Source organism: Stegodyphus dumicola, chromosome 12 (assembly GCF_044657685.1).
Source record: "Stegodyphus dumicola isolate Sdum_Otavi_A_Nest chromosome 12, ASM4465768v1".
NCBI classification, from domain to species: Eukaryota; Metazoa; Arthropoda; class Arachnida; order Araneae; family Eresidae; genus Stegodyphus; species Stegodyphus dumicola.
The window spans coordinates 102,971,914-103,996,533 of record NC_140779.1 but is presented as its reverse complement, the minus strand read 5'-3'; the positions used below and the strand labels follow the sequence as shown (position 1 = coordinate 103,996,533).

General features: G+C 33.6%; 6 protein-coding genes and 1 non-coding gene across 12 annotated transcripts in view; 1 reads left to right on the top strand and 6 right to left on the bottom strand.

The window, feature by feature from the left end:
• Positions 1 to 27,661, bottom strand: part of LOC118196290 (uncharacterized) — a 208,566-nt gene extending 180,905 nt beyond the window's left edge. Inside the window, exons 1-2 of the mRNA XM_035367718.2 lie at positions 27,533 to 27,661; positions 2,593 to 2,866 (exon numbers count right to left, since the gene is read on the bottom strand). The gene's annotated coding sequence lies outside the window, so the exon portion shown is untranslated. The remainder of the gene's footprint in view (positions 1 to 2,592; positions 2,867 to 27,532) is intronic.
• Positions 27,662 to 56,358: 28,697 nt separating this feature from the next.
• ASPP (Ankyrin-repeat, SH3-domain, and Proline-rich-region containing Protein) lies at positions 56,359 to 874,858 on the bottom strand. 4 transcript variants are annotated; one of them, XM_085806749.1, is made up of 15 exons: positions 874,651 to 874,858; positions 699,084 to 699,140; positions 639,086 to 639,227; positions 613,556 to 613,675; positions 474,790 to 474,845; positions 84,777 to 85,062; positions 76,570 to 76,760; positions 74,431 to 75,048; positions 70,654 to 71,036; positions 66,841 to 67,274; positions 64,450 to 64,751; positions 62,618 to 62,751; positions 61,406 to 61,572; positions 60,170 to 60,369; positions 56,359 to 57,647 (listed from the first exon to the last, which is right to left on the bottom strand). In XM_085806749.1, the coding sequence occupies exons 2-15, from the start codon at positions 699,090 to 699,092 to the stop codon at positions 57,612 to 57,614; spliced, it is 3,078 nt and encodes a 1,025-aa protein (XP_085662875.1). In that variant the 5' UTR covers positions 699,093 to 699,140; positions 874,651 to 874,858; the 3' UTR covers positions 56,359 to 57,611. The 4 variants fall into 4 exon arrangements, with proteins under 4 accessions (XP_085662875.1, XP_085662876.1, XP_035223599.1 ...); XM_085806750.1 differs by lacking the exons at positions 613,556 to 613,675; positions 639,086 to 639,227; positions 699,084 to 699,140; positions 874,651 to 874,858 and adding an exon at positions 595,383 to 595,475; XM_035367708.2 differs by lacking the exons at positions 474,790 to 474,845; positions 613,556 to 613,675; positions 639,086 to 639,227; positions 699,084 to 699,140; positions 874,651 to 874,858 and adding an exon at positions 288,242 to 288,397.
• Positions 716,324 to 717,833, bottom strand: LOC118186781 (uncharacterized). Its single transcript, XM_035356923.2, has one exon. It carries the CDS (start codon positions 717,758 to 717,760, stop codon positions 716,561 to 716,563), a length of 1,200 nt encoding a protein of 399 aa, XP_035212814.2. The 5' UTR covers positions 717,761 to 717,833; the 3' UTR covers positions 716,324 to 716,560.
• TRNAS-CGA (transfer RNA serine (anticodon CGA)) lies at positions 735,310 to 735,382 on the bottom strand. Its single transcript has one exon. It is a non-coding gene; the product is annotated as a tRNA-Ser (tRNA).
• A 140-nt stretch (positions 874,859 to 874,998) lies between the features above and the next one.
• PolH (DNA polymerase eta) lies at positions 874,999 to 904,353 on the top strand. Of its 2 annotated transcripts, none has more exons than XM_035356921.2 (11): positions 874,999 to 875,135; positions 875,969 to 876,184; positions 882,743 to 882,877; positions 883,761 to 883,963; positions 892,068 to 892,222; positions 896,800 to 896,903; positions 898,580 to 898,699; positions 898,789 to 898,912; positions 902,035 to 902,100; positions 902,760 to 902,932; positions 903,018 to 904,353. In XM_035356921.2, exons 2-11 carry the CDS (start codon positions 876,045 to 876,047, stop codon positions 904,060 to 904,062), a joined length of 2,265 nt encoding a protein of 754 aa, XP_035212812.1. In that variant the 5' UTR covers positions 874,999 to 875,135; positions 875,969 to 876,044; the 3' UTR covers positions 904,063 to 904,353. The 2 variants fall into 2 exon arrangements, with proteins under 2 accessions (XP_035212812.1, XP_035212813.1); XM_035356922.2 differs by lacking the exon at positions 874,999 to 875,135 and adding an exon at positions 875,175 to 875,720.
• Positions 904,354 to 916,352: 11,999 nt separating this feature from the next.
• On the bottom strand, positions 916,353 to 959,401 carry LOC118186782 (uncharacterized). 2 transcript variants are annotated; one of them, XM_035356924.2, is made up of 11 exons: positions 959,160 to 959,401; positions 952,822 to 952,913; positions 943,606 to 943,705; positions 942,188 to 942,315; positions 934,939 to 935,154; positions 929,815 to 930,008; positions 925,653 to 925,800; positions 921,595 to 921,653; positions 921,427 to 921,505; positions 919,710 to 919,809; positions 916,353 to 918,862 (listed from the first exon to the last, which is right to left on the bottom strand). In XM_035356924.2, the coding sequence occupies exons 1-11, from the start codon at positions 959,271 to 959,273 to the stop codon at positions 916,487 to 916,489; spliced, it is 3,606 nt and encodes a 1,201-aa protein (XP_035212815.1). In that variant the 5' UTR covers positions 959,274 to 959,401; the 3' UTR covers positions 916,353 to 916,486. The 2 variants fall into 2 exon arrangements, with proteins under 2 accessions (XP_035212815.1, XP_035212816.1); XM_035356925.2 differs by having other exon boundaries at positions 916,353 to 918,850; positions 959,160 to 959,400.
• A 10,496-nt stretch (positions 959,402 to 969,897) lies between these two features.
• Positions 969,898 to 1,001,023, bottom strand: LOC118186783 (uncharacterized). Its single transcript, XM_035356927.2, has 2 exons — positions 1,000,790 to 1,001,023; positions 969,898 to 974,908 (listed from the first exon to the last, which is right to left on the bottom strand). The coding sequence occupies exons 1-2, from the start codon at positions 1,000,957 to 1,000,959 to the stop codon at positions 974,083 to 974,085; spliced, it is 996 nt and encodes a 331-aa protein (XP_035212818.1). The 5' UTR covers positions 1,000,960 to 1,001,023; the 3' UTR covers positions 969,898 to 974,082.
• Between the last annotated feature and the right edge of the window lie 23,597 nt (positions 1,001,024 to 1,024,620).

Genomic DNA, 1,024,620 nt, shown 5'->3' with positions numbered 1-1,024,620 from the left:
AAATTCATCAACTGATGATGCATATATTATATTATTGCATATATAAAGATTTTTTTAATTTACAGTAATCAAATTATCTAAATATAACTGAAAAATCAAATGTATCTTTTTAAGGGTTGCTGAAAGACTTTTCTGCTACAGCCCAGATAAAAATAAGGTTCAATACAAGATATTATTTTCCTATTTCTAAAAGTATTAAGATGGTAACAAATGTCATTATGATACTTTAAATGTCTTCTTTTTCTATTGTTTCAGGTATTCATGTCATGAACTTAAAAATAGATATTTTTTAATGTGGTTTCAACGCAATGTGAAGGAAGGGAGTATTCTTTCGTTGCAATATCATACCCACTGTCGTTTCTTGGAATTTTTAAAACAGGTTTGAACATTCAAATGCAATTAGCAATGAAATCTGGCTTTTTATTATGCAGTATGCACTAATTCTTGTAATAAAATTGAAAATAGAATTGAAAATCTAAAATAGGTGGAAGGTTATACCATTTGTGAAGCTAAAATATGTTTCAAGAATTACAGAAATAATATTTTACTCATTAACTAATTCTTTAAAAAGAATAATCGCTGAAGAAAAACATATTGTTAACAAAATTCTAAAATAGTTTTTTTTTTTTTTTATAAAAATAGCTATGAAAGCGTATTTGCAGCCAAAACTGGTACTGTAAAAATATAAATACAGGATGTGAACGTTCTTTTCAATCATTTTTGAAAAGGTTCAAGATTATTTTCTTATAAAACATGATACAAATATATGAAACTTTTAAAACATTGAAAATGTAGACTTGATGTCAAGATACATAAAAATATCAAAAGAATAATTCATTATAGTCTTGTAGCAATATAGCATATTTTCTCATGATTTGAAAAAAAAAATATAGATTTTTAATAATCCACCAATTTCATTAGTTCGTCAGTTAATTATCCAAAATACGATGATTTTCTATGGAATTTGCAAAACCAGCTTCAGAATTATCATTTTCATACGGATTATAATTATCTTTACCCTAAATCCAATTGAAATTATACACTGATGCTATTTAAAGAATTCACACCTTGATGAGCACTTTCAGTTAATATAATGCATTTTAAAAATTCCAAACAAATTTTAAATTAAACTCTTGTTTAAATTTCCCCAAAATAAATTACTTCTTAATTTATGGTCAGCTATTTAATTTATTTATACTTTTTTTTTTAATAAAAGCATTCCAAGTTTCTCCTTAAAGAATGTGTCAGTTTAATCTTTCAATATGATGATTATAAAATGTTCTTTATATTTTTACACTTATAAAGATAATGAAATTTAAAATACTTTGATCCGAGCAAACATAACAAGAGTTACTCAAGCTGTGATTTTAGATACAACATAAACGGATTTAGCATTTTATATTTTATTTTTAATCATACAGACGTGCTTTATATACTGTACTATTGTACTATAAAGTTGGTGATAGAAGTCTTAGAACAACACATTTATAGTAATATATGAAGCATAAAGAAGGTACTTGTACATATAATAGTTAATAAAATTACCTGTGCTCATAATAATTTGCATATAATCTGAAATAGATTTCTCTCTCTATACACGATTCCAAAATTTAATAATCTTTGCAAACTGTTAGCATAATATATATTTGTAATACTTCAAAAAATTGTTTTTAAGTCTAAGATGTAAACACAATAATTGCAATTTAATGCAATATAAATCTGCAACTAAAAAATAGCTTCTGGCTTTAAGATATCTATACACTGAGCGCAATTTAAAATAATTTATATTTGTAAAAGTTCGAAAAATTTCTTTTAGCTTTGGAATAGCTGCACAATAATTGTCATTTAACATAATGTATATTTATTACATTGAAATATTGCTCCTTATTAAGGTACCTATATAATAGTTGCAATTTAAAGTAATATACATTTGTAATACTTAAAAAAATTGCTTTCAGCTTTAAGCTACCTACATAATAATTGTTAATTCGAAACAACAATAATAATTCGAAAAGTTAATTTAACTTAAATTAACTTTTCGAATTATTACATTTCAGCTTTAAGGTACCCATGCAATAACTGCAAATTAACAATATCTATATTTGCAAAATTTTAAAAATTTCTTTTAGCATTTAGTTTTACAATAATTGAAATTTAAAATAATGTACATTTGTAATACTTTTAAAAATTGCTTTAACATATCTATACAATAATTGAAATTTAACATAATGCGTAGTTATTATATTCAGAAAAAATTGCTTTGAGATATCTATACAATAGTTGGAGTTTAACATAATGGACATTTGTAATACTTTGAAAAATAATATCTATACAATAATTGCAATGAATCATAATAATCATTTGCAATACTTCAGAAAATTGCTTTTTAACTTAAGATATCTGTACAATAATCGCAAATTAACATAAAGTACTTTTGTAATACTTCGAAAAGTTGCTTTCAACTTTAAGGTATCGACTCAATGATTGCAACTTAATGTACATTTGTAATACTTCGAAAAGGTGTTTTTAAATTTAAGATGTTTACACAATAATTGCAGTTTAACGTAGGAAGAATAAATGAAATTTACTCACCAAAAATGTTTAAAGTGTGTCTCCACAGTCGAAAACAGATCCCCAGAATGACGGGTTTTCAAAATGAGGAATCTCCGGAAGAAAACAAACTTTTCAAAAACCTCTCGTGCCACTTTCACTGCCTCTGAGCATCACTCGATAGACTTTCGTCACCGAACTGCGCTTCCGGGCAAACTTATATCACCATCCGGCTGCCAACCCCGCCCCCGAGCGATTCCATTGGGCACCTGTTGCCGCCTCGGGTCGTGATTGGAGGTCACGATTCCGCCGGAAGCTGTGATGCAGAAGAGAAAGAGTGAGAGAAGAAAAACTGGTTAACAAAATTGTCGTTAGTTTCATTGCTTCACGTAAATTTTATTTTTTGTAGTTGCTTTCTTGCTTTTCTGTTAAAAAAAAAATAAAAAGACTCCTTTTTCCGCATTTTCATTTTATTTGAGACTCAAAATCGGAATTTCGTGACTGGAGGGAGTGGAAAACATTTTAGAGAAAGAATAACTTTTCATTAGGTTTGAGCTTGGTTCAATTATTGGGAATAATAAGGAATAGTCGTTTAACTTGTTTCAATTTTTATTTTAGACCCAGTTTTGCCATTTTATAAATTCTTTGACATGTTAACACACTAGCTGATTTATTCAAATAATGAAGCGTTTTAGGAACTTACGCAAAAATAATAATAATCAACTTAGATACCAAGTCTCCGTGAAATGAGCATTCATGTATAACAGGCTGAAGTTAAGAAGTCAACCTTGACAAATTAAAATAGCTCAACAAGAGCTTCTTATTAAATACTAATAAATGCGTTGTATTTTATTATAATGCAATTTTAAAAATGTTAGAAAGATTGATTAAAATTTGCATTCCTGTTGAATACTTATTTTTAATAACATAAACAGGAAGGAAATTTTTTTTATGCTTACATTTTTATTGTGTCTTAATATATAATTTAATGGTAAAAGACATTTAAATCCTATTAATAATGCTGTCGTGATTTGATATAATATACACAATAAGTATACGTTTATTATTCATAAGCCAAGAACTTTATTTTTTTACAAGCAAAACAATATTTATTTTTGAAAAAATTATTTAACGAATGAAGTATCCGAGAATTAAGTTCGATATTTTCTCAAGAAAATATGAATAAATTATATTTTTTTCCATATATTTTTATATCATATCTGTTATTTCGTTTTTAGCCCACAAAGGTCTACTAGTCCTGAAACGCAATTTTGTGTTGTTTCACCTCAATGCGTTGTTTCACTTTTCATTCGAGTCTAATGAACTTCGGAAAAACGTAAGCTACTGTTCTTTCATATTTAATCTGACTGTTATTAATTAATAGACTAAGCTACTTTAAAAAATAATAAGTTCTTAAAAACACATTTTTTCATTTTAATTTGATTGATTTAAATTAAAAAAAACCTTTTATTATTTATACATCTAATAAAAAACATTAAATATTTTTACAGCAATATGCTACATATTTTTTCGTTTTTAAAACATACAGAAGATGTACAAGTATAATGTTCCTATTTTAGTCTAAATGTATATTTATCTAATGTCCTATAAATGTCTAATATCTAATGGTTAATGTTTCTCTATTCAGCTAGGTCATCTCTGTTAATAATCTTCACTATGATAAATAATATTAAACTTTAAAAGAATCTTGTTAACTAACATTAAAATCTGAGCGTTTTCAATTTTTTTTTCCCTTTTTCTTTCTCTTTCTCTCCCGCTTTTTAAACCTTTTAGATCATGTTTTTCGCAATTTTATACGTTGTTTAGCCTTTTAACGTACTTACTGAATTATGCATGCTGGTAAATTTAATTAAATGTCTTGATTTTATAATTTATTTATAGCATATTTCAATATAAATGTAATTGTTTAATATAAACAATAATATAATAAGGCTTAATATAAATGCAATTTATATTGAGCCTTATTATATGTCTTGATTTTATGATTTTTTGCATATTATTTATTTATTTTATTATGTATTTTTCTCGATTTTATAATTTATTTATATTCTTTTTAATTATTTATATTATGCCTATTAAATTTTCCCTTCTTTGCATTCTTAAGGATTTGCATGATTTAAAAAGTTCGACAATTTCTAATTTTTAAATTTTTATTTATTACTGAAATAAAATTTAGATCATTGAACTTACACCCATGTAAGTAACTTCAGCATAAATTGAATTTTCAAGCGATTACGGGCCCTCCATTGATTTTGTAAAAATTATAAAATGAATATAAAAATTATAAATGTAAAAATTATAAATATCAACTTATTATCATTTAATTATATCCAATCTGAAAATTTATAAAATATAAAATTTAAGATTCGATTCCTATATTCTTGCATCAATATTCTGACTATATACTATTTACATTAAAGCGTGGTTAAAATGTTTTTCTTTCACCCTGTATATTTATTTTTACGGCAGAGCGATGTATGTCTCCGGGAAAGGAAAATACAGAAAACTGAACTACGTCATCTGTAAAATATCACTTTATTATTAAATTTTCTTTATTTTACATGTCATAAAACAAGTTGGAAATATAGTATTTGAAATTCAATGATTCGAAATAACAATTGTGCACTTATTCCGAAAGCTTATTTCCTTTTCTGAGAATACAAATGAAATTCTAAAAAATATTAATTTGTCATTTCATTCCTTGCTTTCGAACTACTGTTACTTATCAAATACATTTAATTATCCGTTATTTACATATTTTCTCCTTTTTTTCTCAGATACTCACATTATTTACTTTTATCATTATATGAATTTTAAATGAGCCTATGTAAACTTTATGAAAAGTGAAACTATTAACAAGCTAATAGTCTGTGAAACAATTTGAAATATATTAACAAGACATAGATAAAGCATGTGTTAAAGCGATCATGAACACATTCACTGTCACATTCTTATCATAAAAATCAATTTTATATTAATTTATTTACATTGTGTTTTCAGAAAATATTTCAAGAGAAAGGGTAAATTTTGGAGATAAATAAATACATCGATAAATTTTTATTTAATTATTTAATTTAGAGCATTCGCGAGTAGATTAAATAATGCAATATTTTCTCAGTAAAAAACCATATATGCGTTACGAGTATTGATACAAAAATTCCTATTTGTTCGATTTCAGGGAAAGGAGGTTCTAATTTATAACCTCTTTCTAGGGGATCTCTAGCGGTAGATAAATAGGCTTACCACGCGTACAACTTTGACAGGTATTATCCTGAGTTGATGATGTAGTCCCTGCGTTCCAGTCATTTTGTCCTGGTTATTCGGTAAAATTTTATAAATGACTATATAAGATATTTACCTCGCCTTTTTTGCATGTCTTCGTGGTGTAGTGGTCAGCATGCTCGACGCGTATTCGAGAGGTCCGTGGTTCGATTCACGGCGAGGGTATTGCTCATTTTTCATTTCTCCTGCTTTCAAAAAATACCTAATGTCTCTACAGTGGCGCCCGAACTAAAAAGGTGGTGGATGATGAGTCTCCACCGCCAGGATTAGGCGATTGGGTCCTCTAATCCCCAGTCGCCCTTTAAAAGGGGGAGTACATAATGTATTTCTCCCGCCTTCTTAGCATGCCTTCGTGGGGTAGTGGTCAGCACGCTCGACGCGTAGTCGGAGGTCCGTGGTACGAGTCCCGGCTAGGGCATTGCTCATTTTTTATCTCTCCTGCTTTGAAAATACACAATGCCTCTACAACTAATGTACAAAAATAAAAATAGAGTAGCCTTGGGTAAAACAACGGTATGGCAATTAAAAGATCCCTTCTGTTATACTCACTGTTGCCAACATAAATATTTTGTATCTAGATCTAAGTACTGTAATGCTGTCTAGATGTGTTCTCCAAGAATTATAGCATGTGACCTAATGAATTTGGATGTTTTATACTTTTCTTCAGATACTTTTTTCCAGCGTGTAGCCTAAGATTTTAATTTTGTGATAAAAAAATTCTGGCCTGTCAATTGTTTTTTATAATGCAATTCATCTTAAACCATTCATCTTAAAGTCAAATGGCTTGCGGGCCATTTGACTTTAAGATGAATGGTTTAGATTACTGAAATCTTCCTCAGATTCTTAAAATTAAGCAAATGGATATGTTTCGCGACTATTTTTAATAAATTATTTATAGTCCAAATTTCTAGTCTAAAAAACCTTTCTTCAAATTAAATTATCCACTTAGTAGTTTTTCGATTCAGAAATAACAGAAAGGTTGTAGGTTATCTTATGTTAACTAACCAGTTATTATTATTTCACTCTTTACTATGAAATCTCCTTTCTGTATTCTTCACCAGAATGCAAATTAGTAGCGAGAATTTAAACTGAGGTATTTGGATTTGCGATGGAGACTGTTTCTGGCATCGTATGCGCGCTACGTGGCTAGTTTTCTGCCAACCCTAAGAGTTCTAATTATTCGGCTTTGCGGTTTCTCGCTGATGACACCTTGATTGTATGCGATTTTGAGCCAGCTTCTAGTATAGTATTTATTTGTGTAATCTTCGACTATCGTTCAATGTTTAATTTAAATTAGACGCCGCGCAGACTGGAAAGTGGTTAGTGACTCTGGTGGCCATACCGAAGACCCGAGGTTCGAATCCCGGAGAACACATGGATGTAAAATTGTCTGTCTATTCACAGTAAGTAATGGTGGCAGCCTATTAGTTGCCTCTATGATAAAATGATCACTGCTTCTAGCCTTAGTTGGGGCCAAAGCCTAAAAGGGCTAGTGGGCTAGTGGCGCCTAGCCTAAAAGGGCTACTAAAACTCAATAAAAATTTTTAATTGGACTGGTCTGTTTATTTGCATCACCACGAGTTGTAGTTATTGTAGTATAAAAACGTGCACTTATGTTCCGAGTTCTTTTTAAATAAAACGGTTATTTCAACCTTCCCAAGACTTTGCTAATGTTCTCAGACATAGCGTTAACTCTCTTCACATCTGTTAGGGTTATAGAACTAAAATATAGCATTACCAGATCAAGCCTGTAAACTTTCAGAAATTTTCTATTTATTTTTTGTCCAAAGAGGCGTTAAACCCAAAGGGGTATTAGTATCAAAACGGCATTTTGCGTCGTTTTCACGTTTTCTGCGTTGGTTCTCTTTTCAAACTGTTGCCACCAAATACTATGGCCATGTACTATATTTAAAGAAACTAATTAATGAAGAACTGCATAAATGTTTCTCGCATTGTGAAAAAACAACGGTACCTAGAGCCATCGAATTTTGAATAACGTAGTCCTCCAACCGAACATGGGCACTTGGAATCCCTAATTTTGAACTTCGAATTTGTTTTTTTTTAATCTATTTAATATTTTGCAAACTTTTAAACGAATTTTTGATTAACAAACTCAACGATTTCAAAGCGAGCAATGGCAACACTGTACAAAAAAAAAAAAAAAAAAAAAAAAAAAAAAAAAAAAAACCATTTTTATCTCCAGCGCGTGAGACTGTGTACCGGAAATTCTAAACATATGCTCTTTTAAATATTTTGCGACATTGCTATCGAATTGAATTTTGTGGTTTAAGTGCGAAGAACATGACATTTAATAAATAAAGGTAACACTCAAAACGTTAAAAAAAAACGCCCCTTTGGGCGTAATATAAAATCTGAAAGCTTTCAGATTTTTCTTTTCTTTTCTTTTTTAATTTTTTCTTGTTATCTAAAGGACCTTGGGGACAAGATTATTACTCCGTTATGTAACGCTTTTGTTTCTGTTAAATGTGCGACAAAAGTAATGACCTATAAATTGAAGACAAATCAACGTGTCTTCCTTATTTCTGATAATATGAATTAATTACTATTTCTATGAAATGTTGTTTCGATATGTGTTTGAGCCCATATCCACAACAGAATGCACGAGACACTGACAGGATAAGTATATTTTCCAAATATACGTATATATTTATGTATATCTGAATGTCCATCGAAGTTTGAACATACTTCCGTACAAAAAGTAATTTCTTTGTATTTAATACAAACCCTCAACCAATAAATTTCACCATTTTATATATACATTAAAAAGTGTTGGAGAACCACGCAGGTATTTTGTTGGAGTTAATCACAAGAGCATGACTAACCAACTTACTGAAGAGTAATTACTCAGGCTCTTCAAACTGTGAACTGAACTTCAAGTGCGAAAGCTTTAAGAAATTGTGTAATCTCGTTCGGAAATTTAAGAACTAGGTCGCAAAGAATGAGTGGAATTAATCGGAAGACGTTTGGAAAATAATTAGTTTATGACCCTAAGCATTTATTTCATTTACAAGCGCTAGCAGAAAACATTAACAGCTTCAAAAATGGCATATTGTCTCCATTTGAAACAAATGCTACATTTTGCAAACAAGAATTACAAGGAAAACATTTTTTACATAATTTTTTTTTCTAATTTGTGTAGATCTAATAAAGCACTGAGTAAAAGATATATTCCACTTTAATAAAACTCTATGATGACTTAAAATATATATTTAAACTTCATATCTTTTGACTGAAAGCCTAAAATACTAATCAAATATTCAGCGAAATGTGTGTAAAATTTAAACTCTTATTTACAAGCTCGTAGTGAATTTTATTGCAAGTAGAATCAGTATGCAGTTTAAAAATACGATAAAATAATTTTTGAAAACTTATTTAAAGTATGTTTATAAAAACCAGCTTTTTATCAACCTATTTTTTAAATTATATTCTATGTTCCCTGATAACGTTTTACTTTATGTAACTATTTAAATAAAAACTTTTAATAAAAACTTTAAATAAGCAAACAGATTTAAAATCAAACATTAATATGAAACCACAGTTTGAGATTACAAACTATAATGATCCCATCGAGCAAAAATTATTTTAAAATACAGTTTACAATTATAATTAAAATAGTTTTTAAAAACATATTTAACATATAAAATATAAATAAAATATAAATAGTAAAATACTTTTAAGTATAAATTATAAAATATAAAATAAATATAAAAATATAAAATAAAGTATAAATTATAAAATCCAGCTGTTTTTCGACCTATTTTTAAAATTAAATTCTATGCTTCGTGATAAGTTTTTACTTTATACAACTATTTAATTCAAAACTTTCAATGAAAGCTTTAAATAAATGAACAGATTTGAAATCAAGCATTAAACTGAAGCCACAGCTTGAGAATACAAATTAAAATAATCCTAGAACCCCAACTACTATTCTCAGATTGATAACACGCACATAATGATTTGACTTAACAATGTCACGAAGTGTTAATTAAAACTCGAAAAGAAAGCGCCTACTTCTATCATTTGCAGCATTAAAGTACATTTATCCAATATAAATTCCACGTATGTGGTTTATAAGGATAACAAACCAAAAAAAGGAGATGAATTTTACGAATAGTAAACACTGAAGAACACAGTAAAAAGAAAACCCACCGTGAAGCTATTGCATATGCTCTTTTTTATACTGCTTTTGCCTAGCGTCGATTAAGACAGTCTTAGACCTTAACCACAGCTTCTTTGGAGTACTCTTAACACTTATTTTAGTTTCTATGAAAGAGAAAATAGCATAATCTATGGAAGAGTTTGTTTCCGTGAAAGAATTTTGGAGATTATGTGAAGACTAGGGAGCCGCCTAAGACCTGGCGGTCTAGGCGATAATTATGCACTGAATCCGCCTGTCTTTACTCAACAAATCTCTTAGTAACTTGGAAAAGCCTTGTATTATAATTAGCACAACCAGTCTAAAAGCATGTGTTCTCTAATTGCATATTTTAACTTGCAAAGACATTAGGTTTTTTTGGAAGCAGGAGATATAGTCACTTTACTTAACCTGTTCCGCCAAATAAGTTAATGGCACTAAGTGTTAGGAAGTCATCCTAGTCATTGCTAGCAATCTGACAGTTAGGCCGCCTTTTTACATTCTGTAGTTCTTGGATATAATTATATTCATTCACTTGCTTCATTATCTCTAAGATGCCCTTGTTGCAGTAATAGTCCGTGAACAGTCTAGTATTCACAGGATATATGATGTAGTCGGAAGGAAAGAACTGCTGTCGAAGGTTCTTTGTCAGACGGCAGGAGAGCAGGTAATGAAGTGCGTCCTCGTCTTCCCTGCGAAAACCGCAAGAACAGTTGACGTCCCGTCTGAGGAATCCTATATAATACACTGGGAATTTCCCGTGGTGTGGTACTGGCTTGGAGGAAGAGTCGGTTGCATTTGAGCCTCTTGAGAGAAGGTATTGGGAAGATGTTAAAAGTAAATCTTCCTGTCTCTTCTTCCTGCCATCGTGATGACCATGTCTCTTGGAATGTTGTCTTGAGGAGCCTTTTTGCAACTTCTGCGGAAAGCGGAACTTCCTTGTCAATTTCTGGTTTGAGAGCTGCAGTCTTAGCTAGTTCATCCGCTCGTTCGTTGCCTGTTATGTCCTTTTATCCAGTTGATCTTTAAAGGTATGGAAGAGCCTAACGTCAAGAGGATCTCTCTAAGTGCTGACGCGTGCGGATGTTTTGGAGGAAAGGAATTCAGCGCATTCAGAACGCTTATGCTATCTGTGAAGAATGAAGTGTGAGCTGCTGGTTGCGTACTGGTTGCGTACATAGTGCTGCTTCTTTGAGTGCGAGGGACTCGGCTTGGAAGTGTGTGTGTGTGATTATGGCAAAGCCTCGAGGGCTATCTGCCTAAGAGGAGGGATGCCTTCGTGGAGGACTTTCTAAGGAAAACTGGCTCGTATACACGTTACACATCGGCTTGGAAGACTGAAGCATGGTTGCTTAGACGGAATTGTGACTGATAAATTTCTTCATTAGAAAAGACCGTGAACGCTGCCCCTACTCGTCCTCAAATTTTTTATCCTTCAAAGAAAATGTCTCTTTGTTGTCCTGAGTGTGGAGATTTGCACCAGGGAAGGATGGGTAGATCTCCTGGGTGTAAGACAGGGGGATCTTGGAAGCTTTCTATTCTGGCATAGGATAGATGTAAATCTTCTTTAGTGTGAAGGTCCTCTTTGTAGTGTTGTTGTCGATAGTGTTGTAGTCTCTTTCTAGTCGATAGATTGATCTTTCTAATTTTGTTTTTAGGTCCAGTGGGAGCGTGACACCTAAAACCTGAAGTGCTGCCGTTGATGTGGTGCTATACGCACTGGTGATTTTTAACAGGATTACTCGCTGTATTTGTTGTAGTTTTTGACATATTCTTGCTGTGCCAGACTAGGCAGCCGTAGAGGATCATGCGTTCAATTGCATTTAGGTATAGATGTTTTAACAGGCGCCCCTTTTGGCTCCACTTGTCTGTGATTATCCTGTTTAGTTTATTGATGATTCGATGCGTCTTATCTCGGACTTCCGTAAGATGTGATACCCACGTGAGCTCCTTATTAAGCGTGAATCCGAGGTATTTAATGGTATCCTGACGTCGCAGTGGTTGCCCTTCGCACTTTATGCGTGGTGGATTCGCGTCCATGTCTTTCCAATACTGAAACACAGTTTGTTGTTTTGACTCCACTTTGTAAGCAATTTGAGTGCTACGTCTGCTTTACGCTCTATTGTTGTCCTATTGCCTCCGTCTATTATAAGTATAACATCGTCGTCGTAAGCTTGTATCTTGGCACTATCTCCAAAGTTGATGTTCAGCGCTGAGTCTGCAATTATGTCCCACAGGATGGGTCCAATATTAGACCCCTGTGGGGCTCCTTTGTGGTAATTCATCGTAATATTTAGGGCGTCTCTTTTGTAGGTCACTTGACGTTCTGTGAGTTAGCTTGTGATCAGTTGGTAAAGCTTCTTTGGACATCGCAGGTCTTTTAGTTTTGTTTTGAGCGCTGGACACCATAGTTTATTGAATGCTAACACTACGTCAAGCGATATTATACACGTATGAAGGTTATTTTATCTGTTATTTAAGATGATGTCTTGGACACGGTTGAGAGCGTCGGTGATGCTTTGCCCTTTAGTAAACCCGAATTGGGTGGGGTTTAGTAGTTTGTTTTTTACCAGGTAATACGTTAATCTCTGCGTAAGCATCTTGTCAAGAACTTTGCCTCACGCTGAGAGTAAGCAGATAGGTCTGTAAGAACCGGGCATGGACTTTGGTTTTCCCTCTTTCTGGAACAATACTAGCTATGCGTTTTTCCATTCCTTTGGAAAATAGCCTAATTCAAGGCGCTTGTTAAAGAGTATTAGAATTTGTTTGTCGTCCGCGAGCCTAAGCTCTTCTATGATTTTAATCGTGAGGCCATCCAGACCATGAGCTTTACCTCTGCATGCTGAGTTTATTGTACTTTGCAATTCTTCGAGTGTGAATGGCTGATCGTCTTCCGAGTTTGGAATTTCGGTTGATTCGGCATGGATATCTGCGTGATATGTAGAGTCCTGGTTGGGGTCGTCTTCTGGAAAATGGAACCTCATTATTTCTCTAATTTCCTCTCCAGTTGTTTTTTGGAATCTCTTCCTTGTTGCTTTAACCTTTTTTCTCAGAATAGTGAGATCCTTTGTCCACCATGGACAGGTGCGCGATCTTGGTTTCGAGTTATGTGAAAGAACCGTTCTTTGATAGATCTCATGGAGACTAGTGGTAACTTCTCTTATATATTTATCGATTTCTTCGACAGTTGTCAGATTTCTAGGGTCAGCTAGAGATTTTGAGACATACCTTGTGAAACGTAGCCAGTCGGTATGTCGCACATTGATTTTCGATCTTCTCCATGTTGGGTAATGAATGCTGGAGACGTCAAAATAGATATTATTATGATCGCTATTGTTTGCTTCGTCCGTTACATTCCAATTATCGATCCGGATTCTGTCTCAACTGATGATAAGTGTGAGGTCAATCCAGCTGTTGCTACTTACTCCTGCGATAGTTGACGTATCCCCTATCTTGTTGACAATCGATAGTCCAGTGCTGGCTATGAATTCTCATACTTTGAGGCCTCGTGTGTCCGTATTATGTGAGCCCTATAGGGGACTTTTGGCATTGAAATCTCCGGTAATTACTGTAGTCATGTTGTTATTATCCTGCATAAACCTTTCCAGAGTTCAAGATTGTTGCAATGTCCGGCGATGGGGAACAGTATACCGTGATTAGTATAAATCTTGAGTCACTGCCTATTGCAAGCGTTATTATCTCCGGAGAGATGAAAAATTCCAGAACTGGGAGATTTGAATCCGCTATAATCACTGCAGGTTTTGCGTCTGTTCGAGAGTAGAACCTCCTATATTTTTGTGGGGAACCCGTACAGTTTGTTCTGTACTGTGTACGGTTCCTGGATACATGCTACTTTGAGTTTGTCGTTCTGTTCAAAATTTATCTTTAAGTTTTCTGTTGCACTCCTGGAGTGCTTAAGATTAATCTGGATTATTTGGATACTTTCCATAATATGTTGGTTGTTTTAGTCGTTCGAGCTCTTTTAGGTAGCATGGGCATTTCTTATCTCGGCTATCAATGTTGGGCATCGAGGCCTGTATTATATCGTTTATTCACCTTTGTGCAGTTGACCCAGCTGACTGTCTTCTGGTCACCATTGGTCTTCTCGTGATCTGTGGAGCCGCATCCGGCACAGACTTTATCTTCCTTGCAATATTTCTCTGGGTGGTTATACCCAAGGCATTTGACACATTGCGAAACCTTTATAAACTCCCTTACGTTGTTTTTTTGTCCATTGTATGTTAAACTCCCTCGTTTTCATAAGGATCTTAAAAGCTACAGGGTCTTTAGATAGAACCCAGTGCTGTCCAAAGCGGGCCTTCATGGCGAACAGAACCTCTAATTCACTTTCTGCTAGGTCGGTGTTCTGTGTTTTAATGAAGTTTACTATCTCGTCTTTATTAATGTTCTCGTTGACATTGTACACTATTATTATGGGGTTTCTTTTTTGTGGATGTTTCGTCTCCACTACGTCCTTCAGCTTCCGATTTTCATTTATGGCTGCTTTAAGTATTGCCAGTTCTTCCTTTTTCGTAACTTCTACTAGGAGCCCTCCTTTGTTGACTCTCTTTATATTCTTGACGTCTACTTTGAATTTCCCTGGATCTATGTACTTCACCTGTTTCTCCTTTACCTCGTCGGATGTGCTACCACAGTCTTAGGATAGACTTGTAATACATGCTCTGTCTCTCGTCGTGTTCTCGATTGTGATCGTCTAGATCTAGAACTACTTCTGGATGGCCGTCGAGATCTTGCAACTTCTGCATAAGACAACATTTGAGTGGCGACTATTCCTTGGATGAATGTCTCTATAATCTTAGTTTGTTCAATTTGTCTTTCCAAAGTGGCTATTTTGTAACTCTGCCTCGAGACTATTCTTAACATAAGTCAAAGAAACCTCGTATCTTTTTGTTTGTTTTTGTGGAAATGTCGTCTCTATTTAAATATCCAATTAGATTAGTATAGTACTTCGAAGCCTCCTGATACTCTGTACTGGCATCTACCAAAGTTATATCAACGTCTAGCTGTCGTGTACTGCTCTGTTTCTGTGGCTTATCTATTATTGGAGCACTGGGCGACTGCGTTTCATGGTCGGGGCGTTGCCTGTTAGGCTCTTTAGGCGCAATACCGGCGGGTAGAAAGAATTAAGTTGATGATGCACCAAATACCTGGTGTTAACATATATCCGCCACACTAAGCCTAACGCATACTGAAAATTACAAATGCATATAACATTTTTCATACAAGTACCAAAGCCACGATTTTCAATAAATAGAACCGATGATAGAACATAAAATATTTTTGACACATATAAAATCCTATTTTATACTCAAAAGTTACTTGCACGGTATATAAAAACCTTGAGAGACAATGCTTACTCTGAATATGCAAATGAAGTCGGCGGACAGCAACAATTTTAAAAGTCTTCCTATCCTCGAAGATTTACCTTCTTCGCGGAAAAAATACCACAAATATCGCAAACGGAACTAGTAATCCATGGAAGAATCACATTTTCACAAACACAAGTGGTATAATGACCAAGATTTTAGCACTTTTAACGAAGCACACAAAAACCACAACCAAAACCGGAAGCAGGAGATGAAAAATGAGCAATGCTCTCGCCGGCACTCAAACCACGAGCCTCTCGAACACGCGCCGAGCGTGCTGACAATTACACCACGAAGGCATGCTAAGAAGGCGGGAGAAATACCTTATAAAGTACTTTATTAATCTTTTACAAATATACATACTTTTCCACGTTTATGAAGAATGTATACATATTGTTACGAATTTTATATGTATGTAAATAATTTTATTGAAATTGTAGTATTTTGTGTCTAATCTAACATGAAACGCTTGAAAGAGATGAAGCTTCGCCTGAAAAAATACGATTGAAGGAGCCAGTCTATTTAACATTGAAGTAAATGGCTATCTCGCTAAATTGGCGAGATATCGCCAAGCTAGAGATGGGTTTGGCGACTAATTTTTGTCACTACATTTGGCGTGAAATAGAGAAAAATCACCAAAGTTGGCGACCATTTGGCAACATTTTGGTCCGGTCCCTTTATGACTGTAATTAGTATTGTAATTGAATAACTGTAATTGATTCGTGTATGTAACTGTAACCCTGTCCATCCTTCATATTCTTTTAAGTTATTTCGAGGAAAAGGTATATACTAAAGATTTCTCGGCTGCCAGGGGAAAACCTGAAAGACGGAAGAGAGGGTTAATTTTTCAGTTGCTAGTTCAGAGCTGAATTCGGAGTACTGAGATATCCGTATAAGCTTCGCTCTTTAGTTGCGCTTTGCATCGCGTCGTGTTTAACATTCTTTAGTAAATTGAAGTGAAACTACTGATTGTAATCTCTGATAATGAGAAGAGCTATACGGGTATTTCTGAGGAAAATACCAGAACTCTAAAATATTTCTTTTGGTAAAATAAATTTTATGAAGCTATCGTCGGTTCTGTATGCATTCAATTCATTATAAACCCGTACGCACGCAACAATGTTTCTCCACCTGGGAGCTGTACCAGCATCAGGGAACAAGTAAGTTTTCATAAATTCGTTTATTATTTCACGCCTAAATCCAGCACTCGTGGTGATCAGATGATATCACTGAGCATACAAACAGAATATTGTATATGTCTGATTCACCTCGTCATTACAATTAAGTGTCTAAAAAACAAAAATTAGCAATATTCGCTTATGACTCAGTTTCCGATTTTACTCTGCGCGTACCGCGTCATAAGCTTCGTCCTTGATCTTGCAAATGAGTCACGCCCACTGTCCACCTAAATGTCGAGGTCCTATCTCTATGCGTTGCACGTTCTGTTGTCGTCGGAAGCACAACGAAGGCGTCTAACGTCCATCGCCCACGAATTTTCACTTTTATGAATGGGTTGAAGAAAGTCAATAGGTCATTGAGCTTATTTAAATCGTAGCAAATTTGCAAGACAGTTTTAAAGAGTAGCTTTCTTTTAGTTGATTGCAGTAGGCGCCGCTTAATGTGATTGCGGTTAATGTTACCATTCGGATATTGTTATTGAATTGCCTAAGTCCCGCTCGTTTGCACATGGAAAATACGTCCTTTGTTTTGATCGGCAATTCGGTTAATATGATCAAAGTATTATAAAAGTTAACAGACTGAAATAAAGTCGCCAAATAAGCGATAAAGTCGCCAATAAGTTTAAAATACATTATAAACATTTTCAAGTATAAAACGAATGCCGCCAAACAGTAGTTTATATTGCTAAACAGCTTGTTTTCGATTTTAGTCAACCATTAAAAATTAGGCAAAGAAATGGGTTTAAATTTTGAACAATTCTATCGATTTTGAAGGATGATCCGATACAGGTTGCTGTTCTTCAGGAGGAAAAGAAATCCGCGGAATTTCCCCCCACTTTAAAAGAAAACTGAATATATCCATGCCACACTTCATCGCTATTTTGCCTAATTTTACATTTGCATCTTATAGCATATACATCTATAGCATAAATACTACATATCTATAGCATAAATATAGCATATAATATTACATCATAGCCTGTAATATTTTTTTTTTTAATTTAAAGAAAAAGAAATCCTTGTGCACCACAAGTATTACACGAGACTTACAAATCGTAAGTAAAAAAGGCAAAATTGTAAGTAATAACATCAATTTTCAATAATACAATGAAATCATACACTAAACACAAAAGTATAAAAATGTATAAAGAAATCATTTACAATGTTTAAAATAAAAGTCAAGAAAATCGTTGAAAGCTCGGTAGGCCGAAGCTGAAGATACAAAATCATAACATTTCGGCGGCCAATGAATTCCAATTAATTTTATTCTGCATTTCAATAGATTTCTTGCTTTATAAAGCAATGAGCAGTCAAAAAGCAGGTGGAAAACACTTTGCTGAACGCTAAAATTGCAATAACACAAAATGGAGGACGTCAGCTTAAACCGTTCAAGATAAACATTAAACTTACCATGTCGAGACAAAACCTGCGTAACTTTAAAATTGAGCAACAAGTCCTTACTTTTCAGTCTCAAAAATAGTTGGGAAGAATGTTTTTGTAACAGATCCCTTATCAGAAGAGATATAATCACAGTTCCACTGCTCATTCATTTTAGCTTTGAATGTTTTTTTGAAATAAGATTTTGGGATATTTACATCAACATTTATATTATTTTTAGTTGCATTTTTAGCAAGCCAATCAGATCTCTCGTTTCCATAATTACCCAAATGACCAAGGACAAATGTAAAAAACACTGAAATAACCTTCTTCTCCAGATCTCCGAGAGACTGTTGTATATTAACGTTATTAATATTAATATCATTACATAAAGGGGTATTTTTAAGGGACTCCAGGGAAGAGAGTGAATCCGTACAGATTACGTAGCTGGAATCACGTCCATCCTGGCTAATTATCCATTTACGCCTGCAATATTACATTTACTATATAATGTTTCATCTTATAGCAGTGGTTTATTTAAATTTAGATTCTTTTAAATGTGTTTTATAATAAAGCAAGAAAAAGTAGAGAAATGTTAAATACCATAACTTGAATAAAAGCAGTTTTTTATATTCATAAAATAAAACAAAATACTTAATTGGTAAATAAAAGGCTGACCATATTCCCCTTCCCGACTCTATGAAATTCCCCCCCTCCCGCTTGAGAATGAGGGAAGTCCTTCGAGTGTTAAGATTAGGAACAAAGCTTCGGCCAAATAATTTCTAGAAACGTTATGAACCATTATGAATTCATAAGCTAATGTTTGCATCTTACTAATTAAAATGTTGTGAAAGTACTTATATGTTTCTTGCTGCATTTATATTAAACTAGCCTGGGGTGCCCGGCTTCGCTCAGGGGGTTGATATGAGATTGTGATGGTAGTTGGAATAAAAGGATAAACTTTAAGAGGTAAAAGCTTTTTATTGAAAACATATTGTAACTATTTACAGTACTTATTTGTAACCAACATTTTTCACTTTGTTGTTCGCGGTATATATGCAAAAAGTTTTCGAATTTTTACTCGAGGGCAAGCTATGTATAACTGAATGGTGAGAAAAGTAGGAGTCTTTGAGGTTGATGCCGCAATGTTTTAAAGTTTGTCCTTGCGCTTTGTTAATTGTAAAACTATGGGGTAATTTAATTAGAAATTGCAGTCCTTTAAATTGAAATGGGAATTTAGTAGATGTCAGTGGTATTCTGGGGATAAACACTATGGGTCCTTTATCCTTTCCAGTCATAAGTTCGGCTTCGATAATGTTATTCGATAGCTGCTAGACGACCATCCTTGTTCCATTACATAGCTTTGGTGAGTTGAGATTTCTGAGTAGAATCATGGGATATCCAATTTTCAGTCTAAGACAGTGTAATGGCATTCCTGGTACTTGCAAAAAAGTTTTAAAATTCTGTAGAGAAGTTATCCCTTTCTTCATCGTTTACGATCGTGTCAATCGATTTGTGTATTCTCTGTTACACTTTACACACTTTATTTTAGATTTTAGTCACTGTATCACTTTGGTTACTCACTGTTTGTTTTTATTCACTCACTGCACTTCACTGATAAGAACCTACAACGGATCTTGTTTTATATACCCCTAACATTGAGTAGCCCTATCCATATAAAAAAGGCTTCGAATAGTTTGCAATGTTATAGAACATTCCAAAACATTTGAGAGTGTTATGGAATGTTCCACAATGATCTGGGATGTTCCCTAACGTTCCAGACTATTCCCGAACACTCCACAACATTTCATAATGTCACGGGATGTTCTGGAAAACTCTTGAATGCTCTGGACTGTTCCATAAATTTCTAGAGGGAAATTTCCAGCCCTTGAGGTAGAAACGGAAAACTTCATGGATGGGGCATAGAGGGCTACTACACCATATAACTAAATCGTACCGGGAATCGTTTTTTAGTTTTAGCGGCACGCACACTATACATCTACTTTTATAATACATATTGATTAGTCATTTTGCTGTATTTATATTATGTTAATTATTTATATTAAAATAGTTATTCATTGCTATTTTGAAGGATACTTTGATACTTCTGTGTCACGCTGGTCCACAGCAAGAAATTTCTTATCCTGCTCTTACCAGTTCTTTAATGAGTTGGAACTAATATATGGTACTGTACATGATTCCTAATACATGGTACTGTATTAGTTACAAAACATAAAAGTGTGGCTGACGGTACTGACTGATTATCAAAAGGTCTTCCCTGTTTATAATAGTAAGAACTCCATGAAATCAAACCGATTAAGGTAGCCCAAACTGTGAAGATCTGTATGATCTCACTGTTCGGGCTATGTATCTGTATGTGTGAACGTGATTTAGATATTCAGATTTAGAAATTTGATGTAATAACAGTGTTAGTTAACAAAACTTTATTTGAAGCTAAAATGAGAAAACGAAGCCAAACGACGTTATAGTGGTTACACCCAGACGTTATAGTAGTTACTGCGGTACCGACGGGCCTGAGTTCCAATCCCGGAGAAGGCACAGAATCTTTATAAATGTATAGTGTCTTTCCGGCATAAAAGCACATTGGGGTGGAAGTAGAAGTCCAACCCCCTTGAGGCTCTCGCAATCATTCTTCAATGAAATACGTGGACAAGACAACAACAACATGAGAAAACGAATATCGCCAATTGGTCATTAAGTGCACAAAGATGGCGAACTTCGTCTTTAAGTGCAAAATGAAAACTCAAAATGTTTCATCTCCCGTCTGCAACATATTTTTTTTAAATGTGTAAAATCGCCGAATTATTATTTTTTAATCATTCTTATTTTAAAAGAGAGCAAAAAGTCTATTTTATAATCTGTGAAAGATTCAAAACTTTATATCCGATACAATTTTAAATATTGAAATTTTAAAATACGCCAATTTTAAAAAACAACATTTTTAATTCAAATTTTAAAACACACCAATTTTAAAACATCCTTTAAATAGTCTGAAAATAAAATCAACAGATTTTCAAAAAATTCGAAAATACCCTCCTCCTAAAGTACACAATACCTAAGGTGCAGTTTCCCAAAATGCATTCGGTCAGTTAATCCTTATTGTAGAAATTCTTGTTCTAAAAAGATTCTTTGGTGGTTCTTTATCTTTTAGCGCATATCCAGGAAATTTACATAAAAATACTACAGAAATCGTACGTTTCGCGGATTTTTTTATTACCTTAAAAAATAACTTGAAATAAAATTTTCTAATTTTGTATATCTTTAAAATATTTTTTCCCAGCGAAAACAATTTACTATATAATTCTTATATCGTATTCTCAGTAAATCTATTTTTTTATTTTCGAACTAACAGCCTTACTTATTTTTATCTCCAGTCATTTTTCTTAAAGCATTTAACATCGTAATATATTTTTAAAGTAATGTAAATCCCGAAAATCTGACTAAAATTTCATAAAAAAAATTGCAGAGATTTCTTTTTAAGTATCGCAAATTATCGTTCATCACATTATCACAAATTCACATCAGAAAATAAAATACAGTCAAATACTATGTTATGGAAATCTGAAGAATGTAGTGTTAGTTCAGTTTTGGAGTCTTCTTTGAACCCCTATGTAGGTTTTAAAATATTAATACGAATGAAATTTTTCTGAGATTAATATACGGACTTTTTTAGTTTCTGTAACTCAGGAATGCATGATATAAAATGCTTTTTCTTACATCATAAAGCTAACTGAAAGTCAGATATTGGAACTTAATTTAGATTAGAATACTTCACTTTTCTGCCAAAACGAAATGCGTATAATTTTAGTAATACTTCAACTATCTTCAGTTTCACTCATTCTGATTTTAAATTTATCTGATTTAAATTCGGTCTAACATCTTCAGTTTCATGAATGTTTTTATTTCGTGCTTATTTCATTTAAAATAAGACTAAAGCAAATCTTGATGCACGCAGATCTCCTTTGCCACTAGGGACATTTTCTGGAAAAAGTCTTACAACAGTCGTTCAGATTCGTTTAACTTGCGGGAAAATGTATTCATAAATTAATGCCCTTGCCACTCTGTTTAGTTAAAAGACAAGAGTTTGCGGTATGCTTAGCTAAGCCATACGCCATGTTCTTAGTTATAATGGTTTCGAAGTTGTTAGCAAAATATTTTACAACTCCAAGCAGTAACAACTTTTCGAGATGAAGATACCCGCAGCAAATACGAATATTTTCATCATCTGGATACTTTCATTATTTTGTATCCGAAATATAAATAGTATAGCAAATATAAAAAAATCTGATTTGTACACCATATGACTTCCATGTACAGAATATTAAATTATACACAATTTTCCTGCATTTCATTTAAACATATTGAATTAACAGTTAACAAATTTTGAATTAAGTCTACTTCGTGGATAATGCATAAACCACAGTAAAATAAATACACTCTCTAAAATTTATTATATTTATTTACCATAGCAACACCTTAGCTCTAAGTTCACTTAACAGAGTTACATCTCATTCATTTTATAACTCAGAGTGCACAAAAATTATATCATCTGAAGGATTACCGCATGTTCTATTCAAATACTATAATAAATCTAAAACGATGTTCAAAAGAAATTAAACAAATAAAAAAGAAACAGATTTTCACAGACGATTCAGCGTCGCTTACCTAATACGCATGCGCTACTAATTAATTCAGTTCTGATATCGTGGCAAAGCAAAAATACATAAAAATTCAAAATATTTTCCGTAAAAATTGAAAGATATAGAAAAACACAAAACACCAAGTACGGTTCAAACAATTAAAAAAAAAAAACAATTTTTACAATTAATATTACAGTTCCTGAGCAAAAACAATTTATTCGGCCAGTGGGCAAGAAGGCATATTTTTCGATGCCCAAAACTGTAAGTTTACTTTTGGTCTTACTTGGCAAAAAAATACCGAAGGCGTAGAAACTGACTTAATTTGTTGTGGCCGCTATGCTGAGTCAATATATTTGATAATTTAATAATTTCAATGATAATTCTAGAATGAATTAAGCATAATTTAATTCGCAATAATACTTACGGAGCTTAGTTTCTCTAGATTAGCAACAAATCCACTAGTCTGCTAAGTTTCAAATGTAAACAAATATGGCTGCTATGGTAAAAAATTAGGCTTAACCGCAATTAAACATTTTTTAAATAGTTGATAATTCTACAACTGTACCATGCAGGTTAACTAAAGGCATAAGAACCTCAACCGGAAGGTAAGAACAACATAACTTTATCATTTTTAAAGCAAAAAAATGGACTATTTACAGACATATAAGAATAAAGAAACTGAGCTCACTGAGCCGAGTAAGAGAGTGGATATATATACATATATTTATATAGTTTTGGTGCTGCTGATTGCAACCAAAATGGGAGGTGCACATCTACATGTTCTATCAGTCCTATATATAAAATTTCAACGTTCTGAGGCTACTCGTTTTTGAGTTATGCGAGATACATACACGTACGTACAGACACCACAAAAAAAAAATCTATTCAGAATCTATTTTAAATCAGTTTTCAGATTTTTTGCAGGGGAAAAAGAGTCCTTTATTCTGTCCTTACCTACAGATTTCTCACAAAAACATCGTTAAATTGCATTCGATAGCGGTCAAAATGGATATTTTCTCTGAAATATGATACCCGAAATTTTTCGTGATTACAATACTTCCTTCGTAAAAGAAAGTAAAATAGTAAGGCAACAGTTATCAATTCTGTAAACATGAATATTGATCAACTGATTACGTTCACGGCGCACACATGTTTTCTCTTCGTCTTTTCTAATATAAGATATGACAGTACTGGTATAACAAATGCGTTTCTGAAAGGGAGATATTTAAGTTCTCGAAAAAAAAATTTCCAAACCCAAGAGTTTATGAAAGCGTGAAAAAGGAGGAGGGAAGTGATATTCAAAAGGCAAATTCAAACACAAAGGGAAATTCCAAACCTAAGATTTTACAAAACTACAAAAAGGAAAGAACTAGATAGTGATCGAATTTAAAACGAACTTCGTACTACTTAATACAATTAAACATCTATCATTAAAAGCTCATCTGTCATAAGAACTATAATCCTGCTCAATGTTACACGATCTTGCATAACGGCTTTTGTTAAATTTCCTTCGCTTCATGAAGAGGAACACCTTCTCATTTGAATACTAAACAAAAATAACAAACTATCCACATTCTTCGACTGGAAATACTTTTCCCGCCTTTTCTTGAGGATCCTGTTACGTGGGCGTAGGTACCACTACTAAGTGACGTCAAAACGATGGATTGACGTCACATTGACGTCACAACGGGTGGCACGCCCATCTTGCCTCTAGGTAGTCATATGTACAACCTCCTCCTATACCTCCAAGCACTTGTAGTCCAGGAATTTTTAAGTTACAAATTACTATAAATTTTTACGTCTGCGGTTTTGTGAATTGAGGTATGCTTGTTCTTGAATAAATGGTTAATAATGGTTAAGAATAGCCCTAAATAATATCTCCAACAATTCAATAAATGACACAAAACAATCTTCTGCATGTGTTTAATTTAATCTAAGCTTTGTCGCAATGGAAATCGTTACTCGTGTGGAAAAAAAGGTCGGATCCTCTAATTTGAAAAAAATTCTTTAATTCCCTCCTTGCCATGATAACGACACATGTTACGATCAAAAATGAAAAATGGGTGCTATGACCTTGAAGTGCCTATTTTAAAGTAACAGGCCGCAGATATTGTAGTGTAACTGTAAATACTTTACTAGGCGAAATGACAAATCCAGTATCCAGACGCATTTCAGAATGTGAAAAGAATTTTTCTAATATCATACATGCAGGTAAATTTAAACTGAACGTAACATGCGATAGAATTAAACATCGTAAATAATAAAAATTAATAACGAAAGAAACGTGGTAAGCATTTTGTATGATCTTCAATTAACTTCAATCTTTTGGAATATTTACCGTTTCTAGAGGCTTGTACAACTAATATGTGAACAGAACAGTTTTCTTCATCTTCCAAAAAGCAACTGTTCGAATCCCCGAGAAGGCATGTATGTTTATAAATGCATGTATCTAACAGGTATAGTTGTTAATGACGCTGATTGATACGCCGGAAAGCCAGGGTTCAAATCTCAGAGAAGGTATTGCTGCTGTTGTTGTGACTTATCTCACTTGTCTGACAGTGACCTTCAAAACAAGCCCACGAAATTCAACGTGGCAAGGAGTGCAGACTGCGCTTATTGTTGGCAAGAGTCTTGAGCACTTTACTCAGTTCCACCCCTCAATTTTGAAGGGAAGTGCCCCGAGGGACGGTTCCGAGAGTCTCCCACACCTCTTTCACTTCGACTGACCTCTCGAGAGGACTTACGGATAACTACATATTTAGAGTGCCCTCATGCCTCACAGACACTATACATTTACAAACATCCATGACTTCTCCGGGATTCGAACCCGGGACCTTCGATGCGGCAGTCAACGTCACTAATCACTATCTCGGTTGGGCGGCCGGTTTTTTGTAAGCATATAGTACCGGTGTTGCAAGCTAGCACTTAAAATATATGTCGAACTAAATTCCTCTCGAGTTGCTTAGGGGTAGTTGAACAGGATAGGAGACCCTCGGACAAGATCCCGTGATGATTTCCTTCAAAAGTGGGCAGAAATTGCGCAAAATCGCACTGTCACCTGTATAGTGATCAAGTCTCATGCCAATGACATGCAAGACTGCGGCTTGCCTTCCATACCACGATAAAATTCGTGGTCTTTTCGTGGTCTTCTGATTAGGTCAGACAACTGAGATTAGCAACAACAGCAAAGCCTATTATGCTTTACTATAACTGTCTAATCCAGAAGGGGATTCCTAATTTCAGAGGGGGGATGCAATTAGCCTTTTTACCTGTTAAGTATTGAGTTTAGGAATGTAGAGAAAAAAAAACTATTTTTTTCAAGTTTTATATTTATCAAAATTTTTTATACTTTTTCTTTTAAATTGGTTGAGAATCACCGAATGTTAAAAATAATCTAAATTTTAATTAAAGTGCGTATATTTTTTTAGATTTTGGAAAAGGGGGAGGAATGATCGAATAGCAACGGTAAAAGGGGTGCATGGTGCAAAACTGGTTGAGAATCACCGGATTAAATGACCAATCATGTTTAAAAACAAAAGATTTTACTATGTCTGTCACTATTCTTTTAAAATGGTGACACTATATTGCTGTTATGTCGTTTTCGCTTTATTTTATTCAGAATGAATAAGAATGATTAAATTATTTTAGTGTTAAATTCGTTTTGGCTAAATTCTTACATATTTTTTAAAGCTTGCATTTTTCAGTCTTTTCCTCTAGCCTAATTTCAGAATGTGTAAACAGTCATATAGGGAATTTCTATCAATGTCTGGCATGACTTTCCATGCGAACTTTGTTTGATCTATTTTTAGCATTCGTTGTCTAAATAAATTAATTAAATTTAATTTAAAAGATTTTTTTTATTAAGCATTTTGAAACTTTTTTTCAATTTTGTAAAGATATACGAAAAAAAAAAAAAAAAAAAAAATACGAATTTTTTTCGAAGCAAGTTTATTCTAATGAGAAACGGTTCAAAATACCGAATGCAAAATTTTCTAAAATTCGAACAAAAGAAATGTTAATTACGAAAGAAAGGAACGGTTTCTAATGTGCATTAGTCATTATTATTTAGCATGACTTCAGTATCACGAAAACAGAAATAAAAACCAGGGGTTTGTAGCATTTACGTTGAACAACCTTGAAAGATTTTCAGCATATCCTCGCGCATTTTCCACAAATATAACAAATGAAATACAGTCATAAATAAACTACTGATAGTTATCAGAGTATTCTTTCTTTAAGAGAAACTTACATTCTAATAAGAATACATAGCAATATTAGCATTACAGTTTCTAATTAGATAGCTTCATTTCTATTACTTAATAACTATAACTTTACTATAACTTGAATCTCGTACGTCCTCACTGTTACCTTTGCCACTCTTTAGTCCCCGAATCATCTATAACTATCATCTATAATCTATCTAATAATTAAAGAAGGTTCAGATTTACAGCCAACTCAACGAAATCGGAGTCCGTTTGCGTTTGCTTCGCCGTGACGGGTAGATTGTTGTAGTAGACCCCGAAGAAAAATCAGTTAGAAGGGAAAGGTTCGGCGTGTCCTTCTCAGGTAATTTGCGAATATTTGTTAGACGGAAACAATCGCTACGTAGACAAGTCCATTTTAAAAGTTAGAGGAACTCGTTTTCTGAACGCATTGAGGAAGGGACAATTTACGCGAATATTTTTTTAATCTTCTGAATCTGTCGCTAAAATTCAGGGGAAAGAGGAATACGATAGAGGAAAATGCACGAGGAGATATGGTGTAAAAGGATTTAAATTTTAGGCTTAAAATATGCACAAAAGTGTTTAATTAATTTCGCTCGTTCAGAGCACAAACACGATACCTAACATAAAATAAGTACCTGATTCAAATACGCGGAAAATACTAGGGGAGAAAATTTAAGAAGAGAAAAAAGCATACCTTTTTTACTGAGCCCATTAGTTTTCTTTTTAACCCAAAACACCGCAATTCCCAGTTTTCGCTTTGCATTGTTCATTCTTGCAGCTGGAAGCTTTTGATATCACGTTTTGCGTTAGGTACTTTAGTGCGTGAAGTGAATAGAATGGAAAGAACTTTGATTTTTAATGTATTTAAAAGAAATATTGCGAACAAAGAGGAAAGACGTCACAGTGACGTCAGCTTCAAAGCGGGACGATACAATTGACGTCACTTCCTACTTCAGTGACACGATTCAAGATGCCAGCGTTGCTAATAGGAATTAACTGTCTGTCACCGAGATGTGGTAGATAAATGACCTTGAAATTAAGTATGAAAAATATCCGTTATTTTATTATTTTTACTCTTTTAGTTCGTTTAGGATTTTTATCCCGTAAATCTATAATTATTTCAAAACAAAAAGGCAACCAAATTTTTCGAAATTAGATTAAACATGTGTATGCATACTCTTGCAGCACTTATTTACATAAAGAATACTGCACAAATACATATTGTCAAGTAATATAAATATCAATAAAACAAGAGAGCAAGAAATAGCTTAACCACGACATTACTGAGTACGCAGAAGGTTTCAAGGACAATGTTCAGTTCCTTATTCTGTAATGATTTTTTGACAAAAAAGATTAGTTAGACTAGATTTATCACTTCAAAAAGAATTCTTCGTTGCTGCGATTATTCATACATTTAAAAAAGTTTAAATTTGAAATTTACCGAATGGAAAAGTAAGGAAACTGCAGTTTTTACGTTTACAGGAACAGAAAAAAAAGTTATAATCAAAGAGCTAAATTGAGGTAAAATGTTTAAATGCGTAGGGTATTGTCGGAATTTAAGAAAGTTGATTCGAATAACAACTAAACAAAGTAAATAATGAGTATTTACATAATCATTCTCAATAAGTTTTCACATTCGTAGTTTAAACCCTTTTTATTATAGCTAAGTATTACCAGAAAATCTGTGAGTTTGTGTGTATGTGCATGTCTGTGAGTGTGTGAGAGAGAAAGAGTTAGTTACGTCATCATCTCGAAGATGATTGGTATAAAGGCATTTCGCACATTTTCAGATGACTTTGCTTTGCTATAAAAAACATCGCGTGCTCGGAAAACATTTTTTCTTACCATAGTATGAATTATCGTCTGCTGCTTGCTATCGTCTGCGTTTTCATGCAAAATAGCGCTTTTAAAGAAACAATGGACGAAAGGCTATGTTTGTGCTTTTTCCGAAAAAATTATTCGCATTTAGTTATTAAAAAAAGCCATGATTTTTCGGCATATAAAGCAACGATAGATAATATTATGAATAAGAAAAGGTAAAATGTCGAAGCTTGGGTTCAAGGAGAAAAATTTTTCAAAATTCATATCCAAGCAAAAAAACGGAATATTTCGAATATTGCAAAAGTAAGAACTTTAATGTTAAAAGAAAAATCCTCGAAGTCAAAGAACAGTTGAATAAAAATTAAAATGTTCAATGTCAACTAACAAAGTAATTAATGTTCATTTGAATCTTAAAAAGGCGGAAAAACCTAATATGCATCGTCTTTTTCCACGACACATCGCCGAAAGCAGAACGCGCTTCAGAATTCTCTACGAGAAACAATTATTCGGACAAAAATGGAAAAATATTGTCCCGAATAAATGAATATTGGTATATTTAAATGCTCGCAATAAAAATAGATCCATTTGTTATCATAAAAGAGAAGAAAAATCTTAGAACATGGTTCAAAGAATCTAAAGAACGTTTTTCAAAGGGATTTATGATTGTTGATGTTTTTTGATATAACGACAAATAAAAATTAAAGAGAGTGCAAGAAACTGCTAAGGTCAACTCCACATATTATCAGGAACATATTTAATACCCAATTTTCAAATATGAAATACCTTCTTTTTACACACAGTGTGATTAATCGGTAGAACTGCATCAAGACAAAGCAAGCAGCCGCTTGTCAAAAATCAACGTAAAAAAAATGCCTGAAAAAAAATGTGACATGAAACATGTATCAACGCCATAGACTTCATTCATATTCCTACTAAAATATTCCTACTTGGAAATTATGGCGTAGAAAAAGAGTAAAGAATAAGGGTTGTCGAATGGAACATTTAAAACGCAAAAATTTAGGTAAAATACAATGAAAATCGTCTAAAACGTGTGCGAACAGCTTTAGTTTGACCATAGGCAAATCTACAGCTATCGTGACTTGGAACAGAAATCTCCCTACCCCCTTCTTTATCGGATCAACAAATGTATAATTTAGCATTTATTTAATTAAAATGAACAACTAAACAAAATAAATAATGAGGATTTAGAGAATCATTCGTAATAATTTTTCATATCGTAATTCAAACCCTTTATTATAGCTAATTATTGTCAGAAAATCTGTGCGTTTGTGTGATTGTGTGTGTGAGAGAGAGAACTAGTTACGTCATCATGTATTAGATAAATAATGAGCAGAGGCAGACCTACACCTATCGAGGCCTGGGGTGGAAATCTCCCTGGAGCCCAATTTATTGGACTGATCACCTTGCAAAATGTCAAAACAAATATATAATTTAATATTTATTTAATTAAAATTAAATAGTTAAAATCATTTGGAAAAAAAAAATCGTAAGACTTCAGAAAACGTACACTTAGCAGACAAACATACACGCAAAAAAGCTTATCTCTTGCAGTCTTCCTTTTCTGATGATTTTAAAAAAGTGTTTTTAGATTAAACCGATAAAAGAATTTTAATTAAAAGAAGCTAAAACTATTTTTTTTTTTTTTTTTTGCGAGCTTCCGAAAAATTTTTTACGGCTTCATAAGAATTAATATTTTAGCTACTGCATTTGCGACGGAAAGGACTGCCAAACCGTTACCTCGTACCTGGCTCAGCCTTGATCTAAAATAGCGCTTAACTAACTTTAGCTTTGAAAACTTCTCTCGCGAAAAACAATTGAAATGCACACTTACAAAAAAGTCTTTAGCGCCAAATATAAATTCGGGACTGGTTCTTGGAATTCCGTTTCCACCATAATCTTTAACGTTTTCAATACATCCCACTTTCTTAGCCTCGTCTTTTTTATATTCTTACTTAAAGGTACGTATGCGTAAAAACTTAAAGGTTTTTCGGAGCATTCCTCTGAGAGGCCGGAGGTACCCCCCCCCCCTCCACTGAGAGGTCATACTTAGGGGCATACGGAGAAGAGGTACGCCCTCTCCTCTGTATGTACCTGAATATGACCCTCTCCATTCATATATAAATGTGTCTCAATATAACTGCTTATAAAAGTAATAAATCTGTGCAATAAAAAAATATAACATTTTCTACCTTCATTTAAAATTTTTCAATTTAAAGAACATCATCCAACATAAATCATCGCAATAAGATAAAAAGATAAACAAATGAGATAAAGGTTACACGATTCACAATTTATATTCAAACTTTTGATGGATTTGTAGAGACTTTCAACCGCAAATCGTCCTTGCAGTGTGACACTCATGAAGCAGACATTTTGATAACTTTCGCGAAGTCCCGATTTATGTTGAGCTCGACGGGAGAAAATTGCAAACAGGTATACAAATAAATCAAAGATCGTAGAGAAATATTTAAGACAAAAGAAACTTCTTTCCGATAAGAAATTAAACATCAATAACAATTCTGAGTTTTGACAGTACCTCCAGGACGCGTACTGATTTAAAAATTATGTTTACACTTTCCGAAACGCCTCCGCATAAATGCAAATTTCGTTATGTCTGGTGACGTTCTAATTCGAAGGCCACCGCCCACTCAGCTCGTGTTTCACGGTCACGAGGTTCGCATGACATCACGTAGAATATGACGTAACAGCTAAGTAGCGAGTTAAACTCCAGAACCTGCTTTTATGCCGGAAATAAAGAGCATTTCATTTTTTGCCCTAAAATTTGCTACTATTCTGGAATGTTAGCACCAAAATTATTTATGATCAAATCATAGGTGCAATGCATACATTTGCCGTAGTTCTGAATGGATGTTATCTCGGGATCTATTCTGGATTTCTATTCTAAAACACGAAAGTCCAACAAATGATAAACTAACAATAGAAGAACCAATTGGTGAACTAAAACTAGCTTTTCAGTAGTGACTGTCAGGTTTCTGTACTGTTCGTTTCACGTAGCAGTTAGTGAACTAATATTAGTAAGACACGGTTCTCTAAAGAATCTAATAGAATAATGCTTTAAATTAAAATAAACCAGCGTAACTAAAATGTCCTTTCCAACATTCAATCCTTGTTTTCAGTCCCCAATGATCTGTCTCAAATAAATTTTTTGATGAATTAATAGCGATGTTAACACAACGAACTCACAGAAAGAACAACTTTTTTTTACTTGCCAATAATCACTCTCAGAATGTTTTTTAGTTACTCTCATATTTAAAAACATTACTTGTAAATGTAAACACTGATCAGCTGACTGCGTCCACGGCAAAAACATTTTCGCTTCGTCCTTTTTTTCTTCACCTTTCTGAATCATTTGAATCAAGATGCTGATGTCACTGCTAACACTAGAAATACTAACTAAAGTAGCAATAAATTATAACGAAAGTAGGCAACGCATGCCTTAAAGTTCATTCCTCTCTTAAAGTTTTAAAAAGAACATCAAAACAGTTAATTAAACACAGATTGTAAAATTAGATCATAATAATAAAGTTGGTATATGACATCTTATTGAATGCGTTATTGTAATTTTAAAATTAAAAATTTAAATATATTTAAGTAACATTTTATCTCTTTTCCGAAATAAAAGTTTTGAAATTTAGGATTCCATTTTAAATTGCGTTAAAAATCGTTGCCATTCAGAGCTTCAAAACAAAACATAATTAAAACAACATATAAAGTTGGCAGCATAAATTCACATTAACTCCTAACAGACTTAAAAGGAATTATCGCTTCTTCTGAAAAGGACCGGTTTTCGAAAGGTTTCAAACAAACTTTTTATTAAATCAGAACTTAAACGCAGACACCGCCCAGCCGAGAAAGTGGGTAGTGACTCTGACTACAGTACCGAAGGGCACGGGTTCGAATCCCAGCAAAAGGCCTGGATGTAAATTCTCTGTCCCTTCATAGAAGGCAAGGGTGGACCACCTGTTAGGTACTCCTTAATAAAGCGACCACCGGCTTTTGGCCTTAGTATTGGACAACGCCTTATAATGGCTAGTGCACGCCACTTTGGAAACAGAAACGCATAAACGCATGATTTGTCCTTAATAAAACCCCCGCTATTTGTGATGAATGAAATTTAAAATAACCGTCGTATTCAATTTCCAAACTAAATCTAGTAGTCAAGAACTGCACATTGGATTTAATGCGAAGTTAGCTCAAAATTTTTCATTGGCGTAACAATTAAGTGTCGGCAGCAAAAGCGCAAAACCGAAGAATTACAATCTTATCGAAACTAATTAAATTAAGTTAAGAGGCCTCGGGATGCAGAAACACGCTCTGCCGGGGGGGGGGAGGACGGCTCCCCTCGCAGCCCTCAGTGTGATGGATTATGGCGATGAACATGAGAAGTTCCTGCGGGCTGTTCGGTGGGTCGGCACAGTCAACTGAGGAAGCCCTCTATATCATGTTAAGGCGCTCTAGAAGCTACCAGGTAATGTTGCCCGAATCGGAGTTAATGTCCCCAAAGCCCTCCATTTAAAATTATCTAATCTCATTGATATTCTGATGAGGAAACGGGAAGGAGAAGTGATAGGAAATATCTAAATGATAAAATAACTGGTTATGCAAAACAACAGTAACTCTATAAACATTTTGATATTTTTCAGCGTTTTGAAACGCTGAATTAGTATCTTTGTGGGATAACAGTTCTTATAAACTTTGTGAATAAAAATACCAGAAGAGCCAAAAGAATATTATTGAAAAGTTTGGAAACTTTTTTTACAGCCCTAAGCAGTACCAATTTTTACAAGTGAAAATATTTGAAGCAAATCCGGATATCTTCATCCAGATGCTTTCAGCAATTTACATCCCAAACATAAATAGCATAGCTAATATAAAGAGAAAGTATGGCAACACTTTAATACTCTGTAAACATCAACACTGATCAGCTGAATGCGTCCACGGCACATACATTTTTTTCCCCTTTTGACTAATTTATTTCTAAGTTCTCAAAAAGAGGGAAATACATTCAAGTTTCTAATAGACCTGAGACATAAACTAAAAGACACTAACAAGTTTCTAATAGACCTAAGAACATAAATATAAAAAATATTATAAAACGTATATGTTTAATATTGTTACGAAATGTCCAGGCGCGGTGAGATAGCTTTCCCGCAAAGCAGCTTTAGGGTTGCCATAAATTGGCAAGGGAAGACAGGGTTGCCACATTCGGCGAGAAATCGCCCGTTTGGCGACACTGGGCGACAAAATTGGCGATATACCATGGACGGATGGATAATCTTCTGGAACGAATTCTTACCGGTTTAGCCCAGAATCTTCTCGAACACAAGCCGAAAGCTATATAAACCCTGCTGGTCCGCAGTCAGCTAGTGTGTCTCAGAGGGTGTGCCTCCTCGAGAGGGCGAGTCAGAGTGCTTTGTCTGAAGTGCGAGATAGTCAGTATCGAGTTGGTGTCTCGTCTAGCGGGTCAATCCCCGCGAAGTCGATCGAGTTGACAGCCGGGCAGCGAGTGCCGAGTTGGTCTTCGAGTTCACCGAAGGAGTCTCTTAGTGTATCGCATTTAGTGCATCGTCGAGAGAGCGTGTTGAGCTCCGGGAACGACTGATCCGAACAGTCGGGAACCGTGCTTTGTGTGTCGTCAAGTGCATCGCGAGTTGTAGCGTGGAGAGTCTCGAGAGTACATGGAGTTCCGAGAACGACCGAGCAGAGTCGGGAGCTGTACTCTAGTGCTTTGCAGTGAAGCTGTTTCCACCTTGATAGCCTGATAACCTGAAGGCTGTGTCACTAACCATGTCAGCGTGTTTATAGTAGTTCATCGACGACTGTAAAACGTGTTTTGAAGCTGTCCTGGCAATACTGGCAAATAAAGTGTGTTTCGATACTTCACCAAGTGTCGTCATTATTCACTCCAAATCCATACAAATTCTGTACGAACGTGAAGAAAGAAAATAACGCAACAACTGGGGTCAGAAGAGAAAAACGTAACAATATTATGTTGGCTCTACCGTTCAGTTCAATTCATTAATAAACATCGCCTATTATCGTTATGATTCTTTGAACTCATATTGAAACATTTCCTGCAAATCTCTTTAAAATCGTCTCTAAACCTCAGAATCTGCTATTTCGATATCAGACATCACACTAATTCGTTTTAGGTGTAGGATATTTCATAAAGGTTTTACGCATGCTGTATAAGACGTATGAGCCTGTGGTCTGATACTCAAATTGCATACAGCCCGAATACGAGATCTAAAAAAGCTGACTTCATTACTAAAGTAAAAGAATACTTGAAATAAGTTTTAAATTTCACCTACGAAAAATTTATCAACATATTCGTATTTCATAAACAAAAATAATAATGTCGCAAAGGAAAAATAATTCAAATTTATATTTATTTTATGTCTCAAATGTAAAATTTGGTATTTGCAAGACAATTTTGTTGGTATATTTTGTGATTCAAATATACTGTGAGCTAAAAATTAAATTTTCGGTGTGAAATTTATTTCAAATAATTCTAAAATGTTTAATTAATTGTTAAGCAATTTAAATTTTAAACTAAAAATAAAGAAATTATGGAAACTTTCGAAGTTGGGCAAAACTGGAGAGTAAAGTTTGACAACCTCGGTATCTTTCAATTATTTTTTAAATTTTTCTTCGTATAAATAAAAAATAATGCATATTTTTGTATGTAAATAATTATAAATTCTTCACTTCTTACTACAGCTTACACTTCATGGCGTTTGGATTTTGATACAGTTTGTACCTCGAAAAGAAATTATTAAAAATTAATTTCTATCTAAGGATCTGTCTAAGGATTGTCGATGCTAATAATCTGGTTCTTTTCTTACTAATTTTTAACTGAGAAAAAAAGCTTTTCCTATATAAATGTATTTCCAAACAAAGCGATTATAGTGAGTGCATAAATTCACTACTGAGTATATTTATTTTTTCACAACTACCAGTAAAGATTAATCAAATCTCTATCCTCAAATCTTTGAATAAAATTTATACTATTCTGTAAATTAATTAGCTTCATTTATAAATTTTCTGGTGAGTTTTTAATAGTAATGGAAATAGTGTAAACTCGCGCAATAACTCAAATAATTAAATCTTGATAATTTGGTAACAATGTGTTTTAACACAAACATAATTGAAATATATTCGGGGACCTCACAAAATTGCTTCCGAAAACGCATGCGGCCGGCAGACCGCGAGTTTGAGAACACTGCTTTATGCCACTAAAAATTTTACACTATCATTGAAATGTGATTTTTCATTACATTGATTTGATAAAGTTAACTTATAACTTAAGAGGGCAATTCCTGACTACGAGCTTACGTCAAGAGTTACAGTACTAGTGTTACGCGCTTAAAGCAAAAATAGAAGTATCGAGGCTAAATTTGATTTCAGAGCGTTAACGCCCATTTAAAATTATTTTTTAATCACGAAGGATATAAATAGCATGACCCTCCAGCATCTGTAAGCTGATATAATGATGTCATAACTATTAAAGTGATTACAAATACTGGCTAGGACGGCGCTAGACATTTTACCGCCCGATGCAATACCCGTGGCTTGTAAATTATGCCACCCAGTGCCTGCTTAAATTTTAAAAATTTGCCCCCCTCTAAATCTTGTCGCCATATGCAGCCGCACGCGTTATACCAGCTCTGGCGGCAGCCATGAATATTGAATAAACGAAAAACCGTGTTAACAAACGTGGACATTTTTCAAGTCAGGCAAAGTATTATGTGAAAAACAAATCCATTCAAAGGCTGATCTCAGAATTTTTAGAAGATTTTCATTGAATTTACAGACATGTTTTGCTTTAAATGTTCTGTTTGATAACCCTTATTCTTCACTATCTATGAAAAACCAGCAACAATCATAAATAATTTTGAAAAACATTCTTTAGGTTCCTTGAACCATATTTTAAGATTTTCTCCCCCTTTTTGATGATAATAAATGGATCTCTTTTTAATGCAGACATTTAAATACACCCAAGATTCTTCTATTATGTCCATTTTTGTTCGGATAAATGTTTCTTTTAAAGAAAGGCGTTCTGCGTTCGGCGATATGTCGTGGAGAAAAACGATACACATTATGCTTATTCGCCTTTTTAAGATTCAAATCAGCATTAATCACCTTCATTGGGGTTGATAACGAACATTTTAATGATTTTGAAACTACTTTTTGACTTGGCGGATTTTCTTTTAACAGTCAAAATCGTACCTATGCATTGAAACATTCCGTTTTTTTCCCAGCCCAGAGGAACAATTTGCTAAGAACGGCTATTAATTTCGTTTTTTCATTTTGTGCTGGTTCATGATAAACGGCTTTTCACTTGTTGCTTCCAAATATTAGAAAACAACATTATATTTTAATAAATAACGAAGAATCTGCATGAATGTATATATGCTTCTTGAATTGTGAAGAAACAACGGTACCTAGAGACATGATATTTTGAATTACTTAGTCCTCCACTCGAATATGGGCATCAAGAAGCCTAAATTTCGAATTTGAAACTTGTTGTATTATCTACTTCCTGTTTTGTAAAATTTTAACGAATTTTTGACGAACAAACTCAAGGATTTCAAAGCGTTGATATTTAATTCGTGAGGTTTCGTTTCTTACAACATTGCTGTTGAATTCAATTTCATGGTTTAAGTGCAAAGAACATGATACTTAATAAATAAAGGTAACACACAAAACGTTAAAAAAGAACGCCTCTTTGAGCGTAATACAAAATCTGAAAGGTTTAAGATTTTATTATATTTTTCTTAGATGTGTATTTAAAATACTTTTTACGCTCAAAGCCAAATTTTGACGTACCTTTTTTCTTTCTTGTTGACAGTATTATCTAACGTAGCTGTAACTACAGTGTCTCATAAAAGTGATGGGACACTTGCGCTTTAGAAAAGGAAACTATAATAAAATAAATTTAAAAAAACATGTAAAAATGTTTTGTGGGTGTGTTTCATACTTAAATTTAGTAACAATTATTACATAACATACATTTCTCAAAATATTAAAATATTAATTTAATAAAAATACAATTGTTTAAAACGGAGCAAAAAATGGCTCACATAAGTGATGGGACACCATTAGATACTACTATGTACTATGCAACAAAAATCGTCTGAAGTAAGCAATAAAAATATTTTTTGGGGTTTTTATTTTTACTCAAAAGAAATTGGCAATAATTTATAAAATCGTCTGCAGTGTTTCTCTCCAGTTTAGTTTGGAATTTTTGTGCTTTTTAGCTCTGTGCAGCCATGAATGCTAAACGAAAAGAAACTTTGCCTGAAATTCGAAAATTAGTTATTAATTTGCATATTGAACGTGGAAAATCTATTAGACAAACTGCTGAAACAGTTAATTTGAGTCATTCAACAGTTTTCAATATTATTAAACGATATAAAAAGAATCATATGATTCAGAATAAAAGAAGACCTGGCCGACCATCAAAGCTATCCAATAGAAAAAAGCGAATTATCGTTCGAAATATTAAACAAAATCCGAGAATGAGTGCTCTTAAAGTTGCTGCTGATTTACAAACATTATATGGAGTAATTATTTATCCTGAGACTATTAGAAGAGTAATTCGATCTACTGGATATCACGGTAGAGCAGCCAGGAAAAAAATTCTACCTAAGTGAAAAGAATAGAAAACTCAGACTGGCTTTTGCAAAATCCAACATAAATAAGAATTCTGATTACTGGAATGAAGTTATATTTGCTGATTAGAGTAAATTTAATATATTTGGTTCTGACGGTAGAATCTTGGTGTGGAGAAAACCCAGGGAAGAATTTCGCAAACAGAACTTGGTGCCAACAGTAAAACATGGTGGAGGAGGAGTTATGGTATGGGGGTGTATGTCGTACGCTGGAGTTGGTAATCTTGTTTTTATTGACAGTATAATGGATCAGTACAAGTATATTGACAGTTTAAATCAAAATTTGAAATCTTCAGCACGAAAATTGAACCTTCATAACGATTTTATATTCTACCAGGACAATGACCCCAAGCACACTGCTTTGAACGTTAGACTCTGGCTGCTGTATAACTGTCCTGAAATAATAAAAACACCACCACAATCTCCAGACTTAAATCCCATAGAGAATGTTTGGTAAAATCACTCCATAAATCACAAAAAAATTAGTCGAATCCATCCCAAGAAGATTGAATCATGTTTTAAAAGTAAAAGGAAATCCAACAAAATATTGAAACCTTAAAAAGTAAAATTTTTGGATAAATATTTGATGGAGAAGTAAGCATCCCATCACTTATGTGAGCCATTTTTTGCTCCGTTCTAAACAATTGTATTTTTATTAAATTAATATTTAAATATTTTGAGAAAATGTATGTTATGTAATAATTGTTACTAAATTTAAGTATGAAACACACCCACAAAAAATTTTTACATGTTTTTTTTAATTTATTTTACTACAGTTTCCTTTTGTAAAGCACAAGTGTCCCATCACTTTTGTGAGACACTGTATCTAAAACGCATGGCTATCATACTGTTTTTTAATAATAGATACGAATATTTTTCTCCGTAAAGAACTCAAACATAGCCTTCAATCCATTATTTCTTTAAAAGCACAATTTTACATGAAAATAAAACTATCAAGTAGCAGACGATAATTTTACTTTCAAATTTTAACTATTTTAATTTTACTTCTTAACACAAAGTATTAAATTTTTTTAATTTTAATTTTACTTCTTAACACAAAGTAAATAATTTTACTTTGTGTTAAGAAGAATTTACAATATACAATAAGGAACATTTATACACGTTTCTGTCAGTAAGGATCAGATCGGAAATCTTCCTATATTTAAACTTTGTGTTTATTTTGCCTTTTTTTGTTGTTGCCGAACTATGAGCTTCAGTCTTAAAGTATAAATGAGCTTCAGTCTGAATTTATGCAAATGTCTTTCCATAGAGGAACGGAGCTATATAAATTTAGCCAAGTGCATTCAATCACCCAGAGCTGTTACAAAATATTATAATAAAGCAATATTCATTTGTGTTCCAAGAAAGTGTAATTAAGGCGCCGGAGATGCTCTGGTCAGATTTTGATGGTGAAGTGATGATCATCACTTCACCTTCAAAACAGTTGTGAACTAAAGTTGGATGATTCGCTCCGGAATTGGTTCAAAAAACCGATTCATTTTATTGAGCGATTTAGTACTCCGATTTCATAAAACGGATTTGTAGCTCTTTTATAGCTCACGGACAGCTCTTGTTGGAAGAGTGCCAGGAATGTAGATCTACTATTCTTTCACGAACTGAATAAATTTATCGAGTGAGCGAACACCTAACTGGCGTAGAAAGAGCGAAAGGAAGTTGGAAACCAGGAAAGTCTAATTTTAGGAGAGAAAATTCGATTCCACTTTAGTATAAAAAAAAAATAATATTTGTACTTCCATGTTAAAAGTGAGTTTAATTTTTATCATTTACTAACTTTTTGAAATATTTTTATTCTAGAATTTTATTACTAGTTTCACGCAGAAAGGAGGCTATGAGGAATGTCTCAAAACTACAGGAAGAAATCAGTTCAGGGATTTAATATTTGACAGAGTCGATTTTTCCGATCAAAACGTTCTCTCAGTTCTTTTTCTCTTTTCTGTGCAACCTGACTAACCGGGACCCAATCCCACTGATCGTTTGATTCTTTTTGCTTTTCGGTCCAAAATCGTTCTTGATTCACCCATCTTTCCGGATATTTTTTATCAAGATTATTATTAGTGAGCGATGAAACGTAAAAAAAAGATTCATTTCCATGAGCAAATGGTTCTGATCTGATCCTATAAAAAGAGTTTTTAGCAGATACTAGTGAACTTTTAGTACTTTTGTCTAATTTTTTTGTAGGTTTGGTCACGTGCTTAATTTCTCAATAAATAACTGGCACTGCCAGAAAGCATTTCTTATTCTTAGAATAAGGATATGCAAGCGAAAGTACTAAAACAGTTATGGAATCAAGTTCTGACTTTAATAATCAAGGAGCATTTTATGAACTCTTTCTTGAAACTTTCGAATATAATTCTTAAATTAATCAGAATTCTTTGTTTAGTTACACATTTCTCATAAACTTTAAATCGCAGGATAGACAGCGAAGAGTATTCAGTTTCTAGATGAGATGCAAACATTTAAAAAATGTATGAAATTATAAACATTTTCTTTTTCATTAAATATTTTTGTTGTAGTTATACCCGACAGACAGGGTTTAGACGCAGTTACAGATCAACAGAATCTTTTATTCTCTGCATTTAGAGAAATAAGTTCAAAAGAGGTTGAATTTTAAATGGTGAAGGACTAAATGCTAAAATGACAGTTTGAGGGAAAGCATTACGAAAGCTTGCTAAGCTAAGTGTTAACAACGCCAATAGTGTCGAATCCTTTTGCAACTGTGACCATGGTTGTTGATTTCCGTAAAATGTTGTCCGCTTTGAAATACAGGTTGATCCTCAAAAAGCTTTCTCGATGCATGAACCCCTAGCGGGCTATCCGTTCAACCAGTCGAAAGGAAATTTCACATATTGTTATTTGAAGACATGCGCTGTTAGGTGAAAAAATTTCAAAGTTTTTGAATGGCAGCTCTCGTGGTTTTCCTGCGCAAACTTATCACTGCACTGAAAAATCATAATTGGCTTTGAAACGATACGCGTATGATGAGAATTTCTGGAGTAAAACATTTGTAAAGAAGAGCATTGTAAACATAGGAGACACTACGACAACATAGGAGAGAGAAGAAAACATTTTATTGGAATTATGAGTTTCCCACTTTACAGACGATAACACAATGCGCGCAGGAGATTGTTGGTGATAATGACAAACGTAAAGCGGCAGGAGGAATCTGTATAGCTTCATGTTTTATGGAATTTTTCAATTATGACAAATCTCTTTGATTTGATATGTACACTTTATATTTCAGATAACATCAGAACCGGAAATCCTGAGTGAGGTCGAGGGATGCGGGTGATCACGAAACAGAGAAGTTACAGGAGATAATTTTATTTCAAAGATGCAGTTACAGCATTTGACAAACACATATGGCAACGTATGGTGGAGCATCCCCTTGCATCCAGAACGTCATTAACGTCATCCTGCTGATGCAATTCTGGAATTACATAATTCTGCAAAATAATTGTATCACAGAGCATTTGTGATAGAGCACGTTTTCATACCTGTGGAAATGATTTCTCTGAAGAAGTACGGATGCGATACCATACCACGCAGTCACTTTATTTTCATGTAAAAATGCTGGTGCCGTGAACGGGGAAGAATTTTGTCAACCTTTATGAACTCTGGTATCTCACTAAACGGTGGGGGATTTTCGTAAGCCCAGCGAACACAGTTCTTGGAGTTAATGTTTCCAGTTAACGAGAAATGCGCCTCATCCATCCAATAATATCTGCAGCGTCCACCTGCTATCTTCATCATATTTAACGAGGATAAGACTCACAGAGTTGACACCCTGTTGCCCGTCTCCAAGTTTCAACACCAGGACGCGCTGGAATCGATAAGGTAACATCCTCAGAACACAATTCAGAAGCTTGGTGGTTTTCGGTGAATCCAAACTGCGAGCAACGCTTCTTGCAGTAGGCAATGGACCTGCAGTAACCGTATTATGTACTTTTGGAACGCATTCAACTGGAATACACTGCCGTCCGGTTCACGGTCTATCATATGTGTATCCAATTTCTTCAAATGTCTTTACCGAATAAAGTAGAATTTTTATGGAACATGGATTTAGTCTTAGCTAAATCTTGGATTTAGACATGGATTTAGTCTTACACACGGTGTTCTGTGATTTATGCTTCAAGTATCGATGCCTGTGAAAGGAGCGTCAACGCACCACCACTCTGTGTTATCATTATTTCTTTATAATACTCTACTTTGCATATGTTCTACTCCGGCAAATTTCGTCATACGTGTATCGTTCCAACGACATTTATGGTTTTCAATGCACTGATCGGTTTGCTCAGGAAAAAGGTGGGTACTGCCATTCGAAAATGTTTGGTGAGAACTCTAGCGTTTTAAATTATCACAATGACGAGCACGTACCTTCAAATAACAATATCTGAAATTTCATTTCGATTGGCTGTACGAATAGGCTGCTTGGGGTTCATATATTGGGAAATATTTTATGACCACCCTGTACGTCCAGCTCAGTTTACGTTCTGTATGGAAACGAAAATGTTTGTTCAGTTTACGATAATTGTTTGGAATAGGATTCGAGTTTGATAAGACATGACTACACGCACTAAAATTGTTTTCCTCTTTTGAGGTAACGGTACGACTGCTTGTGAAAATCAGTACGCCAGTTGCTACTATAAATAAACAGCCCGTGTTATAACTCTGAATTTTTATGATTTTGTGTTTTTTGCGTAAATGTTGAGTGAGTTTTAGGAAAGGTAATGAAAGGATTCAAACATTGAAAGAAATTATTAGAATAACCATGGAGGTGAAAAAGAGATTATTGAAAAGTATGAAGATGGCATCCGTATCCAGGACTTGCCTATACTCAACGTATGCTGATGTTTACGATTGTAAAATTCAAAAAAAAATAAATTCATTGTAAAATTCAAAAGACGTTGTTAAATCAGTTAACGTTACGAAGGGAGTGAAATCGATTACCAAATAAAGATAAGAAGCGTTGAAGCAGGTTAAAAAATTGCTTTTGATTTGTGTAGCAAAAAAGACATTTATGAACAGATCATGTGTAGTGCTTCCTTTATGTATAGTACATGTTTCACCCAACGCATTTGTTATAATAACAGTGTTATAATAACAACAACAGAATTATTTTTAAAAGATTACATCCACTATGGTATCCGTCCAAGAAACTGGAAAGGATTAATGACATATACCGAGATACCACTGTCGTTTTTCGAATTTCTTATAAAAGAAACACCTCGCATTTGTGAACTAATTCTTTAATTTCATTCACAAAGCATAACTTGTAAAATAAGGTGCTATAAGTGTTACCTGGAATTTGTTTGCAATATAGCATTGTCATGGAATATTTTAGCACTACCATGTGCAGATTACTTTAACATTTCTGTGCAGATTACTTTAACATTGAAAATTCATTGAGATATAGTTTTCTAAATATTTATCGACGTTTGGTTCCCTTTTTAATATGAAACAGTTTCAGCTTTTTGCTTAATGAAATGCTTCTTTCTTCAAATGCGCCAACCACTGAAATTATTAACGTCGTTGTTATATTTTAGATAAAAGAGAAATTGGTTGAGTGTACAGGCCAAACAAATAATTTAATTGTACAATTTGGCTGGCAAACATTTTGTTTCGCATTCTGCTTCACAGAAATTTAAGTTGTTTTTCTTTAATTAAAATAATACTAACGAAGTGTTGAAATTTTGTCTCTAGCCATGCATTAAATCCTATGCATTTGCCTACAAAAAGGTAACCAGCAATAATTTCCGGAATTTTTATTTATCTGAATAAGCTGTATCCACTACTTCCTGTCCTTATGTAAAGTCCCAATTGATTTAGGTTTATGAGGTACCTATATGTTATTTCAAAGCTGCTGGGTGATTTCTTAACTGAAGCATCTTTAGGAGCAAATAAGTTATTTATCCAATATGTTTCTTTGTAGAGCAAATAAAAGTATAAAAATGGATCGTGACATAGATTGTAGCATCTTATGACATATCGCTATAACTATTCCAATGCAAAACGAGTTTAAGAAGGTTCATTAAAATGATGATACCAAGTGTTTATAACTTTGGTAAGATAAATTGGATGGTATTCGTGCTTCTGTGGCTGAAGAAAATGAATGGCAGATAGTGAGCGTTGGCTTGCTGCCGGACGCATTGAAGCAAGATAGTCATTGACACATTGTCGTATTGAAGCAAGATCTCGCTTTTTTCTTTGCGGTTAGCACTTGGTTATTTCTCGAATGTGGGAACAATTCCAAACAAGATAAACAGCTGTTCGAAGACTACCCTGTCAACCAAGAGTTACCATTCCTTAAGTTTGGTATATTGCTTTAGAAGCTAAGCTGAATCGACGAGGGTCTTCAGCAGCTGTTGCATTCATTGTTGCAGTAGCACTTTAATAAGTAAATATCTTGTATTATTGTGGGTTGTAGGTTTCGTATGAAGAGACTGTACATTTAGAGTACCAAACGTTTGGCTTCCACTAAACGTCCGATCTATAGGAGCAAATTTAAATTGGTGTTGCTAACACCTCAATTAGACTGTCTCCGATTGACACAACGTCCTATTCAAAGACGAATTCAGATCTGCTCTGAAATCATATGATAAGCCTCTAAAGGTTTAGAGAAAAAAGGGCATGCAAAATCAGGCCCAGAACATCACAGAACATTAAGCATTCAAAAGTAGCAGCATCATGGTGTGAGCTGGTATTTCAAACGGCTATCGCATCTAGCTGCACCTAACTTTGAAGAAGATCTGTAAAGGCTGTGTAGTACCGGGATGATGTCAAACACGGCACTGTGAGAGTCTACGTTACAAAAGTTGGTTGGTCCTGGTTTCCTCCTTACGGGTGATAATGCCCGTTATCATTAAGCCATTAACTAGTACCTGGAGAGTGAATGCATTTCTCATATGAGCTCGCCATCGTATACCCCTGATCTAAATCTCACTTTTACCACCTCCAGCCAGTCTTAACAGTTGGGAATTGCCTTATTGGAGAAAGCGTCATTGCTAGTATCTGTGATCTGTGAAGTTTGATTATCTCTTTCAAAGCAATCAATCTAAATTGAAGGTCCGGGATGGCCACATACCTTACTAACGTAAGTTTTGTCAGCTTCTTTCTACCTTTAAACGTCATTTTGCTAATAAATCAAATGTGATACCAGCAAATAATTTGCGAAATTTAAATATTATTTTCATCTTTGTACATAATGTTTATTTTCTTTCGTGCATAAACATATTTGTTACTTTCATATTGTAAGGATTATGTTAATTTTATTAACAGTTAAATTTTGAGTTAAACTTATTTCCTGTCAAATTCTTAACTTCAACTTACTTCCGGCCAGAACGTAGTTTTAGAATCACATCTGAATACATAATGAGGAGGAGCGGTACTTAAACCGTGAAGTTCTTCGGTCTTAGCGAGAGAGTTACCAAGTATTCTGTCTGCACGCGTTCGTCTTTTTAGGCTACTCTCTCGTAAGCTATTATTACGCTCACCCGTACTTAAGCCCTTGATAGCTTCGCTGTCAATTAGCGTTAAGGGGCCAACACGGTTAGAATCTTGATAGCTTCGGCTATATCTCTTTTAGTTTAGATTAGTTTTAGTTTATTTCTTAGCCTCTTAAGTTCAATTCCAAGTATCGGCTTTTATTGTACACTCCAAGACGAAGTTCTATTAAATCTTATTTGAATAATAAAGGGTTATTTACCATTCCATCTCATTGTTTCTTGTCACACGAACTCAAGCGATTATTCGCTTATCAGTTCTTAAGATTCTTCACGTTCAACAGCAACTTAGCCTTTACAAAGTACAAAACTCTATAATGTAAAGGCTTCATTTCTCTATTTGTGTTGATTTAGCTTAGCTTGCTTAATTTTAGGAAACCAGTATATAATAAAAAATTTTCTCATGAGACAGTTTTTAAAAAGATCAATATAAGTTTTAAAAAAGAAATGCAACATATATTTTCATTTCTACATAAAGAAAAGTTTCAAACATAGTATAACACGTATATTCTCATTTCTTGAACAATACAGCTACTGTTATTTATTATGATATTATTAAATTCATAAAAAATGAGTAATTATATAAAATATATATGTACAAAAATAAACTGCAGGAGTAAGTTGTTACGGATAAGCAAATCTTTAGACCTGCAAATATATATACTCATAATTTGCCTAACATAATAATATGAAGACTATTAAGTACGGTTTTATATACTAAATTTTTTTCTCAAATCCCATAGTACAGAAAATATTTCATTAAGATTGAGAGACATATTTTGGATGCTATAAAGTTTCCATGAAGTAAGTAGTAAAGAAGTGTGAAACCAAATTAATGCCAAACGCGTATGTCACTGCATGAAACAAATTTTCTTGAAAGATTTACAGAACATATGGCATTACTAAAAACTTCTTTTACCCAAACATTTCTCATGAACGCTTTGATTTTTTATATGGTTCCTTCTGAAAATTTAAATAGGTATATTCTTCAGCCAGTTACAGTCACAGAAACTCCCTGCAGCCAACACGTTTGGCGGATTTAAATCCGGGCTCAGGGAGATTTGCCGCTTGGCCAATTCTGACCTGCGAATTCTAGCAGATGAAATTTTTCAAATGACGGAAAGAGACTCTTTGGAATTTTTAAATGGTATTTGTAAAAGAAAAAGCAGATATCAGAAATTAAGGAGGAGAACTATTGATTATAGAGAAAAGGTTAGATATTGAAATATTATTGAAAAGATATTGTTTACATATATAAAAATCGTATTTTCCCTATGATGTATAAGTCCTTTGCTAATCATAACTGAATTTTTATGCATGTGGACGAGCATTTCCGTACTTGGGGAGGAAAAAAGCAAATAAATTACAAAATAAAAAATTTTGCAAATGAAAAAGCTATATACCCAACAGACTATAATGCCAAAGGCCGAAATAGCAACCACTAACTCAAATCTAAGCTCTACAACTTCCAAAATTATCAGCAGTCACTTTACTTTATGCGTGGTCTCTGAAAATACTGTATTGCATATTTCCTGGATAATCGTGACTGAAATTTGATTCGTGGAGAAAGCTTTTGTTTGGAAAATGACCGGTTAATGTGAAACGGAGTTACAGAGAGTCTCCCATTAAGAGATCTTGAGATATTTTCAACCACTCTAACTAGATGGCAGCACAAGGAGAAAAGAGAACAGCAATATATTTGAAATTACCCGTTTTTCCCAGCGTATTTTTTCCTTTACCCTTTTGCGCCGGGTTCTGCAAACTTTTAAATATTCGCGTAAGTTTTCGCTTCCTCAGTGCTTTTACAGAATAAGCTTCCCTAATTTTTAAATTCATCCGTCAACGCAGTGATTGTTTTCGTCTTACTAACAATGGCAAACCCTCGCAAACTACCAACGAAGGTCATGCTGAACCTTTCGGTGCTAACTGTGGAACTTTATCCAATCTAATACAGGAATCGTCCGATCATAGCAAATATAATATGGCATTCACTCCAAGATTCTATTATCGATTTTATTATTCTCTGCTTATTATTTTATTTACTGAATTTCGTTTACTTTTCTTAATGACCTTTCATAGAGTTCCGATACTTATAATTTTGGAAATTAAGTCTAGATACAAAGGTACCTATTAATAAATGCCAATGGAAATCTAATACTGAGGAACATTCACTCAACATTAATAGGGGAATAATTCAAAGTGATCATTAGAATGTAAATGCCAAACTTTTGAAGCTCCTAATCTGCATAATATGGTAAGACGTGTCAAAGGCCTTATTACCTGATAAAAATACGGCGAGGGCTTCAGGCCCAATTTAATATTCGTTAAATAAAATAATATAATTTAGTGCTTCTGACAAAATTAATATATTTGTGTGGAAAAAGTATCGAACGTGCGATAAAAGAACCTTTCATTTTAATACGAAAAGAAACCATGTTATTTTAACATTAATGTATGTACTACATCTAATTTACAGACATATTAGCGTCTATTATCAAAAAGCTTGTTTAAAATATTCGTTCTTATTTTATTGTTTGTATATTTCATCGGCAGAAAAATTGTTCTCAAATACAGATGATTTTTAAAAGAATACTTCATAATGAGGAAATGTTCATGAAAACGTAGCTAAGTAGTAACGTTATTTAACTAATAAAAGATACTTTAAATAACATTCCTTGCATTGGGTATCTAATAGCAATTATATATATACCCATGTTTGCAAAGTAAATTTGCCAAAGAATTATGATGTCGGCGAATACATTGAAGTTTGAAGTTTTCTAAAACCTTGGAATCCTCTTCAAAGGAGGATTGATAGTCCGTTCTCATTTTAAGAAAAAAGTGTATTTAAACAATTTTTTTAAAAAATTGTTAATAATTTGAGAGTTTTTCACTTGCGAGATGCGCGAACTCCTAAATTATCCTCTGAATCTATTATTGTAATTTTCTGATAATTTTCACTATTTATTTGAATTAATACAGTAACAGTCTAACTACATGCCTTTTGTAAAGTGTCAGAACTTAAGTGCAGCAGGTGTGATTTTACACGTCATAAATTTAGTTATGAAATCAAGGTAAATATTTGTAATTGCTAAATTTAAGGTTTATTTCTCTTAAGTCCTGTTCTATTTCTAAACTGGAATTGATTAAACTCATTCAGTATGTAAGCCTGTTAACTCAATCTAAAGGGCTCTGAGTAATTTTAAATTTGAAATATTTTCTTTAACTGATTATTAAGTCATATGTAATCCTGTTAACTCAATCTAAAGGGCTCTAAATAATTTTTAATTTGAAATATTTTCTTTAACTGATTATAAAGTCATTAAATTGTAGTTGTAATTAGCTCACCATGAGTAGAAGATGTTTGTTTTTACTGAATATCCGAAGTCTTAGATCTTTGTCAAAAAACCTTCTATCAGAGAAATTTTTCTAAAGTATTTCATATGAAGTTGGTATGGCGGAATAACTTAACTAAGTTTTTTAAAGAAGTTCTCTCAAAATGGTCTAGTTCTGATCTCCCGAAGATTAATGAAGCTCAAGGGGTGCTGGATGAAGAAATTGCTGAATCTCTGTTTTCCTGTCCTAATTTACAAAGTGATATATTTAAGTTCACCCCTAAACGGCATATTGAAGGCTCAAGCCATCAAGCTTCATCTTCTGGTTCATCGATGTTTTGTGTATCTGTTAAAGTCTGTGTGAGAATTCATCTCATGAGAGAGAAATTTCTAATTTCATCAGTTCATTAAACCCTAATGAAACTCCGGTTTTGATTATTAGAATCAAAAATATAAAAGCAGCAAACAATTAATTTCCGAAAACATTCTCACTCATTTTGAGCAAGTACTATGTTTATCTTCTTAAATTATATTCTTGCATAATATAAAAGAGTTTTGTGAAAAGTGATAACTATTTAATGAAAAATCCTCGAAAGATCCGTTGTTAAGTGTTCCTTCCGAGAGAACTGTTGTTAGTTGTATGGTGGCGACATCTAGTAGTAAAAGGGAGAAATAAAATTTAAATTCCTTTGCGAAGTAAAAATCAGTAGTATAAAAAGGAAATTATAAACATTCCCCCTTCCTTTTTTTTTTTTTTTTCCCGGAAGCTAGTTTTTATACTAAGTAATTTTTCCCAAAATAAAATATTCACCTTAGAATTAACATCTTTTCCTTACAGCGGGAAAAATTATGCCGCAAAAATCGTCGGATTCTTCTGAGAATGCAAGCAAAATCAACTGCGATAAATGAAATATGCAAGTTTGGTGGCTTTTTTTAAATCAAATATAGTAAGCAATATCTAAAAAATCGTACCTGTTTATACTCATAAATTTTAACGCCCTCTTTTAAATAAAACAGTTTGGGTAACAGATATTTAACATGTATTCAGCTGAAAGTTTCTTTTACTTTTCCTTTGTACGAGAAGTAGAACATTTGTTTTTAAATCTGAAGAAGGAAAGTAATATACTTTTTATCATCAAACTAGTTGATTATCTTGTATAAAATGGACTGCTAAAAACTTAATATAAAGAAATATAAAGATTAAACTGAACGATAATTTCGAATGATAATTATTTGAAAAATGGACCACAGATAGGTCCCATTAGAAGAAATGGGGAAGGGGAGAGAATTAAGGACCAATTTTTTTTATCATCAATCTAATTATAATTTGAATTAATTATACACTTTTATTACATATGAATTCGATAAAATCAATTCTTCAGAAAACGAGGGGATAGAGAACAAAAATTTCTTCGTCGTCTCCAAGGAGTGGACAGCTCATGATGGGCCTTGTTTTTTTCAGAATTTCAGTCCAGGTTGTTCTACTCTTGACCTTAGTCTTCCAGTTAATGACTTTTAAGTTAGAAAAGGCTTTCTCCAGATAGTCTTGGTTACTATCTCTTTCTAATGCCTATTAGCTCGTACGTGAATACATTTTTTGGTAGTTGATTTAAATTGATTAATTTGATTGTTACTAGCCACGGAATGATTCCCCAGCAAGCAGGTTTGAAAGTTGCACACAGGAATCTCCGTTAATGGAAGAAAATTTGTTTTCATGGTACACTTGCTTTTCTCACGTATTATGATTTCATTTCTCGAGTATCATATATGATGCAAGAAAAAACATTTCTAAAAAAGAATTTTTGGGCTAGTGGTCCACAGATCGGGAAAATGATTCATTAAATTGGACGTCCGGATTTCGAACTTTGTACTGTATTCCACATTTGACAAGAATGACATTGTTAACATTTCTTACTGCCACAGCTCCGAATGAAATGATAGTCTTGTAGTTTTTGTAGTGTTGAAGGCAATGCTCGACATTTGGTCGAAAACTGCGTATTATTGCGACATGTTAGGGAAAAACAGGGGAATAATTATACATAAAGGAATTCTACTGCCGCAATAAAGAGTTTAGATTTGCAAAGGATGTGATGAACTTCATAAATGGCAACAGAAAATAACACTGGGAATTTTGGTTTGATATTTTTAACTGTATTTCTGTTTTAATCTTTTAACTGTATTTTTGCTTGTCTGTGTTGGGTGTGCTGCGTTAACCATGAAATCGATTATTATCGGCCAAGAGCGTTGCAGCACACTCCTATGTTATACAACATTACCCAAGTCTTGTCCTGTATGTTACATGCTAGATTAAAATGACTTAACATGCAGGACCTCAACCTTCAGCTGTTGTGGTAATTATTTACATTACCTGTATTAGATTTCCTTTCAGGTATAAAATCCAGGGGCAATCTATTATTTGAATAATACTGCGCAATTTTTTTTCCTTTTAAATGACTGAGAAGTTGTATCTATTTTCTCTCACAACTTTTATTTTTTTTGATTCCACTCGTTATTAATACACATAAATTTATTTACATATAATACAACGGTTACATGCATAATTATTAAGCACACGTCTTCGGTACTGTTAGGCTTAATACCTTTGATCTTTATGCAAGTTAAAGTTATCGAATAGACAGGACGCTCGAGCGCCACCTAATGGCGGGCGTTATCAAATTCATAACAGCTATGTCATACTGCAAATTTTCCTTCACTACTAATTTCAGCACCATTTTCATATTCTAGAAACTAAAAAAAATTATTACAAGATGCATTGCTTAACAAGTGGCAAACTGACGCATAAAACTATCTCTTATATGCAATAAGTTTTGATGACATCATTTCACATGTAGAATGACATCTTTCTTACTTTCAGCATACACTGGTTAGTGTCATGTGTAGAATGTCAAGCAGAAAAGGAATATCGTAAACTGAGACCAGTTTCAGAGGCAAAAAGGTTACAATTTGAGGGGGAAAAGTCAATAAATATTTTGGGCCTTATAGGACGGTGAAGTGGTTAATAATAATAGCAGGTTTACCACAACATATTTTTCTCAAACCGAGATAATTTTGAGAAAATCCTAGAAACAGAAAATAGCACTGGAACCCTAAACTTAACAGGATAAGTATCTATGACTGAAAAGTTTAAATAAGGAAGTTGTAAACAATAACAAAACCACAATGAGTTAAAATAAATTCTACTCATATGAACGTACCTAATTATTAAGAATTTATTAGTATTTATCATCACTGTGAACTATTTTGTAAAAAAAATTCTTATTTTCAATAGCATCGAAAATTCACTGCGCTTTATTTCGTTGTTAATTTAAAAACTAACAGCAATAAAGCTCTTACGGTTAATTCAGTCATTCTACTTTTTTTTAGATCATATGATATTCGTTATCGAATACACTAATTCGACTGGTGCTGATGTGGCAGGCATGTGAAAAATACAGTCTATTATTTGAATAATACTGCGCAATTTTTTTCCCTTTTAAATGACTGAGAAGTTGTATCTATTTTCCCTCACAACTTTTATTTTTCTACATTTCATAATTAGTTGACCAAAAAGCTTTTGCAAATCCCTACTTTTTGAAAAAGTTGATCCATTTTTATTGCATTATTTTGGACAGTTTCATTAAAATTTTCACCTGAACTTTTAATATAAGACCATGTTTATTTACAGCTGCTTATTCAAATAAGACTAACATTGGTGCTGTAATTCACACATTTTTATTAATTTTCTCAATTTCTCACTGGATTTACATAAGTAGGACCCCAACAGTGATATAGGGCATACTTCTTCACCTCTTTTGATACAACTTGTTTAAAAATCGGACATTTCCTTCTCCAGATAGCTCTGTAACAAGCTCAAACTCAACATTTCAAAATATCCTTTGCAAACTTCTATCAGCTATCATATTTCTTGCAAACAGCATATATATTAAGATAAGTATTTAGACTGTCAGCGCATGCGTACTAAACGTCATCTGAACACCTGAAGAGACTTAGTGTATTTTTGCAATTTTCTCCTAACTCTATGCTTTAAATAAGCTTTAATGCCAGTTTCTGATACCCTTTTGATAACCATACCTGTATTTATTTTCACACTGTTTGATATTACATTCAATAGTAGTTGTAATTTTCATTCCTTTCCTGGTTCTAAAACTTTTTACACTTCCTATCTTGGAATTCGATAGTGCAAATTTGGTAACAGCTACTTGCCTGTAAAAGTTTTCCACTGCCTTAAGAGCGAGCATATGAGGAAAACAACATCGCAGTGACCTCCAGGAATGTTTTGATAGCATTTTGTCTATCCGATTTAGATTATGAATTTGTTGCGTTGTATTATTAATTACCACTCTTCGAATACTTTTGTTAGGATATTTTGCTACATTGTACCTATTACTTTACTTTTGTTATTTCTAATGTGTTTCACCATGGTTGCTTGTATTTACAACATTGAACATTGCCTATACAGGATTGACAAGTGAACTTCTGGTCCCACATATGGAGGAATACAATTGCAAATTCTAAAGAAACTAAAGAAACTTTATTCTTCCCAGTCTGCACACAACACAAACATAGACAGAACAACCGGAGAATTTTCAGCTAGTCAGGTTTGCAGCCGAGGCCTAACACAGACATGTAATCTCTTTCTAATGTGCAAAATATTTATTGACTTTTCCCCCTCAAATCGTAACCTTTTTGCCTCTGAAACTGGTCTCAGTTTACGATATTCCTTTTCTGCTTGACATTCTACACATGACACTAACCAGTGTATGCTGAAAGTAAGAAAGATGTCATTCTACATGTGAAATGATGTCATCAAAACTTATTGCATATAAGAGATAGTTATAGTGCCGAGTTTGTTCAATCATCTGCCTATTTAAACAAAAACAGATTGCTGTATAAGAGGGAAGAAAAATAACGGAAGAAAAAAAAGAGAAAGGTACAGAAGGTTTATCTCGAAAACATTGCTTTATTATCAATGTTTCTTGCTTTGAAAATTTTATTTAGTTCCTTTATGGAATTCTTAATTGACCAATATTTTGAAAACAACTCTTGCTTTTGCCGCATTAGCTTGGCGAAACATTTCGAATCTTGCCAAATTCACCCTGTAGTAGAAAGCACCCCATTTCTCTGGAAATTCACGAACGAAGTCTCGACTTTCTGGGGGGATATGTACAATCAGTACCGAATTTATTTCTTTGGTGCTTTTTTCTGTTTGATGTACTACTGGAGACATTTTGCAGAATAATTTGAAATTGTGTAAAAAAATAATTATTTAGAAAAAAAAATGTAGAGAACTTCTAAAGTAGTGTCTGGACACAAAAGATGGAGCTACCAGCTTTCTCTCTCTCGTCCAGTAGGAGAACGAATTCGTCAATGACCTCGACAGATCATCTGTGGCAGCCATCAGTGCAAATAATTTATAAGGTGATCCTTATTATAAATTCTTTGTCACAGGTGAAGCATCGAACCGACCTCACTCTGGTCACGCAGTTACCGACTGGCCTATCTGCAACTAGCATCCTTAGAATTCCAGTGGATTCCCGCCGGTGATTATTCTTTGATTGTGTGTCGCGACTTATATCTGATGTTTATATTTTTATCTTTATAAACAGAGGCTATTCGAAAGTTTTTCTTTTGGATGAATTTGCTTTGCTCTAAAAAAGTCGCCTGTCTGCAAAAATGTTTTAACTGCAACTGTATTTTTAAAAGTATAAATTATCGTGCTCGCACTTAGTTATTAAAAAACGCTGTGGAAGTCGTGGTGTTTCGATATCTAAAGCTATGACAGATAGCATTGTGAATAAGAATGATAAAAAACGTCAAAGTTTGGTTTACAAGTGAAAAATTGTTCCAAATACCTCTCCAAGGAAGAAAAGGAATGTTTCGAATGTTGCAAAGATAAGATCTTGGATGCTAAAGGAAAATCCACCAAGTCAAAAGACAGCTGCAAAATCATTAAAATGCTCAGTGTCAACTGTAAACAATGTTGATCTAAATTTTAAAAAGGCAAAAAAAACATAATGTGCATAATTTTTCTCCATGATATATCACAAACGCCTAATGTGCTGCAGAATCCTTTATGAGAAACATTTATCCGGACAAAAAATGGAGAAATATTGTCACAATAAATGAATCTTGGGTATATTTAAATGACAGCAATAAAAAGAGATCCATTATAATCATCAAAGAGGAGAAAATAATTTTAAAACTTGGTTAAAAGAAGCTAAAGAAAGATTTTTCAAAGGGATTTATGATTGTTGCTGTTTTTTCATATAGCGGTAATTTAAAGAGAGTGCAGATCAATTCTGCATATTATCAAGAACATATTTTATATCCAATTTTCAAATATGAAATACGATATTTTTACCCACTGTGCCATCATCCAGTAGAACAGCAGCAAAGAAAAAGCAAGAAGCTACACGTCAAAATCCACTGTTGTTTTTCAGGAAGAAATAGAACAAGAAATGGGTATTAGAGCTATACTCTTCATCACATTCCTGCTAAAACTCCTGCTGTATCATCCATGGATATTTGTGCTGTTTAATGATCGACCGGCAACTCTCCTTAGACTTTAGAAATCTGTTCAAGAGGAATGCAATAAAATACTTCTTCCGTTACTACAAAAGGCTTACCTTGGAAATTACGGTGTAGAAAATAGTGAAGAATAAGGATTACCCAATAGAACACTTAAAACACAAATACTTAAGATGAAATATCTGTGTAAATAAAAATTGTCTAAAAAATAAGTGAACGGCCTTCTGTATATGCTAAACTAAGATATTTCCTAATCTAATGAAAGTAATAAATGTAAAAATTGGCATATTATCTTTATGCTTTGCATTAAGACACATCTCTGAAGACAGAATAATGAATCTACAATCTACATTAGGATAAAACACGACAAATCTACAGATTTCTGATATTATACAAATTAATCAATTTTCTCTTATTTGTTTGTTTTGTTGAGTTTTCTCTTATTTGGATAACAAAGAATTTTCAATACAAGTTCTACAGCATTATAAATTGAAGATCAATAAATATGTTCTTATTTCACCACCTCTAAAAAATTGTATTAAAATGTAGGAAATTAAAAAAATATTGATAGAAAATAAAACATACTCTTCAAACAATTTTTTATTTAACACTTTTATAGCATGGACGGAATACCTTTATTAAGGTCTTCATAGACATTTTCTGTACATATCAGCCATTTAGATGGATATAAAAATATTTGTTCTAACATATTAGCAATATTTACATATGCAGAATCTTTCACAAAAGCTGTACAAGAATGCAGGTACAGAAAACACTACATGTATAGATTCTCTTACACTGATATGTTACATACATGCACAATGTATGATTCTTCAAAAATAAAATGACCTATATAATTCAGTACATTAAACATTGCTTGGAAAAGGCCCGCAACGCTACATTAAAAATTTTTTTTAATCTCGATACATGTTTACTTTTTCTACAAATAATAACCCTGAATTTACACAGTTGTACTTAAATCAACACTTTACAAATAAAATTTCACTACATAAGAACTAGTAGTTCATTTTGATTTGAAAAAATGTCTCTTTCCCAAGAGGTTGGGATATGTATTGCAATTATTTTACATGATAAACAAAAAATAATTAAAAAAAGCAGCATTTGGAAAATAAAATCAATGTATTTTGCAATGGAAAAATTTGCAAAACACTACACTACTAAAAATGGAGTAAAATCTTTCATGCAAAAAAAAAAAAAAAAAAAAAAAAAATTAAATTTAATCAAGCTAAATAATTTTGCTTCACATTAATATATATTTTCAAATCTATAAACGTCTTAAAACTGATCATATTTCTCTTTTTTTTAATTCACACTTATAAAAAATCTAATTTTTAAAGTTATGTAACAGTTAAAACAACGTGGATTAGGCTGTGAGAAAACTGATAAGAGATATTAGTTTTCATCTATCACCATGTCAAGAGTAAATTTAATCATAATATTTTTGAAATTTTCATAACTTTTGAAAGCTAATAGAAAACCAAAATATCTGAAAAATATATATCTTCAGTAGGTAAACTTGATGATGACAGAATATTTTAATTATATACACTAAATTTATCACCATATTGCACTATTCCACTACATATCAATATTAATGTTACAAACATCTTATTCCTAGGTAGTAACTAGGATAGCGTTTGATAACAAAGATTATCATTTTCACTTCAGCTCTATAAGCCCAGAGTTGAATGAAATATACATATAAAATATAACAGAAAGATCTCCTTTTTGTAATGTAAATGCTGCTTTGGCTGCTATTATGCACCTCAATAGCTTTCATTTCTGAAAGGTGAGAGATGTCAGTATTATATTTGCTATTGGTCTCGTTTCGCTGTTACTCGTGGATGAAGCTGTAAGGGAGAAAAAAAATATTTATAAATACTTTTTATCAAAAATGTATTAGAAAGATATATTTTTTTTCATTGTTATATAAAAAACTAATCTTATTAAAAAATGATTAATTAGAAATTATAAAACGTAAATGGAAGGAAAAATCAATATGAAAACTAATATAACTGAAATGGTTATTTTATTATTCAAAACTAAATTATAACTTGAAAATATTTATGAAATACAATCAACCCCCTATACGCACAGTTTGAAAGGCAAGGAGAAGGGAGAGTGCCAGAAGTTTTGTGCAAGTGAAACGACCACAGTCCATAATATAGTCAAAGTATAGCAGTTCAGATATGCCGAATATCATCTTCCCATACATATGCGTGACGATTATGACGAATGTAACTAATTACAGAGAATGAAAATGTTTATTGCAGAACTTTTTATACAAAGGGTGTTCCAACAAAAAATTTAGATTTTAAATAAAACACACTTTTTATCGAGAAAATACACCAAAATGTTTATGTAATCTTAAAGCAGATATGTGTGAATTATGTATGGAGCAGCACATCTGATAAATGACCTTCTCGAGATGCTGGCACATTGTGTTCTTTTGATGAAATTTCTAATCAAAAGAACACAATGACTTGCCGTAACTGTGAATGGATTTCAGCAATACTGCATCTAATCTTCTCCTTCAAAGCTTGGGACTTGTTGACATAAACGTTTGATTTCAAAAACCCCAGAAAAAGAAGTCCAAAAGGATCAAATTTAATGATCTATGCAGTCAAGTCCCAAGTGAGATATTACATGTCCCAGCAAATATCTCATACAATAATACTATTGTTCAATGCAATGAGTGGTAGGTAAGTGGCACCATTCTGTTGGAAACACACGCTTTTGAGATCCATACCATCATTTTGAACCATAAAAAACTGCGTTATCATGCCCTGATCATACTGTTTGCCAGTATAAGGGTATGCCAAGTATCAGAACTATTTCTGCATTTCCAGCAAAGACTTTTAATGGAAAAATGGTTCAGTGATACCTCCAGTTCAAATTCCACACCAAACAAAAAATGTTAGTACTCTTTCAGATAATATCTAAACACGGTTACTGTTTCATAGTCAAATAATGATACAAAGCTGACAATATGTTATGCACTTTCCAACATGAAATAAATGCTTCAAGCAATTTTCTAAAATTGGAAGAAAAAAAAAAAAAAAAAAAAGAAATTTGCAAATATTAAGTAAGAGTCTGCAAACATACTTTTAAAATTTCTACCACCCTACAGTACTTTATCAAGTAAATGCCATTCAGTAATGATGGAGTATGCAATTTATCATTTTTAATTAGCTACTTAATTTGATGCTACTGAAGTTGCTTGCTAATTTAATCATTTCCTTTTTCCTGCCACTTTACTGCACATTCAAATATGAAAGCAACAGAATTTTGTATGTTATTTTAAGAAGCTATTATTATATAATAAAGCTCAGACATTTGGATTATCATATCATAAATGCTTCCACATTATCTTGCAGCAGCATGGTAGAGATCTGTTAATAAAAATTATGACTATATTTTTAATATAAGAATATATAGTATTTGAAGTTCTGGGAAGCAGCTCTCTCTCTAATCTATTGCAAGTTGCAAAAGTCAGGTGTAATAATAAGCAGCAATATAATGGTCCATCAAAAACATCTAAATTTTTCTTTATGTTTCTTCACTGGTAAAATGCTGCCTTAATGCTTACTGTGAGAAAAGAAGAACATTCAGCTGGATATGCATGCTTTTCTTGGGATAGTGGTTGAAAATCTTGAACTGAAATTAGTGATTTGAAGATGCTTTATATCATAGTAAAACTTGTCAGCAGTTTTGGAAATGCTCTTTTTGATGATTTCAGTATTTAAATTGGTATAAAATGTACTTTATAAACCAAGCAGAACTGGCTATTTCCCTATGGGTTTTACTTTGCAGAATTTGAATTTTATAGAACACAGAAATAATAAACTTAGAAATATTAGATACTACTATTACAAACAAGAAATTTTCGATTTAAAAAATTTACTATTTATAAAAAGTAGTTAAGACATTGAAGGGACAGGGATGAGCTAGAAAAGATAACTAGTCTATCATAAGTGTCTCATGTTAAATAAATGGATAATAAGCATGTTACAATAAATGGATTATTTTAAACAGTGTAGATATTGTACAACATCACTGCTTTGAGGAAGAAAATTGGTGTGAAATTCTCCTTTCCTACATCCATAAAATATAATAAGTGATCTTCTTCATTTATTGGTACTTAGTCTCTCGCTTTAAATGGAAAATTCTAACCAGTTTTATATCTTTGTCTTAACCAAACATTATTTTAATTTCATTCAAATTTGTAGTATACTGAAAAATTGTTTTTTTATTTTATATTTTCAGATAAAAAAGTAATACGGAAAACACCAAGTTTTAATGGTAACAGAATAATTCGTGACTCTCGTATTATTCAGTTAATAAGTATCATTCCAAATATTTTTATACTTACACCAAGTAGATTTCTTGGAACGTAACCTTCTCGATCATTAAGCTTACTCCACCACCACTCTCTCTCCAAATCATCTCCTTTCCTAAGGACAACAAGCTGGTCACCATCTCGAAAAGATAGCTCATCAGAATTCTGGCTGTCATAGTCATAAAGGGCATATACAACTCCACTATTTAATATACCCAGTTTTTCTTGCATACCTAAATGACAAGAAATAAGAACATATAATAGTGAAAAGTACCTATACAGAAAGTTCTTATATATAGAATTATGAAATACATTGTTCGAATTACAGAAACACAGAAATTGTTAGAGAAAGAGAAACACATAAATCCTCTACAGCCCAATACTGTTGGTCAGAAAATTCCAATTTCCATTTTTTTTTCATCCAATATTACATAAAATAAATAACGAATTAGATTTCCTACAGGCGTTTTACATTTCTAAAAATCTTCCAGTTCTAGTTAACTATCCTAATCCCAATTCGTCTTCACCCTAAGCTTTTACGGAAATGATTTATATTTGTTTTAATTTTTAGTACCAAATGGTAGCAGCAGCTTGACTTCCTTCTTCTCACTGTTATCGTCTGAGCACAGGCTTCTCTTCCATCATTTGCACTTCTGCAACTAAAGAAGTATATTCTATGTTTAAACCTTCGGAAATAGTCCTGGAAATTTATGAATATTATGCTGATTCTTGTTGCATTATCATCTCCAATAATCGCTGATCAATGCGCAACTTTAACTCAGATATTAGATATGGATTTTCATAATACAAACAGTTACTACAAAAGATATAATATTTTTTGACTGTTAAAAATCATAAAAATTTTCACTAATAACGAAACTTTAGCAATTATAAAAACGTAAATTCCCATAATAGTCACTTCACCATTCGTGTCAGCCCTGTTCATGTTGTTAAAAGTATGATCATTTTGTAACATTTATTTCTTAAATGCTTAAAAAAAAAAAAAAAAAGATAAAAAAAAAATGAATCTATTAAGCAATAAAATATATTACTATATAAAAGTAAATCTCGATTAATTTTTCTAATATGTAAACTTTACCTAGAAAGTACTAGCTTTAAATAAAATTCAGTTTTTCATGGTACTAAGCCTTTCATGTTGAGCAAATAAAAAAGCAATGTGATGCAGAATCTCTGATAAATGTAAGATTAATATAATTATCTCTTTTCAATGATATAATTCAGTAACATTTAAAATTGTTAAAAACTTACTGTACAAATATTCTGAACATCCATCAAAACCTTCTTCATCTTCTTCACATTTTTCAGCCGCTGTTTCATGATCACTGAGTGTTGTGGCAAATATGCAAGCTCCTCTTTCAACTAAATACTTGACCATGGCTAAATTATTGCAAGATGCAGCACAGTGAAGAGGTGTCCTGATAATTAGAAGAAACTTTCAATGACACATCTATGACCATCTTAATGCACATATTTCTACATAAACTGCACAAAAAATACTCATACAACAAGTGGTTACACATTTATTGGATACTGTCAAATGAACTCTCATATGAAGTCTGTATTTTGAATAGATTACACATTCTTTTGATGCAGAGGAGTTATTTAAATTTAATACATTACTATTAAATTGAACATAAAATTAAATTTAATACACAACTATAGCAATGAAATATATGGTTCGTAATGGATAAAATTCTTATATATATTTCTATAGACTTTACATATTCTTTTACGATATTAACAACATGCTTGCATGGGTTTTCAGCTTAACAATTTACAAATGATTTGAAAAAACAAAGAAAGCTCACTTTAATCTCTCCTATTCACATACCTTATGTAAGCAAATAACTGAAAATCAACAATTTCAATAATTTTATTAAGCTTAAAACAAAATAAAGTTACCTTATCCATTTTTTCATGTGAGAGAAAATGTTATACAAGCAAAAATTAATTAATTAATGAATTAAATAAAAATAAATAAATAGTTTCATATCAGCAAGTACTTAACAATTTATATTTTGAAGAACAGAATTAATAGAATTACTTAATACAATTAACATACTGCTAGAGGCCTAGAATGATAATTAGTGAATTTTTCATTTTTAGATAAATGAATTTTTAAATATTACAAAAGAAGATATAAGAATAAACCCATTCATGAACTATGTCTTGTGATTTTGAATTGTATCTCGTTTCTAAATATGCTTTGTTCTTTTTTACCTATCTAAAAATTATTGTTATGATTTTTAAAAATGGTACATTAAAACACCAAATAATAATAATAATAATAATAGCATCAGCAATAAACATAGCATTTTGTGTCTATATACAGTTTTAAGAGTTGCTTATACTCCTAATGCAAATAAAGATAAATAAATAAATGCAAAAACTTTTGAAATTATAAGAAAGAAAAACAACGCATAAATTATTTACATTCCTGCCCATGAATCAGCAACTTACCAGCCATCGCTATCTTGAGCATTTACATCACAGCCAAATTCAACAAGGAATTTAACTATTTCCAAATGTCCAGCACAGATAGCATTATGAAGAGCAGTAATTCCTTCGTCATTAGCAGCACTCGGATTAGTTACCTGAAATAATTTTAAAAATATATAATTCATATTAAAGAATGGTGAATCGTAAACTGTTTTTAAATCATTAGTTTACTTCAATACTAAAATACTTTTCCAATTAACAAATTAGCATTGATTTATTTACGATCACACAATTTATATTTGAAATCTCGGTCTCGGCTCATTCTTTTCACATATCAGTAATTGTATTTTTTAACACATATGTTACAAACAATGATTTTAGAGCAAGGTTTTTATGATTTTTGAGCAGAAAGTTTTCTGATTGATTTAGCTTCTGTAACGTGAATTCCGTTTTTGTACGCTCAACTATCGAGCTTTTACTGTATTTTGGGTCGTATATATAATAAAATGAAATTATTAGCAAAAGTTTCAAACATGGTTACTTTTCGACAAACTTCAGTGAAAATTAGGCACTTGCCACACCTGTTAACGAGTTTTCCGATCGACTCTTCCACGAACGTTACTGCCCGTGATACGAAATGGGCAGGACTTTTTCTTTTTTCGGAGGGGAAGGGGAAGGCGGGTGAAGGCTCCTCAGTCTGGAATCCTTATTCCTTAATTCAGGGAAGAAATGAAAATCCCTCAGTGATAAGTCGGGGCAATACGCTGGATGGCAATTTGGAGCATTCGACGTTGATCATTCGACGTGTAGCCTCGACTTAAGCCCCAGTGATTTTCTCTCTTCCCTGAATTGAAGAACTATCTACAAGGTTAAAGGGCAATGAGGACATTCAAAACAACGTCCAGGTCCATCTCATATCGCGGCAATTTTCTTCGAAGATGAGTTCAGAAAGCTCGTCCACCGGTATGACAAATGCCTGGACTTTCACGGAGATTTTGTCAAAAAATAAGCAAGTTAACCATGACAAAGTTTTTTATTCCTTTTTTTAAGGTCCATCGGAAGTTGTAACAAAACAAGCACCGCGTAATACTGATAAATCAAATATGAGCGCATAACACAAAATTATATTATGTAACAAACAAAACTAAAATAATAGAAGAAACAAGGTTTTAGGATTACCCTAAAAATACATGAAAGTATTTTCATATGAAAAGGGAATATGAGTTTCTTTAACTTGCACACACATCCACTTCTTCAGCAAATACAGTCTTTTAAGATAATGAAAGCCTTAAAAGATCAAGTTTGCTAGGCAACAGCTTTTTCAAGTATATCTCATTAAAATAGTAGATTCTCTGTAGAATGTAAACCTCATTTCCCTATCTAATTTATTTTCTCAGTGTTTGCGGATTTAAGAAATTTATCAAGTGTTCATTTCTTATCTGTGATTTTAAGTGTATTGATCAGTTAGAAATTACATTATTGGTAACTTTTTTTAAATAAAAAATCAACAATTTTATGCTTTTTCATAAAATTTAAACTATGCTTAAGGAATTAATCACTGAAAATATATTTATAGTTTATCTCTCCCCCTCAAAAAATGTATTCATAAAAATTGTCAAAAGTATTTGCTATGGATTATCGCCTCCTCAAAAAGAAACGCTTTTCAAAATGCCCTTTTCCCTAATTAATTCAAATAAACAGGCTTACACTGCAGTTAAGACATACAGAGAATCTAAAGAAAATAAAATTTCACTAAAGTTCATAAACGGAATACTTATGACTTTATTAAATACGAGCACAATTTTGAACACCAAATATTGGTAACTTTCAAAATTATATAAAATAACTCTAACCTCTTTTGCTGTTTTCTTAACAAGCTCTAATTCTCCTTCCAAAGCAGCATCTAACAGCAGAGCTAGAGGATCAAAACTAACTCTTCGAGGATTTTTTGCAGCACCTTTAGTTTTAAGATTGCCTTTTTTGACCCTTCGCAAAGCTGCTCCAACAGGTGGCCTATCTGAAAACTGTTCAATATCAGAAGCACTCCTGTCAGTGGAATCTGGCGACAGAGATGATGAATGGAGAGAATTGCTCACAGATGGTGGAGTATGGTCAGATGGCAGATCTGGAGATGGAGGTTTTGTTTCTTGGTCTTCTGCGGAAGAAATAAAATTATTAATACATAAAATTAGCAAAGCAACAATCTTGTGATTTTAGTCAAGCCTCTATCGATTTCGAGGGCAAACAGGTACATGTCCCTCTTCATAACGAACAGAGATATCTGCAACGAAGGGAAAGGCATGGTTGTATTTATACCCAAAAGGAGTAAAGCGAACTAGAAGGTAGCGCCATCTGTCGTCAGAAATAGTAACGAAAATTGAAAAACTAAGTTAATAGAATTTTAAAAGCGTTAGGAATGACTGGATTGGAATTAAAAAAATTAATTAAACAAGATAAATCTTTGGGAATGTAAAAAGCTTCAAGGACATTTAATTCACCAATGGAAGAAGCTTTTCGGGAATTTTTACAGACTTAAAAGTCAAAATCGTGATTAAATTTCGAAATATTATTAACTATCGAAAACTTGCTAATTTCGCCTTTTCAGACATAAGATTTGTATTCCATGATACGCAACTTTAATGTTCTTTTAGTTCGGCAGATATATCTCAAACTACACTGACAAGATATGTTATAAATGCCCCAAGAACGAAAGTGAGAAATGGAATCTTTAATAATCGAACTATGGAGTTTATTGGAAGACGAGAAAATGACTTGAAAAATGAACTTCTGGAGAATCCGTGCAATTTTGCAACTTTAGCATATTAATAATGCAAATTAACTTAAATGAATTAATTACTTAAATTATTTAAAAGAATAATTAGAATTATATGGCAAAATGTGGGCCTGCTAGGGAAAACACTGAAAAGACTTGCTTACTGTTAATGAACAGGACAAGAAGAAATGGGCATGTCCTCAGAATTTCAGCAATGGCTGTATAGGTTTAATTCTACTACATTAATTACATAACTCTACCTCAGTTTTTATGGAGAACATCTCGGGGGACAGATCTAGGGCATGCCACCGTACACATAATATCTTGAGAGGACTTTCAGCTAACCTGCATTTTAAATGTCGCATGCCGCCACAGATAGGTAGACGTTGAACCGAGGCTAGCACCCGTACATTCCCAAAGGTATATGTTATATATCATCCGGCCTTGTGAGCCGTTAAGCTTTCACCACTATTTTGGGACACAACACACCGAGGCACGGTCAGAGATTCTCCCAACCTCTTTCCGTACCATCAACTTCTCGAGAGGAGTTTCAGCTCACCGTGCATTTTGAATATGGTCTTGCTGCACAGGCACTATATGCTTCCAAGCCATGCCTTCTCTGGGATTTGAACTCGGGCCCTACCACAGAGCAGTCAGCGTCACCAACCACCGAAGTACTAAGCCACTGATTTGCAACCTTGAGAGAACTTTTGGCTCGCCGTACGCTTTGAGTGCCCCTTTGACGCACATATATCATATAAATTAAAAATCCCAACAAATATATATATATATGCATATTACAAACATTGATACCTTAAGTGGGATTCGCTGGCCTTCATCGCTAAGGCACTCAGCGTCACTAACCATTATCCTGGCTGGGCGGCATGCTGGACAGACACTCTAACAACATTAAGTATTACAAATATTCATGCTTTCTTCGAGATTCGAACTCGGGTCCTTAATAAGGAATTCAGCACGGTCAACCACTATAGTTGCTAACAAACAAGAAAGAATAGGAAGAAGTAGGAGGAACCAGGACTAGATTAACCATTGAGCAAAATAAGTACGTGCTTAAGGCATCAAGGAAAAGAGGTTCCACAAAAATACTCTTCGCCAATCTTATTAAACAAGAGAGAAGGACTGGAAGAAAAAAATTGGCGTAAATGATACAGGGGGCACAAAAATCTCTGAAGTGCTTACAGCCTCTAAAAGTCATAATCTGGACCAGGGCGGAATACTAGAATTTCACCATTGTCGCACAGGTATAGACCACCCACCGTACTGACACTATAGCACTACAAATATCATTAACAGTATATAACTAGTGGTAGATACTTTTTTAAATAAAATTATGTTAATTAATGCTGCTATTAGTGTCAGCAACAGACTTTTTGTGGCACAGCTTAGCTTTCATTAAAAGCTTTTAAATATTTTTAACTTTTTAATTTCTAATCATCAGAACAAGACTTACTGGTTTTTTCTATTCCGCAGTTCGAAGATGAACTTTTTGGTGAATGTGTCTCACTTTCTGAACTCTGAGTCTCCAGATTATTCAAGAGCTGTGAATCCTCCTGAGAGAATGGACGACGCTTAGCATGAGCAGAAATATCACTCGAACTTAAATCCGATGGAGGAGTTTGATTTTCTGGAAAGTAAAACGCTGGAGGCATACCAATACGTCGATTGAGTGATATATGAACATTATTGCTCTCAACTCCATGTGTAGAGATATTACCATTCACTGGAAGACGATTTTGAGGTGAACTCCGGGCATTACTTTCTGAATTTTGACTCCTGCCAGGATCGGAGGCTGAGTCAACAGATTTTATTAGTTGATGCTGACCATATACAGAAGGAGCTAAACGCTGATGAATACTTGATGATGAAGGAACTTGTGTTGGCAGCCTAAAAAATTCATACAGTTTTAAGAATTAGTAAAGATGTTTATATGATAGCTAAGATACATTCACAACCATAAAATATTAATAACATGATACATAAGACAATGTCTCAAATTCAAATTGCCCGCAGCCTTATGCACGAACTTGAAACGAACTAGAATTTTTTAAAACAAAATTAAAATTTTTTTAATAAATAAAATAATAAATATTTTAAATATATTTCTAATTTCGCTTACAAAGTATTTTTCAAACTATTATTAAATAATAATAAAATAATATCGCTAAGGGAAAAAATTCAAACTTATATTTTTATCTTACTTGAAATCTGAAGTTTGGCACTCAGAAGACATTTTTGTTTAGTTACTCTTTGTATTAAAAATATATAGACAGCTAAATACAAAATTTTCAGATTAGCGTTTATTTTAAATAATTCTAACATGTTAAATTAACACGTTACTTTAATTTAAACTGAAATCAATTAAGAATGTTAATTTACCACAGCAATTTTTTCAAGTGGGAAAAACGAGAGACTAAATAACGACAACTTAAGTCTCTTTCTCTAATTTATTAAAATATCTTTCCACGCATAAAAAAATACATATGTTTTCATGCAAATTTCGTTTATATCTTATTACAACTTCTTGACAGTTGATGGCGTTTCGATTTAGAGAAAGTTTGTAGTTTGTTGGAGATAAATTGCTAGAAATTATCTTCATCACGGAATGAAGATGCATCAGTCAATTGGGTACTTTCTCTATTAATTTTCGACTGTAAAAAATGCCTGTTCACATATAAATGCATTTCCGAACAAAGCGATTGTTCTTACTTATTTTTTCACGAGTAAAAAGTTAATCAAAATCTGCATCTTCAAATTTTAAATAAGTTGTATATCACAATCAAAATTAGCTCTATTTTCATAGATTTCCTGATGCGTTATTCACATTAGTTTTAAATGGTTGTAAGATTTATCCTAAGTTTTTAACAGATAATTTTTAGTTAAAGCCACTTCCTATCTTTCTTAATTTCAGCTTGCAATTTTATGCCAGAACGTGTTTTCAGAATCGTTGTTAAATGCAAATGAAGGAAGAGCAAGTATTTAAAGTGGAAATTCTACTGAGTTCGTTAGAGAGCCAGAGATTCTGACCAGCGCGCCTTCGCCTTTGAGGCTACACTCTCGCTAATCGCTAAGCTATTTCTACGCTCGGCCGTAATTCAGGCCCTTGATAGCTTCGCCGTTTAGTTAGTGTTAAAGGGCCAACTCCTGTAGAATTTTGATAGTTTCGGCTATATCTCTTTAATTACGTTTTATTTCTTAGTATTCTTGAGTTCAAGCCCAAGTAGAGGCTTTGCTATACGCCCTGAGAGAGGACCGTATGTTGACTTTATTTTGAGCAATAAAGGGTAATTAACCCTTCTTGAGTATCTGTTCTTTGCCTGCTGAACTAAAGCGATTATTCGCTTACCAGTTCTCAAGAACCCACACATTTAGCTGTAAATTCTAGGTTGAAACATTAAATGGTAATGAAAATAATGTACGCTCGGAGTTAAGTAATTAAAATCTTGAAATCTCACTGTATTTGCAACTAATTCATGATTGAAATGTCTTCGCAGGCCGCATATAGCCCACGGGCTACCAGTTTGAGACCAGTGACATAAGCAATGGTAACAATTAAGGAAAATAGGAATAGAAATTATGCAGTACTATAAACCAATATAAGCATTCCAAAAACAATGAAATTTTTTATTAAAAGGGACACAGACTTTACGCAAATTCAAGTTTTTCAAAATAACATACTGACAAAGATTATTTTCCCTCTCTGGTTTGTATGAAATGAGCTACTGCATGAAGACTTTAAAAAATAGACTATATAAAGGATTACATTCATAACATCAACAAAAGCTTCAATGATAAAGTCATTAATAATAATAACGTCAATCATTTTGAATATGAAATCATAGATACAGTATTTCCTCGAGCAATTTTCTTCTCTTTTTACTAATTTTATCGACCCAAAATCGAGAGGGAAATATTATAAATAAATAATTTTTGAAGAACGCGGTTAAAGCATTTAAAAGAAATTTACATTCCAATAAGGATATCTAGAAGTATTAACGTTACAGTATCAAATAAGGTTTTTTTTTCATTTCTATTTCTCTGAAATTTGATTCCCGCACGTTCCTATTATTGTCTCGGCTATTCCTTAGGCCTTAAATCATTCATAAGTAATTAACGAAGGTTAATGTGAAGATGACTAGGGGAAATCATAGACTGAATGTCAGTTCGTATTTGCATCGCTGTGATAGGTCGGTTATTTAGGCTATTTTAGGCTGCCAATAAGTTCAATAGTTAGCAAGGAAATGTTCGGCGTAGCCTTGGCAGGTACTCTGCGAGAGTTTGCCTTTGTAAGTAACACGAAAACAATCACTACGTGGACGAACCCATTTTTTTTAAAAATTCACTGAACGCAATGAGAAATGGGGAAATTATGCAAATAGTTTTAAAATTTTTAGAGCCTGGCGCTAAAAAGGTAAGGAGAATATACGTGAAAGGAGATAACAAAGAAGGAAATACGACATTGATATCGCATTCAGATCTTACTCTACCCAACTCCTAGGTAACCAGTTACTATGTACATAATTTATCAGGTATTTTCCCTCTCCTTTACGCATGCCTTCGTAGTGTAATTGGAAGCACACTCGACGCGTATTCCAGAGGTCCGTGGTTCGAATCTCGGCGAAGGAACTGCATATTTTCACGCCTCCTGCTTCTATAAAAAATATGATTTTACAAGTGGCGCCCGAGCTAAAAGGCGGATAATTAGTCACCACCAGGATTTGGCGACTGGTTCCTCTAATCCCCAGTCGCCCTTTAAAAGGTGTATAAGATATTTTCTACCTCCTCCACCCTTCCGCATGACTTCGTAGTGTAATTAGAAGCATATCCATAACGTATTCGAGAGATCCAGGGTTCGGGTCCCCGCGAAAGAATTGTATATTTTTCATGTCTCCTGCTTTAATCTTATTAAACGATTTTTAACAAGTAATTATTCACTGTACTTGCATTTGTACTCTTGTTCACTCTTTTTATTACAAGTTTGTTCACCGAGGAAAAGGCTTCAGAATCTCTTTTGTATCTCCTCACTGGAAAATAGTGTTCTACACTCTATAGAATGCGTAGGTATTATATACAATGCCTAGGGAAAGTATAAGTCTCATACTTCTTATTTGTCTAAAAGCGCCAGACATTCTATATAGAACGTCGGCGTGTCATACATTGTTGGTAACACATACAACACCAAGATAACAAACAACACGAACATAAATATATTTCTTACATCAAGATAAACACAACATTAATTCCAAATAACATAATTAAAACATACCGCTGGTTCTCAGAGCCGCGAATGTCGCCTTTTAAAACTGATATTGCATGATCAACAGTATCTGGTTTTAGAGGACTGTTTAATGCCCCATGAATTTGTCGGGGCGGAGGTACAGGTTTACCAGGAGTCAAAGGCTTAGGCGGAACCACGGGTTTCAGCATTGCCAACGAGCTTTCGTTTGTCCTTCCGCGAGCATGACTGTAACTGGGAGCAGGATGTTGCCTTGCTGGTGTCTGGGGTACAGTTCGAGGCACACTGGATTGACCAGAAGTCATGACTGTAGGTGGCAGCACAACTTGATGGTTCGAAACACTTACAGGTGTTTTAGAACGCACAGTACTGGGAGGTCCGATTGAGTTAGGTTTTGGTTGAGACGTTACAACCTGAAAGAGAAAATAACATGTTAAGCAGGGCTTCATTTCGAACATTAGAAGTGCCGGAACCTTATGGAAGGCCGCCATCGAAGAAGAACAAATATATATATATATATATCATAATGTCTCGTGTACTTTACTATCATAAACTGAGCTAAACGTTAGACGATTGTTTAAAGAATTATCCCTACGGTACCACAAAGTCAGGGAAGGATGTAAAAAGCTAATACATTTGACTTAACTGGAAAAAGTAATAGCTAACTTAAAATTAAATGAAGTTAGATTTAGCCTAAGGGCTCTACAAATTACTCATCGAGCAAGTAGGCTCTGACTCGCAAAAGTCGAGGGAAACAAACTTAATGACAAGAACGGTTCAAAGCCACAGAAGTCTAATCGCTAGGAAATCAAAGATAGCATCGTGGCCTCCAGACAGGCAGAACACGCACGAAATTCACCTTTCAAAACCTTCCTTTTGATACTAACTTCTTCCTACTTCATACACGCGCGGTAGATGACTTACATTCTGGAAAGAACGTGTGAGTTGAAAGCAAGAGCAACAGAAAAGCTACTTCAACATAAAATAAAAATAAATAAAGCCCCTGCCCATCTAACAATATAATTAATAATTAAAGTTCAATAAAATGTAAACAGACAAATAAGAATTTAATGAATTATTAAATTGATGACAAATAGTAAATAACAAAATAAAATATCGGACCTCCTCATATTAGGGCTGGAATTATAGTTTTTCTCAAAAATTAAAAAATAACTCAAATGGAAAATAAAACGGTTCAAGAGTAACTAATCAGAATAAAGAGAATGAATGCTACGAACAGTAGAAGAACACAAAAGGAAATTTTAATGGAGATGTGTACGTATGAAAACAAACAAGGAAAAAAAAATCACACTTTATGATCATGATATCCCAGCCGATAAAATTATAACTCTGAAGCAGATGAGATGACAAGGAAATAAATTTCCCCCGAATCTGAGGTTTCATCTACAAACTGAGAACAAACGTAATGTTCTGTGTTAATGACAATTTTCGTCCTCCATATTTGATTACATCACTCAAAGTCTGCAGGATTTGTTTTCCAAGGCAAGTCACTAGCGTTAGACGTATATGACCTTTAGCCGTCACTACTAAAGCTTTCGAGGTACCGCTCTCATAAATTCATCGCATTTCCTGAAGAATAAGCCTTTGACGTGTGTTTTGGGGGCTTTTCTTTCCTTAGAGTCTCAAACCTCTGTAACACGTTTTGTTGCTGCCAGGAAAAGAAAGGCATGCATTCAGAAATTAGAATCGATTTTTAAAAACTGACTTATTAAAATATAATTTTCGAAATTAAAATAATTTTATGCTAAAATTATGATTCACTTATATAAAAAAGATGCAAGCGCCCTCCACTTTTTCTAATATGCGCTTAAGCTAGAATTACGTTTATTCCCAAAATTTGAATGTACTGCAGTGGATTCCGGTGGCCTCCACTGCAATTTAAGCACTGAAAGTTGATTACAGTAAACGTCACCTAACATTATCATTCGGATATTGTTATCGATTTGCTGAAGTCCCGACCGTTTGTATACGAAAACATGGAAAGTTATTGTGATCAACAATTCGGTCACTATGATCATACTATTTAAAATAATTTTTTTATAGTAAATTCGCCAAATATGGTCAAACAGATTGAAAAAATCACCAAGAGACAGAGAAATATCGTCACACAAAAACAACCTTAGTTTGACGTAGATTGAATAACTCTGTCGATTTTGAGGGCAACCAGACTCGAGTTTTTCTTCTTCAGGAGAGAGAGAGAAAAAAAAAAAAAAAAAAAAAAAAAAAAAAAAAAAAGAGTCTGTAGAATTCCCCCCCCAATAAAAAATAAATCCCATGATTGTCATAAAATAATATAATAATAACCATGAAAAAACCATTCTGTAGAAATCCCCCCAAAACATCTACGACAAATTAACCCTTTGCGGCCCAGTGTGTCCGGTCTGGAGACACCTAAAAATTTCCTTCTGTACGCACAGAAAAATAGAATGAAAAAGGATTTATAGATTACTATAGGTTACTCTGAACCTTCTTTATTTATAGTAGATGGCAGCTCAACACAAACCAGTCCATATATTTTAACCATGCTTAGTTTTTTAAGACCCTCCTTTTTCAAAGAAATCTTCCAGATATATTTTAGGGTATAAAAGGAAGTGTTTGAAAAGAAATTTCTATGTTATTTTTTTGGCTGTATGTTAATCTCCTTATTCTATATTAGTTTTAAAATTTTAACCTTGAAATCTTGCTTAAATCAAACGGCGAACCCTAGGTGTGCCCAGACCGAGCTCACCGATCATCTAGGACAACTGAGAGTCCGTATTCTTTGTTTCTCCGCATCTCATTGGTCAGTTCATTGACAACAATGCTCGTTTCAGCACTCTTTTCGAAGCTCTATTCAATCAGTGTGCCCACTTTGGGCACACGCACAAAATTAAAACGATAAGTGCTATCTTCACAAAATTTAACTTGTGTACTCCTCTAGGCTTAAATAGACTGCATACTTTTTTTTAAAATCAAAACTCCAACTTTAAAAAGGTAGAGTGCCGGAAAGGTTTAAAGTTGCTTTTTGGCTTAATTTAAACTTTTACATTGGTATGCTTTCTGAATATTAAGATTTAAAGGTACAGCATCGGTCAAATAATTTCCAGAAATGTTACGAACAGTTTAGACTTTTACATCAAAGACATTATGAACTGTACATAAACAAACTTTGGCTTTTTCCTAATTAATATGCTATCAAAGTACCTATTTATATGTTTCTAAACTAAACTCAGTGGCGCAACAACCCTAGTGTGCCAAGGCCTGCAGTGCCCCGAAATCTGCTTTCTTGACCGTGGGCCCCGGGGTGCGTGAGCACTTGAACAAGTGGTCAGCTTGTGGCAGGACCTTGTAGCCTCCAATTTATCATCCAGGGGTGCTCTAGATCATGGTGGATGTGGTGCTAACCATGGTAGACGGACAGTGCCCACGTTCCCCGTCACTTGTAGCAGGACCCCCAGTGTTTAGTCCCCAAGCGAACTTGGTACTCATTTTATCGACCCACTTAAGGGATAAATGGCTGAATCAGCCTTGCCCAGCACGGGGATCGAGCCCCGGACCTGTTGTGCTGCTGTGCGATGAGCAAGCCACTGCGCCACCGGCACTCTGTATGTTTCTAGTAATATTTATATTGAATTAGTTAAATTCCGTTGCTGTTTTGAAGTATATTTCTTCTCATAATTTAATGTTATCAATCGGTTAACGGTAATAAAATAGCGATGCACAAACGCGATCACATTAATCAACGCTAACTGTATTTAAACAATTTATTTATTCAAATAACTGCACCAACAAAATATTTATACTTACACTATTAACAGAAGAAATTCCATTAGATGTTGTAGTTACTGATCTCGGCTGAGATGTTCTGCTTGCAGTTGTTGAATTTTGCGAATTTGAACCAAACGGCCGAGGAGAGAGTGCACCTAAACCACGTGGTGGAGGAGGTTTAATAGGAGGCGAATGAACACTAGGAGGTTCCGGATATGGTGGTGGACCGCCATTTTGAAGCAAATGCTTCTCCTCCCCTCGTTCATTCCCATTCATCAGAGGAGGCTTTGGACCTCCTTCTTGATTTCCTCCGACCGGGAACTTAGTGTTATAAGGAAGAGTCTGATACTTAGGATCTTTTTTATTTGGTGTAAATTCTGAATCACTTGGTACTTTCAAATCATCTCTTACGATTTCAACGTCTTGCGCAGTTCGTTTCAGAGGTTCGACAGTGGCAATATTGGTGCGTGGCCTACTTCGGTTGGCAGCATGCAACTGACTGCTTAACTGCTGATTTAGTAAACGTTTTCGCTGCAGTCTTTGTTGAAGATCCGCAATGCGTTGGTCCATCTGTGATATTTCAGACTGTCGCCTGGCTAACGTTTCCCTTTGCTGGGCAATGCGTGCATTCTGCTGCTCATTTAGCTTGGATCGATACTGAAATAAGAGAATTAATAATTAAAATTCCTTAAACTTTTTATTGTTATTGCACATATTTAAATTAAAACTATAAAGAATTATATGCATTACATTATTCAGATAGATGCAAAATTAAAAACAGCGTAATGGTACCTCGGTATACATTCGCTTTGAAATACGTTCAACTCGGTATACATCCTATTTGGACGGTGAAAATGTTGTGTGGGGGCGGACATTTGTTCAGAATATGGCTCTCGAGTTCGATGAGTCACGAAAGCGGGCACTAAACTTGCTTACCTCTTCCGAGATTATGCTATGACTGCCCATGAGTGTTAGTACACTTGTTGCTACTGTGCAGTAAATAACCCGCATTATAACTCTGAATTTTCATGCGATTTTGCATCTTATACAGCAAATTTTTTGTAAATTCATGAACGGTAAATTTCAGGAAAGTTAATGACAACAGTCATGCAACGAAGAAATTTGTTAGGATCACCATGAAGGTGGAAAATGAGATAGTTGAAAAGTATGAAAATAGCATGCGCATCCAGGACTTGGCTACTACATACCGTGTGTCGAATATGGTGTCCGCAATTGTGCGTTGGTGAGGAGGGGTGTCGACATTAAATTGTTTAATGTTGCGAAGAGGGCGAAATCGATTTCCAAATAAAGATCAGAAACATAGAGCATGCCGAAAAGCTGCTTTTGAAATGAATAGGAGAAAAACATTTATTTGTAATATCATGTACATTTTTTAATTTATGTACAGTACATATTTCATACATTGCGTTTGTTTCACTATTTAACAGTGTTATAAAGATAACAATAAGAATTTTTTATAAGAAAGGATTAATTATTGGAAAAGTTCGCTTGGTACCACCGCATTTTAGTTAGTATATTTCATGGAATAATAATGGAGTTAAATGGTACTAATATAAGGGTGGGGGGAAAGTTCACGTACGTTAAACATAACGAGTTTGGACATAAAGAATTACTACAAGTTTTTTAGAAGCGCTAAGGCAACAAGAATGACAGCAATACTCGTAAATTTGCAAGACTAGTTTCGAAGATTTAAATGCTAACATAATTCTTTAGCCACAGAAGTGCAAATGACGAAAGAGAAACCGTCTGTATTTATGCGATAAAGATGACAGAAAAGTACTCTACTAGCGCCATCTATTGATTAAAATGAAAACAACTATTAAATAATTTCCTAAAAAGCTGAGGGTAAAGACGGATTGGATTTCCGTTTTTAAGGAAATCATTTCATTACTGATTTCGTTTTTCATCAACAGATGGCGGTAGTAACTTGACTGCCTTCCTGTCATCGTTACCGCCTACGCACAGGCTTTTCTTTTGTCATAACTGAAGAAGAAAGTTCTATATTTAAATCTCCGAAACTAGCCCTGAAGATTTATGCTAATTACACTGATTCTTGTTACCTTAGCATCTCCCAAAAATCTTTATTCGGGTTATTACTTTAACTCAGATACTACAGATTTACAGACAGCGTACTAAAAAAGAAAACTAATAACTAACTAGAAGTTCCCTTTTCAGTTTCTGGAACTCCAATGCAGCCGGAGACGGGGTTGTCCCATGCTTCAATCCCGACACATCACCTCGCCGCACCTCTTCAAGCTGTCGAGTAAGCTCTTCAACTTTAGCTACTGCCATCGAAAGCTCCTTTTCCTTTTCATTAAACAAAGCTCGTATGGACTCTAATTCGGTACCTGAAAATTAAAATTATAGTCACGAAAACATTCTGACAAGCCAGTCTAAGATAAAATGAAGTTTAAATAAATGAATTAAACATTTTTTTAAATAGTCCCTGAAGTGTTATTTGAAGAAAGTTATTGAGGAAGGCTGATATTCTAAACTACGTGTTTAAATACAGGTAAACTACGTGTTTAAATACAGGTTTCATAGCATTCATAATATGGTTTCGTTCATGTATGATAAGAAAACAGTGAAAAACCTTCGTAATTCATGATTCAAAGCACGAAAACATGGTTTCATTCCAGCACGCTTATGAACAGGCGTAAACCTTTTAATAAATCACTGTACGCATATACATATTTTGATAACACAATTTTGATTCTAAACTTTTTTGAAATTGAGTCGCGCCCACCGTTTTACACAGTTTACATCTTGCGTTCCAAGTTTAAGTTGGTAGATTGCATAAATTACGTAATTTTGGAAGAAAATTCTTACGAAAATTTTTGGGCATGTGTTAATAATTTGCTTTGTTATTTTTGGGGGTAATTTCTGCTAAATAGTGTTTCAGTCCGAAACTATACCTGAAGGTAAAAAACAAATTTTAAAAGAAAATATCTGCTTATAATACACAATATGATAAAGAATTCTTTTTTCAGAGAACTTGCAGATTAGCTGCTTTGATATATAAATATACATCTCATAATTTTACATTAAGAGCTATTTTCCAAATATTGTCGAAAAAATATTTAAGAGGTTAAAATGAAGTTACACATCTAGGTGTCTCAATACGACGCACTACTTCAAATCGAACACAACTGAACTTGCGAATTATTACCAATGAATTAATTGTAGTATGCAAGCGAGAAGCGACGGAAAAGTTCGGAAAAATAAAAATTTCAGTTTCTTTTATATTTTCACATTTAATGCAAAACATTCATACAGACACACGAAATGCTCACAGATTGGTTTAAATGAATGCGGAAACACGTCTGTTAATTTAAATAAACTTAAGTACAAATGTTGTCAACAGATGGCAGCACTAATGTCAGCAAAGAGGAAACTATAAAACATGGGATTTCTACCATCAACAAACAAAACAAAACCTCTGAGAAGATGATAAAATTTTTATGCATATTTATTCCAAATTAACGTCTTTATGGACATTAATTTCCCACGCTTCAGTATCTCTTAAAATGCCTTTTGAAAGGAAGCCATCTTCAAAATTTTCTTACTAAAATTACTCTACTCATATTTAAATAAAAACTGAAAAGGCACAGGCATTGAATAACAAATTTATATTTACAGCCGATTCGTAACTAAACTGAAATCAATAATGAAACATTCAGCCCTTTCATAGCATTTTTTGAAATTATACATTTTCAAGTATTTCACTCGTAAGAAATAAATTTTGGAATATTTTCAAAATGATTTCAATTACGTATATGCCAACAAAACTTACTTAGTACCCTGGTTATCATAAATTAAGGAAAAATCACAAAAATAGCGATAACTCCCTCAAAAATAAGCCAAACCGTTGCCAAGTATGAGTAGCTGAATAAAATTGCGATATGCAAATTAGTGGCGCTGCTTTCGGAATACGTCATCTGGGAGGAGCATAAAAGTCCATGTTTGAGCACATATTTGACTGTGACAGTGACATCAGAAATCTGAGATAGCCAATTCGTAACAATGACCTCTAAGCATCACTTGCCTGCAGAACTGCGATGGAGAGCCATTGGAAGACTAGAGGCAGGACAAAGTCAAACAGAAGTGGCCAGATGGCTAAATGGGAGTCCTTCTGTGGTTCATAGACTTTGGAGGCAATTTCAAACCACAGATTCGGTATCTAAGGAGGTTCAGCCAAGGACGGCCAACTGCTACGACGAGCGCCGATGACCGATATTTGAAATTATGTGCACGCAGGAATAGAACCGCTACTCCGATTCTTCTTAAGAGATTCTTTCAGTGATCACGACAACATGTCCACTGGACGCCTGATCAGTGGAGGGCGGTTCTCTTTACGGATGAGTCCAGGTTTCGTCTAGAAAGCGATAGTACGCGTTATTTGATATGGAGAGAACCTAGAACCCGTTATCATCCCTCAAACATCCGTGAAAGAGATGCATACGGAAGCGGCAGTGTCTGTGTTTGGGGTGGTATCTTTTTGAGTGGACGCACAGACCTCCATGTCTTTCCAAGGGGAACCGTGAATGCTCAGATTTATAGAGATGACATCCTTGATGTTTATGTGCGCCCATGTGCCGGGCCAATAGGTGATGCTTTCCTGTTACAGGACGACAACGCAAGACCACACAGGGCTCGCATCGTAGATGATTATCTTCAACAGGAAACAATTATGCGCATGGATTGGCCAGCTCGATCCTAGGACTTCAGTCCTATCAAGCAAGTTTGGGATGCTTTAGGGAGACGTCTAACTGCTCTCAATCCGCCCACTCAGAGCCTTGTCGCGCTTGCAACTGCTTTGCAAGAGCAATGGCTCTCGCTTCTTATGGAACTGATAGACCGCATAATTGAAAGCATCACACATCGCTATATGTGCTGTATTGCTTCTAGAGGCAATCATATTCCATATGGAAGGTACTTTTCCTATAGCAAACTGACAACTTCGATTTGTTCATTTTATACATGTGCTAATTTCTATACTACCATATTTGTCTGGTAATTTCTTTTTATGTTATTTGATACCTTATTATGTGTTGTATATTGTGGGTAAGTTTCATTAAATTCTACATGTAACTTTTTAAGTAATAGTGGTTTTTCCTTAATTTATGATAAACAGTGTAGCTCTACCTTCAAGCAGCAAAATTAAAAAAGGTAAAGCATAAAGAATTTCTATTATTACAAAATTAATGATTGCTAAGACACTATCATTTTTATTACTCAGGCAATGAAAAGAAATAAATGATACGTATTTTACCCATTTGCGGTCTACTATTCAGTCGTATGTCTGTTCTCAAACAGCATGCAAAGAACCGTAACTGAACTTATATTATGTCGACAAGACTCATAATGTTGCATATCATGTATTACTGCTCGTTCAACCGAAAATTAATTAATTCGGACCGGCATGATAAAGGTACTGTATTACTGTTTATACTTGGTGTAATTTTTTTATTCTGGAACAGCAGTACTAAATGTACTTTAAAAAGCATTAGCGAATTTGAACTTTCCTCTTCTGTGCATATATTATATATGTAAAATTTTTTTTGTAATGGTACTGTGGTTGGACGACAAGACGTAAAAGATTTGATTATGAATGCGGCACAAACTTGCATTAAAATTTTCGGTGAAACAGGACTTTTCTCATGATTCACTGCAAACACAGAATCACAAACTCGTGTAGAATTTTTCATAATTAGAACTGGCCGAAGATGTAATGACAGAACACTTTTAGAGGCACTGAAATAAGAACACTGAGACGTAAATGCGTAGAAATACTAATTGCGTAGATACTTGAAGCTTAAGAGTATCCATCCATGTTGAAGAATAAGTAATCGAGCCGGATTAAATTCCTTTTATCTATTTTAATTCACTAGTGGCCACAATTCCCTTGGTACTCTACTCGTCCTATTAAAGAACATTTTCAATTTTGATATTATTCCCCATAGAAGCGAATGTAGCATCACACACATAATTGCAGAAAGACGTCTAGCCAAGAGGAGAGCACAAGCAAAAATTAGGCATTACTTCACAGAAAGAAGGGAGGGAGTCAAGTTTTAGTTTTGGTTTACTATCTGATGATTGGTCAAGAGGCATCTGTATTAAGGGTTATGTAAGATCGAAGGTCATACAACATATATATATATACACACAAACACCCAGCCCCCTACCCGACTTAAAATGTCTGTAGCCTCTCTTTATTTTCGCTATCGTAGGTTGTAGGCATATACATGATACTTATGTATTAACTTCATACAACCGCAAAGGGTTAAACGAGCATAAGGACCCGTTTGGTTTATTTGATTACGGCAAAGCACACTAGGGCTATGTGCTTAAGATGAGAAATGCCTTCGTGGAAGACTTTCGTGACGTATTGTATGTACGTGTGTATCTCGAATAATTCAAAAGATTAGTCGTAGAACGTTGAAATTTTGTATATAACATAAGACATATACTACTTTACAAAGTGTTGAAAATGACAAAAATGTTCATCTTTTGGCAATTTCAAATAAAAAAGAATAACTTACAACAAATAACGTTCAATGCGGTCTCCTGTTTCCTATACTTAAATTTAGGAAAGTTCGTTACTGGGGGGGGGGCAACACGTTTGATTCTCTATGACAATAATTGACTGGAATATTTAATTTCAAAATTTGCAGTTTTTTAGATCATTTGCAATTTGCTTTGAGGAATCTGTTAATTAGAATCACTCGAGGAAATTAATTTCAATGAAGTGATAAAAGAATATGAAAAGTCTAAATAGGTGTATAAAGAAATCTTGTGGTGTCCAAATCAGATTTTCTTTTTAACAGGTTTGTGAAAAAAAACCTCTCTGCACAAATTCAACCATAGTGGCGCAATTCTGCCGACCGCGTAATTTCGCTTCCTATTACTGCGGAATTCATATAATTTCAGTATACTTGCAATAATATAATTGTCTTAAAATCTCTCACTATGATGTTCTCACAAGATTTTAAGACAATTTTATTTTTACAAGTATACTGAAATTAGTATATGAATTAGAAATAGTCGAACGATTACCTCCAAGCCTTCAATGTAATTCTGCATCCATTATTTAACGTATTTCCCCTGTTTTTTAATAATTTTAGTGTCCGAAAATCGAGAGGGGAAAATTATGCAACTAATTTAATTTCTGAAGGACACAGTTGGACGAAAAGCAATAACAAATAAAGGTATAAAGAAGAATATGAATATAAAAGAATTTAATTTTCTTCTAAAATAATGCTTGTACAACATTTTAATTGTAAATTTGTTACGTGTCAAATATTTAGTAAGTTTATATTCTACGGTTAAACTGACAGCTGTATTTTTAATTTGACGTGTTTTTACTGGATTTTTTATACAATTACATTTCATATGCCTATGGCAATTTTATTTTTAAAATTATGTACTAAAAATTTATTGTGCGAGACTTTATGAAGTAGAGGTAATCGCATATTTTTTTAAGAATGGGCGGAAGTAATGTATATAATTTTTCGCTGTTCAATAAAAAAAATTTTCAAATTTTCTTTTCATTTTATTGTTTATTTTTTCTTTAAATAGTTTAAATGCTGAAAAGGTCAGATTATTATCCTTTGAGAAGTCGGTCTGGAACATAATAATATGAATAATCCATAATGTATTATAAATTTATATGACTGATAAGTACACTTTAAATAAATTAAAATTTTCAAACATGGGAAGGGATCGTCTTTTTCACTCTTAATTTTAAAATGTAATAGGTTTTCTTTAAAAAAAAATACTGTCGACTGCAATAAAGAAGGGAAAGAAACAATTAGATGGATTAATATGCAAAAACATTGGCATGCCATTTCAGAAAACCTCCGATTTAGTGTTAATGTTAGAATGATGCTATATATAAATCTAATATATATATATATATCTGAAGTCGTCCTTTCGAGACATGAAAAACGCAATTCAATTTTGTCAATTTGTCCAGTAGAACCGGACATATAGAACTGTGCCATCCCCCCGCAGTGTACGTATAGATGCTATGAAAAAAAAGTTTAAATTAATTTTAAATCCATTTTACAATCCGTTTTGAAAAAAAAAAAAAAAAAAACCACCACCTTTTATTTAGTTTGTGCACACAGATGTCACCAAAACAATCGTCTAAATGGATTCGGCAGAGGTCAAAATGGAAAATTTCGTTGAAATATGATATCCGAAATTTTACTTCGTACAATAAAGTAATAAAAGTTAAAAATGATTAATCTATTACAGACATGTATGTAAACCGTTGAGAAAGGCTGAAAGTTAGGCCTTTTACGTATAAGTATTAACCGAACTGTTCACACAACGGAAACATTCCCGAAGAGAATTCGGAATGCAATTATATGGACACAAATAGCATACGTGAATAAAACTTAACTGCTCTATAAATTACATTACGTAACTTTACGTAAATTACATTACGTAAAGTCAAATACAACTTCCATAGGCATCAGAAACTCACAGATCAACGCGACTTGTTTTAGTATGATATTCAGTCTACGTAAATTGGATTGGGATCGCCCTCACGGGTAACCACTCTAACAAGGTCTATTCCCACGTTTCCCACGATGATCAGGATCTATTCCCACGATTTCATTTCGAGCGTCTTATTTGACAAATTAATTCTACTCTACACAACAATCTCACCATTCCACTTTTTACATTTGTAGTGAAGAAGAGTAAGACAAGAATACCAGGCAATTAAGTCTTTGTTTTGTAAACCAGACATTACGTAGATTGGATAAAACATCGTGTTTCACACGCACTTAAGCACTACACAACTTTTTCAAATTTGATGTGCAGCATTTTGATGGATGGAAATGGATAGATTCTTAAACAAACCACTTTTTTCATTATTTCTTTTGGAGGGACATTTAAATGTCAACAATGATTTATTTGCGAGTAAACTATACTGAAATGGAAATGCAATTTAAATAATAGTACATGTTGTTGCTTATGCTCACTTGTTTGACGTACTCAGCCCAAGCCCACGGAACTACTCGTTACAAGGAGCGCTAGATTACGTCTGCCGTTGGCAACAGCCTTGAGCACCTTTCAGGTGACAGTGCGATTTAGCTCAGTACCGCCCCAATTTTGATGAAGAGCACTCCGGGGGGTAGAAGGGTCCGAGGGTGTCCCACCCCTCTCCCCTTCCACCAAACCACACGAAAGGACTTTCGGCTCGTCGCATATTTAGAGTGCCGCCATGCCGTACCGTCACTATACATTTACAAACATCCATGCCTTCTCCGGGATTCGAACCCGGACCCTTCGCCACGGCAATCAGCAACGCTAACCACTATACCGGTTGGGCGGCATAATAGCACATAATAAAGCAGATGTTTAGCATTCATTTAAAAGCTTAATCTGAGCCTGTGAGAAAAAGTCAGGGGGTAGTTTTTCTCACCCTTAATAATATAAAAGACTATGAACCTTTTCTACATAACAGTTTAGGGTCACCACGGCATACTAATTGTTTTTGTCTGCGTAACGACAATACCACAATTTCTCTTAAGGTTATATATAAAAAAGTTTTAGCTAAATTAAAATTTTACTCACCAGAATATGTGCTAGCTCAGTCACTATTAATCTACTGTAAATTAAATTTTGTTGCATGACTAAAAAGGTTCTTTTGTTATGGTAGTACTTTCGCAAATACAAAATCCGTTACAGAACTATTATATTTTAGACGGTGTAATGGTTAAGTGACACTGACTGTCATACTGATGGACCAGGAATCGAATACCGGAGACTATATGGATGCTTGTAAATGCACAGTGCTTGAGGCACTTGAATGTACAACCGAAAGTCCTCTCCAGTGATTTTCTGGTAGGGTAAGAGAGGTGGCTAACCCTCGGACTCATCAACCAGGTCAACTCGGATCCTCGAACCTCTTTCAAAACTGGGCGAAGTCATGCTGTCACCTACAGAGTGCTCAAGGTTCATGCCAAAAACAAACGCAATCTTGCACCCTTTGCCACGATAAAATTCGTGAGCTTTCTCTGATTAGGTCAGACAAACGAGATTAACCACAACAACATATTTCGCCCCCTGAAGTTTTACATTTTTAAAGAATTAAAAGTTTTTCTGGTTCCATAGGAAATATAATTGTGAGATCCGATCAATCTATAAATAAAATATCTTCTGATCTCGAATTAAGAAAAATAACAAAATATACACCGCCTTTACCCACAGATCGAATAAATTTCATCAAGAGTGATTCTTAAAAGTACGTCATTCGATACATGTGTAAATATATATATTAGAAAATTATTATGAAAATTATCTTCAAAGAATAAGATGGAAGAATATGTAGAAAAATGTGTAGCAAATACCTAAATTCGAATTATTAGACTTATGTTGTTCCACTTGGCCCCTCAAAGCGCGTAACCGTCGTAGCTTAAGTTCTTGTAGTTCCACTCTCTCCCGCAAGTGGCGCAATCTGTCACCCTCCTGAGCATGCGTCGTCTGTCCCTGATGATGGCGGGCTTCTTGTTGCTTCAGGAACTTTAAACGTTGTTCCTTGGCGACCAATAGTTGCTGATGGGCTTCAATTTGGTGCTGTTGCCGCGCCGCCATTTGGCGCAGGTCCGCCAAACTCAGCTCGTTGCTTTCCGGGAGCTGTAAATAAAATAATGTATAAAGATTTTTTTCCAGAAAATATAATAGATATTAAAAATAATTTTGCTTAATTAAATGAATGCCAGTATAATAATGCCTGATATCAATTCACATACATCTTATGCTTCTGATAACAGCAAACAGCCTGAAATACAAAATGGCATCTTTAAAGTAATTCGCATACTTCATTTGAGTTTTTTAAATGATGCATTTAATATAAATACAAGCTTAGTGCTGCGTTCTGCAGGACTTGATAATGTAAGGTGAGAAATATGAAAAAAAGTATCGGAACTAAAAGGAAAGTGTATGGCATGGTTCCTCTATTACAAGGTATGTTCTAGCGTGACGTCACTGATTCCTAGTCTGCTCAAAACAACTAATTCCTTGGTCTTCGTTTCTCCCACTTGTGTAAGTAAATGACGTCAGCGTTGGGAAGAGCCTAAACCTTGTTTGTCTACTGACCTTGGTACTATAAAACGGACTAGAACTAAGGCAAGACTGCAAGATTATATTACAAGGTTGGCTCTTGTGTGACGTCATTGACTCTTATTCTACTCAAAAGCAACTACTTCCTTTGTCTTCACTTTATCCAATTACGCAAGTAAGTGACGTCAACTTTGGGAAATGCCTAACCTTGTTTGTCTACTGACATTCGTATATGGTAGAGTATATATTCGTATGGCATATATTCGTATGGCATACACTACCATATACGTATATCGTATATTGTTGAGACTAAGTGAAAAGTTCTGATGACTGCTTTTCTTAGAGTACAAATGAGCTGCTGATTTCTGCAAGAGTGGCACTGACTAATGAAAAAGTCACAGTGCATGCAGTGCCTTTATCTGGTACAATATGCACACAATAATAAATTACATCTACGGGTCTACAATTAAAGGTACTTACGTATTATCTCGTCGACCGTGAAACTGTCACCAAGCAGCATGACACAGCTCGAATTATGGATAAGCGTCATGTAACCACACACTCATAACATTTGTGCTTTCGTTTGATGTAAACCACATTGATTCTCGATAAGTCATGTTTGTTTTAGTGAATAAGAATATCAGCTAACGGTTATTGCCGCATTTTTTTCTTGAATTGCGAAAACAAAATATTAAGATTTGGGATCTGCCTTCTACAGAACAGCAAGTAGTGGATTACCTTCAAAATTACAGGATCTAACCATACAAAGTGAATTAATGGACACGAAATCGTCAACTGCATATGGCCGACAAAAGAGTAACAAATCGGAACAATTACTTGCAGAAAATTTGGACTTATAGCATTTAAAAAAAAGTTTTCCGGAAAATCGGAGGCCTAACGAAGTAGTAGAAATCGACGAAAGCCTTTTTACGAAGCGTAGAAATCGACGTGGGTCGAATACTGATTGCTTAGTAAATAAAGACGTATAAGTTATTTCAGTATTTCATCGGAACGACCGGCGCAGCTTTGGTGGGATCTCGGCCAACTTTCATGGTGGACAGGATAATACTTGAGTACCCAATTAAATTCTGAATAAATGCTGTAGGTCTCATAGTACAATAAGCTTGAAGTTTTGCAATATGCTGCATAGTAATGAATACCTATTTTAGGTACTCTTTACTATTAAGTACATTCTGGGCATACAAGGGCAGGATGTTTATACAAGTACAGATGAAATTAATACAAATATTTATGCATTGCAGTTATGAAACACGAATTATTTTCATTACTAGATTATACAAAAATGCACGCGGAGGCGGTTAAAATGTACAAACATTGATACAAGTTATATATTCAGATTTACAGATTCATATGCATTTAAATGATCATATGCCATTCATATGCATCTCTGGCTACATATATAAGAATTTGGTTTTTCTCAAAAAAGAGGGACTCTAATCAGTTTCCCTCGAAATTCACATCAATCCGACATTAAACTTCGCCCGAGTTTAAATATTTGATATTACTCAAGTTTTCACTTAAACAAAATAAAATTTGAAAGGCATCAGATTTTTAACGATCTCCCAAAAGGGATCTTTTGAAGTTGAACAGTTAATAAGCAGAGATCATCGACAGAGATGGCCCAAGCGGAATAGCGAGAAAGAGTTTTTAGGATATGTGATGAATATACAGTTAGACTAACATGAGAACGTTATTTATCTTCAGAACAGTTAAAAAAATGAAAAAAACATGGCATATTAGTCTATAAAACTTTTTAATCTTTTAAATTATGTTTATTCTTAATGTTATCATATAATGTGTTTAATTGTTATTATTGATGTTTATCATGAATTAAATGCATTTTTATTTAAATAAATCAAACTCAAAAGTTAAAATATATATATATATATATATATATATATTAAGAACTGCATCGACGGCTTTTAAGTAGCTTAGTTTGTTTATCAGTAATAACATTGGTTGAATATTATATTATTTATCAGTACAAGACATATTCAATATGAAAGAATAATATCTTACGTTTAACCGAATGGCAACAGACTCGAATGAAAAGTGAAACAATACAAAAATCGCATTTCGAGACTAGCAGCTCCTTTGCGCTAAAAGACGTTAAAAGCGATACGGTATAGAGTACCAACATGTAAACAGTGCAATAGTTTTCCTTCAGTAATTTCTATAGCATTATCTTTGCAAACATCAGACATCGGCCTCTATAACGAGCACTTTATAATTAATTACCATATAATTAATTACCAAGTAACCATCTATTCGATCTTTCTTCACGGTTATTTTCCCAGTAGTTGATGCGCACATTAATTTCTCAGTTTAGCAAACACATTCAATCTAACTGCAGAATTTCCGACAGCAAATGTAAATGAAGTAGCTTGCAGTGAAACATTTTCAATAAACTGAATATTAAATCTCTACTAAATAGGATGATGGAGCGGGCTTTAACGATTTCCTCATTTCCGAGTTTCGGTAATTCAAAAATTTATTAATTTGCATTCACAGCTTACTATAGGAGCTAGTTAATAACGAATTCCACATTCGCGTTCTTCTCAACAATCATTCGCAGATTTTGTACGAAACTCACCGAATAAACGAAACTAACCGAATGAATCCGAACAGTTAGCAGATGAAGTAGCATTTATTCTGAAACTAGCGGATGTACTCGATATCAGTTAAGTTAGATTGCGAGTAATGCATCTAACAACACAGAGAACGTTACCGCTGAAATCCTTCTCTAATAACGGTGCAAAAAAATACGATTCATAGACATACATTTTTCAGCCTGATGCGATATGGAACCCACATAAAAAATGTCGATAGAAAAATAAGCTAATTCTCTCTCATCATATCAGCAACAATGGCACGCAGTTTTTAATAATTTTCGTCTTTCTAATCAAATGGCCGTAAAAGCTCAAGTTCCATCCAATATTTCACCTATATTCAATTTTAGTCGATTAAATGCGGCAAAAATTGGATCATAATTGATCAGAAATCAATAACGCGAACAAACAAACACATAAACATTCTTCTTTATAAACATATGTAACCGTGAAAGACCGAAATTGGAGAATGTCGACTTTCAACGGAGAATATCAACATTCACCAAATACGTCGGTGAAAAACCGAATATTTCACTACATTCTTGTATATTCGGACCCTCACCGGTTGTATGTCGACAATCACAGATATGCTCTGGTGAAAGTCGAAAAGAGAGGTCATAAAGTGCCATAATAGTTTAAGTTGTTGCAATAAATAAGATTTGAATCCCATAATTTAGTAAGTTTTTTATTATTGTTATTTTATTTTCTCATTGAGAACGTACTGTATAATTAAGTAAGTTTTTAACTTCTATTATTTTCCTTTCTCATTTTGAATGTATTGTGTGTTTTAGGTTCTCATGTTCTTAAGTTCTTATTTCAAGTCTCAAGTGCGTTTATTCGCGACTGAATTACGGAGAAGAAAATATAATATTGTTATATGTTCAACATTTACCATTCGTACACGGTGAATGTCGACATTGACCGGTGTAAGTCAGAAATAAGAGTATTTGGAAAACATTTCGGACATACACCAAGAGACTATGTGAATGTTGACATTCACCGGTGAAAGTCGACATTCTGCAGATTTCGATGTTTTACTGTAACATATATATATATACTTTATACAGATTTTGTAAAACTTACAAATTTTGATTAACAAACTCTACGATTTGAAAGGAGCAGTAGTAACACTTTTTGAAATAATCATTTTTATAATAAATTACGATTTCAGTAAAATAATATGAGCTAATATAAATGAACGAATTTAATTAAAACTCACGTTCACTTTTCATTAGGTTAACAACAAATAACAGCAACATATATTTATTTGCTAAAAATATATATATCTTACAAAAAAAAGTTAGCAAAGATGAAAAGCGTGAACGGTTCAAAATAAACATTGCTTTCCAGAAATTCATTGCTATATATTTCCTTTAAACTTCTTTCGCTTCCGTAGTCATGGTAACTAAAGTAATATAGCACAGAACGACTCGTTTTGCGAGCAAATAACAAATAAATATAAAACTCTAGTGGGCTCGACTTAAAATGTTTCCTGGATAGTATTCCTACAAAGGGTTTTCACTTAAATACGTAAGTAAATGTCATAGTTTCTTAAACAGTGAAAGGAAAAAGGAAGATAAAGAATGAATACTGAGTACCATTTTAAATTCATTTATTATAAATAACTTATTCAGCATTAAGAGTACTGTTTTCAAATAAAATTATCACACTATGATTTTTTGTACTATATATTAATAATATTTTAAATAATGCACATAACATTTCATTTTTATTTATATAGTAGAGGAAGTACCTGATGCCGGTTAAATTAGATTGAGAGTAATGCATCTAAAAACAGAGAGAACGATCCCGCTGCAATTCTCTAATAACGATGCAAAAAGTACGATTCATACTCATACATTTTTCAGTCTGATGCGATATGGAAACCACAAAAAACATTTCGATAGAAAAATAAGCTAATTCTCTTTCATTATATCAAAAGCAATTGCGCGCAGTTTTTAAGGATTTTCGTCCTTATAATCAAACGGTCGTAAAGGCTCAAGTTCCATCCAATATTTCACTTATATTCAATTTTAGTCAGTTAAATGTGACAAAAAAATTATGATAATTGATCAGAAATCCATAACGCGAACAAACACACAAACAGATATTATTCTTTATATTTATAGATTTTTGTAAAACTTAACAAATATTTGCTTAACAAACTCTACGATTTGAACACTACACTTTGAACAAAACGATTTGAATCATCCACACTTTTCGAAATAAAGCATTTTTATCTCCAACGCATTAGACTGTTGCCACTCGGAAAAATGAGTGCGAAAATTAATGTTTTCGGAGTTTTAATTAATATCTCGGCTGATTAATGTGTTGTATTTTATATATGTTGGGTATGTGTTCAGTGATAATTACCAAGATGTACACACATCGTTTATTCTACATTGCTCATCCACTATTCTATATTACAGTTATGATTAAAGATAATAATAGATACAGTTACAGTTGCATATATAACATCTCCCTTTTTTATAAAAAATAATAATAGTAGTAAAATTAAACATATTCTTTTAAATAATAAGATTTCTTAACAGTCCTACCAGATCGAGTAACGTAGTTATGTTCATTTGAAAAATTTGATGATACTATACCTCTTTCACTATTTGGTGACACACTTCTGTTAGGTTTTGAAGGACTTACAAGCACATCTAAATTTACAGTGCTCCTGCTATTCTCAGGTATCTCGGGTTCATCTATAACTTCATTCTCACAGTTGTTTTGTATAGCAAATTCTTCCTTTAAGAAGGACTCTTCTGTTCCTTTCTACAATTCTTCCATCTGTTCTTATAATCCTATATGAACGTGGTCTTTCTGCTTCTTCTATAATTTTCCCTCTTTCATTTAGTTTTTTCCCTTTCTCTTTTATGTAAACATGATCTCCTGTTTTCAATGGTTTTAACGGTCTTGCATTTCTATCATAAAAACTTTTTTGTAAGGTTTGTCTCTTCAGTAAATGTTGTTTATGGTCTTCATATCGTTTAGCTTGGACGAAATTCTCTTTTATAGGCATCAATCCATTTACTTTTCTTCCAAACATCAATTCTGAAGGTGACTTAATTTCATCTGAAATAGGAGAGTTACGATATTCCACTAATACTAAATATGGATCCTTGTTGTCAACTACAGCTTTTTTAACATTCGCTTGACAGTTTGAATATGTCTTTCAATCATTCCATTAGATTGCGGATAATTTGGACTTGAAGTTCTGGTTTCAAAATTCCATTTTCTTGCAAAATCTTTAAATTTCCTGCAATTATATTGTGGACCATTATCCGAATGTACTATTTTCGGAATACCATGTCTTGCAAAAATTGATTTCAATTGCTTTATCATTGCTACACTTGACAAATCTTCCAAATGCCCAATTTCAACATATTTGCTAAAATAATCTATAACCATTAGATGATCCCTTCCTTGAAAGTAAAAGAGATCTTTTCCCAATACTTCCCATGGACCATTAGGTATTTCTTTAGATATCATTGGTTCTTTAGTATTAGTTTTTTGAAAACTTAAACATGTTTGACAATTCAGTACCAAATCTTTAATTTCTTTAGACATTCCTGGCCAATATAATATTTCTCTTGCTTTGATCTTGCATTTTACTACTCCTAAATGAATTCTGCTTAACATATCTTTTCGTAAACTTCTTGGTACAACAACACAGAAATTTTTAGATATTAATCCATTCGCTTCTGATAGTTCTTCTCTGAAGTTAAAATATGGTTTTGCCAGTTCTGGAACCATACATTTTTCATCTGGCCATCCAGTTTTAATTAATTTTCTTAAAACTTGTAGTTCTTCATCTTTTTCTGTTTCCAGTTGAAAAACTTCCATTTTACCATTAGACATTGGTATACATTCTGCAACTAATCCAACATGAGCTTCTATGTCTCCTTCAAAGAAATCAGATCCTTTATCAGTGAATGATCTTGATAATGCATCAGCTATAAAAGTTCTTTGCCTGGTTTGTATTTTATCTCAATCTGATATAGCTGTAATCTTATACGCATTATTTGTAGTCTTACAGGACATTTATTTAATGGCTTTTTGAAAATTGATTCCAGTGGTTTATGGTCACTTTCCACAATAATATATTTTCCAAATATATACTGGTGAAATTTCTCACACGCAAATACAGTAGCTAAAGTTTCCTTGTCAATTTGAGCATAATTCTTCTGTGTATCTGTTAATGCCGTATATGCATATGCTACTGGTAAATTATTCTGTAGTAAGACTGCTCCAAGTCCTTCTTGAGATGCATCTACAGATAAAACTACTGGCATTTTTACATCATAATACTGTAAAACTGGTTTATTTACTAAGACATCTTTTAGTCTTCTAAATGCTTTTTCATGTGTTGCATTCCAATTCCATATAACTTGTTTTTTCAACAAATCTTTTAAACATGATATCAATTCTGATACATTAGGTATAAATCTAGAAACATATGTAATCATTCCTAGGAAAGTTTCTAATTCTTTCAAAGTTTTTGGTGGTTTTATATCTAGAATAGCCTTAATTTTGTCTTCATCTGGTTTTAAACCATCTTTAGAAAATATATGTCCCATATATTTCACTTCATTCAGCCCAAATTTACATTTATTTAAATTAAATTTAACATTCTTTTCTCTGGCTCTGTCCAACAACTTCTTTAATCTTAAATCATGTTCTTTTTTATCTTTACCCCAAACTAATAAGTCCTCTATATATATTTGAACTCCTTCCGTATAGATCTTATCAAAATAATGAAAAAGTTTGCTGTCAAGTTTTAACGAGCGCTGCCCGTCCCCACAAATATCGTCTGGGCAAACAGTTCGCGTTGGCGTGTTAAATCATATTTTGTCAAATAATTTTTGGCAATTGAAAGAAAGAGATTTGCTTCAGAACACTGTGTTGTGAAATTTCTAAAAAAATATCGTTACCATTAAGTATAAGGTATCTAAGATGGAACTATCACGTTACCAGATTAGAACCATCATTTACATCCAGTTCTGTTGCAAAAAGTCAGCTACAGAATGTCACCAAATCATGTGTACAGCTTTAAGTACTAATGTTATCATATGATACTGTGAATGTTTGTACCGAAAGTAAAAAAACAAGGATTATGACATTCAAGATGCAGAGCGCTTTGGCCGGTCTACTGTTATTGATGAGGCTCGCCTGCGAAAACTTGTTGAAGAAAATCAGTATGCAACTCACACGGCAGCTTTTTAAGGAGTTAGACGTTAGTGCCATGCCCATTAATCGCATAAACTTGAGATAGAAGTTCAATCGTTGGATGCCTCATGAGCTGACTCAAGCAGATAAGGACAGACGTGTTCTGGCATGCTCTAATCTGCTCGAATATCAACGCAAGGACAAAGTTCTCGACCGGATCGTCACTTGTGTTCAATAGATTTACTTCAACAACACAGGCTGAAAAGGGAGGTGGTTTGCGCCAGGTATGCCGGTTGATAACGTCGCAAAGCGCAATTTGACTAACAAAAAGATCATGTTTTGGTGGGACTGCCGTAGTACTATCCACAAAGAGTATCTGATAAAAGCTAAAACCCTCGACAGTAAGGTGTACCACGAAAAGCTAGTCCGTGTTGACGCTGCTATTAAGGAAAAACATCGAGCTGAGTTCCGGCGTAAAAAGGTAATGTTCCACCAAGATAATGCAAGACCACATGTGTCTGCATTCACCGACTGAACTCTGTAACGCACTCGAATGGGATCTTTTGCCATGCCTACAAGCCGGAACATCGCTTCTTCGGATTTCTACTTTTCTTGCACTCCTCCAGTAACATCCTGCTGGTGCTATCTTCCATTCTGCACATGGTTAGCTAAAACTCAATTTACATGCATGCGATCAGTAGCGGGATTATTAAATTTTCTTTGGCAATGGCAATATTGCAGCTAATTTTTCAATATTATTAAATTACTCAACTACACGTGTGATTCTACTGAGCCGCATGTGGCTCGCTAGCCACAGGCTGCCGATCCCTGGCCTAAGAGGAGGGATACATTCGTAGAAGAATTTCTAAGGGAAATTGGCTTATATGCAAGTCACACATAGGGAACCCACGAAAACGCCCATGTATCCAGCCCATTCGCCTGGAACAGAACTCAAATTGGAAGTACCATAGTTTAGCGATTTCCCAAAATTTGATGTCAGAAATGTAAGTAATGTTTCATAACAATAAATATTTGTGCTAACAAGCACAAATATTTATTGTTAAGAAAATAAATATTTGTCTTCAGCTGTTACAAAACAAGAAACTAAACTACACACTTAATTACAGGCAATATAGTATAAGCTTTCTCAATAAATGATTGGAATGCAAATCGATACATTTCGTCAGGTTATTTTTTTTCCTTTTAATAAACTTCTTAGTGAACATGCACTTAAAATTAGTTAAAATATTCATTCCAGATCCTACTAAGTTATCACCTAAAAAACTGCGCTGCTTTGCAGTGTAACGTTATATTCCGTAGTTCACAATAAATTGCCATCTCTTTTCTGCGTATAATGGTCGGGACGTTGTTGATAATTATGATGATATCACTGCCAAGAGTCATTAATTAAGGTTGCTATTAGTCACACGGAAGATAATCACTTGAATGATTTATAATCTGAAGCGCAGTCTCAAAAATAATAAATTTCCATAGCGAAACAGGATTACATTTTCATTAAGAAAACATTTTTGATGACCTACTTTGAGAGGAGAAGCCAATTACAGGTATTATATTACAGCTATAATGATAGCACAAACACTCAGCCCTAATGCTTTGAGCTAAGTGAATCGACTTTTGATGTTAACTAGTTATTGCTCATTCTTAATTAAGAAAACTTGACTAAAATTAATTGGGATGTATAAAAAGTAAAAATTATCTATTAAATTTATAAAAAACACAAGAAGTGTCAAAAAGCTCTTATAATATAAGCGCACGCATTTCAGAATAAAATATAATTTAGCTTTGAAAAGAATTTATGCTTTAAAAATTTGTCGGCTTGTTACAGCAACTTAAAATTATATTACTAAAACATTTTACAAATTAGAGACAATAGAATATTAACTTATAATAAGCAATATTATGTAGACATGAGAACTCATATTAACCGAACTAACTGGGAATACAGTTCTTCCGCATATTGGAAAAAAATGTTTCTTAAAAATATGGCAAATTTTTTATAAACATTTAATTATTTATTAACAAAAATGAAACAATTTCCTTGTGCATTTTTCCTCCTAAATTTTTAAAGCTAAATTCTGAAAATTGAAAAATATTCAGATAATTTTACCCTTACTCTTATGTGCACAATTTTTTTTCTATCTGTGGGCTAGTTTATTGGTTAACTGTGCACCCTTGATTAATTTTATTGTGCATTGAATTTAGTTTTGCATTTTTGTACTGGTATTCTATCACTTTCATTTTCCCTTGCATTTATTATTTGAAACGTATTTTGTGCAGTTTCTTAAGCTATGCTAATGTGGAGGTGGGTCTCACACATAAAAAACTGAAATATGAGTTCTCAGCATGTATTTCTAAACATGAGACCTTATAAGGTGTTCTTCCCGCCTTCTTAGCATGCCTTCGTAGTGAAGTGGTCAGCACGTTGGGCGCGTATTCCAGAGGTCAATGGTGTCGCTGAATACTGGTATTTCGGCCCGAATCCCGTGAAAGGGCTGGCTGCATAGGCATTTTCGTTTTTTTCCCTCCAATTTTTAAATTTAAAAACTGCGCAGGATTTTATTCTGCAGAACAATTTAATTAAAAAAAACCCACCAACACAATTTAAAAAAAAAAAAAAATGTTTTACATATTACAAAATTACAATGAAATAAGCAATATCCCTTAATACAAAATATTGATTACCCTAATAGATAAATTAACCAACTTCCCGCTACCTTCTCTCAACAAACATCCAATACCTAAGAGAAAAATTTAAAAACTGCACAGAATGATCGCCCTCATTATTCCAAATGGCAACAGCGCTGATTTTTCAACAGTCAGCAGTCCAGTATACAATTGAATGAAAGACTGTTGCCAAAACCACATTTCTAAAAGAATGAAACTATTAAAAATGATGCGATAAAATCAAAAAGCTAAAATTTAAAAAAAATCTGATTCGAATTTTGAAAAAATCGCTTCGAGGTGCGCTGGCTCTTGTCTAGATACACCATTACCAAATTTCGTAACCCTGGGTTTATTAGCTTACGCGCAGTACGAACGAAAGACACGCAGACTCTTTCTTTTATTATATGTAGAGATTACTATGTAATATTACTATTTTATAATTCTTTAGAAAGCTAATTTCCTTTAAAGAAATAATATTGTGATAGTTACCACTAGCTATCTAAGACTTTTTATTTGTTATGTTCTTACTGTAACTGAATTCTTTGGAAATTAAATTATTCGCATAATTTTCCTCTCACGATTTATCCTAGAACTGTGAGTCTTGAAGCTGAATTATTCATCTATAAATTATATGTTAATACTTTCATGTCATGTACTAATATTTATAATAATTACTCGTAAGTCCAATTTGCATGTCGTGCACATTACACTAAATTTATTTAAAAACTTTTTTTAAAAATATGCATTGTATTTACATTATTTAAATACATTTAATTATTCATTAATGGATTAAATTTAATGTATTGAATTTTAATTATCTACATTATTTAAATTTATTTACATGTACTATATAACGTACTATTTAAATTCATGAAAATTTCAAAACACGTAAAGCAAGTTAGAAGTAACTTTAATTTTATTTGATTTTTTAGATGCGTTCAATGCAATACTTCCTCTATTTATAGATTTAATTATAAAATATCATTGGCAGAAGGAAATTACTTAATTAACATAATCTGAATTATTCATTTTCTGAATAATTTAGAAATGGACAGACTTTCTCAGTTTTAAATGGATACATTTTTTAATAGTTTAGTTTGCATTTTAGAGTTAGGAAACTTTTAATCAGAAATAAATTTGTGTTACTGGGTGATTTGCAGTCTCAAATATTTCATTCGAATCAAAACGCGCTCGAAATATTCCGAACAAAATATAAACATAGAAATCCAGCTTGAACGAATGTCTGATATGCAACTTCCCTAAAGTAATTAATTTCGGTAATAATTTCGTCAGTTGTCACGAATTGGCAAATTAATCTGTAGCAATGCAAAAACGAAAAAACTTCTTTTTATTTACAAACATGCAGAACGGCATCGATTTCACTTCCTGTTATTTGCTCAAACAAGAGCAGTTTCACAGAGTATATGATCTGTAACGAAATGGAAGTACTCCCCCCCCCATCTCGGCATTTTTTTATACATGAATGAAATTTAAAACGTTCAACGGAAAGAAACCTGAAGCTGTAATAAACGCTTAAATTTTTTTTAAATATTTTCTAATTTTCCTAAATTAATCTGTCAGAGAACTACGAACTAATTTAAAATACATGCTATGCATAAAAGGAATGTGGTAAAAATTTTAAAAATCAAAATGTATAATTTTTATACCGTAATATGAATGTTTAAAATTAGTATACCTAGTTACCTAAATGTATCGGGACAAGGGGTGGGGGAGATTTTGATGGCTTTCAGATTTTATATTACGCCAAAAGGGGCGTATTTTAACGTTTTGTGTGTTACTGTTTTTATTAAGATGTTCTTTGCACTTAAAGCATAAAATTCAATTTAACAGCAATATTACAAAATATTTAAAAAGGGATATCTTTAGAATTTCCGATACACAGCCTCGAGCGCTGGAGATTAAAACAAAATCTTTTTTTTTTTTTTTTTTTCTCATAAAGTTGTCATTGCCCGCTTTGAAATAAATCGTTGAGTTTCTTAATCAAAAGTTCGTTAAAGTTTAACAAAATATGAAATAGATAATAAAACAAATTCCAAATTTGGGTTTCCAGATGCCCGTATTTGAGTGGAGAACTTCGTTATTCAAAATTTTATGTCTCAAGGTGCCGTTGGTGCGAGAAACATAACATACATTCATGCAGATTCTTCACTATTTAATTTCGTTAAACATAATGCAGGGCTCTAATAGTTGGTGGTAACGATTTGAAAAGTGATTCGGATATTTAAAGTGATTCGAAGCAAAATATCGTTTCGATAGTAATAGCCCTTACTAAATTTCATATTACAAGAAATATTACTAAAAATAATCTTTATCACGTACTGTAGATTGATCATCAGTGAGGTTCATTTCTTATGAATTTTCTTTTTTAAAAAAAGCTGTTCACATATAAACATATTCGCAAACAGAGCAATTATTCTAAGTGCAGAAATGTTTTGAGCGCACTTATTTCTTGACAAATACGAATATAAATTGTTCAAATCAGTTGAATCTGTATCTTCAAATATTTGAAAATTATTTATATCACATTCTAAATTAATTAGCTCAACTTACATATTTTTTTCGTGCATTTGACATCAAATTCATTTTTAATCAATGGAGAAAATGTAAACCCAGGATTCAAATAATTAAAATCTTTAAATCTTTGCAATATCGTTATTTGCGACAAATACATAACTGAAATGCATTCGAGAACTCAAAAATTGCTTCGGGTGCCGCAGATCTATGACACAATGATGCCTTTTATGAGTAGGTATGACCCTTATGGGTATTTATTTTATGCAGTAAAGAGAATTTAGAAATGATTTCCTCTCCATTATACTACGTAAAATGCTAGTCACCTATCATATATTTTTGCTATGTTCATAATGAACGTAAACATTATAAATAAAAAAATGAATATCGCATAAAAGCATTTTAGTTCTATGGCACTTTAGGGAATTAATTCTTGTAACAGTTTCTTTTCAGATACAACAATATCTTCTTTTAAGAAGAAGAAGGAAAAAAAATAACTTCTTTCCAGTCCCATACTACAACTTCTAATAATAAATATTACAAATTTACTGTTTTGTGTCTACAAATTATATTTGCTCTAAATTGAGCGGAATTAAATAATAATAAAAATTAGCTAATTTCCATTTCTCTCCCTTTCTTTTTTGAGGAAGAAAGTTCATAAGTAATATAAAATTTTCATGAAACTTTTTTAAGAATGAAAGTAGTTTCTAAAAGCAATTTTATTTTTACTGAAAGCTATCTCATTATTTTATTTTAGTATAGAATCGCGGGTTCCATTCTTTTAAAAACAAATGATGCAGCAGAAGTTAAGTTTTTAGTGATTATTTCTACTGTTCTACTGTTAAAGACTGTAAAATAGCCCTGCTTCGAATAAACTACCCGGTCCCCAAAAACGACAGTTAAAAAAAAAAAAAAAAAAAAAAAAACATTGCATACGAAAAAAGTAATGCTTCATTAGTGCTCTGAATACTATTACCTTTTTCATTTCTTTTTCTCATGAATTTCTTCGCGATAAATTTCCTTATAAATTTAAATATAGTATCTACTTATATTTTCTATCAACTTCCGCCCCCCCAACGGCCAATAGGTAAAAACGCTGGATACTGGTAGTTTGGTAAGGGGTTCAATTCCCGGCGCATGAGCTGTCTCCATGGGTGTTTTCGTAATGCTCCCCATATATAACACATAACCGATCCAGTTTCCACAAAAGCCTTCGCGACGGCATTCCTTATCTTAGGCAAAGAGCCTTCCAATGCTTTGCAAAATCAAATAAACCAAACCACCCGTTTTCAGTAAAATGATATTACCAAGACAAAAAGATGAAAAATTACACAGCTTAAAGAATTTCTCCCATTTATTGTAAGCCGCTTTCCTAAATAACAATAATAATTCAAAAAGACAAAAGAAAAAATCTGAAAGGTTTCAGATTTTAAATTGCGTCTAAAGGAGCGTTTTTTTAAACGTTTTGTGTGTTACCTTTATTTATTAAATATCACGTTCTACGTACTCAAACTATAAAATTCAGTTCAAAAGCAATATTGCAAATTAATTTTAAAATGAGCATATCTTTAGAATTTCCGATACAGAGTTTCGCGCGCTGGAGATAAAAAAGTTCCCCCCCCCCCCCGTATAGTCTTGCCATTGCTCGCTTTGAAATTGTTTAGTTTTTTAATCAAAAATTCGTTGAGGTGTTACAAAATCTGAAATCGATAATAAAACAAATTCAAATTAGGAATTCCACATCCCCATATTCTATGGAAGATAACGTTATTCAAATTTCGATGGCTCTAGGTACCGTTATTTTATTACAATGCGAGAAACCTGCATACATTTATGCTTTCTTTAAATAAGACAGGGCGATAATATATGGTGGCAACGATTTGAAAATTGATACCGCCTTTTAAAGTTTTCCACGCAAAATGCCAAAACTAATAGTTCTTCAGGGCAAATTGCCCCTCTAAGACTAAAAAAGAAACTCATATATTGCGTCTTTACCATAGATTTTCATCAAAATTTAGAGGCGAGAAAGTACATCAGTAATTGCTTTTATATGAATATTAATTATAATTCTGAAATTCGAACTTGGAATGAAAGTTCTATAACGAACTACCACAAAACTTTCACTATAATTTACAAAAGAGATCCGTATTTCGTACAAAAATACAGATTTTATGTTTCCACAAACGACAGTTTTCAACATAGTTTACTACTTTATAAGGAAATTTTAGAGTTATTTTATATTTTATTGTTTATAAAATTAACATAAAATCACCATGTCATTTATCGATAACATTAAGCATGGAACAACTATAAAAATGCAAAATGATAAAAAGCAATTATGTTAACAGATTTTTATTTATTTCTAGACTGAGAATAAAATATAAATTTAGAATTATGTTAACTCTTAAACCAGAGGTTTCCAAATCTCGTCTTTTATAGGAAACTATTGAATTACAACTTTTTCCCCGTTTTATGTCCTCAATACTTCTAGAAAAGCAGCATTGAAAACATTCCAATGATGCGACCATTTTGTAAGAAAAATGAAAAAATCATTTTTGCATTCAATTAAATTTCCATTTTTATTAGAATGATAATAAAAGAAAAATATTATTTAATTTAGATGCTTATTCTTCGGCCGAGCGTTGTATTTAAAAATTATTTCGAACTTCTGATTTTGACGTGCACAACACTCAGGAGACTTGTGTGGAACTCCAGTATTCGGTGGAACACAGTTTGAAGATGACTGCTGTAGGTAATAATTAAATTATCAAAAACGTTAAGTTAGTTTTTATTTATTTAGATTACTTTTATTTATTTATTTATTTTAAATTTGAACTTTACATACTCATATAATTCAATTATTAGAAATTGATTTTTCACAAGAGAAAATATTTAGTCCTATCCCTTAAAGGGAATAAAACCAAAACCCGATTTTTCTACTTTGTTTTTGAAAGATAAAGATCTTGATGATACCAGAAATATATAATACGTTTAGGTTTGTAGTTTCAAAGACTAATTAAAATAAAAATGTAAATTAAAATGTATTTAATATAAATTAACGCTCCCTCTCGAAAGAGAAGTTTTCAAGGGGTTTCTTTTAAATATCTTTTAAAGCAGACTTTAAACTCAGTATTTTTTTTAATTACTATGCTTTGGAAACGTAATTTTTTTCAGAATCATTTATATCTTTTGTGAATTACGTCTGTCAGCAACAAAAATGCTTTACAGAGATCTGAATTAAAAGGAGCTTCTATGGATGGATGGAAGCTTCTAAAAATAGATTTGTTGTTGTAAAATCTTTGAAAATTGGAGAAGGTACATGTTTTGAAGAAGTTATTTTTTCCGAACTAAAATGCTAAAAATTTCAAAATATTAATACAGATTTCAGTAATACACATAAGGGGCTACGAAAAACTGACAAATTCTATTCTTTAAAGTTGAAACAATGATTTATAAAATCAGTGAGGAAGCAAGAATCTCCAAAAGACAAAATAAAAGACACCGTGAAACCGTACAGCAATCATCACAACATGATTATGATGCAAGAGTTTTAACATTTTTAACATGTTGTTGATAGAGCGAGGTTTAGCTCGAAAGTGTGTGAGCCCAAACGGGTTATCAGTCCCGAAATGGGATTTGGCGGCCTATCTCTTTAAATGTCTAAATCACTTTTCCTATTATTCACACGAAATATTTTCGCCTTATATTACTTTTAAAGAAAGTAAATAATAAAGAATCTGCATGAATGTATGCATGTTTCTCGCATTGTGAAAAACCGACAGTAGCTAGGACCATCAGGTTTGAATAACGTAGTCCTCCACCCGAAAACGGGCACCTAGAAGTCCGAATTTTGAACTTGTTTTATTATCTATTTCACATTTTATAAAACTTTAACGAATTTTTGATTAACAAAGTCAACGATTTCAAAGCGAGCGAGAAAGCGCTGGCAACACTGAACGAATAAAATATTTCTATCTCCAAAACGCGAGTCTGCCTGTCGGAAATTCTAAAGATATGCTGTTTGGAAATATTTTGTAATTTTGCTGTTGAATCGAAATTTATTTGTGTAAGTGCCAAGAACGTGATATTTAATAACTAAAGTAAGCACACAAAACATTAATGATAAAAAGACAAGGAAAAATGTTTCTAAAGACTTATAGTAAGAAACTTGAACACTGATATGACGAACTGGGGAAAAAAAAATGTATGCCGGCACTTAACGTTGCATTCGGAATTCTAAATGTGTACTGCTATACTGCTTTTAAACGTTTTCTAGTTTTGCTGTTGTATAGTATATGGCGTTAAGTACCAAGAAAGAAAATGATGCTTTACAAAAAACGCTAAAAAGACAAAACGAAATGGGTTAGGAGGAGTGAGCAGGCTCAGTGAGAGTGCAGAAAACCTTAACAAATCCTTTTGGGCGACCCTTAAAATCTGAGCCCTTTCAGATATTTTCTTTTATCCATTCCCCCCCCTTGTTTTGCTGTTTAACGTTTCTCTAGAAACAAGTGTTTTCAGTTTTTAGGTACATTTTTTATAAAATTTTATCTGTCAAATAAATAAGTGTGTTTTATAGTGTTACCTACATAAATGTGAAGTGAATCTATTTATTTTTTTTCCCAAAGAAGAAATGAATATTTAAATAAAAAATTGAAATGATTAATTATTTTCCTTAAAAATATACCATTTTTTTAAGAACGGAAACTCTGTGAATTAATTTTTTTTCCAAATTTTTTACCTTCTGTATGTTAGAATAAAAATGGGTTTACTTAAATTTCTGAATAAACTATAAATGCACATTTGAAATGATTCTGTGAATAAGAAAAAAATTTATGTGTACCTAAGTATGATCATGTTATAAGGTATTTCTCCCGTCTTCTTAAGCCTGTCTTCGTAGTGTAGTGGTCAGCACGCTGGGAGCGTATTCCAGAGGTCCGTAGTTCGATTCCCGGCGAGAGCGTTGCTGGTTTTTCAGCTTCCCTGCGTCTAAAACAATCCTAATGTCTCTACAATGTATCTGAAATCTATTATTTCTAAGACCTTTTCCAAGATTTCCTCTTAAAAATATTGTACTGAAGATTAAAAACTTAATTTTTACTTTAACATATTATTAATAACCTATTGTTTCTTTAAATAAAAAATGTTGACTATGCAATGAGTTTTGCTAAAAAAATAGTCGGATTATTAATAATAGAAATTTATATGGTTTCGCGGTTGAGAAGGTCTTACTCTCCCTATTGAGATATACTTCTTTAAATAAAATTTTGCTCCAAACAGAAAGGAAAATACAATAAAACACTGCAGATGTTATTCTTGATAAAATAAGCAATTAACATTGATGGATACGCATAAAATTTAGGAATAATAGGAAATAAATACTAAACCACACAACACCCTTTGCCTCACAATTCACTTTAATTCCTATTAAAAAAAAAATAGGAATGTCTGTTTAAAATTTCAGCCCCCATTTCGTGGCCTCGGGCTCCGTACGAAGAATCCACCGATATCTTCTTCCCAATCCACTAATCTTTTTCCTCAGCCTCAAGCACAGCATGTTTCCACTCTCACATTCATTGAAGGATAAACGAAAAAGCAAACCGCAGAAAGAGAAAATATTAAGGAAAAGAAAGAACTGCCTAAAGTTCAATAAAGAAATGGGAAGGAAACAACACTTTTCCCTCCCGAATGATAAAAAAAAAAGGTCTTACACTTGAGAATTTCTAGTTTAAAATATTGGATTGAGGAACATTTCTTAAAACATTTTTTCCCATTTAGTAAACTGTTCTGGATAGTCCCCAGCACGAAATTACCATTTTAAAAAACTACCTAACGCTCGTTTTGTCTGCCAAATAAACTTGTTAAATGTGAAAAAAAAAAAAAAAAAAAAAAAAAAAAAAAAAAAAGCATTTAATTAATTCAAAAATTTAAAGTGTACCTTATAATTTTTCAAAACGTTTCTACTTAGTATTACATAAAATACTTAAAAGAAATGTTGATATATTTTGTTTTATTGGAGAAAGCTCTCGCGAAAAATTACACATTAATCACACGCTTAACCGAAAGCTATTAGTCGGAGGTTAGGCAAAGCGTTCGATCGGACGGGGGGCGGAGAAGTAATTCATTTAAGATACTGTGCACTGGACACACCTATATATGTAGTATGTATGTAATAGGATGACTTGAAAGCTGCAACGGACTGGCGATGATTCTTTACGTTGTAATAACTTAGGAGCAGAAAGAGACGCCGGAAGACAGACGAAGCCAGACATTCCACAGATTATATTATTCCTTGATAAGTAATTCTTAGGGCACATATTCGTTTTCATTGCACATCATCATTGTGGGTGCGCTCCCCGAGAATTTTATATATATTATATTTTTAGAACAATGGACGATAGTTAGCAGAGGCTGATCGACACGTCGTCTTCTAGCGTCAGCGAGCGTAGAAGTAGTAGAAGCAAAATAGATGAGAAAGAGAAGCAAAAGCGCGCTGTTATCCAATATGGAAGCTCTCAAAAAGAAAGTTTCGGTTTAACTTGCTTCTTCTTCTTCTTCAATGGCCAGACAGCCCAGGATGGGCCCTTGCCTTCCTCAGAATCGAATTCCAAGCTCTTTTATCCCTAGCCATGGACATCCACTTGGTTATTTTTAAAATTCTGAAGTCTGCTTCCAAACAGTCGAGCCACCTAAGTTTAGGTCTCCCTCTTTTTCGGGTGCCGAATGGTCTGGCCGAGAAGATCTGTTTAGTTACTCGATTTTCATCCATTCTGCACAGGCGTTCTGCCCATTTAATTCTCTGAATCCTTATATATTTTACTATATCTATTTCTTGGATTTATACAGTTCAGAGTTAGTTCTTCTTCTCCAGATATTGTTACATTTTAAGCCACCAAAAATACTTCTCAAATTTTTTCTTTCAAAGATAGAAATGATACTTTTAGCTTTTTCTGTCATTAACCAGGTCTCAGCAGGGTACGTAAGAATGAATGTGTCTGATTAAGCTTTTGTAAATTAAAATCTTCGTTTTTCTGCTAGTGAAGTTAGACCTTAAGTATTTTTTGAGACCAAAAGGTTTAAGTTGCTTATTAAGAGAAAATTTTGGTTTACGTTATATTATTTTGGTTAGGCATTTCTTCCGCCTTCTTAGCATGCCTTCGTGGTGTAGTGGTCAGCACGCTCGGCGCGTATTCGAGAAATCCGTGGTTCGAGTTCCGGTGAGGGTATTGCTTATTTTTCACGTCTCCTAGCATCAAAAATACCTAATGGCTCTACAAAGTTCCGAATTAGTTACGCCATAAACGTTATTAAGTTACATGCATCGACTGATGTAGAAATGACGCAATCGAGAGAAATTTTGATGCACTGCGCATGCTAAGAGGACAGGCACATATAAAAAACGGAAGAAGAAATTTTAAAAACTATTGCTAATTTTAAATTAGTTAATTTATTAGAGATTTATTTTTTTATTTTATATTTTACACATGTGTGTATGTGAGACAGAGATGATATAAAATAGTTCGTTTCAGATAATTTGATATTAGATTGACAGCTTGATTACAGAAAACACCAATTCACTTTTCAGTCATGGCCGACTGAAGTGCTGCTAGCTGGCTGGAAATAGTTGTGTACTAGATGACTGGATAGAATTTTGAAGAGGCACGGCCAGCTTTGTAATTAGACATCATTTATTTCTAGACAATTTTAATTTTTGGACGACGTAATTTTAAGTTTCTTAACATATAGTTTAAAACTTATTTTCAATAAACAGTAGGCGCCGCTAAATGTGATTACGTTCGTTTAAAAGTATTCTAATAACAATAATCGAATGATAACATTAAACAATGACAAAACAATATCCTTCAAAATACAAAGTACAATTAAATTATCTTAATATAAATATAAATACACAAAAAGGAACTTTCACAGCATTTTAATTAGCAAAATGCAAAAGTTTATTTATGAACAGTTCATCATGTTTATAATGCAAAAGTTCTTCTATGAACTCTTCGCAACGTTTCTGGAAAGTACTTGACCGATACTGTGTAATATATATAATGACCTATATATATTTGTATAATATATATAATAACCGATACTGTATAATAATATAATGACCGGTACTGTACAATATATAATCTTAATACTTGATATTCTTCACTGGAAGAGAAGTTGTCATATTATCTTAATTAAAGTAGGTAATATTTAATAACAAAACAATATTGATTTTTAATTTATTTGAAATTACGCAAAAAAGCAACTCTGGTTGGATATATAGATGTTTTCAGATAAATGTTATTTCACGGGGAAATGACATTGCATATTTTTTTAGGGGGGGGGCTTTTGATAAAGAGGGACTTGCCTTTGATTGCTCTCAAAACCGTCAAATTTATCTATCAATCTACGTCAAATTTTAGGTGCTTTATCTGTATGAACTTCTCCAGGTCTTCCCCGGGGCACTCTGGCGCGAGACTTTCCCCCACCTAATTTGACTAAAATATTACTAATATTTGACTAAAATATTGAAACCAAGCTATTTGCCAAACTGCTCTGTCACTCGGCAATTTTTATTTTAAATTTTAAAATACTTTGTCGATTTTACTTCAGTTTAAATTTTCCCCCAACAATATTTTTATCACATTAACCGGACTTAGATTACATTAACGATATATGTGGTGGAGTGCCTCTCATGTTTTCCCATACAAACTTCGGCAAACTGATAACAATAACAGAATTAATAACATCAGCCGCCATCACATTAAACAGCGTCTACTGTATTGCTTATTTTAGATACATCGAGTTATGTAAATACAGGCTTCATCAGAACTTAACAAGGTAGACCAGTGGCTCAGCGCTAAAAGTTGCTGAACACTGATAGTTTGGTCTGGAGTTCCGAGTCTCGGTAAACAAGCTAGCTGCATGGACGTTTTCGTGCTTTTCTCCATGTGTCACGTGGATACGAGCCAAGTTTCCTTAAAAAGTCCTCCACATCAGGGCATCAACCTCTTTCCGTGCAGCGCTTAATTGCAGAGTACGCAATGAAATAAAATTTAAAAAAAGAGGGACGGGGGCGGACTTGCATCAAACCAGGCAAACGGCTAATTGCAAATGCGATGATTTTGCGACATGAATATAAATAATAATAAAAATAGATTTGGTTTAGGTGATTACGGAAAAGCCTTCGAGCGCTATCTGCCTAGGGGAAGGGATGTCTTCGTGGAGAACTTTCTAAGTGAAACTGGCTTCGTATACATGTTACACATGGAAAAAACTACGAAAACTCTCATACAGTCAGCTCGTTCGTTGGAATTCGAACTCCGGACCAAACTACCAGTGTTCGGCGATTTTATCGCTCGGCCGCTGATGGGCTAATAATAAAAATAATACAGAATAATACATAACATGGACATCGAAAAAAGGGTTGAATCATTAAGACTGGAAGTTTAATTTTCGGAAACATTCCATGTGGCAAAACAAACGCTATTAATCAATAATTATTTTTACTTTTTACGTTTCCCAGGCGTATTTAAGTACTTTAAAAAGAACGAATGAGTTTCGAAACAGTGATAAATGATTTATTTTAAATCAATCGTGAACAAGAGATCTGATATTTCAGAAATAGAAAGAAGTTATCCGAATAATTCCTACTTGCTACATATATAATTGAAATATATCTAATCGTTTAATACTTTATGACATCAAAATCCATTTCGCACAATTTTTCTAAACAAATGCGAATTATTACAAAATTTAGCAAATTTTCTAAATATTCAAAGCATCGAAATGCATTAAAATAAAATCCAATTTTAAGAATAAATAATAAAATCAAAATCGAGCACATTTTTTTTTCCAATAAAGCAACTACTCCAGCACATTTTAGCTTCTTAAAATCTGGTCTTCTTACATGTTTCGGTACGAATACTGAAAAATATATAACGCTGACATTTATTCCTGAAAAATAAATATATATATAGAGAGAGAGAGATTTGCAGATATCCCCGCAGATTTCCCTTGCAGAAAATCTGGGCACTTTCAAATTCAAATTTGAGAGCCCATATTTGAGGACAATCTTGTAAGAATTTCGATTTTATCCAAATTGTTCCAGGCAATACATATTACGGACGACCGAAAAGAAAAATGGATACATATTGGGAGAAACAATTCGCCCGCGCATCCGGCAGATAATGCATCGGAAGTTATGTTGCAGATGATATAATATCCCTCTCGCTTCCCTGCGGGGAATGGAATTATCCACAAAAAAGAATAAACGGACAAATCGAGGATAAAGTAGACGGCATCTCGTTTTTATTTGACAAATATTATCGTACTCGAAACCTAATATTAAAACTTTTACATTTGATATATTTTTTTTTTTTAGTTAATATATAGGGGGCTTCATGGGGCTTTCGACAGCGAATGTATTCAAAGCGTTCTAAATTCAAAATGACTGGAAACTTTTCACTGCTTATATGATTAAAGCTTTGAAACTACTAATGTTATGATCAATCTAAATGCATCATTAGATACGATTATTAGATAAGTAGATGAAAGAGCATATTAACAAAACCCATCTCCCCTTCCCCCCAAAAAACTGTACGAGGGGTATACGTATAGTAACGCAAGAGAAAAATCAAAATTTTGGTGTGCATACGTGCGCATGTCCGACCGCAAGCGAATGACAAGGTCATCTGACAGACAGTCGCGCATACAGTCTGTCTGTCATAAGAAAAGCTCTCACCAGTTAGTCTGCAGCTGTCTGTTGCCGTAGAAACGAGCCTTGACCCATTTTCCGTAGGGGTGTCTTGAAAGACGATTCATAAACTGTTTTCCATCAGCTAACAGTCGCCAAAAACAAAATAACAATAAAGCAACCCTTGGTTCTACCCTATTTGAAATATACTAGCCCTGTTGCTATAGCGATCGCCACCCTTCAGACACTGTAGCGAGAACTGTTCTTCTGGTAGACAGACAGTAGACAGTCAGTGCGTTCGGATGCAGTTTGCTGTATTTTATTTCATTTCGCCAAGCTAGTGGTGTGGCCGTTTATAGAAATTTGACGAGTGTAGCAGATTGTGGACCAACAGAATTTACTGTTAAGCAGCGTAAGAGTATACAGGATTCAGAAGCAGGAGGTATTTGTATGGTAGATGTAACTGTAAATCGACAGTCAAGATTTACTGTAGCATCCGTATATATTCATCTAACTACTAATTCAGGAGATTTGAAGATGCTCTTGTTTAGTGCACTGATAAAAAGTTCTGAGACTACTTTTAATGATCGATGAAGAGTTTACTGTAAATACAGGCTCCTGTTATTATGATGGGAGATTTCAATGTAGACGTCAAACGAAATGGAAAGGCATTTTTTTCATAAAAAATCATTTAAATCTAAATATTATGCCAAATAACTATCCAAGTACCCGCTTGGCAATTCATTTATTACAAGAAATGTAATTGCAGACGTCTTAAATTATGTATCTTATTTCTCATATCGCCAACGAATTTTACGTAGGGTCGTTTTGAATGAATAAATGTATTAATAAATAAAAAATAAAATAAATTAGATGTGTGTGTCATATCACTTGTTTTATTTGTTCTATAACATCCTCATACTTCCCTTAGTAAACGTACGCATTAAACATCAGCGGCTCTTTAAAAGAGAAAGCCAACCATCAACGTTTTTTACATAATCGCTATACTATTTATGTGTGGGATATAAATTCATGAAGATATCCAGATGATGAAGATATCGGATTTGCTTCGCCTATCTTCATTGCAAAAACTGTTACTGCTTGCAATTGTAAAAAGAGATCCCAAATTGCTTGTTCATTTTTTGCTCTTTCCGCATGTTTATTCACAAAGCACACAATTAGTTAGCTTTGTGTGCTTTAGTGAACTGTTAGCACACAATAACAGTATTTGAAAACACTGGAAAATATCAAAACGTTTGTAAGGATCTTAAGTTTTACTAACGGTTATTTTATTTTAAAACTTTACTGTCTTCTCTTATTTTCCACTTCCGGCCAGAATTAACTGCGTTAACTTGTTTATGCAAATTGTACTTGCTAACGCCCAAGAACTATTTGCCGCCTTGCCACTGCATTACACGCGAGTCACACTGCTGTTTGTCTTAAAAGCCAGAGGTTTAGTCCTCTTGATATTTAAAACGTGTAATTTCGGCAGTTTGCGTAGGGGTAAATATTAGATGGCCCCCCTCACTTCTACATAACATAACATAACTACATACGTAATCAACCGGTCTTAGTGTAAGGTACTTGTGTATATTATTCAATGTTAGCTTAGTTTTATTTAGTTAATAGTTTTATATTTTTACATTCAGACCATAAGTGGTTGGTCTTTGTATCCCGAAGTATGGAAGCACCTGCATTTTTGAAGGAAAATAAAGGGTAACCAAACCCTTCTTATCTTGTGATCTCAACTCTCCTTAAGACATAGTTTGAAGGCAAACTCCCTGTTAAGTCGGGACTCATCATATTTCCAAAGCAAATCAAAGACATACAAGTCCTCATACGTTTAATTATTCTTTGCTTTAAATGTGTATGGCCACGATTTGTAAAGCTATTACACATTGTTTACATATTGTAAAGCTATTACACATTTCATTCAAACTTATTTCCTCGAATTTCATTACAGATATATTTCTCATTCAATTAATTCATTTCTCATTTCGCGGTAAAGTAATAATATGTAAAACTTAAAACATCTTCATTAAAAATTGTAAAATACAGAAAAACATAAAACACCAAATACAGCAAAAACTGAAAATTTACTTTTTGGTCCCACTCGGCAAAAAGACACTGAAGGTGCAGTAACTAAATTCACTATTCTACTAAGACTTTCATATGCAAACAAATGGCAGCTTCGTTCGGCTTAGTACCACTTAAACAACTTTTAAATTGTTTATAATTCTACAACTACTGTATGCAGATTAACTAAAGGCATAAAAACCTTCACCGGAACATAAGAACAACATAATTAAATCACTTTTAAAACAAAAAAATTCACAATTTACCAATGTATAAGAAAAACTGAGCTCACGGAACCGGATAACAGAGTGTATATATATATATATTTGGTGCGGCCAGTCGTAATCAAAAAGGGAGGTGCACAGCTACCTGTAATAGCAGTCCCATCTACAAAATTTCAAATTTCTGAGGTTTGCGTTTTGCTAGATACATACATACTACAGACGTAATGAAAAAAAAAATCTCCTCTGAATCCATTTTAAATCCATTTTTCAATCGGTTATAGGAAAAGGAGGCTTTTATTTTGTTTGTTCGTACAGATGTCGCGCAAAAATATCGTTCAAATCGATTCGAGAGCGGTCAAAATGGATGTTTTCGTTGACCGCAATTACAATACTTCTTATTTACTTAGTAGAAGGAAGTAAGGTGGAGATATGTCTAGCATGGATGACACAAAAATGCCTTCATAAAAGTTTCGTAATCCTATAATACTGATATCGTTGAGCATAACAAGACAGTCTATTATTACCATATATCTTAGCATAAAAAAAGATAACAAAAATAATAAATAACGGCCCCCTTTTCTAAGTACGTTGAAAATTTTCACACAATATTACTGACAGAGAGAAAAGATTAACAGTGAAACATGCTGTTAGAGGAAAAAGGTCTGATATAAAATCGGATTTTTACTTTTCTTTCCTTTTTTTAAAGAAAACAAAAATTAACGAGGTGCGAAATGTAAGAAAAGAAAGCCTGACAGGATATTTCAGAAAAAAAAAAAAAAAAAAAAGGATGCTTGTGAGTCCCTGAAGTAGGCTTCAAACACTAACAAGAATAAGTTAGTTTATTCCATATTTTTCTTGCATGAACATTTCACAATATAATCACTTTGAAATTTTCTCTCGTTTCAATTCTCTGCAGTAACAAGCCACTGAAGCAGGACGTTTTTTAATCTCGTTAAGACGTGGACATTCTGATTATAACAATAACATCGTTACTATTGTTTTCTTATATATTTTGATTTTTACCCTTATTCTACACGTTCAGTGAAGATTTCGTAAAGCTGAATTTTGTTTTAATTTGCACATCACTATAATACCAAAGCTACATTAAGTTGAAATAGAATGCATATTATATGAAACTGGAATTGTTAACGGCTATTTTTCCTCTTGCGTTGCTTACAGATTTCCATTACATTTACCACTTTAACAAAAATATATCAATACTCTAGTAAAACATCTGTTATTGTATCTAAGGTAATGTCGATTTTACATTTTTCTTCACGTTATTACTTTAGTTTATATAATATTTTCCTTTAGATTAACAGTATGAAAATCACAAGAACAATAAGAAAATGAATACAAAGCGCAGAGGGATTTCGTAACAGATGACTACCTAACCCACAGGTACAGGTAGAAGTGGATCAGACATCCAAATTTCACCATTGGTCCACCACTACAATGCAATTCCACCCCAATTTTGATGGAGAACACCCCAAGGAATAGGACTATGAGTCTCCCAACCTACTTCCCCTGCCATCAAGCCATTCGAAAGGACTTTCGGCTATGCTTTAACTCGTTCACTCAAAAATCGCTATCTTTTACAATAAGTATTGCTTTCTACCCCATATTCCTTATTTAACGTTTAGTTTCAACTCAAGAAGCAGTTTCAGACTTTTCAATCAATCTATAAAATGAAGAGCTTCTGGTTTATTTCGCGAGATTTTTTTTCCTGCCTCATTTTGATGTTTCCCGTATTATAACAGACCTTTTTCAGTTAAACAATTTTAGACTGTACAGTGGTTAGGAAAGCCAAATGCAATGCGAAAGGGCCCGGGTTCTAATCCCGAAAAAGGCGTGGTTGTAACCCTCCCGTTTCTTCATAGGAGGCACAGGTGGCCTCCTATTTAGGTGCCTCCACAATAAAATGGCCACCGCTTCTGACCTTAGGAGTGGTCATTGTCGAATAGATTCCAAATCGTTCGAATAGGCAAGTGCCCGTTCAATCTGGATAAATAAATTAATTACCAATTCGGGAATTCCAGAATCGTAATCAAAGCAAAAAATTTAGTAAATTACAATCACATATTATATATACGTATATATATATATTGATGAGACAGCGACGACTTTATTTCCGTTAAACTCAAGACATAGTGCTATATATATATACATATTTTTTTTTAATGTATTGTCGCCATTTTGAAGGAGATCAAGCTGCTAGCAAACTTCACCAAATTCCATAGTCAACATTTTGCAGTGAAAATTCTTTCTGAGCTTCTTTCTTTTACCAAAGCACATTTAAATAGACCTCTTCGTTTTTACGTTTTGTATTTTTATCATAACACGTATGCTTCTAGCACATAAGTTCAATCACTAGATTTGGGAGACAAGAAGCTATACGCGCTATGTCATTTAGACTTCGCATCACTGTTTAATGCACTTGTGACACTGAATACGAAAGAATGTACAGGCGGTGCCGCTTAATGTGAGGCTATTTTGATGACGTTAACCAAATGATAACATCAAACGATGAGGAAAAAATCCTTTAAAATATCAGTGAAATTTAACTAATTTAATATAAATGCAACAAAGAAAAAACAGTAATTACCCAGAATTTTTATTAGGGAATTCAAAAATCTGTTATGAACTGTTCGTAATATCTTTAACGCAACAGTGTTGTAACTTATCTCCCTTGTCTGGCAAGTAACATCAGAAAACCAAGTCCACGGAATTCATCGAGGCAAGGAATGAATGCAAGATTGCGTCTAACCTTGGCAAGAGCCTTGAGCACCATAATTTAAAAGTCTCTCACCCCACTTCCCTACCATCAATCTCTCCAGAGGACTTTCGGCTTGCCGCATATTTAGAGTGCCCCCGTGCCGCACAAATACTACACATTTACAAAAATTCATGCCTCCACCGGGATTTGAGCCCGGGCCTTCGGTACCACAATAGGCCTCCCTAACCATTATACCGTCTGGTTGCTTAACACAGTAGTTCATTTATGAGCTTATAAGGTATTTCTCCTGCCTTCTTATCGTGCCTGCGTGGTGTAATGGCCAGCACGCTCGGCGCGTATTCGAGAGGTCCGTAGTTCGATTCCCGGCGAGGGCATTGTTCATTGTTTAAGTCTCCCTGCTTCCTAATCAGGCTTAATGTCTCTACAGTGGCGCCCGAACTAAAAGCGTTGTGGATGATAATTCTCCACCCCCAGGATTTGGCGATTGGGTCCCCTAAAAACTCCGGTCGCCATTTAAAAGAGGGAATATATTAGGTATTCCTTCCGCCTGCTTAGCATGCCTTCGTAATGTAGTGGTCTGCACGTTGGGCGCGTATTCCAGAGGTTCGTGGTCCGAGGTCCGATTCCCGGCGAGGGCGTTGCTCATTTTTCACATCTCTTGTTTCCAAAAATCCTAATGTCTCTACAAGCTGTTCATAACATTTCTGGAAATTATCTGACCGATGCTATCTTAATAATCGGATTGCATCTCTCATTCACTGTAAGAGAACATGTTAATGTTAAATTTAAAAATAGGTTTAAAAAAACTTGTCACAAATGTTTTCAAAGGAATTTTTTTTTTTTTTTTTTTTACTAACCGGAGGGAGTGAATTCTGCGATTTTATTATTTATTTATTTATCGGCTCTTGAAGGAGAGGGACATATGTTTGACATCTTTGAAATCGAGAGTTATTCAAAATCCAATCCAAACTAAGGTTTCTTTTGTTTCCCTTAATTTTAAATGTTTGACTAAAATTGTAAACAAAATATCTGGCGTCATAATCTCTTACTTAGAGTTATTTTTCTGAAACTTGGCAACTTTTTGATTTTGACATCTTTTCTGGCAACTTTATTTTTTTCGATAATACTTTGATAACATTAATCGAATTTTCTTTCTATCACAAGAAGCGATGTATTTTCCATGTTTTCGAATGCATACGTGCGAGACTTCCGCAATTGGAAAACTATATCGGAATGTAACTTTAATCACATTATACTGTCTGTCAAAATTTCACAAAACAGGATGATGAAACTTGTCTCACAGGCCTTCGGTATAATTAAAACAAAACGAAACTAATGACAGATAATAAGAAAAACGAAAGCTTGACTCCACTTGAACAAGATAGTACAAACTACAAAATTTCATATAATTAGCCCTCATTAAATGTTGCAACTAATGTGCATTCAGCCAGTAAGATTTACCAGAAGAGCAATCGAGCGACTGAAAGTGAAAATTCAGAAGGACAAATTCTAATAATTTTAACAATGAACGGAAAGAAAAATATCCATTTCTTCTCCATTATTTTAAGCCAGTAAACGTTTCTTATGACTAATAAATGTTTTATTTAATGTAGCTGAAAAAATAATAGACACTCTAACTCGTTCACTTAAAATTCTTACTAAGTGCAAGATTATGAGTTAAACAACGCGTAACGAAATTCACGGGAAAATGATCATAATTCGGAAACTTTTATGTCTTTTTTACCGCTAAGATATAAATAATTTTTTCGTGTATTTTCAAGCGTCTCCACCAAAGCATAGAGTAATAATTGAAATCAGGCAGCTGGTTCACGTCGCTTTGTTACTTTGTCATTAATATTAGACATTCGAAAAGGATATAAAATAAGCAAAAAATACAGATATTTACCAAAAAAGTATAATTTTCTCTAAACATGAAAGGAAAAGAAACAAGGCATTCAACATTTTTACGTTATTCTCGTTTTTTAACTTTTGAACATAATCTACAAGATAAGCAATAAAATAAAAATACATTTAAAAAAAATATGAAAGAAAAAGAAAATCTGAAAGTTTTCAGATTTTGAATTACGTCCAAAGGGGCTTTTTTTTAACATTTTGTCTGTTACATTTATTTATTAAATATCACGTTCCTCCTACTTAAACCATAAAATTCAGTTCAAGAGCAATATCGCAAAATATTTTTGAGCATATCTCTAGAATTTCCGATACACAGTCTCGCGCGCTGGAGATAAAAATGTTTTTTTCTGTACAACGTTGCAATTGCTCGCTTTGAAATCCTTGAGTTTGTTAATCGAAAATTCGTTAAAGTTTTACAAAATATGAAATCGATAATCAAATAAATTTTATAAATAATTTAATAAATTTAATAATAATAAATGAGTTGATATTTAATAAATAAACGTAATACACAAAACGTTAAAAAAACGCTCCTTTGAAAGTAATTTAAAAATCTGAAAGGGGCTCGTCAGCTACTTCCAGATGGTGCATTTGGCCCGCGGGCAATTTGAGTTCGATATCACCGCATTACATTATCCAAAAAGATATCTCCATTTCTACTTTTCTGTAACATATATCTTGCCCGTTGTTAAACACTATTTACTTGGAGAGAAAGGAGGGAGGAAGGGCGTTAATATTAATTTCCTAAACATCACAATTTTCGGTCCACTCGACCAAGAACTTACAGAAAATTTCCACGTTCCTGATAAGAAAACAAGCTTCACCAATGATCAACAGCAAATTTTTGATTACTTTTATTTACATCCCTTGGGTTTCGATGTTCAAGAAAATTGATAACTGACAGAAAAGAAATGCTACAAAGCTAATGCAGAATGAAGATACTCTTAACTACATGTATATGTAAGATAAGAAACTAACGACATAAAGAGAAGTGCCCATTTTTGCGTCAGTAATCCCCCAAAGCATGTTTACGCCAGCGCACTCCATGCTTCTGAAGTATCGCTTCCGAGACACTTCATATACCCCTTTCCCTTCGCAGAATAGGCAGTACGTGATAGAAGAGAGAAAGATCGCGTAACTCTGCATTTTTTAGCCCGCATCATCGAACACGGGCTTCGCGATGCGTAAAGGGAAAACGGACAAAAATAAAAACCTATTATTACATGCAAGAACCTCCCCCTTGGCTTCCCCCACATACTTTCACATAAATTTCAGGGAATATTCGGAAGGTCGGTTATTGACGACCTATTGAAGGGAATAATGGCAATGATGCTTAAAAAGCGCAGCGAAATACGAAAGAAAGATGTCCTGTTATTACGTCAACACGTGATAAGCATCACGCAATTGACATGTACTGCCTGTTGAAAATGGGTGAAAAAAAAACTATTTTTAAAGAAAGAGGTTTTTGACTAATAAAAATGAAAAGGCAGAATTTGATGTACATGTTATAAAGTGCTGAAAGTCACTGCTTGCTGAATATCTTGATTAAATTAAGCTTAAAATTTCTTAGCCACTCGTTACTTGCTTTAAAGGATGAACAACCAAGCTTCTGAGCTAAGATCTTAGCTTTTTCACAAAGAGTCGGACCCGAAATTGAGTTTGGCATAGAACGCTGCTGCAAAAACCACTTGGAAACCACACCTTCTAAACTTTTGTTTGCCGCTGCCTTCACTGATTTTCTTAAAGAATTTCCATCTTCATTTTCAAGCAGTGACAAGAAGGTTAAAAATGTACGTTTGCTGTTTTTAATGCCTGAAATCGTTGATTGTCCAACACTACGTTTCAGTCTTAATTTTTTTCCTTAAATTCTGAAAATGATTCGGATAATTAGCGATTCGGATAACTGGAGTTGTACTGCATTAGAATATACTGGGATATAAACAAGTTTTTGGAACTTGTGGCTTGTCAATTTTTTTTTTTTTTTTTTTAAATCAGTAAATATGGAATCGTCTTCGCAGAAAACCTCTGGCTACTAAAAAACAAAAGATTCAAAAGCTAAATTTACAGAAACTTGCAATATGTTGGACAAGTGAGAATTGGACGTCTAATTGCTTTTGAAGAGTGAAAAGAGTTCGGGAAGCTTTCAGCGCAGCACATGAAAGTTAACCAGACATGCTTTTATACAGCTGTATGGCCATGCGTAGCAGTCACGAGAACTTTACTTAAACGACTTCATTTATAAAGCATTTTCCAATAAAAATTATATAATTTTAAAATCAAATAAAAACTATTTCAGATACAGTCAAACTTTTTATTCTATTTCGAAGTACAATTGGCATTATACACTCATGTTCAAAATTATGTTTACATGCATAAATTCACGGATTTCTTAGAGACTAATAATTTAATGAATTTTCGTGGAATCATACATAACATGATGACACATAAATGCAAAAGAAAAAATTGAAGATCACCTCATATGATATAAAATTGTAGCATGAAACAATAAAAATGGTAATAAAGTGTGACAAAGAGAATTAAGAAAAAAAGGAATGATTCAGAAAAAGAATTAAGTCTTACGAATTTAATATGGAATATGATCTCCCCTGACTTGTACACACATATCACAACGTGTTTTAAGGCTGGAAATAACGTTGTTAACCACAGTTTGGGGAATTAATCTCCACTCTTCCAGGAATGCCGTCTTCAGAGCATTTACATCTCTAGGAGGAAGATGTATACGTGCAATTGCTCTTCCAAGGTAATCCCATAAGTTCTCTATCGGCTTAAGGTCAAGAGAGTTTGGTGGCCAAGGTATTCGCTTAAGGTCTTCACTTTCAATAAATTCATCAACGAGGTTTGCTCGATGTTGACGGGCATTATCATCCATAAATAAAAAGTCAAGTCCATATGCACCCCTGAAAAGTCTTACATAAAAATCTAAGACCTCATCTCGATACATTTGGCCTGTCGCAGATCCGCTGCTGAACACGTGTAGGGGCGTACGTCCATCGATCATTATTCCACCCCATACCATCACACCTCCACTACCGAAACGGTCACGTTCCACAATGTTCGAGGGATCATTTCGTGTTCCTGACTCCCTCCAGACGTAAGCACGTTTAGAATCGCCAGTTAAACTAAACCGCGACTCATCAGTAAAGAGAACATGGGACCATTGATGTTCAGTCCAGTTTTGATGTTCTTTACACCAATTAAAGCGATCCTTTTTTTTTCTGTGAAGACAGTAAAACACACACCCTTGGCTTTCTGGCATAAAGGCCTTTTTCATTAAGCCTTCTGTATATTGTTTGCCGTGATCCAACAGTTCCAGTGGCGGCTGCAAGCTCTGAACTTAACTACCGAGCAATAGCCTTTCTGTTACGACGTGCAGTTAATGCCAGATACCGATCTTCAGAAGCAGTTGTCATTCGTTTCCGACCTTGTCCAGGCCTCCTTACAACACTTCCATCATTTTGAAACTGTTTCCATAGCTTAGAGACTGTCTGTCTTGAAATATTCAGACATGTGGCTGTTTCCATGATTGACTGCCCTGCTTCTAAATGGCCGATAATTCGCCACTTTACAGATTCTTCCAAATGATACTTCGAAGCCATAACAAACCGCTTTGAGTCCCTACACACTGAAATCAAACGCTATGTTGCAGAAATTCAGTCAAATATTCAGTTTGCGCAAAGTGCTTGATTCACCCTTGGATGACGTAACGCCTAGATTTGCATATCACAAACCGTTTGATTACTTTTGATTGGATAATGCTAATTAGGCTTGGTTTTCACACATTCCCTGCAAATACGGATCACATTGATTCGATATTTCATTGAATATCATCATTTTTGGGTATGTAAAGATAATTTTGGACGTGAGTGTATTTTGAATAAAACATCATTTAAGTGTCCCGTCCACCTTGACTTAGCGTATACCAACGAATTCGATGAACACAATTTTCGATATAACTCTCGAGTCTTAATGCCACGAATGCAACTCGCAATCTTCCAGTTTACCACTGCACTCATTCCCGCTAACCGTTTCTTTTTGTCTTTTTAGCTTTATTATTAAGCATCGTTTTCTTCGTACTTACGCCATATATAATTCAACAGCTAATTACACAAATTTTAAAAACAGCATACGTTTAGAGTTGCTGAGGCAGAGTTAAAAGTGTTGGCATAAACAATTTTTCTAATCCCCCCTTCCAGTCTTTTTTAAATTTATTACATCAATGTTCATTTTTCATAGTAAGATGGCTTGGAAAACTCTTTTGCCTTTTTTAAAAAAAAATTTAAACGTGTGTGTTAATTTTATGTTTTAAGTGTCATGTCTTCACATTTACGCCAAATAAAATTCAATTCAACGGCAAAATCACAAAATATTTAAAAACAGCATATCTTTAGAATTTTCGATTGGCAAAGCATATCTTTAGAATTTTCGATTGGCAATCTCAAGAGCTGGAGATAAAAATGTTTTATTCCGTACAGTGTTGCTACTGCTCGTTTTCAAATCGTTCAATTTGTTAATCAAAAATTCATTAAAGTTTTAAAGCGATTGGAATATAAAATTCTAAACTCAAAATTCAAGCTTCCAGGTGCACATGTTGGGGTGAAGGACTACGTTATTCAAAATTTGTTCGTTCAAAGTACCACTTAAGAGGCGACTCGAGGGCAGGAGAGACGATGCTAAACGAGGGCCCCTACCTCAGAATAATAATAATAAAATATTAAATATATATAGGAATGAAATGGCAGAACATACATTTAGATTTTTCATTATTTAACTTTCTTAAAAATAATACAGGGCGATAATATTTGGTGGCTACAATTTGAAAAGTGATTCGCCGTTTATAGTGGACGACGTAAAATCCCGTTTCGAGACTAACTTTCAGCTAAAACCTTTTCATCTAAAAACATTAAATTAGTTTAAATTAAAAATAATAATAAAAAAAATCTGAAAGGCTTCAAATTTTAAATTACGTCCAAAGGGGCATTTTTTTAACATATTGTGTTTACCTTTATTTATTAAATATCATGTTCTTCGCACTTAAACCATGAAATTCAGCTCGAGAGCAATTTGGCAAAATAATTTTTAAATGAGCATATATCTATGGAATTGCCGATAAACAGTATCGCACGCTGGAGATAAAAATGTTTTTTCTGTACAACGTTACCATTGCTCGCTTTGAAATCCTTGAATTTGTTAATCAAAAATTCGTTAAAGTTTTATAAAGTATAAAATCGATAATAAAACAAATTCCAAATTTCAAATTTGGGCTTCCAGATGCCCATATTCGCAGGAGGATTACGTTATTCAAAACTGAATGGCTCTAGGTGCCGTTGTTTTATCACAATGCGAGAAACATTTATATATTTATGCAGATTCTTCATTATTTAATTTCTTTAAATATAATAAAGGCGATAATATTTGGTGGCAACAATATGAAAAGTGAAACAACGCTTGTAGTGAATCAACGAAAAATGCCAAAACGAAATTAATAGTCCTTCTGGGCAAATTGCCCCTTTGGACTAATTGAAAAAAATATATCTATTTTACTTCAGATAATAAATGCAGTAGTTTTTCTGTCGTTGAGTGGAAAAGTAATCATATTAAAGGAATATTAGCTTTATTGCACTATTCCATTTTATTTATTACTTTACTATCCCATTATTTATTACAAACGTCGGTGTATTAAATAGCTGCTGTATCTTGCAGTTTTGTCAAATCTACACGAGGTTTAACACTTATTGTTATTTATTTTGAAGAGTTATCTGCAAATTTATTCTCCTGATCAAAACAGCAATTTTATTCTGTCGTCTAAGAAACAAAACTCACGTTTTCAAGTTGTAGGGTTTATATTTATTTTAACTAACATTTATTTTAAGTTTAAACTATCTTTCCTGTCAAGCCTTACTTTCCCCTGGAACTGCCAATGCCAGAGTGTGTAAATTTTAGTAGAACGCGCAAGGATTCAAATTATCAGCGGAAGTATTCTGAGTTAAATAGAAAGGAAACGAGTTCGAGATGTGCTGTTCTTACTTCACGAGCGCGGAGGTAGGTAGTTAGCCAGAAATTGAAGAACCCCGCGTTTCGGCCTGTGTGCTTGCCTCGGAGAATTGTTAATCGTTCAACGTGATATTCAAAGTTTGCTGAATTAGCAGCGGTATTGTAAAACGCGGTGAGGTTAGTTACGTTTAGAGAGCCTCGTAGTTAGAGTCTTGTTATTATTTCTTTTCAGGTTCTTATTTTTATTTTACCGCCGGGTCGGCGTAGTTTGTGGGCGTCAAGAGCACGCAATTGTAATTTCTTAAGTTGAATAAAAAGGGACTTAAACCCTTAGCAAGACTCTGTCTATTTTCCAGTTTCAACAGTCACCTCTTGGTTGCGTGCAGGTTGGAGGCGCGCAACTCTACAAAGTAAATCATCTAACAAATGATGACATATTTTATTTCAAAGGCGGGTGGCCATATAATATCTTAAGAAGCCTGCAAAGGATGTTGAGGAAAAGCAGTCATTTAGCATTAGCCAATGCAGCAACTTACATACACGCAAGAAATGAAAAGCTATAATTAAGGCATTTGAATTCATTGATGGTCTGATCCAAGGACTTTTCAATATTGAGAAAATATCGATCTTCCGAATTTAAAAGCAGACACTGGCAATATCTCTATCAAATCAGAAGGTGTTTCCAAAATAACTTATTATTACATATTTGAAAACTACAGGTCCTTCTCTGATGAGATCCTTAGGAATCCCACTACAAACAGAGAAACCAGTGATTCAGATGACGAAAAATTATGTAAATGTTAGCTCTCTAAATAAAAATACGACATCTTCATAAGTGTCCCATTTCGTTGCGTTTGATCCACGCTGCCTATTTGGGGTAGAAAAAGAATAATATTCTTATACCTTTAAATACTAATGTGTAATTATATAACGTATGGAGGACTTTCGTACTTTGCAGTTTAATGTACTTTGTTAAAATGTACAATTGACCAATTAAAATGTTTTTTTCCCTAAATTTAATGATTTCGCAATAAAGCAGTTTTGATTTTTATTTCCCAGAAACAAGCTTAACTGGAATGTTATTCTTTTCCCAATCCTCTATTTAATTTAATGACGCAGAAGAATAGAATTACGAGAAGCCTTAATGTGTAGCACACATGGCTAAGAAACTCTATACCAAATAAAATAAAGGTAAAACAATTAAATGACAAGAATTATTAGAGTTTAATTTTGTAGCTTTATTTCTTCATCTTTAAGGGAATTGCGAAAAGAAACAAAATGCCTCAAGAAGGAGAAGGAAATATGTTTTTATTTATAAAAGTCTTCAATAGCATTTTAACTTAAAAAAAAGAGAGTTTTCTGAAATTACACGTTTTTAGAAAATTTATTTCTTTTTATTAAGACGCAATTTTCAGTTAGGTGCGGCAAACAGAAAAGTTAATCCGGAAACAGGTTTTTCGGAACAAAAAATTAAAATGAAATCTCTACCTAAAGAAAAAGAATTATAAGAATTTTTATTTGCTTAATGATACACATGATTAAGTTAAAATATTTTTCCGAAGCATGCTTTAAACTCCAAGAAACAGAAGTAAATCTGTTTTTATTTTTTTTTCTTCCGCATTGTATTTCACAATAGTATTATTAGTTTCAAATTTTCATTCATTTGGTTTCCTGTAGCATTTACAAATTTTTTGAATAATTTCTAATTTAATCAAGCTCTTCTTTCGATTCTCTTTAATTTTACTTTTTTATTGATTACATCTAGTTCTGTATATTTAACGAAGATCTATTAAAACTGAATTTTCTTGCAATTTGCTCAGAATAATAGGGTAGCGTTGCCACCTCTTGGCTGTCAAAATCCGGGAGATGATTTTTAGTTTTCAGGAGAAGAAAAAAAAAATTTTTTTTCAGTCGGAACGGAAAAAGTCTCTCCCTCTTTAATCTCGTTTAAAAGTATTTTTTGATATGCAGAAGCAAGCACACTCTCGCAAGTACTTGTACATTTGGTTCTAAGACAAGAAATCGCTTTTGCCTAAGAAGAATCTGGAAATAGTGTGCTACAACAATTTGTGCAATCCTGGCTATTAAAAGTGTGATGGTGCTTAATCCTATGATAGACTGAAGTAATTTCAATTGCTGATATATTGTCTTGTTCTTCTGAAAATTTCTTCATGAAAAAGTTCGAAACCGATTGCGAAGAATCCCTGTATATTAACGACTGGTGTTTCTTGCTTTGGGAATGTACTGTTAAAGCTCTAACATCCTCGTACTTAATATTAACCGTTTTCCGACATACTTTACATTCTCCGTTAACGTTGTCTCTCTTCATAAACTAATCAAATTGAGTTAACCACTTGTCTTGAAAAACAACGTCGAATATTACGTTTTTTTTTTTTTTTTTTTTTTTTTTGTGGTACTTGTTTACTTGTAGAATCAGAATCGTTTTTTTTTCACTAGACATGATTATGAAAACATTTAAATAATTTCAAAATACGCACTTGTTTGTAGATAGCTAGCTAACTGGAGATTAAATGAAAGAATGTATTAAAAATGAGATGAGGGCGCGTGCGCGCGTCACGCCGTCATGAAACCACGACTCATCCCGTAAGGCGCTTACTCACCGCTTAGCATGCAGACCACTACACAACGAAGTCACGTTAAGAAGGCGGGAGAAATACCTTATTTACTCCCCCTTTCAAAGGGCGATCGGGGTTTTTAGGGGAACCAATCGCCAAATCCTGGGCATGGAGAATCATCATCACCTCCCTTTTAGTTCAGGCGCCACTGTAGAGACATTAGGTTATTATTTTTAAAGGCAGGAGTGATGATAATGAACAACACCTTCGTCGGGAATCGAACCTTGGACCTCTAGAATACGCGCCCGGCATGTAGACCACTACCCACGAAAGCACACTAAGAAGGCGGGAGAAATACCTTATAAAATATAAGTGACTAATATGTTAGCTGTAACCGTAATTACATTCTCTTATTGCTTTCCAGAAATCTAGAGAACAAGAAATTGCAAGAAATATCTTGCGACCGGTTGAAAACTATAAGAACTCGGAGAAAGAGCGTCTGAGTTCAGTTGTTTAGTTAGCTACTGTTGTTACTGTTGCGAGTTCAACGTGATATTGGATTAGCTTTCTCTTCAGATGTACTTTCCGTCTGGGCAGCAAATTTTAGATACAGTAATGAGTTGGTCAGCATCTTCTGGAGTCCATTTATCTCTAAACATGAGAAAAATATTTCGAGGCCAGAAAGCACACAGAACAAGAAAAAAAAAAATTAAAATAAGGATAAAGAATAAAAAACACGACGTAGCAAAACTGGATAAAAACACATTAGAAAACTGACACCACTCTAACAAGTGAGCAAAACAAAAGGAAAAGGACTAAATTCCACACAAAGGAAAAAGGGGGAGAAATGAAATACAATACAAGAATGCTTATTTCGTGAGCATGAAACAAGAATGCAAGTAAACAAAAAGAAAGAGAAATAAAAGCAGGCAACCTCTTTGATATCTTGATAACGTAATTGGCATAAAACCTTTTTGCCCGGATTTCGCGTCTTAAGAAAAGAGTGAAAGAGTGAGTTTCCTTGAATGTCGCCTTCTGAGAAAGAAGACGTAAAATTATCTAACTCCAGTAAAATTGCACGCTTGAAACCTGCAGTATTTTAGCATTGCGCCGGTTAGCATGCATCTTTATAATACACAAAATATTAAATAAGCAACTTTGAATAGAATTCAAAATGTAGCTTAAAGTAGAAGTGTTTAATTAGCTTAAAATGTTTTTGATGGTGCAACAAAACTCACAATGAAAATAAAAGAAACCATCAATGATTCGTAAGCGTCCCATATCATAAACTCTTATGTTCTATGAAGCATAGGCATTAATTTAATATATTTTTTTTGGGGGGGAGGATAGGAAGGGAAGAGGAAACTCTTATTTTGGAAAAAGGGGATACAGGCGATTTTTTACTAGGTGGCAGAGATAGGACGTCTATTTAGATTTCCGATATATGATACTCGTTCACGAACTATTGATCTGGGATCAACTCAATTTCGTATTCAGTGCGTATAGGTAGCAGGTAAAAGAATGCAGGTGGAGACACCTAGTGACTATCACAAGTTAGGAAGAATTGCCTCCACTCTCCACCCTCCTAACAGCATTTTATTATAAAAAATTATTTCGATGCGGCCAGGGGGCCCACCAGCGGCCGAGCGGAAAAGTCGTTGAACACTGGCAGTTCGGTCCGAGGTTCGAATCCCGCGAACAGGCTGGCTGCATGGGTGTTTTCGTGGTTTTCCCCATGTGTAACGTGTATACGAGCCAGTTTCCCTTAGAAAGTTCTCCACGAAGATATCCCTCGAGGCTTTGCCGTAATTAAATAACCTAACCTAACCTAATCGACGCGGCCAGACAACGGCGAGAATACATAAATGTTCCACTGGGGTTTATATGAGCTAACGGAGACGACTGACGTAGCCGACACATCACCAAAACCAGTTTTTCCTCATAAGGCAGCAAGTTAAAAAATATGATTTGCAGGCATAGCGGAGCTAGTCGTCACGTGAAACTGACTCCGTTAGCTCAGATAAACCCCAGTGTGAATGACCCTTTGCAGATGCATATCTTTTTTGGTACCTAATGAACAGTTTGGTCTTAGAGAATAAGCGAGTTTTCTAACCAAACATGCAATTTTAGAGCATATCGTATAAAATAACACTAATTTTATAACAATAACATAACATATAAAATGACACTTACTAATTAAACTCAAATTAATATTAAACGTAACCTATAAAAATAACACTTATTAATTATACTAAAATTAATATTAAACTGCTCTATTGTAATTATCACTTCTGACTTTTATAGGCATCTAAATTCTGCTTGACAAAAACCTTGTCCCATTGCTGAAACAGTGTTGGTTGTACTGGAGATGTTCTTAATTGATGCACGGTTTTTGATAATAAATTTCTTAAAAGCGTTCATGCTGCAGGTTGCTTGAGGTAAATGAGTGGCAGCTGTAAATGGAGAGTAAAAGGCATAATGATCAGGTGATTATTATACCATTTGCATTTTACTGCGTACAGAAAAATACCTCAAATGGTACAAAAAGATACCTTCATACAGATAAGAAAGTTTCAGTACAATACTGACCGCAAATGCGTCGTCTTTTCCTTTGTTTTAAAACTGACAGAACATGAAATTTCTGGCACATCGTGGGCTGTTGTGATATTGAATTATTTTGCTCTGCTTAGTAAATATACATAGTTTATTACTTCAAAAATAGGCAATCTAGGGTCATTTCCTTCCACCCGGCTTGGCTCGTAACCATGGTACCGATAGCTCCGTCAGAAGATCAAGTTCCTAATTTTTTCCCACTTAATTTCCGTTAAGCATATTTCGCTTCGTGAAAAGCAGGAAAATGAAGGTTGATTTAAATTACAGTAAGTATCAAATGAGGTGGAGAAATATGCTGAGCGGGTAATGACGATACACGTTACGATTATTATTGAAGGAGGGTGAAAAGACCTTGAAGAGTCTTTAAAATAACATACTATAACATTTTTGTAAACTTACAATCACTTCTATAAATATCAAATTTTAATATTACGCTGATTCGGAAGTTCCAGTTTCGGAACATACATTTTCTTTACACTGAAGAAAAAACATAGCAAATCTTCTCATTACGACATAAAAATGACGCTATGTTCATAGTGTCCCATTCTTTATTTTAAAATCCACAATGTCGTCTCCGAAGGGTAAGAATATGATAAGCAGAAGCGTATACAGGAATATTTAAGAAGTTAAAAAAATGACACAGCAAAACAATTTCGATACATGATTTGATAAGTTGTGACGGGATATAACAGGTAAGTACAATATAAACCAAAAACACAACAATTTTCTTTTAACTGCTGACTATGCGAATATTTCCATTTCCTGTTCCTCAAGCATTCTATCAGCACATTCATCGCCATCCTTCACTTTATGATTATCATTAAATTCCTGTTTAAAAGGTTGGTAAAACATACTGTCCCTTACTGAAGTATAATTATACGTTACTAAAATGTAACTATCAGCAATGTACAATCATACTTTCGGGCAACGAGCCGCTCACATTGTATAGTGATTAGGGGAGCCGACTACGATACCGAAGGGCCCGGGTTCGAATCCTGGAGAAGACGTGGTTGTAATTGTCCGTCCCTTCATAGGAGGTAACTGTGGCCGCCTATTAAGTGTCTTCACAATAAAATTGTAGCGTCATTAGATCATTTTTTTAGAAGCCAGAGAGATGAAAAATATGCAACCGCCTTCGTCGGGAATCGAACCACGGACCTCTGGAATACCGGCCCTGCGTGCTACTGTTACACCACGAACGCACGCTAGGGAAGTGGGAGTTAAGTGGGAGAAATACCTTTTTACTCCCCTTTTTAAAGGGCTCCACTTTTTAAAAAGCGACTTGGGTTTTAGGGGACCTAGTCGCCAAGTCCTGGGTGCGGAGAATCATCATCCACAACACCTTTTAGTTCGGGCGCCACTTGTAGAGTCATTAGGGTTTTTGGAAGCCAGAGAGATAAAAAATTAGCAACCGCCTTCGCTAACCACGGACCGTCCGAACCACGGACCTCTGGATACCGGGTCAGCGTGCTACCGCTACACCACGAAGGCACGCTAGGGAAGTGAGAGAAATACCTTATAAAATGACCATCACTTCCGCCCACTTAAGAGCGGCCAATGTTAAAAAAAGACAAAATAGTGCCCGCCGTTTGCGGGGGGGGGGCTTTCGGACAACGCCAGATTTTTCTTGCAATGATATACACAATATTCAGTATCTACTGTTAAAGAAATGTTGGATTCATGAGCATTTCAAGTTAAAACAAATCTCCAAGAACTTGAAAGACAATACACGAACAATCGTATGAGCATTTCAAGTTAAAACAAATCTCCAAGAACTTGAAAGCAAATACACGAACAATCGTAATCTACTTGACTGATTAATAAGTACGCTACAGACTAAAACAAGTTTGATTAAAATTTTCTTTAAGAAAAAATATAACATATATATTAAACATTATAATAACTACAATTGAATTCTTTATACTCTCGGTATAAATGCGCAAAATAAATGTGAAAATTTTATTACTAACTGACAGTAAAATTAAAACAGTATTAAAGTCAGTTTCTTTATGTTTTGCTGTTTTGATTGCTCCAAAATTAGTTCACAAATAAAATGAAATTTACAAGAATTTAAAAGTCAACAAAATTCCTCATTAAATACTGGAACCATAAATAATTAAAATTTTGTATCACGAGATTCAAATGACATATAGTTTTATCATCTTAATAGCTTTCGATTCTAAACGAGCTATCGCTGTATGTTGAATAGCATCTTCTAATAAATGGTATATCTAGAGCATAATTCTTCTTTCTGAATAATATGACACATTTCGGAATAATGTTTCTATGATCTACAGAAGGCCGATAATAACGTCCTTCACAACCGAGAAGCATAAAATTCTGCGTAACCTATTTCTGCTGAAATCTGCTGATACGAAGACTATTTTGCAACTTCCTACATCGCTTTAGTAAACACTGCTGAGTGACACACACGGCTAACTCTACCGTTACTACACTGTATTTATTAGTTCTATTCAAATCATACTCCCCGGAAAGTATGACTCATACCTAATAACCGAAAAACACCATGGCTTTGTTATCGAAATATTCAAACCCACATTTGGCTTTTAGCTCTTCACTGAAAAGTATCATCAGTTGCAAATTCAGTCATTTTAAAGGTAACATACAAATGGTATATATGCTTACCATTTTAAAGAACTCGATTTAAATGCACTCCTTATCCTATAATATTATAAATATTTAGCATTTGTATAGCTATTACAATAAGTTTAATGTTTACACAATCTGAATCAAGTTTTTTATTTACATATATTAATTATTCTATTTAAATTATTATGATGACTATAATTGTTTAATTTCTTAAACATGAATTATAAGGTATTTCTCCCGCCTTCTTAGCATACCCTCGTGGTGTAGTGGTCAGCATGCTTGACGAGTATTCGAGAGGACCGTGGTTCGAGTCTCGGCGACGGCATTGCTCATTTTTCACGTCTTCTGCTTCCAAACTCTCTACAGCGGCGCCCTTTAAAAAGAGGGGGTATATAAGGTATTTTTCCCGCCTTTTTAGCATACCTTCGTGGTGTAGTGGTCAACACGCTCGACGCGTATTCCGAAAGGTTCGTGGTTCGAATCCCGGCGAGGGCATTTCCCATTTTTCATGTCTCCTGCTTCGAAATAACCTGGTGTCTCTTCAGTAACGCCCGGGCTAGGGGGTAGGTGGATGATGATTCTTCACCACCAGGATTTGGCGATTCGGTTCCCTTAACCCCCAGTCGCCCTTTAAAGGGGGTGTACATAAGGTATTTCTCCTGCCTTCTTAGCATACCCTGTATATGTTCATGTATCTGCCATCGTTTATAAAGCAAAAAAATAGAGTCCAAAAGGCTCGGAATTTAAGATTCATTATTTTGACAAGTTTCCATGTAAAACAACTTATTTGAGGCAGATTTCTTACTCCTGGGAGTAATATCGTGTGTTTTCACATGCTCTGCACGCATGTCCTACTTTTGTCTGTATATATATATATATATAGAGAGAGAGAGAGAGATTTAAACATTTTGATTACATTCACAAGAAAATTACCAATGAGGAGGAATATTCTAACAAGATTTGCTTACGCTTTCAGCCATTCAATAACGAATGATGCATACATGCTTTCTGAAGGCCTCTTCTCCACAAAATCGCCAATTCATTTCCTTTTAAGAATTAAAATGATATATGTAAGATATAACAAAATACGATAGCTGCTTTAAAAATAATTGTCGACCTCAAAATTAACATTCTAGATTTGGTGTTCTCCCCCTAAATTCGTCTGTTCTCCCAAATTCGAGAATTTTCTGTGTTATGTAACAACCTCAAATTAACCAATCACAAATTAGTTCTACTTATACCTCAGTATAAATACCGCTCGCAAATAAACTACGTCATCTTCTTCCCCTAGCTTCCACCACGGCAACATCCACAATGCTTTGCTTGTGCGTCTAAAATGATATCGCTCCGTTAATCTGTGTATATAAGAAATTATTGTAATTGTTTAAGACCAAAAAATATATTGTCTACGAAAAATTGTTTTAATGTGCCTGGAAATAAAGATGGTAATTAGCTGAAATTGGTTTGGTATCAACATCTTCCTCTCGTCTTGCCGCTCTGCTATCACGACTACGATTCAAAAATATTACATATATAACTCAGAAATCAATTTTCTTTAACTAACAAAAGAACCCAGACTTAAAAAAGTCACAAAAAAAATGTTCCGAACGTCTAAAGATAGACATAAACATTCAGAGGCCCTACTAACTAACGGCCATTTAAAATTTTCTTTGAAAAAAATAATGACATAAGATCAAAGTATCGAAATCATCCCTATTTAGTTTCATTATACATTTAATGTGGTCTAAATGATTCACGTCTACGGGCATTCGCCTTTTCAAAGTACAGTATTTACAATGACGCAATATAGTACTCCACTCACATCACGCTGCACAATCTGGGTTGATAGTTCAGAAACGGGGGCTCTTATACCGCATTATATGGGGCATAACATCAATCGGCATTATTAATCGCTTGTCACGGATGGGTGATCGTGTTTAATTCATATCGTTCTACGACCACATTGTACTGCACTGGCATTTGTCTACAATCTGACGGAGAGCGCATCCGCGTTAGAAGCACGAATGGGTTAGATCAGCATTACATCGCGAATGCAATGCATTAATTATTATGAACCGACTGACTGCATGCGGCCGCCAAAGCAGTTTTTTATTTTTTTTCTTTGTTGGAAAAAAAAATGGCTGTTGCAAAGATTTCAACATTTTACCTATTCCCAGTTAGCCCAAAGGGGCAATTAGCCCAGAACGGCTATTAATTTCGATTTGGCACTTTGCGTCGATTCACGATAAGCGTTGTTTCACTTTTCAAATTGTTGCCACTAAATATTATCGCCCTGTATTATATTTAAAGAAATTAAATAATGAAGAATCTCCATGATTGTACGTATGTTTCTCGCACTGTGATCAACGGTACCTAGAGCCATCAAAATTTGGTTAGCGTAATCTTCCATAGAATATTGGCATGTGGAAGCCTTATTTTGAATTTGAAATTCAAAATAGCGCGCGAGACTGTATCGGAAATTCTAAATATAGGCTCATTTTAAAATTACTTTGCGATATTGCTGTTGAACTGAATTTTATGGTTTAAGTGCGAAGAACATGATGTTTAATAAATAAAGGTAACACACAAAATGTAAAAAAAAAAAAGTCTCTTTGGACCTAATTTATAATCTGAAACCTTTCATATATATATTTTTTAATTTTGTTATTTTTTTATTTTGCTGTTGAATTTTATGGTTTAATTGAAAAGAACATGATATTTAGTAAATAAAGATAATACAAAAAAGGGTTAAAAATGCCCCTTTGGGCGTTATTTAAAACCTGAAATCTTTCAGATTTGTTTTATATTATTTTCATCTCCACTTAAAATCAACACGTATAAAAAGCCAGTAAACCTATAAAAAGCCAATTCATTTACAGTACGATACAAATCTTCTTCAGCGCCCACCAGCGGCCGAGCGGTAAAGACGCTGAACGCTGGTAGTTCGGTCCGAAGTTCGAATCCCGCGAACGGGCTGGCTGCATGGGCGTTTTCGTGGTTTTCCCTATGTGTAACGTGTATACGAGCCAGTTTCCCTTAGAAAGTCCTCCACGAAGGCATCCTTTCCTTTAGGCTGATAGCCCTTGTGTGCTTTGCGATAATTAACATAATCCAATCCAACAAATCTTCTTCAAAATTTTGACGATACAGATCTTATTAACATTTTATTCCTACTTGTCAAAAAATAAATATGCTCAGTTACAAATTTTTGTACCAAGAATAATCACTTTGTTTAGGAACATATTAATATGTGAACAGCTTTTTTCAAATTCAAATTCAAAAGAAAGGAACCCAATTGGCCGAAGAGCATCTATAATACGTGATAAAGATAATTTTTTACAATTTTTCGCCAAGGTTACAAAATTTATGAATAGTCATCAAGTATTAACCTGTAGAAAGAAGTTTACAATTATATGCATTTAAACAGATGTATTTTTACTTATGCGTCAAAGAAAAATTTATTAAAGACTACAAAAGACAATTACAAAGACTAGGTTGTCACTATTTATCCTACTTTTATCTTTTTTAAAGCTATAGTATTAATAAACTACCAGTTCCAATAGGTAAGGTAATGGTATTAAAACTGTCATGTATTAACTACAATATCACTGCAAATGTTAATAAAAATTATCAGTTTGATATAATATTAAATCAAATATATTTTAATTTATCTCAGCAATTTAAATAATCAAGCAATTTAATTTAGCAATGTAGCGTAAAATAATTATTGTCTATCAAAATGAATCAACAAATTCAGCGAAGTAAAAATAAAAAAACCTACTGCTACTGCCCGAAATAAAATATTTTTATCTTCCACGCGCCAGCTTACTGCTATTCGACGAAGTGTAAGGTATTTACTTTTCCTTCAGACTTATTATATCTACTATTGTTCAACAAATTAAGCGATTTAAAAGTAATAAATAAAACGCTTTGTCTCTATTTATTTCCTTGATACATAGTTCGTACGCTTTTTTGCTATAATTCTGAATTTACAGTTGTCAAAGACAATATTTCAAACACAAGACTCGGATTTTTATAAAATAAAAATTCCACGCGCCATATATCGTATGACATTAAAATTCTTTCTAATTCGGAAAATAAATAAATATCAAAACTCATCAAGAATAATTTAAATCTAGGCATGAACTATAATTTTAAATAAATTAACAACGCAATATAAATTAAATTACCAACGAAAAAGGTAATTAAATGTAAACTTCTTTCCCATAAACTATACATTTAATCTCGCTTCGCAAGATAAATTTTCTGCTAAGAATACAACACATCCCTAAATCTTCTTTATTTAAACTCCAACGCAAAGGGTAGATACAGACTAAAACGCAATCCAAATTTTAATGAGAGGAACAAAGGAAAAATAATCAGAAACGCTGAACGTAGATAACAACCGGTTCGGAAATTCCTCACAAACGAAATCAATTTTGTTGTATCTCCGCTAACTTTGTGAAGCTCTCAAGTACATGAAAGGATATGCGTGCCGATGGGAAATGTTATAAAATTCTTTCGACGTTTATTAAGTTTTATAGAGAAAGATATTATAGAATATATAATGGAAGGATTCCCAGCCTTTTTCTTGTATCGAACCCTCTTAAAGGATGGGTTTCTTCATCGACTGCATTACATTTTTTTCTCTAATATACCGTACAGAACATGTTCATAATACGAATAACAGCATACAACATAATCATAATATGAAATATAAAAAATCTCACGTGTACACCATATGACTTCCTTGCAGCATGCCTATTAAGTTATCTACATTATTTTATGCTTTTTCTTTTACACTTACTTCGTCGAATTATTCTAACTCAATTAACAAATTCCTCGAGGCAAGTTAAAAATGACATCAAAAACTGCAAATTTTGAAATTAAATATCCTGTTGAATTTTTGTCTTAGATTCAAATATCTTTTTTTCATAACGATCAAAAACCTTTCTAAATATAAGTATAGGAAACACTAGAGTTAATTATTGTCTTTCAAAATGAATCAACAAATTCAGCGAAGTAAAAATAAAAAAACCTACTGCTACTGCCCGAAATAAAATATTTTTATCTTCCACGCGCCAGCTTACTGCTATTCGACGAAGTGTAAGGTATTTACTTTTCCTTCAGACTTATTATATCTACTATTGTTCAACAAATTAAGCGATTTAAAAGTAATAAATAAAACGCTTTGTCTCTATTTATTTCCTTGATACATAGTTCGTACGCTTTTTTGCTATAATTCTGAATTTACAGTTGTCAAAGACAATATTTCAAACACAAGACTCGGATTTTTATAAAATAAAAATTCCACGCGCCATATATCGTATGACATTAAAATTCTTTCTAATTCGGAAAATAAATAAATATCAAAACTCATCAAGAATAATTTAAATCTAGGCATGAACTATAATTTTAAATAAATTAACAACGCAATATAAATTAAATTACCAACGAAAAAGGTAATTAAATGTAAACTTCTTTCCCATAAACTATACATTTAATCTCGCTTCGCAAGATAAATTTTCTGCTAAGAATACAACACATCCCTAAATCTTCTTTATTTAAACTCCAACGCAAAGGGTAGATACAGACTAAAACGCAATCCAAATTTTAATGAGAGGAACAAAGGAAAAATAATCAGAAACGCTGAACGTAGATAACAACCGGTTCGGAAATTCCTCACAAACGAAATCAATTTTGTTGTATCTCCGCTAACTTTGTGAAGCTCTCAAGTACATGAAAGGATATGCGTGCCGATGGGAAATGTTATAAAATTCTTTCGACGTTTATTAAGTTTTATAGAGAAAGATATTATAGAATATATAATGGAAGGATTCCCAGCCTTTTTCTTGTATCGAACCCTCTTAAAGGATGGATTTCTTCATCGACTGCATTACATTTTTTTCTATAATATACCGTACAGAACATGTTCATAATACGAATAACAGCATACAACATAATCATAATATGAAATATAAAAAATCTCACGTGTACACCATATGACTTCCTTGCAGCATGCCTATTAAGTTATTTACATTATTTTATGCTTTTTCTTTTACACTTACTTCGTCGAATTATTCTAACTTAATTAACAAATTCCTCGAGGCAAGTTAAAAATGACATCAAAAACTGCAAATTTTGAAATTAAATATCCTGTTGAATTTTTGTCTTAGATTCAAATATCTTTTTTTCATAACGATCAAAAACCTTTCTAAATATAAGTATAGGAAACACTAGAGTTAATTATTGTCTTTCAAAATGAATCAACAAATTCAGCGAAGTAAAAATAAAAAAACCTACTGCTACTGCCCGAAATAAAATATTTTTATCTTTCACGCGCCAGCTTACTGCTATTCGACGAAGTGTAAGGTATTTACTTTTCCTTCAGACTTATTATATCTGCTATTGTTTAACAAATTAAGCGATTTAAAAGTAATAAATAAAACGCTTTGTCTCTATTTATTTCCTTGATACATAGTTCGTAAACTTTTTTGCTATAATTCTGAATTTACAGTTGTCAAAGACAATATTTCAAACACAAGACAATATTTCAAACACATTTTATTATTAAAAGTTATATTTCGACATTTGTCCAAAATAAAATTTAAAAAAAAAAATTTGAAATTGCCAAAACATGAATATTTTCGTCATTTAAAACACTTCTGTTATTGCGTTCTACGACCATCGATTACGAAAATAAAGGCCAGGTAAGAACTTTTAAGCCGTGTAAGGGGGTGATATATATAAATCTGGTACTGCTGATTGCAATAAAAAAAAAAAAAAAAAAAAAAAAAAAAAAAAAAAACAGGTGTACAATTGCATGTTATAGCAGACCCATGTACAAAATTTCAAAGTTCTTTGGCTGATTATTAATCATTTTAATAATTTTAGAGTTTTGCGAGATACACATAGTACGTACGTACAGAAAGGAGGGGGTTACAAGGGAAGTCCACTTTGAATCCATTTTTCAATCTGTTTTGAATCCGTACGTAAGACTACATGCCAAATACAGTTAAAATGGATTCCGGCACAGGCAAAATGTATATTTCCGTTGAAATCTGAAAACCGAAATTTTTCGCGATTACAATACTTCCTTTACTTCATACAAGAAATAAAATCTGAAAGGATTTAGATTTTAACGTTGCATCAGAGGGTTTGTTAAGGTTTTTATGCTCTCGATGAGCTCGTTACCTACCAATCTGCTCTTACTCTTGCTAACATACAGCCTTTTTCTCAGTTCATCATATCAATGTTCAATTTTCTTAAAAAGATTACTTTTTGTCACTAACTTTTTGTGTTTCTAACATTAACCACAAAATATTAAAAAAAAAAAAAAAAAAAAAAAAAAAAGCATATCTTCAGAATTACGGATAGAGACATAAATTAGCTGTTGCCATACACTTTAAAAAATATTCGCCATTCTTTAAGGCTTCAGCTGATACAGGATTATTTCAGAGACTATAAATTCAAATTCCAGAATTTCTATATTCTAATTTAGTTGTTCAGTTGCTCTATATGCTCCCATTAAATCTGTCAACAACCGTTAGAAGAAACCTGTAGCATATTTGAGATACCTTTTCGAAATTTCCAAACATAAAAAAGAAAATATATATTTTATGCTTTTAGATACAAATTACAAAACATGTATAAAAAATTTCTTATCATTTGAATAACACGCATATTTAATCCCTTTCAGATATAAGAACGCCATCTCGAAATAAAAAAATCACGACTCTTATATGCGACATTCATTGCCGCCTTAACGAAAACGGAAAATAAGCTGATTTTTTTTAAAGCGTTGCATATATAAAACAGTTTAAAATATTTCATTTCCAATATATTTCGCTACTTAATCTGCAAATTTTAAATTCCTGAGTCTTTTTATCCCTGAGTTTTTCGAATTTAAGTGATAATAAAAATAAAATGCAAACATCAAAGAGACATTTCACAATTCTTTCAATATAAACAAATCACTTTTCCTGCCATTTGCTTGTCGGTTTCTCTGTTAAAGTATTTAGATGTAACTACGTAAAGTATTTAGATGTACTGTTAAATGTAACTACGATTTTTTATATTTTCTCTTCAAACGTTGAAAATTATTCTGATCAAATGATTTTCTAGATTGCTTTGAACTACAAATACGCTTTTTCTTCTTCCTTTTAAATTTTACTTTTGAATTTTATCCAAAGAATCAAATAATTTTATTTATTGTGTTATAAGGTATTTCTCCTGCGTTCTTAGCATGGCTTCGTGGTGTAGTGGTCAGCACGCTCGGCGCGTGAGAGGTCCGTGATTCGAGTTCTGGCGAGGGCATTACTCATTTTTCATCTTTCCTGTTTCGAAATAACCTAATAACTCTAGAGTGACGCCCGAACTAAAAAATGGTGATGGATAATGATTCATTCTTCACCACGAGGATTTGTCCATTGGATCCCCTAAAGTACAGTCGCCCTTTAAAAGGGGGGGATATATAGGGTATTTCTCCTGCCTTCTTAGCATGCCTTCGTGGTGCAGAGGTCAGCACGTTCGACGCGTATTCGACAGGTCCTGCTTCGAGTCCTGACCAGGACACTGCTCATTTTTCACGACGCCTGCATCAAAATAAACCTAACGCCTCTACAGTGTATTAGAAGTCGTACGATTTTTCAGAAGTAAAGAGATTAGCTCCGTTAGATAAATGCTGAAAACTGATCATTTATAATGCAAAGACAAACACCGACAAAATTAAAGATCTTACGCTCCTTATTTTCAAAAATATGCAGATCAGTGATACAGTGCATTAGACCCCTGAACGTTGGTAATTTGACCCAGGTTCAAATCCCGGCGAACAGTTTAACTACATTGGTTTCACGCGGTTTATCCCATGCGCAATATGTATAGGAGTCGGCTATCATTAAAAAACCTCCACAAAGTACTAAGGAGGGGAGAGATAATTAATTATTGTAAGTATTTTCAATAATTAATCATAAAATAAAATTAATTATTAGAATAAATTATTCGGCTTCACGACTACAAGCAAACAGTTTGACTAAAAATATAATTAATTTCAGTTCTTAAAGAACACAAAAAATTCTTGTTTTCCCTTCTTTTTAGTCCAAAGGGATTAAAATCCCGAAGGACTATTAGTTTCGTTTTGGCATTTTGCGTCGGACTCATAAATGTCGGTTCACTTTTCAAACTGTTGCCACAAAATGTTAGAGTCCTGCATTATATTTGAAGAAATTAAATAATGAAAAATCTGCATAAATGTATGTATATTTCTCGTATTGTGATAAAACAACGGTACATAGAGTCATCGAATTTTGAATAACGTAATCCTCCAACGAATATGAGCATGTGGAAGACCAAATTTGAAATTTGAAATTTGTTTTATGATCGATTTCCTATTTTTTAAAACTTTGACGAATTTTTGATTAACAAACTCAAGGATTTCAAAGCGAGCAATGGCAACGTTGTGCAGAAAAAACATTTTTATCTCCAGCGCGTGAGTCTCTGTATCGGAAATTCTAAAGATATGCTCGTTTTAAAACTATTTTGCGATATTGCTGTTGCACTGGATCTTATGGTTTAAGTGCGAGGAACATGATATTTAATAAAGAAAGGTAACACACAAAATGATAAAAAACGCCCCTTTGGACGTAATTTAAAATCTGAAACATTTCTTTTTTTTTTTTTTTTTTTTTTTTTTTTGATGAAATTTATTCAAAATTTTGGCTATCATTTTGGCAGCACCTAAACGCAAACAATGAATTATCCAAGAGCCCACGATATATTCAAAACGGATGCACGAACCTTCGCCTCCCATGTCCGATCAAAGGGTCTGGGGATTTTCACTCCAGCTGCGCCCTCTTTATCCTTTCAAGTACTCAATATTCCTCTAACACTTTCAACGAAACTACGAAGGAATTTTGATCTTTCCCTCCCGAGAGAAATATATCCGATTTCCGGCGGTCAGACACATAATATTTCACGGAGAATAATTTATCTTCATACAGTAGCCATCAAACGGCGAAGGGGAGAGAGTCCACTTATGCGACTAGACGCCCAAATCCTTAATTTCGTCACTTTCGCTTCGTTGAGCCGGATTTTGTATCCCGGAAGTTCGGAGAGAGATCCGGATTCACGAATGAAAGGCATGGATATAGAATTTAATTTACATTCTTGCAAATCGTACATAAATAAATTCTGTCTCTTTAGGTATGCATGGAAATTCGGAAAATTTTTCTCTTCTCTGTAAGTATCTTTTAGCTCTGTGGTCCCAAAATCAAACTGTCCGCGGGCTGCAAAATCTCAAAATAGGTGACGAGCCAGAATTTTTGTTAATAAAATTTAGAGAATTTATTAACAAAATAAAAAATACTTAAAATAAATTTTAACTTTTGCTTACATTATCAGGTTCAGTGTTCCGTCTTACTTGCTTTGAGAACATTCAAGAACCTGACTCGGAACAGGGAGCTTACTAAAGCTATGTTCAATAACTGTGGGAAGTAGACAAAATACACAGGAAGGGTATACGAAACCCTTCATTTTTCACTCTTTACAATAATTTCCGAACTTAGGAATACAGAGATCAACCACTTGTGGTCTGAACGTAAGAATATAAAAATATTAACTAAACTCTAACTTAACTTTGGAATAATAAACAAGGGCCTACGTGGAAGATTGGCCGTATATTAACAGGAAGCCGTATGTAGTACAGAGAACTGTTAACACTACAATACGTTTAAAATTATTAAGAGGATTAAACCTCTGGCCTGGAAGGCAACCAGCAACCGAGTAAAACTGCTAAGGCAAGCGGCCTGCTTCGACTAACTCCTTCCTCTTTCTTGCTTGGCAAAAAGCCACAACTTAAGATCCTTACAACATAAACAATAACAATACTTTTACAAAACATACATAAACATTAATATTACTGCCACAAAGGAAACAAATTCAAATTTATAGTTATTTTCTATCCGGGATCTCAAGTTTGGCACAGAAAGATATTTTTGCAGGTTACACTTACTAGTCTAAATACTATATAAACAGCTAAATATTAAATTCTCAGCCTGTCGTTTATTTCAAATAGTTCTAATTCGCCGGGTTTCAAACCCCGGATCGAACTACCAGTGTTCAGCGACTTTTCCGCTCTACCGCTGGTGGGGCAAAGCGAAGAAGGCTCTATATTTAAACTTTTATAAACCAATCCCGCAAGTTTATGAATATTGCGCTAATTGTTGTTGACTTAATCACCTGTAATATTACAAGTCCTAACGCTAATTAGAAACGCAACGGCGTTTCAGTGTGAACGCCCAATCAAAACTAACATTCAATTAGAAAAACTAATTAAGAGAACATGTACCATATTTCAGCTATTTTTTATTTTATGTGTCCTCGTATAGCATGGCACATATTCGGAATGATCGATAGGTAAAAAGTTCCAAAAGGGATGTCTGCACGTATGCATATCAATTGAATTAATCACAAGAAAATAAATCTCTTCCAAAAAAGGTGAAAAAATTCCATTAGCATCCATCATTTCACAAACTAATTAATCAAGAGCATAAAATAAGTCAATAAGGGAACCGATTTGAATCGCACAATCAATGTAGGATGGTGGAGAAGTCTGTATCTCGAGGCGATTTCTCTTACGCTCGCCTACTCTTGATAATGGAGCCCAGCATCCAATTTTGAATTCGTAATTAAACAGCCCGCCTTCACACGTGACTGGGGTTCATCGGAGCATATAAACATATTCCCCAGGCGTCACAAGGGAAATTTCGAGAGTTAGAATACTCCTTATTTGACAGCGTGAACAACGAGATAGTACCTCTTTAATGCATTGCCGTTAAGTGTCCTCAATTAAAATTCAACTGATCTCTCCAATACTATATCGAAATTCAAATGACGCAGAGAAAAATTGCACACCGCTATTCTGTATGAAAAATATAATGGCCTATAACCTTAATAAATAAATGAACGAGCTTGAACATTTTTAACCTCATTTAATAACGATGGAATATATTATTCCATGCTAGCTGAATTTCTTTGCAATAATTGTATACTATGTCTTTGTAATTGTATATTCAATACGTAAGTCTAATATTAATGTAAAATTACTATGTAAATGTCTTGGTAGGCTAGCATCCGATGCAGGCCAACTAAAAGCCCAGCGGGGTACAGTGCGGCGGAGCAACACTGTAAAAGTCACTGACGAAGTTCTGGTGCTCCGTCCACTTTTCCCTGTCCCTGTGGTACTGGCTACAACTAGTAGAGACTATAATACATTCGATTAATAAGTATCATAAAACGCGTAACAAAGTGTTTTTTCATATCTACTGCTATATGAAATTGTTATAAAATAACTGAAGGCGTTTTTAATGAGTAAAGTTTTCGATATCTGTAGCAGTACATGTAATTCAAAAATATAAAATATTAAAAACGAGAGAGTCGGGGAAAGGAAAAAAAAGTTAGGATGTTTGAAAGCGGTGTAAACGTCTTAACTTTCCGGATACAAGAAGCATAAAACAGGCTGTCTTTTCGGGTGTTTTTTTTTTTTTTTTTAAATTTAATCTTAATAGCAGATATTTATATTTAATACCTCGGTAACAATATCATAGTTTTAACACACACACACATATAAAAGAAAAAATTCTTTACAGACGTTGAAAGTCTAATCAGTATCAAACCACTATCATCTTACTTTCTTGCGCTTTAAAGACTAAAGAAAAACAGCAGGGAGGACGAGATTCCAACTCACATTCTAGAACCTCCTCTTCCGGACCAGAAGACCTCTCCCCAAAAGAGTTGATCAAACACATGGGCTATTTCTCATGAGAACAGAAACCCATTAATAGTAAACACATACTATAATAGTACAACAGCAAAGCACACGAAGGTTATGCGCTTAAAGATAGGGATGTTTACATATGGCGAAAACCACGAAAAGTAACCGTACAGCTAGCCCGCTCACCAGGAATCGAACGCAAGTCGAATGCCTGGCATTCAGTGGTCTTAACCACTCGGCCAGTGGTGGGGCAGAAAAATGAAAGGAAGGAGACAAGAAAAAAAGAGGGAAGGAAGATCAGAACAAAGAGACAAGAGAAAATTTAAATTAATGATTACAATCACCAAGGACAAAAATTACATTTCGAATTTACAAACGATGACACATTCATTCATGAGAAATCATTAGCTAACATTATAATTTGGTCCTCGTGCATCAATTTTTGCTTTAAAATTCAGTTATATACGTAAATATATCTAATGCAAAGCTAATGAATTCGAGCCACAAAGAAGTGTTTCAGTGTCATTTCAGCTCATCAAGTTTATTCGAAAATGAAGAACCGACTGCATTTCGCACTAAATTAAAGAATATGTATAACGTATTTTAAATAGAAAAAACTTTGTTGCTGTCTGCAGGAGGAAATTAAAATATTCAGATGACTCCAATCCTCTTACTTCTAAAGAAATTAGTTAAGTCTTATTGTTAAGCTACAAGATGAAATTTTGCATTAAATTACACGTCTTCAGAGTAAGCATCCCGTGTCTAATCATGGGAGTGTTTTCATACAATTAGTGACGTTTGCAATGTGATTATGCCACTAACGATCTTCATTTTCCGTCCTTCTCTTTAAACTAAAGGAAAAAGAAAGAATCCCCTTCAGTAACGAATCAAACTCCTCTTCCAAGTACTCAAACTTTATCCTCTAATCACTGAGAAAAAAATTGAAATTGAGCTTAAACTTTTGTTATGCAGCTAAATTCATAAAATCGCGGAAGTATTGGGACTAAACTTGGAATTAATGCATCAATATGTAACAAGTAAGTTCAATCAAACTAAAAAAGAAACACGCAGTTGTAAAATTTACAATTGGGGGGGGGGAATCAACCTATCTTGAATCCACTGATTTCAAAGAAAATGAGAACCCGTCCTTCTTCAAAACAATAAAAGGTTGGTTTATGTGATTACGGCAAAGCGTCTAGGGCTACCTGCTTAAGGGCAGGGATGGCTTCGTGGATAACGTTTTAAGGGAAACTAGCTCATATACACGTTACACACGGGGAAAACCACGAAAACGCCCATGCAGCCAGTCCGTTCCGGGATTCGGACCTCGGACTGAACTACTATTGTTCAGCCACTTTACAGCTCGGCCGCTGGTGGGCCAAAACAGAAAAGAACACGCCAAAGTGAAACACAAAACTGGCCAAGCAACAACATTGTGTTTGAGGTAGACTTCAAGACTTGCAGATTTCTTTGCTCCTGATGAAGAGGGAACCTGTACCTGCTTGCCCTCGAAATCGATTGAGATCTTGGCTAAATCTAGGCCAAACACAAGGTTGTCGCTTTGCTAATTTTACACGTCCTTCTTCTTCAGCAGCAAAAGAATTAATTTATTTACTCTTTCTCTTAAAGTTTGCTAATATTATAAAAAATCACCTTGTCGTATTTATGTAACAGATAACCAACTAAATTACTAATTTCATTGTGTACACTAGTATTTATAAGTAGCAAACAAATTTTTTTCCATATACCTAAATACACAGACTATTATTTCGCTTGGGAAACATTTAATAACCATAATGGCATTACCATTCTTAATTTAAGTCCCTCCAGAGGTAAAATAAACTAATCCGTTTATTTTGAGTTCCTTTAATAAGCAAAAAACTAAGCCTTCTTTTCACGGTTCCTGTGATAACAGACTAGTTTAACTAACTGCCTGGCTTAAAAAAATATGTGAAAAAAATCTTGTTCTCAGTTTTCTTCATAATCTCTAGCGATATAAGAACCCTTTCTCTTCTAGAATGAGAGCCACAGAATAGAAGGTTACTCTCCCCCTCCCCAACTGCGTTACTAATAACAGAAAATATAATCCCCTTCACCTTTTCCCACAAAACCTTAATATCCACATCATGATGACCTCATTTTTTTGTTCACGTTCGTGTTGAAGAGACTTGAGTTGTACAGTTTAGCTTACAATCGATAGCAACACATCTCCTCGCACAACTTTCGACCAACAGGGCATTTTTCAGTTCTCCATATTTGTGAGGGCCTAATTACCCTCATCTACCACCCATTAAACGGGAATTAGGATGTAACTAGGCACGTGTGTGGCGTCGATACTGATATACATTATTTTTACCGCCGGTATGATTTTAAATGGGTGTTCAACGTTAAATTTTAAGCAGATAACTAGTATTCCAATTTTTATGTTACCGAGCAAAAATTAACATTTTTCTAAAAGACTCTCTAACCGTTTTAATTCCTTCGTATTAATTGTGAATGAATCTAATCTTTATGCTAATCTCGTCTCAAATGCTGAGATGTTGCATTTTTATATGGCCAGAAAACAAAATCATTATAAAAATATGAAACATTTTTACGTAATGTGAACATTCTATAACTTGAAATAATTTATTATTTACGATAATACATTGCACTACATATACGAAGTTACGCGCAAAGTAGCATCACTGAAAACCACACTTATGCATACTGAGTATGCAGAGATGCAACAAAATATTTACAGTTAAGTGGTTAGTGACTCTGATTACCGTATCGAAAGTTGCGGGTTCGATTCTCGGAGATGTTTGTTCCTTGCGACGAGGAATTTCGTGGGCTTGGACTGACTATAAGTCAGAAAAGGGAACATTAGCAACAGCAACAACATGTTTTCTGAGATTTCCAGTCGATTGATCGGGAATGAAATTCTCTATGCCATTTATTGATGGCGAAGTGAACGAGAAGCGACTAATAATTGAGTTCTTTCATAAGCAAATGGGTTTTGAATTATCTAAAACAGGGATATTTTTGTGGATCTGAAAAGCCTTTCACTAATAAAGAGTTTTTTTTTTTTTTTCACATAATTTTCAGGTCGTAGAGACTTGGAAAATAAGCTTTTCTGACCATCAATAGCACGCAATGTAAGCTTTATGAGTATCTTTTTCTTTGGTGATAGATTTCATGGCATATCTTTTTTTAATCAACGTTTATTAAATCTCACTGAACTTCTAGTCTAGAATAGTGTCTTTAATGCCTAGTCAATGAATTATACTAGAAGGGAAACAAAAAGACTCAAAAGTTATACTCACGTAAAATATGCTCAGTTTTTTAACTAACTGAAAGAAAGAATGAAATAATTACTTCATTTTCTTTAATAATAGGATGAACAGAGAGAATGTTTTCTCTCGTGATAAGAACACAATTTTTAAACTGATAAGTCAAAACATGGGATGAGAAATTACCATCAGTTACAACTGCTCTCCAAATTTTATATAGGGAAATGATAGGATTTGGTAAAGGATAAAATAAGGAAAATTTATAATACACAGTAAGATATAAAAAAATTTGAAGACAATTCTGTTCAATACATTTAATACCTTGCCATCGTTACATATTCCTACAAGGTGTAAAATAATGCATAACTTGAACCAAAAATACGACTTGCCACACAGAAAGAAGTAGATTTTAATTTCGCATTTATTGATCATAAGTTGTTCTAATAATTATTCAAAACGATGTCTTTAAGATACAGACTTCGTATTGGTACTATACTGGCAACTGGGCAATGAACATCAAAGCAGCTAACCATGACTAGAGAAAATAAATCAAAAACAAAGATAAAAACCGAAACAAACTGAAAGTAAAAGCAAAGCCACCAAATAAATCAAAGCGCACGCGGCAGAGTTCAACTTAAACATTTGTTTGTTATTCTGTTGTTGTTACTAATCTCACTTACCTGATGTAATGAGAATAAACCCATGAATTATTACCGTGGCAAGGAGTACAAGATTGCGTTTGTCGCTGGCAAAGCGAATCCGAGGCCCTCCCAGTTCTCTTCCCCTACCAACAACCTCTGGAGAGAACTGGTGTGGTGATCTGCATGCTGGGCGCGTATTCCAGAGGTCCGCGGTTCGATTCCCGGCGAAGGCGTTGCTCATTTTTCATGTTGCCTGATTTAAAAAAAAATCCTAATGTCTCTACAAGGTTTATATCACTGAGTAAATTAATTAGCTCCGTTACAGATTTTCTGACGCGTTTTTAATATTCTTTTTCAATGGAAATGGAAATTTTATAACTTCAAATAATTATTATCTTGAAATATTTGCAATACCGCATTTGCAGAAAAATCGAAACGTCTTTTAAAGGGCCGCATTAAATTGCTTCGGGGACCACATAAGGCCCGTGAACCGCCAATTTGAGACCACTTATGTATATGGCAATAGTTTACACACTTAAAAGCTAAATAAATTCATTTGATATCGGGGACCACATTTGATATATGATGGAAGCATTTTTAGAAAAATATACTACTACTAAAATTAATAAATCTAAATCAACTATATTAAGATTACAGCCAGTAAAATTTCGTCAAACATCATTAAGAGAAGAAAGATCCAGACATGGTATTACAAAAAGCATACATAAAGAAATCAAAGCAACCACAAACATGGAGAATGACACCTGGATCAATTCATAAATTATAGAAACAAATTTTTTCATGCCTAAGATAACGCCCATGTCTTTTAACGAGAACATTACGGGTAGAAGAGGATTGGTACAAGAGTCCAAGCAAACAAAAACTACAAGATGACTGTAACAGAGGAATCGAGTAGGAAGAAAGGTGCGTGATCTGTGACCGGAAGGGGACGCCTTCACGCCCACCTGAGCCCATCTCTCCTAATGGAACACATCGTGACCCATTCCCACAGGCATCCGATTGGAAATAAAATACTACCTTCTAGTCAACCGTTTGGTTTCTCTCCTTTATTAAGGTGACGTTCACCGACACAGCGTGGGAGTAGCAGAGGTGGTCTTTTTACCATTAATTTTAGGCTTTTCTTTGGTGAAAATGACCCATTATTTTACATTACACTTTCGAAACACCGCTAACTTCAAATTGCAAAATCGACGAAGACAAGCAGGATTCTCCTCATTATTATTTCATTTAATTTACTCCACACGTAAAGAAATGTTTTAGTGCCATTTCAGACATTGCCAGATAATATTTTCGCCTGAAATGGCACTGTTTTCCAGTTCGGCTGATCTGACACCTACACCATTTGCTCGAAAAGTTCCAAGACTGTATTAATGAGAACTAGAGAAAATTTAAGATGAAGGTTTTAATGCGTCATCTTAAGTTTCTTCTTACTTATGTTTACTCTTACTATTCATCTTAAGTGTGTTCTCCTTAAGTCTGTCCCCCCCCAACTTGAGTACAAAGCATAGAACGTTCATATGATCCATATGAAGTTGTCAAAAAAATACTTCTTTGGGATGTTTGTTCAACTTGCGTGTCACTTTGGCTTGAATATCGGTTACGTTTTCATAGCGTTGACCCTTCATGTTAAGTTTGATTTTCGGAAATAAAAATAAAAGTTGCTGAGTACCAAATCGAGTGAATATGGAGGGTACTTGAGAACCGGCACATGTTATTTCCCTATAATTTGCACCACAGCTTCAGCCATGCGAGCGGGCAGCAACAAAAAGTTCCATCGTTCTGAGATGAACCAACTGAATCCTCTTCACAACCAAACCATAAAACTTAAGATAGGTTTTTTACGCATTAATGATTCCCAATTATGATTACATACCAGGGGGGGGGAATCTGCCTTAGAACTTTTCGAACAAACGGTATACTAAAATGAGATATCATCATGAACAAACACACAGAAATAGTTGAATTTGACGTACCTCTCTTGAGAAATCAGATTCTATAGCAGATTTAAGGTTTCATGACACCTTAAAACAGAAGATTTACAAATTGCGCATTTCGTAACTGAAATGCAAATGTAAAAAACCTCCGCTTTACGAACATAATTAAACTATCTCGCAAGTATCAGAGAGGAAATATGCGTATAATAATATTTCCACCAGCTACCAAATTTACCAGAGCTGGCTCCAAGTAACTCTTTTCCCCCCGCCCCAGAAACTGAAGCAACATTTGTGTGATTCGGGTGATGGTAACAATGATGATTTGAAATACGCCGTTCGGGGAATAGTTTGAAGACTGTGTCCATTATTATTATTATTATTACTTACGTGTTTTCACCTAATGCACTACACGGAAAGGAGGGATTCCTTCGTGGAGAACTTTCTGTGGTTCGTATTAACACGTTGCACATGGGGAAAACCACGAAAACACCAATGTAGGCAGTCCGTTCGCGGGATTCGAACCTCAGACCGAAATACGAATGTTCAGGGATTTTGCCGCTCGGATTGAAGACTGTGTCAAAATATGTTTTTCTGCAAGAATCGACGCTTAAAGAATGATTGTGCTAATAACAAAAGTAGCTATGTAGAAAACTAAGCAAGTAATTTTAGACATTCATCTTGCACTATAGTGTTAGGCTTAAAACATACTGATCGTCCCATTGTTATTAACTGAAGCTTAATTAATTACTATTAACCGAAAATATTACAATTCGACTAAAAACTCAAATAACCGATCAAAAACAAGAGTTTTTTTGGGAGGGAGAGGGGCATCGTGAAATTAACTGCGTAATTTTATAAAAATTAACTGCTGCTGCGACGTCATTTTGACATTAAACTCCTGTGTAAGTTACATATATATCATTCTGTAGTTAAATACTGAATAATGTTCGACTGAAAGTTAAATTAATAATGTTTAACTGAAAGTTAATTTACTGTTACATATTTTATTAAAGGGCATACAAATATTGATGATATACTATATCAATTACACATTTTAATCCTAAATTTAAAAAAAAAATACATCTTTTTCTACTGATTCTTAATCACGATACGGAACTTTTGATAACATATTCCATACCAAATTTGACAGGCCGACATAAGTTTAAGATACTGCCATACGTTTATAGAAGAAAAGAATATTAAAAATTGACTTCTTGGCATTCTTCACTTTGGCTTCGTTTAGATGATTATGAGAAAACATACCAAGGCTAACCTGCTTAAGGAAAGGAATGCCTTCCTAGAGGAATTTCTAAGGGAAACTGGCTAGTATATACTTTTTTACACATGGTGAAAATCACGAAAACGCCCATGTAGCCAGCCCGTTCGCCTGGAATCGAACCCAGCTTTGAATAACCAGTGTTCAGGGATTTTACTACTCGGCCGCTAGTTGGCCATCCTTCACTTTGAAATGCAGAAATTGATAACGAAATCCAAAACAAAAATATACATACACTACAGAAAATGCAACATTATATGAAAGAATAGTGACATTATAATGGGTTAAATGAAATATAGTGAGAAGATTGTCTAAAAGAGAGTCGTTAATCTTGGCAAGAAAAGGAAAGATTTTTTTTTCGAACTTAAAAAAAGAGCAGCTAAAATATAACCACGCAATATGACTTTCAAGAGATCCAATGCACGCACTTAAATCGCCGTGGGAAGACTAAGACAAATACTGCACGGAACCACGCTTCAGCAAGTTGTAGAACAAGGGTAAAGTGTGCGCTAGAAATACCTATTATCTCAAATACATTCGATGACTAACGTACCTGATGAACGCGGAGGACAATGAAGATCGTGGATAACACGACGGGAAAGAGCATGACCCAAAGTGTATGTCATTCATCATCTTCCTTTTGGAATATGGCCCCAAGAAATACGGGGCACAGATGACAGAAATGTGGGAAAACTAAACCATCAAATAACACTTAAATTGCTACGAAACAGATAAAAAATAATACGCTACAAAAATTCATGGTTTCACACATCTATCCATATTGAAATCCCGATAGATAGATAACACAGCACAGATTACACGACATCTTACACCACGACCTTCATATATGATTCTGACTAACATGCTGGTAACGTAATAAATAATTCTTATAAGGAAGATTCGACGCCGTACAGTTCTGTAAACACATTTAAGTGTATTTTTATCAAAGATTAAAGATTTGTTTTGAGCTAAAATTTAATTTATTAAATATATATCAAAACATATATATACAAACCGTAATAAAAATGATGCAAAGGAAAAAATTCAAATTTATACTTATTTTCTGTCTGAAATCTAAACTTTGATATCGGAAAGAAATTTCTGCTGGTTAAGCTTTAATTTAAACGTACTTAAATTTTCAGACCTGCATTTATTTAATTCTAATCTATTGAATTACCACTAAATAACTTTTAAAAGCTTCCCAAGTGGAACAAAACTTCAGAATAAACAAAGACAACATTTATTATTGTTATTAAAATACATACAGAAAAAAGCACAAATATTTGTAAGCAAATAAATATAAACTTTTTCTTAGTAACACACTTAATGGCTTTTCGATTTTGATAAAGTTTGGAGCTTTGGAGAAAAATTACTAGAAACTCTCTTCATTCGCTCAATATGGTTCTTTTTAATTTTCAATTGCACAAAAAAACACTGCTCATATTCTTATTCTAAACACTGCTCTTACCATAATAAATAACGTCATAACAACGCTAATTAATTTATCAGAAATGTATAAATGTATTTCCAAACAAACATTTTTATCACAAAATTCGTAACTGAAGATATTTATCATTTTGATAAGTAGAATATCTTTGGATTAGATTTGAGTCTTCAATCATAGCCTTTGAATAAATTTATATCACAGTGTAAATTAATTAGCTTTATTTCTAAATTTTATGCGGCGAACTGACGCTCATTTTTAATGTAATGAATATAATGTAAAACTGGAATCAAAATCAATAAAATCTTAAATCTTTCTTCGTATTCTTGCCGCAATAAATAATGTCATAATAATGCTAATTAATTTACGAGAAATTCATTCGCGGCGAATGTAAAATTTCTACGTGTGCAAACGGCATGTTGCCCGAGAGCTGCTAGTTTGACATCACTTGGTAAGAAACAAAATACGAAGTAAGTGACGCACGCAGCTTGAATATCGGTACACAATTTTGAGACTAACAAAGCATTACAAATATCAAAGCATCATTCTTTTTGAAACTGATAAAACCTATCGATATATTCATTAAAACGCTACACAGCTCTTGCTACGGATTATGATGCACTTTTAATACGTTGTTCGTAGCATAGTTAACAGACAGGACTCTAGATAAATGCGTATTCTATCTATCGCATTAACATTCTAAACCTGTTTGGTTTGTTCCGTTTCATAATTGCATTGCAAAGTTGCTTAACACATACATTACAACTTTTACTGCGCGTTTTTCTAATACATTTGCTAAAGGCGTATATTACAGCAGATCAATAAAGAAAATTCTTTTCCATCTATGAAATTATTTTAATGCACCACTGCCTTCCTCTCATGATGAAGATGAAGGGTAGGTGTACAAAACAATCTCGAGTTCCATTGCTCACTGCCTTGATTAATTTTAATTTGACTGTAACGAAGCGCAAATCACTGATATGTCATATGGTCCACCTTTCCTGCCAATTTACGGCTTTGCAATTTCATGGGTGAAGAGTTATCTCCATTATTACTATTTATCTGTTTACTTTTTTTAATCTACATACACACAATGTTTAAAAAAAATGCGGTAGATTTTCGCTAAAAAAAGAGTAAATTAGAAACTATGATATTTTTTATCATTCGTTTGCACATTTATTTGCCGTTAATTATTTTCTTTGGCAGCGTAGATAGCCACAAAGCCTCCTAAAGATGCGGGCTTTAGAAGGCTTTGGGATAACAGATCAAAAGCGGCACAGAATTGCGATTCTGTCATACAGATTAAGCACGTCGAGAGAAATAACGTCACATTTATCATTCGAAATACTTTTTCAACATTTTAATGCACTTTCCATCATTCTTTTAACTTATAACGACAGAAAAGTTTCCCCTTCATAACCTTTTTCATAATTTCTATTTCAACGCGTCATTTTATAATAAGATTTTATTAATTTTATTTTGCCATTTCTGAAAAATTTGTAAGAAGTAAAGGAAGTACTGCAATCGCGAAAAATTTCGTGTATCATATTACAACGGAAATATCCATTCTGACGGTTTCCAAATCCATTTGAACAATTCTTTATGAAACTTCGGTACCTACGTACAGAATAAAGAACTCTTTTCTCCAAAACAGATTATAAAATGGATTTTTTCGTGATGTCTGTACGCAATATATATATATATATGTAAAGTATAAAAAATACCGATGGCTTTGCTCTACGCGAACAGGCAACCTCTAATTAACTTTCCGAAATTTTAGGATCCTCGCCCTAGACTAGTACTTTCGAGAGCATTCTGGCATGTTATGTAACTAACTGCTAGTATAAATACAGAGTTCGCGCCATTTTTCGTCAGACTGCTTTCTCTCCTCCTGCTGCTATCAGACCTTTGCTGCCGCTCTTCCCGTCTGTCTCCCTTTGTTGAATAATAGGACGCAGTAAATTTAAAGTTAATCTTATTTAGTTTAAATCACTATTGAATATGCAATTTTGAAGAATTTAATCTAAAGTAAAAATGATCTGCGGTGAGAATTGAATAAAGCTGTTGAATCAAAACAGCTAATTTCTCTGTCGTCTTACTTACACTCAATCACAACAATGCCCGGATTCTAAGGCTAAGCAAGCTTCGTTATTCCTGTGCCTGACCGCCAAATTTTTACATATATATATGCTAAAACTCAAACTCAAAAACGGTTAGCCGTAGAATGTTCAAATTTTGTATATGGAACTGTTATAACAACTAGTTGTGTACCTCCTTTATTTATTGCAATCGGCAGTACCAAACGGGTAAGAAAGTGTAAAATTTCTTTAAAAAAATTAATTTTAGACAAATAATGAAATCTCTCCCGGTTCCTATACTGACATCTGGGAAAGTTCTATACTCATTATTAAAAAATATAAAAAGTTTGACTACCGTACACAAAGATTGGCCAGGATATTTACTTTCAAAATTTTAATGTCATTTTCGGTTTACCTTGAAGGTTCGGTTATTCAAGTCAGAAAAATTTGAGGATATAAGTTTAAATAAAGTGCAGCAAAAAATATGTATAATTTAATAGGCCGTACAAGGAAGTCATGTAATACCCCAAACAGTTTATTTTTTTCAAAGTGCAACTAACCAGGAACTAGCGTGCTGCATTCAACTTTTCAATATAATGCAGAATTGTGTTAATAATACTAATCTACACTGCTGCAACGCATGTTATACAAATTTTCAATTTTTATTTAAAGCCAAGAAATCACGTTTGTAAGAACTATATCAGTTAAGAGTGGAATCAAAGTTAGGAGTCAAATTTATTTAGGTAATCTTAAAATCGTCTTACTAGCAATTTAAAATAAACGGATTAAATAAAAAAAAAAAAAAAATGCGAAGTTAGATCAGAGTAGCCATTCTGTGAAAGTGGATAGTTTAAAGTAATTTCAAAAATCTTCATAATATTCTTTAATGTTATAAAAATTTGTACACAAACGGAATACAAAAACAAAAATTTCCTATAATTATTTTCATAGATTTATGCACTAATGTTATCTTCAAGGAAAATTATAATTCATTCATAAATCTTCCAATAGTAGAGTTGAATGATCCGGTACATAAAATCTGCTCAGCTAAGTGAACTGGATTTAAAAAAAAAAAAAAAAAAAAAAAAAAAGATTCCCTTTACTGAAACGAATTTACTTCAGATTCAGAAAAAAGCTCTTTTCCAGTCCACGTACAGCTCTTGTTGGAAACATGCCAGAAACAGAGATCTATTCATTTGCGAACTGACTGACTTTACTGAGCGATGGAAAGCCTGGTGGGCGAAAAAAGGGCGGAAGGATTTTGGAAGCGTGCCAACTTCTCATTTTAGAGCAAAAAAAGGATTTTTATTCTCTCATGTTAAAAGTGAGTTTAATTTTTATCATTTCCCAACTTTTTGAACATTTTTTATTCTAGAGCATTATTGTTAGTTCTTCGCAGAAAGGAAGATTTAGAGAATCTCAAAACTTCTGCTGAAACAAATCAGTTCAGGGACTCAGCATTTGATTGAGTCAATTTTTTTCGCTGTTCGCTCCAACCTAGCTAACCGATCCCGCTCTCTGCTCGTTCGATTCCTTCCGCTTTTCGCTCCATCCTCGCTAAGCGCTCTTGATTCACCCATCGTTCCGGATCTTTTTGATTAAGTTTATTGTCAGTGAGCGGTGAGTCATAAAAGAGAATTTTAAGTCAATTTATTTCAGTGAGCATAAGGTTCTCATTCGATCTCATTGATTTAAACAACTCATAAAAGAGTGGTTTTGTCCATCTCTATCTAATATATTACAATTAAATGCTTCACAACTAACAATGATTTAATATTTCACCCTCACTTTAAGATAAAAATTAATAAAAACAAGTTTTACTATTTATATTAGTTTCTTTAACGATTGAAATTAATCACCTACTGATATTAATATAAAAAATTGCTAATTATTATTAACAATCAAATGCAGTTTTTTAACCTCTCAAACTAATGCAGATCGTTGTTGGAAAATTAAATTATAAATGACATGTTCACATACAGCATATTTCTGAAGATAACCACTATGATAAAATCACTACAAGAGTTATTCAATTTTCCTCTGAATTTCAATGAAATGCAAGCGCACAGAATTTTCCACGAAAATAATCTCCAAGAAGTTTCATTAATGAATATTTTATACTGAATCAGATGAAATCTTATAAAAATAAAAGAGCTTCATTATTTTTTCAAATTCTCAATATTAAATTCTAAGAAAACGGGTACAGATGGTTTAAAAAAAGAATTTATTGGAAAATTTTATTTCGCATACAAATTCCTCACGCAGCTTTTCTAATCATTATGTCCAAAATTAAATAGAAAAATTTCACATTCGATTAAACTCTCTCCCATTATGCGACGTCTGCTCCTGACAAAATGAAAAAGTAGCATTTTCTATGCACTAAATCCTCACCGATTAAACTGTACTTTTATCAAAGCCTCACTTCCAAGCCAAAAAAAAAAAAAAAAAAAAGAAAGAAAAGAAATATTACGCAGGGCATCGTTACAAGAGTTGATATTCTTACGAGTTACATATTGAGTGTGTGTGTGATTATGGCAAAGCCTCGAGGGCTATCTGCCTAAGAGGAGGGATGCCTTCGTGGAGGACTTTCTAAGGGAAACTGGCTCGTATACACGTTACACATGGGGAAAACCACGAAAACGCCCATGCAGCCAGCCCGTTCGCGGGATTCGAACCTCGGACCGAACTACCAGTGTTCAGCGACTTTACCGCTCGGCCGCTGGTGGGCCCGAGTTACATATTGAAATGCAAGAATTACATATAACGTGCATCTAAGATTACGTTCTTTATTTAAATTTAATAAAACTTAATTGACATCTAATTGAAAATTATCCTCCACTTTTACTAAATAATCGATATTTTTTTAGGAAAGGAAAAACATTACATATAATGATTCAAATGATACTTGGTGATTAAATGTGAAATTATGAGCTCGAAAAATGATGTTTTGCTTCTTACGTTCAATATAGCTGAATTACCTAATGAACATATCAAAAATTCGGTTTACTTGATTTGATTATGGAAAAGGGATCTGGAAAATCTGGGATGCCTTCGTGGAGAACTCTCTAAGGAAAAGAAGGTCGTATATACGTTATATTTGGGTAAAGCACCTAAAGGACCCATACAGTCTCCGTTCGCCTAGATTTGAACCCCGAACCGAAACACTCATCAACTTACCGTTCGGGCGCTGGTGGGTGAAGATATCAAAGAAAAATCGATGTTTGATACTTTTGTGTTACCCTGCCGACCGTAAACCATTAAACCCGTCGAACCATAAAAGCTGGCGAAGATCTCGCCAAAGTTATGCCAATCATTCCAACAGATTTCTGAAGGAACTTGCGCTCTTTATTTAATAAACAATAAGTATTCGGACACGTTTCGTTTATGCTCTTCGTAAAAAGACGTTCATTAGTTTTTAGTGTTCTATTAGGAAAGTTATGTTAGTTATCGGAATGTTTAGAAACGCTATGAGTACAAATTTCCTACATGAAATTTCTCCAACATGTTGTTATTTTGTGGGCCTTATAACTAATTATACAGTACGAATTACTACATACCTTTTTGATTGCAGGATTACTTAACTCTGAAATAAAACCCACCTCTTTTTGTTCTGTAGAAGGCAAGTTCTGAATTTTAGTATTTCTCTTTTTTCCCCAACTTTCAATAGCAATATCAGTTAACTTAGTTTCATGTGCATAAAAACAAAGCATGTCTTATCGAGAATCAATAACGAAGTGCAGATTCAAACGAAAGTCAGGTGTTATGAGCGTGTTCTTACGTTACTGTTATCCATTAACTGGTGGCAAATCGTGCTATTCGGCAACACCATCAGCTGTTAAATAAGGTGAATTTAAATTATGAAGACATTACGAAATTTAACGAAAATGAATTTTTCACAGTCGTTAATTTTTACCATTTGAAAAAATTAAACTCATGCAATGAACCTTCAGATGATCACGGTTTCAAATGATTTTGTTTTCCTGCAGAGGTGGTCGTCTAGGCAAGGTTGAATTTAGTGTCGATAGTCATTTGTTCTCAAGCATACAAGGCATTTTATGAGATAATCGTCATATAAAAGTGGTCTCCATGAGAGAGTTCACCCATTGTATTTCAGTAGTGTTAGTTATTTAAAAATACCGAAGTAAATTACACACGCGTTATTAAATAAGCTGTAGGTGGTGGTATCGTTTTGGCTCCAACTTGTCAGCAACTGTGGTAATGACTGCTACTAAGTGACTGCTACTAATTTACACAGACACGTAAGAAGGGTTTAAAGCCCTTTTTATTCAACTTTAAAAATAACAGCTGCGTCCACTTGACGCTCACAAACTACGCCGACCCGGCGGTTTAACTGAAACAGAACATAAAACTGAACAATAATGACAGGATGAATAAAACAGTGAGATCACTATCCACGAGGCTCTGAGATCTTAAACTAACCTAACCGCGTTCTAAAATACCGCTGAGATTCAGCGAGCTTACTAATTAATCAGTTGAAAGATTCAGCAAAAACTGCCGAGATAGGCACACAGGCCGAAACGCGTGGTTCTTAAATTTCTACCTAGCAACCTTCTCGTTCGCGATTCAAGAAGCACACCTACAATCTCGTTTTACTTCTATTTAAACTCAACTTACTTCTGCTAAATTTGAATATACTGCGCGCTCTACTACAATTTACATACTCTAGCATTGGCAATTCCAGGGGAAAGTAAAGGCTTGACAGAAAAGATAAAATAAATGTTAGTTAAAATAAATATAAATCTTACAAGGTAAAGCTAGCTCATTTGATTCTGATAAATTTTGTACAAGAAGTATGATGTGCACCGTATAATTTATTTTTAAACGTTTCAATTATAAATAAGAAAGATGAAATTTTACGTTTAATTAGTAATAGCCCCTTAAGTATCCTTTTTTAAGTATTCATTTTATCCCTTAAGTATCATTATACTACTTTTTTTCGGGGTGTGTGCCCAGACGGTATAGTGGTTAGAGGAGCCTGACTGCGATACCGAAGGGTCTGGGTTCGAATCTCGGAGAAGGCATGGTTGTAACTGTCCGTCTCTTCATAGGAGGCAATGATGGCCTACCTATTAGGTGCCTCCATAATAAAGAGACCACCACATCTGGCCTTAGTATAGATTAATGGATGCTGTTACTAAAAACTGTAATTGTTCACAATCTGCCATTGGGGAGGGGGTAAGTATCCTTTTTTAATTAGGTTATTTCCCCTTTTTATCCTAAGACTGGTAATATGCTAAGAATAAATCTTCCTGGAAGACGCCATTTCAAAATTAACCCGTGTTATACTCAAAATTAATCCGTGTTATATGAGACGTTATAAATTCTTGAGGTATAAATTTCAGCCTAAGATAATTATTATACTTTACAATTGTGAGATTTAAATTCAATAACCGTTGTTTACATTTGAATCATTTTACTCAAAATATCATTAAATTATTTAGTGTGAAAGACAACTAATTAACTTGTATCAGCATTACATAAGATAAAAGTCTTGCATAACAAGCTAATGATTCCACCAATAATCAGTTATTCTATGTTTTCACAGGTTTAATTCCTTCGGCAACTGAGTGTTGGTGTATCCTAACAAAATGGTGATATAAGCAGTGACATTATAACCTAGTTCCAGTGTACTTACCTTTACTATAAAGATCGAGGGCAAAATACGGTATCCTGAAACTTTCGACCAATTAATCACGCGACTGAATTACAGAGATCTCGCGGAACTATTCAATTTATTTAAATGCTCTATTTGTCTGGAGTAACCGAAAAGGCCATGCTTAGTACTGTAGCGTGTAAGGAGCAGGTTTTTGTCAAAGGACTTGTAAACCTGTTCGAAGTCATATTTAATTGACATAATAAAACTATGTCGCAGAAAACGTTCAGCGTCAAAAAATCCAAACACTACTCATATTTGAGTTTAAATTATTGGAGGAGTTAAAGCAACAAAAATCAGCGTAACTTTCATAATTTTGCAAGATTAGTTTCGAAGGTTTAAATATAGAACCTTCTCCTTCAGCTGCAGATGGGAAAATTACGAAGGAAAAGTTAGTGATAAGATGATAAAAATGAGAGCAAAGAAGCCAACCTACTGGCGCCATGTATTGATGAAAAATTAAAAACAAAAATGAAATAATTTCCTTAAAGGCTGAGAGTAAAGGTGGATCAGAAGTGAGATCGTTAAATAGAACTGAAAGATTTTTGTGAATGCGAACGTCTCTTGAAAATCTAATAACACATTTCTATTTTCTAAAATCATATTTTCTATTTTTTCTGCAGCCAAAACTAATAAAAAAACATCCTCTTATGGCGAGTTAGATTTCATAAAAATCATTCAGATCGTAAGAGTGGACAATTCCACGCAATAGCTTTCTTGTTTATTTTCAAAAATGATATTAACCTATTATAGGAAAGCCAGACAAGCAAAAAAAAAAAGAGGGTAAAAGACCTTTGTGAAAATAATTTCCTGAGTCATCTTCCTATTGTTATAAATCTCTTCAACTTATTGTTCGTATGACTTAAAAAATAGGAAACTGCCATTGAATAGAATGCTTAAACAGTCGGTGACGTCTGTTAACGCTCATGCCGTGAAGCGAAATTACAGAACAAGCTTTTCCTCCGATAAATAAATAGGAAAGAACAACACAATACTTATCTTTGTCATCTCACACAAACTAATACGAGCGAAAATTTGAATGAAAATGAAAATAACGACGTGAACAGAAAAAGAAAGTGCTCACTGCCAGATAGTTCAGATACGTAACGTCGTCCATGTTGTAGGCATTGGAGCATGCATAGGATTGAGACATGCGGGATATGCACTGAAATGTTTACCTGAAGCCACTGCAGAATCTGATGGTAACAAAGGCTTAAGATATGGTTGCTATAAGAAAGTTCAACCTCTTATACAGGCATAATTTAGTTGTATACGGGAAGGTAATTGCTGCTTCTCAGAACTGGGCATTATTCTGCATTTCTGAGAAAGAAAAAATAGAATAAAGGAAAAGCTATATTTTTATATAGAAACTGTATGGAAAGATTGAAATGATTGCCAGCTGTAAATAAATAGAAATATGACTCGAAACGTCTCTTAGTCATGCTATGAACAGTGATAAAAAAGAATATTTTCAAGCGGAAAACTAATAATTATTAGCAGCTAAACTTTGCTAATAACAGCGATTCAAAATAATCAAATACTTAAATAACATAGGCTTACGATATACATATCCGATACAACTAAGAAATCGTTGTAGACTAGGGTGTTTCATTTTTCAAAGGTGTGAATTTTCATATGACTTTGCTTACGCCTCGAGTCTCCGTGAATATAACATATACATGAAAATTTCAGGAAACCTGGGTAATATTTAAGGGTTGCACACATTCATCACTTTTATCTCAAACTAGTGAAATTTCTAATACTGAAGTGCTTTCTTTGTATTAATTGGCTTCTCATGTATTCATTTACAGCAACTGCAAGTAGCCACGATGTTTCAAAAGTTTACATTTCTCCAGCTACCGTTTACCGAGCTCGCGCGATTAATACAGGTAAAATGGCAAAGAAAAATCTTAGAACCATTCTTTGAAAATCCTCCTCGTTTGATCTTGCATCCCTCAATTGCCCATGGAACGGTCAAAACGCTGGAAGATAAGAGTTGCAGTTCTAACGACTGGCAAAGCTTTTGAGCATTTCCTTGGCGAATATATTGTCCTGATAGACACTGGCTGAAGCAATTATTTGGGAAGTGAATCAACTTAAGCTAGGTGACAATATCTACCTCTTTTGATACTAAAGCATCTAATACAGGAGTTGTCCAAGAGGCATGTACGAGAAATGAAAGGCAATTCGAACGAACATTGTTGTGGTTGGTTTGATGTCATCACACCTGTGAACTAATATTGAAAGGAATGTTTGAGGAGTTTTGTGGCATACCATCAAGTGGTCTTGATATTTTTTGGCAGTTCCAAAGTCAACTCGATCGACTCCGCAGGGATTGACTCGTTAGACGAGACACCAACTCGATACTAACTATCTCGCACTCGACGAGACACTCTGACTCGCCCTCTCGACGAGGCACACTCTCTGAGACACACTCTCAATACTACTGACTGACTGCGGACCAGCAGGGTTTATATAGCTTTCGGCTTGTGTTCGAGAACATTCTGGGCTAAACCGGTAAGAATTCGTTCCAGAAGATTCTCCATCAGTCCATGGCATATCGCCAATTTCGTCGCCAAATATCGCCAAATGGGCGATTTCTCGCCAAATATGTCAACCTTGCCTTCCTTTGCCATTTTATGGCAACCCTAAAAATGCTTCACGGGGAAGCTATCTTACCGCGCCTTTACATTTCGTAACAGTATGTATCATCCCCTTACACATTATTACATGGCATCTCAAAATAATTCTTCCAATTTTCTGAAATTTCATGGGGGATATATCCATCTAAAATTATCTTTCTTAAGTTTAGATTGTACAGATTTTATTCTAACATCACTTTGAATTTGTCGGTTGCACAAAAGGTTTTTTACGCTTCAGTTTTCTTTTTCAGATGGCTTTAAAAAACTTCTTTGTCTTCCCTATTGTTAACGTTTTGTGCGTTTATTTATTAAATATTACGTTACGCTTACATCACAGAAAATTTGATTCAACAGCAAAATCGCAAAATATTTTAAAACAGCATACCTTCAGAATTTCGGTTAGACTCGAGATAAAAATGTTTTAATGTTTTATTCTCTACAGTGTTGCCACTGCTCGCTTTGAAATCCTAGAGTTTGTTAATCAAAAATTCTTTAAAAAAATCACAGAATATGAAATAGATAATGGAACAAATTCGAAATTCAAAATTCGGGCTTCAAGTGCCCATGTTCAAGTGGAGGACTACGCTATTCAAAATTTGATGGCTCTAGGTACCGTTGTTTTTTCACAGTGCCAGAAACATACCTACACTCATGCAGATTCTTCATTACTTAATTTCTTTAAATATAATACAGGGAGATAATATTTGGTGGCGACAACCTGAAAAGTAGTACACCGATTTAACGTAAAATGCCGTTCGAGACTAATATCAGAAAAAAGGGGGAATACAGAATGTTAATAACCTTACAAATAAGTAAGCCAAAGAGCAGCATACATTTCGACTTTACTTTAGCCAGACATACTGAAAAGTTATAATTTGGACACAATTTTAAGAATGAAAAACCACGCGGCAACCACATGTGGCGTCTTCAAACACTTAACTTCTGCCTTTTCGCCTGTCAACAGCTGAATAAAGTTACTCCAGGTAAAGAAAGTGCTTTGGCCTTTGAAGTGGATGGACTGTTTCATCCCTCCTACTTTCCTGCAGTTATCTCTCAGCTAACGAGTTCTTCCTCTTGAACTTCGATAACAATCGCACATTTTTTTTTTCCTTTCCAAAACACAAGTGAATGAGAATGTCATAAATGTATCGCACAGTTCGACTAATCTGGAAGAATTGAAGCATTTTCAAGACACCTATCCGATATAACTTTTTAGCAGAAAATCAATGATGAATTAATGAAAGATCTGCATAATGTTCAATAGAGAGATTTCTCGATTAGCTGCCAATTTCTTCTGAAACAGATTTCCATGAAAAGAAAAATCGAATCAAAACAGCGACAAACTGGAAAACATCCAACTTATTTTTTAGTCCTAAGGGGCAATTAGCCTAGAAGGACTATTAATTTCGCTTTGGCATTTTGCGTTCATTCACTTTTCAAATTGTTGCCACCAAATATTATCGCCCTCTGTTATATTTAACGAAATTAAATAATGGAGAATCTGCATAAATGTTTCCGGCACTGTGATAAAACAACTGTATCCAGAGCCATCAAAATTTGAATAACGTAATCTTCCATCGAAATGGGCATCTGGAAGCCCTAATTTCGGATTTGAAATTTGTTTATTATCGATTTTACATTTTGTAACACTTTAACGAATTTTTGATTAACAGACTCAACGATTTCAAAGCGAGCAGTGGCAATACTCTACGGGCAAAAAAAAAAAAAAAAAAAAAAAAAAAAAACATTGTTATCTCCAGCTCGCGAGACTGTGTATCGGAAATTCTAAAGATATGCACTTTTAAATATTATTTTGTGATATTGGTGTTGAATTGAATTTTATCGTTTAATTGCAGATAACATGATATTTAATAAATAAAGGTAATACACAAAAAGTTAAAAAAACGCACCTTTGGTAGCAATGTAAAATTATTTAATGCAGTAGTCAAACTCAAACTGCATGCGAATCAAATGCACGATATGAAAATTTATCATAATGAATATTTTATTAACAAAATTAATTATTTTTTTAAAAATATTTTTTAAAAAAAATTTTAATTCTTGCTTATTAAATATTTGTGAAAACATATAAATAATAATATGAAAAAAATCAAATTCAATTTAATTTTCTGTTTAAAATCTAAAGCTTGACAGCTGCAAGACATTTTTGTAGGTTACACTTTGTAGTTCAAATATATTGATAGCTTATTATCAAATTTTCTGGCCGATGTTTATTTCAAATAATTCTAATCCGTTTTAATTAATCTTTAACTCTCTTTAATTTAAACTAAAAATTAAAAATCAGAGAAAATTCTCCAAGTGGAACAAAATTTGAGAATAAATAATGACAACCTAGCCCAGTGGTGGCGAACCTTTTTGGGGCAGCGTGCCCAAAATGGAATGGCCGCGTGCCATTCCGTTTAAGATATTAAATTAGAATTATTCATAAGTTACATCAAAATGTTTAGATCTGAAAACTGAAATCTATTTAACAATGAAAGTATTAAAACTCACCCGCAGTTTGCAATAAATTTGAATCCGTTTAGCAAACATTAGCTGCTTCATATTCTGTGCCATGTAACAAGTAATATGATTGGCCCAAACAATTAAAGCATCATAAATTTAGTCAATAAATATGTATATCATTTCTATAGCGATATACGAAAATCTTCTATCTAGGCTTAGGCTCTATGCCAGTGGCATAAGTGAAACGTTCAAGAACAAACTAAAACACTTATTTAAATTACATACTATCTTTTTATTGTGATTATTGATTAAAAGTAATATTTTAGTCACGTGCCGAGCTGATGAGGCTCTGTGTGCCGACTGTGGCACGCCTTCCATAGATTCGCCATCGCTGACCAACCCTCTTTCTTTTATTTATTTAAATTTTATTCGAAGCATTAATAAAAAGGCATATGTTTGTGTGTAAATAACTACAAACTTCTTTATTTCTTACTATTACAACTTATTCTTTATTTACTACTTCTCTATAACACGACACTTATCGCGCTTCGATTTTGACAAAGTTTGTAGATGCTCATCGGTCAATCGGGTTTTTTTCTTATTAATTTTCAAATATGAAAGAAAGCTGTTCTCATATAATATATTCCCAAACATTCTTAGTACAAAATTAATTAATTCAGTGATCTTATTTATTCTTTTATGAGTACAAATAAAATTTAACAGATTCCGTATCTTCAAATTTTGGAATAAGATTTATAACAGATTTAAATTAATTAGCTCCATTAATAGAAATTCTGATGCGTTACGCATGTTTGTTTTTAAAAGTCATGAAAATAACGTGAACTCGGACTTTAAAAGGGTAAAATCCTGGAAATACCACATTCGCTACAAATGTGTATTTGAAATGTATTCGCTGCCGCATACAATTGCTTTGGGGCTGTATGAGGTCCGCGGGGCCCACATTTGAGAACATTGATTTAAAGTATTTTTCATTAGGTATAATTTTATTTTAGGTTTACAAATCTGAATTCTGACTTGAATTTCATTTATGATAATATTCTCTTCTCCCAAAACTCAACTACTTGGAACTTCTTACCGCTATAAATGCGGATATTATAGTTATAAACGCAGATATTGTAGCTATAAACTACCATTGCAACTATAAACTGCTTTTGGAATTTACTTATTCTTACGCTGCAATGAACATTGTCCCATTAAAAACAGTCCCATTAAAAAAAAAATCAAAATAACCTCGATTTTCATCTTTTCATCATTTTCGCCCTTATTTGGATTAAAACATTTCTCGAAATTTCACACAATTTGAATTTCCAAGTTTTCACTGTTTTCTCTCCCGTTAAAGAAATTCCCTGTTCAGTCCTAAAAAATCTCATTTCAGATAGGATCAATTCTTGTGAAATTTATTGCTTAACATGAACAAGCTAAAATAAAAAAAGCTTTAATATTTTGCGTAATATTAAACGAACCTTAAAAATTAATACTTTAAATAAATAAATTTTCCGTAAGCAGTTAATTGGTCTTTTTCAAGCATTTTTTTTCAACTTGAGGTCCACTACAATTTCCCAATTTCCCATAAGGATCCCTTCAGTTGGTGAACTATATTTCTTTTAACGCTTTCCACGGTAATCAGTATCTGTCATTTCTTAATTACGATTTTTATTACACCACTGTTTTTCTCCAAGCATTTTAAATTGCCTTACTTCATCATTTTTTACTTCTCTTATTTCTTTTTTACTAAAAAAAATGCACTACAAATGACGTTAACTTTTTTATTATTAGCCCAAACAGGCGTTACTCCAGATGTTCTATTAGTCTTGAAGTAGCATTTTGCGTCGGTTCACTATAAACGGCGTATCTCTTTTCAAATTGTTGCCACCAAATATTATAGCCCTGTATTATATTTAAAGAAATTAAATAATAAAGAATCTGCATGAACGTATAAATGTTTCTCGCACTGTGAAAAAAAGAACGGTAACTAGAGTCATCAAATTTTAAATAACATAGTCCTTCACCTGAACATGGGTACTCGGAAGCCCGAATTTGGAATTTGTTTTATTATCTATTTCGTATTTTGTAGAAAGTTAAAGAATTTTTTGATTAAAATAACTCAACGATTTCAAAGCGAGTAGTGACAACAGTATATGAGTAAATCATTTTTATCTGAGACCGTGTATCGAAAATTCTAAAGATAGGTTGTTTTTAAATATGTTTAGCCCAAAGTGGCGGTAGCCCAAATGCTCTCGAAACGTGTATGTGTCTGTAAATGAAAAGAATGTCTGTTTGGGCATAATATATATAGATTTTTAATTTTATTTCGTTTATTTAATGAAGCATTTCGGGACTAAAGAGCAGAATACTTCACCTGAAAAAGAATGGAGTGCCAGTTTTCCTCAAGATGCATAGCTTCTCTGGAAAAGTAACGTTAGATTAAGTCTGGATTTTGTTTTCGCGTTCATTCATCAAATATTATTTGATAAATCTTTCTGTTAAAAGATTTGTTCTCATCAAAGGCAGAACTCTAATTCGAGTACAACTTCTCCAGGTCCTACAAACATAAGGAATTATTTCACTCTGGCAGAAATCGAAACTAATGCTAATTTCTACTTACGCTACCCGATATTCATGTAAATCACTTAAATATTCATTAGATCCATGTATCGACAATCTTCGAAGTTAAAATGTATTGCGCAAAATTCAGTATACGGGAATTGCTTCTGTTGCTTAGAACTAATTCCGACAATAATATCGATATTCCCATTATATTGTTACGGCCATTCGACCCAACAAGCTTCTGACATTTCTGAATCAATAACGCTATTTTATTGATTACACAATTCGCACATCCTTTGAGGTTAGATAAAATAAACTTGGTTAGTAGAAAGTCTTAAACGTCAGATATCGAATCTGTCAGTAAAAGGCATCAGTTTTCTTTAGGAGTGAAGAATCAATAAATAAGAATCACGAAAAGGGGATCTATTTTCCCAAATTCCTGATGCATGTTAGTTGTCGATTTATCTGGATCTATGCTATTTTCTTCTGTTAAAGTGTCAGACGTTTGTTTTATTGCGATTTCATTTTATTTGTAGGCTTCTGCTATGTCTAGGAGCTTATTTCGATGTTTTTTAGATCTTACTAGACTGGGAAGCGAGTTACCGCTTTACTTAAAACCAAATCGTAACAAGTTAAAATGACCTTTTTTTAAATGAACATTAATTTGGCTTGTGTTACAGACGAAACTATGCTACTTGCGAGTAGTTCACATATCATAATATGAAGTTAATTTAAATGAATCAATAACGTAACTCAAGATGATTAACGGCGCGTACTTTAAAAGTCGACTAACAAGATACTAAAGACAGAATAACTTTGGCACAGCTGTCGAGTATGTAAGTACAAGGCGAGGCTGACAGATCTTTCTTGCTGTAAGTATTCAAACCGACCTAGTGCCAACCAAATGGGGCACTAGTTTAGGTAAAATTGTGGGGGTGCATAGGCACAATCATGATGTGAAATGAAAAAGAAGACCTATCTTCAGAACTCATTATCCAGGAATAAAATTATGGTTGAATTTAAGGCTACGTTTGCTTCGAGTGTCATTTTTCTAAGTGAGCAGTAAAGCCTTTCCAAGTTATAATGCAGAGAAACATCACCAATCCATTGCAGCTTTCTCCAAGTCATCGTATTACAAATATATATATAACTTACTTTGCAGCAATTGCGCAAGTAGTAGTAACTTGTTTTCGCACTAAATAAATTTAAGATCATACAACATACATATATATAAGTATGTAGTATTTTATATGCGCAGTTAGAGAGATAAGAGGCAAAAACCAGTAACTTCCAGACGTGGCCATTTCTAAACACAACTTTATTCTATGATAATTCGCATCCAATCACTTTTGGTAGACAATCCAATCATATTTAAACACAATAATTTTTATGTACACTGGTTTTCTTAAAGTTACGACGTAGGCATATTAGAGACGCAAAGCTGCGCGAAGATGTTAGCACAGAAGAAGCTAGGGAATGGAAATAAAGTAGTTACTTACGAGCGGTATTTATATCTAGTAGATGCAGAAAATACCCTAAGCTGTGATTGGTAATCTTAGGTTGTTATGTAACATGGGAAAATCTCGAATTTGGGAGAACAGATGAATGTAGGGGAAAGAACATTAAATCTAGATAGTTAATTTTAAAGTCACCAATCGTTTCTTAAAGCAGCCATCGTATTTTGTTACATCTTATATATATATATATATGTATATATATATATATATATATATATATATATATATATATGGAGATAGATAGAGAGGGGAGATTTTAGTATAGAATGAAATTAAAACTCTTTAGATGTGAATGTGATTAAACAAAAGAGAAAATTAAGTACACACTCTCCATTTGGATGACTGTTTCCAGAAATCAATAAATATTACTTTGGAAATTATTACGTAAAATTTTCATTGCAGTTTGCTCGCATTATAATGAGGCTTTAGAGACCCATGAACAAGAACATTATTTAAGACCTGCTGTATCATATGAAAGATAGCTCATAAAAGCTCATCTCTTCGTTACATTCGTGCGAAAGGAAAACTAAAACATCTGCTTTTCAGGTATAAAACACAAAATAAATTCCTTGCATATATATTTACATAACCAATCGATTTTCTGCGGGAAGGAACGGTGCTGCAAATCAACTAAATTACGGAAATAAATACATTTAGTTTCCCATTCTAACCTCGGCTAAGAATCACGAAGTAATAAAATTCCGGCATAAAAGCAGAAATTCAAATAACTATTCCAGCAAACTCAATTCCATTTCGGTGAAAAGAACGAAAAGATATAGCTGCAGAGCTTATAAACGAAGAAAATCAGGAAGAAAAAAGACTTTTCCCGAGTTAGTAGGAAAGAAGGATAGGACACAAACCTAAAAGGCTTCTCCAGTTACACAATTTATTGCAAGCAGCTACTGGCAAGAAACGCATATGAATAACGTTTTTTCCAGTCATTCTGAGGAGAAATTCCGTTTTAAATGACCACTCGAGCTGAATGAAGACAATGGGGTCATAAAATGACAGAAAAGGACGCTCTAAGACTCGACTTTGGCTGGGTAGGGAAATTGTTCGATGACATGAAAATGGTTGGTGCTCCAAGAGTTAGGTTTTACGACGAGATTAAATATGAAATTTATTGGGACACGCTACCAAGCGTATCCTTCTACATAACCATGCTATTCATTAAAAAAATCAGACGTCACTTAAGTGTGCAAGTATAAATAATCATTTTTTTAAAAAAAATGGTATTTGAGAAGATTGGGAACACCATAATTTAACTCGAAATTCGAGGCATAACAATAAATTGCAGAACGATATATGGGGTTTTGGAACTGGAAAAGTGCCAGAACGCCTATAGATGCTAGAGAGTTTTATCGGATTTTTTTGTATTTTCAGTCGCAAAATGGAAATGATAAATCAATCAGTTTTGTATAGTAAGTATAATATACGCACATACTGTTTTCCCCCTTTTTTTAGCTCATTTTATCGCACGAAAATCGAGAGGGCAAAATTATGCGAATACTTAATTTCCGAAAAAAGCGATTACAGTAAGAACATGACAAATGAAAAGCAGTCATAAATAAAACTGCAGGTAACTATCACAATATTATTTCTTTAAACGAAACAAATATTCCAATAAGAATACATGCTAATTACAACATCTAATAAGATACCTTCATTTCTACTTTTCTGTAACATGAATCTCGCCTATTGCCTTTGTTGATTCTACTGTTTTTCAGGCCTCAAATCATCTATCAATAATTACAGAAGGCGAATGTGCAACCGACTCGGCAAAATCGTGGATTTAATGTCAGTTCCTGTTTGAATTGCTCTGATAGGTCGGTTCTCGAATTAGGCTGCCAAAAGTTCAACAGTTAGAAGAGAAAGGTTCGGAATGACTTTCGCTCGTGGTTTGTAAGAGTTTATAATTGTTGTTTATAATAAGTTTATAATTGTTAATAAGACGAAAACAATCAGTAAGTGGACGAAACCATTTTCAAATTTAAGGAGAACTCTTTCTTTGAACGCACCGATGAAGAGAAAAATTGCGCAAATATTTTTAAAATTTTCAAAATCTGACGCTAAAAAAGTAGGGCGGGAAAGCTTCAGCGAAAAAATAAGGTTACAGAGGCAAGTTTATTTAACACTGAAGCAAATGACTATCTTGCAACCATTTGGCGACATTTTGGTCTAATTCCTGTATAATAATTGTAACTGATCCAATCTCAGTCTAAATGTAACTGTATCCGGGGCCCTATGTAACTGTACATGCCTTCCAGCATTGTATCAGATCGCTGAAAAAATAAGGTTACAGGGGCAAATCTATTTAACACTAAGGTAAATGAAGATAGCGCCAAACTGGCGATGGTTTTGGTGATTCACCCAGTTTGGCAAGAAATCTCCAATTAGTTGCTACACTTGGCTACATTTTGGTCTAATTTCTGTTCAGCTGAAAAAAGGTCTGATCGTTATGTAACTGTAACTGTATCCAGCCCGAAGTAACTGAAACTGCGTATGCTTTCCAGAAATTTCTCGGAGGAAGGGAGAAAACTATATGACACCGGAAAGAAACATCAGATTTCAGTTTAATTTAGAATTCAGAGTACTGAGAGATAACTGGGGGAGCTTTGCATTTGAGGCTTACTTATTACTTTGCTTTACATATTTTTTTTTATTATTTTACAAATATATTATATCAAATGAATAGCCATTTGTACCACTTAAAAACTATAGAATTTAGCCCTTTTTTATCGCCTATGTCGTAGTTCTAAAACCTTATACTTCATTTTGATATAAAATTTGAACATAAACAATAGAAGCGTCCCTCCTCTCCCAAGTTTTGGATAGAATATCAAACATACCTAAGAAACTGCTCTGTGGTATGTAATGTGACGCTATACCTTTGTTTTGGTTTAAATTCGGTGCTCATAAGCATTAAGTCCAAGTAATCCCACCCTAAAACATACATCTAAGGCAAAAACAGCCAGCAGATATTATAAGATACACCTCGTTTAGCAGCCAAGAGAAGAATATAAAAGAATTATTAGAGTTCCGCGACATTAGGTCCCTCCACCACTGGTAAGCATAGCTATTATTTGATAACAACTCAGACAATAGCTCAATTTCGTCCAGACACAGAACGACAGCTTTCTTTCTTTTCATTTTTCTTCTTTAGCAACTTTTCACTCAAACTAGAAACATTTTTAGCTTATAATTCCACTCCATTCGTAAATACGAGTCTATTCCTTTAGATGGTCCCGGCTAAGGCAAGTAAACCTCGAATACGTTCCGTGATAAAGAAAAGTAACTTTTTGAAGGAGATTGTACTTAGTATTTTTATGCGCTTTTGATATTGCTATAAATATTTGTAAATATTTAAATAATTTTTATTGTATTTTTGTACTATTGTAGTGTTGTGTATTGTTTTAGCTATTTGTTCATTTTAGGATGATAATTTTATGATTTGTTTAGTGTTTAATCAAATTTTCCGGGCATATGTTTCGTAATTAGTGTTTATTTGTTGCACATAATTATAGATCTTCTTATTCTAAGTATAACAATGTTTGAATTGTAAAAATAGATCATGTAGAACGCGAGATATGGGAAAATTCATTCTTGACGAGCTTAAGCGACATTTAGAGAGTTCTCAATAACTTCTTTGGCGAGTTTTTGGAAAATTCGGGAAAACACAATTTCAAAGCTCTATGGACCATTTTAGAAGCTTGCAAAGCCTATGATATATAAATAAAGAGAATCGGAAAGTTAGACGGGTTCATTTTTTATTCACTTGTGAGATTTAACGGTTAGGTGAATTACGATTTAGGGTTTACTATGACTGAGTTGAAGAATTTATGATTTTTAGCCCAAAGAGGCGTTAGCCCAGAACACCTAGTTGTCTCGAAACAGCATTTTATATCAAATTACTATAAAAGGCCGTATCACTTTTTAAATTGTTGCAACCAAATATTATCACTCTGTATTATATTTAAAGAAATTAAATACGAAGAACCCGCATAAACATATGTATGTTTCTCGCACTGTGAAAAAACAACGATACCATCAAACTTCGAATAGCGTAGTCCTCCATCCGAATCATCTGGAAGCCCAAATTTGCAATCTGTTTTATTGTCTATTTCATATTTGGTACAACTTTAACGAATTTTTGATTAAAAAAGTCAAAAATTTCAAAGCAAACAGTGGCAACACTGTAGGGAATAAAATATTTTTATGTCTAGCGAGCGAGACCGTCAATCGGAAATTCTAAAGATACGCTGATTTTAATATGTTTGGGGCGCACCAGCGGCCGAGCGGTAAAGTCGCTGAGCACTGATAGTTCGGTCTGAAGTTCGAATCCCGCGAACGGGCTGGCTGCATGGGTGTTTTCGTGGTTTTCCCCATGTGTAACGTGTATACGAGCCAGTTTCCCTTAGAAAGTCCTCCACGAAGGCATTCCTCCCTTTAGGCAGATAGCCGTAGTGTTCTTTGTCATAATTAAATACACCAACTTATATGTTTGGCCCAAAATGGCGCTAACCCAAATGCTCTTGAGACGTGTATGTGACTGTAAATGTAAAAAACAAGTTCATTTGGGAGTTGTAAGGATCATGTTCATTTATTTAACAGTTAAATTTTGAGTTCAACTTCCTTTTCTGTTCCTTTTGAACTTCAACTTACAACTTTCGGCAAGAATTTAGTTTTAGAATCACGTTTGAATGCAAATGAGGAAGAGCGGTTTATAACCGTGAAATTCTACTGTCTGAGTGTTAGAGAGAACCGGAGTTTCTGGCTAGCACGCGTCCGCCTTTTTAGGCTACTCTCTCTTAAGCTATTGTTACGCTCGGCCGTACTTTAAGCCCTTGATAGCTTCGTAGTCAATTAGCGTTAAGGGGCCAACTCCGTTAAAATCTTGATAGCTTAGGATATATCTTTTTAGTTAAGTTTAATTTCTTAGTTTAAGTGTCGGGTTTATTGAACAACTCCAAGACGGAGTTCTGTTAAATCTTATTCGAATAATAAAGGGTCTTTTATCCCTTCCCAAGCTTTAATTATTATCTCACGAACTCAAGCGATTATTACTACTAGGTCTAGGTCTACTACTAGGTCTTAAGATTCTTCGCATTCAACTGAGAATACACAGAACAGAATTTTTATAGTGTAATATAAAATCTGAAAACTTTTAGATTTTATTATTATTATTGTGAGCTAAGGAGGAATAGCTTAAAATCTGCGTTCTCCTTCAACTATTACCAGCTACTTATTATGTGCCTTTCAAATTTTTTGATAATAAACTATTCATTTCTTCCTTCTTATCTAGAATTATTATTTAAAAAATATCAACGGTTCTTAGCTTGTAACAGTATTTACGAATTCAGATTTGAAACGTTGAACGGATTATTTTCAGGAAAAGATCATTTGTTTTAATGTATTCTACCACTGTTAAACAGCAATGTTTACGTAATAAATAATAATAAAATATACTTTACCTGAGCTCCATATAAAATCATTAAACTACTAGATTTATTTTGCAAGTTATCTAAACAAAAGAATGGATAAAAGTCTGGTTTCAGAAAGATGTTTTTTGAGCAACTCAAAGAATAAAAGTCTTTGATTTACAGAAAGTAAAGCTATCCAATGTCCCAGGATCAGAAATTGTCCTAATCGGAACACTCCATTGCGAATCCATCGTAATGGTCCAATATCAGCAACAAAACATCGACAATTAAATGAAAGACGTAATTACAGAGACCATTAAACCGCGTTCGAGAGTAAATAAAATACTTAACGAATGCGTTTCTCTGCAATTCACAGACCCTTTTATTATTAATGGGCAAGTCTCTAAAAGGCTAATGAGATAAGACTGGATGGGAACAACAGTACAGCAATTAATATTTTACGTTTTCGCCCTTATTAGATGACGCAAAAGGATAGAATTCAGGCAGGATAGTTAAAATGTATTAAATTCTTAAGTTGATGAATCAATATATTAACAAACAAATGCTTAAAATTTACGTTACAGAATACCAAACACTAGCTAGAGGCAACACAAAAAACCATAATTTTGATGACAACAACATTTTCGAAACTCTCTTCAAATGTTTCACGTCTTGATAGTTCTACACAGAAAAGAAACCTACATTCCAATAAGAATACGTAGTAATATTAACCTTACAATATCTGAAGAATGTAGAGCTGATATCTGACGGTAACTGAGCCGAACACGTCGCGCTGGTCCAGTTACCTTGCAAAGCCTCACAGGCACCTCACATAAACTTCACATAAACTAGTCTTGACTGCAGTTCCCAAAAAAGAACACCGGATGGATTGGATTATTTAATTAGGGCAAAGCACACGAGAGCTATCTGCCTAAAGGGAGGGATGCCTTCATGGAGGACTTTCTAAGGGCAACTGGCTCGTATACACGCTACACATGGGGAAAAACACGAAAACGCCCATGCAGCCAGCCCATTCGTGGGATTCGAACATCGGACCGAACTACCAGTGTTCAGCGTCTTTACCACTCGGCCGCTGGCCGGCCCCAGAACACCGGATGAACAAAGGAGAAGGGGACAAACAAAAGACCCAGATTTGAAAGATCGAACACATCAGCTGCAGATAAGAATACAATGAGCTGAAACGACAAAATAACAGAAACAAAATAAGATTTCTGTTAACAAAATAACAGAAATAAGGTGAAATAATTTCCGTGGAAAGTTTCCTAAGTACGAGAAAAAGCTGCCAACTCATGGAAGCTTAACGAAGAATCTGCACAAAATACAAATAACAAATGCAAGGGGGCTTTTATTTGTTAAGCCCTCAGAGGAAGAAACTACATACAGACGAGGAAGGGGGAAATTATGCAAATATTTAAGAAGAATTTCAGAATCTAGCGCTAAACATCTAGGAGAGGGGGGAATATGCGACGAAATACGTTAACCAATTATTTTAGGTTAAAGAGCTCTGTCTTTCTCACTTTCCGTTTTCCTGTGAGAATGTAAATTTTAGTTCGCAATTATTCAAATGAGGCAGAAAGAGATAGTACTTAAGAGAAGGTTTTAAGTTGTTCAATCAGAGCGTGTTCTGCTTGCTGAAGACCACAACAATAGCTGAATTTCTTGACAGCAGTCAATCTGCGGCGTTGCGTTATTCTAATCATTAGGCTTGTCGCACCAATATTAGCTTTAAGCTAACTTGCGCTTTACCCATTCTGTGTAGCCTTTGGTTACTTAAAACTTAGTTTTAAGCTGAATGCATTACCTTTTGATAAGCACAAAATAAGCCTTCTGTTAAATTATCTGAGTTTAATTAAAAGGACTTTTACACCCTTCTCATTTTCTCTGTCTTCTTACTGAACATAGCGATAATTCGTTTAGCTTTTCAGATTTTAGTGTCAAGTAGTTTATGTTTGCAAAGAAGGTGAGACACTATTTTTGAGGACAACAATATTCTGAAACACTTTTCATACACGGTACAAACGAACTCAAAATACTAAATCAAATCAAAACAGCCCTTTTAATTTCTTTTTATGCAAATGCTAACAAGATAAGCAGTCTACGTAGAAGGGTTTCATACATTAAGATCAAATATGCTGAATTTGCATAATTAGAGCTAAAGTCACGAATTTGCAAACATAATATGAAGATATAACGATACAAATATGAAAGGATGTTGCGTCACTAAGCATTCTTATATTACAAAATAAATGCATTAATATTATTTATGTGTTTAAAGGCACAATATGTTAGTTACTAAGCTTCAAAAGATTTCAGTCAGAAATTCCAGAGAGAACGTATGATGATTGATTAAACATATTTCCTCTGCCCAACAAGCGATACAAGAATCGATACATTCAACAACTGCAGAAAGCCGAATCGGCCGTTAAATCTCTCTCAAGTATAATGATTTTGATGCACGAGTTGGGAGAACAGAACATGTGCGAGCAAGCATTCCACGAGCCAGTTGTCCGAGAATAACTCGATAAGCTGTCAAAATGTTAAGCATCGTTCATCTTCAGTTCGTTCCAGCCCGCCGTTTCTCGGAAAATTCATAAATAATGTAAGAAGATTTCAAGGCGAATCAAGGCGAAGCAGACACAGAAAAAATGTTTCTGACTCTCTGTTGTTACGGTAACACCCATGTACAAAGGCATTAACTAGCAATTGTGTGAGTCACTGCATTTTCTTCCTGGAATTAAGCAGTCGCTCATGCTGAGTAACATTTGTAGTTTTAAGAAGTTTCTTTCATTTCCTGCTGCTAACCATCCACCTAATAGCAATCATTATATAGCAAGTCCTTGCCCGACGATGGGGTTATCTCGTTAATACATTTCCAGGAAAGTAAAATCACAGCCCACAAAGTTAACTTTCTGTGGAAAAAATATGCTAGGTTAAGAAAAGTCATATTAAGAAAGTGCGTATAATTGAAACAAACCTATTAGTCGGTGCAATTAAAAGCTGCTAAACACGAAACAAATGTTAGTAAACAGAAAGGACTTTCTATTATTATCCCAAAATGGCGCTAGCCCGAATGGATTATTAGTTTCGAAACAGGATTAAACTATAAACGGCGAATGACTTTTCAAATTGCTGCCACCAAATACTATCGCCCTGTATTATTTTTAAAAGAAATTAAATAATGAAGAATCTGCATGTATGTTCCTCGCATTGTGAAATACTATCGCCATGTATTATTTTTTAAAGAAATTAAATGATGAAGAATCTGCATGTATGTTCCTCGCATTGTGAAAAAACGACGGTATCTAGAACCATTAAATTTTGAATAATGTTGTTCTCCGCCCAAACATGTGCACCTGGAAGCTCGAATTTTATATTTCCTATTTTGTAAAACTTTAATTAATTTTTGATTAACAAACTCAACCATTTGAAAGGAAGTAGTTGCAAGCACAGTTAACACTTTTCGCGTAAAAAGCGCAGAGTTTTTTAAGGGCCTCTCATAAAGCGTCCTCTGCTTTCTTCATTTGGCTCAATCTCCGCCACAAACTCAGACAGTTCCTGTGCCGTTTTCAACAATAATTTCCTTAAAATTAAAGAAGCTTTATCTTGTTCGCTGTTGATCTTCATTCGTCATTTCTCGATTAATTCTTTGACTTATCCTTCTTCCATATCAGAACATCCTTCGCCACTAATTGCTTTTGCAATTTGCATTTGGCTTCATTTTTAATTAATGGAAATCCTTTAAAAATTATTGATAACTTTCGGCCACAGCTGATTCCAGCAAGTATTCAGGGTTATGAATGAATGTTAAACCGAATTTAAATAAAATTCTAGCGATGAACCTATTAAATAAAAACAATTAAGATAAGGCGTATATGCGAAATCGTGTTTCGGAAATCAGCGTTCGTCAAGGATTTACTGTAGATCAGTGGTCTCAAATTGGTGGCCCGCGAATACATTTCAATTACGTATCTACTGCATATACTGGATTCTAAAGATCTCAGAATTTCAGTTACTTGACGTCCGACTTCGTATTATTTTCATTAGAATTCAAACAAACATGAATAATGCGCTAGCAAATCTACAAACGAAGTTAATTACTTTAGAATGTGACAAAGATTTTTGTTTGAGAATAAAGATTTTATTAAATTTCATTTGTAGCTGTCAAACATTAAATAAGTTCAGTTACGAATTTTTGCACTAAACATAATCGCTTTATTTGGAAGTACATTTATATGTGAAACGCATTTTTCTACAATTAAAAATTAATGAGAAAAGAAGCAGATTGACCAATAAGCGTCTACAATCTGCGATGAAGATAATTTAAAGTAATCTCTCTCTTTCCAAGACTAAAAACTTTAACGGAATCGTAACGTCGTGAAGTAAATAATGTAGTAAGAGATAAAGAAGTGAAGTAAATAATGTAGTAAGAGATAAAGAAGTTTATAGTCATTAAAAAAATATAGAATACATAGTTACATATAGAACGCAAAGTAAGTTACTTAATGATTAATTAAACATGTTAAACAAATGTCTGTCTGAAATTTAATACTTAGCTGTTAGTGCATTTAAATTACAAAGTGTAACCAACAAAAATGCCTTGCAGGTTCGAAAATTCAGATTTCAGATAAAAAAATAAATATAAATTTGAATCTGTTTTTTCTTCCTTTACGATATTATTATTATTGATACTGTATGTTTTGGTAAGTACTTATATAGTAAGCGGAACTTAAAAATTATTTGAAATACTTTTTTTTTTTAATTTTGTTCATAAACATTTTTCATTTTGCTTTAAAAAATATTGTGGCTCGTCATCTTGCTTTCAGATCGCGCATACGGTGTCCTCATGCATTGAGTTTAAGACCAAGGCTGCAATAAACGTTTATAATAACAGAAATTATTCTCAGAAATAATTCTATGATATTTATTTCTACATATTTGCAAGGAAATGTTATTTATTACCTCCAACGTACATGGATTCTTCCACATGTTAGCTTGATGCCACGAGAGATTTGCTGAATGATACTAAAAACAGACTATATTAACCAGCAGCTTTACAGATATCATTTACCGTAAACAACATTACCAAGAATGAAGCAACGGCAACTAGGGGAATGTTAAACAATTCTGACTAAATCATAGATTGTGACAGAAAGTTTAAATAGGAAGAAATATAATAAACATCATACGGAAGTAATTCGGAAAACAGAACAAAAATCATCCACAGGACTTGCTATCCATATCTAGAACAGATAAATTGTTGCAACATAGAAGACTTAAAAAATTTTTATCACTGGAGATAATGATTGCGTAAAAAAGCGAAAATTCTTTTATCTTTTGCGGTAAAGTAGTAAATATAATAACTTCTGCATGAGCTCTTTTATCTTCACACGTGGAAGAAAAATAGTAAGAAAGAACTGAAGTAAGTCAAAAAAGAATATACGCATATACGGAACTGAAGAAAGTAGAAAAAGCTATAAGCAATTTTTTTGATTTCCCAATCTTAGCAACTCAACAATCCCTCTGATTTCTGAAACGAAACTTTATAGACTTTCAACTTAAAATGACAATAGATATTGGAAGCATGCAGCTGATTCATTTTTGGCACATTTTTTCAAATTAATGGGCACGTGCAGAAATGCCAAATATCTCCCTAGAAACTGTCAATTCATTGTCAAGGATATTTGAAACATGTATTATGGTAAAATCTTCAAACCTAAACCTTTTCTGCGGACTAGATCACAGGATCGATGGAGGGACAGAGAAACGAGCCTCTTTGTTTCGTTTATTATAGAATTTTTATTATAAAAGTTTATTTTAGATTTTTAATCTATAGAGAGGCGAAGAAGCGTTCGAGCCAATGCTGAAGAGCCGATAACAAGAGTCCTGGGAGGATGTAGGAAGAAGAATCAAAATATATGGTAACTGAAACGCAATGAAGTACAGACGGATGGTATGAGTGAATGGGGATATCGTCGCAACAAAATATGAGTTAAAAACGGAGAATTACTGGAACAATATGTCGTGACAAAGATAGAGTATGTTTATAGCCAAAAAATGATGTTTTCTGTAGGAAAAGGTGTGCTTTTTCTTAATATGAATCAGTTTTGATGATGTTAGACAGAAAGATAAAATTTGATAGTACTGTTCTTAACAGAATCATCGTCCATTTTTAAGTCTTTTTATATATCACATATTTCTTGATGTACCAGAGGGTAATTTGTAGAAGGGGTTATTTTTTACACATAATTTGTCGAAGCATCTTGTTCTGAATGATTTAGACTTTGTGCTTGTGCATTTTCGTCGCATGACTTCAAACAGACAAATCTTTTCTATACTCCGCTTTCACGTATCTATTAAAAAAGAGAATTTAAAAAAAAAAAGCTTTCCGTGCAAGTCAATAGTTGTTATATCAATGTGATACGCAGATTTCTCACTTCCTTTCCAGCTATTTGTGGACAGCTTTTATGCGATTCCTTTTATTTAACAAATCAGAAGAGTTGCAGCATTTTAACATTTGTCAATATTAGTAACCGACACATTTCGTTATTTATATTTATTATGAAAATAATTAGAACATGACACATTCTGCTTTCATTAGTTACTCAAAACATTATTGGAATACAACCACATTTATAATTCAGATCCATAGCATAGTTTCTAGCTTTGAAATATAAAAAACTGAAAGGTTCTTCCGCCAAAATCATGAACTACCGACAGATTTTCACACAGCGCAGCGAAGCTATTTCAAAAAAATTCCATACCAATTTAAATTGACTTCATAATTTAGGTTTCTGAACTATTTATGATGCGGTTTTTATGCAAAATATATTAATGTTTAATTGGATTGTAATACTTTAATGTTTAATTGGATATGTTCTCTACCTAATTTCATTTTGTTAGATTGGTACATATTTATTATCCATTCGGTCAAATAGCGTGATTTACCGCCGATTATGGATGACTATGTCCTTTAGAATTCTGCAGTAACGACTGGCGATTGGCGAACGTTGCCGTAATTTCCGCCAACGATCGCCAGGATCATACGTAAGTACCGTAATTTTCTTACACTTTCATACTGAGAAATCCTGAGTAGGAAAGGAAAAGTTTTTATTTATTAAAATAATTTTAAATATGATGAAAATAAAGTTAATAATTTATGTGCACAGAATATTGTGAACAGACTAAATAATGTTCTATATATCAGTATAAAACAGAATTAATTCCGATATTAACTGATTGAACATTATTTGAATCTTTATAAAATGATCTAAAAATATTTACAATAGATTAAGACAATTCAAATCAAATAATATATAAGAAGTATAATTATATGTTATTGGATTTGAATTGTCTTATTCTATGTAAATATTTTTAGAAATTTAAAAAATGTTTTAGAAAAATAAAAATTATTCTGAAAATTACAGAGTGTGGAGGAATGAACTTCTCACAATTTAGGAAAACGTGTCAGAACTTGTGTTTTTCTTGATTTGCTTTGGAAACATGGAATGCCCTGAATAAGAACAGGGAGCTTACTCAAGCTATGTTCAAGATTTGTGTATAACAGACGGCACAAGCAGGAAGGGTATACGAAACCCTTTATTTTCAATACTTTACAGGCACTTCCAAACTTCGGAATATAGAGACCAACCCCTTGTGGTGTGAACGTAAGAATATAAAACTACTAACTAAAAGTTAACTTTGAATTAGTATATAAATGTCTAGCACTGAGACTGGCCTTTATTTAAGAAAGGTACGTATGTAGTACGCCGAGCTGCTGAAACTACAATAAGTTTGCAAATATCAAGAGGGCTAAACCTCTGGCCTTAAAAGCAACCAGCAACCGAGTGAAAACTCGTAAAACTGCAGTGACAAGCGGCTTGCTTCCTAAAACTCCTTCTCTCTCGCGCGCGCTTGGCAAAAAGCCACAACTTAAGTACCTGGACGTTAGCAAGCCAATTTGCAAAAAACAAGTTAAAGCATTTAATTCTGGCCGGAAGTAGAAAATAAGAAGTGATAGTACAGTTTTAAAATAAAATAAACATTAGTAAAACTTAGGATCCTTACAAACGTAGGTAGGAAGCTTTTCACAATTTAGGTGAATCTTCGATAGATCTTTCATATGAGACTTTGTAGTATTTACGTTTAAGTTTTGTTAACGAAATGTTAATTTAATTCTTCTTTTCTGCCTCTTTTCGGCACGGGGTTCGTTCATTCTAGAATTTATTTAGATTTAGAGTGCGAGCAGTTTCACTATAAAGTGCAGAATTTGATGAACAGGAGTGTGAGACTTCGACTTGCTTTCGCTGCTCTGAAAATAGGAGAAAGGAATACTTCAGGCCGGAGTTAGATCCTGCTTGGTAACTGTCTGTTCCGAATTCTGTCGTGGTCTACGTAATTCTGTAGCTTCTACATAAGTTAGATTTATATTGTTGAATCTATATCCTTCCTCCTTGGAAGCTTTGTACTGAAACCAGACCAAGGATGGCTGGTAATTTTATGTTGTGTATTTTCATTTAAAGGGGTGAGGTAGAATAAACTTAAAAGTATTTTTATTCTCTGCTTGTTTATTTGATGGTTAGATATTTTCGTGGTAATAATTCAAATAATTCACAGCTCAGAATAAATGTATCACCGATATTTTATCGTAATTGACATCACAAAATTAGTTGGAACCTACTGGTGTCGTGCAATTTTATTGAAACATACTACAGGATGGTCATAAAAAAAACCTTTCCCGATAAGTGAACCCCTAGCGGCCTATCCACTCAACCGATCGAAAGGAAATTTCAGATGCCGTTAATTGAAGGTATGCGCTTGCGATGATTTTATGTAGCCCTCGTTGTTGCGATTACAGAGAAACATTTTTGCGATTTTCGAATGGCAGCACCTACCTTTTTTCTTGCACAAATTCATCAGCGCATTGAAAAACCATAAATGGCGTTGCAACGATACGCGTATGACGAAAACTGCCGGCGTAAAAAAAGTAAGAGTACTGTAAAGGACCAATGACAATACAGAAAGGAGGCTGATAAGGTATTTTACAGCACGCCTTCTTGGTGTAACGGTAGCACACTCGCCGCGTATTCGACAGGTCCAGGTTCGAGTTCCGGCGAAGACCTTGCTCATTTTTCAAGTCTCTAGCTTCAAAAGTCCTAATGACTCTACTGTGCCGTCCGAATTAAAAGGTGGTGGACAATAATTCATCATCACCAGGATCTGGCGATTGGATATCCTAATCCTCAGCCACCCTTCCTTCCAGCATACCCTCGTAGTGTAACGGTATGCAATTATGTTTCAGAATTACGTAATTACAGAAATGCAACAGCGAAATGTCGTCAATGACATTGTATGGATGCAAGATAGTGTTCCTCCACACATCACCACACGTGTTCGGCAAGTGCTGCACCAGAACTTTGGTGATGGAGTTATCTCCCGTGACTTTGCAGTTTCGGAGGCACCCCGATAACCCAGAAGATTTGTCAGAACTGAGAGATGCCATAAAACGTGAAGTTATACAGATTCCTCTTGCGATGCTACATTCGTCATTGTTATAACAATTTCCCTGCATGCTTGGTGAAAGTGGGCACGTTAAAAATTTGAAACTCCAATAATAAGTCCCCCCTTCTCCTGTCTCGTGACATCATTGCATTGCCCCTTTGCAATGCTCTTTTTTACAAATATTTTACGCCGGCAGTTTTCGTCATACGTGTTTCATTCTAACTCCCTTTATGCTTTTTGAATGCGCTGATCAGTTTGTGCAGGAAAGAAGTCGCGATTGCCATTCGAAAATTTCGATATGTTTTCACTGTAACCGTAACTGTACAGCATCACAATCTCTAGCGCATACCTTCAAATAAGAACTATCTGAAACTTTATTTCGATTGATTGAGCGGATAGGCCGATAGGGGTTTATTTTTCGGAGACGCTTTTTAGGCCCATCTTGTATATTAAGCGCAAAGATCAAAATTCTAGCTCTAGTTAGCAAAGTGCACATAAATTTAAAACGCCTCCACCAACCCCGTTTGAGAACTTCTGCACTATCAACAAAACCCAGAAATAGAAAGCTTACAAATATTTTAAGGTTATGAAATATTTAAATTAAGAAAGATTCCCAGTTCTGCGATCTTCGTTTAGCATATTCCTATTCTAAACATTTCGAATTGTTCTTTTAGATTTACACTGCAGACTAGGAAACATGTTTCATTTATAGAAGACATTTCAGAATTTGCTCGTAGCAAACAATGATGCCATTCTTTACGGGAAAGAATTTCGTGCGCCTTATTTTTTTTTTTTTTTTGTGTGTGTGTGTGAAGAAAAAAAACCTCCAAAATGGTTGTTTTCTAAGTATACTATTTTCCTCTTGTACTTCCCCACACAGTTCGTAAGATGAGAAATGGAAAGTCGTGAATATTTGACACGTTCTCTGAAGCTCTTAACGCCAACCGCTACGTTTAATGCTTGTCCTGTTCACAGCCGTGGCAATTCTTTTGCACTATTTCTGAGAAATGTTATGCTGTCTAGACAGAAGTTATAACAATAACACAACGATAGATTTTATTTGGGAAATTCAGAGGTATGTTTACATGCTTATCCAACAGGATATGCTTTCTAATAGATGCAGGATAGAGCCGCGATAAGTCATGGGGCTCTATCTTGCATATTTTAGTTGGTATAATAAAATGTGATATATATATATATATCACAGTTTATATTTGTTTTACAGTAAATTTTGTGTATCTACAATAGCAATAATAAGTATTCGCCTTTGGAATATTTACTTGATAGTCATTTAGAAAACTGATAGTCGCAGTAGTTGTTTCTTTGTTTCAATAAGGTACATTCTGCACAAGAAAAAATAGGACAGTTCTATATCTCCCATTCTACTGGACCGATTTGTGAAATTTAACTTCCGTTCTTCATGTCTGGGGAACACGACTTAGGATATACATTAGATTTAAATGTTGGTATTCTGATATAAAATCACACATTTTCTGAAATGACATACCTATTTTTTTTCACATTTTGATTGCCAATTTTGGTACAAATCGCACGAGTAGTTTTTAAAAAAATTAGCTCTCAAAATTTTAGCTCCTCGTTGTTAATTGAATTTGGTATATATTTATTAATAGATCTTTTTTTATTAAACTTACTTGATTCGTGCTTCCACAATTCAAAATTCAGGTTCACTTCAAATAAAATTCTCATATCTTTTCTGATTCAATTTTAAAATTTTAATTTTTTATTAATTTTATAAACTTTTCAAAAAAAACTTTTTCAATTATTTATTAAATTATGTATAAATTATGTATATTTATAAATTAGAGAAACATTATGTGGTGGTTTCTATTCAAAATTTTTCAAAGTATATGTGAATGTATAAAACGGCACGTTTTGAATTTGGCATATTTGTTATAAGTGATAACAACACCGAATGTGGTTTACCACATTGTTAAAATTATTTTAAAAAATGAACTTCGCTCCTTTTTTCCCCTCGTGCATAATGAAAGGAAAAGGAAAATAGATTACCATAAATTAAGAATTTCGACAAGTGAATTATCCTCGGCGTAAACTGCAAAAAGTGCGCCAAAATGAGTTTTTAAATGTCTCGGTAAATTTCTCACCAAATTTCCAAAATTAAAGATTTAGGCATAACATATATATAAGTCGTAAAATCGAAATATGGAAAAAAATCGGTATGTCATAAAAAGTCCGATTTTGTGTCAAAATATGTATGTCAGAACAATGCTCTACATAAATTTAATACATAAACTAAGTCGCGCTTTCGAGACATGAAAAACGCAAATTCAATTTCGTCAATCGGCTCAGTAGAACGATAAAGAACTATCCCTCGCCTTTTCTCTTCTTTTTCTTTTTTAGCATACGTGCAGACTGTACACATTCACAGTTTTTTCACTCAACTGCGTATTGTATAATGCACTAATATTGGCGAAGCAGATCATCAGCTTTTAGACAGAAGCTTTTATTTAATATTTATTTATTTATTTTAAGGAACATTAGAAAACATTTGACTTCGAATTTGGAATTTCCATAATTAAAATGGTACTTACGTATTATCCCGTCGGCCGTGAAAGTTGGCTCCTATCGAATCTTGAAATTTGGCGGAGATGCAGCTAAAGTTGTGCCAATCTTGCGAAATTCTGGGGGAAATGACGCCGCTTTATTAAACAGTATTTGAAACACTTCATGTTTGGCGCTTCGAAAAAAGGCTTTTGTCAGTTACTACTACTTAGCTCTATGAATTTACAGGAAGCTCAATTTGGAACGCAATGAACGCAGACTTCCAGCAGATAATTGTTCCAATCTATTACTGATTTTTCGGTCAGATTTTAGCTTCCCATAGCCTGCCTATTAATACACACTTTTTTTCACGATAGTATCCAATAAGTATGAAAATTACCCTCAGTCTGACATTCTGTAGAAGGCAGGTTTCAAATTTTAATCATTTTTTTTTTCAAAACACTGTCAATATATGATCGGGGTTGCATCAAACGAAAGCGCATATGTTATGAGCGTGTTGTTATGTCACGCTTATGCATAACTGGCGTTAAATCGCGGTGCTTGGCTACATTTTCACAGTCGATAAATAATACGTAAGTACCATTAAAATTCATTATACAAATCAAACTTCAAATTCTGTTTTCGAACACTAAAAAATGCATTTTCGATTTAAAAAAGGGTGCCTGTGGAGCGTCTGTTATGCTTGGTTTGAAACAAAAGTAAAAATATATTTCAGGGTACGAAAATTGGCGATTGGCCAGCATGGCAAAATTTCAAGATGGCCGCTATACACAAAATTCCTTAACAGCATCCAAAAACTTTCTGAACTAGAATATGCATACTACCGTCACCACATAAATTTACAAAAATAAGAATCAAAAATATCCTCCGTAGTGTCAGACTGTCGGTGGCATTTCTTGCGACAAATCCATTCAAAATCATATGAACGATCGTTACATTCGACCATACGCATTTCCTTCGTACACACAGGACACTTCACATTAATGTAATCACATACAACCATTTTACGGTGTATAGCACAAAATAAACAACGGATCTTAACTGACATCCAATGCACAAATAAGCCCTTACAACTATTTTCCCGTCAGTCAAAATCTCCGCAATTACGTCATAATAAGGTTTCCATAACATTCAACTACTCAGGTTACCATAAATGAAACAACGATTTGGCGATAAATGAAACAACTACTTGGCGATAATCCATGGGGATCCCTAAAATATAGACTAAACGAAACAAATTACACTGGTGTGCAAAAATTAAGGACGAGACGGTTTTTTCAATATAACTTTGTACAAAAGCTTTCCAAATCAACACATTTAATACCGTAAGATCCCCAATACGTAAGGACATGAGTAATGTAAGCAACACTTACTAAAAGAGAAATCAGAGGGATAAAAAGAAGCTTTATTGAAAAGGTAGCATGGAGCGAAATGCGACTGAAGGCCGAAACATCCCTGTGATGGGTGTTCAGCAAGAAACAACCAGTCTTTAATAGGGGATATGATCTCCCCTGACTGCTAGGCAGGTTTCACAGCGTCTGCCCATGCTGAGAATGAGGGTGTCAATGAGTTGTTGAGGCATTGCTGCCCATTCGTCTTGCAGCGGAATCGTTACTGGTGGTAAGGTACGAGCTGCCAAGCGTCTGCCTAGAAAATTCCATACATGCTCGATGAGATTGAGATCCGGAGATCGTGCCCGCCAATGCATGTGTTCAATATCCTCATTTCCTAAGAGCTGTTTGGCAGCTACTGTGCGATGACATGGTGCATTGTCGTCCATGAAAAGGAACTGCGGACCCATAGCGCCTCTAAAAAGACGCACATATGGAAGAAGAATCTCGTTACAATAACGGGTCCCGTTGACTGAACCTGCGTCGAAGATGCGAAGGTCTGTACGACTACCAAGCATGATGCCTCCCCAAACGAGAACACCGCCACCTCCATACCTGTCCCTTTCAATGATGTTCGAGGGATGATTGCGGCTTCCCCGCTCTCTCCAGATGAGTATGCGATGAGAATCGCTACTCAGACTGAATCTGCTTTCATCTGTCTCTCGAATTTCGGTGTTCCCGGCACCACAGAGAACGCCTTCTCCGATGGGCAGGCGTCAGAGGTACACACCGTACAAGGCGTCGTGCAAACAGACCACCACCATGCAAAAATTTTGAAATTGTCTCCAAAGTCGTGAAACGATGCTGTGAGCAATTCCGAACTCTGCAGCCACACTTGTCACACTGCGGCCTTCTTCCAACTTCCCAATGATTCGACCTCGGATAAAAGCATCCAGATGTCGTCTAACAGATTGATTATTCGCCATTTCTCGCTGAGGCAGCAACTTGGTGTGATTTTAACTGCTATACGGCGTGCAATCTCTTGGCCAGAAATACTGATCTTACACCGACAACATGCTTTATACTACTCAGACACTCCCCCATTACGTCTACCTGCATATCTGCGCATGTGCTACCGTACATCACCTTACTTAATCTCCTGATTGGTCTTTCTGTCCGCTCTGCCTCTTTGTTCAGCTGATATGCTAATTTTTCGGCTTCGTCCTTAATTTTTGCACACCAGTGTATGTATAATCAGTATTGTGTAGTATTATTATTACTTATAATAATGCTTGAACAAGATCGCAATTGTGCATTGAACTTTTTAATTATATTCTGTAAGCTACCAGGTGAACTCATGTTTTAAACCCAGTTGCATTATGCCTTGGTATTCGTTTTAAATGCAATGCTACAAAATGATACTCACCGATTCCGTTTTGTCACTTTTTTGTTTTACAATAACAAAATATAAGATACTGACTGCTTCAAACATCAGTAGAAATGGTGACAAAAAGAAAGAAAACACACAATTTTTTTTAAATTACCAAACTTTCAACAGTAGATGAAATTAATAACCAAACTGTTTACATTTTTTCATACTACATCATTTAAATGTATAAATTTTGAGACATATTTACATGAAAGACTAAAAAAGTAAAATTTAAGTAAGTTTATAGCTCATGGAATCACAAAGTTCGCTCAAGCATTCATAAAATTAAACAAACAAAATATCATAATGTCTTAGTTAAGCATTTTTCCTGCTTGAAGAAGAAGGACCTGCGATGTATTTTCTTAAAATGCACACAGGTTTTCTATGAAACTAACAACATTTTCAGGCATTATGCAGCCCACGTTTTCCTTTTAATGGTATGCACATATCCCAGTTACCTTTAACTTATATAGAACTGTGGCAGTTCTAGGACAAACGGATATCAATCAAAACAATTATTAATAAAGCAACAATAAAGGTATCTTCTATATAAGTCTATTCAAAGTTCTTGTAAGGTTACATCAATCATCCTAAATACACGACAGAACAATCCATCATATTTCCTGAAAAAGGAGGTGGAGACTTTGAACATGAATATTAATTATGTAAATTCTCGAACCTGACTCGAACAAATGCATTTGAAATTGCAAGTTGCAAATACGAATGGAATGAATTCCACCTGCCACAGAACACTGGAGACGATACGCTCGAATTCAGCGTAAGTTTATCCAAGTGGAACGACAAGATTTGATGTACGGCACGCTTTAAGTTTCGAAATACCTCTTGGAATTCGAAAAGGATTAGCAGAACTTTGACATTAAAATTTCGAATGACCGCTGCAAGAGACATTCGCTTGAGTAAGGTCGAATTACAAGAAATCGTTATAATAAATATTTCACATTTTACTTTGCTTTGCATTCTTTTTTCAGTCACGAGGCAAAGCAGAATCAAATCGGGATTAGCAGATTTCCAGGAGGATATGAAACTTTCATTTTCTATAAAAAAAAATTTAAAAAAGGGAGGGGGAGGAAAAAAGACACCATATAAAATTCAAGAGCAAAATCACAAAACTTTAGAATTTCCGATAGAGTTTTGGGGATTGCCATACTTTTTTTTATATTCGTTATATTATTTCTTTGGAAACTAGCTGCGTAAAAGAGTTTCTCATAAAAAAGGAATAAAAGTGTATAATGATTGTAATGGATCCAGCTAATTGAAATGCATAAAAAATATTTACTATTTCTAATTAGACATCTCATGATTTAAATCAATCATATCAAAAAGTAGAAAATGTATTTTTGTACTTTTAACAACTGCGTATATTGCTTTTTAGTCACTTGGTTTGGCAATCAACAATAGAAGTATTAAATTTGAAAGTTAAATAGCTTGCGATTTACTAAATGGCAACACGCTGGTGCGTGGAGATGATAAGCATTAACAAGCATTGAGAAAATGGCAACATACTGCTTTCAAATAGTCGAATTTTGCCGAATGGTAACAGTCTGGCGCGCTGGAGATTAAAAATGTTTTATTTCGAACAGTATTACCACTTCTCACTTTCAAATCTCTGAGTTTAACCTCGAAAGTCAAAATTCGGGCTTCGATTTGCCACTATTCCGGTGGAAGATTACGCGTATTACAAATTCTATAGTTCTAGATGCCGTCATTTTCTCACGTGCGACGTACACGAAAGTACAGATTCTTCATTACTGAAATAAACACACACACATATATTTGTACAGCACTTGGTGGCAACAATCTGAAAAGTGATTCGGACACAGAAGTGATACGAACAAAAATTGAGCTTTGGGATTAAATAGTACGTCAGATGCTAAAATAAGTTTTTCAAGAACTTTTGCATTCGCTAAAGCACTTACTTCACTGTCATATTTTTCATTCTTTTTCCTACACAAAAAATGTTCATATTTTTTTTAACACAAAAATCTGGTGAGAGAATTTTCTTTTTATAGTCCGCGGCTTAGCAACTCAAAATGTATTTATACGTATATATTTCAGTATATATATAAACATTTCTAAAAACAAAAAACTGATAGACATATATTAAAATATTAATGAAAATTAGGATGATGGCTTCATCTACGGAAACCTGACCACGGCTTACCCGAACTCATAACCTTCGAATTACTGAATCGACACATATATCATAAAAACACACGAAATGAATGCTAATAATTCCTCACACACGCAAACATCCACGCATACGCGACGTTTCCTGAATCTTGCTGCCAATTGAAAAAAAGAAGAGTTTAAAAGGAAGTATTATGAAAAATTTAATATTACCTTGTAGAGTCATTAGGTATTTTTGGAAGCAGGAGAGATGAAAAACGTCATCTCTTCCAAAAAATCGGAAAATCATCATCCACCCCCCTTTTAGTTCGGGCGCCACTGTTTTAATAATGAGTCATTAGGTACTTTTTTGGAAGCAGGAAAGATGAAAAACGAGCAACGCTCTCACCGGGAATCGAAGCACGGACCTCTGGAATACGCGCCCAGCGCGCAGACACTACACTACGAAGGCCTGCTAAGAAGGCGAGAGAAATACTTTATAACCTTATCCCACAACCGAACTCAAGATTTCATTCATTTACCACATGAGGACATTGGAGAAATGCCTTTAACTCCTTCCCTAAAAAATTAGAAAAATTCACATCTATCGGCAAATCAAGAAACTCTGGGCTCGTATTCCAATCGACAAAGAATGTTTATGTTATGTGTATGTATGCACTGCAAGTTTACGTTGTATGTTTATTTTTGAAGTTCATGTTGTACGCAAATATTGCATGCTACGTATAGTGTTAAGCTAGATGCATGTTATGTTAGATTTTATACTTCTATGAGCAAACGACAGATGCCACTCTATACCACACGTATCGTTGTAACCAATGTAAAAACCATTAGCAATACAAAATCTTATGTTCAAAATACATAAGCTCTCGAAGCGGCACTCTTGTTGCCCTTGAGAGGTGTTGTTCTGGATAGGAAAAGGCGTCGGACATACATCTGTTCACCTATTATTAGACATTAAGTGTCCCCACCCTCCGTTACCAGTCGATAAAGCATTATAAATACAGTAAGGCCGGGTTTCTTAAACTATGACACATGTATCACCAACGGTATATTATAAAATTTTCGGTGGTAAAATCTTTACATAAAAGTGTTACAATTAGTGTTCAAAATTAATGTAAAATGGCACTCCCTTTTTTGCGTACATTGGTACATGATTGCATATATATTTTTATTCTTATTTACGTGGCACCAAATTTAAAAAGTTTCAGTTCGTAAAGTGTTAAATCAAAAATTTAACTCCCCTCGAAAAAATAGTTTACTATGATGTTTTAATAATGATAAAAACTTTAAATGATTAATAATGCAATTATAATTCACTCTGAATAAACATACTCTTCCCCATGCATTTCCAAAGGAATTAGGACATTAAAATTAAAAAAAAAAAAAGCACTATGCCAACAAAAGGTAGCATCCATAGACAAATATTAGTCACCACTAAGCAGACTCTAGGCGATTAATACCAATCACCATCCATAAAAACTCATCAAGAGCTGAAGATAACACACCAATCCATGTGCGTTAAATGAAGAAGTTTAACTATTCTTGACTCGGTCATTTATTATCATTAGGATCCTTTACCGTAATGGGCCCAGTTTTATCAGAACACTCTTTCGTCGCGCCAAAATTCCCAAAAGATAAAAGATTCATAGATTCCTCTTTTCTCGGATAATGGCTGTACGAATCTGTATGCATATTGTAAAATGTATTTGGTTTTACTCTTAGCAGCACTTTTGTAATTATTTAGATATATGCATCTATTTAGATATATGCATTTGTTTTAAATGCATTTATCTTTTGCTTTACAAAAAATTGCTTTACATCTTTTTAAAAAAATATCTGCGATGATTTACTAATGAAAGAAATCCGAAAAGTACGTTTTAAGCTGAGAGGCAGAGGTAGGACAGGAAGAAGTGGCGGAACACTAGAACTTCAATGATTTTACAGGTATAGTCACCACCGTACAGCTCCGTCCCAATTTTGATGGAGAAGTCCAAAAATCTCCCACCCCTCTTTCCCTACAACGAAATCTTACGAGATTTTTGGTTCGTCAGTTTTTCACGCGCTCCCCATGCCGCACAAACACTACTCACATAACAAACATACAAGCCTCGACCGGCATTCGACACCGGGCATTATGATACGGCAGTCAGTGATACTAACCACCATATTAATCAAGAAGACGAAAAGTCCACAGGTACAGGATGAAGCTACGCGCCGGCGAATGCAAATTCTCGTTATAGTATATATTAGGTATCGTAAGGTCTTGTTAACTGCCAAGCTCCTCTCCAGTTTTGATGGAGAACACCGCGGGGTAGGGGCAATAGGAGGGTATTCCACCCCTCTTCCCCTAACATCAACCACTCGACAGGACTTTCAACTCGTAGTGTATTTTGAGCGCATCCGTGCCGCACGAACACTATTCACTTGCAAACATCCATATTTTCTCCAGGATTCGAAACCCGGCTATCGGTACGACAGTCAACGTCACTAAAAACTATTCCGACAGAGCGGCTGAAAGAAATCGATAGCATAGGTCAGCGGTTTTCATTATTATTATTATTATTATTATTATTATAACTATTATTACTGAAAAAAGGCACTACATATTTGCGGAAACGCTTACAGATTTAGGAAACTTTAGATGCCGACGAAATATGGTCGAAACGGTAGGAAAAAAAAATGTTTCTCAACAATTTAAAATGAAGCAAAAAAAAAGATGTTTAAGATTTACGTAAATTTTGAATAAAACCTTTTGATCTTGACAGCAAAATCTTCTTCAAGAAAAGAAAGGGAAAAAATTTTTTCTTTTATTACATTATATCCTTCTGAGGAAGACAGACTTGTACTCTCTGGTTCTTGAAACCGTCAGATTTTATTTCAAATCGTTGCCAATCTTAGGCTGCTTTCTTGATGAATTTTAAATTTTACTTGGCATGTTCCTTTTCCACTTACCTCTTGTCGTATTTCGAACTTTATACGTCAGCCGGAGCAGAAGACAAATATGCCAGCTTTCGGCATTTCAGAACACGCAGATACAGAATTCCGTTCACGCACTGACCTGGCAGATACAAATGACAATACGCATAATTATTCAAAACCTTTCTCATTCCTAATCCACGAAATTCTCAGGCGATTTACAAAGATCTTCAATAAATGGAATCCAAGATCTCTAGACTTGAATATGAATGTTGCACTACTGCATTCACGAAGATATTAACTACTCCATTTTACGCATTACAAAAGTGACTATATTCCATCCAACTTTTAAATAATTAACCTTTAAAGATTACGTCCCCATAACTCAAGAACCCCATAACAAGAAACTGCTCAAAATTACTTCTTACTAACAACGGCCAGATGTAATTTGATAACTTCTGTCCCAATAACAAACAATAATTAATGATAATAAGATCAATATGAAACAAAGGTCGCAGACCAGTAATACCAGTAATCATTTCTACGTGACTTAGACTTTATAAGTGATGTCAAGATATAAACTTGGTGTCAAATCTCGGCTTCATTCGCTCAGCAATACTCTTGTCGGTACCTTGGGTGACAGTTAATCTTGATAACACTAAACTTTGGAAGACAGAGCGTAAAATAAACGGACTGGATGCTATTATATTCCCGTTTTCATTTTAGAGACCAACTAATTTTTCCAAACTTTTGAAGCATGGAGGCACGGCAGATATTCACTTTGAACTGTAAGGGAAAAAACACGGATCCCTCGATCGGTAGAAAAGTAGTATTATGACCATTCAAACAGTAAAGCTAGTTACAAGCATTTTTAATTTATACTTAAATATTATTAACGTTTGTTAAACTGTTACTTCAATAGGCTGTTGTCACTGCCATAAATTTTATACTAGGAATGGTTCATTTACGATTATCCCATAATTCAAATGAAAACTATTATTTTGTAGGATAATTTGTTGCATGGTTCAGCCAATATATATTGTGAATATTTTAAATTTCAGATCAGTTCTTTATGATGGTCACGGATGTCAATAACGACCCTACTTTTACAAAGTCCTCCATCCCTCTCCTCAGGCAGATTGCCCTCAAGGCTTTGCCGCAATCACTTAAACCAAACCCAAACTAATCTAATAATGACCTACATCGAAGAGATAAACTCGTTAATAAATATGCAACCTGTTTTTGGTGTTGTTACTAATGCTCACTTGTCTGATCTATAGTCAGCCCAAGCCCATGAAATTCCACGTGGCAAGGAGCGCAAGTTTCGCCTGCAGATGGAAAAAAAGCCTTGAGCACCTTACAGGTCAGAACGATATAGCTCAGTTCCGCCCCCAATTTTGATGGACAGCATCTAGTGGGGGGCGGGTACGAGGGTCTCCCACCTCTCTTCCCCTACCACCAACCTCTCGAGAGGACTTTCAGCTCACCGTATATTTAGAATACCCTCATGCCGCAAGGACACTATACATTTACAAACATCCATACTTTCTGCCGAATTCAAAACCGGGACCCTCCGCACGGCAATGCCGCCGTACCTCGCTGTTGAACTGTTGAACTCGCTGTTGGGCGGCGTGCAACCTGTAAATTAAATTTGCATCTAAAGAATGAGAATCCCTTAAACAAAGATGTGAGAGTTCTTACAAGGAACATGCGGTTTACTCTTAAAACCAATTTCTTACATACGAATGAATAAGTGCAGATTTCTGAACGATTTGTGATTTGCGCTTACTCCAGTAATTAAATCCTTCCAACAACTTCTAATAGCTGTTGAATTGACAAATGCATGCTCCCAACGTCATATTAGAAAAGGCAAGGAGAAAAAAAAATGCGAATACCGTGGGCGAAGTCATCTGATCAGAGTTCACGTTTACAAAGTGTTAATCGTTGCCAAACTTTGTTACTTATATTCGCTATATTATTTATATTTGGGATGTAAACTGACGAAAGATACTTGTAAAAATTGTTACTGCTTGGAGTTGTAAAAAAGATTCCAAATTTTTGGTTAATTTTTTTTCCTTGCTCTGGTATGTATATTCACAAACTTTATACAACTGTTAACACAGAAAAATACTAACTGCGCATTTGAAAACACTGGAAAATATCAAAATGTTTAACTTGATTACTCTTTGTTTTCAAGTTGTGAAATGCAAAGATTTGTAAAGTAATTTAAAATAGATTCTAAATTCTGAAACTTCTATTTTGGAAAAAGCAAGCTCATATTTTTATATATTTAAAATTGTGAATTTTAGTATTTTAGAATTACAATCAATGGGATGTTATAAGCCGTATTATTATGCTCTAATTTTATGGTTTATGTTCTGTGAAATGTTTTGACGTTAGTTTTAAGATACTATGAGATGGATGAGCTTTGAGGCATGAATTGCCTAGTTTAGTAATTATTTCCAGCATTAGCAGTGACATCAGCCTCTTGACTGATACGATTTAGAAAGGCGAAGAGAAACAAATGACGGTTGAGAAAAGACGTGCGAAGAAGAAAAAAAATACGTGTGGTGTGGACGCACTCACCTGATCATGTTTACGTTTAGAAGTAATGTTTTCAAAAATGAGAGAGATCACTGGACAAACAAAAAGTTTTAGTTCTCTCCAGGCGCTTAACGAGTTAACATCACTATTAAGGGGGGCTTAGTACCCCCCAAATCGATGCAATTATCGATTTTCCACGTTTTAGCTAAAATATACCTTAATACCTTTGCTGGTTATTGTAGTCACATCTATTTTCCTCTTTTCCCACACTGATTTTTAATCAATAACTGACACAATTAAGAATTAAAAGAAAATAAACACTAAGGCGGATGTGGCATTTAAGAGGCGGTCAAAAATTTTAAAAGCTTTTTCATACCATTTATTATCGTTAGATCGTTTAAAAATTTTTTATTGGTGTAGTACAGATATTGAGGTCTGCTGCGCGAAACAGCTGCGGTATATTAAACGATAATAAATGGCATAAAGAGGCTTTTAAAAATTTTGACAGCCTTTGAAACGCCACATCCACCTTAGTGTTTATCTTCTTTTACTTCTTAATTGTGTCAGTTATTGATTAAAGGAGTGTAGAAGAAGAGGAACGTAATTAAATGTGACTACTATTATCAGCAAACTCTGTTTATATGTATAAAATAATTTATTTTAAATATTTAGTTCAAAGGGAGATGTTTGAGGTTTTTTTTTTTTTTTTTTTTTTTTTAAATCTCAGCTTTGCAAATATTTCTATGTGTATTATTTGTCAATTTTGTTACGCTTCTTCGAATTAATTTGTGATACACATGAAAAGTAAGAGATGGCATAATAAAAATCATCAAGTTCCTAACCGTAGCATCTGAAAATCGTGCCGGAAAAAACACTAAAACTCTTTAATTAATTAAAATTCTTCTAAATTAATTAAAATTTGAATTTATATACGAGAACAAATGGATAAAAGAACAGAAGAAATCACATATGCTTTTTTTTCACACGTATGTTTTTATGCAAGTATGTTTATTTTCACGAATGTTTTTACTTACGTATGTTTTTCACACCAGTTATAAATTTAAATTATAAAGTTTTATTATAAAAGTTTAAATTATAAAGTTTTATGTCTGTTCAAATTTCTAATTTTACTTTTAGAAAAAAATGAATAAAACGACAAAACTACGAACAAATTAATACTATTAGTGATGATTATAAATGACTAATATTATAATTAATTCATACATTAAAATTGTTCTGAATGTGTTATTTTACATAATAAAACAGGTACGTTCACCAACTGAATAATAATAGGTTTATTTTAGATATATATGCATTCAAATTCAGTAAAAAAAGTGTACAAGAAATTTAAAATGATTTAACGATCATTTAGAGTGTTTACACTCTTTAAACTGCGTTCCCACAATTTGTATTTTTTCGATAAATCTTTTTAGTCAAAGTCCGAAAACTTACACAGATATGGACTAAATTATTTAATATTTTCAAAGTTTTTACATACATGTATCATTATTTTTTTCTCAGAAACTAATTTATTAATTTCAAAATCGATCCTTAAATTTATAGAGAACATTCTAATAAACACAATAAAAAAATTGCGGCCAAAAAAAGAGTTGAAAGCTGTAGAAGAAAGATATTTTAATTTTCAAAAAAATTACAGGGGAAAAAATGTTTTTCTGCTTAATAATCATTTTGCCTAACAAATGCCATTTAATAATATTCATAAAAAATATACGAAAGTTCTTAAATAAAGAAAATCATTCAGAAGGTAACTAGCCCCATTAACACATTAAAAAAATTATTCGAGATATCAATTGGGGGCTGAAAAGAAGGGGTGGACATTGGACGAGGACACTGGTACGGTGGTCGGTCATTTTAATTTAAAGCATTTTTCGATTCGTTAGAGAAATGTTATCTTACTAACCTTACTACTTACTACTTATGTTATGTGCCTAACTATGTCGAATATAAAGACAAAAATGTTAGATGATTCAGATTTTAAGTTAGTCCAAAGGGACGTAAAATAATTTTAAATTGAGCATATCTTTAAAATTTTCGATACACAGTTTCACGCGATCGAGTAATTTTTTTTAACAATGTTGCCATTGCTCGGTTTGAAATCTTTTTTTGAGTTTGTTAATCAAAAATTCGTTTCAATTTTGAAAAAATTATAAAATCGATAATAAAACAAATTCCAAATTTCAAATTTTGGCTTCCAGATGCCCATATTCTCAGTAGGATTACGTCATTCAAAATTGGACGCCTCTAGGTACCGTTGTTTTATAACAATGCGAGAAACATACATACATTTATGCAGATTCTTCATTATTTGATTTCTTCAAATATAATACAGGGCGATAATATTTGGTGGCAACCGTTTGAAAAGTGAGATCGCAAAACAAAAACAATACTCCCTCAGGGACAAAGCCCCTTTGGACCTTAAAAAAAAAAACTATTTTGAAGTAGGAAAAGTAAAAATGCATTGGTAATGTTACGGAAACTTAGATAATCCCTTTAATATAAACTGGAAAATTAAACTGACTTCCCAAGAACAAATGAAACAACTCATCAAACTAATAAAACAGAAACTCAAGAAAGAAGCACAAGATCTCACGAGTCGAGAACTAAACACAAAAGAACAAAATAATTCTATATTGTTAAAAAGTTTTAAAGGAAAGGGCGCAGACAACAATAGTGAGGTTCGTGCGATAAACAAGCTAGCTGGCAACTCCTAACTTCCTCGAGCAATTGGCAAAAGGACGGTAATCACATTTTATACCTGTTGGTGAACTCTTCGGCAACTTCTCAATCGATTGGAATTCCTATATTTTCTCTGTTGCGAACGAACGTCTGTTTCGGCTGATCGTTTTCAGTTGTATTTATAGCTCCTTTGTTCGAATTCGGATGAAAAAGTCTCGTTACCGATGACTCCAGAGGCTGGAAATCAATTTGCGGAAGAGCACTTACCTTTCGATCTCTGGTGGGAAAACAAAAGGGATATTAATGCGGGGATTTTATGGATCGGCTGCTCCATTGTTGAGAAGGGAATTTCCGATAACCTTTCCGGATTTATTTAAAGTCATCTTCACGAATTTACAGGTGAGATGAAATGAAAGGAAAGGAGAAACTGCTACGAACAAGTAACGGAATTAGTCTGGAATTTCAGAAACTTATTTTTCATGATTATAAATTCCATCAAATCCATTTTTCTGTTACCAATCCTATTTTAAAATATCGGTTGATTATTTTAGAAAAGGTAACACCTTTCTTTCGGAAATAAATGAATTTATAAAAATAACAGATTTCTATTTGTAATGTTTAAACAAAAATCTGCTGTGATAATATCAGATCGTGCCCCCTGGCAAGAAAAAAAAAAAAAAAAAAAAAAGAATTTTTGACAAGAAGAAGTGCTTATATTTGTGAGCCTTAGTAATAAATTCTGTGTGATTAATGAGAGTGCACTGGGAAAAGAATAGCATCTCAAGATTCATTTAAATATTCTTAAGTTAATATATGAGGAAACTGATAATCCTGTTACAGAAGGAAATATACGTAAATAATTTCACACACATAATGCTCTTACGATTACATGAAGGAACATTTAAGTGAAAAATAGCACTTCCTGTTTGAAATGAAAAATTAATAACCATAACGAAATTCCTCTTAATTGCTTGAAAATGAGTTAAAAGGGGAAGCTTTCCATTTACGGACGCTTCTGAATTCCAGAAACTTTCAAAATAGGAGACCAACGCACTTCTATTTAGTGGACGTTCTCTAATAATGAACAAAACTGTTGGTCCAGTAACTGTCCTTTAACCCTTTGACTACTAACGTGAGATACATTATGTCCCACTAAAAGTTTAAAAATTACTGCTTGGTTAAAAAGTACTTAGAATTTTCTGAACGTTGCGGATCGTCTCCCAATAGGTGGAAAATGAAGATGCCGCTGCCGCTGTGCTCGTTATACACATATTAATTTAGAGAAAAGAACAAATATGAATTGCCCAATGCATAATGTTGGATTATGTAAAGAATGCTTTACCCTCTGTCATACGATGTAAAATCTATTTCATATAATAAAATTTTCCGGAATAATTGGTATTCTTATATAAAGTCGATCGCTGCGTGTGGGACATGTGTATCCCACTATTAACTACGGCTGGGACATATGCGTCCCAGCCTTTGGCTTGAAAACCGTTTGTCAAAAAAATATCCCAAATGCTAAATTTACCTTATTTATGACTTATTTTGTTCACTTGGATAGTAAACGGGGTTAATTGTTTTTAGTTCGAAGTCAAAGGGTTAACGGGGAGTTTGACGGTATTTTATGAGAAATTCAACTAAAAATAAAATAATGGTAAACACGCCCTTACAGAAGTTATTAATTTTTAAATGCATATTTTATTCTTCCCCAAGGGATAGTAAATGTTTTAATGAAATATTACAACAAAAATTTTAGGCATTGTTTGGCTGCTCTTAGAACATAAAAATATATACTGCATTTTATAATTTTCTTAACGCACTTCTTAATTTTTTATAATGCTCTTTCTTCTTTTTACTAGCATGCGCAAGATCGAACTTGCCTGTAGGGATGAATACACGAATTAGAAAACCAGTGTATAGTTGGACCGCCTCATCCACGTCCATGAGCGCAAACAAGCATGCGCCATTCGGACCGAATTATTCTCAAAATAGGGTGGAAGGATGGGGATTTTCTTTCCCTCCAGCATAGCTCTTTCCGGAGACAAGAAGACGCTTGAGACGGTCGAACTATAGTAGGTCTTACTCAACGACTAAAGGTTCTAAAAAGGAGGTTTAACATATAAAAGTTCTTTACTGAATATTTCAAGGAATTAAACAAATTCATCCTACTAGGAATACCTTTTGCACTAATACTTTTCGAAATAGCTGAATACAAGTAATGGAAACTATTTGTAAATATTAACTAAAGAGCTATGTAATTTACAGAGATGTGATAAAGGACGTGCAGCGAGGAATAAATTACGGACAATATTACATAAAGCACACTGCGTGAGTGCACGATCCAGCTAAGCTCAAGCTTCTTAGAACGCGCAGATTTTTATTACAATCAATAAATAACTCACGTTCGCCCACCCTCAAGTTTCTCACTGCCTACAAACCTGAATTATTCCGAAAGTGAAATAATCATCCATGCAGAAAGAGCTGAAAACTTTACCGACAGATGTACTGAAAATAAAACTCAATCTTACACGACTACACCATATCTTTAAAGGAGGTAACGCCCGTCAACCACAAAATTTTAATCCCCAAATCTCGCTTACACCTTCAGGAGATAAAACTTCGTGTCATGACACGCCCTAATAACCGTCCTCTTCTCCCTTTCCGAAAAGCACTGGCGTCTTCTTCCAGCTATATCCTTAAACTCAAGTATATACATTCAATACTGCCAACGTAATGGACTTCTTCTAAAACTTCTAACGGAAGTTTCTTAAACTAAATTTACACGGCTAATTTAATTTTAAGCGTGGTTTCCCACGGACTTTAATTAAAACTTCAGGCTACCAGCGTGAGTCAGTTGTTTGAGGAAGAAACGTGATCAGAGACGTTGGTGGCCATGAGGCAGTAATTATTGCATAGGAGTTTAAATACGTTCAAGAATGGTTAAGAACTAAAGTTGATGGATGCTGATTTAAAGAATGCGTCTTCAGTGAGACGCATTCTTTAAATCTTTAATGTTGGTCGAAGTTCTCTGGAAATAAAACAGGGTACCATGCATAAACTAAATTCTGTGATAATTTCTAGGTGGGTTCTAGCAGCAGTTTTCTCATCTTTAGAAACCTACAAAAAGGGCTGTAACCTGCAGGCCCTAGAGCAACAGATGATAACGGATTCTTCCAACTTTAACCAATTTTTTAAATTATGGTTGTTGACCATTTTATTCATAATTAAAGCAGATTTATACACTTTAATCGAATTAAAATGCTTTTTTTTTTCAATCTCTCTTTGATGTATGCTATTATATGTTGTTTTTATTATTCTTATTTAATCCTGTTCAAAACGAATGTGATATTCGAAGTTGTCCGACGTCATGCAGAACGAAATACGGAAACATGCACTATAATAAAGGTAAAATGTTTGTAAGCAAATTATTCAGTATGCTTTATTTTAACACTTGGATTACAAACATGTTTTCTAACTGTTAAGGAAAAAATAATAATTATTTTATCTAGATTTGGGCTCGATTATTCTGAAATGAGAATTGTTTTAAACAGGTTGGGGACTAATTTAATTGGTTAGTTGCTTGTTTAGTGTTACTTATCTTAAGAGGCATGTCACTGTCTTAGCTATATCTTAAGAACATTTTAAGGAAAGCTGATTCGTATTAATGTAACGTACATAAAAACAGTGTAGCTCGTGCGCCAGGAACTGAACACTGGACAAACTCCCAGTGTCCAGCATTCTTATTCTTTCAGGCAGTAAAGGACTGCAGAGTAAATTTAAATCAGAAAAGTTTTCTTTCTTTCTTTTCTCCCCCCCCCTAAACAGCCTAGAATAATTATTCAGCTTCCTTGACGTCTAAAGCCAGAATGAAAATTTACGTGACATAAACTACTAAAAAATTTTACAAAAATTTTTATTAGTTTTAATCCTCATTACATTTAACTTATTTCACCTACTTTAGCTAATTTTTCAAATATGTATTTTCAAACTGGATGAAATCGAAACTTATTTACTCCAGCAAACGCAATGCATTAGAGCAGGTAAGTGAATTATTTTAGATAACAATACACTAAATTCAATACAAGCAGAGATACTGGGAGATCGTGATCAAAAGTCGTGCAATTCCGGTGGTGAGAATCAGAATATTTCCACATTAAATTCGTAATTTTAGGTGCTAATAATGGTTAGATTCTTAACAGAATTCTTAACAGCTTTCGGAAAAAGAAAATGCTACTTAAGCGAAGCGATAAAGAATCACATGATAGAAAAAAATTAATGTTTCACAAATACTTTTAATGTCAAAGGCTTATAGAATATCAGGCAATATAATCAGATTTTGAATTTCGATGAAAAGCGTTGTACATTACTCAAGATATGGGACAGTTTTCCATTTTTTCTATGAATAAAAACTTCAAATTTCTTACCTGAAAAAGAAAAAAAGAATCAATTGTTAAACACATTTTTTTATACGGCAAAGTTGCAAAAGAAATAACAAATAAATTTAAATATAAACCAATTTTTTAAATATCCACAGAAATTAATTTATTTGAAAGTAAATACATAGTGCTTAAAACATCGTATAAATCATGTACTTAAATATGCTCGAAAATAATTATTTATTATCATAAAAAATAATAATTAAATAAAACATAATTGAAAAAATTTGAAAGGTTTCAGATTTTAATGGTTTAAAAAAGGGTTAACGGTTAAAAGCGTTAGTTAAGATTTTTTCACTAATCACTCATACTAACCCCTTTTTCTTCGCACTTAACGCCATATACAGTTTAACAGCAAAATTACAAAAAGTTTTAAAAGCAGCATAACAGTATACTTTTAGAATCCCTGATGCAGTGTTAAGTGTTGACATAACATTATACATTTTTCTGTTCCCCCCTCCAGTCTTTTAAAGTTTCCAGTTAATCATATCTTATTAAACACTTTTCTTATTAAAATAGCTTTCATCCCCCCCCCTTTTTTTTTTTTTTTGTCTTCTTATTATTAACGTTTTGTGTATTTGGTTTACTTTGTAGCTCACGCCATATAAAATTCGATTCAACAGCAAAATCACAAAATAGTTAAAATGAGAATATCTTTAGAATTTTCGATAAACAGTCTCGCGCGCTGGAGATAAAGATGTTTTATTCCGCTGCTCACTTTCAAATCGCTGAGTTTGTTAATCGAAAATTCGCTAAAGTCTTACAAAATATGAAATAGATAATAAAGCAAATTCGGAATTCAGATTTCGGGTTTCCAGGTTCCCATGCTCGGGGGGGTGGGAAGACTACAATATTCAAAATTTATTGACTGAAGGTACCGTTGTTTTTTCACATTGGGAGAAACATATACACATTCATACAGATTCTTCTTTAATTTCCTTTAAAATAATACAGGGCGATAGTGATTGGCTTCAACAATTTGAAAAGCGATTCGCTGTTTATAGTGGACGGAACAATATCAGGTTTTTGAAACTAATAAGCCATTCTGGCTACCCCCTTTTGGATTAATAAAATTACTGAAGCGTATTCATTACTATTGCAGAAATATTTATATTACTATTGCAGAAAAATAGTTAAACCTAAAATTGTTGCACTTCTTAATTTAGACATTAATCAAAGCTATGTTATTAAACATATTAGATTACCATTTTCGGAATGATTATAATAAAAGTGCAAGTCGATTTTTTTGTTGTTGTTGTTAAATCGAACAAACATGAGTAAGTTTTAGTCGTTCTTACTCAAACAACTAATGATATATAACACGAACAATACTGACAAGATGACACGCACAGCGGGCACTACAGCCTCATCAAATTTACAGTCATTTAATCCCATTTAAAAGATTGCCCGCTATTCAAATAATAGAATTGTAGGGTCTTTGCCCATTTTATCACCCAGCAAGACCAATGAGCTACAATCATTCGTCTGCTTCGGAAATCTAAACCGAAGTGCATATGGAATGAAGTAGAATATCGACAGCAATGAAAGTGAAGTAAGGTATTCACCTCATTTTTATTCTACTGATTCAACAATCGTGATGTGCTGCCGGAAACTGCACGACTCAATGCATTTGATGGTTTGCCCTCCCCACCCTGAGGTGGTTTCTAAATCTAGTTTCCCATATCATTAGTGGTGGTTGGAAAAGAGCCACACTTGAATCACAACGATACCACTAACCTCAGAATTTTGTCCCACACCTTCCCCTCTCCATAAACCATGGACTGTGCTATAAACCCTCTCCCCATCCCGCACCAGACACAGCAATTCAACCTGTGCAATATGTGACCTTCAGAAACCAAACCGAATTGAGTTAGAACTTCGACTACTTCTGTCTCTTAAAATTAAGCCATTTGGGGATGAAGAACTGAAGTTTAATTGGAGATGAGTTATTGTTACGTGGGTACGGGTTCCTATTGGATTTGAATGCATACAGAACCGATGACAGCTTGATGCAATTTATTTTTCCAAAACGAACATTTTACAGTTCTGGAACTTTTATACCACTGATTATGCTATAATTCAGTAGTACCACTTCAAAATCATAAGGACGTTAAACACAAAACAACGTTAAAGATAATGCAAAAAAAAAAAAAAAACTCAAATATATAAGCTCGCACAATACTCTGAATTCTCAGTACTCTGCGCTAAATTTTGAACTCTGAATTACAACTGAAAACTGATGCTCTCTGGTCTTCGCCCGCCCGCCGAAAAATTTCCAGTATCTTCAGACCAGTGCCGAATAAGCTATACAAGCTATAGCTTAGGGCCCCAAACATTAAAATATAGTAGTATAACAGACTTATAAAAGGCTCCTATATCTCAAATAGCTTATCAAGTCTAAATACGGCTCTGCTTCAAACAGACAAACAAAGTAGACAGATGTCTTGTTTTGCACCCGCTAAGTCTTTCTGCCCGCAGGGTGAAAAATCAAGCTTAGGTGCAAAGGAAAGGTATAGAAAAAATAATTTCGCTCGTCGATTTCTCGAAATTGCTGGAGGGCATACACAGTTACAGTTACATAAGGCCAGATATAGTTACGGTAACGTATGGATTGGACCAGTTATACAGAAACAGGACCCAAACGTCGGCCCAATGATCGCCAAATTTGTCGACTTTTGAAGATATCCTGCGAAATTTATCGACAAAAATTAGTCTCGAAAAAACATCGACAGCTTGGCGCTATCTCGCCAGTTTACCTCAGTGTTAAATACACTTAACCTTCTAACCATATTTTTCCGACTATACTTCACATTCTAAGGCCTTTCATGTTATATTATAATACTACAACTGCATATAATTTCATTTTCATTAAATTTAGTTACATACACAAAACATTCGTAAGAGTACTTAATAATTTAAAACTATCCAAAAAGGTTAATGATGGTCGGATTTGGTACTTAATTACATGATACATGAGGTCATTTAATATTTATTTGTCAATGGGCGGATACCATTGGTCGATCGCTGCACTCAAGCCAAAAAAGGCAATGGCATTATTGTGTAACGCTACTTGTCTCAACAAATGACTCTCTCAACAACGTTTTGAAAAGGAGATGAAATTTTTTGAAAAGAAAAAACTCAACATTCCGTCAGAGGGGTTATTTGTGAGGAGGTGGGAGCTAGCAGTGGATGACTAAAGAGATTCCGTCAGTAAGGGTTACTGATCGGGATAGGGGAATAGCAGCGGATAAATGGGGAAAGATTCCATTAGCAAGGGTTACTGATGAGAGGGATGGGGGATAGCAGAGGCGGAATTGGCCAAATTTTGACCACAGGATAAGACGGGAAACAACAAACGTTTCCCGTTTCATCCTGTGATCCGTAACTTTTTTCTTTGACACGTAAATTAAAATATATACGTTTCGTATGTAAATAATTATAAACTTCTTTATTTCTTACAGCTTCACACTGAAGGCTTTTCGGTTAAAATTCAAATTTATAGTTTTGTCGAAAAATTTCTATAACTTATCTTCATTATGGATGATTATACATGCTCATCAAACAATCTAGTTCTTTTCTGATATAATTATTAATTTTCAAGCGCAAAAATAGTTGCTCACATATAAATGTATTCTCAAATGAATATGAATAACGCAATTATTCTTAGTTTCACTATTCGTAACTGAGCACATTTATTCTTTTAATAATACGAATAAAATCATTCAAACCTCTATTTTCGAATCTTTGAATAAAATTTATATCACATTATAAATTAATTTCTAGCTATAGATTTTTTGGAGCGTTATTCATGCTGTTTTCAATGAAAATAATGAAATGAATATAAACTAGGACTTCAAACATAAAAATCTTAAAATCTTTGAAACACTGTACTTGTACAATCTTTGCAACAAACACATAACTGAAATGGCTCCATGAGCCGCATAAAATTTCTTTGAAGGCCGTATGCGAGCAGACAGTTTGAGATCACTGACGTAAGGATACACCCCTTAAGCATGCTCTCATAAGAGGCTGTAAGATACCCAGATCACAAATGGTTTTGGCTTGGTTTAATGTGATTTATGGCAAAACCCCGAGAGCTATCTGCCTCAAAGGAGGTAAAGGACTTTCTTAGGGAAACTGACTTGTATACACGTTAAACACGGGGAATACCACGAAAACGGCCTTGCAGCCAGCCCGTTCGTGAGATTCGAACCTCGGACCGAACTACCAGTGTTCAGAGACTTTACCGCTCGGCCGCTAGTGGGCCCAGCTAGCAAATGGAAAACTGTGGTTCGAATACTGATGAGAACGCCGTTGATTTAGTACGTCTCCTGCTTCCGAAAAACCTAACAATCTCCATAAATTTAACTGAAAATTACTGTTTTGGCTTTATTTTGAAATGTACACAACTTTTATTTTGTAATGTGTTCTCTATTCATACTACAGACTAAACTATATTCCATTATTATAAACCATTGAAATTTAAAAGTACAATCAAATTAATTTATAAAACAGATGCCTAAAATATATTCATTCCTTAGTAAATTGAAAAGCATACCCCTTTTTGTATATTCCATCCTAATAAAAGAAATGTAAATTTATATGCCGAAGGGCAAGCAGATTTTAATTACATTTATAGAAGAATTCTCCGACTGTATCAGAAATTACATTCTTCTAAATTAAAATAAGACTTCTAAATTAAAATAATAGAAAAGCTCTTTTTTTCTCTCACAATGAAAAAGCTTCCAGTAAATTAAATATGCTATAGCATTTAAATGATAATGTTATCTATTGTCAGATGGCCTTTAAAAATAAAGAAAACTAATTTTTTCACAAGCATTTAAAACTCATTATAATTAAAATGAAAACATTTTTGCTTTCCCTTCTTTGAGAGAAGAAGAAAAGGTAGAGAAAGATCAGCGTTTAAAAAAAAAAAGGCAGAAACTATATTAATTACGAAAGTCTATTCAAATAAATTATAATGAACGAATATAATTAAAACTCACGTATCGGATTTCCACAATTTTCATTTTTTTAGTCATTTCCTTGTGTTTAGCTATAGCAACCATTTTTAATCAGTTTTCAAGTTTCAGAGTATGAAACTGCTTTAGAAGACGAATTAATACTCCGCTGACAGCATTACATATATGTATATGAACTTAAAAATTGTCATCGATGTTTAATCACAGTAGCGGCAGTAATCACAGTAGCGAATTAAAACAATATTTAATTCATGATCATATCAGTAACGGATTACTCATAATTGGTGGTAATTGTAAAAATCGTCATACGATGGGTAACTGTAAAAATTAATATCACTATAGTTCCCTGCCTCAAAGAAGGGCTCTAAACGTTTATGGACGTTGGCCATTATTAAGCCCGGAGTGGTCTCTTTATTATGGGGGCACCTCATAATAAAGATAGGCCGCATAAATTTTCATAATAAAGATACACCTCATAATATAGGTAGGCCGCCACCTTTGCCTCCTATGAAGGGACAGACAAATTACATCTATGCATTTTCCAGGATTTGAACCCGAGCCCTTCGGTACGGCAGTCAGAGTCACTACCGTTTGGGTGACATATCATGGAGGCACCTCATAGGTGAGCCACCTCTGCCTCCTATGAAGGGACGGACAAATAACATCGACGCATTTTCGAGGATTCGAGCCCGAACCCTTCGGTACGGCAGTCAGAGTCCACTACTGTTTGGGCCACATATCACTATAGTAAATTTCTCTAACCTTTTACATGCTTCCTTTTTTTTTTCAGAGAACTCTGGAATCGAACTCAGGTCGAATTACCAGTGTTCGGCGACTTTGCCGCTCGGCCGCTGGTGGGCTCAACTCGAATCGAACAAACATGGAAGAATTTATAAACATTTAGTGATCATTTCTATTGGTTATTTTTACTCTAACAAACAAAGGAATTCAAATCGATTTTTATTTAATAAGGAAAAATAATTAGGTGGTGGGAATACTTGTAATAGAATACGGTACTAACATATTATCTTCTTGGCCGGCCAAGTAGCGCAATTTAGCGCCAATTATGGATGACCGTGTCCTTTACATTTCCACGATAAGGAATAACAAATGGAGACCGTTGCCGACATTTCTGCCGACGGGATATCATGTAAATACCCAAAATACCACACTGAGTTAAAAGAATTGACGCAATGATTAATTGAAACGATTAAGGTTATAATTTCGGATACTAATAACAAAAATTTTAAGCGCATGGCATTATTTAATAATAATTACTATTATTTAGTTGCTTTGTTCTAGAAAATAATTTTTCATAAAATAAAGAATGTTCTATAAATACTGGCAACTGATAGATGTCTTGCCCCTGAAAAATGGAATTTCAATTATATTACAGATATACAGTTGTATAGGATGAATCCAGTTCCATCGGTGTTGGTAGCAAAAACCGCGTAGTTGATGAAATGGTCCAATAGAAAATACAGTCACTAAGTGTAATTTATGAAATCACTAGCAACGTTAAAAACTAAACGACTTCATTCCTTCTGCAGCTAAATTACAGAATTTGGAAAGAGGCCTCACTATAAATTTCACTCAAACAACTGATGAAGTCCGATAACACCGGTTCACGTATTTGACATCGCAGAGGGCGGTCTCGTTTCGTATCTCTCGCAGAAGAGGTCCAGGATGTCATTGTTGAGGGAAGAAGCTTCAAGTAACATCAGTTATGATATAACAAATGATACAAATGAACTCATCTTGGGCAACGTTAAGATAAATGATAATGAATACGTTTAAGTACGTGATAGCAATAACGTTACGGCGATTGTAGAACATAGAACATTCCAGAACGGCAATGGGAGAGATAAGTACCGCTCGCGTAGTATTTGATGATATCAAAATTCCAACATAATATACGGGAGGCTCAGAAATTGTCCGTCAGTTATTTGTACTGTAAGCCACAATTAATATTACAAACGAATATCAGCCTTACACATCAAACTTAAATTATTTTACAAGCATTTGGCACATCCTCAATAAAACTCTATAAATGCACGTCATAAAAGTAAAAAGGATTCAAAATATATAATAATAATTTTATAAACGAAATTCCTAATCATTGAAACCATCCAGTGGAATAAATATACCAGATAAAACGCCATGGTTAGGTCAGGTTATCTGAATATGGCAAAGCTATGAGGGCTATCTTCCTACTAGGAGGGATGCCTTTGTGGAAAACTTCCCGAAAGAAACTGTCTCATATTCACGTTACACATGGGAACAACTACGGAAGCCAACTATGCAGCTAGCTCGTTCGCCTGGACGGGCTTCGACCTAATTTGGGTTCAAACTACCAGTATTCAGTGGCCTTACCCAATCGGTCACAGGTGAGGCTTAGAACGTCTCAGACAAAGATTTTTAGAATACTCTCTTCGAATCAACTCAAATAGCAAATTGTGCATAGTTAAAACAATTCACGCAGAAATTACGAAAGAAGTGAAAAATTATAATTCTGCGACCAGTACTTATTTGATCGTACATACAAAGTGCATTTATGCGCTGCTTAAAGCCGCAAATTCTCAAGAGAAAAAAGAAATTATTTTGAAAGATGAAAAAAGCATTAGCTGCAGATGCTAACCATAGAGAAAAATAAGTATTTGCTTCAAATAAATATCTATGTTCTAAAATAATTATTATATTTTCATAAAAATAGGAGTCATTTTGAAATGGAATAAAAATTACTTTTTCCTCCAAGTGCTCATTAATACCTTCGATTATTTAAACTTAGATATTAAAAATTCATGCACAAAGGTTCGTATTTTCAGCGAATTTTGAATTTTTCTTTGCGTGTCCAAATAGACATACTCACCATATTCAGCGCTGAGGTGAACGACATGTAACTACAGTTTCACTGCAACGGATTAAATATGTCATACGTTAAAATATTTACCATCATAAATTTTAAATATTTATTGTCGGTTTTTCGCGACAAAATTTATAAAAATAAATCCTCATTTTTAAATACTTTTATTTGACAGGAGACTATAAAACAGAAACTCAAACATTTAATCGCTTGGAATCTATAATCGTGTTTGTATAAAAGGATTCTATATTCTCCAGCAACATAAATGTAAAAAGCAACACAGACGGTTAGTATTTATGGATCACACAGAATCAAAATGGCTTTAAATTTCTAACTGAATAAAATGGCAAAGCGCAAGTTTTACTATACAAGCTAGCATTAAAGATTATACTTTTGGAATGCAAAATGTGCCAAAATTTATGGTGTCAATACAAAATAAAGGCAAGGCTATAGTAAAAAATAGAATAACTATAATTTTGAAAGCATTGTTTATTTTATAATTTGTATTAATGGTAAACGAAGTTCTTACAATTAAAAGTTTGTAAAACAGAGTTTAAAATGTTTTCTTAAATAAAACATTCAAAGAAAACATTTAGGATTTTCGGGATCAACTTACAGTTGGTGTGAATACAATACTCATAAGCTGCCAGTCACAAAAAAATGCGAGTCACAAAAATACGAGTCCAAGCTCGTAAAACTTAAAGCTCCGAATATCTGTAAATGTTATAAATGCAGAATATTTGTATAAATTTAAATATTTAAAAATGAAAATTTCATTATATTGTTAAGCATAAAGCTATCACACAGATCACTTACTTCTTGTATCTCAACGTATGAAATAATTAAAAATTTTTTGCATTTAGAAATAATTAACAGTGAATTAAATAGATATAAAAATAAAATAAAATAAAAATCTTTCAGATTTTATATTACTCCCAAAGAGACTTTTTTTTTAACGTTTTGTGTTACCTTTACATATTAAGTATCCCCTTCTTCGCACTTAAACCATAAAAATTCAGTTCAACAGCAACATCACAAAATATTTTAAAATAGCATATCTTTAGAATTTCCGATACACAGTCTCGCGCGCTGGAGATAAAACTGCCCCCCGTACAGTGTTGCCATTGGTGACTTTGCAATCGTTGAGTTTGTTAAGGAATTAAATAGATATAAAATAATCAGTGAATTAAATAGATATAAAAATAAAATAAAATAAAAATCTCAAATCTTTCAGATTTTATATTACTCCCAAAGAGCCTTTTTTTTTTTTTAACGTTTCCTGTTACCTTTACTTATTAAGTATCACGTTCTTCGCACTTAAACCATAAAAATTCAGTTCAACAGCAACACCACAAAATATTTCAAAATAGCATATCTTTAGAATTTCCGATACAGTCTCGCGCGCTGGAGATAAAACTGTCCCCACCCGTACAAGTGCTGCCATTGGTGACTTCGTTCAGTTTGTTAATCAAACATTCGTTAGAGTTTTACAAAATATGAAGGAGATAATAAAAGAAATTCTAAGTTTGGGTATGACCATATTCGAGTGGAGGACTGCGTTATTCAAAATTTGATGTATCTAGATACAATTGCTTTTTCACAGTGCGAGAAACATACATACATTCACGCAGATTCTTCATTATTTCATTTCTTTTAATATAATGCAGGGATATAATATTTGACGGCAACGATTTGAAAAGTGAAAGGCCGTTTTATAGCGGACGACGCAAAATGCCTAAAAGAAATTAATAGCCCTTTTAAGGAAATTGCCCCTTTGGGCTAAAAACTAAATTACAAAAACCCAAATGAGAATACCAGACATTGTGAACGTAATTAATCCAAATGCAAATATATGTGAGTGCTGGAAATAAATTGCAATATTATTACATTTCTATATCTACAACTGCCAGCATATTTATGCAATTTCCCGGATAAAAATGTATTTCCATCGTAAAAATTGCAACGACGCAAGTAGAAGCAGGGCCGCTGTTAGAAACGGTATAAGCGATACAGTCGCATAGGAAGCCAAATTTTAAAAAAAAAAAAATTATGGATTCAGTGGAGAGCAAGGAGAATTTAGGATCTGCTGAGACTGCAATGGGGGCAAAAAGGCAAATAGCAATTCATCTATATTACTTTACATACTGGAAGTATATGACATATCCGCTTACAATCCTTCACTGTCTGTTTCTCCGTACTTAGACGTGAACATCCATTTCTGGTTCCTGCATCTGTCACTTATTTTACTGTGTCGTATATTGCAGCTGGTGTCAACACAATAAATCTGGCGTTCAAGAATGTCTTCTTAAATTATCATAGTATTTTTAATAAGTTTAATGTCAGAGGTTGGAGGTAAATTTCAAACCTTATAGTGAATGCATAACGTCTGCTGGAAAACTTATACAAAAGGAAGATATTTGGATCCTTCAGAGTCTGTTTGGAATTTACGAAGAAATTCTAAATTTATACAAGAAATGCGAAGTTCAGGAATAGTTAAAACTAATGCCATCAAAACTTCGGATTCTCATGCTTGCTTATTAATAAATGAAACCTGAGAGTTTGATATGTCATTGGTAAACGAGAGAAGGAAAGAAGATTATGTGTGCCTAGGCCAAATTCCCGCAGAAAAGGGATTAAAACTTGATATCTTAAGCAGACGAAACGTCTAACGAAGTCTTTACAGAAATTATTTATTACGAATTCTAATTAGGAAGTTGTATAATAAGGGGAATCCATAATTAAATTAAGTTTTAGTACGGATAATAAAATTCTAATATTACGAATAATATCAAATGAAAAGATGTACAAAACTGAAATGCGAGCACCGCCCAAATATAGGAAAAGAAAAAAAAAATCAAGGCATTTTAATTTTAAATCATACTGCAAGAAAATTACCTAAAGCTTAATGAAAAAGCCTTTCCAGAATTCCAGCATCAGAGTGATTAACTGACTAGTGCAAAGCAAGTCTAGGGCTCACGGGAGGGAGGCTTTCTTGGAGGATTTTCTACAAGAAACTAACTCATGTCATATTCATGTTACACATGAGGAAAAACATGAAAATGCCTTTGCAGCCATTCCTTTCCTTGAGATTTGATTCCGGGTCGAACGACCTACCAGTACTCAGCTGTCTTATCCACTCAACCACCGACTGGCTGATTCAAGTACCAGTTACGAAATATTTTAGCGCTTTAAATATTAGAATTCGACACAAAACTTATTTCTTCAAATGTATTACTTTTGAACGGTTACTAGCCGTTCCTTCCTATGTAAGTTTTGCAAGAAATTTATAACTTCTAAACATTTTAGTTTTTCTTATTCTTCTTTCTTATTATTTATAAGTACTTCCTAAGATAGATCGCCACTTTTAAGTGTGCATTTTCTTGATTTCCAACTTCTGTTGATTATGCTTTATAATTCAAACGTATTGTCTCCTAAATTTTAATTTTTAGACTGACGTTTATTTCAGGTAATTTCAATATGTTGAATTAACTCCTGTATAAACTTACTTTTAATCTAAATCTGAAAACTAGAAACATTAGAATACTGAAACGCAATTTGCTGTCGGCTGGCAAACTAAATTTACTGATGGTACCATCATGAAAAATCACCCACTATATAATAATGACGCGGCCCGTCGTACCAGCATACAGTGACAAAAACAAAGCCCCTCCCCCTCCATCCTATTCATTCTCTTTTACTCTATCTTCCCCCAGTAGCAATCGCGCACGTGAGCTCATTTCTAATCTTTATGTCTCTAAAACTATAGAGGGTCGTACTAGCAACATAAAATGCATTCGCGGGCCGCATAAAATTGCTTTGGAAGCTGCAAGTTTGATATCACTGACCTACAACATATACCATTATCTCACTGATACTGCGCGTGCAGTCTTGCCTGACTGAAAACTCAACAACGGTGTTACAAAAAAGGGAATAACCGATGACCATTCACTCCTGTTTGTTTAGGTATTATGGTTTAGTTCATTATGGCAAAGCACACTAGGGCTATCTGCCTAAGGGCAGGGATGCCTTCGTGAAGGACTTTCTGAGGTGAACTGGCTCGTAGACACGTTACAGATAGGGAAAACCACAAAAACGCCCATGCAGCCAACCCGTTCGCCTGGAATCGAACCCAGGTCAGAACTACCAGCGGTTTTACCGCTCGGCTGTCTGGTGGGCCGTTTAGTTAATTTGTAAGCAGTGTTCACAAATACTAATGAAATAATAAACAATAAAAAATAATGCCTAAATACGAGCACATAATTAACAAGTATGCGTATATGGAAGCCTTTAAATAAATGTGTGCTATACAGCAGTTATTCCTAAAGTGGTTCCTACGAAGCTTCAGAAAGTCCTTGCGACTGCTAAAGTGTTAGGGTCTATAGCAAATTAAAACTAATTACAGAATTTGGGGGTGCAAGGGCAACGTCGAGATGTACACTGGAGGTTTAATATAAATTAAAATAATTGTGAATCATTTTTCACTATTATGAAAGTTAAAATAAAAAGGCAGAAAATATAAACTGGTAGCGATTTATTATTTCCTGAATATTTACCTTGAAAATATGTGCTATTTATATCCTGAAAAGTGCATGTTTGAATCGGCATTTTTTGATTTGGTTTTGGAATTCCTCGAAAGTAAAAACTATGATTTGAGGCTAATATTCTTTCGTTCAAAAAATGGCGTAGCTTTATATGACTGACTGGATAAATTTAACGAAACAAATCTGAAAATACAAGGTGATCCATTAAATTTCATCAAAACTAAAAATATATCAGCATTTGTTGCTATATCATATCCCCTATATACTATCTGCATTTATTGAAAATGTTTCTTCACAAACAAAACTTGGAGAGAGAACACTCTTTCCAAATCAATTTTCAAATTTCACAGTTCTTTTAGCTTCTAAATCACCCAAATTTTCAAGAACGAGATTAAGATTTTCTCGCTTACTGTCAATACTCGGCTCTTTATTCTAACCTCAACCAAAGATTTGAAGTTACTCTTCATTTGCTTTATACCCCGAATGAATGTTGGACGTCTATACAAGTAGACCCACAAACTCAGGCGAATCCATACTAAACAATACAAGAACAACTTACTGAACTCCATAGAAATTTACTGAATTATCTTCAAATGAGGAGCTGACACGAATGTTTGAACACGGATACAACAAATTAAGGTTACGAAAACAGATAACCAATACTATATCCTGCATTATGGCTCACTGTACAGAAGCTTTTGATTGCTTTTTCGTCTTCCTGTTTAGTAGAAAATGGATTTAGCGCAGTTATGAACCTCATTACGAAAAAAAAGGAAACCGACTGCAAGGGGAAAATATCTGTATTTTTTTTTTTTTTTTTAAATAAGAGTTACAATTTCAAAAACACACTTTAAATATTAATTTATATTTTATTTTATTTTATTTTAGTCACCATGCATTATTCAGCAAGTCATCAGAGTTAGACTGGTAAGAGTTATTATATACTTGGAGGCTCGCGGTCAAGTTTTTATTATAAGAACGACTCTATGATCATAATGAGTTTGGGAAACACTGTTTTACATTACGGTTTAACCGCAGTAGTCGCGACATGAGCGCTAATATGCATTGCACCATTTATTCATGAAATAGGGAGGATGAACATGAATCATGCAGTATAGAATTTTTCCCTGTTTAATTTTGCAGCATTCTAAGAGCACAGAATTAAAGCAAAAAATATTTTTATGTATCTAAGCTTATACTGATCATCATCTGTAATTAATTGCTTCATTACACTGTGTTTAATTTTCTGCTTTTGTATATTTATATAATGGTAAAAATACGAGTGTTTTGAAAATTCTGTTATATATACATAAATTAATAACAAACTGTAACAAAACAATTATTGCAAAACAGTTTTTATTACAATTGCTTAATTTTTATATTTTATTGTATAATTTCCATTACACTATCAGGACAATGAATTCTAATAAAATTATTATAATAGATTATAATAATTTTACGAATTATTATAACTAATAAGTATTACATATATTTTTTTTTTTAACCTTTGAGCTAAAATGTGAGTATATTATTCTACACTGACGGAAAAAAAAAGCTTCTTCATAATTAGTTCTAATAATTACACAATAATAAATTATTGTTATTATAAGTCATAATAATTTATAATAAGAAAACTTTTCATATACCATCTCCAAGGACTACTAAGACTACTAATTTAAAACTACTGATTTTTTTTGGGGGGGAGGCTTGAGTATTTATGTGACTTAATTGCTTGAATCTAGCAAATAATTTGATGCTTACTCGGAAGTAAAATGAAACTCTCTCTTAATTTAGTTACTGTTAATTGGTGGTATATTGGTTTATCCCTTTCATAAGTCGATTAATCTGCGATCAAAGACAATAGCTACTTTTTCAATATTTAAAATCTACTTTTGGTTTTAAAATTTTTCTTAGCAGATTTTTAAACAAACAGTTGAAATTTTTAAAATACTAATTTAAATTCTAAAAAATTTTTTTTTCAGTGGTTTTAAATTAGTGTCCCTTGGAGATTGTAAAGTTTTCTTATTATAAATTATTATGAATTATTGGTTTACTACTTTGCAGCTTTAGCGCAAGTCATAGGCTTTTTAATTTACATCTAATTACTTTATTTTGAATTAATATTATTATTACAGTTATTTTAACTAATTCTAATAATTATACTATAATCATTACAGTTCTTTTTGATTTTTTGTGTTAAAATTTATGCTCATGATTATTCAAATACTGGAAGAACAAACACGAAATTTATTAGAGAGAAAAAAAAACAAAGAAAAATATATTTGTAATACTTATAAATGTCCCTTACGCTTATAATACTGGTAAATCTTACCTGAAATTAATAATAAATCTTATCTAATAATTCACCTTATCTGAGAGGTTTTTCACGTTATTTGAGCGGGATCTGGATATATCCCGTTCAGATAAAGTGAAAATGTTTTGACAATTTTTTTTATACTACAAAAAGTATACATTTGCTAAAAATACATTTCCACGAATCTTACCTTAAATTAGTAATAAATCTTATCTGATAATTCACCTTATCTGAGAGATTTTCACATTATTTGAGCGGGATCTGGATATACCCCGTTCAGATAAAGTGAAAACGTTTTGACAATTTTTTTTTTTTTTTTTTTTATTACAAAAAGTATACCTTTGCTAAATACAGTTCCACGAATTTTAGCGAACTCATTTTTTAAAGTACGTGATGGAATATGTATTATTTATTTAAAATCCACAAACTGTATAATTTTTTTTTAATTCAACATGTTTGGTTTCTAAGTTTCAGATCAATACGAATAATAATTTCAGACCAAAGATGCGAAAAGCATATTATGACAGGATCCCCCATGATACGGGGACTTTCCTAAATTCTCTCTTTCCGGTGAAGAGAGGATCCTCATATGATCTCTCGCCCCGCAGCACGTAAGTAACACCCCTTCTGGACGACTGTAAGTGTTTTCGAAGAATGCCAGCCAAGGTTGCACTTGTGACGGTCGAACTAAAACTACGGAGCTCAAAACACAGCCACTTCACACTAAGACCACCCAAAATAAGAAAATGAGTCCCACGTTCCCAAGATAATGGCCTCTTAAGACTGCAGTAAGAAGAATGGCTTTCGTTACGCTTCAAAGATCCTAAAACCGACACTTGTCGAGGCACTGAGGGGAAAAAAAAGACGCAACTAACCTTTCCAGTAGATTCAAGACTGGCAAGTTAAGCCTGCCGGCGGCTCAGTCGAGGTTGCAAAAAACTGCAAGCTGAAATCATATTAAAATTCTTTAACTGAGTGAGAAGAGCCATACTTGATAAGCATAACCAGGTGTATTCTAAACAGGAGAATTAAACGGATACAAAAATACGAGTATACAGCCGGTAGGAAAGGACGCAACAGTTTTTCCAATATAGTATGAATATGCTTTAATATACAGGATGGTCATAGAAAAACTTCTCCGGTATCTGAACCGCTAGCGGCCTATCCGCTTAACCAATTTAAGTGAAATTTCAGTTACTTGAAGCTATGCGCTCGAGATCGTGATGATGTAAGCTCTCATGCCTATGGTCGCAGTAAAAAGATTTGAAAATTTTCGAATGGCAACACCGATTTCTTTCTTGAGCAAATTCATCAGCACGGTCCAATACATGTTTCTTCGATCTCCTCTCTTGTGTTGTCACTTGTCCTTTACAATGCTCATCTTTGCAAATGTCTTACGATGGCCCTTTTCGTCACACATGTATCGTTCCAACGAAATTCACGGTGTTTTTCAATGGACTGATTAATTTGGCACGAAAATGAAGGTGTTGCCTTTAGAAAATTTTGAAATATATTTCACTGTGACTGTCGCCGTGAGAGCTCTATTGTTTCAAATTATCATAATCTCGAGCGCGTACCTTCAAATAAAAGTATCTGAAATTTCATTTCGATTGGTTAAACCCATACGCCGCTACGGGTTCAGATATCAGGAAAGTTTTTTTATGACCCCCCTTCTCTATGTTTAAACATCTGGTATTTAAATGCTAGTAAAATATTCTTCATCAAATGAGACCCGAGAGCTCATGTTCTCGGAGGACATCTTCATCTCTTCTTCTAACTCTTTCTTCCGATTCGTGAAGGATAGGAGAGAAATGTCAGCCAGTATGTTGTGAAGTCTTACGAAAGATGCCGCGAAACTTTTTTGTTTAAATATTTCTTTAAAATGTTTGGTACCATTATCAGCGTCATATGTCCCAAATCAGTATTTTTCAAAGAAAATAGGTCAGAAGCTAGGTCCACACCTCCGTAATGCCGCAGGTTATTGAGATATTGCTGAATCTAGCTAATTTTAAGCTTCCGACTCAATTTTTAGAAAGAATAATCCGGGTGGTCCGAGGGCCTCCCACCCCTCTTCGTCAACCATCAACTTCTAAAGAATGCGCTCGCCGTGTATTTTGAGTGCCTCATTGCCGCAAAGCAATATTTGCTTACAAAAATACTTGCCTTCTCCGGGATTTGAATCCTGATCCATCGGAATGGCGGTGAGCGTTACTAACAACTACTATATCGATTAAGCAGCTTCCTAGCCAGTATAGTTGTTAGTATAATAGTTCCTATTAAAGGAAACGGCGGAATTTAATCATAGAAACAAACTAGTGCGTCTACGACGAAGGCAGTCAGAAACGTCAAAAAACAGAGTAGTACAAAGAGCTCCGTACGGGTCTTTACCCTAACATGCTGACAAGCTCTCTAGAACAGCAGCTCTCAACCTTTTGACTAAGGCGTAGCATCTAAACAAAAATTGAAAACCTCTAGTAAAACCATTTCAAAGTACTACTACCACCAACAACAAAGCTCAGATCGCAAAATTTTACGAGTGTTAGAGGAAAAACTCAATCAGGATGTTGGGGTTTTAATTTTTGAATTTAATAGTTGAAAATACTTTGCTTCTTTGTGTACCACCTATTTTTCTCTTGCGTACCACCGGTTGAGAACCCCTGCTCTAGAATATATAAAACATAAACTTTAAGTTTACACGTAAGCAGACCAGACGAGAAAGTGGCTAGTCGCTTTGACTGGCATATCGGAGGGTCCGTGTTCGAATCCCGTAGAAAAATGGATGTAATTTGTCCGTCCCTTAATAGGAGGAAAAGGTGGCCCACCTGTTAGATACCTCCATAATAAAGAGACCACTGCTTCCAGCCTTAGTGGTAGCCAACGCCAATAAACGGCAAGGGCCCCCATAAGGGGAAAAAAGTTTCTAAATAAGCATCAGTATAATAATAATCATCAAAAAATCAAATCAAACCGTAAATTCATGAATGTTCAGTTAAGTATGTCTATGCAGATGATGATCAGGAGTCAGAGATTACTGATCTCTTTTATTATAAACCTGATTTGCTGACGTCACTAATTTAAGCTTTTGAGGGAGAGAGAATATTGAATCAGTGATAAATACAGAAATTAGTATATCAGAATTATTTTTTATACGAACTTAAAATAAATTTCTGTGACCGTTCAGGAGTTGCAAATCTTATGACACAATATCATCAAAATCTGCTGAATCAATTTCACGACATTACTATGACATCCACAGTATCAGCAGATTGGAATACATACACCAATAGAAATAAGATTAAAATAAAATTCTATTAATCAGACAACTTGAATAATCTTTGTGTCCTGTATATAAATTGACCGCTCGGAATCTATTCCACCAAAAGCAGATCATGTAAGAGTCCACTTAAATACCATCTCAACTGGCTCAACAGATGGGGATTATGTCGAAATGGGGTCATAAGTCCACTGTAAGACGCGGGACACAACTATGACCAAATATCAGTATGCTATGTCGTAGTAATGGAAACTAAATCCCCATTACACGACGATGCTTTCTTTATTCAGTCGACCCATGGATGTCATTTCTCTGTTTCTTCCATTGTCTTTCTCTCGAGTGGGTTTGCTCGGCAGTTGTGATCAGATAACCATCTGTCGTTCTTAAAAATATTTTTCATTCCACGAAGAATAATGTGGAATGATCTCACAGATGGCGTATAACATAGAACTGGGTTTAAAATATAGTTTATAGGAATAGTTGAAAGGGTATTTGGAAGGGAAAATTTTATACGTGTACCCATAAAATGCCATTTCTATTTGGTTTATTTGGTTGCTGCAAAGCAGGCTAAGGTCATCTGCCTAAGGAGAGGGATGCCTTCGTGGAAGACTTCGTAAAGAAAACTGGTTCGTATCTACATCCCACATCATGTATGTTAGGACCGAAATGTCAGTGGTCTCAAACTGATGGCCTGCGAACTGCTTTTGCAAACATGGTACTTTACAGATTTTCAAGATTTTAGTGGTGTTGAATTAATGCGTGCGTTATTTTAATAACCATTAAAAACAAAAATTAAAAAACGCATCAGGTAATCTAGAGACGGAGCGACATCATTTCAAGAGAACTCCAAACTCACTTAACTCATTTGACATCATTTCATAATTCATGATTCCTGGTTTAACATATATTAGCATTTAATTAGATATTCTAAATTTCATATTCTTAAACAAATTTAATTTTTTAATTTTTTTAAACTTTTATATTAAAAAAATCAAAATCAGTTTCGATTTATTTATTAAAGTACTTTTAAATACGACGCAAAAATTTGAATAATTAATGTACATAATATCTGTGCGGATTAACTTAGTAATGTACCATTTATTGAAGTAAATAAAATGAAACACAAATATAAACTGATTAAATATTGCTTGAATCTTCACATAAAAATCTATAAATATCTACAGTAGATTAAGACAACTCAGATCAAAATCAAACAAAGATTAATAAAATGTAGTAAGCAAAAATGTAATTCAGATGAAATTAAATCTAATAAGCAGAATTTTTCTGAAAATCATTAGCAATTGAGAATGGAATTTGTCTAATTTAAGGTTTACTAATTCAACAAACTTAATTTATTGCTGGGAAACATTTTTCTTTGTGAAGGCTCAAATTAAAAGCCGGGAGGTTTGGCGATTTACCAGAAAACCGGCAGATGAGATGAAACCTCGGCAGACTCGCGGTACACCGAGATAATTGCAAGCTATGCTGTGGCTATGCAAAATATATTAGAATACATGTGTCAGAATTGGTTTAATGAAAATCGTTCTGGATATTATTCACTTGAAGATGACTAACGCTCTGGCCGACTTTCTGAAGTTGATGATGACAAAATTAAAGCCATACTTGAATTAAATCGTCGTATAATTGGGGGGGGGGAGATTGCAGAAAAGTTAAATGTATCATACACAACAACTGAAAATCACAAGTTATATTTTGGACCTGTTAAGAAGGATATTTGGGTTCCGCGTGAATGAAAGAAATTCACTAAACACAACGAATCAATATTTGCGATACGCATTTAAAACTTAATTCAGTCGACCCTTTTCTGAAACGAACTGTCACTGGTGACCAAAAATGGATCATCTACAATGCCATTAATCGAGAAAGAAACTTATGGAAAGAAGTAATCACAAAGAAAAGCCCAAAATTGGCAAATCACATCGCGTTCTACCACAATACGAGGCCTCACACATCTTTAGCAACACATACGAGATTACTGGAACTTGACTGGGAAGTGAAGTCGTATTCCCCATATAACCCCGACCTTGTATCATCCGAGTAATTCATGGATCTAATTTATTTTAAAAATTAATGCTTGAAAATTACATATCGCATTTCTTGCATCTTTCCCCGCTCCTTTTTTTAAACTAATTTTATCGTGCCCAAATCGAGAAGGGAAAGATAATTTAATTTCCGAAGAACGCGATTAAAGAAAGGCCACATCAAATGAAAAGCAGTCATGGATAAACTACGGGTAACTATCGCATTATTATTTCGTTACACCGACATTCCAATAAAAATACCTAGTAATATTAACATTACAGTTTCTGACGGATATCCGACGGTAATTGAGCTGGACACCGGCTGTCTGACTCAATTACCTTGTAAAGCCCCAGGAGGGTCCTCACATGAATGAGTCTTCACTGCAGTTCCCAACAGAGACATAAAGGAAAAGAAGAGCGAAGGGCGAACAAAACACTTGGATTTCGAAAAATTGAACCCATTCGCAGTAGATAAGGCTGCAGTGAACTGGAACGTAAATAACAGAAGTAAGGTGAAATCGCATTTTTTGAATGGATGGAATGCTAATACAAAAATGCAAAGCCAAATTCATAAGCTAGAAAAAAATAATATTCAAGGGAATAAAATATCCCAATACACTAACCCTCAGAGGCAAAAATTATGTATGTAAAGGAACAGAGAAATTATGCGAATGTTTTTTAAACTTTCACAACCTAGCGCAAAGCTAGGGGAGGGAAATATGCGAGGAAATAAGGTAATTAAATAAATAACATAAATGTTAATTTGGAATTTCCTGTTCGTAATCAAAACGATTCAGTACTATCCGTACATTGTTACCACCTTCTTAACACCCGTACGAAAAATTTCAAAATGACAGTCTCTTTTAACGAGAGTAGAAAATTACGAATAAATCGAGACAAATGTATTCATCCCCAAATGTTTGGAAAACAGTAAGGAAACTCTTTTGTTCAGAGATTCGGTTATGCATCTCTTCAATAACCGTATTAAAGTGGACTTTAACAACTTTCCTTAACGGCTTCGAAGTTTGGGATAAAGAAGGATTACAGAACTTATCTCGCACAAGCACACGAGTAGACATTTCAACTCCATTTCCAAGCTGAGTCCATCGTGCCTTAACTAGCCAGGTGGAACAAATTCACCCCCTCGAATCGCTGAGGTAATCGCCACGAAGACTTAACAGCCTGACTTACCAAATAAGTTAGAAGACCATCAAGCGAAATCCGCGTAGTGATTACCTCAGCGATTTGAGCTTCTGAGAAAGCATGATTCGCGTTCATGAGATTGAAAGGAATCGTCTAATGTTAACAATCTTAGAAATACTTTTGCATTACCCAACGGAAAGTAATTGCAAATGACTCAACACAGTGGCAAACTGTGATGCAATATGCTGAGACAAAAGGCAATTTATTCCCTCTGTGCGAAAATGGTATTAAATGTAGCATCAATAAATCCAAGGGATTTCACAACAAACCTCATTAGCAAATTCTGATTTCAATTCAGAATATTAGCAGCGCAGCAAATTATAACATTCCTTGTTTGTATAAAATTTAACGATTAATTGTGCATCTACTAACATTATTTGCGTTATTCTTTTGTATTCTAATCAGCTTGTTTGCCAACCCCTTTAATTTTATTAATTAAAAATATGGATGAAAACATTTGTCGAATTCTTTCAGTTAAATATGCGCGAAAGGAATAAAATTTAATTAAATATTTCAGTGGAATTTTCTTAAAAAGGAATATGCAGTTTCGTAGTTTCCAGTTTATTGTTTACATAGCGTTAATTATCTGATATAATTTCTCAAATTAAGAATAATTACGCAAAGACCTCGAACATTTGTTTGACGATTTTGCTCTGTTATAAAAAAATCGTCTGCTTGGAAAATTTTTTAACTGCAACTATATTTTTGAAAATATATAATTTATCGCCTGCTATTTTACAGCTTTGTTTTCATGCAAACTGGCGCTTTGAAAAGAGCAATGGATAGAAAGCTATTTATGTGTTCCTTCAGAAGAAAATGATTCGTACCTAGTTATTGAAAAATACTGTGAAAGCCATGGCGTTTCGATATCTACAGCTACGATAGGCACCTCAACAAGTGAGAGGGGGGGGAAAAGACAAAGATTGGTTTCAAATGAAAAAATTGTTCCAAATACATATCCAAAGGAAAAACGGAAGGTTTCGAATGTTGCAGAGGCAAAATTATCAATGTTAAAAGAAGATCCGCTGCGTCAAAGGACAGCTGCAAAATCACTAAAATACTCAGTGTCAACTGTAAAAAGTAATTGATGTCGATATGAATATTAAAAAAGCTAAAAAACATAATACGCATCGTCTTTCACGACATATCCCCGAACGCAGAACCCTCTGCAGAATTCTTGATGACAAATATTTATCCGAACAAAAATGAAAAAAAAAAATGTCACGACAGAAAAATCTTGGGCGTATTTAAATGACTACAAAAAAAAAAAAAAATTATAATCACCAAAGAGGAGAAAAAAATCTTATGGTTCAAAGAGTGTAGAGAAAGTTTTTCAAATGAATTTATGATTGTTGCTGGTTTTTTATATTAACAGCAAGTTAAAAATAGAGAGAATGGATAAAAATATTGAAATCAACTCCACATAATATCAGAAACATATTGTTACGAAATGTCCAGCGCGGTAAGATAGCTTCCCTGCAACGCAGGTTTAAGGTTGCCAGATAATGGCAAGGGAAGGCAGAGTTGCCACATTTGGCGATAATCGCCCATTTGGCGACAAAATTAACGATATACCATAGACGGATGGAGAACCTTCTGGAACGAATTCTTATTGGTTTAGCCCAGAATGTTCTCGAACACAAGCCAAAAGCTATATAAACCCTGCAAGTACGCGGAGAGTAGGTAGCACACAAGATAGTCAATTGCACCTATTTTAACTATTAATTTGTTTATTACCTTGCTTTGAATTTTGTAAATATGCTATTTTAGCAGAATTTCTCTGGGAATCCCGCTACCAATGCCATGTTTGCTTACTGCTCATGTAACAAGCGGTCACGCCCCTTTCACCATCAGCTCCTGCCTTCTTGGACCTACGGCTCGAACTCAGTCTACTTTCTGCGCCCTTTGTGCAATCATCTGATGACAGCCGGAACAAATCACGCATTTTTCTTCATAATCACGGCAAAAGAGGAACTTGGAACTTGGAATGAAGAGTCAATCCATGCAGAATCGATCGAGTTGATAGTCGGTCAGCGAGCGAGTGCCTCGTAGTCTAGTTCCGAATTGGTCGTCGAGTGCGCCGAAAGAGCCTCTTAGTGTATCGCGAATTAGTGCATCGTTGAGTTTGATCTTGGAGCTGACTGATGTTGAGCCCCGGGAACGAGTGATCCGAGGAGTCGGGAGCTGTACTCTAGTGTATCGTCGAGTGCATTACGAGTTGTAGCGTGGAGAGTCTGGAGAATATGTGGAGTTCCAAGAACGACCGAGCAGAGTCGGGAGATGTACTCTGGTCCTTTGCAGTGAAGCTGTCTCTACCGTTATAGCCTGATAACCTGAAGGCTGTGTCGTTGATCGTTTCAGCGTTTTATAGTAGTTCTTCGACGACTGTAAACTGTTATTGGAGCTGCTTTGAATAATACTGGCCAAGTGTGTTTCGATATTCCATCAAGTGCGTTGTTCACTCCCAAATCCGCACGAACCTCGTACGAACGCAAAGAAAGAAGAAAAATACGCAACAATATTTTATATCCAGTTTTCAAATATGAAATAACTTCTCTCTAGCCACAGTGCCATCAATTTCTAGAACTGCATCAAGACAAAGCACGCAGCCACACGTCAAAATCCACTGTATAGCAGGAAATTATAAAATTTCTTATCTTGTAGAGCGTAAAAGCAAGACTTTTGATTCTTTCTCTTCTTTTCTGTGATTTAGTGGGATTTATTGCGATAACACGGATGGATCTCTTCAGAAATACATTTAAGAATAAAAGACAGCTAAACGTCTATCAGTTAGATCATTATTTAAAATTGTTTCTTAAAGCACAGGAAATACGCAGACAAATAACGCATTTTAATTCAATTTAAAATCGTAAAAAACTTAAAATTTTCTTTGTCTCAGACGTTTTATTCGAAAAGTTTTGACAGTACTTTTTTTCACGAGTTTTAGTGACTGCTCTATAAAAATAAAAATGGTTCTTGACTACTTTGCAGCTAATACATAGTAATGATCTGTTATAAGATGGGTGGTCGGTTCCAAATCAAACCAAATTTTAATCTGGATTTGAACTAACCTTTATATGAAGGTTTTCCAACGAAGAAAATTATAATAGAAAAAGGGAAGAGAAAAAAATGTGTGAGCCGTAGATGCAGTCAGCTGATTAGTGTTCAAGTTTACAGAGTGTTAAGTTTGGCATACTTTTTTTTATATTCGCTAACAGTATTTATATTTGAGATGTAGATTGATGAAAGTATTCCAAATTTTTGGTTAGTTCGATTTGCTTTTCTGGCATGTTTATTCAGAGAGTTTATACGAAAACGCTAACACACAAAAATATAAACTCAATATTTGAAAACACTAGAAAACATCAAAATGTTTAATATCATTATTCTTTTGTTTTGAAACTTGTGGATGGCTACTTTTATATATTTAAAACTCTTAATTTGAAGATTCCGATAATGCAACCAATGGGATATTATTAGTCCTAGTATTATGATCTAATTTTATAATTTGCATTCCGTGAACCGTTTTGATGTCAGTTTTAAAATATTAAGAAATGAATGAACTTTAAAGCATAAGTTGCCTACTTTAGTTATTATATCCAGCGTTAGCCGTGACATCAGCATCTTGGTTAATATGATTCAGAAAGGCGGAGGGAAAAGTGCCAAATTAAAAAGGCGGAAGAAGCGAAAAAAAAATGTGTGTGTCCTGGATGCACTCAGCTAATCAGTGTAACAAGTTCGCTTCACAGGTTACGTTTGCAAAAATGACAGTAATAAAAAACTATTTGAGAAAAATCACTGAGCAGTCACACAGATGTTTAGTTCTCTCCGTTATGTTCAGCGAGTTAATATTAATATTAACACATCAAAAATATTGTTCGAGACACATCTTTGGGGACTGTAAACAAAGGTTGTACGTTGCATACAGGAGGCAGGTACGTTGGTTGGTCATTTTAATTCAAAGTATTACTACATTCTTTGAGAATCGGGAACATACTAGTTGATTTAAAATTTTCCCTCCAATGGCGGGCACTTGCCTATAAAGGCATTGGCCACTCCTAAGGCCAGAAGTGGTGGCCATTTTATTGTGGAAGCACATAATAGGTGACCACCATTACCTCCTATGAAGGAACACACAATTTTACATCCATGCTTTCTCCGGGAGCCGAATCCGGGTCCTTCTGTATCGCAGTCAGGCTTCCCTAACCACTATACTGTCTGGGAGGCAGTTGATTTAAAATTGAAATAGAAAATTTAATTGCAAGATACTAATTAATTTAAGAATTATTAATACGAATAATTTAATTAATCAAGAAAATAAGCTCATTCCACAATTTTACGGTTATTATGTTTTGTATAAGTCAACTGCTATAACTGCTTACTCACTTCATGAGTTTTGTTTTATTTAAATGGATTATTTGCTTATGACAAAATACTCGAATTTTACTCCTAAAAATTCAGGATCGTTCGGAGGATTTGTTACAGGCAACTGGTTCGGATCCATGTTTCGCTTCGGAAAACCAAGAAAATGTCTAAAAAGTCAGACCATTCACCCGAATTTCAATTCGGGTCGAACTGCCACAGCGACGTTCAGATGTCCATACACAGAGGTGCGGTCCCCAATAGGCGGCCCATTCTGTAGGGAATTCTTTTGCGCGAAACGTTACTTTATAGGGGTTAGTCAAGTGAATTTTAGAGGCAAGACAAATTGAGATTCTTAACCGCTATACAGAAGTAACTTGAAAAAAAAAAAAAAAAAAGACTTTTTACTCTAGATAAAGTATTCACAAGAAACCGCCACGTGATTTCAATAGCTTTCTTTTTTCAATAGCTACATACTTCTGTATATCTTTCTCATTCTTTATAATTTTTTTAATGCGAATTACAAATATCAACTAAATTATGATCACGCTGATATTAATAAGAAGAAGGTTATTATTTTAAATCAACAAGTTATTATTTTTTGGATCTTCACTAGATCTTCTCCTTTCCGTGTTCCTCACCAAAATGCAAATGAGCCAATACCGAAACTGAGGTTTTTGGATTTTTAGGCTATATTTCTGGCTTCGAGTGTTACGTGTTAAATACGTGTTAGTTCCTGATGCCTGTTCGGATAGTTCTAATTATTCGATTTTGCGTTATATCGCTGCCGACACCTTGATTTTGACGTTCCCATAAAATTACCGGACCAGCTTATAGTAATATTTTATTGTGCAATCTTTGAGTACTGTTCCGCATTTGATTTAAATCTATTCTCTTTAGTTGCATCACCACAAGTCGCGGCAGATATTGTTAGCACAAGAAAGCAAGCTTATGTTTTAAATTCTGTTTAAATAAAAAGGTTATTTAAACCTTTGTAATTACTCCAGACATAGCAATAATTGGCTGCACTTTTGTTGGGGTAATAGGACTAATTATCAGTTCCAGATCAAGTAAAATCCCACAAAGTACTATTTCATTCCGTATTGCTAGAGAAAAAGGGGCACTCATTTTGAATTTTTGCAGTTTATTCTAAAATACAATATCCGAAACAAAGTTCAAAACATCGTAATACTTATGCGAACTTCCTTTTCTACTTCCAGAAATACTGTATAATTGTGAAAAGCGTTTTCTAAATAAGAATCATTTAAGAACTACAAATGTATAATTTTTAGAATAATTTGTACAAATAATAGTATAATTTGTACAAATGTATAATTTGTAATTTTAAAAAAATCTTTCTCTACTGTCTGCATAACAGCAACAGCAATCAAACAGACCTCTACAAAGTCATCCACGGCTACAAAGAAAATAAATAAATATTATATTACGCCCAAACGGGCGTTTTTCGCATTTACGGACAAATACACGTTTCAAGAGCATTTGGGTTAAACATATTTAAACACAGGATACCTTTAGAATTAATGATAGAGAATGTCTCGCGCTATAGATAAAAATGTTATTTCCTACAGTGTTGCCAGTGCTCGCTTTAAAATTGTAGAATTTTTTAATCAAAAATTCGTTAAAGTTTTACAAAATATAAAATAAGCAATAAAAAAATTCCGAATTCCAAATTTGAGCTTCCAGGTGTCCATATTCTGGTGGAGAACTATGTTATTCAAAATTTGATGATTTTAGGTACTGTTGGTTTTCATGATGCGAGAAATATAAAAATTCACGCAGACTCATTATTTAATTTCTGTAAATATAATACAGGGCGATAATATTTGATGGCGACATTTCGAAAAGTGAAACGAACATTTACAGTGAACCGACACAAAATGCCTAACAGTGCCCTGAGTTGAGTGCCCGTTTGGACCCAAAAAAAAAAAAAAAAAAAAAAAAATTTTTTTTTTTTTTTTAGAAAGCTGGGATATTAAAAGTTTTTCGTGAAAAATAAATAGTTTTTAATTTTTACAGCCCGACATGTTATTTTGATATATTTAGTAGTTACTTCTTTATACGTCAAGAAGCGTCCCAAGTTCAGGAACCGACCTAAGCAACAAACTCACGGACCGAGCCGAGCGCCAAAAGTTCTAGCCACTCTACTGCAGCAGTCATGTCCACTCAGTGAATCCTGGACTTTCAAGAGAATACGATGCAATTAAGAAAGACGCATAATCACGGAAATTTACAAAAATAAAAAATAATCAAAAGAGTGTTTACAAGTAATGCAAATTATCCCTGTTTCTAATATCTGTATGCAAAATAATATATGCATTTGTATGAAATACTGTATATATATTTACACGTAATATAGCATATATATTTTTAAATATTATAGATCATATCTGTTTCAATAAGGAATACAGATTAGATCTGTTTCTCTTACAAGTTAACGTACCATCAGCAGAATTGCTTTAAAACAAAAAGCTCAGGATTAACAAAGTATTTCTCGGATACAAGCAATGAACAATTTTTGTTTGCTAATTAGTTGATTGATTAAAATATTTGCTTAAACAGAGTAACAATATCTAATTTTGATTGAAGCAGTTGCTATTTTGAATTAAAATTTATTAACTTATTCGTAACCGAAGTGTTTTCACTTATGGTGATATTTATAATTTAAATCAGGAATTCCCAACCTTTTCTTTGCATCGACCCCTTTTAAAAGAATGGTTTTCTTTATCGACCCCCTCACATTTTTCTCTATAATATGTATGCAGTATACAACATAATCATAACAGAGATAATCGTGCATAACTTTAAGATAACAATTAGTCAATTAATTATCAATTTCATCAATACTTATTTTTTCAACCAATCAAATCTTGATTATTCCGATCTATTGCCGGTACATATTCGATTATCGACCCACTGATCATCACTGAACCTCTTTAAAATTTCAACTACGCTTCTGGTCAAAACCGCGCTGGGAACACCCGATTTAAATTAATGCTTAAAAACGAGAATACTTTATTGCTGGATGAAGTATCACTGTTTTCCAGGATTTTGATTATATTTAATAATAATAGTAATCTGAAAGCTTTCAGATTTTACAATGCGCCCAAAGGGGCTTTTTTTTTTAACGTTTTGTTAACCTTTGTTTATTAAATATCATGTTATCACTTAACCCATAAAATTCAGTTCAACAGCAATATCGCAAAGTAATTTTATAATCAGCATATGTTTAGAATTTCCGATACACAGTCTCGCGCGCTTGGAGATAAAATGTCCCCCTCCAAGGTTCGCTTTGAAATCGTTGAGTTTCTTAAACTAAAATTAGTTGAGTCCGTGAGTTAAAATTTTACAAAATATGAAACAGATAATAAAACAATTTCCAGAATCCAAATTTTGGCTTCCAGATGCCCATATTCGGGTGGAAACGTACGTTATTAAAAAAGGATGGCTCTAGGTACCGTTGTTTTTTAACAGTGCGAGAAACACACATACATCTATGCAGATTCTTCATTATTTAATTTCTTTAAATATTACACAGGGCTGTGACATTTGGTGGCAACAATTTGAAAAGTGAACTGACACTTATAGTGAACCAACGCAAAACGAAATTAATAGCCCTTCTGGGTAACGCCCTTTGGGCTAAAAACTTGCATGTAAGAGATTTAATAAGATGGATCTCGACTCTTTTCTTCCAAGCGACTTGTTAGATGCCACACACAAGTCTTCCAACAGTCATTCAACATCGACTCGGATGACTGCAGGTCAGCACTGCTGGTGGTCCCCCTGTCTCGACCTACACTTGCACTGTTTGGCAACGTGGATTAATTGCGTATCCACTCGTTACACGAACGCAATTTGTGTGATGTTAAGTAAATAAGCGTTTAAAAATATGTGACGTCTCACGGTGAAGCAAGAGAGCTTGTCTGTAATGTTTCAACAGGTTCAACATTATTTACTTCTATATTGGTAATATTCCAAAATCTGACTGAAATTCTGTAAGAGGGAAAACTGAATACATTCTCAGAGTTCCCCGTTATTTGCGCAATTATGTGAGGAAATTATATCACATCGATATCCTTGAACAAAGTATTAATTATTCAGCATCTTCTTACAGAATGTAGTAAACGCGGGGATAACGTCATTAAAACCCTGCGCATAACGGCAAAATTGCGTTTCGCAAAGTGACCTTTCTATAAAAGAAGTCTGAGGTGATACACCACATGACTTCTCTGCATGGATGGCCTAGTAAATTATACTCATATTTTGCTGCATTTCATTTATTATTTCTTCGAACTTCATTAGAGTTATATTCCTCTTTTAATCAATTTAGTTCTCACTTCGCAGCAAAGAAAAAATACATAAAAACTCAAAACATCTTTATTAAAAATTGTAAAATAAAAAAAAAAAAAAAAAAAAAAAATCCTAAAACACCAAACACGGTTAAAATTTTTTTCTTCCAATTAAAATTAGAAATTCTACGCAAAAACAAGCAATTCGGCCAGCGGCAAGAACGCAGATTTTTCGGTACACGGAATTAAAAAATTTACTTTTGGTCTCAATCGGCTAAGGCACTGAAGGTGCAGAACCTGACTTAATTTATTATCCTACTGAGTTTCAAAAGTAAACAAATGGCGGTTCGTTAGGCTCAACTCGTCACTTAAAAGTTTAAACTGTTGATAATTCTACAACTATTGCATGCAGATTAACTAAGGGCATGAAAACCTTAACCGGAACATAGAAACCACATAATTCAATCACTTTTAAAGAAAAAAAAAAGAAAAAAAAATGCACAATTTGCCAACATAAAAGAATGAAACAACTGAACTGACCGAGCCAGGTAATAGAGTGGGAATACATATATATATTTATGCACAATTGGTGCAGTAGATTGCAACGAAAAAGGCAGGTGTACAGTTACTTGTTATAGCAGTTCCACATACAAAATTTCAACGTTCTACGGCTACTCGTTTTAGAGTTATGCGAGATAACTTACACACGTACGTACGTAGGTACAGACGTCAAGAAATAAAATCTCTTTTAAATATATGTTAAATCCATTTTACAATCCTTTCAGGCAAAGACAGTCCTTTATTCTGTCCATACATATACATGTTCATGCAAAAACATCGTTTATATGGTTTCGAGAGCGGTTAAAATGGATATTTTCGATGAAGTATGATACCCGACATTTTTTGCGATTACAATACTTCTTTTCTTTCGTGCAAGGAAGTCGAAATGTGTTCAGTATAATTTCAAATTAAGAAATTACGTACAACTTAAAGAAACCTAAATATTTTAATTAAAAGGGAAAACCGAAATAAATAATTGAAAGCATTAAATCTATTTTTGCTTCCTGCATGAAGAATTCTGTTGCAAACGTATTTTGTACTATTTCTTCCTGCATTAAATAAGTGTAGGAAAAACGTCGCTAATAAACATCATTAAGAATCATCACTAAAAATTCATCGAGTTATTACTAAACTACGATTTATTTACATAAATTAAAATGAAAAGAAAATTTTAAAAAAACATTACATCACGTCATCGTTAACACCTCGTCTGCGCGCTCATCTAGATGGCGCGTGAAAGTTGCGTCATACAGTTACAGTTCATAGCCATTTCCCACGTAGATATAATCAACAACTAACACACTTACAAAAATATTTTTTACCGCGGGTTAAACTTCTTTTTGCTGCCCGAAAATCGAGAGGGAAAAATCATGCGTGTAATTTAATTTCCGTAGAACGCGATTACACTAAGCACACGAATAAAAGTAGTCATGTATAACCTAATACCACAACAATATTTCTTAAACGACACCGTAATTCCAATAAGAATGCCAAGTGATATTAACATTAAAATGGATATGACATAATATCTGACTGAAGTCCCAGGGAGACCTCACATGAATGAAACTTGTTCGCAGTTCCCAAGATGAACATAGGAGAAATGAGAAGAGAGAAAGCAAAACACCTGGCTTTCGAGAAATGGAACCCATCATCACAATATGGGTTCCATTTATCGAAATTTTTCGTAGATAAGGCTACAATGAGCTGGAACGTAAATAACAGAAGTAAGGTGAAATCACATATTTTGGGAATTTCTTACCTGTGAGAAACCTACCTCGTCCCAATAGCCCGGAAAAAAATATAGGTGAGATAATAATGGTATTTCCCCTAGTGGTCCCTGCAATATATAAAGTATTTCTGATAGGTTTATTTGATTACGTCAATGCACACGACGGCTGTCTACCTTAGGGAAGAGATGCCTTCGTGGAGGACTTTTTAAGGGAACTAGCTCGCAAACACGTTACACGTGCGGGAAAAACGCTCATGCAGAATATAGTATTTCTGAAAAACTTTGACTAAAATACAGATGAAAGCACCGACGTTTTAGCTCAGAGTATACAGCAGCAAAGCGACATTTGAAATATAAGCCACAAACTAAAAATAATTAAATAAATAATTTAAAAAATTTACAGAATTATTATTCTTTAAAATAATAACGAGGAGAAGAGTTTCAAAGGGGAAACAAAAATCATGTAAAAAAATGCCCCTTTTTCACGTTTATGATTTAATTTATTAGTTTAAACTGACATTTTATGATTCGGAATAAAATAATCAAATAGAAATTAATTACAGATTACAAGGCATGTTTTCTTGCATTTATAACTGAAAAATATAACCTTCAGCATATTTAATACACTGGTGTGCAAAAATTAAGGACGAGAAGGTTTTTTCAATATAACTTTGTACAAAAGCTTTCCAAATCAACACATTTAATACCGTAAGATCCCCAATACGTAAGGACATGAGTAATGTAAGCAACACTTACTAAAAGAGAAATCAGAGGGATAAAAAGAAGCTTTATTGAAAAAGTAGCATGGAACGCAATGCGACTGAAGGCCGAAACATCCCTGTGATGGGTGTCCAGCAAGAAACATCCGGTCTTTAATAGAGGATATGATCTCCCCTGACTGCTAGGCAGGTTTCACAGCGTCTGCCCATGCTGAGAATGAGGGTGTCAATGAGTTGTTGAGGCATTGCTGCCCATTCGTCTTGCAGCGCCAATCGACGCTCCGGAATCGTTACTGGTGGTAAGGCACGAGCTGCCAAGCGTCTGCCTAGAAAATCCCATACATGCTCGATGGGATTGAGATCCGGAGATCGTGCCGGCCAATCCATACGTTCAATATCCTCACTTTCTAAGAGCTGTTCGGCAGCTACTGTGCGATGACATGGTGCATTGTCGTCCATGAAAAGGAACTGCGGACTCATAGCGCCTCTAAAAAGACGCACATATGGAAGAAGAATCTCGTTACAATAACGGGTCCCATTGACTGAACCTGCGTCGAAGATGTGAAGGTCTGTACGACTACCAAGCATTGATGCCTCCCCAAACGAGAACACCGCCACCTCCATACCTGTCCCTTTCAATGATGTTCGAGGGACGATTGCGGCTTCCCCGCTCTCTCCAGATGAGTATGCGATGAAAATCGCTACTCAGACTGAATCTGCTTTCATCTGTCTCTCGAATTCCGGTGTTCCCGGCACCACAGAGAACGCCTTCTCCGATGGGCAGGCGTGACAGGTACGCACCGTACAGGGCGTCGTGCAAACAGACCACCACCATGCAGTCTTCTGGCCACGGTAAAACGCGATATCGGTCGTCCAGCCGCCTGTGTCGTGTGTCTAGCGATTTCTCCCGCTGTCTGCCGCCTGTTTCTTCTGGCCTGTAAGGCAATATACCGGTCATCTGCGGGTGTGGTTCCTCGTGGACGACCACTACTAAACCCCCGGATAGCTGTTCCTGCAGTTTGAAATTGTCTCCAAAGTCGTGAAACGAAGCTGTGAGCAATTCCGAACTCTGCAGCCACACTTGTCACACTGCGGTCTTCCTCCAACTTCCCAATGATTCGACCTCGGGTAAAAGCATCCAGATGTCGTCTAACAGATTGATTATTCGCCATTTCTCGCTGAGGCAGCAACTCGGTGTGATTTTAACTTCTATATGGCGTGCAATCTCTTTGCCAGAAATACTGATATTACACCGACAACATGCTTTATACTACTCAGACACTCCCCCATTACGTCTACCTGCATATCTGCGCATGTGCTACCGTACATCACCTTACTTAATCTCCTGATGGGTCTTTCTGTCCGCTCTGCCTCTTCGTTCAGTTGATATGCTAATTTTTCGACTTCGTCCTTAATTTTTGCACACCAGTGTACATTAATATAACATTCCAGTGTCTTAAATTATGCAGGAATAAATGCTCATTATTCTAATGTAACACTATGATTATTTATACTCAACACTATGATTGATACTCAGAAAAATAACTACCGGATATATCTATGAGAATAACACGATTACTTTTATTACATCCCTATGTTAATTCTCGTGAAAAAATTTACTAGATTACCTACCCCAATTCTTTTTTTCGAATAGATTAATTATCCAAAAGATATTTTTCGCGTACTTTTTTTCCCTTTGTTTGTTTATTGTCATTCATAAAGGAAAAGAAAAGAAATGAAATGCAAGTCTATAGCATAGAATGAGTTATGAAAAAAGAAAACGGCTACTACTTCCTAGTAATATTCTCCGCATCGGAACGCAGGAAAAGTATTCCTCCCTCCCCGAAACCTTTTCCTCAATTTCATTGTATTCCTTTCGGGTTAACCTGTTGGCTCGGTTTATCTCGCTTGCTGCCAATTTTTCGTTCGATGGTGTTTAATAATTGATCATCGATTTTTCTCCTCAACCCCACCAAACGACGTAAGGGTAAAAGAAGATAAAGCCGCAACTAAGGAAACGATTTAGAGTAATTGTACCAAACATAGGAGTGGTCAATTTGACAGCTTAATTTCCTCTACATTTACAGGGTATTGGGTTTCCTCAAGGTCATTCGCTCAGGGTGAGGCAAAAGCAAGGACAATGTCCTCGGATGAAAAAGAATGATTCGATCTTAAACCTTTAATACGAAAATTCCGTGTGCAAAGCAACAGGCAAAGCTTTCTCTGTTTTAAATGACTAATACCATTAGATCTAAAGATCAAAGAGTAATCGGAAAAAAATTGTTCATGACCGCTGACTAGTTACACTGACTGCCATGCTACTGGGTCTGGGTTCGAACCTGGTAAAGGCATGGACGTTTCCAAGAGTATATGATGTCTATGCAACAAGAGACACGCCAGACGGCAAGCCAAAAGTCCTCTCGAGAGTTTGGTGTAGCACGCATAAAACGTTAATAATAATAATGCAAAGCAAAATTTACAATTTATATTTATTTTACACCTAAAATTTGAAGGTTTAGTTTACGTGAGATTTTTGTTGGTTACAACTTGTAAATTTAAAAGTATAGTAAATATTTAATTTTCAGACTGACGTTTATTTCAAATAATTGTAATGTGTTGAATTAATCACTAAATCATTTACTTAACACTAAAAATAATCAAATTACGAAAACTTTCCAAGCGGAACAAAACTTGAGAATAAATATTGACAATATTCTCCTTCTCTTATTTATTGATTTTTTTTAAGCATACACCAAAAATACATATTGTTGCGTCAGTACAAGTTCGTAATAGATTGAATGCGAACAGGTCCCATGATAGGTTAAGTAAATTTATTCTACCAAAAGAAACACTTCAGATTTCTGAAATTTTCCGCAGAAATATTCGTGCAGGTGTCCACCGTATCACACAGTACAACCAGTAGTTACGCTTAAACTACTAAGAACGTTAAACACAATGCAAGGCAACGCGCATCTAAGAGAAAACTAACTCGGATATATCTTAATTCATGCGGAACTAACAAATTGCAACGACAATAACTGAGCAACTGAGCGCAGATGTTCTCTCTTCGGCCTTTTATAGTTTTCAACCGGTCGCCGAGATATTTCTAGTACTTTCTGCTTCTCAAAATTACTAGAAGCAATATGAGGGTTGAATTAAAGCTAATACAGTCTGTTACATTTATTCAATTTCAATACATATTACGGTTATACAGGGACCGGACGGAAATGTCGCCAATGTCGTCGATTTCTACCCAAATTACTGAGATATCCGTTTATTCAATGTTAAATGCACTTGCCCCGGTATTCTTACTTTTCCGGCATAGCTTTCTCTTAAAATTTGTTTCGCGTTACATTACACAGAAAAATATAATTTCACATATAACTGCGCTAAAATCATCTATCTATGTACGAAATTCGTAACAATACATTGTCATACATATAATTATAAACTTTTTTATTTATTACAATAGCTTTCAATTTCAGCATTTCCTGGCGTTTCGATTTCGATAAATTTTGTAATCTTGAAGGATATTTATTAGAAACTACCTTTATCACGAATTACAGTTGATCGTCGATCAGCTCGGTTCTCATTTCAAGACTCAAGACTTATTAATTTTTAACTGCGGGGGGGGGCTGTTTACATATAAATGCATTTCTAAACAAAGGGATTATTTTCCTTGCAAAACCTTTGCAACTGACAGTATTTATCCTTTTACAAGTGTAAATGAAAGATAATCATATCTCTATGTTCAGATCTCTGAATAAAATTTTCATCACAATGTAAATTTATTAGTTCCAAATATATATATTCTGGAGCGTCTCTCACACACATTTTTCACGGTCACAAAAATAATGCAAACTGAATCCAGAATTATAAAAACATGTCTTTAAATTCTTGCCATAATAAATAATGTCATGATAATGCTAATTAATTTATGGGAAGTATTCTCGAAGGCCAAACAAAATTTCTTCGGAGGTTGGCCGCATATGGCAAGACAGCCGCCAGTTTGACAATACTGCTTTAGCTCTTCTTGAGATGGTCAAGACTATCAGTTCTTTCCCTATAAACCTCATTTTTGACAAAGTCTCAGAGGAAAAATCTACTAAAGTTAGATCAGGAGTTTATCCGAATTTGTTTCGGATAATTCCATGTCTATCAACCCAGCGTCCTGGATATCGGCTATTCAACTCATCTTGCTAGTGATCTGCAAAACGGAGCGTTATTTCATGTTGTTGAAAGAACATCTGCAATTCAACGTCTTCCGTCATCATTTGCTCGATTTGAGCGAACAAAAAGATCTGCAGCATAAATTAGATCTGTGGATCTGATAGCACACTGAAGCTGAAACGAACGTATCGTAATTGAACACTGAAGTTTATCTTCCACTGGCACTTCTTGTACACAATAAAAATTATATGAACACAGGGCGGGCGACACAGCCGGGGCAACCAGTGTGGCCGCACAGGGGGCAAAATTTAAGACATAGCAAAATATCAGAGTTTACAGAAGCAGAATATATACAGAATATAGAATTCAGGATATATACTAAAACTGCACTGAGAGGCATAATTGAGTTGGTGGATCTTCCTTCTTTACCCGCGTTCAAAGAATCTTAGGATGCGGTTTTGCGAACATTTTTTTTTTCTTTTTACTTTCATTTTCTCTTTCAGATTTAATGTATTAAACATACCTTTCTTTGAAATGCAATAACTTCCATTTTTATACTGCTTTACAATTTGTTGATAGAAATACTTTTCCTCGGGAAGTGCATTTATGTAACCTTGTAGCCATCTATCAGTTTCAAGAGCCATTTACACATTTCCAAAATATACTCCTTATTCTGGCATTCCACTCAAAACAAATAGTATGCTACAAAAGAGTTTAACCGAAAATGCCAATGAGAAAATTTAAATTAAAAAATCGTTTCCATAATGTGCATGAGATTATTAAGTAACTATTAAAAAAAACTATATTTCATCAAAAATGCTAGAGCAAGCAATGTAGTCCTTTAAATAACGGTTAAATAACTCTTTAATAACGCATTACGAAAAAAAAAACTCATACGGACACCACATGACTTCTTGTACGGAATATTAAATTATACGCATTTTTTGCTGCATTTCATTTAAACTTATTTCCTCGAAATTCATTAGAGATACATTTCTCATTCAATTAATTCAGTTTTCACATCGCGGCAAGGCAAAATACATATGTTCATTAAAAATTGAAAAATAAAGAAAAATATAAAACAACAAATATAGTTAAAACAATTAAAAAACAATTTTTACAGCTAAAATTAGAGTTTCTACGGGAAAGGAAGCAACTCGGCCAGCAGACAAGAACGCACATTTTTCGGTACACAAAACTGAAAGTTTACTTTTGGTTCTACTCGGCAGAAAGACACTGAAGGTGCAGAAACTGACTTAATCCACTGTTCTGCTTGCAGAAATTGACTTAATTCACTATGCTGCTAAGTTTCAAATGTAAACAACTATGCCTGGAATGGTAAATAAAGGCTTAGCCGCACTTAAACAACTTAAATTGTTACTAGTTCTACAACTATAACATGCAGGTTAACTAAAGGCATAAAAATCTGAAACGGAAGATAAGAATAGCACAATTCAATCATTTTTAAAGCAAAAAATGCATAATTTGCAAACATACAAGAATAAAGAAACTGAGTTCACTGAGCCGAGTAACAGAGGCGGCTGATTGCAACCAAAATGGGAGGTATACATCTACATGTTATAGAAGTCTTATTTACAAAATTTCAACGTTATGAGGTTACTCGTTTTCGAGTTATGCGAGGTACATACGTATACGTACGTAGGTACACGTACAGACTGCACGAACAAAATTCCTTCAGAATACATTTTACATAATTTTTCTAATTTTTGTTTGGGGGTGGGAAGAAAAAGAGTCCTTTATTCTGTCCTTATGTACAGATATCATGCAAATACATCGTTAAATTGCATTCGATAGCGGTCAAAATTGATATCTTCGTTAGAATACGATAACCGAAATTTTTCGTTATTACAATACTTCCTTTACTTGGCAAAAAGGAAATAAAAATCGATTTAATCCAAAACTTATCGAACTTCCATATCAACCAATGACTTCAAAGAATATAATATATGTTATATTCCAATACCAACCAATGACTTCAAAGAAACATGTTAAGAACATCAGTAACATTTTGATAGAGGTAACACAGCTATTATGCATATGTTATTGCCTGAATATCATGCATGTAAACTATCAATAACTACAGCCAAGAAGCATAAATTTTACGGAAATAATACGAAATAAAAGAGCTCGAAGAAGTGTCCAAAGATTTTGCCATGAATTCATAGAAAAAGGCAAAATTTCTCGCTGTTAATAAATAATATCATAAAGAATTTTTAAAAAGAAAACTTTCCGAAGATAGTAAGGGCTCAGTTTAATATATATGTAAATGTCTTGCAGCAGGAAGACGACATTTCTCACCGCAAATTAGAAATCTTAAAGAAGGGCGCTTTTTCAAAATATTAAACTAGAGATGAAAGACCGCAATGCCTTTCTATACATAAAAATATGTCCCAAGATATAAATCTAGCGCTTTAATCAAAATAAAAGATCCCAAAGATTTTCTAATAATGTTTAAAGGGAATTTAAAAGCAGTAAAATAACATGCGAAAATAATGCAAAGTTTTCAATTGAGAAAACTGCATCCCACAGAAACAATAGGTTTCACACACTAAGTCTAATTTATCCATGAAGTGAGGCTAACGGTTTACACAAAAGGAAATTGTTATTCATTAAAACGTGATGAAGTTGCTTCAAAACATTTCTGTTGAAACTTCGCTTACTTGAAAAGCTGTTATTACAGACGAAATTTGATGATTTAAAATGTTCGCACACGAAAGAAAACGAAAAGCTGAGGGGAAAGATTAAAAAGGTACAGGAATTCTTTTAGGCAGTTCGACTTGCATCATTTTGGTAAAAAAAAAAGATGAAAAATGAAAACTGTTTTCAACTATGGTGAGAACTTCCGATAATTACTACGCATATTCTTCAGGAAAGCAACAGGCGTGAACTTTAACAACCCGTAAAAGGCAGCTAGAATTCATGATGACAGGTATTTCTAGTTGTGCTAACGGCCTCGAAAGCACTTAATCTTTGGGTACAATTCTTGTTAGTTCTTAAATATATCTTTCTTTAAAAGAATTTTGCTATTTGCAGTTCGTAAAAAAAGGGAAAAAAATTTTTTTAGTCATTTTAAAGAATTTTAAACAGAAATTTAAAAAGCAAAATGTTTTTAAATGAAATTGAGTTTTTAAACAATTTTTTAAACTTACTGAACGACAACTTTCGTAAATACAGAAAAAATAAACAGCTTAAGATTGTTAGAAATGCTGAAAGAACATGAATATTTGAATGGCAGGATAATAAAAATACATTTCCCTATCTAACCATTCATTTGAGGTAGGCTATTCCAAATATATAATACCAATTCCAAATATACACTCTTAGACAAAAAAAAAAAAAAAAAAAAAAACGACGCACCACGACGCACAGAGAAGATATAAAGCAAATTGGACACAAATTGTACATGTTTCGAGGGAAAATGCAAAATTTTACATTTTGGCTGCCAATGAATGAACAGTTGTCACTACAGCGCATCTGATCTGCGCTCAACTGGCAGCATATTTAAGAGGAGAAATTACGATTCCAGGTCATAAAAATAATAATTCATATAATTCTTCGCGATAAATAATAATTCATATAATTCTTCGCGATAAATAATAATTCATATAATTCTTCGCGATAAATAATAATAAAATAAATAATAAATAATAATTAAAGAATTATAAAATCATAATAATATAATTCATAATTCGGTCATAAATTCTTCACGAATTTCATTCCGTGTATAGTGGCTAGTATTTGGAATAACACTGTTTGACGTAATTTTTGAAATTTCCTTGTGTTAGAAATTTTTTGAAATTTTGTTAAACAAATTTTCTGACCCGTCAGCTGCCTTCAGGTCGAACAATCTGAATTTGAAACCACTCGCAATACAGCATTGTCGCTAATGTTGGTTTTACAACAGCAAAACCATTCGTTACAATAACAAAAGACGCTCGGATTTATTATTCTCTTAAGAAACGTAAATACTGGAAAATAGTTTTGATAAAATTTTGGGCAAAACTTAAAAACTTATCAAAACCGGCGTGGATTAAGAAGAAATGAAAGCTCAAATATTTACCAAGAATTTTGACAAATGAAGGAGGAAAACAAAAATTCCAGAAACTAGATGAGTAAGTATAATGAATTTCAACTGTCTTAGAAAGGAAAATATTTGATTTACAGAACCGGTGTGCAGTAAATAATATTTCATCATCCTGCAACAAATCCACACATACCCATTTAAACCGATTAAGAAAACACATTTTCAGCATCCAATGTTTTTACACATTTCACCTTTCAATCCAGCAGGAAATGACGCTAGACTTCTTACAATCACCTCTTTCATTAACGCTTTTATTCTCCAGGTTAATTAACATTTTGTTTTCTTAGGTGAAGTTGTATGGGTGATTCGTTTCATTTTGTTGGCAAACAGAATTCCACAGTGATTGCTATGTTCATTATGTAACGTTTTTGCACTGCGAAAAGTTGGAATTCTCGACCTTTTTTTTAATAGTTTATGATTCTGCTGCTGAATTTATTTGCTCACATCATATATGCATTTTATGTGGCGTAAGTGCGAAGAAAGTGATGTTAAAAAGACAAAATAAAGTTAAAAAGACCAAAAAAAAGTGCGTAAATCATCTTACTAAGAAAAATTAACGTTGATATGATGAATTGAAAAAAGACCGAAGAAAAATAATGGCAACCCTTAACACTGTGTCGGCAATTTCAAACATATGCTGGTTTTAAAAATTTAGTGGTTTTTCAATTGATTTTAGGCGGTAGAAGTGCGAAGAAAGTTATGTTTAATTATAACGTTAAAAAGACAAAAAAAACGTTGTGAATAAGTTATCTTATTCAGAAAACTTTTCCTGAATAAGTTCAGGAAACTGAACATTGATACGATGAAATGAGAAAAGACTTAAAAAAAAAAAAAAAAAAAAAAAAATAGAATACAGCAACTGGGAAGTTGACGCAGGGAAGTTGGTTAAATTTAACTTGAAACCATTGAAATTTAAAGTATTATCCGATTCGTTAGAGAATCGGTATGTACTAATTGTAATAATAAAAGTCATCGGTTTTCTAGAAATTTTAGAATGAAGAGAGAAGAAGTACTCGCTCGAATCTGAGCTTGTACAGAATGAAAACAATTTTAAAATAAAGAACAGAAAAATAAGGTCTATAAAGTACTAAATAAAGTTTTTAGAATTACCTTTATAAACTCAAAAACATCACAACCAGTAACAGCATTTTTTTTTTAATCCCATCAAAAGTTTCTGACTCATATAACGTTAGTAACCTCCAGCAATTAAAGCCGAAATTCATTCAAAATTTTCACTAAATCTCCAAAAGATCTAGTACAGAGAGGGTGAGAGGGTTCCCGAACCCACTTCTCGACCCCTTTTAAGAAAAGGATTTTTTTTCATGGACGCCTAACATTTTCCTTATAATACACAGCATACAACATGATCATGATACAAATAATTACACATAAATAACTTAAAGATAACAATTACGCTAAGAATGTGAACAAAATTTTTGAAGAAATGGTTGATTAAATTACGTCTAGTCAAAAAGCGTAAAAGTTAATAATGATGGTTTGGCAACACTTTTATTTTGCAATTTTCTCTCGGATTTCTTTTTTAAATTCCAAAAGTTAGCGCATCCATATGTTTTGAATAAGACTTTGCATGATATAGCTCCATACCAATAATAATGGCGATCAATTGCTGGTGCATATTTAGCTATCGACACCCAGCCGACCCCTTGATCGTTCACTGATCCCCCCTAAAAATTCATCGACCTCCATGGATCAATATTGACCCACAATTATGAATCATCATATATCATCATATATTTTCATTTTTAACAAAATAACGTATATATTTAATTTATTTTACGTAAGTTTAGCTAAGCTAATTCTACAGAGTTTACGAATCTAAAGCAACTTTGATTATTCAAAAACGGATATCCTGACATAAAAATTGTTCATATTCTCAGCATAAAGCACACTAACGTCCATACTTAATTACAAGTCATGCGTCACACTATGACTCTTCTACAATGCCAACAATTCCAAAATCTAACCCTTGCGCCTCAAACTGCTCGTGGAACAGATTTTGAATCTGGCATCGTTCGGATGAAGTTGATGTTAGTAGACGCCCGCGAAGCGGAACATCAGATGGGTCAAAGAACTGAGTAAATATGGCAGCACAGTTTCCGTCTTGAGACAACGGATGGCACCAGCAGCAAAGTCTCGGGGATTGACTGAAAGTAAAATTGAAACTTCTGAATGTGAAGCGCCGTTTGGAGAATTATTTCACATTAAAGATAGCTAGATAAATGCTCTAAAATTGAACTGCTGTCAGCAGTTTTTTAGAAAAATTTTAAATTGTAGTCGATAATAGAAAGTTTCTCGTGCTTTTGTTCTTCAGATACAAATTTGTTTCCAATCAAACAGTGCATAAATAAATAAATAATTCATAAGTACTAAAAAATTGAATTATTTAATTTACTCAAATTTCCATTTAATGTTGTAATTTCCTTTATAAAATTAATAAATGATTGTCATTTCATTAGGTATCGCCAGCTTAAGAAACATTCCTTACAGAATACATCAATATATTTGAAATTTAATATTAGGAAAAACTCAGCCTTTAAACTGGCTATGATTTTATAGAAAATTTCAACTCCTTCTCCAAGGAACGCGAAATATTCTACACTGTTATTCGTTATTTAAAAGGATCATATAAGTTCAATCACTGATCTCAAACGGCGGCCCGTGAGCCGTATGCGGTTCCCGAAGCGATTTCATGCGGCCAGGAAATACACTTCAATTACGTATTTATTGAAAATATTTCAAGATTTGAGTTATAGATAATTAATTTATAGTGTGATATAAATTTTATTCAAGCATACAGTTTTCATTAAGATATTTATTCTTGTTATAAGGAAGCTCAGTTACGAATTTTTGTTTGAGACTGCATTTACATGTGAACAGCATTTTTGCACAGTTAAAAATTAATAAGAAAAGACCGATCAACATTTACAATCCGGGGGGATGATAATTTGTAGTAATTTTTCTCCTAGGCTACAAACCTTATCAGAATCGAAAAACCATCAAGTGTCAAAACAGAGTATAGAAGTATATTGATTTACATACAAGCGTACGTATTTTTATTTATGCGCTGCAAAAAAAAATTATAAATAACTTGCCATTATTTCATAAGGTAAGGTGTGTGTGTACTTTTGACGTTTGCAATAAAAGGAGAGGTGCACAATTAGATGTTATAGCACAGCCATATATAAAATTTCAACATTTTATTGCTAACTGTTTTGTTATGCGATATACTTACATACGTACGTAAGAAAATGTAACGAAAAAAATTTCCTTTAGAATCCATTTTAAATCCCCTTTTACAATCCGTTTTGGGAAAAAAGATTTCTTTATTCTGTCCATAAGCACACACTTCACTCAAAAACATCGTCAAAATGATTCGGGAACGGTCAAATCGGATATTTCAGTTGAAATATGATACCCAAAATTTTTCGGGATTACAGTACTTTCTTCAATTCGTACAAGGCAGTAAAATGGGTTAAAATACGTGAGAAAATACGATAATTACATCGAACAATTTACTCTAATGGATGATTTATTGATGTTTATCTATTCCGTTTTACGTACAATTATACAATTTAAACTAACGGAAGATTTATCGACGTTTATATATTTCGTCTTACGTACAATTAAACAATGAATCGTTATGGATAAGACAACTATAAACAAGCTTAATTTTGTTTTCCAGATGGGGACCGATACATCCACTCCCGCACAATCGAGGGATGACTGTATAAATATAAACAAATGTCTTCCAAGAAAAGTCTTAAGCAGAGAACATAAAGGTAATAATATAATTTTTTTTCAACGCGTTTTACAATGCGTTAAACCGTTGCTTTACGTGAATCACTAACAGATAGAAGGTCTCCAGTTCTATAGTCGACTGCGTAATTCAGCTTCCAACGCACTATTTGCACAGCTGGAGTAAGGTGAAGCATCCACGAAAAATGTGGGAAAGTGATTTTATTTTCCACTATAAAAATAGAAAGTTGTATGAATGAATTTGTAATGACCACCAAACGCGCACGCATGCGTAAACCCTGCATACTCAGCAAAATTCAAGGTGATTTCCATTACAAAAAAAGCAGGATCTCATTGAAAATCTACGGAAATGTTTCGTCTGTTTGGCGTGAAATTCCATGAAAACTCATTATGTAATTTCCTCATGGGCATAATGAAGATATTATTCTAAGAACAAGCGCTACGCCCATAGGTGCAACTCAGATACAAAAGCAAGCGCAACTTAACAAACACACTTGCAATGCATGCAAATATACTTGCACATCCACACCCACGAACCAGCGCAATTACTAGAAACCAAACCTCAAACATTTATTCCTGCCGAACTCTCCTTTATTAGGCTCGAAGCATTTCGATTACAGAGGTCAAATTTCGACAAGTGCAGATTATTGAACAAGGGTCCGTACATTATTTCCGGGGTCTCAAATACAAACTGCTTGCGAGACGAACGCATAGTCTATAGAGAGCTGTCGAGGAAGCATGTTTTTTAATTACAAATTTTATTAAAAAATCTGATGTGTACACCACATGACTTCCTTGTACGGAATATTACATTATACGCATTTTTGCTTGAATTTCATTTAAATTGATTGGATTGAATTAAATCAACTTCGTCGACAGCGCATAAACCACAATAGAATAAACGCACTCTTTAAAATTCACTATATTTGTTTACTATAACGACACTCTGAATGCACAAAATTTATATCATTTGAAGAATTATCGTTGCCACATGTTCTATTCAAATACTATAATAAAGCTAAAACGATGTATGAAAGAAATTAAGCAAACAAAACAGAAAAGAACCAGTTTTTCACAGACGATTTAGTATTTCTCATTCAATTAATTCAGCTCTCACTTCGCGACAAGGCAAAAATACATAAAAACTCAAAATATCTGCATTCAAAATTACGAAGTAAATCTTAAACACTTATTTCCTCGAAAAAATTCCAGAAAGGATCAAGCATGATTTAATTCGCAATAATAAATGAAGGCGTTATTTTTGTGTTGCGAAGCTTAGTCTCTCTACATTGGCAACAAATCCACTATTCTGCTGTTTCAAATGTAAACAAATATGTCCGCCATGTTATTTAAAACTTAACCGCAATTAAACAGCTTTTAAATTGTTAATTGTACAAATATTGCTTCCAGAATTACGAAAGGTATAAAAACCTTAACCGGAAGATAAAAACAACATAATTCAATCATTTTTAAAGCAAAAAATGTACAATTTACAAATATATAAGACTAAAGATACTGATATCACTGAGCCGGGTAACAAAGTGGATATATATATAAATATATTTATATACGTTTGGTGCGGCCGATTGCAACCAAAATACGAGGTGCACATCTACATGTTATAGCAGTCCTATATACAAAATTTCAACGTTCTGAGGCCACTCGTTTTTGATTTATGCGAGATACGTACGTATGTACGTACGTACGCACGTACGTACATACATTCGTACAGACGCCACGAAAAATTCTCTTCAGAATTAATTTTAAAGCAGTTTTATAATTTTTTTGGAGGAAAGGTGTCTTTTATTCTGTCCTTACGCACAGATATCACGCAAAAACATCGTTAAATTGCATTCGATAGCGGTCAAAATGGATATTTGCGTTGAAATATGTAGCCTGAAACTTTTCGCGATTACAATACTTCCTCTTTACTTCGTACAAGGAAGTAAAAATTAAAAACATTTAAATAAATTTTAAATTTCGCTTACTAAATATCTATCAAAACATGCATAAAATAATAATAATATACAAAAGAAAATTTCAAATTTATTTTCTATCCGAAATTTAAAGTTTTCTATCTGTACGAGTTGGTTACACTTTACAATTCAAATATATTGACAGATAAATATTAAATTTTCAGAGTTGCATTTCTTCGAAATAAATCAAAATGTTTAATGAATTATTAAATATCTTATTTTAATTTAAACTAAAGATAAACAAATTATAGAAACTTCATATATAAAATTACAGAACATTAAAAAAAGTTTTCAGAGAAAATTAATTAAGTGGAATAATACTTTAGAATAAATAATAACAACTTACTCTCTTTCTCTTACTTATGAAATTTTTTTCCAGCCATAAATAAAAATACATATGTTTGTATGTATATTATTGTAAAGTTTTTTATTTCTTACTACAGCTTGGCAAAGATTGTAGCTGCTCATTGGTCAATCGGATTTGTTGCTTGTTAGTTTTCAACTTTGAATAAAGCTGTTGTTCACATATAAATAAATGTATTCCCAAACAAATTTAAATACAAAATATTTAGATTGGCAAAAGTGAATGAGTGCAACAAAGTGGATATCTTTAATTGCCAAATCACCGTTTTACCCATGGAGGTAGGAAGTAAGATGGAGTTGCCCTAAACAAGTTTCTCCCGTACCCTCCTCTGAAGCACCGGCGATCCCTACGTGGTAACCAAAACATTGGGTCATTTACCATTGAGTTCAATGGGATTTGATGCGTTCGGATGTAAATATTTTGTAATTACGTCGTAAATATACATATAAATGTATATATTTTCTTTTTCTACAACACTTCAGAGTCCTAAGTATATGAAAACAACATATTTTTAAACAACATTTCATTCTGAACGGAATTAAATGCTATACTTTTCACAGGACAGTTTTCTCAGAATGGTTTAATTTGAATGAAATATTTTCACAAGTTTTCGTTAATTACATTAGAAAAAAAATTAAGGTAATTCGATTTTATTCGGTTAAGGTACAAAAATTAAGATCAAAGTTTATTGTATTATTAATATTAAAATCATGCATTATTTCTTTTCTATTTATAGAGCTTCTTCCTAAAATACTTTCTTAAATATGACATGATTTTTTGGCTTCTGAGGCATCTTTTAAATCGAAAAATGTAAGTCAATTTATAATTAATGCTCTATTCGGTTCATTTTAAATTAGAGAATTATTAGGAATTAGCGAAATACTTTAAATAGTACTTGACTTTCTCTGAACATTTCTGAAAGGGAATAAAATAAGTTTTTTTTTTTTTAAAGTATTATTTAAAACTTGTAACTGAGTTATTATAAAATGTAAGGGGAATAATTCTTTTAATTATACTTATCAGATTTTTTTTTACCCTTCATTTCAACAATACATATTCCAAAACTCTTTATTACTTTCTTACGTGCGCATCTCATAGAATTTGCTTTACAGTACCTTTTAACAGGTTGCTTTCCAATACGAACAATTCTTGCTTAAATAGTTTTATAATGTATTTGTCAACAGGATTTCAATTTATGTTTACAATTCAATATTAAGGTTATTATATATTTAGATAACATTTATAATCATTATAAATTAGATACATTTAATAATTAGATTTCTTCACAGTACTTTCACAGTTGTTTATAAGTGAATAAATTGTTCATTTCAAATACATTTATAAATAATTTAATGAATATTTATGTATTCTGTCAAAGGCAGATACATGCTTGTTGCAGTAATATGCAACAATAATATATGGATGTGAAAAAAATTTGTTTTATTTAAAACATTTTGGCGTTTGGAAAATAAAATAAAAGTAGCGAATACTCTATCAAGGGTATCGAAAGACGTATACAATTTTAAATGTACCGTATGGTATTTTTCATTCTTTTAAGTAGAACATTTTTAAAATGTATATTTTTGTAGTTCAACAGCTTAGAATGTTATAAAACAAATTCATAATCAAAATCGCTTGTTATCGATTGTTATCGATAATTGTTAATTATCGAAAAATAACCAAGATGTGATTTTTGCATAAATGTCACTAAACTATACAAATTGCTATTATCCATCACACTATGAATGTTTCTTACATGCCAAAGTGTTCCTTTTTCGATTTGTGTGGAACTGTCGTGTGTCGAAATACTATCAGAACCGTGTCAAGCGAGCTTCTGAATGTAAACAAAGAACACCCCATCTGGTGACCCGAGCTTCAAAGTAGTGCTTCACTTCTAGTGCGGACTGGCCCCTCCTTCCTTTCCTACCTCCATGGTTTTACCCGAGGAGGCACTATTTTTGTCTTTTGCATTCGGCACTTTTAAAATTCTACCAAATAACCGGCACAAAATGGTAAATTAATCGAGGCGCAGGGACCAACCACATCCTCAAGCCGAGACATCAGGTAAGCTTAGTGATTACCACTTTACAATATTTGAGCAATACAATATTTTGTAATATGCATTTTACAATATTACATTATATACATTACTTTACAATATGCATTCTACAATATTTATATTGTAAAGTAGTAATGCTTACAATACAAGCATTACTACTTTACAATAAAAACAGCATTCATCCCTAACAAATACACATTTAGTTTTTAGTTTTTATTTATTTATTTTCTTTTTTTCTGGGTGTGGAAGGGTACTTGATTTGAATCAACGCTCTAGCTTATGCTTATCGTAATTTATAAGATAAATTCAAAACACTAACTTTCTTCTCGTAAGGCGTTAAGTTTGTTCGAAATTTGTTGATCAAATAAAAATAAATCCCTCAGCTAGAACAAAACACTTATTTTTAATAACCTTTTACTCCTTAATTCTTTTTCGTAATTTTCTTCGGTTTTTCTTTCATTCTGCGCGACTCTCTTTTTTCTCTCCCCCCCCCCGAAAAAAAAGAGGGCAGTCTCCCATTGGTGTTTCCATTCTGATTTGCTTTCCATTTTATTTTCTAGCTACATATATAAGCATCTATTTCTTTTCTTTACTTAAATATTCCTTCAACTTATGTTAAATAGTATATATTTACGCTTCGTAACATAAGGCTGCATTACTTGTTTTTCTTCTCTACAGAATTTCATATATATGAAACAAAACAGCGGCTGTAATTCAATAATTTTCATATTTTGTTTTTATTACAACAGTTGTCTTATAATGCCACAGACTCATTAAAACCAGTCGTGTATTTTTGTTTTATTATTATGATGATCTTATGTGACACCGACGTCAAATCTTTAGATAATTAAAGTACAACACTTTTCTTGGTTCTTTTTTACTGACTGATCATTATCTTAGTTATTACGGGATAATGCTTTTTTATGAATAAAGCTTTTCTTCCCGAGTGCAATTATTTTTCTCTATTCCTTTGAGATTTTTACGTCTTACATATCATATAAAAATGAATTTGTTTTTATTTATTTATTATTTTTGGGGGGGAGGAGGAGTTGCTGTTAACTTGGGTTACGAAAATGTAATGAACGCAGAGTTATGTAAAGATTAACAGGAATCCCGACGGTAGTTTTTTTTTTAACTGTCCTTCTCGGCATATTAATTAACGGATTCAACACAAGTTATAAACAAATGCAATCTGTAGTAATATAACGTGCTCTCTTGCCTCATCGTCTGATTTATCATTATTTTATATGATTTTCGGAGGTCTAATTTAATTGTTTGCCTTTCGCAACAGACTTTTAATTTCAATGTTTTCAAATGTCTTTTCGTTTTCGATAACTTTCAACAGTTTTCTCCCACATACTGTACAATTTGCAAAATTAATATTTAAAAATAATAATTACCTTTTCCGGCAATAGAAAAAACAGTTAAGACCTACCATATGATCCCACACTTAAAATTACTTAGGCATGATCTTTCTGTACGGATGATCTCTCTGTACATCGCTCATAAACCGAACAGTTTTTTATCATTAATGCGCTGAAAGGAGCATTGATGTAATTATACTATTATAATACTTTTAATACTGATGTAATTTTACTATTATAATACTTTTATTTTACGCTAATACAGGAGCAGTGTCGAATTTGACCTCATTTTATGAAGCTTTTGCATGGGGAAATTTTACGAGATTTTTCTACAAAAATTCAAAGAAAAGATTACAATATTCTGGTCTTCAAATTGCTAAAAATAACTCTTTGCAAAAGCAAAACAAACAAAAAAAAAACCTCTTTTACACAGTTTATATTATTATTATTATTAAATAACTGTTTGAATGATTTGCAAATGAGAATTTATACTCTTAAAAATTTCTTTTATGAAAAATTTGTTAGGATTTAGGAAAGCGGTAAAAACTCACCTTTTACATTTCTTCGTAACTACATAGTACATGAACTTTGATGCTTCTAAAATAATTTCTCCCTCTTTTTATCACTGCTACGTGGTGTAACGGTAGCACACTCGGCGCATATTCGAGAGGTCCAGGTTCGAGTCCCGGAGAGAGAATTTGCTAATTTTTCATATCTCCTGCTTCAAAATAGCCTAATGACTCTACAAATTTCTTTATAACTACAAGGTGTAATACGTCTGACCATTCTTTCCAATAATATGAAGTTCACCGTGTTCTGACTCAAATGCATTACTGATGAGGAAGTTACATTGTAACACCTACTGCGGGTTCCGAATAACTTAGCAATGATAATTACCATAACCTTAAGGTGTTAAGTTTGTTCTGTGCGATGATTTATCACCATCAGAATAGCTAACCAAACACATCAAAACGCTTTAGTTGATTCTACTTCACCACTCATCTGTGGTTAAATTAAAATATACATACATAAAATTACCAGCTATCCTGAACCTGGTTTAGACACAAAGCTTCTTTCCAAACATCGAATAAAAATTTGTAGAGATATTGGGTTATTTAGAGGCAGGAGAGATGAAAAATGAGCAATGCCCTCGCCGGGACTCGAATCACGGTCATCTCGAATACGCGCCGAGTGTGCTGACCACTACACCACGAAGGAAGAAGGCGGGAGAAACACCTTATATGCAAACCCTTTTGAAGGGCGACGGGGGATTAGGGGAACCAATCGCCAAATTCTGGCGGTGGAGAATGATCATCCATCACCTTTTCTAGTTCGGGCGCCACTGTAGAGACATTAGAATACTTCGAAGCAGGAGAGATGAAGCCCTCGCTGGAACTCGAACCCCGGACCTCTCGAATATGCGCGAAGTGTGCTGACCACTACACTAGGAAGGCATGCTAAGAAGGCGGGAGAAATACCTTATAAATTTAACACTTTTAATCTACTCTAAGCACAAGATTCCTTCAACCGCAACAGAATTTCGAGTACTTTCCAAGCAAGATCTAACTTCAGTCTAAAGTAATACCAGCAAGAAAAAGAGTCAGCGTCACCAATAGTTTATCGTCGATAGGCAGAGCAGCGGAAGCTGGCCGAACTCTCACATCCCTATTCTTTTCCTCTAAATTTCGTTGTAGAACTGCTTACCACTCAAAATCTACATAAATCCAGGAAAGCGTGAACGATTCTGGAGTACATTATCCTGGATCTACATAAATCCTGGAATGAGCGAATGATCCTGGAATTCCTGGAATGAGAGAACATTGTGAAGGAATGAACTAAATTAAATAAAATTTCTGAAAAATTTGCATCTAAATGCCCAACATATTCTTCCAAATTTCGGATTTGACTGTGTCTTGTTGTAAAGATTTTGCAAAGACAGCAAGCAATGATACCGAAGGTTTTTTTTTTTAATTTGCACATAAGCAGAACAGCTATTAAACCATAAAGGCTGCTTACACAGTTCTTAATTTCGACAAATGCAACAGGATAATGACAATTTCATTGTGGATCTCCGGGACAAAGTAATAAGGTTCCACAGTTTGATGTGTCCAAGGTTTATCTCGGGAGTAACTCAAACAAGTGATAGTTTTCCTTACAATACCTTCCATCAAATCATCTCCCTCTTAAGAGAGAAAATTTTTGAGTTATGGACTCAATTATGGCCCACATCATAAAAGGCAAGATGCTCTTTAAAATTTATCATAGTTAGTCTTATAAAGTTCAGAAATTAATCAAGAGATCTAATGCTTTAATTCATAACAGGTGATTTCAGAACTATCAGGAAATTCAGATACAAAAGTGGCGGTAAGGGTGAAAGCGTTATTATAACAATAAAATAGCTACGGTGACATTGATTTAGGCCGTGAACTTCTGACGTATAGGGTAAGTATTTTTAATAAAACAAAGGAACGGAGTTATGAAGGAAAATTTAATACGAAAAGAAACAGGAACATAAAAAAACGCGAAGAAGTTACCCAAACGAAGATGAAATTCGCTCAAAGGAATTAAAGGAAAATTAGAGGAAGCTTATCTTTGCTGGCTTAAATTAACACATAAATCAAGAAAGGAAAAAAAATTTGAAAGCTTTTTGATTTTATATTACGCCTAAAGGGGCATTTTCATCATTTACATATACATACACATTTCGAGAGCATTTGGATTAATGTTTCCTTTGGGCTAAAAATATTTAAAAACAGCCTTTCTTCAGAATTTCCAATAACAGTTTCGCGCGCTGGACATAAAAACTTCTTTTTTCGTACAATATTGCCATTGCTCACTTTGAAATCATTCAGTTTGTTAATCAAAAATTCGTTAAAGTTTTACAAAATTTGAAATACACAAGGAGATATTTTAAATACAACATATCTTTAGAATTTCCCATAAAAGTCTAGCGCGCTGGATATAAAAAAGGTGTTTTTCCCCGTGGCAGTGTTGCCACTGCTCGCTTTGAAATCACTAAATTTGTTAATCAAGAATTCATTAATGTTTTACAAAATATGAAATACCCAATAAATCAAATTCATAATTCGGGCTTCCAGGTATCTATATTCAGGTGGACGACTACGTTATTCAAAATTTGATGGCTCTAAGTAACGTTGTTTTTTCACAAGAACGAAAAACATACATTCATGCAAATCCTTCATTATTTAATTTCTTTAAATAATACAGGAAGATAATATTTTGTGGTAACAATTTGAAAGGAGATTCAGACTTTTATGGTGATTCAACGCAAAATCCCATTTTGAGATTAATAGCCCTTCTGGGCTAACGCTTCCTTAGGCTAACGCTTCCTTGGGGTAATATTTATAACGAAAAGATCTTGTAGTAGTAAAATGGCAAACATCATATTTTTGGGGAGGGAAGGATTAAAATAATATACATGATAATCCGTAAGTTGAATTAAATACGTTTGTTTCAGTAATTTAAAATCATGGCCGAACTATGTTATCTAAGAAAAATACTTAAATATTATCTTTTGCGATTCTTGAATTACGTTTTAAATTTTAAAAAGAGAATAAACATTCATACTGAATAGTTAAAATAACCCACAGATACCTTCTGGGTATTAATCCATATTCAGTATTATAGCATATGCAGTATATATGTATACAAGATGTTCTTCCGTTATAATAGAAGAGTTGTAAAATTAATAACATAAAAAAATTAAGCACATAAGAAAGAAACTTAAAGATTTTCTACTTCCGTGCACTGCTTCCCTCCTTATGTGCAGTTATTCGTTCCAGAAATCCTTCATAAGCAATTGAATATGTTAAACAGTGCGGATGGCTTCCTTTTTATTATTATTATTATTATTATTATTATTGCTATTGCGTGCTGCTCCATTACGCGCTACACGGAAAAAGAGGGATGCACCGTGGAGGAATTTTAAGGGAAACTGGCTTGTATCCACGCTACACAGAGAGAAAACCACGAAAACGCCCACTATCAGCGTTCAGCGGCTTTACAGCTGCAACGGACTGGCTGCATGGGAGTTTTCGTGGTTTCTCTCCCCAAGTTAAATGTAGTTACTAACCAGTTCCTCTTAAAAAGACTTCCAGGTTTATGGGGGAAGGTGTCCTTCCCCCATAAAGCTAATACCTGTCGAGTTGCTTTGCCTTATTCATGTAACGTAACCTAAATTTAGCTTCTTAAACATATGGCCCTCGTGAGCTTTATCCTATTCCAATAACAGAACCGAACCATATATCTCAAGAACGTAACGCCGCGTGCATATGATTCTTTGAATAGCCAATATTATCTATACTGAGATAATTCAAAATGCCGAATTCATTAATATTTCTATGGAAAGAAATTATTAAAAAGACGTTTTGACTATAATATCTGAATAAAATAATTCTTACTGAATTACTTTATTCAGATATTATAATAAATACTTATTGTTTAATCAAATTCATAAAAAGGGAATTAAAAGAAAAGCTCGTTTGTTTTGCCTCATTTAAAATACTGAGCTGATTCCCCAAATCATTTTCTCCTTTTTGTTTAAATCAACTTACTTCAGCATCAGTAAACCACTAGAATACTTTCATACAATCATACACTCCGCTCACATAAAACTGAATTCTCCGTAGAATCGGCAAATTCAGATATGAAATTGCTCACGAATACCCACTCATGCTTTCATAAAACCCCAACAGCTCCAGAGACCCACAAATTCAAAATCAATGTTCCATCATGGTCAGGAAGAAAGACCATTTCGGAAACAGTCGCTACGAGCATCCTTCGAGCGAAATGGCAAACGCAAAGGCAGACCGAAGAAAACGTGCCACGGAATGGGGAACTACGATCTATTTTACGAGTTCTATGACCTCGTACGTCTTGAACTCTGACATTCCATTTTGGAACCAGGTGGAAAGCGATTTCCAAGCCTTCGAAGGGCTAGGAAAAAAGAAAGACCACCGCCACGATACGCTGACGTGTTAAGCTTAATATCCTTTTAAGCAAGTACACTGTACACTCGATTATCCGGACTAAAGCTAGGTAAGCAGGTCACGGATAAATAACTGAAAAACACCGATAATCCAAACTATCAATTTGAATGCATGTCTTAAAAATATCAGTAATTTTACTTTGTTTTTGAGAATTTTTAAGAAATTTTTTAAATAATTGTCGAATATCCTCTTTGGTTGACGAAGTTCAATAAAGTTTCAACTACATTGCTTTCTCGGGACTAATGTAATTGTTAGTATCTTCTTCGCTTGTGTTTTCAGTACCATCTTCTGCTTCTCCCGTTCTTGTAACATTTGACAAAATCGCGAACATTTTGTGGGCCAATTCCATATTCTTCCGTGAGTTTTATTGTGGATTCGCCGTGATCAAATTTTTTGATTAATACAAATTTTTGTTTTAATGTGAAAACAACTTTCTTGCACTTAGTACTTGTAGCGTGTTTTTGATTCATTTTTAGTCCTTTGTACGAAGTAAAGGAAGTATTGTAATCACGAAAAATTCCGGGTACCATATTTTAACGAAAATATCCAATTCGACCGCTATCGATTGCAATTTAACGATATTTTTGCGTACCATCTGTACAAAGTTCTTTTCATGATTTACATTCAAGGTCCTTTAATTAAACTTCCTACATATGGGCTCCCTCTTTTTGATACATTCTACGAAATTTAAATTAAGAGATAATATAATCAATATTTCTTTAGTAAATAAATTATTATTATCTTACTTTACAGCTATTGCGCAAGTATTAGAAAAACTTGTTTTCGAATTCAATGAATTTTAGATCATTCAATTATATAATATACCCACTCAGTTACTCGGCTCATTGAGCTCCCTTTTTTTATTCTTGTATATTGGTAAATTGTACATTTTTTGCTTTAAAAATGATTGAATTATGTTGTTCTTATCTTCCAGTTACGGTTTTTATGCCATTAGTTAACTTCCAATCAATCGCTGTAGAATTATCAACAATTTAAAAGTTGTTTAAGTGCGGCTAAGCCTAAATTTTTTACCATAGAAGCGATATTTGTTTACATTTGAAACTTAGCAGAATAGTGGATTTGTTGCCAATCTAGAGAAACTAAGCTTCGCATCAACAAAGATAACGTCTTTTTTTATTATTGCGAATTAAATCATACTTAATCCATTCTGAAATTATCATTTAAGGTTATTAAAATATCTAATATATTGGCATAGCGTAGCGTCCACAACAAAATTCAGTTCTATGCCTTAAGTGCCTTTTGCCGAGTGAGACCAAAAGTAAACTTTCAGTTTTTTGCACCGAAAAATCTGCCTTCTTGCCCGCTGGCCGAATTGCCTTTGTTTGTGTAGAAACTCTAATTTTAATTGTAAAATTATTCTTTAAATTTTTTTAACTGTATTTATGTTTTATAATTCTCTATATTTTTCAATTTTTAATAAAGATATTCTAAGGTTTCATGCATTCCCCCCCCCGGCTTTGTCGCGAAGCGAGAACTGAATTAATTGAATGAGAAATATAACTCTAATGAAATTCGAAAAATAAGTTTAATCAAAATACAAGAAAAAAAACATTCCTTACAAGGACGTCACGTGGTGTATACATCAGATTTTTTATTTCTAAAATTTTAAATCAATATTTTAAAGAATGAGAAGAAAATATGCACGAAAATACGTATGGAACAAAGAAAACCAGATATCAATCGAAACGATGCCTTCCACTATGTATATGAAGAATGAATTGTAAGAGATAATCGTTGCAACTAAACCTAAAGACGCAATTCAGCGGGTTTTTTTTTTTTTTTTTTTTTTAAAGAGCATGCTCGAGTTTGCGCGCCTTTGTTCTTTACACACTTTCGCATTATATAGCAGAGTGTGCGTGCATGCACACGGATAATCGGCATCCGGATAATCGAGAGTACACTGCAAAATTACCGATATCAATTCCGTAAGTTTCTCATTTTTGTATCAAAAATACAAAGCATACATACATTCTCAACAGAAAATAAAAAGAAACAAGATCAGTTCTCTAACAATGCTGCTGATAAGCTCAGTCAATATGGTTTCACAAAGCGGAAGAAAACTTAAACAACATCAAAATGCTGATGTCATTCCAGAATGTAAATTAAAAAAGTAAAAAGGACTGCAAATTATTGCCCCGCAATATGACTTCTGAATTCATTTGTTCCATTTTTTGATGAGAGAGTTCAAGATGATGACAAGCATTAACAACTCTGGATTTCATTTACACCGTCTTCAAAAAAGTAGGTTAAGTGATATGAAAAAAAAAAAAAAAAGGCTACAAGATACCAGTTTATCTCCTTAGGCAATGTATACCTTTTAAGTAGTACGAAGTCTAATCGCCCCATATTGCCAAATCGTTCTACAGAACTTACAATAATTAAAGGCTAAAATCATATCAACACTGACAACTTTTAAACAATGAAACATAGTTTTACAAAACACTGAAACTAAATTTCTCCAGCATTTTTTTCTAACTGGCAGAGACCAGTTACTAACATAATTAAATTTAATTCGAAGTACAAAAGATATTACATTTGCTGACAAATTATACATTTGGATTAATAAAATTAGTTACCAGAACATCTCAATATGAATAAAATACCGTAAAAATATTTACTTTTTTATTCTAAAACATAATCTACTTGAATAAACATCAGAAGAATAAACAATTGTGTAACATGTGCCAGAAACTTTTAAACAATGCAAAACACTGAAAATGTTATTTGAACCAGCAAGTTGCATAATTTGTGCCAAGAAGTGTTTCAAAGAATAACATTCAGATTGTGATCCGCTTAACGAATACAATGGACTGTTTAAAGTTATGAAAAACGCTGTTAAAACACACTACTGGTAATAATATTCATAGTTAAAAAATATAAAATGTGTTTTAGAAAAGATTTAGTGTTTATTTTATTCGTTTTTACTTAAGGAAGTGTTTGGTTGTCGGAAAGTAAATTTTCTCTATTATAATTGTCTTTATCGTTCAATCATATAAACAATTAATCTCGCTCTGATGGTATAGTGGTTGGAGGAGCTGACTACGATACCAAAGGGCCCAGTTTTCGAATCCTGGAGAAGACATGGTTATAGGAGGCAACGGCGGCACTCTTTTAGGTGCCTCCACAATAAAATGGCCACTACTTCTGGCCTTAGGAGTGGTCACTGTCAAATAGGCAAGTGACCACCATTTGATTTTAAAAAATAAATAAAACAGTTAATTTATTCATAACCTTATTTTTATGGAATTGGCAATTTAGAATTGAAAATGTGTTGTTGGTATTATGGTTTTTCTTTTTTAAGTAGGTATGATGGCAATGGTCATTACATTGCTTATCTTTAAAAAAAGACATATTTGGCTTCTCAAAATTGGCAACGAGAATTAATCTAAAGATGTAATGGTCAGTTGTGTTTTTGAATTATTGCTTTGGTAGATTCAAATATTGTGTGTTTGTAGTTTGATTACCATCAGATCAGTACTTTTTAAATGTAGCTATCAGTGCTACTGTTCCCGATTTCTTATAAATACATTTTACGAGTAGTGATACACCAGAGTACCTAGTCGCTAGGACAAGCCCCCATCAAGAAATTAGTTATTTTTGATAATACTACTAACGAATTTATGTGATGTGAATAATGTTGAAATGAAATATTTAAAAAATGAAATATTTAAATTAACACCTGCAGCGCTAAGTACCCTACTAAAAAACTGCCAAGCTGGTCAGAAGAATATCCATCTGTTACTGAACACGTGAGGGAGAAAAATGTACGCAAAATACAGCATGTAATACACAGTAACTAAATTACACATACATTAAAAATATTAAAAATAAAGCAAAAATTATAGATGAGCAAAATACAACTTACATTTACAAAACTAAAAAAAAAAAAAAAAAAAAAAAAACAGGGCAATAAACTACGAAAGTACTTATTGGGGAATTAATTATTTCTACAATTACTAAAGGGGGTTTTCAGAAAATTTCTTCAAAAATATTTAAGAGTGTGAATAATTTGTACAATTTCTTATAAAATTAATTAGTTTGTGGCGACCTGGAAACAGATAGTGCCTCTAACTCCTTATAATGATTAGAACATTAGTGAGGTTCCGTAATACTTACTGAAGTTTTAAACTCAACATATTTATTACAATTACGAGAAGCTCTTTACAAATATATTGTTACGAAATGTCTAGGCGCGGTACGATAGCTTCCCCGGAAAGCAGGTTTAGCGTTGCCATAAAATGGCAAGGGAAGGCAAAGTTGCCACATTTGACAGGAAATCGACCATTTGGCGACAGTTGGCAACAAAATTGGCGGAATGCCAAGGACGGATGGAGAACCTTCTGGAACGAATTCTTACCGGTTTAGCCCAGAATCTGCTCGAACGAAATATGAAATCGATGGTAAAATAAATTCCAAATTTCCAGTTTGGGCTTCCCAGATGCCCATATTCGCAGGAGGATTACATTATTCAAAATTTGATGGCTCTAGATACCGTTGTTTTACCACAATGCGAGAAACATACATTTATGCAGATTCTTCATTACTTAATTTCTTTAAATATAATACAGGGCGATAATATTTGGTAGCAACAATTTGAAAAGTGAAACAACACTTGTAGTGAATCGATGCAAAATGTCAAAATGAAATTAATTGTCCTTCTGGGAAAATTGCCCCTTTGACCTAATAAACTATATTATTTATTTATTTTCTGTGTTAATGAACCGATATACTACAGACAAGCCACAAAATATTACTCAAGAAATTTTATTTTTAATACGCTTTCTCTGAAGAAAAAATAATGGCGTCGATTTCTTCACAAATAAGTGATGTGGTTGTTAACATTCTACCCAAAACTTACATATGAAACAATGTCAAAAATTATGTCTAATGAAAACATCACAAGAAGGGGATGAACTCTGAAACTATACAAATTACATTTCGAATAGTCGAATGGCGTGACAGCGTTTCAAGAGACGCCGGAAGGGGACAAAAAAAAAAAAAAAAAATTACCAACCATACAAAATGCGTGCAGCAACTTCCCCGGTAGTACCACGTACTTTTCGACAGGGTGTTATGAACACGCACAATCGTCAAAAAACTCCCACAACTAGAGGCTTTTTATAATAGGACTTCAGCTTTTGTCATCAAGTGTAACGAAGCAAACGCCGTAGAATAAAATACCTGAAGTAGAGTGGACACAGAGTCTGGGTTCGGCAATCACAAAAGACCACTCATCTTTGAGACTGTCCATTTGCAGCGACAACCGACATATTCTAAAGTTTGTTTTGACACTAGTGGCACACCGAGCAAAGAGCATGACCCACTGATCTGGCGTTCCAGGTTAATGCACTCGAAGTCAACTTGGAAGAAAGAGACTTTTATTCTAAGATTACTATAGGGATTAATGTACTTAATGTGATGTAGCGTTGTCCCAGTCATTGACAAAAAAGATCATCCGAAATTAGGCTTGGCTCTTGTCGATTTATAGTCTATTCCAGTTCAAACTGCGTGCGGACCGAATGAACAATCTCAAAACTGATGACGGACCGATTTTTCTTTAAAAAAAAAAAAAGAAAATGAAAAGTTTTATTTTTTATTCATTTAAAAAAATTTTTTTTTCAACTACATTTTAAATTTTACTTACTAAATATTTATCAAAGCACACACAAAGAGTCATAATAATAATGATCCAAAGGTAAAAAAATTTGACGTGTACACCACATGACTTCCTTGTACGGAATATTAAATTATACGCATTTTCTCTTGCATTTCATTTAAACTTATTGGAATGAATTAAATCTACTTCGCCGACAGCGCATAAACCACAATAGAATAAATGCATTCTTTAAAATTCACTCTAGTACTTGTTTACCACAGCGACACTCTGGCGCTAAATTCACTTAACAGTATTATATTTCGTTCATATTATAACTCATAACGCACAAAATTTATATCATTTAAAGAATACAATTATCTAATCGCAGCCACATGTTCTATTCAAATACTAAAATAAAGCTAGAATGATGTATAAAAGAAATTAATCAAACAAAACAAAAAAGAAACAGTTTTTCACAGACGATTGAGTATTTCTCATTCAATTAATTCAGTTCTCACTTCGCGAAAAGGCAAAAATACATAAAAACTGAAAATATCTATATTAAAAATTACGAAGTAAATCTTATACACTTATTTCCTCGAAAAAATTCCAGAAAGGATTAAGCATGATTTAATTGGCAATAATAAATGAAGGTGTTACCTTTGTTGTTGCGAAGCTAAGTTTCTCTAGATTGGCAACAAATCCAATAGTCTGCTGTTTCAAATGTAAACAATCAATGGTCGCCTTAAAAAAAAGGCTTAGCGGCACTTAAACAACTTTAAAATTGTTGATAATTCTAAAAATATTGCATACAGATATACTAAAGGCACAACAACCTTAACCGGAAGATAAAAACAACATAATTCAATCATTTTTGAAGCAAAAAATGTACAATTTACAAACATATACGAGTAAAGAAACTGAGATCACTGAGCCGGGTAACAGAATGGATATATATATATAAATATATTTATATACGTTCGGTGCGGCCGATTGCAACCAAAATACGAGGTGCACATCTACATGTTATAGCAGTCCTATATACAAAATTTCAACGTTCTGAGGCTACTCGTTTTTGATTTATGCGAGGTACGTACATACGTTCGTACAGACGCCACGAAAAATTCTCTTCGGAATTAATTTTAAACCAGTTTTATTATTTTTTTGGAGGAAACGAGTCTTTTATTCTGTCCTTACGTACAGATATCACGCAAAAACATCGTTAAATTGCATTCGATAGCCGTCAAAATGAATATATTCGTTGAAATATGCTGCCTGAAACTTTTCGCGATTCCAATACTTCCTTTTTACTTCGTACAAGGAAGTAAAAAATCCGATTTATACCTATTTTCTGTCTGCAAAGTTAGTCTCTGCAAGAAACTTCTATTTCTTATATTTCGTAATTTAAACGTATTGATAGACATATTAAAATTTTCAAATAACTCTAAACTTTTTTTTTTCCGTACAGTGTTGCTATTGCTCGCTTTGAAATCGTGAGATTCTTCGACTGAGATCGTTGAGTTGAGAAATCATTGAGAATCAAAAATTCATAAAACAATCACTACACGGACAAATGCATAACACGGGCAAATGCTATTTGCCGTTGAAGAAGAGAACATTACGGGAATATTTTTTAAATTTTCAGAACCTGGAGCTAAAAGTTAGAGGAGAAATGCGCAAGGGGTAAGACACGTTATATCTGGGAGCATAGTCTACGTCTAAAATGTCGTACATAAGTTTATATTTATATAAAATGCAACTTAAATCATCATTTGTTTTAAACATGAAGCGAAAAGATACTTTAAAACTCACTTTCCTTTTCTTCTTTCTCTTTCCTTTTTTTTTTTTAACTTTCTTTACAAGAAAAAATATATAAGGAAAAATAATATAGTTTCAGAGTAAAAAATCAGATTCATCATCCAAAAAATTATGCTTATTTCGTATGTTTCATTTCCCTCGGAGAAACGAAGGCTGCTAATTGCTTCTATCGTAGAATTTCTGCTAGTATTAAAGGATAGAACTCTATTTTAACAGAGGATTCTATTTAAAAATAAATCCTTTACTCAAAAAGAAAGGGGGAAGAGAAAATACACACTTCATAATTTTTTGCAAAAAAAAAAAAAAAAACAGGATGCAATTTTTAGGAAAGCTGATTAAATGTTCACTTTTTTTTAATTTAAATCAAAGAATGAAAACAAAGTATTAGTAAAAGTAAAGTTCGTTGCTTTTAATTTTTCGCAAGCACAATAACTCAAGTTAAAACGAAGTCGTAGAAATGTCACGCGATACCTTCATTAGGAAATAACAGGAGAAAATTAGAACATCTCCTTTTCAAACAAATGAAACTTTTAGAGTACACAGAATGATAAATTTTATAAATCGCGGTGTTATTTACTCTTGTAAAAATATTATAAATAAAATGCAAAAATAGTTACAATTTACGTTTTATGCAAAATTTGAACCTTAATGCTCATTATCAGTGCATAACTACCAGAGATTTGCTTAATTTTTTCCTTGACGCAAAGATAAACTCACGCTCCTCTACATTATATATCTAAATACTTTTATATTCTAAACTGTTTTAAATCATAAAAGTAACGTTTATAACGTCTTAATTGCAGTTTCACATATTCAGAAAAAGAACGCATGCAATATTTGTAGAGTCGTTAAGTTTGTAGATCGTTAGGACACATGAGAAATGAGCAATGTCCCCGCCGAGACTCGGACCTGGTCCTCTCAAATACGCACCTAGTGTGCAACCAGTACACCACGAAGGCATGCAGAAAGGCGGGAAAAAATACCTTACATGCTCCTCCTTTTAAAGGGCGAATAAGGATTAGGGGACCTAATCCTGGCGGTGAAGAATCATCATCCAGCACATTTCTTAGTCCCGGCGCCATTGTAGAAAAATTTAATTTTTTTTTTATATAGCAAATATGAAAAATGAACAATGCCCTGGCCGGGACTCGAACCTGGACCTCTCGAATACGTGCCTAGTATGCTACAGTTACAACACGAAGGAATGAAGAAAGGAAGTAGAAAATACCTTATATATTTTAGAATTTTTATATGAAAATATTTTTAAATATCCGTCTATATTTTGCACTCACACACAAAAATTAGGCTAAACGCAAGAATAAGAACTGAGTGTCGGAAGAGATTATCAAAATGAGTAACTATTGGTAACTAATTTTACTTACAATTTAGAAGAAACAGCAAGTAGACTTCAACCAGTTTATAAAAACAGCAAGTTATATTCCATATTACCAACCACATATTTGACTTCTAAGCTTTTGCATAACACATTTTTTAATAAAGGCTTCAGAAGTTCTAGCTGTTTAAAAACGTACCAGATGAAAATATGTAACGAAATACTGTTTCGTCAGTGAAGGTGCCCTTAAACAGCAACACATGCAAATCCATACGTCATTAGCATCACATAATAGAAACAATGTTTCCTTAATGCTTCCTAAGCTGCAATTAATGGCCGCATAAAATGACTGTAAAATGAGCTCGATATATCGGACACGTTTTCATTCCTTTGAGATGAAAGCACGTAGACAACAATTGAATCCTTAATTATTCTCCCTCATTCAACCAAACTATTTTTATACTTGCGAAACAGAAAATTCGGTGTAACTACCCTGAGTAGAAACGGACATTGTATTAATGAATTGTTTTATTCACGAAGGAATAAGGAATAGTTAGAAAAAAAATTGCTTTCACTCTGTGACGTAACCTAGTTATCTAAGGCGGAAATCTCTCTGGCCCCTCTCCCGTTATTGAAATGATCACCTTACAAAACGTCAATACAAATATACCATTAGCATTTATTTAATTAAAATTAAACAGTTAAATGATTTGGAAAACAAAAAACCTTAAGAAAACACAACACAAAATTTCAACATTCTACGACTAATTGTTTTTGAGTTATGCAAGATACATGCATACATACATACGTACGTACGTACGGTGTACAGACATCATGAAAATACCCATTTTGAATCCATTTAACAGTAAGTTTTGGGAGAAAAAGGTGCTTCAGTTTCTCCGTACGTACAAATAATACCAAGCAAAAAAGTAACCCAAATGTTTTCGAGATTCGTCAAAATAGATATTTCCGATGAAATATGATACCCGAAATTTTTTGCGATTAGAATACTTCCTTTCTTTGTACGAGAAAGTGAAAAACTTATTAATTTGCCGCTTTTGATGTTTTAAAAAACGTTTTTTATTTTTCAATAAATAAAAAAATGCCCCCCCCCATTTTTTTTTCTCATTGGCTTTTAAAATTTTTTTTGCACTTTCATCAAAATTAATGTTTTTATCTACTGCATTTTCAATCGAAAATGACTGTTAAACCGCTAAGTCTTACTTCGCACATTGTTGATCCAAGACAGCTTTTACTCAGTTTCAATTTTGAAAAGCTTCTTTCGCACGAAGAAATTGAAACACATATGTCAAAAAAAGTCTTTAGCACAAGTTAGGGGCTGATTGATACTTGGAAGTGCGTTTCCACTTAGGCATACGAAAAAACGTTTTATACCAAAGTAAATCAGATCAAGAATTGAGCCAAGATATTTCATAGATTATAATTCAAAACTAGATGTGAATATAATAAATAACCTACAAAGCATTCCGACATTTCATGTGAATTTTTTTTTTTAATTTAGTAGGTAGTAAAAAGCAAAAAACTCCAAAGCAATTTAGAGAAAGAAAAAAACATATAAACTAAGATTGTTTTTTATCTTTTTAAGTTATTTACATAACACAGCTCAGAAATTCTGAAAAAAAAAATTCTCAGTCTATTAAAAATCGCTTTACTTGCTAGCACTTCCTCATTATTTTTTCTTCTAACGATATATCTTCTCATACATAGCTAATAACCTTGTATTTGATAATATGTTTTAGCAATGCGAGAAAACAAATCTATTAAATTTGTTTCACATACACGTATAAATTTTGTTTTGTAAGTCTATGATTTTAATAGTATACATATTTATCTACGATGTAGGAAATACATGTTTAAATGCATATATATTTAAAATGGCTTATTTTACAGCAAAGCCTTTTCCTTTACTACGATGGTAAAATAACTGGCATTTCGATTTTCCTGCACTGCTAAAAAGTTCTAAGATCTAAGTTACAGATCTTAGGTCACAGTATCTCATGCCTGTTTTAAATATTTTCAAGAAATTAATTCGCTGATAATCTCTATCTCTGCACTATACAATCGAATTTCCCTGAAAGAATTGATGAGTACAAAATACCATTCCCTAACTAACAATAATAAAACATCAGACACACATTTGTCGTTCAGAGACACACAGCAGAAATTACTTTATCCATATTAATAAGTGGTTTACTATATTAGTGATATTTCAGGTTAGGCAGGATTTTATTGATAATCAGTGCTGGAAATTATGCATACTTTAATGTATTAGGAACTGATTTTAGCATCTTTTAAAACATAAATATTTAAAGAAATAACAAAGATTCTTTAAAATAAAGCCAGTCAAGACTGCGTTTAATGAACTTCGCATTACATTTACAGGCGAGACATGATGGATGTCTCATACTCGCCTTAGGGATTCTGGGCACTAACTCATTACTTGGAAAAGTAAAACAAAATTAATTTCGCTGAATTTATGCAGGTACAGCCCATAACAAGACGCCGCATATAGATTACACGTATATGTTCCGTAGAATAAAATAATAACTGCCACATCTAAGAATTTTTAGACAAACTGCCTTTGTTTATGAATTAACAATTCAAATTTTCAAAATTGCTTTTACTGTGACTTTAATACACTCTTACCATGTAGACATTACATGTAGAGACAACATTAGGTTATTCTTGAAACAGGAAGAAGTGAAAAATGAGCATCGCCTTTGCCGGGAATCGAACCACGAACCTCTGGAATACACGCCCAGTGTGCTGATCACTACACTACGAAAGCCTGCTGAGAAGGCGGGAGAAATACCTTATAACCTTACATATATACTTTAATATAATAATTTCTGAAAGAAACAATGTGAAGTTACAGCGCGAAGAGCCGCTACCTTACGTTTCAGACTGCAGACTACTATACTATAAAAAATTTCATCCAATACAGATGGTCAGAACAATTCTTACACCTAAATTTTTTATTTAACGCCAATTATGCACTCTAATCACACTCTGTTTACCAAATTTATTCCTTAACTAATATAACGCAGGAATAAAAAGGAGGCTATAAGTGAGTTATGCTCAACAGCGGCTGAGCGGTTAAGTAGCTAAACACTGGTAGTTCGACTGGGGTTCGAATCCTAGAGAACTTGCTAGCTGCATGGGCGTTTTCGTGGTTTCTCCTATGCGTAATGTGGATACTACGAGCCAATTTCGCTTAACCCTTTCCGGCACGCTACCTTTTAAAGTTGGAGTTTTGATTAAAAAAAAAAAAAAAAAAAAAGGTAGGCAGTCTAATTAGGCTTAGAGGAGTACACAAGTAAAATTTTGTGAAGATAGTCCTTATCGTTTAATTCTGAGGGTGGGGCACACTTATTGAATAGAGCTTCAGAAAGAGTAAACGAGCAATGAACTGACCGATGGACCGATGAGATGCGGAGAAACAAAGAATACAGACTCTCAGTTGCCCTAGATTATCGGTGAGCCCTGTCGGGGCATACCTAGGGTTCGGCGTTTGATTTTAGGCAAGATTTCACGGTAAAAATTTTAAACTAATATAGAATAAGGAGATTAGCATACAGCCAAAAAAATAACATAGAAATTTCTTTTCAAACAATTCCTTTTACACCCTAAAAAAAATCTGGAAAATTTCTTTGAAAAATGAGGGTCTTAAAAAACTAAACATGGCTAAAATATATGGACTGGTTTGTGTTGAGCTGCCATCTACTATAAATAAAGAAGATTCAGAGTAACCTATAGTAACCTATAAATCCTTTTCCATTAGGTGCCTCCACAATAAAATGGCTACCACTTCCGGCTTTAGTAGTGGCTAATGCCGTTAGAAGCAAGTGCCCGCCATTTGTAAAAAAAAAAAAAAAAAATTCACTCAATTTTTCTGTGCGTACACAAGGAAAATTTTAGGTGTGTCCAGACTGGACACACTGTGCCGCAAAGGATTAAAAGTCTTCCACAAAAGCATTCCTCCTCTTAGACAAATAGAACTTGTGTGCTTTGCCATAATTAAATAAATCAAGTATTGAATTACAATACTTCAAAACTCACCAAAGAATAAATAATGACACTTCAAATTTAACTTGTACTCATGTCAAGCCCTTTTGTTTTTTCACCTTACAAAATTATAGAAATTAATGTACGCAATTAAATAAATCAAATTGGTATTGAATCATAAAATTTCAAAATTTAATAAGGAATAATTGATGATACTTCTAATTTCACTTGCACTCATGTCAAGCGCCTTCGTTTTTCCACTTTACAAAATTATAGAAATTAATGTACGTAATTAAGTAAATCACATCCATATTTACTTATAATATTGTTATAATTTACATGCTTCGCCCTAAGGCACTAGGCTTCGTGGAGGACTCCCTAAGGGAAACTGGCTCGTATTAACACGATACACATGGAGAAAACCACGAACGCACCAGCCCGTTCGCGGGATTGTATTATAGAAATTAATGGGGTTTTATTTTATTTTCCCCATTTTTTTATCGAATTACCAAAAATTAAATTACTGTATTTTATAAGCCATTACTTGCGGTAAAACATTTACCAGCACATTTTTAAATTGGCATTAGATAAAAGTGTTCGCAGAGCTTAAACTTTGTTTATAATCTAATATTTTAAAATATGACAGTGTATTTTTATTTCTAATATTATAATTACATATTTATATACTAAACGTACGAAAACAAGCATTCAAAATCTCCTTCTTCGAATTCATTAATTCAGAAATCAATCGTATTGTGACAATTGTATTTCTTTCCAAAATTATCTTAACCTAAATAAATCTAAATAAGTCATATACTCCCAGACTTATTACACACTATCCCATAAATTCTCTAAAACCCGGGGCGAAGTTACTCTCCCAGCTTCTACCTCCGCTTGTGTTCTCCTAAATACAATTCCCTCTCATCTTGCAATCTCACAATTCCCAGTCTATCTCATCACGTATTCTCGTAATTACACGTCGTATATCATCTACAGCTAATTAACTCTAATGCGGCCGGCGCGACCTATTGAACATGGAAAAGCACTCTCCTTGACAAAACTCAGTGAGCACATTACACGCGTTCACGCAGCGTACATCTTGTCAAATGATTGTTTAAAAGCATCACATAGCTGTGTATTTCAACTAAATGCATCAACTATATGTCAGGTAGTTATCACGCTAATAATGAGAACCACATAGCATTAAGGTCAACAGGTAATGAAGCTTGTTAAACACAAAGGATACAGAACGAATGCAAGTTGATATACAGGCGACCTATTATTCTTTGACTTTTTTGATTAATAAATTTAATCAATTGATTTTATGCTAAATAAAATTAGGTCAAATCGAATGCTTCAAAATGAATGTCAGATTTTTTTTAACAGTCTGACATTACTTTTAGGTTATTAATTAAAATTTTAATAAATAAATTAAATTAATTAGTTGAAGTTTTTTAGGTTATAAGCTCACCAAAAATGGTGCAGATGCAATAAGTGGTTCTAAAAGGCATATTTCTCTTCCCGGGTAACGATAAATGGTAATTTGGGCCAAGTGCTGTAGTAAAACAAATTCTTTGAATTCATCATTGTTGACGCATGCTTGTCGTACTCCTCGAAATTAAAGCAATTCTACAGGCAAATTCGATTAACTGTTTGTTCGGGGAACTTAATTTTTGCTGTTAAAGAAAGATATTTCAAAACAGGTAAAATACTTGCTGAACAAAATTTACTAGCTAACATAATATAGCTCATCCATTCTAAGAAGACATCGCTTCTAAAACTCGCTCTTTAATAAAAAATAATAATAATAATAATAATAATAAATTAAAAAAAAATTATCTGACAGCTTTCAGATCTTATATTACCCCCAAAGGAACTTTTTTTTTCATTTACATACACATATACTTTCGAGAGAACTTGGTCTAATGTTTCTTTTGGCTAAAATATTTTAAAACAGCCTATCTTTAGAATTTCTGATAGATAGTCTCGCGCGCTGAAGATGAAAATGTTTTTTTCTGTACAGTGTTGCCATTGCTCGCTTTCAAATTCTTGAGTTTGTTAATCGAAAATTCGTTAAAGTTTTACAAAATCTGAAATAGATAATAAAACAAATTCGAAATTCGACCGTCCAGGTGAATACGTTCGGGTGGAGGATTAGGTTATTGAAAATTTGATAGGTACCGTCGTATTTTCAGAAAGCGAGAAACATACATACATTCATGCAGATTCTTCATTATTTAATTTCTTTAAATATAATACAAGACGATACTATTTGGTGGCAACAAGGGAAACGGTCATTTATAGCGAAACAACGCAAAATGCTGTTTCGAAACGAATAGCCCTTCTGGGCTACCACCCCTTTGAGCTAATAAAGTTTGTGAAACCGAATGCTAAAATGCAAAGCAAATATTTTTTTACCATCGACTTTACTATTAGCATAATATTTTTATTAAAATTAGTTATTTGGATAATTTTATTATTTCTGAACAGAGGAAAAATCTAAGATTCTTAGACCATGTGAATTTTAAGGCTCACTCTGTTTTTACCATAACGTGGGGAGGGTGCATGTCGAATCGAATAAATGTTAGAATCGAATAAAATAGAATATATATATTCTAAATTAACGAATGATTTCACTTTCAGGTTTTTGACGTAACAAAGTTTACGAGCTACTACTATACTGTAATGCGACTATTACAGAAGCAGTAGTTGAAAAATTCAGCACCATTTTTCATCGGAACTTACAACAACTTTAACGATAAGGCAGTTTTTTTTATTACTATATGTGTAATATTTTTAATTACTTAATAAAATGCAGTTAAATAAAAGTTCTTTTCATTGCGCTATTTTTCACCTCTTTTAAAGCTCATACACATATATGTTTACATTTCAGCAGAAATTTCTTATATAGTAAATTACTTATATAGTAAAAGATTAATAAAGCCAGAAAATTTATTTAAAACAGTCAACAAAATGTATTATATTTGTCCTCTCGAGAGGTTGATGGTAGAGGTGGCAGAGCATCGAACCCGTCCCCCCCCCTCAGGTACTCTTTTAAAACTGAGGGCGAAACTCAGCTAGAGTCGGGCTGTCACCTACAAGGTGATCAAAGCTCTTGCCAACGACAGGCACATTTCAGTCCTTGGCACGATGAATATCTTGGGCTTGTGTTGACCATTGTCAGATAAGTGAGATTGGTAACAACTACAATATTCATTTTACAGTAATTTCACTTCGAAAGAAACCTAAGCAAATGCGCTACTAATATGATGAAAGAAGAGAATAATTAGACAAGAATCTTAAAATATTGTGTAGTGATTTTAATGGATAGCCTTTAAGCTGCGAATCTGCTTACTACTATTATAAAGACACCTTGTTATGAAATTGATAATTATTATATCTTTGAAGACCTAAACATGGGTAAAAGTTTACTTGCTTGTACAAAACTAAGCGAAAAATTAATTGAACGGTTATAGAAAATAATATATAACTCAATAACATATATCAATACATGTATATAAGAAATAGTAGAATTAACAGAATAGTCTGGGAGTACTCCATAAATTTCTGTCGATGTAAAATTAACCTATTTTGTGTGAATCTTAAAAACTGCTTTAACATCATTAACATAATTCAATATCTAGAAATATAACATGAGTATGACAGATATAAAAGAACGAGACAGGACAGAAGAACGAGAAATATATCAATTTCCATTATTTATACCGTTAGACAGCACTATAGTATGCATCAATTCTCTGATAAAATCCTTAATTGATGACACTTTTATGAACAGCAGCGGCTTTAGTTGGGGCGACCGCCCAGGAAGCCGAAAGCAGAGAAACGTCACCCTGAATAATCCAAGATTTTTTTAAAACGCCAAAATTTCTCTAGCAAGACGTTCTGTTATAATTTTCGTATTTTGGTTTATAGGGAAGGGCGCTGAAAACATTTTCGCTTAGGTCTAATCCAGTAAGGCCCCGGACCTACTCCTAAAAGATATAGAACGACCCGACTCCTCCTAATAGATTACGTAAGTCCAGCTCTGTCCTGAAAATCCAGTGAGGCCAGCCCTGCCCCTGAAGATCAATCAATCAAATCATACTGAGACAGAGCTCAAAATCTCAGCATGTCATTGAGAACTTCCGTTCACTTGACAGGTGAAATGTATCATTTGAATTAAAGTGATTTTAGAAATACTGAAGATATCGGTCAAGCAGCATTGATGCAATTAGTATTTTTAAATACACAATTTAACACTGCATTCTTAAGTTCTTACATATGTTACCAGCAATACGCAAATATTTTATAGAATATGCAGGCATTTTATAGAACGCCTACCGTTTTTCGGCAAAGTATGAAATATGAGAATTATTGCATACTTTCCCTAAGCACTATATATAATATCTCGTCATTCTGAAAAAAGGTCTAAGGCTATTATTATTTAAACGACGTGTATTCCTCATAAATACTAATGTTATTTTGAAAAAACAATGAAAGACTGCCATTAAAACACTTTTATTCAAAACACATTAAGAAAAATGAAATTGCAGAAGAAAAAAATTATGCCTTTCCTCTTATAAAGAAAACAATGTATGAAATTATGGAATCGCTGTATTAAATGTATGGATTATATATGAATGCATTAAATTTATGACTGCCGCCCAACGGAAAAGTGGTTAGTGACTCTGGTTACCGCACTAATGAGCCCGAGTTCGAATCCAACATAAGGCATCTGTAAATGTACACTGTCTTTGCGGCATGGGAGCATTCTAAAAGTATGGCGAACTGAGAGTCTTCTTGTGTGGATTGGTGGTAGGGGAAAATGGATGGGAGACCCTCGGACACGTTCCCCGGGGTATTCTCTCTCACAATCGGGGCGAAACTTAGCAGAGGACTTGCTTTCACTTGTATGGTGCTCATGGCTCATGCCAAATGACAGGCGCGAAAACTGCACCCTTTGCCACGATAATATTCGTGGATTTGTTTTCAATATGTCAAACGAAAATGCATGGATATGCAAAACGCATAAATGTATGAAATATTAATTGTTCCATATATTGCCGGCCAGTTTTTGGAATTCTATAAAATGCCTAGGCATTCTATTATATGCTGGATTTCATATATTGAGATGTTATATGTCTGCGAGGCCATTCTCAATATTTTGCAACAAAAGCATCTTAGAGACAAGATCATAATACTATGAATTATAAAAAACAAAGAAACCATCCTTAGAAGCAATACTAAATAAGATCGCCTCGAAGGTATCATAGATCGCTAGTGTCGTTGTTATTTCCCTAGCTATCTCATTAATAATACCTCCCTCCCAAGCCATCTTTTCTGCATTTATTTTCACTGCTTCCTTCATTTGACTGCGGGCTGGAAACTTGACACTCCGGCTTTTAAATTCACGTACACGAAAGACATTAAGATTAAATAACTTTCTATGAGTCATTGAAAACGGCTTTGCATGCACTACATTCCGTTTTTAAAATAACTCTCATATTTTACGCATCCAATTATGATGCAGTGAATACTAAAATCAGCATATTATTATTTTGAAGAAAATTTAAGTTAGATTTCATTTATGAATAGCAGAAATTTAAATGAGGGTTGGCATTAAAATTAAATAAAGAAGGATGTCTAGCAACAGTCAGAAAATTCATTATTTTAATTTCGCCTTTAAACCACGTCTACTGAAGCCAACACGGTGAGCTTAACGATGATCACAGAAAAGGTTTAAAAGCCCAATAAAATAAATACTTTTCGAAGCACTTTTGGATAATTTTTGCATTTAGTCAAATTTAACTCATTTCACTACAGTTCTACTGATAGAATATAGCCTAACTCACAATATATAATATACTAATGTAGAGACATTAGGTTATTTTTTTAAGCGGGGGAATTGAAAAATTAGCAAACGCCTTCGTCGGGAATCGAACCACGGACCGGCCCAGCGTGCACTACACCATGAAGGCACGCTAAGAAGGCGGAAGAAATACCTTATATACTCCTCCTTTAAAGAGTCAATTTTATAGTGCAAATATCCCCTTAACATTTTCTAGAATTATCATATTCCTTTTTTATTTAGAAATTCAAATGCAAATTCGAGCATCTGTATGAATGCCCGTTGTATTTGGATTTATTCGTCATACATTTTTTAGTCTTAAATTTAATATTTTCATTTGCTGAATAATTATTAAAATACAAAATTATATTTCTGTTAAAACCATTTTAAATACAATTTGCTGCCATAATACGTAAATTTTAAACCTTAATTGCTACTGATTATCAAATTTCGGATCAAGCAACAGTTTTTATTATCAGTTAACAATATCTACGTTTGCTTATTTGACTATAGCAGTGCACATGAGGCCTATCTGCCTGAAAGGATGACACGCTCGTAAAGGAAGTCTTAGAAAGCAGTTCATTTTTACGTTTGGATGGGGAAAACTAAATTACACAGTCAATCCATTTGCTGAGGAAAAAAAAAACCAGATCGAACTACTAGCGTTCAGCGATCTTATCCACTCGGTCATTATTAGGCTAATTCTGCTTATGCTACTGGAATAACAACAGCAGAGAATCTTTCAAGAAAACAAGCTGATTAATTTTTTTAACCGTTATTTATTTATTTGATCATTTACTGAAACCTTATTTCGAAGCAAATACAAAATTACCTTATACATCAAAGGATTAATCCATTCATTTGAGAGACAAAATTAAACCTACTTTCACAACAAAGATCTTTCCTTTCAATGATTTTACAATTATAGGGGATCCAAAACTGTAAATATACCATACCGGCGTCCTTAAAATATTTGAGAACTATTTTCAGATGATGTATTGTACTTAGCCAACTCCTTTAACCGTTAACTTAATAGTATTTTTTCTGTTTTTCATTAAATAAAATAAAATAAATCAAATTTTAGCTTGAGTAATCATTTTCGGACACCTGATTATTAACTCTCAAGAGTACAACTACAGTTTAAGAAACGTTGTATTACACTATAAACTTTCCTCTTACGTCACTTTGCTGTGACGCTGGTGTGCAAAACTCCTTACATAATGGTAAAAAAGATTCATGGAAAGGTAAAATATAACTCTTCCACGTCGAAAACATTCCTCAGAGTTATCGAAAAACATCCCTTAGGGTTATTTCTTTCATTGAAATAACGGCACAGAAATACCTCATAAGAAACGAATATTACCGTAAAAATAGTTGAATAAGATTGAAAAACGATCAAACAAGGAATTCAATCAAATTCGATTATATTCCCTGAAAGCCACTTTTAGGATTATGCCTCCTCATAGGAGAAGAGTGAAAGACGTAAAATTGTATGATAAAGATCCATACAATGCCACCAAAGTATCCAATCAAAGTTTCAGTCCATGAGTGAATACGAATGGAAAAGAGAAGAATATATCAGTGAAATTTTCAAGTATAAAGGAACTGAAACCAAAATTAAATATTTTCAAAACTTATGAAATTTTAACCACAATAAATTTAAAAGATTACCGTTTACTTCTTTCCGTCTTAAACTGAGTATAAACTATTTTCGAATAATCCAAGACTTTCCTGAAAGACTTAAAGCAATTCTTCTGTGATTGTCAAAGAATAATGTTTCCCATATCGATACACAGAAATACGTAACATAAACTTCATGTGCTTTGCCTTAATCAGTTAACCAAGCCAGAAACGTCACTTTAAATAGATAAACGTAGTTAAATACCGAGAGGTCAAAAAGTAACATAAAAGTAAAAATTTAATAATTAGAGAAGCGTAGCGAGATGTCATTTTGACAGAAACACACACAAAAAAAAAAAAAAAAAACTTTTTTTTAATGAATGATTTTTATTGCCTGAACACTGGCATTTTTCATGGTTTCTGCCAGGAAGATAACACACTGTGAGGCTAAGGCCAGGTCAGTGGTCTTCCTTGGTGGCGCTCGCTCACTCACTCACTGACAAATAATGACAAATAATGGTGACAATGGGGCAGCACAGACAGCAACGTAGCCCGGATAAGAAATGCTGATAGCCACCATTCATTTGAATGACTATCAGAGGTAGTATGACAGGTAAAGGTAGAAGTAGGCGGGGCAAACAGAATCTCATCACAGGCTCTATAGATATAGCCCTGCCGTATTAATTGAGCAGTTCGCCTAAATTTTCCCGAAAAACACCTCGGAGGCGGGCCAAGGAATTTTGAAAGAGAACACCTCTCTTCACGTACCAGCAGCATCTCGAGATAACTGTCGGTTCGCCATTTATTTGATTGCTCCCTTGCCGCACAGATAATATACGCTTACAAACATCCATGCCTTCTTGGGTATTTCAGCTCAGGGTCATGGGCACAGTAGGTAGCGTCATTAACCACTTTGCAAGCCTTATCATTCCACGTCTGCGACACCCCTGTGAATTATCTCAAGAACGCCACTTCTAGACTTGCTAGTTAAACGACAGGCTACAACGGTTACCATCAGCAGGCTACGAAGTCACTGGGGACAAGTCTATCTCCACATAGATTACAAGGATCACAAATCCCACGCTCCCTGCAACCCATATGACCTTGTGAGGTCCACCTACTTTAACAGAATACTGGGCACCAAATTTGCAAATAGTGTTTTCAACGATGGTTCAAAAATTCCAGATGGTACGGAAAACGGATTCTGTGCCCTTTCTGGAGAAGCAATAACATACAAATATAAAAGAAATCTTGGTCCTGAAAACTCCGTCTTCCAGGCCAAGCTTATAGCTAGCTATCAGAGCAGCCCTTCTCCACATGAGAAGTAATCTCACAGTACTCAGACTCAACCTGAAGCCTCACTGCAATAGCTGAAATTCCCTGCAAAGGATGCTGCAGACTCATCTACATTACAAGAGGTTCCGACCCTCAGGCCGAACATCTAGCTAGCTCAACGGAATTCAAACCTGGGTCAAATTACCGGTCTTCAGGGGCTACAGAGAAAAAACTGTGGCTGAAATAGAAGAATTCAAGAAATAACTGAAAATGCTACATTCTTTAAAAATATTTTACACCATAGATTCATTTACTTTTTTCACAAGCCGTATTAGTAATATTTCTCCCCCTACTATACATATAAAGAAATGAAATAAATACACAAATAAATAAAAAGCTGAATCACAGTTAATAAAAAACTCTGCGTCATCTGGCTTCCAGAGGATAAAAGATTACTTTATCTTCAGCAAAGAAATTCCTGTAAACGGTCAACTTTACTGAAAGGTCTTAATCACATTTAAAAAAAAGAAAGAAAATTAAATGGGTCATTTAAAAACCTCCAAATAATAGTCAATATATGGCGCTGACACTTCCTTTCAAGTAAGCAGAAATTTTTGATATTTTTTTAGCAGTCCAACAATGGAAAAACGTTTGAGGTTTCTTACCATACTCTTAAATAAAAAATCAACGCTATTAATGATTTTCAAATGAGTTTTTAAGCACTTTCAAGGAACATGCGATTGTTACTCAATAAAGTTTAAATAATTTAACTCGAAAAATAAATTTTCATAGAAATAATCAGAACGAATATAACAATTTTTTAAAATTATTCCAAATTTCTTTTCAGATCAATAATTTTGGGTAAGTTATAAAACTTGATCCAGTACTTAACTGTTTTAAATTAAAAATTATGCGGATTACCATGCACCTCCACATTGAAACCATCTTTCTAATTTTCCATCTCTAAAAGTGATCGCAGCAATTAACAATAATATACTTTCTCACGCGGTTTCAAATACGAGTTTATCCATTTTTAGCATGAAGTGGGTGTGTTTCTGCGACCGAATGATTGTCGAAGCCTACTCTAAAGGCGGGGCAGACAAACCCCGGCGCCACTTTCCAGGGAGCGCCAAAATCAACTTGGGTGAAGTAATAGCTTTCTGGTGGAATGCAGTAGTCGTACTAGAAATAAAAGAATCCTGGGAATAGAGATGTTATTTCATTTCTGCATCAGATTCAAGGCGAAAAAACCTGAAACATTCACTAATCGAAAAGGTGAAAATATCCCCCTAATGCAAGGAAAGGGAAGAGTTTTTCAAAACCAAGCTGTAAAAACGGTATGGAGCATCTCGGCAGGAGAAATGAGGCAGTTTTTGCAAAAGATTTCAACAACACGCAATATATTTAAGAATATACATATAACTAAGATTTTTTTTTCCACAGTAAATATACATATTTCAAAGTATATTTAAATAAAAGGAATTAAATTAGCTGCATAAATTAGTTTCCAAGAGCTAATTAATTTTTTATATAGCTATATAAAATTTTTTGAACAATATATCGGTTTGGTACACATTTCTAAAAAACTATTGAGTTTATCACCTTAAAATTTGGTATGGTAACAGAAAATATGCTACTTGAGAATAATAAGAAGAAGTTTTCATTTTGATTAAAAAAGTTAAATTAAAAATATTTTACTAAAAAACTTGGAAAAAGTTGCACAGAAGTTTTCTATCAGAAAAAATGGAGAAATGTATCTGAAAAATGTAGTTTGGCTAGTCGAGAAAGAAGGGTAATAAACCATAGGGTAAAGTAAACAGAGCACGTGCTCTTTTCAGTGAGAAAGAATGCTGGAAAAACGTCAAAAGCTTATGTCCCTTACGCGGGGGGAGGAGGGCGTGGCACTGTTTGTATACATTTTGAAATACTGAGTTTTAGGTGCTTATATATTTCAAACCTATACAAATTCTGTATTTATGGAATCGTCTGAGTCTGCTCTATTTTTTAAGACTATAACTGCGAATTCCAAAATTTGAACCATTTTTATGTTCAAATTTTCAAATGAACCCTAACTGAATTAGTACAGTTTTAATACACTGCCCTTAAAGCTAGTACAAATCGTTAATGAAACTAGTACAGTTTTAATACACTGCCTTTAAAGCTAGTATAACTAGTTAATGAAACTAGTACAGTTTTAATACACTGCCTTTAAAGCTAGTATAACTAGTTAATGAAACTAGTACAGTTTTAATACACTGCCTTTAAAGCTAGTATAACTAGTTAATGAAACTAGTACAGTTTTAATACACTGCCCTTAAAGCTAGTACAAATCGTTAATGAAACTAGTACAGTTTTAATACACTGCCCTTAAAGCTAGTATAACTAGTTAATGAAACTAGTACAGTTTTAATACACTGCCCTTAAAGCTAGTACAAATCGTTAATGAAACTAGTACAGTTTTAATACACTGCCCTTAAAGCTAGTACAAATCGTTAATGAAACTAGTACAGTTTTAATACACTGCCCTTAAAGCTAGTACAAATCGTTAATGAAACTAGTACAGTTTTAATACACTGCCCTTAAAGCTAGTACAAATCGTTAATGAAACTAGTACAGTTTTAATACACTGCCCTTAAGGCTAGTACAAATCGTTAATGAAACTAGTACAGTTTTAATACACTGCCCTTAAAGCTAGTACAAATCGTTAATGAAACTAGTACAGTTTTAATACACTGCCCTTAAAGCTAGTACAAATCGTTAATGAAACTAGTACAGTTTTAATACACTGCCCTTAAAGCTAGTACAAATCGTTAATGAAACTAGTACAGTTTTAATACACTGCCCTTAAGGCTAGTACAAATCGTTAATGAAACTAGTACAGTTTTAATACACTGCCCTTAAAGCTAGTACAAATCGTTAATGAAACTAGTACAGTTTTAATACACTGCCCTTAAAGCTAGTACAAATCGTTAATGAAACTAGTACAGTTTTAATACACTGCCCTTAAAGCTAGTACAAATCGTTAATGAAACTAGTACAGTTTTAATACACTGCCCTTAAAGCTAGTACAAATCGTTAATGAAACTAGTACAGTTTTAATACACTGCCCTTAAAGCTAGTACAAATCGTTAATGAAACTAGTACAGTTTTAATACACTGCCCTTAAGGCTAGTACAAATCGTTAATGAAACTAGTACAGTTTTAATACACTGCCCTTAAAGCTAGTACAAATCGTTAATGAAACTAGTACAGTTTTAATACACTGCCCTTAAAGCTAGTACAAATCGTTAATGAAACTAGTACAGTTTTAATACACTGCCCTTAAAGCAGTGTATTAAAACTACGATGTTCACAGGGAGCGCCTGTGTCCGTTTATTGCTTTAAAAATGTATTCCCATTAAGATTTCAAATTTTAAAGAAAACTGGATTCTCATTAATAACCTTAATGGAAGAAACCAGAAGAAATAAATATTTCATGCCTAAAGCTTCGGAGGATATGCCAAATATTTCTTATGCCCAGGCTTACCATAACATTTTTTTGCTCAAACCGGGATACTTTTGAGAAAATACTCAACAGAAAAAACATATTAGGGTAATGATAATATCTATGACTGAAAAGTTAAAATAAAAATGTTGTTAAAAAACAGCAATAAATAAATGGAAATTTATAACAATATGTCTTCAGAAGTTATTTAGTATTTACCACCGGTATGAAGTTTCTTCAAAAATTCTTCTGTTATTCTTAATGGCTACATTAAGAATAGGCGGTTGATTCAGCCATTCTCTCTCTGTCTTTAACCCGTATGGTATTGCAAATACTCTTTCGAGTGGTGCCGACGTACCGGGCGGCATGTTGAAAATGTCTTTGTATTATTTCAGCAAACTGTCTTCGAAATGACAGAAAACTTGTATCCATTTTTTCCCACAACTCTCCCTCCAAATAAAATAATCAGCTGACCAAAAAAGCTTTTCAAACCACTGCTTCATCAAAAAAGTGATCCTTGTTTACTGTATTACTTACTACAGTCTCATTCATTTTTTCCCCTGAAACTTCAATTTTAGACTATTAATTCACGGTTTTTTTATCCAAATAAAAGATTTTGCTCCACCAAAACTGTTTTTCCATAGCCCAATGTAAGAAAGACATCTGGTATAAAATGCTGAAAACTCTTGTAGGTTTGTACTGATATTAATTGTGTATATTCGGCGCCTTTAATATTTTATTACCAAATAACCGGGACAAAGTGACTACCTAACCTGGACGCAGGGACGCATCATCAAACCGGAACAATCCCGGTCAAAGCTGGATGTCTAGTAAGCCTACTATCCTTGTTCATTTATAGTCTACTTATGCCCCATCCTTGTTCATTTATAGTCTACTTACGCCCCATCCTCTTGCTCATTTTGAAGTCTCATCAACAAAAGTGTCTAAGCTTTAGTAAACAAAATATTAAATATTGTCAACTTTAATAAATGGTATTCAAATACTTAGTAAGAAACGTGAATTTCTGAAAAAAAGCTACTGATGAAATATAGGAAAGAGGATGAAATACGCTTTTAACTTATTAGGTTAGTTGGAAGCAAGAGATATTGAAAAATTAGCAACCGCCTTCGCCGGGAATCGAACCACAGTCCTCTGAAATACCGGCCACTACACCACGAAGGCACGCTAGGAAGGCGGGAGAAATACCTTATAGATATAGACTATCTTCCCGAAAGGTTTAAGTATTAGCAACGCTTCCACGAAAAATAAAAGCACTCTATTCACATGCAGTCTCGATCAAAATATTACTTATTTTTGAATAAACAATTTACTTCTCTCTCCGCTAACCCAACCATTTCATACCGATAAAGTTTTGTTAGCAACAATAACATCACGGATATTTTGAAATTCTTAACAGTATATTTATTTTTTACAGTCGAATGAGTTACGCGAATTCAGCTAAAAAAAGAAGAATACGAGTGGAAGATATATCTACGAAAGGTTTTTATTATATTACGTAATTTATAACAATATTTCTTAAAATGTTCGCAGAAATGGGGAGTTTCTCTAAATATTTTTTAAGAAACATTTATAAAATTTTGAGCAATTTTAATATTTTTCATTTTATTTACTATTAGTAAGGATGGGATAATCCGTTACACGCAAAGATCCGGAACAGAAGAAACAATTGTTGCGAATCAAAAAAGCAAAAAGAAATTTGAAATGATTTTTTTTTTTAATTCTCAGTATATATTATAATTTTTTTCAAATGATAATATACTTCTCTCGTATTTTCGTAGTTTTCTGTTTATAATGTTTTACATACGTTTACATCGTTATACGAGGCGTTTAAAAAACTGAAATGTCTTTTCATTTGAATTTTAATTGAATTCAATATTAAAGATTTAATTTTACTATTGGCAACAGTACATATTATTTATTTCTTTCCTTTTCTTCTTTGAATATTTCTAACTTTTTTTTTGGGGGGGGGATGTTCAGGATGATTTCTGGCGCTGAAGAAATAAAAAAATCTATCATACTAAATATTTGTTTAATCCGAATTTTAATTTACTCTACTTGAAAAATTTAAATAATACCTTCGGTAAAATTACCTGCTGCTAACACGAATTATTTTATACATCAGTCCTTTTAATAAAAACCAATAAGTTTATTTAATTTGATTTGAATTCGTGTTTTTAAACATTTGTTTCCTTTTTCCATTAGAATTTAAATTCTAATATTTTGAAGAAAATCACTATTAGTTTTAAAAGACATATTTTATACATAATATAGTTAAATTAATGTACTCCAACACTACTGAATAATTTAACTACAACAATTTGCTTAAAAATTCGTTAATTAAAAAAAGATTTCCTTGTCTTTACCGAATTTTTCATTCCGTAGTTCAAATATACTGTTGTCCTATTACATTCTCCTGTATTACCAAGCCTTTGATGAAGTATGTCACATTTAACTTTTCTTTAAAATTCTTTTGGGGTTTTATATAGACCTTTCTTCCACTCAGATATGTAACACATTTTTGTTTTTGAGTTCTTTTGGTTTTCCTTTCACATTTTTCTTTCTTTTAATTATTACTTTACAGTATTAAGTTGCTATTCCAAAAAGAATACACATATATTCATTTTAGTTACATTTTTTATTGCTACAAAATTTATTGCAACTTTTACTACGTTCTTTATTTTAAGGATTTATTTGAAATTACTATGGTGAATTAATTTTTAAGTCTTTAATGTTAAAGTGAATACAAAATCATAAAATTTGTAAAACAAAATGCATTATAATTGGAAATTAATTTTACGGTTTCATAAAGTGAAGATGAGTGAAAATGCAACAGCCGATACATATCGATTCCAGATTGGTAGCATATTTTTATCAAAACTTTAGGCAACCGAACTGACTAGAAATTATATTCGGCGGAAGAAAGGCATTAGTTTAAAGGAAAATTTCCAAAATTTTAAAATTTGTTGCACAGTTCCTTTTTACGCAAGCCAGTTCAATCGGAAATGATTAAAATACACGCATAAGTAAATAAATATTCTAAAAATAATAATAATAATGAAACAGGGTAAAGCTATCGAACACATTTGCGTCCCGCGAATATATGTTTGAATTATGAATTTGTTTTAAATACAATATTGCGAAGATTTCAAAATTCGAATTATATAAAGTCCGAGTTTACTTCCAGTAACATTAAAAACGAACATGAACAGCGCACCAGAAAATGTATAAGTTGTGCTAATTAATTTACAGTGTGGTATAAATCTTATTCAGAGATTTGAAGAAAGAGAGTTTATTAACTTCTATCCTATGTGTCAAAAAATAAATAAGCTCAGATACGAATTTTTGCACTAAGAATAATCAATTCATTTGGGAATACTTTTATATGGGAATGGCTTTTTTTTTAAAGTAGAAAATTAACTAAAAAAAAAAGATACCGATTGATCAATAAAGCATCTACAATCCGTGATGAATATTATTTCTACTAGTTTCTTTCAAAAGCCTACAACTTAACAATCAAAACGCCATCAAGTATCAAGCTGTAGTAAGAAACAAAGAAGTTTATAATTATTTACATACAAACATACGTATTTTTATTTATGCGTCGAAGAAAAAGTTAATTAATAAGGAAAAGAGATTAGGTTGTCATCACTTATTCTCAAGTTTTGTCCCACTTCGAAAATTTCCTCAGAAAACTTAAGTCTCTGAAAGCTGAAATTTGTAATTTTTTTATTATTTTCAATTTAAATTAATTAATGTAATTTTTTGACTAATAATTAAACGGGTTAGAATCGTTGAAATAAATATCAGTCAGAAAATTCGATATTTAGCTATTAATATTTTTGTGTAAGCAACAAAAAAGTCTTGCAGGTATCAAACTTAAGATTTCGGAGAAAAAATAAACCTAAATCTGATTTTTCCCCTCACATTATTATTCTTATTTTTGTATGTTTTGATAAAATTTACTTTGCAAAATTTTAAATTTACTTAAACTATTTTTCTTCTTTGGTAATAAAAAAGTTTTTTTTTTTTTTTTTTTTTTTTTCTCTAAGATTAAGAAATAACTGACCCGTTAACTATTTTCAGATCGTGGATTTAATTCGCATGTAACCTGAGTATTCAGGAATATAATTAAAAAAAGAAATTAAACAAAATATTCAGCTAGGGAAAGTAAAACACTTTCTTTCCTAAAGCGAACTCTTTCATTTAGATTTACAACCTCATCATTACATTTACATCAGATTTACAACTGCTCTGCATCGCACAATATTTACTACAACGTCCAGCAAGTACATAAAATAGATATGTAAACAAATAAGAACATTAATATGAATGCATGTGCTTTATGGCACTATTTATCGCAGACATCCAACACGGAATATTTATACTCCGGCATTATCAGAATTATAATACAACAGGATTTTAATATTTCAACTCTCTTGAAGTGATAAAATAAGATGATAATTTTGTGAGGTCTCTGCGGCAAGAATTCAAAAACAAATCCCTCACCTACACGGTAATGAGAAACTATATATTCCGCCTTAAACCCCTTTGGATGGTCACGATGCGGCCCGCATCCAGCAAAACAACCTGTCAGATTCTTTTCCCAGAACACCTTGCGCGGGACGTACGTAACTTTTCCCTCGGTAGAAAAAAAAAAACAAAACTTCTTCCCCAGTTGACGAATTATTATAATAAAAACGACTGTCGCGCAAAGGTTAAAAGATCGCCACTTACCAGCACCATGTTTTATGATGTTATCCCAAAGACAGGAAAAAAAATAGTAATCCAAGAAGTGATTCTTTTTTCACAGTCACCATGTATCAACTTTCAGAGCAGTTGAGACACCCGTACCACAACCGCCATGTTGGACAACTGATCGTTGCGTTTCGCGCGGCGTCGTTGGCGTTGCCAAGGTGCGCTGTCACGTGATGCGTGACATCACAGGAATGCCAAAGCAGGTGCCGGTGGGGAGGGAAAGGAACAGTTTTACGAGTTGTGTATGTGGAGTGGCTGCAACATTTGGCAACATTTTGCTCAAAAATAATTTGTTTTTTACTCTGGTCCACTTCTAGCGAAGCGTTGAAAGCAGCCGGTCGACAACCAGTCATTTTGCGTTCATTTATATTTATGAATATTGGGCAGCTGTAGTAAAATTAAAGAAACATGATTTATTTATTTATTTATTTTTATTTATTTATTTATTTATTTATTTATTTTCTTCACTTTAGCATCTCGTGAACGCATGCATGCTACGCATATTCACTCAAGTAGATAGATCAAAAATTTTTGTTCGCTTTTAAAGCAGTAAAACACAATGAATTTATTGAAGAATCAAAGTAGGAAAATGAAATGTAAACTTAATTCAGATTATTTAAATATGAGCGCATATGTGTGTCATCATATTCGTATGTTTTTCTGATATCCAAACTTAAAATACTCATTTTATAGATCTAATGAATAATTTCCCAATGGGATCGGTATTGACCGCTTCGGGGATCGATGATGATCAAGGGATCACTTGGGGGGGGGCGATAGCCGAATATGCATGACCAGTATAATGAAGAACGCGTTGTTTACAAAAATAAATAAATAAATAAATGCTGTATTGCTTCGCGTATTTCCCCTCTTTTTTAACTAATTTTATCTTCTGAAATTCGGGAGGAGAATATTATGCGAGTAATTTAATTTTCGAAGAAAGTGGTTACAGTACGAACATAACAAATGAAAAGTAGTCATAGATAACTGTCACAATATTATTTCTTTAGAAGGAACCAAAATTTTTCTCCCGCCTTACGGCATGCCGTCCTAGTGTAACGGTAACACACTCAGCACGTATTCGCGAGGTCCAGGTTCGAGTCCCGGCGAGGGCGCACATTTTTCACGTTCCAGTGTCAAAATAACCTAATAACTCTGAAACCTTCCAATACGCATACGTAGTAATATTAGCATTACAATATCTGATGGATAGTGAAGCTGATATCTGACGGATCGTAAGTGAACGGGACACGTCCCATGAATGAAGTTCTAAAGAGTTATATCGGAGAAACGAAGGAGGAGGGGGCGAACAAAAGATTCGATTTCGAAAGATCAAACACATCAGCAGCACATCAGGCTACTATAATCTGAGACGCAAATAACAGAAGTAAAGTGAAATCACACGTTTCGAAAGTTTCTTAAGTGTGAGAGCACCTGCAACATCTGAGAAGCTTAGCGAAGACTCTGCACAAATAGTAAGTGTAAGGGAAAGTAAAATGGATGAAATGCTAAGGCAAAATACAAATACAAGTTGAATACACTGAATAAAAATAAAAATAATTAAGGGAATACAAATTTCCCAATAAAGTAGCCTCAGTGGGAAAAACTGCGTACAATACAGGAAGGGGAAAATCATTCGAATATTTTCAAAATTTTCAGAACCTAAGGCTAAAAAGCTAGTGGGAGGAATACGTGAGTTTAATATTGTAAAACTCATCATTAATTGCTTATTGATATAAAAGTATATGACGCACTAAAAAAGAAATGGTATAAAATAATAGGAGGACCGGAAAGTAATGTCGCTTTCTTACATTAAATTCAAACGAATAAATTTGTAACAAGTTTTTATTTTTAATCAATAATATAATCACCCTGGTTATCAGCAGCCTTTTGCCATCTAGTACAGTCGTTCAGGGATATCTCGACACTTTTTTTAAGAAAGTCCCTTAGTAGAGTGGTCTGCACCCTGGTGTCGCAGATGAAAACCACTGTATTGGAATAACCTAAGCGTTTAGTGCGTCATTTTGAATCGAAAGTGTTGTAAAGTCAGAAACTGGTCAAGAAAATAAACATTAATAATCTGTCAGGTACGTTCTTCATAGTTTACGATGCATAAAGTATACGATTGGCTTTGATAACGATGTTAAATGTGGACGATAGCTTCGATTTTTGGCGATTTCCAAATGACCGGCTAGTGAGATCAGGCATTCAGGAAGATGAATGTCTACGCAAACAGTTTTTATAGCCAGTCAGAGGGGGGAGAGGGTCCTGCCATCTTTCATAGAAATGTGTAACTCGAGGAAATTTCGACAGTAGGTTACGGGGAGAAATGTTTTGACAATTTACGGAAAATGTATGATGCGTTGAACCTGTGGGAAGAACCGGCAAGAATTTTGAATGCCGATGAAACTGGACTGCAGCTAATTTTCAAACCTGGCAAAGTGATTTCTGGCAAAGGCTAAAAAGATGTGAACTACGCCACGACAGGAGAAAAGAGATCTACTGTTACTGCCATGGTTTGCATCAGCGCAACAGGAAGTGCCATCCCCCTTTGTCATAATGATGGGTGTTAGGGAAAAACCGTCTTATACCAAAGGTTTAACAAATGGGTCAACGTTAGAGACGTCAGACTCTGAATACATGACAAGCGAAGTCTTCAACAAATTTCTTGACCATATGAACAAACACAAACCACAAGGAAAAATTGTACTCATTATAGATGGACACGCCTCTCGCTGCAAAGATCCGGATACACTGGACAAAGCGTAAATGCTCGGAATTGAGATGCTATGCCTCCCTCCACATAGCACTCACAAATGCCAACCCCTTGATGTTTCATATTTCAAGAGCCTGAAACATTTTTATAACGAGGCATGCAGGAACTTTGTTCACCACTTTCCAGGAAAGGGGATCACCAAAGAAGACTTTGCAGAAATATTCAAGTAAGCTTGGGATAAGCCTGCTATCTGCTACATCATGCAATTTTGCCAATGGCTTTCGAAAATGTGGAATATACCCATACAATCCCGATATTTTGGAAGACAATGTGTTTGAATAGGAACTCATGTCTACTACAAATGGTACCATTCCAATTATGGTAGAGAAAGACGATAACCTCCAGAGGTCATCATCACCATCTACTACTTCAGCTTCTACATCATTTTCGGAATTATCCCCTGTACCAGTAGTACAGAACCACTCTGTACGGAATAGGAGGGAAAAAAAACAAGAAACAGCCATTATAACATCTGCAGAATGCAGGAGTCAACTGCGCAGTAAAATACCAACACAGGGAGCTAGACGTCAGGTAGTAACTCAACCCAGTACCTCGAGGGATCTTGAAGACAGTGAAAATTACTGTGGCGAGTGCGGTAGATACTATTTTGATGATACTGCCGAACAGACAGGGGCGTAGCTAGAGGGGGCAAGAGGGGGCATCTGTCCCCGGGCGCAGAATCCAAGGGGCGCCAAACTGATGTTACAGCATTTTAGAATTAAATGTTTTCCATTCTTGGGAAGCAGTAGGGGACGCGAAAACTTCAGTTGTCCCTGGGCGCTGAAAACCCTAGCTACGACTCTGCGAACAGAAGTGGGTGAAATGTGTTGGAGAGTGTAGTATGTGGTTCCATGAGGCGTGTGTAGAAAATGAGAATACCTCAGTTTACATGCAACAAATGTACATAGTTAAAAGGGAGGATATATACTGCTGCATTGTTAATATGTATTTAGTCCGTCAATCTTTCGTTTCCATAGTGCGTATTCCTTATTTCTTAAAAAAAAAAGGCCATTGTTCTGAATTGTACCTGCCGCCCCGTAGATACCTGTCGAGATCTTCCGCAGTTAAGGGAGAAGTGGACATCTGGCTTTTATGTTTTTTATTGCATTTATATGTCCTATGATGTTTTTCAGTTAAGCCAAATTTTCATAATGTGTTACGAATACAGGAATAATTATTTTCTGTAAAAATAAATGATAAAATCCTTAAATGTTAACCAGTTATTCATAATTTTTCGTTAAGGTGTCGAGATTTCCCTGAACGACCTTATGTCGATTTAAACCCCTGACCGATAAAAAATCAATTGGTTTTTGAGTAAAATATCTCGAGATGGCATTTTGGACATCATCCAAATTTTCAAATTTTTTGTCACTAAGAAAATGTTGTAGGGATCGGAATAAATGGAAATCCGAGGGTGCGATATCTGACGAATATGGTGGATGAGGCTGTACCTCCCACCCCAATTCATTATATTTTTCCAGTGTTCGTCTTGCACATTGCGGTCTTGCATTGTCGTGTTGCAGAATGACGCCTTTTCCGTTGACAATCGCCAGACATTTTTCGATTAAAAATTGGTTCACTAGATCCAGTTGCTCACAATAAAGTTCTGCATTAACAGTTTTTTCATGTTTCAACAATTCAAAACGAACAATTCCGCGAATACTCCATCAAACACTCAGAAGCGCTTTTTCTGGATGTAAACCATTTGTAACCCCTATTAAAACTGCCTTTTGAGTTTTGGATTATCATATAGGACTTATTTTTTTTTTGTCTCCACTAATCAAATGATCAAAAAACGGTTCTGCATGGTGCCGTTGAAGCAATACGTTGCATGTGATGGATAGGTTGGCTTTGAACTTTTCGGACAGATTATAGGGGGACTCAAAACACCTGCTTTGTTTATTTTTCCATTCTGCTTTGAATGTTCTTGGATGGTCGACCAAGGATGGTTAAGAGTGTTTGACATGGATTTGCTTCCACTTCTGCCCTTTGCATGTTGTTGTCGACATGCGCAGAAACGACATTATTTCCGGTCCCCCTATTATATATAATGGGAAAATTCCCATATTTATTTAACCCTAGCGGAAGTACCCGATGCCAGTTAAGTTAGATTGAGAGTAAGAGAACGATATCGCTGTAATCCTTCTCTAATAACGATGCAAAAAATACAATTTATAGTCATACATTTTTCAGTCTGATGCAATATGGAATCCACATAAAAAATGTCGATAGAAAAATAAGCTAATTATCTCTCATTATATCAGCAACAATGGCACGCAGTTTTTGATGATTTTTCGTCTTTCTAATCAAACGGTCATAAAAGCTCAAGTTCCATCCAATATTTCATCTATATTCAATTTTAGTCGATTAAATGCGGCAAAAATTGGATCATAATTGATCAGAAATCAATAACGCGAACAAACAAACACACAAACAGACATTTAGTTCTATTTATATATTAGATTTTGTAAAACGTGCAAAACTCTACGATTTGAAAGCGAGCAGAAGCAACACTTCTCGAAATAAAGTATTTTTAACTCCAACGCGCGAGACTGTTGCCACTCGAAAAAATGAGCGCGAAAATGAGCGCTTTCAGAGTTTTTAATTAATATTTCGGCTGATTAAAGCCATACAAAGATGGGAATAGTCGAAATGGCTTCCTACAAATTTTTGGAATCTGAAATAATGTATTTAACGCTTGGCAATGTTATTATTATTTCATCGTAAAACTTAGAAATTTTTTATTAACAAACTCCACGATTTGAAAGCGAGGAGCGGCAACAACTTTCGAAATTAAGGAGATTTTCATCTCCAGCTTGTGAGACTGTTACCACTCGGAAAAATGAGGGCAAAACTCGTCGTTTTTCCAGGTTTTTAATTAATATCTCTGATTTTAGCTAATTTTTTGGGGGGGGAAGTGGACGTCGACCTTTTCCAGGACCCAGGAAAGAATTGTAGAAAGTTTGGTGACGATAGCTATAGTAGTGACTGAGTTAGCGAACAAACACACACACACAGACTTCTTTTATATATATAGATATTTTTCAAATCATAAATACCTTTTTTAAATACGTAAATTTCGTACTTTATTGCAATTTTTAAGGTATGTAGGTGCAGTTTTTTGTATAATATTTATGTTGTAAGCTGTATATTATAGAGGAAATATTCAGAGGCTCCATGAATAAAAGCATTTTTGAATGCAAGGAAAAATCTGCGAATCTCTGGTCTAAAGCATTACTGAGGGGAAAAAATCAACATGACATATAAATTTGTAACTATAATTGATGTATATGTAGATACGTATAACCTGACGAAATATGTAAATTACACTTGCGATTATAGGTACGGAGGGCTTAAAACACAGATGGCAGAACTCCACTTTTCATAATGCCAAAGCTATAAACTTAAAGTGGTTTAAGCAACTTTTAAATAAAATAAACTTGCTCATTACAGTTCTATATTTGGCCACGCAATTCTACATTTTGTTTCGGAGCAACGATTGAGCAAATCCATTCTTTCGTAACAAAAGATGGTTTGGCTTATTTAATTACGGCAAAGCACTCGATGGCTATCTGCATAAGGGGAGGGATGCCTTCGTGGAGGATTTTCTAAGGAAAACTGGATCATATACAAGTTACACATGAGGAAAACCATGAAAACGTCGATGCAGCCAGCCCGTTCGCCGAGATTCGAGCCCCGGTCCGAATTACCAGAGTTCAGCGACTTTACCACTGTTCACTCTTTTTAGATACTTCTACTAAAATTAATATTAGATAATATAATCAATATTTCTTTAGTATATATATATATATTTATTTATTTATGAAACTTACTTCCTTATTTTTGTTATACGGTCTGTAGAAATTGTAGCGTACGAAGTCCGTCGGCATTGTTTTTGATCTATCAATCCCAATTACATAAATAATACTAAATATCGTACAGATTATTTAAAATTAAACATGATAATGAAATTAAAAGTTTATATTTCAGAAAAGTAAAATTAAAAAACTGTTTAAAATTACAATATTTATTATCATATCAAAATTACGAATTTCTTAGTATGACGTCATCTAATTTCGAGTGCGTAACTGTAGTTTTGAAAATTCATTATGTATACAATATAGCTTCATAACATCGTGCACGGCCATAGATAATGAAATGTAAGGAAAGACAACTTCTCGTATGTACGCTTTATGTACAGAAAGACAGTCTCTCGTACGTACGTTTCATGTACGGAACGACAATTTCTTGGAAAGTCATATGAACATCTGCACATTCTTCGCCAATTTCATACAATGTAACGTTCTTGATCTGTGTGTCGTCTTCACCTTCATCCCCATTTCCTCAACATTATCTTCTTTCTTTCCCAGTACATGTCCGATTATTTCGTAGTTATCTTAAGAGAGTAGGATGGGAACAGATTGTCTGCATCCATCCAAGTCTGCACCTCCTCTTTACTAACACTAATCTTCTCTGAATATGTAAATAAATCCAAGAAGCCTGACACGAACGCCGAACGTGTTTTAAAACCAAGAGAATTTTTGACACGTGATTCGTCATCTACGAACATGATCACAAACTACAATTTACATAACAGCGAAATAAAGTGATGTTCCAGGAAAGAGACAAAGTAAATAAGGCGTCCTTCAATGTGAACTGTTTCTGAAAATCGTGGACGCTACTTTCAGAGTTCACACATGGACGCATTAAAAAGGAATCGATAGTTTATCTTCATATACTGGATAACTTCTTGATTCGTTAATTGGCTAAGTTTGATTACGTTAGGCGGCAGAAACATAGCACAAATGTTTTCAGCATTTACGTTTTTAGACAGTCAGCCCATTAAATACGAATTTATTCATTTATTTATTTATTTATTTAATCTTATAGGCCTAAATTTCGGATTTAAATGTAGACTTTCAAAAGTGCCAGTATTTTGATATTACCGGTTTATTATGTGTCGGTTACGAGGGATTTTGCTTTATTTACAGATGCGCATATAGTTTGGGAAGCCATTGCTTCAGTTTGAAAAAGGAAATAATTTCGATCCATATATCAAGAAGAAAAGAGGCCCACCAGCGGCCGAGCGGTAAAGTCGCTAAACACTGGTAGTTCGGTCCGAGGTTCGAATCCCGCGAACGGGCTGGCTGCATGGGCGTTTTTGTGGTTTTCCCCATGTGTAACATGTATACGAGCCAGTTTCCCTTAGAAAGTCCCCCACGAAGGCATCCCTCCCCTTAGGCAGATAGCCCTCGAGGCTTTGCCATAATCACACACACACAAGCAGAAAAGAACGGACCAAGACCTTCAGGAAACTGCACCAAGTGCAAACAGGAGCCCACCAACGGCCGAGCCGCAAAATCGCTGAACACTGATAGTTCTGACTTGGTTCGGATCCAGGCGAATGGGTTGCTGCATGGGCTTTTCGTGGTTCTCTCCATGTATAACATGTATACGAGCCAGTTTCCTTTAGAAAGTCCTCCATTAAGGCATCCCTCTTATTAAGCAGATAGTCCTGGTGTGCGTTTCCATAATCTACTAAAACCAAACCAATGTATCACGGAATTAGAAAATAGTAAAAAAACAAACTTAAAGTAACAAATTAAGTAAAAAACACCGGAATGAAGATGTAAAAAATTATAAATTAGTTATTGTGTATTTTGATGAAACTCAAAATGTAAAGAATGTATTTTCTTACTTCCAAATATGAAAATGGAAGTAATAAATATGGCATAATTACCTTCCTAATTATATAGACGCTGGTTTAATTGGATTAATTAGTCCCGTGAAAGAATGCATTTACTCAAAGATAGAGCAAAGAAATAATGGGGAAGCTTCTTTCCTTCTACAGGCAATGAAGAAGAAAGTATTTCAGTCAACGATAGGGGTACTTCAGAGAATATTAATTATTAAAAAGTAGTGGTGAATAACAGTTTTCATTTGCTTAAAGTCAGTACGGTGTGTTTTAAAAGGACTGCAACATTTGCCATGTAATTCCAAGGAAATCACAAACTAAAATAACGAATTTCATAAAGCGGATTTCCGTAAAATTAAATGAAATGGATATTTTTAACATTTCGCACTTCAGAAGCAAGAAACTATCTGCAGCAATGGTGTCAAACTCAAACTGCATGCGGGCTAAAAACGTTTCTTTTTAAAAACAAAATTTGTAAAAATTTTTAGCAGAAACAGAAAGAAAAGTAAACTAAATTTTCAGTTCCACTTATAGATTATTTATCAAACAATATATAAACAATGATAATAATAATAACAACACAAAAGGGAAAAAATCAAATGTATTTTTATTTTCTATCTGAGGTCTAAAATTTGATACTGCAAGAAATTCCTATTGGAAATTCCTAAAAATACAAATTTTAAAATTATTAAATAAGGATTACGTGATACATTGAAAAAAAAAAATAAAATGCATTCTTCTTCAAATCTTTCTGCAGATTTTTTCGCGCAGTTCTTCCCCCTAAGAACACAACGATCTGTTTTTGCTTTAAAAAAAAATGCGTTAGTGAATTGCGGTACTAACGGCATCGTACGAACCTAGGCAACAGAGGTTATTTACGGAATGCATTTCTTCATTGTTCCCTTTAGAAAATCTTCGACAAAGTTTTGTATTCCTGCAGAATCTTTACGCTATTTCGTCAATGGCTGGCAAATTCCGGAAGTCCATATTTTAAAATTAAGTTGAAAGTAAAAAAAATATCACGATTTGTTTATAAAAACCAATGACACTTGGAATACAACGAAAAACAACGCATACGAAAAGGGCAATGTTGTTTTCTTTAGAAAATTTTCGGCCAAATTTCTGTATTCCTGCAAAAAATTTACCGCCGGTTCTTCCATTGCTGGGAAATTCCACAATTTTAAAATTCCCATATTTCATATTAATTGCCATTTCCATTCCCATATTCATTCCAAAGGCAAATTCCCATATTTTAAAATTAAGGTAAAAAAAAAAATATCACGATTTGTTTATAAAAACCGATGGAACTTGGAATGCAAGAAATACGAACGCATACGAAAATGGCGACATTGCCTTATCGAAGGGCATGGTTGCCACAGTTTGACACATTTTAAAACTTGTCAGAATTTCTTTGATTTCTGCTAAGGTAAATTGCGATAACATGTAAGTATCGTTAACTCTTCTCTAATTTTGAAAATAGTGCTATTTATCACGGATATTTTTTTTCGTAAAATTATTTCTGTTCAAAGAAATAATACATTCTTTATGTTCTTATGACTTACAAAATTGAAACAAATACTACATCAGAAAAATTATCCCATGTATTTCCGCTTCATTAATACTATAGTGAGTTTTGATAACAAAGAAGGCAAGCTTTTAATTTCATCTAACTGAACTACAGTACAACCCTAATTATCCGAACTCAGACTATCCGAATCGCTTTCAGAGTTTAAGAAAAATATTAAGACGGAAATGTAGTATTGGACAATTAACGATTTCAGACATTAAAAAGAGCAAACATACATTTTAAACTTCGCGTCACTGCTTGAAAACGAAGATGAAATTTCTTCAAGAATTCAGTGCAGAAAAAAAAAAAAAAAAAAAAAAAAAAAAAGTCATTTTCAAGTGGTTTGTCCAGCAATGTTCTGTGGGAAACCCAATTTTGGGTCCAATTCTTTGTGAAAAAGCTAAGATTTTAGCTAAGAAGCTTGGTCGTTCATCATTTAAAGTAAGTAACGGCTGGCTAACAAAGGCACGGTATCCGTCAAACAGCTTATTTTGACAGAGAAGTTCAGCAAACAATGACTTTTAAGTACCGTACAGTACGCTATATAACACGTACACAAAAGTGTTGTCTTTTTTTAATTAATTAAAACCTTTTTTTCTTTAAAAATATGTTTTTTCTCCCATTTTTAACATACAATTAATTAGGAAAAAATCCAGTTATCCGAATTTTTTATTATCCAATTGGGTCCGGTGCCAATTGATTCGGATAGTTGGAGTTCTGTATTAAGATTAAACCTCAAATATTCGTCTAAGCAAAGAAATAAAACGGATGCAAAAGATTTTCTATTTGATACTATTTGGTCTTATAATACAAATACCTTAATTCTTAATTTCTAAATATAAACAAATTCCAAGCCATTCTGTTTGAAATTTAAAATACAGTACAGAAAGAAAAATTATGTCAATAAATCGTAAGACTGTTTGAATGTTCTTAATAAACTGCGCGGAAATGACATTTGTCCGTAAATAGCTACACCTGTTAAAAACTTCATGTTCCTGTCAAGATGATGTTCGTAAATGTCACGTGTGCGCAGTTGTCGTGTCCACAAGTGTCACGTCACCATTTACTCGTGTATACCTCCTTCCCCATTGACGACCACCAGCGGCCGAGCGGTAAAGTCGCTGAACACTGGTAGTTCGGTTCGAGGTTCGAATCCCGCGAACGGGCTGGCTGCATGGGCGTTTTCATGGTTTTTCCCATGTGTAATGTGTATACGAGCCTGTTTCCCTTAGAAAGTCCTCCACGAAGGCATCCCTCCCCTTAGGCAGATAGCCCTAGTGTGCTTTGCCATAGTTAAATACACACACACCTTCCCCATTGACCCAGTAGCGGCCGAACAACTGAATGCTGATAGTTCTGACCTGGGTTCGATTCCATGCGAGCCCACTGGCTGTTTTCGTGGTCCGTTCGTTGTATACGAGCCAATTTTTTCCCGAGAAAATCCTCCAGGAAGGTAGACAGGTAGCCCTAGTGGACTTGGTAGTCATCATATAAACCAAAACTAAACTAATCACTTCCCCTCCCTTTTCCTACTAATTTTAATTCTTGAAAACTGGGAAGAGAAAATCACGGTTCATATGGTTTTTGTAGACACCGCTAAAATGACCATAACAGGACATTAAAAATACACATAAAGCAACACTATCATTATTATTTTATGTGCTTTAAAGGGATTTATAAATTTCAATAATACTTTTTTTTACTTATATAAAATACTTCCCTGCCCGAGCGCACATTTTATTTTGTTTTCATAAAGCATGAGTTTCTAAATCATATGTTGCAAAAAGTACGGGGAAAATTACGTGAGGAGGAAAAAACACGCGAGTAAAAATAAAGTAAAACATGACACTGATACCACGGAAATTATTGTTTATATGCGATGTCTTTTCTCCTAAAGAGATTTTCTAAAACCTTTCTTCCCAATGTTTCACATGTTCATACTGTATTGAAGTAATAAAACAAGAACTTACTTCTTTGCATTTTTAAAGATTAAAAAAAATTCTTCTAGAATAAACACGCAGCATTCCAAAAACGATTTTTGAGACAATGTATATCTGATATCCGTCATGAAAAAATGAACCGAATTGTTAAAAACAAATCAATTTTTATATATAAAAAAAGAAAAATTAAAAGGTTTCAGATTTTAACGGTCGCCCAAAAGGATTTATTAAGGTTTTTTACGCTTTCTCTGAGCTCCCAGTCTACCAATCTGCTGTTACAGTCACTCACACTAACCCATTTTTGTTGTTTTCGCTTTACTATTAAGTCCCATTTTCTGCGCACATACGCTATACACAATTCAACAGCAAAATTACAAAAATTTTAGCAGCAGCATAGCGGTATACGTTTAGAATTCCCGATGCAGCTGTTGTGTTGGAATAACATTTTTCATTTTTTTTCACTCTTTCTTCATTTCATCATATCAACGTTCAGTTTTCTTACTAAGGTCGCTTTACAAAAAATTATTTGTCTTTTTATTATTAGCGCTTTGTGTGTTTATTTTATTTGTGAAACATCACATTCATGGCGCTTACGCCACATGTTCATACTTCTGTTTTAAAAAAATTAAATTCGATTCAGCAGCAAAATTACAAAATTAAAAAAAAAAAAAAAAAAAAAAAAAACAGATGTTTAATATTTCCGATATACAGTCTCAAGCGCTGGAGATAAATTCCGAATAGTGTTGTCGGCTGCTCGCTTTCAAATAGTTCAGTTTATTTATCAAAAATTCGTTAAAGTTTTACAAATTATGTAATAGTTAATAAAACAATATCAAAATTCAACATTCTAGCTTCCAGTTGCACATGATCCGGAGAAATGCGTGATTCAAAATTTGACGGCTTAGGTCCCGTAGTTCATTTCCAGTGTGAGAACGTGCATACATTCAAGCAGATTCTTCATTATTTTAATTTCTTTTAATATAATACAGGGCGATAATGTTTGGTGGCAACAATTTGAAAAGTAATACAATGCATTTAAGTCTTTGGACGCAAAATGCCATTTCGAGACTAATATCTCATTCGGAACTAATGTCCTTTGTGAGCTAATAAAACTAATTTCTAACGCTCATACTTCATTTTCATCGGAATAAAGAATTTTATTAAACTTCACATTCAATATTTTCGATTCAGCTTCATATTCTTGCATGCGAAAGATCGTGATTTTCTTTGGTGGGGGAGAGCAGGATAAAATTCAGACTTCTTACTTTTCTTCTTATCATAGTTAGAAACTAATGAAGAGATCATATAATTAAGAATAAAAAAGCACTTGCCTAAAATATGTACAAATAATGTTACAGTTTTCCACAGTCGCTTTTCATTCGATAACATAAGTTAACGTATTCTAAAATTATATAAAGCATTCTAAGAAAATCCAAACGTCATTTGGGCATATGAGTTCAAAGACGTTTGCTACGCTTTTGCAACCAAATTCCAACATATTTTTGGAAAACTTTTCACAAACATCTTAACGTAAAGCAAGACTCTGGAATGTAAACAGAATAATAAATCAAGCCGCGAATATAATAGCATTCAAACATTGAATCACCATCCTGCAATGCGATGAAGTTAAATTTGAACCAAAATGGATAGGAAACAATAGGTGATCTAACAATCCATCAAAGTTTGATTTTTTTTTAATTTTAAAATTAAACGTTTCGGTTGAATTGCTTTCCATGCTGTCAGAGTGAGTTGAAGAAACACTAGATGGCCTACACTGAATGGAAAACACTAAATAAAAAATGTTGATGGCCAACAGCATAATTTGTTTCAATACATGAAATTTACAGTACCTTCAGAAAAAAATAATTTTTGTCTGTTATGAGAAGACTGAGCGAGGGATTAAAAATATAAACAAGAAATATATATCATTATAATTCTCTTAGATGTACATTACTGATAGTTAAAATTACAGCAATTTAAAAGAAAAAAAAGTTTTATGGTATGGTTACTGACTCTTTCTCAAGCAACTCCTTTCTAATCAAACGAGGTTGTCGTGATCTTTTTGTTCTGTTTTCACGACCTTTTCACTTTCTTGAAAACTTAATACGTAAATAACTGTAAATAATATTAAAATTTAGGATGCCTATTAAAAGAAAAAAAATTAAATTAAATTACTTAAGTATAATGAAAAATTAAATTAAAAAAAAAAAAAAGAAGAATATAAATATTTTGCAAAGGTTTTGAGAAATATATGATACAATCTGCATAGATGCATACTCTATATATCTAATTTTACATAAAAATAAATCGTTAAAATGCTTGTTTCAGTAACTTTTACCGATAACTTCACTAGAAGCCAATCCCCGCTTTAAATCTGATGGTATTCGCATTTCGAAAACTTAGATTAGGTTCTATGAATATGACAAAGCACAGAAATGTTATCTGATTAAAGGAAGGGATGCTTTCGTGGATGACTTTTTAAGAATATTGGCTCACGGCAGGCATGGGAAAAACTACAAAAACCAACCATGGAGCAAGTCCATTCACTGGGTTCGATCCCATGACGAACTTACTTGTATGCTTTAACAGTACGACCACTGGCGTGGTCGCATTTCGAAAGATTCTTACACCAGTTATTCGCCAGCAACATAAAATATTTTGCGTCATTGCAAACAAATCTCTCAAATCTCTTGGAAAGGGAAGGGAAGTGCAACTAATTTTAGATAAGATACTAACTTTTTTTTTAAACATGATTGTACGATTATCGTCTTTCGTGAATAGTTTTGTTTGGTTGATTTGATTATGGTAAAGCACTCAAGCTACCAACCCATGGGGAGGAATACCTTCGTGGAGAACTTTCTAAGTGAAACTGGCCCGTATGCACGCTACACATGGGGGAAAACCACGAAAACGCTCATGCAGCCAGCCCGTTCGCAGGATTCGAACTTCGGACTGAACTACCAGGGTTCAGCGGCTTAACCGCTCGGTAGCTAGTTGGACTGTCGTTCGTGGAAGGTGTAACTTACTGAACATAACTACCGGTGATATAATCACACTGTCAGAGGTGTTGCTATGAGAGGTTTTTCAGCATTTTCATTTCTGTTTTAGTTGCTAGTTAAACATATCTGATGAGTAAGTTAAGATCTCATACTGTAATGACTATATTACAATATTTTAGAAGCTATTATTTTTTTCACAGTAGTTCCTTTTTCAAATGAATGCAGTTTTTGATTCCATGAAAGGTATAACCTTCTATTGTATGCTAAAATGTTATGTGTGAAGTCCTGCTTTAATATACAATGACAAACTATAATGATATATTTATGCTATGAACATGAAAACACTGCATTTTCTATGTATATTTGCAGAAACATTTATAATGAAATCGGAAGAAAAGCGTTTGTATTCAGCATAATTTCTATAACACACACAAAAGAAATAATACGAAGAAAGGAAATGCTCGTCTGAGTATACAGGCAATAAATTCATGTGAATATAGAGAAGGTTCCTCATCTTATTTTCTTCTCATTTGAAGTAAGAACAATAAGAAGCTACTGTCATTTTATACTTCAGTTAAAAGTATATTTTCCGCTAAAATGTTTCATTAATTATTTTAATCAACTTTAATTAAAAACAGTAGTTCATTTCATGTCGCAACACAACAGTAAGATTTAATTTTATATTATCTGTTATGACTGGAAGCGTTTAACATTTTGCCACTAAAAGACTGCTATTATTCAGAAATATTTGTATATGCTATTCAGATTTTTTTTTCAAAGAAATTGCGTGGCCATGATTCGATGCGTTTACCATGTTATTTGATTTCTACTATAAAACAATGACTAATATTTTTATTAAGTTGTCAAGTTTCAAAACGTGATTTTGCATTTGTGGTGTAGTGGCCGAAAACGCTACGCAAACCCTGGGTTGTGACACCGGGTTGAAATGAACTTCTAACTCAAGTTTTAACAATAACATGAATTTTAATAAGATGAAAACCTTAATAGTTGTATACCTTGACAATATGGGACTTAAGTATATTTAGTCCCGTAATTTCAGAATTTTGTTACAGGAAAAATGCTCTAATGCATTTATACACGTGGAATGATCGTTCTTAGCCAACATGCCCATAGCTCTAAACAGAAAAGTTTTTTTCTCTTCTCCGGAAACCACCTTATAATCTCCCTGAGTTTACTTGCGCTGAACTCCCAGGGGTGGGGGAAAATTCTTTCACTCATACATAACAAAGTGTCCATCTCCTGACCCTGATGAAAAGACTTCTTTTATCTCTTTGTCCACTGGAGTGACCTTCGAGGCTGCATCCGGAATCATTAAAAAAGGCACAGGATTTCACCACTGATATGAAAACTATTGCACTTTGAAATCACTCACCCTAGACAGAGAACCTTTATGCCACCTTATCACATATTACTTCACTTTTCATTCAAATAGTACCGCTGAACAAACTGTCAGATATTTATCTTTCATATTTAATCTGTCTGTTATAGGCGAGCACACTAAGCTATTTAAAAGCAAAAGATGCAGTTTTTTAAAAATATTATTTTACCTTACAGGTGACAGTTCGACTTAGCTCACATAGGATTTATATCAGTGTGATTATTGGAAAATAGTAAAAGAATCCGGATTTCAATTTATTAAGCTTTTTAGTCTGGATTTCTCAAACTATGAAAAACTCTGTGCTGTTCGATTACGCACAGAAGGCAAGAGGTGAACAAATAAATTATGATGATTGCTGTAAATGACGGAATGTTGTCAGCTGTGATGGGATGGAAATTTTTGAAAGCTAGATTTAAAGTAAAAGGAAAGAAATTTTTATCAAGAGGAGCAGCCCTTAAGTAATTAAATTCCTAACTAACAAAAATGATTGTGAAGAACAAATTTTCAATATCCGAAATATAAAAAGGAAATTGTTTTTTTTTTTTTTCCTCGGCGAATCCAGGAGATCTGACCCAATTTGGAAGAGAAAGAGAATTTTTAATGAAGATCTTACCTCTTATTTATATAAAATCGTATATCGAGATTTCTTTCTACTTCTACTTCCCTCCCTCTCTCCATTTAACTCTCGATAGAAGACTCGACATTTAATCAGAACGATTCTTGTTTTAAGTGCAATTAGGAAGCATGGCATTGCTTGAAATTCTTTGGTCTTTTTTTCTATTAGCTGTTCAATTACAAGACAGCGACTAGCTGATTTTGTTTTACCTTAAGTACTTCGGTTCTTGTAAAAATGATAATTTAGATTTCAGATTGTTATTTAATTTCTGCTTTATATTTTTCTCATCATTATTTCTAGAATTATGTCAGGTTAAACTGAATTTCACTGCTTATCAAATTTTAAGTTGGCATTCATTTCTGCAATATGTACTTTATAACAGACTATGTAAAAATATTTTATTAGATAATGTCTAATTAAAATAAGAATAAATTAAAAGCGTTTGAATGGACGATGATAAATACCCTAATTTTCAATATTATACTCTCATTCAGGATTTTCTCATACATTTATCTTTTACTTTCTCGTATATATGCTATATATATGCCCAAGTAAGGTAAGAAATATGTAAATCAAAATTATAACCTAAATTAGCAATAGCCCTTAATTTCTGATTTTTATTTGGGTACTTAACACTTTCTATTCTAAAAATAGTTATACGTAACTTTTTCTGGACTGAGCGCCGCCTGAGATAACCACTGACCTGACTTGTAAAAGTCTTACATTGTTAATAGTCATCCTGGCAGAAGGGAATATTTCCTCCGTGTAAAAATATAAATATAAATATTACATGGGCATACAAGGCCTATGTATAAGCATAGATATGTTAATTACAAACATTGTCTTGTACAACTTACATGTGATAGTTACATAAAATCATGACAGTTATGGGTACATTTAAACATTATCTGAATTCATATTTACAATACTTTTAGAGATAATCAAAGTAAACTTGTAATTAATTCATTTACACATTGACTGGATTTTCAGTGTCATTTTAAACTGCTTTACAATATTATTTTATCAAATACATACAAATTGAATAGTAATATGCTTACATTACAATAGTTTTGCACTTACTATTCTACGGGGTGAGCTATTTTTCTAGCGTTAAATTTCAGTTGTTGTAGTATTTTGATTTCTTATTAAAATTATGCTGCGAAGATACAATTTTCAAGGGAGGGGAAGAATATCTTAGTACCTTGCTGAGCACAGCCTGATCACCTCCTCTATTTTAGTTTTCGTCTGCTTGTTGCCGCAGGTATTCTTTGCGGCCAGCATTCACTGTTTGGCATTTTTAAATGCAGTTTATCGGTTTGTGGGCAGTTGAAGAGGTAATGATCTGCATCACCTACACATTTACAGCCGTTTGCCGATGCTCGTTTGCCAAATCTCTTAAGATAATGTGGGAAGGGACCATGGCCAGTGTAGAATTGAGTTTGTGCTCCGCTGTATGTGTTAATTGAGCATGTAACTTTCGGAAAGAACTTGTAGGTTCTCCTCCCTGTGCTTTCCTTTCCCCCTTTTTTCTGTCATTCTTGTAAAAGGCTACTGAGCGTGATTTTTTTAAAATAAGACTGCGGAACACTTACTGCGTTTTCCAGTCTACTGGAGTCATTGGCTGCAGATTTCTCAAGCACGTCCGCCGCTTCGTTGCCAGTAATACCCACATGAGCTGGAACCCAGATCAGAATAGGTCTGTCATCTGGTGGGATACTTAGAAGAATTTTCTGAATATCTTGCACCAAAGGACTCCTTGTCTTGTGTCCTCGGATGGACTCCAAACTTGAGGCAGAATCGCTATATATGTTGACCTTTATTCCTAACTGATATTTTGCCAAATTGATGGCTGCTTCTTTTAATGCAAGAAGCTCCGCCTGAAAGACGGTATTTTTGTCTGCCAGTCGTCTTTCCCAAGTTTTAACCACTTCTCCTTCTTAGAGTACACAGTAGGCGCAGCCTGTGACCTTCTCCGTCTTTGAGCCATAGTATGTATAAAGAGCTTTCTCATTTGGTGGGGTGTATTGCAGGTGTATTGTGGGTGATAAATCTGTATCTGCAGGGTGTCCAAGCATAATCGGCTTGCGCTTATTCTGTGTGTTAGAATGTCTTTTGCCACAGAGAGACGTTATTTCCAAGGTGCAATGTCCTTACTAATAGTTATTCTCCCTCAATTAGAAGGTCCAGTGAAGGGATACCCGCCAGCACTTGCAGTGCCGCAGTTGGGGATGTTCTGTAACATTTGCATATGTTCAAAAGTTGCATTCTTTGAATGGTGAGAAGCTGCCTCCTCATATGGGCGGTAAGCTTCCTTCCCCGTATGGCAGCCTCATATAATATGATCTTTCGGATATTGTTCTGTACCAGCTTTTGACTATAGTGATTGGAGTGCCCCAATGAGGTCCTGTTGTTCTAACCATGGAATTGCTAAGCTGATTTATTTTCTGCTTAAACTCTTTAATATGAGGTACCCAAGAAAGCCTATTGTTAATTATAATACCTTTAAGGTCAGTAACCTCTTTTATAGAGACTAAATTTAGCTTGATGTTGGGATTCCTATTGCACGCTTCATGCCTACATATAAACAGTTGTTTAGTTTTATCTGTTGAGATATTTAATTTGTGCTGATGTGCCCAGCTTGCAAAAGTATTGATTGCGTTTTGCGCCGTTAACTTAATGTCCGTGCTACCAGAAATGACCAATAAAAAGTCTTTTGCGTACGCCTGGACACCCACTCCTTGCTGTTGGTCATAGAGCGCAAAGGCTGTGCTCCCTACAAGATTCCAAAGTGTAGGTCCCAAGCAGGAAACTTCGGGACAGCCTCTTTCCAACTTGACTTTGAGTACATCATTGTCAGTTGTAACCTGTATACAACGATCCTGAAAGTAGCTGCGTATAAGATTCAGGATTTCTTTTGGGCATTTGATGAAGTCTAGGCATTCGGCGTCACTTCTAAATTAATTCTATCATATGACTTTTACATAATAATGATAACGTAGATAATTCGGAATTTAAACCGAAACCTTTCTGTTTGTAAGCTTCCATGCGCACTTGTTTTCTGTACCTAAGCCTAGATAGAGTGTTGCCTGCTGCTTCTCTTCTTACCGCAAAGCTATCAAAAATGTAAAAAGCTTAGAATAGGCCCGACTGGAGTGTCAGGAATTAAATTGTGGCCGCAAATGTTAACTGAAATTAAAAACAACTGTTTAATTTTCCTCGGGTGCCAAGCTGCTGTTTATTACGAATCATCATCAACGAAATGCAATATTTCTACATCATAACATCTATTTCTACATTATTGTATATGTGTGTGTGATGTTGCAGTTTTGGAGGAAAATGAAACCAATTCACTTTTTAGTCATGGCCGAAATAACTTTGCAGATGATAGCTGTGATGGATGGCAATCGTTTATTGCGTAGTGGAATGATGAACTTGTAGAGAGACGCGGCTGAATTCAACATAATTTATTACTGGATAAAGCAATCCTGGAGGTATACAGTATTTGGTTCACACATGATTATGGGTGCAATAGGCACTCCACCATTTTGTACAGGCAGCTTTCATTTTAGGTAGTGAAAACAAAAGCTTAGCGAAGAGACGTTGCTTTACTAGCCATAAGCAAGCAACAAAAGAAGATGCGTACATTATGGCGGGAGTATTAACAATCTATGAGCGTTTTGTTTTAATCCTGTTAAAGTTCAGGTCAGGAAGTCTCTACCTTCTAGCGCACTGTATTTATATTTTAAATCAGAAATTTAAAGATCTACGGTCAAAATTTTGTTAGTGATTGTCTTTATATATATATGTGTAAGATATAACAAAAATATGATAGCTGTTTCAAAAAAATAATTGACGACCTCAAAATTAACATTCTAAATTTGATGATCTACCCCTAAATTCATCTCTTCTCACAAGTTCCAGAGTTTTCTATCTTACGTAACGTTTTAATACAGATACCTCTTGTCCAATCAAATTAATTCTAAACCAAAACTCTGAACTGAAACTTTCCCACTCCCAGCCTTCTTCGTATGAAAGGACTATAACCTTCCCCTTTTTCCGCATAGCTATCTTGATGGCAAGACGTTTTTTAAACCATGCTGCTGCTGCTGCTTACTTACTTAAGATGACGTTTTAACTCAAACTGCAATTTATGTATTCAAATATAATTAGGAAACATCTTGTCTGAAAAAGGATGATTTGATATGCGTGGGAAAAAAAATAAAGATTGTGATTTTTCAAGATACGTTGCGCTAAATTGCGTCATCATGCTTTCCACTCTGCCACCTTCAAGCCACTACGGTCTTCTCGGTCATCTACGCAGTACCGTAAGCTGTTGAGAGTTCCACTGCTTTCATCTACGCATTTGAAATCATTACATGTTTATAAAAAGTCAGGATAGGATTAACCTGGTGAAAGTTTTCCCGAATGGATTTCGAACTCTGCTGCCTCAAACTACCAGTGAATCATCAAATTCCTTTCCGGTGTGGGATTTAACGGCATATTCAAAAAGTGCTTCGAAAATCATCGAGTAAATCTGTAAGTTCAAAATCGAAAGTGTTCGGAATCAAGGTCAGTGTCGCCAACGTAGTGAAATATGGTTTATCTTCCTTGCTCGCTTCGAATATTCACAATGTTTATGCATCTCCGATCATCGCGTAGAAAGAAAATTAAACATCCAAAGTGCTTTGAAGGTCATCAAAGTGAAATATGAAATGCCAAATAGTATTTTGTGCTCTCTTGAATGTTCAGTGCTTTATTCGGAAAATTCTTCATATTCTAAGAATGCTATATTATCATACGTCATCAAATATGATAGGGCAGTGATATTAATTTCCAAATTGAGTATATTTAAATTGAGATTTAAATTAAAATTGAGTACGTTTAAAAAAATTGCATTTATAAGTTAATTGTATTATGATTTATTGATGGTAATATTTTGCTTTAATCATTTTAAGATCAATGTTAATAATTCAAAAATATTATGATTTATTTAAAATGTAGTTTTGTATTTCTGAATTGGGAAAAAGAAATTATTGAATTTGATAAAAATTGGGAAGGTTTCCAATGCGAATAATATTTTTGTACTATTGTTTAAGAATTTGTTTTGAATTTTTATTGTATTTTAAGAATGAAATTATTGTTTGAAAATTTTAAATTCTAGGAATTTCTTTAATGTTTTTATGATAAACGTTGAAGGCTCTCACCTTATGAAAAAGTACATTTTTTAATCTAAGTATTTTTATTTTTTCATAAAATGAAGTGTGTTTTTAATATTCCTATGGAATGACAGCAGTTCGAAAAAGGCCAGTTGCCTCTACAGAAGGAACGGAGGCCTTTTCTGCAGTAACTGCTAATTTGGCACATCTTTTGGCCACTGGTGAAGAATATTAAACACCAGTTTGTTCAACTGATAAACCAATATGATGGAAATGCTAGTATTTAGATAAAGTTGTGGAGTCTTCAAGTTTTGTAAAGAATAAGTAAATTTTAAAATGTCTTAGTAATAGTGAAAAGTTTAAAATTTGTTGCGTTTATGAATGATGTGTTACAAAATTCTTATATTTTAAAATACCTTCCCTAAAAAACATAATTAAATAACATGAAAGTAAAATCTTGAATTGTATTTTAATAGAAATATTTTCATCAACAAAAATTAGAAACACTTTTATCTGAGCATTTACTTTGTGTAAATATTTGAACTTTTACTGTGTGGAAATTTCAAGAACTTTACAAAATTTCATTGACATTCTTACCTCAGAACTCTAAAATATGCTATTGTTTAAAATTAATACAATGCTGAGATTCATAATTCAATTCAAAAGTTTATGACTTTCAATGAAATGCCAAAATATCGGTCAAACTTTTATGGCAAAAATTTTTTGTTTAAAAAAAAAAGTCAATATGTTTTGTATTTTCACAGTTATAACATTTAACATTTTGCTGCTCTAATGCTCTTTCTTCCACTCTGCTCACACAACCTTTCTTTTGAAGGGGGATATGTAAGATATAACAAAAATATGATAGCTGTTTCAAAAAAATAATTGACGACCTCAAAATTAACATTCTAAATTTGATGATCTACCCCTAAATTCATCTCTTCTGACAGGTTCCAGAGTTTTCTATCTTACGTAACTTTTTAATGCAGATACCTCTTGTCCAATCAAATTAATTCTAAACCAAAACTCTGAACTGAAACTTTCCCACTCCCAGCCTTCTTCCTATGAAAGTACTATAACCTTCCTGATGGCAAGACGTTTTTTAAACCATGCTGCTGCTGCTTGCTTACATAAGATGACGTTATAATTCGAACTGCAATTTATGTATTCAAATATAATTAGGAATTAGGAATTCTTGTCTGAAAAAGGACGATTTGATATGTATGGAAAAAATAAAGATTGTGATTTTTCAAGATACTAAATTGCGTCATCATGCTTTCCACTCTGCCACCTTCAAGCCACTACGGTCTTCTCGGTCATCTACGCAGTATCGTAAGCTGTTGAGAGTTCCACTGCTTTCATCTACGCATTTGAAATCATTACATATATATATATATATATATATTAATATATATGAGAGTAAGAGGAATGTTTAAAAGCTAATGCTAAAAAATACATTTGACACTATAGTTCTTTAGCAAAAATGTAAAATCATGTAACAACAACAAATAATACTAAAGTAGTAAAAGCTATCTCGTAAGAACTAAATGTAAAAATTACAAATCGAGATGACTTAAAAACAAAAAGGGTTAGAAAAAATTAAGAAATTTTAACGCAGAAAATATTTTAAAAGGGCGCTTGTAAAAATTAAATACATTTCAAATACACAGTAAATATGTACAAAAAATTGCAACAAATGGTAAATTAGCTCAAGCCGAGGTTTGAGCCAGATTTATCAAGGGAAAAGCAGCTCAAAATCGAATTAAGTTAATACCTATAGCGCGTTTCGTCAAACGATAATAATTGAGACTATAAACGTAGTTTCATTAATAGACTAATTCCACTTAATAATCTTAAAAAAATTAGTAAGTTTCAATTATATCGCTTTTTTTCCCGACGCGCTTGTAATTTAAATTGTAAATGTAATTTTTTTTTTTTTTTTTTTTTTTTTTTTTTATGTTTACTATTAAACAAGAAAATGCTATACAAGAATGCATAGTTAGGCAAATGTACAATTAACATAAATAGCTAAAAAGCTATTAGTCCAAAAATTACACAGTTTTAAGGGATACACCTCCTAGCCTGAAAATTATAAACTTTTTAAGGAGAAGAATTAAAAGAAACATAATAAAAACGTAGCGAACAAATAATAATAATAATAAAAAAAAAAAAAAAGACGAAACATACTTGCGTCCACAGCGGGGGTATATATATATATAATAAAAATACGTAAAGCAATTTTCTGATTTTAATTGGCAATAGCCCTTTAAATTCTTCATTTCAGTTTGGGTATTTCCCCTTTTTAGCCTGAAAACAGCAACTATTCATAGTATTCATTCTGAACTGCGTCATTTCAAATTAATCCGTATCATAGGATTTTACACAACGCTGCAATGCAGATACATTTCAGCCAATCATCGAATAAGATTTTACTTGAAATAATAAACTTCTTCAGAACCAGAACCTATTGACTCTTTCCAGCCTTTCATCTGGATATGTCACACTTCCTCGCTTGCTTTCCTCTAATTAACAGATAACGGCTCATTTCTCTCTGTTATTCAATATATGTAAATTTTCTTCAAAGACTGGATGCAAATTACGCCCCTGATAATTCGTAAATCAGAATATGCATCTCAAGACTTAATTGTCTAGAAATAAATTGCGTGAATCTACAGCTACAACTTACAGCACAATCTTTGCATTTCTCCAGTTACCTTGAGTCACGTTATGGAACTATTACTGATCCGAGAGCGCCCTGGCAAATTGCTGATTCTGAAAGTTGTTGTCAATCCCTGGTGCCTAAGATCCTGAAAATAATGTAAAATACTGTAACAGCCGAGAGTTCTAACAGACGAACTCCAAAGGTAGCCGTCTTTTTGAATCGAATCATACTTACCGCAGATACAAAGCTGATAAGGAATGCAATTAGAAATTCCGGTTTTCTGTGTCTGGGTCCCGGAAACCTTTGCGCATTTTCGGCCTAATTTTTTTGTTGCAGTTTTTTCCCATTTGCTGCTCAAAGGCTTGAAATTTAACTACAGATGTTGCTGCAAATGATGTGCATTTATTATGGTTCGACCGCCTCATCCGCGACCATGAGCGCCAAAACGCATGCGCCATTCGGACCGAATTATTCTCAGAATAGGGTGGTAGGTTGGGGACTTTCTTTCTCTCCAGCATAGCTTTTTACGGGGAAGAGAAGGCCTTTCACGTCGCAGCAAGTAATACCGCTTCTTTTGGGCGTGTTGGCAGAATGCCAACCAGTGTTGCGCTTGAGACTGTCGAACTATACTTTTAAAGCTATCAGTGTTATCTGCAAATTCATAATTCACAGCAATTTCGTTACGCACAACAAATTATGTAGCACTTGAATTATATATGCGTATATTGTATGATGTACATGATAAGTTAAAATGTTAAAGACACAATGAAGAAAACCCTTCTTTTAGAAGAGGTCCATGTAATAAAACGGTTTGGAATTCATGCCTTAGAGGGGCTCATACCCCAAAACAATAATACTTTAACGTATGCGACACTACTATTGCACCAGTACTGATTAGGGTGAAAGTTACATGGATGTCTGACTTGGCCGCTTGGTTTAAAATAAGGCACCAAATTCGACTTTTCCCAGAACACTAACTTAAATAAAATATCTGGTTGTAATGAAAGTTTTCTGCCAAAAAACATTCTTAATATAGTTAAAAAAAAATTAAAGCAGTGTAGTAATAACCATCTAAATCTATTATTTTCTGCCAACGTTTTGGTAGTTTTACAAAGCCTTCGTGCCAAAAACTTGTTGTCGCGAGTCCAAAAACAGATCAACCTCATCTCAGACGTTCTGTGCAGAAAAGAAGATAGCATCAGCAAGATCTAGCTGCAGGTTGGTAGAAGTTCGAAGGAGCGATGTCAGGGCTTTATGGTGGGTGTAGCAAAAGATCGTCCACCCGGTGAATGCAGACACATGTGGAACGCCCAGCGATTGAACTCGGACGTCAATTTATGCGATGCATGGCACGACTAATGGACATGGGACTAACGTCTAATTCCTTAACAAGCTCTCGAGTAGTTGCATACTGATCTTCTTCTACAAGTTCTTGCAGACGGGCCTCATCAACATCAGTAGGTCGGTCAAAGCGCTCTGCTTCTTAAATGTCATAGTCCTTGTTTTTGAACTTTCAGTGCCAAACCTTCACAGTGTCATATGATACAACATAAGTACCTAAAGCTGTGCATATGATTTGGTGGCATTCTGTAGCTGAATGTTTGCAACAGAACTGGAAGTAAATGACGTTCTAATCTAGTTCCATTTTAGACACCTTGTACTTAATGATAACGACATTTTTTTTTTACAAATTTCACAACACAGTGTTCTAAAGCAAATCTCTTTTTTTTTTTTTTTCAAATGCCAAAAATCGTTTGACAAAATATGATTAAAGACGCCAACGTGAACTGTTTGCGCAGACGATATTTGTGGTGGCGCAAGGCCTTCGCTTAAAACCACATATTATGTTATTATAATGCATACCAATTTAACTCGCTGACGTTATTACCTTGTAGGTATTGTGTGTTGTCGCTCTGTTTGGCATCTCCGCTACCACAAACATACTGCTTTGGCTGCATACCATCGCAGCTTCTTAATCGCAGTGTTAAAATAACATTCATCTATTTACCGTCGAGAAACACATTACGCTCAGTTGGAAACAGATAGCATTACTTTAAACTATCTCGTTCAATACATCTCTTGAAATCCCAGTTTAGGTTTCTGTTATTATACGCTTTCAAAATTTATATGCTTACCAGAAAGCCCAGAAAACTCCACAGCATGCCAAAAATGTTCACATTTCCAACACATGCATTAATAAATAATAATTAATATATTAATTACCAGCCGACGTAAAAAACTATATCAACAACGTTACATACTCGCATGGAAATAAAGCCATGGTCGAAATTAAAATCCCCCCATGCTGCGAAGGAGATTAAAAATGGCCCGATCAAGTTGTCCATAAATTTTATATTCACGTCAGAAGCGAGAGAAATTTCTTCTTTTTTAAAAAAACTTTTTCGCGCCTATTGACCCGTGTTTTCGGAAAAGCGCTTTTTGATCGTTTAAATGTGCGGTTTTGGGAAGCAAATTCCTTTTCATCGACTTCTGAAAAACTCGAAGGTGGTTGATTAATACGCAACCACGATCACACGTGGTTCTGTCAGTGGCTATCTGAGTGATGGATTGATGGGAAGCACGCCTCTCAACCACAAAGTTTAGATTCCGTCTGTAATTATTCATTCCGAGGATGAAGGTTAAAGTTCCGAATTCCACACAGACAGCGCGGGTGGTAAGGCTAATGCGATCATAATTCAGAAACTATTAAAAGGGACCTCCGAACAGCGAAAGAAATATTTTCCGCAATTAGTATTTTAAAAAATGGTCAAGACCGTTTTAATGACTCCAAATGATATTCGTAACAGACTTTAAATTTTATGTATTGTTATAAGTTTTTCCTGCTTATATTCTTTAATAAAGGACCAAAGCATTTGTAGAGACGTTAGGTATTTTGCTCTACAATGCTCTCGCCGGGACTCGAAAATATGCGCCGAGTGTGCTACCATTACACCACGAAGCCATGTAGAAAGGAGGGAGAAAATACCTTACATACTCTCCTTTTTAAAGGGCGACTGGGGACTTTGCCACATTCTGGTGGTGAAAAATCATCATCCGCCAACTTTTAGTTCGGTCGCCACTGTAGAGTTATTAGTATTTCTGGAGTAGGAAACACGAAAAATGAGCAGTGCCCTCGCCGGAACTGGAACCTGGACCTCGCGAAATACGCGCCAAGTCTGCTACCGTTGCACCACGAAGACATGCAGAAAGAGGGAGAAAATACCTTAAAGTTTCTTTGCGAAGGTACTGACAATTTCCTTTTAATCCCTCAGATATGAAAACCAAAAACCTTTACAATGTTTAAAACCCATTTATCAAAAGTGGTTGAAAATTTCACTAATTTGTATTTGCTTGTACGAAGTAAAGGAAGTATTGTGTAATAGCGAAAATTTCGGGTATCATATTTCAATGAAAACATCCATTTTGACCACTCTCGAATCGATTTGAACTTTTTTTTTTTTTTTTTTTTTCCGTGACATCATGTATGCACGGTCTGAATAAAGGACTATTTTTCCAAAACGTGTTGTAAAATAGATTTAAATCGAATTCAGAATGGATTTTTTTCGTGAAGTTTGTACGTACATATAGATGTATCTCGCATACCTCAAAAACGAATAGCAATAGAACGCTGGAATTTTGTATATGGAACTTCTATAATATATAGATATGCATCTCCTTTTTTCGTTGCAATTAGCAGCAGCACCAAACGTTTGATCTCTTCTGCTTTCGAAATAATCTAATGTCTCTACAGTGGCGCCCGAACTAAAAAAAGATGATACTAAAAAAAGACGATACTAAAAAAGATGAACTAAAGAAGATGATAATTTTCCACCACCAGTATTTGTCGATTGGGTCTCCTAATCCCCAGTCGAAGGGGGGAGTACACACGGTATTTCTCTCGCCTTCTTAGCATACCTTCGTGGTGTAGTGGTCAGCACACTAGGCGCGTATTCCAGAAGTCCGTGGTTCGAGTCCCGGAGAAAGCATTGCTTATTTTTCATCTCTCCTGCTTTGGAAGTAACCTACAGTTTATTGACTCTACAGTTTATTGCTTTTAAATAACTTCGTATCACAAATTGATAACATTCAAAAGATAAATGTAAAATCTTCAAGTTTTGACAATTTATGCGCGAATCGGATAAAAGATAAATTACACACATAGATACAAAAATACAGACAGATACAATGGCACATCGATATAAGTTACACACTGAAAGATAAATTACATTAAACTGCGCGCAGTTTCATACATTAACCAAGGCGAGTGGATGATATATCCGTAGTACCGTAAAGTAACGTTACGTCTTAATCAACAAATTTTGGAAGCCATTTATAGCATTAAAAATAGTATTACAATACACTGAAATGTTCAGCGATTCACAAAATTTCACTCGTTTCTCAGATCTTTGCGTGAATTTCTGCGAGACTATTTATACAATAAATGTATTTCTCTAGCAGTATGACATTTGAAGTTAACATTTCACACAGCCCATTCTCATCTTTCTCACAGCCTTTTAAGGAAAAAAAAAATGAACCCCAGGTTTTTATGTTTTTTGAAAAACTTCTTGACTATGCAACAACAAAAACAAAACTGTAGAGAATTCGGAAAAACGTATCCAAGATAAAATTTATTCATAACACTAATCCCATGCACAGCAATACAAAGTAAATTCGATTATGAAACTTCTACGTAATAGAGCTTTATAAAGGAGTGAGATAACACAGCGTAAATCTTTTTACTGCCGCTTTTCCTCAAATGCCTTTCAAAAATATTGCAAAAAACACTTCTCCGAGAAAGAACTGCCAAAGGGGAGGGGGTGCAAATACTCTCGAAAATCCCAGAAGCTTGGCCGAAAAAGAAAAAAAAATAAAAAAAAGTCGCTAGGGGTGAGAGGAAACTATCGATCGTAAAAAGCGATATATGTATAACTCTAAATTTTAAACCGGAAAAGTCTGTGCATTCCTTTTCACTGTAGCATTCGATGGCGCTATAGCTAATACAATAAACCCTTGCTGAATATTTTGCGGAACTCGATTTCGCATATACACGTTATTTTAATCATGTCCATTCAATTTGTCAAACACTAGAATATACAGTAGAACTCCCATTATCCGAATCAATTGGGACCGGGAATTAAAAGTCAATGGCGTTGAAGCATTTACAGATATGGAAAATCAGAACTAAGAGAAATTATCAAGAACTCGGGATCTTATAACCAGGGCTGTGGAGTCGGAGTCAGGCAGATTTTTGGGCAAAAAGGAGTCTGAGTTGGAGTCGCTAAAAACACGTCCACTCCGACTCCAGTTCTTGTTGGACAGTTTGAATTTAAAATTAAAAGTGAATTTAAAAAAATAACGACAAACTGAGTTATTATTTTTATTTATGGACTATATATAGGTTATTTTCTATTTAATTGACATATTAATAAATAAATATAAAACAGGAGGATGGATGTGATATTTGCCATTATCGATTAAACTGATTCATTCAGTTACTTCACTTGGTTATAAATCTCATTGGTAAGTTTAGGTAAGCAGCAATAGCAGCAAGAACTCCCAAAATTGATGTCATTTTTAGAAAACGAGCAGGAAAAGGAGCAATTGTTGATCACGCAACACGATGGGGAAAGTACATATTTGATAATATAGAGCTTATTAGAATTAAGAACTTTTTTAAAACATGTAGATAACCCTAATGTTTCACTAACAGAAAAACTGTGGAATGATCTTGTAGAATTGGAAACTTTTCGTTCTACACCGTATTTAGCCTCAAAAAGGCTACAATCTGAAGAATTAATAGGAGCCAAGAATGGAAGAATGCGATGTTTGTTCTTTCTGAAATGAAAGGTTTATTGCAGAAGGAATCATTTCTTCAATGAAGAAAAGAGAAACTAGTTTGCTAGACAGTCAGATCTTGCTGGGTTCAATATATGTAGATCCGAAGCTCCGAATTTTGTTGGATGACGGACAAATTCAAAAGGCAAAGAAAGCCATTCACGAACTTTCATTAAGAATGAAATTATTCTCAGAACAACTGGAGTACTCAAATCAGAGCAGTCAAACTGCAGACATTGCAACTGAATCTCTATCATCCTCTCCCACTGATGAATTAGATTTTGAGAAATATTTGGATAATATTGAAAAGGCTAAGGTAAAGCCTTTTCAAAATAAAGAACCAAGAGCCTTTATACATAAAAATGAAAAAATACAAACAAGATTTCTACACGGCCTTTGAAGGAATAGAGAAATATGATTGCTCTTGCAAAACACATCTTTTAGAACTTATAAAAATCTATTCTGAAAAGTTAAAAGAAGTAGCCGTAACATTAACAGCTCTTCCTCCTACTCAAGTCAGTGTGGAAAGACTCTTCTTAGCTCTGAAGTTTTATCAAATTGGATCTATGGTCCTCTAACAAAGAAAATCTTGCCAAAACTTACATTGTTTCTTAGAAATTACTAATGCCAGTTTTTCCATTTCGAAATAAATTGCTAATTATATAAATTATTTGTTATACCATCAATTTTTTTTCTGTAGCATCTGTTACTTCTTTTATATTGAAAAATAAGCTGTAACCCATGTGTATATGTTTATATATATATATGAGGTAGTTGGAGTCTTTAAAATTCTAGGAGACGGAGTCGGTCATTTTCCTTACTGATTCCACAGCCCTGCTATAAACACCAGCGAATCGTGGAAGCTGTGATAATAACGAAGACAACGCGGCTTAATTTGCAAAAAATTACACGAATTGTTGAAGAAGGCACAGGAAATGTCTGATTTTGTAATGGAAATAGACCCAAATGAAGAAAGCAGAAGACGCTTCATAAAAGGGAAAAAAAGGCGGTCTGCCTTGGGCGGCACATATTTTTGGGGCAGCAGTTTTACCATCAAACATTATTTTATGGGGATTGGTCACGTGGGTCACCGAGGCAGGTGAAAAATATTAAGATTCTGAATTACCATACGGAGTTAAATTGAAAATAAAAATAGATTTTTAACCCAGATAAAGTTATTTGAAGAAATCATCATGAGTTTGTATGGCAGCTACAAACTCTTGCCGTACTTCTTTTTTATTCCGCTGAAACTTTCGAATGAAAATTACGAATATGAACTTCTTTGTGATTACTGTGATATTAATTAGGAAGAATTCCTCGTTAAAAAAGAAGTATTTGTGAGTTTTATTTCTATTATTCTTACAGAAATCGAAACAGGAGCATATATTCTTTTGAGTTTTTGAAGTTTTTTCTAAAATACAATATCTAGAACAAATTTCTAACATACTATACAAATTTAATATTTCGGGGTAATTTGAGTCGTAGAATCGAAATATGAAAAAAAATCAGCATGTCGTTAAAGAAAAAAAGTCCAATTTTGTGCCGAAATACCTATGTTACAGCAAAGCTATATATAAATATAATATATACCTTAAGTCGCGCTATAAAAAAAAAAAAAAAGTTTTATAAAAAAAAAAAATCAGAATTATTTACATGTTACACATGTCTATTTATCAGGACTTCTGTTTCTTCTTATTGCTTTTGCAAACATACTGGAGTCCTAAATAGGAACAGGGAGTTTACTTTAAAATAGGTTCGTGCAAAGTGTAGAAGCTACGAAGCAAATGGGAGGGGTTTAATTACTCTTCATTCTTCACAGTTTACAGCTGTTTCCGCACTTCGGGATACAAAGATCAGTACTTATGGTGTTGATGTTTCCCGTTAAATTCTATGTGATATATCTGACTTCGAACCTAAAATTTCTGAAGAAAACAAAAACCTTGTCTAAAACTTAAAGGTTTATTGAACTGGAACTTCAAAATGATGAAAAACTTAACATCTTAGGTGGAAACATTCAAAATGCTTTAAACTGGCAGCTATTCCGGCACGGTGAAGAACACTTTCTTTAAAAGGACAAAATCCATCTGTCCCTTTCGGCATATATCTCCATTCGCTGGATTCAGACTTCAGCTCCTACGTGTTTTGGACTTATTAATAAATATAAAACATATTAAACTGGAACAGCACTGGAACAGCACTGAAACTGGAACAGCACTGAATCAGGACCGGAACAGGACTGGGACTGGAACAAGACGGGAACCGGAACAAGACGTGAACGGGAACAGGACGGGAACCGGAACAAGACTGGAACCGGAACAATCATCCCCTGGCTTTTCCCCCGGGCAGGTCCATGGAGGTAGGAAGTAAGATGGAGTCGCCCTAAACAAGTTTCTCCCGTACCCTGCTCTGAAGCACCGGCGATCCCTACGTGGTGACCAAAACATTGGGTCATTTACCATTGAGTTCTATGGGATTTGACGCGTTCGGATGTAAATATTTTGTAATTACGTCGCAAATATACATATAGATGTATATATTTTCTTTTTCTACAACACTTCAGAGTCCTAAGTATGTGAAAACAACATATTTTTAAACAGCATTTCATTCTGAACGGAATTAAATGCTATACTTTTCCCAGGACAGTTTTCTCAGAATGGTTTAATTTGAATGAAATATTTTCACAAGTTTTCGTTAATTACATTAGAAAAAAATTAAGCTAATTCGATTTTATTCGGTTAAGGTACAAAAATTAAGATCAAAGTTTATTGTATTATTAATATTAAAATTATGCATTATTTCTTTTCTATTTATAGACTCTGCTCGAACTGAAAATGAACTGCGCCGCTACCAAGGAAAGCACCTCCTTTTATTGACGGAGGTTGCCGTTACTACAGGCGATTATGCAAATATTTAACATATGGTTTGAAATGACTACAAACTACAAACTAACTAAATTAAATAAGAACTAAATTCTGATATTTTACAAAGACTAGTAATGCGAAGATTGGCCTTTTAAACTTTACGTATGTAGTGAGTAGAATGCGGGAACTACAATACGTCTTCACGAATCAAAGATAACTAAGTTCTGGTCTTACAGGCAGACAAGAAGTGACTAAAAAGCGCGCGAGAGATAAAGCAGAAGTTTCGCTCTCCTTCTCGGCTAAAAGCCACAACGTAAATACTTAACAGTATGCAAACACAATCTGCATAATTAAGTCTGTTCGAGTTTATTTTGGCCGGAAACGGAAAATAAGAGAGGATAATAAAGTTTTAAAATAAAATAAACATTAGTAAAACTTAAAATCCTTACTTATTTTCCATTTAATATATCTTCATGAACAAGAATATTCATGATATTTTCATGAACAAGAATATAGTTTAACTATTATTAATGCACCTTTTTCCTTGATATTTGAAAAAAATTATTTCGAGGATTGTAGGATAACATTTATGACTGCACTCCGGTTCACTTACAGCTGGTCGTTAGAAAATTAACATCAAATTATTTGGAAAAGAACAGCTGGATATGGCCGACAAAACAGTAACAGCTTAGAACACTCTCCTGCGAGAAATTTTTACTCGTAGCATTCTAAACAGAACTTCTAGTCAAATCGGGAGGCCATACAAAATAGCAGAAATTGAAGAAAGGCTTTTTACAAAGTTCAAAAACGAAGTGGTTCGAATAATTCCGCGTCAGTGGCTATTTGGTGAATTGTCAGGGTGTCTGACGAAGTTTTATTGTAAGATCTGTAGATAAAAGTGCGGCTCAGAATTACAAAAAAATTACTGGAGCAAGTTTCACGGTATCATCGCCAGTTTTCACTGCCGACGGGATAATACGTAAGTACCTAATAAAATTTTAAAATGTTTGAATATAAGGTTTTTTTTTCTTTTTTCAAAAATAAACGTAGGGTTTAGTTTGTATATCAATAGGGGCTACAAAAGCTCTAGCTACATTATTGCAATTACTCCGAATATTTACTCTGCTACACTTTTATAAACAAAAGCATGAATTGCAAACAAAATAGATCCAACATAATAATTATTCTTTCCCAATCTAGAGATTCAAAGTGCTTTCTTTGTGTTTTATTAGCTCCGTATAAAACCGTAAATATCCAAATTTTCTAAAATGGCTGGAATAACTTTAAAGTAGAAAACCATACTTCTTTCAGAACTTAGGAAGGGGGGAAAAAGAATTTCAGGGTTAAAGAGGCAGGATGGTTAAGAAATAGAAAAGTGGTTTGAAATGTTTTATAGCTTCACTTACAGCAGCTTGGCCATAAAAGAAGAAAAATAGCTGGGCGCTTTAGAACCGAATAAAAATACATTAATAAACAAAATGAGATCACATTTAAATAGCACGATCTTTTATGCTTCATTCAAGCTTTCATGAGCAAGTAAATTTTAAAATTTCTTTCGGTCATTATCTCGCAGCTTTTCGTGATTCCTTGTAAATCGTTTTCAGCAGTTACAATGAAATATAATTTTAGTAAGCAGTTTTGAGCCATTAATGAATAAGCAGTTAAATACAGTGCCTGGAAGTTTTTCTAGTTTCTGTTAATTTATAAGTTGGCGGCAGATACTTATTTTACCGAAATTATGCTGTATAAATGCTGAACATTAATTACAATACTTAGTTCAAGAAGTAAAAGCTATTACAGCAATGTATATTTTACATATAGATAGCAATGGGGGCACAGAAAAAAAAAAAAAAAAAAAAAAAGAAGTGTAGTAAATGTACATTTGAGGGACGATTATATTATAGATGTTAAATTAAAAATGAACAAATTTCTTTAATTTTCAGCAGAAGAACATAGAATTGCTCTGTTATTGTTGGTTAATTAAAACTTTTAGTTGAACTATTAAATGGCTAAAAGACTCCAATTTCATTTTTCTCACTACATCAATGCATGCGTTACGTGATATTAGAATCATACGACAACGACTAATTTTGGAATCATCATAAAAGGATCTATTTTAAGCATTTTACTATTTTAAGACTAGAAAAGTCAAATTACCAAAGTATAAAAGGAGATTTAAGGAGCTATTACTGTACAGCCATTAGGATTTTTTGAAGTAGTAAACACGAAAAATGAGCAATGCCCTCGCCGGGACTCGAACCTGGACCTTTCGAATAACCCCCGAATGTACTACCGTCACATCACGAAGGCATGCAGAAAGAAGGGAGAAAATACCTTATATACTCCCCTTTTTAAAGAGTGACTGGGGATTAGGGGGCTCAATCGCCAAATCCTAGTGGTGGCAAATTATTGTCCACCCACTTTTTAGTTCGGGCGCCATTGTCAAGTCATTAGGATTTTTTGAAGTAGAAAACTCGAAAAATGAGCAATGCCCTCGCCGGAACTCGAACCTGGACCTCTCGAATAGGCGCCGAGCGTGCTACCGTTACATCACGGAGGCATGCGGAGAGAAGGAAGAAAATACCTTATATTACAAATTACAAAGTTAAACTTTTTATTAAATACACACACATATTGAAAAATGGAGCACTCTACGATGCAGAACGAGATAAGGTTTGATGCTGTAAAAATTAAATGTTGCATTAAAAAAGGAAATCATTATCTGTACTAAACTACACTTGAATACCGACACCAAAAAATGCATGGTAAATGCTCTAACACGCCCAGTTGTGTTATATATCAAACTGCATAGAAGCGCAACCCTTTCCCCGAATGTACTAAAATTTAAAACATTTCAGTATGGGCTCTTTCATTGCAGGTTTCCAAGTTTCCACAAATAATTTCGCCGTACTTTCTTCAGCATTTCTGGCATTATTATTCTAATACTCCCGCAGTTTTTGTTTAAATATAATAACGTTATGAAAAATAATTGCAAAAATATGGTATTTTAAAAACCTGCCTTAAAAACATTTAGAGATGCTATATGAATTAATCAAATTCGAACAGGAAACCGATTTACCCTTCATATTGAAAATCTACAATTATGTATAAAGGGCAGTGCTTAAAAATCTGATTATAACATAAAATAGTTGAACTTAAAACAAAGAATTACAGAAATAACATTTGCATTGAAACAATAATGCTCGACTAAAAAACATAAGAGCAGAAATTGAATATTGACTGGAATTGTGAAATCTTCTCCCATAGGAGCCTATACTGATTTTTTTATAGTGTAGTTGTCAAAAACTGTTTCGAGTGTATAATTTGATGTGTTACAGAACATTCATATGTTCTTTTTATGATTTATTATTCTCACTTAAAAAATGCTCTCAGTAACTTATGAGTAGCTACACGATATATCCTTTCGCATCTCTCCTATTTCGCTAGGACGTTAACATGAATGCTGGCTGGGATTACATTACATTACGTTACACGGTATGATACATTTAATTATGGTAAAGCATTCGAGGTCTGTCTGAGAGAAGGGAGACTTTCGTGCAGAACTTTCTAAGAGAAACTAACTCGTATACACTCACACATGGGAAAACCACAAAAACGCCAATGCAGCCCATCCGTTCGCCGGGATTCGAATCCCAGACCGAACTATCAGTGTTCAGCGACTTTATGGCTTGGCCGCTGGTAGGCCGGATATCATATGTACCATTTAAGATGCTAATCGATACGTTTTTCGACTTTAAACATGTTCCTAACACGTGGAACTCCTACGTGGAACTACTACTTCCCTACGTGGAACTCGTGAATCTTTTCACGTTAAGTTCAAAATCTTACACTTAAAATATTTTCACGGTAAGTTTTAACTCACTAAGAATTTAAGATGAAAATTCTAGTTTTTCTCCGAATAAATGCTTGCGGAAAACATACCTACAATTTTAAGTTTTACTCGTATCAGTCGAAAACAACATTTGTTTTTATTGTTATTAGGTACATTATTTGTGCTTTTGAACTGTAAGAAATATCTGAAATTTCATCTAATAACTTTTTTCATGGAACTTTGCATTTAAAAGCATGTTTTTCGTCCCATTATTTTTGCAGGGATTGCTATTTAAAACCATGTTTTGAAATTTCATATCATTATTTTTGTATAGAATTTAATTTAAAGAACATGTTTTTCAAAATTCGTTCTCATTATTTTTGCACGGAATATTATTTAGGAGTATGTTTTGTCAACCCTATCTATTACAAAAAATGTAATGATAGTTTTAAGACTTTATGTCTTTATTATTTTTATTCCGCGATCAGTAAGAACTATCGGCTAATTTAATGTATTTTAACCTCGGATTGTGATGAAAAATGCGATTAAATTGCAAATACACAGATAAACCATTTATGGATATTATACACTCTGCCCCCCCTCGTCCTCAACTTTCGCTGCAAGGCTATAATTTAAGGACCGCAAACAATGATATTTGTGAAGATGATTTTCATATACACTCGAAAAGCATAAAGTGTGAATTTTATGTTGGTAAAGAGATAAACTTGGGATTTGAAGTTATTCTGACACACAAAACAATAGGTCGATACAGATAAAGATCACGATAACGATGAAAGTTTCGAAAACGTCCATGAACTTATAACAGTAAGAAACGGAAAATATTGATCTCTAAAGATACAGAACAGTACTGTTCTCTGAAGAGTTTTATAATATTTTTATGCCAATTTTGATGACACATACCTTCAAATACGATATGAGAAAATATCATCTAACTCCTGTAGTATCATTGCATTTATACATTTTTATATCTGGCAGTGATATATTTGAAATACTTCATAATGAGTTTTCATATATGGGATGCGTCAGTATAAAGAGTGTTTCTTTTAACACACGTGAATACATTTCATACACGTATACTTTACAGTTACAGTACAACTCCAATTATCCAAACTCCGACTATTCGAATCGCTGATTATCCGCATTGCTTTCAGAATTTCAGAATTTTTCAGAATCAACTGAAGAAGAGAAGGAAAACGAGAAAAAGGAAAACGAAGCTCAAGAAAAGTAAAGGGAAGAGACAGGAAAAGATTAGGATGACTTGTCATTTGAGGAATTAAGAAACATCCTTTTGAAAATACATGGATGTTCAGAAGTTAGTACTAAGGACGCAGCAAAATGGCTGGTGTGTGATTCGTCAGACCCTGAGTTTCAAATTCTAAATGAACTTATTAAAAATGTGAAAGAAGAAAAGTGTCGAGAAAGAAGATGCCTTTAATATCGAAGTTGAAGCAGATATGGGACTATCAGCATACAGTACATGCAGTAATTAATAAAAGTGTACGTAGATCCTTTCTTCGGAAAAAATTCAATTATCCGAATTTTTTATTATCCGAATGGGGTTCGGTTCCAATTGTTTCGGATAATTGGAGTTCTATTGTATATAGAAAATAGACGAAGACGAACGTGAGTTAGAAATTCAGGACTTCAGTTTTTGCTGGTTCTGTAAGAATAGAAGGTAATGCAATAGAAAGCACCTCAATAGCTATGGCATAGATAGAGGGGGATGGTCCGCCCAGGCAGCACATATTTGCGGGTGGCGGTTTTCGCGTGGAATTTTATTTTATAGGGGTTAGACATGTGGATCATCGGAGCACGTAACAATAATGAGATTCCGAGTTGCATCATCATCGTCATCATAACGGCACAGCCTTGTTCCTCTTAGCCGGCACAAGCTAGCCATATGACCAAAAATATTGACCTATAAAGATACAGAACATTACTGTTCTCTGTTTACATTACTGTTTTTACTTTAAACATGACTGTTCAAGTTCTTCTTTTTAACAGTTTTATTTCCGTTATTGCTAGGAAAACGAAACAGGTACATGGAAGATTGATTCTTTTGAATTTTCGCAGTTAATTCTAAAATACCATCTCCAGAATAAAGCTTTAAATATTGTAATACTATAGCGAAGTATTCTCAGAACTGGTGTAAGCGCTGCTAGTCGTTTTCTAGAGTTTTCTATACAAAAATAATTTAGAAAGTATTTTAGACTCGTAAATATTTATTTTGCGTTTAAGGAGTACTTAGGAACTAATTTCTTTGAAGTAATTTTGCTGAATGCATTAAATCAGCAAAACAAAGATGAATAATGCAGTTTTATGGTAATTTTCAAGGCATGTAAATTTTATAACATATGTTCATATGCGTTAAAACTAACAAATGCAATAATCGTTACTTATTTGCGTTTTTAAAATCGACAACAGATGCATCCTGTATTGTATATATACAATATGGCAATTAAAGAATAAGACTTTATTTTTAAAATAAATTTATTAGCAGTATTTAAATTTATTTTAAAAATAAAGTCTGCATCATTAGGTTAGTATATCGATGCGGGAAAGGCAAATAATATTGGAAGGAGAAAACACAACACTAATTTCCAGTTATAAATTCTGCAGAGACTTTGGGTGTCCTGGAGCATTGTCTGAGATTAACGCTGCCTTAAACTGTAAAAGTGCATATCATAATATTGCTTAACTTCTGGTATTAAATAAAAAAAATCAATTTTAAACGTTAACCCAGTGCCCCACGTCCTTTTATAGGTTTTCCAAATGATGGGAAGCAATTCTTTATTTTTTCCTTTGAATGACCTAGTTTAGTTTGGTTTATTTAATTACAGCAAAGCATTCAAGGGGTATCTGCCTAACGGGAGGGATGCCTTTATGGAAAACTTTTTAAGGGTAACTGGCTCGTATACACGTTATGCATGGGGGAAAACCACAAGAACGCCCATTACAGCCAGCCCATTCGCTGGGATTCGAACCCCGGACTAGATTATCAGAGCGACTTTACCGCTCGGCCGCTGGGGACTTTCAGTGTTCCCGTATTTTCTTGTTGGATAAACTAGCAATTTTAAGTCACCAGCTAAATTTCCAACAAGAAGCAATGTCAGTCGCTTTTTAGATGGTTTATCTCCAGGAGCAACTGATTTTTCTTTTGATAAAAATGTACCATTAGGGATATTTTTCCTTCTCAATGTAAACCCGTTTCTTCTACATTGAAAATTAGGCTAAAAGAATATTCTCCATTTACAGTAAATTTAAACAATGACGAAATAAATTCTTTTTCTACAGTAATTTTGCACGATGAGGAAATTAATTCTTTTGCAGCATCTTTATCTGCATCATCGGATTTTCCAGTGAATTAATATTATGTAAAGAATACACCATTTTAAATTTTTCGAAGAACCAGAAGTTACTTGCTTGAAACACCGTCTTCTTTTAATCCATTGTTCCAAATTTTATGCAAAATAAGAGCCTTTGTTTGAATACTTGAAAAAATCAGAGATACACTATTTTGATGTTCATCTAATCCATGATGGCAAAAATTTTTCTATTTCATCCATCACTATGCTAGAAATTAGAGTCATATTTTCATAATCCTGAACGTACTCCTTAATTTTAGTCTCGTTTTTCTAAACTGAACATATCGTAGACTTGTTTATATCGTACGAACGGTTGATTAAAGCAAACGATTCACCGCTTTCAGAACGCCTAATTATTTCCATCTTTGTTTCAATCGTATAAAGTTTATGTGACTTTATTTGTTTCTTTGTTCATATCAAAACTCAGTTTTTCACTCAAGTTTATAAATTGACAAGGGCGAAATATTTAAACATTAACAAACAAATCGGTAAATCACTAAACGCATCTACACGTGCCCTAACACAAGAACAAATGGATTTCGGTTTCGGATTAGTTTATTATGGCAAAGCACACAAAGATATCTGCCTAAAAGGAGGGATGCCTTCGTGGAGGACTTTCTAAGGGATTTTACCACTCGGCCGCTGGTGGGCTACTCTAGAAGGCAATGCGTAAGTGAGCGTTAGCCACCGCACTCCGTGGGAGAGATTGTAAGGAAGCGCACGATTTTTTAAATATCAGCGCAAATCTTGAAAAAAATTGAATTTTTCAAAATGTGGGAAATAGCGAACTGTGTGAAAGTCGACGAACTGCACTCTTCAAAACTTGAATAAGTTAAAATTACTACTATAACTTGAATAAGTTAAAATTACTGCATTTATAGCAAGTTCACGAATGCAGTTTATCCAGTCTCCTCTGATTTATAAATAATTGAATAGAAAAAAAAAAAAAAAAAGTTTATAATTTATTTGAAGCGTCAGTTCAGTTTATATAGTTCAGTAGAAATTACTTATAGCATGTCTCAATATAAATTGTAACCGTTCACAATTACAATTTTAATTTTCAGCATAGCGTGATTAAATATATAAATGAAATTTGACATTCTTTCCTTAAATTAAGATTAAACATCTTAATCTATGGTAAATAAATGAGCAGCAAGCAATCATTAAAAAGAACATAAACAGCTAAACATACGGTTAAAATATATTTTTTACAAATAAAATCGCAGCAGTTCAACTACTTTCATTGCGTAAAAGTTCGGAAATGTTACTCTACCCCCCAGATTTCCTCCACTGCGTCGAGTTTGGAAGCCAAATAATACAGCAACCCTATCACTCCTATCGTTTGAGTTGGGGTGGAAGGAACGGAATGCTCGATCTCAACAATGAAACGTCTCCCCCTCCCCACTTTCTTTCCTCACATAGCAGCACAAAAAAAATGCAACTGCGCATGCGCGTATGATTTCCCGCTTTATCTCATTTACAGTTGTAATTCTTCGCGGATGGGTGATTTTGGTAACTACGGTACAATTTAGAAGACTTATTCTTTAATACATTTGTAACTCATTATGCGTAATGTTCAAGAGTTATAAATGCCTGAAATGTTAAAAATATACGTTTGATTCGTAGTTCATTTCATTTTAAAGTAATAAAATTCCGTAACACGAAGGCACTCAAGAATATTCACATGCCTTCTATTTGATTGTAGGTTATGTAAAATAACTTACTTAAAAATTGTTTAAGCGTGATTTAAAAAAGATGCAAAAGGTGAGATACAATAATAATAAAACACAAAATAATTTAAGAATGCAATTGTAAATAAATACATATTCTTAAAAATTAATTAATAATTATAAACAACTATGTAGAATTATATAACAAAACAAAAACATTAAAACTTCGGGAAACCATTAGTTGGCGTTTCCTGACCTTTATGTTAGGTTTGGTTTTGTTTAGTTGATGACGGCCAAGCACAATAGGGATGGGGTGCCTTCGTGGAGGACTTTCTACAGGAAACTAGTTCTATACATTACACATGGGGAATGTGTAATACACACGAATATACCCATGCTGTTAGTCCGTTACCCGGAATTCGAGCCCCAGACCGACTACCAGTGTTCAGCGACTTTACCGCTCTCCCTCTCTGTGGGAAGGATTACTCTGTCATATGTCGGGAAGATTTGTTCTATAATGATCAAAACTCAGAACTAAGACAGCTACCTCCATTTCATAATACAGGTATAGTTTGATCGCCTCATCCGGGACCATGAGCGCACACACGCATGGGCCATTCGGCCTGAATTATTCTCAAAATAGGGTGGAAGGATGGGGACTTTCTTTCCCTCCAACATAGCTCTTTCCTGAGAAGAGAAGACCTTTCACGTCGCAGCAAGTAATACCGCCCCTTTTGGATGAGTCTATGTGTTTTGGCAGAATGCCAACCAGAGCTGCGCTTGAGACGGTCGAACTATATCACAGGGTAAATAGGTTCCTAGAAAACATCACGTTATACAAGAGTAACAACCAATACAAAACGAGAAGGATGCGTTCGAAAACTTCGAAAAACAAAATATTTTTAATGACTCTCACTGCTGCCTCATTTAAATTTAGACATTTTACAACTTGAGATCCTTCTCTGCTTTTAATAAAAGATTCAAAACTTGTATTTCCATATTAAAAGAAATAAATTTTCAGAAAATTTATTCTCTTATTTTCACACATAGTCTGGAATTGAAATATAATTTCGCAATAATTACTCCTAAAAACGACAAAGTTATTTACTAGCACATACTCGAAAAGTGTTTTAGAAAGTTTCTTCCGAAATTACAATTATGTAATCCATGCAATCTCTCAAATTAACACTTGAAGCACATGATATATAATGTGTAAATCAGCGGTCTCAAACTCAACTTACCCTCGGGAAGCATGCGCGATCTAAAAACAGCTCACGGGCTAGAACTTTGTTAACAAAATTCAAAAATTTTTACTAACAAAATAAGAAAAAATTTAAATAAATTTTAAATCTCGCTAATTCAGTATTTTATTTAAGACACAGTATTGGGAACATCTAATTCACAGAGATGGGGGGGGGTGTTTTAAATGAAAAAAGCTATAGTTTAAATTCCCGTTTAAATCAATTATTTTTTAAAGAAACATAATTATATCTTTTTTCTTAGAATACATGGTAAACTGCAAACTCTTTTTCTATAACAATACAGCAAGCATGATACTGTTCCGTAAAATTGTGTAAAAAAAGTACGTGTTATAATCCTTCCTTGCTCAGAAAACAACACTAAAGACTATCTAACTTTCTTTGTTGAAGAAGTGCACGTTGTTAAAAATTTCTAAAATGTTATTTTTAAATTCTGTATTTTTGAACAAAATGTTTTCCTCTATCGATTACCAATGTTCACCTAAATCAGAAAAAACGTGAGTCACCAATGACTTAAAAAAAAAAAAAAAAAAAAAAAAAAGAGAGGGAGAGAGAGAGGAGAAAAAGAAATTTAAGAGTTTTTTTTTTTTTTTAATACTTCTCCAATCACTAATGAGGTTCTCATTTTTTTCTTCATTATTAAAAAAAAACTTAAGAAGCGAGATAATAAGTTTTAATAAGGGAAAAAGTAATCACTGAAATCTCTTACAATCCCCTTCATTTTTCCCTAAGGGAGGGGAAGGTATTTGGCTTTAAGTGCATAAATTTTATCCAAAATGTCGAACAGGAATTGCTCCTTGATTTATTTTGATAGCGGAGGAAACGGTGATAAATTCGAAGGACAAAAATCAACTGAAAATCGTTGCCATGGAAACTTGTCTGTGTTATCTCCCCACGAAAAAGAATAGCTTCCGTCTATAGTAATAGAATAAGTATCGTAAGCCTCATTGGTGGACTGCTATGAGAATGATGAGCCTCTAATTTTGAGGAATCTCATTAGAGTGAATCATCCCATTAGAGTGAGATGAGAACACCAGGAGTTGAGAGACTCGTAAGATTTATTTTATGATTTTCACAGAAATTTGCAGAAAATGTTTTACGAAATCGTGGCATTAGAAATAGAAACAGCTTTTACGATTAAGAAAAGAAAATGTCATAGATAAGGTATCCAGGTTTGCGAAAAAAATAAAAGCAATGAATCGCGTTGAGTAATGTTTAAAAGATATGATTCAACTTTCACATTGAAAAGCCCGTTGTTTGAGGAAGGTTTTGATTAAATATAATTTTATAAACAATATACATACTGTCATTTTGGCTTCAGTGGGAAAAAAAAATTCTGATGTGGCTATAAAAACCTCAAACACATTACGCTTCGGCTACGCGGGATAAAAATTAAATATAACTCAAAAAACTCATATTTAAAACGAACTTTTCAAAAACTGCAAAAGCAAATAATTATTATAATAAATTGCTACGTGGAGCTATTTGTGGTATTTTATTGTAAATTAACGCTACGTGGAGATTTGTGTACTTACCTAACACAAGTTTTACGTAATGTTAACTACGTTAAGAAACTATGTATTTATTCAAGATGCAACCGTGCACTTATTTCATCGAATAGCTTGCACACGCAAAACTTGCAGCAAATATTTTCATCAAGTGGCAAATTTTTCTGTTTTGCTAGGACATCATATGCCTCAGTTGAAAATAATAAACACCTCAAAGAGGTTTCCTTCCAGGTTTATAATAAATACTAAAATTTCAAAAGAAAAGCCTAATATATTGAAGTAATTAAGAGTTTCCAAATATTAGTGATTGTTAATAGTAATTTGTTTCATTTAAAATATGCCACACTGATTATCTAAAGAACAATAATTAGTATGCATTTTTAATATTTGTAACAGTTGTCTTTTATAGAGGTTGTTCGCACATTTTTTAGACGATTTTGCTTTCCTGTAAATAAAAAATCTGACGCGTGCACCACATGACATAAAGAAAGTAATACATAAAGAATAGAAATTAAAATATTTTTAATTTTACTTCTGAATTTATAACGTGGCAGCAGACGTTTTTACCATATTCCTTATATTTATAAAAAGAAAAAATCTGATGTGTACACCACATGACTTCCTTGTACGGAATATTAAATTATACCCATTTTTTCTTGCATTTCTTTTAAACTTATTGGATTGAATTTAATCTACATCCTCGAGACCGCATAAGCCACAATAAATTCACTCTTTGAATTTCACTAATTGTTTACCATAGCGACACTCTGACGCTAGGTTCACCAAACAGCGTTATATTTCTTTCATATTATAACTCAGAATGCACAAAATTTATATCATTTGAAGAATTATCTAATCGTTCCCACATGTTCTATTCAAATACTATAATAAATCTAGAACGATGTATAAAGAAATTAAGGAAACAAAACAAAAAAGAAACAGTTATTCACAGACGATTTAGTTAAGTTCTCGCTTCGTGACAAGGCAAAAATATACAAAAAATATCTGTATTAAAAATTACGAAGTAAATCTTAAACACTTATTTCCTCGAAAAAATTCCAGAAAGAATTAAGCATGATTTAATTCGCAATAATAAATGAAGGCGTTATCTTTGCTGTTGCAAAGCATAGTCTAGATTCGCAACAATCTATTACTCTGCTGTTTCAAATGTAAACAAATATGTCCGCCATGTTATTTAATAATTAGGCTCAACTGCCTTAAACAGCTTTTAAGTTGTTGATAATTGTACAAATATTGCTTGCAGATTTACTAAAGGCATAAAATCCTTAATCGGAAGATAAGAACAACATAATTCAATCATTTGTAAAGCAAAAAATGCACAATTTAAAAACATATAAGAGTAAAGAAACTGAGCTCACTGAGCCGGTTAACAGAGTGGATATGATTGCAACCAAAATACGAGGTGCACATCTACATATTATAGTAGTCCTATATACAAAACTTCAACGTTCTGAGGCTACTCGTTTTTAAGTTATGCGAGATACGTACGTACAGACACCATGAAAAATTCTCTTCAGAATTCATTTTAAAGCAGTTTTATAATTTTTTTGGAGGAAAAGAGCATTTTATTCTTTCCTTACGTACAGATGTCATGCAAAAAAACCGTTAAATTGCATTCGATAAAATGGACATTTGCGTTGAAATATGATGCCTGAAACTTTTCTACAATTACAATACTTCCTTTTTACTTCGTACAAGGAAGTAAAAATCTTCTGCTTGGAAATTTTCTAAACGCAACTATATTTTTGAAAGCATAAATTTTCGTCTGCTACTTAACAGTTTTGTTTTCATGAAAAATATTGCTTTTAAAGCAGCAATGGATAGGTGGCTATAATTGTGTTCTTTCCAAAGAAAATTATTTGTCTCTAGTTGCTAAAAATAGTTGTAAAAGTCCTGGGTTTTTCATATCTAAAGCCAGGGGTAATGTTGTTAACAAGAAAGGGAAAAATGTCAAAATTTAGCTTCAAGTGGAAAACTTCAGCCAAATAATGTATCCAAGGAAAAAACGGAATGTTTGGAAATTTGCAAAGGTAAGATTTTTAATGTTAAATAACAATACGCCAAGTCAAAGGGACAGTTGTAAAATCATTTAAAATGACAGTGTCAACTGTAAACAAAATGTTTATGCTGATTTGAATCTTGAAAAGGTGGAAAACATGCGCATCGTCCTTCTGCACGACATACTGCCGAATGCAGAACGCGCTGCAGAATTCTTTATGAAAAACATTTATCCGCACAAAAATGGAAAAATGCTATCACAACAGACGAATATTGGGTGTACTTAAATGACTGCAATTAAAAGAGATCCTTTATAGTCGTTAAAGAGGAGGAAAAAATCTTCAAACATGGTTCAAGGGATCTAAAGAAAGTTTTTCAAGGGGATTTCTGATTGTTTAATGGTTTTTCATATAACGAGAAATTAAAAATAAAGACAGCGGAGAAGAATATTAAGATCAACTCCAAATAATATCAAAAACATATTTTATACCCAATTTTCAAATATGATTTACCTTCTCTTTATACACAGTTTGATCATTCATCATTGCATCAAGACAAAGCAAGCAGCGACACATCAAAATCTACTACTAATTTCCTTTAAAAAAAGGAACAAGAAACAGGTGTCAAGGCCATATCCTTCACTCATATCCTTACTAAATCTCCTGATCTATCAGCAATGCATTTTTGAGCTTTCGGAATTTTCAAAAGCGGGTAGTCCAAACGTCGACCTACAACCTCCTCAGACTTTGGAAAGATGTTCGAGAGTAATGGGATAAAATACCGTTTCCGATACTAAAGGCTTTATTGTCTTGGAGATTACCGTGTAGAAAGGCTTATAAAACATTTAAACATAAAAATTTTAGGTAAAGTATTTCTGTAAGTGCAGTGAAAATTAAAATCCTGCATCTTCCCGAATAAAAAACTGAAAATGAAATTTACGCGACATGAATTAAGAAATAATAAATTAAATAAAAGATTTTATTGCATTCAGATAACACTTTTTAAATCTTTAAAAACAAGTTACTCATTATAGCTATGTTTTTGCAGTGAAAACACTAAAATACCAACTATTGCTATAAAAGTATTTACAGTGCTGAATGAAAATAATGTAAATTCTGACCTTGAAAGGTGACAAAAAAGCAAAAGTTCACCGTCACGGACATAAAACACAATGAATGTCAATGAAAGATTCTCCTCTTTTCTTTTCTTTGCATTTATTACGTTGCATTATGACATTGTCGCTAATAAGAGGTTTCACTGGTCACAAAAGATCTAAATTTGGGATTTCCTTGCCAGTGAAACTACAGCAGAATAAGCACTATTCTTTGTAGATCGTGCAACTATGCAGTTATGTAAGCATATAAGCGAATACGATACTGTTAGCAGACATACCGCGGAGGACGGCTTTAAATTCGTAAATGGAGTCCCATAAAACACTTCACGAAATACGAAAATTCTGCACACAGGATATAAAAGCAGTTGTTCCATTATAAAAGTTTTATTTAGAAATACGAAGAAATAACTTCAACTTCGATTATAACGTCCATGCAAAGAAATAAAACACAATTAATAATGTCAAAATAACATGGTTATTATGTTTAATCGGGTTTTTCTTCAAATAGCATAGGGGTTTCAAAAGGGGTATATTTTAATGCTTGCTTCCAAACTAATTTTTTAACGCTTGCTTTTTAATGCTTTCTCCCAAGCTCGATTTAACATGTTCTCTCCAAAGCTTGCTCTTTAATGCTTTCTCCCAAGCTTGATTTAGCATGTTCTCTCCAAAGCTTGCTTTTTAATGCTTGCTTCTTGTAAGCTTGAAAATTGAATGTGTCAGCGTGGCCTATAGAACTGCGATACATTTGATTTTGGCATTATCATACAAGAAGAGTTGATTGCACTGAAGGGGAATGTTCAAGCATAAAGCCTTATTCAAAACACATCCGTACGCTAAATTTTGGAATTTAAAAGTCATCCGAGAGAATATCCCCAAATAAAAGTTGTTACTCAACCAACATTATTGATTTTCCCCTCTTCTTACCTAGTTGAAGCAGGGCATCAGTCAACAATTTGTTACGAAAAACAAACAAACAAACAAAAAAAAAAAAAAAAAGATTGAAATTTTTTTTAACTGTGTGATGTCAGAATTGAGTTCGACAGAAAAATCCCCTTTATTTAAAATTAAACTTTTGGGTAGTTACAATGTGTGATTTTATTTCTGAATACTTGTTTATATTAGTAAAAGTAAAATAATAATAAAGAAAAAAAAAAAAAAAAAGAACTGAAAGGTTTCGGACTAAACGGCCGCCCCAAAGGTTTTGTTAGGGTTTTTTACGCTCTCTCTGAGCTCGCAGTCTACGTCTGCTCTTACATTCCCGCCTACTAACGGATTCCTTTTTGTCTTTTTAGCTTTATTATTAAGTATCATTTTCTTCGTATTTACCTCATAAACGATTAAACAGCAAAATTACAAAAAATTTAAAAGCAGAATAGCAGTATACGTTTAGAATTCTCGATTCAGCCTTAAGTGGTGGCATACATTTTCCTATTTTTTCTTTTATTAGTTCACCGTATCAATGCTCAGTTTCCTTACTAAAATGGCTTAAAAACACCCACTTTTTTGCCTTTTTATTATTAACCTTTTTGTGTGTTTACTATATTTATTAGATATCACGTTCTTGAAGCTTACGTCACATAAAATTCGATTCAACAGCAAAATCACAAAATTAAAAAAAGAGCAGATGATTAGAATTTCCCCTATACTGTCTCGCGCGCTGGAGAGAAAAATTTTTTATCCTGTCCACCGCTCGCTTTGAAATCTTTGAGTTTGTTAATGAAAAATTTCTTAAAGTTTCGCAAAATATGAAATAGATCCTAAAACTAATTCAAAAGTAGGGCTGCCGGATGCCAAGGTTCTGGTGGAAGACTAGGTTATTCAAAATTTGATGGCTCCAGACCCCTTTGTTTTTTTTTTACAATGCAAGAAGTATGCATACATTAATACAGATGGCCCTGAATGGAAAAAATTCATAAAATAATGAAGGGGTAATTAGAGTATGAATATACCTTGAAATAATAAAATATGAATAAAAATTCGGTGGCTCTAGGTCACGTCATTTTTTCCTCAATGCGAAGAACAAACATACATACATACAGATTCTTCATTATTAGTCCAAAAAGGACGTTAATCCCGTACGGCATATTAGTCTCGAAACTGCATATTGTAGTCACCCACGCGAACATGGGCAACTGGAAGCCGGAATTTTGAATTTGTTTTATTATCTATTTCGTATTTCGTAAAATTTTAATGAATTAAGAGACTCAACGACTTCAAAACAAGCAATGGCGGCACTGTACGGAATAAAACATTTTTATCTTCGGGTTGTTTATGTATGCTTTAATAAATAATCAATAAGTAAAATTTAAAATTTAATGTATGGTAATTAGCAACAAAAACATATATGAGCTAATTAGCAACTAAAACATATATGAAAATGCAGCCAAACCAATCACAGCAACACCTCTGAAAGCGATTACACCACTGATAGTTATGCTCCATAAGGATACAGCTTCCACGAAATACAGGCCAAGCAGCTGCCGAGCGGTAAAGTCGATGAACCCTGGTAGTTCGGCCTGAAGTTCGAATCCCGCGAACCGGCTGGCAGCATACGGGTTTTTCGTTTCTCCATATACGTAACGTACGTACCACCAAGTTTCTCTTAGAAAATCCTACACGAAGGTATCTTTTCCCATAGGCAGATAGCTCTCTGGTGCTTTGCCATAATCAAATGAACCAAACCAAACCATCCACGAAAGACAAAAATGATACAATCCTGTTTAGTCGTTTTTAAAAAAAATTAGTTATCTTATCTAAAATTTAGCTGCACTTCCCTCCCCCCTTCCAAGAGATTTGAGAGATTTTTTTTTTTTTTTTAAACTCACAAACGCAAAATATTTTGTGTTACTGATGAATAAAGATTGGTGTAACAATCTTTCGAAACGCGACGTCGCTAGTGGTCGTGCAGTTAAAGCCTGCTGAATACTGGTAGTTCATCATGGGATTGGATCCAGGGAAAAACGCTGGCTGCATGGTTTGGTTTTGGTGGTTTTTCCCATGAGTACCGTGAGCCAGTTTTTCTTAAAACGTCATCCACGAAAGCATCCCTGCCTTTAAGCAAATAACTTTTGTGTGCGTTGTCATATTCATATAATCTAATCTAATGTTTCGAAATGCGAAGAGCATAAGATTTAAAAGTAGAGTTTGGCATCTAGTGAAGTTATTGGTAAAAGTTACTCAAACAAGCATTTTAACGATTTATTTTTATGTAAAATTAGATGTATAGAGTTTGCATCTATGTAAATTATATTATATATTTCTTATAATGCGCAAAACTTTCGCAAAATATCTAAAGATTAATTCTGTTCTGTTATTCAACCTCTGTTAATTTAATTTTTCACTATACCTAAGTAATTTAATTAAATTTTTTAATAAGTTTCCTAAATATTAATATTATTTACAGTTATTTACGCATTAAGTTTTCAAGGAGGTCGTGAAAACAATCACGAAAACTTTACTTAGAAAGGTGTTACTTGAGAAGGAGTTAGTAACCATACCATAAAAATTGTTCTGCGTTTTTACTATCAATACAGTAAAACTGAGAGAATTATAATGATATATATTTCTAGTTTATATTTTTATCCCTCACTCAGTCTTGTCATAGCAGAAAAAGTATTTTCTATACTGAAAAAGTATTTTCTGTGTTTCATATATTGAAACATGTTATGCTGTTGTCCATAAAAATTTTCCATTTAGTGTTTTCCATTCAGTGTAGGCCATTTAGTGTTTATTCAACTCACTCTACATCTTGAAAAGCAATTCAACCGAAACGCTCAATTTTTTAAATTAAAAAAATTAAACTTTGATGGATGTTAGATCACCTATTGTTTTCTATCCACTTTGGTTCAAATTTAATTTCATCACATTGCAGGATGGTGATTCAATGTTTGAATGCTATTATATTCGCAGCTTGATTTATTATTCTGTTTGCATTCCAGAGTGTTGCTTACGACGTTAAGGTGTTTGTGAAAAGTTTTCCAAAAATATGTTGCAATTTGGTCGCAAAAGCGTAGAAAACGTCTTTGAACTCATATGCCCAAAACGCATTTGTATATTATTAGAATGCTATATATAATTTTAGAATACGTTAACTTATGGAATGAAACGCGACTGTGGAAAACTGTAACAATATTTGTAGATATTTTTAGGCAACTGCTTTTTTTATTCTTAATAGCATGAGTATGTCTTCATTCATTTCAAATCAGGATAAGAACAAAAGTAAGTTCGAATTTTATCTCCCACAAAAAAAAAAAAAAAAAAAAAAAAAAAAAAAAAAAAAATCAGTATTTTTTGCGTGCAAGAATATGAAGCTTAATCGAAAATATTTAATGTGTAGGTTAATAGAATTCTTTAATCTGGTGAAAGTCAAGCATCAGCGTTAGAAATTATTTTATTATTTATTTTTGTTTAATTAAATTTATTTTTTATTGAAGCGTTAGAAATTGTTTTATTAGCACGAAAGGGACATGAGTCCCGAATAAGATATTAGTCTTGAAGTCTCATTTTGTGTCAAAACACTTAAACGCATTGTATTAATTTTAAAATTGTTGTCACCAAATATTATCGCCCTATATTATATTAAAAGAAATTAAAATAATAAAGTATCTGCATGAATGTACGCATATTTCTTATATTTTGAAAAAAACAACGGTAACTAGAGCCGTCAGCTATTGAATAACTCAGTCCTTCTCCCGAACATGAAGACATGGAAGCTCGAATTTGTTTTATTACTTATTTCATATCTTGTAAAACTTAAACGAATTTTTGATTAATAAACTGAACGATTTGAAAGTAACTAAGCAGTGGCAACACTGTACGAAGTAAAATATTTTTATCTCCAGCACTCAAGACTGTCTACCGGAAATTCTAAAGTATGCCGTTTTTAATTATATTGTAATTCTGCTATTGAATCAAATTTTATGTGGCGAAAGCGTGAAGAACATGGTATTTAATAAATAAACACACAAATCGTTAACAATAAGAAGACCCAAAAAAAGAATTTTGTAAAGCCGAGTGAGAAAATGTATGCCAATACTCAACTCTGCATCGAGAATTCTAACCGTATACGGCTATGCTGCTTTTAAAATTTAAATCATTTTGCTGTTGAATTGCATATGACATAAGTGCGAAGAAAATGATGCATAATAATAAAGCTAAAAGGACAAAAAGGAATGGGTTCGTAGGACTGAGTGTAACAGCAGACTGATAGACTGGGAGCTCAGAGAGAGTGTAAAAAACCTTAACAAACTCTTTTGTGCGACCGCTAAAATCTGAACACTTTCAGATTTTTTTGAATATATATATTTATTTATTTTAATAAAACAAAGCAATAACATTTGAAAAGTAATACGGAGAAAAGACTTTGCGGCTTTTTTTAAAAAAAAAGAAAGAAAGAAAAGAAAAGAAGAAATGTGTTTACGAATCAGAAAATGCTTCGCTATTGTTGAACGCGTATGTTCTTTAAAGTAATTTTGCTAAAACTGCGCATGCTTTCACATTTCATGCGTGCCTTTCCTGCCTAGACAGCAACAGGTGTGCGTGCCAATACCCGACGAACTTTCTCCTTCCTCTACACTGAAATAGAAGAAACGTTGTTTCGCAATTCATTGCACAAGTTTTTTTTACATCCGGGCGGGATTCGATACTAATGTCAAGGTCGTGAAGTGGCTGTGAATGGAAATACAACTTCTCCACCTAGCGGAGAAAATACCAGCGGAGTAATTGTTACGACCCGATCGTAACGCTGAACAGGTGTGCTTTCTTTACATCTTTTCCTATACTAGCAGGTTTGAAAGGCGAACATTTAATTCTTATTACAATCTGCATCCTTTAAACCTGATGGAATATTAAAATGAGCAGTGATTGCATAGTTTAAATAATTTTAGCGTATTCAACATTGTATATAAATTTCATATAAATTCACATAAAATAGCAGTGACAGTCTGGTGAAAATGCATGATATTGATACTTGTGTACCTAAGAATACCGTACTTCCCCGCATATTTTCCCCAGATTTTTTAGTCCAAAGGGATTTGAGTCCCCGAAGGACTTATTACTTTCGTTTTGGCATTTTGCGTCGGACTTCTATAAATGTCGTTTGCCTTTTCAAACTGTTGCCACAAAATGTTAGAGTCCTGCATTATAGTTGAAGAAATTAAATAATGACAAATCTGCATAAATGTATCTCTATTTCTCGCATTGTGATAAAACAAGGGTATCTAGAGCCATCCAATTTTGAATGACCTTATCCTACTACGAATATGGGCATCTGAAAACCCAAATTTGAAATTTGGAATTTGTTTTATGATCGATTTCATATTTTGAAAAACTTTAACGAATTTTTGAGTAACAAAGTGAACGATTTAAAAGCGAGCAATGGCAACACTCTACGGGAGGGGGAAACCTTTTTATCTTCAGCGCGTCGAACTGTGTATCGGAAATTCTAAAGATAGGCTCATTTTAAAATTATTTTGCGACATTGCTATTGAACTCAATTTTATGGTTTAAGTGCAAAGAACATGATATTTAATAAATAAAGGTAACACACAAAACGTTAAAAAAAAGCCCCTTTGGACGCAATTTAAAATCTGAAACATTTCAGATTAATTTTTTTTTTTTTTTTTTTTTTTTACTATTTTTATTGTTCGAAATTTATGCAAATAAGTTAATTTCTGAAGGACAAAGTTACAGTTAGAACATACAAATGAAAAGCAGCCATGGAAAAACTTGTGGGGTTCCACCCTTTTACTAACAACTAAATGTGGAGAAACCTAGTGAACAAACAGCTAAGAAAATAATCGTTTATGTTCAGTAACAGAAAAATAAAACTTGAAAAAGGTTAATTACTAATTACCCTTTAATTCTCAAAATAAAAATGAACAGTTGGCTCTTTTTTTCAGGGCGTACAGCAAAACCTCCACTTGGGTTTGAACTCAAAATAAGAAATAAGAACTTAACTAATGCTTAACGATAGCGATATTGCCGAGGCTATCACAAAACTAAGTAGTTGGTCCCTAAATATAGAATTTAGCTAGCGAAGGTATCAACGGCCTGTAATACGGCCTAGTGTTGCAACAGCTTAGACGCAGCGGTTCTCAACCTTTTGACTAACGCGTACCATCTAAACAAAAATTAAAAACCTTGAATATTATTACGACGAATGAAAATTTGGTAAGCTCTTTAATAACCATGTAAACCAGCATAAATTATATCTAATATGAACCTCTGTCAGTCTGAACATCACTCCTTCTTACAACACATTCACAAGCACAGTTGGATAATACGCGATTAGTAATTCCTATATTTGGAAAACAAGAACAGAAAGCAAGGTACATTTCTAGATTTAAGTCAGAAACGTCTGAGATAATATGGTTCACATATGCCGCTTTGGGAACTATTTTCGAGGTTGCTAAACGAATGGAAAATATTTTGATAACAACCGCCCAGACGAGAAGGTGGTTAGTAACTGCTGTACCGAGGGCGCGGGTTCGAATCCCGGAGAAGGTGTGGATGTGAATCATCTGTCCCTTCATATGTAAACATTAGCTGGTGATAGTAGCTCGTCCCAGTAAGTGCCGCAAAAACCGTTTGAATATAGTTGGTCCGGATGGACATTTGGATATGCTGGTGTTTAATGGATGGACAGTTAATCCGGTGGAACCTACGTAAAGTGGTTGACCATATGCAATATGGATATGTATTTTGGTCCAGGGGACCGTCGGAACACTCAATGGTTATGGACTCGATTGATGATCGCTATAATGCTATTAGTTGGTCTAATGGACTATCAGTTACGGGACATAATCACCTAATTTTCAATGCTAATTAAGCTGTTTGTATTATGATTTTACAGTAATATTGTTACTATACATAAATTTAAATTTCACTACAGCTTCTCAATTGAGTGTATAAGGGCTGCGAAGATTCCTCAAGATGTCCTCCGCTATGCTGAGTCTGTTACGGGCACTATTTTTGGAGTTTCCACCTTGGTGGTGTGTGCTCGTTAGGTCAGCATGAATTACTTCTAGACGTCACCATTATACCCTAATAAACATGCAATAGTGAATAGTGGGAGGTGACATTCCAGTTCTTTGTTCCTTCATAGGAAACAACGCTGGTCCACCTATCAGTTGCCTTCATAATAAAACGACCACTGCTTCCGACCTTAGTAGTGGCCATAGCCTGTAATGGCTATGGCCATTGGAAATAATAATAATAATAATCAGTTAATATTACAAATGAGTTTGAAAATCAGGGTTCCAAGCACGATGGCTTAAGCATAACACTCAGAAGGGAAGGAAGGAAGAAACAAAACCATTCAAAACCGTTTACAAATCAAATCAAGCACTTGGACAAATGTTTATCAATAATCAGCCTTTTCTAAATTGTTTTAGAATATATTTAACAACAATTATTATTTATTACTTTCTTATTCGTTTGAGGATTACTCATATTATACCCATTTAATGTCTAGACACAAAAGAAGAACATGTAGACAGAGAAAATATTGCGGAAACTTTAAATGTCGTGCACATTACTGTAGATTTATAAATTACAATTTAATTATTTTATCAAGAATTTTTCGGGATATTTGGTTTATAAATATACATCGCTACTGCAGTACGACTTTCGTTAAAAATATACAATTTAGGGAAATACAAAAAATATGTTAGAGTTATAAATGTTAAACGTATGTGCGTCTGCACCGTTCGCTTCTAAATTTTGTCTTCAAAATATTTTGTGTGATGTTTTGCAGGAGGCTAGATATTCTTATTTTCTGCTGAATGTATTTTCTACTAAATGGGATTTAATTTGAAAATGAACAGCCTTTTGTAGTACCAACTACGGTTTGCTTTTAGTATTAAACACGTCTATGCTGGAAACACATTAAATACCATTTAGAAGAATACGGTTATACTTTTACACTCAGATCGAAATCTAATAACGTAAGATTTACTTACCGCTTCAAACTCGAAAATATTTAACGGACATTAAATTAAGCAAAATTAATCCAGTTAAAGATTTTAAGTATTCAGAAGAGTTCGAGAACAAATAGATTATTATTAAAAATAAACTAATTTTTGCTATTTCAAATACTCAGTTAGTGCGTGGTGCTGTATGAACCTAATATAGAAATAACTGAAAACACATTTTGCTTGAGAAGAGAAATTTAAAGTAGGTTTGGTTCTAGAATTTCATCCTATTGCAGTTACTGTAACCGAAGAATAATAATATGATTGTAAGGATTATGTTTATTTATCTAACAGTTAAACTTTAAAATTAAGAAGCAAAGTTGAAATTAAAAGTTGAAATTAAGAAGCGTTAGTAAAGTCCTTTACTATCGCTTCTTAATTTCAACTTACAACTTCCGGCCAGAACGTATTTTCAGAATCACGTTTGAATACAAATGAGAAAGAGCGGTATTTAACCGCGAAGTTCTACTGTCTTAGTTAGACAGAACCAGTAATTCTGGCTAGCACGCATCCGCCTTTTTAGGCTACTCTCTCTTAAGCTATTATTACGCTCGGCCATACTGTAGGCCCTTAAAAACATCCCAGTTCTCTGCTGATGTGTACGCTTCTCAACATTTTTGCAGCTCGACAACATTTTACATTAGAATATTTATGTTTTTGTTTTATTCTCTATACAAGCATTTTACTAACATTATTTTCTCCTTAATAGCTATCCTTTTATAGTGATGTCTTGAACTTGCAGTCACCTCCGCCATACTCAGATATAATCTTTTTGATGAAATGAAGTACATCTGCGTCCTGCTTTGAAATATCTTCGTTTTCAATCTATATGAATTTCTAAATTCAGTATTTCAGATATTATAATAAGTATTTTTTGAAAACCTATTCATTTCTTTAAGTTCAAGCTATCCCTTATGTCTCTGTTTTCAGCTAACTCTTGATGATGAAACATATAAAATAGCTTTTATCATGGAAAAAAAAAAAAAAAAAAAAAAAAAAAAAAAAAAAAAATGATCGATGCAACAGGTATTAACCGTTACTTCATAAATTTGTATGAACTTTGGGATGTCGCTAAATTTTTGGCAAAATTATGCCTCTACTCTCATTCTTTGGTGTAATTCTAAGAATTGTCTACAGTTTCACTGCTTCAGAAACGAAATGCGGTTTATATATGCATGCGGTATATATACATGTAAATAGGATATTTAATTATGATTAAAAATGCATTCATTTATATTAAACATAGCAGCAGTTGTACTGTAATATGTTTCAATTATTCAAACACGCAGTTTTGGGACGATTTTAGAAGAGTTTAAAATTTTCGGATGTTAAGTTAGGGCCCTGGCAAGGTCAAGAAGATAAAATATCCTTCTCCTTAAATTCGGGCAAGAAATATTAACACTAAAAGTGCTTTAAAGGAAATGAACAAAAACGGTAAAAGAAATATAAGTGATTTAACAGAATTAATCAACACCGCAAATCAAACATAACATTACACTTGACAGTGAACAGGCATTTAGAAAAAGAAATTTCTTATTTGAATTCTCGAAAATATAACAAAAGAATAAGCTTCCTTTTAAACCATTCAGAACACAGAATCAATACACACAGAAATATATTACGGTATTTGAAATTAAATCCATTGAGAAGTTCAAACATTTTTTTTTTTTTTTTTTCCTTCTGTGTTATTCAAAAACTCGAACTTCAAAAATTAACTTCTTATTAAAACATTTGCAAACTGTTGCGCATATCAGATATTAACGTGAAGTCATGCAACAAGGGCACGTGTCGGTTTTGTTTGCATACTGAACTCCTCTTTCACTTCTTATTTTACATTCCCCAATCCCTAACGTGTTATATTTCTTCAAAAATTCCCTTACACCCATTTAATTTCCCTTGGTGACGGTCCTCATATTTGATGACCCTGGGAAAATGAAGGAACTAAAAGTCCTTTCACCGAACTCCTACTTCCGTAATCTCCTCTTCGGGGGGCAGGCCGAGAACAAACACAAGAGTGTTCCATTGTTTGCCGAACAAAGAAAGAATTCAAATGGAGGGAAAGTTTGGGCGACAACTCTTAAAGATCGCGTCTTCAAACATGAGGATGACGCCCTCACAGTTCCCGCTGCTGGAATATTGGAGCTAGTGAAGGAGATAGAAGAGGGAGCAGGCATATTGCCAGTGAATTAGTTCAGGCGGAGTCGTCTACTGTCCCCGCAAAGGTTCCAAAATGGAGAATATTAATTAATGTATTCTTTTCAGAGCAGGATTATTTTTCATTAATCTATCTTTGGACTCTTCTTTTATTCCTCTCAAATATTAGCAACTTTCCTTTTTTTCAGAATCTAAAATCACGATGTTATTATCTCCTTCTGACAAGGTGAATTGTTGAATGTTGTTCAAGTTAAACAACAATGATAACCATCAGGAAGTTCTGAAACAAAATACAGAGACAAAAAGTAAACTGACAGCTGGATGACCTGGTCGGATACAAGCACACACTGGATATCTCAACAGATTAATAATACCTAAAATTGCATTACAGAAGATTTGCTAAATGATAGTGTGTGGGGGAGGGGAGGGGTATTTCATTGGTTAAGAAATCTGGCACAGCACGATATAAAGAACTCATGATATTATATTTAATATCTTGAAGGAAATATTTATTGCTTTCAACTTGCGGATTTCGCGTCCTCCCCTCCCCAATTTTTTAGCTGCAGATTCCGAAAAGTTTAAAAATATTCGCATAATTTTCTCCTTCTTCTGTCGTATATAGTTTTCCCATCTGAGAGCTGGTTTATTGGTAAATTGTATTTCCTTGATTATTTTCACTTTTATTCAATGTATTCATTCAGCTTGTATTTTCATTTTTTCTTTTTGCCAGCATTTAATCCATTTTATTTTCCTTTGCTTTTTGAAACGTATTTTGTGCAGATTCTTGGCTCACCTAGCCGAACACTGAAATTATTGCCATGTTTAAGAAATTTTCAAACAAGTGATTTCACCTTGGTTCTATTATTTACATTCCAGATCATTGTAATCTTATCTACTTTTGATGTGTTCCATCTTTCGAAATCCGGTACTTTTTTTCGCCCACTTCTCTGTCTTTCCTCCGATATCCCTCTCACGAACTGCGATCAGAACTCATTCATGTGAGGTGACCATGGGGCGTTACAAAATAAATGAGCCGAAAACTCCAGTCAGATATCGGCTCAAAAACATATATATATATATATATATTATTTTTAATATTACTATGTATTCTTATTGAAAATTGGATTTTCAAATCCATATGGACGATTTTTTTTTTTTTTTGCGTGACGTCTGTATATATCGACAGAATAAACGACTTTTTTCTTCAAAACGGATTGCACAATGGATTTAAAATGAATTCAGGAGGTATTTTTTCGTTACGTTTATGTGTATTACGATAATTGTTGAAGAGTGTATGCCGCAGTTATATAGGCGTCTGAGTTATTTCTTCTGAAATTAAAATAACAAACATTTAAATCAATAGACTTTTTTAAATATGCTTAGAACAGAGATATACAGGGGTTAGATAAAAATACGGAAACACCGAAATAAAAACATATTGCTGTGACTAATACGCTGTAGAAAAACCATCGCATTCTCGGAATGGATAGAGGTTTTATATGGCTTGGAAGGGAATTTTGTACCAGTCTAAGTAAAACGTTGGGAAGTGTTCAGTTAGCAACGATGGCGGTGGATAGGGCTCACGCAGATTTATCTCGAAAACAGCCTATAAATACTTAATAATATTGATATCTGGTGACTGTGGTGGCCACGGTAGATGTGAAGGTTCATCCTCATGCTCAGAAAATCAGTCCTGGATGATGAGGGCTGAGAACAGAACCTTTCTCGTCATAGAATACGGCATCACCATTGGGGAACAAAATCTATACCATCGGATAGACGTGATCAGCCGAAATGGTCACATAATCCTTGGCAGTAATGTTACCTTGCAAAGTACTGATGTGGATTTATGGAATACCACGATATGGCTTCACAAAACATGACCGAACCCCCGCCATGTTTCACTTTCGGCAACTAACAGTCTCTGTGATACGTTTGGGTAGGCATTCGTCAGACGTAAACTCGCCCAGAAGTCAGAAATAGTGCACAGCAAGACTCATCCACGGCACTTCCATTGCTCTAAAGTCCAGGCTTTATGACTTTCGCACCACTTTCTCTTCTCACAGACAGATTGATCACTGATGAGTGGCTTTTGAATTCCAGCTCGTCCCAAAATTCCCTGCTTGTGGAGCCTCCTTCGTATTGTTTTGGTGTTGACAGTCTTGCGAGTGCGACATTCAGGTTAACAGTCAATTTTGGGGCTGTAGTCCTCTTAATTTTATCACAATCAACGATCGTCTGTCATGATCACTCAGCACACATTTTCGTCCGCGCTGTGATTTAGCGGATGCGGTTCTTCCGTTTTTCTGTATGAGATAAAAATTTTTGATACTGTGCCTCCTTTCTCAAAGATTCCTTGAACCAAACATTTTTTGATTACGGAAGCACCCACCGCACGAGCCACAACAATTTGCCCAGATTCTAATTCATTTAGCTCTGATATGATGTACTCACAACTGCACAGAACACTATCTCATAACGAATGACACTTGCAATGTATTGAGGATGTTATACAGGTGCCGTTAGTGAACAAACACATCAGTGTCACCAACAGCGTTATCAAGAATAAACATTTCAGTTCAAACATGCATTTTACGAGGTACATAGTTTTGTTCAACCCCTGTATGTATCTGGCATAAATCCAAAACGATACGCCGTAGAACGTTGCAATTTTGAATATAGAATTGCTATAACATCTAATTGTGCACCTCCCTTTTCCACTGCAATCGGCAAACGTATATATATATATATATGTAAGAAAAATAAAGAATATGTAAAAGATTAAATTAGCAGAGAAAATTAATTCCCTTCTGTTTTCTAAAAATAGTAACCTCTATTTGCACTACGTCATTTCACGAAAAATCTATGTCATATGACTCTTACATAATTTTGATGATGTAAATGGAACTAAAACTCAAACAGGCAATAGTAATCTTACAGCAATATTAATCATCCAATCAAAATGCAGTGAGAAGCAAAACTAACTCAGTCTGAATTAAGATTTCACTCTGAACATAACGCACTTGCTTTCACCGCTTTGGCTTAGCTGGACTGCTGTCTGTCTGGTCCTGCTTTTTACTGCAAATTTATTAAAAATGTAAGCTTTTTGGAATAGGCACAATAAATATGCCAATTTGTTTGTGGCCACAACATGTTTACTGAAAAAAAAGTTAAATTAAATATACTTTGGCTACCAAATTTCTTATTCCTTTTGGATCGGCGTTTCAGCATTCTACGGCATCAAAATTCTAGATGTTCATTGTGGATACAACCACCTGCGTTCTACTACAGAATCTATTACATAGATACCCACCCCGTTACCCAGCTTAAAGTCCTTACCCGGACTTTATTGTTGCAATCGTTGGTCGTAGGCATATACTTCCAACTTACAGAAGTGATTTAAAAATTGATTCAAAAAGTGAAAATATTCACTTTTTGGAATGCCAGATTTAAATAAATAAATTTTTGGCAAATAACGAACTCTAAGTTTCATTGCGATCTCTATATTCCACCTATACTTATATTGGAAGAATTTTACACTCGTTATAGAAAAAGTAAAATTGACTGACTGCCGTACGACGAAAGTTGACCGAGATATTTAATTTCAAAACTTGCAATTTTTGCTGCCATTTTCAACTTGTCTTGAGGAATCGGTTAATAAAGTTATAATAATTTGAGGAAATAAGTTTAAATGTAGCGCAGCAAAATATTTGTACAATTAAATAGGCCGTTCATAGAAGTCATGTGGCGTCCACAATATTTTTCTTCATTTTATTCTTGTTTCGCATCTGAAACTAACCCAAGTTTTACATACATTTCATCTAAGCATTCATCATTTTAGTATCTCGTTTGATTTTATAAGCCTGCTCTGGTATTAAACTTGTGCTCGGAAAGATTTAATATATGTCTGGCGCAAGGTTATACGTCAAAAAAGTCCACTACCAGCATTCACCACTACCCCGAGTCTTTTCTTAAAATAATCCATCACGGACGCTTGTTTTGTTAGCCAAGCTAAAACTTAATACAAACAACAAGGTTGACAGGAACAACACGGTTTCACAACCATCTGGTAGGTAAAGGATTTATGAGTTAGTATTTACTACTAAAAAATAAGTAGCTCAGTACAAACTATTCTGACAAAAAAAGAATTGTTATACATTACTCTTCAAAAACCTAGGGCAATTTTCTATAGTCTGTTACAAGAAGCACAATGTCTTACCTGCAAAAAAAGAACGAATATGAACTTTATATTTCAAATAATCAAACAAAATAGAAATATATAAATTGCTTGAAATTTCTATGTAGGATATATAGAAAATGATATTATTATGAACTTTGATTCATTAGCAAGGTACTAATCATAAACAGTTTCACATCCTTAACATAAAGATATAACTGAAAAATTCCCTTTGTCAAAAACTTTTCTTCTATTTTATTTCGATGAATTAAACGATACGTTGAGATCTCTCTACAATTAGTTGTCATATATATTGATAAGACATCATTTAATTTTTTTTTTCTATAACTACTTATTTGAAAATAGGACAGAATTACGTTTCATAGCAGCCAACTACTACACAGGCGGATACATGCTTTCGTACACTCGTGCTTTTCAAATTTATTTGCAATTATCAAATCAATAAACATTTTAAAATGATTTATTTTTCTTTCAGATATACTACATGGATCGTGTATTTTAAAACCTGCTTTCTTGAAAAAAGGTTATCCGGAACATTTTTAATAAAAAAAATAATCTATTAAAAAGTTATGAAAACGAAGTCACGTTATAAGGTATTTCTTTCGCCTTCTTAGCATGCCTTCGTCGTGTAGTGGTCAGCACGCTCGACGCGTATTCGAGAGGTCCATAATTCAAGTCCCGGCGAGGGTATTGCTCATTTTTCATGTCTCCTGCTTCGAAATAACCTAATGTCCTACAGTGGCGCACGAACTAAAAGGTGGTGGATGATGATTCTCCACACTTCCCCTTCTAAAGGGCGACTGGGGTTCCCTAATTCCTAGTCGCCCTTTAAAAGGGGGAGTATAAAAGGTAAGATATTTCCCGTTTAAAAGGTAAGATATTTCTCCCGCTTTCTTGGCATACCTTCGTGGTGTAGTGGTCAGCACGCTCAACGCGTATTTGAGAGTTCAACGCGTAACGGAGAGGTCGAAGTTGGAGTCCTGGCGAGGGCATTGCTCATTTTTCATGTCTCCTGCTTCGAAATAACATAATGTCTTTACAACGTAAGTATTCGGACACTTTGAATAAACAGTTTATATTTAATAGAAACATGAAAATAACGGGGCATACAATATTTCGTCGGATATTCTATAGCTAAAATTACACATTTCACTCGCTTTGACATGGACTCAACTATTGCTGTCCTGTAAAATGTTCCATATGTTCCGTTCCTACGTAAGAATTGCTTTTAGTAGATTTGTTGAGAAATTTTATGTTTTCTGATTCTTTTCGCCAAAACACACGAGAAAAATTCGTTAGGATTTAAGTCTGTTTGGTTTCGTTTAATTGAATTACGGCAAAGAACTCAAGAGCTTGTGTCTAAGGAAAGAAGACTGCCTTCGTGGAGGACTTTATATTTTATATTATAAGGGTATAGCTATAAACGTGTATGCAGTTTACACTAAATTAATTTATTTTCCAAAATTAAACTGCTTAAAACAAATAAATTGTTGATGGTATTGTTACGAATTTTGTATGTATTTAAATAATTTTAGTGAAATTATATGTTAATTGCAGTATCTCTTGTATAATGTAACATTAAAGGTCCCAAGAATGCGAAACTCCGCTGGAAAAAATAGGTTACAAGATCAAGTCCACTGACTTCTATCTCGCTGCGGCAAGCTGACGATGGTTTTTGTGTCATCAAATTTGGCGAGATATCACCAAAAACTGACAAACTTGGCTACCATCTGGCGACATTTTTGTCCGATCCCTTCATAACTGTACCTGCTCCGATCCGTATATAACTGTATACGGCCGTATGTAACTGTAACTGTGTATGCCTTCCAGCAGTTTGGAAGTGCTTAAAGGTGCTGGAAATTTCTCGGCGGATGGGAAAAATCTATAAGCATCTATAAGGAGAGAGCATCAGTTGTCAGTTTAGTTCAGGTTTGAGTTCAGAATTTAGCTCAGAGTATGCTCTCATCCTTATTTTAAAATGGAAACTGAGAAGGAATTGGCACTGTCTTCAGCTCGTCTGATAGATCGTCTAAAGAAAGAGGGAATCCGTTGCTACCTTTTTGGATCTATCTATGTTAAAAGACCCAGTATTTGCACTTTTGGAGATTAATATAGATGGACTGTTAGGTCAGTCTTAAATTCGACTTATACGTGGTTTTCATTTTTCTTTTCTGGATTTTTGCAGCAAAATCTTACGGTTCAACTTATATATAGTTTGGTTATAACTGGCATCCAATAAATCAGGAACATCAAAATAATAGGAATTCTGAAGATCTAAATTTAAATCCGAAATTTAGGCCTGTGAGATAAAAAGATATATAATGGACGAAATTTAAACGCAGAAAATATTCATGTTATGTTTCTGCCACACAATATACCTATCATACCAATGAAGTAAGAATTTATCTTGAACCTAGAAATAATTCATACTGAAAGACGTCAGATAGTATTGCTTGGAAAAAGTCTCTTGCTTGGAGAGATGTACAGAGCCTTACACCGCTGCTAGTGTAAATTGTGACCTATGATCATGTTTACAGAAGACGAGTCGAGTGACGAAGGTTCTCTTGATTTTTAAACATGTTCTCCTTCCGTGGTCGACATCTTGGATTTCGGAGAAATTTAGCATTAGTGAAGAGAAGATGCAAATTTGGGTTTCGAATCCCGGAGAAGGCATGGATGTTTGTAAGCGTATAGTGTCTGTGCGACAAGCATACACTCAGCATATGGTGAGCAGAAATCAGCTCGAGAGTTGATGGTAGGGAACAAGGGGAGGGATACGCTCGGACCGTCTCTTGGGGTGCTCTTCCTCAGAATTCTATCAGGGAAGGAAGCTTAACAGTTAACTAGGTTCAACTATACCTCTATCATTTCTAATACTACACAAATGCTGGCCTAGCTGCATCTGTTTCCGTCACATCCTGTCAACATGACGACGAAATAGTCGGTTATGTACTGAGAAAAGAAAAAGATGATGAAGAGAAGGGGGAGGATGAAGATAAAAGGTGCCATGCAGAGAAAGGAAGTTATGTGGTAGGCAACCAACGAAGGACCACAGACTTTCTTAAGATTTTCTGAGAAATGTTCAACAACGTCAGTATATAATTTTATGAAGCTTCATTGTATACATGGCAGATTATCAAATCTACGGCGGCAATCTTGTAAGCAGGCATTCGAAATTATACGCCATCACTCAAAGAAATTCGTAACTTTCATGTGATAATAAATGCGGTTATTCTCAAAGTGCTGCTTAATTTTGCTTTTCTGAAAGTTTGTTTCTATAGATGGCATCACAAAGCATGAACAAATAAGTTCTAAAAATATATATTCATTTATGCGGAAAAGTTTCTTATCCGAAATTTCTTATCTTAAAAAAGGGATTCTACTGGATTCAGAAATACGCAGACTCGCTTTTTTTTTTACTAGTCTTACATTGATATGTTTACTTTCCAGTTGCATATTAATTAGACTCCTATTTATATTACAAACCGGGGAAGGCACTACAAGAACATTAAAAATGTCATAGTCTCGAATATATTCATTTCCGAGACTATATAGTCTCGGAAATGTCATTTCGGAAATTTTCCGAAATGTCGCCAAATTGGCAAAAAAAGCACCATTTCATTCTGAAGGCATGCTAAGTCTCGCATCGACAGCCTCTGATTCTCCTTACGTTATTTTCCCAATTTCCATATTTTGAATAAGATAATAAAGCAATTAAACATACACATATACAACATGAGATTTTAAATTAAATATTGTAGAAAAAATACAACAATTGAGAATATAATTCACTAATTAAATAAACAGATGCACCTTAATGAATTAATTAAATAAAAAAAAAAACTAAATAAAAACAAATAATAAAAAATCTGATGTGCGCACCACACGACTTCTTTGTACGGAATATTATATTATACCCATTTTTTCTTGCATTTCATTTAAACTTATTGAATTGAATTAAATCTACTTCGTCAATAGCGCATAAACAACAATAAATGCACTCTTTAAAATTCACTATATTTGTTTCCCATAGCGACACTCTGGCGCTAGGTTCACTTAACAGCGTTATATTTCGTTCATATTATAACTCAGAATGGACAAAATTTATATCATTTGATGAATTATCTAATCGTTGCCACGTGTTCTATTCAAATAAATAATATGAATGTAGAACGATGTATAAAGAAATTAAGCAAACAAAACAAAAAAGAAAGTTATTCACAGACGATTTAGTATTTCTCATTCAATTAATTAAGGTCTCGCTTCGCAACAAGGCAAAAATACATAAGAATTCAAAATATCTATATTGAAAATTACGAAGTAAATCTTAAACACTTATTTCCTCGAAAAAATTCCAGAAAGGATTAAGCATCATTTAATTCGCAATAATAAGTGAAGGCGTTATCTTTGTTGTTGCGAAGCTTAGTCTAGATTGGCAACCAATCTACTATTCTGCTGTTTCAAATGTAAACAAATATGTCCGCCATGTTATTTGGAAATTAGGCTTCACTGCACTTAGACAGTTTTTAAATAAGAACTTGAAGAATAAATAAGAACAACATAATTCAATCACTTTTAAAGCAAAAAATGTACAATTTACAAACATATAAGAGTGAAGAAACTGACATCACTGAGCCGGGTAACAGAGTGGATATATATATAAATATATTTATATACGTTTGGTGCGGCCGATTGCAACCAAAATACGAGATGCACATCTACATGCTATAGCAGTCCTAAATCCAAAATTTCAACGTTCTGAGACTACTCGTTTTTGAGTTATGCGAGATAGATACGTACGTACGTGCACGTACGTAGAGACACCACAAAAAATTCTCTTCAGAATTCATTTTAAAGCAGGTTTAGAATTTTTTTGGAGGAAAAGAGTCTTTTATTCTTCCCTTACGTACAGATGTCACGCAAAAACATCGTTAATTTGTATTCGATAGCGGTCAAAATGGATATTTTCGTTGAAATATGCTTGTAAGGATCTTAAGTTTTACTAACGTTTATTTTATTTTAAATCTTTACTATCACTTCTTATTTTCTACTTCCGGCCAGAATTATAAGCGTGAAGGAGTTTATGCAAAGTTGTCTGGCGAACGCCAAGTATTTAAGTGTGGCCTTTTTGCCAAGCAGAAGAGAGGAAGCCGTGAGTTCGAAGCAGGCCGCTTACCTTAGAAGTTACGCAGTTGCTACTTTGCCTTCCAGGCCAGAGGTTTTAATCCTCTTGATAAATTAAACGTATTGTAGTGTTCACAGTCTCTGTGCTACATACGCTTTCTGTTATTATAAGGCCAATCTTATTCTAAAGTTAAATTAGAGTTTAGTTTTATTTTGATATCTTTTAAGTTAGACCCCGAGTGGAGGGTCATTGTATTCCGAAGTACGGAAGTCATTGTATATAAAGAAAAAATAAAGGGTTTTGTATACCCTTCGTCTGTATCCTGTCTACTTACTACAATTAGTGAACATAGCTTTAGTAAGCTCTCTGTTCTAGTCAGGTCATTGTATGTTTCCGAAGAAGGTTAGAAGAAACATTGAACCTGATAGTGGCGCCCGAGGAAGAATAACCATGGCCGAGTTTCAAGAAGAACCTGTGCTGCCTGCAGAAACAGCTCAGAATCCAGAAATGCCAGCTGCCGCCCTGGAAGGATTTGGGTATATTGTCCAGACCATGCGCGCTTCGATGAAACCAGAAGCAACGTTTAATGGAAACTCACAGGTAACCAGTTTTTTGGAAAAATTGGATGACCACTTCATGCTCTACCCCGTGCACGAGTTTCAAAAAGTTACCTTAGCTACCAGCGCTTTGAGGGGCCAAGCGCTTAACTGGTTCAAATGTATCGGCAGAAGTCTCTTGGGTCAAGCAGGAAGTCCCACCTATACTTACGAAAATTTCAAGACTGCCCTCCTAAAAGCCTTCCCTGTTGTAAGGGATCGTGCGAAATTAGAAACAGAACTTTTCAGTATATATCAACAAAGAATGGAAAACATCTCGAGTTTTATTTTAAGAAAAATTCACGTTTTCAAGCTCTTGTATGGAAACCGTCCGGATCCTGAAATAATTCAAGTGATTTTGCCGAGGTTACTACCCCAAGTGCAAGACTTTATTGAATTGAGAAATCCGACTACACTGGAAAAATTATTTGAGCTAGCAATCCAGTTTGAAAGTAGAAGAACGGCGGACGTCGAAAGAAGACGCCAATATCAACAGCGAAACCAATTTGGTACGCCAAGACTACAGCAAACTCAAGCACATGGCTACGGAGAAAAAGCGAATCAGTGGGCAAGGAAACCCGAGCATTCAAAAACAGCCGGCGAACGTCGACAGTTCAATAGCAACCCAGGAAAAAAGTCTCAAGGCCAGTGGAGAAAGAAGGAAAGCACCGAAAGAAAAAATAATTTAAACTAAAACGGATTTCTGCTGACGAGAGGGTGCGGAAATCCGAAGGCCACGAAAACCCCTCTTCCTACAAGTTAAATACAGTAATGGTGAAAAATTTAACTCTTCCGAAGATTGAAGTCTTGGTAAATAATATCCCGGCCACCGCACTCCTGGATACCGGCGCGCAGTGTTCCTGTGTGGCAGAAGTCTTTTTTAGAAAGTATTTTCGCAAATACCGCATATATAATGCGGATAATACAACAGTATTAGCGGCGCAAGGAGAACAAATGTAAGTGCGTAGGTAAAGTACCTTTGTACATCCGTATCAAGGACGAACAAGTAAAGGTGATGTTTTTTATAGTAAAGAATTTGCAAGCACACTTAATACTAGGAATAGACTTTCTTTCAGACGCACAAGCTACACTGGATTTTAATGAAGCGTCTCTTAAGCTGACGATGAAACCAGTGCGTGTAGAAAAGGTTGAACCGCCGAGGTTAAATCTTGACCACCTGCCTAATGACGAGCAAGATAGAATCCGACAAGTGGTAAGTGAATTTGCTTCCTTATTTAGTGATATTCCAGGATTTACCCAGGTTACTAACCATAGTATTGACACCGGAGATGCATTGCCGGTTCGTCAAAAACCATACCGGTATGATAAGAATAAGGAAAAAATTATAGAATGGCATATTACCGATATGCTACGTAAAAAGATCGTAACGCCTATCTCAAGTAGTTATGCTAGTCCGGTGGTTTTATGTAAGAAAAATAATGATTATCCTTTGGAGCATCCAAAAAGGTGGAGATTCGCTATTGATTACCGTAAATTAAATTCCATAACGAAATATCCGGTATATCCGTTACCGATTATAGAAGAAATTTTAAGGAACATAAAATCAACCAAATTTATGACAACTTTAGACTTAACGAATGGTTATTTTCAAATAGGGATCAGGCCTGAGGACGTGCCTAAGACTGCTTTTATAACCAAGTCTGGCACTTATGCATTTTTGCGAATGCCGTTTGGCCTTTCAGGCGCCCCAGCAACATTTCAGCGATGCATGGACATTGTGTTAAGACCTGTTCTCGGAAAGTCCACATTTATCTATTTAGACGATATCATTATTACTAGTGATAATCTAGACCAACATGTACAGGATTTAAGACAGGTGTTTTCTTTATTAAATGAGGCCGGTCTAAAAGTTAATGTCGAAAAATGCAAATTTGCAGCCCCTGAATTAAAATATTTAGGTTACAAAATATCGCAAAAAGGGATCGAGACAGATGAATCAAAAATAATCGCTGTACAAAAGTATCCGACTCCAAACACGGCAAAGAAGCTCTCTTCTTTTCTAGGACTTTGTTCATATTATAGGTCCTTTATAAAAGATTTTGCGGCTATCGCTGAGCCGTTGTTAAAATTAAAAAGGAAAAAGGCAAGATTCTCGTGGACGGCCGAAGCCAATAGTGCTTTCGAAAAATTAAAACAAGCATTAACGCAAGCCCCTGTGTTGAAATTTCCTGAAAAGGATGAAAATTTAGAAATTTCAGCGGATGCTTCGGATTATGCGGTAGGAGCGGTACTTTCGCAAAATCAGCAGCCAGTAGCATTTTTTGGCCGAACTTTAAATCAAACACAAAGAAACTATTCCGCGACCGAGAGAGAGGCACTTGCAGTTCTGTTAGCAGTGCAAAAGTTCCGAGTCTATTTTGGAAAGGCGCCGATAACAGTATATTCTGATCATGCGGCGGTAACTAGATTGTACTCTGGAAAAAATTTATCCCCAAGGTTAATAAGATGGGCACTCAAGCTGCAAGAATATAATCTGGTAATCAAGCATACCCCCGGAAAGGAAAATATCGTAGCAGATGCCCTGTCACGAATTAAATTAGACGAACAGGGTAATACCGTAAAAGTTGCAATGCTGACAGCGTGTACAATAAATTCCCGAGAAACTGTAATAACCGAACTGGGTAAGGATCCTGAGTTTGGAAGTATTTATGAGTATTTGAAGGATCCTGAAAATTTTAGCCACCAAGATATTGTGGCGATAAGAAATAGGGCGGCCCATTACGAACTAATAGATGGTCTATTATTTTATACAAAAACTACGAATTCCAACAACGAATTTCGACCTGTTATCCCAGCTAGTCTTAGATTAAATATCCTGCAAGAGCTCCATGACAGCCCTTTAGCTTCTCATGCTGGTATTCGAAAAATTATCCAACGCGTACGCGAGGCAGTCTACTTTCCTGAACTGCAAAAGTTAACAAGGGCGTATGTCCAGTCCTGCCCAACATGTCAAGCCGTTAATTATATTAATTTCCGCCCGGCCGGGTTTCTAAATAGTATTAAATCCGAATTTCCAAATGAAATAATCGGCATCGATTTATTGGGCCCTTTCCCAAAAAGTCAGTTAAACAAAAGTCGCTATCTCCTTGTTATAGTTGATCATTTTAGTAAATGGACCGAAATTGTTCCCTTAAAACGAGCCTCCGCGAAATTAGTTACCGATTCTATTTTAAATAAATATATTTTAAAATACGGGGCGCCCCTAAAAGTTATATCGGATAATGGTCCTCAATTTGTAAGTAATATATTTGAAGACATGTGCCAAAAACTGGGCATACGTCATTTAAAAATGGTCCCGTATCGGCCGCAATCAAATATAGCGGAACGGGTCAACAGAAATATAGTGAAAATTATCCGTAGTTATGTTAAAAATTTTCATAAAAGCTGGGATAACTATGTCAATGAATTTGCTTTCGCCCTTAGGACCGCAAAACATGATACAACGGGCAAAACTCCTGCTGAGTTATTTCTAGGCAGAAAGGTTATAACACCGTTAGATAAACTATTTTATGTGCAGCAAAGAGCCCCAGAATTTAAAATGGGTGATATAGAAAAACTAATAAAAGAAGCAAAAAAGAATACGGAAGTAGCACAAAGAAAACAAAAATTGTATTATGACTTGAAACGACGGGGAGTAACTTATAAAGTAGGGGATGAAGTACTAAAAATTAAGCATTCACTTTCTTCAGCACCAGAAGATAAAACTGCCAAATTTTTTCCACGCTTTGAAGGACCATATGTTATAGAAAAAATAACTCACGCTGTTGTAGTGTTAAAGGCAAGAAATGGTGAAACCTGTTCCGCAAACATTGACCAGATAAAACCATTCTATGACCGTAATAAAATGCAAATCTTTTCAGATCTTTTGCAGGATCCGGTACGGCAGACACCGCAGGTACAAGTTCCAGAGGTGGGAAAACGACAAGTACAAGGGCAAGCCAATGAGAGACAGAAGCAAGTGAAAAGAAAATTGCCCCGCGGAAAAATTGAAGGTACAAAGAAAAAGAAGCCGTTCCACCGTCAAAAATACAGAGTTCACGAACACCCCCAGAATGAAGAAGGGAGAAGGACGACGTATGTGGAAAAGACCGGGAGAAAGGACGGCAACTATAACCCGGCTGTGAAACGGAAGATTGACTCATCCGCAGAACTCTCCGCAGCAAAAGTCGCCGAACTGCGGAAGGGCCATCAGCGGCGGAGGAAAAAGTACAAGAAAAATTTGAACGGCCAACAACGAGGTCCAAGCAGGATCACGACAGAAGTTTCTCGGTTCCACCAAGACCACAAGCAGAGGACAGAAGGAAGATGTTCAAGGGTGGCCGTAGTGGTGAAAAACGGAAGCTTCCAGAGGAAAGCACTGAAGGGCGAGCCCGTACAAGAAGGAGGATCAACCAAGCTACGGTCTGCAGCACCTTTAAAGACTGGGCCCAGAAAAGGATGTCTGAATATTACAAAGATAAGTAAAATTTTATGTTACTTTACAAACTTAAGTTAATCTTTCATTCTTACTGCAAGTGGCAGATTTCAAGAAGTTTTACCTCATGCGAGGTCTACCTTTATCGCCAAAAGGGCGAGAAATGAGTTGTGACCGATTTTCTTATTATGTTTTTCAATTACTCGCGCGTAAAACTAAAGTTGATGTATAATAGCGTTGTATAAAGACTTAAATATTGTAAAAAGTTATTGTATAAATTTTATTTAAAACATTCTAACAAGAAAGAAGTTTTAGTCTGAAAGACTTTTTGAAATGTAGTATTATTTCAATGTAGAAAGAATTGGCACTTGCTTTGAAAAGAATAGAAGTTAACAATGTACTACTAATGTATGTTTTCAAATGTGTAAAATTAACGGCATCTTGATATGTTCTTGTATACATGTGAACTGTTATTTTGAATGTTAAGAAATACCGTGATATGGTAAAAGTGAAAGTAATGTTAAAAATTTGTTATTCGTGTGACTGTAAAGATTAAATCATGGTGAATAGGTGTTAAAGGTTGAATGATGTAGTTAGGCTCTCTGACGCTACACTTTAGAGTTAGCCACTTTCAGAATAGTACCTCAGGGTCTAGAGTTGAAATTAGGGTGTGTTAAGAGGTCTCGTATGTTGAATTTTAACACGTTAGTGTTTTGATTGTAGGAGGAAGTGTTGAACACATAGACAGAAACACATTCGTGTTTGGTGTTTTTACAACACATGTCAGAGAGCACGGGGAGAGATAATTAAAATAGTCATGAATGAAATAAGAATGTTAAGAAAAGTATATTCTATATGTTATTTACAATGTCATTCTGTAACATTTCATTAAACTAGTTTTCCTTCCAGATCTCTGGAAGGAACCAGAATTGAATAAAGCTCCTGTTTTGATGCAGTACAGATGAAAAAGGAAAAAGATTGTTGTATATTCCGGGAGCTGCTATTGTAACAAATTTCTTTCTTTTAAAATTTTCTAGTTTCTAGCTAAGTTATGACTGTAAAAGGTTGGCCTCGCGTTAGTTTCTAGAGCTAAAAGTTTTCAACAAGGTCGTTTTAGACCTCAGTTTCAAACTAATTAACTCTGGCGGGAAGTATGTAAGGATCTTAAGTTTTACTAACGTTTATTTTATTTTAAATCTTTACTATCACTTCTTATTTTCTACTTCCGGCCAGAATTATAAGCGTGAAGGAGTTTATGCAAAGTTGTCTGGCGAACGCCAAGTATTTAAGTGTGGCCTTTTTGCCAAGCAGAAGAGAGGAAGCCGTGAGTTCGAAGCAGGCCGCTTACCTTAGAAGTTACGCAGTTGCTACTTTGCCTTCCAGGCCAGAGGTTTTAATCCTCTTGATAAATTAAACGTATTGTAGTGTTCACAGTCTCTGTGCTACATACGCTTTCTGTTATTATAAGGCCAATCTTATTCTAAAGTTAAATTAGAGTTTAGTTTTATTTTGATATCTTTTAAGTTAGACCCCGAGTGGAGGGTCATTGTATTCCGAAGTACGGAAGTCATTGTATATAAAGAAAAAATAAAGGGTTTTGTATACCCTTCGTCTGTATCCTGTCTACTTACTACAATTAGTGAACATAGCTTTAGTAAGCTCTCTGTTCTAGTCAGGTCATTGTATGTTTCCGAAGAAGGTTAGAAGAAACATTGAACCTGATATGCTGGCTGAAACCTTTCGCGATTACAATACTTCCTTTTTACTTCGTACAAGGAAGTAAAAAAGGAAAAAAAAAAGGTGAAAAGTCTCAGATTTTAGCGGTCAATCAAAAGAAAGTTTAATATGGTTTATTAACAGAGATTATCAATAGAGGTAGCTTAGGTGGAATAGAAAAACATTTTATAGGATTCTAGATGAATTTTACAATGCAAGTGAGATGGAAAAGTTATATACCATCTGTACATTTGAAAAGGAAAAAAAAATATTTAGCGTATTTCCATACAAACATTTAATGTTTTTGATTATATACAGCATGATTCAAATACATTTTTATTTCAATCACCCGATTCAGAAGTAGAAAAAAAGAAGTATTCCTTAGAACTGCATCTATCGCTTTTAAATAGCTTAGTTTATCAATCAATAACAAACAGACTGAGTTTAAAAGACAAATATTTTACATTTTAGGGAATGGCAACAAGAAATGGAAATCAATATGGAAGTAAGACATTTACAGAGAAACGAGATTTAAAGTGAATAAACACAAAATCATGTTTAGGGACTAATAGCATTTCTGTGTTTAAAAACGTGTTTCAAGACCAATTAAAAAAAAAAAAGAAAAAAAAAAAAAAAAATCTGAAAGCTTTCAGATTTTATATTACGCCCAAAGGGGCGTTTTATTTAACGTTTTGCGTGTTACCTTTATTTATTAAATATCATGTTCTTCGCCCTAAAACCATAAAATTCAATACAACAGCAATGTCACAAAATATTTTAAAGAGCATATCTTCAGAATTTCTGTTACACGTCTCTTGCGCTGGAGATAGAAAGGTTTTTCTTTCTGTACAGTTTTGCCATTGTTCGCTTTGAAATCGTTGAGTTTTTTAATCAAAAGCTCGTAAATATTTTACAAAATATGAAATAGATAATAAAAACGAATTCCAAATTTGGGCTTCCAGATGCCCATATTCGGGTGAAGACGTACGTTATTCAAAATTCGATGGTACCGTTGGTATTCTAGGTACCGTTGTTTCATCACAATGCGAGAAACATACATACATTTATGCGGATTCTTCATTATTTAATTTCTTTAAATATAATATAGGGCTCTAATATTTGGTAGCAACAATTTAAAAAGTTATTCGCCGTTTATAGTGAATCAACGCGAAATGCAAAAACGAAATTTATAGCCTGAAGAAAGCCGTATGCAACTAAATGTGCTGTTTGGTACACATTTACGTTCTAAGAGAAACTGGCATCCATCCAAATTACACACAGGTTTACCAGCGGCCGAGCGGAAAATTCACTGAACGCTGGTAGTTCCGTCTGGGGTTCGAATTCCGACCAACGGGCTCGTTGCATGTGCGTTTTCGCGATTCTCCCTATGCGTAACTTGTATACGAGCCACTATCCCTTAAAAAGTCCTCCCTCCTCTTAGGCAGATAGCTCTCGAGTGCTTTCCTATAACCAAATCAACAAAAATAAAGCAAACCACATTACACATGGAGAAGAACACGAAAACGCCCATGCACACAGCCTGTACTCCTGGAATAGAACCCAAGTCGAACTACCAGTGTTTACAGACTATACTGCTCGCCTGCTGGTCGGTACACATTTTGACTAACAATACAATAAAAACTAGTAAAAAGCAAATAAACACAAATATTTAGATATACCTCAATGTATATAATTTAAATTATTTATTTTCACTATATATCATTTCACTACAAAATAATGGCACAATATTGCAGACTAAGGAACTGATACTCTGTAAATACAGAAAGCTAAATGCTTAGAGATAAGAGCATATTGTTCAATTTAATTTCAGATAAATTAAAAAAAAAAAAAAAAAAAAAAAAAAAAAAAAAAAAAAAACATAGAACTATCCCATTAGTATGAATTTTTCAAAGTTATAAAAATCCAGCGTACATAAAATGTGAAACAAATTAAATTTACTGACGCAGAAATATTCTTCCTATTTGAGATAAGAGGATTTTTCTGTTAAAAACTTTTATATTCAACTAAACGCATTAATGCTTAGAAAATAAATAAAAGGGAAATTTTAGAAAGGGGCTGAAGAAGCCGAATGTAATCCCAAATTGATGTTTTGCATGAAAACAACTATATTCTTTTCTTCTCATCCTTAACATTTTCGGAGTATAGAAAATAGTAAATTGAAGTAAAAAGCAGAACCAGTCAGAAAAACTTTTGCGCCAGAAGTTGTTTGACTTCCCGACTAAAAAAGAATAAAATGTTCGCCACTTATAGTGTTTAAACAAATCATTTAGAACATTTTTTTCAAAGAACATTCTTTTGAATAAAATAAAACAGACATGGAGGAAAGTATGCTAACAGAGAAATAAGTGGTGTATTTAATTATGGCAAAGCACACTAGGGCTATCTGCCTAAAGGGAGGGAGGACTTTCTAAGGGAAACTGGCTTGTATACACGTTACACATGGGGAAAACCACGCAAACCAGAGAAATAAGTGAAAGAAGGAATAGTAAAAGGAGATAATGGAAAATTCGAGAGTGAGCATTTCTGGACATTTTAAAATTCTGTCTTCAAAAGTAATATGTAATAAACCCTTGTTGAACACAGAGGTTATGTTGCTGATATATTTGTTGTTGTATAGTGCAAAGACCAATTAAACAGTAAATGGCACCATGTTATATTCCAAGTGAAGCCCTTTTTTCCAAAGCTGCCGCATCCGTTTACTTTCTACCAACGAAATAAATTTTTACCTTCCCTTCCAGGGTTTTAGACAAGGAAGTCTTGTTTAATAAAATGCATATTGCATTCTTAGGTGACCCTCCATCTTTCTCTCGCTTTCCTAGCGTGCATTCGTGGTGTAGTGGTTCTGCACGCTGGGCCGGTATTCCAGAGGTCCGTGGTTAAATTCCCGGCGAAGGCGGTTTGCTATTTTTTATCTTTCCTGCTTCCAAAAAAATCCTAATGTTTCTACCACTTATTTAAAATTTTTACATTGTTCTATGTCTTAAAAATAGAAATTAAAGGCCTAAAACTGCAATAGTATATTACAATATAAGTGAAAAAGTTGACAGTTTCACTCACGCGTGTGTCGAATTTGCGCAATACTTATGGGGTCCTGGGGGTCGCGAAGTGATAAAAAGGGGTCGCGACTGAAAAACGTTTAAGAAACCCTGTAATTAAGTATCCTTTTCTTCCGGGTCAATCTATTTGCTCTGATTTCTTCATTATCACCGCATTTTCACTATCGCTTGTGTTATAAGGTCAATCAAATTTTCATTCGTCATTTCTTGATTAATTGTTTGACTACTCCTTCTTCCCATATTTAAAAATCCTTCGCTGATTTTACAAAGTGTACGATTTCTTTAGCGTTATTTTCACTCCAAGATCCTTTAAAATCGTTGCTAAATTCTTGTCAAAGCCGATGCAAGCAAGCATTCAATGTTAATGAAAAGCTGAACCGCGTATGAATGTTGATTTATTTATTTATTTATTTATTTTTAAGATGTAGATTTTTAAGTCAATTAAGGGGACTCATACACCTTAAAACCCATAAGATCTTCGAATACGTGACTGTTGCAAGAATAACTTATTTATTTTAAAAGCAAATATTTCTAACGTTTTACAGCTGACTACATAATATAGCTGCTTTCTGAAATAGTAACCAGAACGTTTGTGTTATTTATAATTTAATCCGCTTTGTGACAAAATATTTCGTCATGTTTCCACCTTGCGCGTACAGTTTAAGACATTCTGTTGCATAATTTAATTCCATATTTAATGTATAGCTTTTATAACATTTGGAAACTACTGTGAACCAAAAGTTCTAAGAATTTCATGTTAAATTTTTATTTTATTTAAAATGTATTTTATTAAAAACATCTGTAATGTTTTCGTGCATAAAATTTTTTAATATTAAAACATTCATCAGATTTTTGGTTCAGTTAGAAAATAGTGCCCATATAAAGAATTCCATCAAATTACAAGTATGTACCATTAGCCATTTTTGAAATATTCTGAGCGCAAAGTGGAAACATGACGAAACATTTTGTCACAAAGCGGATTAGATTAATAAAATTAAAATTTGTGGCAACACAAACTTTCTGGTTACTAGCTTCCAAAGCAGCTATATTATGTAGTTAGCTGTAAAAGGGTGAAAGTAATTGCTTTTAAAATAAATAAAATATCCCAATTTTTGCAACAGTCACATATTCGAAGAGTATTACATACGCTGTATTCATATTGTTATGAATTTTGTATACAGATAAAAATTTTTAGCGAAATTCCATGTTAAATTGTAGATTGTCCTCGAGTGCTTTGTTATAATTTTGTATGATGTAACATGAAAAGTTCACTCGAGAGAGTGAAGTTTCACCGAAAAAGTAAGGTTACAGGCGCAAGTCAATTTAACATTGAGGTAAATGGTTATCTCGTCAGAGCCAAGCTGGCGAAGGTTTAGGCGACTCATTTTTCTCGCAAAATTTGATGCGAGATTCACAAAAGTCGCCATATGTGACGACGACCGTTTGGCAACATTTTTGTCCGACCCTGTATAACTGTAATTGGTCTGATTCCTACATGTAACTGTAACTCTATCCGGCCGTATCTAAGTGTAACTGTGTATGTCTTCCAGAAACTGCGACCATTACTGGAACCAGTTACTGGAAATTTCTCGGCCGCTGGAGGAAAACATATAAGACCGGACAAAGCATCAGTTCTCAGTTTAGTTCAGAATTGAGTTCGGAGTATCGAGAGATCTCCGCGCGAGCTTCGCTCTTTAGATGCTCTTTGCATTGTGTTGTGTTTAACATTCTTAGTAGATTGAAGAGATAACTACTAATAATGCTCTACGATACTGAGAACAGCTGTTTTGTGAAAAGCAAGGGTAGCTAAAAATGTACAAGGGACGTAGTAGATAACATCCATGTGGTGAGTAATTATTATTCAATACATTCGAATGCAGATGCTGATGAAAAGTTCTCCTCTTCTCCCCAATAATGGTAATTTTTCAGAGCCGGTAAGAGCGATAAATGATTTATGCTCAAACCGGGATTCGAGTCTCAAACCTTCTGATTTATTAGATGGATATGTAAGATTTCTTTTACCCCTCCTTTCATGCGCCTTCGTGGTGTAATTTGAAAGCACGTCCGACTAGCAATCGGAAAGTCCGGAGTTCGAGTCCCGGAGGTGCGGTAATATCGCTGAACACTGGTAGTTCAGTCCGAAGTTCGAATCCCGCGAACGGGCTGGCTGCATAGCCGCTTTCATGGTTTTCCCCACGTGTAACGTGCATACGAGCCACTTTCCCTTAGAAAGTCCTCCACGAAGGCATTCCTCCTCTTAGACAGATTGCCCTCGAGTGCTTTGTTATAATCAAATAAATCAAACCAAAGCAAACTACGTTACACACGGGGGAAAACACAAAAACGCCCATACAGCCAGTCTATTCTCCTGGAATCGAACCCAAGTCGAACTACCAGTGTTTAGAGACAAACAGTGGACTTCAAAATAATAAATATTGGACCTGGGTATTGGATCGTTACATTGAGCTCAATATTGGGCCTTTCAAGTACTGGATCTGGGTTTGATTCCAGGCGAACAGGCTGGCCGTATGTGTAACGTGTATACGAGCCAGTTTCCCTTAGAAGGTCCTCCACGAAGGCATTCCTGCCCTTAGACAGACAGCCCTCAAGACTTAACCATAATCACATAAACCAAGCCAAACCAAACCATCGAGTCTTGGAGAGGGCACTCCATATTTTTCATCATTCTTGTTTATAAAAATTAATGATTTTACAGTCTTATAAGCATAACAGTACGCACGAGGTAATGCGATTATTCTTTACACGTCTTAAAGATATAAAAAAACATGCGTATTGAAAATTAACCATAAAATATTTTTGAAAAATATTTCAATACATATTCAGCTTTCCTGAAGGTGTTTTGTTAAAAATATTTTTCATACAAAACATTTTATTAACTTTAATTTTCATAAAAAATTGCACGTTCAAACATTGATTATGCGATTTTAGATTAAACCTGCAGTGCAGTTTTAGTAACGCAAATCGCAGATATTCATTAATTTCGAATAAATTCATTTTCACATTTATTAAATATTTATAATTTAGGCAAACAACCAGTTTTTCTAACCAGAACGAAAAAAACTAAAGTAGCAACAATTAGTTACTGACTCGAAGTAAATCTGATTTTGGAAACAGAACGAGTTCATAAAACAGTTCAGAGCCGACAAGAAACGGTGTTTCAAATTATGAGAATAATTTCATCGCAATAAACTCCAATCTAATTTCCTTCGAAATCAAAATTAACACGCGAAGAAATCCAATTATTCACCGACGAGTTGAGTGAAACAAAGTTAAAGGAAACGGGCAACGGAAAAAAAAATGAGTTTTAATATATGTTAACATAACTAGTAATTTTCAAAGGACGTTTATTTGTTAAATTAGGAATAAAAAATTATATTATTGAAAAAAAATATACATTTCTGTAATTATAAAGTTTAATTATACAAATTTTAAGTATAATGAATTATCTCATTTAACCAAGTAAAAACGATATAGTTACAGTCGGTGAAGCTTAATGTGATCACGTTTTTCCACGACTATTTTGATAACATTAAATGATGAGTAAAAAAGTATCCTTCCGAAACAGCAACAGAATTTAACTAATTTAATATAAATATATCAAGAAACATATAAATAACTACTTTCATAGAATTTAATAAGTAAAATGCAGAAGTTTCTTTATGAGTTTGCACAATGTAATTAACGTAATAATTTATTTATAAACTATTCATAACACTTCTGGAAAATTATTTCACCGACGATGCTGTACCCCTATTTTTAATACTTGGAGGGTATCCGTCATTCACTGGAAAAGAAAACGCAAAAGTAAAATTTAAAAACAGGCAAAAAAGCAGCATTAGTTTAGGATAGATGCTTTTAGGAGAGTTTTAGCCCAAAAGGGCGTTACCCTGAATGGGCTATTAGCCTTGAAACGGGATTTGGCGGCGAATCTCTTTAAATGTCTGAATCACTTCTCAATTTGTTGCCACCAAATATTATCAATCTGTATTATATTTAACTTCTACAGAGGATTTTCGATTCGCTGCATATTTAGACCTCCCATGCTGCATAGACGCTATTCAGTTACAAACATCCACGTCTTCTCCGAAATTCGAACCCGGGTCCTTCAGTACGGCAGTCAGCATCGCTAACCACTGTCCCGGTTGGGCAATATCGTACTTAAGAAGAAATAAATTATTTAGATGTCCGAACATATAAAAGATCATTAAAATAATTGCAGTGCTTAATTTTATAAAAATATATATTTTACATTCTGACATCCAAATTATCCGACCGTGTCAAATATCCAGATGAACTCGGATCCTAATTAATCCGAATATTTGTAGTTCTACTGTACAAGCATTTCCGAAAGAGAAAAATGTATTTTACGTTTTGTTTCATGGAAAAAAAAAATGCTTTTTTAGCCCAGAAAGGCTATTAATTTCGTTTTGGCATTTTGCGTTGCTCACTATAAACGGCGTTTCACTTTTCAGTTTGTTACCACAAAATATTATAGCCCTGCATTATATTTGAAGAAATTAAATAATGAAGAATCTGCATGAATTTATGTATGTTTCTCACAATGGTAAAAAACAGAGGGAACCTAGAGACATCCAATTTTGTATAACGTATTTCTCAACGCGAATATGGGCACATGGAAGCCCAAATTTGGAATTAGGAATTTGTTTTATTATCTGTTTCATATTTTGTAAAACTCTAACGAATCTTTGATTAACAGACTTAGATTATTTCAAAGCGAGCAATGGCAACATTGTACGATAAAAAAATATTTTTATCTCCAACGAGCGAGACTGTGTATCGGGAATTCTAAAGATAGGATCTTTTTTAATTATTTTGTGATACTTTTGTTGAACTGAATTTTATGGTTTAAGTGCGAAGAACATGATTTAATAAATAAAGGTAACACACAAACCATTAAAATAACGCTCCATTGGGCGTAATATAAAATATGAAAGCTTATGAAGCATACCAATTTCAGAATTTTTCTTTTTTTAATTACTTTATATACGCATGAGCTTTAAATGAAAATAAATACGAGACTTTTAATGAAATAAAACACGATAAATGCACCATAAAATTCTCTCATTTGCATTACTGCAAATATTGTACTATGCAGAAAAAGATACCCGAGTTATTTGTATGGGAGCACATCCGGATGAATTCCGGCCTTAATTAGTCCGAATATTTGCAGCTCTAATGTACAAACATTTCCCATCATGAAAAAGGCATTTTTGTAACGCTCTGTAAAAAGAATAGAATGACAACAATTACAGGAAACTGTATACGAAACAGGACAAGAAAAGAGTATAAAAACGGAATAGTAAAATTTTAATTCAGTTTAACGGAACAAAATTTTAACTCGTAAAACTCTGCCGCTTGGTAACGCAAACTTGATTCCAACCGGAAAGTTCCATACCGAACCCACAAATCTCGACAAGATTTATCCGAAAGCTCTCATCAAAGATTATTACCACTCACACGTGATTTGACACTGAGATAAAGAACAGCTGTAGCGGATGGAGATTAAACAACTTGGTGGAAGTCCACGAGCATACCAATTTCAAGTGTCTCATGAAGGCTCGTTTGGGAAGGATATATGAACATATGGCTCTTGGGTACGGATGCCCTGCTTTTAAAAGCCATCATCTGGTATGCAGTAAAGTGGTGCTCTTCAGTTAGTTGATGTTCTGAAACAGATTCACGGAGGAACCGATAAAACTGTCATCCAGGCGATTTAATACGTTAAAGCGAGAGTGGAATGTCAAGTGGGGAGGAACTCCGCCCAACAGGAAGAAGAGTGGTTTCTATGTGATTGCATGAAATATCGGTTTCCCTTAGAAGGAGCTGTTACTAGGAGGAGAAGCCGGGAATGGTACTTGAAAGAGCCCATTTACTTTTTACAGATTTTGTCCTTTCACTGTGTCAATAATTATTAGCGTGGCATTCGGCGCCAAGACCGTTCAGAATCTTGTAATTGGATCACGTTTCGGTCAATGGCAATTTCATGAATAATTACATTTATCATATGTGAAATTAATTACAGAAACTACATGAAATAATTTCATGAATTAAAAACTCTCCTTAATAATAAAGTTATGGTCTGGAATTTTGGTGATGGAATACCTATTTCAGAATGGGACAACGGGGAAAAAATCAAAAGTATAAAAGAAGCTTGGAGGAAAAAATGTAAACTAATGGGAGGAGGGGGGGGAAGGTGCAAGAGAACTATACAGAAAAAGGAAGATTTACGATTATAGTAAATCCTCTTGTAGTATACCTACATCCGTCAGATACTGTCTGTGAAAGTAACCAGCACTTTTTGTACATCGGTGTTGAACAAAAACGTTCTTATAACAGTGATCTCGAATTGAAATTGCTTGCGGGCTGAATGCGCGATCAGAAATCAGCTGTACAGCCAGAAAAAGTTTTATTAAATAAAATTTAAAAGCATTTTTAGGAAGAAAAGAATCAAATAAAGAAAAAAAAAATGCTAAATTTAAAATTTCATTCTCTAAATATTTATCAAAACATATTTAACAAAGCATTATTTTTCAGCTAATTTTTTACATTATTTGATACATAATGAACGTTAATTATCAAAACATAAACAATAACAATAATAACGCAAAGAAAAAACTTCATATTTTATCACTTTCTTGTACGACGTAAAGGAAGTATTGTAACAACGAAATATTTCGGTTATTAGATTTAAAAGGAAATATCCATTTTTATTCTTTTTCTTGATATATGTACGTACGAACAAAATAAAAGACTCTTTTCACCAAAACGGATTAAAAATGGATCTTTTCGTAACGTCTGTTCGTACATCAAAAACAATTAGCCGAGTCATCGATTAATTTTACATAAAATTTTAACTATTTCACACTGTATTCAGGAATAATGTTAAGAAATAAATAATTAATACATTAGTATTAGTTTCATTTTATTTTACTCCAAATTTCCCCAAATATTCATTTTTTAAAAGTTAAAAAAGAATGTGAAATAAACAAAAAGAGCACTTAATCAATAAAATAAAAATTAAGAAACTTTAAAAATCTTAGGAATTAATTCAACGCATCTAAACAAGAGGCCGTTTGGAACAAATGTTACAGAGAGCCTTTCGTCATTTTTTTTAATGTAAAAATGTCATACAATTCTTTGCACTATATTTTCAGTTTATCGAAAATAATCGAAATTTTAATAGATTTACTGTACATTAGGTACATAATAAACAAGTTATCGTGATTCTCTTGAGCATCAAATAAAAAAATCTGAGAGTCAGTCAGGACCCGTGGACAAATTTGTTAATACCTGGTTACACGAGCGTTATCATTGTTTCACTATACGTAAGAGTTTATGTTAAAAAATCCTATTTGTGAAGGCAATCCTATTTGTGTAGTTCTTTTGTGTATGAAAACAAAGAAAAAGAAATTTGAAGAGTTTTTGCATTACTGAAAAATTATTTATATGAGAATGAAGAAAATAAATATATGAGCTGTGTATATTCAGCGAACCGTAAGACCAACTTCCTCCCTGATGTTTATTATGTCCTCAGAAACGTAACGCCGCCTATCATATAAAACTACATACTCTACCCTTAGGGTTGATAAGAACAACACACCAGACCATATCTGTAGAATGTTTATCATGTAGTTAGAAAGAATAAATTTGTTTTTTTAAAATAGTTATGGTCCATTGTTTTAGTTTTAGCATACAATATAAATTTTACGGTCTGTCGAGCAGAAGCAACAAACCGACATGCTGGATAGAATAAAAATGGCGTTGAAAGTAAAAATTACTTGGGCTGAAACGCTGTGTATATTAAGAATATATTGCTAAAATATAAAAAAAGGAAGGATTGCCACTATTTTAACAAAACAATTTTATTTTTACAATTTTATTTGTAAGCATTTTAAGTACGGCATGTTGTTTTTTTCCAGTTCTAATGGCCGAGTGAGTAGTTTTCATATTCTGTGATATATAAGTGGAGCTGTATGAGGCAGTATTTTTTCATCTCAACGCACGGTATTCTAACACAATGTGGGTGACCAACCAGCAAAAATAATTCGTGTTAACTTGAACAAGAAAACTCTGATGTGCCAGAAATGAACTGCCACCAATACCATATTTTAAATAACAACGAGCTTTAAGTATTATAAAGTGATAGTTAACTAAAAGCTCGTTGCTATTTAAAACATGGTACTGTTAAAATAATTAAAATAAAAAAAATATGCAAATTTAAATTCTTTAAAAAGGATAAGAGCAAGATCAGCTCTATCATTGCAATTCTCAAATGCAAACGTATAAATCCCAAATAATTCCGGTTTTTCTGATTCTGAGATTACATTTCAATACAGCGCCATCTATCGGAGAATACGAAAAAGCATTCTTTCTTACGCGAGGCGGAGAAATTCTCAAGTTGTCGGTAAACTGCAATCGAACACGCCAATTTGTTTACTTTATGTAATTTTTTGAAAATTGTTCAGATTTACAGTTCGCCTTGTATACTTTATATGTATTTTGAATTCAAAGAATACATATGTTTTTCATAAAAATTTTCTATTTGCACCTTTTTTCACTTTCGAAAATGAATTCTGAAATAAATTCTCGATCTTTCAAAACTAATATTTTTAGGGGTGATGCAATCGTGAAAATTTCGGTTATCATACTTCAGCGGAAATATCCATTTGACTATTTTTTTGCGTGACATCTGTACGCACGGACAGAAAAGCACTCTTTTTGCCAAAACGGACCGTTTAAAATGGACTTTTTTATAACATCTGTACGTACGTACATTTGTACCTCGCATAACCCAAAACGACTAGCCTTAGATATAGCTAATATTCCTTAGAACGTTGAAATTTTGTATATATGACTGCTATAATATCTAATTGTTCACCTCCCTTTTTTAGTGGAATCGGCAATACTAGAAGTATATGTATATATAATAACGTGGGTGGGTATATTACGTGAACAGACGGTTAAAATGCGATTTTATATTAATGTCTCAATATTCAGCTGATATTCCTGTGCTAGATTTACACATGAACTTAAATCAGCGAGAAATGAAGCTAAAGGAAATGTTCATAAATCGTGGCGGTATAAGAGAAACATAGTACAAGTTCCGCACTCCGCTTTTCCTCTCATACTATTAATTTTTTGTTTTGCTATCTGTCTTAGAAGAATAAGACTTTTTGAAGTTTAGATTTAAAAGGCTCAACAGTTTTTTTTTTTTTTTTTCCAGATTTCTTCAATAAACTGCTATCAAGCAAATACAGAGAAATTTCGAGATACGAGCACCTCTATATACGAGAAATTCGAGATACGAGGAAAATATATGAGCAAAAAAATGTGTATCTAAATACGAGCATTAACTCGAGTAACGAGCAATGAGCCAGGTTGTTGGTATGCGTGGCGCCATTTCCCGATCCGGCTCGACTCGGGGAATCCCTTCGTTAGATCACTCAGTGTCTATTGACCTACGCGTTTGTGCGCTTGTGAGTTAATTTTTTATTACATTAAACGTGAAAATAATTATGTCAAGATGCCTCCCAAGATGGTTTTTGCCTCAGATAGTGCTGCAAAGAAAAAAGAGGAAGCCATGGCCGTTGAAATTAAGGAAGAAATCATAGATAAACATAAGCGTGGTGTAAGAGTGACGGTTTTGGCGAAGACTTACGGCCTTTCGACATCGACGATCTGTTCTAGTCTTCAAGAAGAAGGACGAAATTAAGAAACTTGATGTATGCAAAAGAGTTACCGTTACTTCCAAACACCATCCAAAACTCCTAGAAGCCGTTGAGAAGCTGTTGGTGGGAATTAACAAGAAGCAGTTACGGTCGGTGGCTATCATAAAGGTAATCTACGGTTATATTATTTACCAGTGTTATTAATTAGAAAAATTGATTTTTATGTTGACATTCTCGGGGGGGGGGTAGGCGCGGAACGGATTAACTGGATTTCTATAATTTTCAGAAGGGAAATTTGTTTCTAGATACGAGAAATTCGCTATACGAGCTCAATGGTGGAACGAATTAAACTCGTATCTCGAGGTTTACTGTATATGTTTATCAACTTCGGCAGTGGTCTTCAAACGTTTTTGGTCAAAAGGCATTAAAATATTCATAGCTGTCTGAGAAATTTCTAGATAAATTCTGCATGAATTTATTACCAAAGCGTTTGGGGTTACTCTTTCTTAAATTTACATTTTGACGTCGAGTCAGTTGGCATGTCGATAAATTATTTCCTTTCCTTCATTTGTGTAACGTCAGAAGAGCCGTGTTGGGTGCAAGAAAAGACAAATTGTCTTTTAAAATATTTATTTTGAAAACTTAATAAGAAATTCTTGAATAAATATTAAATTAATTAAATCATTTCAGCCATAATTCATACAAAGGTCGCTGACGCAGCGACGACGCTAAAATGCGTCTGCTTTCATTCGTTTACAGCATCAAAAGCTTTTTACACAAAGCTCTCTCTTCGTTTTGTTAAAAATCTGGAAAGAGAATAAGTAGTCCCTTATGTCCAGAAACAACGTTAGGGGGGTTTCCGCTGCACTTTAAAGGTCTGTTGTCCATTCTGTCACTGAGAAATAGATAGTTCTCATTAAGTACCTGGAAGTCCGAGGGTGCATATGTCTGAACGTCACAACTCCTACCCTCCCCGGGGGTGGGAGGTTTTCAGAATTCCAATTCCTCGTACCTTACCACAGCAAGTCTTAATAATAAAACTAACTAATAATTATTAGCACTAATACTTTTTTTTTTCACAACGCTGGGCTAAGTACCAAGGATAAACATAACAAGAACTATATTGAGGCCAGTATAAAAGAACATGTAATCAACATAATACTGAGAACTAAATTATACACATACAAATAAAGAACGTATAATTCTGAAATATGTAATATACAATATACATTCCTAAGTTTAATATTAATTATATATCTAGCCAGGCTGAAAAGGGAAACCTTGCAGATTTTTAATAAGAAATTCTTGCGATAATCTCTCAATGCTATCCCAACATCTGAATGAGAACTACTATATTTGACTTAAAAATAAACATGCACGTTTAATTTGGCTTTAACAGTAGAAAAAACTACTTCATTACAATTTGGATTTACATCATTCAGGAAGTAGCTATATTTAATTCCATTTGACCCTTCAGTATCAGGAACTAGTATAAATAATTGATGATCTGGGGACTCTTCTACTTTCCTTGGTAAATTTGCACTACTCGGTGTCTTGGGCAATTTTCCTACGGAATTTTTAGGCATTTGCAAACCTTCCGAGACTGGTTGGTACGAAAAATCATTTGGCATATCTACAGTTTCTTGTTCGTGCCGAATTGAAAAGGAAATTCTTAACTTGTACACATTTACCAAAGAGTTACTGTGATCGTATAACGCAGCTAAGTCAAAAGATGGTTTTACAACGTCACTTTTCTTTTGTAGGTACGCTACTAAAGAACATTTTATTGTAGGTAGTGACAGTTTATTCACCTTCGTTTCAGGCAGAGAGAAATTGGTTTTCTCCACCCTTTTTGTTTGAGACAAGACTTCACCCCTTTCTTTAATGAGGGGAGAAACTTCGCTTGGGGGTTCGAGTTCGCCGCGTTCAGACTCCGGTGGACAACCTTTCCCGATTTCAATCTTTGATTGACTCCGAGCTCGAGTACCTGTTTTCACTTCAAAGAAAAGTTTATCGTGTTGATCTACTGCTAATTTTTCGGCGGTCCTGTTTCCTAACAAATAATGACCGGGATCCAATTCATTTCGAATGACCGCTGCTTTTGTTGTTACTTGGCCAAAAGTTCCTTCTATTGTAACTTTTGCTAAGGGTAAACAAATTGGGACCTCTTCGGGTCTAAACAATCTTCTTCAATCTCCTGGACTCTGTTTATAATAAACGGAGTTTTGAGATCCTTTTTAACTTCCGGACATTGAGGTCTTAAATGTTCAGTTGAACCACAAGAATAACATTTAAGTGGTCTTCTCATATCAAATTGACGCTCATTCTGATTCCGGAGATGTTCCTTTCTGTCAGAGGCATATCTATCCTCCCTTCCAGACTGGTGATACTTTTGCGGATCTCTTGAATTTAAATGATTTTTATTTCCCCGTTGTGACTCAGAACTATGAGCAGAAGATATCTTCTTCCGGGTTTCACGTACATTTTCATATATATATTTCGAAGTTCGTGTTAAATGAAAAAAATCTAATGAAACAACGGATTAAAAAACTGTTCATAATTCGTGATGACCGAAATTCATGTTAACCGATAACACTTCCTACAAGATCCTGTACATCGCTGCCGAGATAAATTTTGTTATCCGAGTGATCACCGACTTCGTGTTAAAGAGGGGATTACTGTACTATTATCACTATTATTACTGTTTTCGGACTTTTTCATTAGTATATATTTCCTTGTGTTTAAACAACTTAAGGCTGTCTTCAGACCTGTTGAAAACATCAACAAATTATGCTGAAGATTTGTTAATTCGCTGTTGTCCATAGAGTTCTTATTTTTAATTTTAAATATAAGGATATTGATATTTGATAGAAAAATGAATTAAAATATCATTTTAAATTTCATGTGAGCAAACTTACTTGCACGTTATGTGTTTACTCATGTGCGCAATCTTACTTGCACACAAGAGTTTCATGTTGTTGCAACTACAATGCTGTTGTATAAAGTATAAGTTAAATTTCTAACCATTTACTTTACGCAACACCCTTTCTTGTCGATCTCGTTTCTATTTCCCTGTCGGAAATAGAAACGAGATCGACAAGAAATTTCGAGCAAAGGCGCTTTTTTAAATAAAATTTCGAACAAAGGCGATATTCAGATGAGGTAGAAAGTAGAGAGTATTAAAAGGAAGGTTTTAGGCCCATATCACACATGCATTTGTTTGTTACGAACAACTGTTTCGGACAATGTTTCTGCCTGGTTTACTATTGAAAGAAATGCGGTATTTTCTTTCCTTTCGAAAAAAACTGCAAGTTGTTCGTTTTCAACCAATCAGTTATCAGCTTGTTCGTAATGGAGAACCAGTTTCCCCTTTAAACTGTGGTGATTGGCTGTTGTGACAAAGCAGAAAATTGTTCCAAACAGTTGTTCTTCCGAAACAAACGGATGTGTGATAGCAGGTGATAGAGAGTAAAATCAGAGCGTATTTTGCCTGCTTGAAAGCCACATTGTTATTCTTGCTATTAACACCGACTTCTGTCACAGCCAGCTTAAGTGCCAGTTAAACTGTGAAGTTGTTAGGCTATATTTATTTTCATTAATTCTAGTTCATCCATTATCTTTGATTTAAGACAAAACTGTTGGCTTCTGTAAGCACGAGTTACTCTCATCTGTTAAACTTTATTTGAATTAATAAAAGGATCCCTTATACTCTTTCCATGTCTCTGTGGTACTTACGAGGCATACTGATAATTCGCTACTTGTCTTTTTAGAGTTCTGGTCTAATTTTATACTACTTAAGAAGATCAGACTCTATACTGTAATACTCTATACTATTGGGCACTTTTCTCTTAAAGAATTCAGTAATTGCTAATGAGCTCTAACAACCGAACGATCTAATGAAATAATTAGGATGCCATCTAAAAAGAAATGGAAGGACTAAATCCCTATATTCACAAATTCAGCACGGGAGTTAAATTATGCAATAGGACAATACAAAAGGCAAAGTACAACAAAGAGAATAACCTTGCGGCGTTTAAGTTTAGAAAAGAAACTGAAAGGAAGCTTTCCCAGAATTTCAACCAATCCCATTAAAGAAATGCTTACATAATAACATACAATTTAGATTAGATTATCGTTAACAAGTCAGGCACTTAAAGCATCACAAACTCTACTAATGAAATTAACTACCAAAGGGAGGGTTAAAAGACACTCCTCTTTTGCGTTTATTTTTCACAAGAATGCAAACGCAAAACAAAAGAGCTAAATCTTTCCGTTTTTTTACAATTCTTTTGTTATTTATTTATTTTTTAATCGACTATTACGTGGTGTTACACAAAGTAACGTATGTCCTCACAGGAAACAGTCCCCTCAGAAACAATGCGCGTTTCACAATATCGTAACCTTGAATGCGAGTAGTAAAAGTGGTCTGCGTTGTATCCCAAGGTGACACGTCCCAGTTCATAACATGATCTATCACAATTACACAATTGGAGTTGCGGTTATCTCGGTTTGTGATCAAGGCGCAACTTGTCCCTAACAGGGAGTTTTCTCCACACCAGCCATTTACACACTCACATTATCCATTCATAATAATAGAAGAAAGTAACAATGGTGTCTGGTAGATTAGAGAAGTGACGAATAGAATTCTGGAAAAAGCCCTCGGAGAAGGATTACGAATTGTTAAACTTTTTAACCCATAAAAAATTCTGATATTTAATCAATATATCGTCTAAAAGAGTTCGTTAAGGTTTTTACGCTCTCGTTGAGCTCGTGCGCTCTTGCACTCTCCTACTAAACCCCCCTTTTTACCTTTTTAGCTTTAAGCATACAGCTCGATAAGAAAATCACAAATTTTTTATAAGCTGCATAAGAGCATATGTTTGTGATTTCCGATGCAGTGTTAGCATATATTTTCATATTTTTCCCATACTTTTACCAGTTCATCATAACAATATTCAGTTTTTTTAGTAAGACTGCGAACAAAAAATTGGTTATGTCTTTTTTATTATTAACTTTTTAAGTATTAATTTTATTTATTAAATATCATGTTACTCGCACTTACGTCACGTAAAATTCAATTCAACAGTAATGTGTATGTATATATATATATGACATAATAAAAGCAAGGAAAAGCCGGAACACTGTTGAAGCGTACTTAGATCAATATTGAAGAATTCTGATTGCGTAGTATGCTAATAGTATGTTGACTTGGTAATATCTAAAAAACTTGGCAGTCGATGGGGGTTTTAATTCCATTTTTATTTTCTAGTTGACGTTTGTAGCCACAACCACTTGGCATTCTTATCGTGCCTTTTTACAGAACATTTGCATTTTTGATATTATTGCAGTAGCAAGCAAGACGGCGAAGTTACATCCTAGCAGAGTAGAGAGCGAAGCTGAAGTGCGTAGTTATGCAAGATGGAAGCACACGAAGAGAAAGGTTTTGGTTTGAGTTAAAAGTTTCAGTTCCCAATTATTACGTCATCAGCGCTGAGCAAGCCATGCAAAATGGAATGATCTAGAAATGATGCACTCCAGAGAAGTTATTACGAATTTTTAAACAGAGAGGAAGAATTAAAGAGTTCATTGTTAGTTTAAATTATAATTTTTATTCACATATTTTTTATGTTACACATGTGGGGACATATTCTTCGACTCCCTCTACTTCTACTTCTACCTAGCGAGGTGATGTCATCGCAGCTTAGCCAGAGAACGTCAATGCATATTCTTTGGCTTAGCACAGCGCGGAGCAATCAATATAACGCCAGACAGCTTTCAGATGTGGAAAGGAGCGGAGGCAAGCAGACGGCTTGGAGATCCTCTGGATGATGGGAAGAGATGGTGGGAAACAAGACGTGTTTCTTTCAAATCTCAAGTTCCTTGTAGCCAAGCTGATCATATTGTCTATAGTTAGCCGTGGATGGATGAAAATAGACGTATTCTCTCAAGGCATGAGCCTACGTGCCTGTATGTAGAACTGTTAGGAACTGATAATGCGTGAGAAATGTTCATCACTACATGAATCCGGTTTGGACTTTGTGAGGTTACCAGCTAGACTATTCACTTTCACCTTAATTCATCTTTTCTTTCATTTTATTTCATGTTAGCAAAATAAAGTAGTTAGTTAAGTCGTGCTCTACTATATTCTTATTGAGGGTAATCTTATACACATATATATTTAACAACAGGTAACAGGTAAAAGTGCATGTGGCACCAGAGACTTCACTGCAAAATGGAACAGTTATTACTCGAACACATTAACCAATTAGAGTTTGAAAAATTGGAATTGACAGTATGCTTTTGCTCCTAAGAAGCACTAGAGTTACACATAGGAGTTGTTGCATTTAAATATAAGAGGATAATAATATAAAATTAGGCAAATAATATAATAATATAACAATATAATACATAATATAACAATAAATTTCTGAGTATACGTATTACAATATTGCATTACGTAAATACAATAGAGTTAATACTTTGTAGATCATTCCACTGGAATTTTTGTATTTTATGTAAGTATATAAACAATATGGGATTTGACTTTGACAATTTTGAATATGGATATTGAAATGTTTGATTCTTGTTATGTCACGATATTTGCTACAGGTAAGACTACAATGAGCTCAGATCTTTTCAATCCAAAGTCCAGAGTTCATAAATAAAGTCCATGGGCTCAGCTCAGTACGTTTGGTACTTAAAAATATTATAGAAGTTGTTGATATTGCTCGGAATAAGTTATTGGGAAGCGTAGTCATTGCTCTTTCCTCTTTTTGCTTTTCATTACTAAGGTGTGACTTGGCATAGGTCCATTCCTTAGAGTATTGAGCTTTTGGTGTATTTTTATGATTCTTGGATATAGGTGGCACTGAGATACCGCGAGTCTTTTGAAGTTAAGGTCTAGAAGACTGGTAGGTTCCGTGTGTGCAGGTCTCTTGTAAGAGGGGAAAGGAAAAGGTAATGGTCTGCATCTCCTTTGGCTCCACAGATGCAACTGTTCCTATTAGAAAGGCTCCTTTTAAGAAAACAATCTGGATATGGGCCATGACCGGTGAGGCAAAAGGACTTGGAGCTTCTGATTTCTTTACTAATCGTTGGGAAGAACTGGTGGGTGTGCCGGCTTGTTGTTGTGTTATTCCACTCTTCTTGCCACTCGTGGTTTAGATGTTTGTTTAGGATTTATCGCAGTTGCGATTTGGGAAGCTTGATATTGAGGAACTCGTCTTCTTGGGAAAGAGCTGCTTCTTTTGCAAGATTGTCGGCAGTGTCGTTTCCAAAGTTGCCTCTGTGACCTTTGACCCAAGTTATGGTTATTTCAGCAATGACATCTTTAGAGATTTGATTAATTTTGTGGGCCAGGAGAGAACGGTTGTCTGGCTTTCGGATAGGAGGGTATGGCTGCTTGTTAGTTAATGGATATTTGGAAGAAGTTGTTTATTGATGCAATGTTGATGGCAGCTTTTGTTGCTGAAAATTTCTCTTGATGGATTGGAGTTGTTTATATTACCCTTCCTGTGTACATATATATATTATACGTATTATATACGTACGTAGTTTTACCTTTTTATATATGTTAGTTGTACACTTTTCATTTTATTTCAGAGTCCAGATAATATTGAATGGGAAATAATGCTTCACATCTGACTTTTCTTTCGATTTTTGATCCGTCAGTGTAGGCTTCACCTCCTTTGCTTGGTTCCCGATAGGATGTTAAAAGTTGCAATACATACTTTTATATTCGTTATAGTATTTTTTTTTAAATTAGCCGCCTAAATAGTTATTATACAAAAGAACAAGTATACAATGATTTTAGGGAATCCAGCTAGCATATTTTCACAAAAATACTGAATATTTTTAATTACATATCTAATGATTTTAATACACATTTATTTCAGTCACATAAAAAAGTAGAAAAAATATTCTTAATAACTGTGTTTATTTCTTTTAAATCGCTTAGTGTATTACTCAGTAACGTTCCAGATTAAATCTGAAGGCATCTTATGCTTTACTGAACGGCAACACGCTACCTCGTGGGAAATAAATACGCTCGTGGGAAATAAAAGCATTTTATTCCCAGTCGTCGCAACACATTGCTTTCATACAGCCGACTTTGTTAATTAAAACTGAAAGATAAATAGTATTTTATATTTTTCCGAATGTCAAGAGTCTCGCGCGTTGGAGATAAAAATGTTTTATTTCGAATAGTGTTGCCACACCTCCCTTTTAAATCGTTGAGTTTGTTACTCAAAAATTCATTAAAGTTTTACAAAATATAAAACAGATAATGAAAAGAACTATAAATCAAAATTTGGGCTTCCAAGTGCAAATGTTCCGGCGGAGGACTACGTTATTCAAAATTGGATGGCTCTAGGTAACGCCGTTTTTTCATTATGCAAGAAACATACATACATCGCTGCAGATTGTTCATTATTTAATGCAGGGCGATAATATTTAGTGGTAACAATTTGAAAAGTGACATATTTATAGTAAACCGACGCAAAATCCCATTTCGAGAATAACATCCGCTTTTGGGCTGAAAAGATAAATAAACCGAATGCCAAGAAAGTGTTTTTAAATTTTAAGCAAGTGTAAAATTTCACAAGAAATAATGCTCACAGAATCTTTGAAGGATTTTAAAAATGATTCAAAAAGTCATATGAATTGCAAAAAAATGAAAACTATTCTGGTAAACTAGCAGCGTAATATTTCTGGTATGTGTAATTTTAGAAATTATATATCTGAGTTTTGGTTGAAATAGAGATTTTATGTATGCTGTGAGAACACGAATAATAAACGGTATTTGAACAGCTTCGTTCAAGTAAAGAAATATATTGTTACGGTTTTGGTATTTAAATAGCTAATGTTAGTTGAATTGAAAATTAAATGGTTTTATTTCCCGCGCAGTGCAGCGCGTGACGAATATTAAAGGAAAGCTAAGCCGAAAAATTAAAAATACAAGAGCGCGTGCATTTAACATTTAATAAGTATCTCTTTTTGATTTCGAGAAAGTTCCAGAAAGTTCTCGCGCGCGATTTAAAAATCTTATAAAAAGGAGGAAAACCTCTCAATTCAGGCAGTCAGTTAGTTAGCTAGTTTGTTGTTGTTTTAAGAGTTTGTTTAGAAAACTGCTCTTGTTGACTGTAGCGAATTCGCGATTAGCTTTCTTTAGCTCTTTTGAATTAAGTTCTCTTGAAAGTTTGAGTAGTTAAAAGATAACTACTGTGATATATTGCAATACTGCACGGTTATCTGAGAAAAATTAAGCATTTTTGTTATGATAATAATAAATTTTGTTAATTTTTCATCGGACTTGTGCATTCATTTCATAACGCACGCAACAATTTTTGGTATCAGGCGTGGGGTTCGTTATGAAATGAATGCACAAGTCCGATGAAAAATGAACAAAATTTATTATTATCACAACAAAAATGCTAAATTTTCCTCAGATATTCGATTAGTATTTTAGTATTACAATATCTCACAGTAGTTATCTTTTAACTACTCAAACGTTCAAGAGAACTTAATTCAAAACAGCTAAAGAAAGCTAATCCGCGAATTCGCTACAGTCAACAAGAGCAGTTTTCTGAACAAACTCTTAAAACAACAACAAACTAACTAACTAACTGACTGCCTGAATTGAGAGAATTATTTTCCTTCTTTTTATAAGATTTTTAAATCGCGCGCGAGAATTTTCTGGAACTTTCTCGAAATCAAAAAGAGATATTTATTAAATGTTAAATGCACGCCCTCTTGTATTTTTAATTTTTCGGCTTAGCTTTCCTATAATATTCGTCACGCGCTGCACTGCGCGGGAAATAAAACCATTTAATTTTCAATTCAACTAACATTATCTATTTAAATACCAAATCCGTAACAATATTAACACGATGATCATTACACATTACTCATTAAAAGTCATTAAAAATTTTTAATATTTTAGGAAATTTACAGTGTGAAGCAACTCAAAACGCATAAAATAATGAATCATTTTTACACTTTTATTACATTAATTTATTATTTATAATTAGCGAAAGTACCCGATGCCAGTTAAGTTAGATTGAAAGTAATGCATCTAACAACAGAGAACGATACCGTTTGTAATCCTTTAATAACGATGCAAAAAATACGATTCATAGTCATACTTTTTTCACTCGGATGCCATATGGAAATTACATAAAAAATTTCGATAAAAATAAGCTAATTCTCTCTCATTATATCAGCAACAATGGCATGCAGTTTTTAATGATTTTCGTCTTTCTAATCAAATGGGGGTAAAAGCTCAAGTTCCATCCAATATTTCCCCTGTATTTAATTTCAATCGATTAAATGTGGCAAAAAATTCATCACAATTCATCAGAAATCAATAACGCGAACAAACACACAAACAGACACTCTTCTTTATATGTATAAATTTTGTAAAACTTACAGATTTTTGATTAACAAACTCTACGATTTGAAAGCGAGGAACATTTTTTGAAATAAAGCATTTTTATCTCCAAAGCGCGAGATTGTTGCCTCTAGGAAAAATGAGTGTGAAAATTAGCGCTTTCAAAGTTTTTAATTAATATTTCGCTGAATAAAGTCGTATAAAGATGGGAATAGTCGAAATGGCTTCCCATGAATTTTTGGAAGCGGGAATAATGTATTTAATGTTTGGCAATGCTATTTTTATTTCATCCTAAAACTTAGCAATTTTGTATTAACAAACTTTAGGATTTGAAAGCGAGCAGTGGCAACAACTTTCGAAATAAAGCAGATTTTCATCTCTAGCTTGCGAGACGGTTGCGACTCGGAAAAATGAGGGCGGAAATTTTACTGAGTTTTTAATTAATATCTCTGATTTTAGCTACTTTTTTTTGGGGGGGAAAACGTGGACGTCGACCTTTTCCAGGACCCAGAAAAGAATTGTAGAAAGTTTAATAGCTTTCTACAATTTAATGTAGAAAGTTTGGTGACGATAGCTATAGTAATGACTGAGTTATTAGAGAACAAACACACATAATTTCTTCTTTATATCTATAGATTATATGTATCGCATGCCGCTTTGTTAATAAAAGAACAAGGGAGTTAAGAATGGAGTGTAGCAAATTAAAAAACTATGCTATTTATAGGGAAATCAAAGAAGAAATGAAGCTAAAATGACAATTTTGCGTGAAACTTCATTAGAGCTATCTATTCTATCCTTTGATAATGTCAAAAAGTGTGTCAAGTTTTTCTGTAACTACAACTACAGTCTTCCGTTTCGTGAAGCATCTTTCAAACAAAGAACTCTTTTCAAATTCCTTTTTTGTGTTCTTCAGTATTGCAACGACTTACCCTATCTCATTTCTTGAGTTAACGAAAATCACAAAGCCGCTGTTTCCTTATTACAATGTCGCAACGTTTCAACGAGAATATTTTATTAGGTAATGTCAAAACAATGTAAATTTTGTTTTTGCCCTTCCTGATATAGCTAACAATTTTATAATAACCATCTTGACGTTAAATATATCTGTAACTAAATAATTTGCATAATAAAACTCCTCAAACCCTTCTGTATATATATGCATTTCTGTTCTAATTGTGATATGCATGTGGTTTGTTTTGGCTTTTAAGCACATTAGGGCTATCTGCCTAAGGGAAAGGATGCCTTCGTGGTGGACTTTCTAAGGGAAATTTCATAGTATACTCGTTGCACATGGGGAAAACCACGACAATGCCTATGCAGCCAGCCCCTTCTTATGGATTCAAGCCCAGGTCAGAACTACTAGTGTTTAGCGATTTTACCCATCGGTCGCTGGTAGTCCAGCTAAAAATGCGTAAATTCGTTCCAAACGTAAACTTTTTAATGAGTACGTGCATTTGGATCATGACATAATTGGAAATAATCGTATCTGTATTTTATGAGCCGCAGGAATAGCGATAAAATTCATCAAGTAGGAAATATTTGTAAAAAGTTTTAAAATGAAAACTGTAATAAAATCAAATGGAAAAACAGTCTACTAAAAACACACAGACATATTTTTTTCAGTGAGATCTTTCAGAACAACCCTGTGGGCATTGTTAATCGTTAATTAATCCTTAATCGCTAATTGTCAAATTAATTGTTAATCTGAATGAACACAAGAATTATGCATTTACTTAGCTAGGAAGAGCTCATTAAAGAGAATGAGATAAAGATATTTTATACGAAAAGTATATATTCAAGAATTTTAAAATATTTATTTTAATAATTTATCATTCAGAAAATAACATTTGATATTAAATTCTTTGTTTATCTATCAAATATTTTACACTACAAATTTCGTTACAAATTTTTTTATTTTATTCGTCATAAGAAATTTTCTGAAGACTTCACGTAAGAAACATCATCCATGGACATCCAGTTCTTGTAATTTCTCCTCATTTTGAACATCGAAGTCAGTGCCTGCTTCATTATCATCTCTTTATTGTACCCCAAAGGTCGATAAATCAACGTCGATAGAAATCTCACGTGAGCTTCGTAAGACATTTCTTTCCATCCCTAGACAGCATAGCCATCATAATTCTCCCAGATAGATCACATTTGATTGCACCAAGTAATAAAAACGTTATTATTTTTTTTCGACTACTAGTGGTGTCTAATAGCACTTCATTTCAGATTCATCGCATCAAGAACGCTGAGTTTAAATGTCACAGTTTGAGATTTCATGCTCTAGTTCAATATTTGCATGAGTTTTATCTTTTAGGTTTCATTTTAAATAAAGGAAGGTAAAGATGATAGCTAAACTGCTTATTGGCTGAATATCAGGAAATATTCTTTAAACAGAAATTCAAAATCGGAAAATTAGACAAATTTTGAAGGTTTGTTAAATTGGAATACAATATTACTGAAATTGAGGCTTGGGAAAAACTAACTCGAAAGAAAACTGTTGAATCCTGATTCATTAAATCACGGCTGTTAAATCTACCTTAAAGGTCCATCAGCGGCCGAGCGGTAAAGTCCCTGAACATTGGTAGTTCTGTCCGAGGTTCGAATCCCTCGAACGGGTTGGGTGCATGTTCGTTTTCGTGGTTTTCCCGATGTGTAACGTGTAACACGTAAATAATAATAGTAATAATAATAATATTGTATCTTAAACTGAAAAATGAGTAGCCATTTAGAACAGATGTTTTGGCATTCACGGATATCACTGAATATATCAAAAAAAAAAGTGAAAAGGATATAAGTAGTATACTATCAGAAAATTCTGAAAAAAAAGGACAAAATTTAGTTTTATTTTAAAGGTTTAATAAAACATAACCGATTATCTCAAATTCATTACCAGTTTTTGAGTGACATTTATTTTTATCGGGACAGTTTGCACTATCCCCTTGTTCGTTAGTTGTCTCAAAAGGATTCTTTCAAGAAGATGCGCTATCAGTTTTTATCGAAGGAAATTTCTAAAACAATTATAATTTAAAAGCAGATTTTTCAAGACCTTTGTTACCTTTTTATTTACTACATACTGACTGAACAGTTACAGTTATAGTTACAGTGGGAACCTAACATCACTTTCCATGCCAGAGTGGAATATAGCTAGCTTTATACGTATCACTACTAACCCCAGAATTGAACAAATTGACGAAAATGGGCAAAAGAAGCGACATGAGTGATTCTGTTTTGGGACACGCAACCGTCGCCGAACAAATGATCTCGCCTACGGGAGGGATGACTTCGTGGGGAACTTTGTAAGGGAAACTGGCTGGTATAAACGTTACGCATGAGGAAAAACACGAAAACGTCCATGCAGGCAGCCCATTCTCCAGGATTCGAACATCGAACCGAACTACCAGTGTTTAGCAGCTTCACCGCTCGGCCGCTAGTGGGCCAAAGATATAAGTGGAATTTATCAGTTATGGACGTACACAGAAGCTGCAAGAGAAAATGATAGCTGTTCATTGGTTTCTGATGACACTGTTCGGCGTAGAATGCCAGGTTCCTTAACATCCTGAGAATAACTGTGGCTACGTAGACTATAGCAGTGCGTGATTGCGAAGCCCCAAACAACATCAGTAAAGCATGTAGGGTTATTATTATTTTAATTAATCAGTTATTATGGTTTAGATTTTTACTATCTCTTCACTTTTCCGTTTTCTCACCAGAATTCAAATCAGTTGGAGAGTATTTAAGTCAAGGGTATTGAATTTTAAGAGAGAGCAGGTTTCTGCCTCTCGAGGCCACGTTTCTAGTTTTCCCTAGGCTAGTTCAGATACGATTGTCCTTCGGCTTGCGTTAGTCCTGCTGAAAATTAACGTTTTAAGCCTGTGAGAAGTTTTCAGCCAACTTTGCGTTTAATAAGTTGCATAGTCCTTACTAAGTTTAACTTTTGAATTTGACTATTACTTTAAGCTACATCACCACAAGTGGTGGCTGATTTATATGCACGAGTCATGCATTTTATATTCACGTTCTGATTTAATAAAAAGAAATGATTAAAGGCGTTTTAAGCGTTTTAAAGAAAAGATTAAAGATTGAAAATATTGATTTAATGAAACAATTGTTAAAATAAGAAGACTGTTGTTGCTGAACGCTTCATTTAAATTTGACTGTCCCATTCATTCTTATCACCACGAGTAGTGGTTATTGTAACACAAAACGTGTCCTTAATTATAACCTTCTTATAACTTTGTTGCTTATCTCACGCATAGCCATAACTCCCTTATTAAGTTTACAGGATTAAAATAGCATTACCAGATTAAGTATAACCATATAACGGTCTACATGCACCAAAAGTTCCCTGCTACAAAAATTCCGTTTGAATAAAAGATACTTCATTTTCAATGCAATAGTTACAAAAATTTTGCTTTTTATAGGATAGGTCAGGCAAGACAATTAAGCACTGAGTCCATTGTCTTCATATCTAAAGGTTTATTAAATCTGTTCTTAAGATTCGAGTTGTCAGATGATGTGTTGTAAAAGCGGTACTGTGCCAAATTACGGGCTTATTCAGTACAGATACAGTTATTGCGGTGCTGCTGTTTTACGGGAAAGGATCTTATTAAATGGATGCAGGAATTTGTAGATAGTAGAATATTATGTAATTATGAATGGAGAACAATATTATAACAAAGCTCTTAGACGCTATATCAGAAGTGCTCTATGATGGTAAATAAGATCGATTTCTTTTCATTTCTTTTTGTGATGGCACATAAAGAAATTCCTCTCATCTCTTGCAATATGTCTTCAGTATTCAATGAAAATGTAACTTCTTCATGCAAGAGAACAGCAGAGTGTCTCACACCAAGGAATAGCACACCACGGATATATGAATATATATATAAGATAAAAAATATGAAAGCAAACTTCTAAATTCAATTCACTATAACCTCTTTTATTTTTTATTTCATTTGGAAACTTCATCTCTGTGTCCTAAAAATAGCGCTGTAAGTCTAAACTGCGTCATTCGAATTAATCATGCAATTTTACGTAATCCTTAATGCAGATGTCTCTTGACCAATAACCAAATTGTAAACCAAAGACTAAAAACTGAAACTTTTGACCCCCTTCCTTCTTTCTATGAACTGATGCGTCACTTTCGCTTGCGCTTTCTTCTTCGCCAGATGCTTTACTGCAATTGTGTATAAGCTGCTATGTTCGTTTCTATGGCAATAATATCAAAAATTGTAAATGTTCTTTAATAGGCACGAGTAGAGTGCCAAGTGAATTGTGGCCACAAAATGAGAATTTAGATAAAAAAGGAACTTAATCCGGCTCGACTACGTCTTCTTCGAAATGGATGCACGCTCTAAGCATCAAGTATCTACGCAATTAGTATTTCTACGCATCTACGTCTCAGTATTCTCATTTCAATGCCTCCAAAATTGTTCTGTCATTACATTCTTCGGCCAGTTCTAATTATGAAAAAAATCTGCACGAGTTTATTAAGCTATGCTCACAGTGAATCATGGGAAAAGTCCTGTTTCACCGAAAATTTTAATGCAAGTTTGTACCGCATTCACGATCAAATCATTCATGTCGTGTCATCGACCCACAGTTTCATTACATATATATATATGTATATTACAGCACTAGCCATTTTTAGGCTTTCACCACTACAAATGCCGGAAGCGGTGGCCATTTTATAATGGAGGCTCCTAATAGCGGCCACCGCTACCTCCTATGAAGGGACAGACAATTTACATCCATGCCTTCTCCGGGATTCTAACCCGGGCACTTAGGTATCGCATTATATATTACAGCACTAGCCATTTTTAGGCTTACGCCACTACAAATGCCGGAAGCGGTGGCCATTTTATAATGGAGGCTCCTAATAGCGGCCACCGCTACCTCCTATGAAGGGACAGACAATTTACATCCATGCCTTCTCCGGGATTCTAACCCGGGCACTTAGGTATCGCATTAGGCTTCTCAAACCACTACATCGTTTAAGCGGCTATGGCCACGGATATTAATGTAACAGACTCGCTAGCAGGCCCATCGAATAGAATTGAAATTCATTGAGCCGAAATACTGGTTTCAAATCCTAGCCAGAAAGCAAAAATACCTCGTTCGGGCTCTGAAGTAGGAGAGAGCCAATTGTTGTAATTATTGTTGCTAACCTCGCTTGCCTGAATCAGATCAAACCCATGAAATTCATCGTGGCAATGAGTCAAGTTTACGCCTGTCATTGAAGAGCCTTGGGAGAAATGAGTGCAACTTTGCTCAGTTCCGACTCCAGTTTGGATGAAGAGCAACCCCGGAGTACGTTTCCGAGGGTCTCTCATCCTTTTTTCCCTACCATCAACTTCTCGAGAGGACTTTCAGCTCGTCGCATATTTCGAGAGCTCCTATGCCGCACAGCCACAGTACATTTACAAACATCCATCTCCAAGATTCGAAACCGGCCCTTCATTACGGCAGTCAGTGTCGCTAACCACTATCCTGGTTTTGGCGATAAGAAGCAAATTACTTAAGGATATTCTGGACCAATTCACTATTAAGCATATCAAATACTTAAAAGTTGCATCCTAGTTAGTCAGTCCGCGTCAATTTTTTTTCTATTAAATTCTCCGCAATTAGGCAGTACCCGGAAAGGCAAAGGTGCCCCGTAGAAGAGTTTTTAAGGAAAACTCGCCTGTATCGACGTTACACATAAGGAAAACCATGAAAACGCCTATGCAGTCAGCCCGTTCGGAATGATCGAAACCCCACACCGAACTACCAGTGTTCAACGACTTTTATCGCTCGGCCGCTGATGAGCCTCCGCGCCTGATTATTGTGCTTACGTACGTGTTTATGTTCTAACAGATACCCTTTAGAAATACGTAGTTTTTCGCAAAACATTTGAGTTCAATTTATAAAAAGTTACAATAATTTTTTTTGCTCAACACTGCAACATGCTTAAAATTAATTCCTTTTAACATCTGTCTACAATCATAGAAATATTTGTATATGTGGATAAAAGCGTAATATGTTTCAAGGATATTAAAATAACTAAACTCATGCTTCAAACGCAATCCAAAACAAATACAAACGATATAATACAGAGTGACAGTATCACAATTGCATTTGTGTCCATTACATTCCTGTCATTTATAATCAATCAACTTATTTCTACGAAAGAAAAATCATTTTTCTAAGCTGAAGTGAAATACATCTCCTTCATTGTTGTATATGTTCTCGAATAAAATCCATGTTTGGTTTAGGGAGAAAACTCTCCAAGGAAAAATTTATTTGAAAGTTGCTTCATTTTTCAGTATAAGAATTCTTTGAATGTCATACATTCTTGAAAGAAAAGACAATTCTTTTTTTTCTTCTTATCAAAATGTAACACGAATGATTCTCTATAATAGAAAAATGCTTGAGTGATATAAAAATTAATCTTGTATATTCTTGTATTTGTGCCCTTTATGACGAAAAATATAAATAAAAATACTGTCTATTCATTCAAAAATCAGCATGGTTATTTACGTTCAGATATCAAAATTTACAGCTGGAACATTATACACATCTTATGGAAATACGTCTTAAAAAATTTTATGAAAAACTATACAGCTATTCAACATTTATCTTTAAATTTATCCCGTTTCCTAGTATTGGAAGTTCTGAGTACATGCTTTAGTTTTGCTAGTCTAATGTCACCTTGGTTGCAGAAATGAATATGCAAATACCATATAATGTGATCAGTTATTATCAGTTCTCCACAAAAATGCTAATTAGGCATTGGTTAAAATCTACGCCTTTCTGAAACTCAAATTGGATCAAAGTAGATTACTAGATGATCTGCAGTGCTAGCATGCCGTCCACCATGTTGAAGTCGGACAGTGTATTACAGATAACAGTTGACAAATCTGCAATTGTTCACGTCAGAAAAAAATTCAAGAACGTATACCATTTGGAGAAAATCATATTTACCGTATTTCCTCGCGTATTTTCCCCTCTAACGTTTCAAAGCTAGGTTCTGAAAAATTTAAAAATATTCGCCTAACATTCCTCTTCCTCTGCTGTACGTAGTTTCTTCCTCTGGGTGCGAGTTTATTGGTAAATTGTATTCCCTTGATTAATTTTACTTTTATTCAGTGTATTCAACTTATATTTGCAGTTTTGTACATGCATTTCATTCACTTTATTTGCCCTGCATTTATTATTTGAAGCGTATTTTGTGCAGATTCTTCTTTAATCTACCCAGATGTGACAGGGGTTCTTACACTACAGAAACTTTCCAAATAAGTGGTTTCATCTTACTTCTGCTATTTACGTTCCACTTTACTGTAGCTTTATTTACTGCTGATGTGTTCGATCTTTCGAAATGCTGGTCTTTTGCTCGCGCCCTTCGCTCTCCGACGTCCCTCTTGGTGACTGCAGGGCTTATTCCTGTAAGGTGCCCCTGGGGCTCCACAAGGTAACTGAGCCGGCTCAAGTATCGTCCGATATCAACTCAGTATCGTACCATATTGTAAAGATAATGTTAATATGTAACCTTATTGGAAATGTAGGTTTCTCTTAAAGAAATAATATTGTGATGTTTGCTTGTAGTTTATTCATGATTATTTTTCATTTACTTTATCGTAACCGCGTTCTTCAGAAATCGAATTGCTAGCATAATTTTCTCTTCTCGACGTTCGGATGATAAAATTAGTTAAAAAATACACGAGGAAATATGGTAATTGTTACTGTACTCTCTGCTAAAAACAAAGAGTTAAGTAAATGCAATCAAGAAATGAGTCCATCAGTTGTAAGATTAGTGGTCGGTATAAAGTTGAAATGTAAACGTTACTATTGTGCGGCTGCTATTCTGCTACTATTGTACGGCAAAAACTGCATATGAAAGGCATATATCCTTGAGCACTACAACATTTTGTTACTTTCAGCGTCAAAGCCATATATGTGTCATTAATAAAAAAAAATGTGCGATTCTGGAGAGAAGAAAGAATGAGGAATAAGCTCAATAGTAAAATAGGGTGTGACGACTTCAATGCTAACAGTCTAATACTGTGGACTAGATTTTGTTTCAGCTACCGCACAGAGCAGCGTATAATTACAATAGGTAATGTAAATTGAAAATTATCTGTATGAATTACTTGATGTCATTGTGAGGCTCTAATTTGCAATACAGGTATCCCGATTACAACATGTTTGATAGGTTCCTCAAAAATTCGTGGTTATAATTTTTTTCTGTATGTACAAATGCCATACATGTGTAAACGTTTAGAAAAATATATGTAGACGCGGCTTGATATTTTTATATTATATTAGTTAAATTCTATTGCTATTTTGAAATATATTTTCTCATCACTTAATGCAGTGGTCTGAAACTGGCGCCCAGCCGGCTGTATGTGGCCCGTGAATACATTCCAAATATGTATTTGTTGCAAATGCGGCGTTCCAAGGATTGTACTTACTTAAAGTCCGAGTTCACGCTATTTTAATGACTTTCAAAAATTTGCAGATAAGTATTCTGATAATTTATATTCATACTCATAAAAAACGAACAAGATCAGTTATGAATTTTGCGCTAAAATGATCGCTTTGTCTGGGAGTACATTCATATGTCAATAGCTTTTTTTGACAGTTGAAAATTAATAAGAAAAGAACCCAGTTGATCAATGAGCATCTATAATCCATGATGAAGATAATTTTTAGTCATGTACCTTCAACCTTATCAGAAAAAAAGTCATGTTGAAAGAAATAAAGAAGTTTATAATTATATATTCACGTAAACATATGTACTTATGCGCCGAAGAAGAATTTAGTAAATCAGAAAAATAGGCTAGGTTATCATTATTTATTCTAAAGTTTTGTTCCTGTTGGGAAATTTTCACTGAGTTTTCATAATTTATTTATTTTCAGTTAAACTGAAGTAAGTGCTGCCCAGATCAGAAAAAGGTTAGTGACCCTGACTGCCATACCGGAGTGCCGAGGTTCGAATCCCTGAAAAGGCCATGGATGTAAATTGTCTGTCCCTTCATAGAAGGCAACATTGGCCTACCTATTAGTTGCCTCCTTAATATAGCGATAACTGCTTTCGGCCTTAGTATGGCCCACCACTGGAAATAAAAATTAAAGTAAGTTATTTAATGGTTAATTGAGCATGTTAGAACTTAATGAAATAAATGTCAATCAGAAAATTGAATAGTTAGCTGTCAATATATTCGAATTAATTAATAATCTAAAGCTGTCCAACTTTAGATTTCAGATAGAAAATGAATATCATTTGAATTTTTTCATTTGCGACGTTATATTGTTGCGTTTTACGAATTCGTGGATTTGGAGTTATAGATGAGAACACTTGATGAAGAATCAAAACACAATTTATTCGCCAGTATTACACAGGACAGTTCCGAAGACGCGTAACAGTCGACGAAAAACTACGACAAACACGCTCAAACATTCAGTAACACATCCTGTAGACAGCTTCACGGCAAAACACTAAAGTACAGCTCCCGACTCGGCTCAATCGCTCTCAAGCTAATTTTGTAAAGACCTTATTTTATTATAACCAATTATTTTTAATTTTAGAAACCTTATTTTCTCTTCTGATATCAGTTTCCTGCCAGAACGTAAATTTTAATTACGTGTGTGCAAATTTAAGTGAATTAGGAACCAGTTTTTAAGCAGCGCTTTTAAGAGTTCGTAGTAGTTCGAGTGTGTTAGTTCTGAGTTTATGCGTCGTGTTTGAAGGTAGCTTTGTACGTGAATAGTTGGTGCTTAGCCACTCCTCTTTAGATTATATTGATATTCTAGGCTCCGCTTTGCTGTGTGTAGCCGATTTAGGGGTTTAGATAAAGAAGGAGCCAGTCGTGCAGATAATCTTTACTTTTATTGTTACTGTACATTTTATTTTCTGTTAAAGTTATTTAATCACAAGGGGGGAAGGGGTAAATTGTGAGCACCGAAAGAGTGCATTTATGCTAAATTCAAATAAAAAAAAGTTATTTAAACTTTCTTCTGCAGTTATCTCTTCTTCCAAGACCTAGCGAGAATTCGCTATTTAGTCTCTTCAGCAGATCTACAGTCTATGATTCCAAAACGTACTAAAAGACTCTACAAACTCTGAACTCAAAACACTATTCAACATACTCTTCAAGAAACCATTTCCCAAGTACAGGCAGGGTATACATAGTTATTTAACCACAAGGGGGGGGGAAGGGGTAAATTGTGAGCACCGAATGAGTGCATTTATGCTAAATTCAAATAAAAAAAAGTTATTTAAACTTTCTTCTGCAGTTATCTGTTCTTCCAAGACCTAGCGAGAATTCGCTATTTAGTCTTTTCAGCAGATCTACAGTCTATGATTCCCAAACGTACTAAAAGACTCTACAAACTCTGAACTCAAAACACTATTCAACATACACTTCAAGAAACCATTTCCCAAGTACAGGCAGGGTATACATAGCTTTTGACCTGCCTTCCAGAACATTCTCGGGAAAACAGGTAAGAATTTTTTTTTTTTGAATATTCTTGCTCTCTGTGTGGCATATCGCCAATTTTGTCCCCAAATGCTATTTTTAGATCATACATTCGGCCCGCAAGCAATAGAGCTTAATGTTATCATTCGCTTCGTGCTATCAAAAATGCCGTAGAAAAATGTTATCGCATTAAGCGGCGTTTATCGCACTTTGTTTGCTATAATCTTTCTGCGATGAATACATAAGAGAATTGCCAAGATTCCATTCATTCAAAACTTGAGCTATTTAAAGCGTATCCTTTCCAATTACGTAGAATTTACGGTCGTGTGCTTCACTTTTGAAAAAGCAATGCGCTTCCAAATAAACAACTACCATCTATCTTAACCCCTTTTATCTTTACAGTAATACAGTTATAAGCGATATCAAATGGCATGAAAGTTGAAATTTATTTATAATTAGAAGCCATCCAGTCGATATATCCCAAAAGACACATAACATATCTCAGAAAATAAAAATAAATTCGAATCCATGGAGAACAGCGGAGAGAAAAAATCAAATTTCTTTCGGATTAAATGACCGGAAAAAAGATTTAATACATTTCTGAAAGTGCGGAAGATTCGGAAAGAAAAATGGAAAGATACAAGAGAAAATATAAAGGGAAAAAGGAGGGAGAAAAACTGAATGGTAGGAATATGCAAAGCAGCTAAATTCGAAGATCTGACGTAAGCAATATCGAGCTCCAAGGTGAGAAAAACACAAATAAAACAAACAAAAACATCCGTTCTTTCAAACGGGGGATGCACACATAAAATAAGCGCTTTTTACTTGCAAATACATATATAAGAAAAATAAAAAGAAAATCTGGTGAGAAATCTGGAAAATTGATGCGAAAAATCGAACTTCTGTCGCAAGCTGTTACTTTTGACGTACTGTACCAAATCTGTAGCAATAGAGGAAAGAGTATAAAAACAGAAAGGGAAGGAAAAAAAATTGTTGAAGTGGAAGAAACAACCCACTACACTTTTTCTTTACTATCATTCAACTTCATTTTTATTCACGCTAAAACTACATTTTCCAGATTAAAAATTCCTGTCCTATGTTTTAGTTTTTTATCACTATCATCACAGCATACGAAGCGGAGTCAAAATGATGCACTGCATTGCTGGAAACGTAATAGCAAATTATAAAATTGCTGAAAAAATAGTTAAATAAAATTAAATAAAAAAATCTGAAAGGTTTCAGATTTTAAATTACGTCCAAAGGGGCGTTTTTTTAACATTTTGTCTGTTATCTTTATTTATTCAATATCATGTTCTTCGCACTTAAACCATAAAACTTAGTTCAATAGCAATGTCGCAAAATAATTTTAAAATAAGCCTATCTTTAGAATTTCCGATACACAGTTCGACGTGCTGGAGATAAAAAGTCCCCCCCCCCCGTAGAGTGTTGCCATTGCTTGCTTTCAAATCATTGAGTTTGTTAATAAAAAATTCGTTAAAGTTTTACAAAATATGAAATCGATAATAAAACAAATTCCAAATTTCAAATTTGATCTCCCACATGACCATATTCGCAGTAGGATTACGTCATTCTGAAATTCGATAGCGCTATGTACCGTTGTTTTATAACAATGCGAGAAATATACACACATTTATGCAGATTTTTCATTATTTAATTTCTTCAAATATAATGCAGGACTCTAACATTTGGTGGCAACAGTTTGAAAAGTGAAATGGAGATTTATAGTGATTCCACGCAAAATCGCAAAACGAAAACAATAGTCCTTCAGGAAAAAACCTCCTTTGGATTAAAAAGAAAATTCAGCTACATTTTCGATTGCAGGATGGCACCCCGTTACAATATTATAAGGTATCAAACATGCTATTCATAAGATTAAGGGAAGTATAAAGTCTTTGCATAGCTTCGTAATCAGTGATCTCGAAATGAGAAATATTAGAATTCCGCTTGAAACAAAAATATTACAATTCCACTTTCTTGTACAAATAATTTAACTTAGCATTTTAAATTCTGCATCTTAGTGGTTATCTTTCGAAACTTATAATTTAATTTTGTTTCTGAAAGTAAAATAATAGCATTTTTGTAATAATATTACTGTCGAAGCTAAATATTCCTATAGACCTGCTAATGACTTATTTAATCAATATTGTTCTTTGGGCAATATTTCAAATACAAGGTCATTCATAAATCTGACAGACATTAAAAAATTTCATACCAATGCTCGATCTAAATCCAGTTTTATTTTATTAAATACAAGTAAACTCATTAAGTTTTCTTTGTTTATTTTGAAAACATTAAGTGCATCCATCTTTGTGGGTAAGGCAGACATCAATACCTCACTTGTAGGTTCCAGTTGGGCATGATAGTTTGGTTTGGTTTAATTGATTATGGCAAAGCAAACTAGGGTTATCTGCCTAAGCGAAGGGATGCCTTCATGAAAGAATCTAAGGAAGACTGGCTAATATACACGTTACACATGGGGAAAAACCATGAAAAGGCCCATGAAGCCAGCCCGTTCGCCTTTTTTTTTTTTTGAATAGATCTCAGGTCGGAACTACCAGTTTGTAACGATTTCACCGCTAAATCCGTGGGCTCGGCCCACGGCCGCTGGTGGGCTGGGCATAATGGATTAGATTACTTTGGTTATATCAAAGCACGCAAAGGGTTACTTATGTGGAGGACTTTTTGAGGAAAACTGGCTCATATTTATGGCACACCACGGGGAAAATCACAAAAATCCCATGCAGTCAGCTCGTTTCTGAACGAGCTGACTGCATGACTAGGGCTGACTGCTGACTCGGGCACTTTTAACCCGAGTCAAGCAAACTACGTCTCCAGCGGCTTTACTGCTTGGCCGCAGGTCAGCCTGAATATATTGGAAAGCTGGTAAATGCTATCGCTGAATGAAAAAACGATGATTGCATCTTTCAACCAGATTAGTAGAAACCATTTAAGAGAATACCTCAATAATAATTTATCACTAACGTGGAACAGGAGGCAATAAATGAAGATGATAATGTGGTGGCCACCCTAGACTTTGGATATAATCCTATGTGACTTTTTTTCATTTCTTTCTTTTTTATTTCCTTGTACGAAGTAAAGAAAGTATTGTAATCGCGCAAAAATTTCGGGTATTACATTTCAACGGAAATAGCCATTTTGACCGTTCCCGAATCCATTTGGATTATTTTTATGCGTGAATTCTATATTTCGAAAACGGATTGTAAAATGGATTTAAAATGAATTCAAAAGAGATTTTTTTTTCGTGACGTCTCTACGTAGGTACGTATGTATTTCACAAAACTCAAAAACGATTACCCATAAAACATTGCAATTTTGTATCTGGGACTGTTATAACATCTAGTTGTGGACCTTCCTCTTTTAATTGCAATCGACAGTACTAGAAGTACCCACCCCGATAACGCTTGGTAACTGCAGGCACCAAGCGTTATTCTGATTAACTGCTTTAAAGTCTGAACATTTAAAACATAATATTATTGATGGTTTTTCTGCTTACGCAGTGTCTTGAGATTTTTTTCTATTTCACCAAGGGCTACTCTGTTTTTTTAGTGTGTTAGACGTCCACGTTGCCCAGGCGCAGTCCGCTGGTTTCTTCAAGTGCCAGGTTCTTGTATGTACTCAGTGAAAGTAATAATGGTCCGTGTCACCCTCCTCTCCGCATTCGCAGAAAGGGTATCACTAAGTCTGAATCTGTTGAGGTACACTGGGAATGGTCCATGACTTGTCAAGAACTGTGTTAGGCTGGCACTGTGGGTTTTTATTTCCATGTTAATTTTTGGCAGTAAGCGATATGTCCTTCCTCTGCCTCTGTCCATCTACTTTGCAAGGTCGACTGCCCGCACACCACGGTGAAGCCTTGAGAGGACAAGTGACACAATTTAAACATCTGTTGTTGAGTTGCATGCAAGGCTCTTAAAGGAAATATATTGGAATCTTGCGTTGCTACGGAGCGAGCAGTATGTCATAATCTTAGAAGTTGCACTGCTTTAATATTAGGATTATTTTCATCAATTTTATAAAATCACATATTTTCCCAGCTATTGTAGGACATTTTTACAGAATACATGCAAGTATCAAATAATAACTCACAGAAATATTTTCATCCTATTAACAAAATAACGGTTTAGATCACGGGAAGAAAATATGCACACTATAGATTAAGCGTTACTTTGAGTAATGGGCTTTGTTACAGACATATCTGAGTAAGGAGTAATTACTCTGTGTAGGGAAAAGGCATAAATTTTTATTTCCCCACTAGTCGAGCTCTCCCAGGTCTGAAGATTATTTTTAGAGGGTTTTGAGAGATGCGTGTCTTGTGTTAGGGTGCATTCATCTAAGTAATGACTCAAATTGCCTACTTTGCCACAGGAGCACTGGTCCGAATTTCTAAGGCCGAACGTTTGTAGAGAGACTGGTCTAGGGCAGTGTAAGTCAACATTCTCTCTCGTTTTTTATATATCCATTTATGTTACGTCTTGTCATTTATTATATGGTAATAAGGCGCCGCTAGCACCAAGATCATACTTGGAACTATCAATGTTTTATCAATCATTTTAATCTGATACTAATGGAGAGCTGCAGATATCATTTCTGAGTTTTAGATCAGCAGGCTGAAGCATAAGCTTTACACTCTCAGTCGGTGGGAACAAATGTTACTGCAGAAAGAGGTCCATTTTCTCAGAAAATGTTACTAGGTATTTTTCAGATTATCTGCATATTTTAGTTACACACCCTTTAAATAATGTAGATAATTGAAAAAAAAACTGCAAGTAAGGAGAGAATGAATAAGCAATATAGGAATGATTCCATCGTTATTTTCGTTATCTTTGTTCTTATCATTTCGTATCATTCGATCTCTTACTATTATCTTGTCAATGTATCATTTATATCTTATTTTTGTATCATTTGCATCTTCGTTTGCTCTTATTTTAACATTTATTTTCATGCTAATTTCTGTCTTCTGCATGCCTTGATGGTGTAACGGTAGAACACTCGGCGCGTATTCGAGATGTGCAGGTTCGAGTCTCGGCGAGGGCATTGCTCACTTTTCATGTCTCCTGCTTCAAAAAAACTAATGTCTCTACACTAGCGCCCGAACTAAAAGGTGGTGGATGATGATTCTTCACCGCCAGTACTTGCTGATTGGATGCCCTAATCCCCATTCGGCCTTTAAAAGGGGGAGTATTCATAATATGCTGAAATTAGGAATACATTGTGCCAAAATAAGACGTTTTAAATAAGATTTTAACTACAATTTTAACACTTAAGACAATCATCAACGCAGAAAATAAGAAAAATAGTACCAGCGCATATGAGTGAAAAAAAAGTAATACAATTTGTAAAATGCAATACGTGCAATCACACACTAATATTGTAAATGAATTAAATTACATCGTTTTCCTGATTATAGATTTTAGAAGGCTCTCTTTGTTATTCATTTCAGCAGATTACTATTAACTTATATGTGTCTATCGTAAGAAAAGGAATTGAAAATAGACATGTAAATAAATAAAGTTTTACAAGTTATCAAGCAATGAAAAAACTTCAACAGATGAATACTATCAATATTATATGAAACGTTTTTCGGTTACCTAATGCCATTAAACTTTAAGCCTTAGTTAATTACAAAAGGAAAATATTATATAGTTTAAAATTACTTCATTCACCAAAGTGTTATGTTAGAGTTCATTAATTCGAATATTGGTATATGATTTCAATAATACAATGAACAGTTAATCAAGCACATGAATTAATGCATTCATGAAAATATTAATAAAAATTCAAATTCAATAGAGATGACTTCCTATAAAAACACATTTCTTTTCCAATTACTCAGCCACGATAATGACATTTTTTTCGGACAATTCTATATGCAAATTACCCTCTCAATACTTTTGGAAATAAAATCTGCATCAAAGGAAAACATTTTCATCAAGATTTAAGAGAAAAAAACAAATTAAAAAAACAACTTTTAAAAGAGAAATTTTTATCTGCAATTCCACTGAAAAGATTTTCCTTTACCTTTGAAAGATTTTAACTTCTACTCCACACATAGAAAATTAAAATACAAAGAATAGCTTCTCTGTATTGTTCTTCTTTTTAATAAAAGGCGCAATTCCGTTTAAAAAAAAAAAAAGGGAGAAAATGCAATTTTAGAAAAGGAAGAAACTTTAAAAGAGTATGAAAACGTAATTATAAACGCAAGTCAGACAGGTGTGAAAATAAACAGATTCACGTCAAGATTATTTTACTTTCTACTGCGTAAAATTAAATAAACTAAGCTAGGTATAAAAGCTAGGATTATTTCTGAACACGAGCTTTAACTCTCTTTTTTGATAACGTTTTTAATAACTTATTTGTTATGCTTGTAATTAAACGTGCGCTAGTAAACTAATTATTTCCCAAATTCGATGCTTTTGAGTGTTTTGTTGTCGTTTTTATCACAAAGCAAATAGCTTTGATGGAAAGCTTGGGAGATGGTTTTAAAATTTTCAGAAAAGTCATTTTGGTAATTGATTTTAATAAATAATTAATTAATTTAGCCTCCTGTCGAAAACATAAACACATATTAAGTGCTTAAGACATCAGTTTAACACAGTTTTCAAAAATTAATAGAGGCAATTAATTATTTCTTTAAGCTGAAAATATAATTCGACATTTTTAAAAAATGCACTGCTACAATACCTGAAAATTAAAATTTAACATTTATTAATCAATAAGTAATTAATAAAAGTAAAGGAAAATGCAGTACGAAACTGCTCAAGTGTTTAATGATTTTACAAGAGTAATTTCATTATTCTTCGCAGAAAAATCTCACGTGAGCAATATATTAAAGCTTAAAATCGTTCAACATGAGTTTTTTTTATTAATATTTTATTTAGCAGCATCATCATTTTTTAATACTTTACGTACTTGTTCCTTTCCTCTAATCACTTGCGTAGTTTAGTTTTTTTCATTTTATAGAATAATAAAAATTTTTCTTAAAATATATGGAATGAAAGGGGGAAGAGGAAAAAATACTTTCCGCTCCCCTCACCTCTCCTTTATTTATTTTGAGAAAATTTTCTAGCATCTAATTTTTAAAATTCCATTCTCCTTTATTAACCTTATTATTCTCCTTATTATTATTTATTCCATTCTCCTTTAAATCATAATAAAAATTACTCAGTGAATAAAAAATGAGATTAATATTAATAACGTGACATGTCCCTGAGGCGACTTAATCAATATTTACATTCATTTTAAGTCCAAACATATTCTTTTTTTTAAATATACTGGTGTAAGAAATTAAGAGAATTTTCATATATCATTCACGATCTCCAGAATTACTGGACAGATTTTAATAAAATTTGATGTGAACAAAACAAACATTCAACAGTTATAATAGACACACATGTTCGTGTGTAACACTCACGGGAGTCTGAAAGTCCGAAACAGCAGTCGCCCATTGCTCCGTACTTTAACCCTTTCCGGCAAGCTACCTTTTAAAGCTGGAATTTTGATAAACAAAAGGTAGGCAGTCTAATTAGGCCTAGAGGAGTACACAAGTAAAAGTTTGTGAAGATAGAACTTATCGTTTTAATTCTGTGGGTGTGCCCACGGGCACACTGATTGAATAGAGCTTCGAAAAGAGTGCTGAAACGAGCATTGTTGTCAATGAACTGACCGATGAGATGCGGAGAAACAAAGAATACAGACTCTCAGTTGTCCTAGATAATCGGTAAGCCTGGTCTGGGCACACCTAGGGTTCGCCGTTTGATTTTAGGCAAGATTTCAAGGTAAAAATTTAAAACTAATATAGAATATAGAGATTAGCATAGAGCCAACAAAATAACATAGAAATTTCTTTTCAAACAATTCCTTTTCTACCCTAAAAAAGGTTTGGAAAATTTCTTTGAAAAATTAGGGTCTTAAAAAACTAAACATGGCTATAATATATGGACTGGTTTGTGTTGAACTGCATTCTACTATAAATAAAGAAGGTTCAGAGTAACCTATAGTGACCTATAAATCCTTTTTCATTCAGTTTTTCTGTGCGTACAGAAAGAAATTTTTAGGTGTGTCCAGACCGGACACACTGTGCCGCAAAGGGTTAATCATTATGCTGACTGACGGCCCACCAGCGGCCGAGCAGTAACGTCGCTGAACACTGGTAGTTCGGTCCGAGGTTCGAATCTCGCGAACGGGCTGGCTGCATGGGTGTTTTCGTGGTTTTCCCCATGTGTAACGTGTATACGAGCCAGTTTTCCTTAAAATGTCCTCTACGAAGGCATTCCTCCCTTAAGGCAGATAGCCCTCGAGTGCTTTGTCGTAGTCTAATAAACCAAACCAAACCAAACCACTATGCTGACTGCGCCATGCTAATCGTACTCTCCTGTCCGTAGACGTGAGCGCGACGCAAACAGCCGCTCTTCTGGCAAACAACCCTCTCTCATTCAGTCTTTTGGAAACAGTTACCCTTGTTACACAGGTTCCTGTGGCTGCATACAAGTCCCGAGAGAGCTGAGAAGCTGTAGCCCCTCTGTTACGCCTCGCTAAAATGGACAAGTAGCGGTCTCTTTTGGTCGTCGTGGCTTTTGGACGACCTTGCCTAGGCTTTCTCTCGATGGATCCAGTATCCTGGCACTGTTTCTATAGGTTACACACGACGCTACTTGTCCGCTTTAAATTAAATACTCTGCATATCTGGACTTGTCATTGGCCTGTCTCTAGCCTCGCCACAATTCGTCACCTCATTCCATCATCTAAACGTTGGTGGTTACTCATTTTTACTGTTCCGATGTGAATTTAACCGATTGCTGCAAGATAACACCAAGAAGTTCGCCGAGGTGCGCTAGTGAACGCAATTCGTCTTACCCTCCATGCGCTTATAAAGCCCGCTTTTCTGCTGGCTTCACCTACACACACGCGTACGCTTACGTATTTACCGTACAAGATTTGAATTTTTACCTAGAAGCAGTGGTTTTTCCTTCAGTTCAGTTTTTTTCATGCAATTCGATAAAATATGCAAATTTTCTTAATTTATTTCACCAGTGTATAAAAATCACCTTAAGCTAAATAATGTAATGAGGAAAAGAAAAACAAAAACCCCATAAGAAATAAAGACACAAACAGTTTCACACATTTCCTGTCAAATACTATTAAATGTAAAATAAGATCAACAGTTTCAGTTATAATACATACTGCTTTCTAATTAAGGATTGTTTCGGCAAATGTCAAATGTGAATGAACAAATTAATGGTATCCTTATTGAAATTCCTGTTACTAGAAATTTAAACAGGCGATGAAATTCTTTTGGTATTTGAAATAAACTTTCGAAATTTTAATTAAAGTTTGAAGTTTACGCGAGTAATTCTCTGAGTATACCCTTAACCAGTTTAAAAAAGTAGAACTGTGAACTTGAAAAACAGATATAAAATAATAATATCCTACTTTGGTAGTTAGAATGTTTTGTCTGTGAATTGATAATTGACTTGACTATGGATACGACTAATTTTTTTAACTATGAATTGATATTTTTTTGAATTACGAGACTGAATTGACAATTTACTTTGTTTCAAATTTTGTGCTTCTGCAGAACGTATAACGGAACAATGATAATGACAAGGATTAATGACAAAGACAATGAGCAATCGCAAGGAACAATGACAATTAACTTTGAATACATTTTACCCCAAATTTACTTTGATTTTGACAATTTATTTTGAAGTGACAGTTTTGATTTTGAATTTCCATAATGACATTGACAAAATTGACAAGGAACATTGACAAGGAACAATGAAAAATTAACTTTGATTGAATTTATTTTGAATCTGATAATATACTTTGACAATGAACAATAGCAAGGAACAGTGATAAGGAAAAATGACAGTTAACTTTGAATACATTGTTCATTCAATTTACTTTGAATTTGCATCATGACTTTGATTATAAATTGACGACTTACTCGAACTAAGAATCTGAAATGACAGTTTATTTTGTTCCAAATTCTGTAACTTTGCAAAACTTACGACGAAATAATTACAAAGTAAAAGATAAGGAACTAAGACAAGGAACGATGATAAATTAACTTTGAATGAATTTCACTTTGAATTTATATTGGCAGTGACAATGAACAGTAACAAGGAACAATGGTAAGGAAAAATTACAATTAACATTTTCCCTCGAAGTTACTTTGAATTTGATAATTCACTTTGAAGGCACTTTTGACTTTGAATTTGCTTCACGACTTTGACAAAATAACTTTTATTAATTGACAACTTATCTGAATTAATGTTTTAAATGACAGTTTACTTTGTTTCAAATTCTATAGCTTTGCAGAATATAGGAAGGAATAATTACGATGACAAAGATCAAGGGAGAAGATAAGAAACTATGACAAGGAACGATGGCAATTAACTTTGAATGAATTTCATTTTGAATTTGACAAATTAACTTTGAATTTCACAGTTTACTTTAGGTTTAGAGGACTTGAAAAATGAAAAAATAACTATATTTATGCAATACTGACTATTCTATATACCTCAAAGGTCCTATATATTCTAGGACTAATTATGTTTAATATATTGTTTTAAATATCAATATACAAGTTATATCCATCGTTCGAAGCACAAAAAGTTCAACAAATCGCAGAAAATTAACGAAATAACTTACGTAAATTTGTAAATTTCTTATTGAGGCTCGGTGAAGATACACATCACCGGGATAACATAATCCGTTTGACTATATAAAGACCTCACGTCGGATGTCATCTCGATGGAGAGCAAAGTAGTAGAGTTAGAACTTATTGCTATTATCGTAGCTTATGATCTAGGCACATCACGATTAATTTTCCTTTTTAGTCAAAAATAATAATAAAAAATCATTGTATGATAGAAATCTTTTTTATTAAAGGCATAAAGTCTAGTGCCCAATTAAGGAAATCCAAAGTTACAGGACAACATCTTTCACAAATCTTCCAACGTTAATTTTTTTTTTGCTTCGAAATCGAGGAACAAGATAATTACGAATTATAGGATCATGTTGGAGTTTCTTAAAACTTGGGGGGTCCTAGGCCCAGATATTGTGGGCCTGTGTAATAGTTAAGCGCTGAAGAAAATTAACTTTGATTGAATTTATTTTGAATATATACAAGTTATATCCATCGTTCGAAGCACAAAAAGTTCAACAAATCGCAGAAAATTAACGAAATAACTTACGTAAATTTGTAAATTTCTTATTGAGGCTCGGTGAAGATACACATCACCGGGATAACATAATCCGTTTGACTATATAAAGACCTCACGTCGGATGTCATCTCGATGGAGAGCAAAGTAGTAGAGTTAGAACTTATTGCTATTATCGTAGCTTATGATCTAGGCACATCACGATTAATTTTCCTTTTTAGTCAAAAATAATAATAAAAAATCATTGTATGATAGAAATCTTTTTTATTAAAGGCATAAAGTCTAGTGCCCAATTAAGGAAATCCAAAGTTACAGGACAACATCTTTCACAAATCTTCCAACGTTAATTTTTTTTTTGCTTCGAAATCGAGGAACAAGATAATTACGAATTATAGGATCATGTTGGAGTTTCTTAAAACTTGGGGGGTCCTAGGCCCAGATATTGTGGGCCTGTGTAATAGTTAAGCGCTGAAGAAAATTAACTTTGATTGAATTTATTTTGAATCTGATAATATACTTTGACAATGAACAATAGCAAGGAACAGTGATAAGGAAAAATGACAGTTAACTTTGAATACATTGTTCATTCAATTTACTTTGAATTTGCATCATGACTTTGATTATAAATTGACGACTTACTCGAACTAAGAATCTGAAATGACAGTTTATTTTGTTTTGAATGTCAGGTTTTTGGCATAGGATAAGAAAATATGAAAATGCTGCATTAGATAAACTCTTCCCATAAGAAAGTATATCAGCGCCACAACTAATAATTAAAAGGATTAGTCTGGTTCTTTAGATTTTCTTCTAACATCTAAAAGCGAATTTGTTTAATCATGGTCAACATTTAGAACTCATTTTAAATTTTGTTGCCGAATTTGGAGAGAAATCACAAAAAGTCGTCAAATTTGGAGTTATTTGGAGACATTTTGGTCCGATCCCTGTGTCACTGTAATTGGTCCGATCCGTATGTAACTGTAATTGCAACCGGCCCCATGTAACTGTAGCTATGTATTCTTTATAGGAATTTCGAGAAACAGAAGGTACTGGAAATTTCTCGCGGTGGACGGGGGAAAACTATATTAGACCGAAGAGAGCATCAGCTTTAGTTCAGAGTTTAGCTCAGAGTATTAAGACACCATTATGAGAGCTTACTCATTTGAGGTTTCGTACTGCTTGGTGTTCAACGTTCTTACGTAGTTCGAAGTGGTAAGTACTGATTGTACTATATCATTCTGAGAAGAGCTGTACGAATACTTTTTTATGAAAAATTACAGAACTCTTAAGTGGTTTTATTTATTTAGTTATTATTATTTACTGAAAAATAAAATTTTATCAAGCTATCATCGGTTCTGTGCGCATTCAATTTATTCTGAACCCGTATGCGCGTAACAATACTTTCGCAAGCGCGGCAAGTTATGATATGTCTACTTATGCCTTGATTTGCGGTGTTATATTCATAATTGTAATGTTTCTGGTCATGCATTGCTTTGACCTCTCCAATAACTCCAGTCATTAAGAGCAGAATATGCCATCGTCCAAATTAAATTGCCAAACGAAATTGAGGAAACATATGAGAACGTTTTGAAATAAGTTGAATATCGATTTTATGGTGAAGAATAAAATCTTTTGTAATGTAGTCGAGGAGAAAATACAGTGTCGCGAAGTTTGAGAAAACGTGCATTCGAAGGTTTGATGATCCACAACTATAAGGTAATTTTCTTACTAGAAAATTAAAACATTTCAATATAATTAGTTTCTGTAGGTTTTTCTCACGAAATCTAACATGTACTTTTAAAGTTCATTTACGTTAGCAAGTTAAGTTGATTCTTTTCGTTACTTTGTATTTCTTTTATCGACCATTTCTAGAACGCTGATCAGAATGAATTGAAATACCAAGCAAGTTTTGGTGGAAGGAAACGACTATGACACGTCGTTAGTACGTAGCTGCTAGTTTGCGATCGCTCAGGGTTATTGGTGAGCGACTTTTGGGTGTTGTTACTGAGTGGGAGTTGCAGCTGAGGTTAAAAGTAGCTTCTGTGTGATAATTATTTAAATATTGAATTGTTAAGGCATTATAAATAACGGTGGCTAGTTTCGCTAAATTTAAGTTGTATAGTACAAGATGCAGTTTTTAATACTCCTTTTAACTAAGTTTTATCTCCTGTCTATGTTCTCGAAGTTTAGATTTCTAATAAGTGGAAAGACGAAAATTATAGAAAAAGAAAGTCAGGTATAGTTGAAGACATAATTCGGTTTAGCTTTCCATACTGAGTTTTCACATCGAAAAACAAGCCTATAAGGGATATGCCTAGAATACTGGTTTCAAACGGGCTGTCCGCAAGCCGCATGCGGCAAACGAAGCAAATTTAGGTGACCCGTGAAGACAATTCAGTTATGTAATTGTTACAAATATGGTGATTATAAAGATTTTAGAAATCCGAGTTTAGATTACTTTCAGTTTCATTAAATAGGAACATGAACACTGCACCAAAAAATATATAAATGGAGTTAATTAATTCACAATGTAAAATAAATCTTATTGAAAGATCAGAAGACACAGATTTACTTAACATTTATTCGTACTTGTGAAAAAGTAAATAATATCATTAGCGAAAATTCCCACTAAGAATAATTCCTTTCTTTGAAAATATAGTTATATACTAATTCAGAAGTCAAACAACAAAAATCAGCGTTAATTTACAAAATTTTCACAGGACTAGTTTCGATGGTTTTACCGAACCATCATCTTCAGCTGCAAAACCGCAAATGAAAACCGCATTTTCATTTGCGGTTTTGCAGCTGAAGATGATGGTTCGGTAAAACCATCGAAACTAGTCCTGTGAAAATTTTGTAAATTAACGCTGATTTTTGTTGTTTGACTTCTGAATTAGTATTTATTCGGCGTGTTATTGTGTCTTAAATATAGTTATATGTCAACAGCTTTAATTGAAAAGTAATAAGAAAAGAACCGGATCAACCGATAAGCAACTGTGATGATGATAATTTCAAACAGTTTCTTTCCAAGGCTTAATCAGAATCAAAACGCCATCAATTGCTAAGATACAGTAAGAAAGAAAGAAGTTTATAATTACATAGGGAGGCAAAATTAAGAGTATTTGCACATTACATCGAATTGCTGAAAAGATAATGGATATATTTTTATTGAAATCTGGTAAGAACATACATCTAGAGCAGAGAAAGAGATGTACTATCATTCAAAAGTTATTTTATGTACGTATGATTATCCGTAAAGCTCATAGTTCAGGGATATTCAAAATCAACGTTGTGATATCGAACTTAAAATGAGTCTAATATGGGTTTATGGTCCCCTCTCACAGGTCAATTCCACTCTTGCAGCAAGGCATTTTTCAACTCTAGGATAGTCCTCGAATGGTTCTGACGATAGCGAGATGAAGTTTCCCTCCCAAGAGCGTTTCAGATATGCTCTGTCAAGAGATCTGACTGGCCAATTCATGCAACGAATATGGAGGTAATCAGCGACTAGTTGAGCTTTATGTGTACGCTAGTTATCGTCCATTAACAGAATCCCAGGACAAACTGCGGCCCTGAAAAGTCGAACATAGGGGCTCTAAAGATCTCCTCTCTGTACTTCATAGCAGTCAAGGAACCTTTGCCAAACACGTGCGGGGGTGTGTGGCGGTTCAGTCTAATACCTGCCAAAACCATTACATCTCCACCATCGTAATGATCGTTTTCCCTAACGAGGGAGGCATGATATCGTGTTCCAAGCTCTTTTCAGATACAGGCACACCGAGAATCAGTGTCTCATCTGTAAAAAGCACACTGCTCCACTGAAATCTGGTCCAAGCGCATGTTTTCCGTACCATGCTAAATGCTCTCTCTTTTGTTCTGCAGTGAGCAAGACGCAAATAGCGGATCTTCTGGCACACAGCTGTATCTTATGAGGCCTTCGGGTAACTGTAGACCGTCAAACTCGGGTTCCAGTGGTAACATACAACTTACACGAGAGCTGTGAACTTGTAGTAGTCCTGTATCTCAGCATTGAGAGTGCTAAACAATGATCTTCATTCCTTGTTGTGGGTCTTGGTCGACCTCGTCCAGGTCTTCTAGATCCTCTGTTCCGAAATTGTTTCACAAATTGCAAACGACACTGGGCGTTACATTGAGCTCTGTAGTCACTTGCCGCTTGGGATTGGCTTGCCTCCAATTTACCCGAATTCTTCATCTTATTCCGTTATCTATAAGCTCGTGGCTACTCATTTTACCTGATATTTTATAAAATTTACCCAACTCTTGCGAGAAACACGGCAAGTGTCATGAAGAACTACAAGCACCCAAATTGCCAAAACCCCCACAATTTGCATTCCCTCCACAATGATATTTCTACAGACATACACATGTACGCTTACGTATTCGGCTCTGAATATTTGCATACTTCTTCTGCGAAAAGTTAGTACCTTTGGCTGACATAATTTGCAAATTTTATCAATTTTGCACATGAGTATAATTACGTACAAGCATTTGTATTTTTATTTCTGCGTTGAACAAAATTTAATAAATAAGAGAAGGAAAGAGACTAGGGTTTTATTATTTGTTCCCAGGTTTTTGTCCCGCTTTGTAAATTTTCTTTGAAAACTCTTTCATAATTTGTTTATTTCTATTTAAATTAAAATAAGTTATTTAAGGATTAAACACGCAGGAATGATTTACGAGAAATTTTGGTCTAAGAATGTAATATTTAGCTGTCATTATATTTGAATTACAAAGTGTAACCAACAGAAATGTTTTCTACTAAAGTTAAAATTCAAAGAGAAAAAATATATATAAATTAGAATTTTTTCCTTTCCGATATTATTATTATCGTTTGATATATTCTTTGATAAATACTGACTAAACAAAATTTAAAATTTATTTAAAATATTTTTTATTTTGTTAATAAAATTTGTAATTTTCTGAAAAAAAAAAAAAATTGGGCTTATCTGTTGTTTCCAGATCGTGAATTGAATGCTTTATGAGTTTGCGACCACTGGTCATGGACAAAGCATACGTCTGTTAAAACAGAATAAAACCACTTCTTAAAAAGCACGCTGTGCCTGCGACTTCTGTATGTATCATTAAATCATTAAATCATGCCTTAGATATGCCAATTTTCAGATAAGCATACAAAACTACTTGGATGCTTAATAGTGTCATTTTCAGTATATGTTAATAACCAGATACTATTTTGCAACGTACGCAGTGAAAAAACATAAATATGCTGTGGACGGAAATGCGTAACAGATATGATTTGAAAGATCTTTCACTCATTCATGCATACCAGATACGGTTGTAACAGATACTGAAATGCATAACAGATATGGTTTGAAACATCTTTTACTCATTTAGTTCGGGCGCCAATGACGAGTCATTAGTTTTTTTTTCTTTTCAAGCACAAGAAGTGAAAAATGTACAGTGCTCTCGCCGGTACTTAAAACCTGGAGCTCTCGATATGCGTCGAGTACGCTTCCAATTACACCACGAACGCATGCGGAAAGGAGAGAGAAAATATAACTTTCCTATTCTTCTCAAGTTAGTTTTGAACTTGAAATAGATTTTTATAAACTACGCTAAAGCGATACTATCTGCTTTAGGTTGAAGGGTTTCGTGGGAGACTGAGTCGTTTCTGCATAACACTCACAGACAAGGAAGCGAAATTTTCACAACTCAAGTAGCAATCAGGAATCGAACTAAGAATAAATTGCCAATTCTGTACGAGACTGGCAATGAAGCACAATTTGTTTGTTTCGATTTGTCTGTGGCAAAGTAACATCCTGCTTTAAATCATGCAATTATTTAACATCCTGCTTTAAATCATGCAATTATTTAACATCCTGCTTTAAATCATGCAATTATTTAACATCCTGCTTTAAATCATGCAATTATTTAACATCCTGCTTTAAATCATGCAATTATTTAACATCCTGCTTTAAATCATGCAATTATTTAACATCCTGCTTTAAATCATGCAATTATTTAACATCCTGCTTTAAATCATGCAATTATTTACAATAAATTTATGCTTCTTTTTCGGCATATTATTGAGCCATGCTAATAACATAGAAATACCCTAATGATGTCTGCAGTTCTGTCGAAATGTCTGAAAATCTACGAAAGATGAGACAAATTAGAGAAGATGACTCCATATCTTATCCGAATGACTTCGGTTCCAAAATTTATGACAATTATTAAGCTTAACTATTCGCCTTTTCCAAGAAAGAAAAGCATACGGTTTTGAGTAGGATAAAAAGGTATGCTTCTGCAAGTCACACCTCATTAAGAACCATGAAATTTATGATAACGATTCTATGTCTAATTGGATTACAATTCATGTATGGAAATAAGCGACAGGGAATAAGATTTTCTTCAAATATTTTGTTTCAGATATTTTATCAGAGGGAAAACATATTAAAAAATAGTATTGATCGTACTAATGTACGCGAGTTATAATAAATGTTATGAAGAAGTTAAAAATTATACTAGGCTAAGCAAACCTAAAAAGAGTACAAAAACAGCAATTAAAAAAAAAAAAAAAAAAAAAAAAAAAAAAGGCACACTTTGTATTATTTTGAGTATTAAAGGACTATTTTTATTTGCGAAGAAACTTACAGCTTTATTTATCGCATTTACATATAAATATTTAATAAACTTTACTCTGCTCTCAAATATAAGCAGAAAAATATTGGAAAATATTATATTAATTTTAAATAGAAAATCAATCGAAATGTTTACGTTTCCTGTCTTTTTGATCAACAGAGGATTTTTAAAGCACATCCAACTGAGAGTTAGACGGAGATACGCGGTTGTCTGTTACTGATGATATAGAAGGTATGCGATATGACATTTTATCCTTTATTACTAATATATTGGAGTTATATTTTGGTATAAATTTGATTGCAAATTTTAATGTTGTTTAATTATAAAAGTTTTAAATTTCTAGATGAAATAGATTTCTAAAACTACAACAAGAAGAATCATTTCAATTTCATTACGATCTATTTTAATTTATTAAAACTGAAGTTACGTAAAAATTAAAATGGAAATTTTAAATTTAATTTTAAATATTTAGAAATACATTTAAGAAACAAATTTAGTTATTTAAAAATAAAGTTATTAAGAAATACAGTCCTATATCTTTTAAGATACGCTTACTAGTTACGCACAAACTTTTCATCGATTTCAGGTTAATATTATAAAACCTCTTAACGTAATCACTTATGTTACTAAATTGTTATAAATTTCAAAACCAAACCATATTACCGTCTTGATGATTTCATGTAAACTTATAAATCGAAAAATGAAAATATCATAGAAAAAATTCAAAAACTGTGTTTAATAAGAGATAAAGAAATGGAATTTTATAATCACAGGAAAAGAGAAAAGCTTTATCATATTAAAAAAAAAAAAAATTGTGTTGTTTGAACTTGCGTTGCTGCACCTGTAAATCGTTTAAAAGGCATATTATGTCACATGTTGTCTTTACCACTCTCACGTATCTGATAATGGTCAGCAGAAGTCCACGGCATTCATCGTGTAAAGGAGTGAAAGACGTGGTTGTCATTGGCAAGAGCCTTGAACATCATATAGCTGACAGCTCGACTTTAGCTTAGTTCCGTCCCCGATTTTGAGACATAGCATCCCGGGGGGGATGGGTCAAAGCGTCTTCCAACTTTTTCCCCCTACTAATAACTCTTGAGAGGACTTTCGGCCCGCCTCATACTTTGTGCCCCCAAGCCGTACAGACACTATGCATTTACAGACATCCATGCCTTCTCCGGGATTCAAACCCGGGACCTTCGGTACGGCAGTCAGAGTCACTAAACACTACGCCTGTTGGCTTTATGTAACATGACTGAGAATAATTCAAAAAAATATCTTGAAATCTAAGATATTTTTTACTTTCATTCAACTTTACTTATGCCCAAAAGTAAGTGCTACACTTTCGAAATTTTATGTAGATTTAATTACTGAAGGGTCTAAGGACATAGCATGAATTAAGCATTGGAAATAAAAATGCACCATTCGCTTTTAAAACAATTAAACAACCCAGCGTTTAAGATTTTTATGGAAGCCTAAGTCTCAGTCTACCAGTTTCTATTTTAGAAAGTACAGTTAATGGCTGGTTTGATGGATTATGGCAAAGCCCACTAAGGCTACCTGCCTAAGAGGAGGGATGCATTCGTGGAGGACTTTCCAAGGGAAACTGGTTCGTATACATGTTACACATAGGGAACCCGCGAATCGAACGCAGGTTGGAGCTACCAGTGTTCAGAGATTTTACCGCTCGGATACTGGTGGGCGCCAATTCAGTTAATGAATAATAATACACTGGTTTCGAAAAGTTAAACAATAAACCGTGATAACTCAAAAAGTATGCAAGTAAATTGGACGAATTGGTAATAACATTTATTACATCACTCGTAAGTTAATATACATTAAAATTTTATACAGAGTATTTGCAATTGTGTTATTAATAGAAATACAAAATCTTCTAACTCGGGCATATAGATTAAATGCAAAAAAATTCATCAATAGTGAGTATGATCATCCCGAAGAACAATACATGCGTGACAGAGCGATATCGCATGCTTTTTATGCTGTTTTCAAGAATTGAATGGTTAGTAATGCCCATTGATTACATAAAGCAATTCTAAGCTTATCTAGGGTTTGAGGAGGGAGTTAGAAGACAGCAATGCGATTCCTCAGAGTGTTTCACTCATTCTCAATAGGATTAAGATCAGGAAAGCATGCTGGCCATTCCGTTTGAACTATAATTTCTTTTTCAAGAAACTGGTGCACGAGTCATCAGTGTGACGGACGGCATTATTTGCTTGTAAAATGAAATTATCGCTAGTTGCGGCAGCATACGGATAAGCAGTAGGATTCAGTATGTCGGTCTCTGTACTTCTGAACATTCAGAGGTAGATGTGACAGCAACATGCAGGTCTGTGCGCCCAGCGAATGATACTCATCCTTATACAAGAAAACTACCTCATGCATAGGTATTCCTTTCCCGTATGTTAGATGAAATAAATCGAATGTTAGCTTTTCTTCGTATGTAAATACGTCGAGAATTTATTTGTAATGTAAAGAGGAACTCATCCAGCGAACAGAATAGATCTTCATTAACTCCAGTTTCATTCAGTCCAGTTTACATGACTATAGTTCGACCGGCTCATCCGCGACCATGAGCGCAAACACGCATGCGCCATTCGGACCGAATTATTCTCAAAATAGGGCGGAAGGATAGGGATTTTCTTTCCCTCCAGCATAGCTCTTTTCGGAGAAGTGAAGACCTTTCACGTCGCAGCAAGTAATACCGCCCCTTTTGGGCGAGTCTATGTGTTTTGGCAGAATGCCAACCAGGGTTGTGCTCGAGACAGTCGAACTATACTTACCCAATAAAAACGCTCTCTTCTGTGGCGGAAGGTAAGCGGGAAGCAGATGGCTCTGCCAACAGTAACGCAGCGTTGAGGAAGGTGGACGAATTGGCCACCTTTATGAAGTATTCTGTCGAAAACACTTGTCGTCCAGTTGCCAGGCACAACTGCAGGGCAGTGATTTTCCCTATCTGATACATCGGTTATCAGTCACCGCTATTTTCCTTGGCTGACTACCAGCAACCTTTCTTACAGCTTTACCTGTCGTTTGGAAGCGTTTCTAAGCGTGTGAAACAACACTTTTATCATTTCCAAACTCTTAGGCTACAGACATCAAACTACGCACTTTCGCAACCTTTTCCAATCATTCTGACATGTGTAAAGGCGTTTCTGTGTTTTCTTGTAGCTATACTGCACGAACAGTCTCTCTCTGAAGTACAGAAGAATGCCTAGAAATTTCAGGAACAGTGCCTGGAACAGTCTCCCTTTTTTCTATTCTTAAGATGCCTTGCAATACGCGCGCTGACCCCTTCCGTTTTGCGTGCCCTAACGTACTTTCTGGCGTCATGGCGCTGATATCTGCATGCCCCATTCTATTGAGTTAAATTTTCATTGTACTAATTGCAAAAGGCCCTTTTTCAACAATTTCACGGCTGTATGTTGAAACATAAATTCGTTGCTTAAGCTAACACTAGAGTATATATGAAATATGTAATATATATAATCCTATTACATAACATACATAGCCAGGTACTTAATATGTATATAAGTAGAACAAAAATAATCGTGAAAGTGGACCAAATAGATGCGAATACCTTTTTCAAGTATCAGAAAAGCTCTTGTTAAGATCTGCTATCATTTCACTGTTAAAAGATGAAACGTTTTGTCTAAAAATAGAAAAATCGATGTTTATACCTAGGAATCAACTTGGATAAATGACAGTTAGAATCAGATAATACCTTTCCAGAAGCAATATTCAATATTCTTGAGAAATCTTTTTTACGTTTTATTTTATTTTATTTTTTTTTTATCAATCACTTCCTCCCCATAGCGATATAAAGAAAGCAGCATGAAAAGGGAAAATTCTTTCCACATTGTTTTAAAAATGTTTTTACAGTTATGCCAGGGGCCAAGAGAAAGTTTTTGCTGTTAATTAGACTTCAGTTACAAAAATGAAAAAAATTAACTTTAAGAATTTTGGCAGTTGATTCATTACGGATTAGAATTGAAGAATCTAATAAATTTCGGATTCGCTTTCCTTTCACAAACGCCAATTATATTATAGTATGGCAAATTATAATTATAGAATAAAATAAAAATGTTTAATAGATAATGATAATAATAATGATAATTTACTTATTGAACGAACTTCTTCTCACGTGGAATATATCGCACGAAATTACTATTATACTTAAAATACGTAAAGAAGGTATTTCCTCCCTCCTTCCAACAGACTTTCGTGGTGTAACGGTAGCACACTCGGCGCGTATTCAAGAGGTTCAGGTTCAATTCTCGGCGAGGGCATTGCTCCATTTTTCACGTACTTGTGCTTCAAAATAACCAAATGACGCTACAAAATATCTATTCAAACTGATTTAGTTTCCTATAAAATGAGCAAAAATTCATATCTAATTATTATTATGGAATTGATCTTGATTAATCTGCTTCTAAACGGCAAATAATGGTATGATATCATCAAGAAGCATTCATATCGTTAAGAATATGGCATAATTCGTTAGAAATTTCTCAGTTGACAGTTTGATTTGAGTATTTATCGAGTCAAAACAATTTTTTATGGTTTGCAAGTAACATTTGGAATATTGTATGAGGTCAACAGGTGATAAATGGCCTTTGCCAAGCAAAGAAATCAGTTAGTGAAGTGTTAATAATGGTCAAGCCTTTCGAGTTGGGAAATATGACAGTCCCTGCCATCCAGCGGTAATTTAAAAATTGTGAAACAATTGCTAAGAAGCAGGAATAAGGCCGTAAGATTGGTCCTCATAATCAGTTTCTGTCCTCAGCTATTCGTCGCAACCAAAAATTGATTGGTATGCGGTTTAATTTAGAATTTGTAACCGCTAGTAGAACCTTTGCACATCGGAAAACAATATATAGATGGCTTGGTGAGACAAGACTTTAAAAGTAAAACATCTCTTCTACTGCGAGGTGAGAAAAATACGAATTATGCCAAAAAGCAAACAATTGGTATTTCATTGATTTCATGATATAAGATGGCCACCTGAACCGGTGAAGAACACAACCGATGCAAAAAAGTCGCAGTCTACAACAACGGATTTCCGTCTTTTCATTTAGGAATCGAAGTTCAGTTTTACAACGTACCCCGAACGTATTTACATTTGGAGAGAGAAGTAGCATAAAATATTCTCTGGAACTTTTGGATATATGATCCTTGAAGTTATGCAGATACGATGGTGTCTGGAGAAATAATGATCTATGCAAGTATTCTTCTGAAACAGTTTGATGGATGAACTCTGTGTCTGCTTAGAGATAACAATTTCAAGTCATGAAAACTCTTCATAAGAACGTTTTAGCAGGAGATAAATTTTAGCTTTCTTTCTGCATCAACATCGAGTTGTTGATACATAATGTGTATCGAGTAAACGTGGTTGACGTTTGCTCGATGTGGTTCGAGCAAACGACTTCGAACGAAAGTTACATGGTGAAAAAAAAATTGCCTGTTTTATTGCAATTTGCGTTTGTGATTTTAATATTGCGCAAAGCATAATGAGACATTCCTGAAAGAGCTGTCGTAAGGTCAAGTTCTCCTTATGGAAATCTCAGAGCTTTGGAAACTCTTATAATACTTCTGATAATGGCATGGAACTGAATTTCTCTAAACTATAATTAATTAAATCCCTTACAAAGAGCATAAAATTGCGCATTGATATCTGTTCAGAAGTATGGGGAATTACGTTCTTTTGTAATGTTAATACAAGCTTTTGTTTACGAAGTATTCACTCATTTCTAAAATTCCGTTGTCTTGCAGGATTTCCTACATAAAATCGTTTTCTGTCATTATTCAGTTTGTGTTCGGGTTCTATGATGCTTTAAATATACACCTCTTCTGAGGATTTCAGGAGATAGTAAAGGGCACTTGTCCAGGTTTGAACACAGATAGAACAAGAAGGGCTGTTTTCGCATCTTACTCACTGCAATTATGTTGCAACGCTGATTATTCAGAAAGTTCAAAGGAAAAACTTTATAACTGAGGAAAATTATAAAGAGTTTTAAAATTGAACAATAAATCAAATTTTGTTTGGTGTAGATTTTGAATAAAAGTCCTTTCGAAGTCCTTATTTTTAAGGGTGGAAGGGACTGATATATCCATTGTTCCTGAAGAAGTGAGGTCTATGCTTGATAGACCTCAAATCTGATAGAGTTTTATTCAAAAGCTACACCAAACAAATAAGGTAATTTTCGGAAATATGTCTACATACTACATACCTAGACGATTTTTATCATTAAATATATTGTTTGTTCTTATCGTTTTATTTGTCACACACTTATTTTATTTTTAATTATTTATTAATTAAATAATTATTTTAAAATTATTTATTAATATTTTCATTCTACGGAAAGTTGTAAAGAACAGAAAACATTATAAGCACCATGTTGCGATCACATTTCTTTATATTCTAAATATTTTATTTGATAACCCTTATTCTTCGTTATATTTATACACCGTAATTTCCAAGATATTAAGGCCTCTGCTAGTATGGGAAGAGGTATTTTATCTCATTGTTCTCGAACAGCTTTCCAAAGTTTAAAGCGGTTGTAGGTCGACGTTTGGACAACTTGCTTTTTGAAAGTCCAAAAGGGCAAAAACACAATAGCGATAGATCAGGAGAAAATTTAGTAGGGATATTAGTGAAGGTTATGGCTTCGATACCCGCTTCTTGTTCCATTTTTTTCCAGGAAATTAACAGTAGATTTCAATGTGTCGCTGCTTTGTATTGATGCAGTTGTACAGATTGAACACAATGTGTATAAAAAGAAGATTTTTCATACTTGAAAATTGGGTATAAAATATATTTTTAATAATATGTGGAGTTGATCTTAACATTTTTCTCCACTCTCTTTATTTTTTAATTTGCCATTATATGAAACAAAATCAGCAACAGTCACAAAGCCCTTAGAAAAACTTTCTTTAGATTCTTTGAACCATGTTTTAAGATTTTTTTTCCCTCATCTTCGATGATAATAAATGGATCTCTTTTTATTGCAGTCATTTAAGTACAGTAAATATTCATCTATCGTGACAACATTTTTCCATATTTATCTGGTTAAATGTTTCGCATAAAGAATTCTGCAGCGAGTTTTGCGTTAGGAGATATGTCGTGGAGAAAGACGATGCACATTATGCTTTTTTGGCTTTTTCAAGATTCGAATCAGAATTAATCACTTTGTTTACAGTTGACACTGAGCATTTTAATGATTTTATAACTGTCCTTTGACTCGGCGGATTTTATTTTAACAGTGAATACCTTACTTTTGCAGCAATCGAAATAATCTGCGTTTTCCTTGGATACGTATTTGGAACAATTTTTCCACGTGAAGCTAAAATTTTGACCATTGTGTTATTGTTGTTAACAACATTACCTGTGGTAGCTTCAGATATTAAAAAAACCATGACTTTCACAACATTTTTAGTAACTAGATAAGAATAATTTTCTTCTGAAAGAATACAAACATAGCCTTCCCTCAATTGCTTCTTTAAAAGCGATATTTTGCATGAAAACAAAACTGTCAAGTAGCAGACGATAATTTATACTTTCAAAAATATAGCTGCAGTTAAAAAAATCAAAGCAGAAAGTTCTTTTTTTTAACAGCAAAGCAAAATTGTCTAAAAATGTGCAAACTGCCTCTGTATTCTTCGATATTAAATTAAAATAAAATTCCCGTTCTAGATATTTTAAAATTTTCATATATTAGAAATAAAAACACTGATTTTTAAGTTCTGTTTTTATAATTTAGAGCTCAAAACTTCAACTAATAACCAGAGTTCTTAACGAATCCGAATCTGTTTTATAAATCTGGTAAATTTATAAATTTTTTGTGTTTAATAATTATGTCATGGCGTATTTTGGAAACAATTAACTTATTTTGCACAAAAATATATTTAGGAAGAAATATTAGCTATTAAACACAAGAAACGGGTAAAGTGAAAGAGATAAAAGGGAATTTAAGCTTTAATAAAAGCCCAGCCTATCGTTTGCAACTTAGAATCACAACGTTAAATAACTTTTCCTTCAAGACACAGTGTCCTAATAATACTAGAGTCAAGCTTACCTTCGTTCTCTTGTCACTTTAATCAGCTGTAACTATTTTAACAAGTATTGATTAAATTCTTCTGATGTTTCTTCCAATTTCTCGTGTTCTCACTCTATAGGAACACAAACATCGAACTCTTACAAAAGACAGGGGAAAAGTACGTGTGAAAAACCAATTAAGAGCTCCTTTTCTTCTGGCCTCATGGTTGTCACGAGAGTTTTATTAACGCCTAAAGTGTAAAAACTGTTTTTTGCGCAATATTATGGCTTTACCTTGGCCTGCAATCTCGCCAAGTGAAGCTAAAGACTATTTATTTCCAGTAGGGCCTCTTTTAAGGAGTTTTATGACTAGATGATTCCACGAATTTTATTCGACCGAAATACTCTCTAAAACAGTGCGAAAACATATTCTTCTACCAAGCAATAAAGAGCTCAGTTCAATTGACGATGATTAGGGACACACAGTCTTTAATGATACACACTTTAAACGATACAGAGTTTAAAAATATAATTTTTTATAACTATTTACATAAAAAGAAATAAAAAGTTAAAAACTAAATGCAGTTAATTGCACAAGAATTAATAAAATCCACTGTTGAAAGAGTCCATTAATTTCGATCCAGCATTCTGTACGTATTGTGCTTCTAAGTGTATAACTTGTAACAAATCCTTGAATAGATGTGTAAGCTTATAAGGTATTTCTCCCACCTTCCTAGCGTGCCTTCGTGGTGTAGTGGTTCTGCACGCTGGGCCAGTATTCCAGACATTCGTGGTTCGATTCCCGGCGAAGGTGATTGCTAATTTTTCATTTTGCCTACTTCCAAAAAATACCTAATGTCTCTATAGTGGCGCCCAAACTAAAAAGGTGGTGGATGACGATTCTCCCCACCCAGGATTTGGCGACTGGGTCCCCTAAAAACCCCATTCGCCCTTTAAATGTGGGAGTATATAAGGCCTTTCTCCCGTCTTCCTAGCGTGCCTTCGTGGTGTAGTGGTTCTGCACGCGGCGCCGGTGTTCCAGAGGTCCATGGTTCAATTTCCGGCGAAGGCGATTGCTCATTTTTCATCTTACCTGCTTCCAAAAAATACCTAATGTCTCTACAAGCTACTTACCTCTATGTCTAAAATGAAATAGAACTTAAGAAGGTTTGTAGATATATTAGGTTGTTTTTGAAGCAAGAGATGTGAATAATGAGCAATGCCCTCTCCGGGAGTCGAACCATGGATTTCTGGAAAAGTGCCGAGTGTGCTGACCACTACACCAGGAAGGCGCGCTAAAAAAGCGGGAGAAATACCTTATAAGACCCTTTTATTCAGAACTCAAAATAGTTTATCAGAAGGCACTTTTTTATGACGTAACTCAAAAGATAATTAATTCAAATTTGAAACTAAATCCTAAAATCTTATTTAGCACAAAGGCTACACAGAAATAAATAACACGCAAGTTGGCTCAAGCCTACACTGGCGTTACTAGCAAGAATAACGCAACGTCGCAGGCCGACTGCTATCGAAGAACTGCAACTAGTAACGTGGCCTTCAGTAGGCGGGACACGCTCTGATTTCTTTTAAATACTATCTCTTTCTACGTTATGTGAATACGCGCGTATTAAAAATCAGCATTCCGGCAGGAAAACGGAAAGGGAGAACGACAGTAATGCTACTTAAAATATCTGTTTAGGGAAAAATAAATAAATCCATTCAGTTCATAAAATCTACTGTGCAAATAATCATAACGTCTTACTTAAATCTTTATGCCTAATGCTCATAAAATAAAGTTACTGTATGTCAGCTTGTAAATAAAATAACGGAATTTTAAGGAAGCAAGTATGCTACTATTATATTCATATTTTTGAGCGGCATGGCAAATATTAATACCTAATGAAAAATTAGCTTCATAATTTTACAAATTTTAAGAACAAGATGTCTTTGCTAAATAAGGAATCTTTTGAAAGAAATGACATAGTTATAGAAAGGATCCTTTCATATAGAACTCGAAATATTTTAACAGAATACTCTTCTTGTGCGTAGGGGTCCCTATGACATATGCTTCCGCTACGAGGGACTGGACGTCGAAAGAGACATTTCTCTGAATCACGAAACCTACATAGCTAGGTTACTATTTTCACTTACTAAACAGACTTGAACGCCAAACAGTGATCTATTATCGCTCACTGGGATCGCGTGATCCTTCAGAAGCAGAACTTTCGTCTGATTGGTTGATCTCTACCCGGAACAGAGGAGCAGTATCAACAATAAGCTTATTTTATACAAGTCCATCCTTAGACCAACTTTACTTTACGCCAGTCTGGTATGGGGACACGCCGCTAAAACCCATATAAAAAAGATCCAAGTTATTCAAAATAAAACCCTTCGTGAAATTATTAATGCACCCTGGTTCATCCCAAATTCATATATTCACAGAGATCTTCAAATTGATACTATAGAAAATTATATCAAAAAACTTGCAACAAATTTTTTCTTTCTGTACTATTACATCCAAACAGCTGTATCAGCTCTTTGCGATGCTCACCTTTTCCTAGAGCAAAACACAAATATTCTTCGAATATTCTAACCTAACATTTTTTTAATTATTTGAAGTACCTATTACCTTACCGATCCAACTTTTTTTTCACATTGCTGGTCTATTTTCATTCATTTCATCTTTCTTCGCCGACTAATGGCGGCTAAGTGAAATATCCCATTCTACCATCTTGAGTCTTCATATTTTCCTTTTGTTGTTCCAGACATTCTTTTATCTGATGCAGAGTAAAAGCGCTGTCACTCTCTTTCCATTCGGCACAAGCAACAAGCAAGGAACATTTTCGGTCATGTTTCAAAATACCCCGCATAGCCGGGACATGGTTCTTTAGCTAGGCATGACCTCGCTTCGAGCGGAGCTGTTAGTTTAGGGATCCTCCCGTTTAAACCAATGCTACCAGAATCTCATTTTTCAGAACAGCCCCGTCTAGGGAAGACCGTCGCTAGATGTGATAACCCCTTTACAAAATAAGTAGCGTGGTAAGTTTAGATACCGCGATGTTGAAAATGTACAGATAAAAGGTAACGCGCTTCATGTTTCTTCAAAAACTGGCTAGACTTTCATATATGTTCTTTTTAGTTGAATAATGTGAAATCGATGATCTGTCTCCGGTACCTCTATACGGTATTAATATGATCTATCTCTATATGGTACTGCTTTATTAAGGGACATTCTATTGTATATAATGATCTGAAGATCCCAATTTCTCTACAGACAAAATGGAGTAATGGTAAATTGATATCCTTGCAGTATTGGTACATCCATGTTACCCAGCAATAAACATGAAGATTTAATTTAAAACCTTCGATTCTGAATATTCAAAACGAGCAACAGTACGTTCTCGAATTTTCAACGAAGAATATAAAATAGCCACATCTAAGAGTGCAATTAAACCACACAAATTACCATGCAGTTATTTAAGATGGGGGCCTCAGTGAATGGGACTTTCCTGGTTTTAGTGCGTTACTGCTAAGTTTAGGTTCCGTAATGTTAAAAATGTACACTCTAAACAAACAAACAAACAAACAAAAAGAGAGAGAGACAGAGAGTCTTGTATCTCCCGTTCTACTGAGCCGATTGACGAAATTTGAGTTGCGTTTTTCATGCTTCGAAAGCGCGACTAAGGATATATATTATATTTATATACAGCATTGTTCCAACATAGGTGTTTTAACACTAAATCGGATTTTTTTCTGAAATGGCGCACCGACTTTTTTCTATACTTCATTTCTGCGACTCAGATTTTGACAAAATCGCACGAGTAGCTTTTATAAAATTAACTCTTAAATTTTAGCTCCTCGATGTTTACTGAATATGGTACACATTTATTAATATTATATTTTTTTTATTAAACTTACTTGATTCTTTCTTTCGCAGTTTGAAATTTAGGTTCAATCCAAATAAAGGTATCAAATGTTTTGTGTAATTTATTTTTTAAATTTGCAATTTTTATAAATTTTTAAGAACTTTTGAATTATAATCTATAAATATGTTTTACCATTTCTTAAAGTAGATGTATTTATAAGCATACCTGAAAAAAATTAAGAACCGGAAGAAATGATTTCGTGGAAGGGGAAAACTTTCTAAGTGAAACAGGTTCGTATACACGTTACACATGGGGAGAACCACGAAAACGCCCATGCAGTCAGCCTGTTTGCCTGAAAAGGAACCCAGGCCCAATATTTAAAAGCATGAACGATGCATCCCCCCCACCGCTTGTGCAAAATGAATGGGAAAAGAAAGTAGGTTACCATAAATTAAGAATTTCGACAGATAAATTTCACCAATTTCTTGGCGTAAACTGAAAAAAGTGCGCCAAGATAAATGTTTCGATCAGTTTGTCACCAAATTTTTAATTTAGGCACAATTTGAGTCGCAGAATCGAAATATGGAAAAAAATCGGCATGTCATTCCAAAACAAAACAAAACAAAAGATTTTGCGTCAAAATACATATGTTTATAACAATGCTTTGTACATATCTAATATATATCCTAAGTCGCGCTTTCGCAAGGGAAAAAGAAACAAAGTTAAATTTCGTCAACAGAACTGTCTCCTCCTTTTTTTATGCAGAGTGCACAGATAAAAGGTAACGCTCATCATATTTCTGCAAAAAATCGCTAGACATCCATATATGCTCTTCTAGCTGAATGATGTCAAGTCGATGATCTATCTCCGGTCCCCTAAAGCCTGTCATGGTGTGATGGAGGACATAACAGCTGAAATGCGATATTGTATCTTCAGTAAACTACCTATTCTTAGTTGGGTAGACTCTTTCACGTACTTCTACAAGGAAAAGATCAAGTGGAGTAAAATCTGGCTATCATGGCAGCTAGGCAAACTATTTTTCAGACTGATTCCATAGTTTAGAAATTAATCCTCTCAAAAATTGCGTGCACCACTAAATAAAATTCTCGATGACACATTTAGCAAGTCTCAGGAACCTCTGAAATATTCTAAACTTACTTACTTTAAACTTCATCTTTAATAAATCTAAGGAAGTTTAATGTGAACACTCTGCTTCCTGAAAATTCGGAAATATCTAATGTGGATTAATTATATCCAAGGAAGTCTTCTTAATTGTATAATTTCTACCTGTTTCTGCACCGATTATGTTTGCGTACAGAATACAAATATATAAGCTATGATGAAAGACTAATTATTTTTTTTGCTTTAGACAGAAACGAATTTCAAATTTAAGAGTATATTTCTTCTCTACATCTTAACATTTATATCCATCACATAACCAGGTATAACATTCCTATCTAGAATGGAATTAAGGAAGGATGATTATAATTCTTGTTTCACAATACAAGGTATCTTTCCCGCCTTCACAGTGTAATGGTTAGCACACTCTACGTGCATTCGAGAGGTTCGAGTCCCGGCGACGGCATTGCTCATTTTTCACGTCACCTGCTTCGAAATAACCTAATAATGTCTCTACAACAATAATAAATAGTTTACTTTATTAGTTTCCCATTTGGGTTGTTAGGTTTTGCTCAAGTCATTAATATTACTACAAATTTTGTACTTAGATAGGTAATTTTAGTAGAATTATAAGTAAAATTGTTGTATTTACTTTGTAACATGAAACATTTAAAGATAGGCTATGTCAGAAAAGTAAGAATACAGGGGTAAGTGCATTTAACATTGAGTAAATGGGTATCTCGGTTATTTGGCGAGAAATCGCCAAAACTTCCCAAATTTGGCGACATTTTGTTCCGTGTATGACCGTAATATGTAATGAAATTGAATAAATGTAACTTACCACTATGTTATCTGTAACTGTAATTTCACCCTTGTGTTGCTTTCCAGTAATTTGGAGAAGCAGAAAGTACTAGAAATATCTCGGCGGCCGCTTGAAAACTATATAACGCTGAAGAGAGAGCATCTGCTCTCAGTTGCTTAGTTATTGTTGTGTCGAGTTGCTAGTTCCGCGTGATCTAAGATATCCTTGTTAGCTTTCTCTTTAGATGCGCTAGTGTTCAACGGTCTAGTAGCTTGAAGCGTAACTACTGATTGTACTCTGTGATACTATGATACGAATATTTTTGCGGAAAATTCCAGAGCTTCGGAGTGTTTATTTTGATAAAATAAACGTCTATTACCCTCTCATCGGACCTGTGTATGTTATATCTATTACGAACTCGTACGTACGCAACAATATAATTCAGAAACATTAGAAACCTACTTAGAATCAAGCATAGGTTTTACAATCTGTCTTGGAATTTGAAACGTACAGAGTTGGATAATATGAAGTTGACCGATTTACTTTTGAATAAAATAAATTAATAAAAAGCAGGCTTTTTTGTGATTGTTGCCTGCTTTGATTTAACATGAAAAGATACCTTATGATAATTACATAGTAACTGATATGGCCCACTTAATGATTTTTTATAAAGATACTTCTAAAATAAATGCCAAGAAACAGATACGATTTAGGAACTCAAAAATAATTTTTGAAGACTGTTGAAATAACGGAAATAGAAAATATTTACTATGTAACTAAGAAAATCGCATGGAAATATGCATAACTGACAATTCTAAAACCTGACTTACAGGCAAAGTCAGTTATTATTATCAGTTGTAAATACAGCACAGCCCCGTTTATATTCCGGCAGCAAATTCGAAAAACGCCTCCAGATAACTCGGGATGACTTGTTTTCGTAAAGTAATGAAAATAACAAATTTGTGTAGATATTTTCTTTGAGAACAATCCCATTATTTTTCAATATATTTTACATAAACTTAAAAAAAAAGTTGCAACATTTTTACTTAATTGGATATATTATTTTAACATGATTATATAGAGTTCCAGTAGAAGTTGAAAAAAGGCATAATGAAAATTACTAGCATAGTATAAATATGCGTATGAAAAAGGCTCCAAAAACATTAATATATATATATATATATATATATATATATATATATATACATTATTCTACTTAAACTTTTGACGCTTCCGTTTTTCTTTGCGTTTCTTTTTCTTCCTTTTTTTTTTTTTTTTTTTTATTTTAAACTAGTATTCACTTTCAGGAAACTCTTTCAATATAAAGCAAACATTAATTGACATATATCTTTAATGGACATGGATACTTAAAAATCGTCACACTGAGATTCCTTAGTCCATTATTTTTGTACACATTGCACAGTCATTATATTTTATTATTAGTTTTATTGATGCAAAAAGCGTAAAACATGTATAATGCCCTCGCCGCGATTCGAACCCCGGACCTCTCGATTGTACGTCGGACATGCTTCTAGTTGAACCACGAAGGCACGCGGAAGAGAGGGAGAAAAATACGTTACATAACCCCCTTTCCACGCTTTATGGATAATTTTTTTTGAGTTATGTGAAATAAATGCGTACGTACATACTTCATTAAAAACATATTTAATCCATTTTGGAAAAAAATGAGCCCTTAATTCCATCCGCACGTAAAGACGTCAAGAAGAAAAAAATCATAATGGATATTTCCATTGAAATATGATATCTGAAGTTTTTCTCGATAACAATACTTTACCTTACGCAAGGAAGTAATAAAAAGGCGACAGTTCTTTCAGAATTCAGCAGGAACGACTGAGAAATTTTGGCGGGATCTCCACAAACATTTATGATACGACGGTATCTACCTTTCATGGTCAACAGGATGATACGTAAATACCTTTGGCAGCAACAGTAATATATCAAGAAAATGATAACTTTTAGAAAAGAATCACTTTATATATGAAACGTATCTGGTGTCGGAATCAATAAAAGATAATCCAACTTCTAGTTATTGAATTATTTTTAATATCTATAGCGAATTTAAATTAAAAAAAGTGTTCTAATGCGTCTTTGGAAAATTCCTCGATTTTCTCGATGTATTTTCAAAACAGGTAACAAAGGATTTTGCTTGCTTGTTTTATTTCCAAAAATTTACCAGAGATTATTTGAATTACTTTTGAAATCAGATTTATTGTTTATATTTATTTTCTACTATATAAAATTAGACAAAGCAAAAACCTTGTGTTTGACATAGATTTTAATTCAGATTCTATCGATTTAGAAAGCGAAAAGGTGCCACTCCCTTTTCATCAGAGGCAAAGAAATAAAGTAACATGTGTAACGAAGGGAAAGGCACGGTTGTATTTATACCCAAAAGGAGTACAGCGAAGAAAAAGATAGCGCCATCTGTCGGCAGAAATAGTAACGAAAATTAAAAAATTAAATTTTTAGAATTTTAAAAGCATTAGGAAGGTTTGGATTGGAATTAAGTGTCAATAACAGAGCAGTTTAAATATTTCTGAATATGAAAACTTCAAAGCTTTTTGGATAACTTTTTGCAGACTCAGAGTCAAAACTGGAACTAAATTTGCAATTATGATTAACTATTGAAGACTTGCTCGTTCGGGTATTTTCAGACATAAAAAATCGATGAAAGCCAAAAAAGGTGGAACTGAGTAAAATTTCCGCCCAACATTAGGTTGTTGCTTTCGCTAATTTTATGTTCTGCTCTGGCGTCTTTCTTTTCTCTCTTTATCGTCTGCTAGTTATCTTGTTCTGCTGTATCGCTTAAAACGCGAAATGTTTAGAAGTGAAAATAATTTCTTGTCGCTTTTTGAGTCATCTTTTGGAGATATTGTGTTGGAGATCGTGCTATCAAGAAGTTCTGTGGAAACGTCTTAATGGAATTCTTGGAAACTTCTTTCTTAACTTCTTATCACAACAGTTTCAAACATCACAGAAGTTAGAAGTGCTTTCATACTCCAGCGATGTGATTTTGAAGAGACTAGCCCGGACATGCAGCACGCACTAAATAATGCACGCAAAAAGCTCTGAGTGATTAATCAAGCAATCGTGGAAACGGAAGCTATTACCGTTAAACTGGAAATAAAAATATGTCAAAATGCTTAAAAATGATAATTACGATCACGATATCTGAGCGTTGAACTATCATCTACGATTTATGTGTACCACATCCTATATTGGTGTAGAATATTAATAATATGTGACATTTTTTCTATAATAATATTTTCCAAAATCGATGCTTTTAGTTTTCGTATGAGGTCTCATGGAGATTCTATAAATATGTAAATCTTCTATAATTAAACTTCTAAAAGCAGTTTAAGATAAAATGTTCATAAATGTAATTATATATATATGGGAATCAAAAGTGGCATTTGCAGTAATAACATAACATATTGTTTTGACATCCGGAAGTGGTACTTGAAGAACATAATAGTTTGTAATGGACAACCAAAAGTGTACTCGAAATACTTTCCAGGTTTTAATTTAATACCGTAAATGGTATTGTACCTAAAGCCCATAACAGTTCTGCAACAAGCAATATAATACATTGTTGCACATATAAACCACAACATACAGAGTTATTCAAAATATTGTATGGTATTTTAAAGACTGTAATAAATTCAATTTTAAACAAATATATAACAGAGCCGGTTTAAAAGAAGGAAAACTCAAAATTTGCTTTTCCCCGTGGGCTGTATTGACTACGGAGGTTGTAGTGGCGTTGCGATCGCTGGAAGAAAATATGGCGTGTCAGGAAGTTTTACGTCTTCCAGTCTCAAACATTTGCTTTTCCCCGTGGGCTGTATTGAATACGGAGGTTGGGGTGGCGCTGCGATCGCTGGAAGAAAATATAGCGTGTCAGGAAATTTTGCCTCTTGCAGTATGCGAAATTGGAATTTGTAATTTTGGTCGAAAGTGCGTTTCGTAGACGATTTGGAAAAGGTAGTCCGCTTGACAAACGCATTCGAATGAAGTATTACCACTTTCGAATGCTACCGCACCATGGAGGTAGGAAAGGGAGGAGGGGCCAACCCGCGCTAAAAGTGAAGCACTGCTTTGAAGCTAGGGTCACCAGATGGGGTGTTCTTTGTTTACATTCAGAAGCTCGCTTGACAAGATTCTGATAGTATTTCGACACACGACAGTTCCATAGAAATCGAAAAAGGGACACTTTCGCATGAAAGAAACATTCATAGTGTGATGGATAATAGCAATTTGTATAGTTTAGTGACATTTACGCAAAAATTACATCTTGGTTATTTTTCGATAACTAACAACAGCGATTTTGATTATGAATTTGTTTTATAAAATTCTAAGCTGCTGCACTACAAAAATATAGATTTTAAGAAAAATGTTATGCTTAAACAATGAATATGTTATGCTTAAATAATGAAATTAAATGTTATGCTTAAACAATGAAAAATACCTTCCGGCACATTTAAAATTGTATACGTCTTTCGATACCCTTGATAGAGTATTCGCTACTTTTATTTTATTTTCCAAACGTCAACATATTTTAAATAAAACAAATTTTTTTCACATCCATATATTATTGTAACATGTACCTTTTAAAATTTTTTAGAGGAGAGGCTTTACTGCTGCTCATTTTAAACCCATCGTTTTAATTTTATATATCTGAAAAATAATCACTTTGGGCTTACACGTTTTATAAATATAAAATTATGTATGTTAAAATTTTTGTAATTAGGCACATAGGTCAGATTAAGTTTTTATTAAATAGAGTAACGCATGCAAGGGCTATCTGCCTAAAGAGAGAGAGATGCCATCGTGGAGGAATTTTGAAGAAAAACTGACCTTTGAGTGGGTATTAAAAATAATACTTATAATTTTCATCCAAATTATATTCATATATATATTTTTATGTAAAACTTTCGGGTGTATGCTAAATTAGTGTAAATTACTTTACACGAAAAATATAGTGAATGCACAGAAATGAAAGATTTGCACATGCCGGAAATGAAAAATAGGAAATATGTACGCGTATTTATGTATGTGCTTGCAAAAAGCATATATCTGCCTTTGACAAAATACTTAAATATTCATTAAATTATTTATAAATGTATTTGAAATGAAGAATTTATTCACTTATAAACAACTGTGAAAGAGCTGTGAAGAAATCTAATTATTAAATGTATCTAATTTATAATGATTATAAATGTTATCTAAATATATAATAACCTTAATATTGAATTGTAAACATAAATTGAAATCCTGTTGACAAATACGTTATAAAAGTATTTAAGCAAGAATTGTTCGTATTGGAAAGCAATGTGTTAAAAGGTATTGTAAAGCAAATGCTATGAGATGTGCACTTAAAGAACGTAATAAAGAGTTTTGGATACTTATTTAAAGTATTTCGCTAATTCCTAATAATTCTCTAATTTAAAATGAACCGAATAGAGCATTAATTATAAATTGACTTACATTTTTCGATTTAAAAGATGCCTCGGAAGCCAAAAAATCATGTCATATTTAAGAAAGTATTTTAGGAAGAAGCTCTATAAATAGAAAAGAAATAATGCATGATTTTAATATTAATAATACAATAAACTTTGATCTTAATTTTTGTACCTTAACCGAATAAAATGGAATTACCTTAATTTTTTTTTCTAATATAATTAACGAAAACTTGTGAAAATATTTCATTCAAATTAAACCATTTTGAGAAAAATGCCCTGTGAAAAATATAGCATTTAATTCCGTTCAGAATGAAATGTTGTTTAAAAATATGTTGTTTTCACATACTTAGGACACTGAAGTGTTGTAGAAAAAGAAAATATATACATTTATATGTATATTTACGACGTAATTACAAAATATATACATCCGAACGCGTCAAATCCCATAGAACTCAATGGTAAATGACCCAATGTTTTGGTCACCACGTAGGGATCGCCGGTGCTTCAGAGCTGGGTACGGAAAAAACTTGTTTAGGGCGACTCCATCTTACTTCCTACCTCCATGTGCCGCACATCATTTTGAATAACCTCTATTATTGCATTTAAACATGCATTGTTTAATAACACCTAAATATCATACTGATATAGTATTTAAATTTGTTGATATAAAAGTAACCCAGAAAAATTTAAATGATGGCATTCGTTTCGCAGTATTTATTATAAATATATTATAAGCAATTAATTTTCTTTAATTAAAAACCAAGTAAATTATAGGTTATTCAACTGCTCAATAAAATACATTTTTTAATAAAAAAATAAAGCGGCACACATTTGATTATGTTAGTATAAATTTAGAGAAACAAGGTTTTACATGTGGCTAATTATATGTAGTAAAATATAACTTGAAATGTTGTTTAAAGACCTTTTTATTTATAGGGCTAACCAATTAAATATTATTTACAAACGCTAAACCATAAGTAATATTTTACTTAAAGCTTGCTCGTTGCTATTAATACGTGCGTACGGACTCGTACTGGATTGAATGCACAATGAACTGGTAATAGCTGATAAAATTAATTTCTTAAAAAAAAAGAAAGAAAAAAATACTGAAAGTTTTCAGATTTTATATTACGCCTAAAAGGGCGGTATTTTTTTAACGATTTATGTGTTACCTTTATTTGCTAAATGTCATATTCTCCGCCCTTAAACCACATAAAATTCAATTCAACAGTAATTTCACAAAATTGTTTAAAAATAGCAAAACGACATATCTTTAGAATTTCCGATATACAACCTCGCGCTATTGGAGATAAAAATGTTTTTTTTTCGTACAGTGTTGCCATTAATTAAGATAAATAACACGCCGAACAAATATTAACTTAGAAGCCAAACAACAAAAATCAGCGTTATATTTTAAAATTTTCACAGGATTAGTTTCGATGGTGTTACCGAACCATCATCCTCAGCTGCAAAAGCGCAAATGAACGTGCTAAGATATAATGATTAGATAAGATAAGAAAGCCTGGAAAGGAGATAAGCTACTGGCGCCATCTGTTGATTAAACTAGAACTAAAACACTCATTTCGCGTTAAGGAACAAGAGGCATATGTTAGAGAAAAGGAAACACAGAAGTCTTCTGTTGCCCAACATTGCTGGTCCGAAAATCACACTTTCAATATTTCTGTTGCGAAAATTAGTTCAAAAAACATTTTCCATTGGTGAACTGGGTTTTCTAGAGGCATTTCACATTCAAAAAATCTTTCTGTTCTAGTTAACAACCCTAATTCCAATCCATCTTTGCCTTCAGCCTTATTATGTTTTAGTTCTGGTTTCATCAACAGATGGCGCCAGTAGCTTATCTCCTGTCCAGGCTTTTTTATCTTATCTAATCATTATATCTTAGCTCGTTCATTTGCGCTTTTGCAGCTGAGGATGATGGTTTGGTAAAACCATCGAAACTAGTCCTGTGAAAATTTGAAAATACAACGCTGATTTTTGTTGTTTGGCTTCTAAGTTGCCATTGCTTGCTTTGAAATCGTTGAGTTTGTTAATCAAAAATTCTTTAAAGTTTTACAAAATTTGAAATAGATAATAAAACGAATTCGAAATTCGGGTTTCCATGTGCTCATGTTCGGCTGGAGGACTACGTTATTCAAAATTTGATGTCTCTAGGTATTGTTTTTTTCACAATGCGAGATACATTCGTGCAGATTCTTCATTCTTAAATTTCTTTAAATATAATATACGGCGATAATATTTGATGGTAGCATACTGAAAAGCGAACCAACGCAAAAGGTGAAACGACGCAAAATGCTGCTTTGAAACTAATAGCCCTTTGGGTCAAACGCTCCCTTTGGGCTAAAAAAGCTCTTTACTGGCTTCTGGGCGATGATTCTTTATAGTTCTGGAATTTTTCATTCGAAAGTACTCGTGCAGCTATTCTCAGTGTGACATAGCACAGCCAGTAGAGGTGCCACTTCAAACTACCAAGAACGCTGAACACAAGGCAAAGAAAAAGCTTCAAAGGTGTACACTGCTTTCACAATCTCTTAATACTCAGTTCTCTGAGCTAAATTCTGAACACAACTCTGAACTGAACTAAAACTGATGCTATCCACGGTGTTATATAGTTTTTCTCCGTCTGCAAAGAAATCTCTAGTACTTTGGATTTCTCAAAGTTGCTGGATGGCATTCACAGTTACAGCTACACAGCGCTGGCTAGAGTTACAATTATATAGAAATCGTACTACTAGTTACAGTTAATAGGGGTCGGATTAAAATGCCGTGAAGTGGTCGCATATTTGGCGATAAAAAGAAGTCGCGAAAATCTCTGCCAGCTTGGTGATCTATCGCCAGTTTGGCGAGATAGCCATTTACTTTTATGTTAAATGGATTTAGCCATGTAAACCTGCTCTTCTGGCGATGCTTCTCTATAATATTACATTATACAGGAGATAATGCGATTTACATATAATTTCACTAAAATTATTTAAATATATACAAAATTCTCAACACTATTTAAAACATAAAGTTGGCTGAAGGTCATGTGCTGGCCACATTTGAATTTTTTTCCATGAAAGCGATAATCTTTTTGAGATTCCTTTAGGTTAAAGAAAGCACTCATTTAAATCTTTCGCAATGATGAAGGATATAAATCGAAGATGCTTATACATTAGAACTTCCGCTACGATATTCATAAAATGGATAACTTAACTGGAAAAGTGACGCCTGCTACTTAAAACAAAATCTGATGATAAACTGGAAAAGTTTATATTTATTAATGTATACGATCGAAACAATAAATCATCCTCATCCTACATAATAAAAGCGATGATGATGGAAAGCCCCCAGGAAAAAAAAAAGCCTCGAAGTATAAAACGCAAGAAAAACATAAAGAAAACTGTACATTTTCGCCTAAGAATATGAAATTTTTTTGGGGAAGTTAATTCATCAAAATTCGAAATTCAATTTAAGTCACGTCTCCCCCTCCCCCTAAAAAATTTCCGAAGTTTCCAAAAAAACTAATGTTTTTATCGACGAGCCTTTTTCATATTTCGCAGAGTCTATTAAATGATAAACGATGAAGAACTATCTTTAACATCGGGTTAATGAATCACATGCATACTTTTCTGCATGCATCACATACTTTACAAGGAAGCAAAGATGTACTTCTCTTTGTTCCTTTTTTTGTTACCACGGCACGCAAATTTTCATCGATTTGGAAGCCAAGATACTTCTCTTCGGAAGAGAATCCTTAACTGGGACGAGGGAAACAACAAAAGCGTTCAGCTGTTGTTTTACTAGCGGAAAATCTCCTGGCAGGTAAGTCTTGCTCCAGATATTGCTTTTCCGGAGAAGAAGAGGATGGTTAACAGCCTGTAAAATGAACAACGAGAAGATTCGCAACTACTCAGCTCATTGTTGTTTAGGTTTTCTTTTGATCTTTCAAGAGCAACTCGGAATTCCTCTCTTATATTTTGAAGTAATATGTTTCTTCAGAACTTGAAGTTTTATTCGGATCTTCAGAAGAACTTGAAGTTTTATTTGGATTCCGAGTTCCTTTGTGAAATAAAAGATGGGAAAGGAATCAGATATTTCTAAATAAAATTAGAATCTATGTAGCTCTTTGAATTCATATTTTGAATAAAGAGTAAGAGAATACCAATACAAAAACGTAAGTTATTTAGTATATAACATACATTTATTTAGTATATCATTATTTTATATCTGTGTGATTTTTGTTCACGCACAGAAAGTTATAGTCCCTTTAATAATATTAATAATAGAATATAAATACATGCCGATTTTCTTACTATGTGTTTAGTACGTGAGATTTTATGTTAATTAAGTAGACAGTAAGTAGACAGTAAGTAGTAATTAAGTAGACAGTTGAACCTTTAAAGTTCTTTTTTACGAGAATATAAATTAGTTGTTGTGTTCTTAACCCGAACGTTTAAATGTTTTAGAATGAAAGCTTCTGGCTGTCTCACCTTGACCAGAAGTACAAGTATAGCCTTCTGTTCATTTAAGAGTTAAATAAAAAACATTATTTTAATCTTCTCATGACTAAGTAATTTGTTCCAGGCGATAATTCATTTTGCAGTCTATTAGTGTAATCATTGAAAAAAACTTCTAGACATAGCAAAAGGGGCTCACCAGCGGCCGAGCGTTAAAGCCGCTGAACAAAGGTAGTTCGATCCGGGGTTCGAGTCCCGGCGAACGGGCTGGCTGCATGGGCGTTTTCGTGGTTTTCCCCATGTGTAACGCATGGAGGTAAGAAAGGAAGGAGTGGCCAAATCGGCATTAGAAGTGAAGCACTGCTCCGAAGCTTCGGTCACCAGATGGGGTGTTTTTTGTTTACATTCAGAAGCTCCCTTGACAGCTCTCTGATAATATTTAGACACACAGTTCCATCCAAATCGAAAAACGGGACACTTCCGCATAAAAGAAATATTCCTAGTATGATGGATAATAGCAATTTGTATAGTTTAGCGACATTTACGCAAAAATCACATCTTGGTTATTTTTCGATAATTAACAATAGCGATTTTGATTATGAATTTGTTTTATAAAATTCTAAGCTGTTGCACTATAAAAATATAGATTTTAGCAAAAACGTTATGCTTAAAGAATGAAAAATACCTCACCGTACTTTTAAAATTGTATACATTTTTCGATGCCCTTAATACAGTATTCGCTACTTTTATTTTATGTTCCAGACGCCAAAATGTTTTAAATAAAATAATTTTTTTTCACATCCACATATTATTATAACATCTAATTTTTAAAATTAGTGTAAATTACTTCACTCGAAAAATAAAGTGAATGAACAGAAATTAAAGATTTCCACATACCGGAAATGAAAAATGTGAAATATGTATGGGTATTTATGCATGTGCTTCCAAAAAGCATGTATCTGCCTTTAACAAAATGCGTAAATATTTATTAAATTATTTATAATTGTATTTGAAATGAAGGATTTATTCATTGATAAATAACTGTGAAAGTTACTGTGAAGAAATCTAATTATTAAATGTATCTAAATTTATAATGATTATAAATATTATCTAAATATATAATAACCTTAACATTGAATTGTAAACATAAACTGACATCCTCTTGACAAAAACGTTATAAAACTATTTAAGCTAGAATGGTTCGTACTGGAAAGCAATCTGTTAAAAGGTATTGTAAAGCAATTTCTATGAGATGCGTATTTAAGAAAGTAATAAAGAAGAGTTTTGGAATATGGTTGTTATATGTTGAAATTAAGGGTGAAAAAATCTAATAAGTATAATTAAAAAATTATTCCCCTTACATTTTATAATAAGTCAGTTACAAGTTTTAAATAATATTAAAAAAAATAATCCTTACTTTAATCCCTTTCAGAAATATTCAGGGAAAGTTAAGCACTATTTAGAGTATTTCTCTATTAAATTAAAAGGTGCCCTAATTTGAAATGGACTGAATCGAGCATTAATTATAAACTGACTTATAGTTTTCGATTTAAAAGATGCCTTAGAAGCTAAAAAATCATGTCATATTTGAGAAAGTATTTTAGGAAGAAGCTCTATAAATAGAAAAGAAATAATGCATAATTTTAATAATACAATAAACTTTGATCTTAATTTTTGTAATCCTTAACCGAATCAAACAGAATTACCTTAAATTTTTTTCTAATGTGCTTAACGAAAACTTTTGAAAATATTTCAAATTAAACCATTCTGAGGAAACTGTTCTGTGAAAAGTATAGCATTTAATTCCGTTCCGAATGAAATGTTGTTTAAAAATGTATTCTTTTCATATACTTAGGACTCTGAAGTATTATAAAAAAAGAATATATATACATTTATATGCATATTTACGACGTAATTACAAAATATTTACATCCGATCGTGTCAAAACCCATTGAACTCAATGGTAAATTACCCAATGTTTTGGTCACCAAATAAGGGATCGCCAGTGCTTCAAACCAGAGTATGGGGAAACCCGTTTGGGGCCACTCCATCCAACTTCCTACCTTCATGGTGTAACGTAGATACGAGCCAACGAGCCAGTTTTCCTTAAAAAGACCTTCACGGGGCATCCCTCCCTTTCCGTGTAGTGGAAAAACGAAAAAAAAAAAAAAAAAAAAAGACATAGCAAAACCATAGAAGTATATTGCTGATGGAAATATACTGCATATTCATAACATTTATGCTGCTAAGAATTTTGGAATTAAAAAGGGCCAGCTCTTAATGTAATTAATCTCAGAAATTCTCATTTAAATATCCTTTGAAATGCTCCGGATAGTTGGACCACTATTGTGCACTGTTACTACGAAGTAATGAAGCTAATTTCTTTTGAAATTGACTTTTTATTTATTCATAATCTAACCACTCAGCAGTCATTCAAAAGTGAAATGAACATCAATCTGTCAAAACATTAGTATCGAGCTAGAAAATTATATTGACGCATACGTGTTACAAGATTCGTTGCCAGGCAACGACGGTGAAGCAAAAGATTTTCGCTTGGCAGACTGTCAGGAGCCAACATCATTGTTGCAAAATATCTCTATAAATATGAACTATTGTTAAAGAAGTTCGGAAATGAGTTTCGATACCAGGAAAAACGTTTTTGATACTCACTATTTTGCATGTGCATATTCTTGCTATATTCTTGCTTACAAATTACTATTAATGACATAAGGACACATGCCAGTTTCTTTAAAATATCTATTTTGGTAGAGTGTTTCTCGTACTTTTGCCGTATCTATACGCTTGTGCAAAGTCCTGAAGACCCTGTTAGACTGGAAACGAGATAGCCTTTAGTATTACAGCAAATGAAGACAGACCTACAGAAGGTTAAAATAACCTTTTTAAACTCATAAATTAACAGAAAGGCAATGCTCGTACGACAGACGAACTTCCGCTACTAACATGTGCTTAAATTAACATCAGATACAATTAAACTCAGGCAACGTATACTGAAACTGCACATACCAAGATAGTCCAAGATAATTACCGGCGCATATTTTGAACATGGGCTAGCATTATGCTAAAAAAAATTTGTTAGAGCTCGCGATAGTAAGTAACAGTAAGACAAGGCTGCCAGAAGCTCTAAACATTCACATCCTCGGCTTAAATGCACAATAAATAATTTGCATTCTGGTGAGGACTACAGAAAGAAGAAGTTAAAGTAAAGGTTCAACTCATATTAACTAGTTAATTAACATAAAACTTTACACATTGTTGAAGGAAGCATACTACAAACTGAAAACTTTTTATCTCGAAACATTTCTGGATGTAAAGCAATACAGCCTTTAATATAATTAAATTCATAAATTCTCGTTGTTACAAAATATCCACAAATATTAAGGAAAAGTTTGGAAAAATAGTTTTGATCTCGTTGCTGTAAATTTTTAAAAATTAAAAAAAACGGAATTATTTATTTTAACTTCATTTATCAATCTATTTAACAGAAATGGATTTTCTATCTATTTAACAGGAATTGAAAATTTCTGTTTAAAAAACTTGATGTGCTCCCTACATGACATCCTATAATTACCAGAACATTAATTAAATTATATACATTTTGTGTGTTACTTAATTTTTATGGCACTCAAGGCAAGTTGGAAATGATATCAAAATTTGTAAATTTTGAAATTAAATATCCCCGAAAATTTTTGTCGAATGGAAATATAAAACATTCCCAAATATAAGTATAGAAACGGAAAACCGATTTAAAAGTTAATTTTCATTATTTATCCAATTTTTCTTTTAAATTTAACATCGCCAACACATGAATATTTTCGCCATTTAAAACATTTCTATAACTGGAAGTATATGATTACATCCAACGATTCAAATTTGACGATACGTATCCAACGATATATATACATCTGTGGTACTGCCGATTGCAATAAAAAAGGGAGGGAAACAACTAGGTGTTACAGCAGTCTTATGTACAAAATTTCAACACATTTTATATACAAAATTTCTAATCGTTTTTAAGATATACGACATACGTATATACGCACGTATATACGTACACACATCACAAAAAAGTCTATTTTAAATATCTTTTCCAATCGTTTTTGAAAGAATAGTTGTTTTTTCTGACTGTACGTACAGACTGTCATGCAAAAATTGGATTCGAAAATGATCAAAATGGATATGTCCATTGAAATGTGGTACCCGAAATATTTCGCGATTACGATATTTCCTTTACTTCGTACAAAGGAATAATAACAACATTTTATTTTTTCTTTTGTATAAAAACTCAAAACGAGAATGCTTCAAAACTTGTTTTTATATTTTAGTAAACTGTAACCTTCAACACAGCGTATGATATTGAAGCACTAACGGTCTTGCTGCTCCAATAAGATGCCTCATTTAAAGGAAGTAGGCAAACCTTCTGATATATAAAAGGTTACGAAGCAGACTAAATTAAAGAGGTACATCTATAGTAACATTTGATGCGTAAACATGGTGACGTGAGTAATGGCAAATTGTATTATAGTTTCTGACGCAACTATTGGTAAAGTTAAAAGCATTTGGTCGCGGAAAACCTATGAATTACCAATAACTCCACGGGTTCGGAATTTAAAATTTTTAAATATATTTCAGCATTTAATATTCAGTGAATATTTCTGATTCTCGTTGATATAGCTTGGAAATACGGTAAACAGAAAGTTCATAGAAGAAATATAAAACTTAATTTTGTATTCATAATAAAAATATAAGAGGTAAAAAAAGCTTTTATTTTTGTAAAACATGGAAGAATCAAAAGTATTTCTACAATGATAGTTTTCCACCACTATTCAATTGGTTAACTGGAGAATTTTCACACAAAAGATAATTTAAACTGGTAATAACAACTAAATGTATACGAGTCAGTTCCCTTAGAAAGTCCTCCACGAAGGCATCCCTCCCTTAAGGCAGATAGCCCTCGAGTGCTTCGCCGTAATATAATAAAACAACAACAAAAAAAAACATTTAAGTAAAGTTAAAAGATACTCTGGCTGTATCTATGTACACCAAACATAATAATATCCAGGCCCGCGTGTGGTATGCAACCCTCCTTTCGGGAATTTAAAAAATACGCAGGGAAATGGATTGGTTTGGTTAGTTTGATTATGGAAAAGCATTCGAGAGCTATATGGTTAAAAGGTAGGAATGCCTTCTTGGGGGACTTTCTAAGAGAGTCTGGATAATATACACGTTACACATAGGGAAGGTAACGAACGCCCATGCTTCCAGCCGTTTGCCGGGATTACAATCCCGGATCGAACTACCAGCGTTCAGCGACGCTGCCGCTCGATCGCTGGTGGACAACCAGGAAAGTGGAAGGGGAAGGGAATGGCTATATGTCAAGCGCAAGGGTAGACTGTAAGTTTAATCTGCATGACGTAAATGGTGTATGTTAGACTTAGTGGACCTTCTGTTTTACCCCTAATTTAACCTTTTTAAACCGCTATACTGAACTTTGAAACGACTGGCAGACCCATTAGATACACCAACAAATATTTTTTTCATAAAGAAAACACATATATCTTCACATACAATAAAGGAAGCATGTAATATGATAGGTATGGGGGGACTAATTGCATTGTTTTTGTACAATTTTAACCAGGACATTTTCAGCTTTTATACACACATTTGTCGCAGTGAACATTCTCGCAAATGTTTTCCCTTTTTTATACACAGATGAATTTAAAACTTTATTCTTTTTACCATAAATTATTATACCACTTATTGCTTTCCGCGATTACTGATATCGTTTTCGCGTAGCTTCCTTTCCCACTGGTCCACACCCCACCAGTGCTATTCTAGAAGTACCAATGCTGCTCTAGAAGCTTTCCGTTTCACTTCAAGAACAGTTTTTAGCACTCTGAAAATGGCACTGAATACGCCAGTCTCTTAACTTTTTTATGCTTCTAACGTTCGTATCGATTTGAAAGCATTTTTATTCGATATTTCTCCCAGAACTAACAAGCAAAGTTTTTTTTAACCAATAATTTGCGAAAAATTATTGGTTAAATTCAAAAGTTCAGTCTTCTCACACACCCCTCCTTGCTCTAAACTTGTAAACTATTGGTCTAAGCGTCTGGAGATGAAGTTTATAGATTTACATAAAAAGGTAATTGGAAAGATTTGTTTTTTGCAGAATTTTCGAAAGTTTTATTAAAATTTTGGAAGGAAATTTATAATGTTAAAAAAATTTCAATTTTCCGTTTAATTTCTTTTTTTAGCTAAAATTCAAATGAATGTTTTTTAAATTCCAGATTCAAAATAGCTACTTTAATATACGGTACTCAGTACAAGTATGTGGTATATTTTGAATATAAGCAGCTTTCTTTAATTTTAGTAACTCACATAAAACTGACTTTGAATGAAGGCAAATAAAATAAATTAAACAAAACGTCCAAATGCATCTAAAAATATTTTTAATAATGCACGTTGATTTAATAAAAACAACAGCATATCTATTTAAATTATTACGTAGAACAGTGTTTCTCAACCATTGTGCCGCAGCATTTTTGTGTGACGCCAAACTTACCGCCAAAGTTTAGAAATGTATATAGTAAAAATTATAATAGGTTTAATACTAGTATATGGTACACGTGAGAACTGGCGAAATTCGGTTTTTAAGACATTAATAAGCGCGTCATTTGTGGTATCCAAGCCGATTTTGGTGCCGAAGACTTCTGTGTTTGAATTAACTTTAAACGAAAAGAAAGAACTAATTTCTCTTTCTAATAATCGATATTTAATTTTAAAATATTCGGAAGAATCAATTAATAGTCAATTGAATTTATGTCAACTGAAATGAAAATTGGATATTTAATCGGCCTTGGCTGCGAAGGTTCTCTTCATTATGGATCTCAACAACGCAATCAATATTTCTATGTCATCACATCAAAGTCTACAACAACATTAAACATTAATATATATATATTTCTTGTTATACTTTTATTAACAGAGGACCTACTATGTTTGAAGTCGTCATGATAAGCCCATGGAGTGAAAGTTTGATTCTTTTCTAACATTTTATTCCCTTTTCTTACTTGCATTACTATAATGCTTTCCAAATCTAAAAATAAAAACATTACTTACTATAAATTCACATTTTGGGAGATTTCAAGCTTCCATCGCCAATAGCGCCAAAAAGGCAACCATTAGCGTCCACCTTTTCCTTTTAAATTACTGTCCTTCATTCTCTTGTTTTACAAGTACTAAGTTAAATTTTTTTCTGCGTTAATTAATATATTTTGTAAATTATAATATCTTAATTTGAATTTTTAAGTTAAAAATGTATATTTTGCTTTTGCTTTATTGTGCACTGAATTTATTTCATATGAAAGGAAGGTTTCTGTGCTGAGGAGGCGTTCAGAATTTTCGGATGAACTATTATAATTAAATAATTAAGATGGTTCATCAGCTAATTTTGGAAGGACAAAAATGCAGTGATTTTTTTTCTGGGCGGAGGGATTCTATTAAATCTGATCTACCTCCTCTTAAAATGTTGAATCAGATTTTAATTGTATTCCTCTTCTTATTTTATGCATTATTTAAGATATTTATGTTGTTTTCGGGATTCCTTCTGTTTTAGAAACACTTAGATAATGGTTTATTTTTTACATTTTTACTGGTAAATTTTGGGATTTTACTGGTTTGAAATTTAAATTCTTTCATATCTTTGTGGGTTTGGTTCTAAATTTCTTACTCGTTTGTCTATAGCTGATTTATTTTTTTTTTTCAGCAGTATATTGCGTGGAAATAATGAAATAATACTGGGATATTTTTGTTTTAAAATTGTTGATTTAATGCGTCGTTTGGCTGCAGTCGTTATTCCCGGGATTGAAAGCATAGAGATGAATATAATGAAACTGAATTTCTACAAATCACCAATCTTTATTTTCACATATATCCAATTAGTTTGGCAGACACTTATTCAATCATAATTAAATATGGTAACTTTCTATGTACACTGGTTTTTTTAAAAGATATGACGTAGGCATCTGAGAGGCGAAGCAGCACTTAGGGAAAGGAATGGAATGACGTAATTAAAATATGCGAGCGGTATTTATACAGAAGTAGATGCAATTATAGAGAAAAACACTATGATTGGTTAATATTAGTTTTAGTTATCCTTTTCAAGCAGCGTTATATAAGATAGATCTCGAATTTGGGAGAACAGATGAATTTAGGGAGAGAGCACCAAATCTAGAATGCTAATTTTGAAATCACCAAATATTTCTTAAAACAGCCATCGTATTTTGCTATATCTTACATATACACTCATGTCCATAAATTAAGGATAATTCGGAATGACGCGGAAATCGAACTCTAAAATAAATATATCACCTGTAAAATCACTACACACATCTTCAAGAATCATACGCAAATTTCAGGAAGTAACCGGATAACACCGATGGTACGTAGTAACGAGTCAATGACGAGAGTGTAAGAGAGTGATATATAAGGAATACAGGTAAAAAAGTAAAATTGTTCGCAGGCGCTTTATAAGCATTTCAGTGCAGTAACCGAATAGTTATGACACAAAGGATGCATTTGGATGATTTTTTACGTGGTAGAATTATCGGCCGTCTGGAATGTGGGCGTACCCAACTGGAAATATCAGACGAACTTGGAATTGCCCAGAGTGTCATCTCCAGGCTTTGGCAACGATTCCAAGATGATGGTAATGTGAGTACACGTTACAGCACAGGTCGCCCCAGAGTTACAACGCCGAATGAGGACCGGTATTTGGCAGTTACTGCCAAAAGAAACAGGCGGAGCACAGCCTCAGACCTGTCTCGTCAGCTCTCTTCAGCCACTGGTACGACAATTTCAAGGCAGACCGTGTACAGATGCTTAGGGCAGATTGGTCTATATGCTCGTAGACCTGTCAGATGCGTTCCACTTACTGCAACTCACTGTCGCTTGCGCTTAGCCTGCCTGCATGCATTGGGGACACCGCAACAGTGGGCTTGTGTGATGTTTTCCGACGAGTCCAGATTTAGCTTGCAGTCTGATTCTCGCCGGATTTTCATATGGAGAGCTCCAGGTACCCGTTACCACCAAGAAAACATCATTAAAACGACACCGTTACGGTGGTGCAGGAGTGCTCGTTTGAGGTGGAATTATTCTGGGTTCCAGAACTGACCTGCATGTTCAAATTGGAACCATGACAAGCCAAATCTATCGGGACGTCATTCTGGAACAACATGTACGTTTGTTTCGGGGCGCCAATTTGTGTTTATGAATGACAACGCCCGTCCTCACCGTGCAAACATCGTAAGCGAATGCCTTCAATCGGAGGATATCACCCGTATGGACTGGCCAGCATTCTCACCGGACTTGAATCCAGTAGAGCACGTGTGGGACATGCTTTGCCGACGAGTTGCAGCCCGTCAACCTCCTCTTACATGTCTACCGGAACTTCGGAGAGCATTGCTTTTTGAGTGGTGTAATATCCCCCAAGATCAGATCGATAATTTGATACTCAGCATGCCTAGGCGTTGCACGGACTGTATTGCATCGTCTGGGAGACATAGAATGTATTAACAATCCTACTAATTATGTAATATTGTTTTTTTGTAAATAGGTTTTTTTATTTGTAATTTGCTCCAGGGAGAAAAAATTGCTAATGTTTTTAATAATATCAAACATATAGCATCTTTTTTTGCTCTGTACCTTTTTGTTTAATAAATAAGCTTTACAAATAAGTGAAATTTGTTTTGCTTCTAACTCTTCCTTTGCCTGATTTTGCATTATCCTTAATTTATGGACATGAGTGTATATAAAATAAAATTAAAATAAAATAAATCTGAAAGGTTTCAGATTTTAAATTACGTCCAAAGGGGCGTTTTTTAACATTTTGTCTGTGATCTTTATTTATTAAATATCATGTTCCAATGCACCCCTTTCACCACTGCTAAACGATAATTCTCCCCACTTTTTTCCCAAACTCGAAAAATACGTTCATTAAAATTTGTTGCTGATATTTTAGCGGAAGAATAAAAGCAAAATAAGATATTATATATAATAACAACAATAATAGAAAAGGTAGAAAACTTATGTGTGTGAAACTAATGTTTCGGCACTGCTTCGAAAAATTAAAATGGAAAATAAATTATTTTTCATTCCCAGACTTTATCTCGGGACTTTCTCCATTTAACAATATTTTTTGTACTTTAACCGTGTTTTTCTTTACTTCTAAATACTACAGATCTCATGTTTCTCTCTAAATCTTTATGTTTTCAATTTCTTTTCTGACGTTTTTATACGGTGAAGGAGAAAACTCTTTAAGGATATTTTTCGGGGAAAAAATACTGCGAAAGGCATACATCTTATGTGCCTTTCGCTGTATTTCGTTTTACCTTCGCAAGGAAATGCGATGTATATAAATATATATATATATATATAGAGAGAGAGAGAGAGAGCGTATTTCATCGTGAATTCCGCCTGCCCAAACACACCTTTTTAGGGCTAGGTTCTGAAAACTTTAAAAATATTCGCATAATTTTCCCTTTCCTTTGCTGTATACAGTTTTCCCCTCTGAGGGTTAGTTTATTGGCAAATTGTATTATTTTTATTTTTAATGTGTGTTTTTTTATTCAGTTTGTATCTGCATTTTTGTATTAGCATTTCATCCACTTTATTTTCCCTTTCATTTATTATTTGAAACGATTTTTCTGCAGTTTTTTTCGTTAAGCTAACTGGACGTGGCAGATGTTCTCACGTTTAAGAAACCTTCTAAACACGTGATTTTATCTTTCTTCTGTTATTTAAGTTTTTGCTCACTGTAGTTTCGATCTTTCGAAATTTGGGCCTTGCTTGCCCCTCCCCGTTCTCATTTGTTCTTCCGATGTCCCCCTTGGAAACTGTGGTCAAGACTCATTCATATGATGGCCCTTTGGGGTACCTGATCGTGATGTGTTCGGCTCAATTACCGTCAAATATTTTCCCCTTTTGGTTTTCAGACGATATGCCCGACTGGGATATAGCTTACGAATTTGGACCAATATATTTCTAGATTCCCAAGATACCTGACGATCCGCTCTCAGAAACACTGGCCTGGTGTTGTTGTTATTGCTAAGGCTCACTTGTCTGACTTATAGTTAGCCCAGGGTCACGAAATTTCGCGTGGCAAGGAGCGCAAGTTTACGCCTGGTGTTGGCAACAGCATTGAGCACCATACAGGTGACTGTGCGATTTAGCTCAGTTCCGTCCCCAGTTTTGATGGAGAGCACCTCGGGAGGAACGGGTCCGAGGGTCTCCCACCCCTCTTCCTTTACCACTAACTACACGTTTCGAGAGAAAATTTGGCTCGCCGCATATTTACAGTGCCCCCATGCCACAGGGACACTATACATTTACAAACATCCATGCCTTCTCCAGGATTCGAACCCGGGCCCTTTGGCACGACAGCCAATGACGCTAACCACTATACTTGTTGGGGGCGAAACACTAGCCTAAAGTATGCAACAAAACTTTTTAAAATTCTCTGGAGAAAAAGGCTTAGTTATTATGTTCTGAGACATTAGTTACAGACATACTAACTGCCATTTGAACAAGTTCTTTAAAACAAATATGCCTGCATGATATCAAAATGTAGCTAAAATTGTTTAAAGAGATATTTCGTTTTATTTAAAGCATGCTCAAAAAATATTACAAAGTATCGTAGACTTACTAAGAATTTACCAACTATTTTAATTTATTTTAGTTTTCCATGCATAGAATTGTTTAAATTACTCTCAGAAATCTTTCCAGGAATTTCGGCTTTACATACATTAAAAGATAAGCCATAGTTTATTAATAAGACTCTATCTGAAGCTATAGAAAGACACTCGAATGGACCGACTTTGCCATCAAAGTCAAGCTTTTCATTTAGTTCCGTTAAAAGATTTGGAAGAGAACATTAAAGAAACTTCTTTTAATCAAGCGCTCTGAGTTAAGCACCTCTTCATTAAGCTGAGGCGAAGGCTGCGGTGCATAATTAAAACCAAATTAAAAGTCAGCACTAGCTTCATCACTTATTCCAAAGAAAGCTTGAGGCAATATTGTCGAGGCCATTGTTAACACATGTCGAGATTAAAGAATAAAATTATTAGAAATGAAAGTTAGAATCAGTTGTTAGAAAAGAGAAGGGAGTCATAAATCATTCAAATGCAGTTAGGATGATGAAAGTTACTGTTCTTTATCTTTTTTTTTTACTTTGTTCTTCTTTATATTTCGGAGAATGAAATTTGTGTGCTCATTACGTAAATGAATTTGAATATAGTCTAAAAAAATTGTTACGGTACGTAGTACCATACTGAAGTAAGTGAAAAATAAAAATTAAATTACAAAAGACACAAAATTTGTATCTTTTCTTTAATTAATAAAGGCAAACAGCACTACCATTAGTATTAAATCATTAAAATTTTAAAACGTGCATATTAGTGTAACGGGATTGGCAACATGATGAGAGGACAAATCAACCATTTCAGCTGTTTCTCAAGATGGGGAAACAGATCAGAAACTTTTGTTTTGAGCTGAATGTAATGGAATTCGAATGACTCAGTATTGTGTAACGTAACTACAACTGACCGATGTTTATAAATGTGCACAGTATTTATCGTCCTTTCTTATAAAACCCTTTTTTTAATACAACAAATTAAGTTAATCTTTACCAATTATTATTATCTAGTATGCATACAAAACCCCTGGACTGGTTTAATGGGCTGGCTAGGATTTGTAATAAGGCAGCTTCGGCGCCTAGGGTATAAAAACCCGAGCCAGGTTTGTACTTAACATCTATCCGAATGGGTAGCGTGAGAAACCAGTCATCACTGACGAAGGTTCAAATCCTGAGTAGGCCGACTACCCATTAGGGGGGTTGTAGGTTGGGAAAGGCTTGAACCGGTGTGTTATAAGTCGCGCAGTGAGACTCTTTTGGTCGAACCGTGCCTCCTGCCCAATAAGGAGGACACGAGCTAACGGGCGAGAAACTCATAGGTGCATTAACCTCTTCGCAACGGGCGAATCATATATGCATTTCGAACGGACGCATGTGAGGCCCGGGCGGTTCACCCGTGCACTCCTGGAGAACTGGCCAAGTGAACGGGCAGTGCAGATATGCATTTTAAGCTGAAACAATTTTTAATAGCCACTAGATGGCACTCTGTGTCCATTACATTTAAACTGAACGTAGTTTTAGTATTCTGACCTTCAGATTGTTTATATTCTGGCTGTTTTTGGTATTTTGCTTGTCAGCTGTGGCTGGGGAGGGGGGGAAATCGTAATGTAAACAAACGCAGGGCTCTTTAAATCGCTGCGTGCTAATGAAAACATTCTCGTATCTGATTTATATCCAATTCCTTTTTTATTCTATTTTTTTCCTCTACTTTGTACGGTCTTTTAGGGTTACTGTGCGGAGTTTTTTTACGTTTTGCATTGCCTTCAGATATATTTCCGTTCCTTCTTTTTTTATTTAGGAAAGCCTCACCTCCAGTCTATTATGACGGGAAGGAGGCGCTATTTATCAGAGGAAGAATACCCTAGTATGGTTAGTGAACCATTTACTAACGCAAATGAGAGTACTGATTCATTTTCTAAGGAGTTAAAAAGTGATACTTTTTCTAAGAGTTACAAGGTGATACTTCTCTGTGCTTCGAAATTTACCACGCTCGTTTTCATTTTAAATTTTGTTACTTCTTACTGTAAATAGTCTTTATTGTGTTCTTTTTAATAATTTTAAACTTTATTGATGGATTTTATCAATTAAAACTTTAGAATAATTTGAATAGCTCTTCCGAAAAGTATTATGGAAGATAAGCAATTTTTTAAGTATATTTCCATGTAAAATAAAGAAATAAATGTTTTAAGGGCTAATTTTAACATATATAAGAGCTCAAGTAATAATCTAAAATGATACAAAAAATTACGATGCTAGAAGCGAAACTTTTGTTTTTCTGATTTTTGTTATAAAATTAGGCTTAACGATGCAAAACCTCCGTCCTGTACGGTGACTGCCTTCGATTCTCTTCCGTCCCGCACGAGCGTTTTAAACAAAGGTGCGCCGTCGCGAAAAGGTTAAGTTGCCCGAGTGGGTATAAATTTTGCTTAGTTAGTAGATATACAGGGAAAGTTCTTTTTTTTTTGGGGGGGGGGCAAAATATCTTAAAGGACAGTTCTATATTTTCCGTTATACTGGTTAACGAAATTTAACTTGCGTTATTCATGTCTCAAAAGCGCGACTTAGATATACATTAGGGATTTATATACATAACATTGTTTTAACATAGGTATTTTAACACAAAATCGGACTTTTCTGAAATGACATACAATGTTAGAACATGTATGTTCTGTATTTGAACAATTTTGCTATATATAAATCTAGTCTATATCCTAAGTCGCGATTTCAACACATAAAAAAGGCAAGTTAAATTTCGTCAATCGACTGAGCAGAACGGGAGATAAGAGAGCTGCCCCCCACACTTTTTCCCCTAGGTGTACAAAAGTAGTTCTGAAAAACGTTATGCACCTTATACCATCTGAACATTTCATCTTGAAAGAGCAATAATGGCTAACCGACGTACAAGGACCAATTACGCTATCTAAAATACACATACATGGACCAATTCAGAACGCTGTTTAATACTCGCTGCGAATCTTATTGGCAGCAGAAACTCATATTACAACTATCCAGTTTCTCATACTTTGCTTTAATCGTTGCAAATATTGCCTCATAAGATCTAATTGCATTAAGTCCCGATCTAATTGCATGTCCCGTAAATGAACATAACAACTTTAATCTGCTAGCCTCTCTGTACAAAATGGCATAGTTATCATTTGCAAACTATGAATAGTTATTGCAATACATATTCTAACATTGTATACAGTCATTTTAACACGATTTAATTTGTTACGCATAATAGAGTGTATCATAAGAAAAGTGCGCTTACCCTTGGTGAATTCTGTAAAACGTTTCTTGGGAATACAGCAAAAATTTTCCTGCTTGAAGTATCTCATGAAACATAGAAACACGAGTTTTGTAATGGCAGTATTTTATCACGGTTATGTGTTGTAAACAGTTAACTTTATTTATTGTAAACCATTTTCTCTTTGCATTTATCTATATTATATGTGGCTTAAGTGTCTGTTTCTCGCGATAGTTTATTGGTTGCTTGCGTAACTGTATTAGCCAATGGGGTGAAGTTGCCACAGCATTCAAATTGTCCATATGCACTGATACCATACATGTATTGTTTTAATTAAATTACCATGGTATTAATTAAATTACCATGGTATTAAGAACATTTAAATATTTTGAATTCATACAATTCTTACTTATTATGCATTTAACTATATTTACATATGAATTACCTAGAAACTTGCATACGTTGAGAAATTAAAGGAGACGAAACCAACTAACAAGTTGTAGTACATCTTATCAGGTAGGTTTACCCAAACTCCTTATGCTAAATATCTTTTCGGGTAAAGAGTTTAAAATTTTGCCCTATTTTATTCCGACATTGTATTTTTTAAATTGAATTTTCAGTTGAAAGCAATTTGAGCGTCTCAGGAGGAACGTGAACATTTGTTTGCATTAGCAATCATCTGTTTTTGAAATGGTTTACAACTGTAGTTTTATTTGATTTTCAGTTACTTCATACAGCTTAGGAAAAAGAGAAGGAGTAGCTGAGGGAAATCCTTCAATAACTGGCCATGCCTCGAAAAGGTGTTCACGGACTTCTTTACGTCCAAGACTCCTGAGTTTTACCACGATCTAAACGCACAGCTGTGACTTTAGACAATTTCTATCAGCCTGCCTCATGCTCCACAAACCGCAATAATACAAAATAGCATAAAATTTGCAAAATTATGGGATTTATTTAAGAAACTCCCACTCTGACAATGAACATGAGGTCAAATGACCCCGAATATAGTGAGTGGCTTTTAAAACTTGGAAATGGAACTCTTTCTGATGATAATGGATTGAGTGAAGACGTTGTCGAGATTCCTTTGTCAATGATATGCAAAGATAGTTTAGTGGATTGGGTTTTTGGTAATAAAATCCAGCCTGGAAACATCAGTGAAATTAGTGAAAGGGCAATATTGTGTCCTAAAATTTCTGATGTAGACAAGCTAAATGATGATATCTTAAATATCATAGAAGGACATATTTAAGTGTTGATTCCGTTATAGCTGATAATAAAACGAGTGCCAACAACTTTCCAAAGGAATTTTTAAATAGTCTGTCGCCTTCTGGCATGCCACCTAACAAATTGAGGTTAAAGATTGGAGCAATTATTATGCTGTTAAGAAATCTTAACACCAGAAGGGGTCTTTGCAATGGTACAAGACTAGAGAGTCTCCAATTGAAAAATAATGTCGTACTAGCCTAAGTCTTTGACTGGCTCCTCTAAAGGTGAAATATATGTCATTCCAAGAATTGATTTGGCTCCATCTCAAACAGGGTGACCATCAATAAGTCTTAGGACCAAATGAGCCTGCATTTGGACACGGTCAACTTTATGTTGCCTGTTTGAGAAAGAACGGACGTGAAATTAAAAATAATTGATGGTCCTCTGCAAGGCGAGCTTAAAAATAATGGAAAGATCTACACAAGAAATGTTGTGTGCAAAGAGATCTTTGACAAGTGAATGAACATTTTATTATTTAAATCCCCTTTATTTATTGAGCTAACGGTGGCTCTGAAGAAATGTACCGCCAGTGGTTTCCTTCATTGCACTCTACTTTAAGCAATTAAGCAAGTAGAAGGGGAAAACCCCGTGGAGCAGTAAGCAAAGGGGCGTCCTCGCCGCCTGCCCTGGGTAATTCAGTTTGAATTAGCAGACACCTTTGCACAAACCATTTTAATTACATTTTATAATATCTAGAACAGCGGTCATTCCGTATAACCGGAGGGCTTTCTAGTTTTACATAACCCAAAAGCGTAGTGAAACTAACTTAATACCGAGTCTTTTGAAATGCAAACTATTTATTTCTCCGGGAAGTTAGCTCCTTGGGTCGTATGATCTTTGCAGTTTCATTGCAGAATCTGAGAATAATCATGAAATTAAAGCTGTTTATAATGAGTTTCACTTTCAAGGTTTTCATCTATTAAAAATTAATTACTTCCGCATATTTGTGGACGAATGTAAAGAACGTTACAAAGCCTGATATTCCATTTCCATATTAGTTTATTTTCAACTCAATACGAATTTATTCTCGAATGGGTGCAACTATTTCGTAAGAGAGATATTGAAGGAAGTGGTTATTTCAGTAAATGTCTTTGATGGCTGAGCGAAATTACTGCGTTTTCAAGAAAAAAATAGTAGTAGCTATTACATGAACTCAATGAGTAAGTTAATAAATCAAAAAAATCCACGGAGATTCCACATCGCTAAGGATCTCCGCAAGGAAATGCTGATGCAATTTTTAAAAAGATCCTCTTAATTGTAAACTGTAAAAATTTATGGCCTCGAAGTCCCTGTGGTCAAAGATGTTAATACCTACATGTTAGATACTAATACGTAAAGCAACGGGGAATTAATTAAGACTGAAAGGAAAGAAGCTGAATAAGACTTTAATGAAATTGCTATTAGAAAAGAAGCCAGGTTACAAGAAATAGCAACATTTAATCTCATAGTAAAAAGGCGCTGGGGTATACGGACACTTTATCTCCGAGATCTGGATCATTATCGTCCAAGGGAAGTCAATGACTTAAAGATTTTCAAATGGCAACTTTTCGTAGCAAATTTCAGATCTCCCACTGTTCCTTAAGAACTTCACCATAGTAGCCTTACTAAATTCCATTTAACTAGGAATTAATAACTTGATTAATTACTTTTATGTAGTGTAAAGAAAACACTACTTAAAACCTGAATATTCATATTAGCAAATTTCCAAGATCCTTATACGTTATACACTTGTTGTTGTTGTTTTGACTAATCTCAGTTGTCTGACCTATACAGAACAAGTCCATGAATTTTATCGTGGCAAGAAGTGCGAGATTCCGTCTGTCGTTGGCATTTTTGAGCCCCATACATGTGGCACTACGACCTTGCCAAATTGTACCTCAGTTTTGAAGACGAACACTCCAGGGAGTGTATCCAAGAGTTCCCACCCTTCTTATACATTTGCAAACATCTATGCTTTTTCCAGGATTCGAACCAAAGCCCATCGGTGCGGTAGTCAAAGACACTCTACCAGCTAATACACTGTATCAGCTAGTACACTGTACCACTGTACCAGCTAGGCGGCGTTTATGTACTTCAAGCAACCATATTCGATAGAAAGGCGATTGCACAATTTTGATATTAAAATTTTAGTATACAAAGAGTAAGGGTATGGCACTCAACAAGTTCAGAAAAATGCCGATATTGATAAAAGGCTGCATTTCATCCTCAAACTTCCGCCGATGCATTAGAAGATGGAGTCCTTTCGTACCTATATATACATGTGGTTGTTCCATAAAACCACCGGCTCACCTCCTATAGAATTTTGAATAGGTGTAAACTGCTAATTTTCTTCTAAGAAAAGAAAGTAATACAGAAGGAATAGAAATTAAAATATTTTAAATTTTACTTCTGAATTTATAACGTGGCAGCAGACTTTTTTACCATATTCCTTACATTTATAAAATGAATAAAATCTAATGTGTACACCACATGACTTCCTTGTAAAGAATACTAAATTATACGCATTTTTTCTTGCATTTCATTTAAACTTATTGGATTCAATTAAATCTACTTCGTCGATAGCGTATAAACCACAATAGAATAAATGCATTCTTTAAAATTCACTATATTTGTTTACCATAGCGACACTCTAGCGCTAGCTTCACTTAACAGCGTTACATTTCGTCTATATTATAACTTAGAATGCATATAAATTTATATCCATTGAAGAATTAAATACTCATTGCCACATGTTCTATTCAAATACTATAATAAATATAAAACAATGTACAAAAAAAAAAAAAAAAAAAAAAAAAAAAAAAAAAAAAAATTAAGCACACAAAACCAAAAGAAACAGTTTTTTACAGACGATACGATTCAGTATTTCTCATTTAATTAATTTAATTCTCACTTCTCGACAAGGCAAAAATAAATAAAAACTCAAAATATCTATATTAAAAATTACGAAGTAAATCTGAAAGACTTTATTTCCTCGAATAAATTCCAGAATGGATTAAGCATGATTTAATTCCCAATAATAAAAGAAGGCGTTATCTTTGTTGTTGCGAAGCTCAGTTTCTCTAGACTGACAACAAATCCGCTATTTTGCCGAGTTTAAAATGTAAACAAACATGTCCGCCATCACAAAATTCATTAAGCTTAGCTGCACTAAAACAATTTTAAATTGTTCATAATCCACAAACATTGCATGCAGATTTACTAAAAGCATAAAAACCTTAACCGGAAAATAAGAACAACATAATTCAGTCATTTTTAAAGCAAAAATTGCACAATTTATGAAGATATACGAATAAAGAAACTGAGCTCACTGAGCCGAGTAACACAGTGGATATATATATATATATATATATATGTCATAATAAGAGCAAAACAAGGAAAAGATGGAGCAGTGTCGATGCGTGCTTAGATCCATATTGAAGAAGAATTTTGATTGCGTAGTATTTAAAGAACTTGGCAGTCGAGGCAGTTTTAATTTCATTTTTATTTCCAACTGATATTTGTGGCCACAATCACTTGGCACTCTAGTCGTGCCTTTCCACAGAAGATTTACATTTTTGATATTGTTGCGATAGAAAGCAAGCCAGCGAAATTACATCTTAGCAAGAGTAGAGAGCAAAAGCTGAAGTGCGTAGTTATGAAGGATGGAAGCACGCGAAGAGAAAAGTTTTGGTTTACAATTCGGTGATTGGTCGTCAAGAGGCATCTGGTATTAACGGTTACGTAAGATCGCATGATTAATTTGAATGACGCAATGCAGATAAGTTATTACGATTTTAGAATAGAGAGGAAGAATTAATGTTTATAGTTATATTATAATTCTGATTCCTACATTTTTATCTTACATATTTATATACATATATTTATATACTTTTGGTGCGGCCGATTGCAACCAAAATACGAGGTGGACATCTACACGTTATAGTAGTCCTACATACAAAATTTCAATGTTCTGAGGCTACTCGTTTTTTAGTTATGCGAGATACGTACGTACGTACGTATGTACGTACGCACAGACGTCACGAAAAATTCTCTTTCAGAATTCATTTTAAATCAGTTTTATATTTTTTTGGGGTGGAAGAGTACTTTATTCTGTCCTTACTTGCGGATGTCACGCAAAAACATCATTAAATTGCATTGGATAGCGATCAAAATCGATATTTTCGTTGAAATATGATAGCCGAAATTTTTCGCGATTACAATACTTCCTTTTTACTTCGTACAAGGAAGTAAAAAGGATTTCAAGGTTATTTTCTGCCACACGATTTGACTCATAACCGTGGGTAAACAGCTGTTGGAAAAAGTCGAATCGTTTAATTTTTTATCTTACTTTATTTCTGTTTATTGTGCTTCGCTTCATGAAAAGCACGCGAATGAAGGTTGATTTGAATTACAAATAATGTGGCTGGCTTGAATTACTGACATCTCAAATTACGTAGAGAAAATAAATGCTGCACGATGATGACCATACGAGTTACGATCGCCAAATGGGAATGCAACGGTCTTGAAGTGACTATTTTAGAGTAACAAATTACGGCACGGGTTTCAGCTAAATGAAAGAAATCCAAATTTTCATCTTTGCAGAAAATTCGAGTCATCTAAGATCTATAAAAAGTTATAAGTCTCTTAACTCAGGTAAGGTTTTTCAAGCCTTTCATATCAGCGACAGAAGAAAAACTTCAGAAGCCTGACAGAGAAGTTATAGATTAGAGATGAACGAAACATGAGATTTTTATGGGAAACATTTTATGGGATCAGATCAGAACCGTCCGCTCAGTGAGCTGAATATGTCCTATTTTATGACGCACCGTTCACTAACAATATCCTCAATGAAAATATCGGGAACGAGGTATGAATCAAGAACGGTTAGCAAGGATAAAAGGAAGAGCGGAAAGAACCGAACGAGCAATGGGGTCGGAAGAATCGACTCAATCAAATACCTAACTCCCTGGACTGATTTCTTTCAACTGTAGCTTTGAGATTCCATAAAATCTCTAAGGAACTAGCAATAAAATTCTAGAACAATTTTGTTTTCAAACACTTAGAGGATGGTAAAAATTTAACTTACTTTTAACAACAGAGGATAAACAATCTTTTCTTTCCTAAAATCGAAATCGAATTTTACTGGCATGCATCCAACAAGAGCCTGCGGTGCGTAAACACTAAAAGAGATGTTTTTGCTGTCGTGTTCATATTATATGGAACAATGATTGCCAGAGCCTACTCCGAAGAGATGATGGACCTTCTATTTCCACGGCAGTTTTGAGGAAGAGCACTCCGGGGGGCGGAAATCTGGGAGTATCCCACCCCTGTCCCCTCCCACCAATCCAGACGAGAGGAATTTTGGCTCGCCGCATATTTAAAGTGCCACCATGTCGCACCGACACTATCCATGTTTTCTCTGGGGTTCGAACCCAGGCCCTTCGGTACCATAGTAGGCACCCCTAACCACCATACCGTCTGGGCGACACTAAAAGAAAAGCAGAAAAGCTGCTCTTTTTTGACGAATCAGCGTTTTTTCGCTCAATGAAATCAATTGGCTTTTAGAATCAGTTAGCAAACGAATAGCATATCTATAGTATAGATGCTAATATTCTAACACTTTTACCTTCGCTGGAGATCCCCTCTCATCAACCCAGCATTTGTTGACTCCAGACATTACCATAACTAAATTATAAGCTCTCCTTTATGTAATTATATTCCATTATGTTATATACTATAAAATTCTAGCTGATTTACTTGTCCTTGTCTAGTAGAACTTTAGTGAAATATCTAGCGACTTTTTGCTGGTCTTCTTGCAACTATAAAATGTAAGTCCAAAGAAGGGTTAAAATGCCCTTTTATTCACTCAAAGAAATACTGTAGAGACATTAGGTATTTTTTGGAAGCAGGCAAGATGAAAAATTAGCAACCGCCTTCACCGGGAATCGAACCCGGCCCAGCGTGCAGAACCACTACACCACGAAGACACGCCAAGAAGGTGGGAGAATTATAATACTACAAACGGCCGTTCTGGGGCTTACAGTAAAGCCTCTACTTGGGTTTTAACTTAAGACAGAAAATAAGGAACTAAACTAATTCTAACTAGCTACACTTTAGCCGAAGCTGTACGAAAATAACTAAGCGAGTTGACCTGTAATTAAACCTCACCGACGAATAATAAACGGCACCTAAGATTACAGCCAAAGGTAGTAAGATCGGCTTAAAGCAACGATGTGGAACAAGGGTGAACATGATCTACTGAGAACTTCTGAGCTCTTCTACGGAAGTGACTGAACTTCCCATTAAATACTGGTTCTACTTCATTTATATAAAATGCGATACTGAAATTTCATTCTGGAAAGGAGTTGTAAGTGGAAAACAAGAAATTAAAGGAAAGGGCTTCAAAATTAAAAACAAACATTAGGAAATTTAAATAATCCCTGTAATACTATTAGGTCTGTTTTGTTATTACATATTGTGATTAAATGAAATCATATTATTAACATTAAAATTTTTTATGTAATTATATTGATGTCGTTGCTTTTAAGATATTGTTACGGGTTTTGTATTTAGTTAATTATTTGTAGTAGAATTATAATTAAAATTGTTTTATGTCCCCGTGTAATGCAGCACGAGACATATTGTAAGAGAAAGCTACGCCAACATTTAATAAATAGATATCTCGTAATTTATATTTAAATTGAATAAATGCAATTGACTATTGCGTTAGCTGTAACCGTAATTCTACTCTTTTGCTTTCGAGAAATCTCCATAAAACAGAAATTACCAGAACTTTCTCGTGCCCGATTAAAAAGCTTTAAAAAGAAGGAGAGAAACTTCTCAGTTCAGTTGTTTACTTAATTCTTGTTGTTGATTGTAGCGAATTCGCGGTCAGATCGGATTAGCTTTCTCTGCGCTTTGGATTGCGTTCTAGTTAACGTTTTAGCAGTTCAAAATATAACTGCTGAGTAATATTGCTCGAATATCTTTGACGGAAAATCAAGAGTTTTGTTTTATTTCTTGTGATAAGAATAAATTTTATTAACTTTTTATCGGATTTGTGCTTTCAGTCTATTACGAACCTGCATGCACGCAACAATGTATTTATTTTTAGGTTTTTGTGTGCCATTTTTTAGCATGAGTTGATCCCTATTTTCCTGGGTTTATCAGTGTATAAAATTTCCTATAATGCAAAATCACTGTAACTATTTCTTGTCGTTCGGCTTATGAAAGCAAGACATATACTTTGCTAAAACTGCTTTACTTTCAGCGGGGGAGAAGAACTCAGATTTCATGCATTTGTGATACACAAAAAGAATTCAATAGATTACACTACTTGTACTACATATTGTCAAGATATTTAACTTGTTGAAAACTTAAAAATAAAATTTCAGTTTCATTTTTATCGCTCTAGCTCCTGAGAAACACTAAATTAAAAAACATTTTTTATTAAATCCCGTTTAATTACTTGCGTGAGTAAAAATTGATATTAATTAAGCAGGACCGAGTCTTCAGTAAAAGCGAAAGTTTCATGCATCTTAGAAAAAGAATCAGCATTCAAGTTACTAGTAAAAAAACTTAATGAGGAGTTAAAAAATTAATGATTACGACAAAGAGCTTAAGCTTTCTCCCCCTCACACTTTTGTTCGAAATCTAATTAAAGAACTTTATCTATAAAAACAACTTTTTTCTTCTTTAAAGGCCTTTAAGAAATTAAAAAACCACTATCGTTATGAATGGCTTTGCAGAACGACTTATCGCCCATTCGCAATGGAAACTAAAATAAAATGTCCTCATTAAATTGCAAATTATTCCTTTTGAGTAAGAAATCAAAATTCAATCTAATAATTAAAAGGAGAAGGAAATGACAAGCAACGGTTAGTAAACATCTCGCGTTGAAAATTTCGAGAGTCAGTAACACTTTTAAATGACACTTAGATGTGGCCTCAACATTTTCAATGATAATCCTTTCCATGAATTATCTATCTCATTCATTTCCATGAGTTTTCTCTTCTCCACTTTTCCTCTTTTTCTTCACGTAGAGACTATACTAATTTTTACATCCTTTTTAGAAGTAAAGGAAGTATTGAAATTTATCATATTTCAAAGAAAATATCCTTTTTGACTGCTCTCAAATCCATTTGAATGGTGTTTTGTTTTCGTATCATTTTTTTATACATCTGTATGAACAGACAGAATAAAGGATTATTTTCTCCAAAACAGATTGTAAAATGACTTTAAAATGCATTCAGAAGATATTTTTTCGTGATATCTGTATATAAAGATGTATATCGCATAACTCAAAAACGCGTACACTTAGCGTTAATTTTTTATATGGAACAGCTATAACATGTAGTTGTGCACCGCCCTTTTTGATTGCAGTTGGATATATGATATATATAATTACAAAATCAATTCTTTTGAAAACAAAACACAAACATGCGTAATATTTTCGCGCATTAAACTGTTGAAAAATTATCATTAAAGACATAAAGCAAGAAATTTAGAACTTTCACAAAGACCGGAAATTGAAATTCATAATTAATAAATTTCCAATAATCATATAAATGCAACAAAGCAATTCAAAGTGTTAAAACCAAAACATTTCAAACAAGCAAAATTCCCTTTCAAAAATTTATGAAATTTAATGAAATATGAACAAAAACAGGAGAGGAATTCAATTAAAATGTCACTGCATCACGGGAGAGAACTTTGAAATTAATTGAAATATCTCTTCTACAAAAATCCTTGCTTTTCTGTATCTAGAATAAGCCTATGAACCGTTTCAGTGTATTTTAATTATAATTATAATAGTTCACCCAAAAATTCTGGCCCTTCTCCAAAGCAAGGAAAAAACAAAGTAAATTCTAATAGAAAAATTAGAATAATCTTAAAAAAATAGAGAATTATTTTTCTTAAAGAACAGAAAACGAAGGTGAAAAAACAAAAGTGGAAAAACATAATACTTCAGTAAAAAATTTTAAATCAAAATGTTTACCTTTAAACAGATAATCCAGTGAATTTAGATGTAGTAGAGTCCCCTCATCCCCAGTCGCCTTTTAAAAGGGGGAGTATATAAGGTACCAGAATTGGCCGCAGCCGACCTACCTAACCAAACAAGTTGGTCTTATGGTCATAACAGGCCACGCCCAGGAGTATATAAGGTATTTTCTCTCTCCTTTCAGCATTCCTTCGTGGTGTTACGGTAGCACACTTGGCGCGTATTCGAGAGGTCCAGGTTCGAGTCCCGGCGAGGGCATTGCACATTTTCTCACATTTCCTGCTTAAAACAACCTAATGTCTCTACAAATCATCACAAATTCGAGTGCATACCTTCAAATAACAATATCTGAAATTTTGATTGGTTGAGCATATAGGCCGCTAGGGCTTCATATATCGAGGAAGTTGTTTTATGATCACCCGTTATAGGAGTAAGTGTTAAATGTTAGGAATACTTTAATGGCCACATCGTCGAACATATGCTGCTTAAAATATATATGGTGAAAGTTTACTGAAATAAAAGACTTTAAAAGAAGGAAAAGTAGCGTACTAAAAAATAAATATTTGGGAACATTTAAAATAATGAGAAATATAAAATTAATTTTTGAAAAATCTACATTTACCACCTAATTGTGTATACAAAATATTCTGTAGGAACTTCTGCTATATAATTTTATAAAAATGGGAGAATTTCTACGGGGAAAAAATTATATTTCTGTCCTTCTGCAGAAAAGAAACGTATATATAATAGAATTTATTTTTTTGGTTTTGATGTTCAGTGAATCAAATCCAACCCATTAAAAGCCAGAAAATAAAACTATGCTCAAGATGTATTTGTTGGCAAATATCTTTACGTCAATATAGGAGCTGAATTAACGTCATAATGGACTAGCCGATCAAGCGTCTCAAACCGAACTAAAAGAGAAGAACCAGCTGCGTTGATTCTCACATAGTTACGTTCCCTTGAAACCTCTGCAGTCGGAAACCTAATATACTCCGGAGTCGATAATCAAGCCTTAGATACTCTGATGTGGCAACCATATGACTTCCTTTATTTATCAGAACAGCTAGAAATTTATTATTGTAGAATATATTGCTTGACTTGAGTAATGTGAAGATAATGATAACAGTCTAATTGATATTCACGTGGGCCAAATTATAATTTAATCCCTCCTAGAAAGGCTACAGGACGTGTTCAGAATCATTTATATGAAATCTTTATTTTATTCATCATTGAATATTATCGGATTAAAAGTTCTCGCAGGTTTCATAGCAATACAAATAAAACTTTAAATTACTATTAACTTTTATTTAGTTCACTCAAACTGTTTCACTCAGGTTGGAATTTTGTCGTCGATTTTTAACCTATTTCCTGATATGCTGTTGAATTCAAATTTTGTAGAAAAAAATGTTTGTGAATGAAGATATAATAAGGTGGTGAAGCGAGTTTTCCAAAATTCGATTTAGATTTTCTTTATTTGATATTTAAATGATTCTTTGCACATATCTTCGTTTAGGAAACAAACATACTAACTTCTATAAAATTCGAACTTAAATTTCGAATTTTCGGCAAAATTTTTAGACTGTTTGACGCTTACGATTTAAAAAATTTAATATCTAAAAATACATTAGATATAAATAAAGTTTTCAAATTTTCAAAGATTATACAGTAAACTTTTCGCCCTCTTTTAAAATAAGAATGATACAAAAATATTAATTGAGTGATTTTCTACAATTAAAAAAAAATATTTTGCAGTCTGAAGCAGACAGAAGAAAAAAGCGTTTCTTACGGAAAATTTGCATTTTGAAGAAATAATGGTACCTAGAGCCATCAAATTTTAAACAACGTAGTCCTCCAACCGAACACGGGCACTTAGAAGCCCGAATTTTGAAGTTGTTTTATTATCTATTTAAAATTTTGTCAAGCTTTAACGAATTTTTGGTTAACATACTCAACAATTTCAAACTGAGCAATGGGAACACTGCAAGGAAAAGAACATTTTATCTCCAGCGCGCGAGACTGTGTATCGGAAGTTCTAAAGATATGTTGTTTATAACATTTTATGATATTGCTGTCGAATCGAATTTTATGTATTTTAAGTCCGAAGACTATGATGTTTAAATCAATAAAGGTAATATACAAAACGTTAGAAAAGCGCCCTTTTTGGCTTAACATAAAATCTGAAAGCTTTCAGAATTTTATTTTTAAAATTATAATTTGAGATTTACATATTTTTTATCTTACATATACGCACATATACACCCAACGCATAAGCCGGTTCAAAAATCCTTGGCTGGGATTTTATTTTCGCAACCGTTGGTTGTAGTCTTTTACTTCCAACAACATAATGTTTTAAATGACAAAAATATTCAAATTTTGGCAATGTCAAATAAAAAAATAATTTTCGACAAATAATGAAATCTAACTGCATATATAATAACTGTTTATATATGTAATTATGTATATAGGAGCTGAATTAATGTCATAATGGACTAGCCGATCAAGCGTCTCAAACCGAACTAAAACAGAAGAACCAGCTGCGTTGATTCTGTAACTGTATATAGGAGCTGAATTAACGTCATAATGGACTAGCCGATCTCCTAATAAATATCTAACAATATTTAATGTCAGTTTATTGCTGTCCTAAAAAGGATATTTAATAAACCGTACAAGGAAGTCGACTGGTATCAACATAAGATTTTTTATCATCAGATTCTTCCAAAATTTTTTTTCAATAAGGGGCTTTCCAATTTTTTTAGCAAAAAATGTTTTAGGAAAAAATTGGAAAATCGGTAACTGAATCGATTTTGGAGTACCAAGTGCCCTTAACTTCACCGACACCTGATCTACTTAAATAGTCAGGTGATTTAAATTTAGTGCCTCTTTTATATACAAAACGGAGCTAGAATACAAATCCAGAAATTCTTTTACAAAACAATTTTTGTACGGATCTTTGAGTTCTGAAAAGAGTATATCTCAAAAGTATGATTATTTGACACCTGAATATATTTTTGGTCCCACGAAAACACCTTTATGACCATAAGCTGCATAAACAAAATTCCTATCAGCTAATCTGAGAACATTTACAGAATGCGGGTCATTTTCCAGGACCTATTTCGAAGCCTGATACTATATCGAAATGCAGGAATATTCTGCCCAATCTAAGATATATGGTCGAGGATATTGAAGCAAAAAAGTAAATATCTCTGCACAGTGCTTCTATTGTTCTATGCAATTCTATGCAATTCTCTGCACAGTACATTAGAATTTGTGCACGCCAAATGTTGAAAATGCGGAACGAACTTTTTGTGCTGCTTGTTGCAACATAGGAAACTGCCGTTAGTTATAAACTTATGAAACCGACAAAAACCTGTCAACAGAATAGTATACTTGAACAAATCATTTAAGTTTTTACTTAAAAACAGAACTATTGGTACTGTTTTATTATCAGAACCAGGTCCAGAAATGTATGTATGTATGCACGTATGGATGGATGGATGGATGGATGGATATGTTCATGTACGCATGTATGTACACTGAGAAAAAAAAGGGGAGGATGGTTTTCTATATCTCCCGTTCTGGCTGGGCCGATTGACGAAATTCAACTTGCGTTTTTCATGTCTGGAAAGCACGACTTAGGATATGCTTTAGATTTATATATAGCATTGTTATAATATAGGTATTTTGACATAAAATCGGATTTTTTCTGAAATGACATGCAAATTGTTTTCCATATTTCGATTCTACTACTCAAATTATGGCAAACTGCCAAGTTTTATACAAATCGAATCGCACGAGTAGTTTTTAAAAAATTAGCTTTCAAAATTTTAGCTTCTCAATGTTAATTGAATTTGATATATATTTATTAATATCTCTTTTTTTTATTAAACTTACTTGATTCCTTCTTCCAGAATTCAAAATTTAGGTTTAATCCAAACATAACTCGCCCATGTTTTATGATTTATTTTAAAATTTGTATTTTTAAATAATTTTTGTAAATTTTGCGAAAAAAATTGAATTATAACCTATAAATGTTTTGCCATCATCTTATAGTAGAAGTGTTTGTAAGGATACCTACAAAAAATTACATTTTTTTTATTCAAAATTTCCTAAGGTATACGTGAATTTACATTTTGGCGTATTTATTATAAGCGATAATAATGAAAATGTGGTTTACGCACCTTGTTAAAATTATTTGAAAGTATGAACGACGACTTTTTTCCGTTCGTTTACAATGAAAACAAGAAAAGGAAAATAGGTTGCTATAAATTAAGAAGTTTGCGAAGTGAATTATTCTTGGCGCAAACTGAAAAAAACAATCCAAGATGAATTTTTGAATTTCTCACCAAATTTTCCAAAATTTAATATTTAGGCATAATTTGAATCATGGAATCGAAATATGGGAAAAAAGTGACATGTCGTTTAAAAACAAAAGTCCGATTGTTTGACAAAATACCTATCCTAGAACAATGCTGTATATAAATCTAATATATATCCCAAGTCGCGCTTTCGAGATATGGAAAATACAATTTGAATTTCGTCAATCGGTCCAGAAGAACGGGAGATACAAGAACTGTCCCATATTTTTTTCGCAGTGTACATTCATGTGTGTCTGCGTGTTTACACACATATATACATATACACGTGCATACAAACATGCACTTCTGAATCCGGTCCTGATAACAGAGGAGTATCGAACGATTCTGTACCAAGTCATGTAATAGTATATGGCATGAAAAATAGTTTTTAATTAGAATAATGCTGCAGCTGATCATCATTATCAACTGGATGCATTATAAGTTATCTGTATTTTAAATCATATTAGTTAGAAAAATTAAAAAGCAAAATAAAGAACTTAATTAACAAATGGATTTATTATTGTTAAGTTGATGAGTTTGCAAAGAATTTTTAATTTGAAGATAAACTGAAGATCTTCAGTAAATGATAAAACCTGGTAACTGCTTGATAAATTAAAGATTTTACTTCTCGTTGAAAGGCAACATTTTAGACATAAAGTATATAATGAATAGCTTGGTAATATAGGGTAAAAACTCAACAGCATTTTGAAAATTTTGGAACTCTGCTTAAGATATTTTAATAGCAAAATAAAATACAGGTTTAGTTTTTATAATAAGTACTTTTACTCTTAAATCACTTAGTTTGTTAAGCAGTTATAATTCCAATTATAAATTAAATAATTAAAGATTTAAAGATCTTATTTCACAACGAATGGCAACACTTTGGAAACTAGTTGTTTGCGAAACTGGGCGGAAGCTTAAGATCTTGTGTTTCATACGACAGCAGTACTTGCGAGATCGTATGCGTGGTTAAGCGCAAAAAGTTTGCAAAATTTCTCCGAAAAAGCCGCTCAGACCATACAGTGGTTAGGGAAGGCGACTGCGATGCTAAGAGGCTCGGGTTCAAATCCCGATGAAGGCATGGTTGTAACTGTCCGTCCCTTCATAAGAGGTAACGGTGGCCGCGAATTAGGTCTCTCCACAATAAAATGGCCATTATGTCTGGCCTTAGAGTGGTCATTGTCGAATAGACAAGTGCCCGCCATTAGATTTCAAAACTTCGCAGCTGGTGCTTCAAGTAACTTGACCATTCTTTAAACAGAATTCTCACTCTATAATAATATCAGCTGCATAAACTGCAATTCAGTAAATAAAGTCTGTATTTATTCTTCGCGTCGTTCAGTTACAGCTGTCATCGCTTTTTTCTTTCTTTTACTCTTCGTAAAGAAGTTTGGTTTTTTTTATTTCAAGTTTACAAATCGAGAAATGAGTTTGCAATAAATTTTAATTTCCCTCTGCTATTTTCCTGACATTCGATTCCGACTTGGAAAAAAAAAAAAAACTCAATATCTTGAATGCAATATTAATCTTCGAAGTTTTTTTTTTTTTTTTTTTTTTTTTTAAATTTGAAGTAAGCAGACTGGAAGAGGTAAAAGGATTAAATAAATCAATGACGTGTTGAATTACTAAGGCATACTCATTTATTAAATAAATGTTTACTGGTATTTTCAACCACGAAAATTTTACAACGCATAAAAATATGGATGTCACATTTTATAAAAACACAGTAGGTTTTTTTCCAAGGAGAAAAATTGTGTTTTTATTTAAAATGTCTGATGAGAGGAAAGAGAAATACATTTTTCTCTCTGGAATAAACCTGTATCCCAGCCATTAATTAAATAGTGAAACAGAATATAGTTAAAGTATTGCAAAGATAAGAGAGAGTATATACATTTTACGTCTGCTGAATATATAATACAATAAGGCATTACAAAAATAAATATGTTTTGATGTATCTGCATGAATGTATGTAAATTTTCCGCACCGTGAAAAAAACCAACGATACCTACAGCAATGAAATTCTGAATAACATAGCCCTCCACCCGAATATGGTCATTCAGAAGCCCGAATCTTAAATTTCTAATTTGTTTATTATTCATTTCATATTTTTTAAACTGTAACGAATTTTTGATTAACAAACACGTCGCTTTCAAAGCGAGCAGTGGCAACGCACTGTACGAAATATTTTATCTCCTGCGCGCGAGACTGCCTATCAGAAACTTTAAAGATATGCTGATTTTAAATATTATTAGTCCAAATGCTCTCGAAACGTGTAGGTATGTGTAAATGAAAAACAGAGCCCCTTTGGGTATAATATAAAATATTATTTTTTTTACATATATTTATATTATTTAACCATGAGCAATGCCAAAAGTTCATATGTAATACGCTCGAAGCAAACTTATGAACTTATGTTCATTAATAATCGCATAACTAAACACTCTGCTATGAAAATTTTCACCCTATAGAAATATGAAACCAAAATAGGGATTGCAAATATAATGACACCTTGAAATACGTCATTAAGATGTACCAGATCTTTCGACGTACACCAAATGAACTTTTCCAATAAAAAATAAAGAAAAAATAATTAATTAACGTTCTTATAAAAAATCCTTTTGTCACTATTACAGCACTGTTTAATACTAAAACACAAATGCAGTGGATGAAATACATGTCGTACATAAATGAAGCACTGCACTGCACGCATAAATGCTTTCCTGCTATCCAGATCAAAATCAACTTTTAAAGATGCTCTATTATCTTCGACTGTTAATCCATTTCACCTCGTTTGCAATTCTCGTATTGTAAAAAAACAAGGATAGTCGATTTAATTAGCGTCTTTGATTTCCATAAACGTAGACATCATCATACTCGGCATACGGTATACGAAAGCTACGTCCCGGATGCGCATGCCATCTTCATACTTTTCAACAATCTTTTCTTTTTTTTTTTTTTTTTCCCACCTCGACGGTGATTATAACAAATTTCTTCGTTAACTTTCCTAAAACTCACTGTTAATGAATTTGCAAAACTTTTAAGCAGAAAAGCACAAAATCATTTGAAAATTCAGCTTTATTACATGAATTGTATATTAAATAATAATAACAGGCGTACTGATGTTCATAGGCAGTCGTAGCATTGTCTCGAATGAGATCAACAAGTGCAGTGCTCACAGTCGTAATGATCCACTGAACTCGAACCGTATTCCAAATAAATGTCGTATACTAAATTGAACATGAGGTATAAAAACTTGACATGACATATACCAAATTGAACATGAGGTATACCCACATGACATGACGTATACCAAATTAAAAATGAGGTATACCAAAACGACATGAAGTATACCAACATGATGTTTACCAAACATGACGTAGTATATCAAGCTGATATATACCAAACATGACGTATACCAAGCTAAATGTATACGAGGTACCACTATAAATTCCCTCTGCTTATACACTTTATATTTTAAATAAGAACCGTTTTATGTTAAAAATTAAACTGTTTATTCTACCCCCTATATACTCTACAATTCTTCAGCTATTTTTCTATACAATTTTCGTTGCTGTTGAAACTCTATTATAGAATAAATATATTTCCATAGATCCGTAGCATAGAAATGTGCTACCTCAGAGGATAACTTTCACTTCTTTGGCGGTTTAGAATCACTGGCCGGCGAAGAGCATTTTTAAATAAAAAAGGAGGCGTAATAGTCTTTCGATGCGGGAACTTCATAATTGGACATTGTTATCGTAACAGTGTGAGAAGCTTACCACATTGGAATAATGAGTTGCAATAGTTTGCAATAGCCAATTGCAAAAATTATGTTGTTTTATGAGAATTGTGCCCCCTATTTGTAACCAATGAGAAAATTTTGTTTTTTAAATTTTGCTTGTGAAATTTAAATTTCACTGTAAGTAAAATTACAGTGATATCTATGAAGATTCCATTATTTTGATTGACTGAATTTTGATATGTAGATCTTCAGAAAACAATTTGAATGTAACTAACTACAAGGATGTGAGGAAGGAGGTTTATAACTTTTTAGAAAATCAGATCATTAAACTCTAGTAAAATTATAAAGCCAGAAACTGTTCAAAAATTTCAGTTTAATAAAAGACAAGTTGAAGGCTATTGGTCTATTTCAAAAGCTACTGCCATGGTTGCGATACCAATGTGCAGTTTAGAAATGCGCTCATGGTGCTCAATGTGGGCTATAAAAAAATGTTTCCAACAAAAAGGATTTAAGTACAGCTTGTGTTTGAGCATTAGCAGTACGGTGCTGTCTTATATTGTCGTGAAAGCAAAATAATTTTGGTAGACACTTACACGTAGATGTTTTAGATTGGAGATTGGAATATTCGTTTCTTCACGATTCACCCTCTTCCTCGACAGTTCAACATCTTCTGCAATGCATAGGATCCGAAATGTAAATTCACTGCTTAATATGTCTTTCCGTTTTGTTTTCATCTTCAAAATCTATCTTGAACACAACTCCCTGTGACTCAGCTTTTCCAACATAATTTTGTGAAGACCTGATCGTGAAACTTGCGGGAAAATTGTCTGATTGCGTGGAAACGGTGAATCGGTTGTTATCACGAATCATAATGATTATCACACGCACAAAAATCATCGGTGACTGCAAACAGCTGGCCTATTCTTAAACAATCCACTTACGAACTATATCATTTATGAACTATTTATTCTGTTCACAGATCTGACAATGAAATTTGTGCCGATGTCGCATATCCTTCCGTTAACAAATGAATAACAACGGACCTTATTTCCCAAGTGACTTCCGCTTGATCTTCTTAAACGTTACAATGATATGATACAAAACGTATGCACTGCTGACTGATTCAAAATGGAGTGCCAAATGGAGAGCAAAATCGCAAAATGGAGTGCCGTTTGCGAGCAAAGGATGGTGGAAAACACTGCGCATGCGCAAAATTATGATTATTTAAAAAATTGCGCCCAAATAATATTATTGAAAATACACTACATAAATCATGTATTTCCAGAAAGGTATAAAATCGATCTCAATTTTACTATTAAAATATATCATATAAACTTTATTATTTTTGTAGAATTAAATATTTTTCATTTTTCATGTGTTTGGAGAAAGACTTTATTTATGAGGCAGGCCTGATGCTGGTTCTACCCTTACGTAATGATAATAGGCAAGCCCCACGTTGCAGTAAAGTATAATTTAATAAGCAAGTATAGGGAATTTACCTTTCGACGCCAAGCTCTGTTTTCTTTCATGGCAGTGGGTGAGAATGGCCGCGGTCCTAAAAGTAAAGAATGGAATCATTTTAAAAAGGCAATTCAAATGTATTGGACATAATATAACATGAGTCTTAAATAAATAAAGTACGTAAAATATTTACAACGAGTAAATTATTACGAAACAGAATGCTAAAATACAATTCTTTCCAAACGGTTTACATTGAAGAGGTTGCAAGTATTTTATACATTCTTAACAGTTAGAAAAGCGTAATATGTGATTCTGAGATAATCGCCATCCTTGTAAAAAGAGCAGAAGTGTTCCTGCTGATTTACATAATATACACATTTATTAATTGTTTCATAACATTTCATACGTTAAGGGTTATTTCGCAAAATTGTACATAAAGAGTGATTCAAAAAGATCCAGAAGAAATGTTAAATCAATAGAGGGACCAAAATAAGCACATCTGGTAAAGAATGCTTGGGTCAAATGGACGTTAAACTGGTACAAAGCGTTATTGACTGGTAAGCAAAAGTGTTCTGCTGTCGTAAATTGTCATTCCTCCCGCGAATTTTGAGAGGTATGCATCGCTAGACGAAGCGAAGGTGGAGGACAATTTTATTTAGTGGCTGCTTCTAAAACAGATCACCTACTCCAAAGAGAAGCAGAGAGCGATTCCCGAACATCTCCCTTTTATACTGCGGGGGGGGGGGGAAGAAAAGTCAGTTCTATAGCTCCCAGTCTACTGGGCCGATTGATGAAATTCAACTTGTGTTTTTTATGTCTCGACCCGCGCGACTTGGGATAAGTATTAAATTTATTATTCTAATATACGCATTTTAACACAAAATTGGACTTTTTCTGAAATGACATTGAATTTGATATATATTTATTAATATCTCTTTTTTTATTAAACTTGCTTGATTCATTCTTCCCGAATTCGAAATTTAGGCTTAGTCCAAATATAATTCGCACATATTCGTACACCCGCGCCCTTCAGTAGCGCAATCAGGCACCCCTAACCATTTTACCGTCTGGGCGGCATAAACAAGCGTTAGAACCTACGTTTTTTGGAAAACAATTAACAATTCACATGTTATGAATACACTGTTTATCATGTTTCTATATATGTCAAGATACCTCCGCGGATTGCATTCAAAACCATAGCCTTCTGTACAAAACGTATTCATATTAACCATTTTTAGCTTGTGAATATTCTCACTGAAGCAGATGATAATTTATCTCTCAGTGCAAAAGCTGTTGCCAGTTATTTTTAATTTACTCGCTAATTTAAAGTCATTAAAAACGTGAGAACATTCCCTGAATCTGTGACAAAGATCAGCCAGATATTATACTGCGATATAAATCTAGAAGCCAGACTTCTGAACGAGAAAAGAATATTTTAAAAATATGATACAAATAAAGTTAATTAGTTATATCGAATTTCTCTCGACAGAACAGCACTAATTAGGCATGTTGGATTCCGAGCGATTTAGTTCTGATAATTAGATTCTAATTTAAGGATAATGAACATTTCTAAAGCTGTTGTTACTGATAAATGCAGAAAAATAAGCAGAATTGTACAGGCTCTCTACTTTGATGCTCTTGGGTAAGTAATAGGATGGGAGACAAATTTAAAATTTTATTTTTATGAATACAATGCTCGCATTTATTTTCCGACACATGTATTTTTTATATTTATTTACATAAATTTTGTACTAACTAGTGAAATACAAACTCCTTATTTTTTTCCTAATCTAGTATTTTTTTAGTATTGTAAGCCTTGATTTTTTACAAAATAAATATTATCAAAATATTTGTTGCAATAAAATAATTTATTTATGATGTTGTTGCTACTAATCTCATTTATTGATATAATCAAAAGAATCCGACGAATTATTATCGTGACAAATAGTTCAAGATTACAACCGGCGTTGGCGAGAGCCTTAGGCACCATTTAATTGACAGTCTGATTTTATGCTCAGTTTTGCCCTGAATTTTGTAACAGTGTATCCCGGGAGGTGGAACTGAGGGTTTCCCACTTCTTCCCTTAACACGAACCTCTCGAGAGGACTTCCGGTTCACCGAATATTTTCTTTCTCCCCATGTTGCACATACACTATACATTTGCAAACAAAAATGCTTTCTTCGGGATTCGAATACGGGCCATTTGGTACGGCAGTCAGCGTGGTTAACCACTTTCCCGTTTCGGAGGCCATAATTTACTAAAAAGATATTAGTCGATAACTCCCATAATTCCGACAGTTGAAACTTTAGTTGAGATATTTCGACAGATGAAGTTTCTTGTTATCCTAAAGGGCGTTAGCCCAGAAGGGCTATTAATTTCGTTTTGGCATTTTGTGGCGTTTCACTATAAACGACGTTTCACACACTATAAATGACTGCCACCAAATATTATTACCCTGTATTATATTTAAAGAAATTAAATAATAAAGAATCATGAAAAATCTGCATAAACGTATATATGGTTCTCGCACTGTGACAAAACAGCGGTATCTAGAGCCATCAAATTTTGAATAACGTACACCTCCACCCGAATATGGGCATCTGGAAGCCCAAATTTGGAATTTGAAATTTCTTTTATTCTGTAAAGCACTTATGAGTTTTTGATTAAAAAACTGAACAATTTCTGTATATATACACGCATTTATTTTCTGATGATTGCAATAAAAAGGAAGGTGCCGAACTTGATGTCATAGTAGTCCCATGTACAAAATGTCAGGCTAATCGTTTTTGAGTTATGCGGGATACATACTTACAATCACATTAACGAAAAAAATCCCTTTTGGATCCACATGAAAACCATTTTATATCTTGTTTTGCAAATAACTGTCCTTTATTCTGTCCGTACGAGCAGAATTCAAACAAAAATTGTTCAAATGGATTTGGGAATGGTTAACATGGATATTCCTGTTGAAATATGATATCCGCAATTTTTCGCCATTACTATACTTCTTTTACTTCGTACAAAGAAGTAATAAAATAATAATACAGGAAAAGATATTTCTTCCCGCCCCCAGTAACCTTACCACTGCATATTATTTAAAACTGGAACATAAAATTTCATATTTTTGTTTACAAATATACCTAAACTCCTCAAACCGGTTAATTATAATAACCTCAAATTATAATGTTTACGATATATTCCTTAACAGGTGTTCTCAACCATGGGGGAATTCCTCCGCCCTTCGGGGAATTACAAAGCTTCATGAACTAGAATGCCGTCAGACTTTTATTTATCTGTTAAGTATTTAGTATTATTTTATGGATATACAATACAATTTTATTCAAATTTTGCTATTAATCAACATTTTCAACATTTTTAGTCCAGAAGGGCTTTATCCCTGAAGGACTATTGTTTTAGTTTTGCGATTTTGCGTTGAAAACTTTAAAAGGCTATATCACTTTTCAAATTGTTGCCACGAAATAAAATCGCCCTGTATTATATTTAAAGAAATTAAATAATGAAGAAATGTGCATAAATATATTGTTACGAATTTGGTATTTAAAAAGCTAATGTTAGTGCAATTATAAATTAAATGGTTTTATTTCTCGCGCAGTGCAGCGCGTGACGAATATTAAAAGAAAGCTAAGCCGGAAAATTGAAAATACAAGAGCGCGTGCATTAAATAAATAAATATCTCTTTTTGATTTCGAGAAAGTACTGGAAAATTCTAGCGCGTGATTTTAAAATCTTATAAAAGGAGGAAAACATCTCAGTTTGTAGTTAGTTGCTGCTTAGTTTGTTGTTGTTTAGAGAACTGCTCTTGTTGATTGTAGCGAATTCGCGGATTAGCGTTCTTTAGCTGTTTTGAATTACGTTCTATTGGACATTTGAGTAGCTAAAAGATAACTACTCTGAGATATTGTAATACTGCATGATAATTTGAGAAAATTTAAGCATTTTTGTTGTGATAATAATAAATTTTTGTTCATTTTTCATCGGACTTGTGCATTCATTTCATAACGAACCCGTATGCACGCAACAAGTTTTGGTGTCAGGAGTGGGGTTCGAATGCCAATAACAAGAGCGATGGAAGAACAATTGAGACAGCTCATTAGTGCTTTTGCTGCATTCCAAAAAAAGATGGAAGCTGGCCAAGCATCATTTAAAGAAGAGATGAAAGACTCTGTTAAAGCAGAGATTAGATCCGTTAAAGCAGAAATGAAATTGTGCCAGGAATCCGTTAAGGAAGAAATGAAATTGGGCCAGGAATCCGTTAAGGAAGAAATGAAATTGGGCCAGGAATCCGTTAAGGACGAAATGAAAGCCGTTCAAGCTGGTCAAGAAGAAATGAAAAGAGAAATTACTTGCATAATAGAAAATAAATCTGAAGCTATGGAAGGCAGAATTGACGCAGTTGAAAATAAAGTTGGACATATTGAAGAAAGAGTTTCTTCGGTGAAAGAAGAAATAGAAGAAAGAGTTTCTTCTGTAAAAGAACATATAGAAGGGAGAGTTTCTGCTGTGGAGGAACGAATTGAAGGAAGAGTTTGTGCCGTTCAACACCAAATCGAACAACAAATTGATGAGAGAGTTTCTGCAGTTGCTAAAGAAATGGATACTTTAAAGAAATTCGTAGCGTCGGCAGGGAGCAGGAGTGATGATTTTAAATTCTTACCAATGCCTGCTCGTCCACCTCTGAAGCTATCCACATATGATGGGAAGACCTCCTGGGAGGTGTATACGACACAATTTTCTATCGTGGCGGATGCGAATGGATGGGATTCCCAAGCTAAGGCCTGTCATCTCGCCGCTTCTCTAAGAGCCGACGCAGCGGATATCCTTCAGACTCTTCCCGAAAACAAAAGGTTAGATTTCGAAGCTCTGTCCGGCGCCTTGGAGTTGCGCTTTGGGGAGAAGTGTTTAAAAGACTACAGCAGGCTCCAATTAAAATCTCGTCAACAGAAGCCTACCGAAACACTTCAGGAGCTCGCCGCGGATGCTGAAAGGCTGTCCCATCTCGCCTTTTCGGAATGCCCGACAGAAACAAGGGAAATCCTGTCCTTGCAATACTTTATCGACGGCATCCGGGATACTGAAATACAGAAAGCACTGCGAATGGCAGATGTAAAGGATGTAAAAAGCGCTCTGTTGTACGCCGTGAAATTGGAGGCAGCCCAGCAAGCAACTCTTAGGGATCGCTACCCAGTCAGAGCTGTGCGAGTCCACTACCCAGGGGACCAATTGATGGCTCGTTTAGATGATTTATCCAGACAAGTCGATGCTTTGATACGGAGTAGCAGTGAGAACAAAGTGGCTGTAAGATGTTGGAGATGTGGTTCTGAAGGTCACCTACGACGGCATTGCAGAACACTCCAGGGCACGGATAATGAAACGGATGAGTTGACAAGACCAGTGAATGCTTTAAGACGGAATAGTGGTGAAACAAAACCGACCCTAAAGTGCTGGAATTGCGGTGTTGAAGGCCACCTACGAAGGAACTGCAGAACTCCCCAGAGCACGGAAAATAAGGCATACGATTTAAACAGACAATTAAATGCCACGGGAAGGAAAAGGACTGACAAGAAACCAAAGTGCTGGAACTGTGGAGCTGAAGGCCACGTACGAAAGAATTGCAGAACACCCCAGGGTACGAAAATTGAGAAAATTTCTGAGCAACGACGCAGGAAACAAATTAATGACTATATCAAGGAACGGAGGTTGCTAGATAATGAAAAACCCTGTTTTAAAGCGCTTAAGCTCTCTATAGTGAGTGGCAACAATAACGGACTGTCCATCAATGGGAATTTCGATGGAGTTCCTTGCAATATGATCATTGACACAGGAGCTAATGTTACCATCATTAGGAAAGATTTAGCTGAACAGTTTAAAGATAAACTTATTTGGACGCCATCCTGTGTTACCCTTCAGACTGCGTCTGGTGAAAAGATCGACATAGCTGGGAAGTTAAACGTGAAAATCACATTTGGAAGTGCCGCCTACCATCACACGGCATATGTGGCGGATATTACAGATCCATGCATACTCGGATTGGACTTTTTAAGGAAATACAATTTTTCCTTAGACTTGAAAAACAACAAACTGCTTTCAGGATCTGAAGACATGACTATCCATCCTAAGAAGGGATCCTCACCTGGAAATGCCGACGCTTTGTCCGAAAGAACCAGCTCGAGAGACAGCCGAAATCATGCTAGGGTCGAAAAGAAACACCAGACTACCAGCTATTCTCCATCTCAGATGCTCTTCGGTCGAGACCTTCGTCTGCCTTGTGACCGCCTGTTTCATCGCCGTACGGATGTGCCTTCATCGCCTGAGGAACACATCCAAGATGTCAAGGCCCATTTTGAAGTGATGCACCGTTCCGCACGAAAGCGAGTGAACTTGGCGACGGAGAAAGTGAAGACCAGATACAACGCGAGAGCTACTGGACATAGATTCAACAAAAGAGACAAGGTGTGGTTGTGGAACCCGATTCGGCGAAAAGGAGTCAGGCCTGAATTACAGTCACCTTCGGATGGTCCATATACAGTCCTGAAGAGACTGAATGACGTCATGATCCGTAAGTGTTCGAACTCTAAACCTAAAGTCGTTCATTACGACATGTTAGCTCACTACAATTGCCATAGTACGTAATGTAAATAATTGTAAATAGTATCAGACCATGGTCCTTTTTGTTTATAAATGTGTATTTGATTTGATTTGTGTTTAGTATTTGATTTGCATTTAGTATTTGATTTGTATTTAGTATTTGTTTTGTATTTAGTATTTGATAGCATTTGATTTGTTTAAGTTAGTTATTGCATTTATTGTTTATATTGTTTGATATTGTAATGTAGTGTTTATGCCTCAGTTGCATTTATGCCACAGTTGTAAGTTTAGCTTCCTGTCCAGGGATTGTACTGCCCGGGACGTGCAGTCCTTGGGAAGGGGTCAGTGTTACGAATTTGGTATTTAAAAAGCTAATGTTAGTTCAATTATAAATTAAATGGTTTTATTTCTCGCGCAGTGCAGCGCGTGACGAATATTAAAAGAAAGCTAAGCCGGAAAATTGAAAATACAAGAGCGCGTGCATTAAATAAATAAATATCTCTTTTTGATTTCGAGAAAGTACTGGAAAATTCTAGCGCGTGATTTTAAAATCTTATAAAAGGAGGAAAACATCTCAGTTTGTAGTAGTTGCTTAGTTTGTTGTTGTTTAGAAAACTACTGTTGTTGATGGTAGCGAATTCGCGGATTAGCGTTCTTTAGCTGTTTTGAATTACGTTCTATTGGACATTTGAGTAGTTAAAAGAAAACTACTGTGAAATATTGTAATACTGCATGATAATTTGAGAAAATTTAAGCATTTTTGTTGTGATAATAATAAATTTTTGTTCATTTTTCATCGGACTTGTGCATTCATTTCATAACGAACCCGTACGCACGCAACAATATGTATGTTTCTCGCATTGTGATAAAACAACAGTACCTAGAGCCATCCAATTTTGAATGACGTAATCCTACTGCGAATATGGGCAGCTGAAAGCCCAAATTTGAAATTTGGAATTTGTTTTATTATCGGTTTCATATTTTGTAAACTTTTGACGAATTTTTGATTAACAAACTCAAGGATTTCAAAGCGAGCAATGGAAACACTCTAAGGAAAAAAAAAATATTTCCAGCGCACGGAGCTGTGTATCGGAAATGGTAAAGATATTCTCATTTTAACATTATTTTGCGACATTGCTGTTGAACTGAATTTTATGGTTTAAGTGCAAAGAACATGATATTTAGTAAACAAAGGTAGCACACGAAACGTTTTAAAACGCCCCTTTGGACGTAGTTTAAAATCTGAAACTTTTCAGTTTTTTTTTTTTTTTTTTTTGTTATTTAATTTATAAAACAAGTTTAAAAATAATCAAAATTTTAAATGGAATTATGCATGCATTTTTTTAGTTATAAAAAGGGGAGGGGGATGATCTAACAATGGCGAGAAGCGTGCATGAGGCTAAAAAGATTGTGAACCATAGTTCTATAAACTGTTCTGTTATAACATAAGTCGATATCAGCTGAGACATAAAGCTTCTAAAATATTTAGTTTACATGAAACTTCAATTTATAAAAGTCAAATCTATCTATCTTGATTGAGACTTAAATACCGGCTTGAAGGGTTAAGACAATTTATAATTGTTTGGCTTAACGTTTATGTTAAACCAAAACACATTTGTTTCGGCTTTACGACAAATATGACATTTAAATTTTAATACTTCTTGCGAGACATCCTTAGTGCATTCAGCTAACATATAGGAGGTTTTCCCACGTACAAGCTAATTTTATTGTAAAATAATTTACAAAATGAAGTATTGTTTCATATTCGACAAATAAGCAATATTAGAAAGAATAGAAGCATACCGACAGTTAATCATTTTCTCACAAGGTCCTTAAGCTTTTTATTTACTAGAAACCTAAAGGCGTATTGGGAAAATGGCCAGTCTTCCAAACGTGTAGTGCAGAGGATAAGTGGGATTTTGTCCATTATTTCATTCTTCCCACAAAACGGATAGTAGGGATTCGAAGAAATCTTACAGAAGAACAAGAGGTTGGTAAAATAATTATGACCAGTTTGCAGCCCGCAGATAGCCACAACATTTCTACGGGGAAATCATACATTTACATTATTTTTCCTTCTTTTATATTTCGAAGTTGTTTGATGATGTAAGCTTTGCGGTGTTTTGAAACAATACATTTGCATATACACAGGTTGTTCGCACATTTTTTTGACGGTTTTGCTTTGCTATATAAAATCGATCGCTTGGAAATTTTTTAACTGCAATTATATTTTTTAAAGTAAAAATTTTTAAAGTAAAAATTTAACTGCAGTTATATTTTTTAAAGTTTCAGATTTATAAATTGTTTATTTTCATTTTTTAAAGTAAAAAATTCTGCTACTTGACAGTTTTATTTTCATGCAAAATGGCGCTTTTAAAGAAGCAATGAATGGATGGAGGCTATGTCTGTGCTCTTTCCAAAGAAAATTAATCGTATCTAGTTATTCAGAACGCTGTGAAAGCCATGGTTTTTCGATATCTAAAGCTACGATAGGTATTTCTCCCGCCTTCTTAGCATGCCTTCGAAGTGTAGTAGTCAGCATACACGGTGCGTATTCGAGAGGTCCGAGGTTCGATACCCGGCGAGAGCATAGCTCATTTTTCATGTCTCCTGCTTCGAAATAGCCTAATGCCTCTACAATGTTATCAACAACAAAGGAAAAAAACGTCAAAAATTTAGCTTAAAGTGAAAAAACTTTCCAAATACGTCTCCAAGGAAAAAGCGAAATATTCCGGATGTTACAAAAGTGGGATCTTTAATTTTCAAGGGAAATCCCCCAACTTAAAGGGCAGGTGCAAAATCATTAAAATGTTCGGCGAAATGATTAATGTTGATTTTAATTTGAGAAAGGCGAAAAAACATAATGTGCATCGTTTTTCTGCTGCAGATTTCTTTACGAGAAACATTTATCCGGACAAAAATGTACAAATATTGTCACAATAAATGAATCTTGGATGTATTTAAATGACCGCAATTAAAAAAAGATTCGTTTATTATCATCAAAGATAAAAAAAAATCTTAAAACAGAATTAAAATAATCTAAAGAAAGTTTTTGAAAGGGCTTTATGATCGTTGCTAGTTTTTCATATAACGGCAGTTTAAAAATAAAAAGAGTGAAGAAAAATGGTAATACCAATTTCATATATTATTAATACTATATTTTACAACCGATTTTTAAACATGAAATACCTTCTTTTTACCCAAAGTCCCAGTAGAACGCAATGAAGATTAAGCAACTATACATTAAAATCCACAGTTAATTTCCTGGAAGAAATGGAACAAGAAATAGGTATCAAGGCCATACCCTTCTTTCATATTTCTATCAAATCTCCTGATGTATCATCCATGAATGTTTGCACTTTTGGACTTTTAAAAAGCAGATTGTCCAAACGTCGAAGTTTTATTATCTAGAAAATTACGGTACGGAAAATTAGATTTCCTAACGTAGATAAAAGACACATTTTACTACTGCTATATTTTTATTTCTCTTGGCTATATTATATATGAAGATGAAAAGATAATATGCGTATAGCAATGAAAAAAAAGGAATCTAAATATCACTCTCTAATTAGAGATACCGAAATTAAATGTCAAACAGCATTGGAAACTTCTCAAGAAGAATATGAGTATAAGGAGCTGTAATGCACTTAGACCTGCCGAGCCTCCAGCGTTCCATTAGTTCTTCTATTCCAGAACTAATCCCCTTATCAACTGATTTCTTCGTACATCTTATTTTCTCTGCATCTTTTTACAGAAGGAAATGGCAACAGAACCGCTGATTATATTCCTCCTATTCGCTAACAAATGGCTCGCGTAGAAATCTTGATACTTATGTTACTGAAAGGAAAAGAATAGGTACACAAACAGTTTATTGACATGTTTATGTACAGCAAAAACAAGTAGGCGACAATTTTACACGCTTTCTGACAAACATTTTATGAATTTAATTACACATTCTATTTTTTTTTCAAAGGTTAGAGGAAATTGCATGTTATTGTAATAACCGGCGATTGCAATAAGTAAGAAAATATTTGAAACACAGTATTGACACTTCTAAAAAATGCGAATAATGCATAAAATTAGGTAAATGAACAACTTTGTGTAAGACATACATTGCTGAAACTCTACTGATTTTGAGGAATTTCGCAGAATTTTGTTTTTACCTGTTTGCTCTCGAAATTGACAAAGTTTCAGTTAAATCTACTCCAAACACGAGGTTGTTCTTTTGCCTAATTTTATGTATGACGTGTTTCTCTTCTCTCTTGGCTCTCTGTCATTAATATAATTTGGAAATTTATAAAATAAATTTTTCTTACATTTAAACCCTTCGTGACATTGGTAAGAAAGAATATTTCTGAAATACAATTTTGATTGTTTTCCAATCAAATTCAAATACTTTTATTGTTTGTGTTGCAGAGACATTAGGTTTTTTGAAGTAAGGAGAGTTGAAATACGAGCAAAGCCCTCACCGGGACTCGAACCACGGACGTCTGCTGACCACTACACACGAAGGCATGCTAAGAAGGCGGGAGAAATACCTTACATACACCCCCTTTTAAAAGGCGAATGGGGTTTAGGGGACCCAATCGCCATCGCCAAATCCTGGTGGTGGAGAATCATCATCCACCACCCTTTTAGTTCAGGCGCTACTGTAGAGACATTAGTTTTTTTTTTTTTTTTTTTTTTTTTTTTTTTTTTTTTTTTTTGAAGTAGGAGAGTTGAAAAATGAGCAATGCCGTCGCCAGGTCTCGAACCACGGACCTCTCGAATACGTGCCGAGCGTGTGATCAGTACAGCACGAAGGCATGCTAAAAAGGCGGGGGATACAATGCTAGCATGCGTACTCGGCATATTCATATGCTAATCATGACAGAATTACAGAAGCCTGTGAGCAGTTCCTTTTTTAATTGTTAATCAGATTATCATTTTCTAATACCAACAATGGAGGTCTCACCACCGGCCGAGCGGATAAGACCGCTGAATACTGGCAAATCGTTTGTATTCAAGTCCAGATGAACGAGGCAGCTGCGTGATTCGTTTCCGTAATTTTCCCACATGTTTTATCTGTAAATAATACTCATTTATAAATTCATTATGCGTCCCATGCTCAGTTATGCAAGTCCAGTTTGGGCATATGCATGTAAATTGAACCGAAAACACCTACAAACTGTTCTGCTAATTACAAAATTGTCTCCTACGCCACATTACTAATTCGGAATGGTATAATCGTAATAATAGAATACACGAGGAACTAAGGGTAATTCAGATAAAAACACATCTATAATAATCTGGTTAAGAAATTTCATGAAAGCAACAAATTTGCAATTCTATCATTAAAAATTGCAAATTATGATTACAATGGCTTAAACAATGTAAATAGACCACTGGCTATCATAATGTATTTTGTTTCTGCACAATTTTGTATCTGTATAATTTTGCTTCTCTCTCATATAACGTTATGTTATATCTATTGTATTGTATTTTGTTTTCGCTGTTGTAATTTCTATGTTACCTACACGCAAATGGATTCGAAATAACCTTTTTATTTGCATCTTGCCATACCACATTTTTATTACAGCTCCATTCTACTCAGTTCAACAGCTTGACTGCTGTGTGCTTTCCTCCTTTCGTGAAATCTAACTTGATCTTTTTTTTTTTACCCCAGAGGGTTGACATAGAGAACTCTGCGAAGCCGCTACTGCCTAAGATCTATACTTAGGCAGTCTCGTCCACAGGGGTATACAAATCATGAACCTAGTGGTGCTGGAAGCTTCGGAAAGGTCACTCATCGGCCGGCTCGGTGTCTGGCAAGTTCTAGAGCAGATGGCTCTAGTAACCCAGGGTGGCGTCCCGGGGGCATATTTCACAAGTGCACATCTGTGTAGGCACCAAGGGAGTGGCTTCTAGGATGGACCAATGGGCATCCAGTAATATTTCTGTCATGTCACATGACCTTTCACGCACTTTAAGATTTAAGCAAGACGTTGAATATATTTTGGCGCTCAATTTTCTGTACAAAATAATTAAAGCATTGTCGATTTCTTCTCAAAATTTTCATTGGGAAGTTAGATCAAATATAAGCAATTGTGAAGATTTCATTATCTGCTTGAAAGAATTTGAAATAAATACAAACACATGTTGGATAGTCTTCAAAAATAGCCATGTGAAATATTACTTAATAAGATGAAGGAAAAAATATGTGATAATATTTATGATCTCAAATGATCCCAAATGCTATATAAAGATAGCATGAGCTATCTTTACATAAAGATAGCATGAGAAAAATATAAGCACATGAGAAAAAATATTTACACCAATTACATATATAAATAGAACTCGGCACTTTTTATTGCAGTCTATATGAAATAATTTTTGTTACCAGTCTATATGAAAAAGATGTTCTATAATAATAATCAATGCAGGATATTATTCAAAGTGAACTTTACTAATTTGCATTCGTATACATTTAGTGTGTTAAATTTCACATTTATTAACCTCTCACTCCTAAATGTACTCTCTACACAAGAAATACCCATCAAAGAAGAATTAATTTATTTTATTCACAACGAATGAATTCAATTTTTTTCACATATATTTTAATGTTAACAATGGATATAAGCAGATCATACACAATATAAATTCTGAATCTTATACACTTTCAAAATTAAAAGAATGCAAGCACTGAAATAAGAAGACACTAGTTCCACGTAACGCTTCCAGTCTCTTTCAGCTCAATAAAAATAAAACTATACACTTGAATTTTCTTAATCCACAGGTGTTAGTAAATGCATAACATTCGAGGCTAATTGCAGCTTGAGTCATTTTCTCGATGTAAAGAGTGATAATATGCCGTGAATAGCAATCCAAATATCAATGCGTGATAAAAACCGCGAAAATGAAATGTCAGCGATTAATTAAACTCATTAAACAAAAGCATCCTGAGATTTTCTGTTATTACGCCATACATTTATAACTGCGAAACAAATGTAAATTAAAACGTAAACAGCATATGCTCACATGCCCAAAGATTTAACATCACAAGAGCAATAGAAGCTCATTGGTCCATTTTCGAAACCCCTCCCTCAGTGGCTACGCTGATGTGCGCTTGTGAAATATGCGTCCCGGGGACGCTGGGTAATGTCCCTCTGTGACGGGCAGCCCGAGCGACTGGCAGGTAGCAAATCACAGTCAACGACCGGTGTCCCAAAAGCAGTGCGTCTTTCTATTCAAGGTGCGAAGGCGGAGGTTGAAATTCTGTGCCTAGAGGTTCCAAGGGGCGAGGGAACTCACAATGCGGATTCGAGAGGGTATCACTTCTAGCGACAGCCCCTGCTAGACGGGACTGCTAGACGAGATTCCGATAGCACTGGTTTAAATGAGAGGATTCTTAGAAAAAAAGAGCACCGCTGGTAGCGAAGTCCCGCCTAGCGACGGAAACGATGTAGCGGCTACGCGGGATTTTTTTTTCAAACCTCATCAAAAATGTCTCGACTGTAGCTCTATCCCGGGCAGAAATCAACCAATCAGAGGAAAGTTCTGCTTCTGAAGGATCACCTGATCCCAATCTGAGCGATAATCGATTACTGTTTGGCGTTCAAGTCTTTGTAGTAAGTGTAAATGGTAACCTAGCTACGTGGGTTTTCTGGAAATGTGCGGGTTCTGAGAATTGGCCCGTTCGACGTCCAGTCCCACGTAGCCGAAACATAATGCGATTGGGATATATGTTTGTTATTAGTCTCGCAGCGTGAGGGAATACCCATATCTTGTTGTTTAGCTTTCTAAAACAAAACTCAAGTTATTTATTCTACCTAGGACTTACTTAAAATATTAGTGTGTACATATAACTAACTGTATATATCTTTTCCTAGTTATTTTTGCCATCTACTCGAAATGTAAACATGTTCTACAGGGGTAAACATGTTCTTCGAGCCCAGGTACCCTGGCGTTTGACACCGTTCTACTCTCTTTTCCCATATGTGTAACGTGAATACGGGCCAGTTTATTTTAGAAAGTCCTCTACGAAGGCATCCATTCTCTTAAACAAAATACTCCTCGTATGCTTTACCATATTCAAATAACCTAACCTAAGATGCACACATTTTACACGGATATCGTATATAACAAGCATTAAATTTAACACATGCACTAGGACATGAATTCAATTCGCGAGCTTTCTTTGTAATATTTTCTATAGCTGTAATTTAATTTGCCGTTTTAGGAAGCAAAACAGAAAAAGGATAAGAACCATATAGGTTAGGGGTCATTTTGACAAGGTCGAGCAGATAATGCAGAATGTTTAAATTACTTTTTCTTCTTCGTCTTTTCTTTCAACATCGGCGATGGATATTTCCTATACTCAATAGCTTTCCATTCATTGACTGATAAAGAAAATATTAAAAAGAAATCGAAAGTCATTTCAGGAGACTCTACTGATCAAAAGACAGGCAACAGATCAAAAATAAAACACAAATTATAAAATTCACGATACCATGATCCTTCAAAGCTACGCTCTGATCGCAAGGTTTCTGTATTGTTTGACTTGGAAAAATAAGTAGATTAGTGAAGTAAGCTTATTATCTCTAAGAAAACTAATCACCTTTCACATCATAAAACACTTTCATCATTCTTTTAAAAATAGGATTACCTTTCCTGAAGAACAATAGTTTTATTTTATTTTTAAATCCAAATAAAGAAAAGTTCAGTTCCAACATAAATGTTTAAGATCAAATATCCACGCATAAAAGAGAGCTTAAAACTTTTAAAATCAAATTTCGTAGATGAAAGAGATTTCAAAACTAAATGTTTACAGTCACTTCTGGAAGCGAGAAATTCTGGAGTACATGGAATAAAAAAAGGTTAGTTCGCTCGAAAAGAATAAGGTTTTTATCAGATCAAACCTTAACTCTACATCAAACAGAGTGGGTACGTTTTATTCTGTCTTTCGTTTTATTTTCGCCTAGAAGTACTCCTTGGTACTCCGACGACTATTCAAAAAACCGGAAAGAGAACTTGATCGATCACTTCCGGTGAAGCAACCCCGGGATTGTGAAGCAGTAGAGTTGGAACACGTAAATTTAATCCCCATTTACGTGTTGATTTTTCCGAGTTTGTTTTATAAAAGCTTCGTGAAAATATAAAAAAATGCGAGATTTCGATTAAAGTGAAAAGCGGGAGAATACATCTTTTAAAGAAAAGCTTTTATTTTAATTGGATCAAACATCTAAAGTCCCGTTTGTGTAAATAAGTTTTGATTTTTAAAGTAGATTTAAAATCTTTTCATGAAAGGGTAATCGAAATGAAATGAAATCTGCCTGTTTTAGTATTCCGAAAAAAGTGAAGCAAATATTTTGAAAATTTTATTGGCAAGTTCTTTGTATTTCACGTTCGATGTTTGTTATTCGCATTCACATTGTGCGAATGTCATTAAATAGTCAATACGTTCGAAGCGCAATGGGATTTTCATGCAGCTTAAACAGCATAAACATATACATACTGCAACAGCAGTATTTTTGAAGGAAATTTTCAAAAGAAAAAAAATAATTTAAATAAGACATTATTTCATTTTAATATTTTTACGGAAGTACAGTTTAACAAATAAATATAGTTTTCCAGTTTAAACTCATCTCTGAAATTAGAAAAAGCATTTCAGAATTTTGAAACAGAACTGAGTAAGTTAGTTAGTTTTTGAATCGCACCCGAGACAGTTGAAGTACCACTGGAAGCTCTGACTTTTCAAATTTTTAAACTATTTATGAAAGTTAGAATAAGTTAAAATTAATTAAAAACTAACGCAGACAAATTTTCTGTCGCATTAACTTCTGTTACATCTAGTAAGCTGTAGCATAATGATTGACCTTCAGTTCTGTCCCATTTTCAAACTTTCTCATATCAGGCTTTTTAAAAATCATCCCATTTCAGGCTTTTTTTAAACGTCCCGTTTCCATCTCTATACTCAGGGTCAAAGTTAAATACAAAAAATATGACCGAAAATCACATGACTGTGAAATATGTATTAAATGTCTCAAATATGTTTTACTCCTTGAACTTCAGATTCAGAGAATGTTTAGATTTACATTAACATATATTTACATTAATGTACAGAATTACATTACATCACCCATAGTGCTGATATGACACGATTTTTGTTTCTAATTTGATGACAATTTAGATTTTATTGTTAGCTTGAGCTATGACAACGTCGATATCTAAAGAATAATAGCGGCTAAAATATTTTGAGAATTCTACCCCTTAAATGAAAGCAAAAATTTAGAACTTTTCAATGTTGAGCTAGCTTTAAGTTAAAAATAGAATACTTCGAAGACTCATGAAAATCATTAGTCATGCTGCTACCACAATTTTCAAATAAAAAAGATTCTTTATTCTACTGATTAAGTTTTTAAAAAATATGCGTTTTATCGTGAAAAAGAATGTTCAGCGCAATGAAAAATAGACGAAAATGCCTATGCGGCCAGCCCGTTCGCGGAATTCGAACCTCGGCAAACACAGAATGTGTCCTTCTTTTCCGGATGAACTAAGTGTTCTTCATCCACCTTAAAAGCCCAGTTTTTCGATTTTTCTCTTTTAACATACAACTTATTTTGGATTATTTAAAATACGTATTTTTACTTTGGAATTCATGATTTGAAAGCAAAGAGTGAGAATGTTTTTAGCTAATAAATATTCAACTGCTAAAAGTCAGAATAGACTTAATACGGAGTGAATGTCTGAAGTCAGTTTTGCGAGCACATAATACAGTTTTAAACTATGAAATGCTTCAAATGTTTTAAGAATTATTTAAAAAAACTCTTCTGTGATGTCAAAGGCTGAAAAGGCACAATCTTTTATTTTCGTATTACGAATAACTGCAGAAGGAAAGGAAACTCATGAAACGGCACAATTTTTGTTGTCACCTCCAGAAAGTCTGAACTGGGAAAGGCTGAAAAAAGATACCACGGAATTTTTTACGAAGTTAATCGTTTATTTTGATCTACAGAATATCTGCTGTCATGGATTCTAAAGTTAAACAAAAAACAACAATTAAGGTTTACTTGAAAGTGAAAGAATCAGCAACGGAGCCATCTGCAATACAGTAAAACTCCAATTATCCGAATCAATTGGGACCGGACCCCATTCGGATAATCAAAAATTCGGATAATTGATTTTTCCCGAAGAAGAATTCTACGTCCACTTTAATTAATTACTTTATGTACTGTATGTTAAAAATGAGAGAAAAAAAACTATTTTTAGAGAAAAAAGGTTTTAATTAATTAAAATATAAAAGCAACACTTTTACATACATATTATGTAGCGTACTGTACAGCATTTACAAGTGCTGAAAGTCATTGCTTCCTGAACATTCGAAGTTAGATGTTTGACATACACGTGCCTGCGCTTAAAATTGCTTAGCCAACAGTCACTTTCTTTAAAGGTCGAACAACCAAGCTTCTGAGCTAAGATCACAAAGATTTTCATTAAGAATGGGACCCGAGATTGTGTTTCCCATAGAACGTTGCTGTAAAAAGCACTTGAAAACGACATCCTCTAAATTTTTGTTTGTTGCTGCCTTCATTGATTTTCTTGAAGAACTTCCATCTTCGTTTTCAAGCAGTGACAAGAAGTTTAAAAGTGTTGATTTGCTCCTTTTACACTACGTTTCCCTCTTAATTTTTTTCTTAAATTCTAAAAGCGATTCGGATAGTCGGAGTTCGGATAACTGGAGTTGTACTGTACCTCCGCTGCTGTTTTTTCCGCTTGAAAGCAAAGCTACAAGACTAGAGATCAATCATTAATACGGATAATCACCCTCTGAAAGAAGATAGTGGGTTCCAGTCCCAATCGAGATAACTGCACATTTTTTATGATTCTTTCTTCTACAGACTTAATGCCTTTACAAGACTGGTGGACCATAATTCATCTCCAGCAATGAAAAGATTAAAAAAACTCTAACCAGAGACTTTAACAGTATTCTAAAAGATGAGTTCTACGAAGGAATCAAGTAGCAGTATAAACATGTTATCCTTGTAAGGATTATATGCTCAATGCTAAGGTGTATGAATGCTATTTTGTACATACTTAATCCCGAAACTTTCTAGAAGCACTGTATAATGTACTATATAAAGAAGCTGATCTAACAGACATTAATTTATACAATGTTACGAAATGTCCAGGCGCGATAAGATGGCTTTCCCGCAAAGCAGTTTTAGGGTTGCCATAAAATGGCATAGGAAGCAGGATTGCCACATTTGGCGAGAAATTGCCCATTTGGCGACAAAATTCTCGATGTACCATGGACGGATGGAGAACTTTCTGGAACGAATTCTTACCGGTTTAGCTGATCTGACAGACATTCATTTACACAATAATGTGGTTTTCTACCTTGTGGTAATTTCCCTGCCCCTACCCAAACTTTCCGCTCAAGCATTTATTAGATTTTATAAAGAAAAATAATTAATGTTGTACAATCATTAGGTTTTTTTTTTTTTTTTTTTTTTTTTTTTAAAAGCTGGAGACGTGAAAAATGTGCAGTGCCCTCGCCGGGACGGACTACATCCTTGGACCTTTCGAATACGCTTCGAGTAGGCTTCTAGTTACACTACGAAGGCATACAGAAAAGAGGGAGAAAATACCTTCCCTTTTCAAGGGCGACTCGGGATTAGGGAACGCAATCGCAAAATCGTGGTGATGACGAATCATCGTCCACCACCCTTTTAGTTCAGGCGCCACTGTACAGTTATTATTATTATTATTAATATTATTTGAAGCAGCGGACATGAAAAATCTGCAGTGCCCTCGCCGGGACTCGAAACTGGACCTCTCGAATATACGTCGAGTATGCGTCTAATTACACCACGAAGGCATACGGAGAGGAGGGAGAAAATACTCTAATGTCTGGCAAAAGCCAAGTTCCATAATTAAGATAGCCATGCTGTATACGGCCAGCAGAACACTTGATGACCTTATATACTCTTATTTTTCAAGGGCGACTCGAGAATAGGGAAACCAGTCGCCAAATCGTGGTGGTGACGAATTATCGTCCACCACCTTTTAGTCCGGGCGCCACTTGAAAAGTCATTAGGTGTTTTTTTTTTTTTTTTTTTTTTTTTTTTTTTTTTTTTTTTTGTTAAGCAGGAGACGTGAAAATGTGCAGTGCCTTTGCCGGAACTAGAACCTTGGACCTCTCGCATATGCATCGAGTATGTTTCTAGTTATACCCCGAAGGCATCCATATATTTGTATAGATTAAAAAAATCAAGAATGCAATCCAATCCTTAAATTCTTGGCAAATTTCCCTTATATGATACTCCTCTAAAGTATGTTGACAGTTTTCTGACAGTTTTATTTAAATTTTTAAGGAAAGACAAATTTTCAGAAACAAGAAAACAAATACAATTTTATTCCCTTATTCTATTGCATTATATACTTTACTTACTTAATGGTTATCAAGATAATTTCAACATGCGTGTTTGCCTCTTTAGTAAAGTTACACAACTTGTGCCAGCACTAACTGTCTGCTTCTCAGGAAACTTGTACAAAAGAAACGCATTTTAATATGTAAATCGTAGTTTAACTAACCACGTTTCAACAGCCATTTCAATCTTGCATTCCTTACCACACTTAGTGTTAGAATTACATGGATACCTGGTTTGTATTCTCTCTCTCTTTATAAGCTTGTGGTATATTTGTACAACAAACTACATGCACGAAAGCTAATTAAACAAAGGAAAAATCATTTAAGGGAAACCGCGAAAATCTCAGAACGTGAGGAGAGCCCAAAACATGGTTTATTTATGCAGCTGGTTTGCACAGACGAAACAGACAGGGAAAGAGAAGCGATTACGGAGGCAGACACGTTAACTCCTACAAACCGCGGAAAGTGAAAAGAAGGACACAGGTTAACTAACAGTGAAATCACGGATGTTTCTGCAACCTTGCGCTAATGCCAGGTGAAACTAACCTCAGGGGTCGAAGAGCACTTACGCGCGTGGTTGCTCATTTTAAATACTTTATGAATATGTTAAGTGAGAAGGGTGGGTAGAACACACAGTTCAACACGGTATGTTCCGATGAAGCTGCACTGAAAAGTTCTCCAATTATGTATTTATGATAATATCTCACTTTGCACATGTTTGAACTGTAGAAGGTACTTACACAATTTTAGGACGATTTCGATTAAGAATTTAAAAAATTGCATATGATTTGGAATAAAAATTTCCTGTAACAACTTATTATTTAAAATAAGAAATAACGTCTGCTATTTTTAAACTCATACTTATTTAAAAATGTTGCATGTAAATAACCTCTGGGTTGAAGGATAGGTGTTCGAGCTTTCCGAACCGAAATATTCTTATTCCATAATTCATAAACGTAGTAAAATGCACCGTATTAAAAGTTTAAAGTCCAAAATAAACAAAATTCTTTTCAGATTTCAGAACCTATAAATTTTCTTCCTTTATGCCTTCTAACAATCTTTTTTTCAGGGGGGGGCAGGAATCCGTTTTTTAATGTATTCTTTTGGAAACATTATTCCGTTTTTACAAATAGAACAGAAAATTTTTTTCAGATTTCAGAACCTATAAATTTTCTTCCTTTATGCCTTCTAACAATCTTTTTTTCAGGGGGGGGGGGGCAGGAATCCTTTTTTTAATGTATTCTTTTGGAAACATTATTCCGTTTTTACAAATAGAACAGAAAATTTTATTGCGCACAGCACCAAAAATGGACGTAATTTTCCCATTTATCTCGGAAAACGTTTCCTTCTTCCGTCTCCTTTTTTATTACACTTCGTTAAGACATGGTTTGCAATTTAATCTCCTTATCATAATTTTGTTTACAAGTTTAATTCATCAAGGTGAATTTTGCATGAAAGCAACATTCAAAAGTTATGCAAAATTCTACTGAATTTTCTTTATCCTTAACCACTTTTTTTTGTCTTTTCCTAATCGTTTTAGCTATTTAATTAAATAAATAGTTTGCTTTGTTTGGTTTATTTGATCATGGCAAAGCACTCGAGGGCTATATGCCGACTGCGATGCTTTCGTGGAGAGCTTTTTGAGGGAAACTGGCTCGTATGCACGTTACCACATGGGGAAAACCACGAAAACGACCATGCAGCCATGCCTGGATGCGAACCCAGGACAGAACTTCCAGTATTATGCGATTTTACCGCTCGGCCGCTGGTGGGCTATTAAATAAATGCTAACTTCATTTGTGTTGACATTTTACACGGTGATTATTTTCAAGCAGGGATGACGTAAGGAGATTGAAGCCACAGGCATAGATAGCTATAGGTTTACCGCTGCTTCTAGTCACAAGCACTTGAAAATTTAGCTCAAAATAAGTCAGAAAAATCTGCTTTAAAACAGCCAACTTTCAGTGAATTTCAATATGTGTGAAATACAGTGAAAATTTAACTCGACTAATTGATGCGTTCAAACTTGGACTTAGGATTAAGGAAAGGATATGAGGAAATCAGAAAAGCCGAAAGGCTAAGCTACTCATTAGCATGCTAATTAGATTTCAAGCCATTTTCTAAAAGTAACCGATTTACTGAAATTTCGCCACACGTCACAAAATTTCGTCAAATCAAATCCTTGAAAACAATATGCGCCAGTTTTAATAAAATTAACTGATGATGGCTAAATATCCCATACACGAAATTCTTTAGGCTAGAATCTGATATCAGCATTATATACATACAGAGAGAGAAAGATAAAGAATGGCTATGTTTAGGCTGGAATATGATCAGCATATACGACGCAAAATCAACGCCTAACAAATATTCGCATAATTTTATATCAATACTTTTATGAATTTATATAATATTACGAAAGTATGTTATAAAATTATAGAACATTATAAATATTTATTCAAAGGGGCCAATTGGCCCTGAAGGACTATTAATTACGTTTTGGCATTTTGCGTTGATTCACTATAAATGCCAGTTCACTTTTCATATTGTTGCCATAAAATATTATAGCCCTGTATTATATTTAAAGAAATTAAATAATGAAGAAGCTGCATGAACTTATGTATGTTTCTCGCATTGTGATAACACAACGGTATCTAGAGGCATCAAAGTTTGAATAACGTACATTTCCACCCGAATATGGGTATCTGGAAGCCCAAATTTGGAACTTGGAATTTGTTTTATTACCTATTTCATCTTTTGTAAAACTTTAATGAATTTTTGATTAACAAATTCAACGATTTCAAAGCGAACAATGGCAACACTGTATCCCCCCCCCCCAAAAAGTTCATCTCCAGTGCGGGAGTCTGTGTATCGGAAATTTTAAAGATATGCTCAATTTAAAACTATTTTGCGATATTGTTCTAGAACTGAATTTTATGGTTTAAGTGCGAAGAACGTGATATTTAATAAATAAAGATAACAGACAAAATGTTAAAAAAACGCCTCTTTGGTGGACGTAATTTAAAATCTGAAACATTTCAGATTTTCTTTTCGTTTTAAATTTATTTATTTAGTATTTCTACAGTATTTTATAATTTCAACTATTTTGCGATTTTTGCACAATAATTCTTTTGCACTTTGCTTTGTTTTTAATTTGAGCATGTATGATATATGCATTTAGGTATATTTAATTAGATTATTAGCAATTTAAATTCTACGTAGATACTCGTTAGAATATTGTAAACAGCTTGAGGAGAACTTGTGACATCGTCGGTTAATTTTTATCGTGTTTTGATTATAAATTTAAACTACATAGGAAAACTCTTGTCTTATTTTAAGCAAAGAAGTGAATTTCTGTCTAACGCTGCATAACAAAATACAGATATATTATCATGATGATGAAATAGGTAGTCTGAATGTATATAAGCGGACTCAAAAAATAATATAAAAATGATTTATTATATAATTCTGAAATAAAAAGGCGCAAAATTAATTAATAAAATTTGTTATTAGAATTTTCTTCAAATAAAACAGAATTAAAAATATATAAAAGCAAAGTGAACGGTTTTATTGTCCTCAGCATATAGAACAGCAGATCAGATTTTTTTTTCTCCCAGACTCCATCATGTTACGGTACAGAATTCCAAAATAATTTTTCTGTGGTTTTTCAATATTCTGCGAAGTTTGATCTTGTGAATCGAAACTTTTCTTCTATGCTTTTGATCGAAATACTTACTTCAGAATTTTGAAAAGGCTTTTATGACCTTGTTCACTTTCTAAAGTGCTTTAAAATCCTTTTCTCGCATGTAGTTATTTTAAGACACTTTTTTGAATTTTTTAAATTTCTATAAAGAAACGGTATCACTTTACGAGACAGAAAAAATTGTCCATAACCATAGCAACGTGCGAAAATCACGCAGTACAAGAGAAAATTGAAAAATGTTGTTCTCCCATACATTCTAAACAAGACTTATATATATAATATTCTAAACAAGCACTTATATATATATATAGAGAGAGAGAGAAAGGAGCTCATTTTCAAATTTTTAACTATTATTTTTAAAGTTTTCTCAGAATGTTTGTCAGTCATAAAAATAATTCATATCCTACTTTTAAACAATCATTAAATCTAAAATATTTTTTCTACCTCTCTATTTAAAATAAATCTAATGTGGATACCATATGGCTTCTTTATACAGCCTATTAAATTGTAGACATTTTTTTGCTGCATTTCATTTAAATTTATTTTCTCAAAGTATTCTAAATTAACCTATCCCTCACTGCAAGGTGAAAATGACATAAAAAATTGCAAATTTTATAATCAAATATCCCGGTCAATTTTTGTCTTATGGGAGTCTTAAAATATTATCTTCTTATAATTTTATTTTTCATAATAAGTATAAAATTTGTACCGAAATATAAGTATAGGAAACAGGAATCCGCATTAAAAGTTAGATTTCGTTGTTTGTCGAAAATCAAACTTAAAAAAAAATTTACATTGCTAAAACATGAATATTATCGTCATTTTAAACACTTGTGTAATTCGAAGGATATGACTACGCCCAACGATGGCGAAAATAAAGGCCAGGTAGGGACTTTTAAGGTTCACTTCCTTGCGACATATAGCTTTTTGTCTCATGGTTCTCCGACATACAATATTTTGTCATATGGCACCTGAGACATATGGCATACGGTTAGATATCTTTACCTCCTTTCGAAAAGAAATTTAATAATAATGATAATAATAAAGAGTCCTTTTTACTATGATTTAAAGATATGCTAAAGTAACAGTAATGATATACCCTGCTTTTTATAATAATAATAATAAACCATAGTTATTAATAGGAATAATGTAAAAATTTTACAGAATTTACAGAAATTTCTTAATGAAAATACAGCAGAATATTCAGAGTAGTTTTATCTTATATGATATCTAATTGTCGATTAAATGGTAGAGTTTCTGTATAATATTTAATGCAAAATATCTTTATATTTCTAACTTACGTTCTAATTGCATACCACAATTTCGATCGAGAATATTTCTTTGAATTTCTTAGAAGTTTAGTACCTTGAACTTCCCCCCCTTTTTAACTAAGCGCTATACACTGACTACCAATAAGTATTTGGAAACCTATGCAAATGACGATATCTGCCGTCCTAAGGTACGTCACGGACTCCGCCGGTATATATCGTGTAGGAAACAGCATCGGCTTTAGTCGCATGCAAGATGCCTCGCAGTTCGGAGCTCTCTGATTTCGAGAAAGGTATAATTATAGGGTATCACAAATGTACCTGATCCTTAAGGGACATATCTAGCGATCTGAACTACCCAAAATCGACAGTGGCCTATGTGATTAAGAAGTGGAAGGTGAGCGGTGATTGTCGGAATGTGCCCCGAGTCAGCAGACCAACGAAACTGGGAGATAGAGACCGACGAGTGCTGTCCAGAGAAATTCGGAAGAACCGCACCCAACCGATGGCCCTCATCCGCGAGGAGTTTCAACAGGCATCCGGGAGTATTGTTTCAATGAATACCATCCGTAAGGAAGCACATGTGCTTGGTTTTCATGGTCGTGCTGCTGCCCATAAGCCTTTGATCACAAAGTCCAACCGCGCTCCTCGGTTAATGTGGTGCGAAGCACATCGAAATTGGACCGTAGATCAGTGGAAACGGGTTCTTTGGAGTGACGAATCAAGGTTCACTCTTTACCGTTCGGATGGCAGGGTCTGGGTCTGGCGTCTACCTGGAGAACTGACTGTGCCAACAGTCAAGTTCGACGGAGGTGGAATTATGGTCTGTGGGTGTTTCTCCTGGTATGGGCTGGGACCCTTGGTCTCCATTCATGGTAAGCTCAACTCCGATGCCTACTGCACTATTTTGGATGACAATGTGCTTCCTACGTTGTGGCAGATTTACGGGTTGGATCCTTGTTACTTTCAGGACGACAATGCCAGTTGTCATGTTTCGACGTTAACCAAGGCTTGGTATGGTGCCAATAGAGTTCATCGAATGGACTGGCCTGCCCAGAGTCCAGACCTGAACCCTATCGAGAACCTCTGGGACGAGTTGCATTGCCGAATTCAGGGGAGCACTACCCGTGCAAAATCGGTGAAGGAACTTCTATGTCTTCTCCAAGCCGAGTGGAAGAAAATACCACTAGCTGTCATAGACTTGTGGAAAGTATGCCCCGGAGGGTCCACGCTGTAATTACCTCTCGTGGAGGCTCTACCAACTATTGATTTTGAATAAAGTTAGTTTTTCTTTTCTATCACTGGTGTCCAAATACTTATTACTAGTCAGTGTAGTACAGACGAATTCGAAATGCCCATACTCCACGGGGGCACTACGGTCGCAAAGCTCCATTAATTACCCGCAATTTAAATTGGCACTCTTCCTCTATCTCATACTAACCAGATCATCGTAACTGATAATCTTACCAACCGGTTGGTTGTCTTTAATAACACCTTTAAATAACAAAAATATTTTTTGATTTAATATTAACTATTATTTTAAGGCTAATTATTATTTAAGCTATAAACTAGGAATAATTGAGTAAATAGTCAATGTTCCACTTACTGTATAAGGGGAGGAATGAAATCTAAATACACAGAAAACAAATATTTAGCCCTTTTTGAAAGGAAATGTCAGCAAATAATTCCAGACGATATAGATTAGAAAGCCCAGATGATAATAATAATAGCTGTTTAATTTTAATTATTTTACTATTTGGTAATAATAAAAAAATATGTTTCAAAATAACGTTGCATTATTCTAAAAGGTTATTAGTAGGAAGCACGATATTAATTTAGAAGTCAAACAACAAACAAACAAGAAGTAAAAGAAAAAAAGGAAGCTTTATGTTTCAGATTATTACCTCTTGAGAAGTCGGTCTGGAATACAAAATGTATAATATATTGTAATAGCCTAAAGTATATATAGCCTAATGTATAATATATTGTAAATTTTAATATGATCGGTATATCCATTTTAAATAAGGTATAAAAATTTCAAAAATAGTTAAGCATCGTCTTTAATTTAGATTAATGATTATAGCATGTAATAGGTTCTTTATACAATTTTAGTATCTTACTGGGATGGCTTAATCTGCTTCTACTAAATTACTAGTTTAAGGTTTCGCTCAATAATCATTTCACAGCAGCATTAATTATCCAAGCTAATGCTTTGAGAGCCAAAACTAACTCATTCTAAATTAAGATTTTATTCTGAACACTACTGAACTTGTTTTATACACTTCGGCCTACCTGGACTGTTGCCTGCTGTTCTCTTCTTACTACAAAGCTATTAAAAATGTAAACGTTTCGAAATAGGCACGAGTAGTGGTGCCAAGATGTTTGTGGCCGCAACATGGTTTTTGAAATAAAGATGAATATTTAATCTGCCTTTAACTGCTATATTGCTCTTCATTATGGATCTACAATTTACGTTTCTATGCTATCAATATTTTTATGTATATATGCAATCAATTTTCTACATCATTACATCTAAGGCTGCTTCCTTACAATGATGCTATCTACGTGCTACGGTATCATATATATATATATGTCAGAAAAATTAAGAATATCTAAATGATTAAATTAGCAGCGTAAATTAATTTCCCTCCTCTGTTCTAAAAATAGTAACCGCTATTTGCACTGCGTCATTTCGAGACTAATCTATGTCATATGATTTTCTTACATAATTCTGATGATGTAAATGGAACTAAAAGTCAAGCAGCCAATAATAATTTTACAGAAATATTAACTATCCAATCAAAATGCATTGAGAACCAAAACTAAGTCAGTCTGAATTAAGATTTCACCCTGAACATAACGCACTTGCTTTCTACGCTTTTGCCTAGCTGGACTGCAGTCTGTGTGTTCCTCCTTTCTTACTGCAAAATCTAAAATGTAAGCTCTTTGGAATAGGCACAATAAATGTGCCAACTTGTTTGTGGCTGCAACTTGTTTGCTGAAATAAAAACTGACTATTTAATCTGCCTTCACCTCCAATTTTCTATTCATTATGGATCAACACTTCTCTCTATATTCTATCTATATTCCTGTTGGTCATTTACATCTAGGTTTGTTTTTATTACGTATATATACAGGGTGAATCTGAACAAGTGGGTAAAACTTTAGTGGGTGATAGAAGGCAGCTTTACGAGCAATATTCGTCACAGAAGGTATGATCGAAATGCAAACGGCGAGCCGCTAGGTGGCATTGTAAATAAATGGTATAAAAAGGGTGGGTTCTCGTACCCAACGGCATTTTCTACCGTGAATTGCCGAGAGGATGATGGCTGGTTATACGAACCACAACATTTCCAGGGTGATAGACTGGTCAAAGTGGTCCCATAGCTTGGCCACCACGAGTGCCCCTTAAAAACCAAGATGGATATAGTCACCAGGATCTCCGTCGTTGTCGGCGATATTCGGGAAATGTCTGGTGTCTTCGCAAATGTGCTTCCTATCCCGTAGTTGCGAAGCCTGCATTACAGCTGGCGGAAGGTCTTTTGACCAATTTCTATGAGCATGTTCTGTTAATAAAATGTTTTCTGAAGTACATCTTCTCATTCTTCTGTTAATTCTTTAAATGTGATAGTGAACCCTTAAAAACTTGTCACCGCTTGCGTTCCGTCCATACATTCTATGACAAATATTGCTCATATAGCTGCCTTCTATCACCCCCAAAAGTTTTGCCCACTTGTTCAGATTACTCCTGTATCATTATATATGTAACTAAAATGCCGCCCAAACGGTATAATGTTTACCGATGTTGGCTGCCGAAGGGCCCGGGTTCGAATCCTGGAGAAGGCATGGATGTTTGTATATGTATAGTGTCTTTGCGGCAAGAGGGCACTCTAAATATGAGACAAGCCGAAAGTACTCTTGAAAGGAAGAGGGGTAGGAGACACTCAGACCGGTCTCCCCGGGGTACTCTCCATCCAAATTCAGGGCGGAACTGAGTCCTACTGTCATCTGCATGGTATTCAAGACTCTTGCCAACGACAGGTGCAATATTATACTCCTTGCCCCGATGAATTTCGTGGACTTTTTTTGATGTTGCTATCAAATAAGTAAGATAAGTCACAACAACATAAAACTAAAATAAAAATTTGAATTAAATTGATGATAGAAGGTAATAATATATACCTTTATATATATTATTGAATATAATCTTTTCATTTCTCTACCGTATAATAAAAACGAACAATTATTATATATTAAACTACTTCTAAGTAAAGTTTAAAATACTTTAAACAATTAAAATAATTTACCACAACAAAAAATATAACATAACAGATTTGGCTTATAAAAACGATACCTTTTGCTTCAGATTTAAAAATACTTAATCGATAGAAAGAATTTTTATTTTATTTAATCTCGCAAATCGCAAATCACCCGGGAAGACATTTTTACTTGTGGAAAGCGCTTAAAGGAATTGTACTTGGAAAATATTTCCAACCATAAGTTTGACAAGTAAGGTAAAAAATAACCTTTTCGATGAACCCGATCAATTTTCTTTCTTTCTGGGATAAAGCTTAATCATCGGTATTCCACTTAAACTTCCAAAAAGCCCATTTGTAATATTTCCAAATGCCTCGAAGCTAAACGCACTATTTTTTGCAACCTTCCATTAAAATGATATTTTGTAAAAGACTTCCGTCATTTCGAGTGAATTATTTCCTCAAGAAGATGTCAAACACGACACAAATGGTGTTAACGTTTTTTAGTTAGAGAAGTTTCGTAATACATGTAATAGTACGTTGTTTGCTGTTTATGGCAATTATTACATTCCCTTTTAATTAGTTATTTTTTACTACATTTGTTACTTTACATTTATCATTAACATCTGTTTTCTGAATGCTTCTAATTTTACGTTCATTATATTGGATCCCTTTTTACAAGTACTTTTTTATACTTTGTGGTAAATTTGGTTGCAATAGCATTGTTACAGAAAAAGTTTTCTTTTTTCTAATTCTTGTAAACAGGTGCTGCTAATTTAGACAGGTGAACTGTCCTTGTAAACAGGTGCCTGTCCGCGATAAAAAGACGAAGTTTGTGATATGTATTCCTTTGGCTTACAAGGTATAAGATATATTGGGCGTTCCCCTTCCCGTGAACTAAGCACGCTAAGGGTCCTCACCGTCGCCGATTACAAAGTATAAGAATATACATTTGTCAGTGTAACGAAATGAGCCATTCAAAAATTGTATGCAGTTTTCGATAGCATATTTCAATAATTTTAGATTCACGCAATTTAAATTAGAATAAGAAATAAAGAAACAAACTCTCGAAGTTCTAAATCTTTTTTGAGTGAAAATTTATAACTGAAGTACATAGAAATGCGGCTGAATTGGTTTATATATAACATTTGAATGGTCTAAAGAACGGTATTTCGTAGCATATGTTTTTTCCTAGTGCTAGGTTTTGAAAATTTTAAATTTTTTGCGTTATTCTGCCCTTCCTCAACGTATTCTGAGAACAAGTACCCCTAAATTTTAAAATGGAATTTTTCTAGGTAGTGATTGTTTTTGCATCTTATTAACGAAGACAAATACTCGCAAAATACTTGCGAAGATCCCAATGAAACTTTCGCTTTTATCTGTTGAACTTTATGGGAGCCGAATACTGCAAGAACTAACCAATCGCAGTAAAGCAAACACGAACTGAGATTCAGTCTACTATTTCGCGGTGTCAGCTGCTCATTGATCTTCTCTAATCGTTTACAGACGGTTTGAGGCTCAAAGAGTAGCAGAGACAATAGTACGAACAGGCGAGATTCAAGTTACAGGGAAGAAGATATGACGATATCTTATCACATATTGTTAGTATTATAGGTATTCTTATTGAAATATAGGTTTCCTTTAAATAAATAATACTGTAATTGTCCCTTGTAGTTTATCCTTAACTATATGTTATTGTTATTCTCTTACTATAACAGCGTTTTTACGAAATACGTTTACGCGCAGAATTTTCCGTTCTCAATTTTCGGACAATAAAATTTGCAAAAAGGGGTAAAAGACCTGATCATTTAATTTTTTACTGTCCTGAACAAGCTCAGAGCATCTCAAGAAATCGAGCGACAATAAACAGTCCCACAGCTTAGAAGAAAATAATCCAAACCATCAGTATTGCTTCCATCTTGTGTTTACTCTTGTGTTACCTTACGTAGCTCACTATGACGGCTTTTTTTATCAATAGCACTGGTACTGCTATGCTCTGAACGATTTTGCTCCATTATTTTCTATTACTGATATAAAGTAAGTAAGTATAAGCATGTATCATAGATTATGCATAAGCATGTATTATGCATGTATTATCTATTACGCATGTACTTATTATAAGACTGCATGGACTTTACTGCATTATAATAAGCATGACTCTTCAGTTCTTTTGTCCAAAGGGGCTTTGTCCTTGAAGGACTATTGTTTTTGTTTTGCGATTTTGCGTTAAAAACTATAAAAGACTGTATCACTTTTCAAAACGTTGCCACCAAATACTATCGCCCTGTATTATAATAAATATATGAAGAAAATATATGATGAAGAATCTGCATAAATGTATGTATGTTTCTCGCATTGTAAAAAAGCAACGGTACCTAGAGTTATCCTGTTTTGAATGACGCAATCCTACTGCGAATATGGTCATCTGGAAGCCCAAATTTGAAATTTGGAATTTGTTTTATGATCGATTTCATATTCTGTAAATCTTTAACGAATTTTTGATTAACAAACTCAAGGATTTCAAAGCGAGTGATGGAAACGCTGTACAGAAAAAAACATTTTTATCTCCAGCGCGTGAGACTGCGTATCGGAAATTCTAAAGATAGGCTCAATCTAAAATTATTTTGCGATATTGTTCTTGAACTGAATTTTATGGTTTAAGTGCGAAGAACATAATTTTAATAAATAAAGGTAACACACAAAATGTTAAAAATAACGCCCCTTTGGACTAATTTAAAATCTGAAACCTTTCAGATTTTCTTTTAATTTTTACTGTAATCTAGTATGCGCGTGGTATATTTATGTGGTAGTATGCCCTTTTACTTCCTTTACTTCGTACAAGGAAGTACTGTAATTGTGAAAAATTTCGGGTGTCATACTTGAACGAAAATATCTATTTTGACCACTGTCAAATCCAACTGAACGATAATTTTGTACAGCCGTTTGTACAGATGTTTTGACATCTGTATGTATAGACAGAAAGAATAAGGGACTATTTTTTTCAAAGTGGATTTTAAAATGGATTCAGAAGAGATTTTTTCGTGACGTTTGTACGTACCGACGTGTGCATGTATTTCGCATAACTCAAAAACGAGTAGCCTCAGAATGAAATTCTGTATACAGGATTGCTATAACATGTAGTTGTGCATATATATATATATATAATATACACTATATATATGTTCACCGACTCTGTACCCGGCTCGGTGAGTTCAGTTTTTTTAAATATATTGGTAAAATACGCATTTTTTGCTTTAAAAGTGATTGAATTATGTTGTTCTTATGTTTCGTTTAAGGCTTTTATGCCTTTAGTTAATCTGCATGCAATAGTTGTAGAATCATCAGTCCCGCTAAGCCTAACGAAGACGCCATTTGTTTACATTTGAAACTCATAAAAGTGAATTAAGTCAATTTGTGCATATTCAGTGTCTTTTGCGAGTGGGACCAAAAGTAAACTTTCTGAAACTTTCAGTTTTGTACACCGAAAAATCTGGCTTCTTACCCCCTGGCCGAATTGCTTATTTTTCCGTAGAAATGCTAATTTTATTTTTAAAATTTTTTATAACTCTTTTTAACTGTATTTGGTGTTTTTTGCTTTTCTGTATTTTACAATTTTTAATAAAGATGTTTGTAGTTTTATGTGTTTGTGCTTTGCCACAAAGTGAGAACTGGATTGACTGAATGAAATCTATCGCTAATGAAATTCGAGGAATAAACATAAATGAAATGCAGCAAAAATGTGCATAATTTAATAGGCCATACAAGGAAATCCTGTGGTGTCCAGATCAGATTTATTTTTACTGTTATTTACCATGTGTGTGCGTATGAGTATATAGTATGGGTGCATATTTACGAGTACGTATGTACAGATGTAAGTATATATGAATGATTATTATGGATGTACTATCTATAGGTATATACGGTTACTATAATGGATGCACTACTATAAGTATCTGTGGTCTTCATTCTACTATTATAAGTATGACTATTCAGTTCATATTATTTCTTTTTTTTTAGTTATATTCGATTTTTTTACTGTAATCTAGTATATGCGTGCCTAGTGTTTTCCTGTATAGGTATGCATTTTAAATATTTTTACTCTAATTTAGTGTGTGTTTAGTATATTTATGTGCATGTATGTATTTTTCATTTTTACTGTAATTTAGAATGTGTGCGCATAGTATTACATTAATGTGTAGATGTGTGTTTTCCATAAATGTGCCCACACAGGTACGTGTACCTGCGTATGTATGGATGTACAAGTACGCATGTACTATAATAAAAGGACATACTTCTGTGTAACACTTAGCGGTAAGAAATGTAACCCTTTTTTGTAAAACCGTATCAGTTCAACATAGCATCAGATACCGTCAGGTCAGCCATTCCGAACCTTGCTGGGGTATGATGGATATTATGTTTCTCTCCACTAGCATGAGGCTCAAATTTCGTGTGGCATTCACTCCAGGGACGGAAGTCATCTTCGCAGTACAGAGCGGAATACTTAATGTATTCAGGAATCAAGTCCTCCCGTTCAGGGAATTCCATCAAGAATTTGCATCATCATGCCCGTTTGGAGCAAGTTTATCGAACAGGAAAGTACTGCTTAGGTTGTAGCACTCCTGAATAAACAATTAGTATCCAGGTATTCAGGAATACATTTTATAGGTATTTTATATGAAAATTAATTTTTCCATATTCATAAATTTCGTAAAAAATAAAATATCAAAAAAGGTGTTTTCATCTATGATAAAACGTGTGACTGTACAAATTTCACAGAAATATTTTCTACTAATTTTAAAATTTTACAGACAGATCCGAAAGCATTCAGAAATTTTCAACATGTATGAAATAGTTACAGATCTTGAAACCGTAACTAATTAATCAGGATATTCATTATATTATTATTTACTTTTCAATGTCAATTTGGTATTACACCGTTACAAATTAGTTATTAATCGAAACAAAAGTCTTGCTATTACTTATCTTGAGTTCTCTCGTGGTATTTTCAACGAATAATTGATTATTCATCACTACTTGTTAGAAAGCTTAGACAAAATAGAATGTGCATTTGCCGTTGATAATATTCTTTGAGTACTTATGATTTTAAAGTATGATTTTTTTCCCAACTTCAGTTTTGATCAAGATCATATCAGAACATCAATTTCAAGGATTCCGAATCTCCTTGCATTACCACTATAATCTTAAAAGGTTCTCTGAACCGAAGGAGTTGCAGTGCTCGTGCTCCACATAAACACTGTAGTCAGAATCATCAATGCAGTGGCAACTCGGTATACGCAATTAATCCATTCCAGATCCTTGAACGCACACCAAAGTACCTTTTCCAATAAGAAATAAAAGGAAGATAATTAATCCCTTATAAAAAATCATATTATTATGATTATAGCATAATACTGTACTAAGCTACAAATCTACTGGGTGAAATAGCTACTGTACATAAATGAAGCACTGTACATGACACTGTACCTAAATTTTTTTCTGCTATCCTGATCAAAAGCAATTTTGATAAATGCTTTAACATCCTGATCTTTGTTTGGTAATCGATTTCACCCCTTCGCAACGTTAGCCTATTAAACACCGTGTTTGTTTTTCACAGTCCTAGATAATATCGTATTCCGCTTACGGTAGGAAATAGCCCAAGTCCTGCAACGCAAGCCATCTCCATAGTTTTCAATTTCTCCCCATCCCACCGTGATCCTAACAATTTTCTTCGTTGGTTATTCTTCTTATTAACTTTCTTAAAACTCATTGTTATTGAGTTTACAAAAAAAAAAAAAAAAAAAAAAAAAAACTGATAGAAAATGTATGCTTATGTATTCCATATCGTCACAAAAGCGACATGCAAATTAAACAGCTGCGTAAAACAACCCATCCATAGACGCCCTTGTTTGGCACTGTAAACAAATAATTCTGCTCAGTAAACTATCGAATTCGTGTTTCCATGCGACCGCAGGTAGTTATTGCTTCTAGCCAGAGGACGTGGGACATATATACCTGTTTACAGCTGTTAGAAGTCTCCGTTCTCCGTCACTTGTCACCTGCTTAGTTCTTCTTATTAACCTTCCTAAAACTCGCTGCTCATGAATTTTATGCGAAAAAGCATAAAAATTCACTTGAAAATTTAGAGTTGTAGCTTACTGAATAGTAGCAACAGGCGTATGGATGCTCATGAGTAGTCGTAGTGCTGTCTCGAAAGAGGTTATTAAGAAGTGTAGTGCGCGCAGTCTCGAACTTGAGTCACATTCCAAAAAATATCATGCATCAAACAAAAATTTTTATGCCCAAACAAGATGTGTAGCGAGTTGGATGTATTTCAAAGCGGATGTAAACCGAGGTAAAACTCTACTCTTTTCTCACTTGGAATTTGAGTTCAGGTCCTTCAAGATAGGAGCAAATTCCTCTGGCCACTTTATCATGTGAAATAAGTATTTTGATATGATACCCCAGAGTTACAAAGTGCGCGAATAAGAAACAAACATGTTCAATGGTGGCATTTATTCCATTAAATAACTTACAAGTGCTGGAAGGAACTCCAACATGATAAAAATTTTGCTTTCACAGTTTTTGTGTCTTCCTCTAATATTCGTCACACGGTTGAATAAGAAAACAGCAAAATTACTCTCCTCGCAGCTTCGAATTGGTATCTCCGTTATAAAGTATAGTAAAGTATTAACTCTTTGTAAAGACGCTTATCAGAGTAAATGGAATGTGAGCAATAAATGTTGTGAAACAAACCACCAAGCAGTGATAAATGGAGCATATAATTCATCTACGCTTTGAAAGATAAGGTGAGAAATACTGCTCTTACATTTCACACGATAAAGACGCAGGTTGCGTTTAATTTGTCTTCTTTCTTTTTTTTTTTTTTTTTTTTTTTGAAATGCTGATTTTCAGTGTGACTTCATGCCATTCTAAGACATTCCCAAGCGATGCGCATCTTCGAAAGCTATTAAACAGTCACTTGTATGCCCACAATTTTAATGACGGCTATGTACGCTTATGTACAGTTTTTTGTTGTTTATTAAACAGTAATAAAAGGTTACAAAAATAAATTTGTGAAGTCTATTTTATATACTTTAGAGCCTCATGTACCTGGACGATGTTAATTAGGATATTTTCGCAAAACTGCATAGGTCATATAAGGGAAACTATAATAAAAGGTGGATAGCTGCATGGTTTAAAAGCAGCAGATTTTATTCGATGTATGCAAATATCCTTGTGGTTTTTTTTTTTTTTTTTTTTTTAATAAAACATTATGTTATAGAGCCCAATTACTGGCCTTTTGTTTACCATATATTCTTCATTATTACCTTTTGCCAATTATTGGGTAATTTCTCTCTTCTAATGTGGAACAAGAAGCTTCGCTCATGCTGTGTTTTAATGCCATATGTGGTTTAAGCCGAGCTTCGTTGCTAAGCAACCGGCCTTGCTACATCATAAAAATAGGTTTAAGGATTTTGCCTAAAAATTGCAACTTTTCAACTTAATGCCAAGTTGCTTAGAACATTCAGGGAAAATCTTGATATGTTTGCCTAGCAACGAAGCTCGACTCATGCGTTTCATAAAAGCAAAGCCCTAATGATAACGAAATTCTATCGAGTGGTCGATACAGATGATTATCTGTTGGAACAATATCCAGTAAATACGAAGGTTACGGTGCGTGTGCCCAACCATACACCTGTAACTTTTTCGAATCCAGACAGACGCATGGGAATTTGAGCTATAATGATGAAATACCAGTGCCTGAAGATTCACAAATGATGGGCTCTGCAACAGGTGCAGTCGCATCAGGCGGCAGAATTTAAGGGCAGGAAAATTTCTGAAAATTTGGCAAAATCTAGAAATCGCAATGATTACGTCGGGAGGCCAAAAGCCTAGCGCCGCCGCTGCACCCATTTAATTCAAGTGGGTGGTATGCAGGTGTCCAAAGGTATCACAAATTTCAAAGTGTTAATCCGCCTTTTCACTGTCATGCAATGAATGTCATGTAGACTGAAGAAGTGAAAGACAAAGATCCGTCGGAAGCTACTGAGAGCGGCAATAAAATTGCTGTGCCAGAATTAGTGGTTAAGTTTGCGGTTCATTGACAGGTGACCGCAAACTTAACCACTAATTCTGCCACAGCAATTTTATTGCCGCTCTCAGCAGCTTCCGACGGATCTTTGTCTTTCACTTCTTCAGTTTACATGACTTTGTTTTGTCTTCAAAACTCTTCTTGACTTGAAACATTACTGTCATATTTCTGTTACAGCAGTACTGCATACATGCCACATATTCTTTGATGACCGTCTGCTGCATTTTATCAAGACTACATTTAAGCAAAAGCTAGAGACAGGTGTGTTCTTTTCGTACCTCCACTTTTTATTTCCCGCTAACCATTGAGAAGAAATGTGTCAAAGGTTTCCTTTTCTTGATATTTACCCGTCTTCGAACAGTCTTAGGATGCGGTTTTACAGCCAATTACTTTTTCCTTTTTACTTTCAGCTATACGGCTTTCTTCTTTCAAATTTAATATATTGTAAGGCATTTATTTAAATTAACCAGTTATTTTATGTTCAGAATCTATACAGTCTTTTCTGTCCTTCCGTTTTCCAGCCGGAATATAAATTTTAGCTCGCGCATATATAAATGAGGTAAAAAGAGATAGTATTTAAAAGGAGGTTTTCCACTGTTTAGCCAGAGCGTGTTCCACCTGCTGAAGGCCACGTTACTAGTTGAAATTCTATAGCATTTTGTCTATCGCGTTGCTTTAATCTTGTCAACAGTGCCATCATGCCGGTGTTTAGGTTTGAGCCAATTTGCGCGTTAAGCCTTCGTCTAACTTAAAACCTAGATTTAGTTTTAAATTTAAATTCCTTACTTTTGAGTTCCCTCTATAAAGGCTGGCTGGTTTTGTAAGCAGCAGGAGTGCTTTCTGTTCAACTATTTGAGTTCTTAATAATAAAAGGGTGTTTTACATCCTTCTCACATTTCTGTTTGGTTAACTAAATGATAAGTCGCTTAGCTTCATTTCATAGTCTTGGATAAAGTACTGGTAGTACTGTTAAAGTACTGAAGACTGATAATTCGGTCCGATGTTCGAATCCCGCGAATGAGCTGGCCGCATGGGCGTTTTCATGGTTTCCCTATGTGTAACGTGAATACAAGTCAGTTCCCCTTAGAAAGTTCTCCACGAAGGTGTCCCTTTCCTTAGGCAGATAGCGGTAGTGTGCTTTGCCGTAATCTCAATAAACTAGTTTTATAGTTACTAAAAAAATGTGAGACTCTACAATATTAATAATACCTTTTTTGGACTGCAATAACTTTATTTTAAAATTTGATTTTTACACTGCTTTACAATTTGTTGATACGAATATTTTTTTCTTGGAAGGTCCACTTATAAGGTATTTTCTCCCTCTCTCAAGCATGCCTCTCAAGCATGGTGTAACGTTTAGCACGCACGGCGCGTATTTGAGAGGTCCAGGTTCGAGACCTGGCGAGGGCATCGCTCCCTTTTCATATCTCCCGCATCAAAAAATCCTAATAACTCGATGAAGAATATGACAGGAATTAATTTTTTAAATGGCGCCTGAACTAAAAGTATGCTGATTCTTTACCACCAAGATTTGAGGATTGGGTCCCTAATGCGCAATTTCAATTTTTCATGTCTTCTGTATCAAAAAATCCTAATGACTCTACACACTTACGTAACCTTCGAGCCATCTATCAATTTTAGGAGCTTTTTCCGAAACAAATCTCTTATTCTGCATTGCAATCAAAACAAAATAGTAGCAGACGACTTTATTGACAATGCCAAACTCAAAATGTTAACGAGAAAATATAGACAGAAAATCGTTTCCATAAAGTGCGAACGATCTTCTTGGTCACGAATTTTAGACATTCAAATAATGCGAAATCTGAAGTAGACAAAGGGAATACAATAATCCATAAAAAAAGGGATATTATAAGCAAGAAGTTCAGTTAATGAAAAGAAAGATGTAAGGATAACTTAAAAGGTAAGGTCAATAATTTGGTAAAATAAAATACCCAGATTTGAACATTATTCTGATGAATGCAAATGAATGAAAATTACATGACTGCTTATGAATGAACATTATTCGGATGAACGTATTGTAAATTAATACAGTAATATACTTGATGATAATTAACTCTAGAAAAAATGAATAATTTCAAAAGAATAATAAGCTTATAAACATCCAGGTATGGAGGTAAGAGATCATCCAAGCGAATGAGGAAAGTAAGATTTGATAGAATCAATTAATACAAATTTGTCTCTAACCCCCCCCTTTTTTTGGTGGACAGGGTGAAAAAGGTAATGCGCAAATTCATTTTCAGAGCAAATATAAAATTTACATTTTTTTTTTCCTCCAGAAAAACACACAAGATATTTTCAGGCTCCGATTCACAAGTTAATTAACTTTGTTGCAAAGATTCGCCTCGAATATTCTTAATTTCGAAACGTAGTTCCGCAACTTTGATAACATTTTTTTGTTTTATTATGCTCCGATTTACAAATTTATCTACTTAACGAATGTATAGCAAATGTTCGATGAAGAATATGACAGGAATTATTTTTTTAAACACGCACATATTTAGCTAAGCTGAATAATAGAATATGTAATTCATAGTACATTAAGGATATGAAGATAAGTTGACAGCTAATAAGATTCAGTCCACATAATCACAACTCACGTCGTCAGTAAAATCTTAAATCTGCAAAATAATAAAGAAAAATTTGTCTGAAGATGCAATTGCCCTTAGAAGTTCTTCATAATTGTGTGAAGTCATACGATTTTTCGGAGATGGAAAAGAAACAAATATGTAATGCCCTCATCGGGATTCGAACTCCGGACCTTTCCGATGGCTAGCCGGATCTTCTTCCAGTTACAACACAAAGGCACAAGATAAGGAGGAAGAAAATACCTTACAAAGGCACTCTGCCTTTACGCAGACAGCTCTCTAGAGCACAGGTTCTCAATAGGGGGGTAACTCTCTGGGGGGATTTCATAGTTTCAGGGGAGGAATTGCGTCAGATTTTTATTTATCTGTTTAATATTTAACGCTAATTTTGGAATATAGAAAACTACTTTTATTCAAATTTTGATATTTTCAACATTTTCTATACTTTTTCTTGTTTAATTTGTAACACATATTAAAAATTATCTAAATTTAAATAAATGTGTACGTATTTTTAGAGTTTTAGAAAAGAGGGTGGAGGGAATGATCGTTTAGCTATGTTGAAAGTTGTGCACGGGGATAAAAAGGTTGAGATCCATTCTCTAGGGTTTTGCGTTAACACTTTCAGGTCTTGCTTTACTCTTTGACTATTCAGAAGACGTCTTTGATTGAAACGATCAACAGCCGCCCTAACGGTCTACTTCACACGCACATTTTCTACCTTTCCCCTAAAGTACACAATAGCCTACGCTGCAATTTCCCCAAATGCATTTTATCAGTTGATCTTTATTGTAGACAGTCTTGTCCTAAAAGGATTTTTTTTGTTGTGCGGTTGTTTGTTTGTTTTTTGTTCAGACGGTGGTATAAATTTCATAGAGGCTTACTTACTCAGGCATAAAACGCGGGCCTTCCCTTCACACCTGCAAAACCGTAGCCAATTAGAAAGGCTAAATTTGCGTATGCCTGAGATTGTGTCTGCAGCTTTCCCGTTAAGGTTTCGCGCGTTCGCTCTGAATGGTCGACTCTGATATCAAGTTGGCATTAAGCTGGAAACTTAACTTTATGCCAAAGCCCCTAAACCAGTTTTGGTGATGTAATAAGGTCTGGTTATCTAGCAACGAAACTCGGCTTAAACCAGTTACGACATTTATACCCCCGTCTGAGCGAAGCCTTAGAGATAAGCGACTAAACCTCTTGCGGTTGTCAAAGAGTTTCTCTGTGGTAAAATATTTATCTAATCTACCGTTTATAAGATACAGGCATGAAAACAAAATGGGGTACTAAAACTAAGACAATAAAAGGAATATCACGATATATCTACACTGTTAAAAGCATCGAAATAAATAATTATCTTAATTGATAACAAAATAATAACAGATATTTGATCGATCACTTTTTCTTGATGCTTGAATAACTTTTTAAAGTTTAAAAATTTGTTCGAAATTTTACGAGAGAGATCTAATTCTTCAAAGTAATCTTTCTTAAAAATTTGAAACATAAATATATATAAGTGCTCTTAAAAGATGCTGTCTGTCATTTAGAAAATACAATATTCATTTTGAAAAGCATCAGATACATTAAAGAAATTTATACAAAAAATAAATAAATATGTAAATTTAGGATACATTTGGCCCTGCTCTCGCCAAATTAAACAATATATTTTAATTCTAATGCTTTGAATTTGATTTTACTAGTAAAGTATTTCTGGCTAATGAATGTGTTCTCCGTGCGATATGGACATTTGAAATGCAAGAAGTATATACCAAGTTATTACCGCTGATAATGATATCATTGCCTGCATAATGCGATGACTTCAATGAGTTTCGATATGCAGAGAAATTCCCAGCGAGAAATGGTTGGCAGATAGTCCTGCAGGGATCCTCATCAATGGCTATATAGTCCTTTGAATTCATTGAAGCTTTTGGAGAATGCCGCGAAGAGCTCTATGATACTTACTGAAATCTCACTGACGAATTCCCTGTATAATTGTAAGGTAATGGAATAATGCAGTCGAATGCTGAATTTCAAAATGGGTACAGATTAAACATAATACAGCTTACTTGGAGGGTCAAGAAGGAAGTTATCAAGTGAGACTAATGCTGTAAAATATTTCTGATAATTATTCAAAGGATATAATACACAATTTTCATATTTGCATATTATAAAGCATTTAATCTCGATTCAGAAATTAGTATATATTAGACGGAAGATAAATATTTTATTTCTAATACATTATTCATGATGTCGTTGGAGTCAATGTGTGACTTAAAACTATCGACATAAGTTATTCTTTTAATTAAAATATCGAAAACTCGTCTGATAAAATCTCAAAATTTAATAAAAATTTTCAATGTCTCATAAAACTGTGAGAGCTAAAATTAAAAGTTTTGAATGCCAGAACAAGCTTGGCTTTTAGTAATTTTAATTCTAAATAATGACATAATATGGTTTCGTTTGGTACTCGAGAGCTATCTCCCTAATGGGAGGGATGCCTTCGTAAAGAACTTTCTAAGATAAACGGCTCGTATACACGTTACACATGAGGAAAAACCATGAAAACACCCATACAACCAGCTAGTTTGCCAGGAATCGAACCTCGGACTAAACTATCAGTGTTCAGCAACTTTACCGCTCGTTCGCTGGTGGGCCAATGAAAAAATATGAGCTTATGAGCTTTCGTTTTTAGAAAAAAAATGAACTGGGTTAAAGACTTTATTAACTGACCATAAAATTACATGAAAAAGTTTAAGTTGCAAACTTAAATATCCACAGCTAGCTAAGACCGCAGTTTTAACCAGATATTTGATAAATACCGGATAATAGGATAATCTATTTATGTACGCGGGAAGTCTATTTACTATAATCAAAGTGCTGGAACTTTCTTTTCGTCTAGCATATTTTATTGCAACAAATATTACATAATAATTAATATTAATAATAAAGAGAGGAAAAAACGAGCATGTATGTGCTTCAAATAATATAACATTAAATATTCGGTTATTTAATATGCTATTGATTTATATATAGCAATTCTTATTCTTCTTCCAAGAAAAATATTAGAAGCACTTAGTCCTTATTTTTAGCTAAATCACGCGTACAGATAACGATAAAATATGTAACTAACTCATAAACAAAACTTTCATTTTTATTCCATAACTACTAATAATACATTTTGCTATTACGTTCAAACCTATTATACTCCTTCAAGATAATGAAAAGAAAAACAGTGATTTAGTGATTAATTTTCAGCACTCAAAACTTATAAGCTAAGACAATAAAAGGAAGAAAACGGTTTGTAAAGCCATACAAATAGAACATTCTTCGGTGCAGAAAAGATGACGTAACGTATGCATTGTGGTTCTTTTATTTAGACTGTAGATATATGAGCTTTCTACCAGCAAAGCAGCAAAGGTGCTTTCTCAGTGTCAAACCTTCGTTGCATTTCGTTCAGTTTCTCCGATAATATTTCTGAAATCCCACTGTTACTAGGAGACTGCTAAAGACAGTATTTTCCTAGAAATTCCAGGAAAGCATCCAGAAAAATGTCGGCATTCGTCTTCCCTTTCTTCTGAGAATTCTTTTAACGGTGAAAAATGTAACTTATATCAGAAATTGTCAACAGACTACGGTCAGAAGCTTTTACAATTAGAGCTGTTTACAGAAATTTTTCTCCCTTTGAATTAAAATGCTTGGATATAATTTGGAACGTATAACTTGGATTTTGTATAGCTTCTAAGAAAATAACTTGGAAGCTATACAAAATACCCGAATTTTGTAGAGCTTCCAATTTTCTTCTCTGTTTAAATATATTTCCTAGATCCTTTCTAATGGCCTCCAAGCCAGACTGAATAATAAAAAGGGCTTTACAGCTCCTTTTGGTGTAGTGATCTAATCGATCGACATAAATTTGAAATTTCGCATTCAAAAACACAAATCTTGCGTTAGAAAGAGCAGAAAGAAATAAATCTTTCCGTGATTATCATTCTCTGTCTCTTGATTACTTTGTACGTCTTGCTTACCACGACAGAAAAAACATCGTTCCATATCGTATGGTTTCAGACAACTGTTTTGGACTGACTGGCATTAGGCATCGTGTTGTGGTCTCAAGAACAGGGAGTCTCAACAACAAGGGTCTGCAGAACGCTGGATCTAGCGTTCTGTATCATTTCTTAATTAACTATTGAATTATTCTATCAGTTTTTGTTTTTGAAATAACTTTCGAAATGTTTTTAAGGATAGTTTCTTAACTGGCCTCTTCTGTCCCGTGTAATTAAATATGAAATAATGAGAGTGAGAGACAGAAGTTGTTTAGCAAATTTTATCTTTTTTATCAAAGAACTTACTAAATGTGATATGATCAAATGATGATACTGATAACCATGATACACCTGTTTATCCATCTTAAAGTATATTTATTTTGTTTAAGCCTCCGCTCAGTGTAGAATTTCTTTCTCTGCAAATCAACAAGCCATTTCTTCGAGATTCTGGTATATTTTTGAAGGCATTTTATTCATAGGAGGTAACGCATTCTCAGGCGTTTGTTGGAAATATTCAAATTCTTCTCATCTTACTTTTAACAAAGAAAAACAATAAACCCATTTCTGCGTAAAGAAAAAAAATTGGGCATTTCGGTTAACCATCACACATTTAATATGAATAATTGTTATTTATCTTATTTCTTTGCGTATTTTTTCCCCTTTTAACTTCCTTCTACGACGCAGAGGAACTACTGTAATCGCAAAAAATTTCGGGTTTCAGATATTAATGGAAACATCCATTTTGACCCTTCCCGAATATATTTTGACTAATTATTTGCGTGTTGTCTGTGTATACGAGCAGAATAAAGGACTCCTTATTCCAAAACGGATTGTAAAATGGATTTTTTTTTCGTGACGCCTATACGTATGTTATATATCGTGCATAACTCAAAAATGTTAGAAGTAGTACGTTAAAGTTTTGTATATGGGATTGCTTATAGCATCTAGTTACGCACCTCCCTTTATTACATTATTGCAGTCGTCATTACCAACAGTATAGAAAATGTATTATTAAAAAGGTTTTTTTTTTTACTGGAAATATTTAACACGATTGGTAGCGCAAAGTTCCAGTTTAAGTAAGGAATAAAAAATGTAGGCTTAATATTATAATTTTGGTCATGTTATTTTGGTTATGACCAATCAATAAAAATATACGAAATTTACAATTCTATTTTCTCCCTTTTGCCGTTTGCAGTGAAACTGAGAACTGCGTCCGGATACGAATCGGAAGGTCTGAGTTCGAGCCTCAGCTAGGGCATAACTCACTTTTTACATCCTCTGCTTAGAAAAAACAACTCTTCAGTGGCGTCCTAACGAAAAGGTGTGACGGATGGCAATTTCTCATCACCAGGGTTTGGTGACTGGGTCTCCTCCTCCCCAGTTATCTTTTAAGTGTGTATTGAGGATAATGTAAGGTAATTTATCCCCCCTTAACCCTTGCCTTTGTGGTGTAATTAGAAAGCACATCCGGCTAGCAATCGGAAGGTCAGGATTTCAAGTTTTTCACATCATCTACTTCGAAAAACTAATAACTTTACAGCGAGTTAACAAAAACAGCGGGCTTGTGGGAAAAGTATTTTTCATAGACAAATAAGTCATAAAATGTTCATATATAATATCATAATAATTTGAGACATAATCGAGTAAAATATTTAGAGGTCATGCAAAAATTTTACTAAAGAAAGTTATGTGTTTGGACGACGGATTTCGAATTCCGGCGAACGAGTTAACTGCATAAACATTTTCACAGTCTTCCGCACATGGAGTTTGGTTATGAAGTAAATATTAAGTTCTCCGATGCAATATCTAAAAAGTATGTTTTACGTGTAAAAAGCAGAATCTTTTGAACAGAAGCATGGTTGTCAAATTTTCATTTCGAGAAATAATAAAAACTCAAAATTTTGTGTATAACAAAGAATTCAGATTTTACAACACATATATTCTGAGATTTTTACATATTCTGGTTCAACAGACGAAACGACAGGAGCACAGAAAAGATTTTAACATGTTCATTAAAATACATTTTATGAGTCGTGTTCAGTCGCTTACACTACATTCGATAGTTGGAGAGTATGTATATATCCAGCAAAGGCTCTGTACTAAGCATTGTGTTACTTGTGTTACAATAATTACAACGGTGGGGGTTTTTCGGCCGATATGCTACCCCTCCCCCCACTGGATCGTCCGTCCTCCTGTTGTCGAAAAGATAGAGGTCATCGCAACTATTCTTATTTTAATAAGTCTCCGATCACTGGTCTACGACATCTTACCCCAGTGACATTAATTAAGAGCGATTAGAAACTTCTGAAACTCAATTTTGTAAATCCACTGTAGAGTTGTCGGGTTATATTGATGTCAGGAATGGACCTCCCGAATACGCGTCGAGCGTGTTTTCAGTTATACCACGAAGGCACGCGGAAAGGAGGGACAAAGGGGGAGTGGGGATTAAGGGACGCAATGGCCAAATCTTGGTGATGATGAATTATTGTCTATCACTTTTTAGTTCGAGTGCTACTTGTAGAGTCATTTAGAATATTTTCTCGATGGCAGTAAAGTGAAGAATTTTGCATTGTCCTTTCCGGGATTCGACTTCCGGACCTCCCGAATACGCGTCGAGCGTGCTTCCAGTTGCACCACGAAAGCACGCGGAAAAGAGAGAGAAAATGCTTCCCAAAGCACTGAGGCATAGTTTCAAATTACGATATCAAAGCGCAAGGTAATTTTTGCAACGACGCATTTATATTTAAGAATTGATACTACTAAATATGGAAGCAAACGAAAAGAATTTCGATGAACAAAAAAGTTAAAAAGCAAAGTCTAACTCGAAATCTTAAAAAACAATATTTCTTTAATTAGTATATTGAAAGCAGTATTAAAAAGAGTTCGAAAAATTTAGATATTAATGTCGCCCCAGAGGATATGTTAAGAATTTTTATACTCGCGCTGAGTTCATAGTTTGCCAGTTTGCCAGTTTATGTTTGGTCTCACACCTGCTAACAATTTTTTTTTTGTCTGTTTAACTATCATTAAACAGCACTTTCTTTTTACTTATGCCACTTAAAATTCAACAACAAATTCACAAATTTTTTAAAAGCAGCATATTTTTTAGGATTTCTAATAGTGTTAAGTGTTACTATTACCTTTTTTTTTCCAAATTTTTGTATCACTGTTCAGTTTTCTATGTAAGATGACTTGTACAACGCTTTTCCTCTTCTTATGATTAACTTCTTGTTTTTTTTAACTTCCTATATTAAATACCACTTTTTTCGAACTTACGCCACATAAAATTCAACAAAAAAAAATGAAAAAAATATTTAAAAACAGCATATCTCTAGAATTCCCGATAGAGTGTTAAGTGTTGCCGCAATTTTTTAATATTATTTATATTATTTCGTTAAAAGTACTGCATAACGATAGCATTTGTCGGAAACATCCTGTTATTTGTACTGTCACACATTTTTTTTTTTAAATTCGCAACACTATTTTTTTTATAATGGCAATACATTTGGCGGAAACATCCTTTTATTTGAAAAGCGATAGGGACACAAAAGTGATACGGACAAATAAGCGAAAATTGAGTGCTTTAAGATAACTCTAAATTGCAGAAAACTGAAGAGAGACAGAAATTATTATGAACAGTGGCATAAATGTCCATATCAATTGACCGGTAATGTGATGTGGCAGCTTACTAATTATGAAACAGTAACTGATAGTTGTACCTTCTGGTACGTGTTATAAATACCACCTTAGAAGAAACAAAAAAATACTAAATTGTTAGTATCTATGAAATTATTATTATAATTTAACAACAGAATTATGAATAAAAGCTATTATTACTACGACTTAAAAAATAAATTAGAAGATAACATTTTTAGATATCTTATTTGAAAGAAATTTTTACAGCACATTGTTATAATTAAGATACATTTATTCCATCTCAGGATAAATATGCATAGGGAAGAGGACTCCAAAAACGGAACTGAGAATAATTCACAATAGAACCAATGATGAATAAAATGGATTAAAAAGGGGATATGCCACAATGCGATTCAAAGCCAGACATATATGTATTCTTTCGCCGTTAAGTAATTAAATATTTGTCGCCCGCAGCGGTGGATAACTTAGTAATGATTACTTTTACGAGTGTGATAAAAAAAAAGAATGTTCTGAAGGAAGAGCGGAAGAGAAAACTAAATTACGGTACAGTCTTCAGAAAAGAAAATCACTCTGAAAAGAATGAAAGCAAATATCATAAAGTAATTATTATATTTGACTTGTAAAGATGAGATAAAAATGATCCAATTAGGTAAATAATGAAATAAAAATGAAACATTTTTAATACATTTCAAAGCTTAGACGTTGTTTCAACTGAGAAAATTGAAGTTTTTTCTAAAAACATCTTCAAAACACCGAAATTAGAATCCTTAATATCTAGACTTCAATAATCAGGTATTATGGTTTTAACTTGAGATACCCGGCTGAAGATAAAAGATTTTAGCAAATGGTTTTATATTCGTGTTACGAAATGATATTTGTAAACATGTATCCCTGCGAAGTCCCCCCCTTTTGGTAACTAATTTTATTCTCCGAAAATCGAGAAAGGAAACATGCGAGTAATTGAATTTCCGAAGTGAAAGGGAGCCATGGATAAACTGCTGGTAGCTATCACAATATTATTTTTTTAAAAGAAACCCACTTTCCAATAAGAATACGTAGTGATATTAAAAAAATTATATTACTTGATGGATATTGAGGCAATATCTGACAGTAATTGTGTGCGTCAATTAACTTGATAATTTCCCCCTTCCTCTGTTGCACCTAGTTCTCTGAGGGCTAGTTTATTGGCAGATTGTATTCTCTTGATTATTTTATTTTTATTCAGTAAATTCAATTTGTATTTGCCTTTTTGTATTAGCATTTCATCCGTTTTAATTTCCTTGCATTTTTATTTGAGATGTATATTCTGAGGATTCTTCCTTAAGCTACCCACACGTGACAGGTATACTTACATTTGAGAAACTTCCCAAACATATGATTTCAACTGACACTTCTTATTTGCGTTCCAGCTCTTTGTAGCCTTATCTACTGTTGATGTATAACTGCTGTTTATGCCGTTTGTTCGACTCTCCTTCTCCTTGATTCTTCCGATGTCCCTCTCGGGAATTATAGTCAAGATTCATACATGTGAGATGCTCCTGGGGCTTTACAAAGTAATCGAGCTTATATGGGCTCAATATCAATATTGAATATTGTAATGATAATATTTCTATGTATTTTTATTAGAATGTAGGTTTCATTTAAAGAAACAATACTGCGATAGATAATAGTGGTTTACCCGGGAATATTTTTCATTTGCTTTGTTCTTACCGTAAATGAAATTACTCGCATAATTGTTCCCTCTCGATTTTAGAACAAAATTAGTTAAAAAAGTAACGGCAGGATCTCTCTTTTAAACAGCCGCTGGTATTTAACGGGTAGAATTAGTAACGTAGGTGTGAGGATATTATTTCAACATATAATAAAAGAAAGAGTCTGTATATGTGTGTCTTTCTTTCGTTCATAATTTAATGGAATATCTCATAGAAAATTGTGATAATCTAAAGGCAGCATAAATTAAGGCATCACAATTCCACATCAGCATTTTTTCGGCATAATTAGCATCACTTCAAGACAGCCCAACTTCAATCAACAAATATGAAACTTACTTCACACTAACTATAAAATTTCTCAGAGCTTTATCAGAACTTACTTCAGACTAATTATTAACTTCAACAGATAAATAAACTTTAACAGACTTATGAACTGTGCACTGTAATGAACAGTAAACTATTTATGAATTATTGTAATATAAAATATATTATTGTAATATTATTGTAATAAAATTTTAAATAAACGTGGTCCCACTGAGTGAGCAATAAAGCTGAAAGTCTTCATGGCGGCACAGCTGCTTACCCAGTGGTCTCCTTTCTTTCGTGCTGCGCGTAAGCTTATAAACACAGGGCTACGAAATTTGGTACATAGGTGCATCTAAACAAGAGGCCAGTGCACCTCGAAGCGAGTTTTTAAAAATTCGAATCGGATTTTTTTTAATTTTATCTTTTTTGATGAAATTGCATCATTTCGAATAGTTTCATTCTTTTAGAAATGTGGTTTGGGCAACAGTTTCTCATTTAATTGTATAGTGGACTGCAGACTGTTGAAAATCAGCACAGTTGCCACTTGCAAAAATGAGGGCGATCATTCTATGCAGTTTTTAAATTTAATGTTTCTCTTGGATACTGGACGTTTGTTGAGAGAAGGCAACGGGAAGTTGGTTAACTTATTTATTAGGATAATTAATATTTGTATTAAGGGATATTGCTTATTTCATTGTAAGTTTTTTATAGGTAATACATTTTTATTAAAATTTGAGTCTTTTTTTTTCGATAAAGTTGTTCTGCAGAGTAAAATTTTGTTCAGTTTTTAATTTTAATGTTTAGAGTTCCCTTTAGGCATTTTCCCGCTACATTTGAAAGCAGTCGAAGGCTGGCCGCGTAGCAGCTAGTAAACAAATAAAACAAACAAAAGATTTTACACATGATATATTATATATTTCATTTAGTCTTTCATTTATTTATTTTATTTTTCATTACAGTTATTAATTTCTATTTGTGTTTAGTATGATCTGAAGTGCCCATCATGGCTAAGTATATACTTTAAAAATGTTTATTTATTATTCAGAAATTTTATTGGAGAAAAAAAAAAGAAAAAAAAGTTTCTTTTATGAATACTTAAGATGTACTTCGCGAACACTATGATTCACATTAATCGCTCTTCTGTGCTTACTATTTGTCGAATTTTGAAATTTGAATGTGAAAGAAATTTTTACTCTTCACGAATCTGAAAACAGCAACAAGACGTTGAAATGCATAAACGTGACTTTTGAGCGATACCGATTGATAAGCGGTATCGCTCAAAAGCGATACCGATTTTGAGCGATACCGATTTTGAGCGATGACCGATTTGAGCGATACCGATTCATAACCAATTTTTTATGAACGAATCTTTTATGAATGATATCACATGTAACAGTGCTGGGACCATTACTGGTTGTCATAAAAATATGAAACACGAAATGCAGCTGTTAGAAGTTGTCATTTAACTTCTTTAGATTACTTTATGTGGGTTATTTAAAATCGAAGGTCTATGCGAACACACCACGAACCCTCGAAGCATTAGTAACCATTCGTGACTTTAAACCAGAGTTATTGCATACAGTCATCGTAAACTGGGTTCACTGAATTCGTTCCTGTGCGTTCATCGAATTCGTTCGTGTGAACTAAGTAGAGCACGACACAAAAATGGTACTTTATGCAAAACATAATGTTATAAACTGTAATTCAAAACAATATGAAGTGTTTGGTTATATCTGAAATAAATTTTATTTCATTTTGAAATCACATTATTCTTATTAGAAGACTCTTTAGAAAGCAGGTACAAAAATTGTATGTTAATTAATCAGTTATTTATAATTTCAGCCTTTACTATAACTTCTTTTTTCCGTATACCTTTTTACAATGCAAATGAGTAGCCAGTATTTAAACTGAGGCTTTGGTATTTTAAAACAGAGTGTGTTTCTGGCATCGCCTACACGCTATGTTGTCAGTTTCCTGCTAGCTCCGATAGTTTTAGCTATTCGGCTTTACGTTTAGTCGCTGCTGACATTTCATTTCTGAAGCTCAGGTAGAGTGAGCCAGCAATTACTTGTGTAATCTTTGACTACTGTTCAACTTTGATTTAATTAGGACTGTTCTGTTTGATTTGCATCACCGTGCTTTGTGTTTATATTATTGCACAAGAGAAGTGCCTTTGTGTTACAGATTCTTTTTAAATAAAAATGATATTTTTAACCTTCTCACGACGTTATCGTTGTTTCGGACATGGCAATAATCCGCTTCACATCTGTTATAGTTGTTGGATTAAACAGCAATACCAGATCAAGTGTGACTTTATAAGCATTATTTTTTAAGTATAATTTTTCGATCTAAAATTTTTGTGAAAGCAAAAGAGCACAGAATAGAAAGTAGACTGAAAAGAGAAATGACAGAAAGTAAAAATGAAATAAAATTAAATAGAAAAAAAAAAACCTCATTAACATTAATTGCGCCAAAAAAAGACAAATGAGCAAGTCATTTGAATGCACAAAGAATGACAGTTAATAAGGTTAATTAGAAAAGTGTAATTAGAGAGTAAAAGGCTAAGAACAAAAGCAAAGACTTCAACCTAGTCTAAAAAAATACGGTTTCTACAAAGAGGTAGAGAATATAATTGAATAGTTGCACAGTTTTAAATACTTTTACCTTAATAAAAGAATGGAAATATTCTCTGGAACAAAAGTAAGGGAATGATGAATCCGCAATTCTTTATTTATAGTTCTGGAATATGAATTACACAATCGAGTTCGAATTCATTTAATCCCATAGGATTTGAAATGAAATTCATTGAATTGGGAAAAATAAAAATAGGCTTCAAAATATTCAAGGATATCTAAAATTATTCACATAATTTTACGATGAAGATCTCAATAAAATTTATAAACGAAAGATATTTATACATAAAATATAATAATGGAACAGAGATATTTCTCACAAGAACTAAACAAAAATAAACTTGTATTAAAAATATGAAGTCATTTCAAAGATTTTAACGCTTAAATGTTCTTATTAACTTATAAGTCATTGAATATGGCATCTTTCATTACACAATTAATTAGAAATTATTTTCTATCCTTTACAATGCGCCACAGGTAATCCAGGGAATATCAAGTCAGTATCAAATTAATGTTTTCAATGAACAACTAATTAACTATTTTATGAACTTTAACTAGACATGAGCTGTTGACTGTGTGTGTACTGATGGTCTATTGATTATTCATAGACTACTGACTATTGATGAATTGGCTTGGTTTATTTGATTATGACAAAGCACTCAAACGCTGTCTCCCTATATAAGGGAAATGATTCTTTCGCGGAGGACTTCGTACAGAAAACTGGCTCGTAAACACGTTACACATGGGAAAAACCACGAAAACGACCATTCAGCCAGCCTGTTCCGGGATTCCAACCTCAGATCGAACTACAAGTGTTCAGCGACTTTACCGCTTAGCCACTGGTGGGCTATTAATGTATTGATGAATTACTGACTATCAAAGAACTGTATATGGTCTATTGATTATTGACGGATTACTGACTTCTGATGAACTATTGACTATAAATGGAATATTGGCTATATACAAATTTTAAACATCTTTAAACGTTTCTTAAAATATTTATTTTCCAAAATTTATTTATTTATTCGTCACAATTTTTTAAACTTTCTCAAAAATACTTTTACAGTAAGCACTACAGTTTTCTCAATCGCTTAATTTAAACAAAATTAATTATTTTGGTACTACTACAACTTATTCCATACGTTGAACTGAAACGACATAATATCTCATTTAGTTTTATAGCGGTTAACTTTTGGAAGTATTTTAGGATTTATAATCCAGGTACTCGGTCTACTCAAAATAATACTTTTATGCTTTTTAAAATTTGTTTACGTTTTCGCTGGTATAATTTTACATTTTTTAAACTACTTCTTCGACTTGTAGGGGTTGGACTGATAAAGACACAAGTTACTTTTATTGATTTTCTGAGAATATTTTAAGCATTCAACTTTGTCTTTTTGCTAGTTCAGAAACAGGCTCCTTTATTTACTTCTTTTGTTGTACCAACCCCCTGACGACGTTACAGCGAAAAATGTAAATTTCTTTTTTTCATTTTTGGTTTTGGCATGTTTTGCCCCTTTCATGTAGATTACCATTGTACTTCTGTTTTTTTTTTTTTTTTCATATGGTCTATTCCGAACTGACTATGAGATGGATTTGAAATGTATTATTTATTTAAATTTATTTTGCATCATTACAACCACTTGTTGTTGCTTTTAACGCGCAGTTTTAAATTGCTCTTATTTATTCATTATCATATTCTAAGACTATTTACGGTTAACATATTCTATTGCCTCTACAAACAATGTATTGAATCTATATATTATATAATACATATCTATAGTCTATATAACATCTATATATATAATCAAGACTAAATTTGAAATGTCAATGTACAAATTATAACCATCGTTTGAAGCACTAAAAATGGAATGCAACAAAATGACTAACGTAAACTAGTAAATCTTTTACTAAAACTCAGTTAAGATGTATACCATCGCGATAACTCCATCCATTTGATCTGTTTAAAAACCTTAGGTCGGATTTATGTCATCTCGATAGAAAGTAAGAAAGGGATAAATTAACGTAGATAGATACATACAGATAAAAGTGATTTGTCATTCAGATTCTATTCCATCCTTCGACAGGTCTTTTTGCGCCAGAAAAAAAAAAAAAAAAAAAAAAAAAAAAAAAAAAAAAAGATAGGAAAATAAAAAGAAAAAAAAAGTTGATTTATTTGGTGAACAATTATGAGAGTTAAATTAAACACGTGGTCTCCTACTACCGAAACATAATTTTCTCATCTTGCTCTGATCCGGTTGCGCAGAATTCTTTTGCCTGGTCTTTGATTCATTGCAAACCGCCGTCTGATTCATTCCGTAATACATGTAAAGGATTTTTACCTTCCAGGTTTTCTTTCAAACGGCCAAAAAAAGAAAAATCACTGGAAGGTAAGCAGAGAAACGTGTAGAACATTTCCCAATGCAACTGCTCAGTGACTGCCACGTTGACTGCCATGCGGTTGGAGCATTACGTTGAACTGTACGTATTCAGTCAAGATTGCACTTTTAGGCCTACTTTCACGACCTCCAGTGGATTCACAACTTTTACGTCATTCAGATAAATGAATGAACGTGCCATTGTGTTATCTGAAAAGGTCATGGCGCATTTTTTCTACAGACTTCAAAAGTCCTTTATTTATTTAAAGAACAATGAGTAATCAATAGCATATTGCCCGTTTTGTTGGATAACGTTTTACTTTCTTTTAATAAGCTTCGTAATTCCTCATTCAGAAAAGGACCTAACTTTATCGGCTAAAAGCTGAACAAGGTACTGTTTTACGGCCTCGTCTGAATTGAATGTTATACGACAAAAGAAATTTTGAAGACAGCGAAACAGTTGTAAGTCTGAGGTGACAAGTTCAGGTGACTATGGTGTACGCGCAGCACCACTTTTCATCCAAACTCCAGAAATTTTTTGTCATTGATCAAACTTGTGTATGGTCTCGTTTCCAAGCTCCTGTCAACGAGCCAACAAATCAGTTCAAATGTGTGCTGTCGCTAACTGGACAGGTTCAACGAATGCATCTTACAGACACTTCCAGAGCTCATTAATCGTATAGAAACTGCATTCCATCCCGATAAAGTGAGACCACATACAAGTTTCATTACCTGACAAAAATCCAGGAATATGCAATTTAAAGGAAAAAGCAACTTCCAGGCTTGAAAAAGTACAGTTTTTCAAATGAGACAGACAAATCGGCGGAAGGTATAATTCTGAATTGTAGGCGGCAAGACGTCTATGCAGTTTGATGTTGATTATTAAATCGAGTTCATTTTGAGGTTGATAAATTATTATCTTGAAATCATATTTTTCTATAATTAAGGAACTTAAAATCATATTCATTTTAATGCGTTCACTCAAGACCATCTTTATTTAAGTACATCTTCAAGATCTTCCAATCAATCAAGAATTTAAGAATATTTTCTAACTCCATCTCCTTAATATATCTTAAATATAAAGTCTCAACTCAAGATTATTAGTCAAGAGTTTTACTCAAGAATAACTCTCTATCAAGAATTTCCAAGAAATTTTCATTCAAGTTGTAAGACGTTCACTGTGTAAATCTCAGTTACTGTAGAAAGTGACGAATCTTAAGAACTAGATAGCGAATAATTGCTTAAGATCGTGTGACAAGAAACAACAAGATAGAAAGGTAACTAACCCTTTATTATTCCGATAAGATTTAACAAAACTCCGTCTTGGAGTTTACAATCAAAGCAGACACTTAAGCTTGAACTTAAGAGACTAAGATTAACTAAAGAAATATAGCCGAAGCTAAACTAAAACTAAGATTAACTAAAGAAATATAGCCGAAGCTATCAAGTTTCTAATGCAGTTGGGCCCTTAAACACCAGATGTCTGCGAAGCTTATCAAGGGCCTGAATACGGCCGAGCGTAGTAACAGCTTTGAGAGAGAGAGTGGCCAAAACGCAAACGCGCGTAAATCAGAAACTCTGATTCTCTCTCCCTAAGACCAAAGAATTTCGCGGTTAAATACCGCTCTTCCTCATTATGTATTTAGACGTGATTCTAAAACTACGTTCTAGCCGGAAGTAGTAAGTTGAAGTTAAGAATTTGACAGGAAAGGAACTTAAAATTTAACTGTTAATAAAATTAACATAATCCTTACAAAGTCATCCTAATTCATTCAAATACTTTTTCTCATCAACTTTTATTTAATTACTGCTCTTCATTCTCCATAATGAAAAACTATACTCTTATTTTAAACTCTTTACAAAAGTTACATTCTCAGCTCCTACTATTCTAATACATTATGTTGTTCATTTTCAAAATTTATAATGTTCTTCTTAAGTATTTACTTTTGTTTTCGCACTAAATGGATTTAAGATCATACAACATTAGGTATTATATGTATTTATATATTTAATTTTTTTAAAAATTTTATTATATTATTTTCAAAATTCTAATACTATATTGACTTCATATATAACAACATTGTATTTAGGCATTTATCTAATACTAAATTTTTAATCTTTATTTATTGTATCTATTTATGTATTTATATATTTATTTCTTGATATTTAATTTTTATTATGTAATTATCAAAATTCTAAAATTTTATTGTATTTTATATATAACAACACAGTTAGTAGATGATTCCATCAGTTGAGCATAAAAGCTGAATGTCTTATAGGCGGTGCAGCTATTCATCTGGTGGTAAATAAATAAATAAATTATTATCTTGCGGTAAATAAATTATGACTAAACTTGATTGGATACATGCCTAAGTGCACGCCTTCGGTTCATCTTGAAGAAAAAATTCTTTACAGAAATGAAATATTTAGGAATTTGGAAATTCTTTATAGTCTTAAAAGCTGGGATACATTAATTTCTGAACTGAGATATAAACTTCCGTCTGAAAAAAAAACTGAATAATTAGCAAAATCGAAAAAATCATGCGAATCAAATTTATTAAACAGAACGTTGATTACATTTTTTTTGGATGCCCTTTTCAAAAGCACTTCTTTGAAAGTAATCTGAGCTAATCTTGCTGATGAAATAGAAAAGTGCAACTGAACAATTTTGTCGCTTCTAAATTTCAGTTATATAGCAGTGTGATTGTAAACACAAAATAAATTTAAAATTTAAAAAAATGCGGTGGCTTACAGAAGTGTAGCGTCATCACGTGTCTTGCGAGCAGGTATTCCGCAAAAACTAATCATGCCAGGAGTCAAGCCCGAGATCTTTAAATTCCCTAACTGAGATGTACTAGTCACTTCGCTATCAGCCCACATAAGAGGAATACCTTCAATGTCCCTTCAGTAATACCTTTTTAAAGTGCAATCTAGAAAACTGCATTTTAAAAACTGGAATAGCATATGATGAAAATCAGAGTACGTGTATAAATAATTTGAATTTCAGTTATGAAACTGAGCTTTAAAAGCATTTATTAGATACAAGGTGGTTATAAAAAATCCTTCCCGATATATGAACCCTAGCAGGGCCTATCCGCTCAATCAATCGAAATGAAATTTCAGATATTGCTGTTTGAAGGTATGCTCTCGATATTGCGATGATTTAAAACAATAGAACTCTCACAGTTATGGTTATAGTGAAAAAATTTCGAAATGTTCGAATGACAACACCCACGTTTTTTTTAAGCAAACTGGTCAACGGATTGGAAAATCATAAATAGCTTTCCAACGATACACGTGTAATGAAAACCGCCGGTGGAAACCTTTGCAAAGAAGAGCATTGTAAAGGACCATTGACAACATAAGAAAGAAGAGGGGGGAAACCTTTACTGGAATTACAAATTTTCAACATGCTCACATTCATAGAGGATAACGTATTGCATGTGGGATACAGCTGACTATGATAAACATAACATCCATGCGGAATCAGTATAAATTCACTTTTTACGGCATCTTTCAATTTGAGAAATCTGGCGGATTCACTTAGACTTCAGATAACTCCAGAACAAAAAAAAAAAAAAAAAAAAAAAAAAAAAACCATTCCAGTAATCTAACGGAGTGAGATCGGGGGATCTTGGTGGCCACGGGAGATCACCTGATGTTAAAACATCTGATATTACGGGAGATCACCTGATGTTAAAACGTTGTACATGTCTAAAACTTCTAATTTCAATAGAAGTACAGTCCCTCCTCTCTTGTGTTGTCATCGGTCCTTTCCAATGCTCTTCTTTGCAAATGTTTTATGCCTGCAATTTTCGTCGGACGTGTACCGTTCCAACGCCATTTATGGTTTTTTAATGCGCTGAAGGGCGTTGGTTACCTACAGTAACCACCTTTTCTATTGAACGTCTTACTCACTCGTGTGAGTGGTTTTCAAGACTGGCCGTTTCGGAAGTTCCCTTGTAGCTCACTAGATGGCAATCAAGAAACATAAGTCAGAAGTTGATGCAGCAATTCGTCTTCAAGAAAATAAGCATCAGCCATCGAAAACAACATCACGACGATGTGCACTCTGCACCACCAAGAAAAAGCTTTTAAAAACAGTGTTGCATCATATGCAAAGTTTCACTCTACTTGAAAAAGAAAAACTGTTTCCATGAGTACCATAGAGACAGATTTGTAGGGATGTGTTCTGTGGGCGGTGATCACTGAATACTAACCACCAGAAGTGGTCATTTTTTCACGCGTCTTGGACAAAATATGTGTAATTGTTGCAAATAATTTCATTGTAACACCTGATATAGTAAATAAAACAAGAGTTTTGCTGAAAAAAGTTATAGTTTAAAAAAAAAGTTATAAAAAAGTGCTGAAAAAGTTATAAAACAGTTTCCTTTTCTTGCCCCTCAAAGAGTTAAATGTTGTGGTAAAACAATTATGATGAAGAGTCAGAAAGCCTTTTGACAAAGTGGTGGTGGTCATAAACAACCAATTAATCCTTAATTGCCCTAAGCCAGAAAATGTTTTAACTCTGTAACCATCTTTTATTCATTGTACATAATGAAGAAGCCCTCTTAAGCTAAAAATGTCCAATGAAAAGCCGCTAGAATATTACGAACAAGGATGAAAAAGTATATAAATCAATGAAAACAGAGAAAATTTTTCAATAAAAAAGAAAACACGCACATTAGCGAAAAGGATAAACACTGACTATTAGATACGGCCAAAAGTTTTTTCTTTTAAGCACTTCCAACAAATGGGAATAATCGTAGATTTCTGTTATGAAATGATCCCATTTAAAATGACAATGTCCCGAAAATATTACTGTAACTGTTCTAAATTACATTCAATTTATTTTAAGTGGCTTAGCTCGGCTTTTAAAAGTTTATTAGATGCCTTTTCCTTCCTTCCGAGCGCAAAACTCTCGAAATTTCCAGATGTTGTTAAACACCCTCCTTTTAACTTCTCCTCGAAGAGTTTCAGTATTGATGATGACTTGGAATTTAAAAGCTTACCCATAATTTTATAAATTTTTTAACGACGAAAAGATAAAAATTTTATTAAACATAAGTTTAATGCTTTCATAAATTTAATATAAAACATTCTCATTGCAAAAAAATATGTTTGTATGTCTTGCTTTAGCATATGAAAGCCATAAACTCTGGTTCCATAAATTACAATTATGCAACTCATAAAAGTTGAGTAAAATTTCAGACAATCTAGAATGCTTAAGAACAGAAGGTTACCATATGATAGTGAGTAACAGAGCACCATCTGAGCTTGATTATACTTCCAGTTAAGAAATGTTTCATATTCTGAGTAATAGTTCAAAAAATATTACGCGTACTAGACAGAAGAGAAGGTTTACCTTTAGCTGAAAAATATTCTTATTTTTGGGTAATATTTACAGTTATCAAGCAAAAATCGGACATATTGTTACATTTTTATCGTATTCTTTTGTGAAAAACTTACTTTGGTAATGAAAACTTATTTTGGTTATGAAAATATCCAAATGATTAAAATAATCATAAAAATTTGTTCAAAAGACACGTTTAAATGTTTCAACAACAAACAAAAGCCCATCAGCAGCCACTATACAGTGGTAGTTCGGTCCGCGGTTTGAGTCCCGGCGAATGGACTAGCTACAATGGCATTTCGTAGTTTTCCCAGTCTGTAACATGGATACAAGCCAGTTTCCTTTAAAAAGACCTCCACGAGGCATGTTTCCCTTTCCGTGTAATGCCTAAGGGCGGAGCATGCAATAAGTAAAAATATATATGATCTTAAATTCATTTAGTATATATATTGTTACGAACTTTGTACTTCGATAGGTAATTTTAGTAGAATTATAAGTAAACATGTTGTATTTTTCTGCGTAAAAGCGAGACAAACTTCAAGTGAAAGCTATGCCGGAAAAGAAAAGGTACTGGGGCAAGTGCATTTAACATTGAGTAAATGGCTATCTCCGTAATTTGGCGAGATATCGTCAAGCTGACAACGATTTTGGAGACTTATTTTATCGCCAAATTTGCCGAAAAACCCTCAAAATTTGTCAAACTTGGGGACTATTTGGCGACATTTTGGTTCGGTCCCTGTATCATCGTAATATGTATTAAAATTGAATAAATGTAATTGACCGCTATGTTATCTGTAACCGTAATTCCACACACTTATTGCTTTCTAGTAATTTCGAGAAACTGAAAGTATTAGAAATATCTCGGCGGCCGGTTGTGAACTATAAAAGCCCGGAGAGAGAGAGAGCATCTGAGTATAGTTGCTTAGTTATTGTTGTGGCGAGTTGTAGTTCCGCTAATACTGAGATAAATCCGAGTTGGCTTTCTCTTTAGATGCGCTTTGCATTGCGTTTTAGTAGTTTGAAGTGTAACTACTGATTATACTGTGTGATAATGTGAACACTTGAACGAATATTTCTGCGGAAAATTCCAGAGTTCTGAAATAGTTCTTTTAATAAAAATAAAATTTTACTAACCTATTATCGGACTTTGCATTCAATCTATTACGAACCCGAACGCACGCAACAATATATATATATATATATATATATATATATATATATATATATATATATATATATATATTTGTCATAATAAAAGCAAAAGAAAAGACGGAACACTGTAGATGCGTGATTAGACCCATATTGAAGAAGATTTTGATTGCGTAGTATGTTAGTAATGCTAACTTGGTAATATCTAAAGAACTTGGCAGTCGAGGCAGTTTTAATTCCATTTTTATTTGCAACTGATATTTGTGGCCACAATCACTTGGCACTCTAGTCGTGCCTTTCCACAGAAGATTTACATTTTTGATATTGTTGAGATAGAAAGCAAGCCAGCGAAATTACATCTTAGCACAGTGGAGAGCAAAAGCTGAAATGCGTAGTTATGAAGGATGGAAGCACGGCGAAGAGAAAAGTTTTGGTTTACAAAGGCAATTTCAGTTCCCAATTATTACGTCATAGAGTGATCTAGAAACGACGCAATGCAGAGAAGTTATTACGATTTTAGAATAGAGAGGAAGAATTAATGTTTATAGTTACATTATAATTCTGATTTATATAATTTTATCTTACATATATATATGTAACAAATGCGAAATTTTTTAATTTGTTGAGGTTAATTATCGCCTATAAGCACAATAATTTTTACTGACATAAAATTGCGAAAATTTGTATTTTGTGTTGTGGATTTGTGCATTATCTGCTGGGAGTTTTTTTTATTTCATTTTATATTTATGTATGTGAGCATTACTGTAATAGCTATTTTATTACTATTTAAAGAGCATTAAATCCAGAGGTAAGTGATTATTCCGTTTCGTTATTAATACACAAACTTTTATTTACTTTACAATAGTTTACAAATAATATTATTATTAGGCACACGCCTTTATCATTTTTAGGCTTAACACCTTCGTTCTTCCATCAAACTAAAATTAAATTAGAGAACATCAACAGAGACAAGACGCTCGGAGAAATTAATAGGAATTAATAGGCTCGGAGGAATTAATGAAATTTTGTGTTCATAGTTATTTACTGTTAGAAAACAACTCCTATATAATTTTAAACAAAGTTTAAGAAATCCTCATTTGCTCTTTATAAATCATCTAAAAGGGGCTCGACCCAAGGTGGAAAGTCATACAAATGTTAGTACATTTAAAGTTGCAATTAAATATGCGTATTCAAGAGTACTTTGCTTTTTGAACCATACTGAGACTTATGAAAGTACGTATCAGGATTAGATAAACATACGTTAATGAAATAGGCTTTTCAGCTGAAATTTTAATGATTTTTTCGAAAATTATTTAAAATGTAATAAATCATCATCCACTCAAGGTGTCCGATGCCAAAATATTTTATTTTTCGGACCGAATATTTGTATGACAAATAATGTTTTTGATTGCAAATAAATTTGTAGAAAGGTTCAGCGAACTAACACAAAATAAGAGAAAAGTTCTTAATTAAGAAACCTATGCATTAAATATTTTTGGACATTATTTCTTTACAGTTATAAATTTCTACTGCTATTACAAATTCCACTTATGTAACTCTTAATGTGCAAGTGCTGGAAATGACACTGAGTCATTCATTCGATCATGATGACGGCAAAAATTTTTTATCTGTATTTTAGAATTTTTGTAACACAACTTTATAAGGTCCGCCTTCTCGGAGTGCCTTCGTGGTGTAATGGTCAACAAACTTAGCGTGTAATTGAAAGATCCGTGGTTCGATTTCCGGCGAAGACGTTGCTAATTTTTCATCTAGTCTGCTTCCAAAAAAATACCAAATGTCTCTACAACTTCTGTACAATTCTGTAAAAAAGGTGTCAGAGAAAGATATTTTTAACTTGGATTTTCTTGTTTATTTCTGAGAGGTACGCGTTTACAAAATATTCATTCCATGATCTTCTTTAAGTACAAGGAATACCGTATTTCTTTGCGTACTTACTCCCCTCCCCCAATATTTTAGTGACAGTCCTGAAATTTTTGAAAATATTTGCTTAACTTACCCCTTCCCCAGTGCGTTCAGACAACGAATTTCCTAATTTTTCAAATGGATTCGCTCTAGTAGTGATTGCTTTCGTCTTACGGAGACAAACCCTCGTAAACTACCTGCGAAGGTCACGCCGATATTTTCCCTTCTAATTGTTGAACTTTATGCCAGCCTAATTAATATAAGAACCAACCTACCACAGCGAAGCAAACACGAACTGACATTCAATCTAAGATTTTTTTTCTAAGACGAATAGAAGAATCTAAGAAATGTTCGATTAATCTCAACCCATTCTCTAACTATTTAAGGATGTCTAAGGACTAGCAGAGGCAACAGTAACAGGGAAGTAGAAGTCAAGATACCTTATTAGATATTGTAATGTTAATATTACTATGTATTAAAGACAGCTTTTTCAGCGCACAAAACTGAAAGTTTACTTTCGGTTTCACTCGGCAAAAAGACACTGAAGTTGGTGCACAAACTCACTTAATTTACTTTCTACTAAGAGTTTAAAATGTAAACAAATGGCAGCTGTGTTAGGCTTAGCGAGACTTAAACAGCTTTTAAATTTTTGATAATTCTACATCTATTGCATGTACATTAACTAAAGGGATAAAAAAACTTCACCGGAACATAAGAACAACACAATTTAATCACTTTTAAAGCAAAAAACTGCCCTTTTAATTCTAGCTGCTTTCACACCTCCAAAACGAATATATCAAATGGAAATGGTAGATAGGCCATTCGCAGCTTATCCTAGTGAAATGTTCTCAAACGAGAGTTAAAATTTAAGGGTGCAGCTTACACACGCAAGAATACGGTATTTACAAAGCAATCCCGGTATTGTAGTTTTAGAAACACGCATACCAACATCATGCAGAATATTATGACATGCATAGATCTACGAAGTATCAAAACCCGTCATTAATCCAAATTCATGAGTGACTACAAAAACGTATCCGTACCCATGCAAGATGGATAATCGAAAATTTTAGCTCCAACGGATAAGGGCTATAAAACACTTCCCACACACTTCACGGAGAAAATCGGCTTTAATGTAGCTGCGCTTTTTTAATCCACCTTCTTTCCAAGGAGAATCACGTACATTTTAACAGTGGCGATAAATCGTTGATATTATATGGCCAAAAAGCGAACTACCAAAACAAAATAAATTAAATGTGTAGCGTTGCGTTAATAAAGCAAGTCGATAATAACGGTAAAGAGAGAGAGGGAGAGCAAAGTTAAGCCGCAACGTTCAGAGCTATACATTTTTCTTAATGACTGTTATAAGAGTTTCATAAGCCTCAACAAGTTTCCCAACTTTTATGACCCGATATCATTTTCAAGATGCCTTAATTGCACCCTCATGTATCTGTCTCTCTGGACATTCACTGCTCTCCAATTGAGTTAAGTTTAAATCTGGAGCAGCACTTCCAAGTTTAATGCTAATATGTGATGGTAGAAATTTGATGCATTGAATGAGATTCCAGTTTGCGATTTTATGATCTGCAGACTTGCTGTACCCAAGAGATTTTTCCTTCCTGATTATTTTATTGGATCACTATTTTATAGTTCTGACAACAAGCAATATTTACAAATCAAAAAAACTTTCAACAATATGTTTTATAACATCTTAAATTAGATCTTAATATTTCCATTCCTGCCGATTTAAGCTATAGAGACTGGTAAGTTCTTTGATTAGGAACCACACATCTTCCAAAGCATTATGACGGCATGAACAGAAAAAATGTAACAGTTCTTATGAAACTTATGTCTCGTTAAAAGAGGAAAAATTTACTACTTCATTTTTATAAGATGTAACGTATTTCCTCCTATATTTTTCACCACTAGCGTTTTAGCGCTAGGTTCTGAAAATTAAAAAAATATTTGCATAGTTTACGCTACTCGTAGTTGACTAGAGTTTTTTACGAGTAGTACGTAGTAGTTACCTAAGAGTAGAGTACTACTAAGTACGAAGTAGCTTGCTACGAGTAGAGTAAGGGGGAGTAAACTACGAGTTAACTCGTAGTAAAATACTTTAGTTTTTCCTTTTGAGGGCTAATTTATAGGAAATTTCAAACCCCTTGATCATTTTAATTTTTATTCGGTGTGTTCTGTTTGTATCCATTGTATCCATTTTATTTTCCTTTGCATTTATTATTTGAAATTTATTTTATGCTGATTTATCGTCATGCTACCCGGAAGTGGCAGGTGTTCTCACATTTAAGAAACTTTCGAAACAGGTAGTTTTACCTTACTCCTATTATTTACATTCCAGTTCATCGTAACCTTATCTACTACTGATATTATGTGATGTGAGAAGCGCAGTCCGACTCTTTTGGCATACTTTACGTCGCCCTGTGGTCGCCCTTTTTGTCGTTTAAGCCAGAAACAACAATAACTCCAACAAAACATAATATGAAGATGGTTAATAAAAGGCAACCAAGCAAAATAATACAAATACATTCGGAACCTCTACTACTGATGTATTCCATCCTTCGAAAAGTCTTTTGCTCGTCCCTTTTCCTTTGCCCCTGTGGCTCTATACAGTAGCTTGGCTGGATACGTCACGCTCTGCACAACGTGTACGGCTCAAATCTTGTAATGTGCATATTATTGTATATTCCTATTGGAATGCATGTTTTCTTTTAAAGCATATTATTGTGGTAGTTATAGCTTATCCATCACCCCTTTTCATTTGATATTGTCTTACAACAACCGCGCTCTTCGTAAATTGAATTACTCACATATTTTTTCCCCTTTCGATTTTTAAGTGATAAAATTAAATTACAGGAAAGGGAAAAATTTGCGACAAAATACTCCATTATCTATCTTCCATATTAGCTGTTGTGAGTCTCTAAAGTAAAAGATTTTCGCTTTCTAAACAATCTTTATCTAAGCGGCCAAATCTCCCATTTGATATCAAGCTGGGAAATATACCGCAATATCCTTAAACTGCATTTTTTTCGGTTTAAGAGAGCATCCTAACACAGCAGCAGCAGCACCTACGAGAACTAGCAGTTAGCACTGGCTTGCATGGGCCAATAATACACTCAAAACAAGTGCCAGGCAAAGACTATTTCAATAATGTCACCTAAACTTGTCACTAATATTCAGCCAATTATGCCAACGTTTCACTCATATCCAAGACTAAGAACGCTGACAGCGAAGGATATCCGTAGGCGCTTACGACAATGAAAGACGTACACACAGGTTGCATTTTTAGTGTATTATATCAAGAGTACTTGCGTATCGTGTATTGTACTGAATTAATTAATGGTGCATTGCTCGATGAATTGTATATTGTATTTTAAAGCTATCATTTTGCATAGTTAATGTATGTCATTGTTAGATTACTGTACTGTAACCGTAATTAATATTATTTTTGGATAGCTGATATATTGCAAAGCATCGTTGATGAACTCAATGCATAATTAATGTTTATCGTTTAGCAAAGTTTATATAATGTAAAAAGCATTGTTAATATACCGCATTGTGTTGTAATATATTCTGCATAACATTGTAGCGTTGTACGGGTTCGTGGATTTGGAATAATTGATGATAGCACTTGATGAAGAATCAAAACACAATTTTTTTGCCAGTGAGCACTATTACAAAAGACAATTCCAAAGAAACGTTTACACTCGTCGAAGAACTGTGGCAAACATGCTGAAAAAATCAGCAACACAGTCTTCAGACTATAATGGTGAAAAAAGCTTCACGGCAAAGCGCTAAAGTACAGCTCCCAATTCGATCGATCGCTCACAAGATAATTTCTGAACTCAAGACTCTCTACATTTTCCCTACAGGCGTGGCATATATATATATAGTTTTTAATATACCTTCGGGAATATTCACAAGAAAACCGCTAAAAATATGTTCTAGAATATTCTCGCTCCGTCTATGACATATTGCCAATTTTGCAGCCAAGTACCCCCAAATGGGCGATTATGTGCCGAATCTGGTAACCCTGCGTTTCCCTGAGACTTTCTAGAAAACCTAAGTCCGCCGTTGACTCACGCTGCTCAGCCGGCAGACTTCTTTCTCTGCTCCGCTGGAGGAGCTTCGTTTTCGACACGCTTTGCGGGGAAACTATCTCACTGCGCAGCCACTGAGCAATTTTTCAACAATATGATGAGTGTATGGGCAATATATTGCAGTGTTAGACGAAAAACTAGATAATCTCGTCGAGTGAAAATTTGAAAAGTGATACAGCCTTTTAAGGTTTTCGACGCAAAATGCCAAAACGTAATTAATTAACAGTCGTTCAGGGCAAATTGCTCCTTTGAACTAAAAAATAGTCCAAATGGATTCGGTAACGGCCAAATGGATATTTCCGTTGAAATCTTATAAATGAATTGTTTCGCGATTACAATACTTTCTTTACTTTGTACAGGGAAGTAAAAAGCTAAAATTTCGGTGGAAATCATTTACCTACCTGATTTGTAATCTGCGCTAACAGCTTACGAAACAGATTACCAGCGCTACGCTTTCAAAACTTCGCAACAACACACGCCTCTTGAATTCGAATACGCACAGACACACAGGGAGGAAGTTTCACTAATACATAATCGATAAACCTCAATGCGTGACACGCAAAGAGAACACTCGTCTTACATTTAGACCGCCCCTCCCTACCTGCAATTATTCAGACCGCAACTTCTGGGTGTCGATGGAACGGTTGTTATGACGACGGCGTCGTTCAACATTCTGCTATAATTCCATGCGCTTACCTATGAGAGGGCCGAACTTATTTGATATCTTTGAGGGAGTACGTAATGAAGAAAAAATTACGGATCGAATACTTCGTCAATGGTTACCCATCTGGTGACTGATCGATGGAGAAGCGGAAGCTATCCGCAGACGATCTGGCAAGAATAAAGTTTGGCTTTAAGAAATGGGACCGAGAAAGTTGTTTCTTATTTAGAACTTTTCCAGGTTCGTATTTGTGTCTACCTAAGAAAAATAAAAGAGCTTTCATATTATACATATATAATATTTGAATCCTCTCAGCTGTATAAGCTCTTTACTAAGCTGTATAACATTTATTTTAATGCAGCTTACATTGCTATATTATCTCCATTAAAATAACTGTTTAAAGGCATTTAGTTAACTGAATGCTATTTATATATATACATATAATATATAAAGTATTCAGTTACGATACCATAATTAACATTTATTAAATAAAATTATGAAGCTATCAAACATGAGAATCGATTGTCCTTTTCACTAGATGAAGGAAAATTAATTATCTTCTAAATTTAATTAAGTACTTCAAGTTATTTTTTATTGCTATAAATAACATAAAACATTATAGCGTATTTTAAAAATTAATTTATCTATTTACAGTATATTTATACGATAAATATAATAATTTTATAACTTATTAAGTATTATTAAGTAATTTAGCATAGTGAAAATAATAATGAAAAAAAGCGTTTAGTTTTAGAACCCAACATAATAAAAATTATTAGCCCGAACGGCTATTAATCCCAAAACGGCATTTCGGGCCGTTTCATAATAAACGGCGAACCCCTTTTTAAATTGTTGCCACCAAATATTAGAGGCCTGTATTATATTTAAAGAATTAAATAATGAAGAATCTGCATGAATGTATGTATGTTTCTCGCACTTTGAAAACACAATGGTACCTAGAACCTTCAAATTCTGAATAACGTAATCCTCCACCTCAACATGGGCACCTGGAAGCCCGAATTTTGAATTTCAAATTTCTTTTATTATCTACTCCGTATTTTGTAAAACTTAAACGGATTTGTGATTAGAAAACTCAATGATTTTATAGCGAACAATGGCAACACTCTAAGAGGGAAAAAAACATTTTACCTCCAGCGCGTGAGACTGTATATCGGAAATTCTAAAGACATGCTGTTTTTAAATATTTTTTAATATTACTGTTGAATCGAATTTTATGTGGCGTAAGCGCCAAGAACATGATATTTAATAAATAAAGTAAACAGACAGAACTTTAACAGTAAAAAGAGAAAAAAAATTTGTAAAGCCATTTTAGTAAAAAAAACTGAACATTGATATGATGAACTGAGGGAAAAAATCTGAAAAGAAAAAGAAAAGAAAGACAAATGTATGCGACCACTTTTTGCTACATCGAGAATTCTAAACGTGTACTGCTATGCTAGTTTTAAAATTTTTGTAATTTTCCTGTTGAAATTATATATGGCATAAGTGCGAAGAAAATCATGCTTAGTAATAAAGCTAAAAAGAAAGACAAATGAAGAAGAAGAGAGGATCAGCAAGAGGGAGCGTAACAGCAAACTGATAGACTGCGAGCTCAACGAGAGCGTAAAAACAATAACAAACCCTTTTGAGAGACCGTTAAAATCTGAAATCTTTCATCCCCCCTCCAGTTGAAACAGATATTAATTTTGTGTTTAGTCGAATAAAATAGGATTTCACTTCTTAAAATATCAAATAAAATCTGTATTTCGTATCTTAATTTATAAAAAAAAATATTTTATTTCCTTTAATCGCATAATCATCGAAATAAAAATTTGCCAGTCGGGGGGGGGGAACTTCCGTAGTTTTGTTTCTGTAAAATAGCCTTTATTTTAACTAATTGACTTTTATTGAAAAAGTATTGATATTTAACTTTATTTATCTCTTGAAAATAATGCGTAATTCTCTAATTTCTGTACGAGTAGTTTGCGAAATAGACTGAAATACAAAAATCCTTTACTTTCATACACACAGGAGTGACAAAGCGTAAAGAGGAGTATCGTATTTGCAATTCTTCGCTTAGCAGTATAATGCGGAATGTAGCGTAACTTTATTTAATCTACTATTACTTTATTATATATATTTCAGTGCGTAATTTATCGATTAATCGTGACTGCGTTTAAGAATGTCATTTGTGGGCAACTTCGGCATACATTAGGGCCTATTAAAACACATGTTTATGATGCGGGCCGTACAACAAATTTCGTTCGCCCATTACTAAACAATTTATGTCCATTATTTAATGGAAAATAAACACAGATAGTTTTTAAGGTGCTATTTATTCAAATTAAATACTTTATATTGACTATATATTTCCGAATTTAAGTCAATTTGTGCATAAGACGAGAGGTGTGATTTTAGCCCCAAAATTTAGCCGAAATTGAAAACACTTACATAAGAAGTGTTTAAAACCGCTATATGTGAAAGTAAAAGATAATGTAAGACTTTTAAAACCGCTATATATATAATTCCAGCTATATGTTGTCAAAAGTGTAAATAGTTAGCCGTTTAACGTAATTAGCTAAAAGTAAACGTCATCATGTTCTCACCCATAGGAAAATTCGGTTTCTTTAATTATGGCAGATCACTCGAGAGCTATCTGCCTAAGGCAGGGATGCCGTCGTAGAGGATTTTCTAAGGGAAACTATCTCGCATACACGTTACACACGGAGAAAATCATGAAAACACCCGCGCAGGCAGCCCATTCGCCGGAATTCGATCCTCGCACCCAAATAATCTGCTTAAGGAGAGCGGTGCCTTTTTGGAGGACACTCTAAGTAGGATAACTGACTCGTATACTCATTACAGGGGGGGGGAGAAAGCCAACACGAAAACATCCATCCAACCAGCCCATTCACTGGGATTCCAACACTGAAAAAACTACCAGTGTTCAGCGACTTTACCGTTTGGCCGTTGGTGGGCAGTAAAATTAAGAAACGAAGCATCGTAGAATGAAAGTTTACTTTCGGCGCAATAGCTTGTCTTAAGTTCTCCCAACATTTCGGAACAACCAGTGGCCAAGCGATAAATTCGTAGAAAACTGGTAGTTTGACCTGGGTTTAATCTGAAGGGGAAGGAGTCGGCTGCATGCGCGTTTTAAAATTTTCCCCCATGTGTAACGTATATACGAGGCAGTTCCCCTTAAAAAATTCTCCCTGAAGCCATCCCTGCTTTTAGGCAGACGACCTTTGAGTGCTTTGCCATAATCAAATAAACCAAAGACAGCTTTATGAGCTCTATGAGCTTTATATGCTCTATGAGCATAATTTGGCGCTTTAGCAATAGTGTTGCGAGGTTACCATTTCCAAGAAACCATGACAGAATATTTTCTTCTCTATGAGAATTTTCTACTGTATAAGTAAAAAAAAAAAAAATATCCAGCAAGGGGGGGGAATAGGCAATATTCTTTTAATCTTAAACTGGAAATTCTCTCTTGTACCGAAATCTGCAATATTTAAAAGAACGCTCTTCATTTTTTTGGTCAATGAAAAGTAAATCCCCGAATGGAAACAAAAGATCCTTCGGACCGTTTAAGAAATCTTGCAGACCCGAAAATGACATTATCTACGCGGCAGATACCGAAAATTGATTAATGTATATAAGGAATAGCTAACACAAAAATAATATTTTATAAGTGATGTACCTTACACTATCATTCCTGTGATCACGTGACAGATGAAATGATGTTAATGATGATGAGGGACAATGATATTTTTACGAAAATTACACCAGCAGACAGATATTTCCAAGAATTGATTGAAAATTCCGTGTTAAACGAAAACTGGTTAATGTACATTCAGACTAAGTAAATACATTTTTTATGATGAACTATATACCATCATTTCTGTGACCGAATTATTTGTAAATCATTTCGGGCTCGTAAACAAGTCAATCCTTAAACTCTAGTAGCAAAAACGTTTCTAAAACGTTTCGACTTAAACAAGTGAATATACGATATTTCAAGGTACGGTTAGTTGGCGTATATTTAAAATGTTTTTAGCCATAACTGAGGCATAATTGAAAAAAATAAACACCGATTATTTGGAGAGACTCTTAGGTAATAGGTTTCCGTAAAATATTTATGTCCTAAACCCTTTCGCTACAAGTAGTCTAACGCTGAAACCATCTTTTCAAAATTTTACAGGTTGTAAGGCGGTGGTTTCCTTGCGGATTAGGATAAGTTTTGGGATAAAATTAGGGTTTTTTTAGGATAAAATGGAGCTTTTCATCAGTATTAGTATTTTCTTGGTGTGACACCATTTGTAGCGTGTCTCAACCGTGCTTTTTATGTATTTTTTGCAATAAAATTTAAATGGTAATATTTATGTAATGGTAATATATTATTTTATCAACTTTAATTGTGAAATGGCGGTAAGCTATTTTCTCAGTGTTGGTGGCTTCATATACTTCAGCATTTTGTTGATGTGACACTTATATATTCGCACATCTCATTAAGAGGAGTGAAGGTCACTCATTACTATTAAAAGCTTTTCGAATTTCTGCAGCGAAAGGCTTCCTAGAACAGCAAAAACGTGAACGGAAAAGTGAAAACATCAACACACACTACAGAAAATAAAGACATTTTGTTTCATTTAAAATTTGCTAACAGCGCTTATACCATCATATGGGACATTCTTTGCGATGTTATCAATGCAGTATAAAAGACGAACCCCATTGCACAAAAAGCAATGCACAGGTTTGCAATAATAGACTCCGCCTCAATGATAAGAAGGACTTTTTTCTACAGTACCATGAAAATAAATCAAGACGTATAATCTTAATGGTATTGTAGTATAACCACCATACTTTCTATAAAAATTAAAAAAAAATAAATAGATACAAATTTTCTTATTTATATCAATCATTATTATCACTACTAATTTGTTAAACATATGACAAATTACATTTCTGGACGTATACAACACATTTCACAAAATTCAGTTTTAACTCATAAAGCTATCGGAAGCGCATAGTTAATAAAACGAATAATAATTTACAATAAAATCAAAAATGCATTTAATAAAATAATAATAATATTATGGTGGCTATCCTGTCAACCACAACATACAGCTACAACTGTCGTATGTTACGCGAATGATCTTTTTATGCAATTTTCGCTATTATATGCGGTTTCACGTATTGCATTACTATTAGAGTTGTTGAAGCAAAAAGAATCAGCATAATATCCGTACGTTTTCAGGACTAGTTTTGAAGACTTAAACAAAGAACCTTTTTCTTCAGCTGCAGAAGTGCAAATTAAGAAAGAGAAGCTTGTGCTCGGGCGATACCAATAAGAGGAAGGATGTCAAGCTACTAGCGCCATCTATTGATGCAGTCCAGTTATGAGTTAAATTTTACGGTATCTATATTTACGTTACACAAATATCGTATTATGTCTAGCATTTTATATTATCCACGACTTCAGACAACCGCGGTATAATCTTAAATATACTGACAAAGGATAAATATATATATTTATACTAAAATGGAATAAACTTATCTCTTGTAATTCAGCTTGGTATGTTTTACATAAAAATTTAAATACGAATGGAAAGTAATGCTCTTCCATAATTAAATTAGACTGATACACAATTGAAATTGCCACGATCCTATTTATACCCTAATTCAATAGAATAAAACTCTTCATATCATCAGAAAAGTTAACTATAAAAGTTGGCATGAAAGAAAAGTAAGATTTATTAGTTTAATAGAAATGGATCCTTTTAACTTACATTCTGGAAACTAAAAACATGACTTACTGGAAACAGTACAAGACTTTAAAACAGACAAAAAGTATTCCAATATAGAATCTAGAAAACTGCCGTTAAAAAAATTTGTTTTAGTTCTAGAAGAAGAAAGTTTTTTTTCCGCCCTTTTGTAGAAGTGTTTTTTAAAAGTATATGTATTAGAAGAGTTATAAAAAAGCTAATTTTTCAGTTGTTGTTTTTTTAATGTTTACCTCACCATCTATTTTCTAAATTTTCATAATAAGAAAGAATATAATAAGAATAGTTAGAAATCCTTTCATTGTAAAAAATACTTCACAAGAGAATCATAGCTGCAGCATCTTAAAACCTAGATATGAAATAATGATACTATTTTAAAATTCGCATTCTAGCGAATTCTAGAAAACCAGTAAAGTTTGCAAGATTTAAAAGACTAGATTGCATTGTCTAGTCATGCATTGCAACACATATAATTTCTAAATATACACATACGGTAAATTGTAAATTAATCTAAATAAAGCATAATTTTTAAAATATTTCATTTTCAGTCAATGAAAATGGTGTTTGTTTGGAATTTTTCCCTCAATGTATGCAGCTTTATAATTGCAATTTTGAGTTTCTGGTTATCATATTTTGGTTGTGTCAAGTAAATCTTTTATTTTTCTATCTATATTTTTTAAGAGTGTATATTTGTTTTAATTTTTGTAATGTATGTAGCTCCAAGAAAGAGGAGCAAATTTTATTTAAATAAGCACAAGGAAACATAGTGAATATACAAGAAATAAACCGTAGATCATTTCCAAACTTTACAAAGTATTACCTTCACTTAATCCTTTTAGGATCAATATTAGAATTGATCCTAAACGGATTAAGCAAAGGTAAAAATAAGCGTAAAATTATAGGCTCGGAATGGCACTGTCTTTATAAGGAAGTGGAAGAAAATTCTCGGTTTACTATTTTTTACATCCTTGCGGGAAGTAAAGGAAGTATTGTAATGGCATAAAATTTCGGGTATCATAATTCATTAGAATTATCCATTTTGACCGTTCCCGAAACGATTTTGACTATTTTTTTGCGTGTCGTCTTACGTATGGACAGAATAAAGAATTGTTTTTTCCAAAACGGATTGTAAATGAATTTAAAATGGATTCAAAAGAGATTTTTTTCGTGACGTCTTTTTCGTGTATAATGTATTTATGTATGCATATGGCTTAACTTAAAAAGGATTAACCACAGAATGTTGAAATTTGTATTATGGGACTACTATAACATCTAGTAGTGAAACTCCGTTTTTTATTGCAATAAGCAGCCTCAAAAGTATATCTATATCTATCTATATATATATTACCACCCTCTTACCCGGCTTATATTTTCGCAATCATTGGTCGTAGTCATATACTTCCGACCGCAGAAGTGTTTTAAATGACGAAAATATTCATGTTCTGGCAATGTCAAATTAAAAAAAATAGTTTTAGACAAATAATGAAATCTAATTTTTAATGTGGTCTGATTTTTAATGTCCCTGTTCCAATACTTACAATTGGGAAAGTTTTATATTCGTTATGAAAAAATAAAATTAGAACAAGTTTAAATCCCATTTTACCGAAAACTGACTTGGATATTTAATTTCAAAATTTGCAATTTTTGATACCGTTTTTAGTTTGCCTTAAAAGGTCGGTTCATTAAGTTAGAATAACTCGAGAGAAAAAAGCTTTAAAGTGCAGCGAAAAATGTTTATAATTTAATAGGTCGTACAAGGAAGTTATGTGGTATCCACATCAGACGTTTTATTTACAAACAGTGCTGGAAGAGAATGGCTTATTGCAATCCACGTTCATGCTTCTAAAATTCTGTAATAAGTTCTGAAACTCCGTCATAAATCTGTCCGATTTCAGAAAATTATTCAGATGGAAATTAAAATATTATGAATATGTTTTTTTTTTTTTATTTTTTATTCTGAACAACCTTATTTTACGTATTATACAGAAATTCGTATTATACAGAAATGATCTTCAAGGAAAGTGTTTCGCCAAAGCATATTAATCAGACTTTAACGCAAATAGGAGAAAAGCATTCTGGAGTTAGTTTTTTTACCCAAGGCACATGAGGATTTTTAGCAATCAGTGGTATGATGAATTTAGAAACATATTTTGAAATTGTACAAAACAGAACCGTCCACGCTCTAAAAAACTATGGCTGAGTGGAACCGGAATTTTGCAACAAGAGCTTTCTCCATGCTACAAATCCAAGAAATTTGCTTTTCAGAAACGTCAAATACATATTTCTGAATGTCTAGGAAACTCAAACTAGCCCCAACCTAATTGAGAATCTTTGGTCAGTAAGCACAGAAATACTCAAAACAAAAGACAAGACGTCAATGAATCCCTTAAATTCCAGTATCCTCAGCGTTTTATGTTTTATGATAATCAGGTATATAAAAATTATATATGAAAAACAGGTGAAAATAAAGGCAAAATATGAAAAAAAGGTTTTTTAGAATCAAAGGAGAATAGCTAGGTTTTATTTTAAGATTTGTAAATATACGCTGAATTAAAATTACACCTTTATTTGATGTGCTCATATTAATTTACACACTTCATTATGCTTTCAGAGACATTTTAGCGTCCAGAAATTAAGTATTTTCAAAACTCCTAGAAATTACAAGCCAAATGATGTAAAACTCCTATTTTATTATTCTCTAGCTTCAAACGATAGATCAAAGAACACAATTAAATCATTTAAGATTCTATTTTAAAGCATTATAAAATCCCTAGTTCATATTAGAACAATTTTCATTAGTAAAGCAATCAGCTCATTTTTTAAAAAAAGGGTGACACTGAAAGTGAAATCCATTACTTTTTTTAAATTCTGGCCTTAAAAGTGAAGCATTTTACTCCTTCATACATCTTCAATTACGTACTCATTCAACACCTTTTAACCTTCTTGTTAATGGTAAAAGAGAACATTAATTATTTTGTGACCGCAATTCGTGTAGACATCGTGAATTTTCCGATTTAACAAAGTACCGCATAAATTCCGCTTACATCGCTTATTATTACGCTGTCTGCTCTTACGTCGGAAAATAATTTACATCAGGTATAAAGAGGTAAGAATTAATACATGGGAATATCGGCTCCACGCTTTTCGAAATATTTCATACATTACTTATTTATGCTGCTTTATAGAGGCTGCTTGCATGTTATTCAGACGATTTTGCTTTGGTATAAAGAAAATCGTCTGCTTGGAATGTTTTTTAATTACAACTACATTTTTGAAAGCATAAATTATCTCTACTACTTGACAGTTTGGTTTTCATGCAAAATGGCACTTTCAAAGAAGAATGGATGGAATTCTATGCTTGTGCTAAATTATTCGTATTTACTTATTAAAAAATCTGATGTGAGCACCACATAACTTCCTTGTACGGCCTTATTAAATTATGCAAATGTTTTGCTGCATTTCATTTAAACTTCCTCAAATTTCATTAGAGATATATTTCTCCGATATATTTCTCCTTCAAGTAATTAAGAAAAACAATAAAGAAACCATTTTTACAAATAAAAATTGGAGTCCCTATGCCCCCCCCCAAAATAAAGCATGCATTTCGGCCAGCGGGCAGAAAGACAGATTTTTCGTTGCGCAAAACAGAAAGTTTACTTGCAGTCTCACTCGGCAAAAAGACGCGACGCTAAAGCTGGTGCAGAAGCTGACTTGAATTAATTCTTTTACTAAGAGTTTCAAATGCAAACAAATGTCGGGTTCGTTAGACTTAGTATCATTTAACTTTTTCATTGTTGATAATTCTACAACTATTGCTTGCAGATTAACTAACAGCATAAAAATCTTAACCGAAACATAAGAACAACATAATTCAATCACTTTTAAAACAAAAAAAAATGCACAATATACCAAAATATAAGAATAAAAATACTGAGCTAACCGAGCTGGGTAACAGAGTGAGTATACATATATCATACACATGATATATGTATATGTAATATTTTGGCAGTCGGGCACATAAATGAAGCTTGGCAATGATGATACAGAAGGTTAACTATTTTGATTCCACATCTTCATTCAATTCACAGGCATATTATTATTCCTTATTAAATAAGATTAAATTCACTGCGTCATAGTATTCTAACAAAGAATGGCAGAAGAGCAGCAGCACAGATCTGAGCAGGAGAGGGAGAAAGCGGTTTCTCTCTAATGCAAAATGACGCGAATTCTCTATTTATAGAAGCGGTTACGGCTGGAATGTTCTCGAAAGTACTGGTCTAGGGGGAAGATCCTGAAATTGCGGAAAGTTAATTAGAGGTTGCTTGTTCGCATAGAGCAAAGCCGTCCTATTTTATATACACTCAAGAGCCAAAACATTATGACCACCTGTCAATAACGAGTTGGGCCACCTTTGGCGCGCAACACAGCTTCAAATCGCCTTGGCATGGATGCCACAAGTCCTTGATAGACGGCCGGAGACAGATTCTATCAGATGTTGTAGCAACGGTCACGCAAATCCGAGATATTGCGAATTGGTGGTCTTTGACCTCTGAGCTGCCGTCCCATGACATCCCAAATGTGTTCTATCGGATTGAGATTCGGTGAGTTAGGCGGCCAGACATTAACTGGAAATCAGCATCATGTTCCTGGAACCACTCCAACACAATTGTAGCCTTGTGACACGGGGCGTTGTCCTGGTGGAACATTCCATTTCCAGCTGGAAAAACAGAGGCAATGTATGGGTGCAACTGGTCCGCAATGAATTTCAGATATCCTGTAGCATTCATGGTCTGCTCTACCACAATCACGGGTCCCAGAGACGCCCAAGAGAACGTCCCCCAGATCACAATACCGCCACCACCGGCCTGTGTATGACCTACTGTGTATTGAGGGAGCAACTGTTCGCCTGGAAGACGGCGTATTCTGACACGGCCATCGGCGTGATGAATGACAAACCGTGATTCATCTGACCAGGCAACTCTCTGCCACTAATCCATGGACCTGTTGCGATGTTCCCGAGCCCAGCGCAGGCGCAGTTGGCGATGACGCTTGGTCAGCAAAGGCACGCGAATGGGACGTTTGCTGCGTAGCCCCATATCCAACAGTGTCCGCTGAGCAGTGTGCTCAGATACTTTTCTACTTGGCCCTGCATTGTATTCGGCTGTCAGTTGAGCCACTGTCTGGCTCTGGTTTTGCTTCACTATGCGAGAGAGTCTCCGACGACCTTTTACTTTGATAGCGTGTGGACGTCCAACACCATGTCGTCTACCGCTGGTTTCACCGTCATTCATCTACTTTTCATACGTACTAACAACTGTAGATCGCGAACAACCCATGAGTCGCGCAGTTTCGGAAATACTTGTTCCGAGCCTTCGAGCCATTACAATCTGCCCTCTATCAAAGTCGCTTAGATCCGCAGCCTTTCCCATCACACACAGAAGTAAATGACTCTCCAGCAGCAGTTAAATACCACTTCCACCTGATCACGTGCCTTCCACGTCATCCAGGCGCGTTCACCGCAAAATGTAGGGCTGGTCATTATATTTTGGATCTTGAGTGTGTGTATATATGTAAGTATATATACTGGCGTGGCTGATTGCAATCAAAAAGGAAGGTGCACAACTGCATGTTATAGCAGATTCATATATGAAATTTCAACGTTCTGAGGCTACGTACGTGACGAAAGAAAAAAACCTCTTTCGAATCCATTTTAAATCCAATTTTTGGATAAAAGAGTCCTTTATTCTGTCCATAAGAACATATGTCACTCAAAAGCGTTATTAAAGTGAGTTCGAGAGTAATTAAAACGATATTTTTGCTGAAATAGGATACCTGAAACTTTTCGCGATTACAATACTTCCTCTGCTTCGTACAAGGAAGTAAAAACGCTGTAAAAACCATGATTTTTCGATATCTGAAGCTATCATAGGCAGTATTGTCCACTTGAAAGGGGAAAAAAGAGTCAAAGTTTAGCTTCAAGTGGAAAAAATCTTTCCAAATACATATCCAAGGAAGGAAAGGAATGTTTCGAATGTTGCAAAGATATCTAATGTTAAAAGAAAATCCGCCAAGTCAAAGGACAGTTACAAAATCATTAAAATTCTCCATGTTAACTGTAACCAGAGTGATTAATGATGATTTGAATTCTAAAAAGGAGGGAAAAACATAATGTGCATCATCTTTCTTTATGACATACCGACGAACGTGGCACGCGCTGCAAAATTCTTTATGAGAAACATTTTTGCGGACAAAAATGGAAAAATGTTGTCACAATAGATGAATCTCGAGTGTATTTAAATGATTGCAATAAAAAAGAGATCCTTTTATTATCATCAAAGAGGAGAAAAAAATCTTAAAAAATCCAAAGAATATAAAAAATGTTTTCAAAGAGATTTATGATTGCTGCTGGTTTTATTATGACTCATTATATTTCATCGTCATAAAATTTTGGTTTTGTGTATTTATTACAGAAAGCACTCGAGGGCTATTTGCCTAATAGGAGGGATGCCTTCGTGAAGGACTTTCTGAGGGAAACTGGCTTGTATACACGTTACACATGGGGAGAACCACGAAAACGCACATGCTGCCAGCCCAATGGCCGGGATTCAAGCACCGACCGAACTTACATCAACGGGAACAATATATTAGGTTTGGGCTGAAACTGATAAAATGGAATTGATACTTTATTTGAAACTCTCAACAGTCTGTCGTCAAAAAATTTATTATGATGTCATCCAAAACTTCTGAACTTTGGTAACAAAGCTGAACTCTTTCATATTTTTTCTTCTTTTTTTCTTTCTTCCCACTTTTTTTTTTTTTTTTTTTTTTTTTTTTTGTTGCTAACAGATTTTTTTTTTCAGCGGTATTTATCCTAGTAAGTTTTATTTGCTGTTGTGAGTTCTTAAATTTGAACAAAAAAGTCCAGTTTAAGCAAAAAACATTACAATAAGTTTAGATATAAAACACTATATTTGTAATAGTTCGCAGCATAATTGTTTTAACTTTAAATCACTCAGGTATGAAAGAAACATCTTTTCACTTAAACTTTAAACATAATGTTACTAAAATGGAGCTAGTCGCCAAACAGAATTAGACAGATTACCCTAAAGTACTCGATTTTAATTAAATCGTTCCTCAAATGCAGTAATGAAATTGAAATAGTAATTATGTTGATGGAAACTAAATACTAGATGCTGATTGAAATGAGATTAAAGGAGGAAATTGCTGTGAGCGCTCTAGTGGTAACAAACTCTATAAGGCGGCTATCTCTGAAATTCACCAATATTTCTATGACCAATATTTTTTATTTTACTTCTGAATGTGACCTCTTTAAGATCATATGTTTATTCGGGTGTCTTTAGAAGTACCTCAGAGAGAGTGAAAGGGAGTACAGGGCCCTTTTATCAATCCAAATAAAATTTAACAGACGGCAACAATAATTGATATATTTAATTCTGCTTCAGAAAACAAAACTCATCTAGAACCATAAACGGGCACCTTAAAAAGGTTTCATTGTATATTTAATTGATAGTTATAATTTGTTTGATGATTAAATTATTCACTATTTATTATTCCCTATTGCCGTTTAAGCCGTTCAATTACTTTTCCTAAAATATAGCAGTCCTAAATATGTCTGTCTGTCCTTCCTAAAATATGTCTGTAGTGCATTCCTCTTTTTCTTCTAGTTTGAGGTTAGCTTTTTCTCGAATATCTTTGAGCAGTCGGAGCTGAAAAGCTCTCTAGAGACCCAAGAAAAATACTTTAATCGTCGAAGATGTGTAGAGTTGCAGACCTATTTTTCTGGAAGCTCTTCCTTTGCAGAAGGTTTTTAACCAACCGCAAAACAAACATGCTACATGGGAAAGACAGTTTATCCTTCTATTAGCCATTTAGCCAGTTTCGCATCTCTACGAAAGGGTCTGCTGGCGCATTCAGATTTATATTTTTACGACGAATGAGAAACAAATAAGTAAGCTTTGTGGAGTATACAACAGACACAAATGGTTCAAAAGAAAGGTTTCACGTGAACATTAGTCCTTTAGTCGACCATGTTAAAAAAATTTCAAAGACTCTGTTTCACAATGACATTGTTAAAAATAGCAAAATAAGATAACTAAAATAAAGACAGAAAAAGGTTAGAACAAAAGAGAAATAAATATCACTAAAATGCGACAAGGAATTAGAAAGATAGAGTAATAAGGTTTCACTTTAATTTTTTAACTAGTTATTTTAAGGTAATTTGCTTCCCTATCATGTCTCATTTCATTTCCCTGCCAGAAGGTAAATATCCAGCGTGCGCGATATTAAAATTAGGTAGATAGAAGGAAGTACTCAAAGAATGGTTTGGGAAGGTAAAATCAGAGAGTGTTCTGCCTGCTCGAAGGCCACATTGCTAACACTCGATTAGAATTCTGCAATGTTTAGTTAGTCTTTCCATTAAGCTTGTTTACGACGACTTCGATCAAAGCCAGCTTGAGCGCTAGTTGCCTGTGAAGCCGTTAGGCTATACTTAAATTTCATTAATTTTAGTTTATCCATTATCTTTGATTTCAAGCGAAAAGGGTTGGTTTCTGCAAGTTGGTATCGTCTGCTAAATTTTATTTGGATTAATAAAAAGGTTTTTTACGCCCTTTCTTGTCTCTGTGGTACTTCTAAAGAAAATGAAAAATGACCTTGAATAAAAAATAACCTCGAAATGAATTTGAAAAATATAAGGTTAACTTTTTTGAAGTTGTTAAACTGATTTGCATCTTTTTTCATTTTAATAAACTGCAATTCTATAAGAGCTATCTGCCTGAATTTGCCTGGATTACAAATCTTTGCACAGTTTTGGGTTATGCGATGACGAAACATTTCATCTGATCTAGTGCTATATGTATATTAGTGTGCTGTATAAAAAGTGATGTAAGATCTTCTTCTTTTTGCTATCATAAAGTGTCTAGATCTTAAAGTTTAGCCAGGCGACTTCTCGCACAGCCGTGAAAAGTAACACAACAAATAAAGTGTGTAAAAAGCCCTCTTTATTTATCACAGCTCTTGAACAGAACGGCACGGACTTCGTGCTCACAAAAATATCGACTACTTGAGATGAGAACTTAAAAGGTAAATTTAACAATAAATTTGAAATGTAAAAAGTAGCGGTGGACTTCCCAATTCAATTTAACGTAACAGATTGACTCAGCAACCTATACAGGCGATAGGTAAACTAAACGGCCAGAATGCATAGCCAATGTGCAGCTGTAGGACAAGATAGCAAACGTGCGGTGTACTAGCGCAATCACGCTCTGTCTAACCTATTCGTTTCACTCGTTTAAATACGCTCTGTCACCTGCTGAATATGCACCCTGGCGCAGAAATCCGAGGGGAAATAGAGAATTCAGAAAATATAACAAAATTAAAATAACTGAGAAGTGAACTAAAGGAAGCCCTAGAGTGACACTGGAATAAAAGGCATAAATGTATTAGAGAAAAAAAAAGCTATAAATTTCAGACCGAAAATATAATTTGCACATTCTTACACAGTTTTCAACAAAACAGATTACTCTGAGATTATAAATACGGTTAGATTCTTATTCTAGGAAAAAAAAAATTCGTATATTTAAGCGATTACATTGACTCGAAAAACACCATTTACCGATGAGAAATAAGAGTTATTCTTTTATGTATAAAAGTGGTCAAAGCTGGTAAGAACTAACTACAAGTAAAAATGTTAATGGTTTCTTCTGGACTACTCTAACTTTTACAGCGTTATGCAGAAAGTTGAACTACAGCAAACAGCTTATGTTCCATGTACCATCTGCACTCACTTTCTAAGCTACAAATCACAAAGGAAAGAAGAAAGATGACAAGAGAAGCCTCGAATATACATTTATCAGAGCAATGACATCAGTCACATGAATTTTGAGGTGTTCGATTAACCGTCGAAACTGTAAGAAATGCTCTGCGTCATGCTCAAAATTGTAGCAAGCCGAGGAAAATGTCCGTCATTTAGCAGAAAAACACGCTGAAGAAATTTTAGTTTTCTAGTCTCTCATAAGCAAACTTACTGAGTTCCAGCATGATTTAATACTTTTCGAAAACAAGTTCAGCGTCTTCAAATGGCACTACAAAAGATACACTTCGCGGAAGCCCTGTACTGCCCCTCTGCCTTTTAGAATGTGAAGTCTACTATTAAATACGGTGGAGGTCAAGCCATGGTTTGAGGCTGTGTGGCCTACAAGAGGAGTTGGCAATTTATCTTTTATTGAACAAAACGTGACAGCTCATACCTAGATTAAAGTGTTGCGAGATAATTTGCCACAAAGTACCGCAAATTTAAGTCTGAGTGATTCGTAGTACTTCCAGAAGGCCAACCATCCCAAACATACCGCCGTAATTACATGATTATGATTGCTACGATGCATCATGTAAGATAAACACATTACCAGTCCGCAATCTTCGGATCTAAACACCCGGGAGAATTTATGGCATTTTTTGGACGTGGAGTGAGGGTTAAGAAAAACGTTTCCTTGGAAATCCACCCTTAAAATACTAATTTACTGAGCAGTGCGCAAAGTAACCCTCTCCATCCCTGGGAATTTAAGTAAATTCAATACTTAGGAAATAACAAGGTGCTATTGATCTGAATAACAGTCTTAACTCTCTGAGCAACCTGGCCATATCTATATGAACTGGAATATTTTTTGTAACACTTTAAAGAAATTTATATACCGATATTCAGGCGCACTTTTAATACAAAAAATAAGATCGAAATTTATGGCTGCATATTACACTCCGGGTATGAAAATGATACATTTAAAAATAAGGAAAAGATGAGCATGCAAAAATTCAGATTTCTATATCTAAATGCTGTTTTTGGCGATTTCACAGGACCAAGCTCCCAGAACTTTCTTCTAGGATAAGCCATTTCGTTACTCCTTTACGCAAAGTATTTTTATTCTTTGGCATATTAATTATTGTGATTTCATTTTTCTTCCATTCCGATATGGAGCTTTCACCAACACCAAACATTCTTGCTGCAGCACGATTTCCATTTTCTTTCGCAAATTGAATGACTTTGCATTTGGGACCAGCTCTACGTTTGTTTCGCTCGGCAGGAGCCATATTTACTATTAAGCCATATTTACTAAAACGAACACTAGAACAACTGTATTTCAACAAAAACAAATGCGATTTACTAAAGCTTTCGATGATGACTTCAAAATCACGGCTTCAAATGTCTACAAAAAGATAAAAGATCTGATTCCTAATTCTGCGAATTCATTCGGTCGGAAGTACATTCATATTCCAAATTATGCCCGATCTTTTCTTGAAAACCCAGAATAACATTCTTGTGCCCACTTCCATTAAATAAAACCCACCCTCTTTGCAGAATTATTTACTGTCTATGAAGCATTTCCCCCCAACATATATTGTTTCTCCTATCACTTGTAATTTCAGTATACCATGGTTCGAAAGCCTGGGAAAAGTCTTCGAATGAAAGACTTCAAAAGACTCAGTTATGCCTAAAATATTTCCTCGACATCTTAATTGCCACATTTCCGGACTTCAACTCACAATAATTGCTATCACTTCACATCTTCAAATTATGTCATCTCTGCGTTATGTTTATAGTAATCGGAAAATGCTTACTTCTGCTACATTAGAATAGGGTCTGACCCAGGATCCCGAATACACTGAAGGTTACTTCAACGAGACGAAGACTTCAAAAGATAAGAGCATTGCACATGTTATCTTTCACATTTCTTCGTAAAGAAAAGGACGAATGAACCTAAAAATTAAAAAATGTAGTTGAAATTATAGGTGCGCGTTATACGCCTGAATATACCGGTACGTGCATCTTGACATATGTCCATTGAAGTGCTATTAAAAGTGTATAAAACAAGATATAAAGTTTTAAAAGTGTTTTGGCATTAAAGTCAAGAAAATATCTCTTTCTCATAGCAGCTTTGGGAAATCTGGGCTTTCTTAACGAAACCCCATGTTAAAGATGTTATTAGCAATTTGAGATGAGGAATGCTCTATGAATATTAAAATCAGGGGTATAGCATTGATCAAATAATTTCCATAAATATGAACAGTTCATAAATGAGCTTTTGTATAACAATTACAGGCATTCGACTATTGATGACTTTTCTCGTAATTAAAATGCTGTGAATTAAGCACTTAGCAACAATTATACTTATATATTACATTAGTTAAATTCTATTGATATTTTGAAGAATATTTTTCTCATCATCCAATGCTATCAAAACACTAGTCGACAAGCATGATCACAATTAATTAGCGTTAACACTTTAGAAGAAATGATACACAGTAGAAATTTAAAGGATTAGTAGGCGCTGTTTTAAGACAAAATGTTTTAAGACATTTAATTAATACAAAGACTAAATGAATTGGAGAACCGTTTATACGTCTTTTACATTTATACGTCATTTCATCTTGGTCCCGATTCGGTCCTATTTATTTTAACAGTAAAATTTTTCTTTGCATAACTTCGGTTATACGTCGCTTTTACTTGACTTACCGCAAGGTTTTGCACTTCGCAGTTCCACCATTCATGTATTTTCTCAGAAATGGGAATAGGAGATGGAAACAAAGGCATGAGACATTACAGTCTGTTGACCTGAGTTGAAAACCAGTTCATGAATAGAGATAATACTTGGAAGGAAAAATAGATATATTTTTTTTTTTGACAGGATGCTGTGTTAAATGAGCTAGGTGGAGAAGATTTAATTGATACAACATATCACAAAAGTAAAAAGCATTCTCACTAAAAAATAAAATTCAAATCTTAAAAGAATTTGACGAGAATAATGGTTTGGCGAAAGTCAAATTAGCAAAGAAATTGGATATTCCTATAATAAAACTGAAAACAGTTGTTTATTATAGGAAAAAAAGTTGAAGAAAGAAGAGAAATTAGTGAACAATTTATACGTCTTTGTCATTTACTCATCGTTTGTGAATGGTCCTCTGAAAGACGTATAAACGGTGCTCGATTGTATTATTAAACACTATAATCAAATCTTTGCTTTACACAAGTAAAAATTTCCGCCCCATGCACCTCTTTCACCATTGTTGGACAATCACCCCCTCCTCCCCGCCTTTTTAAAACCGGAAAAATACTTTTCAAAATTTAAATTTCGATTACTTTTTAATGTGTTTTATAAATTAAACAAGAAAAAGTATAGAAAATGCTGATAAATGCCAAAACTTGAATAAAAGTACTATTTTATATTCTTAAACTAAAACTGAATACTTAACAGGTAAATAAGAGGCTGACTGACAGCCCCCCCCCTGAAATTTTTTAATCCCCGGGGGGTGTTCCCCCGTGGTTGAGAACCGTTGTCTTACATACATACACATACATGCTCTCATACCTTGACGGAGTTTTACTGCCTTTTAATAGTTAATAAACACTGCTCTTAAAACCATCGCCTGTTTTGCTTTTCAAAAACTGAAATTTTTAAAATCATAGTGCAGAACATGAGCCTATGAATATTAAGATGTTTTACTCGATGAAAATGGTAAAAAAATGAAAGTTTACATTTTTATGCAAATTAAAACTGAAAACGTGGAAATCTATCCTTCAGTATGAATGGATTGATTTTTTTCAACTGCACACAAGAACATTTCATATCAGAGTTTAGAAATTATCTGCTATGCGGGTTTCGAAATGTGATTTTATCTTAATTGAGATGTTGTAATAAAAATTTTAAAACTTAGTTGATCACGATTAAAATCGACCCACTAAAGAATATATCATCACTTCCGCATGCATTAAAAGGAAAATAATGAATATTTAATGAATGTCGAAAAGAAATATGTAGCATAAATTTGGAAATGAGAGGAATGCTTCTAACTCTTCAAAAGAAGGCATATGCTTATGAATGAATAGAATTAAAAGAGATGAATATTCATTAAAGTTATATTTGTTTATTGAAGAAGAAATAAATGTTTCAAAGCACATTGCAATTTCATAATATTAACACAATTTATATGGCTTGAATTATTAAAAATCTTGTGCTTAACAATACAAACTCAGAATAACGGCAAACTAAAATACCTGTTAAATTAAATCTGTGAAATTCACTGCAAGATTTCATTAAAGCAAATTCATCAAGAAAGGTTTGAATGCATATGTTTTATTAATACTACATATTTATTATCATATAAAAGTTGCGAATTTTTTAGTATAATGAGGTATAACTTCGAATGTCTGCCGGCTAACAAGATTGCTACTGTAGTTTTAAAAATTCGTTTTGTAAACAGTGAAGCTTCATAACATTATGTACGAACAGAGACGAACATATATCGGAAAATTCATAACATTATGCACGGACAGAGACGAAAATATATCAGAAAATTCATAACATTATATATGGACAGAGACGAACATTTATCTGAAAATCTTACGGAAGTGTGCCATTCTTCCTCAGCTTCCTCCCACATTACGTTTTTGCTCCGCGTTTCGCATTCATCTTCACAAGAAAGTTTTATAACTCGTTATGAAAAAATAAAAATAGCAGAAGATTGACTCCCGTACGACAAAAACTGACAGGGATTTAAAATTTGCAATTTTTGATGTCATTTTCAACTTGCCTTGAAATATCTGTCAATTAAGTTATAATATTCCGAGAAAATAAGTTTAAATGAAGTGCGGAAAAAAATGTGCAAAATTTAAAAGGTTGTACAAGGAAGTCATGTGGTGTCCACATCAGATTTTTTATTAATTTTATCGTAAGAAACTCGAGAGGGGAAAAATGATACAAATAACTTAATTTTAAAGGAAGCGATTACAGTAAGACCGTACCGAATGAAAAATAGTCATGAATAAATTACCAATAACTATCACAATATTATTTATTAAAAGAAACCTGTATTACAGAAAGCATGTGCAGTAATATTAACATTACAATATTTAATACGATATCTTCATTTCTGTTTTCCTGTATCGTGAATTTCGCCCGGTATTAATTATTGTCTAATATTTCTCCCTACACCTAAAATCATTTACTAACGCAGTAACTGCTCTCTGCTTCCTCTTGCTATAGTTTGAATAACTGCGTTTTTTAAGCTCTTTCTCTCACAAATATTGCTTCATCAGTCAGAGCCGATGCCCCCAAAAATCCACTAGCAGATCTCTTAGTAAGATGATAATAACCACTAAATGGACAAATTAAAGTTAAATTAATTAAAAAAATTTTACAAACAAATTTTAAAAATTTTAAAATTAAAGTTAGTTCGCTTTCTGAACGCTTTGAAAAACGTGAAAATTACATGAATACTTACTTTGAAAAAAAAAAAAAAAAAAAAAGGGGGAATTACAGAACTCTATAACTAAAATGCTAAGAGTGGAATAACGCGTAGGGGAGGAGATATGTATGTACGTATGGCCGTTTAAAAGGTTTCAAAGTAACGAAACTGATGTTAATGAGAAAACGCGTTCAAAAAAGAGAAGAAAAATTAATTAATTACAAAAGTTTCGTGATAAAGATATACCTCTTTTTAGAATTGATTTTTAGAGTAAATCCGTGCGAGCTTTTCCAAGCTTTTAATTAAAAAATATAAATAAATAATAATATAATGAAAATTTTAATTTTCTACTTATGTCGTGCAAAACATGCTACCTACAAAATCTATTCTGTTTTTCTGTCTTTTTTCAATGGTTAAATTTGCATTTAATTCGGAAGTGGTTGGTTATTGCATTAGTTACTAATAAAAGAAACATGTTTAAAAAGGACATCTATTTAAAATAAAGAAAGTGCAAAGATCCATGTCTCGGGTTAAGATTAACCTATCACTTTTCTTTTCAACGGAATATAGATTTTAATCACTTTAATAGAATGCCCAGAAAAGGCCATTAACACAACGTGGGGGTAGACCACCCATGCATTCAATATCAGTAGATGATTCAGGATCACGAATACGTGAAATAGCAATTTAGAAGTATTACTATCATTATTATAATCACCTACTATTTAGTACAAGTCGTGGTCGTCTGCGAGTTAGGCAAACTACAATTACATGATTAAACGTATAATACATTGCTGCAGCTTTCAGTGACATTTGCAGGAAAATGTTAAAAAGTGTCGATATGATATTATTTTATCTCGAAAAACAAATGATTTGAAATCCAATTCAGCTAATATATTTAAATCCCTACAGTCGAACCCTGCTATGACAAACTTCAAAGAAACGGAAGTTTGCTTCGCTATATTCGATCCGATAAGAAAAATGGATTATCTCACAAAAGCGTGTGAAAATTAAATGACGGATTGGAGGGGGGGGGAGACTGGTACACATCGTCATATCTACAAAAAGAAGTAAAAAATCTAATTTTAAAAAATCATATTAAAATTTAATTATAATTATTACTAAATTTGTGCTAACTTACTTGTTGCTTGCGCTTTTATACGTTATTAATTTACGTTATTAAGCATATGTTATTAATTTTGCACATAATTATTTAACTACACATTATTTTTACGTTATTAACTAATTAATTTTACACGATAATGATTTACTTTATTCATAGATAATGACTTAGTTTATTAGATTCAAAGCAAATTGAAAATGACATCAAAAATTGCAAATTTTCAAAATAAATATCCCGGTAAATTTTTATCGTCGGGAATTAAATTCTTGTATTTTTATTTTTTCCTAACGAGTATTAAAAGTTTCAATTTGGCCTCGTCAAAACATGAATATTTTCGGTAAGTATATGGCATAACTACAGAACGATAGAACGGTTGAGAAAATTTCTTATAATTACAGAAAAGTAGAATAACCAACAATTGCGAAAATAAAGAACAAGTAAAGACGTTTAGGCAAAGTAAAAACAAAGTTTTTTAAATAAAGGTTGCTATCACGCATCCATTTATTTCAGACGAACAAGTGTTTCAAGCAATTCAAGTGTTTGTACCTGCTTTACCACTGAAAGAAAAACACGGTTTTTCTTTTCTTTCGAAAAAAGTTATAAGTTGTTCGTTTTCAATAACCAGTTCTATCAGCATCCAATTCCCCGTCATCAACCATAATTTATAATGGATAACTAGTTTCCCCTTTACATGGCAACCCCAAAGCGATATCTTGGTATCAAACGATTGGTTGTTTCATATCGTGTGACAAAGCAGAACAATTGTTTTAAAGAGTTGTTCTTCTGAAATATTCTGAGTGTGTGCTACGACCTTAACAGCAATATATATATATACTTTTGGTGCTGCCGGTTGAAATACAAAAAGGAGGTGTACGACTAGATGTTATAGGAGTTCAACATAGAAAGTTTCAACGTTCTATGCCTAATCGTTTTTGATTTATGCGAGATGCATAAGTATGTACAGACGTCATGAAAAAGTCAATTTTTAACCCATTTTACAGTCCATTTTGAAATAAAGAGTCCTTTATTCTGTCCGTATGTACAAACGGGTTGCAAAAAATAGTCGAAATGAATTAGGGAATAGTCAAAATGATATTTTCGTCGAAATCTGATAACCGTAATTTTTCGCGATTACAATACTTCGTTCAAAAAAATAAAAGTTAAAAATTAATAGAAGAATACTGACGAATTTTCTTTTAATTTTACCTAACTTCTGAAAATAAAAGTAACCTGCAATTTTCTGCTGGCTTGATTCAGAATGCAGATGAAAATTTATCCATGGTAGCAAAACGAAAATTCAGTAACATTTATAAAAGACCTAAAAAATGCTAACGCTTATTCAGAGAGCATAATTGGGACAGCATTTCTGCTCAAGCAAAATAAACAGGCAAGCATCAAAATTTCGTTCCCTAAACAGACGATTCAACTGTATAGACGCAGCTCATAAGATTAACTATTTCCTTGAATAGCGAAAATTACAAAATTAGCATATTAAAAAAAGCATATTTCAAAATTAGCATCAGCCTTGAATAGAGCTTTCTCTGATGCTTAATGAAAAGCATTAGAACGGAATCAGAGAAGCCATACGTGTTCTTTGCTTCTATAGACACTAACACTATATGATGTCTTAAGATATTAATTTAGAAATCAAACAACAAAAATCAGCGTTATATTTTCAAATTTACACCGGTCTAGTTTCGATGATTTTACCAAACCATCATCCTCAGCTGCAAAAGTGCAAATGAACGAGATAAGATATAGTGATTAGATAAGATAAGAAAGACTGGACAGGAGTTAAGTTACTGACGCCATCTGCTGATAAAACGAGAACTAAAATATAATTTCCTTAAAGGAAGGACCTTTCTTTAATTGAAGGCAAAGATGGATATTGGACCCTAATTCTAATAGTCTAGTTAACGACCCTAATTCCAATCCCTTTTGCCTTCAGCTGAGGATAATGGTTCGGTAAAACCATCGAAACTAGTCATGTGAAAATTTGAAAATGTAACGCTGATTTTTGTTGTTTGACGCCTAAATTAATAATTGTTCGGGATGTTATTGTATCTTAATCGTCTTACGATATGTTTACTGTGTAATATTATCATTCGGTTAATGCTGTCAAAATAGCCGTACAAAAGTGATCACATTAAGCGGCGTCAATTATAATGATAAAAGTAAAATTTAGTTAAGTAAAATAATGGAATACGTTATCACATCTAAGAATTAAACAAAAAGGAATCTGCATAATTTATTAATAAAGAATTTAATTCTGTATTTAAATTCAAAACATTTTACACCAGTGGCTTCTAAATTTCTATAATCAAGAAAGATCCACTTCCACGAAGCATATCTTGAGTTGCAGACTTAGTGGAGTGTTAAAAATTTTATATACAGATAAATTTAAAACCTTTTTGACAATATTTCAAAATTTGAAACGATCATAAAGGTCGTATCTTGGATCTTTAGATTCATTAAAAATGCTACAACACCACCATCTGAAAGAACTCATGAGAGAATTTCAGTCGAGGAACTAAAAGGAGCTGAAACAGTGGTTTTTCGACTCATCCAACGAGAATCTTTCGAAGGATTGAAAGATAAAAGAATACGTGCTCTAGAACCTATCATGGACTCCAATGGCGTTATAAAAGTGAAAACACGTATCTTTCAGAGAGACGATGATGCTGACTTTCGTTACCCAGTTTTACTTCCCTCAGGACATCCATTAGTCTTAAAACTGATCAAATCTGAACATGAAACGCTAAGTCACGCTGGAGTACAATTCGTTATGTGCGCTTTGCGTGAAAAATATTGGATCATAAAGAGTAGGAAGACCGTACGCAAGGTTATCCAAAACTGTGTACAATGTCGAAGGTTCGACTCTGATTCATATAAGACTCCTCAAGCGCCACTACCTGAAAACAGAATAAGAGATGCTTTAATTTTTGAGATTATTGGTGTTGATCTGACGGGTCCCTTAATTTTAAAAGGAGGCCAAAAAACATGGATCGTCATTTTTACTTGCGCAATATATAGAGCAGTTCACTTAGAGCTAGTCTCATCTCTATCAACTGAAAGTTTCCTGCACGCGTTCAGGCGATTCATCGCTCGAAGGGGTAGACCTGTCACTGTATACTCCGACAATGGAACCAATTTTGTTGGATCAAATAATTTGTTTAAGACCATAGATTGGAATTCTATCTTAGAAAACGCAACAGTTAAGAAAACTGAATGGAAATTTATCTCCCCTTCCTCGCCATGGTGGGGAGGGTGGTGGGAAAGATTAATTGGAGTACTAAAGAGAATTCTTCGAAAGGTACTAGGAAAATCTTCTCTGAACTACGAAGAATTGTTGACAATCATTTGTGATTGCGAGAGCATTATGAACAACCGTCCTCTCACGTATTTGTCAGAAGACGTAAAGGATTTAAGAGCTCTCACCCCAGCAATGTTTTTAACAGAAATTCCAGAGACTGGAGTTCCTGAATTAGATCTTTTGGATTCTAAATCCATCAATAAAAGATACCTTTACAGAGCCAAATTGAGAAAAGATTTACGAAAAAGATTTCGATCAGAATATTTAGGGCAACTAAAACAAAGCTCAAAATTAATCCGCGAACCATTTTCTGTGAAAGTTGGTGATCTTGTAATTGTGTCCAACAACGAAAAAAGGATAAACTGGCCCTTAGCTAGAATCGTGGAAATTTTTCCATCCCACGACGGACACATTAGATTAGTGAAACTGAAAACTGCACAAGGAGAGATTATAAGACCTACTAAGAACCTCATACCTCTTGAACTCAACTTTACACCTGAGTCAGATATGCAAGTGAGGTACAGAACTCGACGTATGACGAAATCTCAAGACTTGAACTACAGGTCAGTTGAGGTCCATCCTCTGCTGATACTGGACCTCAAGGTGGGAGTGTCGCGTTTGCTTACTAGAACTTTACTTCCACGAACGCCCTCTGGCGAAAAGAGACAAAAAGTAGTCAGTTGAACGGCTGACGCGTCTAACAGATGTATAACGATAGACCGTCTCCGTATAAATTATGCTTGTAATCATTATAACTTGTAAATATTTTGTAGATATCTTTCATACGAATTAAAATTTCTTAAAAAGTTTATAGCTGTGTTCGAAGTTCATCATAGAGATGGATACCTACAAGAAGGAAAAGCAGGCAGTTCAGGGCAGCCCTATTTAGAAGGTAAGTGAACTTTCACTTATCCATTTAATGATCAAAAGCATAATTTATACGGAGACGGTCTATCGTTATACATCTGTTAGACGCGTCAGCCGTTCAACTGACTACTTTTTGTCTCTTTTCGCCAGAGGGCGTTCGTGGAAGTAAAGTTCTAGTAAGCAAACGCGACAGTGGAGAGTGAAGATACTGAGCATAGCGCATGAAATGGTCTGTGTATTCCCAAAATCTCAGACCGAGAAAGCGTGACCAAGACACTCTCTGTAAACATATGGCCCAGAGGAAATCACTCTGAATTGTGCGGGACTTTGCAGTTGCTAAGAGGAATGAGAAAATATCTTGACAGCTCTTCTGAGCAATCTTCTTGAACAGCAAGCCAAACAGACGCAACTCTTGTGCTGGAGTTCGAGATTGCCATAATTCCTACTGATACTACGAGATATACGATGAATTCATTCCTGCTTTGCTTCACCTTTTATATACACAATGAGAGCACAAAAGGCTTTTTTCGGCCTTTATTTTTGCAATCGTTGGTTGTAGTGATATACTTTAGTTACAGAAGGGTTTTAAATGACGAAAATATTCATGTGTTGGCAATGTCAGAATTAAAAAAAAAACATAATTTGGAAAAATTTAATGAAATCTAACTTTTAATGTGGTCTCCAGGTTCCTATATTTATATTATCCGGGGAAGTTTTATGCTCATTATGAAAAATAAAAATACAAGATGCTTGACAAAAATTGACTGCAATGTTTAATTTTTAAATCAGCAATTTTTGATGTCATTTTCAATTTGCTTTGAAAAACCAGTTAATTAAATTAGAATAATTCGAGGAAATAAGTTTAAATGAACTGCAGCAAAATATGAAATGTATAATTTTATAGGTCGTGCAAGGAAGTCATGTGATGTCCACATCAGACTTTTTTATATAGACGTCTAATTTGATTTAAAAATAATAACATCAAACTAGCATAACTAAGTCCTTGAGGATACTGCTTTACACTGTAGTTCAAGAAATAGGAGACTTATAAACATTCCCTTATAACTCTCAAAATTTTGTATTATGCTCTTTGATTAAATAACATCTCGCTCATTTTTTTAATATTGAAACATACGTATAATTAGTCTTAACTATATTACATTAAAAATAGCTTTTGAGGAACTTCACAATGACAGTGTTCGTTATTTAGATTTATCATCAAAACATAATAGCTATCCACTTAACCAGGAAGTACAAAAACTTATTTTCGACTTAATAAAATGTATAAATAAAATAGTGATAAAATATGTGTGGGATGATGTTAGGATTAAAATAGAGGAAGGCAGTGACATTTTAAGGCTATTTAATAATGAAAGAATAAACATGATTATGGTATGTACAGAGTGAAAGGAAGTAAGATAAAAAGTTCTATTCATCATGAAACGGAATTATATCATCAAGCAACATCGTCGAGCGGCAGAGTTCAGTTGCATCTATCGCCACGTCATAACCTCATCGGAATGGAAGTCTGTCCATTTCCTCACGCAGCTTGAAGAAGTATCTCGCTACTGTAGCTGTTGCCAGATTTAGGAAAAGGCGGATGAGTTGTAGGAGCGAATGTCCACATATATATAAACCGATGCATGTTTGAGACATCAAAAACACTCTATTTCTTATAATTACAATCATAAATACACTTATAATGTACTGGTTAAAAACCCGCGTCCTTTTATTCATGCAGGCTTTTATCAACGTGGGTTTTTTTTGTCAATAAGGGTTTACATTAATGTGTGCTTTTATCAGGGAATCATAAAATATCCCATTGTATAATGATTAAGAACAAGAAAATAAATGTGGAATCAACTTCTTTTCCCTGTTCTTTTAGTAATTATATTATTTACGTATGTTACTTTATTTTTCAGTATTTTGAATACATATAGGATGCTTTTGATATTGCTCATATTTTTAGCACTTTCATATCCCCTTCCTTTGATTTTTTAACAGCCTATTCGATAATGAGAATTACTATATTTTTTCGCATATTTTTTCTAATTTTTAACGCCAGGTTCTGAAAATGTTAAAAATATTAGCGCAATTTTCCCCTTCCTCAGTGAGTTTAGAGAACAAAGTTCCCTAAAATTTTAAAATGGATTACCTCACGCAATGATTTTTTTCGTCTTACTCACAAACCCTCGTAGATACCTGCGAAACTCACGCCGAAACTTCCCTTTTAAGAGTTGGACTTTATACAAGCCTTAATATAAGAACCGACTTATCACAGCGAAGTAAACACGAACTGACATTCAGTCTACAGTTTCGCCGAGTGGACTGCCCATTGATCTTCTCTAATTATTTATGGATGATCTGAGGCCTAAGGAGTTCCAGAGATAACAATGGGAACGGGCGAGATTCAAGTTATCAGGAAATAGAAATGGTCTTATTAGATACTGCATTGTTAATATTACAATGTATTCTTATAGGAATGTAGGTTTCTTTAAAAGAAATATTATAGTGATAGTTACCTGGAGTTTATCCATGATTACTTTTCATTTGTTATGTTTTTACTCCAGCCGCATCCTTCAAAACCTAAATTAATCGCATAATTTTCCCATTTTGATTTTCGGAAGATAAAATTAAATAAAACTGTAGGGAAGGAAATTCCGTGTATGCAAAAGCGATATTTTTTTTTTTTTTTTTTTTTTTTTTTTTTATTACGGCAAAGGGCTATCTATCTTACAGAGGGGATGCCTCCGTGAAGAGCTTTCTAAGAAAGCTAGCTCGTATCCACGTTACACAAAAGGAAAAACACGAAATGTCCATCCAGCCAGTCCGCTCGTCTGGAATCGAGCTGAGGTTAAATTACCAGCGTACGGCGACTTTACCACTAGGCCACTGAGAGGCATACTTTTGAATAGGAATAAAATTTTATATTTATAAGTAATTTTAACTCCCCCCACCTGCGAATTGCTGCTAGTGCACAGATGACTAGCTGCCGAAAGAATTGAATTGGAATCCTAGCAAGGCATAATTCACTGTCTCCCGTTCTTCCCTCGAAAACAAAAAGAGGGTGAGGAATTAAAAGAAAAATTTTGAAGGGTCAGGTTTTAACGATTTTCCAAATGACTTTTTTTAATTTTAATATGTTTGAGCAGTACGGACTATCGATAGAGATGATCTAGGTGGAACAACGAAACATTTTGTAGGTTTATGATGAATATGCATTTAGACTAACATAGAAACATTATTTATCTTCTATATATTAAAAAAATAAAAAATATATAATATAATTCTATTAAAATATTTAACGTTAATGAATAACTTTTCAAAATCCTGTTTTCTCTCATGAAACCATGGAAACTGGAATTTGCCTCTTCCTCCGTCAAGATTTAGCGCCGAGGAACTAGTCTCTGACATCATGACCCATCACTGGGATTTCACTCTAAAGTAAGCTCTTCGTAAGAGACTACCTATCACCTACGATTCCGGAGTATTTTGTCTATCTGTGCAGGTAGTTATGCCAGAAAAGTAATGTACAGCACCAATACTATTCATGTTCTAACAAGCATTACAGTCTGTTATTTATGTAGAATAGGCCCTTCAGAGTCATTTTCCCCAGGCCATCTTGCCTTGTAACCATGGTAACAACAGCGGTAGATGGCCGAGTCGCATAATTATGTTTTTAGCACCAAAGGTGGCTTGAAACTTACTTTCATCCGTATCACTTTTCAAATTGTTCCCACCAAATGTTATTGCCATGTATTATTAAAAAAAAATTAAATAACGAAGAATCTGTATGTACGTTCCTCGCTTTGTGGAAAAATGATGGCACCTAAAGCCACTGAATTTTCAATACACGTAGCCGCCCACCCGAACAGTGGAACCTCGAAGTCTAAGTTTTAATTTATTTTACATTTTATACAAATTTAACGAATTTTGGTTTAAAAAACTCAACGATTTGAAAGCATGAACTGGAAATACTGTTAGAAGTAAAACATTTTTATCTCCAGCGGGTAAGACTTTTGCCATTCGGCAAAAGGTAACATCTTTCAATTTCAATCCGCTAATTTAACTATTTGAAAGCAATGTCTTGTCATTGACTCAAATAGAATGCTTATTATCTCCACGCACCAGCGTGTTGCCGTTCAGTAAAGCGTAATTTTCAAATTTAATCTTTCTGTTCTGAAATACAGTGAAATGCGTTTAACGCGAAAACGCCTATGACGAAATATCGGTTAACACGAAATAATACAACTTTCTCGACAAACTACTATATATATTCATGAATTTTGTTTCTCTTAACATGAAACAAAAATCACTTAACACGAAAAGATATCCTTTCTTAGAATGAACAAAATTCGGAAAACATCGGCCTCGCAGGCGAAATTTAAGAGGGGTGTGAAATGAAAGGTGGTTTCACGTGTTTCTCAGAAAGGAGACTAATTTGGTTTTTGAAATACCCTCGGAATAGCCTGTGACACGAGCCAGTTTTGTTCATCTAAGTTACTTTCACCTTCCACTCCTACAAACGCCACACAAACATCTCATCTCTAATCAAATGGATTTGGGATTCGGTAACGAGTACATCACAGTGTGAGTAAAAATCTGTGAGTTCATATTTTGCACTCTGCATCATGTCTCTGTCTCTTCATATATTGCACTCTGTATGGAATTCAGTGACTACGAGGACGAATGAAAATTGTTTTCGTCATGCAAGATTCTCAAAAGTATCAGATTCTTTGACGCAAAAAGAAAGGGAGAAGGAGGATATTGAAACTGAGCCGACACTTAACGAAATGTTTGAGAAAGTTTCTGTATTATTGGACTGTACTGCTGTATTATCGGAAGAATTTGTTGCAGTATTTGATGATAATGTGTGTACAGCCCCAATTATGGCAGACAAAGACATTCTAGAATTTGTTCAAAGCTAAAAAAATATTGATGCAGATTCCGACGACGAAAATGAAATGAATAATGCAGCTCCTGTTCCCATGTCATTCGAAATCAGGAACTTCATGAAAAGTATGCGCAGTTATTTAGACGCACATTCCAATGATGAAATGAATAACAAAATGGACAACATTGAACAATTTGATGCTAAAAGGACAATGCAAAAAATATATATACAGGGTGATTATAATTAAAGTTTAAGTTTCAAAACGCTATAAAAAAAGAACCACTGATGAAAATGATGTGAAATTTGAAAGGAATGTTATTGAAGAAGGCGGAAAGCGTATGGCAGAAGAAAATATTTAGTTTCAAAAGTTAGCAACAGATGGCGCTGTAAGCGGCAAAATCACGACGAGAAACGAGAAGCGATTCGTAAAACAATGGCTAAGGTGGAAGTTACACATTAAAATGCATTGACAAATTAGAATTGTTGAATAATTTTATTTGCATGACTGTACATATCACATCGAAAGGGACAAATCGGTTTCAAGAGTTTTGCGGCGACATACCGCATAAGAACCATTCATCAAAGAAGTTCGGAACTGTCGCGAGACTGGCACAAAACATGTTCAATATGGTGTTGTGTGCAACAAGTTGAAAGCGACAAACAGCATGTTCCACAACGGATCGCAGTGTCTCCGGGGTGATGTTCAGAATGTGTTGCGAAATGCGTGCCTTTAATTCCGCTAAATTTGCAATTGGAGCACGGAACACAACATCCTTCAGATATCCCCACAGCCAGAAATCACACGGAGTAAGATCAGGCGATCGGGACGGCCAGGCTGTAGGGAAATAACGGCTGATAATTCGAGCATTTCCGAAATGGCGCCTCAGCAGCTGCTTCACGGGATGTGCAATGTGCGGAGGAGCGCCATCTTGCATAAAAATGATTTCATCCACACATCCACGCTGTTGCAGAGCTGGAATCACGTGGTTGCGCAAAAGAGACGCATACCTCTGACCAGTGACGGTTGTAGTAACAGGACCGGAAGCACCCGTCTGTTCGAAAAAATATGGTTTTAGGATAAATGATGCCGTAAAGCCTCACCATACCGTGACCTTTTCAGGATGAAGTGGTACGGGGTGCGTTGCCAGTGGATTTTCTGTTGCCCATATTCGACAATTCTGGGTATTCACGTATCCTGTCAGATGGAAATGGGCTTCATCTCTCCACAAAATTTTTCACGGCCATTCATTATCCACTTCCATGCGAGCCAGGAATTCTAACGCAAACGTCTCCCTAGCTGTCAGGCCAGGCGGAAGCAACTCCTGCACATGGCCAATTTTGTACGGATAGCATTGCAGGATGTTTCGTACAATTTTCAGCACCGTGCTCGTAGGCCTGTCCAATGTTCGGGAAATTCGTCGTGCACTGCACGGTTGCACACCACCGGCCGACCCCTCCTGTAATGCTGTGGCCACTTCTTCAACTACCTTCGAATGCACTCGTTTTCTCCCTCTACCAGATTGCACATCAAACGAACCTGTCGTTTCGAATTTTTGCATCATTTTCTTTAGACCTACGACACTCATTGGACCAACGCTTTCTTTTATACCCTTCAGTGTCCTGAATTTTTGCAGAGCTACTCTTGCACAATCATCATTCTTGTAATACAGCTTTACCAGCAGAGCGCGGTCCTGCAGTGAAACACCCATGGCGAACGTCTGAGACGCGAAATGAGGAACAGCCTGGTACCTGACGGCTTTATAACACTGAAATTTATCTAACATTTTAATTTGTCTTCTACCGCTTGCAGCGCCATCTGTTGCTAACTTTTGAAACTAAATTTTTTCTTCTGCCATACGCTTTCCGCCTTCTTCAATAACATTCCTTTCAAATTTGGCGTCATTTTCATGAGTGGTTCTTTTTCTATAGCGTTTTGAAACTTAAACTTTAATTATAATCACCCTGTATATTGTATATAGTGTAATTACTCAATTGTATATATTGTAAAAAGCTAATTGTCTTCAGACATATACTGTTACTATACTGTTACTAAAAAAATGGGCCTATTTCCTGCCTTTAGACTGTCTATTAGCTCTTGGACAGCGAAAATGCCTTTTTCTTAAATTCTTAATCATTGCGAAACGACAATTAGCCAGAAATTAATTAATTTCGATTCACTAGTATTTTCAAAAAATCTTAACAGACGGTCTCTCTCAGATAAGAACTCCACAAAATACATCCCTCAAGAATTCCAAGTCCCACCCATTACCATAAATTACTTCACCCAAGTCTTATCGACTGATATTATTCAAAGCCCCTACTGCCGCTAAGAATTTTCGGACACCCTACACTTCTGAATCAGACACGAAGAGAACACTTTGCCAACTCCCCCACTAGAAAGAATGTAAGTTACTTAATACCTTTCTGGCCTTTATATCTTCATGTACATTCACTGATCTTATTTATATTATTTTCTATATTATTTTTATATTATTTTTATATTTTCTTTGATTTGTTTTTACAAAGTTTGCATTATTTATCTTTTTTATAATCTTCTATGTTTATTTCAACTTTACTTTGAATTCGATTTCATAATGACAATTTCTAATGTTTAATTTCTACAAATAATATAGTACGCAAATGCATAAAGATGAAAGTGTCGGGGACGGTTACTCGAGTTTTACAGGATTTCTCTACAGTAAATGATTTTTACTCCAAATTGAATTGACTAAAATGCTTCATGAGAATAAGTTCTTTGAGTATCAGCATTGGTTCATAATTCCTACTATTCGCGGAAATATTTGGCCTGACTAGAATTGCCGGTTTGGCTTTAACTTATAACTCGAGTAAAGACGGAACACTTTCGTATTTACGTATTTTTATAAATTATTGTTCATTGAACGGGAGTTGGTTTGTTCCCCTTGAAAAGTCAACTAATTTCCGATCAATGACAATGATTACATGTTTTAATTTTTCCTTTTACAATTGAAATATTATTCTTCGTGATGATTTAACTCCAGTCCCCGTTAAAACATTATTAACATTTTACTTTCAAATTACTTCAAAACATCTTTCAAAATATAACTTACCAGTATGGATGCACACTTTTAAAATAATTCTACTTTAATTAAACTTAGGAGATAATATAATCAATTAATCAATACTGTTTAGGAAATAAATTATTATTAACTAACTTTGCAGCAATTGCGCAAGTAATAATAACTTGTATTCGCACTAAATGGATTTAAGATCATACAACATTATATATATATATATCAGATTTTTTCCCAAAAGCACAGTAAATGTTTTGTTTTTCAAAAAACTTGAAAATTTTGTATTAAATTTCAAGTTCTTATGGGTGTTTTTTGTTTCACTGATTTTTATTAAATACATGCGTATATATACACATCTATGTAAATAAAATGTACTCTAATAAACTTAATTTTGTTGAATGTTTTTCAATTTCCTTTAACACGAAATCCTATTAACACGAAAAAATATTTTAGTCCCCTCAGTTTCGTGTTCAACGATTTTTACTGTATTGAATATTTTCATAAAGTGATTAAAAATATTGCATACTTTTTTTTTTATTTTTTGTGATAACATTCTTTAGGTGGCTATCCAATCGAGCGGCTAGTGTTTAAAGAAACAATATAGAGAATATAAAAAACATTTTTTTAAATTTATCCTAACTTCCAGCATTCTATCGGGAATTCTAAAGATACACTGTTTTAAAATATATTGTGATTTTTCTCTTGAATTTAATGCGGCGTAAGTGCCAAGAAAGCGATGTTTAATAATAAAGCTAAAAAGACAAAAAAAAAATTTTGTTAGCAAGAGCGAGTCCAGAGTAGACGGGTAACTGACGATGCCAGCGAAAGAATAGAAGACATTAATAAATCCTATGGTGGGACGTTAGAATCTGAATCACTTTTTTTCTCTGCTATAAGCTTTTATTTTTTCCCGCACTTTATTTCCATGTAGCATATTTCATTTCGTGAAAAGTGCACAAATGAAGGTTGAATTGAGCTACAGTCTCAAGTAAGGTGCAGAAAATAAATGCTAGGTGTTCATGACGACACGTGCTTCGATTTCAAATGGGGTGAGGGACGGAAAGTACCTATTTTAGAGGTACTGTAAAATAAGTATAAGTTATAAAGTACCTATTTTAAAGTAACAGAATATAGTCACTTTTAAGGGTTGTCTTAGGGTAGTAATTGCCAAGATATTATTGTATTTGGTTTTTAACTTAAAAATGTTATTTGGTTACTACAGTATAAATAAAATTTATAACTAAGTTAATGTGAATAAAGCGTGTCACCATATATATTTAGTTTGTTCAGTATAACAAAGGCATGATTCAAATTAATAAGAAGGAAAGCGTGTAATCAGTTTCCATAACATTCGGGGGATAGTAAAATTTACACGTATTGTTAAATATTTGCGTATTTACTAGTTACTTAGCTTAATTCTCATTATATGTATTGGGAATCACGAAAGCATTATTTTCCGTGGTTATAAAGGCTTCCAGATACTTTGAATATTTAGATAAATTTGCTACAGTAAATATACGGCCTCAGACAGTTGACTCTAATAGTAAATAAGTTACTTATTTACTACAGGAGCAGCTGCGCAACTCGTATTTAGGCCTTTCATCTAGCGCAGCTAAGAATGGGTTGTGCGTAAGCAAATATCATCAGTTTACATTTATTGCGATATTCATGTGATATACAGTGTGAGGAGCTTGGTACAATTGAATTAAAACTGACCATGTGTCATTTCAATTGACTTGCGTAGCTAGGTGCTGTCCAAGTACATATTAGGTCATCACTCATGACAGAAATCCATGGTAACCGACACGCAAACAACTGTAGTCTAGCTCTGCAGGAAAAGTTAGTTCTTCCAACTAGATTAAAACAGGACTGCAAATTTCTAGTTTCTATAAATCAGCGTCTCTTAAACTATTTTTTTTTTCATGATAGGTTTTTCGCGTCGAGGTTTCTTTCGTGACCCTAAATATTAAATATAAAATAAAGACAAAAGAAAAAAGTCTGAAAGCTTTCAGATTTTAACGGTCGCCCAAATGGATTTGTTAAGGTCTTTTACGTTCTCGCTAAGCTCTAAGTTTGCTCTTGCACTCGCTATTGCGAATCCATTCCTGCCCCCTTTTTTTTCTTCTTTCCTTTCTTTATAGGCCAAAGGGCCAAGTTGGCCAAGAGGACTATTAATTTCGTTTCGGCATTTTGCGTTGATTCATTGCAAGCGTTGCTTCACTTTTCAAATTCCTGCCACCAAATATTAGAGCCCTGCATTATATTTAAAGAAATTAAATAATGAAGAATCTGCATGAATGATGAATGTATGTTTCTCGCGCTATTCTAGAACCATCAAAATGCCGCCCAGACGGTATAGTGGTTAGGAGAGCCTGACTGCGATACCAAAGGGCCAGGGTTCGAATCCGGAGAAGGCATGGATGTAAAATTGCCTGTCCCTTCATAGGAGGTAAAGGTGGCCGTCTGTTAGGGGCTTCGGCCTAAGTGGCTGCCAATGCCGTTATAGGCAAGTGCCCGCCATTGAGGGGGGGAGAAGAGCTATCAAAATTTGAATGACGTAAAATTTTTCATAGAGTATGGGCATGTGGAAGCGGTAATTTGAATTTGAAAATTTGAAATATGTTTTATTATTGAGTTCATATTTTGTAACACTTTAACGAATTTTTGATTAACAAAATAAATGATTTCAAAGCGAGCGATTGGCAGCACTGTACGTACGGAAAACAAAATTATCTGCAACCGCGAGACTCAGTATCGGAAATTCTATACATTGCTCTTTGTTCCAGAAAGGATTAAATTCATTTTACGTAAATATTCTAAAGAGAATTCAGAGAACAAAAATACCAATAGTAAACAAGAAACACTGAAAACAACCATAAGAGTAGGAACGGATACTAATTAAAAAAACTGTCAATAAATCATAAGGGTGATTGATTGTTTCTTACAGGCTGTACAGTAGTATCATTTGTTGTCCATAAATGGATACACTTATTAAAAAATTTCATGCTCCTGCGTGAATGATTGTGTGGAAATGCTATATACACTACTATGACATCACCAGGTTCCATACAGCAGATGATTAAGTGGGCTTTACATAAAAAAAATTCATGCTCCTGCATGAATGATTGTGTGGAAATACTATATACACCACTATGACATCACCAGCTATCATCACTATGATGTCACGGGGCTTTATACAGCAGATGACAAGTATCACATCACCGCAATTTATATAACAGATGATTAGTGGTTTAAAATAGTGTTTTCAATTAAAATTTTGCAATTATTTTTAAATTATAAAATTGTTGATAGTCGAAAACATTTCGAATGAAGCAATTTCTACCGTATTCTTCCAAATATTGATATTTTTTAATAAAATCTGAAATTTTATCATTCGAAATAAATATATTGCTAATTTTTCCTTCAAGAGGCATGGTTGAGATCATTTAGTTTGTAGGGCATTGCTATTATATTTCACTAACCAGTTGTTTTATGTTTTGAATCTTTACTGCCACTTCTCATTTCCATTTCCCTACCAGAATGTAAATAGGTAGAAAGAGATAGTATTTAAAGCAAGGTTTCCAGAATTTAATTCAGATCGGGTTCTGCCTCTTGAGGTTACGTTAATAGGTTACTAGATAAGATTTGCAGTCTTTGACCTTGAATTATAATTGTCGATTGTTGAATTTCACTCCAGTTAAAATTTGAGCCAACTTCGCTTTTAATAGATTTTGTACGCCTCGGCTACTAGTCAATTTGAATTTAAATTTTACACTTGATTTACTGTTATTTTATGTTACCTTGCCATAAGTGGTTGGCTGAGTTGTAAGCGTAAAATGTGCCTTGTGTTCTTATTTAAGTTATAAGGTATTTTCTGCCTCATTCCAGCATGCCTTTGTGGTGTAACGGCAGTACACTCGGCGTATATTCGAGAGGTCCAGGTTCAAGATCCGGCGACGGCATTGTACATTTTCACTTCTTCTGCTTCAAAACAAACCTAATGACTCTACAATGGCACCCGAACTAAAAGGTGGTAGAGAATAATTATTACCACCAGGACCTGGCTTTTGGGTCCCCTAATCCCCAGTCGCCCTTTAAAAGGGGGAGAACATAAGGTATTTTCTTCCTCCTTCTACCACACCTTCGTGATGTAATGGTAGCACATTCGGCGCGTATTCCAGAGGCTCAGGTTCGAGTCCTGAGAAAAGATATTGCTTATTTTTCACCTCTCCTGCTTCACCTGTCCTTCTTCTTATATGCTTCTTATTATTCTTCTCTCCTTCTCCTTATTAAGTAACCTAATGACAAAGTTTTAAATAAAGAGTCTTTTACACCCTTCCCAAGTTTCAGTTGTTATTTTAAACATTAGTGATTAAACTACAAGTTTTTCAAAAATATATTAGCGACAAAAATACGACAGCTTTGGTAGCCATAAATTATTCTTAAAAATGGCAGTAAGGTATTGTTACATATTTGGTATTTAAATAGCTAATGTTAGTAGAATTATAAATTAAATTGTTTTATTCCCCGTGCAGTGCAGCGCGTGACGAATAGTAAAAGAAAGCTAAGCCGGAAATTAAAAATACAAGAGCACGTGCATTTAACATTTAATAAATAAATATCTCTTTTTGATTTCGGGAAATTGCTAGAACAATCTCGTTCGTGATTTAAAAAGCTTATAAGGTATTTCTCCCGCCTTCCTAGCGTGCCTTCGTGGTGTAGTGGTTCTGAACGCTGGGCCGATATTCCAGAGGGCCGTGTGGTTCGATTCCCGGCGAAGGCGTTGCTAATTTTTCATCTCTCCGCCCTCCAAAAAAAAAAAAAAAAAAATCCTAATGACTCTACAAGCTTATGAAAAGGAGGAAAACCTCTCAATTAAGTTGTTGTTTTAAGAATTTTTTTTAGAAAACTGCTCTTGTTGACTGAAGCGAATTCACGGATTAGCTTTCGTTAGCTGTTTTGAATTAAGTTATGTTGAACGTTTGAATAGTTAAAAGATAACTACTGTGAGATATTGTCATACTGTACGAATATCTGAGGAAAATTTAAACATTTTGTTTTATTTGTTGTGATAATAATAAATTTTTGTTCATTTTCCATCGGACTTGTGCATTGAATTCATAACGAACCCGTACGCACGCAACAGTATTTATCAACTAGTAAATATAATTTACAGCTAAACTTTAGCCAGTGTTGCAGTTTTATATTTAAACTTCACAGAAAATGACATGATATTAATTCAAAAAAATAAAGGGATTGCAATTCATGTGTTTTTTTTTAAATTCATATGACTGAATTACACTCTCGTAATCCCAAAATTTCGACCCCCCCCCCAGTTTAAGAAAGGCTGTTCTAGGTAGTTAAGTTATAAACTAATGCAAAGGATAGAAATAAATATTTCGAAACGACTTGAAATACATTTAAATGTAAATGCAGAGTAAAAGAAGGATAAATTTGATTTTATAGTTAGTTTCATAAATAAATGATAAAAATAATCGATACGTCTGACATTATCCGACTTACTCAAATTTTAATAAGAGCTGTCAGTCCGAAGTAAATCTGCATTCGTTTATTCAGAGAACATTAAATTAATAAATAAATAAAAGATACGTTGCAGATGTCTCCCGCTTATTTATATATTAAGAATACATTTCTCAAATGTCATCTTCCCCTCTTCTCCCTCTCTGAAAACGAAAAAAAAGAAAAAAGAATCACAGCAGGCTGGAATATTTTCCAGAAAAGAAAATGTCTCCTAAAAAGATATTTCCACGGAAAGAAAGCTGAATTTTTTATGCAGGAAAAAATTATATCAAATCTTTTAGAAAAGAACTTTTTCAAAATTCTAATAAAGTAAAATTATTAGTGGTATTTTAATTTATTTATGACCAATTATTTAAATTCAGAATAGTTATTAACTTCCAAACAAATGCTTAAGTGAATTATTTTAATACATGCAAATGCAGTGGCGTAGCAAGAGCTTTAGCTGCCTGGGGCGGTCATTAAGTTTGCCGCCCCTCTTGATATACAAACAAATAACTAAAAAATGTCATAATGACATACAGAGAAATAAATTAGAACTCTAAGTTTATTTCTGAAGAAAAACTTTAATTCAACATTTCAAAACTATATTATTATTTTGCTTGTATTTTTTTTTAGCAAAACCATCAATGGCATTGTAGAGGAGTACATGTTTACTACATTGCTATTATGTAGACGGTATAGAAAGATTTCCTAGACGCTCAATAAACATTCGAAGTTCTTAAATACTTCTTAAATGATTTTTATTCAGAAAATTATCACAACTAACAACAGTTACGGCAGTTGTGAGGAGAATTCTTAGTAGTATTACAATATTTGAAAATTTGTGCTACAAGTTATACGTTAGAATAAAATGCTCTTTTATGTTCTTGTTTAAGCTTTCTTAACAATTATGGAAATAAAATTCTGAAATACTTCTCTCTTAATTAGGTATTATTCCCTATGTCATCACGATCATAATTTAGTTGATATTTGTAATATTCATTCAGAAGTTCTAACGATATAAAATAGATATAACAAGCGGGGAGGAACAAATCCATATTTCCTGTTCTAGACGAAATTTAACTTGCGTTTTTCAGGTTTTGAAAGCGCAGCTTAGGATATATATTAGATTTATATATAGCGTTGTTCTAATATAGGTATTTTGACACAAAATCGGACTTTTTCTGAAAAGACATGTCGATATTTTTCCAGACTTTGATTCTACAGCTCAAATTATGCCTAAACATTAAATTTTGTAAATTTTGGAGAGAAACTTAGCAAGAAATTTTAAAAATTGTCTTGGCACACTTTTTTTTAGTTTGCGCCAAGAATAATTAACTTGGTGAATTTCTTAATTTATGGTAACCTATTTTCCTTTCCCCATCACTGCGAACAAACGGAAAAGAAAGTACATCGTTTATTTATTCAAATAATTTTAACAAAGTGCGTAAACCACATTTCACGTTATCATTGCTTAAAACAAAGATGCCAAATTTGAAAACGAGACAATAAATAAATTCATGTATATCTTAGGAAATTTTGAATAAAAAGCTCTAATTTTTTACAGGTATGTTTAAAACTTCATCTACTTTAAAATGATGGCAAAAATTTTATGCGTTACATTTCAAAAATATTTTTGACTAATTTATAAAAATTGCTAAAAAATACAAATTTTAAAAACAGATCAGAAAATAGGTGCGAATTTTATTTGAACTGAAACTTAATTTTGAACTGCGAAAGAAGGAATCAAGTCAGTTTAATAAAAAAAGGGATATTAATAAATAAGAATCAAATTCAATTAACACTGAGAAGCTCAGATTTTGAGAGCTTCTTTTTTAAAAACTACTTAAAGACTTCCCATTTCGGTATACTTTAAGTCGTGGAATCGAAATATGGAAAAATTAGGTACGCCATTTCATAAAAAGTCCGCTTTTGTGTCAGAATACCTATGTTAGAAATATACTATGTATAAATCTAACATATATCATAAATCGTGCTTTCGAGACATGAAAAATGCAAGTTAAGTTTCGTCAATCGATCCAGTGGAACGGGAGATATAGAGTTGTCCCATTGTTTTGGTGCAAGGTACAGTAAGACCCCGCTTAACGCAGGGGATACGTTCCATCAAAGTAGAGCGTAATGCGAAACAGCGCTAAACGAGGCTATCTTTACATGTAAATATTGGGGTTAGGGGAAAATGGCTAGGAAATAGGTTAGGTATTAAATTTAAAAAGTATGTTTTTTTAATAAAAATAAAACCAAACATTTATTTCTTAAAGCCCAAATTAATATCGCATTATTATTTCTTGCAAAAATAAAAACAAAATATAAATAACAAAACGAATATTCTTAAAAAAAACAAATAAAATTCTAATTCAGTCATATTTAGTTAGCCTTCCGCGTTTTCAGTGTTCTGCCTTTTTGTGACAAAAGCATCTAATGTTGTTTGCCTTTTTCTTTTGCGTTGTTCTCTTAAAAAGTTCTTCATAAACGGATAGAGCATCTCTAACACCACGCCTTACTTTTGAGCTCCTGTCAAAATTCGGATCATTTTGAATCAAAGTATTCATGAATTCAATGAATTGATCCATTATTTCAGTTATGGTAGAGAAACTCCTTTTTACAAACGCCATCGAAAGTTCTTTTTGCTCTTCTTCTGAATCACTGCTGTCAACATTTTTGTTTTCTTCTTGTTCAGTTAATTCCTTGAGCTCATCATTAGAAAGACTAGCCGCTGCTTCTTGAATTATTTCTTCGACATCTTCCACATTTACCCCTTCAAAATATGTCTGTACAATACCGCACCAAACAAGAAATACAAGTACACTCTTTTGGATATGTATTTGAAACCGATCGCTGCATAATATTTCGGGGAATTCCCGTATGCTGCGAGCGATTTCGTGGAATCCCCGGGTTGAAATAAAAGAGCGCTAAACCGAAACAGCGCTAAACGAAACAGCGTTAAGCGGGGTCTTACTGTATATGTTTCTGAAATTCTTCCAGCAATTTATTTAAAATATTACTCTTAGAATAATTTGCAATGTCATTAAAGTTAAATATTCATATCGATTAAAAAATCTTAAGATATTTTATACTTTAAACAGATAAATAAATAAACTGACAGCAAATTAATACTCACTCCATCTATGTTCCTAAAATAGAGCATAAGCCAATAAAGAAACAAAAGCAAGTGAGCAGAAACATACTTTAACGAATTTTTCATTTCTGCGTAACAATTAGCAAGTTAAAATTTTTAGTAAGTTTACTATTTCACAAAAAATATATTTCATCAACTTACTGCATTTTCCGTGCATTAAATTATTTTTTCCTCCGTTCATTTCCCAGAGTACACAAAAATGATCGATCTTGCGAAATTATGCCTTTCACAAAGCAGGTTCTTTAAAGGTTGATTGGTTAATTATAGCAACGAAAGCAAACTGTTTAGAAAAACTAGCTCACATTATTATTTTATGATTTTACCAAAAACGAAACGACACATTTAGTTAAATTATTTTGCATTCTGTACTTTTTGGTATTTAGTAACGTTTACGAAACACCTAATAAAACATAAGGATTCAAAATTTTAAAACTTATAAACAGGGAGGCATTCTGAATATTACTTCTTGTTATGCATTTGACATTTTAAAACGCACTAAATTATCGCTGTTTCTAAGGAGCGGTGAATATTCTCACCACAAAATATTTTTTAAATTAAATACGATAATACATATAAAATTATTTAATGAAATTTAAATAAACGATATATCCTTCACATTCTCAAGAAACAAGAAATCCGCACGTTATGTGTTAAATGAGACACAGATCATCGTGTTGTTGTTGTGATTTATCTCACTTGTTCGACAGTAACATCAGAACAAGCCCACGAAATACATCGTGGCAAGAAGAGCAAGTTTTTGTCTGTCGTTGGCAACAGCCTTGAGTACCATACAGGTGACAGTACGACTTCGCTCTTCTTCAAAGATCCGCCTCCAATTTTGATGGAGGGACGGGTCCAAGGGTCTCTCACTCCTCTTCCCCTAATACCAACCATCTCGAGAGGACTTCGGCTCGCCATATATTTAGACTGCCTTCATGCCGCAAAGACACTATTCATTTAGAAACATCTATGTTTTCTCCAGGATTCGAACCCGGACCCTTCGGTACCGCAGAAGGCTCCCCTAACCACTACCGTCTCGGCGGCTACAGATCACCGTTCATGTGGCTATAGTATAGAAATAATTGCATAACATGTGAAACAAGTCGTGTATGATGGAAAGCATGCAACTCGTTAGCAGAATTTATCTCAAATCTCCTAGAGACTTAAAGTTGTCCAAAATGTCAAATGATTTAAAATTAGTGTTGCCACAAGGGACGAAGGATAATGATGAAATGAGTGATATCATCGTCTAAATAAAAACCGCCGACTTGAATGCTTGTATCACAAAGTTTAACACAAGATAATTAAGACAAAGTAGTAATGATAACAATTTAATAATAATAATAAAGCTAAGAATTTCCCTAGAAAAACTGGAAATTCATCTGGGGATTCACTAGATTATGGCAAAAATACGCGAGGGCTATGTGCCTAAGAAAAGGGCGTCCTTTCAAAGTAAAACTGACTCGGATTTATGTTACTGGGAAAACCACGGAAACGCCCACGCAGCTAGTCCGCTCACCTGGACAAAAACCCAGATTAAATTACCACTATCCAGATACATTACCGCTCGGCTGCTGGTGGGCTTTTTCTTTAAGAAGTTTGAACTCACATAGGGGCCACTGGAAAAATTAAGTGACAATCTACCATTTGCATCGACTTAAAAGAAAATGTTTTATTATAGATTCTCGTCTTTGGGTCTGTGATATGCGTTTATCTTTGATTCTGATGTTCATTTTCGAACAGTATATTAGTGTAAGGATAAAAGCACCTTTTAGATTCATTCGATTTATTTACTGGAGAAAGAAACATGAAGAAACAGTAATACCCTACTCGCGATTCGTGTTCCGAACCCCTTAAAATTGCCATTCGGATGGGCTTCCAACTACACAAGGAAGACAAGGAAGCAAGTATGGTGAAAATTCCTTAAATCTTAAGGTTGGTAATCTGAAGAAAACAATGATGTGTTTCCTGCAGTATTATAAAAAACCAAGAAAGTAAAACGATTCTATTTGAAACAGCATATCTCTATATTAAAATACAAATATTATTTTTTTTCCAGTTTAAGTTTGATCCTAGTTAAGTAGGAAAGTCAGTTTAGCTTCTAAAGTCAGTTTAGCTGATCATGGCAAAACACGCACTCGCTATTTTGCCTTTTGGAGAAACGGCTTTGGGAAGAACTGCCTTATATAAAAAAAAAAAAAACTGACTCGCATTAACTTTATAGCTGATGAAAAATCAAAAACACCCTATAACTAAATCGTTGGCTAGGGTTTGAATGTGGGCTTAGATGCGATTATTCAGGGGTCTTACCAACTTGGAAACTGAGAGATCCACGCTTAAAATGTAAATATTTGTTAATTCTCCAAGATGCTGTTACAGTAGACGCCGCTTAATGTGATCATGATTAATGCTATCATTCGGTTATTGTTATCAAATTGCCGAGGTCCCGTCTATTTCTATACGGAAAGCATAGAAAATACATCGCTTATTGTGATAAACTATTCGGTTAATATGATCTAAATATTATAGAATGAATTGTTTTAAACATAATTAAATTCACCAAATAAGGTCGAAGTACATATTAAAAATTGCAAATGACAGAGAAGTGTCATCAGGTAAGGGATTAATTCGCCAAAGAGCTTAGTTTTGATTTTAGCCAACCGTTTAAAATTAGGCCCAAAAAATGTTTGGTTTGACGTACATTTTCAATAATTCTATCGCTTTTGAGGGCGACCAGACACAAATTCCTCTATTTTTTTTCAGGAAGGGGGAAGAGAATTTCTCCGAAAGCATCCTTGCCAAACTATGTTCTTTTTTTTTTTTTTTTTTTTTTTTTTTTTGCCTAATTTTAAACTTTACATTAGCATGTTCTTTACCAACGAGCGATGTTCTCCGAATATTTAGATTAGGAATAAATATTTGCATTTTCCTAATTAAAATGCTGACAGAAAGTCTATTTACAATACACGAGGAAACTTTTATTGTTGATTTGAAGGATATTTTTTCTCATTGCTTTATTTTATCATATCGTTAATGTTACAAAATAACTGTGAACAAATGTGATCATAGTAAGTGGCACCGACTGTATTTTTATGCATAATATTTTTATTCAGTTTTTAAATCATAACAGCACGCTACTAACAGTTACATCGGTTACTTATAGCCAGGAAGTGTTAAGAAGGAACCTTTTAGTAACATTATTAATATTTATACCGTTTCACAACTGCCAGCTTTTCCGGATTTACAGGGAGACTCCGGTTTTTCATCATATCTCGAGGTAGATCACCGGGTTTCAATTTTTAGCTTTTACTAAAGAAAGTGGTGTCCATAAATAGAATTTAGGGAATAAATCGAATTTAAATTGCGAATTTTATTCCTCTACTCCTAATAATTTTCAAAATAATATATCTTGTTAGATTTTATTTCACCTGAACTGTATATTTCTCTTATTACATTTATTAGGCCCAACAGCTACCGAGCGGTAAAGTCCTTGAACGCTGGTAGTTCGGTCTGAGGTTCGAATTCCGCAAACAGGTTGGCTGCTTGGGCGGGTAACGTGTAATACGAAGCAGTTCCCTTTAGAAAGTCATCCACGAAGGCATCCCTCCCTTCCGTGTAGTGCTCTAGGGCGGAACACGTAAATAATAATAATTACATTTTATTTACCTTTCTCTTTTTTTTTTTTTTTTAAATTTTATCTGAGTTGTCTTAATGTACTGTAGACATTCATAGAGTTTTATATCAAGATTCAACGAATATTTCATCAGTTAATGTTAGAACTTTATTTTACTACATTATATGGTATATTACTAAGTTTATCGAGATAAATATATTATGTACACTAATTTAGTTTCCATCGTATTGTAAAGCACTTTTATAAATAAAAGTTCTTCGATATCTCAAAATAAAAATGTAAGAGAATTACATAATAAAGTTAGCCAAAGAGCATAAAATTTAGAATATTGGAATACTAATATATTGTTGCGTTTTTCTTTATTCTGACGCCAGTTGTTACGTTATTTTCTTTTCCTTCACGTTCGTACGGGGTTCGTATGGATTTGGAGTGAATAATAACTATTTGATGAAGTATCAAAATACACTTTATTGGCCGGCATTAATCAGAACAGCTCCAATAACACTTTTTACAGTTGTCGAAGAACTACTGTAAACCCGCTGACAAGCTCAGTGACAGCATTCAGGTTATCAGGCTATCACGGTAGACACAGCTTCACTGCAAAATACCAGAGTACAGCTTCCGACTCTGCTTGGTCGTTCTCGGAACTCCACGTACTCTCTAGACTCTCCACGTTACAACTCGCGATGCACTCGACGCCACACAGAGCACGGCTCCCGAATCTTCCGTTCAGTCGTTCTCGGAGCTCAACACGCTCTCTCGACGATGCACTAACCGCGATACACTAACAGACTCCTTCGGTGCACTCGACGACCCACTCGGCACTCGCTGCCCGGCTGTCAACTCGATCGACTCCGCACGGACTGACTCGCTAGACGAGACACACATTCAATACTAACTATCTCGCAGTTCAGACGAGGCACTCTGACTCGCCCTCTCGACGAGGCACACTCTCGATACTACTAACTCACATTCCAAGACGAGGCACTCTGACTCGCCCTCTCGATGCAGCATACACTAACTGACTGCGGACCAGCAAGGTTTATATAGCTTTTGACTGGTGTTCGAGAACATTCTAAACTAAGAACCGGTAAGAATTCGTTCCAGAAGGTTCTCCATCCATCCATGGTATATCGCCAATTTTGTCGCCAAATAGGCGATTTCTCGTCAAATGTGGCAACCCTGCCTTCCCTTGCCATTTTATGCCTAAAACTGCTTTGCGGTGAAGCCATCTTACCGCGCCTGTACATTTCGTAACAATATATTACATAAGAACTGTATTGCAATTCTGATAACTTCACAAACTCATGCATGTTCCAGTAACTTGAATCATGCATTATACAGTTAATTTAAATCAGTTTGGAGCTCCTTTGAAATGGCATCGCAGAGCAGCATGTAAACTTCTCGGTTTTCTCGCAAAAATATTCCGGTTTTTCAGATCTCAAGGTTGGCAGACATGCCGTTAGTTTATTTAACATTTATTAAGTTTGTATTAATAAATGGTTTTTCTGATGTCATACATTGTTGTAACATGAAACTGATTTAATTAATTTCTTAAACTAGATCCCTATCTCTGCATTTTAATCATTTAAGAAATATTTAGTCCATCACCCCTTTCAAAACGTCATCAATCATAATCATAGTAAACTGTTTTTGTACACTCAAATTAGCACAATAACTGTCATGTAATGTGCGGCAAGGAACAAAAATATGTGCATTATTATCTCTCTTTCAGTTAGAAACGTAAGTTTTTATTGCAATATTTTAGAACTATGTTATTATTTCCGAAAGCTTGATTATCATAAATTATTTATTTTTCCTGATTTCTTTTTGACATTTTTTTCTGTGAACATTGCAATAAAATTTGTACAAAATAGTTTAAAAAAAAACCTTAGATTTGGGTAGATTTTATCTCAAACACTGTGATATAGAGGGCGACTAACCAAGATCCATCTCCCTTCACGAGCGAAAATTTTTTATCTCATGAAGACATACTGTTCTCATAAAGAAGAAGGACTAATGGCAATTGCTATCAAAACTGATAACAGTTTTATACAGAATCTAGCAATCTTTTGCTTCATTTTGCAGTTTACAGTGGCAGCCGCACAGAATGATATAACAGAGGCTTGACTGCTAGTTTGAAACAAAAGGTGTACGTTCGATTCTCGCATAGCGATTGCAGTATGTTTACTCCAAATGGTAATGGAGTATGTTTACTTTATTACTCTGGGTAGCGTTTTCAATGATGAGATGGGTAAATGGCAGATAAGTCTAGACGAATGCTTTCGAGGTCGTGCTTAGCCATTGAATACCCCTCCCAAACAAAAGGCAAGTGTTTTCTTACTAGAGCTTAAAAAAAAAATATTATATCCCATTTCAGGCTTTCCCAATTGAGGTTTTTTCAAAATCATGCCGTTTCATCCTTTCTCGATAGGATAGGTAAGAACGAATTCCAGTTCAGCCTTTTCATTCAAGGCCAACATAAATTCCGGAAGCGCGATAGAAGGTCATATGACAGTGTATATAAGGTATTAGTGTATATAAGGGCATATGACAGTGTATAAAGTGATGTCACAGTGAGGCTTCAGTCTTTAAACTTAGTTTATATAAACCATGAATTTAATTAGTTTATATAAACCACTGCTTATATAAACCATGAATGACACTGGTGCTTACACCTGATACAGAAAACAAGGGGCCTTTTTTTTAATTTGATTACAAAATTCAGTATCATTATAATCTCGAAATATAATCATGACGATTTCTAAAGAACAATCGCGGCTAAAATAATATATTGAGAATTCTATTATTGAAAATCGGAACACTGAAAAATTTTGAGGATTTCGTTAATATTAAATAAGTACTGTAAAAACATTAAGTTTTCGGTTGCTGGATACATGAAAAATGTGCAGTGCCCTCACCGGGACTTGCACCTTGGACCTCTTGAATACACATCGAGTATGCATCTAATTACGCCAAGAATGCACGCGGAAAGAAGGGAGAAAATACCTTATATACCCCCTTTTAAAGGGCGACTGGAGATTAGGGGACACAATCATCTAATTCTGGTAGTGACGAATTAGCATCCACCTTTTAGTTCGCGTGCCATTTTAGAGTCATTAGGTTATTCTGAACCAGAAGGCCTAAAAAATGTGTAAAGCCCTCGCTGGGAATCGAACCCTGGACCTCTCGAATACGCGTAGAGTATTCTTCCAATTACATCACGAAAGCATACGGAAAGAAGGGAAAAATACCTTATATACTCCCATTTTAAAGGGCGACTATGGTTAGGGGACCCAATAGCCAAATTCTGGTGGTGACTAATTATCATACACAACCTTTTATTTCGAGTGCCTCTTGTGGAGTTATTATTATTATTATTATTATTATTTTACTTTCTTGAAAAAGGAGACGAGAAAAATGTGCAATGCCATCCCTGGGACTCGAACCTGGACCTCTCGAATCCGCGGCGAGTGTGCTATCGTTACACCCAAAGGCATGCTGGAACGACGGAAAAATACTTTACAGTACAAGGCTCCAAAGAATTGTGAAAATCATCAGCAATACTGCTATCACAGATTCTAATAAACTAAATACATTACTTTTCTGGTTTTTAAAAATCTGACTTTTCAAAATCTTTTGAATTTTAAAATTGAAATTTTAAAATTCAAAAGATTTTTAAAATTCGTAGAGCTGAATATTAAGCCATATATAGGAAAATAGATTTTTTTGTGACCATCTGCCGAACGGAATTGCTATACAGTATTCAAATAAAGGCCATATCTTCTTTTTCGGTTGAAATAATTTTTTAAAGCACTTTAAGAACACTCGTTGTTTTCGGTTTTCCTTGTTTCGCTCACATTTTATTCTGAACTAACTTAAAATACATGAATTTTATCTTAACAATGCTCCCCCCCCAATGTGTTTACACCAGCTACAATGAAATGTTAAAAATCTGATGTGGACACCACGACTTCCTTTTATGGCTAATTAAATTATACACAGGTTTTGTTGCACCTCATTTAAATTTATTTCCTCGAATTATTCTAACTTAATAAACGATCGCTCAAAGCAAGTTGAAAATGACACCAAAAATTTAAAATTTTGAAATTAAATGTCCCGCTCAATTTTTGTCGCACTGTAATCAAACTTCTTATAGTTTTACTTTTTCATAAGGAATATGAAAGTATCATAAATGTAAATATAAAAACCGAAAAATCGCATTCAAAGTTCGATTTTCTTATTTCTCGAAGATTAGTTTTTTAAAATTTGAATTTGCCAAAAGATGACTATTTTCGTCATTTAAAACACTTTTGTAATTGGAAGTATGTGACTGGGACCAACGATTGCGAGAATAACGGCCGTGTAAAGACTTTTAAATCGGATAATGGGGAGTTGATATATATATACACTTTTAGTACTACGGGTTGCAATAAAAAAGGGAGGTGCATAACTAGATATATATATATAGTTTCGTATATCAAAATTTCAACATTCTACTGCTAATAATGTTTGAGTTATACGAGATATATACGTAGGCAAGTACGTACAGACATCACGGAAAAAAAACTTTTGATTCTCTTTTATATCCATTTTACAATCTGGTTTAGAATAATAAATCCTTCTGAATTACTCTGTACGTATATTCAGACGTCACTCAAAAATCAATAGTCCAAATGGATTCGGGAACGGTAAAAATACATATTTCAGTTGAAATACGATACTCAAAACTTTTCGCGATTACAACGCTTCCTTCACTCCGTACAAAGAAGTAAAAAAAGAAAGGCTGAAGGTTAAAAACATAAATGTTTTCACCTCTAGAAAGTCAGAATTGGAAAAGGCCTAAATGGGGGACATCACGAATGAAAAAGGGCTTTGTAAAAACCATATAAATTTGTTTATTAATCAATGTTTCAAACTTTATAAATCATCTGTTTTAAAGTTAAACGACTCAAGAGTTTAATGTTCGAAACTTGGTCAAAATGCTCCGGATCATCATACAGCAAATACTGAGTTTTCTACTTTAATATTTATGCATAATGATAGAAACAGCAACAAACAATTTTCTGCAGGCATTTTTAGTTTTTAAAACATCACATTATTGCTAATTTGCAATACTTTATTACCTATTTTTAATACGTTAACAGAATGGAATGGCATCGTTTGTGTAGTGAGCATCGAGAAATTTGGTGTCACTTTGCTAAATTATGATCTTTCGAAAAAAAAAACGCTACTGTAGAAACATAATTTTCCCCCTCGAGCATTTTTCAGTTCAACTTCTTCAACCTTAAAAGGTCAGAATTTCTTTCATCAGTTTAGAATATATTTAAATTCAGTAACATTCTGCACACAAACAGAGAACTTTATGCCTGGCGGCAACAAGAAAAGCATAGCCACGAAATATATATTTAAAAGCGAATTCAGCACAACATTGAACACATATTTTTAGACAGTGCTGTATTTACAAGGATAATTTAGGTTTATGAATAAACAATATAAAAATATCATTTTAATACATGTTATTGCTATAAAACACGAACCAGTTAAACCAGGTTTTTAATATTTGTTAGAAATATATTCGTAAATATGCATTACTTATTATTCTAATTGGACTTTACACGTTTTTCTTAAATATTTAAGCATATTATAAAGTTTGATTTAAATATATCTTAAGATTTAATATTAATTCAGTGTATTAGAAACAATGAATTAGGTAAAACAATTAACAGGCATTAGTGTGCAGTTGTTATTATCGTACATTTTAAAGTATATTAAGCTCGTTTTTGCTCCCATAATTATTGATAGACAATTTTAGCGTGATTTGTTTTAGTAAAATTTCGCTATAAAATATCAACAGTATTTCTGAGAGATCTCACACTACTTTTAAAGTTCTTTCAAAAAGCATTTTAGACTAAAGAATTATTAGAATTTGACAGTGCCTAAGCAAACAAATTTAAATGCGTACGTTATTCCTAGACTAGTTCACTACTCAGTATTACTATATTAATGCTCGCAAACATGATATCGTAACTATTGCATGAAATGTGTATTGACAGAAGTTGCAAACTAGCTGTAAACTTCTTTAAGAAAATGTGGTGCGTTTTCAAAAAAGTGCAAGAAATGAGTACATTAAAGATACTGTAACAAGTTAAGAGAATCTTTTTTACTTACTTAACACGCCAGCGGGCATATTACGCAATAATACAGGAATACACTACGCTCTCACTACCTTAAAACGCGATAGATTCGCACTGCTAGTACGAGAGCTGCATCAACAGGCCCAGTCCGGCACATGGCTGGATATGATGTTCCAGCTAGTTGCGCGCTCCGGCAGGGTCCGGTCGCAGCGCCGCCCGTGGCTCTCACCTGACGCAATGGATTCGATCGAAAAATAGTCCCCATTTTCTCTTTCCCTGTCACCCTCTCACAAATTCCATTTTTTATTATTTTGACGTTCATTTTCCCTTCCCTCCTCAGCAGATGCCGACCATTTTTTAGTAAATGACTTTTCTGGAATAAAGTGGAAATTTTTTCCGAAGGTTCAATTGCGAATTTGTTACGTGTCGGTGCAATCCAAACACGAAAGTGGGAAAGAATGTCTGAACTAAAGTTCCTTCCCCCCCCCGTTTCTTAATAAATACAACAGGAGAGGAACCAATGGTAACGAAATTAAATTCAGGAATCTAACAGACTTCACGCTTTCGCCGTAATTGAATATAATTTTACTGTTTCTGAGATGATGTTTTTGAAACGTGTATGAGAAAAGCTGAAAGGAAAATTTCAAAAAAAGAATCACAAATTGCAGGCATATGAGTTTTTATGCAATTTTTAAAGAACAAATTTCACTCTTTGTATTCCCACTTCTCAGTTCCATACTTCTCATTTATTTCGAATAATAGCATTTTTCTTTTTCTGTATGGGGAAAAAATGAAAATTTGCTCTGAATTTATAATGATTGTTTTTGTCTTGTACAATCCACTATGACTAATTTTTTTAAAGTGCACACACAGCTAATGCACCCCTTCCTCCAAAATAAACTTGCGTTTTAAATTAATATTGCCTTGGTCCAGATTACATTTTTGAAAGGAGAGAGTTTTCTATCACTGAAATTCAACAAGAAGAATATTAAACCATTCAGCCGATGGAAATTGGATCTATTTGCTTCTGCTCTTCAGAAGACAAAATCATTGCATGGAATCTCTTTGTAAAATGTTCTATGAATATCAGTGGAGTTTAAGCCTGACAGCTGAGATAAAGATAAATGCGTGCATACCTGACCGTTAAGTTTTGTAATAACCAAGAAAGTACATTTACTCGGAGAGTGGGAAAATTAAATTAAAACAGGGCTAACCACATATGAGATAAATGTATCAACATGGGGCAATCGCTTTGTTTTCACTTAAAAATAAGTTACAACATGTTGTTTTCATTTCGGTAGTGGATACATTTTGATCTACTCGTTGTTACTACCAGACACAACAACTAGAATGAAATCACATAATGCACAGAGTCTCGTCCTCTTTGGTAACATAAACTACCCGAACTCTACGTAAGACTTAAGCGACTTACCGCTATTATCACGGAGAGTCTGAAGGGTGTAAAAGAACTTTTTATTTTACTTAGGTGTAAGTTAACAGAAGGTGCCCCTTGTGCTTATAGAATCGGCCAGCATTTATGACATAAATCAAAAGTAAGAGAACTAAAATTAAACTACCCCCCCCCAAGGCTACACAGATAAAATATGCGCAAGTTGACTCAAGAGCGTAATGCCGGCGTGACAAGCCTTAAAGGGGAAAATAACGCAACGCCGCAGATAAACTGCTCTCAGCAGAATCAAGTAGCAGATATGTCCTTTAGTAGGCGGATTCTACCATCATTACTAGAAATTAGCATTCTAGCAGGAAAAATGGAAAACGAGAAAGAAAAACACATAATTAACATGAAATAACTGGTTAATGAAACCAAATGTATACTCTACAAATGTAAATAAGCTGTAGACGAGAAAAAATCTGAAAGCTTTCATATTTTATATTACGCCCTAAGCGGCATTTTTTTAACGTTTTGTATGTTAGCTTTATTTATTAAATATTATGTTCATTGCACTTAAACCATAAAATTCAATTCAACGGCAATACTGCAAAATAATTTAAAAAGAACATTGTTGGGCTTTCTTTATTTGCATAACAAATTTATTTTAAGTTTGATACCCGTACTAGACTTCTCAACTTCCCTTCACATACTCTCGCAAGGATGCAAATTTAAAGTTAAGAGAAGATTTTATTTAAACGGGTGATTTTCTCAGTTTATTCAGGGCAGTGATGGCTGTAATGAAGAAGTTCCTCAACTTCCAACTGCTAAACTGAATGTCAAACGCTGTGAAGGTTTGTGCATGTTCCGATGAGGACATCAGAAAATATAAAGCTTTGGACGAAAGTTTAGTTTCGGAGAACGGTTCGAAAGGAGACACTACGAAACGCACTCGCAAGCCTATTAGGAAGACTACCCCTCACCCTCCACCTCCTGAACATTCTGTTTACCGATTGCTGATCAGGTAGCTGTTGCCTCCAAACCTGACGTTGTGGATACCACTCCAAATGATCAACCTGCACTGATGACACCTTCAACTAATCAAGGCACCCTGAGAACGTAAACCACCACCCATTATGATAAGAGATGAAAGATTCACCTTCTCCCATGTTAATGTTCTATTACTTGGATATAATCTGCAAGCTGAACATGATTATTAATTATGTTATAATTGAACATGATTATTAATTAATTTAGGGTGTGTTCAAAATCCAATCTAAGACTCCAACTTTATACAGACAAGTCATTAAGGTGCTTACGGATGCTGGAGTCCGCTATCACTGTTTTGAATTAGAAGTCTAACTTCATATACTCCGATCGAAAAAATAACGGATGAGCTACTTGCTAAGAGGTACAGTGTTATTCGTGTTAACCAGTTAAAACGCAGAAGAAACTGTGAAGTGATCAACCTCTCCCTGTTCCTAGTAACTCTTGAAAGAAAATATAAGAGTCATGAGATTTTCCATGAAAAATTTATTAATGGAATGAGAATCGCTTTAGAGAGAGATAACGGTCGTGCTGTGCCACTGCAGTGTTTCCGCTGCTAGGGTATTCATGCTCAATCACACTGCAACCACGAACCCAAATGCGTCCGATGCGGTGACTCACATGAGTCATATAACTGTGATAAAGATAGAAGCACTCCACCGAAGTGTGCCAACTGTCAGCAAGTGGGTCACACTGCAAATTATACGGGATGCGAGAAATTTCCTAAGCCAACACCTCTCCCACCAGTAACATCTTATACTGACAGAGTCATTGCTAACAAATCCTACTCACAAGCCCTTGCAAGAGGTTTTGCACCTGAAATTATCTCTGAGGCAGAAACCATACTCAGCGCACTTAAAAGTTTCATTAACAGCATTAAAGAATCTGGCCTCCCACTTCTACTTAAATAACTCACTCAAGAAATGAAACCAGCATCTCAAGACACTCTCAAATCTAATAATGGATAGATAAAAAAATACGGCGACTCATATACGCTTCATGATATGGAATGTTAACGGTATCCAAAATCGAAAGCATGAATTGCAAGAATTTCTTCATGACATTAACATTGTGATTATTACATAATCGCATGCGCAGCAGTGTCACCGTCTTAATATTTCAAATTATTATAGCTACCGTTGTGATCAGAATTCTCATCGCGGCAAGGTGTCATTATCTACGTTAAAATAAATTTTCCCTCTTGTCTCATAAATGAATGCAATGATAATGGCTATGAATCGGTGACTGCCTGTGTTACCCTCCTGGAGTTTAAAGACTTATATTTCTGTGCATTGTATAACCCACCTCAAAATCACCTAACTGAAAGGCTGCTGGATACGCTATTACCTCAGGATATTCCTGTTATACTTGCGGGAATGTCAAAAGCATTGTATGAAACTGCAGACACAGTAACCCGAATGGCAAAATTCTTCAGGATTATATTCTTAACCATCCTGTAGCACTTGACGCACCGGATGAATACACCTGTCGCTCCGATGGAATTGAACATTCTGACATCTTGGACATTGCATCATCTACAACCACGATTCCCATTACTTTAGAAGTTGCCCATGAACTCTCGTCAGATCATTTGCCCGTCATTGCCACACTTAGGGTTGAAAAAAGTGATTTCAATTCGTCAGGGAAAATAACTGATTGGCAGCCTTCTGGAAATATTAAGAAAAATTCTATAAATAATTTAAATGATCTTAAGAATGTACAAGGAGTGGATGCAGCTGTCTCTTCTATTACTGAACATATTAAAAGCGCTGTGGAAGAAGCAAGCTATATGATTAATAAAAGCGAAAAGATTTTTCGTCGCCCTAAGAATATCCGACAATTCAGCGTAATCTGGCAGCGTAATCGACTCAGAAAAGTCTACCACCTAACCTGGAATCCCCCTTTGTAAAAAGGGCGATAAATCCCTTAAATAAGGACATTAAGAAAGCAGTGAAATCCAACAAAGACGAAATGTGGAGCAAAAAATTATCGGAGATTAACATTCAGAACGGCTCGCTCTGAACTCTGATTAAAAATCTCAAATCGACTTATGCGTCAGAAGTTGTGAATATTATTAAAAAAACTTAAACCGCGCAAGGCGTCCGGTAATGACGGCATCACAAATGCTGCTATTAAAAAACCTGCCGGACGACTTTATTTGTAAACTGACCAGCACTTTTAATGCATGCTTTTACCACAACTATTTTCCTAGCCTTATGGAAATGTGCAAAAGTTATTTTGATTCCGAAGCCTGGTAAGGATTACAATAAACCTGACGGTTACCGGCCGATCAGTTTGCTACCAGTGCTAGGAAAATCTATGAACGGATTATTTTATCACGCATGCAACCGTATCTTAATTTACTACCGCCTGAACAATTATTTTTCAAGCCAAGCTTTCGACGACCAAGTACTTAGTACGGATTACGGAGTCTGTTGGTTCAGCGCTCCATAATAAACAATGTGTTGCTCTCCTCAAGCTAGACGTGGCGAAAGCTTTCGACCGCGTCTGACATGAGGGACTTATCTCAAAATTGATTTCCAGCCACTTTGATAAAGAACTATTAGTTACAATACATTTTTTCATCACGAATAGGTCTTTTTATGTTTGTGTAAATAATGCTGACTCCTTCAAAAAGAATATTCGCAGTAGTATTCCTCAAGGTTCGGTCCTAGGACCAATTTTTCATTTATTTTATGTTGCAGATTTTCCAGAAATGCCACAGAACAACTCTATTTTGGCTTGCTATGCAGATGACACCGCATTAGCTGTTAAATCTGCAAATGTAAATCACGCAATCAAGAAACTTCAAGATCTTATTCCTTCTATTGACCAATGTGCACAATGGAAAATCCAAATTAATGTCTCAAAGTCACAGCTATTGATCATTTGGAAACGCAAAAGGAAAGCTCCGATTAAAAAACAACTTTCTTTATTCAACGAAATTGTTCCAGTGGTTTCCCAGGCCAAACAAATTGGTGTTTTATTGAACGACCGCCTTACTTGGACACATCATGTTAATAATGTGCGTGACAGGGCTCTTAAAATCATCAAGTGCTTATAGCCAATTATTGGGAAATACTCTTCACTGGACCTGAACAAGAAGAGACTTATTTACCTCTCCGTTATCAGACCAGTCATGACTTACGTTTTACCGGCATGGACAACTATCTCCGATAAGGAACTTAAGAAGCTTCAAGTGGTGCAAAGCAGATATCTTCGCATTATTAAAAATGCCCACTTCTGTGTGCCTAACAAATGTCTTCACGACGACCTTAAGATCGAACCGTTGGCGAAGTTTTTCAGAAAACTTAATGAACAATGCTTCTACGAGTATTAGGAAGCACAAGAATGTAATATAATGAACCACTTTAAACTTTTCAGGTACGAGATTCTTCATGAGGACCGCCATCTTCGGCCTTTTGCAGCTTTCATGCTTAGTGACAACCAAAATTTTCCGACATTATTGTGCTTTCGCATCTGTGCTCTATCCAAATTCTCTGCTGAATATGTGTTTATAGCATGATTTTGACTTCATCCTCATCACTCATTGAAATGATTGTAAATATTGTGTATATAGTCTTCCCGTTTATGAGAAAAATTTGCGTTTTATGCATTATATCTTGTCTTCAGGACTCACTTAGGCATTTCTGTCCTTGCATCGCTACATGAAGCAACCAAATGAATATAGCCGGTATACAGCTTGAGCTTTGCAAGCTAGACGCGGCGGCAACGGCAAACGGAACGGAGTTTGTTTCGTTAGCCAAGAGCACGTTTCATTGTTATTTCGCTATTACGCTAGTAAGCCTTTTGGCCGGTTAGGTTCTTGTGAGTCTAACTTTTTAGGCGTAACTTAAGTGCTATCTTGCACTATTTATTTTAGGTTTGTCTTGAACTATATTCTACGTTTTAGTTTTCACCGCAAGTTGACGGTGCTTATGTAACGCATGAAGACCGTGCCTTTCTGTTAACTATTCTGAATTAATAAAGGGTTATTTTTACCCTTCGCCTGAATCAGTAGTTTTATTCACGCATATGCGAGAATTCACCAGGTCATTATAGGGTCTATTCTAGTTTATGTGGAACAAAAGAGAAAGACTCTATAACATATCTTTGGAATTTCCGATACACCACAGTTTCGCCTGCTGGTGATAGGTTTTTTTCCTTTTTTTTTTTTTTTTTTTTTCCCTCTCTTACAGTTTTGCCATTGATAGTTCTGAAATCGTTGAGTTTGTTAATCAAAAATTCGTTAAAGTTTAACAAAATAAGAAATAGATAATACAACAAATTCCAGATTTGGGCTTCCAGATGCCCATATTCGAGTGGAGGACTACGTTATTCAGAATTTGATGTCTCTAGGTATCTCTGTTTTTTCACAGCGCGAGAAACAAATATATTCATGCAGATTCTTCATTGTTTTTCTTTATGTATAATGCAGGGCTCAATTATTTTGTGGTAACAGCTTGAAAAGTGAAGCGCAGTTTATAGTGGAGCGACGCAAAATGCCAAACCGAAATTAATAGCCCTTCTGAGCAAATTGCCCCTTTGAGCTAAAAGAAAAAAACCCTTGTAGATGGAAATAAATATATAGGGTAGTAAATTTCCATTGGCTGGCGTCAAGTATGTATTTTATTTGCAGCAAAATAATGAACAAGGAATTATTGAACTAAATACTGTCATTTTATTCCTATAATTTTATCTGTGACCTTTCTAACATTGGAGACGAAGACAGACGTGATCAACATCTTGAGTAAGCGACTTAAATGATATCAAAATTCTGCGTAGTTCCCGGGGAAGTGTTTTTGTTGAAATTGGTTCCTTACAACCGATTTGAAAATATTACACAACTGCGTAATAGTAATCCGCCTATATTTCATAGCATAGCATTTCTTTAATGATTTTTTTCTTACCAAATGCAATGCGTTGACCTCAGTCTTTACTATTGTTCTGGTGAAAATGCATTTGCAGTTCTGGTATCAAAAATAAAATCATCAACATGCTTTGTTGATTCTTTTCAAACATTCAAGAAATGAAATAGACTACTGTTTGCCTTTAGACGCAAACCGCCAAGAAAGTCTGAGCATGTAACCACACCCGCGCTGAGACATTGCATTACATCTGCTAATTTTCTTCTCCCCCCTCGGCAATCACCAGTAGCTAACAAACGCGGATATGTTAATAAAAGGGAAAAAAAAATCAAAAGGACAAAAATCTGTAAGGTTTCAGATTTTAAATTACGTCCAAAGGGGCGTTTTCTTTAAAATTTTGTCTGTTACCTTTATTTATTAAATATCATGTTCTTCACACTTAAACCATAAAATTCAATTCAACAGCAATATCGCAAAATTGTTTTAAATCGAGCACATCTTTAGAATTAGCGAGTCTCACGCGCTAGAGATAAAAATGTTTTTTCTGTACAACGTTGCCATTACTCGCTTTGAAATCCTTGAGTTTGTTAATCAAAAATTCGTTGAAGTGTTACAAAATATGAAAGAGATAATAAAACAAATTCCAAATTTGGGATTAAACATGCCCATATTCATAGGAGAATTACGTCATTCAAAATTCGATGGCTCTAGGTACCGTTGTTTTATCACAAAGCGAGAAATATACATACATTTATGCAGATTTTTCATTATTTAATTTCTTCAAATATAATGCAGGACTCTAAAATTTGGTGGCAACAGTTTGAAAAGTGAAACGGACATTTATAGTGTATCAAACCAAAATTGCAAAACGAAAACAATAGTCCTTCAGGGACAAAGCCCCTTTGAACTAATAAACACTGAATAGCGTTGACGTTGAGTTTTTCGTTTTCTATTTCAAATATTTTTTCAAGGAATGGAATTTTTGAGCAACCATTTAAAAAGTGCAATAATATGTTAACTGAGTTAGAAGAACACTTAAGTATTAGCTAACAGAAAGAATCCATGTTGGAGACACAGCTAAGGCAATCTTAAATGAATGGATTTCTCTTAAGCGTTTAATTGGTTTCACTGCCTCCCGCTTTGCATAAGAAGGGTACATTCATTATTCAAGAAACTTAAGTACCGTACATTGAATATAATCTACTTCAATCGTGCTTATATTCTAATCAAGTTTAGATTGTTGTACTAAAATTTTGATGTGGACGCCCCATAATTTCCTTGTGCGACTATTAAATTATATTTATTTTTTGCTGCTCTTCATTTAAACATCCTCTAATTATTCCAACTTAACCCATCCCTCAAGACAAGCTGAAAATGACATCAAAAACTGCAAATTTTGAAATTAAATATCCAACTCAATTTTTGGTACGCTATTCAAACTTCTTATAATTTTATTTTTTTCATAACTTGTATAAAATTTTCTCAAATATAAGCATAGGAAACGAAAGACTGTATTAAAAGTTAGATTTCGTTATTTTTCTAAAATTATTATTTTGTTTCAAATTTGACACTGTCAAAGCATGAATATTCTCGTCATTCAAAACACTTTTGTAATTGGAAGTGCATGACTACAGCCACCAAATGAGAAAGTAAAGGGTGGGTAAGGAATTAATCCGGGGAAGGAGAGTATGCAAGATAAAAAATATATTAAAAAAAACATATACAGTGGATGGACAAAAATATGGAAACACCTTGTGAAATGCATGTTTGAAAAGAAAGATTGATTTTAATGAAATATGTAGGTGGCGCTGGCGTTTTTGACTACTGACGCCACCTATACAACTTCGTAAATGTGCTAAACAGTTCAGTTGTTGTCGGAGTACTGTTATGTGAGGTTGTCATTGCATTATGTGAGAGTTAACAGACTTCGACCGTGGGCAAATTGTTGGAGCACGTATGGTAGGTGCTTCCGTAAGCAAGGTAGCCGAGGTATTTAGTGTTTCAAGAGGTACTGTATCGAAGATTTATTCCGCATATTTGAAAAGCGGAAAAACATCATCTGCTAAATCACAGCGAGGACGAAAGTGTGTCCTGAGTGATCGTGACAGACGATCATTAAGGGCAATTGTGACGAAAAATAAGAAGACCACAGCTGCAAAAGTTACTGCTGAAATGAATGTTGTGTTACCGAACCCTGTGAGTACCAAAACAATTAGAAGGGAGCTTCATAAACAGGGAATTGCTGGCCGTGCTGCAATTGAGAAGCCACTCATCAGTGATGCTAATGCCCGTAACAGTAAAAGGTGGTGTTTAAGTCATAAAGCCTGGACTATAGAGCAGTGGAAGCGAGTTATATGGTCTGACGAGTCTTCTTTCACATTGTTTCCCACTTCTGGCCGAGTTTACGTCTGGAGAACGCCATCTCAAGCCTATAATACAGACTGCTTGTTGCCAAGAGTGAAACATGGCGGGGGTTCTGTTATGGTTTGGGCAGCCATATCGTGGTTCTCTGCTAGCCGCATGATAACTGTGTCAGGGCACATGACTGCCAAGACTTATGTGAACATTTTGGCCGATCAAGTTCATCCCATGGTACAAACTTTGTTCCCCGATGGTGATGGTGTCTTCCAAGACGACAAGGCCCCTGTTCACACAGCTCACATTGTCCAGGACTGGTTTTCTGAGCACGAGGATGAGTTGTCCCATCTCCCCTGGCCACCACAGTCACCAGACCTGAATGTTATCGAACCTTTGTGGTCTACATTGGAACGGAAAGTGCGTTCTCGTTATCCACCGCCAACATCGTTATCTGAACTTGCCACCGTTTTGCAGGAAGAATGGTATAATATTCCCTTGGCAAACATACAGGAACTGTATTTATCCATTCCGAGAAGACTGCAAGCTGTTTTGGATGCCAACGGGTTTCCTACACAAAGAAACATGTTTTTTTAAAGGTGTTTCCATATTTTTGTTCAACCCCTGTATATTTCTTATGGCGCAACACTGATGACGTTGTTATTTCGGGACCGAAACGTTTCTAACTCAAATCAAAACATTTCCCTTAAAAGACTGCCATATTGGATTAAAGGTGCAGTTAGCTTGCAGCTGTGTTGTCGCTTGGATACCATTTCATTTCGCTGTGCTTTGTTGTGTTGCTAACTACGCCGCTATTTAAAATGTGATACTCTATATAAAACTGTGGTGTGCGTATTGCACTCATGATCATGTGCAACGAAGAATATGGTTTCGTTAATTAGTTCGTGTCTAGCAATAAAGCTTATGCTCAATTCGGCTACATCTGTCTACAAGTCTCTCCTTCGACTTTCATCTTTCTATGCAGCAGTCCGTCTAAGTTATATAACGTTGAGAACCATCGTCAATCCGGTGCAGCTTACTCCAAGTTTTTATCATACATATATATATTTATATACTTTTGATACTGTGGATAGCAATTAAAGAGAGAGGTGCACAGCTAGATATTGTAACGGTTACCATACATAAAATTTCAAAATTCTACGGTAATCGTTTTTGCGTTATGCAAGATACATATGTACAGTCATCATGAAAAAAATCCGATTTACAGTCCATTTTGGAAAAGAGTCCTTTACTGTGCCCATACGTACAGATGTTACGAAAAAAAAAAAAAAAATAGGGAAAATAGATTCGGGAATCGTAAAAATGGATATTTGGATATTTGATAAAATTTTTTGGGATTACAATACTTCCTTTACTTCGCACAAGTATGTAAAAATGGATAACAATATGTTATCACGGGGGGAAAGGGGAAGCAAAATTCGCAGAACAAGTTGCGACGCATATATTAATATTTCACAGAGCATTAGAGACTTTGCATTAGCGCTCAAAATTTCATGAAACTTTCTCCGCCAAGGATTTACTGAACATTACTATAAACGTCTACCAAACACGAAAACGTAAGACAAATATTCAATACTTAAGTATGTAAATATCACATTATATATACCTAACCGATTTTTAAAACAATCAAATTTAGACAATGTTATCAGCACATTATATGAGATTAAGATTTATATTCATTTGGACGGCGTTTTTGTACGTTATGTTGTTTACATACAGTTTTTCTTCTTAAATACTGCAGCATTTCTTGCCTTGCAACGCGAAGCATAAGAAACAAATTGTTTGCTCGCACGAAACATGCTTCTGCTTTACTGTTTGCATCTTTCAGGTGCACACTTTTCTTACATTCTTCATTCTCATAATTAACGAACATCTAGAAGCTAATCTCTTTTTGGTATGCAAGCTGCTCCTCCCAGCAAAATCACTAATGCAACTCAGGATATCTGACAGCAAGTCGCTCAGTTAGCCAGTCAACAAATGGAGACTAAAAACAATAAAAAACCACAGATGCATTCCTCACTTCGCTGCATGCGAGATGAAGTCTTGATAGGTCATTTAAGTTTCAGAGCTCTGGATTGGATTTGGTGAGAGGATTAATTTGCAAGCATATTTTTCTCATATAATCGAATCAAGGTATTACTAAAAATTCTTAAACTTGGTAATTAATTTAACAATTATAACAGCAGTTAAATAATACCAAATATGTTTGAAATTTTTGGAATTATTTGACTTTCATAAGAAAGTTCGATGTTCATAAAACCTCAAAACATACCATACAATTTACAAAACTAAATAAATATAACAAATCTGTAAGGTTTCAGATTTTAACGGTCACCCCACAGGGTTTGTTAAGGTTTATTATGCTCGAGCTGAACTCGCAGTCTACCGCCGGGCTTTTGTTACATTCTCTCCTACCACCCATTTTCTTTTCCTTTTTTTTTTTTTTTCTCTTTTTTTTTTTTTTTTTTTTTTTTAGCTTTATAACTAAGCATGGTTTTCTTCGCACTTACGCCATATACAATTCAACAGCAAAATTAGAAAAATTTTAAAAGCAGCACCGCAGTATACGTTTATAATTCCCGATGCATCGTTAACTGTTGGCATACATTTCTCTATTTTTTGTTATTCTTTTCAGAGTTTATCATATCAATGTTCAGTTTTTAGTTTTCTTACTACCATGGCTTTACAAAACTTTTTTATATTTTTATTATTAACATTTTGTGCGTTTACTTTATTTATTAAATATCACATTTATCGCACAATTCAATTCAACAGCAAAATCACAAAGTATTTAAACACATCATAGCTTTAGAATTCCCAACAGAGCAGGGGTTCTGAACCTGTGGTACGCAAAAAAGCAAAGTACTTTTAACTATTAAATTCAAAAATTAAAATCCCAGCATCTGATTGAGTTTTTTTCTCTAACACTCGTAAATTTATGCGAATGTCATTTATGCGAATTTTACATGTTTGAAATCGTCCTGTTTAAAATCTCGTAAGATCTGAAACTGTTATAGCTGTACCGTATGTTTTAAAGATAAAAAAGAATACTCAAAATTTCCAATCTAATATCTTATCGACGTTATCCACAGGCCATATAAATCCTACTCTCTTATTAAAAGTGGAATTGAAAGGCTAAGTGATCTAACAGTGATATAGTATACTTCCTTATAAGCCAGTGGTCTTAGACTGACGGCTCCCTAAGCAGCTTTAATAAAGGCCCACGAATACCTTTCAGTTATAAATTTGTTGCAAGTACAGTCACCAAAATCTTAGGTGTTTGAAGTCTCATTTTGAATCATTTGCATTTCCGTTAAAAACGAACGAGAATAACGCACCAGAAAATCCATAAATTGAGCTAATTAATTTTAAAAATCGTATAAATCTTCATAAAAGATTTTGAAGATACAGATTTTATTGACTTTTATTCGCACCTGTCAAAAAATAAATAAGTTTGTTTACGATAAGAATAATCGCTTTGTTTCGGAGTACCTATATACGGTTACAGCGGAAAACATCGCGAACGAAAACGTCGTGGAGAAAACAAAGCAAAGCGAAAACGTCGTGGTATAAAACATCTTGGGAGAAAGCAAAGAGAACACATAAAGCAATCAGAATAAACATAAATGAAGAATAAACACAAATCTAAGCAAAGAGAATAATTTTTCCAAAAAGCAAAGAAAACCATCGCAGTTCTAAAACATCGTGTCACCAAACATTGCGGTCGAAAGTAATGCGGTTCAAAAACTTCACAGTTTAAAAACATCGTCGTCGAAAATATCGTGGTAAAAAATAGAGTACCTACAAATCATCGCATGACGCTAACATCGCAAAGTATTTTTCAGATTTTAAAAGCTGTAAATGCATATTTGCATAAAGATTTGGGAAGCGCAAGAAGCAAAGAGGGATATTTTCACTTCTTCACATTTTATCTTTTTGAATGAACTAATAAAATTTTGCTGAAAAAGTAAGAAGGAAGCTTAAGCATTTAAAAATTGAATGAAGTAGAAATAATAAATAAGTAAATGAGTAGAAAATTAATGCAACTTATAACACTTAATAGAATTTTAAATTTACATAGTTAATTAAAAAAGCTCATTGATAAATTAATGACCTCTTAAGCAGATAGCCCCAGTGTGCTTTGGTATAATCCAATAAATCTAAATCCCATACTAACATAGTATGTCGGACGAGGTGATTTGGTATAATCCAATAAATCTAAATTCCATACTAACATAGTATGTAACTGATTTTAGTCATAACTAACAAATCAACATCCAAATAATTCATTGCACACTATACATGAAAATGCGACACTTTAAGAATAAACGGAAACAAAACAAGATATAATATTCGCTAAAAACAATATCAGATTAACAAACGTGAAAGAAAATAATTTGATAATTAACCAAACGATTTTATATAGGTAAGCTTATGCAGTTATTTATCTTTCTTTTTCAAAACACTTTTAGACTGCATTTTTCATGAAACATTTTGAGTAAATCTTTATAAACAAGATTAATTTATCAATGATATTTGTTTATTAACTATGTATATTTAAAATTCTATTAGGTGCTATAAGTTGCATTAATTTTCTACTCATTTTCAATTTTTAAATGCTTAAGTTTCTTTCTTAGTTTTTCACCAAAAATTTATTAGTTCATTCAAAAATATGAAATATGGAAGTAAAAATATCCCTCTTTCCTTCTTGCGTTCCCAAAGCATTAAGCGAAAATGCATTTACAACTTTTCAAACCTGAAAAACACATATATGCTATGTTACCTTCATGCGATGATTCGTAGGCATTTTATTTTTACCACGATATTTTCGAACACGATGTTTTCAAATTGCGAAGTTTTCGAACCGCTTTATTTTCGACCACGATATTTTGTACCACGATATTTTAGAACTGATATGTTTTCTCTTTATTTGCTCCCACGATGTTTTGTGCCACGACGTTTTCGCCTTGCGTTGTTTTCTTCGTGACGTTTTCGTCCGTGATGTTTTGGCGGACATCCCTTTGTACGGGAACGGCTCTTTTTCAAAAGTGAAAATTAATAAGAAACTGAACTGATAAATAAGCATCTACAGTTCATGCTAAAGATGATTCTCGTAATTTTCCTCTAAGGTTACAAACTTTATGAGAATCGAAACGCTCTCAAATGGCGAACTATAGTAACATTTAAAAAGTTTATAATTATTTACACACAAAGATATGCATTTTTTACTTACGTGTCTAAGAAAAATTTAGTAAATCAGAGAAAGAAGCTAGGTTGTCATTATTTATTCTCATATTTTGTCCCACACGGCAAATTTTCTCTGAAATCTTATAAAGGTTTCATAATTTGTTTATTTTAAATTTAAAGTAAAGTAACTTAGTTTAAATTAAAGTATGTTTAGGCTAGTACAAAAGCTTTTGTTACAGAAATTCCTTTGATTGTTATTGCTGCTCCGGTGAGCATAAGAGTTTAGAATTACATAAAAAAAAAAAAAAGAGTGCAAAGGGTGTGTTTGTGTTAATTGCAGAAGATTCAACAGAAAAACGAAAAATGCAACTCAGAAAGTTGATTTAAATCACAAGCCGTTTTTTGGAACTTGCCCCAGCCATATTTTTAAGGAGAATTTTGCGGTTTCAAAAAGATTTATTATGGGTAAGCCTGTAAATTCACCTACTTTTGTACGAATTAATTTACAGAAGTCTAAATGTGCTACTCAGTAAATTATTTTATATTAATGGAGGCAAATGATATAGACGGAGGCTCGAGTTACATCGAATTTACACTTTCTAGCTTGGGTGTCATACATTACTGTTGTACATTTAAGGTTCGAATATCCCCGAGGAAAATTCTCTTTCTGATCATAAAATGATTATTTTTTAATGTGCTTCAGGTTTTGCGAATATATACTCTTATTCAAGTACTTCTAATTTAAAAACAGCGAACTGGTTTTGATTAACAGAACTTTGTAAGAATACCCTTATACTAATATTTGAATACCATTTTTGATAGTTACTCTAACTGGATTGCATTATAAAATGCTATAAACAGTCTTTCTACTATTATTTTTAATTGTGCTTCAATTCTGAAGAATAAAAATATGAAGAATGATGTGCTCCTTGGTGGCATAAAGAATTTGCTTACTACAGGAAACATGTAAATATTGCTAGACGTAGATTCCAGAAAGAAAGAAACAATAAAGATATACATAAAATTAAATATTTTGAGTTGCGACATAATTAGTATAAAGCTAAATTAGCAGAATCCAAACTTAACTCGTGGAAACATTTTCTCGAAACTATTAATGTTCACAATGTCTGGGATAAGATATACGAGTATGGGGTTAAGACCAATTTTGCGAAGAGCAGTGAGATTTCAAGGATTAAACTCCCGGATGTTAAGTGTTACTTCGTCACTGAGTGATAGTACCTCTGATATTAGCACAAACAGTTTTCTAAGTAATAATGTGTGCGATGATAAGAATTCTCATAGAGCTATGCGTACTGAGTCAGACGGGCTATATATTTCATTTATTGACTGTCAGTTCTCTACTTCAGAAGTTAACAGGGTATTAAAAATCTCAAGAAGTTCAAATCAGCTGGGTCAAACTGTCTTTCATATGAAATTATACAGTAATTTCATACGGCGGGTAAAATTTTTTTTGCACAGACCTTTCAATCTTTGTCTATCGTTAGGATGCATTGGGACACAATGGAAGATAGCTCGGCTTGTTTTGATCCCTAAAACTTTAAATGAAATCTTATCTTGACAGTATTAGATGCATTTTGAAGAGCAATCTCAGGTTTGCTATTTTAAGCATCTCACTAAAAATGAATGCAGAGTTTTTCAAGCAAAACTTCTCTATATTTATCTTGCCATCAAGTAGATCACGGATTCGTTTTGCTCATCTGCGTGGTCATCATAGAATCTGTAAAAATGAAAGAGCTGGTTTCTTAGCTAAAGATCCTTCTTAGCCATCGACATCAGTAGTAGCATTCCATTTCATTACTAGAAACCCTTTTAATATAAGAAGTTTTCATATAAGTGAAGCATCTTGTAATGCTGATTTGCACGAAAAAGTTCTTTCCTTCTATTAAGACTTCTATTAGACTGCATTCCGAGTCTTTCTTGTTTCCTACTTTTAAAGCATCTCAGTTTTTATCTGTCTACAGTAAATTTGAAAGTTACCTGTTTCGTTTTAATCTAAGATCAAATAACTTTTTATGTAAGAGAAAGAAGTACCTCAAAATGTAGACGATTTGATTTTTTCCTGTCCTACCTTCTACGGTCCTAGATTATGCCTGCAGAATGATTTAAAAAAGATTGGTGAGACTTTGTCAGTCAATTTATCTGTGTTTGTAAAGTATAGACTGCTGTTCTCTGTTCTTGTTTCTTTTATTAATGCATGCAATATTGAATGTTTTAATTAATTTTGTAAGCTCCATGTTGGACATTTGCAGCTCACGAGGACATTCTATGTGTTCAAAATGAAAAAAAAAATGAAGTAAGTTAATGATTAATTAAATATATCAAAATTATTTGAAATAAATGTTAGTCTGAACTATTAATATTATTTATCAGTCAATATGGTTGAATTACAAAATGTAACCAATAAAAATGTCTAGCAAGTAAGAAACTTTAGATTTGGAATAGAAAATAAGTATAAAGTTGAATTTTTTTCAATATTCTTCTTCTTCTTTACGTAAGATTTGATATCTATTTAGTAAGCGAAATTTAAAATTCATTTAAAATATTTTTTATTTTGTCAATAAAATTCTTCATATTGTTCACAAATAATCTGATCCGTCAGCTGTTTTCAGATCGTGCATACGGCTCCCATGCAATTTCAGTTCGATGAAATGTTTGATGGCGATAATTTCCGTTATACGCGTTAAAGAAATTCTTATAATCAACATTTCAATCGTATATAACTAATATACCTTTATGAATTCCACAAGAAGCTTGACCAGTTTATACAGCTACAGTTTTTGACATGTTGTGTATTTAACACAGCTAAAATGACAATAAATAGTATGTAAATAAGGAACTTCAAAACCAGATTCAGAAGTTTTTGGCGCTAAAAGGAAATAATTTTACTATTTATTACACTGATAATGAATGTTAAACATACAATATTTCCTCTTTTTACTATACTAAACAATCGATCATTTCTCTAAGTACCAGGAAAATGCATTCGTAAGTTAATTTCTTTCGCTTGTAGTAAATGCATTCATTACCATTTCAAATCATGGGAAAATATTTTTGTTCTTCTACTGTCATAAATGTTCATGAATTATGACGTAGAAAAAGAAAGTATTTTTCGGGCTGTAAAATTGTCAGTACATTTATTTACTTGTAATATATGCAAAGCAATGATTGAATTCCATGTAACGCATATTTCCCATTACTTCCCATTAGAAATAAAATACTTTGCTCGACTCTAGTAGTTATTCAGAAAGTATTTAAATCACATTTTCACTTATGTATACGATCAATGAATGTTTAAGCTTAGTAAAAGAACTAACTTACCAAAACCACCTAGATTTTCAACTGGGTCGCTGTACTGGAGGTGGAAAGTGACAGCGGGCCAGTTGTGTCCCCACCGACTAAGAATATCCATCATGCATGTGTCCTCCGGCACAATATGCTCTGGGAAAACAAAACAATTAAATATTACAGTTCTTTGCTATAAATAAAGTACTACCTCTTTCCAAACTATATACAATGACAAAAAATACAGAGGATGTTTGCACATTTTTAGGACAGCTTCGATACAGAATGTAAACAGATCAAATGTTTTAGAACAAAATTTCTGGCAAACGCTTATTATTTGAAATGAGAAATATCGTCTGCTATTTTGAAATTTATTCTTCTTTCAAAATGTCACGTGTAAATAAGGAATGACGGACGTCTTTTTGCGCTTTCTATACAGAAATATTCCTGTTCCTTAATTCAGAAACATTGCGAAATGTACGTAATTAAAATTTCTATATGAAAAATAAGTAACATTATTAATCGAAAAGAGAAAAACCCGGAATCATTACTTCTTCCAGAAAAGAAAACTCCAAACGCAAAAAAAAAAAAAAAAAAAAAAAAAAAAAAAACTCGAAAAAAGTACGTACGGTCTCTAATGTTTTTAAGTTAGAAAGTTGCTATTAAGAAAAAATACATCGATACAGACATTAATTGCAAAGATTTTAAATACATCTGCAGCAAAAATAAATAAAATAATAAACTAGAAATTGCAACTTAAAAAAAGCTAAAAAGCATTATTGTTTATCAACTTTTTACCAAGACATGTGGCTCAACGCAGAACAGTTCGGAAAATACTGTAAGAAAACAATTTAACAGGAAATAAGTGAAAATATATTGCCATCCTTGATGAAATATAGGTTTACTTAAATGACTGCAACAAAAAAATTCTGTTTATTACCGAAAACGAAGAGAAAAAAATGGACAAAGCTGGTGCCGCCAATGGGAAAGAAAGTCTCAGTAAAGCGTTTATGATTATCGCAAGAAATTGAAATAGGAAGAGTGGGAAAAAATCCTAAAATCAACTCAACATACTATCAACAGAAATTTTTACGTTCGATATTTACAGAAAAATTTCTATTTCTTTATCCCATTGCATTTCAAAGACTGAAACGTCATCAAGACAAAGCAACAAGTCATACATCGAAAAGTACCTTGAAAAAATGAAGACTGATACAGGTATTGCATATGTACCCTTTCAACCTATTCTCGCAAAGTCCCATGAGGTTTCACCTACGGAATATTGTGCCTTTGGTTTCTTGAAAACAGCTAAGCACAAACCCACTTGATGGATGGGTTTTGGAAGAGGAATAAAAATCAATACTCCCGGAAATTTTACGAAAAGCATTTCTATCACAGAAATTACGAAGCAGGCTTACAAGCAAGGAAAAAATAGGGGGGGAGGAACTATTCGATCTAATATTTAAAAAAATACTGCTTATATTTCAAACATTAAGAAAACGGCCCCGAAATCATTCTAAAAGTAAGTAAACCAGGTTTTTGTATTTCTGTCTATGATAATCTGATGTTTCTGCTATTTAAATTCTCAGACATGCTTTAAATTTTCGATTGAAGTTAGACCTACATAAGCCGCTTGCATTAATACGAAAGTGATTATAGGCAATTTCAGTGATTATGGTAGTGGCGAATAAGAAAAGATTTCTACCTTAGAAATTAAAAGAGACACGAGTAAATTTTCAAAGTGGAGCATGACATACACATAGCCAATAAAAATGAAGAACTGGAAAGTTGCTGAGTAAGTAAATATTCTGTTTACCAAGGAATTACGTTTACCCGAATAACAGCTGAAGCAAAATGGTAAGAAACGCATGATTCTGACAATCTGGTCTCCTCTCCGATTCTTAGGCGTTGAACTTGCGGATATGGATATACTGTAATAACCTCATCGGAGAGCACAAACTTTTCACAATAATCGCGTTCTGCGTCCTTCTCATCTTATTTAGCGAGAACACAAGAAAAGTGAAAGAAATATTTTTCCATTTCTTTTCCGTGTTTCTTGAAAGTGCTGTTATGTAGTCACATTACCGCTACCTAATAAATCAATTATTGAACTCTTATATCTTTTATGTCATAAATGGAATAAAGAAGATGATTCCGTAATTTTTATCGAACTTTAATTATTTACTCCAGTGGTCTCAAACTGGCGGCCCGTGTCGGAAGCATGCGGCCTACGAAATATTTTTATGAGATACGCAAATACATTTCAGTTATGCATTTGTTGCAAAGATTTTAAGATTTTAACTATTTGGAGTTCTAGTTTACATTATTTTCATAATCATCCAAAGTGAATTTGAAACGTCTACAAACTGGTCTCATTAATTTACACTGTGATATAAATTTTATTCAAAGATTTCAAGCTACATATTTGATTAACGTTTATTCGTACTTGCCAAAAAATAAGTATGCTTGTAGGGTTTTTCTTAATTTGCATAACAAATTTATTTTAAGTTTACCTGTTCTCAACTTCTCAAACTTCCCCTCACATTCTCTCGCCAGGAGGATGTAAATTTTAAGTTAAGTGAAGTGCTATTTAAACGTGTGATACAGAGCGTGTTTCGCTAGCCTAGCGCACGTTTCGTTGTTATTTTCGCGGTAACTCGAGTTAGGCCCTTTGGCCGTTTTCAGTTTAGTATCACGCCGGTTAGATCTCTATGAGTCCATCTCTTAGGAGAAATTTTGAAGTGCGTTCTTGCACTCGTTTTATTTTTTAGATTTGATTTTGTATTCTCGTCTACGTTTAAGTTATCGCCGCAAGTGAACTGTGTTTTGGTAAAGCACGAAGTCTGTGCTGTCTGTTAATTTAGTGTGAGTTAACAAAGGGTTATTTTCGCCCTTCTTCTGTGCTGGTATTTATTTCACGCCTGTGCGAGAATTCGCCAGGTTCATCGTAGGATCTAAGTTAATGCATGTGGACAGTTAGAGATAGATCTTACAAGTGGGCCCGACTAAAAGGGTGTGGATGATGATTCTCCACACCCAGGATTTGGCGACTAGATGCCCTAAAACCTTAGTGGCCCTTTAAAAAGAGGTGTATATAAGGTATTTCTTCCACTTTCCTAGCGTCCTCCGTGGTGTAGTGGTTCTACACGCTGGGCTGGTATTCCAGAGGTCCGTGGTTGGAGTCCCGGTGAAGGCGGTTGCTAATTTTTCATCTCTCTGGCTTCCAAAAAATCCTAATGTCTCTACGTGCTCAGTTACGAATTTTTGCACTACGAATACTCGCTTTATTTGGGAATAAATACGTGAAAAACTCTTCTCACAGTTGAACATTAATAAGAAAAGAATCCGACTGAGCCATAAGCATCTTCATTCTATGATGAAGATAATATTATATATCCATATTTATAAATATTTACATATAAAAATATAAGGTATTTTCTCCCTTTCTGTCTTAGTGGTGTAACGATAGCAGACTTGGCGTGTATTAAAGAACTCCAAGTCCGAGTCCCGGCGAGGGAATTGCTCATTTTTCACGTCTCCAGCATCAAAATAACCTAATAACTCTACAGTGGCGCCCGAACTAAAAGGTAGTGGATGATGATTCTTCACCATTAGGATTTGGCGATTAGGTTCCCAAAACCCCAGTCGCCCTTTAAAAGGGAGAGTATATGAAGTGTTTTCTCCCTTCTTTTTTCTCCCTTCGTAGTGTAACGGTAGCACACTTGGCGCGTATTCGAGAGGTCCAGGTTCGAGTTTCGGGAAGGGTCTGATCATTTTTCTCGTTTCCAGCATCAAAATAACCTAATGACTCTATACTATGAGATATAGAATATTGAAGAATCATAAAAAATATGAAAGTTATAGCAAATATAAACATCAACGTGATTATGTTGAATATATACATAAACGTGATTATACTGAATTAAAGCGGGAGAAATGAATACAGTAAAAAAAAAGACATTTTAGGGAAATGTTTCTGTAATCAATGAAATACATACATATAGAAACTCTACAAACTACTACATACTCTACTAGCATATATAGAAAACTTTAATAAAAAGAGAAAGGAACTAAATTGCCACATTTTTATTCAGAAGTTTTCATAATTTGTTCTTTTAATTTAACAGTTTAAATATTTAGCTGTCAGTATATCTGAATTATGAGCATCTTATATGATCATCCGACATGATTGTCTTATATGTATAAAACTTATAGTGTTCAAATGTTTCTTTGCGATACATTTATTCATATTTATGCATATTTTGATAAATATTTATACGTTTTATCGTGCATTAGGCCCGTATGCAATTTGAATTTGAGACCACCGGCTTACTCCCTACCAGACGTTTATAGATAAATAACTATTAGTTTATTAAACGTTTTATTATATTTCCACGAGCGCTTTTTTATTATGTTGAAATATATCAGAATCAAAGCAACACAGTTGGATAACTGTGGTTTTTCTTTTACTTCATTTCCAACGCTTAAGTACATGTCATGAACACATCACAAGTAGGAGCAGATTTATGGGGTCGCGCATGTTGCAATTGCGAGGAGCCTCGTATGCCAAGGGGCATCCAGTTATTAATCAATATTTTTAAAAACACTACAGATACCTGTCTCTTAAGACAAAGAAACCTTTAAACGCTGAAGTGAGAAAGAAATCACGTACTCCACCACTACTACCACCGTAATTGACTGCATTTTTTTTTACTTCCTTCCACGAAGTAAAAGAAGTATTGTAAAAGAAGAAAATTTGTGGTATCATATTTCAACGGAAATATCCATTTTGAGGGTTTTCGAATCCATTCTGACTATTTTTGTGCATGACGTTTGTATATACGGACAGAATAGCATTCACAAAATGCATTAAAATGGATTTTTTTCGTGAAATCTCGCATAATTCAAAAAAACCAATTAGAATTGTATATGTTGAAACGCAGAATGTTGAAATTTTGTATATGGGACTGCTATAATATCTAGTTGTGACCCTCCCTTTTTTTATAGCAGCCGGCTGTACCGAAAAGAGTGGGTATATATATATCCTTGTATAAAAGTGTGTACTATAAAGTGGTGACTTACTAGGCATAAAAGTCCTCACCTGGCCTTTGTTTTCCGCAATCATTGGTCGTAGTATACACTTCCAGTTACAGAAGTGTTTTAAATCAAGAAAATATACATGTTTTCGCAATGTCAAATTTAAAAAAAAATTGGACAAATAACAAAATCTAACTTTTAATGCGGTCTTCCAGCTCCTGTATTTATATTTGGAAAAGTTTCATACTCATTACGGAAAAATTCAATTATAAGAAGCTTGATTTCCGTACGAAAAAACTGACGGGGATACTTAATTTCAAAATTTTCAGTTTTTTATGTCATTTTAAACTTTTCTTGAGGAATCGATTAATTCAGAATATTTCGACGAAATAAGTTTAAATGAAGTGCAGCAAAAAATGTGTATAATTTAATAGGTCGTACAAGGAAATCATGTAAAGTCCCTTTCAGATATTTTTTTGTTATTATTAAATAGAAAATGTTCTAAATCTTCGCAATAAATTTTGTTCTATCGTGCTTCATTTTGAATAGAAACAGGTGCTAAATTGGATCTTGTATTCAATGTTCTAGAATAATTCTGATTCCATACTAGTCTTCCTCTTCAATGACTCTAGAGCCTTTGATGGGTCTTGGCCTTCTCTAGAATTTCATTCCAGGCTGTTATTCTCTTGGCCTCAGTCCTCCATTTAATGACCTTTAAGTTAGAAAGGCCTTAATGACCTTTAAGTTAGAAAGGCCTTAATGACCTTTAAGTTCTTCTCTTGGCCTTAGTCGTCCAGAATGTTAAGCCATTTGAGTTTCGGTTTCTCTCTCTTCCGAGTGCCTGTTGGCTTATAAGCGAATAATCTTTTGGTAGATGTATTTTCTGAAATTCTGATTAGATGATCAGACCATTTTAAGCGTTGTGTGCTGATAAAATACATTATGTCTGGATATCCATACATTCTGTATTTGGTTTTTAATTTTATGCTTTACTTTGGCGTGTTCCTCTTCTGTCTTTACCTATGATGGTCACATCAATTCTTTTCTAACTGTTGAAATTTATGCCAACCTGATTTTTATGCCAGCGAAGCAAACATAACATTCAGTTTATAATTTAGCTTAGTCAGCTGCAAATTCACTTTCTCTAATTATTTATCGATGATTTGAAGCCTAAGATGTAGTAGAAACAACAGTAAGAAGGAGGGAGATTCAAGTACAGAGAAACAGATGAAAAGATATGAAGATACATCAGTAGATATTGCAATGTGAATATTACAACACATTCTTATGGGAATATAGGTTTTTTTTTCTATAAATCATATTGTGATAATTACTGGTAAATTGTCTATGACTACTTTTTATTCGTTACATTCTTACTGTAACCGCGCCCTTCTGAAATTAAGTTATTTACATCATTTTGCCCTTCTCGATTTTGGACGATAAAATTAATGAAAAAAAGGGAAGGGAAATACGCGATGAAATATAGTATTTCCTCGATTTTTAGAAGCATTACCAACAGAACAAGTTAATTCGTATTTCAATCGACAGCCATTAAAATGTTTGATGTTAAAACCACCGATTATAATATTTCCAAATATTTCTCTTGGGATATTAGAAATATTTGTAATTGCTGATTAAAATAATAATACCACTGCTTTCATTTACTTCGCTATTAAATATCTGCATAAATATTTTTAACTGTTCCCTAAAAACTTAATAGCGTGATTAAGCGAAAATGGTTTTTCGACCCACCGTGAAATTAATAATAAACCTTAACATGCTGCTACTATCATTTAGAAACGGAAAGCTTCAGAAAACATATTCAAATTGTGTATCACGTGTAACAGACCAAGCACGTAGAACGGTAGATTAAATTAAGGTTTAATTACAACTAAAGTACTGATGCAGAAACAATCTTCTATAATGTAATTAGGTTTATTTAAAGCATTTATGTGTATATGATTGGACAGTATTCTGAGCATTCTGCTGATCTTTGACATTTCACGTCAAAAATAAATCCCAATTTATTCTTGGGGATTCACAAATTTAATATTAAAAGTGAAAAGAAAAAAAATTATATCATGCAATTTATGTTTCATTTCTGTCTTAAATAATCAATAAAAAATTAACTCATTCGACTTAAAATTCGTAATTAAAAAGCATTTCAGGTAATTAAGTACCGATATAAAGTACCGGGATATTCTGCTTTCAAGAAAATACCTCTTTCTCATGCAGTTTTCGGAAATCTGGGCTTTCTTAGTGAAATCCCGTGTCGGTCAGAGGGAATAATAAAAGTGTGAGGCGCCTAAATAACACAATCTATTAATTTAATAGCAATGTTAAATGTATAAGCCATTATATTTTTATATTTATCATGGACACGCCAAGCTTTTTATTTATGATATAAAATTTTAGATGAATTCTGTAAAGAGAATTATTTAATGTTTTATTTCCATAAAGCAATATGATAAATTATTTTTCTCCTTTTAGTGCATAAACTATCATATCCATTTTAAATAATAACTTACTGTATAAAAATATTTTTTTAATTGTATTTTATTTCCTGTTTCTTAGTCTCAATTACACGCTATCGATGATGAAATGTTTGGTCATTATTAAATCACAAGCAATAAATTACAGAAAAATTATGAAATAAAAGAGAACGTTATTGAGATAATGAAGAAATCGCTTTGAATATTCACTTTCAGAAATTGGATGTAATAACAATGTTACAACGAGCCTTTTACTTGAAGCTAAAACGGAAAAACGAATATTGTAAATTCGTCCCTAAATGCGCCAGGATGGCAAATTTCATCATTAAGAGTACCAAGTGGCAAATTAAAATGCAATTTTTCCGTGAGAAACGCTTTTTTCTCCAGTCTGCTTCAGACTGCAACACATATTTAAAAAAAATGTAGAAAATCGCTCAATTAATATTTTTTATCGTTCTTGTTTCGAAAGAGAAAAAAAAATGGTTTACAATCTTAAAAATTTCGAAACTTTATATCCGATCTATATGACGCCTGTTCATTGACTCCAACATAAGATTCTTTTCGGAGTAAAATTCGTGGCAGTATGCCTTTGAACATATCAGTGAATTGAAATATTACCTAGGTTTTGAACATATAAGTAAGGTTTCAAAGTTTAAGATTTCATTAACAACGGACATGTGTATAGCTCTTCTTCTTCAATGGGCAGACAGCCAAGGATGGGCCCTTGTCTTCTTCAGAATCGAATTCCAAGCTCTTCTATCCCTGGCCATGGACATCCAATTGGTTATTTTAAAAATTTTTGAGTCTTTTTCCAAACAGTCGAGCCACCTAAGTTTAGGTCTCCCTCTTTTTTGGGTGCCGAATGGTCTGGCCGAAAAGATCTTTTTAGTTAGTCGATTTTCATCCATTTTGCACAGGTGTCCTGCACATTTAATTCTCTGAGTCCTTATATATTTTGGTATATCTATTGCTTTAAAAGATTTATAGAGTTAAGAGTTAGTTCTTCTTCTCCAGATATTGTTACATTTTACGCCACCAAAAAATACTTCTCAAAATTTTTCTTTCAAAGACAGAAATGATACTTTTAGCTTTTTCTGTCATTGCCCAGGTCTCAGCAGGGTATGTAAGAATGGGTCTGATTAAGATTTTGCAAATTAAAATCTTCGTTTTTCTGCTAGTGAAGTTAGACTTCAAGTATTTTTTGAGACCAAAAAAACATCGGTTAACATCTGTGACTATACTACGGATCTCGGGCATTAAATTATTGAGAGTATTAACTTCTGATTCTAATATTCTGTATAGCTCTACTAGAATTATTATTAACACACAAATCATCCTAAAAATTTTACATAAGCCAGACGTCGATTCAAATAGACAGTCCGTTTAAGGATTGGTCGCATATTGTCAAAAAGCCACAAGTCACAAGTTATATATCTGATTTACTTTCACATTTTTCATAAAAGTATTGTATGAAACTGATGGAAAAACAGTAAGGTTTGATTGCTGGAACATGTTGCGTTCACATTCGTCTAATACTTCAGCAAATTTTGGTAGCAAAAGTTAAATAAATTCAAATAAAATAAGCTAAATTAAATATTAAACCGTTACATTTGTGCATTTGTTATTCTAACTGCATATGTATTCTTTTAATAATCATTTTCCTCAGTTAAATGCTTTAAAATTTCCGCGAATCACTAAATGTGGAAGAGTAAAAATATGCGGTCATTAATCATTTTGAAAAAAAAGAAAGATTGTTAACAGGTTTCGCTTTGACAACTGATGATTATTAATTTATGCTCCTTACTTGCCATTTATTTCTTTGATGCACATTCTTTATCAAAAGAATTTTTCTTGGTAATTTTAGGTGCGCTTACGAAAGCTAATATACAAGTACTTTTTAAGTTCTTCGATATAGTTTTGAGCAAACTTTATTGAATAAACTACTTGAATTCAGTTTTTAATTTTTTGGTCGAACGAGGGAAGTGTAAGATCTTTAATATATACTGAAATATCCGTACATTTTTTTACTAAGTATATTTTGAAGAAGGTTATTTGCTTTTTAACTAAAGTGCATGTTATTTGCATTCAAATAACAGGGAAAATTGAACACGTGTTTACTAATCAAACAAACAAAACTTAAATGAAAGGACAAATGACGTACATGAATTAAGAAATCAATGCGTCCCTTTAACTATTTCCATCATTACTTCCTTGTAGGAAGCAAAGCAAGTTTAGTTTAGTTTACGAGTATGCTGCAACCCTCCTAGCCGATAATAATAGGCCTCATGGTTAACACAGCACACCCGACGCAGACAAACAAAAATACAGTTAAAAGATAAAATCAAAAGATTAATATACAGATTAAACAGATTAACACAGATTGTGTATCTTTAAAAATACACTCACTCGATACAAAATAAGGAAAATCATAAGCACAATCGGTTAGAAAACAAAAAAATAGTAAGACGACACACAACTCACTCACCTAACATATAAACTCGTAAACAAATGAAAAACTAAAATATTTAATGTCCTATACCTATGATAGTCTTGTTTCATTCACAATCATCATAAATTCTATTGCATAGCTATTCAAGAATTTTCTTTTTTTCAATTACATTCTGTTCATTTATTTTTCCAAATCTCGTCCTCACACTCTCGGTCAGTTTGCATTCTTCCATAAAATGAGCTGCATTTCCGTATTTCCCACAAGCCAAGCATTGATCATTGCCCTGGAGATTAAAACGTTTTAAATAGGGAATCTACCATGATCCGTGATAACTTGAATTATATCTATATTATTAAATAGATCCGTTTTTCTTTTTATGGTCAAAGTTTTCAAGTAACTCTTATTTTTATTTGAACCATTCCATTCCTGAACCCATTTCTCAATTATACTTGCTTTCATTTTTCTCAAGATAATTCTTCTGGAATCATTAATATCGTCATGAATATCACCCTCTTCCAGGGCTGCCTCTTTAGCTAGCATATCCGCCCTCTCATTCCAAGCAACACCAATATGTGCCTTGACCCAATGAAAATATATACCATTTTTCTCTCTTATTTTGTTATAAATGTTTTTTATATTCAAAAGATGTCTATTGCTTGGTTCCGGATTCGCCAAGCAAAGCAAGTATGGAATCGTGAAAAATGTTGAGTGTCATATTTCAATGGAATTATCATTTTAACCGTTCTGAATTCATTTTGATTTATTTTCCATGACGACTGTACGTACGGAAACTCCTCCGCGGGCTCTTCCTGTAAATAGTACAGAAGCGGCAATGCGTGAGCGGCTGCATTGCTAACGCGGCTAACCGGGACCATCCCGCACCCCAAACTGGTACCTCGTAAAGTCCACATGTTGAGAGTGGACATAATGGAGAGATTAGCTGCCTTCACATGACAAGAACCACCGTTTCTAACGCGGTCCGTCCAGGCTTAACAGGGACTGTAATGGTATCGTCAAGTCTGTTCCGTCATATGTGATCGCTAGATGTTAAATCATGTCGAAGAGAGTTTGATCCTTCCGAGATCATCTTCGGAGCAAGTGACAATTATAACCATCTATGGGCTACTTTGCCTCGTTCTGGGTGGCTCTCACTCTGACATTCTGTAGGTATGGTCAGAATAAAGAACTCTTTCATCCAAAACAGACCATAAAATAGATTTAAAATGGATTTTTTCGTGACGCCTGTTCATACATACGTATCTCAAAAACGATCAGCCCTAGAACGTTGAATTTTTATATATAGGACTGCTATAACTTCCAGTTATGCATGTTTTGGAAATGTGAATTTTTTTAAAATTAACTTTGGAAAAATAACAAAAATCTAACTTTTAATGCAATTGAAAATTCTTATACTTACATTTACGAAAGTTTTATGCTCGTTATGAAAATATAGAATTGTAAGAAGTCTGACTTCAAATGATCCTGACAAAAATTGACCAGGATATTTAATTTCAAAATTTGCCATTTTTGATCAAAAAACTGCGCGCACACACGAAGTAGCGACACTCTTCTAAACATAAACCTGAGCTTGCACGAACCAGTTGTGCTTGCACGAAATTGTTTAATTCGTCAATTATAAAAGCATGTGTCAGAAATAAACACTATATTTTTGTTTCCGAAATTTTGAGGAGAAGAGAAAATATAAAAAATATTTTTAAAAATATCAATTTATAATTAGGTGCATTAAGTTAAAATAAATCAAAGTCATCTTTTTAGAACTATGACCTTAGTTACAATTTGATGGCTCTAGATACCGTCGACCTTTCACAATGCGAGGAGAATACGCATATACATACAAATTCTTCGTTATTTAACTTCTTTAAAAATAATACAGGGCGATAATATTTGATGGCAAAATTTGCAAAGTGGTTCGCCATTCGTAGCGAACCAACGCAAAATACCATTACAAAACTATTAGTCCCTTTCGGGCTATTAAAAAAAATTAATTAATTAAAAACACTAAAGTGTACACCACATGACTTCCTTGTACGGAATAAATTATACGCAATTTTTCCTGCATTTCATTTACACTTATTTCATCGAACTTCATTACAGATACATTTCTCATTCAATTAATTCAGTTCTCACAACGAAGGCGACAAGGCCAAAATACATAAAACCTCGAAATCTTTATTAAAAATTGAAAAATATTGAAAAATATAAAACATCAAGTACAGTTAAAACAATTTTTAAAAGCATTTACAATTCGAAATGGAGTTTCTACGCAAAAACAAGCAATTCGGCCAACGGGCTAAGAAGGCAGCTTTTTCGTGGCACAAAACTAAAAGTTTACTTTTAGTCCCACTCGGCAAAAAGACACTGAAGATGAAGAAACTGATTGAATTCACTATGTAAGGATCTTAAGTTTTACTAACGTTTATTTTATTTTAAATCTTTACTATCACTTCTTATTTTCTACTTCCGGCCAGAATTATAAGCGTGAAGGAGTTTATGCAAAGTTGTCTGGCGAACGCCAAGTATTTAAGTGTGGCCTTTTTGCCAAGCAGAAGAGAGGAAGCCGTGAGTTCGAAGCAGGCCGCTTACCTTAGAAGTTACGCAGTTGCTACTTTGCCTTCCAGGCCAGAGGTTTTAATCCTCTTGATAAATTAAACGTATTGTAGTGTTCACAGTCTCTGTGCTACATACGCTTCCTGTTATTATAAGGCCAATCTTATTCTAAAGTTAAATTAGAGTTTAGTTTTATTTTGATATCTTTTAAGTTAGACCCCGAGTGGAGGGTCATTGTATTCCGAAGTACGGAAGTCATTGTATATAAAGAAAAAAATAAAGGGTTTTGTATACCCTTCGTCTGTATCCTGTCTACTTACTACAATTAGTGAACATAGCTTTAGTAAGCTCTCTGTTCTAGTCAGGTCATTGTATGTTTCCGAAGAAGGTAAGAAGAAACATTGAACCTGATAGTGGCGCCCGACGAAGAATAACCATGGCCGAGTTTCAAGAAGAACCTGTGCTGCCTGCAGAAACAGCTCAGAATCCAGAAATGCCAGCTGCCGCCCTGGAAGGATTTGGGTATATTGTCCAGACCATGCGCGCTTCGATGAAACCAGAAGCAACGTTTAATGGACACTCACAGGTAACCAGTTTTTTGGAAAAATTGGATGACCACTTCATGCTCTACCCCGTGCACGAGTTTCAAAAAGTTACCTTAGCTACCAGCGCTTTGAGGGGCCAAGCGCTTAACTGGTTCAAATGTATCGGCAGAAGTCTCTTGGGTCAAGCAGGAAGTCCCACCTATACCTACGAAAATTTCAAGACTGCCCTACTAAAAGCCTTCCCTGTTGTAAGGGATCGTGCGAAATTAGAAACAGAACTTTTCAGTATATATCAACAAAGAATGGAAAACCTCTCCAGGTTTATTTTAAGAAAAATTCACGTTTTCAAGCTCTTGTATGGAAACCGTCCGGATCCTGAAATAATTCAAGTGATTTTGCCGAGGTTACTACCCCAAGTGCAAGACTTTATTGAATTGAGAAATCCGACTACACTGGAAAAATTATTTGAGCTAGCAATCCAGTTTGAAAGTAGAAGAACGGCGGACGTCGAAAGAAGACGCCAATATCAACAGCGAAACCAATTTGGTACGCCAAGACTACAGCAAACTCAAGCACATGGCTACGGAGAAAAAGCGAATCAGTGGGCAAGGAAACCCGAGCATTCAAAAACAGCCGGCGAACGTCGACAGTTCAATAGCAACCCAGGAAAAAAGTCTCAAGGCCAGTGGAGAAAGAAGGAAAGCACAGAAAGAAAAAATAATTTAAACTAAAACGGATTTCTGCTGACGAGAGGGTGCGGAAATCCGAAGGCCACGAAAACCCCTCTTCCTACAAGTTAAATACAGTAATGGTGAAAAATTTAACTCTTCCGAAGATTGAAGTCTTGGTAAATAATATCCCGGCCACCGCACTCCTGGATACCGGCGCGCAGTGTTCCTGTGTGGCAGAAGTCTTTTTTAGAAAGTATTTTCGCAAATACCGCATATATAATGCGGATAATACAACAGTATTAGCGGCGCAAGGAGAACAATGTAAGTGCGTAGGTAAAGTACCTTTGTACATCCGTATCAAGGACGAACAAGTAAAGGTGATGTTTTTTATAGTAAAGAATTTGCAAGCACACTTAATACTAGGAATAGACTTTCTTTCAGACGCACAAGCTACACTGGATTTTAATGAAGCGTCTCTTAAGCTGACGATGAAGCCAGTGCGTGTAGAAAAGGTTGAACCGCCAAGGGTAAATCTCGACCACCTGCCTAATGACGAGCAAGATAGAATCCGACAAGTGGTAAGTGAATTTGCTTCCTTATTTAGTGATATTCCAGGATTTACCCAGGTTACTAACCATAGTATTGACACCGGAGATGCATTGCCGGTTCGTCAAAAACCATACCGGTATGATAAGAATAAGGAAAAAATTATAGAATGGCATATTACCGATATGCTACGTAAAAAGATCGTAACGCCTATCTCAAGTAGTTATGCTAGTCCGGTGGTTTTATGTAAGAAAAATAATGATTATCCTTTGGAGCATCCAAAAAGGTGGAGATTCGCTATTGACTACCGTAAATTAAATTCCATAACGAAATATCCGGTATATCCGTTACCGATTATAGAAGAAATTTTAAGGAACATAAAATCAACCAAATTTATGACAACTTTAGACTTAACGAATGGTTATTTTCAAATAGGGATCAGGCCTGAGGACGTGCCTAAGACTGCTTTTATAACCAAGTCTGGCACTTATGCATTTTTGCGAATGCCGTTTGGCCTTTCAGGCGCCCCAGCAACATTTCAGCGATGCATGGACATTGTGTTAAGACCTGTTCTCGGAAAGTCCACATTTATCTATTTAGACGATATCATTATTACTAGTGATAATCTAGACCAACATGTACAGGATTTAAGACAGGTGTTTTCTTTATTAAATGAGGCCGGTCTAAAAGTTAATGTCGAAAAATGCAAATTTGCAGCCCCTGAATTAAAATATTTAGGTTACAAAATATCGCAAAAAGGGATCGAGACAGATGAATCAAAAATAATCGCGGTACAAAAGTATCCCACTCCAAACACGGCAAAGAAGCTCTCTTCTTTTCTAGGACTTTGTTCATATTATAGGTCCTTTATAAAAGATTTTGCGGCTATCGCTGAGCCATTGTTAAAATTAAAAAGGAAAAAGGCAAGATTCTCGTGGACGGCCGAAGCCAATAGTGCTTTCGAAAAATTAAAACAAGCATTAACGCAAGCCCCTGTGTTGAAATTTCCTGAAAAGGATGAAAATTTAGAAATTTCAGCGGATGCTTCGGATTATGCGGTAGGAGCGGTACTTTCGCAAAATCAGCAGCCAGTAGCATTTTTTAGCCGAACTTTAAATCAAACACAAAGAAACTATTCCGCGACCGAGAGAGAGGCACTTGCAGTTCTGTTAGCAGTGCAAAAGTTCCGAGTCTATTTTGGAAAGGCGCCGATAACAGTATATTCTGATCATGCGGCGGTAACTAGATTGTACTCTGGAAAAAATTTATCCCCAAGGTTAATAAGATGGGCACTCAAGCTGCAAGAATATAATCTGGTAATCAAGCATACCCCCGGAAAGGAAAATATCGTAGCAGATGCCCTGTCACGAATTAAATTAGACGAACAGGGTAATACCGTAAAAGTTGCAATGCTGACAGCGTGTACAATAAATTCCCGAGAAACTGTAATAACCGAACTGGGTAAGGATCCTGAGTTTGGAAGTATTTATGAGTATTTGAAGGATCCTGAAAATTTTAGCCACCAAGATATTGTGGCGATAAGAAATAGGGCGGCCCATTACGAACTAATAGATGGTCTATTATTTTATACAAAAACTACGAATTCCAACAACGAATTTCGACCTGTTATCCCAGCTAGTCTTAGATTAAATATCCTGCAAGAGCTCCATGACAGCCCTTTAGCTTCTCATGCTGGTATTCGAAAAACTACTCAACGCGTACGCGAGGCAGTCTACTTTCCTGAACTGCAAAAGTTAACAAGGGCGTATGTCCAGTCCTGCCCAACATGTCAAGCCGTTAATTATATTAATTTCCGCCCGGCCGGGTTTCTAAATAGTATTAAATCCGAATTTCCAAATGAAATAATCGGTATCGATTTATTGGGCCCTTTCCCAAAAAGTCAGTTAAACAAAAGTCGCTATCTCCTTGTTATAGTTGATCATTTTAGTAAATGGACCGAAATTGTTCCCTTAAAACGAGCCTCCGCGAAATTAGTTACCGATTCTATTTTAAATAAATATATTTTAAAATACGGGGCGCCCCTAAAAGTTATATCGGATAATGGTCCTCAATTTGTAAGTAATATATTTGAAGACATGTGCCAAAAACTGGGCATACGTCATTTAAAAATGGTCCCGTATCGGCCGCAATCAAATATAGCGGAACGGGTCAACAGAAATATAGTGAAAATTATCCGTAGTTATGTTAAAAATTTTCATAAAAGCTGGGATAACTATGTCAATGAATTTGCTTTCGCCCTTAGGACCGCAAAACATGATACAACGGGCAAAACTCCTGCTGAGTTATTTCTAGGCAGAAAGATTATAACACCGTTAGATAAATTATTTTATGTGCAACAAAGAGCCCCAGAATTTAAAATGGGTGATATAGAAAAACTAATTAAGGAAGCAAAGAAGAATACGGAAGTAGCACAAAGAAAACAGAAGCTCTATTATGATTTGAAACGACGGGGAGTAACTTATAAAGTAGGGGATGAAGTACTAAAAATTAAGCATTCACTTTCTTCAGCACCAGAAGATAAAACTGCCAAATTTTTCCCACGCTTTGAAGGACCATATGTTATAGAAAAAATAACTCACGCTGTTGTAGTATTAAAGGCAAGAAATGGCGAAACCTGTTCCGCAAACATTGACCAGATAAAACCATTCTATGACCGTAATAAAATGCAAATCTTTTCAGATCTTTTGCAGGATCCGGTACGGCAGACACCGCAGGTACAAGTTCCAGAGGTGGGAAAACGACAAGTACAAGGGCAAGCCAATGAGAGACAGAAGCAAGTGAAAAGAAAATTGCCCCGCGGAAAAATTGAAGGTACAAAGAAAAAGAAGTCGTTCCACCGTCCAAAAAACAGAGTTCACGAACACCCCCAGAATGAAGAAGGGAGAAGGACGACGTATGTGGAAAAGACCGGGAGAAAGGACGGCAACTATAACCCGGCTGTGAAACGGAAGATTGACTCATCCGACAGAACTCTCCGCAGCAAAAGTCGCCGAACTGCGGAAGGGCCATCAGCGGCGGAGGAAAAAGTACAAGAAAAATTTGAACGGCCAACAACGAGGTCCAAGCAGGATCACGACAGAAGTTTCCCGGTTCCACCAAGACCAGCTGCCTTCAAACGGCCAAGACCACAAGCAGAGGACAGAAGGAAGATGTTCAAGGGTGGCCGTAGTGGTGAAAAACGGAAGCTTCCAGAGGAAAGCACTGAAGGGCGAGCCCGTACAAGAAGGAGGATCAACCAAGCAACGGTCTGCAGCACCTTTAAAGACTGGGCCCAGAAAAGGATGTCTGAATATTACAAAGATAAGTAAAATTTTGTGTTACTTTACAAACTTAAGTTAATCTTTCATTCTTACTGCAAGTGGCAGATTTGAAGAAGTTTTACCTCATGCGAGGTCTACCTTTATCGCCAAAAGGGCGAGAAATGAGTTGTGACCGATTTTCTTATTATGTTTTTCAATTACTCGCGCGTAAAACTAAAGTTGATGTATAATAGCGTTGTATAAAGACTTAAATATTGTAAAAAGTTATTATATAAATTTTATTTAAAACATTCTAACAAGAAAGAAGTTTTAGTCTGAAAGACTTTTTGAAATGTAGTATTATTTCAATGTAGAAAGAATTGACACTTGCTTTGAAAAGAATAGAAGTTAACAATGTACTACTAATGTATGTTTTCAAATGTGTAAAATTAACGGCATCTTGATATGTTCTTGTATACATGTGAACTGTTATTTTGAATGTTTAGAAATAACGTGATATGGTAAAAGTGAAAGTAATGTTAAAAAATTTGTTATTCGTGTGACTGTAAAGATTAAATCATGCTGAATATGTGTTAAAGGTTGAATGATGTAGTTAGGCTCTCTGACGCTACACTTTAGAGTTAGCCACTTTCAGAATAGTACCTCAGGGTCTAGAGTTGAAATTAGGGTGTGTTAAGAGGTCTCGTATGTTGAATTTTAACACGTTAGTGTTTTGATTGTAGGAGGAAGTGTTGAACACATAGACAGAAACACATTCGTGTTTGGTGTTTTTACAACACATGTCAGAGAGCACGGGGAGAGATAATTAAAATAGTCATGAATGAAATAAGAATGTTAAGAAAAGTATATTCTATATGTTATTTGCAATGTCATTCTGTAACATTTCATTAAACTAGTTTTCCTTCCAGATCTCTGGAAGGAACCAGAATTGAATAAAGCTCCTGTTTTGATGCACTACAGATGAAAAAGAAAAAAGATTGTTGTATATTCCGGGAGCTGCTATTGTAACAAATTTCTTTCTTTTAAAATTTTCTAGTTTCTAGCTAAGTTATGTTTGTAAAAGTTTGGCCTCGCGTTAGTTTCTAGAGCTAAAAGTTTTCAACAAGGTCGTTTTAGACCTCAGTTTCAAACTAATTAACTCTGGCGGGAAGTATGTAAGGATCTTAAGTTTTACTAACGTTTATTTTATTTTAAATCTTTACTATCACTTCTTATTTTCTACTTCCGGCCAGAATTATAAGCGTGAAGGAGTTTATGCAAAGTTGTCTGGCGAACGCCAAGTATTTAAGTGTGGCCTTTTTGCCAAGCAGAAGAGAGGAAGCCGTGAGTTCGAAGCAGGCCGCTTACCTTAGAAGTTACGCAGTTGCTACTTTGCCTTCCAGGCCAGAGGTTTTAATCCTCTTGATAAATTAAACGTATTGTAGTGTTCACAGTCTCTGTGCTACATACGCTTCCTGTTATTATAAGGCCAATCTTATTCTAAAGTTAAATTAGAGTTTAGTTTTATTTTGATATCTTTTAAGTTAGACCCCGAGTGGAGGGTCATTGTATTCCGAAGTACGGAAGTCATTGTATATAAAGAAAAAAATAAAGGGTTTTGTATACCCTTCGTCTGTATCCTGTCTACTTACTACAATTAGTGAACATAGCTTTAGTAAGCTCTCTGTTCTAGTCAGGTCATTGTATGTTTCCGAAGAAGGTAAGAAGAAACATTGAACCTGATAACTATTCTGCTAAGTTTTAAATGTAAACAAATATGACTGCTATGGTAAAAAAATTAGGCTGCCCCGCACTTAAACAACTTTTAAATTGTTGATAATTGTGCAACTATTGCATGTAGATTAACTAAAGGCATAAAAGCATTAACCGGAAGATAAGAGCAAAAAAAATTCGATTATTTTTAAAGCAAAAAATGCACAATATACCAACATATAAGAATAAAAAAACTGAGTTCACGAAGCCGAGTAACAGAGTGGATATTTCTCCCGCCTTCCTAGCGTGCCTTCGTGGTGTAATGGTTCTGCACGCTGAGCGATATTCCAGATTTACGCGGTTCGATTCCCGGCGAAGGCGTTGTTAATTTTTCGTTACTCCTGCTCCCAAAAATACCTAATGTCTCTACAGTGGCGCCCGAACACGGAAAATTCTTTTAAGCTGGAGTTTGCTGTATTAATCTTATGAAATAGTTACAACAGAGTTTTGGAGCAATGTTTGTTTCAGAATTATAAATCCTTTCAAGAATTCTGATAAAACTTATAGTATTCGGTTACATGAAAAGTCAGGGCGCATTTTTTAAATTTGTATAAACTGTTATAAGGTCCTTTATTTTATGAAGAACAATGATTAGGGAGTAATATTGTTACGTTTTTCTTACGTAAGAGTTCGTGGATTTGGAGTGGATAACAAGAACAGCACTGGATGAAGTATCAAAACACAATTTAGCTATCTCAGGACAGATCCAAAAGCACGTTTACAGTCATCGAAACGGCAAACATGCTAAAAGCTTTCAGGCTATCAGGCTGTAACGCTGAACACAGCTTCACGACAAAGCACCAGAGTGCAGTTCCCGACTCGGTTCAGTCGTTCTCGGAACTCTACGTACTCTAGACACTCTCCACGTTACAGCTCGCGAAGCACTAGACGATACACTCAATAGCCTCAACGTTGCACACTCTCGATGCACTCATTCGCGATACAGCCGACGACCAACTCAAGACTAGATTGACAATCAATTCGATGGACTAGGCACTGATTGAAAGACTATCAACTGAGTCTCCGCGTACCAGCAGGGTTTATATAGTTTTTGACTTGCGTTCGAGAACATTCTGGCCAAACCGGTAAAAATTCGTTCCAGAAGGTTCTCCATCAGTCTATGGCATATCGCCAATTTTGTCGCCAGATGGGAGATTTCGCGCCAAATATGGCAACCCTGCTTTCCTTTGCCATTTTATAGCAACCATAAACCCGCTTTGCGGGTAAGCTATCTTACCACGGCTGGGCATTTCGTACCAAATATAACCCGTTTTATGTGATAACTTTTTACTTTATTTTAATGAACTTGTAATTCCTCATTTACAAAAAAACCTAGCTTTATCAACAAAAAGCTAAAAACAAGGTACTAACTTACGGCTTTATTTGAACTGAATGTTATACTATCAAAGAATTTTTGAAGAGAACGAAACAAATGAAAGTGTAAGGGCAAAAGGTATAGCGAGAATGATACGCTAGCAAAATTTAAGTTCCAATAGCTTCTGTCAGGTGATCAAACTGTATGTAGTCTTGCGTTTATCAGAATGGAATGCAATTCCTATACCATTAATTAGCTCTGCAAATTTCTGGAAGATGGACTCATTGAAACTGTCTAGTTGGCGACAGCATACATTCGAAGTGATTTGTTGGCTCGTTGGTAGGAATTTGGTAACAAGATGGTAGGAATTTGGTAACAAGATCACGCACTAGTTTGATCAATGACAAAAATTTCATAAGTGTGGATGAAAAAAGTTGCCGCACGTACCATATTCTCCTGAACTTGTGTCCTCAGACTTTTATTTGTTTCGCTCTTTTCAAAATACCTTTGGTAGTATAACATTCCTCTTAGATGAGGCCGTAAATCATCGTCTTGTTTAACCTTTTGTTGATAAATCTAAATTCTTTTGTGAATGAAGAATTACGAAGCTTATTGAAAGAAAGGATACAGTTTTTGAACAAAACGGGCAATATACTATTCATTGATCATTGCTCGTTTTATAAATAAAAGACCTTTGAAAAACATAGAAAAAATGCGCCATGACTTTTCAAACAAATATATACTCAGAAGGTGGTTACGTGGTGATAACTCAGCAGTACGATAAAATCACTTTCATATAAGAACTCTCCTCCAGTAAGATGACCTGAATCTGCCTACGTTTCTTGCTGCCCGCTAGCAGATCAATGCTAAAATTCGTGCGAGCATTGGTATAAAATTGCCAGCCAGAAATATTATATTCAACTGAAATATAATCATAATGTTTTATAAAATTGCTAACCTAACTTTTCTCATTACACACGATTTTCTGTTGAATTTCATGAGTTCTATTTCTTTTTCGGCGAGTTAATGCGCTCAAAATATTGTATTTCTGTATATATTAATGATTGTAATCAGAACAATTTCAGCAATAATAATTGAAAGAAAGCAAATAATCAGAGTTAATTTCAACATAAAATATTATCATATTTCTTCGTATATTTTTCTCCCTCCTGTATCCTCTCCAGCCTTTTAGCCCTAGATTCTGAAAATTTAAAGAACATATTTGCATTTTTTTTTCACTATTGCACATAACTTTTCCCTCTGAGGAGCAGTATACTCGTATTATTAAATTTTATTAGTAAACTGTTCTCCCTCGAATATTTTTATCTTTATTCAGTGTATTCAATTTCTATTTTCAATTTTGTATTTCATCCATTTTATTTACACTTGTATCTATTATTTGAAACGTATTTTCTGAAGTTTCTTCATTAAGCTACCCGGAAGTGGCAGGTGATCTCACCCTTAAGAAGCTTTCGAAACATATGATTTAACTTTATTACTATTATTTACGTTCTAGTTCATTGTAGCCTTATCTATTGCTGATGTGCTTGATCTTTGGAAATCTAGGTCTTTTTCTCTCCCCCCTCTCCTTCGTTCCTTTGATGTCCCTCCCGGAAACTGAGGTTAAGAGTAATTCATGTGAGGTGCATGAGGCTTTAAAAGATAACTGAGCAAGCCACGTCTCGAAGGGATCAGTTCCGCCAGATATCAGCTCAATATTTGTCAGATATTGTAATGTTAATGTTACTATATATTCATATGGAAATGTAGGCGTTTTTTTAAAGAAATAATATTGGGACAGTTACCATGACTACCTTTTATTTGTTGCGTTTTTACTGTAACTGCGTTCTTCGGAAATTAAAATTAATCGCGCATATTTTTCCTCTCGATTTTCTGAGGATAAAATTAGTTAAAAAAGATCCGATGCTTAAATGATCTGATCTGATGTCATGTCGCCACATGACGTCCTCTAACGGCCTGTGAAATTATACTCAATTTTTGCTACATTTCATTTAAACATATTTTCTCGAGTTATTTTAAATTAGCCGATCTCTCCAGGCAAGTTGAAAATGACACTAAAAATTTAAAACTTTGAAAATAAATATCCCGGTCAATTTTGGTCGTACAGGATTCAACTTCTTGCATTTTTATTTTTTCATATCTAATATAAAACTTTTCCAAATACAAGTGTAGGAATCGGAAGACCGCATCAAAAGTTAGATTACGCTATCTGTCCAAATTTCTTTAAATTTAACTTAACACGAATAAACCAAAACACGAATAACCAAAACACGAATATTATGTCATAATATTCTTCTATAATATAGATAAATTTGTAAGATATAACAAAATACGACGGCTGCTTTAAGAAATGATTGATGACCTCAAAATTACCTATTCTAGATTTTATGCTCTCCTCCTAAATCCATCTGTTCTCCTAAATTCGAGACCTTTCCATGTTACATAACAACCTAAAATTAACTAATCATAGCTTAGAGTACTTTCTGCATATACTATATAAATACCCACTCGCAAGAAACTGCGTCATCTTCCTTTCCCAACTTCTGCTCTGCCAACACCGCGCTGATATGCTTTGCTAAAATGCCTACGTCCTAGCTTTAAAAAGCAGTGTACATAAAAATTATTGTATTTAATGATGATTGGACAAAGGCTTTGCCTACAAAAAGTGAGCTGATGTGAATTATCATGGAATAAAGTTGTGTTTGGAAACGGGAACGTCTGGAAGTTACTGGTTTTTATACATCCTTCTAACTAACTGCGCATCGAAAATACTATATATATATGTAAGAAAAATAAAGAATATGTAAAAGATTAAATTAGCAACGCAAATTTCCCTTCTCAGTTTTAAAAATAGAAACCTCTCTCTGCAATGCGTTATTTCTAGATTAATCCATGTCATATGACTCTTACAAAATTCTGGTGATGTATATGGAACTAAAACTCATACAGCCAATAGTAATTTTACAGCAGTATTGACTATTCAATCAAAATGTACTGAGAACCAAAACTAAGTCTTAATTAAGATTTCACCCTGGACATAACGCACTTGTTCGCTACTATTCGGCCTAGCTGGACTTCTGTCTGCTGCTTCCTTCGTACTGCAAACTTATAATCTAGCAAATAATTCGATGCCTACTTGGAAGTAAGTTGAAAGACTCTCTTAATTTAGTTGTTGTTAATTTGTAGTAGGTTGGTTTATTCCCTTGATAAGTCGATTAATTTGAGATCAATGACAATAACTACTTTTTCAATTTTTAGAATTTACTTTTGGTTTTGGTATTTTTGCGATTTAAGATTTTTCTTAGCAAATTTTAAAAAAGAAATTACTATTTAAAATACTAATTTAAATTCTGACTAAACATTTTTTTTTTTCATTCATGGTTTTAAATTGAATTTGTGTTCCTTGGAGATGGTATATGGAAAGTTTTCTTATTATAAATTATTATTAGTTTATTACTTTGCAACTTTAGCGCAAGTCATATGCTTTTAAATTTACTTTTAATTTATTTTGAATTTGCATACAGTAAGACCCCGCTTAACGCGGGGGATACGTTCCATCGAAGTAGAGCGTAATGCGAAACAGCGCTAAGCGAGGCTATCTTAACATGTAAATAATGGGGTTAGGGGAAGACGGATAAAAAATGGTTAGGTATTAAATTTAATAATGTTTTTTTAATAAAAATAAAATCAAACATTTATTTCTTACAAAAATAAAAACAATATAAACGCATTTACTTTTAAAAACAAATAAAATTCTCAGTCAGATCATTCAGTCTATTCTGGGTTTCCAATTTTCTGCCTTTTTGTTAAGAAGGCATTATGACAGATTGGCTTAATGGCATATTGCGTTCAATTTCGTCGTCAATCCATATAGACAGTCGTTTTTTCATTTCCTCTATAATGTTATTTCTAGAACGGGTAATTCTAGTTGCAGAGCTTGACGTAGTTGCAGTTGCCGATGACAGTATTTTTTCTTTATTCTTAAGAATTGTCCTTATTGTTGAAGTTGCCAAAATCAATGCAGCACTAATTTGAGATTGACGTTCACCAGAATCTAATCTTCTAATCACTTGCATTTGAGTTTCCAGTGAAATGCTTTTTTTGGTTGCTTTCTTTTCTTGTTTTTTATTATCACCCATGATAAAAACTAAAGATCATAATATTTGTCACTGTATTAATCGTTATAGTATTATACAAATTTAAACTTAACAATAATGTCAACAAATGTTTCAAATGATAAAAATGCGTCCACCAAGCAAGAAACACAACTACACTGTTTCGGATATGTTATTTGGAAACCTAGCGCTGCGCACAATTTCGGAGAATCCCCGGGTTGAAATAAAAGAGCGCTAAACCGAAACAGCGCTAAACGAAACAGCGTTAAGCGGAGTCTTACTGTATATCTATATATCTACAGATATATATATATATATGTCGTATGATCTTAAATTCATTTAGTGCGAATATATATATATATATACATACATACACGAAAGTACGTACGTGCAGACATCACGAATAAGATCCATTTTACAATCCGTTTTGAAACAGAGCCTCCGTACGATATTCTCTCCGTACGTAAGATGGCACGAAAAAAATAGTCAAAATGGATATTTCCGTTAAAATCTGATAACCTAAATTTTTCGCGACTATAATACTTCCTTTGCTTTGTGCAAGAAAATAACAGCGGCGAAAAGTACGCGAGGAAATGCCGTTATTATTGTCCAATACGATCACACTCAATAGAAATTCGAGACCAAACATCTATTACACTAATTTTTCCTAAGAAACGAAAACGCTATCAAACACACAGTTCGGTTGAATAGATAGATTTCTAAATCCGCTCTCAAACTTTTGGCTTCCATAGCAAGGGAACTGACACAACTCACCTGTGAGACCTATAGTCTGAACAAGAGAGCATATTTCGTCGCTCGGCTCTCGGCAGCACTCGATGACATCTTGACATTTGGTGTCGGGGGTGATAGGTACATCCACCCACTTGCCATTGTCTACATGAACTGCCAGAATCACCTAAAAAAATGATGGGAAAATATCATACAATGAAATACAAAAGTCTCTAGAGTACCTGTCAAAGTAAGGTCACACGACAACATTCTAAAGTGGTATGTCACTAAAAGCGAACACGTTACACAAATATTTAGAATTTTCTCTCATTTACCACCTCGGAACAAAAATATTATGTTGGGAATATTTTTGTTTTTCTACTGACACGGAAAGAAGAGAGTTCAGAGTTTTCCTAGCTTAAGGAAAAATGTTTAACACTACATTCACTCAAGAATAAAATACAGTAGTCGCCGATTAATTGTGATGATGTTTATCCACGACTGTTTTCATAACTTTAACCGAATGATAACATTAACGACAAGAAAAACTGAGATGGGGAAATAATGAGAAAACGGCAGTGGAATCTAACTAATGTATGTACAACAAGGAATGTATCAATAAGCCCTTTCACAAAATTTTAATTAGGAAATGTAAAAATTGTTTATGAGCCGTTTATAATGTCTTCACGCATTAGTTCATTTATGAATTGTTCATAACATTTCTGGAAAATAGTTGACCGATGTTATACAAATCTTCATATTCGGGGGGCACCCCTCATTCGGAAGAGTACATACAAATGGAAAATTTTAGAAATAGGTAAAAAAACCTGATTTGTACATCACATGACTTCCTTTTACGGAATATTAAATTATACGCAATTTTCTGCATTTCATTTAAACATTGAATTAGCAGTTAACAAATTTTGAACTAAATCTACTTCGTCGATAGCGCATAAAACACAACAGAATAAATGCACTCTTTAAAGTTCACTATATTTATTTACCATAGCGACACTTCGGCGCTAGGTTCACTTAACAGCATTACATCTCAATCATTTTATAACCCACAGTGCACAAAAATAATATCATCTGAAGACTTACCACAAGTTCTATTCAAATACTATGATAAATTTAAAACGATGTATAAAATAAATTAAACAAATAAAAAAAAACAGTTTTCCCCAGACGATTCAGTGTCGCTTACTTAATGCACAAGCGCTACTAATAAATTCAGTTCTCACTTCGGAACAAGGCAAAAATACGTAAAAATTCAAAATATTTTCATTAAAAATTGAAAGAAATAGAAAAACATAAAACACCAACAGTTTAAAACAATTTTTACAATTAAAAATATAATTTCTACGCAAAATCAAGCTAATAACGTAAATGATAATTCCAGAATTAATTAAGCATAATTTAATTCTCAATAATAAAAGAAGACGTTAATTTGTTGTTGGGAAGCTTAGTTTCTCTAGATTGGCAACAAATCCACTGTTCTGCTAATTTTCAAATGTAAACAAATATGGCTGTTATGCTAAACAAAAATTAGGCTTAACCGTAATTAAAATACTTTTAAATTGTTGATAATTCCTCAGTTATTGCATGCAAGTTAACTAAAGGCATAAAAACCTTAACCGGAAGATAAGAACAACATAATTCAATCATTTTTAAAGCAAAAAATGCACAATTTACAAACATATACGAATAAAGAAACTCAGCTCACTGAGTCGAGTAACAGAGTGGATATATATATATATATATATATGTGTGTGTGTGTGTAATATAAACAAAGTCAGAAGTAACTGAAGAGCAGGAATTTTGATGGCGTAGAAGTTTTGATCCATAATGAATAGGAAATTTAAGGCGAAGCCAGAATAAATCTTCAGTTTTATTTTCAGCTACACACAAGTCGGCACATTAAATTTGCCTGTTCCAAAAGGCTTACATTTTTGATAAGCAAGCAGCAGCAGACAGACAGCAGTCTAGCTAGGCCAAAGCAAGTGCGTTATGTTGAGGATGAAATCTTAAGTCAAACTGACTTAGTTTTGTTTTTGAAAGCATTTTGATTGAAAAGTTAATATTGTTGCAAAATTACTATTGGCTGGTTGCGTTTTGGTTCCATTTACATCACCAAAATTACGTAAGAGTCATATGACATAGATTTTTCTCGAAATGACGCAGTGCAAATAGAGGTTACTATTTTTAGAATAGAGAAGGGAAATTAATTTACGTTGCTAATTTAATCTTTTACATATTTTTTATTTTTGTTACACACACACATATATATATACATAAATTTATGTACTTTTGGTGCGGCCGATTGCAACCAAAATGGGAGGTGCATATCTGCATGTTATAGCAGTCCTATATAGAAAATTTCAATGTTCTGAGGCTACTCGTTTTTGACTTATGCGAGATATATACATGCATACCTACATGCGGACGCACGTATGTACGTACAAATGCTACGAAAACATGTCTTCAGAATTCCTTTTAAATCAGTTTTTATAATTTTTTTTGGGGAAAAAGAGTTCTTTAGTCTGTCCTTACGTACAGATGTCATGCAAAAACATCGTTAAATTGCATTTAATAGCGGTCAAATGGATATTTTCGTTAAAATATTATACCTGAAATTTTTCGCGATTACAATACTTCCTTTTTACTTCGTAAAGAAAGTAAAAAGCGACCTTATTTTGGGGTATCTGTTTCGAGGAAATTTGTTTTTAAGCAGCAGAGGGGAAAAATTCTGCAGAAGCATTTTTTGCTCCTGAAGAAGAGGGATGCGTGTCTGATCATCTTAACAAGCGATACCGTTATTAAAAATCTACGATAATGCTTTTTAGCCTAATTTTTAATAGTTGACCAAACTCGAAAACAAACTGTTTGGCTAAATAAGTTATTACTTGGCGACATTTTTCTGATACTTAGAAGTTTTTATAAGCGGAATTCAAATCTGGACCTCTCGAATATACGCCCAGTGCGCTACGTTACACAAGAAGGCATACTGAAAGGAGGGAGAATATACCTTATAACATTAAGTGGCGTGTACTGTATCAAGTGAGAGTTTGATTCGAAGTTGAACATATTTATCGCACTTAGAAGACAGAAGGTCATGTTTAAGTGGCTTCAACTTTTCACGTAAAAATTTTTTATGAGACATATCAAAGCTACTTTTGCATAGAAGACATATTTTCCTGTGAATTTTCTTGTTATAAGACCTTTTTTTACACCGTTCCTTAGGTTTCCTCCTTTTCTTTTTTGCCAGAACATAAATCTTTCCTTTCTTCATTTTCTCCCTTTTACCGGTTTCATTGCACAGGAAAATCCAAATATTGACGTTAGAAATGTCGGCTTTTAAGCCTGCCATTTTTCACGTCACGTTAAGTTGCCGCAATATTAATCATCCACGCCAGGTAAAAATTGTCAATGCCGAAAGTTGTCAGTTTTGCGGTAGAAAATCATATTTATTTTTCATATTAGAATTACATATCAAAATTATATAAATTTACTTATCTTAAAACAATACGTTGTAGAGACAGGTTATTTCGAAGCAGAAGAGATGTGAAATGAGCAACGCCTTCGCCGGGACTCGAACCACGGGCCTCTCGAATACGCGTCGAGCGTGCTAACCATAACGCTACGAAGGCATGCTAAGAAGGTGGGAGAAATACCTTATATACTCTCCCTTTCAAATGGCAACCGAGAATTAGGGGACCCAATCGCCAAATCCTGGGGGTGCAGAAACATCATCCACCACCATTTTAGTTCGGGCGCCACTGAGCAATGCCCTCGCCGGGAATAGAAGCATGGATCTCTCGATTACGCATCAAGCGTAATGACCACTAAACCAAGAAGGCAGGCTAAGAAAGCGGGCTAAGAAGGCTTATAACATATGTGTCTTACTTGACGTTTTGTACACTCATTTTTAATAAAACAATTGTTGACATAATTTATAATATATATAATATACACCATGTCTAGAAAAGTCCTCTCCCAATCTTTATTTTCACAGCCGTTGGTGGAAGACATGTACTTTTGACTACAAAAATGTTTCAAATGACGCATGTTCTGGTATTTTTAAGTTAAAAAAAATTAACTTTATTAAAATAATGAAATATAACTGTCTGTACATTCCCTATTCTTTATACTTAAATTTTAGAAAATTTTGCACTCGCTATAAAAAAAATAAAAAAAATAAAAACTTTGACACCATATGACAGAAATTGACTGAAATATTTAATTTTAAATTTGGATATCAAATTTGGGAGCTGTGTATAAATTGAAGAGCGAAATGTTTACATTTGTATGCAACTAAAAATTAAAAATTAGTTTATAAGATGTTTCTGATGTTAAGAGAAGAACATTTCTATGTAGATTGTCACAAAAAGTATTGATCAATATACTTTTTTCGAAAGATTTTACTCACAGGATATTATAGATTTCATATTCTAGAACACCCTGGCAGAATTCGGTACCAGAACACTAATAATGCATTTTTTATAAGTTTTTTTAAACTTTATATTTTTATCTTACAACATAAAGATAAAAATATGTTGCCCAGATTAAACTTATTCGAAACTTGTATGTCTTATTAATTTGGCGTACCAGTTTTTTGTTTTAAATTACCCCATTCTTTCTCTTCCTAAAATTATGAATTCTGTTATAAATCCTAAAATTATGAATACAAAATTACTTTTGCTTCTTCTCCTCTCAACTTCTATGAATTTTTTAAAAAAATTCTAACTTACTATGTAAAGATAAAAATAAGTTGTAGAGATTAAGCGTACTCGAAATGTTAACGTCTTATTCATTTTGCCTATCAGTTTTTTGTTTTAAGTTATCCCATTTTTTCTTTTCCTAAAATTATGAATTCGACAAAAAAATTACTTTTCTTTCTTCTCCTCCCAACTTTTATAAAATATTTTAAACTTTAAATTACATTTTTATCTTACTATATAAAAATAAAAGTATATTGCACAGATTAAGCCAATTTGAAACGTCTACGGTTTATTCATTTTGCGTGTCAGTTTTTTGTTTTAGACGTTTTCTACTTGGCCAAAGATATTTCCATGAAAACGTGTATGAGGATGCATATAAATTCGATTCAAGAACGTCGCCATTATGAAAGCCTAAGTATCACGAAATATGAAATATGCATGGATCTAACTTATATTAGGTTCACGTAATCTGAAAGTGTGCTGTATTCTTATAGCTGAACTAAATTTAAATTATTGGTATTTGAGCTTAATTTGAATACCATTTCCAGTATGTTTCCTTATAAGGTTTAATTTAGCTAACACATTATTTTTATCTTAATTTTTTCCATACCATATATTTCTTCCATAGGCCTTGACCAGAAAGCAACTTAGTTTGAGCTTAAATAGCTAAAAAATTACAATTTATAAAAAAAAGTACTGTGGAAATACCCAGAGCTTGCCCAGTAACTTCAGGAAGATTCATCTATCTAGCCCACCATTCGAAGATAGAGTTTTCTGTTGAAGAGTAAGTTGCAAGATGTTGTTCTGATATACCCCTTAGTTAAGTTTTATCTGTTGTAAGATTTTATGCTAATAAAAATCAGTTATTATGATTTGAATTTTTACCTCTCTTTTCGCTTTCGGGTCCGCCAGTGACCAAGCGGTAAAGTCGCTGAACATCGGTAGTTCGATTCGGGGTTCGAATTCCGGTAAACGGGCTGGCATGGGCGTTTTCGTTTTTTTCCTCGTGTTATTCTCCATGTATACGAGCCAATTTCCTTTGGAAAGTCCTCCAGGGAGGCATCCCTCTCCTTAAGCAGATAGCCCTTTGCCGTAGTTAAATAAACCAAACCTTTCGCTTTCGTAGTCCTCATCAGAATGCAAATTGATTATTCTGTACTTAAAACGAGGGTTTGAATGTTTATAGTTAGGAGCTTCTGGCAGCATCGCCTTCCTGTCGCCAGCTGTACGTAAGTTTATTTTTGACTTGAGCATTTTGACTTTGACTGGTATACCAAATGACGCATTGCTATCAACACGCAAAAATCTTCCGCAATTATCTTCCGAGAAGAAAATTCCGATAGAACTCTTGATGCCGTCTTCCACTTTGGCGAACCAATAAAATGGACTAGAAACACTACCTATCTTGGAGTAAATCTCGACAGCAAGCTAATCTTCAAAAATCATTTCAAGAAAATTCATGAAAAATATAATTATATTATTTGCAGTATGTTTACTCTTCCTGGAGGACACAACAAGCTCTCCATATCCTGTTTAAAGTCTGGCCATTTAACTCTCGCTTCCTCATCTTCTGCTTTCGCAGACTTCTGTTTTTGCAGTCTCTGATATCGCCTATGCTTCAGTATTACAGATTTTAAATCAGACCTTCTTAGGGGTTTATCTTACCTGCTGTTTCCCTTAAATGCATTCTTGCTACTCAACTGATGAATTTTGAAGGCTTGTAAATCATACAGAGCAAAGTGAGCTTTGCTCCTGTTACTCCATTCAACTTCTTTGCAGACTGTTTTCCCTCTCCTGACGAAAAGTGACCTGTACCAGTTAGCTTTCGAAAACGACAGAGTTTCAATTAAAATCTACGCCAGACGTAAGGCTGTTGTTTCGCCTATTTTTTAAGATTTACTTCGGTGTACTTCTCTTCCGTCCTGATATCTAGGCTTACTAAAATTTTTCTTCGATACTTTGTCTCTCCTATATTCATCTGAATATTATTTAATAGACAAATCCCTGAAAACTTAATTTAAAATTTATTCATTCTATCTTATATTCCTAAAATAACTTTAATTCTTTTCAATGATGTTTCTAATCCTCTGCGAGGATGAATAATGTACCTTTAAACAGATTGATAAGCTAGATCAGAACAGATCAGATCATTACTCCGGAACAAGCGACGGCGGCCCCTTGCGTATAATATATCATTATCTAATCCCCTTGGGATATCACTTGAAGGTTGGTGTGTATGGCAAAAGTCAATTATCACCTTCTTTTATCGTAAAAGATACTATGTATTCTTTTATAAAATTCGGAATCTAGTGTGTTGCAATCACTCTAACTCCTTATTAGTGCAGACCTACCTACATTCCTCGCAATTATTTTTGAAATCTTACTGCAATAAGAAATTTATTGCTTTACTGGAATATTTAGATTCAGAGTCGCTTTAAGTAGGAAATATGAAATATCGTAATTTCAACTATAAGCATTCATTATTATGCTTGCCAGTAGCGTTTTCAGACGATTGAGAATGACAGCAACTGCGCAGAGTTATATTGTAAGCTTCTGTGAGTTACCCTACTAGACTGAAAAGCAAGATATCACTTTAACCTGAAAGAATAACGAAGTTTAAGAAGGTTAAACTAAACATTTTGTTTCATTCTTAAATGAACAGAAGGTACTACTAATGCGACAGACAAAACTTCACTACTTGCGGATATTTTAATTAACATAAGATAAATTCCAGTGTAGGTAACTTAGTCTGAGACCACATACACAAAAAAACTACATAAGCTGGCACAAGGTAACTAGCGGCGCGTATTTTAAACGTCGGCTAGCAAGATGCTAAAGCCGGAATAAAACTTTGACAGAGCTGGTGATTGTACGTAACTGCAAGGCGAGGCTGACAGAAACTCTAATTCTAAAACATTCAAACCCTTGGCTTAAAGTACACGATAAATAATTCGCATTCTGATAAGAATTATGGAATGAAGAAATTCAAATCATAATAACCGGTTAATTAACATAAAATCCTACAACTATGTAGTGAATCACAAAATCACAACGAAACTGTAATTCGAAATTTATAGAAATGGTTAATAACAGCAAAGCACGCGGTGGTTCAGAATTCATGTTCACACATGATATCCATGTGGATTAAAATCCACTAGCAAAAATTTAAATCTTATAGGTTAAAAGTGTTTAATTTCGAATTCCATTCCAGTGCTATGCGGTGGAAGTTTCAACTAACAATGTATTCTTGGCTTCGTGTGGATCACATGTTACTCGTCCGAAAAATTTCAAATTTCAGTACGTACGTATTACGGCAACCACATTAATGGAATTCGCCAAATTTTACGAATGTCTCAAACTCTGGCAACCATGCGCATAACCATTGTTCCGTCAGCCATGCACATAACAATCTTTCAGTGAAGCAATGCCACGATTCTCGGATGCGTTCTTTTTTGTTGTATTCCAATTTCTAACGGTTTTGATAAACAAATCGTAATATTTTTTCTCTTAAACTTAGCATTAAAACATGAGGTTGTGGAATTTGCCAGCAATGGAAGAAACTGCGGTAAAATTTCTGCAAAAATATATAATTTTATTAAAGATTTTCTAAACCGAACATCGATGTATCACGTAATACTTGTTGAATAATTCAATTTTCTATTTTAAATTGCTGAAGTATGTTTCCTTTTTGTATGTCGATAATGTGTATAGACGACAACGATAAATATCTATAATTTGGGAATTTTTCTTAAAAAAAAAAAAAAAAAAGCGTGAAAAACCACAAACTTGTACCTTTTATCTGTTCATAAGTAACTTTTACCTTTTCGTCTGTAAAAAATCGTCATATCGCGCCATGGGAGTTGAGTTAATACGTAAGTATCTAATCTTTATTTAACAGTTAAAATTTGTGTTTTAAATTTTTAACGTGTTTCTTTTGATACGTTGATAATTTTTCGCGTCTTATCAATATCGATAGATTGGGAATGTTTTTTAAAAACCTGCCGCGAAAATCGCCAACTTGCATACGAGAAGACAATCGTACTTTTTCTTCTGTAAAAAACCGCGATACCGCGTCAAAGTGGTTGCGTTAACACATAAGTACCCAAATTTTTAAGTATTACTTTCCTCTCTCCAAAAGCAGATATGAACCTTCAGAAAAAGGGCAATGATCGGTCTTGTTCAGACGTGAATGACTACAATAAGCCGTATTCTGTAGAAAACTGACCACAGCTAGCTGTTCGCTAACCTCAGAGCTGCCCAAAGAAAGACATTCGCTTTAAAACCGTTTGTAATAAGAGGGGTATAATGTAAAGCATTCTCAAAAGTTCTCATGGCACTCATTACCTTAATTGTTTCCATTTGATTTACTCAAAGCTAGAATTTCATTCATATGCGGTTCCAAGTTCATATCGTCAACACTGAATTCGTGCTGACACCACTTCTGGCTAGAATCTGACAACAATTTTAAAGAACTTCGATCAACTAAAAATGAAGCGGAACAAACTGTGCAAACAGAAAAAGCAATGCGCGGGGAAGGTTTGGTTTACCTGATTACGACAAAGCAGTTGAGACCTATCTACGTAAGGGAAGGGATGCTTCCGTAGAGGACTTTCTAACAGAATTTGGCTCGTACACGCATTACACATTATTAGGACAAACACTACGCGACCACCCGTTTGTAGCGATTCGAACACTTATGGAGGGCGAAGCAGTTTCGGTTATGGAAAAAGAAGAAGCAAAAGAATTAATCGAGAAATGACGAATGAAGAATTGTATGATCTTAATAACATCACATGACACTGAAAGCAGTGATAGCAAAGAAAAAGCTAAAGCTCCTTATAAAAATGTCAAACGAATTCTTAAAAAAGACCTAGTAATTGTTTGATTTTGCAATGGAGATTGACCCAAAAATTGAAAAACACACTTTATGAGCGGCACTGAAAAACTCTGCGCTAGTTACCACGAAACTTTTAAAGGCTTGCGTCATTTATTGTTCCAAGCAAATATCACTAATTTACAAAAATTAATAATAATTGTATCATAAACTCATTAAATAGTAATAAAACTCCTTTCAATTAAAATTTGCTTCGTTTTTCCCTTTTAATTATAATAACGTTTACGTTTGTTTAAATTATACACATTTTCTTAATCTGACCGTAGAAAGTTAACTTTGCGTTACGCCATTTTGCCGTACGCGTAATGTATTAATGATGGAACCGCTAAATTCCGCAAGGGTTTTACTCTATTTTATGATTGTGCCTATCATCAATGATGATTTACCTTAGTTGCTTCCGTTGAGAGAATGATTTAACATTGGAAATTCAAAGCTATCATCTATCTAAAACTAGGAAGGAAACTGGAGAAAGCTGACTTGAAAATGTTGGGCTTAGTAATTAACGTTTCAAGTTAATTGCGTAACGAAAGAATATTTTTGATGCGCAAGACATTTATTATGAGGAAAAGTGCTCCTTTTTGTTGCTGCATCATCTGCTTATCCTTATCTGAAGCACTGTTTCGCATATTAGTGAGCAGTTAGCACTAACGGAATTTAAAGCTAATTAATAGCGAGGACTAAGAACTTTTAATATTTTAATGGTATGGTTTGCATTCCGAAAGAGGAATAACAAAAATATTATTTAAAGAATTTAATTTTAGCTTGCAATAAAAAATCAAGGTTTACTCAATAATTAAATAATTTAAAAACAAAAGGTTTTAAAATATATAATAAGTTTTCTTTATATATAAATATGATAAGCGCCTCAAAAAGATAAAAAGAAATGTATCTTTCTAAAGTATATTTTTGTGTAAAGTATATTGATGGAAAAGAGTTTCGCTAGCATTATGTTATCATTCTAAGCGATTTCACTGTGTATATACGTAATATAAAATTTAGCGCGTTGAATATGCTCACGAACAATGGTGAGGAATTTTCCTAGTAATTGCCAATCATTATTATATTCAGTTATTTGCAGCATAATTAAGCATAACGCATAAACTTGTAAATGAAAAAGCAGGCTCAATTTCATACCTTTTAGAGGCATAACTGAAGATATATTAAATAAACGGAAGATATATGCATCAATCCGAACTTTATATTATTAACAGAAAGTTTCTCATAATGAAGCCTCTCACGATAAACCCACTCCTAAAAGACTACCACTGAAAGTAACTAGCATTTCTGAGAATATAACTGTAAATGGTATTGAAAATGATCAGTAATCATGTTCTCTAAAGTATCCATCTTAAGACCAAAATTATTATAAACCGTAGGTGGTGATTCTATTAAGTTTCATTATACAATGCTGGCCATTAAAATTGCTACACTCTGAAAACAGAGCATGCAGTAAACGTCACACTGGCACGAAAGGTACTAGTACGTGCTGGGATATGCAATAGTTAGCCTTCCAGCACATGCGCATAAAACAGGTATAAGTAACGCCAAACTACATTGTGTATAAATGGGAAGATTCCACGGCGAGTTTCTGGATGCTGTTTGTGTAAAGGCCGTGTTATGCCTCGCGAAAGACAAAAAAACTCCTATCAACACGCATCGGAATTCGACCGTCGAATCCTATGGGTCGCAGCCTGTCAAGACTGCTGTTTATCGTTCCATGACACTGTTCACATCATGTAGCTGGGATCAGAAACTTAGCTAAAAATTTCAGCTTCCCTTGAGGCTGCAGCAGATACAGGCGCGCCTAGAGCTGTCCGAGAATAGGAACACTGGACACAGGATTGGCATTACGTCGTCTTTGTAAACGAATTTCGGGTTCTGCAAAATCCTGCATTGCATACAACATCATGTCGGACCTATCCCTGTATGAAGGCACTGAAAAGAATGAACACTGCCAGATTGCATTTGTCATTCAGGCCCAGCATGTGTTGGTTTGGAGAGCCATTCGGTACACATCCCGGTCGCTTCTAGTTCGCATAGTCGGTTTAATGTAGACAGCTTATGCTACATTTCTGACGTGTTAAGGATCGTTGCTATGCCCTTTCTTCGAGGCATGCGTGACGCCATCTTTGAACAAGACAATGCAAGACTGTATGTTGCTCGAGCTATCCTGAGCTTCTTTAATACAGAAGGTGTTCGACTATTTTCCTGGCTAGCATGTTACTAGACAGGGAAGAGCGCGGGGCAAATGCCTGTTCACCCCTGGCTAGCATGTTCCCCAGATCTTTCACTGATCATTGGTTGCCGAAAGACTGCCATGCTCCCACTCGCCAACCGCTACGATTGGTAAATTCTGGAACAAAGTTTAAGCCGCATGGAATGAAATACCTTTTATCAGTCATCCAAGGTGAGTTTGATACGAATATCAATCGGATTACAGCCATTGTTGCTGTCAAAGGTAGCAGCTCTGTGTACTGAATTCTGTTAAGCTGTGTAACACAAAATATCAGAAAATTTAATCGCATCTTCCTCCCATTATATTGCACATGTAAAATAAATAAGATTCTGCTACATAATTTCTTTCCTGGTGTTGCAATTTTAATAGCCAGCAGTGTGGAGAACAGTGGTCGCATCTGAGCAGAAGCAAATTATTTGTGCGATATTTACTTGAAAGTTAAATTATTTGATCGTTAAAACTTGTTTGAAAGTTTACCAATTTTGAAAGTGCTTGTCTTATTTTTAAACCTGACACGGCAAATTAATTTACAGTCTTAGTCAATATAGCATTCTTCGCATATAAAATTTAATCAAATTAAATATGTAGTATAAATAAAATAATATAGAATTTATATATACAGTTTCAGCACATTAGAATATTCAAAAGGAGAGACTTATAAATTTATGTCATATCTGATTTAGTTGATTCGGATATAATGGCAATATCTGAGAAAGCAACAAAGCGAGCAATTTTGTTTCTCTTTAAACGCTTTTAATGAAATTCCCTCGATTGCTATCAATTTATGAATTTCGTGCCTCGGCAAAATAAAAATTATTGCCAGTTGATGGAAATAGGTGTTTCAAGTCTCGTGCTCAAGTTATCAAGTGAAATAAATATTGAAAGAACGCGCAGTTCATTTATTTCTTATCTAAACGCACCTAACTGTCGATAAACAAATATGAATCTAAGTTTCTTACCTCTTTTAAGGATACGCCAAACTGCGAACACGAGGAACAAAACTAGAATTTAGAAACATGCACTGCTGCCTTTAAAATTGCAGCACCAAGAAGAAATGATCTGACGAACGTCAAAAATCACATGAAAGGAAGAAGAGGTTGGGATATGCAAATGATTAGCATTTCAAGAGCATTTAGATGACACAGGAGGGAGAAATAACATCTGGAGCTCTACATAAAAGAAAAGTTGTATAGCAGATTTCTCATTTAGAAAGCGCTTTGCAAGGTCGGAGTTATAAATACTCCGACCTCTTAGCTACATAAATACTCCGAATAAGAATAAAAAATGCTCCCTCGAATAAGAATAAAAAATGCTTACCAGCAAATGTCAGAATTCGATAGACGCAGGATCGTTGCCAATCGAGAGGGTGGATTATCGTTCCGTGATTATCGTTCCGTGATCATCCCTCGAATAAGAATAAAAAATGCTTACCAGCAAATGTCAGAATTCGATAGACGCAGGATCGTTGCCAATCGAGAGGGTGGATTATCGTTCCGTGATATCGCCAATCGCATTGGTAGGCATCCAGCCACTGCCGTGCGAATATGGAATCAATGGGTTGCTGTGGGTCATACTGAACGGCATGCAGGATCTCAGCGCCCTCCCACAACTAAGGCCCGAGAGGACAGACATATTGCGAGGTCAGCCTTACGAAACCGTACAACTACATTACGGAACATTAGTCGGGAAATGGGCATGTTTGCAACACGCCCAGTATCCACTCATACGGCGCATCGACGTTTGCAGCAGCGTGGATTATCAGCACGGCGACAATTACTTCGCCTTCCCTTGACAATGCAGCATAGAGGGAGATGGCGACTCTGGTGCGTCGAACGACAAAGCTGGATACAGAAGTGGCACAATGTCGTCTTTTCAGATGAGTCCCAGTTCTGGATGCAGTATTCGGATGGCCGTATACGTGTCTGGAGGCACCGAAAAGACCGCATGTCGCCTGCTTGCATTCGATATGAGCATAGTGACCCTGCACCTGACGTTGTGTTTTGGACAGCCATTAGTTACATGGCACGCACCTCTCTGATCGACGGTAATTTGAACGCAGATCAGTACATTTTTGACAGTTTACATCCAGTGGTTGTGCCTTATCTTCAAGGCCTGCCAAACGCCCTCTTCCAATAAATAATCCAAGAAGGTCAGAACACAATGTCCACATGTTGCACATTATGGTCTGATCTTCCTCGATACACAGGGTATTCGATTGCTGCACTAGTTTGCACAATCTCCAGATCTGTCACCCATTGAAAATCTGGTTATGGGTTGTTGAGAGACTGGCCCGTCACCCCTCTCCAGCTAATACAGCTGATGAAGTGTGGCACAGACTCGAAGCAGCATGGAATGAGTTGCCCATTTCTGTCATACAAAACCAGTTCAACTCCATGCCTAACCGGGTAGGGGCCGAAGTTTTAGCTGCCTGGGGTGGCAGCTATTTCTACTAATTTCGCACCCTTGTAAAGCTCGAAACTGCTTATAAATCTAATTATTTTATCTTCATGTCATACTATTTATGTACAATGAATATCTTTTTTGTAATTGCTTTTCTTCATGGTGTTGCTAATTTAATGGCCAACAATGTATTTATTATTAGCTGTAAGAAAGGATAAATATCGCACGGTGAATACGAGCACTATCAACTCTCCATAAGAGGAGTATAATAAGTTATATAAGAAAGAGCTTCTGTAAGATCAAGAGGTATTTCAATTTAAAGGGGGTGACGGGAATGCCGGATGGGTAGTTTCCTTGCTTCCGCTTCAAATGGCGATTTAATGAGCCGTAATAAATCCACTATTACGGCTTGAAAAATTATTTTCTTCATTAAATGAGAATTTAGATCTCTATAAAGCGATAATTTACAATGAAGTGATAATTTATCAAATATTTTTCTACCATTTGTCGTTTTCAAAATGTCACTTTAAATGTAAGATTTTACATTATATAACTATATCTTTAATCTTTTGGGGCGGTAATTCTTAAACTAATAAGTCTGTTGCAACTACCCAGCATAAAAATCCTTCAGGTGACAAACTGAAGCCTGCATAGCAAAACAGATTGCAGTTTATAAAAAAAAATTTAATTTTTATTTCATATATTAATATTAAAATATTAATAATTTTTATATTTCTAACATAATTATTAATTAATTTAATTAATTAATTAATAATTATGTTAGAAACTTTAATGTTAAACTACTCCTAGTGTCAGATCGTAATTTGAAGCTTTCATCCTGGAATAATTTTGTTCCCATTTTTTTTCCAAGCAATTCTGAAATATAGTACTTTAATTAATGTAATGTTGTCGCTACCACTCTCACTTGTCTGACAATGGTCAGCACAAGCCCATGACATTCATTACGGCAAGCCGTCAAATGCATCTGTCGTTGGCAAGAGCGTTAAACACCATATACGTGACAGCCCGACTTGAGCTCAGTTCCTCTCCTACTTTTGAGAGACAGGACCCTGGAGGGAAGGGTCCGAGGGTCCCCTACCCCTCCTCCTCTACCACTAACTTCTCAAGATAACTTTCGCTCACCGCATATTTAGAGTTGCCCCATGCTGCACAGACGCTATACATTTACAAACATCCATGCCTTCTTCGGGATTCAAACCCGGGCCCTTCGATACGATAGTCAGAGTCACTAACCACTATCCCGGCTAGGCAGCTCAGTTAATGTAATAAGACAGATATGTCATATGACATTCAAAATATTGATGATAACTTCAGTGCCCCCCCAGTCACGTTGAGCAATAAAAACCACAAATCACGTACATAAATTTACCTTGACGACTACAAAACACAGGTAATGTCCCTTATTACAGCAGGTGCTGTTACCATTGTTAGTATATTAGAAGTTCTGAGGAATAAATTTCATTACGCCACTTTCTAAATTTTCTCATTAGGCCTCGTTTGCAACATTAAACCGTAAATCATGCCGTTCTGTTCAAAGAGGAAAGTCGTTTAAGAGCAATTATTTCGGATTAGTGGTTACCGGAGCCTTCCTCTCCGTTTTCATCTGGAATTACACTGGATTTACAAAGAGGCACCAGGGAAAGGGAATGATTTCCGTGGCAATCATTTCCTTCGGAAATACGGGACTTCGGTCCTCATGGGTGGTGAAGTTAGGGGTAATGAGAAAAGGACAGATTAAATTTAGATGCTTGAATTGGTCGTGGGATTTAAATGCAAATATTCTGTACCATTATATGGGCTTCCTTAATTGCGATGCTGGTGATTTCGGATATAATAAATATCATTTACTAAGTAGTAACTACCGTCATGATATTTGATTTTCCGAATTTGAGCAATAAATAGAATGGGGAAAAAAGGATAAATAACAGTTTTTGTAATTCAACAAAACATATTTCTGCGTACAATCAGTTTATTAGGCTTAGAATATGGAAAAAATAGCAGGAAGATTAATCCATTTTTAGTCTAACACAAACATTTTCTTTCTATTCCAGTTTTTTTTTTTTTTTTTTTTTTTTTTTGTGTGTGTGTGTGTGTGTGTGTGTGTGTGTGTATAGCAGGAGACATGAAAAATGAGCAATACCCTCGCCGGCACTCGAACATGGATGGCTCGAATACGCGCCGAGTGTGCTACCGTTACACCACGAAGACATGCAGAAAGTAGGGAGAAAATACCTTATATACTTCCACTTTTAAAGGGCGAATGGAGATTAGGGGACCAATTCACAAATCCTGGTGGTGACGAATTACAGTCCACCACCTTTTTTTTAGTTCGGGCGCCACAGCAGAGAGTAATTACGTTTCTATGATAGTAGGAGACAAGATAAATGGGCAATGTCCTGCCGGGTCCTTTACCTCTCGAATGCGCGCCGAGGCGCTACAGGTTACACCACACTTCGTTGGAAGGAGGGAGAAAATACCTTACAATATTTATAGCAAATTTTCTTTCTACTGGATTCAGAAATAATATGTATTGTTTACAAAGTATTAACTAGCGTCATGATATTTGATTTTCCAAATTTGCGCAACGCATAGAAGAAAAAAAAAAGAAATATTACTCTTAAAATTCAATAAAACACACTTCTGTGTCTAATCAGTTTACTAGGTTTAGAATATGGAGGGAAAAGTAGGAAGATTAATCCAGTTTTAGTCTGTTAACAAGAATTTTCTTTCCACTAGATACTTACTTAAGACTGCAAGATAGCAACGGTAAGCATAAAAAAAAATTCAAAATTCTGACGCAAAAAATCTTTTAAACATTTAAAAAAATCTAAAGCTCTCAGATTTTTTATTACGCCCGAAGGGGCGTTTTTTTAACGCTTTGTGGGTTACCTTTATTTATTAAATATCATGTTCTTCACATTTAAATCATAAAATTTAATTCAACAGCCGTGTATCACAAAATAATTTAAAAAGAGCATACCTTTAGAATTTCCAATACACAATCTCTCGTGAGAGAGACAATTTTTTTTAACAGTGTTGCCATTTCTCGCTTTGAAATCGTTGAGTTTGTTAATCAAAAATTCGTTAAAGTTTTACAAAATATGAAATATATAATAACACAAATTCCAAATTTTAACTTCCAGATTCCCATATTCGAGTAAAGGACTACGTTATTCAAAATTGGATGTTTCTAGGTACCGTTGTTTTTTCACAGTGCAAGAAACATACATACATTCATGTAGATTCTTCAATATATAATTTGTTTAAATATAATGCAGGGCTCTAATATTTTTTGGCAACAATTTGAAAAGTGAAACGCCGTTTATTGTGAACCAAAGCAAAATGACAAATCGAAATTAATAACCCTTTTGTGCAAATTGCCCCTTTCGGCTAATAAAAAGAAAGCTTAAATCAAATTTTGAAAAAAATCATTTTATCACGTTGTACGTCATCGACAAATAGTCTGTGTACAAAATTTGAACTCGACAGCTTATCAGTAAGTAGGCCAAAAGTCGAGAACAAAACTCCAACTACAATGAAACACCATAAGTGTACTACATAAATGCTTGCTCAAGTCTTTTGTCGATTTTTTAGATTTCACTATAGTCTTTAGACGAAACATTAAACAAAAATTTAGTGCTTAATTATGTAGTAGAAGATGTCGGCTCATGTTAGGAATCCATAAAGCGAGTCTGTGGTTACATTTACTGTTATTACAGTCATTAGTTTTGTTAAATTCAGTCTGGATTTTCTTCACGTAAACAAAAATATTCTTCTTATAAAACTTAACTCTCTTTAGATCGCAAAAGACAAAAATCTGTCTTCCAAATTGGCTTTGGATTTTAATCGAAAAATTCCTTTTTGCAAATTCCCAAAGCTTCGCCAATTGCTTTCTTCAGAAGCTTATATATGTGTTCGGAAGCATATATATATATATATATATATGTGTGTGTGTGTATTTCTTTTTATTTATTTATTTTCTTTGACGCTATAACACAGACATGCTCACACATTCTCGCATGCACGAAAAATGTCGCTCCTAAGTGAGTTTTAAGTCAGAAATCCCCAGAGATTGATTTCTGGCTCCTGTTATTAAACACTTCTAAAAGAGAATAGAACTGAAAATTGTATTTGCAAAACTTTCTGAGCGCTTTAATATTTGATTAAAACTTTTTCTCAAGACATTTCAGACGACAAGACAAAAGCTGAAACTTTTTTAACCGAAAGTAAAGTAACTTCAGTAATAGACTCGAACTTTTAAAGATTTGAGACAGATAGTTTTCCTGTAATGTTTCTTAAATAGAGAATACATTCCATTTCTTATTATGAAATAATATTTAATATTATAATACGCAGACGTTATTGCGACAATTCTGAACTAGATTTCATAAAAGCGATTTTTCATTTAAAGTGAAATTTTTTTCCAGCCACGTTTTTCAGAGATTATTACAGAAATTACCTCAAAAATTCTAGAAGTTTACTTTATATTTCTTTTCCTATAGAAATTTCGTTACAGGGAGAATACAGAGAAACATTTCTCCACAACATTCGATCTAAGGAAATATCTAAAAGTTATATTAATAATTATATTAATAATAGCTTCGTCATCCCTTCGAAAGTTGGTGTTGGTGTATTTAATTATGGCAAAGCACACGAAGGCTATCTGCCTAAAGGGAGGGATGCCTTCGTGGAGGACTTTCTAAGGGAAACTGGCTCGTATACACGTTACACATGGGGAAAACCACGAAAAAGCCCATGCAGCCAGCCCGTTCGCGGGATTCGAACTTCAGACCGAACTACCAGTGTTCAGCGTCTTTACCGCTCGGCCGCTGGTGGGCTCATCCCTTCGAAAGAAAATTCAATACGATAGACGCCGTTTAATGTGATTGCGGTTAATGTCAACCGGGTATTATTATCGAATTGCCGAAGTTCTGCCCATTTTAATGCGAAAATATGGAAAATACATCACTTTTTGTGATCAAAGTGTTATAAAATACATTTTTTAATCAAAATAAAGCCGCCGAATAAAAGATAAAGTCGACAAAAAAGGTCAAAAGAGATTATAAAAATAACCTGCTGTTAGAAAAATATCGCCAAGTAAGATATTATGTCGCCAAACAGCTTGTTTTCGATTTCAGTCAACCATTTAAAATTAAGCAAAAAAGAAACCTTAGTTTGGATTAAATTTTGCATAACTCTATCGATTTTGAGAATGATCAGACACAGGTCACTCTTCTTATATTATTTTATCATTAACATTTTCTTTTCTAGAAAAAATTTTTTCAAAGAAATCAGGCTTATAGTGCAAATCTTCTGTCCTTCTATGAACGTTATTTTTCTCTCTCTCTCGTCCATTTTATTTATCTTACATTTTCTCGATTTACTGGATAAAATAATACAGTTTAAGGATTGATTGGTGTTACAATTATTTCCAGTGAAAGCTGAAAGCAGTCATGACATTTGTAATGTTTTATAACTTTATATAAAGATATATATTTCCTATTATACGTCTCCTTTCTCTATGTATTTCCAGTGAAAGCAGTCATGAGATTTTATGTTTTGCATTTTATAACTTTATATGCATTTCATTTTAAAAGATGATTTTCGCAATAGGCATTAAAATTGCAAAATCGAAAAGTGTGTTTATTATAAAGTTTTGAAATTTTCAAAGGTTAGAAAAGAAAATATTCGCCTTATTTTAAAACAAGAATGATTCGAAATATATTAGTCAAGCTATTTCTAAAACTTCTTAAATCTAAACGCTTGCGGATATCCTTTGGTCTGTTGTGTTGTGTTGTGGCTTATCTCACTTTTCTGACAGTAACAATAGATCAAGCCCACGAAATTCATTGTGGCAAGGAGAGTAAGTATGCGCCTGTCATTGGCTAGAGCCTTGAGTACCATAGAAGTGGCAGCATGACTTCGCTCAGTTCCGCCCCATTTTGATGGAGAGCACCACGGGAGGGCGGGTTCGTAGTTCTCCCACCCAATCTTTCCCTACCACAACCTCTCGAGAGGACTTTCGGCTCACCATGTATTAGAGTGCCTCCATGCCGGGATTTGAACCCTGGTCCTTCGGTATTGCAGTACGCTCTCCTAACCACTAAGCTGTACGGGCGGCTCATTCTTTGGTCTGGCATGCATAACTTGCCAGACCAAAAACTGAAAGGAAATTGGTTTATGTTACATACAGAGAGGGAGGGAAACAAGTGTAAAGCCAGCCCATTTTATTGAAACTAGTTGACTCAGTTGATTTATAACATATGAGAAGAAAAGAATTAATTAAAAAAATATTAATGAATTATACTGCACCTTCAAATTTATAACAAACAAAATAGAGAAACAAATTTACAAAATTTAAGAAAACATCAGTAAAATATAAAGGAAAAGTCTTCAAGAAGTTATGTACTTTATTTTCTATTCCATTCGCAGCAGACATCTGTGAGGTATTTGATAAATACAATTTATTCCACTATTCGAACATCTTTATGAAAGCTTTCAGAAACACCTGCTTCCTTCGAAACATGGTACTCCACCGATAAAAGAATAGCTGAATATATATATAAATAAATATTTGAATAAAATATTTGAATAATCCGCATCTAGTTTCAGGGGAAAAAATAAATAAAAGCTCAGCCGCAAATACTTTAATACTTTTACGGTAAAAACAATTGCACTTAAGTTAGCGCTTGCAGTAGTCAAAGCAAGAAGTCTTTGTTCAGGGAACACAAATCCTTCACAAAATGGCGCGGAATTGGTTGCTACACCGGATTACGTGTATATTTCGAACTTACTTGAAAGCGAAAATTTTAATCTTCTTACTCGGAGATCATAATGTGATTTAAATGCATTCTTCTAAACCAGATGCAATACGTATTACCGAAATTTCTACTTTAATCCTCAACTTTATTTTAAAAGGTAAAATTTCATAATTAAACACGATGTGTTTTATAAAATGTGTGTAGGTGAAACGAAATTCTTAATCCCTTTAACAGCAATTTTATTTATAAATCCTTTGGTTTCAATTTGGCATAGTTCTTGAAGATTAATCCTTTTGAGTTAATTATAAGTCTGTTAAATTTATAATTTTTAACTAATAATAATTTATACCGTTAAGTATAATTAAACTGCATTCTATTCAGTTATTATCTTTAATGAAACTTGTTAAATTCTGAAAATAAGGAATCCCATTCCTGTACCACGTGGCAGGGGACGAATACAAAACAGCGTTCATAAAACCTTTTGCCCAGCCTTTATTTTAGCAACATTTGGACATACATATTTACTGTGGGTACCGCTTAGTATGATTATGCTCATTCCGACCTTATTTGATTGTATAAAGCGGTTGAGTTTTATATGCGGTATTGGCCGCATGCAGGATTTTGTTTCGGTTAGCGATGCAAAGTTGTATATTTGCAGGGAAGGGATATAAAAATAAAATTTTTAAAAAATGGACATGCACCCTTCTGCTTCCACATCCGCACCCTATTATTCCCTACTCCCAGTCCAATTTTAACTTATTACAGCACTCACTGCTTTGTACATGCACTCTACCAACTAGCATTTAGGCCCACCACCTTCAAGCCATAACGGCATCTCTAATAAATTCCGTTGATTCGACCACAAGCAACATATGCTCAGTTGCTAAAGACTCTTCACAAATTACAATCCGGTAGCAATCAAAAGGAAGTGCAACACTTATAAGAGAATCATACACTCAGCATATCAACACAAGAAATATGAAAGAACTTGAGAGCTGTATTAAGAAATGTATGCAAAAGTGAAACGGAGGAAGATCAGGGTCTCCTGCAGACATCACTAAGTGAAATGAAAGAACTAGAAATTTATGCTTCATACACCCTGCGATCAACTGATCACTCTGCAACAGTACAAAATGCCAGAATTGATTTGTACCAAACACCGTAACGCCAAATTTCTCCCAAAAGGTACAACCTCTTCTCCAAACAACTAGCTACAACACTAGATGCAACATACTACCCTCTGACAACCCAAAGTATGGTGATTCTACGAAAACCCAATTGGCGTCAGCACCCTTGACACTCACCAGCAATGAACAACTTCCTTCGTCCCCCGACAATAATAAAGTAGATACATATCGACGTAACATCAACAACGTAAAACTACATAATGGCAATGACGAATGCTGCATTCACTTACCTACAGATGGCACAGTTGCAGCGAATGAAAACGCAGAATTTTATGATAACATCATCCCACAAATTTAGCAAACAAGTTACAGACCCCCAAAACTTATGCAGAAGTAGCCAGCATTCCATCAGACAAAAGTAAAAACAACCGGATTATATTATATCTAAAAGACGCCAGAACAGTAAAAGGATTTCAGGATAAACTCCAGAAGCTGATCCCTCTTCAACAAATCGGAGTGAATATCGAGAGGATTAACCCAATAATACAGAGTGGAATAGCCGTTCAGTGTTACAGACAAGAAGACGTTCAGATAATTAACAACTCAGTCAACAGTAAAGAGGCTGCAAAACATATTATCAACATCCGTATCCCACAAACTCGTACTCCAAAATGCACACTCTATGATGTACCCCCAAAACAACCCACCAGAAGAATTAATCAAAACTCTAGCCCAACAAACGCAATCCAAAGCATAAGAATTGAAACCACTTTTCAAGCTACACGGTCCAAACAATACTGAAAAATGGGTGGTAGAATGTCTAAGCACCTCTTTTAAAAATTTAATGATCAAGATGTACAGACATTAGGTTATTTCGAAGCAGGAGAGATGAAAAATGAGCAATGCTCTCGCTGGGACTTGAACCATGCACTTCTCGAATACGCGTCGAGCGTGCTGACCACTACACTACGAAGGCATGCTAAGAAGGCGGGAGAAATACCTTATAAAGAAACAGATTTACCTATATTGGTGGAACCCACGACGTCTCCAACTGTTCAGCGCGCACTCTGTATCGATCAGTTGAGGATAGACAACAAAGGATATGGAAACAACTTCAACTGCGTACACCCAGCCTCGTTCACCTCTTGCCCCACTTACCAAGCAGAAGTCCAGAAAGTCAAAGAAAGAAAAGCATACAAATTCTAGTTAAAAAATATGATACATCAAAAACAAGTAAATATTCCCTCAACAGCGCAAGTACTCATCAACAAAAACAACACCGCAATCACCTGCCTACAGATCATTTTCCACAAAGCTAAAGCTGCAACCGATGAACTAACTCAACAACCTAATGGACAACACAGCAGATTTCTTCTGTATACAAGAGCCATACTGCTTTGCTGGACACGTAAGTAGAGTCCCAAATGCTTAGAAAGTATATTAATAATTCAATCCTAACTCCCTCTTCAAGCTGCCATAATGTCCAAGCTGCCACAAACTGCAAGTGGAGCCCAACTATTATGACAAATCAGCGAAATACTGTCACCCTTTCAATAAAAACTGAAATATCACAACTAATGATCATCAGTGTTTACATCTCACCATCGGAAAGCCCACCTTCGGCTCTTGATTTACTCAGCCATCAAATTGAGAGCTTCAGTTGCCCCTACTCATCAGTGGAGACTTCAACTGTCATAGTACACTTTGGGGTTATTCACACACAAACCCAAGAAGTTTGTAACTGGAAGAATTCATCAACTCCAATTAGTCAATCAACAGACCCTCTAACATACGAAGCCAAGGCTTAAAGAAAAATAATATCACCATATAGTCCAAATGCTTATCGCCCAATAAATCTGCTTTTTGCTCTGGTAAAGTTCTGGAACGCTGTGTTGCTGTAAGGCTGAAGGACCACTTCCACCATGAAAGACATATCCGTGATCACAAGTATGGATTTAGAGAACAAAAACCTACAGCTCATGCCATAGTCCTAGACAATAATATCAATAAAATAATCCTACACAATAATATCAATTAATATCAATAAAATAAGCAATCTGCATTCGGCCATCCTGTGTCTTGATCTCAAAAATTATTTGATTCATTATGGTGGAATTCTCTAGTCGCTCAGCAACATCCACTGTCCACTAAACATCTACAAAATCATTGAAAACTTCCTCCAAGACCGCAGTCGCACCATACTGCATAACAACACCATAACTGCTAGAGTACAAGTATGTTACCAGGGGACCTGCCTTAAGCACAGATCTTTGGAATATCACGTTCAGCAATATTATAAACCAGGAATGGACAAACTTCGCCAAAATTACAGCGTTTGCAGACGATATCGCCTTCGTAGTCAGCGGATGAACACAAAACCTTCTTCAGCAAAATTGCCAAGAAATAGTTAATATATTCCAGCATCACTGAAAGAGACATAAATTATAAATCTCCATCTCTAAGTAGCAAGTAATGATCATTCATGAACCACGACAGAAAACTACAAAACAACTCTCAATAAAATTAGAAATAAGTAAAATTAAAAACGTCAAATCATTAAAATATCTTGGGTTACTGTTCGACCAAAAATTCAACTTCATAGAACATCTCCAGGATATAAAGATTCGCACCCACCATATTAGACAGAACCTTTGCAGGATGTAAGGATTTAACTAATTGAATCCTCGCATCACCAAGATCCTATACAAAACTGTCACTACAAAGATCGTCACAGATGGAACTGCGATATGGGCCTTGTCGATGACGGAAAGAAAAAAGAGATAGCTAATATCCATGCAGCGACAGCATCACGCGTGTCTTTCGAACCACCTCCAGCTCAGCCCTGAATGTCTTAGCAGGCCTTATGCAGCTACATCTTCAAGCAATTGATGAGGCTATTTCCTCTTCAGTCCTTCAACTCAGAAAAAAGCATCAGCTTCAAGGATTGCATCTGTTCTGCAGATGATTATGAACAACGCTTTTCTCCAGACAAAAGATATCCAGCCAAATAAAAATTCAAAAGAACGTTGATCCAAGAAACAAGGGAATTGAAGCTCACACTGATGGAACAAAAATCGAAGGAAAAATCATATATGCGGTACTCTTTCCAATATACCATCATCTGGACTCTGGAATAATATGGAAAGGGTATATACTTAAACAACTTCAAGCAGAACTCTCAGCAATAAAAAGCTGCCATCAGCATTGCGTCAATAAGAAATTTCTCAAAGTATTCATTAACTCAGACAGCCCAGTAGCCATACTCTCCATCCGAAACCCAGACAACCGTTCCCACCTGGCTCATGAAATTAATCAAATCTCTAAAGATCTCACTACTGAAATAACCATAACTTGGATCAAAGGACACAGCGGCAACGATGCCGCCAAGAGGCCATACTATACTAATCCTCGAGATCAGTTTCTACATCGGTAGACTTTCCACTTTGCTTCCGCTTACGTGAGACATTTGCACTTGCCATCAGTTCATCCGATACTGTTATTCTGTTTTTCTCAAAAACGTAATGCAGATTGTGAAATTCCGAGTTGTACATATGCTTCCCGTTGGCTGCATTTGGTATCATAATCTTTCCACAATTCTTCTTTAAGTCCTCGCGTTTGGACATTTTGAGGCACTATCAAACAAAGAAAGCACGATGCGGATGGGTGGACTAAACAAACTGTGTGAGCACACACACACAAAAAAAAAAAAAAAAAAAAAAAAAAAAAAAAAAAAAATTCTATACAGATTCTCCCTCACGCCTTTTTTTATGTTTGCCCTTCCTCCCAGTTGGTCTGAAGTCAGTTCAGACAAACCCATGATTGATTCAGATAAAATTCTAGAATTTGCAGCTGTACGTGTAAAAGTTAATTGATCGTGAATGAAATCACTGACCTTGAAACACAGAATTACAGACTTGGGTGTTCTGACAATTTCAGATAAAAAATTCTAGAATTTGCACCTCCACGTGAGAAAGTGAATCGACACTGAACAAAATCACTAAACCTGAAACACAAACTTGGGTTCTGGCTTTAAATTTTAAAAAGATTTGATTTTTATAAGCGGTAGCGTTGGTTTTACTAAGCGGTTAATGATATTCTATTCATTTGAATTCATTCTTTAGGTTTTGATTTTAATAAGCGGCTGATTTTATTGAGCGGTACCACTGTACTTCCAATCACAAAAATGTTTTTATATGACGAAAATATTAACATTTTGGCATCTCTGCATTTAAAGAACTATTTTTGTGAAAATTATAAAATCTAACCTTTTACACGTTCGCCGTTTGTATGTCCCGCTTCGGGATATGCCTCGAAAAATGACCCGTATTCTGTAAATATTTCCACATTTTGAAAATGTAGTCGACATTAATTTTTTAGTGCTGCTCATACTGTCAGGAAAAAGTTTTTGTGGGATCACAAATTAATTTCAATAATCAAATAATCGTGCTTTATAGATGTATATTTTAGGCAACTCGAGAGGTCCACAAAAGGAGTGGTTTGTGAAAGAACTTCTGGGCTTCTGTTTAAGCTGTAAAAGGGAACTATTTTGTAAATTTAAATCATAAAAAGAATTTGAAGTGAGTTCACCAAAGTGAGTTTATCTAAATAAAACATTTTGGAATGTAAGTAGAGAGATGCTTAACATCTGAAAGAAAATATTTTAACAAAAATTAGTTATATGATAACAAAGTTGTAATTAAATACAAAAGATAAGAAATACCTAAGTATTACATGATTGCGCTAGTATACAACTAAAGCTGAGTAAAATGAAACGAGATTTTGGTATCTGCCGAAAGAATCGCGAACAAAAAAGCCACCAAAAAAAAAAAGGGGGGAGAACGTCATCGTCCAAAGCACCGTAGAAGAGAAAGAAAGACGTGTCTTGGCATCGCAGTTCGAAAACATCATCGTAGGAAATACGATGGTAAAAAATAAAGCACCTGCAAACCATCGCATGATGATAACATGGTAGACATTTGAGTTTTCATACTTTAAAAATTGTAAACACTGCTACGCACTATTCATCTAACTTTATAAAAGAGATTAATTAAATAACGATCTTTAGTGGTTACTTGCATAAGTTTAAAATTCTATTAATTGTTATATGCAATAATTCACTGCTTACTGGTCTGCTAAAGTCGGGTACCAAATTTCAATCATTTTTGTTTTCAAAATGCAAGGGAAAAATACAGCAATGACAGTTAATTTCTATCCTTGTACGAAAAAAAAAAAAAAAGTATGGCTTATTAAGAATCCGCCCAGGTTACATCAAACGAAAGCGAAGATGTTATGCGTGAAATGTCATGTATGCTCACCCATAGCTGACGCTAAATAGCACTGCTTGGCGACAGTTTCGCGGTAGACGGGATAATACGTAAGTGCGCAAACTATCGATATTTATCGCAATTCACATATATCAAAAAATGAAAAAATAGTAAATTAAAATTCAGATTTTGATTACTAAATAAAGATTACGTGATACTTTAAATTATTTTGACTCCATTTTTAGTTACCATTTAATTACCTGACTTAGTTCGGAGTCATTTTATGTTTTTCACTTAACCAACACATTATATTTTTCTCTAAATATTTCTGTATTTTTTTGGTCCTGTTTTTCTCCCCAAGTGCACATGCAGCGACTCGGTATCGCACACGCAACCTTTCATGGTTCCTTTTGGAGGCCATTTCGGTAAAATTCTGTATTCCTGCAGAAACTTTACCGCAGTTTCTTCCATTGCTGGCAGACTCCACAAGTGCATATTTTAAAGTTAAATTTGGGGCAAAAAGTGTCACGATTTCCTAAAGGATTGCTATGACAAAGATTGTTTGAAGAGTGTTTATGTGCATGGTTGCCAGAGTTTGGCAAATTCTGAAAATTTGACGATTTCTATTAAAGTGCAATAACACGTAAGTGCCGTTATTTAAATGAGTAATTACATTACCATAATTACGCACTTCCTGTAATAAATAAAACAAACTCATGTCTCTTGGTTTTGCTACTTCAGCATTTGTTTAATTTCGGAATGAGCGAGTGTAATCAAGCAACCGCAGATTGGAAAGTAAATTTAAAATTTTGATTGGTATAAGAGCTGATTACTACGTATACATTTTATACGCTTTCACATCATATAGCAATCAATTCGGTCATTCCTACGAGTTAGAGCAGAAGTTTTTTTAAGTATAACTAAAATAAAAATAATAAAAAAATGAAAAGAATAATCAATATAATGTTCTCTCAGAGAAAAAGAAATAAAATCCCTTATATTTGCCTGACTGAAAAAAATTAAAGAATGAACGAATGAAATTTAGTGACGCAAAAAGCGTAATGCAGAGAATAAAAATGTCATTTTCTACAGAAGCTTAGTCACCGTTTTGAGATTAACGATAAATTGTCACGGAAAGAAAGTCTTGGATGCTTAGAAGGATAACTCATATTGCCTTAGAAAAGAGAAAAATCTTGCTCGTTTTAAATTACCTGACTTAGTTCGGAGTCATTTTATGTTTTTCACTTAACCAACACATCACCGCAAAGTACCGGAACTAATAGTTAACTTTTTTGACCGTGGATGGGAATTTCACCGCTTTTCTATCGAAAGTAAAGCGAAGCGTGAAAATTTTCAGTTCGTGGCAATTCGCTTGAAATATTTTCTTTATAGAACTATTCACTGTAGCTTGGCAATGACTAGTTTAAAGAGAAATCCAAGGAAATATATTTCTGAAGATATATAGTAATCATGAAATATTAAGAAATAAAATCTAAGGAAAAAGAACGTGGCAGAGACGTTGTAAATCCATACAATTACTAGATTTTAAGAAAAAAGAATTCGCCAGCATAATATACTTCATCCTTTTTTTTTTTTTTTCCTCTAGGAAACCAGTGGAAAACATGAAAAAAAAAAAAAAAAAAACTGGCATGCTGTTGCTCTGCACAAGTAACTCTTTTCTCCTTATAATTCAGAAATTAGAAATTCATAAGTTAATAAAAATATTTTAAATGGGATATTCTAATATTTCCATGCTATCGCAACCACCTTAGTAGAAGCCGCCAAATTTTCAGAGTGTGTCAAACTCTGGCAACCATACGTATAACCTTTCTTCAGGTAATCATGCTCATAACAATCCTTCAGTCAAGCAACGTCACCATTTTCGTATATGTTTATATATATATATTGATTAAAATTGAAACGAAACGACCAAAAGAAAAACATATAAGAAAATGAGCAATATAAAATTAGTTCAGCTAATTAATAATATTGCAAATTATAAATGGAATTAACTTAAATGAAAAAACAAATAAACTAAAAATGGAGTCAAAATAATATTTGCCATATCATATAATGACTTTTATAAACAAACCGTGATATTCTTTTCTTTAATTTTAAAATATGCGCTACGCGCTGGTGGAATTTTCCAACATTGAAAGAAATTACGGTAAAATTTTTGCCAAAATACAGAATTTTGATACAAAATCTCTAAACGGAGCAACAGGAGATGCGGTCGGTAGATAACGGGCTTTGCGCGATCCGGGTATCTGCAATTACCTTGCGTGTTTTTAAGCAAAAATAGATCGCTGTGTACTTGGGAAGAACAATAGCTAAAAACAATTGCCGAAAAATTTGGAAAAGAATGTGATTTATATTTTAACATATCAAGTGATTTTTTTAATAATTAAAATATGTATTTTCAATTGCTAATGTATATTTCCTCTTCATATATTGATAATGTTTCCTACTTACTATAATTATCAATAAATGGGATGTTTTTGAAAAAAATCGTGAAAACCACCAACTTGCACTGGATAAATTACTTTAATGTTTTCGTTTGTAAAAAACTGCCAAATTACGCCAAGGTGAATGCGTTACTATATAAGTACTGATATTCTATCTTATTACTGTTTCATAAATAATGCAAATTAATTGTAATTAATAATAAACAAACAAAGAAAAACTAAAAATATAAGAAAAATTCATTATTGCGAGTTATCTGTTGTATTACAAAATAATACACCTCGGTTAATAAGACAAAGGTTTTTAAGCACTGCATCGCAATAAAATAAATTTTGTAGCTTCCCACATGGTATGTGACATGTTATGGGTCACAACTCAAGTTTTCAAACTCTTTTATCTTTCGTTTTGCACTTAAAGCACCCCATTATACCTAAACAGGAGTTTTGCACATTTTTGTCCTTAAAATATTGTTTATACCATATTTTTACGACTGCAGTTAATCTTGCTGGCTAAATTACAGAAAACAATGAGTTAAATTTTGAAAGCATCCATCCCACAATGATTTGCGGCGATCATCTTTATATTATAAAGTCATATCACAAGAATAATTCAGATGTTTCAAAGAAACTAAAAAAGTATACGCTGAATCCTATTTTCAGAAAAACTTAATTTATGTTCGCTTTATTTACGTGCATCGATAATGTAGTTGCAGGGGATAAAAAGATCCGCAACTGAAATGTTCCGCCCTGTGGGAATCGTAGTAGAGAAGCCGGTTCTACAGCCTTGGACTCGAGTTCAAATATAATGGAGAAGGCATGAATGTTTTTATAAGCGTATAATATATATTTGCGGCATGTTGGCACTACAGTACTGTCGGGCCGAGATTTATCTCGAGAAGTTGAAGGACGGGAAGAGAAGTAGAAGACCGTTTCCCAGCGAATTCTCTTTCGAAACTGGAACAGAATTGGGCAAGTTCGTACTTTCACCTATAAGCTGTTCAAGATTTGAAATTAAAGATAAATCCGTGACACTTACATGACTAGCTCATATTGCTTTAGAAAAGAGAAAAATCTTGCTCGCTTTAAATTGCCTGACTTAATTCGGAGATAACGTTAGCTTCAAGGACAGGCGTCGTGGGTTCTAATGTTACTATAAGACAAGTGAGATAAGTTATAAAAAAGTAATGGTGGATATTCACAAAGTTAAAAACATACTAACAAGTGGGTGTGGATTCGGCAACATGGAAAATAGGATTTTGGCGAAACGTCCCTAGATATAAATAGTGGTGATATACAGAGAACAGATTTTAAAGTTACGACTAAAAACAAACATTTGGTTTCCAGAAATATTTCTGAATTTTAAATTATTAAATATTATATTTATTATATAAATTTATATCGTAATTCAGTATAACTCATTAATTTCCTACGAAAAACTTGATGCAAAAAATAAATGAATGGAAGGAATACACATGCAGATACTAAATATAAAACCACAGATTTAATATAATATTGTATTTTTAAAATTTGAATTTTGTGTATTGTTTTTGTAAATATTTTCATGTATATCCCCTATTTTCTTAAAAATTTCAAACATTTCATTTTCGTTTATATTAGAAGGCTACAATTTAAAAATTTGTACATAAATATTTTACTTGTTTACCACAATATGGGAGAATGACCATATTGTGGTAAAATGTGTCTTCAGCACAAGCTATTTCCAAAAGCGGGAAAAAAATTTGGTACTTATGTAATATTCTATCGACCGTTCAGGTTGGCTACCATCAAACTATGAAAGCTGTCTGAGATCCCGCCAAAATGACGCCAATAGATCCTTCGAAATTCTAAAAGGAACTAACGCGGTTTTATTTAATAAAAAACTGATAATCGACCTCTTCGTTTTTGCGCTTCGTAAAAAGACTTATTTAGTTACACTATATCGTTAGGCCATCAGATTTTACAGAAGCTCTGCTTCGAACTGTTTAGCTTTATTCGTTTGCTTTTAAGGAGAAATATGCAGAAAATAATTTATTTAGCTATTGTAATTGTATAAATACGGTATTTATACATTTACAATAACGAAATAAATACATGCAAAAAATTATCCAGAGTTTCATACATAAAATAAACTGCGCAGGAAGAAGTGGGCAGGAACCTCAGAATTTCACCAATAGCTGTGCAGGAAAGAAAGCATCACCTCAATTTTGATGGACAGCATCCCGGGGGGGGGGGAATAGATGAGAGGGTAGCCCGCTTCTCTTCCTGTTCAACCAAATTCTCGAGAGAATTTTCCATTTGCCAGTTTTTTAAAAGTTCCCATGCCGCACAACCACAGTACACTCACAAACAAAGTTTTCCGGGATTCGAACCCAAGCCCATTGATATGGCACACATCATTGCTAAAAAAGGTACTTATATATTATTCCGTCAAACAACGATCCATAAAAAATTCAAAGATCTGCTAATTCTTCCTGCGGAATTCTGAAGAGACTGACACTCTTTATTTAATAAACAATCAGTATACGACCCGATTTGCTTTTCCGCTTGTTAAAAAGGCTTTCTTCGGTTTCTACGACTTTGTTAGACACTCTGGTTTTACCGGAAGCTTTTTTTAGAAGACTGTAAGTACAGACGCCCCCCCCCCGTAGAGAATTCTGCGAAGCTACTGGCTAGGATCTGTACCTAGGCAGTCTCGGCCACGGGGATATAAAATTTATGAACTTGATGGTTCTGAAGGCTCCGGGAAAGTTCACTTATTGGTCGGCCTCGGGGTCTGGCACGTCCTAGCGCGGCGTGGAACTAGTAGCTCGGGGGGTTCCCCTGGGTACGCTGGGTAATGACCCGCTGCGACGGGCAGCCCGAGCCGACTGGTAGGTAGCAAATAACAACTAGTGCCGTCCTGGGTGACTACCTGGGAGGTGTGCCTCCCTCTCTGAGGGGCCAAAGCGGAGGTTGAACCTCGGCACCTGGTTCTAAGGAGTGGGGGGACCTGTAGTGTGATAAATGGTTCACGGAACAGGGAATGCCAATATGTTGTTGTTGTAAATACAGACTTCCTGGCAAGAGATTATTCCAATCTATTATTATTTTATCGTTCTTATGCAACTGACCATATCGTGTCGATTAATACCCTCTTGTTTTAATGCAAGGATCCTCTAACTTTGAAAATAATCCTGTGCTTGCTGTTCTGTAGAAGGCAATATCCAAAGTTTAATCATTTGTTTTCCAAATGCAAGGAAAAATACAGCAATAACGGTTAATTTATATTCTTGTTCATGGAAACAAAATGTGGCTTATCGAGAATCAATCAGGATTGCATCAAGCGAAACCGTGGATGTTATAAGTGTGTTGTTACATCACGCTTATCCCGTTACTGGTGCTAAATCGCGCACCTTTTCGACAGTTTCACGGTCGACGGGATTATACCTAAGCATGAAATGTTTAGGGCATGAAATGTTTAGGGCAAGAAATGTTTAGGGAATAAAAATGTGCAAATAATTCATATATTTGATGAAAAGATTTCATGTAGCTAAATCCTAGAAGCAAACATTTATGATTGAAAGAATTTATCAACAAAAGGGAAAGACCGGAATCACCTGTTTTCTTTGTCTCATTGCCATTAGAAATGGATTGGTACGTAGGATATTTGGATGCCGTGTAGCGATTGCATTGCAGAATGGCCTCTTTGCGAAAGATGTAGTCTTTAGAGATAAGATTAAGTCGCAAATGTCACGTATAGAACCTTTATGAACGCATTTTGGACTGGCAGCTGCGTTAAATTCAGGAAGAATATCAAGAATAGCGATACTCATAAATTAAATATATTCATAAATTAAATACGCTGTTTTTGACGTTCACAAAAATTTATTAAGTTTACATTCAACGCTTAAAAGTTATTGAGTTAAATTACTTAAAAAGGAAAGCGAATGTTTCTCATTTAATATCAGGCAGAAAGTGTTCAGAATATCAGGCAAAGAGAAATTCTGCAATTAATATGCACGATTTGTGGTACTTTAATATATAACATATGGCATTAGAAATTATATTAAAGGTGTTAGACCTTTTTCTTTTTTCATGAAACCGATTTTAAATGACGCAATGTTGAATGTTTTCGTAGTTTTAAGTTTAAAATGATTAATTTTATATAAAATATGAATCCTTACTTTGTACAAGTTCCTCCCGTCCCAGTACTTATAACTAGAAAACTTTTGTACTCTTTATAAATAAAAAGCAAAAGGATTGACCTCCCTAACGACAAAAATTCATCAAAATGATTCACATTAAAATCGAGAATCATATTCAGGAGCCTTATGCAAATTGAGCTAAATGTTTGGATTTGCACATAACTAAATAAAATCTAATGTGGATGCCACATAACATCCCTGTACGGCCTATTAAATTATACAGATTTTTTTTTTTTGCTGCACTTCATTTAAATGCATTTCCTCGAATTATCCTAACTTAATTAACCGATTCCTAGAGGCAAGTTGAAAATGACATCAAAACCTGCAAATTTGGAAATTAAATATCCCCGTAAACTTTTGTCGTACGGGAGTCAAGCTTCTATTTTTATTTTTTCATAACGATTTTAAAACTTTTCCTAATATGACATGAATCAAGAGACCGCATTAAATGGTAGATTTCGCTATTTGTCCAAAATTAAATTGATTTAAATATGACATTGCTAAATCATGAATATTTTTGTTATTTGAAACGCTTCTGTAATTGAAAGTATCTCTACGATCAACGAATCCAAAAATAAAGGCCGGGTATGGCCTTTTAGCAATCCCATATATAAAATTTCGTTTTTAAGTTGTGCGAGATGCATAACGTAGGCACATGCAGACGTTACGAAAAAATCCATTTGAATCCACTTACATTCCGTTTTGGAATAATGTGTCCTTTATTCTGTCCGTACGTACAGACGTCAGGCCAAAAAATAGTCAAAATGAATTCGGGAACTGTCAAAATGGATATTACCGTTGAAATTTAATAACCGAAATTTTTCGCGATTACAGTTTTTCCTCTGTTTCGTACAAGAAATTATGAAACAGTGTTTATAAAAACGATTCTGCGTTTCTGTGCTGATTATTATAAAAAATATTACTCGATATGTTTTAAAATGAAGATCTTACGCAATAAACACGTTTTTTCAAAAAAAAAAAAAAAAAAAAAAACCGAAGCACCATGAAGGAAGTGGTTGTTTTTGATGAAATTGAATATGTGTATAGCTCATACACAGGTAATAAAATGATTTAAAAAATCAAGGTCATAGTACCTGTTCTCGGCTCACAATCACCCATTGAGCGTTCAAATTAGTAGTTGGTCCAACCGCTCCTGGCGGCAATGCATGCTTGAATTCGTCGAGGCAAGGAGTGGTAGAGGTTCCTACTGTCATCCTGCGACACATTCTGACTGGCATTCATCAGTTGTCGCTCCAGATCTGTCATATTTTGTGGTGCCCGAACCTGGTGGTCTACTATGTACCAGACGTGCTCCATCGGTGAAAGGTTTGGTGACCTTGCTGGCCAAGGAAGAGTATCAACTGCACGGAGACAGTACAGAGATATGCGAGCGGTATGTGGCCTGGCATCTTGTTGGAAATTGGCCCCAGGATGACGTGCCATGAAGGGTAATGCAACCGGCCTCAGGATTGTATCAACATATCGTTGAGCTGTTAAAGATGTACAGAGGATGACTAAAGATGACATGCTGTCATAAGAAATAGAGCCCCACATCATCACACCAGGCGTTATTAGCTGTATGCCTTTGTAAAACAAAGGCTGATTGGGACTGCTGGCCCCGTCCTCTCCAGACACGAACACGGTGGTCATTTGCTTGAAGAGTGAAGCGAAATTCATCGCTGAACACTATATACGATGCCAGTCTGATGGCAGCCGTGATGATCGGCTGCCACACGACTCCACCGATGTTGTGGGGTCAAAGGCAACCGTCTTACAGGCCTCTGTGAGCGTAATCCCGCCTCAGACATGCGCCGTGAGATGGTGGACGGTAACACGGGAGGTATAGACATGGGTGAAGCGCATTGAATAGTAGACGATGATACCGTTGGGGCAGTTCGGGCCTGGCGAATAATCATCCTACCTTGCCTCGCATTTCTGATCCTTGGCCTTCCAGACCTTTTATTTCGTCGGCAATTTCCTTGTAGCAGCTATTTCTGCCAACATCTTTGCACAGCAGTGTCTGTAAGCTGCAGGTGGCGGTCTGTTGCTCGATATTGACTACCCAGTTTCACGCATCCCTACAATGCGACAACGTCCGAAGTCGTTTAGTTGTCTGTAAGGTCTTCGATATCGTCGTAATGGCAGCTTTAGTTGCTTCTTTACGGAATTACAATGGCAGCAACAAAAAAAGATAAATTTTCCGCCTATGTTACTGGTTTCATACTTTGCGAATTGCGCACTAGAAATGCCCGTTATGATCGCAATTCCTGTTCATTTGCCTTGAAACTTTGATCATTTGCATGTTCGATAAAGATGTTTTTGCATACCAAATTTCATCACGATCGCAAAAATTCTTCTTGGTGCTTCGAGTTTATTGCAAAAGAGTGTATGTACCCGTAACCAACTCATAATATTATTTGCATTAATTTTAATGAATTTTTTGTACGATTATACGATTACGATTCTAAAATAAGAATAAAAAAACTTCATCAGAATATTAATAATGCATTTTTAAACATTGAAAACTTATAAATTACTCGCGTCAAATTTCTTTTGGTATATTATTAAATGCACCAAAATTATATAAAGATAATACTAAAGCACAAAAACGTATCCCTGAATGAGTGTATAAGTGGAAAAAATCCACTTCGATTTATTCTAATTTGTTTAAACTGACCTCTCAGTGCAATTTCAATTTTATTTAAAAAATTGCTCATAGTCTCACAGATATTTGATGTTACTTAATTTGTTTTTCTTTTATCTGTGACAGGAGAAAAAGAGCTATGAGATTTAAACTCAGTATTTTATGTTTACAGACTACATATGTTTTTTAATCTTTAAATGCCACGTAAAATACAAACAGCAGCAATAACCTTAAAAGTATGTTTCCACATTGCTAAATTAATTTCAATTTCTGCTCTCTCGCTTTGTATTTATGTGAGTACTTATTTATATAAAGAACAAATATGAAAGGAAAAACAATGCTTTTTTAAGTTAAGAAAAAGAATCATTTGTGTTAGTCTTAATAAAAGAAAGAAAGAGAACGTGAAGAGAAAATAAAGTTAGGAGTACAAAAAACGATGCAAAGAATAAAAAGTCATTTTTCTTTCGAAGCTTTTCCAAAGATTTACGTTTAACGATAAATATATATGAAAAGAAAAGTCTCAGCCGCTTATAGGGACAACTCATAAAGCTTGAAGAAAATCCCTTGCTCAATTTAAATTACTCAGAGTCATTTTATGTCTTTCACGTTTCTTGGCATGGCCGCAAAGTCTGAATGCTAAATATTTTTTTAACAGAAGAAAACGTTTGATGTCTTTACAAATGGCAGAAAATCGATGCTATAAATGAAATACGAATTCTGATAACTTTAAATAAATTATTAGAATTCGGAAGATTATTCCACGTTAAATGCTTCGAACATAATACTTGAGCTACATAATAAATTATTTATGGCAAAAATGTTTAATGTTTTTTCAATACTTAGAATAGTAGTCTCAAATTTAAATTGCACAGGGAGAAGTGCACGATCAGAAAGTAGCTGACAGGTCGCAATAAAAAAAATTTGATGTGGACATCAAGTCTGCAAATATAACATTATTTCGGTACGACGAATCTTTGCTTTTCATGGAATTTGCGATCGCTAGCTTATTTTCCTTGTTTTCCTTTTCACGAAGAATATCCTTATAACCATTGAATCCGTGTGCACTAGTGACATAACGATTTCAAGGTTAATTTTGATTTGAAAATATTTCTTCTGAAAACCACTGCAAATTTTACACCATTAACATTTTAGTCTTCTCTGATATTTTAGGATGAATCTCCGATTCCTTGGTGTTAACTTGGAATATCGTCTTGTTTGGTTTGGTTAATTTGATTACGGCAAAGCCTCGAGAGCTATCTGCCAAAGGGAATGGATGCTTTCGTGGAGGATTTTCTAAGAGAAACTGGCTCGCATACACGTTACACATGGGGAAAATCACAAAAACGCACACGCAGAAAGCCCGTTTGCGGGATTCGAGCCTCGGACAGAACGACCAATGTTCAGGGACTTTACCGCTCGGCCGCTGCTGGGCTGGAATATTATCTGGATTTTAATGCACTTTCTACAGTTTCACGCAATTTCCATTCTTTTATAACATCAAGAATAGGTGAGCACATTACTTTACGATGTATCCAATGCTCGGAATATCCAATGTGGATATTCCGAGTACTTTTACGATTTTTAAAATGATGAATAATTAAATTTCTTACAGAACTTGTAGTTAATTTGTAGTGGCTCGCCATGTTCACCTCTCAAATGTGAAAATGTTAACGCATTTTGCTAAAGAAGCAATAATTTCGAAATACAGATAATAATTCTTGTGATGTATTTTCATTTAAAACAAAAGATTATGACAAGAAACATTGTCTACTAAAACATCTAAACAAAACTCTGATGTGTTCGAAGTACTATCTGAGTTACTGATTAACACTTTTTAAATAAATTATTTTATTACAGGAAATATTTTGATGATATTTATTTTGTGGATTAGAACAGAGAAAATGATGTATATATCTACCGGATACCCTTATAACGGATCCAGATCTTTCACGTTTGTTTAGAGACATTCCAGAGTAGTTGCTAAAGCTATTTATCTTACTTTCTTTAAAGTATCATCGTCTTGCAAATGGAATTTTTCCCTGTTTTTAATACAGTCGATATCCGCTGTTGCGGATTCAAAGAATGAACTGTGAATAGCAATCGAAATGTTTTCTTACAGTGCAACTATTCTGAAACAGTTTAATTCAAAGAAACATGTAACAACTTTTAATAATCTCTGTCACTCGTCGGATTTGGTACCTGAATATTATTTTCGTTAATTTTAGTTGGGGATATTAAGTCGGCAAAGCGATAATTAGCAAAATGCGCCAGCTTACTTTAATATTGCGGAAAGAAATTAGTCACCAATAATATCCAAATGCTGTCCAATATAATCCTCCCAATTAAAGAGTGGTACAATTCTCTGAGTTGTTTTAAGTGAAACCTGATCGCTATATATATGGGGAGAAGAACAACGCTAAAGTTTCAGACAAGGATTTTGCAAAAATATAAGGACTTTTTTAAATGCATCCCATAATCGTTATTTCATGGTTAAAAATTTTATTTTGAATTTTGACAGTCGGTTTTTTATTTGATATGTTGATAATGTTGGCTGAATTACGATAAATCGACAGGCTGGAAATGGTTTTAAAAAAATGTTGCAAAAATCGTAAACTTACAAACTATACTAAGTAAGTTTTAGCTTTTCTTCAGTAAAAATCGCCAGACTGCGCCAATATGATGACGTTAATACGAAAAAATTTAAATGTATTTTATATAACAACGATTTACCGAAAAACGTTAATTCACAATACCTACCTTACATTAAATCAATTACATTATAGAATTCAAAACCCAGCAAAAGAAAAAAAACTAGTTTTCGTTCCTCAGCATGATATTTTATCAGCTAAATTCATCTTAATTGTAACATAAAAATGAGAAACAGTAAAATTTTCTCCAGATTTTTATTATTAGAATATTTAAAAACAATGACGATATTTCCTAGAATGACAACAAGATCCGAAGCGAACAAAATCTATTATACTTAACTTCCTTTAATTATTCCCCCATAATTACTTGCCAAGCCATTCAAATTCAAAACAGCCACTTCAGGTCAAATAACAATAAGACAATCAATTACTTGAAAAAAGTTAGCAGGAAATAATTAACTTATAGACGATCATTCATTAAGAAATATTATCATACGCTACTCGAAATGCAAGAGACAGCCAATATTGACAAGAAAAATCGATAAAGTTGGGTACATTTAAGAATACATTTCTTGTAAAATAATAATTATTTCCTGCACATGTTGAACTAGTAGCCTGTAGAGGAAAATATTTTGCAAAGATGCAATTAACCGCGGAAAGTTTGTCACATAAAAAGTTAAACATTAACCTTTTAAATATTCTTCCGAAAGCACGTGTTTGTGCTTTAATCGACCAATCATTTGTTTCTCGCGTGCAAACAACATAATATTGAATATTGAGAAAATTCTAAATGTGCTGAAGAACAAACTTTTATTTTTATTTCACTTATTTATTTTTGGACAAAGCTAATCAAAAGTATTTTGATACTGTTAAAAACCCGATTAAAAGCCTTTATGAAACCGGATAAATGGATCGCCGGTTAATGCGAAAAAGTAGCAATCGTAGGTAAAAAAAGAGATAAAAAAGACATATCTAATACGTTCAATATAAATATTTTTCAAATATTAATTTGTTTAATTAAAAAAGTAATTTTTATATACATCAAAGAAAACTTCTAGAGAAGGTTTACTGATTTTAGTTATTACCGTTTTGCTAAAATTACATATTTTTTACACTTTTTTCCTTTAGTCAGCAAAAAATTTTCAGCCTAAAATATGTTTATCAAAATCCTTAAGAAATAAATTACATACATCAGTAAAAACAAATTAATGTGAAATTTGTTTCTAAAATTACACATGTTTATTCATATCATGAGAACGTATTCTTTAATCTAAATGCAAATCTCAGTAATTTCAGTCTACAGTAATAAAATTATCTACCTATACAAGGACAGAATCAGTCATATTTCATTTATTTCTTTAAGAAAAGTTTACGAATTTATGAAATGCTGCAGTTCAAATCACGCCTTTCAAAACGAAGCGAAAAACCATTATTTTCAAATAAATTCAATTACATTTAATTTAAAAGGAACTTGGTCCTTGCGGAATGGTTTCTCCTTGATTACTTTATTAGTGTGACACTCCTAGCATCGTACAGTCTCCTCAAAGACGTGCGGCCATAATTAAAATGTCTCTACGACCCAAATCCTCATTTATGTCATTATAAAACTTGATAATTTTGATTATCAATTTCCAAGTTTGGCATATCTTGAGTTAAAAATCTTGATTTTTCATGAAGCTTGAAAAGAAAAGAGATTTAAACTACGCCATAGCAATGGCCAAATTATCGTTAAGGCGTTTTGCGTAGTGGTTCAGCAACCATCATCATCAAACATTGACACCAAAAAATTCAACATAATATTAGACGTCTTTGACGTTCATCTCATCGTGCATAAAACACTGAATTTTGATCAGTAGACCTGTAGAGTTGCGCTTAGAAGCTTATTTCAATGTTCTGAAGACCACCCTACTAAGACTGGGAAGTAAGTTTTCACTTCAGTCAGTCAAGTCGTAAGAAGGTTAATATAACATTTTCTGAAGACCCTATTAGAGATTAAAGCAAATGGTCAAGTTGTAAGAAGGTTAATGTAATATTTTATGCTGACCCTACTAGACTGAGAAGCGAGTTTTCAATTTAGTGTGAAGCAAATAGTCAAGTCGTAAGAAGGTTAATATAACATTTTCAGCAGACCCTACTAGAGTCCGAAGCAAACGGTCAAGTCTTCAGAAGGTTAATATAACATTTTCTGCAGACCCTACTAGACTGGGAAGCAAGTTTTGCCTTTAGTCTGAAGCAAATAGTCAAGTCCTAAGAAGGTTAATACAACATTTTCTGTAGACCCTGTTAGAGACTGAAACAAATGGTTAAGTCGTAAGAAGGTTAATATAACTTTTTCTGCAGACCCTACTAGAGTCTGAACCAAATAGCCAAGTCGTAAAAAAAGTTATCTAACATTTTCTGCAGAGCCTACTGGACTGAGAAGCGAGTTTTCTATTTAGTCTGAAGCAAATGGTGAATTCGTAAGGAGGTTAAATATAACATTTTCTGCTGCCTCTACTAGATTGGGAAGCGAGTTTTCCCTTTAGTCTGAAGCAAATGATCAAGTCGTAAGAAGGTTATATATACCATTTTCTGCTGGCCCTGCTAGATTGGGAAGCGAGTGTTCTCTTTAGTCTGAAGCCAATGGTTAAGTCGTAAGAAGGCTAATATAACACGTTTATTTAACTTATTATTTTAGTGAATAGAACACATTACGAGAGCAACAGACGAACCCCCGCTACTTGCGAATATTTAACATGACATAAGATGAAGTTAATTGCAATGTAGGAAACGTAGCCTGAAACTACACACAAAACAGCCTCCTTAAGTTCATTCAAGATAATTAAAAGTGCGTATTTTAAATATAGGCTAGCAACATGTTAAAGCCAGAATAATTTTGGCAGAGGTGGCGTTAGTCCGTCACTGCAAGACGAAGCTGCCAGAAAGTCTAACTCTAACACAAAAACAATTTGCATTCTGGTAAGAACCAGTGAATAAAGAATTTAAAGTAAAGGTTCCAATCATAATAACAGGTTAATTAGCATAAAATCTTTGAGACCAATAGTTAATGGTCAAGAAAGTAAGCTGCTCAGCAAAATATTCAAGCAACGTACAGAATTGACTGTTCCATACAAATGACTGAGGAGATAAACATTAACTCAGATAACAGTTCGATGAAAGACGATTATGTTGGTCCTTTCCTCCCGTGACTTGCTTTTCATAAACGGTATTCCACTTTTTTTTTTTTTTCTCATTTAGAATAGGGCATATTGCTTATTATAATCTCATCAAGATGAATGTCAGCCTCGCTAAAGAACCACGGATGTTCAGTAAACAAAACATGCTCAAAGAACTATGCATGAAACACTGAATATTACTCAGAAGTTTGAAAGATGCAGGAATCCTTTTTTTCCGTCGTTTCTAATGTCTGCCACTCTGAAAAAAATAACAAGAAAGCCAACGATTTATTCAATGATTTCTTGGCAGCAGTTTTGTCTTAATTTCATATTTTGAATCGATTCACTGATTTTTTCAAAGCACACGAGGACATCTGCTTAACATGAGTGATGCCTTCATGGCGAACTTTCTTTTGAAAAGTAGATCATATGCTCAGAAAAAATATGAAAACAGTAATACGCTTGTCATTTTGTAAAGATCAGAACTCGAGTCCAATTACCAGTATTCAGCGCTCCTAGCCATTCGACCACTGGCGATCTCTTTATTCCCTTTTCTCAAAACACCAATGCACAAATAATCTAAACTTTAACGCTTTGCGGCACAGTGTGTCCGGTCTGGACACACCTAAAAATTTCCGTCTGTACGCACAGAAAAATTTAATGAAAAAGGATTTACAGGTTACTTTGAACCAGCTCAATAGAAACCAGTCCATATATTTTAGCCATGTTCAGTTTTTTAAGACCCTCATTTTTCAAATAAATCTTCCAGATTTTTTTTAGGGTATAAAAGGAATTGTTTGAAAAAAAATTTCTATGTTATTTTTTTGGCTGTATGCTAATCTCCTTATTCTATATTAGTTTTAAATTTTTAACTTGGAATCTTGCCTAAAATCAAACGGCGAAACCTAGATGTGCCCAGACCGAGCTCACCGATAATCTAAGACAACTGAGAATCTGTATTCTTTGTTTCTCCGCATCTCATCGGTCAGTACATTGACAACAATGCTAGTTTCAGCACTCTTTTCGAAGCTTTATTCAATCAGTGTGCCACTTTGGGCCCACCCACAGAATTAAAACGATAAGTGCTATCTTCACAAAATTTTACTCTTCTAGGCCTAATTAGACTGCCAACTTTTTTTTTTTATATATATCAAAATTTCGACTTTAAAAGGTAGCGGGCCGGAAAGGGTTAATTGTGAGATCAACATGAAAATAAAAATTAATGACCATTATGCCCACAAATCTAATATGCACACTGGGAAATTCCAGATATAAAGCGCAATTCATAACAATGCATTCTAATTTATGGAGATTGGAAATAAACCAGAGAAGTTAGCAGTATCTTCAAATCTTGTTTAAATACTGTTATCCGTCAGATGGCGTTGTAAAGAAAAAATAAAAATTTTCTGAGCAATTGTAAGCAGTTATATAGCTCTTATATAGTTGTATATCTTATATAGTATATCTTATTGTAAGCTCTTATATAGTTGAAAAAAATTACACAAGTGTAAAAATAAGAAATAAGTATATTTGGATATTATACAAAGATAACATCATAAACGATAAACCCAAAGATTGCATTGCTTTCCGAAAGACAAATTTTTACAAATAATAATAAATAATGTGGTAGCCTGCTCACGGCAAACAAACCCATTACGGCATTTCGTTAAAAATCTTGAAGGTCGTTTTAATCTTATTACACGTACTTACAAACTATAAGACCTACACTTAAAAAGAGGTAAGCAGAACACATCTGATAGCAAATACGACAGATGGCGTATGCCTCCATTATTTCAGCAACTGTCACAGGCCACTGAGACCGCATCAAATAGGCAATAAGAAAGATTTTCAGGAAATGGATGACTCTTGGCACATTCTACAAAAAAAAAAAAAAAAAAGCGCTGACTCTATTTGTCATTACCGGATGGAAATTGTAAAAGGAATATTATAAAATAGAATTGTGGATTATAATGAAAGATGAAAAACTGAATTAAAGATTGCATTCCAGGAAATGCAAAGAAGAGCACAAGTTCGAACAGCGTGGGTTGAAAAAAAGGTCTCAAGAGCCACAACGGTATAAAGGGAACCTGGTAATCACATCTATGACATACGTCAGTTACATTGATGAATCTTCCGAAAATATGGATACTAAGTTTGTCTACGTATCTTAAAACTATATATAGTGCGTCAGTCAAACAGTGTATTCATCCCCCTGCCAGCTCCGCTGCAGCAACACTATAAGCATTCATGGCAATGGTTTAGTATAGCAGTCTTCTCATAGACTGGCTTGACAAAATTTTGCTTTCAGCCAGTCGACAAGAAATTACGTCAAGATTAGAATTTCCAATATACTTAACAGAATGTTGCTTGCAGCTGTGGTTATGAACCCATTATTCTATGATATAGGCTGTGTCGATCTGAGCGTTGTGATTAGATGTTCTGATCTCAGTTCTACGAAGCACAGTCCCCTTCTCCTAAATATTGTCTCCAAATCCGACCTACGGTTGTTACACTATGTTGAGTTTATGCCGAACTATGACGCAAAGACTAACCGAGCGTTCATAAGCTTATTAGCTTAATATTAAATTTGTAGCAAACTCGTCACTTCGACTAATAGGTTTTGTACAGCATCTCAGAACACGTGTCTGCGCTTAATCTTCATCCAGACTCATAAAAGTGCTAGGAAGAATTTCCAGCTTGACTTTAAGGCCTTTTGCCATTTTCAAATGATGTCATTTATTGCAAAATGCCAATATTATCGTAATGTCTTGTTCTAAAAATATAGAGACCAACAGTTATTTTATTTTGGAGCAGCAGACAGGAAAAATATTAAATGCCTCGCAGGGAATCAAAATCCGGACTTCCCGACTGCTAGCCAGACTTACTTTTCAGTTACACCAAGAAAATACGGAAAGGCTCGGAGGGAAACCTTACACTCTCCCCAAACTTAAAAGGCCACTGGAGAGGCTGGAACCCATTTGCCAACCGCGACCCAGTCGCTGGTGGTGAAAATTTATCGTCCACCACGTTTTAGTTCGGACGCTACTTGTACAGACGATTAGGTACTTTATTTTGGAGCATCAGACATGAAAATTTCGTAATGCCCTCGCCATAATCCAGACCTTCCGATGGCCAGCCGGACATGCTTTTCAATCACACCAGGAAGGAACGTGGTAAGGAGGGGGGCAAGCATATTTTGAAATCTGCATAGCAATTTCTGCAAAAATTTCAGGGAATTGCATTTTCCCTGTAACATGCATTTACTATAAGTAAACATATTTTTTCATTCTTCCTTGTATGTTCCTTGTATGCAAAGGATTTTGGAGAGTAAGGAATTTGAGAAAAACGAAGAAAGCCCAACATCAATAAATTATACAGCAATAACAAATCTTGTATGTTTAAAACCTAACATCAAGACATTATACAGCAATAGCAAACCCTGTGTTTACTGTTTAATGTTACATATAGTCTCAAAGGATAACAGAAATCTAAACTCTGTATGTTTACTGTTTAATATTACATATAGTCTCAAAGGATAACAGAAATCTAAAAATAATGTCTTCCAACAAAGCGTTATAAAAACAGTACAATTGTCCAAATCGCACAGGAATATTTATGCGCGACCGTGGCGCGTTGGTTGTTGCATTTCGCTTCATTACGATCCTCTTAGTGCATGCTTTCATTTTTTGAAAACTGTTTTACTTTTTTAGCCCGGGAGCGCTCGCACCGGCTACGAGATTTCTGAGCTGTTTGCTTTCGTTCTTTTCGTCAAGTTCTTTTGTTCGTACCAAACTAAAATTTCTAGTATCTGAAATGAAAAAAGGGGGAAGCTTGGCTCTTTCTAAAAATAGTTATCTCAGAAATGATTCCCTCGGGTATGTCATACCCGCGCGAGTTGCCGCGTTATTTGTATTTCATTACTAATTTTGCTTCGTTATACAGCTGGCGTACTATCTTCGCTATGATGATTATATGCAAAAATCAGAGTCTCTTTAGAAATTTTATGGAGTGATGATGAGTCCTTCATTGGAAAATAAATGAAGTTTGGGATGATGATTATTTTAGCAAGCGGAGTTGCGCAAAAAATGAGACAGATATAGAAATACAAGATGAACTAAAATCTCAAAGCGAACATTTTATTAGTGAATACAGAATTACAATAATCATTTGAAAAGAAGTGTTGAAAACAGACACTTGTTTCTGAAAAAACTCGAATTGAGTCATTTAGAAGAATAGAGTGAAAAGAAAAACAATCATTCAAAAAGTAAAAACAAATTGAATTGCAGTAATGGAGCACTTCCTATAAAAACGAAACATTTAAAGCTGTGCATTTGTGCCCCTAAAAAAGCATTTGCATGGAACATCAATATGCTATCTGTGAAAAATGTGAAAACTAAACGCATCCGATATTTATAAAATATTCTTTATCTTCTATTTTCTTTGTAACATTAATTAATAAAATTTTATAACTTTTTAATTTCTTGTTCGTAGTAAAGGAAATATTGTAATCGTGAAAAATTTTAGGTATCATATTTCAACGCAAATACCCATTTTGACAGTTCCCACACCCATTTGGACGATTTTTTTTTCTTTTTTTGCATGACATCTATACCTACGGAAATAATAAAGAACTCTTTTCTCCAAAACTTATTGTAAAACGGATTTAAAATGGATTCAGGAGGAATTTTTTTCGTGACATCTATACGTACGTACCTCGGATAGCTCAAAAATGATTATATAACGTTGAATTTTGCATCTACGACTGCTATAACATCTATAGATATGCATCTCCCATTTTTGTTGCAATAGGCCTAGGTTGAGATTTTTACGTATTTAGCAATTTCGGTTCTAATGTTAAGTGTTAAATTTTTTTTCTTTTGGGACGTAATTCGGAGACAGAGGTAGAATCCAAATATTCTTAGCGCTAATTTTGAAGTTGTTAGTTCTTTCGTAATTTTTATAAATTGAACTTTGTTTACTTTTCTAATATCTTTTATATATCTATCCTCTTACCCAGGCTCGGTGATCTTTTATTTTATTGTTATTATGTTGGTAAACTGTGCAATTTTTGCTTCGAAAGAGATTGAATTATGTTGTTTTTAGGTTCTTATTAAGGTTTTTATGTTCTTAGTTAATTTGCATACATCAGTTGTAAAATTATGAACAATTTAAAGGTGTAAATGGGGCTTTCCTAACATGGCAGCTGTTTATTTACATTTGGAACTCTCAGTAGTACAGTGATTAATGTCCCTTAGTGCACCAACTTCAGTGTCGTTTTGCCCAGTGAGACCAAAAGTTAAGTTACAATTTTTGCGCACCGAAAATTTTGTCTTCCTGTCCGTTGGCCGAATCACTTGTTTTATCTCAGAAATTCTAATTTTAATAGCAAAAGGTATTTTTATAATTTTTTTCTCCATTTTATATTTTTAAAGAAGATAGTTTCAGTTTTTATGTATTTTTTTGCCTTGACGCGAAGTGAGAACTGAATTGATTAAATGAGAAATTTATCTCTAATGAAATATGTTTAAATAAAGTGCAGCAAAATATGTGTATAGTTTAATAGACCGCATAAAGGAAGTCATGTGGTACCACATCAGAATTTTTATTATTGATGTTTAAACTGATAGAAATGGTCTTGGGTATGAGATACACAGAGCGAATTTTCGCGTTCGTATTTTCTCCGCGAAAGCGTTCCTGCGCGTTAATTTTCAAACTGTGTTGAAACAAACAGCTGAAACTGTGATTACGTGGCTTCAGTTAATCGCGAATACGGAAGACTTGAGTGTAAAAACAGTGTGTGTTTGTATCCTTACTTAAGGCACATTCCATGGGAAAATGTTTCCAACAAACAAAACAAATGCCAACAAGAAAACAACAATTAATTTTTTTCTCCATAAAATATGCGAGTACATTTCATGATGCTGAGATACCAGTTTCTTCTCGCAAAGGCGAAAACAGTCTTTATTTATTGTCTCTTCAAATGAATAATTACATTCTGTCACTACTTACACCATCTAAAGTAACGTTACATCAGTAAAAATAATTACGAAGTGTCGGAAAAATTTCACATCAGGTTATATAAAAATTAACGACGGCATTCCTGTAATTTCGAGTGAGGAGAAGGAAAGAGAATTTTTAGAAAAACTACTAAGCTTCGTCTCCAGGCAACGAGAAAAATGGCATCTTAAAATAAAAACTGCAACAGGAAGAAAGAAACTCCATTAAATGACAAAAAGTTTTAAAAAAATCAATGTAAAAGAAAATTTGGAACATTCTGTCCTTCGATTACTGTTAGGAAACTTTCGAATTTATTTTTGTAAATGATTACTGCGGAGATGATGCTCTTTTTTTTTCTTTCAGAGATAGGAGGTAGAATATCTCTTGATGCATTGCGAATTCAGATGCAAATTTGTTACTCGTACAAAGTGATTTAAACTTTTTATCGCACCGATTTCGCAACTTAGGAGTCAAAGTAAATGACTAAAAGGAAGTAAAAAAAAATAAGATTTAAGAGTTTTTTTTCCTTCCGCAATATTACTTCCACCAGTGATTTCACTGGCGGGCCGCATGCAACCCCCGAAGCAATTTTATGCGGCCCGCGAATACATTTCAATTACGTATTTGTTGCATATACGGCGTTGCAAAGATTTCAAGATTTGAATTACATTTGAAGTCTGAGTTTATAGTTCTTTTCATTTCCATCTATATATACATATATAATAGAATGTCTGTTTGTGAGTTTGTTTGTTCGTGATTAACTCAGTCTCTATTACAGCTATCGTCACCAAACTTTCAACAATTATTTTCTGGGTGCTGGGAAAGGTCGAAGCCCACTTTTTCCCAAAACAAAATGGCTAAAATTAGAGATATTAATTAAAAATTCTGAAAACGCTAAATTTCGCCCTCATTTTTTCAAGTGGCAGCAGTCTCGCACGCTGGAGATAAAAATATGCTTTATTTCGAAAAGTGTTGCCACTGCTCGCTTCCAAATCGTAGAGTTTGTTAATAAAAAATTTCTAAGTTTTACGATGAAATAAAAATAGCATTGCCAAACATTAAATACATTATTCCCGATTCCAAAAATTCGATGGAAGCCATTTCGACTATTCCCAACTTCGTACGACTTTAATGAGCCGAGATATTAATTAAAAACTCTGAAAACACTCATTTTTCCGACTGGCAACAATCTTGCGCGTTGGAGTTAAAAATGCTTTATTTTGAAAAGTGTTGCTACTGCTCACTTTCTAATTGTAAAAATCTATACATATAAAGAGGAAAAGAGGAATGTCTGTTTGTGTGTGTGTTTGTTCGCTTTATTGATTTCTGATCAATTATGATCGATAATTTGCCACATTTAATCGACTATAATTGAATATAGGTGAAATATTGGACGGAATATGAGCTTTTACTACCATTTGATTAGAAAGATGAAAATCATTAAAAACTGCGTGCCGTTGTTGCTGATGTAATGAGAGAGAATTGGTTTATTTTTCTATCGAAATTTTTTATGTGGGTTCCATATCGCATTCAGACTGAAAAATTGTATGACTATAAATCGTATTTTTTGCATCGTAATGAGAGAAGGATTACAGCGATATCGTTCTCTCTGTTGTTAGATGCATAACTCTCAATCTAACCTAACTGGCATCGGATACTTCCGCTAATTATAAATGAACATGAATAGCGCATCGGAAAATCTATAAATGGAGCTTATTAATTTACAGTGTGATATAAATCTTATTCGAAGATATAAGGTAGAGATTTGATTAATTTTTATCAAGAAATAAATAAGCTCAGTTATGAAATTGTGTACTAATTATAATTGTTCATTTGAAAATACTTATTTATACACGAACAACCTTTTTTTACAGAAGAAAATTAATAAGAACCCGATCAGCAACTACGATCCGTGATAAAGGCAATTTTCGAAATTTCTCTTTAAAGTTACAAACATTATCACGCTACTAGGTTTTTCATGATATAAGTATTCAAGTTGATTAAATGTGCAATAGATTAATAATATCACACTTTGCTTAGTTATTCTATGGAAAAAACTAGTTAATTTTTAACTTAACTAATGATAGACCATTAAAGTGAAAAATAAACAATTTGATATTAAAACAAGTCCATTGCTTTATCAGAATCGAAAAGCCATTAAGTGTCAAGCTGTAGCAAGAAATCAACAATTTATAATTATTTACATGCAGACATAGCTATTTTTATTTATGCATCGAAGATAATTTTTAAAAAATAAGAAAAAGGGACTTAATAGTTATTATTTATTCTCAATTGATAAATTTCCTCTGAAAGCTTGTAAAGCTTTCATATTGTTTTTATCTTCAGTTTAACTTAAAATAATATATTTAATGATTAATTAAACATGTTAGAATTATTTGAAACATAGATAGACGTTAATCTAAGAGATTAATATTTAGATTTCAATATATTTGAAGTACAACCTGTAACCAACAGGTACCAAACTACAGGTACCAAACTTCAGATTTCAGACTTTTTTCGCTTTGCTACGTTATTATAATTGTCTATGTATGTTTGATAAATATTCACTAAGCGAAATTTAAAATCTATTGTAAATACTTTTATTGTACTGATAAAATGTTTCATTTTGTAACCCCCCCCAAAAAAAAATTCTGGCCCGTCAGATGTTTTCAGGCATCTGGCACAATTTGACATTAAAACAAGTATATTGTTTTATAAATTAACTGTTGTTTATAAATTATAATTTATAAACCGTTGTTTATAAATTATAACTAATTAAAAGTCTCTCGAAAAATACATTTCATATTAAGGATAGATTAATTGATAAATAATAGAGAAAAATATACAATGCAATATTATTGCTAGATTAATTAAACAGTAATAAAAATTAACGGAATATAGTGCAAGAATAATTGTATTTAAATTTTACAACTTATAATTATTTAAATTATTAGGCAACATAGTCCTATTGGCAAAAACAAAATATTACGCTGTTTAAAAAATATTACAAAAGATCTATCCAAAAGGCAAAATATAAATAATGCTTATTAAAAAAGCTATTCAAACAGCTTTCGCGAGCCGGTTTTAACTCCATAAAATAACTAGTTAAATTGTAGAATCCAATAATTTTATATATTTTATTATAGTCATTTTATGTGATTTCGCAATTTCACCGTAACATAGGCATAAACAAATATGCATTTTGCATTATTATACACATCGCAGTGAATTTGGAAATATTTTAGGAAAATCAGCTAACTGGCGAAACATGTAAAATCAACCAACCGACGAAACCCACCAGTGGCCGAGTGGTTAAGTCGGTGTACACTGGTAGTTCCGTCCTAGGTCCGAATCCCGCGAACGGGCTGGCTGCAAGGGTGTTTTTGGAGCTTTTCCCATGTGTAACATGTATACGAGCCGGTTTCCCTTAGAAAGTCCTCCACGGAGGTATTCTTCCCCTTAGGCTGACAACCCTCGTGGCTTTGCCGTAATTACAGAAACCAAATCAATCCAACTAACTGGCATATCAGAAAGTAGTTTGCACTAAGGGGGGGGGTTATGTAGAATCGAATTTTTTTAAACATCTCTTTTTATCAATTATAAAATTCAATTAATACTAAAGAATGTATTCTTAATGTTGTAAACCTAATTGGAGTCCTAAAACTGCGCATGGAGTCATCAAACAGACGTCCTCGGAATAGCACCATTCACACGTATAAGAGCGAGCGGGGAAGAACGGCCTATATGGCACTATTTATTCGGACATGATGCCCCGCGATATTCTCGGCCATATTTGATGGACTAGATTGGACTAGCTTTACCTTTCAGCAGAGCAGGAAGACATTATATGGCTCTGGTATTGCAGATTAAGCTTACATAGCGGTATGTCTTCTTAATCATTCCCCCGAGAGTCCCTGCTGAACACGGACTTGAGGAACTCTATTTTGTGGAACTCTATTTATACGCGGTATCTTAATTGTCTACATTTAATTTGTCCAACACGAGAATTTCAATTAACGCGGTATTGTGCAGAGCGTGGGCCAAGTTGCGATAGTCCTCTTTAATAGCTGGTTTGAAAGTTCTATCATTAAAGTTAAATATTACTTAGGAGTTTTAAAGGTCCTCTATTCCCTTATCCAACAAATGAGTCAAGGAATCATAAAAATATTCAAATCCTATTATGTTTACGAATCTGAAAATAAAGTAATAGACGAAGGAAAGCACGACACACTAATGGCACTGTGGAAGCAACTCGACATACGACACTGCTTAGAAATGATTACACACGCATGGCAACAAATGAATTCATCAACAATGAAAGCAGCTTTGGCCAGAAGTTGTTGACAATTTTTAAGGACTTCCATAAAATAAAATGAAGCCAAGGGAATCGGACAAATTGAAGAAACAAAAGACGGGGAAGGATATTCAGAAAGGAAGAAGGAGAAATCAAAAAGTTAGTCGAGAACGACGACCATGAAAAGACAAATGAAGAACTGGATGATCTTATAATACCAGCAGGCGGTGAAAGGAGCAATAATGAACAAGATAGAGCCTTTAATGTACAAAAAGTTAAACGAATTGTTTACAAAGGGTACAGGTACTGTCTGATTTTGTAATGGCCCAAATGGAGAAAGAAGAGGAAGTTTATGAAAGGTATTGAAACACTTTACACTTCTTACCGCGAAACGTTTCATAAGTTGCATAAGACATTGCGTCACTCAAAAACCACCACGTATTTAAAAAATAATTGTATCATGTAGTTACTAAATAACAATACAAATCCTTTGAATTAACATTTTTTCATTTTAATTATAATATTTAGGTTTGTATAAATTAAGAAATGCTTTCTCAATCTGCACTATACCTAGCCCATTTTCTCCATAGAAAGTTAATTTTCTGGAACGTGATTTTGTCGTGCGTGCAGTCTTAATGGCGTAACCCTCGCTTTCGGCAAGGGTTTATTGTACTACGTTTTGCTATCGAGATGATTAAACCCATTATTCCGAAGACATTTTTTCGCACGTGGTACAACTCAGCTCAAAAATTAATTGACTGACCGACTTCAAATTTTTGACAGTTATTCTTTCACTTATGGACAACAATTCGATCTTAAAATAAATATTGATTATAAAAAAGTAAATCGATTTTTCCCCTTAAATTTGTTCGAGATCTCGGCAAAATCATATTTTAATAAAACATTTTTGGACTTTTGATTTCAGATAATTAAAACGTACCCTGCAGTGGGAGGGAAAAACGCCAATATCGAGCAGCTGTAGGCCGTTCTTTTGAATTTTTATGACACAACTGTTACTTTTATAGCATTTATAACATTCCCATATAGGCGATATTCTTTGCAAAAATTTAATAAACCTTTTAATTTTTACTGCCTTCTACGAAGTAAAGAAAGTACTGTAAACGTGAAAAATTTTCAACTATAATATCAATTTTGACCCTTCTCGAATCCATTTGAACGATTTCTTGCGTGACATCTGTTCTTACGAACAGACTAAAGGACTTTATTTTCCAAAACGGATTATAAACTGGATTTTCTGGTAGCACTGGTTTAAACGGGAGGATTCCTAGAAAAAAGAGCCCCGCTTGAAGGGAAGTCCCGCCTAGCTAAGGAAACAATGTTGCAGCTACGTGGGATTTTTTTCAAAGCTCACCGAAAATGTCTCGGCTAGAGCTCAGTCTCAGATAGAGACAGCCAATCAGACGAAAGCTCTGCTTCTGAAGCCCCACGTGATCCCAATCTGAGCGATAATCGATTAGTGTTTGGGTTCAAGTCTTTGTAGTAAGTGAAAATGATAACCTAGCTATGTGGGTTTCCTGGAATTGTGCGGGTTTTGAGAATTGTCCTTTCCAACGTCAAGTCCCGCGTAGCCGAAACATAATGTGATTGGGAATTTATACGCCCTCGTGAAGGTCTGAGAGAACCATTAGTACAGCATCTAATTGTGCACTTCCCTTTTTTGTTGCAATCGGCCGCCTATGTAGCGCCTCTATATCTTTTGTTGCCTATATATATATATACTTTTGGTGACTATATATATATATATATATATATACACACCCTCTTATCTGGCCCAGTGAGCTTTTTTTTTTTTCTTTATTCTTATATGATGGTAAATTGTGCATTTTCTCCTTTAAAACTGATTGAATTATATTATTCTTACAATTTAAGGTTTTTAATCTGCATGCAATAGTTGTAGAATTATCAACAATTTAAAAGTGTAGGTGTAGCTAAGCCTAACATGGGGCGAATTTGTTTACATTTAAACGCTTTGTAGAATAGTGAGTTGTGCTCCAATAACTGGCGCACCAACTTCAGTGCCGCTCTGCCTAGTGGTACCGGAAGTTAACTTTAAATTTTGGCCGAATTATTTTGCGTAGACACACTAATTTTAATTGTACAATTTTTTAACTGTATTCGATGTTTTAGGTATTTTTAATTTTATAATTTTTAATGAGGATTGGTTTGGTTCAGTCAATTACGGCAAAGCACACAAGAGCTATCTAATAGCACACAATAAGGGCTTTTTCAATAGTCTTTAATCAGTAAAAGAAAAGCACGGCGTAGGTAAAGTCTGCTTTCACTGAGTTCTTTACCCAGTGGCGTAGTTGAAGGCGGACGGAGGTTTTGGTTGAAACGTTATTTTATAGGGCTTAGTTATTTTATAGGGCTTAGTTAACCTGAACAAATTTAAAGATGCACTTTCAACCCATATTGAAAGTCTCGTGGCACAATGTAACAATTGCAACAGTAGTAAAGACATCGACGCCATGCATGAAGATCTTATGCAAACACTGCTCTTAGTGTGCGAAAAAGTCTTGAAAAGGAAACATTACACAGCCCCGAAATGCACTCCTTGGTGGAGCACCACGCTGACTGCTGAACGCAGCAAAGTCCGTGCCCTAAGGCGCAAAATGCAAGCATGCAAGGATCCCTTAGAAAGAGAGACACACTCGCTAATTTTTCGAAAGCACAGAGCTGCTTACAAAAGACAGATTGCAAAAGCGAAGTTTTCATCCTGGAAAGAGTACTGTACCAACACTGCGAATAAGTTCGGAACTGTCTTCCGTATTGCACATGACAAGATGTTTACACCTACTAATCTTACTGCCACAATAAGCCACGGAGCAGCAACTAGCATAGAAGTAGTTGCGCACATTCTGGACAATATCTTTAGACCTGATAACGCAGACACAGATAGTCCCGCACAAAGAAATATCAGAGCCAGCGTTGAGCAATATTACAATACCAAAAAAACAGATTTTGAACCACTGCCTAACGCCAAAGAAATAAGCGACATTGTTAAAGCGTTAAACACCAATAAAGCACCAGGTCCTGATGGGATAGATAATGGCATTCTGCAAGCCATTAACAGTATGCATCCGGAGTTACTGCATGCCTACATCACCTGCGTGTTGGCGCAACAGATATTTCCCAGCCGGCACGAAACTTGGTGAGGTGGTGCTCTTCCTCAAAGCGAAAAAAGACCCTAATGTACCAACGTCTTACCGGCCTATTTGCCTTCTTCCTGCCTTGGGTAAAGTATTAGAAAGAATCGTCCTTCAAAGACTTAAGCACTATATCCTGTCTGGACAAAGCATAAATGACAAACAATACGGCTTCATTCCTGGCAGATCGGTGGATCACGCGCTGCAGCACCTACGAAAATTAATAGCAAATAACAGAATAAATAACCAACATAGTCTCATTATCTCTGTGGATATACAGGGCGCTTTCGACTCGTTGTGGTGGCCCGATGTACTGAAGAGATTACAGGACATGGGTAGCCCTAAGATTCTCTTTGACCTTATTTACAGCTACCTAAGTGATCGCCGCTTACAAGCCACTACGGACGCAGGAGTGCACTCATGTTCCATCAATAGAGGCTGTCCTCAAGGATCCTGTCTGGGTCCACTGCTCTGGAATCTTGTAGCGGACACAGCGCTGACTCTCTTTAACACAGATCCTCACACGGAAATACTGGCTTATGCCGATGACTTTTTGCTGGTAACCAAAGGGCACAGCCGCAACGCATATGAGACTAGGGCACAACAAGCAATGGACAAGATGGCCAAATGGGCCCATGACCATAAGTTAACTATTGCCAACTCAAAAACCCAAGGTATGCTTATCTGTCCAGGTAAGCGCCATCGAAGAACCCCGTGCATCAACCTTCATGGGAAAAATATTAAAATAGTCAGAAACTTGAGGTACCTTGGAGTTATAATTGACGACACATTGACTTGGATGCCACATTTAAAGGAGGTCAAGGCACGACTTCACAGGATATTTCATTCCATGCTTAGAACAGCAGCACCAACATGGGGAGTTTCTTCGAGGATGCTGAAGACGTGGTACTCTGTAGTTGCTGAACGTATTGCACTATATGGAGCCTCCATGTGGGGCATAACGATCACTACTAAAATGGAAAATCTGCTACGCTCAGCTCAAAGACCATTCCTCCTGAGCATTACCCGAGGATATAAAACCTCGCCCACTAATGCTCTAAACGTGATTTCAGGACTACCGCCTCTGCATCTCTTAGCTCAGCGCGAGAGTGCAATAGTGCGAGTGCTCCGACTCAAAGAGACAATAAGTGTATGGGATAGGACTTATGTTTATACTGACTATGAGCAAAGCATTTCCGAGCCACCTTGCCACCCGGCCGAATTCAATATCTCGATGAACTGCAGGTCACCAACGTGGTTCAACGCCACTGCAATCTACACCGATGGTTCCAAAGGGGAATGCGGCACCGGTAGCGGATACTGTGTTCTACTTGGGAACCAGATCTTAAAGACCTGGGAAAGAAAGATTAAGCACCACAACTCAGTTTTTCAGGCTGAACTGATTGCATTAAAAGCTGCACTTGTCTACGCACTGGAAAATAACTATTCCAGTACATATTCAGACTCAGCCTCTAGCCTCCAGGCAATCCAAGGCAAATGTAGTAAAAATCCACTCGTCAGGGCCATACAAAAACTCTTACTAAGAACACCTAAATACTATAGGCCTGAACTCCAGTGGGTACCTGCCCACACTGGAATACTGGGTAATGAAATTGCAGATGCAATAGCCAAAACAGCAGCAACTGAACCCCACGTTCGCACACTTGACGTGCCTCTCCCGGGTTCGTTCTTAAAAGCTGAGCTCGAGAGAGAATTACTCAAACGTTGGCAACATCTGTGGGAGACAGAAACCACCGGCAGAAGAGTTTACAGATTTTTTTCCAAAAGTCTGCCGGCTTCTAAAATCTGGCTCGTCTCACTTCACTCAGTATCTAACAGGACATGGTCCCTTCATGACTTACCTGCATCGGTTCAGACGACGCGAAAACGAGCATTGCTCATGCGGGATGGTAGGAGATCCGAACCACTATCTGTTCGTTTGCAGAGAGACCGCTAAATATCATCTTAAGCAACCAGTAGCAAACCACATCCATGCATGGGCCGAAGCTACTTCAAAAAATCGCAATGCATTGAAACGCATACGCGATTGCATAAACATTGCACGCATAATCTCAGACAGGCTGGAGTAATTCTCAGCCACCATCCTCGTCACCAGCACAGCCCCTGTATGCTCTGTACCTGTAGCGAACTAATTTTATCTTAAGTTAGCTTATTCGGCTTTTCTTATTCCCTGTATATATTTATCTTCTTGAACTGTAAACCTTGAATTATGAACCTTGAACTATGTATTTTGCCTTATTTTATGTATTGTTTCCACTGTTTTGCCTTTTTTTTTTATTTTATGCATTGTTTTACTTTCTAGTATTTTACTTCTTATTACTTTTAGTATTTGTAACCAGCTATCCATTACTCTGTAAATATGTAACTGGAATTGTTCTTCACACCCGCAATGCACCCTTCTTCCATCATGCACTATCGTCTTCGTCCAGCATTTGTTTGCACTGCCCCCAGCAGTCGTCTTGAGCACAATATGTATTTATAAGTGTGTCTTTTGTTCAAGTTATTTCCGTCAGCGGGGCTACCTGGCCGATATGCTAACTACCCAGTGGACCGGCTGCCTCGCTGTCGGTGGAATTTCTTTCGGAAAAGGGCTTAGTTATAGGGATGTTCAAGGCAAATGAAGAATAATTAGATTCTAAAATGCCATACGAAATTAAACTGAGAAGAAAAACAGAGTTTACTCTAGATAAAATATTCAATGAAATTACTAAATGATTTCAACAGCTACATACTTTTGCATATTATATAACTGCTAAACAGCTTTTTTATTCGTCGAAACTTTTGAATAAAATTACGAATATCAACTAAATTATGATCAGGGTGACAATACGCCAGGTATAATTTTTTCTTATGAAAGAATTATTTTAGAGTTTTATTTCCGTTATTGCTAGGGAAAACAAAACAGAAACGTAGCAGAAACCTCCTTTTGAAAATTTTCAGCTTATTTATTCTAAACCACAGTCTTTGAAACAAAGCTCCATATATTGTAATACCAGTGTGAATATTCCTCTCCATTGCTTCAAGTGTTGCCAGGGGTAAGAAGAATTTTCTAAATAATAATCCTTTAAAAAATATTTAAGAACTGAAAAATCTTTCTCTATTCTCTACATAAAGCAAGAGCAATCAAACAGACCTTCACAATTCACTGATGGTTTTACGAACAAAATAACAAGCAAAATAATATAATTTTTAAATGTTAGAATTAATGTTTTGTATTTTTTCCCAGAAACAAACGTTTAATTATAAAATATTTCCTTACGTATCGTTCTGATTTTTTTTAATACTTATACGTTTAAATATCAAGGGGGGGCCGCAAATTCAGGGAGCGATCCAGCGGCAAAAGTTCTAGCCACGTCACTGCCTAAGTGAAACTCTTCTGGAGAATTTCTTTCAGAAACTTATTAAAATAATATATAGTTATCTTAAATATTCAGTATTGTAGTACTTACACATTACCGCATCCACCTTAGTAGAAGTGGCCAAATTTTCAGAAGAAAAGATAGACAGAAGATAAGAAATCAAAGGGTTATCTTGCACTATAACTGTCTTAATTTTTATCTCCATCATTAAACTCCTTTATACAATATCGAAGAATGTAGAATTCACTGCAGATATATTACCTTTTGTTATCTGATACACATACATACACACAAAAAGCATTTTTATTCAAAAATTACTTAATTTAACAGTGCTTTCCCAAATTTTTAATAACGAACGTTATGATTACATAATTTTACTAATTAACACCATTTATATATTTTACTTCAAAATAATCTACTTAAATCTGTAATAAGAATAGACAGAAAATAATGCATTAATGCTAAAAAATGCATTTCTACATTTATACGTTAAATACTCGTAAATTTTATGTTTATTACTTATTTTTTCAAAAATTGTATTAAATATTTTACGTATAAATTTTCTTAATATACATAAAATACACTAGATACATGAAATTAATAAAATAAAAATATTTAAAAATTCTTATTTATAAGCTAAATATCTCGTTGCAAATTCCATTAAAAGCTTAAATCAAAATATCCAACTCACCGGGATCATCACGAGGAAACGTTAGTGGCGACATCTGGTGGGCATAAATGCCGCATCCTGAAGAAGAAACATAACGTTATTTAAATACCAACAAACAAGGTCAAAAAATAAATGTAATGACAAGATAACTAATGATCTTTTTTAAGTAGTTTTGTTCATCAAGTGTTCGATTTAAATCATTTAGGAACTCAAAATATTTTACTAATAATCACTCGAAACTTCGGACGTTAATCTTTTCATATTAGTTACAAAACTTAGCTCAGCTAATTAGAGAAACATTTATTACAGGTTAAGAACGACAGGATATATTTTAATCGCAGTTATTAATGAATTAATTTGACTTTATTTTTCTTAATGCATCAAAACCTTCTCTGCATATTTAATATCGAAAGGTATTATCGAAAGCTACGCATTAACATTTAAGCTCACTTTCTAGCCACTTACAGTAGACCCGATACCTTTTAAATGATTTTTTTTTTTTTATTATTTAAGAACTTCTATCTATTTCTAATGAATATTATTAAATGGTTTTGTAAGATAAAACTATTTTAAGCTGGAAAAAAATTTGTCAGCAATTTTTTTTAATTAAAATTTTTTGAAAAATTTTTTTTAATTAAATTGTTTTTCTTCTCCTACAGTTTTTAATGCTTTTCCCCAAAATTTTTATTGTAGTTATTAGAATTTTCTAAATAACTTTAAGAATCGATTTTGATATTAATGAATAAGTTTCTGCGGAAAAAAAAATAAAAGCATATTTTTGTGTAAAAATTGAAAAAATATGACCTCAATACATTTTCACTTCCAATAATTTTTTCTTTTTTTTGAGTATTTTGAAGAAAAAAATTCCTTGTTTCTGTTAAATACATAATTTTAGACAAGCAGTAAAAATATTAAATAATTTAGTCCATATCTATACAAGTTTTAATACTTTAAGTAAAAGGATTTATTGAAAAAATACAAACTGAGAAAACGCAGTGTAAACTGTCTAAATGGTCATTAAATCCTTTCAAATTTCTTAAAAATTGTATTACTGAACTTCAGTATATATATATATAATAAAACCTAGTACTATGCAATTGTGTGATATAAACATAAATCACAAGTTTTTACTTGAAACCTTCTCTGTGGAAAATGTAGCAAAATAATAATAATAATAGAATTCAAGTAGAATTCTTCTTTACCTGTTTTTGCTTTGTAAAACGGTTCAACACAATTCCAATATATGAATTAATTATAATATATTCTCTAAAACATTTAATAATCAATTTTAAAATATTTATCGCCAATATTAATAATATTAATTTGTCATTTTATTCATTTTTTCAAAAAGCAAAATTTGAAATTTGAGCAAACATAAAACATTTTATTTAAAACCTCTCAGTAGCATATACGATTTCTTCTTTTATTTTAGCCAATTGGTCTCGTATATAAATTGTATTTTATATTAATTTAGAAGTATTTTAATTAATAAAAGAGTTTAATGTTTGTTCCAGATATATATATTATATATATGAGCCTGTCAGACCAAACGTTTAAAAAAAACTTACTGTTTGAATTAATAGTTTATATATACAAATAGGATTTGTTGATAGTTGCAGTCATATTTAATTACATTCCTCTTCTCTTTCACTTATTTTAATAAGTGACTGAAAAATTAAGAAGTAAAGTAAATAAACAATGAGGGGTGTGTGGCATTTAAAAGGCAGTAAAATTTTTTTAATGCCGTTTTATGCCATTTATTATCATCAGATCGTTTTAAAATTTCTTTTCAGTGCAGTAATAGTGTTAAGGTATTTTTTTAGCATAAAACTGAAAAATCGGTAATTTCATCGATTTTTGAGGAACTCAGTCCCTTTAATCAAATAATATTGTGAAATATAAAGATATACCGATGATAATTCTGTTTCATAGAACACTAAAATAATATTTATTTTAAATTATTACGATGCAAGTCCATTCCTGCAGATTTCCTTGCTCCTTGTGAGCAAGGACCTGTACCTGTTTCCCTTCGAAATCGATTGGGACCTTGACGTAAATCTAAACCAAACTCAAGGTTGCTGTATTACTAAGTTCATAAACTACTATACAGTTGTTGGTTAATGAGTATAATCTTAGTTAATTTATCCGAAAACTTGCTGACCTAAGTCGAAAAGTTGAGAAATTTTAACTTTATATAAGAAAGCATAAAACGTTTTTAAAAGTCACAAATAGTTTTGAAGAATTTTAAGTTGTGTAATTTATTCGAAGTATCAAACCCTGTGTAAAATAAACACTGCAAATAAAATATTAAATGGTTTTGTTTGGTTAAACAATTTGGGTAAAATAACACGTATATTAAATTTTAAAAACTGGCATTTTTGTTGCTAGTATAGTACTTTCATTTTTTCCATTTCCTTGGAAAAGCCTAATTTTTCATTTCTCATTTCCCATTAACATTACCAGAACCTTTATTACCCACACGACTTGGCAAACTAACCGTTTTCCCAGATATTATTGTTTAACGTGACAAAATCTTTGTCTTCAAAATTAAAACTGTGCATTGCGCAACAAATTCAACTACTTAAAAGCAATTTTAATAAATTTAATATTCATAATTAATCATTTAAAAGTTTAATAATATATCTGATTAATATAATTTATAATTTACATACTGATATAAGATATAATTTACATACTTATAAGACACACTTTTTTTTCTTTGAAAATAGATCTAAAAAAACTGGGTGCGTCTTATACGTCGATATTCAGTTTTTGATTACATTCATTTCTGAAATTTCCTCTATTCGGAGTTATGCAATTTTTTTTCTTTTTTCCTTGCGAAGTGTGGGTATATTACAGTTACGTAGAGCTTAGTGAATGCGCTGTCATCGACAATCACAGCTGGCTTCGTTTAAACTTCCCAGTTTTTGTGAACGACTTTTAAGTATGTGAAATTTCTACTGTTCAGTTTTCTTAAATTTGTTGACAAGTTAATGGATCAAAAACAACGCCAGCATACAAGCTACGTGTATGCTGGCGTATAACATAGCTACGTGTGATTGCGTATGCTAAAGAACATGGAAACGGCTGCAGAGATGCATTTCGGCCGCCCCCAACTGAGAAAATGAAAAAAACCTTGGCGGAATTTTAATACTCAATAATAAAGTTTTATCGTTCAAAAATGTGTATAAAAAGGGGATACGTCTTATACGCCGGTAAATACTGTAATTTATAGCACAACGAATTGTCAATTTCTATAAACATTTCACCTTTGTTGTAAATAATAAAACATGTTTATAATTACAATTTACCTTTGTTGTAATTAATAAACCATATACAGACGTCTGTAAAGAATAACTATCTGCGTCTGTAAAGAATAACTATTAATTTATTTTACCTATTTCCTCCCTGCCCACCAGCGGCCGAGCAGTAAAGACGCTGAACACTGGTAGTTCGGTCTGAGGTTCGAATCCCGCGAACGGGCTGGCTGCATGGGCGTTTTCGTGGTTTTCCCCCATGTGTAACGTGTATACGAGCCAGTTTCCCTTAGAAAGTCCTCCACGAAAGGCATCCCTCCCTTTAGGCAGATAGCCCTCGTGTTCTTTGCCATAACTGAATAATCCAAATCCTATTTCCCCCCTCTCTCGATGCAATGTTTTAAACTTTGATTGAATATCTGAAGAATTATCTCTCAATTAGAATAAAACTTTTTTAACTCGTGCAGATCTTTTTCTTCAAATAAATCATTTAGATACAAAAAAACCATTATAATTTAGGAAATACTGCATTTAAAATTTAATACATGAACAGTGAATTTGCATATTAGAATTGGTTTTCAATATTTAGTGTTTATTAATTTATATTTAACTATATAAAACTTTTAACACAGGTTAAAAATCTCTCTCCTTTCCTTAACATTAAATCAACTAAAGTTGTTATATACCTGGCTCTCTGAAGTTTAAGGGAGAAAAAAAAATAAAAAATTTAATTGCCTTTCTGTTATTGAATTACATATTACAGTTTAATAAGGCAACTTACCTACAATTATCTGGACTATATATCCAGAATTTTAAATAATCGAAACATGTTTTTTTTTCCCCTGGGTTAAAGAAAATGAAATAATTTTCCATATTCTTAATTTTTCTAATTATTTATATCAGGAATTCCCAGCGGGGCTATTAAATACTTGGGGGCGGATGAATTTTTAAAACGGATCAGTCATGATTTGAGGGTCTATTCGTGGTCTGTAAATGAATATGCACCGGAAATTGATCAGCATAATCAAGATCCCGTTGATTACAAACAATTATTAACAAAATTGTTAATTAACTATTAATTGATAATATGTATTATACAAAGTCAATCCTTATTCAAAACGTATGGGTACTAAGTTTTGGAAATTCAAAGTCATTCGACAGAACTATCCCAAAATAAAAGTTGTTATCGAATCCACATCATTCACTTTTCTCTTTTCCTACCTAATAAAAGTAGACTTTAGTCAAGTCAATAATTTACTGCACAAAACAAGAAACAAGTTGAATACTTCTGAGAGCAATGAATTAAGAATTTTGTTAAACAATTTAATGTGAAATATTTTAAAAAAAAAAAAACTGTGTGGAAATCACATGACTTTCTCGTACGGAAATACTAATTAATTAAATTATACACATTTTTATTAAAATAAAATTAAATAATACACATTTTTGATGCAGTTCATTTCTCATCAATCAATTCACACTTCGCGGCAAGGCAAAAATACATACAAACTGAAAACATCTTCATTATAAATTGTAAACTACAAAAACTAGATTAAAAGAAATTTTTTTTTACAATTAAAATTAGACTTTGTAAGCAAAAACAAGAAATTCTGCTAGCGGGCAGGAAGACAGAATTTTCGTTGCACAAAACTGAAAGTTTACTTTTGGTCCCACTTGGCAAAAAGACACTGATGTTGGTGCATAAACTGACTTAATTCACTATTCTAATGTGAGTTTGAAATGTAACCACATGGCGGCTTCGTTAGGCTTAGTACCACTTAAACAATTTTTAAATTATTGATAATTCTACAACTACTGAATGCAGATTAACTAAAGCGATTAAAAAAGCGAAAAAAAAGTGGCTCTACTGACGTCACATATTCCCATTTTATGAAAAATAATGATATACTAAAAAAGGATGCTTAAAGAAATGGATATATCCAGTTCTCTAAATATCTTTCGGAAGATAAATAAAGTCATTTAAAATTAGATGCAAGAGAATTTTTATCTGCATTGGGAAGCACTTACATTGTGAAACGACATTTTTTAAAATGATGTATGAAACAGACGCAAAACAGATCATTATTAACAGACAACCATTTGCAAACAAAGTTAATGATAGAAAGTACCAACTTCGAACTACAGTATGATGGAATATTATTCCAGAAAAAATAATTCTATTTATTGCATTAGTACAAAATTTGTTTCACAATACAGGCAATAATTAATAATAATTAATAAATAGTGATATTTATTCTTATATTTTTTCTTTTCTTTTTATTTATTTTTATAAAGTCAGAAGAATGTGTATAAATATATAAAAATATCACTTCCTGAAGACTTTTTTTTAACCACGTTTTTGGTGGGGGGGGGGTATCAAGCCTGAAATATACATGATCTTGGCCCTTTCCAAAACTTTTGCCGACCACTGTTCTACATTATAAAGAAAACTGTAAGGGCTTTCATGAAGAAAACGATTCTTTTAAAAAGTTTTGAAGCATTTCCCCCCTCCGAAAAAAAATAAAAGCTTTCAGATTTTATACTACACCCTCAAAGGGGCGTTTTTTCGTGTGTTATCTGTATTTATTAAACATGTTCTTCTTAACCACATAAAATTCAGTTCAACTGCAACATCACAAAATATTTAAAAACAACATATCTTTAAAATTTCTGATAGACAGTCTCGGGCCCTGGAGATAAAAATGTTTTTTTTCCCCGTACAGTTTTTTCCCGCCATTGCTCGCTTTGAAATCGTTGAGTTTGTTGATCAAAATTCACTAAAGTTTTATAAAATATGAAATAAACCCAGTAAGACAAATTCCAAATTCGGCTTTCCAGGTGCCTACGTACTGGTGGAGGACTAGGTTATTTAAAATGTGATGACTCTAGCAGGGGCGTAGCTAGATTTTCCAGCGCCCGATGACAACTGAAGAATTTGCGCCCCTTTCTGTGTGCCAAAAGTAGAAAACATTTCATTAAAAAATTTTGTAGCATGAATTTGGCGCTCTTTGGATGCTGCGCCCGGGGACAGATGTCCCCCCTTGCCCCACCCTAGCTACGCCACTGGACTCTAGGTACCGTTGGTTTTCCACATTGCAAGAAATATACATATGTTCATGCAGATTCTTCATTATTTAGTTTCTTTAAATATAATGCAGGGCGATAATATTTGGTGGCAACGATTTGAAAAGTGATTCAGCATTTTTAGTGATTCAATGCAAAATGTCATTATGAGACTATTAGCTCTTCTGGGCTAATGCTCCTTTGGGATTGCCCACCAGCGGCAGAGCGGTAAAATCGCTGAACACTGGTAGTTCGGTCCGAGGTTCGAATCCCGCGAACGGGCTGGCTGCATGAGTGTTTTCGTGGTTTCCCCATGTGTAACGTGTATACGAGCCAGTTTCCCTTAGAAAGTCCTCCACGAAGGCATTCCTTCCCTTAGGCAGATAGCCCTAGTGTGCTTTGCCGTATTCCCAATACACCACCACGCTCCTTTGAACTAAAAAAAAATTTGAGAATTCATGATTTAAAAGATGTGAACTTCAAAAGAAGCACGGTATACATAAATAATCCTAATCATATTTATTACATATAAAATAGTTATTCTTTTCATGAAGCTTTATGAATTTTTAAAGTTGCCGCCATTTATTTAGACTTCGTACGAACATTTATGTTTTGGGGTAAGAGTAGCCCTTTTAGTGGAAAAGTACCAGTTTTTTAAAAATAAAATGCGCAAACTGAAAAATACAATTCTCTCACTTGCATTACCACAAATATATATTTGACTCACAAAAAATGTAAGACAATCCATTTACTGATTTTTCGAACATTCGAATGGTCTATGGTTTTCACTTAACTTTGATATTTCGAATTTTGCTACGATGCGAAAGACAATAAAAGGATACATTTCAAAAGATTATTTTTGGCTTTACCTAAATTGCAGAAAATTTAAATAAAACATTTCAAAAGAAAACAAATGCAGGTTTTAAGTACATGCAGAATAAATTAAAGTTTTAAAAAATTCAATTTCGAAAATTTTTAATAATATTAAGTAAAATAAAAATATATAATAAAATACGAATTTTCATTTCATACCCCAATAACAATAACTAAATATTTCCATTTCTTTATAATAGGGAAGAAGAAGTGTTGAGTATTGTATTATTTTATTTATCAAGTTACGCCTCGTTTTCTCTCTTTCTACTTTTCTTCTCTTTTCTCATCTTTCCTTAAGGGAAATGCTTCGAGTTCTATAGATTTTGTGAAAATAGGTTTTCAGTTTTATTCCTCACTTCTTACGTAAAATGTAATATTGATATATTAGGATATATTGTTCCCGTCGGATTTGTTCCAGCCAACTTCGTGTTTTATGTTTTATATCCTTGAAAAATAAAATATAGTAATATATTTCGCCATTCTTTTTAGAAAGAAACCATAAAGCTATCTTCGAATTGTTATATATAGATTCAGATTACACATAGCTAGCACTGATAATAAAATAAACCGATATATTTTCTACTCATTGTCATTACTGATTTACTGTATCATAAGAAAAATTAACGTACCAAAAATATAAAATCTAGAATTACTACATACATTTTGGATAAGGAATGTCATACATTTCAATTTGTTTTTTATTCAAGTTAAAATAATTATTCGCTCTAGTTTTATCTCTAATTCTATCGTTCGTAAATTCGAGAGGTGAAAATTATGTGAATAATTTAATATTCGAAGGATGCTATAACAGCAAGAAAATAACAAATGAAAAGTATTCATGGATGAACAACAGGTAATTTTTACATTCTTTAAAAGAAAGCTACATTCCAATATGGATACATAATAATATTAACACCACAACATCGAGTAAGCTATCTTCATTTCTACTTCTCTGTATCCGCAATCTCGTCCGTTTTTATCGTTGTCTCTGATATTCCTTAGGTCTCAAATCAGCCATAAATAATTAAAGGAAGTGAATGTGCAGCTGACTTGGCGCAATCGTAGACTGAATGTCAGTTCGTATTTGCTTCGCTGCGGCGGGTCGGTTCTTGTATTAGTCTGGCATAAAGTTGTTCGTTTTGAAGGGAAATGTTTGGTGTGACCTTCGCAAGTAGTTTGCCAGGTATTTTCTCACGTCCTCTAAACTCACTGATAAAGGGAAAAATCTCACGATTTTTTTTTTTTTTTTTTTAAATTTTCAGAGACTGGAGCTAAAAACCTAGGGGGGGGATATGCTAGTGGGAAAGAACGCAAGGAAAAACGGTATATGTATGTCTATCAAACAATTACTGAATATATTATTTTACGTAGATCAGTATTTTTAGCTCATTATACAGTTAGTCAATAAAGTTTGCGTACATCAAGAAAAGTAATATCAAATCCAAATTTTAAGGTGCGAAAAGAGTAGTTTCTTTTAAGTTTTATTTTTTAAATATTAATTTCAATAAGGGACTTTGAAATTATTTAACTGTAATATTTTCATATCTAATAATTTATGCACACTAATTTTTAAAAGATAAGTGGCCAGAAATCAAAGCCAATAAAGTTTGCGTACAACGCGAAGGAGGCGGGGGATTTCTCATCTAACTTTTAAACTTCAAATTTGAGAATGCAAAGAAGGTTACACTTTCAAGGTCATTGACTTCCGAAGCAAATTTCACGTTGATTGGAAGTTGCTATTTCTATTTTCTTTGACGAAAATGACAACCAATAAAGAAATTCCTTTAGTTACGAGACAACTAATTATCAAATTGAGAGATGAAGGTAAAACTCTTCGTTATATTGGTAAAACCATTGGAAAACCATTTTCTAGTGTGCAAAGAGCTATTCAAAACTATCTTGACACTGGTAGTCTTGCTGTAAAACCAAGATGTGGGAGACCGAAGAAGCTAACGCAGAGAGAAAAAAGAAAAATTCTTTTACGAATTAAACAAAATCCTAAACTTTCTGCTGCAAGCATTGCAAAAGGCATTTTTTTTTTAACTAGCAACAAGGAAATTTCTCCCGAAACTGTACGAAGAGAGCTGCGAAAGTCCGATTATCATGGACGCAAACCTAGGTCTAAGCCATACATTTCCGAGACAAATAGAAAGAAAAGAATTGCTTTTGCCAAAACATATTTAAACTATTCGCAGGACTTCTGGAACAATGTAATTTGCTCAGATGAAAGTAAATTTACAATATTTAAAGTTAATGGCCACCCTATTGTATGGAGAAAACCAGGAACATACTGAATCTGAGAAATTTAAATCCAACTGTCAAACATGGAGTTGGCGGTGTGATGGTATGGGGGTGTATGTTGTCGAAAGGAGTTGGAAATTTTCACATTATTGATAAAGTCATGGATAAGTATGTTTATCTGGATATTTTGAAGAAAAATCTACGAGACAGTGCCCGAAATTTAAACCTTTCTAATACCTTTATTTTCCAACAAGACAAAGACCCGAAACATACGGCTAATTTGTGAAGGAATATCTCCTCTATCACACTCCAAGACAGTTGCGTACTCCTCCACAGTCACCAGACCTCAATCCAATCGAACATTTATGAGCAAAATTGTAGAAACAAATTCGAAAATACAATATTACGTCGCGAAATAAGCTAATTAGTAAATTGCAGGAAGAATGGGCGAAATTTACGTCCGATGACACTGAAAAACTAGTTCAGTCAATGCCTAGACGTCTGCAAGCTGTTTTGAAGAATACAGGATATCCTACAAAGTATTGAAGTAATGTAAAAAACTTATATTTTGCTTTTTTTTTAAGTGTACGCAGACTTACTGGAGGGAATTTCTGAGTTTTTTTGACAAAATATATTTTTGGAAAAATGTAAAAAGTCTTACACTGATATTATTTACTTTTTATTTAAGCTTACAATTTTAGCTAATAGAAGGAAAAAATGCAATGATTAAAATACATTTTTCTATACTTTAAGTGTTTTTTTAATTTAAAATTTAGTCTGTACGCAGACTTTTGTGACTAACTGTATATAGAACTAAATTTTGGTTATGTAATTTTTTATCAATAATCAAACACATAAAAGACAATGTGTTTCATATGGATTCTCTTGCATATCGTTAACAACATGATTTTGTTAGTTTCAAGACATCATTTGAAAATACAAACCAGTTACGGCAAACTATTCAAACACCAGTCATTTGCAAAGCATTCATCATTTATTATATTTGAAAATGTATAGTAATAAGCAATCATTAGCAATACGTATTTTTGAAACTGTAGATTATTAGAAAAATTTTTAATATTGGTATTGATTGGCTGTCCCTACTCAAATTTTCATGGCTATAAAGCATCTTTAATGGCATTTTAGTAAACCTTATTTATTGTTGACTGTTGCGCTGAATATTCTTTCAAACTGTAGACAATATTAAACTCTCGAGATACGTTGTCTGTCATTATCTCCATTAAAAGTTTTCGCAGTTTTGTTTTGAACTAAGTATTTTCAATAAGCAGACGCTTTTTCCAAGACAAATCCCGCCAAAAATCCATTGCTCAGATAACAACCTATAAACATCCCAACTTCGGTTTTCAATTCGTAGGACCACACGCAATAGCAAAAACAGAAGTTTCAGAAGGTGTTTTTGTTTCGTTTATTTTGTTTTTGGATTTTGTATTTTGCCATTTACAGAGCACGTAATTCTTTTAAAGTAAATTAAAGTTTTCTAGTTTACTTCCTGTTGCTTGATTATGTCAAAGCGAGCGAAGACTATCGCTCTAATGGGAGGGATGCCTTCGTACAGAACGTTCTAAGGTGAGCTAGCTCGTATCCATGTGCATGAGGAAACCGTAAAAAATGCCCATGTAGCCAGCCTGTACTTCTGATATCGAACCCAGGCCGAACTACCAGTACTAAGCTAAGTTACTGCTTGGCCGTTGGTGGGCTCGAGTTTCCCCTGATAATTCGTTGCTTATTTTTATTGTCTTGTTTGCTTTTAATCTTCTGTTTCTTGGCGAGGGCCCACCAGCGGCCGAGCGGTAAAGACGCTGAACACTTGTAGTTCGGTTTGAGGTTCGAATCCCGTGAACGGGCTGGCGGCATGGGCGTTTTCCCCATGAGTAACGTGTATACGAGCCAGTTTCCCTTAGAAAGTCCTCCGCGAAGGCATCCCTCCCTTTAGGCAGATAACCCTCGTGTGCTATGCCATAATTAAATAATCCTAATCCCGTTTCTTGGCTAAAACTTTCTCGCCAATAAAGTGTGAGTCGGAATAACTGCTAAGTACCTTTCAGTTTCATTATACTTAATCTTAGAAATAATTATATTCAGTTCCACCAAAGGAAGAAAATGTGCCGATAAAAACAACCCAAGTAAAATTAAACTATTTCATTCATTAAAAAAAATGCTAGTTGAAAGTTTCGGATTACGATCTAACACCTCGAAGAATTTAACTTCGGGTTTCAAAATATTTTTTAAAAATATTTAAAAAGTAAGCAATCATAAGATTAAAAAAAATATATTTACGTTTTTTTTTTCCCCGTCGAACGTTGGCAGAAATTTCCGCAACGGTCGTCAATCGCCAATCGTTACTGCGGACTAAAATTCTAAAAAACACAGCAATTGGCGCTAAATAGCGCTATTTGGCTGGGCTACGGGATAATACAAAAGCACCAAACGAAAATGCACTCCTATCATAGTATGCAGATTGCAGTTTAATGCCCAATGTAAATTTATGCTAAGCAGTTACAGTGAGCTTACTACGTTAAGAATTAAGCCCCTAAATATTAAAAATGCGGAATATAAAATCTAATTTAAAATAAGCTATTCAAAACATCAAAACTACCTTAAAGGAAAAAATAATTTTCTAAAATACAATTTCATTGTCATTAACTCCAAATTTAGATTCTTGCACTTATTTAATAATGGACAGGTCCAAAAATGATTATCATTTAAGCATATTTGTTGTGATGATAATATATTTACAACTAAAAACTGTAAAACTGCTGAAAGCTACTTAAAAATAAGGTACTTAGAATATTTGCTTAACATGTTAAATAAAATAAACTTAAAACTCTCTGACCGGCAAAGTTGTATATATACGGCTTAGATTATTTTTTGTGATGTCTTACAGCATGTGCATGTCTAAGAAATTAAGGCAATAGATTAGTACAGCAGCATTTTGAGGTTCAAATTTAAGAAAGTAAATCTTTTTCGTAATAGTTTTGGTAAATTTGTGCTTTTTAGCGAACCCCGAGCGAGCCAGACATAAGAAGCTTCACTATGTGTGTGATTATGGCAAAGCCTCCAGGGCTATCTGTCTAAGAGGAGGGATGCCTTCGTTGAGGAATTTCCAAGGAAAACTGGCTCGTACACACGTTACACATGAGGAAAACCAGGAAAACGCCCATGCAGCCACCCCGTTTGCGGGATTCGAACCTCGGACCGAACTACCAAGTGTTTAGCGACATTACCGCTCGGCCGCTGGTGGGCGAAACTTCACTATGTAATTACTTGTGTTATGGTTCCTAAACACTGTTCATAATGGTCACAATTTAATACTTTTGAACTGATTATCAAAAACAATCCTCACTAATTTCGGTGATGTTCTTAAGAACTTATCCAGAATTATTAAAAGGTTAATGCTTAAAAGTGTAATTTCCTGGTAGCTAAATATTTTACATATGTAATTTGATAAATTTGCTATAGGAATGTCAACAGCTAACACCTCAAATAGTTATTCCGCTAATCAGATTAAAAGACATTTTTTTAATACACACAAGGGAGGAGAACCTACAAGTCCTTTTATAAAGTTACATGCTCAATTAAAACAAACAGCGGTGCACAAACTCAATTCTACACTAGCCATCGTCTCTTTCCCACATTATCTCAAGAGATTCGGCACACGAGTTTCATATTTGTGTGAATGTGGTGCGGTAGGTGATGCAGATCACTACCTCTTCAACTGTCCCCACACCGACAAATTGCATTTAAAAATACCAAGCAGTTAATACTGGCTGCAATGGGCGGAGAATACCAGGGACAACAAGCAGGAGAAAACTAGGCCGGAGGAGGTGATCAGGCTATGCTCAACAAGGTACTGAGAAATTCTACCCCTCCCTTGAGAATTGTATCTTCGCAGAATAATTTCAATAGCAAATCAAAGTGGTGGGGAGAAGCTTTACAGAAGTGGAGTACATTGAGCTGACAACTCGCAGATACTGGAGCAGCAGATTAGTATAGTTGTCTTTTGTAGTAATATCCAGGCAAATGAACAGTAACAAAGATACTCCCTTGATAAGTACTTCAACTTTAATAGCAGTTGCAACTTTTCCAAGCACTTCAGCCAAGGTATCAGAAAAATGAGTCACGCAACTCCCTACCCAATTTAAGCCAAATATATTAAAAATCAACATTATACTGCAACTGAAAATCAACATTAGAGAAATAGCTCACCCCGTAGAATAGTAACAGGCTTGTGAAAGCAAAAACCTGTATTATATGTACTTGTTAAAAATAATGTTGCAAAGCAGTTAAAAATGGCATAGAAAATTCAGCCAATGTGTAAATGAATTACAAGTTTACTTTGATTATCTCAATAAAAGTATTGTAAATATGAATTCAGATAATGTTTAAATGTGCACAGAACTGTCATGGTTATATCCAGCTATAACATGTAACTTATACAAGACAACGTCTGTAATTGACGTATTTCTATGCTTATACACATGCCTTGTATGCCATGCCCATGTAATATTTATATTTTTATAGGGAAGAAATAATGCCTACGAAAAACAGACGGCCGCTGGGGGAGGGGAATTTTCGCGGACAGGAGAGGACTGCGAAAGGGTTAAAGGCTACTTCTGAATTTATGTTACTCTAAAGCTCCGAAATAAGAATTTGGAGCCCGGATTAGAACATATGAACCAAACTAATAAATTTTATAGAAACTTTACGGTTTTTTTATGTCAATAATGTAAATATGCGCCAGGTTTCCTTAAGAAACTAATGTGCTTCGCAATAATCAAATAATTTAATCTTATTTTAAAAAGATTAACTAGGAAACTTTTGGATCTGCTAAAACAGGAGCATCTACGCATGTCCTACAACTGTTAACATTTCTCTTACACAACATATAAAGTAGAATTTCACTAGTGGCCAGCTGCAAGAAGTTTTTCTGAGATTCTCCCCACCCAATACAAATGACATCAGTTCTCCTTGAAACGTCTATCCCTTTTCTACTAGGCAAATAGCTTACATGCGAATTTCCGTAATCAACTACGGAAGAAAATTCTAGATTTCGAAATAAATCCACTTCATGCCATTGGCATTCGTTTTCATTCTAACAGTCTGTATGGGATGCATTTTATGGGTAAAATAGCAGTCTGATATAAATACACTAAACGGTTGAATCGAGTTCAAAGCACAGGAAAAGGGTTAGTTGTACATTAGTTTGCCTTAAATGTCCTCCATGAAGGCTTGCCTACCTTTAGATACATAACCGGGACGAGCTTTGTGATCCATATAATCCAATTCTCGTCGGAAGGTTCCCGAAAATCTTGGAGTATAAATACATCCCATTCTATGAATTTATCAGAGTTTTGGTTAAATTATTAAATAGAAGAAATTTATTTTTAGGGTCTGAAAACTAAGCTTCTGTTTTAGAACAGTTCGGTGGTTAAACTTTCGAATAAAGTTTTCTGAAAAAAAAAATTAGTTTTCTGTACTTCCCTTCCTGACTCGTAAACATGTCTCAGAATTCTTTCACTAACAAATTCAATCGGAGGAAATAAAGCTGAAACAAATTATTTTTCACAAACTACCATGAAACTTCCCAGTTATAGGTAATTCTAGGATCTACAACGAACTTCCAAATGTATAGTCTCAACTAGGAGTTTAACAAGTACTTCGGGACGGAGGGAAAGTGCGCTCTTCAAATGAAGGTGATTATTGCAAATTTGAGAAAGTTGCACAAGCCACGGTGTAAAAGAAATATTTCTGAATACACGACCATGATATATCTTTTGTGAAGCTGAATTTGAAAACAGAGTTATTACGAGCAAGCTTTTAAAATCTAAACAGTAGATTGGGATATTTTGATAATTAAGTTTCTTAAACCCGCATAGTGTTTAAATCTTAATAACTTCGTTGCTCATTGAAGAAAAATAAACTCGCTCTACGACAGACTTCAGCACATTTAGGTAAACGTATATGAATTTAAATCAGTATATACAGTTAAATATATGCATTATCGAGTCATTTAAAGTCATTCATCAAGTCATCGTTACTTAATTTCATCAAATACCGCACTTTAATTTCATCATTTTTGCTATAAACAGTATATGTACTTAAATCAGAATTTAAAATTGCAAATCATTTAAACAGTATATGTACTTAAATCAGAATGGTAATGTCGCACATACGAACACTTTCTGAATTCAGTTGCCATAAACAGGAATTGCAAAATTATCCAAAATCCATTAGTTTAATGAACTTGGTTATTCTCGGGCTAAAACTCAAATAAGACACGATAATATAGCAATGCTATTAACGCCAAAGTCAATCATTACTCACATCACCACCGAAAGGCACAAATTCATGAACAAATCCCTTAAAAATCCGTTGAAAGGCAAAATAAATGCCCAGTTTATAAATTTAATTTCTTCAAAGATTAAAAAGAAATGTAGCTATTTAAATTTTCAAATTTTAAGTTAATACTTCAGACAAAAATACCGCACTTTAATTTCATCAAATAACGGATAAGTTAGGCTATTTAGATAAGGCAAAGCACATAATTGACGTTTGCTTATGGAAAGCATGTCTTCGGAGAGAATTCTGTAGCGGAATCTGGTTCATTCACATGAAAACCACGAAAATTACTTATGTAGCTGACGTCAATAAAAATCAACCGATCTTTATCACTTGCCCACTAGAGGTGGGAGAGATCAAAATTCTAGTTCTAAATAATGGGATCTGAACCATATTCTCTTGCAAGTCTTTTGCAGTTCAGTACAACTTCCTGTTCAGCGTATTTACATCAAGTATATGAAGTACAAACAAAATAATCCTTTGAAATACATTTGTCCCAAGGTGCTTAGACTCACCAGCAGCCAAACAGATACAGCTACTAAATTCTCAATTCACCCGAGACTGTCGAACGTGGACCAAAATCTACATGGCTGTGCACAATGTTATTTCAATATGGCACAGAGTACCAAAGTTATCCGAGTAAGGGAAGGGATGTCATCGTGGAGGACTTTCTAAAGCAAACTAGCTCCTATAGACATTAGACATACGCAAAACTACGAAACCTAACCGTGCAGCCTACTCTTCGCACCAGTACCAGTTGAGGACCACGCAAAAAGAATGCTCCTAAAACAAGCAAATACTGCTTGGCCAAAATAACTTAGCTTTATTAAGGGATGACATGCAATATTGTCAAAGCTTTCTATGGAGCAAGCTAATCTCTTGTTGGAGGCGAAGAAGGAATAAAAAATTACGACATTAAATTCCGAATCGACGTTTCTTCAGCAAACACAAAAGCCTAAACTAAATACACTTATAGTTAAAAGAATTAACACGAAAAGCCTTAGAAGTTTAAATTTTTAAAGACCACAAATAGCTAGTTTTCTTCTGGTAACATTAATTGCAAACTTGCTATTATTAATATGTTACTAGCGATACTGTTATAAAATTCCAACAATTAGATCCAAATAAGTACAGGAGATTAACACAGTTTAAAAATATAAAAGTTAGTACGGCCACAAAGTTTGTGAAGAAAAATTGTACACCGGACTTACAGTCCTTCACATGCGTCAAACTAAAACAAAATGCAATTAATTCTGTGCAACACATGAAATAAACATTACCCCTATTCATTAAAACAGACAAGTAAATATTATTCAAGAACTTGTACATTCAGATAAATATTATTCAAGAACTTAATAAATTCAGATGTTAAAATATTTGGTAACATCCTTTGTATTTACGATTTCAACAGCAGTGCATTGAATAATGTGCTTTTTCGCAATATGCAATTAAAAATGCATAAAAAGAGAACTTTCAAAAATAAGAATTTATTAAAGCTAAATTTTAAATAAGAATAATCTAAAAAGCAAATGAAATTAATGCAGATATAAAAAGTATCAGGACATGTATAAAAAGCTCACTCTTAATATTTTGTTAAGTTCTTAGTATAGGATGCAACAGTTACAAATTTATATCTACCATAAGAAGCTAAAACAAAATATTCACATAAAGTTCTTTTTTTCACACGTAAAAGTGGGCACCATCTTATCCTGTCCAATCCTCGATGTCATCACTATCCGAATCCGTTTCATCAGTCACTTTACGTTTCGAAGCGGGGTTAACGTGATCAGATAATTTACGTTTTGGAGATGGTCCAGGAGTAGGTGTTGAAGCAGGTCCAGCAGCCTGTGCAGATGTTGAAGCAGGTCCAGCAGCCTGTGCAGATGTTGAAGCAGGTCCAGCAGCCTGTGCAGATGTTGAAGCAGGTCCAGCAGCCTGTGCAGATGTTGAAGCAGGTCCAGCAGCCTGTGCAGATGTTGAAGCAGGTCCAGCAGCCTGTGCAGATGTTGAAGCAGGTCCAGCAGCCTGTGCAGATGTTGAAGCAGGTTCCGAAGCGGGTTCAGCGGCTGGTGAAGGTTTTGAAGAGGGTTCAGGAGAAGGATCAGACGATGTGGACATTTCAGAATATTCTCTACTGGATGCATCAAAACTGCTGACGGCGCTGAGCATATCAACATCAGACGGTGATTCTATGCTGGACGACTCACCACTGGACGGCTCACTGCTGGATGACTCTGAATCACTACTGGACGACTGACCGCTGGACGGCTTCGAAGCACCACTGGACGACTGACCGCTGGACGGCTCCGAACCACCACTGGACGACTGACCGCTGGACGACTCCGAACCACCACTGGACGACTGACCGCTGGACGACTCCGAATCACCACTATCATCTGGAGGACTGTCTGAAGAACGATCAGAATTTCTGTTCGGATCCCTATTCGGGGGAAAACCGCTGTCAGAAGAACGATTAGAACGATCATTATTGCTGTCTGAAGACTCATCCGTCTCAATACTCGGAAGACCACTATCAGAAGGATTGCGGTTCTCATCACTACCAGATTCCTCAGCAGGATCGCCATTATCATCCGAATCGCCATTACCGTTGCAATTGACGATACGACTTAAGCAAGTTTTAAGAGCTACTTTAACACGATGCGAATCGAACACTAAAAAAACTTGAGGGAATCTAATATTGTTAAGCTGATAGCTGTCATCACATAAGTGGATCGTATTTTGGTCCATTCTCGGAGTAAAATTTTCCGCCTTTTGCACTGCAGATGAAAGATCCAAAAATGCATTGCTACGTCTCCAGTAGTTCTGGGTGTTAGCGGTCTTACCAAGCAACTTCGCAGCAAAACCACGAGCGAACGAAGCACTCCGAATTGTGAATGCAGACATTTCTAACAGCTTAACGAAAATACCTCACAATGTAGCTTACAGCGCTTATGACAAATAAAAACTACCAGCAACGGCGTTTCCTTGCCACCCATATTTATACAATCGTTCTCTATGACGAAACGTGAAAAAATTTGCATAATAAAACTCAGAAAAGAAATACGTTTACACTATACGTACGAAATATTCATTTACGATTATAATTTTCTTCAAATGACAGGTATATAACGTCTTTATTCACTAATTTAATTATTTTAATCGTATATTTCTCTACCCATAGAGTTTTCAACATATGATTTAAAAGCCGATGATTTACGATGCAGGAACGTAGTACCTGCAACATAAAATGTACGCATAGATAGAAGGTACACTGTGCCTATAAGAAAAGTATTTATGAAATTAATAACTTTAAAGGATTTTAATGTGCAGTAATGTTAGGACTGTTAGTTATATGTACTTTTTTGTGAATCTTTCAATGTGGGATCTTCTTCATTTAAGACTTTCTTCTGTTTTCGATTTTCGAGAGGTTAAAATTAGTCAATAAACGGGAAAAATACGGGTCTAAATGTGGACGCTCAAATTTATACTGCATTTCTCAGTAATAAAATGTTTTCCTTAATAGCTCAAAAATGTGCTTTCTCAGATGTGATCCGTTAACATTTTACATAATCCCCGCATCTTTACAGCACTTTCTTTGACTAAGCTGGATTTTTTTTAACACACCTCGCATCATTTTGCATATTTTATGATCCTTGTAGGGTTTATATTTATTTTAACTAACATTTATTTTAAACTATCTTTCCTGTCAAGCCTTTACTTTCCCCTAGAATTGCCAATGCCAGAGTATGTCAATTTTAGTAGAACGCGCAGAGTATTCAAATTTTTAGCAGAAGTAATTTGAGTTAAATAGAAGGGAAACGAGTTTGTAAGTGTGCTTCTTGATTCACGAGCGTGAAGGTTGCTTGGTAGAAGTTTAAGAACCGCGCGTTTCGGCCTGTGTGCCTACTTCGGCAGTTAGTTGAATTCTTTCAACGTCTTAATCAGAAAGTTTGCTGAATCTCAGCTGTATCTTAGAACGCAGTTAAGATAGTTACAATTATAGAGCCTCCTAGATAGTGACTTCGTTAGTTATGCATCCTGTAATTTATTTTTAGTTGTACTTTTCTATTTTTGTTACACCGCCGGGTCGACGTAGTTTGTGAGCGTCAAGTGAACGCAACTGTAAGTTCTAAAGTGAAATAAAAAGGGATTAAATTCTTCTTACGAGTTTGTGTAACTTCCAGTTCATAGCAGTCACTGCTACTGTTGCGGACAAGTTGGGGCCACGCAACATCACATCCTCTAGGAGTTAAATGAAATTTATTAAGTTTTTCGTATTTTTCAAGGTTTATTAATAAAAAAAATTTTGATTACGATTTATGGAAAATGAAAATAAAAAATATGGCAATTTGGAAACTTCAGAGAATAGTCTTATACCTATAAGAGTTTAGCAACACACTTTTAAAATTTGAAACAGTAACTTAAAAAATTTAAATTCTAAAAATAAGATAAAAAATAAAGTGCTATTTAAATTTGATGCGCAAATTTCAAGATAAAACTTACTTTAAGAACTGATTTCCAGAAATTAAAAATACAGAATAAAGTCTTTTATATCGAATAAGCTATTATAAATGGCCATTTCAAGTGATAGTGAAAACATTTGCTGTGATAAAACTTCATCGCGAATTAGCATACCGCCCAGATTTGTCCACTTATTTAAGAAAGAAAAAACGTAATTCCTCAAATAATAATTCCATTTACTATTTCGCTAAATGATTTGCGCACGAGGCTTCTAACAAACATTATCCGAAGAGGCTGGTAGGTTGGCTTGATTACGTCAAAGCCTTGAGGAGGGTTGCCTTCGTGGAGGACTTTCTAATTACACAAATAGGCATACATTCTCTTTTGTCAAAACATGAAAACCATGAGCAAGAAAACAATAAACAACTCGAAGAGGTTCCGTTTTAGGTGTTTTAAAAATCTTTGTTTGAAACGTGTACACCCTTCCCCCCCAAAAAAGGAGATAATTTGCGGAGAATAAAAGTATCTATTTATTATTTTGTGAATTTTCGAATGTAAATATTTCGCTCACCTTCTATTTCTTAAGTTATTATTTATTATCGAAGTACATGCTGTATTCCTGAATCCGTGTTCATTAAAGACAACTAATTTATTACTGATACAGATTAATTTGCTTGTTTGATTGTGGCAAAGCAGGCAACTGTTATCTGCCTAAAGAGAGGAATATATTCGTGGTGTCAATTATTAAGGAAAACTGCATCGTATTCGTGTTCAACATACGGAAAACTGTGAAAGCGCTGAAGCAGCCATCTTGCTTGCTAGGATTCGAACCCAGTGTTTCCAGTGTTTGGCGGTTTTATAGCCAGATAGTCATTAAATCTCATTTCAAGTAACCATGGCCACTCAGAAAAATAATTTTAAAAAATTCAATTCATGTCGTTTTTACTTCTTTGTACGAAGTACAGGAAGTACTATAATCGCAAAAAATTTCTCGTATCATATTTCAAAGAAAATATCCATTTTGAACGCTATCGAACGCAATTTAACACTGTTTTCGAGAGACATCTGTACGTAAGTACAGAACAAAGGACCCTTTTCCCAAAAACGGGAAAATGGATTCAGAAGGTTTTTTTTCTTTTTTTTTTTTTTTTTTTTTTTTTTTTGTGTGTGTGTGTGTGTGTGTGTGTGTGTGTGTGTGTGGACGTCTGTACCCTAAACATGCAGTTTATCCCTACACCTGGATCGAACACAGGCCGAAATACCAGAATTCAGGGACCAGTGCCGCTTGAAGACCACGCAGAAAGAAAGATCCTAAAAGAGGCAAACATTACTCGGCCAAAATAACCTAGCTTTCTTTTAAGTGAACAAATGTAATACTGGCAAAGGTTTCTACGGAGTATAATCTAGCTACTTGGACGTGAGGAAAGAACAAAAAAATGACATGAAATTCTGAATCTACGTTTGTTCCCTCTGCTCGCCTCGGCCGGAAGAGGGGAGTGGACTTTCCACCCCTGGTTGCAGGTGGGAGTAAAAAGAGATTGAGATGTGAAAGAGAAAAGAGCGGACGCTGGTTTGCGCGCTCTACTGTAGTGAAAATATATTTTAAAAATTTTCTAAATTGTAATCTGTACATAGTTGTATATAAAGATAAATATTTAGCCTAGAATAGATCTTATTTCTTTGACGGAGATACGACTATGGTACACTAGTTTTCATCTGATAACATTAATTACTACCTTCCTAGCATTATTGTGACATTATCATAGCTTACAACATTATCATAAAATTCCAATAATTAGTCCCGAATAAGTACAATTGATTTAACACAATTTATAATACAAAAATTACTATGGTAGCAAGTTGGTAACCAGTCTCACCGCCCATAGCATGCATCAAACTAAAGCAAAATGCAATTAATTCTGTGTAACGCATGGAATAAATACCAACCCTATTCATATAAAACTAACAAATGTTAGACTAGAAGAGAAACACGCTAATGTGACAATCAAAATCGTAAAAAACAACCTTATATTTAGCGTAGGTATAATGAAACACTCAATCGATTTCGAGGGCAGCTAAAGGTCCCTCCTCATCAGGAGAAAGAAATACATAGAAAGAAGAAAATAGGAATCACAGAAACACGTGGTGCTTATCAGCACTGCACGTGGTTATAACTAGATTTTTAATCAGAGTTGCACTGGCCGCCTACTTTTACTGAGCCAGGCTGTCTGATCAAGCATAAAGAAATATTAGCGAAGTTAAAATAGGGAGCGAGGGGCAAATGCACATTACGCTCAAAATCTGAACTTCAAATAATGGAAAGCAACCACTGAACGAATTTTTATACCCTCTGGTAATACCAAGTGCGAGGAGGTAACGCCATCTATCGGCAAAAATAATTGAATTAAGATAGTAGAATTTTAAAGGCATTAGGAAGGACTGGATTGGACTTCAAATCATTAACTAAACTTTCTAAATCTTTGTGAATGTGAAAAGCCTCAAGAAAATCCAATTCGCCTATGGAAGAAGCCTTTTGGATGATTTTTGCAGACCCAAAATCAAAATTATGGTTAAAAGTCCAGCTATGATACGCTATTGAAGACTTGTTAATTTCCCCTTTTTTGACATAAGATTCATGTTCCTTGATACGAAACTTCAACGCTCTTTTTGTTTGGCCAATATATCTTAAACCACACTGACATGATATACTATAAATTCCCCATGAATTCAAGACAGAAACGCAATCTTTTAGAATCGAAGGGAGAATTTTATTAATAGGGGAGAAACCGACTTGAAAATTGAATTTCTGGAGAATCCGTGCAATTTTATAGCTAACAGAAGGATAAAATGGAAGCACGACAAGGTCATTGATATTATTTCTAACAGTGGAATGTCTTCTTTGATGGGAATCTGAAAATTTTTTGACGGCTTTATCAATAATCACGGGAGAAAATCCACGGTCAATCGCAACTGCTCTCAAATAATTAAGTTCATTGGTAAGCAAAGATTCAGAGGAACAAACTTTTAGCGCGCGGAAAACATAATAGTAAAAAGAAGCCATTTTTTGCTTAACAGGGTGGCATGACTTGGCATGGGGTGGTAAACAAACTGCAAAGGGTTTACGGTACACAGTGGTGCTAAAATCGGTTTCATTGCGGATTATAAGAATATCGAGGAAGGGGAGGGAATTGTTGGATTCAATTTCAAGAGTGAACTGGATGGCTGGATCAATTGAATTCATAATAGGTAGAATCTCGGATAAATCCTCTTTATAACCGTCAAAAAGTGCGAAAGTGTCGTCAACATACCGAATCCAAAGACGAAAAGATAATTTATCAAATAATTTCATCTCAAAATAGTGCATATAAATGTCAGCAAGTACCGGACTGAGAGGATTACCCATAGCCAATCCTTCAACTTGACGAAAATATGCATTTTGGAAAACAAAGTGGGTTTGACTTAGAGAAACTTTAGTAAGCGAAACCAACTCATTAATTTCAGTATGTGTGAAGTGAAATTCCCGAAGCCTAGTTTCAAGACAATTTAGTGCTCCTTCGACCGGAATATTGGTAAACAATGATTTGACATCAAATGAAACCATAATGGAACGAAGTGGGGAAATATTTTTAAGTTTATCAATGACTTCAACAGAATTTTTTATAGTGTGAATATTGTTATCGAGTAGAGGAGAAAATCTGGAAACTAAATATTTGGCCAAAGGATATGAAGCAGTACCTATGTTGGAAACAATTGGTCGAAAAGGAATACCGGTTTTGTGGACTTTTGAAAGAGCATAAAGTCTAGCGCAATTAGTAATAGGCGGAATAAGTGATTTCTTCAACTGAGTTGGCAGAATGTGGGATGATTTAATAGCACTTTTTACTTTCATGAGGTCCGAAGTTGAAGAATCTTTAGGAATCGAGCAGTATGGGCCTTCATTTATTAATTTAGAGACTCCAGTAATATATGTGTGTTTGTCCATAACAACGATCTGACCGCCCTTATCAGCTTTAGAGATAATGATATTAGTATCAGAATGAATTTCACGTAAGATCTCATTTTCCTTTTTGCTAAGATTAGAACCTAAAGATTTATTGTTAAAATTAACGTTATGAGTAATTAGGTGGCGGATTGTATCCTTCTGCGTTTCCGAAATTTTGGAGAATTTAAAGGCTTTCTCTATAGGGGCGATGATTTGAGGAATTGAAGGTTTAGATGTCTTTGAAAAGTTGAAATTCTATTTTAATACTTTTAACTGATCCTCCGAAAGATTCCTATTGGAGATATTAACGATGGAGTTAACGTTTACAGTGGGAAGATCAGCTAGATAATTGGGACTATCCGACTGGTGTGTGAGTTTTTGGAATTTAGAAATGAGCACATTTTTATGCCGTTGACAAACGGTATCAGTTCTAGACCAGGATGTATGTTCAAATGAGGAAAAATTTTCAGTGGAATTAGCAATTTTTAAATGGAGGTAATATAATTCAAATTCAATTTTAGATAAACGTTTGCGTGTGTCCCTTATAATGTGACGAAGAAGTGCCAATTTGAATTTATGCAAAATTTTTGAAACGTGAACGGAAGCTTTAAGGCTACATTTCACATGTATAAATTTGGGAATGAAATTTTGATGTTTGCATTTAAGTAGAAACTGTAGATGATTCAAGAATTTCGTACGCTTAAGGCGTAACTTACAAAATCGGTTCCTGTCAGTGGACATATTGTGAAAAGGGCACAAGCAAGAAACAAGTGAACAAAAGAAATGTAATTCCGAAAGTCCAAACAAGTAATTACTTATAACATGAAAAAAACACCAATAAATAATGAAGACAATTTTCATCAACAAATGACAAAAACATTCCAAAAGGAGAGAAACATCCAATACTGAAAACCAATAGCCACGTGGAAAGAAGCAACGAAAGTCAAAATCGTGCACGTGGTAAACCGAAAAAATATAGAATTACCTCGAAAATGCCGGTTGATAGCATAAACCAAATCCGAAAAAATGATGGCCACGTGGAAAGAAGTAAATAAAATGGTGCACGTGGTAAAGTGCTGATAAGCACCACGTGTTTCTGTGATTCCTATTTTCTTCTTTCTATGTATTTCTTTCTCCTGATGAGGAGGGACCTTTAGCTGCCCTCGAAATCGATTGAGTGTTTCATTATACCTACGCTAAATATAAGGTTGTTTTTTACGATTTTGATTGTCACATTAGCGTGTTTCTCTTCTAGTCTAGTTTGTGCTATCAACCGGCATTTTCGAGAATATTTTACTGTTTATTGTTTTACCACGTGCACCATTTTATTTACTTTCCACGTGGCCATCATTTTTTCGGATTTGGTTTATGCTATCAACCGGCATTTTCGAGGTAATTCTATATTTTTTCGGTTTACCACGTGCACGATTTTGACTTTCGTTGCTTCTTTCCACGTGGCTATTGGTTTTCAGTATTGGATGTTTCTCTCCTTTTGGAATGTTTTTGTCATTTGTTGATGAAAATTGTCTTCATTATTTATTGGTGTTTTTTTCATGTTATAAGTAATTACTTGTTTGGACTTTCGGAATTACATTTCTTTTGTTCACTTGTTTCTTGCTTGTGCCCTTTTCACAATATGTCCACTGACAGGAACCGATTTTGTAAGTTACGCCTTAAGCGTACGAAATTCTTGAATCATCTACAGTTTCTACTTAAATGCAAACATCAAAATTGCATTCCCAAATTTATACATGTGAAATGTAGCCTTAAAGCTTCCGTTCACGTTTCAAAAATTTTGCATAAATTCAAATTGGCACTTCTTCGTCACATTATAAGGGACACACGCAAACGTTTATCTAAAATTGAATTTGAATTATATTACCTCAATTTAAAAATTGCTAATTCCACTGAAAATTTTTCCTCATTTGAACATACATCCTGGTCTAGAACTGATACCGTTTGTCAACGGCATAAAAATGTGCTCATTTCTAAATTCCAAAAACTCACACACCAGTCGGATAGTCCCAATTATCTAGCTGATCTTCCCACTGTAAACGTTAACTCCATCGTTAATATCTCCAATAGGAATCTTTCGGAGGATCAGTTAAAAGTATTAAAATAGAATTTCAACTTTTCAAAGACATCTAAACCTTCAATTCCTCAAATCATCGCCCCTATAGAGAAAGCCTTTAAATTCTCCAAAATTTCGGAAACGCAGAAGGATACAATCCGCCACCTAATTACTCATAACGTTAATTTTAACAATAAATCTTTGGGTTCTAATCTTAGCAAAAAGGAAAATGAGATCTTACGTGAAATTCATTCTGATACTAATATCATTATCTCTAAAGCTGATAAGGGCGGTCAGATCGTTGTTATGGACAAACACACATATATTACTGGAGTCTCTAAATTAATAAATGAAGGCCCATACTGCTCGATTCCTAAAGATCCTTCAACTTCGGACCTCATGAAAGTAAAAAGTGCTATTAAATCTTCCCACATTCTGCCAACTCAGTTGAAGAAATCACTTATTCCGCCTATTACTAATTGCGCTAGACTTTATGCTCTTCCAAAAGTCCACAAAACCGGTATTCCTTTTCGACCAATTGTTTCCAACATAGGTACTGCTTCATATCCTTTGGCCAAATATTTAGTTTCCAGATTTTCTCCTCTACTCGATAACAATATTCACACTGTAAAAAATTCTGTTGAAGTCATTGATAAACTTAAAAATATTTCCCCACTTCGTTCCATTATGGTTTCATTTGATGTCAAATCATTGTTTACTAATATTCCGGTCGAAGGAGCACTAAATTGTCTTGAAACTAGGCTTCGGGAATTTCACTTCACACATACTGAAATTAATGAGTTGGTTTCGCTTACTAAAGTTTCTCTAAGTCAAACCCACTTTGTTTTCCAAAATGCATATTTTCGTCAAGTTGAAGGATTGGCTATGGGTAATCCTCTCAGTCCGGTACTTGCTGACATTTATATGCACTATTTTGAGATGAAATTATTTGATAAATTATCTTTTCGTCTTTGGATTCGGTATGTTGACGACACTTTCGCACTTTTTGACGGTTATAAAGAGGATTTATCCGAGATTCTATCTATTATGAATTCAATTGATCCAGCCATCCAATTCACTCTTGAAATTGAATCCAACAATTCCCTCCCCTTCCTCGATATTCTTATAATCCGCAATGAAACCGATTTTAGCACCACTGTGTACCGTAAACCCTTTGCAGTTTGTTTACCACCCCATGCCAAGTCATGCCACCCTGTTAAGCAAAAAATGGCTTCTTTTTACTATTATGTTTTCCGCGCGCTAAAAGTTTGTTCCTCTGAATCTTTGCTTACCAATGAACTTAATTATTTGAGAGCAGTTGCGATTGACCGTGGATTTTCTCCCGTGATTATTGATAAAGCCGTCAAAAAATTTTCAGATTCCCATCAAAGAAGACATTCCACTGTTAGAAATAATATCAATGACCTTGTCGTGCTTCCATTTTATCCTTCTGTTAGCTATAAAATTGCACGGATTCTCCAGAAATTCAATTTTCAAGTCGGTTTCTTCCCTATTAATAAAATTCACCCTTCGATTCTAAAAGATTGCGTTTCTGTCTTGAATTCTTGGGGAATTTATAGTATATCATGTCAGTGTGGTTTAAGATATATTGGCCAAACAAAAAGAGCGTTGAAGTTTCGTATCAAGGAACATGAATCTTATGTCAAAAAAGGGGAAATTAACAAGTCTTCAATAGCGTATCATAGCTGGACTTTTAACCATAATTTTGATTTTGGGTCTGCAAAAATCATCCAAAAGGCTTCTTCCATAGGCGAATTGGATTTTCTTGAGGCTTTTCACATTCACAAAGATTTAGAAAGTTTAGTTAATGATTTGAAGTCCAATCCAGTCCTTCCTAATGCCTTTAAAATTCTACTATCTTAATTCAATTATTTGTGCCGATAGATGGCGTTACCTCCTCGCACTTGGTATTACCAGAGGGTATAAAAATCCGTTCAGTGGTTGCTTTCCATTATTTGAAGTTCAGATTTTGAGCGTAATGTGCATTTGCCCCTCGCTCCCTATTTTAACTTCGCTAATATTTCTTTATGCTTGATCAGACAGCCTGGCTCAGTAAAAGTAGGCGGCCAGTGCAACTCTGATTAAAAATCTAGTTATAACCACGTGCAGTGCTGATAAGCACCACGTGTTTCTGTGATTCCTATTTTCTTCTTTCTATGTATTTCTTTCTCCTGATGAGGAGGGACCTTTAGCTGCCCTCGAAATCGATTGAGTGTTTCATTATACCTACGCTAAATATAAGGTTGTTTTTTACGATTTTGATTAACAAATGTTATTTAAAAACTTAAAATTCTAATTTTGAAACATACAATATTACCTTTAGCATTTACGGTTTTAGCAGTAATGAGTTAATTAACATTCGTTCGTAATATTTAATTCAAAATGCACAATTAATGACACGTTTAAAAGCAAGAATTTATTGAAACTAAATTTCTAAGAATAAAAATCTAAAAAGGAAATAAAATTAACGCAGATGTTAAAAGCATTTCGCATATATAAGTCCAGTCTCTTAATCTTGTATAAATTCTTTGAATTGGATGCGACAGTTCCAAAATTTATATTCACCACAGCAGGTAAAATAAACTTTTCACACATAAAATCCTACATTTCACATGGGGTAGCATCCTCTTCTGCTAGTATAATTGCCACCGTCATCACATATATCAGATTTTGATTTCGAATCGGGTTCAGCAGATAATTTACAATCACGTTCAAAAGATGTAGGTTTTAAAGCGAGTTCAGGAGAAAGATCCTCTAAAGTCGATATATCGGAACAGCCTGTACTGTAATCATTAGCCATATCCACGTCGGACACTTCAGGATTGTTAGTTGAACAACCCGAAGAAATTACCCGATTCGCCACTAGAAGAAATGTCGCCATCATTGCCAGAAGAAATGTCTACATCATTGCCAGAAGAATTACCTCCGTCACCACGATCATTATCTGAATCTTCACTATCATTAGATGTGCTGTCTGAAGAACGATCACTCGTAAAGCCACTATCTGAACCGTTATCAAAAACGATCTCCGAAGAACGATCAGAACTGTTGCCCGAATCAGTATTCCCAACTGAAACACCGTCGTCTGGTTCATCATTATGATCGGGATCGCCATTATCGTTGAAACTGACGAAACGATTTAAATAAGGTTTAAGAACTTTTTCAATATAACACAAATCGAGCACTGAAAAAACTGGGGGAAATTTAATACTGTTAAATTGATAGTTGCCATCACATATGTGGATTGTGTTTTGGTCCCTTCTCGGAGTAAAATTTTCCACCTTTTGCAATGCAGATGAAAGCTCCAAAAAGGCACTGTTACGTTTCCAGTAGCTCTGGGTGTTAGCAGTTCTACCAACCAACTTCTCGGCAAAAATACGAGCGAAAGCAGCACTCCGAATTGTGAAGACAGACATGTCTAAAAGCTGTCGATCTATTACTTAAATACAGCTTTCCTTAACGAAAAGACTTCACAGTGTTGTTTACAACAATGATGATAGATAAAAATTACAAGCATCGGTGCTTCCTTGCTACCAGTATTTATAAAATCGTTCTCTCTGACGAAACGTGCAAAACACTTGCATAATGCAACTAGGCAAAAGAAATAAGTTTCCACTGTACGTACTAAATATTCTTTTTCGATTATAGTTATCGTTAATCGATATACATATACCATATTTATTTATTAATTTAATTATTTTAATGGTATACTTCCCTACTTTTAGAATTTTCATCACATGACTCAAAAGCTGGTTATTTACGGTAACAAAAAGATAATACGCATAGAGAGAAAGGTATATTGCGTAAATAAGACGCTTTTGAAATCAATGACATATAAAGCAATTCTTATTTATGTATGGGTTTAATTAAATCTTTTTATTGTATTGTGTTCATTTACGAATTTCTTTCCCTCTCAATTTTCGAGAGGTTAAATTAGCAAAAAATTTGGAAAATACGGAAATAGATTCGAGCGCTCGAATTTGTCCTTTATTATCAGTAATAAAATGTTCCGCAATTGCTCAAGAACATGCTGTCTCAGATGTGTTGTGTTGTGTCGGCATCTCAAACAATTTCCTCGCCTTTGCATCAATTTCATCTACTATGGTGGTATTATTATTACTTTTGTTTCATTCACCACGCATGATTGCGTGTATTTTATTCTGTTTTAGGAGAGTTTTATTGATGGGTTTATTGATGGGTATCAGGTTTTTTTTTTTTTTTTTTTTTTTTTTTTTCATTTTTCAAGGCTTCATTAGTCAGCCAATTTTTTTATATTATTTATTGAAGTCTTTTTTTTTTTAAATGGCAACTTGAAAACTTCAGATTATGGTCCGGAGATTTACGATTACAGTTTTAAAATTAGAAACATTATTTAAAAAAAATTAATTAAAAGTAAGATAAAAAAGAAGACGTAGTCTGATCTTGATACGCAAATTTTACGCTAAACGATTACGATAGGTTTTAAGAAATGGTCCCCTACAAACTAAAGATACAATACTTAAAAATCTTAGATACAGATTGACCTGTTCATAATGCCAATTTTGAACGCTAGTAAAGAAGTCTGATATGATAATACGAATTCACCACCGAGATGTTCATTCTGTTTTTTTAATAAAGGAAAAACTTATTCTTCATGAAGTAACTGTCCATATATTTCATTAGATCACCTGCGCACTAGCTTAGGAACAAATAGTTCCTCCAAGCAGCAATACAGTTTGTGCAGTCGTGATAGGAAGTTCGTGAGCTGAATGCAATGAACATCATGAAGAGGTTCCGTTTAAAGTGTTTTTAAAAAACACTCTGTTTGGAGCGCGTGCGCACGCATACAACCTCCATGCCCCCCCCCACACACACACACTCACAAACCCATAGATACATGCAAACAAAAGAGAGAAGGGAATGCAACTTTTGATTAAGACGTTTCGTTCACTTTCCATATCCCCATACACTATTTTAGTATCGCAATACATGTTGTGTTCCAGCATCTGCACTCATAAAGAAAAGTTCATTTTTTAATGACACATTTCTTTATCTGTTTGTCAGTAGTAAATCACAGGAGTATTATCTGCCTAGGAGAGAGTTGTCTTCGTAGGATAGCTGCTAAGGGAAACTGGATCGTTTTCATGTTGAAGAATATGGATATATTACAAGCGTGCAAACCTATGGCCCCGTCAGCCGTCACTCAATAAAATTTGTATAAAGAACCACGACAATGAAGTTCGATTAGGTGAATGCTCAAAAGAATAGGCGATAAAACAAGAGTGACCCTTCTCCCGATGTAGCGATTACTTTGAAAGGTAGTTCTCGTGCCCAAATTATACTCATGTGCAAAATTACAAGAATTTGCACGTTGCGTCGAATTTCTGAAAATCTAATTGATAGATTTTTAATGATATTTGGTATGAATATGCATCTATAACAGAAAAAGAGATGTACGATTTAAAACTCATTTTATGTAAGCGCGATTACATTAAAGCTCATAGAACAGGGAGGCCCAAAATCCACGTTGTGATATCGAACTGCAAATAAGTCTAATACGGGTTATGGTACCCTCCTCACAGCTATAAAGGTCGCACAGCGTGGCAGAATACTGGACAGGAGACAGAGGAGGGAGTTGAAGAGCGCTTGAGGCAGTCAATATCACTCCTTCTAGCAAGGCAGCTTTCAAATCTGGGATGGTTCTCGGAGGGAAATGGTGAGATGAAATTCCCTTCCAAGCATGGAAGTAGGAAGTAAGTCCTTTCCTACCTCCATGCTTCCAAGAGCCTAACAGGTGCATACTCTATAGCAGGGTTTCATAAACTGGGGGTCGCGAGACCTGTAGCAGGGGGTCGCCAAAACGTTTAGCAGTTTCGATATTCCTTTAACTTATTATAATAATTTTACAATTACCAAATATTTTTATACAATGTATTTGAAATTAGATAATGATAAGACAATACAAACAAAGAAAAAACGAAAAAATTTCGATGCATTCTTTTTATAATATAACGTTTATTTTACTTGCTTTGCACGTGACGTTGTCATTTCCTCTGTTACTTGTTTAAAATTTTCACATTGTTCTATGTCTTAAAATTAGAAATCAAAGTCAATGGCCTAAAACTGCGATAGTATATTACAGTACAAGTGAAAAAATTGATAGTTTCACTCAGACGCGTGTCGGATTTGCGCAATACTTATGGCGTCCCACAAAATTTTTGTAAATATTATGGGGTCTTGGGGTCGCGAAAAAATTCTCAGTGATAAAAAGGGGTTGTGACTGAAAAAAGTTAAAAAAACCCTGCTCTATAGGATTAAGGTCATGAGATGCCAATCTATGCGGCGAAATTCTTACTTTCCACGTAATTCGTTGACCAGCTGAACCCTATGTGGACAAGCGTTGTTGTCCTTCAATAGGACCAACTGCGCCCCTAAAAAGTCGAACACTGGGCTTTAGGATCTCCTCTCTGTACCTCGTAACAGGGAAAAATTCTTCGTCCAAACACTGCAAGGGTATCCAAACACTGCAAGGGTGTGGGTCATCCAATATTATGCCTGCCTTTTCCCTGAATGAGGAATGGATGGTATTGTATTCCAGGCTCCATCCATTTACAGTACGCCGAGGATCAGTGTCCATGTTGAATATCAACTCATCTGTAAAATTCACGTCTGGTCCAAGGAGAATACTGTTTGCACCTTGCTCAACACTCTCTTTTGTGTGCTGCAATGAGCGGGGCGCAAACAGAGGATCTTCTGGCATACAGCTCTACCTCATGAAGCCTACTGGCGGTAGACCATGAAACTCGGGTTGCAGCGGCTGCATACAGCGCACGTGAGAGCTGTGAAGCTATAGCACTCCTGTGTCGCCGCAATGATGTGGTTTCATATGTTTTTTTCTCCAGGCTTTAGAGGCAAGACTCCATGCCCGAGGGAAATGTAAGCGTGCAAGGCACGCATTCATTATATTCATTAACTCGTGATGGCATTGATAAAACTCCATCACAAAATCAACAATATTGTAAAATACCTTTCGGAAAAAGGGCTAGATATTTGTGAGCAATAACTGTTGCGAAAAAATATTTATATTAATATACAAAAAAATCTCTATACTAGTATATAAATTCTTTTAAATCATAACACCATGAAAATATTTTGTAAAGTTTGCACGGAGCTTCTGTAAGATGCTGCAGTAAGTCAGTAGCATCACGGCACAGTATCTGTTTCAATATAATGTCCTTGTGTCCCATATATTTATTCCTGTCCTGTCCTATTCGTAATTCCATCCTCGCCTGGCGCTTTTCCTGTATAGAACCTCCTGACAATGTCTTGGATTCCTCCAGGAATCTTGAGTTCAATGACATCATTAGCAACAGGTGAGTTGAGGCAATCGTCAACGGACATGTTCAAGTGCTTAATAAAAGGCGGGTCAACAGAGTCAGAATTGGGAACAAATTGCGTCTTCAGGTGCTTTACAAAAATGTCTGCTATTTCTTCATCAGTGTATGCCGTATGATTTTCAAAGTGAAGAGGCTTGCTAAAAATAGGTTTCCTTTCAAAATTTTTTTGCGAATTTCTATAGCGAATTCTCTTGTAAATTCAGACTTTTTCTCCTCCCACGTCTCTTTCTAGTGTTCCGCAGTTTGGCGCTTAATGTCTTTGCTGAATCTGTTAATATTAGATTTTAGCTCTAGATCCCACGTGATGTGATATCGTTTCCTAAGCCGATTTCTAATTGTCACGATTTCATTAATCTCCGTGGGGAGTGTCTTCGACTATAGTTGTAGCCTCGTTATCTGCATGCCTAACTGCATTTGTGAAAGCATTAACAGCTTAATCAATGCTAATTTTGTCGTACCTGCCATCAGGCATTGGAGGGCTTATTTTTTAAAGATCATGAAACAAGCTCCGATCCGTGTTGGCTTTGAGCTTCGGAGATCTTAGTTTTTCAATTTCAGTTTTCACCAAGACAGGCAAGTGATCCGATGAGAGTTAATTTTCACCTCAAAGCCACGGAAATGCTAGTATTGGCGAGGAAAAGCCCCTGTGCTGTCCGTATCTACTGGCATAAATGGGCTCTTCCGGAAGCTTAATGGCAAACCGCACATTGAGTTGAACAATGTTAAACGGATTTCGGCTTAATGCGCCTGCCCAGAATAGAATTTAGAGCAATTACAACTTTGGCGCAATTTTAAAAGAAGCTAAATACGGTGTATGGTTGATATTGTGTTATCTGGGCGTAAATAGTTCGGTATTTTAAAACTTGTTTAAAGTTGCTTCATTATTTAGAGCGTAACTATCAATTGTAAACTGCGCAACTTTTCGTTTAAGAAATTACAAAACAGGAAACATTACAAAATATGTTAGCTGGATGCTTATGGATTATACTTCTGAGGAATAAAAGCAGAATTACCATACGTTCTATTCGTATATACTTTAACAAATTAAGAAATAAGTCCAGTTTAAATTACTGAATTAAAGCCAAATAACTCACATTAAATGTAATTGAACAAAATAGAAATGAAACAGAAGCACACGCAATAAGCACACAACAAATTTCCATAGTACTGCAATTGTAAACAGCAAACCCAACATGACTACCAGGCTTGTGTAATGTTGCTTATACTTAGTCGCCAACGGTATACCATTGAGAACGCACAGTAAGCGAAATTCGTTATCATTGATCAACTCAATGTGCGGTTTGCCATTGCGCCTTCCTCCCGGAAGGTAAATCGCAGTGGGGTAACTGCAAGTTTTAAGGAAGGATGACTAGACTAACTAGTTAATAAAAACTAAATTCTATATGTCACCGTGTCGAAAACGTTCTTTTCTGTGTTTTGTGCAGCCGGTTTTATAAATATTCCGTTTTAGGAAGCGCTCTTTTTTTTAAATCTGTTTAGCCATTTGTAACAAGTCAGCATATTAGATATATTATGGCTAAGTTTATCATAATATTTTTTGCTTAAACCGGCACAATTTTGAGAAATACTCACAACAGAGAATAAAACTTATTAGGATAAGTACTTATGATTGCATGGCGGATATTAAATTTATCTTTGTTATTTATAATTGCATGGCGGCAATTTAAAGCATGACGGATAAGATCTAAATAAGGAAGTTGTTAACAAAAAACAGCAATGAGTTAAAAGAAAACGCAACTGAACATATCTCAACAATAAGAAGTTATTAACATTTGTCACTAGTGTGAAGTTGCTATAAAAATTCTTTGCTAATTTTAAGGGCATCTAAAGATTTACAGCAATTTAGTTTACAGTTAATTTTGCGACTCTGTAAAGCTTTTACGGTTGACCAATCGAAAGTTTCTCCTAATATGCCTAAAATGTATTCTCTTAGTTGACTGACAAGACTGTTTGGCTTTTTGAACCGACTGAAAATTTATACCCATTTTTCTGCACAACTTCTATTTTTCTAAATTTCATAATTAGCTCTTAATTTTTTTTTTTAAGTCATTACTTCATTAAAAAGTTTATCCATGTTTACTGTATTATTTGCGAAAGTTCATTAAATTTTTCACCTGAAACATCAATTTCAGATCATGTTAATTCACTGTTGTTTATCTAAATAAAAGATTCTGCTCCACTGAAACTGTTTTCACATAGCTCAGTATGAAAACGACATCTGTCATCATTTTGATTGAAAACTAGATAAGATAATGAGTACTTAGATCTGGATATAAAATATTTAGATTGGCAACAGTGGAGGCATATTTTGACTGCCAAATCGTCGTTTTACATAGGCTGCACTACTTCATATATATTCGATTCTTTTAAAATTTTACCAAATAACCGAGACAAAATAACAAACTTGTTAAGAAGTAAGGACCACATCATCAAACCGGGACGATCCCGATCAATGGGACGTCTGGTAAGCTTGTAGAGACATTAGGTATTTTGGAAGCAGGAGTAGATGAAAAATGAGCAGTGCCCTCGCCGGGACTCGAACCACGGACCTCTCGAATTCGCGTCGAGCGTGCCGACCACTACACCACGAGGGCATGCTAAGAAGGCGGGAGAAATACCTCATAAGCTTAACTAATAATAACTCCCCAATAATAACTCCCCAAAATGAACTCCCCAAAATGAGTCAGTAGAATGCTGCTGTAAAGTTGAATTTTTCTCAAATTTTCTTGAGAAAGATTTTTAAAGAATCGTGAAGATATTATTTACAAATCAAAGCAAAATGGAAAAGTAAACATGAATAGCGGGAAATATAACAATGTAGAGAAAGCGTTGAATGTTTGGTTTACAGCTGTTCGTGAAAAAGATGCCGGAAGTCAACGATCCATTGATGCAGCACTGAAGAAGCTGAAGAAGTAGGTATAAAATAACAGGGTTATTAATTAAGATTATAGGTACAACATAGATAAAATGTTTTCTCGAATCATTATGAACACTTTATAAAGGAACTATCTACGTAACAACTTCACACAATCCACTATAAATATTTATTTTTGTAATTAAAATGTTTTTTTTTTTTATATTTTGAATGGGTTTTTTTATGTTTCTAGTTACATTTAATTTAACTTCGTTACTATTTTGAAAGCCAATAATTTCTGATCGTTTAATGTAATGATTCATTTAATGCTATCAAAATAGTCGTGAACAAACGCTTACTGTATTACTAAAGCACATAGCAACTTTAATTGTTAGGAGAAGTTAAGTTTTTATGGTGAGTCAGATAAAAAAAAAGTACCGCGGATAACTAAAGATTAGATAATAAGGGAATCTATTATATTGTTGTGTTTATAACCTTATATTTATTTCAGGATGTTTGTCGTTATAGTGGGAAGGCTCCTACTAATTTTAAACCTACTTGCTGGTAAGTTTCTCAGTCCAAGTTTGATACACACATTGTTTGTCGAAGATAATGGTACGTGGTAAAGAGAATTTTTTAATTCGATTCATTGTGATTCTTTTTATTAGCTCAAAGGGACAATTTGTCCAGAAGGCTTTTTATTTCATTTTGGCCTTCTGCGTCGTCCACTATAAAACGGGATTTCACTTTTCAAACTGTTGCCACCAAATATTAGCGCCCTGTATTATATTTAAAGAAATTAAATAATAAAGAATCTGCATAAATGTATGTATCTTTCTCGTACTGTGATAAAACAGCGGTACCTAGAGCCACCAAATTTTGAATAACGTACGTTTCCACCAGAATATGGGCATATGGAAGCCCAAATTTGAATTTTGCTTTATTATCTATTTCATATTTTGTAAAACTTTAACGAATTTTTGATTAACAAACCCAAAGATTTCAAATCGAGCAATGGCAACACTGTATGGGAAAAAAAATTCCTTTTTATTTCCAGCGTGCGAGACTGTGTATCGGAAATTCTAAAGATATACTCTTTTTAAATATTTTGAGCTATTGTTATTGAATTAAATTTTTTGGTTTAAGTGCGAAAAACATGATATTTAATAAATAAAGATAGCACACAAAACGTTAAAAAACGCCCGTTTGAACGTAATTTAAAATCTGATTTTTTTTTTTTTTTTAATATTTATATTTATGTTTGAACAATTTTTCGCACATATCTTTGTTTGAGGAATACCTAGAGGTTTACTGTTGAGGAATACCTAGAGGTTTTTCTCAGAGGTTTACTGTGTGCATAACCAGGTACAGAGGAAAGCATCTTTAAAATGAATTTTATATGAGGTTTTTAAAATAGTATCTGATTTTGCTGGCAGAATCCTAAGATTATTGGAAGTGTTGGAAATAAAAGAGTAATTGATTACTCATTGTTGAAAAACTGTATTCAGATTGAGTAATTTGATTGAAAACGAAAAAGAGGAAAATTTAAGAAAACGTTTTTATAAAATAAGCTTTTATATAGAATTTATAAAACAATTAATCAACTAAAGGAGAACAATAATTTATCATGCTGTTCAATGGCAAAAAGCGATTAAATAATTCATGTATATCGCTAATAATAAAAGCGGGGGTGCTTAAATAGTGAAATCTAATAATGGAATCGCACTGCCATTAGTTTACGCCCCACGCTTTTATAATTCGTGATATAAAACTGTATGTGAAGTTTACAAAGATAATTATTTAATCCTTTGTTTTCGTCAAACTATATGATAAATTATTTTTCTCCTTATAGTTGATTAATTATTTTATGAATTCTGAATAAAATCTTTTTTATAAAAACTTTTTTATTTACTAAAACGCATTTTTAGTCTCAATTTGTGTCACACACAGCCAAATTAATAGGAAATTTACCACCTTTGCGTTTCTAGCTAAGACCAAAGGGAATAGACGATCGCCAAACAAGCAGCAGCTGTAACAACAGCCCCAAAGAAAACAAACGCAGGAATTCATCGTAATTAAATCAAGCGTAAAAAGGTAGACTTGCGTCACTATCTTCTTTTCTGTGACGGCAATCTGGCCAAACTATTTTGCTTCGTATCACGAAACATCCTGAAGAATCTCTGAAAGAAAAGGAAAGTGACTGAAGTTGTGGGTCACGTGTCCTCTTGCCAGAGATTCTTCAGTAAGATTTGTGGCCATTTCGGAAGACTACTAAACAAAATAAGAGAAAGTGGATCGAAAGGAGACAGCGAGGGACGCGCGAAAATGGGTGAAATGAAGAATTTCAAGTTCTGCCAGTTCACGATCTTCATAATTATTTGTTTCTGCTTCGTAGCAGCAGTGCAAGAGAGAACAGTGATCTGCTTTCTGTGTTCGTACACCAAATTACAATAATTTATCTCTGTTTTGCCTAACACAATGGCACATTTACATTTAATATAGAGAAAAGTGTTACTGCTTTACAGTGTTTAAAAACTTCAAAAAATATTTTAGAAAGGCGAAGAGAAGAGTTGTCCGTACCGTGCACGCAGTCAACTGATCCATGTTCGCGTTTACAGAGTATTAAGTGTTGTCTGACATTTTGTTTTTAGCCCGAAGGGGCGGTATCCCAGAAAGGCTATTAGTTTCGAAACGACATTTTGCGTTGTTTGACTATAAATGTCCGTTTCACTTTTCAAATTGTTACCAACAAATATAGCCCTGTATTATATTTAAGGATATTAAATAACGAAGAATCTACATGAATGTATGTATATTTCTCGCACTGTTAAAAAAAAAAAAAAAAAAAAAAAAAAAGACGATATTTAGAGACATCAAATTTTAAATAACGTAATCCTCCACTCAAACACGGGCACCTGGACTACCGAATTTCCAATTTCGAATTCGTTTTATTATCTATTTCATATTTGTAAAACTTTAATTACTATAACTTTAAACTTAACGATTTTTTTGACTAACAAATTCAAAGATTTCAAAGCAAACAATGGCAACACTGTACGGAAAATAATATTTTTATCTTGAGCGCGCAAGACTTTTTATCGGAAATTCTAAAGATATGCTGTTTTTAAATATTTTGAGATACTGTTGTTGAATTGAATTTTATGTGGTTTAAGTGCAAAGAACATGATGTTTGATAAATAAATGTTACATACAAACCATCTGCCAAAAGTATTTGTCTTTCTCTCCCGCGCATTCTGAAATTCTCTCTCTCATTCCTTCACAAACACACAGACACACACATACACATGCTCTCGCCGTGTATTTAAAATAGTAATTATTTAGCTAATACATTGAGTAGAAGGCAGCGTCAATAAAAATCTAAAAAAAAATCTGATGTGTACACCACTTGACTTACAGAATATTAAATTATACGCATTTCAAACGCATTTCCCCGGAATTTCATTAGAGATATAATTCTCATTCAATGAATTCAGTTCTCACTTCGCAACAAGGCAAAAATACATAAAAACTCAAAATATTTTTATTAAAATTTAAGAAATATAGAAAAATTTAAATCATAAATACAGTGAAAACAATTTAAATAACAACTTTTAGAATTACTGTTTCTACGCAAAAACAAGCAATTCAGCACGGGTTTTTCGACGCTCAAAACTGAAAGTTTACTTTTGGTCTCACTCGGCAAAAAGACACTGAAGGCATAGAAACTGACTTAATTTGTTGTGGACGCTATGCGGAGTCAATATATGTGATAATTTAATAACTTAAATGATAATTCCAGAATGGGTTAAGCATGATTTATTTCGCAATAATAACAGTCGCGATTTGTTGTCGCGAAGTTTAGTTTCTCTAGATTGGCAACAAATACACTATTCTGCTAAGTTTCAAGTGTAAACAAATATGGCTGCTATGGTAAAAAATTAGGCTTAGCCGCACCTCAAAACTTTTAAATTATTGATAATTCTACAATTATTGCATGCAGGTTAACTAAAAGCATAAAAACCTTAACCGGAGATAAGAACAACAGAATTTAATCATTTTTAAGGCAAAAAATACGAAATTTACCATCGTCTAAGAATAAAAAAGCTGACCTCACGAAGCCGAGTAACAGAGTAGGAATATATATATATTCCTACTCTATTAAGATATATACACTTTTGGTGCGACCGATTGCAACCAAAAAGGGAGGTGCACAACTACATATTAAAGTAGTCCTATATACAAAATTTCAACGTTCTTGAGGCTACTCGTTTTTGAGTTTTGCGAGATACATACATACGTACATAAGTAGGTAGGTACAGATGCCACGAGAAAATCTCTTCTGAATCCAACTTAAATCAGTTTTATAATTCGTTTGGTGAAAAAGAATCCTTTATTTTGTCCTTACGTACATATGTCAAGCAAAAACATCGCGAAATTGTATTCGATAGCGGTCAAAATGGATAATTTCGTTGAAATATGGTACCCGGAGTTTTCGTGATTACAATATTTCCTTTACTTCGTACAAGGAAGTAAAAATATAGTGATAGGCAGAGTGGGAGATAGGGACGAGTGTAAGATACATGAGTGTCGGTACTAAAGGCAGATAAAAGGGGCAGTGAATTCTGAAGTTACTAGAATAGCATTGTTGTTACTAGACTAGAAGAGAAACTAGCTAATGTGACAATCAAAATCGTAAAAACAACCTTGTATTTAGCGCTAAATACACTTGTATTTTACTTACGCTAAATTATTGTATTTTACGTACGCTAAATACAAGGTTGTTTTTACGATTTTGATTGTTGTTACTGTTAATAAATAAAGCTGGAAAAGATAAAAGGTTGTATAGGCATCTTATTGAGAAAACTAAACTGATCATGGAGGTAGGAAAGGGAGGAGGGGCCATTCCGTGCTAGAAGTGAAGCACTGCTTTGAAGCTTGGGTCACCAGACGGGGTGTTCTTTGTTTACATTCAGAAGCTCGCTTGACAAGATTCTGATAGTATTTCGACACACGACAGTTCCATAGAAATCGAAAAAGGGACACTCTCGCATGAAAGAAACATTCATAGTGTGAGGGATAATAGCAATTTGTATAGTTTACTGACATTCACGCAAAAATCACATCTTGGTTATTTTTCGATAACTAACAACAGCGATTTTGATTATGAATTTGTTTTATAAAATTCTAAGCTGTTGCACTACAAAAATATAGATTTTAAGAAAATTGCTAAAAGAGATCTGCCAAAATTTATTTTCTAGAAGATTTGAAAAGTTTGAAACTTGATGGCTAAATGTAAATATAAAATTATGTATTTTAAAATATTTGTAATTAGGCACATAGGTCAGATTAAGTTTTTATTAAATAGAGTAACGCATGCAAGGGCTATCTGCCTAAAGAGAGAGATGCCACCGTGGAGGAATTTTGAAGAAAAACTGACCTTTGAGTGGGTATTAAAAATAATACCTAATTTTCATTCAAATTATATTCATATATATTTTTTATGTAAAACTTTCGAGTGTATGCTAAATTAGTGTAAATTACTTTACACGAAAAATATAGTGAATGCACAGAAATTAAAGATTTGCACATACCGGAAATGATAAATAGGAAATATGTATGGGTATTTATACATGTGCTTGCAAAAAGCATGTATCTGCCTTTGACAAAATACATAAATATTCATTAAATTATTTATAAATGTATTTGAAATGAAGAATTTATTCACTTATAAACAACTGTGAAAGTACTGTGAAGAAATCTAATGATTAAATGTATCTAATTTATAATGATTATAAATGTTATCTAAATATATAATAACCTTAATATTGAATTGTAAACATAAATTGAAATCCTGTTGACAAATACGTTATAAAACTATTTAAGCAAGAATTGTTCGCATTGGAAAGCAATCTGTTAAAAGGTATTGTAAAGCAAATGCTATGAGATGCGCACTTAAGAACGTAATAAAGAGTTTTGGAATATGTATTGTTGAAATGAAGGGTAAAAAAAAAATCTGATAAGTATAATTAAAAGAATTATCCCCTTTACATTTTATAATAACTCAGTTACAAGTTTTAAATAATACTTAAAAAAAAAAAAAAAAAAAAAAAAAAAAAAAAAAAAAAAACTTATTTTATTCCCTTTCAGAAATGTTCAGAAGAAGTCAAATACTATTTAATTCCTAATAATTCTCTAATTTAAAATGAACCGAATAGAGCATTAATTATAAATTGACTTACATTTTTCGATTTAAAAGAAGCCAAAAAATCATGTCATATTTAAGAAAGTATTTTAGGAAGAAGCTCTATAAATAGAAAAGAAATAATGCATAATTTTAATATTAATAATATAATAAACTTTGATCTTAATTTTTGTACCTTAACCGAATAAAATTGAATTACCTTAATTTTTTTTTCTAATGTAATTAACGAAAACTTGTGAAAATATTTCATTCAAATTAAACCATTCTTAGAAAACTGTCCTGTGAAAAGTATAGCATTTAATTCCGTTCAGAATGAAACGTTGTTTAAAAATATGTTGTTTTCACATACTTAGGACTCTGAAGTGTTGTAGAAAAAGAAAATATATACATTTATATGTATATTTGCGACGTAATTACAAAATACATATTTACACCCGAACGCGTCAAATCCCATAGAACTCAATGGTAAATGACCCAATGTTTTGGTCACCACGTAGGGATCACCGGTGCTTCAGAGCAGGGTACGGAGAAACTTGTTTAGGACGACTCCATCTTACTTCCTACCTCCATTAAACTGATATGATGAACAGAGAAAGGTGTGGAAAAAGCTGCCAACAAAATATTCATTTTCTTGACAACATGGTTGTCAGTCGCGCAGATTACCATTTATTCCGGCTATAACGCGCACCTATCATTTCAAACTACATTTTTTAATCTTTAAGTACATTCGCCGTATAACGCGCACCCTTTTGCCAAATGCGTCATTTCAGTCTAGAAATAACGTGTGAGTGGATAATAAAAGTATGGAATGAAATTAAACCCGACGTAATTCAAAAGTCAATTAAAAATATAGTATATTTAATAATGTAGATAAGACGGAAGATAATTATTTATTTATGGATGGGAGTAATGAGATGGTGAAGATGATGTAGAATTCGATGATATGCCTGGAGATATAACGGAAGACATATATGACAAACTTTTCATGCTATCCGATAATGGACATTTTTAAATTCATAAAGTATGTCTTTTCTTTCAAATGCATCTAATTTTCATATTCTCATTTTTTAAATACTTTTAAATCTATAGTTTTTTATAACCGGCGTATAACGCGCACCCATAAATTTAGAACTTATTCTTTTGTATTAAAAGTGTGTGTTATACGCTTGAATATACAGTATAAAAAAATATTTCGCTCGAACGGCAAATAACTGCTATTGCAAAACAAGCGAAACCTGAATTTTTAGACGGAGGAAAAAAAAAAACTTCTAATTATATGCATGATGTAATCAACGATTTCATAATATTCATAAATCTTTTTACATGCAACAAATACACAGGTGCAGAATAGGTAAATCATATTTGTGAGTGTTCTGAAGATAAGCACATTATCCACGATATTATGCCGAGCCCGTTCCAAAAATCGTAAAATCTCAGTCATTGGTAAGAACGAGAAAAACCTGCCGCTTCAGTCAGCAGCAAACACCTGGTGTTAAAACTCATCCAGGTTTTCACATGCATTGGTTTCAGAAGCTTTATTCATTCGGCATACTAATGTCATGCGAAATGAGATTTTTTTTTTACCACAGACATCTGAGAGAAGAAATACATGTATAAGATAATAACACTCTCCACGGTGAGGTTATAGGTTACGTATCAGTAGTATAACAAAATAAATATACAAAGTGGCAGACTTTGTAAACGCCTTTTGTAAACCAAAAGTGACTGGGGGCACAGTGACCCGGTACGTGATAGTACTTGGTGAATCTGAGTTAAGAATTTGTTTATATATATTTGCAGGTATAAGCAAACATATTTCAGTTTTTTCATATTATCTTATATTAGAACGCGAGGAGGAAAAAATGTGTATGGGGCGCACTCAGATAATCAATGTTTACTTCTAAAAAAAAGTTTTCCAAAATTGCAGTAATCGAAAACAATCTCAGGCACATCACTGAGCAGCTAAAAACTTGAGTTCTCTCTGTGAGCGAGACGACTTAACATCAATAATACCACAACAAATAATTATTATAGACAAACCATTAGGGACTGAGAATAAGGAATGAACGCTGGACAGAACACAGGTACACTGCAGAAAAAAAAGAGGCCGTCAGTCGGCCCCGTTATTGACGAAATTCAAATTGCGTTTTACATGTCTCGAAAGTGCGATTTAAGATACATATTAGATTTATATATAGCATTGTTCTAATATAGGTATTTTGTCACAAAATGGGACTTTTTCTGAAATAACATACAATGGTTTTTCATATTTCAATTCTATGTCTCAAATTATGCCTAAATATTAAATTTTGTAAAATTTAGTGCGAAATTTATGGAGGAATTCAAAAATTTAACATGGTGCATTTTTTTCAGTTGCGCCAAGAATAATTCAGTTGGCGAACTTCCTAATATATGGCGACCTATTTACCTTTCCTTCCATTGTGAAGGAGCGGGAAAACGTCACAGCGTTCCTAGCTTTTCTACATTGTGCATGAGCGGGAAAAAAAAAAAAAAAAAAGTCACATCGTTTCTACTTTCAGATAATTTTAACAAAGTGCTTAAACCAGATTTGATGTTATTATCGCTTTTAACAAATATGCCAAATTTCAAAACGCGCCAATATATAAATTCACGTATATCTTCGGAAATTTTGAATAAAAAACTGTAATTTTTTGCAGGTGTGCTTAGAAATATATCTACTTTAAGATATATTTAGTAAAATTTTAAAGATTGTAATTAAATATTTTTTTCGAAAAATTTATAAAAATTATTTTAAAATACAAATTTTTAAAATAAATCATAAAAAATGAGCGAATGTTATTTGAAATGAAAATTTCGAAAAATTTCGAAATGTGAAAGGAAGAATCAAAAAGGTTTAATAAAAAAAAAGAGATATTAACAAATATATACCAAACTCAATTAACATTGAGAAGCTAAAATTGTGAGATCTAATTTTTAAAAACTACTCGAGCGATTTTTACAAAACTTGGCAGTTTGGCATAACTTGAGTCGTAGAATTAAAATATGGAAAAAAGTGGCATGTCATTTTAGAAATAGTCCCGTTTTGTGTCAAAATACCTATATTAGAGCAAAGGTATACATAAATCTAATACATATCCTATATCGCGCTTTCGAGGCATGAAAAACGCAAGTTGAATTTCTTCAATCGGCCCAGTAGAACGAATGATATAGAACTGGTCCCCCCCCCCTTTTTTCTTTGCGCAGTATACGTTGGTTGGTCATTTTAATCTACAGAATCTTTCGATTTCTTAGAGAATCAAAAGCTTACAAGTAACTTCATGTTGTCCAACTGACAGGGCACGGTCCAAAAGAATTATCCAATTATAATTTCGAATATTACAAAACTAACTTATTAGCTGAAACATCGATAACATACTAAGGTACTTAGAAAATCATTTAAATACCAAACTTCAATCTTACATTCAGTTAAAAAATAGCTAATTAATTTCTTTTACTTTATTTGGCAAAGGAATTTTTCACGTATGGATGTGTTTCTGTATACTTCATTAACTAATTTTAACTGTGTCGTCTCGCTCTTCGTAAGTTTTGATTTCAATGTTCTCTGTTAACTTTTGCCATTGCTCGCTTTGAAATCACCGTTTGTTAATAAACAATTCGTTAAAGTTTTACAAGATATGAAATAGATAATAAAAAAATTTCGAAATTCCAAATTTGGGCTTCCAGGTGCCCATGTTCGGGTGGAGGATTACATCATTCAAAATTTGATGGCTTTAGGTACCGTCTGTTTTCACAATGCAGGAAAACACGTACAAATTCATGGAGATTCATCATTATTTAAACTCTTTAAATGTAATACATGGCGATACATTTGGTGGCAACAATTTGAAAAATGATAAAACGCATTTAAATGTTTCGACGCAAAAATGCCACTTCGAGAGTAATATCCCATCCCCCCCCGGCGAATAATATCCTCTAACGTTCCTTTGGGGTGAGTTATGAAAGTTAATGCTCACGAAAACATATTTTGTACCCGGTCCTTAAAGATATACTGCAAGATTCGTTATACTTGTTAGTTTTTTAGAAAACTGTCGTGATTCAATAGCTTAAATATTGACCTTACCAAAGAGATGAAAATTAAATTTAATTACAATTTTAATAATAAGCATTTGGAAGAAGCAGAAAACAAGACTCTGGATAAATGCTGTTAGCAAGTTTTATCGGATGGCATGTTTCTGAGAAACTTAAACAATTAATCTTAAAGCGTCTCGATTAATTTTCAACTTAAACATTGGGATAGCTATATAAACACAGCATCTTTTAAAAGCAGAGGTTGCTTAGCAACAGTCGTGCTCTAATTAAAATAAACTGATTGTTCTGGGAGTCTGTTTCGAAGCTCGTGAAATTTTCAATGAACAGTGAAGGTATCAAGAATAAAAGTTTCATACAGTACTCGTACCGTTGAATCAGTTTTTTTGGCTTCAGTGTTTAATTCGCAAAAGGGACCGTCCAGCAAATTTCATGGTCCAGACCATTCCCCAACCAGATTTCATTAACTGAGATATTATAAAGTAAAAATATACTGAGATTTTTAAAAATAATATCCAAAAATTAAAAAAAAAAAAAAAGTCTGAAAGGTTTCAGATTTTAAACTACGTCTAAAGGGGTGATTTTTTTAACATTTTGTGGGTTACCTTTATTTTTAAATGTTATGTTCTTCGCACTTAGCCCATAAAATTCAGTTCAACAGCGTTATTGAAAAATAATTTTGAACTGAGCATATCTTTAGAATTTCCGATACAGAGTCTCGCGCGCTGGAGATAAAAATGCTTTTTCTGTACAACGTTGCCAGTTCTCACTTTGAAATCCTTCAGTTTGTTAATCAAAAATTCGTTAAAGTTTTACAAAATATGAAATATATAATAAAATAATTTCCAAATTTCAAATTTGGGCTTCCAGATGCCCATATTCGCAGTAGGATTACGTCATTCAAAATTGGATGGATTTTTTTTACATTAATATTTTTAATTAATATACTTCTAAGTAAACAACATCATTAGAAATGTCTGCATGGTAGAATTTGTATTCTCAGCGCTCACTGCACTAACTGAAGAAAACAAAAGGACAGCATTTACTGTAATACAGACATAGATAGGATCACTCAAGAAAGAACTTTCGAATATACACAATCATGTTTATGAACTCCTGCCCTTTTTTTATTTTAACTTTGAAGCCTTCATTACCAATTAGCTTCCTAATAACTTTGAGATGCATTCACTTTTGTTCCAATCATAAACGTACTTTTTCTTATTGTTCATCACTTTGTCTCCGATTCGGAATTGTTGCGTGTAGGTATCATGTGACAGTATTCTACGTCAACCATTGTTTCAAAATTCTTTTTGTATTCTTTCGACGTGCAACAATGTTAATAGGCAATAATGTAAAGCTATTACGTAATCTTACTCATCTGTAATGACCTTAGCGCGGATACAAAGTTTGTTAGCAACAGCCATAAAGAGTTTTTTGTTCTTAAAAGGTATGCTGTATGCGATTTCTTTAACGAATGAAATATCAGCTGCAAAAACAACAATTCGAGCAACAGTGAATACAGTAAAATACAGTACAACTCGCTTATAAAGAGCCCTGATTTAACGAAGAAATCGAAAATACTTGGTTGGTACAATGTTAAGTCTATGGCAGCATAACTACCTTTTAACGAGCAAATCCCGGTTATTGCGAGCAATCTTTTTGCGATTCCTAAAATTGCTATTGTTTTCTAGCTCTCCAGATCAGCTAATCCTTCTTGGAAAAATTTCCGATGTTAAACGAAAGTTAGTGATGAGTCACAAATCCTGCGAAAACGTGATGGTGGCCTTTTTTTATATTGGGAAGCGATTAGGATTGAAATTTTACCACTGATTTCTACAACCCCGTTATCCAGGCTATGAACCAAGGAAAGTTTTAAATCAACAGAAGTTTTAAATCAAACTTTCGAAAGCACTTGACGATTTTGGTAGTTCTCGACAGAAAAAACAAAATAGAAACAACTTCAAATTCGTATGTTCCATTAAACGTACGTACTTGAAGCGATACGTTTAAGGAACGATGCATGGAAAACGTTACATCAACATGCATTACTAATTGCTTTAGTAAGGCTGGATTGGACATTTCTCAAACGGTGAAAATCACTGAGGAAAGAAGAAGCAGGCACCTTAGAAAATTTGGAAATGATTAGAGTAGAATTTGAAAATTATGTATTTGTTGACGCCAATGTTATCACTTTCGAGATACCTACTTTCGCGAAGAGTGTAGCTGAAATTCAAGCAGATAAAAAAAATAATGAAAGCGATGATGATAAAGACGACTGTGAAGAATTTGAATCTGAATCGCCCCGACATCCTCAATGGCTTTTGAGTGCGCAGAAAAACTTCAAACATTTTTCGAAGCCAGGAGCGCAAATCCCGACGTTTAGCGGGCCATGAATCTTCTCCAAAGAACAAAAACATAACAAAGCGACAATAAGGCAGCTAAAAGTAAATTAACCAACTTCTTTTGCACCGTACAGAAACAGAAAGTAAATAAAATATAGATGGTACAGTAAGTATGTATGAATTATTATGATTTTTTTCACCTTCCCACTTTTTACGAGCACTCGATTACAACGAACAGACATCGGGGGTCCCTTAACTCTCGGTATAAGAGAGTTAGACTGTATTCTAGGATTTATTGAAACATAAGAATTTTATAATTTATAAATAAAAAAGGACTTTTCATATGAAGGCATTTTAGTTACTAAAACATACAAAACTGATAGAAGTGTCTTCTGAAACTGGACAAAAAAATTATTGATTGCTTTAGAACAGTATTGGTACACAGTGTGATTCGAAGCATTTTTAAATACAGTATACTCTCGATTATCGGAGTACGGACTATCTGGTTCACAGATTATCCGTGCGTGGAGGTGCCCAGAAATGGATAGCCAACGCAATGGGCGCTAGGGTGAAAACAACGAACACGCGCATATCCAAGTATGTACTAATAACCGCTAAACTGCATCTTTAGGTTTTTGTTTTAACAATCATCACGTACAATTCCTTCTCCATGGGCATAGCCGAGGGCCTTGTTTCCGTTGGTGACTGGGATTTTTTGTTTTTTGTACATATTTCCTTCTTTTAAAAACTTATATAAAATTTTAGAACAAAAAATAAATAAAAAAATCTGAAAGGTTTCAGATTTTACATTACGCACAAAGAGGCGTTTTTTTAACGTTTTGTGTGTTACCTTTATTTATTAAATATCATGTTCTTCGCACTTAAACCATAAAATTCAGTTCAACAGCAATATCGCAAAATAATTTTAAAATGAGCATATCTTTAGAATTTCCGATATACAGTCTCGCGCGCTGGAGATAAAAAGGATTTTTTTTTTTTTTCCATACAGTGTTGCCATTGCTCGCTTTGAAATCGTTGGGTTTATTAATCAAAAATTCGTTAAAGGTTTACAAAATATGAAATAGATAATAAAGCAAATTCCAAATTTGACCTTCCAGATGCCCATATTCTGGTGGAAACGTGCGTTATTCAAAATTTGATGGCTCTAGGTGCAGTTGTTTTATCACAGTGTGAGAAAGATGCATACATTTATGCAGATTCTTTATTATTTAACTTTTTTAAATATAATACAGGACTCTAATCTTTGGTGGCAACAATCTGAAAAGTGAACCGACATTTATAGTGAGAAAACGCAAAATGCCAAATCGAAATTAGTAGTCCTTCTGGGCAAATTGTCCCTTTGAACTAAAAATGAATAATGAACACGCTGTAAATACTACACGCAAGAACATCGCTTCAACATTTGAACAGACCTTTACTAATTGAAATATTTGAGCACGGCAAATAACCCTTAAAGCCCGCCAAAGCATATGGAATGCTTGAAGTGATGCGGATATCATTTCAAGTAGGCAAAGTTGATACTTAAAATACAAGCAAAGATGATACAGCAATTACACTGGTACCGAGACAGCAATGATTAGTAAAATTAGCGGTATTTTAAGAAATGAACACATACAATATGCATGAAAATTAATAGTTTGTATTATCCGCGTTTTTCAATTATCCACGACCTGCTTTCGCGGCCGTTAAGATTATCAACAACATACTGTATGTTATAAACTAAAGTTCAAAACAAGCAAGCGCTTGGAAACAAGAAATAAAAATATGAGTTGAATTAATTGTAGAAATACATATATTTTAAAAAGACTGAAATCGCTAACGATTTAATAAAAAGTATAATACAATTCTAAGTACTTTCCTGTTCTTATATTCCAAGCGCACTTGCACGGTTCTGCTTCTATAGAATCTTAAATCTATGACTTTTACACTCTACAAGACTGACAACTGTTGCTGTAGTCTGAGGCTAACTGGCAAAGTCTTATGGAAGTTAAAATCATATTTTTATTTAACTCTTCAAATTAGCAGAGGGGGCTAGTGTTTAAAATAATACAAATTTAAGTAAAGTAGTTCGAAATTACCCACAAAATAGTGTGCCTAAGCTGGCTCAAATATATTTAAGGCGCATTTTCAACATCGGCTAGCAAAATTGCTTAAGACGGAATAAACTTTCGCAGAGCTCCAGTGGTAGGCTGCCAGAATTTCTAACTCTAAAACATTCTAACCCTTAGCTTAAATACTCCACAACTAATTTGCATTTTGGTGAGGAATACGGAAAAAAAAAAGAAGTTATAGTAAAGTTTCAAATCATGATAACTGATTAATTAATATAAAATCCTACATGCTTCTCAACATCTATCAAGGTACAACAAACAGCGCAAGTTTTCATATGAAGATTTTAGTTTTCTTCCATTTTTTCCGTTTCAGATTCTTTCCATACTAAAAAAATTGTGATGAGGACACCATTACGACTTCTTTGTACGGCCTATTAAATTATGCACACTTTTTCCTGCACTTTATTTAAACTTATTTCATAGGATTATTCTAACTTAATGAACCCATCCCTCAAAGCAAGTTGAAAATGACATCAGAAGTTGCAAATTTTAAAATTAAATATCCCAGTCAATTTTTGTCGTGCGGAAGTCAAGCTTGTTCTAATTTTATTTCTTCATAACGAGTATAAAATTTTCTCAAATTTAAGTACAGTAACAGGGTGATTGCATTAAAAGTTAGATTTCGTTATCTGCCTAAAATTAATTTTATTTTAAATCTGACATTACCGAAACATGAATATTTTTGTCATTCAAAACATTTGTGTAATTGGAAGTACAGTAAGACCCCGCTTAACGCGGGGGATACGTTCCATCAAAGTAGAGCGTAATGCGAAACAGCGCTAAACGAGGCTATCTTTACATGTAAATATTGGGGTTAGGGGAAAATGGCTAGGAAATAGGTTAGGTATTAAATTTAAAAAGTATGTTTTTTTAATAAAAATAAAACCAAACATTTATTTCTTAAAGCCCAAATTAATATCACATTATTATTTCTTGCAAAAATAAAAACAAAATATAAATAACAAAACGAATATTCTTAAAAAAAAAACAAATAAAATTCTCAGTCAGTCATATTTAGTTAGCCTTCCGCGTTTTCAGTGTTATGCCTTTTTGTGACAAAAGCATCTAATGTTGTTTGCCTTTTTCTTTTGCGTTGTTCTCTTAAAAGTTCTTCATAAACGGATAGAGCATCTCTAACACCACGCCTTACTTTTGAGCTCCTGTCAAAATTCGGATCATTTTTAATCAAAGTATTCATGAATTCAATGAATTGATCCATTATTTCAGTTATGGTAGACAAACTCCTTTTTACAAACGCCATCGAAAGTTCTTTTTGCTCTTCTTCTGAATCACTGCTGTCAACATTTTTGTTTTCTTCTTGTTCAGTTAATTCCTTGAGCTCATCATTAGAAAGACTAGCCGCTGCTTCTTGAATTATTTCTTCGACATCTTCCACATTTACCCCTTCAAAATATGTCTGTACAATACCGCACCAAACAAGAAATACAAGTACACTCTTTCGGATATGTATTTGAAACCGATCGCTGCATAATATTTCGGGGAATCCCCGTATGTTGCGAGCGATTTCGTGGAATCCCCGGGTTGAAATAAAAGAGCGCTAAACCGAAACAGCGCTAAACGAAACAGCGTTAAGCGGGGTCTTACTGTATATGAATACGATCAACAATTGCGAAAACAAAGGCATACACCTTTCGAATACGCGTACAGCGTGCTGACTACTACACCACGAAGGCATGCTAAAAAAGCGGGTGAAATACTGCCCCCCCTTTTAATACTGCCCCCTTTTAAAGGGCGAGTGAGGATTAGGGGACCCAGTCGCCAAATCCTGGTGGTGGAGAATCAGCAGGCACAATCCTTTTAGTTCGGGTGCCACTGTATAAACATTAAGTATTTTTTGAAAGCAGGAGATGTGAAGAAATGTGCAATGCCCTCACCAGGACTCGAGCCACGGACCTCTCAAATACGCGGCGAGTGTACTGACCACTACACCACGAAGGCATGCTAAGAAGGCGAGAGAAATACCTTATAATTAAAGAGAATTATCAATAACTAACTCTCAGAGGGAAAATATATAAAATAGAGGAAGGGGGAAATTAAGGTAATACTTTTAAATTTTCAGAGCCTACTGCTAAATTTCTATGGGTTAAAATTATGTGATGGGCGAAATATGCAAAGAAATACAGTATTCACTTATTCTATTTTTTAATTGCAATGTGCTTTCGTAAATACTGTTCGGCAATTGAATTAATATGAAATCAAATATATTTTCTGTTTTGCTCTTTTAAGTGCAAAACGTTTCTTATAAAAAATGAGACTACACGTATTTATTATCTTCTGTACATCTTTGAAAAATATATGAAAAGCTAGCACCAACCTATGCTAATGGAATCTCCGCTACCTAGCTTATAAATAATAAGGACATTCTCAGACGAACCTTTCGTAACATCATAAATAGTACAGTTTGTAAGTGGAATGCGAGTTTCAAAAAGTAAAAACTCCCGCTATAAATACAGATTCTATATATGTCTTTTTTTTTTTTTTTTTTTTTTTTTTTTTGCCGAAAGGAATATAGCATTCCGCTACCTATTTGGTAAGAAACATTAACCTAGAATTTGTTTTCATAATAAAAGAGTTTTTATGCTTAGGAAGAAAAGGAGCTTCAGATTTCGAACGCGCAAGAGCATAAAACATTTACGCAGAAATGGTAAAATGATTACGATTTTTATTCTTATTTTAATCGCTAGGGGAAGAATCCTGTTAAGCAAGGCTTCTCAGACTGCAAGTGGGTTTCTATTATGTTTAGAATTTAAAAATGGACGAAACGTGTGAATACAAAAAAAGCAACAGCAACAGCATATTTCAAATATAAATTCTAAGTAGGGCTTCTAATCTTACATCAGATATTACGGGCGAAATATAGACCGAGTTTTCTTACCCTTTAGTAGAGATTAATATTTTCTTTTGTGATTTTCTGCATTACTTCATAGAGCTTCAACATTTATATCAGGCCATTCGATTATTTAAGAAATAAAAAATAACTGGGTTCCATTCTTCTTTCTTGTAGACCAAATGCACACTTAATCGTAATCAAAATGAGAGAATTTTAATCTTAAGTTTGTCGTATACAGTGTGTTTACACATTTTAAAAACGATTTCGATAAAGAATTTTTTTTTAAAAAAAGTGCTTTGGAATAAAACTTCGAAACATAATATAATGCAATATTCATAATAAAAAAGAAATTTTATGTTGAAATCTCAAAACAAATTGACCATTCTTAAGATAATATTTAAGAGGCACTATCTTAACATAATTTTAAAAAATGAATTTTGTGTTTGATTTTATATTAAAACTCGATTTTTTGCAAGCATAAAGAAATCGCATGCAAAAATTGGCTGTACAACCAAAGTTAGAGTAAAACAGCTTTCTAAATTTTTACCATTTAATAAACCGGATGGTTTGTAACAGTATGTATATTGTTTGTTTGTATTTCAGCAAATTCCTCATATTAAAACCTTTTGAATGATAATATATAAAATGCTTTTGAACGCAGTTTTATACAAATATACAGTTACATATGACATAAAAGTTAATTAGTATATCTATCTATATAATTATTAATTTTAAGACAGTAATGTACTAACAAGTTTTCAAAGTAATTCTATTTTTAATTAAGATATCATAAAAATAAGGTTTTATGCTTACATGAGAGATTCTCTAAAATGGCTGTTTAAAATTCCAAGGAATTTTGATGAATCGTGTAAACACTGTATCTGCATAATTTTAGAAATGTTAATATAACAGAATATCTCAGAAGTTTATTCCATACTTATGAAATAGGATAATTTTGTTGTATTTGATACTGACATTCAAACTCTAGCTCCCTATGTGCATACATTAAAGAAAAGAAAAATGTAACAAATAACAATTGAAGTAACAATTAAAGTTAATTTAAAAATAGGCAAAGAGGATTAGTGAGACCAGCTTTTCATTTAATTAGAACATCCTTTTATAAACTTTTAGACCAAATCGGCGTTACCCTAGAAATCACAAAACGTCATTTTCCGTCGAATCGCTTTCCAAACTGTTGCCAGCAAATATTATCGCCCTGTATTATATTTAAAGAAATTAAATAATGTAGAGTCTGCATGAATGTATGTATGTTTATCGCACTGTGAAAAAAACAACCTAGAGCCATCAAATTTTAAATAACGTGGTCCTTCACCCGAACATGAGCATATGGAAGCCCGAAATTGGAATATCGAATTTTTTATACTGTCGATTTCACATTTTGTAATAATTTAACGAATTTTTGATTAAAAAACTCAACAATTTCAAAGCAAGAAATGGCAAAACTGTAGAGAATAAAACATGTTTATCTCCAGCGCGAGAGACTGTCTATCGGAAATTCTAAAGATATGCTGTTTTTAAATATTTTTAGCACAACGTAGCGTTAATCCAAATGTTTTCGAAACGTCTATGTGTCTGTACATGGAAAAAAAAACACCCGGTTGGGCGTAATATAAAATCTGAAAGCTTTCAGACTTTTTTGTTAAAATTATTGTTACTTATTATAGTAAAAATAGTAATAATTTCGATAATTTCTCTTTTTAATTCGACAAAATAATCCAGAGCAAATTTTATGTTTTCAATCTGACTCAGCAGGTGTCATCTTAAGCTCCCTCCTGCTTTGACTTGTTTATTACTTCAAGTTAAATGGCATACCTACACTCTCTACTTGTTCCTAGTTTAAAGCTGTTAAATATTGTTTTTTAAACAAAAACCGATTCGCATTGTTAGATGTAATGTATTGTTCTAATTTGAAAAATAAAAGATCTAACACCGCGTGAAATGTCAACAACTCGCAAAACTGGCAATTTGACAGGAGGCGTGATTGATTAAGCCAACATCTATAGAAATGCTAGTGTAGTAAAATGTCATTTGACTCAGAAAGAAAAACAAGACTAGACAGTTAAGATAACTACTTTTAATTTAAGGAAATTCATTTTTTATCAGTTCTTTCTCTTTTTTATGATTCGATGATTCATATTTCTAATGCATTTTATTAACTTTTAGATATCATTAATGCAACTTTTACAAAATTTTTAGACCACTGCTTTATGATACGTTACTATGCATTTATAATCCTCGCGATTGGGTTAATATTGCAGAACATCTTTAATTTATCTTTCACACGACGTCGCAAACAAATAGTCACCAAGTGTTGTTACGCATCAAAGCATAAGATCGTTGACAAAAGAAAATATTCACACAGCAATGACCGGTAAAGAATTTATTTTCCGAAACTAATCAAATGTCTAGTTGTTTGGTACGTTGAGAGATTTAAAAGAAATAAATGCCTCTTTTTAGTAGTTTAAATCTTCATTTAATTTTATATTTAGTCGATAAAATTTTAAATATGTTTAATTTAGGATATACCCAACTTATAATTTTAAAACAATATTTGCGGCTTATTGCAAGTATGCGCTTCTAAGGCCATATTCTACATATTTCGATAAAGAAACTCGTTTTTTCAATTGTATAAAAATTTGATGGTAGAAATATCTTTAAAAAAAAAGTTTTTTTTTTATCAGTAAGTCTTTTTCATTATTTGCTGAGTTAGTAACAGATACGTATTATTATCGATAATAAAAGTATATTACTATATTACGTATATTACTATCGATAACGAAAGTAATTACGTATATTACTGTTAAAACATTACGTATATTACTATCGAAGGTTCCTCAAACACCTTACAGAAAATATCATGTCACCACGACATGAATTCCTTGTACGGCCCATTAAATTATACACATTTTTTTGCTGCAATTTATTTAAACCTATTTCCTCGAATTTCATTAGAGATACATTTATTGTTCAATTAATTCAATTCTCATTTTTCGTAGTGAAGCAAAAATACATAAAAACTCAAAATTAAAAATCGTAAATACAGAAAAAACTTAAAACACCAAATACAGTTTAACACAGTTATTATAAAAAAAGCAATTTTTACAATTAAAATTAAAAGTTTCTACGCAAAAACAAGCAATTCGGCCGGCGGGCAGGAAGAGACATTTTTCAGTGTACAAAACTGAAAATTACTTTTCGGTCCCACTGAGCAAAATGACTGATTCGTGCACTAACTGACTTCATTCACTATTCTACCAAGACTTTTAAATGTAAACATTTGGCGGCTTCGTTAGGCTTAGTACTAATTAAACAACTTTTAAATTAATTTAGAAGTCAAACAACAAGAATCAGCGTTATATTTTCAAATTATCACAGGATTAGTTTTGATGGTTTTTACCAAACCATCATCCTCAGCTGCTAAAACGCAAATGAGCGAGATAAAATATACTCATTAGATAAGGATGGCTGGACAAAAGTTAAGCTACTGGCGCCATCTGCTGATGGAACGAGAACTAAAATATAATTTCCTTAAAGGCTGGAGTCAAAGATGAATTGGAATGAAGGCAAAGATGGAATGGATTTTTTTTTTTTTTTTTTTTTTTAAGAATTTTTTGAATTGTTGAAGGAAGGTTTTTTTAAATGTGAAATGCCTCTAGAAAATCTAATTCACCAATGGAAGATGTTTTTAGAATAATTTTGGCTGCAGAAAAATTGAAAGTGTGATTTTCGGACCAACAATGCTGGGCAACAGAAGACTTCTGTGTTTCCTTTTTTCTAACATATGTCTCGTGTTCCTTAACGCGAAATTTTAAGGCTCGCTTAGTTTGACCAATGTAAATTAAACCACAATGGCAAGGAATCCTGTAAATACCCCAGGAATTCATATCTGGAATGGGGTCCTTGAGTATGGAACTCCTAATTTTATTGATAAGAGAATAAACAACCCGAAATTTAAATTTCTGTAAAATACGTGCAAGAAAAATCTTGTTCAGCCATTCTTATGTTATCTATTCAGTATATCTTATCTCGTTCATTTGTGCTTTAGTAGCTGAGGATGATGGTTCGGTAAAACCATTGAAACTAGTCCTAAGATAATTTGAAAATATAATGCTGATTCTTGTTGTTTGACTTCTAAATTAATACTTGTTCAGCGTGTTATTTTATATTAATTTTTAATTGTTGATAATTCTCCAACTATTGCATGCAGATTTATTAAACCATAATAACCTTCATAGGAGCATTAGAAAAACACAATTCAATCACTTTTAAAGCAAAAACTTCTCAATTTACCAACATCTAAGGATTGGGTAACTGAACGGGAACATATACATGTTTGGTGCGGCCTATTGCAACGAAAAACGAAAATGCACAGCTAGATGTTATAGCAGTTCCATGTACAAAATTTCATCATTACGAGATACATACATACATGCGTACGTATGTACGTACAGACGTCACCTTTCTGAACCTGTTCTGAATCCATTTTGCAATCCATTTTGGAAAAAATACTCCTTTACTTTACAGATACATACAGATTACCGATACCTGTTCTGAATCCCTTTTGCAATCCATTTTGGAAAAAATACTCCTTTACTTTACCGATACATACAGATGTGACGCAAAAAAATCCTCCAAATGAATTCGAGAGCAGTCAATATTTTCGTTGAAATACGATACCCGAAATTTTTCGCGATTATAATACTTCTTAGTAATAAAATGTAAAGAAAAGAATTGAAATTACAACTCATGATTTGCAGAATGAAGACAAAGACGCCTTAGGTAGAAGATGAGTTTCTTGGCTCTAAGCAAATCAATATTGATTCATATATATTGCATTTAAACCATGTGTTTCAAGTTAATAACATTTTTAATTCGAAAAAATACAGTAATAATTAAAATTATTTCTTCAAACAAGATTTTTAAGTTTAAAAAATATTTTTTGTTTAGAATTACACAGTTTTCAGTTTTAAATATTATACGCCATTTTCCAACAATTTAACTTTTAAAAAGAATGGTAAAAATATATTATTTTTGTAATCAATAAGCAAATTTTGTAAAATTCCTCTTTGGAAACACTTCGAACTGAAACAACGCAACCTAATTTCTAGCTGAAGAAAAAGCACGATTTTGCCACTATCCCACTATGTACACATGTATTTATCACGTGATCACTCTAATAGCTTATTTCATAACGATCAACAATGCTTTGATAGACATATGTCATTTCAAATCTGTAAAAATCTGCCATACACATGTTTGCCTGCGACTAAAGCAATGAATCTTACTGGAAAATGTACGTATTTCCGTACAAATAAAATCTGATGTGGATACCACATAATTTCCTTGTATGCCCTATTAATTGATACACATTTTTGCTGCACTTGATTTAAGCTTATGTTCATCAAAAATTACAAAATTTGAAATTAAATGTCCCGGTCAACTCTGTCAGTTTTCTAATAATTTCATTTTCTCCCGAACTAGCATTAAAACATTTTCAACAAAAACATCATTTGAATTTACGAGTGCTATATACATCACAGATATGCATTATTTATTCCATAGATTCAATATATATTTTTCATGTATGTAAATGAATGCAATCGAAATTTTACACAACAGATAGTTTTAAAATATGTATTCCTTAGATTTTTATTAAAGAATACAGTGTATAGGTATTCCAAGAATCCATAGTGGAATAGTCAATTCAAATAGACAATCGAATCGATATTTAAGATTGATTATTAAAAAAAATGAACTCTGAGACAGCGAGATCCAAATTAAATGGTTCCTTCCATCATGATATGCTCAAGAGTAAAGACTATGAGGAACTTTATGGGAAAAGAAAACTAATGAACTCGAGTTAAAAAATATTTTTACAATTAAAATTAGAGTTTAAATTCATTAAAATTAGGGAGAAAGACAGATTTTTCGGTGCACAAAACTTTTACTCCACTCGGCAAAAAGACACTGAAGTTGGTGCAGAAATTGACTTCATTCACTATGTTACCAAGTTTCAAATGTAAACAAAAGCTTGGCGGAATTTAAACAACTTTTAAAATGTTGATAATTCTACAACTATTGAATGGATATTAACTAAAGGCATAATAACCGGAACATAAAAACAATATAATTCAATCACTTTTAAAGCAAAAAATGCACAGGGGCACATCTACATGTTATAGCAGTTCTATATAGAAAATTTCAACGTTCTGAAGCTACTCGTTTTTGAGTTATACGAGATACATACGTACGTACGTACATATGCACGTACATACAGACGTCACGACAAAAAATCTCTTCTGAATCCATTTTAAATTCATTTCACAATCCGGTTTTGGGGAAAAGGTGTCCTTTGTTCCGTACGTACAGATGTAACCAAAAATAATCGTTCATATGGAATCCAGAGCGGTCAAAATAGATATTTTCGTTGAAATACGACACCCGAAAGTTTTCGCGATTACAATACTTCCATTACTTCGTACAAAGGCGCAAAAAGAATTAAAATTTATTGTCTAATGTTTTCTCTGATACAGATTTTGCCTTTTTTTTTTTTTTTTTTTTTTTTTTTGAAATACAAATACCCTATTAATTCATATCATAGGTTTTTAGAAAAAGGTTTCTTAAGTCAAACCCTAATTAGTTTTGGAAATTTTTTCAGAATAATTTTAAAACTGACCCCCCACAAAAAAAAAAAAGAAACTAAATTTTTTAAAATTATATTTAAAAAAGCGTGCTAGCGCAAAATTATTATGATTTTACTTTCGACAAATATTTATTAATCGCAAGTACTACAATATTCATCTGTATATTTTTCACAAGGTAGATGTATAAAGTTTTAAGTTTTTCATCCTACACTCGTTTAGTATTTATTAAACAAACGTTTGAGTCCTTTCAGAGATTTGATAATTTAAATGCAAAACCCTACCCAACTAGGCAAACTAATCTCTCCAAGCACATTTGACCCGCTAGACATTTACCAAATTGAAAAGGATAACCCGTGAAGAGCATTAACAGTTCATGTCTTTATTCAGATAACCAGAAGAATATTGTCACGTGACAACCGTCTAATACCTCAAAGAAAAGACTAGCACGTTGGTGCCCATAAGCAGGTCAACAATCTCGTTCATTTTATTGAGTCAACTATTTTGACAGCATCATCAATCCCACTTTTTTATTTCTTGAAAACTATATCTAGATTCTAAAGCTCTTATGACACCCGGTTTGCTATAAATATGAAAGGTTAAGAAAAAGAAGAATATCACATCAATAATGCGTGGTTTGACGCTAAGATTATATTGGCCATCGTTATCGAAATTGCAAGTCCCATTCTCAGTAAAGGCTTCATAAAGCTATGAGCATAATTGTAAATTTCTGCTTATGTCGGAGTTCTTCCAGTATTAATTAATGGGCAAAGTTAACCATCACGTTTTTTATTTTTATTTATTTATTTATTTACTCAGTTCTTTGTACGAAGCATTGCAATCGGGAAAAATTTCGGGTATCGTGTTTCAACGGAAATATCCATTTTGACCATTTCCGAATCCATTTAGACTATTTTTTGCGTGACATCTGTACGTACGGACAGAATAAAGAAGTCTTTTTCCAAAAACAGATTGTAAAATGGATTTAAAGTGGACCTTTTTGTTATGTCTGTACGTACATACGTACGTATTTATCTCGCATATCTCAAAAACAATTAGCCGTAGAATGTTAAAATTTTGTATACAGGTATGCTATGATATGTAGTTGTGCACCTCTCTTTTTTATTACAACCGGCGGGATCAAAATTATATATACAAAGTGGACCAAATAAGACCTACTAATGTTAAACACAAATAACATTTTTATTTTTTGATATAATTATTTTTTTCTTTTTGCAGGTTATAACTGAATTCTTGGAATTCAAATTTCGAAATTTACGTTTCAGCATAAAGTATGTTTAGTCGGTCTGACCTCTTCATGATTGTAAGAATGAAGTACCTGACCTTTATTTTCGCAATCATTGGTCGTAATCATACTTCCAGTTGCAGAATATTTTAAATGATGAAAATATTCCTATTTTGACAATGTCAAAAATTTTAAAAATTTCGTAAAAATAAAAATTATATTGATTTAGCAGCCGAAGTAAAATGTCTTATGTCCAGTTATCAGATGCATGATGATCTGCCTCTTCCTTCTCGCCATGCAGTCTCTGATACAACGATGATGGATTTCAGTTTCTCTAACTTGTCGAACTTTCTCCACCTTGAGCCACATAAAATTCTCTTCTAGCATTTAGCGGATTAGAGAAAAAAGCTATAGAAATAGAAACATTTTTAATGCAGTTTTAAGTGTAGTTAATAAATATCGCTTGCCATTTCGATTTATATTGAGCACATAACAGATAAAAGAAATGCTTCTTGGAGGGATTTATTCAAATTTCAAAATTTACATTTCAGCATAAAGTCTGTTTAATCGGTCTACTTCTTCATGACTGCAAGCATGACCAATGTTTTCCTTGCTTTTCTTCAGTCCATAGTTAACACTTCCTTTCTATTCAAAGGTTCTGAATATACAGTAAAGGTCAGAAGCCTTTCATGAACTTTTTTAGGATCTCTTTGCGAACATATTGTGTGTATACCAAAAGGAAGATTTTCAATGTAAAAACCTTTAAAGATGAAGTAAAGAAGTTGCCCTTTCACCTTCTGTTAGCTGGTATTCAAGAAGAAATACCAGCTGACAGCGTCTCTAGAAGACAGTTTTTTACTATCCTCAGTGCTTATTTTTTTAAATTATAAGTGCAGGAGCCCTATAGAAGTCTGCCAGGAAAGAATAAAAAATAATAAATTAAAGAAAAAAAAATTAAAAGAAAGGCTTCAGATTTTAAATTACGTCCAAAGCGGCTTTTTTTAATTTTTTGTGTAATACCTTTATTTATTAAATATCTTGTTCTAAGTACTCAAGCCATAAAATTCAGTTCAACAACGGTATCGTAAAATAATTTTTAAATGAGCATATCCTTAGAATTTCCGATACATTGTACAACGTTGCCATTGCTCGCTTTGAAATCGTTGAGTTTGTTAATCAAAAGTTCGTTAAAATTTTACAAAGTATTAAACAGATTATAAAACAAATTCCAAATCTGGGCTTTCAGATGTCCATTTTCAGGTGGAGACGTACGCTATTCAAAACTGGATGTGTCTAGGTACCGTTGTTTTATCAGAATGCGAGAAACATACATACATTTATGCAGATTCTTCATTATTTAATTTCTTTAAATATAATATAGGGCGATCATATTGCGTGGCAAAAATTTGAAAAGTGAATCAAATATTTATAGTGAGCGAACGCAAAATGTCAAAATGAAAATAATAGTCCTTCATGGCAAATTACCCCTCTGGACTAATAAAATATTTAAACCAAAATTAAAAGAAATATAAAGATATAAATAGAAAATTAACAAATTAATTAATTAATTATAAATAGTTAAATAAAAAATAAATTATCGGACCTCATCGTATTTAAGGCTCCAAAATTCCACTCAGAAGCTAAGAAGTAGTTCAGCCGATCTTCGTCTGAATTTATGTCCTGGTTATACGTACAGTGTGCTATTTCAAGGGATGGTAGATAAAAAAACTATGCGTTTTTTTGCAGCACACCAATGAAGAAAGATGAAACGTCAATGAAAGATGACGAGCGCCATTAAGGAGAATAGTAAGAATTCTAGAAACAGTAAGAGGATATGGATGGAAACTTTAATGGATAACTGTAGCTTTGAAATAAAGAGAGAAGAGCAAGGCTTTCCGATAGAGATGACCTGTCGATGTAATTGTAGTCGTCAAGTGGAAATTTTCCTTCAATATGGTCCATTTAACAACGTGAGAATAAACGTGTACTAATGACAGTAGTGGTTCCCTGCGTTCGGTCACACCATTCAAAAAGTCTACTGGAGCTCTGAAATAGGAAGTCACTAGCGTGACATGTGCATGATTATGATATAGGGGTATAGGGCATAGGGGGTACACTCAGACCCTCCTGGCCACGGAGTGGCCTCATGGTCAGAAAAAAAGAGTAACCTCAAAAGGAAATTAGCAGATATAAACACACAATGCAAATACAAATAAAAAACAACATATAACAACCACCACGAACATCCAAACAAAGGGCAACATCAGATAACAATTACAATTACACTTCGATTTGCATTGATAAATTTTAGGACATCTTGTGCAAAAAGTAAAAACGTTTTGATATCAAAATTATCACTATATATAGCATTATCAATTTTATAAACCTTCCTCTGATCAGCAAAGATAGGACAGTCCTCCATAAAATGTTTCGCTTCTCCGATGGCATTGCAAAAAATACAAAGTTCATTATTTTGTGAACTGAATCTCCTTAAATAACAGGGAAATCTTCCGTGGCCCGTGAGAATTTGGTTTAAATCAATGCTGTTAAAAATAGCCATTTGGTTAGAAATTCTGATCATTTTCATGTATCCTTTATTTTTTGGTGAATATTCCCACTGGATTTTCCATTTATCAATATAAAATTTCTTCATATGTTTGATGGCCATCTGTTTCGATCCTCAATAAAGGGGATAATTTCAATAAAGGGGAGACCCGTATCTGAGGCTGCCCCCTTGGCCAGACAGTCGGCCCTTTCGTTTCCAATACGGCCCACATGAGTTTTGATCCAGCGCAGTTTTACACCTAAGTAACCATCTAAAGATTGTAAACCATCTAAAGATAACCATCTAAAGATTTTTGATTTTCAATATAATAGGACTGGCGTTGTCTGGGCGGAAGAGAGACAGAAACAGCGACAAAACAATCTGTGTAAATATTAATCACATTTCGAAAAACAACACATCTCTTAATCCAAATTAGGGCTTGATATAGAGCCTCACATTCACTCTGCCTGAAAGACAGAGTTATAGTTGTTTAATCTAAATTTCGTATAGTCGATTTCGACACCGAAGAAATTTAATTGATCTCAAAAACTGAGAAGGACCGGAGCCATGCTCTGTCGCAATTTAAGCTGTGGTTAGCCTTAAGGTAAGAAAATTCTGCGCCTCTGAAGTCCAGTGCGGACGAAAACTTTCCAAACAGTGCCTAACAGGTGCAGGGATCGGAGCGTCAGGTAGGAATTCTCGGTCAAACTTGTTTTATTACAGTATTACATATCTGAATAACAAAGCCACTGTTCACGATACTTTAAATAAATGAACTACGAAAACTTTAATAGGTATAAGTAAGATATTCTGGATCTGAAGAATCAAGTGAAGGTGGGTTTAATAAACGGCTTTTTTATTGATTAGCCTGTATCCGTTTTGATTCTTGGAAATCTGAACGTAATAAGCGGTAAGTTTATTAACCAGTGAGTTTAATTAGCGGCGGGTACTGTAAAGATATTCTATTCTGTGTAACCTCCGTAACTGTTTCCATAACGTTTATTTATCAAAATCATTGTGGTTAACAGAAATGAAATCCTTCGGGGCTTTTGAAGAAATAATCCATGAAAATATGTGAAATAAGCCGTATACTTCTGTTTATTCTGAAGGTAAGAAACTTGCTGAATTTTCTATTTTATTCAATAAAACAATTAACAAGACTGCTTCTGAGATGTTGAGGTTACTGGGGGGTGCGAGGAATCTCGTGTGAACATCACGTGACCTCCTTGTCGTACCTGACTTAAATTATATACATTTTTTTGCTGCACTTCATTTAAACATACATACTCGAATTACTCTAACTTAATTAACCGATTCCTCAAGATAAGCTGAAAATGACATAAAAAATTACGCATTTTGAAATTAAATATTCTGGTAAATTTTTGTCGTAGTCAAACTTCTAGTATTTTTATCTTTTCGTAGCGAATATAAAACATTCCCAAATATTAGGAACCGACGATCGCATTAAAAGTTAAATTTCTTTATTTGTCTGAAATTATTTTTTTAAAAATTTTACATCGACAAAACATGAATATTTTGGTTATTTAAAATATTTCTGTAACTGGAAATACATGACTACAATCAACAATTGTGAAACTGAAGGTCTGATACACATAGCCTGATATGTAATAAAAACAGGCAAGAACACTAAGAAGTAGAAACGCAGAAATACTGATGGCGCAGCACGTAAATAGCATAAAACGTAGATCCATATTGCAGATAAAGAATTCTGATTGCGTAGAATGCTAAAATGTTGAATCTGTGAATGAAATATGAAAAATGAAACTTTCGCCGAGTAAAATTAAATATTCATATTTATTTCAACTGACATTTGCGGCCGCTATTCACTTGGCACTCTAATCGCGCCCTATTTCCAGAATATTTACACTTTTTTATGCTGTTGCGATACAAAAACAGCAGAATGAAATAGCGTCCAAGCGTCACAGATGTACAAGCTAAAGTGCGCAATTACCCAATATGGTTTCAATTCTCAAAATTTTGAGTTCTAGTTAAGTATTAAGACGAAATTAGCTACGTCATGAGCATTACGCAAGACAAATAACATAGATTAATCTATAAACTGCGCAGTCCAGAAAATTATTACTACTTTTCGAATACAGAGTGAAAATACACAAATGAAAAATGAAAAATTAAGAGACTATTACTAAATTAAATTATAGAGCTGATTTACATATTTTTTATTTTACATATATATAAATAGATAGATATAGGTATATATATATATACATAATTTTGGTACTGCCGATTGCAATAAAAAAAGGAAGGTGCACGACTAGATGTTATAGCAGCCTATACGAAATTTTAATAGAAGTAAAACTGGACTGCGTTACGAAACATTACAAGAACAAACATTTATATTTAAAAGGGAAACAGCAACTGGTTTAAGAAAAAGAAAGAATAACTGTGAAGAATAGTGTATTATTTTTATGTGCAGTGTTTATCCAACATTGAAGAAGACAGCATTTGTTTTTGATAAAAGCAGAAAAGCTCTGTGTAGTGATGAGTCGGTACTACCAAACCGGGTATTTTGTAACGGGTACTGAAAATCGGTACATCCAAGTACCCGTTACTTCAGTACCGAAATCGGTACTTTTCGGTATTCGTTACTCTGTACCGAAACGGGTACTTTTCGGCATTCGTTACTTCTGTACCGAAACGGGCACTTTTCGATATTCATTACTTTTGTACCGAAACGGATACTTTTCGGTATTCGTTACTTCTGTACCGAAACGGGTACTTTTCGGTATTCGTTACTTCTGTACCGAAACGGGTGCTTTTCCGTATTCGTTACTTTGTAACGAAAATATGCGTCTCTTCTCGGTATTTCGGTATTCGTTACTGAAGGATCGATGAGGGTTCAGCTCACTTCGGTTTTGGTACGAGGACAGTAGTATCTGGTTGTATTTGCGAAATGGTGGATATGCGCTCCTTGTGTCCATGAATGGTCTGCTCCTCAGACACTTCCGTAGTTAACATGTTTTCTGATATTCAAAATCTTACTCCGTACAGATAAAATCAAACACGTGGTGACGTGGCAGAGTTCCTTCAGTGCGCAAAATCGTTAGCTGCGTATTTCGGTACTCCAAATCGTTACTAGGGTACTTTGGTACTCCAAATCGTTACTAGGGTACTTCGGTACTCCAAATCGTTACTAGGGTACTCCGGTACAGCAAACCGTTACTAGGGTACTACGGTACAGCAAACCATTACTCCGGTATTTCGTTACTTCGGTACTCCAAATCGTTACTTGGGTACTCGGTACTTGAAATCGTTTTTCAGTACTTTTCAAAGTAACGGTTACTTGAGTAACGGGTATTTTGTACCGGGTACTTGTCTGTACCCGTCACTCTCATACCGGGTACAAGAATGTACCGAAGTTGCCCATCACTAGCTCTATGTTTGAAACGAGATAAGAATTTACTTCTAACTTAGCACAGTAATAAGAACTTGTAATATTTTTACTGATTCCCCCCCCCCCTCCGACACATGCAGCAGCAAATTGAAAAATGAAAAAGTAACTCCATTAATTTAATAACTTTGCAGCACACCCACCTCTGACATCTTTCTGAAAAATATTAATGTTTCTTCCTGGAAATACAGCTTCTAACAGTCAATTTTAGCGTATTATAAAAGCTTTCAAAAATCATGTAGAGTCATTAGGTTATTTTGAAGCAAGAGATGTAAAAAATGAGCAAATCCCCTCGCCGGAACTCGAACGTGAACCTCTGGAAAACGCGTCGAGTGTGCTACCGTTAGACCACGAAGGCATGCAAAAAGGAGGGAGAAAATATCTCATAAAAGAACTGCAGAAACTGACAGTGAAAGTGATACATAAAAAGTATTGAAATGGCATCATCAGTCAAATATAGAAAAGCACTGCAAATTTTACAAAAAATTCTTCAACTGAAAGGTGCTGATCAAAAAAGCTGTGAATATCGAAATTGAGAATACATTTGCAAAACATTTGTTGAACAATATGAAATAAACAAAGATAGAATGGATGTTTGTAAGAGATAAAATTTCATCAAGAACATAATTATAAAAATATTTTATTTAACATCAGTTTAAAGCAGTTAAATTTAATGTTAATTTTTAAATTAATTCAAAAACTGATATTATGGTTTGCAATATACAAATCGCCGTCTATTAAACTCAACCACTCAAATACCTTTGGAACAGAAGTGATTTTAAAAAGCGACGGTTACTGTTATAAGCTTTTATTTAATTCGCTCGTAGTTTTATCGCAATATGTTACTGAAAAGTAGGTGAATTTGACTAAGTTACATAAAGGAAGCGTTTTACTGTATTCTATGTTTTCCGACATCTGTTTTTAGAGCATAAGAAAACTCTTTGGCATAAATTCTTTATTTTTGACCTCATGTGTGGAACGATGTAATATTCGAACGCTTATCTCACGGTCTAGTTACAGAAAGAATTCAAAAAATAAAATCATCACTATCATGATGGGCAGAATTAACATCATATTTTACATTAGACATTGTACTTCCTATCCTTCAAAAATATTTTACCAGTAAGATGCCCGATTTGATATCATGCCTCCGGCAACCCGAAAAACCAGAATTGTAACGAGTTTTTCCCTGCGGAATAATGCCTCAAGAAATATCTCAAATTAGAATATAATAATGTTTATTTTCACGAAAATAAAAAATAAAATAAAGCATATCGAAACAAAGAAATTCGAGAGAAAAAAAAACAAATAAACAAAGAAATTAGAATTTGGAAAAATTATACAATAAAGATGGAGCAAAACATCAGACTTGATGCACAGCTCAGCGAATAAGGAACGTCACAAAAACTAAAGCAGTCATCGAAAAGATAATTTAAATAAAAAAAAAAAGTTTAATTTATATAATAAATATACAAAAGTTAAAAAAGAATTTTGAAAGGCTTTCAGATTTTGTTTTATGCCCAAAGGGGCTTTTTTAACGTTTTGTGGGTTACCTTTATTTATTAAATATTCTTCGCACTTAAACCCAAAAAATTCAATCCAACAGTAATATCACAAAATATTTAAAAACAGCATATCTTTAGAATTTAAGATACACAATCTCGCGCGCTGAAGATAAAAATATTTTTTTTCTGTAGAATGTTGCCATTGCTCGCTTCGAAGTTGTTCAGTTTGTTAATCAAAAATTCGTTAAAGTTTTACAAAATTTGAACTAAATAATAAAAGAAATTCGAAATTGAAAATTCAGACTTTCAGGTACACATGTTCGGGTGAAGGATTACGTTATTCAAAATTTGATGGCTCTACGTTGCCTTGTTTTTTCCCAGTGAGAGAAACATATATACATTCATGCGCATTCTTCATTATTTAAGTTCTCTTTAAATAATATAGGACAATATTTGACGGCAACAATTCGAAAAGTGATTCAACGTTCAACCCCTTTTTCAGACAAATAGCCCTTCTGAATTAATGCTCCTTTGGAGTGTTAAATATACAATTTGTCACCCTTCTGTAAGTTTACTTATTTACTGCTTTTATATGACTATTTCTTAACTCTAGTTAAGTAGATCGAATTGATTAGAATTATTTATGATGCATTAAAATACAATTTAGTTGGTCGAGATGATTATGCTTCAGATACAGTATTTCCTCGCGTATTTACCCCTTTTTTAAACTAATTTTACTGTCTAAAAACTGAGAGGAAAAAAATTATACAAGTAATTTAATTCCGAAGCACGTGGTTATAATAAGAGCATAATAAAATGAAAAGTAATCATGGATAAACTACTTATCCCAATATTTTTTCTTTAAAAGGTATCCATATTCCAATAAGAATACATAGTAATATTAGCATTATATTATTTGAGGGATACTAAGCCTGTTTCTGAGGGTAGTTGAGTTCTAGGAGCACATCACACACATGAAACTCCACCGCAATTCCTAAGAGGGACATCGGATGAACGAAGGAGAAGGGAGGCGAACAAAGGACCCAGATTTCAGAAGATTGAACACAATAGCAGTAGATAAGGTTACAATAAGCTGGAACGTAAATAAGAGAAGTAAGGTAAAATCACATGTTTGGATAGGTTCGCGAGAAGGGAACGTTGTTGCTTCCAAGTAGGACAAAGTCTGAGAGTAGATGTTGGTAGCCTAATCTTTTATTTATTAAATCTTCTTTCGACATGTTCACTGCGAAAAAAAAAAAAAAAAAAAAGTGGGGCAGTTCTATATCTCCCGTTCTACTGGGCCGTTTGACGAAATTCAACTTGCGTCTTTCATGTCTCGAAAGCGCGACTTAGGATATGTACTAGATTTATATACAGCATTGTTCTAATCTAAGTATTTTGACACAAAATCGGACTTTTTCTGAAATGACATGAATTTTTTTTTTTTTTTTTTCCAGTTTTTCCAGTTTCAGTTTTTTCTAGTTAATTTTCATCTGTTAAAAAGAAAAGCTGTTCACATATCAATTTTTTCCAAATAAAAGGGTTATTCTTCAGTACGTATAAAAGTTAATCAAATTTGCCTCTTCAAATCCTTGAATAAATCTGCTTCTGTACTATAAACCAATTAACTAATTAATAATCTCTAATACAAATTAATTAGCTAAATTTATAGATTTTTGGGTGCGTCATTCACGTCAGGTTTTAAAAGTAATGAAAAATATGTAAACTCGGACTTTAAAAACCTTAAAACCTTTGCAACACCGTATTAGCAATAAATGCATAACTAAAATGTATTCACGGCCACATAAAATTGTTTTGTTGGCCGCATTGGGCCCACAGGCAGGCAGTTTGAGACAGTCATCTAGCTTATCCTTTTAGTAATAAAAAAAATCTGGCATATAAATAAACTTTTAGAATCAAGTGATGAGAAATGCACTTGAATGATTTTATTTTCATATTTGTACAATTTCTGGTTCCGTAAAGCCAGAATAAGTTAAAAGATGAAATCTTTTGAATAGGAAGGAAACATGAGGCAGAACATTTCATCAAAGTGAAATGTGTAGGAACTTCATCGCCTTTTTTCCAATCGAATTAAAAATAAAAGTTTCGATGAAAGTAACATCCTCCTCTTAATGCTTCATTGCAAATTCCATTAAAAATGTGTCGAAAATATATTACTTCCTGAACTCAACATTATATCTTTGCCTTCCTCCAAGAAGTTTTATAGATGCATAAAAAGCTATTGCAATCCAGCAGTGTGAAGTCTGGCTTCTCCAACTTCAGTGTTTTTATTTCTTTGTAAATTGCGAAGTCATGCAGAACAGAAAATGAAACTCGGGAGCAAAAAGATGAGGCGGATGAAAACAAACGTGCTTGAAGGCTACGTGTTACATTACCGTTAAGAACAATGCAAGATGGTATGATGGTGATATCTCCCCAAATAAATCATCGAGAGACATATGTTTTCACAAAATTTACACTTGACTGAGTTTAACGCATGAGTACTTAACACATTTTTCCCGAGTAACAGTAAGATGTATGGTATAAAAATGTCTGTGATGTGGGGATAATCTCCTAATTCCGCTTAAATCAAAAACTCAATGATGTTATAATATTCAGTTAATGCAACTATTTTTCAGGCAAATGTATTATTGATGTGTAAGATGGCTCGACGAAATTCCACATCAGATATTGAAACGTTTGTGGATAAGAAGTAGAAATATGAAACATAAATTATAAACTAACGTTTCTGTCCGAACATGCGCTATAATTACTAAAAACAGCATTAGAAAATTTGGATAAGATAATATTCACCACTTTAATCAGTGTAAATTTTAGAAAATTATGAGAATTTGGAAATCTTATCTTGGTAACGCAAGTGAAAATTTCCTGCTCATATCAACTGCAAACATGAATATGCATAAAGATATATATTTATGCGCATTTGTTAGGAATATTCTATATAAAACGCAGATATGTAACACACCACGTGAACATAAATTGTGTAAACTTTAGGTAAGTAAGATATAGACATTTTCGGAATTAGCAATCATATTATCTCCTGGAGTCTATATCATACACGATGTTCACAAAGTCCCTGAACAAATTTAGAAGTTTGCTGTTTGGGAATGGAGCAACTTACACCTTCGGTACTGGTCACATTTTTACAAGCAAGGTTAAACGTTTTGTGGAATAAGTGACAGAAGTTACATAGCCTGAATGCGCACCAAATATGAAGCTGATATTCCAGCTCTGTCCATGCAGGGTGCAACAAGACGTGAGCAGTGGCTGCAGTGGCATTGCTGATTCTGGCCTTCAGTCGGCAATATTTGGCACTGTAGAACAGTAATGAAATGTTTAAACGTAGCAAGAAAAAAAACCAAAGAGGTTTTGCCCGGCGAACGTGGTAATCATGGCGTGGGTCCATTCCTTTTGATCCACCGGCTGAGAAATGTTCGGTCAAGAAAACTGCGAACACACAGTGTCCAGTGTGATGGTACGCCACTTTGCTGAAAAATAATCTCATATTGAGGGTGTTTCTAGCTATGGACAAAAAAATTAATCAATGTACGTATCTAGGTAAACTCGGGGTGTTATTTTTTGTTCGTGGAATTAAAATGGTCCTAAAATCTTGTCATGCAGTATCTAACACCAAAAATTCACGTTCGCGGTGTCTCTCTTCAACTCTCTTGTGACATGAAAATTTTAGATCCTCACATCCTTACATTATTTACATATTAAACCGAAACAAACTGTGCGGAAGAAACTTTGTTATGTGTAAACTTTGTTATGTTACCACAAAACTTTACAACACTATCTCTTACAGAGTGCCTACAATAACAGGGTAAACTTATTCAGGCACTTTGTGGGTAAGCTGTCTATTGTTATCAAATAAAATTGCGTAGTTTGCCGGGAATTTGTTAGATGTCTAAAACCGTTTCATATACATATACACATATAAGTACTAGAACTCTTCAAAAATTTATAAAATTAAGTGGTAGGAATAATTAGGATTGTATGGTCCGAATCACAAAGTTGGAAAGCAGACTCATAAAAGCGAAGTTTTCGGTATTTTTGCTACGCACGAAGTTTTAAAATTTTTTTCTTCTTATCATTTCAGATGACAGTCTCCAGTAAAAAAATTTAATAATAATCTTTCCGTTTTCTCCAGTTTTTCCGTGATTATGGAATAGGTCGAATTCGTTCCAATTTCTATTTCCAAATTATTTTTAACTTGAATCAATAACATAAATGACCCTCAATCAGATTTGAAATCTAGGGAAATTTTGAAATATTTTTTCAACTAATTAGGATACAGTGTAGAGCATTGGTTCTCAGCCGGTGGTACGCAAGAGAAAAATAGGTGGTACGCAAAGAAACAATATTTTTAACAATTAAATTCAAGAATTAAAACCCCAATATCTTGATTGAGTTTTTTCTCTAACACTCGTAAATTTATGCGATTTGAGCTTTCTTCAAGATTGGTGATGGTACTGAAGGTTTTCAATTTTTGTTTAGATGGTACGCGTTAGTCAAAAAGTTGAGAACCGCTGGTGAAGCGTATTTATCTGTTTCCACACCAACAGAATTTTTGCACGTCCCCCCAAATCCCCCTCACTCCCTAAAACTGCATAAACTAAGGGGGAACAAAGATCATCTTTACAAATACAGTTTCTTGGGTGATATTTATGGGTGTGCGTAATAAAATTTAGATATTAGTCCGACAATATTACAAATTTAAAGTTGCAGTTTTTGATACGTTCAAGCTCGCTGTTTATCCTTCGTTAAATATTCATCAGCCATGTTCGTGACATAAGATTTCTTTATACTTAAATTTCCAAACTAAACAGTTCTCAGGCGATGGATGGCTAACAACTTCGAAAGCAATGCCGCGATATGAGAAAAACCCGTGACTTAAACAAAATTTAAGATCTCCTTAATTGGTTTGCGTCTTCTGATATGTTCTGCTCGACAAAGTATTTCAGATAATTATCTAATTATCTCTTGAACGACTGTTCAAGAAATAATTAGATTAATTTCGATTATTTCTCGAAAGGTTAGTAGTAGGTCTATGACTATATGTGGAATAAAAAAGGTAGACACTCATAATAGGACAATGTTATTTATGTGACACTTTTTCAATAACAGTTTAAGACGTTTAAATTTTCATACATGTTTCGTAGAAGGAAAATGCCAGCGATAAAAGTGTCTTTCATAGACTAATTAAATAAATAAAAAAAATTATCTTATTTATCTAATTAGTCTATGAAAAACACTTTTCTCTGATCTGATGGTCTTATCCTATCAAAACGTTATCTTAGAAACTAATAATTAAACATTTTCATCATATGTAAATTATGTTATAAATAACTATGTATAAAAAGTTTTAGAATGCAGTTTCTATGATATATTTTCTCGGGAAGCAAAATATTCTACGATCGGGCGGTTTTTTATTTTCGTTTGTAAAATTATTCTTCCTACCTAGTGAAATTATTTTAAGTCGTATAATTTTGAATATATTTTACAGGGTATTACAGAACTGTATAGTAATTTTAGTGGGTTTAAAAAATAATTGTAAAGATTTTATGTTAATTAATTAATCATTATAATTTGAAACTTTATTTTAATTTTCTTTTTGTAGTCCTCACCAGAATGCAAATTAGTTGTGAGTATTTAAGCCGAAGGTTTGAATGTTTTAGAGCTTTCGGCCAGCCTCGTATTTAGTTTACGTTCTATCGCCGACTCTGTTAAAGCATTACGGCTTTAGCCATTTTACTAGCCGAAGTTCAAAGCGCTCCGTTAAATATTTATGCCATCTTAAGTAGACAATTTTATGTTGTTTCCGGGTGCAATACTTGAATTTAAATTTCAACTTATGTTATTTTAAATACCCGCAAGTTGTAGAGTTTTGTTTTGTAAGCACAAGTGCTAACTTCTGTTAAATTTAAAGAGTTAATTAAAAGGTTAATTTTATCTTCGCAAGACTTGATCACCTTTAATTCATACTGGAACGATAACTCACTTGTCAGTCAATAGGGTGTGAAGAACATTGATTTGAGCTTAACCCTACATACTTAATAATTCGAATTTTCATCGTAGAAGATCTGTATACAAATTAAAATTTCATATGTTTTTACTGAAATATATCAGATGTGCAGCATATATATTTCGGACATCAGCCTTATTTACATACCAATAAGGTGCAATTTCATTCATTTCTTATACTAAACTTACTGTAATGATTAAATTTGATTGGATTTAACATCTGATTCATTTTTAAAACTGGAATCATGGATCTACCATTAGTAGCTTCAACAATATTTCATCGTGAAGTTCTTTTTTAAATAACCTATATTAAATTTAATAACATCATATTGTTGTTTTATCGAAGATGATTTATTTTGTGAGGGAAAAAACAACGTTCACCAATATCTTGAAGCTATATTTTTAACGTCAGACACGAATATAAAAACTGTTCATCAGCTACAGAGACTATGATAAACATAACTGTTACTCTGTAGAACAAAAACCTCGGAATTACTGAAAAACAATAAATCAACTACTTTACAGAATTTTTCGATTTATTTTGTCTTAAAAAAAAAATGCTTGGAAACAATCTGTGTTTCTTTAATCAATGCTTTAAGCAACAGAGTACGTATTCTCAAATACAGTCTTAAAAACTGATCAGTACCAATGGAGATCTAGCATATTTCCAAGTCTGAAGATAAAAATTGGTTTACAGCCATGAATATTCTTGTAGTCAATACCGGGGCGTTGGGAAAGTGTACCCAAAGGTATTCTAAACTTTTTGATTTAAACTGGAAAAGTAAATTTCACTTACACTCTAAATAAAGAATAATACTTCCGCGCCACCCTTTTTTCTTACTAATTTTATCGTCTGAAATTCGAGAAGGAGAAATTAAGCGAACAACTTAATTTCCGAAGCACGCAGTTACAGTAAGAACATAACAAATGAAAAGTCCTCATGAATAAACTACCAACAATTGTCTCAATATTATTTCTTTAAAAAAACTACATTCCAATAAAAATACACAGTAATATTAACATTCTAACATCTGGCTGATATTGAGCCGATATCTGATGGTAATTGAGCCCTAGGTGCACCTCACAAGCATGAGACTCGACAGCAGTTCCCAAGAGGGACATCGGAGGAATGCAGAACAAAAGGAACAAACAAAAGGCCCGGATTTTCAAATATCGAACACATTAGCAGTCTATAACATTAGCAGTCTGTAACTATCTGCAATAAATCGTCAAACTGGGCCAAGGTGGTTGCGGCCTGAAAAGGTAAGGAGGATGGACATATATATAAGATAAAAAAACAAGTGAATCAAAATTAGAAGTTAAATCAGCAATAGTCAAAAATCGACGGTAACTACAGCCATCAGATTTTGAATAACGTACTCCTCCACCCGAAAATACAGCTTGAATACCGAATTTTCTATTTCCGAAATTTTTTTAATTACTTATTTCATTCTTTATAAAATTTTAATTAATTTTTCATTATTAACAAACTAAAAGATTTCAAAGCGAGCAGTGGCAACATTGTTCGAAGCAAAATATTTACAATTCCAGCGCGCGAGTCTGCTGCCATACGAAAAAATTCAAAATACTTATCTTTCAGTTTTGATTAACGAACCGAATTAAGTTATTAAGCCAGACTACTGAATTAAGTCACCTTTCTCTGTAGCCACAGCATTTGTTACGAAACAAGCAAAACACGGAAGTTACGTTAAAAACAGAATTCATTCATTCTTTCATAACCTTGAATACTTGGTTAATGCTGTCACCAGCAGCGATATCTCAGTGGATCATCCGCGTTCCCCGCGCAGTGGAAAATCTCTCTCAATTGAAAAAACCAAAAAATAGAAGAAAATAGATGAACAATATTTCAACAGAAAAACCCATTTCTGTAACTACAATATATGCGGCACAACTTTTTTTATCCACACACGAGTGCCGCTGAATGTGATCAAGTTGGTCCACGTCTATTTTGATTGCGTTAATCGAATGATAAAATTAAGCAATGAGAAAAAATATCCTTCAAAATAGCAGTGACATTTATATATTTTAAAATATAGCTGTAAACATATAAATAGGCACTTTTTACGGTGTTTTTTACTACGGAAATGCAAAAGCTTGTTAATGAACTGTGCATGTCTTCATTTCAAAAGTTCGATACAGAAATTATTCAAAATCTGAGTCAAATTAAAGAAGCCCGTTAATTAAATAAAGAGAATTTTTTTTTTTTTTTTAATAATGGTTGACTGAAATCGGAAGGAAGCTATTTGGCGATTTAATCTCTTACCTGGCGATATTTCTCTGTCACTCTGTAAATTTATTATGTGTTTTCATTACATATAGTGACTTTTCTTCAAATTTAAAATTTATTCTATAATGTGGTGATCATAATATTACGTGCGCAGTGGTTCGTAATGGACTGAATGCCCACAGAACCGATGAAAGCTTAATGAAATTCATTTTCCAAAATAAATAAATAAATAACACGATTAAACAGAGAGCGAAATGAATCGAACGGGGAGTGGGATCGGAAAAATCGACTCAACAAACACTAACTCCCAGAACATATTTATTTCAACCCTACTTTGGAGATGCCCTAAAATCTCCTTTCTACTCTACTTTCTTTCTCTTTTCTTTCTGAGCTAACAATGGGATTTAAAAAAAAAAAAGAAGAAAAAGAATAATTAAAAAAAAAAGAACGTTGCAAAATAATAAAAATTAAATTCATTTTTAACATGGAATGATTAACATTCTTTTCTCCCTTAAAATGGAAATCAAATTTTTCTGGCACACTTTCAACAAGAGCTACTCGTTCGCTAGCTAAGTAAAACAAATCAGTTCGTGAACGAATAGTTGACCTCTTGTTTCCTGAAATGTTTTTACCAAGAATCCTTCGTGAACTATTAAAAGAGGTAGTACAATTCCTATTCCTGGAATCAGATAAATTCGCTCCGTAAAGTGAATCTATGCCTTGAATCAGTTCTAGAGCGGATGGTTGAACTCTATTGCATAACAGACATTACAATAGGACAAAATCTAAACGAGTATACAATCTAAAATAATCAAAAACGAGAGGAAATAATCGAATGTTAAAAAATTCGAGTTAAAGAGATTTTCAGAAAACTCTGCCGGATAATATTATATCTGCTATTCTACACAGACATGCTTAAAAACATTCTTTTGTAAACCAAAAAGGAAAATATTTCGAACGTTAATGATGAAAATTATTATTTACCACAAAAATTTCTGAAACAAGACTGAAATAATAAATTATAGAATTTTATAATTAAAATACAGTAACATGAGAATTAAATATTAAACATCAGAATTACATGAACGTATAGGAACGCAGAGAAAAAGTCTGTATATGTTAACTTTAAAGTGATAATGAAAGTTAATAAAATAGTTCGCTTGAGTTTGGCAACATCTTGCCCTTCTAAATGTTATGTGAAAAAACCCTTTTAATAAAAACAGAGCGTAAACAAAAATAATAGCTTTAAAACGATACCACTTGATTTTTTCAAAGAAATAAATGTTTTAAAACACAGATTAAAATTGTAAAATGTGAAAGGCAGTAGTGTTCTCTGGATGAAAACTATAATAAGTTTTGGGTTTCATGTTTCAAAGAGAGCAGTTAACATAGTGTAACTAAACTGGCTACAGAATGATAAATTACTTTCTCAGGAAGAGATAATTTTTTTAAAGGAACACATTTTAAGACCTTAGGTTTCTAGATATTCTCGGTTATTTAAAATACGATAAACCTGACGACACTTCACGTACCTTAAGATTAGCTTCCAGTTAAATTCTTTCTTAGCCAGAGAAACAACATACCGAAAGATATTCAAAAAAGCACATACCATTTCGTTGAAGAAGTTTATAAACAATTTTAATCTTATTCTCCTTTTAATAGCCAATGCTGATAGGGAACTGATTGTCAGTCGCGTTAAATGCTAAGTTGGCTTAAAATTGCGCAAATCTAGTTTAACAAACTCAGATTATCAAAACCTATCCTCGTTCTGAATTTTTATATAAAAATCCAGTCTAACTGTTCAGCAGGATCACAATGAAAATGTTGTTGAATCTGTTGAAGTGGATCTTAGTATTCAAGAAGGACCAGTTAAAGCTCCTGGGAATGGAATAGGTCCGGTGCCATTGGATATTTCAATTGATGAGCCTTACAAAAACGTTCCTATGAAAAGGGTTCTTTTCCAGCCAGACATGAAACGTGAGTAGATTAAGAAACCATGAAAGCGTGTGAAGCCGCGATTTCTTCTCAAATGCTTCAATATTACACGAAGAAATAAGATATTAAAAGTAATAACATTTCAGAAAAAAGGAAAGAAAAACTTAACAGAAGAGGAAGAAAAGAAATAACATAGCTAAAAAAGACTGCTAGAAAATTTTCCTCCACTGCTTCACATTTTCTATTGATTGAAAGCTTTTACGTCTGAAGAATGCGATGATTCGTTTCATTCGGTAACAGAATTAATGAGGCCTAAAAATGTACCATAAAAGAAACTAAAGGAGTAACAATTTGTATTACTTTCACTGATGGAAGGGAAACAACCTGCATAAAAATATAGTGCATAATCTTGCATTAGAAAAAGGGAAGAGGGGGAAAAATGTGTGTATGCCCATTGAACACGGTCGGCGGATCAATGTTTACGTTTACAAAGTATTAAGTTTTATCATCCTTTTTACTTCCTCGTACGAAGTAAAAAGGAAGTATTGTAATCGCGAAAATTTTCGGGTATCATATTTCAACGAAAATATTCATTCTGACAGCTATCGAATACAATTTAACGATGTTTTTGCGTGACGTCTGTAAGGACAGAATAAAGGACTCTTTTTCTTCAAAAAAATTATAAAACTGATTTAAAATGGATTTTAAGACTTTTTTCGTGGCGTCTGTACGTACGTACGTATGTATCTCGCATAACTCAAAAACGAGTAGCCTCAGAAAGTTGAAATTTTGTGTATAACATGCTATAATATGTAGATGTACATCTCCCTTTATGGTTGCAATCGGCCGCACCAAAAGTATATAAATATATTTGCATACATATCCACTCGGTTACTCGGCTCAGTGAGCTCAGTTTCTTTATTCGTATACGTTTTCAAATAGTGCACTTTTTGCTTTAAAAATGATTGAATTATGTTGTTCTTATATTCCGGTTAAAGTTTTTATACCTTTAATTAACCTGCATATTATAGTTGTAGAATTATCAACAATTTAAAAGTTGTTTAAATGCGGCTAAATTTAATTTTTTTTTTCATAGCAGCCATATTTGTTTACATTTGAAACTTAGCAGAATATTAGATTTGTTGTCAGGCTAGAGAAACTATGCTTCGCAACAACAAAGATAATTTCTTCTTTTATCATTGCGAATTAAATTATGCTTAATCCATTCTGGAATTATTAAGTTAATAGTATCTCATATATTGGCACAGCATAGCGTCCACAACAAATTCAGTTTCTACGCCTTCAGTGTCTTTTTGCCGAGTGAGGCCAAAAGTAAACTTCCAGTTTTGTGCATCGAAAATCTGTCTTCTTGCCCGCTGGCCGAATTGCTGATTTTTGCATAGAAACTCTAATTTTAATTGTAATTTTTTTAATTCTTTTAACTGTATTTGGTGTTTCATATTTTTCTATATCTGTCATTTTTTAATGAAGATATTTTGAGTTTTTATGTACTTTTGCCTTGCCGTGAAGTGAGAACTGAATTAATTGAATAAAAATTATATCTCTAATGAAATTCGAGAAAATAAGTTTAAACGAAATGCAGGAAAAATGCGTATAGTTTAATATTCCGTACAAGGAAGTCATGTAATGTACACATCGGATTTTTTATATCATTATACTATTTATATTTGGGATGAAATTAAAAATATTCGGATGATGAAAATATACGGATTTGCTCCCTGTATCTTCAACTGTAAAAAACGTTACAGCTTGGAGTTGTACAACAGATTCCAAATTTGTGTTTAAATTTTTTCACTTTTCTGGCCTGTTTATTCTCAAAGTTTATACAAACTGTTAACAAACAAAAGTAATCATTCAGGGAACCTAAAAACATGGGGAAATATCAAAATGTTTAATTTAATTATTCTTTGTTTTAAAGCTGTGGATGCAACGATTTGAAAATCAATTTAAAATGGAATACTAATTTTTAATATTTTTACTTTGAAAACCAGGTTGTGAATTTTAAGATTCCAACGATTTGATTAACAGGATGATGTAATTTTATGATTTGCATTCTGCGAACTGATTTAATATTAGTTGTAAGATATTATGAGATACACGAGCTTGAAGTCATAAGTTGCCTATTTCAATTGTTATTTATTGTTACTTCAGTTATTATTTTTAGCGTTAGTACTGGCATCGGCATCTTGGTTAATACACTGGTGTGCAAAAATTAAGGACGAGCCGGAGAAATTAACATAAAAAGTGGAACAAGGCAACATTAATGGACTGAAAGACCAATCTGGAGATACACTTGGGACAGGTACAGTTGGCAATGCGAATATACGGCACATTAATACTTAGAAGAGGAGTGTCGTAAGAGTATAAAGGACAAGAGCAGTGTATGCTCAGCAGTTCGATGGAAGTTTGTCAGACATACAAAGATTTCAACGATGTCGAGTTGCTATTATCGTGTGATATTTATTTATTTATTATTATTCCGCCTGCTTCACCTCTCAATGGGCACTACAGGTCAGTCATGTTATTCTGATCGTTGCACCAGCAACTTTTTTTTTTTTGGTTGTTTATCTTTTCAACCTTATTATTGATAAACAGATTTAACATTACAAATAAAATTGTAACAACTAAACTGTTTACAACTAAAATTGTAAGTTGGAGCACCATAACTTTTGTTGGGTGCACCAACTTACAATTTTTTGGAAATGTTTGTATAAAATTAGCAAAAAGGGTTAGTTAGTTTAGAGATATTTACATATATACATGAGTAGAGGCTTGCAGCCTTTACATTTCTTCAGGTACCTAAGACCCGGTTATCTGCTATGATTATGTTACTCTTAGAATAGACATACTCTATGATAGTTCTGACGCCGCGCTGTCCAGTAATCCTGAAGAAGGTCTTTGAGGCTATGAGATCCCTGGAGCTGAGGAAGGAAAGCTGTGATGGGAGAAGTGAGTGGACAGTCGTGGATGTAATGTGAAACGTCTGCTGAAGAAGATGAAGCACCGCAGGCCCATTTTACGTTTTGATGGCAAAACCTGTTGAGATAAGCGGGAAATCTTCCATGATTTGTGAAAGCTTGTTGTAGATAGAAATCTGTTTTAAGCCTTTTGGTGGAAACCACAGGAAAGATGGAAAAGGTGTGTCGACCGGTGAATATCGTGTGATATGGCCAATAGGCAATCCAGAAGCTTTATCTGGATGACTTTACCCGAAGTCGCTTCACTAGAAAGTTTGAACACGGTCGAAATGTGACAAGTGTGGCGAAGGAGTACGGGATCGCCCACAGTATTGTTTCATACACCTGAAAAGTATTTCAAATGGCAGAAACAGCTATTTGAGCGTTTAGAAGTGTTTGTCCGCGATTTGAGCGATAATAGCAGTGGACGACCGGTTATTGTCCTACTGGGAGAGAAGAGACAGGAGGCAAACAGCGGGATTCATTCGATATAACATTTTACCATGGCCAGGTGGCTACACAAAAGTGGTCTGTATGCACGACGACTAGTACGGTGTGAGCCACTAAAGCCTGCTTATCAGAGATGCAAATTTCTGTGGTGCCCAGAACACAAGAACTGGGCACAAATAGAAGGAGCAGATAAAGTATACGTATGAGAGCCGATGCATTCTGACAAGCGATTCTGGACGTATATACATCTGCAGAGAAAAGAAAACATGTAATCACATTTCTCCAAAGCAGGGAACCCCCGTCTCGAATAACCTCTGCGGGTGTGCCATATTGGGGTTAAAATATCGATGCCTTAGTGAGCCCTTCAACGTCGGCGCAGAACCCACGGTTCCTGCTCGGCTTTATTAAGGACAAAAACGCTTATGAAACGTAATACAAATTGATCGTCGCTAGGGGTCATCTTTGCCTCCGGGCACCACTCTATCGGCATCAAAATTCGTCTTGGTGCCTTGCCTTACTCCGCCAGTCCCCGTCAATGGGACTCTAGGAACCAAACCCCCGTCGACTATGTAGGTCGCTGATCTCCGATCTAGCTCCACCACAGACAGAGAAACAGACACGACAGTACCAGTACGGTCCCTGCCAAGCCTGAACCAACCTTAGAATGAACTAGGGCTCTAGAAGTCAAATTACGTGCCCCGTGATTGAGACTGTCTAAGTATAGATCCTAGCCAGTACTTCCCGGGAATTCTCCTGAGTCAACCCCCGGGGAGGACACGTAATCACACGGCCAAACCTTCAGATCTTCCAAGGAACTGGCGGGAAGTTTGTACCGAAGTTTTCTTGCCTCATGTGCGTCTGTTTGAGGTGCCATGTGAGTCCGGACTTCCTCTTGATGGACGACAACGGTACACTTCATCGTAAAGTAGTCGTTGCAGAGATCTTGGAGGATATTCAACGTATGGATTGGTCTGCAAGACCAGCATACTAACCTCATAGAACACATGTGAAATCTTATCGGGAGATGGCTGACAGTACGTGATCAGCTGCCAGCAACGCTTCCTCAGCTGAAATTGTTGCTACAAAAGAAATGGGAAGCAATACCTCAACAACACCCTGACAAACTAGTCCTCAGCATGGAAGACATTGTAATTCCTGTGTCACAGTCACGGTGATCATATCCTCTATCTAAAGACTGGAGTTTTCTTAAAAAGTGTCTGTCACATGGACGTTTCTGTCTTCTCTCCAGTTGTGTTCTGAGCTACGAGTACTTTTTCAATAAAGTGTCTTTTTGTCCTTCTGATTCCTTATTCGGATGATTTTTGTCACTTTCCCATATTTTCATATCTTGGTTATCATATGGCATGATTTGGTAGGAACACATTTGCACGACGTTACATTCGAAAGCCGTCTTCTCCTTAAATATTGCACACCAATGCACGATTCAAAAAGGCGAAGCGAAGAAAAATGGCAGAAAAAAAAAGAAGGGCGAAGAGAAAAAAAATTTGTGTGGCACTCAGCTGATGAGTGTTTACGTCTACGAGCAATGTTTCGAAAATGTGATCAAAAACAATATCAGAGAGATCATTAAGCAGAAAAAAATTTCAGTTCTCTCCGCGTGCTCGAAAAGTTAACATCAATATTAACACATCAAAAATTTCAATGCAGATAACTGGGGATTGAAAACAAGTGTTAAACGTTTGACAGGACATAGCTACTTTGATAGGTAATTTTAATTCAAGCATTATTCGATTCGTTAGAGAATCGGGAGCTTACTGGTATGAAGCTAAAATATAAGCTGGTATATTTAATTATGCAAAGCTTTCGTGGGCTATTAGCCTAAGGGGAGGGATGCCTTCGTGAATGACTTTCTAGGAACTACCGGACACTAATTCGCATACAAGTTACGCATGGAGAAAACATGGTCTAGCATCGTTAAATAACTGAAAAAAATTATTAAATTTCAGTATCACTCTTTACCAGATAAAATTAACGAATAAAAGATGATATTTTGAAATTCAATAAAAATATGTGTCATCGATGCTATAAACTTTTGTTTAAATGAGTTGAGTAGGTATTTAATCTGAATTGAATACTACAAAAGTAATTTAAATCTGATTTATATCTGATACATAACTAATAAAATAGCTAACATATATTCACTAGATACTAGCATTCAACTGCAATAAAAATTATGCCAAAAAAATTTAAATATTTTTTAAAAAACTCTACCTCTGTTTATACAGCTTAATAAACATATCTCCAGAAAATAATAGCATACTCTAACCGCTACAAAAGCATACAGCTGTTAGTGGTAGTGATAATAATAATAATAATAATAACAGTAATAATAATAGTTAAATAAACTGCATTGCTGCTTAAAAGCACACGGCAACGCAAACTACATACGAGTCAAACATCTTTGTAATCATCGCCATTAAAACAGGAAAACTGCCTGCAGACCCCATTCCAGCCAACCCGTCCTTTAAAAAAAATGAAGGTCATGGTCAGGGTTGTAGTGAGCTAAATATATTTTTATTTGGCTATTTCGTGCAGACTTTCTTTTCATTTTTTCCCCCTGTTCTATCTTTTTCTTTTTCGTCTTGCGCTTCTACATCTGAAGCAGCTTGCTTGAAATTCTTCGTAGATGACGTCACAGCACAGATCGGAATTAAATGAAAGTTGAAAAGTTTATTGAACGGCTACCAGATCTCGCATGTAAATTTGTTATTCATATAGCAGAATGAATGCATTGACTTCTTAAAATAATAATACGTTGTTAGATGGAATGATTCGCTCAATTTTATGACGATTAGAACTATGTTTCACAAAGTTATATTACATCAGTACAATCTCTTTTAACCGCCACCAGTGGGATTACGCCGATTCCGGATAATTGAATTTATATTTCTAGAAATTCCATGTTTTGTGATACTACTACATGTACAATTGCAGCCAATGAAGTTCGTCGAGAATGTTTTTGATTCATTGGTCAGAATTAAATAAATATTAAATAAATAAATAATTTTAAATTCAAACACTTAATGTGATTTTATATTAAAAAAAAGAAAAGAAAATATGAAACATTTCAGATTTTAAATTACATCCAAAGAGACATTTTTTAACATTTTGTATGTTACCTTTATTACATATCATGTTCTTCGCATTTACACCATAAAATTCAGTTCAAGAGCAATATCACAAAATAATTTTAAGCTGAGCATATCTTTAGAAATTCCGATACGCGCTGGAGATAAAAATGTTTTTTTTCTGTACAACGTTGCCATTGCTCACTTTGAAATCGTTGAGTTTGTTAATTAAATATTCGTTAAAGTTTTACAAAATATGAAATCGATAATAAAACAAATTCCAAATTTCAAATTTGGGCTTCCTTCGCAGTAAGGATTTCGTCATTCCAAATTGGATGGCTCTAAGTACCGTTGTTTTATCACAATGCGAGAAACATACATTCATTTATACAGATTCTTCATTATTTAATTTCATCAAATATAATACAGGGCAATAATATTTGGTGGCAACAGTTTGAAAAGTGAAACGGACATTCAGAGTGATTCGACGCAAAATCGCAGAACGAAAACAATAGTCCCTCAGGGTCAAAGCCTTTTTGAACTAAAAAATTAAATAACATTTTAAAATTATAATATTCATTATCACATGAAAATTATGAATTTCTTAGTATGATGGCATATAACTTTGAATGTCTGTTTGCTTATAAGACTGTCACCGTAGCTTCAAAAATTCGCTCTCTATGTAATGAAGCTACTCAACTCATCATACACGGACACAGACGAACATTTATCCGAAAACCTCATAAAAATCAGCCGTTCTTCGTCAGCTTCCTTTCAAGTTACTTTCTTGCTCTGTGGTGTTGTCTTCATCATCATCCCCCCTCCTCCTTTTCATCTTTCTCCTTTCTCAGAAGATGCCCGTTTATTTCGTCGTCATCCTGAGAGAGTGTGATAGAAACAGAACTATCTACATCCCTTCAAACCTGTACCTCCTTTTCACTAACACTAACCTTCTACGAATATTTGATGAAATCCAAGATGTGTGACACGAGCGTCAGACGAGTCACACATTTTGGATTTAAGAGCACTTTGCCAGTTATCATCTACGAACATGACCATAGGTCACAATTTACACCACGGGTAGTCAACTTTTTTATACCTAACGCCCATTTTGTAGGCAGTAAAATTTCCTTACTACCCACCGGTTTCGCAGTAAATTAATTTAGCGTAAACGCAAAGTAATTTATTGAGTGGAAGTTTAGTAAAAATGCATAAAGTTAAATTTATCCATTTATTTATATTTTGCTTATATTTATAAGAGACAGGAAATTTATGTCCCGCGTGTGTTTAGTTAGGGACATCGGTTCCAGTGAAACTGCCTCGGCTAGGAAACCTTCAATGCTAGAAAAAGGAAAAGTTCGTTTCTCGGAAAAATTTCTTCTAACCTCACCTTTTGTTAAGATTTAATACTCCCATTAAGTGTGCTATATTCACAGAACAACGTCTAAGAGAAGTGGCAAAGCCTTATAAGGTATTTCTCCCACCTTTTAGCGTGTTTTCGTGGTGTAGTGGTCTGCACTCTGGGCGTGTATTCCAAAGGTCCATAGTTCGATTAACAAGACGTTGCTCATTTTTCATCTTTCCTGGTTCAAAAAAAAAAAAAAACCTAATGTCTCTACAGTGGCGCTCGAACTAAAAGGGTGGTGGTGGGTGGTGATTCTCCACTCCCATGATTTGGCGATTGGGTCCCCTAAAAACCGCAGTCTTCCTTTAAAAAAGGGGGAGTATATAAGGTATTTCTCCCGTCTTCCTAGCGTGCCTTTGTGGTGTAGTAGTCTGCACGCTGGACGCGTATTCCAGAGGTCCGTGGTTCGATTCCCAGCGAAGGCATTGCTCATTTTTCATCTTTCCTTCTTCCAATAAAATACTTAATACTAGACATTAGGTCTTATTAACATAATAATACATTAGGTTATTACAGCTTTATAAAGATATGGGAACAGGAGAGATAGCTGAGCGCGGGAGAACGGACCATTCATCATCATCAAAAGCCTCTACCGCCCACCATTAAACTTTAAATTGCTCACTAGAAGGCGGTAGGGACCAGGTAACTATCCCTGATTTACACCAACAGCGAGGTAAAGTAATGTTCTTTATATCTCCCCAGGAAAGAGCCAAAGTAAATATGGCGTCCTTCAGTGTAAATTGCTTCTGGAAATCGTGGACACTACTTTTAAAGTTCACACATGGACCTATTAAAAGGAACCCATTAAGGGATCGATCTGGATAATTCCTTGATTCATTAACTGTATAATGCTTGACTGGCATGCAGAAACATAACGCGAATGTTATTAACGTTTAAGTCTTCAGAATACTAGCCCATTATATATTTTTTATCTCACAGGTTTAAATTTCGGATTGAAATCTAGACATTCAAAAATGCTGTTATTTTAATATTGCTGGTTAATTAGGTGCCAGTTACGAGGGATTTCGCTACATCAGTATGTGTGCTCTGGCACGTTTTGTGAAAGTAGTTCATCAATCAGATTAATTGGAGAATTCTTCGCAGAGGACTTTTCAAACATTTAAATCGATTAAATGATTATTTATATCATTTATCTCCTTTTGCAAAAGTTCGTTAAATGTTTAAATACTTTGCTCAACATAGCTTTAAAAGAAAACATTAATGGAATTCCCAATTAAATGAATGTCCCAATCAGTTAATGATGGCTCAACGTTTCTTAATTTAAAACATTTCTGTCTTCAGCTTTATTTTTAATTTGGATTTAGACACTTCGATAAAATACATTAAATTGAAAATGATTTTATTTATATTTTTTTCGTTGCACGAGGTAGAGGAAGTACTGTAATCGTAAAAATTTCGGTTATCAGATTTTGGTAGAAATATCCATTCTGACTACGTGACATCTGCACTTACGGACAGAATAAAAGACTCTTCATTTCAAAACGGACTGAAGAATCGACTTTTTTCGTGGCATCTACTATACGTACGTACGTACACATATATCTTGCATAACTCAAAAACGATTAGCTGTAGCACGATAAAATTTTGCATATGGGACTGCTATAACATCTAGCTGTGCACTTCCCCTATCTGTTGCAATCAGCTGTGCCAAAAGTATGTATATATATATGTGAAATAATTCGCAAGGAAAAGCCGGGAGCACTTCTGATGCGTAATACCCAGATAGGATAGATCATAGATTCATACTGAAGAGGAAGGACTCTGATTGCGTCGTATGCTAATATGTTGACTTGGTAATATCTAAAGAACTTGGCAGTTGAGGCAGTTTTAATTCCATTTTTATTTTCCAATTGACGTTTGTGGCCACAGTCATTTGGCACTCTAGTCGTGCACTTTTACAAACCATTCACATTTTTGATATTATTGCAGTAGCAAACAAGACAGAGAAGTTACATCCTAGCAGCAAAGCAAAACTGAAGAGCTAGAAAACTGAAAACTGGAGAGCAAAACTGAAGAGCGTAGTTATGCAAGATGGAAGCACACGAAGAGAAAAGTTTTAGTTTGAGTTAAAAAGTTTTAGTTCACAATTATTACGTCATCAGCGCTGCGCAGGCCATGCAAAAAGAAAAGATCAAAAGAAGTTATTACGATTTTTAGAGCGAGAATTAAAGAGTTTACCGTTAGTCTAAATTATAATTTTGAATCACATATTTTTTATCTTGCATATATATGCATATATATATATACGTAAAATATAAAAAATGCGATGGCTTTGCTGAACGCGAACAGGCAACCTATAATTAACTTTCCGCAATTTCGGGATCTTCCCCCTAGACTAGTACTTTCGAGAACATTCTGACATGTTATGTAACAAGCAGTATAAATACAGAGTTCGCGCCATTTTTCGTCAGACAACTTTGCCTTCCTGACCTTTGCTGCCGCTCTTCCCATCTGGCTCACTTTGTTCGAATAGTATGATCCAGTCAATTTAAAGTTAATCTTATTTAGTTTAAATTACTAGTAAATATGTAACTTTGGAGAATTTAATCTAAATAAGATAAATCTAATTAAATCTAATTACGATAAATAAATTAAATAATTTAATAATTTAATGTAATTAATTTAATTTAATCATTTTATTAATAGGATAGCCGTTTTCAATCTTAATGGTTTCGTTTGACGAAACGTGCCTGGGTTGAAGATTTCAGGCACTTTTCCCTTGATAAGTCTATATGAAACCTTGAACAAAGTGAAATGACCATATATTTAAATTTTATTTTATTTGTATAAAATTTCTCAGTATTTTGTAGTATTTTCAGTAGGTTTTTTTTCGCGTGAAGTTTAACTGCTTTCGTTTAATGTAATTGTTATAACTTCGTGTTACATGTCAACTTCGAAACTAGCTACATCAAATGTACTTTAAGGCTTTAGCTAATTTTTAACTTTCCTTTTCTTTTCAATCCATTTTTAAAATTAGAAGCTCAACGCGCAATTTTTGACCAAATAGGTCTCACTATTTTTTTAATTTACTGCTTTATACTTATATAATATACATACATATAAGAAAAATAAAGAACACGTAAAAGATAAATTATAATTTAAATTGGCAGCATAAATTAATTTCCATTATACTTATTTTTCTTTCGCATATACTATTTATTATCTTTCAGTATACTAACCTTTGACTCGTCTGCAGGTCTAAAAATTATTTCAGTTTCATACATCTTTGCTTACCATGGATTTTGCGAAAACCAGGGGTAATTTCATTTCATTGCTTTTATAAGAAAAATAAAGAACACGTAAAAGATAAATTATAATTTAAATTGGCAGCATAAATTAATTTCCATTATACTTATTTTTCTTTCGCATATACTATTTATTATCTTTCAGTATACTAACCTTTGACTCGTCTGCAGGTCTAAAAATTATTTCAGTTTCATACATCTTTGCTTACCATGGATTTTGCGAAAACCAGGGGTAATTTCATTGCTTTCTTGTTGACGAAAAATTTCTTCTTGCTGATCGCCCATTGTATTCATGCATCCTGATAACTCTTCTAACACGTGTAGGGTTAACTTCTGTGGCAAGCAAATTTAAGTCAAGCAGGTTTACAGCACTAATTTTGGGGTTTTGTTTGATTTTTCATAGGACAGGTGTTCGATTCCTTTGCGTTAGCTTGGAATGTGGTCGAGACTTCAGTGCATTGTAAATAGTTCTACGCAATTCCCATTGTTTTAATATATCAAAGAGTTAGTTGAAAGCTTTCAATTAAGGAATTTTTTTAATATTTTGAATACATTAGTCATCTTTAAAATCGTGAATAATTAAATTTCCAGCAGAATGTGCTCTAATTTGTAGCATCTTACCATGTTCACTTCGGATATGGTTAATATATTTTCGTAAACAATAATTTCCAAATGCAGACGATAGTTCTTGTGATGTGGAAATTTATTTAAAAAAAATTATGACAAAAAACATTGCCTTTCAAAACATCTCAATGAAACTCTTCAGTATCGAAATTATTGCGGGAGTTACTCATTAACGTTTGTGGAAAAAATATTGAATTTACTGCTTTTGGAAACAATCTTATGATGACAATCTTATGATGACATTTATTTTCTAACTAGCAAGTCTTAAAATGGAGAAAAATAATACATTAGGAAAAAACTTGGATTCTATGTTTCAATATTTAGTATAAGATCTACGCAAGTACATTTCAAAACTAGAAATGGCTGAAAACAAATGTGAGCCACTGCATGTTTGCAGAATGCAGCCAAAACTAATCTAAGTAAAACTTGGAATGATAGATAGAAAATAAAACAAACATATGGCACATGGGAAAAATTATTATACACACATCATAATAAACAGGAAAAATAAAATCTACAACAGATAAGACAGAACAAAAAGAGGTGGAGCAAAAAATTGAAATGCAATAAAGGTCGCGCCGGTTTTAATTACCTGAAATCAAGACTACCGATAAAATTTTAAACCGGCTGATTTTATTTTTACTTTCTCCCGGGACCTGTCGTTTCTTTCATTCCCTCCGGTATCAAAATCTCGCGTGGCATCACTTTCAAGATCGACTGGATATGAAGGTTTTCAAACGAACTTCTCCCACCCGTACGCACCCATATAAAATGGTTTTCACTATATTTTAAACTTGTAGCATGCATGTATACGGTGTAAAAACTGTCTACGTTTTTGTTACAAATATATTTCACAGCTGTAAGAAGCCGTTTTATATTAGAAAAGGCGAATGTGTATGCCTTAGAGGCAATGTTCACGTTTAGAGATTGTAAGTATTGCCATATTTTTTAATATATTCGCTATGCTATTTATATTTGAGTAGTAAATTGGTGAAAGTATCCAAATGATTTGCTCCGGGTATCTTTTCTTTTTTCTTTTTTTCAATGGCAGATTGTGAACAGTTACAGTTACCATTAATCTATACAAGACCAGATATGGTGGTCTCTTTATTATGGAGGCACCTAACAGGTGGGCCACGATGGTCTCCTATGAAGGGACGGACAGTTACAACCATGCCTTCTCAGGGATTCGAACCCAGGCCCTTCGATATCGCAGTCAGGCTTCCCTAATCCCTATACCGTCTGGGCGGCCCGGATATCTTCACTTGTAAAAAAAAAATGTTACTGCTTGGAGTTGTAGAAAATGTTTTATATTTTTGGTTCCTTTTTTAGCGGGGGCTCATCTGGCATATATATTCACAAAGTTTATACGAACTATTAATACAGAAAAATACTACCTCAGTATTTTAAAGCACTGGAGAAATGTATCAAATGGTTTAGTTTAAATACTCTTTGTTTTGAAGCTGTGGATGAGAACTATTTGTAAAGCAATTAAAAATGGAAACCTAAAATGGAAGTTTTAAAACTTTTATTTTAGAAAAAAGTATATATATATATATGTATATGAGTTACGCGAGATATATACAAACGTACGTTACGTGCATTAATAATTATTATTAAAACAAATAATATTAATTTTTACATAAATCAAGTTTTCATTGTACGTCGGGTACGAGAAGGTTGGCTTATAAATACTCTATTGCTTTACTGCTAATTAATGCACAAAATTTTGCGATCGCACGTTTATGGTGAAACGTCTTGTCTTGTGTTTAGATTCAGAACAGGTGTTAAAGAAACAAAAGGTCAAGAGTAATAGAACGAAAAGAATAGAAGGCTAGCAACCAGTAAACATCTGGAGGTTCTTTTGTTTAATTTTCCTCATCTTTTATTTGAACTGCACAAAACGCATAAACATAATTATGAAAAAAAATATTAAAAAGAGCTTGAAATTTAATTCATATAAAAGCGCGCAAAATATTCACTTATTGCATATATAATTAAAAAAAAGTAAAATTCTTTTATTCTAAATTGCCAAACAAACTGCTCCGTGAATTCTAAACATCCGTGATATTCAAAATTTGATTTCAACAAGCTTTATGAAATTCTCATAGAAATACAATAGGCGCTGCTTACCGACAATACATTTATCTATAACTACTTTGATAACATCAACCAACTGATAACGGAAAAACGTCTTTTAAAATATCAAGGGAGTTAAACTAATGTATCACTCATGTAACTACAAACATATAAACGCTTTCACATGAAGGAATAAGGTAACTAATAGTTAATGATTCGGGAAATTATTTGATCGATGCTGTTTCCTTAATCTTAATTAATTAATAACCCTTATCTATCAGAGTTAATTCTTTAGCTTTCAGCTGCAACAAAGAGATTGACTTCCACATCTTTTTCACGAACATCTGTAAACCAAATTTTTAGTGTTTTCTTAACAAGTAGATCTAACAAAATCGATATGTCAATATCCTAATGCATATTGACATTTCGATTTTGCTTAGATCTTCAAACAATATCGTACGGCTTCTTTAGAAGCTTGCTCAAAAAGAGTTGAGAAAAATTCATTTTAAGAGCAGCGTTCCGTTGATTCATATTTAGGAGTTGATCACAGTTAGGTTTACAAGACGTTGGAACTGTCCCGGTTTGCTGATGTGGTTCCTGCGTCCCAGCCAGTTTGTTATTTTTTCCTGGTTATTTAGTAAGATTTTACATGTAAAAACAGTAAAGCCTCGGGTAAAACGACGATTTGGGAATTAAAATATCCCCTCTATTACACTCACTCACTCACCAGCGGACGAACTGTAAAAGCCGTTGAACACTGATGGTTCGGTTCGGGGTTCGAGTCCCAGAGAGCGGACGGACTGCATGGCCGTTTTCGTGGTTTCCCAGAAGTGTAAAGTGGATACCAGCCAGTTTTCTTAAAATGTTTTTCACGGGGTATCCTTCCCTCCCCGTATAGTGACTAACGGCGGAGCACTAACTAAATAATGTAAAATGTTACACTTACTGTTGTCAATCCAAATATTTATGATATCTTGCATAAAAAAGGCTGAGAAACATTTAACTTAAAAGCAGTATTCCATTGACTCACTTTTGGGAGCTGGTTATAGTAATTTAACAAGTCGACTCCATATTTTAGGCTCGGATCATTATGTCTTTTACTAATGATAAAAACAGTTAAAAAAGATTACAAAAAATATGCGCTTACTAGAACAAATCTAACAATATCAGTAAAGATCTTAAAGGTCAAAACACAGAAACGAACGGTTTCTAAGGAACGGCATGTGGTTTCTAAGCTTTTTTTACTTCAATAATTTGAATGAGAAAGATTCTTTTAGAAAATCCTCCACAAAGGCATATTTTCTAATGCCGATAGTCCCAACGTGCTTTGTTTTAATCATTTATCCAATGATGCATCTAACACATATATGGTTATGAGTATCTATGTGCTGCTATAGAAGTTCATTATAAATATTATGACTTATTTTTACTGTAGTCGACAGTATATTGGCATAAATAATCTAGTGGAGAATTAGACTAAAATGCTATGTCTCAAATAAATGTCGGTGATTCATTTTTTTTAGAAATTGTACCAGTCGCACGAATATTTATAAAATAAATAAATTTAATATTTTCAGAACAGCAGCACATTAAATTGAAAGCGAAATTAAGACAGTAAATAATTCTCGTCTAATTAATCTCGTCTATTCTAAGACAGAGTAGATTCTAATTAGTCTCGTCTGTTATTATTAGTCTCGTCTGTTCTAAGACAGCATCTAATTCTCGTCATTTCTTTACCTCTCTTAAAATGCATAAATATATTTCCAATTATATTATTTTCCCCTTTCCAATTATATTGACTTTATGTCAAAACAATATTCTTCCTATAACATTACAGCCCCCCCTCCAAAAAAAAACCACTAAGACGCGCTTTTTTGTTCACCATTTTTCTCCAAATTCGAAATTTTTAGGTACTGAATTTTTCAAATAAGCTAAATTTAGAATCTTTAGAATAATTAAAGACTTAAGCTAATATTTTACCAGTAAACTTATTGAAAAATTTTTAAAATCACATGATTATTAAAAATATATCAGTTTCAATCATATTTGAAAAGACGAAGAAAAAAAATATGTGTGATAAGTGCTGCCACGTCTTGTTATCAATATTTGATATACTATTTATATTCGGGATTTAAGTAAATAGATGAAAGTATCTGGAAATGAAGGTATTCGTATTTGATCCGGGTATCTTCACCTATAAAACTGTTATAGCTTGCAGCTGTAAAAAAAAATTCCGAACTTTCGGTTATTATTATTTTAGCCCAAATGGCATTAGCAAGAAGTGCTATTATTCTCAAAACGGGATTTTGAGCTGTATCACTTTTCAAATTGTTGTCATCAAACGTTATCACCCAGTATTACATTTAAAGAAATTAAATAATAAAGAATCTGCATGAACGTATGTATGTTTCTCGCATTGTGAAAAACAACGGTACCTAGAGCCATCAAATTTTGAATAACTTAGCCCTCCACCCGAACATGAGCACATGGAAACCCGAATTTGGAATTCGCTTCCTATTTCATATTTTGTAAAACTTTAACGAATTTTTGATTAAAAAACTCAAATATTTTAAGACAAGCAGTGGCAACACTGTAGGAAATAAAATATTTTAATATCCAGCGCACCAGACTGTCTATCGGAAATTCTAAAGATATGCTGTTCTTAAATATTTTCAGCCCAAAGTGGCGTCAGCCCTAGTGCTCTCGAAACGTGAATGTTTCTGGAAATGGGGGGGGGGGGGAAACGCCCGTTTGGGTGCTTTATAAAAATTCAATTATTCTTTGCTTTGAAGCTGTGAATAGCAATGATCTGTAAAGCAATTTAAAATGGAATCCTAAATTTTAGAATTTTATTTTGGAAAACAAATAAACATGCCATTTTTATGTACTACTTGAAACTATGAATTTAAGATTCCAACCAAATAGGATGTTATAAGTGTTTCTATGATCTTATTTTATCTCTACTTTTTGCGAATTGTTTTGATGTTAGTTTTACAATATTATGTGATGAACAGATTTAAGGCATGAGTTGACTACTTTATTGGAGGAGTTAAAGCAACAAAAGAGTTAAAGCACCAAACTTATCACTGACTTATCTTTCGTCATTTGCAATTCTGCAGCTAAAGAAGAGGGTTCTATAATTAAACCTTCGAAACTAATCCTGTAACTTTATGCATACTACTCCGATTCTTGTTACTTTAACTTCTCCAAATAATCGTTATTCGGCGTGCTATTTTAACTCAAATTTGCCTATTTCAGTTACTATTTATTTTAATTATTATTTATTGGTACTTAAGTGATTATCTCCAGTGTCAGTAATGACATCAGCATTTTGGTTAATATGCTTCAGAAAGATGAAGAGAAAAAAACTATGTATGGTGTGGTCGCACTCAGCTGATCAATGTTTATGTTTACAATTAAAGTTTTCGAAAATGACAGTAATCAAAAACAATCTGACAGAGATTACTGAGTAGAAAAAACAATTAATTCGTGGGCTCGATTGGTTAAAATCAACACTGAGCAGTTAAAAAATAATAATAATAATAATAAAAAAATCTGAAATGTTTCAGATATTAAATTACGTCCAAAGGGGCGTTTTTTGACATTTTGTGTGTTACCTTTCTTTATTAAATATCATGTTCCTCGCACTCAAACCATAAGATCCAGTGCAACAGCAATATCGCAAAATAGTTTTAAAACGAGCATATCTTTAGAATTTCCGATACAGAGACTCACGCGCTGGAGATAAAAATGTTTTTTCTGCACAACGTTGCCATTGCTCGCTTTGAAATCCTTGAGTTTGTTAATCAAAAATTCGTCAAAGTTTTAAAAAATAGGAAATCGATCATAAAACAAATTTTAAATTTCAAATTTGGTCTTCCACATGCTCATATTCGTTGGAGGATTACGTTATTCAAAATTCGATGACTCTATGTACCGTTGTTTTATCACAATACGAGAAATATACATACATTTATGCAGATTTTTCATTATTTAATTTCTTCAAATATAATGCAGGACTCTAACATTTTATGGCAACAGTTTGAAAAGTGAACCGACATTTATCCGTCCGACGCAAAATGCCAAAACGAAACTAATAGTCCTTCGGGATTCAAATCCCTTTGGACTAAAAAAAGAAATAGTTCTTTCCGTACTCTAGTTAACATAATACTACTGCATCAAAAGAATTATTCGAGACAGATTATTAGGGATTCAAAACAAGGCTTGGACAGGAAACAGGTACGTACGTTGGTTTGTCATTTTAATTTAAAACATTAATCGACTCTTTGGACTGGAGACTCACTAGCACATTCTACAAGAGTAAAACAGCATTATTTGTTACAATTTAAACCAATCAAAACCTACAATTTCAAAATTTAGAAACAGGTTTTTTCTAATTAGTTCTTTAAAAATCCTTCGAATGTAATGTATTTTACACAGAACTCAGAATTTTTAAAAATTGAGCCATGTGACTTTTTGACGAGATTAACAAAGCTAGACTCCTGATTATTTTTATGCAGATTTTTTAATTATATAGACCCTGGCACGTGCATGACCGCTAAGCGATGACATTTCGCCCTTGACACACGTGCTTGCATATGATAATTAATGCAAGTAGTTAATGTTGTTGTAATGTATACTCTGGAACGAATTACAGCCTTCTTCTATAACGCCGTAAACATACACTCTTAACTACGTGGGAAAAAAAAAATCTCCTCTACCTTCGTCGAAGACATTTGCATTCAAGGAGAAAATCCGAAAGTTTAGCTCAAATCGGGAAACTAATTTGCACTTTTTTTTTTTTTTTTTTTCAATATTTTATAAACAAAATATAAGCATTACAGGGAAAATCCCATCAGTTTCAGCAACAGTCTGTTGCAGATAATGTCATTTTCGTATGCAGTCTGCATAAGAATGAAAAAAATACATTTTAATTAATGCAGAAAATATAGTCAAAACTGCAATAGGCGCCATTTAATGTGATTACGTTTGTCTCTGATAATTTTGACAACATTAACCGAATGATAACATTAAACGACGAGAAGTAAATGCCCTGCGAAATAACAATGGAATGTAATTAATATAATATAAATATAACCAGGAAATATATAAATAAATACTTCCACAGCATTTTAATTAGGAAATAGCAATTTTTTTATCAGGAAGAATATATGAACTTTTATATATATATATATCAGGAAGAATATATGAATATACGAGCAATTTTTTTATCAGGAATCATATATGAACTTTTATATTAAAGATATTATTCACAATATCTTTAATATAAAAGTTCATATATGAACTGCTTACAACGTTCCTGGAAATTTTTTACCTGGAAGGTATCTGTCGTTGGAAAAAAACATGCCAATGTAAAATTAAAAATTAAGAAAATAAAAAAAGAGCAGCTTTAATAAATTTTTTGAGCAAGGAAAAAGAAGGCAAAAATTAAGTTTTTTAAGGGGGGGGGCGTGCTACTGAAGAAGAGGAATTTGTGCCTGAAAGTCTTCAAAATCGCTAGTCATGCAAAATCTACGCCAAACTAAGATTTTTTTTTTTTTTTTTCCCTTAAATACCAAAGTGGCGGTAACCCAAAAGGGCTATTTGTCTCGAAACGGCATTTCGTGGCGTTTCGCTATAACACGACACATCACTTTTTAAATGGTTGCCACAAAATATTATCCCCCTGTTTTAAAGAAATTAAATAATGAAGAATCCGCCTTAATCTCGCATTGTAAGAAAACAACGGTACTTAGAGCCATTAAATTTTAGAAAACGTAGTCCTTCACCCGAATATGAGCATCTGGAAGCTCGAATTTGGAATTTCCTACTTCGTAAAACTATAATGAATTTTCAATTAATAAACTCAACGATTTAAAAGCAAGCAATGGCAACACTATACGGTAAAAACACTTTTATCTCCAGCGTGAGAGACTGTCTACGGAAATTCTGAAGATACGCTGTTTTTAAATAGTTTGTGATACTGCTGCTGAATTGAATTTCATGTAGTTTAAGTGCGAAGAACATGATACTTAATAAATAAAGGTAATACAGAAAACGTGTTGTCAGATTTCTTTTAGGTCAGATTTCTTTTGGGTAAAGTCAGATAGGTAAAGTCAGATTTCTTTTGGGGGGCTTAATTTTAAATGCTTGATTAAAATGGAAAAACTTGTTTGATGATTTAATCCCTTGCTTGGCATCATTTCTCTGTCGCCTCTCAACTTTTATAACCTATTTTAATCTTAAGCGGTGACTTTATTTCTGTTTAAAAAAATTATTTTATACTATTCTGATCATATTAATAGAAATTTTGTTCAAAATAAGCCAAGTATTTTACATGTTTTCGAGTACATGCAAGCACGACTTTTGGAATTCAAGAACAATATCCGAATAATAACATTAGCTGTAATCACATTAGATAGGGCCTATTATACTGTGTTATAACATTTTACTGCAACAAGAGCTTCAGTCTTTAATTGCAGATAACTATGTAACATAAATCATCTGTTAAGATAAGATTCAGTATACTGGCTTTCTCTTTATATTATTTCTGGAAAAAGCCTAAAAAATGAAAATTGTATCTTATATTTTGATTACGGTTCAAACAGGTAAGAAAAAAATTGGCCTGCTTATCAAAGAATACTGACATCACGTTGCAGTCCCACAGAATAATTAATCTCACAGCAAACTAATTAACAATTATGAATTACAGTAAAATTTCTCGTAGCCGGCACTCAAATAATCAACACTATCAAAATAACGGCACTTTTGAAGATAAATTTCAGTTCGAAATTTAAGCTTTAGAGGTAAAAAAAAAAAAAAAAAAAAAATATGTAATTAACTAGAAATCTGAAGGCTTTAATATGGCAAGCATGTCAATTATGTTTCTTCCTGTGTTTTTTTATGCTCCGATGAGTAAACTCTGAAAGATATATCTGAAATATATACACATTACAGAATTGGAATAAAAATTTTAGGTTTTTCAGATGAACTCATAGATTGAACTAATTTGTTGAATTTTATCAAGTAGTTCTTAAAAATACAACCAACGATTAATTAAAACCAACTGCAATTCAAATGGATACTCTTTGTCAAAAAGGAGCAGTAGAACTTATTTTAAACATTCCGTAATAAATAGTTTTCTGAATATATTTTTTAGCGTAACGGCAGTTTCAAACATAATAAAGAGAACAACATTCATGCTAATGAGGATAATTTTGAAAATAATTCACATTAAAATATATCTCAAAGAGATTTTTAAATGAAAAGATGACACAAAAGAATTATTCTCAAAAAAATACATGTTATCTCAGATATAGAAGAAATTTGGCATTGAGCTGGGTATTGAAATTAATATATGCAACTGACGTATCATTACTTAAATTTCATGAGCATAACTAGACATAACTAACATTATCGCTACCAATGATAAGGTTCGTAGATGACGAGACGAGTGACGAAGATTCTTTTAGATTTAAAGCACGTCCAGCCCCAGTATCCGATATTATGGACTTAGTTATACGTTCGGAAAAGATATCTCTAGCGAAACCCCATAAAAAGGCAGAAATTTATATTTTATACATGCCATCACAGTAAGAGATTCGTAATTTTCATGTAATAATATATACATTAGTTTTAAAATATTGTTTATTTTTCAAGCATATTAAATCAGGTGGGATTGTTTTAATTTTAAATAATCTGTATAAAATTTTCGATATTATTTTGTTAACAGATCGAAAAATAAAACAAACAGACTTTCCATGCTGCAGCTTCTATAGATGGTATTACAAAACATGAACAGGCAAGCTATAGACATATGCAATCAGTTATTAGGAAAACTTTCTTACCCGAAATCGCTAAAATCTCATTGCTTCCGGTTAAGAGTGATTACTACTGTAGTCCCTTTTTTTACTCGGATGCACTGTAAAAAAAAACCTCGAAGTTTACAGACAAAAGTCTTGTATAGTTACAGAAATGCGAACAATTACGAAGGAAATACCTGTAACGAACACAGAACCAAACGAAACTGTAAACTCTACAGGAATTTTTCAAGAAGTTTTGCTTGGATTTTGTCCGTAGCGTGTGATCACGTGGCTTAAAACGGCTGAGAGAGAAGAACCAATCAGGAAGAAGGTGGAAAAACAGCGTCTTAGCGGGAGAGTTCAACGATAGTCGCCATGTTAGCCATTATTTTTGCTATGGTCGAGGTAAGTTCGAAATAGTGTTTGACGTGTATTTTACTAATTTTATGTAATGTATTTGTTATGCTCTTTACACTATCTATAATTAAATTCCTTTAATGTTTAGCTTATAATTCCAATGCTCCTAAATAAACCTATGTTGAATTATTGTTAGAGTTCAAATCACAGAGCTTGTGTTCCATTTAGTAAAATAACAACTTTTATTCGTTACATCTGCAGGTGTCTGCAGTTAAACTGCTCATATTTATAAACAGAAACAAATTTGTTAATATGTTAGTTTAAAAACAAATAAGCTTAATATTAATGTTCTATCTATAGTCTAATAATTTCTCATGTTAAATATTTATGTATCTTTTAAAACATATCGATTTAGAATATTCATATTTTTCATTTTGTTGACAGATGTAACATTATTATTCCATACATGTTATCATTAATCCCAGCGTGAACTGATTTAGAATATTTTTCAGAGCATTATTACACTATGTATGTTATTATTAATCTCAACGAAAAAGAAAAAATAAATGTAATATATTTAAAAAATTCGACAAAATAACTTAACATACATTAAAAATGGAATATTATTTCATTAATACATACGATAAGTTCGCCTTAAAAGATATATAGTCGGATAGCAATTACATATTTGTAAAAGTATTCAATGTATATTATTTTTTGTGTTAAAGATAGTTTTAATCCAGGACAGTCTTTACCAACTTATAAAGCATCTATTAAGTTACATTATAACCAACATTTACAAAAGGCAATAATCGAAATGCCATGACTTTGACATATTTTTAACTATGATGTAACATACTAGGAACATTAAAGAAAAAAAATTCTATTTTTTCCTTTATGCTTGTTGAAAAGTAAAATATTAATAAAATGGTACAACATTCATTCTAGTACTTACAATGTAAATTTACATATAAATTTACTATAAATTTTGGTGCAAAGTTCATTATAAAATGCATTTGCTAATGTTTAATAGTTATAGCATTCAATATCAAATCATGGAAATTTAAGTAATGATACGTCAGTTGCATATATTAATTTCAATACCCAGCTCAATGCCAAATTTCTTCTATATCTGAGATAACATGTATTTTTTTGAGAATAATTCTTTTGTGTCATCTTTTCATTTAAAAATCTCTTTGAGATATATTTTAATGTGAATTATTTTCAAAATTATCCTCATTAGCATGAATGTTGTTCTCTTTATTATGTTTGAAACTGCCGTTACGCTAAAAAATATATTCAGAAAACTATTTATTACGGAATGTTTAAAATAAGTTCTACTGCTCCTTTTTGACAAAGAGTATCCATTTGAATTGCAGTTGGTTTTAATTAATCGTTGGTTGTATTTTTAAGAACTACTTGATAAAATTCAACAAATTAGTTCAATCTATGAGTTCATCTGAAAAACCTAAAATTTTTATTCCAATTCTGTAATGTGTATATATTTCAAGAATGAAAAAGAATTACAAATTCACTATCCAACAATACTGAGTAATATAAGTTGTTGATATAGCCAAACTTAAAATGACCCATTTTAAAACCAGATTAAATAAATCATCGCGTATTTTCGGTCACCGAATTTCTTTGGCGTTAAAAGTGTCAGAGATTTAGTAAATCCAAGGGTCAAGGTAAGCTCAGATATTTTTTTTTCATAGTTCATATTTGCTAAGTTATAAATTTTGCTGATGCAAAAGTTATGTAACTTATGCAAACATATGCTTAGAGTATTTGAACTAGTGTTGAAAAATCACTGGAATTTAAAATGTAATTGACAGTATGCCTTAAAGCTTGTTTTGGTAAAAGCATATTGATATCCCTTGATAATACAGGGGGCACCCTTCAATATACTCTAACTGCTGTTTTTCATAAATTAAAACATTTTAGACATTTAAGATATCTTCCTGTAAGTTACAACTAAATAAATGACTCTTAAGCATAAAAATATCAAATTTTTATGCTTAAGAGTAGAAGGAGTTATACACTTTTTAAATAACAGTGTCAGAAAAATATACTTTTTAAAATATGTAAACCATTGTTTGAAGTACAGAAAAACCTTCCTTAGCAACTATACCTCTTTAAGTGACTATGTCAAGTATTCTGATGGTACAAACATTGATATTAATTATCACTGAGAATCATGCTTTGTGAAGTAACCACCTCCATTAAATATCAAAATTGTACAAAATTATGGAAGGTTATAGAGAGGTTTTACTGTATACTTTAAGTATATCATATCACTGTTAGATATTGATGATGTAAAAGATATTATCTAATCATAAATATTTCAAGCATTAAATAGCTTAGTGTAAGTCAATAAGTTTTCAGATTCTGACTTTGTACCCTGTCTTTCACTATGTAATATTTTTCTAGAACTGTGTTAAGTACCAGTAAGTAAGTTTCTGTCTTAAATACCACTTAATGTAATCAGGTATCATCTGTTCTGTCTGTAAAACTTAATCGTAATAAGTGAACAAATGAATATCTGTAAAACTAAAGATGACACTCTATGTAAAAAATACAAGTATTAAAATGTCTATGAGAGGAACATTTAAAATATTAAATCCACGATCAATTTTTGCGACATCTAAGATAGAAAATACCCAAACTGACTAGTTAATTCAGAGGATGAATGCATGTAACATCATTGTTCATGTGTTTGTTAATTGTGTAAGTTTTGAAGTTCATGCATTCATTGTTGATAACTATATTATTGGCCTTATATATATACTTGCATTTCAAAATTTTGTAATATTTGCCAGTGAGCTAAGTATTAAATGCTGTTACGTATAAGTTCATATTATGTGGAAAAGTAGTTTTTGATCTAACACTTTCTGAGAATTTTTTAATGTTGATCATCAAGCTTAAAGCATACGGCTGAAATTACCAGTATTAACCATAATTTAATTATTCTCCTGTTTCAGCGTTTCTCAAACTTTTTTCGAATAGAGATTATGTGAATTATCATAATTTGTGAATCACCTTGCTGCTGTTCCCTTCGAAAGCAATATTTTAGCATATATTACTACTAGTACACTAATATTTTTAATATATAATTAAAATCCGTTATATTTTATAATTAAGTCCATTAAAGAAAAGTTATATTTCTAATATTTCAAGATTATTAATGAGAAGGATGATTTGTAATTCTTGCATGGCTCTTCTATATTTGGATATATGATGGTAAAACCACAGTCTTAGTGGATATATGATAGTATATTTGGATATATGGTGGTAAGTACCACAGTTATAGTGCTTTAAATCCATCTTTTACTGCTAAGACTGAGTGGGAAGTCTGTAAGTAGGGTAACCAATAATAAATTTCATAAAATGTCTATCTTACGAGAAAAGTCGATAGATGATTGTCATATGTAACTTTTTAAACTCTTGAGATTTTTCAACTAAATTTTTTTGTCTCCTTTGGAAACTTCGGAGGACCACGAGGGCAAGCTGTATGATCCACAGGTTGAGAAGTGCTACCTTAATATATTTCAATTTCTAGAGAAATTAATCTTAAAAAAAAATCTGATCATTATTAAAACTACTTTACAGATTTATTTTATATTACAAATAAATATAGTAAATATCTAATAAATCTCAAATTATTTTCTGCAAAAGGAATTATTTAAATTTGTACTGCTTTTGCTTCAAAAATGGATGATACATGCAATTTATGATTTCATGAAAGGACCAAAAGGAATCTTGTTTGCAATTTAATTATTTAATTTTAAAAAAGATTTAAATCATTTGGAATATGTGCAAGTGCATGCAATTATTATGAATAGATTCTGAATTAAAATGTCACATAACAAATTTAGAATATGTTATGTACTTCTAACGAATGTGATTTTTTCTTTATTTAGGAGCCATGCTTTGAATCCTAAGAAGAAGAGGACTGCACCTACACAACTATGATTAATTAAAAATAACAATAATATAAATTTTACCTATTTTTTTATTTTATTTTCCTTTTGAATAGTTTTCAAATAAAAATAAACCTATTTTTGTTTCTATATTCTGTGTATTAGAATAAAGAGTTCCCCCCCCCCAGTGTTCACTGATATGCATGTAAAAGAATTGTGTGCAAAATTAAATCAATTTTTGTTTGACACATTCATTTTTCACAGTATGTATAATTTTCAAGATCTACAATAGAAGATTCATTGTAGCATAAGTCATTTTTTTTCTGTGTATTTTAAATATAAGATCTGTTTTTGTATATATCAACATTTTCATTACCTTTTTCTTATTTAATTTATAAAAACGTTAAAATATAATAAAATCAAAATAAGTGTATATCTATTTTTCAAGTTGGGTAAAGAGGAGAGGCATGATCTAGCAAAGGTAAAATGGTTGAGAACCACTAATATATGGTATTAAAAGTATTTTCATTTCTGCACTAAATTGCTGGAACCAAATAGATCTTTTATATTATCTTTAATAGTTTTTGTCAACTAAATCTAATCTTGCAAGATGTAGTTATGCATAACGAAATTCATTATTATGAATTATATTGACTGTTAATTATAGATCTTCACGCTAGCTGTATATGTTAGGAGTGAAATGCATTATAATATCCAATATTTTCAAAATATGATATTTTTTAAATAAAATATATGATTATGGAATATTACATTAAAATGAAATGGTTCCTTATGTAACCTGTATGTTACACTAAAAGGCTTCATCGAATACTTGTAAAGTAATGAGCAAATACTAAGTTAATATCTTGTGTGAATGAATATTATCTTACAGAATTTTGTATTTCATAAAAATCTATCTAAAAATATAATTTTGTTGAATGAAGATTTAAACATTTTTCCCGAAGATTTAAAAAGTCGTTTGAAATAATTAATAAACATTAATCTGAAGCATTTAATAAATGAATAGAAAATTTTGAGAACAATTAAATCATCCACAGGAATTTTGAAATAATCATCGTATTTTTGACATCAGTTAAAGAAAGAAAATCTGAGTCATTTTGATTATAGTGATAAGTTAGTTTCATTAATAATAGGATAGAAAATTAAAATTTTAAGGAGCCATTATGCATTATCAATTTTTCATTAAAAAATTTTTAGTTTATTACTACTATCATATCAATTATTAATGCAGAATTCTTTATCTTCAGTTTTTACATTCTTTTCTTAATTTTCTAGGCATAGCAGAGAAAAATATAATTATAGGATCAAGGCATTTCCAAATACATTATATTTTCTTCCTTAAATTTTTAAGATCATTCTATATTCATCATGTATTATAGACACAGTATCAGGGGATTCTGTTCAATTTTTCAGTTAGAATTTGGGACGAAGTTGTGAAGTCGTACCTACATTAAATGCTTGAATTGATTATTTGAAATATGACAAAGCAAGAGAGGTCCAAGGAAAGGAATATTTTAAGGAAAACTTCATGTTACACAAACATTTACACAGGCAGCCCATTCTCTAGGATTTAAATCTAGAGCCAAATGCTAGTGTTCAGCTTACTGTCTGGCTGCCTGTAGGCAATAAATGTTTTAGTAGAAGGAATACTTGAAAAATTAAATTTAGGACTAACTAATTCTTCAATTTTGTATTCAATGAGAAGAATGTAATTTATTAATAAAGTTTTAAATCTGGGAAAATGCCTGTACAACTGTCCGATTAATTAATCTATTATTTCAATTAATGGTCAGTAGCAGAAGAGATTAAAAAGCATTTATGCCTAAAAGAATTATATGTTGTAATTTAAATGAATAATGCAATTAAGCATGAAAATAATTTTGGATAGCTTGTGATAACTGAATTTAAGTTTATTGTTGAGTTACATCAGTAATTTTTTTTAGAATTTGAAAAAATATTTAGAATTGTTTATTGAAACAATTTCATTAAAATATTTTTACTGTAATCATATCCAATTGCAGTCTCTTTAGATTACACTGTTGGGTATAAGGAGAACGATTTGGTTTAGTTTATTTAAGTATGGCAAAGCACACTAGGACTATCTGCCTAAGCGGAGAAATGCCTTTGTGTAATCTCTTTAGATTACACTTTCGAAGGGAAACTGAGTTATATACATGTTACACATGGAGAAAACCATGAAAATACCCATACAACCAGCCCATTCGCGGGATTTGAACCTCGGACCGAATTACCAGTATTCAGCGGAGGAATTTTAGAACATTACTAATTTATTGCCAAAAAACCATTAAGTCTAATACACAAGTTTTTTTTCCAGCTATTTCGTGATGCATATGTAACTTTGAGATGTCTTAAAATTCAATAAAGGAAAGTAATGCAGATGTAAGAAAAACATAAAATTTGAGCTTCTTTTTAACATTGGGAATATTGTGAAAGAAAATGCTGTATATCTTTTAGAAAAAAGGTATTTTTCCTTAAAAAAAACTTAATAATATTTAAAGTTACATAACTTCCCTTTCCCCACAAATAAATAAATGCAGCATATTTTGTTACAAGCAGTAGCTGTAGATATTTCACATAAAACATATGTTCTACATGTGTAATTATTTATAGTAATATTACAATCAAAATATTTAATATCTGAGAATACATCATTTTTGTATTTTGTATAAGACAAATATGTTTTATATGCATAATTATTTGGAAGAACTTTTAAGTAAATTATCTGCAACTTTTACATATATATCCTTTAAAATTTCACATGAAAATACATGTTCTTACATAATCACTTGCAATAACCTTACAAGCAGAACACTAGTAATCTACAAATATTCCCTTTAGTAATTCACATTCAAAAATTACGATCTACTTACACTATTATTTCCTGTAATCTTTACAGATGTTTACATTGGTAAATCACATATGAAAAACATGTTATACTTACACGATAATTTCCTGTAACATTACAGATCTTTGATCTGTAACCTTTACAGACATATGCATCGGTAATCAACATACAAAAACTTTGTTATGCCTACAGAATAACTTCCTGTAACATTACATGTCAAACATCTGTAACCATTACAGGTATAATCTCTGTAAAGTTACTAAGAATATTCCTGTTTTGATTACTCAAATAATCCATGGCATCCCAGTTTCCACGACTTTTCTTAGTAACTTTACAGATTTTTTTTTACAGTGTGCAACGGTAGCCGAAATAACGCATCCTGATAGTTGCTTCTCTAATAAGAAACTACAATAAGCGTCACTTAGTGTGATTATTACAGTACGAGTGATCACCACAGTAGGCGTTGCTTATTTTGCCCACGGCTATAAAAATACCAAGAAACATATAAATAGAAATTTTAACAGTATTCAAATTAGGAAAAGTTCTTACAACCGAAATGTCTGCAAACGGCAAAGTTCCTTTTTGATCTGTGTCTAATGATTTTGAAAATTATTTGACCAATGTAGTAGCCCTACACTTAATACTCAGAAGGCGTTTCTTATATCAGTATTTATTAAGAATTCTCTAATTTCATTTTTACGCTCTTCAGAGAGTTATAACATGATGTGTTTGGATGTGTTTCAGAAAAGACTTGGCACATATCTTCAGCTTGAAGAAGACATAAATGTGCCTGATGGTTCCCGAAATCAAGAGATATTATTAAAATCTAGCGCCAAACTAAACTAAAGGTTGCTTTTTGGGGGGCTAATTTTAAGTGGTTGACTAAAACATCAGATTAAGCGGCATCTATTGTATTAAAATAACAGAAGGTCATCCCTTCACTTTGTCAATGATGTCCTCATGTTCTTGGGTGATCACTTCATAGTAAGAATAATTTGTTTATTTAGCTGAATATGGCAAAACAGAAAAGATTCTGTGCCTAAGGGAAGGATTTGTCCAGGAAACCTGCTCTATTTACATTGTAAGTAGAGAAAAACCACAAAACGAGCTATGTGGCTCCCCCACTGGTGGATTCTGCTCCTGTCCACCAATGGCTGTTCGATCACTGGAACGCTAGGAAAGTTTCGCTGCATGGCCTCTTATTCGCTAGACCTAACTCTACCGCTAAACACTGAAAAACTTTCTGTAACAGTTTTTAAAAAGCAAGATGTGCATTATACTAGCGTCATCTGGAAGATTATGCAACAGAATCGTGCTGCAAATCAACAACCGGATACTACAAAGTTTTCTAAACATAAGGATCTCATACAAACTCAATATATAAACATCAATCTACGCTGTTTTACTCATGTGTTGAGCACCGGGTCACAATATTCGTTGGATATTTGCCGCGTTCCTTGCGAGATTATATTAATGTACCTTAGGCGCGCACGAGAACAACTTTCTGAATTTCTTGAAGAATTATGTTTAGTTTATATATTATTAATAAACTAATTTGTTCAACATTTAAGTTGAGCAGTTTTCTTTAAACCTTTTCAAGGATATGAAATGCAGAGCAATATGCTTCCGTCTGCACAGCGAAGATTGCGCAAAAGGTTCTTAAATTAAAAAAAAAAAATATTCGTATAATTATCCCCTTCCTCTGTTGTACATAATTTTTACCTCTGAGGGATAATTTGTTGGTAAATTATAGCCCCTTGATTACTTTTTTTCAGTGTATTCAATTCGTATTTTCATTTTGGTATTAGTATTTCATCCATTCTATTTTTCCTTGCATTTATTATCTGAAAAGTACTTGTACTGATTTCTCATTAAGCTACACGGCAAATAATCCCACATTTAATAAACATTCCAAATATACGATTTCACCTTACTTCTGTTATTTACGTTCCAGCTCATTGTATCCGTATCTATTGCTGATGTATTCCATCTTTCGAAACCTGAGTCTTCTGTTTGTCCCCCCCTTTTTGCTTCAGCTGTTGGGGTTGAGAGCGGCCCTGTGGATCTCTTCTTGATGGTCGCCCGTCGTCTCTCTTCTCTGACAAACATATTCTCGAGGGAAATTTTGCTCCCTCTGCGGTGACCGTGAGGGGTGTCGTACCTCTCGGTATAGTCTCTAGAGTCTGAGTTCTAAAACTTTGTACGGGAGACTCAGTCTCCTGGGGCATAGGCTCCGACTCTGGTGTTATTGTTCCCCCTTTTCCCTTCGTACCTCCAATGTCCCTCTTAAGAACTGCGTCAAAACTCATTTATGTGAGGTACTCCTGCGGCTTTAGAAGTTAACTGAGCTAGAGCGCGACATGTCCAGCATATTTACCGTCAGATATAGCAATGCCAATATAACTATGAACTGAAACGTAGGTTTCTTTTCAAGAATTAATATTGTGATAGTTACCAGTAGTTTAATCCATGGCTACTTTTCATTTATTGAGTTCTTACTGTAACCGTTGTCTTAGGAAATTAAATTACTCACATAGTTTTCCCTTCTCGATAAAATTAGTTAAAAAAAGAATAATAATATATGAGGAGATATGATATTTATTTATACCTTTTTAAGAATATGAAGTGCTGTGCATATATTTCCATCTACCCAGCAAAAGCTGGTTATAATGGTTCCAGTCTTTTGGCTGCAAATATTGGAATTTATTACATTATGCTAGATACTCTATTTAATAATATAATTTGCTTGAGAGAAAGGATGCCTTCCTGAAAGACTTTCTAAGCGAAACTAACTGATGTTCGTTACATGTGGGGTTTTTTTACTGTTGCATATGAAGAAATCCACGAAACATTCATACAGCTAGCCGTTCATCAGAATTTACAGCCGGTCGAACTACCAGTATTCAGCGATCTTATCCACTCTGCCAATGTTGGGCTTTCGAAAGGCAAATAAAATGAAATATATACGTTTCGTAAAGACGATGTTTTTATCTTTAAAAATACAGTTGTTAAATAACTAACTAGAAGGTTTCGATCTGTTTTTAATTCAAAATTAGAAATGATATACGTCCTCTTAAAAAGAAATTGGAATGTTTGTAGGAAAAACAAATTAACAAATGTCATTCGCTAAATAAAAGCCAGGCAGAGTAGCTTTCGTGTCGGAACTTTAAGTCTTTTATCTTTCCTTTTTGTCCCTCATGCCCTTGTTATTTTTTTCTATTTTATGTTTATCATCGACCCACACCTGAAATAATACAGCGTCAAGGTCACAGAAGTTTATATTATAAAGTACAACAACAAAAACAAAAAAGTTATGTAATTTGTTGGACCACGCTATGTTGTAAACCAGTTTGAAACTTCTCTTTCTCATACAATGATACTAATAACTATTTGACATGGACAAGTGATTTTGAATGACAGACAATACCAAATGAGAAAAAAGGACTTTAATTAAAAGAGCTTATAGATTTCACTACTGCCTCCCACTCGAGTAATACTTATACTAGTCCAAATTAAGAGTTAGACGCAACCTAAGTAGACGTAGCCGGAGATCTTTTAGATAGAGAATCTGCATTTCGAATATTCAGGATATCAAAATCCATCTGAAGACAAAAATCTAATTTTTAGCGCCAGAGCTATTAGCCTCAAATCTCATTTTTTGTCGCATTCACTTTGCAAATGTTTGCACCACATGTATTATTTTTAAAGAAATATCATAGTGAATATAACAAAATGCACGATAGCATTTAAGGAATTCTGAAGTTATCTTATGTAAAATATTTTTAACTTGCACGTGCCGGTCTGTCTTTGACGAAGCTTAAAGATATTTAATCTTTCATTTACATTTAACCTGCCTGTTACTGACTACCAAACTAAGCGATTTAAAAGCAATAAACGCAGTTCTTTATCTCTTTTATTAATTAGCTGGACTTAATTAACTAGCTCTTTTCAGCTGTACCCGTGAAATAACATTAGCCGAATTTATTAAAAATATTATAGATTGTTTTTTCCTTTATTATATTTATTAATGGCTAGTTATTTGAAAAGTGAACCGGACAATAAAACTTATTCGACGCAAAAGTGATCTTTGAAAAAATTAATTGTAATATTTATATGGTTTGTGGGGATCCAACCTTTTTATCTAACAGCTAAGTGTGTAGGAACCTCGTGAAAACTTAAGCGAATAATCGCTTTAGTTCAGAAATAGATACGTAAAACTCAAGAAGGGTTAATTACCCTTTATTGCTCAAAATAAGAAATTAACAGACGGCTCCTTCAGAGCGTACAGCAAAGCCTCCAATTGTGCTTGAACTTAAAGTAACAAGAAGTAAAACTTAACTAAAAAAGATATAGCCGAAGCTATCAATATTTCTAAGTAGTTGGCCCCTAAATATCAACTAAGCTGGCGAAGCTATCAAGGACCTGAAATACGGCAGAGCGTAGTAATAGCATAGCTGAGATAGAGTGTAGCCAAAAGGCGAAGGCGCGCTAGTCAGAATCTCTGGCTCTCTAATGAAGTCAGTGGAACTTCAAATTAAATACCGCTCTTACTCATTTGCATTAACTGCGATTCTAACAACACATTCTGGTAGGAAATTATAAGCTGAAATCAGGAGGGACAGGAAAGTAGCTTTAAATATTGATAACTGTTAAACACTTAGGATAAATCTTACACGCTATAAAACTGTATAGCTGGCTAAAAAATGTATGGCAACATTTAACGCCGTATCCGGATATTTAAAGATGTCTTGCGATTAAAAATTTTGTGATTTTTCTGTTGAATTTGATGTGGTGAAGTGCGAAGAAAATGTTTAACAATAAAGTTAAAAAGACAAAAGAAGTTGTGTTAGCACAAGTGAGTCCAAGAACAGATATATAAATTTCAAGCTCGACGACAACATCTTCACAAACCCGCTGGTGCAACGCTAAAATCTGGATCCTTTCTCCCTCCTCTCTTTCTCTCTTTTTTCCCAATTTTTTACATCACTATAATATTAAAAACATTTTAGGAATAATTTTTGCAAATTTAAAAATACACACATATAAAAGAATTTTTGGATTGATTCACTTATAATAATATTATTATTAGATATTTTAAATGAAATTTAATTTATGTTTTTCTACACTGTAGAGTTATTAGGTTATATCGATGCATTAACTTAAAAAATATGCGCAATGCCTTCTCCGAGATTCGAAATCCGGACCTCTCGAATACTTGTCGAGCGTGCTTACAGCTACACCATGAAAGCAGAAGTAAGGGAGGGATAAAATACTTCATATATTTTTTCCTTTTAAAAGGCGACTGAGGATGAAGGAACCAATCGCCAAATGTTGGGGTAATGAATTATCGTCCACCACCTTTTAGTTCAGTCGCCACTTGTCTTTTAGAATTTTTCGATATTCGAAAACTGAAAAAATCCGCAAAACCCTCGCGGGGATTCGAACTCCAGACATTCAGAATACGCATCGAGCGTGCTTAAAGTTACACCACGAAGGAGTGCGGAAAGGAAGGTAATATCTCTAACGCACTAGAAAAATACTTTTCTTCTCAACTTTCATCGCCATTTAAGGACAGTATCTTCAATCTTTTTTAGTAAATATATATAGTTAATAATTTTTTTAGTAAATATATATAGCTTTAATAGAAGCTGAAATATATTTGTTTCTACATAAAGGCGATGCTCACTGATAAGGTAAAATTAATAATCCAAATGCTTATATATTCTTAAAACAGGTTTATAATATGTTCTTCCAAAAAATTAGAAAAAAAGGGAGGAATAAGAAGGAAATACGGTAATGTATTATAATATAATTAACACACGCTTAGTTTTTACCGTATTTGCCGGTACATAATACGCACAGGCCTATAAGCCGCAACTCCTATTTTAGACATATTTTTGAAGGCTAAAACTTTATTACTGGTCATTATAATGAATTTACAGTATTTTTATTATAAAGTAATACAAATACAAAGTAATATTTTCTGCAAATACCCAATCTAATCTGGGAAAGAACGCCTTTTAACCATCTTCGTCGAAACCCAGACACTCATCTTCAAAGCTAAATAACAAGTCACTTGAAACCTCTTTTAAATCAGCATCTGAGTCCTCATCTGAGTCTTCGTCGAAACCCAGACACTCATCTTCAAAGCTAAATAACAAGTCACTTGAAACCTCTTTTAAATCAGCATCTGAGTCCTCATACAACAAGAAGACTGCATCCAGTTGTTTGTTTCACTTCTCCTTCATAAATCCTTTAAATGGTTTATTAATGCAGACATCTAAAGGTTGAAGCTGACTAGTTAGGCAATTACAGCTAAGTTTTCAATTGAGTTTATTTTTAACATCTTCTGTTCTGTAAAAAAGAAACAGATCCCATACAGTGGCGTAAATAAGGGTATGCAAAGAATGACGTCGCATAGGGACCCGAAGGTTTAAGGGGGCCTTGAACGTTCTGCTGAACTACATTCACATGATTAAACTTAAAAGAAGACGCATTCTTTTATAAATACTATGACCAAGGGCAAGGTACCCTCAGTAAGTGAATTCAGTGTTACATATACCAAAATGTCGGGTATCATATTTCAACGGAAATATCCATTTTGACATTTAGCCAAATCCATTTAGCCATTTGATCCATTTAGCCAAATCCATTTGGACGGGTTTTTTTCGTGACGTCTGTACGTACGGACAGAATAAACGGCTCTTCCTTTCACAAAAAGATTATAAAAAGGGTTTAAGATGGATTCAAAAGGAATTTTCCTCGTGACATCTGTACGTTCGCATATACGTACATACGTATGTACATAGAGAGATAGAGATATATATCTCGCATAACTCAAAGATGATTAGCCGTAGAGCGTTGAAATTTCGTATTCCACCCCCTTACCCAGCTTAAAAGTCCTTACCCGACCTTTATTTTCGCAGTCGTTGGTCGTAGTCATAGCTTTCCATTCAGAAGTCTCTCAGGACGAAAAATGTTTTGGCAATATCAAATAAAAAAACATAATTTTCGACATATAACCAAATTTAAATTTTCCTCCGGTCTTATATTTGGGAAAGTTTTATACTCATGAAAAAAAGAAAAAAATTACAAAAAGTTTGACTTTTGTGCAACAAAAACTGACCAGGATTATTTAGTTCAAAATTTTAAATTTTTTATGTCATTTTCTTCTTGCCTTGAGAGATCGGTTCATTAAATTAGAATCATTCAAGGAAGTAAGTTTAGATGAAACGCAGCAGAAAATGTGTATAATTTAATACAAGGAAGTCATATGGTGTCCATATAAATTTTTTTAATTATTTTCTGATCATCATCAATATCATCATTAAGATTTTGGCTCCGAGAATCATCGAAGTTGGGGGGGGAGAGTACTGTAAATTTAATAGGGGGCCCCAAAACTTTTTTGCATAGGGGCCCAAGAGTTCTAGTTACGCCACTGAACCCATTGCAAGTTTCTTCAACAGTCCGCCAGGGCGTCTCGACCGAATTTTATCTATCCACATAAGACGCAGTATCGACGTATAAGACGCACCCGGTTTTTCAAACTTATTTTCAAAGGGAAAAAGTGCGTCTTATACGCCGGTAAAGGTGGTAATTTAAACGTATTTTATACCATTTCACAGGACCATGCTTCACTTTCCGCTTCGGATGATGAAAACGTTTTGTTGCAAAGTATTCAATAAACACACAATGTAATTAAAACTGTCGTAAACCAGACAGAAAACACGGGTGACATAAAATATGACAAAAAGCATTTTACAATTACAATCAATACTAGAAAATGGTTAGTGCAGGACTAATTTACCGATTTCTCTTGTCACGCGGCAAAGAAAGAGAAAAAGTGATAAAAATTTATAAATCCATGACATTAACTTTTATGACGCAATTTAGCAAAATGGTATACGTACTTTACATTCTAGAGCTAAACTAATATATCTGAGATATATCTGGCAACGTAAGCAATTTATCAATCTGAAATGCGTATAGAATGTTAATAGATACAGCATAACAAAATGGGCAGGCAATATAATACATTTTCCCTCACATTTATCAATAAATATCTGTTCTACAAGGAAACACTTATCTTCTGCAATTAGTTCAAAGGGAATGACACAATTACATTGTCACAGAAATATTGAAAAAGAGAACAGTCAGCGTTACCGCCTTTGTAAAATCAATGATGGATCAAGGTAAAGTACCGCCCCAGCCTGCGGAAAAATGTCGCCCTTGGAAACACCCTTTTTTTTTTCAAAAAATAGTCTCGAATATCAGCGTTTGTCATTGAATGTAGTACTATTGTAATACAAGGGATGGAGCAATTTTATAAATCGAATTTTATTAATTAAATTAATTCGAAGATCCACAGAGACCAAAAATTTTAATTTCGTGGAATCTGTGTGACTAAAAACCGAATATAACGTACTTCAAAATAAATGTGTATTTTATCATTGTAGGATCAGGATAACGGCCTTGTTTCATATTAAGAAAAAGTGAATTTATTGTGTGTGTAAACAAACTAATGAATGATATACTACATTTTAGTTAAATTTTTCTTTCACATTAAACACAAACAATCCCTCAAAATAATGGACGAAAATTAAATTTGGATTTAATGCCAGTAGTGCTAGTGTGAAATTATGAACTTCATCGCATACCAGTAATATGTGCTTGTTAAATATCTAAACAGCCCAAATATTAGATGTATACTAAATTTTGCCACATTTAAGTCCGTCATTTAACGGGTTGGTAGTTCTAGAATTAATAACGGAAATATTTTTAAAGGTTTCTTAAGAAACATGCACTCTCTTAAGATATCAAAAAGCAATAAGATAATAAATAAAATAGCGCATTTTTACGTTTCGTATGGAAAACCATCACAAAAATATTCGGTTCATTTATCGCTGAGAATAAAAATCAAACCTATATTGTATGAATCTATCTGAATAGAAGCTTAACTTAATGTCCTTCAGACCTTTTAGACTGGCATCGCTCCAGCCTGAATTCAAATGTCAAAGTATTATGAAGGGTAAAATAACCTTTTTATTGAACGCTTTAAATTAACAGAAGTCATCACTTGTTCTACAGAATGTAACTTCTGATCGCAATATTTAAAATAACATAAGATGTAGTTAAATTCTAATTTAGGTAAAGTATTCTGAGACTACACAACAAATAGTCTACTTTCAAGCTGGCTAAATAATTAACGGCTCATAATTAAGCGTCGGCTAACAAAAAAGTTAAAGCCGGGATAAACTTTGCCAGAGCTGGCAACAGAACGTTAACTGAAAATACGAGGCTGCCAGGAAGTCTAACTCTAAAATGTTCAAACCCTCGGCTTATAAGTTTGCATTCTGGTGGAAAGAAGTTACAAAACGAAGAAGTTAACGCAAAGGTTAAAATCATAATAACTAGTTAATTAACATAAAAATATAACAAAGGAACTAATGTTCCTTAATTTTAGTCCAACAAGCGGTAGCGTAGCGTTTTACTTTTTCCAAGTCACAAAAAGGTGAAGTTTTTATCCTTAAAACGACGGTTTGTTTATTAAACATTTATGTCGGCCACTAGCAGCTACTGAAATGATGTTTCCCTCCATCTCAAAATAAATTTTATTAAAAATATATGTCTGTTATTACTTCATACATTTGTTATGCTTTGAAGTTATAAATATTTTAATAGATGGAAAATTAGAGCAAAAAATGAGGAAACAAAAGATTTAATGATAAACGTTTAGAAAAACCTAGAAATATTTCACCTTCTAAAATATATCTACATTGCTGTCTATTAAAATAGCTACGTTAGAAAGGAGTGCAAACAGCAGAAAGTTATTTATTTTACGCATACAGTGTAACTGAAGAAAGACATGATTAAATTTGCAGGTGATTTGAGATACACAGCGTGCAGAACTCAGCACAACAGAGCTGTCAATTCTGGCAGAAACACCAGTTGCAATCTGGCTGGATACGGAATCGAACTGAGCTTGGGTGACAGATGCGGGTACCTAATTCCATGACGCTTCAACTCTACGCCATTGATCGCAGTGGCTGAAGAATAATGTGGCAACCCACGCTCAACAACCCACGACTCAATGCGCGACAGATCTGAGAACGCGCTAGCCAAGGCATCAGTTGATCACTCTCCATATCGAGGAAAGTTTGAACAACACGGGGAACATGCAAGCGTTCATCAGCTTACTGAAAGATAGCATTACACAAGCCTAAGATAAAACACAGGCCTTAAAAATGTTAGAAATCTAACGGCAACTGTCCACATTACTGGCTATGCAAACAAGATGAGTGTAACCAATAACACCTCATATCGGTAGGCAAGGTGCTGGGTCTGTATGACGATTACGAAAGCAAGCTGGTAACGTTCGTTCTCTTCCCCACACCCATACGTCCATCATGATGCTGTAAGCAGAACCGGGATTCGTCTGAAAAACAATGTGCTGCCACTCCTGTGTCCAGTGTCGTCATTCGTCGTACCAGCTGCAAACCTTGTCGCACTATTCGTATGTCGTCGTCCTACACATGCTCCAAGCTCTTTCTTTAATTCGGGGAACGTGACGTGGCTGTACGATTCTCGCAAGACTGTCCACTCGAGCATCAATGACCGGAGCCGTTGAGATTTTGCATAGCTTTCAGTGTGGCTCTCTTGAACCCATCGACTCCATTTTCGTTAGACAGTCGTGAGATCATGAGCAGCAATGTGGTGGAAAGCTAAAACGCTGTCTCGATAGGCCATGACCCTGTCACAGTCGGATTCAGTTGCAGCACGTGCTATTGGAAGATTCTTCATCTCACACGAAACATAACACGATTGTTAGACGAACAAACAACATTTAAAAGTTATTTTCAAATTTAAATGTTATTTTCCTCTGTGCAATACCCATTTATGCACAATGTAAATGGCGTTTCTCATAACTCCTTTGTGTAGTGCTAATCATCCCAGCATGTAGCACCTTTCATGCAAATCTGACGTTTGTTGTACGCCACCTTCATGATGCAGCAGTTCTAATAGCCATCAGTGCATATGGCGACCAGCCTTATTCCATTTTAATGGTCAGCAGCCATATTCCCGAAATTTTAACACAATTGCACATCGCATTCTTAAGAACAGAACATCTAACAAGGACACTTTATTTTCGATTAACCTGTGAAATTCAATATATTATTGCAAATATCATTTGTAGAATCATTAGGTTATATAGCTGTAAGAACGGGGGAAATGTGCATTGTCATCGCCGGTATTCGAACTCCGGATCTCTCGAATGTGCTTCAAGCACGAACAGAACTTCAGTTACACCACGAACACATGCGGAAAGGAGGTAAAAGATACCTTATACATTATCTACATCATTTATAAAATAGTGTATTATTGTAAAATATTTTATTACGCGTAAAATACTGTATTTACATAATATATTGATTAATCGTTTGTAATGAACCCCAGTTATTTACTTGTTGTGAAAATACAATATTATAAAATCAGTAAGTTATTCAAAATAAAATGTCTAAATGTAAAACAATTCGTTGTTCAATCATTACAGTTACCAAAATCCAGCTACGTTACAGACTTTCAATCACATTGAATGTAGTATAAAACGAGGAATGTGTTATGGTTTTAGCTAAAGCAGATTTTCAGAAATAGAAAAAAACATTAGCTTTCGGCGATTTTTTTTTTTTTGGGGGGGGGGGATCTAATAAATAAAAATTTCAATAATCTAGTTTTACATTCTTCGAATCTTACGAAATAAACTTTTGAACTGAATTAATAAATTTTAAAACATTTAATTAATTAATTAATTAATAATAAGCATAGCTTTATTAGCTCTATCAGCACAGCTCTCAATATATTGGGTCAATCAATTACACATGGAATTTCTAGCTTCCTCGTCGTGTAAACTGCTGCTACACCAACAGTCCATTCGCCTTCAGCATTGCTAATTGAAGGTCCTACGAGGCATCGACGTGTGACGAATGGTGTTTACGAATTCGCAAGGAAAAAGGAAAAAGAAAAAAAGATGGATAGTTTTACTGAAATGGTTTCTTTAAAAAAAATAAATAAATAAAATAAAAGGACTGTCAATGCAGTAAAAGAAAAACATTTCAGGAAAAATCGTATGAATTGCATCAAAGCCTACATTCCTTTTTCAATTACATGGCTATCATCTGATGTTTATGAGTAGATACAACTATCACTTTCTCATTACCGAATAGATAGATAGCTAAAATTATTTTCCTTCATGCTTCCAAGATTACCAAGTGTCCCTTTAAATTTATGTAAAACAGCCAAAATTTTAATTTATTGTCATAAAATTGCTAAGCTGATCATCTACGATAGAGCTGGTCAACTTCCGTGCATATGACGGCAAACTTAAAATATGGGTTAGCATTATAAGCCGCACAATATGGTTTTGTTTTTCCAGTTTTAAGAATGTATACTCGAATCATAAGTATGTGTCATTTCAAGACTATAGTTACGTGTATTTTAAATAATCTTTAGAAAAAAGTTTCCGGATAAAATAAATTCAGTATCATTAAGTAATGTTACAACCAAATAAATAAATAAATAAATAAAATGCAATTTTGAATAAATTCTTAAGCAAGATATTTAGATTAATTTTTAATGACGCACATATTTTCAACAGGTCATATAAAATGGGTATTAAACAGTCCGTGTTTTTATGATACTTCTTTGCTTTCGTAACAGAAAAAGTGCATTTACAAAAGATATACCACTGATGATTATGGTATAGTGGTACAGTGTTTATCGGTATAGTGGTTAGCGTCGCTGACTGCCGTGGTGAAGGGCCCGAGTTCGAATCCCGGGGCGGCGAGCCGAAAATTCTCTCGTGCAATTTTATGGAAGGTCAGAGCATGGAGGTAGGAAAGGGAGGAGGGGTCATTCCGCGCTAGAAGTGAAGCACTGCTTTCAAGCTTGGGTCACCAGACGGGGTGTTTTTTGTTTACATTCAGAAGCTCGCTTGACAAAATTCTGATAGTATTTCGACACACGACAGTTCCATAGAAATCGAAAAGGGGACACTCTCGCATGAAAGAAACATTCATAGTGTGATGGATAATAGCAATTTGACATTACGCAATTACTGACATTTACGCAAAAATCACATCTTGGTTATTTTTCGATAACTAACAACAGCGATTTTGATTATGAATTTGTTTAATAAAATTATAAGCTGTTGCACTACAAAAATATAGATTTTAAGAAAATTGCTAAAAGAGATCTGCCAAAATTTATTTTCTAGAAGATTTGAAAAGTTTGAAACTTGATGGCTAAATGTAAATATAAAATTATGTATGTTAAAATATTTGTAATTAGGCACCTAGGTCAGATTAAGTTTTTATTAAATAGAGTAACGCATGCAAGGGCTATCTGCCTAAAGAGAGAGTTGCCATCGTGGGGGAATTTTGAAGAAAAACTGACCTTTGAGTGGGTATTAAAAATAATACTTATAATTTTCATTCAAATTATATTCATATACGTATATTTCTTATGTAAAACTTTCGGGTGTATGCTAAATTAGTGTAAATTACTTTACACGAAAAATATAGTGAATGCACAGAAATTAAAGATTTGCACATGCCGGAAATGATAAATAGGAAATATGTATGGGTATTTATGCATGTGCTTGCAAAAAGCATGTACCTGCCTTTGACAAAATACTTAAATATTCATTAAATTATTTATAAATATATTTGAAATGAAGAATTTATTCACTTATAAACAACTGTGAAAGTACTGTGAAGAAATCTAATGATTAAATGTATCTAATTTATAATGATTATAAATGTTATCTAAATATATAATAACCTTAATATTGAATTGTAAACATAAATTGAAATCCTGTTGACAAATATGTTATAAAACTATTTAAGCAAGAATTGTTCGTATTGGAAAGCGATCTGTTAAAAGGTATTGTAAAGCAAATGCTATGAGATGCGCACTTAAGAACGTAATAAAGAGTTTTGGAATATGTATTGTTGAAATGAAGGGTAAAAAAAAAAAAAAAAATCTGATAAGTATAATTAAAAGAATTATTCCCTTTACATTTTATAATAACTCAGTTACAAGTTTTAAATAATACTTAAAAAAAAAAACTTATTTTATTCCCTTTCAGAAATGTTCAGAGAAAGTCAAATACTATTTTCCTAATAATTCTCTAATTTAAAATGAACCAAATACAGCATTAATTATAAATTGACTTACATTTTTCGATTTAAAAGAAGCCAAAAAATCATGTCATATTTAAGAAAGTATTTTAGGAAGAAGCTCTATAAATAGAAAAGAAATAATGCATAATTTTAATATTAATAATACAATAAACTTTGATCTTAATTTTTGTACCTTAACCGAATAAAATCGAATTACCTTATTTTTTTTTCTAATGTAATTAACGAAAACTTGTGAAAATATTTCATTCAAATTAAACCATTCTGAGAAAACTGTCCTGTGAAAAGTATAGCATTTAATTCCGTTCAGAATGAAATGTTGTTTAAAAATATGTTGTTTTCATATACTTAGGACTCTGAAGTGTTGTAGAAAAAGAAAATATATACATTTATATGTATATTTGCGACGTAATTACAAAATATTTACACCCGAACGCGTCAAATCCCATAGAACTCAATGGTAAATGACCCAATGTTTTGGTCACCACGTAGGGATCGCCGGTGCTTCAGAGCAGGGTACGGAGAAACTTGTTTAGGGCGACTCCTTCTTACTTCCTACCTCCATGGGTCAGAGCGATGGAAGACCCTCGGACACGTCCTCCCCCTGGGGTGTTCTCTATCAAAATTGGGGGAGCAAATGAGAAAAATTGCACTGTCACCAGCAAGGTGCTCAAGGCTGTTGCCAACGACAGGCGTAAACTAGCGCTCCTTGCCACAAAGCATTTTCATGGGCTTGGGCTGATGTTACGGTCAGACACGTGAGCACAAGTAACAATAACAACATGTTTTATGAAATGTTAGAGAGTTAGAATTAAAAATAAGTATAGTTGGAGAGGAAAAATAAGTTGAACATTATCAAAATAAAAAGCATGATTATATATTCTTACAAATTTTGCACGTATGTAAACATTTTTGGTGAAACTAAGTGAAATTGCAGCTTTTTATTCCAAAGGGGCTTCGTCTCTGAAGGACTATTGTTTTAGTTTTGCGATTTTGCGTTGAATCACTATTAAGTGTCCGTTTCACTTTTCAAACTGTTGCCACCAAATGTTAGAGTCCTGTATTATATTTGAAGAAATCAAATAATGCAAAATCTGCGTAAATGTATGTATACTTCTCGCATTGTGATAAAACAACGGTACATAGAGCCATCGAATTTTGAATGACGTAATCCTCCTCAGAATATGGGCATGTGGATGACCAAATTTGAAATTCGGAATTTCTTTTATGATCGATTTCATATTTTGTAAACCTTTAACGAATTTTTGATTAACAAACTCAAGGATATCAAAGCGAGCAATGGTAACACTCTACGGGGGCAGGAGCCTTTTTATTTCTAGCGCGCGGAACTGTGTATTGGAAATTCTAAAGATATGCTCATTTTAAAATTATTTTGGGACATTGCTATTGAACTGAATTTTATGGTTTAAGTGCAAAGAACATGATATTTAATAAATAAAGGTAACACAAAAAAAAACGTTAAAAAAACGCCCCTTTGGACGTAATTTACAATCTGAAACCTTTCAGATTCCCCCCCCCGGTATAATATAACCTTAAAATCTAAAGAGGCGAAGCTTTGCCGGAAAAGAATACAGACGCAACTCTATTGTAACACTGGCCGTAATAAGACCAGGGACAACATCAGTTACTCAGTGCAAAGTCGATTACGGAGTACTGATATTTCTCCGTGTGAGCTTCGTTCTTTTTAATTGCGCTTTGAATTGCGTTGTGTTTAACGTTCTTATTGCCCGAATGGCAGATAAGATAATTCCTGGAGACTACGAAACTTATCAGAATCGAAATGGCATCAAATGTCAAGCTATAGTAAGAAATCAAGAAATTTATAATATTTACATTCAAACATATGTATTTTTTCATATGCGTCTAAGGAAAATTTAATAAATAACAGAAAAAGAAATGGTTGTCATTATTTATTCTCAAGTTTTGACGCAATTTATAAATGTTCTCTGAAAACGTGGAGAGGCTTCATAATCAATTTATTTTTAGTTTATAAATTAAAGCAATTTATTTAATGATTAATTAAATATACTAGAATTATTTGAAATAAATTTTAGTCTGAAATATCAATATTCAGTTGTGAATAAGTTTTAATTATAAAGCATAACAGACAAAAATACCTTGCAGATACGAAACTTTAGGTTTGATATAGAAAATAAATATAAATTTTATTTTTTTTATTTATTTATTTATTTATTTTTTATTATTTTTTTTTTTTCATTTGCGATAAATATTTAGTAAGCAAAGTTTAAAATTCTTTTTAAATATTTTTTTATTTTGTTAATAAAATTTTTCATACTGTTTAAAAAAAATCTGTCCCGTCAATTGTTTACAGATATAAGTGCACTCGGCCTGCATTTGAGTTTGAGAGCATTGGTATAAAGAATCAAAATTCAGATATTCGTTTAGCATAATTTGGTCTGTTAACATCTCCGTTTGAACCTTTCAGAGTCGTCAAGAATTCGCAAACAGAGCTGTAAAAATAAACTCTCAAGGAAATAAATTCATCTTTTGGTTTTGTACTTTAATTGCTTTTAACTTCACATAATGGATAGTATAATTCTCCTTCTTTTCTTCTGCTGTTTGTCTGCGGTCTATTTCACGAAGTTCTTCACAACAGACTTCAAATTTTTCTTTCATACTAGAACTAGACTTTTTTGAAGTATAATATGAGTTAAAAGTTTTAAAATTAAATTCTTTACCTTACGTTTTATTGCATGACAATAATAATATTTAATATTTTATTCTCTTTAATAATTAATTACCTGTTAATTACATTTACATAAAAATTATAGCCTCACTAAAATTATATTAATCTATTTAAATAAATTATACTACATAAAGAGTATAATTACAATAATAATTACTTTAACAGTATCTTTAATGATGACTTTTTTGCCATTTTTTATTATTATATCCCACCAACACACAGGTGAGAAAAGTAATGTTTTGGCCCAAAAATTCTCGCTATGAGTCGAATTTGGGTCCCCACAACATATTTTTACAGTTTTTGTAATATATTGCGTGTTTTATCTGTTTTGCATGTATATGACAATTATTTTATCCATTATAACTTTTATGTCAAACTTCCAAAAAATCTCTCTTTTCCATATTTTACCATTTTATATTCATATAAAGAGCTGATTAGATTTGGAGTGCAATTGGACAACCGAAAGTGGTATTTTACAGGAGCCCATAACAGACTTTAATGGACAAACATACGTGCTACTTTACTTAAAGCCGATACCTTATCTTTTAAATTGAATCTGTCTGTTGTGGACTAACAAACTAAGCTGTCTGAAAGCAATAGATATAATTTTTAAGAATATTCGTTTCTTACGTTTGAATCGGATTGATTTAAATAATAAAAATACATTTAATTCATGATCTGTCTAATTTAAAATATTCAATATTTTCATAGCATGACGTTGTATATTTTTAAGCCCAAAGGGAGTTAACCCGAAAGAGCTATGAATTTGGTTTTGGCATTTTGCGTCGATTCACTTTCTGCGTTATTTCAAATTTTTGCCACCAACTATTACAGCTCTGTATTATATTTAAAGAAATTAAATAATGAAGTTTCTACATAAATGTATGTATGTTTCTCGCATTGTGATAAAACAACGGTACCTAGAGCCATGAAATTTTGAATGACGTAATCCTCCAGCGAATATGGGCATCTGGAAGCCTTAATTTGGAATTTGCAATTTTATTATCTATTTCGTATTTTGTAAGCCATTAAAGAATTTTTGATTAAGAAACTCAACGATTTCAAAGCGAGAAATGGCAATACTGTAAGAAAAAATCTGATGTGTACACCACGACTTCCTTATACGGAATATTAAATTATACGTATTTTTCCTTGCATTTCATTTAAACTTATTGAATAAAATCTACTTCGCCTACAGCGCATAAACCACAATAGAATAAATGCATTCTTTAAAATTCACTCTAGTATTTGTTTACCATAGCGACACTCTGGCGCTAGATTCACTTAGCAGTATTATATTTCCTTCATATTATAACTCATAATGCGCAAAATTTATATCATTTAAAGAACAGAATTATCTAATCGTTGCCACATGTTCTATTCAAATACTATAATAAATAATAAAGCTAGAATGATGTATAAAAGAAATTAAGCAAGTAAAACAAAAAAAGAAACAGTTTTTCACAGACGATTGAGTATTTCTCATTCAATTAATTCAGTTCTCACTTCGCGAGAAGGCAAAAATACATAAAATCTCAAAATATCTATATTAAAAATTACGAAGTAAATCTTAAACACTTATTTCCTCGAAAAATATCCAGAAAGGATTAAGCATGATTTAATTGGCAATAATAAATAAAGGCGTTATCTTTGTTGTTGCCAAGCTAAGTTTCTCTGGATTGGCAACAAATCCACTAGTCTGCTGTTTCAAATGTAAGCAATCAATGGCCGCCATAGAAAAAAGGTTTAGCGGCACTTAAACAACTTTAAAATTGTTTATAATTCTAAAAATATTGCATACAGATTTACTAAAGGCATAAAAACCTTAACCGTAAAATAAAAACAACATAATTCAATCATTTTTAAAGCAAAAAATGTACAATTTACAAACATATAAGAGTACAGAAACTGAGATCACTGAGCCGGGTAATAGAGTGGATATATATATAAATATACGTTTGGTGCTGTCGATTGCAACCAAAATACGAGGTGCACATCTACATGTTATAGCACTCCTATACACAAAATTTCAACGTTCTGAGGCTACTCGTTTTTGAGTTATGCGAGATACGTACGTTCGTACAGATGCCACGAAAAATTTTCTTCAGAATTAATTTTAAAGCAGTTTTATAATTTTTTTGGAGGAAACGAGTCTTTTATTCTGTCCTTACATACAGATATCACGCAAAAACATCGTTAAATTGCATTCGATAGCGGTCAAAATGGATATTTTCGTTGAAATATGCTGCCGGAAACTTTTCGCGATTACAATACTTCCTTTTTACTTCATACAAGGAAGTAAAAAAAAAAAGTATTTCTAACTCCATCGCGCGAGACTGTGTATCGGAAATTCTAAAGATATGCTCATTTTAAAATTATTTTGCGATACTGCTGTTAAACTGAATTTTGTGGTTTAATTGCGAAGAACATGATATTAAAAAAAAAAAAAAAAAAAAAAAAAAAAAATAGATATAACGCACAAAACGTTAAGAAAACGACCCTTTGGGCGTAATATAAAATCTGAAAGCTTTCCGATTTTTTTATTATTTATTATTTTATTAACAAACTCAGTGATCTGAAATCCAGCAGAGGCTAACGTCGCCAAACTTCCGTGATAGCAAAACTTAGATCAGTTGCTTTTTTTTATGCTTATTTTAAAACTTAACATAGGCTTTCTTGGTTAATTAAAATGTACATTGAATTATTATTACAGAAGGTGAAAGACAAGAGCTTTCCCGACGTGTGATGCGTCTTACTACTTCGTCATTTTTCAGACAAAAGCCACGTTTTCGTTTCTCTTACCAGACCGGTAACGGATATCCCAAAGAGGATAAGGAGTCTTTCTCTGATCACTTTCCGGCCATTTGAAGGACACTGTTGTTCGTTCCCAAGAGAAACAGAAAGTTCTCTAATATAAACCTGACGTTTGTCAATCATGATGTTGTTTGTTACAACATATTTATCTCCAAGCGAACGAGACTGTCTGTCGGAAATTCTAAAGACATCGTGTTTTTAAATATTTTGTGATTTTGTTGTTGAATTGACTTTGCGGCATAAATGCGAAGAACGTGATATTCAATAAATGAAGTTAATCCACAAAACGTTAATAATCATAAAATAAAACCACAAAACTTTAATAATCATAAAACAAAAAAAAAAGTTTTGTAAGTCATGTTATTAAAAAAACTGAACATTGATATGATGAACTTGTAAAAGACGGAAGAAAATAGAAAAAATATATGCCAACACTTACTGCAATCAAGAATTCTAAAAGTATGCTGTTACGCTGTTTTTAATGGTTTTTTTTTTTTTTTTTTTTTTTTTTTTTTTATACTGTTGAATTGTATACGGCGTAAGTGCAAAGAAAACGATGCTTAATAATAAAAAAGTCTCACCCCCAATCCAAAGGGGCGTTTTTTAACGTTTTGTGTGTTACCTTTATTTATTAAATATCATGTTCTTTGGACTTGAACCATAAAATTCAGTTCAGTAGCGATGTCGCAAACTAATTTTAAAATCTTTGGAATTTCCGATACACAGTTCCGCGCCCGCTGAAGATAAAAAGGTTTCCTCCCTCCCCCCGGCGTACAGTGTTGCCATGGCTGGCTTTTAAATCGTTGAGTTTGTTACTCAAAAGTTCGTTAAAATTTTACAAAATATGAAATCGATAATAAAACAAATTTCAAATTTGGACTTCCACATGCCCATATTCGTAGGAGGATTACGTCATTCAAAATTCGATGGCTCTATGTACCGTTGTTTTATCACAATGCGAGAAATAGACATACATTTATGTAGATTTTTCATTATTTAATTTCTTCAAATATAATGCAGGTTTCTAACATTTGGTAGCAACAATTTGAAAAGTGAAATGGACATTTATAGTGATTTAACGCAAAATCGCAAAACGAAAAACAATAGTCCTTAAGGGACAAAGCCCCTGGACTAATAATAAAGCTAAAAAGTCTTCCCTCCCTCCGAAAATAAAAAGGTTAGCAGACGTGAGTGCAACAGCAGACTGGTAGACAGCTGCGAGCTCAGCGAGAGGGTAAAAAACCTTAGCAAACCTTTTAGGCGACCGTTAAAATCTGAAACCTTTCATTTTTTTTAATATATGTTTTTGGAAGTGAAGTTTAAAATTTATTTAAAATACTTTTTATTTTGTTAAGAAAATTTTTAATTGCGTTAAAAAAAACTCCGCCCCGTCAGCTGTTTTTAGTTTGTGCGGAATGTCATTTGATTATAAAACCAAATGCTTTAGGCAACTGAGAACGGTAAGAGAAAGCAAGCTATATGCAACATAAATAGTTTTCAAATTTTAAGAACAGCCCCTTAAAGCAATTCTTATTTTCGAAACTGCAGAGTTAAACTCTATAATTTACTTATGCTATTTTGCTAGAAAATATTTTCTATTTACTTACGCTATTTTGTCAGAAAATATTTTCATATGGAGGTACTAAGGGAAGGGAAATATTGCATTAAAAATGGAAAAAGTTAAAAATAGAGTGTCAAGTTAGTGTAACACATATCTCATTTCTTTATTCTAGTTCCGTTTACTACTTTGAACTGAAAACGCGTTGCTGAAAAAAGCATTATTAAATAAAGTTCTTTTTAAAACGGAAGTGCTTTTCGCTTTTTTTAAAATTGGTCGAATGGCAACTCTAGCTAGTCAAGCATCGCAGCTGTTGAAGTAACCCTCCTTTTAAAAACCTACAAAATACAAGAAAAGAAAACCCGATTTTTTTTTATATCCGGTTTGGAGCAGGCATACAAACATCGGCTTAACGGCTACTGAAAAACAGAATAGTATTTGCTATCACATTTTTCTCCAATCCCACAGCTGCCTTTGAGATTTTTAAATGCAGGAATTCCAAAATAGAAGTAATCAAATAAAATGGAATGGTTTTACAAGACGAGCACAATCATGTGTCCTTGAGTTATATTTCATTACCTACGCTTTTTGTCAAGGAGAGAACAGAATAAAAAGAGAACTGTCATTTTAAAACTAGTTTTTAGAAAGAGGTGGATACATTTAATTTCACTAACCATTCATCTAGACTAGATTTTTTTTTTCAGAGTCATTATAAAGAGAGATGAGTTATAGCATAGAAAAATACATTTCACTACAACTTCACAGAATTTTAAAAAATAAAGCTTATTAAAGCATTAATTACATGCAAGAGAAACAAGGCCATGTAACAGGTTTTCTGGTATTTAATGCCTAGGAAATCAAAAATAAGCATTATACGACAAAGTGTACACCTATGTAATTAAATTGTTTAAAACAGTGATCTAAAATTTTCGGCTCGGCCTCCGGAGCAATATGTAATACTAGTGTATTAGTACAATAATAATTTACAGCTGGAGCACATTTTAAGTGTATGAACAGCTGAGTAGACATTAGAATAATCAGTGTATTAGTACAATAATAATTTACAGCTGGAGCACATTTTAAGTGTATGAACAGCTGAGTAGACATTAGAATAATCAGTGCATTATTGCATTATAATATTTTATTGTTAACGTATAATGCTGGTGTATTAAAAGGCTCTGAGCGGAGAACATTATAACGGAAAAGGAAATGTAATGATTTGAAATTAAGAACATGCACTGCAGTAAAATAAGTGTACGTACAACTTAGTAACTAATACAATGTGTAGTTAAGAAAAACAAAAGTATAGTAAGTATTTAAGGTATTCAATATTGTTAGCGTTCAATAGCGTTAATTCAATAATGCATTAATAACTTACAGCTCATCATAGTAGAATAACTAGCGCTTTAATGCGTTAATGTATATATGTATGATAATGAATTATTGTATATTATGTTATTAATGTATAATGCTAGTGTGTTGGTGTACTAATGATTTATAGCTCCAACAGGAGTACATTTTTAGCGTATGAACAGCTGAGTAGGCATTAGAATAATGAATGTATCAATGTACTGGTGAATGAATCTTATTGTTAAGAAATGTACAGCCGCGGTAAGATAACTTCCCCGCAAAGCAGGTTTAGGGTTACCTGAAAATGGCAAGGGAAGGCAGGATTGCCACATTTAGCGAGAAATCGCCCATTTGGCGATAAAATTCGCGATATGCATAGACGGATGGAGTACCGTCAGAGATGGACGAATTCTTACTGGTTTAGCCCAGAATGTTCTTGAACACAAGCCAAAAGCTATATAAACCCTGCTAGTGCGCGGAGAGTCACTCCGTGCGAAGTCCACCGAGTTGATAGTCAGTCAGCGAGTGCCTAGTCAAGTCAACGAGCGAGTATCTCGAAGTCTAGTGATGAGTTGGTTGTCGAGTGCATCGAGAGAGTCTCTTAGTGTATCGCGAGTTAGTGCATCGTCGAGTTTTATCTTAGAGTGTGTTGAGATCCGGGAATGACTGAACCGAGTCGGGAGCTGTACTCTAGTGTATAGTCGAGTGCATCGCGAGTTGTAGAATGGAGAGTCTCGAGAGTATGTAGAGTTCCGAGAACGGCCGAGCAGAGTCGGCAGCTGTATACTCTGAGTTTTGCCGTGAAGCTGTCTTCACCGTTATAGCCTGATAGCCTGAAGGATGTATCGCTGATTGTTTCAGCGTGTTTATAGTAGTTCTTCGACCATTGTAAAATGTGAGTTTGAAGCTGTCTTGATTAATACTAGCTAATAAATTGTGTTTTGATACTTCAATCAAGTGTCGTCGTTATTCACTCCAAATCCATGAACCCTTAACGTAAAGAAGAGAAAAAAGTAACATTATTCTATTATTGTTTCTTTTCTATTAGTGTATAAGGTTGGTATATTAAATGGCTCTGAACGGAGCACATTATTGCAGAAAAGGAAATGCAATTAATCACTTGTATGCGCAAACAAGACGAACACTGTACCTTCGCATAATGGTAGGCCTTTTATGTCAATGTATGACAAATTTTGTACTCGATAAACTCTTGTGTTATAAATGGCGTTGTATGCCTATGTATGTTCCAAACAGACCAATGAACACCCAAGGGTTGCTGGTGGGCTGACGGAGTCAGAAAGCATCTGGTAAGAGTCGGAATCTGCTAGAATGATGTAAGACACTGGAACGCTCTAAAGTAAGCCAGGTCAGTGGTCATCTTGGTGGTGTTCGGCCCACGAAGATGCTTCGATTATGCATTTATTGTTAATATCGTGCTTATAGATTTAGGAATCTAAATTCATTTCACTGTGTATTGAAATATAATGTTTTTTTTTTTTTTTTTTTTTTTTTTTTTTTTTTTTTTTTTTTCTAGTGTAAACTGCAGTAGTCATAACATTACAACTGAATTGAAAGTTAGCGTTGGCACAGACATATAAATTTCTTCCACGTGAAGAAAGGAAAGAAAAATTTAATACATAAAAGAAAGACAAGAGGTTGTCCTTATTTATTCTGAAGTTTAGCTGCCTTCGGAAAATTTTGTCTGAAAATTTGGAAGCTTTTCATAATATGTTTATTTTTAGTTTTAGCTGAAAGCAAGTTAATTCAACATATTAGAATTATTTGAAATGGACGTTAATCCAAAAATTTAATACTTAGCTATAAGTCAGTTTGAATTACAAAATGTACCAAAAAATACATGTAAGAAGTTTTTCTTACAGATATTTTTTTAATAAAGAAATATACTATAAATTTGAATTTCTTTTCCTTTGCATTTTTATTATTACTATGATTTATGCATGTTTTGATATATATTTAGAGAGTGAAATTTAAAATTAAGTTAAAATTCAGTCAAATTTAGTTTGAAATTTAGTAAACTTTAGTTAAAATTTATTTTGAAATTTAGTCTTATTTTTTTTTAAAAAATTTCGGTCTATCAGGTCGTGCATGCTTTGAGATTGCGCATTCGAATCAATCGAAATGAAATTTCAGACATTGTTATTTTAAGGTATTCGCTCGAGATTGTGATAATTTTAAACAACAGAACTCTCATGGATATGGTTACAGAGAAACAAATATCAGCAGGTCATGTAATTCCAGAGCATTAAATTGACCTCCTCCGTACCAGGAAGGAATGATCTGAAGAACATCAAAATCACAGGAACGGAAGAAGTTGGGATATGCAAATGATTAGTATTTCAACGCATTTAGATGACGTAAAAGGGGAAAATGAAGACATCTGAAGCACTGCATAAAAGAAAAGTTGTGTAGTGGATTTCTCATTCGGAAAATGCTTTATAAGGTTGGAATTTGCTCAATGTATCGTGTTATGACTCGAATCAGAAGAGGAAATGCTTACCAGCAAGTTTCGAAATTCGATAGAGGCAGGATCGTTGCCTATCGAAAGTGTAGATTATCGTTCCGTGATATCGCCCATAGCACTGGTTGACATACAACCACTGTCATGCGAATATGGAATCGATGGGTTGCTGAGGGAAATACTGAAAGGCATGGCAGGATTGCAACGCCTTCCCATGACTAACGCCAGAGAGGACAGTAATATGACTGTCCAGACTTAATACTATAAACAATTTGTCTTCGTCAGTAGCAAATTAAAAATGTAAATGCAAAACTCGAATAGGGAAAGATCTGTCACTGGTCATGGTTGTGGATATTCATGTAATCTTTTTCTTTTGTCAACATTATTTAAACAGCTTTTTATAAATTTGATTTCTTGAAGATGATTTGAACATTTATTTAACCATCATAATTTTATTTTAAGCCAATAATTAAATTCTTATTTAGCATCTTATCCTTAAATACTCGTTACATTCGAAATTTTCCTTTTCATTCTTTCTCGTAACTTTCCTTAAGCAGAAGTATAAAATGCAGTACGCGTATTTCCTTCAACAACAGAATTCTGTTGAGTTTACAATACTTATTTTCCAGCTATTGATTAGACGATATCTTAGTAAATAAGGTTTAGTTTAGCAAATATGTTATTTTTATGTTATTTCTTTTCTTTGTTTTCTTTTCATCCTATTACCCATCACCAGAATTAGATTTAATTCAAACAGTGAGTTAGATAGAGAGCTCTGACAACAGACAGTGGGTTATTTATCCATGAGATGCTCATCTATACTTGATCTGAGTTTTGGCGAATGACTTTCGTGTAAGCTATTCCAATAAGAATGATTTGATTTTAAAATGAAATAGCAACCATTTTTAAAATGTTATTGTTGATACTCATTTTTATTTTTGTTTAGTATGCTCTGGTAATTTATAATAACTATATACACGTTTCAAGAACGTTTGATTATAATAAAAAAATTTTAGGTAAAAATCATGTTGTCCGATGCAGCGCATTTCTGCTTGAATGTATGTGTTAGCAAACAGAATTTTCTTTTTTGGTGCGAAAAGAACCCACAAGAGAGGCCCGAAGAAGCCCTTGCATTCGCAAAAGGCCATTGTATGGTGTGGTTTATTACATAGCGGCATCATAGGACCATATTCCCTTCCCCTTCCAGAAGGAGGAAGGAGATACATTTGCAGTGATTGTGAGCGATACTAATTGATTTGATTTTAAAATGAAATGGCAACCATTTTTAAAATGTTATTGCTGACACTCGCTTTTATTTGTATTTAGTATGCTCTGGTAATTTATTATAGCTATATACACGCTTCAAGAACGTTTGCTTATAATAAAAAAAAATTAGGTAAAAATCATGTTCTTCGATGCAGCGCATTTCTGCTTGAATATATATGTTAACAAAGAGAATTTTCTTTTTTGGTACGAAAAGAATCCACAAGAGAGGCACAAAGAGGCTCTTACATTCGGAAAAAGCCACTGTATGGTGTGGCTTATAACATAGGGGCATCGTAAAACCATATTTCCCTCCCCTATCCAGAAAGAGGAAGGAGATATAGCTGCAGTGATTGTGAGCGATACTGATTGATGACAAGATATTTTTATGGCCCGATTTGGAGGACATGTCGTTCCAACAAGACGCTGCCACATGTCACACTGGTAACGCCACTATCAACATATTGAAAAAAAAAAAAAAAAAAAAAAAAAAAGGCGAAAGGATAATTTTGAAATGCAGCCGTATGCAGGCCTCTCAGAAATTGTGATTTAACAACTCTAGACTACTTTTTGTGGGATTGTGAAAATTTGAAAATATAATGCTGATTTTTGTTGTTTGATTTCTGAATTAGTAACAAATCAATTGTCTATACCAGCGATTCTCAACCTTTTGACTAATGAGAAACATCTGAAAAACAAAAGCTGAAAATCTTTAGTACCACCACTACATTTTACAATGGTTATTTTTCAATTTCTCAACAGAAATATTGAAAACAAAATATTTTGCCATTTGCACAACCTGCTGGCTATTTGTATTAAATATACACACATAAAAATAGATTAAAAATTGGTTACCCTTTTAACTATCAAAATTTAAGTTATAATATTTTAATTCTAAAATTTATTGTGAAATTTGGGTCTGATTAAGAGAGGTCAATTTCTTTATGTCTAGTCAAGTTTCATTTACCTTTAAACGTAAATTAGGATCCACTTTTAATTTTGTTCTGTATTTCTTTTTTTCCTCTAAATATAACATGGAAGAAAATCCTTATTCACACATATAGGTTGCGCAAAAAGGGAATAAAAATTGAATAGCTTTATTTGAAATGCCTTTAAATTTCTTTTTTTAGTTCAGCCTAAAGTTAACAAGTGTGTTATTTTTTAAATCTTGAGTTAGAGTTCAATCACAAAAAATTTCTATCAATTGCTCTTTTTCTTCACGAGATTTTAGAATTTAATAGTTAAAATTACTTTGTTTCTTTGCGTACCACCTATTTTTCTCTTGCGTACCACTAGTGGTACACGTACCACTGTTTGATAATCGCTGGTTTATATGAAGAAACCACGAACCTTGAAGCATTAAGAATAAACATCGAACACTGCATTCGTAACGTTAGGCATACAGTCATCGATTAGGTTAGGTTAACTGATTACGGCAGAGCAGCTCAAGGCTATCGGCGTATGAAAAGGGATGCTTTCATGGAGACCATTTTAACGGAAACTGGCTCGTATCCACGTTATACTACATGGAAAAAAACAACTATGCAGCCAGCCTATTCGCGGGATTCGATTCCAGGTCAAACTATCAGTGTTCAAGGACTTGAAGGACCACTCAAGGTTTTCAAGGACCACTCGGCCACTGGTGGGGCCACATAGTTATCGGAAACTGTGTTCATCGAATCGCTTTGTTGCACTAAGTCGAAGTGAAACAGATAAATAATATTTCATTCAAAATATAATAGCATAAATTATACTTCAAAATAATTTTAAAAGTTTGCTTGTATCTGAAAACGTTTTCATTTTATTTCATTTTAAAATCAAATCATACTTATTGGAAGACCTTTTATCTGTTAGTGCGCAAGCCTAAAGTCGCAGCTGTTCGAAACGAACGAAGAAGTAGTTAACTTCTGAGTTGTACATATTTAGAATATCTGGATTATTGAGACCTTGCAAACAGCGGTGGCTAATATCTGTTAATTTTAGCTGCACTACAATATATAGTTTTTAGTTAAATTTTGTGTGTTCTTAGATTCAATAAAATGTGTTCTTGCAGTTTAGCCTTCTCTTACTTGCGGAGACGAAAATGATCACAGCGAGGGAAGATAAACACAGTTGTAATTAAATAATAGCTAAATTCGTTTGACCTCACAAATATTCTAAGAACTTAGTCTTTATGCTTTATTACCCGATTGTTAGAATAACATGTTATATATGATGTGCTAATTTTTTTTTTTTTTTTTTTTTTTTTTTTTTTTCATTTAGAAAGAGAAATGTTTCAGTTTTCTCTTCTTTTTATCTGTTTATTTCTTCTTAATTATAAGAAGTTTTAAACATCTCTCGAATACTTATTTTTCTATCATACGTTTTCATCAAATTTATCAAAAGTATTGAATCCAGTACTTATTCCCATGTGAAAAATATTAGATGTAAATAAAATGCTTATTCTCCAAACTTCCAATATTGAATCCCAATCAAAAATAAATAAAATACTTACGCTCCAAAAGATTAAAATATTTATTCTCAAGAAGAAAAAGAGATTAAAAAAATTGTCAGTATTCTTCAAAGTATTGATAAAGCTGTATCAAAACAATTAAAGATAATAAATGCTTTAAAATATGTTGCCATCAGTTATTAAAACTCAGTACTTAAGAGCATTGTTTGTTGTTCTCAAAAATGGAAACAATACTGCACACGCGAATCGCCGAAATGTAAACTCCAACAAAAGTTAAGTTAGCACAAAAGTTACTGGACGAGGAGGCAAAATACTTACGATTGGGGGTCACATGCTTGTTGTGAATGCTTCCGGGTTGAGTTTCTTCTGACGGTCAGCACGCCTTCTTTCCAATCTTCTTAGCCCCCGGGGGTTCTCTGATGTTCGGGCGCGCCTCATTTGGCAACTTAGCGCTTTTTGGGGTATCCGAGTCATAACATCACTTAGTTCAATGTTCAATACGTAGTGTTAAGCACTGATGTGGTGAGGCGGTGTATTATGACTATTTTCTCATATAACAATAAAATATATTGTTAATTTACCAAGCAGTTCATTACGTGAAACAACAGCAACCTACTCTTTTACATATGGGAACAAATTTAAAATGTGTACTGGCGCAATAGGTCTAAGAATGTTTTTTATTTAGTCAGTATTTCAGAAGACATCTTTGAATAATAAATAATGATTAATTTAAATAGTTCTTAAGTTTATTTCTAATTATTTTTTAAGAATTTTTCAGATATATAAACAAAGAAACCAAATGTAAAATTTCACACACATTTTTTTTTAATTAACTTAATTCAATTAAGAGAATGAAAACAAATAAACACCAAATTTCAGTTCAAGATAAATTAAAGACAAATTTAAAGGTAAAACAAATAATAAGAATATTGCGAGAACTCATAGAGAACATTTATTTTGCCAAGTTAATTTTTAAAAATATATGTCAGAAATTTGCAAGCCCTCTGTACACCTGTGCATTGCGTATTGTTAAAATAATAATAATAATTTTTTTTTTAATCTGAAAGTTTTCAGATTTTATATTACGCCCAAAGGGGCATTTTTTTAACGTTTCTACGTAACCTTTACTTATTAAATATCATGTTCTTCGCACTTAAACCATAAAATTCAATTCAACAGTAGTATCGCAAAACAATTCAAAAAGGGCGTATCTTTAGAACTTCCGATAGACTGTTTCGCGCGCTGAAGATATTTGTTTTCCCCGTACAGTGCTGCCATTGCTCGTTTTGAAATCGTTGAGTTTTTTAATCAGAAATTCGCTAAAATTTTACAAAATATGAAATAGATAATAAAGCAAATTACAAATTTGGGCTTTCAGATTTCTTGCCAAGGTTAGAAAACAAGATTTAACAGAACTTCCCGAAGAATTAGGCGAGGAAGTACCGCTAACTAGTAAAGTGCCAAAAATTTAAAAAAATAATCACATCACTGAAAGTCAGTTTTACGATGAGGAAGAAGTTAAATTAATTCTCGACCGAATAATTGCTGGACGCCTGGCTCGAGAAGCGAGAGAAGAACGCCTAGCTCAAGAAGCAGAGAAGAACGCTTGGCTCAGGAAGCGAGAGAAGAACGTCTGGCTCGAGAAGCAAGGGCATATGAATTGGAAATAAAGCGGCTTGAAATTGAAAATCAAGTAATACGAGCTAGAGAATCAACAGCGAATATAGTAGAAACAAGAAATAAAATCCAGTTATCACAAATTACACCAAAGTTTGACGAAAAAAGGGATGAAATGGGATTATATTTGATCAGTTTTTGAAAGAAAAGCTGAAATGGCTCAGGTTCCTACGAAAGATTGGGTGGCTCATCTTTTGGGTGTTTTACCCACTGAAATCTCCAATATGTTAGCCAGAGAACCATATGAAGATGCGAATAAGTACGAATATGTGAAAAATCTAATCTTAAAAAGATATAAACTTAACAGTGAAACGCTGAAACAGTGCTTTTATCGACATAAAAAAACTTCTGAAAAATCTTGGAGAAATTATGCTCATGAACTTTGTAGTTATTTTTTGGAGTGAGTTGCGGATTTAGAAATTAAGACATTTGAAAATCTGAAAGATTTAATAATCAAATTAATATAATTTGAATTATATTAATTAATATAAAGCAAGCAAATTAATATAAAGTTCCCATGGAAGTAAAGGATCATTTTCTCGACCAATGGATGAAATTAAAATCTCCATATGAGCTAGCAGAAAAATTAGACCAGTATGAGAGTATTAAACAGAGCTTTAAGATGGAAAATCCTAGAAAACAAGGTTTGAAACTTCAGGAAAGTCATCAAAACGTGAACAAAATGCAAATTGGTTATCAAAATAGACATAATCCTAAAGAAATCTCGAAAGATTTTAATCATAAACCTATAATTAGGGCAGAATGTACTAATAAAATTCATGAAAAAGAAATTTCAGAAACGGAGACAACCTCGCTGTTATGAATGCGGATCCTACTCGCATCTTCGACCTCAGTGTAATAAACTCAAGAAAAATTTACAAACTGTTGCATCCAATGAAACTGTAGCCTCAAATAAATTTTCCAAAAATAGTTTTAAGGATATTGTGGCTCCATTTACCAGCCTAGATACAGTAAATTGCTATAAAATGCCCATACTTTAGAGATACCGGTGTTACTTTGGATTTAATTTGCCAAACGTATGTGCAGCCTTCCATGTATACGGGTGAGGGAGACCATGTAGATGCGAACACCTCTGGAAGAACATCCAGTGTGCTTACCTTTGGCTGAGGTAGAGCTTAAATGTGATCTTGGTCATATAATAACAAACGCTGCAGTCTTAAGAGATTCATTAGATCAAGGAAGGTATCTTCTAGTTAACAATACCGCCTCATTATTTGAAGTAGCAAAACTAGATGAAGAAGTTCAAATTCATATGATAAATGCCATACAAACTCGTACTCAACAGCGACGACTAAAAGAAACGGAAAATCTGGTCTCAACAAATTAGTTAGATTCTGAAATTGAACTTAACGACAAAGCCACATTGACTGAAAATGAAAGTTTGCCTCCTGTGAAATATGAACGTTCAGAATTAGATCTGATAAAGACCTCTCCAGGCCAGAAATATTTATACAAGAACAGAAGGAGAGCGTCGAACTGAAGCCGATTTATGAAGAAGCTAAAATAAAATCGTCTAAGAGTATGAGGTATATGTTGAAAGGACAAATGCTCTTTTTCAAAAAAGAAGATCGTGAAGAAACACAAAGACTATTGATTGTTGATCCTGAAAAATATCGGAAACAGTTGATGACTGTTTGTCATGAAGAAACAGCAGCCCATCTTGCTGCAATAAAGACCAAAGATGCATTATTCAAAAGTTTTACTGGCCAAATTATTACAAAGATGTCGCGAATTTTGTTAAAACTTGTGACAAACGTCAAAGAATTGTAAAGCCACAAGATAAAAAGAAAGCACCTTTGAAAATTGTCCCTGTTATCACAGAAATATTTTCAATAATAAATGTTGACGCTTGCGGGCCTGTGCCCGTGACACCTTCAGGAAATAAATATCTTATAACTGCAATCTGCATATCTTCAAAATATCCGGATGCAGTTCCTGTCGCAAATCTTTGTTCAACCACGATCGTTGATGTTTTCCTTCAAATTTTTAGTCGAATGGGATTTCCAAAGGAGGTCCAAACCGACCAAGCCTACATCTTTTACGAATGCGCTGACATCGAATTTCCTAGAAAAATTCGGAATTAAAGTTGTACGAAGTTCTGATTGCCACCCACAAAGAAATCCTGTAGAGAGGATGCATTGAACTTTTCTAGGAATTTCTAGAAGCGCTGACATCGAATTTTTCTAGGAAATTCGATGTCAGCGCACTCGTAAAAGATGTAGCGTGGTCGGTTTGGACCTCCTTTGAAAAGAATTTTTCGAGTCCTATGTCTAGAATCTAGTCCGGACTGGGATAAAATCTTACCTCAGGCTTTATTTGGTCTTCAAACCACTATTCACGACGGTACCGGTTTCTCGCCCGCAGAATTAGTTCATGGCAGAAACTTAAGAACTCCAATTATGCTATTGTACGAAAAATTATCTGGTGAAAAAGAAGAAGAAAATACAGTAGTGGACTATATTTTTGAACTAATGAATCGAATGAGGAAATGTCAAGAACTAGCTGTCCAGCATATGGAAGAAGCCAAAGAAAGGCAAAAACTCTGGTATGATCGCACTGCCATAGAACGTAAATTTCAAGGAGACTTAGTTCTAGTTGTAGCTCCCTCAACAAACTATCAGTTAAATGGGTAGGTCCTGGAAAAATAGTTCAACAATTATCAGTGACAAATTATGAAGTCGAGTTTCTCGAGAAAAATAAAACTCAGGTGTACCACATTAATATGCTGAAACCGTATTTATCACGAGCAGAAAATATAAACTTGCTATGTTTAGAAGACAGGATAAACGGGCATGAAGATGAAATACCGAGTCTAAATTATAGCGCAGATACTGAAATGTCTGAAGTTTTGCAAGGTATCCAGTTGAATTCTCTATTATCTGAAGACCAACGAAAAGATTTAAAACAGTTGACATACAAGTATTCCTGTATTATCTCTAATGAACCAGGATGAACATGATACAGAATTAGAAGCAGAAAGACCAATATGCGCAAAACCTTATCGGATGTCTGCCAGACAAACCGAGATTTTAAAAACGGATGTAGAAAAGATGATAAAACTCAATAGAACCAGGTGAGTTGGATTTTACCTCTCCACTCATACAAGTTGAAGCTCCTGGAAAGGAAAGAGTCAAGACCATGCATTGATTACCGTCGCTTGATCAAGGCAACAAGAACACAATATTTTCCCTTACCAAACATTGAACATTTAGTGGAAAAAGTGTCATCTGCCAGGTATATAACTGTTCTAGGTCTTACTCGAGGTTACTGGCAGATCCCACTAACTAAACGAACCCAGCGTTACGCTGCTTTTGTGACAAGTGTTTTGGAAAATTTAAACCCTTAAGGTTACCTTTCGGGCTAAAAAATGCACCATATGATTTTAGCCGCTTGATGGCAGGATTATTAAGAAACTGTGAAGAATTTGCTGTACCCTATATTGACGATGTTGCAGTATTTTCGCAAACCTGGGAAGAACATTTGAAGCACTTAGAAATTATTTTGGAGAAGATGAAAATTGCTAAGCTGTATACGTATGAAGCTTTAGATTTCATATTGAAAATAAATATAAATTTTAATTTTTCCCCAATTTGTGTTATTATCATTATTGTTCATGTTTAAATAAATACTTAGTAAGGGAAATTTAAAATTTAGGTAAAATATTTTTATTCTACTTCATAAAAATGTTTTTACTTTGCTAAAAAACATTTTTGGCCAGTCTGCTTTTAGTTTGAGAAAACTAATCTAAAACAGCGGCATCTAAACATCTAAAACAGCGGCTGCATTATACATACAGTGATGTGAAACTGATTTAGGACTAACAGAGGTATATCTTCACTTTTCAGTCCATATATTAGTGCAGAATATTTGCGGATGTTTTTAAATATACGACACAGGGTATCTTGGTAACATTCCTCAAAGACAATGCTGTGTTATCGAAATTACATATCGTATTTCCAAGTGCATACCGCCCCTAGCTTTTTAGCGTTTAGTTGTGAAAATTTGCTCATTTGTTTGATGTTATGTTCTTCATGTAGCCGCGTTCTTCGGAAATTAAATTGCTTGCATAATTTTCCTTTCTCAATTTTCGGGCAATGAAATTAGTTAAATAAAGGGATTTCGGAATATATATATGAAAGATAAAAAAAAAAAAAAAAAAAAAAAAAAAACAGTTACTCAAAATTATAATTTAAATTAGTAATAGCCCCGTAAATTAAATTCATTTAACATTCTATATCTCCCTTTATTCTAGATTGTTTATAATTATTTTTCTTCACTGCGACTCTCCATTTCATGCATGCTTACGTAATCCTCCTGCATTGCGACAACTCGTATCCAATCGCAGATCCAGAATTCAAACGAAGAAATCAAATTTATAAATATTACTGCTACTAATGCGCAGCCGCCCCTTTTTCTCTAATTCTCCTTGTTGCTTGCTAACCACACATAATTGCTGCTATGCTTCGTTAATGTCTAAAGAGTTGTATGCTGTATAAAAAAATTGTAGGGTGCATAGCGTAGCCATAAATGATGCTATGAGAATGTGTTTATGTGTTTAAACAAAGCTTGCTCTAATACGAAAATAGAATTATATGTTTAAATCAACAGCCACATCTGAAAGCTTCTCTTCTCCGTTCTCCCGTCATAAATATCCACGCAGCTGTTTTTCTGATACTAAGATTATCTATAGAATTCATATTATATTTTAATAAAAAAATGTAATAATTCTGTAGGTGACCTTTTTCACTTCTTATACATTGCCTCGAATTTATCACACAAACGACGATCTGAAGAGCTGGCTGAATAAATTTTCCATTCTGCACTTGAGGGTTCAACTAATGAGGAATTATTGTTAAGTTATAAGTTACCGATTTTTTTATCTTACATATATTGTCCATTGGGTATTTTCCTATTTGTTCCTTAATTAGTGGAGAACAGCACATTATTACTTTAACATCAACAAACAATACCCACTTTACGAGTTCATTCAAATCTACTGTAGGTCAACCGTTGAAAATAAATTAATCAAATTAATCGCAAATAATGTGCCAATTGATTTCCGTATTTTCTCGTCCAAAGATAAACATAAATTTATACGGATCACTGAATGTATGGAATAATGAAATACTAATATCCAACGGTGTTTAATAAGTTTACATGAGCATTGAGAAATTATCTCAAGCTTAAATAAATGTTTTATGGTGGAAGCACTAACTGACTTGTTTCATCAGTTCACAGTAGAGTTAAAAATTTCTAGCAATTACTCTGCAAATTAATAAGCGACTTTACCACTATATTTACAAACATCCAAATATGCGGCAAATCTGTTTCTGAAGCAGAACAATGAGCATTCGATGTCATTAAAATGAGAAGAAATCAAGCAATAAAACGGTCCTATTTATTGAAAAACAAGTTTAATATCCCTTCATTGGATTTGACTTAGTATGGTAGAAGAAATAAACTTAAGCAACGATCGATTCTTTGTTCATTTCGGATACAGTGAGTGATACCTCGGTATGTATCATTAATCCGTTCTAAATCTTTGGACGTATACCAAACGAATTTTTCCACTAAGAAATAATGAGAAAATAATTAATTCGAAAAAATCCTATTGTTATTATTATTATAACACTCTTTAATAGAAACTCTTTATTAGAAAAAAATCCTATTGTTTTTTTATTATAACATTTTTTTTTAAATTCCTACTATTAGCTCACACTCTCCCTAGATCTTGTTCAAATTTTCAGTCGTTAATAAAATATTTTTTATTCATCCACTCAAGTTCAAATACATTTTTAAAACTTGTAGTGGATGACACTTTAAATACAGTTTTTTCACATATTAACAATGTTTTTAATTTTTAATTTAATTTTTTTTTGTGTTTTTTAAATTTTGTTGAAAATTTTTCTTTGTTGACCTAGGAATTGACTTTAATTTTTTTATTTCATTAATTATTAATTAATTAATTTCCAATCGCTAATAAAATATTTTTTATTCATCCACTCAAGCTCAAATACGTTTTTTAAACTTGTAGTGCATGACACTTGACGTTAATACATTTTTTTCACATATTAAAAATTATTAATTAATTTTTTGTATTTTTATATATATGTATTTTTTTCGGTATTTTAAAAATTTTTCTTTGTTGACCTAAGCAGGAATTTACTTTAATTTTTTTTATATTACTTGTTTAATATTAAAAGAGAAATGCAGCGGGTGAAACTTACTGACTAACTTATTATTTTAAACACAGAATATAATATAGACAAGCTTACGCACACGTAGAAATCTCCGAGGTTATTTGATGCATTATTAAAAAAAATGGCCGTTTACTATTGAAAATGATATCAAAGCTGTATGTAATTATATTAACAAAATGTATTCTAAAAGGGGAAACAGAATGTTAGCTGGCTACTTATTTGAATGTGGCAAAGCCACAAGGGTTCTAAGAGAAAGAATGCCTTCGTGGACGACGTTCTGAGGACAAGTGGCTAGTATTCGTTTTTATATATAAGGAAGACCATGAAAACCAACTCTTCAGCCAGCCCATTTCCTTGTGTTCGAGCACAAAGAGGCTGACTTACCAGTATTCAGCGATCTTAATCATTCGGCCTCGGGTGGAAATAAGAGGAAAAAGAAAGAATATAATTCGATTATTTTACATCGCAATCCAATTAATAAAAAGTTCTTAAAAGTTTTCAATATATATGTAGATACAAAACAAAACCGACCCCAGTAACAAAGAAAAAACATGGATATCTGATAAAATTCATGCAATGTATAACATCTACTACACACAACTTTTGTTACATTAGTACGTATATACTTAGTAGTTACAATTGTCAGGGTTATAATAAACAATATCCTAATACATATTACACAGAGGATACAATGCCGAAATAAATACCGTATTTCATTGAGTATTTTTCCGTCTAGCATTTTAGCGTCAGGTTCAGAAAATTTTAAAAACATTCGCATAATATTGCCTTTCCTCAATGAGTTCAGAGAACGAGCTTCCCTAAATTTTAAAATGGATTGTTTTCGTCTTACTAACAAAGGCAAACCCTCGTAAAATACCTGCGAAAGGCACTCCGAACGTTACCCTTTATGCCAGCCTAATAGAAGAATCGACTTATCACAGCAAAACAAACAAGAACGGACATTCAGTCTAGGGTTTCGCTGAGTCCAACTGTACCTTCACCTTCTCTAATTATTTATGGATGATTTCAGCCGCAATAAGTAGCAATAAATAGGAATAAGAACGGGCAAGATTCAAGTTACAGGAAAGTAGAAATGAAGATATCTTATTAGATCTTGTAATGTTAATATTACTACGTATTTTTATTGGAATGAAGGTTTCTTCTAAAGAAATAATATTGTGGTAGTTATCTGTAGTTTATCCATGGCTACTTTTCATTTGTTAACATTCTTACTGAAGCCGCTTACTTCCGAAATTAATTTATTCGCAAATTTTCCACTCTCGATTTTCAGAAGCTAAAATCAGTAAAAAAACTGATGTAGACATCACATGACTTTTCCTGTACGGGTTTTTAAGTTATACACATTTTTGCTGCACTTCATTTAAACTTATTCCCTCGAATTATTTTAACTTTATTAACCGTTTCCTCCAGGAAAGTTGAAAATGAGTTCAAAAACTGCAAATTTTGAAATTAAATATCTCGTTTTTGTTTAAGTTTCTGTCGTCGGGAGTCAAACTTCTTGTATTTTTATTTTTTCATAATGTAGAAGATCTATCTTTCTTTAGCCACATAAACTCTACGAAATCCTACTGAGGAACTTGGCGACTTCTAGCACAGGCTTAAAGGAAACAACCACAGAAAAAGGGTAAAAATAACCCTTTATTATTTTCAACTATGAACAGAAAAGCACGTACTTCGTGCTTTAACACCGACAACTTGTGATGGAAACTAGAAATTTGTAACACAATAAATCCAAATCTAAAAAGAGTAGTGCTGGACTAGCAGTTTAAGTTAAGGCTAACTAGGTTGACTCGACAACCTATTAGGCGTGATAATTATTCAGATGTCCAAAAAGGCGTATCAGCAACTCCGCGTAACAGCAAGGTCAAAAACGAAACGTATGCTGGCTAGCGAAAACACGCTTTGAATAAACTCCCAAGATTAACCCGTTTAAATCTCGCTTCACTTAACTTTAAATTAGCACCTTGGCGAGAAAATGCGAGAGGAAGTTGAGAAGTTCAGGAAATATAACAAAAATTTAAATAATTGGTTATTTGAACTAAAGGAAACCCTGTAAACGAGCATTAAAAACGTCCCAAATATAAGTATAGAAACCAAGCGACCGCACTGAAAGTTAGTTTCGTTATTTATCCAAAATTATTATTTTTTTTTTATTTGAAATTGCCAAAACATCAATATTTTTATCATTGAAACTACCTCTGCAATTGGAAATATCTGACTATGGCCAACGATTCGAAAATAAAGGCCAGATAAGGACTTAAAAATCCGTTAAGAGGCTGGGCATATATGTATATATATATATATATGTGTATACTTTTGATACTGCCGATTTCAACAAAAACGGAAGGTGCACATGCAGATATTATAGCAATCTCATATACAAAATTTCAACGTTCGCTAATCGTTTTTGAGTTATGCGAGATACGTACGTAGGTACGTAAGTATAGACGCCATGAAAAAAAAATCCATTTTGAATCCATTTTACAATCCGTTTTGGAAAAAAGTGTCCTTCATTCTATACGGACGTCCCGATAAAAAAAAAAAAAAAAAAAAAAAAAAAAACAGTCAAAATGGTTTCTGGAATGGTTAAAATAGATAATTCTGTTGAAAACTGATAACCGAAAATGTTCACGATTACAATACTTTAGTTAGGCACCTCTAGTGGTTTTTTTTTTTTTTTTTCTGTTTATTTTTCTCTACTGAGTTTCATACTTCTATAAGCCCCACGTAATGAAACTTTTGTGGTACATGGGGAACTGTTTGTGCTTTTTTAAGAAAAAAAGTGCTTCGTTTACTTCGTACAAGGAAGTAGATAACGGGAGAAATTACGCGAGGCAATACTGTTGTTTAAAATCATAATCTTTCCAATAAAGTAAATAATAGAAGCTTTTTTTCTAACAGAATTATATGGCATTCTATCGTATTAAAAATGTAAATAACAGAATCATAGGAAGGCTTGCTTGCTGATAAAAACTTAAAAATACAGCACAACTCTTTAAGAACTGTCTCGTGGGAAAAACAAAGAAACACATTGAAAAGCAACAGAACGAACACGAAAACAAAACGTTACACATGCAGCCAGTCCGTTCGCCGAGGATTGAGCCCAAAACAGTCTACCAGCATTTAACTGCCTTTATTAGCTACTGGCGGAAATCGTTATTGTGGACTACAAATATCTTTGACTTCCTCTGCTTTATATCCGTTTCGCAGCAAAGAGGTCAATGCGAACTCTCAAATCAATGAAAGTGCGTAGTCCATTCGCCGTGATTAAAACCTAGATTATTAAGCTTTGTTAAGACGATAGCATTTCGGTCATAAGAGCTATAAGCTGAGTTTCACTACTAAGCAACCAGGCTTTGGTATGGTTTAAGAACTGGTTTAAGAACTTTTGCGTAAAATGTTCTAACTTCTGACTCTATTCCCGTTTGATATAAAAATTCACCAGTGACTGTAAAGCAAACGAAAACAGACATTCGGTCGGCGGTTTCATTCATCTGCACATTTAACGCATATGCAACTTTATCTTCGCGGATTGGCTACTGTTTAAAACAGCTATTCTCAGTCATTTTTGCTTTCTGCAGCCATCTCAGCTATGCTAGACCATCATTCTGCCCCTTCCAGAATTCAGAAAATATATAGACATTTAATTAATTTTAGTTTATTTTTAATGTATTTTATAAATTAAACAAGAAAAAGTGTATAAATTGTCAATAAATATCAAAACCTGAATAAAAGTAGTTTCCATAAAACAAAACTAAATACTAAACAGATAAATAAAAGGCTGACCACTTTTCATCCTGAAACAATGAAATTCCCCACGGGTTGAAAATTCTTGGCTTAAACCTTATTGCACCGATGTGAACGAATTTAATGACTTTTACGCATTTAATAACTTACCATAATGGATCTAAAGGATCAGAATTTCACATTCTAATCCAGGTATTTATATATATAATCGTAATTTTCATAAACTTCATTTTTAAGCTACTCGTTGAAATGCAAACACAAACGTAGAAATTTACTCAATTTGTCCAAGAATGTGAAAAAGAAGCAATAACATCCAAATTAAATATAAAAATCAAACAACTTATCTGCAGTAGCATTAAATGTATAATTTGAAGACTCCGCACACTCATTAAATGGAGTGTGGAGAAATTTTTTGTTTTGTTTTGTTTTACCACATATCTCGAGAGAAGTTAAATTCATTAATTAATACTTGAACATGGAAATTTTTGTTTTAAGAAGCCACATTAATTTATCCAAATATTGACATTACATACATCAAATTAGTATGGAATAAAAAAATAATTCAGAGATTAAAAAGTTACAGCAAATGTAATTGTTTATTCTTTGAACTAGTATAATTCAACAATTACATCGTAATTAAAATTTAAGATATTTAATCACTAAATGTTCACATCGTTTTGTCTCTTTCGAAGCTAGTTTTATTAGTCCTCAGCTATTATTATCGATACTTTTGATAAAAGTTGAGTACTTCAGCGATCATTCACTTTTTATCCTCTCTTACAGATAATAATATTATCAGCAACCTCTACAGACCTAGAAACCACCGTTAGAAAATAGAAAAAATTATGGTAAAATAAACAAAAAATTCTCAGCTCTATTGTATGTCAGTATCTCTCCGTAACTTTGCTTAAAAGCAGTCTATTACTGATACATAGCGCTATAGTGAGACTGTAGAGACGTTGGGCTATTTTGAAGCAGGAAGAAGTGAAAAATGAGCAATGCCCTCGCCGGGACTCAAACCTGGACCTCTCATATACGCGCCGAGTGTGCTAACCATTACCCCACGAAGGCATGCAGAAAGGAGAGAATACCTTATATAGTCCACAACGATTATTTGGAAAAGTTAAAGTAACAAGAATCAGAATAATATTCATAAAGCTTCAGGATTCGGTTCGAAGGTTTAATTATAGAACCCTCTTCTTCAGCTGCAGAATGGCAAATGATGAAAGGTAAAGATAAAGCGATAAGAAAGAGAAAAGGAGGAGAAATGAGGGAGAGGAAATAAGTCAAGCTACTGGCTTTTTATATTAATAAGAGATAAAAAAAACCTTATATAGAACCCCTTTTAAAGGGCGATTGTGGATTAAGGGACCAAATCGCCAAATCCTGGTTGTAAGAATGATCATCCACCACCTTTTATTTGGGGCGGCACTGTAAATTTACTATGTTATTTTTTATGTCAGGATGCTGAAGAAATGTGCAGTGCCGTCGCCGGTACTCGAACCTGGACCTCTCGAATACGCGCCGAGTGAGCTAACCGTTACACCATGAAGGCATGAAGAAAAGAGGAAAAGAATTAAAAACAAGGAATAAAGACATTTTATTTATAGTTTATATGTAGGAGAAAATTCATCGAATGATGTGATGATTAATGTTTATAAGCCAATAAATATATATTGAATAATATATGCAACGAAGAGATGTCAAAAAAGTATAAACTGTAGTCAATTATAAAATCGTAGAAAGAAATATTATATTGAAAATATTATGAATATTAATTAGCTTATTCCGTCTATATGAGCTATTATCAAAAATCGCTCGAATTATATTACTTTTCTAACTAATAATACATTGTCTTTCCAATTACTGATCCTCCGCTATTTTAAAATTGTTTAAAGTTTAAAACTCCTGTTTTGTCTTTCAACAGATGGTAAATGGAGTCACTGTGATAGATTAGGAATAATACAAATAACTGCAGATAAATAACTTAAAATAACAATTAGATTACGAATACGAAGAAAAGTTTTGAAAAAATAATTTATCATATTTTTATTATCATTTTAATGTCACAAATATCAACATCTTTTCAGAAACACAATCACAAATTCCAATTACACAAAAAATTGATTCTAGTTAACATCATGGCTGCGATTGATGTATTGATGCAATACTTTTAATATCTGGCATAAAACTCCTTAAATTTAATCTTAAATCACCTCTTTCAAAAATATTCAACCTCTTTCTAGTTTCCCGTAGTAAATTATTGACTTCATTAAAGCTTGCTTCCGCTAGGTAAGAAGTCAATAATGTTAGTCTGTTAATAATTTTAATTTTGACATATTTCTCTCGAATGACTTTGCAAAATTTATGTTTGTTGCAAAAAAATAAATTGAAAAATTAAATTGCAAAATTTATGTTCATGTTGTAAAATCCATGTTAAATAAGACTTGTATGTGAACACCCTCTTCAATGCAGTCAGCTCTTCTTGGATCAAATTTAAGTACACTCTGTTGCAAAAAAATATACTCACCCAGAAAACGTTGAGCGATAGCTACGAAACACGGCATGCAAATGTGGTTGAATTGTGTAAATAATTAAACTTGCAGTACCAATCAGTATTGTGGATCGATGCAAGGCGCATCTGAAGCGGCTGGCAGAATGTAAAAGGGCAGGTGCAGCGAGTGACGAGCATTTATAATCACACTGATGGCTTGCATATACGTCATTGTAACGAAAGATGCCTTTAAGATGTACTAGATGGAGTTACGAGTAGTTGTCACACTTTGAGAGGGGCTCACGCCTTTTAGCCTCTCTTAAAAGAGGCTGGTTGGTCGAAGAGGCGGATTGGCCGGCATATTGGTCGAAGCGATAGGGTCGTTGTCCGTTGCTGGAAACAGTGGTTCAGCGAAGTCGAGTGGCTTGCCATAGTGGCTCGAAATGTCTCCGGGTCGCCAATGCGCAAGATGATCACGCAATTAGAAAGCTGACACGTCCGCATCACCAGTTTTGCTATCATCGAATCAACGTTATTTGCCAGCTTGCAGGGATCCCGGGATATCCAGGGATATGATTCGTAGAAAATTAGGTGACACTAGGCTCATATCTTGACGTTGCATAGTGCCGCTCTCGCTTAAGCTGGACAGTGTCCGATTAGAGAAATGTGATCTTCAACGATATTTCACACTTTTCTCTTAATAGCCGCTGTATACGCGTCTAGAGACGGAGAGATGAGCAGGCCAATGCACCATTTGTTACCAAGCGGCACACAGCCAGAACACAAGATGTGACAATCTGGAGAGCGATCAGCTGGGGAAGCTGTTTACCATTAGTCAGGCTGCGAGGTGCTATGATTGCTCGCAAGTACGTTGACGACATTTTGCAGCCGATTGTACTGCCTATGCTAGTAGGTCATCCAGGTTTTGTTTTCCAACAAGACAACGCTCGGCCACATACAGCACGACTTTCCAAACAATTTCTTCGACGTGTTAATGTCTTCGACTGGCCAACCAGTTCTCTAGAACTTTCACCTATCGAATATGTTTGGCAGGTAAATTCAATCGTGTACAAATACGTCTCAACCCGCTAATCAGTTTCCTCATTTGTGGTACAATCTACCGCAGAGAGAGACTGACAACTTAATACATCTCATGTCCAATGGAGTATCGTCTTGTATAGCTGTCAGAGTTGCTTAAGCACCTATTGATTTTCACATTCTTTGTATTGGTACTAAATAAAACTGCTTTTTTCGCCGCAGTTTTTGATCATTTATTGATCTACTCGAATACTGTATTACTGCCGAGTATCGTACTTGTGGATCAATTCTTTCTGGGTGCATGTACGTTTTTTGCAACAGAGTGAATATCGCAGTTCAGTGGTTCTATAAGCCATGCTGGCACATTCAGATTTTCAATGTCTTGGAAGTGAACATTAAAAATATTTTTAAATTCTGCAAGCGGTCAGTATATAACAATATATCTTTTGAAGACATCTTGCGTTCTTCCCATGTTTTTCGTTGTACTATTTTCATGTTTTTCAGCGTTTTGCTCTTTTATATTGCATTTTTAGCATAAAAATACATATTTATTTAAAAAATATATTATTAGTCTTTATAAAATGTTAAATAATTTTTGTACATTTTTCCCTTATATTTATATGATTATTTCTTTGCTGTATATTACCAATAAACAATTAATTATCAATTTTGCAACATTAATATTTTTTGGTAATCAATGGGATCTTCATTATGCCGTCAGTAGTCCGTGCACATTCGGCACTAAACTCTAGCTGACTCACTGATCATCATTGCCTTTAAAATTTCGTCCATCTCCAGTGACCTGCGATTTATAGCAAGGGTTTCCGTGTGAAGCCCCTGCTATAAATCATAACTACAGTTTTTGACAACCAAACTGACTATACCCATGTTAATAAAATCAATCTATCGCGGTGAACAACTTCAAAACTGTTTTTGAATATACCGATTTTCATTTCGCTCCGTACCCTTTACTTAACTTAAAATGCAATCAGTTAAAATGCAAATACGTTTACTTTTTCAAGTAGATTTTCGATCATCAGTTCTACAGCATTTGTTTTATTCATTCTTGAACTTCTTTAATTTATTCATTCTTGAAAGATAAGTACAAAAGCTTTGGTTATAAATCAAGGGGGAAAAAAAGCATTCGCTTTTATTAATGCTAAACTAGAAATAAAATTGCTAAAACCTTTTCAAAAACTCTCTTCTGTTGCTCATGCTTTGCTAAAATTTAAACAGACTTTTCCTTAAAACAGTTTAAATTTCATAAACACATAAGAGTTTATGCAAAAAATTAGATCATCCCCGCACAGAAGCTCCGAGCATAGGAATTACATTTTACAAGACCAGAAGCTTTCTACCATGCAAATATTGAAAAAACGATGATTGCATTTTCGCGTTATTACAATACTTAGCTTTTTTATAGTAATATACGAACAAACGTAACAATACTTAAGTTATTACTTAACTCTTCTTCCTGATATTTTTAACTCTTGAACAGTTTCAATTCTGCATTTACGTTTAGAAAAACGTGACTAGAAGAACTGCCATCCCTTAAATACTACCCCCTATTTGCTATAGTTTATAAATCGAAATCCTATTATTTTAGCTCAGCAACGTGCTAACCCAGAAACCATTTACTTGAATTTTTTTATAAGGTTTTATTTGGCGAGTGTCGGCTCGTTTAGGAAACTGGCAACCTCCAGATAACTCAGCCAAACCTCTCTTCACGGTCCTATGGCCTCAAGGAAAGTCAAAAGGAATAATGTTCACAGCAAAGTCAGGTCGATTCATGAGAAACTTGTTTTATTGCTATAGTTGCTGCTGATGGTTGCAGGAGAATCAAAACCTATTGCGATGATCATAACGGTGGATTATGTAATCGAATGGAAAAGCATTTATCAGAGAAACGTACTCCTATGTTCAAAAATTGCGAAAATCCTCACAAATTATAATAAAACTCAAGTGGATGAATTACTTAAATTTTATACTAGTATACCCCTCCCCATTTTTTCACTAACTTTATAATACGAAAACAGAGAGAGGAAAATTATGCGAATAATTTAATTTTCGAAGGACGTGGCTACCATAAGAACAAAACAAATTAAAGTATTCATGAATAAACGACCGGTAACTACCACAAAATGTTTTACTGTACTTAATTTCTAAAATTAGACGTACGGGGGACCTATGGGAGGTCATTAAGAAAGAGGAACACAACTACATAAGTAAATAATAAAATAGTAAAATATTTAATAATTAAGTTAAATTAAACTTTAGAAATGACTAAATATTAGATAAATAATAACTAATTCATTAAATTAAAATTTCAGTCAAAAATTAACAAATAGCTCAGCCGGGCTTTGGCTGAATTATACTCGTAATGTACAATTAATTTGAATGTCTAGTACAATATACAGTTTCAAGGGATGTTAGAAACTGAGGACATTTTCTTCTAGTACATGAAGGAAAAACGAAAAATGTTGAAGCATCACCAATGAGAATAGCCAGAATGTTAGGAACAGTACAAGAAAATTTTAACGGAGAATGTTTAGGTAAAACCATTAATAACAAAGATCCAAAATTTTCTGATCGCAGTTCCTTACCAGTATAATTCTAGCTGTCACGCAGAGTGTGACGGAAGGAAAAAAATCCCACCCACCCCCGAATCTGAGAACTGATCTGTAAGCTAAGGACAAACGTAATGTTGTATACAAGTAATAATTTTCGTCCCCTTTACTTGGTTCTAAAACGTATGCAAATACTTTTCCCCATAGTAAGTCACTACACGTGCATAACCACAGTGATCACTTTCCAGTTTTTTCGGGAAAGAAAAATTCACCCACTGTTACAAATTTCCAGACTTCCGAGCCTTTAGAACACGTGGCTGGAGGCTTTTCCTTCCTTAAAAGTCTCACTCTCCGTCCAAGGGTTTGTTTCTTAGAGAAAATCAGGCATGCATTCAGAAATCGGAATCGTATTTTAAGACTTACTTATTTTTAAATAAAATTTTCTATATCAAAAGAGTTTTCTGATGAAATTGTAGTTCAGTTATATAAAACAAATTCTGCAGACTTCTTATTTGGGGTTCCAGTGTGCTCTGACTGAAATTCTGATTTATCTCAAAATGTAAGAAGTACCGATCCGGTCAGCTCCGACGCAATTTAAACTCTGATTATTTACTTAAAAAAACTTACATTACATAAGAATACATAATAATATTAATATTACGATATCTAATAAGATATTTTCATTTCTATTTCCCTATATCTTGAATTTCACCGCTTTCATTATTGTCCACTTTTAATTCCTAGGCCTCAAATCATTAGTTGTCTGCATAGCTTGCAATTCGTCACCTATTGTCATCGTCTTCTACACCGTTTAGCCTGTCTTCAAGAGTACAGTAATCTTCAGAACCATCGAAAACATTAAATATTCCTGTATTCTTGAAGCTCTTCACTGTTATTACTTTATTACTAAGAGCTCAACACCTAAATTCTACAAGCAAATCAATTAGTATGACGAAAACAATCACTACGTGGACCAATAGGGTTTTTAATTGAATAAGAGGAAAATTACGTGGATACTTAAAAATTTTCAGAACCTTACACTAAAATATTAGAACGGAAATACGAGACTACATACGGGATATGTAAGTCTCTTTATGATTTAATGGGCTTTCTAGAAAATATTCTATACGATGAAGATTTCAAAATCCATCACAGAAATATCATTCTTTTACATAGGTAGAATTATTATTAATTTCATATGGAAGAAGACTACTATTAGAAGAATGAAAAGGTGGGAGTAAAGTATGGATAACAATGCGTAATGAAAATAATATAGCTATGCATACACAGCTCTTATTGCATTAAATACATTATATATATATTACAACATAGCTGTGATATTCGGCTTCACTTGAGTTACAGAGCACTGCAAGGGGAGTAAAGTGACAGTCAAAAAGTAAGATATTAATGGTAAAAGATTCTCAGTTACTAATTTTCTCAGTTTATGAAGATGTTACTCCAAAACACGAGCAATTGTAATTTCGTTACAATTCAAAGAGCTTTGGGAAGGCTGATTTTACACTTTTCATAAGCTAAAGGTTGACTACTTTGTATTCTATACAGGGTTTGGGGATGAAAATAAAAATGATAACTTCAGGCATACACGTTCTGGTCAGACATTAAATCGAAACTACGCGGCCAATCCACCCGCAGAACCAGGCCCATTGGTTCAACTCCTGTTCTCGCATCTTGGAGAGGATTGACACCAATCGCCATACGGCGTCGCCGGTGGTCAAAATGTGCCACCTGCCAGTCGCTCGGGCTGCCCGTCACCCAAGGACATTACTCAGAAAACCCGGGCGCCACCCCCTGGCAACTCTCCGGGACGCGTAATGGCAAACCGCACATTGAGTTGATCAATGATAACGAATTTCGCTTACTGCACATGCTCAGTGGTGTACCATTGGCGTGGCAGGAAATACTGGCGACTATATATAAACAACACTACACAAGCCTGTTCATCATGTAGGTCTTATCGACTATTTACAATTACAATACTACCGAAATTTATTTGTGCTTAATGCATTTGCTTCTATTTAATTTCATTTGGTTTAATTTATTCATAAACGTTATATTTAATATCAGTTATTTATAATAATTTCCTTGGCTTTAATTCAGTAATTTAAACTGGATTTATTCTTATTTTCTTTAACTGGATTTATTATTAAAGTATATACGAATGGAACATATAGTTATTTACCATACGCAATTGCTTTTATTCCTCACAAGTATATTCAATAAAGATTCAGCTAATGTATCCTGTGATGCTTCCTGTTTTGTAATCATTCTTAAAAGAAACTTTGAGTAGTTTACAATCGATAGTTACCCTCTAAGTAATAAAGCAACTTACAACCTAAAAAGTTTTAAAACCCCGAACTGTTTCCGCTTAGATAACAGAATATCAACCACACACCGTATTTATCTTCTTTTAAAAATGTACCGAAGTCGTAATTACGCTGAATTCTCTTCTAGGCATGCGCAGTATGCGAAATTCGTTTAACATTGATCAACTGAATGTGCAGTTTGCCATTACGCCTCCGGGACGCCACCCCGGGCGCATATTTCACAAGTGTACATCTGTGTGGCCACCGAGGGAGTAGCTTCTAGGATAGACCAATAAGCATCCAGCAATATTTCTGTCATGTCACATGACCTTTCGCACGCTTTAAGATTTAAGCAAGGTGGTTGAAAATATTTTGCCACGCTATTTTCTGTACATCGTCTATTTCTTCTGAAAATTGTCATTGCGAAGTTAGATCAAATATAAGCAATTATGAAGATTTCACTACCTGGTTGAAAGAATTTGAAATAAATACAAACACGTGTCGGATACTCCGTAAAAATATTCATGCAAAATATTACTTAAGTGATAAATAAGACGAAAGAAATATGTGATGCACATTTGAGCCCAAATGCAATCTTTACATAAAACTATGCATATGAGAAAAATATTCACAACAGTTATATATGTAAATAGAAGTCAGCACTTTTTATTTCAGTCTATAAAAAAAAAAAAAAAAAAAAAAAAAAAAAAAAGTGTTATAATAATAGCCAATGCAGAATTTTATTCAAAGTGAACTTCACTAATTCGCATTTAGTCTGTTAAATTTCACATTTAATAACTGCTCACTCTTAAATATACTGTTTACGCAAGAAATATTCATCAAACAAAATGAATTTATCTATTCACAACGAATATATTCAATTTATTCACATATAACTTTTAATGTTAACAATGGATATAATCAGATCATGCACAATATGTATTCTGAATCGTACACTTTCAAAATCAAACGAATGCAAGCACTGAAATAAGAAAACACTAGATTCATTGTAACACTCACAGTCCTTCTCAGCTCAATAAATGATAATAATAAACTATGCACATGAATTCTCTTAATCCACATTTGTTAGTAAATATTCGAAGCTAATTGTAGCCTGAGTCATTTTCTCGGTGTAAAGAGCGATAATATGCCGTGAACATCAATCCAAATATCAAAGCGTGATAAAAATCGCGAAAGTGAAATGTCAGTGATTAATTAAACTCATAAAACGAAAGCACTACGATATTTTCTACTTTCACGCCATACATTTATAACTGCGAAATAAATGCAAATTAAAACGTAAACAACATGCGCTCACATTCACAAGAAGATTTAGCGTCACAAGAGCAATAGAAGTTCATTGGTCCATTTTCGAAACCACTCCCTCAGTGGCTACGCTGATGTGCACTTGTGAAATATGCACCCCGGGCTACTAGAACCTTAGGACCTTCCAGACCCACTGGCCGACCGATAAGTGATCTTTCCAAGGTCTTTAGAGCTGCCAGCCTTTATACCCCGTGGCCGAGACTGTCTAAGTACAGATCTAGCCAGTAGCTTCGCAGACGACCCCCAGGAGAGAGGAATAAAAATGGTAAGTTACATCAGGATTCTGGATATCGCTGAAATAGTTATAAGATTCTAATAACAATAATAATCTTCCAAAGCAAGTTTGAAACTACTGCATTCATGCACATTCACAACTTCGACAGATGATGGTAGACGAGGATAATTGGCGTCTAACGGAGGTATGTAGATATTTCGTCTTCCATAGTCTGGAGATACCAACATCTCTCGTGAGGCACCTAAGGATGTTCTCTCCGGAATATATTATTAACAGTTTTCCTTTTGTTATACATACGTATAGAAGTGCCTGAGATTTTACTCATACACAATAGCTTTTATTGTTTACAGAGATGTCCACCAGTTTACGTATAAAAATAAGATGCATACAGCACATAACATAAATATACAGGTAAATATAATTCATTTCAAACATAACTAACTTAATTAATTAATTAATTAATTTAATTAACTAAATTAAAAGTATGCACATATTATGAATTTACGATCATTTATTAAAAACTAACTTAAGTGTTTAAATTAAATACAAATCCAAATTTCGCTTATACATTCATAACCAAATTTATATATAAAATTATGATTTAAAGCGCACATGCTAAAATTATGTTTTTATGTTTTAAAGTTCACATGTTATAATTACGATAACCTAAGACAAAATTTTAATTACTATGTTTCATAATGAAATATCTAGATCAGTTCTTAGAATCTGAAGTAAAATTCTTTGGATAGTTCTTTAGCATTACACAGGACTTTGCAGTTCATAACTTCGACAGAAAAGAAAAAAAAAAAAAAAAAAAAAAAAACCCACTTTTAGAACTCTTTTACAGTCCTTCGATAGCCACCCATCCGTAATATAAATTTTAACTCTTTTTTTATGGTTTTTAAAAGTAGCTAGACCGTCATTGCTCTCTTTATGATAAAAATAGCCGCTGCCCAATTCTGTCTGTGAAAATATGGCATCAGATTTTTTTTGGAGGGGCGGGGGTTGTAATCCGTGTTTTTTGCCTACCTCTAGATGTGAAAGATAGATGCGATACAAGAAACAAGCGCGACATTTGTTCTTACAATTTAAAATTTACCAGCACTTGAAATAACTTTGTCTGTTCAATGTTTCTAATTAACTCGCGAACAGACCGGAATTCGATGCCTGAGGAGTTATGATCGACCACCATGCAAAATTTCATTTAGATCCGCTAACACTGTTCGCAGTCCACAGGAATTAATAATTACGAATAAGAAGTGGCGTAACGTAAGTAAACTTGCAGTCCTTGGTGTCGAAACTATAGGAAGATTATTTACGTTACTCCAATTCCAGTTGCTATTTATTAGTTTGCCACCCAGACGATATAGTGGTTAGAGGTGCCTTCTGTGGCACCGAAAGGCCCGGTTCGAGTCCCGGAGAAGGCATGGATATTTGTAAATGCATAGTGTCTTTACATCACGGGGGCACTCTAAATATGTGTCGAACCGGAAGTCCTCTCGTGTGTATAAGTGGTAGGAAGAGGAGTGGAAACTTTCGGACCACTCCTCAGACAAGCGCCTGGCCCCAGCCACCACCCCTGTTCTTATTGGTTGCCGTTTATAACGTCAGGCTGAAAAGATTCCATTATCTGTTTCGTTTGAGTTATGTCAAGGGGAACTTATAACTACTTTGGATTTGGTTCTTTCCTGTGTTAATGTGAATTTGTGCAATGTAACAGAATATTTGCAATTAAAACGAACCTAACAGTATAAGAAAATATATCGGCACTTTTTATATAAATTGTTTAATCATGTTAATGGAATAGATAAAACTTTATAATGCGTAAATAGTGTTTGGCTAAGCAATCTGTATTCAATGCAATTCATAGCGCTATACTGATATTTAAGAAATGTATTTTATAATTTCATATAAAAGGAGACCATTAACAAGATTTGCTTCGTCAGCAATGTCAAGAAATAGCACTTAACTCTTACTGTGTAAATAATGTCTGCCGCAGTTTTCATGAATTAGCGGTTTATTTTACAGAAAAGTGTTTTTAAAAGTGATATAAATGTAAAATTTAGTTCTTTCTTTATAAAAATGAACTGTTTGATAATTAAATAACCTTCCTTTCATTAATTGCTTGTTATATAGAGATTGCTTGGTATCAAAATTGTTCGTTAGTCAGATTAATTTTTTACTTTCTAATCCTAGGCATTAATTTCTCCTCATTTATGGTTAAAAATAAGATAAAGTGATAAGATACTTTTAAATCGAAAAATACTTATAATGTCGTTTATTTGACTTTATCAATTGGAGTTATCATTCTGTTTTTTTATGTATTATTGTTTTGTTTCTTAACTTTTATATCTTATAAAAAATGTTTATTGTCAAATGACTTCGATATTCGTCTAATGACCAAAATACTGCTAAACGGTTATCGACTGCACATCGAATTGCACCTTTTTTCTAATATTATGTATATTAACACTATATTTCTGAAGCTGCTTTTTATTTTTGTAATTTTTTCGCAAATATGGCAAATTATTCCATTGCTTCGCCTGTTTCAGCGCTAAAATGATCTCGAGCTCAAGCTTTTGGCGCATAAAAATGCTGCAGAGAATTCTTTTCGTCACTGTATGACATCAGAAGTCGTGTCCAATAAGAGCTTGGGATGGTGGCTGGGGCCAGGCGCTTGTACTCCTCAGGGTGCTCTTCCTCAAAATTGAAGTAGAAATAGAAGTCCAACCTCCTGGAGGCTCTGACAATCATTCTTCCATGAAATTCATGGACAAGACAACAAAAATAACACTGTTCGCATGGTAACACAAGTAGAAAAATCATTTCCTTTTTATGATGGATGTTTCCAGAGATCTAGGAATTTACATGTACTTCTTTTCGCGAATTTTTATCAATATTATAATTCACTTGATCAACATAAACCTTATTTAATTGAATACACTTATCCCAACGAAAAACTAATTTTTTTTTAGCCATCCTCAAAACACTTTTTGGTGTTACCACCACCAAAGGTTAAACTCTCAAAATTCGAACACCTTGTTAAAGGTTTTTCCGAGGTCCGAAGGTCTCCCACCCCTCGGACCACTCCACGGGCTGCTCTTCCTCAAAACTGAGGTAGAAATGGGAGTCCAACCTCCTTGAGGTTCTGACAACCATTCTTCCATGAGATTCATGGACAAGACAACAACAACATCAACACTGTTCGCATGGTAACACACGAGAGAAAATATTTCCTTTTTGCGATGGATGTTTCCAGAGGTCTAGGAATTTAGATATACTTTTTTCGCGAATATTATAATGCAGTTTTTCAACATAAACCTTATTTAATTGAATACATTTTTCCTGAGTATTCAATTAAACGCTTCTAAGATGATATGCCAAGTGTTTTTATGCGGTTGTCGTTCATTTTATAGAAGTCACTTTCAACAGTGTTCGAATATAGAAAGAAGGTAGTAATATAGTAGCATCGTGACCTGAAAAGAATTTCGATTCATATTACTATAACTTATTTGAAAAACTCCTGTATAAATTATATGTGACAAAAATTAACAGTTGAGTTCTGAAATCCGTCTACAACCAGACTTGTGTCAAAACAATACATCCCGGTTGTAATGAAAGTTGTCCACCAAAAAACTTTTCTTAATAAAGTTAAAAAAAAAACACGAAAGCAGTACTTTTAGTGCCGGTGGCAATCACCACCCAAATCTATAAATTTTTGCCAACGTTTTGGTAGTTTTTCAAAGCCTTCGGCTCAGAAACTTGGTGGCCGGTAGTCCAAAAACAGATCAACCTCATTTCAGACATCCTGTGCAAAACGGAACATAGCACTAGCAAGATGTAGCGGCATGTGTGAAGAAAGGTAGAAATCGGAAGGAGCGATGTGGGGGATATATGGTGGGTATGGCAAAAGAAAGATTCCGTTCGAGTCCGTTCAGTGTCCAGCCGGTGAATGCAGATACACGTGGTCTTGTATTATCTTGATGGAACATTACGTTTTTTTTACCGGAACTCAGTTCGACGTTTTTCCTTGATAGCAGCATCAACACGGACTAGCATCTCGCTGTACATCTTACTGAAGGTTTTACCATTTTCCAGATACTCTTTGTGGATACATAATACCACAGCAATCCCACCAAATACAAAAAGCATGATCTTTTTGTTAGTCAAATTGCGCTTAGCGACACTGCTGACAGGTTCACCGAAAGCAGACCGATCCCCTTTTTGGGCCTGTGTTGTTGAAATAAATCCACTTTTCATCACAAGTGACGATCTGCCGCAGAATTTTGTTCTTGCGTTCATATTCGAGCAGATTAGTGCAGGCCCGAACACGTCTGTTCTTATCTGCTTGAGTCAGCTCATGCCGCACCCAGCGATTGAACTTGTACGTCAAGTTTATGCGAGGCATAGTGCGGCTAATGGACATGACACTAACGTCTAACTCCTTAATAAGCTCCTAAGTGTTTGCATACTGATATTCCTTCACAAGTTCTTGCTCCCAGCCTCATCAACATCAGTAGGCCGGCCAGAGCTCTCTGCTCCTTGAATGTCATCCTTGTTTTTGAACTTTCGGTTGCAAACCTTCACAGTGTCATATAATACAACATTAGTACCTAAAGCTATACGCATGATCTGGTGGCATTCTGTGGCTGATTTTTTGCAACAAAACTGAAAGTAAATGATGATTTTAATGTAGTAGCCTGATAGTTCCATTTCAGACACCTTGTACTTAATGATAATGATATATATTTTTTTTTAATTTTACAACACAGTGTTATAATGCAAGTTTCTTTCTTTCAAATGCCAAAAATCATTTGACAAAATATGATTTAACAAACCAATGCGAACTGTTTGCGCAGACGATATTTTCGGTGGCGGGAAACTTTCGTTAAAACCCGATATTATATAGTAATCAATTTATATTTGATGGCGTGCATTTGGGAAGCATTTCGTTAATATATTGCTGGATGTCCGTTTATACTGATTGGATGGTAATGTACAACTCTAGAACCGGCTAACATCTTTCTGTTCTCAGATCTTCTGCTTCAGAGTAAATTTGAAAATTTCCTGTATTTTGTCAAATCAAATGCTATAATTACATTTATTCGTTCAGAAATGTTTACTTTAGTAAAGTTAAGCTTAGCATCTATATTGCAGTAGGCGCCGCTTTATGTAATTACGTTTGTTCATTAGCCGAATGATAGATTAAATGAAGAGAAAAATGTCCTTCAAAACAGCAATGGAATTTAACTAATTTAATATAAATACGACTAGAAACGTATAAAATGAGTACTTTCACAGAATTTTAAGTAGCAAAATGTAAAAATTTGTTAATGAGCTTTTCTGACGCCTTTAAGGCGAACATCATTTATGAAGTGTTCATAAAATCTCTGGAAATTATTTGACCTGTGCTATATCCAAAATTTGAATACTCGGAGGGCATTCCTCATTCATTGCAATGCAGAAAAACATGCAAATGTAAAATGTGAAGATGATCAAAAAAAGTAACTTGTGTGGGAGTAGATGCTTTTCTTGAAATACTTGGCATTTTTTTTCTCCTTTCTGCATGTATTCGTGGTGTAACTGGAAGCACACTCGATGCGTATTCGGGAGGTCAGGAGTTTGAGTCCTGGCGAGGGCACTGCTCATTTTTCATGTCTTCTGCTTCAAAATAACCCAATGACTCTACAAAAGTACTTATATATATGTTTCATTTTGCATCTATATTAATTGGGTTAAATTCCAATTCGCATTCTAATTTTTCGCATGGTTCAGTGCTATCATTCGGTTAATATTATCTAAACAATCGTGGACAAGCGTGATCACACGCCTCCCATCTCACGATGACAAGCGTCGCCTACTGCAGCGGTCGTCAACCCTTAGAACTTCAAGGGCCATTACATTTATAATTTTATATTTGGCGGCTATATCAATTTTAAAAAAAACCTTAAATCAGACCTTAAAAACAACATATTAATACGCAAAAACAATATTTAACTTTCTAATACATGTAATTCTAATTTCCATTTGTTAATATAATTTTCGAAACATCTGGTGTTCAGCAGCGCTTGGTGTTATGGAAATTCAGGCTACGGCCTTGATTATGAGTAACAATTAAAACACTATTAACATCTTACTGATATTTCGTTGACATTGAAAAATTGCATGAAAAATACAAAATCTTCCCTTCTTGTACAGAAAGCTTCACATTTCCATATCACTGAAAAGGAACTTCACGAAAAGCAAGAACAAACCCGCAAATATCAATAAACTGAAAGTGTTATGTTACAAATTCTTAATTATTGTAAACATAATCATCATTATACTCTGCAATGGCGCCATCGATCAACAGTTAGACAAAAACGGAAACTTCTAGTGATGCAATTATAAACAAGAATGCAGATGGTTCTCATAAAAATCCATCAACTTGCCTATTGACACGGAGGAAAAACTGTGTTATTAACGACCACAATATCATATATTTGTAATTCAGAAGGAAAGAGAATTTCAGTTCGCGCTATTATTGATAACAACAGCATATCCAAGGATGCCAACTCTCACTTTAAAATGTCGCTAGATACACCTACAAAAGCAGTTAAAAAGTCGCTAAATTCAGAAGGAATTTCGCTAAAAGTAGAAGCTAAAATTTAAAAAAAAAAAAAAAAAATGTATAATCCATATTCCATAATAGGTTTTGTTACTCGTCATTTTTTAAACTGAATCTCCATAAAAATATAAGTAATGTCACAATTTTTCTGCGGACCATCAAAAGGTTTTTACAGATCATCAGTGGTCCATGGAGCACCAGTTGGCGATCGCTGGCCTACTGTACTACTGATAAAAGATTTTAACATAGCTAATATCTGATATAAAGTGATCAATTAAAAACGAGGCAATGGCCTAGAAAAGTAAACTTGCAAAAAACTGCGATGAAGTGTATTATTATATTTAAATGCTGTCAGTACATAACTTCGATTAGATATTTTCTGTGATATAAAACTGAGATGCTTATTATACTTAAAAATGTGTACATAACTTCAGTTAGCAATTTTTCATGATATAAAAAATAAGATGTTTATATGCTTAAAAATGGGCAAACAAAATTACTATTATTCAACGTATCACTGCTAACTTTAATTATACTATCATCACGGTCACTGCATTCACACGACACGAAATTTAGAAAATATTTGCATTTCACACGGAGATCTACATCAAATCTTGTGAAAAGTATAGCATATCGTGAACTTACCTAACTACTGTATTTACATATAACAAAGCAAAGATTTCTTCGCTTATTACAAAACCAAAAGAAAGAAAAGTATGCGAATCTGACCTGTTTTCTAAAACCAATCAATAACCAATTTTGTATCCAAAATTATTCTGTTGTCATGCACGGGGGAAAAACGTCTGAAGAAGAGTTGCTTCAAACTGGTTTCACAGAGAACTTCATTTGCATGGAATCACATTCGCCTTGCATCATTGCTGCTAATGATGATGTCGAGAGTCAAGTTACCTTCCTCGATATTTTCAACAACATTTACATACTCAATATACGTATTTCAGGGCATTTGCCTCCCCAGATTTTAAAAAGTTTAAATCCCAGATTTTAAACTGAAGATCATCACCATGTTCGTAATTGTTTAATTTCGAAATAAAATTATTATTTAGCTCAAAGAGATTATTAATTAACAGAAGAAGTGATATCATTTTTATTGTTGACTAAGCAAAGGGGGGAAAATGACAGGCAAGGAATATGACATAAGTAAGTATTTATCTTAAATTTAAACTTCATCTTCCAGCTAGGAAAATCATTCTCCTTGTAACAGAAAATTATCTATGACGTACCTCCAAATCACCAGTTTTTCAAATTGAATCTGAAAACTAGGGCTATTTGGAGCACCATTAAATGCAGATTTACCTAAGAAATTCAAGAGATTTTGACTGTTGCAAGTATTTTGTAAGTGATATCTGTTTTGTCCTTCAAAACTTATAAAAATATTTTCGAGTAAATGATTTGTTACACTCTATAACACTGATTCCCAATCTTTTGTTAACATCCACCCTTTTTAAAAGAATGGTCTTCTTCATCGACCCTCTTAAATTTTTTGTATAATATATAACAAGCAACCTAATCACAATATAAATAATTGCACATAAATAACGATAATAATTAGACTAAGAATATGAACATAATTTTTTTTAAAAAAAAGATGGTTTATTAGACTTACTAGTTCAAAGGAGCTTTAGCTCAGGAGGGCTATTAGTCTCGAAACGGCATTTTGTGTTGACCCATCCTAAAAGTCTGAAGCATTTTTCAAAATGTTGCCACCCAATATTAACGCCCTGAATTATATTTAAAGAAATTAAATAATGAACAATTTGCATGAATGTATGCATGATTTTTGCGCTGTGAAAAAACGACGGTACCTAGAGCCATCAAATTTTGAATTGCGGAATCCTCCATCCGAACATGGTACATGGAAACCCGAAACCTGATTTTGGAATTTGTTTTATTGTGTATTTCATATTTTGTAAAACTTTAACGAATTTTTTATTAACAAACCTCACGATTTCAAAGCCAGCCATGGCAACACCGAACCGGGAGGGGGGCATTTTTATCTCCAGCGCGCGAGACTGTCTATCGGAAATTCTAAAGATATGCTGCTTTTAAATATTTAGTGATATTGCTGTAGAATTGGATTTTATGTAATTTAAGTACGAATTTTATGTAATTTTTAAAAGGCCCTTTGACGTTAAAAAAAGCCCATTTGGGCGTTTATTTATAAATTATTATTAAATATAAAATTTGAAAGGCTTCAGATTTTTTTATATTTTTTAATTTTTAAAATCTTAACACGTTTTCAGAAATAAAATTACAGATTCTAACTGCACAAAATTTTGAGTTAATTAATGTGGTGGCTGCGCCTTATGTACAGACGCAAGTTTTTTAATGCTTGGCATATAATTTCTTAATTTAATTCTTATCTCGTTTCAAAAAATTCAACTTTCTTTTTTTTTTTTTTTTTCATAGTAAATCATTAAGAAGACTAAAGCTTGCTTCCAAGATGTAAGAAGATGAAAAAGTCAATAATTTTGTTTTGTAATAATTTTTATTTTGTGATATTTCTCTAGGAACATTTTAATTCCAAAATTTAGCCTATACATATATTTCGAATAAAACTTGTTTTTGAGTTCCTTCAATGCAATCAATTTTTCTCGTATTTCAAATATATCGCAGTTTTATGAACCACATTGGTATATTCAAAATTTTAAGCATCTTGGAATCAAATACCAATTTTTTCCTTTTTCTTTTTCTTTTTTTCAAGTGGCCTATATGTAAAAATCTTCTGAGAAAGTTTTGCGTTCATCGTAATTTTTGTTTGGTTATGTTTTCTTCTGCTACTGCTTTTTACTTTTTATGCTTCTCTTCTTACACAAAACATTTGTATATTTTAAAAAATATAATTGATTTTTATATCAATTTTTTATTTTAAAAAATATAATTGATTTTTAAAATATGCTAAATAATTTTTGGGTATTTTTTCCCTATTTCTACATTATTTCTACATTATCTACATTATCTATTATTTAGTTTCTACAATATCTTCCTTACTACATGAATAGCTTTATATCAATTAACTATAAATTTTTACTTGCTGGGAAATCTGATCCATTGCTCTCTTGCAGCTGCGCATTGCTGAAGATATGTAAAATTCAGCGCTATAGTGTCTTGCGGCAGAAGTAGTAGAAACTGTGTGTGTGTATGCTCCAGCCATCCTAATTATCGACGTGGTCAGTAGTCCTGATATTTTATATGAATGCGGTCCTGATTCTAGACCGCATTCATATAAAATATCGGATGGAACTGTTGCAGCCAAGTGTCTGTCGACATACCAATCAAGTTAATCACTTGTTATCCAACTTCCATCTCCTTCATTTTATTTTTTCCCTCACATGTCATAAGTTGACACATCTTGTTCATTGGTTTTGTTTTAAGCTCAAGCAACGATTAATGGTTACAGCACGTATGCTCTTTTGGTAAGGAACCAAGTTTCTCACTATACCAAAGCTCTTAACATCACCCCAAATTAAAATTCAACAATCTTTTTATTTATTTTTATAATCAGTGGTATCTTTATTGCCGATCAGTTGCACGCGCCTATTCAGTCGGCTGTCAACCCCTTGATCCTCATGCATTCCCTTTAAAATTTCATCAGCCACCTATACTGACTCTATTGGGAACTTCCGCTCTTTATAGTCTCGATCGAAAGTGGACGCATAGGATGCGACAAAAATATGGCTAAATATCTGAAGTATATAGAGTACGTTACTACACATCATAGAGGGAATAGTAAATGGCATATTAAACTTCAAACTTCATGTTCGCATTTCAAACAAAATAACGTGCCGTAGTTTATTTAGCCACGGTGGCACTGAACATGCAACAGCAAGTTAAAGTTCCAAGATGGACTTTTGTGTTTGCAATTGCCCATATTGAAACTGATCACTGCCCAGAAGGATCTGGCTACTAACTGATTTCGAGGAGATGAGACTGGAAGTGATTTTAATACTTGCGTTATTGCTGTCGACTGTATGAAAGTGGATCATCGGAAAACATCCAGAAAATAAAATTAGAAAGAGCACTCATGTGGCAACTTCAATAATGACTGGAAGTGTTCAAAACGGCGAGCAGTTTAAGGCGACAAAGTAAGTCTGATTGGTACTGTTGTGTATTTTTCTCAATTTCCAATGGTATCATCTCATTTTCTTTACCCATAATACTACATCTACATGATGCTATCAAACATATGGAGATTTTCTTGACTACCTTGTAGATTAAGGGTCTTGCATTCACGTCTCAAACAGATTTATAGCGATCTTCAACAGAAAAGTGAATGTTCCTCAGTGGAGGATGGATGGCCTACAGAATGTTCTACTAAAGGATGCTCTTTTGTAATTCATGAAATCACACGTGGGAATATATAATACATATTGATGAACGGAATGAAACAAACCACGTATTTTAGGCACTCCAGGATAAGAGGTTCTATCAAATGGTAAAAAGGAATTATAGTGAAATTATTAAAAAAGATTATTGAAAACAAAGCACACAAAAAACAAAAAAAAAAAAAAAAAAAACATTTAGAAGATATCAATATAGCATTTTCACATATATAAGTAAATAAGGATTAAGAGCCACGGAATAGATGTTTTCTCTTTGCACTTACAGAAATGTGAGAAAGGAAATTCAGTGGCAAATAAATGTATAGTGAACAGAAGTTAATTCCACGTATTTTAAGGAGAGAAGGCACTTACAGAAATGTGAGAAAGGAAATTCAGTGGCAAATAAATGTATAGTGAACAGAAGTTAATTCCACGTATTTTAAGGAGAGAAGAGCTCCCACCCACACGTCAAAGGCTTATTTTCCAGAAAGTATAATGAATTTATAACAGCGGGTAAATTTTTCGTTTCAACGGTTAGTATCTTCCCACGGAAAAGGGCACCTGCAGATTTTTGGAACGATGTAGCTAAAGACGGGGGATCAGAATGGTCACTCGTTACTCTTTTTTCAGCTGACTCTCGGATTCGATGCAAATTTGCTCCCCAGTCATATTCTGCTTAAGCGCTAGTTGCTAGAATTATATTGATCGTGGTCAGAAAACGCTCGACTCTTCTCTTTTTGTTTTCATACTTACAAGTCATTATTTAAAATTTTCTCTATATTATCCTATTGTTTAAAGCATTCTCTGTATTTTTATCAATGACACTTTAACCATTTTTCATTGATGTGCTGTAAAAAGAATCGTCTTTATATTTATCATACCTTGAAATAGTATATTATATCCAGAGCTTAATTTAAACCAGAGACAGGTTGAGCTGTTTTTTATTTTTTGTGTGAAATTGTAAGTCCAGATGAAATCCCAAATAAGTCAAGATCCAGTGCTCTATTTTATTATTTAATAATTTACCATTTATTTAATAATTATTATAATATTTTTATTTATCTCTTTACATTTTATTAAATTTTAATACCAATTGTTTCATTATTCTAATCATTAATAATTTAATTTTAATAATTAATTATTTAATTCGTAATTATTTTACTAGTCATTTTATTTATTTATTTATTTTGGTTCTTCTTTCTTGACAGTCTTCTATAGGGCTCCGGCACTTCTAATTTTAGAAGTTAAGCCCTGTATATTAATCGTTTTTAATTTATTTATTTATAATTCACATTTCTTATGGCCTTTCACATGTTATTATTAATGATGAAATTTTTTAGAAAATGTTAGAACACTTGCAATAAATTATAATAAAATTACAAAATGCAGAAAAATAACTGAACGTCATTCAGAGAAAGAAGAATTCGCTTTAATATTCAGTTTTGGAAATTAAATTTAATAACAAGCATTTTATTTGAATATCATAATTCAAACAAAATGAAGTTAAAAGGAAAGAATATTATTTATTTATTCTTTATATTTATTATTTGAAGTTAAAAGGAAAAAAACGAATATCACCAATTCATCATTACTAGCACCAAAATGACAAATCAAAAGCAATTTTTCCGCCAGAAACGCATTTTTTCCTCCGTCTGCTAGAGACTTCAACACACTTTTTTTTTTTTAAGTAGAAAATCATTCAGTTAATATATATTTTTTCGTTCTTATTTTAAAAGAGGGCGAACCTTGTTTTATAATCTATTAAAATTCCGAAACTTTATATCCGATATATTTAAGTGTTGGAATTTTAAAATCATAAACGTCCAATATTCTAAAAAAATCGAGCGATTTTCGAAGATTCGTCAAAAATTCAGAACTTAAGTAACAATTTTCATACAAGTTTTATCGAAAAGATTTATTCCGCTCTATTCCATGATGCAAACAGTAACATTCTGATATTCTTAATTTGCTCATTAAGAGAACATACGCGCGAAAAAATCTTTTAAACATTAAATTAAAATCGAATTTTGAAAAAAATTACTTCACCACATTGTATTTTCATTGGCAGTGTGTATACAAAATTTGAACTTGACTGATTATCGGGAAGTGGGTTAAAAAACGATGATAAAATTCCACTCACAGTGAATTAAATAAAAGCCCATCAAAACGAACTCGAATTCAAATAAATGCAAGAAACATTTGCATTTGGAGAAATGTATGAAATTATCAACTCATAGTAAACAGTTGATACTACATTGATAATAGTAATATACAGGGACCATTGAGAAATAGATAAGATGTCTACATACAGACAGAGTATAAGAGGCATGCCTTTTTATTTCTCAGACATCCCTTTTTATTCTATGTATATATGTAGACACTTATTTCCAATAGCTCTCTCCAACTCCCCCCCCCCAAAAAAAAAAAAAGAAAAACCTGGAAAGACCAATAATCTCATCTTCACTTCTCTTCCTATATCCTACTCCAAAGAATACTGCAAATCTACATAAACGTGCTCATACTGAATGAAAGTGACATATACCTTGACTTAATCATATGTGGTGAAGCAGTATTTAAGAAAAGAATAGAATTGCTTCAGAAGTAAGTAGAAATTAAAGCTTCAAAATTTACATAACAAAAACCTCACCTCTCTTTTCGATTTTTGTTACAGTGGCCACATTTGTTTTTGGAGACTTGTGTTCTAGTCTTATTTTCAAATACCATTTACGAAATATTAACGAAATTACTTAGTTCACATTTATTGTTGATCATGTTTTTTCCCAAAATCTGCTGGTTTTTCAATATGATTTTAATAAAAGGGAAAATTTATTCAAATAGTTCTGAGAATAAACTTATATAAGTATTCGGACATTGAGCAAAAAGTTTATATTTAATAAAAATATGAAAATAACGACGCATTCAATATTTCAGTGGATAATCTATTGCTAAAATTATGCTATAGGTTCCCATTTAAACCCTATAGCAGTGGTCTCAAACTGTCAGCCCCCGAATAGTGGGGAAAGTTAGGAGAACATTGGGGAAAAGATATTCCTCCGCGGGTGAAAAGGGGAATGAAAATTTGACGAAAGGGTTACGTAATCAAAATTTCCTTTCATACTCTGGGTACTGTTTCTAGCATTCGGTCTTTTCATTTGCTGCGCTTTGTTTTACGATTTTTCATTGATATGCTGGAAAAATTATGGTCTTTGTTTCTATCATCCTTTTAAAAGAGCGCATTATCTGTTCATTCAGGGCCTAAATTTAATTAATGCCCGCTGATCTATATTTTAGTTCTTCTTATAAAACTGTAATCCCAGCTGCAGCCCCAAATAAGACGAGATCCGAGATTTTATTTATTATTTAACTATTCATCAATAATTAAATTTTTACTTGTCTTTAAATTTTTACTAAATTTTAATTGCTTAACATTCTAATTGCTAATTATTTTAATTATTTAATATTTTAGTCACTAATTATTTTATTATTTTAAATTTTCAATATTTTAATTACTAAGTATTTTCTTATTTTTAGTCCAAAGGGGGTTTGTCCCTGAAGGACTATTGTTTTCGTTTTGCGATTTTGCGTCGGAGCTCTATAAACGGCATATGACTTTTCAAACACTATCACCAAATACTATCGCCCTGTATTATATTTGAAGAAATTAAATAATGAAGAATCTGCATAAATGTATTTTAATTTATTTATTAATAATTCATAATTATTGCATAAATGTATTTTGCACAATGTTTTAGCACAATTATTTTAGCACAATGTTTCTCGCATTGTGCTAAAATAAGAGTACCTAGAGCCATTCAATTTTGAATGACGTAATCCTACTACGAATATGGGCATCTGGAAGCCCAAATTTGAAATCTGGGATTTGTTTTCTTATCGATTTCATATTTGTAAAACTTTAACGAATTTTTGATTAACAAACTCAACGATTTAAAAGCGAGCAATGGAAACCTCTACGGGGGGGGGGACATTTTATCTCCAGCGCGCGGAACTGTGTATCGGGAACTTCAAAAGATATGCTCATTTTAAAATTATTTTGCAGCATTGCTGTTGAACTGAATTTTATGGTTTAAGTGCAAAGACCATGATAATTAATAAATAAAGGTAACAAAACGCCCCTTTGCACGTAATTTAAAATCTGAAACATTTCAGATTTTTTTTTATTTTTTAATTACTAATTATTTTAATTATTAATTATTTTATTGTTCTAATTGTTATTTTATCTTTTCCCTTCTTTATTTATGGCATTAGGGTTTCGGCACTTCTAATCTTAGTAATTAAGCCCTGCAAAGAATAATATATATTCTGTATTAAATTATGCAATGCTTTACTCATTAAAAACAAAGAAAATTATAAAGAAAGGAACTGTATAGCTGTTTCCATGAAAATACATACTAAGCACCTCTCTTCTTCAAATATCTAAATCTTTACCTTTTTCTTCAACTGAAAATAATGTTAATTTGCTATTTAACAAAAATACGATTTTGCACTTGTTTAACAAATAAAACTTAACAACTGTGCAAAAAAAGGAATTAGTTAGAAATTTGTATCATTAATATGATAATAAAAAATATACGAAAAAGTATTCACATCCACGTAAATAACACATAAGACAAAATTTCAAAGATAATAAAGGGACATTAAGATTGGAGAAATAGCAAAATTTAATAATAAAAATTACTGCGATGATTACAATAGCAGTTTCGAATTATCTTAAACAGGACTGATATTTTAGAATGCAAATTTTTAATGATTTACAATACTTTGATTTAATATGGTAACGTATTAAATAATACTATTCAAAAATAAATTACAGCAGTTTTATTAAAATCGCGTTTCAACAGTATATTACTATTATCATTTTATCTACGGCTTCCGGATAAATTTATTGATTTATTTTGCTCATGCTAGGATTAATGAATTCAACATGACATGCCGTATTTACTACTATAAAATTAAAAGAAAACTAAAATAGATATATACAGGAAATTAAATTCGCTTCCACTAGTGTAATTTATCTCTTCAACCTCAATTTCCAGCTCGGAAAATTTCTGATGTGCTTAAACAATCAACACGTGCTTACACTTTCGGAGCACCCACAACGCATCAGTGCGCGAGCGCCAAATGCGCCTGAAGACCGAAACTGAACAAAATCAGGTACGATCACAGTGATTAAAAAATGTCCATTCCTCACAAATTTTTGACAAATCTTTTCATATGCATGCTGCTATTGAAACAGTTTTTTTCCATAAAATTTCTTTTGCACCTAATTCGCTTCTTCTTTCTACATAAAATTTGAATGTATGCAAATACACAAATTATTTATTAAATTGAAATTATATATTATGAAATTATAAAATTTTGTATCGAACTATCACTGATATAGGTAACAAATATTATTAAAAATATAAGTATGAAAAAAATTATTTAGATATATATATGATCCTTTTGAAACTAATTTTTTATTTAAGTACGGACATGGAGCTTACCGGAAGTATGGTCGCACGACCCGTCTGCGGAACAGGTAGATTTTAAAGATGATTAATCCTCGTGGCCGGCCGGGACACCACAGTTACTGAAAAAGTTCATATGTAATCCTCCTGTGATATGAATAATCACTTTAATTCACAATCAAGAATCAAAATATCTGTGATTCAAACACTGCACTGGATATTTAATTTTACTGAGAGGCGCTAATAAAGTTTTCTAAGGTGTCTAATTGAAGACCAACTCCATACTTCTACATTCAAAAGCGCTTGAATGATTATTGACATCGTCTGCCGCTTGTACTTCATCTCATACGAACTCGGACCGTTTCCATCGCACGCATGCGCAGTGAGAAACTGTCACATGTATCCATTCAAACTTCAGATCTCGTCGTATCTCTAGACGTAGTATGTGCCATTGGATCGACTATGCCCGCCACTTCAGTGTGCGATTCATGTGACGTAGTTATATAGACAATGTTTTGGCGGTAAGTTGAAGGATTCTTAACGCATCTATATCCCGCAGATTGTAGCTGTATGCTATTAGCAGTTATTATTAATCTTTAACTAAATTTATCGCACAATTAAATTTTCTAACATTTATCTAATATACCTTTCTTTTGAAGATCTTTATGAAAGCGATCTTTTGTTGCGTAATAATTGACATAATAAAATATTAACTGGAATATTTCAGTCTATTTTACCATCATCTCAAAATTATATTAAGTATGGGTACTATGACAGTGCAATCCATTTACCGCGTGCCTTTTCTTTACTTATTTTTATTATGCATTTTCAGTCGGTTTTCTTGCTATAATTTATTTTATTCTTATCATTTCTGTGTTTGAAATACCCCAAAATAAATATTTTCAGCTAATTATGAAACAAATTTTCACCATGATTGCACGTATTTACCTTAAAATTAGATTTTTATGAAGTTAATTCCATAAACAATAACATTGAACAAGGACAATTTTATAGTTTAGTGTTGAAGAAATGGTTTTATGAACAAATTTTTGAGCAGTAAATTTTAAAGTGCACTGTGGAAAAGCAGTTTCAAATTAAATATTAAGGTGAGTTTGTTATTAATATCATATATATGTAATTTTCATGAATAATTATTCTGTAATTGATAGGAATTGTGTGTAAGCTGCAGTATGGTTTATATGTTTTACTGTAAAAATAACTGGCATAATATGAGTAACGGAATTCAGTCAATTTAGAAATGCTAATATTTTCCCTTTCCCACATTTGACTGTTCATGTGCATGATTTAAGGAAATATTTGCTTTTTTTAAAAAATCCTTATGTTTTCTTTCCAGATCTCTGAGTCAGTGGATATTTGAGGAAAATGTGCAATGTTAATTCGTTTTTTTTCTGAATATCTACTGTGTCAAAATGGATTTTAAAAATGGAGAGCGAGTTATTGTGTTAGTAGACATGGATTGTTTTTATGTGCAAGTAGAGCAAAAACTTTGTTCAGAATATCAAAATAAACCATGTGCTGTCGTGCAGTACAAATCATGGAAAGGGGGAAGGTGAGCATTACAAATTTATTTATTTTGAGTAACTTGCATCTGTGTGAAATAAAAATCAGTTTTTAACATTCCCATCGATATTTCTCAATTTTCGTACTTCTTACATGTTATGTGCTTTTTATTCTTATGCAGTATAAGGGACAAACAGTTGCATCATTTTCCTAGATTCATCTTTTAAGTGTCACTTAAAGTAACATATTCTGAAACATTTATGACCATTCATCATTCAATTATTGTAGTCCATTAGTCATTTAACCCTCTAAGCAGCCGTATATGTATGGCCTAGAATATTTTTTGTGATGTCTGCAAGAACGTATATATACGTGCCGTGCATATTAAAATATGTCAAAGAAGTTAAGGCAATATATCAAAAGAAAACAAATCCAGGTATGAAATACCAGGAGAGATTTTACATTAAAATTTTTAAAAAAATTGTTCTCATAGTAGTTTTAGGAAATTTGTGCTTTCTTAGTGAAAATCCTGGCTGCTCAGAGGGTTAATTATTGTGGTAGATTGATTGGTGTCGTGTCTATAGAAGAGTTAAACCAGTCTTTGAAGTGCTCTTGCAGTTTACAGAATTTTTACAGCTCAAACTTGAAGAACAGAAGACCACTTATCATTTTTGGTGGCCTTTGTGAGAATGTTGATTTGGGTGCATATCAAACTTGAAGAACAGAAGACCACTTATCATTTTTGGTGGCCTTTGTGAGAATGTTGATTTGGGTGCATATCTGCATTGGCAAGAAATAAAAGGTTATTGATTTGCATATGTGCAGAAAACAAATGTAATTACATTCTGTCAATATAGTGTTTTTTTCTTACAAAATACTAATTATACTTTTATTATCAAACAAAATCATAAATTTGAAAGTATTTAATTTATTATAGTATAAAATTTTGTTAGCAATTTATTAAAGATGTAACATAGGTATAAGAAAATTCATTTTTTTATAGTTTCTTTCTGATAAGTACAGTTCAGCGGTTACTGCTAATTGTGTCTCAAACCCAATATCGTGGCCAACTTGGTACCTGAACATGAACACTGCTAAATAGGAATTCAGGTGATGGCAAACCGTACTTCTGTGCCTTTTGTTTCATCATTTTGTTGATCCATGCAGTGTCATAAGAAAACATATTTATGATTCCCTAAATTAATTTTCAGCATGAAACCAACATATAACTGCATATTATACCTATTTTCGTAAATCTTTCTTTTGGTAAAATACCTTTTTCTTCCCGTAATAAATTATAGCCTCTTTGATACACTTCTGTCATTGGGACCAGACTCAGAAATGTGCGTATATGTTTATATGTGTAGGTATACACACTCGAGTCATTAGAATATATTGAAGCAGATGAAATATGAAATGCCCTCAATGAGACGCGAACCACAAACCTCTCAAATACACGCCGAGCATGTTGACCATTGCACCATAAAGGCATGCTAAGAATGTAGGAGAAATACCTTATATACTTCCTCTTGTAAAGGGTAACTTGGGATTAGGAAATCCTAGTTGTTAAATCCTAGTGGTGGAGAATCATCATCCATCAGTTTTTTTAGTTCGGGTGCCTCTGTAGAGTCATTTGGATATTTTGAAGCAGAAGAGATGAAAAAGGAGCAATGCCCTTGCCGGGACTCGAACCACGGACCTCTCAAATACACGCCGAACGTGCTGACCATCACACCATGAAGGCATGAAATACCTTATAGTAGATTGAAAATAGCAAGCATGATAAATATTTGAAATGAAAAACCACTGTAATTTAAAAGTGAATATTTTCATTAGCCAAAGAAATGTCAACTTTTAAGCACACATGAAAAGCTGTTATATTTTAAAATCAAAGGTAGAAGAAATGTTTATATCATTGAAAAATTGCTAGATTTTAAAAACATGCAGAACTATATATATGTAGAACTACTAAAAAATTGCTAGATTGTTTATATGCAGAACTATTGAAAAATTGCTAGATTTTAAAAACAATAACCAAAGAAATGCAAATTGCGAGCATGAATGAAAAATTGTTATATTTTAGAAGAAAGGCATATGCGCAAATAGGTAAACATAAACGATTGTTTCATATTTTAGGAGAAAGGCATATGTGCAGATAGGTAAACCTAAACGACTGTTTCTTGTCAAATCAACATTCTCACCAACAAAAAAGTATCTAAATTTTTTTCCAAAATGTGTTTGTATTAGTTTGGCTGAGTAAATATGTTCCTATGAAGTTTAATCTTATTTACTGTATTTTGTTTGTCTAATTTTTTATATAATGCAGTATCTTGAAAATTAATAAACATAGCATTACATTATAAATGCTAGTTAAGAGAAAAAAAGTTTAGCTGTATGTTCAGTGTGGGGGACATAATCCTATTATAGGGTACACATGGAATATGGCCACATTATGATGGGCTAGTAAACGAGTCATTTTGGTATTGGTGAAAATTTTCAAAATTGTACTAAGACTGTATTGTATACTAGGATTTTACCCAGTGTGTTAATAGAAACAAGCTGTGATGCTTATAGAGTTGTGATTAAATCTGATGAAAAAAAAAAATAATTGCTTTTGATCTGTGGTTATCCAGAGAACAAAAATGTTAAATCTCTCAAACTTATATTAACTCTGGTACTTGCATATTATGCAATTGTCTATGAAAGATGGCTAGCACTGCTGAGTTTACTGAGTCACTATCTGTTTGCTAGTGTGTCGTTAACTGTTCCTGTGAAATTCTGAGTGGCAGTTTTGTCTGCAACTCTTATAATAAAACATTTGTCCTCTAATTAAGATAAAATAACACTCCGAACAAGTATTAGTTTGAATTCAAACAACAAAAGTCAGCATTATATTTGCAGATTTTCACAGGACTAGTTTTGATGGTTCAGAAAAACAATCAAAATTAGTCCTGTGAAAATTTGCAAATATTACGCTGATTTTTGTTGTTTGAATTCTAAACTAATATTTGTCACTATCTCAGCACCATAGCCCTTGCTGTGGAAGTATTTGACCCACTTCTTTTCTGCATTTCATAAAAAAGATTTCATCGATTTCTGCTATTTTGTGAGGCCTTGGATTTTATCGGAATAGTTTAAAATACGATAAATGCAAACTTCCTACACGTGATTTTTCCAATCTATTATTGTTTTTTTTTTTTTGACAGAATCCAGCTGTTCTTTTCTCCATTCAATTGATGTTAATTCTCTCAGCTCTAAATGAACTGTAGTGCAGTCATAAATATGATTCTTTACACTTTAATTTTTTTTCCCCAAATCCAGAGAAAAAATACAGCAATAATAGTTACTATATCCATGCTCATTAAAAATGTGGCTTATTGAGAATTAAGGTTACATTAAACAGAAGCATAGATTTTTGTCTGTTATGTCACACTTATCCATAATTGACACCAAATTGTGCTGTTTGACGACAGTTTCACGGTCAACAGGAAAATGTGTGTACCTTAATTCTCTCTGTTGGTTAAAAAAAAAATATTGTGTGATTGGTGATACTGGGAAATTAAAATTGAGAAGATACCAGCTACTTAAAAAATGTAATTATTTTAAAAAATACTATGAAATGCAAGTGTTGTAGTTTCATAAACGTTAAGCATGTTGCTACAAAAATTTCTTATGCATTTAATATTAGAGGAGGACTGAGAAAGTGTTAGAAGATCAAATTATAATTTTATACATTGATTTACCCTAACAAGCCAGAAAACTTGAGGAAGATTTTTGGATGTCAGTTGAGAGAAGAATCTCAAATATAACAAAAGGTAGTAAATATATCTGTTTCTGTTTTGGATCCACATACGGTGTGAATTGGTTTTCTTATATAAGTTCACAAAGACTAAACACTATTTTGTACTTGCTTATTCCCATGTTGAAGCTTCATTATTATCTTTGTCTGGATACACACTAAATTATGAATGTTTGGTTGGAGACATGCAGGCACAGGTACTTTACTTCATTGTTATCAGCCGATATAGTGGTGTGAAACACTAGATTATCACATGCACAGAAGTTATTCATTGATTAATGACAGCCATAGAGTTAACGATTAAAAATTCACAACTTAAATAACAGTTAAGATTAATAATAACAAATGCACTATCGAAAAGATATAGTAGGCATACACAATATTAAATGTTGTAGTTAAAATCTCTAGATTCCATGCTAGTCCACACAGCAGTGCTCAAAACAGAGCATTCTCTAACCCCAGAATGCACTTTTGCGAAAGAAATCTAGTTCTGGCAACAGTTGCCATCTGGTGGGGGATAAAGAGAGCGATTCTCCGCAGTAGTTAGGGATGCTGACTGCCTAACGAAGGGTCCAGGTTCCTGAGAAGGCATGGATGTTTGTAAGCATATAGTGTCTGTGCAGCAAGGGGCACTCAAAATATATGGTGAACCAAAAGTCCTCTCAAGAGATTAGTGGTAGAGGAAAAAGGGGTGGAAGACCCTTGGATCACCTCTGGGGTGTTCACCCTTAAAATTAGGGTGAAAATGTACAATTACTGTGACCCCACAATACCTGTATGATCAACTAGAAAGCCCTGCGGTCATACGAAATGACTGCTATTCTAGATATTATAAATTGTAATTAAAATGATTTGTGCAAAGGTGTCTGCTAATTTAAACTGAATTGCCCAGGGCAGGTGGCGAGGACGCCCCTTTGCTTACTGCCCCACGGGGTTTCCCCCTTCTACTTGCTTAATTGCTTAAAGTAGAGCGCAATGAAGGAAACCACTGGCGGTACATTTCTTAAGAGCCACCGCTAGCTCAATCAATAAAAGTGATTTAAATAATGAAATGTTAATTCCCATGTCAAAGATCTCTTTGTACACAACATTTCTTGTGTAGATCTTTCCATCATTTTTAAGCTCGCCTTGCAGAGGACCATCAATTATTTTTAGTTTTACGTCCGTTCTTTCATGAACTCTTGACCAGGAAACATAAAGTTGACCGTGTCCAAATGCAGGCTCAGGTAAAAAAATGCCAACATGCTTAAGCATTTGGCTCTGAGAAATATTGATCATAGCAAAGGCAAGTTTTACAGGAAATTCTCTACATCTCAATTGAAACAGCAACCCTGTGCCGTGGCAACTTCACCCCCATTGGCTAGTACAGTTACGCAAGCAACCAATAAACTCTTGGCGACAAACAGACACTTAAGCCGCATATATATATGGGGTGAAGTAACATTATCTCTTCCGAAACAACTGGCTCCCGGGCTTAGCAAAGCACACCGTTGAATTCCGCAGGTCCGTGGCACGCCATTTTGACCATTCGCATCTTCTTGGGACCTTAATTAGCCGAGATATTAATTAAAAACTAATTTTTCCCTACATTTTCCACTTTCTTTCTTGGGTTTTTCCCTATTAGAGGGATTTGGCTACGTGCCAAATTCTTTTTTCTCGAATATCTACGGATCGGCGAAAAGTTTAAATTCGAGACGCGTATCCTCGGATTCCAAAAAATTCTCCAATCCCATCGATATCGTTCTCATCTTCGTACAACTTTAATCGGCTGAGATATTAATTAAAAACTGCAGAAACGTTCATTTCCACCCTGATTTTTCCAAGTGGCAACAATAAACTATCGGCGACACACACTTTAGCTGCTTATATATATAAAGATGATGGATTTCCGATACCCTGCCCATATCTACCTATACTTACATTGTTATAAATTTTAGGCATTGCTTGGCATATGTTGTGCTATCAAGAACTTGGTAAAGCTAAAATGAATCGCAGAACCAAGCTATATGCATGATTTTAGGAACATGTCTTTAACACATAACATAAGTGTTATATGAGGACTTATCTGCTAGTCTCACATAACCCTAAGTAATACAATAAGTGCATTTAGTGTAATAGTGCCCACCAGCAGCTGAGTGGTAAAATCGCTGAACACTGGTAGTTTGGTCCGGAGGTTTTAATCTCGGTGAACGGACTGGAGGCATGGATGTTTTCATGGTTTTCTTCATGTGTAACATGTATATGAGCAAGTTTCTCTTAGAAAGTACTCCACAAAGCCATCCCTCCTCTTAGGCAGATAGCCGTCGTGTACCTTGCCATAATTAAATAAACCAAAACAAACCATTTAATGCAGTAGCTCCCTGTGTGCTGTTTTTAATACAGGTACCTTTAATAATAACTTTTAATAAATTATAGTGCATTAATTATAGGAATACTGAGTGAAGTAAAAATTTACTAATTTTAAAATTTAAATGTTAAATAATAATTTAAATGTAACAAATTAACATTATCTATAGCATGTCATAAGAAGTCTCCAACAAAAATCATTATTGCTACTTATATAAATAGTATGCTTTTGAAAATTTAATTTTAGATGATATTTTGCACTTTGCAGATGACATTTTTGTTTCTCAAAGCATATTTCTTAGATATACATTATATTTAGCCATGACTAATATTTGCCAGTCTGTAGTGTTTTTTAAATTACTTTGTAAATGTAGTAATTTTTTTTTAGTTGAAGTAGTGTTCCATATAATTTGAAAAATATTGTATAATTAATTTATGCTTATTTATTATTGCATTTTTTAGTATAATTGCTGTAAATTATGAAGCTCGTGCAAAAGGAGTTAGCCGTTTTTTAAAAGGTGATGAAGCCCAAGAAAAGTGTCCCGACATTCATCTGTTCAGAGTTCCTGAAGTTAGGGGTAAAGCTGACTTAACTAAGTAAGAAAAAATATCTTTGGTTTGTGTTGTAAAATAGCATTTATTTTCCATTTGCTCTTTGTATCATGATTACATAAGCCCTGGTTGGATTGATGATATAAGATTTTACATTGCAGTGTTTTTTTTAAGCCTTATAGATTTTTAACAGTTAATATTCTTTCTTCATACTTTCTCTACAGTGCTGGAATTAAATCTTAGAATTATCTTCAATGCTTATTGTTTAATATAAATTATTATATATTTTACCTTAGAAAACAGCTGTAGCATTAGCAGAGTGGCCAAGTGTCTGAATGCTTGTAGTTCAATCTGGGTTTGAGCCCAGAAAAAAGAGCTTAGTGCAGAATTGGTTTTCACAGTTTTCCCATGTGTAGCATGGATACGAGCCAGTTTCCCTTAGAAAGTCTCCCATGAAGACGTCCCTTCTCTTATGCAGTTAGCTCTTGTGTGCTTTGCCATATTCAAGTGACTTAACCTAACCTTATAAATCTCATTAGCTCTTCCAGTACCTGTTATACCTTAGAGAATTATCCAATAGTTTTTGCATTGAAAAAGAACAGGAGGATTTTTTTGTTTTTTGTTTTTTTTTGTTTTTGTTTTTGTGCACTGCTGTCATAAGAACAAAAGTATAATCTCCAGCTGGTAAAAAATACACCTTCAAGTTAGTACTGTTTCTAAAACTCCTGTATGCAGCATTCTGCATAACACAGATAAATTATGTTTGACAATGTATCTGGGGATTTTCTATAAATATATAACAAAAAATTTGGATTTCTTCCCAATGTTTGTGTTATATATTTATAGAAAACAACTCTTTTATGTTTGCACATCAATTCGATAATTTTTTGCAGAAAACAAATGTATGTTTTTGTTTTTCATTCTATAGATACAGGGAAGCTGGAGCTAAAGTTATTGATGTACTTTGTGAATTTAGTGATTGCGTTGAAAGAGCTAGCATAGATGAAGCATATTTAGACTTGACTTCTATCATTCAGAAAAAAATGCAAGAAGCTGCTCCTGTTACACCCGATCAATTACCAAATACCTTTGTTGTTGGTTGGGAAAATGAAGATGGTGCTTCGCAGAAAAGTAAGTTTTGCTTTGCTCAGAAAACATTGTAACTCTTAATATATGTAATATTAGAATTTTTAATATATTCATATTTATTTTCCATTCATTGATTAGATTTTCTACTTCTTTTGGTACTTACATGTTATTGCAACCACTTTAGTAGAAGTTGCCAAATTTTCAGAATGTGCAAAATTCTGGCAACCATACTCATGACCATTTTTCAAACAATTATGCTCATAACAAACATTCAGTCAAGTAGTGTCTCCGTTTTCGTTATTATTGTTATTGTGGTTGTTGTATCCCAGAGTTCAACATTTTTTATAAATAAATCATAATACTTTAATCTTAATTTTGAAATATGCACTTCTGGAATTTGCCCACAATGGAAGAAGCTGCAGTCAAATTTCTGTAGCAATACAGAATTTTGATGTAAATCTCCTAGAGGGAACAATGAGGACATGTGTTTGGTAGATAACGGATACTGCTGAAGTTTGTGTGATGGCTGTGTTTGCAGTTCTCTGATAGTTTTTTTTTTTTTTTTTTTTTTTTTTTTTTTTTTAAGTATTTCTATGTACTTGGGATGATGAACAGAGGAAAAACTACAGAAAGAGTTGATGAAGAATAAGTTTTATTTTTTAAATGTATCACTTAATCCTTGTTTAATAATTAAAATTTGTATTTTAAATTGCTAAAGCGTGTTTTCTTTTTGTATGTTGCTAATGTATGCCAGCTTCAATAAATATTTATAGTTTTGAGAACTTTTAACTTTTCATCTGTAAAAAAATGCCATATCGCACCAAGGTGGTAGCATTAATACATAGATACCCTTCTTTTAACCCTTTCAGGAGCGGTGTTTTCGCCTTGAAACCGCATTTTCAACATTTTTTTTAATTTAGAAAGTTTGGTTTCATTTTCTCAAAACCGCTGCTAAAATTAAATTACTTCTTAAAGCTGATAACAGATGGCAGCACCAGAGCTTTCTGGGCATCCATTAATTGATACGAACCATTCAAAAATAGCTTCTTTTAGACACTATTCTTTTTTAGCTATTTTAAGAGCAAAAAACCCAACAATTTTTAATTTTTCCACAATATATTTTATAAACAGGCATCAATGATTAGTGAAATGTCCTTAGTTCACAAAAAAGTAATGGAACCCTTTTAATTTTGAATGTTTTCATTGCGGTTTCAGTATGAAAACACCTCCCCTCTGAGATATCGAAGAAAGGATGAGATGACGCAGTTGCAAGATTTTTTACAGCTGTGTTTGTTGCTTTCGGATCACTGCTGTAAACAGTTGCACCATATCTTCGTTTGGCTTCAAAGATGAGGATTTATGGGGCTTTTGAGAGAGGGAAAACATTTCTTATTTTTTCAGAGGCACAGAGCACACTGAAGAACACTCACAGTTGCGTTTTTATTCTGCTTCTCTTAGCTGTCGCTTATCTCATGCTTCTAGTTCGTAGTAAAATATTTGTATGCATCTAAATTTATTTTATTTTCACATATAATTTTCTTAGTTTTTAACATAATTTTAAAAAATATTTCATAGTTTTATGCAAGTAATTTAGTGCATTATTAGTTACTTTTTGTCTCATTTTTTCCTTTTTTAAATTTTTTATTTATAATTAAAAATGTGTGTTTATGCAAATATTGCTTATTTCATTAGTTGTTCAGTAATTTACTAGTATAATCTGCAATTTGGGTTACGTTCAGATACTTTCCAGCAAAGTAAAGATAAATAAGCAAATGTTTAGTCTTAAATGCTCTAGACGGGCGCTGGTTTCAAGGCGAAACCGGTCACCTTTCCATAAAGGGGGACGAAAAAAAATTTTTTTAAACTCATTTATGTTGTCTATAGGACCCTTGCATCTCATTATGCTTACTTTTTCATAACTTTTAAAAAAATCATAACATTGCACCCCTGAAAGGGTTGACCTAAGTTTAGAACTGGTTGATGAGGTGTGATCTTTGTTGAATACAACAGATATATTTTAGAATACATATTGGAATTTACCTTATAAGTTACAAACTACCATGGTTAAAACAATATTATAAGTTTTTTATTGTAAGCAGATAATAATCAAAACTGACTTAGTTCTTGCAAATATTAGCATTGTAAAAAGCTCAAAATCTGGATCTCCAACATCTGGAATGATCCGATATCTGGACCTCTTGACCACCAGCCAAAAATTTTTTTTTAAAAATGTCTGATGTGGACACCACATGACTTTCTTGTATGGCCTATTAAATTATACACATTTTTTTTTCTGCACTTCATTTAAATTTATTTCTTCACATTGTTCTAACTTAATTACCCAATCCCACAGGGCAAGTTGAAAATGACATCAAAAATTGCAAATTTTGAAATTACATGTGACTCGAACTTCTCGTATTTTTATTTTTCCATGAAGTGCAAACATTTCCTAAATATAAGTACACGAACTGGGAAACCCCATTCGAAGTTGGATTTCGTTATTTGTCCAAAATAATTTTTTTTTAAATGTTGGCATTACCGAAACATGAATAATTTCATCATTTAAAACACTTGCATAACTAAAAACATATGACTATGACTAAAGACTGCGAAAATAAAAGAGGCCATATAAAGACTTTTAAGCAGGGTAAGGGGGTTTGTATATATGTATAAATATAGATAGATATAGATATATACAGTTGGCACTGCTGATCATAATAAAAAAGGGAGGTGCACAACACACAAGATGCTATAGCCGTCCCATATACAAAATTTCTACGTTCTACGCCTAATTGGTTTTGAGTTACCTACATATTTATAAATACATACCTACAGATGCGATACATACCTACAGATTTATAAATCATGAATGAAACAAATCTATTTTGGAAAAAATAGTCTTTTATTCTGTCCATGCATACAGGGCCTGCCAGTGATCGAGTGGTAAAAAGTTGGTAAAATGTTGATAGTTCTGGCCTAGGCTCGGTTCCAGGCAAATGAGCTGGGTGCTTGGGCGTTTTCATGACTTTTCCCTTGTGTAGCATACATACAAGCCAGTTTCCCTTAGAATGTCCTGCATGAAAGCATCGCTTCCCTTAGGCTGATAGCACTTTCATGCTTTGCCATAATTAAATATACCAACCATACATACAGATATCGTGCAAAAAAATAGTCAAAATGATTCGGGAACTGTTAAATTGGATATTTCTGATGAAATTGGAAACCAAGAATTTTTAGTTTCAATATTTCCTTTTCTTCACACAAAAAAGTGAAAACCTTACATGATATAGGAATAGAGAACATAATGCTTGACATGCGACATGCGACGGAGGATGTGGGCACCATCCCTCTACCAATACGGTTAATCGGTATAGCGCCACGTCCACCTTTATCTCTTGCCTAGATACATGATACATAAGAACATACGGTGGCTACAGATATACTGTGCAGAAGATACATATATATATTCAGATGCCTAAATACATCTTACGTGCATGAGATGTATAAGGGGACATTCATAAGAACATATCTAATGTGACAAACATTGGGTGACGTACACATACTTATGAATATAAGATATATAGGAGCAGAATCAGTTACATGTTACAGGATGTTGCGAGATATATGATACAAGATGCTGTTGATACAGATATATGCAGATGCCAAGATACATAATATGAGGTGCAGAGTGAAATAAGTGGCAGGATGCATGGTAGAAGGTGCGAAATAAGACGCATGATACAGGGTTATGCGAGATATATGTTACAATATGCAGAAAATACAAATATTGGCAGATGCCAGGATGCATGATACGTAGAACATAAGGTGCGATAGATACATAAGGTGACAAATATAAGGACATGCATAAGGTGACATACACGTACTTCAAAAAAGAAGGCTTAAAATAGATTACATATTAAAGGATGATACGAGATATATGATAATTATTACACAATGATACAAGATATTTGTTAAAACGTACAGGGTTACATTTTACAACACATAATGCTTGACAAAAGAAAGCAGGTGTGCTGTAAACATTATTTTTTCCTGACTATTTGAGATTTCTGCATGTCACTCACTCTCAAACACATGATGGCTAGGATATATTTCTAGATAATAATACATTGATTGATTCTGTGCTGCTATTGGTCAAGATTATACTTTCAACTCAAGTGGTTATAGAAGGGGCAGGGCCCGCACTACACATTTTGCTGCCTGGTTCAATCTGGTGGGTCTTAAATTATAGTAATCTTGCCACTCCTAAATTCTGCTATCCAATGCCTTTCCTAAATTCTAAAACTTTGCCATCCCTAATTTTTGCTGTTCAGTGTTTCTCTTAAATTTAAAAAAAGCTTGCTGCCTATTGCATCTGCCCCACCTTTGTTGCATTGTCTTTTCTTTTGACTTAAACAATGAGCAAAATCCCAATGTTATCATGTCTATGTATCATCTAACGCTATTTGGAATTTTCCTTTCCGATAAAATTGGCTACAGCAACATTACTACGAAAAGCACATGATGTAACAAAAAAATTGAAATATAATAATGGAAGGTTCAATAGCAATTATAAATGAAACATTAAAAGTGTTAAATTTTTTTAATTATTTAGAAGATGGTTAGATATGAAAAATGAAAACATAAGGATGTACTATGAATAAAAATGAGCATAAAAATTATTTCAAGAATAAATATTTAATGTGCAGTTATATTAAATATTGACTGAAAATTTAGGACAGCAGTTTTTGTAATAATTTCAATAAATTTCAATAAAGGGATCTCTTAATGATTTTTTTTTTCTTATTTTTACACAAGCTTTGCTAGATAACTATCTAAGTATTGATTTGCTGTTCTGCTTTGTTGTTTTGGTTAATCTGTCCATTTTTCTAGTCATTAATGGAATACAGTTACCTTTAAGCTGATTTCCTTTGTGTTGTACGTGTGATTTAACATTGTTTTTCCGAAAAATTTATTTCTCAAATTGGACATTCTAATCATGATTATTTGCACATATTTTGCAAAATATCATGCTCTTGGAGAAAAATTAACCTTTTTTCATGTCCTCAGTTAATGTCAAATTTTCATAGATATACTATGACAACTGTGTAGAACACATTTAAATCTTAAATATTTCTAATATCACCATACCATAAGATAGCACTTTTAATCATTATTTTAAAAAATTACTATTTTCTCAGTCTTGTTTAAAAAAATGCAGTAACATTTAGTAAAAAGGGAGGGAAAAAAAACTGAAAGGTTTCTGATTTTAACAGTTGCTCAGAAGGGTTTGTTAAGGTTTTTTATGCTCTTGCTGAGCACACATTCTGCCGGTCTGATCTTGCACTCCTGCAAAGCCCCCCGTTTTTTGTCTTTTTATTATTAAGCATAATTTTCTGCACACTTATGCCCCATACAGTTCAATGGCAAAATCGTAATTTTTAAAAGTTGCATAAGAGCATATGTTTAGAATTCCAGTTGCAGTGCTAAGTGTAGGCATACATTTTTATATTTTTTTCCATATTTTTCTCAATTTATCATATCAGTATTCAGTTTTCTTAGTAAGATAGCTAACAAAAAAATTTTCTTTGTATGTGTTAACTTTATTTATTAAATATCACTTTCTTTACACATCGTAAAAGTCAATTCAAAAGCAAAATCACAGAATGTTTAATAAAATTCGAAGATAAATATCTTGAATTTTTCCAAATAGTAACAGTCTCGTGCGCTAGAGATAAAAATGTTTTAACTCGAGCAGTGTTTACACTGTTTGCTTTCAAATCGTTCAATTTGTCAATAAAAAATTTATTAAAGTTTTACAAAATCTGAAATAAATAATAAAACAAATTGAAAATTCAATCTTCCACCCTTCTGAAGGTGCACATGTTTGGGTGGAAGATTACATTATTCAAAATTTGATGGCTCTAGGTACAGTCATTTTTTCATAGTGCAAGGAACATACATACATGGATATTTTTCATTATTTAATTTCTTTAGAAAAATAATACAGGATAATATTTGGTGTCAACAATCTGAAAATTGATGCGCCATTTATAGTGAACCAACTCAAAATCCCATTTCGAGAATAATAGCAGCTTTTGGGCTAAGAAATGATAGCTACTGCTGTGCGCTTGGTGATAAAAATTACAATTAATTTCTTTTCTTCCTTTTAGGTAGCATGTTTTATATGTTTCCAAAATCTGTTAATCATTTAAAAAAATTTAGGTCACACAGCTTTGAAAGATAACTATTTATAAGTATTTAATCTTTTTTAATGCTGCATTTGTGTTACACTTTTCATCTTAAGGCGATTTATAATGATCAAATAATATCCAGATTCATAAAAAAACTCTAATATAATGACATTTGGAGGGGAATTGAAAAAATTAGTACTTGATTAGCTATTATGTAGAAAAATAAAGTGATTGTCATGGAGTTTTCAAAACACAGAATCGTGTGGTTGGTGAAGGGTGCATCATCAGTTAACACTCTTACCATTTTAAATTATCACCTTCCTGAAGATGCCTAATTATTCTAGGATTTCCCTGATTATTCTAGGGTAAAAAGTAATGTAAAATCTATGACATTGAGTTATTCGAGATGATTGTATGAAATCCTAGAATTGTAAGTTAATATTACTTTTAATTAAAAAAATGGGTATTATCCTGTCATCTGGGTAAGTTAGCTGCTCTGGAACCATTGAAGTAGACAGAGATCTTGCCAATTGTTCCTGTGGAATTCTGAAGGAACTGACACCTCTTTAATAAACAATCAGTATTTGATCCACTTCATAAAAAGACTTTCGGTGATTTCTCACATTTGTTAAATTTTACTGAAAGCTATCTCTAGAATGATATGAGTACAAACTTCCCATAGGTAATAGTTTCAATCTATTATTGTTTTATCGGCCATATTCAGGTGACTATATCATATCCAAACTATAAGTAGTGTATCTTTTTTTTATGTTAAAATCCCATAACTTCGAAAATAATCCGCTGTTTACTGTTCTGTAGAAGGCAGATCCCAAATTTTATTTATTTATTTATTTATTTTTTCAAAATGTGTAGAAACATACAGCAGTAACAGTTAATTTACATTCTTGTTCAAAAGTATCAAGAATCACTCAAGTAGGTATTATAAGTGTGTTGGTATCTCCCTCTTATGCATAATTGAAGCTAAACTGTATTGCTTGGTGACAGTTTCACTGTCGATGGATAATATGAAGTAACAAAAATTATCATTTTAATACCATATTTACTGATATACTTTCCACTTGGAGTTTTTTCAGCATATGATTTAGAAACTTCTGGTTTCTGATAGCAGTGCAGAATGTGTGTACAAATAAGAAATCATCTTGTGTAAGCAAAAAAAAAAAAAAAAAAATATTACTGAAAGTGATAAATTCTTTAAGATATGTAATGTATATTAATAGTTGTGTATCTTTATGTGTGCTTTTTAATGTTGTTGTTGTTGACTAATGCTCACTTGTCTGACCTATAGTCAGCCCAAGCCCACAAAATTCCTCATACCAAAGAGCACAAGGTACATCTGCCATCGGCAACAACCTTGAGAACTTTCCAGATGACAGCGCAGTTCACCTCAGTTTCCCCCCCCCAGTTCTGATGTAGAGCACCCCGATGGGATGCATCCGAGGGTCTCCCACCCCTATTTCCCTACCACCAACTTCTCGAGAAGACTTTCAGCTCGCCACATATTTAGAGTGTCCCCATGCCACACAGACACTATACTTTTACAAGCATCCAGGATTCAAACCCGGGCCTTCGGCTTGGCAGTCTGCGACGTTAGCTTTTTAATGTGTTATGTGTATCATTTGAATTGTCTCTTCAGAAATATTATCAACTGCATATTTTTTTTCCAGTCTTCAAGCACTAAAATTAGTGATAAAAGGGGGGAATTTGCGAATAAATGCTGTATATGCTAACAAAAATTCACAATTTTATAGGTTCATAGCTGGAAGTATGCACTTTACAAAACATATTATTGCAGTTTCTGTAGTGAAGGTAAAATGTATTGATAATTAACAGTATCAGCAATCAAAACATTTATAATAAGCATAATTGAATTGAGGATTGAATGAAAATATAATATTAACTATACTAATAATTTGATATGTATTATCTACTTTTAGATGAACTTCATAAATGGCTTCAAATGATATATGAAGAAGATCATTTGTATAATGATAAAATGTTGGCAATGGCAGCAGTTATTGTTGAAGAAATGAGATCTGCTGTTTATGAGAGAACTGGTTACAGGTGCTCAGCTGGAATAGCCCATAATAAGGTAGATTTGTTTTAAAAAAATCAATTTAATTGTATTGAAAGAAGCTATTGTGAGAAAATCAGTAATTGTACTGACTTTTGAGATGATCTTGTAAACATATTTTCAAAAACCTCAATTTGAATTTTTCCCCCCTCCTCACATACCCACAATATCATAGCTGCCAACTAGCCTGGTTTTTCATCATACCTGTTTGCCAATAAATCATTGAATTACCCGATTCATTATTTTTAGTCTTTACCAAGGAAAATGTTTTTGAGCAATAAATGAAATATCTTGAATCAATATATTTTAAGTTATGAAGTTCCACTCCTCCACCTTTCATGATTTTTTAGGGATATAATTTCATATATAAAATTGTATTTAATCTGAAATGTCTTAATCTGCTGTAGCTATTTGTAGAACTTTTTATGAAGTTTCAACCAATGATTAATCAATTTAGATTTTATCAAGTCAATATATGATATATTACTTCATTTATCCACACAACAGTATATACCTGTATTATTAATTTTATTTCTGTTGTATTTAAAAGTACTTTGAGAAATAAAAGCTTTGGTTTCCTATTCCAAATTTTCTCAGTGCAAAAGATGTAAGAAAATTACAAAATTAAATTAGCAAAAGAATGTGCAATTTAGAATATCTGATTAAATATTAATATATTTAACATCAGAATCATATTATAAATAGTTCAGTAACACAAGTCATGCATTATAAAGCGAATTTAAGTCACTTTAGAGTTCTTTTGAAATGCATTGCTAGCCAGCATGAAATAATCCATTCGTTCCAGAAATTCTCTGTTTTTGCACAAGAACCACTCAAATTTTCATTTTTCAAAGCTGACAGAAATGCAGCATGGGAAAGGACTGGAAAGAAATCATCTTCACCCCTGGCAAAATGATGACAAAAATGCAAATATTTCATAAGCTGTGACTAGCAGATTATCAATCAAAAGAAGTTAATATGAAGATGGCAAACAACAAACTATAAAATATTATGTTAGAAATTTTATAGGCTTGTGCAAATACATTAATTTCCACAAATTTCCAGTGGACTTTATCAATTTGAAAATTCATGGAAAATAAAATTTCTTATTAGAATATGAACATTAATAATCTAAAGATTACTACTGTTTAGATTAGTAATAATTGTCTCAACTGTGGTAGATTATTGTAATAGATTAGTTTCGATAATTAATTAATAATGTAATAGAATAGTAATTATAGATAACTGTGATGAATTAGTAGTCATACAATCAATTGAAAATATATCATAATTACTTGAGCTTGAATAAAATTTTATTTAATAGCTTAATAGTTTTGTCAGTACCCCATGTGGGCAACCCTTTTTTGCACAGCATGATTTACCCATATGTGGTACAGGCATTTCATTTCCAAAGTTTTAGTTTTTAAATATCCAATATTATTTTAGCTTACTTTTTTGTTTCTAAAAAAATGTTACAGGGTATTTGAGGTTAGGGTTATTTGACTATAAAAACAAGTTTGTACGTTTTTTTTTCTTTTTTTTGGGGGGGGGCGCTTGTTTGTTTTTGTTTTTGCTATTTAATTTGCAGTGAAACATCTGCTGTCACACATATACATTGTGTTGTATTTGGTAAATGTTTTGCTTACTACAGTTTTATAACAAATTAATAAACTTTTATAATCTTATTATTAAAAGCATATAAAGTAACTTAGTTATAAAAGTTGTAATTTGCATGTTTTACATTTTGTTTGTTCCTTGTTTTAAAATTGATGATACCAAGATGAAATGTTAAGTTATAGTTAAAATTTTCACATGGGTAATATAAAATGTAAAGCTTTATAAAGTGTATATTACTACATTCATATTTTGATAAGTGGCTTATTTTATAAATTTAATAAGTGGTTAAAAAGCTTTCTATAAAAGTTTTAAAAAAAAGTATGATATTTACATGCTAATGGAGAAAAAATCAAAATCCCCCCCCCCCAAAAAAGCTAATATTTACCAACTTTGGCTTTATAACGCAAATTAATCGGTATTGCAACTCTATGATGTTGCACATTTTAAGAAGAATTTTTTTTTAAAGTTAATAGTTCGATTATGATCGATAGGATGTACCAAATAATGACTATGTATGGTTACACTATTAAAAAAATAATTAACTGTAAGCAAGGAACTGTAGCACATACATTTAATAATAAGTAATATTTTCAGATGGAAGACTCTCGTGACTGCAGTACTTTTACATAACACAAAACAGACCATTACAGATGTGGTTTTTTTTCACGACTCTACACAAAGTTCTCTCATATGCCAACAGAGCATCTCTGTAGTTATATAATATTATTACATGTCTGCTCATATAGAATTGCAGAGACATGGCATCCAATAGAAGGTGATGCTATTAGTTTCTTACAATAGTAATCATATATTGCTGAGTAACCGTCAATGTTCCAATTTGCATGAAATGAAGTTTTATCAGAGTCAATGAAAGAGTGAATGGTGATATTCAAAAGACCTGGAATCTGTGGGAATGCAAGTCAGCAACTGGTTTTGCATGGAAGAACTCAACATGGTTGATAATAATGTTGTACAGTACAAAGTCCGAAATCTGGACCTTAAATCACAAACTTTTTTTTTTATTATTATATTATTAATGCTTTACACATGCACATGTGATTTTTCCTTCCATAATAAAACATATGGAGATTTTCACTTAAAATTCCAATTCTTAATTTCACTTGGGCACTAAATAAAATACCTCGTTATGGAAAAACAATCATGTAAGCATAAATTTGGGAGATTAATAATTTGGCTCCGTAGCTGAGTATTTACTATCATCTCAAACCGAAACATTCACCTATTTTATATCTCTGATACTGACCTGGCGAGTCATTATTTATTATATTTTGCTTTCATCACTGCATGTTTATCAATACATAACAGCTTGAGTAATAACTCATGCAGTGATGTCTAAACTTATTTTTTATGTTATTAATTGAATAACAAGAGTATGGCAACCTTTTATGCTAACTTTACGCTTGGCGATGATTATATATTTTTAAATGTTAACGAGGAAATATTCAACAAAATTTTTTTTTCATATGCTAAAAATAGATTTTGTTAATGAAACTCATAGGTCAAAAGATTACATTTAGTGCTATTTTAATTAAGAAGAACTGATATGTTATTCACCGTAAATCCAGAAGCGGTGACAAAATATGTCGGCATCGGACAGCAGGATTTAGGAAGACGAAATTTTTGGAATTTGGGGAAGCACCAAGCAGCGAAATTAAGGGATGAGAAGTTTTTATGATTTAGGGAAAGCACTGGGATCTAAAGTTTAGGCACGGTGGAAATTTAGAACTTAGGAAAGCGCTTTGTAGCAGAATTTAGGACCCGTTGAGACTGCACTAGGCAGTATTGAGTGCCGGCCAAAGCCTTAAGTATATGTGGGAGTTTAGTTATTCAGAACTCGGATTAGTTTGAAGCATGTGCATGAAATGATAATAATAATGATGTATTAGTTTAATAAATAACTAAACTAATGCAATTCAGGCTTAATTCAGTACATGATGGGAGCAAGACAAAATTTAGCAAAACAACTTGGCTTTTGTCACCAATCTTGTGATACACAGCCAATAATGTATAATGGATGCTATCAAGCTAGGCTAAAATTATCTTTACTGTTCTAAGGCATTTCAATTAATGTAGCAGACTGCGCTGCTCCCTGATCTTCTAATTTGATCCAGCTTATTATTTTTTGCAGACTGTTATTATTACGGCAATTTTATAAAAACTGAGCTTGAACTTAGAGTATGTTGAAAAGAGTTGCCAAAGGATCTACAAAGCAAAACCATATTTCGATGTCCATTAAACAAAAAATGGAATTGCTGCAAAAAAACGGATAAAGGCATATTCGTCTCAAAATTATGCAAAGAGTATGCCATTGGAAAGTCCACTGTATATGACACAAGAAAAAAGAAAAAGGAATTTTTTGTGGAAGCATCTTAAACAACTTACATTGGAAGAAATGTTTAATAAAGTAAACAAATAAATGTTAAGCCTTTTTTTTTTTTTTTTTTTTTTTTTGTAAATTTTGATACTCTTTAGATCATAATTGTTCTCTCTTTCATATTTTTAATTGTATAATTTCTGCATGCCATCTTGGAAGTTTTAAATTGATGATCTATTATCTGGAATCGCTGAAGTCCCGACCGGTCTGGATTTCGGACTTTGTACTGTATATATATCAAGTGAGTACCGAGTTCTTCAAAAATACCACAACAAGGTTGCCGCAAGACACCAGCATAAGTTGAACGTAGTTCATCTGGCAGCAGAAAGCTGTAGCTCAGGGTAAAAAACCTCAGAAGCTTTTTTAGAAGTAACTGCCAAATATTTACTTTCAAAAATAAAGAAAAATTAATTGTATCAGTTAACCACCAAAGTAGCCAATCCTTCTTCATTAACACATAAGTAGAAAAATTATAACTTACTTTTATCCTGAAAATGTATTGTGCAGCTTATTAATTTTATTTGATGATTTTTAAAACTGTATACTAAGAATTAATAATTATATGTTTTTCAATTTTTCTTAGATGCTTGCAAAGTTGTCATGTGGTCTGCATAAACCTAACAAACAAACAATCCTGCCTCAGTCATCAGTTCAGTTACTGTATAATACTATAAAAGTCAGCAAGGTGTCAGTATAATTATTACAGTGTTTTCAAATTCTTTGTTTATTTAAAAATTTGTAATAGAATATTATTTTCAGTATGATTGAAAACATTTAATAATGAACTGTAATTCTTTAAGAAATATTTGTAAGTGTATCATCGTACATGAAACTGAAGAAAGTACTTTTCTTTTAAATGTATTTTTATTGTATCTCTATATTTTTATAAAATTAGCTTTATTTTTTAGGTTTACTTATGTACTAGCAGCTTCGCTGCAAGCCTTCGTCTGGCTTTTAAATGTACCAAAAAAAAAAAAAAAAATGGCTGAAGGGAACACCAAACGTTAAATTTAAAACCTGCGTAGAATTTTACTCTGCAGAACAACTTCATAAAATAAAAGTTATTATGTATAACAAAATTACAATGAAATAAGCAATATCCCTTAAATATTAATTATCCTAATAAATAAATTAACCAACTTCCCTTTGCAAAATCTTAAGAACTCAGATGGTATAAAGGAGGTTAAGAATTTTGTTTCCTAAAAAATTCACTCAAAACTTTTCAATATCTTAAAAACAGTGAAATGAGCCATAAATAACATAAAAGAATACAAAAAACAAAAAATTCTGAAAAGCAAAGTATAATTAATGATATTTTATCTTATATTTTCAAGAGAAAAAAATTACCATGAAATAAGATATATCCCTTAATACAAATATTAATTATCCTAATAAAAAAATTAACCAACTTTCCGTTGAAGAAAAAAAGATCATGCAAAACTTTTCAATATCTTACAAACAGTGAAATAAGCAAAAAATAACATGAAAGCAGCTCAAAAAACTTAAAATTCCGCGTAGAATTTTACTCTGCAGAACAACTTAAAAAATCAATAAAAATGTATTATATATATATATAAATGACAATGAAATATGCCAATCTCTTAAAAACAGTGACATAAGAAATACGATGAAAAATTGTTGCCAAACCCTTATTTCTAAAAGAATGAAACTATTCAAAATTATGCAATTTCATCAAAAATCTATCAACAACAATAAGACAGGAAATCTGTTGCCAAAATCACATTTTTAAAGATGTGAGATGTGAGAAATGTACTCGGAAGCTTCATTTAAAAAATTCTTTAAAAATACAAAATATTGTAATTTTTCCAAAATTCTTTTTGTAAAAGCAGTCACAAGGATGAAAGTTTAACGTGTCCAAAAATCAAAGAAAAATAAACTGTACATTTTTAAACATAAACGTTTTCAGAAGAAATCCCGTTGAAAAGGTGTTAAGCTCCCTTTGTTAAATAAATTTATATTTAATCGATTTATTGAAACACGAAATTTATTTTAAGTTCGTAAAATAGCTAAGTGCCTACATTTCATGACAATGTGAAAATGGAGTGCGTAGAATAAAATCTCGCTTTCCTATAGCCCATTATGTCTCAAAATGACACGACTTCGTCACAAAACATAAAATTAAAAAAAATTCTAATTTTGAAAAAAATCGCTTCGAGTTGCACTGGCTCTTGTCTAAATGCACTTATGTACCAAATTTCGTAGCCGTGGGTCTATTAGCTTACGCGCAGCGCGAACGAAAGACACACACCCACAGACTCTATACTACTATATGTAGAGATCTTTACTATATGTAGAGATTTACAGGTTTAAATTTTTCTTTAATATATTGATTTTTAATGTAGCCGAAATCTTGGAGGGAAACTAGGTGAAGAAGTGACTAAAAAGTTCAATGCCAAAACAATGGGAGATTTGTTCAAAATATCAAAATCACAATTTATTAATGCATTTGGAGAAAAAACTGGGTAAGTAATTATTGTTGATTTTGTTGTTTCCTTAAAAGTTAATATGTTTAAAAAATTAAAGTTTTTTTTTTTTTTTTTTTTTTTTGAAGGTGTTGGTTGTATAATATCTCTCGGGGAATCGAAAATGAACCTGTGATTTCGAGGCAGTTGCCCAAGTCTATCGGTTGTGGCAAAAACTTTCCTGGGAAAGGAGCCCTTTGTACTAAAGATCAAGTATACATCTAGATTTCAACTTTGTTTCTTGAATGTATAAATAGTGCATTGTTAGAGTTTCTTTTTTTATATGTATGCTGTTTGAGTCGGGACTTGTACATCATCATGTAGAATTTTTTTATTTTGTGTTCTTCTAACTTCATTTATTTAGTCTAATGAAAAATGGTTGCTAGATGCCATTTCACAAGTGTGTGTATTTTATTCTGATGAAGATACAGTAATTTTAGCTTATGAATGTTTGATGAGACATATAATTAAACACAAAATTTTATGAAACATGATGACGCATGTAATTAACCAGATTAAAAATTTTTTATGAAATAAATATGTATTAGAACTTTGCAGTCAGGAATCAATATTCTGGGAGAGAATTGATATGATGTATGAAAATAAATATTGTATTTGACGACATATAAGACGCATTTTTTTTTCCTAAATTTGGTCTCAAAAAAGTTACCTGCGTCTTATACGTGAAGGACACAGGTTAACTTTCAATACTGAATGCTATTTTTAGCCCAGATAAAGATCTAGACACACATAACTTTTTCTACATCTACATGTGTGTGGCCTTTTAAATAAGGGTGCGTCTTATATGTCGTCAAATATCGTACGTCTTTTTTTTTTTTTCTTGTGGGGCAGAGGAGGCTGACGACTGAGCATTCTGTAAAGAAAGAATAACGACTTTTCCAAGCTTGCAGATTGTCCATTGTTATTGCTTCCCAAAAAATTAGTGTTTTAAACGATATTAGTATACTTTAATTGTTGATTTCAGAACTTTTTCTTTTGATACATTTGCCATCTTGTGTTATTTCAGCTGACTATTCATTAATACTAGGTGGATATTTTACATTTTTAAAAAGAACAATAAAATATGTATGTTTACTTGTACGAATTGTCACATGTGCATAAACTGTGTAGTCAAAGTATATATTTATACTTTGACTGTTTTTTGCTTCTAACTGTAACAATCTGAACGTGTGATATATATATGGATGTTACTAGTATGTTGCCAGTAAGAAAGAAGACATAATTGCAATTTAAGATTTTTTTTTGTATGCGAAATATTTTATTAAATTGTATACTATTAAAATTTTTAAAATTGGGTCATACAAAAGATTTATCATGCATGTAATTATTTAGGAAAATTTATTGTTAATAACAGCTTTTCTGCTAAAAGTTACCACTAAAAGGAGGACAAATATATTTTTTTCCTTTCAAAATTCTGCATTTTTCAACAGTTCAATTATCAGTATTAAAGCTTTTATCATCATTTAAAGTATAATAATTTCATAGCTAAAACAACTTTTCTTATATATGTAAATTGTGTAACAGACTACAGTGTCACCATGTGGCAAAGTTGTGCTGTTAATTGTCAAGGATTATCAGACTCAAGCCACCATCAGTCCTGAAAGAACAAGTAGTACATTCCAGTGTTTGTTGTTCTGTTGCAATCACTAATGATTGAATAGCCTGAATAGAGCTCACTGAAGTTACTGGTGACAGTAAATATGTTGATATAGAATTGTGTTATTTTTCATAATATTGCTACATGAAGTGACAGTACATGCCATATACTAAAAAAACTATGGAGTGAAAATTTTAAAAAAAGAAAGAAAATCGGAATGGATCCACTTTTAATGTAGCACCAGAGGATTTGTTAAGGTTTTTTTTATGTTGTTGCTAAGCTCGCAATTTACTAATCTTGTCTATGTCTTGGACCCACTCCTGTTAACACAACCCCCCCCCTTTTAGCTTTATTAATAAATGTTGCTTTCTTCACACTTATGCCACATAAATTTTTATAGCAAAATTACAAAATTTTTAAAAGCATCATATGTTTAGAATTCCTGATAAACTGTTGCCATGCATTTTTCTATTTTTGTCAGTCTTTTCGTAGTTCATCATTCCAATGATGAATTTTGAATCCAAATTGATTTACATAACTTTTCTGTCTTTTTATTATTAACTTTTTGTGTTTTTTTAACTTTTATTTGTTAAGTTTCACATTCTTTGCATTTACACCACATGAAATTCAATAGCAAAATTGCAAATGCGGATAAGAGTTTTACTGTTGCCATACATTTTCTTATATTTGCTATGCTATTTCTTTAAAAACTAGCTGCTTGTGTGGCCAGCTACCTAAAATAGTTATCATAAAAGAAGAAAATTTATGTAATGATTTTTGTGAATCCAGGTAGTGTAATGTTAAAGTTAAATATCTTAGGCTTAAAAAAACTAATGTAGCCTGGGGAAGATGAAAGCATTTTAAATAATTATAAGATAAAATCATTTTATTTCCAGCATTGGCAAACAGTGCTTTCAAATAGGCAAGTTTGTTGATTAAAAGATAAAAATTTTTTATTTCAAACACTATTGCCACTGCTCGTTTTCAGATTGCAGAGTTTGTTAGTCAAAAATTCATTAAATTTGTAACAAAATCTAGAATAAATAATTAAAAAAAATTGAATTTCAAAATTTGCACTTCCAGGGAAAGAACTACCAGTATTCTTAATTTGATGTCCCTGGCTGATATCGTTTTCCCACGATACATGCATAGATTTTTTATTTATTAAATTTCTTTAAAGATAATAAATGGTGATAACATGGCAACAATTTGTAAAGTGATATGGACAGAAAGGGAAAGTTCGAGACTAATAGCACCTCCGATGCTAAAAAGTTGTTATAACTCACCTAAAATGAAAGCTTAGCGTCCATTAATATAATTTTTATTTTCAACAGCTAGCCAGTTGCTGCTATTTTCCTCTTTTGTTTTTATTAATTTCTAAAACAATAACTTAATTTCTTGACTTTGTCAAACCTTTTGCAAAATATTTGATTTAGGTATTTTTAAAATAGAATACAAAATGCAAAAGTACCATATTTGTTGTTGCTGATTGAATACTTGTGAATTATAAGTAAAATACTTTTTTTAAATTTATATGCATTCTTAAAAATACATATTTTACAAGAATTTTAAATTTGTATTTTAAGTTTTGTATTGGTGCTTATTAATGAATGCTAAAATGCTGTTTCATTTTGTATACTTATTTATATCTGTGAGTATAAATAAATTATGCAGGTTTTTCAAAATATTTGCTATTCACTATTAGTTTATAATTTAGGTTACTCACTGGTTAACACAGCTGGCAAGTGAAGTGGAAGAAAGACTGCTGAAAGATCAAGAAAATGTTAGTATAGTTCTTTAGGTACTTTCTGATTATGTGCACCCTCACTGAAAAATCATCGAGAAAAAGTATTTATGTGGCAACTCATAAATGTATGTATCACATGTGTGTTTTGGCTGGTGCACAAAGCTGATGTGCGGATGCCAAATTTGTGCAATTCTTTTTTTTTTTTTAATGAAAACAGATCATTGTCTATTAAAAAAAGGATTTCACAAAAAAGTTGACTGTTTTAACAATTCTTACATTTTTAATTTTACTGATTTATTGTTCTTTTATGAAAATGTTAGTAAACCACCATTTTCAAAATGGCTACTGCCTTCAGAAAAATTAGTCATCAGTAAATTTGCTGCTGCTTTGGTGTAGGTATGAATAATCAGAAAGTACTCTTTTTATTATTATTTTAATGGAAATATTTATCATCAGTTAATTAAGTAATAACTAAATGTTGGTGTTAAAAAGATAAAATTTGGATTTGTTAAGTAATTGGTCTAATGTTGTATGTTTACGTGTAATATTAAAAAAAAAGAAAAAGAAATATTTTTTGAAATAAAGATTCATTAAATTTGCTAAAATAAGTATATCACCATGCAGTTAAACTCGTATATAATTGAAAGTTGATCTGTGATTAATTGTAACTGTTTTAAGATTATTTCCTCTCCTAGAATCGAAGAATTGCTCGTTTGCTAACTGTAACAGCTCGAATTCGTGGGAGTAGTGGATATTCAGTCATTTCAAGATCTTGTCCTATTCATATTTACAAAGCACAAAGACTGGCGCATGATGCACTCATTACAATTCAGAAGTTGAATACTGCTCCTGCTTCAAGTGATCAGTGGTAAACAAAGCAGTTTTAGTGTGCATAAATTGTTTAGTTTTTAAATGAAATGAATTTTGCTCTATAGCTTTAAATTTTTTAATAGGTCACCAGCAATTAATAGTTTGTCCATGTCAGCAAGTAAATTTGAAGATAAAATTGATAACAGCACAAGTGATATACAGTCTTTTTTTGTGAATACCAAACAGACTGGTGAAAATGTAAAAAGTATTACCGATGAGATACCTGAAGCAGCTAACACTTCAGTGGCTAGTGATACAAATGAAAACAAAAGTTTCAACCCTCCTGACGCCAGTGTGATAACCTCATCCAATTCTGATTTGAATTATACTGTATTATCTCCTAAAAAGACTATTTCAAGCTTTTTCACTAAAGTAGTTAATAATGATAATGCAAGTAGTAGCAACATAGATAGTATGAGCATAAACAACAAATTTCAAAATCAAATAGAAAATAATTTTTCCGATATTGATCAGAATGATTCTGATGGTGGCACAGAAAATAATATCAGGTTTACATCTCATGATAGGACAGAATTTGAATTAAAAAATGAAGAAATTCAAGAAAGTGCATCTAAATTACAAGAACCAGAACCTGCTGCTAGTAACTCTAAATATGTGAAAGGTTTTTTTGCAAGAAAACTTGAAGAGCGTATTTCCAGCAAGCAAGTTCAGCATTCATCAAATACAAGCACATTAGACAATAAAAGTAATTCCGGCAAGGACAAAATTTCTTTTGACATTTCTTTCTCTTCAGGTACTGTAAGACAGGAATCTGGTTCTAGCTCTCGTGGTCTTTTTACTGAAACTGGTGAATATTCACTTTCATCTAATAATGATCCATATTCAGATTTGGATCCAGAGTTAACTAAAATATGTGATAAATGTAATCAGCATATTCCAATTTGGGAAGATGAAGAACATTTAGATTATCATGTAGCTTTAGATTTGTCTAATGAATTTGCACAAGAACTTGCATCAAAACGCAAAAATTCTACAAATTTTTGTAAAAGTGTTGGACAGAATTCTAAAAAAACTATGACTAAAAGGAAAAATTCATCAAAATCTTTGTCTAAGTCTAAAAAAGTTTCTGTGCAAAGCAATACTCTTGATGCTTTTATTAAATCTTGAGTTTTTAAATTTTATTGGTCATACTAATCATGATTGACATAATTATAAATATCATAACTGGTGATTTTTAAACTAAAAATATGATTATTAATAATTATAATGTATCTATTTTTTAAATCATTTATAGATAACTCTAAAGTCTAAATAGACTCTAAATATTGTGGGGGGAGTATTTATATGTCATATTGTATATCAATCCTTTTTTTAATTGGATGTTGTAAAAAGACAAATATGTAACGATAAAAAGCATGTGAATATTGTAAATACAAAACAATAAAAATTGCTAAACTATGTCTCTCATTTAATTGGTAGAAAAATCAGTTGTGATAATTCTATATTATGTATATAAAGCTTTAAACCAATAACACCTCCACTTAAGTACCCTATGGTAGTGGTCTTGAACTCAAATTGCCTGTGGGCCGAATGAATGCACAATCTTAAAGTAGCTGATGGGCCTAAATATTTTTTAGCAAAACAAAAAAATTAAACCAAATTTTAAATTTCACTTGCTGAATATTATTAAAACATTGTTGCGTTTTCTTTTCTGACACCAGTTGTTATGTTATTTTCTTCCTTCACGTTCGTACAGGGTTTATGTGGATTTGGAGTGAATAATGTCAATACTACCTGATGGAATATTGAAACACACTTTAATTAGACAGTATTAATCAGGATAGCTCCAAAGTCACTTACAGTCGTCGAAAATCTACTATAAACATGCTGACACAATCAGCGACACAGCTTTCAGGTTATCAAGCTATCACGGTGGAGACAGCTTCACTGCAAAGCACCAGAGCACAGCTCCCGACTCTTCAGTTTAGCCGTTCCCGGAGCTCAACGTACTCTCGAGACTCTCCACACTACAACTCGCAATGCACAGAGCACAGCTCCTGACTTTTTGGTTCAGTCGTTCCTGGAGCTTGATGCACTCTGTCGACAATGCACTAACCGCGATACACTAAGAGTCTCTTCGATGCACTCGACAACCAACTCAGCACGAGACACTCGCTCAATGACTGACTATCAGCTCACTAGACAAGGCACACACTCTCACTGACTGAAGGCCAGCAGGGTTTATATAGTTTTCAGCTTGTGTTCGAGAACATTCTGGGCTAAACTGGTAAGAATTCGTTCCAGAAGATTCTCCAACCGTCCATGGTATATCGCCAATTTTGTCACCAAATTAGTGATTTCTCGCCAAATGTGGCAACCTTGTCTTCTTTTGGTATTTTATGGCAACCCTAAAACTGCTTTGCGGGGGTGAAGACATCACCACACCTGTACATTTCTAACAATATTAATAATAATAACACAGAATTCAAATTTGTTTACTTTCTGTCTGAAGTTTAAATGTTGGTACCTGCAAGAAATCTATTGGTTATGCTTTATAGTTCAAACATATTAAACAGCAAAATGTTAAATTTTAAACTGGCATTTATTTCAAATAATTTCAGTACACTGAATTAAACACCAAATAACTTACCCTTAGCCAGGAATTTGTGAATAATATAGCATTATAAGTGTCGAGCTAAATTTACTAATTGTACCAATGTGGAAAAGTCTCTCATCTTATCCTAGTCATGTGGCAGCTGGTATACTGATTAGTGACCTTGACTGCCATACCAATGGACCCGAGTTTGAATTTATAGAAAGTATTTATATTTGTAAGCATATGGCATCTGTATGGAAAGGACACTCCATATACACCGACATGAAATCCTCTCAAGAGGTTAGTTGTAGGGTAAGAGAGGTAGGAAATGCTTGGACTCCCCCCTCCGAGTGTTCTTTCTGAGTAGGGGGCAAACTGCATAGTTAGTATGGGCAGGACGATATCTGCATGACCAATGATAAAATTCTAATGTTCTACCTATTCCTATACAAGCATGCAGTGACAGAGAGAAGACCATTATATTTTTAAGAAATGCCCAGCTGCGGTAAGATAGTTTCCCTGCAAAGCAAGTTTAGGGTTGCTAAAAAGTGGCAAGGGAAGGCATGGTTTCCATATTTGGCGATATGCCATAGACAGATGGAGAACCTTCTAGAACGAATTCTTATCGGTTTGGACCAGAATGTTCTTGAAGGCAGCCCAAAAGCTATATAAACTGCCTGTGTATGCAGTGAATGACTTATAGTCAGCGTCTCACAGTCTATCAAGTTGATTGTCAGTCGAGTTGGTCGGTGAGTGCATTGAGAGTCTCTTAGATGATAGTGAGTTAGTACCCCATTTATCTTTTATCCATTAGAGTTTTATCTTGAGTGTGTTGAGCTCTGAGAATAACCGAACCAAGTCGGAAGCTGTACTCTAAAGCTTATCGTCGAATGCAGTGTGTAGAGTCTCGAGAATGACTGAAATGAGTCGAGTGTTTTGCCGTAAAGCTCTCTCCACCATTGTAGCCTGAAAGCTGTGTCACCGATTGTTTCAGCAAGCTTCTCGTAGTTTTTGGCGACTGTAAATGTGTTTTGGAACTGTCGTCAGTGAACCGAAGGTTCAGTGGAAATGGGCAACCGGTTAAAAACTATCCCAGTAAGAGCAACATTTTTCAAATGTTGACGAGCATAATACTAGAAAAATCAAATGCAAGTCCAAAATTAACGTGAACAAGTAAGTCGATGTTGTTGACAAGAATTCTAAAAATAAGCACCAAGGACAGGCAAATGATATCCACTTCTGAAGGCTAGTTAAAGCTGAGTGAGTAGCTGGTGGAGAACTTGGGAAGAGCAGCATACGTGGTGCCATCTAATGACCATTCCAGGAAGATCTTGAGTCTGGGGAGGAGTAAGAGCAGTCTTTGGCCAAAGAGGAGAAAGGTGATGATAGGTGGGCGAGAGTTCTTCAGTGTGCAAGAGGGAGGGAGTTCTTTTCATTGCCAATTTTGAAAAGGTAGCCGAAAGTAAGGGGAGGGGTTAACCTGCTAGATGAGAGTTATTAACAATTTAAGATAATTACTGAAAATTACAAATAATAGATGATTGACGAGTTAACTATTTATTAAAATAACCAATTAATTAGTGTTTGAGTTATTTGATTCTTCAAGCAATAGAAATAATACATAATTTTTTTTCTTTTTTTATATATATATATTTTTTGTATTTGCATTTCTTAACACATTTAGTTTTTGGTTGATAAGTAGTGTTAATATTGAAAGGAATGCTGAAAATTGATTCAAGTTCTTTAATTGCATTGAAAAATTCTAGGAAGGCTGACGGAGAGTTGTTTGGAAATTTTTTAATATGATTGGATTTGGATGTGGTGGGAATACGGTTAGACTGATTTAAGTTAATTTCTGGCTGCTGAGGTTTTGATTTCTTGTGCTTTATTTAGAACTGCTTCAGAGTATGATTTTTTTTGATTGATTTGCATTAGTTGTTTCGGGTTTGGGGAATTTTAAACAACCACGATGACGCGGGATGAGAATTACTAAAATTTACACAGATTGGGTTTTCTAAAAATCATTTTTTGGGGTAGGATGAAGTAATGTCACTAATTTCTATGGTATCCATGTCGATCTGTAGTCTTCGAATTACAACTTTGATTGGTTTTTTGTGTTATGCATTGATGAGGTAGTGTTCAACTGTGTGATTTTTAAGATAAGTGGTGAGTGTTCTGTGGTCGTCAGAAGTGTTTGGAAAACACTCTTCTAAAAAATGTTACACTAAACTTCTTCGCTAACTTTAGTGTAAAATTTGGTAGAGGACCGAATGGTTGGAACTGTCCTGAGTAATACTGGCTAGTAAATTGTGTTTTCATTCTTCAGCAAGTGTTGTCATTAATCACTCCAAATCTGTAAACCCATGCAGAAACACAACAATATCTTTTTTCCTTCAATAGCAGTCATGCATATTATGTCCAAAGTTATAAACACCATATTTGCAACAAATGCATGATTGGAAATGGCTGTGAGTTTGAGACCACTGCCCTATGGTATCATACAGTATGAAATGATATACATTCAGCTTCCGATTAATCAGACTAAAACTGGGAATGCCATCCTATTTACAGTTTTCTGTAAAATATGGTTATTTAATGTGATAATCACATAATATAATAGATTCCTTATTCAGCAGGGATGATATCCATGGTTAACCCAAAATCATAGATAATGCAAGGATAATTAAATTTTGTTGAAACAAAAAGAATACAGCACAAATATGGAAGAATAAATATAATTAGAAATGAAGAAACTAAGTTATAAATGGTACAAAATAACAGTATTTTGAAGAGAATTTGAATAATGTTATTGAGTTTCAACTTGCTTAAAAATATATGCAAGAATTTTTTGTTTTTCAATCTACAATATTTACCAATTCAAAATTACACACTGTTTTGTTGTGGAAAAAAACAATTTGCAAATACTGTATATGTACTGCACTGCTATTACGCTATTAATTTTTCTTTTTATAGTCAATTTTTTATTAAGCTGATGATTTAAGATAGTAACTTTACCATCTTTCTACAATAAACAATTTTTTTCTTGTATAGTATATCTTTTTTCTTAGTTATTATATATTTTCTATATTTGTATTCTTTTATATTTTTCTTCTTAGTGTATATATCTTTTTTCTTGTACTTTATTCGAAGCTGACTGTATTCAGATTCTTTCTTTAAGTTCGTAATTGCAAAAAGAGGAAGTTTAAGAATTCCCATGGCACAGGAATTTAGCAACAATTATTGTCACATTTACTTGCATCCAAAGATCATGATTTTCTGAGCGGTAGCGAGTTTTTGCCCTGTCACCAGAAAATTAAAGTCTAGCTCAATTTTGTATAGGAACTTTTTTTATATTGCTGGGAGTTTAATATAATAAGCACCTATGTAATGCATTCCATGGTACTTTTTTACAATAGCACACCCATTTGTTGCCTACTGAATGTAACATCTCTTCCAAAGCTTAGCAATTAACTGAAACATCCCTTTGATATTCTTGCTGAAAACTGTCAAAAAGCATTGTCAACCAACTCGTTTTTAAGTTTTCTAAATGTAGAAGCACACTGGAAGTCTGGGCTATATTAATAATTTCAGGAGTTTTAAGCACTTCGAGGATTTTGGTGCCCCACATATGTTTACACCAGTTTTTTCTCTCTCTAGGTTTAGCTGCACTACATAATTATGGTAAAACCAGCTATGAGAAATTTTTGTTGCACCCATTTTCCCGCTTATTTTTCTTAATAGTTTAATCCAGCTCTGCTGAAAGTATTTCTTTCAAATAGTTTATTTTGGCACTAACTATTCACATTTTCCTTCATAAAGTTTGTCTTGGATACATTTTACTGGTTTCCGTCTGGCTTTATTAAGGACAATACTCACCTGTACATAATGTATATAAGCTACTTATTCATATTTTAATCTCTGTGAATGCTACAATATATAACTTTGAACCTGCAAATAGTATTGACCAGCTATGTATCTCATTCATGTTTTTGGTTTAGCCATATGCATTGCAACCCCCTGCACAACATGCCTTCCCAAGATGTCACCTTTCTCTTGGTATTTTCAATCCAGATAACTACTGCAAAGGCAAGGAGGCTCAATTCTTTTCCTCCTTTCAGATCCTTCTCATGTGGAGAACTATATGAACTCACACTACATGTGTCAGGCTCTATAAGGTATTCTCTGAGGCTCTGGTAAGAGCAGGGAAGAATGTTTTAAAACATTTACTTTATGTTCCATCATTACTTGTTTATTTTTGTTCTTCAGTAATTTTGCCAATGAAAATTTTTGCCCCCTTCCCCTCCAAAAAAATTAGTAAATCCCCTAAAATAATATGTAGAAATAATCATATTTACTGCTTGCAAAAAACAAACATTATCGACACATAACATAATGCATTATTTTAATAAATAAAACATTTAATAAAAGATGGGAGGCTAGAGATTGCAATAGGTATCATATGAATCATTTTCTCAACTGAATGGCAAACCAAACCAAGGCTGTTAAAGAAAACTCTTGATTGGTTCCACAAGCAATAATACAGTATCATTCCTTTGCCTTGGTTATTGTAATTTGCATATGGAAATATTACAAAGCTACATCTGACTATTATTCTTCAGGGTTTAATTTTTCAGTTTCATAAATTAATGAAAATAGCTAAATGTGAGCTGTTACATTATAAATAAAAAATCTTATATTTAAAAAAGCAATACAAAAACTGAAATTTGCTCCTAAAATGAAAGAAAAAATTACAGGATCTGCAGCCAATAAAATATATATTACCTATAATGACTTACATGCTAAGACATACACATAAAAAAAGAAAACGAGACTAAGTTCATAACTTATATTGATATAACTAGGGTGAATGTGTGCAACTGCATTCTGCTAGAAAAATGTCTAACGTAAAACCAGAATCAAGTTTCTAGTGAAGCAATCTAAATTCAAGGCAATGTTGATTGTGTTCTCTGATATTAAGGAAATACTCATGATTGAGCGAGTTCCCACTAGTCTCTGTTACTCAGCAGTACTACAGTGAAGTACTAAAAAGACCTTGTGAAAAAGTTAGGGAAAAAAAAGACTAGAAATATGGAGTAATGGATGGTTGGTGCACCTGCTCATAAGGTTTGTCAAGCAGTTTTTGACTATGGAACATCACAGTCAAAAAGACAATACTGTGATGGAACATCCACTTTATTGATGAGATTTGGCTCTACATGATATTTTTGCCTCCTAAAATTAAATCTTATATACAGGGAACCCATTTTACCTCAGTTAAAGATGTTTGAGCGAAAACATAGAATCTTCTGAACGGCCTTCCCGAAATCTCGTTCCAGGAATGTTACCACCAATGGCAGGACCGAATTCAGAAGGGGACTACTTTGAAGGTGATAACATCACAAAGAATTAATTGTGTAAGTACATTAATTTATTGCAAGAGTCCTTTTGTACATATATCCAGTGTTGCCAGATCATGCGCTTTTTCGCAAATTTGCGACTTTTGAAAAACGGGTGCTACTAAAATTTTAATTTTTGTAACATCCATCATTTTATTATGCTACTTTTTTGCAACTTCAAAGATTTTTTAATATATTGTAAAATGCTTTGATGTTAAAATAATGTATCAATTTTAAGAATTATTTATATTAAAAAAAAACAGTTCATTTAGGCTTAAATAGAAGTTGGCATTTGGCAATCTGATTTACATGTGGGCTTTCCTTTATAAGGCTGCACAACCCGATGCTAGTAAAACAAGAAAGGAGTAAGGAAAGGGGGAAAAAAGTTTTCTGAACCTAAGTCAGTTCCCCTCCCCTAGTTCTGTGGTGATAATAAATCAAACAAAAGAACTTGTAGCTTGCGTGCCATATATCGGGTACCCAAACAGAAAAAAAATGAAATTTATACTCCTGATTATAATATTGCTAAAAACTAAGCAATCAAAATGACTTAAAAATCAAAGCAACAGCATTTTTCTAAACAACACAAATAAATTTAACAGTGAAAGAAGAAGGCTTTCTTAAGTAATCAGAATCTGAAACGAATGCACCATGCAGAATGGAAAACTCACTGAAATGCACTCCTCAATTAAAAGGTTCACTATTAAGCAAAAAAACAATGACTGCCAACTTAAAAAATTTAATATAAAAGCACTAAGTCTAAACATGAGGAATCTCTTAAGAATGGATATCCCCAAATTAATTTAAAAATAGAAACCTAAATTAAATGAGAATTAATTAAAAAAAAGAATTTTTTTTTATTTGTCAAATGCCAGTTACATTGGCCATTAAACTCCTTGCTTGCCAACAGTGCTGAAATCTACAAGAAAAGTCAGTGCTCCACATTTGTCCAAATGTTTCACCATCCACTATTACATAAAACACACAATGATGAATCAGCTAGTCCAATACGAAATAAATGAAAAAAGGGAAATGGATATTTAAGCAATTGAAAATGAATACAGTTTTAAAACTGTCATTAAAGCTAAGTAATAAAAAAGACTAGCAATCAATTAGTCTAATCTAGCAACATTTTTCTAGCAGAATGCAGTTGCACACATTCACCCTAGTTATATCAATATAAGTTATGAACTTAGTCTCGTTTTCTTTTTTTATGTGTATGTCTTAGCATGTAAGTCATTATAGGTAATATATATTTTATTGGCTACAGATCCTGTAATTTTTTTCTTTCATTTTAGGGGCAAATTTCAGTTTTTGTAACTTATGGAACCAATAAACGATAAGTTTGTGATGACATCAGAGGTCATGTGGGCATGTTTAACTATGATGTCACAAAAATCACATGATCTCTGACGTCATTTACGACTTTTTACAAAAAACACATCTTCTTTTACTACATTAGTTAAAAAGTTTCTGGCAACACTGCATGTGTCACACATCTCTTATATTTGGTTTTAATATATAAAATTCAAATGTTTTTAAAAATTAAGACATTTTTAATGTATATATTTCTTGCAAATTTCATGTAATTAAATAATTTTAAATCTTATTAGAATTGTCTCATTTTTAAATTTATCTTTTGATTTTCAATTTAATATAAGGTCTGTCCCGAAAGTAATACGCCCATTTTTTTCTGCTGCAACTATCCATCGCACAGTGTTGCCACTTGCATTGAAGAGTGAATAGAGTCTTGGAACACAGCACAACCAGCAGCATTCGACTCCGAGCTCCTGGAGAGTCACAGTGCCTGTTTCAGTGAACCCTTATGTGAGTGCTCCGCTGAAAAGATGGAAAAAACTCTCGAGCAGTGATATGAGATAAAGTTTTGTTTCAAACTTAAGAAAATGCCAAAGACTTTTGCGTTGCTTCAGAACCATTTGTCCCCCCACCCAACTTCTTTTTGTTCCCGAAGTTTAAAAAAAAATCCCTCAAAGGACAGCATTAAAGGACCCTGGAGAACATCAAGGTGGCTATGATGAAGTTACTAAAAGACATTCCTGTGACGGACTTCAGGATGCATATAAAGCATGGAAATCACATTGGAACAAGTGTGTTAAAGCAGGAGGGATGTATTTCGAAGAATATTAATTGTACGAATCGATTTAATAAATTTCTTTAAAAAAAAAAATTGCTGCATTAATTTTGGGGCAGACCTTGTATTTTTCAGACAGACCATAAGAATATTCAAGTTTTGTGCATATAAAACTTTTAAATTTCATTTATTTTCAGACCCTTATCATACATTAATTTTACATTGGCCACAAAATTTTGAAACCTAACATCTACTGGTAGAAACTTATCTTATTATTCTTGATATAATTAGGTAAGAATATTTAATTTGAAAAGTAACGCAATAAAAGATTATTATATACAGCAGGTGATATGTATATCACTATATTATTTATATGCATAAGCAAGTTTTAATACAAATACATCAACATGTCAGTTATCTTTTTGCTATGCTTATGTAATTTTTTTTAATCCCATGCTCTCTCCTAACCAGAATTAATATAAATGTTCCAGTCATTGGTAAAAACTTTCACATCTATTTATCCATTAAATAATGAAGCAATTTTTTTTTTCTGCTGAAATATTTTGTTATACTGAATTAAATTTGGTTTCTTTCTAGTGAATGGATTGCATGAAGTTAAATTTTCCCCATAGATATATATAATAATATAATTTACTTTTATAAAATCACCCATAAAAAATGCAAAAGTTATCTGTCCCAAGACAGATAACTTTTTCATTTTTCGTGGGTGATTTTACTTTCCCATGATCTTCAGTTTAATTGCATAATCTACTTTCCTATGATGAATTAGCTTCAGTTTAATTGCACAAATTGGACCATTCTTCGTTTAGTCAATTTGACAAGGGGAGTAAGACCTTTCTCATATCATAAACTGTCAAAAATTTATAGAAAACTTTATAAATATTTGTAACTAATTTCTATTAATAAGAAAGAAGTGCACTTATCATGAAATCTTTCATAAGCATTAAACTATTTACACAATCTTTCTTTCTTTAAAAAAAATCAAGGCTACTGGTCACAAGGTGTTTCAGCCCTACCTCAGCCATAAAAATAATTCACTTTTCCTAAATAAAAGAATGCCCACCAGTGGCTGAGCGGTAAAGTCACTGAACACTGTTAGTTCAGTCCAAGGTTCGAATCCCGCGAACGGGCTGGCTGCATGGGTGTTTTCCCCATGTGTAACGTGTATACGAGCCAGTTCCCCTTAGAAAGTCCTCCACGAAGGCATCCCTTCCCTTAGGCAGATAGCCCTTGAGGCTTTGTCGTAATTAAATAACCTAACCTAACCTAAATAAAATAAAAAAAAAAAAGACAGATGCACTTTTCCAGTTTTGAGATTATGTAACTTTGTAATTCTTCTTACTGCATGCATTTCTCGACTGTTCCAAGAGAAAATATGTTTTCTTATCAATCCTCCTCTCCACTGCTCTTATTGCTTAAAAGTATATCCATAAGTAAATGTTCTGAAGACTAAATTTACCAATATTAAAAATTTTGTTTTTACCTTTCATAAATATCCAAGATTAATTGCTTAAAATTTACAATTAAAAAGATGCAAGCATACCTACATTACATACATAACTGGATTGCTATTTTCAAAATAAATGCAACTGTTTTTAGTAACTTCAAAAAGCAAAATTAACAGACTTGATGTTAATTGAGCATTAATTTATTGAGAAGTTATAGTAACCCCATTTCAAAAAGCTGCAAACTGCCATGGAATAAAAATCCTACAAAATTTCAAATAATTAAAAATATTAATGTGAAATCCATATATATATAGATATGCATACACATATTTTTTTAACAATTTCATAAGGAAGAAGTCTAATTCTTTTTTAAATTGATTAAAATTAATTTATGATTCATTACATCATTTCACACAATTGTCTATCATTTTGGTCTCTTAGCATTTTAAAAAATAATTACTAAGTTTAGCTTGCTTTTCATGGAAGGGGGTAGGTTCAGTCCCGGGAACTGGTTGTGTTTATATTTTTCTTTAACGCCTTGCGGCACAGTGTGTCCGGTCTGAACACACCTAAAAATTTCCTTCTATACGCACAGAAAAATTGAATGAAAAAAAGGATTTATAGGTTACTCTGAACTTTCTTTATTTATAGTAGATGGCAGCTCAACACAAACCAGTCCATATATTTTAGCCATGTTTAGTTTTTTAAGACCCTCATTTTTCAAAGAAATCTTCCAGATTTTTTTAGGTATAAAAGGAATTGTTTGAAAAGAAATTTCTATGTTATTTTTTTGGCTGTATGCTAATCTCCTTATTCGATATTAGTTTTAAATTTTTACCTTAAAAATCTTGCCTAAAATCAAACAGCGAACCCTAGGTGTACCCAGACCGGGCTCACCGGTAATTTAGGACAACTGAGAGTATGTATTCTTTGTTTCTCTGGATCTCATCAGCACTCTTTTCGAAGCTCCATTCAATCAGTGTGCCTACTTTAGACACACCCACAGAATTAAAACGATAAGTGGTATCTTCACAAAATTTTACTTCTGTACTCCTCTAGGCTAATTAGACTGCTTACCTTTTTTTAAATCAAAATTCCAACTTTAAAAAGGTAGCATGCCGGAAAGGGTTAACAATTAGAAGTTCAGTAAAATCAGCAAGACATTTTGGCAGAGACATTGGCTTTTTACTTAATCCCTTCAGGATTTGATTAGAACTTTAAGCATGCATACTGACAGGGTTGGAGATGGGGAATTGCTAAAAAGAAAATGATTCATGAAATACAAAGAATTATGGTAAGCTATCCAGTCATTTCATAAATTATCCTTAATAATTTTATCAGAAGGATTATACAATCTACGAACATGGTCTAGGAAGTCTAAAAATAATTTTTTTTACAATATCTGAATGATATATTTGTTCTAAAATTAAATTTGAGAAAGCTAATTAGTCTGTATTTCATAAATCTGGAAAATCTGGATTTGAAAATTTAAAAAAAATCCTCAATTCCAGCTATATCTGGACCACAATGATCCCTGTTTGCTGTATTTTACCTGCTGGGCAGACAGGAAATAGAAAATTTAATTTCAACCATATAGGAAAATAATGGATCGTTTAACATGTACTGTGTCCAAAATAAGCAATAACTATGCTCAGAAATTTTATCCTTAGATTTCAATTATGTAAAAAAACTTTTTGACTAAAAAGTAGTTTTTCCTTTGGAAATACATTTTTAAACTTGTACAATATTTAAAATATTTTAAGTTCATGGTAAAATTTAAATGTTTTCATGGCTGTTTTAGTTAATTCAGCATGAAATAAATTTTCAAAATCAGTATCATTTTAACCAATGGATCACGATATATTTTCTAACTGTTTTATTTTTTATAAAATAGAATTAAATCATTTTTCAATCATATAAAAATATCAGTTTATTTGAATTCAGTTACAGGTCATAAAATATTTCCTTGTTCATACAATAAACATTACTAAAATTAAAATAAAAGCAATATTAAACAGATAAAATAAATTTAGAGAATTTATATATCACATTGCCATTCATCAGTCTTCTGATCAGATATTAGTCTTTCACTTAGATAACTGTTTTGTGAAACTGTGCATGGATGTTCAGGACTTAACATTTCTGAATCATTCTCATTACCTACAACTGTTAAAAGTGATGGACTTTTTGAAAATTCCTGTGAACGGCAAGATCTCCTCTTGTTTAAATTTAAAAACACTGGTGAACTCTCAGATCTTGATACTCTTCGATGTATGTAATATGGAGAATGACCTGAATAAGAATTTCTTTTTAGTTTTGAAATGCTATAATCATGCGAATCAGTTTCTGAAAGAGCAGCAGATAAGTCCTTCACTGGGGTATTACGACTGTTCTTCTCAAAAGAAAGATTTTCCTTAGCTTCCAAACTTATGTTTGTTAATTCTTTTAATGGGAAATTACTTTTTGGAGAAGATGCATCTGAAATATTAATTGCAAATTTTGGTGGTGGAGGTACTGGTGATTTACGAATTTTAGATGCAGTGGTTTTCCCAGTATTTGATTTAGAATTTGAATTGCAGCTTTTTGAATGAGACACTGATCTGTGTTTTTTCTGTGATAATGTTCGTTTTGGACATGCATTTGAATCAGAAAACTTTTCTGCATTATGCAGATTTTTGATTGGAGTAGAACTTGCACTGTATTTAGCTTTATGATCATACAAACTCACTTTCGCTTGCACATGACCAGGGTTATTTCTCAAAATCATAGCAATACTTTCTCTTTTGTTGCCAGTATTATCTTGAGGAGTAGAAAGAGAGCTTAAAAATGTTTTCCCACTCATCCAAGTTATAGAATTTGTACTGGAATTATTTATATTTGGTGTTTTGAACACTAAGTCTTTATTAAAACTTGAATCTGGAGTTGGAATACCAGTGAGTATATCTTCACACGTTACAAAAGTCTGATCGGACTGTGATTTATTTATATCAGTTTCATTAATTGACTGGCATTTAAAATTTACAAAACTAGGTTTTGAAACAGTATCAGGTAAAGAATTTCTAAAACGTCGAAGATTCTCTTTTCTCAGATGATACACTTTGCTATCCGAGTTGCTGGGTTTTCGAACATAATCTTTTGTTTTCAAATTGTCTTCTTTAATTATATCATTCGATATTTTAGTATCTTTATCGAATTTATTACGCTTATTTAGTGAGTCATCACAATTGGATAAAGTGATTAAAATTTCAGGCGCAATATTATGTGATAAAGTTAAGTTTTCTGTTTTTTGAAGCAATGAAATATTAAGATCATTTTGTTCAGCATGCACATTTATTCCATTAGCACGTGGATCCAAAGTTTTTTCTGCATCCAAAAAGGCACTTTGCTTTTCTAGAAGTATAGATTCATTGTTGAAGCGCTGGCATGCATCAGATCTTAATCCTGTCTTGACGGTGTTTGGACGACCTCTAACAATAGATCCATTTCTGCATTTTCTTTTCGATCGCCTAGTTTCAGGTGTTCGTACACTAGTTGCACAAGAGTCATTTTTATTCTCATTTATAAGAAATTTATCAGAATCTAAGCCTCTATTAATGCCTTCTTGAAGAGACAGCCTTTCACCTTCATTTTCTGTAGCACGTGCATGATTATTTGTATCAGTAATTTTAACTTCAGAAGTCTCATTTCCTGATCTCTTCTCTTTGTTGGTCTTTATGATGAATGCTTCTTGTCTTGATATAGTAGGCTTGTGATATGCTTTATATGCTTCCGACACATTATTCTTTGGGATTTCCAAATTATTTTTTAACACAGTTTTACATGGGGAAGAAATAGTGACATTTTTCTGCTCACTAATTATTTCAGTAGCACAGCTCTTTATTCTATTACTTTCAAGCAAAATACCTTCACAGGTTCCATTTACCCTAGTATTGTTACCATTATTATAGTTGTATTTAAAAAGATTAGGGCTATTACTTTTGGCATTACCTTGTGCAAGATTATCATTTTTTTCGTGTCTTCTAATATTCCCATCTGACACAAAAGTCTTCACTCTACAACTAGTACGTCTTTTTATTGGTGTATTATCTGCTGATACACTTAAAATGGACTGCCTTCTAGAATATTTTCGTTCTTTTGATTTCCTGATACTGTCAAAAGCAACTTCAAGCTTCAATTCATTTGAAAACTTGATTCCATTAACAGGCATTTCAAAAAGGGTGCCTGATCGCAAATTATAAGGAGAAGAACTTGGAGGTGAAAAAGATCTTTCTGGGACTGTCAGAAAGTTGTTTGATGTATTTTTTGGAGAATTCAATGTAACATCTTGTTTTCCAGTTGCTTCGGTAGCTAGATCTGACTCTGGCAGTCTTTCAGTCTGAGTTTTATTATAAATTGTAACCTCCTGTAAGATATACTATAAAATATAAGATACATACCTAAAACTGAATAAAATTATTCATACAGAAATACATAACAGCACTGCATCTATAAACATAAAACAATTTAATAAGAGTTCACTTCAAAGTGTCTATTTCTAATTTCTTTATAATTACACTTAGCAATGCTAAATAGGATTCTAAAAAGTTTTTAAGTATCTTTGTCTTTTTATATTTGCATATTTATTAATAAATATTATTAAACTAATTAGTAATTTTTTTTTAAATTTCATTATTACTTCCACAATTTTTCATTATCACCATTTCAAGGAAACTACATACATGTTTTCAAGAAATTACATACACAGTCAATTGCAACCAAAGGAATATGGTTTGCAATGCTGATATTTAAGATGTTACTCAATACAGCACGGGTGATCAATAAAAACCCATAGAAAACCAGGTAGGCATATTTTATTTTCCGCCATTAATTTGATTTTGAAATACGACAGAATGTACTCCGACAATGATCAACACAAAATTACTGGAACAAAAAGCTGTTTGTAAGTTTATCAATTAATTTTCACAAAAAGTACTTAATTAAAATGTAAAATACATACTTATATAATTTGGGGGGATTATAAGTTGCCATTGCTTTGAAAAAAAGTGGCTGCATCAATATGTAAATACCTAACATTTTAACCTATTACTTTAAGTAATTTCAACTAGGTATCAGTTAAACAAATACATCAATGTATAAATACTATGAAATTTAAATCAGATATAACAAAAGCTAAATTTCTAAATATTATATAATTATTTTTATACAAAATACCAGTGTGCAGGCCATTGTTTATGACAGTAAGGAAATGTATATAAACTTACAAGCTGTGTCAAATTTTCCTTTGTCTTTAAATGATCAAAATTATCATTATCAGCATGCAACAGCTGGCTTTGCTCTTGGCTTGTTTTGCAAGATTTTAATCTACAAGAAGGGGGGAAAAATACTGATTTTAGTCCAATATATCAGAATAATTTAACCCAAAAAACATTTATATTAATATAAAGCACTTTTCATTCATAACCTAAATTTATAATTTGCATATTGCTTAGATGACTGTGTAACGAGTTATTACACAGTTAAATACAAAAATGTTTTGTATGGTTTGATTTTGAAAAATATATGTAGAATTTTCTATTTAATATGATAAAATTGCTACTTTATTTGCAGTTTTTCCCCTTTATAATTTTGAATTTTTCATTAATATGAATCTAGTAGATGTCATATTTTAAAAAATGTGAGGCTTGTACGCATTCCAGTAAATATATTACAATGGCTTTTTAAGATCAATCAAAAAATTTGAAAACATATCAGAAATGGAAACTAAATAAATTCTAGTCTTTACTTATGCAACTGACATCAGCCTTCACATTTCCTAGAAGTTATTATGTAATTAACATTAAGATAGGAATACAATTTCTTCAGACATTTTTATTTTACTAATATAACAGTCACATATATTTTAAGGTTTGGTTTATTTGATTACAGAAAACTGGCTTGTAGCTATGCTACACATGAGGAAAACCATAAAAATACCCATGCAGTCAGCCTGTTTGCCTAGAATCAAATCCAGGTCAAACTGCCAGTGTTCAGCAACTTTACCACTTGGCAGTGGCGGCTGCCACTCATATTTTAAAGATATACATATTATTAAAATAAGTATTTTTAATATATTTACTAAAAAAGCACTATTAAAATTATAATCTATGGAAATTCTGTAGTTTAAAATAACAATTATCATTTATCATTATTTATCAATAAATTTGGTAATAAATTGTTTATTGCTATAAAGCTGTATCATGTAGTAAGGAAGGAATCATATACATAAATTTGTTATGCAAACAGTGCAATATAAAAAGTAAAAAACAAGAAAACATAATAAAAAAATACAAAGTGTGCAAAACTAGAATAAACCAGAAACAAGCTGAATATTTTGAAAAAGACGATTTAAAAAATAAGCAAATTTATGCTAATTATTTTTAAAAAATTGCAATAATACATCAAGCACAACCATTACATTAATTAAAATCAAACTCTTTTTCCTATTAAAAAAAGTAAATATCAGTCTGATAACAAATAGAATACGACTACCACAATTTAGTTTTCCTTTTCTTAGACCAATTTGGTGAATATGCAATTTAGCAATGCATTTCCAAAAATTTTTCTTCTGAAAGAGAATTTCATTATCATGATAATTTTTATCGTCTGACAAATATTGTTTCCTTAAGAAAATTTTGTTTTTCCTCACCTTGATAAATCTTAAATTTTTATTGCACATTAAACAAAAACATTCAGTTCTAAATGTTTAAATATCACCGTGATATTAAAGCAGTTCTTTTGACCACATTCAAAATGTAATCGGTCTTTCAGCTACATTAAAAAAAACAGATCAGATGAAAGAGGAGAAAAATTATATTGAAGCCTATCATTTTCTTGGCAACCTTTTTTTTTTTAACTAGATAATGAAATATCAGGTGATGGCATTAACATAAAAGAGTTTAAAAAAAAACTGAATAAAAATTTAAAAAGTGTATTGTCTACCTCTTCCTTCGAAGTAAACCAAAGGATTTGCGACGATGATGATTTTTGACTTTTTCACTTGTTACTCCAGAGTTATGAACTACAACAGAATTAAAATGATTAATTATCTAAAGTGATAATTAAAATGATATTTTCACAATCTTACCTCAAAAGAGCTGAAAGTTTTACCTTTATTATTAGGGGTGATATTTACTACATCATGGCTCATTTTTCTAGCAACTGCCTGCCTATTAAAAGAAAAATATTCATTTATGTATCAATATCAGATAAGAAAAACAATATTAATTGAAAAAGTGAGAATTTTTTTTACATTAAACTTATACAGTAGATTTAAAGTTTAATCCTAAATAGTAGTTTTAAACTATACACTAGTCCTTGGTCAACTCCAAATCGTAATTAACCCAACCATAATTTTAAAAAACACACAAAAGAGGATGGGAAATTGCTGATACTGCATAAACATTCTACAACTTAGACATCTGCTGGTATTCTGCTCATCACTAGCTCCCACACCAATGCTCATCTTCAATGGTTTTCTAGGCTTCACTGAAACCTTTAAATGAGCTAAACCTTTCATGGGTTTGTTGCAGTCTTACCCAATCTGAAACAGAATTTCATACTTACTTTTTGCTCCTTTCTGTACTGTACTGATAAAACATAGTAAAAGAAAATGCATAAATGGACACCTGCTAAAAATAAATGTCAAGACCTGCTCACAGGTTTCTCTAGATAAAAAGCAACATTTTGTCATGCCAGCATGATCAGAACAGTTCCCATATCAAACACAACATTTTTTTAGCCATTCTTTTTAGTCAGAATGAGTTTTTTGTCATGACTGTTCCACTTATGCAAAAAGCAACAACACTGAGTCATGACTGTCTTCCACTTACATGAAAAGCACTAACACAAACTCCAACTTACACCAAAACATGTCAGTAGTCAATGCACAAACAATTTTTTTACAACTTTAAAATATGCATGTAAAGCACACATTTTTTAATTAACCATTAAATGTAATTAGTTTAATTATGTAACTTAAAATCCATAAATTTAAAAAACTGAATTGTAAAAAATACTTTTTGTAAATTAGAAGCATATTATTTTATTACTCAAGCAGAAATATCACTAAATCTGCTAATACATTATTGAACCAAATATTTTAAATGACAAATAATCATATGGGAACTCAGAATCCATAAACCATGCACCTTTATCAGATTTCTGAATTATAATTTCTAGAAGGAAATTTAAAAAAAAAATTCAATTCTAGATAGGAACAAGAAATATACATATAATCAATACCAGAAATACTCATAATTCACTTACAAATTGCATTTGTTAAGATTTATAAACAGCATTCTTAGCAAGCTTAAGCTCTGAATTACAGTATCTCTTTCTATAGCATAATTCATTTGTCAGCGTATTTATTTTTCAATGAGAACAGTTTCAAGAGTTTTTGTACTTGAATTTGGTCGAACAGCTCTCCATTTTTAGCTCTTTCCAGACGAGCATCCCATATACGCATTCCCTAGGAATGTATCTCGTAGCCGAGTGTCCCACTCACACATCACCGGTAAACATACTTAAGGGATGGGTGATGTGTATATGCATTTTAAGCCAAAACACTTTTCAAACACCCCAAGATGGCATACAGTGTCCAATACTTTTGAACTTAATATGGATTCAAGATCCTTACCTTCAGTTTGATCACATTCTGCGTAATATTGGAGTCGGCTGTTTCGGGGAAGCGGAATGTAAACAAACATAGTTCGGGTTCCTTAGCTCGCCACTTGATATAAACATTTGTATTTCTGACGTCCCTTTGAACCCTTTTTTTTTATTTTATACTTGCATGACACTTTTAGAGTTGAACAATATGCTTGCATGGTTAATGAGCTACTTAGTGACATCAATGAGGGTGATTATTCATTTTCTAAAGAGTTAGAGAGCAATATTTCAAGTAATTCTCATACAGACATTTTGGCATAAACTGAACTCACTAAGTGTCTGCCTTCCACTTCCTATGAAAGATTTTGTTATGTCTTGCAAATAGTCTTTCTTAATTGTTTTTATTAATTTGAAAGTTTATTAAAGTATTTTGTCAATTAAAATTTCAGAATAATTTGAATAGTGCTTCCAAAAATTATATGATAAGCAATTATATATATATACTTTTTCAGAAGCTGCATTTGAATGAGGTAATTTTTTTTTTACATGGCAGAATATAAAAACTTTGCATTTTAAGAGTTGCTTTGAATGGTCCAAAAATAAAACTGAAAGGTTACGTTCAATTAAAAATCAAATTAAATAGCATTTGGCTTTTGAAACATATGTTTCTGTTTATTTTAACTCAAAAATACTTGCAATTTACAGTCATCTTTTACATCGTATGAAATTGAAAAGTCTTTGTTTCATACAATACAATATGCATGATCTTTAGAAACTCTAGATGCAGAGAAATTCTGCAGAATATAAATTTCTATCTTGATATTTTAGCCTAATTCTGAGGTGACACAGTTCAGGAACTTAAAAAGCTTCCAGTTTAATCACAATGTGCAAGAAGTACATGTTACATTTCTGGCTATAATCTAGCCAAATATGAGCAGCAATTACCTTGCTATCCTTCACTATACGGTGCTTGACTAGAAAGATGAATAATCAGATAATGGAAAATTGCAGATCTAAGACTGGCTACTTTTCAAAACTAGAATGACCATTTATGTGATACATAATGTCACGACCATTTCACTAATCATTGGATGAACAAGTGGCTCAGTCATGTACACCATTTCTTTTGCCCCCTGTCTGTAAATTTCGTAGTTTTTTTCATTATTTTCTGTAGTAAGTGGTACTTAAGGAATTTCCAAAGAAATTAGCAGAATCTGTAGCAACTAGAGTCTATGCAACAGTAATATAACCTTATTATACATCAAGTAACAAACCTAATAGCTTTAAATCTCCACACATATTCCACTTATAGTTCTCAATCAGTGCAATGAAGCAAATTTGACATAGACTCACAAAACATAATATTTGATGTAGATTGATAGTCTTTTTTTCTGAATGAAATAAGCGATTGGAACAGAGGAACATATTTTGTAATAAAATATCAGCTTTAAACTCAGTTTTGCTGAGTCAGTCTCCACTTTCTGGGTTCTGCATACAGCCCAATTGTCATACAAACTAATATTGTCATTACAACATATTAAACTGTTTTGGGAAGAGTAAACATATTAAAAATTGCATTGACATTTCCTAAATAAAATCACAAACACTTTTATCCAACAGATTCCATGTTTGCAATCAATAACCCATTAAATCAGATCACATCTGAAAGATTTAAATGTACAAGATCATAAGAATTAGCTATAATGATATGAAGCATTTTTGTAATTAGAAGCAAATAACTTATCAGATACAGTGTTATTTGTACCTTTCATTATTTTGATAGCTATTGCTATGTCCTTTCCATCATTCATCCAATCACTCAATAGCTTAGGAATAAGAAATCCATTATAAAAAATTAATTGGTCGAAGGCAAATTCAGATACCAGGTGGTATGCTTGATTTTGTAAAGACACTTTTTATACTTATGAAACATAAATAACAATCAATGCTGTAATCTCCTGTTGTAAAGATTGTAAAACACTAAAACATGAAAAGTAAGTTTTTTAAAAAAAAACTTTTAACCGGCTTACTAGTAAAGCAAATCAGTATTTTTTAACCATAATGAAAGCATTGAATAAACTTTATTACTTTTGATAATAGCTAAAATTTCCTCTAATATAATTCTTTAAATTTAACACATTAAGCCTTATTTGTATCTAAACACACAATATATATTTTTGCCCAAATGGGCCTTATACATGCTGACAAATACAATTAATTAAGGTCTAGAAACATAAATACATTAAATGACATTAGGAGAAAACTTACATGTTAATAAAAAAAAATAATAATAGCGGCCAAAATAAGAATTTTCCCCCCCTCCCCCCAATAAGGTGGTGCTTAAAGTGTTAAAGTTTTCTCTAATAAATTATTTAAAAAAAAAAAAATTTATAAAACTTTATTTTAAAATTTTTCAGACTTTTATTAAATAACTTCAAACACCAGAGAAACATATCAGAAATCTTAAATGAAGATCTGCTTTCTGGTAATAACTGCATTTTTATGAAATTTAATTTGCTCTTTTTTTTTTTTTTTTTTTTTTTTTTTGAAAAACATACTTTTTTGCTACCCTTGTTGCCATCTGTTCAGGATCTGCTTTTCGCTTGTATGATAGTGGATCAGTTCCACAAAGCTCTGGTGTTCTTTTTCGCTGAGATGGAGGAGTTAAATTTTGTCCTACTAATTTCCTTATGCCAGTGAAGAGATCTGCAAATCAAAACAGAATTTAAACAACTTAAAAGTTCATTTTAAAAATGAGCTTAGCAAGCAACTGAAATTACTAGGTCAAAGGTAAAACAATTCTTGGCTTAATTTTTACTTGGGTAATTAAACATACAAATTCCTACTGAGCTTAATTTGAAAGTAAATTACTTTCAAACATTGTTTAAAACTTTAAATAATTTTATATACTCTGAAAGTAAAATCCATAATATATTTTTGACTTCCTGGAACTTTCTAAACACTTTTTAAACTTTTTAAAAACACAGTGAAGGTACAATACAAGCTTAAATATTCAGACAGCTCGGAAAATGTCAAATTCCAGATGGCTGAGCATATAAAAAACAGAATTCATATTAGAAAAAGAGATCATTCAATGAGAAAATTTCCACTCTGAAATTACGTAAACAGTCATCTTATTTAGTTACCGACTTGAACATCAAAAGCCTATATTTAAAATTACATAATATTCTTGAGGAAAACACACACACATATTTCAATCATAAAAACTGATGTATTTTGTAAGCCTTAAACGCAACAAGAAAGATATCTGATCAAATCATGTCAAGCTTGAAAGTTGACAGAGATGTCGCCAGTCACTCCATCAGAAGTTAAATGAACAAACTGTTCTTTATATTAAAGAGTTACAGATATAGCATATTGTTATGGAAAATTCTTATGTAATTTTGTTGTGTATAATTTTTGCGTATTATTTTACTGTGAAATTGTATTATCCTTATTTTTAAATTAATGTATAATATTTAATATTGTTAAACTTTACGGCAAAGCTCCCTTTAAGTTTGGCAGAATTGTGTTACAGTTAAAAGGGCGCGGGTGTATCTCCGTTTCTCACGATTCGGCTTCCTTGGAGGTTAGAGATCACTGTCCAGCTGCATTTTCCCCTTTTTTTACGGAGGTTGAAAACACGTGTTTTTCTCGTTCAGAGGCGAATAGTTCTAAGGGGCAGCGATATTTTGACAGAGTCATAGGTTGGAAACATTCTTCTGTTGCGTGGGAAAGAAAGGGTCTGTCTTCTTGTAGAAAGTTCTGAATTTCTGAGAATTTCAGTGGCGATTTATGACCTTTCTTTAATTGGCGAAAGGGATTCTAAGTTTCCTTAAGATTGGCTAAATTTTTTAATTTTAGTTTTGTTTGAACCAATAGTAATTTTGAGGCGTTTCTTGGTGTGTGAAAACCGAGGTTTCTTAAGCCGTTGCACGGAAGGCAGGGGATCTTTTTTGGACTTGAAAAAAAAAAAGCGATTTTTAGAGAAGACTTTTAAGAGGTTTTTTGGAGCCTTAGGGGTTTGCTACTTTGACGGCGGCCGCGGTCAGTGAGGAGCTGAGATGGTGCGGAGGAAAAACGCGGCGGTTCTTTGGTGGTCGACCGCGGTATACAGTTAAGTTTTTATCTCCGAGATTTCTGGGTAAGGAGGGTCCGAGACAGTGTGGGCGCTCGACATGTTTGACGGCGGCGATTCTTGCGGCCTATTATTTTCAATTTCGTCGCTGAGATTTCTTTTCCCATCTGTGGAACAGTCTGAACTGCTCGTTCGTGCTGGAGTATCTATTTTGCTTTCGAAAAGATGGAAATATGGAAAGTCGTCATCGCCTGAGGTCTGCTTGGGTCTTTTGTCTCCAGTTTCGATCCCCTTCTCTTATCTCAAGTGGAACTTCGAAAACGGGAAGTTGATTGAATTAATGTGCTGCTTAACGGAGGAATTTGAAAACTATGAACTATGAAAAGGCTCCGGTTCCGGAAAACAACGATGAAGATTTAGTAGTTATTGTTTCGGTGATTTGAAATTGGATCAATGGATCTGGGCAGCTCCCTGAGTCTCTCAAAGGTGGTACGCCGATTTCGTGAGTGACTTTTTATTTTGATACATAATCTTTTTAAATTTGGAAATGTTTAATACTAAGGCAAGAGTTGACATGTTAAGTAGTTAAAAATTGAATATTTTTACCAAACTTCCAGCTGAGATAGTAATTTTTTATTTAATGTTTAATAGTCAGAAGTCAATTGAACTAATTGGAGGAAGTGAATCTTTGTTTTAATGTTTAAGTGCTATGTTCAATATGTTTTATTCTAAATTAGTTCTTTTAAATTTAATCTTCTTGGTTTCCTGCTTAAAATGATTAAGAACTGTGACGTGTTTCGCTATGATTTTTGTATTAATGGATTAATGTTAAATATGAGATTGATTTGAAAAAAAAAAAAAAAAAAACTATGAATAACTTTAAAAGATTTTGTAGGGGTAGTCTGGCCAGCTATCTTAAGTTATAATGTGTGGGAATTTTCAATAAATGTGTTTATTATCTTTAATATTGTACGTTTTTTTTGTGTGTATTAATTGTGGTCTACTGTAGGTCACCCATGTGATCCTTACGGAAACATGGTTTTTCAACCGAACCTGGGTAATTATATTGCGGTAGTAGAAAAAAAAAAATTAATTTTAGTGTTGGTGACTATACGATCGGTTTGCTGAATTTATTTTGATTTGAAGAGTAGACTTCTTAATTGGGAGATTGTATCTTTCCCCGGTGTTTTGAAGAGTTCTGTGTGATATTTGAAATGTTCAAGGTTTAAGCTTATCTCTAGATTTAAGATTGAAATTTATGTGTTTTCAGGTTGGAGATCTAAATTAGTTTTCATTTAGTGAGAGATAGCCTGTAAAAGATTTTGTTGTGGAAGTGCATTTTCGAATTTTGTTTTTGTCAATTAATCGTGATTGTACCAAAACACCAGGGAGGATATCTTTCTTTGATGTCTTTTAGATTTAAAAGTTTTGATTATGTAAGTACAAGTTTAGAGTAGTTAGTTTAGTTTGTTTTTTTTTTCTGTCGTGGCACCAAGCAGTCAGTTTTAAAGAGATAAAAGTTAAATGAAAAATATATTATTTTTTTTTTCGACGTAACAATATAAGAATCTTGTATTCCTTATAATTTTCTTGTTACATTGTCATTGCTTTTCAAAGTTGCACACTGCCATTTTTTTTATACTTGGATCCTGTAACTTTGAAACTACTCCAACTGCATGCAGTCCTAAATATTAATTCTGGTGATAACTTCCTTTACTGTAATCCTGATAACTGAAGTTCTAACTTCTCTTATAGCACATTATATACGTGACGCCACTACATCAACTGTGATACGGAAGCAAAGTGTCTCCAACAGCCCACCATATCATATTTGATACACTGAAACGGAACGTTTTATTTCAAATTTTAAATGTATACAAAGCCACGAAAACTTAGTGAATAGAATCTCTAGAGGGCCCTGATGAATATTATTTTATTTTATGAAATTAAAATATGTGACGCTAACAACACGTTTATAATTAACAAACATTTTACATAATGCAAGCAGCTTTTATATAAATATAGTGACAGGATAAATAAGCATTGATACTTATATCCTTAAGGTTTTCCTACATAATTGCACATAAATAATTTAAATATAAGAATATTATCATTATTACTAATATTGCAGTTTAACTTATTCTGAATTTTTATTTTAAGTATTAGGATTTTCTGTTTATGTAATAAGAAATAACATTTAAATAACACATAATAGAATCCAAACATTTAGATAAAAAGCAGGTATAATAGGAATTCTTTTTGCACGTTAGGTTTAACTGCGAAATTCTCTTGGGCACACAGTGACGTTCAGTGCTCCAAGATCACAGGCACATGGGAAACTTTGTTCGCGTGATGTCAGAAGCAAAGAGGTTAAAGTATTCTTCTTTCAGGTATGTTTTCAAGAATTCCCCCCCCCCCAGGGAAGGCAGAGGTTACTGTTTACTATCAGAATTTCTAAAATTATAAATTTTTGGAAGTTTTTAGAGTGTTACTTTAAAAGAATTATTCAAATCTGCAATTAGACAAAATAAAAAAGTAAAGTGTTGTTCTTTTATTCTTTAAGAAGAACAGCAGTACACATACAAGATTGTTATTAATAAAATTAAAATTGAAATTTAACGAAATACAAAATTGCTTTATACCTTGTACAGGGCCACTCCTCCGTTTCTTCTTTGATCTATGTGGACTACTATCCAAAATATCACCGGATGAGTCTAAATCATCAGCACTTAATACAGATGGTTGTAAAGACACAGAAGCAGGAACTTCTCCAATTTTATCAGCATTTTCAATCAATAATTGAATTACTGATGAATGTAGTTGTACAAGATTATTACTGCAAACCCATGTAAAAGAATTAAATCAGAATCTAGAATATTATAATTAAAAAATAAAGAAAAAGTATATAAAATCTGACAAGAATTATAGCTTTAGTTTTCAAGTTAACAAACATCCATCTTTTTGATACGAACACATTGATAATGATATCCAGCAACAAAGTTACATTAATGGAAAACAAACATGTTATTGAAATGTAAAAAATGCATAAAAGCTAAAAAATATTTTAAAAGAAACTCAGCTTACTAACGTCAGTTGCAATATGCTCAGATAATTATCTAGTGGGATCTTTTGGTAGCCTAGATTGGTAGATTGCAGTTAATTAGCCAAAAGCTGAAGAAATTAAGTTATATAATACATAAAAATATCAATTCCCCCCTTTCTTAACTATGTTTTATAACAGAGTTATATTACACGTTTCATAATCATCAAGAAAAATCTAATGTGCATTAAAAATTGTACTTAAATTCATGTATTGAATGTACGCCTTGAACAAAAAAAGAGGGGGGACAGTTCCATACCTCCCATTCCACTGGACCGTTTGTCGAAATTTAACTTATGGTTTCCACGTCTCGAAAGCGCAACCGGTGCATTTTGAAGTTTGGCATATTATAAGCAAAAATAACACCAAATGTGGTTTACATACTGCATTAAAATTATTTGAAAGTAAGAACAATGACATTTTTTTCACTTGAATACAATGAAAAAAGGGAAAAAATAGGTTGCTATAAATTAAGAAGTTTGCTAAGAGAATTATTCTTAGCACAAATGAAAAAAACCGCACAAAGATAAATTTTTTAATTTCTGCATACATTTCTCACTAAAAATTACAAAATTTAATATCTAGGCATAATTTGAGTTGTAGAATCGAAATATAGAGAAAATTGCTATTTCAGAAAATGTCTGATTTTGTGTCAAAATACCTATGTTACAATAATACTATATATAAGGTGTTTAAAATTAAAACACCCCCTACTCTGAGCTCTCTATACATCGAACTACTGAGTGTAAAGGCCCCAAAATTGTTAAGCATACTATTCAAAACACAAGGAAATGGATTACATAAAAAAAAAAAAAAAAAAAAAAAATAGTTCTCAAAACACTGATAGGTGGCACTGTGCAACGGAAAATATGCTAAAAAGCCCCAAATAATAATAACAATAATAATAATACTTAAAAAAAAAAAAAAAAAAGTTCGGAAATATTCCTTTTTAATTTCTATTGCTGATATGAAAAAAAGAGAACAAAAAAGTTAAGAAACTTAAACTGTCATTGTAACTGCAATTTCGCTCACTGGCCATCTCGTTCTCCAGATCTTAATCCATGTGATTTTTGGCAGTGGGGTTACTTAAAAATTCTTGTTTATCAACAAAGTCTGGTAACTTTGGCAGATATGAAAGACAGTCTCACTCTGCATGTGAGAAGCATCTCAATCAACCAATTACGATCCACAGTTGAACAAGCAGTCCACAGACCAGATTTTACATCTTGACAAAGGAAACCATATTCAGCAGCTTCCCTTGCATCGATAAGGTCTTTGTGATATGAATGTTTGGTAAATTTGAATAAAATGTGTTATAAAGTGTATTTTGTGTCTTTTCAGCATATGTTCTGTTGTACAGTACCATCTATCGGTGTTTCTGGAACTATTTGTTTTTCACGTAATCCGTTTCCCATGTCTTGAATAGTATGTTTAACAATTTTGGAGCCTTTACACTCGGTAGTTTGATGTATAGAGAGCTCAGAGTAGGGGTGTTTTAATTTTAACCACCTTGTATATAAATTTAATATATATCCTAAGTTACGCTTTCGAGACATGGAAAACGCAAGTCAAATTTTGAGAATCTGTTTAGTAGAATAAGAGATATAGAACTGCCCCCCTTTTTTTTTTGCAAGGTATACCTTTAGGTAACTAAGTAGTGCAAAATAAGAAATAATTAAACGATGCAAGATTTGTACAGGTTTGTCGTTTGTTATTGTTTATCTGTACAAATTTGCCATATTTCAATTGATGATGCAATAACCACCATTAATATTAATAGTATACACGAGGTTCTGTCTGAAAAGTATCTTACCTTGAATTTTCCCTCGTACAGTGAAAGGAGATAGCTTAGTATGCAGGCTTGAATTTTTAACTTGCATTTAAGTGTGCCAGAGGCCATGTGCTTGTTACTGAGTGAAGTGCTATTATAAGTGTTTGTCAGATTTTTTTTATTTCTCTCAAGAAGGCTGAACAAGTTGAGCAAAGTTATGCATCAAATTTTGTCAAAAGTTTGGTGATTCTCAAAGCGAAACGATTCGTAAGATCCAGCAAATGTTTGGAGATGATGTTATGGGGGTACCACAAATTAAGCAGTGGTTTAACTGATTCAAAAATCCCCACATATCAGTGGAAAGTCGAGTTCATCAGCGTTCTGGGAGGCCATAAACTGCTCAAAATGCAGCTGTTGCTGATAGAAATTGCCGTTTGATCAGACAAGAGATTTCGATTCGTAAAAAGATTCCATACATGCAATTTTGCATGCTGATTTAAACATTCACAAAGTGGCTGAAAAATTTGTGCCCAAGCTGTTGTCGGAGGAACAAAAAGAACTTTGTCTTGAAGTTGCACAAGACCGTTGGACACTATGAGCACTGATTCTGAGTTTTTGAACATCATGATAACTGGAGATGAGTCATGGGTGTATGGGTACAACCCAGAAGCAAAAGCACATTCATTACCATGGAAGCATATGGAGTGCCCAAGGTCGAAAAACGTGACAGATGCAAAGCAAAATCAAGACGATGCTAACTGTGTTCTTTGATATTCGTGGAATTGTGTATCATGAATACACATCGAAAGGGCATACAATGAGAATACTATAAACAAGTTCTCTGCCGACTTCGTAATGGAGTTCAGCATAAAGATCAGACCTCTGGATGATCAAAAACATGCAGTTGCGTCATGACAATTCTCTAGCACATTCGATCCAGATTTTCTTCACAAAACATGAAATTACAGTCATTCACCTCCCTTCCTCCAGACATCCTTGCAACTTCTAGCAGTTTTTTTAAATTGAAGGCGACATTGAAAGGATTCCATTTTTAAAGTAGAGAAGAGGTAATGCAGAATCAATGGCAGAGATAAACACCATTTCAAAAGAAGTCTTCCAAAATTATTTTCAGCAGTGAATGGATTGAAGGGCTAAGCATATGGAGACACAAGGGGGCCTACTTTGAAGGCGTTTAGGGATCCCAATTCTGTGACATACGTAATATATTTTTCCTGGCCGAAGGTTGGATAGTTTTTAGACAGCCCTCACATAGCAGGTTTGGCCAAACTTCATGTTAATGACAGCCACATGTTGAAATTCAGAAAATTTGAGAGCCACAGCTGCATTTTCCAAAAGCCACAAGTCCATATCCACATCAGTTTGAAAGCAGTCAAACAGGTTTTAAATGGAAAGAAGTATCTGGTTCTAAACAATCATTCAGTGATAGTGTGCCTTCAGCATAAGATAATGCATCAAAATCAAAGTGAAATTTTGATATGTCTTTGTTTTCTCCAGTTACAGCTCGATGCAGTAAAAACTAGTCTTTTTCAGTTTTTAAATAATGTGATTCTACGACAATACCTCCTTGGAAACATTGATCTATTACAGCTGCTTTGTAATGATCATGAAACTGTGGACTCTTTTAAATCTGTGTTTCTCGTTATCGATGATTTAACTTTAGAAACATTAGAAAACAGTAAGTGCCATTTTTGGATACTCATTTGAAGGCTTCTTTCCATGTAGGAAGTTTTCCATTAGTGGTTTTTCTTTTTCTAGTTAATAACATTGCTTTATTTTCATTTAGAAATTTTAATACCATGTTTTTTGTGATGCTTTTGAATTACAAAACAGGAATTTCTCTTCAGAAATTAAAAAAAAAAAACCCTCTTTCAATTTTTTTACATGCAACATTCTGGAGAAAAATTAATTAAAAAGTAGCAGGCAATATTTCTCATTTCAAGTAATATGCTGTTGCCAGAAATTTGTATACAAAAATCTTTTTTTTTTACTTTTTTTTTTAATTCATCTCGTGCAACAAAAAGTTCAGAATAAATAATGTAACAAAAAAGGAAGTTATTCAGGAAGACAAAGTAGCCCGATAATGTCTATAAGATACATTCTTCTATAATCCCCACGTATGAAAGCTTCAACTGAAGTGAATGTAGTAACATAGTTTTAAACATGTGGAATTTGATTATTTACCAAATAGATATACCAATATGTATATTTGTTAAATACACTCATAGACATGAAATAATTTTCTTTGCTGTTCTGTTCTTCATGGAAAATTAATGAATTGGACAATATTTTTCCTTTTGTGCTCTTTTTCTTGTGCATATTTGTGAAATAAACTCAGATAATAATTTTTATCTTTCTTCTACTCTTCATAAAAAAGTAATGGATAGGAGAATATTTTTTTCATTTAGGCACTTTTTCTTGCCTATACTTGAAATTTTAAAAATGTAAACATCTCTTCCTTTGCGGCTTTTATGTCAAAACCATTGCTTTAGTTGGAACAGTGTATGTACACATGTATGCATGAATATATTTTTCAAAATATATTCATGCATACATGTGTACATACACTGTTTCAAAATAAAATTCGCTTTTAAAAATTAGAAGAAAAGATTTTATTATCCTGGAATTTTTTTTAATTTAATATAAATAAAAAGTGAGTTACTATTAAATTTTAGAACAATGTATAAAGCAAATTGAATTAGTAAAACTAAAATATATGATGCAAATTGAACTTTTTAAAATTATTTTTCAACAAATTAAAAACAAAATACATCAAGTTTTCACACTGAATTTCCTGTCTGCAAAATTTCAGAGTCATATTATTTTATACACATAATTTGCATATATTAAAAAGAAAAAATAGTTTTAAATACTTGCCTTGATTTTGCAATATCATTTGCGAAAACAAAAATATTTGGTGCCATGATTAAAGCTAAATTGTGAGGACCCATTTTATTTTTATTACAGTTAGATGCAATATCAGCCAAGAAATGCATTAAATACTTCAATGTATGCAGATGGCAAGCAGGGAGAAGAAGACAAGATAAAAGTGTTGCAGTAAGACGATTCTCATCATCAGCTAAACTGTTACATCTAAATACAGAATTATTTGCAAAAATTAATAATATTTCAATTAATTCACAGACTGTTAAAAATTTACCATAAAAATGACTATTAAAGCATATTTAACAAAAACCTTTGTCATTGTATGTTGTTTATCAAAATTTGCATCAAAGAATAAAAAATTCTTATTTTGCTAAATAATTAATTAAAAGCGTTATTACTTTAGGAATAATATTAGTAAACAAATATTAAGTTAAAGCATTCTGAGTAAACTGATAAGTAAATCAAGTTTCTTTCGGTAAATATAAAAGAAATACAGAAATATTCCCAATCTCCTGTCTTCAAACACAGATTATTAACCATACTGACAATTTCTTTTCATTAGTTTTAAATGGAAAATACATTCTTCATAATCTGCAGACACTTTTCTTGCTTTATAAATATACAATTAATGCTAATATTAAATGCTTTTAAATGCTGGTAATGATACATGCAATTTTCATGAGTTGTAATTAGTTAATAATGATTTTTTTAATCAATAATAATATATACAGGGAACTTTCTGATTAGTTGCACCCCTACAAAAAGTCACCAACCTTTGATGACTCTGTGAATAGGTAAAAACATTTGCTTGACTGTTTTTATGGTTCAAAAGTACTGTTCTGTTCATAAACAATAGTAATATAAAGAAGCATAAATTAGCAAACAAGATATTTTATGAGAAAGAATAAAAATCTATATACTGTTCGCATTTTTACAACCAGTGGATATTGTTTAGTGAAGTAAGCGTTAAATATAAAGCATGCAAATCTGTATGCACTAAAACATGAATGTACTAGTATGTGCATGCATGTGTTATTTATTGTTGCTTGTGCATATAATATGTCAAAATTAGGCAGTTTGACTGACGAGTGAAACTGGAATGTGGATAATCAATCTGAAAGTTTTAAATACTGACTAGTATTTGGAAATACATATGACATTTAATTATTTTCTGTGAATAACATACTAACTTTTTATTTCCTAATTTCTTCTCTTAGCATGTCTAAAACCAGCTAAGGCATGAAAAGAGTTACTATATTTTCTAGTATATATACTTTGTCCCTCTTTTTACCAATTTTATTTCTTTAAAATCAAGTGAGGAAAATTACATGGTGTCATTTCTGAAGAAAGGACTTACAGAAAAGTTAGCAGATTAAAAAAATAAATAAATAAATATGAATAGATGTATTAATATTACTGTAATTTGTAAAGACATGAGTTACATTTACTATTTTGATTTAAACAAATACACTCTGGTATCTATTCATATATTAGACATTGCTACTATAAATAGCTAAATCCTATGTGTAAAGAAAAAAGTGCATGAGAAAATACTGTATTTAAAATTAGCCAAAGCAACCCTAATTTGGCATACATTTTGAACAAACTATCAATTTCAAGGATAATTAGATATAAATCCCTCTTCTTCAAGCGCAATATATTTTCTCTTAGTAAGTTGATAACTATTTTCAAGGGCAAAATAACTATTTCCTCAAAAGTTCTGCTTTCTTCTATGCTTAATTACCTATTTCTTTTCACAGGGGTAAAATTATTACTTTCTTCTCAAATACTTAAAAAATAACCATTTCTTTAAAGCATTATTTTCTTCTCTTATTATTTCTTTCAAAGACTAAAATAATTATTTTCCTTTCAAATGATGATAAGAGTTTAATTCCCCCCCTCTCAACTCCCTGTACATTACTCAGTAATACAAAGTTGATTTCTCTTTTCACACTCCTCACTGTTCGCTAGCCCAGACAATCAGTCTCACACAATCTGATTAGTATTAACCCCCCGCCCCTCAAAAAAACTACTCTTTTATATATAAGCATATATCAAGCATTGTAAAACAATTACCATAATGAGAAAATTAAAAATTAATATTTTAATGTCAGTAATCACTAATGCATTACATAAGTTGGACTTCCTTAGATATGTAATTTTGCTGGTACAGTGGTTAGCGATGCTGATTGTAGTACCGATGGCCTCAGTTAAAATCTCAGAGAAGGCATGAATGTTTGTAAGAGTAAGCTGTCTCCACCGTTATTGCCTGACAGTGTGAAGGCTGTGTCCTTGATTGTTCCTGCGTGTTTATAGTAAATCTTCGACGACTGTAAAAAGTGACTTTGGAGCTGTCCTGATTAATATTGGCTGAATAAAGTGTGTTTCGATATTCCATCACGTGCTGTCGTCGTTATTCACTCCAAATCCACATAAACACTGTACGAACGTGAAGGAAGAAAATAACATAACAACTGGTGTCAGGAGTGGGGTTTGTGAGTGAATGCCGGTGACCCACCAGCAGAGGAAAGCCATGGCGGAGGAAACGAAGACTTTGATGGACTTCTTGGCTGAGATAAAAGACGGACAGGAAGAGATGACAGCTGAACTGAAAGCTGGATAAGATGAGATAATAGCTGGATATAAAAAGATGACAGCTGAGATCAAAGCTGGACTGGAAGAGAAGAAATAAATGTCAGCCAAGAAAAGGTGCGAGAGCAACACCAACAGGTGAAAGTGAAGTTTACAAAAGATATTGGAGGCATAAAAGACAATGTGAAAATGAGAGAAGTGGCAGTTGAAGAACCAAAGGAGGAAGAAATGAAGGAAGTAGCAAATGAACTGTCTGAGAAAGATTCAGAAATTAAGGATGAAATATCTAACGAGATTAAAAACAGAGTTCGAAAAGTGGAAGAAATGAAAGACGGGAAAGAAGTTTTTGATTCTCGTGTGTCTGAAGGAGAGATAGAAGAAAACGAAAATGCGACTGTCAAGATCGTAGAAAATGATAATGAAGTTACAAAGTCGCTGTTAGCAAGTATTGAACCATCTGAAAATTCATGTGACACCGAGGTGGAAAAAGCTGATGTACAGCTTACACAAAGTGTTCCAGTATTGCAAGAAAATTCCCTTACTTCGCAAACTATACACTGACTACCAATAAGTATTTGGACACCTATGCAAATGACGATATCTGCGGTCCCAAGGTACACCACTGACTCCGCCGGTATATAACGTGTAGGAAACAGCATCGGCTTTAGTCGCATGCAAGATGCCTCGCAGTTCGGAGCTCTCTGATTTCGAGAAAAGTATAATTATCGGGTATCACAAATGTGGCCGGTCCTTAAGGGACATATCTAGCGATCTGAAGTACCCAATATCGACAGTGGCCTATGTGATTAAGAAGTGGAAGGTGAGGGGTGATTGTCGGAATGTGCTCCGAGTCGACAGACCAACGAAACTAGGGGATAGAGACCTACGAGTGCTGTTCAGAGAAATTCGGAAGAACCGCACCCAACCGATAGCCCTCATCCACGAGGAGTTTCAACAGACATCCGGGAGTATTGTTTCAATGAATACCATCCGTAAGGAAGCACATCTGCTTAGTTTTCATGATCGTGCTACTGCCCATAAGCCTTTGATCACAAAGTCCAACTGCGCTGCTCGGTTAATGTGGTGCAAAGCATGTCGAAATTGGAGTGTAGATCAGTGGAAACGGGTTCTTTGGAGTGATGAATCAAGGTTCAACCTTTACCGTTCGGATGGCAGGGTCTGGCTCTGGCGTCTACCTGGAGAACGTCTCCTGCCAGAATGCATTGTGCCAACACTCAAGTTTGGTAAAGGTGGAATTATGGTCTGGGGGTGTTTCTCCTGGTATGGGCTGGGACCCTTGGTCCCCATTCATGGTAAGCTCAACTCCGATGCCTACTGCACTATTTTGGATGACAATGTGCTTCCTGCGTTGTGGCAGTTTTACGGGTTGAACCCCTGTTACTTTCAGGATGACAATGCCAGTTGTCATGTTTTGACGTTAACCAAGGCTTGGTATGGTGCCAATGGAGTTCATCGAATGGACTGGCCTGCCCAGAATCCAGACCTGAACCCTATCAAGAACCTCTGGGACGAGTTGCATCGCTGAATTCAGTGGTGTACTACCCGTGCAAAATTGGTGAAGCAACTTCTATGTCTTCTCCAAGCCAAGTGGAAGAAAATACCACTAGCTGTCATACAAAGACTTGTGGAAAGTATACCCCGGAGGGTCCACACTGTAATTACCTCTCGTGGAGGCTCTACCAACTATTGATTTTGAATAAAATTAGTTTTTCTTTTCTATCACAGATGTCCAAATACTTATTGGTAATGTATGTGCGTCTCATAGTGTAGGTTGTGCAGATAAGAACTTAATTCTTAATCAGGATACTTCTGCTCAGAAAAAAATTGGATTCTGTTCATAAATCTAATGCAAACATTGAAACTGGTTTTCAAAAAATCGAGGAAAATAAGCATGTACCAACTGCTAAAATTACTGAGAAGAACTGTACACACGATGCGAATCAACTACAGAGTGATGAACGAACTGTTTTAGACCTTCCTGTGGTTGAAAATTCTGAAAAGACTGAATTGTGATCTGTAAAACAGGAATACACCTGAGAATTACAGTGGAAAAGTGTTTGACCTGGATATCACTCAATGAAAAGACTGAGATTGAAATTCATTATGAACTTTAATTTGTATAATTTAAAATTGTTATGTGTTTAATTTGTGTATATAACTTGTACATAGTGTAAATGTTTGTTTCTTTAGTTATGTTGTTTGTTTTATTACGTTTTGTTTGTACCGAATTAGACTTCTGACCAAGGGTTGTACTGCCCAGGACGTGCAGGCCTTGGGAGGGGGCAGTGTTACGAAATGTACAGGCACGGTAAAATGGCTTCCTCGCAAAGCAGTTTTAGGGTTGCCATAAAATAGCAAAGAAGGCAGGGTTGCTATGTTTGGCGACAAAACTGGCAATACGCCATGGACGAATGGAGAACCTTCTGGAACGAATTCTTGCCAGTTTAGCCCAGAATGTTCTCAAACACAACCCGAAAGCTATATAAACCTGCAGTTAGTCAGTGTGTCTCATCTAGTTAGTCTGTGCAGAGACGATCGAGTTGACAGTCAGCCAGCGAGTGCCGAGTGGGTCGTCGAGATTATCGAAGAGTCTCTTAGTGTATCGCGGTTAGTGCATCATCGAGAGAGTGCATTACGCTCCGGGAATGACTGAACTGAAAAGTCGGGAGCTGTGCTCTGTGTATCGGCAAGTGCATCGCAACTTGTAGCGTGGAGAGTCTCGAGAGTACGTGGAGTTCCGAGAACGACCGAGCAGAGTCGGGAGCTGTACTCTGGTGCTTTGCAGTGAAGCTGTCTCCACCGTTATTGCCTGACAGTGTGAAGACTGTGTCCCCGATTGTTCCTGCGTGTTTATAGTAGATCTTTGATGACTGTAAAAAGTGACTTTGGAGCTGTCCTAATTAATATTGGCTAAATACAGTGTGTTTCGATTCCATCAAGTGCTGCCGTCATTATTCACTCCAAATCCACACAAACCCCATACAAATGTGAAAAAGAAAATAGCATAACAGTATTAACCTCCCAAAAAAACTACTCTCTTATATTTAAGCACATATCAAGCATTGTAAAACAATTACTATAATGAGAAAATTAATATTTTAATGTCAGTAATCATCTTTACTAATGCACTGTATAACTTGGACTTCATTAGATATGTATTTTTGCTGGTACAGCAGTTAGCAATGCTGATTTCTGTACCGATGGCCTCAGTTAAACTCCCAGAAAAGGCATGAATGTTTGTAAGCATATAGTGTCCGTATGGCAAGGATGCACTCAAAATATACAATAAGCCAAATGTCCTCTTGAAAAGTTGGTGTCAGGGAAACCCTACCCCCCTAGGGCATTCATCCTCAAAACTGGGTGGAACTGCAGTTAGTGTAACGGGACTAATGGAAAAAGTGAATTCTAGTATTCTAGTATTCCACCTACTTCTACCTGCATCTGTGCAGTTTCCAAGTTATGCAATGAACACATTTTTAATTTATAATTTACAGTTTACTTAATTTATTATTCACAGTTAACATTTACAATTTTTATTTAATTTATAATTCACAGTTCCCTCTCACAAATTGTTTGGATGCATGCAATATCTATAGAAAGTACACACAATTTAGAAGTATACGAGGTTCTTTTAATTGGAAGAAAAATGACGATTTGGCCAAATTTCTAATACTGCTATTATTTCAGGCTGTTTTACAACATTCCGCCCCCCCCCTTCAAAATCATCTAGTGTTACTGAAGAAAATAATTATAAAGTGAGAACAGCAAGTTCTGAAGACTGTAAAAGCACTGATAAAAGATCATAAATTCATACTTTTGTGGATTATTTTTTTTAAATGAAAACTGCAGTAAAAGAATATTCCCCAATTTAAATGGCATACGACTGTAAGTATTAAAAATTAAGAGAATATTTTCTGATTAAAGCACTCATCAGATTTTAATGCTTTTGAATGGTTAATTTATCGAAAATCTGCTAAAAATTATTAACAATATATATATATATGTGTGTGTGTTTTAATTGTAAATAAAAAGAGCTGCATATATGTAGACAGCACGCGAAATAACTAAAAATTTAATTTTGGAAATACTAAAATGAAACTATAGTAAAAATACATGCTAAATTAATACATGTTAAATGCTAGTGTCATAACTAGGATTTCTATTATGACTGACAACTGCAGTTCATGTTCTCATAAATAATTACAATAAGGAGAGCACAACTGAGATAATTACAATTCATTTACGATTTAACACAATATCACAAATTATCTTAAACAGAAGAAAATTAAAACAAATAAAGATTATTTTATCTTCATCAAGTTAATATAAAAAATTTTGCTGAGTGGCCACCTGCCTGGCATTATGAGTTGAAGTTCACATTTATGGAATTCATACAGGAATGAATGTTGAGTTTGCTGAGTTTCTCATAATTCTGCTTTGAACGGGCTTAAACTTTACATATACTTTATAAACTAAATATGCTCTCAGATATGCAACCATTTTACACAAATTTAAGCTAATATAAAATCCCCAAGAAATACACACAGTTTTACATAAGACACAAAAACAAATATATTCAGAGTCGCAGAATGTTTAGGAATTTGAAATATAGACAAGATATACATACCTAATGAACAAATCATGTAAATATGTAGGAATTAAAGATTCTGGCAACTCTCTTAGCCATTGTTTTAAAAGAGATGCTACATCATTTGGTTCAGCCTTTTCAAAATCTTCTCCTTTCTCTAATTTAACCTATTATTCAAAAATGGTTATATTCCATAATAAATAAAAAAGAATACATTGATCACATAATAAAGTTTCTGGATTAAAATGCCACAAAAGTATATAAAGATTAAATCTTTTTGCCCAATTAAACAGTCCCCCCCTCAAGGATGGCAGTGCAGCATTAACAGTAGAACAACAAAAGTTAAAGTTTCTGTCACAAAATTGTAAAATAAATGAAATACTTTTAATCATTTTTATCAATGCATGTAGTGCCACTCTTATGAGAATGGAAATATTGCTCACATTAACTTATATAGGTATTAAACTCAAGAAGCTCAAGGGAAGACTTTAAATTATCTGACTCTACAAGATGTGAATGAATGCATAGTTTCATACTTGCAAATCCTAAATCCATTTCATAATTTTTGGATCAGAAATGAAAGTTATTTTAATCCAGATTTAACAACAAAGAATTTTATTTTCAAAACATTCATTTGGGAAAGCAATACTCAAATTGTCATTTTCCTAGTCATTGTGAAAAGTAACAATATGTTCCATACATTTACTCAAATATATGACAGCTTTGAAACAGGAGTTCTGTCTGGTTATAAAAAGTGTAAACTAAAGCTTTGCTGCAAGTTGAGGTGCTTTTTCATTTAAGTACCTTGATTATGCACTTTTCATTTTTTTAGCACAAAAGCTGTTTTTGTTATGGCTACGATGGTATTTCATTTTTTGAATTTTTTTATAAATATATTGACCAACAAGGTTCATTTTATGAATCCAGAAAATAGCAATACAAAATATGGTATCCAACAAGTATTTTCATAAGCAAATTGAAAGAGAAATGTGCCAATGTAAAGTTTAAAATTACGCAGAAAACACACTTTAGAGAGGTACAGTAAAAACCTGGGCATACAATACAGGAGAAAGGAACTCTGAATGAGTCGCTGGATGATGTACATCACATGAATTAAATGAACTGCCTTTTATTACCTACTTTAAACCAGTTTTCATTCAAAATTGTTCATAAACAATATTTCACACATTTAATTACTAATATTACTAGTAAATTGCTTATTTGCATCTATTCTGTAAACACAGTCTCTTTCCAGACATTTAAACTTCTTAAAATATGCAATATATTATTCAAAAAATTTAAAAAGAAGGAAAATAGGCAATTATTCCTATCTGACTGCATGATGAGAGAAAGAAGTAGAACAATGTTAGAAATGATACAATGTAATCGCATTATAAGAGATCATTAAAAAAATTGAAAGTTGTTTAAGTTGCTAATGGATCTTTTTTTCTACGTACCCGTAAATCTCTCTGTCTTGCAATTGAACCAGCTTTGCGAAAAAGACCAACTTCTTTATCTTTGTATTTTAATAAATACGCAGTAGATGATGCAATGAATCTAGGAGGCAATGAATGTAGTTTTATAGTAAACATATTCATCAAAACTTTATTTCTTAAAATAAGTGATTTCATACATTATACTAAATATATTAACATTTTACAGCAATAACTTTTAAATTTCAAAACAAAGATATTTTTGACATAATAGGTTCACATACATTTTGTTCACAAAAGGTCTTTATCCAGACCTTATTTTCACTCGTTGCATCACCACAGTTTACCCATTTTCAAATTATGTCCAATACGCTGTCCATTATGATACACCTTTTTCAATGGTAGAATCCTATATCTCTGAAAATATTCCCTGCTCGCTATTCTGTAGAAGTCAGGTTTCAAATTTTAATTATTTTTTCAAAAGCAAGAGAAACAGAGCAGTATTTGTTAATTTATATCTTTATTCACAAGAAGAAAATTGGCTTATCAAGAATTAAATGAGTTATATAAAATTAAAATGAAGATAAGAGCAAGTATGTTGCAATGTCACACTTATCCATTACAGAATTCGCACATATTTCTTTAAATGAAAATTAAGGACTTTTCAGCTACAAGAGGTGACTAAATTTGAACAAGTATCTATAAAACTACCTTCTTTCTTGCAATGTTATTTTAAAAATAAAACAGAACTATGTAGTATACATCATTATCATTACTAAACACAATGTATTATATAATATAATCAAGTTTATGCAAAACTTTTGCACCCATTCTTTTGCCACATGTGGAAAGAAGTGCAAGGAGGTGCTTCAAATTTTCATACATGAAGGATGGAGGATGTTGTAGAGAAGGCATCTGACAGATTGTGAGGAGCAGCATGTGACTCGGGGAATAGAAGGAAGACAGACACTGGGACAAGTCTATATAGACTAAAGAGTAGCCAAAAGTATCGCATCAAGAATCTGGAAATGTTTTAAGACACTGCTGATGTACGCAGACAAACAGATCAAGGTCAAAAACATGCTACAACAGAGTGGCTGTTTAGTATCTTTATTTCATAACAATTTTTAAAAGAAATAGACAAATGACATTAGCCCATACTGCAAGGGAGTTCACTGCAGGTACAGAAACTCATTTATTCAAATAAACCAATAATGACTGCATGGAAAGAATTCATTAGCAATGTCCCCTGCAAAATGCACTGGTTGCAGTAGTGCAGATATCCCCATGATTGGAGTATCAACAATTGCAGCAGAATTCTGTTTAATGATGACTCTGTTTACAGGTGACTTATTTCTGTATAGAGTGCAGTTCCAGATGTGTTACAATCTGGAGGGAGCAAACTACATGTAATAAGCCTAAAAACAATCATGAAAGGCATCAGTACAAAAGTAGTGAAAATAATGGTACAGGCAGGCACCATTCTGAATAGCCACACTGATATACAGTACAAAGTTCGTAATCTGGACGTCCATTATCCGGAATGATCTATAATCCGGACCTCAAAGCCACAAACTTACGCATGCATGTAAAGCGTTTACCCACGCGTGTTTCCGATAATGAAGAAAGTGAAAGAGAAGTTATTGGAAAATGAAAAAATTTCGATTGACAAGTTAGTCGGTATTCTCAGCACAGCAAGTACACGACTTAAACAGTGGAACTTTGTAACTGAACAAGAAATTATATCTGTTTATAGAATTAAAGAGAAAGTATTAGCACAAAAAACGAAGCAACTTAAACAACTTACATTGAAAGAAATGTTCAATAAAGTAAATAAATAAATATTAAGCTTATTTTATAAATTTTGATACCCTTTAAATCATAATTGCTCTTTATTTCGTAAATTATGGTTTCATATTTTTAATTCTATAATTTCTGCATGCCATCTTACCAGATTTAAATTGACGATCTATAATCCGGAAAAGCCGAAGTCCTGATGAGTCCGGATTACGGACTTTGTACTGTATATATTTTTACCAATGCAAGTATGAATGCTGAAATATACAAGTGACGGAAGAGAGGAAACCAAGTGACCAACATAGTTAAACAGGTATACTTCCAACATCTGTTTAGACGTATAAATATATGAGCTTAAATTAAGCTAGAGTAGGAGATAATAGGAGCTTGGAAACAGAAGTTTGAGACATACACTATATATATATGTAGGAGGTTGAGAATAAGGACATAACATAGAAGCTTGAATTATGTGCAAAGATACAGGTTATTCAGTAGTTGCAATTAACTCCCTACCCCATCAATATAAGACACTCATGTTTATTAGGTGGGTACTATTCGGTTTCGAGGGTCGTAAAAAATCGCCAAAATATTGCTGATGCCAATGCTTCCAAAAATAATTGCGGCAAGAAAGGAAATATAATAGTAAATAACAATCTAAGATTGATGTTTCATTTTAGATGAAAGGTTAATTTCATATAATACTTTTTTATTATTATAATTTATATGAAAAAGGCTAAACATGACTGAATGGAAGCATAAGAATAAATAACTATTTTAGATCATTATTAAAATTTATATAAAAATTACTAAACATAACTGAATGGATGCCTGCATCGCTATTTCACTTCCGACTTATCGCTAAAGCATAATTTCATCTCGTTGGTTGTTCAAACGTGATTTTCTATAATGAATGATGCCATTTCTTTGAAATTATTCTCGGTAAAGTGCAGAATTGCTCACTTATTTGTTAAAGTGGCAAACAAATAATTAAACAATTGAATTTTTGTCAATTTTCTTTTACTTTTTTAGTGAAAATAGGTCGATGTGTACATAGATACAGTCAAGGGTCGCAGTGCCATTTTTGTGCAATTCTAGGATTTTTTTTTAAGTGAAAATAGGTCGATGTGCACATGGATACCAAGTATGTGCAATTCTTAAAAACACGTCAAGCAGTGGGTGATTCTGCACTTTACCCAAAATTCTATTGCCGACTTTTCATCATGGGCAATTCCCAAATTGTTAAATCCATAGGATATCAAAAAAAAGATTTAAAATCAAAAAAGAGATTTGAAAATTAAACTAGTATGTCAATGGCGTCTTAAGAAATATTGGCCTATATAAACTTGCACAATCTGAAATCAACGCATACGCTGGATTTGGCGCACTGTTTAAATGGGCGCGTTTGCTAGATTTGGTGCTTTTGTGCATACATTTTCGCTGCAATTTTTTTACGGCCCTCAAAACCGAATAGTACCATTATGCGTGTTGCTATGCTGGATTTTGTAATACGTATCTTTTACAGGCACTAACATTTGTTGATGATAGATGGAAATGATGCTTTGCTGTCAAGTGGCAGGAAATTATGTATTGCTCTAGAAAGCCCTGTTCTCTACAGTTAATAAAAAATCAGTGGTTAGAGTTGACTTAAGGGTACTCCTTGTATTATTGCAAAGTTGTTGTTTCGTTTATCGCAAAGTTGTTGTTTCATTTATGGTAACCTGAGTAGTTGAATGTTATGGAAATCCTATTATGATGTAATCGGTTGCATTATTCCGGGAAATTTTGAATCATGGAATGTTTTGTAAGGGCTTTTGTACTGTGTGTTGGTTCCGGAGTACTTTGCTTGTTTTATTGTTTAGAAGGTAGAATGGCTGAATGTAGTAAGATCAATTTGAAGTTTCTGTACGATTTGGAATGAAAGGGCAAAAGAGCATTAATTGACTGGTGTGTAAATGAAGGTTTAAGTTAGCCATTTTCCGGACAGTCTGGGAGGATATTTTTGACTTATTTTTGTGAATTTATGTGGTGACGCCGATATATGGATTCGAGTTCAGATAATTTTAGGAAGTTTTTGGATGCTGTTAAGGAATTTTGTGTGCCACAGACTGAAGACGAAGAAATTTCTAAATAAGGTAAGTGGACATTTGCTTTGTGCAGTGCTTAAACGCATAAAAGGTTTTTCCTTTTTTATGTTGTTTTATTGTTTGGTTTAAAATGTAGTTTATTGAGATTATGCATTTTTTGTTTGCCTCCTTTGACTTTTAAATGAAAATATATCGATGTGTACATGGACAAAGTCAATGGAGTGCAGAATGCTAAGTTTGTGCAATTCTCTGATGTTTTTTTAAGTGAAAATAGGTCGATGTGTACATGGATAAAGTCAAGATAGAGCACAATGCAAGTTTGTGCAATTCTGGGATTTTTTTTAAGTGAAAATAGGTCAATGTGTACATGGATACTGAGTTTGAGCAATTCTTTGTCTTGTTATTTTGGCTTTGAGTAGCGGCGCACAAGCCAAAATAACAAGTCAAAGAACTGCACAAACTCAGTAGCCATGTTCGACAATTTTCACTAAGGGGTATCCCTAAATACACTTTTACCAAATCAGTTTCTGAGATTGCATGCCTGTTCTTATAGGATGGAAAGGGACAATGGCTGCTTACATATCTTAAGAGTCAAATCAATTTCTTCTTCAACAAGTTTCCTCTTCATTTTATAAATTTCAGCAGGACTGGGTTGAGAAATGTATGTATGTATGTGTTCATGTATGCATTTACATACAAACACAAGTTCATGCATTTCTGAATTTGGTCCCGATAACAGAACAGTACGAATTTCTCTTATTGTAAAGAATTTAATGTACTTAGAATATGTAGAAGAAACTGTTTTAATTTCTTTAATAATATGAATATTGAGCATAAATATGAAATGATATATGAACAGGGCTGGTGCCAGAGCCTGTGTGGCAGTTTTTCCAGAATTTAGTGAAGCACCAAACAACAAACTCTAGGAATGGCAAAATTTTTAGAATTTATGTCAGGCACTGCATGTGTATGATGTATTAAAACATATAAGATGAATTTTTTAATAAACTGTTGGTTTTCTTTGCTTGCTTTAAAGCTTGTGTCTAGTGGAAAGATGAGAAAATAAAGGGAAAATAAACATGTTAAGAGAAAGGTTTCAGTGATCAAAATAAAAAAGTTCAAATAATTTTGTTTTCACTGTTGTTTTAAAAATTAAAGGATAAGAAATTCATCACAAATTCTCTATGAAATGTGTCCATTACATATTAATAAGATAAAGACATTTTTCATTTCATTACATTTTTCTGGAATTGTAAGTGTATAAACATCGTGTTCAAATACTTCTAAAACTTCTGAGATGCTTGGTCTAAAATTCCTAAAAACTCTGTAAGAGCAAAAAGCTAGATAATTTTTAAGGGGTGGGGGAGTTCAGAAAAGAAAAGTGAACTCTCGAGAGAAAACTGACAAACAAAGATTCCAACCCAATTACTTAGGGGGGAAAAAAATCTGATTTTAAATTACATTTAAAGGGGTGTTTTTTTTTTTTTTTTTTGATGTTTTGTGTGTTACCTTTATTTATTAAATATCATGTTCCTTGCACTTAAACCATAAAATTCAGTTCAGTCAGTAGCAATGTCGCAAAATAATTTTAAAATGAGCGTATCTTTAGGATTTCCGATACACAGTTCTGCGCGATGAAGATAAAAAGTCCCCCCCCCCCCGTAGAGTGCTGCCATTGCTCGCTTTTAAATTGTTGAGTTTGTTACTCAAAAATTTGTTAAATTTTTACAAAAGATGAAATCGATAATAAAACAAATTCCAAATTTGGTCTTCCACATAGCCCATATTCGTAGGAGGATTACGTCATTCAAAATTCAATGGCTCTATGTACCATTGTTTTATCACAATGTGAGAAATAGACATACATTTATGCAGATTTTTCGTTATTTAATTTTTTCAAATATAATGCAAGACTCTAACATTTGGTGGCAACAGTTTGAAAAGTGAAACGGACATTTATAGTGATTCAACGCAAAATCGCAAAACGGAAACAACAGTCTTTCAGGGACAAAGCCCCTTTGGACTAAAAAAACTCTTATCATGAAAAAAAGTGTTTCGGAAACTGAGCATAATAGCACTTATTATTTTTAACTTTCAGAATCAAAATATTCGCAAGTCGAAAAAATGGAAAGTAATGTCACTTTAAAATCGGGTAAGAGAAAATTAAAAATGTTACGTTTTTTTCTTAAATATAATTTTGGTTAGCCTATATTTTTTTAACTATAATTTTGGCTAGCCTATATTTTAGGTACCTCTTGGATTATTGCCAAGTGGTTGTTTCATTTATGATAACCTGAGTATTTTTTACGTTGAATGTTATGGAAACTCTATTATGACGCGATTGGTTATAACGCGTAATTACGGCGATTTTGATTTTTTAAAAAATATTTGTAAAGGCTTTTTTATGTATTAGATGTTAGTTGGTTGCTTATTTTGTGCTTTACACCGTAAAATGCTTGCTGGTGGTATGATAAACTGAAGTTTCTGTACATTTTGGAACGAATGGGAAAGAAAACATTGATCGACTGGTGTGTAAATGAAGATTTAAATGGCTTCGTTCCCTTCGCAGTAAATTTTGATATAAGATTAAGGATTCAGAAACCGGAGCTCAGACGAACACTATGCAAGGTATATGGGGTGTAATAAAAAGGGGTTTTCGAAAGAAATGCCACCAACAGTCTGGAGAATATTTTTGATTTTTACTTTTGTGACTTTATATGACAACGAAATTCTAGTTTAGATAATTTTAAATAGTTTTGGGTGCTGTCAAGGAATTCTGTGCGTCACACATACTGAAGAAACAGAAATTTTTAAATAAGGTAGGTCGATATTTCCTTTTTGTACTGCGCAGATTAGATAACATGTATTTCCATTGTTATGTTATAGCCTTGTTTATTTAAAATGCAGTTTATTGAGATTATATATATATTTTTTAGGAATACATATTTTAGGAAATACTTTTGTAGACCCCAACGCTAATCTGGTAGGTAAGTTAGAATTAAAACTTACTTGCTTTTAAGTATTTTTTATGTAGTATTTAAGTATTTTCTAGATATGTAATTATATTTTTAAGTAAATATTTGTTTTTTATAAATTATGAATTAGTTCTTTTTAGTTTCTTATTGGTTTATATAAATTATGTCTAGTTTCTTTTTAATTGTAGAAATTATGCATATTCATGTCGGGGAGGTTTCTGTAGACAAGAGTTTCTTAAATGCATTGGTTTCTAAATTAATTTTTCTGAAAAATTTAATTTTTTCAAAAGTTTAATTTAATACTAGACTTTACATTGCTTATTTCTCAAAATACTTCATTATTGACCTTTTTAGACCTTTAATTTTTAATTGCTAATTTCTCTAGGTACCACTTTATTGGTATTTCTTTTTGGACGTTCATCACTATGTATTTACTTTTGGTTTTGACTTTTACCCTTGCCTGCATGAATGACAAAACACAAATTGAATGATTGAAGAGTTAGGTTTGGAGGCAACTTCCTCTTGATAAGTCTGTCTCTTGCCTGCTCAATAGTCATTCACTTATGCATTTTTAAAAAAAATTTTAGATTAATTTTAATTCGCTAAATTGGTGAATTTATTTTCATGGTTTGGTTTTGCACTTGATTTGCTTATGCTATTTGAATTTAAATGATATTGTAGATTAGTTTGAAAATTAAATCTTTTATATGTTTGCACACTTTTTTAATTATTTTAACTTTAAATTTGCTTTTTTACGTATATACATGTTTGCTAAAATTTAAATTTTATTCCTTGCAGCAATGGTGCAAAGAATTAATTAAATTTATATTTAAATTCAATTTATTGTTTTGAAACAATATATTTTTTAATTATGTTTTATTGCATTGTTTTGGACACCATTTTACTGGGGATTGGGTTGGATGTAAACAAGAATAGCACCAATTTTCATCAAGGGATACCTTGAAATATATTTTTATATTTATCAATGTTATTTACATTTGTAAAAAAAAAATCCAAAAATTCACAAATCTCAGAATAAAAAATTTTGTTGCTGCTCTTGAAATCGCCAAAATGTTGATAAATCAATAAGTTTAGCACTGTATAATAAAATAACTCTTATTTCAAAAAGGGAAAAGTTTTTTTTTAATGTAGTATCTCATGAATGCTTCTTTCACCCCCCCCCCAAATCATAATGCTTAATATTTCAGTCGAGGCAGCGCCTCATGGATAAAGCTCTGGTAATCCACCGTATATAATAAGTAGTGTAAAGAATTCAAATATTAACCCATCAAATACATATTTCACTTCAGATTTTCAATGCATCACTAAAAAATATTCCTCAAAAATGTAAATTCACACTCAAAATGGCAGTCGTGAAAAACAGGCATAAATGTCAGATAAGTAAAATTAAGGACCTTTTGCTGATTTTGGCCGAAATTAAGGTCCAAAAATGGTTTCAAAAAAAAAACTAAGGACTTTTATGTACTTTTAAAAATTATACAAACCCTGTAATAAAAGTTGTAAAACAAAATACTACGACATGAAAATTCACATAACTTAAGTTTTACCTGCTTTTCCCTAAATTATCTAATAAATATGATAAACCCATATTACTGCAAAACAGTCTATTATGTTTTAACACTAGTAATACATTTTTCATTTTGCCATGGGCTTTGCTTTCGTGAGAATTTTAATTGGTCCAGCAGAATTTTTTCAGATGTACTACTCATGTTTTTTGTCCTTATCATGAAAAATTTCCAGATATGTGGTGATTCCAGTGAGTGGAAGTGCAAGCTTTATGAAATCCAAACTTCAACCTTCTTGATACTTACTGTAACATTTTCATTACAGTATGTCAAGGCATGGAGGTAAGGTTAACATCAAATTTCAAAAACCTCTTTTTTCCATTGCAAATAAGATGGTACTTTGTTGATAACACCTATTTGAAAGACTGCATGAAAAGTAATCAGAAATTTGGAAACTTCCATTCCAAAGTAACCAATTATTTCTTATTGTTTTACAACTTGTGATGGCTTCATTACATGCCGCATAGTTTGAATTTTAGATTCATCCAAAATATTAATTCTCGGACAGATTGACAGTAGCAGAAAAATGATTAAAATGCAAAATAAGAAAAATTAAGGACAATTTTCAAATTTTCATCGAGATTTAGGATTTTTAAGGGCCAAAAATCATTTCCAAAAAGCCTAAGGAAATTTCCAAACCTATAGCTCCATTTATTCTTCTTAAGGACTTTAAAAGACCCATACGGACCCTGCTTTATTGGTGCTAAATCAAGCTCTTTAATGAATCTCTATTTGCTGAAATGGCCAATGGAAAAATACATAAGTACCGAAAAAGAATGGTAATGTGTTTATACATACTTTGGTAAAAGGAAATCAGCCTCAGTTACCCATTCTTGCTCACTCAAATTAACTCCAAATATTTTGCTTGCTGTCTCTTGTGATACTTTCTCCTAAAACAATATTACCAGATTATAATTAAATTATAACAATCACAAAAGCATTACTTATAAGAACAATTTACTGAATTACTACATTCATGTTTCATTATTTTTTTATCAGTGTTACAAGATAAGCCAAAAAAACAACATAAAAAAATGCAGTGCATGTTAACATTAGCATAACATTGCATCAATATCTTACTTGCTGGACATGTTTGGAGCAAAAAGGTACGGTTAAGTTAACATAACTAGATGATGACGAAAAAAATGGAACTGGAGAAGACTGAATGTCAGAGAATCAGGGTATGAATTCATTATAGGAATTTGAATTGCAGATTCAGAATTTGGTTTGTTTTGCTTAGACATTAAAAACAACATTAACCAGGACGAAATTATGCAAGTACAGAGTTACCCCATGTGTCGAAAATCAACAACCCTGACTAGAAATAGTTCATGTTAATGAATCCTTCGGTCTGACACTCCTCTTGGAATATGTGTTGTTATTTTTACTTTTCTTTTCTGCGAGAGAAGCAATCATTTCTTGGAATTTACCGTTATTGCTTCAAAATTTTTCATTAGTAGCAGTTTAGCTGGTTTAGCTTTGTGCTCTCAAGTGTTTCCGTTGTTGGTCTGTTGGATTATTTGATAGATAATGGCTTGCAAATGTAAATTTACTGAATATGAAAAATAGATGGAACATTTAAGAACTCTATTAGATAGAGTTGAGTCTTTTGAAGAAGAAATTGATCAAGATAGTGAAAATGAATCTGATGAAGAAATATACAGTTTTCACGACAGCAGTAAATTTGAGTGAAAGTGAATTTGAGCAGAATGATAAAGACAACGGAAATCCTGATTTAGTAAAAAGTATTTTCATTAGCAAAAATAAGACAGTTTGGCAGAAAGGAAAACCAAATCAAAAAGTGAAAACGTCTTCTCAAAATATGATAACTCATTTACCAGGATTAAAAGGAACTGCACGCAATATAATGTAGCCTCTAGAAAGTTGGGAATTGTTTTTCAATGCTAAAATGATGCGATCCGTTGTAGAGTGTACAAATATTCATACCGAAAATCAGCGATTGAGATGCCAAAACGACAAATGAGGTGGAAATTAGAGCACTTTTTAGGCTTTTATATCTGTGTGGCTGGCATAAATCGTCAAATATAAATATGCAAGATTTGTGGGCTACTGATGGATCAGGCGTTGAAATTTTACAGAACACAATGTCATATAAAAGATTTTATTTTCTTCTCAGGTGTCTATGGTTAGACAATGTGACCAATTGTGAAGCTAGGAAAAAACTAGAGGCTATGAGAGAATTTTTTGTTGATTTCAATGAAAATTGCCAAAAGATGTACATTATTGGTGAATATGCTACTATCGACGAAAAATTAGAGAAATTTCAAGGACAGTGTTCCTTTCGTCAAAATATATCCAGCAAACCGGCGAAGTATGGAATCAAAATATTTGCCGGCACTTTTCTGTTTTGCTGGCACAGGCGATAAAGTCGCCAATAATGGTACAACTGATGCCAAACGGAATATCCTCGCTGGTAACCTTTTATGCCTCATTTTCAAAACAAGTCTTAGCCATTTCTTATCAAATTGTTTCTTTCAATACTGGCATAAAATTACATAGAATTTTTATCAGATAGTTCAAATTTATGCTTTAAGGCCATTCGTCGTAATTAAGTCAATCAGGATGCAATCACACCGCTCACGCGAAGGTGAAGTCAAGGGTTAAATTCATCAATTTTACTGAGATAATATAGAAAAGGCAAAGTTAAGAGTTAAATTCATCAATTTAATGAGAATGCAGAAGCGAAGAAAAGCACTGTGGTTTTACATAATTTCTGAGTAAGCTATTCATATGAATTGAAATAATTCTTGCAATTAAACTTGTATTCAAAATTATGATTTAACTTGAAATTAATGTAGATAATTACTGAGAGACTTTGATTTTTGTAGCTTAGTTTAAGTAAGATAATATCACTTGGGGTCACGTGATAAGAACCGGCGATTCAGGATGTTGAACTATGAAAGCATAATAAATTCTTAAATTAATGTCTTTTTACAAATTTACTGTCTTTATTTATTGGCTTTTTTACAAAATTTTAAACGATATTAAAATGTTTATGCCTTCAAAATAAAAAATTCTTAGAACTAACATTTGTTAACATTTTTTATGTGTATACTGCATGTTGTCGCCAATAAAGTCTGCTTGGAGAGATTTGCGCCAGCGAAACGGAAAAGTACCTATTTGCCTTAATAGATTCTAGAACTTACAGCTTTACAGCTATAACATGGAGACATACACAGGACAACAGCCTGAAGGTCCCTTTAGAGTTGAAAATTCCCAATTTGAAATTGCAAAATGCCTGTGCCCCCCTTTGGATCAGGCAGAATTGTAACAATGGATAATTAGTATACGAGTTATCCTCATACTAATTATCCATTGTTACCGTGTTATATCAAAAGTTATCCGAGTTATATCAAAAGAACTTTTACAAAGAAGCTATCCATGTAGACCTGAAGAGAAACAAGGGTGGAATTCCCTCCAAGTTCATCGGGGAAAAAAACTAGGAAAATTTATTCATCTATATTTGTGTTCTAAACAAACGCGACACTAGTATCATATGTGCCTAAAAAAATCAAAATGTGTAGTTTTATTATCTACAATGCATCACGATGATGCCATTGATGAAAGTGACAATACGAAGAAACCAGAAATAATTCACTTTTATAATGCAATAAAAACTGGTGTAGACAAAGTTGATGAAATGTCATCATTATATTCAACAGCTCGAAAAACCAACAGATGGCCGATGGTCATTTTTTATTGTGTGTTGAATGTCGCTGCAATAAATACCCGAGTTGCCTGTCAAAAAAGACCCCTCCCTTACAGTATAGAAATATGAGAAAATTCCTAAAAAATTTGGCTATATCTCTTATACAGCCCCACACATAGATTCCCCAGTGTTATGATAGCCGCTTTTACTTACATGACTAATGTATTTTGAGTTTAATTTAATTGGATTTTCTCAGTTTAACAGTCGAATTATATGTGATACACTTAGTACGTGTATCATGCAGTAGGTATCACTTATGAATTATTTTAATTTCAGTTATTATTAACTGATCATTGGTTTCCGTAGCTGGCTATGATAATTGGGTCATAATTGATTGCTGTCCTGAGTCTTCTCTAAATGAGTATGCCTGATAAGATAAATTACAGTACAAAGTTTGAGATCCGGACGTCCAATGATTCAAAATCCGGACCTCAAAAGCCACTACCAACTTTTTTATTATTATTTATTTATTTTTTTTGGGGGGTGTATGTGTGTGTGCTTTACGCATGCACATTTGATTCTTTGACTTTTTAAGTGAATATAGTTTGACGTGTATATGGACAAGGACAGGGGGATTGCAAAATGTCTAGTTTGCACAATTCTCTGATATTTTTTTTAAGTCAAAATAGGTTGATGTGTACATGGTTAAAGTTAAGGGAGTTAACGGCACGCAAGCCAAAATAAGTTAATGAATTGCACAAACTCGGTATCCATGTACCGCCAAAAACCACCAAGGGGTAACTGTAAATATATTTTTACCCTGAAATTTTTTATTCCTACTCTGTGAAGTTTGTGTGGCATCCTGGGTACCAGAATCAAGAGGAGGAGGATGATTCATTCTAGGACTACACAGATTGTATGTCATTGTCATCCGAAGCTGACAAATAAGACACAACCAAGAACACAGAAGGTGAGTGCTTTTGTTATTTTTAAAATACTTTATTCAACATTGTTTTGTGCAATAGCCATCCTGGAAGCATTGCTTCATAAAAAAATATTTGTTTTAAATATCAACCAGCACCATTTGGGTTAAAAAGGAAGAGCAGCCTGATATAGACGTTTTAACAGCATAATAGCAAAATTAACTGTCAACGTGACCAAAAACACTAAATTTTATCTAAAAATATCTGTATCCAAATAAAAACATAACTTATGTTTCATAGGCTTCCTTTCTCTTTCATATATTAAGAAATTTTTCTAACAGTCACTCATCCAAGACATTAATGTAAATACTTTTTAAGGCTGTTTCAGTTAATCATTGGCAATTTGTTACCATAATTATACATTTGCTTCACAATACAGAAGTAAATATTAATAATAATAATTTTATTACATGTAAAACTTTTTAATCATCTTACATGCTTCTTGTACCAAAAATCTAAACATGAGCACCCCTAAAGAATTTAGTATGTTTTTTGAAGATGATATTTAAGAATATCCACAAGTAAAAGATTAAAGAAATTGATCCTATTTTTTTAACATACTTTACAGTTGATCTTTACATTATGGTAACTTGGCGATTTTTTGGCGAAAATTTGGCGACCAACTCTCCTACAGCAACCCTCTATTGTTTTTTCCCGCCGCCATTTTGTCTTCACGAAGTAAAGACATGTTTCTTTTCTTTTTATCTACTGAACACTTCTTCCAACAATCTACTAGCCGAATTACACTCATGCTAGAAATTTTATCTAACAAAACTGCTTAATCATGACAAATATTCACTGCAAAATTGGGAAAAAGTGCACAATACCGTACTCCTTACGCGTTTTTCAAAATAACACATACACATAAACCATGTACACGCCGACTTATTTTTACTTAAAAAAAAATCCCAGAATTGCACAAAAATGGCATTGCGCACACTCTTCACTATATCCATGTACACTGCTTTTTTCTCATAAATTAGAAAAATTTCACGAAAATACATGACAATTTTCTCAATCTTTAAACCCGGTAAAAAGAACATATATGAAATTACCTGATTGCGAAAAAGTATTTACCCTTTCCAAATATGAACATTTCCACATATAAAATAAATAAAATATCCAAAAACTTTTACTTCTAAATCATCTATTACATTATACACATCACCAACGAATTCATACCGCAATCATAACAAATACTTAGTGTCAGATATTTAAATTATTTCCATGCACGTTTACTTCAACTAAAACGTATACCAAATTCCTACAAACATAAAATTCACAAAATAACTATCATTTAATTAAAATATAATTAAATTCAAATACACTACTTAAAATATAAATGAGCACATACATTAAATTAATACATACATAAATACCCATTTCGAATTCACTTTAGTTACGGCCATGGGATCCAAAAATTCACGAACACTGTTTCACACAACACAGAATAAAGCCAAATACAAAATTTCAATTTTTTCCTGATTTCCCCCTTTTTCCAATTAAAGAACCGTAATTCGTCCATTAATATCACATGACATATCCCATGATCTCTCATTTCCCTCACACAAAATATTGCGTAATCGGAACTGAGTACTGCTCACATTATTACCAAAATCCCAGGTAGTAACCTTTATCACCTCTAAAATGTCGCCAAACTACCAGTTACCATATTGTAAAGATCAACCTAATTTAGTACTCTTCTACTATCGGGACCGGATTCAGAAATGTATATGTATGCGTGTGTGTATGGATGTATGTGTTCATGTATGTAAGTAAGGATATATATGTATATTATGTATGCACATACATACGTACACACGTGCGTACACGCTTACATTCCTGAATCCGGGTCCCGATAACATAAGAGTACCCATAATTTTAACTAATTGATGCTTGCCTAAAATCAATGACAGGAGAAGAATATGTACTCAATTATACATGTAAGTAATAATAAATTGCTGAATTATTTTTAGATTGCTCTGAAACACAGCTGCATCACAAATGCAAAATTTAAAGCTTTACAGCAAAAATAGTTACTTTCATAAGGAATAAAAATGTACTGTTATAATACTAAATACCTCAATAATATATATGTATAAAAGATCCACAGGCTTATTTTTATTCCTATTATAAAAAGTTAAAGGAAAACTTTAAAAGGTTCAAGGGAAAATTTTAACCTCAATATACAATCATTTATTCATAAACAATCAAATTATACATAATTCCTAAAGAAAAGAAATAAGCAGCATATGATTTACGAAAAATGAATGCATAGTGAAACTTTTTTTAATTGGAAATCGGTATCTTAACTCGTGTTTATATTCCTTTTAATTTTATATCTTAGAGAAATCTAAATATCATTACTTTTATAGAAGCGAATTCCGAATAACATAAGTTTTAAAAAAATTATTAATGCGAACATAAGACGATTAATTATCAGTACTGAATTTGCGATTGACAATGTGTAATGAAGTAAATACCTGTTTTGTTACACCTGACTTTAATTTCTTCGCTTTAGGAACTTTCACACCCAATGATTTAAGCTCAGCTAATATGGTAGAAAACAAATCTTCATTATCTTCACAAGATTTCATAATTAAGGTAAATTAAGTATATAAAAGTAATGTACAGGTTTCTAATCACACAAATACATTTAACAAAATCTGAAGATGTTATGAATACATCTTGAAATTCAAACTGCAGCAAATCATAAAGCTCTGTGATAGGACAGATAAATTGTTGCCATTACAAAAATAATCCCATGCATTTACATACATAAACGGAAAATTTCAGCAAAATGTTTCCAAGAATATTAAATTAAAATTCATAAACTATTGCATTAAGCTTTAATGCTGCTTATTAAAAATATCTAAATGCTAATAATTATTTTAAAATTGTAAAAGTCATAACTATGTGCACTTTTTTAATTCGTAAGTAATAATTTTAATAATAGTTTTTTAATAATGTTTTTAATTAAGTTAAATAATTTTTTTCGCATTCTAACTATAATACTATTGGTTTATGCGGGGGAAAGGGATCATGTAATGATAACAATCGAGATAATAACAATAGTAATAATGATTTCTCCAGTAATATATTCAAGATATACCTAGAGTTATCCAATTTTGAATAATGTACATCTCCACCCGAATATAGGCATTTAGAATCTGGAGTTTGTTTTATTATCTATTTCATATTTTGTACAGCATTTAAAAGTTTTTAATAAAGAAACTCAACGATTTCAAAGCCAAGAATGGCAACACTGTTCGAAAAAATCATTTTCTTCTCCAGGATGCGAGCCGCATATTCACTCAAAGTTAAAGGTAACCTAACTGGAGACACTCTCAATATTAAAGTTTTTGACTCCGAAGACTACAGAGTAGTCACTAAAATGTTAAAGGATAGGGTCATCCCCTTTCACACGTTTCAAATCCAGTCGCATAAGCCTATAAAAGCACTTATAAGAAAACTCCCACGAAATACTAATACTGAATTAGTTATAAAAGAAATCAAGGATGAAGGAATTCCTATTGAAAGATTAGGTAGCCTAAAAGCTTTAAAGATGGTAGCATGACCCCTCTCCCGCTCTTTGTAGCTGAATGTAAGAGGAATGAAGCAGGTAAATAGATCTATGAAATCAAGACCCTAAGAGGACTAGATGTTCGCATAGAAACGTATAAATCGTGACCAGGGCCCGTGCAGTGACATAAGTGTCAGCGCTATGGACACACACGGCCCCTGTGTCATTATAAAGCGCGCTGTTAAAAATGTCCCGAATATCATGAAACTCATACTTGTAAGCTAACTAGAGAGCAAAAACCAGCCATCTGCGACCTTTGCTGAGGTCGTCTCATCGTATAACGGTTATTCGCAGCACTCTGAAAACATTCAAAAAAGCATAGAAAATCATAAGAAACTAAAAGCAGCTAAAGCAAGAAAATTTAAACTAAAGGATGATGAATTTCCTGCACTTCCTAATGTTAACCCTAAAGTTAAACGGAAAAAACCAACTGAAGACCCACCCACCTTTTTTGATTGGTTCAAAACACAGGTGAAAAAAAGCGAAAGAATTATTCAATGAATTTAAAAATGCTAAAAATATATTAGTAAAACTTGAAGTTGGCAGGAAAGCCTTCGAATACTTAACTAATCTTGATTGTGAATATTAGTTCAAATCAAAATATTAATACTGTGATTGCAGCCAAGGCCGGCTTTTTGAAAGTTTGCTATTTCAATGCTAGAGGCATTAAAAATCAACTCCACGAATTCGGAGATTTTTTTACATAAAAATCAGATTGACATAACTCTAATTAACGAGACCCACTTTAAAGGGAATGACAAAATTAAACTTCGAGAACGCATAACAGAGGTGGAGGAACCGCAATTTTTATCAAAAATCATATAAAATACTCTGTTATTCACCTCCCTGCAAATAGCCTTATTGAAAATACTGCCATACTTGTTTATAGTACCACGAATGAAGTGTATCTGTTCATTGCTGTGTATCTTCCTCCGAATAGAATTCTCCTAAATTCCGATCTTGACATATTTTCTTCTACAAATTATCCCACGATAATTGCGGGAGATTTAAACTCAAAATACCATAATTGGAATATTAGGACGGTAAATGCAAATGGCTGGATTCTGAACAACTGTCTGCTAAGTAATGATATTAGGCTTGTTGTCCTTCACACTTCTACCCGCCTGCATCATAACGGCACAGGTGAAATTCTAGATATTGTGCTACTCAAAAATATAAGTACTACTCCTCTGCTGAAAGTTCATGAAGATTTGATGTCTGACCCTTTCCTGATAAGCTTTGATTTTTACGGAATTTTCCCGCCCCTAAAGAAAATTTCTTACAAAGTTAACTGGAGCGAATTCACTGACCAGCTTAAAGACTATCCCTGTAATTGTAGTTTTAATCACTGATTATAGTTTGTAGTTTTTTTTAATCACTTATTATATTCTGTAATTGTAGTTTTAATCACTTTAATCACTGAGGTGGTCTTGAAATTCAAGTCTACTTACTTACGCATAAAATTCAAATTGCTATTAAGAATAAAATAATCCCGAATAGAATAAAAGAGTTAATTAAAAGAAGAAATCGAGCCAGAAAACAATGGAAGTTATCCCGAAATCCTCAAGACAGAAGACACTTAAATTACCTAAATAGGAAAATTAAAAACAATATCCAAGAATTCCGCTCTGATAAATGGGATTTCTTACTTGAAAATATGGACTTACAACCGAACTCAGTCTGGAGGATTGCCCGGTCTCTAAGAACAAGCAGGACCAATTTCGTCTCTCCTATTAATCACATGGGTGTCACGCACCACTCAGAAGCTGAGATTGCAAACTTAATGGCTGAAGAGCTAGGAAAAATTTTCAAATCACACACCCTGAAGAAAACACTAAGCTTGAAGAAGAAATTCTGTACTCGGTTAATCTCTGAAAGGCAGCACCCCATCTAATTTTATTGAACTCACGTCTCCAAGAGAATTAAACACCTTAAAGTCCGAAAAGCAAAGAGCTTTGATGAAATTAGTAACGATGCTCTCAAAGCTCTTCCTAGAAAATGCAGTGTTCTGCTCACAAAAATTTTTAATGCTTGCATAAAACTGAGATATTTTCCGTAACAATGGAAACATAGTATAATTATCACCATCCCCAAACCGGGAAAAGATCCTAAATTGGTCACCGTCTTATTAGCTTGCTCCCTGCTTTGGGGATAGTTTTTGAAAAAATTCTCAAAATTAGACTGACAAATCACCTTGAAAGGCTTGATCTCGTCGATAGCTCACAATTCGGCTTTAGAAGTAGACATTCAACTACTCATCAAGTTCTGAACCTTGTTGAATATGTTGCAAATAATTTTCAGGAAAAGAAAGCAGTCGCTGCATGCGTCCTCGATTTCGAAAAAGCTTTCGATCGAGCGTGGCACGCAGGACTAATCCACAAACTTAGTAACTTTCTGCTTCCAGTTAGTTTCACCCAGCTCCTTATTTCATATCTTAAACGCAGGACTTTTCAAGTCAAGTGTGGAGATGCTATTTCTCGCAAGAAAATAATTTATACTGGAGTCCCACAGGGAGCCCTTATCTTTTCAACATTTCTCGCCCCTTATCTTTTCAACATCTATATTAACGACTTGCCAAGTCCTTTTGACTGTAAAATTTTGAAATATGCAGACGACACGGTCGTCCTCACGGATTCACTTAGCCCATTACTCACCATGGACAAATTGCAGTTAAGTTAACATCGTTAATAAATGTTGTGAGGATTGGAAGATAAATTTAAACTCAAGCAAATGTTGTGCTGTTCTTTTTAGACGATACAGAAAAAGTGTAATTATCAATAATGAGATCAAAATTAAGAATGAAGTTGTTACGCGTGAAAGCTCTTACAAATATTTCGGAGTTATTATTGATAACCGGCTCACCTTCGCCTATCATATGAAAGCAGTGGCAGATAAAGCAAATGCGGCTTTTTGTGCACTTTACAGCCTAATAGGCAAGAACTCTAAATTATCACTCAAAATCGAAAGAACTCTCTATATCACCTTAATAAGACCTATAATTCTTTATGCCGTGCCGGTTTGGGCAACCGCCAATAAAACAGAGCGTGCTAAACTTGATATGAAGAGAACAGCTCTGGTGTAATTGTTTTAACTGATTTAAGAGGTCACATTACTTTCAACTCAACAACGAGAATTCACATTACTTTCAGAAACAATTCTGTAGGAGAAAATTCTAGAACAGATATTCATGCTCATTTGTTATCTAACGGATGTCCTTCAAATATTACCTCTGAATTTGATATATATCTGCAAATTAGGGAAATAAAATTAAACTCAGTTGCGCAACAGCCGTAGTGGGCCACGGCCTGCGGTGCCCCGAAATGTGCTTTCTTAACTTTGGCCCCCGGAATGCATCAGCATATGCTCTGGTCAGCTTGTCGCAGGACCTCCAGCGTTTACTCCCCAAGCGAAGTTCGTACTCATTTTATCGACCCATTCAAGGGATGAAAGGCTGAGTCAACCTTGCCCAGCCCGGGGATCGAACCCGGGACCTGTGATGCAGCTGCGCAATGCGCTATCCACTTCGCCACTGGGCAGTAAAATAACGAAACTAATGATGGTAAATTCATGACTTCTAGATATATGTAAGATAAAAGCAAATTCAAATCAACACTTCTATACAATCATCTGTGTAGTTTCTTTGGATATGCGCAGAATTTTTACTTTAGGCTTAAAACATAATAGGTGTGACACTTAACACTGAATAATAAATATTCAGATATTATGGGAATACTTAAAGTCCTAAAGCTTCTCTCCATAGAATTTTTGCATCTGAAAGGCTTTGTCTCAAGTGCAGAAAATAAACAAGCTTAACATAAAATTTATGGAAAAAAAAATGAGAAGGGCCAATAACAGTGTAGGCAGAGTGGTTCAAACGGAAGAAAAGATGAATATACTAAATAGTACAGGAAGTTAAAAAGCTTTTAAACCAAAGAAAAATAGCACAGGTTATTTATGAAACAACATTTACATTTTTAAATGCACTGCTCTTGAAATATGTTTCTTATGTATTATTTATTACCTTGTATCTTGTACACTTTACAGAAGAAAATAGTATTAAATATAAAATTGGAAGGAAGCTTTCTGAGCTCATTACATCTTAATAGGGAATGACTCTGAGAGTAAAAAGAAAAGTAAACGTGCTTTAAAAAATTGGATCCATCTCTGCTATTGAAAGGGTATGCAAGTTGAAGGATGTAAAAATGTACTTTTTTTTTTTTTTTTTTTTTTTTTTAACAGAGCAATATTTCATGTTAACAGAGTTTCTTACCAACGGCTGAGTGGAAATTTTCACTGAAGGTCAAAAACATTTACTAGGGTTATTTAAATTATTTTTTCCTTTTCTTGTTATCAGTAACAACTGCTAGTAAGTAAATTACAATTAAAGTGTTAACTTGAAATCTTAAGGACAACCAGTTTAATTTGGAAATACGCTCCTTATGTTTGACCTTTTAATTAGTTTCGTGGCTGGACTTCTTAAAAACTGTTATTTTGACCATGGATCCATATTTTATGACATCTGCATCTAATAAATGAATTCGGTATACACTGTAATTCATAGTTCTGTTTTAATGTGTTTATAAACTATTGAGAGAGGGAAAAGAAAGGGCATAAAATTATGTGTTGAAAAGTGGACACTGTGGTTAAAAAAAGGAAAAGATTTGTTACAGACGAGAAACCCCAATTAAAAACTCAGTTTTTCTCAAACGAATTACAAAATTTTACATTTCTAATGTAGTTTGGAACTATTTGATACATTATTTATTCTCTCATTTTCAATATATATATGTTTGAATATATATGTTAGGAAATTTATCCTTTATAAAGAAAATAATATCTCAATAATTTACGAATACAAATGTAAAGAAATACCACTTATATGCATGATTATTAGTTATATTTTATTTATACTAATCTGTAACTCCTTTCTGCTGCTTATTTATAAATAAAACAGGCTTTTATAAAAGTATAATCAAAAGCACTTTTCTCTTTCATATAATCTGAATCATTCATACCACATTTTCTCTTTCATCATTGCTTGGTTCGTATTTCAAAATGCAACTAAGTTAACATGGTTAAAGTAAAATTTTGTTAAATGTCTTCAGGAAGATATTTTTGCTAATTTTGTCGAAACCTTGTAGTTATTGTTATCAACAGGTATTCAGAAAACAACCATTATCCAATGTACCCGATCTTTATGCTGAGTATTCAGCAACAGTCGAATACAATAATTATTCCAACAGAATATCCAGCATATAAAATTTCTAAAAGAGAAAAAAAAAATCTAATATTTTTTAAGTTTACCACACCAGAAAGGACTGCATTTTTCTTTCTAAATTGTTCTAAATCAAAACTATATAAAAAGGAGATCGGTGTTATTCAGTACTGTGCGTTGTTAAAGTTCTGACAGACATAATCGAGTTATAAGTGATTTCACCAGTATGCTGCTACATTAAAAACGCTAATGAAAAGAAGAAAACGAGCCACCTAAATTTAAATGCATGAGTTTAACACGTTAGAAGTACAACCGATCCTGGTTATAAAGACATCTCGCTTGGTACGAAAACAAAAACGTTATAGGGTATGATGGTACCTCCTTGTATCCCAGAGATGTGGTTATAGGATGATAATTACATGTAGTAAGTCATTTAAGTATTCACCAAGGTTCATACACCACATTTATTACGATGATAAGCACAGTACAGAACATTATATGAACATATTGATGATATATATTCAAGAGTGGGGCCACAAGAATTTAGCCCTTTTGACGCTTCAAGATATACGTCAGAACATGTTGAGTTACAAGAATTAACTGGCACTTTTTTGGTGAGATGGTAGCGCCATTTATCCACTAAGGGCAGAACAAGGTCAGATTGTCAAACCACCGTTTAAGTCGAATCTTTTAATTATTAGGCGTAATATTACGCCAACTGCGCCGCTTTCGGTAAAATGAGTTACCCACTAGTCAAAAATATTGTTTCACATCGTGTGCGTCTCTCTGTAACATTTGTGAGGAAGACCACGAAGAAAATATGATTCAGTGCCTAAAACGGAAAGGATGGGTACCCGACTACGTGCTTAACTGAAAAGAAAATGAAAAATGTCTTTGCGATCATTGTTGTAATAAATTGTATAAATATTAGAATACTGAGTGTTTAAGTCGTATTAAGGTTCTGTTCATAGATTTTATTAATTTTATCCAAGAGTGTAGACTGCATGGAATTTCAGTGCAAAAAAAAAAAAAAAAAAAAAAAAAAAAAAAAAAAAAAAAAAAAAAAAAAAACATCAACAACGACCCCACAAGATATTATTACCACATATAATTTTTATTTCCCATAGATTCTACGGTTTATACCTATTTATCCTTAGGGGGTACGACTTGCTCCAACTTACCCTAATGAAAAATTTATATAGTGAAAGACTTCCTGTATACTTTTTGTACCGGTAGTAGTAATGGTCATTACATAGGATGCAGAGAGTGTTTCCTCTATAATAATTAGTAGCACCTTTTGAATTGATGGAAAATCTGTTTTTTTTAGGCATCAATAGGCATTTTTAGGCGTCTGGAAGGTCATCATTCAGTAATGGTACACATCCTCTGATCATCATTCAAAGAATTAATCCAGGAATGATGAATGAGGAATTGGATAATATTATGTCAGATAAACTAAGAAAGTTCATCCGGATTTCGTCAGTCATCAAAAACGGCCCACTCAAATCTTAAACATCCATTTTATTTTTCGAAGTAATTACCATTGGCTTCAGTGACATGTTCCCAGTGATACACAAGCTTATAAATGCCTTTTTGAAAAAAATTCTTTTTTCTGGAGTCCCAAAATTGTGATATAACCTTTTTGAGATCATCGCGTTTTCGGAACTGCATTTCCCACAGGTGGTTAGTTATCCATGGCCAAAAACAGGTAATAGTCCAATAGAGCGATGTCCGAAGAGTGGGGCGGCTGAGGCAGAAGTTCCCAGCCCAGTGTTTTGATGATCACCTCTTTGGGCGCTTTTGCCGTATGAAGTCTAGTATTATCGTCCAGGAGGAGAATTTCACTTCTGTTGACCAGTGTTGGATGCTTCTGGTGCAGTGTAGCTGAAACTCTCTTTGCAACTGTAATGAGTAGACCTCGGTTGTTATGGTTTTTCCGCTTTCTGGAAATTCATAGTGGACTATGCCAGCATTGGTCCGCCAAACACACACCATTACCTTCTTTTGGTGAATGTCCAGTTTAGTGGTCAAGGAGGCTGAACCAGAAGTCGACCAACGATGTTTCTTCTTCCGGTTATTATGCATGATCCATTTTTTTGTCACAAGTCAAGATTTGGTCCAAAAACGAGGCTTTATAATGGCGCGACAATCAGATTTTCAAAGACAATCAGATTAGAATGGAGCTAATTTTTCTAGGACAAGACATGAGGAATTCGCTTGCTTAGTTTCCATCTCATCCCAAGGTTATGAAAATATGATCAAATGGTTTCGTCAGATGCTCTGAACCTGTGTGCAAGCTTCTGGCGGGTTTGTTGAGGATTCTGCTTGATTTTTCCCTCCAGAAGGACTTCACCTCCAGCTGACACGATTAGATGGATGAGTAACACGAAGCTTGCCTTCAAAGTTCTAGTCTTTGAAAGAAATTCAGCTGAACTTTTTTTGAGCACTCCATTCACTCATTGACGTCTCTCCAAACCCGGAGCATATTCTTCCAACGGCCATTGCAGCTTTGTTTCCTAATTTGTGTTCGTAAAGGAAAATAAATCTCCTTTTCCAACAACATGTTCTTTCGAAGATTGCGCTTCTACAAAACTGATAGCTAAACGCGCGATGCACTGAACAACTCTATTGAATAAGTATTGAAGGGCTTATAAATATATGACGTTATCTGAATGAATATGCCCATACTAAAGCGTCCAAAAAATTATTCTAAAAAACCACACTAACTTTCTTGTTTACCTGATAACACAGGCGGACAGTGAAATCAGCGGCAAAGAAGAAGAAAAAGCGTCTTTAACTTACAGTAAGTTAAATGAATTATTGCAAAAGGAACTGCCTGCTTTTGCAGTGGAGATTGACCCCAAATGAAGAAAGAAGACACTATGACAGGGATTTGAAAAACTCTGCGCTCCTTAGCGCGAAGCTTTTAAAGAGTTGTTAAAGGTCATTTTCCGAAGCAAAAATCTCAGGTTTTTTTAAAACGTATTTGTATCATACATTTATGAAGCATGAATAATAATACTTTAAATTAACATTTGCTTCATATCTTCCTTATAATTATAACAATATTTAGGTTTACGTAAGTTATGCATACTTCCTCAACCTGAAATACACCTAATTCATTTTTTCCATAGAATGTTAACTTTGCGAAACGCCGTTTCGGCGTACGCGCAATGACCTCCGCTTTCGGAAATGATTTACTGTATTCATAGGTTAAATAAAATTTTTGTAATTAAAAAATATTTTACTTTCTTTCATTACTTGAACAATTAAGTTTTCGAAAGCAAAGGTATTTTTTTTATACACTTTGGCTACGCTAAACATGATGTGTCGTATTTGTCAGCAAAAACCTGAGTTTCTTATTAATTTAACAATAATCGTATAATTATACATTCTTTAAAATGTATATTATACATTCTTGAAAATGTATACTTTCGCTTTGTCGTCGACGAGCATATATAAATCGCCAGCTGAACACTTGGTGAAGGGGAGAGTCTGAAAAAGTCAGTAAAATACTTATCTATGATATTTTGCGAATTGTTTTTAGCCGTTTCCCAAATTCATTATTCTTCTCCGTGGGTTAGTGCAGAAACGGTCCGCAGTACAATTAACTAAAAAACTCAGTTCTTAATATAGGTAATGTTCAAAATTTCGCGTTTGTAGGCTAAACTTGTTTATTAAAACCACGAATGATATCGAATTGTTTTCACTTTGAGGATTTTGTGTCTTGAGAAAACTGGACATTGTGTGTGTGTGTGATTATGGCAAAGCCTCGAGGGCTATCTGCCTAAGAGGAGGGATGCCTTCGTGGAGGACTTTCTAAGGGAAACTGGCTCGTATACACGTTACACATGGGGAAAACCACGAAAACGCCCATGCAGCCAGCCCGTTCGCGGGATTCGAACCTCGGACCGAACTACCAGTGTTCAGCGACTTTACCGCTCGGCCGCTGGTGGGCTGAGAAAACTGGAAATATTACCACTTGAGTGAAATATTTATTCAAGCCTCGTGCATGATCTAGTAAAATTAATGCACAATTAAATCTTGAATAATTTAATTTTTTTTTATGAAATACACATACAACTCTCCTTGTGGCATTAATTTGTTATGAAACAATGCTACAGCCAATTCTTCTTTATACTGTTTGAATTTTGCCATTTTGAAGAGTTCATTTCAAATCCAAGGCTTTATATAATATGTTTTAAATTTCTAGGGAAATTAATTTTTAAACATAGCAATAGGCGTATCCTAACTTAAAACTGTTTTAGGCGTTAAAATGAAATCTGCATACCAAGATCTGACAGCAATTGTTTTTTTAACTTTTTGAAAATGGTATAGTTTTCAAAGAATTCGACAGTAATCGAAAGTTTTTTTAAGGATTTTTTATTTCTTTATGTTTATCTTTTTTTTTTTTTTTTTCCTGTTCTTTCTTTTTTTTTTTTTTTTTCGTAAACGGTTTAAACTGGTGCTTTAATTTAATATGTAAGTGATTTCTCTAGGTTTAATTTATTAAAAAATGTTTTCTCACATCCATTAAACTGATAACTGTTTACTTATTTGTTCCGAGGTTAATGATTTTAATTCGTTTAATATTCTCCAGATATTTTTGATGTGCTTTAATTAAGCATATTTCTCTGAGAGTTTTCAGTTTCTTAAGCATTTCTCTTTTGTCAATTGGCAGTTTTTTATATTTGGTTTCAGTCAGTTTTTTTTAATAATTATTAAATCTGTCATAATTATCAGACTTCCGTGATTTAAAAAAAAAAAAAAAAAAAACTGTTTCCAAGAGGAGCACAAAGGATTCCAAGATATTGCTGGATTATATGTGACATCGGAAATACACTTTCTAAAGAGAACTAAGCATTTATAAAAGTATCAAAATGAAATATATTATTACTTTTCTATATTATCTGTATTAATAATTGTATATTACTGTTATTATTACATAAAAAGTGCGTATCTTAAATCTAAATGATATGCAAACTATCCTTGTACCTTAAAACATCTTCTTTTGCAAAATTTTGTATGGTAAATGGAATAGTATTTAGCATATGAAAATAAAAATCTTTCTCATATTTTATTTCCTAAATTCTAGAAGCACAGTTTCCTTTGAGTAAACTTTACTTTTAAAGGAATGATTGATATATCATACGTTCACACATATTACAGAAAAGTATTTATTCGTGTATATCTAAAATTGGTAAATCCAGTCACTCTTCTTCTTCCAGTTAACGATAATGTTGTCAAAGCTGTTACAGGCAAAAAGAAAATCTATATGAGAGAAGATAGCTTTAAGAGGTTTTTGGGAAAGATGTTAATATGTTAATATGTATATAATAAATATCAACAGATTGTGCCAAACTAAAAAGAACTACATAAGTAATAATGACGGTTAATGTTATCATTCGGATATAGGCTGGGCGCATATTCCAGAGATCCGTGGTTCGATTCCATGCGAAGGCGTTGCTCATTTTTCAATTTTCCTGCTTCCAAAAACTACCTAATATCTCTAAAGTGGCACCCGAACTAAAAGGGTGGGGGATAGTGATTTTCCACAACCAGGATTTGGCGATTAGGTCCCCTAAAACCAGTCGCCCTTTAAAAGGGGGAGTATATAAGGTATTTCTACCGCCTGCTTAGCGTGCCTTCGTGGTGTAGTGGTCTGCACGCTAGGCGCGCAGCTACCAAAATAATACCAGTAAGAAATGTAAAGAAACCTCGCGCATAAAATATCCATGCTTCAAGATGCACGCGATGTTAATGTTAATGGAACACTGTGAAATTGTTGAGTTTGTTAATAAAAAATTCGTTAAAGTTTTACAAATCATGAAGTAGATAATAAAACAAATTTCAAATTCCAAATTTGGGCTTCCAGATGCTCATATTCCAGTGTAGGGCTACGTTATTCAAAATGTGATGTCTCTAGGTACCTTTTTTTTTTTTTTTTTTTTTTTTTTTTCCACAATCCGAGAAACATTCATGCAAATTCTTAATTATTTAATTTCTTTCTGGGCTTTTTACATCATGGAAATTGCTTTAAGCAATAATATATAGATATACATGTAAACATACGAATATAACGAAAAATAAGTGAATTTCTCAAATTTCTACTAACACATTTTTTATTAAAATACTCATATGAATAACTTTTAAATGGTAACTTGCACACATCATGTTTCGGGTCCAAGTAACACTGAATAATACTATTAATATGCAATAAATAGTACTAACATATGCAATAGCAATACTGTAATATGCAAACTTATAGTCTACGTTTTAAGTATAAACTAGAAAAAATATGAACAATAAATACAGAAATAGTATATAAAACACGTTTCAGTATTATTAGATGACAATTTTAAATATACCAGTACATTATATCATCCGTCAAATAATAAGAATAAAATTTCTAATGAACTGAAAAGTACTTTCTTAAGAAAGGTATTTTGCTTACAGCTTCGTTAAAAATGAAAACAAAATATTTTTTTTTTCCTATCATCTTTAACTTAAATTTAAGGATATTCGCGCGTATATATGGTATGTAAATTGTATAGGAATCGTAAATATTTCGAATTTCAAGAATTTAAGATTTGATACAGCAGAAAATTACATCCATTTTTTTCGTTTCTGTTTTCTAAGCACACACACACACACACGAATATATATATATATATATATATATATATATATATATATATAAATAAAAAATTTTTTATTAAAATTAAAAATAAAGACATACGGATGTTTGCAATCCAATAAAGCTAACGAATTCTTCTGTAAGACGTTTCTTTTAATGCAGATAGAACTAGAAAGAAATTCTATATCGGAGGTACATAACATACGAGTTCAAAACGTCTCTTTTTAGTTATGCTAGTGATATAAATATTTATTAAACAATTATGTTTCACAAAATGGCAACATTCTATTTGAAAACAACAATATCGTTGCATGAAGGCTGTGGTATATGAAAAGCGCGGCCCTATTCATAATATAATTGCTATAAAAAATGACAAAATTTTGTTAAAAATACATATTTCTTAAAAGGTTAATTTTATAGCATAGTAAGCTTTGTTTCGCTGTAACTTGGATGGCAAATACAATACAATGACAGATAGCCTTCTTACCATGGCCTTTACATTTAGTAGCAAACGGTTTTATACAAGTCTTGAAAACAATGCCACTTTCTTTAGGTGTTAAAAAATCGAATTTCTAAGAACGAATATTATTTACAGGGAAGTTACAAAAAATAATTCCGTCTTCGACCATGCGTTACGGCAAGTAATTGCTAGCACCATTTAAAGAAGCTGTCATTCTAAGATACAAAACTTTCATGCAGTTCCTTTGTAGCTTTCTCAAGATGAAACTTAGTAGCTGAAGGATTAAATATAAGGAAGTCAAATTTAACCACTAAATGCGTATAAATGAGTATGATGTTCTAATTATTTAATTATGGCAAAGCACATTAATAATAATGGCACGGTTGATTGAATCTCTGAATTCCGAAAAATGGAATGAACGTGCATTTTTGATTCGTTACAATGTAACAAAAGTCTGCACTGAATTATTTAAAAAAAAAAAAAAAAAAACCAGTGATATCCTGGAACTGATTCAGAGGAAACTTTTTCCCATGGCTTTTAACTTTGAGGTGCAGTGGCTTTTGGTGCCTGCGGCGATCCATTTGCCGCGCCTTTTAATGCACACCAAAAATAATCTTCTCCGCCCAAGGCGAATCGTCCCCTTTGCCTCCCTCTAGCTATGCGACTGCAGATATGTACATTCAAGTACTTTGGCACGGATTATAGGTGCTTAGAATCTATTGATTCATATAACCTGGAGTTTCATATTACATCGAGTAAGTTTTACATTGGAAAAAGTACACTAAAATAATTGAATTAATTAATTTTCATGCGAAAATGAAAAAAAAAAAAAAAAAAAAAAAAAAATCACTTTACTCAATGTTAAACTTAGTTAATGTTAAATTTCTCTAAATATTCACTTATTTTCATTTAAGGCAAAATGAATCTGAAAATATATAATTCCGAATTGTCCATGAATTAAAAGAGAAACATGAATTTTGTCAGCTTTTTCCATATTTTTGATGAGAATTTGTACAATAGGATAGCTGTTGAAATACCCTCAGACATCTAAAACTAATTTTAACTAATTGCAGACATTTTTCAGGTTGTCGAATCAATACTCTACAGGTACCAACCATATAAATAAATGGACGTCTATCAAAAATGTCTAGCAAAATCATATCATTTGCCTTATCACAGAATAGAGAAAATAATTTCAAAATAATGTAGAAACAATCTGATTGTTCATCACACTGATACCGAAATCCACTTCCGACCATAGCTGAGCACTTGCCAGTTTGGCATTCGTTGGAAGATGGATGAAGCCATCGACCACTTCAATGTCTCATTATACAGAAATACCGAAGCAATACTCTTAATATCTGTGAAGTCCTTTTCCAAGATCTAAAATATTACAGATTCTACAATTATTTATGATTTCGGCTACTGAGGCTAATATATATAACACACCAGCAAAATCTAAACTTCGACAAAGATTTTTCAGTTCATTCAATGTTTCAGTTCAGTTTGCCTCAGCCTGCAGAGACATTCGTGGATAAAAGATGTTTCTTTGATTTTTGTAGCTCCGTGTCTTTCTTTTCAGCCATATCTAACTTCCATCGGGTGAACCCATTGAATAAAGATCGAGCTGTGTCGTACTGAATGACATAAAGCATCATAAATCGCATAAAATAATGACATATATAATCAACTAGACACATGGATTCAGGACAAGGTAAGTCTACTAAGTCGTGAATATAATTTGCCATAGATTCCCAAGTAAGAAAGTCTTGAATCAGACTCATGGCAGCAACAACGTTCTTCGCCATATTCACAGAAGATGGATCAGGATTACTCATTCTTACTTTATACTCTTTTTCCAGTAAGTTCTGGCAGGCGCTTACAGTTTGTTCATAGTTCCCATCACATAGATTGTATTTGTCTTCGATGCCCAGTAAATAGCCAATGACCCTCCAGAAATGGATCAAGGCTTTGTAATCCTCATCGCTACATCCATGAAGTCCGACGCGGGATTTGAAGAGGACCATGGGTCCAACAAAGGCCCATTGTGTTACTGCCATGTCCCACTGGGAAACGTATACTATGCCATCATTCCTGGCAGCCATTCTTTTTGCCACTCTTGCATGCATGGATCTGACTGTAGCCAAAGATCGATGTGCTGGATCATTAACATCCCACACGTCGCCTTCATACCACTTTTGAATGTGTCGAATCGTCATTAAGTATCGATGCAGAAGGGCAGTTTTGCTCGAAGATTCTCCAGTGGAAAGTAGGGTCTTTATATTTTTTGAGAAGTAGAAAGAGAGCAGTAGGCCGCACAGGTGGCTAAAATTCACACTGGAAATAAAATAACATCGAATTAGTCAATGGAAATGAGAACACATTTTACATTAATGAAATATTTTTAATATTATTTTACATATGCGGGATATTCACACCTATCGTGCACCTCCTAAGTTTCATAACAATAGTAGTGTGTCAAGGTCCGGAATGAAGCAAAAATAACCGGTGGGGGAGATATTATTTGATTTTTGCTAGACTTTAAACTAGCAGGATTCACGGTCTTACCATTCTGCCAATTTCATAGTGAGTGTACAGTTCAGTCAGTGGGACTGCCACATAGAAAATTCTTATTTTTTTAATTAAAATACTATTCAGTCGAAAATAAAAATGTGAGGACGAGTGAAACATACGTAAATGCACTCAAGCCTATTTTTGTGCGCTCTTTTTTTCTGTGCCCACTTTTCATGCGGTATATAAAAAAAGGCCATCAAATGCATAACACGAATGAAAAGTAATAAAAAATTAATTTAAACAAAAAGCAACAGATGACAACAGCTCTTGATTAAGAGGAATAATTTCTATATGCACATTTTTAAAATTTCGTATAAATAATATTTAATGTATAAGCAAATAAAACATTAAACAATTTTCAATGTGTAAATTAATTTTTACCTTGTTTGGAAAACATATATCTAGCTACATCGTGAAGTTTTGCGTTATTTTCTATGCTGGACTTGGAGGAGCGACCCTTATTTAGCCCATATTTTTTTTTTAAATTGTGTTAATGCAAACAATGTACTTTCTAGCCATTTATGAAATTTCAGAATACCTTTTATTATCCATTTTCTTTTATGTAGTTCCTACCTCTCGCACGAAAACAGGTTTGACTGCATTTCTCATGTAAAGAAAACCCTACTTTGTCGAAAAGTTGTTTTCCCCTTTTTTTAACACACTACGAACCGCAGTAACTGTGACAAAATACTAGCTCTTCAATGAAACCTTCATATTTAAGGTAACACTCAATTTGACGAAATTAGCGATTTTTGATTTGCATTATTACATTGTGGCTTGTTTATTTAAAGCAATTAATTAATAGCCATTAAAGTTTAAAAGAAATTATTTCTCTGATATATTCCCTTGAAAGATTCCTCCTATTCTAAGATGTATAATTTCCATACAAATGTAACTATAAATGAAGTGAGTCTGACAAGGCAGCTTTTTGCTTCCTTGTACAAAGTAAAGAAGTATTGTAATCGGGGAAAAAAAAATTGGTTATCAGATTTCAACGGGAATATCCCTTTTGACTGCTCCCGAATCTATTTGGACTATTTTTTGCTTGACAACTGTACGTACGGACAGAATAAAGAGCCTTTTTTTTTACATTCTGGATTGAAAAACGGATTCGGAATGCATTTTTTGTGTCGTCTGTACGTACGCATAACTCAAAAATGATTAGCATTGAATGTTGAAATTTTGTATATGGGATAACATCTAACTGAGTACCTCCCTTTTTCATTGCAATCGACAGTTCAAAAGAACATATATTTACCCATCCCACTTTACCCGGCTTAAAAATCCTTACTCGGCCTTTATGTTCGCAATCACTAGTCTTAGTTTTCACTTCCAGTTACAGAAGTGTTTTAAATGACGAACATATTCATGTTTTGACAACTTAAGAGTTTAAAAAAAATTATGAAATAATAGCGAAATCTAACCTTTAATGTTGTCTACTGATTCCAATATTGATATTTGGGAAAGTACGTAGGCTATTCAAAAAGTAACTTGCGTTTTAGAATAAAAAAACAAGCAAATGAAAGTAAAATTTTTTTATTACTTTTAAAAGGCATATTATTCAGCTATTTTTCTACATAATCTCCGTATAAATTAAGACACTTATCCTAATGGTACACGAGCTTGTTAATTCTATCGTCATAGAATGTTGCCGCCTGAGCCTTCAACCATGCAATGGACGCCTGTATGCAGTTTCCCGTCATCGTCGAAGCGCTATGTTGCAAGCCAGGCACAAGTGACGAACTTTACCCAAGTCTCGTCTCCTATTACAACACGATCGAGAAGTGATTCACTGTTCGTGATACGCCTCGAGAAATGCCAAAGTTGCTGCCATGCACTGCTTTGTGTGGTCTTCTGACAAGAGTTTTGGTACCCATCTAGCACAAGACTTGTGATAGCCTAAATCTTGGGCCACATCACCAAACAACAAAGTTAGTAAAATTTGAGGAAACTCTATTCAGAGCGCCGAAATGGTGAAGTGGTGGATTTCATGAATCTTTTCATCGATTTTCTCAAAGAGTTCAGGATTAACAATGCTCGGCCGGGCACTTCGCGCTTCCTCGTGAAAATTTGTGCGGCCATTTTTAAACATGATGCACCATTGCTTCACTCCGACTTCAGTCATTACGTCGTTTACCGTACGAATTTTGTACGGTGTAAAATTCCCAATAAATTTCAATTGGTCTCAGTTTTTTACGAACAAAAATATCTAATCAATGATCGCACTTCACAACTGGCGGGATTTTCTATTACCGCACATATTTTAAACATTCACGGTGAACAGAGCAACGGCAATACGTTGCCATGAATGATTACAACCGAATGCGTTAAGGATTCTGGAGACATTCCAACACCGGGGATACTAGCACAATCTCTCGTCGCACAGCAGCGACTCGTATTACACTCGTTATTAAAAAAATAAAATAAATAAAAAGTCAATAAAAAATCTGAAAGGTTTCAGATTTTAAATTACGTCCAAAGGGGCGTTTTTTTAACGTCTTGTGTGTTACCTTTATTTATTAAATATCATGTTCTTTGCACTTAAACCATAAAATTCAGTTCAGTAGCAATGTCATAAAATAATTTTAAAATGAGCATATCTTTAGAATTTTCGATACACAGTCCCCCCCCGTAGAGTGTTGCCATTGCTCGCTTTTAAATCGTTGAGTTTGTTACTAAACAATTCGTTAAAGTTTTGCAAAATATGAAATCCATAATAAAATAAATTCTAAATTTCAAATTTGGTCTTCCACATGCCCATATTCGTAGGAGGATTTCGTCATTCAAAATTCGATGGCTCTATGTATCGTTGTTTTATCACAATACGAGAAATATACATACATTTATGCAGATTTTTCATTATTTAACTTCTTCAAATATAATGCAGGACTCTAACATTCGGTGGCAACAGTTTGAAAAGTAAAACGAATATTTATAATGATTCAACGCAAAATCGCAAAACGAAAACAATAGTCCTTCCGGGACAAAGCCCCTTTGGACTAATTATCCCCTTTGGACTAATTATAAGTTTGACTCCCGAACGACAAAAATTGATCGGGATATATAATTTCAGAATTTGCAATTTTTGAAGTCATTTGCAGCTTGCCTTGAAGAATCGGTTAATTAAGTTAGAATAATTCAAGGAAATAAGTTTAAATGAAGTGCAGCAAAAATGTGTCTAATTCAATAGGCCGTGCAAGGAAGTCATGTAGTGACCATTTCAGATTTTTTCGACCTGTTTCGCGGTTTGCTGGTACCCAGCTTTTTATTTTTTCGTGTTTTAGCCCTGTGGTATTAAACTCAAATTGCATGTGGAACGAATGAATGAACTAGAAACAGCTAAGTAACTTCCCCCTTTTTTTTACGCAAACAAACAAAAAATTACAAAATATTTTAAAACTAAATTAAAAATTTTATTTACTAAATAATTATCAAAACATAGATAAACAATAATAATAATAATGAAGCAAAGAAAATTATTTCAATTTATACTTATTTTCTTTCTGAAATTTAGATGAATTTTCTGCAAGAAATTTCTCTTGGTTACACCTTGTAATTCAACTTTATTGATAACTAAATATCAAAATTTCATACTGATATTTATTTAAAATAATTATAAGGTATTGAAATAACCACTAAACAACTTACTTTTAATATAAACCAAAAATAAACAAATTACGAAAAAGTGGTACAAAATTTGAAAATAAAGACAATCTACTATCTTTCTTTTACTATTAAATTTTTCTTTGATGAATACAAAATAAATAAGTATTCTGTTACGTAAATAATCACAAACTTCTTTATTTTTTACTAAAACTTTCAGCTACAGTACCTCGTGTCGTTTCGATTTTGATAAAATTTGTGAACCTGAAGAAGAATTATTAGAATCTTAATTTTATCACATGTTATAAATGCTCATCAGGCAGTCTAATTCCTTTTTTAGACTTATTAACTTAAAAAAAAATTTAATTAAGGATATTTATCTTTTGACAAGTATGAATAACAGTTAACGAAATGTGCATTATCGAATCCTTAAATAAGATTTATATCACAGTGAGCTCTTTCTAGGGCGTACTCCCGCCCGTTTTTAATGGTTATTAAAAAAATGTAAAATTAGACTCAAAATCAATAAAAACTGAAACTTTTCTTCATATTCTTGCCATAATAATTAATTTCGTGTTAATGCTAATTAATTTACGGGAAACATATACGCGGGGCACGTAAAAAATGCTTCGGTCCCCAAATACGGCTTCGTGACCAGTTTGAGACCACTGTTTTAGTCCTCATTGTTTAATTACACTGATTTATTATTTTTGTGTCCTTGTTGTTTGATTTCACTGTTTTAGTCCAGTTTGAAACCACTGTTTTAGTTGTTTAGTAGTATAAAAGCGCTGCAGCATTACGGCTATCGACTGTTAAGATACGATATTTTGCGGGATACTGAAGATAAAGATGGTGCAGAAGAATACAAGTTTAAAAATGTGAAGTAGATTCTGACGTTAGGATACAGTTTCGGTGATTCAGAAAATTTGTTGTTGCCTAACGTTCACTTGTCTGACGTAGTCAACTCAAGTGCACGAAATTCCTCGCGGCAAGGAGCGCAATTACGCCTGTCGTTGGTAACGGTGTCGTTGAGCACCTTACAGGTGACAGTGCGATTTAGCTCAGTTCCGCCCCCAATTTTTATGGAGAGCAACCCCGGGAGGACGGGTCCGTGAGCCTCCCACCCCTCTCCCCTTCCACCGAACCTCACGAGAGTACTTTCGGCTCGCAGCACTTTTAAAGTGCCGCTATGTCGCACCGACACTATACATTTACAAACATCCATTCTTTCTCCGGGTTTCGAATCCGAGCCCTTCGGTACGGCAGTCAGCGGCGCTAACCACTATACCAGTTGATCGGTTAAAATTTACTGTTGTGACTAATCTCACTTGTGTAGATTCAGAGCATGCCCACGAAATTCATCGCTGTGAGGAGTCAAGACTAATATAGCTATTTCATACATTTTGATCCATTTGACTGAGAAAACTTTCATAAAAAAAGAAAATTATTCTAAACATAAGAAAATTATTCTTTCAAATCAGCATAACAACGCAGTACGCGTGAGGTCAACATTTTTCTGTGTCTTCTGATCCATCCGATGATGTAAGACTGAGTATGCCCCCTTCCCCCCCCCCCCCGAAAAAAAAGAGAAAGGAAGAGAGAGAGAAATTAGAAAACAGGCTGGGGGAAACCAGAAAAACTTCAGATTTTAACGATTGCCCAAAAGGGTCCTTTTAATGTTTAATATGGTTAATATATCAGTGGAGATTATCGATGGAGATGACCCAGGAGGAATAGCGAAACGTTTTATATGATATTACATGAATCTGCATCTAGGCTAACATGAGAATTTTCTGCATATTTAAAAGTGAAAAAAACACATAATATAATTCTATAAAAATACTGAATTGTTTAACTAGATATATCATGAATTAAATGAATTTTTATTTAAATCAATCAGATTAAAAAGTAAAGAAATAACATTCTTAAGAACTGCATCTATTGCTTTTAAAACTTGCTATATTTTTAAACTACGGTATTTAAAAATTATGCTGTAGTTTGTTGATTAACAGCAGGCAAATTAAATATGAAATACTAATATCTTACATTTTTTCGAATGGTAATGGACTCGAATGAAAAATGAAAAACGCAAAATCGTGTTAAGGGGGGGGGAAGAAAAGAAAAGAAAAGATTTCTGGGCTGCTTGCCAAAATTATACGCACATTATGCTAGATATTCTAAAAGTACTTCGTTTGGAAGATTGTTTTTGAATCTAATGAATGATCAAGAGTTTTTTTCGTAAATCTGAAATAGTTAATATGATTGCTAGGTTAATGCGTTTAAGAAAAATCCAAATATAAAAGTAACAAAATTTTCGAACTTGGAAAATAAAATTGTATTTTCATTGTCAATATGTATAAGTACAAAAAAAGCATTATTAAAAGAAAATATTTTCTTTTCTATTTCTGACTTTTTCCCCTTTGTTATTGTTATTAATTCGAAAACACACTTTAACGTTGATGGAGAATAAAATATTTTTCAGCGCTTAGAATAATTCCGTTATTCTTTCACATTTCTACGAAAGTGGAAAACGACAGAAAGGACATAAAACAGAAACGACATAAAACAACAGAAAGAAACTATATCTGATATCTTAGAATGTTTAAACCAGCTGCTGAAATCACCTGCCTTCGCTGTTTGAGTAGAAGCAGGTGAATAAGAGAATCCGTTAAAAGGGATTAAAATAATATATAACAAGGGGTAAAGTTAAACGTGTAAGGAAGGTTTCCAAGCGAATAGCCACGACATTTGCCCATTCTCCGTAGTGAAGGGCTTGGTTAATCATGCGACATGTAATTACCATCATAATCTGCTGGTTGCCGCGTATATTAATGATCTTAAATTTGTAAAAAATCCGACGGCTTGGCTTATAGCCAATAATGGAGTTATCCTGCAAGGAAGCATTGCGGCGAAAATGCTTCGACAAAAATAACTTTTTGGATTGCTTCCAGGTAAAAGTTCGTATAGATTTTTGGGTTTTACATTTGATGTTTACGTTCGAGTAGAATATCGCGCTGAAAGTTATGGAAGAGATTAAAAAAATAATAAATAAACTAATAAACGACTACGAAAAAGATAAGGGGAAGAAAATATTAAAATAAGGCGCAAATTAAAAGATTTCAGATTATAATTTAATATATCCAAGAAGAAATCATAAATTTTTTTAAATAAAAACTGAAATGGTATAGTGAAAAAATGTGAAATATAAAATTATCAAAGCTATAAAAACTGAAATATAATCTTAAATTTCAGATTCCGGATCTAGAAATAGTTTTAAACTAAACAATGACTACCAACCCAATAGTCTAAGAATGAATCCCCGATATTCAAACTATAGAACATCCAATCGTGCATTGTAAAGCAATAATTCAAAATAATACTCCTAAACTGTAGGAGGAGAGAAATTTGTGCTATGATTTATTCCATTATGAATTCCTTTGGAGACTTTTGCACATGCTTAAAAATGACTTAATTAGTTAAGATGTAGGAGTGCAGTTGCCTAACTAGATTGTTCGCATATGACTCTTGCAACAAACATTTACTACATTAAAAACAAAATGCCAACAATTTGTCTTAAAAAAATAAATGTCCGGATGTATAAATAAGAGTCAGGAAAGAGGCTTCTTGCAGCTCACATTAAATGTGACCAGAACTTTGTCACCTAATTCTACCCAGGGCCGGATTTACGTATAAGCTACACAAGCTATAGCTTAGGGCCCTCACTTTCTTGCCCCCCCAATTTAAATATAGTATAAATAGTATTAAAATATATTATAACAGACTTACAAAGGGCCCCATACCTCAAATAGCTTAGGGCCCTATCAAGTCTAAATCTGGCTCTGATTCTACTTCAGTGGTAGTTGTATATTGTGTATACAATATTTGTATAATTTTTACGATTAATTTTGTATTACTTATAATTTTACTGTTTGCAACTCGTACTACCTTCTAGTGTAACTGTACTCGGAATCCGGTTCTTTTTATCCCATGCACATTCACTTTAGTAGTCATGAATTTTTCTGCACCCAATCCAGTCTGTTTCCCGAATTGATTCTGCTTTTACAGATAGTTGATAGTACAGATAGTTGATAGTTGACGGGGGACGTGTGCACCATCCCTTTACCGTAATGGTTAATTGGCATATGCAACACGTCCACCTCTATCTTGAGCCAGATGGACCATACAGGCGCCTCGCACCATACACCGAAACCCAGCGACCAGGCCATCCAGGTGGCAGTCCAAAAGACCAAAGAAGCCCCCAGAAGCATGTTCACACCAACCGCCCGGGCCTAGTATTTATTGAGTCAAAGTTCAACAAATACATGGCCAGACAAGGGCTCAAAAAAAAAAAAAAAAAAAAAATAGATAAATAAAGGGTACATTTGAAGTTTTGACAAAGCATAAGATTACAAAGGTGCAAGTGCCAGTTTTGAATAAATACTAGAATCACATAGACATAATTAGAACATACAGATAACACATACAGATAGCGATAACAATAGAAAACCAAAGGAGTAAACACCATTACAAAACTACTACTGCTACATACTACAATACTACAAAACTACTACTAGAATACTTACAAACAGTACTACAAACTGATACAATGCTAAATATTACAAAACTGCTACTGCTGCTACATACTAGGCTGATAATAATGCTGATAGTATGATATCGATGATGTAATGATCTTAATACTGATGGTAAGTTCAATACAATAGTTAGTGTACAAAGCAAGGATACAATACATAAATACATTATGCAACTATATAAATACCAATGCAAGGTAAAGAGGATACATTATACAACTATATATACACGCATACACACATATATACATACATACACATATACAGATATATACTAATACAAGGTAAAACGATACTAATGATTCTGTACGAGATGCAAGACAAGATAGATAATTCAATATAAGATCAATAAGCCATATTGTTCAATACAATAGTTAATGCAAAGTTAATAAAACACTATTTATATTACTATACCAACTGTATATTTCCTATATTAGTGCAATTTTATACGACGCATATCTATACGATGCTCACAATTTAATATATATTACACAGTACTGTATTGCAGGGAACTTATAATTCAATTTTATACAAGATGATACATATCTATACTATGCTCACAATTTAATGTATACATTATATAATACATTATACAGTACAATATGATTTACAACTAATACGTAAGATAATGGATGCTATATCATTCAATTACAAAAGTTAATGCAAAATTAATGATACATTATTTATATTACGATACCAACTACACATTTCCTGTATTGCAGGGGACTTATAGTGCAATTTTATTATGTATACGATGCTCACAACATTGCAATTTCATATAAGATGATACACATCCATACATAGCTCACAATTTAATATATATATTATACAATACGGTTATACGATATAATATAATGTACTGCAAATACGTAAGATATGTGATACAATAGGTAAATTAACATGCTTACAGGGTTAGCATACAAGACACAACAATAGGTACAATACAATACTAAGAGTAAATAAATAGAGTATGTGACAGTATATAGACAAATACAATATAGGCTTTTACAGATAGTCAGATTCTTCTCACTTTCCTTCGACCTCTTGGTCACTTTCCTTTTTTCTTCCCCTTGCCTTCGATTTCTCCACTCGAGAGTAGCCACGTCTGGAATTTTTATATCGTCTTGTGTCTAAGCGATTAATTCACGAAACCGGAAGCTTTTATTGCACAAATGCAACATTGCATTTGTGCAACAGCTCAGCCGTCTAATGTCTAAGGTAAATTAACAAACTAAATACTAAAATGTCTTAAATTTAGGCAGAGCTTTTACTAGCAAAACACAGACGCTATTGATCGAAAATTAATTTATTTATATCAGTTTCTATCCAGCTTTTGAGTTAAAAAAAAACTACTGAAAATTATTGTTGTTGTGATTTTTCTCATTTGTCTGATAGTAGCATCAGAAGAAGTTGGAAAATACTAAAAATGCTTACTTCAATTATTCTTTGTTTTGAAGCTGTGGATGGCAATGATTTATAAAGCAGTTTAAAATGGAATCCTGAGGCTTTTACTTTCGAAAATAGGTTAGATGTTATTTTTATATATTTAAATTTTAAATTTTAAGATTCCAATAATATAATCAATAGAATGCTATAAGCCTTATTATTATGAGGATCGAATTTTATTATTTGCCCTGTGAGAACTGTTTTGATGTTAATTTTAAGATATTATGAGATCAATAATCTTTAATTATTATTTCCAGCATTGGCAGTGATATCAGCATCACGATGAATATGCTTCAGAAAGACGAAGAGAAAAAAATGGTAAAGAGAGAAGAAGAAAAAAAAAAAAAAAGATATATGTGGCGTGGACGCACTCAGTTGATCAATATTACAATTAATGTTTTCGAAAATGATAGTCTGAGAGCGATCACTGAACAGTAAAAGAAATTAATTCTCGCCATGACTCGACGAGTTAACATCAATATTAACACATCTTAATAATTATTTGAGACGTTGGTATATGGAAACAAGTGTTGAACGTTGGGTAGAACACAGATACACTGGTTGATCATTTTAATTTAAAGCATTGTTCGATTTATTAGAGAAGTGGGGGATTACTAGTTAACAAATAAATAGCTCAATAACATTGCTATTGAAAATCAGATAATTTGTCACGAAAGTTGCAGAAGGTTACTTGATTAGGGAAAAGCACCCAAGAGCTACCTGAGCAAAGGAAAAGATGCTTTCGTGGATGACGTTTTAAGGAAAACTGATTCGTATTCGCGTTTCATACGGGGAAAACCATCCATGTTACAAGTCCGCTCACTTTGGTTAGAACCTGGCACAACGACCAGGATTCAGCGGCTTTAATCGCTTTGCCACTGGTGGGACAATCGTTTCAGAGGAGATAGAAAGAAATTATGCAAATTACTATATCAGCTGTAAGTAAACTAATCGCATCCTGTACATGATACTCTTTAATTTGTACATTTCTCTTTTCATAATTTTCAAGCTGCTCTCGGAATACAGAAATTCATCTTAATTCAAGGACATTTCAAATAAGTAAATATGATAGGGATAAAAAAAAACGTGTAATTGCAAAATATAGGTATACCTATATATAAAATACCAAATATTCGAATAATTGAGCAAAATTTCCAATATTTGAGAAAATATTTAAGTTAAATTTTATTTATGTCAATGACAAATACAGACGATATTGTATAAATTATTGCATATTTTAAAATTTGTGTTGGAAAAGTATATGTTAAATATGTCATCATTATAAAATTACGAAAATTAAAACGTATTATAACAATTTATAGCGAAAGAAATTCCATTAATTACGGAAGAATTTATACATGAAAGAAATAATAACAAACGAAAAAATGTAAAATGTAATTTGAGGAAAATTGATACTTTTATGCTACATAAAAATAAATAAAATCCATAAAATAAAACATATTTCCTTCTAATAATTTAAAATTTTCCTTTCAAAAATGAAAAAGCTTAAAATTTTATTCAATTATATATTAATCATGTTTTTATTCGCATTATTTAGCAGAGTAATTAATACGAGTATTAATTGTATTAATTAACGCGAGTATTAATAGTATTAATTACTCTGCTAATAATCTTATTAATCATTAAAAAATATTAAGATACTTCAGTAACTCATGCTGGAATTTGCTGAAACAGGTTTGCCAAATTATTTTAAAACCATCATCACAACATTCAATCAATGAGTGCAATACGATTTTCTTTGCAAGCTGACTTTTGTTATAATTAAAATGAAAGCCACCTTCTATATCATATTACCGTTCTAATAATTGATAGTATAATTTGCGCCTAAATTTAATTCTAATTTTAATAAAGAAATATTATTTTCAGAGCTACCTGATCAGGAACTGGTCAGGGCTTAGGCCTGATGTTGCAGATTTTAGGCGCCCAAATATCATCCTCTAATTGTTTACAATCCAGTTTTACTCTACAAAAACAAACAAACAAAAAGCTCTCGAAAGAATCCAAATGGCTTTCTTTATTTGGGGGATAAGTCCAAAATCTATAAAAAAGAGTCTGAAAGCTTTCAGATGTTACATTACTCACAAAGGGGCGTCTTTTTAACGTTTTGCGAGTTCCCTTTATTTATTAACTAATATGTTCTTCGCACTTAAACTATAAAATTGAGTTCAACAGCAATATCGCAAAATAATTTTAAAATGAACATATCTTTAGAGTTTCCGATACACAGTGTAGCGCGTTGGAGATAAAAATGTTTTTTTTTTTTTCCCCGTAGAGTGTTGCCGTTTCTCGCTTTGAAACTGAGTTTCTTAATCAAAAATACTTTAATGTCTGACAAAATATGAAATAAATAATAAAAAAAATTCCAAATTAGGGCTTCAGATGCCCATATTCACTGGAGGATTACGTTATTCAAAATTGGATGGCTCTAGGTACTGCTGTTTTATCACAATGCGAGAAACATACATACATTTATGCAGATTCTTCATTATTTAATTTCTTTAAATATAACACAGGACGATAATATTTGGTGGCAACAATTTGAAAAACGAACCGACATTTATAGTGAATCAATGCAAAATGCCAAAACGAAATTAATAGTTCTTCCTTTCTGGGCAAATTTCCCCTTCTAAAAAAAAAAAGGCGCTGCTTATCATGAAAAAACGCTTCGCTTAAGGCTTCAAATAACATGAGGAATTTTCTTCCACTTTTTTCGCGTGCTTTTGTGGTGTAACTGGAAGCACACTCGACGCGCATTGTTCAGGAGGTCCGGTGCGAATTCCGGCGAGAGATTTGCATATTTTTCACCTTCCTGCATTGATATAACATAACGACTTTATGAAATCAACTGATCTTTGCTGCTAATGCTTGTCTAGACTTAGTGAATTACTTAAACCAGTTTGTTAATAACATGCAAGCTTGTCCAAGTATTTAGAAAGGTAGAAGTTAAACATCGCTTTAAATTATTCGTTATAATACTAACTTGAGTACTAACTAAACGCGTAATAAATCTGCGCTTAATTAGAAAAGTATTCTTGTAAACTTGGATATTCGAAAAGGTGGTTGTTTAAAATATGATAACTAAGATTACAAATCTGATCTTTTCAGTGCCACATGAATTAATAATTACGAATATGAAGTGGCGTAACGTAAGTAAACTTGCAGTACTTGGTTTCGAAACTACAGGAAGATTATTTACGTTACTCCAATTCCAGTTGCTAACTATTAGTTTGCCGCCCAGACGATATAGTGGTTAGTAAGAGTCTTCTACGGTACCGAAGGGCTCGGTTCGGATCCCGGAGAAGGCATGGATGTTTGTAAATGTATAATGTCTTTGCGGCATGGGGGCAATCTAAATATATTGTAAGCCGAAAAGTCCTCTCGTGTGGTTTGGTGGTAGAGAAGAAGGATGGGCGACCCTTGGACCCCACTTCCCCCGGGTTGCTTTCCCTCAAAATTTTATTGGAAGTATAAGTCCAATCTCCATTAGGCTCTGGCTGAAATACATGGACAAGACAAGAACAACTATTACATTTTAGCATTGGAATATATGGCATTTTCTTTTGCAATATTTTTATCCTTTGAATGTTTAGAGACAATTTTTAAAATAACGATTCGCATACAAAAGCTGCGTATCTTCGAAACCAAATTGAAAGGGAAAACGCACTGAAAAAGCAGTATAAAAGGAATAACCATCGAATTTTAACTGAATAATTTTATTTTGCTCTGTCCTGGAGAAGATCTTAAGATACTGCTATATCCTCAAGAACCTGTTTTTGATTTAAAAATTGCTGTCCTTCAAAATAAAAACATTAGTCAAGTGTGTCGCAGAGACAACGTTAAGGAAAGTAGTTTAAGGTTAGTCGTCTGGTAATCAAGTTTCATAGCTAGTAAACCTCGGTCAGAATGTAAATGGTAATTTTTTATTGGTTATTGCGCATGATTCTGCTATGTCTGCAAGCTTATCTCAATGTCTTGCAGACCTTACTAGACTGCAGAGCGAGTTATTGCTTTACTCTGAAGCAAATGACCGAGTGGTAAGAAGATTAAAATAAATCCTTTTGTTTAACTCTTAAATGAACAGAAGGTATTACTTACGCTACAAACGAATTTTTGCTACTTGCTGGTATTTAGCACAATGTAAGATGAAGTTAATTTCAATGCAGATCATGTAGTCTGATGGGACTACACACAAAATAGACTAATTAAGCCGGTTCTCAAGAAATTTAAACGCGCATATTTTAAAAGTCGTACGCTAAAGATGGAATAACTTTGGCGATAGTACGTAAATGCAAAGCGAGGCTGCCTGAAGCTCTAAGTCTAAAACATTCAAACCCTGGGCTTAAGAATGCAACAACTAATTTGCATTCTGGTGAAGAATACGGAAAAAAGAAGTTATAGTAAAGTCTCAGATTATAATAACTGGTTAGTTAACACAAAATCATATACTAGATTTATTTATTTAATTCTTGATTTTTTGTTTTACTCTCTTCGTGATTTTTTATGATATTATCCTCATAAATTCAACCTAAAGGTTGCAAAATAATGTATGCCCAAAAATATGTGGAAGGTCGAGACGCAGCTCATTGCAGCCATTTACTTATGAAAATAAACGCAATTTTAGTCATTTAATTTTTTTTTTTTTTTTTTTTTTTTTTTTTTTTTTTTTTTACGTTTATACATAGATCTATCTTTTACTATATTTTATTAGTCCAAATGGGCTTTGTCTTTGAGGGACTATTGTCTTCGTTTTGCGATTTTGCATCGAATCACTCTGAATGTCCGTTTCACTTTTCTAACTGTTGCCACTAAATATTATCGCCCTGTATTATATTTGCAGAAATTAAATAATGAAGAATGTGCATAAATGTATGTATGCTTCTCGCATTGTGATAAAACAACGGTACTTAGAGCCATCCAATTTTGAATGATGTAATCCTACTGCAAATATGGGCATCTGGAAGCCCCAAATTTGAAATTTGGAATTCGTTTTATGATCGATTTCATATTTTGTAAAACTTTAACGAATTTTTGATTAACAAACTCAAGGATTTCAAAGCGAGCAATGGCAACTTGTAGAGAAAAAACATTTTTATCTCCAGCGCGCCAGTCTCTGTATCGGAAATTTTAACGATATGCTCACTTTAAAACTATTTTGCGATATTGCCGTTGACTGAGTTTTATGGTTTAAGTGCGAAGAAAGTGATATTTAATAAATAAAGGTAGCACACAAAATGTTCGAAAACGCCCCTTTTGACGTAATTAAGAATCTGAAACCTTTCAGATTTTTCTCTTATTATTATTCTATTATTATTATTATTATTTTGCCATTTACATACAGATATCTGCTGCTTTAATTAATATAATTATGACATAAATTGCGTACCCCCCCAAAAAAAAAAGACCGCTAGAGATATTTTATAATTTTTCAGAAGATCCGTGCATGCATGCATCTAGCTCATTCAAATCACTAAATCACTATAGGAAGGAGAGGATCTCATATCGCGAGAAAATAATTCTAGCTCTTTCATTGTGGTTATTGACTTTAAGACTTCTGCAACAGCAGAAAAGTAACATTTCTCACGTAGCACAGGCTGATCAGATTTCTTGTGTATGCTACCATATTTAAGATAATACAAATTTTGAATTGAATATTAAGAAGCTTAATATCCCGGATTGTAAATATAAGAGTATGTTACATTTTCGTATGTATAACTACATACAATATATAACTAAATGATGAAAATGTGATACTTAAACTCTTCGGAAACAGTAAAATCTGTTGCTGGTGGATATTTTACATTTTCCTTTGTCAAAAAGAGTCATAAGAGTCTGTAATTGATTTTGTATTTGATTCTTATCAACCCTCGTTGCTAGAAATATTCTTTTAGCTGCTACTGAAGAATGAAGGAAGCATAATAAAAGCTTGACTAATATTGTAAAGTTAGATTAATTAACATATCCTGCAAGTGGCAAGTTGTAGAGACATTAAGACTTTTCAGGAGGCCGAAAAATTGAAAAATTAGCAACCGCTTTCATCAGGAATCGAATCACGGACCTCTGTAATACCGGCCCAGCGTGTAGAACCACTACACCACGAAGGCACGCTAGGAAAGTGGGAGAAATGCCTTATATACTTCCTTTTTTAAAGGGCGACTGGAGTTTTTAGGGGACCCAGTCGCCAAACCTTGGGTGTGGAGAATCCTCATCCAACACCCTTTTAGTTCGGGCGCCACTGTAGAGACATTAGGTTATTTTTTGGAAGCCCGAGAGTTGAAAAATTAGCAAACGCCTTCGCCGTGAATCGAACCACGGACCTCTGGAATACCGGCCCAGCGTGCAGAACCACTACTGTTATGTAGAGAAATTATCTGATAGCGTTATAAAAAAAATTAGGTGAATGATTTTATGATTTATGGAAATTTAAATTTTATTTTGATTCTGAATTATTTAATTTAAGGCTTTAATTTTGGGGAAAAACAGATGCTTCTGGAAATATTATTTAGTTTAAAAGAGTATTATTTATTTTCCTCTATTTGTAAATCTTGTACAAACTTTTATTCATTGTGAAAGAAGCAGGGAAAGGGAGGCAATTTTCGCTAAGTCATGATTTCGCGCGCTCTAGAATGTTCGAGAAAGAATTTTCATTGTTAGTTGACCTTAAGAGAGGAAAGTACGTGACGGAAAGGTCAAAGGTTGCTACTTGTCTTTCAATGTAAGTCATTCAGGTTTTTGGCGATTGAGGGTCCGGTTGTTGGCTAAGTGAAGAAGGGCGCGCATGCGCGATCACCCTTTTTTCCGCATTCTGGAGTTGAAAACGAAGATTTTGCCATAATTAAGGGGGCGATAAGTGAAGCCATAGTAGGAGCCCGTTTTGGGAAGGAGACGAAGGAAATTCGAGTTGGATACACACTTACTTTTGGCTGACTCTCGGACTGACTCGCTGATTTTTTGGGCTTGCTGGACAAAATGTAAGTGACTCCGAGAGGTGTTTTCCGGCGGGGAGCGGCAAATATGCTCCCCGGCCGCGTTTTGGTTAAGAGGCGAGACTCTCTTACACACTTACTCTGGACTCGCTTAGGCACTCACTGCTTGGATTCGCTGACTTTCGGGCTTGACGGACTTGTTGACGGAGACTGAGAAAAAAACTTGTGGGTGTTGCGAAGGAGAAAGGAAAAGATTTAGTCGGCATCGAGCAGTGCTTCCGGCGGGGAGCGGCAATTATGCTCCCCGACCGCGGGTTTTCTCAAAAATGCGAAGAAAAAAAAACTGTTGAGCGAATAACAAAAAAATTAACAGAGACTTGGGTCTCTATCTGTATCGGCAAAAGTCAGGACGATGTCCTCTGAACTCCGACTTGAAAACAGAAGGAATTATGTCACCTTAGACAACTGGAAGCCTGCGTTAGCCGTTCTCTAAAATGCCTAGCCTAATTGTCTACGTTTTCCTTGGTGGAGCTGAGAGTCTAGGCAGACAGCCGTGCGGTGTAAGCTGTTCTCTTGCTTCCAGTGGGAACAATTTTCTTCTATGGAAACCAGTAGCCGACGTAAGATTTGACGGTATAGCTGATGTAATTTATTGTCGTGCCGTTCGAGTCTCTGTCTTGCGGATTTGCCAAGTGACGTAAGGATAGAGCTAAGATATGAGCTCTCCTCCACTTCAAGATGTCTACACCAGATAAGTGTATATTTTTTTTTGTGTTTATACGATCCTCTCACGAAACTTCTGTTCTTCATAACACTACACCACGAAGGCACGCTAGGAAAATGGGAGAAATATCTTCTAAAGTGACGGCTGCTATTCTTAAAACTGAGTTTTTAAACTTTCACAATATTCAAAAGATTAAAAAAAAAAAAAAAAAAAGAAAAGAAAAGAAAAGAAAAGAAAGAAAAAACCTGAAAACTTTCAGATTATATATTACGTCTAAATTGGCGTTTTTTTAACGTTTTGTTTGTTACCTTTATTGATTAAATATCATGTTCTTCGCACTTAAACCATAAAATTCAATTCAACAGCAATATCGCAAAATATTTAAAAGAGCTTATCTTTAGAGTTTCCGATACACAGTCGCGCGTGCTGGAGATAAAAATTCTCCCCCCCCCGTACAGTGTTGCCATTGCTCGCTTTAAAATCGTTGAGTTTCTTAATGAAAAACTCACAAATGCTTTACAAAATATGAATAATAACACGTAATAAAACAAATTCCAAATTTGGGCTTCCAGATGCCCATATTCGGGTGGAGATGTACTTTATTCAAAATTTAATGGCTCTAGGTAACGTTGTTTTATCACAATGCCAGAAACATACATACATTTATGCAGATTTTTCCTTTTTTAATATCTTTAAATATGACACAGCGATAATATTTGATGAAAACAATTTAAAAAGTGATTCGTTGTTTATAGTGAATCAACGCAAAATGTCAAAACGAAATTAATAGCCCTTCTGGGCAAATTGGCCCTTTGGGTTAAAAATTAATAGATTAATGATCTTCTTTGTATAGCACGATTTCCACATAATAAATTTATAAAATTGTTTTGGAATCGTCTGCATGTTTGTGCCAAAAAGCTTCCAACGACCTGCGATTAATTATTCTGTATCACAAGTAGCGGATTCAAAGGACCTAGTAATTAATTGATTATTACTTAATTACGGCAAAATACGTCAATGCATGAGTAACTAACGAAGGCAGAAATTTCTGCAACTAACCTCTATCACATTCTGCTGTAGTAAATAAATATTATGCAAATAAAATTAAGAAGATTTCGAAACACATGAATTTCCCAGAATGGTTATGTGTCCCATCGGAGAGAATCGTGTTTATGCTGCACGCGGAGGAGAAAAAATGCCAAAAAATATAAATAATCAACTCGTTTCGTCGAAAATCGCATCCGGAATTCATCTAGTTGCATTTATTTCTCTTAATCATTATGCAACTCCTAATCGTAATAGACTAATGAAAATAAATAGTACGATTAAATAGTTTATGCAAGTTAACTATTATTAAAAACAATTTGTACGAAACACTAACGTGTTATCTTTACTTTTTTAGAATCAAAATTTGAATATAATGATGTTGTAAGCATTTCTTTATTTTTACCTTAGCCAGTTATTTTATGTTTAGTGTCTTTACAGTTATTCTGTCTTTCCGTTTTCCTGCCAGAATAATAATTTTTATTCGCGATTTTTCAAATGAGATGGAAAGAAACAATTTTTAAAGGAAGGTTTTAGTGTATTAAATCAGAGCGTGTTCCGCTTGCTAAGGGCCACGTTATTAGATGCAATTTTGGTATACGAATCTCTGCGGCGTTGCGTTATTCTTGCCAATAATGCTTGTCACGGCGGTATAGGTTTGAGCAGACTGCAGGGCAATTATTCCTGTGTAATCTTTGGACCAACTTAAGATATAACTTAGTTTTAAATTTGAATTCCTTATCTTTTGAGTTACGCCATAAATACTGGCTGATTTGTAAGCACAGAAAGTTCCCTCTGCTAAATTATTTTGAGTTCTGAATAAAAGAGTCTTTTACACTCTTCTTAAGTTTTATTTCATCTTAGACATAGCAATAACTCGCTTACACATCTATTCGAGTATTTGTCACAAGTTACACTCAGTTACAGGCAGAATCCCTACGATGTAATTATAATCAAGCAAATATCATCATTGAATCCTATAAACAAACAACATATGTTGATAATTAATGATAATCTGCAAATCTATGGTCATCGGGACAACTTATATGTAAATTTCTTTTTGTACCCCAGTAAGATTCTGAAGAAGATTATAAATAAAGAAATTTTTTAAATAAATTTGTATAAAATATGTAATGATAAGTTAAGCATTTATCAGATTATTCACATTATTTCAATTTTCGTGGTCGTGCATAATTTTTCAGACAACATATAATAAAGAACCAAAACTGAATTTAATTCGAACTCCCAATTAACAAGCACTAATTTATAGACATTTCAATGGGAATCTCTCAAAGTAGTTATGTGCTGTGCATCTCAAATTTCAAATATATCTTCAGACGACAATGCAGGCTAACTGCAGTGAAGACCCTCCGCTTTGCAAGACGTATGAGAAAATGCAAGGATATACAAGGATATCCTTGTACAGGGCGATAATAAAAGATCCTTCCCCATATATGAATATTTAGCAGCCTATCCGCTCAACTAATCGAAAAGAAAGTTCAGATATTATTATTTGAAAGAATGCGCTCAAGATTCTGATGGTTTAACAATAAATACAGCTCTCATAGTTACGGTTACAGTGAAAACATTTCAATTTTTTTAATAGCAATACCCACTTTTTTCTTGCGCAAGTTGATCAGAGCACTTTAAAAACATAAATGGCGTTGGAAACATACACGTATGATGAAAATTGCCGGTATAAAATATTTGAAAAGAACAGCATTGTAAAGGACCAATAAGAGAGCAGAGGGAGGCGACTTTCATTGGAACAGAAGGTTTTCAACTTCCATACCTTCGCAGACGATAACGCATTGCATGAAGATTACTGACAAAAGTGACGAACGTAATATCGCAGAAATATGGCATTTTTTAGTTTTAATAAATCTCGTAGATTTGATGTGTATACCTTAGATTTCAGATAACTTCAGAACTTGATAGCCATCGGAATGAGGTCGGGGGATCACTGTGGCCACGAAACTGCCAAGTTCCGGGGGATGACTCTATCTTGAAATGTTGTACCCACTGAAAACTTGTAATTCCAATAAAAAAAAGGTTACCTTTCCTCTCTTGTGTCACTGATTTTTTACAATGTCCTTCTTTGCAAATGATTTACGATGGCAATTTTCGTCGTACATGTATCGTTCCAATGCCATTTATGGTTTCTCACTGCGCTTATCAATTTGAATAGGAAAAACGGAGGCGATGCCAGTCGAAAATTTCGAATTTTACTGTGACTGTAACCACTTCTATTGTTTTCGATCATCACAGTCTCGAATGCATACCTTCAAATAATAAAAGCTGAAATTTCATTTCGATTGGTTGAGCCGGGATTTTTTTTTTTTTTTTTTTTTTTTCCCACCACCTTGTATATCCTTTTTCCTTATAATATTGAGGACTAAGAAATTTACTAACAGAGCAATTAAAGAGACTAAGAAATTTACGAAGAGAGGAATAAGAGATCGATATTTCAGATCGATATTTTAGATTAAAAAAGTCTGTAAAGTATCGGTTAATACTGCTTTATCTTTCACAAATAAATATATCAAGAAATGATTTTTCAGGTTGTAAAGTTTGGAGAACAGATTTTTGTAAGTCTATTTATTTCCGACTTGCGAAAATAAGGTAAGTGATCCTTCGGCTAAATTTATTTTTTAAAATAAATTCACATCTTATTTTTAAAAAATTCAGAATAAAAGCTTAACATATATATTAACTACAAGTCTAAAAAATTTCATTCTTGACAAAACATTCTACAGATGTGCTGCGTATATAGTGATTTGACATCCGCAGAAAATGGGGGGGGGGAGGAATCAAGTTATCCTAATTGTCCGCCACATGATCCTCTGACAACAAAGAGCATTAGTTGCGTTCTCGTTTCGAACCGATGAAACCAAACATGGGAGATGAAAATGGTCAGTGTGGAACCTTAGTTGTATTCTTTGTTTCCACGTTAACCTTCACCTTTGTGCGTTTTTGTACACCCTGCTTCATGCTATTGGCAAAGGATCGCAGTTATAAGTTGTTGGAGAATACTTAACTCACATTTCTTTGCTTCCTCTGTATCCACATTTCTTCGATAAATTTGCTTTCGTTCCCTTTTAACATTATCCTTATTCTGATTACAGCTGTTTAAATCACCTTATTGGAAAAATGGCTACACCTTGCCCCCCCCCACCGGGTGGTACAAAATGGCTTAGTATTACAGTCCAACAGTCTCGGCTCTGGAAGCATAAAACACACGAATCCTTTTCCAGCTTATGCTGTCCCGCATATAAGCAAACTGAACACAATCAAAACAAAGGCTTGAATTTAGCCAATGACAACCCAGATAAACATCGCCATTAACTCCACCCGTAGTGATGATATCTCTAGGCCTGAAATTTGTTAACATTCTGTCGCTGCCAAAATTATTTTGAACTACTAACGTTACAAAATTCCGTTCATGATAGACACCATATAAATCGATTTGTAGTCCATGCCGTTACAGGTGTAATTGAAGCGTTTTCTGCCAACTGGTTTATATTTGTCCATAAATGGTGTTAAAACTGATATTTTTTTTCAGTTAGTTTGCAGCATATTCTGCCGACTTTCAGTTGTAGCATATGAACAGCAGAATATAAATAAACTTCTGGCAATGTGATAACATTGTGGGCGGAATTAATTGTAATACTTGCCTACCATGTCATTGGACAGATTCCAGCAGTTGTCCTAGAAGCGTGCAATTTGCTTACATGCGTCCCAGACCGAGTGGATAACGTGATGGCCACATATCGGCTTTACAGATTACTTCTCCACCCTTTGTGGTATCCACGGCTCCGAAAATGAGGACCCCAGGCAATACCTTCTAGATAGTTACAAGGCCTGAGCCAACACCTTGTTGTCCTAGAAAGCCAGTTCAGCTTTAAGTGTTATGAGAGGGTTCAAATTTAAAAAGTCCCCCGCCTGTGTATTAAGAACAGAGGGGTGTCGCACCAAGTGATAACGCAACGAGAGGAAGCCTCTCTGGGAGCTGTCTTTGAAAAGCTCCTTTCTGGGAAGCTTTGACTTTATGCCCACCTCCCACCACCTCCCACCTAAGTTGTGGGGTCAATCCGGTGTAGTGCTAGTGTCAATCGTGGCGGAATTCGTATTTGTAATCTTGGCGGAACAAATAAGAACAAGATTTTTATTTTGATTTCATTTAGCACTGAATGAGAGAATTTTTTAATACATCCCAACATTTATCTTTTGCTGACAAAATGTATTTTTAAGTACCTTAAACGTATTCTTAAGTACCTTAAAAATACATTTAAGTACCTTAAAAATACCAACTCTGACTCTTAAAAAGGAATGCGACTTTTGTCTCTACGTTTACAAAAGTAATTTCAAAATTCTGTCCATATTTAAGTAAAAAGCACACATGGACTTAGCTCCAATGGCATTCTGTAATAAGTTCTTCGTTGAAGAGCGAATACATTTATAATGCCATCTCTATTGCTTTGACTAAAGCAACAACACAGAATAGACTTCGCACTAAAGTATTTCAATCGCAAATTAAAAAACTTCACTTTCGAAAACCGCGCTTCAAAATTTGTTGTTGTTGTTGTGACTTATCTGACTTGTCTGACAGTCAACATCAGAACAAATCCACAAAATTCATCGTGGCAAGGAGTGCAAGGTTGTGTCAGCCGTTGGCAAGAGCCCTGAGCACTACACTGGAGACAGTACAACTTTGGTCAGTACCGCATCCAATTTTTAAGGAGAGTACCCCAGGGGGACGGGTCCGAGGGTCTCCCTCCCCTCTGCCCTACCAGAGAAGTCTCGAGAAGACTTTCTGCTCACCGTGTATTTTGAGTACCTCTTTCTGTACAGACACTATATGCTTGCAAAAATCCATGCCTTCTCCGGGATTCAAATCCAGATCCTTCGAAACGGCAATTAGCGTCGCTAAGCACTATGCTGGTTGGGCGGCGCGCTTCAAAATTTACATGTCTTTAATTAATATATACAAGTAAAACTGCAATTCTTTTCTGAATACATTTATTTTTTATTTTGTTCTGACTCATTCTGACTTAAATGCGTTTTATTGACGAATAGTCAAAGAATTCATATATAAAAATATTTAGAAGCTCTGAACTAGAATATATATGTTACGGTGAAACACCGAAATCTGGAGAATGTCGACTTTCACCGGTGAATGTCAACATTCACATAGTCGCTTGATGTATGTTCGAAATATTTTCCAAATACTCTTATTTCTGACTTACACCGGTGAATGTCGACATTCACCATGTACTAATGGTGAATGTTAAACATATAAGAATATTATATTTCCTTCTCCGTAATTCATTCGCGAAAAAACGCACTTAAGACTCAGAATAAGAACTTAAGAACATAAGAACTTAAAACACACATTACATTCAAAATGAGAAAGGAAAATAATAGAAGTTATAAATTTACCAAATTATGTGATTCAAATCTTATTTATTGCAACAACTTAAACTATTATGACACTTTGAATTGCACAAGAGGCCCTTGCATTTACAACTGCATTTATTTGTGGAACACTTCCTTTTGGAATGGCAGCGTGTACATATACTCCTCTCTTTTCGACCTACACCAGAGCATATCTGTGATTGTCGACATACACCGGTGAGGGTCCGAATGTACAAGAATGTAAAGAAATATTCGATCTTTCACCGACGTATTTGGTGAATATTGACATTCTCCGGTGAAAGTCGACATTCTCCAATTTCGGTCTTTCACGGTAACATATATATATATATTACCAATCGTTATTTTTCCTTTTCTTATTTTACAAATGATACAAAATTTTGTATAACATTTTAAATAAATTTAACTAAAAATCAATGGAATTAAAATTAATTGTTTCTACGAATTCTAGAAAACACTGAATGTGAATTATTTAATTCACGGATATTTTTTACTAAAATTGTTAAAAATTAACGAAATTTCATAAATAAAGAAAAATTCTTCTAAAAAAAAAAGTGGATATGCTTCAGTTATGTTAATGATCAATTTAGAGTAATATGAAGATCACTGTAAATCTATTTGTGGATGAATTTAACAAAACCAGAAAAAAAAAAAAATCCGATTTCCTTGTTACAGCTTATTTAATTGTATACATTTTTTGCTGTATTTTATTTAAAACTTTCTTCCTTGAGTTATTCTAACTTAATTAACCAATGACATCAAAAATTGCAAATTTTGAATTTAAATATCCCGCTCAATTTTTGTCTTACGGGAGTCAAACTTCTTGTACTTTAATTTTTTTCATAATGAGTATAAAACTTTTCCCAAATATAAGTATAGAAAACAGGAGATCGCATTAATAGTTAGATTTCGTTATTTGTCCAAAATTCTTTTTTTTCTTTTTCTTAATTTAATATTACCCCCCCCAAAAAAAAAAAAAAAAAAAAAAAAAAAAAAAAAAAAAAAAAAGACTTCTGTAAATTAAGTATGTGTCTACCACCAACGATTGCGAAAATAAAGGCCGGGTAAGGATAATAGTTTTTGAGGCTATGTGTAATGGTTTTCGAGTTATGCGAGGTACATACGTACGTACAGACGTGACGAAAAAAATCCATTTTGTTTCCATTTTACAATCAGTTTTGGAACAAAGAGTCCTTTAGTCTGTCCGTATATACAGACGTCACGCAGAAAAAATGGTCAAAAAGGATATTTCCGTAGAAATCTGATAACCGAAATTTTTCACGATTATAATACTTCCATTACTTTATACGAGGAAGTAAAAAGCAAAAAATTAAATAAAATTAAATAAATAAATAAATTAAAAAAATAATAAAAGTGGATATGCTTCAATTTTTTTAATGATCAATTTAGAGTATAACGAAGATCACTGCAAATTTATTTCTAAACGAATTTAACAAAATAAATAAAACAATAATTAATATATTATTAATTATAATTTATATTAAATTATGAATAATTTAATAAACAAAATGATAGAAAACGTTTTATATTGGTTTTTCTGCAGATACAATATTGATATTTAGCTTATGGAATTTGTAAATAAAATATCTATTTGCTATCATTTCTTATGGAATTTCTTAAAAAAAGATAATTTTTATACAATTTAAGATTATCCATTTGCTAATAAGTTGTTTATGGTGCGATGATACCTTATAGAATTTGTTTAATATCTTATATAATTTATTAATAAAATATCTATTTGGTATTTCGATAACGATAAGAACTTTTAAAACACTTTAAGAGCTGCATGACAATAATTAAATATTTTTAAAATGTAACTTAAAGTATCGAATAGGCGTACCTTGCAAAATAATCTTTATACACTTTTTTAGCTCTGTTGAATTGCTTCGCATCGTACCAGTGCGGTACCTCCTGCTTCGATATGTCACCTCCAGGAGTCACTATGAAATCACCCTCTCGTAATTCCTCCAATCTTTTATTCTCCCAAGTTTCGCTCTTTTCACTTTCCATTTCGATGTTTCAGTTTTGCCGGTAAGCTCGCTTTTGTTTATACCGCCCGCGAGACAGACGCATTTTAAATCGAAAGTATTTGAAAGGAAACGCTCTAAGGCGCGCCAAGTTTGGCGCTTTAGCGCCACCAGACAGATTGCCAAATGCCACAATATCGACCAGTCATTCCTACTGCACGAGTTTATTCTTTGAAGTTTTATCGATTTGAAGGAGATCTTTTATAATGCCTTTGACAATGCCATCATCGCCAGCGTAGTTTCTGATATAAAAGACAATTATGATTATCGTTCTTTTCTTTTTTAAAATTGGAAAAGTGGCAACATTTTATTTGATGTATCAGTAGCAGTTGTATCTTATGCTTCCCAAGAATGCTTTATTATGGATTTTATTATGGATATTATGGCTTTATTATGGAGTCATTTCAGTAATCGTAAAAATTAAAAATAAACTACTTTTTAAAATGAATTTACAATTTTTATCAGATATGTCAACAGCGAACACGTATTTTTATTTATTTAAATGTAACATAAAAAAATATTTCCAGTGCACAAAAGGGCTTTGGAAACTCAATCTTAGGTTAGAATAGGAACAATACAACAATATCAGAACAATATAACTGATACAGCACAATTTAATCTAATTCAAGAGAACAATCTTCGATTTCGAGGGCAATCAGACACAGGTCACTCTTCTTCAGGAGCCCCTCCCCCCAAAAAAAAAATCAACAGTCCCAAAAGTCTACGTATCTGAATTTCAGATACTTGTGTTTCGTATGTGCATTATTTGTTTTACATCATTATTAATTTTCTTAAATGTTTTTAAATTTTTCATTGACTTGGATAATATAAAACACAAGTAATATATATATATATATATATTTAAATTTTGAATTATTCTGTTAATTTTACTATTTTATCCCTACAATGATAGCGTTTTATTTCAGTTTAACGAAAAAGAAATGGTTTTTCTTGGTGCAAATAAAAAAAAATCTTTGTTTAGCTTTAGGTTTTAGAAAAATAACAACAGATTTATGCATTTTAGTTTTAGCAAGGTAAATACTAATTTCATTTTTCTTACATTATTAATATAGTCAAAATTCAACTAAAAGTTCCACTCCAGCTTAACTGAAATGTGAGTTATTTTTGAATGCTCACGTAAACAATAATTAAAAAAAACTTTGCTGTTTAATTTCGTCAAAAATTAAAAAGCTTTTGAATTTTGTTTTATTGAGAAAATATTAAAATATTTAACTTAAAGTTTTTACTAAAATAAACTGCCATTAAAAAATATTCCTTTGCATTGAAATCTTGAAATAAATACCCCTTTCCTTGCAGAAAAAGGCAACTGAATTATCTGAACTGTTCGAATAATCAGAGGGATTGTATAGTCTCAACTAGGCCGATTATTACTATTATTATTTTATCTCAGTGTCTGAGCAAGCATTGCCCAGAGTCCACCACAGGAAGGGTGGATACTGATGATGTGTCAGATCAGCTGAAAGAACAAATAGTCTCAGCGAATGGGTGCTCTCTCCGCCCACTTAACAAAACAGGTACAAGTAAATAAACTCCTCCCAGCTTCAGCCAGACTGCTTCCAATTACTTATATGCTTTTTCCTGATGTCTTTTATGTCTGATTTCTTAAAGTTGTTTGCTCATTTGAATTTATTTGATTATGGCAAAGCACTCGATGAGTATCTGGCTAAGGGAAGGATGAGTCGGTGAGGACTTCTTCTCTCCGCGAATCAGACAACCTGCATTTTCTTCATTTCGTCATGTTTCTGTTCATTATATAGCATTCAATACATTCAGCAAGCACCAGACAGCAAGATAAGTAATGTTGAAGGCAAGGAAGTAAACAAAAACTAATATTTATGAGTTGTCGCAGCCACCTTAGTAGCAGTCGCCAAATTTTCAGATTGTACCAAACTCTGGTAACCATGCACAAAACCATTCTTCAGGCAACCATCCTCATAGCAATCCTTCAGTCAAGCAACGTCGCCATTTTCGTATGCGCTCTTTTTGCTGCATTTCATGTTCCAAAGGTTTTTATAAGCAAATCTTGTTATTTTCCCCCTTAATTTTAAAATATAAGCTTGTGGAATTTACCAGCAATTGAAGAAATTGCGGTAAAACTTCAGCAAGAATACAGAACTTTGTCTGTAAAATCTCTAAAGGGAACACCAGGAAGACGTGTTTGGTAGATAGTTGGCGTTGCCGAGGTTTGCGCGATAGCGAGGCTGAAATTTTCTGATGTTTTTTTAAACGAAAACAGATCGCTGTGTAATTGGGAAGAAGAATAGTGGTAAAAAATTACAGAAAGATCTGATGAAAAATGTTTGAATGAATATTTTGAAGGTATCACGTAATCCTTGTTTAATAATTAAAATATATACTTTAAGTTGCTAAAGAATGTTTTCTTTTCATAGATTGATAATGTTAGTCGATTTGGTCAGTCCATAAGTTCGTGCGCATTAAGAGTATGCAGAAAATTCACTATGACGCATTTACTAAAACAATACAATTTAGAACCTGTTGAAACTTGTTATCATTTGACTAACATATTATTCAGTTCATCACCAACTTTCGTAAATATCGAACGCATTTTAGTACCCATAGAAGATGAATATATGTAGATAATCAGTACAAACGCGCTGTGCTACATTTTTTATTTTCGTGTGGTGAATCTGCTACGTTTTCAACGCTAAAAATTAATAGTGTACATGGTGAACACACTATTAGTATAAGGACTGCCCAGAAATGGTTTTAAAAATTTTAAGTTGGAAAAAGCAGCATGGATGATGAAACCCGTTCAGGACGTTTTGAACTGTTAGAACCAAATCAAACGATTCATTCAGATGTTTATAGTGAATAACTTTGTCGTCTAAATTCAGAATTGATCAAAAAACGCCCACGATTGGTGAATATCAAGAAAGTGTTGTTTCATCATGATAACGCTAGACCGCATACGGTTCGAACAACGCAGCAAAAAATTAGTGAATTTAATTGGGAGCTTTTGCCTCATCCTGCTTACTTCCCAGATATTGTCCCAAGTGATTTTCACTTATTTTGTGCCTTACAAAATTTTTTAACTGAGAACAAAATTAAATTTTAAACAGGATGTACACAATGAACTTTCAAGTTTTTTTTGCATCAAAACCAGTCTTTCTACAGCAATGGCATAAAAAAACTGCCTGTAAGATGGCGAGACATTGTAGGTAGATAATGGAGGAAAATATATAATTGATTAAAATGTTAAATTGTGTTTTTTTTATTATTTAAAAATTTACCAAAAAATGCTCACGAATTTATGAACTGACCCAATACTATAAATATCGAAAGTTTTGGAGTCTTTTTAAGAAGTGCCGTGAAAACCACCAACTTCCAGACGATAAATAACTTTTACTATTTCACCGGTAAAAAATCGTTATATTGCGCCAAAGCAGTTATGTTAGTACGTAAGCAGCTCAAAATTCTCCGAACGCAATAAAATAAATAAAATATATGGTCAAGTTGAACTGGAAGCCCGGCCATTCCCACTTATTTAGTTAGATCTATGACGCTATTTTTCGGCTCCGCGGCAGTGAGGAATGATGGTAAATTTGCAAGACTTTAAAAATTTTCCTAAAGAATGCCTCTCCAAGATTATGGGATCAAGTATTTTCGACGTGAGTTTAAACAGAAATCTATTTCGAAAAATAAATACATAAGCCTAATTTTATAAAGAAATTATATTAATTTTAAATTAATACACAATTAAATTCTTTAAGTTGCAAAAATAATGGAAATTTTCGAATCAGTATTCTTACTTTTAAGAAAGTTGATGCCACATTTAAGATATTGTTGCGTGCGTACGGGTTCGTTATGAAATGAATGCACAAGTCCGATGAAAAATGAACAAAAATTTATTATTATCACAACAAAAATGCTTAAATTTTCTCAAATTATCATGCAGTATTACAATATCTCACAGTAGTTTTCTTTTAACTACTCAAATGTCCAATAGAACGTAATTCAAAACAGCTAAAGAACGCTAATCCGCGAATTCGCTACAATCAACAACAGTAGTTTTCTAAACAACAACAAACTAAGCAACTCCTACAAACTGAGATGTTTTCCTCCTTTTATAAGATTTTAAAATCACGCGCTAGAATTTTTCAGTACTTTCTCGAAATGTAAAAGAGTTATTTATTTATTTAATGCATGCACGCGCTCTTGTATTTTCAATTTTCCGGCTTAGCTTTCTTTTAATATTCGTCACGCGCTGCACTGCGCGAGAAATAAAACCATTTAATTTATAATTGAACTAACATTAGCTTTTTAAATACCAAATTCGTAACACTGCCCCCTTCCTAAGGGCTGCACGTCCCGGGCAGTACGATCCCTGGACAGGAAGCTAAACTTACAACTGAGGCATAAATGCAACTGAGGCATAAACATTACATTACAATAATAAACAACATGAACAATAAATGCAATACATAAAACAAATCAAATGCTATCAAATACAAATCAAATACACATTTAAAAACAAAATGGACCATGGTCTTATACTATTTACAATTATTTACATTATGTACTATGGCCTTAATAATGAGCTAACCTGTCGTAATGAACGACTTTAGGTTTAGAGTTCGAAGACTTACGAATCCGAACCACGACGTCATTCAGCCTGTTTAGGACTGTGTACGGCCCATCCCAAGGTGACTATAATTTAGGACTCAGTCCTTTTCGTTGAATTGGGTCGCACAACCACACCTTGTCTCCTTTGTTGGATCTCTGTCTAGTAGCTCTTGTGTCACATCTGGTCTTCATTTTCTCCGTCGCCAAGTTGACTCGCTTTCGTGCAGAACGGTGCATCCCCTCAAACCGGGCCTGGGCATCTTGGATGTGTTCCTCAGGCGATGAAGGCGCATCCGTAGGGCGACTAAACAGGCGGTCACAAGGCAGACGAAGGTCTCGACCGAAGAGCTTCTGGGATGGAGAATAGCTGGTAGTCTTGAGTTTCTTTTCGACCCTGGTATGATTTCGGCAGCTTTCCGAGCTCGATCTTTCGGACAAGGCGTCGACATTTCCAGGCGAGGATCTCTTTTGAGGATGTATAGTCATACCATCAGATGCTGAAAGCAGCTTATTGTTTTTGAAATCTAAGGAAAAATTGTATTTCCTTAAAAAGTCCAATCCGAGTATGCATGGATCTGTAATATCCGCCACATATGCCGTGTGATGGTAGGCGGCACTTCCAAACGTGATGTTTACGTTTAACTTCCCAGTTATGTCGATCTTGTCACCAGACGCAGTCTGAAGGGTAACACAGGATGGCGTCCAAATAAGTTTATCTTTAAACTGTTCAGCTAAATCTTTCCTAATGATGGTAACATTAGCTCCTGTGTCAATGATCATATTGCAAGGAACTCCATCGATATTCCCATTGATGGACAGTCCGTTATTGTTGCCACTCACTATAGAGATCTTAAGCGCTTTAAAACAGGGTTTTTCATTATCTGGCAACCTCCGTTCCTTGATATGGTCATTAATTTGTTTCCTGCGTCGTTGCTCAGAAATTGTCTCAATTTTCGTACCCTGGGGTGTTCTGCAATTCTTTCGTACGTGGCCTTCAGCTCCACAGTTCCAGCACTTTGGTTTCTTGTCAGTCCTTTTCCTTCCCGTGGCATTTAATTGTCTGTTTAAATCGTATTCCTTATTTTCCGTGCTCTGGGGAGTTCTGCAGTTCCTTCGTAGGTGGCCTTCAACACCGCATTTCCAGCACTTTAGGGTCGGTTTCGTTTCACCACTATTCCGTCTTTAAGCATTCACTGGTCTTGTCAACTCATCCGTTTTATTATCCGTGCCCTGGGGTGTTCTGCAATGCCGTCGTAGGTGACCTTCAAAACCACATCTCCAACATCTTACAGCCACTTTGTTCTCACTGCTACTCTGTATCAAAGCATCGATTTGTCTGGATAAATCATCTAAACGAGCCATCAATTGGTCCCCTGGGTCGTGGACTCGCACAGCTCTGACTGGGTAGCGATCTCTAAGAGTTGCTTGCTGGGCTGCCTCCAATTTCAAGGCGTACAACAGAGCGCTTTTCAAATCTTTAACATCCGCCATTCGCAGTGCTTTCTGTATTTCAGGGTCCCGGATGCCATCGATGAAATATTGCAGCGACAGGATTTCCCTCGTTTCTCTCGGGCACTCCGTAAAGGCGAGGTGGGACAGCTTTTCAACTTTTCCGGCTTAGCTTTCTTTTAATATTCGTCACGCGCTGCACTGCGCGAGAAATAAAATCATTTAATTTATAATTGAACTAACATTAGCTTTTTAAATACCAAATTCGTAACAATATCATTTCTCAAGCTGAAACAAAGTGGTTTAAAAAGAATTAAAAAAAAAAAAAAAAAAAAAGGCTAGATACTTGAATGTGTTTCAAGGTTTAAAAACACTGTTAACTTATTAAAGTGTATTTTGTATTTTGGAAATATTTGATTTCTAAGGATACATTAATTTCAACACGTTAATACTTAATTCATTTAAATTACATAACAGATAATACATACACTAAATAATTTCATAATGTTACTAATTTCACCTAGACGATTTAGTACAGATTTGAAGACTGCAATGAAACACTGCATGTTTTCACTACAGAGCTGATGACCTTATTTTCTATTTTTCGTTAAAACAATACATTTAATACAAACGGTAAAGGAAAAATTATTAATTTGTATTACATTGCTAATAATTTTATTTTACATTAACAAAAAGCATCTTAATTTAGTTTGAATTAGAAAGGACTAAGTAATACTTTAAATTTTAGGCAGATAAAATCCGTCTAAAGAAATTTTCAAAATAAAGATGTTTCGTATTTCTCTTAATTGAAATAAAAACATTTTATTTTGTCTTTTAAACAAAATCTGATGATTCCAGCTTTGAATGGGGAAACAATTATCATTGTTAATTATCTATACCAAGGATTCTCAACCGGTGGTACGCAAGAGAAAAACAGGTGGTACGTAAAGAAATAAAGTATTTTTAACTACGAGTATTAAATTCATAAATCTCGTAAAGAAAACTGGTTTAGAAGACTTTAACTTTTGACTGAACGGAAAAAAACAATTTAAAGGCATTTTTTCAAATAAAGGTGTTAAAATTTTATTGCCTTTTTGCAAAATTTATTTGTGCGAACAAAGATTTTCTTCCATGCTGCATTTGAAAAATAAATACAGAACAAAATTAAAAGTGGATCCTAATTTACGGTTAAAACTAAGTGAAATAAAACCAGACGTAAAGAAATTGATCTCTCTTAAACAGGCCCAAATTTCGCAATAAATTTTAGAATTAAATTATATGACTTAAATTTTGATAATTTAAATGGTAACCAATTTTTAATCGACTATTTTCTTATGCGTGAGTATTTAATACGAATAGCCAACAGGTTGTGCAAATGTCAAAATATAATTTTTTTCTCTGTAATATTTGAGAAATTGAAAAATAATCATTGAAAAATGTAGTGGTGGTACTAAAGTTTTTCAATTTTTGTTTAGCTGGTACGCGTTAAACAAAAGGTTGAGAACCGCTGATCTACACTATTAAAATCTTGTGCGCGTATGTTTGTTTGTGGCATTATTTCCTCCGGAACGGTAGGGAGTTGAATTTCGAAAGCGGTACCCTCGGATTCGAAAAATTCGCGGGAAGCCATTTCGACTGTTCCCATCTTTGTACGATTTTAATCAGCCGAGATATTAATTAAAAACTCTGAAATCGCTAATTTTCGCACTCAGGCAGTCTCGCACGTTGGAGATAAAAATGCTTTATTCCCAAAAGTGTTGCTACTGTAAAAGTTGTTATTTAATAGATATTTATACTAAAATACTCCAGATAGTAACAACCCTAATGATTTTTTTAAGATCGTATTAAAATGTGAAAGGGGGAAAAATACCGTATTTCCATGCATACTTCTCTTCCTAGCTTTTTTTGCCTACTTTTTCGCTTTATCTAGCGTATAGTTTTCCCCTTTGAGAGCTAGTTTATTGTAAACTGAATTCCACCGATTATTTTATTTTTATTGCCTAGACGGTATAATTGTTAGGGAAGGTAAACCGCTGAGTTGGCTTCCGACCCAGGTATAGATATATCCATGCAGAATTGGTTACCAACTCGGCGGGAGTCAACCACTAGCTACCAGGCCGCAGCCCTGGGCAGCCCCGGCTGAGCAGACGACATTTATAAAATGCAAAAAAGAGATATACATGTGCATACAAGGCACTTGAAGAAGAGTATAACAATGTACAAAGAAATATATACATGTGCATACAGGGCACTTGAAGAAGAGTACAATCAAAATATATGTATATACATATAAATACAAACTCATATACAGATATATACACGCTTACGTACATAGATATTCCGAAACAAATAGAAGTATGCATACTCTCACTCATATTGATACACCCATACATATACGTTGTCATGATAGTTAAAGTTTACAAGAAGCATGCCATTGAGGTACGCGTGATCCTTAGTATAAATTAGGTACCATAAGAGACACTAGGGGAGCCTACTGCGACACCGAAGGGCCCGGGTTCGAGAAGGCATGTATGTTTCCAAACATATAGTGTCTGTGCGACACAGGGGCTTTTTAAATATGCGGCGAGCCGAAAGTTTGGGGTTTGGTGATCCTACCTTTCGGCTCTCTTTCACTACCATTAATGCGAGAGGTTATTGGTAGTGAAAGAGGTGTAGGAGACCCTCGTACCCGTCCCTTCGGGGTTCTCTTCTTCGAAATTGGGAGCGGAATTGAGTGAAGTCGTACTGTCACCAGCATTGTGCTCAAGACTTTGCCAAAGACAAGGGCAATCTTGCTCTCCTTGCCACGAGGAATTTCGTCGGTTTGTTCTGATGTTACTGTCAGACAAGTGAGATAAATGATTGTGAGCAAGGAATATATGCGTATTTTTTATATTAGCATTTTATCTATTTGAAACGCATTTTGTGCCGATTCTTCGTTAAGCTACTTGGTTATGACAAGTGTTTTCATATTTAAGAAACTTTCCAAACATGTGAATTCACTTTACTTCTATTATTTACGTTCCGGCTCATTGTAACCTTATCTACTGCTGACGTATTTGATCTTTCGAAATTCGGGTATTTTGTTTGCCCCTTTTCTTCTTCGTTCCTTCGATGTTTTTCTTGGGAACTGAGGTTAAGGCTCATTCACAGAAGCTCCTTCTGGAACTTTACTATGTAATTGAGACTGAGCGCCAAGTGTCTGGCTCAATTACTATCACAGGTATCATACCAGTTGATTGCGTAATGTTTCCATTCCACATTCTTCCCACCCATCTGGTCTTTTGCGATGTGATGGTCATAATGCATGTATTTTTGTCTGTTTTTGCTTTATTGTTTGCTGTGTTGTCTAGTAATACCACACTAACCTCTTGGAACAATTCCAATGCATATCCATAAAAACGTTTTTGTTTTATTCTGTGTTTGACCTTTGTTACTTATTTTTTTAACAGGAGTATAAATCGTCTAACTATCCTGCAAAGGGTGGGATATTGATTACCAAACAATGATCAAAGACATTAGAGCATGCTGTAAAATTGTCTGCTTAGCTGAAAAGCATTTATGTAAATTATCATTTACAGTAATTTATCTATAGTATGTACTATTTCTGCCACTCCATTCGTATTTTAGTATTAAACAGTATTATAATATATATATGATAGCACAGTAGATGCATAAAGAAGAAGAAACTTGCAGACATGAGCAAATTTAATTATTTCCATTTTATTTATAGTTCATTAAGCTAGCACAAATAAAATTGTCGCTAAAGGGAACTCGAACCCTTGTTCTTAAAGAATTTTTTACATCGGTACCAATAAACTTGTGAAAAATATTCTTAAAGGCAGCGGCAGCAGAATGTTGGCAGGAGCGAAACGGAAAGCGAAAATGTGTCGTAATCCAAGATGGAGGCTTAGATTAAAAGAGAAAGAATTTGGTTTGAAAATTTTAAGTTTTGAATTCTGCTTTATCCAACATTATGTAAAGGATGGAAAGGGGGAATATCCAAATTAAATTAGAGAAGAAAAGGGCTATTGAAAAATTAAAGTTAGTTCTTTCCTTTCTATAGTTTTTGTTTTTTTATTTTATAAACACATGTAAGATTAAAAAAAAAAAAAAAAAAAAAAAAAAAAAAAAAAGATGTGAATACAAATAATAATTTAAATTAGCAATAGCCGTTTAACGCTTCATATTAATTTGGGTATTTCCCCTCTCTATTCTAAAAATAGAAATAAGTGTTTTTCTGAACCGCGTCATTTCGAGACTAATCCATACATATGACTTACACAATGCTGATGACGGAGTTCATTCGGAACCGAACTCTAAATTTCGATAACCGAAAACTTTCTCTTAAGCTGCCATATTGGAATAACTGCTCAATTTGCTTCTACCTTTGTTTTTGCTAAGACGCTGTTTGCTGCTTTCCTTTCTTCCAAAAAATAATGTAAAAAATGTAACTGTTAGGAGAAATGGCTTCAAAAATCCTTCAGTACAATAAAAGAAATATGAGTTAAATTTGCTGTGACTGCGTTTTATTGCATCTAAACGATTTTCAAGTTTCCTTTCATTGCGGATCAACATCTCAGTAGCTATGGAATCAACATTCCTACATTAATACATCTAAGTCTCGCTTCATTGCACACACACATATATATATATGAATGTATATGAAATATATATGAATATACATACTACTATCAAACAAATACACGACGTTCAGCTAAAGATTATATGTATCGGACATGACGAATTCTAAAATCAGCAGCAAATAGAAATGAACCCTTTTAAGGGAAGGGATGCCCTCATGAGCTTTCCAAGGAAACGTATCTCATGACTATAGCTTAACTGCGCTAGCCGCGACCATGAGTTAAAACACGCAGGAGCCATTCGGACCGATTTATTGACGAAATGAGGCGGATGGACATACATCATGTAACAGGGATTTTTTTTCCTTCTTTTTTTTCCCCTTTTTATTTTCACTGCATTTAAAAAGCACAGGCTTAAGACGGTAGAAAATTACTTTTATGTAATCTATGACAGTATGCTGGTCTTCCTCTGTAATTAACTGTTTGATTACATTTTGTTTAATTTTGTGCCTTTATATATTTATTTATATATTGCTAAAAATATAAGTGTTTTCAAAGCTTAATTTTGCTATACATATATAATTTTATGAAAAAGGTGTGATAAGTAACTTTTTTTGTATAAAGGTTGTTATTATAATTATTTAATTATTATATTTAATTGCATAATTGTCATTACAATGACTTCTAATATAACGATACTTATAATTGATTATAATAATTTTACGACAACAAGTACTTATTACAGTAATACGATAATTAATAAATATTATGTATCTTATTTATCTTTAAACTGAAATATATGTACATTAATATACCCTGCAAAAAGAAATTTCTGAATAATTAATTATAATAATTATTCGATGCTAAATGATTATTACAGTTATTTAATTAATTATAATAATTACTTATTATATAATTAATAATTATAATTATAATTATTATATACTAAATAATTATAATTATAATTATTATATACTAAATAATTATAATTATAATTATTATATACTAAATAATTATTTTATTTTTTAAAGTTTTTTGGGCTAAAATCAATATGCATTATTATATACAGTTAAATTGGGGCGGGCGGGAAACATTTATTTTACAAAAGGAGATCGAAAATAATTCGATTTAAAATATTAATAAACGATCGTAAATTAATAAACGATTCGTAAATGTCGTATTAAATCAGAGGACATCCCGCTCAAATCAAGTAGATACGATCAGGGGACATCCCGCTCAAATGAGGTAGATATCTACCGACATTTTTAGTCCAAAGGGATTTGAATCCCGAAGGACTATTAGTTTCCTTTTGGCATTTTGCGTCGGACGGATAAATGTCGGTTCACTTTTCAAACTGTTGCCATAAAATGTTAGACTCCTGCATTATATTTGAAGAAATTAAATAATGAAAATCTGCGTAAATGTATGTATATTTCTCACATTGTCATAAAATAACGGTACATAGAGTCATCGAATTTTCTGGAAGATCCTAACTGTTTTGGCAGAACGCCAGATAAGGTTGCGTTTGACACGGTAGAACTATATCTAGTAGAATTTGGACAATGGTAATTTTAACGAAGCAGATAGCATTACTTTATGCAATCGAGCAAAAAGATAAAGTTTAATTAAGGCAATGTATTTTTCATTTGCTGTACAGTGTACGTTAATGATAAACAGGAAAAGCATAATTTTCCTCAAGAACTATAAACAATTTTCCAACCGTTGCGTCATTTTAAAGGTCACATTCGAATTTCTTTTGTTCCAAGAAGAATGAAAGCATTTTTCCTCGATGAGTGATCACTTTCCTCCGATCTGATATTAAGATCTTTAATGTATTTATCTTCCCTGTTAGTCTGTTAGCATGCAAGACAATACCTTCTGCATTTTCAAAAGAGACTTAAAACTTTGCAGCTAATTTTGAAATGTGAAAATAATTCCTTGCAACGTAAGATAGTAGTCTCAAACTTGCGGCTCCAGAAGCAAATTTATGCGCCTTGCAAATGCATTCAAGTATTTGTTCCAAAGATTTCAAAATGTTAATTAGTATTTGTAGTTCGAGTTTCAATTATATTCATTACCATTAAAATAGCACACTAGAGATTCTATGAATGGAACTAGTTAGTTTACAATGCGATATAATTCTTATTTAAAGATTTCACGATACAGATTTTATTAATTTATTCCTACTTGTCAATAAATAAATACATTCAGTTACGAATGTTTGCACTAAGAATAATAACTTTATTTGGAAATGCATTTATACTGAGCAGCATTTTTTTAACTGAGTTGAAAATTAATAAGGAAATAACAAGAATGACCGATAAGAATCTACCATAAGTGATGAAGAAAGTTCTAGTAATTTATCTCCAAACTATGAACTTTATCAGAATCAAAACGTTATCAGTAAGAAATAAAGAAAGAAGATTAAAATTATTTACATACAAACATATGTATTTTTATTTATGCATAAAAAACAATTTAACACACGAGAAAAAGAGTCTAAATTGTTATTATATATTCTAAAATTAAACACGATAGAATTATTTGAAATAAATGCCAATCAGAAAATTTAACATTCAGCAGCTGTCCATGTATTTGAATTACAAAATGGAACCAACAAAAATGTCTTGTACCAAATCTCAGATTTCAGACAGAATATAAATATTAATTTGAATATTTTCCTTTTGCAATAGTTTATGAATATTTTGATAAATATTTAAAAAACGAAATTTTAAATTTATTTAATTTGTACTTCTTCGTACGAAGTAAATGAAGTATCGTAAACGCGAAAAATTTCGAGTACCATATTTCAACGGAAATATCCATTTTGGGCCATTTCCGAATCTATTCTGACATTTTTAGTCCAAAGGGGCTTTATCCCTGAAGGACGATTGTTTTTTTTTCGCGATTTTGCGTTGAATCACTATAAATGTCCGTTTCACTTTTCAAACAGTTGCCACCAAATGTTAGAGTCCTGCATTATATTTGAAGAAATTAAATAATGAGTCTGCATAAATATATGTGTGTGTGTGTATTGAGAACACGGCAAAGCACACTAGGGCTATCTGCCTAAGGGGAGGGATGACTTTCGTGGAGGACTTTCTAAGGGAAACTGGCTCATATATACGTTACACATGGGGAAAACCACGAAAACGCCCATGCAACCAGCCCGTTCGCGGGATTCGAACCTCGGACCGAAGTACCAGTGTTCAGCGATCTTACCGCTCAGCCGCTGGTGGGCGCATAAATATATGTACATGTCTCGCATTGTGATAAAACAACGATACTTAGAGCCATCGAATTTTGAATGACGTCATCCCCCTTCGAATATGGACATTGGAAGACCAAACTTGAAATTTGGAATTTGTTTTATTATCGATTTCACATTTTGTAAAACGTTAACGAACTTTTGATTAACAAACTCATCGATTTAAAAGCGAGCGATGGCAACACTCTACGGGGGGGGGGAATTTTTTTATCTCCAGCGCGGATGAATTTTTCTATGAAAGTTGTTCGTATGTATCTCGCATATTTCAAAAACGATTACCGCAGAACGATGAGACTTTGATGATATAACATCTAGTTGTGCACCTCCCTTTTTTCCTGCAGCCAGGAGTCCCAAAAGTATACATATATATACCCCTTACTTGGCTTATAAGTCTTTACCGCTCCTTTATTTTCGTAATCGTAAGTCGTAGTCACATACTTACATTTGCAGAAATGTTTTAAATGACGAAAATATTCATGTTTTGTAATGTCAAATTTTAAAAGAAAATATTTTGGACAAATAAAGAAATCTAACATTTAATGGTCTCCGGGTTCTTATACTAATATTTGACAAAGTTTTATACTCATTATGGAAAAAATAAAAGTACAAGAATGTTGAATCCCTGTACGGCAAAAATTGTTCGAGATGTTTAATTTCAAAATTTGCAATTTTTGGTGTCGTTTCAAATTGCTTTCAGAAATAGGTTAATTAAATTAGAATTATTCGAGGAAATAAGTTTAAATTTATTTCAACAAAAAATGTGTGCAATTTAATAAGCCATACTAATATGCTATGTGGTGTCCATATCAGATTTTTTTTGTTAATAAAAGCGTTTCATTCCCCCCCCCCCTTTGGGAGAGGAGCATCAGCTGTTTTTAGTTCGTGCTTCGGCCCGCATTTGAGTTTGATATTACAGACGTAAGATATAAAATCATTCCTTTTTTTTCTATAAAATCTTTCCTTAAGTACCTTAGATAATCACAATCTCATTTTTACGAAAATATTTTATTTCATTCGAGTGACACACTATTTCCAAAATTCTTTAATCGAGCCCTATTCACGCAAAGTCATTAAGAGATATAACTCGATTTATCTGTAGTTAGGTTCTTGTGATTTCAGGCGTAAAATGAAAAGGCGTAAATTACAGCGGAATTTTAATGGAAACAAAATGAAATGTATTAGTTTCATACCAAGATTTCCAATAATTAATATAGCTATTTTCAAAAAAATTTATTTTATGGAACTTCCGGGTTAATAATTATTGATACACTGGTGTGCAAAAATTAAGGACGAAGTCGAAAAATTAGCATATCAGCTGAACGAAGAGGCAGAGCGTACAGAAAGACCAATCAGGAGATTAAGTAAGGTGATGTACGGTAACACATGCGCAGATATGCAGGTAGACGTAATGGGGCAGTGTCTGAGTAGTATAAAGCATGTTGTCGGTGTAAGATCAGTATTTCTGGCAAAGAGATTGCACGCCGTATAGCAGTTAAAATCACACCGAGTTGCTGCCTCAGCGAGAAATGGCGAATAATCAATCTGTTAGACGACATCTGGATGCTTTTACCCGAGGTCGAATCATTGGGAACTTGGAGGAAGGCCGCAGTGTGACAAGTGTAGCTGCAGAGTTCGGGATTGCTCACAACATCGTTTCACGACTTTAGAGACAATTTCAAACTACAGGAACAGCTATCCGGGGGTTTAGTAGTGGTCGTCCACGAGGAAACACACCCGCAGATGACCGGTATATTGCCTTACAGGCCAGAAGAAACAGGCGGCAGACAGCGGGAGAAATCGCTAGACACACGACGCAGGCGACTGGACGACGATATCGCGTTTTACCGTGGCCAGAAGACTGTACGGTGGTGGCCTTTTGCACGACGCCCTGTACGGTGTGTATCTCTAACGCCTGCCCATCGGAGAAGGCGTTCTCTGTGGTGCCGGGAACACCGGAATTGGAGAGACAATGAATGGGGACGAGTACTCTTTACAGATGAGAGCAGATTCAGTCTGAGTAGCGATTCTCACGCATACTCATCTGGAGAGAGCGGGGAAGCCGCAATCATCCCTCGAACATCATTGAAAGGGACAGGTATGGAGGTGGCGGTGTTCTCGTTTGGGGAGGCATCATGCTTGGTAGTCGTACAGACCTTCACATCTTCGACGCAGGTTCAGTCAACGAGACCCGTTATTGTAACGAGATTCTTCTTCCATATGTGCTTCTTTTCAGAGGCGCTATGGGTCCGTAGTTCCTTTTCATGGACGACAATGCACCATGTCATCGCACAGTAGCTGTCGAACAGCTGTTAGAGAGTGAGGATATTGAACGTATGGATTGGCCGGCACGATCTCCGGATCTCAATCCCATCCAGCATGTATGGGATTTTCTAGGCAGACGCTTGGCAGCTCGTACCTTACCACAAGTAACGATTCCGGAGCTTCGATTGGCGCTGCAAGACGAATGGGCAGCAATGCCTCAACAACTCATTGACACCCTCATTCTCAGCATGGGCAGACGCTGTGGAACCTGCCTAGCAGTCAGGGGAGATCATATCCCCTATTAAAGACCGGATGTTTCTTGCTGGACACCCATCACAGGGATGTTTCGGCCTTCAGTCACATTGCGCTCCATGCTACTTTTTCAATAAAGCTTCTTTTTATCCCTCTGATTTCTCTTTTAGTAAGTGTTGCTTACATTATTCATGTCCTTACTTGTTGGGGATCTTACGGTATTAAATGTGTTGATTTAGAAAGCTTTTGTACAAAGTTATATTGAAAAAACCGTCTCGTTCTTAATTTTTGCACACCAGTGTAATTCAAGATAGTGGTCTCAGACTCAGTTCGCAGGCAGGCTGAATGCTCAGTCTGAAAATAGCGGACGGGGCAAATTCTTCCCTCCCCCCGAACTATTTTTGAACAAAACTTTTAATTAAATTTTGAAATTGGCGTCTGCAAGAAGTTGTGGAATTAAAAATATGTACCAATTTTGTTCATAGATAATATGAAAACATATTTTTATAAAATATTAATTCGTTTATCCGTTAATGTTTTGCAGTCTGATTTATTAATCTTTCTTTTTAACTTCTCTTAATGTTCTGTTGATGCATTCCTCATTAAAGCTAAATTTTTACATTTTTCTCATTTTCTATAAAGAAGATGATTGTTATAGAGACTAGATTTCTGTTATACTTGTTTCTTTATTTCAATATAACAAACATGCAAGGGTGTTTTTTCCAAGGAAAAGGATGCCTTTCGTGCAGGACCTTTTAAGAGAAATAGGATCATTATCGTATTTCACGAGAGAAAACATTGAAATATCCATGCTGTAACTTTTCAGCCCCATTCGGAGGCATTCTTTATTAAATTAATCCCTCTGTTAAAGGAGCAGTTTTTATGTTATGTATTTAAAATTTTTTATTGTAAGGTTTATTTACCTTTTCTTGCAGTTCTAAATTCCAAGAAGATATACATGATATTTTAAACCGATTTGTTTAAAGAGGCTATTAAGTTCAACCTATTGAATGAATTATCATTTGGGGCTTAATGTAAGTTTGAATTTTGCATAAGCATAAAATACACAGAAAAAAATCTGAAAGGTTTCAGATTTTAAATTACGTCCAAATGTGCGTTTTTTTTAACATTTTGTGTGTTACCTTTATTTATTAAATATCACTTTCTTCGCACTTATACCATAAAAACTCAGTCAACAGCAATATCGCAAAATAGTTTTAAAATGAGCATACCGTTAGAATTTCCGATTCAGAGACTCGCGCGCTGGAGATAAAAAATGTTTTTTCTCTACAACATTGCCATTGCTCGCTTTGAAATCCTTGAGTTTGCTAATAAAAAATTCATTAAAGTTTTTAAAGTATGAAATCGATAATAAATCAAATTCCAAATTTCAAATTTGAGCTTCCACATGCTCATATTCGCAGTAGGATTACGTCATTCAAAATTCGATGGCTTTAAGTACCGTTGTTTTATCACAATGCGAGAAATATACATACATTTATGCAGACTTTTCATTATTTAATTTCTTCAAATATAATACAGGACCCTAACATTGGGTGGCAACATTTTGGAAAGTGAAACGGACATTCATAGTGAACCAACGCAAAATCTCAAAACGAAAATAATAATCCTTCAGCCTTCAGAGACAAAGCCCCTTTGGACTAATAATGAGTCGAAAACTGGGTAAAATATGTCATAATGATATTTTGTTTCGTTTTAAATGTTAAATTCTTCATAATTAATAAAATTTTTAATTTGATTTGTTTAATTGATTAAAGAAAAGCACACGAATTATACAAGGGCTAAAAACACAACGCTTTTTTTTATCGATTTAAATTTATTATTTTAAATCGGCGTTTCTTGATACGTTCAAAAATTGAAAGTTAATTATCATAATTTATTTTTCAAATATACTTTTAAAATTTCTCAGTTAATTTGGTACTTCTTCTAGCCGTTCGCTTGAGACAAGAATCACATATATAGTTCATTCTTGTCCCGGCTCTACTGAGTAATCCTATTAACTTTTAGTACATATAGATAATGCCTTGATAAAAGATTTTTAAAAGCGTAAGTTATGCGCGATTTATGAAGAACTTTTCGTTTGGAAATCTTCCATTAATGTATTTAATAATCACAATTCTTATGATGCATAGTGACAGATGTTTTAAAATGTTACTAAAGATGAAGTTGTAAAATGGACCACAAATACGTATCTGAAATATCTGAGAGTAAGTAGAAGGGAAAACTCTCTAATCGATATAAACGAGGGCAAAATTAAGAAAATTTGCAAATCATGTCTGTTTTTGCGAAAGGTATTGAACCAAAGGTACTAATTATGCCGCCGAAGAATTATGCTAATACTCAGAGTCGAGTATGTAAGCGTACACGTGTGTGCCTGTGTAGCTGTGATTGCGGAGGGGATTAAAGAGATTATCACATCTAGCGACAGTCCCTGCTAGACGGGACTTTTCTCAGAAATGAGATTTTGGTAGCACTGGTTTAAACCAGAGGATTCTCAGAAAAAGGAGCCCCGCTGGAAGCGAAAGGCGAGCTACGCGGGATCTTTTGAAACCTCTCCGAAAAGGTTTCTGCTGCAGCTGTGTCCCGCGTAGAGATCAACCAATCAGATGAAAGTTCTGATTCTGAAGGATCACGTGATCCCAATTTGAGCGATAATCCGTTTGGTGTTCAAATCTTTGTAGTAAGAGAAAATGGTAAGCTAGCTACGTGGGTTTCCTGGAAATGTGCGGGTTCTGAGAATTGTCCCTTTCGATGTCAAGTCTTTCGTAGCCGAAACATAATGTGACTGGGACTAATTTCAGCACAAGGGGATTTTGGCGATTCGTGTGCTCGTAAACCTTCACAATATTCGCCGTGTTTCTTGCAAGAGTTGGGTAAATTTTGCAAAATATCAGCAAAAATGAAAGTAATAATGATGTTTATTTTAGCCGATACTTTACTAATCACTAACGTATTAATGACGTAATGAGATGGAGAATTGTCGATAGATTAGACTAAGGTCAATCACAACCTATAGAGCTCAATATAACGGCCAGTGTGGTCTGCATTTTGTGGAAACAGTTTCAGGACACTGGATTCATATCGAGAAGACCTGAACAAGGTCGACTAAGGTACAAAACGACGAATGAGGATCGTTATCTGGAACCTTCTAGCGCAGCTGCACAGGTTTGCTATAGCTTCACTGCTTTCACGTGAGCTATATGTTGCCACTGGAACCTGAGTTTCACGGTATATAGTTGCCCGAAGGCTTCATAAGATAGGTCTGCATGTCAGAAGACTCGCTGTTTGAGTCCTATTCACTGCAGCCCACCTGGGAGTGCGTTTAGTGTTGCGCAAACAACATATACTTTGGACGAGACTTTAGTGGGGCATCATGCTTTTTGCAGATGAGTAGAGATTCAGCTTGGACACTGATTCTCAAAATACCTGTATCTGGAGAGAGTCTGGAACACAATACCATCGCTCTCTCATCAAGGAAAAGGATCATTACAGTGGTTGAAGTATAATGGTTTGGACTGTTGGACCACAATTATGTTGGACCGCCGCACATCCCTTCTTATGTTTGACAATGATCCCCTTACTGCTAAGAGACATAAAGAGAAAATTTTAGAGCCCTATGTTTGGCTTTTCAAGGGTGAAGTTGGTCCTGGGTTCCTATAAATGGACGACAATTCTCGTCCATATAGGCCTCAGCTAGTCGACGATTACCTGGAAAGTGATAATAAATGCCGCATGGATTGGCCAGCCAGATTTGACGTTAACCCTGTAGCGCATGTCTGGAATATTTTTGGGAGGGCAATTTTATCTCGCCATCCGTTTCCGAGAACCATGCGGGTGTTAAAATGGAGTGGGATCGGCTACTAAAGTGGTTTGAACTGCATTTAGCGTTGTGCAAACAATATGTACTTCGGGCGAGACTTTAGTGGAGCGTCATGCTTTTCGCAGATGAGTAGAGATTCAGTTTGGACACTGATTCTCAAAATACCTGTATGTGGAGAGAGTCTGGAACACAATACCATCGCTCTCTCATCAAGGAAAAGGATCATTACAGTGGTTGAAGTATAATGGTTTGGACAGTTGGACCACAATTATGTTGGACCGCCGCACATCCCTTTTTGTATTTGACAATGATCCCCTTACTGCTAAGAGACATAAAGAGAAAATTAAGTATAATGAAGTATAATGGTCAGACAGTTACGCCGTCACCCTGCGCTAACTGTCTGACTGTAAGAGGGTACCATACTCCATTTTAGACTCATTTTCAGTTCAATATCACAACTTGGATTTTGGACATTTCTGCGCTATGAGCTTTACTGATACTCATGAGTATATAAAATGAATTTTTAAGGGAATATCTCTTTCTTTGTTATAAAAGTATATTCATATCACATCTTATTAAAACCCGTCCATTAGTTTTTTGGAAACTGGACATAACAGGCAAATTCTCTTAATTTTGCACACGAGCGTCAGTTATAATCTACCAAATTCGTGTAGTTTAAAATATATCTGATAGATACATTTTATATAATGATTTACACAGTTAATATAAAAAGCTAGCTAGTATGTAATGCCCCACGTTACTTTATTTCAGAAAAATAATGTCGCCTATTAATGAAGAGATTTATATATTGAATGCATTCACTTTATTCAAACAAGAGAGAAATATATATGTGAGATCTTGAAGTTCCTTGATTTTAATTAAATGATGTGTAAAATAAAGTTAATTTATTTCCATTGTTATAATAGCCATGGTAATACATGACTAACAGTAAAATCATGGAGCTATTAACTATGCCGGATTTTAAAGCAAAAGTGTCAAAGGGATATTTAAATGAATGAATATAATCAGTTTGTTGTCTCTATACTGACACTTCTGATCTTCCTGGAAATTATGTTAATGTTGTAATACGATTTCTACATGAGGGCTTCAAGTTTTAATTTTTTGTTTCATGTATTCAATATTAATATGAAAGCTAGAAAAATGATTTCTAGATTATTTAACTAAAAGAGTGTATCAAAATAGTTTTTAGCTCAAAAGAGCGTTAGCCCAGAAGGACTATTACGCTCGAAACGGCATTTTACGTCGGTTCACTATAAATGGCATACCACTTTTGAAATTGTTGCCACCAAATATTAGAGCCCTGGATTATATTTAAAGAAATTAAATCATGAAGAATCTGCATGAATGTAGGCATGTTTCTCGCATTGTGAAAAAGCGACGGTATCTAGAGCTATCACATTTTGAATAACGTAATCCTCCACCCAAACATGGGCGCCTGAAAACCCTAATTTTGAATTTCGAAATTGTTTTATTATGTATTACTATTTCATATTTTGTAAAATGTTAATGAATTTAGGATTTACAAACTCAACGATTTCAAAGCAAGCATATTTAATTATTAAATATTTTTATCTCCAGCGCCCGAGACTGTCTATCGGAAATTCTAAAAATATGTTGTTTTACATTGTGATATTGCTGCTGAATTGAATTTTATGAGGTTTAAATACGAAGAATATGATATTTAATCAATAAAGGTAACACACAAAACGTTAAAAAAAAAAAAAAAAACGTGAATGTAATTCAAAACGGAAAGCTTTTAGAATTTTTTTTTCAAATATTACACTTTATATATATATATATATATATATATATATATAAAAAAAAAAAAAAAAAAAAAAAAAAAAAAAAAAGGGATGATTTTTTGGGGGGGGGGTGGAATTTGCCAAAAAATCGAATCGAAATCTTGATCTCATGATCGAAAGCTTGAAATTCTGCAGTAGTTAATATGATCGCTAATTAAGAACAAAATGGTCCACATAGAGTTTTGAAAATATTTTTGGGGAATATTGTATTCTCATTACAAAGAGATATAGTTAAAGAATTTTTTAAATTAGAATATCCAAGTGATAGAAAGGATCAGGTATTTATTACAATCCACCACGTAAACAAACAGAAAACTGTCTAAAAAACGTAACCAAGTAACAGGTAAAAGCACTAAAAACAAAAAAAACAAAAAAAAAAAAAAAAAAAAGTTAGTGAATAAAATCAGTAAAAATTAATCACTTAAATTTTTATTTAAAATCTAAACACCTTATTCAGTTATGATTTTTGAAAAAATGGAATTAATAAAATTTAATGATTCTGTACAAAGGTAGGCAACATATGGCATTGCAAATATGTTTATTCATCCCAATAATACTGCAAAAGTTCATAATTGTCAAATGCATGGATTACACATTAAATGTATTTAAAATTATATTAATTAAATATATCATAGAAATAGAAAGAGTTAAATTATTAGAAACGAATTGATTAGTTTGAAATCGCTCAGCTTGTTAAGAAGTTATAATTAGAAAAATAAAATAAAATGAAGTATAAGAGACTGACCAGTTCAGTTTGGAAGCTACATTAAAAATCTTTGGGATAGCGTATTTTACGCAAGGACCACCGTAGAAATTTGCAAGGCATGATTAACCGCACATTTCGATTGGCATCAGTGAGAATGAACTCACATTTAAGAGGCATAAGCCGAACATCAAGTAGAAATTCGAATATCTAGTGTAATTGGAACAGCAGCTTATCCAGATAATTAGGGTGATTCTTTTGTCTGATCCAGATGATTAGGCCACATATTTCACAATAAATGAACTACTCTGATATGCGCCCTCAAGTCGCCAAATTTCTCAAGTCGTCAAACATTTTTGGCGAGAAACTCCACGCTGCCATATTACTATCTAAATTTTTTGTCTACATTTCGCACTTTAAGCCTAAAATGTCTCCAATAACGCGGTTTTCGCACATGCAAAAACCAAGTTTTGAACACACAATTTAAGCTAAAAATCCGAAACAAAAAGTTTAGATAGCAAAAACGTAAAGCTTCTAACCAAAAATATTTGACAAGAATCCATGTACACAGCGACATGTTTTAACTTTAAAAAAAAAAAATCCACGAATGGCACAATCTAGGCAACAAGTGAATTTACGAACTACGCACACCTCGCTTAAATAAACTAACATAACAACAATAAATTTCAAAGAATACCATATACACAGCGTTCTGTTTCAACTTTAAAAAGCATCTACGAATTGCACAATCTAGACGCTACGCACTAATCAACAAAATAAACTAAAATAACTAAAATAAATTTCAAACAATTAAAAAAAGATAACAATAACGACAGAAATTCATACTAAAAACCAATG

Coding starts and splice junctions, on each gene's coding strand:
- ASPP (XM_085806749.1), bottom strand. Junction 474,846..613,555: donor TGAAAATCTAGGTGGTTTTG/GTAAGTTAGTTC, acceptor CTTTACTTTTAG/GACCGCGGCCATTCTCACCC. Junction 64,752..66,840: donor CTGCGGAATAGAAAAAACCA/GTAAGTCTTGTT, acceptor TTTCTTCCGCAG/AAGACCAAGAAACAAAACCT.
- LOC118186781 (XM_035356923.2), bottom strand. CDS start 717,760: ATGTCTGCATTCACAATTCGGAGTGCTTCGTTCGCTCGTGGTTTTGCT.
- PolH (XM_035356921.2), top strand. CDS start 876,045: ATGGATTTTAAAAATGGAGAGCGAGTTATTGTGTTAGTAGACATGGAT. Junction 876,185..882,742: donor AAATCATGGAAAGGGGGAAG/GTGAGCATTACA, acceptor TGCATTTTTTAG/TATAATTGCTGTAAATTATG. Junction 898,913..902,034: donor CCCTTTGTACTAAAGATCAA/GTATACATCTAG, acceptor TTTATAATTTAG/GTTACTCACTGGTTAACACA.
- LOC118186782 (XM_035356924.2), bottom strand. CDS start 959,273: ATGAAATCTTGTGAAGATAATGAAGATTTGTTTTCTACCATATTAGCT. Junction 942,316..943,605: donor CAAGACAGAGAGATTTACGG/GTACGTAGAAAA, acceptor TTTGAATAATAG/GTTAAATTAGAGAAAGGAGA. Junction 919,810..921,426: donor GGTTTACTTCGAAGGAAGAG/GTAGACAATACA, acceptor CCCTTCTTGTAG/ATTAAAATCTTGCAAAACAA.
- LOC118186783 (XM_035356927.2), bottom strand. CDS start 1,000,959: ATGGAAAGTGAAAAGAGCGAAACTTGGGAGAATAAAAGATTGGAGGAA. Junction 974,909..1,000,789: donor TATAAAGATTATTTTGCAAG/GTACGCCTATTC, acceptor TTTTATTTCCAG/TGTGAATTTTAGCCACCTGT.